General features: G+C 43.7%; 9 protein-coding genes, 4 long non-coding RNA genes and 1 pseudogene across 53 annotated transcripts; 6 read left to right on the forward strand and 8 right to left on the reverse strand.

The window, feature by feature from the left end:
• Window positions 1-53,680: 53,680 nt before the first annotated feature.
• LOC112543784 (uncharacterized) lies at window positions 53,681-123,335 on the reverse strand. Of its 4 annotated transcripts, none has more exons than XR_012898132.2 (4): window positions 122,171-122,962; window positions 89,042-91,126; window positions 88,576-88,844; window positions 53,681-57,835 (listed from the first exon to the last, which is right to left on the reverse strand). It is a non-coding gene; the product is annotated as an uncharacterized LOC112543784 (long non-coding RNA). The 4 variants fall into 4 exon arrangements; XR_012898131.2 differs by lacking the exon at window positions 53,681-57,835 and having other exon boundaries at window positions 81,929-88,844; window positions 89,042-89,216; window positions 90,156-91,126; XR_016348503.1 differs by lacking the exons at window positions 53,681-57,835; window positions 122,171-122,962 and adding an exon at window positions 123,197-123,335 and having other exon boundaries at window positions 81,929-88,844.
• Window positions 123,214-267,991, forward strand: KMT2E (lysine methyltransferase 2E (inactive)). Of its 6 annotated transcripts, XM_075909672.2 has the most exons (26): window positions 124,039-124,814; window positions 155,158-155,259; window positions 157,515-157,699; window positions 171,218-171,332; window positions 174,857-175,086; window positions 187,730-187,810; window positions 191,097-191,155; window positions 199,551-199,723; window positions 202,007-202,045; window positions 206,995-207,207; window positions 212,175-212,305; window positions 212,900-213,017; window positions 213,676-213,785; window positions 224,987-225,251; window positions 227,635-227,733; window positions 239,850-240,014; window positions 241,590-241,898; window positions 245,392-245,646; window positions 245,816-245,960; window positions 246,641-246,894; window positions 247,667-247,723; window positions 248,998-249,564; window positions 255,399-255,697; window positions 263,240-263,328; window positions 263,963-264,054; window positions 265,733-267,991. In XM_075909672.2, the coding sequence occupies exons 3-26, from the start codon at window positions 157,629-157,631 to the stop codon at window positions 267,230-267,232; spliced, it is 5,436 nt and encodes a 1,811-aa protein (XP_075765787.2). In that variant the 5' UTR covers window positions 124,039-124,814; window positions 155,158-155,259; window positions 157,515-157,628; the 3' UTR covers window positions 267,233-267,991. The 6 variants fall into 6 exon arrangements, with proteins under 6 accessions (XP_075765839.2, XP_014436307.3, XP_075765787.2 ...); XM_075909724.2 differs by lacking the exons at window positions 124,039-124,814; window positions 155,158-155,259 and adding an exon at window positions 123,214-123,348; XM_014580821.4 differs by lacking the exon at window positions 155,158-155,259 and having other exon boundaries at window positions 124,035-124,814; window positions 263,963-264,045.
• Window positions 267,992-268,329: 338 nt separating this feature from the next.
• SRPK2 (SRSF protein kinase 2) lies at window positions 268,330-517,226 on the reverse strand. Of its 20 annotated transcripts, none has more exons than XM_089775459.1 (21): window positions 517,072-517,139; window positions 516,898-516,970; window positions 512,582-512,672; window positions 382,513-382,596; window positions 380,314-380,465; window positions 379,801-379,857; window positions 358,894-359,002; window positions 358,162-358,249; window positions 357,838-357,925; window positions 355,209-355,315; window positions 343,767-343,932; window positions 334,179-334,204; window positions 332,107-332,353; window positions 326,635-326,691; window positions 321,228-321,707; window positions 309,667-309,767; window positions 309,457-309,564; window positions 298,935-299,004; window positions 298,168-298,260; window positions 297,641-297,733; window positions 268,330-275,065 (listed from the first exon to the last, which is right to left on the reverse strand). In XM_089775459.1, exons 7-21 carry the CDS (start codon window positions 358,896-358,898, stop codon window positions 274,881-274,883), a joined length of 1,914 nt encoding a protein of 637 aa, XP_089631585.1. In that variant the 5' UTR covers window positions 358,899-359,002; window positions 379,801-379,857; window positions 380,314-380,465; window positions 382,513-382,596; window positions 512,582-512,672; window positions 516,898-516,970; window positions 517,072-517,139; the 3' UTR covers window positions 268,330-274,880. The 20 variants fall into 20 exon arrangements, with proteins under 20 accessions (XP_089631585.1, XP_089631569.1, XP_089631587.1 ...); XM_089775443.1 differs by lacking the exon at window positions 379,801-379,857 and adding an exon at window positions 438,401-438,464; XM_089775461.1 differs by lacking the exon at window positions 382,513-382,596.
• LOC149525544 (uncharacterized) lies at window positions 516,851-541,557 on the forward strand. Its single transcript, XR_016348524.1, has 2 exons — window positions 516,851-516,990; window positions 540,254-541,557. It is a non-coding gene; the product is annotated as an uncharacterized LOC149525544 (long non-coding RNA).
• Window positions 541,558-554,583: 13,026 nt separating this feature from the next.
• On the forward strand, window positions 554,584-599,327 carry PUS7 (pseudouridine synthase 7). The gene is made up of 17 exons (XM_075912019.2): window positions 554,584-554,646; window positions 559,368-559,437; window positions 562,154-562,531; window positions 567,184-567,268; window positions 567,378-567,479; window positions 567,871-568,015; window positions 574,314-574,425; window positions 576,730-576,807; window positions 585,472-585,600; window positions 585,896-586,021; window positions 586,346-586,407; window positions 588,203-588,363; window positions 589,232-589,358; window positions 589,590-589,691; window positions 589,797-589,926; window positions 597,238-597,329; window positions 598,335-599,327. The coding sequence occupies exons 3-17, from the start codon at window positions 562,182-562,184 to the stop codon at window positions 598,469-598,471; spliced, it is 1,938 nt and encodes a 645-aa protein (XP_075768134.1). The 5' UTR covers window positions 554,584-554,646; window positions 559,368-559,437; window positions 562,154-562,181; the 3' UTR covers window positions 598,472-599,327.
• Window positions 599,328-600,940: 1,613 nt separating this feature from the next.
• RINT1 (RAD50 interactor 1) lies at window positions 600,941-632,698 on the forward strand. Of its 6 annotated transcripts, none has more exons than XM_006137555.5 (14): window positions 600,941-601,192; window positions 603,542-603,737; window positions 603,982-604,223; window positions 605,450-605,623; window positions 605,698-605,847; window positions 606,809-606,965; window positions 619,217-619,327; window positions 619,526-619,751; window positions 622,931-623,068; window positions 625,525-625,724; window positions 627,817-628,031; window positions 628,709-628,889; window positions 628,987-629,105; window positions 630,438-632,698. In XM_006137555.5, the coding sequence occupies exons 2-14, from the start codon at window positions 603,561-603,563 to the stop codon at window positions 630,652-630,654; spliced, it is 2,307 nt and encodes a 768-aa protein (XP_006137617.1). In that variant the 5' UTR covers window positions 600,941-601,192; window positions 603,542-603,560; the 3' UTR covers window positions 630,655-632,698. The 6 variants fall into 6 exon arrangements, with proteins under 6 accessions (XP_006137617.1, XP_006137614.1, XP_006137613.1 ...); XM_006137552.5 differs by lacking the exon at window positions 600,941-601,192 and adding an exon at window positions 601,231-601,370; XM_006137551.5 differs by lacking the exon at window positions 600,941-601,192 and adding an exon at window positions 601,296-601,434.
• Window positions 632,699-633,094: 396 nt separating this feature from the next.
• Window positions 633,095-641,711, reverse strand: EFCAB10 (EF-hand calcium binding domain 10). Its single transcript, XM_075912107.2, has 4 exons — window positions 641,458-641,711; window positions 636,078-636,242; window positions 635,562-635,643; window positions 633,095-633,514 (listed from the first exon to the last, which is right to left on the reverse strand). The coding sequence occupies exons 1-4, from the start codon at window positions 641,558-641,560 to the stop codon at window positions 633,472-633,474; spliced, it is 393 nt and encodes a 130-aa protein (XP_075768222.2). The 5' UTR covers window positions 641,561-641,711; the 3' UTR covers window positions 633,095-633,471.
• Window positions 641,712-641,722: 11 nt separating this feature from the next.
• On the forward strand, window positions 641,723-652,622 carry LOC112543779 (uncharacterized). The gene is made up of 4 exons (XR_016348521.1): window positions 641,723-641,860; window positions 644,653-644,814; window positions 650,860-650,931; window positions 651,745-652,622. It is a non-coding gene; the product is annotated as an uncharacterized LOC112543779 (long non-coding RNA).
• On the reverse strand, window positions 649,889-853,355 carry ATXN7L1 (ataxin 7 like 1). 7 transcript variants are annotated; one of them, XM_075909853.2, is made up of 12 exons: window positions 852,801-853,354; window positions 852,144-852,212; window positions 783,693-783,797; window positions 731,110-731,332; window positions 700,105-700,388; window positions 687,545-687,627; window positions 685,765-686,021; window positions 683,593-683,785; window positions 673,763-673,884; window positions 668,156-669,092; window positions 659,133-659,207; window positions 649,889-650,708 (listed from the first exon to the last, which is right to left on the reverse strand). In XM_075909853.2, the coding sequence occupies exons 1-12, from the start codon at window positions 852,913-852,915 to the stop codon at window positions 650,673-650,675; spliced, it is 2,499 nt and encodes an 832-aa protein (XP_075765968.2). In that variant the 5' UTR covers window positions 852,916-853,354; the 3' UTR covers window positions 649,889-650,672. The 7 variants fall into 7 exon arrangements, with proteins under 7 accessions (XP_075765968.2, XP_075766037.1, XP_014436320.2 ...); XM_075909922.2 differs by lacking the exon at window positions 649,889-650,708 and adding an exon at window positions 654,310-655,259; XM_014580834.4 differs by lacking the exon at window positions 649,889-650,708 and adding an exon at window positions 654,310-656,799 and having other exon boundaries at window positions 852,801-853,351.
• Window positions 853,356-896,333: 42,978 nt separating this feature from the next.
• On the forward strand, window positions 896,334-962,042 carry CDHR3 (cadherin related family member 3). The gene is made up of 19 exons (XM_089771794.1): window positions 896,334-896,534; window positions 898,713-898,915; window positions 908,064-908,232; window positions 913,446-913,537; window positions 918,564-918,658; window positions 918,762-918,866; window positions 924,943-925,091; window positions 929,599-929,788; window positions 934,161-934,329; window positions 935,538-935,637; window positions 935,781-935,879; window positions 941,727-941,953; window positions 943,487-943,658; window positions 944,743-944,987; window positions 948,738-948,919; window positions 950,523-950,536; window positions 952,713-952,747; window positions 954,821-954,869; window positions 958,079-962,042. The coding sequence occupies exons 1-19, from the start codon at window positions 896,426-896,428 to the stop codon at window positions 958,465-958,467; spliced, it is 2,793 nt and encodes a 930-aa protein (XP_089627920.1). The 5' UTR covers window positions 896,334-896,425; the 3' UTR covers window positions 958,468-962,042.
• Window positions 962,043-983,304: 21,262 nt separating this feature from the next.
• On the reverse strand, window positions 983,305-993,139 carry SYPL1 (synaptophysin like 1). Of its 2 annotated transcripts, XM_075926977.2 has the most exons (6): window positions 992,951-993,085; window positions 992,202-992,305; window positions 991,662-991,780; window positions 990,072-990,276; window positions 986,955-987,143; window positions 983,305-984,711 (listed from the first exon to the last, which is right to left on the reverse strand). In XM_075926977.2, exons 2-6 carry the CDS (start codon window positions 992,211-992,213, stop codon window positions 984,580-984,582), a joined length of 657 nt encoding a protein of 218 aa, XP_075783092.2. In that variant the 5' UTR covers window positions 992,214-992,305; window positions 992,951-993,085; the 3' UTR covers window positions 983,305-984,579. The 2 variants fall into 2 exon arrangements, with proteins under 2 accessions (XP_075783092.2, XP_006137626.4); XM_006137564.4 differs by lacking the exon at window positions 992,202-992,305 and having other exon boundaries at window positions 992,951-993,139.
• Window positions 993,140-999,043: 5,904 nt separating this feature from the next.
• On the reverse strand, window positions 999,044-1,017,772 carry LOC149525545 (uncharacterized; annotated as a pseudogene).
• Window positions 1,017,773-1,025,116: 7,344 nt separating this feature from the next.
• On the reverse strand, window positions 1,025,117-1,038,223 carry LOC142826511 (uncharacterized). The gene is made up of 3 exons (XR_012900690.2): window positions 1,036,942-1,038,223; window positions 1,026,326-1,026,436; window positions 1,025,117-1,025,732 (listed from the first exon to the last, which is right to left on the reverse strand). It is a non-coding gene; the product is annotated as an uncharacterized LOC142826511 (long non-coding RNA).
• Window positions 1,038,224-1,063,636: 25,413 nt separating this feature from the next.
• NAMPT (nicotinamide phosphoribosyltransferase) lies at window positions 1,063,637-1,113,312 on the reverse strand. Of its 2 annotated transcripts, XM_075926987.2 has the most exons (12): window positions 1,112,981-1,113,312; window positions 1,093,890-1,094,046; window positions 1,091,749-1,091,852; window positions 1,089,401-1,089,529; window positions 1,088,665-1,088,823; window positions 1,088,153-1,088,289; window positions 1,087,568-1,087,793; window positions 1,086,124-1,086,243; window positions 1,082,919-1,082,936; window positions 1,072,867-1,073,007; window positions 1,071,211-1,071,345; window positions 1,063,637-1,065,704 (listed from the first exon to the last, which is right to left on the reverse strand). In XM_075926987.2, the coding sequence occupies exons 1-12, from the start codon at window positions 1,113,251-1,113,253 to the stop codon at window positions 1,065,591-1,065,593; spliced, it is 1,713 nt and encodes a 570-aa protein (XP_075783102.2). In that variant the 5' UTR covers window positions 1,113,254-1,113,312; the 3' UTR covers window positions 1,063,637-1,065,590. The 2 variants fall into 2 exon arrangements, with proteins under 2 accessions (XP_075783102.2, XP_075783111.2); XM_075926996.2 differs by lacking the exon at window positions 1,082,919-1,082,936 and having other exon boundaries at window positions 1,112,981-1,113,308.
• Between the last annotated feature and the right edge of the window lie 40,121 nt (window positions 1,113,313-1,153,433).

A 1,153,433-nucleotide genomic window follows, 5' to 3' on the forward strand; every position in this document is an offset into this window, starting at 1 on the left:
GCCAGTCAAAACACTAAAAAAACACACTTTGAAAGAATAAAATTACAGAGACTATATATCTGTATTGTTGAGAGTACTAAATGTAACAACAACACTAATACAAGCATGTGTTGGAGGTGCGTGTGAAAGAGACAGTGTGTGTGTGTGGTATACAACTGGGTGTGTTTGTGTGATACAGATGGAAGATGGGTGGGGCACCAGTGTGTGTGACACAGACAGGGGTGGCCCGAGGCAGGCTGCCGGCAGCTGGCACCCCAGGTGGAATGCGCGATTGGCGCCCCCGCCTCCACAGCCCTCAATGGCGTGACGTCATCATTGGGCGCCCCATTTAATGCGGCACCCTATGTGACGGCCGAGTCGGCCTATACGCATGGACTGCCCCTGGACACAGAGATGTGGTATATGGGAGGGTGACACAGAGATGGTGTCTGGATACGCCAACCATCCATCTCAGATTTTCCATGACAGCCTCTATTCTTAATACTCTATCCTGGTGTCCTCATCAAGAAATTAAATGTCTTGGATTTATAGGTCCATATGCGGGGTAGGGGAGAGAGATTGAGGGAGAAGCCCAGAAAAGTAAATCTGGCCTATGGGAAGCCCTGAACCTCTGTCCTCCTTGTCCCTTCCCCTCACCCCAGGGGGCTGGAGCGCCAGAGGAGTGAGGTGTCTCAATTGGAGGCCACATCATTGCGGGCTGGGAGTTTTTGGAAGAGTTGTTTTGCTTCTCACTTGTGTGATCTCCAACTTATTTTTATGGGTCAGTGGCCCCAACCCAAAAAAGGTTACCCATCCCTACCATAAATAAAACATTGAAACCTTTTATATTGGACATAAATTAATATTTTTGTTTATTTAAAATTAAATTTGATAAACTAACATGAGAAAATGAAAATGCTTAATCTGTTTAATAATTTAAATTAAACTATTCTCCCTAGCTGCACCATAGCAAATTGGCTCAGGCTTAATTATGTAATTAACAGTGAGCTTCCATTAGCCACTGGTGGTCCGCAGAAAGGTTTACATTGAACCATGTGATTCATGGGTCAAAAAGTTTGAGAACCACTGAAATAGAGGCACCTGGTCTCTCTACCCGAGAGACTGCCCTGGACTCCCTGCTGCTCCACAAAAGATCTCCATGTCACTCCAGTGTGGATGATAGACAGTCTTTTTGTGAGTTTTCCTCATTCAAGCAGTTGATGATTTAAACAGCATGTTAAGATACCACATGAAATTACTTGGTGCGTCCACAGAAAGGCAGGATGTATCATCTCTCTACAGAGAGAGTTGTCCTTACTTATGTGTCTGGATAAACAAGCCCTTTGTGAGCTCTATGAAGAGGTGAGATGTTTTGACTTCCAGTTTCAAGGAATTAGTTCTTCTGTCTTTGTGCTGCATGTTGCTTAGACCTGAATGCAGTAAGCATCATCTGTTAAGAAGACTAAAGAAGTTATCCCATGAAAGTGTGGGATAGTTCTGGATGACTCCCAGGTCCTGAGTCAAATGAGGCTGCATCAACACTGCAATGTAATAGGTCTCGGCTCTTGGATCTTATCTTGAATTGAGTGTGGCCCCTTAGCATTGCAATGTCACGGAACCATAGCTCTGGGGCCTGAGTTAATGCAATTGCAGTATAGTTGCATGGGGTGCTCCTATGAGGCCTAAACCCATCCCTATCGGCAGAGGACCGTGGGAGGAGTTCTTACATGGGGGTCACATGACACTCTTTACTTCTAGTCATGTGTCCCCTCTTCACCCCAGAAGTACCACCCCTAGGTTTGGGGCTTCCTGTGGCAGATGGGTGGGGCTTAAGGGATCAGGGGGCATGGTTAATGTGTCCCCATTTTTGGTTCAGAAAATATGGTCACCATATGTTTGGAAATGGCAGTGGTGTAGCGAGGGACGTGGGGGGGGGACAGTTGCCCCAGGCGCCATGCTGGAGGGGTGCCAATTTAGTCCTCTTCTGCTCCCCCTGACATCCTTCTGCTCACTTGCTCCTCCTCCACCCGTTGCTGCCGGCCGGAGCCTCCTCCCCACCTCTCCACCCCCGGCCCGACCCTCTTCCCTCTCCGCCAGCGGGTTAGTGCATGTGGGGGCTCGACCCCAAATTGGAGGGGTGGGGGAAGACATGATAGAAGCTCCCAGGGTCAGGCTCAGCCGTGCACCAGGTTTGGGGCCCCGTCTCATGGCAGCGGGGAGTCACAAATTTTGCCTTTGTCCCCAGGCACATAACACTCTCGCTATGCCACTGGGAAGTGGGTGACACAAAGGTTGTAAGACACAGAGACAGCGTGTGCTAGCTGCTGCTGGGTAAGTCTCTGAGAAACCCCAGGTGCTGTCTCCTTAAGATACAGAAAGCTGTCTTGCTCAGTTCCTGAACCCTCTATCTCCCCTATCCGACTCTGCAGAGATGGGGTACATGGGCAGTGGGAGGGGGAGAGAGAGAGAGAGAGAGTGTGTGTGAGATACAGAGAATGTGTGTGTGTGTGTGTGAGAGAGAGAGAGAGAGAGAGAGAGAGAGAGACTGTGAACTGGCTGCTGGGGAAATCTCAGGATAAGCAATACACTGCCTCTTGAAGAAAGGGACTCACCCTTCAGAGTACACATCAGAGCCCAGCAAGATTCTTCCAGAGTCAGACTCTGGCATGCAGGAGAGGGGAGAGACAGACAGATTGTGTGAGCCGGCTTCCGGAGAAATCGCAGCAACAGTGCACTGTCTCTTTAAGAAAGGCTAGCAGTCACTCACATTCCGACTGCAGCACCTGGGAGTTCTCCCCTGAGCCAGGTTCTATGTGTCCTCCCGTCCTTTCCCCCTGTTCTGTGGAGTTGAGGTACAAGGACAGGGGGATACCCTGACACCAGCAATCACCTCTATCTTTCCCTGCACACACACACTGCACAGCTAGCAGGAGGAGGGGCCCCCTTGGGAGCAGCTGCAGGAGGGAGCAAGATGGGGGAGAGGCACCTGAACACATGCTGCTGGCTATGCATTCTCTGTGTGTGACTCTCATTTGTGTGGCCGCACATTCATGCAGCTTACTGGGAGCACAGACTACCTCTGGAAATGAGGCCCCTTACGGCCATTTATGCCTTGGAAAATCTCCCCCCATATGGCTGGATCCTTCACCCATTGAGGTTAATGGCAAAAGCCCCACTGACTTCAATGGAGCAGGAGCAGCCTCTTAGTTTGTATATTGTTCTGTTACATTTTTAAAAGACCTTGGGATGAAAGATGTTAACCCTATTCACGGACTCATTCTGATCTTCCACAAACTGGTTTTACACAAGCATAACTGAACAGATAGTTATTTCTGGTTTACATACGTCAAAATTAGCTGAGGCCCTTACTGTGTATTATTAATCAAACCATGAAATACAAATGGTCAAAACCCCATATCCTGCATTATATTCCTCTGCGTCATGCATGAAAAATATTTCCACTGTGAATATTTTCAGTGTTAGCCACTGAAGATGAGCTAGAAGGCTATAATGCCATTAACAGGTGTAATCAGTTTTCCAGTATAAGACAGGCTTTAGGACAGACATATAGGAACTTTTCTGTTGTTCCAACCCACAGTCAAAAGTGACACCTGACATAAAGCAGGAACTCAAACTAGATGTCTGGACACCAGAATTCTGTACTCATCTCCAAACCACAGAACTCCTTAGTGACTGCCTGTGTGGCCCATCTTGCTGGGCAGCATTGGAGAGTATTTCAGTTGCTGGAGGAGAGGGTCCACAGACAAGACATGCCAATCACTGGAGGCTGGTCTCATGGTATAGACAATGTTTTACATGTGGGTGACAGGGACACTTCAGGAGGGAATGTCTCTATCAGGATGAAGAACAGAAATTTCATCTGGACAACAGAAAGGAGGAGTCTGAGAGAGCTCCTCTCCCCCATAAAGAGAACAGGGAAGTGGTAGACTTGTTGGGCCTGTGGAAAACAAAGTGTGCACATGGGACTCACAGAGCCCAATTTAGTCGAGAGAAAGGGGTTGAGCCCATAAAAGTCGATGTGAGGGCCATGGCCAAGGGAAGGCAAAAGAGTTATCCAGTGCCACAAAGAGGGCCATATAAGATGACATTGCACTCAGAGAACAAAGGAGAGGCGAGAGAGTTGGGTTCAGTCTGAGACTGCTCAGGGTAAGGAGATAGTGAAGACTGAGGCCCCAAGAGAGATCTGTTTGGGGAGAGGAGGCCAGATAAAAAGGGGAACCCACACAGGACTGGGACAAGCTATGGTGGGATCCCAAACTTTAGATGAGAGAAGAAGGTTGCTCTGTATTGTGAAGCGCCTGTGGTAGGAAAGGGATCTCCTACAAGCCCAGCTGTTGGGCAAGCTGGGAAAATAGGAATCCCCCACCACTCAGTGTCCTTAAGGGGGAGGGTATGTGATGGGATGGTGGCTCACACAGGCAGAAGAAGGGTAGAGGTAGCCTTGGAGAGGCTGGACAGAACCCAACCAACCAAGAACGGGTTTATTTAGGGAGCCAATCAAGGGAAGGTTTGCTGGAACAGCCAATCAGGGCAGGCAAAGGCAATATATAAAGGGCTGCTCAGCAAAGCAGAGGACAGTCTCTTCCTGGAGAGCAAGGGAGAAGAACTGCCTGCTGTAGAGACATCTCCATGATCAGAGCAGAGCTGGGCAGGGATCAAGAGTGAGCTCCAGACTGAGGCCTGCCAGACAGAGGCCCCTGAAACAAAGGGCCAGAAAGGTGCTGTAACTATGGAGAAGCATCCCAAGGAAACAGAGGGGCTTGAAGGAAATGCAGCACATGGCTGCCACCTAGAGGGTCCTTAGGTCAAGACCCAGAGTAGATAGTAGATCCAGGGTGAGTTTCCCCTCCTCCCCAACTTACCCTCCCAGGTACTCACTTGTCAATGAGGAGAGTGGCTGACATCTGGACTGAAGTTTGCCCCAAGGCAGATGGTGGGACTACGGACTGTTGGTGAGGAGAAAGGATCAAGTGAGGCACCACTTGGAGGGCTGTTCCCAGAAGAGGATGACACAGTCTAGTGAATTAAGCCAGTTCTAAAGCTGCGGAGACAGCAGAAGTGATGGCAGCAAGACATCACTAAAGGGAAGTGCAGTGTTGAAGACTAATTCCCAAAATGACCAGCAGAAGTCAATAGGGTGTTGAGTCTGCACCATTGCACTGACCTGAATAGGAGGGGCTCTAAAGGAGGGTCTGGTGACTTTTGAAAGTCAGAAGCTTTATTTTTATATTCAGTTCTTCACCCTGGAGGAAAGAGGGATACTGGCAGAAAGTGGCTCAGGAAGGTAGCTGCATAGCATTGCAACATACACTGCCTAGCTGCCTATCACTGTGCCCTAGACTGGAAACTGGCGGGCTTCCCTAGGCCAACCTAAAGAAGAGTACAATGATAGAAATCTGTCCATCAGCAATTGGGGAAACCCCTAATAATACAAAGATCGGCCCCTGACCAAGGGGAAGCTCCTGAAGCCCCTTCTAATTTATGGTGAATTCCACCCCTTTCAGAGTACACATGAAGCAGGAGAGAGGAACCACCATCTGCCCCCAGCTTCTCTTGATCCAACTCACAGTGAGACTCAGGGCTTCCTTTCCCTCCCGCAGCGGGGTGAGCTGGCACCAGCACTCCAGCCCATTGCTAGTCTTCCAGCCTCAGTGCCCCCACATTGGGGGTGGGGGAAATGGAAGCCCTGAACCTCGTTGAGGGTCAGATCAAGGGATGCTAGAGGCTGGATCTGGCCCTGCAAGCTGGAGCATATAGGCACACTGGTGCTCTGAATGCATCTGTATGTCTGTTGTTTTCTCAGGACATGTCTACACTAGGAAATTATTTCAAAATAGCATGTCCAGACCCCAGGGAAGCCTTGAAATTAGTCTGAGGCAGGCTCCCTTAATGTGGATGCGCTACCTTAACTTAGCGCCCCAGGCAGCACTGAAGAGTAATTACTCTGTGGAGTAGTTATTTTGAAATAGCAGCAATGGAGTGTCCACTCTACCATTATTTTGGAATAACTATTTAAAAATAAGCATTATTCCTCGTGGAAAGCAGAAGTTATTATTTTGAAATAACCAGCCCCTTATTTTAAAGTAGCGGGCATGGTAGTGTGGATGTTCCACTTGTTATTTTGAAATAGGGTAGACCAGGGCTCAGAGGCCAGGCCAATGAGCAGTTTTGCTTCCCACTGGGGTCTGATTTTCTTTCGGTCAGTGGCCTCCAAACAAAACAAGGTTCCCCATCCCTGATATAAAGGGTGTGTCTAGGCTACAGGGTTTTGTCAACAAAAGTGGACTTTTGTCGACAAAACTATACCTGAGTCTACACTGCTGCTGAGTTCTATCGACATAACATCAACAGAACTCAGCAGTTTTGTCAACGACGGTAAACCTCATTCTACAAGAAATAATGCCTTTTGTCAACAGAGTTCTGTCGACAGAAGGCGTTATTACATCTACACTGTCCTTTGCATCCACACTGTCATGTCGACAAAGCGGCTTGCTTTGTCGACAGAACTGGATGTAGTCTAGACGCTCTTTGTCGACAGAAGCTTTGTCGACAGTATCTGTCAACAAAACTTCTGTCGACAAAAGCCTGTAGTCTAGATGTACTAAAAGAGTCCAATAACATGGATTTGAATGTGTGACTCAGACAGAGAGCTGAGCTGCTAAAAGGACAAATCATTACAGGATGGAGGCATAGTAAAAAAGGGGAATGCCTGGGAGAAAGACAACCTGTTACACTCAAGTCTGACCAGCAGGCAGCATCCACCATTAGTGTTCCCCTTCCCAGGGCCTGAGTGAAGTCATCCAGATTAGAGAAGTTTGGTCCTGGTTGCCCTCTGTCTGAGCACCCTCATTTATTAAGAAATGGAAATATAAATATGTAACCCCCAAGGAGATTACCTAGATTCTGTCTGCTGGCAGTTCAGGGAGAGACACACTGTCTCTGGTAGGGATGGGGAGTCAAGGCAAACTAAGAGTCTACCTGGCAACCAGTAAGGAGTGAGATGCCTTTCCTGGGCATTTCAGGAGAGGGGAGAAGCCATTTTTTTTGGTGTGAGACTGGACCCAGCCAAGGCTAGGGCAGGACTGGCTGTGTGGGGAGCTGGTAAGCCCCAGGACTACATGCAGGGTTCCTCCTGAGAACTGGCCTCTAGGGACCCAAAAGCAAGATCCCTCAGCTGGGCTTTTCCTTTCTCCACTCCTGATTCCCAGTTTGTAGAGTTTGCTGGGAAACTTCCCCAGCCAGGCTGAGTTAGCCCTCCAGCTCCCTGGGTGAGACCAGTCACTGCATGGTCAGCTCTACTCTGTCTGATAGTTCAAGGCTGCTGCCTGCTGTGTGTGTGTCTGGATGCTGGGCTAGGAGACTACAGTTTGGATTTTAGTACAGTTGTGTAATCTGCACCTTGAGCCCTGCACCCCTTTGTGGTGAGGGGAAATCTTGGGACCGAAGCAGCCTGATTCCTGCTAGAAGAGGATCCTTGCTAGCAGAGATCAGCCCTCTGCAGTGACTGAGGAGTCCAGAGTCATCTCTGAACCTGAGGCTCATTTGTGAGTGCACCATCTTTTAGGTAGTCAGTCAGGGTATGTCTACACTACCCCGCTAGTTCGAACTAGCGGGGTAATGTATGCATACCAAACTTGCTAATGAAGCCCGGGATTTGAATTTCCCGGGCTTCATTAGCATAAAGCCGGCGCCGCCATTTTTAAAAGCCGGCTAGTGCGAACCCCGTGCCGCGCGGCTACACGCGTGGAACGAGGAGTACAGATAGTTCGGAATGGCTACGTAGTTCGAACTATCTAGCCCGTGCCACGTGTAGCCGCGCGGCACGGGGTTCGCACTAGCCGGCTTTTAAAAATGGCGGCGCCGGCTTTATGCTAATGAAGCCCGGGAAATTCAAATCCCGGGCTTCATTAGCAAGTTCGGTATGCATACATTACCCCGCTAGTTCGAACTAGCGGGGTAATGTAGACATACCCTCAGAGAATTTGTTTGGGGACCTCCTACTCCCTGAACTGTGTCCTCAAGCCAGGGAGTAAGGATTTGGGGATTTTATAACCTGCTGCATATTAAACCTGTGGAGGGATTTACCACCTTATCCCGCTTGTGAGTCCTTTGGGCTGTACTGAACCCAGTGAGCCACACTGCTAAACCACTGCAGAGAAGAATTTTGTGGTCATAGGTCATCAAGGGCCCCAACAAAGTACGTGTACCAACAGGACACTAATCTTACATTTGCTACATCACAAGTCACAGATATTAGCAGCATGGGCATCGGTTAACCTAAAAATAGTGTTTTACCCTGTTATGTTATATTTGTCTCCTGTTTAATATAATTATTGTGTTGAACATATTGTATGTGTTTGTGTTATTTCTTGGAAGTCTCCATCTATCTGAAAAGTTAGTGGGGATTACCCTGTCGTTAGAATTTTCCCCCCAAACTGCCCTGGTGACTTTGCCAGGAAGTAGTGAGGGGGAGTGGAGGCACCGCTAAATAAATTCATAGGGAAAAATAAAGAGGATACACCCTGCTGAGTGCATGGCGGGATCCAGAAGAACCCAGACCTGTCCATCAAAACCTGTAAGCAGATTGGCATTAAAGAAGGTAACTGGGTAGAGAGGGGGCACTACAGATATGTACACCACAGGCTATGCTAGGAAACTAAATAAAAGACTGCAATGATAGTGCAATGTACATTAAGATTCTCAAATGAAATATGTTCTAGAAAGCAGAAGGTTATAATATAGAGTAAATAGGATTAGATGACTGTATCGCTATGAAAACTGAGGACAGACACTACAAGAATTATTGGGCTTTTTTCTAGGATAAATGCCATCAGAAAGAGAGCCATTTTATTCAGTTTAATAGACTACTCTTCCATATTTCAGAGTGAGTGACTATGAAGGGTAAGAAATCAAAAAATACTGAAAGTTTTTTACTGGTTTTAAAGGGTTTGTTCTAATTTTTAATTTTATCAGTGAAGCCTATTGTGAAAATTCCTCATTTTAAGCATTTAAATCAAGTTTGCATTAAATATAGTTACAATGGAATCTAGGGCACTAGAAAATTCTTCAGATGCAAGATAACTTGTCTTATTATATATTATTGACATATTGTAAGCATTTATGGCATGTGACATTAGTTTCTGTTTTGTGTATATGTTGCCATCTAGTGGCAGATGTTTTAATAGGTTTTGTTAATTCAAAATGGTGTCCATCCCCAATTTGTCTATTTATAAAAAGATCAGATTAATAAAAATAAAATTACAGGCCTCCCACAATATGGATAAAACCCGTAAGTAACCTGGCAATGCACTGATCTATACTGCAAATTTACTATAAAAACAGTTTGAGATGGGATGAAATTAAACTTAACTTTATTTGAATTCCTAGAGTGAATTCCAAGTGCTAAACTGGTATGGATGAAAGCCTTGTCTATTTAACCACTGAACAGCACAATTTAGGTCCATTCACCCAACAATGGTTCTTCAGAGATAGCTTTTCCATTTCTCAAGCAACAGTGATACTGAGTCACTTTTTTTCTCCTTTGGAATCTGCGCTCTTTCCTGAACCTAATGTTCCTTGTCCGACACCAGCCAGCTTCACATTCAAATTCACAAACTTATGATGAAGGAACATCTCCAGGTTCACACTGCTGTCTGGTAACCATTACAGACCCTCTATAGATATGCCTGTTATTTCTTCTTCTCCTTTCTGTCTTCCCCATCCATGTAGCTTTTTCTCCTCTCAGCCTCTCTGCAGCCAGGTGTTCAGTCCAGTGTTCTCACTCTGCAAATTAACTCCAGGGCCTCTTCCCTTCCCTGAATGATCTCAGGAGCCACAGGTCAGTATAGTTATGAGGGGGAAATAAGTCTATATCAATCACCTCAATCAATAGGAACTAACAAGTATCAGTAGTGACTGATGGCAGAACAAGGATCAATGGTCTCAATTTACAGTGGGGGAGTTCTAGGTTGGATATTAGGAAAAACTATTTCACTAGGAAGATGGTGAAGTACTGGAAGGGGTTACCTAGGGAGGTGGTGGAATCTCCATCCCTAGAGGTTTGTAAGTCTTGGCTTGACAAAGCCCTGGCTGGGATGATTTAGTTATGGTTGGTGCTGCTTTGGGCAGGGGGCTGGACTCAATGACCTCCTGAGGTCTCTTCCAGCCCTAGGATTCTATTATTCTATTACTCTAAGTGCAGGGACACAAAAGGTAGTGACACCGTATAGACTAACAGATTTATTGGAGCATAAGCTCTCGTGGGCAAAGACCCACTTCATCAGATGCGTGTGACATGCATCTGACGAAGTAGGTCTTTGCCCAAAAAAACGTATGCTTCAATAAGTCTGTTAGTCTATAAGGTGCCACAGGACTTCTCATTGTTTTTAAAAGGTTTCAATGTTTTCCTTATTTATGCCAGGGATGGGGACCCTTTTTGGGTTGGAGGACACTGACCCACAGAAAAATCAGTTGTGGACCACACAAGTGAGAAGCAAAACAGCTCTCCAAAAAACCACAGCCCTCACTGATGTGGCCCCCAACCAAGACATCTCACTCCTCTGGTGTTCCAGCCCCATGGGGCAAGGGGAAGAGACAGGTAGGACTGAGGTTCAGGGCTTCCCATAGGCCAGATTTACTTTTCTGGGTATCTGGAGTTAGTGGATTTTATGGACCCCTTTAGGCTCTTGGGAGGTGACAAAAAGGAGGGGTTCAATGTTCAGGACAGGGCTGCCAGTGAGCAGGGTTACCAGGTGGCTTAAAAAAAAAAAGACCGGACACACTTGACCTCAGATGCAGAGTGAGGGGAGGACCGGCCAGGAGGGGAGCGAGGCTGGCCCGGAGAAGGTGTGGGTGAGGGAAAACTGACCAGCAGGAAGCAGGGCTGGCCAGGAGGAGTTTGGGGGGAGTGAGGCTGGCCAGGGGGAAGAGAATCGGCCAGCGGAGAGTGGGACTGACCCGGGCGCACACAGATCCCAGGGCGCTGCCCATCCCGCACATGGTCCTGGCGAAGCACTAGCAAGTCCATCCCCAAGAATTCCATCCCACCCTGGCTCTGCCCCCCACCCCTCACGTAGTTAAATACTGCCTAGCTGATAGACAAGCTCACACAGCGTGTCTACCAGCCAGGCAGTACGCACTTACGTACTCATACTCCTAATAATAATAAAACTTACCTAATTAGAAAATACCTAACATTTTATATGTCCGGTATTTTCTCAGTTTGTTTCCCGGACAGAACCTTCAAATACCAGACTGTCCGGTTCAAAACCGCACACCCGGCAACCCTACCAGTGAGCGGGATAGGGATGGGGTGCAGGATCTGGGAGGGAGGTGGAGTTTAGAAGGAGGAGAGGTTGCAAGGTCTGGGTGGGGGAGGTAGGGTGCAAAAGCAGGCTGGGAGTAGGGTGTCTGGCCAGGGGGAGGGAACAGGAGCAAGGGAGGGTGCAGTGTGTGGACAGAAGGGAGGTGCAAGGAGCAACAGTGGATACAGGAGCAGGCTGGGGGTAGGGTGTCTGGCCAAGAGGGAGTGTGCCTGGCCAGGAGGGAGGGTGCAGGAAGGGGCTTGGGGAAAGGTGTCTGGCCAGGGGTGGGAGATGGGGTCAGGGAGTGCCTGGGGATAAAGCTGAGGTGGCAGAGGTGCTGAGAGGGTTCAGGGATATGGGGGCAGAGTGCCCCTGGGAATAGGGATAGCATCAAGGTGGCTTGGGGGTGTTCAGGGAAATGGGGAAGGGGCAGAGAGGCTGGGTGCAGTGTGGCCAGGCAGGAGTGGGCAGGTGGGTGATCCCGGGGTGTCCAGCCCTGCTGGGGGAAGAGTCCCATGCGGGTCCGGTCCATAGCTCCCTCGGGGGGGCAAGTGTGGTGGTGGATTGGCCCCTCCCCCAGACCAAGTTCCCACAGGTGCAAAGCCCTGAAGGGCCCTGTACCTCACCTATGTCCTGCATGTGCAGGCTCCTCAGCCCCAGCAGTGCCGCCTCTCTCTGCCACCAGGCATAGCACAGACTAACCTGCTGCCAGGGAAGGGGAAGGGCACTGGCTGTTCACTCACCACAAGAGCCCACCTTGCCCGCCCAGGCCCTGCACAGCCCAACCTGCTGCCTGCCCCACAGGAGCAACAGAGGGAAGTGCCACTGTTACCATGGGGACCACAAACTCAGCCGGGCCTAGGTGAGGCAGATACCCAGTGGCAGGTGAGACTTTCCCATGGGGGGTGCAGGGTGTCAACCCTCCACATGTAGCTCCATGGCTTGCATGGGAGGGGTGAGTTTGTTTTCTTCATCCCCACTCCCCGTGTGCACCTGCCAAGCCAGAAGCTGGTGCTAGTGCTACAGCCTTGCAGTTGCACACTGACTGCAAGGCTTGAGCAGCAGTGTGGACTCCCTGCTGTGTGGAGGAGGAGGGAGGGCTAAGCTTGAGCCATGGACCACCCAGGAGTTGGTTGCAGACTACTAGTAATCTGTGGCCCACATTTTGAGAACCACTGCCCCACAGGTTTATGTGTTACCATGTCTGATATCTCACTTATGTCCATTTATCTTTTATTGTAGAGGCCATCCAATTTGGCCAATATACATGGCAGAGAGGCATTGCTGGCACTTGATGACATATATCACATTGAGGATATGCAGATGTATGTGCTTCTGATGTTGCGGCTTGTGTGGTTAGGTCCTGTGATGGTGTTGCTTGTATGGATGTGTGGACAAAATTGGCAACAGGGCTTATTGCAGGGGTAAGTTCCTGGGGTGAGTGTGTCTGAGGTGTGATGTGTGTGAAAGTTCCCATAGCTGGACAGCACATCTCCAAACCTTCCTTGAGGGAACAGCACTTGATAATGGGATTGGTGCAGTAAAATGGCTCAGATTGTAAAGATGAGGTTGATGAAGTAGTGTCAGGTGGTAAGCCAGAGGATATAGGCTTTCAAAGGGTTAAAGTGTGACATGTAGACAGTCCTGAGAGGAGCAGGACATTGGGTTTGGCACTACTTAAAGGGGAATAGCTCTGAAATGAGCTAAAGATAAATCTATACACCTAGGAACAAAAAATGTAGGCCATACTTATAGGAGAGGTGGACTGTGTCCTGGGAAGTAGTGACTCTGAAAAAAGAATTTGGGGATTGTGGTGAATGATCAGCTCCCCGTATGGTGCTGTGATCAAAAGGGCTAATGTGATCCTTAGGGGCATGTATAACCCATGCACCTTCCGGGTGTGGTTCACAGTCCTGTGCAGTGGCACTTAGACCACTTACAGAGAGAGAGAAAGAATGAGTGTGCTCTACAACTTTAGTTGAGAGCCAGCTGGCTTTTAGCTCAAGTGGTAGCAGCTCATGCACTAAGCTCCAGAGATCCCAAGTTTGGTTCCACTAGGCAGCATTACACATAACTAGGGGATTCCCTAGTAAGAGTAGAAAGGTTATTTTGCCTCTGTATTTGGCACTGGTATGACCACTTCTGGAATACTGTGTCCTGCTCTAGTGTCTGCAATTAAAGGATATTTAAAACCTGGGGAAAGGGCCAGAGGAGAGCCACAAGAAAGATTTAAAGAATTGGAAAATATGACTCACAGCAACAGACTCAAGCATCTCCTTCTATTTAGCTTAACAAAGAGAAGGTTGAGGATTTAAGTTTTCAACAGAAGTACCTACATGGGGAGCACATATTTAATAATGGGTTCTTCAGTCTAGCTGAGAAAGATACAACATGATCCAATGACTAAAAATTGAAGCTAGACAAATTCAGACTGGAATAAAGTATAATTTTAAAAGTGAGGATAAATAATTGAAACAATTTACCAGGAATTGTGGTGGTGTATCCATTCACTGGAAATTTTAAAATTAAAATTGGATGGTTTGCTAAAAGATGTCCTCTAGTAACTACTTTGTGGGCGTTCCATGCCCTGTGTTCCATAGGATGTCAGACTAGATCAGTGTTTCTCAACCAGTGGTATCAGTACCCTTAGCGGTACTCGAGAGAAATCTGGGAGGTACATCAATACAAATGAAATTTGGAGAAAACTGAATTTTTGTGTTAAGTTTTACAGCGTTTTATTATTTTTGTACTTTTTACACCCAAAAATTTCATCGACTGCCTGGCTACGATTAAGCTGTTTAAACAAATGTGTTGCAATGGTAGAAAAAAATTCTGTGTGTCTGAAAACTGTAGGTACTGGGGATACTTATAATTTTTTTAAAGGGATACTTTATAAAAAAAAGGTTGAGAAAGATGTTATAAAATGCAGCACGTCTCCAGTGAGACCATCTGATTCCATCAGAAATTGAAGCCAAAATCACCCCTGTCCTGTAAGGTTAAAGACAAAAAAGGCTTCATAGAGGGATGAACTAGAGGAATGCTCCCAAGTACAAGCCTATGAGAACTCACAGGGTAGTAGAAAAGTATTACTATATATATCAAACTCAACCAGTTTCTTATAAACTTTGGTCCATGAGCTTCTTCAGTCCCACTAGACCTCCAGGCCAAATTAGATGAAGAAAGGGGCAAAGCAGAAGTGGGAATAGGTGAGACCTGGGGTGGCGATGCATTGTCCTGGTCCGTCACTGGGCAGGGGTGGTGATCACATAGCCCCCTGGCATCTCCCTCATCGGTCACCCCTGTCCAAATGGTACATCAAATGGTGCTGGCAGTTCAAGATGTGGACTTTTTCCATGAAGTCATATTGTTTTAAAATTCATGGTTTTAAAAAAGTCTTAAGAAGTTCCAACAGTTGGAAATTGAAGTTTTAGACAAATAAGGGGAAATATTTTCAATAATGAAGATGGTTCTACCTAGGATTTTCCATCACTTGGAGTTTTAAATCAAAACTGGATATCTTGGTAAAAGAGATTTCCTTTGTCAGCCACAAGTTTTGGGGCTTGATGCAGAAATCATTGAGTAAAATTCCCTGGGGGTAAGAACATAAGAACGGCCATACTGGGTCAGACCAACGGTCCATTCAGCCCAATATTCTTTCTGCTGACAGTGGCCAATACCAGATACCCCAAAAGGAAGGAACACAACAGGTAATCCTCATGTGATCCCTCCCCTGTCACCCACCTCCAGAGAAGCAGAGGCTAGGGATACCATTCCTACCCATCCTGGCTAATAGCCATTGATGGACCTAACCTTCATTAATCTGTCTAGCTCTTTTTTGAACCCTATTAAAGTCCTAGCCTTCACCACATCCTCTGGCAAGGAGTTCCCCAGGGTAGGAGACAGCCTAGATGATCCAGCTTTAAATCTAGCATTGGCTTACAAAGCATTTTGTGCTCCAGCTTGATGGAAATTTTTGTATAAATGTAAGATCATTATCATTACTTAACTGCAAAGTGTATAAATGGTGTTATATGGCCATAAACATTTGTGTAGTGAATTCTTTATGAGCGAAAAATGTTGTGGGTTCAATGCACATGTTTGTAAAATGAAGTTATCTGTTGTATTTGTACCAGTGATGTTGCTTATTGCAAGATTCATAAGCATTCTTTAGTTGGGAAGGATAAAGTGAACTATAGCATGAGAGAACAGATTCTGCATTTCTTATAGAACTTTCCTCAAATTTTCCTATTTAATGCACAAGAAAAAGATTAAAACAACAGTGTTCTTAAAGCCAGCCTGAATTATTTTCATTGAAACTTACCTTGTGTTCTATAAACTGAATTGCACTGGAAAATAAAGTTCATAATTAAAAGTGGAATTTTGTTAGTTCTTTAGCAGCGTTTAGGTGCCATGCTCACACCTGAGTTTGGTTTTTAGGATGAATTACATGGAGGTAGAATTGGGAGTAAGGAGAAGAGGAAATTTATTATGAATTTTACAGTATCTCCCAGTCAGTGAGAGATTCAGCTGAGCAATAACCTCCTCAGGAAAATGATGCAGAAGTCCTAAAGTATGGGGATGTTATATCTCATAAAGGCATCAACCACCAGAATAGGCACTAAGACTTTGGCTGAATGATCTTAGAAGTTTTTCTGTCACTGAGCCTGAATCTGATCCCACTCATGCCAGAGTTACATGGTGGATGTTACTGGAGTTTATTATTTATTAATATGTCTATTAGGATAAGAGGCTTCAACCAGCTTGGTCACCCATTGTGAAGTCCATAGCAATAGTGCCTGCCTTAGAGTTTACCGGTTAAAAGGAATATGCCTGATTTACACAGTCATCAGAGCCAGATCCTCTAACTTTTTTTCTTTCTGTGACTTCTCCCATGCTTGTCCACAGAAAATCCAGAAATACAGACTTAGTGCTTCTCAGGCCTCCTTCCCCACCTCAATAAGGACAAATGTAAAGTATTCCACTTAGGAAGGAACAATCAGTTCCACACATACAGAGTGGGATGTGATTGTCTAGGAAGGAGTACTGCTGAAAGGAACTTAGAAGTCATAGTGGACCACAAGCTAAATATGAGTGAACTGTGAGACACATTTACAAAAAAAAAGCAAACATCATTCTCAGATGTATTAACAGGAGTGTTGTGAGCAAGACATGAGAAGCAATTCTATTCTTCTGCTCTACTCTGTGCTGATTAGGCCTCAACTGGAGTACTGTGTCCAGTTCTGGAAAAGATGTTTCCAGTTTAGGAAAGATGTGGAGAAATTGGAGAAGGTCCAGAGAAGAGAAGCAAACATGATTAAAGGACTAGACCATAAGACCTATGAGGGAAGACTGAAAGAACTGGGTTTGTTTAGTCTGGAAAAAAGACTGAAAATGGACATGATAACAGCTTTCAAATATCTAAAAAACTATTTACAAGGAAGAGGGAGAAAAATTATTCTCCTTAATCTCTGATGATAGGACAACTCCCTCCCAGACTCCAGTCTCCCTCCTGTACCCCAGTCCCTTACCCCAAGCTCCTTTCTGCACCCAACCTCCATTCCAGACCCCGCATCTCCATTAATATCATGGAAGAGCATGTCCCTCAACCACTTTCCAAAATCTTGGAGTGGCCTCCATCAAAAAGTATTGCCCACCCCTGCCTAAGAGCAACAGTGTGATCATCCTGAAACACAAGGATCCTTCTGATCTCTTTCTGTCTTGACATCAGATATAATTGTAAGCAGTTTGCCTAGTGCATCTTTATTAAGGGCCTGGAAGACTGTTCTTCCCGGCTAACCAGAGAAGGGTGACAGACAGAGTTATGATTGTTTGGCATATGTTCTTACACTACAGTTAAGCACATTACATAAAATATTATAAAACTCTGTGGTCTACATGATGACCTTTGATAAGGCCAGATGCTTGATAGACAATCAACTGCCTACATAGGCTATTTCCTTTTCAATTAGCTCCTCATAGTCTAGGCCTGGACTTCTCTTAAAGAGACCAGCAAACATGAATTGACATTCATTCTTACATATAAAAGATAGGAGCTATTTATCTATGTTTTTCAGTTAATTGCCATCATCATAGTATGTGAGGGGCAAGTATTTGAATCTCATGTTTTCCTATGAGGAGGCAATCTCTCTTCCCTCTTAACAAGAACCTGACTTTTTTATTTTAATTCAATGTAAAGGAGCATGAATGTTGAGGTGCAGGGACTTCTTTACATTAGAAAGTTGAACTGCGTGAGCTCTACTAGTACACTGGCATATCAGTATAAAGCTGCTTTATACCAGTATAGCCATTCCTGTACAGTGAGGGGAATAGGCTATACAGGTTGAACCTCTCTTAATGGGGACTTTCTGGTCCAGCAACATCCCTAGTCCAGCAGGACCACGCACGTCCCAGGACCAGAAAGTCCTGGTAAAGGGCTGGTGGCTGGGAGCCCTGCAATGGGGCTAGGACTCAGTACTGAGCCTGCTCTGTGGCAGTGAAATGGGAGCCCAGCAGTAGGGCTGCTACCTGGGAGTGACACTATGGGGGCTAGGATGAGAGGTGGCGAGTGGGGGCAGTGGGTTTGGAGCCCAGCAGCAAAACTGCCTGGTGAGACCAGGAGGAAGCGGGGCCACCCAGCAGCACAACCAGGAGCCTGGAATCCCTACTACTGTCACAAGAGGGAGCTCTTGCACGGGTGAGCCAGCCACACAACAGCCCGGTAGACTTAAGCTTACACTGAACAATGAACCCACAGCAGACAAAATATGCCTTTAACAAACTTTATTGCAAGCAATTAAGAAGCAGTTCAAAAACAATGTTTAAATCTAATAGCAATTTAAAAGCAGGTCAAAAGCAATACTTTACTTAACTTAGTTAACAGTCTAATTCTTTACCCAATATAGCAGTCTAAGGGTATGTCTACACTAGCTCGTTAGTTCGAACTAGGTAGGGTAATTAGGGCAAGCGGAGTTGCAAATGAAGCCCAGGATTTAAATATCCCGGGCTTCATTTGCATGTTCCCAGGCGCCGCCATTTTTAAATCCCCCTTAGTCCGAACTCTGTGCCCGCGGCTACACGCGGCACGGAGTAGGTAGTTCGAATTAAAGATCCTAATTCGAACTACCGTTACTCCTCGTGGAATTAGGACTTTTAATTCAGACTACCTACTCCGTGCTGCGTGTAGCCGCAGGCACAGAGTTCGGACTAAGGGGGATTTAAAAATGGTGGCGCCCGGGAACATGCAAATGAAGCCCGGGATATTTAAATCCTGGGCTTCGTTTGCAACTCCGCTTGCCCTAATTACCCTAGCTAGCTTGAACTAACGAGCTAGTGTAGACATACCCTAATTCTTAACCCAATTTAAATACACACTCTCATAAACACATTCACACACACATCACTCGCCCTCTGGGGGGGTATGTCTACACTACAAAGTTAATTCGAACTAACGGACGTTAGTTTGAATTAACTTTGATAGGCGCTACACTAGCGCTCCACTAGTTTGAACTTAATTCGAACTAGCAGAGCGCTTAGTTCGAACTAGGTAAACCTCATTGTACGAGGACTAAGCCTAGTTCGAACTTACTAGTTCGAATTAAGGGGGGTGTAGCCCCTTAATTTGAACTAGTGGGAGGCTAGCCCTCCCCAGCTTTCCCTGGTGGCCACTCTGGCCAACACCAGGGAAACTCGTATGCCCCCCTCCCGGCCCCGGACCCCTTAAAGGGGCACGGGCTGGCTACGGTGCCCGTGCCAGGTGCAAGCCTGCCAGCACCCAGCTAGCAGACCCTGCACCTGGCATGGCTTGAGCCAGCCACCCGATGCCCCCCAGCCCTCCCCCTCTTCCCGGGACCAGGCTGGCAGCTCCCGGGAGCTTGCCCGGGACCGCAAGAGGCGGGCACCCACCTGGTCTAGTCCACGACCTCCGCACTAGGCACAGGAAAGTGGCCGTCTAGGGCAGGAGAGCTGCCAGCCTGGCCACCCAGGAGCAGGTGTGCATGAAAACCAAGGTGGTCCACTGAGACCCATGACCATGAGCCCTGAGCTTACAATGGCCGTACTGGGTCAGACCAAAGGTCCATCTAGCCCAGTAGCCTGTCTGCCGACAGCGGCCAACACTAGGGACCCTGGAGGGGATGGACCGAAGACAGTGACCAAGCCATTTGTCTTGTGCCATCCATCTCCAGCCTTCCACAAACTTTGGGTAGAGACACCACTCCTACCCCCTGGCTAATACCACTCCATGGACCCAACCTCCATCACTTTATCTCACTTCTCTTTAAACTCTCTTCTAGTTCTAGCCTTCACAGCCTCCTGCGGCAAGGAGTTCCACAGGTTGACTCTTTGCTTTGTGAAGAAGAACTTCTGTTACTAGTTTAAAGCCTGCTACCCATTCCTTTCCTTTGGTGTCCTCTAGTCCTTCTATTATGGGAACTAATGAAGAACTTTTCTTGATGCACCCTTTCCACCCCACTCATGCTTTTATAGACCTCTATCCTATCCCCCCTCAGTCTCCTCTTTTCTAAACTGAAAAGTCCCAGTTTCTTTAGCCTCTCTTCATATGGGACCTGTTCCAAACCTCTGGTCATTTTAGTTGCCCTCCCCTCTCCTACCCTCTCTCTTCCCTTCTCCCACCTCCTTTTCCCAGTCTCCCCGAGTTTTCTTCAATAAAGAGAGATTCTATTTTTGACCACATGTTTTCTTTATTTTGTACATCAGGAAGGGGGGTTAGGGAAGGGTAAGTGGAAGGAGGTGAGGGAGGAATGGGGTACAAGCCCCTGATGGGGAGGACTGGGCTGACTCTGCGGGCTTCTGGGGGTGGAAGCTCTCCTGCAGCCTCCCAATTGCCTCCTCTCCCCAGATGGCAGCCTGCGGCAAGTGCAGCCGGTCTGATGGCCGAGTGCTGTGATGTGCCCAGTGTGGGTAGTCTGGGCAATCCAAGCCAGGACTGCTTTGCAAGCAGGGCACCGCTGAGAACTGTCTGTCCGGGGTGGGGGTCGGGTCCCTTTAAGCACAGCCCTCGGCTAGCCTGAGGCAGCAGCTCCACACTCTAAGTCCTCATCTGATGCCCCGCCGGCACTGCTTCCGGCCATCCTTAACCCTGGTTCAGGGTCCACTTAATGTGGACATGCTAGTTCGAATTAGCAAAACGCTAATTCGAACTAGTTTTTTAGTCTGCATCCGTTAGTTCAAATTAGCTTAGTTCGAATTAACTAATTCTAACTAAGTTAGTTCGAAGTAGCGCTGTAGTGTAGACATACCCGGGCTGGCTAAACCCCAAGTAATGTTGGTTAATTTTGTTGAGGTGGAAATCCAATGTGCACATCACCCCAATATGCCGAATTGATGGACTCTGGCCCATGTGGCAAATTGATGTGGTATATGCCCCCTCAGTGAGGGATAGTTCAAGTGGGGTGATGTCCGATGATCTCACTACCCGCGGATGTGCTTACAACCAATCTTGGAACATCCTGCTTACAACACCCAATTCTGCTTGCCTAGACATGAGCAATAAGCAATGGAAAGTCCTTTGTCTAGTTCTTTCCTTGCTGACTCCTCTTATTTGGGATCTTTGCCTCCTTTGTGCAGTTTTGCTTCTCTCTGCACACACAGTCTTTTTCTCAAAGTGATAAACAAGTCCATAATCCTCCGGGGCACTGTCTTGGACCCTAGTATGACCTCTCTTCAGCTCATTTCACAATTCACTCATGCCAACCATTCACGCTACCCATGATTTGTGACACTACTGCCAAGCAGTGCAGCTGCCCAGTGGGACTAAAAGGCAGCATGACGGTCCCACAGGGTCAGAAGCCTGATCACAGGGCTGCCTGACAGTGAGGCCAGGAACCCGGGAGTGGGGCTGTTGCCTGGCTGTGCAAGCAAAGAACCTGGCAGCCCCACTGCAGCCTGCAGAGCTGCCCAGTGAGGCTGGGAGGCAGCGGAGCTGCTGACCAAGGCTGATGCCCAAGTGGTGCTGTTACCCAGTGGCACGGCTGGACCCCAGAGAGGGGCTACCCTGTGAGGCTGGGAGCCCAGCAGTGGGGCTGTGCGTGCCAGCAGCAGGGCTGCCACAATGGGACCAGGAGCCCTGTGTGCTGAGGGGGTGGCAGCATGGGGAAGCCTGCTGGGAGGCTGGCAATGAGGCCCTGACTGGGGGGGAGATGGTGATGGGGGCCCCAGAAATGACCTTCCCTGGTCCAGCAAAATCCCTCATCTGGGGCTGGTCAGGTAATATAGAGTGGGGTCCAACCTGTATTGGTGACAGTGGCTTTTAATAAGGTATAACTGTGTTCACACTAGAAGTTGTGCCAGGACTATTATTTAGATAAACCTAAATGAATAAATGCATCCCTATCCAAAATAGTTATATGAGTGCAAAGACTTGCATGTTGACCAGGATCCAGGCCTTTAAATGTTACAAAATACCAGATTTCATGTTGCTTGTACAACTTTAGAGCAGAAGCAAATTCACTATGGCCTTGGGATCAACTCCCTTGCCCTGACTTCATCAGTTTCCTCCAAACTACCAGGGGAAGTGATGGTTTCTCCATCTTTAGATGTTGTCTTATATGCTATTCCAGAGGCCTTTGATATGCGGTGAAGGGTCGGGGAGGGGGGATCAAAATACATGATCTAACAGTCTCTTCTAGCATTAAAGTCTACAAATTTATGAAAAACTGAGGGTGACACATTGAGCAGCCACTGATTTTTTGATATGTAGCCTGCTGGCCCCCCAGAATTAACAATGAGTGAGTAGAGTGATACAGCTTGAGTGGCTCAAATATTCAAAGGGGCTGGCCAGAAATAGGACATTAGTTTTAGTGTAGTTGGTCCAGCTGTGAGCAGGGGTTGGATTAGATGACCTCTAGAAGTCTCTTCTAACCCTAATATTCTATGATTAGTTCTGCAGGTAGAGGCAGATTAGGGTGTTTTGGGCCCTGAGTCAGATCAAGTGGGGACTCCTCTCTAACCCCTTCTGCCTGAGCCATTCCCAGCCCACCTCCTGGTGCTCCTGCAGCAAAAATAGGGTTAAGGCGTGGGGCCTTGTCCTGGTTCTTGCCTGGCACTCCTAGGCTATGTCTAGACTGCAAGCCTCTTTCGAAAGAGGCTCTTTCGAAAGATCGCGTCTAGACTACAATACGCGGATCGGAAAATTGATCCACTTTTTCGAAAAAGAGCGTCCTGACTGCTGGATGCTCTTTCGAAATTAAAAGCCACCCGGAACCGCTTCTGCCAGGGCATGGGGGCAGCATTTCCTTCCGGGTGCTGCTGCCTGTCTGCCCTTTGCAGAGACGCGGCGTGGTGAAAGGGACACTCCTGAACACCCGTTGCTCTGCTCCTGCAGCTGCCTTTGCTGTCCCTCTAGGAGGTAAGCAAGGCATTGCAGTGCTGGTTTGGAGTGCTCAGCTTCCTGGGACATCCCAGCAGGTTTTTTGTTTGGAGGTTTTTCTGTTTTAGACCCATTTTTTTGGCATGGAGCCAGAGCTGCCCCTGGGCAGGCGATGGCCCCACGCCATCATACTGCAAGTGTTGCTGCATCTGCATGACACAGTCATGAGGCTCCTTCCCCATCTGGACCCAGACCAGAGGTACGAAGGGATCGTCCGTCAAGCAGCCGCACTGCCCTTGCCTCCAAACTTCTTTGTGGACAGGCATGTTTGGAAGCTTGACACCAGCTCTGACTGGTGGGACCGGCTCGTGATGGAGCTCTGGGATGACCAAGACTGGCTACGCAACTTCCGGATGCGAAAGACCACTTTCCAGGAGCTGTGTACCTGGCTCGCCCCTGCTCTGCAACGGCAAGACACCCACCTGCGGCCTGCTATCCCCCTGGAAAAGAGGGTCGCCATTGCCCTCTGGAAGCTGGCAACCCCCGACAGCTACCGCTCCGTTGGACACCAATTTGGAGTGGGCAGGTCTACTGTTGGATCCATCCTGATGGAGGTAAGTCATTGTCTGGGGACAGTCACAGTTTGGGGTGGGGGGAAGGGAGACTGTCAGGAAGGGCAAAGTGGAGTGGGAGTGGGAGGGAGCTCCTCCACTCACCCTGAATTGTTGGGGGGGGGGGTTCTGAGGAAGGGATTCCCGGGGTGTTTGAGAGGGAAGGTGGGTGGTGGGTTCTCCTCCTAAGAGATAAGGCACCCCTTCTAACATTTTGTTGTCTGTCTCGTTCTGCAGGTGGTGAGGGCCATCAATTCGGAGCTGCTCAACAGGCTCATCTGTCTACCAGATCTGGACAGCGTCATGGCCGGCTTTGCTGCCCTTGGCTTCCCGAATTGTGGAGGAGCGCTCGATGGGACATACATTCCAATCCGTGCACCGCCCCATCGAGCAGCCCAATTCATTAACAGAAAGGGCAACTTTTCTATGGTCCTCCAGGCCCTGGTCGACCATCATGGCCAGTTTTCTGACATTTGTGTTGGGTGGTCAGGGCGGGCACATGATGCCCGCATCTTCAGGAACTCGTACCTCTACCGGAGGCTTCTGGCAGGAACATTTTTCCCGCATCACGACTTTGCAGTTGGGGATGTGCACATGCCGGTGTGCATAGTGGCTGATGCGGCCTACCCCCTGATGCCGTGGCTGATGAAGCCCTACACCGGCCACCTGGATGTGAGCAAGGAGCAGTTTAATGCTCACCTTAACCGGGCTCGCAACCAGGTGGAATGTGCGTTCGGACGTTTAAAAGGCAGATTCCGGTGCTTGCTCACACGCCTAGACATGGGGGAGAGCAACATCCCTGAGGTGGTGGCTGCGTGTTGTGTTCTCCATAACCTGGTGGAGAGGAAAGGGGAGGCCTTCCTACCAGGGTGGGGTACAGGTGCTGATGGCCAGGAGAGGCACTTTGCCCAGCCCCGGACAGCTGCCATCCGCCAGGCTTACCGGTCTGCTGTTTGCATACGGGAGGCCCTATGGGAGCAATTCTCAAGTGGAGGCCACTGACTCTACTGAGGGGCTTCTGCCTGGGGACTGGGCCCTGGCCCAAAAGAAGCTTCCCTCCACAACCCATCTCCTGACCCTGTTTGGAGAAATCATTAACACCAGGGTTTGTCTCAAAATAATAAGTTCTGTTTTATTTTTTTAAATATCACTCAAAAAATAGTATAACTGTTGCAAACATAAAAAAGCTTTTGTTCATTTTTGATGTAGAAAAAACTATGTACAATAAACATTTTGTTGAACACTTTCTTTGTCATTTAACTGGGGTGATGGGGGAGCTTGAAACCTGGAGGGGGGAAGGGGACTTGAAACCTGGAGGGGGGAAGGGGATCAGGTTGCACGGTGCTTGCCTGATCGCAGTCTCCTGCCTGGGCCTCGTGTTCGGGGTCCATCATGGCCACGGGATCGGGTGGTGCACCTGTCGGTTGGCTGGATAGGGTGCTCTTGGGACGGGGAGGCCTGGGGGAGAGGAGGGCCAGGGGGAGAGAGGGGCTGGGGAACTGGGGAGGCTGGGGGAGAGGGAGGTCCAAGGGGGGAAAGGGATGCTGTTGTGGAAGGGGGGTTTGGTGGGGCGGGGTCATGGGGTGCTGGAGGAGCAGGACCAGGCACAGGAGCAGGCAAGCCGCAAACCTCCCTGAGAGTGGCAGTCAGGGACGTGCGCTGCTGGACCAGCTCCTCCATCAGCCAGTCACGCCACCGATCCTCTGCCTCTGCCCTCTCTCTCAGGATGGAGTTGAGCTCCTGCACGGCCTCCACATGCTGCCTCAGGATGTCCGCATACACACGCCTGTGTCTGCGGCTCCCATGTCCCCGAGATGGAGGTGGAGGTGGGGCTGGGGTGCTGCGGCCCTCTTGCACGGCTGGTCCGGCTGTGGAGGAAAAGAAGAAGACACAATCAGTCCTAAAAAACTGGACTCTGTAGCACTTAAAATACTAACAGGATGGTTTATTAGGGGATGAGCTTTCCTGGGCCAGACCCACTTCCTCAGATCAGAGTAACACGGCTACATTTCTATCACAATCAGTCATGTGTGCAACAGCTGTCCAAAAGGGCATGCCCTCTCTTTGAGACAGGGGAATCAGACATTCTGAAGGTAACACTGTGTGTGACCTGGGCATCAGCCTGAGCATGACAGGTTTCCCTTGTGCATCACCCACTGTGCATCCACCTACCTCCCCCCCCCCCCGGTGTTACACAACCTCACTGCACTCACCTGCTGCTTCATCTCCTGTGCCAGATGACACCTGGGAGGCCTCTGGGGTCTGGGTGACTGGCTCCAGGGTGAGGGTCGCCGTCTCCTCACTGTCCTCCTCTGGCACCATGTCCCCGTCTCCTGAGTGCTCTGGGTCCTGCTCTGGCGCGTCCACCACAGGGTCTGCCAAGCCTGACTGGACAAAACGCCGTGGTGTGTGTGCTTCACCACCACCACCCAGGATCTGGTCCAGCTCCGTGTAGTAAGGGCAGTAGTAGGGGGCTGCACCAGAATGGGAGCTCTCCTCCCTGGCCTTGACATATCCTTGGCGCAGCTCTTTAACTTTGGAGCGCACCTGGTCCTGGGTGCGGGGGTAGTGTCCCTTCTGGACCAGGGCCTCTGCCATGCGGCCATAAATGTCCGCATTTCGCCACCTGCTTTTGAGGGCTTGTAAGGCCTCCTCCTCTCCCCAGAGCTCCAGAAGGGTCTTGAGCTCTGGCCCAGACCATGATGGTGCCCGGCGTTTGGAGCCCCTGGCTGGGTCCCCAGAAGGCTCTCTGGAAGGGCCAGGAGGGTCTTGGGGCTGGGACATGCTGCACCTAAGTAGCTGTGTGCTCTGGCTCCTTTGCTGCAACAAGTGGCTGTGAGGGTGCCTGTCCCTTTAAGAAATGGCTGCAGACAGGAACCAGAGACATGCAACCCATGCCCCAGATTGTCCACCAGGGCTTCTTCCTGGAGACCAATATTTTCGAAAAAATGGCCTCCCCACGTCCACACTCACTTATTTTCAACGGATCTCCGTCAAAAAAGGCGTTCTTCCTCGTGCAATGAGGTTTACCGCCGTCGAAAGAAAAGCCGCGTTCTTTCGATTTAATTTCGAAAGAACGCGGCTGCAGTCTATATGCAGGTGAAGTTTTTTCGAAAAAAGGCTACTTTTTTTGAAAAAACCCCTGAGTCTGGACACAGCCCTAGGGAGTGGGGTCAGGCCATGAGGTGCCCATTTTTCCAATGCCCCACAATTAGCAGGGGGCACTAGGCACAGGTGTCATTTTCCCAGTGGCTAATCCACCACTACCTGCAGAGCAGGGTTGGGTGTGGCAGTGACATCACAAGGGCCTTTTGCAGGACCTCAACTTATTGGTCAAAGGAGATTGGGATGTGGTGACTTCATAGAATCATAGAATCATAGAACTGGAAGGGACCTTGAGACGTCATCAAGTCCAGTCCCCTGCCCTCACGGCAGGACCAAGCACTTTCCAGATCATCCCTGACAGGTGACTGTCTAACCTGCTCTTAAATATCTCTATGATGGAGATTCCACAACCCTTCTAGACAACTTATTCCAGTGTTTAACCACCCTGACAGGCAGGAAGTTTTTCCTCATGTCCAACCTAAACCTTCCTTGCTGCAATTTAAGCCCATTGCTTCTTGTTTTGTTCTCAGAGGCCAAAGAGAACAATTTTTCTCCCTCCTCCTTATAATGCCATTTTAGATACTTGAAAGCCACTATCATGTCCCCTCTCAATCGTCTCTTTTCTAAACAAAACTAGCCCTGTTCTTTCAGTCTTCCCTCATAGGTGATGTTGTCTAGACCAGGGGTCTCCAAACTTTTCAGCCCGAGGGCCGCATTAACTATCAAACAGCAGTTCGGGGGCCGACTACACACTTGAGGTCCAAATAAAAAACAATCAAAACATGGATGTTGTTTTTAATTATTTATTTAATATTATTTTATTCAGTTATTATTTAATAACACATTGATACACTACACATGAACACCTGTATTAGTGTGAATGGTGAAATTGTTTCCTGGATGCCAAAATAGCAGACATTTCTGGCTTTAGATTTGTTGTCCCTAACATCAACAGTGACCTGAGATTATCATCGGACAAGTTTGTTCTCAAATTGTTCTTCACATATTTCATTCTTGAAAATGTTTGTTCACACAGGTATGTTGTTCCAAAGATTGAAAGGTACCTTGATGCAAAAGTTTTGACATTAGGAAAGTCTTCCTTGGGCAAAAACTGGTAAAAACCCACCAGTCCTATTTTGAACTTGTCCCTAAGGAGGTCATTTGCTTGCAATTCAATGACTTCCAGCTGCAGTTCATCTGGGCAACTGGCCACATCTGCTTCAAATGGGTTTTGAAACAATCTCACTTCTTCTGCCTTTGAATCCAAGTCAGAAAACCGCTGCTGAAACTGCAGCTGGAGGTCTTTGATGATCTCACATGCAAATGACGTGGGGAACTCAGCTGTTGCTTCAGCCATGAAGACCTTGCACTGCTGAAAGTGCATCAAGTTGTTGGCCTGTACTTGTTCCAAAAACAAGACAAGTTTGGATCTGAAGGCCTTTAGGTGGGTGTATAGATCAGAAACTAGATTTTGCTCTCCTTGTAGTTTTAGGTTCAGAAAATTTAAATGACTAGTTATGTCTGCAGCAAAAGCCAATTTCCATACCCACTCTTCATCAGACAGTAATGGCTGTGGCTTGCCTTTACTTTCCAGGAAGTCACCTATTTCCTTTCTTAACTTAAATACTCTGCTCAGAACTTTCTCACAACTTAGCCATCTTACTGCTGTGTAATATGGTAAATCTTGTGATTCTGTGTCTGTATCTTTCAACATGTCTCTGAACTGTCTATGGTTGAGCCCATGTGACCTTATTAAATTCACCATCTTCACCACAGGATTCAGTACACTGCTAATGTCCACATATTTAGCACACAAAGCTTGCTGGTGAATAATACAGTGCAGGAACATTGGTTGTATAATGTTTTTCTCATTACACATCTGCTTCACTTGTCCAACCAAGCCTTTCTTTATGCCACTCATGTTCTTTCCTCCATCAACAGTCAGGCAACTGAGGTTAGTCCAGTCCAAGTTATAATCAGCAAATGTTTTTTTCAACTCATTGAATATATCCTCTCCGGTAACAGTGCCATACATGCTATGTAGGGAAGCCAGCTCTTGTGTTATGTTCATGTCTTCATCCACACCTCTAATGAACACAAGCAGTTGAGAGGTGGAGCAGCTGTCCAGCGATTCATCCATTGCAATTGAAAAATGGCGAAACTTGCTTGCATTTTTCGCTATTTGAGTCACAATGTTTTCACCCATGTCTGCAACACGGCGGGCAATGGTATTCGCACCCAAAGCTACGTTTTCAAATTGTTTTGACTTTTCTGGGCAAAGTTCCTCAGCCACTTCCAACAAACATTCCTTCACTACTTCACCATCTGTAAAGGGTTTGCCACTTTTAGCCAGGACGTAGGCAACTTTATAACTGGCCTTAGTTAAGGATTCATTTTCATTTGAGGATTTACTGAACAATGTCCTCTGAGATGTGAGTTGATTTTGTAATTTAGAAAATTTTTCGGCACGGACTTTACCCTTCAACTGTACATATTTCTCCTGATGTTTGCTTTGATGATGACGGCGCAGGTTGTATTCTTTCATCACAGCCACGGTTTCGTTGCAAATCACACACAATGCTTTCTCGCCGGATTTGATGAAGAAGTATTTCAAACTCCATTCTTCTTGAAATTGCCGACACTCATCGTCTATTTTTCTTTTCCTCTTCTCGGCCATCGCTGGGCACTAAAATAAAGTGAATTCAACATGAATAAATAATGAAACTGAAAGTATCTTGCACACAATATCGCTCAAAAAACCTGATTATGCGAACTAATTTTGTCGCAATAATAGCTGCAAATGACCCGAAACAATTTTTAAAAATTCTTATGATTTCTTAAGTTAAACTTACCTGAATATAGTGTGCAAATATATCCACTTAAGGTAGAGAGATTGTTGCTTTTAATGTTTCCTCTTCAGAATATTCGCCTGCGAATCCGTTTCTCCTGGAAGGGGGGGGCTTTTCCCCCTGCTCTCCCCTTCCTCTGCACGCTGTCCTCCCCTCCTGCTTGCCACCGCTCACTCCTTCCCCCCCCCGGGCGGAAGGGGTCACCTTTTTAAAGTTCCCGCCGGGGTTCACGTTCCCCCGCACGTCGCCGGGCGGGCGTTACCACCACCGCCCATCCTGCCCCCTGATTGGCCGGCTGCCCTGTCAGTCTGGGCGGGGGAACGCCGCCCGTGCTAACCCCCGCCCCTGCGCCGTTTGCCGCCGCGCGGCCGCTTGTCAGAGGAGCGGCCCGCTTCTCATGCCCCCTGATTGGCCGGCTGCCCTGTCAGTCTGGGCGGGGGAACGCAGCCCGTGCTAACCCCCGCCCCCTGCGCCGTTTGCCGCCGCGCGGCCGCTTGTCAGAGGAGCGGCCCGCTTCTCCTGCCCCCTGATTGGCCGGCTGCCCTGTCAGTCTGGGCGGGGGAACGCAGCCCGTGCTAACCCCCGCCCCCTGCGCCGTTTGCCGCCGCGCGGCCGCTTGTCAGAGGAGCGGCCCGCATCTCCTGCCCCCTGATTGGCCGGCTGCCCTGTCAGTCTGGGCGGGGGAACGCCGCCCGTGCTAACCCCCGCCCCCTGCGCCGTTTGCCGCTGCGTGGCCGCTTGTCAGCGGAGCGGCCCGCTTCTCCTGCCCCGGCGCGGCGTGAGTACACGCCGCACAACCCCTAACAGGGCAAGAAGGGCCCGTTCGGCGGCACCCCAGGGACGGTCTCCACGGGCCGGATGAGAGGGCCTCGCGGGCCGTAGTTTGGAGACCCCTGGTCTAGACGTTTAATCATTTTTATTGCTCTTCTCTGGACTATCTCCAATTTCTCCACATATTTCTTGAAAAGTGATGCTCAGAACTAGACATAATACTCCAACTGAGGCCTACTCAGCACAAAGTAGAGTGGAAGAATGACTTTTTGTGTCTTGCTCACAACACTCCTATTAATGATCCCAAAATCATGTTTGCTTTTTTTGCAACAGTGTCAGACTGTTGACTCATGTTTAACTTGTTGTCCACTATGACCCCTAAATCCCTTTCAGCAGTACTTCTTCCTAGACAATCACTTCCCATTCTATATGTGTGAAACTGATTATTCCTTCCTAAGTGGAATATTTGCTTTTGTCCTTATTAAATTTCATCCTGTTTACCTCAGACCATTTCTCTAGTTTGTCCAGATCATTTTGAATTTTGTCCCTCTCCTCCAAAGCAGCTGCAACCCCACCCAGCTTGGTATCATCTGCAAATGTAGTAAGCATACTCTTTATGCCATCATCTAAATCGTTGATGAAGATATTGAACAGAACTGGCCCCATAACAGACTCCCTGCGGAACCTCACCTGTGATGCCCTTCCAGCATGATTGTGAACCATTAATAACTACTCATTTCTATCACTACTCTCAGAGTGAGACCGTGACAACAGCCAGGTGGGAAAGGGCTGCAGGACAGGTGCAATCTCAAGGATCCACTAGGCTCTGCTGTAGCAAGTCTCCTTGTCAAGATCTCTCCTGGAGGACTGAGGTATATGTACAGGAGCATGAGGAGCATCCTCTCAGGAGTTTTATCCTTTCCCACTACTGATTTTGCTAGAATCTCCCTGTTAAGAAAGTAAAAAGCCTCTGAGCGATTTGGTACCTATTCAGCCTGATTAGGTGCCATCCAAATTCTAGGCATGGAAACCAGTAGATTAAGGTGGGAGACTTTTATCCCCACCTAAGATTAGCCCTACAGGCAGAGGCAAATTAGGGTGTTTGGGGATCCTGAACCAGAGCAAGTAGGGACCCCTCTCTACCTCCTTCAGCCTGAAGTTTCCCTCACTCTGAGAGGCCCTTAAAGAGAGGTGGGGCTCAAAGAATGCTCTGACCCATGATCCACACTGGTGACCCATGATCCATCCTTTGGGCCATCTGGTGAGAATCCTCAGTGTCTTGTCCTTCAGAGGAGACTTGGGACTTTGTTGTTATCTTTTAAGACCAAGCAAATAAGCCATAACCATGGGTAATGGTTGAATTCCTGCTTTGGGGAGGCTAGCCTGCCATCCCCTCCCATTCCACCTGAGGCCCTACCCCAGCATGCCAGAGCCTCAAATTTTCCCCCTTAAGCCTTTCCCCCATCACAACCAGCAGAGCCCCAGCCAGCTTCAGCACTGAGCCAAGCCACCAGCCCTCCAACGTGCTAGGCTGAGCTATTAGCCTTCCCCCCATCCCAAGGTGCTGGGCTGACCAAGCAGCCTGGCCCCTTCTGCCCCGGGAGGCAAACACAGAAGGGTGGTGATGGTGGAGTAGCAAGACCACAATGGCCCAGGCATCCAGCAGCAGGTCAGCAGCAAGGAAGGCTTAACCTTGGTGGGTAAAGAACAGGTTAGGAAATATTTAGAAAAACTAAACGTACACAAATCCATGGGTCCGGACTTAATGCACCCGAGGGTACTGAAGGAGTTGGCAAATGTCATTGAGGAGCCTTTGGCCATTATCTTTGAAAAGTCGTGGAGATCGGGCGAAATCCCGGATGATTGGAAAAAGGCAAATGTAGTGCCCGTCTTCAAAAAAGGGAAGAAGGACGATCCAGGGAACTATAGGCCGGTCAGTCTTACCTCGGTTCCTGGAAAAATCATGGAAGGGATCCTAAAGGAATCCATTTTGAGATACTTGAATGAGAGGAAAGTGATCAGGAATAGTCAGCATGGATTCACAAAGGGCAAGTCGTGCTTGACCAATCTGATTAGCTTCTATGATGAGGTAACTGGCTCAGTGGACATGGGAAAGTCAGTGGATGTTATATACCTTGACTTTAGCAAGGCTTTTGATACGGTCTCCCACAATATTCTTGCCAGCAAGTTAAGGGAATGCGGATTGGATAAATGGACGGTAAGATGGATAGAAAGATGGCTAGAAGGCCGGGCCCAGCGGGTAGTGATCAATGGCTCGATGTCAGGATGGCGGTCGGTTTCTAGTGGAGTACCCCAAGGTTCGGTTCTATGACCGGTTTTGTTCAATATCTTTATTAATGACCTGGATGAGGGGATAGATTGCACCCTCAGCAAGTTTGCAGATGACACTAAGCTAGGGGGAGAGGTAGATACGCTTAAGGGCAGAGATAGGGTCCAGAGTGACTTAGACAAATTGGAGGATTGGGCCACTAGAAATCTCATGAGATTCAACAAAGACAAGTGTAGAGTCCTGCACTTGGGACGGAAGAATCCCAAGCATAGTTACAGGCTGGGGACCAACCAGTTAAATAGTAGTTCTGCAGAAAAGGACCTGGGGGTTACAGTGGATGAGAAGCTAGATATGAGTCAACAGTGTGCCCTTGTAGCCAAGAAGGCTAATGGCATATTAGGATGCATTAAGAGGAGCATTGCCAGCAGATCCAGAGATGTCATTATTCCCCTTTATTCGGCTTTGGTGAGGCCACATCTGGAGTACTGTGTCCAGTTCTGGGTCCCCCACTACAAAAAGGATGCGGACGCATTGGAGAGGGTCCAGTGGAGGGCAACCAAAATGATTAGGGGTCTGGAGCATATGACCTACGAGGAGAGGCTGAGGGACTTGGGTCTGTTTAGTCTGCAGAAGCGAAGAGTAAGAGGGGACTTGATAGCAGCCTTCAACTTCCTGAAGGGAGGTTCCAAAGAGGATGGAGAGAGGCTGTTCTCAGTAGTGACAGATGGCAGAACAAGGAGCAATGGTCTCAAGTTGTGGTGGGAGAGGTCCAGATTGGATATTAGGAAAAACTATTTTACTAGGAGGGTAGTGAAGCATTGGAATGGGTTACCTAGGGAAGTAGTGGAGTCTCCATCCCTAGAGGTGTTTAAGTCTCGGCTTGACAAAACCCTGGCCGGGTTGATTTAGATGGGATTGGTCCTGCCTAGAGCGGAGGGCTGGACTTGACGACCTTCTGAGGTCTCTTCCAGTTCTATGATTCTATGATAAGGGGATGGTTGGATGAAATAACATGATCTTGGTAACTAATTGACCATTCATTATAGGGAACTTTCTGGGTGTCTGGCTGGTGAGTCTTACCCACATGCTCAGGGCTTAGCTGATCGCCATATTTGGGGTCAGGAAGGAATTTTCCTCCAGGGTAGATTGGCAGAGGCCCTGGAGGTTTTTCGCCTTCCTCTGTAGCATTGGGCACAGATCACAGCTGAAGGACTCTCTACATGTTGGGGCCTTCAAAGTATTTGAAGGCTTCAATATCTGAGACATAGGTGAGAGGATTATTCTGAGAGGGGTGGGCGAGATTCTGTGGCCTGCGCTGTGCAGGGGGTCAGACTAGATGATCATAATGGTCTCTTCTGACCTTAAAGTCTATGAGTCTATGAGTTCCCTTGCCTATTATACCTGCTATCCAGGGTCATAACCAAATATGTTTGATTAATTTTGCTGCTCATCTCCATTAATTGTCTGTGAACAGTTCATGACTCTCTTTAACATTCTAGTTCTTCTAAAATACTTGCTGAATAATTACTATGAACAGTTATTGGTCTGTAGTTCTTTTCAGATCACTCTATTCTGATTGTTTGGTGTATGAAAATCAAGACTGATTGTTAGTGTGAAAGTCTAGACTCCTTGGTCCTATTCCCAACTGTGCCAGTGACTGGCTGTATGATGTAAAGCAGGTCCCTTCTCCTTTCTCAGCAGTAGCTTCTCCCTGTGTCAAATAGGGATAACAATCCTCCCATGCCTACCTCATGGTGAGTGTATTTTGGGGAGCCATGAAGATAAGTTTAAAAGTGTCCCTAGTAGCAGTCTATAATCTGAGGTGTCCTATCATGTTGAGTCATGGCAGATTATGATGTACGCCATTTATCCAAGCCTTTGTTAGCCAGTTCTCCATAGTAACCAAACAACCAGCACATAAGAGGTCCAGAAACAGGTAATTTCTCCATTGGCCGCTAGATGACACTGCAACCCCACTTAATCATTCTCCAAATTATCCACATTTTTTATTATCTAATTTGGCCTCTGTCCCCATTAGAGTCAATTAATGAGGTTCTGCTATATAGTAGCTGCAATATTCTATTTGATTTGTATTTTATTATTTTTAATTATTAAGAGGAAGCAACAGCTTGATGGGCGATCACTCGTTGCCAAGTATGATCATCTTCAATGGGAGTTGTAGACCCTCAGGTGGCTGATAAGGCCCATCCTTGAACCACAAGTTCTGTTACAATGAGAACAGATGTTTCCAGTTAGAGCAGGAGGCCGTGGACCATGACTAGAAGCCAGTCTACCTTTCCTTCTGCACCTCCTCTCCTCCTCATTTTGTCTGCGGGCAAATTCAAAATGCAGGGGTCCATTGTGTAGGATGTACAGTAAGAAAAGCAAATATGGTAGGCGACCAGATTGGCTTACCAGGGAAATCCTTGGTGAGCTTAAACACAAAAAGAAAGCTTATAAGAAGTGAAAACTTGGACTGATGACTAGGAGTATAAATATATTGCTTGAGAATGCAGGGGAATAATCAGGAAGGTGAAAGCACAATTGGAATTGCAGCTGGCAAGGGATGGGAAGGGTAACAAGAAAGGTTTCTACAGTCATTCAAGCAATAGGAGTGATCAGAGAGGGTGTGGAGCCCTTACTGGTTAAGGTAACCCAGTGACAGATGATGTGGGGAAAGCTAAAGTACTCAATGCTTTTTTTGCCTCTATCTTCACAGACAAAGTCAGCTCCCAGACTACTGCACTAGAATAGTCAGCATGGATTGAACAAGGGCAAATCATGCCTAACCAATCTGATTAGCTTCTGTGATGAGGTAACTGGTTCTGTGGACATGGGAAAGTAAGTGGATGTGATATACAGTAGACTTCCAATAATCTGGCACCTTTGGGACCCATGGGGTGCTGGATTATCAGATATGCCGTAGTATCAGGAGGTACTCTGGCGCGGGGCTGTGACAGGTCTGTGGGGGTGGAGGGTCGGCAGGGAACATCGAGGGGTGAACCCTCCACCGTTTTGCAGGGAGGTGAGGGAAGCTCCACGCAGCTGCCGGCTGGGGCGACAGGCCAGCTGGGGCGAACTTGGGGAAGCAGTGGGACAGAGCAGCTGGGGTGCTGCCGGGTTGGTCTCCCAGTGCTGCTCAGGTGAGGGGTGGCACTGCGGGACCAACCCAGTAGCACCCCAGCTGCAGGACCAACCCGGCAACACCCCAGCTGCTCTGCCCCCGCTTCCCCAAGTCCACCGCTGCTAAAAAACTCATGAGCGACGGACTTGGGGAAGCGGCGGGGCAGAGCAGCTGGGGTGCTTGCTGGGTTGGTCCCACAGTGCCGCCCCTCACCTCATCCCCTCTCCTCCACCGCTTGCAGCCCCAGCTGGTCTGTACCAGGCAGCTGCACAGGACTTTCCCCCGCCTCCCTGCAAAAAGGTGGAGGGTTCGCCCCTCACCACGCTGTTCCCCGCCAACCCCAACCCCCAGCTGGCTGCAGTGCGGGGCCCGGCAGACCCATCACAGGGGTATAATCCCCTTCCCCTCTCCTCCCCTTCCCTTTCCCAGCCCGTGAGTGTGTGTAGGGCTCACAGGAGCTCCAATTGTCCAGCTGGCTGGAGCGATTCCAGTTGGTGCCAGACTATCAGGAGTTCCGGACCACTGGATGCTGGACAATTGGAGTTTTACTGTACCTTGACTTTAGCAAAGCTTTTGATACTTTAGCAAAGCTTTTTGAAACTGAGCAGCTCCCAGAGCAAGTAAAGGGAGATAAAGAGAGAATAAATGACTGGGGGAGAAGGAGAAGAAGAAGGGAGGAAGGGAGGGAGGAATTGTTTGAGGAAGAGTTGGAGGGGAGAGGAGTTTGGAGAGTCCTGTCTGTGCAAGCAGAGAGATGCAGAAACTCAGCACTCTCAAGCCTCCTAAGAAGGGGGAGATAAGGGGCTGACTGCATGAGATAGGTGGGAAAAGGAGAGTGGGTGGGTGCTGGCATTGGGGTGAGTTGAAGGCAAATGGTTTGTTCTGAGAACTAGGGGAGGTGTGGACAATTTGTGCTTTAGCTGGGAATTAGGACAGGACAGACTGCTGATGCCTGTTAGTTTGAGAAGCAGGATTTTATCCTAGCCCCCACCTGGACAGAGGGGAGAAGATTGCACAGAGGTAGGTGGGGAGAAGGGCGGACGTGGGTACTGGCATCTGTGCAGTGAGGTGGAGGTGGGGGCAGTTTGTTTGGGGTATCCCTGACTCACTTGCTGAATCCTCTCTGTCTGACTGGCTTGCGGGGGGAAGCAAACTGCATGGGGAGGGTGCCAGAGGATATTTGCATTTCAAACAAAGTTTACATAGGTGTTAATGGCTTATGGTAAGAAAGAAAAAGATTAATTTAACAGAATTTTCTGGAGTGTTGCAGATATCTAAAATCTGATCTTAATGATTTTTTAAAAATCCTGTGCTACTAATTAATATGTTGTAAACTGTATTGCATTAAGGCTAGATCTTTGCTATGTGGTAGAGTTCTGGCTCTTATGAGTCAGAAGTATCAAGTACTAGGTGTAATGCTAGTTGTTTTGTAGGATGAAACCTTATTTGCAAACTCTTTGAAACATGCATCTGTCTGCAAACCCTGAAGCCATGTATTAATTTGATCTGGGGCTTCTACTCTTTGAGTTTCGTTAGTCTCTGAGGTGCTGCAGGACCATTTGTTGTTTTTCAGTTACAGACTAACATGGCTACCCATCTGAGTCTTTGAGTTGGTGACACAAGGTGAAAGTTTCAAACCAGAAGAACTGTTATCTGTTTTTACAGCATGGATCCTAAACATTCCCCAGAGAAACTGTATAAGCCTTAGTGAATACCTTTTATTCTCCTTTCCAGTGTCAGTAAATATTGTATTAGTCATGCTCTCCTTGCAAATACTATTTCTAGTTTACTCATAGATTTGTTTAGCATTTTAAAGTTGAGCTATATGTGAATAATATATAGTAGAATTTTCTAATATAACGTGGAGACTTATTTTTAGTGAATAATTTTTAATTTGGGGGCACAGAATTATTCCAGGAGTAAATATCATTGATATAATGTATTTGACTGACAGGAGTTCACATAGCAAAAGCAAAATCTTCATTCTCAGCATAATGGGGAACCTACACCACATTTTGAACTTCACTTTGTCAGAGAAATGTGGCTGAATTAATTATTAGCATAATTCCACTGACTCCAGTGGAGATGATTTAACAATGAATTTGGCCCACTTTTTAGTAGAAAAATATAAATCAGATTATAATCACCACTTTGGGGGAAAAATCTTTTGTTTTAGGAAGTGGGAATGTGTTAAATAAATGAACACACACAAATTCCTTTTAGCCCCAAATACATAAAAGCCAATAAGCCTTCTACAATGCAAAAAGAGTGGTAAACTCCTTCCATATTTGTGACAAAATAGTAAATATCTCAGTTTCTAAAATCTGTTTTCTCTAATGTTGAAAGGTGTGGGAAAGTTTGAATTCTGCACTGCTCTATTTTATAAAGCTATGACTTTATCTACACTAGAAGTTGTACCGGACAACTATTTAGGTAAACATAAATAAATAAATAAATAAATAAATGCATACCTATCCAAAATGATTATAAAAGTACAAGAAACTGTATGTTGACAGGCCTTTAAATGTTAGGAAACACCAGATTTAATGTTGCTTGTACAATCTTAGTGCAATTCCATTGGGCATATATGTTATTATGATACAGACTCACATTCAAATTGGCCTTGAGGTTAATTTGCTTCCTCTCATTGCAACACTTTCCTCCAATCCTCTACTGGAAGTGGTGGTTTCTCCATCTATTGGGGTACATCTACACAGCAGCATTATTTTGGAATAACTGACATTATTCTGAAATAACAAAGAGCACTCCTACACCTTTATTTCGGAATAATGTCAAGCTAAAAGTTATCTTACTCTGACTCCTGTAATCCTCATTTTATGAGGAGTAAAGGAAATCGAAGGGAATGACAGTTACAGTGTTTTCCTTTTCTCCTCCCCTCCCCTCCCACTCATATCCCACCGAAATCTGAAATAGTGCCCCTGCTTTAAAATTCTCAAGTAGGAGCATATGTGCAGACAAACTAACAGCTGCAGAAACTGTGCACTTGCAGAGCAATACTGCAGGCTGTTGTTCTTCAGTAGTGGCGTGAGAAGAGAGCACCATTAGCTAACGTATAACAGGAAAATAAAACAGATTGAGGGAGAAGGGAATCTCTTGCTCACTAACATATGAAAAGATTGTGGCATACATAAACAATGACTGAATGCAGCTAGGAGGAAGTGATAAGTGTGTGTGGCAAACTGCCTAACATGTCTAGCACTTCCCTTATTTTCCTCTCATGCATTTTGGCCCTTTGCAAGCCTACCAGATCAGAGCAGGATTCCCTTCACACAATAACAAGAATCATCTCATTACAAACTACGTGCAATTCCAGATTTAACCATAAAATCAAACACACCCACTCTGCCTTCCTGATAAAAGGGTGAGAATGATTAGTGTACTTCTAATTCTCAGACAGTGGAGAGAGAAGAGAATTGTAGCAGCACAACTGGAAATAGTGTAATGGACAGCAACATACTCCCATGGCCTACAAACTTTTGCGCAAAAGGGCCAGTGTAGACGGCTCAGATTTGTTTTCCACAAAAAAGCCCCGATCTCGAAAATGGCGATCGGGGCTTTTTTGCACAAAAGCACGTCTAGATTGGCCACGGACGCTTTTCCACAAAAAGTGCTTTTGCAGAAAAGCGTCCGTGCCAATCTAGATGCTCTTATCCGCAAATGCTTTTAACGGAAAACTTTTCCATTAAAAACATTTCCAGAAAATCATGCCAGTCTAGACGTAGCTAGGGTGTTTCTAGACTACAGGCTTTTTTCAAAAAAAGTGGCCTTTTTTAAAAAAAACTCCCCCTGCGTGTAGACTGCTGCCGTGTTCTTTCAAAAGTAAATCGAAAGAACACGGCAGTTTTTTCGAGTGTGGAAAACCTCATTTTATGAAGAATAATGCCTTTTTTCGAAAGTGCTCTTTCGAAAAAAGGCTCAATGTAATGCAAACTGTGCTTTTTCGAAAGAGAGCATCCAGGCTGCCAGGGTGCTCTCTTTCGAAAAATCAACTTGATTTTTCAAAAGTACTGGCTGTAGTCTAGCTGCTCTCTTTCGAAAGAGGCTTTTTTGAAAGTATCTTCAAAAGTATCTTTCAAAAAGCCTCTTTCGAAAGAGGCTTGTAGTCTCGACGTACCCTCAGAGTAAAGGCAGGTAAATTAGGCATGTCAATATTGCAAATGAAGCTGGGATTTGAATATCCCGTGCTTCCTTTGCATAATTGCTTCATGGTGCTCTTTTGAAAAACCGCTATTTCGAAAGTAAAACCTCAGTCTAGATGCAGTTCTTTCGAAAATAGAAGCCTTTTTTGAAAGATCCTGTAAACCTCAGGATCTTTCAAAAAAGGCTTCTATTTTCAAAAGAACCGTGTCTGGACTGTGGTTTTACTTTCAAAATAGTGCTTTTTCGAAAGAGCGCCATGACACGATTATGCAAATGAAGCACAGGAAATTCAAATCGCAGCTTCATTTGCAATATCGATGTGCCGAATTTACATCCCTCTGTCGAAAGAGGGATGTAGTCTAGAAACACCCTCACTGATCTTGAGCCTTACACTTCCTTATCTTTACAGAACAGTGAGCAAATAAACCACATGCCAAAAAGTAGTAAACAGCCCTGTGAAAAGTTCACTAAGAATTCTGCCATATTTCCGGCGATGGACTGTGCAAGAGAATAGGAGATCAATGAAAGTCTTTAGGCTCCTAACTTCCATTGAAATCACTGGAACTAAGGAACAGACATTTCTTTATGGATCCTTAACATAACTAACCCTGCAAATTTTCAAACTTAATATTTCACTATCCAGCTCAGATTCCATCATATTTGGAGGGCTCAGGAGATATTTATTTATTTACAACTTCTCCAGTCATTCTGACTTCCAAAAGAGAGAAATTCCCATGTGAATATTTGCCAGGGTGCTGGTTTGTTACTTCAGCGGTCTTCTCCACAGGAAGGGCTGGGTGTTTAAGGGGGCCTAGACTCAGGCTCAAGCCCAGCCTCCACCTGCATTTGGTTTTCCTTCTGAATCATGAAAACTGTCATTTCTGGTGGGTCATATAACCAGAGACTATAAGTGAGGCCTGCAAGGAGAAGTGCAGGAGGCTAAAAGGGAGTTTGATACATTTCTGAACAGGATTATATAATGGGGTTGCCCATGATAGCAGGGGACTAGCTTGATGACTCAGGAAGTCCCTGTGAATGAACAGTCTGTATGATTTGGAAGAATGATCTATGGGAGAGGCCTGTAACAGGAGCCTACGGAATGCAGTATGCCAGCTGAGCTCTCCAGAGACCAGAAGTCTGACGTGAGAAAAATGCCAGTAAGTTCTTGAACAGATGGAAGCAGCACCAAAACCTGGAAGGGCCTTGATGGAGGATGCTAGGGACAAAGCCTTAAAGAGAAACAAGCATTTTAAGAAGCATCTCCATGCCTGCACAGAAGTCTCTGGGGATCCAAGACGCAATCTTATACTGAGCTCTCTGTACTTCCAAACAATTTCCAGGGAAAAAACTGGATGGTGAGCAAGCCTGCACTGCATTCACCTCACAGTAGCAGCTCTTGTCCCATGGGGCTTGACTCGGCTCTCTGCTGTGGATGTTATGACTAGGCACGCTGGGTCACAGAGCCATTCAGGTAAATGGAAAGTTGGCCAGGCCAAACCTGGGGGCACCATGTGTGGTCCTGTGCACCAGGTTGCACATTTTCCTCCTAAGGTATTTAAGCTTCATTCATCAGAGTTTTGGAGAAGCTTGTGGAGTTTAGGATACTTTGCAGATTAGACCCATGTCCCACAGGGGAGATAAAAGCTAGTGGAGAGATTAACAGATTTGAATGTTAGAAGGGACCATCTCATCTGATCTGATCTACATAATAAAGGCCATAGACTTAAGTGGCAGGTATGAGCTAGATCCTCAGGTCTGCTCCAGTCCCATGAACCAGCTGCAGTTCTGGTTTAATTGGCTGTTTGATGATTCCCCTTTCTTGAGGCGCTCCAGGGAGTAGCCGAGTTAGTCTGTTACAGAAAAAAACAACAAATGGTCTGGTAGCACTTTATAGACTAACAAAACATGTAGTCTATAAAGTGCTACCAGACCATTTGTTGTTTCTTTCTTAAGGAGAATTCCCACACTTTTGCTAGGCTTTGGGGTGAAAGAGAGTGTGACTGGGGTACCCTGTCTGTCCACAACAAGCAGCTGAAAGAATGGTCTCTGGTCTGGAGGCCCAGGCCTGAGTTAGGGAGTAGATAAAGGTGGTTTACTAGTATCTATCCCTAATTGTCTCTGTCACTGCACTGAACAGAGTTCAGCTGGCCTGGCAGCTCTAACTCCAAGGTCAGGAGATGTTGATTCCTCCCTTTGGGAAGCAATTGGGTTTTTGATATTGTAAATATCAACTTGCATGAAAATGTCTCCTGCATAAAAAATGACAAACTCTGAAACTGTCACAGCTTTTGGCAAGATGTAAGTAGCGCTCCTCAAATGTCCCAGAAGAGACCTGACCTTTCCCACTGTTGTGGGCAAGAGCCCTCCCTTACTGTCCCTATAGGATGTACTTGATTCCACTCCCTTGTTCCAATCTCATCTGAGCTGCAGAAAAATTGTCACCACAGGCTCCTCCCCTCAGCCAAGAAGAAACTTGGGAGAACTCCTGACCACAGGCTTCATCCCTCATGGTGGTACAGAAAAGCCTGCCTGGCGTTTTAGCCTATGCACTCACCGATGTCTGGCTGTCCCAAGGTACATGGAGAGAAAATAAAAGGGTGCTGGAAAAGCGTGAGAGAGTCTCACGTTTGTAACCTGTGATCACTGGGAATCTGTCTGTCCCCATACTTTAAATTTGGCAGCAACCCTCACTCTAAGTGCAGGAAATAACAGTCCCTTCCCTTGCAGAGCCCCACCCTCTTTAGCTGGAAACTTCTGCTTCTCCAAGTGCTTTTTTGGGGCCATTCCAATATAAACACCGCATGGCATTCAAAGGCTCTCTTTCTGAGTTCAATATTACTAACCACCAGCTGTAATTATTAGAATACTCTCAGGAGCCAAAGCGACGAGGAGTCCTGTGCCAGTTCACCTGAAAAGATGGCACTGAACTTTTTCTTAATACCATGAGTTCATGGAATCCACTCCAGCTTCAGGAACCACACTTGATTCAAAGGGCACTGAAATCAGTGAGGGAGTTTCCATTGACCTCAGTGAACTTTGGACTGGGCCCTCAGTTTATAATGGGTATAAGCACAGTCACTCCCATGTTGATATTACACCCGCTGGTCTGCATAGTCACTCCCATGCTAGCAATGAGATACCTATTCTTACATCCCCATGTTAGGTACTTTAACTCCTCCATGGCCATACATCCAATTTAGAAATAACATGGATTTTGAAAAACGTTTAAAACTATTAGTCAGTTGCTTTTTCTTTCAGTCCTGTGCTTACCTGTCTCATTTTCTCAAGACGCTGCCATTGAAATGATGGATTCTGGGGATGGGCTGATTCGGTGGTGGCTCCAGCCAGGAGATTGTTTGTGATTGGCAGCTCTGATGTTGCAAGAGTTCTGAATTTAATTTAAAGCTGACTGTTTGTAGCAGTCCTGTTGGTACTGGCTCAGGTCCTTTCAGTCCCTCATCTGCAGAGCACACAGAGGTTTTGGGGAACCCAGGGCAAAATCTGAAACTGAGGCATCTCAATCCTCAAGGGAGCCACCCCCACTCTACTCCTTACTTTACTGCTCCTTGCTGGCAAGTCTCACTGTGGGGATATGTCCACACTGCTTCCTGGCTGGACCCCAGTGGTAAGAGTTGCTGCAGTGGTTTTGGCAGCTGTTAGATGAGGGCCTGGCACATGGCACACTATAGCCAGGGGCCTCTCTAGCTATAGTGACACTGTGACCCCATGAAGCAGGTTGCAAAGCCACTCACTCAAATTTAGCCTGCCTTCCTCTCTATCATATAGTTCCATGAGTTTGGGGCCCTCCCAAACAGTGGATCCTGGAGCAAATTGTTCCCTCCCCTGGTTTCACCAGAACAGCTGGGCAGCTGCATTGCAGCCAGGCAGCCAGTCAGCTGCTCAGCCCCAGCCTTCCCAACTAGCCAGAGCACCAATAGGCCAGCAACCACACCGCAGCAGCATGGCTGCATGGTTCCAGTCTTCCTGACCCTTCCCCTGAGCATGGTGGGTGGGGCCACCCCTATCTTTTTCAGAAGGCAATGCCTTCCTTAGTCTCTATTACCTGCTGCTCATTAGCCAGTGTATCCTCTTGCAAAACATGCTCCTGAGTCCTCCTACGCCAGCAGGTCTTGTAGTCACATAATTTGAGACCCAGGCATGTCCTTCAATCCCTGAACACTGCCAGCTACTGGGACCAGCAACAACACCTGTCTGCCAACCCCTTACCAGCAGCCATTCCACTCTCAGAGCCAGTCTCAAGTCTCTGAGAATGCCTGCTCTTGGGAGTCCAGAAGTTTTGAACCCATGAGTACCCGAGCAATTGTTAGACTTACCAGTCAGTAATACCAGGACTACGTCTAGAGCCCTTATTATATATTGGCATTACGTTAGCAATCTTCCAGTCATTAAGTACAGAAGCTGATTTAAAGGATATGTTACAAACCACAGTTAATAGCTCCGCAATTTCACATTTGAGTTCCTTCAGAACTCTTGGGTGAATGTCATCCGTTCCCGGTGACTTGTTACTGTTAAGTTTATCAATTTGTTCCAAAACCTCCTCTAATGACAATTCCTCAGATTTGTCACCTAAAAAGAATGGCTTAGATTTGGGAATCTCCCTAACATCCTCAGCCATGAAGACCGAAGCAAATAATTCATTTAGGATGCACATAGCTCAAAAGTGAAGCAAAGGGCCATGGGATACCCCCAATAATGCAATGCCTTCTGATTATAGCACACTGCCTTATTGTGTTCACCCTATGCCAATTAAAAATGGAACTGGCATTCTGTGTACACGTTATAGCTGTGATTTGTGTAGTACTGGATGTTAGCTGAGGCATATCAAAGTGCTACTGATAAAACCCTGCTATGTAGCCACACCTATAGATTAGATAGTCTCAGAGGACTAGCTGTATTAGTCTGTAACTTTAAAAACAAGTAGTCCTGTGGCACCTTAGAGACCAGCAAAAATATATAGAATCATGAGTTTTTGTCATGATGACCTGCATCATCAGAATCACTAAATATTCATCTGCAATTATGTATTTTGTGTTTTACATAAGTGCATCCTATCTTTACAAGTGTGTAAAGTATTTCAGGGTATATAAGTACAAATGGGAACACTGGTTTCACCAAAACTCTAGCTTTCCTTATCAAACCTGCCATATAGAAATATCTTCAAGTTCATAAACTAGGCTACATCTAGAGATCTTCCAAAAAAACTTCTTGCGCAAGAAAGCATCCACACACAAAAGTGCATAGAAAAAGCGATTCACTTTTGCAAAAGAGAGCGTCCAGACTGATGGGATGCTCTCGCCCATAAAAGGTCACCCGGAACCACTTCATCCAGGACTTTAGGTCACCAGTTGCTTCCAAGTGCTGGTTCCAGAGCCTTGCAAAGATACCTGATCAAAGGGACCCTGCTAGACAGCCATTTCTCTGTTTCTGCTGCGTACTTGCTACCTCTTCTAGGGACAGCAAAGCTCTCGCAGTGCCTGCTGTGGCTGCCCTGCTTTTGTGGACACCACAGCTTTTCTCTTGGTACCATGGAGCCGAAGCTGCTCCTGGGCCTGCAATGGCCCCACACGGCCATGCTGCAGTTTCTGCAGCACTTTGTGTCAGCTTCCTTCCTGGTCCTGCAGGATTTGGACCCCGAGCTCATTGGACCCCAAGCTCCTCTCTGTGGCTGCAGCTGCTCCACTCTAGCAACCGCCCCCCATAATGGAAAGGCGTTTCTGGAGGTTCGACACCAGTTCAGACTGGTGAGACCGGCTGGTCATAGAGGGGTGGGATGACCACCAGTGGCGCCAAAACTTCTGCATGCAGAAGGCCACCTTTTTGGAGTTATGTCCCTGGCTCGCCCCCATCCTCTGGAGACGCGACACCCACCTGCGGCCCCCCCCATCCCCTGGAGAAGCAGGTTGCAATCACCCTCTAGAAGCTTGCCACACCCAACAGCTACCAGTCAGTAGGCAACCAGTTTGGCGTGGGAAAGTCCACCGTCGGGGCTCTCCTCATGGAGGTAAGGCACTCTGGGGCTGCAGTCCCTGCGGGGGTGGGGGGAGAGGAGAGTGTTGCAAAAGGTGGACCCTAGGGAAAGTGAGGTTGGGGACTGTGGGGGGCAGAGTGGGGGTGGTGGGGGAAGCCACATCCCTGGGGGCTTGTGTAGTCCCACCCTAACACAGCCCTGCTGCTGGGGGGAGCACTTCATAGGGAGTGGCTCCCGGGGTGTTTGTGGGGGGAGAGAGGGAGCAGGGCAGCCACTTCCCAAGGGCTCAGGCACCCACTATCTCATTCTCTGTTTTGTGTGTTTCTTTGTCTCCTTTTGCAGGTGGTGAGGGCCATCAACTCCATCCTGCTGCGGAGGGTAATCTGTCTCGGAGACCTAGACGCAACCGTGGCTGGATTTGCTGCCCTAGGGTTCCCCAACTGCGGGGAGCCATAGATGGGACACGCATCCCCATCCGAGCACTGGACCATCGAGCAGCCCAGTACATCAATCGTAAGGGCTATTTTTCCATTGTCCTGCAGGCCCTGGTTGACCACCGGGGACAATTTACTGACATTTTTGTCAGGTAGTCGGGCAGGGCACATGATGCCCGTGTCTTTTGGAACTCAAGCCTGTACAGGAAGCTGGAGGCAGGCACATTCTTCCCCCACCGGGACTTTGTAGTCAGGAATGTACACATGGCTCTGTGTATAGTGGGGGATGCAACATACCCCCTCATGCCATGGCTCATGAAGCCATATACCAGCCATCTGGATCCCAGCAGGGACCTGTTTAATGCCCACCTGAACCGAGTCAGGATCCAGGGGAGTGCACCTTTGGCCTCCTCAAGGCACATTTCCGGTGCCTCCTCACCTGCCTGGACGTAGAGGAGCACAACATCCCCGAGGAGCTGGCAGCATGTTGTCTCCTCCACAGCGTTGTGGAGTAGAAGGGGAAGGCCTTCTTCCTGAGATGGGGGGTAGACACTGGCCATGAGGGGGAGGGGAGCGCCGAACTGGGAGGGGACCTCTGAACTTGATGGGGGGATCAGAACTGGGAGGGGGATGGGGCGACTCGAGGTGCCCCCTCAGGTGTGGGGACCTCATCAGAGTTGTGAGGGTCCGGGGACCACTGGGAGCTGGACGGGAGGCAGGAGGGGGGGCTGGAGTGGGGTCAGGGTTGGCAGGAAGTTGGGGGAGGAGCCATAGGCATCAGTCGGGGAGAGGCATGAGCATTGCTAGGGGAGGGGGCATCATCTGGGGAGGGAGCAGAGGCATAGCAGGGGGGCAGGCAGAAGAGGAATGGGCATATCGGGGGGGCAGGAGGGTGGAAGCCAGGAGCAGCAGCCTCAGGCGGGTGCGCCATCATGCATGACATGATGCCACTCGTGGTGTCACAGTGCTCCATGAGTTGTTCCCATGCGCGCTCCTGCCATTCCAGGTCGGCATGAACTTTGTGCACCAGGGACTGGTGCATGTCCCTGAGGACAATGATGTGCTGGTGCATCAGGTCCTCCTGCACCCTGGCATGCCATTGGGTCCCCTGGGCTCTGGTGGGTGACTGCAGTGGTATGGCTCAGCCCTCAGTCCTGGCTGGTCCAGCTGAGGAGAGCACACGCAATGGAGAGGCGGTCAGTCATCCCTGCAGACACTGTCTCTGAGGCCGTGCCCTCCACTGCGAGCAGCAACCAACAATCTGTGGCTCAGAGGAGGGGGATGTTCCAGGTGCAAGGCCATGTGTGGCCTGCACAGCAGTCCCTGTCTCACAGGAGCCCCGATGTGCCCATAGGACCATGCTGCCCGCTTCCCATCACCCTCCTCCCCCAGCCCATGGACTAGCAGTCAAGGGAACAGTCCGACCACAGTGGCATGCCCTCATGGGTGGCAGAGGAGCCGGGAGCAGCCTGAGCCTCCCTGGGATCCACACGCACAGGTGCAGCTCGCTGGGCTGTGTGTGGGAGCAGCTGCTGCCTCGCATGTGCAGGCATGCCCGTGTGCAGTGTGTGGCACTCCTCGGTCTGTGCGGGGTTGTGTTTGTACCCTTCTGGCTAGCCAGTTTCCAACTGGGGCACCCTCCCCCTCCGCCCCCGCAGGGCATGTGTGGCCTCCCCTCAGCCTGGGAGCAGGATCCTGGGCATGCTCAGGGGCTGCCTGCTGCGTCCACGTGACACACAGTAATGCTGCACATGATTGCACGTGCACGACATCCAGCCTGAGCATCCTGCGTGACACTCCCCTGTCTCCTGTGCGCTCGCCTCCCCCGCCCTGTGTGTGTGACAAAGCGAGACCACTCACCTGAAGATCCCTCCCAGGCGTCCGAGGTGGCCTGGGAGATGTCCTGGCTCCATTGCACCGGCTCAAGGGAGAGGGTCACGGTGCCCGTCTCCTCATGCTGCTCTTCCTCCTCGGGCACGGCTGGCTGGCCCTGGCCCTCCTGCTTCTCCTCAAGCCAGACAGTGATGGGGGTCTTGATCCCAGAGCCCACCAAGATGGGTGGGAAAGATGTTTCCCCACCCCCCATGATCACATGTAGCTCCCTATAGCAGGTGCAGGTGTGGGATCGTGCCCCTGAGTGGGAGCTGCGCTCTCTGGCCCAGACATATCCCTGGCAGAGTTCTGTCACTTTAGTCCGGACCTGTTCCAAGGTCCGGGGTGGGAGTATATGCTCTGCCAGGGAGTTGGCCATTTGGCCATAAATTTAGTCATTGTGCCGCCTGGCCCAGGGATCCTGGAGCGTCTCCTCCTCACCCCACAGCTCCAGGAAGGACTGTATTTCTGGCCCTGTCAAGGATTGGGGCACACCTCTTGCTCCCCTTGGGTGGGTTCTGAGACCCTGGGGCTGCTTTCTGTGAGGGCCAGGGGAGGCGCATGGGAATTCAGAAGCAGAAATGGCTGTGACAGGGAAAGCCATATGGTGAATTGCTGCTCTCTAGCCAGCTTCCTGCCATAAGGCTTGTCCAGTGTGCCTGCAGTTTTAAGAGGGGCCAGGAGACAGGAACTATAGAGTTGTGATTAGCTGGTATGGCGTGGCCACCAGGGCACCTGTGCTTTTTCCTGGAGGCCTCATCTTGCGCAAAAAAACCCTCCTCCCTGTCCACACATGCCTTTTTGTGAAAGAGCTCTTTCGCAAAAAGGCTTCTTCCTTGTAGAAAGAGGAATACCAATTGCACAAAAACTCCTCTGTTCTTTCAATTTACTATCAAAAGAACGCGCTTGCAGTGTGGACATTCAGTGAGTTTTGTCCGAAAAATGACCGTTTTCCAACAAAACTCTGTAGTCTAGACATATCCCTAGTCAGCATCTTGATGTAAGGTTTTGATAATCTCAGCCTTGAATCTCTGGCATTACTTTTATCCACATTGCTGAACCACTTAGAAATACATTCAAATAGGAATTTACATAACTGGCCTAGACCAAACATATACACATGCCAAATGAATTCTCAACAGCAAAGATATTTTTATCAACTTAACACCTTTGAGATGAGCAGTGATTTAATTTAGAACAGAGTATTGACTGGAGACAGAATTAGTATTTTACCTTTGACAGAGACACAGATTGAGGAATTAGCATTTATCACAATGGTTGCTTACGTTGCTATAGTAACTACAGGTACAGCACAATCACAAAACCAAGCAAATTTCAGTGTGGAATGGGTTAAGTGGAGTAACATCTAAAGTTGTTTCTGCCTGAAAGCTTGTGAAACATTAAACTACAAATCATGTGGTACTGAAGTTCTGAGGCTATGGAAGGGCCAGATTTGGAAAATGGCAATTGGTGAAACCAACCATTTGAAGTCTGGGATACCCTACAAAGTTAGGTTGATTTGTATCACCTTGCATTGCACTGACATTTTTGTGCATATGTGTGTACTCTCATTTGTCTCTGGCCAATGTAAGTGCCCAGTTACAGCAATGCAGTAAAATTACCTCTCCAAATGGCTTGGAACCATGGTAGATCTACTGAGATCAATGCAAGGCAAGTGTAGACACTTCATGACCTATGTTGACCCTAAGAGTCCTCCAACAGCTGTCCCATAATGCCCCATTCCCTGTGACAGTCTGGTCACAATTATGGTCCCTCTGGTCACAGTTATGAGTGCCACTGCCCACAGGTCATGGAGACTTGAAACCACTGCCACTTTCCTCTCCCCCAGCCTATTTTTGAAATGCTTTTTCTGGATTGCCCACTTTGGTGAGCACACCAGGTGACTCTCCCTTGTGTGTGACTGCTCAACCAACCACACCAGCTCCATGCATTTAATACCTAGAGTGGGCTCAAAAGCTCCAATCCCTCCTATCTGTAGGGAAAACAGGCTGTACAAGTGTAACCAACACCAGGTAGATTTGAACCTGGGACCTCTGAAATGGAATATAGGAGCCTCAACCTGCTGAGCTAAAAGCCAGCTGGCTCCCAACCCATGCTGTAGAGGTCTCTTGACCTTAACTATTGCTGTGGTCTAGGTACCACTTGCATTGCTCAGTAATCATACTAGGTGTGTGGGTTACACAAGTACAGCTGCAGAACAGAGAAACATGGACATCTACGAGCAGATGGGGCAGGAGATGAAGGCAAAGAGGAGTGACAAAGATCAGTGTTGGTTCTGCATGAAAGTCAAGAAAATGTGTCAGGCGCACAACAAGGCCCAGGAAGCCAATAATAGATTGTTCTGATGCACATCCTGCCACTCTTAAAGTGAACTGCATGCCATACTTGACAAAAACATAATCAGCACCCCACAGACCATTGTGGATATTTCAGAGGACCCTAAGGGTACATCTAGACTTACTTTCACTTTCAAAAGAAGATATGCAAATTTGGCAGTAATTTTCATATCTTTTTCCAATTGCTTTTTTGAAAGAGCGCTTTTCAAAAAAGCAAGCAGTCTAGATGTGGTTCTTTCGAGAAAAAAAAATCTTTTCTCGAAAGAACCTGTAAACCTCAATTTTTGAGGAAGAAGATTCTTTCGAAAAAAGTTGTTTTTTTTTGGTTTTTTTTGTTTTTTTTGAAAGAACCACGTCTAGACTGCTTGCTTTTTCGGGAAAAAAAACTTTTGAAAAAGTGATCAGAAGATGATATGCAAATTACCACCGAATTTACATATCTTCTTTTGAAAGTGAAAGTAAATCTAGACGTACCCTAAGGCAGAGATTCCTGCTGTGAAGCAAAAGGGAAGAAGGATGAAACATGGCAGAGGCCCATGAGCAAGGGCCTGTTTGAGGCTCCCTCATAGTCCAGTCCTACTAGAGAAGCACCAATGAGCATGATGAGTGTGAAGGAAACACAGGTGACCATGTGCATGCATTTTTTCTTACAGTGTTTAAATGTGACAATGGCTGTGAAGTGCCTATTCAAGGTAATGGACCATTAGAAAAAAAAATAGGAAAAGCTTATCCTCCACCTGGTGAGCCTTCCTAAGAACATTCCAGGTAGCTTGTAAGTAATGACTGCTGTGACTCAGCAAACTATGCAAGGGCATGTGACCGGGCCTTATAACTCTGGACTCCATTTTGGGATGTCTGTATTTTTTCACTAACTCATCTAGGGCCCTAGTTTGAAACAAAAGGTTCCTGCCATAGGCTAAAACGATATAAAAAAGGGGATGACATAACTGGTTGTTCTTCACTCCCCACACAAGAAAAACTCCTGGAAACACCTAAGGAATAAAAAGACCGACTGACCGGGGTAAGTGTTGGACCCTGGCTAAAGGGATTTCTAGCATATGTATGATAAGCTGGGGATCCCAGCTGCAAAGCAAGGGCCTGGAGAATCTGCAAGCATGCTTGTATTATTGGCCAGGGGGAGAATTTGCTACTTATATCCTTGCTTTCTAGTATCTTAGTCTTTAGTTTGTGTCTGTTTACTTATTAGGTAATCTGATTTGATCTTCAGCATTTGAGGAAATGAGTTATAGCTCACAAAAGCTTATGCTCTAATACCCTAATAAATGTGCTAGTCTTTAAAGTGCTACCAGACTCCTTGTTGTTTCTGCTCTGATCTGTTTCCTAACACTTATCTCTCTCTCTCTCTTTATATATATTCTAGCTGGAGTTACCTGGCATTGCTCGGGAAACCGGAGGAACAAAATGTAGAAAAACAGTAGTCCATTATCTTTTTTTGAATGGTAGAAAAGTTGCACTGATTTCTATAGGTCCGCATCATCCCTGGGTGGAGGGGAGGTTACACGTGAAAGGGGCGCCCCAACTTGCACCCGGGGCTGCAGGTGCTGCGGGTGGCAGGGCGGGTGCCCGAGCCGTTGTGTGCGTAGGAGTCAGGGCACTGCGTGCCAGCATGCGGGGCGGGGGAGAGAGGGTTGCTTATGTAACCTCGTGGGTGGGGGGGGGGCAAGTCCCGGATGGTGCTCGGGCCTAGGGTGGGGTGGGGGGCAGCGGGCACGGGATCTAGGGTGGGCAGTATGACCCTGCAGCACAGTGTAGAGGGTTACTTTTTTATTTTTACAGCTTGAGCTTGGGCCCAATCAGGTCCAAAAGTACCTTAAAACCGTCTCCTGGATGAAAGGTTATCGCATGCAAAGTTTGGTTGCGGTAGTTCTTATAGTGTCCAAGTTATTAGCGCACAAACTTACATTCTCCTTTATATATTTTATTTTTATATATATAGGGCTCGACAAACTGCAACGAGAGCTACTCATCAGCCCCACACCTTGCATGTACCAGACCAGCACTGTGCATGCGCCCAGCGCCGGTGAATGGGGCGCACGGAGCAAATGGCTGAAATCTACTTGCTATGGGCGAGTAGAAACAGTGGTTTGTTGAGCCCTGTGTATATATTTAAAATTTCCTGCAGGATGACAGAGTGGAAAGGCCAGCGGGAGGCCTAGGGACAAGGACAGAGTGATGTCATCACATCATCTGTGTCACTCTGCCCTACCCCCCCAGACTCGGTAGAGTCAGAAGGAGAAGTGGTGCCCATGCCTGGGGCAGGAAGGAAACACTTCATTGTTAGAGCGGGGGCGATTTCCCCCTCCTCCCCCAGGAGCAAGGCCAGGACTGGGCATGGGTGTGGCAGGGGTCAGGGCCCCGGGGGCTCCAGTGGACGGGGATCCTGGCCCAGACCATTCGTTTTCCTGGCCCCTCCTCGGAGGGGCACCCCTGGACCCCTGCAAGAGGGTCAGGGGGTGGCGGAGGCTCTTTGTTGCACTCTGAGACACCATCAGGAAGCAGCTCCAGCTTCCTGCTCTGCTCCCTGCTGCCAGGCTCGAGCTCCTGTGGCCCAGCTGCCTCAAGCAGCGCTTTGGCCTGGGCAGCTGCAGGGCGCTCATCAAGCTCTGCTGCTCCCCTCTATCCCCACCACTTCCCATCCAGCTGCCTCCATCTGGGTCGCAGAACGACAGGGCCCAGGACCCAGAAGCAGAAGTGGGGCTCGAGTCAGCTGGATGGGAAGTGACAGGGTTGGGGAAGCAGCATAAAATCTTTGCAGCTCTGCTGGGCTGGAAAGTGGGGAGAGCTGTGGAAGAGGCTGAGAGAGGGCAGCCTTGCTGTGGGGGAGGGGAGGGGCTGCCCTTCCTCAAGGAGGCCTGGGGATAAGGTCAGGGCAACACTACCTCCTCTGGTAACAGGGCCCCTGGAGGAGCCCGAGCTAAGTACCCCTAAGGCTCCTTCCAGGGAGCACGCTATGGGGATGGAGAGGATCTCAGAGGGGAGTTGAGGCTGCCTTCCTGATGATCCGGGCTCTCCCTCTGAGTGGTGGGAACTTGGGAGGTGGAAAAGGGGCCTTTCTCTGGGGGACCCTCAGTAGGGAGGTACTGCCCCTTATGGAGAGTCAGGCTGGAGGAGCACCTTTTACCATGGAGGGTGGGGGAGCAGGGCAGGGTGGATAATTTCCCATTGACCATGGGGCAGGTTGATGTGCATAGTGGCAGCCGATGGGGGAGTTGGCATGCGTAGTGGCCATGGGGCGGGTTGGTGCATGTAGTGGCCATGGGAGGTGGGTGGCATGCGTAGCAGCCCCAGGGGGGTTGGTGTGTGTACCAGCCACAGCGAGGGGGGGTTGGCATGTGTAGCAGCCACAGAGGAGGGTTGGAGCATGTAGCGGCCACAGGGGGTTGGTGTGAGTACCAGCCACAAAAAGGGGGCTGCATGTTTAGCAGCCACGGAGGGAGGGGGGGTTGGCATATGTAGCAGCCACAGGGGGGAGGGTTGGAGCACATCGCAGCCACAGAGTGGGGTTGGCGTGCATAGCAACCTCAAAGAGGGGGGGTTGGCGAGTGTAGTGAGCAGGGGGCACGGCCTCCTAGTAATCACTTAATATCTGCTTTTTGTAGTTAATACGCATTTTTTCTTCATGTAAACCAGTGAGCTTGAATGAAGTGGCTGGAAATCTTAGCTCCAGGGTTGAAGGCTGTTGCATTTCCTCTCCACACTGAAGTGAAGGTGAATTAGATAATAAACTCATACTGTTCAGGATTTTGACTAGAGCAGGTCAGTACGGCTCTGGAGTCCTAGGCTGGGAAGTTGGTGGTTATCTTGGCTGTAGCCCCTCTACTATTGGTTCATTCAGTGGCTGGACACAGAGCCTGCTACATGTAACTACAGCTGGGTGCTTCTCTGTGTGTATGTTATAACAGAAGCACAGTGCGAGAGGGAATCCAGGCTAGTGAGTTAGAGGGTTCAGTGGTACCCCAATTTCATGTAGCATCCCAGGAAGAATCCATCACATAGGGACCAAAACTTTATCATTTCATGCAAGAGAACAGCCATCCTCATCTCTTTGGACTGCTTCCCCTGTTATATCTGCTTCTACTGTCTGCTGCTGATCTCCTCGTAACTTGGCCCTGCTTGCTTCCTAACACCTGATTCTTGGTTTGTCCTCTGATCTGGCTCAGACTCTGATCTCCTCATATTAGACTTGGCTTGACTCTTGCTCTGACCACTAGGTCAGAATACCCATGACCCAATTGTGACAAAGAGGTTATGCAGAACACAACAGGGAGCTATAACCACTAGAATATTTTTCTCACTGAGATCCAGTCTAGCGAGTAAACTCTGGTACCCTCCCATCAGTCTAATAAAATGCTTGACCTGGTAGTTGGCCAGTACAGATTCTTGCACCAGGAGAATGAAGTGTAGGCTGGGTTCCCCAGAATCACTATTGACATTTCAGTATCACCAGAGGTGATCCATCAGTCAGGGGAAAGCAGCCAATTCCAAAATGACTTCCCAGCGTGCAATCCCTACTTGCTCCTCCATCGTCAGTGCAATGCTCACCTATGCGTCCCTTCACTGGAGGACCAAGGCAATGCTGCCAACAGGAGGAGGAAAGGGGACAGCTGCCTCGATGCCAGGTGATTTAAAAGGGCCCAGGGCTCCCAGCCACTGACACTGTACTACAGCTTGCCCCAGCCCTACCTCTTCTTCTCAAGACCCCACCCCTTCCAGAGGCTTGGGGCTGCCTCCCTCCCACCTTACCCAGGGCCTGGCAAAGTCTCTCAGCAACCCTGGGCTGAGGCAAGCTTGGCACATAGCTCCAGAAATGTGGCCGTTCATATCTGAAAGTCCTGCAGCCACTGCTCATATCTCAGACATAGAATATTTGCTTCCCCATCCACATCAGTTTTGTGAATGCCACTGAATGTTGAATTGTTTTCCTCTCTGTCCCTTAGAAATTGTCATATTGCCCACTTGTGGCACTTACAACCTGGTGACATCTCCAGTGGCCGGTGTGTTTCCCTCCGTGCAGCCACCAGCATATAGGAAGGGAGTGGTTAGAAGACATTGTTCTCTGGCAAGCCCCAGCTGCAAATAGTCCCTGAAGAACAGCTGCCAACTGGAGTAAATTATAGCAACCCCGGACTAGAGCAAAGAGACAAAATTGGCTGTTGGTTTTTAGCTTCTCTCATGCCCCATCTTCTGGGCTGCTCTGGGTAGCTGTGTGGGAGAAAGAGACATCATATGCTTGGTGATCTTCTGGGTATGCGTAGAGGTGACTGAGCCCCTGATCTGTTTTCTGGGGCTTCCTCAGCTCAGTGGGGAAGCAGGTAGTGGAACAGCCACAGTCATCATCCCCCTTTCCCTGCAATGCACAGGAAAACTCACCTGGAGCTGGCTGGGGGGGCAATAGGGAGTGGTGGTGCGGGGAGGGAATGCTGCATCCTGCCATCTCACTATAGCAACACAGCTGGTTCAAAACACACTTGTTTAAAATTGTCAGGGGCAGGCTTGGGAAACACTTTCAATTAATAAATATATACAAAATTTCTTAACAAGGTTGCCTTGAACGACCACAGGATGGACATCATGGAAATAGACCCTGCTTCCAAAACATAGCAACACTGCATGTCAGTCTTATCAGCACAAGAGCAAATTCAAAACATTGCTTGTGCAAAACTAACAAAGTACATGAAGACTGTTTATGGGGAGAGGGCTGTAGGTGTAGTAATAATGGGACACTTTGTAAACAGTTATGCAAATGCTCTTGTCATGGGACTCTGTGATCTGAAAGAGCCAGGCTGACCTCTCTGCAAAGCATGCTGCAAGTTTCATCTGTTGGTTCAGACTTTTTGCTGAAGAGGATAATTAAGCAGGGTCTGCAGTTTCCTTTTTGTGGTAAGGCCTTTACCTTTTAGATAAAGTTGTTATTTATAGTATGTGGGGGGTTATTGCCCATATCCTTGGAGAGCTACTGACCAGTGCAATTTATGAACAAAGTAAATGAAGGGTAATCCAAATGCCATTGTCAATTAGCAAAAACAAACAAACAAAAAATACCACCTTGTTCACTAATAAAATGGTAAGTCATTCTGGGCAAAATGCTGAGGTAAGAAAGGTCTGAAGGGAATATGCTTGACTGGAGCCCTTAGGAGAAATTCTAGCATGACTCCATACTCCCTGCTGTGCAACCATCCGGTAGCTATTGTTGGGCCTTTTCAGACACTGCCATCCCTGTCCCATTTCAGGACATGTCTTCAATAAATGGAAGATCTACGCTGCCACAATTAAGCTTCCAGAGTTCAATTTAATAGGTCTGGTAAAGACCCACTAAATCAAATTCTGAGGGCATCCCTGTTGGTGGCCAGTATTCTGGCTACTGCGAAGAATAAGGGAAGCCAATGGGAGCGTTTGCTGACTGCTAGCAGATTTTGAGACCATATGGTCAGTTTCCTAATTGAAGCAAGCAGTGTCATGTAATTTCTCTATGAAGCTCAGTTACAAAATGAGGATGTATCTGTAAGGATTGCCAGATGTCTGGTTTTTGACCAGAAAATGAGGTTAAAAAGCAACCTGGCAATGTCAGGTCAAATGTACTGACCACAAACTAAAAATCTGGTTACCGCAGGTGCGGGGAGTGGCAGCATGTTGCCTGGCCTTCAAGGTGGCTCCCCCAGCAACACATATGAATCAGCTAGAGAGCACTGTTTGCAGGGCTGCAGTGGAGGACAGAGTGAAGGGCCCATACCAAAATGAGGAAGGGGGTCATGAAACATTGCCTGGGAGGGAAGGATATGATTCTCCCAGTAGTGCTCTTAAGCAGTTCAGGGGCAGGAAGAGTTCAAGCAGGTGGGAAAGGGGACTACTGGGCAGGCAGCACAGAGGGAGGTAGGAGGGTGCCATGCAGAAGGGCCATATCCTTGCTCTCCAGTGGAGCTGCCTGGCAGCTCTCATGCAGCTGCAACACTCTTCTGACTTGCACTCCCAGGAGGGCTGCTGAAGCTGGGGATTTCAAGCCTCTCAGCTTGAAGAGGAAAGAGCAGCAAGCGGTGGGTGGAGTGGGAGGAGTAGGCATGGTGGAAGAGGTGGAGCACATGATCTAGTCTTCAGAAATTAGGAAGTTGACAACCCTGTGTAATTATAGCTAGGTTGGTGCCAGGATATTAGAGAGACAGGGTGGGCGAGGTAATATCTTTTATTGGACCAACTTCTGTTGGTGAGATGGACAAGCTTTTGAGACACATTGAGCTCTTCAGATCTGGTACTGGAACTCTCAGCATCACAGGTGGAAGGTGGAACAGATTGTCTAGAAACAGCCAACATATATTGTAAGGCACCATGAAAGATAGAGTAGTTTGTTAACACCTCTATAAACTAAGAACAAAAAGGGGAATTAGTGGGTTACAGATTTTTGTAATAAGCCACAAATCTCCTCTGTCTAGAGGAGAAATGAATTTAAACTCCTAGGGTCATCTTTTGAAAGTGTTGTGCAAGCTTCCTTTGAGTATGAGGACTGATCGTGTTCACCCACAAAAATTCAATTCAGGGAGTAGTATTTCTCTGGAATAGTTTACCAGTCCCAGGATCTGCAGTAATCACCCCTTCTGGATTCAGCTCCTGGGGAAAGCTCAGTTACCCACCTGCATAAAAGTAGAATACAATTCTTCACTCACAAAGACACATAGAACATTGAGAGAAACAATATTTATGGCTAATCTGTTAGCACAGCTCTCTATAGCAGCCTTTTGAGGTCCTCATGCCTCAAAAATCTCACAGCTGCCATACCCCACATTAATTAAAATTTGGTTTCTGTTATGGTGCCCCCTTCTTGGTGGGTGGGTCTGCTCCCTCACCTTTCTACAGAAATTATTTTACTTATTAATACTTCTGATTATAGAAGATGCCTCCCACGCAGTTTGAGAGCACTAGTCCATTGCGTTGCATCTTCCTATCTTTCACAAATCATTACCCATAAACTCCTAGTGAATATTGAGTAAAGAAATCAAAAAGTCACTTCAGTGTGAGCACTAATTATAGACACTAGTAGCTAAATTTGACTAAGGGTATGTCTACACAGCAAAGTGATTTCGACAAAACAGCCATTATTTTGAAATAACTTTACTAGTGTCTACACAGCCAAACCGCTATTTCAAAATGAATTAGAAAATTGTCAGGGGCAGGCTTGGGAAACACTTTCAATTAATAAATATATACAAAATTTCTTAACAAGGTTGCCTTGAACGACCACAGGATGGACATCATGGAAATAGCGGAGCGGAGCGCTTATTTTGAATTTGGTAAACCTCATTCCACGAGGAATAACACCAAATTTGAAATAGCTATTTTGAAATAAGTGCTGTGTGGACACTTATATCGAAATAGGGGGCCTCCAGCCTTCCCAGGGGCCCTGGTAGCCACTCCAGCCTCAACCAAGAACACTCCTTTCCCTCCCTCCTCCCCGGAGCCCTTAAAGGGGTAGACTCTGGTCACAGTGCCTGTCTCAACTCCAAGCCTGCCAGCCCAGAGCCAGCAGTCACTGCCCCGACCCAGTGGCCCCAAAACATGAGCCAGCAAGCCACTGGCAGCCAGCCCTCCACCGCTCCCCAGGAGCAGTCTGCCAGATCCCAGGAGCCTACCAGGGCCTGGAGAAGGCAGGCGCCTTCCTGCTCCAGGGTGGAGATCATGGATCAACGTCCATGATCTCTGCACTAGATGGAGGAACGCGGCTGTCTATGGCAGGATAGCTGCCAGCGAACACGTCCACGAGAAGCACCAGAGTGCCCAGGGGCAGCTCTGGCTCCATGTTGCAGAGTGCTGTGGTGTCCCGAGTGAGGGCAATCAGAGCACGCAGAGACAAAATGCTTTGCTGTTCCTTATTGAGGTAGGCAAGCAAGCAGAAAAACCTGAGAACTGGCTGTCCGGGGGGGGGAGGGGTGCCTTTAAGCACAGGCTTCAGATACTTTCTGTGGCTGCTGCCTGAGGCTAACTCCTGATCTGATGCCCTGCTGGATCTGGTTCTGGCCAGGCTTAAATGCAATTCAGCTTTCATTCAGTGTGAATGTGCTATTTTGAAATAGCAAAAAGATATTCAAAATGCATTTTGTGTGTAGATGCGTTATTTTGAAATAAGCTATTTCAAAATAATTATTTCAAAATAAGATATTTTAAAATAACGCTGTAGTATAGCCATTATTGACAAATGCAGGGTAGCATACCTTGGAAGCAGTAATTTGAACTGGTCAGAAAACCTTATTTGGTCCTAAATTAATTGTAATGCCTCAGGAAAAAAGACCTAAATGCCACTGAGGACAGCTCTGTGAAAATGTCTGCTCAATGTGTAGCAGTGGTCAGAAAAGAAAAAAGTATTTGAATGAATAAGGAATCAAATGGAAAATAGTATAGAACAATATTATAATGCCATTACATAAACTAATTGTATTCTCTTACCTGTAGCATTACAATTAGTTTTATCTCAGAGGCTATCATAGAAACAGAGAAGATTTAAATATCCAGTGAGTTATCAGAAGTATGGAAGGATTTCTGTGTGAAGGAACTGAAAAAATTGGGGCTAGTTAGGTTAGAGGAGACCAAATAGGAGGGGACATAGCACAATTATACAAAGTAATTAATTATACAGAGAAATACATACAGAAACTATATAGAGAAAGTAAACTGGGTGCTCCCTCTCATTCATTTTTACAATGGATGACTGAGGGGACTCTGAATGAAATTGCAAGGCAACAAATTTCAGACTGACGAGTTTGATGTAAGAGGAAAATATGCTTAATTAACCCATGGGACTCACTACTATAAAGTATCATTGAGACCAAGAGCTTAGCAGGATTCAAAATATTATTGGACAATACCATATGGAAAATAAGAAAATTTTCAATTACATTAAATAGGGATATGCTTCAGGGCATAATGCACTGATGGATCACAGGAAGGAAATTCTCCTAATAGCTATTTATTACATAATTGTCTGCTAAGCAGTTTCTTCCACTTTCCTTTGAAATATCTGGTACTGGCTCCTGTGGAAGATAGGGCATTGCACTAGTTGGACCTCTCATCTGATCCAGTCTGGCAATTCCTATACTTTTGGGTCTCAGACTGCCAGATAAACTACATTCCATTTAAGAGATTAGCAGGAACTTGTATGAAATGAATAAACCAATTTCCTGGCCAAATATTTGAGGTAAAGTTTTTTCTGGATCAAAATGCAGACAGCTCAGTCTATTTTCTGATAAACAGTGGCAGATTAAGGCCTGATTAAACAGATCTGCTGATGCCAGTCCCATCATCCCCACCAGATAATGATTCGGAGGAGGGACTTGTGGTCTTTATCTGTCTAGCACACATTTAGCCTTAATCCATCCTTGAATGAAATAGTCCATGATGGCCAACAATTTCAGAGCTTCAGAGGGGTCAGACAGGATTGATAGATCTAATTAAAGCACCATGCTTTCAAATGGGTATTTTTCTATATTTGGAATATCAGAGACGAGCAGGTTGTTCAGTTGCTGGCAATGTCTTCTGTGGAAGACAGACTTCAGCCTGAGAAGCAAAATTAGTCTCCATGGCAATAGGTGAATAAAGCAAATGGGCACTGTGTGAACTGAGCCAGGAGGAACGAGACATAGAAGACCTGAGTGCAGCACCTGTTCTCATCTTCCCAGCATTATGCCAGGGTTTGCAGGTGGGCAATGTAGAGCCCCCTAGAGGAGCCAATCAGTGTCTGCAGTAGAAAGTGTCCCCTTGAATCTTGCAGGCTATTTATCACACACACACACACACATACACACACACAAACAAACACTGCTGGAGTGGGTGGAGTGAGCTTTAACACAATTCTCTACTTACTGTTATGTTACTATTATTTACTAGGTTTTTTACAAAAATGTATGGAAAGATGATTGGTACCTGACCTTTAACAAATATAATCTAAATGACGCAACTCCTCACTACTGTGGATCAATTAAACTGACAGCCAATGTCACATACCAGGGAAAGGGAGTGGGGAAAAAGAACAAACCATATACAGTAGTAAGGTTTGACCCAGGCTACACAGGCAATACCAAATCATGTCCTGATATAGGCAGGGCACTATTGTTATCACACATCCAAAAGAACTGCTTCAGGAGCGTGTGTAGATGGATCTTTATTTGCCCAAGGTCACACAACAGGGTCAGGAACAAATGTTGACAATATATGTCTGACTTGTCATGAGCAATTTCAGATGAATCATTTGTGTAGTAAAGGAAGCAATTTCCTGTCATTGTGAAAAACAATTCCAAAATAGTCACTTTAGAATGTTTAAGTCTGCCTACCACTGGAAAGGGAGGCTATCTTGCCCATTTTGTTACTCCAGTCTTCCAACTGTGAAGTCAGTGTTGTCTTCCAGTGCTGTAGAAAAGTTGGGATTAAGTTTTATGGTTTTCAGATAAATTTCCTCTCTTTGGGATTCCCCAGCAAGGTTTTGTAATTGACTGTATTATACTACTCCAGGGAAATGATCCTTAAACCTTTAGGATAAATTAAGGCATTTCGTAGTCTCTGCACTATTCCAGCTCTGGTTCTACTACGGTATCCGAATGTATTTCCCAGTGCCTAGAGGAGACAATCTGAGAGCTAAGTCCTCAATTGATGTAAATCAGCATTGTTTCATTGTAGTCTAACATTACATTAGCCTAGGATCTAGCCCTGTTGTTGATTATAAATCTTTCCATAGTTTAGCTCTCCATTATCTCACTGATCTTATTAAACAATGTTTCTTGTTTATATTCTACTGGAATACAGTTCTAATGGGAGGCCTTTCTAACTCAATTGTCTGTCAGATGAGATTCATTTAGTAATACTGCTCCTAATCTTGGAAGCAGGCTCCCTAAATAAATTAGATCTACCTGAATCCTAATGAAATTATAACAAATGGTGGCATTGAGTTGTTTCTCTCATTTTTCTTTTTAACATTGAACACCATAGAACAGTCATAGTCAGGAAACTGCTTTACCTCATGGCTAACGTCTCATTAGATTAGTGTAAAAGAGAAAAAATCATCTTAGTAATTTTCTTGACAAATTGCCATGACTCATTGGATCTATTTTATTGTTTAGTTTGAAAGAGAATCTCCTGTAATCCACTATAAGATATCTGAAGTGAATTCTAAATCTTTTCTAAGTCAAATACTGCAAGACAGAGAATTTTGTTTGTGATATTTGCATGTAACTTTATTAGGTTTTGTTTTCCTGAAAATCTAATTAACAAACATCTCTGTATTTTTAATGTCTGTTTCTTTCTCTCCTCCCCCATTTCATGCATCTGGTGGAGTGAGTAGCAACACATGAACGCTTATGTCATAATAAAATTATTAGTCTTTAAGGTGCCAGTGGACTCCTGTTCAGAGAATGTTTTTCCTGGGGAAGTGATGTTAGCACAAGACTCTAGGCTTTGTCTATGCTGCCAGTTGAATGGCAAAACTTTTGTGCTTAAAAAAGGCTCATCTCCTGTCAGTATGACTAAAAGCTGTGTAATGTATTCAAAGACTCAGTTACTACAAAGGAACAAATAGAATTTAAATTCATTTTTGGCAATGCATAAATTTGTAAGTTAATTATATATTAATGAAGTACTGTATAATGTATTCTTTGTGGCCAGTCACTCTAAATGCCATCTTCCCTCTCCGGAAGGTTTACATTTAAATTATGCTCAAGGAACTTTTTTTAAGTGTATGGAATAATCTGCTATGAACGCAATGATGGGGAAGATGTGGAAGTGTAATTAGCAAACTAAATTTGTTTTGTATGGTTTTCTATTCTGGGAATCTTTCTAATAAATAATGTCTTGTATCCAAATGATACCAAAATATTTAAAAAACTCACAGACTGAATTTTCAAAGTTAGGCAGTTGTGCATCTACATCTGTGGGTACCTAACTAATGTATGCTGATAACAGAAGTAGTTAGGTGAATCAAATATTTGTGTTTGGTCTGTTAGATGCCTACCAGCAATGGTCACTTGCAGTTACCTATTAGTAAACTAATATTGGGTATTTATGTAGTAAAATGGTCATCAAGGGCTTAACTGGATTACTGAGAATATAATGGGTTGGAGCTATGCTACACTCCTCTCTTACTATTTAGTTTTTGTATGTTTTCAGCCATTCTGTTATGAAGTTAAATAAAGCTGCATGATCCCAGCCTACAATACTGTAAGTAAAGTGTGTTTCTTATACACCCTTTAAAAATCTGATATGCTAACATAAGAATGGCAACTTTGCAAAGAACGGAGAAGGTTAAAAGCAGAAAATGAGCACTGGAAGCAATATATTGAAAGGTTGGGCCTCTGTTTTCTTGCAAATGAGATGGCAAACAAAAATAATTTTCCTCTGTGTCTGTGGCAGGAAAATCTATCCCCTCATAAGAAGTTTGTTACAACTTAACAACACAAACAGAACGATGAACATACTTGGATAAGTTAAACTATCAGAGGTTTCTCCCAAGTTTTTCAGCCCTCTTAAAAGCCCTGCATCACCTCCTGAAGCAAAAGACCCCCTATATTAGGGAGAGTCAAGAGGGTGCTTTTGAAGAGTGCAAAAAGCTACTTAAATCCTTAGAGTTCTTTGTTCCTTTTGACTCAGTCAAAGAATTAATCTCTCATCACATACGATGGGTAAGTTTTGCTCCATAGAATGAATGTCAGAGAAGAGCCAATTAGATATGTCTCCAGTTCACTAATTAAAGTTGAACATGGATATTCTTGGGTAGAGAAAGAAAGTCCAGCTATTATTTTTAGAATAAAAATATTCTAACAATACTTGTATGGAAAGCCATATACCAATCTGCCAGATTACAAACCACTTGTGGGACTGTTCAGTGAAAACAAGGATATGCTGGTCATGGCAGCTGCCCTACTACAACACCTGGGCTTTGACCTTTGCTGCCTATGAGTATTGGATATTCTGCAGATTTCTGCAGCACAGTAAAAGCTCTGTTATCCAGCATGTTGGGGGAATGGGAGTACTGGTTAATAGAATATTCTGATTAACTGACCATTATACTTTACCAGTGGAATAACAGTGTTCAAAGTACTAGAATACAATAAAAGAAATTAAATATAAAATAGTATACAGCTATCATCAGCTCAGTAGTAGTACTGCACTGCAAAATGGTTGGTTTCTTGAAGCATTTAGGTGTAAACAAATGAAGTTTTCTGTACAGTACATATAACTATGGGCAGGACATAGCATGCATCCAGATCACTACAAATACATTTAACACTACAATTATTCTGAACATGATTTAATATTTTTTGATGATTCAGAAGGCTCTTCAGAATCTTGCAATGCCTCTGGGTCATCATTATCAACATCCATTATTGTTGTAGATGTAGAAGATGTAGGAGATTGAGTTGCATCTGAAATGATCCTATGAAACACCCTGGAAGCTGCTTTTTTTTAAGCTTGCTTATTTGTCTTCTCTTTTGCATGAAAGTAGAGAGCAAAATATGTAACTGCACAACTTGCTAGCCAGTACACTAGTCCTGGTTACTAGATTAAAGATTTTATTGGGAGATATCAGAAATTCCAGTTAATTAAGCTTTCTGGTTAATTGAGTGCTGGATAACAGAGCACTGGATAACAGAGCGTCTACTGCGTACTGCTGTTATAACCTGGTTCCATGGAGCTTCTGGGATAGATTGTGTTTCTCATGGAACATATTCAGTCATCAGTAAAGTCTTCCCAGTTAAGGAAATGGACTAGACAGGTTCCTATTTTGTCCTGATGCAGCAGCAGATCGTACAGGGTCAACCAAATCATTGTGCATGCGTGCAGGGGAAGAATTCCATCTATTAGGCCCCGGAATGAAGAACTGAGCATAGAGAATGGATGTATACTGTGGTGCACACCAGGGCTGTGTAAGTAGGGTTGGGTGAAATGGGCAGCCATCCAGAAGACAGAGCTGGGGGAGGTGCACAAATGGTGTGATGCAGGATCAGGATCAGATCCAACAACATCAGCCCTCCTACAGAATCAGACCCAGTGGCATCAGGCCCAATAGTGTCTGCCAGAGCCTAGGATGCTTAACACACCCCACCCCCAGGATCCTGTGTCCAGTGACCTGGGCTGGAGCAGACTCTCCCCATTGCTGGGATGGCGGGCAGGGCACTGAGAGCCAGATAGAAGTGGTGCAGCCAGAGAGGGTGGGGCTAGTAGAGAAGGGAGCACAGGTGGGGCTATATAGAAGAGACACAGAATAGGAAGACAGGTATTGAGGCAGAAAAAGTACATGAGCATCAGCATAGGCACTAGAAGTACAGCTAGGTATCCTGGAAAAACTCTTCCGCGTCCAGGGACACATTTGCTCTTCATTTTTTCCGGAAGAGCAAACATGCTCTTTTGGAAGCCCCTGTATTCCTCGTTCTATGATGAATATCGGGACTTCCAAAGAGGGTTTTTTTTCTCTAACATTTGGCCCAATCTAGATGGGCCAAATGTCTAAAAAGCCTCTTCCAACAAAAGGATCAAAAAAGCTATGCAAAATGCGGAGTGCATTTTGCGTAACTTTTTTCAAAAACCAACCAAACAAAAAACAAACAAAAAAAGGAAGTGTAGCCATACCCTAGGAGAGTAAGAGATGTACAAGTGGGGTCATGTGTTGGACCATACATGAAATGTGCTTGGTAAAATGTAGACCTGGCAGAACAGTGTCACTGGGGAGAGAGAGCACCTGTGATTAAGACTCTCAATAAAGTTGCTAACCACCAGTTGTACCCACTAGAAGGTGTTTGCAATTTAAGCAGACTCATCCTTAGCCAGGGTTTCGCTGTTGATCAGACAGCATGCTGAGCTGAACAGTTGTGGCTGTGGAGAGACCTGGCTGAACATGGCACTGAGACTCACCCACTGGGCCCTACTCAGACCAGTCACAGGGTGGCGGTGTCCTGGGGCTTTTATTGTACACAGGCCTGACCTCTGCCCTTTGGCTGTTGACAAACATTTGATATTGACACAATCGCATGGCAGTGGGAAGGACGAAAATCCTCCTAGAGCAAGAGCACCACCTGGCAGCAAGTACCCTCTGGAATGTGTGCTCAACTCCAGAGAACTGGGGAGTACCAGGCTGCAGTTCCCACTCAGGGTCTGGAGACTCAAGTTTTCCACAGTTGCTGATGAAATAATGGCCCCTCTCACTCATGTAGATTTCAAATTACAGTGACTAGCTTCTATTTGACCTTGTTCTATTCTGTAACAGCCTTTTCACTGCATTTGAATGGCTCACTGGTAGGGTTGCCAGATCGTTTAACCAAAACTACCAAACACTTCCCCCCCCTCAAAAAAAAAAAAACTGTTGAGAAAAAAAGGAAGGAGACCAGAGTTGTTGAGGGAAAAAAAAGGACCCCAATAGTTATTAAGCAAAAAAACCCAATAAAACAAAAATACAAAAAAAACAGCATGACCCCTTTAAGGCCTTTGGGATTTTTGGAGGTTTTTTTTTTTTTTTGTTGGTGGCCATCTTGTTTTCTTACTCTGTGCGGGAAGAGAGCTCCCCTGTAGAACCAGGTAAGTGGGGAGGAGGAGAGTTGGGGGGGGGGCTGAGAGGGAGGTCCTGGAAGGGCCCGGAGGCTGGGCCCAGTTGCTGAGTGTGTGTAGGGTTGCCAGCTGTCTGGTATTTTTGCCTCCTGGCAAGGAAAAAAAAATCAGAAAATACCAGACTTTTTAGATGTCCGGTATTTTCTGATCTTTTTTACTGGCCTCTCCGGGTCAATACCCGACACCTTACTCACTAGGATGGCAAAGGAGTAACTTGAGAAAGTACTGCTCTGTTGTGAGCAGTATGCTGCACACAACAGCCTTGAAGAGCTTCACAGCTGTGGCTGGGATAGAATCTTCATTCTCCAGGCTGATTAGGCCTCAACTGGAGTACTGTGTCCAGTTCTGGGGGGCCACATTTCAGGAAAGATGAGGACAAATTGGAGAAGAAGGTCCAGAAAAGAGCAGTGAAAATGATCAAAGGGCTAGAAAACATGACCTGTGAGTGAAGATTGGGAAAAAAAAAGGGGCGGGGGTGTTGTTTAGTCTGAAGAATAAAAGGCTGAGGGGGAACCTGATAAAAGTTTTCAAGTACATAAAAGGTTGTTACAAGGAGGAAGGAGAAAAAATTGTTCTTGTTAACCTCGGATAATAGGACAAGAAACAATGAGCTTAAATTGCAGCAAGGGAAGTTTAAGTCAGACATTAGGAAAAGCTTCCTGTCAAGGTGATAAGTCGTGGAATCTCCATCATTGGACATTTTAAGAGCAAGTTAGACAAACATCTGTCAGGGATAGTCTAGATAATATTTAGTCCTGCCTTGGGTGTCAGGAACTGGACTAGATGGCTTATTGAAGTCTCTTCCAGTCCTACATAAAGGCGACTGGTAACTGCTGATGACAGAGAAGGGGGATAATGGAAGGCCCTCCATGCCACTAGAGCCATGGTCAACTTCTTGTGACTGCTAAGGCACCCTCCAGCAACACTCTCTTGACCATGTTCCCTCTTGACCACAGTGACCACAGTAAAGCTGGTCACCCACCTTCAAGGCTGGCCCTATCAGGCTTGGTCTTAGGGAAAATTACGCCTTGATGAATCTATATTTTGGCTTTTGAACACCTGCTGCCTCCCCCCCGTTCCCCACGCAGAGAGGAGGTTTTGAGATATACTTGCCCAGGATGAACTGCCAGCCTCTGGGCCCTGGATTGGAAGCAAGATGATCTGGATTCCTTACTAATCCACAAACTTGAGTCAATAGGCCCTTCTGCTGATTGTAACCTCAAAACCCCCAGGTGGCTACTGCCTAACCAGAGATTTAAAAAAACCCCTTGGTGCCACTGCTTACTTACAAACATGAGCCATAAGGGGGTATAGAGAGTAAGTGCTCTCAGCCCTCATCACATACCCAATTGGTTAGCCAAATTGTGGGGCCCTGAAGGATGTTCCTGTCATGAGGATAAAACAATGATGGAGTTAGATTTCTTTGATGTAATCCTCTTTATTTACAAAGAATATATAAAATCCCATTTTCCATAGATCTGATTTAATGAATCCAAGGGTACTGAGGGAGCTGGCAAATGTCATTGCAGAGTTTTTGGCCATTATTTTTTAAAACTCATGGTGATCGGGAGAGATCCCGGATGATTGGAAAAAGGCAAATGTAGTGCCCATCTTTAAAAAAGGGAAAAAGGACAATCCAGGGAACTACAGACCAGTCAGCCTTACCTCCGTCCCCAGAAAAATCATGGAGGGGATCCTCAAAGAATCCATTTTGAAGCAGTTGGAAGAGGGGAATGTGATCAGGAATAGTCAACATGGATTCACCAAGGGCAAGTCAAGCCTGACCAATTTGATTAGCTTCTATGATGAGGTAACTGGGTCTGTGGACATGGCGAAGCCAGTGGATGTGATATACCTTGACTTTATTGTGGGAGACCATATCAAAACTTTGCTATTCTTGCCAGCAAGTTAAGGAAATATGTATTGGATAAATGGACTGTAAGGTGGTTAGAAACCTGGCTAGATTGTCAGGCCCAACAGGTAGTGATCAATGGCTCGATGTCTGGTTGGCGGTCAGTTTCAAATGGAGTGCCCCAAGGATTGGATCTAGGCTGGTTTTATTTAACATCTTCATTGATGACCTGGATGAGGGGATGGATTGCAACCTCAGAAAGTTTGTAGATGACACTAAGCTAGGGGGAGAGGTAGGGTACGTCTAGACTACATGCCTCTGGTGACAGAGGCGTGTAGATTAGACTACCCGGCATAGGAAAATGAAGCGGCGATTTAAATAATCGCCGCTTCATTTAAATTTACATGGCTGCTGCGCTGAGCCAATCAGCTGTTTGTCAGCTCAGCGTGGTAGTCTGGATGCGCGGGGGTTGACATCAAAGGCATTTGTCGACCACCCAGGTATGCCTCATGGGATGAGGCATACCTGGGTGGTCGACAAATGCCTTTGATGTCGACCATGGAACGTCCAAACTACTGCGCTGAGCTGACAAACAGCTGATCAGCTCAGCGCAGCAGCCATGTAAATTTAAATGAAGCGGCAATTATTTAAATCGCCGCTTCATTTTCCTATGCCGGGTAGTCTAATCTACATGCCTCTGTCGCCAGAGGTATGTAGTCTAGACGTACCCGTAGATACATTGGAGGGCAGAGATAAGGTCCAGAGTGACCTAGACAGATTAGCTACAAGGAGTCCTGTAGCACCTTATAGACTAACAGATGTATTGGAGCATAAGCATTCGTAAGAAAAGACCCACTTCGTCAGATGCATGTCACAAAGTGGGTCTTTGCCCATGAAAGCTTATGCTCCAATACATCTGTTAGTCTATAAGGGTATGTCACACTACAAAATTAATTCGAACTAACAGACGTTAGTTCAAATTAACTTTAATAGGCGCTACACAGGCAAACCGCTAGTTCAAACTTAATTCGAACTAGTGGAGCGCTTAATTCGAACTAGGTAAACCTCATTCTACGAGGACTAACGCCTAGTTCAAATTAAGCAGTTCGAATTAAGGGCTGTGTGGCCACTTAATTCGAACTAGTGGGAGGCTAGCCCTCCCCAGCTTTCCCTGGTGGCCACTCTGGGCACCACCAGGGAAACTCGTCTGCCCCCTTCCCGGCCCCAGAGCCCTTAAAGGGGCACGGTCTGGCTATGCTGCCAGTGCCAGGTGCAAGCCTGCCAGCACCTAGCCAGCAGACCCTGCACCTGGCACGGCACGAACCAGCCACCCGCTGCCATCCAGCCCTCCACCTCTTCCTGGGACCAGGCTGACGGCTACCGGGAGCCTGCTCAGGTCCGCAAGAGGCGGGTGCCCACCTGGTCTAGTGAGGAGATCGTGGACCTCATCCACGACCTCTGCACTAGGCACAGGAAAGTGGCTGTCTAGGGCAGGAGAGCTGCCAGCCTGGCCACCCAGAAGCAGGTTTGCATGAAAATCAAAGTGGTCCAGTGAGACCCCCGAATCTGAGCCCTGAGCTTAGAATGGCCGTACTGGGTCAGAAGAAAGGTCCATCTAGCCCAGTAGCCTGTCTGCCGACAGTGGCCAACACTAGGGACCTTGGAGGGGATGGACTGAAACAATGACCAAGCCATTTGTCTCGTGCCATCCATCTCCAGCCTTCCACAAACAGAGGCCAGGGACACCATTTCTACCCCCTGGCTAATAGCACTCCATGGACCCAACCTCCATGACTTTATCTAACTTCTCTTTAAACTCTGTTATAGTTCTAGCCTTCACAGCCTCCTGCAGCAAGGAGTTCCACAGGTTGATTATTTGCTTTGTGAAGAAGAACTTTCTGGGTATGTTTACACTACCCTCCTAGGGTATGTCTACACTAGCCCGCTAGTTCCACGAGGTGTACCGGTAGTTCGGAATAGGAAGCCTAGTCCGAACTACCTAGTTCGAGCCCCGTGTAGCCGCGCTGCACGGGGTTCGAACCAGCGGGGTTTTAAAAATGGCGGCTCCCCGCTTATGCAAATGAAGCCCGGGAAATTCAAATCCCGGGCTTCATTTGCAAGTGCGGTATGCCTACATTACCCTCCTAGTTCGAACTAGCGGGGTAGTGTAGACATACCCTCTGTTATTAGTTTGAAGCCTGCTGCCCATTCATTTCATTTGTTGTCCTCTAGTCCTATTATGGGAACTAATGAAGAACTTTTCTTTACGCACCCTCTCCACACCACTCATGCTTTTATAGACCTCTATCATATCCCCCCTCAGTCTCCTCTTTTATAAACTGAAAAGTCCCAGTCTCTTTAGCCTCTCTTCATATGGGACCTGTTCCAAACCCCTGATCATTTTAGTTGCCCTCCCCCTCCTACCCTCTCTCTTCCCTTCTCCCACCTCCTTTTCCCAGTCTCCTCGAGTTTTGTTAAATAAAGAGAGTTTCTATTTTTGAACACACGTGTCCTTTACTTTGTACATCAGGAAGGGGGGCTAGGGAGGGGTAAGTGGAAGGAGGTGAGGGAGGAATGGGGCACGAGCCCCCGATGGGGAGGACTGGGGTGGCTCTGTGGGCTCCTCGGGGTGGAAGCTCTCCTGCAGCCCCCCGATTGACCCTCCCTGGATGGCAGCCTGCGGCAAGTGCAGCCGGGCTGATGGCCGAGTGCTGTGATGTGCCGAGTGTGGGCACTCAGGGCACTCCAAGCCAGGACTGCTTTGCAGGCGGGGAACCCCTGAGAACTGTCTGTCCGGGGTGGGGATCAGGACCCTTTAAGCATAGCCCTCAGCTAGCCTGAGACAGCAGCTCCACGCTCTAAGTCCTAAGCTGATGCCCTGCCAGCACTGCTTCTGGCCATCCTTAACCCTGGTTCAGGGTCCACTCAATGTGGACATGCTAGTTTTTAGGTCTAGATGCACTAATTCGAATTAGCTTAGTTTGAATTAACTAATTCGAATTAAGTTAGTTCGAATTAGTGCTGTAGTGTAGACATACCCTAAGGTGCTACAGGACTCCTTGTCGCTTTTGCAGATCCAGACTAACACGGCTACCCCTCTGATACCAGACAGATTAGAGCAGTGGTCTCCAGCCTTTTTACACCCAAGATCACTTTTTAAATCTCCAAACAGGCGAAGATCTACCGCCCCACCCCTTCCTTGAAGCCCTGCCCCTTTCTTGAAGCCCCACCCTCTCTATTCTCCTCCTGTCCATCATTTGCTATCCCCAGCCCTTACTTACACACTCTGATAAACAGTTTATTTTTAAATTATGCGATGTATAAAATTAAAATCACGTGTTTACAGTTATGAAATAAATGGTCTGTTTTTTATTCATGCTATTTAAATCTAAAATAAAGCATTTATAATTATACATTTTGTGGGGACAAGGTTCTGCGGCTGGGGGCAGGGGAGAGGGAACAGGGTGCTGGGAGGGCAGAGGACAGGATTCTGCAGCAGGGGACAGAGTGCCAGTGGGGACAGGTTTCTGCAGCTGGGGACAGGAATAGGGACAGAGTTCTGTAGCTGGGAACAGGGGAGTGGGGACAGAGTTCTGTGGCTGGGGAGTGGGGTGCCAATGGAGACAGAGTCCCCTGTATCTGCCTCCTCCCAGGATTCCCCCACCCCCAGAGGGAAACCAGTGCATGCCTGCCCTGGGGCCGACCGCACGCGCGCACCTGCCCAGGGGCTGACCCCCCAGTGCAGGAAAACCCCCCATGCACCTGCCCTGGGGGCCGACACCCCCCCGGTGCAGAGAAGCCCCCCATGTGCACACCTGCCCCGGGGTCAACCCCCCCGGCACAGGAATACCCCGTGCACACTTGCCCCGGGGCCAACCCCATGCAGGGAAGCCCCCCATGCGTGCGCCTGCCCCGGAGCCGACCCTGCCCTGGGGCTGACCCCCTCTGGCGCAGGGAAACCCTGCGCACGCGCCTCCCCTGGGACTGACTCACCCCTCCTGTGCGGTGCAGGGAGCCGATGCTTCCTCCTGCAGTACACCCGGCAGAGCAGCTAGCACTACTTCCGGAATCGCCGGAAGTGGCGCTAAGCTGTAGGACTTCTGTCCATCCCTGGGAAGCCTACACTACCTCCATTTTCACTGGAGGTAGGTAGTGGGGTTTCTCAGGGGTGGGAGGGAAATGGGGTTGGGGTGGACAGGACGCCTCGCAATCGACTGGTCGAGGCCTTGCTATTGACCAGTCAATCACGATCGACCTGTTGGTGACCACGGGATTAGAGGATTGGGCCAAAAGAAATCCGGTGAGTTTCAACAAGAATAAGTGCAGAGTCCTGCACTTGGAACAGAAGAATCCAAAGCATTGTTATAGGCTGGGGACCAACTATCTAGGTAGCAGTTCAGCAGAAAAGAACCTGGGAATTAAAGTAGATGAGAAGCTGGATATGAGTCAACAGTGTGTCCTTATAGCCAAGGTGAATGGCATATTAGGGTGTATTAGGAGGAGCACTGCCAGCAGATCTAGAGAAGTGATTATTACGCTTTATTCAGCACTAGTGAAGCCACATCTGAAATATTGCATCCAATTCTGGGCCCCCCACTACAGAAAGGATGTGGACGTATTGGAGAGGGTCCAGTGGAGGGCAACAAAAATGATTAGAGGGCTGGAACACTTGACCTATGAGGAGAGGCTGAGGGATTTGGGTTTATTTAGTCTGCAGAAGAGAAAAGTGAGGGGAGATTTGATAGCTGCCTTCAACTTCCTGAAGGGAGGTTCCAAAGAGGATGGAGAGAGGCTGTTCTCAGTAGTGACAGATGGCAGAACAAGGAGCAAGTCTCAAGTTATAGTGGGGAAGTTCTAAATTGGATATTAGGAAAAACTATTTCACTAGGAAGGTGGTGAAGTACTGGAATGGGTTATCTAGGGAGGTGGTGGAATATCCATCCCTAGAGCTTTTTAAGTCTCAGCCCTGGCTGGGATGATTTAATTGGGGTTGGTCCTGCTTTGGGCCGGGGGCTGGACTCGATGACCTCCTGAGGTCTCTTGCAGTCCTATGATTCTATGATTTCCCTCAACACAGAAGGAATCAAATTTATTTAGTCACACACTGATATCCCAGCCCCACAACTCACAACCTGCAAAGAATCAGTCTTTCATGACAGGCACCCTTGCACATCACCTTATATGTTACCTTGTTATATGTTTGAATTGTCTTTGCACCTTAGATTGGCATCAAGAGACTTGGGCTTTGCATCATGTCCATATTTTTCATAAAAAAGCAATCTCCAGAACTGAGCGTGTGTGATGATACAGCACAATAAAGCACTATACAACTCTTGCAGGAGGCAACAAACTATTGAAAGGTCCAGCTTTCAGAGACCCATCTGGTTATTTCATTTTAATGTAACTGAAAAGTTTGCGTTGCATGTTTGTCTTTTGCTCTATTGTTAACTCTGTAAATAAACTTATCTCAGTTACTCTGGAGTTCTGCACCTTTACTTAGTAAGAATGTACTTAGTAGAAAAGGGATGCATTCTGGGCCTGCAACTATGCCTGTAGAACAGGGACAGGCAAAACACTGCTCAGAGAAGCCTCTGCAATGGTCATGTGTTTCTCTGATTGCTGCGAGCCCAGATGAGAGGGGGGCCGTCTTCACACGCTGGCCCTGCCCCTGCCCAATATTGCAACTTCGTTGTCTGGAAACTCACAGCTGCTCTGAGTGGCATGTAAGGGCATGGAAGACAGGAAGCCTGGCTGAAGAATCTGCTGGACTGCTGGCCATGAGCCACTTAGGCTCTGGTCAGGTGCTCACCTTCCTCCATCCCTCCTTTCCCCCCAACTCTCTGCCCCCCTTCACCATTACCCCACGACTGAAACCCTCTGCAGCCCCACCCCTGCACCCATGCCCCCTCATAGACCCTGCACCTGAATCCCCTGCCACCGATCACATCCCAAATCCCATCACATTCTCTAGCACTTCTGTCCAGGTCAGAACCTCCTCCCAGGCCCTGCACTACCTCCTGTACCCTTTCTCCAGGTCACAACCCCATCCAGACCTTACATCCTAATCTCCTACACCTGTTCCCAACCCAAATCCCTGCATCTTCTCCTGCACTCCTACCCTAGGTCACAATCCTTCCCAGACCCTGCACTCCCTTCTTCACCCCTTCTCCAGATCAGAATCCTCTCCTGCACCTATACCCTTTGAAACCCTGCACCCCAATCTCTTACCCCAACTCCCTTCTGTACCCAACCTTCATCCCAGCCCCTGTATCTTCTCCATTAATATCAAAGTGTGTGGCCCTTGATCACTTACCAAATCCTTGGAGTGGTCCCATCAAAAATTACTGCCCACCTCTGCCCTAAAATAACAGACTGCCTGAACATGACCTATAACATGTTTTAAATGTAGTCCACCTTATTTATTGGGCTAAATGCCTCTCCCAGAGTATTAAATTAGAACATTTAGCACATATTTCTGATAGTGGAATGTGTGTGTATCCCCGTTAAGGTGAAGTGTAAAAATCATGTTAATTATTAACATTAAAGTGATGTGTTAAAACCCTTGATTTCAGTACACCTCTAAAATTGGATATTAAACAATGACTGTTACTGTTAAGTAGATTTACAATCTTATTTTTCTCTATTTGTGGGACATTAGACATTTCTGTGTGTCCAAGAGAAATGAACTGCATTTGGATGGTGTATATATTTGGAATTGCATATACTTTATGCATAGGGAAAAATAATTCCCACTTGTGTCAAATATTAAATAATCATGTGCACAATAGTGAGATAAAAATAAAAGCATGTATCATCATTCTACATGCAAACTTAAAATGGGTTTGAAACTGACTGCCATATCATAATGTGTACAGCACAGTATGCAGTCTTCTGTGGAAGGAGTTTGTGTGTGCAAATGTTCTAAGGAAAAAGTCCTCTAGGAGGTCCCTCTGTTTCAAAGATCAAAACATTGCCTGTTTTAATTCACTGAATTCTCTGCAGTAATATGTCATATTGCTTCTGCTAGCTATAGTTAACAAAAGGATTACTGACGGAAATGGAAAACAGGCGGGGTAATTCCTGAGTCTCATACGCTTTAGCCTCTATCTCAGAAGTTTATCATATTTCACAATAATTTCCATTAATTATAGGAAATTTTTATTCTGACGCCTTGTCTATTTTTTTAATAGAAGAAGCTAGATTATTTGGGGCTCAAAAGCTTGGCATTTGTAAGTTAACTTTAAAATGGCGGGTAGATGCAGCAATACCTTAAAGATCTGTTAAAAGCAGAGTTAAAAAGGAAGCCAACTTTTAGTATGATTTAGTCTGGCAACTGTCCAAATTCTGGGCTTTGGCAGACTACTGGTTGGTTATAACAGCAGCCACTTCCTTAGTAGCAACAGGCATATCAACACTATTGTGCATTTCCTGAGGATGAGCTTTTGGGTATTTCAGTCTTGTGGGTAAAAGTTTGAGGCTGCACAACGTTGCCTGCATAGATCTTCCTGATTTAAAACAAAACACCACTGGCACATTAGGGAATTCTTCCATACATATCTAACTCAGAAGAAATGAATCAGGGTATTTTTCTTCCTCCTCTGCCTCTGGGAACTCCAACTCTGACAGCTCCATTCAGTTTTAAGGGAAAAGGCAAGCTTTAGTGAAGTTTGACTCTGAGAGTTCCTCTACAGCTGCAGATGACTTACTCTAGGTCTGGAGAGCCCTTTCAATGAAATTTAGAGAGACATGGTCACCTGAATTTTTTTTAAAAATAACTATTTGCAAAAACACTTTACAACTTTTGATATAGAGCCCTTTAAACAAAACCTTTCTTTCTCTCTTTCTTTCACAATATGGTAATGAGCAGGCCTATCAGCAATACCAGCAAATGTATTGGTGCTTATCTATCCTACCATCCCATCATGCATACTCCTGCCTCTTTGGTAGCAGCAGCGTTCTCAGGGTATGTCTACACTACAGAGTTTAGTTGGAAAAACTACTTTTTCTGACAAAACCTGTGTTAAGTCCACACTGCAGTCATGTTCTTCTGAAAGTAAATTGAAAGAACAGAGGAGTTTTTCTGGTGTTGGTAATCCTCTTTCTACAGGAAGAAGCTTTTTTCTGAAAGAGCTCTCCAAATTAATCAGGAGTCTATAGCTCCTGTCTACTGGCCTCTCTTAAAACTGCAGGTACCCTGGACAAGCCTTGTGGCAGGAAACCAGCCTGAGAGCATAAGAATGGCCATACTGGGTCAGACCAAAGGTCCTTCCAGCCCAGTAGCCTGTCTACCGACAGTGGCCAGTGCCAGGTGTCCCAGAGGGAGTGAATCGAACAGGTAATGATCAAGTGATCTCTCTCCTGCCATCCATCTCTACCCTCTGACAAACAGAGGCTAGGGACACCATTCCTTACCCATACTGACTAATAGCCATTAATGAACTTAACCTCCATGGCTGTGTCTAGACTGGCAAGTTTTTCCACAAAATCATCTGCTTTTGCGGAAAAACTTGCCAGCTGTCTACACTGGCCACTTGAATTTCTGCAAAAGCACTGACAATCTCATTTAAGATTGTCAGTGCTTTTGTGGAAATACTAGGCTGCTTCCGTTCGGGAAAAAGTCTTTTTCCGAAAAACTTATGCGCAAAAGGGCCAGTGTAGACAGCAGAGATATATTTTCCGCAAAAAAGCCCCGATCGCGAAAATGGCGATCGGGGCTTTTTTGCGGGAAAGTGCGTCTAGATTAGCCACAGACTCTTTTCCGCAAAAAGTGCTTTTGCGGAAAAGCGTCCTGCCAATCTAGACGTGCTTTTCCGAAAATGCTTTTAACGGAAAACTTTTCCGTTAAAAGCATTTCCGGAAAATCATGCCAGTGTAGACATAGCCCCTGAATATATCTATTTCTCTTTTAAACCCTTTCATAGTCCTAGCCTTCACAACCTCCTCAGGCAAGGAGTTCCACAGATTGACTATGCGCTATATGAAGAACTTCCTTTTATTTCTTTTAAACCTGCTACCCATTAGTTTAATTTGGTGGCCCCTAGTTCTTATATTATGGGAACAAGTAAATAACTTTTCCTTATTCACTTTCTCCACTTAACCTAGTGACAGATGATATGGAGAAAGCTGAAGTACTCAATGCCTTCTTTGCCTCTGTATTCACGGACAAGGTTGGCTCCTGGACTTCTGCGCTAAGGGATGCAAGATGAGATGAAGATGGACAGCCCATGGTGGGTAAAGAACAGGTTAGGAACTGCTTAGAAAAGCTAAATGTACACAAATCCATGGGTCCGGACTTAATGCATCCGAGGGTACTGAGGGAGTTGGCAACTGTCATTGAGGAGCCTTTGGCCATTATCTTTGAAAAGTCATGGAGATCAGGAGAAATCCCAGATGATTGGAAAAAGGCAAATGTAGTGCCCATCTTCAAAAAAGGGAAGAAGGACGATCCAGGGAACTACAGGCCGGTCAGTCTTACCTCGGTTCCTGGAAAAATCATGGAAGGGATCCTTAAGGAATCCATTTTGAGACACTTGGATGAGAGGAAAGTGATTAGGAATAGTCAGCATGGATTCACAAAGGGCAAGTGTGCCTGACCAATCTGATTAGCTTCTATGATGAGGTAACTGGCTCTGTGGACATGGGAAAGTCAGTGGATGTTATATACCTTGACTTTAGCAAGGCTTTTCATACGGTCTCCCACAATATTCTTGCCAGCAAGTTAAGGGAATGTGGATTGGATAAATGGACGGTAAGATGGATAGAAAGTTGGCTAGAAGGCCGGGCCCAGCGGGTAGTGATCAACGGCTTGATGTCAGAATGGAGGTCGGGTTCTAGGACTGGTTTTGTTCAATATCTTTATTAATGACCTGGATGAGGGGATGGATTGCACCCTCAGCAAGTTTGCAGATGACACTAAGCTAGGGGGAGAGGTAGATACGCTGGAGGGCAGAGATAGGGTCCAGAGTGACTTAGACAAATTGGAGGATTGGGCCACAAGAAATCTGATGAGGTTCAACAAGGACAAGTGTAGAGTCCTGCACTTGGGATGGAAGAATCCCAAGCATAGTTACAAGCTGGGGACCAACCAGCTAAGTAGTAGTTCTGCAGAAAAGGACCTGGGGGTTACAGTGGATGAGAAGCTAGATATGAGTCAACAGTATGCCCTTGTAGCCAAGAAGGCTAATGGCATATTAGGTTGCATTAAGAGGAGTATTCCCAGCAGATCCAGAGATGTCATTATTCCCCTTTATTCGGCATTGGTGAGGCCACATCTGGAGTATTGTGTCCAGTTCTGGGCCCCCCACTACAAAAAGGATGTGGACGCATTGGAGAGGGTCCAGCGGAGGGCAACCAAAATGATTAGGGGGCTGGAGCATATGACCTATGAGGAGAGGCTGAGGGAGTTGGGTCTGTTTAGTCTGGAGAAGCGAAGAGTGAGGGGGGATATGATAGCAGCCTTCAACTTCCTGAAGGGAGGTTCCAAAGAGGATGGAGAGAGGCTGTTCTCAGTAGTGACAGATGGCAGAACAAGGAGCAATGGTCTCAAGTTATGGTGGGAGAGGTCCAGGTTGGATATTAGGAAAAACTATTTCACTAGGAGGGTAGTGAAGCACTGGAATGGGTTACCTAGGGAAGTAGTGGAGTCTCTATCCCTAGAGGTGTTTAAGTTCTGGCTTGACAAAGCCCTGGCCAGGTTGATTTAGATGGGATTGGTCCTGCCTAGAACAGGGGGCTGGACTTGATGACCTTCTGATGTCTCTTCCAGTTCTATGATAAGGGGATGGTTTGATGAGATAACATGATCTTGGTAACTAATTGCCCATTCATTATCAGTGGGAAATAGGTCAATGGAGGGATGATAGGAGTTACTATAGAGAACTTTCTGGTGAGTCTTGCCCACATGCTCAGGGTTTAGCTGATTGCCATATTTGGGGTCAGGAAGAAATTTTCCTCCAGGGTAGATTGGCAGAGACCCTGGAGGTTTTTCGCCTTCCTCTGTAGCATGGGGCACAGATCACAGCTGGAGGATTCTCTGCATCTTGGGACCTTCAAAGTATTTGGTATCAGAGGGGTAGCCGTATTAGTCTGAATCTGCAAAAGCGACGAGGAGTCCTGTAGCACCTTATAGACTAACTGAAGTGTAGGAGCATAAGCTTTCGTGGGCAAAGACCCACTTCGTCAGATGCATGCATCTGACGAAGTGGGTCTTTGCCCACGAAAGCTTATGCTCCTACACTTCAGTTAGTCTATAAGGTGCCACAGGACTCCTGGTCGCTCTTTCAAAGTATTTGAAGGCTTCAATATCTGAGACATAGGTGAGAGGATTATTCTAGGAGGGGTGGTTGAGATTCTGTGGCCTGCACTGTGCAGGGGGTCAGACTAGATGATCATAATGGTCCCTTCTGACCTTAAAATCTATGAGTCTATGAGTCCACACCACTCATGATTTTATAGATCTCTAGCATATCCCCCCTTAGTCTCCTCTTTTCCAAGCTGAAAAGTCCCAGTCTCTTTAATCTCTCCTCATATAGGACACAGTCCAAACCCCTAATCATTTTAGTTGCCCTTCTCTGAACCTGAGCTGTGAAGACTGAAGCAAAGAATTCATTTAGTTTCTCCACAATGACTTTATCATCTTTAAGTTCTCCTTTTGTATCTCGATCGTCCAGGGGCCCTACTGGTTGTTTAGCAGGCTTCCTGCTTCTGATGTACTTAAACATTTTGTTATTAACTTTTGAGTTTTTGGCTAGCTGTTCTTCAAACTCCTTTTTGGCTTTTCTAATTACATTTTTACACTTAATTTGGCAGTGTTTATGTTCCTTTCTATTTACCTCACTAGGATTTGACTTCCACTTTTTAAAAGATGTCTTTTTTATCTCTCACTGCTTCTTTTACATGGTTGTTAATCCACAATGGCTTATTTAGTTTTTCTACTATGTTTTAAAATTTGGGGTATACATTTAAGTTGGGCCTCTATGATGATGTCTTTGAAAAGTGTCCATGCAACTTATAGGGATTTTACTGTACCTTTTAATTTCTGTTTAACTAACCTCATTTTTTGCATAGTTCCCCTTTTTGAAATCAAATGCCACAGTGTTGGGCTGCTGAGGTGTTCTTCCCACCACAGGAATGTTAAATGTTATATTATGGTCATTTTTTCCAAGTGGTCCTGTTATAGTTACCTCTTGGACCAGATCCTGCATGCCACTCAGGACTAAATTGAGAATTGCTTCTCCCCTTGTGGGCAGGGCAAGCCTGAGCCATTTTGGTGCCCTGGGCCCGGGTGTGCGGCACCACCCCTGGGCGTACAGTGCATGCGCGGACCTGCCCCTGGGGCATGGGCCCGCGGCCTGGCCCTCAGCCCGGGGCCTACCCCCAGGGTGCACACACTACCCAGCCCGGTCTGGCTATTGCTGCTGCCACACACGCTGGGCCATGCAGGGCCCCACAGTCATCGGGGGAAGGACGCTGCTGGCCAGCGCTGTGGGAGGCGGGTGCGAGGCACCTGATAGCAGCTATAAGAGACGCTGTGCACCCCTTACAGCTGCCATCAGGCGCCCCCCATCAGTTGGCACCCCGGGCAGCTGCCCGGCTCACCCACCCCTCAGTCCTGCCCTACTTGTGGGTTCCTGTACTAGCTACTCCAGTCATTTAAGGTATCAAGAAATTTTCATCTCTGCATCTTGTCCTGAGGTGACATGTACCCAGTCAATATGGGGATAGTTGAAATCCCCCACTATTACTGAGTTCTTCATTTTGATAGCCTCTCTAATCTCCCTTAGCATTTCATTGTCACTATTACTGTCCTAGTCAGGTGGTCAATAATAGATCCCTACTGTTATATTCTTATTAGAGCAGAGAATTACTATCCATAGCGATTCTACTAAGCATGTTGATTCAAGATTTTTACTTCATTTGATTCTAAATTTATTTCACATACAGTGCCAGAGGACCTTGTTGGGAAGAGTTACTGGGGTCCTTGAGAGAACCTCTCCCTGAGAGCCTCCTGGATGTGCACCCTGGCCTGATGGGCCTAGCAGATGGCAGCTATCCACAGCTGCTGGAAGGCTCATCCCTCGTGGCTGGAATCTGCCCCCCACTGCAAGAAGGCGGCCTCTTCTTTCAATGTTGTGTTCCTCCACATCGAGGCGGGTCAGCAGGCACCTCAAAGACACCTAAGGTGGCCGAAGGCGCAGTCCACTTGGATCCTGGCCCAGTTCAGGTGGGCATTAAATTGGCCCCTGCTGGACGCGCTCTTTCAAAAAAGTGCATTGCTTTTTTGATGTGCTTGTGTGTGGATGTACTCTTGCACAAGTTTTTTCAGATGATCTCTTCCAAAAGAAGCTTCTTCTGAAAGAAGCCTATAATCTAAATGTAGCCTCAGATTCTAAACTCCTTCCTGAGATATATCAAATAATCAAAGGGGAAATCTCTCCTTCCTGCTGCCTTACTTCCATTGTTTCCCCTCTCCCTAAAGAGATTTGACGAAGAACAAAGGGGTGCTTTCCTAACAACCCTCCCAAAGCTCCCATTTTCGTCTGATTCTGTACAAAAGCTTCAGGGGGTAGCTGAGTTAGTCTGTAACTGGAAAAACTTAAAAAACAATGGATAGTCTAGCAAGAAGTGGGTTGTGCCCATGAAAGCTCATACCAGCTTTGTTTTTGTTAGTCTTTAATGTGCTGCTAGTCTATTCATTGTGGGTTTTTTTTTTTGTTCTGTACAGCTCTGAGGGAAGCTGGGGCTCCCTGTTCTAGGCTTCCATTGCTTCCTAGCTCTGTACAGGTGTCCGCAACTTCCTGATCCTGCCTTGGTTTCATTGCTCCACAGATCCATGTAGCAATTATGGAGTAACAAACAGGTTTGTGAATGACAAGTTTCCCTTGCCGGTCCCCTTGTTCTTGCTGCTCCCTAGCTAAAAAAAGAGACTTTGTGGACCTAACACTCATACAGCAGTTAGCCTGCTGCTGGGATGGAGGTTAAGGCATCTTGCTAGGGTTTGGGATGAACATAGCTTCCCCTGAATAGTGCACGAAACAAGATGTACACCCATACGTGCACAAAACAGCGAACAAGTAAAGTAACTTGCTTCACTTATGTCTTCTAGTTTAAGTAATCGCTGGTAGGACTTTTTTAGAGCTATGGTTTCAGGCTGTCTATAGCTTCAGGCAGAGATTAGTGCTTTGATGCTCATAATTCAATATAAACATATTTAAATCCCAAAGGAGGCTGAACATTAACAAAATTATGCCTACATTAAATGTATGCAATCTACTTATTTTAAGTTGTGCACTATGGTGAAGACGTTTTAGAAAGCAAATATAATTAATTGTGAATTCAGGGTGAAGCTTTAAATAGCTTTCTATTTGAAATAAATATTGGAATCCATATCCTTTAGAATAAGCTTCAGCATCAAATGGCATGAAATAGTCATAGCAGTTAATGGTTCAACAGTGGAATAAATTGCCTAGGGAAACTCCATCACAGGAGATATTTAAGAGCATGTTAGATAGACATCTATCAGGGCTGATCTATATCAGTGTTTCTCAACTTTTTTTTTTTAAAGTACCCCCTTTTAAAAAAATTAAACTGTACCTACAGTTTTCAGGCATACACTTTTTTTCTACCATTGCAACACATTTGTTTAAACAACAATCGTAGCCAGGCAGGCGATGAAATTTTTTAGTATAAAAAGTACAAAAATAATAAAGTGCTGTAAAACAACAAAAATTGTTTTCTCCAAATTTCAGTTGTGTTGAAGTACTCCCCAGACTTCTCTTGAGTATTCTTAAGGGTACTCGTACCACTGGTTGAGAAACACTAATCTAGATGGTGCTTGGTCCTGCCATGAGGGCAGGGGACTGGGATGATCTCTTGAGGTCCCTTGCAGTTCTAGTATTCTATGATTCTAAGATAATTTTATTGAATGTTCCGCAAGCCCAGTTAGAAGGCAAGATTTTCTTTTCACTTACTGCTGCTTTATACAAACAAAAGTGGAAGATTAAACCCACTAAATGTGAAACTCCTGCTTAAAACAATGAAGATTCCTGATGAATGTTCCCTCCAATATTTTCCACCCATGAGCAGATTTTTTCCATCCATGTGTGGAATAAATTTTATTTGTACCAAAGCATGTGCAAATGTTCACCATTGGTCTTAACTAAAAGCCCAGCTGTGTAGCTCTGCTAATCACATGGCAGCATTTGAATCTGAGAGGCTGCACAAATGCACAGCTTAGCAATTACTATCAGCCCATAATTGAGGTTTTGTAAGTTCTCCAAATTCTAAATATTTTAACCCTCCCTCCACAAAACCCCCAAATTTATTTACCAAATGAAACAGTTTATCAGAATGTAAAGTAAACCAATGCTGTGCTTCAGCTGCTGAAGAAAGTGCACAAATTTAATTAAGTCCAAACTTCCTGTGACTTCATTGGGAACTGGATTGGGCACCCAGTTCCCAGTGCTGTTCTTGTAGCCTCATTGACACTTGTCCACAAACAAAAATCATGACCTTGGCTTGTGTTCCTGGGTAAATTTATTAATAGTTGGCACTTAGTGATGTGCATCTTCAAAGCATGGTACAAACAATGACTAATTACAATGTATTATTACAGGTGCATCAAAACATTAAGCGTTAAGTAAATAAAATAATTTACAAAGTTTTGTGCCTTAATGGCAGCAGTCTGCATCGTATTCAATATAGCTGTGTATGCAATACTCATGACCAGAGTAGTACCTGAACTCTAGCAGACTATTCCCTTAGTTCTTATTTTTCCGACAAGTGGAATGAATTTTCTTATGTGCACCTATGTGGAGGTGATGTTTGACAGTATTGGTGCACATAAAATTAATTTGGAGGTAATGGGGCCAAGGCATTCTGAGTATGGTAGTTGAAGAAAAATGCAGGACAATGTAGCACTTCAAAGACTAACAAGATGGTTTATTAGATGATGAGCTTTCGTGGGCCAGACCCACTTCCTCAGATCAAATAGTGGAAGAAAGTAGTCACAACCATATATACCAAAGGATACAATTAAAAAAATGAACAAATATGAAAAGGACAAATCACATTGCAGAACAGAAGGGGGATGCGGGGGGGGGGGGGGGGGGGGGGGAGGAAGGAAGGTAAGGGTCTGTGAATTGATGATATTAAAGGTAGGGAGAGTGGGATGTTTGTGAGTTAATGGTATTACAGGTGATAATTGGGGAAACTGTCTTGGTAATGGGTGAGATAGTTCAAATTCTTGTTAAGTCCTTGTTGGCAAGTGTCGAATTTTAACATGAATGACAGTTCAGAGGATTCCCTTTCAAGTGCAGATGTAAAAGGTCTTTGTAGCAGAATGCAGGTGGCTAAGTCATTTAGAGAGTGTCCTTTCTGGTTAAAGTGGCAAGAAACTGTTTTCTCTTTGTGATCTTGTCTGATATCTGTTTTGTGGGCATTAATCCTTTGGCGAAGTGTCTGAGATGTTTGTCCAATGAGTATGGTAGGGGACTCAGGGCGGGGGCAAAAGGTTATGATGCAGCGTGAGGCCTCCAGCTGGGGGTGGGTGGGCTCTAGGGTGGATGAGGGTTTGGAATACAGGAAGGGGACTCCAGGTTTGGGGGTGGGCTTTGGGTTGGTGTGTAGGAGGAGGGGGAGTACAAGCTCTGGGCTGGGGATATGGGCAGCAAGGTGCAGGAGAGTGCTCAGGCTGTAGGGGCTCAAGATGGAACAGAGGGGTAGGGCTCATAATTACCTGGGAAGCTCCCTACTGGGGATGGCAAGAGGTGGGCCCTTTCCCCCAGGTGTGGCAGGTCCATATTGGAGCCGGCAGGGAGCAACACTCATCCCCCACCCAGCTTCAGGGCTTGGGAATTCTCTCTCTACATGCTGCAGCCCTGAGCCTCTGCATGGGGGATTATGGGAAGCTGTGCAACCATGCAGCTTAGAGAGAACTTAGTTGGGAACCATGCACACAGGGGATTCAGCCAGGGCAGAAACAATGTATTTGCTTTTTCACCATCCCCCCCCCAGGCGGAGACAAGTGTGCAAAGGAACATTTTGGTTTTGAATTTTGATAATATGTATTATATACATATGAAGCTCTCATCTCCCCCAGCAAAAGCACACGGTTGGGGTTATCCCCCTGCAGAGCAACACAGATTCTGAATCAATTCAGCTCCAGGAAAGCTCTGCTGTGAGGGCTCAGCATCCAGGAAACCAATCCCCCCAAATCCATCTTAAACTGTGTAAAAGTTTTACACAAACAGAAGTGTTTTATTAAATATAAAAAGTAGGATTTAAGTGGTTTCAATGAAATCAATCAGCTCAAGATAAGTCACTAAGCTAAAATAAACAAAAAGCGCCAGCTAGTCCTAATCCACTAAGAAACTTGTTACATACAATTTTTTTACCCTAAACAGTTCTTCTAAACATCCCTTTTCACAATCTAAGCAGTCTCCTAGTTTGATCCTGATCTTTTCCCTGTTTAATCTTAGATGTTTCCAGTAAGCAACTTAGATGGTAAGATAAGAGTTCCCCTGGCACCTGCCCCTATTGTGTGACCCCCACCCTTTATATAGATATATCCCTTTTGATCAAAGCAGGAAATCTTTGTACTCAGGTCAGACTTCTCACCTTGAGTGAAGAGTACAAGATACAAAATGGGTTTCAGCATCACGTGATCTGGTCTTTCTGGAACCAACCACTGTTTGGGCTTATAGGACAAAAAACTATTTACAGGTCATTGTTTTGAGTACAGAGCCATTATGGTTCAGGTGCATCACTAATGGCCCTCATAAGCACATTCGGAATTATAAACAGATTCACACTTCATATTTCTAACTTCACAAACAAGAATGATATATGCATAAAAATAAGATATATAGATTCAGCAGATTGTGATGTTCTTATGTAAAATTGGTATGTTAAGTATTGTGTCTAAACATCCTTGATTTATGAAAATTGGCTTCTGAATATGCATAAATAGTGGAGGGGTGACACTTAGTATCAGTATGGAACTGTCTTTCCTCTTGTGGGTTCCAGAACTAGCTGTTCCAAGAAACAGTCATTTCATCTGTCAAGAAACTTTATCTCTGCATCCCATCCTGATGTAGCACATACCCAGTCAATATGTGGATAGCTGAAGACCCCCATTATTATTTTTTATTTTTGTAGCCTCTAATCCCCTTGGGCATTTCACAGCCACTATCACCATTCCTACTGCTATGTTCTTATTAGAGTAGCAGTTCTAAGTGGATCAGGACCTAAAGTGGATCATAAATCCCTTTGAATGGGGTCACTAGGGTTGGCTTAGACTTGCTGGGGTCTGGAGCTGAATCCTGAGACCTACTTTCTGGTCTATGCTACAAGCCTTTATTTTGAAATAATGTTGAGCTGGAGGACTTCTTACTCCAAATCATGGTAACCCTCATTTCACAAGGAGTAAGGGAAGTCGAAGGAAGAGCATTCTTCCTTCGGCTTCCTGCTGTGCATAGATGGCACCAAAAGCCTAAGCTATTTTGACTTAATCTACATAATTGACATAGCTGAAGTTGCATAGCTTAAACTGATTTCAGCCCTGCTGCGTAGACATGCCCTTACAGACCTACCATCTAAGCACCATATGTTTTGGGACCGCTGAACTGTCAGGAGCTGGGTGCTAAAGCTGGGTGCCCTTCAGATGACTGCTGGAAGAGACTACAGCTTAACAATTCTTTTGGCAGCCTGGAGCTCACCTTTGTTGAAACTGCCTGAATCAGTTTAAACAACAAAAAACAGATAAGCAAAGCAGGTAACAATCTGTACTATACCATCTTTGTCGTTATTCCTTGTAAACCAAGAAGAAAATTGTGCTATTGATGCTTACCCACACAATTGCTGATTTTTCTTTTTCTGTTGTATGAGAAAATTAAAAGCAATATCTCACTCCTAAGTAATATTGTTCAAAAAGATAGGATTAAAATAAACAAAAGCAGCAAAATGTGAATCATCTCATGGATATTACTGCTTGTATTGGGCTGGAGAACAATTATTTTCAGTGGGATTGCTTACTGAATAAAGTACCACTTGGTGTATGTCAGGGTGGGGAACCAAAGGCCCAGGGGCCAGCTTGCCTGGATCTGGTCCCACCCTAGCATTGGGGAGCACGGGCTGGAGCACACAAACTACTAGCCTGGGCCCCATTAGGATCTGGTGTGTGAGGGGAAGATCTTTCTCCTTCTCAGCTGGGTGGCCGCTTTAGTGAGGATTTGAGATTTTATTTCTCACTTGTATGTGACTCCAACTGATTTTTCTATGGGTCAGTAGCCTCTGACTCAAAAAAAGGTTCCCTACCCATGGCGTAAGTAAAAGTGACTGAATCAAATCCACTGATATCCAGCCTCATATTCTCTAAATGCCTGGCCTGCTTTACACGATAGTAACAAAGCAGCAATAGCGCAGTAATTGGGAAAATGAGACAATTGTGTTTAGGAGTCTGAATTTTTTTTCTTTAACTTTGTCGAACTCAATTTTTCTCATTGACTCAGCTGAAATATATCTATATAAATATAAAAATAAAATTGTCATTCTCTAAGGGTACTCTAAACAGTGGGGCTAAATAGCTACCCCTCGTCTTCAAAGAGCACCTGTTAGTCTGAAATATTTTTCTAAAGAAGAGGCACACTATTCTGGCATCCCTATGACCCTCATTCCACAAGGGTTAAGATGTATCTCAAAATAGTGTATTTCAAAATTTGGCACTGTGGAGACACGCCATATTTCTAAATAACTTATTTTGAAATACAATCAAAATAAGATACGCAATTTGCATAGCACAAATTGCATATCTTATTTTGAGATTAGGGTGCTGTATAGCTGCACCCATAGTGTATATACAGTTAATTCCACTGTTGAATTACCAAGAACAAACATTCTAAGATATTTAGAATGGAAGCACAGTTATACTGTATTCAAAAGGCTCACTTCTGGAGTATGCTGAGTTTCCTTCAGTTTCCATGAACCTCCATGGGGGCAGAGTGTTGCAGGACTGAGAATTATTTCAGTTGCTGAAGTTCCTCTGTATTAATAGTTTCCATATTCCACTCTTTCCGTACTTAAGATCAGAATGCATGTAGAAAGCACAAAGTAATCAAAGAGAACAATGGAGAGTCCTGTGAATTGCTTCTTGGTACAGGATGTAGGGCGGAGTCCTACTGAGCTTGTGTAATCCATCTGGAAGTCGAAACCACAGTCTAAAAAACAAGCTTTTTGTTAATGGATAGGTCACACAATAAGGAGGCCATCACATCTTTTTAGTGAAATACAACCATATAAACTATCAGAAAAAAAGTATGTTTTAAACATTTTTTAAAAATTGCTTAAGATCTGAAATGTTTAGTCTATTGCTAGCATCAATTGCATGAAAACAAGACCTCCTTTAAGACTTCACCTGCTTTTGCTGCATATTCTTACTGAAGTTTAAATTGCTTGCTTCTGTGATCACAATTAGTTGCTGAAGAGATGCTTTTGGTATCCAAGAACATTTCTGTTACAATCTGTCCCTAGCTGTTTGAGATAGTACTGTATTGTATGTGTGTTACAGAAACTGTACGATGGTATTTCTTCTAAAGTAAAAAAAATACTGCAGTCAGTAACAGCACTCAGATTGTATTAAAGAACATTTTAAATAGCTGCTTTCATACAATCTATCAGGGTGGGCAATTCCGGCCCATAGGCCGGATCTGGGCTGTTAGTCCCTGGTGGGCCCCTACTTCCATGTTTACCTGTAGGTTATTGGAGAATCACAGCTCTTGTTGACTGCAAATTGCCATTTGTGGCCAATATGAGCGGTGGGAAGTGGCATCCTGGTTCATGATGCTTCCCGTTGCTCAAATTGGCCACAGTGATTCGTGGCCAACTAGAGCGGTGATCCTCCAAAACCTGTGGAGGCACAGGTAACAGTGGCAGCAGCCCGCCAAGGACTAACCCTGCGGGCTGCCGTTTTTTATTGCCCACCCGATTAGATAGATAGATAGATAGTACTAGATTTACCCAGTGTTGCCAGGGTACTTTAAAGCAAGTGGCTGGCAGTGTGTGAGGCAGTGCAGGAATCAGGGACAAGCTACAAGCTGGAGGTTTTGGGGGGGGGTGCGCAAGAGTGAGAATTGGGGGGGGAATGAGATCTCAGGGTAGGGAGATTTAATCTAATGGAGCCTGTTCTCTCTCTCCCAGTCCATCCCCCTCCTCCAGGTCTTCTGTCTCGCCCTTCTGGCTGTCAGGGGCCTTTTCTCCCCTCTGTCCCCCCCCACCCACCCAAAAGCCAGGTTGCAGCCAAGAGCCAGGTTGGGGGAAAAGGGTTTGGAGCATAGGGGCTATTTATCCAGTCTGGTGGCAGGCACGATGGTGGAGTCCTAGCCCTGCTGGCAACACTCTTGGTGATGTGACTGCCCCCACTAACCACTCAGTATCATGTCTCTCCTCTTTCTGCCCTCTGCCTTTCCATGTTATGAAAAATAGTCCCATTCACAGCACTTCCTGTTTCCTTGGCACAACCAAACACTGACCTTGCTGCTTTAAGTCAGGACAAGAGGAAGTTGCATATCAAATTTGGTGGTTCTAGCTCTTCCTGTTTAGGAGTTCTTGAACAAACGGACTCAGATGGATGGACAGACACACATTTCTAAAATATGTAGTAAGAAATCACCAAAAATGATTTATTTTGTAATTAAAGATTTGTAGTGCTTTAAATTCACTATAATTTTCACTGGTAGGTGAGTTTAATTTTGAGTCTCTCATATAATAGTATTTGTCCAGGCTCACAACTTTCTGAATAATTCTACTTTGGAACTCTGTTCTGTTCCAAGAAGTGATTTTTAAAGGTTAGAGAGAAAAATGTCAACTATTATCAGTATCATTCCTAATTGTGTAGTTAGTTGAGAAGAAAAACCACCTTTCTAGCATGGTAAGATCTATTTTTTCCTTAACAATTTTTTTTTAAATGTCTGAGGAACACCTCAAAGTTTGTGATCCTTTAAAAATAAAGTTTGATTAGCATATGCACTACCCCAGTGGTTCTCAAACTGTAGGTTAGGAAGCAAAAATGAGGCTGTTCTAATGGGGGCTGGGAATCATCAGTTAGCCCCAGTGCAGGCCTGGGAGCCGCTCCAGCCAAGCTGGAGCAGTCCCCTGCCCAGACACTGCTTAGTCGGTTAACCAGTTAAACATTAGGTTAAACTGGGTAATTGTTAGGTTAACTGATTAACCAGAATTTTACATCCCTAAGTTATAATTCAATAGGTGATATTCTTCCCTCACAGATAGTACTGAACCAGTGCATGAGTACAATATTAGCTACTGGAGATGCTGGCTTTATGATTAAATGCAAAATTTTTGGCCCCATACTGGTACATAGAAGCAGAGAACAGACCACTGGATTGCAACTCACAAGAACAGGGCTCTATTTCCAAGTAGGCCACTGACCTACAGGGTGACACCGGGCAAGTCACTTCATCTCCCTGTGCATCCATTTCTCTATCTGTAAAATGGGGAGAATGATTTTTACCTCTCTCATAAAGGACTTGAGATTTATAGATAAAAAGCACTATAAAAACTAATGATTATTTCATAAGCTCTTTATTAAATAGAATAAATTGTTCTGGCCAAATTCCAACCTATAGTCTGTCTCTTTGCTAACAGAGGCATGTAAATTAGACTACCCGACATAGTCAATGAAGCAGGGATTTAAATATCCCTGGCTTCATTAAAATAAAAATGGCCACCGCGCTGTGCCGGCTCAGCTGATCGTTGGCACAGCGCGTGAGTTGAGACACGGATTGGTCAACAGGGGAAGCCTTTGTTGACCGCTCCCTTATGCCTCGTGGAACGAGATTTACAGGAGCGGTCAACAAAGGCTTCCCGTTGACTGATCCGCATCTTGACTCGCGCACTGTGCCGACAATCAGCTGAGCCGGCACAGCGCGGTGGCCATTTTTATTTTAATGAAGCTGAGGATATTTAAATCCCTGCTTCATTGACTATGTCGGGTAGTCTAATTTACATGCCTCTGTCAGAGGCATGTAGTCTAGACATACCCTTAAAGTCTCCCTACAGTTTCATTTGGACATGATTCTTTTCTAAACTGCTATGTGCTGTGAAACAGCTGAAACATTTCACCCCCAAGGTGGCTGTACTGCAGCAACTGGTGAAATGATTCTCCTCTATGGATTGAGTTATTTTGAAATCTTTATGCATGAAAGGACTATTGTTAATGCAATTCACTTTCACTCACATTAGCAGGAATAAAGCAGAACTTTTCAGCGTGCATGTGACTCTACACAAGATTTATGGGAGTTATGCTAGCACATGTAGAAAAGACTGTACATAACAAAGTTTGGCCTGGTGTGAGATATGAATCAACTCCCAGCCAAAAAGAATAATGAAAAACAGAGCTTTGTTGACATCACAAACCACAAACAAAATTAATTCCATGCAGCTTACTTCTATTTTTAATTGTCTGAATATTGTGTTTAAACTTCTACCACTTCAGAATGTTTTAATTTTAAACAATCCCACTTTTAGCATTATTGGTAACTCAAAAATACTACAATTACAATAAAAATTAGCTATAAAAGTAAAGCTAACTGCATCCGTAAGTTTATTGTTTTAACTGATCAAGATCATTCTAGAAAACATCTATTGTGTCTTGTGTTTTAAAAATGAGTTTGCCAAGTCAATTTTACTAATCTCTACTTATATTACATTAAAAAAACAATGTTAAGTTTGCATGGTCAAGCATTCATATGTTAGGAAATGCCAGAATTAAGATTGCCTGTGTAACTTTAACATGGCCCTCGGTGCATTTATACAATGAGGATACAATCTTTAATTACACGATCACATACTATTTTTCCTCACAGGACCTGAGACTTACTCAGTGCACCAGACGGTATTCACTTAATGGGCACCTATTCAATATTTTGTTTTATTCTCATTGTTCATAGACTCAGACTTTAAGGTCAGAAGGGACCATTTTGATCATCTAGTCTGACCCCCTGCACAATGCAGGCCACAGAATCTCACCCACCCACTGCTAGAATAATCCTCTCACCTATCTCAGATATTGAAGTCCTTGAAACGATGGTTCAAAGACCCCAAGATGCAGAGAATCCTCCCGCTAGTGACTCATGCCCCATGCTACAGAGGAAGGTGAAAAACCTCTAGGGCCTCTGCCAATCTACCCTGGAGGAAAATTCCTTCCCGACCCCAAATATGGCGATCAGCTGAACCCTGAGCATGTGGGCAAGACTCACGAGCCATACACCCAGAAAAAAAGCTCTCTATAGCAACTCCTATCTTCCCACCATTGGCCTATTTACCACTGATAGTGAAAAGTCAATTATTGCCAAGATCATGTTACCTCATCAAACCATCCCCTTCATAAAACCATCTAGCTTTATCTTGAAGCCAGATAGGTCTTTTGCCCCCACTACTTCCCATGGAAGGCTGTTCCAGAACTTCACTCCTCTGATGGTTAGAAACCTTCGCCTAATTTCGAGTCTAAACTTCCTAATAGCCAGCTTATATCCATTTGTTCTTGTGTCCACATTAGTACTGAGCTTAACTAATTCCTCTCCCTCCCTGGCATTTATGCCTCTAATATATTTAAAGAGAGCAATCATATCTCCCCTCAGCCTTCTTTTGGTTAAGGTAAACAAGCCAAGCTCCTTGAGTCTCCTTTCATAAGACAGGTTTTCCATTCCTCGGATCATCCTAGTGGCCCTTCTTTGTACCTGTTCCAGTTTGAATTCATCCTTTTAAAACATGGGAGACCAAAACAGCACATAGTATTCCAAATGAGGTCTCACCAATGCCTTGTATAACGGCACTAACACCTCCTTATCCCTACTGGAAATACCTCGTCTAATGCATCCCAAGACCGTATTAGCCTTTTTCACAGCCATGTCACAATGGTGGCTCAGTCATCCTGTGATCAACCAGGACTCCAAGGTCCTTCTATTCTGTTACTTCCAACTGATGTGTCCCCAGCTTATAACTAAAATTCTTGTTATTAATCCCTAAATGCATAATCTTACGCTTCTATTAAATTTCATCCTATTACTATTACTCCAATTTACAAGATCATCCAGATCTTCCTGTACGATTTCACGATCTTTTTCTGAATTGGCAATGCCTCCCAACTTTGTCATCCGCAAACTTTATTAGCACAATCCCACTTTTAGTGCCTAGGTCAGTAATAAAAAGATTAAATAATAATCGTCCTAGAACTGATCCCTGAGGAATTCCACTAGTAACCTCTCTCCAGCCTGACAGTTCACCTTTCAGTATGACTCACTGTAGTCTCCCCTTTAACCAGTTCCTTATCCACCTCTCAATTTTCATATTGATCCCCATCTTTTCCAATTTAACCAATAATTCCCCATGTGGTACTGAAATCAAGGTAGATTAGATCCACTGCATTTCCTTTATCTAAAAAATATGTTACTTTCTCAAAGAAGGAGATCAGGTTGGTTTGGCACAATCTACCTTTTGTAAAACTATGTTGTAATTTGTCCCAATTGCCATTAACCTCAATGTCGTCCCTAACTACTTTCTCCTTCAACATTTTTTCCAAGACTTTGCATACTACAAATGTCAAACTAACAGGTCTGTAGTTACCCGGGTCACTTTTTCCCCTCCCTTCTTAAAAATAGAAACTATATTAGCAATTCTCCAGTCGAATAGTACAACCCCTGAGTTTAGAGATTCATTACAAAATTTTGCTAATGGACTTGCAATTTCATGTGCCAGTTCCTTTACTATTCTTGGATGAAGATTATCTGGGCCCCCCGATTTACTCCCATTAAGATGTTCGAGTTTGGCTTCTACCTCGGATTTGGTAATATCTGTCTCCATATCCTTATTCCCATTTGTTATGTTGCCATTATCCCTAAGCTCTTCATTAGCCTCATTAGATACTGAAGCAAAGTATTTTAGATATTGGGCCATGCCTGGATTATCCTTAACCTCCACTCCATCCTCAGTGATTAGCGGTCCCACTTCCTTTTTTTTGCTTTCTTCTTATTTATATGGCTATAAAACCTTTTACTATTGGTTTTAATTCCCTTTGCAAGGTCCAAACCAACATGACTTTTAGCCTGTCTCACTTTGTCCCTACATGCTCGAACCTCAATAAGGTAGCTTTCTTTGCTGATCCCTCCCATCTTCCACTCCTTATATGTTTTCTGCTTTTTCTTAATCACCTCCCTGAGATTCCTGCCCATCCAACTTGGTCTAAAACTCCTACCTATACATTTTTCCCCTCTTTCTTGGGATACATGCTTCAGACAGCTTCTGCAACTTTAACTTAAAATAATCCCAGACCTCCTCCACTTTTAGATCCATAAATTCTTTAGTCCAATCCACTTCCTTAACTAATTTTCTTAATTTATTAAAATTAGCCCTTTTGAAATCGAAAATCGTACTCTCAGATTTATTTTTGTTATCCTTCCATTTAGTCTGAAGTGAATTATCTCATGATCGCTCGAGCCAAGGTTGTCCCCTACAACCACCATTTCTTCTATGAGGTCCTCGCTACTCACCAAAACCAAATCTAAAATGGCTTTCCCCCTTGTTGGTTCAACAACTACTTGATGAAGGAATTCATCAGCTATCACATCTAGGAAAATCTGAGCCCTATAATTATTACTACCCGTATTTGTTCTCCAGTCTATATCTGGAAAGCTGAAGTCTCCCATGATTACACAGTTTCCATTAGTATTTACTTCTTTAAAAACATTAAAGAGGTCTCTATTCATATCCTAATTGGATCCTGGTGGTCTGTAATACACTCTAAGCACTATCCCAGGGGAGGATCTGATAGTTTTCTTTCCCAATGTGATTTCTGCCCAAACAGACTCGGTCTTCTCCATTCCTTCACTTTAATTCTTTGCAATTTACCTCATCATTGATATACAATGCTACTCCACCAACTTTACCTTTATTTCTGTTTTTCCTAAACAGCACATACATACCCTTCAATATCTGTACTCCAGTCATGCCTAGTATTCCACCTAGTTTCTGTTATTCAATGTATGGTCCTAGACCTTATTTACTGCACACTATTCTAACCCTGCTCTGAAAACTGAATTACGAATGTACTCAAGAACCTCTCCTATGGAGCCCATCAGTACAGTATCCAAGTGTGTCACAAATACCTTTACAAAACCTGTCAAAGTGAGGCAATTTTATTCCCGTTTGATGGGATGGATGTGGAGGCTCAGAGGAATTAAGGTCAACAGCATCCACTAATTTTGGGTGCCCAATTTGAGAAATCCAGAACCTGATCAGTGTACTAGCCATCATATAGCACTTTACATATTCAAGCACAGTTCCCATTGACTTCAGCTGGAGCTGTGATTTTACAGTACTTGTGCAAATCTTGCCCCAGAATCTCAAATTGGGCACCAAGAAAATGAATAGTTAGTAACCATGTGTGATATTAAACACAGACACTAAATTTTTTTAGTTTTTTTATAAACACAGAAACTTTGTGGTAAAGACAGGAATAAAATACAATTCTCCAAACCAGAATTCAACTCCTTAGCCATGGGACCTTCTTTTCAGTTCCATCAATCTTCTGCCTCATTATTATACCTTCCAGGTTCTGCAACAAGTGTGTTGGGGTACTACAGATAGCAGAACTTTACTGCACAACTCAGATTCATCTCCAACCCACCCTTTGCACACGAGGCAAGGGCCTCAGGGAAAACAGTAGGTCATCATGCAATTAAAAATTGTAGTGGGAGAGGGGGATATGGTCACAAATTAAGGTTCCACTGGTAATCTTCATTTCCTAACTTTTTAGTGCTTAACTTTGCAGCCGTCAGTGTTTTTACTGAAGATAGCTTAGAGTGTGTAATATCTTAGATTTTTTAAAAAGCAGACTACAAAAATAGGAATCCTATTGTCATGTCACAACTATATTGCTGATCAACAAGATTGGCACCTTAAGATCCACAGACCCTCTGACTCTTGAGCTGAGTGACCAATAGCAGAAGGAGGCTGACATGCTATATGCGATCAGCATTTGAGGGTGATAAGACATACATTTTCCTAGTGGGTTTTAGATAGAGTTGCTGACAACAGAAGAATGGTAAGATTCAATACTAATAACCAGCTCTTAGAAAACTCTTTTTTCAGTAGATCTTAAAGTTCTTTATAAAGAAGGTAATCTTGAGTTCCATTTCAGATTCTCAAGGGAAGTATTTTCTTGTGGTCATGGCCTCTTCTCCTGCTTCCCCTTTCTGCCTCATCCTCTCCAATCTGTTCCTGGCTTGCTTCAGTTGGTCCAGTAAAAGACATTACCTCACACACTTTGCCTCTGGGTTCATAATGTATTTTTTATCCATGCTCCCATATCCCTCAGATCTTTGCCCAGCCATTCCCAATTATCCACCTGAATACTGTAGTAAGATGAGGGCCTAAAACAAACCAATGCAGCACAGGCCTGGTTTGAGGCCTGAGACCTAGCTAACAATGGACAAAACATGGCTAACATAAAACAAAGCTAAGCTGTGAGCAAGAGGCAGGCCCCACGCTCATAGAACTCAGAACGAACAGGACTGAGACTGCAAATCACTAATTGGTAATAGGCCCAGATGCAGAACAATAATTGGTACTGGTTACAAGTAGAAAGCATATGACATCACTATCTCATTAAAAAAAGACCCTGTAAAAAAAGAAAGACTTTGGTACCCACTCCTCACAGATAGAGACTCAGGTTCAGGAAAGAATCTAGAATGACAGCATGATGGATAGAGATGATCTAATCAAACCACGAGGTACAGGGTGATATCTAAGTAGCATCAGAGGGTGGCAACCTGATACGTCAGCAGTGAGGTGTGACTTGTTGTACCTAATACGTCAGCAGTGAGGTGTGACTTGTTGTACCTATATATAAGGTGGTGTCTTGGGGGGGAGAAGAGGGGAAGACAGCCTTTGAATGACCTAGGGGGCAGTGGAACCTCCCACTGATTGAGTCATTCCATTGTGGCAAGTATAGAGTCTACTGACAACTATTACTGTATTTTACTCTACAATAAACCTGGCCTTGCACCTTCAATCCTTATCTGGTTTGTGGTCTTTGGGGGCTCTCTTGGGTCTGCTGTGGAGACTAAGGCTACGTCTAGACTACATGCCTCTGTCGCCAGAGGCATGTAGATTAGGCTACCAGGCATAGGAAAATGAAGCGGCGATTTAAATAATCGCCGCTTCATTTAAATTTACATGGCTGCCGCGCTGAGCCGATCAGCTGTTTGTCGGCTCAGCGCGGTGGTCTGGACGCGCGGGTGTCGACCTCAAAGACATTTGTCGACCACCCAGTTAAACCTCATTTCATGTGTTGACACGGCACACATCACTGAGCACACATGCAAGCAGCTTTCTGGTTATCACCATCAAAAGAGCCACGGACCTGTGAGGACACCTTGAAAGTAAATCCTGATCGACCCTCTCTGAAGAACTACACACACCATCTCCTTGTCAAGTATCACCCTGATAAACATCTATCAAACACTCTCTTCTATATCCGTTGGAGATTCCGCATCCTCCCTAGGCAATTTATTCTAGAGCATAACCATCAGGATGGCTAGGAAGTTTTTCCTAATGTCCAACCTGAACCTCCCTTGCTGTAATTTAAGACCATTGCTTCTTGTCTTATCATAGGTCAAAGAGAACAATTTTTCTCCCTTATCCTTGAAACACCCTCTTAGGTAAGTGAAAACTGCCATCCTGTTCCCTCTGTCTTCTTTTCTAAATTAAACAAACTAAATTATTTCAGTCTTCTTCACAGGTTATGCTTCCTAGGTTTTTAATCATTTTTATTTGCTCTTCTCTGAACCCTCTCCAGTTTCTCCACATCTTTCTTGAAATGTGGTGCCCAGAACTGGACACAATGCTCCAATTGAGGCCTAATCAGCGCAGAGTATAGCGGAAGAATGACTTCTTGTGTCATGCTCACAACACTCCTGTTAATGCATCTCAATCATGTTTGCTTTTTTTGTAACAGTGTCACACTACTGACTCTCATTTAGCTTGTGGTCCACTATGATCCCTAGATCACTTTCTGCAGTACTTCTTCCTAGACAGTCATCTCCTATTCTGTATTCGTGAAACAGATTGTTCTTTCATAAGTGGAGTACTTGACATTAGTCTCTATTAAACTTCATCCTATTTAACGCAGACCATTTCTCCAGTTTGTCCAGATCATTTTGAATTATGACCCTATATCCTCCAAAGCATCTGCAACCCTTCCCAGGTTGGTATCATCTGCAAACTTAACATACTCACTACACCAATTTCTAAATAGTTGATGAAGATATTAATAGAACCGGTCCCAAAACTGACCCGTGTAACCCCACTTATGCCCTTCCAGCATTACTGTGAATCATTAATAACTACTTTCTGCGAATGGTTATCCAGACAGTTATGCTGTCTTATAGTAGCCGCATCTGGGTTGTATTTTCCTAGTTTATTGATAAGAAGGTCATGCAAGACTGAATCAAATACTTTAATAAAATCTAGTCTACCACTTCTCCCTTATCCACAATACCTGTTATCCTATTAAAGAAAGCTATCAGAGTGGTTTGATATGATTTGTTCTTTACAAATCCATGCTGGCTTTTAGCTGTTTGCAAATGAATTCCTTAACTATTTGCTCCATTATCTTTCCTGGCACAGAAGTTAAGTGGATTGGTCTGTAGTTTCCTGGGTTGTTCTTATTTCCCTTTTTATTGATGGGCACTATATTTGCCCTTTTCCAGTCTTACGGAATCTCTCCCAACTTCCATGACTTTTCAAAGATGATTATTAAGGGGTCTTAGGATGTAAGGGGGTGGAGGTATTTGAAGATCTCATTGGTGTCTAGATGTTCAACTTAAGTGCCTATAGTGGCAGTTAGGCACCTGAGTACCTTTGTGGATCTAGCTCTAAGTCCCCTTTTAAGCACAAAAATGAGTAAAAAAAACCAAACCAAAGCCAAAAAAACCACAGAACATCTAGCAGCAATTACTAACTCTAGTGTGAACTGTTGGATGTGTAATACTTTTGAAAATGGAGTACTCATTCAGGTACCAAAATACTGGTTTGGTAGCCTAATTTAAAAACTCATTTGTTAACAAATTTTAGCCTGTATTGTAATGTATTTTTTTAAGTGTCCAGAAAGATGGAAGGGGTAAAACCCCGAGAGGTTTTTTAAGTCCCAGTTTGACAAAGTCCTACTGGGGATGATTTAATTAGGGTTGGTCCTGCTTTGGGCAGGGGACTGGACTCGATGAGCTCCTGAAGTCTCTTCCAGCCTTAGGATTCTATGTTACTAGCACATTTTTTATGTAATTGCAGAGATAGCTTTCTAAAAGGAACAGGCTAGGACAAGACCAATACTTGGTATCTTCAGCTCCACCTTTGGAGGCACTTCTGCATGCTAGAACAAGTGTTGGTCTGCCTTTTACTGAAGCAGTTCCAAGACAAACTCCATACACACCTGCATTGCTAAGGTCTGTTCTTCACACACTTCACATTGCCACAGAGACCGGTAAATTACTACAAGAGGCATGTACTCTTCTGACACATTAACAATTACTAAAGTGCAGTGTGAAAGATAAATACCTCACACTAGTCTTCTTTTAGACATTTTTCTTATGGCTCTGGCATCAATATGAACTGACATTAATTAGTATTAACTATAATGAAGAGCATGTGACATTAAAATACTTTTATAGTAGCAATATTGGAACCATCTGAATCCCCCATCAATTTACAAAGCAAAAGATTCCCTATACCTCCCACACATCAAATATCCATTAAAATCTAATGTTAAATTCTGTTTTCAAACTCTGATGTTCACACATGCAATAGACCTAATTTTTTTTTTTTTGGCTTCTAAGCATTTTTCAATTATAAATGAATTGTTTCTTCAGAAAGTGCACTATGATATGCTACTCTTGATTTATACAATGAGCAAACACTAAAGTCTGCAAATGTGAAGGGCATGTGATTACCGTCAGTAAGAGAAGAGGAGCGGCTGATGTGAAGTCAGCCAATGGCTATTACACACAGTCATAAAGCTGCAATATATTCAGTTTCATTATACTTCTGAGTGATGCCTGTGACAAGCATCAAAACTAATCACTGAAAGCTTCAATAAAAAAATACTTTAACGAGTACTTGTTTTAAAGATAGCCATGTGTTCATTCACGACTGAAGTCAGAAGTAAGACACTGTAATTTTAGTGGCCATGGTGCACTCTTGGCTTCTCTTTGTATTTTTGAAAGCAAAATTACCATATATACTCATTCATAAACTGAATTTGGTAAAAAAGTGACATCAAGGAGTGGGGGGGAGAGGGGGGAGTCGGCTTATCAATGGGTCTACATTATCATTGTATATCAGGGGTTGGAAATATTCAGTTCCCAGCCCATCATAGTAAGCCACTGGTACACTGAAATGTTTTGTGTACCTTGAGTTTCCATAGGCATAGAGCCCCTCAGATCCCAGTGGCTGCTGTTAGTTGTTCATAGCCAACGGCAGCGGCAGGCAGCAACAGCTAGTGCAACCCTCCGCCTGCACTGCTTCCCACAGCTCCTATTTGCCAAGAATGATGAATTGCAGCCACAGGGAGCTGGGGGCTCTGTGCCAGAGGATGCTCCAAGTACATAAAATGTCCTGGCATGCTAGCGGTTTACCTTGATAAGTGGGGAACTGAAGTTTTCCAATCGCTGAAATGTGTCGGCTTATGAAAGGGTGATAGAGGTTTGCCATTTTTATGAGTTCATCGGGGACGGAGGACCTTAAAAATGAACAGGATATATGGCAAGCATGCCATGATTGTACTTGCTATGATTTAGCCACAGAAAATGTCAGCATTTTTTTTTTTCTTCTGAGGCAGGAACTATTTAAGTCAAGTCAGCCTCATGGCAGTTCCCCTCCCCCTCCATAAATAATACTATGCCTCAACTCTGTGGGCAAAGATGGTATTAGGATCACATATAACCTGAAAAATTAGGAATTACTCAAACATTTAGTGAATATTTTGTAAAACATTTTAATTAATGTTCTCTCCCCCAGACATTTTTATATAGATAAAAACAGGCACTCTTGTAGTGGTGGTTATGCAATTTTCATTATAAACATTATGACAATAAAAAATATAAAATGAAGGAAATGTAGCATAAAAATCTGTCACTTGAAAAAGATAATTTGCTTTTCAAATTTAAAGACATGATTTAAAATGTAGTTTTGGTGACCAAGACTGACAGAATGTGATACAGACGTTTCTGCTCAGAAATCAGACTGAAATGGCAGCCTATTACTCACTACAGCAGTGGTCCCCAACCTTTTCAGGTTGTCGGGCGCCCGGGGGCGGGGCCCCCCCATAGCCGCATACCCGGGGGCGGGGCCCCCCCATAGCCGCATACCCGGGGGCGGGGCCCCCTCCAAGCGCCACGCGCCCGGCGTCCCCCCCAGCAAGCGCCACGCGCCCGGCGCTCCCCTTCCCCCCCGCCAAGCGCCGCGCGCCATGTGCCCGGGGCCAGGCCAGCCCCGAGCACCCGGCGGGCACATGCAAATGCCCCTGCGGGTGCCATGGCACCCGGGGGCACCGTGTTGGGGACCACGGCACTACAGAATTAGGGAACTGATTTGATTTACAAATTGGAGGCATGGTTCTCCTCTCATATACACTTCTCATACCCACTGACTTCAGTGAAGTTAATGCTTATTTACACAAGGGTAGGTGAAAAGGGAATGCAGCCCAAGGCATTTTAGAATAAAAGAAATACATCCAATTAAAACTTATTTTAAATCCCCTTTTAACCTTGGATTTGTTACTATTATAAATCTAAATATGTAAAAGACTCTTGAGAAAAAGTAAATTAAAACCATTTTTTATTTCTAATTTGCAATTAGTTCTCATACAAGTTCAACGGTTGTTTATGTGCACCCAACTAGTAGCACTTGACATGTCGTGTGCTAACTGCACAATCACATGGAACTCAACTGAGCATATAGGGAGCGTGCAAGCTGCATAAGTGTTATGTAGGGCCTTTCTGGCCCTATGGGCATTACGAGAGAATAGTTCCTTTACTCATCTGAACATAAGACAGATATAATGGGTGTACACAGTTCGGGGGGAGGGGGGGAGGAGGGGAAGGGGTACTTGCATAAGGACTGAACACAATCTAGTCACAAAGAAGGAAGGATGGCCATATATTAAAGGCAGAAGTATTAGTCAGGAAACCTGGATGCTATTAGCAGCCTTGCCACAGAAGTCGTTTCTTAATCTTTGTGCCTTGATTTCCAATTTGTAAATTGGGGATAATATCACCAATACCACAGCCAAGTTGTATGGATAAATTCATTATGATGTCTATAATGTGGTTTGATACCCTTTGAATAGAAGGTGCTACAGAAATTCAAAACAACATATCTGAGAAGAGGTGAACAGCTGTTTTTTTATTTAGACAATGATGTATCATTATTAGAGCCCTTCCATTTTGGTCAATTTCATAACCCATATGATTTTGAAAATAATAAATTTAATTATTTCACTATTTTAATTTGCAATGTCACAGTATATAATTGTAGGGGTCCTGACTCAAAAAGGAGTTATGGGGGCAGCAGTATTGCTACCCTTACTTCTCCACTGCTGCTGCCAGCAGTGCTGCCTTCAGACCTGGGCAACTGGATAGCAGCAAAGAGCTAGAGCGCCACTGACAGCAGCAGTGCAGAAGTACATCATGGTATGATATTGCCACCCTTAACTTTTGTGTTGCTACGTGAAGAGTTGGGCCCTTAGCCAGCAGCTATCACTCTCCAGCTACCTAGGCCTGAAGGCAGAAATAAGGACAGCATATGGTATTACCACCCAGATCTGAAGGCAGCACAGAAGGGTGCCAATACTGTGACCCTCCAAAAAAAAACAAAAAAAACAAAAAAAACCACACCAAACAAAGAAAAAGAAACCGCTCCACCTTGTGACCACTCATAACTCCCACTGGGATCAGATCCCACAATTTGAGAAATATTGGTCTCCCCTGTAAAATATGCATAATGTAGTAGAAAATATCGGATTTCAGAGTGAGACACCAGATTTCACAATCAGTGAAGTGTTTTTTATAGCCATGAATTTTGTAGGACCCTAATCATGTCAGCGCTAACATAACAGCAAGCCTGATTATTCCAGATGAGTTGGGAGGGGAGGGGGAGAAATTAAATGGCCATCTTCCTATTAGTTCTCTCAAGGAAGAAGGGGGTGGATTTTCTCACTGCACTGCCCTGAACAGCCTGCAGAGACCACCAGACCAAAGCCTTCTACATGGTTCTGCAGCCTGCTGTTGCTCAAGCCATTCCTTGGCAGCATGGTTCAAATGGAACCACTCTATCAGTAATTACTGTGCTCATAGCTTCCCTCAGGAACCTTCTTAAACAGGAATGTACCAAATAACACAAGTCCATACTGTTATTTTTCATTCCTTGAACTTCAGTTAAATAGAAGGGGAGGCAATAAGGTGTACGTACACTCCAGTCCATGTATTTCCTCCCCACGTAAGAGATCATTTTGACTGCCCTTCACATAACCTCAGTAAAAGAGATGACACCTTTAGGAAGGACAGAGTCCTACTTCATCATTGGAAGGGAAAAAGACATCTAAGCAAAGAAGTCCCTCCACATATGGCTCTCAGTAACAAACAGTACAATGCTACTCCATTTTCATGCTTCCTAATTTTCTGCTTACGTTTGCATCCACTCTGCTTTCCACCTCCATCAACCATTGCTTCTCTCCCAAACATCAGGACTTCAATTAATTTTCTCACCAGAAAGTTGCTGACTTGCTGCCCATCCAACAGCAATCCAAATTCTTGTAGTTCTACCTACACAAGTAACTCCATAATGTCTTATTAACCTTAACTCTAAATTGTGTCTTGACCAGCTTGCCTATTAAATCCCTAGCAAACTAAGACTTTGTCTACACTAAACATGATGGGCCAACATGGGCCTTGTAGCTAAAGGCTAGGCAATATAAAGGTGCCAACTTTGCCCACATAGCTACACAAGCTAATTCATCACTGGAGCCAACAACATAATTAGAGGATCATTCAGTTGCACATCCAGTAATTTGATCTATGCCATCAAATGCCAGCAATGCCTGCTATATAAATAAAAATATATATTATAGGGCAAACTGGACAGTCCCTACGAGAATCAATGGGCACAAATCAGAGAGATGTAAAGGGAACATACAGAAACCTGTTGGATAGGTTTCCCCCACCCCTCCACACATCCCCCTTCTGTTCTGAAATGTGATTTGTCCTTTTCATGTGTTCACTTTTTTAAATTGTATCCTTTGGTATATATGGTTGTGACTATTTTCTTCCACTATTTGATCTGAGGAAGTGGGTCTGGCCCACGAAAGCTCATCATCTAATAAACCATCTTGTTAGTCTTTAAAGTGCTATAGTCCTGTATTTTGTTCAATCTACCTAATCACTCTTTAAAAGATCTCCAGGAGGCTGTCTTATCAAAACAAATTCTACCAGTCAAATACACAGAGAAGTGTTGGAATTACAATTCATCCCCAAGGTCAATTCTCATGCTAATGGTCTCAATAGAGAAGAGGGATGGCTGGGACATTATCAACCTAACATTTAATGGAGGTGCAAACAATTCTTTGTGTAGATTGTGTTAGTACCCTTCCTATCTATGTGTTAGTACCCTTCCTATCTATTGCCTTTGATCCTTATCTACTTCATTTTAACTATCCAATCTTCAGGTGCTTACTGATTGCCAGTTCTAACTTCCTGTTTTTCCCTTTGATATTTTCATACCCTCTGCTCCTTGTTCCCCCCCCCCCTCCTATTTATTTTGGGTCTGCATATCCTAAACTCAAAACTCTGGTCATCTGAAGAAGTGGGCAGTGCCCACCAAAACTCATGATATCATCTATATGTTTTGCTAGTCTATAAAGTGCTACCAGACCATTTGTTGTTTAAGTTTATCCTGTACAGATTAACTTGGCTACCCCCTGAAGCTTCAATGTAAAGGCTGTTTGTCAACACATTTGCATATACAAAATTTTCACTTCCTCCAGCAGCATTTGCTTTGTTGCCAGGAAAGTACTCCTGTTGAGAAGTCACTGTTTACATTAGCACTTGCCACAAAAAGCCTTTGTGGTGCTTGCTAATGGGGGAAGGGGGTTAAATAAAGAACCCGTAAAGGACAAAAGCTTTGTTGCTCAATTGACAGCATAGACAAAATCTTATTCTGGTGGGGTTACAACTACAATACAGAAGGGATCTTCGGGAAGAGTCATATTAGTGTTTCCAAGCCTAACCTACCTTGGCATACTTGCAATGCATAGTGAAGAGACTCAGACAAGGTAATTTATTTAGCCTCCCACAAGGAACAGAGTAGTACATTCTTTTTATTCCTCAATAATAATCTGATAGATGAACAACAATGCAGTTATGGGTAGAGTATAACCTTTGTCATTTGCCAGTTTATTTGTCAAATCCAGTAAATTATTTTAAGTGACTAGTGTAGTAAAATGAGAGCCTGCAGCAAAAGTCCACATAGCACAGACCTGAGAGCTAGCTAACAATGGACAAAACTTGGCTAACAAAGCAAAACTATGATTTGAGCAAGAGGCAAGCCCCTGCTCACAGAACTTGGCATGAACAGGGCTGAAAGTGAAAAAAAACTAATTGATAATAGGTCCAGGTGTAGAACAGTAATTGATACTGGTCATAAGTTGAAAGCACATTCCAAAAGAATGGTAACTCCAGCTCATTAAAAGAGACCTGGGCACCCACACTCCCCACAAATACTGACCCAGGTTCAGGAAAGGGTCTAAACTGATAACATCAGAGGGTGGTAACTAGTGTTACCAGAGGCCCAGGACTCCATGCATGGAGCTGAATGACTGGGCAGGGCTGATTAATGACCTGTGAAGCTGTGCTGCCAAGAAGCTTAGAGGGAACAGGGGTGGCTACCTCAAAATGTCAGGAAAGATGTGTAACTTGTTTGTACCCATATATAAAGTGGTGTGGGGGGGGGGGGGCAGGGCAGTGTCTCACTGAGGGAGCAGTAGGACCTCACACTGATTGAGCAGAGTGCATTGTTACAGGGTACATATGCATAGTGGTTCAGTAGTCTATTACTGTACTTTGCTTAATAAAAAACCTGGATGGATGCCTTTGATCCTTATCTGATTTGTGGTCTTTGGGGGCTCTCTCAGAGAGTGCTGTGTTGACTAATTGCACAAGTCAACATGGCACACATGATTGAGCACACACACATGCAGCTTTCTGGTTATCAACTGAACAAGAGACTTGTCAGGACACCATGACAGTAAATCCTGACCTACTACATTGGTGACCCTACTACAACTAGCAAATGTTTTTTATAAAAAAAGTCAGTCAACTTTGATCGTGCAAACAACTAATAATTGCCAAGTTATAATTTTGGACATCTATTTAAAGACCAAATTGTCAAAGCTCAGAAGCTCCTATTAACACTTACATGTAAGTTTTCAAAAGACTTTACTATATTGCTGAGTTATAATCCAAAAGGGATTTTTAATATGAGAGCTGAGCAATTTTGAAAACCTACCCTTCGATGTTGTCATTTTTATGTTGAGCATTCAGCACTCAACAAGATCAGAAATTTTCCAGACAGAAATGAAACTTACACTTTTATGGAAACACTTCCCTTAGTATTTGGAATTGAATCCCTATCCCAAATGAATTTTGGGGCCTAAAAAAAGTGTAGGGTTCCATCAACTGTGTTTTTTCTTTAAGAAGAAGCTGCCAAAAGCTATTCTCAAATGTGTCTTCAAAATGTGTAGTTTTCAGGTTGGTAAATTGGTTCATAGTATTACAAATTCCTGTCAGGGAGCACTGTCAGTAATCCAAGTAGACACCTGATCAATTCATGAGCCACAGAAGCATAAGCTAAAGGTAAAACCTCCCGTCTGGCACCTTCAGGACCTGAGTGGTCCCAAACCACAGAGTTTGCTGGACAAGGGGAAGTCAAGGCTCCCTACTCAGGTGTAGGGCTCTGCTCTCAGCACAGACTGCACTGCCTGACACTTCAAGCCCCCTACCCTGCCAGCCCTGGCTTGCAACTCTCACTATGCCAGCCCCGGAAAGGGGCCAGCCCCATTGCTCCAACCGTGGCTGCACCCCCACATGGCGCTGGCCCTGCTGCCTCCATACCCAGCTAGGGCTGTGCTCCCTCATCGCACGAGCCCCAACTGAGGCTGTGTTTTGCACAGCACCATCCCTGGCCAGAGCTGTTCTCCCTACTTTGCCAGCCTCAGCGGGGCTGCGCTCCTGGACCAGCTACCTCTAGCCCTGGCTGGGGCTACACTCCCCACCGTGCTCACTCCCCACCACCAGCTCAGCTCGGGCTGCATTTGTGAAATTGGGGAGCCAGGACTCTCTGGTCCAGCAATAGCTGTTGCCAGATGAGAAACTCCCAGATTTTAGAGGTTCGACCTGTGCTAGGCTCGAGGCTCTGTGTTTTCACACCAGCTCCTAGATCTAGCAATAGAGCTCTGGAAGAAGCTGCCGCCAGGAGCTGCCAATCAGCTATTACACCCAGCATCTTGCCTCAGCACAAAGACTGGATGAGTAAGAGTTGGCTGGAAAAACATTAAACTATGAAGGTTTTGAGGAAAGGATATTTTCTGCATAACTCCCTTCAGTTTATTTTAGCATGGATCACAAAGGAGTTTCCATACAGTAAGGGGGAAAACCCCTACTAAAATGACTCAGGCCAAGTCTACAACAGGAGCTCTTTGCTAGTACAAGTATGCAAAATGGGCAAAGCAGTCCTAATGTGTATTCAGCTTTTACCAGCAAAATTGCACTTTATACCAGTCCCACTCCAGCAAAATAAATTACTGGCAAAATTCTTGTATAATCTGTATCCAAATAAGGATATTTGTTGGCACTCTTACATAGGTCAGGGATCAGGTCCCTGACCAAAATAGCTATAACAGCTGAAATTAGTGTAGTGTAGATGTGACCACACCACCATCCATATCCTTAGGGTCAGGATTCTCTGGCTCACTGTATAATTCACTTGAACCCTGCATAGTACAGTGTGGCCCAAAGTAATTTTAAGGGCTGAAAGCATGCTTAGTCTTGCCCTAAAGGGACTACTATCAAATAATCGTAATGATATTAAAATGATCTGCATAGCCAACAGACCTTCAGAAGTTTTGTTCAGATAGGCTTTTTCAACAAACAACATGAAAGTAAACAGACCCTAATGGTTTCTTTGGAGCCTTGTCTACAGGCACAATTAAAATGCAGATGACTGATCCTATTATAATAGATAAATTACAAGCATTGTCTGTCATTCAAATCCTTTTCAGAGTGTAGCTTGTTGATAACATTTGACAAATTGGTCAAGAGGCCAAAAGTTAATGCATATACCAGCTAATGACTTTTCTACATAAAACAGACTAATATTGTTAGAAAAAATTAATACACAAATTTAATACTGAACTAAGACATCTTTTAATTAAGAAATCAAACACTGAGTTGTTTTGCTTTGGCCTTTCAGATATTGAGTCTGATTAAAGTTTTTACTATAACATTTACATTAAGAACAAAGCAAATTTTGCTGGAGCAAGGAGCTCTAGACTAGATTAACAAGACTGGAAAAGAGTACTCAAAAGTGACTGAAGTAAAAGGACAATCAGATATTTACTTTGACATAGGGACATATTTTCTGCTATAATTACCAATCCACTAGATTTGCAGTTTTTCTATAATTTTTGGTTTTTCTCTATTGTAGGTTAGTGCTGAATGCAGTATAACAAATGCCGAATCTGGAGTTCCCTCCAGAGAATCATGTTTCAAGGGCACTTGCATATTACATGAAGGCATATTACCAAAGCACATCCTTTCCAAGTAGGTCCTACAGGCAGTCCCCGGGTTACGTACAAGATAGGGACTGTAGGTTTGTTCTTAAGTTGAATTTGTATGTAAGTCGGAACTGGTACATATTGTAGGGGAAACTCTAGCCAAACATTTTTTTTAGTTTTGGATAGCATAGGGAAAGGTTAACTCCCCTCTAATGTTTGTTTTGCTGTCTGTTCCCCTGTTCAGAAGATTTCACATCTATTTCTGTCCCTGTGACAAACTCAGGACTAAAGGAGTAACTCATCAAATACCAAACAGCTCTGCACCATGCTTTGAGCTAATAGCTTTATTTCCACACACCACCCAGGGTTCTAGGAGGAGGGTCCTTTTTTTGCTAACACAATGAGGCCAGCACTTTGTTTGTTTTGGTGGAGTCTTTGTTTGCCCAGGGAGCCCAGCATGTATAGGGGGAGGAGGGGCGGAGAGGCTGCTTTTGTCTGCTGTTCGGCAGCCTGTTGCTCAGGGGAGGGGGCAGCCTGTTGCTGGCAGGGGGGGAGGGGGGAGGCGTGCAGGATGCGAGGCCGCGGGGGGGGGGGGCAGCGGGCGTGGGGAGGCACTTTTCCTCTGCCCGGCAGCTCTGCGGGATCCCTGTCCCTGTGGCCAGCTGCTGCAGGCAGAGGCCAGTTGGAGCCGGCCGAAGAGGAGGAGGAGATGGATTCTAGGACCCAGGTGAGCGAGCCCCGGGGACGCTGCTGCGCTCCGGGAGCCAGGCATGTATAGAGGGGAGGAGGGGCGGAGAGGCTGCTTTTGTCTGTTCGGCAGCCTGTTGCTCAGGGGAGGGGGCAGCCTGTTGCTGGCAGGGGGGTGGGGGGGGGGGCACTTTTCCTCTGCCCGGCAGCTCTGCGGGACCCCAGTTGGAGCCGGCCCGAGGAGGAGAAGGATCCTAGGACCCAGGTGAGCGAGCCCCGGGAATGCTGCTGCGCATGTGCGGGGGTTGCCTCACCCCGTTCGTATCTAGGGATCCGACGTAAGTCGGATCCACGTAAGTCGGGGACTGCCTGTATTTCCCTTATGCCATGTACAAACTGGAGGCTATTTCAACTGCAACCTCCACCAAATTGTGTGCTGCAGTTGTGTAATTTTGCTATCCTTTAAAGATCTGATTGTACAGACAAGGCAACCACTGAACAGATGTGACATTAAAGTGTCTGAGAGGTTTTTAGAAATAGCTTGTTGCAAACATGTCAGATGTTCATTGAATACATTTAGATGTACTTGCTTATAAACAGGATGCGAGTTTCCTTGCAGCAGCTACGTCTGCATAATTGGTGCTTAACATTTCACTGTAGCAAAAATATAAGAAGCCACATGCTTCCTGTTATTTACCTATTAAAAATTGTAAACTTTATGCATATGATACCAGGCCAGAAAGAGTGGTCTTGTTAGCATCTTAAATCCCTTTTCCTACTTCGAATATTTGTATAACAGCTATATATTTAAAAAAATATGGATTGCAGTTTGAAAGTTACTCTTATAACCACTAAGGGTGTGTTTACAAGCACTATAAACTCAAAATAGGCAATTTGTGTAACGCAAATGTTGTATCTTATCTTATTTCAAAATAGATGATTTTTAAATTTGGAATATATATCCTTGTGCAAGGAGGTTTACCAGGATGGCAAAACAGCATTCCTGTTATTTTGAAAACTATTTTGACATAATGGGCAGTTTGTGAAGATGCGGGGTAGCTATTTTGGGATACCTCTGGTATCCTGAAAAAGGGAATGTCTACACACTGCACAGCTATTTGGGGGTATCAGAAGTAATCCATTCAGAATTACAAAGTCATGAACATTTAGGCTTTGATGTCTACATTAGAAGCTAACAAGAGAACCAAAGGGAAACTCACATATTAATTTTAAAGATTTTTTTAAATATAATTTGCAGAACCTGCCACACCAATGGAGTTAAAGTGTCCACTGAAACTTTGCAATTGTTGCCACACAAATACATCACCAAGTGATGTCTCATTAAGTAAGCTTGTGTCAGATACAGTGAAGCCACAGCAGGAGTAAGGGATTTTCCCCCAAATCCCAACCTCATTTTAGTTTCCCAAAACAGTAACAGCAGGCCCCAAAGCAAGTTTCTATGTAAGCACTACCATTTGGATTACATGAGTTAATTAGCAGCTGCTAATCTGTAGTAGTAGCTAACATTAAATGAGGTGGAATTGAAATGGAAGTAGAAACAAGCTCTATCTGTAAGGCATCCAGCGCAAGAAGGCACTGTTCCATGACTAGGGCTTCTTCCGAGACTATTTCAGTGTATAGTGTGCTACAATAAAGCAAACGGAAGCTGGATGTTCTCCAGGTTAGAGCTTCAATTTTGATGTAGACCCCTTATCACTATGGCAACACCTGAGGTGATATCCTGGGTGTAGTTAAAATTAAACTTTTCTTCATTGACATTTTTAATTGATCTATCCATTCAGGTTTAAGTGTGAGGAGACTGAATAAGTTTACTTGAGAATTCTCAGCATGTTATTTTTATTTTGTTTAGTGTATTCATATCCAGCAGTTTCTAAAGAATGTAACCACGCTGGATCACTTTAAACTTAAGTGACATGGTTATCAGTTTTTCCTGCTCACTTCACAGAAGCTTAACAGAAATTCTTACCACAAACTCTCCAGAATACATTAGCTGGAGATCCACCCCCAACTCTACTTGTGATGAGATAAAGATCTCAGCAGCTAGGCCTAGGGCAAGGTTGAACAGTGCATGAAATCTTTCAGTGCCTGGGGCGGGGGGGGGGGGGGGGGGGAGAGGGGAGAGACCAGGCTCAAAAGCTGGCTCCCCCTGAACATAGGATCTGCCTGCCCCTCCTACCCCCACACTGCTGCCTTTGAGAGGAAGTAACATGGAGGATGAGGGGGACAGGTGGGAACTGATACCCATGCAAAGCCAGCTTTCTGTGCATGCTGGGTCCATGGACCCGCCTACCACCCCTTGGCTGCCTCCTACAGAGGCAGCCGGGGTGGCGGCGGCAGGGATGGAAGCAGAAGTCAGTGCAGGGGGGAAGCTGGCTTAAAAGCAGGTTCCCCCTAGCACCAGCTCCACGATGGTGCCGGTTCCCCCTCAGCTGCTGCCTCTATTAAGAGACAGCAGGAGAGGCTACATGAAGCAGCTTCTGCCCATAGCAAGCTCAGGCTGCCCTACAGTGGCAGCCCCTGTCTGCAAGGGTCTGAGCTCCCTGCCAAAAAGGGGCTGCTGCTGCAGACCAGCAACTAGCTGCAGGGAACTCAAACCCCCACCCCAGGACAGGGGCTGCTGCCACCCCACACTATCACCTCTGTATCAGTGGAGTGCCAGGGGGCTCCCTGGAAGCAGTTGTTAGGCCCTAGGAAAAATAGGCCTAGTGCAGTTATGCTAAAGCAAATGTAACAAAGGTTTCTGGGTAAGTCCCTGGGCAGAACTGGAGATAGGTTCAAGCAGGGACGCACCTTACACGCTTGCTCAAGTTGCAAAATGAGATAAGCAAGAAGCTGCATTTTTGTACCTGCTGTGAAGAGGAACAGTTTGTTTTGAGAACTGATAAGGAGCCTCCCTGTTTCTGCTCTCCCCATTTGTTCCAAACTCCCTGTTTCTGTTCTCCTTTGGCCATAACGAATTGTCTCCTTATTGCCCAGTACCTGTCTTTTGGGCTGATAAGAAATTGCTGATGCATTATGAATTGCTTAAGGCCATGATGTATAGTTGGCCAGGTGTCCATGGATACTAAAAGTTTCTAACCGATAAAGGAGGGTGGGTTGCTTGGGCAAATAGTCTATGACGCGACGGAACTGTCTATATAAGCCTACTTGTTAATGAAATCGTGGCTGGTTCTCTTTGGAGACGGGCCGCTCTCTATTGTTGTGTGCACCATTCAATAAAGAGCTTGTGATTGGATCTTGCTGGTGTTGCCTGTCTCTTTGCGGTCAGACAACGAACAGAGGCCGTCCGGGTTCGAGTCCCCGACACAGTCCTGTCCCCAGGAGCTATCAAATAAGTCATGTAACTGCAAAGATTTGATGTGATTAGCATGTAATTTACTAGTCATGTATCTAACATCCCTAGATAGAGGTTAATATTGTACTACTAGTGTGTCAATATTCAGATTAGACACCAAACCAAAGTCTTCAACTTCCTGCACCACTCCTATGCATTTTATCTGATCAGGAAACATTCTTTATATTTAGTCTGTCAACTTAGCCAACCACTGACATTTCAATTTTGTAGTATTCATTAACAGTCTTCAGCCTGTTGCATAACATGCCATGCATTAAAACCTTCTGCATTTTTGTGTCTAGGGTAGGAAGCAAATGGAGAGCTTTATGATTCACTAGAATGAATGGTACCATTTTAAATAAAGTTCAAGGTCCAGGACATGTTATATTCTCTCTCTATATATAATTTTTTTTCCTGCAGGACAACAGAATGATGTCATCACATCAGCTGCAGCCACAGAAGCCAAGCCTCACCCACTCCCGCCCTGAGAGCCAGGGCTGCCGCACTGCAGCCTCCACCTGGCCCTCCCCAACAGCCGGGACAAGAGCTAAAGCTGCTATGGCCTTGGTCTGGCCCTCCTGAGCACCCGGAGGCAGAGTCAGGGCTGGCAGGGCCTCAGTCCTCCCTTGCAGCCAGGGGCTGGGAGAGACAACTGAGGAGGAAAGCCAAGGCTGGAATGGCCTCAGCCTGGCCCTCTCTGGCAGCCAGGGGAAGGTAGTAAGCAGGGGGCACACACCCCAGCTGAATTTAAAAAAAAAAATCCCAAAAGACATGCATGTTAAACTGATGACAAGTGATACTAAGAAAAGAATTCCCTTGCTTTTAAAAAAGGTCTGTGCACAAAATGCCAAATGCAAGTATAATTACTATTAATGTTTTAGTCAACTGATAAAGGGAGAAAATGACTGAATTGGAGTGTGCTATCTCTTATGTACCTCTGAAGCACACAGTTGTTCTAAGTTGCTGTCTTTGAGGACTAGGATCAGTAATCCCAGCACTCCAGTTTAAGGAAATGGAGTTGATAGCTTGCTGAATACAGACACTGCAGCTCCTACATAAAACATGGCTTTTTTCTTCAGCCAACAGGACTGTAGGACAGAACTTGTTAAAAACATTACTCAACCTATTAGAACAAGTTTAAAAATAGAGACTAAAACCAATGTAAGGCCATGCCTTTATATGCACGTGAATTTGTTCCAGCCAGTCACAGTAACTACTGAGAAGTAGTTTAAAGCTGAACTACAAATAAAAACAGTACATATTAATGAAAGAATTTTTTTTTAAAGTGGAAATTGAACTTTCATCAACATGACTGATTTGAGATGTAATGAGAAGATTTTAGATAGGCTTTAGTTACCACTACACTATAGACTATTCATGTTAAATTGTGGACAGCTGACTAATCGTGTAGTTGATGCAATCTGCATCGATTACACAATTAGTCAATAAGGACCACTCTACAGAGCCACAGCAGAGGTACCTCCAGGAGCCAGCTTAAGCTGGGACAGCATTTTAAATGTAGTAACAGCTGTCAGCGCTTTTCCTTATCCTGTACGTGCCTCTCACACAACAGCCAGGCATGAGAGGGATGTAGGCACTTTCCCCATGCTCCCTTAGCTTCCTGAGAATGGTATCAAAAGCAAGCCATGTCCCAGCATGCATAACTGCTGCCCTTCCCTCCCAAAGTTCCACCCTTGTCCCCTACCCTCCCAGAATTCCACCCTTGAGGGAATTTTGCTCCAGAGCTCCCTTTGACCATGAGAGTCCCCTTACTCCATGGATGGGCAGGGGACAGGAGTTAAGCAGTATGGGTGAACAGCAGCCAATGGGACCTGAGAAGCTCTATACCCTGCAGTCTGCAAGCCCACACTGAAGTTGGCAAGTTGCAACTGTATGCTTGAGTAGGCCTATAAACAGGTGTCACTTTTTTCTTCTTTTTTGAAGATGTTACTCTGCTCTAACCATTCAAAAGCTATTAAAGTGGCAGGAAGGGTTTAACTGGGCTAGCAAAAATGAATTGTTTGGGAGCAGGGGTGGGTTGTCCCATGAATTAAGAGATTTGAAGAGAGGGCCATATACTTGAAAAGGCTGGGAACTACTGATCTAAATAAAGGGTGGGCAATAATTTTTGATGGGGGGGCAGCTACTCCAAGAATTTAGAACATGGTCAAGGGCCACACTCTTCCATATTAATGAAGGAGGTGCAAGGTCTGGTATGGAGGTTAGGTACAGAAGGGAGCTTGGGGTAAAGGAGGGAGTTTAGGTGAAAAAGGCAGTTGTGACCTGGAGCACAGGGGTTGGACTGTGACCTAGGACAAGCAATTGAGGTATTTGGAGTAGGGAGGCAGAGGGTTGGGGAAGGGAGGGTCTGGGATGCCAGAGACCCGTTCTGGCAGGAGACATACCAGCCCACAGCAGGTTCCTGAATCAGCCTCCCTCCCTGCCCCACCTCCACACAGGCTGCAATCATGTGCTGTGAATAAGTACAAGCCCTTTGTTTCACAGCTACCTGTTACTGAAACAGGCACCTCTCACTGAGCCAACCAATGGGACTATGCTGAGGGTGCGAACAGCTCCTAAAACTCCCCCTCCCCGCCCCCGGGCTGTTTTTGAAGTGAAACTGCCCCATAGCCAGGTTTCAAAGCATGGGGGTGGGGCAAGGCAAATGGGGAGTCTGTCTGGGGCTCCCCACAGCATCCGTGGGCCAAACCCACAGGCTGTATTTTGCCCACGCCTGATCTAAAGGCAGCGTCTTGCCTAGACTGCACTAGCCAAACAAAATTTGCCCCCAATTTGAACAGCAGCTCCTTTTATTGGGAATAGGCAAAAAGATTCTAACCAGAGAGCCCAGAATGAGACTACTATATTGCAATAAGGTGGAAAGCAAAGCTCTCAAAATAATCTACTATTATCTAGAGGGGGAAAGAGTATAGTCAAATGGATTAAGTGCCATGTTCAGAATTAACAATCCTTAACACCATAGCTACAAGGTGACATGCTAAAACAGTGTCTAACTTTTTTTTAAGTCAACTACCCCTTAAAAAAGTTAAGTAGCCCCAGGACCTAGTTTTCAGATACAAAATTCTCTTCTGCCATTGCAACACATTTGTGTGAACAACTTAATTACCAGGCCAGCGATGACATTTTTGAAAGTACAAAAATAAAGTGCTGTAAAACTTAAAAAAAACCTAAGTTTTCTCCAAGTTTCAGTTGTGTTGACATACTCACCCAGACTTCTTTACTCTTACCACTGGCTGAGAAACTGTGCTAGAATGTCAGAATTGTGACTGAGGGTTGCTTTGCTAGTCAGAGATAGCATTCTTCACCAATGGCTTGAAAACGCACAAGTTTGCATTTAACACCTGAACAGTTACTTATATTTTCCCCTATCCTTGTAACCAATGAGGAATTAGACCCACATATTTGAAGTTTGAGTAACTAAGTTTCATTTTATTGATGTTTCTAAATTTTTATTGAAGTATTTGTAAAACATTTTAAAGCATTGGAACGTGGCACTTCTCTCTTCTTCCCAAACATTTGCTCATTTTGGAAGCAGCGGTGCTGCTCTATGTATGTTTAATATACAGTCCAGCTCCAGTCAGAACTTGGGGGTGAAAAGTGGTTTGATTGCTAGTAAGGTTTGTAAACCTTTTTACCAACACAAATGAAAATTGTTTAACAGCACCATTTCACATATGGAGTGAATTGACAGTACCGCATCACAAAAGCAATAGTGTAGAAAATGTGAAGAGGAGAGGTACTGCTTTAATAGGGCATAGATCAGGGTTTGACTATGCAGCAGTGGTGGGGCCAGCAGCCAGTGTGCTCCTAGGGAGCCCTCCCCAGCCACTCCAAGCTGCTGCCTAAGTGGCAGCCCATATACAAAAGGAGCTGGCTTCAAAACTGGCTCCCCACGTGTAGGGGCTCTCCACCCCTCAGGTGCTGCCTCTGATACAGCATTGCAGGGAGCAGTCTTAAAGGCTTGCTCTCCACATGCACCAACTCCTGCCTTGGATACAGTGGGGGATGAGGGTGTACAGCCATGCACGTTAAGCCTCAACTCCACCAGTAATCAGTTAACTGTGTACATGAGTACAGGTTAACAGCCCTAGGCAGCATCACAAAAACAGGCTTAAGAAACTCACTGAACTTTTGGGAAAGAATCAAGAAGAGGGAGGAGAGAAAGAAGCTGTTAAATATAGAGGAGTGGTTACCAATCAAGATTATCAGCAGATCTTGGAGTCTGCCAGGTGATCCTGATTTGTTTGGTCAGAAAGCCATCAAGCACTGGCACTGCAGTTGCCCCTCCACCCACTGTCACACTGCTCCTGCCCTCTGCCTTGGAGCTGCCCTCCCACAATCCTCCTACTTGCTGGGCAGTGTGTGGGAGAGAAGGAGAGCACTGATGTCAGGGTGCAATGCAAGTTTCTCAGAAACACAGTCCTGCACTCTTATCTCCTGACCCAATACACATGTGAGCAGCTGTTACTTCTTTTACTGCTTGCAAAGTGTTTTTGGTTTGACTGGTCTGTGCATGTTTTTATTTCTCTCATACTTAAGTTTGAGTAGTGAGTTCTAAAATGCCTAACCTGTCATGGCTGCAGTAATTATCCCAATGGCAATTGCTGCTGCTGGAAGTAACTAGAATGGCCCTGCAGCCCCTGAGAAGTGAAGAGCACAGGTGGGTGGGGGTGGCGCCAGCTGCTGTCCTTGCCTGCAGGCACCACTCTTGCAGCTCTCATTGATCAATAATGGGGAACTGTGACCAGTAGAAGCTGTGGGCTCAGTGCCTATAGATGAGAAGCAGCACCCAGCACCATGGAGCCATTTCTGTACATGCCAGCTGCTTTCAGGAGTGATGCAGGGCTAAGGCAGGAGTAAGCCTACCTTAACTCTGTTTCATGACCTGGAAGCAGTTGCAGTTAAAAGTGTCCAGCCAGAGCACATTTCCCCCCCTGCTCCCAACCTCCTGCCCTAGACATGAATGCCGAATGCCCTTGGACCTAAACTCGTTCCTGGAGCTTGCACTCTGAAACCTCTTCTAGACCCCAATCCCACACCTTGGGCTAAGCCTAAAGCCCTTTCTACACCTCTAACCCTTTTACCCAAGACCAGAGCCTGCACCCCAGCCTGGTGAAAGTGAGGGAAGGAGGGTGGAATGAGCAGGGTGAGGCCCAAAAGAAGGGGTGGGGGCAGGGCCTCAAAGAAGGGGTAGGAAGGAAGTAGGGTATGGGTACTGGAGTTTGAAGTGTCTTACACAGCACTTTAATTGGAAAAAAGTGATCCTGTGGTTAAAAGAGGTTGGAGACCAATGGTATTTAGAGCCACAAGACCAGGAAGCAACAGTATTTTGTTTTATGTAGCAAGCTCATAATAGGCAGATTTCTTACTTAGAAACTTGTATGGAATCCTGGTGTGGACTTAAAGCATTAAGAGTTAAAGACACAATTTGCTCATGTCAGACTGTTTAACACTGTAAGGCAATATTTAAAAAAAAAACCTTTCCTACTTTCTTCTGCAGCTGCTAAGCCGCATCACTTATAAAGTGAGGTAGAACACGGAATGTGTTTTGTTCTCACACATGTACAAGAAAACCAGTTATTGCAATTACACACAGCCTGGACATATACAAAGCCCCAGGAAGGCTTTGGAGTATCACCGGAGTCACAGCTCCAACAGGTGGTCTTCTTTAAACCAAGACAAAATCATCACACCAACATGACATCTTTCTAATCCCCACTGCCAAAGGGTCATTTTAGTATCTTGCCTAATGGCACAAACATGCAAGACAGTTACAATTAAATGTTATTTCAACTCTGGACAGAAAAGTCAAATTCAGTTTCTACAGTTCTCTGGGGTCACCTCTATCTATGGAGTGGGAAAGGTAATGTTTTTTAGTTTAAGAACTGATGAAATCAGTGGTATATTATCTTTCCCCTCTGGGTTTTTTCTATTTCTTCTTATTTCCATTTTGACAAGCTGAATAGTTATATACTTCTGAGATGAGGTGCAGTTAGCTTCCAATATTGTTCTCTTCACTACTAGCCTGCAGCATAAGCATCTAGTTTATAGTTGTCACCTATTCCTCCGCCTGTTTTCCCCATTTGTTACATGAAGTTTTAGTCAGTTTAGGCTAGTTAACGGAAGGTTTCTAGAACAGCAATTTTAGTAATACTACTACACCCAAGCTAGGACCTATATTAAACATTAATACACAACTCTGGTAAAAAAAAAGATTTTTTTTGAGCATTATCTACTTTCTCCCTTCCCTCTGCTCCCAAGTGCTAGGCACCACACCATTAGAGTCACCATAATGCCACAAGAGCTGTACAACTAACATTTCAGTCAACAGCTGCCCCCAGGACTCTATGTACATAAGAGTCAGTGGGCCCTTGTACAGATCAGACCCTCATCTTTTCCTATTCTCAGACCCCCAAATTACCCATCTCCAGGAGTGGATGGAGGAAAAGAGTAAGCAGTGCCACCTGTGTATGCACTACCACTTAATATAAAAGGAATGGGATAGGTATACATGAAGAGGAACCCTGAGCTTCAACAGGGAATCCAAGGGGTACCAGCTATCTATCCTAAGTCCACCTCATCAATCAAATAAAGTACCACATTAGATGAAACTAACAAAGAGGTACAATTCCAATTTAAAAAGGGGACTAAGGAAAGGTTTAAGCTACAATGATGCAACTGCACCACTGTAGAGTGTCTTAAGCACTGGTGCGGATAGCACAAATCCGGCATGGGGCGGGGGGAGGAGGGGAAGAGGCAGTTCTCACATCCTTGAGCAACGGAAGTTAAGACTTTAGTGGTAATGTAGGCCTGCCCAAATTTTTCTAGTCAAAAGGGGGCCAGCCTCTACTCAGCAAGCTAAGAGTTTCCTCTACCCGGCCTTCTTTTCCTCTGTCCTGTTTAAGGTCTTTCCTTTTTGTAAGCTTCTGCTTGCACCTCACTGTTTTTTCCACATTTCCCCCCCTCCCAGCTTTTGTCAAGGTTGCACTACATCTCTTTTGGGAGGGATTTCACAGCACCAGAATCAAGCAGATTTTAAGTATATTTGTTTTCACTGTGCTTCTGTGACAAAGGCGGATACAACTGTGGGGCAGAACACTACAGGCATGCTCTGCGACTGTAGCAGTAGACAGAGGGAGAGACCAATACAAGAAATTGCAGGGATTCTGGAACAAATCTTGGTCTTTCAGCCTGCAACACAACTGGACTAGTTTGACCTATAAAGTATGCTTTAAGTGTAATCACATTTTTAACACAAAATATTTGATTGGGATCTAGTATAGAGTATTTCCTTCATTCAATGCCAATGTTCCTAAAAAAAGCCTCCGAAACTCACATCTTTTCATAAAGACCAAACAATACAGAAGACAGCATCTCCAGGATTTACACAATTAAGACTGTCAGTCCAAGTTTAAGAACCTTCTAACCTCAAATCATTAGGTTAGCCATTTATTTCAGGGTCTAACCTTTGCATTTCTGTATTAAAATTTTCCTATGTGTAATCCAAGGGTGTTATGACACTATTTGATTCTGGATAAAAAGGAGGTCCTCCTCCCTTAGTGAAGTTATTTGGAACTACTATTGAAAACTACTATTGAAAACTTAAAGAAAATGTCTAGTGGCACCTTAAAGACTAACAAAACATGTAGATGGTATCATGAGCTTTCATGGGCACAACCCACTTCTTCAGAAGACAGAACCAAAGAAGTACTTTGAGCAGAAGGCATGCTAGTTATATGATCAGGGTAAGAGGCTGTAACTGGGACCACATTTAGTTATGTAACTAGACTCCTAACTCGCACATGTGACTTATGGATCAGATAGCATTGATTTGGCAAGTCATTATTTGGCAAGTCATTTACAGTACTAATGTTAATGTGACAATACACAAACTCCAGGATAATAGGTCCGATAAGGCACTTTAAGCTCCCCTTCCTCACTCAGTATTGTCCAGACAGACGTGTAGAAACAAAAATATAAATGAACAGATTAAGAGGGATAACACATTAGTCTCTAGATGGAGAAACCATAGACTTCTCTACAGTTTCACTTTCCACATTTCTTGTTCTTTAAAGTTTTAAATATGGCATCTTTAAAAGACTATCAGGATTACACAGCCTGTAAAAATAGTCCCTGGAAAAGTTATTATGCACATATCCAAGAATTAATACTTTGGAAATAGTGTGATTACACCAATCATATTTGTTCTATCTGCGGTATGAACTCTGTTATTTAACTGCCTCATGTTCTTAGTGAAGCTGTTCCACAATAGAAATGGGGATCACCCCAACCCCCAAAATAGTATTCAACTTTCACGACTGGTCTATGACTTTTCCCTTAGTAAGCCACCTCTGCAAATCGATCCAATGTTGGGAGAGCACCCCAGCTCACAAAAATGGGTCTATTAACAAAACTGCAGAGGCGACTAGGATAAGTGTCTTACTCACACAAAGAGACTAACACACACTATCATAGGAAATCGAAGCAAAGAAGTTGCTCTTGCAAGTGAAACATGGAGAACCAAAACCATTTGAGTCACCCAAACCGGATCGCAAATATGACCTAATTTAGATAGCAGCAGCAATCACCTTACAACCTTGTCCGGCAGTAATGGAAAAAATTACTCCCCGCCTCCATGCCCGCACGGAAAAGGAGGGGCTGGGGCAGGGAGAAGAGCGAGAACTTTCTTCTGCAGCAGCTAAGCTCAATGCAGAGGAGGGGGAGGAGGAAAACTTTCCCCAGAAGGAGCTGCCACATCCTGGGGGTGGGGAAATGGGACGAGAAGCGAGAACTTTCCTTAGTAGCACGAACTACACCCTCCTGCAGATGGGCAATAGGGAAGGAGAATAAAAATCCACCCAGACTCTCCAGCCTGGGGCGGGGATGAATAGGGCGGGGGAGGAAGCGCAGACTCTCCCCAGCAGCCGCCTTCTCAGCCAGCTTGGTCTGCAGCCAAACAGCCCCACAAGAATGCAACGCGGTCACATGACCTCCGGCGGACGTGCAGCTCCTGTCCCTCTCCAGGGAGACCCCGCGCCATCTTGTGCTGACGCAGTTATAAATACAAACGGTCCCTCTCCCCCTGCTTATCTCCTCACAGTCCTGGTACCGCTTAGCTTAGGTGATGGTTGTCAAGGCCTTCACGTTCCCTTCCCGTGAGCTTGCCTCGCTCTCCGGGCCCTCAGCCTCCCCAGCGCCGGGATCATGGCGCCTGTTTTCTCCCTTTGCACCAGCCTCCCCAGACAGCTCCTCAGCCCTGCCCAGCTGCGGCTGCCCCTGCTGCAAGATGATGTCAGCAGCAGCCAATCCGGGCGCCCCTGGGCAGCCCAGCCAGCCTGGTGATTGGCTTCAATGCCGTCCGCTCCCCCCGCCTCTTCCTCCTGACTCAGTCCTCACCGCGGTTCGCTGCGGAGAAGTGGCCAAGGGAGGGGGAGGGAAATAGGAGAAAAAAAGAGCCAACGAAAAAAGCCAAACAACCAAACCCAGCAAGACAGCAGCCGCCATTTCGCGCAACAGGCAGAACCCGAGCGAGCAGCCCAACCAAGCGCCCTACGGAGAGAGAGACAGAGAGAGAGAAACAGAGACACACACGCGAGTTAGACAGGAAAAAATACCCTCAGACTCCGCCATGGCCACAAGACGTTTAATCCCTCCCTCCCCCCATACTCGAGGTCTCGTTACAGCCGCCTCCTCCGCATCCAGATCCCTCTCGACTCCTGTCTGCTACAGCAGCGGTTCTTTAGCCCCACACGCCTCTGTGCCCAAGGTACGGGGAAGGGTTGGCTATGGCGGCGGCTTCCCCAGTCACCCACTCGTGGCGGCTCCATCGAGGCAGGGTAAAGAGCTGCCAGCCCAGCTTTTATGTGGTGCACCGAGTTTGCGCACTGAAGAAGGCTCGCTCAGCCCCTGGTGGGCGTCGAATAAAACCCCAGCCGCCGCCGTTTCCCCTCCCTCCCTCAACCATCGCCGGAGGGCGAAGCCAGGCGGGGAATGCGGGGTGGTGTGTGGGCAGCACACGCAGGGAGGGTGGGGGTGGGAAGAAGGGAAGGTGCTCAGTATACACACAGGGGCTGCGCCTGTCTCACGCGCGTACCTCTCGCTCCGCTATTGATTAGCGCTAGTCAGGGCAGCCTAGACCAGCCCCTACCCTAGTGCCATTAGCTAAAGAAGAGGCTCGCAAACAGAGCTGGCCCTGTCCCTCGTGTCTCATTCCTCGGAGGTTCCCTTAGACAGGCCCGCGCAAGATCTCACTCGCGGACTGGCTTCCTCAGACAGACCTGCCTTAGGTCTTCACCCTCTGAGCGTGGGGGAGGGGACCCCCCTCAATCAGTAGCCCTGCATCGTTCACCGAATGGGCTTCAAACCTCTAACCCCTCCTCCCGTCTCACTCTGTGTAGGGGAGACTGCCTCGGGCTGGCAGCCTGCCCCACAGTCCGGGCTGTCGGCACGGCTGGCCTGGTCTCACAAGAGGTCAGAGGGCAGGTTGGCGCCGGGGACTCGCTCGCGGGTAGGCTGAAGAGAGGTTTCCGTGTCTGAGTCCCTGGGGAAGGCAGGGGCTCGCCGCAAGTCAGCGAGACGCGCGTTAGGTCACCCGCAGTATCATTTGGGGCCCGAGCTCCTGCCCCTCCCCCCATACACTCAGCTGTACGGTCGCCCTGAGCCCTCACCGCCCCAATGCCGCTCCCTACGCAGCCCCTTTGTGGAATTTTTCGATCGGGCTATCCAGCCCTCAAACAATGTAATAGCACGAGGAACGACTCTCCCCCTTTGAAAAATGGACAAGGCACGAGGGAGGACTTAACGGACACAGACAGCGCTCCAGCCCACAAGCAAAATGGCGGCTGTTTGGCTTCGCCCTGGTAACCTTGCCCCTGCCGGGCGGGACGGGTAAGCCCCGTGCAGTGGGAGGGAGGGGAGAGCGGAGGACGCCATTTTCCCAGAGAGAGGCAGTGACATAGAGGGAGCGTAGGAGGCTGAGAGGAGGGAGACGGGAGCAGCAGCGGCAGAGGGGTTTGTACATAGGTCCCAAGGTAAAGGCGCTTCCCAGCAGGGTTCTGAGAACCGAGCCGGTCTGCAGGACCCCTCCGCTCACTCCTCTACGCCAGAGTCGGCTGAGGGCTGAGTCCTGACCAGTTTAGGGACATCCGCAGTGGGGCCGTTGCATTATTTTGGTTGGGATAGGAAAGGGGCTCCGCTAAGTGGGTCCTGCTGCCTGGCCTGTGACCATTACAGGTGAGTCTTCTGTTATGATGATCATGTCCTGGCGAGGAGGGAGGGGGTTCTAGTAAGGGTTAAAACGTTAGAGGGGCATCCCTTTACATCTGGGAGGGGTGGGGTGTAAGATCCCCCTCCCCCCAAACCACCGTGCGTGATTATGTATAATTTGCTTTGGATTGTGTTTTAGGTTCTCTGGGTTGGGTTGAAAATGTAAGGGAGTCGTTATATCTTGTGAATATGGCGGGTTACTGTAACTGGAGGCGCTGAGGGGATTTTTTGGCAGTTATGCAGGATTTATACATGATGATTACAACCCCAAACAAACCCAAGAGGGGCTCTTAGGTAACATGCAACATATATTTATGTAGACTCAGAGTTTAAGAACAGGCATGTGTAAATAGTATGATTACGTACTGGGTTGTATGCATGAAGCTTAGAAAATAGTCTCCCCATCCTGTATATTTTTGTTCTGCTACTAAAATGGCTCGCTATAGGCCTAATCTCTCTTCCTTCCACACCCCCCAGCTCCCTCCCTCCCTCCTTAATATATCGTCTGTGGTGTAACCTGAACAAACGGAAAACAGTTCTAAAGAGTTTGTGTCAATTTAAAAGGGGATGATTCTCCCCATCCCTTTTGTAGAGATGGTCAGAAGCCCAAGGCATATTTATAATATTCCTCTTTTCCGTCTTGTTTTAATTTTTATATCTAGCATTGGCATTTCCGTATGTGGTGTATATATCTAAATCTTTTTCTTGAAAGATATTAGTAGGAGTAAGCCCTACTGCTGCAGACCTAGGGGAGGAGAAACAAACGGTCCACTGTGTAGTACTAAATAGGGTAGAAGAAACATAATGTAGTCCAATTATAAAGGTCCTGTATTCCCCAATACTGGGTCATTTAGGAATGTGTGGTAGCGAAAAGCCAAGCCCTCAGGTCCCTAAAATTGTGTACACTACGTTTTATTAACGGCAGAACTTAAGAATGTGTTAGCCTTAGTTTATTTACATCATTCTAAAGGGATTAGTAACGAAAAGGCTTTTTTTGGTTTTTTGAGACCTGCCTCAGTGAACTGAGAGAGATGGCTATGACCGTAGGTAGCATACCTAAATGCTTGACCATAAACGTCGTACCTTTTACGTTACTTATAGTAAATGTGGAGTAAAAATTGTAATTTCCCTCTTTTGTCCTTTAGAGATTCTAAAAATGGCGGCCCCAGGCTGATGTTGTGGTAATCTAATCAGCTCGGGTCCTCCACACCCCATGCAGTGCGTTTGTCTGCAGCACATTACTAGCTTGTTATGCTTAAATGAAAAGGCTGGTTTCTTCAAATCACGTACAAAACATGTCTTGACTTTACTATGAATAAAATGCTGAATCCCAGCTGATTGATTTTATTGGTTATGTGTGTGAAAGGCAAATGAACGAGACCACTTTTACCGCTGGGGGTGGGGGAAGACGATAGACTCAAGTAGCTTCTTTGGGGGGAGGGGGTGTTTGTATCTTTGTGTGATGTATGCCATATTAATCTCTTCACTTTCGTTTCAATAATGTTTTGGAAGAATTCCTATATCCATGCTAGTTAACATATATGTGTATCAAAATACAGTCTTTTGTTAAACACAAGGACCAGTAATACTTACCAAGAAAGAAGATTAAAACAATCTTAACTAAATTCTTAGTGATTGCATTTGGGAAAGCCAGGTTAATCTTTGACAAAATATGTTCTTTATTGCAAATGGTGGTATTAATATTATTAATAACTAACTAAAACTATTTTCCCCAAAATATTAATGTAACACTTTGATAATGTCCAAGAAAATAAATAGAGAAAATAAAAACCTGTTACTTTAGCTTCAAGTAGCTTACATGTAATTTTTCAGCATGAGCATCTTTTTTGTTAATTCATTAAATATATATTGTGAAGTGTGAAAACTGTCTGATAATGAACATAAAAAATAAGTGAAACTACAGTACCTACTGTTTCTTTCTGTCCCAAATGACACATGAACCTTTTATTATCATCATAAAAAGATGATGGTGTGTGTGTGTGTGTGTGTGTGTGTGTGTGTGTGTGTGTAGCAAAGAAGCAGTCTTTTAGTAGTTGATATATTGAACACAATTGATAGACACACATCTCAGGAAATTTGTCATGTTTTTAATGTTAAATTTACAAAAGGTAAATACAAATTTGTAAATTCAAACTCCTGATGTCCCTAATTTAATAAGATGCAAGTTCCCATTTTAGTGTATTATTGGAACCTTCTGGATTTTAAGAACCAAATGCAAAATACTGTTCCAGTAGCAAGCCATTTTTCACTGTGTAAATAGTTTTAACTTATGAATATTATTTTTGTCTACTTTGGAAGAATTGATAATTTGTTCTTTATATCTGTATCAGCTAAGCAACCAGATTTTGAAGGTATGCATTAACAGCTTTGCAAGGCATGCCTTGTGTGTGGTGAGGCCAAAGGCGGAGTGATTTAAACCACACAAGTAGTGTATTAATAGGACAAGGCATGCATTACTGGGACAAATATTGCTATAATATGAATTTTTAAAATTTAAATCCATGTATGGTTTTACTCAGTTATACATTTGTAATACATTAGGGCTGGATAAAAGGTTTGTTGAAAACTTGTAGAGTTTTCTTGATTAGGATTCTGGTAATTCCTGTAGATTTCTATGTTTGATTCTATTACCTAAGTTTCTTATGGTAATAGGACTTGTGTGCAAATATCAAGAAGCAAAGGGGCAGGCATATCTTACACCTTTAGATGGCAGTTTCAACATGACTAGGGTAATATAAGCCGAATCTGAAGTATAATCCGAAATATTTGGTTTAAACCAATGTCCTGTACCTTAAAAGTGATCTGAAAAGCATTTGCAGTATAAGGAACATTTTTTTTACCACTAGACTTCCTTGGGAATCAGAAGGTCTTTCTTGTGACATTGTATGAGTCCCTTTATCTCTCTTTTCCCATGTGTAAAATGGGGATAGTAATTCTTTACCTCACAAAGGTGCTTTAAAGCTAAATTCATTCATGTTTTTTGAGAAACATGGCTATTATGAGAATAAATACCACAATAAAAGTCTATACATAAATTCAGCAGATATATTTTCAATTTTAAAAAATAGATTATCTACTCAAAAATGATCTGAGATGTAGTTTTAAAATTTCAAAATCTTTAACGCTCTGTTTTATGTTCCATATGTACCAGTATCTTTCCAAATGTCAGACTCAATATGCGAGTAGCCTTTCAGTCATTTGGACTCCCAAGTACAAAGGCCATCAATATGTTTTGGGCATCTGCATTTGGAATGTCGTAGTGTTATCTTGGGATATCAAGAGAAAAATATTGGGAGAAGGTAAATACTTTCTTAGCATATTTTCATGAAATTACTAGGACTCAGATTATTTCTGTGGAATAGATTTCTGTGTTTCAGTTTTCTTGTCAAACTGGTTTTAATATTTTGTTGAGAATTGATATTTATTAAGCACTTTGAAATTCTCTTATTGTTAATGTTAAACTAAACTTTCACTGGAGTCTTGGTAATCAATTTTTTGTTTTCCAATTGATTTCAAATGTTAGTCTCTTTAAAGGTCTACAGGATTATCTGTAAAACCCCATTCCCCAAGGATTTATGCACATGCTTAATTTTATTTAATTTGATTTTGTTAGGATTAATTGCAGAGCATAAAGACAAAATACCTGTGTATTAAGGATTGAGGCCTTAATTCTCTTTGAATGTACTCAAGTGATTCATTGTGAACACTATAAATTAGTATATCTCAAATTTTAACATTGATTAGGTAACAAATTGTTCCAGAGTCAGAGGAAAGTTCCTAAATGAGCACTTTGTATAAGATGTGGGGAAATCAATTTGTTGTTAACTGGTTCTTGATTTGGTGACATCAACTCATTTTATTTACATTTGATTATAAATCTATCAAAAGCAAATTCTGTGGAACTGTGACCTAGGAATAGGTAGTGCATTTAAACAAACCATGGTACAGATACAGTAAATCAGAATTGATAGTAAGATTGAAAGTGTATGTTCAGTTTTTTAGGGATGCCCTGCCTGTGTGGACTTCAGTTAAATTCTGTCTGAATGCATCTCTTGAGAATCTTTGTGTTTTCCATAGTTTGAAAGCTAAAACTTTAACTTCACTGAAAACCAGGTTTCTCTCTAATTACAGTTATCTTGTTTCTACTATCAGCCACAAACTAAAAATGTTAACAAAAGTTAATCTTCTTGAAATAATTGTTTTGCAGAAGATTTTGGACCTTTTTCACAATACAAAGGAAGAAATAGTGATTTTGCTATAATTTGCCGAGATGAAACTAATTATGCCTTTTTTGGTAGTATTTGTTTTTGTATTAACTGCTAGAAATTTGAGATCACTGAGATTTTTCCTCTTATTTCTTAGATTTTGCTGGTGGCCAATTAGCTAATTGTATAGAACAGGCCCTTATGTAATGTATTATAACAGTAAAATTTATCTTTATGATTATTGTGAGCCTACATAACTTTAGCTATCTAGGTACTTTATTGCTTCTCTTGCTTTAATTAAGCCTAGTTGACAAAAGGCCTTGGTAACTCATACTCAGAAGTAAATGTTTTCATAGATCGAACAAATTATTTGCTGATACTTCTACTTTATGTTTTGAAGGAGTTTTACATCATGGACCAGCAAAACAATTTTTGTTTTACTTTTTCCCAAGGGATCCTGCCCATTCCTTTCATATTGTCTTTCATTTAGATCACAATGTACTAATGAAAGACTTAGTTGGGAACAGCTGAGCAGTCAGCAAACTTGAAAATCAGGCCATTTATTAAGGTGTCAAAATATGGGCTTAGGTGTCTAGCTTTTGAAATTTTGGGTCTCACGTTCTTTTATTTGCTTCTAATATCTGCCATACCACACAAGTTCTCATTTGGAAAGAGACGATCCCTCCCCTTGGTTGTGGGTGTGGTTTTTGTTGGTTTATTTTTTGGTCAGGAGACTATTTTTGGGTGTCATGAAACTTCAGTAGATCTTTTGGATTCTGTGAAAGCAATTATTGTTGAGATAAACCCACTCGTGATTTAATCAGAGTAGAACTAATTTAATGGTCTTTCTTGTGCATGTTTTATAAGTGAAATATAAACTAAATTGATTTATTTTTATATATGGAACCCTTTATTCTTTACTCTATTGAAAATGATGAAGGAATTTAAATTTCGAGAGTGAAGGCAATATTAAGTAATTCTAAAGTCAAAACGGTAAACAGTTAAAATATCAATGTCTTGGATCCCTTTATTCAAAAGACCATGGCTAAGTATTTTAAATGGCTTAAGTTTGTAAGGTGTTCCAAGATAAAACCAATTTTTTCTTTTTCTAGCTTAACAAGTCTTAGAAATATATTGGATATAATTGAGACTTTTCTTGTATTATGTCTTGAACTAGTCAGAGGAGGATAACTCCTCAACTAATAGGTGTGGTTATAATAGGGCCATGGTTAGAGCCATCTATTACATGAAACAACTTACATTTTATGCCTAGACAGCTGATCATGTATTAATAGTTGATCTGAGAAGAGACTTCCAATGCTGTGAAAATATTTTTCACTGTGAATGCTATTTATTTTGAAGTTGAGGAATAGAGAACAATAGGTGTGTTTTTAAGTTTTTCACATATTTCAGTATTTTGAGGGAAGTGAAGTGGGATCACAATTTTTTTTTATCGTCACTTTTCTCAGAATACGGTTTTAGAATTGAGATTGTTGAATGCATAAGAAATCAGAAACTAAACATTTGTTTTTATAATCAACTTTTGACAAAAATACAGTAATATCAATGTATATCAGGACAGATCATCTCTAATAGCAAAACATTGAATTATCTAGTGGGGGGGTTCAGTTTAAACTTTAAGCAGTTGATAAAAACCCACTTCTAATTTATTAATTATGCAGATTTAAAAAAAATTCAAAATAGAAAATGGAAATATTTCCTGAATTTTTTTTAAAATAATTCATTTTCTGTCACTGCTGTTCTCATTCATTTTCAAGTCATGCACAAGAGCTGCTTAGGATTTTTTTGTGTTTGAATACAAGAAGATACTGAGTGGTCAATAGTTGCAACTCCTGCCTGTCATTTGGAAATGATTGTTAAAGCCGTAGGTTAATACAACAGATGTTAGTTCAGAATTATGCTGTCAACTAAAACCCCCTATAAAAATCAGCCCTTTTTTGAAAGAAGAGAAAGCACCAAGCTACGAAAATAAATAGATACTGGAATCCCTACATAGAATTGCAAATAAAATTTAGTTTCGGATGGAATTTGCACAGATTGCTAATGTTTTCAGTTGCAATGTCTTGAAAATGAGAACTATAGTTTGAAGGTGATGGAAAATTATTTAAATTCTGTGTGCTGTGATTTTCTTGAATGTGACTGAAAGAATTCTTGGGATTAAAACATGTAGGAATATGTATACAATGATATTCAAACCAAGAAACCTAGCCCAGATTGGGTTTGTGATGAATTTTTGTATTTAATGTACTTGTTCAATATAGACAGGAAACTCCCAACAGTGAGGAAAAAATTAAAAAGGTATTTATTTGAAGGATTTAAACTTCCAGTCTTCCTGGGTTTGGATTCCCAGACTGAATCCAAAGGATCCATAAGGAGATCAATCCTTCTTCAAATTTCTGCAGGTTTTCCAAAATAGGGATGTAAAATCCTGTTTGGTTAGTTAACTAGTTAAACATTAAATTGAACCAGTTAACAGATTAAATGGGGAGGGAAGCAGCCCGGCTGAAGCAGCACCCCTTGTGTCTGGAGCAACCCCTTTCTCATGATGGATGGGGAATTTCTCCAGCCCCCACTGGTTAACCATTCACATCCTTGTTCCAAAGACATAACTGGAAGCTTGATTCAAACCAAATTCAACATATGGCAGTATCAATGAAAACCTTAGAAAAAATAGAGTTTAGCTGAAAGATCAGTTTTTGACTCAAATGAAATAATTTATCTTCTGGGTATTACAAATTTGAAATACCAAGTGGAACAAAAACTGCACTGAAATCTCCCAATACCTGAGAGTTTTTTTCATGCTGTTTATCAACTAGGGATGCAGGATGGATTTGAATTAAATACAATTTATTTAAATCATGATTTAAATTGCTAGTCAGGAAAACTCAATTTAATCATGGGTTTCTACATAAAAGTACATTCTTATTGGTTGTTATAACTTTAATACATATTTTTCACAACTCAGATATAGATGTAGGTTTCATTTTTAGAAGACATGCACTATACATTTTTACAGTGATTTATTTTGGAATCTTTCCAGGTTAATTTTATAGCAGTATCAGAAAATGAATGATTGTTTGGTTATTTCATTACCAAAGGTAATTGAAGCAGTTAGTTCACCTCCCAGTGACTTCATAAATATCTCCAATTCAGCATTTGTATTTGGAGGATTTTCTCGCCAAGCTGTATTAGGATAACATCGCCAGAGAGACATTTAAATGCTTTATTTAACTAAAACAAAGTTACATATTCTGGATTTTTTTCTTCAGCAAACATTTTAACAAAGCAAACATGAATCTTTGTATTTAAACATTCCGTTTTTTTAAAAATCGGGTTTGTTTTTTGTTTAACTAAAATAGTTAAATGAAATATTTTAAAAAATCAAACTTAAATTGACTCTGTCAGCCAGGTCAAAATGAGGAACTTAAAATATTGGTTTCTGCAGCTAGCTCAGTTGTCTTCACCTTCATTTTCCTTTTTGTTCATAATCTGGAAAAGAAAAATAAGCTTTCTGCTTTTTTCAGGTCCAAAATGATTTCTCAATTTTGAAATAAATTAGTGCAAAGGAAGAAAATATTCTTTCGACACCTGCAGAAGAAGCTTCTGCTGCTAAATTTAATTATCACTTACAACAGTCTCTGAATCCAAGTGCTCAATTGACTTCCAGTTCAATGGTGTAATTTTTTTTAAAATCATTATCAGGAAACACATTTCTTGAATGGTTCACCCTTAGCTCTGAAGCTTGTTATAGTTGGCATTAAGAATGGATGATTGCTGGATGCCCATGTCATAGCCAACTCCTCTTCTTCAATAGTTAAAGTTTGACCCGGATAATGAGTATTGAGAAATATTTGCAAAAAAATGAGCTGAAGATAGTGCTTTTCCCATTAATTTTTTTAAATGCTTGTAATTTAACAATGTCATTGCGTATTTCTCTTTTTAAGATCTCACTCATTTCCTTCCATAGTTCAACAGTATCACCAATAAAACAGCTATTTCCCTGCATTTGGTTCAAGGCTACAGAATATTCAGGCATGTGTTCCACTATTTCTCTTAAGCCCATTGTTAAGAATTTTGGCTGCAACAGTGCCACTATTTTTTCCCACTATTTTGTTTACAAACTGTCATCAAATTAGGTCCATTCTTGATTTTTGCACTCAAAACAGTCCAATACTGAGTTCCGTGACATGTCTTGTGGAAGAGTTAGCTTGGTTTCTCCAACTTTTTTTCTTAGAGCAGCTGCTGCAAAGTAGTTATGGAAATATTTTGCAAATTCAACATTAACCTTTATTTCTGGAACACTGAAGTCTTTGGCTAAAAGGTGCATCAAATTAGCACTGCAACTGTATGTTATTAGCTTGGCACTCTCTTCTATATTTTTTCTCATCTTGGATACATTTGCAGTAAGGATATTAAGAAGGTAATTGGGTAATCGTATAGTTGATACAATTTGTGTTGGCTACATGATAAGCTCATAAGGAAAGGCACTCAGAAGGAACTACCCTGCTATGGCTATGCAGTTTAAAGGTTGTAAGAGCTGGACCCGTAGGCAGCCCAGCTCCTATTGCATTTAAACTGCAAAGCAGCTGTGTGGGTAGCTCCTGAACCCAGTGCGAGCTGGAACGGAGACAGGCTTGCTCAGTCCTGGCTTGAGCCAGATCCATCAGCCTCTGTCCATGCTGGAACGCCCTACAGACAAGGGCTGCTGCTAGAGCAGCCACCCCTGGCGCGCAGCCCTCCCCCCCCCACTCCCACTGTAGCCTAGATAGAGGCAGCAGTGGGAGACGGAGGGGAAGCTGCACCACAGAGATGGTGCTGGGGGAACCGACTATTAATCCGACTCCTGCTTTGCCCTGCCCCTCATTTGCTGTCCCTCATACAGAGGATGGGAGGGTGCAAGTAGTCAATTCTACAGTTTTATATCCCTAATTTTCACCACTGTCTGTTACCAAGCTGCGTACTAGACATTTGAATTTTTTTTCCAGTTTGTTATAACTTTTACTGCTACTACTTGTAAATACTGTGTGTATTTCCTGATATATCAGTTGTTTTTGTAAGGAAAAAATTCCCCCCTTCTGTTGTTACACAAGTGCATACAACAAGATCATTATGAGCATTACTCCATCCATCAAGACTCAGGTTAACAATTTTACTCACTAGACTTTTTGCGCACTACTCAGTTTCTCTTTCATACTCTTTATCCAGCAATTTGCTTGAGATGTCTGCTGTGTTGAGTGGACTGTATCCTAGTCTCAGTGGGCTCATCTAGACTACGCAGAGCAGTCGAAAGAGCATATGCAAATTCCGCGGGATATGCATATCTTCTTCGGATCATGCTTTTGAAAGTGAAAGTAATTTAGACGCAGCTTTTTCGGCGAATCTCCCCCTTTGTCAAAAAGCCACGTAAACCTCATTTTTTGAGAGAGAGCGGCTTTTCTACAAAGGGAGGGGGTTTTGCTGAAAAAGCCACGCCTAAACTACTTTCACTTTTGAAAGCTCAGCTTTCAAAAGTGCAATTGGAAGAAGATATGCAAATTCCTGTGGAATTTGCATATCCTCTTTCGACTGTTCTGCGTAGTGTAGATGAGCTCAGTGACTGAACCATGTTAATGAAGTGTGGGTTCTCAGTCATATGGAAAGGAGAATTCGTGGTATAAACAAACCAGGCAATTTTTTAAATCAATTACCTTTTTCTTGTAATCTGCTGGTTCTTATTACAAATTTATCTGTGGTTGTTTCTGGATGATGGAGTTGTTTTTTCTTTTTGCTACAGATGATATATGACATGTATAATGTGATTGAAAGACTATTATTGGCAGATAACTGTGAAACTATAGAAAATAATGGTCATCTTGAAGGTGGAATATTCTTCAGGATCCTGTATGTTGAGAGTGGCTTATTTTAGACAAAATAAGTTTAATGTAGTTGTTTGTTTATTATTACCATACTGCTCATTTAGTATTTACTCATTACAGTTAATTACACTCAGTACTAGTTTAAAGGTGATATTGTAAAAGGAAGATCTGCCTATTTCAGCTATTTATTTTTTATCACAACTGCGTCGGAAATGATAGTACCATAGAGTAACAACTATATTTTTTGCTCAGACATGAGAATTCAAGAATGGTCCTGAAGGAAGACAGGCAATCCTTAAGACTGAAGTATGAAATAAGGATTACCAACCTGATTATCCTGCATGTTCAGACATGTTCCTTTCATAAAATTCATTGTAACTTCCTCCTGAGAATGGACACTTTTTTTCATGATGTTGTTTCATTTGGGCAACCAAGCCTTGCATTTTTTTGTTTCACTGTTTGCATTTTGCATGCATGTCTGTCTTACCCACAGATAGAGGAACTTCATTAAAATATTCCTAAACTGGGTCTCTCTTACGGCCCTCTGCCGTTTTCTTGATTGTCCCTTCTAATGAGAGAACAATATGGTAGATCTCAAATCAATAAAGGCTAAACACAGAAAGACCGTAAGACCTTTGGAATATGCTGTTCAGACAGTTTCACTTTTGTTTCTACTGCCTGGCCCACTGTCTGGATCCATTCCACCCCCCAAGAATCTTCTATTCTTTGAAGTTTTTGAAACTGCATTTTTAGAGAGAGGTAAGGGAATTGACTCTTTGTACAGCCACTTGCAGAGGGACAATAGCGTTGTGATGTGTTATTTCTCACCTCTATTATTTATTTAATTTAAAAACACTTTTTCTGTTGACAAGTGTGTTATCTCTGGAGACACACATCCACAGTTTGAGAACTGCAAAACTAAGCATCTCTGATGGTTTCTTCTAGACGGATCACTGAGTCCTATTGGGTAGATAGAAAGATTAAATAATCTTTAGAGAAGTCTCTAGAACCCCATGAGATTGAGTCCCTAATCCATGAATTATTGGAATTTATTTACAAAACTCTTCTTAAACATTACATGAATATATTGTCTTATACTATAGAATTAAAATTTGTAATCCCTATTCTATGATGAGATATCTTTGAGTTATAATGTATATTAATTGAAGTATCTTTAGATAAGTGTTTTTCCCTCTAAAAGCATTTCTTAAAAAAAAAATTGATTTTCATGCACCCTGTAGGGATGTATAAACATGGAATTTAACTGCTTAACCAATTAAAGCGGGGCTTGGGCAACTCCCATGGCTGGGCTGGAGTGGCTGCCCATTCACTGCCTCCTTTACCACAGGCCAGGGCTGCTCTAGCCCATCTAGAACAGCCTCTTCTTGCACAACTCTTCCCCCTTACTCCATGGGCCTGCTGAAGACAGGGGCTTGCTCGGGATGCCTGGAGCAGCCTATGTCCCCAGTGGGCCCTGCAGGGCTGGAGTAGCCCCTAGCCTAGAACAGGCAGGGAGCTGCTCCAGCCCCTACCGGTTAATCGGAACCCAATAAGCATCATCCATTAAGGGTGACGCTTACCAGTTAATCTTTCACATCCCTATTATCAACTGATAGGTACAACTATCTGGTGAGGGCAGTAAAACATTTGGAATGCTTTTGTCGCAGTGATATGAAATATGTGTTTAAAGTTCATTACTGTCTTCTGCATGTAACAAAAAATGTAAAATGCAAAACAAACTGCAAAAAAAGCCCCTCCCCAACTTAAATAATTCATTCAGAATTGAGACCTAGAATGTGTCATTAAAGATTTGGTAGAATCAAGACTTCCGTGGATGAACCAGAGCTTGCTGGTGGTTCGGAGCAGATCCTGCTGGCCAGGGTAGGAAGGCCCAGGAGGCACCAGAGCTTGTTACCGGTGGGACAGTGGAATCCGGAAGTGGGGCTACCACAAGCTCCTGTAGGTCCAAGATCCTAGACAGAAGAGCCCAGCAAGGAAGGGGGTTGGCTCCCTCCTCCTAGACGTCCCCTGGTCTAGCAAACTGCCTTGTCCAGAATTGTTCAGGTTCTCCGGGTGCCAGACAAGGGATGCTCAACCTATAACAAAATTTGTCATTGCCCATGCCAAAAGAATAAACTTTTCCACCATGCTCCTTGGTATTCTCTCATTTTACCTTCTTGGTTCTTGACTCTTTTTTTCAAATGTTTGGTGTGATTTAGCTATAGATAGGCCCTCCTCCTGGGTACCATTTTTCTCCTCCGTTAAGACCAGCAACAAATGATTTTCTTCCCATTTTGTGTGGCTTTAGTAGTTACAGCTGGAGACACTAGGGGTGTGTCTAGACTACGTGGCTCCGTCGACAGAGCCATGTAGTCTAGATACACCCTAGATGTTTGGGCATCATGTTCCCTGTCTCTTACCCTCCCTCCCTTTTTTTGTTTTTGTTTGTGTAGAATAAAACAACTGTCAGAGCTCTGTCTCATTCTTCAGGCTGTTTACCCTTTCATTAATTGATTCACTCTCACTTAACTCACAGTTATTAAGGAATCCTTATTAATTTTTATCTCCTCGCTCCATTCACTTTCTTCCTTTTGTATCTTTTCTCTTCCTAACTGGCATGCTCTTTCACTAAGGCTATGTCTGGAATACAGGCTTCTTTTGGAAGAGATCTTCCAAAAAAACTTCTTCCGCTGAAAGAGAGCGTCCACACTGCAAAAGTGCATTGAAAAGGCGATCTGCTTTTTCGAAAGAGAGCGTCCAGACGCTCTCGCATGTAAGTTGTGGTTGCTATGGACAGAATGGCCATCAGGGTACCTGTGCTTTTTCCTCTTTCCTTTTCCTCCGAAAGAACTCCCTTTTCCCTATCCACACATGCCTTTTTGCGAAAGAGCTCTTTTGCCAAAAGACTACTCGTAGAATGAAAATTACCAATGCCAGGAAAAAACCCTCTGTTCTTTCGATTTTTCTTGTGTAAGAATGCAGTTGCAGTGTGGACGTTTCTCAAACTACTGTTGTATAGACATACCTTTAGAGAAAAAGAAGGGGGGAAGAGAAAAGGGACACCCTGAATGCTTTCTAGTACAGTGGTTCTCAAACTTTTTTTTGTGGACTACTTGAAAATCGCTGAGGGTCTTGGTGGGCCACTTGATCTTTCCAAATGTTGTTTGTTGGATAATTGCACTGTTCTAAAACACTTTGAACATACACACACGCACACTTATACAATATATATATTCTACAAATAAAAGCACATAGCTCATTTTAATACCAGTAGGCATCTCTTTCCCCCTACCACAGAGCTGGGGCTGGGAAAGAGGGCTGTCTCTCCCTGGCAGCTGTAGCCCTGGAGTTGGGGAAAGCTGTCTCCCCCCCCCCCCCTTTTTGCCACAGTCTTGCATTAAACAGATTCCCTCCACATCCCCATTTAACCCCACTGCCACGTTCTCTCTAGTCTACCCTCTTGCTCCCCCAAGGCCACAATCTCACCTTGCATGTAAGGAGAGGATCTAATTAGTAGAGCCACACCCATGAGCCACTAATTAGATCAGCAGCCCTTCATTCTCTCATGTGCACCTGCCCAGAGCGTTAGTTCCAGAGGGAACTATCTGTGGACCACTTGAATGGAGCTTAGGGACCGCAGTTTGAGAACCTCTACTCTAGTGGACTTGCATAAGTATCTTGGAAAAGGGGGATGCTGATCCCCTTTTACCATTCCCATCCCCACTAGAAAGAAGCTCTGAGGGCCACTGGAGCATTTTACGTCCATTCACCAACAGGGTGAGCCCCAGTGGAGAGAAGTTCTGACACACAAGGAAGCTTAACAGACAAAATGATTGCTGGATGGAATTAACACAGGAGTGTTTTTCTCAGTTACTTAGTATTGGCGTAATCTGTGTAATGAGTTGGAGCTCTTTGAGAACTCCAGAAACCATTTTTAGATTGGATATTTGAGAGATGGAAACCTTATCATTAGTTTTCCTTGCATAAGCATAATGAATTCTCTGAAGATGCTATTGAAATTGTGGCTTGGTGGTCCTCCATTCCAGACTTACTACTGCCAGCTGCTAGTGCAGTGGTGAGCTATATTTTTTTGATGGGGGGGCCACGCAAGAATTTGCTAAGTGGTCAAAGGCTGCACTCTTCCATGGTATTAATGGAGGAGGTGCTGAGTCTGGAATGGAGGTTGCGTTCAGGAGGGAATGTGGGATCTGGGAGGGAGTTTGAATAAAGGAGGAAGTTGTGATGAGGCTACACCAGGCGGTGCAGAGTCCAGAAGAAGGTATAGGGTGCATGACAGGATTCTGACCTGGAGGAGAGGTGGGGGAGGGAGTGCAGGGTCTGGAAAGGTGTTGTGACCTGGGGCAGAGGTGCAGGGGTTACGGTTTGTGACCAGAGGCAGGGGATTGGGGTTCAGGGTCTAGGGGGGGGTCTATATATTTTATTTGTAGAATATATATATTGTATGGATGCAGAGGGTTTGGGTTACATGGGACAGTTGTGCAGGAAAAGGGATGGGGAAGCAAGGGCAAGGAGCTGGGGTGCCAGAGGCAAGCTCTGGGGTGGATGTGCTTATTGGAGCAGCTCCCGGCCAGCAGGTCTTTCAGCCTGGCTCTGCCTTTTGTATGGGCTGTGAGGGCCATGTGCTTCTCTGAATGCTGTGAGCCCTGGGGAAAGGGGAACTTTGCTTGCTGCCTGTCCTACAAACAGGCAACTCCCATTAGCCAGAAACCAGCCAATGGGAGTTGTGAGATTGTGCTGGGGCAGGAACAATGCATGAACCCCTTCTCCTGGGGTTGCAGCACTCACAAAAGTCTGTAGCCCCCGCATATGGCTGCTCTGAGTAGTGTGTGGGAGTGGGATAGGCAGAAAGCCTGCCTGAGGCTCCTACTGGACTGTGGGCCGGACCAGGAAATCACGGTTAAGGGAGGTACAACCTGTATTAGTATTCCAAAGCACCAGACTTGTGTTTATGGAAAGCATTCCTAATGTGTTCTGAACATAATAGAATGCTATAGTGCCGCCATACCTAAAATTGCTTTTAATAAGGTTTTCCCCTTTAGCATATGCTTTTTTTATACAGAACATATATTTTAAAGGTTGGAAATGAGAGTTTACTGTATGGTGGTATTGCCACTACTATGGCTCTGAAGGGGGCCGTTATTAAAATTGTTTTTGCTAATGGATATAGAACTATTTATTAAATGGATTACCGTGGAGAAAAAAATAGGAAAATGTTCATTCATATTACAGCAGACTTCCGATAATCCAGCACCTTTGGAACCCAGGGGGTGCCGGATTATCGGATATGCCAGAGTATCAGGAGGTACTCTGGCAGGGGGGCTGTGATGGGTCGGGCGGGGAACGGTACAGTGTGGGGTGAACCAGGTGCTGGTGAGGGGCAGCACTGCAGGACCAACCCGGCAGCACTCCAGCTGCTCTGCCCCATGGCTTCCACAAGTTCGCCACTGGTCAGTTTCAGCAGCAGCAGCAGACTTGGAGAAGCCGGGGGGCAGAGCAGCTGGGGTGCTGCCCAGTTGGTCCCATAGTACCGTCCCTCACTTGAGCGGTGCTGCGGGACCAACCTGGCAGCACACCAGCTGCTCTGCCCCACCGCTTCCCCAAGTCCACTGCTGGTCAGTTTCAGCAGCAGCGGACTGGAGGAAGCAGCACGGAGCAGCTCCAATTGTCCGGCTAGCCTGAGCACTTCCGGGTTCCAGTTGGTGCCGGACTATTCAGAGTGCTGGACCACTGGATGCCAGACAATTGGAGTTCTACTGTATCTATGTTTTCCTGTTTAAAAAGCTTTAAAGAGAAGCTAGATAATTTCATGGAGGTTAGGTCCATAAAAGACTATTAGCCAGGGGATAAAATGGTGTCCTTGGCCTCTGTTTGTCAGAGGCTGGAGAGAGATGGCAGGAGACAAATCGCTTGATCATTGTCTGCGGCACCTGGTGCTGGCCACTGTCGGTAGACAGGATACTGGGCTAGAAGGACCTTTGGTCTGACCCAGTACGGCCGTTCTTATGTTCTTTCCCAAAAAGGGAATTTTTAAATATTTGTGTTTAGAGTAGGGTTTCTTTTCCCCATGTGCAGAGGCTGCTCCATTTCCTCACTTTCATATTTTAAATATGAATTAGGGTTGTCTTTTTTCAGATTTGTTTTTTTGTAATGATTAGTGGATTTTGGCTAAGTAGTGTTATGCTGAGCACCAAACAAGAATGTGCAGTATAGAATGCTTTTTTTTTCTAAATTTCATACCAACTTATAAAAAATAACGTAGCAATAAATGGGGGAAAATGTAAACTTTTTGCCTTGGAAGTTTGTTTTGTCCATTGTGAAGAGTGGGAGTAGGGACTGGATAATATGGGAGGAAATGCACCTCTCTTCCAGTGAAATTCACCTTTATTTCTTGATCTTTTTAGGGAATATGTGCAGGAGTTCATGTCCTTTTTTTTGTACATGATAATTTTTTACAATTATACCAATAGACTATCTCCAGGAAATTACCTCTTCAATTACCTTAAAATTAACATAACTTTGGCAGTAGTTTTACCAATGGTTTATTTTTACATGTTAATTTCTTCTGAGCACATGTAGATAAATAAGTATGATTCATTCAAACATTCCATAAACAGTTTGCTTCCCCATAGTGATCACAAAACCTTTAATGTAGGATAACAAAATGTTTGAAGCAAATGTTAGTCTCAACTGGAAAAACAAAATGTCTACTCAGCCTACCAAGTATGGCTAGATTAATTCTATAAAAGATTTTTTTAAATGTTACAGAAATTGCATCTAGCAATTTTGCATCTATGGGGAAAGATAGCCAGGTAGTTGAAAGAGGTTGCTGGAGTTGAGAAGAATGGGTCCCTGTCTTTTTCCTTATTTTTTTTCTTTCCCCTTTCTCAACTAATTAAATATTTTGGATAGTATGTTCCTTTCTCTGTCAAAGTGCAGAAGAAAAAGATAAGTTGGTGTATGTATCATCTTCGGACAATAATGATGTTTAAATTAGGGAGGTAAAATGGCATTCTTGCTTCTGTATAAGAACTAGTGCATTTTCTAATTGCTGCCCACACCTTTTCCTTTCCCCCTCTCAGTTCTGCAATTCAAAATATGACTTCCCTCCCCTCCTTCAGAGTTTCACTCTGTTACACTCAGGAAATATCTTCCAATGATCGTGTGTTGTGACTATGTATACAATGGAAAATGCAGATAATTTTAATATGACTGTGTCTCCAAGTTTCATAACACCTAAAAATGTTATGGTCCTTTTTCTGCTGTATTTTGTAGTCAATTTTATTGGAGAAAGTAGGTTTTTAATATGTTCATTATTTATTGATATTAGGCTATATCAGAATTAGAGGTTCTTGCTATTTTTTATCAACCTCATTTGCTTGTTGCAAGCTTGTTTGCAAGTTAAATTTTATTCCTCAGGCTGTGTATTTATCAGTTTTAGAAGTGTGGGGCTGAAAGAGACTTCAAAGAGTTCATGCAGTACATCCCCACACACTGAAGTAGGACCAAATATATACCTAGACCAGGGCTACTCAACTTTGGAAGCCCTGGTGCCCACAATGATACCCACAGCACAAGCAAAGGACCACAGCTTAAGTGTGGTTCCATATACATGCAGATATCGCGATTGACCAGTCGATTGTGAGGCATTTGGGGGGCCCCATTTACCTCCACTCCCCAAGAAGCCCCACTTCCTTCTTTCCAGCAACAATGGAGGTAGTGCTGGCTTCCTGCGGGGTGGTCGGAAGTCCTGCAGCTGCACGCCACTTGAGGGGGTTCTGGAAGTGTGCTTGCTGCTCCCCTCCCTCAGATCTGTGGCATGCCGGGAACTTGCAGGGGGTAGGAGTGTCCCCAGAGGAGGCGTGCGCTGGTGCTTCCCTTCTCTGTGGGAGGGAGGAGTTGGCCCCAGAGTAGGCATGCACCGGGGCTTCCCTCCTCTGTGGGAGAGAGGGGGTAGGAGTCCCGGGAGAAGGCGGATGTGGAGGGCTCCTTGTTCCCACTCTAGTACCCTGTCCCCTGCTCCCGCCAGCAAAGTTGGGGCCACATTAGTGAGGCTTTGGGGGCAGGGGGATTGGAGGAGGTTTTTTTTTTGTTTTTTTTTGTTTTTTTTGCATCTCACTTGTGTGGCCCCCAACTGACTTTTCTGTAGGTCAGTGACCCTGACTCAAAACAGGTTCTCTGCCTTTCTCATAAATAAAGACAATGCAGAAACTTTTTGTGTTTGATATAATATTTTATTTAAAAATAAAGGCTGGCCAACAAACCCCCATCTGGCTGCAGCATCATAACAATCCTGCACGCACACACCCAGACTCTAGATCTGAGCCTATCATACACTGGACCCCCCCCCCCTGCCCTGAGCCCCTTACATACTCCCAACACAAATTCCTGCACCTTCACATCCACAACCCTGTGGCTTGCTTAGTATTCCAACCCTCCATCTGGCCCCAACACTACCCAGCCTGGAGCCCTACACCACCTCCTGCATCCAGATTTCCTCCCAGAGCTTGTACCTCTCACCCTTTTCCACACCCAAATCCCTCTTTCCCACCCCAGAGCCCACACATCCTGTCTCAACCAGTGAGGGTACGGCTAGACTGCACGAGTTTTTCCAGGATTCCAGAGATATCCCGGAAAAACTGTTCTGCATCTAGGGATGTGTTTATTCTGCCTTTTCCACACACACACAAAAAGAGCAAACATGTTCTTTCAGTAACCCCTGTATTCCTTAGTCCACGAGGAATATGGGGTCTTCCAATATAAAGGGTTTTTATGACATTTGGTCCAGTCTAGACAGGCCAAATGTTGGAAAAACCTTTTCCTACAGAATAATTGAAAAAAGCGGCATTGTAGAGTGTATAAGGGCTGGGGATAGCAAGTGATGGAGAGGAGAAGAATGGAGAGGGCGGGGCTCAAGGAAGGAGTGGGGTTTTGTGGGAAGGGTGGGGCAATAGATCTTGGCTTATTCTGACATTTAAAAAGTGATCTTGGGTGTAAAAAGGTTGGAGACCACTGGTCTAACCTATTCTTAAAAACCTCCAGTGACCATGAGTCTGCAGTCTGCTAAGAAGGCTTCTCAGATACTTAACTGTTCTTATAGTTAGAAAAAAACTTTCTAATAGCTATCTTAAATCTCACTGCAGACTAACTCCATTACTCCTGTTTTACTTTATTTGACCCTGAAGAACAGTTTGACCATGATCATCTTCGTAACAGCCCTTAATATATTTGAAGTCTGTTTATTGGATTCCCCTGTTACCTCCCTCAATCCAACACTAAACATACCTAGGGTTTTTTGTAAGCTTCTCCTCATAGGTCAGATTTTTCTAATCCTTTTATCATTTGTGGTGGTTTCTGTGGACTCTATAGTTTGTCCACATTTTTCTTAAAGTATGATGTTCAAAATTTGATATATTATTCCAGGTGATTACTTGCTAGTGTTTAGTAGAGGGGGACAGTTAACATCTGTGTCTTCCATACTGCATTATTGTTAATACCCCCCCTTAATATTTTAGCTACATAGAATTGTTGATTCTTTTCAGTTTTTGATCTATGGTAGCCTCCAGATCCTTTTCAGCAGTACTAGACCTAGCCCACTGGTGGCCAACCAGTTCTGAAGCAGTAGCCATTGCTATAGCAAACTACCCACACTCAAGCTGGCTTTATAGCTCAAGCTGTAGAGGCTCCTACACTAAGCTTCAGAGGTCCCAGGTTCCAATCTACGTAGGGGTGGTTACACATAGGCAATTTATTTTTGTGGGGTCTGGAGTGGCCTCGGCGATAGGGCATTTGTCTGGGAAGCTAATGACTGTGGGTTCGAGCCCTGTCCACCCTGGGAGTGACTCCACAGTTAGCACTAGTTGCTTCACGGATGGAGCTGGCTAGTAGTGCACATCTTTATAAAAGGGAAGAAGGGCAATCCAGGGAACTACAGACCAGTCAACCTTATCTCAGTCCCTGGAAAAATCCTGGAGGGGATCCTCAAGAAATCCATTTTGAAGCACTTAAAAGAGGGGAAAGTGATCAGGAATAGTTAACATGGATTCACCAAGGGCAAGTCATTCCTGACCAATCTGATTAGCTTCTATGATGAGGTAACTGGCTCTGTGGATATAGGAAAGTCGGTGGATGTGATATACCTTGATTTTAGCAAAGCCTTTGATACGATCTCCCACAATATTCTTACCAGCAAGTTAAAGAAGTATGGATTGGATAAATGGACTGTAGGATGGACAGAAACCTGGCTAGACTGTCGGGCCCAACGGGTAGTGATCAACAGCTCAATGTCAGGTTGGTGGTCGGTTTCTAGTGGAGTGCCCCAAGGATCGGTTCTAGGGCTGGCTTTGTTCAACATCTTAATGACCTAGATGAGGGGATGGATTGCAACCTCAGAAAGTTTGCAGATGACACTAAACTAGTGGGAAAGGTAGATACGTTGGAGGGCAGGAATAGGGTCTAGAATGACCCAGACAAATTAGAGGATTGGGCCAAAAGAAATCTGATGAGGTTAAAAAAGGACAAGTGTAGAATCCTGCACTTGAGACAGAATCCCAAGCATTGTTACAGGCTGGGGACCAATTGGCTAAGTAGCAGTTCAGCAGAAAAGGACCTGGGGATTACAGAAACAAAAGACAGGACTATGCAGCACTTTAAAGATTAACAAGATGGTTTATTAGGTGATGAGCCAGACCCACTTCCTCAGATCAAATTGTGGAAGAAAATTGGCATGACCATATATACCAAAGGGATAAAATAAAAAAAAGTGAACACATAAAATAGACAAAGCAGATCTTAGAACAGAGGGAAGATTGGGGGGGGAGAGTAAATGTCTGCGAGATAATGATATTAGAGGTGATAATTGGGGAAGCTATCTTTGTAATGGGTACGATAATTAGCATCTTTGTTAAGGCCCATTTGTAAAGTGTCAAATATAAGCATGAATGGATGAGAAGCTGGATATGAGTCCAAAGTGTGCCCTTGTAGCCAAGAAGGCGAATGGCATATTAAGTTGTATTAGGAGCATTGCCAGCAGATCTAGAGAAGTGATTTATTCCCCTTTATTCGGCTCTGGTGAGGCCATATCTGGAGTATTGTGACCAGTTCTGGGCCCCCCACCATAGAAAGGATGTGGACACATTGGAGAGGGTCGAGTGGAGGGCAACCAAAATGATTAGGGGGCTGGAGCAAATGACTTATTAGGAGAGGCTGAGGGATTTAGGCTTATTTAGTCTGCAGAAGAGAAGAATGAGGGGAGATTTGATAGCTGCCTTCAACTTCCTAAAGGGATGTTCCAAAAAGGATGGAAAGAAGCAGTTCTCAGTAGTGATGGATGACAGAACAAGGAGCAATGGTCTGAAGTAATAGTGGGGGAGGTCTAGTTTGGATATTAGGAAAAGCTTTTGCACTACGAGGGTGGTGAAGTACTGAATGGGTTACCTAGGGAGCTGGTGGAATCTCCATCCCTAGCGGTTTTTAAGTCTTGTTTTGACAAAGCCCTGGTGGGGTTGATTTAGTTGGGATTGGTCCTGCTTTGGGCAAGGGACTGGACTTGAGGACCTCCTGAGGTCTCTTCCAGGCCTATTATTCTATTAAATAGCCATATTTGGCTAGTGGCAGGTGTATGGGACACCACAGACCTAGCCAGCCATTTCCCTGCTTGTAGTCACGCTTTTATTATTGTTCTTTCCTTCATAACATGTAGTGCTTTGTACTTGTCTGTTGAATATTATCTTATTGATTTCAGACCTATTTTCAGTTTGTCAAGGTTGGTTTGAATTCTCATTTTGTTCTCAGAGGTATTGGCAACTAGAGATGTTAGCTTGTAATTGAATAGTCATATAACCTCATCAAATTTTAATGATTACACAAGCATTTGATAATCCTTGGGGGTGGGACCAACAGCCAGTGAACTCCCGGGAGGCACACTTCCAGGGAGGCAGCAGCCTCTGTCCCAAGTTCCCTGTGGGCAGAGGCTGCTCTGGCATCCCACAGAGCAGTCTCTGACCATGGCGACAAGTCTCCCCTGCCTCCCCCTTGCTGCTGCCTCTAATTGAGGCTTCAATATGGGTGGAGGTGCTCGAAGGGAGGCAGCAGGGGTAGGGGAGCGCTGAAGAGCTGGTGTATATGGAGAGCCAGCTTAAAAGCCAGTCCTCATGGGTATTTGCTCCTGTCTGCCCCTCTGTATTGCTGCCTGTTTATCAGTGGCAGCAGTGATGTGGGGCAGGAGGGCTCCACAAGAGCTGATATGTGTGGGCAGCTGGTTAGCCAGTTCTTCACGAGCACCAGTTCCAGCCTCCACCTGCCGCCCTTTTGCTGCTTCTGGTACTATTCAATGGTTTCATTAATCACCTGAAAAACACTCCAGTTGTCTAGTATCTGGTAAGGGTTTATAAAGTGATTGATAATTTGACCAATGTTTTTCCACCTAATTAAAGTTAGGCTGACAAGTCCTGTGGGTTTCTTGGGTTCTTTCTGTTCCTCTTTAAGAACTGATGCCCTTCTCCAGTCTGGTCCTTCATGAGTTCTTCAAAATAATTGCTAATAGTTCCAAGATTGCTTCAGTTAATTCCTTAAATGCCGAAGAGCATATTTTGTCAGGTGCTACTGACTGGTATATCCCTAGCTTATCTAATTGTTGTGTAGCCTCCTCTTGCTATCTTATGATGTGTGTTCCTTCCTGCTTGTTAATATTAATTATGGTAAGCAACTGGTCACAGTCTTTCAATTTGACCCATGTAGGTCAATCATTTGGAACATAACAGATGTAAATTGTAGTGTGTGGGGGGGGGGAGGGTTTTTTTTTTGTAAAATCGGATTTTCTTGGACATAGGTTACATAATTACAATGTCTATTTGTGGTGGTCTACAGTCGTCCGGTAGCAGCTACATGTGATTTCAGTTAAGTTTGCCAAGTATATAGTTTCTACCATCTTATGCACAAGCATGATATTCTGCAACTCAAGTCTTTACTAACTTGGAGTTTTAGAAGTCCAGTCTTCGACATGGTGGGGGTGAGGAGGATCTTCAGCCCAAATGTGATGGAGTGGTTCTCCTCTACCCCCTTTTAAGCAGTTAACCGGTTAAACATAACATTTTACCGGTTAACTGATTAAATGGGGTTTTACATCCCTACTACATGACAAATGAAAGTGCTACCCACTTGCTATTTAAAAATGCATCACAGAGGAGAAAAATTATGGCTTGAAAGAGGAGACCTAAGTGTGGTGATATGCTTAAGATTTGTAACATCCATTTTACTCGGGCTATCTAAAGCTGTAAACTTCTATTTAAGACACGTGGCACAAAAGCTTTTTTAAGGATTGAGTACTCCAGCCCCTTTAATTACTAGAGGAATCAATAGCTGGAAGTTAAAGCTGGGCAAATTGAAATAAGACACTTTTTTTTTTTTTACAGTGAAAAGTAATTAATGAACAAACTTCTAAGGGAAGTGGTGTATTCTCCATCTCTTGAAGCTTTCAGATCAGGCTTCTTTCTGGATAGGCTTTTGGGCTTAACATGGGAGTAAATGGTTGTAATTTGATAACTTGTTTTGTTTGAGAAGTTGGGTTGGATCATCTAATAGTCCCTTCAGGCCTTAAAACTGATTAACAGTTGGAAAAAGTTCCCAGTGTATATCTAGGTCAGGAATGGGCAACCACAAATAGTGGGTGGGCTGCTTGAGCATCCCTCCATCACCTCAGTGGGACTACTTAGATTCTGCCTGCGGCCCTGCAAGCCTCCTGTCTGTTCTCCCTCCCCCATGCACTTTTTGCGCACTGAGGTACTTGAGCCCTGCACTTCCTATGCCTCTCCCCTTCCAGCAATTTTGGAGTGCACAAATTGCCCAATTTGTGCTCCATCCCCGCTCCATAGCTGGAATGCCGCAAACAGCTGGTTTGTGGCATTTCAGCTCTGGAAAGAAGGGGGAGGAGCATGGACAGAGAGCAAAACATGTGATTTGTGCACTCCGAAATGCTGGGAAGGAGGGGAGAGGTGTAGGAAGTACAGGGCTTCAGTGCCCCCAGTGTAGGGGAGGGGAGCGGCCAGGGATCGAGAGGCCTCAGGTGGAGCTCCAGTGGGCCGCATGTAGGCTGCAGGTTGCCCATCACTGCTCTGGGTTGTTTAGTGATAGAAATGTAGCCGTTAAAAGCATTTGCGGAAAATCATGCCAGTGTAGACGTAGCCGTATAGTCTTGTGTGAAGTGATTATACTTGTTACTTCCTTTTTAAAATCCCTATACACTAGGCCAAAAAAAATTGCTGGTAATGCCAACACCCATCTCAATCATCTCTAAAAAGCTGATATTCTCATAAAAAATGAGTCTAGGTATTGCAACATATAGAGTGCACTAACTTGAGCACGTTTTTACACCATTTGTATTGTTATATCCTACAGTACTAGATTGACAGTGTGAATTGGAAACCCTACAGGTTGCAACTTCACCAGTACCACAGGTTCTCCTTGACTTCAGCTTCTGCTTTTGAAATACTATGCATAATAAATATGACATGTGAAATAAAAATATTTAATGTTTATTTTGAAAAAAAAAAAACCAAGATAAATCTAGTGACCATCAAAACAAAACAATAGGAACCTGTCTTCTGCTCCTACACAACAAAATTTCAAAAAAGTTAGAACATTAACTTCATGACCATTTAAAAAGAAACTTGCATCTCTGTCATCTTAAATCTTTGGTGCATTTCCCATTAGGGATGTAAAATCCCATTTAATTGATTAACAGGCCCCCAGTGGTTTGCTCCACCCCTCATTGATTAACGGTTTACGAAAACTGGCAAACATCACAAGTTAAGGATGATGCTTACTGGTTAACCTTTCACACTCTTATCCAATCACACCTTGGATATCTGAAAGATGGCTTGGGAGGGAATTAGAGAACATTATTGAAATGTCATAAGAATACAAACCAGAAAATGTCCTTACCTCACCTTGCTCCCAAGAAGAAAATCAGACTTGTTCCACCATCACTTACCTACTATCTTACTCAGAAGGCATCTGATAATTGAATAGTTGTGTAACTGCATGAGATCTTAGCAGTTACACAACTATTCAGTAGTCCACGGGGGCCCCCTGCAACCCCGCACTGCTGCCTCCATATCAGAGGGAACAGTGTGGGAAGGCGGGGGGGGGGGGGGGGGAGGGAGCAAAGGGAGCTGATCCACGAGGGGAGACTGTTTAAAAATCAGCTCCTTGCACAGACCGGCTACCTGCTGCCCCATGTTGCTGCCTCAGGCAGAAACACAGCAGTGCGGGGTGGCAGCAGCCCCTGTTGAGGGTGGGGGGCAGCGGTGACGGTCTGAGCTCCCTTTGGACAGAGGATGCTCCATGGAATGCGGAACAGCCTCTCTTGGTTTCCCCCCTCTGGCTGCTGCCTCTGATAGAGGCGGAGGAGAGGGAGAGACGCAATCACTATGGAGCCGGTTCTGGTTGGAACCAGCTTTTAAGCTGGCTCTCACCCCTCTGCCCCCTCCCCGGCTCCTGCTCCCCCTTGCTGCTGCCTCTGTCAGAGACAGCAGTGGGAGTAGTGGCATGGGAAGCTGCCGCCTAGGCTTATTGGTCAATCATATAGTTGACTGCACGTTCACATCCCTACTTCTGGGGACAGGAGCATGCCTCTTTTAATAGTCCAATAAAGAACAGGAGAGGAAGAAAAAAACTATTAACTCAACTGAAAAAGTGGGCCTGCAATTCTTGCTCAGCCAAAGTCCTAGCGAAGGAAAATAGGACATCTGAATTGTGTCTTAAATGGTGGCAGTTTTTTAAAGACAAATAATGCAATTTGAGAAGGTATGACCAGTTTTGTTGCTGATTCAAGCACTGACAGTAGTGCTAAGTTTAAAAACAGTGGGAGAAGTGTTCAAATAATTAAGTGGTTTCCCACTACTTCATGTATTTCTCAAACAGTGGTGCAAATCTGATCACTACAGCATGTTAAATTACAAGTCAGTACAGCATTTTGCAACATCTAAGAGAGGATTCTTTGTACAATTTTTTTAGCCAACTTGATTTTATTAATTTAGGATATAGCACATAATAGTCATCTGTGTTAAGCTGCAGATGCAGCAGCAGTACATTAGGAATGGTAAGAACCAAATCTCTCTCTCAAACACAATAATACTTATATTTTATTAAACTAAATCATAAATGTTTCACATTTGCAATTGCAGCAGTTTCCTGACTCATTGGCTAATGGCTGTCCTTAATTTTTTTTTAATTTTCAAATTTTGTTAATGCTGACAGACCAAGTCCTCAGAACACTAAATGTGCAGTGTTTGTTAAACTTCTACAACTAGCCCTCATATGATGTTTCATTCTTGAAGCTAGGCCCTGTATCATCATCTTGCCCTGCTACACTTGATACATTTCCCTTTTTAATTTTGGAATTAATTTCTTCAAAATATTCCTAGTTAGGTCTCTTATGCCCAGAAGCCCTGATAGTTTTTCTGTGGCAAAAATGTGGAGGAATATAGGAAGCTGTGTGCATGCTGAATAATGTCTTCCCCTTTTCTTTCCAGTTCTCTGTTCCTTTCTTTGCTCCCTTTATCTTTCCCAATATCTTAATAAATGCCTCTGCTGTGCTTGGCCCTGGTATACCACCACATAAGCACAGAACAAAAACAATTCTATATACATTGTGTCTGTCTTTACTTTAGTCTGATGAGAAACAGAAATTCAATACCTGGAATTGTGAAGAAGCAAGAGCTGGTAGTTAGTCTAGTCAGACTAGAGCCATTAGTTCATTTTTATGAGACTAGGTGTAGCATGTATGTGATGAGATTTAATTGTAACTGTTAGTTTTAAATGATAAACTTAGTATTTTATTGATTTAAAGAAATAAAATTCAAGTTTTTTTAATTTAAAAAATTGATTTTTATCTATCTTGGTTCAGATTACTTCCTGCTATCACTTCATACCATCAGTAATATAAGGGCATAACATCAAAGCATCTCTCCACATTTTTAAGTGATGCATAATGAATCTATGGGACTGATAGAACCTGTGGAACCTATTGTTATTCATTGTTATTCATAAACCTTTTTATGGTTTCTTCCAACTTCATCTAAAGTATCCACTGGACTCCTGGCTCGATCATCCTGTAGGTTAGTTCCTGCAGTTCAAACATCTACTCTGGGAAGATGCATAAAGAATCATCAGGTGGATATATCAGGAATATCGGTGTAATGGATGAAGACATTTCTAAATCTTGATATTGTGTGAATTATTCTTCCTTCTACTTCTCTAGGCTCTGACATATGATGTTACAAGAACACACAATGTGTAACCATACTCCATACCTTCAGCAGTTTACTTGTCTGATATAGATGATCTCCCTATTCTTCTCTCTCCCCCCCCCCCCCCCCCCCCCCCCCCATGCTGAGTACCTGACCAGAGCAAGGGCAGAAATGTCAATCTGTGGCCAGTACAACATGAAGAATTCATTGAGGGGTATAATTGTTCACAAGCAACACAGGTTTTGCTCCTGAACAAGCTTGGGGATATTTAGGTATTGCAAAGGCAGTGCATTCAGTTCCTGGAGATGAAATGCCACACTTTGTGGCAGGAGTGGTTGAAGGGCATACCACCCTCAAATACTGCCACAGCTTTCTTTGCTGCAGTAAGGAAGATTACTTTGTCCTGTAATCTTAAAATGGTGGTTATAAATAATAATGAAAGGGTCTTGAAGACTTCTTTTGTGAAAAATACAAAATAAGAGTTTTAGATCAGTTGTAAAAAATGGGTAATTAGATCTGTCTTGTAAGGAAAGTTCTTTGGCTGTAATAATATTGGTGAAATTCATTGAGGTTCATCAGTTTTCTGGGATTTTTTTTTAATGGTTGAGATTAGGATCAAGAATTTGAATGATTAATTTGCCACTAAAAGACCTACATATGACTGTTGGTCTGTAATTAGAGCCCTGCAAACCTGTGGGTATCTTCATCCGTGAGTGTGAATACTTTCAGCTCACTGTTGTAGATGCAAATACAAATTTTGTATCTAGAACCCTGCAAATTTGTGTATATCTGCTTTATATCTGTTATCCGTATCTGCAGTTCATTTTTAGGGATGCAGATGCAAACTTTTGTATCTGTGCAGGCTCTACCTGAATGTCTGCTGACCTGTTTTTTTCTTCCTATTACAGCTGCCACTGCCTTTTCCATTTACATGTGGCTTTCCAGATCTTTAGGGAGTTTTTGTTTGTTTTTGTTTGACTGGCTGACTCAACAACACTGAGAATGGAAAGGCAAGGCAAAGTCATTTCAGATCATAACAACTCTGAAATGTTACCATTGAACCTCTTTGTACCAAATTGTTTTTAAGACTGTTTTCCTGGAGGCTGCCTAGCTCAGGGTATAGGTAATGTGCAGTCTCTCATTTTGTAGTTGCTAGTTCAGATCAAGATAAGATTGGCAGAGATCTAACCTAATGTTACTATTTGATGGCTGTCTAACTTAAATGGTGGATCGTCTCAGTCCAGTTTGGTATGAATTAGCATCCTTTTTGAGAGTCTCACAAGGGAGGTAATTAAGTGGAAATTAAACTTCACTAAGTTGTAGAGGTGGTCCCTCCAGGTTAATGTTCTAGCATAGTGGTTCCCAAATTTATAATCTAGCATAAAAGTGTGCTGCTGCCTGTTACCTATGTTCTGCATTTTCAGTGCATCTATCACTGTAAACTTTGTACTTGTTTCTTTGGCTTGAAGGACTTTGGTTTTTTGGTCTCAGGAACAAAAATTCATTGTAATACAGTATAAATTGTTTACTGTTCTTAAGTCATTGTCTCTGCGTAAAATACATTTTGTTGTCCGTAACATCTGACGTAACATAATTCCTAATATTTAAGTATAGCAGGTTATTTCCATGGAATAGGTGACTTGACTTCTCTACAGTAATTTGCCTAGTAGACTAAAAATGGCTTGTTCTTGTTGGAGTAGAAGATGAGAGTTGAGAGTGGTAAAAATATCCAGAGGCCTTACTCATCTGTAAGGAAGTTTTAATATGAACTACAGGCAGTCCCTGGGTTACATGGACCCGACTTACATCAGATCCCTACTTACAAATGGGGTGAGGCAACCCCGCACTAGCTGCTTCCCCCCAGCAGACCAGGGAGACGCGAAGCTAGCGCCCCCCCCCCCCCCCAGCAGACCAGGGAGCGGCTTTTCTCAGCAGACACCTCAGCTTGAGAATAAAGGACTGAGGGAAGTGAGGTGTGGGAGAATAAAACTGAGCTCTGGAGAAATGTTTGGCTAGAGTTTCCCCTACAATATGTACCAGTTCCGACTTACATACAAATTCAACTTAAGAACAAACCTACAGTCCCTATCTTGTACGTAACCCGGGGACTGCCTGTACTCTAGAGTTTTTCTTTCAGTGTATTAAATTTTTCCTTCTAATGTTCTAGGCATGTATGCTTTTTAAAATACAAAATTTTCTAATTAGATCAACATCAATGTGAAGTCCTTCCCAGTACACCTTAGGGAAATTCTTGGGAAACTATCCTTTTCAATAAATTAAGATTTTTGGTTCTAAATCTAGGATTCTGCTGAAAATGCCTGGACAATAGTATACTTCCTTCGAATAAGAGGATAGTTAACTATTGCAGTTGATACTAACTTTTGTGGTATCCTATGAGAAATAAAATGGTTTTAAAAATAGCCAGAGCCCAAAACATTTATGACTTTGGGGCAAAACCAACAGCTTAAACTGGAAGCAAATATAAGTTAGTGGGGCACAGGAATTATGTGCTTAATCCAAGAAATGTTGGTCAGCAGTCTGCATTCTACACAGTTGATTGTTTGAGGCTGGTCTACAGGTGCATTTCAATAATTCAGTGCGGAAGCATGAAAGATATGGATAGCTGTGCTGACATATATTCTTAAAAATAAATACAGATAAATGGAGAAGTACCATCAAGTTGAGTTTAAGATCTCACCTCACATGGCTAATTACTGCTGGGAAAGTTACTGTTGACTCAGTACACGTTATCTTACTACTATAATTCTGTGGAGGAGGGACAGGAATACAGTGGTAGTTACATAATTCTGTTCACTCTTCTCTGTGCTCATATTCTGTACTTTGTTTCAGAGGGGTAGCCAGGTTGGTATGTAACTGAAAAAACTTAAGAAACAGCGACAACCCATGAAAGCTCATGATACTATTCACATTTTTTGTTAAGTCTCTAAGGTGCTGCAGGACTATTTGCTGGGGGTTTTTTCTGTACTTTGTGGCATCCCTGCAACAGGGAAGAGGAAGTTGTTGGGAGTGCAGTGTTATGGAGGTAGGACATGATTAATTGATGCATGAGGTAAAGTAGACTCTCACACATTCATGTTAGCCATACTGACTCTTCAGTGCTTGCCAGTGTAAGAATGTAGCAAATTTATTTTAATCAGAATCCACAGGAAGATTTGTAAAATGTATAATATTCAGAATTGCACTTGACTAACAAGAAGAAACTATGTTAAATAATCATGAACGCTTGTCTAACTTCTTACCTGGAGAATCTGATCTCTTCCTTAAGAATTCATGAGAGATCTCACATCTCTTCTTCCCCATTAAAATATATCAAATTGAGTGGCTTCACATTTTCATTTTTGCATTATTTTCTAATAAGGAATATAGTAATACCATTGAATCTCAATGTCATTTAAATACATGTTTAACATTTCTGATAGAATAAAATGTTCACAACTATGTAATTAATCAGATGACATCAAAGAAAAAAATTGAGAAAATAATGTTCCTGTTCTCAAGGATCTCTCTTGAGTTTTAGATTAGCAAGTAGATATCCTCGTTCCCAAATTCTGTCAGTTATCCACTATGTGATAACCAAACTAAGAAAGAAGAATGTTACTTGCTGAAAATCGAGTGGGTAAAATACAAATTGTGGCCATATTAGGCTCATCTGTTGTTTTATTTAGTCTGTGCTAATAATGGCCAATCATGACTGGAGTGAGAATTTTGAGTGTTTATAGTTGTACATATAAATTATATATGTAAAAGTATGCTTTTATTTTTAACCATGTTGTTTGAGCAGAATGGTGAAAGCTTTTTCTTTACTATAAATTTTGAGAGAGTTTGTATGTTTGTTCAAGAACTTCTCTTAAACAGTAAGAGCAAGAACTACTACATTCAGTATATAGATTCCTCTTAACATAACATAAAGCTGCCTAAGGGTTTGGTTGTGCCAGGACACTGGAATGGGATTACTTCTCATAAAACCATATAGAAAAGAGATAATCACCAGGCAGGTGAAAGGGACTAGCTGGGGCCCCTTTCTCCAAACCTTCCACCCACAAGTGTCCTTTAGGGAGGATGGCAGAGGGGGGTGGAGGCTGAAGCTCTCCTCCAGATTCATAGGGAGATATCACTGGCTCTTTCTCTTTCTCAGGGAGCAAGGGAAAAATGCATAATTTGCTGCATTCGTCCCTCTGACTGAAGCACAGGGACAGATGAGCTTTGCACTTTGCTCTCTCTCCCTGACAGGGACAGAAAGGAGAAGAGGAAGCAGCCCAATGAATCTTGGGGAAAAGGGAGCTTGTCCCCTCCCCAGAGCCCTTCATCATGCCCCTGTTCTCTCCCCCCCCTCCCTCCCGGTCCTGAGCGTCTGCTTAAGGACCTGCCCTGAGCAATACTGGGTGAATGTGCTAGCATAATATGATTTGTATGCAGGAGGGATGTTAAGAGGAGGGTATTTAATTAATCAAGTAGTCAATAGAATTTTTATCGACTACTCGATTAGTCGATAGGCAGCCCAGCTCAGTCCTGGCTCTCACCAGGTGTGGGACCAAACCTTACTGCATCTCTGCAATTTAAAAGGGAATAGGAGCCAGGGGCCAGGCTGCTTGCTTCCTGCTGCCTTCTTTAAATTGCAGCGCCGAAGTGGGGTTGGTCCTGCACCAGGTGCGAGCCGGGACTGAGCTGGGCTGCCTGCCCGCCTGGCAGCATCCCCTGTCCACTGCAGATCCCTCTCACCCCCCCCCCCCCCCGTGGACAGGGGCTGCTTTGGATCAGCAGCAGCAGTAGCCCCTGCTGCCCTCCCCCTTGCTGCCCTTGATAGAGGCAGCAGCGAGTACTGAGGACTGAGACGGTTCTCGCTCTAGCACTGGCTCCCACTCTCCCCCTCCCCCCCACCCCTTGCAGCATTAGAGGCTGCAAGGGGGGAAATGCGAGCAATCAATTCTACCTGATAAGCCTAGGCTATTCCTCTGAGGTTTGATCCTTCATTCTCTGTGTTGAGATTTTTCCTCAGAGATTTGATTAAAAGTATGGGAAGAATGCTTCCTTCAGAAGTATTTTAAGTTACATGAGAGCTATCCTTCTGAAGGTTTTTATTTATTTTTAAAAAGCCCATTCTGATAAAGCAGATTTTAAAGTTTTATAATGTTTGTCATAATACAAAATATTTTTTACTTTATACTGATAACAAAATGAAATTATTGTAAGATGTCTTAGCACAGGGCGCCATTTTACAATGCAATATGGAACTGCCTGCTTAAAATGTTTCGTTGTCTCTGTCTTATTTTCAAACAGGGTTTGTGGATGCACTTAGATGTTTGCAATGAGCACTGTGGCTGGAATGCCCCAGTGTTTTGGATACCAATGCACAGGACTCCATAGTAATCGAATTTATCAGAAACGAACGTCATGAGCATAGTGATCCCGCTTGGGGTTGACACAGCAGAAACGTCTTATTTGGAAATGGCTGCAGGCTCAGAGTAAGTATTTTTGACATAACTGGTAACTTTGCTATTTTTTCTTTTTCTGGTGGGTATTTTTGAATAGAGATAAACAGACTTCCAAGATGTTTATACTTAATTATTTGACTTAATAGCTATATTTGTTAATCTATTGTAGCTTTGTTTTTTCTAAATGCAAATGCTCGCTCTGTGTGTGTGTTTTTTTTAAGAAAGAAGCTGTATTTGTTAGCAGTTCGTTTTATCAAAGGGGATAATTTAAATAAAATATACTTTACAGCAAGTATGTGTAAAAACTTATTTGGTTGCATTTAGAGACACGGTTGCAGTGGAATATACCACATCTACTACTCCCTATCCACAAGGCTTGTTATCCTGTCAAAGATAGCTATTAGGTTGATTTTGACATGATTTGTTATTGACAAATTCATGCTGACTGTCACTTATTTCCTTATTATTTTCTAGGTGCCTACAAATTGATTGCTTAATTATTTGTTCCATTATCTTTCTGGGTACTGAAGTTAAGATGATTATCTTTATCTTCCTTTTTATAAATTTGTACTATCTTTGCCCTTTTCCAGTTCTCTGGATTCTCTCCCATCTTCCATGAATTGTCAAAATTAATCGCTCATGGCTCATGACGGAGACTGAGAACTGCCAGCTGCTGGCAATCTCTACAGCTGGGGCTCTCTGGTCCAGCAACATATGTGCTCCTACTCTACCAGGGATGTTGCCAGACCAGAGAGTTCCAGATCACAGAGGTTCCACCTGTACATCAATTTGTTACTATGGCACCTTTGTTGGATGTTCTAGCCAAAACCTTCCAGACACAGCTGTCAGTTCATGTTCTGTGGTTGACTGATACTGTCATTATGAGGAAAATTCCCTTTTCTTCTCCTATCCCCCAACATTCTACATCCAGTTCTCCAAAATTTGAGTTTCCCAAGTTGATTTATGCCACAGTTTGTAAGCCTCAAGCCTCCTGCTAACTGCTGAAGCCACTGTCTTAAACTATACAAGGCTATAAGTTTCTTGTATTATGGCTGATAAGTACTCTCTGGCAACGTTTTTCCACCCAGTTTTTCCTTTGTATTAGCAGAGGGTGTATCAATGCAGTAAGTTTTGATTTTGGTTTTGTCAGGGGGTGAAGAAGTGCAGGTTGCACCTGCTGGTCCAGCACCCTTGGGATCTGAGCTGTCCCGGATCAGGGAGTTTGTCAGACGGGGGAGGTCAGTGTTCCCCTCCTGGCTGCCCCAGTCTTGGGCTCCTCTCTTTGGAGCTCCCTGCCCTGTAGCTGGCCCCCAACACTAGCCTGGCATGGCTCCCCACCCTGCTGCCTGCCCACTGCCCCAGGGTCTCCTGGGGTTCACAGTGGAGTCTGCTTGGCTGCTGCCAGTCCCACTGCCAAAGGCTGTTCCTTGGGGTTTCTGGCTGTGGCCACCTGGCCATCACTAGTCCTGCTGCTGCCGGGGGTTCCCCAACTGGGATATCTGGCCTCCCTGCTGTCTCTGAGGGTTCTGGCCGCCCACATCCACCAACCATGCTTCAGTCGGGGGGGGTGTTCCCCAGCAGAGGCTTCCCAGTCACCCCAGCTCCACTCCCACTGAGGGTTTGCTGGAGCTCTTGGCTGTGGCCCGCTCGGCCACCAATAGCTCCACTGCAACTGGAGGTTCCCCGGCTGGGACTCCCCAGCCCCTACGTTGCTTCTTTCTCTGGGGCTCTTTGGTCCAGCAACATCTGTGGCCTTGCAGGATCATGGATGATGCCAGACCAGAGAGTCCCAGATTTGGAAAATTCAACCTGTATCCACAAAAAAACCCCGTGCCTTGTATAGAGGCGCAGGAGGGTTTCTGTAATGTACTGTATAATATATATGCTTATAGTTCTTAGCCGTGATTATTCTTAAAAATGAAGTCAGTTGCGCTTCCTCTTTGAAGCACTACGGTGGCACTTCAAAGGAGCAGTGCAGGATTCATGCCTGAGATTAACATGTTACAAAATTTAATGCGTTAATCCTGGACTGTGTTAATCGCAGGCGTTAACGCATTTCAGTTGACAGCCCTAGTTTTTATTACTAGTTTTTTGTAAGAATTATCATTTTGAAACTTGCCAATAGATCCTTAGTCTCAATGAATATAGATTAAATGTTCTTATCATCTTTCCTTCAAAGACTTCCCCATCCCCATACATACACTTAATTTTCTTATGTTAAAAAAATATAGCTTTCATTGGTTTTGGACAGTTTAAGAACATATTTGCTTGCTTTAGGTGTTGGAAGAATAGATTAGTACTTGCTTTTACTAAGAATAGATTAGTATTTGCTCTTTCTCCAGGAGACACAAAGAATGAACTTCCAAATTAACAAATAAAGGCAGTGAGGTTTAGTTTTAACAAGACAGATGAATTGGTCACTGTAAACCTGAAAAATGTCTTGCATACAGCCTTTACTACTGAAACCGATTTAGTCAAGGGGGAAATTTTCTTAAAACATGAACATTACAAAATTTTTTACTCTTCTTAGAAAATAAGAGTATCTGGAAAGATTTAAAGAAACTGGGCCGATAAAAACATCCATTAACATCTGCCTTGAAAAGTATCTCCTGTTGCCATGTGAAGAGAATAAGTGGCAAGATATTTAATAATTTATGCACTTGGATTTTAGGCTGTTTGACAAGCTACTATCTATTGAAATCCTAGAATACTGGACGGGACCTTGAGAGACTATCAAGTCTAGTCCCCTGCCCTCATGGCAGGACCAAGCACTGTCTAGATCAGTAGTCTCCAACCTTTTAAAGCACAAAATCACTTTCTGACTTTAAATGCAATCCAGGATCTACCTTAAACCGAAATACCCTTGCCCCACCTCCTTCCCCACCCCTTCTCTAAGGATCTGCTTTGCTTACTCAATCCTCCCTCCTTCCTCCTCCTCATTTACTTTCACTATGCGGGAGCAGGAGGTTTAGGTGCAGGGCGGTGCAGGCTGTGGTCTTGGGCCAAGGGTTTGGAGTGTGGGAGGGTTTCCAGGCTGAGCCTGACGCAAAGGGTTGAGATACAGGAGGGGATTCTGGGTGCAGGCCCTGGGAAGGAGTGTGGTTGCAGGAGGGGGTTCAGGGCTGGGGTAGGGATTCAGGATGCAGGCTTCGGGTGGTTCTTGGGCAGTGGTATACTGGGTCTAAGGCAAGCTTACCCCCGCTCTGGCACTACCCACTCCAAAAAGTGGCTGGCATGTCTAGCAGCAGTTCTTGCGGGGTGCCTAGGACAGAGGCAGATGGTTCTGCACACTACCTCCCTGTACACAGGCACTGCCCCCACATCTTCCATTGCCTGTGGTTCTCTGCTCCTGTCCAGTGGGAGCTGCGGAGATGGTGCCTTTGGGCAGGAGCAGCATGTGGAAACCTCCTTTAACCCCACTGTGCTTCCAGACTGTTAGTGGGCAATCTGGGTACATGGTAAGTGTTAGAGTATTACCAGCATATTTACCTGGTAACTGGTTAACCGGAGGTACTAGCCCAGAGGGAGCAGCCCTCTGCCCACTAAGGGCCTGGTTGGAGGAGCCCCTTGCTGGTGTCAAGCTGGCTGGCAGGACTCTGGCCACAGGAGCCCCTGCTTGGACCCCAGCTATCATGTACCAGCCCTCCACTATTAACCAGTTAAAATTATATCATTTAACCAGTTAACTTTTTAAATGGGTATTTACATCCCAACTCTGACCACTGCACGGATGGCAAAAATTAGAGGAAATAACTTTTTTGTTATGTGCACCAATACTGAGGTAATATACAGATTTGTACCACCGGTAGAAACCAAAAACCAATATCTTCATAAAAAATTACAGTAGGAATAATTATTCCAGCATGACAGGTTAGCCATTATTTATTTCAAAGAATTAAATTTAAGCATAAGAGAGAGGTAAAAATTCTGAGATGCACAAATCAGTGAAAAAAATCTAAAATCACACACTTTGAAACAAGTAAGAGAAGCATGCCACCACCACAAAGTATGTGTTGGATCAGAAGGTGAATGTGAAAGCCAAAATGTGTTTGTGTGAGTGACAGAGACTCACACACATACAGTGTGTGAGAGTGACAGATGTACATTGGCGCTTTAAGTATATTGAGCATGTTTAGACAGAAGAGCAGCTGCTAGCAAGCTCCTTCCATTTCAAGACCTGTCATGTTCCCCACTCTGTGAAGATGGTCTACAGGGATAGGGGTAATGAGACACGCTGACATCAGTGCCCTCCTCTGTAGTTTTCATTAAAAAAGGAGACCTGGAAATCAATCCTCCTTTTTTCTACCCTTCCAATGTTCCCTGTAAGATGAGCGCTTATGTATCTGCTCAGAAGAGATTCCGGTGCCGCTCAGCTAATCAGCACAGTGCCCACTTCTAGGTTTTTATTTCTACTGGTGGTGCCCATTCACAGATGCTTCAATGCACATACAGTTTATTCTGCACATAGATGGGAAAAGTCTGCACATGGCTGAAAAAGGCTAGAGGGAACATTGGCTGAGGCCTGTAAAAAGAACAATATTGTAGTAAGTTGCAAGAACAGGATGCATAAAGTTGAATATAATTAATAAGGTGTCTTCTTTTAAATAGAGAATCACAGCTGAGTATGAAATAAACTGCATGTCATCTTGTAATTCAAAGCAGTTAAGCACTATTAAGGTACTGCCTCATTAGGCCATACTACAGGAGGAATATGTATATAACAGAAGGAATTATCTGTGTTACAGGTAATCTAGTTCCTCCATGTGCCTCTAAAAATCTGACACAACGTTTTGCAAATAGAAGACAACATGCTTTAATATCCAGAGTGGAATAGACATACAGCTGGTCCCCGAGTTGCAAACGGTCGACTTATGACCGTTCGCAGTTACAACCAAAGCTGTCGTAAACAAACAGCGCAGTCGCATGTAACTCTATGGGTTCCAACTTACGAACAACTGGTCCGTAACCAGTTTGTAAGTTGGGAAGAAGCTGTATATCATATAAACACAGTTTTCAGTTTGATATGAAGTACACTAGATGGACTAACGAGTATTCAGGAGAAGAGAATTTTTAAAATGTGCACCGTTAGTGGAAAAGGATATTTGGATAATCAGATTCTAGCTTAATTTTTCTTGCTGTGAATGGACAGAGAGCAATAGACATTGCCCTCAATAGAGTGACCTTACTAAGGGCCTGAAATGCTCTTGTTGGCAAATAAGAAGTCACTAATGCTTGTAACTACAGGTTGGACCTTCCTGGTCCAGTATGCTCGGGACATGACCAGTCCTGGATAACGAATTTTGCTGGACTAAGGGTGGTCATTTCTGCCCTCCCCTCCTCCCTTAGCTGTCAACCCTCCTCCCCTCCCCTTCCCCCCCCCAGCTCTGGCCCGACCATTGTCCTTCCAGCTGGCTTCCCCCTCTTGCTGGCCCAACTTCCTGTTTAGCCCCTGCTGCCCTAGCAGAGAGCCCCGCTGCCTCTGCTCGCTGGGTTCCCACTGCTGCACCAGGGAGCTTCGTTGCCTGTGCGTGCACTGGGCTGCTGCTCCAGCACCCAGCAGCCTTGCTGCCTCTTTTCGCTGGGTTGCTGCTACTGAGCCTGGCTCCTGCTGTTGCTCCGGGCAGCCCCGCAGCTTTTGTGCCAGGCTCCCACTGCTGCAGCCCTGCCATCACGTGTGGGGCTCCTGCTGCCCTGACATTCTGCAGGGTTCCTGGGCGCTAGCCTTCCAGGGGGACTCATCCTGAAACATTCATGGTCATATCAGACCAGTGAGGCCTGTTTAAGAGAGTTTCAGCTTGTGGTCAGCTGCCATGTTCCATTTTGATGGCTTTCAGTGTTTACTCTTTTCTCCCCTTCCTTCCCCCAAAAAAGGCTTTATTGAAGTTTAGCTTAATGATAACGATATGTGGGTCACTGTAGCAAATTCTACATCTAGAAGAAAAGGGAATTTTATGAAGACTTTAGATGACTTATTTTTAAACCCACTCTTAACTACTGTGGAGATCTGTTTTTTCAGGTGCAAGTCATGAAGAAAACATAGTAGTCCTACCTTGCAAAAACTACAGTGATAGAGATGCAGATGTGTTAGTCTGGTCTAGCTGAAACAAAAGACAGAACTATGTAGTACTTTAAAGACTAACAAGATGGTTTATTAGGTGATGAGCTTTCGTGGGCCAGACCCACTTCCTCAGATCAATATGTGGAAGAAAATCGACACAACCATATATACCAAAGTGATACAATCAAAAAAAGAACGTGTGTGAAATTGACAAATCAAAATATGAATAAATCCTACTATGACCAGGAGGCAACTAGACAACTCTCCAACACCACATTTTACAAACCTCTCTCCTCTGATCCTACTTCAGAATACCAAAAGAAACTACGCTGTCTCCTTAAAAAAACTCCCTGCCTCTATTCGGGACCAAATCCACACAGACACACCTTCTGAACCCTGACCAGGATTGTTCTATCTGCTTCCCAAAATCCATAAACCTGGACACCCCGGACGCCCCATCATCTCAGGTATCGGCACACTCACTACTGTATTATCCAGCTATGTAGACTCTCTTCTCAAACCCTACGCAACCAACACTCCCAGCTATCTCCGAGATACTACTGATTTCCTGAGAAAATTACAAAACATCGATAACCTCCCTGATAACGCCATTCTTGCTACCATGGATGTAGAAGCTCTCTACACCAACATCCCACATGAAGGCAGATAACAAGCAATTAGAAACACTATCCCAGAGGATACCACTGCCAATCTGGTAGCAGACCTGTGTAACTTTGTTCTCACCCACAATTATTTCCAATTTGGGGACAACTTATACGTCCAGATCAGCGGCACAGCCATGGGTACCCACATGGTCCACAGTACGCTAACCTCTTTATGGCTGACTTAGAATGTTTCCTCAGATCCTGTTCCCTTTTACTCCTTCTCTACTTATGCTACATCGATGACATCTTTATGGTCTGGACCCATGACCAAGAAACACTGGATAAATTTCACAGAGACTTTAACAAGCTGCACCTCACCATCAATCTCAGCCCGGACCATTCTACACGAGAGATCCATTTCCTGGACACCACAGTACAAATCAGCAATGGTAAATTAGACACCACTCTCCACTGAAAACCCACTGACTCCTACAGTTACCTACATGCCTCCAGTTCCCATCCAGGACACACCATACGATCCATCATCTATTGCCAAGCCCTTAGATACAATCGCATCTGCTCTAATCCCATTGACAGAGACCAGAAACTTCAGGATCTCTACCAAGCATTTTTAAACCTCAGTTACCCACCTGAAGAAATAAAAAAACAAATTGACAGAGCCAGATGAAGACCCAGGAAAACCAACAATAGAACACCACTTGTCATCACCTATAGCCCCCAACGTAAACCCGTTCAACGCATTATCAATAAACTGCAACCTATACTGGAATAGGATACTATACTCCGAGAGGCTCTGGGAGACAGACCCATAGTCTGCTATAGACAACCACCTAACCTCAGGATGATTCTTACCAACAACCACAGGACATATCACACTAATACCAATCCTGGAACTTTCCATTGCAACAAACTCCGGTGCCAGCTTTGTCCACATATTTACTCTGTTGACACCATTATTGGACCTAACCATGCCAGTTACAAGATCAAGAACACATATTCCTGTTCATCTAGAAATGTAATTTATGCCATCATGTGTCTAAAGTGTCCATCTGCTATGTACATTGGACAAACATCTCAGACACTTCGCCAAAAAAATCAATGCACACAAAACAGACATAATACTCTCTCACAGAGAGAAAGCTGTTGCTTGCCATTTCAGCCAGACTGACCATTCCCTCAATGACCTTAAAACATTCATATTGCTTCAAAGAGACTTGCACTCCAGACTTCAACGAGAAGCTTCAGAATTGTCATTCATGCTTAAATTTGTCACTTTATGTATGGGTTTAAACAAAGACTCTAATTATCTCACCCATTACAAAGCTTCCCCAGTTACCACCCCTGATGTCATTACCTCACAGAAATTTCTCTTATCACCCGATGTCATTACCTCACAGACACTAACCTTTCCTCCTGACCCCCACTCTGTTCTAAAATTTGATTTGTCAATTTCACCTGCATTCATTTTTTTGATTGTATCACTTTGTTATATATGGTTGTGCCGATTTTCTTCCACATATTGATCTGAGGAAGTGGGTCTGGCCCACGAAAACTCATCATCTAATAAACCATCTTGTTAGTCTTTAAAGTGCTACATAGTTCTGTTTTGCAAAAACTATGTCAGTCTAAGTTATAAATCAGTAAACAGTGCCTAAGATCAGGCAATATAGTCTCTCTTTTTTTCCCCATCAGATACCAGCTGTCTTATATTCTTTGAAGTCTTGCAGTACATTTTGTATGAAACACAATACATTGGTATACATACCTGTTATACCGTATATTTTCTTATCTGGGTTGAATTTTAGCCAACTAATTGTACTTCAAAGAATTACTGTACATAGGATTAAAAAAAACTTTTTTGTTTAAAAAGAAAAAAAAAACCTTGCAAAGCTAGTGAGGCACTTTAGAAACAATTGATTTTCAAATAATTTTAATAAAGAAATACTGCTGTTTTTGAGTTTATAAGGCTACAAATGGCCTTAAAAGCTTTAGGCTGGGACTTTGAAAGGAGACTTAGAGTTGAGATCCTAATTACTTTAGGCTCCTTTCAAATCTTAGTATTACAGAGTTTTGACATCCACAATTTTTTTTAAAAAAAGTGTTGAGCTCCCATCTCAGGTAACTTAGTTCTAGGTATGCAAGTTATCTGACCCAAACCAGAACTGAGACTCTTAAATGTGAACGAATGTATTTATTTATTTATTTATTTTAGTGTAGCAGAGAAAATCTAGTACTGTTTTCTGTTTATAGAAGATCCTTTAACTGATTGGATGATTGATGACTGAACGCTTCAGAATGTTTAACTCTTTCTAACCACTTAGTATTCTGTCACCTGATAGACCAATTATATGTACATGAACTCATCTAGTGGGACTTGTCAGAATTGCACTCAAATAATTAAACTGTGATTTAAGGTATAATACTGAGTGTTAATTTGTTGGAGTTCTTTGTTTTTTGTTTTTATTGTCTGTGTAGTTTACAGGTCTGTTTTCCACAGTCCAGGAAGCCCCTTTCAAGTCCTTCCCTCAGGGTATGGTTTACTTAGCTTACACAATAAATTAGTTCAACATAGGGTTTGATACACAAACCCTGCCTTCTGCAAGCCTTTTCCCTTGTATCTTTTTCCCTTGCTCCAAGGCCTTCCCCAAGAGACCATTTGCTTTCTCTAGCTCTCCTTTCCAGTTGAGCTAGGATCATATCTCCATTGGGAGATTGCTTATGAGAGACAGATGAGGCTGAAACTAACTCTCCTTGAAAAAAATGTCATTGTTTCATGCTGCGTATATGTGTATAGATATTACAACAAGTTTTAGTTGTGAAGTTTGAATGTCCCTAAGTATTAAGGAAGTAACCAGTAAAAATAAGGTGATTTCATTGTTTATAAATACAGGGGTAGGTTTATTTTCAAGTTACAGAACCACCAAGACATTAAAGCTGTATGGTGCTGTGAAGCTCCAGAATGGGGCCTATTCAGAAGATTTCAAAATATGGTGCCTTAAACACAAATCTTTTTGGAGTAAGAATGCCTTTGATATCAAGAACATAAATGAGGAATGCCAAATTATACATTCTATTGACCTCTTTCCTCAAGGTTTTTGAAAGATACCCACAATAATACTGCCTTTTGAAATCCAGTATTTTTTTTAAAAAAATTAACCAACCCTTCAAGAAATTAACCAACTCCTTACTTCTTTGATGTGATTCTTGACTTTGCATATAGCATCCACTCCCTACTATGTATCACACTCTTTTTCTGTCCCAAGCGAAACTTAATCCCTTATCCTCCAGTCATTTATCTCTCTATATATTTATAAAAACTTTTCTTGTGGGATGACAGAGTGATGTCAGCATCTCACTCTGCAACCCACAGGAAAAGTTTTTTTCATCCTGCCACCCCTCAGCTGTGCAGCTTCCTTTCTCCCTTCCCCCTGTCATGGGGAGAGACCAGAGCACCCCATCCAGGATAAGCAGCCCCAGCAGCACCAAGGAGAAGCACTCCTTCAGCAAGCAGCTGTTCTGGGGCCAGGCAGGGAAGTTTAGGATCAGCCCACTTGCTCAGCAGCTTCATGAGCCAGGTGCTCAAGACCCTCTCCACCCTGTCGCACTACAGCACTGAGCGTGAGATGGTGCGGGCCTGCTGGAGGTAGCTCGCAGCCTGGGCAACTGCTTCTAGGCGTAGCTGTTGCAGAGCCCTGAGCTGGAGCTACAGCCCGAGGTGGTGGAGTTGGGGCAGGAGCCAGTGACTGGGTTCATCCCACTGCGGAGGAAGTGAGGAGAGTGGGAAGGAGAAAACTCTGAGCTTCTCTCATAGGGAAGATGTCTTATTCCTCTCCCACGGTTGGAGCACTAGCGCCAGCTTCCTGCCGCGGGGCAGGGGAGGGAGAGAGCCCTGAGCGGGGAAGAAGCACTTCCCAGCCCGCTGTCTGGAGCCTTTCCCTGCACTCCTGTTGGCTAGAATCTGGCTAATGGGAGCACTGGGAGGCTGAGCCTGATACCTGCCAGGGGCCTGAAGACAATTAAGTGCCCCCTACCCCTTCATGCCCAGACCCTGCCTCGCCCCCCCAGCTCCCTCTCACTCCCCCCTCCCAGCGCACAACTCCCCTCACCCTCCCCGCCAGGCACCCTGCCCCCAGCCTGCTCCTGTCCCCATTCCCCTGGACAGACTTCCTGCCCCTGTCCTCTCCCTCTTGGCCACACACTTACCCCCACCCTTCTTCTGCCCTGGACCCCCAGCTCCCTCCCTCACTGCCCTGCTGAGACCCCGCACCCCCAACTCCCTCACCTACCTGCTCCCTATCCCTAGCCTGCTCCTGCTCCCCCCCGGCCAGACACCCTGACCTCAGCCTGCTCCTGCACCCTACATCATACTCAGACTTCACACCCTCAGTCCCTCCTGCACTTCTATCCTTATCCCACTTACTGGCAGCCCTGTCCCATACACTCCTCATTTTTGGCCCCACTCCGGAGCCTAGGGGGCCCACAAAATCCACTAACCCTGAAACCCCGGAAGAGTTAATCTGGCCTGAGGCCTTGAAACTCAGTCCTTCTCCCTTCCCCATAGGACTGGAGCACCAGGGAAGTGAGGTGTTTCAATTGGGGGCCACATCTCTGAGGTTTGGGTTTTTTTTTGGAGGGACATTTTTTCCCTTTTCATTTGTATGGTCCCCAACTGATTTTTCTGTGGGTCAGTGGCCTTCAGTCCAAAAAAGTTATCTGGCCAGACCGACCTGTCCCCAGCCCCGATCCTTGGGCAGGCCTTGTTGTCCAGCCCCCATCTGACCACAGAAAAGGCTGGTAGTGGCCCCGTTCCTGCTGCAGCACAGGGCGCAGGAGAGATCACAATCTGGCTGTGGTGGACAGAGGAGGCTTGGCAAGCATAGCGTGCGTGCATGGGGCGTAGCCCCCTAGTATGCATAATGAATGTTAAATCTGTGTTATCCAACTTAAATCCATAGGAATAGTTACAGCCAGAACCTGGGTTACTAATATTAAAACGGGTAACAATAACCTTTGGATTTCTTTATTTTCTTTGTTTTTTAAATAAGAACGTCGACATGTAGCCAACTATACGATTAACTGATAAGCTCAGGCTTATCAGTTAATCTTATCAACTACATGCATTTCTCCCTCCCCCCTGCCCCGCTTCTGTATCAAAGGCAGCAAGTGGGGGTGGAAGCTGATGCTGGGGGTGCAGGCTTAAAAGCCAGTTCCCCCCAGCACTGGCTCCATGGTACCGCCTGTCTCCACATTCCTCCCTCCCTCCCCGCTCTGCCTCCCCAGCACTGTTGCCTCTGAGCAGGGTGGAAGGCAGCTGGTCTACGCAAGGAGCTGATTTTTGATACAGAGGCAGTAGCATAAGGTGGTAGGGGACTCCCCAGGAGTGGGGCTGGGAGTGCACTAGCTGCCAATAACATTGTGCAGTTACACATCTATTCAGTTAATCGCTATCTAACATCCCTAGTGGCTGTACAATCAAATTCTATTGTTTTTGTCATTCTGTTACCTGCCTACAGAAAACCTACTTGCATAAAGGAAAACTGATTTACTGAATATCTATACATAGAGAGCAGTGTACTCTCAAATGCACAAAGTAGATAAATTAATACAGTTATATACACTAAGATAAGAAGGGACTACTGTGATTGATCATCTAGCCTGGCCTGTATTACACAGGCTATAGAATGTCCCTAAAATTATTACTAGAGTATATTTTTTAGCAAAAACATAAAGATGAGAGATGACTTTATTTTGTTTTAAAAAAAAGTTAAAATAATACAGAAGTATGATTTAAATAGTCAGTGTCCCTCTAACAAAGCTAACTTTGTAGAACTTCTAATGACACGGCAAAAAAATGTGTATGTGTATACATTATTTTCTGTTAATAATTTGCAATGATAAATTAAAATAGAGAAAATATGCACAATATGAAAGTTTTGTTTAACCCCTCTCTCAAAAAAACTAAGTGCTCTAAATCCATATTTTTGTTAAATTGTTAAAACATTTTTATTATTAAACTCCTTTTGGATGATCAATATATTAGAGTTCATTTTTTATTTTAATTGTTGGGAATAAGAAAAGGTTTTCTGAACGTCTTAGAGAATAGTAGGAGACTAACATTGCTATTTGTTGGTTATGCTTTGGCATCTTGCCATGGCTGGTCCTAGCAGTGATTTTCTGTCACATGGAGGTTTCATTTGTGAGTTCCAATTAAAGAAAATGTTTAAAAGCAATAAAATATCTTGTTTCTTTTCCTTGTCACGTTTCTATTTTCACACTTTTCCCTCTTTCTACCTTTTTTGCAGTATTTTTTTCCAGTAGTTTCACCTCTTGGCATTTCTTCCAATTTTGTTTTGAATATGAGAGCCTTAATTTTTTATTAACTCTGTGCATTTCTTTGCTTGCCAACCAAAAATTTGTTTTACAGCCTGATTGACACAACAGAACTGTCTCTGTAGAAGTTTACTGACACTGCACTGATGTTACCGCTAGATGTCACTGTTGTCCCATTGTGGGTAGTGATACAAATATACTGATAGACTTCTATAGCATTATATGTACTGTCTTTTGTTGCTTCTGTCAATCTTAATAATGCTAATATGCTGCTGCTTTATGTGAACTGGGTCAGAATTTATTTGGGGCTAATGCCTATAACAAGAACATATCTCAAAAGATCCATTTGAGCTGAGCTTCATTCTTGGTGCCATGTATTTTATGCTTTCTTTGGGACCATGCCTTATGAAAATGGTTATAGTTAACTTTTTAACAGGACTGAAATCTAAATATTTAGCATTCATAAAATGGAAAAATATGAGTAAAAGCACATAAATATGAAATATTGTACATAATGTATATCTTTCTTTTCAGACCAGAATCTGTAGAAGCTAGCCCTGTGGTAGTTGAAAAATCGAACAGTTATCCGCACCAATTATATACCAGCAGTTCTCATCATTCTCACAGTTATATTGGTTTGCCTTATGCGGTAAGTTTAAAACTTTGAGTATTTCTGTGAGGTTTTAACATTTTTAATCAGATAATTTTGAGGCACATTTAAAATTCCATATTGTATGTGGGCAGGAGGAAGGGGAGTCACTTTTAAAAGCCAGATATACAAAAAGATGCATTGTTTTTAGAGTTCTGTTAAATGCTCTTTTATTGTTTTATGATGCTCTGAATCTTAACTTGCTATTCCAGTTTTGTTCTTTTCTATTGAATAAACATGGTTCTTTTCTATTGAATAAACATGAGTAGATGTATCTAGAGCAATGCTGATGTAGTAGTAGTAGTAGTAGTAAAATCTAGTGTTTGCAACTAGTGCTTCTAGAACAGTGGGCTCCAACTTTTTAAAGCACAAGATAACTTTCTGACTTTAAATGCAATCCAGGATCCTACCTCAAACCCAAATACACCTGCCCTACCTCCTTCCCTTCCCCTTCTCTAAGGATCTGTCTTGCTCACTCAGTCCACCTTCCTTCCCCCATCCTCATTCACTTTCACTATGCTGGAGCAGGAGGTTTGGGTGCAGAGCAGTGTGGGCTCTGGTCTTGGGCCAAGTAGTTGGAGCAGAGGTGGGCAATAATTTTTGATGGGAGGCCACTCAGAATTTGAAAAGTGGTTAAGGGCCTCACTCTTTCAGGATATTAATAGTGGAGGTGTGGGGTCTGGGATGGAAGTTGGGTGCAGAAGGGAGCTTGGGGTAAGGAGGCAGTTGTGACCTGGAGCACTGGACAGTGGTGCCAGGGGTTGGATTCTGACCTAGGGCAGGGAATTGAGGTACAGGAGGGGATGCAGAGATTTAGCCTGTGAGCTAGGGCAGGAGGGGACTGTGATTTGGGGCAGGGGATTGGAGTGCCGGATCTGGGAAGGGATATAGGTACAGGAGAGGGGCAGAAGATTTGGGTATGTGGAGTAGGGTCCAGGAGTGGGGGGCAGAGAGTCACTAGAGTAACAAAGGTAGGCTCTGCCCAGAGACTTACCAACCAGTGCCATTTCTGAATCAACCTCTCTGCCTACCCCGCCCCCACACAGGCTGCAGCCATGTGCTCTGGTGACTGCCTGTTATTGAAACAGGCAGCTCCAGTTGGCTACAAACTGGCCAATGGGATTGTGCTGGGGACGGGAGCAGCTCCTAAAGTCCTCCCCCTCCTCCCTACTTCCAGTTTTTAAAGAAAAACAGCTCCACGGCTGCATTTCTGAGCGATGTACAGGTGGGGCGAGGCAAACAGGGAGCCTGCCTGGGGCTCCCTGCAGCATCTGCCAGCCTGACCCGGTGGCTTGACAGGCTGGATTTTGCCCAGGCCTGGGTTGGAGTGTGGGGAGGGACTCCAGGCTGAGCCTGAGGCATAGGGTTGGGGTACAGGAGGGGATTCTGGGTACAGGCCCTGGGAGGGAGTGTGGTTGCAGGAGGGGGTTGAGGGCTGGGATAGAGATGCAGGCTCCAGCTGGGCACCACTTACTTCAGATGGTTCCTAGGCGGTGGTGTAGTGGGTCTAAGGCAAGCTTATCCCCGCCCTGGCTCTACCCCACTCCAAAATGTGGCCGGCATGTCCAACAGCAGCTCTTGTGGTGTGGAGGAAACAGAGGCAGACAGTTCTGCATGCTACCCCCCAATGTCTCTCATTAGCTGTGGTTCTCTGCTCTGGGCCAGTGGAGCTGTGGGGATTACACCTTCAGGCAGGAGCAGCATGTGGAAATCCCCTTAGCCCCACTGTGCTTCCAGACTTTTAATGGCCAATCTGGTTACGTGGTAAGTGTTAGTTTTACTGGCATATTTTCCCAGGAACTGGTTAACTGGAGCGACCAGCCCTGTGTCCACTAAGGGCCTGGTTGGAGGAACCCCCTGCTGGTGTCAAGCTGGCTGGCAGGACTCTGACCATGGGGAGCGCCTTGCTTGGACCCCAGCTGCTCTGCACCAGCCCTCCGCTATTCATCAGTTAACTTTTTAAATGGATATTTACATCCCAACTCCGACCACTGGATGGATGGCAAAAATTAGAGGAAATAACTTTTTTGTTATGTACACCAATATTGAAGTAACATAATGGTTTACACCACCAGTAGAAACCAAAACCCTAGGTATCTTTATAAAAAATTATAATAGGGATAATTACTGCAGCATGACAGATTAGCCATTTTAGAGTTCACTATTTAATTCAAAGAATTAAATTTAAGCATAAGAGAGAGGTAAACATTCTGAAATGCACACAGTGAAAAATCTAAAACCACACACTTTGAAGCAAGTAAGAGAAGCACACCACCAACCGCAAAGTATGTGTTGGATCAGGAGGTGAATGTGAAAGCCAAAGTGTGAGAGTCAGTCACTCACACTCACACACTGTGTGTGTGTGTGTGTGTGTGTGTGTGTGTGTGTGTGTGTGTGTGTGTGTGTGTAAGTGACTAGATGTTTATTGGCACTTTAAGTATACTGAGCGGCTGTGTCTACACTGGGCCACTTATTCCGGAAAATCAGCCGCTTTTCGGGAATAAGCTGTGAGCTGTCTACACTGGCCCTTGAATTTCTGGAAAAGCAACGATGCTCTACTGTACAAAATCAGCCGCTATTCCGGAAAAACTATTCTGCTCCCGCTCGGGCATAAGTCCTTGTTCCGGAACACTGTTCCGGAAAAGAGCCAGTGTAGACAGCCCAGTAGTCTTTTCCGGAAAAAAGCCCCGATCGCGAAAATGGCGATCGGGGCTCTTTTCCGGAAAAGCGCGTCTACATTGGCCACAGATGCTTTTCTGGAAAAAGGGCTTTTCCAGAAAAGCAGCCTGCCAATGTAGACGCTCCTTTTCCGGAAAAACTGAAAACGGAATAGTATTCCGTTTTAAGCAGTTCCGGAAATTCATGCCAGTGTAGACACAGCCAGCATGTTTAGACATAAGAGCAGCTGCTAGCAAGCTCCCTCCATTTCAAGACCTGTCATGTTCCCCACTCTGTGAAGATGGTCTACAGGGGTGGGGATAATGAGACATCCTGACATCAGTGCCCTCCTCCTCTGCCTCCCCAACTCTGCATAGCAAGCAGGAGGCTCCCAAGGGCAGCTCCAGTGAAGAAGATTGGAGAGACACAATAGTAGGGGGAGGGACAGCTGAAGTGCTAGCCAAACCCATCAGGATCACGTATCAAAGGCTCAAAGATCTGCCAGTAGATCACACTCTATTGGTTGGTGACCATTGTTATAGAATGATTTGATACTGATATTGGTACATAAATGGACATGGTTATTTTTCATGCTGGTTTATGGTCTTAGTTTAAAAGTTTAATGTAAGCTCCTGGAAACACATCATTTTTAAAGCGTGCAGGGTATTATGGAGGTGTTTAAATGTGAATTTAGGAGCATCATTTTGGGCTTCTGCATTTTGAATGTTTTCATTCTGACTGTGAATTTAGAAACCTGACTTTGAAATAAAAGCAGGTGTGGAAATCTGAGGAGTTTGAAAAATGGATAAGGGTTACTGTGCAGATCCATGTCACGACAACTGTGGATTTTTCAAAAAATCATCTAGGACCATAACTATGGTGCTCGTCCTCCTCCAACACCTCCAGCATCTCCTCCTCCATCCGTTATTATCAGCAAGAACGAAGTAGGAATATTTACCACTCCGAATTTTGATGAAACTTCTAGTGCTACTACCATCAGCACATCAGAGGATGGAAGTTATGGAACTGATATTACCAGGTGCATTTGCGGTTTTACCCATGATGATGGATACATGATCTGTTGTGACAAATGCAGGTAAAATATTTTATATAACTTTAGATGGTAATATGTAAAATATTAGCACACTAGTTACTGTACAGTATTTAGTTTGGTAAAATTAAACATTCTATCAGCAATTAATATTATGCGGAAAACTTGATAAGGAAATGTTAAGAGTGAGGTTTTTTTTAAATGTTATGAGGACATTCCTATTAACCCCTGTTGAGATGGACTAATGAATTTACTAAAAAATATTTAAATGCAGTAGAAAAAATATTTTCTACTGTAACTTTCACTTAGTTTTGGTGTAAAGAGGCACCTGTTTGTGGTTCGAATAATAACACTTATATTTTTCAAGTGCAGAAGAAGGAGCATTTTCTAGAGAATAAATATGGCTGAGGGAGCAGTGAGAATCAAGAAAGAACTATTGGGATGGAAATTCAGAGAGACTAGTTGGATGTAAAATTAGTCAGGTAGTGGGTCTGGAATGGGGTAGGGCAGTCATTCAAAAGTCAATTTGTGTGTTGCTTTAGGGACAGCACAAGCCATATAGCAAATGATTTTGGAAATACGCTGCTTTTTTGAGTAGATGCAACCATGTATTCCCCTTTGATATTCAAGCCTGTCGCGAGAATCACAGGTCCGATGATGCATACCCAAGTGGGGAAGGACAGAACCAGGTGAACAGTTTTATCAAATAAAAAATATTTATTTATGACAGTGGTGAATTTATAGTATTTATTCTAAGATTTTTAATAGACCGTGTCAATAATGAATTTACAGTATTTATTATATTTATTCTACGATTTCTAGTTAAATGTGTCAGAGAGATAAGGATGGGAATGGCAAGGGGAATAGTCTCTAGTCTAAAAACATCCAGCTACACTAATTAAAAAACAGTGATAACTACAAACTCTCTGTACTACCCAAAACAACTACAACACTAAGCTTATACAACAAGAAAAAAATCAAATCGTACATACCAACTTACACAGCACACGGAACATTTCACAGATATCGGTTTAGTTGCGAAGGCCTTGGTTATGCCTGAGAGTCGGGGGAGGTGGCTGGTCGGTTGATCAAGCCGACAGCGCTTTGAAGTATACGAGAAGGCACACGCACGGTGGTACGTGTGTTGCGAAGACCTCCTAGAGCAAACTGTGCGATGGGTATTTATCCCCAAATCTGCACATTGCTTTCCCACGCTTGCATATTACCATATATGGCCCAATGGTCACCAAGTGGGGGGTCTGTGTCCCAGGGATTGGGCCGAAACTGTGCAGGTTTCATGCGACCAGGTAAGCCTCGCCAAGGTGATGGGTGGGAGAGTTTGAGGCTATTTTCCCCTTTTCACACATTCCCTTTTTCTAAAGGCAATGGTATGCAGAAAGGGTACGGACGGTTTCTCCCAAGCAGTACTGCAGCCCACTATAGCAAGAGCGGCCTGGCCAAACTTTTTTACTGGGGGGGGCAGTTTCTTTTCTCTAACGAAGCCCAGCACAAAGGAGCTGGAGGATTTTGCCTGTAAGTGTTCATAGGGGGGCAGTGCTTGTACTTTGTGGCCATACTATATGGCTATGTGAGATGGTGATGCCTAGACCCTCGTCAGTTCCCTCTTACCACCCATGGCTAGAGTAAAAGCTCTGTGTGGTTTTCATATCAGAATCCCTCTATTTTAGTAGCTTTTCTAGTTGTATATAATTTAGTACCCTTAGTACAATGCTAGCTTAGTTTAAGTATTTCCCTAGTGATGCCCTCACCGGGTTTTAAATATGGTTTGTCACGTGCAGGGGAAGGAGGGTGCGATTCCCATTAGGGATGTAATAGTGTAGTCGATTAACTGATATGCAAAAGCTTATTGGTTAATGCTATAGACTACACACATTTCCCCCTCCCCCCAACAGTAAATTTTTTAGCAAGCTCAGCCCAGCTCAATCCTGGCTTGCGACGGGTCTGGGACCTACTCAGCTGCAGCTCTGTATTTAAAGAGTATTAGGAGCCTGGCAGGCATGCAGCCCGGCGGCTCAGTTCCAGTTTGCGCTGGGTCTGGCAGCTCAGACCCCCCCCCCCCCCGAGGGGGCTGCTGACACCCCACGCCCTACAGGGCGACAGACAGCCGATCTGCAAGGGGAGCTGGTTTTTAAACAGGCTCCCCTTGCGGGCCAGCACCCACCTGGCAACTTGTGCTGCTGCCCCTGATACAGAGGTAGTAGCATGGAGTGACAGGAGGCTCTTCAGGCTTGAGGCTGGAGCGCCCTGGCTGCCGTCCGTGCCTCCAGGTACTATAGAATAGTTGACTAACAAGTAATAATTCATGAGGTTACTTGACTATTAGTTATCCCAACATGTGGTACTTTTTCTGCTTAGATGAAGACTACATCAAGGAGTGATGTTCCATTTGCAGATCATTCACTGGTCAGACTCCGAGCATGTTGTCATGGGGGCATATCTCAGGAAATAAAAAATCCATGACTGGATGTCTGGTTATTGATAGGGCTTGTTCTCTGAACCTGCCCATTCTCAGATCTACACTATACAGGCAGTCCCCAGGTTACGTACAAGATAGGGACTGTAGGTTTGTTCTTAAGTTGAATTTGTATGTAAGTCGGAACTGGTACATATTGTACCCCAGGTGTCCCCGATTCAGCCGCTGCTGAAACTGACCAACGGCTGACTACAGGAAGCCCGAGGCAGAGCTGCTTTGCCCCGGGCTTCTTGGAATCAGCTGCTGATCAGTTTCAGCAGCAGCTGACTTGGGGACACTTGGGGTAGAGCAGCTGGGGTGCTGCCAGGTTGGTCCCCGCAGCGCCGAGGTGCGGCGCTGCGGGGACCAACCCTGCAGCGCCCCAGCTGCTCTGTCCCAGGCGTCCAGATTCAGCCACTGTTGAAACTGACCAGCAGCGGCTGAATCTGACACACCTGTGGCAGAACAGCTGGAGTGCTGCTGGGTTGGTCTGGTAGCGCCGACCCTTGGCGCGGCAGGACCAACCCAGCAGCACCCCAGCTGCTCTACCCCAGGTGTCCTCCGCGGCTGCTCTACCCGCCCGCGTCCTCCGCGGCTTTGCTCCGCGTCTCCTTGGTCTGCTGGTGGGCTCCCCCCCCAGCAGATCAGGGAGACGCGGAGCAGCTTTTCTCGCCGTGGAGGACGCGGGCGGCGGGACCCCAGCGTGTCTGGGCTGTCCCGCCGCCCACGTCCTCCGCGGCGAGAAAAGCCCCATTCGTAAGTAGGGATCTGACATAAGTCAGATCCATGTAACTCAGGGACTGCCTGTATTTGCGTAACTATCTGGATCTCATTTTAAACACTGGAAAGTCATCTTGTGGCTCCCACTCAGAAAATCAAGTTTATTGGGTCCAAATAGATTCAATGAGTTCAAGAGTATTTCTGCTGATGGAGTGTTTTCAGGTGATATAAGTTTTTGCCTCAGTTGGTCTGCAATCTCAGCCTTCCTATACAGTTTCGATGTGCCGGGGGCCACATGTCCACTTGCACAGAGGTGATCCAGTTCGCAATATTTTGCCTTCACCCCCTCCAGATGTGGCTTAGGCTTATTTACTGTCCAACTCTTCACCCCCTGAAAAGATTGATCTGTGTTCCTCAGTTGTTCATAGACTCCTTGAAGTGGTGGTCATTGTCCAGGTAACATTTGCCAGGGTGTTCCTTTCATCTAGCCTTTGCTATCTAGATCTGCTGTCACCGATGCTTCCCTAATGGCTTGTGAAGTGCACCTGGCAAGGTTTGTGATCAGAGCAGGAGTCCTCCCTGCATATCAACATGGTGGCTCTTTGGCCATCAACAGTTCATGTCTTGCTTTTCTGTACTGTATCAGTAGTTCACATATTTACTGATAATACCACTACAATGTATTACATGAATAAGAATAGGCAGCGCTGCATGGAGCCCGGGGTCAGCCAGAGACTCTGACCCCAGACCCCATGTAGGCTCTTCTGCTCTAAAATGCACAGGAACCCCTGCTGGGGACTCTTGTACATTTCAAAGCTGGCATACCGCAGCAGCCTGGGGCCAGTGGGAAGTTCTGCTGATACTGGACTTCCGCTTTGAAATGCACAAGAGCCTGGGGACTTTTGTGCATTTAAAAGTGGAAGTGCTCGCGTGGAGCCAAGAGTCAGTGGGACTTCCTGCTGGCCTGGGCTGCACGCGGAGTTCCAACTTAGAAATGCACAAGAGCCCCCATTGGGGCTCTTGTACATTTCAAAGGAGGAATATGGAAGTGCTTATCGACTAGATGAGTAGTAAATTAATCAGTATTTAACATCCTTAATAGCTACCACTTGCCAGGTTTCCAGAGTCATCTTGCAGATCACCTCAGTAGGAATTTTTTGCTGTGTCATGAGTAGCCTGAAGACAAGTCCCCCAAGTCATCTTTGCATCTGGGGGCATTCTGATGATCAATTTGTTTGCTATGAAGAGCCACAGGAAATGACACCTGTTCTGGTCTCAAGGGGACCTTAGCTTGGGCTCTTATCCAACCCTTTGTATGTTATTTGGTACTTGGCTTTCATGTACAATTTTCCCCAATCCCAATAATCTTCAAAGGTTATTCTCAAAATGAAGGCAGATTATGCCAAGCCCATTCTCATTTTCCAGTGTAGCAGAGGTGGTGCTGGTTCTGTGATTGTTGTTGTTGTTGTTCTGTCAATTCAATCTACCATGCCCCTTATGCTCCAATTCAGCCAATTCAACAAAATTACTGTCACCTACTGCATCCCATGTCTGCATCTTATGGTGTGGCTACTTCATGGCTAGAAGAGCAGTGTTTGTTGCCTGTCTAGAACAGGAGTTGGCAACCAATACCTTGCAAGCCAAATATGGCTCGCGGGGGAACCAAATATGTCTCTTCAAGGAGCTGCTGGCAGGTCTGTAAGGTGCGTGCCTAATCCTGCCCACCTCCTCCCACAGCAGCATGTCCATTCCTTGCCTGTGGAAGGTAAGATGCTGCAGTTGATGGGAGAGTGCAGGGCCAGAGCTATATGGTGGCTGCCCGGCTGCTTCCAGGGTGGGTTGCATGGCAGGCAGCTGCTGGAGCTGAAGCCAAGCTGAGGTGTGGCTGCTCCAGGGGCCGGGGCCTGAGTACGTTCTGACCCTGGTCCCTGGAGCAGCTATACTGCAGCCCAGGCTCCAGCTCCAGCAGTCACCATGTGGCCCAGCTGAGCCATATGGCAGGTGGCTGCCCCATGTACCATAGCTGCCTGGCACATGGGGCAGCTGCCAGCCATGCACCCTTGGCCCCAGCTTCAGCCCTTCCCCGGAGCACGTGAGGGGGGAGGTCATGCTGGGGCGGCTGTAAACTGTGGCCTCCACCCATCCCATGGTATGCTGGAGGGGGATCCTCAAATTGCAGTTTGGTAGCCTTTGCCCCCAGGACGAATTAGGGGGCCATGAAGCATGGCCTGGCAGCCTTCCCACCTCCATGAGATGCTGTCCTGTTTACTAAACCCCCTCTGCACTAATCCCCACCACATACCCAATCCCCTGCACCCCCATCTCCTTCCAACAGCCTCCCCATACTTCCTAGTCCCCCTGCTGTCACTGCTGCACTTCCATCCCCTGCCATGAGTCTCTCAGCCAATGCCCTTACTCCTGCACCCCTGCCCTAGCCCCTCAAATCCTATCCTGACTCCTGTAGCCACCACCCATTACCTTGAGCCTGTCTGCATATCCAAACCCTTTCCCTGAGGGCCCCCTCCCCCAACTCCAGTGCTCCCCACCCTCTGTCCTAAGCCTCACACACACACACAAACCCCTGCTCTGATTCCTGCATTCTTATATGGTTCCTTGTAGACCACTTGTTCTGAATTTTAATATAGTTTGGCCCGTTGGTTTGAAAATGTTGCTGGCTCTGGTCTAGAAGTTACTATTCAAAATTAGAATGCTATCAGAATGGCCTAATCAGCAAAATGGAAGCTGTTTTTTATGTTGTTGGCCCATGGAATTCAACCGATGGGCTTCTATCCAGGACATCTTGGGGAACCTGCTATGCTTTCAGCTGTCACAGCTTGTGCTTCTTTGCGTGAGATGTCCCCGTGGGTGCTCCACATTAGGTCGGTGCACTGCCTCAGAGCAGAAATTTTGCAGCAGTTAGGCTGCAGGCATCACACATGCGCGAGCCCTTCCTCCCACTTTTCAGTTCCTTCTCTACCGCCTCTGGCTACAGATGGACTCAGCAGTGCTCCCTACCTTCTTCCTATCTAGATGACTGTACTTCTTAAAACCAGTAAAATTCATCATAGTAGTTAATTAGTTTAAATACTTAATTAGTCAATTACACAATTAAAAAAAAATCTAGATTAGTATAAGCGTTGTTATTCTTTTTCTCCCAGTTAGTCCCTTCCTGCAGTCTCTGTTTCTACAGCTATGCCTGGCTCACCGGGATTTAAGCGCTGCACCTCATGTATAGAGCCTATCCTGGTATCGGATGGTCTCCCACAATACGTCTGCTGCCTCAAAGAGCAGCATAACGCTCAGAAATGCCCTCATTGTGCAAAGCTAGAATCATGGGCACAGAAAGACAGAGACCTGTGGCTTCAGTTATTTTTATTGGAAAACTCGTTTAGACCAGCCTCTAGTCCAGGTCAGCAGCCCTGGAATTTAAGCAGCGGGGATCCAGAAAGCCTGTCAAAAAAACAAAAAAACAACAACCCCGACCTTCCTCAGCACCTCAAGGGACTACAGCACCAAATCAGCCGTCACTCTCATGGCCGGTGCTGAGAGCAGTGCCGGCACCGCGCAGCAGCACTTCTGACGCCACTGGCGTCTTTGGAGCCCCCATCAGAGATGAACAGCGCGCGCAAGTGCTAAATCATGCTCTAAAGTCACAGGCTTCAAGTTGCCTGCCTCATTAGCTGCAGCACTATCCTGCAATGATAGTCTTTCCGATGCAGCATGAGAGCGCAGCATCAATCACGTTAACAGGCGCCTTAGCTGTCACCACAGAGGCACTTCATGTGGCACAATTGCCCTAGGCACTGAGGCATGATTCAGTGCCTCAGCCTTGGTGCTTCCCACTACGGCATCAGCAGCAACTATTGGGCATTAAACTCAACATAGAGACTTATTAGTCTTATCTACTTTTAACTCACCATTTTTACAAGCTGAGCGTGCTCTACTATGTTCATATCACAGAAATCACTCTCTCAGGGAAAAAAAATTCATCAGAATCTGATGACTTCTCTATGGGTTTTTTTTCACCAGAGAATTCTCCTTACACAGCTCAGAGTATTTACTCTTCCAGATTGGGAATATGCCTTCAAATTATGGCAATCTTTGTGTATCTCCACCTGAGCTGTACCCCTACTTCCAATACTGGTATAACTGGCAATATTTTCACAAACACCAGCATAGCCAGAAATGACAAAGAGTGCAATATTCCCCCTCCAAACAAAATGCAAGAAGGGGATCCACTCACATAGGAGGCACTACCTCCTTCTGACCCAAATAACTTTCCTATATCGGAGGGAGGTCTCTGGCCCCAGCTTCAATGATTTCAGACGACGCTGCACATTTCCATGGCCTTTTAAAACATGTAGCTGTGGAATTAAACATTCCACTCCATGAGGCTGTGGAAAATCAGCACAAGCTAACAAACAGACTGCACTCAGTACCACCATCATAAATACCATTGCCAATTAATCCAACAATAATGCAACCAGCAAAGAAGGTTTGGCAAACTCCAGCATCAGTCTCTTTTGATGGCTAAGAGAACCGGTAAGAAATATTATGTTCCACCCAAGGGTTCTGAATTTCTTTTTCTCACCCAGCACCAAATTCCCTTGTGGTGGAAGCTGCACAACTAAAATCCAAGCAGCAATAATACTGGTCTACTCCATTGGACCTTGACAGCAAAAGGCTCTATGTGTTCCGTCACGAGATATATTTGCCTTCTACTTTATAATTTCGCGTTTTGAATTATGGAGTTTTATTGAGTAAATATGATTACAGAAATAACACAATTGCAAAATCAGCATTATAGGCCATCTTAGACGCTGATGACACGGCTGCATGTACTACAGCAACAGTTGTAGTAATGAGGAGGGCATCATGGTTTAGCTCCACTCCATTCCTCAGGGAGATTCAATCTATAGTAGAAGATCTGTCTTTTGATGGCTAGTTGTTTTCAGCATACATCAACAAAATTCTCCATTCCATGAAAGATTCCAGAGTGATGCTTTGGTCTTTGGGGATCCACAACCAAGTACCTATAAGAAGGCAATATAGGTATCAGCCCTATCTGAGACCTCGATATCCCCCATATCCACAGCACTACAGTAGACAAGACCAGCAGCAACAGAACAAAGGCAGAGGCAAAAACCAATGACGATGCCCTTCCTCTACCAATTCCCAACAGTCACAGCAGTCCCAACAAGCAAACTTGATCATCAGATCAAGGATGTGGAGAGCCTCTCACCTATTCCAATGCCATCGACACAAGCAAATCTCTTCCAGTATCGATAGTTGCCCTTCTTCAACAACTGGCAACGTATAACTTCTGACAGATGGCTCTTGCAGAGAATTGGAAAATGCTACCTTATTCCCTTTGTGTCCATACCCTATTTGCATCCCTCCCTTCTCTGGCTCTTTTCAGGGACTATCATCAGGGATCCTTCTTCAACAAGAAGTAGAGCACCTCTTACACATAAGGGCGATTGAACCAGTCCCCGCACAGTTTAGGGGTTCTACTTCCATTACTACTTGACTGAAAAAAGTTGGCCATGAAAACTGTTTTTCCTCGTAACTATTACCTCAGTTAGACAGCTAGGAGAGATTGCAGTCCTAATGGCGGATCCCCCATACATGACCTTTTTTTAAAGACAAGGTCATGTTACGTATCCATCCCAAATTCCTCCCCAAAGTACACTCATTCGTCACCATCAGCCAAACAATGTACCTTCCCACCTTCTTCCCCAAACCACACGCCAACTCTTTTCAAGATGAAAATGCATACTCTTAATCTGCGCAGTTCTATCTTTTTACCTGCAGTGAACAAAATCATTCCGAGCGTCCTCCATACTATTTGTTTCAATAGCAAATCGCAATAAGGCCGGGCTGTCTTATCACAGAGACTCTCCCATTGGATCTCAGATTGTGCAGCAAAGTTTGATGCACAGTCAAACGTGCAGCCTCCACAGAGCATAAGGGCACACTCAACCAGAGCCCTGACTACTTAGATAGCCTTCCTCTGTAAAGTACCCATAAGAGACATCCGCACAGTTTCCACATGATCCTCTAACCACACATTTGCAAAGCACTACGCACTTACGTGGGAACTCTTTTTTTCCAACCTGAAACTGGCTAAGGCGGCTCTTTCCACCGCTTTTCTGCCAGATTTGAAGTCCCTACCTCCCTAAAGGAAAATTGCTTTGTAGTCGCCTAATGTGGAGCACCCACAGGGACACTCATCTTGAAGAATGTCAGCTACTATTGGGTAAGTAACCCTCTCTTAATTCATTGAAAGTGTGTCTGGCAGTGATATTGTTTCATTCTCCTATACAGAGAAGATTGATTTTTCTCCAGTAACGTGGTCGAAAATTTCTTAAAAGGGCTACTTTAGTCTCCATCCTTTGTCTGAGAACTGGTTCTTCTCTTTGAACTTAATGTGATCCTAATGTCTTTAGTGGGACCGCCATTCAAGACCATGACATCTTGTCTGTTTTCATTTTTGTGGCTGGAAACTGCATTCCTGGTAGCAATAATGTCCAGAACAAGACTTTGTGAGTTGCAGGCTCTGATGGTCGGGCCACCTCATACACAGTCTCTAAGGGCAATGACTTGAGATAATAAATTGTGAGGTGATTGTGAAGTGTCTTCTCAGTTTCATTGGATCCAAGTGGTGTACTTGTATTCTCTCTTAAACCACTTTAATCTCTGGAGGAACAGTGTCTCCATACATTAGATGACAGATGATGGTCTAACCTTTTGCCTGGACAGGACTAAACCATTTCATGCTTTGCCTACTTGTATCATATGCAGATTGTATGAAGTGTCAAATGATCCTTTCACAGACTGTCTCTTAATGAATTAAAAAAATCCTGTATTGAATATATCTGAAATAGCTTCAGTTATGTCCCCTCAGCAGCTCATTCTATGATAGGTAAAGCAATTCCATTAGTGTTTCTTTGTGACATCACAATACTGGACATTTTCAAGGTTGCTACATGGTCATCTATATATTTACGAACCATTATGTTTTTACTGCATCTTTAAAGGCAGATGCAAGTTTTGGTAGGGCAGTCCTGCAATCCATATTTAGGTAGATTCTAAGCCTTGCTTCCTGGAGTGGGTACTGCTTATGAGTTACCTAAATGGGAATACATGGCTGCATCCTTTTGAAGAAGAAATGGTCATTTAATGTAACTGGTTCTTTGAGATCATGCAGATGTTTATTCCACCTCTGAGAGACTTTTTTCCCACTCCATTTATTGTCAACAAAAGAGCTAGTGCTAGGGGTGCCAAGAGCCTTCACGGGCCCCTGTACAAGGTGGTGGGCCCCAGTTTTGCAATCCCAGAAGGGGTGGGGCTAGGGCCGGGGCCGTGGCCGTGAGCGTGCCATGCAGCCCTCCCACAATCTTCAGTGCTGCGCCAAGTAGTGCTCTGGTGGTGTTCTAAAGGGCCTGGGGCTCCAGCTACTATCCCTGCTGCAGTAGCAGCAGTGGTAGCCAGGAGCTCCAGTCCCTTTTGAGTCACTGGGCCCTGGTCAGTTGCTTTCCCCATCCTCCTTTTGGCAGGCCTAGCCAGTTCAGACACTCTGCTGTTTTTGTCATCAGACTGGCTTCTCTCAGTATCCTACAATGCCTGTCCTGGTCACTCTGCTCAGTATTTTAGTCTCTGCTGCTCTACAGGCATACACCCCACACTTTCAAAGCTCAGGGAAGTATCTCTCAGCTGAGTGTGCTGCCTGCTTTGGGAAACGAGCAAATAATTGGAATGCTCCTGTTCTACCCGGCACTAAGGACACAGTGGCAGGAAGACTACTGCTACGGGAGGAGGAGGAAGACAGACTGCTCAGCTGCTTTGACATTTCTCAGCATGGAGAGCTCACTGAGCAGGCATGAAACAAAATACAGGACTATGTAGCGCTTTAAAGACTAACAAGATGGTTTATTAGATGATGAGCTTTCGTGGGCCAGACCCACTTCCTCAGATCAAATAGTGGAAGAAAATAGTCACAACCATATATACCAAAGGATACAATTTAAAAAAATGAACACATATGAAAAGGACAAATCACATTTCAGAACAGAAGAGGGATGCGGGGGGAGGGGGGGGGGAGGAGGAAAGTGAATGCCTGCGAGTTAATGATATTAGAGGTGGGGAAGGGTAGATGTCGTGAGTTAATAGTATTAGAGGTGATAATTGGGGAAGCTATCTTGTAATGGGTAAGATAGCTGGAGTCTTTGTTCAGGCCTCCGCGGAGAGTGTCGAATTTTAGCATGAATGCCAGTTCAGAGGATTCCCTTTCAAGTGCAGATTTGAATGTCTTCTGAAGTAGGATGCAGGTGAGTAGGTCATTGAGACAGTGTCCTTTCTGGTTGAAATGGCAAGCAACTGTTTTTTCTTTGTGATCCTGTCTAATGTCTGTTTTGTGGGCATTGAAGAAATGGGACTGGCCCACAAAAGCTCATCATCTAATAAACCATCTTGTTAGTCTTTACAGGCAGTCCCCGGGTTACATGGATCTGACTTACATCGGATCCCTACTTACAAACAGGATAAGGCAACCCCGCACTAGCTGCTTCCCCCCAGCAGACCAGGGAGACGCGAAGCTAGCGTCCCCCCCCCCCCCCCCCCCCCCCAGCAGACCAGGGAGACACGGAGCAGCTTTTCTCAGCAGACACCTCAACTTGAGAATAAAGGACTGAGGGAAGTGAGGTGTGGGAGAATAAAACTGAGCTCTGGAGAAATGTTTGGCTAGAGTTTCCCCTACAATATGTACCAGTTCCGACTTACATACAAATTCAACTTAAGAACAAACCTACAGTCCCTATCTTGTACGTAACCCGGGGACTGCCTGTACAGTGCTACATAGTCCTGTATTTTGTTTCAGCTACACCAGACTAACACGGCTACATTTCTATCACTATTCTACATGAGCAGGCATGGTTCTTCTCCCTACAGCTGAGGAGGCTGTCTAGGAGAACTCAGAGGGAATCCCAAGATGCACAGCAATCAGCTCTGCCTTCCCACAACACTACCCTGTGGGATACATATCCATAGTGCATTGCTCACACTGTTGATGATGCCTCCAATGTGGACATGATCTCTTTGGCGGAAGGAGCAGGTGTGAATACTGTTTTATCAGTGTTTGAGTGTTGACATAAGTTTTGTCGACAAAACTTAGTCTAGACAAGGCCTTAGTTTTTGGGCATTCTGTGTGAAAGAACTTGGGGGGCGGTAAGTAGGGTTCCACTGTCTCATAAAGCCGGAAGAAGTGCAAGAGCTAACTACGATGGGTATAGCTAGGCAAAATTCTCCTGTTCCAATGGGCTTGATGAACACACACTTAAGTATAATAGATGTCTGCATCATATCTTAATGTAACTTAATTTTTTAAGTAAGTATTTCTTTTGAATTGTATGTGTCCAGTGTGCCATAGTCACTAAAGAAGTGTCAATCTTAAATGCATTCATTTTAGAAGACTATATATGGATTTTTTTTTTCCAGTGTTTGGCAGCACATTGACTGCATGGGTATCGACAGGCAGCATATTCCTGATATATATTTGTGTGAACGTTGTCAACCTAGGTGAGTAGCAAATGGCTAATGGTATGTGCATACTATTTTAAACTGCAAATTAGGCTATTTACATAATATAAAATGAATAAAAGTTGCCTTTTAAATATGCTAATTTTATTAAAAGTGAGTCTGTCACAAAGTAGCAAGCAGGTTTTTGCATTACGAATAAACATACCGAGCAGGTAAACAATTAAAATTCTCTTAAGTATTAAGCAGAAAACTTGAAAAAGAATTGCATTTGTTGTTAGATTATCTGAAAGTAAAACAACTAATTAGATACCTTATTCACTGTTAATTCTTTGCTTCAGTCTTCATTACGGAGAATGTAGTGGGAAAATACCTTCTCTTTTCAGGTAATAAAATCAGACACTACCAAACTGAGGCTTTCAGAGGAGATGCTGGGAAAGTTGATTAATGGAAGTGTAACCAAATCACTAGGACTAGATAGCAAAAAGCTAACAATCAGTAACAATTATGAAATTGTATTAATTACCTGGAGGATAGCAAATGTTAAGAACTACCTTTACCAAAGGACCTGTTTGATGTTATGGTGATTCTTTGGATGCTTGCTTATGTATATTTCAATTTGGTGTGCTGCGTGCATGGCTGCTGTAAAGTTTTACCTTAGCTGCCACCTGTTGGATCGGCTGTGGAGCCACCTAGAGTGGCACTGATGCAGTGCCCTAAATATGACTTTGCTGACCCAGCCACCCCACTGTTTCTTCTTACTGCCTGTGACGACTGTCGGAACTGTGATTCTCTTGCATTGCAAGCGCCATGTGTCCCCAGTGTTTAGAGTTAGTTTGGCAATAATTAATAATTAGCAATTAGTTATAATTTATAGCAGCCGTAGCGAAGTGGTTTCTCTCCTCTTGCCTGTGTTCTCTGTGGGACCTGGGGCATTCCAAGATGCCAGGGATTCAAGCCCCTGCAGCTTTTGCCAGAAGTCCATGCCGACAAGTGACCTTCCACGACTCCTGTCTTTGGCGCCTGGGGAAAGTTCACCAAACAGATAAGTGTAAGATCTGCAAGGCCTTCAAACCTTGGACCAGAAAGGAGCGGGACTTTTTTCAAAAGCAGCTCCTCAGGGAGTCCACCGTGCAGCTGCAAAGCCAAAACATAGCTTCAAATGCTTTGATGCGTAGCGCACCACCTTCGGTCCTGGTCCTGGCACCAAAAAAGGATGCTCGGCACCAGTGATCACTGAAACCCTCTGCCTGGTGATGGTTTCATTTTCTGGCATGACCTTTTAAAACGTCTGGGTCCTTGGCAGTCCCCTGAGGCCCAAAGGTGCAGAGTTCCACATGCACCCCGAGTCCAAATATCTTGGATTCCTCAAAGGTGGAAGTGATGCCAATCAGCCAGTCCTCCTTACTGCACATGTTTGAGGCCACTAGGGACCTCTTACTGAGATGGCACAGTCTCCTCCTAAGGATAGGCGTTCTGTTCCCCTCCAGCACCCCTGTGCTTGGAGTCCTGGCACCACTCTGTTGAGCACCTGTCTGATTTGCAGCATTAATCTGATTTGTGGTACTGTTTTCAGAGTTGGTCCTCTTAGAGCCACTCCTGCTCGAGGGACTCCATGGCAAGCACACCCTGGTTGGGTGCAAAGCTGTCACATCCCTTTAACCACTCCCGCACCAACTGGCACTGAGGGGGACTCATGGCACTCTGGTTCTCGAGTCAGTCATGTTCTGACTTCTCCTGGTTAAGGCTTGTGAATCATCTAATTGGAATTGATATGCACAAGCACTCAAAGAAAAACTGTTACTCATCTTTGTAGCTGTTGTTCTTCGAGATGTATTGTTCTTATCTAATCCGTACCCCACCTGCCTTTCCCATTGTTGGAGTAGCTGGCAAGAAAGAACTGAGGGATGGTTGATTTGGTAGGGTTATAAATAGTGTTGCATCAATGCTACTCTAGGGGGCTCCCAGCTGACCCAACAGGTAGCAGCTAGGGTAAAACTTTCTAGTAGCCATGCATGCAGCGCACACATACACCTAATTGGAATAGATATGAACAACATATCTCGAACAGTTACAAAGATGAGTAACCATTTTTTTCCCCCACCACAGTTTGGCTGCTGAGGTGAGTTAGCCTGCAAGCTAAGTCATGAAAAGTCCACCCTTTCTGGGGCATCCAGTGCAAAAAACACTACTCCTCCAGAACCCATAACACTGTCTTTTCTTCCTGAGGGTCTCTCTTCCGATACTGCTTTTCTCCTGAGTTTAGCTGTAGCCCCTCTTGGACTCTGTTCAGTTTCTCTGTCCCCATCTTATTCACAGAGGCCATTTCATTATCTGATTTTATTGCTAAGTGGCACTATAAGCATACACTAATTCTTTCCCTTTCCAGCAGCAGTTGCAGAATCCTTTCACAGATTGGCAGCATACCCACCTTCAGAGCTCTAAACAGCTAGGCTTTCTTCTATCATCTGACCTGTTTTCCTTCTCAGGGTCTCTTCTTATATTCCCTGGCCACCTGACTGTTTTCTAGAACACTGTTTCTCAACCTGGTTCTCCCTGGAGCTCCTCTCCATTGTGCTCTCTCTCTCACTGAACTAAGGGCATTGCTTATGCTCCCAGGTGGCCTGATTTTAGCCACATGCTCTCATCACATGACTTTTCTCATTTTCCCCCACCTGGGGTGGCAAGCTATTCATGACACATACAAGTGACCAACATTCTTAAAGTGCAAACTCACCTTGTGACATGAGGATTAATGAACAATGAATTCTGTTTAAGTATGTTGGTTGAGGGAATAATGAAAGAAATGTGCTATGATAGGCATGAACCTGCACAAATTTTTGTGTAAAAAATAACAAACAAACAAACAAAAAAACCACCATGTCTTCCCCCTCCCCCCCCCCCCCCCCCCCCCAAATGGTGGATGAGAAGAGGTGAAATGGTAAATCTAGTTTACTTGGACTTGCAAAAGGTTTTTCTAAGTTTTTCTCATAAAAGGCTGTGTTGGGAGTAGGGAAAGAAATTAGACTCTCCCCCTTCTTTGATGTATTAAATAGATCTGTAGTGGGGGTTTTAGGAGGGGTTGGGGCACTGTTCCTTCTTACATTTTCCAACCTTGGGTGGGTTGAAATTTATGTGCACCACCAATATTGAAGTTGTATGTGGATGTGCAGTATGTCCCAGTACAAACAAAAAACTTAGGTATGAATATATATTGTAATTGTCTGTCTGAAGGAAGGTATTTAATGTTTTGCTCTGTTTCATTCCTAGATTCAGCCACTTAGATATGTTTTGAAGTGTTGATTAAACTTATTTTTTTTAACTGCAGAAGTTTAGATAAAGAAAGGGCAGTGCTACTTCAGCGAAGAAAAAGGGATAATATGTCAGGTGGGTAAAATGAAAATTTAAGAAACCTATTAAATGTGCCAAATATACTGAGTGTTTCAAAAAAACTGTAAAGACCCTGAGAATATTTGTATAGTTTTTCCAATTTGCAACCTTTGTGAATAACATTCTTGCTTATAAAATCTGGAATGGAATTAAATATTTTAACCGTATTTTACCTTATCAAAGCACACTTATTTTTATATATGTATTAGTTGTGAAACTGAAACTCTTCTTTGTCTTCAAGTGATCTTCATGTGTGTTCCATGGAGTGATCGTTGTGTGTCTGCATGCATGTTAGTAAGCAATGCCTCTTGGGCTCTAGGTGCACATATTTTCTCCTCGTACTTCAGAGTATAAGAGGCAGTGTGGACTGACACCTCTCCGGTTCCTTCTAACTAGTGCGTAGTCTCATCCAACCTTCTTCTATTGCTTCAATCTGTCAAAATATATAAATATTTAATATGTCTGTCAAAAATTAATCCCAATTAATCACACTGTTAAGCTATAATTGAATACCATTTATTTAAGTATTTTTGGATATTTTCTACATTTTAAAATGTATTGATTTGTTACAACATGGAGTACAAAGTGTCACCCGCAAAAAGTTGATTTTCTTTTTTGGTGGTTCAGGTTCTGTGGTTTCTGTACCAGACTGTTGCACTTTTAAGAATTCTGAAAGACTCCTCATCCTCATTTTTTTGGGAAGGCACTTAAGGTTCTTAAACCTTGGGTCAAGTGCTGTAGCTATCTTTAGAAATCTCATCTTGGCACCTTTTTTGTGTTTTGTCAGATCTTTAGTGAAAACGCTCTTAAAATGAAAAGCGTATGTGCTTATTTTATCCAAGTCTGCTATAGCATGAAATATTTGGCAGAATGCTGGTGAAACACAGAGCAGGACACACAATTCTCCCCCCAAGGAGTTGTCACAAATTTAATTAATGCATTGTTGTTCTTCGAGTGCTGTGCCTGGTGGGTGCTCCACTGTAGTTGTTGGGTTGTCTTAGCGCTGCTAGTCAGAGTTTTTTGTAGCAGTGGTTGGCTGAGACGTACCGTAGACACCTCAAGCCATTTGCATCGTAACGGATTGCATGTGTGGCTTTGCCTTCCTCAATTCCTTTTCTACTGTCCCTGGCTGCAGATGGATCTTCAACAGTGCTGTGCTCCTTTCTGTTAGAAAAGAGAAGATAGTTGTTAATTCCCTCAGTTATTTAGTTAATTCTTTAGTATGGTACTTTACAATTAAAAAAAAAATTCCCCTAGTTCTCCAAGTTCGTTGTTTCTCTGTTTCTTCAGCCCCTTTTGGGCCTCCAATTTTTTTGAGTTTTTTTTAAGAGAAGTTGTTCGGGAGAAAACTGAACAAATAGAAGGAAAGAGCACAGAGTCTTCAGAGACAAGGACTAAAAGTTGCTGCGGCTTCCTTCCTGCCATTATACCTAGAGCCCCCGAGTTCAAGAAAAGTGATGCATGTTATGACCCTATACCAGACTTCGATGGTTGTTCCTTGAGAAGTCATTTTACCCTTCTCAAGGCCAAGATCCTAGGATACTTCCTAAAGACAAGCCTATACCTTTTAAGGCCCCAGGAAACTGGCTGGCACTCCTCCTGCTTGGGACTCTCAATATAAGAGAGTTTCCTCCACCAAGTCTCTTCCCATGGTACCGACATCCTGACTCCGTAAAGGGAATGCTTCCAGCACCTCCAGCACTGTCTCGGCATGGGCTGTATCTCATACCGAACCAGACCATAGACGTGCCACATCTGTTCTGGCACTGGCCTATTTGGCACAAGAATTGGTGCCAAAAATATCCCCGGCTCCAATGCCCCCTCTGCTGATGCTGTAACATCACTTGGCACCGAGCTCTAAACACAGCACCACTTCACCCACGCTGCCAAAAAGGCATCACCACATCGCAACACACAAAGACAGTATCAACACAATCTCCATACCAGAGAGATATTACCACATCCTCTGCACCGCCTTCACAGCAATGTGGCACCAGCTACTTTCCCACACCATCTACAGTTGAGCCTCCAGTGTCCTCTGCTCTTTTGAACAAGAGTGATCATGAAATGGAGGATCAGTCTAGCAGATTCTCCTTATAACATTCCTCTCCCATTCATGCATGCCTTCCATGGCAGCCCCAGGCCAGCAATCCACTCCCATTCATGCATGCCTTCCATGGCATCCCCAGGCCAGCAATCCACAATGGTGTCCACAGTGGTATGGACAGTCTTTGCCCTATCCTCCCCTCTCCCCAATACCATGCAGTGGCCATCTTGGGATCTTTGGTTTCATTTCAGAGGCCAGTACTCTGGCCTCTCCACTCCAGCAAAGTGTTCTCTGCCATGTACCAGCTCAAATTGGCTAGCTTACTTGGCTTTGTTGGCCAACTACAATTTTTCTTCAAGTGATTGCTCATGTCTATTCCACATAGTTGTGTGCGTGCTGCATGCATGTGTCTGTTGCACTTCCTCAGACCTGCTTAATAACAAACCCGGACAAAGGATGGGCTGGAGCAGTATTGCTTTGGGGATTGTTTCTTGGTACAGATTCTTAAGAGTAAGTGATACACACACACATCACATTCATGATGGCAGTTTGGAGGCAGGCTGCAAGTGTGGTGTAGATTACTTTTGATTTTGCTGGTGGCCGGAGTGTTGGCCAGCCGTCAGCTTCTCGGAGACTCTACCATGATGTTACTTGGGAGATCCCTTTGGATCTGCAGAAGGCTTTACTTTCTCTGGGCCAGTCCCAAGTTTCTGCTGCGATGTTACATCTTGTCCGAGAGAGAGAGAGAGAGATTTTTCTGTCTGCTTCTCAGTGAATTTATCTGCTTGCAGGGTCTTTGTTTGTCTTAAAAGGTCATGGATACTAAACTGCCTTGGATTGGATATTTCTCATTTGTACCTCTCACACATTCCACAGGTTACATATATATTCATAAGCATACATTAAGCAATATAGTTTCTAGGTGAAATCCAGTCTCATGGCCTTGGGTAACCAGAAACCTACCATAAATTGGATTGCTTGACATACTAAAAAGACCTAATGTAAATAATATAGGTTAATATACCAAAGGCCTGATAAAGAGTTACAATTTATGTTGAGCTAAGAGAGGTAGGGTCAAGGGAGACGGGGAAAGCAAAGTCATATGTCCGGTCAGCTAGACGCCAGTGGAGAGGAGGAAGGGGAGGGTCATGTTTGACTCGTTACAGCGTTGTTGGAAGATTTTCCCTTAGCAATACCCGTTCCCTGGAGTGACGCTGATAAATCAGCTAATATATACCCCTGGCTGGCCCTCCCCCCTCAGTTCTTTCTTATCACTTGCAACAGTCGTTGTAACGTGATTTGCTCTTGCTCTTGCTCTGTAAGTATCTCTTAGCAATTCACCTTAGTTGTTTAGTTTGACCACCTGAAAAATTTAATGACAACCAGAGAGAGAGGCAAGGCCAACCGGGTGCTACTCCAAAAAAACAGGGAGGCCAAAAAGATAGATCTCCTGGGCAGGAAGACTTATGCTTCTGGAGGCCTGCAGCTTTGCATAGGAAACCAGCAGATTCTGCTGACTCGCTATGTGTACAGCATCTGGGCATCTATGGACAAATTTTCTGAGCTGCTTCCCAGGGACTTCCACTCAGAGTTCAAGTCCCTTGTGGAAGAGGGCAGGATAATCTCCTGGGTGGCCTTATAAGCCGCACTGTACACTGTGGATGCAACAGCACACACTGTGGCCATGGGAATTGTCTTACAACACAGTTCATGGCTGCAGAGGTTTGGAGTGCTTCCTGAACTCCAGTCCACTCTTCAGGAGTTCCCCTTTGAAGGGCCATCCCTTTTTTCTGAATAGACCTATCAGCATCTACATGGCCTTCAGGATACCCTGAAGTCTCTCGGGATTCGCACCCTGGCCCCCAGAGGCATTCCCTCCTGAGTAGGAATCATCCCCACCCCCACCCCTCCCCCCCCGGCCTGACCAACAGAGATTGAGACTCAATTTTCCTCACAGTAGGGGGAGGAATGGCAGGAATAATAGGTGTCATTCCCGTCCTCCCTCAGACCAAGGTCCGGGCCCCTCTAATAAGTCCCAGGAACCCTATCAGGGGTTTTATAGGTATGCCCGAGGACAGCCTACCAGCCTCCCCCTTCCAGTTCCAGGATAATTTATTTCCCTTCCTCCAGACCTCCGACCAATGGGTTCAGAGACTGGGGGGAGGGGATATTCTATCCCCTTCCTTTCACCACCCCCCCATGCAACCCCATCCCTCTTCAGAGACCCCTCTCATGAACATTTCCTCTGAGAGGCTATGCTACAGTTCCTGAGTCTCAGGGTGGCCGAAGTGGTTCGCTGAGAGTTCATGGGCAGGGATTTCTATTCCTGGTATTTCCTGGTCTCCAAGGCAAAGGGAGGGTTTCAATCTATTCTAAATGTCAGGGATCTCAACGCCTTCATGACCAAAGCCAAATTCAAGATGGTGACCTTGGCATCAGTCATCCCGTCCCTGAATCTTGGAGACTAGTATGCTGCCCTCAATCTGAAAGATACTTACTTCCATGTCAATTGCTTCTGGCATTTTGGGTATTCACAAAATGCATGGCCATAGTCACCACCGCCCTGAGGAAGAGGGGCATCCAAGTTTTTCCGTATCTGGTCAACTAGCTGGCTCAGGGTCTCTCCTCAGACCAAGTGCTGGCCCACATTGCCCTGGTACGAGACCTTTTTCAGTAGCTGGGTCTCCTAAATGTAGCCTTCTCTATGGCCTTCGTAGCTCAGGTCACTATCTTGGATATTTGTAGGGCGGCCACATGGTCTGTCCAAACCTTTGCCAATCAGTACGCATTGGCTCATCCAGCTAGGGAGGATGCAGCCATGGGCAGGGCTGTCCTACACTCGGTTGAAGGTTTGAACTCCAACTCCGCCTTCTAGGATTTCTGCTTTGGAGTCACCTATGTGGAATGGACATGAGCAATCACTCGAAGGAAAAACGGTTATTTACCTTCTTAACTAGTCTTCGAGATGTGTTGCTCATGTCCATTCCAAATCCTGCCTGCCTCCCCTTCTTCGGAGTAGTCCGGTAAGAAGGAACGAAGGGGGTGAAGGGCCATCAGGGATACATATTAACTAATATATTGCACCACTACCGGAGGCTCCTCTGGTGTCCCGATGGGTACTGCTAACAGAAAATCTTCTGACAACGTATGCGTGCTGCATGCACACACCTATGTGGAATGGACATGAGCAACACATCTTGAACAAGTTACAAAGGTATCCGTTTTTTCCTAATTCTAAATTGGAGGAGCTCTTGGAACATCTTCCAGAGCAGAAGCAATTCCATCCTCCATTCAGTTATACAAAAGGGCCAGATGATTGCATGCGCCACCCTGCAATCATAACTCTATGTAGCAGACTCAGCTGCTCAGGCCACAGCTACCACTATAGTTAGGAGAAGGGCATCACGGCTCCAGTCCTCTGGTATCTCCACAGATGAAAGTAAAAGACTTGCCCTTTGATAACATAAGAATGTCCGTACTGGGTCAGACCAAAGGTCTGTCTAGCCCAGTAGCCTGTCTACTGACAGTGGCCAGCACCAGGTGCCCTAGAGGGGGTGGACCAAAGACAATGATCAAGTGATTTGTCTCCTGCCATCCTTATCCAGCCTCTGACAGAGACCAGGGACACCATTTCTATCCCCTGGCTAATAGCCTTTTATGGACCTAACCTCCATGAAATTATCTAGCTTCTCTTTAAACTCTGTTCTAGTCCTAGCCTTCACAGCCTCCTCTGGCAAGGAGTTCCACAGGTTGACTACGTGCTGTGTGAAGAAGAACTTTGTTTTATTTGTTTTAAACCTGCTACCCATTAACTTTATTTGGTGTCCTCTAGTTCTTCTATTATGGGAACTAATAAATAACTTTCTTTATTCACCCTCTCCACACCAAGCATAAGTTGGTTTTGGTTAAGATGGATGAGGTGTTACATTCTACAAAGGACATGTGCACTCTAGGAATGATCTCCCCACCAGCTAAAAGGCAGCGTTACACATCATAACAAAGACCTACGGACACTGCCTTCAACTGACCCCCGTTCAGACATGCCGACATGAACAGATCTAAGCTCAGACCTCCATGCTGAAGACCATCGCAGGGTCAGCCTCCTACCACTCATGCACCCAAGCAGCAATTTTGAGGCTTTGGTCAAGTGTCTGCACAGTCTCCCTTAAGTGCTACCTCAGTCACCATCCATTTTCATACACTGATTGCATCCATATTATCATCAGTGGGTGGGGATAACATCAGAACGGTGGGTCCTACAAATTATTCAAGCATGATATGTTATCCAATTTCTCTTCCACTCTACCACGTTCCCTGTCCTTCTTTACAGACACTTCCCGTGACGTTCTTCAGGAGGAAGTCAAACCTCTCCTAACCATAGGGGCTGTAGAGCCCATTCCCAGCCTATTCTGTGGGAAGGGCTTTTTTTCCAATGAATTCCATACTGAGAAAAAGAGCAGAAGTTGGAGACTGGTCCTAGACCTGTGCAGATTGAACAAGTTTGTTCAAAACCAAAAAAATGGTGACTTTACCAACTATTATCTCAGTACTAGATCGGGGCACTGGTTCTCAGCCCTCGACCTCTAAGATGCTTACTTCCACATAACCATGCACCCTGCACACAGATGCTTCCTCAAGTTCACTGTAGCTTACAGACATTACAGGGTTCTGCCTTTCGAACTTTCCATGACCCCCCAGAATTTTTTCGAAAACGCATGCAGGTGCTGTAGCACATCTTAGACTACTGTCTCTTAAAAGGGTCTATGCAAGTAGAAAGAGCCTGGATGGTCCACAAAACCTGGACTCTTTTTCAAGGCCTTGGTCTCCTCAAAAAAAGCCAAGTCGACCCTCCAACTAATTCAGAAACTGGAGTTTATCGGAGCCCTCCTGGACTCCACCAAGGCCCGTGCCTTCCTCCCATGACGTCATTCCACTAATTCAGCAGATCTCATCAGTGCAGTCACCATCAGCCTTCAGACATCCATTTTGGCCTGTCTACAGATCCTGGAACACATGACAGCAATTACTTATGTGGTCAATCACGCCAGGCTACATATGTGCTACCTTCCAGGATAGCTTGCTACTGTATATACTACAACTGTGTGTTTCATCCAAAAACAAGTCTCAATTCCTCCTAATATAATATCCTCCATTTTAATGGTTGACTGACCATCCCCACAAATCTTTTCTTCAGTGTTCCTTTCTGCCAAACGCTCCCCTCATAGGTTGGAGAGTGCCTGTCTACACCATCACAAAGCACATGGCTGGTTGATTGCTAATGGAGTCCCAACTGCTCATACACCTGCTCAAGCTCAGAGCTGTCAGAAGGGCTTTTGAACATTTTTCCTCTCATTCGCAACAAAACCATAAAGATACTTACAGACAACATGACTTGCATATTTTGCGTAACCAGGCAGGGCAGAGCTTGCTATTCACCTTTTGGAACTGGTGTACCCAACGCAATGTTACCATCAAACTTCCTAACTCTCCGGTATTCACAGTACTACTGTGGACACTCTCAGATGCTAGTTCTCAGATGACCACGTGTGGGAGCTACATCTGGACAACATGAGGTACATCTTCCACACTTGGGGCTGCCCAGCAATAGAGCTCTTTGCCTATTACAAGAACCACAGATGTCGCCATTTTTGCACTCGTGCAGCACTAGTCCCAAACTCCCTTGGAAGTGCCTTTCTTATCTCATGGATGGGATCACTACTATATGCCTTCCCACGCATATCTCTTATTTCCCCAGATCATTCTGAAGCTGTGTATGGACCGCACTTGCCTTATTTTTATAACTTCTACATGGCTCAGACAAACATGATTCCTCTTTCTCTATCGTCTTGCTATAGCACCTCCTTTCCTACTGCCACTTTACTCGAATCTCCTATCCTAGAACAAGGGCACATTCAAAATATGTACCCTCCCATTAGAGGAGGGTGTAGTCTCAGCCTTGTTTTTATGACCCTTTGTACTGCTCCAGGGCAGCTCTACTGTGAGATTTAAAGGATGATGCTCTTCTGCTACCCTAGGTGCACCATCTCAAATTTGCCTTCCATTTCATCTTGTTAATATCACAGCAAAGCTCAGTTCATCCTTATCGTGCAGAGATGGGAAACCTAGAGCCCTCACTTACAGTTGAATATAGTGGAACTGCTTGATCATAGTGATCATAGTGCAATTAAATTTAATATCCTTGTGGGAGGAAAAAGACATTCCTGTCACAAAAACCACTTTGCTGAAATCTGCATGTGAATACTTGCAATAGTTTATAGGTTGGGACAGTACTTTTTTTCTGTATACCTGATTCTTTTTACAGTTTGTTTTCTTTTGTTTCTATAGACGGGGATACAAGTGCAACTGAAAGTGGTGATGAAGTTCCTGTGGAACTGTATACTGCTTTTCAACACACCCCAACTACAATTACTCTAACTGCTACAAGGGTTACTAAGGTTAATGACAAGAAAAGGAAAAAAAGTGGAGAGAAAGAGCAGAACATTGCAAAATGTAAAAAGGTAATTAATTAAAAAAATTAATTTATCTTCTCATAGCTTTCATTTGATGGAATTAACTACTGGTTTGGGACATTTTTAACATATGCCTTGTATTGGTATAAAGGTTTTACTTTCTGAAATTAGATTGGTATTCAGCACTCATCCATGGAAAGTAACATATCAGACTTTTTCTAGTTATCGAGTATTCTTTCCTGTGGAATCCCTTTAAAAATTGATGAAGTTGAAAAAGTTACTGACATTTGCACCCCAATATGTACAGGCTTATGTGGTAGTTTGTGAGGCATCTATTTATAAATGCATTTGGATATTTTTTTTTGGCCTCATACTATTATAGCTAGAATATGTCTCCCTATTTTTTTCTTCTCACCACTACTAATAAAGGGCAAATCTTTTTATAGTGCTGTTTAGCTATTAAAATTCAGAATTGATTGATAGATTGCTGTTGTCAGTTTTATCTGACATGACGTGACACTCCATTCAATTGTAATGGCAGTTCGGTGGAAAATTGCTGCTAGAAAGCCTTCTCTTAAATACAGTTCAGGAAGTAGTGTGATTATATTTTCAAAAAAGATTTTGGAATAATTTTTACCCAATGAAATAACAATATTCTGTATTAAGAAAAAACGAAAACTCAGCTGAAAAATAACTATAGATGAATCACTACAGTAGAATTAATACACTGACATAGTGAAATGTGACACCTGGCTTTTCTAGATTCATATAAATATCAAACATTTACTGGATATTAGCAAAATACAGAAATTAAATCATTCTAGGATGTGAAAGTGTTCTGTTTCTGATCAGATTAAAATTAAGAACTATTACAGTCAAGGAAAAATATTAAAAGAAACAAACTGGAAACCAGAATTTCAATCGTTAGGTGTTTTGGCCTTTGAATCATACTTTTAAGGTCATTCACTTTCCAGTTCATATTTTAAAACCAACTGCAAATGCAATTGTAGAAATATCTAATCAGCTGTTAAAATACCACTTGAATGACAGTTCTCAATATACACTGCTGATACTTAGTGGTTACCTCTTAATGCAGTGATATTTGAAAAGGAAAACTTAATAGTAAATATTGTTTTGAGAAAATTTCCATTATTTTACAGGGCATGCAATGTTCATCCATAAGTTGTCCAATGTGAGTGCCATTTAATGAGTTTATTTTGTATGCCACAGAGCATTCTAAGTTAATGTTGAATCACTGTCACAGTGATGGAGGCATCAAGGTGAGGTTGTAATGCTGAAAAAAGGCCAATTTTCGTGACACCAAGGGTGTGCCTACAATGCAGGGCTTAACTCAAAATAAGCTACGCAAATTGAGCAATGTCAATTGCATAGCTTATTTTCTAAATAGGGAGGGTCTACACAGCACTTACTTCGAAACAGAGTACTCTTCCTGTGACTTCTCTTATTCCTTGCACAATGAGGGTTACAGGAGCCAGAGTAAGAAGTCCTCTAACTAGACAGTATTTCTACATTGTTTCAAAATAACTGCCTACTGTGTAGTTGCTAGAGAATGTTACATTTTGAGTAATTGACTAATGAATAGTTGATGCATTTTGCATCAGCTATTCGATTAGTCGATACGGTGCCTCCACCTTTGAAGTGTAGCAACTGCCCTGGGGCTGTTGCTTCATTTCAGAGTCAAAACCACTGTGTGGCGCACAGATCAGCTGGGGGCTGACCCTGGGCTCCATGCAGCGCTGCCGCTCTGAAATGCTGCAGGGACATGAAACACCGCATGCTGTCTGGGAACACCCCAACTGGCCCTGGGCTGTACGCAGCATTTCAAAGCGGCACTGCCTCATGGAGGCATGGTGTGGCCCCAGACTCCATGTGGTGCTGCCGCTTTCAAGTGCCTTCTTCCCCCCCCCCCCTCCCTCCCCCCGCCCCGCTGCCTCTATCAGAAAGAGGCAGCGGGGCGGGGGGGGAAGCGAGTAGTCTGTTGACTAGTCCTTCACATCCCTAGTAGACGCGGACTAAATTATTTCAAAATAACACTAGTTATTTCAAAATTGTGTTGCTATGTAGACATGTACCCCAAGTGGCCTTGTATTACTAGCTTTGAAACCTTGGATTTATTTTATTGGCAGTCTTAGTGGCTTTTCTCTATAACAGTCTTTTAATTTCATTCTCTTCCCTTCCTGTTGCTGCTTTTAATGAGAAGAGTTTTCCAAAAAGGTTAAATTCTTAATAAAAGCATAAGATCATTTTCCGTCAGAAAAACTTTCTGTTAATCTTAAATATTTTAAAACGACAACTGCTTTTATTTTTTAGGCTTTTCGTGAAGGATCTAGGAAATCTTCAAGAGTTAAGGTAAGTGTAAATATGTGATAATTATAGATAGATTAGGTGTTACTTCAGTTACTTTCTGAACTTTCTGCTAATTAATCTTATTTTTGTTTATATGAGAACAACTTGAGGAAAAGTTTCCTATGCCTCTATCAGTCAAGCAGTGATCTGGGATATTAGCTCTGGAGATTGTTTTGACAGTTTTATCTTAAAACCTAGGTGGTGTTAAAGGACTTTTAAAGATCCATGTTGTGTGCATTAGAATTACAGAATTCATTCCATGTTTTTTTTCATTAGTTATCATTTTGTACAGTATAAACATACAAAGTAGCAGCATAATCAGCTTAAAAATCTTGTGCATGGAAGTTTTCTACTTACCATTGTGATAAGTAATAGAACAAGTGAATAAAATTGGAAAAGCAATTTCACTGACATTAAGTTTCATATCCTAGTTTCATGCACTATTACTTGGTGCTTCTTAGAAGGAGATTGCATGCATGATCTGTCTCAACCTTTGCAAAAAGTTAAGTAGCATCATGGATAAACTCAGCTACTGGAAATTTAGATTCTACTAATTTATTAGCCTCCATCAGCTGCTATGGTAGGTCAGGTAGAAGAAAGGAGCATCAGCACATGGAGCAATAAGGCCCCAAGACTGTTTTGGGAGCAGAAAATTACTTTTATGGTAGGTGTCCTGCAGAAAACAACTGTTAGCTCAGGCTCTTCTATGGAAATGGAGAGTGACATTAGGATTATAAGGAATCTTTGGTTCCACTGCAGAGCCAAGCAAGGTTCCCTCTAAACTATGTGTCAGAACAGCCCTGCAGTTGGTTAATCAGCCCTGCCGAGCCAGGGATTCAGGGCTCCATGCATGGGGTTGCCTGACTGTGCAGTGCTGATTAAGGAGCTGTGGGGTTGTGCTGCTGCACAGCTCAGAGGGAACCTTGAAGTTAAGCAAGGAGGATACACGAAGATCATAGAAAAAGCCAAGTTGGACTGAAGCCACATCTACACTACAAGATAAGATCAAATTTAGTAAAGTTGACTTTTAGCACTCAGTTTTGTAAAGTGTGTGGTGCATGTCCACACTGTGCAAGAATTCAACACAGTAGGGTGAGAGCAATGCACAGTGGGTAGCTATCCCACTGTGCCCCTTTGCATTCAGTACATGTTGGGACCAAAACTGTGCAGTGGGTAGTTCTGGGTACATATCATCAGCGTCCCATAATGCACTTGTTCCCCCCCGCTTGAGAGCAATGGCAAACAGTCTTTTTGCACCCTTTTCCCCCCTTGGTTATCCACTCAGATACCATAGCAGCATAAGCATGGAACCCATTGTGGATCCTGTTGAGCATCAAAGCATTATGATGATTTTAACTTTGGTGCACCTAATGCTGGAGTGTGTCTGCAGGAACGAGGACGTATCTGGGGAGACAGTGAATATACTCTTCTGTGAAGCACTTAAAGAACACCAGTTCTGGTGCCATCAGACAAGCACAGACTGGTGGGACCGCGTTGTTATGCAGGTGTGGGACAATCAGCAGTGGCTGCAAAACTTCTGTATGTGTAAGGCCACTTTCATGGAAGTTTGCAAATTGATTTCCCTCATCCTGAAGTTCAAGAATACCTGAATGAGACCTGCTCTGACAGTGGAAAAGTGAGTGGCAATTGCCCTGTGAAAGCTTGCAATGCCAGATAGCTGCCAGTCAGTTGGGAATCAATTCAGAGTGGGGGCTATCATGATCCAAGTAGCCAATGCAATCAATGCCATTCTGCTGTGAAGGAAACTTAGAGGACATAATGGAGGGCTTTGCCATGGTGAGGTTTCTTAATTGTTGTGGAGCGATAGTTAAAATGCACATCCCATCTTGGCACTCGCCAAGGGCTTGTCGACCACCCCCGTTATGCCTCGTGGAATGAGGTTTACTGGGGCGATCGACAAGGGCTTGCCTTGTCGACCGCGAAGCGTCTAGACTACCGCGTTGTGCCGCCAAACAGCTGATCGGCACAGCACGGCAGCCATTTAAATCACCGCCTCCTTTCCCTATGTCTAGAAACCTCATCTACATGTAGTCTAGACATACCCTTAGCCATGGGTTTTAAGCAGCCAGACATCAGGACAATAAGGAGAGTACTGAGAAGGGAAGTGCAAATCAGAGAGAGTTTGAAAGACATTTTTATGAATGGCCAGTTTTGAGAATCACGCATGTCGCTCTCACTGCAATGCCCCTAAATTCAGTATGTTTGCCTGTAACCACTACCACCTCTTCAACCCAAGCAATAAAATGACTGTTGTTCTGAAATCATGTGTTTTTATTCGGGGAACTCAGTGGGGATAGGACGGAGTCCAAGGGACCGCGTTGGGGGATGAGAGAGGGTGATTACAGTTGTGAGGACAGTCTTTTGCTTTGCAGTGCATCCCTGGGGATTGGTTGTTGAGCTGCCTTTGACTCTCTTCCACTCCCACTCCCACCCCCACCTCTCCCAGGTGTTCTAGGGCTCCTGGGAGAGGAGGCTGTGGAACTCAGTGTGAAGGGAACAGTGGTATGCAAGGGTTGGATGGGATGCCTATGCATGTTGGCATCCTGAAAAGTCCCCATATGGTCCATCACATCCACCATAGACAACATCACACCTCTCCTGGTGCCTCACTTCCCATTTCCTGCATGCTTTCCTTTTCTCATGCTCCATTCACATCTCTTCCAGCAGCGTATTCCTCCACTCGCTCCCCTTTTCAAGTTGGAGAATTGCATTTGCTCCTTGAATATCCCTAGTCCATTTTTGCCTGCAGATTTGTGCCAGGTGGACAGCTGGCAGGGACTTGTAATAAGCTGTTCCAGGACCCCCCACTGTGTATTCAGAGTGGCTACCACAGATCACACTCAATTGCCCTAACCCACTTTTACCAAGATAAAAAAATGTGAACGCCTCAGAAGTTCCCAGGATTAGTGCCCGACTGTGAGACATCCTGGAAGGAGAGGATTGTCTCCAAGGTTATAAAAAGTTCTTGGCTTTCAGTGACATCGGTTGCTCCGCTTCCTGCTAACCATTCTCCTCCTCCTCAATGCTGGTGACCGAGGCTGCCCAAGTATTTTGGGAAGAATCCAGGGACTGGCTAGGGAAGTTGGTAGAGTGCATTCCAAGGATTGCATGCAGCTGCTTGTAGAAGCAGCACGTTTGTGGTAACGCTCCAGACCATCCATTTGCCTCCTTTGTCTTTTGATACAACTGCTTCATCTCTTTTATTTTCTCTTGGCATTGCTGGGCGTACCTAGTGCATACTTTTTCTCCTTCATTCCCTTTATGATCTTGGTATAGATACGTTTCTTTTGTTGGTTTGTAGCTCTGTGAGAAAAGATTCCTCTTCCCACACACCACTGAGGTCCAGGATGTCCTGAATGTTCCTTGCTGGTGCTCGTATGCGAGCCTGGGAACTCATGGTTAGATGTGGTGCCTGCTCTGAAGTCTACTCACCATGCTGGCCACACAGGAAATTAAATTCAGATTTTCCTGGGGCTTTTTCTGTTCACCTGGAGAGCAATAGAGTTGAAAGACATGGCCAAAGCAGGACACCACCTGGAGGCCAAGAATGTCAACTTTCAAAGCATTGCATCTGCACTATGGCAAAGTCAATCATGGAAGGCTGAATTTAGCAGCTACTCTTTGTGAAAACAGTAGTATAGCAATCCACTTTAATGGCCCTTAAAGCGGATGGAACAGGCTTGGTGGTGTGGATGCATGGTTAGAAAAATCAACCTATATGCAGCTAAGTTTGACCTAAGCTCCCAGGGTAGACTAGGCCCAAGAGGGAATGGGGGAGGGAGAGAGAACAGGTGCCAACTCTGTACATTTGACTTCTTTCATAAGAGTTTAAAATATAGGGAGAACGAACTTCCAACATCCACTCCCATGGGTCCAGGAGCAAGAATGAGAGAGAATCTCTGTATTCTCAGTGTCTCTCCTCTAGAAACTTACCAGAAGCTTGGGCCAGGATCTTACTTCTAGATATTTCTCCATAAGACATGACCAGACCCTCGTGGGGAGGGGTGTCATTGTTCACAGCTGTGATGGCCGAGTGGTTAAGGGATTGGATTAGAAATCCAATAAGGTTTCACTATGCAAGTTCATATCCTGCTCAAAGTGAGGCCTGTGTTAGCAGGGGACTGGACTTGATGACCTCTCAAGGTCCCTTCAAATTCTAGAATTCTATAATACACATTTCCTTATACCCCCTGCTCGGCATGCACACTTTTTTGTGTGTGTGTGTGTGGGTCAAAATACATTAATGGAAAGAGAAACAAAATTGGAAAACTTCTTGGGTTGTGGGGGTATATTTTTGGTGTGTGTGCCTATATATAATGTTTTTAAAGCATTTTGGAGGCAGATACACTTTTTCTTTTTCCAAAAATGTCCTTGGTGCAGTATTAAGTAAAATTGGGTAATTGTTAGTTGATTTTGTCCCTTTTAAAACAATATTGGTATAAATTCCTAACGCTTCCTTAATATGAATAAAAGTACTTACTTTTGTTTTGACTAAGCTTTTTCAACTTACATCAGTTTTTCTTCGGAAATAATTACTATTTCTAAACTATACTGAGCTTGATGATTTTTATAAAGTGGTATTTTTTTTGTAAGAGAATAAACAGTTTGAGTAATCAAACTGTCTTGAAAAGGTACTGCACAATTTAAAAACTGGATATTCTTGGCAGTAAATTGTTGAGTGGATTAATGGAAAATATGTGAATTAGATATATTTATGATAGATCCAGTGGTGTGGTTTTCCTCTTCTCCCACTCCTCTGAAACTCACCTTTTTATATACATTTAATTGATTATACAGAATTTGTAATAAATGTTTGCATTTCCTTTAACTGTGCCAGCTGTTTTATATTTGGCTTTTGAACTTTAAGTATAAGTTACCCTATTACAAATAATGAATGTTGTTTGCAATTTCTGGTTATTGTGTTTATGTAGGGTTCAGCTCCAGAGATTGATCCTTCTGACAGTTCAAATTTTGGATGGGAAACTAAAATCAAGGCATGGATGGATCGTTATGAAGAAGCAACTAATAACCAGTACAGTGAAGGTGTTCAGAGAGAGGCGCAAAGAATAGCTCTGAGACTAGGCAATGGAAATGACAAAAAAGAAGTTAGCACCAGCAACCTGATCTTCAAACCTCCAGTAGAGGTAAATAAGTGAAGAGGCAACCGTGTAACAAGAGAAAGACATGTATAACTCATGAAAGTAGTGCTAAAATGTGTACACTTTTATGATACAGTTTCAAGTGTTGTAGTGAGCATTCTTGTCGTCTTAAGGTGTTTCTCTAGCTTAGTCTATCAGTTGCGGACATGAGTTAGCAATAATAATTTTAACGAATTATAACTTTCTTAAACAATGAATCACAGTAGATATTCATACATTTTGTATGTTTTATAACATGCAGTTTTCTTTATTTTTTAAAACTGCTAGGTGAATGTTAGTAGGGTTCATAAAAGTTGGCAGATTGACAGCATGGAGACTGAGTTACTCTGTTTATCACAAAATAGTTTCCACATAGGTTGTAATAAAGTAAACTTCCCCATTTTGCCTGGCTAATGTTCCTCATCTTTGAGAGAGAGAAGGAACAGATCATTTTCTAGCTCTGCTGGTGTTTTTTGTGCTAGGATTGACAATAGGAGTCAATTAAGCTTTTTTGTTTTCAGTTTTGATTAAGATAACATTCAGAATTTCCCAGTAATACACCATGTATATTTCTATAAATATAATTTTTTATGAATATACTGCTAACAAACAGTGATATTGTCAATCTTGGAAACATAATTCCTTTGCTTAAAGAGAAAAGATTCAACATGTGCATTTTTTAACCAAAAAGTGGCTGCTTGTCCTAATCCACTTTTGGAGGGCACACCTCTGCTGATGAAAATGTAGTTGCATTTCCATAGCTAGTCTATTTTAGATCATTAAACTGGATGCCTGGTTTATGGCTCCAAATGACTTTGGTTGTCTAGGCATGCATTCAAAGGCAAAACTTGTGCCTAATTTTGAACTTGAAGTGAGAGAGAAATATTCTTATCCTTGATATCTGTTTACCTCATATGCTACAAATTTAAATATGCTTATAAAATAGATTTTTTTTTTTCCAATTGAAACTTTCATACTGCTTGTAGAGAGGGGGTAAGCTAGTAAATTCGCAGCTGTAAACTAATGCAGTTTTTCTGTATACAAAAGGTAATTTGTATTCATATTAAATTCATAGTATAAACTTTATCATAAAAAGTATATATAGAACATAGTAAATCAAATGATTTCCTTAACTTTACTTTTTGATAAGTGAGACAGTAATTACAGTCTATAGTCTATTTTGTGTAATACATCTTCAGTGAAATGTAAGTTTGTAAGTGTCTAAGTCTGTGTTTGAAAATTGGGCAAAGTTACTTTTTTGAAAAAATTGTTTATCCCTAATTTTTCAAATAGGCGTGTTCAATTAAAAAAACAACAACCTGAACCACTTAAACACCTTTTCCCCTCTCTTACAAAAAGTAAAAGTTTTCAGACTTTTACACGTCATAAAGAAGCCAAAAGAGTATCTTTTAGGTGTATCTTCAAGAATTTTTAGTGAGACACTAGTAGAACAACTAATTTTTTAATGTTCTCTTACATACATTTATTAAATGTTTTAAGAATTTTAAAGTGTGTGTTACACTTTTAAAAATTTTTAATTGGAGGAATTATTTTGATTGGTTCATCAATGGTCTGAGGTAAATAGGATGAAGCTTAATAAGGACAAATGCAAAATATTCCTCTTAGAAAGGAACAATCTGTTTCACACACATAAAATGGGAAGTGACTGTCTAGGAAGGAGCACAGCAGAAAGGAATCTAGTGGTCATAGTGGACCACAAGCAAAATATGAGTCAGCAGTGTTTCACTATTGCAAAAAAAAGCAAACCAGAATCTGGGGTGCATTAATAGGAGTGTTGCGAGCAAGACACGAGAAGTCATTCTTCTACTCTACTCTGCACTGATTAGGCCTCAATTGGAGTATTATGTCCAGTTCTGGGCACCACATTTCAAGAAAGATGTGGAGAAATTGGAGAAGGTCCAGAGAAGAGCAACAAAAATGATTAAAGGTCTAGAAAACATGAGCTATTAGGGAAGGTTGAAGGAATTGGGCTTGTTCAGTTTGGAAAAGAGAAGACTGAGAGGGGACATGATAGCAGTTTTCAGGTATCTAAAAGGGTGTCACAGGGAAGGGGGGGGGGAGAATTGTTTTCCTTGGCTTTGATAGGACAAGAAGCAATGGGCTTAAACTGCAACAGGGTTTAGGTTGGAGATTTGGAAAAACTTCCTAACTGTCAGGGTGGCTAAACACTGGAATAAATTGCCTAGGGAGGTTGTGGAATCTCCATCACTGGAGATATTTAAGAGCAGGTTAGATCGCAGATAGAAGAACATCTAGCAGACGAGCAAGCGGGATTTAGGAAAGATAGAAGTACCATACTGCAGATATTGGCACTAAGATTGATAGTGGAGAAAGCACGGCGAAAGAACAAGAGTGTCTACAATTGCTTCATCGATTTTCAGAAGGCATTTGACAGTATAAATCAGAAAGTGATTTGGGCGGTGTTGGAGTCATACGGAGTGGATAACAGACTGATACGGTTGTTGAAGGATATCAACAATAATATGGAGGCAGCGGTGAGAACGTGTGGAGAGTTGGGAAGTTGGTTTAGAACGAATAGAGGTACGAGACAAGGAGATCCAATATCGCCGATTATCTTCATCACATTCCTAGAGAGAGCGATGGACAAGATCAAGGAAGAGGTAGAAAGGATATGAGTGCACGGGATGAGAATTAACAACTTAAGGTTCCCGGATGATATCGTTATCGAGGAAGATGAAGAGAAGCTAGCAAGAACGGTGCAGGTGGTAAATGAGGAAGGGAAGCGGTATGGACTGATTATGAATATCAGTAAAATGAAGACAATGGTATTTGGAGGTAAGGAGATAGGCAGGAAGATCAGTGCAGGTGGGATTGCACTACAGAACATAGAGAAGTACATGTATTTGGGGAGCAACATGACATATGATCTATACTGTAAGAAGGAAACAGCGACTAAAATAGAGAAAGCAAACACAAGTTTGAAGGTGATGGATAAGATCTGGAAAAGTAAAGCGATTAGCTTAGGAACGAAGCTGAGTGTCTTGAAAATGTGTGTGTTTAGCAGCATGTTGTACGGATGTAAGACATGGGTGATAACGAAAGATTAGAAGAGAAGGATATTGGTGTTTGAGAGGAGTTGTTATAGAAAGATCCTGAGAATAGGATGGATGCAGAAGGTCACCAACAAGGAATTATATAGGAAGATACAGCCGAAAGAGAACCTACTGCAAAAGGTTATACAACGGAAGTTACAGCTATTCGGTTATATCTGCAGAATGAATGATGAGTGAAAAGTTAAGACCCTGGTATTTGGCATAATGGATGGTCTGAATAGGAGAGGCAGACCCCACAGAGAATGGGCAGATGATATAGTAGATTGGTACAGAGCCAGTCTACAAAAACTAAGCCACTCCGCACTGGAGAGGAAAAGATGGAAGGAAATAGTGAGGGAGGCATCGGACACCAATGGGCGTTGAGCCCATGGTTGATGATGATAGATAGACATCTATCAGAGATGATCTAGAACAGGGGTGTCCAAACTTTTTTCAAAGAGGGCCAGATTTGAAGAAGTGAACATGCGTGAGGGCCGACCATTTTGCCTAACATTCTTTGAACCATTAAAATTAAATGCAAATTAACTATTTTATGCAAAGTTTATTGCAAACGGCATACTTTTCATTTCGTCACATGGATGACAAATCTAAACAGGTGTTAAATAACTCTGCCTTTCATATCTGAAGGCCAGATGAAAAAAAAATCCAGGAAGCTAAAATATATGTCAGGAACATTGTAAAGTACATTACATATTATCAACTTTTAAGTTCAAAAAATATGAACAGGAACATCATACCAACTATACATGTTGTGTCCAAATATATTTATAACTGATTTAGACCAACTGACATTAACTGAGATTTTACAATGTATTCATCTCAATTGAAAAAAAAACTTGCCTAAACTAATGTGAAGGGTGAAACTGAGATCTGGACTGCAGCACAGGAGAGCGCAGGGCACGCTGGCCTCACGGCGGCACAGGGGCAGGGCGAACCCGCAGCCAAGCGTGGGAGCGGGGCTGCGGATGTGCCCTACACGGCAGGCTTTAGGACCGCAGCGGCCACCATGGACGGCGGCGGCGCGGCCGGAAGCGGCGCGCTGCGCGCGCCAGTTCAGAGGAGCACCAGGGAGCCAGGAGAGGGGGAGGAAGCGGGGGCTGTCCCCTCACTCTCAGCCCCAAAGCGGAGGGCCCGCGGGGTCGGAGAGCGCAGGGCACGCTGGCCTCACGGCGGCCCGGGGGCAGGGCGAACCTGCAGCCAAGCAGGGGAGCGGGGCTGCGGACGTGCCCTACAGGGCAGGGTTTAGGACTGCGGCGGCAGCACGGCCCGAAGCGGCGCGCTACGCTGCGCGCGCCAGTTCAAAGGAACACCGGGGAGCCGGGAGAAGCGGGGGCCGTATTAAATCGGGCCGCAATTGGCCCGCGGGCCGGACTTTGGACATGCCTGATCTAGAAGGTGCTTGGTCCTGCCCTGAGGGGAGGGGACTGAACTTGATGATGTCTTGAGGTGCCTTCCAGTTCTAGTATTCTATTATTCTATGATCAAATGGAGTGTTGTTAAATGTATCAGACTGGTGGTAAGAGCCACGTTGTATGGAATAGTATGCTACTGGGATCATTGTTCTTTTTAATATTATTTTGTATGTTCTGCCTTAATCTTTAGAAGAACAAAGTATCTGAATTATAAAGCTATTGCTACATTGATTTTTAATTCCATAACAAGGAATTGTAGTTAAAATTCCTTAAAATTTAAATCTGCAGATAAATGTATTGATAATAGGAAATGCTTTATAAGATCAAATAGGGTTTTTTTTATTGCAAGAAGGAAATGGCTTCAGTTACTAAATTGCTGAATGAAGGATTGCAGATAATCTGTTGTTTAATAACATTACTATAATCTGTTTAATTATACTTCTGAAACTCATGTTGTCTTTTCTAGAGCTATGTGCAAAAAAACAAAAAAATTCTAAAAGCTGCCAAAGACTTGCCTCCAGATGCGCTTATTATTGAATATAGAGGAAAGTTCATGCTGAGAGAACAATTTGAAGCTAATGGGTATTTCTTTAAAAGGTATATTTAGTTTAAGAATGCTCTTTTTGTTAAGTAAATTTTCTTAAATGTGCTATTACCTGGTTGCTGTTTTTGTGCCAGCTACTGGCATGTAATTTATAGTACACCATGAATATTATACAACTATTTTTGAACTTGCATAACATCCATCTGGGGTATTCATTAAATATTTATAAAGCACCTCAAAAGTGTAAATAAATATTATTCCCATTTTACAATTTGGGACTCAGAGAAATAATTTGCTCAAGATTATACATAGACAGTTGCCATTCTGACTTCCAACTTTGAGATTTAGCTATGAGAGTATCCATTCCTTCTTACTCTTCTGGTTATTTACAAAACTCAGCCACCATAACTGAGCAAAGCTTTGTGTGTTAGATATATTTACTGTCTTATAAATCTCAATGGATTTGGATTGAGAATTCTTTGTTGCTGACCTGGAAGAATTGCAATATAAAATCAATGCTATTTTATACACTATAATGATAAAAAAAAATTAAATCTGAAAATTAAGTCCTAATGGTTTTTAAAGAGGAAGAATGCTTATCTAATATATTAAAAATTAATCTACAGGGTTTCTTCTTTTTTTGCTAGGCCATACCCTTTTGTTTTGTTCTATTCCAAATTCCATGGACTAGAAATGTGTGTTGATGCAAGAACCTTTGGAAATGAAGCTCGATTCATTAGACGGTCTTGTATGCCCAATGCGGAGGTAAGCTTATAAATATAGGAAATAATTCCTTGGTTAATCTAGCTTTTTATTTATTGTGCTTGGCTTACAGGATATCATGTACAGCCCATCTGTTTCCTGTGTTTTGGACTAAGGGGATTTACTATGGAGGTGATATATAGTATAATGGTGGGTTAATTTTTCAGTATTGTTTCTGGTCAACAAGTTAACATGGTGGTGTTTTTTTCCTTCTTTGCAAAGTTCCTAAGCACTGAACACCTTCACCTCTCATTGTCTCTAATGAAGGAACTAGATAGGACACACTTGGATATAAAAATAAAACATATTTTCATATTTAGCATGTTAATTTATAAAATTATTAAAATATTTTCATCAGGACATTGACTCTATAAAGAATAAAGTGTATACATGAAGAATCATGTTTTGATAGCATTAAAGCATTTTGTAAGAATAATTTCTTTATGAATGTATGCAGGACAGCATCAGGAAACATACATTTTGCTTATTATGAAAAACATAACCATTGTTTTATTTATATTGGTTTTATCAGCTCTGACAGTTGATGGTATTAGTGGGAGGGAAAAACCTGTAGAATGTATTAAGCATATCTGGGTTTTTAAGAATGTTTGTGCATTTTAATTCATTATAAACTAATGTATAGCTTTTCTCCTGGATTTAGGTGAGACATGTAATTGAAGATGGAACAATTCATCTTTATATTTACTCCATCCAAAACATTCCAAAGGGAACAGAAATTACTATCGCATTTGATTTTGATTATGGAAATTGGTAAGTATCTTTAAATTGTATTAAATGTCCTGTATTTTAGGACAATATACTTGTAAAATGTTAGTAATACTAGACGATTTACTCGGTGTTGCTCAAGTCTTTAACTCAAATAAGGTGAGAAGTGCCTGTCCATGGCTGCTGCAGTGGCATAGCCAGGGGAGGGGGATGCATGTCCCCTGCTGGGGAACAGATACACAAATAGACAAACTTTCTGAAATATATAATAGATAGCTGTGCGCGCGCACCTCCCGCCCCCCCCCCCCCGCCCCCCCTGGCCCAGTGGGGTTATAACTGTCCTGGTGCCTATCTCTGGCCTCTTCTGCCCTCTGATCATTCTGCAGTATAACTGACCCTCCTACCAGACACCTCCCTTTTCATTTTATGAGAAACAATCAAATTCCAGGCACATCTAATTGTCCTGGCACACCCAAACCCTTACCTTGTTTTAAGTTATAAGAGGAAGCTGTATTTGGTGATCCTAACTCTTGTAATTTGAGGAGTTCTTGAACAAATAGACCCACAGTCAGATGGACAGATAAATACACACATTTCTAAAATTTATAGTAAGATAAGTATCAGAGGGGTAGCCTTGTTAGTCTGAATCTGCATAAACAAGGAGAAGTCCTGTGGCACTTTATAGACTAACAGATTTATTGGAGCATAAGCTTTCATGGGCAAAGACGTACTTCGTCAGACATGCATCTGACGAAATGGGTCTTTGGCCACGAAAACTTATGCCCCAATAAATCTGTTAGTCTATAAGATGCCACAGGGGACTTCTCGTTTATATCAGTGGTGCGCAATTTTTTTTCATTCATGAGACCTACGCCCCCTAGGAACACAGCCGCGACCCCCTTGGTGGTTGAAACCGACGCGCACCACAGGTTTATATAGTAAGATGAGATATTAATTGAAGCTAGCAAGTTATGGGTATTCCTGTTTTCTTTTATTGTTTTCATATACTTGAATGGTAGGGTACTCTTAATGCCCTCAATGATGACAATGTATGCCAACACAGGGTTTTTCTTTAAAGAATGTTTCATTGATAGACCTTTTCACTATGAATTATAAATGGTTTTATATCTCCACAATACTCCAAATGTGGATTTACAGTGAAAATTCTTGAAATATGCATTCATTTTGTGGATTGTTAAATACTAATTGATAGTTAGTGTAAACTAATGTAGACAATTCAGAAATGTGCTATTTAAAAAAATCATTCTTACAACTTTGCCTATCATAGATAACCACTGAAACAATTCAAAAGGAATAAAATCAGACCTAAGCTAAATTACTATAGAAATGAAAATAAATTACATTTGTGCTATAACCCACTATTTTAAAAAAAAGTCCAAGTCTATTAAGTCCTGTCTTAAAATCATGTTTTAAATTCTATAACCTATTGAGCCACGCATCCCGTCCCCCTCCACTGCCCCGGTACAGTTATTTCTCTTGTTGTGAATTGTAAAATGCCTCGTACGTAGATACCATTACAAAACAATGGCAAAGTGATTAGGGTACGTGCTGTTCCCAGATAGGCATTAACAATTTCTGTGGACTGTGGAGTACAAAATTTGGTGTTTAGGCGACATAGCTAATGCCTTTCTCCGTTTTTCCAAAAAAACTTCAATTACATCCACACTGCAGTCGCATTCTTCCGAAAGAAAATCTAAAGAGCAGAGGGGTTTTCCCGACATTGGTAATCCTCATTCTATGAGGAAGAAGCCGTTTTCCAAAAGAGCTCTTTCAGAACAAGGTGTGTGTGGACGGGGAATGAGGAGCTCTTTCGAAAGAAGAGGAAAGAGGAAAAAGTGCAGGTGCTCTAGTGGCTACTCCATCCATAGTAATCACAGCTGAAATGCAAGATAACATCCATTCGCTATCTTTCGAAAAAGCAGATCACTTTTTCGATGTGCTTTTGCAGTGTGGACGCTCTCTTTCAGAAGAAGTTTTTCCGGATCATCTCTTCTGGAAAAGCTTCTTCCGAAAGAAGCCTGAAGTCTAGACATAGCCTCAGACATTAGGAAGGAAGTGTTTTCTTTACCTTTAACGTGAGATGCCCCTGAAAATTGACTGTTCTTACTGTTTTTTGTATATAGTTGGAGTCAGTGCTCCCAGTTACATAGTGAGTTTCGTATGAAATTTGCTCAGTTTACCAGAAAACATGTTTTGGTGTTTTCAACCTGCAGCCTATTCACGCTTTTCTCTGAAAGACATGAATTCTTCAAGTGATGTCCCTGTGGGTTCTCCACTGTTGGTGATGGGTCTCCTCAAGCCACAGATCAGAGCCTTGCAAAGCAGTTTCCCCTGTTGGGCTGCGCATGCGCAGGAGGCATCTCACAACGCTCGCGTGGCTCAACTCTTCCCTTTCAGTTTTTCTTCAAGGGGTGTCCCTGTGGGTGCTCCACTTTAGGTCTTGCGGCACCGTTTCACATCTAGTCAGCAATTTACAGTAGCAGTGCCCTCCAGTGTGCTGCTACCATGCATGTGCGGCAACCATCCCTTCAGTTCCTTCTCTACCGGCATCGGTCAGAACCGCAGTTGTTCTCCTTATTTGTTACTAGTTCAATATAATTCCAGTTACAGTAAGTTAGTTCTGGTGGTAGTTAGTTAAGATTAAGATTTTTTTTCTTTCTGTTTAAAAAAAAAAAAAAAAAAAAAGTTAGTCCGCAATTTTTTTTGTCTAACAGTCCTTCTATCCTTGGGATGCCTGGCTCCCCAGGTTTCAAATGGTACCTCTCCTGCAGGCTCTTGATGCCCGTCTCCGGCGGTCACTCCAAGTGTGTGCACTGCTTCGGTCAGGCACACATTACGGCATAGTGCGAGCACTGCCAACAGCTTACAGTTCACACAAGGAAGTGCACAGGAGCTATAATTGAAACTTCTCGCACTAGAGAACACAGTGAGACCAGCTTCATATCTGGAGCATTCATCTCCTCTGCACCAACCGTCACATCTGGCCATGTTGAAAAATCAATGCCGGCCAGCATCAAGTTGAGGGGCTCCTCCTCTAACCAGTATAGGAAGCGGTTCCATTCCGCCAGCAAAGGTGACTCTCCATCAAAAAAACGGGAGCGAGCACCTAAACTGCCCCCTGCTCCCAACGCCTACCAGAGTTCCTGACAGGGAAGCTCTGGGACCATGAGGTACTAACTGTTCCCAAGGATCAAAGTACCTACATAAGCCTTCCAAGCCTTCAGGCAAGGCCAAGGCAAAATCAGCACTGCTGGTGCATACGTTGGCACCAAGAAAGGACAAAATCAAGCCAGCTACAACTGTGGCATCTCTGGCACCAAAGAAGGCGAAGCCGCACACAGTACCATCGGCACCCATGCCGCCTCCAGCACTGAGGATCCACGAGCATGCAGTACTGACACCCTCTCGACGTGGCTATAGCTCCACCTCATCCTTCCCCGGCACCACATATACCGGGGCCAGCACCATTCACTACGGCAGAGGAGCTCATGGTGTCCTCAGTGCCCATGACACTGCTATTCGGCACCAATGGCACCCCCGCGTCAAGCAGCTTTCTACACTCGCTGATTCCAGGCTCAGCACCATCCTTGTTGAGCGATGATGACGACAACTCTGTTGTCGGCACCCATTTTCCAAGATATTCTTTCCCAAAACAGCCTCAACCACCAACATTTACAGGGGCACAGCAACAACCACTGCAATGACTGCCTCCTCCCATGCCTTTTCACCCAACTGGCCTTATTGGGACCTGGAGGCACCATATTGGGTTCAGCACCATTTACAGGGTTAACAGCTCATGACAACGGCTCCTGCTTCCAGAGCGTCATCCCTGCCAGCCCTTGAGAGGTTGCTCTACCAAGAGGAGGAGGAGATTGCTTCCAGTGATGAGAAATCATCAGCCTTGTCTCACCCGGCAACCCACATATCCTCCTCCCCTCCTGACGATACGCTTATGCCCCTGTCTCCTATGGTGGAAGGCGACTTCTGTTCTTTCCAAGAACTTTTTAATCAAGTAGCTGATGTCCTTGAGGTCTCCCTGGTCAGCCTCTCCGAGACCGAACACAAACTGGCCTTGCCCATGGATTCTGCCCTTATGGACCCTGCCAAGATTAGATGGAAGACACCAGCTATGATTCCACCTGTCTGCGAGAGATCTGACCGCAAATATTATGTGGCGCCACAAGGCGTGGACTTCCTCTTTTCTCATCTTTCCCCCAACTCCATAGTGAAGGACGCTGTCAACAAAAGGGGCAAACAGCGCAACACGCACTACCCCATATGAGAAAGAGTGGAAGCATTTAGATCTTATGGGTAGGAAGGCTTATTCCTCAGCCTCTCTTCAGCTATGTATATCGAATTATACAGCAATGTTGGCTAAATACACCCACCATATCTTTGAACAGCTATCACTTTTTATTGATAACTTGCCAGAGGATCAGAAACAACAGTTCTCTGCCAGTATAAACAAGGGAATGTTGATCTTCTGCACGGCCCTTCAAGCCGCTCTCAATGCATCCAACACAGCCTCACTGTCCATTGTGACAGCTATTGTGGTGATGAGATACTCCTGGCTCCATCTCTCAGGTTTTCCTCGGGAGGTACAGGCCACAATAGTGGATCTCCCCTTCCAGAGATCTAAGCTGTTCATGAACACAACTGATGCGTCCCTCCATTCACTCAAGGATTCCAGAACAACGTCTCAAACCCTTGGGATACATTTGCCTGCAGCAAAGCGCAAACAAAACAGATACTTTAATCAGAGATGCAAATTCTCTCCTTTCAATCATCCTTAGAGGCACTTTGATATCAGGAGGAGACAATGACAAACCAAACATGGACAAACTGCTGACCAGCCAGCCACGTCTCAGTCATCCACTTCTAGGCAAACATTTTGAAGGTCAGGTCGAGAGTCTGATACCACCCCTTCGTAAGGAACAACTCCAGTCCTATCTACAATTCCACCAGTGTCTCCTACTGTTCTTCTACCAATGGTCTACCATTATGACTGACAAGTGGGTGCTAGAAGTCGTCAGAGCGGGATACTGCATTCCTTTTACCATTTCCTTCCACCCCTGTCCCTCATCAGGGACCTACTCCATGAGATTTACCATCTTCTTCACCTCGGTGCTATAGAACTGGTACCTCAGCATCACAGAAACAGAGGCTTCTACTCCTGCTATTTCCTCACTACAAGAAAGTCAGGAGGTTGGATACCAATTCTCGATCTCAGGAAACTAAACCACCACATTTGGTAGGAGCACTTCAAGATGGTGACTTTAGCTACCATAATATACACCCTAAACGAAGGGGACTGACCATCAACTCTCAACCTCCAAGACGCTTATTTTCATGTATCCATGCATATCCTGCGCATCAAAAATACTTGAGGTTTACACTGGGCACCGCCCATTTCCAATAAACAGTGCTGCCTTTCAGACTTTCCACTGCACCAAGGGTCTTCTCAAAACTCATTGCGGTAGTGTTGGTCCACCTCCGTGAACAAGACATATCTGTATTTCCCTATCATGATGACTGCCTGATCAGAGCTCCCAAGCCATGTCCTTATTCCATACCCTGGGACTCCAAATCAACCTAGCCAAGTGCAAGCTCCAACTTGCTCACACCATAGAGTTTATAGAAGCTTACCTTGACTGCACCAAGGGAATGGCCTGTCTCCCATACCATTGCTTTCAAATGACCAAGCACCTCGTCGAAGTGTTGCAATCCAGCCCTCAAGTTCCCATAAGAACTTTGCCAACAGCTGCTAGGCCACATGGCAACGGCCACAGTAGTGGTGTTGCACCCCAGACTGCATATGACATCAATACAGCAATGGCTCAGAATGGTGTACCAGACCCCATTATACCAGTATCAACAAGCTAATACTGCTCTCTCACAGGATCAAGCGCTCACTAGAGCGGTAGGTGGATCAAAAAAACGTGCACTGGGGTACTCTTCCGCAGAAGTCCCTTGACAATCGCAACAGACGCTTCCCTCCTAGGGTGGGCAGCACAGTAAAGCTCCCTCACAGTCCAAGGATGATGGCAATCCCACGAGCGCTCCCTCCGCATCAATGTGTTGGAAATCAGGGCCGTACGATATGCCTGCCAGAACTTTCTGCAACAGATACAGAGCAACACAGTACAGATTTTTACGGACATTGAAGCTATAATGTACTACATAAACAGGCAAGGGAGAACCAGATCCTTCCGCCTATGCAAAGAGGCAACACACCTACGGTCATGGTGCATAGACTACAATGTCCGCATAACAAGCTTCTTATCTACCGGGTGAGGACAATATTACTGCAGACACCCTCAGCAGGAAGTTCACATGCTACCATGAATGGGTATTGGACGACAGCATTCTCCACATGATATTCTCACTCTGAGGATTCCCATACCTAGACTTGTTTGTAACCTTTGCGAAAAAAAATGTCTACAGTACTTTTCTCGTGCAGGCACTGGATTACACTCTCTGGGGGACCTCATTTACAATACCTCGGGATGCACCCCTCTTCTATGCCTTCCCACCAACCCCACTTCTTTACCTAGTGGTCAACAAAATAAGAGCCAGGACAGCATCATTAATGCTCATTGCTCCAGTTTGGCCCTGTCAGACATGGTATATTTACCTAATTCACATGTCCCTAAGGCCTCCATGGCAGCTTCCGATAGTCCCTCATCTCCTGACTCAGCAGTGGGGTCACGTCCAGCACCCATCTTCCCACATCCTTCACCTCCAAGCTTGGCTCCTCACTGGCTCTCCTCAGTAGAAGCAACATTTACGGATCAGGTCAGACAGATCCTGTAATGAGAAAGTCACAATGAGAAAATCTTACTGTACAGGTGGCGAAGATTCTCTTCCTGGGTGGACCAAAGATCAGTAAATCCATCCAAGATTCCACTGGCCAATATACAAAAGTAACTCTTACATGTGAAACATAACAGGCCTCTTGCTCAGCTCGTTAAAGGTATACCTCGCAGCCATAACCGCATTCCACCAACCCATTGAAGACAAATCAGTCTTCGCCCACCCCACGAATAAACGATACCTAAAAGGCATCCAGAACACTTTCCCGCCTGTTAGAACACCAGTCCCAGCTTGAGACCTAAACCTTGTACTACAGACCCTAACCCATACACCAGTCAAGCCTACGGGCACAATGCTGCACCTTTCAATAAAAGTTGCTACGTTAGTTACACTCACATCTGCCAGAAGAGTAAGTAAAATTGGGGCACTGATGGCCGACCCACCCTTTACCATTTTTCATAAGGACAGGGTGATCCTGCGACCACATCCAAAGTTCTTACCAAAGATTCTTACCTCCTGGTATTGCAACGAACCTCTTGTGCTTCCCAAAAGCCCCATGCTACCGCCGAAGAAGCTATATGGCACACGCTCGATGTATGCTGCGCAATTGTCTTCTATCTAGAGAAGACAAAGACAATTTGTAAAGCTAACAGACTTTTCATCTCTGCTGCTAAAAGATGCTTGGTAGTGCAAATCTCAACACAGACTTTCCAAGTGGATCGTAGACAGTATTTGCCTGGCTTGCGCCAGATTTAACCAGCGCATTCTACAAGGGCCATGGCAATCTCTGCAGCCTATTTTAGCAGCATTAATCTGGTGGACATTTGCAGAGCTGCAACATGGTCTTCTGCACACACTTTCGACAGACATCATGCCCTGGACAATTACCTGAAATGGCTCACAGAAGTTGGACTCTCAGTCCTCGCTAAAGCCCAACACGATTACTAACTGAAGCACGCACCTTGTAGCATGGGTACTGCTATATAGTCACCTAAGATGGAGCGCCCACTGGGACACTTCTCCAAGAAGAAGACAAGGTTACTCACTTGTGCAGTAATGGATGTTCTTTGAGACAGTTGTCAGTTTGGGTGCTCCACCAACTGCCCTTCCTCCCCTCTGCTTCCGAGTTGTTGTTGTTGTTGTCCTTCCAGGGCAGAGAAGGAACTGAAGGGACAGTTGCCATGCATGTGTGGTGGTAGCACAGCGCATGCCATCTGCCTTATATGCACTGCTTATATGTATGCTGCGCAATTGTCTTCTATCTAGAGAAGACAAAGACAATTTGTAAAGCTAACAGACTTTTCATCTCTGCTGCTAAAAGATGCTTGGTAGTGCAAATCTCAACACAGACTTTCCAAGTGGATCGTAGACAGTATTTGCTACTATAAATCTTCATCTAGACGCGCAATGGCGCTGCAAGACCTAAAGTGGAGAACCCACAGGGACAACCATCTCGAAGAACGTCCATTACTGCACGAAGTGAGTAACCTTCTCTTCCTCTTTAGCTGCCATCGTCAGCAGACGGAGCTTTAACATCTCTGTCTCAGCCTGTTATCTCACTTAGCATTTAGCATTTCAGAGTTGCCACGTATACAGTTAGAGTTAATAGTTTATGTAAATAGTTTCCCTCATTTAATTTACAAAAAAAAAATTTTTTTCTTCCCTTCAGGAGATTTAAATGTAGTTTTGCAGCTCAGGGGCAGCGCGAACTGGGTTTCTCCCCAGTCTCTTTCCCCCCCACTTCTTTTCCTTTTCCTTTTTCCTTTTCCTTTCTTTTTCCCTTTCCCTTTCTTGAGAGAAAGGAAAGGGAAAGGGAAGGACGGACCATTCAATATGTCTGGCTCCTTGAGCTTCAAAAATTTGAGGAGTACTGGGAGTCTGTGCCAGTATCGGATGGCCATTCCCCGTGCATACGATGCTTGGAAGAAGCTCACATGCCGTAGAAGTGTGACCATTACTCCTGCCTCATGGTGAGAGCCAGCAAGGCCTCAGGATATTAGTTGATGAGAGTCCACTTTTCTGCAATAACAGCTTTCCACATCCATGTGGACGGTTTCTACTTGTTTGCCAATCGGTAACAAAAAGATTCCTTAGGGGCCTTCACAATATATACCCGCCTCATAGGACCTCACCCCCCTCTTATGGGACTTGAACCTTGTTTTGGATTGTTTGACCAGGCTCCCCTTTGAACCATTGGCCACTGTTGCACTTCCCTTCCTCTTTATGAAGGTCTGTTTGTTATGTAGCTGTTACCTCAGTGAGGAGAGTCGGTGAACTTGGGGCCCTTATGGCGGAGCCCCCTACATTGTTTTTACAAAAGACAGAGTTACGCTGAAACCTCACCCAGCATTCCTACCAAAAGTCTGTACAGCATTCCACATCAATGAGCCCATTGTGTTACCTACCTTTTTCCCAAAGCTCTGCACCTCCCCAAGAGACACGAGCCTACACTCTCCATAGCCGATGAGCATTGGCCTTCTTCTTGGAGAGAACATGAGCATTTTGTAAATCTCAACGACTTTTTATTTCCATTGCTGAGCCGTTCAAGAGGTACACCTATTTCATCCCAACGGATCTCAAAGTGGATATCAACACGCTTAAACTGCAGCAAGGGAGGTTGGACATTAGGAAAAACTTCCTAATTGTAAGGATGGCTAAACACTGGAATAAATTACCTAGGGAGGTTATGGAATCCGCACCTCTGGAGATATTTAAGACCAGATTGGTTTAGACATCTATCCGGGATGGTCTAGACAATGCTTGGTCCTGCTGTGAGGGCAGGGGACTGGACTTGATGACCTCTCGAGGTCCCTTCCAGTTCTAATGTTTCATGATTTGATGCATAGTTAGGTGTCATACCTAATGGCCAGCAGGCATTTACAGCATCCACCATGAGCACATTCTACTCTGGCTACAGTGGCTTCCATGGCCTTTATGAACAACATTCCCTTAAGATACATTTATTGATCTGCACCGTTCATCTGACCACACTTCCACTAAACATTATGCCATATTGCCACAACTCATATCTGATTCAGTGGTGGCTACTGCAGTTTTGTCCAGCAGCACCAAACAATGACTCCAACTCTCTCCATGCAGGTCGAATACTGCTCTGTAGTCACCAACAGTGGAGCACCTGTGGCGACATCACTCAAAGAAGAAAAGGGAGTCACTCACTTCGTGCAGTAATGACTGTTCTTTGAGATGTGTATCCCCATGGGTGCTCCATGATCCTCCCTTCCTCTCCTCGGAGTCTTATTTACTCGGGCGTAGATGAGGAACTGAAAGGGAGGGGTTGAGCCTCGTGAGTAGCACGCTCGGGTGGAAGAATCGCAAGACGCCTCCTGTGCACATGCAGCCCAATGGGGAAAAGTGCTTTGCAGATGGGAGGAAGGGAGGGTCATGGAGCACCCACAGAGGCATACATCTCAAAGAACAGTCATTACTGCACGCAAGTAACTCCCTTTTATTTTATGTCATTACTGTATACAAATATTCTGCAGAAAAAGCTTAAGTTCTGTTAAATCTATTTCCCTATTAGACTTTAATATAGTTTCACAAGTACAATTTAGGGCTCAATTTGGTGCAGGAATGTGTCATGGATATAATTGACAGGAGAATTTGTTCTGTAATTCTTATCACTTACAAAAGAGAAAGAACACAGTTTGCTTTTCATATCCCAGATTAAGTATAGAAGGCTAGCTATTGGGGGAAGGAAGGGGGAAATCTTTTATTTTTTTTAAACTGGAAAGCAAATACAAGCTGAAAATCCATGAAAGCTGATTACGAACCACTCAGTACCACATAAGTTTTCAGGGCAAAATTTTCTGCTGGAGTATATGGGTATAAATCTATTGATGAAATATTTGAATTGTATTCTGAGAGCGCTTTTTTGTACCAATCTGGATTCTATTTATAAATGCTACTAGTGAAAGTTTTATATTACTTAAACTTGTATAACTTGCTAGATCTCTGTATACATCAAGTAAAAAGTATCTCAGGTAACTTTTAAATACCTTTGCATTGTGTTTTTCAGTATCTTATCCAGAGAGACACAAGATTTTTGTAAATCAGTTTTGTACAAAACTAAATTGCTCTGATTTTTTTCTGTTCATTTTAGGCACCAGAGTATTTTTCTTTGTTTTTGTTTTTCTTTATATTTTATTTAACTTTTGTAGATAATAGATATGTTTTAATGGTGTTCCAAACTATAAGCTGGGAAACTGTTCATGAACCAGTGTTTGAAAATAATAAAATGTAATGTTGCACAGTTTGGTGAAAGTTTAATTTAACCATTTTCAAATATGCTAAAATATTGGATCAGTGAAATGAAGTGTGGTCTCGCTTTAAATCATATTGATGTAGTATTCAGGTCAATATTTTACACCTTTTTTTTGTATTTATTGTTTTAGTAAATACAAAGTGGATTGCGCTTGCCTCAAAGAAAATCCTGAATGTCCTGTTCTTAAACATGGTTCCGAACCTACAGAAAACATCAATACTGGATATGAGACTAGAAGGAAAAAGGGAAAGAAAGAAAAGGACATTTCAAGAGAAAAGGAAACACAAAATCAGAACATCACACTTGATTGTGAAGGAACAGCCACAAAAATGAAGATTCCTGATAATAAGCAGAGGAGACTTTCTCCCCTCAGGCTGTCCATTTCCAATAATCAGGTATTAAAGCAAAAAAACACTAAATGGTCAGATGTACAAACATGAAGGAATAGCTCTTAAAAAATCATACAGGTTATTGGAAAGAGTTGTTCATTACATATTTTAGTGCTGGATTAGCTACTTAAAGTATGTATATTATTTCTAGTTCTCTTGAAATGACTAGTTTATTTTAATGATGTTTTTGTTCTCTTTAACTTGCTATTTATTTCTCTTGCTGACGTGCCTCAACGTAAGCCAGAAATTTTGCCTCCTAAAATGCTTTTCAGATCTGTAGTGTAAAAAGTGTGTGCCATGCCACAAGATCCCACAACCATCCTGAAGCAGTGTTAGTCACACACATGTTGTGCCCACAGTTCTAATGTTTTTAACCACAATTATAAATAGTCTTGCTTCATAACAATTTCTGTTACCAAGATTTCAGCCCGAAAAAGATGTTTAGGTCTCATAAGTCACTCATAGCCTCCATATACCTGTTGTATCTTGTATAGATTGAATACTAGCATAAAGGTAGTAAATTGATAAATGGGTATTTATTGAATGTGAGCAGAAGGTGGGGATTCTAGTGTGGTACCAGAAGTTTTGGTTATAGATTTTTGTTGTCCTAATTTATTGGCATAGAAGAGCAGATAAATCCTACAGTAATGAATTTCACAGATCTTAATTTGTGAAGAGCTTCACACAATAATTAGTAAAGAGAAATTAATACAGAGAAATCAGAGAAATACCATAATGATGTATTGATATTGTTTTCAGGAAGGAGAGAATTGATTGTCAGAAGGTAAATACTTGATGGAATTATGAGGGTGATTTGAAGGATTGAAGAGAGTTGTATAAAGTGTGGGGTTATTTGTGGGAGCCATTTTCAATTTTTTGTTCTGCCTAGAGCAGGGTTTCCCAACCTATGGGTCGGGACCCAAATATGGGTCTTTGTTACATTTCAAAAGGGTCGCCAAGTGTCTCCCCAGTGGGCTCTGCCTTCCCTCCTTCCCCTGTTTTTGAATTGCCTTGGGTCACCAATCTTCCTGAATTGTCAAAATGGGTCCTTATCTGGAAAAGGTTGGGAACCGCTGGCCTAGAGTGTAATAAAGGGAGACATCAAGGAGGAAAGGATGAGACACAAAGATCAGGGAGCTGGTGATGAATATGCAATTGATATACAAAATGTTTGCATTAAGTTTACATTAGGTTTATGGTCTCTTTCTTGGGGCATAGTAGGCTGACCTACTCAAACAGCTAACTTGCTTTAGGATGCTTCTGGGCTCAGAAGGCTGGCATGTGATTTCTGCAGGCATAAAGCTACAAAGGCAATATATTCAAACTAGTTTACAGGTAAGTTACTTCTATTTTTCCAGCCAGGTTGCCACTAGCTATATCAGTTATTTGGGACCTGTTCCTGTGCACACAGAATCTTATATAATTTAATAAGAATTGTCACACTGAAACTAAAAGTTTTTCAACCTAGAAGAGGCTCAGTAAAATATGAGAACATCTGATGTTTAAAAAAGCAGTTCAGTCAGCCAAAATAACACATTTACATATGTACTTTGATTGTTTTAGTGCTGTGCTCAAAAATTGTACTGTTAATTACCATTTACTAGCAGTTTTATAAACAATAAGTATGGTAGTTTCAACTTCATTTTAATACAATCACAAGAAAGAAAATATGGTAGAACATTGGTAGGAGATAAATTACTATTGATTCTTCTTTAACTAAAGTTTTTGAATGTTACCCTTCTATTGTAAGGGACCTGAAATATTTAAAACATTCCCACACCAAGCATTTTTTAATGTCCATCAATTAGATATCTCTTTGTGTTCCCTATAGTAAGTCATTTAATGTTACATTATAAAGGAGATTAATACAGCATCAGTGGAAATGGTTATGTTAATAGATATATAGGTTCTAGTTGACTGCATACTTATATAAATATAATTATCTTGTTTGACATAACAATATACATTCCATTTTATTGAAAAAGTGAGATTTAAGATTTTCAAAAATGGGTGTCCAGAGTTAGCATTCAAATTCCTTATTTAGCTGTCTAAATAAATGGTCTGATTACAGGGCACTCAAGCTTATGATCATGTTCATTAGCTCAAAAGCTTAGTTCTTATAATTTGCTTGAAAAATTCGAGTGAGTTTGTAAAGAAAATGATGTGGATGTTTCTGTTTGTATCAGAGAAGATACTGGAGTCAGGCTATATTTTAGAGTCATAAAAGGGTCCAAGCAGATATGTAGCTTTTTCATGTTGCATTGGTTAATTGGCTGGTAGCTTATGAAGTAGTGATTCAAGGGAACTTTGCTCTGTGTAGCTTTTAGATTTCCCTAGTTTGAAAGAGTAGTAGTGGAGCTTCTGTAAAGCAGTCATTTCCATCTTTCAGGAGCCAGATTTTATTGATGATATAGAAGAAAAAACTCCTATTAGCAATGAAGTAGAAATGGAATCAGAGGAGCAGATTGCAGAAAGGAAAAGGAAGATGGTAAGTTGGGAAGCTTAAAGCTTAAAGCTTTCACTAGGATTTAGTGATGGCTGCTCTTCCCATGCTAATATCCTGCCTTTTTATAGGCTTTTAGAATGAGCATATATGAAGCCAGCACCCCATGTGCACTTAAACATCAAATCCAAGGCTTGCTTATAGTAAGAACATTTCTATTTGGCTTGATCATCAAACATGCAAATTACGCTTTTGTGTTTAAAATGCGCATAATTTTCCTTTGCCTCTGCATAGGTGCCATCACAGTAGTTGGTTATTTGTAAGATACAATCAGGGGCCAAAATTTTCATAACTGGCTAATGATTTTGGGTGTCAAACTTCAGACACCTTTACAAAGGCTTAATTTTCAATTGCTCAAATAAATTCTGAAAATTAGGCCTTTTTAGAAATGCAGGCTGTTGGACACTCAAATGTCAGTGTCTGAAATAACTAGTCACTTCTGAAGATCTCAGCCAGGCTGTATAAGGCTATGTCCACACAACCGCATTATTTCGGAATAACTGAAGTTCTTCTGAAGTAACATAGACTGCGTCTACACAGCAAGCAGTTATTTCGACATAATGTCAGAATAATGTCAAGCTGGAGGACTTCTTACTCTGACTCCTGTAACCTTAATTTTACGAGGAGTAAGGGAAATCAGAGGGAGACTGCTTTAATTTGGACTTCCTGCTGTGTAGACAGTGCCAAAAGCCGAAATAAGCTATTTTGACTTAAGCTACACAATTGATGTAGGTCAAGTTATGAAGCTTATTTTGACTTTAGCCCTGCTATGTAGATGTGCCCTAAAGGAAATACTTCTCCGTTTAAATATCAGTATGAAAAGTTACTTGTATGCTTGCTCTACATAAATCTTATTTTAAAGGCAACAGTGACCTCCACGATGTCGGCTACTGTCTTTTACAGACAAGCTTAAGTGTATGTGTTATCTAAGTTTTTGCCTGTGTAAAAGCATGGCTGTGTATCTAAAATGAATTTGCTAGATGGAAACTTTACCATTTGATTTTTGTTCTCAAATTTTGTTATACATGTACACAGCTCTTGTGCCTGCAAAAATTTGGTGGGGAGAGAGGAAATATTCACTCAAACATATGGTTAGTTCATTGAGATTTGTTCATTAATACAAATGATCTGCATGAAGGATTATTTATTGTTCACGCACAATCTTAGTCATAAGATAATGTGCCACTAAAAATATGTGCCTGCAGTTCAAGTGGTTGGGGGCTTTATGAAAATTTGACCCTTTAAGAAATGGAATTACATTGGCTAATTTTGAAAACTATTTCAGAGGGCTGAGGGGACAGATTTATTTACAGAAAGAGGTCTTAGCTTTAAAATTAATAATTGAATATTTAATTTGAGATAGATTTGCCATAATTTAAGCCTTCCAATTACACAAAATAGTAAAGTTTACCTGTGGTGATATTTATTAATTATATAGCAGCAGAGATGTAGGATTTGTATTTTACAGATTAATATAATGGACCCATAATTCAATTTAATACTGTACACCACAACAATAAGTAGTGAGTTGGAAAGGGGATATGGCCAGCTTTCCCACTTAGAAATAATATAGCCACTTTGGTGCAAATTTGCTACAGTAGAATAAAATCAAAAAGAAAAATAAAGTTGGGATTGATACTAAAATTGGTACTGATATTAAATAGAATGGCACATATTCAAAATTTTTGTTTGTATGTATATTGATTGGGTATGTGAAGGGTTAACCAGTGGGAGTGAAGCAGTTCCCTGCCTGCTTTGGGCAGGAGGCTGCTTCAGCATGTGGGTGGCAGGGAACAAGCCTGCCGTGGCCAGGAGTTGCAGGAGTCTGTCCGTGGCAGGCCCAGTGCCTTGCAGGCAGGGGCTGCTCTAGCATCCTAGCCAGTTAAATTGTTAGTGCATTGCTAAAGTCGGAAGCGTCAAATAATAGTGCATTAAATTAGGACCTGATGCAATATTGAGCTGGTTGCATTGCATATATGGTATTTCTAGTACAGCAGTGGAAAACCAGGAATAGTGAGTGGGCCACGTATATGGTGGCCCTTCTTCATCTCAGTGGGCTGCAGCAGCTGCAGCCCTGTAGACCCCCTGCCTGCCCCACTCCACCTCATGCCTCTTCTGCATTTAGCCACCAGCACTTCTGGAGTGCTGCAGATAGCCTGGTTTACATTGTGTCCCCATTCCGCTCTTACCCTCCCAGAGCTTGAAGAGCTGTAAACAGCTGATTTGCAGCATTCTAGGTCTGGGAAGGAGGAGGAGCAGAGATGGAGCGTGAATCAGGTAATTCATGGCACTTCCACAATGCTGTGAGGGAGGGCTAGGAATAGAAAGTGTGGGGCTCCGGCATCCCATTGTGGGAGGAGTGGGGCGGACAGGGAGTTGGTGGGCCACAGGTTGAACCTCAGTGGTCCAGGCCTCCAACTGCTGATCTTGTATCTTTGGATTGCTATATTTGTTTTAGCGTGCATGTGTGTGTGCACGCGTGTGTGTGTAACTGACACAGATGTATTTTTATTGTGCAATTTAGGTACACAGTCAAATTTAGACTTCATTTCATGTTTTTAATTGTTGTGTTGAATAATACCACGCAACCTTGAGAGGAGGTAGGGACTGGTAGGCAGGTATGGAGAGATAATAGGGGCAGGAACAGGCAGATGTGTCACTCAGGATATTTATATGAATTTGCAATCATGATTTCACACCACTGAGAATATATGTTCTTAAAGGCAATATTCCACAGCTCCTTTGATCCAGACTTGAATAGTGAATGGTGGCATACTGTTTTTAGGCATGCTACAGTTCTTAAAAATGGGGCATATTTTTCAAGTTTAATGTATTTATCCTACACCCCTATTAAGTGTATCATTTGAAAGCTTATTGTATAAGTGTTTAGCTGAGTTATGAAGTGAATCTATCATGTGGTACTGTAAACCTGTTGGAGAGGTGAAATAGTGGTACTACAAAGGAGAAAGTGTTTTGTTGCACAGCTCTGTAAGGTCTCTTAACATGACTATGACTACAATATTTACTGGTTATGTCAATTTCAGCACCTTTGATACGGTGTTTATTAATCAAAGCTCCAAAACAACAAAGTGTTAAAAGATTTGTATTGGTTTTGCATGGGTAATTTTTTTTCCAGAAACAACGAAGCTGCTTAGGATGTGGCCAATATTGCAAATAGCAACATTTTGCAGTTATTTACTGCTTATTGTCAATTTTCAGAGTCTCTACAATTGATAATAGTTTTCTGTATTTTCTATTGTAATTTGCTGACCACATCAGTTTCACGCTGAAGATTGTGCACCTGTAGTAGTAGATTGTGTGCTCACACTTTGTACTGCATATTGGGTATGGGATGTGACTGTTTAAGCCTCACCCTTGAGGAGTGAAGCTTACCAGTTAAAGTTAACTGGTGAGGACTGGAGCAGGATGGTGTGGGGACACTACTTTAGCCATGCTGGAGTCAGCTCCTCCCCCTTTAATCGATTAACCAATTAAACAACATGTTTATTAACTCGTTAACCAGTTAAACAGGATTTTACATCCCTAATTGGGTAGATATAAATTTATGTGCAATCCTTAGGTATTGCTTTACCCCTTGTAAGGTTTTGTACATACAGTGTAGACCTTTTCTGCCTGGTAGAAAGTTTTAATTGCCTATATATGTAGCACTGGACTTTGAAATATTCAAGAAACTAGTTTTTTAATTCAGTGAAACGTATGGACAGGTTAATGATAAATGACTATCATACACAACTTCATAATATTATGACTATCCAAAAGCTATGAAAGAGAGAAGTGGCATAACAAGAAGCAGTGGAGAAAAAGTATACAAATTTCTTGCATCTGTACTGAAGAAGGATGAAGACCAAGAGACAGCTCTTACCAGCCATGTTGTCAACAGTCCAACAACCTATTTAGATGCAAATCACTTCCAGTGGATTTTTATCCAGCTCTCTTCTTTGACTGCATGTATCATCAAATGTACAAGAGTTTACCAAAAATAGGAGATGTTGATGAAAAACAAATGGGGACATTTCTGAGAGATACACCTGATCTGATGGGACCCATAGCTTCATCAACCCCATGAAGAAATCTGGCATCGGAATATTTGCTGACATATCTAAGACGACCAAATTTAAAACTGGAAAGTGAGAGACAACCACATCATCTATCAATCCAGAACTTGTTTTCCACAGACCTCTGTCCTTAGCAAAATGAAGAGATGATGCTTCAGTGGCAGCTGTTTCTCACCCAATAAGACCATTGCCTGTGTCACTCTTCCATGCTAATAGAAGAATGAGAAGAACATACACAGCTGAAATGGAGCATCAGATGGAATATTAAGCTGAAAAACTCTGAGCTAAGACGAGGTGGGCAATAATTTTTGATGGGCGTGCCACTCCAAGAATTTGGAAAGTGGTCGAGGGCTGCATTCTTTCAGGATATTAATAGTGGAGGTGTGGGGTCTGGGATGGAAGTTGGATGCAGAAGGGAGCTGGAGGTAAGGAGGCAGTTGTGACCTGGAGCACTGGACTGGGGTGACGGGGTTTGAATTGTGACCTAGAGCAGGGAATTGGGGTACAGGAGGGGATGCAGGGATTTGGCTTGAGAGCTAGGGCAGGAGAGGACTGTGATTTGAGGCAGGGGATTGGAATACCAGATCTGCGAGGGGATAAAGGTACAGGAGAGGGGCAGAAGATTTGGGTATGTGAAATAGGGGCCAGTAGTGGGGGGGAGGGGGGGGCAGAGGATTAGGGAAGGGAGTGACTGGGGTGCCAGAGGTAGGCTCTGCCTGGAAACGTACCAGCCAGTGCCATTTCTGAATCAGCCTCCCTGCCTGCCCCGCCCCCACACAGGCTCCAACCATGTGCTCTGGCCAGAAACTGGTCAATGGAATTGTGCTGGGGACGGGAGCAGCTTCTAAAGCCCCCTGTCCGTCCCCCCCCCCCCGTCCCCCCCCCCCCGAACTCGTAGTTTTTAAAGAAAAGCTGCCCCGTGACCGCATTTCTGAGCAGTGTGCAGGTGGGGCAAGGCAAGTGGGGAGCCTGCCTGGGGCTTCCCACAGTGTCTATGGGCTGAACCCGGTGGCTTGGTGGGCCAGAAGTGGCCTGCGGGCTGTATTTTGCCCAGGCCTGACTAAGACCATGCAGTAAAGAAACAATATATATGGAGGGAATTGTGCACACAATTTTTCTGGTGTTTGTTTCCCTTTTAATTTGTAAGTAATAAGCAGATTACTGTTCTAGTCTGAAGTGATTGTAAAAGCAGCATTCTAAGGTTCTATTTATTTTGTTTCAGAACTTTCTGAATTAATCTGATCTGCAATGCCTAAACAATTACTTTTTAACTGCCAGCACAGTAAATTCTGGCAAAGATTTAAAAGGGAGATAATTTTCCTGGTTCATCTCTACACAGTCAATATTATGTAGTGAAGACCTTTTGGTTTGAATTAAGCTATCAGATACACCTTTGCAACTCAAATTTTTTTATAAGGCTGTATAACTGAGATCTGGATTTGTCCCCAGTTAGAACCTTTTTTGGATGTATGAGCAAGCATAGATTTCTGCTCTTGCTTATAGCTGTGTTTGCTCTGTAATGCTAATAAGTCAACCTTGGTATTTACACAATAGATCTGTTCCCTGTAGATGTTCAAGATAAAATTTGTTTTGCAGTTTATCTGCTGGGAGCTACCAATTTAAAGTCAACTCTTTGTCTCCTTGTTAATACACCCTGCCACACAATTCTATGACATGCATAATTCACTTTATTAACTATTCTGATGGATTTATGATCCTGTTAAGCATTATATAAGGTTTTGAATGCCAAATTAAGAAATTATAGTTTGGATTTGAATTACGTTGAACCTGAATGTTTGCTTGCTTTAAAACTGGGTATCTTGGAGTATGTCTACGCTACTAGGTAAAGTTGAATCTAATAAGGTCAGTTTCTAACACCCAATATTGATACGTGGATAGTCTACGCCCTCACTCTGGGGAAGAATCAACTGTTATCCAAAATAGTAGGTCAGCATTAGGGAGCCTGCTGTCGACTCAGAGAGCGATTCACTGTGGGTAGCTTTGCAGTTTGGGCTTTTGGTGGCTGCTGGGAGCAAAACTGGGCAATGGGCGGTTAGGGAGTCATGTCACTATAATGCACTTCTCCCTCCCCCCTCATGCAAGATAAAGGGGAGGCAGTGTGCTCATGTCTTTTTGTACCCTGTCGCCCATGTAGACACCAGATCACTATGAGCATGGAGCCTGGTTTGCAGCAAGACATATTCATGCTCATGTGTGTTATAGTGTGCCTCATGGCGCACTACTTGGATGTGCACACATGGCACTCCACCAGGAAGAGGACAGGAACGAAGTTTGGTATAGCATGGAGGCCCTGCCCAGACAAGGTCTGGCACTCATACTAGCACACCTACCAATTAATCCTCTGGACACAGTGCAACACCAATTCTGGTATCGTGAGACAAGCTTAGACTGGTGGGACCACATTGTGATGCAGAGATGGGGTGATCAGCAGTGGCTGCAGAACTTCTGCAGCTGGAAAGCCACATTCCTGAAATTATGCGAGTGGCTTTCCCCTATACCCAGGCACCCGGATATCCAGGTAAGACACACTCTGACCATGGAGAAGTTCGTGGTAATCGCCCTATGAAAGTTTGCCATGCCAGACAGCTACTGGTCAGTCGGAAATCAATTTGGAGTGGGGGGCTGTTGTCATACAAGTAGCCAAGGCCATTAATTCTCTTCTGCTACTGAGGCTTGTGACTGGGGAACATAGATGGCTTTGCCGCCATGGGCTTCCCTAACTGCAGTGGTGCTGTAGACAGAACACACATTCCCATCCTAGCGTCCAAACACCATGCCTCAGAGTACATCAACTGGAAAGGGTACTTCTCCATGACACTGCAGGCGCTGGTGGACCACAAGGGCTGTTCCACCAACATCAGTATGGGATCAGGAAAGGTGCATGATGCCTGTATATTTTAGAACTCCTGCCTATTCCAAAAAATGCATGCTGGAACTTTTTTCCCCGACAGGAAAATCAGTCAGAGAGGTGGAAATGCCCATTGTAATCCTGAGTGACCAGTCTACCCCTTGCTCCTGTGGCTCATGAAGCCCTGCTTGGGCAGCCTGGACTCCAGCAAGGGAGGAGTTCAATAACAGGCTGATCGGGTGCAAAACGGTCCTGGAATGTGCATTGAATGTTTAAAGGGGAGGTTCAGGAGGCTCAGGAATGCGGGTAGGACTGCCTTCTAGCTCTTCCAGAGAGTCTGGAGCCTCCAGCTGCCCTAGAGTCCTCCCTTTGCCCCCCAATGTCCTAGAGCCCCAACAGCTGTTTGGAACCATGGATTGCAACCATGGGGCTAGAGGAGGGGGAACCAGGGGTGTCATTGGAACAGGTGAGGTTCTGGGATATGGCCCTCTCTAAGCATGCCACCAGGCACTCCATAACAGCAGTCAGGGAATCAAACATGGTTTCAGCCAGTCTGACTTGCTGCTCCCTGCTGGCTCATCTTTCCTGGTGCTTGGCGATCCAGTCCAGGCATTTGGCCTGCATCTTTCCATGAGGGAGTACATGCGGTCTGTTCGCAGAACATCTTCTCACTTGTCCGCTTTTGCCTGCGGATCTGCACCAGGTGGGTAGCTGCTTAGAGAGGGGAAGTTCATGTGAGTTGATTGCTGTTCCAGCTGCAAAGAAAAGCTATAAAGGCAGACATTACAGGAGATGCATTCTGTGAAGTCTACCCCATATCTCTTAGCAAACACCAAAGGTCTCTGTAAAGGCAATGGAGATGTGTTCATTTCAAGGCCTAATGTTTTCTTGACAGCAGTCACTTTACAGCAGGTGCCCAGACTTCTCAGGGGAGCATTGGGATGTACTCAGTCTGGAAGCAGGTTGGCATGGTAAAGGGCCAGCCAAGATAGGAGCATGCAGGGCAGGAGGGGGCTCTGTCTCTATCAAATGCAGCCTCAAGTGGACATTGCTTCTTTCCCTGTCCATGGGGGATGGGAACTGAGTGGAGGGGAAAGGAAATACGCATCTGGCACACACAGCCTGCCTGGGAGAGTGCTAATAGGTTCTCCTCCACCTTCCAGATTGCCATGTGAGATATCAGTCTTCTCTGAATCACACAGTGATTCGGAGGATTTGTTGACTGAATGTGCTATAAGCCTGGGTCTTATGTTGAAATGCTTTGTGGTTCAACGGTGCCAGACCACTTACTGGTGGCTTGGCAAGGGAAGATATCCTATCGTGGAGGACAGCATGAGACTGGCCTCCCTAAGAACATTGTGAGACGGATCAAAGAGTTCCTATGTGAGAGCTTCATGGAACCGATCAGGCAAAATTCTCGCTCTATCTATGGACACGTGAACAAGCTATTCTGAGCCCCCCTGCCCTATGTAGGCACAGAGCATGCCACACCTCACACCCCATTGCCTTAACCCGTTTGTAGTTAGAAAATATTTGTGAACTCAGCAGAAGTGCCCTCCGCAGCATTAGTGCAGAACTGGGAGACATCCTGGGAGGAGGGGATGGTCTCCTTCATCATAATGAGTTCCTGGCTCTTGGGGATCAGTGGCTGGCTACTCCCCTTCCTCTCCACCACCATGCTGTTCCACATGCTAACGCCAGGTGCGTCTTGGCCAGTCTCCACAACCATCCTGGGGATGTTGGCCAGGCCACCCCCCAAACTGGCATCCAGCTCGTCATAGAAACTGTATGCATGAGATTCAGCCCCAAATCATCCACTTTTCTCCTTTGCCTTGTGGTATGACTATCAAGGCTCCTTGATCTTGACACAACACTACCGCACATCCCTGGAATATCCTTTAGCCCCCGTGCAATCCTGCTCTATATCTCGGTGTTCCTCCTGCTGGTTTGGAGCTCTTTAAGAATGGCTTCCTCTCGCCTCCTCCCCCCCTACCCCCCATGCCTCGATGAGATCCTAGTTCTCCTGGATGCTTCATGATGGTGCAGTTCTGTACCCCTTTGAACTGGTGCCTATGGAAGCAGAAGTATAGGAAATTGTCAGTGTCTGTTAAGAGTGTTAGAACACCTTGCCATGCCATGCTGTGTGCCAGGGTTTGCTACTTACTCGGACTGGGCTCGCAATATGGCCACATTGGGAAATGCCGTAGTGATTTCCTCAGGGTTTTTTGAGCTCACCAGGAAAACAGTAGAGGTGCAAATTCTGGTCAGAGTAGGGAAGTGTGGGAGGGCTACCAGAGGCTAATAGCATCATCTTTCCAGCAATGCTGCATCTACGCTATTGTAAATTTGACTATGCAGAATCAGGAATAGCATTTCTCCTCATGAAAAGCAGGAGAACGGAAATCAACTTCCACGGGCCTTATGGCCAATATGACAGGTTTGGTAGTGTGGATGTATCACTTAGAAAATTGACCCATATGCGTCTAACGTTGATGTCAAGTTCTAGTGTAGACCAGGCCATGATGTATTAATAAAGAGAATGCTGACCCCTGGAAGTCTTAATACATAGTTTTAATTGTATCTGTCTGAGGGTTCTTTATTAGGGAAGACTGAAAGATTTGGGCTTGTTTAGTTTAGAAAAGAGAAGACTGAGGGGGCATGATAGCGGTTTTCAAGTATCTAAAAGGATGTTAGAAGAAGGAGGGAGAAAAATTGTTCTCCTTGGTCTCTGCAGATAGGACAAGAAGCAATGGGCTTAGATTGCAGCAAAGGGAGGTTTAGGTTGGACTTTACGAAAAACTTCCTAACCATCAGAGTGATTAAGCTCTGGAATAAATTGCCTAGGGCAGTGGTCCCCAACGTGGTGCTCGTGGGCACAATGGCGCCCACCGGGCCATTTCTGTGCACCCGCCGAGTGATCGGGGCCGGCCCCACCGCCGAGTGATCAGGGCCGGCCCCACCCCCGGGTGCGCAGCGCATGGGCGGCACTGGCCCTGGGTGAGCAGCACATGGTCGGTGCTGGCCCTGGGCGTGTGGCGTTTAGGTGGCCCCACCCCTGGGTGTGCGGCCCAAAGTCTGTGCCGGCCTCGGGTGTGCAGCATAGGGACGGTGCCAGCCCCGGGCACGCAGCACATGGGCTGCCCTGCCATCGGGCGCGCAGTGCATGGGCGCTGCCGGCTCGTGGGCGCATGGCACAGTTTATGTTGTGGCAGATTTATCATCAAACGAAATATAGCATATTTGCTTTAGCACATAATTTTGCATTTTGGCTAAAAAGTTCTGAAACTGTGGGTACATCTAGACTACATGCCTCTGTCGCCAGAGGCATGTAGATTAGGCTACCAGGCATAGGAAAATGAAGCGGCGATTTAAACAATCGCCGCTTCATTTAAATTTACATGGCTGCCGCACTGAGCCGACAAACAGCACGGTAGTCTGGATGCGCGGGTGTCGACATCAAAGGCATTTGTCGACCACCCAGGTATGCCTCATCCCAGGAGGCATACCTGGGTGGTCGACAAATGCCTTTGATGTGGACACCCACGCGTCCAGACTACTGCGCTGAGCCGACAAACAGCTGATCAGCTGTTTGTTGGCTCAGCACGGCAGCCATGTAAATTTAAATGAAGCGGCGATTATTTAAATCGCCGCTTCATTTTCCTATGCCTGGTAGCCTAATCTACATGCCTCTAGCGACAGAGGCATGTAGTCTAGACGTACCCATAGACAACCAAAAGGGGTGAATTTGAGGTGTATTGTGTGTCAATTAATTATTCATCAAGCACCATTAAAAATGCAAGTAATAACCAAACTTTATATTACTTGTTTTGGTTTTGCCATCTCAGTGAGATGTGTACAGAATAAAAGGTTAAAGTATAGAAACTTTAACTATGCTGCAGATAGTGCTGCATAATAATCCTGTACAGTGTGAATAGAATTGTCTGAAATAAGGATGTTAAAAGGTGGGCAATTGACTAATTGTGTAGTTGATAAGGGAAGGCGCTCAGTCCTGGCTTGTGCTGGGTCCAGGAGTTACTCCTGCTGCAGCTTTGCAATTTAAATTTAGCGTAGCTGGACGCTTACGTGCAAGATAGCGTCCAGACTGCCTGGACAATGCTATCTTTTTCGACGCTCTCTTGCACGTGAAGTTTTTTCGGAAGATCTCTTCCAAAAAAAGCTTCTTGCACTAGAAGACTGTAGCCTAGACAGAGCCTTACAGCCCTAGTCTGAACTACAACTCTTTATCACCCTAATTGCAAATAATATAAAGCTTTACACCTTTTGATACTAGTAAAACAGGTGCAGAGCTTTGCCTCTTTGTTCCACTATGAGCATAGGTTTTTGTAGAAGCCACCTTTAAACATAAAATGTATTTCTCTATTGTGCTCTGTCTTTACCAGAGCAAGATTAATTTTAACAGTAATAAAAATATTGCTATAGATTTGCATGGCCTTTTATGGAAAATGAAAAGACAGGTCCCTGTCTCAGAGCTTTTAATCTTAATAGTCTGATCCTGCAACTTGAGCATTTACTTATATGGAGCTCTATGTGGGTGCAAAGTGTCTGTCTATGCATAAGGATCAGAATATGAATTACTCATGAATTTATACTGAGAATCTGGTTTCCGTATGTGGTAATATTGGTCTATTAAATTAAGGGCACCTATTTTGACATGTATTTTGTTTTTAAATTTAAAAAATACTACTTTGGCATACGTAACATTGAAAAACTCTGTGTATTTATTTGTATTGTTCCTGATAAGTAATACTTTATTTTCCTTTGGCCATCAGCTTTGTAGTTTTCCCATTGTGAACTCACTTGGAGCAACATACAAATGATAGAGTGCTTGAAACCTGGAGCTACGTGCTATTTTTATATTTCTAGTATAACTGATTACTGGTAAATGCTTATTTTTAGTATGCTGTTGATTCTTAGTCCAAAACAGGAAACCCTTCTTTGTCTGTGTATTGGGGCTGGTAAGAATTTTTAGTGTTGTGCAGAAACTCTCTCATGGTACTCTGAGCTTTGGCTGAATCAGACCTACACACTATGTATATCGTTCTATGTTTTTAAGCGCATTTAAAAAATGAAAACATATGCATTTCTTCTATAAAACTGATGTTTGATATCCGATAAACCCTTATTGTATCCTCTAGACAAGAGAAGAAAGGAAAATGGAAGCTATTCTGCAAGCTTTTGCCAGACTAGAAAAAAGAGAAAAAAGAAGAGAACAGGCTTTGGAAAGAATCAGCACAGCTAAAACTGAGGTTAAATCAGAATGCAAGGAAGCCCAGATTATCAGTGACACTGAGTTTATTCAGGTAGCTATCTGTAACATAAAACGTGTATTAAATATTACCTTGTTTTAAACATTACGTTTGGAATTCAAAATACATTTTTAAATCTAAAACTTGTGAAATCTTAATTCCATATTTTGATTTTTAGATTTGACTTCAGATTTTAGTAAAACTTGAAGAGCTTTGACATGACTTGGTGTGTTTTTTTTAAATTTTTCAACGTTAGATAAATTAGTACAGCCATAGTGGAAGAACAGCAGTTAAATTAAGGGAGTTTAATACACAAAAAGCTACTTGGAGATTGCACTGGCTATTATTTAGAGTTCAAAACTGACACAGTGCACTCTAATCCTAACTCCAAGAGTTTTGTAAGGCTTAGTTTATGTCTGATACATTTGGTATGTTACAAAGAGAAAGTGAAATTTATTAAATATCATGAATGCCATTGTAGTGTTTGGATTTTACATATAACTTTGTCAGGTATAAGTAAAATAAAAACTTACAATTTATGGAATGTGCTGTTTGTAACAGCCATAGTTAAAAGCATTAATAAAAAATGGGAAATAACTTTCCTTGCTGAAGAGTACTGTATTCTGTGTATTAAATATTTTTTTGCCTTACTATGCAGATACTATAACAGAGACAAGGAAAGTCCAAAATATTCACAGTTAACATATTTAAGAGTATGTAGTACCAAAGGTGTGTGCTGGGGCATTACAGACAAATAAGGGAGAAAGGTCTATGCCTTGAAAGAGATTTATGATATAAATAGATTAATTATAGACCAAGGTAGTTAGAGATAGGGATGTGAAGGACTAGTCGACTGTCCGATTAGTCAACTAGCATGTCAAGTCTTCGGTAAGAATTTGCTTGTCACTTCCCCTCCCATTTGCTGCTTCTATCAGAAAGAGGCAGCAAGGGGAGTGGGGATGAGGAGGGAGTACTTCAAAGTGGCAGCACTGCTTGAAGCCTGGGCCAGACCCCAGGCTCCATGTGACACTATCGCTTTGAAATGCTGCATGCAACCCATGATCAGCTGGGGACTCCCCTGCTAACCCTGGGCTCCATGTGGTGCTGTTACTTTGAAAAGCTGTGGGGTGCCTAGCGTCATGCTTCTCCCAGCATTTCAAAGTGGCAGTGCTACATGGAGACTGGCGTCTGCAGGGGACTCCCCAGCAGACTCCAGGCGGTACTTTCACCTTTGAAGTGTAGCTTCAAAGGCAGAATCGCCCTATCGACTAATGGAATGGTCAATGAAAAATGCATCCACTATTCGATTAGTCATTTAGTCACTATTTAACATTCTTAGTTAGAGAATGTCATAAAGTTCACCATAGGAATTTCCAAGTCAATAACACCAGTAGCTCTTCCACTTCGGATTCCTGGTAGACAGTGGCTAGTGCCTGATGCTTCATATAAACATGCAACAAACGTCATGCATGTATGTTTGCAGTGTAAGAGGATATAGGCATTAAATATTTCCATTGTAAAGCCAGGAACTAGGTTTATAGATCTTTACACCTCTAAGAATGAAGGAATCAATCTTGTTTTGTTTTTAGTCATGTATGTAACTACTTTAACTGCTGTATCTTGCACCAGGAATCAGCAAAAGAGGAAACTGCCACCAAGCCAACCCCTGCCAAAGTTAATAGAGCTAAACAAAGGAAAAGTTTCTCTCGGAGCAGAACACATATTGGACAGCAGCGTAGACGACACAGAACTGTCAGCACATGTTCAGATATCCAGCCATCTTCTCCAGATGTGGAAGTCGCTTCACAACAGAATGAAACTGAGAACACTGCACTTGCAACTGAGCCTGAAACAGAAACTGCTGTTGCAGAAATAGTCACTGAAACAGAAGCTCCAGCACTTAATAAATACCCTGCTAAGTATCCTAAAACAAAGAAGGTATGTCTGTCTATAAAAAAGAACATCTATAAACAGAGGCACATTAATGAAAAACAGAATTTTAAAAAAAAGCACTGTGTATATAAATAAGCACAAATTTTGTACTGTGCAACTGCTTGACTTTTCTGACATGAATGTCATAGATTTTGGCATGTTCACTGTTGGTAATGTAAGGGACTAAAATAGTTAATGGTACTCTACAACAGTTTGGATTTTCAGAACTTCTGAACTACGTTTTGCAGAATAATTTAGATAGTCTTATTTCTATGGTTTAACTTGTTTTTAATGTTAACTGTTTATACCCAGGATGATTTGATTTATTGACTTTTCCTTTTGCTGAGAAGGCTGGGTTTCAGGTTGGTTAAATTTAAAAGATCTCAAGAACAATTAAAAACTTGAAAATATTAGAAATAATGTTCAAAGAAACTTCCATTTTTAACATAAGCATATTGCATATAACTTGTAAAGTGTTTCAATCTTCTCTATCCTTGTGCAGCATAATCAAAATTTAAAGTGTTTTTTTGTTTGTTTGGTTTTTTTTTTTAAATAATTAAGCTCCTTTTTTTTCAGTTTAACGGAAAAATTCCCAGGTTTTACAAAAGGTTATGTTCATTTTTTTTTCAAATACATAAAAAATATATTATTGCGTTAGGAAAACACAATACATTTGATGAGATATATGTATTACAATAATACATTAGTTTGTGCTTATATGCAAAGCTACCTGTTGAAATAAGGAAATCAGCCTAGAGATAAAATAAACAGGCCAATGGGTGCTCTGAAATGCATGCACATCTGAATCTGCTGATGAATCACACCCACAGTGTACACATTTGAAGCTGTTAGCAGATGATGTTTTAAAGATCTTACACATTAAAAAGGGAAGAAAATAAAGCATGCATTTCAGAACACATGAGAATATTTAAAAGTTTTTAAAAAAAGGATGAAGTTGAATGTATGAGCTTCAGATGGTAAGGCTCAATTATTAAATGTGAACAAAGGTGAAAGAAAGCCGGTGCACTAGTAGGAGACTGGCCAGCTGTGGGTGGGGCTTTTGATGTTGCTGGCACCCTAGGGAATGCGGTCACAGCACACCCAGGCTCTAAGTACTAGTGCTCGGGTGGCTGGACAGCATGGCAGCCACTCTTTCATCTCTCCCCCACACACTCCAACCCCCTACTAGGGGTGTTAAATATCGGTTATTAAATAGTTGATTAATCTCATGAATTCTTATTGGTTACCCAGCTATTCTATAGTCCATGGGGTTGAGGCTGGCAGCCTGTGCTCTCTGGCCTCACTCCTAAGGAGCCCCCTGCCTCTGTATCAGAAGCAGCAGTGCAGAGTGCCAGGTAGGAGCTGGTCCGCGAACCGAGCCAGTTTAAAAACGAGGTCTCTTCATAGACCTGTTTCCTGACCGGAGGTGGGGCTGAGTTCCCAGACCTGTCGCAAGCTGAAACTCAGCTGGGTAGCCTGCCTGTCTGACTCCTAATACACTTTAAATGCAAAGCTTCAGCAGGGGTAGGACCTGGACCTGGCATGAGCCAGGACTGAGACAGGCTACTGGCCTGCCTGCTAAAAAAAGTTACTGGGCGTAGGGGGAGTGGGAGGGATGCATGTAGCTTTTGCTACACTATTACCTCTACCTACCCTACCTTGAGCACCCTCACAATCCCCTAGGTTAGGTTTTGTTTTTTACAGGAGGAGGGAAGAGGGGAATATATTCAAAGCAGAACAGTGAAAATAAATTAAGCTGAAGAATGGATGGTAATGAAATCTGATAATGAAGATCTGTACATGTTAAATTATTATAGTGATTTAAATAAAAGCATTTTCCTCATGCTTAGTGGCTTAAAGTGCCAGGCATAAAATCCTGAAATATACTCTTGAATCAAAATCTGTATCAGGGTGGCCAACCCCTTCCAGACAAAGAGCCAAAATAGTGGTGGATACAGCACAAAGAGCTGAGGGAAAGATGCTGAGGGAAAAAACCGCTTCCCCTTTAAGAGCCATATGTAGCCCAAGCAGGCTTCCTTTGGCCGCAGCGTCAGATGTCGGCGCCCCAAGTGGCGCCCTGACCAGACAACGAAAAAAGGTCAGAGCAGGGGAACACGTAACAGGTGCGGGAGCCACATGCAGCCTGGAATCTGCTGGGGAGTCCCCTGCAGACGCCAGGCTCCATGTAGCACTGCCACCTCAAAATGCTGGGAGGAGCATGATGCCAGGCGCCCCACAGCTTTCCAAAGTGGCAGTGCCACATGGAGCCCAGGGTCAGCAAGGGAGCCCCCAGCTGATCCTGGGTTGCATGCAGCGTTTCAAAACGATAGTGTCACGTGGAGCCTGGAGCCCAAGAATATTCAACCTATACAACTTCACAGCAGATACTATTATTTATAGTATTTTAGCATTTGAGTCCCAGTCGTGGACCATGACCTCATCATATTAGGTGCTGTACAAACATGGAAAAAAAAGTACAGTATTAATTAATTAGATATCTGGCATAAAATTATTCAGTAATATAAATGAAAGAACTAGCACCATCATCCTAGTTCAAAATCATGCAAATAATTCCATGTTATGAGTTTAGCAATATTTAATATCTAGATTGGGGATGGTTGTTGCATTATTTCACCAGTTATCAAAACTATGCATTGTTGTTGCAATAATCCTTAGCCTTTTATATGTATGGCCTTCTGAGTTTGCACATCTAAGTAATCATGCTAATTTTGTAACTGAATACAAATTCAGTCTTATTAGATGGGATGGGAGAATAATAGAGTAAATGAGGAATCAGTTTCCAAATTTTGATGAAATGTACATTGAACATTTGAAGTTACCAGCAATAGAAAGATAGCTTTTTGGTTAGCCTAAAATAATGATGTGATTTTAGTCTCACCTCAGTCTATTTATTTGCCGGATTATAAATAATGAAGCTTTACATGCTAGTAACAGAATCTGCTGAGAAAGCAAAACAGACCCAATATTTTAACATATAAATAGTTATCAGTAAATAAAAACTCATTCATATGCATTATGAAAAATAAAGTTCAGCATCATAAACTGATAATTTTTTTTTATCAGCTACATTATCAGTGAGAAATTACAAACTGATCTATACGTTACATTGGGGTTTACAACTTTGCAAACCAGCCAGGGAAAGCCCCAGGCACGTGACTAATACTTGGTTTACTCTAAAGCTCCACAGCAACGGAGCCTCACAGCTCCCATTGGCTGCAATTTACTGTTTCCAGCCAAAGGGAGCTGCCAGAAGCAGCGCAGGCCAGGTGGGTCCACAATCCAACTCTGAAAACCTCTGCTTTAGATGTTAGGTGGTTTACAGTCCAGAAAACTAGATATCCATTTTTTGCATGAATCAAAAAGCAAACGTGATTTACCAAAAGCAGATCGATTGAGATACTAAACCATTCTGTATGAAGCATTTTGCAATTTCTTATGTATAACTTTATACGCATTGACACTTCCCCTTTTTGTCTAGCACTTGGTCAGTGAATGGTTAAGTGAGAAGAATGAGAAGACAGGAAAGCCTATAGAGAACCCTTCAGAAAGGCCTTTGCGTATAACTACAGATCCTGAAGTTCTGGCTACACAACTGAATTCTTTACCAGGCCTCACTTACAGTCCACATGTGTATTCTACTCCTAAGCACTATATTCGTTTTACTTCACCATTCCTTTCAGAAAAAAAAAGGAGAAAAGAACCCATGGAAAACATTACTGGCTCTTGCAAGAAGGTAATTAATCCTTTGACTTAACTTGGCTTTGAAACCAAAGGAAAATTGCATGTTTCTGTTGGTTTTCTTTTTCTCTCAACTTCCTCTCATTTAATCGCAATTCTTTGTAAGCATAATCCTGTGTTGGAACTTGCAGTGTTTGGAACAAATTTCTTTCTTTTTATGACAGCGTTGGTTGAAACAAGCTTTAGAAGAAGAAAACTCAACAATGATAGACAGATTTAATTCTCCAACTCAAGAAAGATCTAGGAGTCCTGTGATCAATGGTGAAAATAAAAGTCCATTATTACTGAATGACAGCTGTTCCTTACCAGGTGAAGCTTTTAACACCTAAATATTATAAGATATCTTAATCATTTGAAGTGGCTTAACATTTTTAAAATCAATGAGGAACAATGTTGTCAAACTATATGCACCCCATGTAAGCAATAAATATTCTATTGGACAATCTTCAATACATAGTGTTATACAAATTTTTCTTTTGTTCTTGGTTTATTAGAACACTTGAAATAAAGGATGAAAATAATTTGATACACTAGCTGAAGTAAACTATAGTTTAATTGGCACATATGTTTAACAGAAAAATTACTGAGTTTTAATATTATTTAATACAAAACGAGCATATGAATCTGTGAAATGTTATAAACACACAAATAGTTTTCATTTTTGAGCTGAAGAATTTTCATAATGTAGTACCATATGTGTTTGTATCTTTGGTAATTTTTTTTGATAATTTTTCCATCATTTTATTTAACATTGAAAATTTCAGTTCTTAAATTCTGTGCAGCTTCAGTAATTTGTTAGGATTGTAATTGATTTTGGGGGGGTTTAACACTTTTCATGAGAGGCATATCTTTAATTTGCTTGCTGACTGATTTAATGCATTGTATTTATAATTTTATTGCATTCTTATGTCTTTACAAAATGAGGAAGAATGACTATTGGATTAGCAACTATTATTTCCTAGTCTTTTTTTTTTCTATTTAACATATAGATCTAACAACACCATTAAAAAAACGAAGACTCTATCAGCTGTTGGATTGTGCTTATTCAGAAACCTCCACACCTATTCCTTCTCCATATGCAACACCAACTCATGGTGATATCACTGCCACAGACCCATCATTGTTTGCTACTCCTCCTAGGATAAAAGCAGAAGATGAAACTTGTAGGAATGGTTACAAACCCATATATTCACCAGTTACTCCTGTGACTCCATGTGTACATGGAAATGCCATGCACTTTGAGGTGAGATTTTCAGATGAACGAGAATGTATATTTTTCCCCCCAACATCTTTATAAATTAAACACCAGGCTTATCAGACTCAGTTTTTAGTCAATGAACATAAGAACTTATTTACATGGAATTTGAAAGTGCACCAAAGTGCTCTATATGTTTCCCATTTGGATCCTGCTGGCCTGCTTTAAAAGGTACTTGGCACACTCTAAAAACCAAAACTAACAGATTACCTTTATAAAATCACATCCTTCTGGCATGTTTTGCCAATGCCATGTAGATAAAACTGAAATTGCTCATTAGGACTATACCATACGTTACATTTAAAGGCCCTGGTTCATCAATCAAAACCACTTGGGCAAATTTTTAGTCTTGTAGTGAGTCCCCTTGACTTGAGTTGGTCTTCTCTGGGCACATTCATTTGCACAAATCTTACTGCACAGTCATGACCTCTAAAACTTGCATTGTCGTCAACAAGATCGGGATATTTGTTTACATTCAAAATCTTAAAAGAATGAAGGCTCAACAGTTCTAAAGCAAATATATGCTTTTCTATGTGTTGCATTATACTATATAATTAATAGCCTGGTAACTTTTGTGACAGTAACAGAAAAACATACAACAGTTACTGAACAGTTCCTTTTTTGCCATGAAATTGAAACAAAAGCACGTTTTATACTAATTTGAGAAATGGAAACTTAAGGTGTCCAATTCTTATTTCTCATAATCTTTACGCCAGGGTAAGATTGAACTTGAATCTTACTAATTTTTTTATTTGTGCAGAATATTTCCTCACCCGACAGTTCCCCAGAAATTAAGAGGAGAGCTTACTGTCAAGAGGTAAGAATCTTTGTAAGAAACTGTAGAAAAGTACATCTTCATTAGCACAAAAACTAGTAAATTGGTGGGAATGTGACAGTAATTTTTCTTCCAGCTCAGGTTGTCCAGTTCTGCACATTTCCCGTTTTTCTCTTTGTCCTTTCCCCTTCCTATGTTCCTCCTCATTTATCCTTTTTTGATCCTTTCATATTTTCCCACTTCCCTTCCATTTCCACATTCTTTATAGACTACAGGCACAAAGAGCAATATGATCCATACCTTTGAGAAGGCCTAAATGAAGTTTCTTCCAGAAAAAGACTATCACAATTAATGTGTTTTTCTGTAGATTACCAGCAACAAAATGTAAGAGTTAAAGTTGATGAAATATTAATCCTCATGCGTAATTAACTAGTACTAATATTAAAAAAATCCAAAACCCTAAGCACCAAAATGTCTAGAAATGATCAGTGATGGTTATTTATACATTCTAATATTATGTGTTACATATTCAGCTAAAGGCAGTTTAAGATTCACCTTGCATAGTCTAATCAGAGCTTTAAGAATGACTCAACATATACCTCAATGTGTGTAAAAATTTTTCATTGGTATGTTAAATCCATCTTGTAGATTAAAATTAACGTGATTGTCAAATTTTTAGTTGAACTGTAATGCTCATTTAAACAAGTATGCCATATTTTAACTGGCTATTTTTAGACACTGGGTTTGTATAATTTTAATTATGCACCTAATTTTTACATAAGGTGGTATTATGTGTCTGACTTAGATTTGAATTAATGAAGCTTTTGGTTTGGAATCCTATAAAAATACAAAATAGAAACTTAAGAAAGTGAAGCGTTAGCACAGAAGAAGTTTCCTTTTTCAAAAGATTCTGCAAACCTCAAAAAATGAGGTTGACAGGATTTTTCAAAAAAGGATTCCATTTTCGAAAACTGCATCTAGACTGCGGTTTTACTTTAGAAATAGCATTTTTATGAAAGAGCGCCATGATGCAATTATGCAAATGAAGCACGGGAAAGCCAAATCCTAGCTTCATTTGCAATTTTGAAGTGCCTAATTCACATCCCTCTGTCGAAAGAGGGATGCAGTCTAGACGTACCCTAAGTGGTCTAACTCTGATTTAGAACATTTGTTTCCATAGCTAAAAGGGATTTAATTCTGCTTTAAGGATGCAGTCACTAATGAAGCCTCGATTATATTACATGTAGTAGTATAAGAAGAGAAGTTATATTGTGGGGAAAAAAACGTCTATATCTATGTACTTTTTTTTCATGCAGGGATATGACAGATCATCCACAGTACTAGCACTAAATTCTTTCAGAAATTCCAGTCTGACAGAAATGGGCCTGCAAGAAATAAAGACTATTGGATATTCTAGTCCAAGAAATAGGACTGATGTCACAAGGCAGTGCACTGGAGAAAAGGAATCTCTATCAGACCTCCAGTTGGGACTCGAAGTAATTGAGCAAAGTACACTGCATAAAAACTTGGAAGCCCCTTCACACGACAGGACTGATTCTAACAGCCACCTAGAAACTGCTCACTGTGGACGGGGTACGATTTACTCTACATGGGTAAAAAGCCCAGACAGGACAGGTGTAAATTTTTCAATGAATTCTAATTTAAGGGACTTAACACCTTCACATCAGTTGGAAGTAGGAGGTGGATTCAGAATAAGTGAATCAAAGTGCCTGATTCAAGATGATGCAAGAGGCATGTTTATGGAAGCATCTGTTTTCTGTACTTCAGAAGATGGAATTGCATCTGGCTTTGGAAGGACTGTCAATAACGACATCTTGATGGATGGAAATTGCACGCCCCAGAATCCTCCACAAAAGAAAAAGGTTACAACTTTAAGCATCATTCATGATTTATTTTATATAGCCCAGTACATGCATAGCTGTTGAGAATAATTAGTTATAATACAAATTTTATTGCTCAGTTTTTACAGGAATTACAATGCAGATATTATTTTAATTATATGATTATCAAATTCTTTTTAAAAAGGAACTTCTGCTTTTCAGATATGAAAATCATATGTTACAAACAAAGCAACACAGTACTTGTTTATTAAAATGAACTTTTAAAAATCTAGTCTACATTTCACTACTTAATCCATTCTTGGCTTGGATAACGAAATCAATTGACAATAATTGTTATACTTGAAGACTTTTAGTGTGGCAATTACTTCAGGGGAATGTAATTCATAGAAACTTGTGTTGGTTTTAGGTTTTATAAAAAGTGTACATTTTAGAAAATTTAGCTTTTGAGCTAAATTTTAAATCGACAATATTAACTAACACTACTCCTTTAAATTAGAAAGAAAACTTAAATAAAACTGTTTCAGTGCATTTAGGTCATGCATGCCTACAGGCCTATTTGCACCTATCAGTCATTATCTGCTTTAAAAGTCTTTACTAAATAGTACTGGGTTCAGTTATAGCCCTTCTCCTTACAGAATGGGGAACAGTAATACTGTCGACCTGCCAAAAATTCTGACCCTATAGTCTAGATGTCCTCCTCCTTTTTCAAACTTTTTGTGGCAGTGATGGAACAGGGTTTTTCCCCTTTTCTCTGTACCTGTTCATTTAACCACTGTAACAGTACATCAGCTCAGGAAAAGGAAATCCAAATCCAGGCTGTCTGTGATTGTGAGATACATCTGCAGCTAGATGCTGAAGGCAAGCTATGTTCTCATTCTGCTTGGGAAAGGGACTCTTGACACTGAGGCTATGTAGACTGCAGAGAAAAGTCGGAAAAAGATACATAAATTGAAAACCGCAATTTGCATATCTTTTTTCTGCCTTTTTTTTCCCCCTTTGGAAAAACTTCCTCTTTCAGAACATCCCTTATTCCTCAATACAGTGAGGAATACAGGGATGACGAAAGAATGCATCCGCTTTGTTGGAAACTGTTCCAAGTAAGCAGACACGTTCCTTGGATGCGGCAGAGCTTTTCCGAGATACCAGAGGTACCCTGGAAAAGCCCTGCAGTGTAGACATAGCCTGGTAGAAATGTATGACACTGCAGCTCCTTTTCCTTCTAAAGCACCTTGGAAAATGAAGGGAAGGAACCTGATCTCAGTTAAGTTATAAACTCCTACAATTACTCTGCCATTCCACCCACATCTAATGCTTAAGTGAGCCTTATTATCTTTACATCCAGGCATAACCATCTAGACAACAAATGGATTTTGCTATTCCATCCACAGTCTTAGAATGAGTGTTATCAGTGAGAAGTCAGCATTAAGTTGTTGAGAAATGTTCTCAATTAATGTAGTGTAGGGTTATAGCTAAAATACGAGTTATTCATCTCTCCTGATGAGAGAGAAAACGGAGTTTCATACGCAAGAGAAATTTCCAAGAAAAGCAGACAAAGTTGCAGCTCAGTTTGGAGGGGGGCAGGGGAGTGGGCCAGAGGCAAAGAAATTGTAGGTCTAAAGAAGTATGAAGAGCACAAAAAGAAATAACAGAAAGCAGATTTCTTTTTCTGTATTAAGAAAAAGAGGAATTCTTAGAAACTGAAGAGGAGCATACTAAGAGAAAATTGTAGGAAAATCTTTTCCAGTAAATTTGAAACCACAAGGAGAAAAATAATTACCAAACTGAAACAGATAGAAGATCAATTGTGTAGAAGCATACTGACAGAATTCAAGTTAAATACCTTCTGAGATCGAATTCGTTACAGGTGTGTACATGTTCAGTATCACTGTGACAGCCTTAGAGATTCCAGACATTGGCAACAGGGTCAGCAGTGTGCACAATCCTAAATTTTACCAAGTGCAGACGCCCAAGGATAGTATAGACTGAAGTGGCATCAGCAAAGACATGATTTATCCCCTCTGTTAGGGGAAGTTCTTCCTAAAGGAATGTTTAAAGAAACTAAGATGTCAAATATTAAAGCAGCCAGTATATAGTGGCTTTATCCATTGTGTACTTCATGAAATGGAACCATGCCCTCCAGATCACACCAGCCCAAAAGAAAATCCTTAGATGTTTGTATGATATAAACTTTAATGGCCTCTGTTTCTTTGGATACATTGCATTTTTTGCAAAGGCTTTTGGCCTTTAACACATTGCCATATTCAGTATTTAGCTGTACACTTGAATTGCAAATGACTATTCCAAATGTACAGGTTTTCTAATACCTATATGGAAATTAAAATCTAAGGACAGAATCGGATAATGAGCATGATTAAATGCTTTGCTTTGCCCTGCCTCACTGTCTGCAAACCCCACAATCATGTAAAATAAGTAAGTGGAATTTAGATTCTCATTTTGTTTAAAGCAGTCCTTTAAAAACAGACATAGTTCGACTTTTGTACAAGATGATTATGGAGTAGAGAACCTCAAGGTTATCAATATACTCCGCATGAGAACAGCAGAAATGGCTTCTGTACATAATTGGGCTATCATCTCCCAGTATGGCACAGTTCCCCCACAGCCAGAGAGTTTCTGGAGATGGTGAAAAATTACTTTGGAAAGTAAATCACTAGTACACCATCTCTTATATTCATACTTCATTTAACAATATTTGATTGATTATTTAATTGAGATCCTAGTTCCTTGGAGTAAGAGCAATGTAACTGATGTCAGATCAAGATCAATTCTTGAGGGTATACTCCATATTCTTGATCAGGAAGAAAAGGTCAGAAGTATATTATGTTTTAGACCTGATGGAATCACAACATGTAAGAAAATTTGCTTTTCTGGACTGAGACCCTATGCCTGTTAGTTATTGTAATATTGCAGCCATCTCTATTACCATAGTATATGAGTAGCTCTGTCTTTAATATGCTTCTCCTCTCATTACTCCTTGTGGTAGGGAGATCATATTTACAGATTGGGAACTGAAGCATAGACTAAGTCTGTGGTGGAGCATGTAATTAAACGGTAGCTTTGTGACTACTATTTTAGCACCTCACATTCTAAACCCTTCATATGTCTAACAAAAGTGTAATTTCAGGTATCAGTCTATGAGCTGGTGGTAGTTTTCTCAGATTCACCTACACTACACAGCCACAAATGCTGTCAATACTAGGCATCTTGTATAAACTTTGTTAATGATAGTAGCTAGTCTTAAGGGCCCTGAGCATATGTACTCTTGTGTCAGTAAAGTTAATCTCGACTTTGTTCAACAAAGCAGTTCTCTTCTCTAAAGATGCTCATGAATTTAGAAATCAAATCAGAGAGCTTGTCTACGCATGAAACTTATGGAATACATAAGGGTTTGAATTTAAAGCAAAATAATATGTTCTGAAACTCCTCCTCCAGCAAACATTTATTTTGGTATAAAAGTGTCTACATATGGAATTATGCTAGAATAATTCATATATGGGCAATCCTTGAGCTAATGTGCACATACAGCAACTTGGGATGAGAGACAAACCAGTGAGGAAAGACTTAAGATCTCTTTCTCTATATACACATCATTACTAGGCGGTTTCCATTATTTGGACTTAGTGTTTTGTGTAGGCATAGTCTCATCTACACATGGGGAAGATTCAGAGATTACTGCCAAGGAATAAATCCCAATCTCTGAAAAATAAAGTGCAGAATCTATAATCATATCAGTTATGTCAGGCGCAGACTGATATCAAGTATCAGAGGGGTAGCCATGTTAGTCTGAATCTGCAAAAACAAGAAGTCCTGTGGCACCTTGTCTGATACCAATCATCCTCTGTAAAAGAGTCTCCAAAATTAATGCAAATTTTCTAAGAATTATTTTTCAACTGGTGTTGAAGTTAAAACTAAGCATACATTTTCTGGAACTCAGGGTAGTCTAGCTCTCAACTTTTCAAAGGCAGCCTTGAACTCCTACGCTGTGATACAGTTGACCAACATGACAGTAGTATTGTATACCAGTTAACAGATGAGATGTCCCATCATCCATGTAGAAGTCATTTCCTAGGCTGGCCAGAATCTCTAACCGCTGCTCTGTCAGCATTCAGTAAATCAGTAGATTTCATCCTCAGTCTTTATATTCTTTCTATAAGCAGAAGTATGAGGCCTTCACCATTGGAACAATTTCCAACCAATGTAAATGCTGAGACTACCTATCTTTCTCCAAATAAATTGACCTTGCAACACAGAGTTATGTTTACCCTACAGTATGTCAGCATAATTGATATTGCTCAGCAGTACGAATAAACTACTCCACTGTGTGACAAGTTACACCAAGATAAGCATTTGTATGAATATCCCTATGCCAGTGGGAGAGCTTCTGCCACCAAGGTAGCTATACCACCACACTTCCAGAGGTGGCTTAATTATGCCAATGGGAGAACACTCTCCCTTTGGCATAGAGAGTCTTCACCAAGCCCAGTGCAGCACTATGTAGGTAGACAAATCATTGTGAGAGAGGAGGAAGGAACTGAACTATGGACATCTTCATTAGATCTGACAAATAGAATTAGGGCTTAAGTGGGAGCTGTTGGTACTTAGCATTTTTGAAAATCAGTCATGTGTCCAGATATTGGTTCAGCACACTAATTTTAAGCCTCTATTTAAAAAAAAAATGTTGGCTATGAAGTTGTCCAGTATCTCAACAATTGTAAATCTAGATAGCTTTAGTTATCCCTCTTTCCCCCCATGGCACTATGCCAATTTATACCAGCTAAGAATTTGCCTCAGTTTATCATGCATTTTCTGTTGTGACACTTTTATTCCCAAGGGTTGGGTTTTCCATAATGAACACAAAAGCATAAAGAAGTCAAATATAACTTGCACGTAAGGCTGATTTCTTAATGAATAAAAATGCAGTCCAGGCTTTAATATTGGTATTTCAGCTTTTTGTTTCTAACTCAAAAGCACACATTGAGAACAACTTTGCATAGATTTTTCTCCTAGAGAGGAAGAAGCATAAAAAGGGGGTAGGATTAGTGTTTTAAAAAAAAAATCAAACCTTTTTGCAATTATATTTTAAGGAGACTTCAGAAAGTTGTAATTATATATAAAAACTTAACGTTTCTCAATTTAAATCATGTTCTTCAGTAATGAAATCAGTTTTGACCAATAATTTTATGTAATGTATGCTGAATCGCTGTCTTTATCAAAGTACAATAAAGGGTTATTCGAAAACAATATGCATGAATTGGAATAATTCAGTTTTCATTATATAAAAGAAAAAGACATCAAATACAGATGTTACAAATAAAAAAATATGTAACTCCCGTATTTAACCAAGTAGCCATTTTTAATGCAAATGCATCAGGGTCAAAACAGAAAAATAAAAGTTTAAAATGGCTTCCACTATCACATAATAGCTACCATTTTAAATATGCTGCAACTCCCAGGAAACCGCATTCTTGAAGTCCTCTTATTTACAGTGCACTTCCCAACAGCACAGCTTCTGCATAGCAGGATCTTCCCACACTTGCTGCCTGAGTTCCATTTTCTGCACTTTTTCCTAGGGTAGGAAAAACATGTTTCCTCTCCCTGACAGAGATTTCTCTCACTGTACTCCTGTTTCTGTTCATCAGAAACCAAACTTTATCATGATGTAAAATCTCCAGAAATGAATATCATTATTTCGACTAACTTATCTATTGTAATATTTTTAGAGACAATCACAAGGTATTTCCATTTGAGATTAAAGAAAACTGGTCAGTAGGTTAATTACTTAACAAGTGTTTGTAATGAAAAATGAGTAAACTTTTCCTCTGGTGTTTCTTCCATAGGTGTCTTTATTAGAATACCGAAAGAGACAACGAGAAGCTAGAAAAAGTGGCTCCAAGACAGAGAGCTTTTCTCTGGTTACAGTATCTCCTCATGCTGCTGGTGGAGGAAGTATAAGCAGTAACAGTGGTGCTAATGATGGGTATAACAGTGGTGAAAATGGGGAGCAAATTGATAACACTGCTAACGTATCTTTACCACTGACAGCTACTGTTTATAATACAACTCCAGAAGAAACTAGCAACAATTGTCCAACTAAAGAAGCTTCTTCCAGTGACAAAAATGAACCCGAAGTTCAATGGTAAGTGCAGATTGCAAGTTCAGAAAAAGTTTGTGTAGCCAACAGACAATTAATTGGAGAAGCAATAAACAAATTTAAAGTGGAAATACAGCAGTGTGTCAAGGAAATATTACAGATGCAATATGTTAAATTGTCAGTGCCATGAATTCTTGATAGCATACGTTTATTTTATTAACAATTATATGGGGGTATTTTATAGAATCCAGTTTTGTTAGACTATAAGTTGATATTTTTAGTGTGCCATGGTGGGTTGACTTAGTTGAGATAATGGGATACCATTTTAAAATTCATAAATTATACATGTTTGAAAAGAATACTTAATCTAGATTTATTTCACCAAAATCAAAAGACTTTTTGGCTAAAAGCTTTGCTTTCAAACGAGTGTTTTAATGGGAAGTGACTAGAATGTGGGAACATATTTGGTCCTACCGTTGAAAGTTTGTACATGGAATACTGAGGACTTAAAATATTTTAAAATGCAGTATGGTGAAGGGGCATATTAGTAAATAATCATATTTAGCCTGAGTGAAACAAATCATTATTTTTTTTCCTGTAAAAAAGGCCTAGATAGATAAAATGACAGGAGGAAAGGTCAAGATGATAACTTTATATGGAGAGTATTTTTAACTTCACTTTCTGGACAGAGCACTTAAAGCGGCTTCCCATCTACATTTGCCTTCCGAATGTTGCTAGCACAGGTAAAGGTGATCAGGTATTGTCAGCAATGGAAAGCTTACATCATATTTCCCTACTATAGAGAAGTTCTCCTAAAGCTTCAGGTAACCATGAGCTGAGAAGCTGAGCAGGAAAATCTGTCTCTGTTCAGAAGGTACTCCTGGTGCTCCTTTTGAGCAGCAAGATTCTCACAGCTGGACTTTACAAAACTTTGGGCAGATTTTTAAAAGAGTACTTTTAAAAAATTAACTTTGCAGTAGGTGGAATCATGCAGAAATTACTGTACAGTATTAGAATGCGTAGGGAAGAACCGCAAAGAAAAGCAATCAGCCAGCAAAACAGAAGATATAGGGGAAATGAAAAATTCCTTACCAATTATTTCCTTTCTTTTAGTCCTACAATTCTGGGGTGCTCTCCTCTCTCTAGAGCTTGTGGAAGTGGCTCAGAATTTTGGCACTGCCCTGTCTGGCTTTGTCCACTCTCCTCCCGCTTGCAGTCAGATGAGTTATTTCTAAGCTAGAAAACTTGCACAACATCATTAAAATATATTTCAGAGATAATGAAATAACTACATTAGACCAAGGAAGATGGTCATATGGTCACAATTCCAGTTAATAGTTTACCCCTTTGACTCCTAAACCATCCAGGGTGTGCATAATAGTGGAAGATGCTGCTAGCAGAAAGGTAATTATTGGTAAGAATTTTTCTGTTCTGCAGCCTACCATCTCCCATAATTCAGGATATCTGGGAAAGAAGCAAGCAACAAATAGATGTAGGGAGGAAAGTTTTTGTTAGGAAAGAAATACCATCCTTTTTAATAGTGAGCTCATTCAAATCTCTGAAAGAGGCCTCTGTAGAAGATAGAAAGTCCGCCTTGTAGTGCTTGCTTAATGAAAGTGCTAACTAGAGACCTTGTCACAGATTTCTACTGGATATGCTCACTTGTTACAATCAGAAGGTTGGTAAGGCTCTTATGGAGTGTGCCATGATCCCTTCTTACACAGGAACCACAACATTGTGGGCTTCCACAATGCACAGTCCAAAGCCCCATAGTGATTAAGGACTTGAAAGTTCTGAGTCCCTAGCATTTTGGGTGAAAAGGCATAAATAGGGAGCCTAATCGTCATGTGGAGTCGATGTGCTTGAAAGATTTTCAATACTCTTCTGACCATTAAGGTGTGCCATCTCTTTTCATTTGATGCTGTGATTTTGGATATAATGAAGAAAGCAAAACCTCTTGGGAAGCAAGGAAGGAGGACTTTACCTTAGGGGAAGGTATTCTGGTGTGCCGAACATCACCTTGTCCTCCTATAACATGCAGTAAGGCTCCTGTATAGATATAGCTGGAAACTCCACCATTCTCCTGGTGGATGTGACAGCTACTAATATACTAGTTATAATGGATAAATAAAATGTTGACTCTGACATCAGACACTCAAAAATACAGCTTATCAGGGTGCTCAGAACTAATAAAAGATCCCATTTTGGGAAGAGTAGCCTGATAACATATGTGACTAATAATACTGCAAGTAAGTAGAACACTACTAAGAGCGGACACCTGAGACTCAGTGGTACTGGGCTGAAGGCCTTGATCTATGCCTTCTCAGAAGTCCTGAATGGTTTGAAATCTTGGAGTTCTGGGATTTGCTCTGTGCTCTTGGCACTTTTGTTGAATTTGGACAAGATAGAGAAGTACACTTTTACTATTCATACTCTTCTAGACGAAGCAATGACTCTGGAGGAAAGACTTCAATACCCAGGCTATTAGCTGAAAGTGTATTGAGTCCAAGTGAAGAGGACCTTGTAAGAAGGGGTCCAGTCTCTGTAGAAGCTGGATGGGGAACTCCATTGACAGCTCTGTCACGTCTGAGAACCAAGGTCTCCTTGGCCAAAAAGGAGTGCTTAGCATTACTATTGTCTGTTCTCATTTCCTTTTTGAACCACCCTTGTCAGTAGTGGAAAGGGTGGAAATGCAGCGAGTATGTCTTGCAGTCATCTGTGCAATGAGGCATCTGTCCCTATGAAACTGCAGCCTGCCTCCATTGTGAAATATTTTGTCCTCTTTGTGTTTTGTATGATCCAAGAACAGTTTGACTGAAGGGGGCTGAACGTTTGAATGAGATTGAAAATCAGAATTGTTGACTCTGTTCCTACTGATCTAGTCTGCCAGCTGATTCAGGTCTTGTTTAATATAGGGTGCTCTGATGGAAAAGAGGAACTGTTCCACCCGCCCCATTATTTACATTGCTTCCATGTGTAGTTCCATCATGGTGGTTTAAATATGCCATTGTAATAGTGTTGTCTGAACCAGGATGTGGTTCATCCTTAGGTTAAGCAGAAATTTAGCAGAGCTAGCTTGACTATTCTCAGTCAGCCCTTGGAGGTATATGCTATGAAGCATTTCTTCCTTGGACTGTTTAAGTCTCTAAGTGATCTCTCCAACCCTCCAGGCTGGTCTCAATCGCAACGACTAAAGGATCTAGAATGCAGATGGGCATACCTTTGCAGACACTGATTTCGGCTGACCACCAGTGTAAGGAGTTGATCTTTTATGTCAGAACCTGTACATAACCTACTATAGTCTGGGGTGTGGTATGAAGACTCTGATGAATTATTTTGACCATGGACTGGTCGCTATCCAGGACACTAGGAGTTGGAAACCTAGTACCTGCAGCTCTAAAGCAAGAAAATAAATTCCTGGATAGAAACTGAGAACTTTCCTTAGGCACTGATGATGAAATCATCAACCTGAAGGAGATTCATTATCCAAGCTGTGGCCCTGTGTGCTGGTCAGGATGTCATCAAGGAATGGGATGAGTTCCCCTCAACTTGACTCTCACTATTATCACTGCCACCATTTTGGAGAAAAACCCTGAGATGAGAGGACTGGCCAAATGGGAGTTGGATATCCAATGATGTTTCCTGCCATAGGCAAACATTAGAAGAGTGTAATGACACTTTGATGGGGATACAGAGATATGCTTCTGCTAGATCTACTGAAGTTAAGAATTCCTCTGTAACGGGAATAGAGTCTCAATCCAAAATTTCATTTTCTTATCAATTTATTTTGAGCCTTTTGAGATTGAGAATAGCTACCGTCCCTTTCCTTGCCCCATACTTGATTTTTATACCATCTTTGTCAATGTATACAAGAGCACTTTTCTTGTGTGGGAACACTACCATTTCCATATGCAGAAAGATGAGATATTGTGTTTCTGGATCAGATTGTCTTTTGTGTGGTCATTGAAGAATAGATGGGGCAGCACTTAATATTTTCAGATTCTGATTTGTACATTATAGTATGTTAGAAAATGGTGCCTGATATTGGTTATTGATTAACTTTGTGCTCATTTATCTTAAGTTGCATTTGGATATTAATTGGAATTTAATTAAACAGTAGTATATACAATTTATTTTTATTAAACAAAACAATCTTAAATGTTTTGGGTACATCTACTGTATTTTAATGAGCTAGAGAGTAAGATTCTGTGGTGTTATAAATATTAAAATTTGAGGACTAAGCCAATCAGAACTCAGGTAAAGATATGCAGTAAAATAGGAATATGAAACCATTCAGGTGATCTTACCTAATTTTGATGGAAGATACATGATGGTGTTTCTGGAAGTCCGAGGTTGGGTCCCAACACTTTTGGTGACTGCTATTTTCTTGCACCTAGTAGCACAATCTCTAGGGCAGTGATCCTCAATGCAGTGCCCGTGGATGCCATGGTGCCCGCCAGAGCATTTAGGTGCACCTGCCGAATCATCTGGGCCAGCTCTCTCCCCCCCCCAGGCACGTGGCACATGTGCGGTGCCGCCGCAGGGCGCATGGGCGGCCCCGCCCCCGGGCGCCCAGCAGCCCCAAAAGGTTGGGGACCACTGCTCTAGGGTCTTCTCCCCCACTTCCAGGACCGAGCTCTTAATGCCATACATGTCCTCTTATGCCATATTTATAAAGCTTGGCTCCAAAAGTCAGACTTCTCCCCCTTTATTTATTCTTTATTTAGAAAAAAGTTGTCCCTGTTTTTGAGAGAGGCTCATGAAGTCAGCGTATTTTCATGTAAATGTTTTAAGATATAAGTTTAGGCCTTAACATATTTTGTATTGCATTCATATTTAATTTAAAATAGGTTTATTTTTGAAAAAAAATGTACCTGGCTAATGAGCTGAGAACCGTACTGAATCCATTGAGGCATTAGCTTTTGGCAGGGAGACTCTAAATAGGAGCAGAAATCAGGATGATGGCTGTCATTCCTGGTGTTGAGATCTTCCAGCCAGAAAGGAGATGCTCTTGCAAGTCAGGTAGTTGCTAGGAACACTCAGGTAGTGGCAGAGGAGGATTCAAAGCCCTTTTTGCTAAGGGTTTTCATCTTTCTATCTGTGAGTTCCTTAGGATATAAATCCCCCACTAGGAAGGAAGCTCTACAGTATATCATCCTTTCATATCTTGGCGTTAGATCTCTTCGGTTCTTGAACATTATAGAGCCTAAGGTTGCTTTTAACATGTTTGTCCTTATCCATTAATTCCTCATCACTTTCTTGAAGGAGTGAAAGGCTATTGAAGTTTTGGGAGGATGTATGAGAGGTGAGGTTTATTCTCAGGAGACTGCTCAGATATCAGATCCAGATAGCTCTTCTTCCTCAGTGGGGAAGTTGTCGTTGTCAGAGGACATTTTAGCTGGTGGATTTTTTTGTGCTCTTGTTTTGTAAAAAACCTTTTTAGTGTCTTCAGTGAATGTAAAAGTTCTGCTGAAATTTTGGTGAGGCCTTTTGTGGTTTGCCTTCTTGGGGACTTAGAGCCCTTTGAGAATCTCAGAATCCTTCCCCCATTTGTGTACCATGCCCCCTTGGAAGGCAGGAATTTTTCATCTGATTCTACGTGGTTGGCTTGGGAAGGAGTGATCTGTATAATCCCCTGAGTCAAGTGCTTTCACCACTGGGGTTCCCTGGTCTATTTTTCCCCATTGGAGTTGCAGCTGACTTGATGTGTAGAGGACCTCACTTGCCTGTCCAAATTGTGGCCCTGGGTCTTCACCATTTAGCACAGTTGGAGATAGAATTCTGAGTACAACCCACCACCTGCCTTGGAAGCCTATCTTACATATAGAGCACTACTTGAATTTGACAGTGTGCATCCTTACCTGCCAAGTCAGAAAGGAAAGACTACAGTGACAGAAAGGTTTACTGATCCAGGGTAGAGGAGAAAGAATGATGAAAATGAAGAATACTGTCTGAGAAAATTGCACTTGTAAAATAAGAATGAGCAGGAGTAAAATAAATTGCCATTGTCTGCTGTTGTGGAGGCAGTCTGGTAGCAAGCAGCAGAGGAATTGTTACCAGATCATGTGGTGCCAAATCACTAATTCATCCCCAAGAGCTGCAGAGATAGCAGCCCAGACATGTTGGTGACGTTGTGCTGCAGGAAGAGTGATGGGAGGAAGACATACTAGTCTTTTCTCCCCATTAAGCATTATTAGAGACCTCTAAGGATATGTTCAGGATTACCAACGTAGCAAAGCAAACAAACACTGCTTGGTGATGGCAGATAAAACCACTGTTGACTCCATAGTTCAGATGCAAGGAATGGGTTTATTTCAGCATAGTACGAAGTACCGTACCTCAGTGGTCAGTTGAGGTATGGTTGGTCAGTGAGCTCACTGAGTATATACAGACAAGGCTTTAAACTTAATTCTACATACACTTTAATGCCCAAGATAATACCCTGCTTTCTAGAAACGCCCCTCTTTTCTGATTCATTATATAATAAACTATACCAGTTATAAGATTCTAGAATACTGATAAACACATTATATAATCTAGTGTGTAACAGAATTGTCAATTTTAAATATTTGACAAGGACTTGGTTTTGTTTGTTCTGGTTATATTTGGTGAGGCCATCGTGACTCCCTCATTGTTAATTTGTCCTTGTTCTGCTCTCATGTATGAGGGATACTTAGTAAGCCAAAAACATTGTTTTGTACTTGTTCCCAGAAAACATTATTCAGAAGTTTGATGGACCATACTAAAGTAGGACTTTGTCCTACTAACTCGTGTGTGTGTGTGTGTATATAAATACACTTAAGTCCTTTCATGTGGTAAGTTTACCTAATGATTGACTTGCCTCCTTACAAATTTAAGAAACTGAATGTGTTTCAGAAGCTAAAGACCACTATAGAGTAATTTCATCACTGATATCTAATCAAAACATTTTAGAATACAGGAACAGTGTTCTCTACTGCCACTACTAATGCCTCGCACTACTGTCAGCACTAGCCCACATGGCTTGGGCACTGACAAAAAATACTTGGTGCTCAATGTAGCATCTTCCAGAACTGATTTACAGATGACAACGAACTAGTCACTACATCACCCTATGTGATATTATCTTCATTTTACAAATGGAGAAATGTAACCACAGAGATTTTCATATCTATAAATTTTCAGAAATGTCCACTAACTTTGTATGCCCAATTTACATCAGTGGCAGAGCTTCCTTCCCTTTCTCATCCATGTAGTTTCTACACTAAGAAAAAAGATCCCAATTTCTTCCTGTTAACAGGCATATCATTAATCAGAGCAAACTTCCGTTTCTGTTCAGATAAACAAGTTACAGAAATTGTTGAATTTACTACATGTCTTGACATGAGATAATCTAGCATGAGCAGCCCAACTGACCACATTTACAAAGACGGGAACATTTGTTTTTTTGTGTATGTTGTCTGTACAGGAACAAGTGAGTGCTATACAGTACTGTTGCCCAAGCAGCTGCTCTTACCTTATAGTTGAGGTTCAATTATATACATCCTGACATCTGAAGTATGCAGTTAAGATCTCTTTCATGTAAAGAATATTTTATGTTTTTTAAAGGACTGCTTCAACTTCAGTGGAACAAGTGAGGGAGCGAAGTTATCAGAGAGCTTTACTTCTCAGTGATCATAGGAAAGACAAGGACAGTGGTAAGTTGGCTTATAACTCCAGAAAATGGATTCATTGAACTAATACACCTGGTTCTTAGCCATTCTGTTTGGATCTGCATCATCTGTAGGATAAAAATCATTATGTTGTAGCCTATACTCAGTCTCATTCAAATATCTTTCCTCAGTTATAACTTAAGGTCCTTTCTTTCACTGAATTAGACTGGCATGATTTTGGGGAAATACTTTTAATGGAAAAGTTTTTCTGTTAAAAGTATTTCCGCAAAAGAACTTCTAGATTGGCATGGATGCTTTTGCGCAAAAGCATCTGTGCCAATCTAGACACACTTTTGCGCAAGAAAGCTCTGATGGCCATTTTAGCCATCGGGCTTTCTTGCGCAAAAAATTAAGGTGTGCCTGTCTACACTGGCCCTCTTGCGCAAGAGGGCTTATCCCTGAGCGGGAGCATGAAAGTATTTGCGCAAGAAGCACTGATTTTGTACATTACAAAGTCAGTACTCTTGCGCAAATTCAAGCGGCCAGTGTAGACAGCTGGCAAGTTTTTCCGCAAAAGCGGCTGCTTGTGCGCAAAATTTTGCCAGTCTAGACGCACCCGTAGTGTTTACAAAAGTCATGTTTATCACATTGCTATATTTTACTGTCGTTTTGTTTATAGATCCTGATCCTGAAAATCCAGAGTCCACAACTGAATGTCAGTCCCCAGAAACGTCTCAGAAAACTTGTAGTAGTCCTTCAAAAGTAAGCAAGGTAATATTCTCTTTGCACGCATATGTGCACGTAAAGATTTTGAGTTTGTTTTTAGAAACAAACTCACATCTGCGCTGATGTGAAATTTGATAATATTAGTATGTATCAATCAATTTAGGATTGAATAAGGATCTTAACTAGTTAATGCACTACAAAGGCAGTTTCACCTCTCTCGTTAGTCACATCTCCATATCACCTGCTGTGAACAGCTATACCCACCCTGACTTGATTAGCTTAATTAACATAAGTAACTTCTTTTTTTCTTTTATATACTCCTGCCTCTGTAACTTCCACTCCAGTTCATCTCATGAAGTGGGTTTTACCCACAAAAGTTTATGCCCTAATAAATCTGTTAATCTGAGGGCTTGCCTTTACTGCTGTGGAGATCGATGCTGTGGCAGTCGATCTTCCAGCATTGATTTACCCACTAAATCAAATGCTGATGGCACCCCTATCAACTGCAGTACTCCTCATACTTAGGGAAAAAACACCTGTTGACTTCCCTTACTCCTCCTGTCAGCCTCCTGCTGTTGGCCCACCCCAGAAGATAGATGTAAGGTACGTCTACATCAGCTATGCAATTGTCATGGCTAGAATTGCATATCCTACATCAATTTTCTCCACCAATGTAGGCACAGGACTCTTTGCTGGTTTTGTTGGATACAGCCTAACATGTCTACTCTGAGTATTTTCACCAAAAGTACAAAGTTACTATTGAATTCATTCATGATAGGAATTCTCAGTTGCAATGGACTTTCCAACATCCATAAGTACATTTAAGATCATCATAACTTAGCATAGTAAAAGTGGTACTATTTTTTAATCAAGATTTTCTGATCATTCAAAACACTTAACTATGCTAATTTCATCTGCTTTTATCCCAGTTTTCTGGAGTATGAATGGATACAATCTTTTTAGGCACTACAGATCACAGGCTCAGTTGAATTAAAATTTGGTATGTCACGTTGAATGATAGTAACCAAGTCACCATTACAATTGCAGTGACTTTTTTTTGTTGGAGACAAATGGTTTTGCATTTTGATTAAAAATCCCAGATCTCTAGAGTTCAGATTCCTTGTACAATAATGTGCTCAAATAAATTAAAAAAAAAAACATTTTTTTTAAAGAGTAAGGGTAATTAACTCTGATATGAAGAGAATTGTGCTACTGCATAATATTAAATGGTCAGTTTGTTCATATTATCCTAAGTTTTTAGATTAGAAGTGAAACCTAAACATTTTTTTAAAAATTATTATGTATAGAGCTTGAAGTAAATCCCTTAATATCAGCAGTCCAGGGCTTTTAAATAACATACTAAACATCTTTCAAGTAGCAGCCATCTTCCTGTTTGGTTTGGTTTTTTAAAACCTAGGACACTTTGTATGATGTATAAATCGCAAGTTTCAGTGCATTTTGTTAACACTTTATTATGAGGATACTGCTACTATTAAGAAAGTTTAGACTTACCAACAGTATCTTATTTCAAATAATGAGCATCTACCCTGTGCATCTGCCAATGGAAAGCAACTTTTTTTTATTTCTAAATTACTTTTATCAGAGAAATAAAAATAACTTTTATCCAGCAAGTTTAATTAAGAAACAGTGGTTTTAATGTATACATTTTAAAATGTTTTTGTATGGAGTTACACTGACCTGTTCTTTCTCCTTATCTACCTAGCCTTCTTCACCTGGTCCTGTAGTTTCAGTGCAATCAATTGGCAGAACACCCACAAAACCAGATTCTCACTGGGAAACTTCAGTTAATGCTCCAGAGACTGAGAATGTGAACCATCCGAAATCTGAGCTGCAACAAAAACAACTGACAAATAATGTCCAAGTACTTTCAAAAACTCACCCATCTCAGTCGCATTTGCGCAGTTCAACAGAGCAACTTTGCCATTCACAAAAGCTGCCTTCTGCACCTTTGAAACTGCATTGTCCCCCTTCACCTCATGTAGAAAATCCTCCAAAGTCGTCTACTCCTCACACACCTGTACAGCATGGTTATCTTTCACCAAAGCCTCACTCACAACAGTTAGGATCTCCGTACAGACCTCATCATCCACAGTCACCTCAAGTTGGAACACCTCAGAGAGAAACACACAGAAGTTTTTATCCAGCAGCACAGAACCTACAGCCTGGTAGTCAGCAGCAGGCTAGTGGACAGTTGTTCACCCAGGCACCTTCAGGACAATCTTCTGCAACTTATAGTCAGTTTAGCCAACAAAGTTTGAACAACAGTGCGCCACCCCCACCCCCTCCCCCACCCCCTTCGTCTACTTACTATCAAAACCAGCAGCCCTCTGGAAGCTTTCAGAGTTATAGTCAGATAAAGGGTAGCATACCCCAACAAACTGTTTTCTCGTCTGGACCAAATCAAGCACTTCCTGGCACTACAGGCCAGCAAGCAGTCCCAGGACACCATGTAACTTCAGGGCACTTTTTGCCCTCTCAGAACCCTAGTATTCATCATCAGGCTTCAGCATCTGCTGTTCCTCCTCCACCACCACCTCCACCTGCTCCAGGACCTCATCTTGTACAGCAGCAAAGTTCCCATCAGCAGCATTCTGTAGCACACGTAGTAGGTCCAGTTCATGCTGTGGCAGTAGCACCTGGATCACACATTCATTCTCAAGCTGCTGGTCACCATTTGCCACCTCCACCTCCACCCCCAGGTCCTCTACCCCTCCATCAACCTCATTCCACAACTGGACATCAAGGTCTACAAGCACAACACCAGCATGTAGTAAACTCAGCTCCTCCACCTCCCCCACCTCCGCCCTCCAATGTTTTAGGCTCTGGGCATCACCCAGCCTCAGCACAAGGGTTACATCATCCATCACATCAAGGACCTCCACATTTTCCTTCAAGTGCATCTTCCTATTCACCACAAACTCCCCATCATACAACCTTGGGACCTGCACCTCAGCATCCACCTACTGGAACAGGACCTCACTGTCCACTACCAGGTCAAGGTCCTCATATCCAACCTCAAGGACCAAACAGTATTCCAACACCTACAGCTTCAGGGTTCTGTCCTCATCCTAGCTCTGTAACCCTTCCTCATGGGGTGCAAGGACCTCAGCAGGCTTCACCAGTGCCTGGACAAATTCCTATTCACAGAGCACAGGTGCCACCAACTTTTCAAAATAATTACCATGGTTCTGGGTGGCATTAAAATGGGACCCTTGCTCCTAAACATTTTAAAAATGTTTCTGTAAAATAAACTGTATATATTTCATATGTACCTGTTCAAGGTACTTTTTAAAGCTTGTACATGATACTTTGTATAAAAGCAAACACCAGTGCTCTTTCATTGTATTCTTTCCATTATTTTTGCTTTTTTAAAATTCCTGAAAAATGTGCTGTTCAGCCAGTATTAGGTATATCTTTTTATTTTGTAAGTGAACATTCCAGCAGTTTTTTCTGGCAGATTTGATGCTGCATAATCTTTCAATTTTATTGTTGCAGTTAAAATTCATTTAGTGAATGTTTTCTATATTACTTTTTATACATATGTAATTAAATAAGTACACTGATAAGAGATGGCACGAATAGGTTTTTCATTTTCTTCTGTCAACAGTTCTTTGTGTGCATATTGCTAGAAAACAATGCAATACAAATTTTTATAGTTTGGCGTGGACATGACTTTTGTTTCATCAGTTACTTGCAAAAATGTAAAATTTAATGTATAGATTGTTTCTAATATCTGACAACTGCTGTAAATACTGTTTCTTTTGCGTGTAAAATTGCTTAAGGCGCCTTTCATTTGATATAGTACTGTACATAATGACAAGTCTCTTTTGCAAAAATGTGTGATCTTTGTGGAAGTAGTACAGTATATGATCTTCAATTTTTTAATATACTGTCACATTACAGCACTGGTTGGGCATTTTAATTCATGTTAATAAATCACAATTATGTCAGTTTTAACCAACTGGCCCTGAGTGGTGTGTATTTAAGGAAAAATAAGATTTGGTGACTGGGACCCGCTAGCTCTGAAGGTATCCCTGCCGCCAGCAGCAGCACAAAAGTAAAGGTGACAATAGATAACACTCTTAATTCTCTGCTGTCTTCAGAACTGGGTGCACTGCTAGCAGCTGCTGCTGCTGCTCCCGTCTTCCTCACTTTAAAGGTAGGGGATGTAAACTACTACAGACACAAAGTGGGGGAGGGGAGGGAATCAAGTAAGTTTGAGATCCACTGCATTAAAGGTTAGGTTTTTTTTTTTGCTGATCTTAGTGATTAGAGATGAGGAAAAAACTACTTGAAATATCAATGTAGTGTCAGTTTACTGAAACATGTTACATTATACAAAACTAATCCACACAGTTTATGCATTGTACATGATCAATATTAATACACTGGTACAGTTACAGACTAGATCCATACCAAATCTGATTCAAATATTGGTTATTCTGATCTAGAAGACAGACCACAGTAGCATTTGCACATACTTTTAGGTATGTTTTCTATTCTAAAAGTTCAAAGCAGAATTCCAGTTGTGGCAACATTAATGATGTCAGATTTTGCATTTCTGAAATGCAGCACTTAAAACAAATGACTACCTACACTGTGAAGACATTTCAAAATAAAAATGACAAAATTATGAAGTTTTATTACCAAGAGGAGATGAGCACATTTTTGTGGCTAGAGAGTAACAGATTTAACAAAACATGAATATATACAGGCTGCCCCCAACTTGTGATGCGATCAGCTCCAGGGATAGTGCCACAAGTTGGCATTGTAACTCAAGCCCGCATTTATGACAAGTGTCATACGCCATCGTAAATGCAGGGCTGAGGATGTAAGTCGGGGGATTTCAGCCCCTTCCGCGCTTACAGAAAAGATAATTAAGTGCGGGGAGTCATAAAGCGGGGGCCTCCTGCACCTATGATAAGATAATCTTTGTGCTAACTAAAATCCTGCCACTATGCTTGAATGCAGCTATTTATAATCCCTTTAGTCATATTAAATACCAATCTGTGGAAGGACAAATTATTTCAGATTTTAAGCTAATTTAGTGGGTTGTATATAATTTTAATGAAACAATACAAATTTAATTAGCCTTGCAAAACTAGCTGAATGTATGTGGGTATCAAGTAACTTTTCTACTATAGCTGAATGCAGATGTTAGTGCTTTAAGAATCAAGAACATCCACTAGTTTATAAAAAGCTAATATGCAAGACTAAGTTAAGAGGAACTGTTGTTTTGTCTTAATGTGCAACTGCTACTTTGCAACTGAAAACACATTGGACTGGTAAGAGTATTAGAAATCAATTTTCTTACTAACTCCAGGAAAGATCATTGTTCCATTGCTATTTATATCCTTGTCTTTTCCTCTGTGTCTAGCAACCAAAGTCTACTAGGAATTGACCAAGACCCATCAACTCTTTTATTAAAAGATCAAATAGCTTACAATCAATGCCAATGACCAGAGCCCAGCACTGAAAAAGTAAGAGTGGGTTATTCATCCTCTGCAGTAACTGACATTCTTTGAGATGGGTGTCCCGGTGCATGCTCCATCTTAGGTGTTTTGCTGCCGCAATGCACCTGGCCAGAAGATTTTATTAGTAGAGGCTTTGACTGCTAGCATGCATATGTGCAGAAACACTACACACACTAGGTGGCTGAGGCGCATGCACGAGATACGGTCACCTCAGTTCCTCCTTTGCCCCAGAAAAGTATGGAAATAATATCCAAGCTGTGGGGGGAGGAAGGGTGGATGGTGGAGCACCCACAATGACACCCATCTCGAAGAACATAAATTACTGCAGAGAATGAGTAACCCTCCTTCTTTTTCTTTGAGTGTCCCTGTGGGTGCTCCACCTTAGGTGACTACAAGCTTCGGACCGTGTAGTATCCTTTTGGACCGTGGTAAGGATTGTATGTCCCAACACAGTTTCTCTGGATGTGTAGGAGTCTAGAGCATAGTGAGCAGCAAATATATAAGTAGAGGACCAGGGGACCATATCCAATTTGCATCTATTGGCCAGAGAGATGCCCTGTACACAGGCTGTTGATGCTGCCATGGCCCTCGTTGAATGTGCACAAAGGTGTGCAGGTGGTTCTTTTCCGAAGATTGAATATGCTATTCATATGCATTATACTATCCGTTTTGAGATCCTTCTCCCTTGACATTGGTGCTTTCTAGGGTCATATTGTCTTTGAGAATGACCAAAAAGGGAAAATCTGTATCTCTGAACATAAGGATTGGGTTTTTTTTGTATTTTGGTGCAAGAGCCTGGATGCCCAGCATTTTAAGTGTGGCCCTGGCATCTTTGAGGGACTGTAAAGAAGCATTTGTGCCATCAGCGAAGAGCTTCGGGCCCTCGAACGAAAGGTCTTCCACCTTCGTCTGGACCTCCTTTAGGAAACCAGAGCGGTGGAGTCAGGAGGCTCTTCTCATCACCACAGAGATGGCCAGGACTCATGAAGCTGTATCAGGACTCATGAAGCTGAGTCCAAAGCAGTTTGGAAGGCTGTTCTGGCTATCAGGAGACCCTTGTTGGTGTTCACTCTCATTTGTTCTATTTTATCCTCTGGGAGGAACTGAATAAAATCTGCAATTTGCTCAAATATGTGATGAATGTAATTAGCAATGTGTAGCTGTAGGGAGACAGAGGAGTATGACCATCTGCCCATTATGTCTAGTCATTTCCACTCATCAGGAGGGGTGCATTTGGCAACTTGCTCCGCTGATTCACTGCCTCAATTAGTATGGAGTTAGGGGAGGAACGTGAGAATAAAAACTCAGCATCCTGAGGAACCATGTAATATTTCCTACCCACCTTCTTGCTCACTGGGTGGTGGGTGTTTGCCAAAGTTGCTTGGCTGGGTCCATGAGGGCGGGATCCATGGGGAGAACGAGCCTCATGGATGAAGCGGTATAGAAGGATGCTCGTAAGTTTATGCTGGGTCTCTGGCAGTGTGGCTAATGAGACCTCTTGAAAAGGTCTTGGAAAGCCTTGAAATCATCCCCAGATAGGGCTTGCAGAGGCATGAGTGTGTCCCCAGGGGAGGAAGGAGAGATGTGTGTAAGTGGGTGAGGAAGTAGTGGATTCCTTGTTGCCAGTGTGGTAAGGCTGCTTGTAAGTGAGGGAATTTGCACCTCTGCGTAGTGTCTGGGAGGAGTTGAGATCATGATAGAAGCCTGATCCTCCTCACCAGAGAACAGAGGTATGGAAGTGCCAGGCATAGACATGGAAAACCCCTCGGAGTGCGAGGAGGAATCAGTGGCAAACAAGGGTGTCACGGGCACTGAAGAGATCATAGAATAGTCTGTGGACCAAAAAGGAGGCACTGGTGGTAAATAATATTATATGCTTTGGCTTTGCAAGCAGAGGGGCTGGTGCAGGTGCTGGGGGAGGTAACTGCGCTCTGGTCCCTGCGCTGCCTTTACGTACAGCAATGCTTGGTGTCGGTAAGACCGATACTGTTGTAGCCCTGTGCTGTTCAAACATGACAGGCTTGGGCTTATCAGCATGTTTAGGTACAATGACCAAGTCCTTAGACCCTCGAGACACAGTGGGTGAACACTGCCCTAGTAAGTGCTTATCTGGATCCCCAGCAGGGACGGAGCTGGCTTAGAGTTCAGGGATCACCCTTTCTTATGTGAAGGGGATTCCCTCTTTGCTGCTACATCATGTGCTCGCTTCTGTTTGGAAGAGGCACAGCTGCACCAGTGGGAACTGCTTTATCCAACATCACCGCTGGTGATAGTAATAGCAAGGATGCAGGGTGGCCAGGGTCTGACGCTGGTCTGAGGGAGTGTTTGAGGTAGATCCAGGTGGAGCTGCAAACCCTCTGGCTCTCCTGCCCTGGCTGCCAAATTTTCACTGATGACAGTAAACTGCGCTGTAATTGTCCAGACAGTGTATGCACTGAAAGTGCTAGTCTGACTGCAAGTTTGAAAGCATGTGAGGAGAAAACAGTGTTTAAAACAGAGCTCCTGCTTGGGAGAACGCTGTGAAAAAGACGAAGAAAAAAAATATTAAATCTGTGGAAAAAAAATCACACTCAGTCTTATGTGAGGAGGATGGAGCTGAAGCTGAGGGAAAAGAAACTCCTCAGTGCAGGAGAGAGGAATCCCCTGAGGGGAAGCACAGGTTGCAGAGCCCGCACCTCTCTCTGTGTCTGAGGAAGACACTTGGTTGTCGTTGTCTTTTTTTTTGGGGGGGGGGGAGGATAATAAAAATATAATGAAAAGGCTAAGTAAAGGAAAAGACTAGCTGTCTCGCTGAGGAGAAATCTGTAGAGAGCACTGCAGGTTCCAACTGACGCCGCCAGCAGCAGAGAAGGAACTGAGGTGACAGTCTCTCACACGTGCATTAGCCGCCAGGCGTGTGTAGTGCTTCTGCGCGTGAGAGCTAGCTGTCAAAGCCACTTTTAGTAAAATTTTCCAGCCAGGTGCGCTGCAGCACCAAAACACCTAAGGTGGAACACTCCCAGAGACACTCCTTGAAGAACAACCTTATTCAAATCCCCTCAATCCCATATAATTACAATTTACTGAGGTGTTCAAAGCCATTGCGTTCGTAAAGTGACTATCTAGCTTGGAAGCAAGACTTCATATTTTGTATAAGACAGTCATATATATACATGCTGTCAGTTTAAACTGAGTGAGTAGCTACAGCTTTTGAAAGAAATGGGTAAAAGACAGCATAGTAAGTGTGTGAAATGGTAATGTTTAAGTTACTGCTATTGATTAAATATTAGGCTATCAATAACTTCTGTAAAAATATCTACAATATATTGGAATATTTGGTTTCGTGCCTAGAGAGTGCAATACATTTTAAACTAATATTTCAATCCTTAAGTTTCTTTCCCTCCTGTACTGAAAATTTTTTTTCTTGTTGCAGCAAGATGAACCTAAAAGCAGAACATTTTATTTCTGTTGTTTTCATTGCAGTATTTTGTCTTTTACACCATCAATATTATCTTGGCTGCTACCTTTCTCCCTTTTTTTTAATACCAATATGAAGTTCTCAAGTGAATGGCTCATTACCCTCTGCTCTGAAACCCAAATGTTGGCATCGCCAAGTGTGGCTGAAGTTTTGAACAACAACGTATTGTGTTGCACTCTAAAAATTAGGATTATTTTAAATTTTGCTAAATTATTGGAGTATACACAGAAGGGCAAAACATGCACAGGTTACTTGAAGTTCTGTGGAATGCCATTTCTGAGTCTGAACAAGCAATGAATTAAATTAAACTGTGCTATTTTAGCTTGATGTATTAATATATTTTCAGCACATATACAGAAATTTTACAAATGAATTGTAAACTGACATTTCCTTTATGCTGGGCTAATAACCCTACTGTGAAATGTGACTAACAGCTGGATTTATTCACTAGCAAGCATTTGAATGACGAGCACAATGTCTGGAAAAAACAAAACACTTTAATTAGACAACTGCAAGCACCTCAAACAATTGGTTATTGTTACAACACAGCTATCTTCTCACAATCTAGTTATTGCAAAGGCATGTGAATAAATTTATAATGGACAGTCAAAAAAGTGGCACCATAATTATGTAAAACCAGAAATAAACTTACATTCATCCCACTGACTTCTAAAAGAGGGCAAAATACACCTCTATATTTTACATTCTAAAATCTGTATTGCCTATGAATTTGAGTCTATTTTGCTTTTTTTTTCACACCTTAGAAACATTTGCAATTTTGTGTGCAACTTACAAAGGGCAAACTAATTTCTATATATGTCAATGCATGGGGGGAAAAAGCTAGTGCAATTTGTTTTAGGAGCATATAAAGCTATGAATGGAATGAGCATGAGCTGTCTCAAACATTGGATTATTTTATCCCCTAAATTATATTTGTTTTTGCATCAATCTTTTTCTTACTCTAAGCACATATTATTGTAAAAGATCAGTAATCCTAGACAGAGTATTTCCCATGCTCACTTTTAATCTTCTGGGTATAATACAAATTACAGTGCTTATAAAAAGGCAACACCATATGGTATCATGTCTTCACTATCACATTGTAAGGGAAATTGCTATTCTCTCCTTAAAAGCACTTAAAATAGGCAAAAATTCTAAAAGGGAGTGCTAAAATGATAATGCATACTTTTATCATTGGAAAGAAGTCTAGCCTTCCTTTAAAGTGCCATTTGTGGAATGAAGTCTTGTAAACCAGAGCCACTTTGTTTATAATCCAATGTACAGCAACTTCTACGAAATGGAAAGTTTACACAAATCCTTAAAGCAGCTTGAATTCCGCCACATGCAATTCATATGCTACAAAGCTCTTCAAACTTAGTAGCTTTACTCTGAAATCTGAGTCCCCTTCCCATATTTAAATGGAAATGAACATTTACAGGGTGCATTTACATACACTATAATACAAGAATGATGTCCCTTTGTCAGAAAATAAAATTGTACAATTCCTTGCCTTTTCTCAGTTCTGACTTGATATGTCAAACTGGTAAATTATATAATACTTAGCTAAAATATTTCATCATAAATAGTTACAAAACCTGCCAAAACACAGGGGGTGGGAGGAGTTTTTTCAAAAGTTAGACTTTTGAATGCCACACAACACAAGTAATGATGCTTAAAGACACGCTGAGTGTTTTCTGAAGAGAGTGGGTTAGTAAACTACCAGCTGAAGACAAGACTATCTTTCCCCAAAAATACAGTGCACAAAAAGCAAAATGTCAAACAGTACCTCAAAGCAAAATAAAGGTCTGAGGATGAAGCCAGCTCACTTGTGATCCTGTTAAAGAATTTGTGACAGTCACCAGTCAGGTTTGATGCACTGGAAAGCGGATGCTGGTTCAATGTTACAATTGAAGATTCTGCTAAGAATTCAACCAGGGATGCCTAAGACATTCTCCAGCTGATGCTCGTTTTTCTGGAACCATTTCTAGCATGGGGATCAGGAAATCTGTGAACTGTGCAGCATCTTCATGAGGCCAACCATACTTTTCCACAAGCACATCAAAGAGGCTCCAAGGTTTTAGCTTGGTAATATGACGGAGTTCTCCTGCATATAAAAATATTCTTTTAGAAAGTTCTTATTATCCTTGATTATTACTTGTTCAGTTTCTCTTCCCACTGCATGCCTAAACTATTTAGGCAGGCTAGTTAGTATGTTATTACAGTTCTCCCTGAAAATCAACCCATCAAGTGTTTTATTCAGTTGGCTTTAGAGCTCATTCCAAAGGCATTATTTTCCTTTGAAATGAGTGTATTTAGGTGTAGTTTAATTTACAGTATACTATATCTGTAAACCACTGTAAACATACTTTTATTATGGTACATTCTGCCTTTTCATAAGAAAACATGTATTTACAATCAACTTAGTGATAATAACATCTTAAAGAAAAGCTAAATAAAATTTGAGTACATCCTAAATAAATCAGCTATGCAACAATGGCTGTTTATAGTATCAAACATAATGAAATGCACTTTACTTTGGTATCAATAGGATTAGCATATCCTATTGCTGACACTGTATGCAAAGACTATTTGAAAAAGTCATTTATCATTTATGTGACTGGAGCAAATTAAGTCAGCACTATTCCAGTTTATACTTGTGAGTTCCATGAGTATTGCTATCAATACTATCACCATTTACAAAACAAGAATTACCTTTTCTTTGTTTTCATCTTAGAACTGAAATTGACAATTATAGAATCTCATCAAAAAACAAAGCCTTGTCCCATCACCATTAGAAAGCCCAAATTAGGAAATGACTGCACAGGCAGATTTTATTTGGAACATTAGCATTACAATTGTGGCTATGCAAACAACTTTAGCTTTGTCCCATGGCATACTCCCCCAATACAGTTTTTTATTCTTATCCGTGCATTACTCAGATAAGTCACCAGTGACCAAAAAAATAAACAAAAAACCAATAAATTGATGTGATAGCAGGATAAGTTTTCTGATTGTTCCCACGATGTCATATAGAGGCAGAATAAAGGTTTTCTGCATGCTCAGCATATTTGGATGTTGTAAAATGGAGCCTCAATTTGACATAAGGCTCAGATTCTGGCATTCTGAAGGAAAGGGAGGTTGCTCACCTTGTGCAGTAACTGATGTTCTTTGAGATGGGTGTCTCTGTGGGCTCTGCACTGTAGGTGACTTGACACTCCAGGGCTTGAAACCAAAACTTTTCAGCAGCAGTACTCCCCCTCTCAGGTGGAGGAGCACACATGCTTGGCACTACAGGCACCATAGTGAGCATGCTGATGCACACACGTCACCAACCTTTTCTTCTTTGAGGAGTGTCTCTGTGGGCACGCCACTGCAGGTGACTATGAGGAAGTATCCTCAGTCTCTAGTTGGAGGGGGTTCAGATGCAGATGGTGGACCGCCTGCCTGAATGCAGTGGATTGTAAAGTGTGTCTACTGCATAATGCTTTGTGAAAGTACGGGCAGAAGTCCACATGGCTACCCTACAAATGTCCGCAATGGGGACATTGTGGAGAAAGGCTGTAGAACCGTAGTGACCAACCTGTCAATTGCGATCGACTGGTCAATTGAGGGGCACAACCAGTCGATCACGAGACATTCAGGGCCCCCTCATTTCTTCCTACAATAAAGGTAGCGTCAGCTTCCTGAAGCGTGGGAGGAGAGGGGGAAGTCCCGCAACTGTATTCCTGAAAAGCCGGGTCTGTTGTGCACCGGTGACTTCCTTCTCCCTGCTGCATTCCTGCATGGGGAGGAGGGGAAGAGTAGGAGTCTCAGGACTGTGCCAGCCCCAGCTGCTGGGAAGAGTGTAGCTGTTGCAGGAAGCGGAGGAGCAGGGCACGTGCTTCTGAAGCAGGTGGAACTGGCACAGTCCCAGGACTCCTACTCTCCCACAGGACAGCAGCAGGGAGAAGGAAGTCGCCTGCATGTGACAGACCCAGCATTTCAGGAAGTACAACGGCTGTTTGGGGGAGGGGAAGAGCAGTCCATGTTTCTTCCTGAGACCCAGACCTGGTGAGTAGCTGCAGGATCCCCAGGTAGCATCCTGAGCTGTCCCTGTCCCCTCACCCTGAGCCAGCCCATCAGCACCCTGTCCCAGCACACACCAGCACCCTGCCCTCTGCCCCTGCACCGACACCTGCCTCCACCAGCACCCTGCCCCCAGCACCCTTCCTCAGCCTCCACCACGCACCCTGCCTCCTGCCTAAACCCCCACCAGCACCTGACTCTGGGCCAAAGCTCCACCAGCACTCTGCCTCCTACCTCCTGACCAAACCCCCACCAACACCCTGGCCAGACTCCCCTGCACCGGGCCCAAACTCTCACCAGCAACCTATCACTGCCCAAACCCCCATCAGCTCCTGTCCCCTGGCCAGACCCCCACGAGCACGCTGCTCCTGCCCCCTTCCTCCTGGCCTGACACCTACCCCCAGCTTGCTCCTGTACCCTATTTTCCACCCATATTCTGCACCCCCATCCCTATCCCACTCACAGGAAGCCCTGTTCCGCACACTGGATCCCTCATTTTTGGCCTGGGGTGCCAAGGGTGTGAGATGTCTCAGCTGGAGCCACATTAGTGAGGCTTGGGGGTTTTGGAGGAGTTGTTTTTTGCATCTTACTTGTGCGACCCCGAGACCGCTGACTCAAAACAGGTTCCCTGCTCCTCTCATAAATAAAGACAATGCTGAAACATTTTGTGTTTGACATAATATTTTATTTAAAAATGAAGCCTGGCCAACAAACCCCCATCTGGTCACAGCATCATAACACTCCTGCACCCACCCCGAACCCAATCCTGAGCCCATCATACACTGGAACCCCGTCCTGAGCCTCTCTCATCTTCAAACTCCTGCACCCCCACATCGTCAGTCTTCTGCCACAACAATCCTGCATCATCCACACACTGCAAATCTGTGTCCTGAGCCCATCATACTCCCAACCTCTCTACCCTGAGCCCCTCACACACCCCAACCCAAATTCCTGCACCCACACATCCACAAGCCTGCACCTTACTCAGCACCCCAACGCTCAACAGCCTGGAGCCTCCTCCCTGAGCCAGTATCCTCTTCTCCACCTCCTCCTGCACCCAAATTCCCTCCCAGAGTTTGCACCTCTCACCTCTTCCCACACCCAAATCCCTCATTCCCACCCCAGAGCCCACACCTCCCATTTCAACCCAGTGAGAGGGTATGTCTACACTTGCACCCTAGTTCGAGCTAGGGATGCAAATGTAGGCATTTGAAATAGTCAATGAAGGGGGGATTTAAATATCCCATGCTTCATTAGCATGATGTCACCGGCGCATAACTCCGAACAACAGCTGTTTCAAAAGTGAAAGTGCGCGCCGGGACGCGTTAGTTTGAACCAAACCCCTTGGTTCGAACTAACATTGCTCCTCAAAAAAACTCTATCCAAAAAATGAGGAGTAACGTTAGTTCAAACCAAGGGGTTTGGTTCAAACTAACGCGTCCCGGTGCGCACTTTCACTTTTGAAACAGCTGTTGTTCGGAGTAACGCGCCGGTGACATCATGCTAATGAAGCACGGGATATTTAAATCCCCCCATCATTGACTATTTCGAATGCCTACATTTGCATCCCTAGCTCGAACTAGGGTGCAAGTGTAGACATAACCCAGAGTATGTAAGGGCTAGGGACAGCAATTGATGGAGAGAGGGAGGGGCCTCAAGGAAGGGGTGGGGTTTTGGAGAAGGGATGGGGTAGATCTTGGCTTGTCCTCACATTTAAAAAGTGATCTTGGGTGTAAAAAGGTTGGAGACCACTGCTGTAGATGCTGCCATGGCTCTGGTGGAATGTGCCGTAATTCGGGTTGGTAATGGCTATTTGTTAACGTAATGATTCTTTGATGCAATTTGTTATCCATTTTGAAACAGTTTGACCCTTGGAACAGTCTGCTATAGAAATAAAAAGCCTCTGAGATTGTCTGAAAGATCTGTCTCTATCTAGGTAAACGGCTAGTGCCCACCGAACATCGAGGAAGTGGAGCCTTGCTGAGTTGGTATCCTGATGCAGCTTTTGATGGAAGGCAGGTAAGTATATAGCTTTGTTCAGGTGAAACTGGGAAACTATTTTTGGGAGAAACTTGGGATGTGGTTTTAGGACAACTTGATCCTTCTAGAAAACTGTGACTGGCAGATGTGCCATGAATGTGGCTAGTTCACCTGCTCTCTTGGCTGTCATTATTGCTATTAGGAAGGCCACCTTTATCGACAGGTAAGTGAGTGAACATGATGCCATGGGTTCAAAGGGATTGAGGATTAGGTTGAGATCCCAAGTTGGTGTTGGTCTTCTGTGTCCTTTGCTTGTGACTGTTCACAATTATATTATGGACTTCTTCTCTCCCAGCAGTCTGTGGGTCTTCTAGCCTTGTAGACATCATGTATGCAGATGAAGCCTGTGAGAGAAACTGAGTCCCGATCTTGGGATAGTATGCCTGGCCAAAGTAGCAGAGGTAAGGGTGGAGTTACAGACAGCTGGGAGAAGTAAGGAAACCATGGTTGCCTGGGCCAGGCCAGAGCTATGAGGATTACTCAGGCAGTATGTTTTATTTTCTGGATGATCATGCCCAAGAGTGGAATTGAGGGAAATGCTTATAGGAGTGTGTGAGGCCAGTTGATGACCACAACATTGCCTATGGATGCCACACCTAGCCCCGCCCTGGAGCAAAACTTGGGGCACTTGGAATTCTGAGATGTTGCGAGTAAGGCTATTTCCAGAAAACCCCACTTGAGGAAGATGGAACATTGAGCTTTGGGATATATTTCCCACTCGTATTTTTGGCGAAGTATACGGCTTAAATGATCTGCAGTGATATTTTGGTTGCCCAGAAGATACACTGCTGACAAGCCAATATGATGCTGGATGAACTACTGCCAGTTTTGTGGCCTCCCTGGCAGTTTGTATAAAACATGCATGTGGTTTTGTCAGTGAACATTCCCACGTGTTTGCCTTGAATCAGTGGCAGAAACTGCTTGCATGCTTTTCTAACAATGTGAAGCTCTAAATGCTCATGTGCAGAGTTGAGTCTAACGTCGAGTGCTGTAGTGATCCATGTATTCGCCCCAGCCCTCTAGTGAGGCATCTGTGGTTATGGTTGCAGTCGGGGGCTCCCTTTGGACGGAAACACCCACACATTGGTGGCTCCATCAGCACAACCTAAGAAGCGATTCTTTGACCTTTCTTGTAGGACTGAGGATTTTCCACATGATGTTTGTGTGGACAAAAACAGGTGTGGAGCCACAATTGTAGGCACCTCATTTGGAATCTGGCATGTGGAACCACGTATGTGGTTGCAGACATACGTCCCAGTAGCTGAAGGCATTGTGTAGCTAAGATTGTTGGGCTGTTGATAACATTTCTTGCTAGGGTGGATAGCGTTTGAAACTGCTGCACGGGTAGATGTGTGAGTACATTTATGCAGTCCAGTGTGGCTCCTATGAACTCTCATTCTTGAGATGGGGTGAGATGTGATTTTGAGGTATTCATTTGAAGACCCAGGGATGTGAACAACTGTATTTTGTCTGATGTAGATCAGATGGCCTCTTGCTCGGATCGTGCCAAAATGAGGCAATCATCTAGGTATGGGAAAATTACTATGCCCTGTTTCCTGAGATGAGCGACTGCCATGGTTAGTATTTTTGAGAATTTTATTGGTGCTGACAAATGGGAGGACCCGATAATGGTACGTGTTCGATAATGGTACGTGGTGACATGTTCGTCATTCAGTGTGAATCTTAAATATTGTGTGTGTGAAGGCCGGATTGCCACATGAAAGTATGCATCTTGAAGGTTGAGGGACGACATCCAATTTCCCTGTTCCAATGATGGAATTAACTTTACTAAAGTTATCATTGTGAACTTTTGCTTCTTTACATATTTGTTTAGCCTGCACATGTCCCGAATAGGACTCCAACCTCCTGATTTTTTTTTGGAGTGAGGATGTATCTTGAGTAGAAGCCTCTTCCCCTGTGATGGGCTGGTATGATCTCTATTGCACCCAGTGGGAGTAGCCAGTTTACCTCCTGCTGTAACAGCGGCTCACGAGAGAGGTCCCTGAAGAGGAATAGGGAAGGGGTTTGGGTTGGAGGGAATCTGGTGACTGGAATAGTGAGGCCCTTTTGTATGACCTCTAAGACGCATTTGTCTGTGGTGATTTTTGCCCAGGATTGGTAAAATGGCTGCAGGCTATGTTTGTATGTTATGTTGGCAAAAGACATCGAACCTTCGACCAGATCTTCAAAAGCTTTTTCGGGCATTGGTCGACTGGGACGTGGCTGATTGATCTTGCATTTGTCTGTGTTTTTGTTGTCTTTGCCTCCTTCTGAGGTTGTAGCTTCTCTGGGGTGCAAAGGATGATTCTCTGCCCCGTGGTATAAACTGCTTGTTCAGCCTCTTCCTGGGTTGGGGCACATACATACCCAGGGTCCTCAAAGTCACTCAAGAATCCTTGAGATAATGAAGGGAGGCATCTGTTGTTGCTGAAAAAAGTTTTTGACTTTCAAAAGGGAGATACTCAATTTTATTCTGTACATCCCTAGGGAACCTGGAGAGATGGAGCCAGGATACTCAACGCATTACTACAGAGGTGGCTAAGGACTATGCCACCATGTCTGCAGCGTCAAGACATGCCTGTAGTGCCGTCTTGGCTATATGGAAGCTCTCCTCGATGTTGGACTAGAAGGAGGCCTTACTGTCATCAGGAAGCTGTTCAATACATTTTTTCATGTTGTCAAAGTGATATGTATATTTTGCCAATAATGCTGCATAATTAGCTATTTTTATTTGGAGAGAGGCCAGTGAATACGATTTCCTACCAGATATTGAATCTTTTCCATTCCTTGTTGTAAGGAGTGGATTTATATTGGGTCTGCCTTCCTCTATTGTTGGCTGCATTGATGACCATTGAGTTAGGTGCCGGGTGTGTAAATAGGAATTCGGCACCCTTGGAAGGTATGTAATACTTTCTATCCAATGCTGGAATTTGCCATAGGATTTTCATGGGATCTAAAATGGCCTCATTCACTGGGAGAGTGATTTTCGCTAATGGCGAAGCTTGCAGGATGTTGGTAAGTTTGTGCTGGGACTCTGACACCTCCACTAAGGAAATTTCTAGGGTGTTCGCCACTCTCTTATTTAAGCAGTAGAAGTACTTGAAACTAGCAGTTGGGGGAGGAGGCATTTTGTCTCATCTGGAGAGGAAGAAGAAATGTGGGATGGAGGTAACGTGTCCTCCACCTGCAAATCGTCAAACTCCTCCATGTCATTTTGGGTAACTTGTGACTCTGTTGGGAAGAAAGGCCTATACTCTTGCGTAGGCAGGCCTGGACAAGGTACCATCTGAGGAGGCTAAACTTGCACTTTGATCAGAGCAAACAGATTCCACCCCTGCCACGAGTTGTGGTAGTAGGTTTGGAGGGAAATGGTTGCCATATGTGTGTTTGAGGCAGCTGCTGTTGTTGTAAAGCTGCCTTAGGTGATGAGTTCCTAGGAGAGAGAGTAATCTCCTCATCGCCTTCACTTTCACTCAAGAAAGGTGGTACCATGCTGGTTGGGGTAGGTAGCCTAACTTGTCCCCTGTAAGATTGGGGAGGTGTTGGTACCAAACAGAGATGTTCCCAGTACAGACTCTACTATGAGCTCTTGCTGTGTAGTCAATGGTTTCGGGGAAGGGGGCAAAGGTCAGATACTGCTGGTGCCGTGAGCTGTGGTTATGCTATGGTGTGCACCCGCACCATAATGTAGACGGTATCAATGAGGATGTCTTGTTTCCTCATTTCCATTCTCCAAATTAACTCTTTTCCCTTCTTTGTGCCTTCCAGAACAAACTTACCAGCATTCCAGGGGATTTCCTGCCAACTGTGCATAGCCTCACATTTTTTGGCATGTGGACCATGCACACTTTTCAAAGTGTGTATGAAACAGATATGCATGTGTATGGTATTTATCTAACTAGATGTGTATTATATTCACTTCCAAACACAGAGGTTGTAGAAGGTGAGTGCCTGAAACAAAAGCCCATGTAGCACAGGCCTGGTTAGAGGCCTGAGGCCTACCTAAAAAAAAACTTTGCTAATATAAAGCAAAGCTAAGCTATGAGCAAGAGACAGGCCCCCCACTCTCCAGAGATACCAACCCAGATTCAGGAAAGGATCTAAAATGGCACCATGGTGGATCGAGATGTCCTATTTGAACCACGAGGTGCAGGGTGATGGTTGTTAGCTAAATAATATTAGAGGATGGCAACCTGACAGCATCAGGAGTGATGTGTAACTTGTTTGTACCTGTATATAAAGTGGTGTCTTGGAGGGAGTGTCTTTGTCTGGCCTAGGGGGCAATGATGGATTTCCATGTCACTGACTAAGCTGAATCTATTGTCAGGGAGTATATAAGCGCTGTGCCTTGGTAGAGTCCAGTGACAAATGTTAATATACTTAATTTGACAATAAACCTGGCTGGGTGCCTTCAATCCTTATCCGATTCTGTGGTCTTTGGGGGGATCTCTCTGAGTCTGATATGGTGGCTATTTGTGCAAGACAACACGGCACACATACACGCAACCGAATGATTATCACTGATGGAGCAGGAGACCTGTCGACACCACACCAGTAAATCCTGACTATTACATAGGTATCTATGTATGTGCTTTTGGATTCTCAAAATAATACCTTTAAATAGTTACATGTTCTCTCGCAAAACCTAGAGCAGCTCTTCTATTCGGTAGGAATGCCTGGTGGGTTTAAATTTGAAGATTTAATGTGAATGTTTGAGAGAGACAAGAAGTCAAAGTAGTATTAGGAAATATTCTGCCCTAAAACAAGCTGTGGCCTGGGATTATTTTAGTTTTGCTGAAGTTAGGAAAGAAAAAAGAAAACTGGGCTTGTACCAGAAGTGGCTTCAGTTTTATCCACACCTAGACTAGCACCGCTCCAATAATTTAATGAAAACTTTTCCCCCTTCTCCTATTAAGTACCACTAAATGCCCAATTTAAGCCTACAAAAGGTATATTCATAATTAAAACTGAAAAAAGAATTCCTAGATATGCAATCCATAACTTCGAGAGGCACGAGAAGTCAGAAACAATAAAGGAGTTTTTGGTAACCATCTCATGATTGATGTTTCTTTGATCTTGCACTTTCTTTAAAACGCATACACTCTCCTACAAACAGACTTGTTAAAAGGATTTAAAATCAATTCTGGCAGGGCCATGTGCTGATACACCTGCCAGAAAAACTCATGTACAGCTAAGGATGCATGGCACACCATGACCTGGACTCCTCGAAGCTTCTGACGTTCCAGTAGGAGGAAGGCAAGATGTTCTGGGGCAAAGGACCACCTTCTATTTGCATTACTCCTTTCCCTGCACTCCAAAATATTAAACAGCCAGTAGAATTTTTTTTCTGCTAACAATCTCCAAAGGCATTTTCAATAGTCAATGGATCCATCCCAACTGAATCAAAGCCTGACCAAGAAAGTTCCCAGATCCAAACACTTGCAATCAAAGTAGGAAGAGTCACAGAACCAAAAGCCTGATAACTTAACATTCTCTAGAACTTCATATAAAACCAAAACAGCTCAATATGTTCCATATGTAGGGATGATTAAGAAATAGAAACAGTTCTCTTAAGTTTGGTTAAGAAAATAATGTCTGCTTTGTGGTTTGTGGCTAGTAAGGAAAAGACCCTTACTAAGGAGACATTGACAATAAGAAGATGAAATTATTCGTCTTGTGCAGTAATGATGGTTCTTCAAAAAGTGTCCCCGATGGGTGCTCCTCTGTGGGTGTGTCTGTGTCCCTGTAGTTCTGGATGGAGACTTTGGTAGCAATATCCATTCACCCTGAACCTACCCTATCCATCCCTTTTGCTTGTGTTGAAGTTAATTAGCATTACATAAGCAAATCACCTTCAATTGCTTCTCTTCCACAAATCTTTTATTGAGAGCTCCATAGAGAGGAGGAATATGGCCTGTGGAGCATCGAGGTAATAATTAAGCCGTATTTGTAACTAGATGAAACTGTTGTTAAGATTGCTCACCAACAGTCAGTGATGACAGAAATATGGAAAGTAAGTCCATTTCCAAAATTGACCATGGGATCCTTTTGTTCATCCCTGGTTATAGGTCAGTGGGCTGGGAAAGAAAAGAAATTATTGGACACTTGAGAGCAGGAGATCCACATATTGGGATAGAGAGTTTGTCCTTCATTACATGAGAGAAGGTAAGGGGGGAAATGGGGAAAGAGTTGGTGGACACGTTGCCAGCTGTGTCAGGTACAGATATCACATGTGTCTCGGCCTGATGGCCGCAATCAGTATGACGCTCACTTTTTCTTTTTTTCTTTTTACTAGGACCGTCAGTAGCACAGGAAATGGGAGAAAGGCATATAGGAGGTCCTTGTCCCATGAGAAAAGGAGAGCGTCTTCTAATGAGTGTTTCCCAAGACTGGCTCCAGAGCAACAGAATGGGTAAATAGTAAACAGGTATATCGTCACGGTCACCCACTGATAGAATATACTGTGAAGCACTGTCAGGTAGGGATGAGAATGAGTAACTAGTTAACCCGTACCAGTAAGCATCGCCCTTAACTGGTTAACTGTTACCCATCAGCAGCCCCACATGAGCTGACAGCCTTACCTCCCCACACTGCTGCCCCACACAAGGCTGCCGACTCCCAGCCCAGCATCAGGTCAGGAACAATCCCTGCCTCCTGCCTAATGAGTTGACCAGTTACCTGATTAAATGGGATTTTACAACCCTACTTTCAGGAGGATTGTGTAAATGGGATCTCCATACAGACATATATTAGGTCTTTCCACCAATCAAGGGACTATCTGACCTTGTAGGGCAGCGGTTGCCAACCTTTTTTACGCTGGAGACCAACAAACCCATTCATAAACTTTAGGCAGACTGGTAACATTTTATTTGCATATTTGCCTATTCATTATGCAAATAGTGAATATGCAAATATTACTGGTCTGCCAAAAGCCCTGGCCCCAGAGCTGCTCCAAACAGCTGGCTTCAGGTTCCTATTCTCTCGCCTCTTAGAGTCTCCTACCACAAGACCCCGCCTCCATGCCAGCTTTCTGTTTCAGGCCACATGACCCCGAGGCCCAAACAAAACAAAAATATCATGAAGATCCAACACCATGATAAAAAAGTCTCAGCCATATTAGTCTGTAACTTTAAAAAAGAGCAGTCTTGTGGCATCTTAGAGACTAACAAAAAAAATATATAGTATCATCAAAACCATGATGTTAATTGTGGAAAAGACACAAGTCCTTATGCCTCTTATCTAGCCATCCCAGTAAACTGCAGAACACCGGGTTATTCAAACCATTGTTAGAGTATTACCAGGAAGGAGTACTGGAAGAATACATTTTAAAAGTTTGTTTCTCCTCCTCAAATACTGTTGCAAGGTAATGACATGGTCAGGAAAACTCCAAACTTGTTCAATTTCTCGCACTGGAGTACAGATAACTCCACAGAGTACGGTACAGTGGAGATGCTGGGGAACTGGTAAAAATCAAAGCTGCTTATGTTGGGAATGATAAATACTGGGTTGTGACTGGAAATAATCATTTTTGATATGGCTGCAATACCTGTTATTCTCATTGGCCAAACTATACAACAGTGATAAACAGAAAAACCTTACATCCCAAATCAGTTTTTCATAATATAAGTGAATTACATGCTGAATTCAGATGACAGGAATATGCTTTAAAGGCAGTATCCAAGTCTTGGCATCACATTCCTCCTTTGCACCTGGATTTTAAAAACTTAATCATGAACAAGGAATTCAGGAGTTATTCCTTAGTGGGAAGAAGCATAAAATGTTGGATTACCACACTGATGAGAACTGTCATTCAAAGCTTTGGTACTTCTTTATTTCACAGTGGTAACTAGTTTTGATTTTGTGTTGTTACATTTACAGGTTATACAAGCAGGGGCAGATATAGGGCAGGGAGAACGGGGCGGCCGCCCCGGGCCCCGCGCTTCAGAAAGCCCCGCACATGCACCGTGGCGCCACCGCGCATGCGCATGGCGTCATGGTGCATGCGCCGTGGCAAAGGGGGGACCCCGCGGAATTATGCTGCCCGGGGCCCCGCAAAACAGCCATCTGCCCCTGTATACAAGATATTGCAAAATTGTAGAATAATGTATGAAATGCTTACTGTAGTAAAACACATGAGGTGTGTAGGGATTTACGGTGGAAGCTGTAGAGATGGTTATGAAATTAAAAGAATTAACATTATTTCAAGTTTGGTTAAGAGAATAATTATGGTTTGTGTCGAGTAAGAAAAAGATCCAATCAGCAAGTAAAAGAAAGCCACGAAAATAAAAAGCAGTATTGCTATCATTTGCAGTATGAAAAGGATGTAGTCAGAGCTGCAGTATCAAGAAAATAATAAACGAGTAATAGTAATGAGGGATTTGATCATTAGAAACATAAACAGCTGTGTTTGTGATGGCCAGGAGAATGGCATGGTGACTTGCCTGCCAGGTACAAAGGTTGTGGATCTCGAGACATCTACAAAAACTTCTGTGTAGTGTTGGGGAGGAACCAGTAGTCATGGTACATTTAGGTACCAATGACATAGGGAGTAGGAGAGACAGGGGGTCTAGAGGCCAAATGTATGCAGCTATGTAAGAGATTAAAGTCCAGGACTTCCATGGTAGTATTCTCTGAAATGCTTCCAGTTCCACATGCGTGGCCAGTTAGACAGAAATGCAGGGTCTCAATGCACGGAAGAGACAATGGCATAGGGAGAAGGTTTATTAGGAACTCGGAAACCTTTTGGGACAGAGGAAGCCTAAGCAGTGGTCCCTAAACTTTTAGGGATTGCACCTCCTTACACTTGTCCCCATATGCCCCAGACACAAGAATGGGGCTGCAGCTTGGGTGCAGTGGGCCACAGAGAAGGATAAGGGGGGTGTTGAGTAGGAATGTAAAAGGTTAACGGGGAGGGGCCAGAGCATTCCCTATCTGTGGTAATCCTATGGTGGTCCAGGCTCCACAGGAGCTGGCTGCAGAACCTTAGTGCAGCCAGCTCCCTGGGGCAACAGCTGGGCGTGGGCCAGGAGGGGAGCTGCAGCTGAGGTGAAAGTGTAGTCACAGCTGAACTGTGGTGGGGGCCAGGTGCCAGGCCCACAGCCTTGTGCAGCTATGCTTCTGGCCCTATCCCGAGCCTTGGCTCTGGGAACAGAACCATGGCCAAACTAGAGCCTGGCATGAGGCCAGGAGTGAAGTTGCATCAAGGCTGGGCATGGGGACAAGGGTAAGGCCAAGAGCTGGGAACGTGGCTTGGGGCAGGATTGGAGCAGATCTGGGGCCAAGCAGGGTCTGAGGGGCACTTACTCCCCATGCTCAAGGGGACTGGCCTGGGCCCCTCTGCACCTCCCTATCAGACGTTCCTCTATGTATCTTGGTCAAATGCTTATAAATGTTTTATTGCTGCTTAGATGTAATACATTGCTTATTATTTAGGTTCTCGGGCATGCTTATTGGAATTACATACATACTATTTGACCCAGTGGTGGACAACCTGCAGCCCGTTAGGGTTCCACATGCAGCCCACACACCCCCTCTTTGGCCTCTTCCCCCAAGCCTCTTGCACACTAAGCTGTGCACTTGCTTACTTTTCCCCCTCCCTCACAGCACTTTCGGTACACCATAAATCAACTGACTCATGCTCTCTCTCCGCACCTCCTCTTTCCAGAGCATGAATACTGCAAAGCAGCTGATTCCTGGCATTCAAGCTTTGGGAGGGGAAGGAGCAGGGACAGATTGCAATTCAGCAGATTCATGGCACTCCAAAGATGAGGTGAGGGAGGGGGAAGAGTAAGTGCACAGCTTCAGTGTGTGTGGCCCACTCAGACGAAGGAGAGTCACTCATGCAGACCACTCGCTAGTCTTAGTTGTCCATTGCTGATTTGGCCTCTATCTTTAATTATACATTATTTTATTAATTAGTGTTTGGTGGTTTCCTATAACAACAACAAATATTATTAAAAATTCCGACAACTTAGTTCCTCTGATGCTTTCTGGCCAGTGACAGTTTGTAAGCATGTTTTATCTTCTTCAGTCAAGTTGCATTTGAAACAAAAGACCCCTTTAAATCAATCCTTAAATGCAGTTGTTCTTCCCTCAACCTTCTTCATAGCTTTCTGTGAATGACTTTCCAAAAAGTATGTGCTTCAACAGTGCCCTCTGATCTACCTGATGGGTTGACTTATTCAGTGTTCAGATATGAGGCACTCTCAGTCCCATCAGTTCTACCACAGTATTTGACACAGAGAAGGAAACAGACATTCTGGGTTTTCAATGCCTCTTCCATAGGCAGCAGCCTGGACCTTCCTTGAGAGGTAAAGGACACAAATGGCACAGCTGCAGGGGAGAGTGATTTAAATAACTGTTTAACATCACTTCATTTTGTTAATTGATTGAAGCTTTGTAAACTTAAATTTGATTTGGGCCACTGGTACTACAGTTTAAACTGACAATGACCCAAATTATAAATGCTGGGGTGGGGTGTTTTATTTTTTTTAAATCTACTCATGCAAGGGTCTCATATGAATTTTACAAAAATATAAATAATTGAAAATATTGAAAATTAAAGTGTCGAGGCTGAAAATACACGTAATTAACTTTACTTACATGCAAAGTGCAACTGACTATAATGAGACAACTCCAGTTCTTAAATATGTGCATAATAGTTTGCAGCAACAGAGGCTACAATTGTATTTTTACACACAGGACAGTGTCAAAAACAGAAAGCTAAAACTGGACTTCTAAGCCCACATTTAAGTAAATGTGAAATTTTCACAGGCTCCTAAATTACTCAGGTACACAACCTCATGAAGAAACTTGCACAAGTACACACAGATATCATCTTTCTCTCCAAATGCAAATGGATGGACACCATACCAAATGGACTGAAGGAGAAAAATCCATTGCAATCAACATACTGCACACACTACGGTGAGAGATTATGCCATATACTATCAAAGAAACTGAGGAACCACCTGATCAGCATCCTGTACAGCAAACAGGAAAACATCAAAAAGAGCTCTCCAATCTGGAGACTTTCATAAAAAAACAACCTTCCACACAAACTTCCACACAGCTGGAGTTTACTAAAATAAGGCAGGAGATATACATTACATACTTCATTTCTCTACAGAGGAAAAGGGAAGGTAAGCGGTCTAAAATCCTACCTACCACATGGGGCCACAACAGTGGTACCCCTAACTCACCCAGCAATATCATGAATCTATCCAACTACACACTCAGCCCGGCAGAAGAATCTGTCCTATCTCGAGGACTCTCTTTTTGCCCCACCACCCTCACAAACATGATACAGTTCTGCAGTGATCTGGAAGCCTACTTTCGCTGTCTCCAACTCAAAGAATACTTTCAACACAATACTGAACAGTGCACTGACACACAGATACCCTCCCACCAACAGCACAAGAAGAACAACTCCACATGGACTCCTTCTGAGGGTCGAAATGACAATCTGGACCTATACATAGAATGCTTCCGCCGACGTGCACAGGCAGAAATAGTGGAAAAACAGCATCGCTTGCCTGGTAACCTCAGTCGTGCAGAATGCAATGCCATCCACAGCCTCAGAAACAACTCTGACATTATAATCAAAGAGGCTAATAAAGGAACTGCTGTTGTCATCACAAACAGGTCTGACTACCAAAAGGAGGGTGCCAGACAACTCTCCAATACCAAACTCTACAAGCCACTATCTTCAGATCCCACTGAAGAGTACACTAAGAAACTGCACCTTCTGCTCAGGACACTCCCTACACAAACACAGAACAAATCAACATACCCTTAGAGCCCCAACTGGGGTTATTCTATCTACTACCAAAGATCCACAAACCTGGAAATCCTGGATGCCCCATCATCTCGGGCATTGGCACTCCCACTGGAGGACTGTCTGGATATGAGGACTCTCTACTCAGAGAGCACGTCATCAGCACTCCCAGCTATCTCCGTGACACCACTGATTTCCTGAGAAAACTACAATGCATTGGTGATCTTCCAGAAAACACCATCCTAGCCACCATGGATGTAGAGGCTCTCTACACAAACATCCCACACATATACAAGCTGTCAGGAACAGTATCCTTGATGATGTCACAGCACAATTGGTGGCTGAACTCTGTGACTTTATCCTCACACACAACTATTTCAGATTTGGTGACAATATATACCTCCAAACCAGTGGCACTGCTATGGGCTCCTGTATGGCCCCACAATATGCCAACATTTTTATGGCTGACCTGGAACAACACTTCCTCAGCTCTTGTCCACTAACACCCCTTCTCTACCTATGCTACATTAATGACATCTTCATCATCTGAACCTATGGGAAGGAGACTCTGGAAGAATTCCACCACAATTTCAACAGCTTCCACCCCACCATCAACCTCAGCCTGGACCAGTCTACACAAGAGATCCACTTCCTGGACACCACGGTGCAAATAAGTGACAGTCACATAAACACCACCTTATACCAAAAACCTACCGACCACTATGCCTACCTTTATGCCTCCAGCTTCCATCCCAGACACACCACACGATCCATTGTCTACAGCCAAGCACTAAGGTACAACCACATCTGCTCCAACCCCTCAGACAGAGACCAACACCTACAAGATTTTCACCATGCATTCTTGAAACTACAATACCCACACGAGGAAGTGAGGAAACAGATTAACAGAACCAGACATGTACCCAGAAGCCTCCTACTACAAGACAAGCCCAAGAAAGAAACCAACAAAACACCACTGGCCATCACCTACAGTCTACAGCTAAAACCTCTCCAACGCATCATCAGTGATCTACAACCCATCCTGGACAATGATCCCTCACTTTCACAGGCCTTGGGAGGCAGGCCAGTCCTTGCCCACAGACAGCCCGCCAACCTAAAGCAAATTCTCACCAGCAACTATACACCGCACCACAGTAACTCTAACTCAGGAACCAATCCAGGCAACAAAACTCGGTGCCAACTCTGCCCTCATATCTACACCAGAGACACTATCACAGGACCTAACCAAATCAGCCACACCAGCACTGGTTCATTCACCTGCACGTCTACCAATATAATATACGCCATCATGTGCCAGCAATGCCCCTCTGTGCTACATACATTGGCCAAACTGAACAGTCCCTACGCAAAAGAATAAATGGATACAAATCAGATATTAGGAATGACAATATACAAAACCTGTAGGAGAACACTTCAATCTCCCTGAATACACAGTAGCATATTTAAAGGTTGCCATCCTGCAGCAAAGAAACTTCAATACCAGACTTCAAAGAGAAACTGCTGAGCTACAGTTCATCTGCAAATTTGACACCATCAGTTTAGGATTAAATGAAGACTGTGAATGGCTAGCCAAGTACAAAAGCAGTTTCTCCTCTCTTGGTATTCACACCTCCACATCAGCTGCTAGAAGTGGGCCTCACTCTCCCTAACTGAATTAACCTTGTTATCTCTAGCCTTATTCTGGCCTGCATATTTATACCTGCCTCTAGAAATTTCCACTATATGCATCTGACATACTGGGTCTTTGCCCACGAATGCTTATGCTTCAATATATCTGTTAGTCTATAAGGTGCCACAGGACTCCTTGTCACTTTTTCAGGTACTCAAGCCTCACCGATTCCTTATCCAAAGTTTGCAGTTTCTATGGTTTGTATATTTATCAGTCTTGTATCTGGGTTCATGTTATTCTCAGAGTAAGGGTGCTCATGCAATTTTAGAAGTGTGAAAATTCCTAAGTAGAAAATAAATCTATGTAAAATCTGAAATTCTTATTTGGAAATTAATTAAAGTAACAAGTGCATATATCCAGTTTATCACTGGGAAAAATTTAAAGAATTAACATGGAAATAAAAATTATGATTTAAACGTAAATGGATTTAAATTATAAATATCATGATTTAAATTAGGGCTGTACATTTGTGGATGTTAATGCCAGCGACTAACACAGGGCAGAATTAATCCCTTAAAAAAATTAACTTGTGTTAATCACAGAGGTCAGTAAACCAGCATGATCTGCTTTAGAGACCATCTCTGGTAAGGCACAGTAATGCAAACCGCCACCAGAGGGTGCACAGAAAAACAAAGCAGCCAGAAAGGAGGAAAAAACCCTGAAGCTGTAGTTCCGTCTCCAGTGGAGAAGTAAACAAGAGAAGTAAAGACCCTGACTAGAGTTGCCAGATACTTTCACAAAAAATCCCAAACATGGCGGGGGGGAAGGACGGGGGACAATTGGTTGAGAAAAAAAAAAATTGTTGAATTAAAAAAAGTCACTGCGCCTTTAAATCAACACACTCCATACTCCCCGCTCCCGCCCCCTTCCCGCTGGCCTTCCATCAGAGAAAAATCAGAGAATACCGGACATTTCAATTTGTGTCACTGGTCAGTTTAAACAGACTGACAATTTGGGTCACTGTCAGTTTAAACTATAGTACTGGACAGGGGCCACAAATACCAGACTGTCTGGGCAAACACCCGTCCCTCTCCATTCCCAGGTGACCATATTTTTTAAAATAAAACAGCCTGGGGGGTGAGGGAGACTTGCTCAAACTGTCCGTCCCCCTCCCTCAGAAAGCCACCCTCTTTGCCCTAGGACTGAGCCTCCTGAACTCTGCACTGCCCACGGTGGGGTCTACTCCTCCCCTGAGCTTGGGGGCTGACCCTACGGCTGCGCCTTATGCCACCTGAGCTCCAGTCCCCCCCCAAACTCTGCATTACCCATGGCAGAGTCTACCCACCTCCGGCCCAGTGCCGCCCGCAGCTGGGGCTAAGCTAAAAAGGACTCTTGAATAGGACACAAATATATTGATTATATAGAAGAATTTAAGTTCAGCTTTCATGATGGAATTTGCACTACAATACCGTACTTCAGTACTGAAGCTTTTTTTTATAATGTAAATGTTTTGTAATAAAAAATAAATATAAAATGAGCACTATACACTTCATATTCCATGTTGTAATTTAAGTCAATATATTAGATATAGAAAATATCCAAAATATTTAAATACAGGCAGTCCCCGAGTTACGCGAATCCGACTTATGTCGGATCCGCAGTTACGAACGGGGCCCTCTCCCTGGTCTCCAGCAGACCAGGGAGAGGAAGCAAAGCGGCGGAACACACGGGCAGCGGACAGCCCAGACGCGTCTGGGCTGTCCGCTGCCCGCGTGCTCTGCCGCTTTGCTCTGCTTTGCTCCCCGTCCCCCTAGTCTGCAGACCAGGGGGACAGGGAGCAAAGCGGCGGAACACGCGGGCAGCCCAGACGCGTCTGGGCTGTCCGCTGCCCGCGTGCTCCGGGGCTTTGCTCTGCTTTGCTCCCCGTCCCCCTGGTCTGCAGACGCCTGGGGCAGAGCAGCTGGGGTGCTGCCGGGTTGGTCCAGTAGCGCCCAAAGCGGCGCTACGGGACCAACCGGCAGCGCCCCAGCTGCTGTACCACAGGCGTCCGGAGCAAAGCCGCGGAGCACGGGGGCAGCGGGACAACCCAGACGCGCCATGGCTGTCCTGCTGCCCTCGGGCTCTGCGGCTTTGCTCTGCTTTGCTCCCCGTCCCCCTGGTCTGCAGACCAGGGGGACGGGGAGCAAAGCGGCGGAACACGCAGGCAGCGGGCAGCCCAGACGCGTCTGGGCTGTCCGCTGCCCGCGTGCTCCGGGGCTTTGCTCTGCTTTGCTCCCCGTCCCCCTGGTCTGCCCGCTGCCCACGTGTTCCGCCGCTTTGCTCCCCATCTCCCTGGTCTGCAGACCAGGGGGACGGGGAGCAAAGCAGAGCAAAGCCGCGGAGCCCGAGGGCAGCAGGACAGCCATGGCGCGTCTGGGTTGTCCCACTGCCCCCGTGCTCCGCGGCTTTGCTCCGGACGCCTGTGGTACAGCAGCTGGGGCGCTGCCGGTTGGTCCCGTAGTGCCGCTCTTGGCGCTACTGGACCAACCCGGCAGCACCCCAGCTGCTCTGCCCCAGGCGTCCCCAAGTCAGCCGCTGCTGAAACTGACCAGCGGCTGACTACAGGAAGCCCCTGCCCCGGGCTTCCTGGAATCAGCCGCTGATCAGTTTCAGCAGCAGCTGACTTGGGGATGCCTGGGGTTCTTAAGTTGAATCTGTATGTAAGTCAGAACTGGCGTCCAGATTCAGCCACTGTTGAAACTGATCAGTTTCAGCAGCGGCTGAATCTGGACGCCAGTTCCGACTTACATACAGATTCAACTTAAGAACAAACCTACAGTCCCTATCTTGTACGTAACCCGGGGACTGCCTGTAGATAGTATTCTTCTTGTTTTACAGTGTGATTAATCGTGCGATTAATCACGATTAATTTTTTTTAATCGCTTGACAGCCCTAATTTAAATTAAAAAAATAAAAATAAATCATTATTTTTCTACACCTTACACAACTGAAGCACAGTTTGAAACCCAGCTTCCTGCCAGTGGCAGTCATGACAATCATCAATATGAATTGATATAATCAGAATCATCAGTTGGCAATGCACAAATTACTTTATAAAGGAGAACCAATCACAAACAAATGGTTCATACAAAAAAAATACCAAAATACTTCTCTCTGAGAATAAGGTTTCCTTTTTAGTTTTCAACATCAATCTTTAAAAAAAGGTAACAAGCCAAGTAACTATTACATAGGAGAATGAGGGTATGTCTACACTGCATTCCTCCTCCAAGAGAGGAATGCAAATGCAGCTGAGCGAAATTGCAAATTAAGTGTGGATTTGAATTTCCCGTGCTTCATTTGCATAATCACGGCTGTCCGCTTTTTCAAAATACCCTATTTCGAAAGAAAAAACGCTGTGTAGTACGCGGTTATTTTGAGAAAAAAAACCTTTCAAAATAACCCTTTCTCCTTATAAAATGAGGTTTAAGGATCATTTCGAAAGAAAGGTTTTTTCCTCAAAATAACCGTGTCTAAACAGCGTTTTTTATCTCAAAATAAGGTATTTTGAAAAAGCAGCTGGATGCAATTATGCAAATGAAGCGCGCGAAATTCAAATCCGCACTTCATTTGAAATTTCGCCCAGCTGCATTTGCATTCCAATCTCAAAGGAGGAATGCAATGTAAACATACTCTGAGTTAGAAAACATTTCATCACAGCAGACTGTGTGGAAAAGAAATGGTGGCTGATTCCTTATCTACCCTTGCACTAAAAGTTCATCGCTAACAGGGAACACTGTGAAAGGTCACAGTGAGGAAATCAGTAGATGGGACTATCAAGGGAGAATGAGATATTCATTAGAAGTAAATAAACTTTTTCCACTTTATATTACTTTTACAAACTGCCCCAAAAGGATTAAAATATCCTTAAAAGTAAAGTTCCCTCTTCTGTACACCCCAGACAACTACAATTAATGGCTTAATTTTGAAGTAATTTTAAGGTTTTAATTTCTTCATAACAAAAAGCTGCTCGGCCTACGCTAAATTTATATTTCAGCTAACATGACCTTCATCACAATCTTTTTGAAGAGAGCAATAACTGAAATGGCAGTTTATACACACATTAAACTCGCCAACACAATGCATACACTGGATTTGAAAACAGAACCTAGGAGTCCCTATTTCTGCTCAAACACCACCTCTTGCCACCATGATTTTAATTATGAGGTCTCAAGTAATGCTCTTCCATTATAAGTGCTATTTTGAACAGGTGTTTTTCATGGCTTGCTGAAGAGAGCTTTTGAGAATATCTATTAAAATAATATTAGACAAGTAGAAGACTTCACATTATTATTTTAACACAAGTCGTTAAAAGAATATGATCAACTGAGTGAGAAGTGGAACCAGGAAGGAACACAAGTTATACTGCAACTTGACAATATAATGATTCACCCACATACAATGATTCATACCACAATTTTTAAAAAGTAACTTATATTAGTTTAATTCTACTAAACTAATCAAAGACAAAAGGCAAAAAAGTAATGGAATCACAGGGCCCTGTGACACACACAGAAGAAAAAATGCTTTAAATGTACTGTGATGCTTAAAGTGAAACAGCACTCAGAAAGGACAACAGCTGTATATCCATACTTGTGTCACCCAACTATCCTTTCTGCCCTCAGTCTATACACAAATGGTAAGTTGGCAAAAATCAGACACATGATCTAAGTGTTGAGCGCTCACATATCCCATCCCTCACTTTGACCCATATAAAGAAGATGTAAAAAAACAGATAACTGATATTTTCCAGAAAGTATTTTAATTCCTTTGAATGGTGCCAGAAAGTGCATATTCTCTCATAGTTATTTTATATAAGATATCAACAGAACTGGATTAAACAGCAGGACATATGAGGTACACTGAGCATATTTAAGCGGATTCATAGATATTATACTTAATATCCACCACTTTGTTGAGTACACTATTTAATATAAGTGATACAGGGAAATGGTCTTTATTCTGAAACTTCCTGATCTTCAAAGAATGGGTGAGTTCACATATATTGGGACTCTTCTTTAACATGGTGTCCTCACTTAAATGGATATATTTCTTCGGTAATCATAAAAACGTACAGTTTCTCCTTTTGGATAGTACTATGTTTTAAATTAGTGTTGCATAAATACCGTTACCTTTTTTGGTGAAAAACTCCTTGGAATATTTCCCCAACATAGCGTATTTTCGAGGGATTTTTCCCAGCAGTTCAATGATCAATGCTATGTGATCTGCATTGGAGAACATTGCCAGCAAAACAGAAACATACAACAGTTTAATCAGTACACTGCATGCACACACTAACACTGGCCCGGTACAGACAGAAATAGATTGATCCTGGTCAAAAATTATAAGAAAACTAATGAATATGTGGACAAGACACTTTTAATGGCTAATTGAGAAAGGCACTTCCTGCAAAACTTCTTCATCCAAAATCCATTAATTGCAACCTTTAAAGGTAAGATTTTACCAATAAAGTGGTTTAAAAAATATCATAAATCAGGGAGTTCTTCATAGCTTTTTGTTTTTAATTTGTTAATGTTCATGTAGGCGGGATAGATTTTTGTTCTATGACTTGAGAAAATGTTCCTTATTGGTTACAACCAGCAATGACTATTCCACTTCTGTCTGCATCGCGGCGCCTTTCAAAAAGAAGAGGTACTACCTCTGCGATTGAAGAATTCCCGAGAATATTTTCCAGACAGAGCAAAGTGCCTTGGGATATTGCCTAGCAGCTCTATGATGTGTGCTATGTGGTCTATGAAGGAGAGAAAAAAAGGACACAGGAGTGGGAAGGGCAGGGAAAGGAGGGGATAAAAAGAAGAGGAAAGAAACTGGAATTAGTAAAAAATCAGAAATAGTTTCAAATCAACAATGTTTGCAGCAAACCCATGCAGAGGTTTCCAGGATCAGCAGAACTCTGGCATCATTAGGAGTGTTTAGGAACAATGAATGATGCCCATGTTACCACTGCAAAAGGTATCACAAGCAAACAAGCATGGAAATGGACAGGTATACAGATGGAAGCAGGAGTTAATTCTTCTTCTTTTTTTTTTTTTAATAAGTAACCAGCTACTTCAAACAATATATACACACAAATATAAACATCTAGTCCAATGTCACTCTAATAAATTAAAACTCAGTTGTGTTGCTTTTTGAAACAAAAATGCTTTGTTATTTTCTCAATCAGGTTTTCACACATATGCAAATCTTACAAGAAAGAACGCTAATTTCTTTAGGCTGCCGTTAAGCAAGATGAATGTGTCTGCTGACGGGGGTTGGCCCAGTTAGTGCTACAGATGGGACTTAAAACTAAAAAGAAAAAATCTGAATTTACAATCTGATACCAAAACACAATGCTTATGAACAATTTACTCAAATACACAGATAAACACTACTGTAAGCTGTTCAAACATCTCAGAAGATACATACCCTCATCCCTGGAATAGTCTTCACCAGAATGTGGTTCAAACAAATAATCTCCAGTTGCAAGCTCAAATGCCTAGAAAATAACAAATACATTTATAGGTATTTCAGAATAATTTTTAATATTGGAATTTTGACAGTGAAATGAGAATTACTTTCAAAGCAAGTGTTTCCAAAGGACCTGTAATAAGATTTAAATCACATAAAAAGTTACTTACCTAGGAACTGCAGTTCCTTGAATTCACTGACAGCATAGAGGCACAATCTTGGGAGAAAGTGCATGTGCTTGTGATCAGACCTATCTAGTGCAAGAGCATTAAACCTTTTTCTTTCAGTTAAAAACTCCACTGCCCTCCTATGCTGCAACAACTGATTTTCTGTATATCCAGTAGATTAAAAGCCAAAGCCAGGGCCCTTAGAGAGGAGAAAGCAGGGCAATTACCCAGGGCCCCACATCACAGTGGATTCTGCAAAGCTAAGTTGCTTGGGCTTTGGTTTTCAGCCCTGGAAGCCAGTGAGTCTAATGCCAGCTCTTTTTGACGGACACCCTGAAATCTGCTCATGTTCCCCAGGAAGCCCAAACACCTGGCTGAGAACCATTGCTCTCGAAAGCATGCTCCCTTGCAACACTCATGATTCAGCTCTAGTAGCAGAAAGCCTTCACCCCAGTTCATTTCTTTGTACTTAATCAGAATCTATACCTTAGACTGAAGAACTGGACAAAATGGACAAAGTGTGGGAACCTACGCTCACAATCCACCTTGTAATTCCTGGAGTTTGAATTTACTGAGTAAGAAATGTTATCTTTGAGTGTTGTCAACAGATAACTGCTTTTGGGAGGCTAATTAACAACATCAACCCCTAAAGGAGGAGATTCTGAAGAAAGCCAGTTAAATAAAGATTGCTAAGTATTCCCCTTAATTGCACACAAGATTCTGAAACCAAACCAATACAGTAATGCTGCGTCAATGTGTGATTCAAACTATAGTTAGCAGTTTTATGCTTCTCAGAAACGAAAACACTTCTGAGACATGCAGTTTCATCTGCAGGACTCTAACTTTTCAAGATCCAGTGACTGAAAGCTGGTAAAGTTAGAACAGGAAATAAGATACATCTTTTTAACAGTGATGGTAAATTTACCATTTGAACAGATTATCCAGAGATGTACATAAAAACGGCCATAGTGGGTCAGACCAAAGGTCCATCTAGGCCAGTATCCTGACTGCCGACAGTGGCCGATACCAGATGTTCCAGAGGGAGGGAACACAACAGGTAATCATCATGTGATCTCTCTTTTGTCATCCATTTCCAGACAAACAGAGGCTAGGGACACCATTCCTCACCATCATGGCTATCAGCCATTGATGGACCTAATCTCCATGAATCTATCTAGCTCTTTTTTGAACCCTAAATAAACTCTTCATGACTTAGGGTATCTAAATATAGTCGGATGTGTTTCTACTGGGGATGTTAAAAACGGATATTATTGTAAATGTGTAACCGCAAAAATTTTTAGTGGTCACATGCTGACTCCCCAGGAACGGGGCTTGCAGTCCTTGCGCTCCTGGCTGCAAGATCCCACTCTGAGGGAGCCAGCTGCCACCCCATGCTGCAGACTGTCATACAGAGTCAGCAGCTAAGGGCAGCATCCAGCTCTCTAGGAGCTGGAGAGTGCAGAGAGTCAGCTTCTTGTGCATACCGGCTCCTGCCGTAAAAAGATACAGAGGCGCGGGGCAGTTCTTGCCTGATACAGAGGCAGCACTGTGGGAGCATGAGCTGGCATATAACCATCTGGGTAACCCATAAGCTTATGCTTATGGGTTACCTGTTTAAACAGCTACACTCTTACATCCCTAGTTTCTATCTAGTTCAATTACAAGTTGTTCAGTTAGGTATAGGAATCCATGAATTAAATTCTATGTCTTATGATATGAATAAAGGAAGTCAGATTAGGACATCATAATGGTCCCTCGAGGCCTGAAGATGAAGATGAAGGAACCCCTCTTGAATTCAATGGCAAAATTCTTCATAATACAAAGAAAATTAAGATTTCATGCCATGAATTCATAACATAATGCATCCTAAAAGCTCCAAGGCACAGAAACACCTGCCAAGGTATACACATATGTATACAAATTTTGATCCATTTAGACAATCCCTGGGCAAAAACTTTCTTTCCCTAAATTTATCCAGATAGCCTACAAGTCACCTATGTGATTTACAGAAAAATGTAATTCTAAGTAGGGAAACACTGTCAGACACATTTTACTGAAACAATAAAAACATTAAACTGAATTTTTCAAGGTCACAGAGTGGGTCAGTGATTTACACATGTCCGGCAACATGTTGTATTCAAAGCTATTAAATTCAGGGGCTTCAGACCTAGAAAAATAATACTGCCCTGAGACAGAGACAATTTGGAAAATGAACTGGAAATTCCAAAGTCAAGGTAGGAACTCTGAGAAGCAGAAATAGCAAGCTCAAATTAGAGTTGAGGTGATAACTCAGTCATGCCTGATTGCCCTGAAGACTCTTGGTAACAGAGATAAAAAGGCATACCAGAAGGCATCATTTAAAAAGTAGAAGTAAAATCCTAGTGAGGAAAATAGAAAGGAGCATAAACTCTCTCAAATTAAGTGTAAAAATATAATAAGGAAAGCTTAAAAAAATAGTTTTAAGAACAGCTAGACACAAACTCAGAAAGTAATAGCAATTTTTTTTTAAGTACATCATAAGCAGGAAGCCTCCTAAACAATCAGTGGGGCCACTGGACGATCAAGACACCAAAAGGAACACTCAATGACAATAAGGCCATTGCAGAGAACCTAAATGAATTCTTTGCTTCAGTCTTCAAGCTGAGGATGTTAGGGAGATTCCCAAACATGAACCATTCTTTTCAAGTGACAAATCTGAGGAGTTGTCCCAGACTGAGGTGTCATTAGAGGAGATTTTGAGACAAATTGATAAACTTAACACTAACAAGTCACCAGGGACAGATGGCTGGCATTCAACCAAAAGTTCTGAAAGAACTCAAATGTGAAACTGCGGAACTATTAACTGTGATCTGTAACCTAACCTTTAAATCAGCTTCCATACCTAATGACTGGAATATAGCTAATGTGATGCCAATATTTTAAAAGTCCTGTAGAAGTGATCCTGACAATTACAGACCAATAAGTCCAACATCAGTACTGGGCAAATTAGCTGAAACTGTAGTTAAGAATAGAATGTCAGACACATAGATGAACATAATTTGTTGGGGGAAAGTCAACATGGATTCTGTAAAGGAAAATCATGCCTTACTAATCTACTAGAGTCTCTGAGGGGGATCAATAAGCATGTGGACAAAGGGGATCCAGTAGATATAGTATACTTAGATTTGTAGAAAGCCTTTCACAAGGTCCCTCACCAAAGGCTCTTAAGTAAAGTAAGTTATCATGGAATAAGAGGGAAGGTCGGTTCATGAATTGATAACTAGTTAAAAGACAGGAAACATAGGGTAGGAATAAATGGTAAGTATTCACAGCAGAGAGTGGTGTCCCCCAAGGGTCTGTCCTGGAACCAAACCTATCCAATTTATTTATAAATGATCTAGAGAAAGGGGTCAACAGGGAGGTGGCAAAATTTGCAGATGATATGAAACTGCTCAAGATAGCTAAGATCAAAGCAGACTGTGAAGAGCTTCAAAAAGATCTCACCAAACTAAGTAATTGGGCAACAAAATGGCAAATAAAATTTAATGTTGATAAATGTAAAGTAATGCACATTGGAAAAAATAATCCCAACTATAGATACAATACGATGGGGACTAATTTAGATACAACTACTCAAGAGAGAGATCTTGGGAGTCATTGTGGATAGTTCTCTGAAAACATCCATTCAATGTGCAGCAGCAGTCAAAAAAGCAAAGAGATTGAGGTTTTTTTTTTTTTACCATGATCCTTCAGAAAAATCATAATCCAAATCAGATGAAAGTGAGAAGCCATCCATGGCCACCTGGATCTAAGGAGGAGATGTCCTCACTAATGCAGAAGATGGTACCAGATTTCTTAACAGAATGTGTATGAAATGTAGCTGGTCTTTAAGAATCTCAAAAGAGTCCTATATTTTAAAAATTGATTCCCAGATAGCAAAGTTCATATAGGTAGAGATTATGTGGTGTGTCAAAATTAATTTCTTGGAGCAGAATAAGTATGTGTGGGAAGAAAAAACTGATGAGCAGAAACTCTATTAACAAATGTATGGGGGGACGGAGACCTAGGATATTGAAGTCACAGGCAGAGGTGTTTTGCACCCAAGAATAGTCAGTGTGAGCCTCAAGCCTCATCAGATCCATGCTTATTGTTCTACTTCAGTGCAGAACAGAAACTTGGTAACACCTCAAACCTGATTCAGCTTCTCCCTTTGTCTTCTTGGGTAGCTTTGACTCCATGCTTTACACAGTGCAGGTTTCTATTTGTTTGTATAGTATACTGACTGGATAATACAAAGTGAATGGAACTGACAAGGCTGGACTGTGATGCTGAATCTAATACTGACAATCAAACAATTGTTATTCAAACAATCAACATTAAATAACCAGAATAACAATTAAAAGTTTGCTAACTATAGTAGCAAGGAAAGAAATGGCCACAACAAAGAGGATTCAAAACTTTTGGTCTGTGGCAGTCAAAAGGCTCTGGAGTTGGGTTACAGTTACTTTTCCTTATATAAATTTACATCCAGATGGTTGGTGCCTCAGAAAGCAAGCACAGAGCCATAGTAGATCAGTGCCAAGACAGCTTGCACTCCTAGGGAACTGTGCTATCATTATTTATGTCTACAATACAAACGAGGAGGTAATTCCCCACTTGTGTACACATATTCACACTAGCCCAAAACTGTTTTGAATACATAGTCAACACAGCCAAGTTGTGCCTCCACTACTGCTACTTGTGCAATTATGGCTGAGCAGTTATTTTACACTTGTGCTAGCTTGCAAAATATGTGTATTGGGGATGTTAACATGTAGACAAGTATACAATTAACCGATAAGCCTAAGCAGCAAGCCCAGGGAGCAAGAGTTGGTGTTGGGGGGAGCTGGTTTAAAAGCCTGTCCCCCCAGCACCAGCACTGCAGTGCTGCCTTTTCCCCCTGCTGCTGCCTCTATCAGAGGCAATGGGGGGGGGGGGAGGGGGAGAAGAGGGAGGGCAGGGCAGGCTGCTTCGAAGCAGACTCTGTCCAGAGCAAGCCCAGACCAGTCACAGGCAGAGGCTGAGTGGCAGCAGCAGTCCCTGTCCTCAAGGGGCCGCAGCTCCTTGCAGAGCAGCCTTCCTCCATGGAAAGCTTCTCCCTCCTCCCTCCTCCCAGACAGGGGCTGCTGCTGCCACCCCGCGCTGCTGCCTCTGTATCAGCATTAAGACATTAAGAAAAAGTTCCTAACTGTCAGGGTGGTCAAACACTGGAATAAATTGCCCAGGGAGGTTGTGGAATCTCCATCTCTGGAGATATTTAAGAGTAGGTTAGATAAATGTCCATCAGGGATGGTCTAGACAGTATTTGGTCCTGCCATTAGGGCAGGGGACTGGACTCGATGACCTCTCGAGGTCCCTTCCAGTCCTAGTATTCTATGATTCTAAGATTACATTGTTCTTTGAAGTAAATATTGACCTTAAGTTTACCTTGATCTATGTTTATCTCTTGAATCAATAAATCTTGATATTCACTTTAGCAGTTAATGTCTCTTTATACTTTGTTAATTTCATTATACATGTGTGAGCTAAGACACAACAAAATTCACTGAGTTCCCAAAGACCAGTGATCTTCAGTGACCTCCCTGGAATTATCAGTTGGCAATTTCTCAAAGGTATCAAAAGAAAAACAAATCTAAATGTAAGTGTTTGAAGGAGATCATAGCAGTTTTAGCAGCAGAACTTGCTCATAGAAGGCATTCCGTGTATAAGAGGAGTCATGGAAGGAATTGCAAAAACACAGATTATGACAGAAGTATAATAAGACCATTTGTTCCCTGTAGAATTCTTTCTGTGTACAGCATTCTTCAAAGCAAAGCAGCAGTCACTAGTTAACAAAAGCAATGAATACTGCCCATATCTGCAGATGGAAAAATTTGCACACGGGTATTTTACTTTGTGCACAGCATCTCTTACTGGAATCTAAATTTGTTTCACTTAATAGCTTTCTAAACTGTTTACTAACTTGCAGCATCTCTCCTCCATTTCAAAATGCAAGGCAAGCTGCTTTCTCTGATTCTAGTATCAGTTTATCATCTGCCTCCTTCCTATGGAACAATATTAATTCTGCCATATTTTATATAGATTGTAATGTACAGTATGATGGGGAGAGGAAGATGAATATAAACATTTAAGGAAAGCACCAGACCATTTCTGCTGTTCACCAGAACACACGTCCAGTCTCTTATTCTTCTTTCTCCTGCTATTAAAGCTTCTTTACTTTTTTCCTTTTAATCCTTTCTAAAACTTATTTTTATCAGTTTCCCTTCTACAACTAACTTTCCACCTCTTGATATATAAAGTATGAGATACACAGTCTTTTCCTTATATTATGTAAACATTTTTTTAAACAGTTTGGAACTTACAGAAAGCATACACCTAACCCGCTCAATCAAAAAAAGCTTATTTTCATGTTATTTCCATTGTCTTCTCTCCTCTTTTCTGTATGTTATCTATGGTTTCTTCCTGCAAGCTGCTGAGTACCCACAACTCCCACTAGATTCAGTGGAAGTTGCACATAATCAGAACCTCTTAGGATATGGCTCTCACACCAACAGTTAGAGCTGTAAATGTTTCACACAGGAGTTGTTTTGATTCATAAAACTTGCAAAGTGTTCAAATGCAGAGAGCTGGGAGAGCTTTTAAATTCCTTGAACCACTTCATACCTGACAATTTAAAGGATCCAAAGTTGATGCCTACAGAGTTTGGAATGTATAAGGTACAAGAAGCCCACAGTAGCAAATAACTGCACTTAAAGCTTGTGGGCCTTGTAAGCTGGATAGCAGTCTGACAAGTCACTAGCAAGCTAATGACAAAGTTAGCTAGATAGGTTGCACCTACAAACCTGAACTCTTTAAAGTAAAGAAAAAAGAATATTTATAGACCAAAAATATGTTAAGGTGAAATAGCACAGAGTGGATCTAGACAGTACCTAGAGAGAACAACAATTAAAAAGAAAGGAATTAACAGGTAAGATAAATTTACAAGAACCTAGGTATTTGAAATACATATTTAATGTATAAATTCTCTGAACTCTACCATTCATAGATAATCTAACTGATATGACCCCAAGAAACAACAAAGTTTGATTTCTGTCCTTTGCTTTTTTTTTTTCTTTCTTTCTTTTTTGAAATGCTGGTGAATACTTCTATTTGCAGATCTTGTAATTCCAGGATATGTTGGTCCAATTCACAGTCAATTTATCTGAAAAAAAATCCACTTTTTGCCACAAAGACAACAAACCAATTTGGATGGAGCATTTATACTCTGTATCTTTTAAAGTAGACATCAAAATCACCGGAAACTGAGTTGCAATTTTAACTATGATTGGCTAATACTACCATGACTACTCCAAACACTAGATTTACTAAGATTCTAATCGCTGCGGTTTTTAAAATACTCATTTTTTCAACATGAATGCTCCACTATCCTTTTCATCTTCCATGCTTACAAACTCAGTGTAAAAGGTAACCCTCTGCCACACCCCACATCCACCCCAGAAAATCGATGCAAGGAGCTTCACTCCAGCTACGCAATTCACATAGCTGGAGTTGTGTATCTTGCATCAATTTTCTCTGCCAATGTTAACCTGGCCTAAGTAGAAAACCAGAAGACTGAAATTGTAACAAGTACTCCAAGATGTCCTGGATACAAACCAGTGTTGACTGAACTCCCTGGGCTAATGATCATATTGAGTGAAGCTTCTATTTGGCTGAATAGGCCAATCTGGTTAAGGGCTTCCAACTATTATGCAAGAGCTGCTGTGCCACCACTGAACATCATTCCTTTTCCTCACTGAATCATGCAGTGCTCACACACAGATACAGAAATCTGAGTGATGGATGCAAAACTTGACTGGGATTCTGAGTCAGGAGCTCAGGATGAAGGAGGAATATGGGAGACTAAAATGATGATGTGAGGATGCAGGAGAATGAACACTGTCTGGGCCATGCTGGAGCAATCAGAATGAGCCTGACATGGTCCAATGTTAGCTAGAAAATTACTTGTCAGATGACTAGAATTAGAGGAAAGGCATACAGAAGTGAGACTCCCAGCTCAGGTAGAAAGAATTGATCAAGAAATCTGGACTGAGATGACCTCAGGAACAGAAGAGATGGCATTTTTTATTTTCTCTCATGTCAAATAGGTTGATCGTCAGCAATGTTCCCTCTAATTTTTTTCAACCATGTGCAGAATAAATTTTATGCGCAATGAAGCATGCGCACCACCAGTAAAAACACATGCTGCCAGCTATGGGCACTCTGGGTGCATCTACACAGGGATTATCTCAAATAAGCTACACAAATTGAGCTATGTCAATTGTGTAGCTTATTTCAAAAAAGCTTATTTCAAAATTGGGAGCATTTACACAGCTACTTATTTCAAAATAGAGAACTTTTCCTGTGACTGCCCTTACTCCTCCTACAATGAGGGTTACAGGAGTTGGAATAAAGTCCTCCAGCTTGACAATATTTTGACTTTATTTTGAAATAACTGCCTGCTGTGTAGATGCAGCTAAGTTATTTTGAAATAACTAGTTATTTTGAAATAATGTTGCTATGTAGCTGTACCCTCTGTTAATCAGCTGGACAGCATCAGAATCTCTTTTGGATGACCGCCAAGGGCACAGCTTACAGAGAACACTGATTGTCAGGATAGCCCACACTTTAAAAAGTGGTGGTATTGCCGGAGAGTATGAGAAATGTTGCACTCTTGATGTGATCCTGAAAGGTCTGACAGGCATTATAGATAGCATGAAGCCCCAAAACAGGGGTAGGCAAACTTTTTGACCCGAGGACCACATCTAGGTAGGGAAACTGTTCATGTAGGGATGGGGCAAGGGTGCCATTTCAGAAAGGCAGCAGGGGCTGCAGCCACGCATATTGGGACACTGTTTGCTCTTCTTCCCATTCTCCTATCAGGGTGCGAGGGGAAAGTACACAGCTTGCATGCATTCATCTTTCTTCCAGATGCTGAGGAGAGAGGGCAGAGGAGGAGTGCATGCAAGCCTGGCTTGGCCTCGACTCCATAGCCTGAAGCTGAGGCAGTGAGAGCTGTGGTGTTGAGGGACCCAACAGTAATTTGACACAGTAAGAAGGTGCCAAGGACAGAAGACAAGCTGCTAGACAAAGCACCAGAGAATTGAACAAGCAGAGAGTCTGGAATTGAGAGGCAAAGAACGTCTGCTATCACTTGGTATGTTGTTGGCATGGAGATGGTCAGTAATGATGCCAATGTTGTTGGTACTGGACTGAACAGATGCCACATGGCCAGAGCCAGAAGTAAACAGCACAGACTGTAGCAGTTGGATAGACCTGCTCCATCCCACACGCCAAAATAAGTTGAAAGTTGGTCAATGCCCCTCCTAAAGGTGGAATAGTACCTCTGAGACCTGGAATGGTTCCAAGCTCTTTTTATGGGATTTCTTCTTTGCTGCACCAGAAGAGGGCGAACAACCTTTTCCTCATGGGAGAAGCACCAGGATTGCATCATTTGCCACCTCTGTGGGCAACCACTGATAAGATGAGGGCCTTTGTGCCAAAGGGGCCTCCTGCCCTGCTCCAGAATGTTCTGCTTTAGCCAAAAGACTCTCACCACCTGAGTCCTCTTTGTCAATAACTTGCAGATGAAGCACCTCTCTCTAATGTTTTCTTCATTGAGAATCAAGCTCCCATACATAAAGGACAATGCTCAGGCCCTTGTCAGGGGAACAAACAGGGCTGCCAATTGGGGAGGAGACAGAATAGGGGCGCTTGCCCTGAGCCCAGAAATTTAAAAGCATTGTCTACGGGGTGCTCAGGCCTGGCTGCTCCAAGCTGTTCCCCTTCCACCTGATGCCCCACCCCCTTCTGGTAGACCGGGAGCCAAGCCTCCCCTGCAGATTGCCCAGGGCCCGTTGAAGAATGTTGCCAGCCCTGTAGTCATCTAATCTACTAATAATAAACTAACACAAACTAAATCTATACAAGAAAATTTCTCAGAAACCTGAAAGTGTGAGGTAAAGACAACACATGCAGCTCCAACTCTAGCCATGGGCAGTGAAAAGAAACTGAGGCAGTTATGGCAGGATATTGGAAACGTTGATATGTGTGTGTGTGTGTGTGTGGGGAAATCAAACTTACAGTGAAAATATGTTTATCATCTCAGCTACAGCATTGTTCCTGTGTTTACGTAATTTATAATAAGAACCATCTTAGCCAGGACCCCACTGTAAATAAGCAATTGTTCTAAATGGATTTTATTTGGTAAAATAAAGATTGACTGACATAATAAAATAACAGCATATTCTTGTTCTTACCATACAGGCTGTACTCCAGATATCAGCAGGGGTACTGTAACCTGCTCCTATTAAAACCTCTATGGATCTATATTGTCTTGTCTGGATGTCTTCGGTAAAGTGTTTATGCTAAAATGGAAAGAACAGCATTAATGGAAAGAAACTGAACAATAAAAAGTCTTGTTCTGAATAATGAAGGCTAAATAATTAAAATAAGATTTTTATACTTACCACCCAGCAAGCATTTCCCAGGTCAGCAATTTTAACTCTAATTTTATCTGCATTTCTTGGATCCAGAGGATTCACCAATAAGTCTGCAGCACGGGTTTTTGCTAGTACGAATAAGAATTAGAGCAAATAGTATCCATGGCATGTTTTTCATTGTCTATAAACATTTTCTAGTGTAGCACTTCATTAAGTTTCTTAAAAACTTGGGAGATATCAAAATCATTAGCTGACAATTACGATAATTTGAAGTGACAGGTATCTTCACCTTTGTTTCTAATACACTTGGTACTCCAGATGTCTCTAATACAGGAACATCCATGGTATGGAGGAAGTGGCTCTGCACACTGCCCCTTTGGCTCCTCCCTGCTGCTCCCATAGTAGCATAGAGTGCTGCCTGAGAGCAGCGGGAGCGCAGAGCCACAAGTGTCCCCAGGAGTGGGGTCCTGGTAAGCACTTCACTCCCATCCCCCATAATCCAGACCCCACAGTGTCTTCCTTGGGCCAGCAAAATCTTTAATCTGGCACACCCTGTTTCCCAGGGTTGCTGGATTAATAAAACAGTTCAAGTGTAATAGCATATTAGATTGTTAAAAGAATTTTAAAATGTCCTGAAGTCTGCATAATTTTCCAATTTGAACATTCACCCATTCCCATCCTGAACTACCAGTGAAACATTTTACTCACAATTTTAATCTGTTCTTAATATTTCACTCAAAATAGAGGGTATCTAATATGTATCTGATATTGAAGATACTGTTAAGTAAGGTGATTTCTGAAGACACTGATTCATAAGTACAACACTCTGTCCACAACAATCACTTTGCTATTTGCAGATTAAAGAAAATACATAGTTTGCATTGGAAGATGTAAAATGTATAAAATAGATTTTCATGCAGATTAGAAACTGCTAGGTTCTGTATGCTAAGAACAAAATTATTAACTCTGTGGGATATCAGTAGCTCAGAAGTATTAGCATGTGTGGGGGAACTGGAGTTTGTAATTCATGTTTGGTATTGCATTTCCAGACCAACAAGGACAAAGATTCCTATGAAGGACTTGTGCTTCATCTTGGAAGGCACTGAGAAAAAATGTCTCACATCTCAACTGAGTATGAGAAGGTAAAGACAATTATAGGAATCTTCTTTGAGGGGGGAAAATGCCAACCATAACTTGTAATTGTTATGGAAAAAAATAATCAAGTAGAATGTTGATATCGTTTTCAGCTACTACAAACAAATTACAATGCTTCAAAGGACAAAAAGTGATTCTCTCCCTTTCCCCAATGTATTCTGTAAGGGTGGTAGGCTTTTTTTAATCTCCTTCTTCTGAAGCATCAGATATGACTACACCTGGAGTGGGATGTTGGACAGGGAGGGCCAGAGCTCTGAGAATTCTCTCTTGCAGGTCCTTGGGCCGGCTGGTTCTTGCTTACACGCTCAAGATCACTACATATGAGTTAGGAAGGAATTTTCTCCTAAATCAGATTATCAGTGACTTTAGGCCGGTTTTCACCTTCTTTTGCAGTGTGAGGGTGAGAGTAACTAGTCAGGATTATCTGGGTATATCTTAATCATGTAATTATTTCCCTGCCATTGCCACTGGTTCACTCTGGTCCCTGCAATGATCTGTCTAAGCCAATTGGAACTGAGAGATTGTGCTGGGGAAGGGGCAACGTGTGATGCCTCTCCCCCAGTGAGTGGTACAGAGAAGCACATGGAGCAGCCAGCTGCTTTGAGCAGCTTGGAGCTGTTCCCTGCTGTAGGCCACAGGCTGCATTCAAAAGCTTGGTGGGCTGGATCTTGCCTGCCCCAGTCAGTTGTTCTCTGTAAAGATCTATGTAAAACATTTCCTTAATATCCTCAATGGACTCAAGCATTGGGGCATACACAATGATGTCAACAGCAGACTGGTTGTTAATAAACTCAAGAAAAACAATCATAAGTTATAGTGAATCTGACTATCCTAGTATCAGAGGGGTAGCCGTGTTAGTCTGAATCTGCAAAAGCGACGAGGAGTCCTGTGGCACCTTATAGACTAACTGAAGTGTAGGAGCATAAGCTTTCGTGGGCAAAGACCCACATGCATCTGACGAAGTGGGTCTTTGCCCACGAAAGCTTATGCTCCTACACTTCAGTTAGTCTATAAGGTGCCACAGGACTCCTCGTCACTTTTGCTGACTATCCTAGTCACTAATCTACATTTAGGCATTGGTAGCTGGTTGGTCATCTTAATTCTGTATAGAGACAGGGATGCAGTTCAGCAACCACTATTGTGACTGAGCAGTCCTTTTCAGGCTCTCCTCTGCTCACCCTACATGAGGAGAGGGCTAGAAAAGGTGCCCTAAATCTAGGCTCTCATATACAATCTAGGGATGTACGGGTCTAGTCGACTACCTGATAAGCACCAGGAGCTGGTGCTGCGACTGGGCGCGAGGTAGGACAGCTGATTCCCAGCTCGTGCTCATTCCTTTCTGCTGCACCTCTGCTTTTTAAATGTATTAAGAGCCTGGTGGATAAGGGGGAAATCGCAGCATCTGGGACCAGGCGCAAGTCGGGACAGCTCTTAATACATTTAGAGCTAGCAGCTCTTAATACATTTAAAAGGCAGAGCTGAAGTGGGGTTAGCTCCTGGAGTTGGGAGCTAACCCAGCTGTGGCTCTGCAGTTTCCCTCTTATCAAAATTCCATCGACTACTCGATTAGCTGATTAAACACAATTTAACATCCCTAATACACTTTTGGCTGGATTATCATGTTCAATGGGACCAGTCCGCCTGTGGACGAGATAATGACTTTTACTACATGAATTGTTCACACCCAGATGAACAACAATATAATGTATGTCTGGAAAGAAGAAATGCTATGTTGCCAGGGAACTTGCAAGATATAACAACAGTGTCACTGCCCTGAGTGAGACAGATTGCTCAGATGAAGTTCTACTGAGAGAAGAAAGTGGAGGCTAAACTTTTTTTTAAAATGAAAATCTTCAGGCACATTCATGGTGTCAGTTTTGCAATTAGGAATACGTTTGTCATTCAACTTAAAAGAATTTCCTGAAGGAATCTATGAATGTCTTACGACTCTTAAGAAGGCAGGTGTATAACTGGCTAGAAAAGCATACAAGGAGATTAGTTACAAGTAGTTCATAATCAAGCTGGAAGTGCATATCAAGTGAGGGTCCCGCAGGGATATATCCTGGGTCAGTTCTTTAGTATCTTTATAAATGATTTGGATAACGGCACGAAGAGTGCACTGATCAAGTTTGTGGATCGTTTCCAACTGGGAGGGGCTGAAAGCATTTCAGAGGATAGAATAAGAATTAAAAATTATCTTGACAAACTGGAGAAATGGTCTGGAATAAACATGATGAAACTCAACAAGGACAAATGCAAATGACTGTATTGAGGAAGGAATATCCAATTGCAGAAATACAAAATTGGAGATGACTGTCTATAAAGGAGTAATGCAGAAAAGGATCTGGAGATTATAGCTGATCAAAACTAAATATGAGTCAACAATGTAATCTAGTTGCAAAAAAAGCAAACATTATTTGGGAATGTATTAATAGGAGTGTTGTAAGCTAGACATCAGAAGAAAACATTCCACTCTACTCAGCGCTGAGAAGGCATCAATTAGAGTACTGTGTCCGTTTATGGCCATCACACTTTCGGAAAGATGTGGACAAAGTAGTGAAAGTCCAAAGACAGCAACTAAAATGAATAAAGATCAGAAAACATGACCTATGAAATAAGACTGAAAAAACGAAGTGTGTGTAATTTGGAAAAGAGAAGGATGGGAGGGAGACATATAATAATCTTCAAGTACGTACAAGGCTTTTGTAATGAAACGGTTGATAAATTGTTCTCCTTAACCACCGAGGACAGGACAAAGAAGTAATGGGCTTAAATTGTAGCAAGGGAGATTTGGGTTAGACATTAGTAAATCTTAGCAAAAACTTCTTAACTATAGGGGTAGTTAAGCATGGGAACAAATTCTCTGCCATTGAAGGTTAAGAACAGGTTAGCCAAACACCTACCAGAGATGGACTAGTAGCTAATACCTACAGAAGCATGGACTAGACGAACAAAGAAGGTCTCTTTTCTATGATTATCTAGAGACAATTCCTGACAGATGCTGACTAACCTGTAATTTACTACACCTTTCCATTATCAGCTTTTCACTCTGAATCCATTTTGTAGGATACAGGATGAATGTATTCAAGCAGAAAGAAAAGAAAGCTAAAAAGTCTGCAAAATATTTAAAGACCATGTGTCCCAAAGGACCCATCTTCTTTTACTTTTCTAATAGATATCAGGGTAGTATTCTTCAAAAGCCCATATTAGTAGAGTCTTGCATGGACATAAAAATATGGATCATTATCCACTAGGCTCAACCTGTCATGTGATCTGCAATCTTCTAATCAGATTTTATCTTCATCTGCACAGAAAGACATCTCCAGGGGAGGAGGGAGAGTGCACATATAAGTGAGAAGGATGTGGGATCTTGCAGGGAAGAGGCAGGCAGCTTGAGATCAGGGGAGGACCCAGACGATTGGAAAAGGAAAACATAGTGCCCATCTTTAAAAAAAAGAGGGTATGTCTACACTACCACCCTAGTTCGAACTAGGGTGGTTAATGTAGTCAGTCGAAGTTGCAAATGAAGCCCGGGATTTAAATATCCCGGGCTTCATTTGCATCTTGCCGGGCGCCGCTATTTTTAAATCCCTGTTAGTGCGGACTCCCTGCCCGCGGCTACACACGGCACGGAGTAGGTAGTTCAAATTAGGCTTTCTAATTCGAACTACTGTTGAGGCGTACCAGTAGTTCGAATTAGAAAGCATAATTCGAACTACCTACTCCGTGCCGCGTGTAGCCGCGGGCACGGAGTCCGCACTAACAGGGATTTAAAAATGGCGGCGCCCGGCAAGATGCAAATGAAGCCCAGGATATTTAAATCCCGGGCTTCATTTGCAACTTCGACTGACTACATTAACCATCCTAGTTCAAACTAGTGTGGTAGTGTAGACATACCCAGAACGATGACAATCCAGGAAAGTACAGACCAGTCAGTCTCACCTCAGTCCCTGGAAAAATCATGGAGGGAATCCTCAAGGAATCCATTCTGAAGCACTAGGAAGAGAGGAAAGTGATCAGGAATAGTCAACATGGATTCACCAAGGGCAATTCATGCCTGACCAACCTGATTGCTTTCTCTGACGAGATAACTGGCTCTGTGAACATAATTCTTGCCAGCAAGTTAAAGAAGTATGGTTTGGACAAATGGACTGTAAGGTGGATAGAAAGCTGGCTAGATTGTCGAGCTCAATGGGTAGTGATCAAAGGCTCAATGTCTGGTTGGTGGTCGGTTTCAAGCAGAGTGCCCCAAGGATTGGTTCTGGGGCCGATTTTGTTCAACATCTTTATTAGTATCCTGGATGAGGCGATGGATTGCACTATCCGCAAATTTGAGGATGACACTAAGACGGGGAGAGGTAGATATGCTGGAGGGTAGGGATAAGGTCCAGAGTGACCTAGACAAATTGGATGACTGGGCCAAAAGAAATGTGATGAGGTTCAACAAGGACAAGTGCAGAGTCCTGCACTTGGGATGGAAGAATCCGAAGCACTGTTATAGGCTGGGGACTAACTTCAGAAAAAGACCTGGGGATTACAGTGGATGAGAAGCTGGATATGAGTCAACAGTGTGCCCTTGTAGCCAAGAAGGCTAATAGCATATTAGAGTGAATTAGGAGGAGCATTTCCAGCAGATCTAGAGAAGTTATTATTCCCCTTTATTTGGCACTAGTGAGGCCACATCTGGAGTACTGCACCCAACTCTGGGCCACCCACTACAGAAAGGATGTGGACGCGTGAGAGAGGATGAGGGATTTGGGCTTGTTTAGTCTGCAGAAGATAAGATTGAGGGGGGATTTGATAGCAGCCTTTAACGATCTGAACAGCAATCCAAAGAGGCTGTTCTCAGTAGTGACAGATGGCAGAATGAGGAGCAACAGTCTCAAGTTGCAGTGGGGAAGGTGCAGGTTGGATATTAGGAAAAGCTATTTCACTAGGAGGGTGGTGTTGTGGTTGGAAAACTGGACGACCATTGTATTTCGAGGAGTTAGTGAATCTTCCCAGTTCTCATCATGTCTGCAAACTAGAAAATAGGCTTTGGCCTGCTGTTAGCAAGGAAAATTCCCAGCTAGCTAGCTTGTTAGAGAGCTAGGCCATGCCTGGCATGGCTGAGCTCATCGCATAGTTGAAATAAGCTCTGAGGTAAACAAGTCTGTCTGTGAGAATCTTCTCAAACAGGCAGGTGTTTGATTTGTTTTTCCCTCTGCACGTAGTTAGTTGCCACTTCTAGAATTTTAATATACAGGCTATATATTGTTTACTGTTGCCAATCCCCTTTGGACTTCCGGAAGGACCTGGAACTGTACAGAGTTGCCTTTTGGACCTGGCCCAGGAGTCCATCCCTTGCTGAGTCAGAGTCCCCAGCAAGCCAAAGGGAAGTTGTAAGCTTTCTCTTGCCTTTTCTTTTTATATCACCTGTAATATCTAATAAACCTTTCATTTATTCGCATTAAGCGATTTGTTTCTTCTTGGTTACCCTCCAAACCTGAGAGCAGAGTCTGGCTGATTCAGCCTATGAAGTAAGAAAGGTGGTGAAACACTGTAACGGGTTACCTAGGATGGTGGTAGAACCTCCATCCCTAGAGATTTTTAAGTCCCGGCTTGACAAACCCTGGCTGGGATGATCTAGCTGGGGTTGGTCCTGCTTTGGGCAGAAAGTTGGACTTGATAACCTCCTGAGGTCTCTTTCAGCTCTGGGATTCTATGATTGTGAGCAGGGACTGAAATAAAGAGCAGCACAGGAGCAAGGTGAGGATCTCAAGAGATGGGTTGAGGGCAGGAAATGGATTTGCATCATGTGCTGCTGCTGCTCAGAAATCAAGAGCAATGGCATCTGGCAACTGAGACATCTGTCAGATCTCACTGGAGCAGAGGGGTACAGTGTAGGAGCCCTGCCCGTTCCAATCCCCACAGCAGGAGATGGGCTCTACTGCTCTGGAATCTGGCCCTTGCCCAGGGCATTTCTAGCCCTTGCCCAGACCCAGCCCTCCTCTTCTCCCAGAAATCAGCAGCCTCCCTCATATATTCCCCGCACTGTACTAGCCAACAACATAGAACAGCCGAGTGGAATGGGCAGCATGTATTCCCGAACCAGAACTGGGTCTGGTGCTCCAGCAGGTCAGGGCAGAAGGGGAGGGTGGTGGCGTTTGAAGTGCTTGGGTAGGGTGAGCACTAGGCCTCTGTGCTCTTCACTAGGCCCTTCACACAGGGAGGTTTGGGAAACCACCTCCACCTGGCCACTGTGGATAGCTGCGGATATCTGCAGATATGTAGCGCTCAACGCATCAATACACACTTAGGCACTCATAGTATCCAAGTCACAATTCTCAAAACTATTTAATCTATGTGCCAAACTTGCGATGATATCAAATAGCACCCAAATAATGAAGCCCCCAAATTCACAATAAACTTCCTTATAGTTACAAACATCTTACTCTTTCTCCTTTTTAAAAAAAATTACTTCTACTGGAAATATGCGCCAGATTTTTTGAATTTTGCAAAAAGTTCATCTATACTCTATTCCAAATTATTGTTTAAAGACTTTTGAACCAAGAAAATGGGTATGCCTTTTTTACTTAAACCATAATCATCATCGTCGTCTCTACCTCTTATCAGAAAGCATTTCATAGCTCTGTCGAACCAAAACCAATGTTCTTTACATTATCACCTTGTTCATTCGTTCATGGGATCTTTATCCTTTTTTTGATTTTTTTTTTTTTTGTGGCAGATCACTGGCAATAAACTTTCATCAACAGGCTGAAGTTTTTTCTTCTCTCCTCCCTAACATCTACTGAACCTAACAAATCTTTCTCTTGTGTCAGTTTCCAAATATGTCTAGTAAGTGGAAATGCACCAGAATTCTAGGAGCATAGATTCCAGAGCTGTGATTTCATGATTAAATCACATATAAATATCACTTGTCCCTCCTTCCCCTTACTTTTCCTTTATTAGTTAAGTTTACTGTTCTCTGCTTCTTCCCAGTCTCATTATCTTCGAACTCAGCAAGTGCATAATATTCTCAGGAACTAATTTATTTGCTATTCACTATACTCAAAAGACTACTATGCCTGGCTCTGTTCCACACCCTTATTTGTAACCATTCACAAATCTCCTCGTATTCGTTAACCTCCCACACAGTGCTTACATGAAGCCTGATATACAGATCACAACTAGTTCTAAAAAAACCTCACCAAGCCAGTACTTTGTGTCTCAGCCATGCATTAAGAAAATGCAGAGCCTATACTTCTTTTTCCAAAGTCTCACAAGCACATCTGATGTCTTCTGCTCAATGCTAACAAGGCTGTCTGACCTTTATTGTATTGTTCTTAATTAGGGCTGTCAATTGACATGCGTTAACATCTGCGATTAACGCAGGGCAGGATTAACACATTCATTTAACGCGTTAATGCTGTGCTGCCCCTTTGAAGTGCTGCTCCACTGCCCCTTTGAAACATGTGGAGGCGGGCTTTCAAAGGGGCAACCGCCTCACAGCTGGGGACTCCACAGCTGATCCCGGGCTCCGCATGGCATTTCCCCAGAACCTGGGGTCAGCTGACCCTGGGCTCCATGGCAGCTGCCCCTTTGAAATGCCAGAGGCAGCTTTTTAAAGGGGCAGCCACCGCACAGCTGATCCGCTGCGCAGAAATGCTGTGGGGAGCCCAGGGTCAACTGGGGACTGCCCAGCTGATCCCAGGCTCCCTGAGGCATTTCCCTAGAAACCGGGATCAGTTGGGGAGTCCCCAGTTGACGCTGGGTTCCACTGAAATGCCATACAGAATGCCTTGCGCTACCCCTTGGAAACGTCACCCCAGTGCTTCAAAGGGGCAGCGCTGCATGGAGCCCAGGGTCAGCTGGGGACTCCAGCTGACTCCTGGCTCCGCCTTGCGCTGCCCCTTGGAAACGCTGCCCTGGCGCTTCAAAGGGGCAGCACTGCATGGAGCCCGGGTCAGCTGGGGACTCCAGCTCATCCCAGGCTCCATGCAGCACTGCCCCGTTGAAACACCACAGCAGCGTTTCAAAGGGGAGGAACATGCAATTAATTGTGCAATTAATCGCGCTTAAAAAATTTTAATCACTTGACAGCCCTATTCTTAATTCAGATGTTTATTAGTAAGGGTGTTCTAGCCATGGATATTTTTAGTAAAAATCATGGACAGGTCAAAGGCGGTCAACAAAAATTCATGGCTTGTGACCTGTCCATGATTTGTACTGTTTACTTTAACTAAATCTGGGGGGTAAAGGAGAGAAGCCTGAGGGGCAGCAGCCTGGGTCCCCCACTGGAACTTGTATGGAAAGGGGATACTGTGCAGCCCAGGACCTTCTCTATTTCTGGGGGCAAGAGGAGGAGTTGTGCTGTATCACTGGTAGGCGCCTACCTCACTCTGTGTGGCTCCCAAGAAGCAGCAACATGTCCCTCCCTCAGTTCCTAGGCAGGGGCATGGCCAAGCAGCTCCATGTACTACTTCTACCCTGAACACCCCTCCACACAGCTCCTATTTTCAGGGAACTATGGCCAATGAAAACTGCAGGAGTAGCTCCTATGGACAAAGGCAGCACCTGCGGGCAGAGGCAGTGTGTGGAGCAGCCTGGCATTACCTCTACCTAGGTGCTGAGAGGGGGACATGTCCCTGCTTGCAGGGAACCCCTGCCTTAGATAAGTGCTGCCCAGAGCCCTCATCCCTCTACACGCTGCCACACCCAAACTCTTGCTGCTGTTGGAAGACAGAGAGTAATGTGGCCCGAAGCCTCCCCAGAAGCAGCTGGTATGGTTCAGAGACTGACTGAGCTTCTCAAGCGGCTCCTGGGACAGCCACACTGGCCACTGCAGAAGTCATGGAGATCCCAGAGAGCTCTCACTTAAGTCCTACCTCTAACTCAGACCAAAATCTATTATATTTGGACTCATTCTTGATGCTGCTCTCACTTCAGCTGGTTTCACAGACTCCAGTCATTTGGTATTTCTTCTTCCCCCTCCCCTACTTTAGTTTTTACTTGCAGGATCATGCCTTGTTATATTGTTCTTGCTAGAATTGCTTACTTGTGGAGCTAGTTGCAGGAGCAAAAAAATAACTCTCTCTGGTTTGGGTCACACACTGTCCACTGAACCATATGAAAGGAATTCTGCCTAAGAGCAGCTCAGTTGTAATTCTCCATGGCTACTATGCTTGGTAAGGAAGGAAAGGGAAACAGTCAAGAACTGTCTTGTGGCACCTTCCACAAGGAGCACAGCAGGGATGGGAGAAGAGTGGCATAGAACTCAGCACTATAGAAGATCCTGGAGTGTTGCACTGCTCGCAGGTACCCCTGAGAAGCCAGAACAGGAATAAAAACAGTCCAGAATCTGAAGGCTATGAAGATGAAGCACAGCATCTCTCCCTAGGTATGTGTTGCTCCTGCACATAACACTTTTCCTGAAACAGCAACATTGAATGAAAGCAACTTCGCTGACCGGGGACGGAGGGAGACATAAAGGGCAACTGCCCCAGAGCCTGGTGATTCAAAAGGGCCAGGGGCTCCTGGCCAACACCGCTGCTACTGCATTAGCCCAGGAATCCCAGGTCCTTTAAATCGCTGCTGGAGCACTGTGTGCTACAAGCAGTACTAAACGCTGGGGGTGTGAGATGTGGCATGGCCCCAGCCCCACCCCTTCCACCTTAGGCCATACCCCTTCCAGGAGACCCAAGGGCCCTCCCAACTTGGCATGGCTGTCAGTTCTCCTGAGTGAAAGTGATCAGAGGGTATCCCAATAGGTTCTGCTATTATTAATTAGAGCCATGTGCAGGAGTCACACTGCAGGTATGATTCTTCTGCACGGAAATTTCAAGTGTGATGAAAAAGAGAGGGGAAAGCATGCAGGATAAGAACATAAGAGCGGCCATACTGGGTCAGACCACTGACTCCAGCTCCCTGGTTCCCCTCCCAGCCACTTGGCTCTGCTCCCACCTCCACTCAGGCTCCTGGCCCCTGGCCCTCCTCCACTCCTGGGATCTCAATCATGCCCCTCTCCCCTCCCTGGCTGCTAGCCTGGATCTGCTCCCAGATGGGCTCCCAAACACTGTAACCTCTGCCACCAGACTCCCAGCCAGCCCCCACTGCCAGCACTCTCTGGTCCAGCAACATCTATGGTCTTGCTGAACTATGCGTGTTGCCAGACGAGAGTGTCCTGGACAAGAGAGGTTCAACCTGTAATTATAATTAAGATTTACCATTACTATAATAACTGGAATAAATAAGCAAAAAAATCTAATTTTAGATAATTCATCAGTCTCCAGATAAAAAGTAAGCTCTCATACACACATCCTTGAATAGGGTTAAGGTGCACATACACACCCCCACCCCCATCATTTAACCCCATCATTCCATTACAAAAGTAAGGTTTCATTTGCAACTCTCAGATACATAAAGCATTTACAAGAGTGGGGACAAGTACTCACTTTTTGGCAAATCTCCAGTACTAGATGCTGAAACTGTTCTGCTCCTATCGTGAGATGGGCTGCTCTCCTCTCTTTCAGTTACAGATGATCCCTCAGAAACAGCTGAACCACAAGCTATAGATTCTAAAGCTCCAGAGAACATTGAAGCTGAAAATTCAGAGAACTGTGACTCGGAAATTTTATGACGTCCATTTGGCAATTCACCATTAAACTGTTCATAGGAGCTGCTATAAGAATAATCACTTTTTTCATTTGGCTCATCAAGGTTATACTCTTCAGGATTTGGGAAGTCGTCTTCTTCCTCATCTTCATCTTCAATCTGTTGTTCCAATAAAAATGGGCCATTTACAATATGGCCATTTGTTTTCGGGGATTCTATCCATGTAGGATCTGTGTTGGCAAGTTCCTGTTCAACATCATCATCTTTCTCTGTGTTTTCTTTTTCTGTGTCTTCTTTTTCATCCTGATCATCTGCTTCACCTTAAGAATGTAATGAACAATATATTAGAAATACATTATTATATTTTTATAATATTATGAATTTTCATGATCTTTAACTCCCAATAATTACTGGATTTTAGTGTAAAGAAACACTGAATATTACTTGAATACACAAAGATTTTCAACATTAACTTAAAGTCTTTGTTTCATTTATTAGGCATCTCATTTCACTTTTTATTTGGAAATGCATTCGTTTTGCAACTCTGACTATTTTCCAATGTAATCTTTTTTAATTATTTTTCAGCAACACTAACGAATTATAATTATTATTCACAATTTGTATTGCAGTGATGCCTTATGCTAAGTGCTACACTAACACATGGACCCCACTCCAAAGACATGGACATGGACCACCTCCAAAGAGCTCTCAGTCTGCAGCTCTGATTCTGCAGGTTGTTACATATGTAGACAGCTGTACCCGTGTGGAGCCACTGATTAAAAAGGCACTCTTCCTGGGCATAACTAGAGCCCTACGAAATTCACAGTCCATTTGGGTCAATTTCACAGAAATAGGATTTTAAAAATAATAAATTTTATGACTTCAGCTCTTCAAATCTGAAATTTCATATTGTAATTGTAGGAGTTTTGAAAAGAGGGTGGTTACAAGGTTGGGGGGGTTATGATATTTCTACTCTCATTTCCATGCTACTAATGACAGTGTTGCATGCAGAGCTGCACAGCCAGAGAGCAGTGACTGCTGGCCAATAACCCAGCCCTAAAGGCAAACATGCCGCCAGCAATAGTACAGAAGTAAGGGCTGCCTTCAGAGCAATGCTCCTGCCCAACAGCTACTGCTCTCCAGCCACTCAGTTCTGAAAGTACTGCAGAAATAAAGGTGAAATATCATGACCTACCCCCACTTAAAATAACCTCTAGACCCATAAGAACAGCATATTGGGTCAGACCAACGGTCCATCTAGCCCAGTATCCTGTCTGCTGACAGTGGCCAATAACAGATGCCCCAGAGAGAGGGAACACAACAGGCAGTCCTCACATGATCCCTCTCCTGTCACTCATTTCCAGACAAACAGAGGCTAAGGACACCATTCCTACCCATCTTGGCTAATAGCCACTGATGGACCTAATAATCTCCATGAATCTATATAGCTCTTTTTTGAACCCTGTTAAACTTCTAGCCTTCACCACATCCTCTGGCAAGGAGTTCCACAGGTTGACTGTGCGCTGAGTGAAGAAAAAATTTCTTTTGTTTGTTTTATACCTGCTGCCTATTAATTTCACTTGGTGACCTTTAGTTCTTATATTTTGGAAATATGAAAATAACTTTTCCTTATTCACTTTTTCCATACCAGTGATGACTTTATAGACCTCTATCATAATCCCCCTTAGTCTCCTCTTTTCTAAGATGAAAAGTCCCAGATTTTTTAATCTCTCTTTTTATGGGACCCATTCCAAATCCCTAATCATTTCTGTTGTCTTTGTCTGAACCTTTTCAAATGCTAATATTTTTTGAGATGAAGCGACCACATCTGTACGTAGTATTCAAGATGCGGGCATACCATGGATTTATATAAGGGCAATAAGATATTCTCCGTCTTATTCGCTAACTCTTTTTAAATGATTCCTAACATTCTATTTGCTTTTTTGACTGCTGCTGCACATTGAATGGATGTTTTCAGAGAACTATCGACAATGACTCCAAGATCTCTCTCAAGTAGTTGTAGCTAAATTAGTCCCCATTGTATTGTATGTATAGTTTGGATTAATTTTTTCCAATCTACATTACTTTACATTTATCAACATTAAATTTCATTTGCCATTTTGTTGCCCAATCACTTAATTTAGTGAGATCTTCTTGAAGCTCTTCACAGTCTGCTTTGATCTTAACTATCTTGAGCAGCTTAGTATCATCTGCAAATTTTGCCACCTCACTGTTGACTCCTTTCTCTAGATCATTTATAAATAAACTGAATAGGATTGGTCCCAGGACAGACCCTTGGGGACACCACTCTCTGCTGTGAAAACTTATCATTTACTCCTACCCTTTGTTTCCTGTTTTTTAACTAGTTATCAATTCATGAACCGACCTTCCCTCTTATCCCATGATAACTTACTTAAGAGCCTTTGGTGAGGGACCTTGTCAAAGGCTTTCTGGAATCCAAGGATACTATATCCACTGGATCGCCCTTGTCCACGTTTGTTGACCCTCTCAAAGAACTCTAGTAGAATAGTAAGGCATGATTTCCCTTTACAGAAACCATGTTGACTTTCCCCCAACAAATTATGTTCATCTATGTGTCTGTCAATTTTATTCTTTACTATAGTTTCAACTAATTTCCCCAGTACTGATGTTAGACTTACTGGTCTGTAATTGCCAGGATCACCTGTAGAGCCCTTTTAAAATATTGGCGTCACATTAAATCAGCTTCCGTACCTCATGACTGGAAGATAGCTAAAGGATAGGTCATAAACCACAGCTAATAGTTCCGCAATTTCACATTTGAGTTCTTTCAGAACTCCTGGGTGAATGTTACCTGGTCCTGGTGACTTATTAAGTTTATCAGTTTGTTCCAAAACCTCCTCTAATGACACCTCAATCTGAGACAATTCCTCAGATTTGTCACCTAAAAAGAATGGCTCAGGTTTGGGAATCTCCCCAATATTCTCAGCCGTGAAGACTGAAGCAAAGAATTCATTTAGCTTCTCTTCAATGACTTTATCATCTTTGAGTGTTCCTTTAGCATCTCTATCATCAATGGCCCCACTGGTTGTTTAGCAGGCTTCCTGCTTCTGATGTACTTAAAAACCTTTTGCTATTACTTTTTGTGGTTTTGGCTAGCTGTTCTTCAAACTCCTTTTTGGCTTTTCATATTATATTTTTACTTTTGACAAAGTTATGCTCCTTTCTATTTTCCTCACTAGGATTTGACTTCCACTTTTTAAAAGATGTCATATTATCTATCACTGCTTCTTTTACTTGGTTGTTAAGCCATGGAAGTACTTTTTTGGTTTTATTACTGTGTTTTTAATTTTAGTTATACATTTAAGTTGGGCCTCTATTATGGTGACTTTGAAAAGTTTCCATGCAGCTTGTACAGACTTTACTTTTGTCATTGTACCTTTAAATTTCTTTTTAACTAACATCCTCATTTTTGTGTAGTTCTCCTTTCTGAAATTAAATGCCACAGTGTTGGGCTGCTGAGGTGTTTTTCCTACCACTGGGATGTTAAATTTTATTACATTATCTTCACCATTTCCAAGAGGTCCAGTTATATTTACCTCTTGGACCAGCTCCTGCGATCCACTTAGGACAAAATCAAGAATAGATTCTCCCCTTATGGGTTCCAGAATCAGCTGCTCCAAGAAGCAGTCATTTAAGGTATCAAGAAATTTTATCTCTGCATCCCATCTGCAAATCCCTTCTGGGTCAGGGACCGCAATTTGAGAAATGCTGGTCTTCACTGTAGTATCTGTGTATAATACATTTGAACCTCTGTAATCTAGGTGCCCCTAATCCAGGAACACCCAGGGTTTGGACCCTAGCAGGAAGAGGAGGAAGCAGCACTGAATGCTGCCGCTCCCCTTTCGCCCAGATGTGGAAACACCTATGCAGCAAAGCAGTTGCCCAGAGGTTTTTCCCCCGCTGCTCCCATAGCAACAGGAGATGGTTCCTGGGAGCAATGTGGGGCACAAAGCCACATGTGCCGCCCAAGAGCAAGGTGCCAGGTAAGTGCCTCACCTCCAGCCTCCTTACACTTACATCCCACACCTCCCTGACCCTGCATCCCCAACCCAAGAGCGCTCCTGCACCCTCCCTCCCAGGCTGTGTTCCCTCTAAGATTTTCCATCAATGAGCAAAGTGAGTTTTGTCCTGTGCACCAATATTGAAGTCATGTGAGCTTGTTGGGATGTGTGCCTCTGTGATACTCACCAGTGCCCTGATCCCCAAGAAACCCAATGCAGAGACCCCTGCCACCCCCTTGCTAGAGCCCTGAGCCCTGCTCCCAGGTAGCAATCCCTACCTCATGAGGAGGTGGTAAGACCTACCTACCCCCCTTCCCCCACAGGAAGCGCTGCTCCCAGGGGATGCCCAAGGCTGCTCCCTGTGGGATTGGCTGAGAATTCCCACTTGGGGCAAAAGGAAGCTGCTGCCAGTGCCCAGGGTTTGCAGGGAGTAGGATGCTGGGACAGTGACATATAGGGAGCTGGGGGGTGGGAGGGGGACACCAGCAGGGGCTCTGAGAGACAGAAGGCAGTGAAGAGGGAAAAGAGACAACAGGTATGCAGGGGGTTCCCAGCCCTAGGAGGAGCTGCACTGCAGCCCAGCTCTAGCTCCAGCAGCCATCCACCATGCAACTCACCCCAGGAGCAGCTGGGCAGCCACCACATGCAGCCTATATTGCAGCTCCAGCCCTCCCCCAGGGCTGCGTGTGGTGGCTGCCCAGCTGCTCCTGGGGCCAGGAGCAGCTGGGGAAGGGCTCGAGTTGGGGCCAGGGCCCACGTAGTGGCTACCTGGCTGCTCCTGTGTGCTGGGGTGGCCCTGGCCCCAGGCGCAACTTCACAGCAGCCCCTGCCCCAGCCCATGGGACAGCCTCCCACCATGCGGGTGGGGCTGGAGCAACGTGATGGCTGCCGGAGCTGGGGCAGGGGCGAGTGGTGGGAGGCTGTCCCATGTGCTGGAGCTAGAACTGAGACTCCTGTGCAGTTGCGCCTGGAGCTGGGGCCACGGCTCAGCTCCAGCTCTGGCCCCATACCTGGGAGCTGCCACATCGCCACTCACCCCGGGAGCAGCTGGGCAGCTCTTGTCACAGCTCCAGCCCACTCCCAGGATCAATGATTTATCAAATCACTGTAGGAGCACAATAAATAATCAACTCACAAAACTAACAGTACCAATAATTAAATGGCTGATTTAATTACACACTGACATCTCAGCCCCCCAACTCACATCCTGCAAAGGACCAGTCTTTCCTGGCAGGCATCCCCTCACAGCACTTCAAGTAGTCTGTTAATGAAACAAAAAGAAGTAAAATGGCTCAGGAAGAGAATAAGTATCTGAGCTGAAGAGCAGACACCATCATGCAGTGGGTGTTATCTGCTGACCAATTAGCAGGTCTGCAATGTCTCTGACTCCACTTTCTTTGGAAGGGAAAGAAGTAGTATCGGCCATCTGGTTGTTGTAGTGGTGACGTCTGAAGGAGCACACTTCTTCCTTGTTATCTGGTCCTTCAGTGTTGAAATTCAAGCTGATAATTCCCCACAGGACAGACCACTTCAGTAATCTTTGGGTCAAATTGGAAATCACAGGTTTGCACTCCAACTTTACTGTCCAGACAACCCTGGTTGAGTGAGGACAATCTAGACACTCTATGCGCCCTCCTGAAAAACTGATTTTTTTGTCACATCCACAGGTCCTGATCTTGTTTGCCAAATGCATGGAAAAGTAAAAATAAGCCCCCTGGAGGCTGAAAGCTTCAACACCCTCTGGATCTAATGACAGTATTACTGAGTCTAGGGTAACAATCTTGAATTTCAGATGTTAAATAAAGGTGTTCATCATTCTGAAAACTAGAATCTTCTTCGGTATAATGAAAAACGTGGAACAGAAGTCTAACTCTACGTAAGAAACAGGACCCTCTATTGTTTTGAGAGTTGAGAGAGAACTCTCTTCTAAAACAAGATTCTTATGAGAGAGTCTCTGAAAAGGGAAATGGAAGGTGGGTGAGTAGTAGATATAAGTATGGAAATGAACCAAGTAGCCAGGTGATATGTCAGAACCCATTTGTCTAATGTTAGGAGTTCCATCACCGCCTCCAATGGGGTATATTCACCCCATATTGGCCTGGAAGGGGTTAATAAAAGTCTTTGGGCTTAATAACCCAGACCCCATTAAGCCCAAATGAAGTGTCAAGCCTGTGCAGAGGTGTTAAAAGAGGAAAAACTCCAGGTCAGTAGTGGCTGACAAACAGAAGGAGCTGGGGAGCTGGGGGGAGCAGGGGGAGGCGAGGCTGGCAGGGGCCATAGGAAACAAACAGCCTGCCTAGAGGAAGGCCGAGCAAGGCCAGAGGCTATCCTGAGAATACTAGATGCTAGAGCCTCCCTGGGATAGACAGATCTGGGGCAGGACCTTCATATTTGCTTTGTTCATCATAACTCATCTACTGTCCTTTGAGAATCTGAGGAGAATGAGCCCAGGAAGGCGCTATAAAAAAAGGCACAGAGACAGGTCAAGGAAGGCTTTAATAGCGAGACCGTACCTGCTTACTACAGGATCCCTAGCTGAAACCCAACAGTAGAGGATGGGCCTAGGTTCCTCTATGAGCCCATCGAGGATGGTGGTGTGAAGATCCCTGGGGACATGGATCCAGACCCATAACTAAACTACTATTGTGCTGGACTTGATTTACCCTGGAAGGTGTGGACTATATGGGACCTGACTGGGGGGGCCCATGCATGAGAAGAAGTAGAGGACTCCAGGCCAGAATGGCTATAGAGAGGGCATCAGAGGAAAGACCCTGCTATATCCCACCCAGATGAAAGGGGACACACTGGTTGTGAGTTGTCTATCTATACTCCCAAAACAGGGGGGTGGGAAGCAGTTCCCAAATGATAGGCAAGAAGAGAGAGGAGAGATCTCACGAATGATCTGGCTCAAAAGGAGGAGAAGCAGAGAAAAGAGTGGTAAAGAGTAGAGTCCAATTTACAACCAGTACCAGAGAATCAGTTGAAATCAATGAGAGTCTTATAACTCATAGCTGGGATAAATGTATATCTTGTGACAATATGGCATTCAGGTACACTAGATACCTGCAAATTGCTCGGTACCAGTGTTAGCAAAGATGTGTAGTCCCTGAAATGAAGTGCTCAGCACCAGCCATCAGGTAATAAATGAAAGAGATGGGGAAAAAAATCTGAGAGTAAATAAATACAACTACAAAATTTATAGATACAGCCATATGGCCAAATCTTACAATAAACTTTCCTTAGCTTGGCAGAATTTGATTTTTTAATATAATTTCAACAGATATAATCAATGTTTACTTTTAAGGTTTTTATTATTCTTCATCATCTAAAATATTCACAGTTGAGGAGGATATCAGGCAATTGCATAATGACTGTAGACATAAAATTCAAACAGCTAGCTAAAGCTTTGTAACTGTTAAAACACGAATTCTCAATATCATGTCAAAATACCCTTAAATCAAACTCCCGATAAGTTTTCAAACACTATTTTTCTTACGTCATCTGTCTGTAAATTGTGACTGTCAATTAATATATTTGTCAGCATGTGTACAGTGAAATCAATGTTTACCAACATTTACTGATAAAAATCCAATTCTTCCAAGCCTACTTATATTATCTACAAAAAACTATCCTACCACTACCTAAATGTATTTACTGAATGCCACCTCACCCACATCAACAGATGGGGGAAACTCCTGGGGCTGGCCATAAAAGGGAGACAGTCCCAGGAGAGAAGTGCTTGCTAAGGGACAATAGGTAGCACTGCTCCCATGGAACTCTATGGCACCTCTAGCCAGTTGAGGGAGAGGAGTGCTGACTGGCTAGCATTACTCAGCTCCAAGAATATAACAGTTCAGGGGGCATGTAGAGCCTCTTTTGGCTCCTTTTCAGAAAGTCACCCTATTCATTCAAACTAGGAATAGGAACCCTTCCTGACAGATACCATGACTCTAACTGACCACCAGTTTAGGGAATCAGGAAGGAATCTTTTTCTCCCATTGGCCAATTCATGGAGGCCCAGGGAATTGTTTGTTGTCTCCACAGTCCCTGACAGTGGGTTAAGTAGGAACAAGCATGGTACCTAAATAAAGGTACTGGGGTGGTCCTGCTTACTCATCCCAACTTGTAGTCAGTTTTCAGTGTGGTTGAGACACAAAAAAGAACATTTCCCAGAAGTAAAAAATGTGGGATTTTGGTGAGGGGCCTTGAGTTCATCTGACAGAGTGAGATCCTGTGATCATTGTGGGCCAAAGTCAGACCTTGTGGCCCTTGCATGCTGAGGTCTCACAGAGGGAAGGGTGTTAGGATTCACAGAGCTGAGTCCTGGCGGATAGACCAAGAAATCTTACCGCATACTAAGGGTTATATGGTAAGGAATCCTGTAACTCCTGCACTGGAGCCAATTAAATGCCTGGTATGGAGGAGCAGGAGTGAGGGGTGGGAAATGCCTTTTTTATGCTAATAGTTTTATAAAAGTTGAGGTCTGCCATTTAATTCCATACATGTGTTTGTTCTCCTTTTGCCACCATCATTTTGTCAATATCAATGAGAAAGCCAAACCCCAGGACTGCAGACAAAGAAAGATTCCATCTCAGGCCAGTATGGAAAAACAGAAGTAGCAGTTGGGGTCCTCCAAACACCCAGTGAAATGACACAAAAAAGTCTGAGTGCATATATAGATCAAGAAGAACTCCTAAAAACACAGGTATAGATACAGATATATAAAATCTCCCATGCAAGGACATATGTGCACCATTGTTCCCTCCAATTTTTTTCTTTCCATGCGTGAAATTAATTTTGTTATGTATACCAATATCATGACAATGTGCAGATGTGCACTACCAGTAAAACAAAAAACCTAGATATTATATTTTTTAAATGTTACCATAGAGATAATTTCTTCAGCCAGGATAGGTTAGACATTTTAGAACTGACTACTCAAAGAATTAAACTAAGCATAAGAGAGAAATATAAATTATGAAAAGCATAGACCAGTCAAAAAACAAACAACAACAATTCAACGAATAAAATTACAGAGAATATATGTACATTGCAGGCAGCCTCAAGAGGTAACAATAACAACAACAATACAAGTATATGCTGTGAGGTGACTGTACACCTACAGCTGAATACACATATGGACAAGTACCTGAAGAACAGCAAAGTACAAATGTTAAATCTGTCTCTGTCACCAACAGAGGTTGGTCCAATAAAACAGTGGTTCCAAACCACGAACCCCTGTCGGCTGGGCCTCAGTACTCTGTTAGGCCAAGCCCCAGCTGCTAATAAGCCCCATCCACTGAGGTTCCCATAGCAGCAGGATGAGTGGCACGGCAGGCAGCTGGGCATGCTGAGGCTGGAGCCAGGCCAAGGTGAGAATGTCCCTAGTGGGGCAGCCTCACCGTGGCCCTGGTTCCAGCTCCAGTGGCTGCTATGCGATCCAGCTGGCGGGGCTGCATGATAGGCGTCTGAGGCGCTTGGCGGTCTAGTTGCCTCAGACAAAAGCCATGTGTCACGTGGAGAGCAGCTGCCCGGGCCAAGCACTGGGTGCCACATGGAGCATGGCTGCCCAGACCAAGCACTGCACGCCATGTGGAGGGCGGCTGCCCAGGCCGCTGGGGCCAAATCCCGCGCAGTGCATGGAGAGCAGCTGTCCTGGCTGCCGGGGCTAAGTGCTGTGCAGAACCTGAAGGTCGGCTGTCCCGGACACCTGGGACAAGTGCCGCATGGAGAGCAGCTGCCCCAGCTGCTGGGGCCAAGCACAGCATAGCATAGCATACCACAGAAAGCTAAAAAGAGTAGGCAATATAAATGCACAAGCACATCTCTGTGGTGTGAGTTTCAAGGAAAAAATTTTTTTTTCATTGTTTGCACTTCTTGGTCTCCATTCTAAGTCCACGTGCTGAGAATAGGGTGATGCTAGGATTTGGGTGTGCAATCTGACATTAGTGGATACATGTGGCTGGGCTTGCAATACATTTAGCATGGGGTAATTCTGTGACAAGATGCTGACCAAGAACTGCTGAGCCAGCCCTCTATCACTGCAGCTCCAATTAAGAGAGGTAAATTGGAGATGACTCGCCACTGTATATTTGTATGTCTTTAGACTTCACATTATTTGGGGAAGGGATACTTCACTATTTGTTTGGCTAGGCCATATCCCCAGCTCTATAACGCTGCATTCACGGCTAAAACTATACGGGGGAAAAATCTAAGCTAATATTGATTATTAAAAACTAAACTACTTTATTAAGTGCACAGGAATCAGCACACAGGTTTAATGCCAATGAATGACATGCACTGTGTGCATATAGATGCAATGTAAAACAACACGTGACTACTTAAAATTAATTCCCATAATGAATACACAAATAAAGTAATTACCACAATGAACATGCAAATGTTTCAGTGCCGGTCCACCAAATGTTTTTGAATGAGCTTGCTGGTGCGTGGCATAAAAAAAGTTGGAAACCACTGCAATAAAAGATATTATCTCACTCACATTGTCCTCTCTAGTATAATGAGATTGACATGGTTACAACTACACTGAAAATATATAAAACCTATTCGTTTTAGAAATTTTGTGGAATTAATTAATAATTAAAATAAACCAGTTTCAGAAAATAAAATTAAAGTTCCAAATTAGTTTCAATATCTGTAAATAGAAGTTACTAACCATCATCATTTCCAGGCTCTTCATCTGCTACCTCCTCTAAATCAGCTGTTTTTAGCTTGACCTCAGGGTGGTACTCATCTTCTTGTTCATTTGATGGTATAGCTGAGGTTACATTTTCTTCTATTTTTTTCCTTTCAGCTTCTCGCTCCAGTTCTTCTATTTCCTGCAGGCGTTTCTCTAGTAGCTCAGCTTGCCTCTTCTGTTTTTTTTTCAGTTTTTTCTTTTTGTTTTTAGATATTTTACCAACCTACATTTAATGAAGAAAAATAATGTTAACTGATTATTCTTTCAAAGATCTCACATCAAAGTTTAAATAATTTCAATAAGTTTTTATTGTACATTCTGGATATTATGTATCATATTAAAGTATTTGTGTTCTCCATTTAATCTTGATCTCGAAAAGCACTTCAGGTTGTATAAAGCAAATAAAAGGTACATAACCCCAGGCCTGCTAATTAAACTAAAAAACAAATAATATGAGTACAGTAAAACTGATTTGATTAATTTAATCTTGGTCAACAGCAACATCCTTAATCTTTAGACCACTATTGATATGTTCATGCATATGGAAGGTACTCTGCTAACTATGTACAAATGTTTTATTACTCTTCTGGTATGCCAACTCAGTGAAAACACAGCTGCTAGGAATCAGCAAATGGATGCAAAAAGATGAAGAAATTATCTAAAATAATCTATGCACTGTTTAGTTACAACTTCGTAAAAATTAAAAGAAGGTTTTTTAACATGAAATGGGTAATAACATGAATCACTAATGGAAGTAGGAAGTGATAAATCTCTAATTTTATATACCGTAAGGAATGAAAAAAGGTGCTTCCAGGTACAGTAACAACAAGCAAAAGAAAAATTAACAGGTTAGAGACAGCAGACTAATGTAGTTTTACCATAAGGATGTGAATGGTTAACTGGTTAACCTCACTCGCACCCGTAATGGGTGAGACTTCCCCTACTAGTAGGGGCTGGAGCAGTTTCCCTGCCAGCCCCATTTCATCAGTTAACCAGTTAAACATAATATTTAACCAGGTAATGAATTAAACATGATTTTACAACCCTATTTTACAGTAACATTTTTTATTTCTTTTTGCATTTTAATTAGGTATCTTATTTTTCATATACATACAGAAGTTTTCCTCTTTGATCATTCAAAATAATTAAGTGCTAAATGAAGGGCTAATTTTTGCTCTGAAAGGTTCATGTATAGACCCCATAATCTTCAAGCAACTCACAGCTAGGCACGTTAGCTTACAGTCGTTTACAACAATTATCCGATAAGCCCAGGCAACAAGGGGGAGAGGAGGCGGTATCCATGGCTCACCGTGGATAGGGGCTTGGGCCCCCGCCGACTAGAGGCACTGCCGCCCTGCGCTGCTACCTCTGTATCAGAGGCAGCAGGCAGGAGCCAGTCTGCTCAGGGAAACGATTTTTAAACTGGCTCCCCTCGCAAACTGGCTTGCCTGCTACTCCATCCTACTGCCTCTGATACAAAGGTAGCAGCGCAGAGTGGCAGAGGGTTCCCTAGGAATGGGTACTAAAATACACAATGTTTAACATCCCTACTTGCAGGACAATTAGAAATAGATCACTGAAATCAATGGGACTGCTTGCAGTGCATAAGGTTAAGAAAGCAACATCAGCATTATTTCATAAGAAAGACGAAAAATGGCAATTCCTTAACTTCATTCCAGATAAGGCTATTATTACAGCTTTGGAGACTGTTAAAAAATGTATAACTAGTCATTGTAGGATAAACATTGTGCTTAAAACTGCAATTATGCATTTTGTCTATGGTCCATATTTAATTCTATTTTGAAATAAATTTATCATTACTATGAAAGAAAAAATGTATCTTAAAGAACTGCTAGACCACTTTTGACCTCAATTGCTACAAAATCATTAGAAATGAATAAAGACCTCAGCACAAAAAGTACTCATTTAAGGATAAAAGCTAAAGTCAGAGGAGCTTCTGTATAGAATGCAAAATGTCATCAGTCTAGCAGCTAATAATAACAAAGACAGCAAGATGCTTTAGATATGAGTTATATAAATGTACTTACAGGCTTTTGCTGTGGAGCAGTACTCACTGAAAGAAAAAATATAGTTAAACTCAGAAGAGGAGTAAGTACATTTTTACAAAAGGGTACTGAAATAAAATATATTTTATTGTAAACCAGTGCCTTTTTGTAGTTATCAGTACGTTAATATTTTATCTCCATAAAAGTATTCACAATCTAAAACAATTAGTGTTGTCATAGGAACAAAGATGATAGGCAGGAGATTTTCTATCTCTGTTAAAGCAAGATTGAATATTTTTCTAAAAGATATGCTGCAGTTCAAACAGAAATTAATTCAGGAAAACCCTGTGGCAGACAGGCAGTCAGACAAGATGAACACAGTGGTTCTTTCTGGTTTCATCGCTGAATATAAGGACCTACAAACTAGGGATGTTAGATATCAGGTAATAGAATAGTCTTGTAACTGCATGAATTCTTACCCGTTACCTGACTATTCTATAGTCCCCAGGGGCAGGGCCAGCAGTCATTGCACTCTAGCCCCATTCCCGGGGAGCCCCCTGCCAGCCCGCGCTGCTGCCTCTGTACTGGGAGCCAGTCCGCAAGGGAAACCAGTCTAAAAACGAGCTCCTTATGAAAACCCAGGGACCTAAATTGTCTCTGATAGAGGCAGCAGTGTGGTGGGGGGAAAGGTGGCACTGCGGAGCCGGTGCTTCAGGGAACTGCCTTTTAAGGAGGCTCCTCCCCGCCCCCAGGCACCTGGAGGAGGATATGCAAGTAGTTGACAAGATTAACCGATAAGCCTAAGCTTATCAGTTAATCGTTTAGTCAACTGCATGTCAACATCCCTACTACAAATATTTCTCCGTAACACAGCATTTTACTGTTAATAGCTCAGGGTATGTCTACACTACCCCCCTAGTTCGAACTAGGGGGGTAATGTATGCATACCGAACTTGCTAATGAAGCCCAGGATTTGAATTTCCCGGGCTTCATTAGCATAAAGCCGGCGCCGCCATTTTTAAAAGCCGGCTACACGCGGCACGGACTAGATAGTTCGGATTAGGCTTCCTAATCCGAACTATCTAGTCCGTGCCGCGTGTAGCTGCGCGGCACGGGGCTCGCACTAGCCGGCTTTTAAAAATGGCGGCGCCGGCTTTATGCTAATGAAGCCCGGGAAATTCAAATCCCGGGCTTCATTAGCAAGTTCGGTATGCATACATTACCCCCCTAGTTCGAACTAGGGGGGTAGTGTAGACATACCCTCACTCATCTTCTTACTTTTAAAAATAGTTTTAAAATTTGTTCATCTAAATATAGTGATCAATATACAAAGAGAATAAAGCAAAAATAACTTATTCAGAATAACACAGTTTAAATAAAATTACTTCCACTAGATGGATCAGATACAGATTCTTCAGTGAGGCCTGTCTAGTCTCCATGCTTCCAGAAACTTGCACAGATCCTAGGTATGCCTATGCAATTCAACTTGCCATGGACAATTCCTGACTTTTCCACCAGGCTGGGAACCTAGAGGCGGCAGCGAATTGGCAGAAATGTGAACTCATCGGGATTTTGAAGGAAAATGGACTAAAGTCAGAATGGGAAGAGTGTCCCAACAGCAGTAGGGAGGGCTTTATGAAGAAAAAGAGCCAGAATGCTCTTCTATATCTAAAAGGGGTACTAGGTTTTAGCCATGCAATGTGCCACTGCTCATTTCCAAAAATATATTGAGAAATGTTAAGTAGTTCAGGGAACAGCAACAAACATAACCACAGTGTTGGACTGAATAGAAAACACAAATAATTCCTGCTTGGGAGCAGGCTTCCATAGAGACAAAGCACCCTTGACGCCAATGAAGACTGACCTCCATCTGCTGAGAAGCAGACATCTAAGGCCTGGATTACATTACAAGTAGCTCAACATAAGACACTCAGTGTCAAAACTACAACAGTACTCCACTGATGTAAGATGCCCACTGTGTGAACTTAATAAGTACACATCCATGAGAGACATAGTCTGGTGTAGCTAATAAACCATATTGTTAGTCTTTAAAGTGCTACATAGTCCTGTATTTTGTTTCAGCTCTGAACACTTGGTTTAGCCAGAATGCTCTTCTATATCTAAAAGGGGTACTGGGTTTTAGCAAGTTCTCAAAATTCATCAGCATCACACAATGTAGCTCAGAAATGGAACTATGCAGACAGCTAAATCTACACTCATCTTCAGTTAGTTCTGGGGCGAAAAAATTAACATTTACAACAAGCTAATAACAAACTATATAAATTTAACAACCTGAGGAGGGTCTCGTGAGAGGGGTCCCTGAAGAGGGACGGGGTAGGAGGGGAAGTAGGGGAAAGTGCTGTGAAGGGTATGGAGTATCCGACACGTATAATCTCTAGCACCCACTGGTCTGATGTTATTGAGCCCCACTGATGGAGAAAGGGGCGTAGTCTGTGGGCTGAACAGATATTTTTGGCTCGTCACTGGACAATCGGGGATGTCGGGCAGACCCTCAACCAAGATCTCAAATCTGCTGTTTGGCGGTCTGGGAATCAGAGGACCATGATTGAGGAGGCCACTTCCCCTGGGGCCGCTGTCGGAATTGGTTGCAGTCATATTATCTTTGTTGTAATAGTTGTCCTTGTTTCTGTTATACAGGATGTATCTCATTCTCCTGTATGGTGCTGTGTACGTGCCAAGGGTGCCTAAGTGGTTCTAGAATCTTTGCTACTATGCAAAATCTCGTCTGTGTTGGCTGTGAACAGTTTTAGTTTATCAAAAGGTAGATCCTCCCCTTTCATCTGCAGCTCCCTGGCCATCCCTGCTGCATGCAGCCAGGATGTTCTTCTCATGACTACAGCTATAGCAGTAGCTCTGGCTGCCATATCAGCCATGTTTATGGCTGCCAGTAGGGTGGTACGGGCAATAGCATGTCCTTCATGGATGACTGCCCAAAAAATGGGCCTCTTGGAGTCGGGTAGATATTCCATAAGTTCCACCAGTTTAGAATAGTGATTTGCTAATAGTGCGGAGTAGTTCACTATTCTTAGCTGTAAAGTGGCTGATGAATAGGTCTTTTTGCTGAAGAGGTCAAGCTTCTTGTGCTCCTTTTCACTGTTTACAGCCTTGAATTGGGGAGCTTTGGATCGTTGGTTGGCTGCATCCACTACTAGCGAGTTTGGTTGAGGGTGAGAGAAGAGAAAGTCCAGATCTTTAGGAAGGACAAAGTATATCTACCCACTCTTTTGCAGGTTAGCGGTATTGAGGCAGGTGTGCGTCAGACTTCATCAGACTCTTCCATTATTGCCTCATAGATAGGAAGAGCTATCTTTCCCTGAGAGGATGGGCAGATGTTCTTCAAGAGGTGATGTTGTTTCTCCTTGACTTCTTGGAGGTGCACCTCCTGACTGGTGGCTACTCTTTTAAAAAGTTCCTGGAATTGGCGGATGTTTCAGGTACCACAGTGTCGTGGGAGGATGGTGACTAATTATTCTCCATTGTCGACTGATCTTGTGTGACACTCTCCCTGCTGGTAATTTGGCCCTCGTCCACATCTTCCAAATCTATCGAAGGTGGGAGGGTGTGAGGTGGAGAGGGTGGTGGGAAACCCTTAGCAAAGGCCATTGTGACCTGTGGGTGGTATCTGCGTAGCTCCCAATAATCCCATGGTGTTTACCTGGGAAGGTAATAGAGAGGAGGATATTGCAATTCTGGGTACCAGTAAGGATGATAAGGTCTTTCATAGTGCTGTTGAAAATGACGAACTGCAGTTGGGGAGGAGTGCTGTGAGGAGAAGACCCTCCTCTGATCAGCTTCATTAACTGTGGTATTCCCCTGCAAAAGACAGGGTCTAGCCTGATGTTGTGGTGAAACCAGAGAGTCCAGCAATCGTGGGAGACCCTTCGAGGGTGGGTGGGGACTTGTCTCACCGCTGTAGTTACCAGCTGTCACCGGGAAGTTGATTTCATTCTGCATTGCAGCGCTATGCTGCGTCTGCTTTAAATTCTCTGATAGGGAGGGGCTTTCTCCTCATGATGGTTTTGCTGGAGGCTATGCTGGAACTTTGCAGATCTGCTTAGCGGGCAGTTCTGTGTTTACTCGCAGCACTGAATGCTGTGGTGCCGGCTGCTTCAGTGCCATGCTGTGTTTGCTCGACCCCTGCGGTGCCACCGACCCACGCGCTGGCTCTGAGATATTTCGGGCTTCGGCTATGGGCATCGGTGCTGGTTGTAGGGCTTTACCGGAGGATAGCCTGGGGGAAGGCTTTGCTGGCAGGGACCTGGCCAGAGAGGCTGCTGCTCTGTTATGTTTGCGAGGCACTGGAGTCGTGGACCTGCACATCAGGTCTCCATGGCTTGTTGACATATCAGACTCGCTAGAGGGAAGCAGAGCTTTTTCAAACAGCAGCATCGGTAGCCGCATTTTGCAGTCCTTCCTGGCTCTGGCTATGAGCCCCTTACAGTGATTGCACTTTTGGGGGGCATGGGCTTCCCCCAGGCATCTCATACATTATACATGCCCATACAAGGTGGCATGGGCTTACTGCAGTTTACACATTTCTTGAACTCGGTAGGGGATGGCATGCTGAGTGATTTTCGGTCTCAGGCTGCCCTCTTGTTCTTTCCCCTCCAATTGGTTTCTTTTCTCTCTCTCTCTCTCTCTCTCTCTTTTTTTTTAAATCCATCCACCGGTGTCAGGGGTAATCTGGGATAGCCTGTTCTTTCACCTGCTGTTTCTCCTTTGACGATGTAACAGTCAATCAATTAAGGGCAATAGCTGAGGGTAGAAGCAATTAAGTAACAAGGATCTAAGGAAAAAAAAGCCTGAGGCAAGAGAGATTAAAAGTCCATCCACAGCCAAGGGCAGTTGAAGAGAAACCGAAGAAGGGGTTGGGCTGCCATGCGAGGTGTCCAACTGTCACCAGCACAAGACGCCTGTTGCACGCATGCAGCCCGACCGTAAATTGCTAGAAAAAAAACTCCGAATTGCGGCTCCAGGGATGACGCATCACCATCATCAGTGGAGCATCCACAGGGACATCACCTGAAGAACATCATCATGGTTGCAAGCACACCCTTAACTGCCTCCATGTGCAATTATTTTAGTAGTATAACATTTCAAAAACGACACATTTTTGAAAACTTTACATGCATATATCTAAAATCACATATAATGTTCCAGATGGCTGAACCACACTTGCTCAAACTTTAAAAACAAAATCATCTTCAAGCTAAGAGTAAGCATAAAAAGTTTCAGTCCAAATGGCGAATGTTTTAGAAAGCTGTTAAGATCTGAAAACAACATGCTAGACTATGGAAATATTTATGGAAACTTAACTGAAACAAACAAGTAATCCTGTAGCACCTCAGAGACTAATAAAAAAATACATACAGTATCATGAGCTTCCGTGGGCAAAACCCACTTCATCTGAGGAAGTGGGTTTTGCCCACGAAAGCTCATGATACATTATATATTTTGCTAGTCTCTAACGTGCTGCAGGGCTACTAGTCTGTAACTTTAAAAACAACGAATACGGCTACCCCTCTCAGACTCTTAATGGAAAAGGTTACTAGACTGCAATTGTAACAGAATACATTATCAAAATACAATTTAACTATTGCTCTCTATATATTTTCTATAGCACAAAACAATAACTTTATTAAATATCTTTTTTCCATCCCTGTACATGATATGGTGATTTGAAAAATGACCAGGAGCCACAAGATTGATGACCATTAGAAAGCCACATTTCCTCTAAATATCCTTTTACTGTTTCATTGTGAACTCTCCTAGCTATCCATCCTATGCAAATCTTTAACATGGAAAGAAGATATAGTCCCATATGAACCCCAGACAAATTTCATTAGCTATTAAATATGTGAGTGGGGAATATACCTAAAACAGGGTACTGATACTTATACAATATATTCGCTTTTCAAAGCTCAAAGACTGTAGATTCCATTGTAGTGAGACATTTTTGCCTTGAATGTTCTGAATAGAGGCTTACAGATAAACTTCAGAAGAGATTTAAATTTAAAGTTACATTTCTTTCAACTGGACATAAAAAAGTGGTGACAATATCAGAATGATTTAATGTATATATAACAGTCATAAGGTACAAAATGAAGGCTCGAAATAAGTGGAAATTAACAATAGTCTGAATTTAGAATGGGTTCTCTCACTACAAAAGCAATTTTCCCTCTCTTGGATTCACACCTTTTCATCAGCTGCTGGGGGTAAGCTACATCAACCCTGAGGCAACTGGCCTCATTAACATGGGTTCTATATTGATAAGTAACTCCATTATTTGGATATACGTGTGTGTGTGTGTGTACATATCTCTATCCCTTCCACTGTAATTTCCACACCAATGCATCTGACAAAGGGTTGTTTTTTTTTAACCCACAAAAGCTTATGTCCAAATAAATCTGTTTGTCTTTAAGGTGCCACAGGAATCCTCGTGATTTTGGTCTAAATTTAGAAAATCCAATATGGCAGGACAAAATGGTACATATAGTAATGACATAGTAGTGGGGAAATGATCTTCCAGAACTTTCTAGAACATTTTAGAAACTTCCAGAATCCAAGCTGGAGTGAGGAGGAGCTCTCCTAACTAAAAATAGGTATGATGTCATAGGAAAGAGAGAAAAACTGACAGCTGATTGGATGAGAATTGATTCTTGGAGAACAACCATTTTATAAGGCTGACAGCTAGCAGGTTGAACTTATACTGGGTTTGGGATCTTTTAGAAGAACAGAAACTACAAGAAACCTGAAAGAAAGAATGCACTGGAAGACCTCTTCTTGGGAAGACGACAGTTTTAGGCAGCTTTTGGGAAAAGTCTTATGAGGCTTTGGGTGGGGGTTGCATTGGGGTTCTGAAGAGGCATTCTCTGTAAAATGCCTCAAGCAGCAGTAACAGCAGCAAGAGAATCCTGAGTTTGTCCTAACCACAGCTACGATAGCAGGGGTCAGGGCCGGCGTTAGGCCGATTCAACCGATTCGGGCCCCACACCTAAGGGGGCCCCGCGCCCAAACCCAGAAGTGCTGGCGAGTTACTATTTAGAGCTGTGGCCCTGCTCCAGCAAAATGTGGAGCTGGGTCTCTCCCCCAGCTCTGCCTGGAGTGGGCCCTGGAACCCCCCTGCCGCCCGCCCCCAGAGTGTCCCCCTCGGCCCCAGACCATCCCTGCCATGCACAGCTCTTAGCGCGGCTCCCCCTCACCGTCTGCTGCTGCCATGCGCAGTGTTGCAGGTGGGCGGGGAGGACTCCCAGGCGTGACATGACATCATGGCCCAGGATTTTAAAACTCCTGGGAGCCACGTTGCAGGGCGTGGCCTAGCTCTGGGTTCGGACTCCAGGGCCTAAAGTGCAAACTCCGGCCCCACAAAGTGGAAGGCAGGCGGCAGAGAAGGGGCTTGGGCATGCCCAAGTTAGCATACCAGAGTCTCGTTCATTATTGGAATTAACCAGACAAATCGCTGTACCAAAGAAAAACAGCCATGCACCACCACTCACAGAATCAAGAAAGAACTATCACTCTGTCAATCTTGCCGTGTCTGGGCTGGGTGAGGTTTATGCAACCCCCAACCATGATACTATTTGTGAATAGTCTCAGAAGAGTAGCCATGTTAGTCTGTAACTTTAAAAACAATGAGTATTCTTATGGCACCTTAGAGTAAAACCCACTTCATCAGATGAGTTGGAGTAAAAATAACAGAATCCAGGGCATATGCTTTTTTGTCATATAAATTTGTTTTATATATACACACATGGGCTGTGTCTACACTGGCCACATAACCCGTAATAGCTATGGAAACGAGAGAAGTCAGAATAGGGAAATAAATATCCCCCGTGGGATTTAAATAAATATGGCCGCCGCTTTTTTCCGGCTTGGGGAAAAGCTGGAAAAGAGCGTCCAGACTGGCGCGATCCTCCGGAATAAGAGATCCTCCGGAATAGGGCTTTATTCCGGAGGATCGCACCAAGCCAGAAAAAAGCGGCGGCCATGTTTATTTAAATCCCGCGGGGGATATTTAAATCCGCCGCGCATTTCCCTATTCTGACTTCTCTCATTTCCATAGCTATTACGGGTTATGTGGCCAATGTAGACACAGCCACCTTGTATTCTGTTATTTTCACTCCAACTCATCTGATGAAGTGGGTTTTACTCATGAACACTCATGATCCTATATATTTGTTAGTCTCTAAAATGGCCACCGCGCTATACCGGCTCAGATGATTGTCGGTACAGCGCGGCAGTCAAGATGCGGATCGGTCGACAGAGGAAGCCTTTGTCGACCGCTCCTGTAAACGTCGTTCCACGAGGCATAAGGGAGCGGTCGACAAAGGCTTCCCCTGTCGACCGATCCGCGTCTTGACTGCCACACTGCGCCGACAATCAGCTGCGCTGGCACAGCGCGGCGGCCATTTTTATTTTAATGAAGCTGGGGATATTTAAATCCCCGCTTCACTGACTATGTTGGGTAGCCTATTTTACATGCCTCTGTCGGCAGAAGCATGTAGTCTAGACATACCCTCTGGTACACAGGACTACTTGTTTTTATTTGTGAATAATGCAATATTGCAGTGCTCAAGTGCAACTAAGAGCTATCATTTGAGTTCCCAACTTGAAAAACATGAAAGATTATTTAGGCACATCATCTATATGTATATTTTAGAGAGTTTGTGCTTTCGTCCTTCCATGAGTCTGTTTATTGAAGAACTCCTAAACAGTTAGAGCTAAGACCACCAAATTTGGTACACAGCTGCCCTCTTGTACTGACTAAAAGCAAGATTGGGATTTGGGTGTGCCAAGAGAATAGCATAGGCCTGAAATCCGATTGTTTTCTGTAATATGGAAAGGAAAGAATCTGACAGCAGGGACAGTTATAGTGCAGAGTGACCACAGGGGGACGGCCCACCAGGAAAAGAGTGGCCAGCTAGGGCTGGGTCTCTCCATATTGCCAACCACCAGTCATGGATAAATGGCCCTCGTGTCCCAAATCCCTTCCCCCAAACCCTCCGTTGTATTGGCAGATGGGGGAAGGAGAAAACCCTGCCAGCTAGCCACCCCCCCAGGAGCATCACCAGGACTGGCCATTACAGCCCTCCTCCCCCCGAGGAGCTGACAGCCAGGGCCATGCAACGCACCCTATCCCCACTGGAAGAACTGCCAGGGGTGCCCCCAAGATCTTCCAGCCTTCTTCCCTGAGCTCCCCACCTATCCTATTTCCTGCCCTGCACCCTCTTATACCTCCGTAGCCCCCTGCCCTGACTCCTCTGCCCTGAGCCCTTCCCACATCCAATCACATGCCCTGACTCCTGCACCCCCAGGCTGCCAGCCCCCTGCCCTGAAGGTCTGAGCAATGCCCACTGAGTTTTCTACTTTCCCTATTTTACTGTACTCTGAATACTGGGAACACACCAATGTGAGAATCATAAAACATCTCTCAGGTGGCTCTTCTGTAGTATAAATGAATACTTGCATTTAACTAGAAATACATCAAAGTAATTAACATTCACACATTTAATTCAATAAAATATATATTAAATAACTAGAAAATGTTATTATTAGAATCTGCTTTCCAATATAGTTTTACTTATAGCGAATTTAACTCTATTACTGTACCTGCTGAACCAGAAGGAGGTGGGGCACCAGCTTTCTGCCACTCTGTAGCTTCGGCAGCCATTCTCCGCACATAGGCATCATCCACACACATCAAGATATTTTCAGGTTTTATATCTGTATGGATGATCTTGCACTTGCTGTGTAAATAATCTAAACCCTGAAGGACCTGGATACAAGAAAATCAGTTGAAAAATAATTTCAGTCTGACCAAGATAAATGCATGCATTGTCTTACTATTCAAAGAATAATTATTCCAATTCAAATGCAGTAATATTTGAAAACTTGAATTCAGTGTAATATACAAGTATTTTATATGTTTATATTCTGAATGTATAATAAGTCAGTGACATAAATCTGCATAAATGCTGGTGTAAAATAGGTAACAAGGAAAAATAACACCTTCATAATATTAATCTGCACTTTTACAACACTGTCCATCAGAAGATCTTAAAACACTTTACAGTCACAAATGAATTAGGCCTCACAACACCATTAAAGACAAGTGAATTGAATTATCTGATGCTGCTTAAAGAAGCCTGCAGCAGTGCAGAAAATAGAATTCCTGTGCTTTATCCACAAGAGCACAGTGCCCCTTCTAAATATTTTATCAAGACATTACACAACACATTCTTAATCCAAATCTTCTCAGAATCATTCAAGATATGATTAATTTTAAAAGCTAAATGTACGGATCCTAAAAACCAAATACTGGATTCATTAATCAAGATTTTTGCATGTTAAGTATGGTCCACTAATTCAAAACTTGTTTGATTATTTGAAAAACCATGTGAAAAAGCACAGATTTTTCTCTTAAAGGATAGAAACCCCAGTTTATTCTCAAAGATACACAATGACAAGCAGTACAAGTTGTTGGTTTTTTAAAAAACACAAAGTAATATCCACATGAAGAAAGTGCTCATGATTAGAGCTTTTTAAGAAATGATATACACGTACTGAAATAATTGTTGAGATTTCAAAAAACCTCTTCTGCTCTGCACTGGAACAAAGCTGAGAAACTTCAAAATTTTTCACAAAAAACAGGAGAGAGATTCTTCACCCAGAACTTGCTCAGGCACTCACCTAGGAGAGACCCAGATTTGAGTCTCTGCTCCACAGCAGGCAAAGTAGGGACTTGAACCTGTCTATCCCATATTCTAGGTATGCCCTAACAACTTAACTGTAGAGGCAACTATATTTAATTTGTTTCTGTTATCCACTAATCCTGCTAAGATACATTTTTAACAATGAATATGAAAGTCTCAAGAAACAGAAACTATGAACACCATAAAAATGTTATCTTGTTGCATTAGGAAGGTATACATATTATTACAGAGAAAACAGTTCTTGCACATCTGTAAAGAGACCTAAAAGCTTCAATTAAAACAAATGTATTTAACGGGCTTCCTAACATAGTGATCCTTTGTATTATAAAGACATAATTTCACATGATTATTTATTGCTGTATATAAATAACAGTGAGTTTCATGATAGATGACAAAGAATTATACTAATGTTAAAATTTATAGATAATGTTCTTAGCCAGTTTTAAACAGATAACTATAATCTAAAAATAGAAAGTGTGATGCAGCACTAAACCTGTGTGAAAAAAATATCTAATTCTATAATTCTGTAAGGAATTGAGACTGGGAATAACCCTTAGTTTTTACTCACATCATCAAGGGAAAGAATGAAATGGATAAGAAATGCTACATTTTCCCGGATGTCAAAAATGTAGAAAGGAAATATTCTGTTAATATCCCTGATGATGTAATTTAGGGGGATTCAAACTGTGATATAGTTTCTCACTGGAAAAGGTATTACATATAAAAATTAGACCGCACCACATCAAGAGACTCTGTCACCATCATATGCCCCCTCACTGACAGTTAACATTCCCTCCATCCACAGGACCAGGACTGCAGACCAATATGCCTTGGAGAGTTGATTACTTGCTACATGGTTCATTTAAACCAAAATCAAGAATGTTCACAGAGAGAATACAAGATACTAATTTTGGTTTCTTTCAATTTCAAAATATGCTCCTTGTCAGATAGACTAGTGCTTTAATTTTTACTGCCCAAAGAGAGACTCCTTCCATATTAATAAATCTGCACTTCCAACCATTCCCACTGGAATAACAGGACTTTCCCTGTGGCAACAGACCATTTTTCAGCTTCACAGTATCAGCTCTTATATAACATTTAATAAAAGTTCTGATCTGGGGGAAAAATAGATCAAATGCTGCTCAAAACAAATTAAATTTTGTATTACACAATTCAAACAGCAGTTACTAATTAAAACAAGGCCTGATTTATGCAGCTGGATAAGATTATAACCAAATTTTCAACCAGTGTTCTAAATCAAACTAAGCACTTTGTAAAGTAAAGATTTATAAGGTTACCCTCAAAATGTCTGCATTATAGCAAACAGAGAAAGAATTTATTTTAAATAAAAATGTTTATTGTGCAGCAAAGAATGCAGCAGCTGGAATGTTTAATGACAAAATTAAGCTTTCAGTGTAGTTTTTAACTATGCCAAACCATAGAAAACATGAAAAGCTGTATACCTAAAGAGAGAACCCACCTGGCAGCACTGAGGCTAGTCGTACCACACATACAATTCCACTTACTACCCATTCACCCCAACTCGGCCATATGTAACTCTCTCCCTCCTTCCATAGATGATTATTCACCTACCTTATTTTTAAATGAAGCATGCCTGGATTATGTCAGTTTCTTTGTAGCTTTAAGATGTATATTTTTAGGAGAGGATCATTTTATTTAAATGATTTCTTAATTTAATTTTTAGTAACTTGATTTTGGAAGTATTTTAGCTTTTGACTTTTTTGCTCATACTTCATCATGTTATCGAAGTCTAGGGATTTGCCTTCATCCCTGATAAAATTTGGATTAAACTAGTTTTACAGCTATTTATTACTGAGAAACTGTTCTTAAAAGTTACTTGTATCTACATTACCAGAACCAATTTAATCATCCTTAGATAACATATTAAGGAAATCAAGATTAACAACAATCATGCATAAAAACAGGATGTGTTGATTCATCAATTTATATAAAACTATCACTTTACAAGTCTAATGGGAAATTATCTTAAGCAAAAAACACAACACTGATCTCATCTGGTTGAGATTATAAATAGACATCCTAAAACAAGAACATGTCAGTTAGCTGAAATGGATAGAAAACAATTAGCTGAATTCAACATGTTCCATGCAAAGTGAACAGGCCATCAGTTTTCTGAGTACCTACTGTGAAAAAGATACTGGGAATACATGCTAGAGAAAACTGACCATAATACTAGTTATGCACTGCTAGTTATTCCTGAATTATTTCTATTAATAATAGAGATTAGGTACATCTCTAGACTGCAAGCTCCTTTCGAAAGAAGCGTTTTCGGAAGAGCTCTTCCAAAAAAACTTCTTTAGAAAAAGAGCATCTATACAGCACAGGCGCATCAAAAAAGCGATCTGCTTTTTCAAAAGAGAGCATCCACACTGATTGGATGCTCTCTGGCATAAAAGGCCACCCAGAACCTCTTCAGCCAAGGTATTAAGTCAGCAGTTACTTCCAGGTGCTGTTGCCTAAGGCTGTCTGAGACTCATGCTTAAAGGGACCCCCCTGGACAGCCATTTCTCAAGTTCTCCTGCGTGCTTGCCTACCTCCATGAGGAACAGCAAAGCTTTAGCAATGCATGCTCTGGTTGCCCAGCTTTGTTGGATGCCACAGCATGGGTTTTTTGGTATGGAGCCGGAGCTGACCCTGGGCATGCAATGGCCCCACACAGCCATGCTGCAGGTTCTGCAGCAGTTTGAGCAGACTGTCTTGACGATACTGCCCCAGCTCAACTCAGAGCTCAAATGTGCATCCCTCTGTCTGAGTCTGGGAGCAATGCCCTTGGCCCGCGCCTCACGGTTGAGACAATTCTGGAGGATGGACACCAGTTCCAACTGGTGGGACAGGCTGGTGATGGAGCGGTGGGATGACCATCAGTGGCTCAACAACTTACGTATGCGGAAAGCCACCTTTTTAGAGCTGTGTGCCTGGGTTGCCTCTGCCTTTCGGAGACGTGACACCCATCTGTAGCCTGCCATCCTTCTGGAGAAGCGGGTCGCTATTGCCGTCTGGAAGCTCACCACCCCCGACAGCTACCGGTCAGTGGGCCACCAGTTCGGCATGGGGTAGTCCACCAACGGGATCCTCCTCATTGAGGTAAGGCACTCTTGGACTGCAGTCCTTGCGGAAGGTGGAGGGGGAATCCTGGAAAAAGGGGACCCTCGGGAAAGGGGTGTGTGGGGTGGAGTGGGGGTAAGGCCCATCCTAACAGAGTAGGGTGGGTTGTGCCACCAGCCCTCACACAACCTTGCTGCTGGGTGGGCAGCTTCATAGGGGGTGGCTCCTAGTGTAAGGGAACTGTTAGCCCCTTACTAAAACTGTGGGAGTTTTTGGTTGGCCAGCTCCCAGTATCAAAAGGGGAAGGGTCCATGAGACTGACAGACCCCATAGACAATGGAAAGCAGCCAACACTTCAGCTCGGCCTGATTGACAGGTTGGACAGGCCAGTGAGGAAAATAAGAGGCCAGGCCCCGTCCTCCCTGTGAGCTCGGATTTTTATGGGTCTCTGAGCAAGGAGAGAGCTGAGAGACAGCTAAGAGGAGCAAGCTGTGTGGCGAGGCAGTCCTGCAGCAACAGACCCAGGCACTTACAGCCCAAGGAGTGCAAGCTGTGCTGAGGGGCAGTTTTGCAGCAACAGAGCCAGGCACACACAGTCCAAGGAGTGCAGACCCTGTGTTGAGCAACAGACTGGCAGTGCTCAGAGAGCCAAAAGGGACAGAGAAGCAACGCAAGGAGCTGGAGACTAGCAAAGCAGCACAGCCTGCAGTTGGGTGTGGTGAGCAGCTGGGTGTGGTGAGCAGGTGGGACCAGCAAAGTACAGGGAGAGGCTCTGGGCAGGGAGATATCACCAGGCAAGAGGCCCAGCAGGCCAGACTGGGAGAGGGTTCTGGCCACTTAGAGCTTGAGGCTGTGTGGTCACTGCCAGAGCAAGCGTGTCCAGCCTGCAGCCCCCCTGCAGCACATCCAAGGCCTCTAAGGGGCCTATAAGGAAGAGACTGTGAACTGTCCTTACACTCTGCAGACCGCTGTTTTGATGTCCCCGTGCTACAGAGCAGGACTGTGTGTTCTCATTTAACCATTCTCATTTTTTCTTATTCTTTTCTCTTTAATCAGTTGGGCTGTGTCTAGACTGGCATGATTTTCCGCAAATGCTTTTAACAGAAAAGTTTTCTGTTAAAAGCATTTGCGGAAAAGTGTGTCTAGATTGGCACGGACGCTTTTCCGCAAAACACTTTTTGCGGAAAAGCGTCCGTGCCAATCTAGACGCGGTTTTGCGCAAGAAAGCTCCGATCGCCATCGGGGCTTTTTTGCGCAAAACAATACCACGTTGTCTACACTGGCACTCTTGCGCAAAAACATTTGCGCAAGAGGGCTTTTGCCTGAACGGGAGCAGCATAGCATTTCCGCGAGAACACTGACAATCTTACATGAGATCGTCAGTGTTCTTGCGCAAATTCAATCGGCCAGTGTAGACAGCTGGCAAGTTTTTCCGCAAAAGCAAAAGCTTTTGCGGAAAAACTTGCCAGTCTAGACGCAGCTTTGATGTTTAATACATTGTATTTGCTTTGAACCTTATGACATGATCACTGGGCCAAAAAACCATGCAGTGTGATGAGAGCACCTTGGAGTGGGGACACCCTGAGGGTATGTCTACACTACCACCCTACTTCGAACTAGGGTGGTTAATGTAGTCATTCGAAGTTGCAAATGAAGCCCGGGATTTAAATTTGCATCTTGCCGGGCACCGCCATTTTTAAATCCCCATTAGTTAGGAGTAACGGTAGTTCGAATTAGAAAGCCTAATTCGAACTACCTACTCCCTGCCACGTGTAACCGCGGGCACGGAGTCCGCACTAACGGGGATTTAAAAATGGTGGCGCCCGGCAAGATGCAAATGAAGCCCAGGATATTTAAATCCCGGGCTTCATTTGCAACTTCGAATGACTACATTAACCACCCTAGTTCGAACTAGGATGGTAGTGTAGACATACCCTAACTCCTGCCCCTAGTGACTACAAGGTTGGGGATTACGCCCCAGGAAACCTGGGCCCAGCCTTGTTGGGGTTTCGAGGACTCTGCTACTCAGGATCAGGGAAGCCATGGGGTAAAGGAAGTGGGAGCAGTGACTCAGATCCTTTCGCTGGTCCATTTCACCGGGGTGGTATAGAAGCCAGGAAAGTTCCCCGCAATAGCGGACCATTCCCCCGCTTACACTAGGGTGCTTGGGGGGGGGGGGGATGAGCACCTCCCAAGGGCTCAGGCACTCCTCCTCATTCTATGTTTTGTGTGTTCGTTTGTCTCCTTCTGCAGATTGTGAGGGCCATTAACTCTGTCCTGCTACACAGGGTCATCTGCCTTGGAGACCTGGGCCCGATCGTGGCTGGATTTGCTGCCCTGGGCTTCCCCAACTACAGAGGAGCAACTGATGGGACCCCCATTCCAATCCATGCACCACTGCATCGAGCCACCTAGTACATTAACAGGAAGGGCTATTTCTCCATGGTGCTGCAGGCCCTGGTCGATCACCGTGGACAGTTTCTGGACATTTTTGTCAGATGGTCAGGCTGGGCACACAATGCCTGCATATTCAGGAACTCTAGCCCCTACCACAAGCTGGAGGTTGGCACATTCTTCCCCCAGCAGGACTTTCGCATGGGGGGCTTACAGATGCCACTGTGCATCATTGGGGACACAGCCTACCCTCTAATGCCATGGCTCAAGAAGCCCTACACTGGCCACCCGGACCCCACCAGGGAACAATTCAATGTGCACCTCAACCAGGCCCACATGCAGATCAAATGCGCCTTCGGGCACCTCAAGGCCAGGTTCAGGTGCTTCCTGACCCGCCTTGAACTGGGGGAGCGCAACATCCCCTGTGCCTTGACCCCCTATACCTTTCCCACCATAACCCCTCCCTGCCCTCTTCCCTGTACAATCAATAAAAACAACAGTTGTGAGTTGAACAATGAAAACTTTGTACATTTTTTAACAAAAAAATAACTGGGGAGGACGGGGCCTGAGAATCTGGATGGAGGAGTGAAGAGGTGAGATCAGGGCAGTGACTTGCACGTGGTGTGGCTGCAAGTGCCGCCTCGGGTCTGGGGACCTCGACGAACTCAGGGTTGGGTGGGGTCAGGTCTGGCGGGGAGGCAGGGTGGAGGGGGTATGGGTATGGCAGGGGGACCGGGAGTGGGGAGGGCTAGAGTGGGGACCGAAGCCGGGTGTGCCATCACTTTCCAGATGGCGGCACGCATGTTTTTGCCCTGCCGCATGTTGCATCACTCGGCGGCATCACGGACCTTTTGGGCCAGGGTTTGCTGCATGTCGCTCAAGACTGTCACTTGCTCCCTCATGAGGTCCTCGTGGACCCTACAGCTCTTGCGGCTCTCCTGGGGTCAGACGGCTGCCTGTGATGGCATGGATTGCCCCTCAGTGACATCTGGTCCAGCTGTGGAGAAAAAGAGGGAGAAGCAGTCAGTCATCCACGCAGACATTGTCCCTGAGGCTGTGCCCTCCTCTGTGAGCACCGAGCAACTGTCCTTGGTGTAGGGGACGGTGATGTCCCGAGAGCAAGGCCATGTGTGGCCTGCACAGCAGGCCCTGCCTCACAGGGGCCCCGAGGTGCCCAGGGGACTATGCTGCCTGCTTCTCCTACCCAACTGGACAAGCAGGCCAGGGAAGTGTGCGGCCACAGTGGGATCCTATGTCCGGGAGAAGGACCTGGAGCGGCCTGGCCCTCCCTCGGTCCCGCACACACACCTGCACCTAGCAGCGCTGTCTGCAGGAGTAGGTGATGCCTCGCATGGGCAGGCATGGCCGTGTGCTATGTGCGGCACTCCTCAGTCTGTGTGGGGTCATATGTGAGCCCTTGTGCCCAGCCTGCTTCCCACGGTGGCTGGTGGGGGTAGGACATCCCTCCCAGGGGTCAGATTTGTGTGGGGCCTCACCCCAGCCTGTGAGCAGCTGCCCATGTGTGCTCTGGGGCTGGCTCCTGAGACCACGTAGTGCACACTGCTGCTGCACAGGCTTGCACGTGCATGGACAGCAGCACTCTGTCCAGGCCAAGCCTGTTGAGCAACAATCACACCCCATCCTCTCTGAGCCCACTTCCCCCACCCCGTGTGTGTGACAACATGAGAGCACTCACCTGGTGATCCATCCCCAGTGTCAGATGATGCCTGGGAGATCTCCAGGACCTGGGGTTCCAGCTCCAGGCTGAGCGTGATGACACTGCCAGTGTCCTCCTGCTGCAGCTGTTGTTCGTCATCGTCATTGTCCTCCTCCTCCTCATGGAGCTCCAGGCAGGTGAGCACAGGTGTCTCCAGGCCCGAGTCCACTAGTATGGACTCTAGTGGTGCAGCTCTTTGTAGTAGGGGCAGGAGTGGGGTCCTGCCCTGGAGCGAGTGCTGCGTTCCCTGGCCCAGGCGTACCCTTGCTGGAGCTCCTTCACCTTGCTCCGTACTTGGTCCAAGCTGTGGGGATGGTGTTCTCTCTGGGCCAGAGCTTCGACCATGCACCCATAAACGTCCGCATTATGCCTCTGGGAGCACAGATCCTGCGTTGTTTCTTCCTCGCCCCACAGCTCAAGGAGACACAGGATCTTTGCCCCAGATCTGGAGGGCACCCAATGTTTGGTGCCCTTGAGTGGGTCCTCAGAGCCCTGGTGCTGCTCTCTGTGCGGGCCAGAGGAGTCTTGGGGGGCTTGTGGCTGTGCCATACGTCAGCAGGCCTTCAGCAGTCAGAGCCATGCGGTCAGGGTGCTGCTCCCAGGCCAGCTTCCTGCCACAAGGCTAGTTCAGGGTGCCTGCAACTTTAAGAGCTGGCAGGAGACAAACTATAGAGCTGTGATTAGTTTGGATGGAGTGTCCATCTGGGTACCTGTACTTTTTCCTGGAGGCCTCCCTCTTCCACGTCCATACACGCCTCTTTCGGAAAAGGTGTTCTTCTTCATAGAATTAGGTTTACCAATATTGGAAAAACCCCTGTGTTCTTTCAATTTTCTTTTGAAGAACGCAACAGCAGTGTTTGTGAAGTTTTTTCGGAAAAACGGCTGTTTTTTCTGAAAAAAGCCTGCAGTCTAGACGCACCCATAGAATAAAAAACAACTAAAGAATTTCTAAAATAAGGATGTTAAGGACTAGTCGATTCTCCCCCCTTGCCTGCTGCCTACATCAGATAGAGGCACCAACGGGTGGGGGGGAGGAAGAGAGGATACTTCAAAGCAGCAGTGCCGCACAGCTTAGCCCAGGATCAGCTGTGCAGCACTACCACTTTGAAATGCCCCCCACTGATCCCAGGCTCCATGAGGGTGCTTCCACTCTGAAATGCACAAGAGCCCTGGATGGGGACTCTAGAACATTTCAAAGCTGGCACACCCACATGCTGCCCAGAGTCAGTGGGACTTCCCACTGGCCCCAGGGTGCACACGGAGTTCCACATTCCTCCTTTGAAATGTACAAGAACCCACACTGGGGCCTTTGTACATTTCAAAAAGAGGAATATAGAAATGCCTATCAACTAGTCGAGGGAAATTCCATCGACTACTCAACTAGTAAATTAACCAATATTTAACATCCTTAGTCTAAAATGAATCAAAGTAAATCCATATCTATATCTAACACGGCTACCCCTCTGATACTTGACTCCATATCTATACAAATCCAACTCAAAACCTAAATGAAAAGGACAGCCCACATCACTAACTTTGTATGAGAATGCAAAATAAAGTTTATATGGTAAATAAGAAATGTTTAATTCCCTACAGAGAGTATTCCTTAAAATGTTAATAAGGAAAGCATAGCTACCTTCATTCTGCTTCTCTAAAGAAATCTGATCCCCAATCACTCAATCAATAATGAGGGGGAGGGAACTTCCTTCAAAGGCAGACAAAAACAAACCTCAGAATGTAAAATCCTTCTAAACTCCCAGGGCAAGGCTGAAGGGATAAGTCCCTGCCACTATGCCAAGCAGCAGGCACCCATGCCAGCATCTTGTGAAAGAGATCCAGTTAGGGTAATCCCGACCTGGGACACACATGCTTCCCCAGACTACCATAACCACAGGGGAAATCAGGACCAGTATTACAAATGTGGTTAGGAAGGGCACTCCATAAAGACTGTCCCTACATGAAATGTTATTATAGAATGTTCTGTGTAGCTAGAAAAACAGGACCAGAAGCAGAGCCCAGAGAAACTACTGGTCAAGTGAAAGTGGGAGGGATTGCAACAACCACTTTAGTTGATTCAGGCTGTAGACAAATAATCATCTGGGAGGAACTTCTCTCTGGCCTCATATATTCCAGGGACATGATACAGTTAGAGTATATTCTTGGGGACGCCCGACCCTACTCAACTGCCCGGGTAAACTGGAGATATGCAGTTGAGAGGAGGTCTTTCATGTGGGAATGCCCACCACTCCCGACCGCTGGCTTATCTGGTGATATTAGGACAAGACTGGCCAATGTTTGGGAAAACCCTAAAATTGACCTATGCGAGAAGACTGAAAGAAATGGATTTGTTTAGTTTAGAAAAGAGAAGACTGAGAGGGGACACGATAGCTGTTTTCAAGTATCTAAAAGGGTGTTACAAGGAAGCGGGAGAAAAATTGTTCTCCTTGGCCTCTGAGGATAGGACAAGAAGCAAAAGCCTTAAATTGCAGCAAGGGAGATTTAAGTCGGACATTAGGAAAAACTTCCTGTCAGGGTAGTTAATCTCTAAAATAAATTGCCTAAGGAGGTTGTAGAATCTCCATGACTGGAGATATTTAAGAGCAAGTTGGATCAACATCTATCAGGGATGATCTAGATGGTGCTTTGTCCTGCTGTGAAGGCAGGGGGCTAGACTTGATGACCTCTCGAGGACCCTTCCAGTTCTAGTATTTTATGATTCTATGAATCATTTGGACACTTTTGAAAATCCTACCTTTTTTTAATGTATATCTCCTGAGTATGTGTTTTTCAGATAGGGATGCAATTAGTATTGATTTTTAAAATATTAAGTTTATATTAGTTTCTACTGATCTTGTGTTTTGTGTTCTGAAGGTAGCTCAGTATGAAAGACGAAGTTGTGGTAAATTTATAATGAAGAAAACCGATTTCCTTATTTTCAAATGATCTTAAATCATGTTTTGTGAAAGAGCTCAGTAGCCAACGAGTATCTAAATAAGCAAAGCAAGCAACGTGCACAAATGTATGTGAGGAAGGGAAGACCTATGAAATTAATACCTATTGTATCCTTCCTGGTATGATCTGCATTAATATCAGAGTAAAGCAACACTGTAGAAAATAAATTAACACATTAGCAAATCTTACCTGTCGAATTATACTTTTTACACAACGGATAGGAAGGCCTTGATAGTTGGACTTGATTATCCATTTTAAGAGATGATGTCCAAGAACTTCAAAGACCATGCAAACATCTTATTTTTAAATAAGGATAATTTTCCAAGTAACTTCTTATTTAGCTCAACCATAACTCTTTTTTACACTTCAGCTCAAGTGTTCATTGTCCCTCTATAAAAACAGTCCTCATATAGGATAAGGTGAATCAGGGTGACCATGCTCAGCCCTACAGACCAGAGCAATAGGCTGGTGCAGCATTCCTGGAAGTGACATATTCATCACTTTTGCCCTGGAGCCTGCACTGCTCCAGGACATACCTACTCATGGGGTTGGGGAGCAACTAATCATCATCCTCTTTCTAACAGCCCTTAATATATTTGAAGACTTATCAGGTTCATGCTTAGGCTTCTTTTCTTAAGACTAAACATGACCATTTAAAAAAAAAACACTTCAACACAGATTACATTTCTAAACCTTTTATAATTGTTATTGATCTAATCTAGAATCTCGAGTTACAGGTTGGACCTCCCTCATCCAGCACCCTCAGGACCTGACCAGTCCCAAATGAGGGATTTTGCCGAACCAGGGGAGGTCATTTTATGGACCCCTGCCACCAGCCCATCTGGACCGATCGCTGGCCTCCCAGCCAACTCCCCACCTCCTGCTGGCCCCACTACCCTGCTGACCCTATTGGGAATCCATTAGTGCCGTGGATCTAGGAACAACAGAGCAGCTGCACATGCTGTGCTGGGGCTATGGGAACCCAGGGCAGCCACACGTGCTGCAATGGGATTCCAGGATCCACAGGGCAGCTGCACACCGCAGCTCCCAACCCCGCTGGGCATCCCCACTGTCACACGCTGAGTGGCCCTGCCATCAGCTCACTGCAAGCAGCCCATTGCCCCGTAGGGATTCATGCTACTTGCCCTCCACTGGGACACACTGGTCCTGAAACATCTGTGCGGACCATGTATGTTGCCAGACCAGAGAATCCTGATTAAGTTTCAACCTGTATAAAGTGCAAGGAGCTCCTTACAGGGAAGCAATGTCTCTACAATATTAGAGATGATTGGTCTCATGGGTACTGAAACTTCTATGGTATTGGCAGGAACATCATCAGTACTGGTGATTGTGACTGAGGGTATTGCTGGTGCCAAGAACAAAATGGTCAAGCAGACAGTAGGTGATACCAAAGGTGCAGACAGCTTCCTTGGTGCCAAAGGCTTGCTTAACATGAAAGATTTGGCTGGCACCAAGGGGTTGGTTGATGCCAAAGCACTCAATTATTTTAGTTGAGGGAGTCAGTACCAATTTCAAAAGTCTTGCGCTGTCCTTTCTGGTCCTGAATAGCAGCATGTCTGACTTTGGGACTGATCAGTTAGGGTTCTTAGACCTTGCCTTCATGCTGGTAGTGAATGTGACTGGAATAGTTTAGCAGCACCAGAGAATCACCAAGAATATTAATGAGCACTGTTTCATTTTAGTGTCTCATTGAAAGATGTCAAAGTCTATCACATCCAGGTGTGCTGGCTGATATTTTCTCAATAACATTTCTCCAAAAAGAGAGATTAACATCTGGTAACTGGCTAACAGGACTGCATAATCAACAGGAGAAACTCCATGCACTTATACCTCTCAGTAGGAGATAAATACCTCCTTCTTCAGGAGCCAGCTCAGGATCTTCCCACTGGCCTTCATCAGACAGTAGGAACATATGCTCACTATCGCTCTGGGCTGAATTTCAACCAATGTTTTAGAAATAAATGGCTACAAAACCCTCTAATCTATCCATTCTTCCACGGTTAATATTTCCTATCCTTACTATATGGCTTTTCATCAGAATCGTTACAAATTTATAATTCTAAGCAGCATCATAAAGATTCAGTTACCAAGCATTTTTTATTTGACACTCAGAATCCTTCCTCTAGCCTGTTACAGGAATTAAAGAACACTCCAGCCAATCAAATATTTTATATTAATAAACAATTTAAAGAATAGAAACAATATAATTAGTTGATTATTTTTCTTTAAGAGTGATTACCTCTTCTTTTTTAAGTTTCTCTCTATATATTACAATAGTAACACACATTAGAATCTAATCTAATAATGTTTCAACATAAATTGCTTGCTTTTTAAAAAAAAATATTTTCCAGCCTACTCTAATTTAATGTACTTCAGAGTCCATTGCCATAATAATGGAGCACTGTACACTAACTAATGCACAACATGTTTCTTAATTATGTTATTTGGAAAGGTTAGAGAAACCATATATATAGATCACTAAGTAAAAATAACCCTGTCTTCTGATATTCTAGTGGGCAAGCCTGTCATCACTGAACAAATTTAAAATGTTTATCTATTTTTCATTCTCATTCCATTTAAAATTAAGCAGCTATTTTCGCTAGGGAAAGTGACTTACATTGTAATACAGTACATGATAAAATATCACTGTGATGGTCTTAAATTTTATTTTTAGAACAATTAGAGCAGGTTATTTTGAAAAACTCACTCCACTTTGCATACACAAAATCATTAATATATATAAACTAAACATTCATTTATCCCCGTTGTTTTAAGTAGTATAGCCACAAAAGGATACGTATTCCATTCATCCCTGAAATTTTGAAGTCATCAATTAACTGTACAACCATGTCTTTGTTTGGATCATTAGGATCACTTTCACGAACCTAAGCAAATAAAGAAGAAATTATAAATAATTATTCTTTTTAGAAAGGTAACATTTTTTCTAAAAATTTAAACAAGATTATAAATCCTTATAAACAGTGACTCTGAAGTAATGAAATGTGACACATTTAGAAATCAGAGTTAGGGAAAATAATGATGTTCAAAAGCATTTAATACCATTATATCTATACATAGTTTACCATTATTAGTACTGAGCACTCAATGCTAAGATACTCACACATTTGAGCAACTTAATTTCATCCAAGGCTGTCTCTGTATAATGCTGGGCACTTTTAACAACTTTCATTGCAACAAACCTCTTCCCCCTTGAAAATAATAAAAACGTATTCAATAAATGACCAGTTCTGAAAAACATTACAAAACATATTTCAGAGTATTGTATCTGAAAATTTTTGGTAATTTTATATTAAAATTAAAGGGAAACGCCAAATCTCTCAATAACACACGAGTTAAAATATCTGACATAATTTATGTATTCGTACACAAAACAATACCCTTAAAACTGTATTTAATATACTTAGATAACAGAATTATTAATACTTTAAATGACAATGGCATTAACAGAAGAATTTCAAATATCTCTTTTACCATTCAAACAAAATATAACGAGGTTCACTATTAAGGATACATAGGAATAAAAATATTAGCTTGCTCTCCAGCTCAAGAGAACATGTGAATTCAATAAGCAAGGATAATTTGTCAAGGAAAATAAAACCTCAACTTTTGACAAGTTTTATAAAATATATCTTTAAACAAACTGATAAACATCTATGGACATCTCTATATACAACTGTTTACCAAACAACGAGACACACAAAACACCCAGATAGCTTCAGCCTATGTCTAAAACAAAAGTTACTACACATATAACAAAATAACAAATCAGCATTAACTTGATAAAAATGGAAAAGATAAAGTTTAACGGCAAATATATATGTAGATCTCTTACTGCATATCCCAGCATAGCCAGACTGTAGAGAAGTGTCCCCATCCTAGCTTCCTAATTACATGATATCGACCATTGAAAAGATCTCCAATTTTCACTGGATGATAGCCACCTTTCAAGAAAAATAATAAGTGGATTCAGAAATGTAAGCAGATACTTGTACTTACCTGTTTATTCTTTAATGCCAAAAATCTTTTAAAGGTATCCTAAACTATAAATCAGGAAATTTCAGTAAGTTTTTTTCTACAATTACAATATTTTGCCTCAAAAATGTCCTGCATCTTGTAAGTACATTTTTTACACCCTCTCTTGTGGAAAATGTGGAGATTTCTGTACTTCAGTGAAAATTGTATTCCTCTGTCTACCAGCTTGATATTGTCTATACAATTCCTCAGAGTTAAATCAAAGAAAGCTGTTAGGGGAAAACATGCTCTAGACAAAACCTCCCAAAAGAATACCAAGAGTCCTCAAAAGAACTAGGATAGGAGGGACATTATTAATTGGAAATGTCCTCCTGCCAGGCTAGCAGTTTTATTTTTCCCAGCATGCATAGGACCAAAGGGAACTAACATGTTAAAGACTCCAGCCTAGAGAGGAAAGAGTTGAGCAGCAGGGCAGTATCTGACAGAAAGACACAGAGGTGGGCAAGAGGCGGCTAGCAGGCCGGATCCGGCCCACCAAGCAACCAGGTCCTGCCCATGGCCACCACACCAGCATGCTCATTGGAGAGCAACTACAGCTGCTGTAAACAGCAGGCTGCTAATTGCCATGCAGTTTGGGTAGAGAAGAGAAATCTTTGCACACTGTCCCCGCCCCCAGCAAAAGCCCTCAGCTCCCATTGGCCAGTTTCCAGCCAATAGGAGCTGAGAAATTATGCTGAAGGCAGAGGCTGTAAATGAAGCCTCCTCACTCCCCTCCCACTCCCTCCTAATGCTGCAGCAGAGCCACATGGAGCATCCCTAGCAGCACATAGGCAGGGATCCTATGTCAGGTTCCTGGAGCCTGGCTGGGAGCCACCTAGATAAGCATCTCCCAGCCAGAGCCTGTCTCTGCACCCCATCCTCTTCTTCCCCCCAACCACATCCTCCAGGCCACCACCCAAACCCTCTGTATCCCCTTTCCCCACCTCCTCCAGGTCAAAATTCCCTCACAGACCCTGCACACCCTCTTATACTCCTCCTCCAGACCAGAACCCTCTCCTGCACCCATAGCCCCTCCTGGACCCTGCACCCCAAGGCCCTGCCCCAGAGCATAACCCACTCCTTCACACAAACTCCCTCTCACACCCCACACTCCCTCCTGCACCCTAGTCCTCTACCCCAAGCGCCGTCCCAGACCCCACACTCCCTCCACAGAAGTGTGGCCTTTGACCACTTACCAAAATCTTGGAGTAGCCCCTCCCCTTAAAAATTATTGCCCACCCCTGCTATAGTCTATGCCACAAGTCCTACAGCAGCATGGATACAATGTTGTAGCTATAGTGCTATACCATGACAAGGCAGTGGCTGTCTCTCCTGGCCAGGGGTGTATAGGCTACGGAAATGAATGGTTAATCGATGAGCATCATAAGCATCACCCTCATCATGGTGACCTGTGCCACCCCTATTTAAATCAGTTAAACAGTTAAACATCACATTTAACTAATTAGCTAATTAAATGGAATTTTACATCCCTAGTCTAGGCTGAGTGGCACTTACCTAAAACTTGTAAGGAAAGAATGAAGTTTTAGTAAAATTCATATGTAGAGACCTTATTCATTATTTTAATACAAGACTATTTCATTCCTGTTAACTTATTGAACAATACTTTGTTTTAAAAGTCCGTAGTGTACCATTGAATATATTTTCTGGTCATAAAGTTCCCAAATTGGAAGACTCCAGCAAGGACCCAATTCAAATTGGCCCTGTTAAAGGAGCCAGTGACAAGAAGTTACTCACCCTGTGCAGTAACAATGGTTCTTCAAGACATGTGTCCCTGTGAGTGCTCCACTCAGGTGTTGGTGCATCCTTGTGCTGGCAAAGACCCACCAACACCTGAGTGGAGCAGCCACAGGGACACCACTTGAAGGAAAAACAAGTGTTCTTACCATTCAAGCAACAACAGATTTTTTTTTAATAGTACCACTCAAAATACTGGATCAGAGCAGATCTCTCCAAAAGAAAACCTAGAGCATATTTACTCAAAGAAGCTACTGAAGCTTTCCTATCCATTTTATATTCAAAAATAGCAGATACCTCAGGCTTCTTAGGATGCACAATCCAAAGACCTCTTATAAGACAGTCATCGAGGTAGGGAAAAATCATGATATCCTCACGACGTACATGTGCCTACACTACAGCCAGGGTCCTTGAGAAGACTCAGGGGGCAGAAGAGAGCCTGAGAGGCAGGACTCAATACTGAAAATGTTCTGGGGCAACCGTAAAACAGAAGAAGCGTTGTGAGTTGGCTGTATGATTATTTGGAAATAGGAGTCTTGCAGGTCAAGGGCTGCAAACCAGTCTCCTTCGTCTAGTGCTGGGATGATGGATGCAAGTGTGATCATCTTGAACAGTTGTTTACGGAGGTATTTGTTTAAATGGCACAAACTGAGGATGAGTCTCCAACCTCCAGTTCTCTTTTCCATGAGAAAATAATTTGAATAAAATTCCCTGCCCTAATTTTCCTCCGGCACTCTCTGTATGGTGCCTATGTATAGATGATGCACTTCTTGACATAGAAGTGATTTGTGAGAGGGGTCCCAGAAGAGGGATAGAGAGGGTGGGAAGGCTGGAGAAACTGATGTTAGTGGAATGAAATATCCGCATTTTATGATTTCTTAAGTCCCAATAGTTTGAGGTGATTGCTGCCCACTGATCATAAAAAGGGCGCAGGCGATGATGGAAAATGGCTGGATTGTAAGGCATTGAGGAAATAGAGAGGTCATGTAGGCCCTCGACCAATACCTTAAATCTTCTGCCTGGAGGACTGCTGGTTGAATGCTCAGTTATTCAGAACGCCTCGACAGTGGTTCCTTGCCCTCAAGCGAGTTTGGTGAAAGGGTCTCTGTTGCTGTGTGGCATATGAGAAGTCTCTGTCTCCAGTAAGGTGTGTAGCGTCTCCTGCAATATAGTGGCGTGTACAATCCTGAAGAACACAGTGTTGTGTGGGAGTCCTTTTTAGAGTGAAGGAGTTCATCTCTTCCTGTGGCAAAGAGCTTCTGTTTGTCAAATAGCAAGTCCTCCACTTTGGTTTGGAGGTCCTTTGGGACACCTGCCACTTGTAACCAAGAGTTGCGTCTCATAACTACTGATGTTGCTGTCGCTCTTGCTGCTGTATCAGCACATCCAGTGTCATCTACAAAGCAGTACAAGATGTGTGTATTCTTCCTGGACTATAGACTTGAGGATAGGTCTGTTATCGTCAGGGAGATGTTGCATTAGCTCAGTCAGCTTGGCGTAATTATCAAAGTCATGATTGGCAAGTAATGTGGTATACCGGTAATTCGCTATCTGAAGTTGTAGTGTGGACAACAAATACATTTTCTTGACAAATAAGTCATAGAATCATAGAATACTAGGACTGGAAGGGACCTCGAGAGGTCATCGAGTCCAGCCCCCTGCCCTCATGGCAGGACCAAATACTGTCTAGACCATCCCTGACAGACATTTATCTAACCTACTTTTAAATATCTCCAGAGATGGAGATTCCACAACCTCCCTGGGCAATTTATTCCAGTGTTTGACTACCCTGACAGTTAGGAACTTTTTCCTAATGTCCAACCTAAACCTCCCTGGCTGCAGTTTAAGCCCATTGCTTCTTGTTCTATCCTCAGAGGCCAAGATGAACAAGTTTTCTCCCTCTTCCTTACGACACCCTTTTAGATATCTGAAAACTGCTATCATGTCCCCCCTCCATCTTCTCTTTTCTAAACTAAACAAACCCAATTCCTTCAGTCCTCCCTCACAGGTCATGTTCTCTAAACCTTTAATCATTCTCGTTGCTCTTCCCTGGACCCTCTCCAATTTCTCCACATCTTTCTTGAAATGTGATGCCCAGAACTGGACACAATACTCCAACTGAGGCCTAACCAGCGCAGAGTAGAGCGGAAGAATGACTTCTTGTGTCTTGCTCACAACACACCTGTTAATGCATCCCAGAATCATGTTTGCTTTCTTTGCAACGGCATTACACTGCTGACTCTTACTCAACTTGTGGTCCACTATAACCCCATGATCTCTTTCTGCCATATTCCTTCCCAGATAGTCGCTTCCCATTCTGTATGTGTGAAACTGATTGTTCCTTCTTAAATGGAGCACTTGGCATTTGTCTTTATTAAACTTCATCCTATTTACCTCAGACCATTTCTCCAATTTGTCCAGATCATTTTGAATTATGACCCTATCCTCCAGATTAGTCGCAACCCTTCCCAGCTTGGTATCATCTGCAAACTTAATAAGCGTACTTTCTATACCAATATCTAAATCGTTGATGAAGATATTGAACAGAGATGGTCCCAAAACAGACCCCTGCGGAACCCCACTTGTTATACCTTTCCAGCAGGATTGTGAACCACTAATAACTACTCTCTGAGTACGGTTATCCAGCCAGTTATGCACCCACCTTATAGTAGCCCCATCTAAATTTTATTTACTTAGTTTATTGATAAGAATATCATGTGAGACCGTATCAAACGCCTTACTAAAGTCTAGGTATACCACATCAACCGCTTCTCCCTTATCCATAAGACTTGTTATCCTATTAAAGAAAGCTATCAGATTGGTTTGACATGATTTATTCTTTACAGATCCATGCTAGCTGTTCCCTATTACCTTGCCACCTTCCAAGTGTTTACAGACGATTTCCTTAATTACTTGCTCCATTATCTTCCCTGGCACAGAAGTTAAACTAACTAGTCTGTAGTTTCCTGGGTTATTCTTATTTCCCTTTTCATAGATGGGCACTATATTTGCCCTTTTCCAGTCCTCTGGAATCTCTCCTGCGTCCCATGATTTTCCAAAGATGATAGCTAAAGGCTCAGATACCTCCTCTATCAGCTCCTTGAGTATTCTAGGAAGCATGTCATCAGGCCCTGGTGACTTGCAGGCATCTAACGTTTCTAGGTGATTTTTGACTTGTTCTTTTTTTTATTTTACCTTCTAAAACTACCCCCTTCTCACTAGCATTACTATGTTAGGCATTCCTACAGGCTTCTCAGTGAAGACCGAAACAAAGAAGTCGTTGAGCATCTCTGCCATTTCCAAGTTTCCTGTTACTGTTTCTCCCTCCTCACTGACCAGTGGGCCTACCCTGTCCTTGGTTTTCCTCTTGCTTCTAATGTATGTATAAAAGGTCTTCTTGTTTCCCTTTATTCCCATAGCTAATTTGAGCTCATTCTGTGCCTTTGCCTTTCTAATCTTGCCCCTGCATTCAGGTGCTGTTTGCCTATATTTATCCTTTGTAATTTGTCCTACTTTCCATTTTTTATGAGACTCCTTTTTTATTTTTAGATCATGCAAAATCTCGTGCATGACACTTATCATGACTGGATGCCTTGTACTGTGGGTTCTTAAACCTCTGGTTTATGGCATCAACCACCGACCAGAGAATTGGGTTGTGGGCAGAGGAATAAAAAGTCCATGCCCTTTGATGGGATGAAATATTTTCTGTCCGCATGCTAATGGGGGCGGGGGGGAGGAAGAAGGCTGGTGTTTGCCAGACCTCTATAATGTCTTCATCGATTGGGAGTGCAATCTTTGTTTTTGTGTATGGTTGTAAATTCTTCAAAAGCCTGTGCTGTTTTCCTTGCATTTCAGATAGGGTGACCTCTTGACTAGTGGCAACCTTCCTGAAGAGCTCTTGGAATTGTTTTAAATCGTCGTTGGGAGATGTATTGTCCAGGATGACCACCTTATATCTGATGATGAAGATGACTTATTGGCTAGGGAGATTCCCAGTTGGTCAGGGTCGAAGTCGTCATGATCTGTCCTTCAGTTTCCAAATCTTCCGTTGGAGGAGGGGGACTATGTAAGCAAGAGGGTGGCCGGTATCTGTGGCCAGGTGTTGATGGTGCCAGCGAATGATGTCTGTATGGTATCCAGGACCTATATGGAGACCACCATGATGGATAATATGGGGGATAGGACCATTCCAAGTACCATGGAGGATGGTGGGAATACCGTGGTCGGTGCCTTTCATGAGGCATATTTGGCCTAATTGGGGAGGTGTGGTGGGGACAAGAATACACTCCTGCAATCTTCATCGTAATCACTGAAGAGCAAGAAAACAGGTGATCTTGGTGAATGGGAGACCCCCCTGCCCCCGAGTGGAGATGGAGACTGAGAAGGATGTCTGTAAGGAACATTGTGTGGTAATATTCATTGCCATCAGCACACCATGACTATGCTTATAAATGGAACAATGGAGCTCAGAGAAACGCTCTAATGGTGTGGCTGAACGCGGTGCTGATGGAGGAGGTATTGGTGCTGGCAGGGAAGGTACCAGTTCCAGGCTGGGAGAGAAAGGCAAGCATCTGGTAGATTTTCCCTTGGTTTTTCCTAGTGCCTTATCCAGTTCCTGGACATCCGATATCGTCTGTGCCAGTCAGGAGTCCTAGCACTTTGGAGTTCGTGGTTTCAATTCCGAAACAATATTGCATGGGAGCGCCCAGTGCTAGACGTGCCAGGCTTATCTCCTCTGCTGACTCTGGGAGGCAAGGGGTAAGCTGGAGAGACTCTCTCTTCTTTGCAGGTGGCTTAGATAAAGACAAGCCTGCCTGTTTCTTTTGTCTAATGAGGGTCTCCTGCTGAGTACTCCCCCCAAAAAAGGAGAGAATCTGACTCCGTCTGCGACTGAAGGCAGTACAAAGAAAACTGAGGGGAGTCGGGCCGCATGCACAAACTCCAAAAATGCAAACAGCACGCACCTTCATGCCGTGCATACATGGCCCGATCAGATACTGCTTGGAAAAATCTCCAATCTGCAGTACCAGAATGAGCCCAACAACAACACTGGAGCATCCCAAGGGACATCACTTGAAGAAGAACCAAAGTACTAGTTTGACCAAGTCACTAACAGACCATCTCGAAGGCTACAAACTGAAGATGTAGATAAGTATTAACTTGTTTCCTAACAATTACAGAACTGGATTACAAGCAATGGATTCATACCAATTCTCCATAAATTCTACGTTTAAACTACTAGACAGATAAACTATAGATATCTCTCAGGAGACATATGTAAGATAGCAGAAGAGGGAGGAAAGAGCAATCCTACTTCCTATTCCTAAAAAGGTTTTCACTTAGGAGAATAATTAAATCTCTTAACCTGACAGTCAAGGTTATATACATCACTAGCATATAACTTACTAAATCATTTAAGTTTTTCCTGTTACAGGCTAACTCAGCTACCCTTCTGAAGAATTTATTTTCTTATGCACACTCTAATTGTTGCATGAAAAATATCAGAAGTATGAAACAGTATTCCCTGTGCTACTTTTATCTTGGTAAAATGATACAATTTTCCTCACTCAAGTTTAGAAGCTGAAAATGTTTAAGAATCAGTTTTAGCACATTTAAATTACAGAGCAAATCTATGTAATTAAACACAACACAATGAACAATGTCTGATGTATCTTACACCTTTCATGATAGTCTTCAATATACTGAAACATAAAGGGAAAGACTCTAGTGGGTGCCCATTTTAACATTTTGTTATACAGGTTGAACCTCTTAAACCCCAGGACTCTATTGGTCCAGCAACATCCATGGCCCAGCAGGACACCGGGGTATTGTTGAACCAGAGAGCCCCAGCTGGCCAGTTCAGAAGCGCAATCCAGGCTGGGCTGGGAGGAAGGAGCACAGCCCACTGAGGCTGGTGGAGTGGGAAGCACAACCCCACCCAGGGCTGGCATGGTGGGGGAAACAGCCTCTGTCAGAGCTGGCTCAGTGGGAGGGAGGGTGCAGCCCCAGTCAGGGCTGGTGACTGGAAGCACAGACTGGGCTAGGGCTGGAGTCAGTGTGACCAGCAGCTGGGCATGCAGCATGGGCTGGCGCTGTGGGGGTGCAGCCCCAGCTGAGGTTGGAGGCAACGGGGCCAGCCCCTGCCCAGGGCTGGCGTGATGGGGATGCAGCCCCGGTTAGGGCTGGCCCGGTGGGGAGCTGGAGGCAGTGGCAGAGAGCACAGCCCCAGCTGGGAGCAGAGCCTACAGATGGGTAGGACACCTTGACCTCCCCTTGTCCAGCAAACTCCGTGGTTCTGGATCACTGAGATCCCAAGGGTGCCAGAAAAGGGAGGTTTGACCTGTACTGCTAATAGGATATAAATGGGCCCTACTGTGAGCGAGTTTCTGACTCAAAATCATTCTTTACTGTAAAATAAGATGTGTGCACTATACAACATTTTGAACCCTATGAGGCATGTCTCATAGCAGAGCCGTCATGCCCATTGGATGGTTTGGGACAGTTGCCCTGGGCCGCACGGAGCCGGCTGGGGTGATTACTGGGGCCTTGGCATGTCCCTGTCCGCACCAGCAGCAGTAGGAACTGCAGGAAGTGGAACAACCGGGTCTGAGCCTGATCCACTATCCTGAGCGATGTAGCAAGGTTTCACTGCTTTCTGTCACCGTAGTGAATGCAGGCGTGAGGGGACGTCCCTTGCTGCTAACACTAAGACCCTGGTAATCTCTCCAGATTACGTTGCTTGGGCGAGGAAGCATGGAAGAAAGGTGCAGTGGGGATGGAGTGGGGTGAGAAAAGGTAGGGCTCCGGGAAGGGGCAGAGCAAAAGTGGAGCATTGCAAAGGAGTGGACTAGGGTGGACCAGAGGCAGGAACTGGCAAAACAGGAGTGGAGCCTGAAGCAGACAGGGGTTATCCCTGGCCCAGCAGCCCCCTAGGGACAGCTGGCAGAGTCTCATTCAGTTAGGACTGTTCTCTTAAAATAAAGATCACATTCTTAGAATATTGCCAGTTTTGTACCAAAATTTATTTATTTTACCACTACATCATCCTCAAAACTATTGCTATAATAGAATGTCCCAAATACTGTTTCTCTATGTGCATTTTTCAGAGCACTTTTTTCTATTGCTGTAGGCCCCAATCCTGCAGACTTGTACAGGTATAACTTTACTCATGAGAGTAGTCACTCACTACCCACATATGAAGTAATTCTTCTTCATGTTTGAAGCACTGGAATGTTGGCAGGCTCTGCAGCACCAAACACCACAAGGGTTAGGAAAAAGGCATTTTAAATATTGATGTCTCCTTTGCTGTGATTAGTGGGGTATGCTTCAGTGCTTCCTAAAGCAAAAAAGAATGTTTACAAATAATAGGCAAGTAAACATTCATACAAAATTAGGAGACATGAAGAGGTGTTTACCCCCACACACACCCTGGCGGGGATAATGGTGACCATATGGGCCAAATAACCTATTAGACTAAAGGCTGAGAGAAAAGCCCTAATTAGGGGAAGCTCATCTGTGTAGGCAAAAATGAAGTTTCCAGGAAGCTGAGAGCAGAAAGGTAGTTTGCAGTCACTTGCTGGGAGAAGAGGTGGTGTGTCTGTGGGCTATAGAGACTAATAGCCCACAGCTGCTCCTGTGGAAGAGGCACTAGAGAGACTGGCAGACCCTGGAGAACAGGAAGCAGCCCAGGGTATAAATAGCAAGGTTGGGGGAGTGAAAAGATAGGGGTACATGTTGCAGGTTTCCTGGGATGGAGACTGGAATAGAGAGTGGACCCAGATTCCCCTTCCTGCCACTAAGGAAGTAGCACCAGTGGGACAGCGAATGGAAGACTGCCTGGGTCACTGCAGGTATAAGGACTCTACTCTGGAAGGGGGTAAATGCTGAGTGACCCGGGCAGAGGTTAGAAAGAATACTGAACTTCCTGGAGCAAGAGAGGGGCTACAGATGAGAGTGGGAGATGGAGTGACAGTGTGTGACCCCAGAAAGGGGCATCAATCTTGTAAGCTAATCACAAGAGCAGCCTGAAGGAAATGCTAGCAGAGCAGTGAATGGAGCACCCTATGACAGTTTTAATGAAATTACATGTTTTGGGGTGGAAAAAACACCAGCATTTGTAAATATTCAGTTTACAAGTAGTACTGCTCATATCATAACAAAAGTTCTGTTGTGCTTTTCAGTTCACCACAAAAAATAATGATGTTTCTGATGCAACCACTGAATGCATGCGAGGGAGAGAGAAAATCAGAGAGATCATTATTCCCTAATGTCTCTTGAATGTATTGGTAATCATAGCTGATGAATTCCACGGCTGTGTAGGGAATTATCCCTTTTGTGAATTGAATGAATGGGAGACATCTCTGGAGGAGAAACTAGAAAATCAGAGAGACAAAGTATTCCAACGGATGACAGTCTCTTAACAATAATCTCCAAATGTTTGAGGTTCTTCAGAAACAGGAGAATAATACCCTCATGGTTGATATATGCTTTACATATCAAGGAGTCAGAATTTTGAAATTTAAATATATTGCTAGACAAATGGACATTTAAAAGCAGCTTGATCTAAAATCCACTCAAGTCAAAGGGAATCTTTCACTGATTTCATTGGGCTTTGAATCAAGTCTTCAGGGAACAGTGTCTGATCTAATTAAATCCATGTTTTATGTACAAAAGAAGTTCCCTCCTTTAATAATATCACATCAAATAATGATCACGATCTCATAATGATGTAAGAGGCCTGCCTAACTTAACTATATGTCTATATTAAGAACAAGTACACTGATTATGGTATTATATGAATTGATATGTGCACTATTAGACACACACATTTTCTTTGTCTAATTCTTTAATTTCTGTCAGTCAATATTTTGATAAATATTTTTCTGCCTCTTGTTATTTAATCAGAGAAGACCAGCCCCAATTCTAGACTGATTGCCTACGGGTACAGGACTCATCTGTACATATATTTTACCTGCTTTAATCGCTCAATAACGCATTCTGTTTTCTTAGCTAATAAACCTTTTGTTAAATTATTTATAGAAATGGATGCCAGCATTGTCTTTGGTGTAATATTAAGAGTACCACTTGATCTGGGATGCATGACTGGTCTCTTGGGATTGAGAGAAACCTGATGTGATATGATTTTTGCTTTAAGTGATCGTTGCCACAAAGTTTAGTTTATCTGTGTGACAAAATAAATCAGAGAGTGTCAGAGAACTATCTGTGACTCCATGGAAAGACTGATAGACTGATCCAGGAGTTGACATTGATTCAGTGAAATCTAACTATACAATATAACACTAGTTAGGGGTTTCTGCCCTTATTTTCAGATACTGTAGTCTGCTCTACAGTAGGTACTCGCAGTTGTGAGCCACTCTGCACAGCATGACAGAAAACATACGCTCAAACTAATGACATTACTTACAAACAAGTTAGAAATCACTACAGGCAGTCCCCGACTTACGCGGATCCGACTTATGTCGGATCCGCACTTACGAACGGGGCTTTTCTCGCCCCGGAGCTCACAGGCGGTGGGTCGCCACCCGTGTCCTCCGGGGCGAGAAAAGCTTCTCCCGGTCTCCCTGGTCTGCTGGGGGGGGGGGTCCAGCAAAGCCGCTGGACCCCCCCAGCAGACCAGGGACACCCGAGCAAAGCCGCTGCCTGGTGTTTCAGCAGCGGCTGACGCCAGTTCCGACTTACATACAGATTCAACTTAAGAACAAACCTACAGTCCCTATCTTGTACGTAACCCGGGGACTGCCTGTATAAGCAAAAGCAGACACTGAGATTCTTCCATCCCATGTTCCCTGTGAAGTGACATATCCACCTCAATCTCCAAACACAGACTGAGCAGCGAATGAAAGAAAAATATATTTTTATATGGCATCATACCACCCAGTCCACTCAATCAAGTTCTTACACAAAGGTGATGTTAAAATGGTGCGACTTGCAATTCTGGGTATGTCTACACTACAGCATCATTTCAAAATATCTTATTTCGAAACAGTTAATTTGAAATAAGTTATTTTGAAATAACGCATCTACACACAAAATGCATTTCGAAATACCGCATCCACACCGAGTGGACACTGATTCGGAGTTAAGGCCAGCCAGAACCAGGTCAGGGTAAGGGCATCAGGTAAGGCATGTCTTTGTGTGGCTGTCGCCTGAGGCTACCTGAGGCCTGTGCTTAAAGGGACACCCCCTCCCGGGCATCTGGTTCTCAGGTGTCCCTGCTTTCCCTAACCCCCCTTCCGGATGTCAAATAAAATACACGTATTTTCAAAAATATAAACTCTCTTTATTTAACAAAACGGGGGGGGGGAACTCTGGGGAGACTGGTGAAAGGAGGCGGGAGAAGAGAGAAGAGAGAGTGGGAGAGGGGAAGGGGAAAACTGGGAGGAGGGAGATGGAAGGGGGAAGCAAGGGGAACAGGAAGCTCAGGGCTGTGTGGGTGTAGGAGCCTCAGTGTCCCCGGGGGATGGGGAGGAGGGTGTGGAGGTTGAGGAAGAGGGTGTGGAGGTTGAGGAGGGAGAGGCAGGAGGGGGAGAAGGAGCGGGAGGAGGAGCAGGACCTGGGAAGGCAGCAGGCGCTGGAGCAGCACAAGGCACCATGCTCTGCACCAGGGTCTGCAGATGGGCAAGCAGCTACCGCCAAAACTCCTGTTCGTCCTGCACCCACTGCTACATGGTGCAGTGCAGGGCTCACAGGGCCCCCAGCTGCAGGTCTCAGTACTCCTGAGGTGTTACGGTGGACCTCCTGAGCCCTCAGGTGCGTGAGGATGTCCCAGGCGAGGTGGTGCACCCTGCACGCAAAGCTGGTGTGGCTGTGGAGAAACAAGAGAAGTGGTCAATTCTCCCTGGGGACACTATGGGTGAAGCCCAGCCTCCCTCTGCGAGGTGAGGATGACCATGCCCTGCACCGTCAGAGCTGCTGTGGTTGCACAGAGGCCATGGTCGGAATGTCCGGCTATCCCCAGGACTGGGAGCTGCCCTGAGACCGCACCCAAGCCCCTGTCCTGTGTATAGTGCAGCCAAAGTGGGGGGAGATGTTAGAGGGGGCTTGTGAATGGAGGGTGTCCTGCTGTGTCCCGCCCCGGGGTCAGGAGCATGTCAGGTCTCTTCACACATGCATGTGGCTATCAGGCCATGGCCCCTGAGTGGCAGGCAGCTGGAGCCACCAGCCCAGGGGTGGCACGGCACGTGCTCGCACATGCACAGGTTGCTCCGTAATAAGCAAGAGCCATGCGCACAGTCCCTGGTCTCCTTCCTTGCCACCTCCTCCCCCCGGAAAGGGGACAGTGACAGCACTTACATGGTGTGGCCTCCCTGGACAACCCTGCTGACTCCTCTCCTGGGACTGCTCAGGGGCTCCTGCTGGCGTGGCGGCTCCTCCTCCGTGCCCTGGTCAGAGCCCTCCGGTCCCGGCTCGCTGCCCCCCAGGTGGCATGGACCGCACCGCCCTCCAGGATGCAGTCCAGGGCAGTGAAGTAGCAGCAGGTGTATGCTCCTGCTGCAGAGCTGCCCAGAGTGGCCCTGGCGTATAGCTGCTGCAGCTCTTTTATCTTGAGGCGCACCTGCTCCTGGGTGCGCCTGTGGCCTTTCTTGCCCATGGTGGCAGCTATGCGGCTGTAGACAGCCAAGTTCCTCCGTCTAGGGCAGAGATCATGGACATTGGGGGCCTGCCCCCAAACCTCAATGAGGTCTATGATCTCCGCACTAGTCCAGGAGGGCGCCCACCATCTACGGCCCCAGGCTGGCTCCTGGGTGACGGGGCGGGGGACCGCTGGCTGGCTCTGGCTGTCCAGCTCATCCTGGGGCCACTGGGTAAGGGACAGCAACTGCTGGCAGGCCTGAATCTGGCATATGCAGTGTGGCCAGAGTCTACCCCTTTAAGAGCTCCAAGGCTAGGGGAGAGGAGAAGAGTTTTCCTGGTTTGGCCCAGAGTGGCCACGAGGGGAAACTGGGAAGGGCTGGAGGCCCCCTATTTCAACATAAGTGCCTACACAGCGCTTATTTCGAATTAGCTATTTTGAATATGGCGTTATTCCTCGTAGAATGAGGTTTACCAAATTCGAAATAAACGCTCCGCTATTACGAATTTATTTCAAAATAGCGGTTTGCCTGTATAGACACTATTAAAGTTAACTCGAAATAACAGCTGTTATTTCGAATTAACTTTGATGTGTAGACATACCCTCAGTCTCAAAACACTAAAAGAAAAGTTACTTATAATTAACACTTTAAAGATATTTTTGTGACAGATCACCACTGTTGGGGTGCTGGCACTCAGTCAAGTGGTCCAAACCTTTCGGAAAATCTGTATCTATTGGAATCAGGTAAGCATCATGATCACTGAACCAAATATTTGGAATGAAAGCCCTTGCCACCCTATTATCATTCCACAAAAACAGAGTTCTAAACTAAGCAGGCCATGCAAGCTGTTTAAGGATGTGGAAGGAATCTTTAATCATTTAAGAATACCCGGAAGAAATTTTAATACAATGTTCAACTCATCTTAAAAGTGTGACTGAGATAAACACATAAAATTACATAGATTAGTATAAGGTTTATACCTATAAACACTGGTTTTGTACAATGGATGAGAAATCTTAATTTTTTCCCATACTGGGAAACTGGAGCTTTAAAATTGTAATCTGCTAAAATATGCGCTTCATGAAAAATTATGAACTACAATGACACATTAGCCTTAGCCTATGACTCTTGGAAATTGTAAGGGTATGGCAGGCTGTGGCAGAGTGCTGAGCATAAGGGGCTGCAAAATCAGCCCCCTGCCACGGCAATCCCATTTAAGTGAATAAAGAGGAGGTGGCTGGAAAGAACCTGCCCTAATTGGGGAATGAAAGCCAATTGATAGCCGGATTAGCCTGGTGCTATATAAGAGGATGGGAAGAAAGAAGTCAGAGGTGGTGGGACAGAGGAAAGCGAGAGAGTTCAGGTAAGAAAATAGCCCCTTCCCTCCTGGTTTCAGACATGAGAACCCAAAGTGGTATACGCTGCATGGTAAGAAGTTGGTGGGAGTACAAACTTGTAGATAAAAGCAGCAGTGATTACAGAACCCCAGCATCTCTAAGAGGCTCTGAGCCTAACCAAGGTGGGAGCCAAGAAAGACAGAGGTGCTCCATCACACAGGCTTAGTCAATTTCTATAATTGTTTTGTTTATTGCTAGACATCTCTCCAGAAATACGGTGTAATTTTTGTATTTTAATTTGTTGTGACAGGCCAAGTTCCTTTTCTACTTTTGAACAGTCTGAACTCTCTTATTGGATAAATTCCATTTAGAGGGTAAGTTAACATTCTGAAACTGTAAAATAAAATCTTACAAATTTAAGCTGTGGGACTTGTTGAAAAACAGCATGCAGAGGCAATTCATTGAACAACTTATTTAAATACATGTATGGCTCAACTATCCTCTATTGATTGGGGATCATTTCAACATTGAACGCAGAGCTAAAATTTCTGGACACCATTAATGACTGCTTAACGCAGTGTTTACCAATTTTATTTGGCTGAGGAACCCTTTTCAGCTTTTCAAAATTTCAAGGAACCCCCTAGGTTTGTCAAGCAAAAAAAAGGGGGGGGGGCGGGGGAGGACAGAGGGACCCACCAATTCATGAAATTCACATTCCTTCCCCAAGACCCCCCCATCTCCTTTCTGTGAGGCCTCATCCACTCTGTTCTCCTCCTCTCCATCACTTGCTATACCCAGCCCTTATACTTGTCTCAACCTAGTGAGAGTGAGGTGTGGGGTAGGAATGAGGGATTTGGGTGTGGGAAGGGGTGAGAAGTACAAGCTCTGGGAGGGAATTTGGATGCAGGAGAAAGGGCTGTTGACTCAGGGAGGGGGCTCTAGGCTGGGGAGTGTTGGGTTCAGGTGGAAGGTTGGGGTGCTGAGCAAGCCAGGGCTTGTGGATGTGAGGCTGCAGGAGTTTGGGCTGGATATGTGAGGGACTCAGGGCAAGAAGTTTGTGAGTATGATGGGCTCAGGACACAGATTTGTGATGTGTGGATGGTGGAGGAATGTTGTGGCAGAAGACTGAGGATGTGGGGATGCAGGAGTGTGGGGATGTAAGAGGCTCAGGACAGAGGTTCCAGTGTATGATAGGCTCAGATTTGGGGTCAGGTGGTGCAGGAGTGTTATGATGTTGCAGTGAAATGGGGCTTTGGTCCCAATTGGGGGCTTGTTGGCCTGGCTTCATTTTTAAATAAAATATTATGTCAAACTCAAAAGGTTTTAGCACTGTCTTTATATGTGAGAGGGGTGAGGAACCTGTTTTGAATCAAAGGTCACTGACCCACAGAAAAGTCAGTTGGGAACACACAAGTGAGATGCAAAAAAATAAAATAAAGCTCCTCCAAAAACCCCCAATCCTCACTAATGTGGTCCCAAATGTGCTGGTGGGGGTAGGGGACAGAGTGCTAGTGGGTGCTGGGGCTGGGGAGAGGGTGCTGCTGGGTGGAAGGATGCTGGCTCAGGTGGCAGAGTGCTGGGGCAAGGTGCTGGGACAGGCAGGTGGCAGGGTGCTGGGGTCAGGGACATGGTCCTGCTGGGCACTAGGGTGACTGGCAGGGTGCTGGGACAAGGAACAGGGTGCTGCTGGGTGCTAGCGTGGATGGCAGGGTGCTGGGGTCAGGGCCAGGGCGGTGCTGAGTCCTGGGGTGTGAGCCAAGAGCCGATTCCCTGTCCCTTCCTTCCCTTGAGTCTAGCTCCGGTTCCCGGCACCTCCCTCCTCCTGCAGTCAAACTGAGCTCTGAGCTACACACACACACACACACACACACACACACACACACACACACACACACACACACACACACACACACACACACACACACACACACACACACACACACACACACACACACACACACACACACACACACACACACACACACACACACACCACCCCACTGCCCAGCCCAGCTCCCCAGACCTTCCCCACTCTGCAACCTAGCTGAGCTCAATTTCCCTGCACCTTCCCCCAAACCATGTAGACATGCTGAGCCAGTGCTGATTCCCTGCCCCTGCCTTCCTCCCTCCCCTTGGCTGTGTCTACACTGGCACGATCTTGCGCCAAAGCGGCCGCTCTTGCGCAAAAGTTTGCTGCCTGTCTACACTGGCCGTGCCCTTTTGAGCAACTATTCTTGCACAAGAGGCCAGTGTAGATAGGCAACATGAATTTCTTGAGCAAGAAAGCCCTATGGCTAAAATGGCCATCGGCACTTTCTTGGACAAGAGAGTGTCCACACTGCCATAGATGCTCTTGTGCAAAAGCACAGCTCGCACATGGAAGAGTGGATGTGTTCTTGCACAAGAACACTTGCGCAAGATGTTCTTGCACAAGAAACAACCAGTGTAGACATAGCCTAAGAGTTTCCTCACATGAACAAAATAAATTTTGTGTTGTGCACCAGTATTGAGTTCATGTGGCTTGTTTGGATGTGCCACCCAAGTTATTAATAAATCTTTTTAAACCTCTACCTTTTCCCTCTGCTGCCACGTCAGCACCCCTGGTGCCTGCTGCCCCCCGACTCCTCACCCTCCTCTGCTGTCCTGACTCCTGCTCTTCTCACTGTCCTCAGCCCTCCTGCAACCTGCCCCCCCTCCACCAGCCCTTCTCTCCTCCCTGTGCCCACTTCTCCAGTAGCCCCACTCTGATCATGTGAGCTACCCCTCCTCATCCCCTCTTCTAACACCTCCCTCTACAAACCTGCCCTGCATCTCTCCTCTGATGGAGGTCCCTCCACTGGGCAGGTGTCTGCCCAGAATCCCCTGGCACCTGTACCTTCTCTTACCCCTGCACCCTCCTGGTGCCTCCCCCTTCCCTCACTTCCCCTGCCCCCTTTGCTCCATTTTTCCCTGATGCCCACCCCTCACCACCCTCTTGCCCCCGTTCCCCTCATGCCCCTGTGCCCTCACACATGACTTGCTCCATCCCAGCCTTCCTCATGCCCACCCCTTCTTTCAAGCCTTCTCCCAGCACCTCCCCTCACCCCTCTAGCCCCCAATGCCCTTACCCTCTCCCCTCCCAGCATCACCCTGTCCCCCTACCACTAACACCTCTCCTCCTGCCCTTTTCCTCGTTGTCTGCGCTTGGCCCCCTACCATTTGTCTCTCCTCCACCCCAGTCCCTTTCGCCCGCCGGGCGCCACAGGGCAGGGACACTTGCGCGCCTGGGGACAGGGCCCCCCAAGCGCCGTGCGCCTGGGGGCGCCCCCCCAAGCGCCGTGCGCCCGGGGCCGGAGCCCTCCCCCCCAAGCGCCAGGTGCCTGGGGGCGCCCCCCCAAGCGCCGTGCGCCCAGGGCCGGAGCCCTCCCCCCCAAGCGCCACGTGCCCGGGGCCCCCCCCCAAGCACCGGGCGCCCGGGGCCCTCCCCCCCCCCAAGCCCCGTGCGCCCGGGGCCCTCCCCCCTAAGTGCCACGTGCCCGGGGCCGGCACCCCCTCCAAGCGCCGCGCGCCCAGAGCGCGGACGGCCAATCTGTGGCGCTCCCGGGGTGCGGTCCCCTTCCCCTCCGCACAAGCACCTTCCTCTCCCAGCCCTTCCCCTTTCTCTCTGCACAAGCCCCTTCCCTTCCCTCCCCCTCCCTTTCCCTCTCCCGTACCTTCTGCCTTCCACTTTGTGGGGCCGGAGTCTGTGCTCTGTCCCTGGACTCCGAACCCGCAACTCAGCCATGTAGTGCATCACAGCGCCCAGCAAGTTTAAAATCCCGGGCTGTGATGTTATGTCACGTCTGGGCATCTCTCCACCCGCTGGTTTGAGCGTGCTGCGCAGGGCAGAGCTCAGGGAAGGTCGCACATGGCAGGGATGGGTCCGGGTACAGGGACCGGGGAGAGACACTCTGGGGCCGGGCTGGGAGGATGCGCGCGGGGTCGGGACCAGCTCCAGCTATTGCGGGAGCATGGGCACCACAAGCCCACACAACTCACCGCCCATGCCTCTGCTGGCTAGCTGGCTCTCTCTCTCTCTTTTTCAGAGGGGGCGGGAGAGCGCCGGCTCCTCATGGAACCCCTCGTTGTGCTCCGCGGAACCCCAGGGTTCTGCGGAGCACCAATTGGGAAACACTGGCTTAATGGATCAGCTAGTCCTAGAATCCATAAAGGGTAAATCTTGATACAATCATAAGTGGTGCACAAGAACTGGTACAAGAGTTGAGTGTAGCTGAACTACTCAGTAAAAGTGACCACAATGTAATTAAATTTAATTTTGGTGGGGAGGGGAAATAAATGTTGTTGTGTTGAGTGTCTGTTAACTTGAGTGTCTGTTAACTTCAAAAAGGGAGACCTACACAAAAATGAGGTAGCTAGTTAAACTGAAATTAAGAGGAACAGTCACAAGTATGAAATTCTTGCAGAATGCACAGAAAATGTTTATAGAAAAACTAAATTATAACTCAAGTAAACAAAAAACAGCAAGATGGTCAAAAAAGTGCCATCATGGCTAAATAACAATGTAGAAGAGGAGGTTAGCGACAAAAAGACAGCCTTTAAAAATGTGCTGAGGAAAACAGAAGAAAGCATAAACTCTAACAAGTGTAAAAATATAATCAGAGAGGCAGAGGTGAAAATATGGAGATGCGCTTCAGTGCGCTGCTCCAGCAAGAGGGAGCCAGCCAATATTGGGTGCTCTGCTTCAGAACGAGGGGGATGCTTACAAATGGGGTAGTGGAGCTCTCCTACAGGCTGCTGCACCAAGCAGCAAGCAGCCAGGCAGATGAAAGGGGATGGATATGGGCACATACATCTCCCCATGTCCAGTATTGCCTCAGCCCCAAACATCCCCCCACTACCAAGGCACCATTCATGGAGGGGGAGAGGTGAAGGACTAAAGCTGCCTTCTCCCCAAGATTCCTACCAGGACAATGTTTGCTGTTCGCCTTCCAGTCTTCATCAGGGAGAGAGGGGAAGTACACAGCTTGTGTGCATTCCCCTAACTCCGAGCTGATGAGTGCAGTAAACAGAGGAGTGAGTGATCCAAGTTGTGCACTTTCCCTTGCTTTCAAGGTGACGGGAAGGGGAAGAGCAAGCAACATCCTGGTATGAATCTTCAGAGTCGGAGGGCTCCCGAGTGGCTTCCTTGCCCCCCCCCCACACACACAATGCACTTGCTCACAGCCCCAACTCTGACTCCATCATTCCCCAATCTTCTGGCCTGAGCCGCTCTTCACATTCTCCAACCCTGACTCCTACACTCCCATACCTCTGCCCTGAGCCGCCTCACATGCCCAACCCTGATTTCTGCAACCTCCAACACAACCCCAAACCTCTGCCCTGAGCCCTTCCTCATACTACCAATCCACAACACACTCCTGCAACCTCAACACACTCCAACGCTCTACATTGAGCCCTTCCTTGCATCCCTAAACCTGACTCCTGCACCCTTCCCCACACATAACCCAACCCTCTGCCCTAAGCTCTCACAGCCCCAACCCTGATTCCTGCACTCCCCCCACACACATCCAGCCCACAAACACCTTGCCCCCATCCTGATACCTGCACACCACCTTAATCCCCTCCCCTAAATCTCTCTTCACACCCCAACCCTGACGCCTGCACCCCTACATAAACTCCAACCTTCTGAGTCCTTCCTCACATTCCCTGATGCTAAATCCTGCTCCTCCAATGCACCCCAACCCTCCACCGATACCCTCTTCACCCCCTCAACTCTGAATTCCTTCACTTTCCCACATTCCCACCAATGTTCCCTCTAATCTGTTCCATCCATGTTCAGATTTTCCACTCACGTGCAGAATAAAATTTATGTGCACCACGACATGTGTGAATTTGCACCAACAGAAGAAACACCCCGTTAAGGGTGATGCTTACCAGTTAACTGGTTACATCCCTAGTATCAAGATGGTGCAGATAACTTCTTAGGAAAAAGCAGAAAATAATTTCTATTCTAAATATAGATTATTGTATCATCCCATTCATAAAAGTATTTGAAAGTCTTACAGAGTTAAAAAATAACATGTCCAATGTTGGTCAAAAATATTCTCTCCATTCCTTTGCCTAGGGGAAAGTAAATAAAAGTGATAAGCATAGCATAAACAGAAGATGGTGACTTTTGTGGCACTCTCAGGTTTGGACTACACTTAAAATTTAGATCAACATAATATTTGTCAGTGAGTTGAGTAAAGCTCTCCCTCACCAACCCAGTTATGCCCAGCTAACCCATTGTATGAATGGAGCTATGTCAATAGAAGAACACTTCCACTGACTTACACCATCATTCAGGAGGCATACAGTGTTATGCCAGCATAGCTACAGCAACACAACTATCCCTCTATAGTCTCTCTAGTGCAGACGTACTTGGTTCTTGGAGGAGGAATTTCATAATCTAGGACTAGCGCTAAGGAAACATTATCTCTACCATAAAAACGCACATGCTTCATTCTAAAAGAAGATGTTTTAAGTGGCTCCTGAGGACCAAAACTGTCATGGGTATATAGCTTACTATTTACAAACCTTTGCAATAATCTGCAGGGTCTTCTTGCTCCTCATCATCAGATCCAAGAATCTCCTCCTCTGGTTCTGGTGGTGCTGGCTCTGGAAGAGGAGGAGGTGGGGGTGGAGGTGGAGGTGGAGGTGCAGATGGAGGTTTCTGTTGAGGCTCTGGCCTGAAAATAAAAAAGGAAGCACATTTATTGATAAGCTTGTTCAGGATGGTAACTGAGGATTTAGCCACAAAATCCATCTTTTGAATATTACTGAAATATATCCCATTTATTTCCCTAATTATTCTTTATATTATCTGGCCACAGATATTTCCAAAAATGCATGGAAGTAAAGCTGGCAATATGAGACAGAGTTTTCACATAAAAATAGACCATTATGTCATTGAAATTGCACACAAAAGATTTACAGTATCAGTAATAATGAGACAAAAATATCATACATTCCTAACCAGTATATGAAACAATGTACATATGTTTTCAGAATATGACATGCTTGGAAAATATATTCTTTAAAGATAATCAACATGGACAAGTTATACCAAATCTCCTCTGTAACAGCAAATAAAGTTTCAAGAACATATTGCAGGGAGCAATTCTCCAAAGTTGACTGAAATAAGCTAGATGATTCAGTGGGCTATTTCCATATTTATTTTCTGAATAATGTAGAAAATCACCTTACTGTGGAAAGAGCAAGTAGTAATGAAAAGGAAGAAAATACTAAGCTTTTTAGCTAGCATTTGCTCAAGATATCCAATGGCAATCAATCAATGGAAACACAGATTTTTACCAAATAGTTTTTAAGACTCAATTGTTAAAGACATTTGGTATTCTGGTAACTGTTCTGGCTTCTTAATTTCAGAAATATCCTACAAGTGAGATATCTTCTTGGTTTAGCTATTAGAATACATTTTCTATATGATAATTAGAACAATTACAGATGTTTCACATTTTGGTTGTCACCAGCTATGCACACATAAGAAAAAGAGAACATGTTTAAGGTTTCTAGGTTCCTAACTGCTATTTTGGGGGGGGGGGGGGGGTGTCTCTCAAATAGTTTGATGTTATGGGTAGTTTTGAATTCTTATTTATAAATTTATACAAAATCTAATTTTCCGAAAAAGAGATCAGTAATATATCATATTGCTACAGGTAAGGTTAATCTGAGTCCTCCATCATCAGCCATAACTATCTACACTTATTTTCACAACTAATGCAAATCCCAGCCCTCTGAAAGACCTTATTTAAACTATCAATGTCTCTCCACTAAAAACAATAGTTGAGAAAGTTGAGGACAGGAAAATACATTGGGGGAACATGTTAACTTTTCAACACTGGAAATCTAGATTTGAATACTGCTCCCATAATGAAAAATTATTCAGGTAAATTTATCACAGCCCTACATAGGATCCATACCACAATACACACGCCCTATATTTTTGCACAATATACAGGCTACGAAAATATACCACTTGGAATAACATAGTACAGTTGATCAGAAATAAGTTTCATTGACAATATGGAGCAGCCTGCACAGAAGCTGCTATGCCTTCACTCTACGCAATATTATTAAAAGTTACGAGTATCAAATTTATCCCCCCCTACACCTCCTCCAGAAGCAAATGGAAGAAGTGTTATTCCAGTAAATTTTGAGCTCTAGAAAGATAATTTTGAATACATTTCAACCTCCTTTTTGCTAAATCTGAGATGGAAATTACCAATTAAAAATAAGGGGCTGAGTGAGAGAGAACAAAAACAAGGAAAGGAAAAACGCATGCATAAATCATAGCTAAAGTCCTGTGCAATTATAAAATTTGTCTCTGCACCCAATCCATGATCTGCAAACATAGTCTGCAGACAAAGCAGCTATCCGCAGATTTGCAAGGCACTATTTATAGCAAGTGTGTTTCTAAATACTTTTTTCATGGAACTAGATTAATTTTTATTCCTCATGTTATTTTTGTTAGCATGATGTGTCTCTGTACCGTCATTTTATCAAAATAAAACTGAATTTGGTTTCACAAAAACACGATTTCAGCACAGTCACCATCAATCTTTCTGCAAGATCAATTAATGTTCCTGAAATCTACCATCTTCAAAAATTGGTTTTATAACATAAATAAACAAATAGCATTCAAGGCCAGCTGGATGGTGACAAAAAAACTCTAATCCATTTTCAAAAGAATTCAGTGTAAAGCTCCATGCCACAAACCTTGAAACTTCATCTTCTGCACATGAAGCCATTTTGGATACCGTGTTCAAGGACTCTAAACAGTTCAACATTAAGACTGATGAGCTAGAAAACAAATGCATAATCATGAACGTCAACTTGGTTGGCATACCTGAAAACAGTGAGTTAGGTAACAAGGGCATATTTTTGAATGTTTAGAATCATCATATTGGATGATATTACTCTAGAAACTATAGTAATTAACTTCAGCCATGAGATTCCACATTGGATAACATTTCAGAGAATGTGTCAATAATATCTAGTTAGGCTATAATTTACTCTTCCACCAAAGAATATCTTCACCAGACACCTATGTAGAGGGGCAAAAGTGCTGAGTGCTGAGAGGAAGTGTGTTTGGGGAAAATGATAGGTGAGGGAAGGAGAGAAGAGGGAAAGAGTAGTGGGGAGCAAGTACAAAAGGGGCAGCAGACTGGAAAGAAAGAGTAGGAGGGAGTAGTATTAGTGATAGCTGTGAGGTCAGGAGTGGAGAGCAGGTAGAGGATGGGCAAAATCCTGGCACTACAAAATTTAGCAAGACTTTACTAAGACCCTCTCTCTTAGGGACAGAGCTTTCATTGTTGCTTTAGCATCTTGCAATCTACAGTGATTTAGTATCAAAAAGCTGATGTGTTATTTCTGCACATATCTTCCAGATATTGTTAGCCTTTTAGAGAGAATTATAACTTATCTCGCAAATATGTAAGTTTTTATTATTCATCTTGAAGTAAACACCAAAGCAATATCAATAACCTCTTTCCACAGGCCAAAAAGTAATTAATATTTGCAGAATATGAAAAGCAGATATTTCTAGAGAAACAGTCTAACAAAAAATCCTTCATTTCTGAGACTTTCAATTTAATATATTTGACTTTGGAAGGGATTCTTTTTTCTCTTTTGCAATCCTTGTATTTTCTAACTGGGAATTTGTGCTAGGTTGTTCTTATTGGTCTTCGTGTATGTTATATTAGTGATTCTTGGAATAAGGAAGGATGGGAGGAAGAGACTTCAAATAGTTTCTTATCGGACTATTAAGAATGTTACTTACAAGATACAAAGTGCTGATTTAAAATGAGAGAGAGCTCTGTTTTGTGTATGGAGATTGTAAGATTGCCATCTCTGGAGGGGTTACATTTATTTGCTGCCTGAGAAGGGGATGGGGAAGCATAGCACCTGGCTGATTATCTATGTAAGCACTTCTCTAGTTTTCTGGGGTTTTAAAACCGAACACATGCTATACATCACATAAACCTGTTAACTACATCTAACGCTTAATTTGGCTACCTGAATTTCTGTCAAATAGTTTAATAAAAACTAGTTATGATCCTTTACCAATGTTAAATTTTGTTATCCCCGTGCTACTCTATTTCACAGTTTTCAGCGCTTCTTGTTAAACAGTGGCACGTCTGACAGGGTTACTTTACATGTCCTCTTATTGAATCATCAGATATTATGAAAGCTACTCTTGTATCCTTCTTTGAGATGAATGAACAAAATATAAAATTAGTTATTGTTGAGATTTTATGTACAACTATAAAGACTACTGAAATGATAATTTTAACAAATGTAAATAAAACATTTTCAAGTGGACTTCAAAACACGTTTGACGGGAAAATGTGAAAATGCTAAAATTTTAAATTATAGCAAAAAGCAAATCAACTTCAATTACTATTTTTAAAGCAGCATTATCAAACTTTCTATGTAACACAATAAATTTTTAACTAAAGATTATTTACATTATTGCACTTTTATGATATCCCAAATATGAATTTAACACATACACTAAAACATACAAGAGAGCATTATAATTTTTTCCTTCCACACAGAACACCCTATACTCTGTGGTCCATTATAACTGAATTATTCCTCCTCAACTTTCCAAGCCTGGAGGCTCCTCTTTTTAAAAAAGAAGAGAACAAAAACCCCTATCAGTCTTTACACGGTTCTGGAAGCAGGTAGAGCTTTTCAGAGAAATTATTTCCTTTCATTCTCTTGTTGACTACCCAAGCTGAGACGACAAACTGTCAATTCTAATTAATATAATTACAAGAGATGATATTTCTCCAGGCAGGTTAACTTTATGTTATTCATTTATTATACAAAAATAGAAATGAAGAACAACAGTAAAGTAAGACCACAAGCACTCTCTCTCTCTCTCTCTCTCTCTCTCTAGAAATACTCCAAAAGAAAAAAAGGATTCAGAAGTTTCAATTAAATGCAAAATTTGATCATGGCCTATGGGGGGAGGGGTCTCCTAAATTTACTGTTTACTGTTCTCTCTTGTGGGCAACTGGTGCTCCAAGATCCCTTACAGCTAGAAGTAGCCAGCAGAAAAAACAATTACCACAAACTAGCCAATTAGCCCATCATAAGACAGGATTTTCAGGTCTCTCCTCTATGTCCGTCTTCTCTCCTGAGCCTCCAGTCTCTCGCTCCATCTCTCTCTCTCTCCTTCTCCTATTGCCTCCCCCTCTCTCTCTCTTAGCTCTCCTCCACCTCATGCCTCTCTCTCTCTGTCTCTCTCTTTCTCTTCTCCTCCCCCTCCTGCCTCTCACTCCGGGGACCGGAGTCCAAACGGACGTTTGGGTTCCGCACTCCCCGTGCTGCATGGACCCAAACAGTCACTTGAGCCACTTGCTCCCACGCGGCAGCCTGGTTGAGCAGTGCAGAAGTCAGCCGAGCACCATGGTGGGAGGCGAAGGGGGAGCAGGGCGGTGAAATTCACGGCGAGGGGGCGGGGCTTGGAGCCGCTGTCAAGCCGCACGTCACCGCCCCGCCCCACTTCACCTCCCGCCATGGCACTCGGCTGACTTCTGTGCCGCTCAGCCAAGCCGCCACGGGTGAGCAAGCGGCCGTTTGGGCCCCGCACTCCTCATGCAGCATAGGCCGCCCAGAGGGAACAGCCAGCATTTCAGCAACAGCGCTGCCCAGAGGCACCAGCCAGCATTTCAGGCAACAGCGTAGCACAGAGGAAACAGCCAGCATTACAGACTCTCAGACATTGGGCTACTATATATATATGAGAGAGAAAACTTAAAACATCAGGAATCATTTGATTTTTTTTCTTTTCTTATTTCTTCTCACCTCACATGAAGAGTTTTAATAAAACAAAGCAAGAGAGAGATGCCAGAACCCTTTGTCCAAAAGTTGTATCAAAGACAACAGAGCTATTTTAAAGTAATGAATAAGAATACACTGAACACCAGGTAGCCATACAACAAATTTACTTGACCAAAACACTGTTCTGCATGGGGAACGACAGCATGCCTGAATGAATGGGCCCTTATAGAGGGAGGGCAAACTTTTCTGAATAACTTCTAGGCCTGACAAGTTCTTGACTTTATCCATCTGAAAATAGTACATATGGATGCCTTTGTTCCTCTTCTCCCGTCTTTCAATATTATGCAAAAAAGATTCTGAATGAGCTGATCATATCTACAGTATGTATCTGATTCTCCCATTTGTGGCCAAGCTTGGTACACATGGAATGCGAAGAGACTGGCTGAAGTAAAAGATTTTGAAGGAGAAAATTCCATGCAGACCTGAGACTCACCTCTTCTAGGAAAAATTGCATTTATTGATTCCAGATGAATAAATTCCCTGAACTTACTAACTTTCTTTAACTACTAACAAGAAAAATATTTAATATAAAGTTACAGGAATACTCCTTGATACATTTAATAAAAGAAAGTTTGGAGATTACTTGAAGTACAGGTTGGACCTCACGGATCTGGCACCTTCAGAACTGACCAGTCCCACAGGAAACAATTTACCAGACCAGGAGAGGTCAATTCCGGCACCTCTGTTGATGGATTCTGGGCTCTCCCGGGGCCCGTCAGCAGACCCTGGGATCCCCTCCTGGCTGCAGGCCGGTTACTGGCCCTGCTGCCAGGCTCCCTGCATCTTAGCCAATGGGCCCAGCTCCTTGGCCAATCCCGGGCTTCCAGCTGCTGGGCTCCGCAGCTACTCCTGGGCCTTGCCACTGGGCTCTGGGGCCAGCCTTGGGAACGCCACTAGGCTAGACTGCCTGTGGCCAACCTTGGGGTTGCTTCTAGGTGCCACTGCCAGTGCCTGGCTCTGGGCTTTGTCAGGCTCCTTGCTCCATGGCCAGCCGTGGCTGCCTGGCTCGCAGCTACACTCCCTGCCACGAGCTTCCCAGTGCTCTTTTGTCCATGGTCCTGCCACACCATAGATGTGGCTAGACCAGAGAGTCCCAGGCCAGAGAGGTTCAACTTGTATATCATTCTACTAGTCTTCTGACAGCATCTCTGTAGATACAAATCTTTAAGGAATTAAATATAAGTCTGCTGCAAAAGAAGGGCTAGTGGTAGAAATATATTTTGTCTAAAAATGCAGAATATCTTCCATGCAGAAAGATAGGAGGAACAATACAACAACTGATCACAGAACAGTATTTGCATATCTTGCAATACTTCATAATGTTGCCATGCCAACTGGCTCTGATTTCTACTGTCACCACCAGCTGCCAGTATACACTGTATGTAAGCAGGAAAAAAACATTTAAATAATAAGAACATAAGAATGGCCATATTGTCATCAGACCAATGGTCCATCTAGTCCAGTATCCGGTCTCCCAACTGTGGTAAATGCCAGGTGCTTCAGAGGGAATGAGCAGAATAAGTGATCCATCCCGTTGCCCATTCCCAGATTCTGGAAAACAGAGACTATGGACATTTAATATGTAATAGAATAAACTTACTAGGCTTTTGGTCATTTAAATTTATTGGAGACCCAAGGCCTCATTAAACTTACTCAACGGTATTTCAACTTTTTTCTTTCAAACCTCTAAATTTTTGTATTATTAACCTCAAAAGCTACAGCATAAGAAATATATATTTGTGGATCTAATTATAATCTTTTCTGTTTTATGTTGAATCACAGAGATGGACATGTTGAGTGCTGTGTAGGTACATAAACTTGAATTTGCCTTGCACTCTGTTAGGGCAAAATTGAACTATTTTATCATTAGAGAGCAAGACTATCTCTCAACTTTATCTCCGATAAAAGCCACAATGAGAAATTAATGATATTCTTGGAAGAGAAAAGATTTCACATCCCAACACATAGCACTTGCCATATCTGGACCTCAGTGAATTAACTGGATCACAGCTTATGTCTTATTTTGTTCTCTCTCTCTTTAAGCATACTGCAGAAACCACTACAATTAAAAATAAGTTTACCTCTAACTCTTGTTATCAGAATATACTATGAATAATGGCTAGACATACATAGGCTTCAGCCTCAGGATTGAATGCTATAAGCAAAATTAACTGAAACCTCCAAAAATTCACTCTAGGTAAAGAGTGAGCACAGACATTTTCAACACCAAAGAAACTATTTACGTTAAAGGACAACTGAAAAATGGGATTTTTAATCCCTGCCTAACTCATCTGCAGACAGTCAATTCTGTTGTAAGAGACTTTATTTATATATATTTAGAGGTAATCTTGTTTGTATCACATCTAACCATTAGAGGTCGTGAAAACATTTTAGTCAATGCTGAAACATCTTATGGAGACTCTGACAAGATGTATCAACCCTGCATTAGGCTAGAGAGGGGGACCCTGGCTCAACTGGCCAAAGTGGCCCTGCACACACAGCCACAGGGCACACTCCAGCTGGAGGTCAGCTATAAAGATCTGTGGAACTGCTCAATATGGGCTGACTGACGCTGGGGAATTAGGTATTGCTGGAACTCCTGAGAGGGAACCACTGACAGACCAAAACATGGAGGTCAGTCAGCGGGATGCTGCAGGCAAGGCCCCCTGTCTGGAGGGGAGAGACTCAGAGCATTACTCGGAAGAGACTGGTAGGAAGCAACCTAAGACAGGGAATTGTCCCTGGGAGCTTGGCGTGTTGCAGTGGGACTCTCTGCCAAGCTACTGGTGGGCCATGGGTTGGGATCTGGTGGAGCAGATGGGCCTGGGTCCTGCTACCCCAACTTTATCAACCCCATGAGGTGAACCACACTTCTTGTTACTGACTCTGGCTGGTAGGCCACAATGCCCTGGGAGAGAGGGCGTTACTACTGACTCTGGCTATTAGACCACACTGCCTCCAGTGAGCAGTGTGTGGCTACAGACTCTGGCTATTAGGCCACAGTGCCCTGAGCAAGAGGTGCATAGCTACAGACAGTGGCTGCTATGTCATGCTGCCTTCAGAGAGAGAGGGGCATTGTGACAAGCTGTCTATTAGAGTAGGCTATCCTGGGGGGGGGGGAGGAGGGCATTGTTATAAGCTGTGACTGCTAGGGCACCCTACCCAGGGAATGTGCGGAACTGACATAGGAGGACTGCAATGCTATCTGAGCAGTTGCTGAGGCTAGGTCTAGACTATGGAGTTTTGCCAGGATACCGGAGGTAACCCAGAAAAACTCCGCCGCATCCAGGGAACATGTCTGCTCTTCTGTCATTTTTTGCGGAAGAGCAGATGTGCTCTTTCGGAAGCTCTGTCGTCTTCCTTGATTCACGAAAGCAGAGTTTTTCCCAAAATTTGGGAAAGCGGAGCGAAATTTGCGTACCTTTTTACGATAAAAAGCGGCAGTCTAGACATAGCCTGAGGGTCTGATGCCATATCCAAGGGTGACAGGCAAGATGCTTCATGACAGAGACATACTGGTTTAAACATTTGCATTGTGAAGTTTTATTGAAACTCACATTTTCATAGACTGGTAGTTAAGGCAATATCCTGGATGACCCACGTTCAAATCTTCGCTCTGCCTGATTCAAAGTGATCTAAGATGAAGTATTATACTCTGAATCAAGGAGAGAAGAGACTGGAACCTGGTCCTTTTGCATTCCAGGCCAGTGCCCTAATTACCAGGCTATGGCGTGCAAACGTCTCAATCCCTTTAAATGAAAAAATCCACTTGAATGTGAACTGAGAGAAGAGGACCTGAATCCTTCACTGTTCTGCAACTGCCACAAAGAAATGTTGGGAGGAGGAGAAGGTGCATGACTAAGTAGAATGTTAGTATTTGTTAAAATGTACAGGGAGTCAAACGTCACGTCCACAGAAGTGGAGCATGGTTAGGATGGAAGACCAGAAGATGGAAGTCTAAGACTACTTTTGGGAGGAAATCAGGGTCAAAGAACAGGGAGTCTGTCCTTATGGAAGAATATATATAGGGGAACAGGCATCACAGACACCAATCTGCTAGCCCACAAGCAGAATTGATGGCCACAAGGAAGAGGGCCTGTACTGATGGGCATGAGAGGGAGCATATAGCCAGTGGTTCAAAGGGAAGTCTGTTGAGGGCAGACAGCACAAGACTAAGGTTGCAAGTGAGGCAGATAGGCGTAAGGACCATCAGGAAGTAGCTCTTCAGGCCCCTCAGAAGCCAAGCAGTGGTAAGGAAGGTAAATAAGTGTCCATTCCCTAAGGAGAGGAAGGTCTGAGGGCCGCAAGGTGGACACAGACAGAGCTAAGCATGCAAGTCCCCAGTCCTTAAGTTCCAAAAGGCAGTCTAGGATGACATACATAGAGATATCCTGGAAGGGAAGGGATCACACTATGCTCAGGAGGTGAAGCTCTTCTACTTTGCTCATGTAGAGTCTCATCTCTTGTGCATAAGTATACAGAGGGCAGGAGTTAAGCATTGTTTGCACACAAGCTCCATCCAAAGGCCAGCTGAAGTAGGCCTCGATTGGATGTCACACCCTGCCACTTTCCTTTGTGAAGTGGTCAGGAAGGGCAGAGAAAGTGGTGGGTGGGCAGATGGTCTGCGGGAAACTAGAATCCAAATCGAGCATGGGACTACAAGGAGGACCATGGCCCAACCATGACAGATCTTGCACAGAACTTGGGGGAGAAGGAAAAGGCGGGAAAAGGCATGTTGGAGATTGCTGACAATGAAAGGAGAGGAGCATTGCTCTTGGAATCACAACCCGTAGCATCTCAGGAACAGGTGAGAGGGAAAAATGTAGTTCTCATGAGTGGCAAACAGGTTCCAACAAGGGACATATCAGGCGTGCCAGAGGAGGGAGGAAGGTCAGGGAGCTCTCACTCATGGTTGAAGTATCAGATCCAGCTGAATGCATGTGCCAAGGAGTTCTGCATCCCCAGAAGGTAGGCTTCATAGGACGCAATAATGTGACAAAGACAACAATTCCAGAGGCAGATGGCCACATGATGTCTTCCTGTCAGCTTATGCATGTCAATGAGGTGATATTGTTTGAGTGTATCTGGATGTACTGATTGTGGGGGAAGAGGCAGGAATGTGTGGCAAGGTAGGCAGACCATATAAAGTTCCAAGTCACTGTTGTGCATGCACACTTCACAGAGAACCCATGCTCCTTGTGCATCATAGCCATGTAAATACTCACCCCATCAAGCTAGAGAGGTGTCAGATGTAAGGATGACTGTAGGGACAGCTGTGCTGAATGGGAGGCCATATAACACCTTGGTGATGTTGGTCCACCACATGAAGAAAGCACAGATTGAAAGCAGAACAGTCAGGGTTGAGTCCAGGTCGTTGATTTGAATAATGCAGACAGATGAGCTACAGTTGTAGACAGCACATGTGGAAGTAGAATTCAGCATCACATGAGAACAGGGCACTATGTAGCCAAGGAAGAGACAGAGGTGTACTATGTTGTACATGGGTTGTGGCTCAGGGTTGCCATGAGGTTTGTGAGGATCCACTGGGAAAAAGGCCCAAGCTGCTATGAAATTCAGACTTGCCTCAATGAAATGGATCACATGCATCAAGAGAGACATGGATTTTTCCTCATTGACAGAATGCCAAAGGAGGCAAGGAGCAAGTGGAGAGCAGCGAAAGCTGATGATATTCTAGAGAGTGCTGGTGCCACCAGGAGCCAGTCATCCAGGTAAGGGAGCATAGAGAGTTCCAGGCAGCAAAGGTGAGCTGCAACAACTGCAACCATCTTGGTGAAGACCCTTGAGGCCATGGCAGGGCTTAAGGGAAGTCTCTAAACTGGCAGTGGTTGTCACCTAGGCAAACGTAAAGGAACTTCCAGTGGGCTGGGCGGACACTGAAATGGAAATACATGTTTTTCTTGTCAAGGGCTACAAACCACACCTCCTGTGGCTGTGGAACAGAACGAATGGTAAATGTAAGCATCAAAATACAGAATTTGGCTGGTGCTATTACATGACAGAAGAGGTGACAGATGCCAATGGGAATGGATGCTGGAATCTGCAGCACCACTGGGCAGGCTCCTGTTACGAGGTGTAAGAAGTGGATAGGTGGGGGGGAGTAGAGGTGTGGGCAGAACAGCAGCTTATGGTTCTGGTGATGGGGGGTGGAGACTGTAAATCCCCACAGACCAGAGGGTTACCCTAGATTCCTTCAGGAAGTGAAGGGCCTCATCCATCTTATCAGAAAACGGTCTCTCCTCATTGAAGGAGAGGTCCTGGATGGTGGATTGGCCTTCTCTGAGAGAGCCTGAAATAGTTTGAAATGTGAAACTGCAGGGCCACAGATGAATAAAGTCTGTAGATGAGCAAGACCAGGCACTTTGCTGCCCTATCTGCAGGGGTGAAGGCGGAGCAATGCTGACTTGCCCATTCCATTGGGGTGTGCACCCTCACCAAAGCCGGGGTGGGGTGAGAAAATAAACTCCTTTGGATGTCACAAAGTTACAGTGTTCTACCCTCTCAGTGTCAGGGCACAGGACATGTGATTGTGCCAAACCTCTTGAATGGGATGGAAAATGGTTTCATTGATGGGCAGAGCCACGTGGGCTGGTCCCTGAAGCTGAAAGTATCCAGTGATAGATGGGATTGGTCCTGGACTTCCTCTAAGGGGATATCCAAATCCTCTGCAGCAGCTCCTGGTATTAGCAGTAATCATCAGGAGGCAAGAGGGTTGGAGGGAATCAGGGCTTTGTCCAGATAGCAGAATGCTGCCACTGGGGCCAGTGGCATTGGGTCATGCACTGAGTCTGCTTCTGCATGCAAGCTGGACTGTTCTATTAGAAAGGTGTGTATGGAAGGGTGTGAGGCCTCTAAATGTGCTATAGGCAATGACACAGGTTCTATGCGAATCATTGCTTCCATGGGATCAGGTCCAGTGGACCCAAGGAATAGGGATACCATCACAATAGGACCAGAGCGGTGAAAAGGAGCCCATTTGGTATGACAGATGTGCCTGGGAGTCAGAGCTACCTTGGGATACCAGGGAGAATGACAGCTCTTCCACTGAAAAGCCCTGTGTCTGAAGACACCTCTGGTAGTGGCAGGTCCATCAGTGCAGACAGTCCCACAACCGTTGTGTGTGGATCTCAACCCCTGAGGAGCGGCCCATGCACTGGGTAGTTGGCTATGGAGCTGAGAGGAGCGGGAAGAGGATACAGCAGATAGAGGTGTTCACATCACACTAAAGGCCAAATTAGAGGGATGGGAATGCACAGAAGAGGCACAGGGACTCCTGTTGAGAAACAGGAGCATACCTTGGAGTGAGGTCACGCTTCATGGACAATGTGGCAGTCGACTGTACGGGTGCCTCCTTCTACCTCTTGGCCTTCTTCCCTACCATGTGTCTAGTCACAGGAGTTGGCACAGTTGATTCTGCATACAACATATCACCCAACTGGGCATGGCTCGGGGACAAAAACTGTGCATCACAACAGTGCATGATGGGGACATGCTGTGCTGTCCGTGGGATTGCCTGCAGCTCTCCTTCTTGGCTTTGTCATGCTTTGTGCACAAAGAGGAAGTGAGTGGGGCACTCAGTGCCAATCCAGAACTGAACATTACACAGGGCGGATTGCTTCCTCCATGAGAAACCTGAAGAGGCACAGGAGACACGCCTTGCAGATCCACAGTGGAAAGGACCTGAAGATGTTACAACATGTTGTGAAATGTGCTCCCTCAAGGCAATAGAGGCAACAGCTGTGCTTATTGTTTACCAAGAACAAGTGAGGACATGAGGCATAGTTCTTAAAATCCTCCACACAAGGCATTGTAACCCAACCACATTGGGATAGGCCCTGAATAAGACAACTACAGATACAGGCGGCTTCATAGTTACCACAGAACATGTCTTCTAATAGTGATTCAAATGCAATAAATGTAAGGTGAGCGTGCCTTTTGGTAGGTTTGGAAAAAAATGTTTTCACATTTTAATCTCTTTACAAATTTTTTTTCCAAACCTACCAAAAGGCACGCTCACCCTGCATTTATTGCATTTGAAACACTATTAGAAGACATGTTCTATGGTAACTGTGAAGCCACCTGTAAACAATCATCTACTTTTGCAAAACTATTCTTTAAAAATGGCAATTTCTTTGTGCAACACCAAAGAATTTGAGTTAATTTCTTGAAGAGAACATAAAAGTACAATTAATCTACTGATATACCTACAGCAGTATTAAAGGCAGTTATAGGGAACATGACTGAATACTGACAAAAGCACAGTAAATCAGTGATGAAAATGGATTTTATATACAAAATGTAAAGGTTTTTTAAATAATCGAAGGTGTAACAGCATGTAGTTGCTGGATCCAAAAGTCACATAATCTAGGCTAATTTTTTTTAAATAAACAATTCTTAACAATATTTCCTGATGCTAGAAAGAGTTGTTTGGGAACCCAAGAAAGACCAATGATGAAACAACTCTATACAGAAATTATTCGTTCTGTACATCTTTCAAATTTCTCCCTCGAGAACCATTTAAGTCATTTTTCAAGTTTGGGTATTTTTTCTTTACAGAATAAAGTAAAATAAACAGATTTCTCAAATGCCGCATTACATTAATCTTTGGTATCCCAATAGGTGCCAATTACATTGAATCTCATCTATTAAATAAGAAATGATAAAGTGTCACCATAGAAGTGGTAATCTGGAAAGCATCAAATTGAAAATATGCACAGAGACTACAGAAAAGACTCAAAAAGGAAAAAGTAATCATGAATACAATCCAAAAGCCTTACAAGTCCACTTGTGCTGAAAGAAAGCAGTAGTGGTTGGTTTATTTGCGTTTTAAACAAGAGTTCAGTCAATTGATGATAATCACCCTATGGGGCATAAAATTCCTCACAGAACAAAAAGGAGTAACAAGATTGCTCATTAATTGAAAAAGATTGAGGAAGACCAAGTAATTTATCTTCAACAGTTCAACTATTATTCTTCAATATAAAAGACATATAATTTCACTTGTGGAACTACTTCATATAAACAAATATATGTGGTCCTCTCTATTGGCAGGGATATGGATAAAATAAACTGATTAGACTTTTCTTTAATTTTTATAATGACTGCACGTGTTTATTCAAGGATGATAATCGAAGTGGGATGGACACATGACTAAAGATGAGATTATGATTAAAGATGTTAACAGGCGGGTAATAGGCTAATTGTGTAGCCGATACAATTTGTATTGACTACATGATTAATCAATAAGGAAAGGTGCTCTGTCCCGGCTCGTGCCTGGTCCTAGTTACCCCTGCTACAGCTCTGCAGTTTAAATGTAGTAGGAGCCAGATGCGCAGGCAGCGCAGGCAGGGGTAGGTCCTGGACTTGGCACAAGCCAGAACTGAGCAAGCTCGGCTCAGTCTCAGCTCGCATCGGGACCGGAACCTACCCCCGCTGCTGGACTTGCTCAGTCCTGGATCTCACCTGGTACAGCTAGGGTTACCAGGTAGACACCCCCCACCCCCGCACCCAAAATACAGGACACACTTGATTGGGAGGGGGGGGAAGAGGGACCTGCTGGGAGGGGGAGGGGCTGGCCAGGAGTAAGGAGGCGGGGGGGGGGAGGTCGGGGACCGCAGGACTGGCTGGGAGGAAGAGGGGGCGGGAAGCAGAGCTTGGGGGAGGGGGATCGGGGGCTGGGGGGTTGGACGGGAGGAGGGGGGCCGGAGGAAGGGGGGGTGGGAAGCAGAGCTGGCGGGGGTGGGGAGGGTGCAGCCACTGGCAACAGCCAGAGTCCAACAGGACACGCCCCCAGCAGGCACGCCCTCTAGTTGCTAGTAGAAGCTGGGCGGGAGGAGTGGCTGGGAGTCCCAGCCACCGTCCCTGCCCCACCCGGCTTTTGCACACGACCACAGGGCTCCCAGCGCCAATCGCAGCCCCACCTCCCAGTCGCTCCCCCTCCCCCGCCAGGCTTTCGTCCGGCGCCCAGATGGAAATTCAGAAAATACCGGACATTGCACATATCCAGTATTTTCTGAATTTTTCTACCGGACAGAGGGCGCAAATACCGGACTGTCCAGTAGAAAACCAGACACCTGGCAACCCTAGGTACAGCAGCCTTTTCCCGCTGGGATGCCCATGGACAGGTGCTGCTCTGCTATATGCAAAGTAGCATCTGCTTGCAGTGAGCCTGGGCCTGCCTCTCCTGCCCTGCCCACATTCTGCTGCCTCTGGTAGAGACAGCAGCATGAAGGGGGGAGGGGGAGCACCACAAATATGGTGCTAGGGGAAACCGGCTTTCAATGCAAGTAGTCGAGTAGTTAACTTGACTAGTCGTTTACATCCCTAGTTAAGATGAGAGATTATTAAAAAAAAAATACTATTCACCGCAGAATAGTATTTAAATGGCCACATCTAGTTAAATGCCAGGGTGAATTATCAAAAACTAATTTCTGTGCCGAATCCATGGACTGAATATCACTGTGCATCAGGAGCAGGCTTCAATCTCTTCAGCTAATAGCACAGGTTGCCAAGCACTTAAAACTTATATCTGCTGATTTAACAAATCACTTTTAAACCAGTAGAAATAATTCTGTAATACATGGTGTGAATAGTGAAAATGAATTTTAAAATGTAAATGCAAGGCTAAAGTAAACTATTTGACTGTATTTATTAAATTTGGCAATCCAGCAAGCTTCAGTTTCATTTCTTATGACTATATGAAAACAGGTTTTTCTCATTTTTTTTACTTTTTATTTTTTAGCTGATAATGATTTCTTAGGATTAAGGTTAAAGACTACAACAAAAAAAGCAGCAGATAGTGGAAACACTATCCACTGTAAGTTTCTATATAGACAAGAGATTTCTCAAAGTAGTATATTATTTACAAATGAATTCAGTTAGGGGAATAGATAATGTATATTGATGAAATGTGGATACTGGAAAATGCATGTGGAAATAATTCAAATATTGAAAATAGATTAATTTAGTAAGAAGTGGGAGCTTTACATACCATCTTAATTCTCCTGTTTAGTTCTCTATGATACTGTAATATTCATAAAGAAATATAAAAAATGACTTCTTTATATCATAGACATTGGAAAAATATTTTTTTTCCAATCATGACGATTATAGGAGAAAACTCCAACACTGCTGCAATTATTACACACAGCATAGCAACCTGAACACGTCATAACATGTTAAATGAAAATTGAATGTAGCTTTTGTGAGTTTCTCTTTCAAATGTTAAATGTTGGTTTGCATTTAAATTTTCTTACAAGTTTAAACAAAATAACTTGTATTGACTTTGCTTTGTAATCATTCTTTTTCTATTGTACTGTCTCTCCAGAATTGCACTGTACCATCTTATTTACTTACCCATGTTGAGTCTATGTTACCATCACTATCTATCTCCACTTGAAAATAAACATCACTATCTTTCCTAATAACATTAGGAAAGATAGTGATGTTCATTTTCAAGCCCTTATTTATTCTGATGATTTCACCCCTCCACCTGCCTAGCCGTGGTCTCTCTAGGTCAGAGCACAAGCATACTGATGTAACAGTGCAGGGATGCATAATTATACAATATCAACATGCTTCATTTTCTAACATTGTCTGGAGTAACTTTAAAAAAAAAAGCAAATACTCTAAGAGCACTTTAAAGACTAACTTCCCTCATTAATGAGGCTATTTATTTGTACTATGGTAGCACACTAAGTTCACAAAAGTGAGAGCCCACAGTGATAGAACAGGGTAGGCAATAATTTTTCATGGGGGAACCACTCCAAGAATTTGGTAAGTGGTCAAGGGCTGTACTCTTTCATGATATTAATGGAGAAGGTGAGGTATCTGGGATGGAGGCTGGGTGCAGAAGGAATCTTAGGATAAGGGATTAGGGGGCAGGAGGAGGTGTAGCATCTGGGAGGCAGTTTAGGTGAAAGAGAGGATTGTGACCTGGGGCAGGAGCCTGGGGTGCAACAGACTGTGCAGGATCTGGGTGCAGGAGAGGATTCTGACCGGGTTGCGGGGCTAAGGTGTCCAGGGCTGATGCCGGGGAGAATGCAGCCCCATGTGCTGCCCTGTCTGGGTTCCCACCACCCAGCCTGGTTAACCATTTACCTATTCAGTAAGCCTAAGGCTTACTGGATAACCAGTTAACTGGGTAACAATTTACATCCTTAGTGCCCAGATAAAAAAAAAGAAAAACTCAGATGAATCTCTGCTTATCATTACAGGTTGGAATTTTTCTTTAATGTTCTACAGTTCCACATGTTCTCTTTACATCTTTATTATATTGATGGATCTTTGAATTCTCCAAAGATAACTAAAGGACTCTTCACTTTGGGGCAACCAGTTTTAATAACGAAATAATATTACGCTGTTTCACTTTTCTTTTGTCTATTTTCAGTAGGGCTGACATACCTTGACTTTAGATAATATATTATCAGTGATATCATAGTGCATTTGTATTATAGCATTCACGTCAACAGGAGTTAAAAAATAGCATCTGTTTCTTATGTAGATTTCAATTGATAAATAAAAATATAGGATATTTTTAGTTAAAAATGTAACAAGTATAACACTGTTCCTAGGGAATCATGAGTGCTCTCAAAGTCAATTATTCAGTAGTTGCATTTAGGAAGAACACAGCAGCAGTCTACAGACCTGGTGGGCAACCTGCAGCCCATCAGGGTAATTGGCTTGTGGGCTGTGAGATTTTTTTTTATTTTTTATGTTGACTATCTGCAGGTACGGTCCCCTGAAGCCCCAGTGACTGCAGTTTGTTATTTCCAGCCACTGTGAGCCGCAAGTAGTAGTGCGAGCTGCAAGAATGTGCTGGCCTCCGCTTCCTGCAACTCCCATTGGCTGGGAATGGCAAACCGCTGCCAAAGGGAGTTGTGGGGGGCCATGCCTGCAGACAGTAAACATAAATAAAATGTCTTGTGGCCTGCTGGTGTATTACCCTGATGGAGCGTTTGTGACTCAGGAGGCGCAGATAATCCACCTCTGGTCTATAATAAGAATGAAGTTCAAAACTGTTCTTAAAAACTATTATCAAGCATATGTAAAAGATTTACAGCAGCGTTATGAAATACAACGATAATAAAAAAAGAAATGTTACACTATATCTGTAACACTACAATATTTCAGTACAGTATAACCTGTGTTATCCGCCTGGAAATTAGAGTGTGCCAGTAACCTAAAAATTCTGGTTATATGGGGGGTGGAGAGGTGGGAGCATGCGGGGCCTATGAGGGGGGTACAAGAGCCATGCAGGGGCTGGGATGTGGCCTGCTTGGGGGGGCCATGAGCCACGGCAGGGGGGGAGCAGATTGCAGCCTGGTGTGGGGAGGTGCAAGAGCCACGGGGGCAACCAAGATGCTTGCTTCCTGCTGCCATTTGCCCCTCTCCCAGGTATGTGCTGCACGCTCGTCCGAGGAGCACTTAACGGCCAGTTTCCTCCCCCCTCCCCCTTTTTTTCTTTTCCCAATGTAAAAAATTTGCCAGTTTCTACAGTTTTCCAGATGCTTAAGTTCCGGATTAGTACAGTGAAACCTGCATTACCACAAAATAACAGTGAAATACACATCAAATACTAACACAAACACTTCAAAGGGCATGCTATTTTAAAATACATTTTCCCCCTCAACCCACTAAAGCAACGCCTAGACTTTGGCAGGATTTTAGCATTGCTCTTTGTAATTAAGCTACACTGAACTCGCAGCAAGATAAATCAAACTTGAGTATGTTGATAGCCAAATCATCTTTTTGCCCCCCAGATCATATCAAACACATTAACACGTATGTTGTGAGCAAGACATGAGAAGTCATTCTTCCGCTCCACTATGTGCTAGTTAGGCCTCAATTGGAGTATTGTGTCCAGTTCTGGGCACCGCATTTCAAAAAAGATGTGGAGAAATTGGAGAGGGTCCAGGGAAGAGCAACAAGAATGATAAAAGATCTAGAGAACATGACCTATGAAGGAAGGCTGAAATAATTGGGTTTGTTTAGTTTAGAAAAGAGAAGATTGGGGGGGAACATGATAACAGTTTTCAGATATCTAAAAGGGTGTCATAAGGAGGAGGGAGAAAACTTGTTCATCTTGGCCTCTGAGGTTTGGACAAGAAGCAATGGGCTTAAACTGCAGCAAGGGAGGCTTAGGTTGGACATTAGGAAAAAGTTCCTAACTGTCAGGGTGGTTAAACACTGGAATAAATTGTCCAGGGAGGTTATGGAATCCCCATCTTTGGAGATATTTAAGAGTAGGTTAGATAAATGTCTATCAGGGATGGTCTAGACAGTATTTGGTCCTGCCATGGGGGCAGAGGACTACATTTGATGACCTCTTGAGGTCCCTTCCAGTCCTAGTATTCTATGATTCTATGAATCATCAACAGGCTTTTGCTCTGTTTCAGAAACTTTTAAGGCCCAAGTAAACAATGCTTCATAGAGCAGTTTATCAAGAATGTGGCAGCAGGTTACTTGTCACAGAAACTTTAAGAGTCTGGTACTTGCATGTAGTAACTATGGAAACAAATTTGAAGACATCCATCAATTATGTTCTGACTGATTCCATTTTTCAATTCTTGAGTGATACTTTCTCTTTTTAATATAATTTTGTTAGATATTTTAAACCTATTATTCTGCTATGTAACACTGTCAACCTATTGTTTTCTGAAGCTACTTGTAAGTTTCATAAAAGGAAAGTTCAGCTGGATAATATGAAAGTTTAATGCAGGGTTGAGGAACCTTTTTTGGGTCGTGGGCCACTGACCCACAGAAAAATCAGTTGGGGCCCATACACAAGTCAAACAAACAAACAAAAAAACCACAACAACAACAAAATGGAAAAAAAACCCCACAAATCTAACTGAGAAGAAAGACACTTCCCATATTCCCCTCTTACACCAGAGCTAGGGAGGCCCAGGCTAGTAGATTTTGTGCGCCCTATGGTGGGGGGGGGGGGGGGGAGGAGTCAATGTTTGCTCTAAGCTGGGCGGCAATTCAGCTTCACAGGTGATTCATCAGCCCCACCCAGTCAGAGGCTCAAGGCTCTGTGCACTGAGCTGACTGATCACCTATGAAGCTGTGCTGCCACGCAGCTTAGAGGGAACACTGGCTAAGCAGTGGTTCCCAAACTTTTCTGCATCATGCCCCCTTTTTGAGAAACCCTCATATCCCCCCCCCCCAAAAATAGCAGCAAAACTTGGGGTGGGATTGATGGGGGTGGCTGGGTTGTCTCGCACCCTCCTTGGAATTTCTTCACGTTCCCCCCCCCCCCCTCCGTTTGGGAACCCATGAGCTAGAGTGCCAGTGTGGGTTTCTTAACGTTGGGGGGTGGGGGAGAGCCTAGAGCCTCCAGGGCTGGATCCAGACAAGCTGGGGGCCACATGCGGCCCCTAAGCCTGAGGTTCCCAACCTCTGGTTTAACGGATCACTGATGGCTGACTAAGTTTTCGTCACTTAATATATAATTCCCATATAGCATTCATATTGTTATTTGGTAGTTAATGATTTTGCAAGGGTACAATGTCATTCCCAATTAAATGAAATGGTTGTCTCTAGTGTTTATTATTTAGATTTTTAATGTTTTATAAGACCATGGACTCAAGTGGACATTTTTGGTTTTGTTCACAATCACAATGTTATTTTCATACCTACACAGTACAATCTTTTTGTGTGGTTGATATTTAGTTTTGCTGTGAGTTATATGTCTCTCTTTTTCCTAATATGAATGCTGAAACTATTTATATTACTCTTCTGAGAAAACCTTCACTTGATATTTTATATATACTACTAATATTGCTCTTGTAACCAAGAAAAATGGGACAGAGCATAGAAGGATGGCATTGCTGATTATACTATTCAGCTATATAATATCTGGGAACATAAATTATTGTATTTGTATCAAATTACTAAAAACATTATACTGCACATATTTTAAAAGTACACTAAAGTAAAAAAGTAAGTTAGAAAAGAATATCTAAAAGGATTATAACTAAGTTTCTTTATACTGTGATTTGTTAAATATTCTCTTTATTTTTTACAGTTTTTTCAATTCCCTTTTCTGACTCTCCTTTGCCAATATAGGTAATATCAGTAGTTTATACATAATCAAGTTAGTTTTATTATATCTTAGTTATTATTCACAATTTATGAGCTTTTCCTCAGTTAATTTTCATTCTCTAGACAGATTTTCTTAAAGAATTAAATACATGGTCAAACCACAAAGTAACATGAAATTTCAAAACTTTAGCATCCCTAGCACCTTAGGCTGGAATAAAGCATATTATGAAAATTCACGCACAAACAACTAGCTGTATGAAGTAATGTGATATACATTAAAATGAAGTCTGCAACTAAATCAAGACAATGAAGAACACTTAGCACTGGAAAGTATGGTATAGGTCAAGGCTTTTCTGCAGTACAACTCATCAGCAACCATGAATTAAGAAGCAGGGAGTCACATCTCATTTAAACTACACCAAAACAATATTGACTTACAGGTTGTACCACCCTTGTCCAGCACTCTTGGGACCTGACTGGTCCTGAAGAAGAGGATTTGCCAAACGAGGGGAGGTCCCTCCCAATGTGGCCCATTATGCCCTCAACTAGAACTCCAGCCAAGCCCCGCTGCTTCCTGCCCAGCCATGGCTCTCCAGGATGCAGCTCCATGGCTCTGGGGCTCTATGGCTGCTGTGGTTTCTGAGGCTGTCAGGGCTCCCAGAACCGAGGCTCCACAGCTGCTGGGACTCTGCAGCCGCTGCCAGCCCTCCGCTACTGCCCTTCAGAAGGGCCAGACCTCCCTGCTGCGCCCACCCCTCCCACAACACAGGGCTCTTGTATGAGTCATGCCTCTCCAATCCCGCTCCTGCCCTGCGACCCAAGCTGCTTATACCTAGACTCTGTGGTTCTGCCGTACCATAGATGTTGCCGGGCCACAGTGTCCCAGTTAAGGGAGATACAACCTGTATTAAGAAGCATTTCTGTCCTAACAGCACCAACAGTGACAAAACAGAAAAATCTTAAGATGCGTAAGAAAATTTTGCAAAATAACACTGTCTGGTAAAACCATTTACCAACAATTTTGGTTGAAAGACCCCATTGATTGCTTTGTCTAGTTTTTAATTTGTAATACTTCGTTTTCCTACAGTTATCAGTATCTATGATTTCATACATTTTTGCCAAAATTTAAATCAACTAAGGTGCTGGGGTATGACTAGTTAAAGAACTCATACATAATAGGCTAAGATTGGTGGAAAATGGTGTAATGTTTTAGTTTAAATGATTGGTTAAGTTTTAGATAAGCAGGACCCAAGTTTTAAGTTTAAACTGGTCCAAAAGGAAGTTATTTGGAATCTAACTTGATGGTGTGGCCCAAGATCAGAGCTCCCAGACCTCAACACCCCACTATCGATTCTGCGCGGAAACATCACCTAATGATCTAATCATGACTGGACCTCAGGAAAATTGTGTCTACCCTATTGAGAGTAGCGAGCATTGTATGCTTAGCATGTGTAATGTCCCCTGAAGAATATTAAGTAAGAATATTACAGTGTAAGTTTCTTTCACCCAGAAAAGATCTTGTAAACCTGCAAGGTTACGCAATGAATCTTGGATGGGTAAGGGTTGGTATTTAAATTAACCAAGTTTCACACCAATCCTAGGACAAATTAACACTGTTATACTTTGAGCCAATGATAAGGTAAAGATGCGGTCCACCAAACTGTGTGGGTAAGAATGGGAGGTCCCACTTGTGGCAGAAGATTTTCAAACACAAAACACTGGTATGCAAAACAACAGTAATTTACTAAATAGTCCTACTTCTGGATATGATGTAAAAGAGACAGCCTAGCAGTCAAGCATTTTCTTTGTGGCTTATCAACTCTCCTTATGGACTGTACCTTCCTTACTGTGACAATTAGAAGCACAAAATCTTTCATAGGAATGTGGGATTAACAAGTGTTAGAAAAGTTGAGGTTCAGGAAAATAGAAAGCGCATATTTTCCCTGAACACTTCGTTCACTATGTGACCTGTAGACTCCCAAATGAAACAAAACTAGTGCAGATTGAGCAATATGCAATAACTAAATGCACAACAGTGAACAGTGAACCATTCAATTAACATGTAACGCACTCTCTTTAACTCAGACAGAAACATGTAACTGACAAACACAGAGCCACACAATGCTATGGTGGGAAACTTTACTATGCTTGTTTCCCATCCTTCTCTCTTTCTAACTCCCTGCCCCCACCACTACCACCACACACACTCACACCTTGAAAAAAGTTACATTATCCTCCCTCCCCCAAAAATTAAGATACTGTTTTCAAATTTTTCAAGCTGTCACTCATGTGAATGCATCATGGGCTCATGAATGCTATTTATCATCATCATCATCTAAAATTAACACGTTACTACTATGTATTAGTTTGTACATAAATGGCTCTATTACAAGCCATGTAAAACTGTGCCTACAGATGGTTATTTCATTTGGCCCCTTTACAGGTTATAATTATTGTAATTTTTCAAACTACCATTCATCAACTCACCTGAGATAACTGAAAATTGTCCCTTTGATCAGTCAACACTGTGACTTTCACACGGAACTACCTTTGACTGCAGACAGGTCTGTGGCTTAAGTAGCTCATACATGGAAAAGGAAGAACAGGTTAACAGAGGTGGAGCATGAGAGACAAGGAGGTGACCTTTTATTGCTCTTTCGCTGTACTCAAGGACCTAGAGGGCAGGAAGAAAAGTTGCAAGCCCCTCCAACTTCCCAAAGCCAGAAGACACACATTTCTCCTCTTTTCACCCAATACACAGAAGTTAGCAACATAGGCATGTGAAGATTTAATTTTTTTTATAAAGCTAGTAAAACCACAAAGCTGAATTACTGGTCCTATGATTCCATGACTAAAAGCATAAACTGAAGATCTTACTTTCACAAATTTGCCAAAAAATTGTCTGAAGGGCACAAATTTTAAAAACTGACAATCTCTTAATCAGTATCTCAAATTATTTCAGTTAAATTACTTATAATCTTTTTCAAGATAAATTAACGAGATGGAAAATCTTCCTTTCTTCTATCTCAGGAAGGACCAGCTCTATAAACATGGATATACTGTGCAAGCTGTCATAACACTTACAAAAGGTCTCATGTGATTTCTCAACTATAATATTCAATAAGCCCGCATGCAGAAAAGATATTAATCCTAGACTAAGGTTGCAAATATAAAGTTACAATAGCATGAGTTCACTTCTGTATCAAAATAATCCAGTACCCCCAATTTGAGCTTGTGAGTTATATAGTTAGATCACTCAAGGAGACCTAAAAGATTTTAAGACGACTTCATAAAGATTTTACTGCAAATCACTTATTTTTCTCTTAATTTCATACATGCTCCACTGAGTTTAATTTAAATAAATAATCTCATCTGATTCATCCACAACATTAACACCACAGAGGAGAGAAAGATACTTTCTTAAAACTATAGTTTTAAGAGTGTATTGTTTCAGAATATCTGCACCGTTAAACTGGACCACTGCCAATCTGGAGCCTTCTTCAAAAGTGACTACTGAGTGTGGATGAGTACTCCCTTATGGAGCTGAACATTTGGTGTCAAAAATATAGAGAGTATCATTCACCAAAGAATTTCTGATTCCTTTCCCTAATTTAAAATTCTAAAAAGAACTCCTACAAAGCAGGGAAACATAGGGTTGGAGGAGCAGAATGTAGATCTGAGGAGACTAAATATTTGAAAACAAAAACAGAAAATAATATGTAAATATGGAAAATCTCAAATCTCACCAGTCTCCTCACCTATTCTTAAAAGACTATATAGCTGATGGGGTGGGATTCTCATCAGGATACTGCCATGTACCTTATAGGTAGGGCCTGACTCGATCCTCCTCTTTTTAGATATTTATCTTTGTGTAGTAGATGCCAAGGTAACTTTTTTCAAGCATTGTTATTATACATCCAAGGTGGTTTGATCACAGTATTTCTCACAAGCCTTTTTTCAGGTAACACACAAACTCATCACTCAACTCTCCTAACCAGTTCAAAATTCTCACTAATATTAAGGATATAGAATGATATCTATGAAAGAAGATGAGGACCTGTTGCTACAAATGTTTAAGAGAAAATATCTGAAAAACCAGTGCTTTTTTTGTTTTTAAAAAAAGTGCCAGTACTAGGGTTTTGTCGAAGAGGAAAAAAACATGTCTGGGAGAGGTTGGGGCCGAAATGTGGTTGCGGCCCCTTTAATTCCCGCATGTCCCGAATGGGCTTCTGTCCGGTGCAAGTGCTCCCAGGGCCAGCTGGGGGTTGTGCCGGAAGAAAGCAGTGAGTGCTCCCAAAAAAAAATGACGGTACGCTATACCGGTGCCTACCGTCACAAAAAAAGCACTGTGAAAAACTATTAGCAAAGAAAAATTATAGTGCAGCCAGAGTTTGCACAAAATTTCCAAGGAGTCCTATTATTTATAATTCAATGCTTAAATATGCTCAATAAGTGACATGATTTAGGAGCACATCTAAAATCAAAAAAGCACTAACCAAAGATAATTAGCACATTCCTTTTTTGCCTATTATTGTCTGATAAGTGCTAAAATTTTATTCACAAGATTAGCACAGATAACACATTTTAATGTTTGCAAACATTAATTATAACAATAGGGGAGTGTAATAACAGACCACAAAACAATGATAAAAATATTAAGTCTGAGATAAATAAATGAAAGGGAATTCTTAAGTTGGTTTTTTTTCCAAACCACTCATACTGTTGCCAATTTAAAAACAATTTTTAAAGGAACTGGATAACTCAAGGACTCTGGGCTAATGACCTAACATTATCATCCGAGACCCTGTTGATGTCTTATGCAATCTGAACTGGTTCTCAGTCAGCTACGTTACAGAGAAACAGGCAACTGAATGGATGTGGAAACAGAGCTACTTGTTTATCCCTTTATGTTAGAAGAGAGGCTTATAGGTAGAATAGCTTAGATCAGGGATCCTCAATTTTTTTTCTTTGAGGACCCACAACACAATATAAAAACTCCATAGCCCACCTGTGCCATAAAAACTGTTTTTCTGCATAGAAAAGCCAGGTCCAGTGTTAAAGGGTAGCAAGCAGGGCAATTGCTCATAGCCACACAACAAGGTGCCAAACAAAGCTAAATTGCTTAGGCTTAAGTTTGCTTCAGCAGGGCTCCGGATCAGGCTTTAGCCCCACTAGAGCAGGGCTTCATCTTTGGCTTTCTGCCCTGGGCCCCAGCAAATCCAATTCCGGGTCTGCTTGACAAACCTCCTCAAACCTGCTGGTTTGAGAACTGTTTGTTTAGATAAGCCTGTAATGCCACTTACCCAGGATGCACTGCTCCTGTTGTTTACCTACCAGCTCTGTGTTCTTGGAGAACCAGGGCATAGTCACCTACCAGCTCTATGTTCTTGGGGAGCCAGGGTGTAGTCACCTGTCAGCCCTATGCTCTTGGGTAGCCTGGACGTGATGGTCATGGAAGACACCTCCCCACTCCCAGCCGCTGCTTGAACCAAAAACAAAGCAATGAAAAGGCAGAGGAAGACGCATCTCAGCTCCTCTGGACAAGGGTGATAAGATTAAGGAAATACCCCTCGCCTCATCTGCATCAGAGATAGGACAGACAGACATCTACATTAGCACACAGAATAGAGAACAGTATTTTCAAAGCAAGAACCACACTTAACTATGTTTACGGAAAGCAGAAAAGCACTGCCTGGTGAGAAATTTCTGCTCCAGATTCTAATGAACCCATGCCTGCTCACACCCAAATCAGCAATTATCAGATCAATTTTAGTAATACTAAATACTAAAACTGCCTATTTACATTATGAGCTCTCTTGAGGAACATTACCCATAGTCAGGAATAATCAGTTTCTATTGTCTTGCCTAAATAAAGCAACTTTAGAATACTACCTTGAACCATCTGTTTAACCATGAACAAATCAAGTGTTCCCCTTGAATCATTGTGTCCCTACAAAAACTCCTACCCCTTCTTACTCAAGAAAAGTGGTCTGATGTCTGGATCTAAAATCTGCATCAATTCCATTGGGACTTCATCTTCCCCTATTGATCATGCTGGGGGCTCTGCTCTGCCATCACCATTGGGAAATCCTGATCAGTTCAAGCTCCACATCTGATATTTCTCTCTCTTCCCTCCCTCCCCCCGCACCTCTCTCTAGATATAGCCTCCTGACCCTGCCTTATGTCATCAGTTATGGTTTGCTAGCCCTAACATTTAACAGATTTAAGTTAGATTTAACATTGTAACTGTTTTGTTTGTTTGGCTCTGCTTGTGCGGTTATTACCTAGAAAAAAATAACTTTGATTGTTAAGATGATTGCTTTTCTCTCTTTTCCTGTGTCTCTCACTCTCTCCCACTCTATGTTTTGGCTTCCCCATTCACTCTGCAACAACATTTCTTGTACCTAAGTTAAAGATTCCTGTAGCACCCAAAAATCCTGTGGGATTTGCTCATCAAGTAGATTACCTGACGAATGCTTATGGTGTGAAAGTGAAGACAGGGAGGTAATGAACCTGGGGGCATATGAGGATGGCAGCTTAAAGTACTGTTTAACTCAGACCACTGAGTCCAAGGGCACATAAAGGTCACACCTTGGCATTGCTGTGCAACCCAGCCTACTGAGTCCAGGGACATACAAGGGGTCAGCTTGTGAGTGCTTATTAACCAGTCCTCTTAGATGTGCTTTGTTAGTAGTTATGAGTGTCTGTGTGATTGTCTGATTCTAGGCTAGGAAGAACTCAGCTCTGGGGAACATTATTCCAGCAGGAGAGCTTCATGGGGGGAGGGGGGAAATTGACAGAAGTGAGAAGTAAAGCTCCATATGAGAGCACAAGTAACACAAGCGGCACACTGATAGAATTATGACCTCCCCTCCGCCATAAGAGTAAATGATGAGCAGGGCTCGCCGAACCGCGGCGAGCCCCACTCGCCAGCTGCACTGTACGGCGATCTGTGCATACGCAGATCGTTCTGCGCATGCGCAGATTGCCAGAACCCGGCTCTTCCGGGTTACAATCTACTCGCCATGAGCGAGTAGATTGTATAATTTGTCGAGCCCTGTAAATGAGCATACCCCAGAATAACGGGCAAATCTGGTAATATTGTACCTAGGGGATTATATTTTCTATCTAGTGCAGTCATTCAGTACTTTTCACCAGCACCAAAATTCACTTCTAAAAATTTACCAATTTAAAAACATAGATAAGAAAAATTATGTAGTTGTAGCACTTGGTTGGAACTCAGGAAATGTGAGTTCACTCCCTACTCCTGCCATAGCAGTATGATTTTGAGCAAATTGTTTAATCTCTGTGTACCCCTCACACCTTTTGACTTGACTATTTATATGGTAACATCTTCATAGCAAGGGTCTTTTACTAGGTTTTTATTCAATACTTGACATAATGGGGTCTAGTTTTGGGTGTGGCTGCTAAGCATTAGTATTAATAGAATTTTGGTTTGGTGTGCCATACACAAAGAAGACTGAAAGTATGAAATATAATCCTTACTCCTAAAATCTCAGTTTTGGGCATTTTAGTAAATTTCTGTGCTTTTAAATAATTAACTTCAAACCCACTAACACTTCAGAGGTTTTTGTTTTGGGATCATCAGTAGCAACTGAACATTTCAGAGATAGCACAATCATGCCCAGAGGGAAAGTGATGTGCCTGTGTTGTTCAGCAGAATACCCTCAGGACAATTCAAACATAGCACTGACGAGTGCTAGAGAGCTACATCATGCTTTCCTTGGTCAGACATTATCATGATCCAGTATTTTGAGAGTGTGGGTAATAATATGGAAATACATATTTTTATATGACAATTTTGCTTCAAACAAAGGTAGTATCAAACTAATGCACCTTGTTCAATTCAGAACATTACACATTTTATTATCCAAAACAAACATTTATCAGCTAAATTACTGCATTATGCTCACATAATCCACTAGATTTACATTTTATAGTAAGGGAAAGGAGTACATTTACCTCAAAACTATTATTATTCAAACTTATTTAAAATACAAAAAGAGAAAGCACATAAGCAATATCTTTTCACTAAGCACATGAAGAAATACAAGGTATACGGTTTCAGATAGGTAGCCATATTAGTTTCTTTCAAGCAAAAACAACAAGAGTCTGGTGGCACTTTAAAGACTAAAATGTATTAGGATATTACAGCATTAGCTTTTGTGAGCTACAACTCACTTCCTCAGATACTGAAAAGAATAAGACAGAAAGAAGGGAAAAAAGGATACAGAGATGGGAGTGTGACATCACTTCTAATTAAATCAGAATGGATGGAACTCCTCTCCAACAGGGATGACAAGTCAAGAGTATATGAATGGGAGATTACCTGCTGCAATTCAAGAACCTCTCCATGTGTTTATTTAGATCTTGGTTGAGGGTGACAAAATTGCATATGAATTCCAGCTCAGCAGTGTCTTTCTACAGTCTGTTTTTGAAGTTTTTCTGTCTGAGAATGGCAACTTGCAAGTCTGAAATGATGTGGCCAGGAGGTTAAAGTGCTCCCATACTGGCTTTTGGATGTTGCCATTCTTAATGTCTGATTTGTGTCCATTTAGTTTTTTGCACAGAGACAGTTTGACTTGTTCAATGTACATGGCAGAGAGGCACTGGTGGTACATAATGGGATATATTAGATGTGCACATGAATGAGCCTTGGATGGTGTAGCTGATGTGATTAGGTCCTGTGGTGGTACCACAAAAGGTAGATGTGAGGCAGAGTTGGCAATGAGGTTTGTTGCAGGGATTAGTGTTTCTGTTATGGGGTGGGAAGTTGGTGGTGAGTATCAGCCTCAGGTTGGGTGGGGAGGATGTCTGTAAGCAAGGACTGGCCTGCATTCCAAGCTCTGTGAGAGCCAGGGATCATCATCTATGATCCTTCATGGTGTGTAAGAGAGATTTTAGCTGGGGGCTGTAGGTAATGACCAGTAGCATTTTGTTGCTTTCTTTTTAGCGTCTGTCTTGTAGGAGGCAATTTCTGGGTATCTGACTTCCTTCAGGTACACTGTATTTTTCACGTGGAAAAAGTTACCAATAACTTGTCCTTAAGAAAAACTAAATCTTCAGAAAATCTTTTAACAAAACATCATTAGTATCTCTTGTGCATAGTATATGATCCCCTCCATGTTTACATTATCACTGAATCTAATTATATCATAATAACTTCAAAACGTATTTATTTAAAAATCCCAGGTATTACATTAATGTGCATTATGTTCTTAAATATGCCAATATATCAATATTCAGTTGAGTACAATTTAAAAATGCACTTAATAAAAATTGCAACAGAAATTTCACATTAATTTCCAATATTATAAGTCAATTTACATTAATTTAAAAATAAAAATCTACTTACAAACTCAAATTAATAGAGAATACATAGTGTGGTGATCATATAATATTTACATGAGCATATGCACATAGAATAAAAAAGTTTTAAAACAATATATTTTAAAACAAAAAGGGAAAATTTGGTTTCTGCTAGACTCATGTAAATAATGCAGATCTTATCGTTTTAGGCCCCAACCCACAATTTGCTGTGTGAAGGTAATATATTATGAATGCCTAATGGGGTGGTACAAGGTCATACAGCACTGAGGTCTTAAATGTGAACTGAAAGGCTTATTAAGTACGAAGTACAAAAAGGTGCCATCTTTACATCGCTTTTCTGTGCTCAACAGTAGCTACGTCTATGAGTTTAAACCGTAAATATTAATTTTATTTGGGTTACGAGTTTCTTTCAGCCTCAGGCCATTTTTCACTGTACTTTTTCTTTTTAAGTTGTGTGTTAAGCATTGTTGTGTAAAATATAAGAATGTACATTATAAAAAATTCACTTTCCCAGTCCTCAGAATGGAAAATCATCTCAGATCAAGATAAAAATGACAATTTTAAATACAAACCTAACTATTTATCTCATTTGTTAAAATAAACAATTCCTGCCAGATATATCAGAGCAACAGAAACCAAAATCTAGTTTAAAGCTACATTTGCATCAACTTTATAAGCATAATGTTCATAATCACTAAGGGAGAAGAGTCAATTACAAATATATTTATCACTTATTTCTTTTTAAACCTTAACACATACACACACATTCTCTCTATGAATGGCAACATTTATAGTAATAGTTATCAAAACAGTATATTGATTTTAGAGATGTAAGCGACTAGTCGACAGTTCAGTAGTGACTCGACTAGTCACTCCACTCCTTGCTGCCTCTATCAGAGAGAGGCAACAAGGGGGTAGCAAGAACTGGTGCTGGGGGGAGCCACTTAAAAGCTAGTGTCCCCCTCCCAGCACTGCCTTTGAGGGGGGGGGGGGAGAGAAGAGGCTTAGAAGGGGACCAGGCACGAGCTGGGAATCAGCTGATTCCCTGCTTATGCCTGGTCCCAGACACTGTGCCTCTGCTTTTTAAATGTATGAAGAGCCTGGCAGCTCTTAATAAATTTAAAAGGCAGAGCTGCAGCAGGGTTAGCTCCCGGGCTGGGAGCTAACCCCGCAGTGGCTATGCAGTTTCCTCCCTTATTGACTAATTGAGTAGCTGATGGAAATTCCATCGACTACTCGATTAGCTGATTACCTGCAATTTAACAACACTAACTGATTTAGATCTATAATGTTGCTAAAAGTTCTACCACTTACATTTTTGCTTAGGGTATGTCTGCATTAGCGATGTGAGCGTGTACCCAATTACATAATTAACCAATAACCCTGAGTTCATTGGTTAATCCTATGGTTACATGCCCCAGTCCAAAGGGGGAGGAGGTGGGAGCCGTTGCACATGAGGAGCCAGCTCCCTGTGCATGCTGGCTCCCATCAAACTGACTGCTCCTCCCCCACGCTGCCGTCTCTGTATCACAGACAGCAAAACGGGGGGATAGGCAGGAGCACTCCTTGCCCCCTTGCATGTAAATGTGTAACCCCTGAAAATTTCAGCTGTTACGTTTACAAAAATAAACGTTTGTTAACATCCCTAGTCTGTTACAAAATTACACTACAAAATTAAGTCAACCTATATTTGGTTAATTTACAGCCATCTCAATAATTTTAGCAATAATTCATGTCCACACGATGATCTTGCAGGGTTTATCCCAGGGAACCTAACAGTTTCTTTTGTCAATTCCACAGCCTCAGTCGGACACAGATTGGACATGCTGAAATGGGAAAGGACAGGGGGACATGGCCCTTCCATATTTGCCAATGGTCCTCATCCACACTCTTTCCCCCAATATCTCCCTCCTCCCTCCCCTAAACAGACACATTTCAGCCAGACTGGCAGCTGGAGTCTATCCAGGGAGCCCAGGCAGCTATGATGCGCAGTGCCATGGACCTTGCACCCCAACCAGGATGGAGGGACCAAGAGGAGGCCCTAACCTACGTCCTTGCCATGCCTCCATGCAAAACTGGAGGCTTCACAGCTCCCTAAAGCTGTCCATGCAGCTCTTACCAGGGCCAATCTGCAGCCACCCCCAAGTGGAGTAAAAACCTCGCAGGCAGCTCTGGGGTGGTCACTGACCCTTCCACATTCGACAGGGAGCAGCAGGATGGGAACATGGACCAGGACCTGCTCTTGGCCCCGCACCATGGAAGGTCTGCAGCTTCCAGGTAGCTTCCAGGTTGGTCAGGATGGGGCTTCAGGCAAAAGAGGGGTGGGATTGGGCCGCAGAGGGAATAGGCTCCCCCACTTTCTGGTAGGCTCCACTGCCCCTGACACCTACACCAACATAAGCCCTATGCCTCCTGTGGAAGTGGAGTTATTATGTCAATGTTATAGGAAGGGCCTTACCAAATTCGTGGCCATGAAAAACCCATCCTGGATCATGATATCTGGTTCCCCTCTTCCCATGAAATGTGGTCTTGTATGTGCTTTTACCCTATACTGTACAGATTTCACAGGGAAAACTAGCGTTTCTCAAATTGGAGGTCCTGACAAAAACAAGTTGCTGGGGGGTTGCAGTATTGACACACTTATTTTAGCACTGCTTTCAGTGCTGGACAACCAGAGAATGGTGGCTGCTAATTGAGGGTCCAGTTCTGAGGCAACAGTGCAGCTGTAAAGGTAGCAATACCATTGCACGCCATCCTTACTTCCATGCTGCTGCTGACAGCTCCACCTTCAGACCTAGGATCCCAGCCAGCAGCCACCAATCTCCAACTTCCCAGCTCTGGATGCAGCAGTGCAGAAGTAAGGATTACAGTACCACAAGTCCCGCTAAAATAATCTCATGACAAAATAAATTTGTTAGTCTTTAAGGTGCCACGGGAGTGTTCTTTTCTGCTGACAGACTAACACAGCTACCATCTGAAACTTATTTAATACTCTTCATCTTAAATATCACTATGTCATCCATCATTCTCTTTAAACTAATCAGCTTCTTCAATATGCCACTAAAATAGTTCAAAAACCTTTATTGAGCTGCATGAAGAAAACCTACAATACACTTGCTAATTTCACATAGTTAAACACAGTCTTAAATAGCAAAACATTGAGAGCACCAACCCACAGCAGAGAATCTTATTCTCCAGTCTCTGAAGTCCACCATATCAACCCCTAGTAAAAACAGAAAAACCTTAATTGAATATGAAGTCTTTCATGTCATGATTAGTTCACATCACAAATGACCAATGAATACTAACAGCAGCAATTAAACTGCCCACATGCAACTTGTGATATAAATGTTTTATAGGTAAATATTTGAGATGGTCGTTTCAATGTCTCCACCCACTCTTCAGATTTTATTATTTTAATTGCCAACTTATGAAGACCCTACACCATTTTTGCTAAATTAAATCTTTCTGAAAAAAAAGTTTTACTAACATCATCCTCCCTTAATCAATGAAACCACTAAGCTATCCATTTATGCATTTCAGAAAAATGTATGTATTCCAAGTATAAATTTCTATAAATTATAATTACTGGCTCAGTCCCTCATCAGCAATTTGAATCTCAACATTAACTTTGCTGTAGATAACATGAAACCAAAAAAATTATTTACAACATAATTTAAGGGCACATCCAGCTATATCGTCGTCATCATCAGATCATCAGATGATAATATTAATGGCATTACTAACAAGATTTTACTTAAAGAAAAATAAATAAGTTAACATGTTGACCAAAGTGAAACAGATATTACATTGTTTAAAAAAAAAAGTATTTTTAACATCAGTTTCCATAGAAATCAACACTACAGATTTATTTGAAGTAGGGATGCTAGATACAGTGTAACTGAATAACCATATAATCACATGAAATTTTATTGGTTATACAACTATTCAATAGTCCCCAGGGAGGGGCCACCAGTATGCTCCCAGCCCCACTCCCAGGGCAAAAATTGCAGCAAGGGAGGTTTACTTTAGACATTAGGAAAAACTTCCTGTCAGGGAATAAATTGCCTAGGGAGGTTGTGGAACCTCTATCACTGGAGATATTTAAGAACATGTTGAAATATATAACAGGGATGATCAAGATGGTCTAATCTTTTAATCCCTCTGTCTGATAACTCTAGTATCAATCTCTTACTAGATGACTTTGTTGTTAAGCGATCTACTCAGGAAAAGTAGATCATCAGGAAAATGAGCCTGCCCAATGTTTAGAGGTCTCAGTGGGATTGCCATGTTAGTCTGTAACTCTAAAATAAATGAGTAGTCCTGTGGCACCTTTGATTACGTCTACACAGCAGGGCTTAACTTGAAATAAGACATGCAAATTGAGCTATGTCAATTGTTTAGCTTATTTTGAAAGAGCTTATTTCAACATTGGGAGCATCTACACAGCACCTGTTTTGAAAAAGAGCACTTTTCCTCCGACTTCCCTTACTCCTCGTACAATGAGGGTTATAGCAGTCAGAGTAAGAAGTTGTCCAGCTTGACATTATTTCAAAGTAACTGCCTGCTGTGTAGATACGGACTAAGTTATTTTGAAATGACACGTACCCTCAGAGACTAACGATCGATCGATCGATAGATAGATAAAGATTTTATGGGCAAAACTCACTTCCTCAGATGAGAGCAGTGGGTTTTGCCTCTGAAAACTCATTATATTATCTACATCTATATTTATTTGTTAGTCTCTAAGGTGCTACAGGCCTTTTTTTTTTTTTTTTTTTTTTTTTTTTAAAGAAAATCACATTTTAATGTGAAAGCACTTAAGTCAATGATCCTCTATCACCAGCACTGTATCACTATCCCTAGGAATTTCAGTCCAACCTGGAAGGTAACAGGACAGCACAAAAAGTAAAGATTACCATACCTAAAATAGAGTCTTCAGTCTGACACAGTTGTATACAGAGACTGCAAAATCCCACAAAGAATTTTTAAGTCACAGAAATAGACTCCCAGATAATCATATACTCCCCTTCCTTTCCGCTTTTCCCCTTACCCCTCTCCTATATCTTTCACCTCTTTCTCTCATTACAGACAGAAGTTTCTTGTTCATCTCCTCTAATCCCTTCATTTGCTAAAATAACCCCATCCAATTTCCTTCATGCCCACTCTCATCTTCTCACCTTACTAAACATCTTGCTTATCTCTCTTTCCCATCACAATACATATATGCTTCAGTCTCTCCCATCTTAAAATTAAAATCTTAGCTGCACTTGCCTTTGCAACTAACTACTTCACCTTCCTCCTTCATCCCTAGGATCACTGAACATACTTGACAAACACTGTCTGAAGTTCCTCTCCTCCAATTCCATGCTCTCAAATCCAGCTTCTATTCCCAGCATTTCACTGAAAATATTCTTGCCAAAGTTTCAGATGACCTCAGCATCCTTAAGCTTGTAGCTCTTGTATGAGCAATCTAAGTAGTAGTAAGGAAACAAAGTTCACCACAGATAAAGCATAACTTCACAAATGGCCTTGTAAATAGTATGTAGTTAGTAGACAAAGAAATAGTAAAAAGAGCAACATGTGATAAGCTTGCAGACGCATGCCTTATTAAGTAGCATACTTTGCAATTTATTGGTAGTTTATCATCTACCAGTACAGGCACTGATGACAACAATTAATAGACCAATCTAAGTATGTGTTTAGGGATGTTAGACACAGTGTAATTGAATAGTCATGGAACCTCATGAACTCTTATTGGTTACACGACTATTCAATAGTCCCTGGGAGCAGATTGGCAGCCAGTGCGCATTCCTGGCCCCTCTCCCGCAGAGCCCCCTGCCACCCTGCACTGCTGCCCCTGTATCAGTTCACGAGGGGAGTTGGTTTAAAAGAGAGCTCCTCATGGAGACTGACTGCCTACAGATACAGAAGCAGTAGCGCAGGGTGACAGCAGCCTCAGTCTGCCAGCGGTCCAAGCTTCCCATGGACAGAGGCTAATCCAGAAGCAGCCTCTGTCCACAGGGGTCCCATAGAGCAGCCTGTGTTCGCAGCAAGCCCAAGCTGCTGTGGACATAGACTGGTTCACGACAGCTTCCCCCACAGGAGTCTCTCTCTAATAGAGACAGCAGTGTGGGGTGCAGGGAAGGTACCACGGACAGCAGTGTGGTGCTGGGGGGCAGGAGGACCAGCTTTTAAGCCAGCTTCCCCCAGCCTCCCCTTGCTGTCTCTAAGTCCTCACTGTAGTTGGTCCTAGGAAGTCATGTGACCTCCCCCCAACTGGTAGGGTCTGAACAGTTGTGATTTTCCATGTGAAGGTGGAATGTAGAAATTCTGCCCAAGGTAGGAATCTATAAAACAATGACAAGCTAGCAGTTTCATGGTACTCCCAAGAAAATGAACCAGAGACCCCAGGGAGAGGGAACTTCCCTGGTTTGAAGGCTTACCTGGAAAAAGAACAGTTTCAGGGTGAGTTTGTAGTAAACTGGTACTGAGCTTTTAGTGCTATAATTAGGTAAGCGTGTTCTGTTATTTTAAATTCGTAATCTACTTTGCTCTGCCTGTTCTCACTTATAATCACTTAAATCCTACTACTTGTACTTAATAAAATCACTTTTATTTACTATCAAGCCCAGTGTAAATAACTGTTACCTGGGGGAGCAATCAATGTGTACATCCTCTCTTCATTGCTAACAGGAGCTTACCTGAATATTCATTTGGGGAGTGATATCCCAGGAAGCTGGGCGCAAAACTGCATTTTTGGGAAAAGAGGGTGGTGATGTCAGCTCTGTTCTTTGGCTGAGAGAGACCAGCTGAGTGAATCCAGGAGGACAGGGTAGTGAGAAGCCTGAAGAAAGCACGTCAATGGCTTTGTTAGCACTCCCAGAAGCCCTCGCAAGGGGTTTTCTGTGACCTCACCCCACCACAATGTCAATAAAGAAATCTCAGTGGCAAGTCTGGAATTGAACTGATTTCTTGGATTCCAGGGAAGCTGGCAAAGTGTTCTGGATGACATGAGTGCAAAAGGTATTGAAAGGAATACAAGAAAAGCTCAGAAACTGTTATTCTACCTTCATTCTTCTTGACCTGTCAAGCTGCCTTTTGTACAGTTGATAATGCGTCTATTTGAAATCCTGTCCTCTCTTTGCTTTCATGACTTTTGTCTTTTCCTGGTTCTTCTAACTTTCTAATTACTCTTACAGCATATTCTTCTAAGGAGTCTCTTCATCCCCATTCCAACTTTCTGTGGGGGTCCACAGGGCTCTCTTTGGTTCCAAGCTCTTCTCCCTCCGCACCTTATTTAAAGGTTAATCTCACCCATGAACACATTTAGATAAGTAACGATTGCCTCTATGGTGACAACTCACAGGTCTGCCACTATTCCAGAATTGTTCCGTTCTGTTCAAACTAAAATCTCAGAATGTCTCCTCATGGATGTCTAGCTATGAGCTCAAGCTCAACGCTGATAAAACAGAACTCTCAATTATCTGCCCCAAACCCATCCCTTCTACCTCCTTTCTCTATCACTGTGGAAAACATCATCATCCTGTGCCCAGAACTTGGGCTTTATCTTCAACTTGAACTTTATCCTAGGATCCTCACATCCACACTGTGTCTAAATATTGCAGGTGCTTTCTGCATAATATCTCTAAGATGGAGCATTTCTTATCCATCCATGCAGTTAACATTTTTGTCCAAACTCTCATCAGCCCAATAATGACAATATCCTTCTCTCTGACTAGACAAATGTAATCTTCCCCCATTCATATCTGCTGCAAAGGTAATTTCCTTGGCCCATTTCTTTGACTATGTCATCCCTCTCTTTGCATCCTTTCACTGGCTCCTCCTTCAGTACATCAAGTATAAGGAACTTGTGTTCATTTCCAAGATTCTTCTGGTCAATGCCCACCCTACATATCTTATTAGCAACTGACTCTCAACTTGAAAAAACCTGTTATACAGGCTTTCGCCACCCATGTGTTAAATTTTCAAACTTGCACCTTTATGTTTTCTTCCCCGGTGCTCCTCACACTTGGAAGATGCTCTCCATGAACACGCACAGAGCTACATAATTACTTAGCTTTAAAATCCCTCCTCAAAGCACAGCTTTGCTGTTATGCAAAAAAACAAAAACAAAAAACCCTATATTGCAGATGCTATGTACAGACTGTGCAGCCTATTGTGCTGACTACTTCTGTCTCATTACTTACTTGTGCTCCCTTTTGGATCACTTTGCTGTATTTTGTCCGTACTTAGATTGTTAGCTGCATGAACATAAGAATGGCCGTACTGGGTCAAGCCAAAAGTCCATCTAGCCCAGTAGCCTGTCTGCCGAAAGTGGCCAGCACCAGTTGCCCCGGAGGGGGTGGACTGAAGACAATGATCAAGCGATTTGTCTCGTGCCATCTGTCTCCAGCCTCTGACAAACAGGGGCCAGGGACACCATTCCTACCCCCTGGCTAATAGCCTTTTATGGACCTAATTTCCATGAATTTATCTAGCTTTTCTTTAAACTCTGTTACAGTTCTAGCCTTCACAGCCTCCTGCAGCAAGGAGTTCCACAGGTTGACTATGCGCTGTGTGAAGAACTTTCTTTTATTAGTTTTAAACCTGCTACCCATTAATTTCATTTGGTGTCCGCTAGTCCTTATATTATGGGAACTAATGAATAATTTTTCTTTATTCACTGTCTCTACACCACTCGTGATTTTATATACCTCTATCGTATCCCCCCTCAGTCTCCTCTTTTCCAAACTGAAAAGTCCCAGTCGCTTTAGCCTCTCCTCATATGGGACCTGTTCCAAGCCCCTGATCATTTTAGTTGCCCTTTTCTGAACCCTTTCCAAGGCCAAAATATCTTTTTTGAGGTGAGGAGACCAGATCTGTACACAGTACTCATGGGGGAAGAACGGTTTTTGTTGTGTGTCTGGACAGCACTTATCACAAGGGGGTCCATGACTGGGGTCCCAAAGCACTACAGTAACACAACAAAATAAAAGGATGACTTGGCCCATATACCTAGGTATCTAGACCTGTAGCAGGAAGTGAAACCAGTCTCCTGTTGAGTAAGAATGTAGATATATTTCACATACTTTAACTTGTGACAGGCTCAAGCAGGCAGACTCCAGCAAAAATAGTAATTGCAGAATTAACAAAAATGCACAGTGCTTAATCTTATTTGGAAATTAACCTGACCTATAAGAATGCTAAGAGTCGAAATGAAGTAACCTATCGCGCTAGGGCACATAAACCAGGAAGGATGTTAACCCTATAAGACCCCTTGCTTACGCGATGCTGGGGGTCGGCTTTGCTTTGAGCACTGAGCTCCTTGGCCGAACATTGTTTGCAAACAATAAAATTGAGTTGGACCCAGCCTAAAATTGTGACTCTCTTCTGTGGGCAAATTAGACTAGCCTCCAGGGGACGAACCTTGCAATTTATGCAACAGTCCCAGGTGATGCATTTGGATTTATGTTAGTGGCTGGAGAGATCACTGTGCATCACATGATGGCAGCACAGAAAAAGTCCTCTTATTAGAGGAGCCTGCTTTGTCAGAGAGAGGAAGACTTAGAGGAAGTTTCTCTAAAGAACATCTGAGTTGACCTGCTGAAGTTGGGGCCTAAAACCAAAAGAGCTGTTATAAAGTATTATTTGCTATCCTGTATATTCTTTATTAGCTATCCTGTATGTTTCTGAGAATACAGAGCAGCTTAAACTAGTATCTGTGGAGTCATTTCATGGTCACCATAGTACTGAAATTATTTATGAATATTAAAACTATAAAGCTTCAGCAGACATTAACTTAATCATAAATTCCTTTATTAAACTCAAAAGCCAAATGGTACTTATGCAATTGCTTTCCACGTGTCTAAGGTCTAAATAATAAGCATTATTACATCCAAAATTGTAATAAAAGAATTATAAATATCTGATCAGTTTCGTATTTACAAATGGACCAGATCAGAGAAGAGTCATTTCATCATGGCCCCAATATGACTGGACCAGATTTGATAAAAACCTTCAGACTTATGGCTGTCTTTGTACATTTCAAATACATAATTGCTACCTTCCACTAAAACCCACTTGCTAGCTTCAGCTAAATCTCAGTCTGAGGCAGTTTACCCTTGTTAGTTTCCTTCCTCCAACGCCTTCTCTTCTGATCGCTTTTCTTTCCTCACTGTTTTTTGTATTTCCATTGGTTTACGTGGGCCTCATTTTCATGGTTTTTGTTTCATGTTTCTTACAAGGCAGTTTGTCTTGTTACTGCAATCTGCTATTGTTGAGAGAAAACTCTCCTTTATTTTATCAATTACTTTTTAATACATATATCCTTGCCACTAAATTCTGGTCTTACAATTTATTCTCACATTTTTCCTTACTCGCTGATCATGGCTTTTTTTCTACTTACTAACCACAAACTATAAAGTAAATATATAATTTTCATAACTACATTTAAGATAACTTTAATTTTGTAATTTCATAACTATCCAACAGTTCCCCTGCAAGGTACCTTGTAAGCTGTGCACCCCGCACGGATGCACAGCCCTTTTCTGAGCTCTGCGCAGGCAGAAGCTCAGGTGACTGGCTAGGGAAGGAGGGCGGGGCACTCACCCTCTTGGAGGAGCAGCAGCAGCAGCAGCTGCCTGCTATAAATGGAGAAGCTGGCTCCAGCCTCTACTCCAGGGATGGGCACAAGATGATCTGTAGGACGCATCTGGCTACGAGAACCTCAGCTGGCTCCCTGCCTGCCCTGTAATTGCTTGGCACTCTGGAATGCCAGATGCAGATCCACATGCATGTTTCTGAAAGCTGAGAGCCTGGAGGGAGAGGAGACAGGCTTCTCATGCTGCCCCCGCCCCCAGTAGCTCCCACTGGCTGGTTTCAACCATTAGCAGCTGCCTGTTTGTAGGACAGGCAACATGTTAAGTGCCCCTCTTCCCTTGGCTCAAAGCATTCAGTTAAGAGCAATAAACCTGGGTCCTGCAGCTCCCTTGAGCACATACACAGGCTGGAAGACAGGGACCATGGCTAAGGAACCTGCTGGGACACTGGCTCGGAGCCAGGTAAGGTCTCCCAGACAAAACCTAATTCTGGCACCTCAGCCCCTCCCTCACCCAACCCTCTGTCCCCCTATCACATGTAACCCAAACCTTCTGCACTCCTGCTACAGCCCCCATATACCTTCCCAGACACTGTATCCCCTCCTACACCCATCAGGTCACATCCCCCTCTCAAACCCTGCACCCAATCCATTATTCCTGGCCACAACCCAAATCCCTGCACCCCCTCCTGCACTCCTTTCCCAGGTCACAACCTCCTCCCCATGCCCCACACCACCTCCTCACCCTAGTATGTTGCTACAGGTCATGATCCCCTACTTCACCCAAATTCCTAGATCCCACACCCCGATCCCTTACCACAACCTTCCTTCTGCACCCAGCCTCCATTCCAAACCTCCACATCTGCTCCAGTAATATAATGGAAGTGAGTGGCCCTTGACCACTTACCAAATCCTTGGAGTGGCCTCCCATCAAAAATTATTGCCTACTGCTGTGTTAATGGCTTAAGGTCAGAAAGAACAAGATTCTTTTAACAGAATTTGAGTGTTGCAGATATCTAGAACTCTGATCTTAATTATTTTTTTAAATCTTGTGTTACTAATTAATGGTAAACTATATTACATTAAGGCCAGATCTCTGCTATCTGGTAGAATTCTGGCTCTTATGAGTCAGAAGTAGCAAGTACTAGGTGTGATGCTAGCTGTTTGGTGGGATGAAACCTTATTTGCAAGATCTGTGAAACATGCATCTATCTGTTAGAAAGGATGATAATAAATGTACTCCAAGGTCTCAGGGGGTAGCCATGTTAGTCTGTAACTTTAAAAAAAATAAAAAACAGCAATGGTCCTGTAGCACCTTAGAGACTAACAAAAATATATAAATAGTATCATGAGCCACCCACTTCTTCAGAAAAGGTTAGTGTTAATTTTCTTTTTATGTGATTTCATATTAAATAATCATAAGCACTGCTCCTTGTCAATTATCCCTTGTTTTAATATATTTTTTCCACATCTATGGACTATTTAAAATATATACTTACATGTACGGTTTTTGTTTGTACTGATGGGTGCACATCCTCACACTACCTCAATATCAGTATTGCACATAAGCAATTTCAACTCGCTCAAGGATGGAAAATCTTAGGAGGCAACACTGTTCCCCTGTGAAATTGAGAGATTCATGCCTGGAACTCCAAATCTAACTATGAGGTAGCTGAAAATGACTGGTACATTCTGTAGATCTGCTTTCTGCCTTCTCAGTCACTTTGCCTGAGAGCTGAGTTCTTCTATGACAATCAAGGCTCAGACTATTGTCAGGTTATTTCAATCCACCTTAGAAAAGACACTGCTTTCTTTCAAAGAAGGGACAGCTTCTTTACATAGGCTACGTCATTCTTTGGGCTGCCATTACCAAGACATTCCCCCCCCCCCCCACCACCACCACCACCAACTTTTCTCTATAGGGCTTGAAGGACTAAACTGCCAGCCTTTAACTTCAGCCAGTTATGGCTCCCGGATGCCTGCCACACATATCAATGTCCCTGTTCTGTATTTTGAGTTATATGAGTTTTACACTAGAAGTTGTGATTTTGTTATTTCAACATCTGATTCCAGCATGGAGTATTCTAGCATGAACCAAACCTCAGAAGAATCTACTTTAGAAATAAGATCATATCTTGATAAACAGAAATTTTTTGATGAGTGCAGGAGCAGGAGTTTGGAGAACTAGATATCTGTAATGGCTATGGTCGCTGTGTATTTGGGCTTTGTGCAAAACAGTAAATATAAAAGTGAAATGAACATTCCAAAAGGTTTGAGTGTATCTGGAATATGGAGGAAGGTTTAGCATTGTAACCCTTCTGCCGGGTAGGCCTGGCAGTAACCAGGGTTGGGTTCAATATCTTGGGGTCCATCTCACACAGAACCGGCTCGAGCCCCCACCCAGTAATCTGGGAAATTCACACACCCCTGGGTGCCTTTGAGAGGCAATTCCTCCCCACTCACAAGCACTGAGTCTGAGTGTAGGAAAGAAACATTTAATGAGACAGAGAGCGAAGTCATACAGCATTAACTTGCGGAAAACACCACAAACAGAGGTCATAACCCAAACATGAGCTAAGCCTCCCACCCAAGAATCACCTGAAGTCCAAAGAGTCCGACATCCCAAAAGTCTCTGTCCCTGGTCTGTGCCACCCAGAGTCCCAAAGTTCACCCACAGGGTGTCATCTCCCAACCTGGGTAGAAATGGGGGTGGGAGGATAGATAGGGGACACCTTACAACACTCCACCACGCTCCACCATCTGTCTTGTCCCATGCCACTGGACGGTCTGCTGGTCACCTGCTTCCACTCCGCGCCATGCCGCTGGTCGCCGCTCCTTGCCTGCCGCCACTCCATGCCATGCTACTGGTCGCCACTCCTCAACTGCCGCCGCTGGTCGCCGCTCCTCCCGGCCACGTTACACCACCAGCCAGTGATTCCCACCAGCCATTCTGCTGGCCGCCGCCGCTTCACTGGCTGCAATGGGTCTGGCTCTCAGCCAAACCAGTGATTTCAGCTCTCAGTGCTTTCAACTCTTTAACCACCAGCTGGACTGGCAAATGAATCCAGCTTCCACTAGACTAGCAAAAGAAAAGACTCCTCGGGGAGTCTGCTTTAGGTCTGTCCTTAAAACAAAGGGGGAGGAAGGGCAGGTTGGGCCAGTCTTACAGCTCACACCTGGCAGGTGTGAAGCAGGCTGACTCAACCCCTTTAACCCTTCCCCCCAGCTCTGTTCACTCAACTCTGGAAGGGGGGAGGCTTGTTCCTCCGAGATCTCTTGCCATGATGGTGGTGTCTCTCCTGCAAGCACTGGTGGCATGTTTTACAGTTCCCACAATTAGGGGTAGCATGATTAGTGACCCCCACAACAGTCCCAAATTATTTACAATTCTCCACATTCCATTCCAACACTGACCCTCCATCAGCCCTGGCTGAATGGGATTTACATAGCCACACCTCGTATTCTCTCCTGAGCAGTATTTACATAACAACAGTTAACAGTTAATTTCCTTGCAAAGCTAAACAATTGTAGTGGGCACATCCACCCCTCCTTTTAGCTGGCTGATAGCAAGCAGCAGTTCAGCCCCTGCTTACAGCATGTACAGGGTGAATTAGTGAAAGAATCTTGAGTCTTCCTTTCCAAAGATACATCTCTTTATAAGTTGTGTTAGCGTAATGATTAAGACCAAATTGTATAACACTTCAAAATAAACGGTCTCTTCTGGGAAATTATCAGGAGATCATAAACTTTGAGTAAGAGATTCAGGAATTTTGTATTTTGAACTGTAGATCTTTAGAAGCCTATATCAGGACAAGGTCAAGAAAGGAGCTGATGTGAAACCTCTTGTGGCGGGGTGAAGCAACCCCGCCATGATCCCAGGCTGAGGGAAGCCCAGGAGGGCGAGGACACCGGCGCCTGCGCCACAGAGGAAGTGGCCGGGCTGACTCCAGAACCACTGGATGGGGAAGGAGGAGGGGCCGCACGGAGAGCACAGGCCCCGCGGGCCAATGCAAACGTGGTGCAGGAAATTGATGTCATGCCGCCGCCGCCCCCCCCGGGACGCGTGACATCAGCCGACTGCCCAGAGACTCCGGTAGGGGCGGAGATGAGGCCGGAGGGGGGGGAGTGATATCACCCGCAAGTATATGAGAGGGGCACACAGACACAGGGGAGAGGAGGAAGAGGAGGAGTACGGGGTGCTGGAAACACAGGAAGGAAGGTGCGGGGAGGAACGGATATGGGGGAAACTGGGGACGGAGGTGCAACGAGCACCTAGCATACCGGCGAGCTGAGCCTGGGTGGCAGTGGCCCAGGGCGAGGTCGCGGAGCCCATGAGCAGATGCGTTTAGGGGCAACATCCCCGCCTGCTACCGTATGGAGTTTACCTCCCTGTGTTAGGGCCCTGGGCTGGGGCCCGGGAGAGTGGGTGGGCCCAGGCCCCCCTCTCCGCCATCCAAAGGCGGCCAGCATTTTGTCTCTAAAATATATGGTGACGGGGCACGGGGCAGCGCATGATTAAATAAAAGGGTGTAATTGACAGACTATGGGCGCGGACCCATGACACCTCTCATGACGGCAACTGTTATCATTAATACTTTAGCAAAGATTATTGGGAATGTGACAAGATAAAAAACAGGAAAATATCTGTATTAATCATGGTCTTGGAAAAAGATTTCTTCTGGTCAGCAACTTCCAGGATCTGATACACATTTATCTTCCAATCATTACTTTTTTTGCTATTTGCCTGGAAGCAAAGCAGAGGGAACTAGATAAGAGTCTGACAAAGCCAGTAGTCAATGAAATTTTGTCCAACAGCAACTTACTTCTATCAGAGGGAGGGCTTTAAACAGTACTAACATAACACATGCAATGTATTCATAGCTGGGTTAGTCCCAAGTTATTAGAGAGACATGGTGAGGTAATATCTTTTATTCAATCAACTTTCAATAGTAAGAGTCACAAGCTTTTACGCTGCACCGAGCTGTTCTTCAGCATCACAACAAAATGCAAGGTGGAAAAGATTCTTTAGCATAAGTAGTTAGGACATGCTGTAAAGGATCGAGCAAGGTAGAATAGCTCATTAAATTCATTACTCTGGAAAATGCTAAAAAACAGACTGATCAGAGACACTGGATTTAAGGCTTACTACAACGATCTGTAGACCTCTAACCCACTCTTTTTATCTTATGATTGCTGAGGTATTGATGGACTATTCAGCCTTAAACAGTCCCTTACAATATACTCTAAGAATTTATACTAAATCTGTTTCAGCTTGTATTTTGCTGCGATGCTGCAATTTCTTTTGCCAAACCTGAAGAGCTCTGTGTGTGTCTACACTGCAAAAAAAAAAAAAAAAAAAAAAAAAAAAAAAAAACCACAGCTGGCCCATGCCAGCCAACTTGGGCTCATGGAGCTCAGGCTCAGAGACTGTTTCACTGCTCTGTAGGTTTCCAGGCTCAGTTTGGAGCTCACACGCTAGGACCCTGTGGGGTAGAAGGGCCTATGGGCTCAGGCTGCAGCTGACAGCTGGTACAAGCTAGTCATGGCTTACCCTTTGCTGTGTAGTCATTCCCTGTGTGGCTCAGAAGCTTCTCTCTCTCACCAACAGAAGTCAATCCAATAAAAGATATTCTCTCACCCACTTTCTTTCTCTAGTAACACAGGCAAAGCAGGAGATGGCCATGCTAGATAACTTTCCTTACAAACACAAATTAAACAGATTAGCTGTACTCTTCACAGCTACTACTTCAAATTTTGGAAATGTCAATCTGCTTTCTATTCAGGTACATCATAACATTTTTGTACCTCTTTGGGCTATTTGTGTTTGCAAGAACACTCTCACCAGACCAGAATTACATTTTCAAAAGCAGAATGTAAAGGGATGTTAAGCCCTTTTTGGTGATGATACAAATCATCATAAAGTTGTCTTACCAATCTTTTTCTCTTCCTTTGAGTCTATGTTTTCAGCAAATTTGACTAGATATCAGGGACTATTACATACACATTTGGAGAGGAGTTTTTTCTTGATTTTTTCTAATGCTCCTCGACACTGGAATTCTAATAATAAAGAAAAAGCAAGGACTTGTTTCTTGCAAATAGAGGATTTCTTTTTGTGGGACTTTCATTGCCTTAACATCTGACACAAACTAGAGTAAACTAAGGATAATGATAGATTCCTTTTCTTTATCTTGATTTTCTAGCACATCCTCTGTGGCTCTAAAGATCCTTACTTGGACAGTATTTAAATAAGATGTGAGACTAACCGTATGGAGACAGTGTTTGGACTCTCTTTCTCATATTGGAATATGAAATATTTTGATGTACAGGCACTCCCCGGGTTACATGGATCCGACTTACATCGGATCCCTACTTACAAACGGGGTGAGGCAACCCTGCACTAGCTGCTTCCCCCCAGCAGACCAGGGAGACACGAAGCTAGCGCCCCCCCCCCCCCCCCCCAGCAGACCAGGGAGACGCGGAGCGGCTTTTCTCAGCAGACACCTCAGCTTGAGAATAAAGGACTGAGGGAAGTGAGGTGTGGGAGAATAAAACTGAGCTCTGGAGAAATGTTTGGCTAGAGTTTCCCCTACAATATGTACCAGTTCCGACTTGCATACAAATTCAAAGTAAGAACAAACCTATAGTCCCTATCTTGTACGTAACCCGGGGACTGCCTGTACTAAAATCCAGGCCATGGCGAGGCAACCGGGGGGGGGGGGGGGGGGAGGATTTCATCTTTGAGGCACTAGAAAATGGACGAAGTCCTGCGTAGTTACCTTGTTGCTTGTGACCTAAGAAACTGAACAGGAAAGTATGAATTAAGAGACCAATCTGTTGTGGAACTGGCTGTTGGGCTAGAACAGTGGTCCCCAACCTTTTCAGGTTGTCGGGCGCCAGGGGGCGTGGCCGTTCGCCTGCCGGGCGCCAGGGGGCGTGGCCGTTCGCCCGCTGGGCGCCAGGGGGCGGCCCCCCCCATAGCCGCGCGCCCGGGGCCGGGACTCCCCCTCCGCCCCGCAAGTGCCGCGCCCAGGGCCAGCGCTCCCCCAGTCAAGCGCCGCGCGCCATGTGCCCGGGGCCAGGCCAGCCCCGAGCACCTGGTGGGCGCATGCAAATGCCCCCGCGGGCGCCATGGCACCCGCGGGCACCGTGTTGGGGACCACAGGGTTAGAATAAATAAAGGCTGTTTTACCTCTGACTGGTATGCCGTGTTGGCAGCAACTGGGGGTTCTCTGCAGTGAATAGTTAAGAATATGAAGGGTTGTCATTGGATGGTGAATACTGAAACTGGCTAATAAATTAGTTATGGAAAAGTTTCCAGAGAAATATTTCCATATTTTGTTGACTTTTATTTTTAAATGATCTGCAAGCTAAGGTGACAGGAAATCTAGATATCATCTATGCAGCTGCCAGGTGGCAGAACAGAGGACCTGCAATAATGTTACTTTTTTCTTACTTCTCAAAATTACGCTGTCCCGAGCCTTAGGTTAGGCAATAATAAATCCTGAACTAGTCATACATTTCATAATCTGGATATTTTACCAGTTTTCAGAATTAGCAGTGTGCTCTTTCTAACTACTAGAAAAGAGATATCCCTTACTTTCCAGTGACTGACTTGTATCCTTGGAAGACTGCAAGAAAAAGGATTTTAAGACAGACATTTATATACTTAGAAATACATTCAGTGAGAGTTCTAAGTAGGATTTGCAACCCACTATGCTAGACTCTGTATAAACACAGAAAAGAGACAATCTATCATAAAGAGTTTATTGTCTAAAGACCCCACTAGATGAAGCATCAGGAATATACATGAACATGTGAAGAATTGGCACAGCATTGTTATTGTATTGTAAGTTTGGTTTAAGACAGGTCGTTTATTGATGAAGAGGAAGGAATTAGGAAAGGGAAACAGAAATAGTTGCAGCTTATCATCTGTCTAGCCATAATCAGCACACCAGGTATTGTAGGCATCAGGACCAAGATGAAGAAGAAAGAAGATGAGCGAGTGGCTGTTTGAAAATTATCATGGAACTTTTCCAAACTAAGGAGTTGCATGAAATAACGTACAGAAGTATTTAAGGGAGAAGCTGATTGATAGTAAAACTTTCAGAGACCTCAAGACAATAAACTTTAAGGTAACATTATTACCTACGAAAAAAGGCTATTTTAATTCAAATTTAGAGGTTTTTATGGATTCTTCTGAACCCTACAGTGAGATTCATAGCAATTAACACAAATGACCTGGAGAGTTACCACAGTATATTTTCTCTAAATTGATACAGTACTTTCATAATCAGTCTATCTGTCTGTGAGTCTATCTGTCCATTTGTTCAAAAACTCCTCCTAAATTTAAGAGCTAAGACCACCAAATTTGATATGCAACTTTCTCTTCCAGGGCTGGGGTTTGCCATCTTGTCTCCCATCAGACCAGGTAAGTAGCTCCTCTGCCTCAAACCCTTTCCCCAACCTCCCACCCAGTTTGGGGAACTGGGGGGGGGGAGCCCCCGCCAATGGAACCCAAGCCCCTCCTCACCTCCAGCCCTCACTCTTGCACCCTTCTCCACACATCCCATTTATGCCATCTCCCCCGAGCACTGTCTCTTGCCAGCCTGCCATCCCCAGCCCCCATTACCTCTGTAGAAGCCAGGGGGGAAGGCAGCTCCATGGAGCTAGCATGTGTGGAGAGATGGCTTTTAACCTGACTCCCCACACGTGCTGACTCTCACCAGCCCCCTCTCCCTGCCCCTGCTGCTTCTATGAGGCAGGCAGCTCGGCAGAGCTGGCACCTGTGGAGAACCGGCTTAAAAGCCAGCTGCCCTTGTATATCAGCTCCCGCCTCCTCCCCCACCTTGCTGCCTCTAATACAAAGGCAGCAAGGGGAGGTGTGCATATAGCGAATAGGATTAACCAATAATCCCAGATTTATCGGCTAATTGTATAGTTGACTACATGTTGCCATCCCAAATGTACACATATTTACAGAAGAGTACTACTCTAAATTGTATTTTGGAGTTTATATTTAGAGATTTAAGCAACATCATAATGAAACCCGTTACTAGGGTAAGACTTTCAATTCATTCAAATAGGCCAAACGTAGAGGGAGAGGGAGAGGGAGTATTTTCTGGAGTCCTCAATTACCAACCACATTTTCCCCCTTAATATATCAAAAATCAGATACACACCTAACTTGAATTGGGAAAAGAGAGTTGCACCATTCAAATAATTCTACCCAACTTACTTATACCAATGTCTTTCAATCATTAATTGCCTCCACACAATCGCCATTTTGCTCAACACTAACTCCTAGTGAAGAATTATATTTATGAAGGACAATCTGGTACAAACCCCCAATATCTCCCCCAAGATAATTTTCCAACTTGTCTCCAATTTTACATACAAATAAACATCCCATCTGTGCTCTGCATTTCCCCCAACTTCATAAACAATCTTATGTTGAAGGTCCTTTCAAGAAGAAAACAATTCCAAATCAAAAGGACAAAATAATTCCAAAGGGGTACACAAACAAGCATCTCAATATCAAAGATGCTAATGAAAACACTCTTCACACAGTTACAGCAAAAATATTAAAATTCTAAGTTTGTTTGTTAAAGTCACGGATAATAAAGATCCCAGTAAGAACCAGGAACTAAGTTAAATTCTGTCACTAAGACCATATGTCTACACTACAAGTTTTTGGGGCAAAAAAGGTGGAGTGTCCATACCTCAAGCACGTTTTTGCACACAAACAATACAGTAAATTGACAAAACAGAGGGCTTTTTCTGGTAAAGTTATTCCTCTCCCCATGAGGAATAACTCCTTTTTGCACTACAGCTCTTGCGCAAGAAGGCATGTGTGGACGCTCCACAAGGGTTTCTTGCGCAAAAAGAGCCTATCAAAAAAAGCACAAGTGCTCTGATGGCCATTCGTTAATGGCCATCAGAGCTTTCTTGCGCAAGAGCGTCCATGCAGTGTGGACGCTCTCTTGCGCAAAAGCGCATTGCTTTTGCGATGCACTTTTGCGGTATAGACGCACTTTTGTGCGAGAAGTTTTTTGCGGAAGATCTCTTCCACAAAAAGCTTCTTGCACAAAAGCCCTGCAGTGTAGACAAAACCTAAGGTAAAAAATGCATGTAGGAAAACAAGACCATAGAAGAAAAAATAAAACCTCTAAATGTTTTCCTTTTAAAACACAGGCTACACCATGCATTTTGTTCTATATCCTCAAGTGATCAGCAGCCCTAAGAAGTTACAATTAATGGATGTGATGCCCAGAATAGGGATGTAAGCGATGAGTTGACAAATCGACTACCCGATAAGCCTAGGCTTAATGAGTAGTCAATACTCGACTAGTCACTTCCCCTTGCTGTCTCTGGTACAGAGGCAGCAAGGAGCGGGGAGGAGCAGGAACCAGTGCTTGGGAAAGCCAGCTTAAAAGCCAGTTCCCCCCAGCATTGTCTCCATGGGGAACAGGGGTGGCAGAGGCACTGTGGGGGAAATGGCACGAGCCGGAACAGCTGAGTCCCAGCTCGTGCTGGGTCTCAGACACTGCGCCTCTGCTATTTAAATTTAAAAAGCAGAGCTGTAGCAAATCCCCCTATCGACTAATCAAGTAGTCAATGAAAATTCCATCAACTACTCGATTAGCTTCCTAACCACTATTTAACATTCCTAGCCCAGAAAGCTTTTAATTCATAGGTGGAACACCTTATATACAAATTATTTTTACCATGCAAACATGCAATTTTCACTGCTTTTTCTATCAGTACAATTAAGAATTACAACAGAACAGCTCATGTGTGTACCCCTTTCAAATTTCATTTTATTTATATATATGAATATATAATATATATCCATATATATAAATCAAGTCTATTCCAGTGCTGAACTCTCAAGCCATCAAGCCCTTGCAACTGCAGAGGCTTGGACAATTGCTAAGGTCAACCCTTTGGCTGTGCATTGAAGAAGGACAACTCCCAATTTTTTTTTAATAAAAGTTTTAAGTTAAATGCAGTGATGAAAAGAGCAAGTGCTCTTAAAACAAACTGGAATTCTTCTGAATTAGAAACTAAACCAATTAGAAACTTACTTTCTTTTATTACTCCAGTTAAAAAAATGCAACCAGCACAGTGAAAGTATAAAGAAAAAAAGATAAGAAGGGGCAAGACACTAAAAAGACAGTATTCACTATTCATGTATATATCATAGTAAATAAAATTAGAGCAAGTCAAAATAAAGCAACACAATTCCAGGAACACGATTTATCATTGGGCCTTCGTTCTTATTATAATGTCAGAAAACCCCAATATAGTCAAACTATTAAATGCATCATTACCAAACTCTTATTCCAACACATATATCACATATATTGATACTATATTTTACCAAAGATAGTAAGCTGAATATTGCCTGAAACTGACTTATCCACTTATAACATTTTCACAGCCCTACTACAGCTTCTCTCTGACTTACGAACTGGTTAGGGACCAAGCAATTGGTCGTAACTCAGTTTGTTCATAAGTCGGACCCCACAGAGTTACATGTGACTTTGCTGTTCGTAAGCGCGGATCACATTCGTAACTCGGGATCTGCCATTTACGACAGTTTTGGTCATAACTGCAAACGGTCATAAGTCGACCGTTCGCAACTCAGGGACCGGCTGTATTAGTTATCAGAAAATAACACTATTCTGCCTCAATACTATAAAAAGGGGGAAGTATGTACATATACAACAACTCACTTTATGAATCCTTAAAAACATTTGTTGCGATACATGAAAGAACCCTACAATATCCCCATCCTCTTTCACAACATAATCTTGCAACAACTATCATATTATGCAAAGGAATATAGTACTAGGCCTTCAATGTCTTTTTCGTAATTTTAGATTTCTTTCTCACTTCTTTCTTCCTGACAGCATACAGTACTTGGAGATGGACCAATCTAGTGAGAATGTAAATGCATCAACAGCATACATTTCATTTGCTCTGAACAAATCAATTACAAAAAGAGAGAGCAGTGAAAAAGGTGCATGACTACAAAATGAATGGAAATACAATACAAGAACGAACCAGTTGCTGTTCCTACACATTCCCATCAATAATACTGCACATTTGGATTTTTTTTTTAAAAGACACTGTCAAGATATTTTATGATTTGAGAATATTTTCCTCTTGCTGCTATTTATAAAACACCTTGGATCCAGAACACTATTTTATTCTCCATCATACATATATACTTGTTTGCTACTGTATGACTGTTCATGACTGCAGGCCTAACATTGATTTTTTTAAACCAAAATAAGAGCACTGAAGTATGAGTTCATTTTAAAGTAAAATACACACACCGGTTGTGCAAAAAGATATAAGGAAAAAAGTAGGTTAAATATTTTAGAACTATTAACCTTGTCAGTGACGTTTAGCTACAAAACACCTTTTGTCAAACTACATCAATGAGAAGACAGATCATTAATTCTGGATCCAGACATCACATTTGTAAATAAGATTTACTAAGCACTTTAATGTAATTTATGGAAAATATTGTTATATTTTGTGTTAAATGTATTAGAGAATATTTAGGGATTTTAACGTGACACAGATGAAGTGACCTTTCTATATTTAAAATGCAAAGTCCACTGTCCTCTTCGGAAAGCAATTCTACAAAACATATATATATACACACATACACACACACACACACACACACACACACACAAGTATGCACCCATCCACACTTTTAAAAGTGCAACTGTAGCTTGAAAGCCTGAATGCACCAAATAAATACAAAACGGGACAGGAAATTTGTGATATAAATATGGGGTTTTTCCTTCTTTATGGGTTCTTGAAAAGCAGATTCCCTCCCCATGACTACTGGTCTCAGCTCTCTTAACAACTGCAGCATAAACTCTGCTAGCAACTTCATGTATTCACTACTGAATAGCCAAAAAACATGCAGGCTTGGGCTACCTGCAGAGAAGGATACAGCAAGAGATACATAATGTGAACTTATTCCTAATATTACACAATTTTGTAATGTGTCTTCTCATTAATGCTATCTTCTCTTAAAGGAGGACTGTCCTTCACAAATCACACAAAATAAAAAACATACATTAACACAGGTGATATGCTGAATCCTTCCTTTATTGGTGGGCATACATCACCCTACTCTACATTTCTAAATTTATACGTAATTAAGTCTACTAAATGAAATAAGATCATACAGAAAAATATTTTAATGCTGATGTAGTAGACCCCTACTCCCAACTAAGTAATTCCAATTATTTTTGAGTGAACGTCATAGGGAAAACAGGTCTCGTATTTGTATTACTTCCTTTTTAGAGACTGTTGCCCTTCTAATCAACTTAAGTCCAGGCCTCCTTGTCCTAAAAGTCTCCATTATTTCATTTCCATTTTAGTTCTGCTTCACCTCAGGGCCTCTTAAAAAGAGGGGAACCTAAAGCCACGTCTATACTCAAGCAGAAGTTCAAATTAATTAGTTACGTTAATTGCGTAGCTGGAGTTGACATAACTTAATTCAAACTTTGGAGTCATCTCCACAGACAAATGTCGATGGGAGCAAATGCTTCCATCAACTTCTCTTACTCATCGCAATTTGAGTAGTACTCGTGTCGACAGAGGTATCCTCAGCATTCAATTTAGTGGATCTTTACTAGACCCGCTAAATCAAATCCTGGAAGATGGACAATGGCAGCGCTGATCTTCCTGGAAGTGAAGACATGGCCTTAGAGACAGCAATTAACCTAGCATCATAAGCAGGATTTTAAGAATTTGAGACTTCTTAAAAGAGACTTTTTTTTTATTCCAAACGTCTTCCTACTAAGGTTTACTCCTGCCTGACAGAGCAGTATATTGATCATAAAAAAGAACATACAGGAGGCCCCCAACTTGCAACCACCCGAGTTCCGACCCCCTGCACTTACAACCATTTTTGTAAGTGCAGAGGGAGCAGAAAACCCCCGACTTATGTCCTCGGCCCGCATTTACGACGGTGCACGCTAACCATCATAAATGATGGTTCAAGTTACAATGCCCCCAACTTGCAATGCTTCCCCAGAACTAATTGCGTCTCAAGTTGGGGGCCTCCTGTACCTTTTCCTCAGAGTCAGAAAACACCAAAGCATCTTTTTCTAAGAGAAGAGAGACAGAGGGTCAAACTCTCCCTCAACCCTTCCACTCACAATGGGCACAGTTTGTGTTAATACACAAATCCTAGCCTCTCTCCCTCTCTTCCCTTAAGGGTACAACTGACCAGCATCCTCTATTATTGCTCCTGGCCTGGAAAACATGAGACCAAATCAGAGACTATAATTTAGATCTTCCACCAGGGAACTCAAAGTACCAGAGAAGTCCCATATTCATAAATGAAAATGGAAACAAAACACAACGCAAGAATAAATGTGTGCCCAAACATTAAGTTTGGATATAAACATTCTTTATATACCATATATGCTGACTGTGCACAACAGTTAAGGATAATTTCATGTACGCTTTGAATGCTATTTCTTTTATGGTTTAATGTCATTATTTGACAATACAGATTTCTTTCACCAACAGCTTTTAATACTGTAATTTTTGAAGGTCATGGAAGGATCTGAAAGTTAATAGGATACTTAATATTGCTTCCTGCTATATAGTGAATGTATTTTTATATTTGAGGGAAAGAAGTAGTTATTTCACAGAGAGAATGAAAAATCATCTCTGACAGACTTTGTGAAAGTCTTTATTTGCTGATTTCTGACCCTATAAATTATGTAACTAATGTATGGCAACTCAAATCACTAAAATAGTATTCTCACAATGCACAAAAATCTCTATGAATATTGTAAAAAAGTTTATAGTGCATACACAATATCCAGTTTTTTATCTCTTGATCTTTTTAGATTTACCTTTTCCCTTCAAAATACTGAAAACCATGAGGCAACTTTATGGACTATGTACTTGCAATTTATTTTTTTAATCAAGGGCATTGTTAATGGTTCGTAAGCATAAAATGCATCTTTAAAATCCTTGCCTCCTTTTCTAATGATGTATAGCAATACTTTAGGAAGACAGGTCCATGTCCACTAGCCAACTGTTTCTTCCCAGAGATCGTATTGTATTTTATCACATTTTGTTCAACAATAGCTTCCGATTAGTCACTAGTTTTGCCATAGCATTTGAGCTGCTAAAATATAACTGGATTCACTACTTCATCAGGGTACCCTTCACAGAAGCCTTAAAAAAAAAAATCACAGTTAACACCTGTTTCCTGTACTACTTTCACCCCATCCTCCTCCTCTCTCCTATCATTACCACCATTTATTTGGCCTAACATTTATAGTCTATGTAATTTTGAGATCCATGAGAATGGATAAACAAAACATCTTATACATCCTTAAGCCTTTTTCATGACTTTCAATTTATGTGTGCAAAAACAACCCAAAGCTTTTCTTACATTTCTCCATTTTGGAAAGGTGACTTAACAACCCACTCCCCCCACCATTTTCTGTATCTCTCTCATTGCTCTGATATTTTGTCATGCTATAGCTAGTGAAAAGCAATATCATGGTTTAGAATCATGTCTTCCCTCATTATACTTATAAATCCAATTAAACTGCTTGTATTGTTTTTAAAGCCATGCACTCCTCACAGCATTCTCTCATTTTAGCCTATCTTCTTTTAACTTGAATTTCCAGTGCACTGCCATTATTTTTATTATGTTCAAACATCATTCATCTATATTTTAGGTAATATCATTTCAGCTAAAAAAAGGCCTGTTTAGGTGTATTATATTACTAATTATAATTCTAGTAACTCATTTCCAAAGTATATAATATTCAGCTGTTCTGCTACACACATTAAATGATTAAATTCAAATAATGTTTTAATTTGAATTGATCTTGCGTTGTCCGCGGATTAAATAATTTTCTGAACACAAGTTTCTATTAAAATAAAATCTCAAGAAAAAGAGAAGTGAACAGGTTTGATTATTAAAAGCACCGAAATAGTCATTAAGAGAACTATTTGCATATAAAAAATCTGAATGTCAAAAATAAAAAATAAGGTTTTAAAATATCTATTTAAAATCAAACAACTATTTATAATAATTTGATTGACATATGAAATAATTGTTCTAAAAACACTTCTGAGTCATTTTGTCCTTACCTGCAGGCATGAACCATTATTACTGCATGCAGTGACTGTTCTATTTCCTAGCACAGACTTGAAGAAGCATCACATCTATTTTACAGAATGTGACTAATTTGTGTGTTTGCAATTCCTAAGCTATTTGGAAAGGACACTCCCTTTCAACATAACAGAATATTTAATGCTTAGCACACTGATACTTTCTACTAATCTAAATCTAACAGCAACCTTGGTAACAGTAAAATTATTTCCTCTAATACAAAACAAAAAATCTAATTTTTGAAACTGAATTTAGAAGTCAAGATGCTTTTGGGGTGAAAACAAAAAAATAGAACACAGCCTGCAACAACAATATACATAAACCAGTAGTCTGCTGTATTACGATTTGCATGCTGCTGTTTAGACTTCAGTAAAAACAAAAATAAATAACCCTTTGCAAAGACACAAACCTTAGCCAAAAACAGAGTCATTCAATACATTACAATAACCAGCATGCAATACATCAACAATATTAGCAAACAGATAAGAAAAAATGCCCTATGCTGCTGCTTTACAATGCCACACCATTAATTCTTCGAGCAAGAGATGTAGCTGTACCTTTCTGAAGAGGACGACTTCTCAGAGTTAACTGACATCAGCAGCTCAATCTTCTGCTTGATTTCTGGAAAAATCAAAAAATATTCACAACCAAGATTGCCTGCCCTTGTTTTCCAAAGTCTTATTATCAAATAATTTTTTTTCCTAATCCCTTTTGTTCCGAATGAAGCCACAAGATTACAGTACTTCTGTAAGGACTGATTCAACCGTGCTCTAAAGGGAAAAGCTCCAGAGGCATCAGGCCTTGCTAAACTATGCACATGACTGTTTATGAAAGCAGGAAGTACCATTTCTTTTAAGCAGAGGGGTGGTTCCTCTTTTGAGGTTGAGCTAACATATTTACTAGATGATTCTTATCATAACAATTTACAAACCACTGCACAAATTCCAGCTTCTAAGAAAAATCAAACAAATAGTTTGGGGAGTAAATTATTTGCAGCTTTGCTACCTAAATGTATTTACTACCCTTCAGAACCTTCATTTTAAAAAGCCCTGAAAAATATGGCTCTTTGAATTATTTTTGTCACAAAGAATGAAGTGTTAAATCACTACTTTAGTATATGGATCAGAAATCACAGACAGGCTATACAAATGTCTGAATTTCTTAAACTGATATTACCAGTACTCTTTCAAATATACTTTGAATGCCAACATTTAAATTTGCCTTCAATTTTTTATTCCTAATACCTTAATTGCCCCTTCTAATGCTCACAACCAATGATCAGCAAAACCCATTAACAGAGCAGGGCTGATACATAATACTTGTCCTAAGAGAAATGGCCTAACAATGACATCTAGAACAGAAATATTGAGAGCCAGATCAATTTTACTGCTAGACTACTGTTACAGGAGGAGAAGGGAGGAGAGAAAGAAATAGCCTCATACCAACTGCGACTTCTATATCATGAGATCTCAAAACCAAATACACATGGATGGTTTTAAAAAATAAATTAAGATTATCATGTAGCCAGAAGCTCTGTTACTTAAATGTTTCAGATGAAAACCAAAGGATACTAACATAATAAAGTTGACTGATTATAATTTTAAAATCATATTATAGCAGAGCTGGATGCACTAAATCTATTTAATGTTGTCTGACACTTCCCATTCTAAGACCCTATTTTCAATTGCTTACAACATTACTAAACTTTAAGTATTCAGGCTCAAATTTCCCATTCCGGAGATATGCCTCAGGGTGCTGCATTTATTTTTCAGCTGAAAAAAAGTTCAGCCATTAACTTTAAGGAAAAGTATGTTTTTCCCATGTTAAAAAGAAATCTTACAACCATCTCATTGAGAAGCTCTAGCATTTCCAGGCTTTTGGAGCAAGGTCTTGAAATGTAAGAGGCAGTAAGGTGGGGGTTGGAGTCACTCTGCTGATGGAGACGTGTCATTTTACTTTCCCCAAATTGCACAAATTTGGCGAATTTATAAACCTCCAAAAAGGTTTAGTTTACACATGCGCAACAGAAAACTATTAGAATTTGGTAGCTAAATTTTCCAGAGTCCATGTCTACATTGAGCACACTCATCGTGGGGTTTCAGGGATTGAGCACAATTTTCCCAACTACAGGTTGAACCTCCCAACTCCAGGATTCTTTGATCCGGCAACATCCATGGTCCAACAGGGCCTGGCTGAAGTGGACCTGGTGGAGGCAGGTAGCCAGAATCCCCAGCAGCAGAGGGGCAGGGCAGCTGGGTGGCCTGGCTGGGGAACCGCCTCCAAAAGCAGGGCCAGCAGTGACCAGGTGGCCCCAGCCGGAAACCTCAGGGAACACCCCGCATCAGCAGAGCTATCAGAAGCCAGGCAGACCCCGGGGTAGCAGGCAGGCAGCGTGGGAGGGGGAGGAAGTCGTGCATAACCAGTGTTCAGGGAGCCAGCAGCAGGGCATGGATTCCCAAGGACAGGAGCCCAGGAGTGGGGCAGCCAACAGGGGAGCAGGTCCTGAGGGTGACAGACCAGGGAGGTCCGACCTGTATTACCTTTCCCAGCTGCTAAGGTAGAGATGATAAGAAATGAAATGCACCCGCAATGTACCACTGATGTCTCCAGGCAGTAAGAAGGAGGAAACAACCTGAGCAAATGCAAAGTGGAAAGCAGCATAGGAGAAGGAGCTGCAGGCAACAGAGGGGAGAGAAGAATTGGGAGGAGCAACAGTCACATGCAGCAAAAGAAGGGGAAGAGCTGAGGCATAAAGTTGGATAGAAGTAATGAAGGGCAGTAGCAGGGTGAAGGGGGCAAAGAGCGGGAAGGAAAGCAGAACCTGCAATACACAGGACCAAAGAAGCACAAAAACTAGAACCTGTGTAGGAGATACAGAGAAGCACAGATGGAGGAGGGCAGAAGACAAGGTGTGAGAGGGTGGAGAGGAGCCAATAGGGACAGGGACAGGAGCTGGGGTAGGAGGGACAAAGTCAGTCTGAGGATAAGGAGGTAGAAAGCAGGGGCAGAAGGATCTAGTACTATTAGACTACCATTCCCTACAGAACCTGGAATTGAACCCAAAAGTCCTATGTCTCTACATCCTTCTGCTATCATCAAACAAAAGCAAAATCCACTGGCAAAGAATGTCTCTCAATCCCCTCTAGTGGCTGTTCCACATGGAGGACAACAGCTGACTACTTCTATCACTCTTAGCTCAAGTAGTAGAGATCGGGTTCGTCTAAGCTGTGTTGATGCACAGAGGCCTAATAAGCCTCTTTCTGGCTTAATAATAACCTTTCTGGGCTGGTGGCAGTGAGTATCCACAGTTTCCTTCCCACACACTTTCCACCCCCTCCTCCAAAAGTGCCCCATCCCTGCTCCTCCTGCATGCCACAGAATAACCTACCTGAGACAACACATACGATTCTAGTATACTTAGATGTAGCTGGTCAAAGCCATCAAAATCGCTCCACCTGGAATTTACTTTGGGCTTGTCTACATTTGATGTGCTGCAGCTGCATCGCTGTAGCACTCCAGTATAGACATTACTCATGCCAAAGAAAGGAGTTCTCCCATCAGTGTAAGGTGGCTTCCTAAGGCTATAGCTAGGTGGCTAGAAAAAATCTTCCATCTACCTAACACTATAACAGAATCTCAGAATTACAAACACCTCAGGAGTGCAAGTTGTTTGTAACTCTAAAATGTTCGTAACTCTGAACAAAACATTATAGTAGTTCTTTCAAAAGTTTACCACTGAACATTGACTCAATACAACTTTGAAACTTTACTATGCAGAAGAAAAATCCTGCTTTTGAACAATGTAGTTTAAATAAATCGAGCACAGAAAGAGTTTTTTCCCTGTCAAATATTTTTTTAACTCCCTCCCCCCTTTTTTTTAGTAGTTTATGCTTAACACAGTACTGTACTATACAGCATTTGCTTTTTGAGGGTGGGCAGAGGGTCATCACTGCAGCTGCCAATTGCATACATGTTGAACCTCTCCAAATCGGGAATCTGTCCAGCATCATCATACATGATCCGGTAGGACCACGGATGTTTCTGGACCAGGGAGCCCTGGCAGCTGGGAGTCCAGGGGCAAGGGGCCAGTGGCAGTGAGGGGTCTGGGCTGGTGGCAGTGAGGCCAGTACAGTAAAACTCCAATGGTCCGGCATCTGATGGTCCGGCACCATCAGGAACCCGGAAGTGCTCCGGGCAGCCGGACCATTGGAGCTGCTCTGCCCCCAGCTTCCCCGATTCAGCCGGTGCTAAAACTGATCAGCACTGAATCCGGGAAGCAGGGGACAGAACAGCTGGAGTGCTGCCGGGTAGGTCCAGTAGCGCTGCCCCTCGGGGCTGCGGGACCAACCCAGCAGCACCCCAGCTGTCCCGGATTCAGCCGCTGCTGAAATTGACCAGCGGCTGACTCCAGGAAGCCCGAGACAGAGCTGCTCTGCCCCAGCTTACTGGAATCAGCCGCTGGTCAGTTTCAGCAGCAGCTGACTTGGGGACACCTGGGGCAGAGCAACTGGGGTGCTGCTGGGTTGGTCCAGTAGCGCCGCTCCTCGGTGCTGTGGGACCAACCCAGCAGCCTTCCAGCTGCTCTGCCCCAGGCGTCCTGATTCAGCCGCTGCTGAAACTGACCAGGGCTGACTCCAGAAAGCCCGGGGCAGAGCAGCTCTGCCTCTGGCTTTCTGGAGTCAGCCGCTGATCAGTATCAGCAGCGGCTGACTTGGGGACACCTGGGGCAGAGCAGCTGGGGTGCTGCTGGGTTGGTCCAGTAGCGCCGAGAAGCAGCGCTGCGGGACCAAGCCGTCAGCACCACAGCTGCTCTGCCCCAGGCGACCCCAAGAGCAGCTGGGGTGCTGACGGGTTGGTCTCACTGCGCCAAGGGTCGGCGCTACCTGACCAACCCAGCAGCACCCCAGCTGCTCTGCTGCAGGCGCCCCAGATTCAGCCGCTGCTGAAACTGACCAGCAGCAGCTGAATCGGGGACTCCTGGGGCAGAGCCGGACTATCAGAAGGGAGGGCTATGAGGGGGTCTGAGGTAGCATCCGCCCACCCCACCCCAGACCCCTCATAGCCCCCCCTTCTGATAGTCCGGCATATCTGATAATCTGGCACCCCCTAGGTCCTAAAGGTGCCGGATTATCGGAAGTTTACTGTAGTTAGGAGCCCTGCCAAGCCAGTGGCAGGGAGCTGGCAGCTGTGAGGCCAGCCAGAACCCAGCAGCAGAGGGACTGGTGGCAAGGAGCCCTGCCGGGACAGGGAGCCCTGCTGAGCCAGTATCAGTGGGACTAGAAGTTGTGCCGGGGTCAGGGGCCAGGTAGGCAGGTTGCAAGGGGGCAATCATTGACCTCCCCTAGTCTGGCAAACTTCCTCGTTCGGGACCAGTCAAGTCCTTAGGGTTCCCATCCAAGAAGATCCAACCTGTACTTGTGGTTCCCAATTAGGTGTTTGGCTAACCAGTCAGTTTGTAAGTCTGGTATAGTAGCTCTGAGATTCTACTGTATCTACACTGAGGGTTAGGTCAGCTTAACTACATCACTCAGGGCTGTGGATTTTTCACACTCTTGAATGACACAGCTGGGTCAACCTAACTTTTTAATGTAGAACAAGCCAGAAACTTGATACATCAAGGTAAACACTACTAGATATTACAAAGTAAAGATCAGTACCTGTTCTTCAGCACTACTTTAGAGTGGGATAGCTAACTCAAATCTTCTATCTTGTTGTACAAATACATCTTATTTTGCAGTGAAAACAGCCTCAAAAAGTGTTACTATGAATTTCCCCAAACATGGGCAGTATGTGGCTCTGACAGCTGGGGAGACTGGCCAAAGAGCCTGCAGTGTCCAGACTGTGGCCCCAGCCAGTACGTTTCTCTCCTCCACCCCACTTCCTTCCCCTCACTCTTCCTGACCTCTGAGTCATTCCACCCCATCCATTGAGACCCCCACAATACCTCTTCCCTTCCACCTCCCTTTTGCAAGACCCTCCCCCACTCACTATATTTCTCCTCTCTTCAAATGCCCTACTCCCACCTGACCTGATAAGTTGCATCATCTCTTCTCCCCCAAGATCCTCACTGCTCACCACATCTCTCCACTCCTCTACAGCATCCCTCCACTCCCCCATTCTTGAGGCTCCTACTCACACACAGCCTCTATCTGCCTCCTGAGCCTGGCCCCTTCTGATCCGTTCTTTCTTGAGCTCATCCCTCTTTATTAAGTACAACTGAATATGACCTCTGGTTACAGGAATGGAGGCAGTGAGCATCTCCAGGAAAAAAGTAGTAACTCAGCCAGCAGCAACCACTTTGAGGGAGGGCAAAGGGGAGAGACGTAGAGCTGAAGTGGGGCTACAGGGGAAGAGGCCTCATGGCAAAGTGTGGGTGAGGCATCTGCATTCTCAAAGGTAACAAATCATGAACTGTGCCACGGGGGTGGCTTAGCCTCCCCTGGCCTACTTATAAGCACCACCTATGACTCCAACTATTCTTTTTCACTACTCCTTCAGTTCTCTCATCTGCTTTCATCCCCTCAAACTGCTTCTACATCTATTCTGTCCCTTAGCTCAAAACTCCCTACTTGTTATTATATGCTCATCCCCTTAAAAAAAACATATAGAGGTCAGGGTGCCCATTAATGCCAACCTTTTCTCCTACTGCTCCAAATACATCGCCCAACATTATATATGATCACTCTACATTAATTCTAACAAGCAGCAGTAATTTATCCAGAAGTGCTGCTGTAAGTGTTCAGGTATCATATGAAGTGATATAAATATATTCACCATCCTTCACAAGCAAAAATTTATTTATCTCACGTAGACCCGCTTGTGCATCGCTCCCCAAATCTGCAACATCCCTCTTAATCCTAAGAATTTTTTCTTGCTCGTAACTAAGAATACAGTAAAACACAACTCTGAATTGATCCAGGAAAAAAAGTAACAAACTATTTTCTATTTCCTCTCCAATTTGTGACTGACACGGTATTCATCTTAGATTCTGGAAAAACCTCAGAATCTCTCACCCCGGTTACCTCATAAGTATAGACAATATCCAAGGTGCCACATCCTATGAGACAGTACTCAAACAAAACCTACTCCTCACTGATTATTCCTCTACCTTCTGAGCCAGTGTAGTATAAATGACAGGATTTTTGTCCTTCACTTTCACAGAATCATAGAAAAGTAGGTCAGAAAGGGACCTCAAGAAATTATCCAGTCCTTCACTAGGGATGTCAACATATAGACGACTATATGATTAACCAATAAGCCTGGGCTTATCGGTTAATCCTGTCAACTACACACATCCCTCCCCCCTTGCTGTCTCTGTATCAGAGGCAGCAAGGGGGGTAGGTGGGAGCCAGTGTCCATGGGGAGCCAGCTTTTAAGCAGGGAGGCGGTTTTCAAACTTGCTCCATTCACAGACCAGATCCCACCTGTCACCCCACACTGCTGTCTTGGACAGAGAGGCAGCAGCACAAGGTGGCAGGGGGCTCCCGACGAGTGGAGCTGGGAGCTCCCACAGTGACTATCAAATAGTTGTGTAACTGCTAACATTTGATGCGGTTAAATGACTATTCAGTTACATGCTATCTAATATTCCTATCCTGTGCCCCAAACCGAGGCAGGACCAAGTACACCAAAACAATCCCTGACAAACATTTGTCTAACCTGCTCTTAAAACTTCCAATGATGTGGATTCCACAACTTCCTTAGTAAATTCACCATCTGTATAAATTGAAAGTTTTTCATAATATCTAATCTAAATCTCCCTGGCTACAGATTAGCCTTCTTGCCATACCTTCAGAGGACAAGGAAAACAATTGATCACCATTTATATGTTTATCACAGAGGCAGAAAGAGGTGGGGTTGGAGTAGAGCAGGGATAGGTTCTTAAGACAAGGAGTGAAGGGTATGCATTCCAATAGAAAAGTGTGCGGGGCGGGGGGTTGTCGCCTAACCCCTGCTCCTAACCCTCCCACTGTGTTGTTACATAATCATAGAATCATAGAATCATAGAATAATAGGACTGGAAGGGACCTCAAGAGGTCATCGAGTCCAGCCCCCCGCCCTCAAGGCAGGACCAAGCTCCACCTACACCATCCCTGACAGATGTCTATCTAACCTGTTCTTAAATATCTCCAGAGAGGAAGATTCCACCACCTCCCTTGGCAATTTATTCCAATATTTGACCACCCTGACAGTTAGGAATTTTTTCCTAATGTCCAATCTAAACCTCCCTTGCTGCACTTTAAGCCCATTACTCCTTGTCCTGTCCTCAGAAACCAAGAGGAACAAATTTTCTCCTTCCTCCTTGTGACACCCTTTTAGATATTTGAAAACCGCTATCATGTCCCCCCTTAATCTTCTTTTTTCCAAACTAAACAAGCCCAGTTCATGAAGCCTGGCTTCATAGGTCATGTTCTCTAGACCTTTAATCATTCTTGTCGCTCTTCTCTGTACCCTTTCCAATTTCTCCACATCTTTCTTGAAATGTGGCGCCCAGAACTGGACACAGTACTCCAGCTGAGGCCTAACTAGTGCAGAGTAGAGCGGCAGAATGACTTCACGAGTTTTGCTTACAACACACCTGTTGATACAACCTAGAATCATATTTGCTTTTTTGGCAACAGCGTCACAGTGTTGACTCATATTCAACTTGTGGTCCACTATGACCCCTAGATCCCTTTCCGCCATGCTCCTTCCTAGACAGTCGCTTCCCATCTTGTATGTATGGAACTGATTGTTCCTTCCTAAGTGGAGCACTTTGCATTTCTCTTTATTAAACCTCATCCTGTTTACCTCTGACCATTTCTCTAACTTGCTAAGGTCATTTTGAATTATGTCCCTATCCTCCAAAGAAGTCGCAACCCCACCCAGTTTGGTATCATCCGCAAACTTAATAAGCGTACTGTCTATCCCAATATCTACATCATTGATGAAGATATTGAACAGTACGGGTCCCAAAACAGACCCTTGCGGAACTCCACTTGTTATCCCTTTCCAGCAGGATTTAGAACCGTTAACAACAACTCTCTGACTACGGTTATCCAGCCAATTATGCACCCACCTTATCGTGGCCCTATCTAAGTTATATTTGCCTAGTTTATCAATAAGAATATCATGCGAGACCGTATCAAATGCCTTACTAAAGTCTAGGTATATGACATCCACCGCTTCTCCCTTATCCACAAGGCTCGTTATCTTATCAAAGAAAGCTATCAGATTAGTTTGGCATGACTTGTGGTTGGAGACTCTCTTCTGAGGGGAACGGAAGCGCCCATCTGTCGCCCTGACAGTTCATCTCAAGAGGTATGCTGTCTGCCAGGGGCCCGTATCCGAGATGTTACGGAAGCATTGTCAAGGATTATCCGGCCCTCTGACTACTACCCCATGCTACTCATCTATGTGGGCACAAATGATACTGCCAGGTGTGACACTGAGCGGATCAAGCGTGACTACAGGGCTTTGGGAGTACAGGTGAGGGAGTTTGGGGCACAGGTGGTATTCTCTTCGATCCTTCCTGTCAAAGGTAGGGGCCCGGGCAGAGAGAGGTGAATGCCTGGCTGCGAGGATGGTGTCGCCAGGAGGGCTTCGGCTTCCTTGACTACGGGGTGCTCTTCCAGGAAGGACTGCTTGGCAGAGATGGAGTTCACCTTTCCAGGAGCGGGAAGGCCTTGTTTGGACACAGACTGGCTAACCTTGTGAGGAGGGCTTTAAACTAGCTTCGACGGGGACAGGTGAGCAAAGCCCACAGGTAAGTGCTGAATGTGCAGGACTGGGAGATGGGTTGGAAATGGGGCGGACTACAGCCTATAATGGCAAGGAGAAAGGAGGGTCAGGGCACAACAGAGAGGCAAGATCAAATCAGTATCTTAGATGCCTATATACAAATGCGAGAAGTATGGGTAATAAGCAGGAAGAACTGGAATTGCTAACAAATAAATACAACTATGATATCATTGGTATTACAGAAACCTGGTGGGATGGGATGCATAATTGGAATGTTGGTATGGAAGGGTACGGCTTGCTCAGGAAGGACAGAGAGGGAAAAAAGGGAGGAGGGGTTGCCTTGTATATTAAAAATGTACACACTTGGACTGAAGTGGAGATGAACGTAGGAGATAGCTGTGTAGAGAGTCTCTGGGTTAAGCTAAAAGGGGTAAAAAATGAGGGTGATGTCATGCTAGGAGTCTACTACAGGCCACCTAGCCAGGTGGAAGAGGTGGATGAGGCCTTTTTTAAACAATTAACAAAACTATCCAAAGCCCAAGATTTGGTGGTGATGGGGGACTTCCAACTATCCAGACATATGTTGGGAAACTAACACAGCGGGGCACAGGCTATCCAGTAAGTTTCTGGACTGCATTGGAGACAACTTTCTGTTTCAGAAGGTTGAAAAAGCTACCAGAGGAGAAGCTGTTCTGGATTTGATTTTAACAAATAGGGAGGAACTAGTTGAGAACTTGAAAGTGGAAGACAGTATGGGGGACAGTGATCATGAAATAATAGAGTTCATGATCTTAAGGAAAGGTAGAAGGGAGACCAGCACAATTGAGGTAATGGATTTCAGGAAGGCAGATTTTGATAAGCTCAGAGAACTTGTAGGTAAGGTCCCATGGGAAGCAAGACTGAAGGGAAAAACAACTGAGGAGAGTTGGAAGTATTTCAAAGGGACATTGTTAAGGGCCCAAAAGCAAACAATTCCGCTGTGTAGGAAAGATAGAAAATATGGCAAAAGACCAGCTTGGCTTAACAAGGAGATCTTGCATGATCTCAAAATAAAAAAAGGAGTCCTATAAAAATGGAAACTAGGACAAATAACAAAGGATGAATATAGGCAAGCAACACGGGAATGCAGGGGCAAGATTAGAAAGGCAAAGGCACAAAATGAGATCAAACTAGCTACAGGCATAAAGGGAAACAAGAAGACCTTTTATAAATACATTAGAAGCAAGAGGAAGACCAAGGACAGGGTAGGCCCACTGCTCAGTGAGGAGGGAGAAGCAGTAACAGGAAACTTGGAAATGGCAGAGATGCTCAATGACTTCTTTGTTTCGGTCTTCACCGAGAAGTCTGGAGGTGTGCCTAACGTACTGAATACAGGCAGAGAGAGGGTAAGTTTAGAAGACAGGATACACGAAGAACAAGTTAAAAATCACTTAGGAAAGTTAGATGTCAGCAAGTCACCAGGTCCTGATGAAATGCATCCCAGGATACTCAAGGAGCTGATAGAGGAGGTATCTGAGCCTTTAGCTATGATCTTTGAAAAATCATGGAATACGGGAGATTCCAGAAGACTGGAAAAGGGCAAATATTGTGCCCATCTATAAAAAGGGCAATAAGAACAACCCAGGAAACTACAGACCGGTCAGTTTAATGTCTGTCCCAGGGAAGATAATGGAGCAGGTAATTAAGGAAATCATATGCAAACACTTGGAAGGTAATAAAGTGATAGGGAATAGCCAGCATGGGTTTGTGAAGAACAAGTCATGCCAAACTAATCTGATAGCTTTCTTTGATAAGATAACGAGCCTTGTGGATAAGGGAGAAGCGGTGGATGTCATATACCTAGACTTTAGTAAAGCATTTGATACGGTCTCGCATGATATTCTTATTGATAAACTAGGCAAATATAACTTAGATAGGGCCACGATAAGGTGGGTGCATAATTGGCTGGATAACCGTAGTCAGAGAGTTGTTGTTAACGGTGCTAAATCCTGCTGGAAAGGGATAACAAGTGGAGTTCCGCAAGGGTCTGTTTTGGGACCCGTACTGTTCAATATCTTCATCAATGATGTAGATATTGGGATAGAGAGTACGCTTATTAAGTTTGCAGATGATACCAAACTGGGTGGGGTTGCGACTTCTTTGGAGGATAGGGACATAATTCAAAATGACCTTAGCAAGTTAGAGAAATGGTCAGAGGTAAACAGGATGAGGTTTAAATAAAGAGAAATGCAAAGTGCTCCACTTAGGAAGGAACAATCAGTTCCATACATACAAGATGGGAAGCGACTGTCTAGGAAGGAGCATGGCGGAAAGGGATCTAGGGGTCATAGTGGACCACAAGTTGAATATGAGTCAACACTGTGACACTGTTGCAAAAAAAGCAAATATGATTCTAGGTTGTATCAACAGGTGTGTTGTAAGCAAAACTCGTGAAGTCATTCTGCCGCTCTACTCTTCACTAGTTAGGCCTCAGCTGGAGTACTGTGTCCGGTTCTGGGCGCCACATTTCAAGAAAGATGTGGAGAAATTAGAAAGGGTGCAGAGAAGAGCGACAAGAATGATTAAAGGTCTAGAGAACATGACCTATGAAGCCAGGCTTCATGAACTGGGCTTGTTTAGTTCGGAAAAAAGAAGATTAAGAGGGGACATGATAGTGGTTTTCAAATATCTAAAAGGGTGTCACAAGGAGGAAGGAGAAAATTTGTTCCTCTTGGTTTCTGAGGACAGGACAAGGAGTGCAGCAATGGGCTTAAAGTGCAGCAAGGGAGGTTTAGATTGGACATTAGGAAAAAATTCCTAACTGTCTGGGTGGTCAAATATTGGAATAAATTGCCAAGGGAGGTGGTGGAATCTCCCTCTCTGGAGATATTTAAGAACAGGTTAGATAGACATCTGTCAGGGATGGTGTAGACGGAGCTTGGTCCTGCCTTGAGGGCGGGGGGCTGGACTCGATGACCTCTCGAGGTCCCTTCCAGTCCTATGATTCTATGATTCTAATCCCTTAGGAAGGGGCCCTACTAGATGCAGCCTATGCAGGGGGCTAGCTGGATGATGGAACTGGCCACTGGAGGTGCCACAGACATCATACAGCTACCTACAGCGACACAAAATCTGAGGTAAGGTGGTGCTCCTCACAGCTGCATACTTTGCTTACCAGTAGGGACAGCCCTGTGGGGAAGGACATGTAACTTGTTTCTTCTCCTTTTTGGATAGAGATGTCTGGGTATGTCTACACTACAGCGCTAATTCGAACTAACTTAGTTCGAATTAGTTAATTCGAACTAAGCTAATTCGAACTAACGCATCCAAACTAAAAAACTAGTTCGAATTAGCGTTTTGCTAATTCGAACTAGCATGCCCACATTAAGTGGACCCTGAACCGGGGTTAAGGATAGCCGGAAGCAGTGCCGGCAGGGCATCAGATGAGGACTTAGAGTGTGGAGCTGCTGCCGAGGGCTAGCCGAGGGCTGTGCTTAAAGGGACCTGACCCCCACCCCGGCCAGACAGTTCTCAGGGGTGCCCCGCTTGCAAAGCAGTCCTGGCTTGGAGTGCCTTGAGTGCCCACACTGGGCACATCATAGCACTCGGCAATCAGACTGGCTGCACTTGCCGCAGGCTGCCATCTGGGGAGAGGAGGCAATTGGGGGGCTGCAGGAGAGTTTCCACCCCCAGAAGCCCGCAGAGCCAGCCAGTCCTCCCCATTGGGGGTTCGTACCCCATTCCTCCCTCACCTCCTTCCACTTACTCTTCCCTAGCCATCCTTCCTGACGTACAAAATAAAGAAAACGTGTGGTCAAAAATAGAATCTCTCTTTATTGAACAAAACTTGGGGAGACTGGGAAAAGGAGGTGGGAGAGGGGAAGAGAGAGGGTGGGAGAGGGGAGGGCAACTAAAATGATCAGAGGTTTTGAACAGGTCCCATATGAAGAGAGGCTAAAGAGACTGGGACTTTTCAGTTTAGAAAAGAGGAGACTGAAGGGGGATAGGATAGAGGTCTATAAAAGCATGAGTGGGGTGGAGAGGGTGCATCAAGAAAAGTTCTTCATTAGTTCCCATAATAGAAGGACTAGAGGACACCAAAGGAAAGGAATGGGTAGCAGGCTTCAAGCGAGTAATAGAAAGTTGTTCTTCACAAAGCAAAGAGTCAACCTGTGGAACTCCTTGCTGCAGGAGGCTGTGAAGGCTACAACTAGAACAGAGTTTAAAGAGAAGTGAGATAAAGTGATGGAGGTTGGGTCCATGGAGTGGTATTAGCCAGGGGGTAGGAGTGGTGTCCCTGCCCAAAGTTTGTGGAGGGCTGGAGAGGGATGGCACGAGACAAATGGCTTGGTCACTGTCTTCGGTCCATCCCCTCCAGGGTCCCTAGGGTTGGCCGCTGTCGGCAGACAGGCTACTGGGCTAGATGGACCTTTAGTCTGACCCAGTACGGCCATTGTAAGCTCAGGGCTCAGGGTCGGGGGTCTCAGTGGACCACCTTGATTTTCATGCACACCTGCTCCTGGGTGGCTAGGCTGGCAGCTCTCCTGCCCTAGACGGCCACTTTCCTGTGCCTAGTGCAGAGGTCGTGGACGAGGTCCACGATGTCCACACTAGACCAGGCGGGTGCCCGCCTCTTGCAGTCCCGGGCAAGCTCCCGGGAGCCACCAGCCTGGTCCCGGGAAGAGGGGGAGGGCTGGGCAGCATCGGGTGGCTGGCTCGAGCCGTGCCAGGTGCAGTGTCTGCTAGCTGGGTGCTGGCAGGCTTGCACCTGGCACAGGCACCGTAGCCAGCCCGTTCCCCTTTAAGGGCTCCGGGGCCAGGAGGGGGGCATACGAGTTTCCCTGGTGGTGCCCAGAGTGGCCACCAGGGAAAGCTGGGGAGGGCTAGCCTCCCACTTGTTCGAATTAAGGGGCTACACACCCCTTAATTCGAACTAGTAAGTTCGAACTAGGCTTAGACCACGTACAATGACGTTTACCTAGTTCGAACTAAGCGCTCCGCTAGTTCGAATTAAGTTCGAACTAGCGGAGCGCTAGTGTAGTGCCTATCAAAGTTAATTCGAACTAACGTCCATTCGTTCGAATTAACTTTGTAGTGTAGACATACCCTAAGTGACAAAACTACAGGGCTACGTCTACATTGGCCCCTTCTCCGGAAGAGGCATGTTAATTTCCAACTTCAGAATAGGGAAATCCCCCGCAGGATTTAAATAAACATGGCCGCTGCTTTTTTTCCGGCTTGGGGAAAAGCCAAAAAAAAGCGTCTAGACTGGCGCGATCCTCCGGAATAAAGCCCTTTTCCGGAGGATCTCTTATTCCTACTTCAAAGTAGGAGTCCCAGCCACTGCCCCCGCCCCGCCCGGCCCCCGCCCCGACCACAGGGCTCCCAGCAGCAATAATGGTCCCGCCTCCCAGTCACTCTCCCGCCCCTGCCAGGCTTCCGTCTGGCGCCCAGCCGAAAATTCAGAAAATACCGGACATCGCACATGTCCGGTATTTTCTGAATTTTTCTGCCAGACAGAGGGCACAAATACTGGACTGTCTGGTAGAAAACCGGACACTTGGCAACCCCCTAAATACTGCCAGCCTTGGGCAGTGTGCTATCTACCACCTTAACAACTGTAACAATTAACACCAAGTGAGAATGATTAACTAAGAACTGAGCTAGGGAATGGCACAATTGCAGTGCCAGCAAGCAATGTTCCAATGCCATCATGGACAGTAGGAAGGAATTAAGGGGTGGGCAGACCAGTAGAATCATATACAGTGCCATATACTGGCGTCACTCCAGGGGAATCCCTGGCTGATCCTCCGGGGACTGCTAAAGAAAAAGTTTCCACCGACCATGCACGTGACACACGCACACCTCAATTGGAATTGATGTTAACAAGCTCCTAAAGAACCAACAAGCTTTCCAAAGCAATCCAAACAACCAAAAAATTGGGAAAAAATTAAATACACAGGAGCCGACAACACATTACTAACAGGTAGGCCTGGCAAGACAGCCTACTAAGCTATCAAAATGTCAAATGATTCTTTCACCACAGTCAAATATTACAGCAAGAAGGCACTGATATAGATGGCAGCCTACCCTTTGATTGTAATACTGTGCTAAATGTTAGCAAGCCTACTTAAATGTCTTGATCACTCAGGGTATGTCTAGACTACATGGCTCCATCGATGGAGCCATGTAGATTAGTTTACTAGACATAGGAAAATGAAGAGGCAATTTAAATAATCGTCACTTCATTTACATCAAAATGGCTGCCACGCTGTGCCAATCAGCTGTTTGGTAACACAGCGTGGTAGTCTGGACGCTCCGCAGTCGACAAGGGAAGCCCTTGTTGACCACCCCGTTATGCCTCGTGGAATGAGGTTTACTGGGGCGGTCAACAAGGGCTTCCCTTGTCGACCGCGGAGTGTCCAGACTACTGCGCTGTGCCACCAAACAGCTGATCGGCACAGTGCAGCAGCCATTTTGATGTAAATGAAGCAGCGATTATTTAAATCGCCGCTTCATTTTCCTATGTCTAGTAAACTAATCTACATGGATCCATCGACGGAGCCATGTAGTCTAGACATACCCTCGTTGTACTACATATAGGGATGTGATACTGTAACATGTTTAAACTGCTCATCAATGAGTCTGGGCTCATCTGTTAACCTTCACGGTTACACGTAAGGCCCTCTGCCCCCATATAGGTTGGGGGGGAGCGGGTTGGAACGGGTACTCACAGGGAGCTGACTTTTAAGCAAGCTCTCCACAAGTACCAGCTCCCAGGGAGCCACCTATCCCTCCATGCTGCTGCCTCTAATACAGAGGCAGCAGCATGGGGGGAGAGAGGAGGGCAGGTGGCTCCACGGGGGCGGATGCTAATGGGGAGCTTGCTTAAAAGCCAACTCCCCATGCACACTGGCTCCCATGGAGCTGCCTCCTCACTGCATATAAATGTGTAACCACTGAAATTTTCACTGATTACACGGTTACCAAAATAACCCACAATTTAACATCCATGATTAATACCATTTGCTGGGAAAGAGGCAAACCTACTGAAAGCTGAGCATTTTGACTGGCTGGAGTGTTCTAGAACAAAGAAAAAGACGAAAAGAGAAAGTCTTTATTTGAATACTAGACCATCAGTGTATGTAGCAGTTTACAAAGCAAATTAAACAAGTTAAAAGACACGGCTGCTGCCATGAAGATCTTACAATCTAAACTGCAACTAGACAAAATTACATACATTAACTCAGAAGGGTATAGAGCAGGCATGTCCAAAGTCCGGCCCGGGGGCCAATTGCGGCCCGTGTTCCGGTTTAATACGGCCCCACAGGTAATTTGGCAATATCTATCTTTTATGGCCTCCAACAAATCCATATGTATTGAGATGAATACACTGTAAAATCTCAGTTAATGTCAGTTGGTCTAAATCCGTTATAAATATATTTGGACACAACATGTATACTTGGTGTTATGTTCCTGTTCATATTTTTTGAACTTAAAAGTTGACAGACAACCTTTATTACCAATATGTAATGTACTTTACAATGTTCCTGACATATATTTCAGCTTCCTGGATTTTTTTTTCATCTGGCCTTCAGATATGAAAGGCAGAGTGATTTAACACCTGTTTAGATTTGTCATCCATGTGACGAAATGAAAAGTATGCCGTTTGCAATAAACTTTGCATAAAATAGTTAATTTGCATTTAATTTTAATGGTTCAAAGAATGTCAGGCAAAATGGTCGGCCCTCACGCATGTTCACTTCATCAAATCTGGCCCTCTTTGAAAAAAGTTTGGGCACCCCTGGTACAGAGGAAGGAAGAGATGCACAGCCAGCAAGTCTTTCCCTTAAACCGACATTTCACAGCTATTAAACTCCCCCTAACTCCTCCTCAACTCCCTACAAAGAAAACAACCCATATTAAATGCCCATGTAAATAACTCCGTTCTCCCTTTCCCTCAACAAAAATCCCGTACACAGAACCAAACCTTGCTGATATTGAAAGTTCTATGTTAATGAGGTGGTATGACATCAAATTTTTGTACAGGCCCCTCCTTCCTACTCTGTTTCTACTGCTGCTGTTTGCTGCAGAGAGGAGCCATTTGTCATCCCAAGACCCTCTACATGATATAATAGTCTGTAATGGTCTTGGAAGAGAGAAGACAGCACACTCAAAAACATTCTGACTGGCTGTAATCTTCAAGAACAGCAGCAGTTAGAAACAGAACTGAATTTTTACTGATTGGCTGAAATACAAGATATACTTCATAATCTAGAGAGCATTGCAAAAGTAAAAAGACATTAACAACATACCACATTACATAGAGTAAGGGAAAACAAAAATCATTTGTATGATTTTTTTTGCTTGTCATGAACATGGAATAACCATTAATGCTAAGTACAAGCTCTTATCTTCCAAATACATAACACATGCAAAAAGAATGGAGAAACACTTGTTGAATTCTTCTGGCATATGTCCCATTGAATTTAATTTCAAATATAGATTATTGAAATCAAACAGTAAGAAAGGGAAACAAGACGGCATCAAAATTTGTATTCAACTGTGCATTCTCCTTCTACTTCATCTTCAGCATCATGATCTTTTGATGAGGACAGTGATATGAGGGACAATGAAAGTAAAGCTAATTTCATTTTTCATCTTCTGACAAGAAATTTGCTACTCCATCTGCTCCAGCATTGAAAACTCCTACTCCTGGTAAGCCTTCAGATGTGCTTCAAATTGGTATTTGAAGAGGATGGAATGATCAGAACAACTTGACATTTGCTAGAGGTATTTATGCTACCACTATACCATTTCCTATAGTCAAAATTCCTTATATGCTAGAATTTTTTCCATAAGCTGCATCCAAAGTCTCAAAAAGGAAATGGCTTGCAGGAAGTCTTCTGTATGCTGAAGCAGACAATGTGAAAGAGTTGCTACCCTTATTGCACAGGCTCCTCACATGTTTCTAGTGGCTGATGGATAACATACCACACGTAATGAGGTAATCATTGCCAGTGCTGCCTCTTAGCTTTCAGGTCTAGTCTTCGGAGTGGAGGCTGAAGCTGACTTAGGGTCAGAACTGGGCCAAGGTTGGCACTGGAACAGGCCAAGATCTGAACCAAGATCAGAGTCTGCAGTCAAGCCAGCATTAGTAAGGGAGCCAGAGGCCAGGTGCAAACCAGGGATCAATGTCTGGTGGTTAGAGTAGAGGGACAAGACAGATCAGTACCACAGCCACAGGGTGGATGCAAGCTGGGGCCCAAAGTCACGTGGTCACGGTCCAGGGGACAAGGCAAATCATTATCACATTTAAGACTGAGATACAGGACAAAGGTTTAAGCTGGGTATTTAAGAGTCCAAGGATCCAGGGAGTGACAGGAAGTGAAGGCAAGACTGAAGCAGATTAGTATCAGGGTAGGGCAAGGACAAGACTGAAACAGGCTCAGACAAGGCTTAGGAAGAAACAGAATCAAGAGCAGGATCAGAGTCTGAAGATTGTGTTACAGTATGAAAGAACAGGACAATTCCTGGAAGGGTAGTGCTGTTGCTGCATACACTGATCTGTAAATCGTGGAGGGGGGAGGGAGTGGGAACTGCAGGGGGAGAGATACCTGAGCCCTGGGATGGTTCTACTCCAAGACAGGTTGCTACTGCATGCCTAAGTGGTGACTCACCAAACCTCTGTTGGAGGGAGAGCTGAACAAGCAGCCTTGGTTTGGCTACTGGCTTGTCTCATAGTCATCAACTTCATGGGAACAATTCCACAACCAGGTTTTCTTTTGCATTCCAATGTACAACTGAGCACCATCACACAACAAACATGTTGCTAACCAGTTAAAAATACAACGAACGAACTGTGGTCATAGAAGAGTATTTCAGTGACCAACCTCAAAGCTCCTTAGACTTTCTTGATAAATGAGTATCTATAACTACTGCATTATGAATATGCTGCTCACACAATATAGTTTTTCACTGGTGATGTTCAAGATCAAGCAACCTTCTCATCATGTGTCAAAATTCAAAAGCACTACAAAGTTCTTCAAACAAGTACCAGTAGTCATTTTTAAGCCTAGTTTAGAACAGCATTTAATTTCATCCACACTGATGAAGCTCTCTCATAGTCAATGGGTATCTTCTATTAAATGTTGCAAAGATCTTCAAATATGGTGAGAAGGTTATTCAACCATCTGCTGTTGAAGAAAGGTTGTCTGGGTGTTGCTGTTGAGTAAAGCTGTGCTTTCTTGAAGATAATGTTTTTTGGATGCAAAATTCAAAATTATTTTCACAGCTTCAATCCACAGCTCAGCCTATTCAGAATATTCATTTTTTGAGGAGTACAGGATCTTTCGAAAAAGCCTGCCATTTTCGAAAGAACTGCGTCTAGACCACGGTTTTACTTTCGAAATGGCACTTGTTTGAAAGAGCCCCATGATGTGATTATGCAAATGAAGCACGGGATATTTAAATCCCCGCTTAATTTGCACTTTTGAAGTGCTTCATTTACATCCCTCTATCGACAGAAGGATGTAGTCTAGACACAGCGATAACGTCCTCTCTTCGCTTTAGCTACAGTAGCAGAAATACTTTTAACACTTCCATGTCCTACTGTGTATGTGGAAAGAAACTGATGTGTTTAGGGAATCATCCATTCAAAAACCAAAAATAAACTGAAGTTCTCCATTGCTGGGACAATGGTAACTGTGTATCATAAACTAAGATTATTTAAAAAATGGCAGATCAAGAATTGACTCAATATTCAGAGTAAAAAAAAAAGCTAATAAGAAAAAAGATAATGAAAAGCAGGATGCTTGAAGAGTAGGCCCCCTCCCTACCTAACATAACTGCATTTTTAAATGACATTTTTTTCTTTTACAGTCACTGAGTGATTATTTGTTTAATTTCATTTCTTTTCTAACTGTTCAATCTTCAGTAATCTTCACAATAAAATGCTAGTCTAACATTGTTAAAAAGATAATAATGAATCTCTCTCAGAACATCACTGAACTGTGTTTTGGGGTTTTTTTGAACTAAAATAATTCCACAATATTACTAGTGGGTTTTTTTGTTTGTTTGTAGGTTTGGGGGTTTTGTTGTGTTTTTTTGGGGGGGAGGAGGGGAGAAATTAAGCATCAGTAACCAAGACTAAGACTTCTGGAGACCATAAAACAGGGGTGGGCAAGAGTTTGCTAGCAGGCAAGATTCGACCCACCAAGCTGCAGGATCTGGCCTGCAGTCGCCTCACTGGCACCCTTGCTAGAGAGAAACTGCAACCACTAATTTCTACACAGTCTGAGCAGAGAGGAAAAAGCTTTGCGCATTGTCCCCGCCCCTTAGCAAAATCCCTCAGCTCCCAGTTTCAATAAGAGCTGAGAAATTGTGATGGTACTCATCGGGAGGTGGTTTAAACGCCGGATCCCTGTGCACACCAGCTCCCAGAGAGCCGCCTGTGCCCCCACGCTGCTGCCACTGATACTGCTGGTAACAGCACAGGGGGCAGGTGGGAGCCATATGCTGCCCCACACGTAACCGCTAAGTGCTGAAAATTTCAGCAGTTACTTGGTTAGTTAATTAAGCACATTTTAGCATCCCTATAAGGCAGCTTGATATTCATTACTAATGGAGAAGAACCGAGGTAAGAAAACACAATTCTTGAATGCTATGACGCTGGGGATAGTCTCATAGATGGGGAGGGGTTTTCCATCTGAAGAACAAGAAAACACTCTATTCTATACTATAAACTTTAACTGCTAACTATAACTAATAATATAATTATTAATAAATGTTTTCATTATAGATTATAATAAAGGAGAACAATTCCAACTCAGGTGATGAAATGGTAAAAACGAACAGGAGAGGTGTGAACCCTCACTGTCTCTTATACCCTCAATCAGTAGCACAAGGAAAGCATCTGCAAATGTCCAGGACAAAGGAAAGTGCTTTGAAGAATTTCAGGACACATATTTATGTTGAATGTATGTATCCAAGTGTGGAATTCATGTACGAATTATCACTCGAAGAAGCAATGCTCAGATGCTATGGTGACGAATAGCAGTACCAATCAACAGAAGAGATAAATACATAAAGGCAGCACACAAGTAACCACATGTCATTCATGCTCCTTCAAAGACAGACTACATTTAACAAGCCTTCTGTCTACTTCTGACTCACAGGACACAATCTGGCTAAATACAATGTAAAATAAGGCATCTGTCTATATGGATTGGAATTAGAACTGATTGCAAAGATGGTCAGAACTTGTTCCGGGTTTCTGTCTTTGTGATAGTGTTGCACAACAGAGAAATAATAATTAACAATGATCGCACAATCATAGAACTGGAAGAAACCTTGAGAGGTCATCAAATCCAATTCTCTGCACTCATGGCATGAAAAAGTACCATCTAGAGTAGATTATATAGGAGTATGTCTATCCTGTTCTTAAAAATCTCCAATGATGGAGATTCCACAACCGCCATAGGCAATTTATTCCAGTACTTAACCACCCTAACAATTAGGAAGTTTTTCCTAATGTCCAACCTAAACTTCCCTTGCAGCAATGTAAGCCCACTGCTTCTTGTCCTATCATCAAAGGTTAAGGAGACTGTTTCTCCCTCCCTCTTGTAACAACCTTTTAGATACTTGAAAGCTGTTATGTCCTCCTCTCAGTCTTCTCTTTTCCAAACTAAGCAAATTGAATTCTTTCAATCTTCCCCCATAGCTCATATTTTCTATACCTTTAATCATTCTTGTTGTTCCTCTCAGGATCTTCTCCAATTTGTCCACATCCTTCCTGAAATGTGGAACCCAGAACTGAATACAATACTCCAGGTGAGACCTAATCAGTGCAGGGTACAGCAAAAGAATTACTTCTCGTGCCTACAAAACTCCTGATAATCAAAGAAGGGGAGGTTACTCACCTTGTGCAGTAACTGGAGTAGTTCGAAACGTGTCCCTGTGGGTGCTCCACTTAGGAGTGTCAGCGCCGCTGTGCACATGGCCCAGAGATCTTTGCTAGCAGTCCCCCAGCCACCTGCGTGTGCTGTGCTATTGCACAATTGCCCTGATTGACAGACACGCGCCGGTGGCCATTCCCTCCTTTCCTTCTCTACAATGTACTGCATTAGCCAAGAGCAGAGGGGAGGAGAGTGGGTGTGGAGAATCTACGGGGGGACATCTCGAAGAAGAAGAAGTTACTCACCTTGTGCAGTAACAATGGTTTTTCGAGGTGTGTCCCCCCGTGGGTGCTCCACTGTGGGTGTCGGGCCTGTCCCGGTGCCACAGTTCGGAAATGTTTCAGCTGTTGTTCACTGAACCGTGCACACGCAGCGGCCATCTTGCGGCTTTTTACACCATTTCTGGTCACGCGGTACGGCCCCGCCAGTTCCTCCCAACCGTCAAGGTCTGCAAGATAAAAAAAAAGAGACTCCGAAGAGGGGAGAAGGGCGGGTCGTGGAGCACCCATGGGGACACACACCTTGAAGAACCATCATTACTGCACAAGGTGAGTAACTTCTTCTTCAGGTAGTGTCCCCGTGGGTGCTCCACTGTGGGTGATGCCACAGCAATAGCCAACGTAAGGAGGAGGGTCGGAGTCAGTGTAGTGCCGCTGAGGAAAGGACGACATTGGCTACTGCTGTGTTGGAGGCAATGATTCTAGAAAGAGCATAACGGTTCACGAACATAAGTTCGGAGGACCATGTTGCCTCCCAGCAAATGTCCTTCATAGGAACGCCCTTAAGAAAGGCTGTTGATGACGCTATTGCCCTGGTGGAATGGGCTCTGACCCTATGGGGTAGGGTGACCTTTCTCATTTGGTAGCATTTGGTGATGCATGAGACTATTAGTTTAGATATTCGCTGAGATGACAACGGGTGACCTTTGGTGCGAGCATCCAGAGAGATGAATAGATGATCTGTTTTCCGTATGCTCCGAGTTCTTTCAATATAAAATGCCAGTGCTCAACGAATGTCGAGCGAATGGAGACTAGCATGGCAAGAAGCGGCGTGTGGTTTTGGGTAGAAGACGGGTAGAACAAAGGGTTCGTTTATGTGAAAGCTGGAATTGACCTTGGGCAGGAAGGATGGTTGAGATAGCAGAATGACTGCCTGTGGTGTGAAGACTGTATAAGGAGGTGATGCCAACAAGGCTGCTAGCTCCCCTACCCTGCACGCAGATGTGATTGCCAGCAGGAACACAACCTTCATGGTGAGAAAGTTAAAATCGGATGTGAACAATGGTTCGAAGGGTGGCCGCATGAGTGTATCTAGGACCAATTCGAGATTCCAAGGATCTGGGGATTGCTTGTGCTCGGGGAACAGGTTGTTTAGGCCTTTGAGGAATTTTTCTCTCACTGGATGCAAGAAAGTTGCATCTTTCTCTATCGGCTGTCTAAAGGCTGAAATGGCCACTAAGTGGACCTTTAGCAACGATAGGGAAAGCACACTATGTTTGAGGTGCAAAATGTACTCCAGAATGGAGTATAGTGGCACATTATAAGGGTCCATGCCCTTGTGTGCACACCTCTCGGTGAACCTTCTCCATTTCTGCAGGTAAGTATTTTGGGTCGAAGTTTTCCTGCTATGTAGGAATACGTGGTCGACCGCTGCTGAAGCCCCTAATCCTTCTTGTTGGCAGGTGTCAGGAACCAAGTGGATAGGGCGAGGTGATCCGGTTGTGGATGAAGTAGTTTCCCCTGCTCTTGTGTGAGAAGATTGGTCCGAGTGGGAAGGCGATATGGGGGATGAGACAACATATGGAGGAGGTAAGAGAACCAAGTCTGGCGCAGCCAGTATGGTGCTACTAGAATTAGTGTTGCTCCGTCTAGTAGTGCTTTCTCTAGGACCCTGTGTATTAGGGGAATTCGTGGAAACGCATATAGCAGTTGTCGACTCCAGTTGAGGAGGAAGGCATCGCCCCTTGATGCCTGACCTATTCCTGCTCTGGAGCAGTAGTGGTCGCACTTTGCGGCGAAGAGGTCCGAAGCTGGGTGAACCCAGAATTGAAATATGTCCTGTATAAGCTCAGGGTGTAGCTCCCATTTGTGATGCTGTGCAAAATGCCGGCTGAGTGTGTCTGCAGTGGTGTTGTCGTCCCCTGGGAGGTATGCAGCAGTATGCACCAGATGTTGTGCCGAATACACCAGTTCCAGAGATGTACCGCCTCTCTGCAAAGAGTACGGGAGCGGGCCCCGCCTTGTTTATTTATGTAATAGACTGTTGTCATATAGTCTGTAAGAACTTGTACCCTATAGTCTTGTATCCAGGGGAGAAAGTGATTGCAAGCATTGTATACCGCCTGTAACTCCAGAAGACTTATATGCAGAGCGATTCTTGTGGTGACCAACGGCCCTGCGCTTGTTTGTTGTGCACGTGGGCTCCGCAGCCAAGGAGGGAGGCATCCTGGATGGTAGGCTGGGGTGTGTGGAATGGGATACCCATTAACATATTGTGGGGAACTGTCCACCATTTCAGGGATTGCCTGACCACGGAAACCATTCTGTGCATGTCACACCTGCGAGGCGTGTATACAGTTGATACCCATTGTTGCAGGCATCTGAAATGTAGGTGTGCATGCGCGACAATGAAAGTAGTGGCTGCCATGTGCCCCATCAATTGTAGACAGGTGAGAACCGGAACTGTGGGACTGGTAGTAAGGACGTGAACGAGATCTTGGATCGTGTTGAGTCTAGTGTCAGGAAGGTAGGCACGTGCCGTCACACAATCGAGACGAGTGCCTATAAAATCTATAGTCTGTTGAGGGATGATTTTTGGATATTGATTATGAGGCCTAGGCTGTCAAAAAGAAGTCGTGTTGTGGAGACCACGATCAAGGCTTGTCGAAGGACCAGGCCCTGAGGAGGCAGTCGTCCAGGTAAGGGAAGATTATGATTCTTAGGTGGCGGAAGAAGGCCGCCACCACAGCAAGTGTCTTGATGAAAGACCGAATGGGAGAATTTTGTATTGGTAGTGTTCGGAGTCTACAAGGAAGCAGAGAAAAAATCTGTGGGCGGGGTGGACTGTGACATGAAAATAAGCGTCTTGTAAATCAAGGGAAGCAAACCAGTCTTCTTGCTGCAATGCCAGTATGATGGTGGTGAGAGTAACCATCCTGAACCGCTGCCTCCGCACATATTGGTTGAGACCGCAGCAGTCCTGTATGGGTCTCCAAACGCCGGACTTTTTCGGTGTTAGAAAATAGCGGGAGTAATACCCTCTTCCATGGAATGGTATAGGCACCCTCTCTATAGCTCCGATACTGAGGAGATGGATCCACCTCTCGCTTGAGTAGAAGCTCTTGAGATGGGTCCCTGAAAAGGTATAGGGAGGGGGAAAGGGTGGTAGGGGGACGAGATGTGAAGGGGATTACGTAGCCCGTTGTGATGAGCTGCATGACCCATTTGTCTGTTGTTATTGCAGGCCAATGATGTTGAAAGGGCCGGAGGCAGTGGTAAAAGAGAATAGTGTCGGCATTCGCAGCAGCAAGAATAGGAATGGTTTGCAAACCCTCAAGCAACACGTCAAACCTGCTGTTTGGATTGTGGTTGAGTTGTAGGTCTGGGAGCCTGTGGACGTCGCCTTTGAGGACGTTGCTTAGGGCATTGCTGTTCGTATTGTCATGGCTGTGCATAGGCGGCCGGTCTCTGTTTCTGGTAGGGTATATACTTTTTGCGGCAATATGGCGGCATACACATGCCTAAGGTTCTTAAGGTGGTACGTGAGTCCTTGCCGGAATGGAGAAGTTGGTCTGTTTTCTCCGCAAACAAACCTTGTGTGTCAAAGGGCAAGTCCTCGACCTTAGCCTGAAGTTCCCTGGGGACTGCCGACATATGGAGCCATGAAGCCCTACACATAATGATGGATGTCACCGTCATTCTAGCTGCCACGTCTGCCGTGTCGAGGGCTATGTTCAATGCTGAGCGGGAAGCCATATAACCCTCTTGGATAATAGCCTTGAGTAGCTGGCGTTTCGTGTCTGGAAGGTGTTCCAGCAGCTGAGCTAACTTCGCATAATTATCGAAGTTGTGGTTGGCTAGCAGGGTGGAGTAGTTGGCCATTCGAAGGATAGAGGTGGCCGAAGAGTAGACTTTCCACCCGAGCAGATCAAGGCGTTTATTGTCCTTGTCCCCAGTCATTGTCTTGTGCTGGGGGGCTTTTGCGCGCTGTTGCACTGCGTCCACGACCAATGAGTTCAGTTGGGGATGAGTGAACAGATATTCCATCCCTGTGGCTGGGACGTAATATTTCTTATCGGCCTTTTTATTCGTTGGCGGGGCCGTGGCCAGCGTCTGCCAGATAGTGTTGGCAATCTCGAATATAGTTTCATTCCTGCACGGTCCCGGTCCTCAAGCATGGTATTGAAATCCCAGCCCAGGACCATACATTCGCGAGGATCCAGAGTGGCGAGGAATGTGGCCTCCCGCTGAAAAAAGGTGATCCAGTCTGGGCCCATGTTCGGGGCATAGAAATTGACCAAGTTCAACGTCTGCCCCTCCACACGGGCCCGGACATGCAGCAGGCGGCCGGGGACAACCTCGGCAACCCCCAGCACCTCGAGCCGTAGGGCAGGGGAGAACAAGGTGACCACCTCGGCCAAGCGGGCGCTGAGGTGGCTAAAATACACCCTGTTCCCCCCGCCCTCCAGCCGCCAGCCATTTTCGACAGCTGGACTCGTGTGGGTCTCCTGCAGGAAAATCACCGAGTACCTCCACTCCCGAAAGAAAGAGAACATCTGGCTCCTGCAGAGCCCCACCCTAGAGCCCCAGGCATTTAAGGTGGCAAAGATTGTAAACTTCATAATGAGGGCTGGGGTGGATCCTTGCTGGCAGGGTAACTGTCAGCCTCCTACAGGCCCCACAACGGACCGCTCCCCAACCCAAAGGCGAGGAAAGCGTCACGGAATTTGCGGGTCCAGTGGTAGGCCGTGATGTCCTGCCTTTTGGTCCCTCTCCCCTCCTGCAAGAGGGCCGGGGAACAACAGGGAAAGGAGAGGTTGTGGAGGATGGTGGGGCCGCAGCGGACAGGACAGCCTTGGCTACAGATGGTTTGGCCTTCCGGGCCAGGCCTTTGCCCTTTTTCTTCCCCTGGCCCTTTTTTCCAGCCAAGGTGGAGGCTGCTCCCGAATCTGGGGGAGCGTCAGCTGTGTCAGCGGCAGAGCCTGGGCCAGGGATCAGGAGGTCAGCCTCAGCTATTTTTGGGGCTGGTGGCAACGGGGAGACCATGGGGTCAATGGGGACAGGGGCCTCCTCCATCATGGGGAGAGGGGTTGAAAGAGGCACAGACGGTAGGGAAGGGGGCAAGGGTCAACCACTCCTCCCCACCAAACAGCAGACAGGGCAGGAGGTCGTCAATAAAGGGGAGGGGGTAGAGAGGAGATGGGCACTAGATGCCCCTTCTTACCGCGCCGTACTGTAAATTTCCTTGCGCAAGAGCAGATGGGCAGTGTGGCTGCTCTGTGGATTCTTGCACAAGAACGGCTGTACTTGCGCAAGAAGCTGCGAGTGTAGACAGCCTTAGAGGGAACACTTCCCCCAGCCTCTCTGCCCCCGAGTTAATGTCACACACATTGGGTTATTGCAATTGCAGGATAGTTGCATGAGGAGGGTTTGGTGGGGGCCAAACTAATCCCTGTTGGTAGGAGGATGGTGGGAAAAGTCCTTCAAGAAGAGTAACATGACACCTTTTACTTCTGGTCATGTGTCCATCTTGCCCCGAGCGTGTTACCTCCAGAGGTCTGGTTAATGGGGGCCAAGGGGTGTGGCTAATGGGGGTTGGGGCACGGTTAACAGTGGTCAAAGGGTGTGGCTAATGGGGCACTGCCAAAAATTATACAAACCTGCCGCCTCTTGGTGGACTGGCTGGGACTGCTGTACCTGCAAGTGGCGGAGGACTGGCCTGGACCACCCAGACCCCAGCTGGACCTGATCACCCTTAACTTCCCAAGAGACCTGCTGGAAGCCCAGACAGGCACTAAGGGGGAGAAGGGAAGTGGCCCAGGGAATTCCGAGGACAGTTAAGTGCCTCAGGTCAATGTGTTTCAGGCTGGAGCCTCCGCTGACCCAGCAGCAGACCGCGCTGCTACTATTAGGGCCCTGGGCTAGGATGCAGTGGAGTGGGCAGGTCTGTGTCCCCTCTGCCATCCACCTACCGGTGGCAGTCTCCCCCTATCCACCATCACAGGTGAACTGCCTGCACCCCTCATAAGCAAGGAGACAAACTATTGCCTACTGTTAGAACTGTTTGTCTACTGCCCCACCCTGACCTAGAGCCAGGACTTCCTAAAAATTTGTTTACTGCCCCACCTGAAACAAGGCCTTGGCTCCCTTAACTGATTGAGTGTTTGCTGCCCTGAATCAGGGCTGAGAGCCTAAACTGAGTCTGTTTGCTGCCCCGGACCTTACCTAGTGCTCCCTGATCAAACTGCTTGTTTGTCACCCCACCTGAAACAAGGCCTGTGCTACCCAACTTTTGAACTAACTATTGTTTGTTGCCCCGCCCTGGACCAGGGCCAGAGATTCTAAACTATAACTGTGTTTGTTTGCTGCCATGCCCTGACTTAGGGCCAGGGCTCCTGACCTGTGTTTGTTTTTTCTCTCTCATCCGCCCTGAAGCAAAGCCGGGCCTCTGAACTGGCTACTTCTCGCCTGCCCTGAAGCAAGGGCAAGCTACTGAATTACTGATTGGCCTCACTTTGTCGTCACTGCCCAAGAACCAGGTGTGGGCTATTGACCTAAGGGTTTGTTTTACTCCCTCCCATAGTGGGGTGGCTTGTTTTAGTCCCTGCCACTGACTTGAAGGTGGAGGAACCCCTCTGGGCGGTCTAACCAGCAACACGGTACACATGCACTGTGACTCTTAACTCTTCCATTAGGGCATAAAGGATGGGGGGCCCTGAAAGGCAACACACCTCCTGGGATGCTATGTCAGGGCAACAGATGGGTAACTCCACCCACCTTCAAAAGAGAGTCCCAAACCACCACATGATACTCAATCAAGGAATAGTTCTAGCAACTGAAATGATCTTCCCTCAGTACCCTCACAATTCAAAGCCCATGTTGCTGAGCATTTCCAAAAAGTGGGGATGGAAAGCAGATAATGGGACCTACACTGACTACAGTAGACTTCCGATAATCCGGCACCTTTTGGACCTAGGTGGTGCCAGATTATCAGATTTGCCAGAGAATCAGGAGGTCCAGTACAGCTGCACGGCTTAACAGCTGGCCAGGACACAATCTCCCTCCCTTTCCCCTCCCTGCTGTAACTTGATCCTCCTCCTCCTCCCCTCCCGTTTCCCCTTCTCTGAAGCAAAATGCTCTTCTCCATACTGTAACACGATCTCCCCCCTCCCCAACCTTATGCTCCTTCTGGTTACAGCCAGCACGTGTGCTGAGCGGCAGGCTTTTTAATCAGCTGGTCAGGAGCGCTAGGCATTTTGATTCCGGAGTATCGGGAGTGCCGAAGAGTTGGATGCCGGACTATCGGAGTTTTACTGTACAAAGATCTTGAAGGGTAAGAAAACTGTTCTTTTTTGAATATATGTTGGGGTGAGTCCCACTGCAAGTATCTGGCAAGAATTATCCTCGTTCAATGGTGGAAGTAAGTAGTTCCAGCTGTAGCCATCAGATACAAGATACTGAAGTAATACTCTCCCAAACATGGAATTTGAGGCCATATCAAGGGCATAATATTTAACAAAATTCAGTGGATTATTCTATGTTGCCAATTTGCAGATCTCAAAGTCCTGCACAGCCCTGAAGTGGCTGCTTATGCCAGCATGGAGTGCACATTGACATTCAGATAGCGAGAGTCTCACCAGCCATTTAAAAGCAGGTGGAAATATGAGCCACTTCGACATTCTCTGTAATGAAATGTGTTGGTCTTTCAATGAGGTAGATACGGCCATAGCAAGGTGGAGAGTCATCCTACAAGGTTTGGTCCTCTTAAGATAACAGAGCAAATCTCTGGACATGCAAAGTTCTAGGCATACAGCTTCTCTTCTCCCACCATTAAATGCAACTTAAAGAAGAAGACTGGAAGGCTAAGCCCCCTCTAAAGCTACATGGCATAGTAGCTGTTTAACAAGCCCTGCACAGGGGCACACAGCTGCCATGCAGAGCACCGCCTCTGTCTGCCTACCCCAGCACAGAGACGCCAGGGCTGGGGGCGAGGCACTGCAGCTGGTAGAAAGCCACTCATTCCAGTCCCATCACAGCCAAGGCAGAAGCACCTCTCCCCAGCAACTCTGTGCAGGGGCCAGAGAGGGGGCCTCTCGCCCAACCACAACTGCTCAGTGCCGCAGCTGAAGGCACACAGCCACCCGTTCTAAGACTCCCACCCAGCCTATACTATGCCTGCCCTAACAGTGCCTGCTGGAGCTGCCTTAGCTGTGGAAAGGCACCTCCCACCTGGCCCCAAGTTGCTGCAGTTAGAGAGAGGTCTGGGGGTAGTTCTTTCCCTGAGGAAGCCTGCACCCTGAACCTCTCCTGCCTAGCCTCAGCTCACACCCTCTGTCAGAGTCCTCACTCTGCACCCAAACACTCTGTCCCAGACAGGAAATCTCCCATTCCTTGAACTCCAACCCCATGGTCCAACTCCCACCACACTGTCCATGAGCTCAATGACTTTTGTTATGTGATTCACCATCACCATATCAGTGCATATAACAAAGTCATTCCACACATGGACATAAAAATTAGAAGGAACACTGTGTGAAGGCAACTGATTAGAACTTCAAGAACACCTTATGGATGGACTTTGGGCTCTCTGTGTACCTTATTTAGAAGATTCACTATTTATAATACATTCAAGAGGGGAAAACATTGTACAGTCTCCAAATATCACCATTGTTGCAAATTCACAGTTCTGCTTTTTGTTCCTGAGAGAAGCTGCTATCCTAGTAGAATGTAAATTTTGGTTTTCTTAAATAACTTGTAAGTGCTCAGTGACAGACTGTATAAGTGTAAGTTCATTCGTACTTTCTCTTTCTACTTCTCAAACAAAGTAAAGGATATATGGCTAACTATGATAAATTACAAATGCCTCAAAGCTTACATGATTATCCCTCAGCCCTCCATGTTAGCCGAACAGTAACCAGTTGCCCTTATTACTAGCAAAAGTCATCTTACATAGTCTTTATTTTTTAACCATTAGCTATAGATAATAAGATGAACATCTAAGATAAATTATCAGTTGTATAACCATTATTATGTGATATCATTATGTTGGCTATCCCATAGTAATTTTCATATCAGTCTCATCACTGTAGTAGCTGAGCATTGGTTTGCTGCTGTTTGTTAGATCTGAATTGTTTTATTTCCTTTTCTAAAAAAAATTGTGACCGATAAGCAGAATATTTTTAAAATATAAGAAGCTGAAATTTATAGTAAGAAATATAATATTTTAGTGCAACATAGTTCAAAATGAGTATCACGAACTGTCCCAGTGGCAAATTTTAAATAATGCATAGAGTGCCACACCAACAAGAAACTAGCACATTTCTAACCAAGTTTCTTGGCATATACAATACAGTTGTAGGTTACATACCATGTCAGAAATTACTGAAGGAGTTTTTCTGCATATTAAATTACTCTGTACATTGACACTGGAAGTTTTGGGGATGAGGAGGAGAGATTTTTTTTCTCTTTATTGTATCAAAGAGTTTGGCTAAATGCCTTCTTCACATTAAAAATGTCATTTAGCCAAAAATCTTTGTCTGTGGAATTCCTTTTCTTTCATTCTAATTTTAACTGAACATTTAAAAGTGAAGTTACTTCTACTTCTCATGAAAAAAGAAAAGTATTATGTAGTATCATAAAAAGGAAGAGATTGTGAAAGGAACTTAACTATACTGGAACCAATGACAACAGAAAATACAAAACTAATGAAATATTTCAAATAAGTTAAGAATATACAAAAGGATTTCAGGTCTACTTTGAGAGCCATTGATTACATTCTCAATTCCAGGCATACACAAGAATGTGATACAAACAAGCAAGCACATGTCACAACTTCCCTTAGTTTACCTCTACTCTGTTTTTTTTTTTTTTTTTTTTTTTAATAATCAGGAACTTAACTTCTGAGGAAAGACTGTTAAGTTAAATATGCATAGATTGACTGAAAGTTGGCATGAAGGTATAGCCAAGAATTATGGGCAGCTGGTGTAAGAGGCAAGGGGAGACAATGCTTTTCTGGGTTATAGTGCTCAGTCCCTCCCCCTTGTCTTATTCCTATTCTGACCATTCATGAATCCTCCCACAGAAGGTTGTTGCAGCTCTGTGTGTCTTCCCCAGAGGTGGATGTTAACTTAAAAGTGAAAAAGCCTTTCAGCTTGCCAGACCTATTAGCATAACATTGAACCAGTGAAAGAGCCACTAAGTGGTAATGAAACCATTTAACAGGCATGTGCCAACCCTATTCACTGGCAAACACAGCTCTGCATTACTATGTTGCTTTAAATATTTTATTAGTTTATGACTGAAGATTATAAAATCACATTCTAAAAATCCATGCATAGATATTTAGATGCACAATCTGAGTATTCATCTTTAGCCTTAAATGGCTGGTTCTTCTGACAGTTTTCTAAACACAATCTTCAAAAGACCATCCTTATCTAAAATACACATTTTAATTTCAATTACTACAGTATAAAAACTGCTTCCCAAGTCTTCCTGTCCTTTCTATCATCCCTAACCTCCTTTCATCCCCTGTTGAGGAGAACCCTTAAAGAAACAACATTCCTTTTCTTCCAGATAGCTGGATAAATGAGTATTTGATTAACTAGTTTTAAGAGAATCCTCCATCAAAATCAGTTCCTTACTCAGATATAAAATCCTTTGTTATGCCTAAAATCTGTGAAAACATATTTTAAGATAAACATATAATGAAATTTCATAAGCTTGTCTTGTTATGAAAAAAATCTCACAAAATAAATTTTAGTTCCCTTTCTCTAAAAGCACCAAACTTGTTATGAACACTCTAAACTGCTCTAACTAATTAGTTGAAAACAGGCATGTCAAACAGGCCTCTGGCGGGCTGCATGGGGTCCGATGAAAATTTTTTGCGGCCCTCCCGTACATTTTTATAAAAGAATAAAGTGCAGACCGCTGTCCGCACAGAGCACATGGCCGAGTGCAGATCACAGCTGGCAGACCAGCCACTCAGCGAACAGCACCCAGCATGTGCTCATGGCACTCGGTGCTCCAGCATGTGGTCACAGCCAGCCAGGCCATTCTGCGCTCAGTGCTCCAGCACGTGCTCACTGCCGGCCAGACTGCTCTGTGCATGGCGCCACAGCAACTGCTCATGGCCAGCCAGGCTGCTCTGCACAGGAATCAAGTGCTGCTCACGGCTGGCTGCTGTGCTCACGCCGCCCCAGCACCTGAGGAAGAAATGTATGGCAGTAGCGGCTCCGGGACCCAGGCATTAAGTTGCGGGTGCTGGGAGTGCCTGGCTTTGCAAAGGGGAGAGGCAATAGGTTGGGACTGCCTGGCTCTGGGGGATGGGGGAGGCATTAGGTTGGGGGTACCCAGCTCTGGGGGAGGCATTGGGAGAGAGCAGGGGGGCTTTGGAGGAGCGGAGGGTGATTGGGTTAGAAGGAGGCTATGAGACTACCTGGCTCTGGGGGAGAGGAGGAGGATATTTTGTTAATATTTTGTTTTTGATTTATTGGTTCCCAAATAAAATCACAAAATGTATATTAATTATATATCAATAAATATGTCAATTTTTGCAATCATATTAGAAATACTGATGAAGAAAATGTAAAACGGAGAAGATCTGCATCACATATTCCATAATATTTAATGTTGTATTCAGTAGGACAATTGACTTGCCCGTACTACAAAATTTCTGTAAACAAATCTGATAAAACTTTACAGTACAGTATATCAAAAATCCTGTGACTGACATTTTTAATTCACAAATTTAGTACTTTTAATTAAGTACCTTCTGTATATCCAGTCATTACAATCTAACATGCAGTGGAAAACATGCTCCATTTTCTATAGAAAGAAGTTTTAGAAGAGTGTTCCCTCTCTCCTTCCCCCCCGCCCCCCATGTCATTTACAACATTTGGGTTCAGGGATTTGGCTGGAATTGGTTATAAGAAGGAGATCGTTCAAAAGGTGTAAGGTACTGGAGAGGGAAGGGGCCACAGACTGGGGCACTTGTCTCCCCAAACAGCAGCTTCACCCACCCGATAACCACTGCAGGAGCTGAGAATTATTTAAGATTCTATGGAGGATGGGGGAGGGTTAGACAGAAGATGGATATAAGGAAGGAAAAAATTAGGGTATCAAAAAGACTGTAAAATATCAATTTGTGAAATAATCTCGGTATGACAAAACAAGTAGCACATTTAGAAATAGTCTGGACTACGCATGGGAAGACATACTGTGAGGCATGTACTTGCAGCAACAAGGAGATGGGACTTTCACGCCTCTAATTTTTATAACCAGAAGATTTACTCGGCATTGCTAGGGTCCTTCAATGCAGGGTGTTGAGAGATATGAGGGGTGCTGGAGTACAGGTAGGGGATTGGGAGTACAGCAGTCAGAGCAGGGAGTGAGAGCTATGGGTGACTCAGGATAAGGGATACAGGAGTTAGGATAGGGCAGGTGTGTGGAACCTAAGGCCTGGAGACCAGATGTGGCCCCCAGCTTGCCTGGATCAGGCCTCCAGGGCTCAGGACTCCCGCTCAGCATTGGGGAGCCTGTGCTAGAGCTACAGTCCCCAGCACTCTTCTGTGGGGCTGGAGCACATAAAATCTACTAACCTGGACCCCCCTAGGCTCTGGTGTGAGAGCAGAAGGTGGGAAGTTTCTTTATCCTTCTTAGTTGGGGGCCACATCAGTGAGGGTTTAATCTGTTTTTATTTGTTTGCTTCTCACTTGTGTGCAGCTCCCAACTGATTTTTCTGTGGATAAGTGGCCCCAACCCAAAAAAGGTTCCCCACCCCAGGGGTAGAGAGTCAGGGGACCCAGGAGTCAGGGCAGGGAATTAAGAGGTGTGGGGGTACGGGGCATGGGATGGGAGGTGCAGGAATTACGGCAGGGCATGGGGACAGTCGGCATTGCTTCCCAAGGTGGCGGGGGCCACACTGATTGGCCAGCAGCTGCTCCAGAGGGCTTGCCAGAGGCCGTCAGGGAAACAAGAGTACACTTGCTTGCTGTCTCTCTCTGATCATTCTGCAGTATTACTGACCCCCATGTTTGCTGCCCCCCGGTGGTCCATCTGCAGCATCACAGCCCTCCATTTCTAAAGAAAAACAATTGCATTCCATGCACATACCATTGTCTTGGCACAATCAGACCCTGATCTTACTTTAAGTTATAAGAAGAAACTGCATACCATATTTGGTGGTCCTAGCTCTTGCTCTTTAGGAAGAGTTCACATACAGGTAGACAGACAGACGCACAAACTTTCTAATATATAGTAGATACAATTCTATTACTTATCGGAGACATCAAATAACTGGTTTTACCTATGAACATTTCACAGGACACCTCACTGTCTTATGAATGTTGCACTCTGAAGCTCATGACTGCTCCCATATCTCATGTCCAAAGATATGTTTCTTCCCAATCCTTCCTTCCTTCTCTTCCCCCCCTTCTCCATTTCTCTTCCCATCCACAGTTGCTTCTTGTACAACCGTTTATTGCTCCTACCTGAACAGCTGCATACAAATAGTGTAGACATTGCAACATCAGAAGTGAGTAATAATCCTTCCTTATTATATTGTGGAGCACCAGTGTGACTTGGGTACTAAGCCATTAGGGATGCTAGTGGCTAGCTGGATAATTGTTTAACTGATAGGCTCTTGCTTATCGGTTTCCGGTCCTGGTTAATTGCAGCAAACCCCTTCCCCTCTCCCATGTATTGCATTTAAAACTCAGGCTGGCTCAGTCCCAGCCTGCTTGTTCAAGTTTTAAAGGAAGAGCAGTACTGCTTCTGATACAGACCCAGGCTTGCCGCAGTCAGAGGCTGCTCTGGAGGATGCTGGAGCAGCCTCTGTCCATGGAGAGCTTGGGCTCCCATGGATAGGGGCTGTTGCTACCCTGAAATGCTGCTGCCTCTGATAGATAGCAGGTGAGAGCCGGTCTGCATAGGGAACCAGTTTTTAAACCAGCTCCCCATACAAATCAGCTCCTGCCTGCCACACCACACTGCTGCCTCTGATACAAAGGCAGCAGCACAGGGTAGCAGGGGGCTCCCTGGTAGTGGGGCTGGGAGTGCACTGACTGTTGGCCTTGCCCCCGGGTGCCATCGAATAATCATGTAACAGCTAACATCCCTATCAGCCACTCCTCCCTTTCTTCACTTTGTTTTTTCTACTGTGCAACAAGTATTATGTTTAGGCTTCAGTTGCACTTAGAAGTTGGACTGACTCGCTATGTTGCTAAGGGCTATGAAAAATTTCACACCATGAGCTCCACATTTATGCCAATCTAACCCCAAGGGAGACATGACTAAGAAGCTGATGGAAAAACTCTTCCACAGACCTAGCTATCGCCTCTCTCAGAGGTGGATTAACTATAGACAATAAAATACGTTTCTTTTGATGCTGGAAGCTACATGCTACTTCAGTACAGTGGCATAACTAAAGCACCATAACTGTGCCACTGTACCAGCTGTACTACCATAGCTATGTCACTGTACCAGCTGTAGTCTAGACATAGCTTGAGTAATAGTACTGAGACACACACAAGTCACTCAGCCCACACTCCTCTATTCTATTTCCACTTTATGATCTTCCTTAATTCATAACACTAATGGTTAAACCGAAGTGAGTCAGTAAATGATGTCAACTGTGCATGTCTGTACACATATATCCATTCTCTAAATATTACTACGTTCAAAAGTAATTTCAATATCTTCCTACTCGCAAAAAACAGAGCAAAGGATATTTAGCACCTAGAAATTCTTTTTGGCAGGATGTCGATTAAAAAAATAGAGGTTTTTTTACAATGTTGTAGTCATGGTTTTGGAAGCTAATAAGATCTATCAAGATCAAGGTTTGTTGTTATTTTAGAAACTTGTTTAAAACAATATAAAAGGTTGTATGTCAACAGTTACAACTGAAGAAGAAATTAAAGTGGTTTTTTGGTCTGGTCTGCTTAATACTAACACAAGGCTAAACCAACAGACAGCTGCTTCCCCATCTGATGTGATTGGTATTACAACTGTCTCAGTGCAGTAAGTGATCATTCATACCATATCTACAGTGTTTCATTTTATAGAAGTGTAGCAGACTTATTTACAGAAACAAAATTAAGTAAAACCAATGGCAATATAACAAAACTCTAAAAATGACATCATCTGAACAATTCACAACTAGTCTCACTATCTTCAGCCTATAACATGTATCCATAAAAATGTTCAGTCCAAAATGCTATGTTGGCAATTATCTCAAGTTATAACAGCACCAGCAAGTCTTGTCTAGGAAAGGCCTAAGTGCAGTTCCCCGGCTCCTGCTACTCTGAATGCTGCATGCTCCAAAGGTAGTCACATAAAACTATATTCACAAGTTGTTTTTTTTAATATTGCTACTTTTATTTTAACTATAAGATAGTTAATTTTATTTATATACTTATCTGCAGTGTCTAGCACCAATAATGGATTATACATATTAGAATGTTAAAAAGCATGTTAATGGGTAACTGTGTAAACACTGAACATTTCAGCAGTTACATGGTTACGCACAGCACACCGCAGTGCATGCTGAGAGCCAGTTTTTAAGCCAGCTCCTGGTGTGCACCTGCTGCCGCCCGACGCTCCTGCCTCTGTACCAGAGGCAGCAGCATAGGGTGGCAGTTAGCTCCCCTGAAGCTGACGCATGCCAAGAGCCAGCTTAAAACCTGGCTCCCATTACGTACCAGTTCCTTGCTCCCATCCTGTTCCCAGGGAGCTGGCTGCTGCCCTGCAATGCAGGCTCTGGTACAGAGCCAGCAGTGAGGGGTGGCAGCTTGTGTATAATCATTCACGGTAACCAAGAAACCCTATATTCTTATCAGTTAACCGTGTAAACAGTTATCCTATTACAGCTCTAATACGTATATGCTGTCAAAAAAGGGAAAGAAGAAATAAAGCAAGAAAATTATTTGAAGAACCAATATTAACATACATACAGAACAAGTTAATAGTATCTGCAATTACAAACATTGCCGATACAATACAATGTACAATTGTAGCAAAAATGTATATTTTAATATTGATTATAAGATTATAAGTATGACACCTTTATAAGCATAACACAATTTCTTATTACAATTAGAAATAAGAATTAAACAATAATCTAATTTCTTCATTAAAACAAGTTCCTCTTGAACCTACACTTTCTCCTAAGAAGCAGGGTAGAGATAAGAGAAGGCAACAGAGTGCAGAAGAAGATGGGAAAGTTAAATGGATTTAATGTGGCACACCTGAAGGGACAAAAGAGAATGAACAGGAGTGGGTAAGTGAGAATGGAAAAGTGAGAGGTAAGAGAGAATAAGAAGCTGTTGTGGGGTAGATGTAATGTTCTTCTGGAAGGGACATGTGTTCGTGAAGTAAGAGTGGATCTTTTTAAAGGACACAAAGAGCAGAAACAAAAGTACAATGTGTGGGGGTATTGAGAAATGGGGACTGGGATGAAAGAACAGAAGATAGCAACTTTTGAGTGAAGCAGCAGAAGCATGGGACATTTGTTGAGGACAGATAACAGAGAGTGGCAACTGAGTGTGTTTAAGAGGACAGGAAAGAAAAGGGCCTTTGAAAAGACTTTTGAAAGTATAAGGTGGACACTCTCTCTTATGTCTCCCAAATCTTTATGTTGTAGGGCAGTGGCACTCAACCTTTCTGGACTACCTTATCTCTTTCAGCAGTCTGATTTGTCTTACATACCCTCAACTTTCACCTCATTTAAAAACTACTTGCTTACACAATCAGATATAAAATGTCACAGCACATTCTGATTCTCTCATTTTACCATAGAACTATATAACTAAATAAACTGGAGTATAAATATTTTACTTTCATTTCAGTGTATAATATATAAAGAAGTTTAAACAAGTCATTGGATGAAATTTTAGTTTGTATTGAGTTAACTAATGTTTTTTATTTAACCAGTTCTAGAACAAGGTAACTATTTAGAAGAATTAAGGTACCTTCTGGAATATTTCCACATATTTCCGGTTAAGAACCACTGTTTGAGGCATTATAAAAAAGTATACAAAAGAATTCAAAGAAAAAATTGATTTGAGCTCTTTTGTGAGCCCTGACATGATAAAAAAGTTTTAAAGTGTCCCTTCCAAAAAAAATCTGATTACTTTATTACATCTGAAATTTATATTTTTATCTACCCTGAAATATTTTATAGTAGACTAGCAACTAGAGCAGCAGAAAGACATCATACATACCAAGCAAGCAAAACCAGAGGGATTTTTATTCTGACTGTTTAAAACCTTGTTTGGTTGTTGTTGTTTTGATAGAGCCTATTTAAATATAACTCTTGGGAGAAAAACTTGTTTTGTTTGTTAAGAACACAACACTTCCACCCCTTCAATTAAAGGCTGGAAAAGCTCCCAATGCACATCTGAGTCATCAACACAGCCCTCCAACAAGAAGAAAAAGATAAGACGTGACATTTCTGATATTTCTAAGGGAGAAAAAGCAACAGAAAAATGGTTGAGGGTGAAATAACCATCAAGCTTCCTCTATAAGCTTCCTTAACTCAGGGCTTGCCGTTTTCTGTTTTACCTGATAAACACAATAAAACACCCGCAAAAAAAGAAATGAAATTGGTGTTTACCCAAAAACCACCAGAAATACTTATATCTCCAGCCTTGTCTATCCAGAGCAGTAAATGCAGACTATGACATATTGGGAAACATGACAGCATTATTACAGCATAGTGAAGGGGATTACCCTCTCACAGGCACCCCTTTGTGGCTGAAGGTGTAACTGCAACTTCGCTGCACTGACTGGCTCTAGGAGTGGAAGTGTTCCAGATGGCTTTTCTGGTTAGTCACCTGGGATCAAGCTTGTTCTTACCCCCTTTTTTGTAGCTGTTGGGGTTGGGGAGTACCCAGACCTGCCCAGTCCTCTGGATCCTGGTCCAGGAATCCTATAAGTAGAAGTTGCCTGCTAACTTTTACTTCCATCTGCTTCTACCTCGCTCCAGAGCCACTTCCCCAAGAAGCTGGTCCGTCCAGACTTCTCCCTCAGGGCTTTGAGTTCAGGTTCTCAAAGCACCTTGTCCAGGGTTCTGAAGTTTATTTTGAGTCTATCAAGGCCAGTCTTCAGCCCCTGGACCAGGGTCTCAGCCAGGTCTGAAGTCCAGCTCACACTTGGAGCTGTCCAAGGTGCCACTGTCCTGCCAGTCAATCCCTAGGACTGACTGGGTCAAGCTCCAGTGAGGAACTGCCAGACCCTGGCACAGCAGCTTCTTTTATATCAGCTTGCTGGGTCCTGATTGATTGCAGCAGAAGGAGCCACTTTAGTTTGCCTGGAGGACCTATCTTCTGTTCTTCTCCCTGGGGCACGGTGCAGCAAGGCCTCCAGCAGGGGGCTTCGAGCCTAGTCCACCCTGTCACAAGTATATACAAAGAAAAAGCCCCCAAGCCTTTTGACATCTAAATATAACTGAAAATGTGCTAATAACCACCAAAAATTGTATTACTAACCTCCCCCAAAAAAGCCCTCTCTCTACCTCAAAGAAGCAAAAACAAAAACAATGGTCCTAAGAAACACTAGTGAAATTACTATAGAAAAATTGGACAGAAGAAAAACAACAAATGTAAAAATTTTCAAAAAAGGATAAGAAATGTATACAAATAAAGAAAAGTGAATGGAAGGAAGTGAAAAGAAATGGGGGGGGGGGGACAAAGCAAAAGGATGTCAGTGTAAATTATTAAAATATTTAAAATATAAGAATATGTGTTATACTAAAATACATATGGCTGATTTTGCTTAGCAGCATGGGATACATTCAATACTGGTGTACATTCAGTAGATTATGAAACTACACGGTACAAATGTGGCCCAAAAACGTGTTTAATAGAATATTTGACCACATACACAGAGAGCTAGATAAACCCTGATTTAACTGGCCTGTAATAAACAAACTTCTGATTAACAAAATATCAGTTATGTCCCATATGACTGCAGATTTCAGCCCAGTGAAACTCTGATACACCATACATCAGCTCTGAAGCACCAAGCATCTGAAATTTCTGGGTATGCAAAATGCTAATTATTCCAAGGTCTTGAGATGCACTAAGACCTTTGCAAAACATTAGTTCATGATTCCTGACATCAAAAGGTTACATTTTCAACAAGAATAATCCTGTTCCTATGATCAACAAAACAGGAGGTCTAAAAACTCACTGTACCGTGGTATTCTTAAATCATGATCATTTCAAGGCACCTGTTGTGTCTACATTTCTGCACAGCAACTAGCACAGCTGGACCTTGATTTTGATTTGTGGTTCTGGTCACTATTACAATACAAATAAATATTAGATACAAATAAATATTAGTAAATATTAGATACAGAGGCAGCAGCGCAGAGTGGCAGGGGTCTCCTCGGGAGTGGGGCTGGAGCACACTGGCGGCCAACCTCACCCCTGGGGACTATAGAATAGTTGAGTAACCAATTAGAATTTAAGGTTAATCGACTATTCAATTAACCGATATTTAATATCCCTAATCTGAGTGAGAAGTCCTCCAGCTCGACATTATTTCAAAATAAAGGCTTGCAGTGTAGACATTCTCTTTGTTATTTCGGAATAACATCAGCTATTCTGAAATAATGCTGCTTTGTAGATATAGCCTAAAATTGCAAAGTTTAAAAAAGTTCAATAAACAGAACCAATATGTTAAGTCTCTCATGTTGACCTGGCTGAAACAGTCAATTTAATTTTTGTTTAAAAAATACTTAATTCAACTATTTTAGTTAAAAACAATGTTAACAAAAACAAACTTGATTTAAAACACTTGAATGTTTAACTAAATTCAAAAATTCATATGCTTGTTTTGTTAAAATATTACGTTTGCTATTGAAGAAAAAAATCCAGAATACATAGTGTTGTTATTTTAGCTAAATAAAACAATTTAACGTGTCTGTCTGGTGATGTTCTCCTCCTAAAACAGCACGGCAAGATAATCCTCCAAATATTAATGATGAACTTGCTGAATTGCAGATAGTTCACTTCCCAATGACTTCATAAATATCTGCTTCAATTATCTTTGTTAAATGAAATAACCAAACAATCACTGATTTTCTGATATAGCTGTAAAACTAATCTGAAAAGTTTTTAAAATAAATCACTGTTTAACATGTATAGCATGTGCTTTCTAAAAATGAAACCTACATCTATCTGAGTTGTGAAGAATAAGTATTAAGGTTATGACAACCAACAAGAATGCACGTTTATGTAGAAAACTATATAGTGACTACTGCTTCAGAACCAAGATGGACACCATGGCAATAATAAAATAGCTAAACCAAAACTAGGCTTGTGCTAGGATAATCCATTGTGATTCATTATCCATTTTAAACATACATGTTACTTATAAACTGCTAATAAGAGTCCTTCTTTAGAAATACAAGTAACCCAGGACTTGGTTTTTCTGCTAATTGCCACAATGGTGAAAAACAACTAGACAATCAAGCTATAAAAGGAGCAATCAAGGACGATAAAGCCATTGTGGAGAAACTAACTGATTTCTTTGCTTCAGTCTTCAAGGCTGAGGATGTTAGGGAGATTACCAAATCTGCACCGTCCTTTGTGGGTGATGAATCTGAGGAGCTGTCCTGGACTGAAGTGTCATTAGAGGAGGTTTTAGAACAAATAGAAAAACTTAATGTTAACAAATCACCGGGACTGGATGGCATTCATCCAAGGGTTCTAAAAGAACTCAAATGGGAAATTGCTGAACGATTAGCTGTGGTTTGTAACCTATCCTTTAAATCGGCTTCCATACCTAATGACTGGAAGGTAGCTAACGTGACACCAATATTTAAAAAGGGCTCTAGAGGCGATCCTGGCAATTACAGACCGGTAAGTCTAACTTCAGTACCGGGCAAATTAGTCGAAACAATAGTAAAGGATAAAATTGTCAGGCACGTAGAAGAACACAATTTGTTGGAAAAAAGTCAACATGGTTTCTGTAAAGGGAAATCATGTCTTACTAATCTATTAAAGTTCTTTGAAGGAGTTAACAAACATGCGGACAAGGGGGATCTAGTAGATATAGTATACTTAGATTGTCCGAAAGCCTTTCACAAGGTCCCTCACCAAATTGTGTAAATTACATTGTCATGGGATAAGAGGGAAGGTCCTTTCATGGATTGAGAACTGGTTAAAAGACAGGAAACAAAGGGTAGGAATAAATGGTAAATTTTTAGAATGGAGAGGGGTAATTAGTGGTGTCCCCCAAGAGTCAGTCCTGGGACCAATCCTGTTCAACTTATTCATAAACGATCTGGAGAAAGTGGTAAGCAGTGAGGTAGTAAAGTCTGTGGATGATACTAAACTGTTTAGGATAGTCAAGACAGAAGCAGACTGTGAAGAACTTCAAAAAGATCTCACCAAACTGAGTGATTGGGCAACAAAATGGTAAATGAAATTTAATGTGGATAAGTGTAAAGTAATGCATGTTGGAAAAAATAACCCCAACTATACATACAGTATGATGGGGGCTAATTTGGCTACGACAAATCAGGAAAGAGATCTTGGAGTTATCGTGGATAGTTCTCTGAAAACTTCCACATACTGTGCAGCGGCGGTCAAAAAGACAAATAGGATGTTAGGAATTATTAAGAAATGGATAGAAAATAAGACACAGAATATCTTACTGCCTCTGTATAAAACTATGGTATGCCCATATGTTGAATACTGTGTACAGATGTGGTCTCCTTACCTCAAAAAAGATACTTTGGCCTTAGAAAGGGTTCAGAAAAGGGCAACTAAAATGATAAGATTTGGAATGGGTCCCATATGAAGAGAGGTTAAAGCGACTGGGACTTTTTAGTTTAGAAAACAAGAGACTAAGCGGTGATATGCTAGAGGTTTATAAAATCATGAGTGGTGTGGAGAGGGTGAATAAAGAAAAGTTATTTATTAGTTCCCATAATAGAAGAACTAGAGGACACCAAATGAAGTTAATGGGTAGCAGATTTAAAATTAATAAAATAAAGTTCTTCACACAGTGCGTAGTCAACCTGTGGAACTCCTTGCCAGAAGAGTCTATGAAGGCTAGGACTATAACAGAGTTTAAAGAGAAGCTAGATAATTTCATGGAGGTTAGGTCCATAAAAGGCCCATAGCCAGGGGATAGAAATGGTGTCCCTGGCCTCTGTTTGTCAGAGACTGGAGAAGGATGGCAGGAGACAAATCGCTTGATCATTGTTTTCGGTCCACCCCCTCTAGGGCACCTGGTGCTGGCCACTGCCGGCAGACATGCTACTGGGTTAGATGGACCTTTGGTCTGACCCAATACACCCATTCGTATGCTCTTATGAGTTCTTAGTCACTTAATTTTATATCCCCACTTCCAAAAGTGACAAGTGTTAGAAATCAATTTTAAACTTCCTTTTCTAATCTGACCCAGAAAAATGTCATGTCATTTTCTATCATTAGGATAAGACAATATTTTAAATAATCCCCAAGCAACCCCCTCAGTGATCTAATTTATAGCAATTAAAATTAGTTTCCTTTCATTGTTCTTCTGTTATTAAAATTAAGCAGTGTCCTACTACATTTGGAGCTGACATACTATGTTGGGGTGGCCAACCAGTTAGAGACGAAGAGCCAAAATAGCTGTGGATAGAATGCGGAGAGCCACGTATTATGTATTTATTTTTATATATCTATATATAGTTAGATAGATACAGTACACAAAATGTAGTGATAAAAATAACATTACAGGACATTTTGGACAAAAACCAATAAAAAAAAGTCCCTAGTCACTTAAAAAAATCATGGCCAATCCACTGATCTTCATAGAACTTGACAAGGAACAAACATCAAATTAAAAAAAAAACACCTTTAAAAATACAGTAATAGTCTCAGACTTAAAAAAACAAAAACCAAAACCAAAACCATCCCCACCATGTATTTTAAATTTAACATTACTGTCCTATTATGTCCTGTGAGTTTTTTAAAATTAAACTGAACTGAGAAGTAAATTAGCATAATGTGAAGTGCCTGTTTCACTCCAGTTTGTTGATCTGGTATGGTTTCCTCATTTTTTTAATTTATGAAGATTATGGCTTTTTTATAGTTCTAAAAATTCACGTCTGTCCCAAACTGCAAATATGAGAGGTTGAAAAACAATAAGGGAGAGACTCATATCTCAGAATAATTGCTTCAGCCTGGCAAACAATAGCCTTTGAATTTTCTTTAAAGAAACACAGTGTAAACCAAGTACATGCTGATTCTTTTTTTGCCCTGGAATTTAAATATGAAATCTGTGTTGGCTGCCTTATTCTTCATCCATGAAGACTGAGTTTAAGATGCTTCAATTTCCCCCCTCCCCTGCTCTTACCCAATGCCCCACCGTTCCCCCAGAGCCAGGCACCCTCAGCCCCCCTGCTCTAATCCAATGCCCTTCCCCTTTCCCCCCAACCTGTGTCCCGGAACCGCTGCCACACGCTTCTCCCTCCAGGCACTAGTGTACGTGCACAGAGCAGCCAGCCGTGAGCAGTCCAGATGCACGGCTCAGAACTAGCAAGAACCATATTTCTTTAAGCGAAGAGACATGCGGCTCAAGAGCTGTGCGTTGGCCACCTCTGTGCTATGTGGTAAACCTGTCACTTTGCATACTCTGATACACCAGGGCAAAAATCACATAGGCTTCAAGTATGAGCATTTGACCTATTCCTACCTAAATAGAACTTCCCACCTCCTTCCTTTATGCGGAATATCTATGGAAGCCACTTTAAGAGGATGGCTTTTTCAAAATATTCAAAAATAATGAACTGAGAAACTTATGTCCAAACATATCACTATATGGGTGTGTGGATAAATGAATGTGTGTATATGAATATAGGGGTGTGTGTGTGTACACACACACACACACACACACACACACACACAACACTATACACTACCTCAGTATTAATTTCTATAAACCCCATCATGTAGTTATGCAACCCAAAAGAATGAACTATACAAAATAGGTAATTATTGCAATTCTAGACTGACAAGTATTAAATTAATCCAGTAATCAAAAAATGGCAACCTCAGCCCTGGAGTACCCATCCAACAAAGCCAAAACATGTATGCTAGTTAGCCAGCACAACTGAGAAGCCCAAAACAGAAAACTCAAATCTCCTAAATCCAAAAACCATACCAATTTGACATTAAATTAATAGTTAAATAATAGTTTATATGGTCATATCCACAGCTTGCTTTAAATTCTAGATACAAAACCAGATAAATGACAATTTCTATTGATTTTTTGTTTTCCTAGCCACAGCTCTGGAATGAACTCCACAGCAACGCTATTCCCCATCATATACAAGCTCCAGATACAAAGACAGTGTAATGAAAATTCTATAGATTTTTTTTTTTAATTTTCTGAGGCAGCACATCTCAACCACAGCCCTAGGGTAATCTCCACAACAGTGCAATTCAAAACACACGGCAAATCCACAGCAGAATCGGCTCAAAGCCCTGATGCAGCCAGACAGCAAACTCCAGGTCATAAATCGCTGAACACGTGCTTTTACAAAAGCTCCACCTTTACTGATCAAGGCAGTTATTGTATTAAAAGCCAAAATCAAATTCTATTTAACTACAAACTAAGATAACCATGTTGAAAAAAATCTTTTAGTAGCGATACAGTAAATAATAAAGGTGAAACCAATATATTCGGGCTACCTTGCACATCTGCAAGTGACAACTAACAAATGCTCTCGTCTCAGCAAAAGTCAAACAGCCAAATATAATCCTCAATTCTCTTTATACTGGGGGCTCAAAAATTAAGTCTGAGAATCTGTCCATCTGATATCCATTCTTATTCAGACAGTATTTAACAAAAACAATCTTTAGAAACAAAATCCCAATGCAATCCTGTCCCCTGCTATACACAGAAAATGAAACTCATTAGTATATATAGCAATTTTGGACAAACTTAGTACTAAAGCTACTGCAATATTTTTTAATTTACTAGATTCTAAATTTCACCAATAAAATGTGAAAACTTAAGTCCAGAAATAAAAAGAAAAAAATGGTAAAAGAACGCACTTACTCTTGAGATAAAAGGCCATTCCAATATTTTCATCATCTTCTCAGGAGTACAAGGCAGCCTGCGCAATGCGCACTTTCAGTATGAAAAGTGATGATGACTTTAGCCATTTTTTTAGTCTGTTTCTGTACAGTGTAGGGGGTTAAAACATGTTATTTGCTCAACTGTGAAAGTGACTTTTTAATCACTTGTGTTTTTTATCCAGCTTTCACCATACTTGGTAGTGCACATAAGAATAGTTAATAAGGGATCATATCTTTACATATCTTTCCTTCATGAAGGTCACAAAATATTACATAAGATTTCCCTTGAAGGCTATTCTATTTGCTACCACCAGTCCTGGCTTTAGGCTCTCCATCTAGTTGTGATTTCATCATTCCTACCATTCAAGCAAAGGGCTGAAGTGCTCATCTTTCCTTTTATTACCAGATAATTTTTCATAAATGTGTAGAATTAACTATGATCATGCCGTATTTAAAATTAAGTTTTAAAACTATAACAGACTGAATAACAGCCTTTCAAAAAGGTGACCAAAACATATACATACATGACAATTAGGAAAAAAGACAAAAACAATTTAAATTAGAATGGAACATAGAGATTTGGTTCTGATAGGGTTTCCAGGTGTCCAGTTTTCTACCAGACAGTCCGGTATTTGCACCCTCTGTCTGGTAGAAAAATTCAGAAAATACCGGACATTGCACGTCCGGTATTTTCTGAATTCCCGGCTGGGTGCCGGACAGAAGCCTGGCAGGGGCGGGGGAGCGACTGGGAGGCAAGGCCATGATTGGCACTAGGAGCCTGTGGTCGTGTGCAAAAGCGGGGGCTGCGATTCTCAGCCACTCCCCCTGCCCGGCTTCTGCATGCGACCAGAGACTCCCAGCGCCAATCTCGGCCCGCCTCTCAGCTGGGAGCCTCTGGCTGCGTGCAGAAGCCGGGCGTGGGGAGTGGCTCCCAGCTCCTGCCCCCACCCCACCCGGCTTCTACTAGCAACTTAGAGGGAGCGCCTGCTGGGGGCACAGCCCCTTGGACTCCGGCTGCGGTCAGTGGCTGCACCCCTCCCACCGCCACCAGCTCTGCTTCCCGCCCCCCTTCCTCCCAGCCAGTCTCGAGGCCCCTTCCCCAGCTCTGCTTCCCATCCCCCCCTATCCTCCCTCTTCCTCCCGGCTAGCCCCACGGCCCCCGGACTCACCCCGCCAGCTCTGCTTCCCGCCCACCTCCCGCACACATGATCAAGTGTGTCCAGTTTTTTGACGGGGTCTACCTGGTAACCCTATTGGTTCACCAAAAACAGAGGGGTAAATACTGGCAACAGAAGCATAATTATAAAACAAACTTGAGACATCTAATCAATATGCACAATTCTTTCTACTGACACATAGGAAGTTAAGAGGTTTTCAATCTGTTTTAAGAAGTCCTGAAACTCTTCTAATGCTTACTTATTTGGAATCTTGGATAACAAGTAATTATACATGCCTCATCAAAATCAGTAACAACCTGCTTCCTGTCTTCAAGGACTGTATATAATCTAAACACAAAAGATTGAAGTAAAAGTAGCTCCAAATTGAATGATCTCTCATCTTTGAGAAACCTAGTGTTCAAGTTTTAGTGCTTAATCTTGCAAACATTTATGCACATCAAAGCCAATGTGAGTACTCTCATGCTTCGAATCAAGCATGTACACTAATCTTGTCAGGATTAGGATCTGAAGTTTGTGTTTTTAGCACTATTCAGCAATATGAAAATTCTATACTTATCAGTCTCTTTCTTTTCAGTTTCTCGTAAAACCCTCTGTCATTTCTACAACAAAAAAATCCCACGGAGGACTTCCTCTGACTTTTATTACACTTACAGTTAAAATTAAGAAGAAATAAAAAGGGTATTTATTGTAAATAAAAAGGCTCAAATATAAATGTTAAGTTTTCATCCAAAAGAGCAAACTATAGATACAGGTACTTTCATTCAGATCCTTGCTTCATACCAGATATGCAGAGAGTGAAAGGATGTGGATTTATCTTCCAGGATCTTTTATCTATGATGAGTAACATTCTACTGATTGTATTATATATATATAATTTGTCAAATTTGTGTTTTAATTGTGTAATTGTAGCTAAATAATTTCTCTGCATGTTCCACATAGTACTGAAGTGTCCCTACTTTATGATAATGCACCAGATTTACTATCCATGGTTTTGTCTATATACACAGTGGCATGCAGAATATGTGTACTCACATAATGCAGTGAAAGGTGGTATGACAGTGTGGACCAGGCCCTGAAGCCCCCTGCTACAGGCTTATGGCCTTGCCACACCCCACCAAGCAAATTGGAGAAGTCCTCCAAGAAGGCTAGAGTGGCACAAAGGACTACTAATCGGGGCACAGCAAGCCTGTTAAAAGGAAGCTGTTGCGCAAGAGTAAGGCAGTTCCTCCTGGGAGCTCAAAAGGCTCAGACAGAGCTGGAGTGCTAGACTGTAGGAGCACTACCACAGCAAGGAGTACAGACGCAGACACTAGGCCAAAAAGGGGCCACTCGCGTGAGGTAAGTGACAGCCCATAACAGGCGGGTTGTACAAAAACTGCAGGGCATAGCTACATGCAGTAGTGAAAAGCTCTGACAGCAGCAGTCAGTAGGAAAAAGTTGCCAGAGCTGTTCCCTGCTTATGGAGTCTTTCACCTTGCATCAGGGAAAAGCCTGTACTGTATTCTATACTGCAAAAAATAACAGCGTAAACATAAAAGACATTGCTTGGGCATGTGTGCAAAGTGCCATACAGGGTATATAACTTAGCAGTTGGCATATCTGTTCTCTACTCAACTAACCAGTGCCACACTGTCTTCACTGCTATTTATAACCATGGTAGGAGGGCAGTGTCTGTATTATGCATGTCATCACAAGTGTAGACATATCTTCTGCTGGGGTCAGCAACCTTTCAGAAGTGGTGTGCCAAGATTTAATTTATTCTCTTCTATTTTCGGGTCTGCGTGTCATCGATTCCTTTTAAAGTCAATATTAGTCCTACTTACAGCAGCTTTATTAATAAATTAAGATGAAGATCTTACTGTTTTAGTAAAACAGGATTTTTAAAAAATCATTAAGATAAGAGTTTAGATATCTGCAACACTCCAAAAAAATTCTGTTAAAAGTATCTTTTTCTTTCTTACTTTGGGATACACAGGCTTAATTCTTGGCTCCATCACAGACTTCATGAGCGAGCTCAGGTAAGCCCCCAAGGGTACATCTACACTACAGTTGAGGTGTAAGTTACAGCTCAAGAAAACATACACATACTACCTTTAACTGAGCTAGTGCACCGAGAATGTGTCTGCACTGCAGTCAAAGACACGCTGTGCTGTAAGGTGTAGAGCACACATACCTCCTGATAGCACTAACGGGAGCTGAAGATGCACCCGAGAGTCTGAGTGTAACATGGAGTTGGTTGACATTTTTAAAGCTTTATTCTTTCTTTTAGGGAGCAGGGAAGGACTCTTTTCTAAAACAAAACTGTCTCATCCTAAACTGTCAGCATTGTCAAAATGGTACCTCCTGTGTAAAAATGACATGCCTTTTCACTAACACTACATCTACACTTCAGGGTTCTTGCGCAAGAAGCCTTTTGCGCAAGAGTTTTTGCACAAAAACTTCATGAGCAAGAGAACGGTCACACCTCAAAGTGCATCGCAAAAGTGATGTCCACTACATGGACGCTCTTGCGCAAAAAGGTCTGATGGCCATTCATCTGCGTTTTTTCCCATAGGGGATTCTTGCACAGGAAACCCCACTAGAGAATCCACACTTGCCTTTTTGCACAATAGCTGTAGCATAAAAGGGAGTTTATGCCTCATAGAAGGAGGTTTACCTACAGCGGCAAAAGCTCTCTGTTCTGCCGTTTTACTGCTGATTTACTTGCGCAAAAGTGCATTTGAGGTATGGACGCTCCGCAGGTTTTTGCGCAAAAACGGCCATTTTTGCACAAAAATCTTGCAGTGTAGATGTAGAATAACTCAAACTTCGAAGTCTTTTATAACTAATTAGTACCAGTTTTTGGAGGGGTTTTTGTAAAGGAAAAATGTCACTAACTTCTTTTGGGGTAGGAGAATAGAAAAGATGTAGGACATTCTGAAAAAGGGGGAAAATTTTAAAAATGAGTCAATTTGGCACACTTTGAAAGGAAAATGAATTAATAAATTAATACTTTGGTTTTCCCCTCTGTGAAAATAGGTCATCATATTTCAGCCAGTTCTGGTAACACAGGGAAAAATCGTGAGTTATGCTTTTGTTGACGGTTCTCATCAGAGCCTTCAGCTTTGTTTTTTAGATCTAGAGCCAGATATACAGAGGTATTTGGGTGCCTGAAGAGGCAGACATTTGCCCAATCTGCTTTGCACTCCAGAAAACTCCAGATGTCTAACTCCCATTACAAATCAAATGAAAGTGTTTGTAAATCTAAGCCATTAACACCTCCTTATTTTGCTGCACGGAGCAGCTCCATTTAGCAGCTTCTTGACAATGTCCCACGCATCAGCTGAACTCCCTGCCTGTAAGGCTCAAGCTGCAGTATAGGCTCCCTGCTTCATAGAAGAGGGAGGGAGGGATGGGACTGAGCTCCCTCCCACACGCCAATGAAAATCGGCACTGAGCTTGCACCGTAGGTTGCCAACCTGTTTTATGATTTTATGAAAATTAGGATTATGAAAGGGAGACTTCTCCAAATTATTTGAATTAAATGCAATTGGAAGACTAGATCTTAACTCCATCTTGTTTGTGACATGTTTAATTCTATTCACCCCCCTCACATGGACTTCTCAGATGACCTCTTCTTACTAGATCCCAGGATAAGAAATGAAATGGCAAAAAAGCTTAATTAAACACTAAGTTAAGGTGCCTGCTAATAACTTATGTTTTTCCAGGTCGTCAAGCTCAGAAAAACTCATATCAAAATCGTTACTTGTTTCATATGCTCATGCTCATTCCACTAGTGTGGCAAAGCTCTGACCATGCCCCGTGGGTCCTGCATTTCTGCTGGACATTGTTTGCCTGAGAGGCGTGGTATGACCCTCCACCCAGCCCCCTGCGCTTTACTAGAGGCAAGGATTACAGCCTACTGAGCCTCTCTCATCACAGGCTTGGCCATAGTATGGGGTGTAACCCCTGCACAGTCCTGTTCTCCCCTCTCAGGGGCAGATTCTGCAGTGAAGTGGGAAGAATTGGGGAGGACCCAGGCCAGGGACCCTAAGGGAACAGCAACAGACAGGGTTTGTTCTGCTCCCAGTCTGACAACTATTTTCCTGAGCCACTTCGCCCAACAATCCCTCCTGGTACCTTTCCTCTGCTACCTGAGCAAGCCTGCCCTGCTCCTCCATGGCACTCTACCTTACTTGCAGACCCCAACTTTCACTCAGATACTTCTTACTCTCAGATCTTAGGCTCCTTCCATTCTCCAAACTCCTCATGCACTTTCAATTAACTGCAGAGGAGCTCTTTTTAACCTGTCTCAGCTGATTCTTAATTGACCCAGGTGCTCTGATTACACTCCAGAAACTTCCCAATTGTCTCTATATGCTTCAGTTGGCCTGACTGATTCCAGAAGGTTCCTTCTGGTTCAGGGTTAGCCCTTTGTAGTTCACCCTGGGTACAGAGACTAACTCAATCTTGGGCTAACGTACTTTCCTTCTACCACTCTCCTGTACCTCTGTGGCCTGACACAGTCACACTGGAAAGTCCGACAGTGGGGAAGCAGGGTAGGTCATGGAATAAACATAAGCAACACATCTCTAAGAACACTGGTTACAGAACAGGTAACTGTCTTTTCTTTTCAAGTGCTTGCTCATGTCCATTCTATATTAGGTTACTCCAAGCAGTACCCATGCAAGCCATGTAGCTTGTAGTACAGCTCTGCTGAATCCAACATTATCTATGACCGGCTGAGTGATGGCATAAATGAGACTGAGTGGCATAACATGTAGACTGAGGACTAAATCACATTCTTTAGAAGTCCTGGATCGGGATGTGTGCCAGAAAAGCTTCCAAAGACGCCTATGCTCTAGTTGAATGTGCTTGGACAATCAGCAGTGATGGACCTTTGCCAACACTTTATGCAAGAGCTGATCCAGATGGAAATTCTCTGCGAAGAAACTGGAAGGCCTTCATCCTATCCGCTATAGCGATTAAGAGCTGGGTCAATTTGCAAAAAGGCTTGATACCCTCCAAGTAAAAGGCAAAGGTCCTTTGGATGTCCAGGGTGTGCAGACACCTCTTCTCTGTGGTTTTGTGCAGAACACAGGCAGGAATATGTATTGGTTCACATGGGAGGAAGACACCATTGCAAGAAAGCCAGGTGGGGCTGCAGCTGGACCCAATCCTCATAAAAAACCATCTATGGCAGTTCCCAGGTCAAGGCTTTGATCTCCTGATCTCCCAGACTAGTCTCACCACCAGGAAAGTGACCTTCCAAGACAAGCGGGATAGGGAACAGTTGACCAATGGCTTGAACGGTGGGCAGGTTAGTCTGGAGAGGACCAGGTTAAGATCCCACTGCAGAACAGGGGCTCGCACCTGCAGGTAAAGCCTCTTGAGAGCCTTCAGGAATCTTTCATGTCATGAGAAAATACTAACTGACCTTGTATCATTTGGTGGAATGTAGAGACAGCTGGAAGGTGCGATCTGACAGAATCTTGTGCTAGACCGGGGTGGGCAATAATTTTTACCCAGGGGCCACTTCAAAAATTTTTGAAGTAGTCCTGGGCACCCCGGAAGGGGTGGGACCTAAACAGGAAGAGGCAGGACTACCCCACCCCCAGATCATGATTGGTTTGGGGGTGGGAAGAGCTCCTTTGTCGTCCCCCCCTTCCCACTAGGCATCCATGCCCTGGAAGAGGCTTGGCACACTCCCCCACCCCAGGCCAATCAGGACATGGGGATGGGGGAGCACGGGAAGCCCTCTCCAGCCCTGCGGAGCACGTAGCGCTTTGAAGTGCCGCAGGCTCCTCGCAGGGCTGAGGCGGGTTGAAGGAAACTTCACGCAGCTCCTCCGCCTCCAGGCCGATTGGCCTGGGGAGTGCACGAAGCCTCCTCCGCTCTTTCCCCGCTCTGCGAGAAGTGTGTGGCACTTCAAAGTGCCATATACTCCTGGCAGAGCAGGAGGAGGCTTCGCGCACTCCCCCGCCCCCAGGCCAATTAAGGCCAAGGAAGGTTCAGTGAATCCCATGGGTTCCTAGGCTACTGACCACTGTCCCTATGGCCACATGGGAAGGTGCAGTACCAAAGGCAGGGGCAACACCATTGGAGTCAGTGGCTGCCCCAGTGGCAGGGAGCCCTGCTTAGTGCTAATTTCCATGGCCGCATGCTCACTGTCTGGCAACCAGAATTGAGAGGGTCTACATACACAGCTTGCTCTCACATAATGCCAGTGCTGGCTCAGTAGGGGGACTGAGTTGGGGTTCCAGAAGAGCCATATCTGTCTCACAAGCCATATGTTGCCAGCCCCTGTCCTAAGGGAAGGTTAAGATCCTCAGGTTACCCCACAGACACACGTTCCCAAGTGCATCTTCCTGGGTTCAAAAAGGGGTTTTTGCATTTGGCTGGTGGCAGCATATCACCCAAGATCAGGGAGTCTGAGACGTGGGGAAGGTTTTTTTTTTTTTTTTTTTTAAAACAGAAACCTTTAGTAGCAGAGCATTTTAAGGTCTCTTGCAGGCCCCCAACTTCTGCACTCGAAGTGCCAAAGTGGGGAACAGTTTTGACACGTGGCCAGAGGAAATCTGAGACCAGGAAGACCTGTGCTACAGGTACTGCCAAAAGCATGATTATGATCGATGACAACATTCACAGGAACAGTTATGAGGTCTCAGAGAAGCAGGGCCGATCTCAGAGAAGCAGGGCCAGTCTCAGTAATCCTGCCAGGTGGTATAAGCCTCAACTGATCTCTGCAAAGTTCCAGCGAGCAACACCCCAAGTCTTGCATTTGGCACCCGGAGACCAGGGATCGCCTCCCAAAGCCCGAGGCCTGAAGGCTTCCTGTGGGGAAGCACAGGCAAGACATCTCCTTGGACAGAGAGTTGCATTGCTTGTGTGGAGACACCTGAAAGGAACGGAATGTGTGCTTTTCCCAAGACCATGACACTGTCAATATAGTCTGCCCTGCCCACAAGCCCTCAGGGATTGACAGCACCTCTAAATGTCACCATAGGCACAGCTATGTGGTAGACAGCAGCTGCTCCCTGGGGCAGGTTGGGACCATGATGCCAGCCAGTGGCTGTTTCCTGGGTTTGGGCACTTACTTACGGCTCCCTGTGGTCATTTATGAGTATAAATGTCCCTCCTATCACCCGCCTCCCTTCCCACTGATGACAAACAATCACATTCCATGCACATCCCATTGTCCTGCCATAACCAAACCCTGACCTTCCTTTAAGTCATGATACGAGGAAGTGGTATACCAAATTTGGTGGTTCCAGCTCTTACCATATAGGAGGAGATCTTGAACAAATGGTCTCACAGACGGACAGACATGCAGACAGATGCATAAACTCTCTAAAATATATAGTAGATGCTTGGCTCTGTTATTTTAATAGTCTTGCAGGACGTAAATACCACCCATTTTCTTTTCAACTATCCATTTCAGCACAGCACTTTTAGATGTAATTTAAAAATGAGGCAATAAAGTACAAAACTAACTTACTTTGAGCATGCATATGCTGGCCTTTACAGATAATGTAAATTTGCAAAAAAAATACCTGAATACTTAATATCCCATCACCTGACATACTTATACTATAGCCCATTTATAGCTAAAATATTCCTGGGGTTTTTATTTGCCTAATGACAATCATATGCCTGATTTCTTGTAACGGGGTTTTCAAGCCACCGTTTACAGTACATTGCTGGCAATGTAAAAGAGTGTAGGTTTAGGGTTTCTGCTCAATCACAGGCTGTAGAAAATATCTTTATCTGCTTATCAATGTACCCATGTACATTATAAAATAAGTTTAGCTGTTTTTATATTAAGAAGGCTGCATGGAGAAGTTGAGTACTGGCATACATTTAATCTGCATGCTTGCAAGGTGAGGAAGATTGGCCCCAATACTGTAGCTTATGCTCTGACATTAACTGCATGAGACGGCTGGATATTTTAAACTTAAAATCTGTATTAGCTGAGGACAAATGAAGGATTCAAATATTATCTGTTTAAAGGCCTGTTACTAAGCGGGGTTGGAAGGAAGTTTATAGAAAGTTACTATAATGGGAACAAGAGGATATATTAGGTACTATAGATAAAAGAGCATTATTCTAGCAAAATAGTATGAAGAGGATTCAAATATTGTTAATTTAATGACTCTTCTTACAAACAGTGTTATGAATCAATTTATTATTCAAGTTGTCACAAAAAGATGACTACCTATTTCACATCATCTGTTCTAAAAGACAGGGGAAAACAGGATTGTCAGTTTTGGCAAAACATACTTCTAGAGCTGTGGTCACCAACCCGTTGATCACGATCAACTGGTCGATTTTGGGGGCATGACCAGTCAATTGCAAGGCATTCCAGCCCCCCCCCCCCCGCATTCTCCTGCACCCTCAAGAAGTAGCCGGCGCTGGCACTACCTCCTGTGAAAGTGGAGGTAGTGCTGGCTTCCTGAGGCCTGGGGAGAGAACTCCCGCAGCTGGGCACCAGACCCACTGTCTCAGGAAGCACACGGGCTGCTCCTCCCCTCCCCCAAACAGCCGGCGTGCTTTCTGAAAAGTCGGGTCTGGTGCACAGCCAGGGACTTCCCTTCTCTCCACTCCCTCCCTCCGCCGGTGCAGGAGGGCAGGCAGTAAGAGAAAGGAAGTTCTGGGCTGCCAAACCCTCCCCCTCCCCCGAGCAGGAAGGCAGCAGGGGGAAGGAAGTCCCCAGCTGCGTGCCAGATCCAACTTCTCAGGAAACACGCCAGCTGTTTGGGGGAGGGAAGTGTAAATGTTTCACACCCCCGAGTTACTCACACTGGTTGAGTAACTTACCAAAGATCATACAGGGTTTAAGCAGCAGTCTAAGAAATAGAAAAAACACCTCCAGACTTGCAATTTTGAACCAAAATTTTTTAAAAAAATTACACAGAAGTGACTTGTAAAGGGAAAATAGTGGACTTATCCTTTTTTCCTTCTTTATGATGCATAATAAAAGCCTGAGTAGTTTTCTCTGAAGTGGAGAAAAAGGAAGAAGTTGGAAAGGGGTCTAGTTGCTTCTATTATACACAAACTCTCTCCAGTGTATCTCTGTGTTCAAGAATTCCTCCTAAAAGGTAAGAACTGTGACCATCAGATTCAGTATTCAGCTTCCTCATATCATAATTTAAAGCAAGGTAAGGAAAATGGGATGTGCCTGGAATAGTATTTCTTTTCAGAAAACCATACAGAAAAGAGAAAGAATCACCAGGTAGGTGAAAGGGACTAGTTGGGGGACACCCTTTCCCCCCGATCCAGAACAGCCCCATCCCTGAGAGTACTCCCTGGCACCCTTTAGGGAGGGCAGAAGACATTGAAGCTCCCCCCACCACATATTCATGGGGAACACTGCTGGATGTTCTCCTTCATAATGGAACAAGAGGAAAGTGCACAACTTATTGCATTCCTCACTCTGGTTGGGCAGCATATGGGGCAGATGAACCTGGACCTGCCCCAGCCGGGGAACATGAACCCCTCCCCCGACTATGCCTGCTGGAGCCATGGAGAAGCAGCCATGGAGAAGCATTTCTCACCTGGCCCCAAGCTGATGTGGTGAAAGAGGGCTGGTATAGCCCTCTTTCCTTAGGGCAGCCTGTACACTGAACCTCTCATCCTCAGTCCCATTCCAGAGCAGTGATTCAAACAAAGCATGTACATTTTCATTTTATTTTCCAAAAAAATAAAAAAATTATTTAAGGACCCAAGCAATGCTGGGTAAATCTTCTAGTACTTTTCATATTATAAAAAGTGTTCTGTCCTGCCTTCACACATTTTTTTGGCACATCACCTTTCACATAAAGTTAATACTGTATATTACATCAGATAATGATGTTATATTGATTTAATTAAAAGAAAATGTTAGTGTGTTGATAACACGAATCTGCATTCCTGATTTCTCAGAAGAGATTTGTTTTCCATTGTAAATTAAATCTGTAATAAGGCCCTATTCAGGAAAAAAAGAAATATTGTCTCCAAGGCTACTGGTCCAGTGGAAATTCTTCAAGCTCTCTTAACTATGCAAGTACAGAGACTCCTCCCTCTTCTAAAGGGACAAGTGTTCCTCTCAATTACAAAAGATACATTTAGCAGACATTGTGTGGTTACCCAGAACCATCTTCAGCCCATATCTAGCTACTATCAAGATTGACAGGAAAATCCAGGGTCATGCAGAGTTAGCCACACTTCTTCAGCATGTAAACTTCAAGGTGGATTCTACTTATGAATTTAAATAAGCCATGGCCTAAAGACACAGGAACTTCCCAACTTGACAGCACCATTTCAAATGACAAAGATATACAAGATATACCATTTCAAATGACAAAAATATACAAGAGCTTAGGAAGAGTTTGTTTGTTTGTGGATCTCTTTGTTCAACATAAAGTCATACTTCATGATTACCTACAGATACCAAATTTTACATTAACAATCCAGCCATTTAAATTAGTTAAATCCACTACTTTTTAAACTGGAATATGCTGGGTGAAAGGTTTAAATAATTATTTTTGTTTTTCATCAGAAAAAAGCATTACTATTATGATTAGAGTTCATACAAATATTTGCTAACAAAATTAAAATCAAGTTGCCTATTCAACAGTCATTTTAGTGCAAAGAAAATTTTTACTGTTCAAATCACAAAATAATTCAAATTAGTTACGGAAAGACTAATGGAAACTTTATGAGTTTCTGATTCAAATTAACTATGTATGGTAATTATTCAAGAAAATGCATAATGTTTGAAGTTGAAATACTACAAATTTAAAACTATTCTTTGACTTCCCTTTTGCACGCACATTAATAAAAAATTCTATTAAATATATTTAAGTTCTTGACCTTTTCTATAAGTGTAATCCATGGAAAATTACTTTGCCCGGTCAACAATAGACTTCACCAGCTAGTTCTAAATAAAGGTTCTCTCTATCCAACCAGTAAGATAAATTGCTGTTTTAGTTTCATTCTCTGCAAACAGGAGAGAAGAGGAGAATTTTCATGGTAAGCATTGGAATAGTCTGAATTCATTTTATTTATACCTCTCTAAAAAGCAAGCCCCCAACCCTGCTCTCCCCAGGCAAATTCCCTATCCAAATGCTTCTTTAAAATACTGCCAGTTCTCCTGGACTCCTTTCCTCTTCATATTAGCATCCCGGAGGATCCTGCCCAACAGTTTTCTGAGGGAGTCAAAGTCTGCTTTTCTGAAGTCCAGGGTGTGTATTTTGCTGCTCTCCTTTCTTCCTTTTGTCAGGATCCTGAAATTTACCATCTCATGATCATGCACTTTCCTTAGTGATATATCTTAAATCAGGCACTTTCCTTAGTAATATATCTTAAATGTAATGAAAACTGACAGCTAGAACATAATCTTACTAGGCATGTAAAAAAATGGTTAAAAATGTAACTATGTAAGTAATCATTAAAAATCCTAGCACTTGCATGGTTACATGTGCTGCAAGCTGTCCAGTATAAAGCTTATACAAGTTGAACCTCTGAAATCCAGGACAATCTGGTCCAGCAACAGCCGTGGTCCGGCAGGATGTTGCTGCCGGACCAGTGATGTTGCTGCCAGACCAGAGATGTTACTGGATCAGAGAGCCCCGGTGTCTGGGAGCGCAAACCCCATCCGGGGAGTCCCAGCCTACGAGGTAGCAGTGGGACTGGCGAGCCCCATACCAAGGGAGCCCTGGCCAGGCGGGGCAGCAGCAGGGCAACCAGCGGCAAAAACGGGACAGGGAGAAAGCCCCGTTCCCAGGGATCCCCAGGAGAGCGCAGCAAAAGTAGGACAGCAAGCAAGTCCCATCCCCAGGGATCCCCGGTCAGGCAGGAGAGAAATGGGGCTGCAAAGGCTAGGAAACTCCATTCCCAGGGAGCCCCAGTGGGCCGGAGCCGAAGTCTGGAGGCTGGAGTCGAGCGGCAGTGGGGCCAGAGCAGAGCCAACCACAGGGAGGAGGAGCATCCTGGGAGGCCTGTGGCAGGGGACCTCCCCTGATCTGGCAAATTTCCTCATTCGGGATGGGTCAGGTCCTGAGAGTGCTGGACAAAGGAGGTCTAACTTGTACTGCAGAGCCCTCAGTGAAGCCAGCTCCCTTACATCCCTAAATCAGACACCAGGATTATAAAAATGTACAGAATTTTTCTTCTTCTACAAAAATCTATATACAGTTTTGGAAAGTGGCAGATCTCTTCAAATTTCCTTGTGGAGGTTACACACAAAGGAGGATTACAAATCACTTAAAAAACCAAGTTCTCTTATATGTGTTACTGATATCACCATTGTAGATCACTAATACTGAATTTTAATCATTTAGTTATTTTCCATCATTAGTACAACTTGTTTGCTTTGTGAATTTCACTAATTCGGGACAATAAAAACAGTATTGTCAGCTTTTAGCCAGTTTCACTCTTTTTTACAGCTATAATAGCAAAGTCCTGCAATAATTATGTATTAATAACTTAAGAATATATTTAAATTTAACACTGTGTCATTTATATTTAATGATAACACTTATGAGGCTTTGTAATTTTTATTTATTTTATTGCAACCTAATTTGTGACCTAAACCAGTGGTCCTCAAATGGGGGTACTCAGAAGTGTTTCAGGCAGCATATCAAATCATCTGGATATTTGACTAGATTCAGAACCGGCTACAGAAAAAGCACTAATGAATCAAACACAAACTAAAATTTCACACAATGACTGATTTACACTTCTCTACATACTATACAATGAAATGTAAGTTCAATGTTTATATTCCAATTGATTTATTTTATAATTAAATGATAAAAATGACTAACAAAGTTATTTAAATAATTTTCACATTAAATGGTTCTTCAAAATCTGATATTAACGTGTTTACATTTTCATTATTATGTACATTTCTTGTTATAAAAAGTGTGATTGTCTTTAAGCCATTGTTTAATCTGTGTGCTGTTTAACTCTTTCCTAACTAGCTTGCTAAAACAGTCATATCAGAAAGCTACGTTAAAACCCATTAAAGGTTTGCGTACACAATGCACGCCATAAATCCAAAATACTCCATTCAATGAGTAGAAATGCATATAGCCATTCTGAAATTTAATCTCCTCCACTTTTTACAGATTGCCTGCTTTGCTTCCCTGATCAGTTATAAAAATTGAATGCAAAGCTGTTTGTTTTCATCAAAACTTTTACTGTCACCATTTTATTCAATAAAGTTGCAGTTCCTTTTGAAATAATTTTTGTCAATTGTTATGTTGCCATCTAGTGGTTTATTTCAATATTAAGCATTCTAATAACCAAAAATGCTAATATCATTGACTTTACAAATGAGCATCTTAAGAAAAGCAAACTTTTGTGTAACAGTCTTTTCTGTTCTGAACAACATAACTAACAAAGGTAGATTAGCAGGAAATGCTGAAATCATTAAACCTAAAATAATACGCTCTACTTCTCAAGTAAAAAAAACTTCCTGTGGGCAGACAGAAAAAGGTATGTGATTTTGAAAAAAGTCATTAAGGCTAGGCCATAACCTAGTCTTCAATGGGTTTTGCAGAACTACAATAAGATCAACACGTTACTAGACATACCAACTTTCATAAATTTGCCATGAGAGATGCAATTTTGAAGTGAAATTAAGCCTCACTTATGATCCTGTGCTAGAACTAAAAAAAAACCCCAAAAAAACCCAGAGTTCTATTTCAAGATCACAAGTAAAGCTTAATTTTACTTAGTAATCACTGTCAGCTCCCCTGTCCCCACCACCCAGGGCTAACAGCAAGAATCCCTCCTCACAAGTTCCATCTGTCAGCCCCAAGCACAGCTGGGCTCCCATTGACAGCCCCAAGCAGCTTCTCTCCAGCCAGCCCAGGAAGTGGGAGGGGGCTGACACATACCCCAGGCCTGAAGAGAGTAAAGAAACCTAAAAAGAGCAGAGATTAGGCAGGGAGGTCAAAACTATGGACTGGGGCTGAAGGGCTGCTTAAGTGGTTAGGGTGGGAGCTGACAGGATGAGTGCTGGGAGGATGAACTGAGGACAGTAGTGGGTTAATGGGGTAGAGGACTAACATGATGGGGTAGTGATGAGGAAGACTGGGGGACTGAACTAAGGGGAGGACTGAACTGAGGGGGGAGGTTGGGAGGGGACAGAAATGATGGGGAACCGAAGGGCAGGGTTATTTGCTGGCTAGGAGATGGACTGATATGGGGTTGAGAGTTCCTACAACAGAGGCCAGTATTACCTTACTTGATATATGCAGGAAAGTGGTCAACACTAATTGTTACATGCACACACTATGGGAATGGACAAAAGAAAGTCAAATATCAGGAGATTGTCCTAACATACAATACAATATAATTTTTTAAAGAAATCTAATGGTTTGGGGGTGGGAATCTGACAATTTTTGATCCCTTGAAGTTGGCAATACTGCATTACTCTCTGACCACACTGGAGGCAAAAATTGTACTAGGTGAAAAAGTTTTAAAAACTGATTTTAAAAATGTTTTTAAGCACAATCTTTCTTCTACCATAGGGATGCCATATGTGCAGCCAAGGAGTCTGCTTTTTCTCTTCAGTTTGTCCAAAAATCATCAATAAGACAGATGTACACAACTACAAACTTTGTAAGGCTGGCTCTGTAGTAGACACCTTGGCTCCTCAGGACCAAGATCCACAAATAATCCACCTTGACTAATCCCTGCTCTGAAGAGTTTACATTCCTCTACAAAAAACTAGATAGAATACAGAGATATATATAGATTTTATGCACTGCAAAAAAGGAACACATTTGAAGATAGAAAGTTCTGATAGCAGTTTTGGTTAGATAACTGAAGAAAAATAAATTACGAATTATTTCTTTACATTTATGAAATTTCTCATGCCTTGTTGCTTCTCAAACAAACAGCCCTTTTCATTTTGATCTATATCAACACACAATTACAGCTAAAGATAACTGATTTTGTTGATTCCAGTTTGCAATCTAGTTGAAATTACCTCTACATTTAGTACAGTATCTCTTGGTAACCAAGAAAATCATGTAGTGCTTAAAGATACACAGCTGATTGCATAGACAAAGAGACACTCTCCTTGATCCCTTTTTAATGTCCCTTTGCATAGGGACTGGCTGACAGAACATAGATTTTTAGTTACATTTTGTTAAACAGAAAATAAAAAATCCTGTTTTCCATGTTTGTTTCCACAAAGAAAAAACAACGTATAGGTTCCATTACCACCACATTAAATAAAATTATGGAAGTAGAAAATCAGACACAAATAAATCCACAATAAACAAACCCACAACCAGCATATTTCATCAAGTAGTTTTGGTATTAAACGGTATTTTTCTAGTACCCAAATACAATTCTCATCATTTCTGAAAATTTTAGGATTTACAGGCAGTCCCTGGGTTACATGGATCTGACTTACATCGGATCCCTACTTACAAATGGGGTGAGGCAACCCCACACTAGCTGCTTCCCCCCAGCAGACCAGGGAGACGCAGAGCAGCTTTTCTCAGCAGACACCTCAGCTTGAGAATAAAGGACTGAGGGAAGTGAGGTGTGGGAGAATAAAACTGAGCTCTGGAGAAATGTTTGGCTAGAGTTTCCCCTACAATATGTACCAGTTCCGACTTACATACAAATTCAACTTAAGAACAAACCTACAGTCCCTATCTTGTACGTAACCCGGGGACTGCCTGTATAGTATCTTGTAATTTGTGAATTATTTATTCTTATCCGTTGGGCTTTGTCATAGCAGGTTTCTTATATAAGTGTGTTCTACGGAACTCAACATACATTATGAAAATGTACAAATTGGTAATACCACAAACTACTTGAGTGACTGAATAAGTTATACACAAAGGTAGAAGAAATACTGATATTTAAATAAAAATATTCTAAATAATCCATCACCTGCTTATTATCTTTAAAAATGAATGCTATACTGAGATCTAAATAGATATTAATAATCATGACTTCATTACAACAAAAAATGTTAAAAGATCACCTGCTCTGTAAAGATTTATGGATCATAGTACGTGTAGTTTAAGCAATCATTGCAAAAAATGCAAAAAATGCCTGAAAATAGATGTTATATACTATTTCCTGCTGTTCCTTTGATCAACTTTCCAGAATTTATTTCAAGAATGAAAACCAACTATTTAAAACCACACAGTGAACTTGCTATTTAAATACCATTTCCATTCTCTTCTAGAGGAAGATAACTATTCAGTATGCAATGCAACATGGCTTTGTCTTCTCAGAATATAAAAGCCTCTCTCTCGTGCTTTGTATATTAAGACAGATTCAAACAAAGGATGTTTTCTTATGAGAATGAACAAATTTCCTAAACAAGTTCTATATAGCTACTTTATATGTGAAAATAAATCCAAAAACCATTGCACAGATTATCAGCACTAAGATTTTGAATCTATAAAAGGACATGATGAGGCCAATTTACATCATAACTCAATGTCTTTTATTTTCCTACTCTATACCATCATAGATGCCATATGTGAACTCATTTTTTAAAGTATCCAAGTTAAGATCAAATAGGTTTTTAATTCATATTTCCATAGGAACTCAAATTGACGTAATGTCTGATTATGTTGTTGTCCACCTGACAGAAAGAGCATTTACTATGGAGGAAAGTTCAATCTGCAGTTAGATCAGCAAAGCTGTGCCATCCAAAATTATATGCCTATGCCGTGGGTAGAGAGATGGAATCTGGAGTGGAGGGTTGTTTACCTGCTCCCACCATCCACCTCAAAAAAGTATAGGCACTCCATTAATAAAGAACACACTGAGTTTGGAATAGAAGTTAATTCGTCTCACTTTGTTGTTAGAAGCTCTCAATTGTAGTCATGGTAAAACTACTCATTAAAGCAATATTCAACAACTATTATATTATTTTCAACTCTAGCCTCAACTCCAAATAAAAAAAGTAATCTATACCTCTGCTACAGTCAGCCTACTGGAAATTGGAAATCTGCTTCCTGTGGATCCCAGAGAAAGTCAAGACTGCAGTCAGGGCCAGGAGCAAGTTCTTCTGGGCCACTTAAGGGAATCCAATCCATTTGGCTAGAAGGGAAAAGCAGTCTGCTCTAAGTTCCCAAGTGCTTACAGTCCCAGCCTGCTGATGTTTTCTAACAGAAAAAAATACAGTAGAGGAGCTGACAGACAAGGATTAGAGGCACTAAGAACGTTCTCTTTAACTCACCAATTCCTGCAGGTTTCTCAAGCTTACTCTACACCAGCGGTTCTCAAACTTTTTGGGATCCGGAGCCTTTTACATGCGTAAAAATTTATCCGGAGCCCCAGCGGTCCACTGATTGTATGTGTTGTACTTATGCAATGCCGCAGCAGTCCACTGATTGTATGTGTTGTATCTATCAATGTTTCCAATTTGTCAACCTCGCAGAACCCCTGGAGATGTCTCGTGGAGCCCCAGCACAGTTTGAGAAACACTGCTCTACACTAATGTGCTATATCAGCACAGTAGTACATCTGGTGAAGCTCTCTTGTTGGCATAATTTCTTCTCCTCAACAAGAGGCAGAAGCTATGTCAATGGGAGAGCATCTCACATCAACATAGCATGGTATAGATACCACTTTAAGTCACTAAGCAACATAACTTACTTCAGCTTAAAAAACAGTGACAGAAGCACCAGTAGTCTCAGTTAAGGATTTTAAAAAAGGTTTAAATAGTTAACATTTTAACATTTAACCTGTTAACCACCTCTCTGGCCTCTGCCACTTGAAGCTGCTGGTCTGCCCAAGCCAAGTTCAACCGGCAGGCGTTGGGGTCGGCCAAAGTGGCAGACCCACCTACTTGATCTACATGCAGTCAGGGCCACAGTTCTGCTACATTGCCAGGGCCTCACTCGCGGACCGCAGCCAGGACTGCCTGCACTGAGTTGGAGCGCCCAGGGCCACGCCTGCCACCCTGAAGCAGGCAGGACCCCATCGGCCGCTCCCATACAGGCCAGGCCCTGCCAGCCAACGCAGGTGCAGCCATGCCTGCCACCCTCAAAGGCAGACTGGACTCAGCCAGGGCTGCTCCAGCCTGCCACGACTGGTCCTGAAACCGGTTACTCAATAAGCATTCCAGTAAGAGTAATGCTTACCGGGTAACTGGTTAAACAGTTAATTTTTTACGTCTCTAGTCTGAGTCATACCCAGTAGCGGACTGTCTTGCTGATTTTTTATTTATTTCTATGTGGAGCTAGAGAGAAAGCTTGTGTACACCACACACATCGCTCGCCTAGAGAGCAAAATATCCCATATATACCAGTGTTTCTGGACTTTTATCTATAGAAGCCTTCTCTGCAGCAAGTGCTTCTCCGGCTGCCTCCCCTTGTTGCTAATACAAGCTGAAAATTACAAATAATTATGCATGTAATCGGCAAGAAGAGAACAGGTAGGGAAGGAACTATTAAATCTTGTTAACTACTACAGTGCCCAACAAATGTTACATGTTTTAAAAAGGACATTTTTCCATCATATCATCATCCACATCACAACTGGTTTACAACTGGATCGACTAACCTATCTGTGCATCTTCTATTGCTCTGTGGTCATGATCACCATGTGCCACCTTCCTCATTTAAATGTTGATCCGAAGCCAAGTGCATCCCATTTGTGAGTAAACACTCCTATAGTCACATACCCCTCTCAGCGTTCTAGCAGCCAAGCCTCAAGTTTCCGTATGGATGCATGCAGCCATCATGCATTTCCTTAAGACTTGGTGAGAGAAGCCTGCCTTTAGAACTGCCAAAAGAATCCACATGGGAGCATATCACACAAAAAATAGAGGAGACACTACTGGGTCAAGTTCCAGTGCTTAAAGAAACAAAAGGAGCTCAAGCAGAACTACAAAAAAACACAAAACCAAGAACAGCAACAAGACCTCCAGTAATGCTCCCATTGCCAGCCCTTTTTATCACAAGCTCTGATGGATTTTGGTAGAAGAGACCACTCTTGACCATGCTATATTGTGGACAGAACCAAAGGCGTCCCAGAGACCGAGGAACCCAACTTCCAAGGAGGAAAAGATTTCCACAGAAAACCAAGATTTCTTCCCCTGCCAAGAGTCCAAAGTAGACCCAAAAAATGAGGCCATATCAGATAGGGACGTCAATGAGTAGTCAACTATACAAATGACCAATAAGCCTAAGTTTATCAGTTAATCTTGTTGATTACTCACACTTCTCCATCCCCTTGATGCCTCTATATCAGAGGCAGCGGGAGGGGGGGAGAGTGGGAGAGGGGGGCGCGGAATCAGGAGCTGGTTCTGGAGGGAGCCAGCTTAAAAGCACAGGCAGCAGTGGGGGACAGGGAAGGCTGCCACAAGGAGTGGCCTCTGTCTGCTGCGAGCCTGGGCATCCTGCAGAGCAGCCAGCTTAAAGGCAGCTCCCCAATGGCACTAGCACAGGCACAGGCTCCTGCCTCCCCACCCCCTGCTGCACAATTATGATAATCTTGTTTGTATTGCCTTTGTATTATGAGCTACAGATATATACGGTATATCTGTAGTTCTAAACTTATGCTGTGTTTCTGGATGACACCCACAGACTGGCATCAGCACTAGGTCTCCTTGATGGCCAACAATGTAAGCCATTGATTTAAACCAATTTTTAATTAAAAAACCATGGGTTTTTACAGAAAAGTGTTATTCTGTTTTTTCTGATTTTCATCTTACTTTTCTGCCAAATACATTAAAAATTGTTTTATTAGGAAAACACAATACTTTGCATGAGATACATGTATTATAACAACACATTAGTCTGTGTACATATGCAATGACACCTGCTGAAGTAAGGTTATGCATTAGTCAAGAAAATACAAACAAATGGGCACACATGCAAGCTCTGAACACAGTGATGAATCTCAAGCCCATCCATTTGAAATGTAATTGTGATAGCAGATAATGGTTTAAAGATCTGACATACTAAAATGGGGAGAAAATAACCATCTGAATTTGAACACTTTTTAGAACACCAGAATGTATTTTAAATTTTAAAAACAAAAAAGGAGAAAAGGATGAAGTTGAGTGTACACGCTGCAAATAGTGTAGGCCAAAGTATTAAATGTAAATATGTATAGTTCATAGTTCTAGTCTACAACAGTCAACTGTTTATTCAAATGAGAAGTTTCATTTGGTGATTAGAGATACATTGCTTTCTTGAACTTAGAGAGGGTATTGTGTTTGAGTTATTTTAATTCTGCAGCAAACCATATTGAATTCCATTCAACAAAGCATTAATCTACTGAATACTTTTTCTTCCTCCTTCATCCATCAAAATAAATCCCAATATTTACCCAGAAAAAAGTAATAGTGTTCCCACCAATTTTCACCTGTTTTTGTTGTTGTACAGATTGAACCACTCTAATTCAGCACCCTTGGGACATGACCAGTGCCAAAACAGAATTTGTCAGCCCATGGAAGATCAATGTTGTCTATTAGCATTACCAACACTTCCACCACTTATTGGGCTCTTTAGAAGACATTTGGGGTAAATCAAAGCTAAACAACAGCACAGAACACTCAGAGCCAAGACTAGTGGCTGTAAACAAACTTGATGAGACTGCAGGAAACTTGAACACATCCATGGTAACTGGACATCCGTTTAACTAAAATCATGGTGTATTATGGATGTTGCCAGACTAGAGAGTGCCAGACTAGAGAGGTTCAATCTGTAATAATAAACACCAATAAATTCCCAGGAAAAAATAAAGAAATGAGGGTATTTCTACACTGCCACCCTGGTTCGAACTAGGGTGGCTAATACAGGCAGTCCCCGACTTACACGGATCCGACTTATGTCGGATCCGCACTTACGAACAGGGCTTTACTCTCCCCAGAGCTCACGGGCGGCTTTGCTCCCGGGCAAACGAGCAAAGCCGCCCAGGCGGCGGCTTTGCTTGGATGTCCCTGGTCTGCTGGGGGGGTCCAGCAGCTTCGCTGGACCCCCCCAGCAGACCAGGGGGACAGGAGCAAAGCCACACGGGCGGCGGGGTCCCTCCGCCTCTGCGGCTTTGCTCGGGTCTCCCTGGTGTGCTGGGGGGGACTCCCCCCAGCACCTCAGGGAGACAGGAGCAAAGCCACACGGGCAGCGGGGTCCCTCCGCCTGTGCGGCTTTGCTCGGGTCTCCCTGGTCTGCTGGGGGGGGAGGGGGTGCAGCTAGTGCGCCCTCCCCCCCAGCAGACCAGGCTTTTATTGCGGGACGCCTCGGGTAGAGCAGCTGGGGTGCTGCCGGGTTGGTCCTGTGGGAACCTACCGGGCAGCGCCCCAGCTATTCTGTCCCAGGCTCCAGATTCAGCAGCTGTTGAAACTGATCAGGCTGATTCCAGGAAGCTGGGGGCAGAGCAACTCTGCCTCCGGCTTCCTGTAGTCAGCCCCTGGTCAGTTTCAGTGGCAGCAGCTGAATCTGGAGCCAGTTCCGACTTACATACAAATTCAACTTAAGAACAAACCTATAGTCCCTATCTTGTACGTAACCCGGGGACTGCCTGTATATGCAATCTAAGTTTCAAATGAAGCCTGTGGAACGAAGTGTAACGGTAGTTCGAATTAGAAAGCCTAATTCGAACTACCTACTCCATGCCGCGTGTAGCCGCGGGCATGGAGTCCGCAATAACGGGGATTTAAAAATGGCAGCGCCCGGCAAGATGCAAATGAAGTCCGGGATATTTAAATCTCGGGCTTCATTTGCAACTTCGATTGCCTACATTAGCCACCCTAGTTCGAACTAGGGTGGCAGTGTAGACATACCCTTAGAAACCAAAAGCAAAGCGCTCTATATATGTATTAGAGTAGACTAATGGTAAATGTTTAGTAACATGCATAGTCTGTTTAATTGAAGGCTGAATTTGGCCCTTAATTAACAGAATGAGCCCAGAAGGAGAAATTGAGATGTGCAAATCCATAACCACAAAGCACTACAAGGAGGTCAAACTACTTTGGTCAGTCTGTTTTTTAAACACACTGACTGAAATTTTACCTCAGTATTTTAACTGTGTGGAATTATTTATACCTCATATTAAAAGCTTTCAGAAGCTTCAGGGGGTAGCCGAGTTAGTCTGTACAGGATAAACCTAAAAAACTACAACAGTCTGGTAGCACTAATGGGTAAGTCTAGATTACATGCCTCTGCTGACAGAGGCATGTAAAATAGGCTACCCGACATAGTCAATGAAGTGAGGATTTAAATATCCCCGACTCCATTAAAATAAAATTGGCCACCGCGCTGTGCCGGCTCAGCTGATCGTCGGCACAGCGCATGAGTCAAGGCACGGATCAGTTGACAGAGAACGCCTCGAGGCATAAGGGAGCGGTCAACAAAGGCATTTCCTGTCAACCAATCCATGTCTTGACTCGAGCGCTGTGCCAATGATCAGCTGAGCCAGCACAGCGCAAATGAAGCCGAGGATATTTAAATCCCCGCTTCATTGACTATGTCGGGCAGCCTATTTTACATGCCTCTGTCAGCAGAGGCATGTAATCTAAATGCACCCTTAAAGACTAACAAAACATGTAGATGGTATCATGTGCTTTCATGGGCAAAGCCCACTTCTTCAGATGACCAGAGAGTTCAGATTTTAATGGAGCAAAAAAGTCAGGAAATTCAGAATTAAGGATCCCACAGCAACTTTAACCGGGCTCTATTATATAAATGACAATTAACAGAATATACTGATAATGTGGTACAATTTTTACTGAGGCTTGTGTTTGCTAGTTTCCAAATTAGCAATTCCAATATTACAAATTAACAAGCAGATTTGATAAATGTACAAATTCTGACTTATCACTACAGCAAGTGCCACAGAAAGATTACAAAAAAACATCCCACACACAACACAAGGACTTTAGCAACACTGGGGTACAGTCAATGGATAGAATACTTACTGTTTTAGAAATCTGGCAAACAAGAAGACACTCAATACCATAGTTTAAAGTCAATATTATTTTCCTATCCCAAAGACGAAGAAAAACTCAGTCTCCCATAATCTTAGAATAGTGTTTTTATTGATAGCTTTTTAGGTGAGAAAAACTGAAACTGCACTGTCAATAAGCAGTTTTATTTCTCAAGAGTTAGAGATTTCTTCTTGATTGCTTTTCACAGGCACACTCCAGATAAGATTCTCTCAGAAGTGACACTAAACATGATACTTCAGTGAAACATGTTTGTTCTTTGTTCAGAATATCTATACACTGTCAAAATTTGCCAATATATTTGCTGAAAAGGGACAAACATGATGTTGGCAAAACCAAGGGTTATGTTTTCTAATGAATATAATGAGTTTCAGTAATCTGACTCCAACTGTTATCAAGAACTATTGGCTAAAAGTCCATGCAAGGCTTAGAAAATATGCAATGAAATAAAAAGATACTATTTTCATAGAGTATCTTTTATTAACTTTAACTTAGTCTGAAAATCTCATCTTCCTAAACAAACACTGCTAGACAAAAATTTGTCAGCAATGTTGCCATGTTACAGTACCTATAGACTGTTATAATATTTTACCCCATCATTGCTCTTCTACCTTACCTTTCACATACCACCTGGACAGTAACTCCCAGAGATGGGGCTCAGATGCCAGGAGGCCCCTTAGCAATTTAGATATTGACAAGCACAATTGTACAACACCAATGCTCCAGAAACATTAACAAAGGCACACCTCTTAAGTTTTTAGGGGGATGATGGTTCATAGAGCCATAGAGAGTGAAGCTAGGTACTGTGTGGAAAGTAAATGCAGAGAACAGGAGGTTTGGTAAATGACTTGAAATGAACAGAAGATGACACCAATCATAAAATAAAAAATTAAGTTTAAGAAAGAATAGAACACTGAGTACAGAGACTAACATTGGGGGAGGGCTGAGTAGAGAAGTGTATACATTTTAAAAGTTGTATAACACATTAGTGTTCCAAGCCTGAGTGTGGCCTCTAGAGTCTACTGGAATAAAAATAATTATTAAAATGATAGTAGAGGAAAAAATGTAAAATGTGTGCTCAGCAGGATTAGAACAGGAGTAAAGGAATACAAAAATAACTGATACATCTTCTTCCCCAATTCTTCATGTATACTTGATTATTTTTGTGAGATCCCTCTGAGCAGTCATGCCTTACTTTGTATCTTTCAAGACCTTAACACTCAAAAATGTAATATAACCACAAATATTCCCAGGAGAAACATTATGATTCAAATATGTGTAAAGAAGAAATGAAAGCTGGTTAATTTCTAATTTCCATGAAACCAGGCTGGTTTCCGGGGCTACATCGGTGAGGGTTGGGGGGGGGGAGTTTGGAGGATTTTATTTTGGCTTCTCACTGGTGTGGGTCCCCAACTGATTTCTCTATGGGTCAGTAGCCCCCCAATCCAAAAAAGGTTCCCCACCCTTTCCATAAATAATGAAAAAATGGGAACCTTTTATATTTTACTTTATTTAAAATGAAATTTGATAAACATTAGAAAATTAAAGCACATAGTCTGTTTAATAATTTAAATAAATATTTTCTTTCTTACTGGTTAAATTAAACCATTATCCCTAGCTGCAGCACTAGTAAAATGGTTCGGGCATAATTATGTAATTAACCTCAAGGTTCCATTAGCAACTGTTGATCCATGGATAGGTTTGCATTAAGCCAGGTTGGCCACGGGCCAAAAAGTTTGAAACCCACTGCATTAGAACACGGTTTAAGGGCCATCTTTTCTAGCTGAAGGGAAGGTTGGAGGGAATGTTATTTGACATTGGTCAGTATAATAAGCAGTATTTTTCAGTGCATATGAGTTCAGAAAACTTGGTATTATTCATTCTTCTGTTGTGCAGATGTTTACATATTTCTCCAGATGTATCAACTGAAAGTAAAGGATCTGTTGCATTAGGCATGAAATATCCACAACTGTGCTATGGGACATTAGTCAGGGTAAAAGAAATCACTCCATCCTGTGCCACTGACTGCCTCAGCCAACGTAGACCAAATTCAGAAATAACATTCATGCAAAAGGTTAAGGATATTTGTAACTAAGATAAGTATGTTTTTAAACCGATGCCAAAAAGCCAGCACTGCTTACTAACAACAGTTCAGAGAACAATGCTCTCAAGTTCACTGCACCTCAATAGGAGAAACAGGTTGATACTGGAGAACAAAACAGAGATATTAATTAGCACAAAGATATCTTGGATTATTTCCTCCAATCAGATAGTAGCAAAATGGTGACACAATCCACTTCTCTATGCCTTTGACTTCACTAAGCCACAAAATTTAGACTGCCATCAGCCTCTCTACCACACCAGAATATCAGCAGACATAACATGTCTGAAATTGGGAATGAAACTTATCTGAGACAAGTTTAATCAGTCAGTAGAGCAACTAACAAACAGTATGAAACATTTATTACTTTAAAATGGGACTACTTCAGAATTCAGTTGACACTTAGTCTTCATAATCTATATAAGACCATAGGCAGCTCTGCTCCCTCTCCAAACCTCTTCCTCTAAAACCTAAGAAAATCTTATAAATGATCAAAAAGTATATTTTCATATTGTAATAAGCAAACAGGCATGTGACTAGATATAAAGGTCTTATATATTAGAAAATTTCAGAATTCATGAAAGATACATTGGCAGAAGATTAGACCCACCATCTTATTTTATTTACTGCATATTCCACAGCTTGTAGTTCTTGAGTGTCCAATGGTTAAAACTCCTCCATTCCATGATACCTTGCTGTAGCTGAAAAAAACAAATAAATGACAGCTTCCCCAGCTGTCCTCTTCTAGGGGAAAAGCAGCAGGCATTTCAGAGGGCTAGGAGATTGTACCTTTCAAAATTCATGGCCAGATCTTGGCCATGTGGTTTACATTAATTTATAGTTTTTTGAGACTAAAATAGAAAAATCAGAACAAAACATAAGACACGTATGAAGAGAGGTTAAAGCGACTGGGACTTTTCAGTTTAGAAAAGAGGAGACTGAGGGGGGGATATGATAGAGGAATATAAAATCATGAGTGGTATGGAGAGGGTGGATAAAGAAAATTTATTTATTAGGTCCCATAATAGAAGAAAGAAAGTTCTTCTTCACACAGCGTGTAGTCAACCTGTGGAACTCCTTGCCAGAGGAGGCTGTGAAGGCTAGGACTATAACAGAGTTTAATGAGAAGCTAGATAATTTCATGGAGGTTAGGCCCATAAAAGGCTATTAGCCAGGGGATAGAAATGGTGTCACTGGCCTCTGTTCATCAGAGGCTGGAGAAGGATGGCAGGAGACAAATTGCTTGATCATCGTCTTCGGTCCACCCTCTCTGGGGCACCTGGTGCTGACCACTGTCGGCAGACAGGCTACTGAGCTAGATGGACCTTTGGTCTGACCCAGTATGGCTATTCTTATGTTCTTATGACACACCACTAATGCTTCCCACCCTTCAGCATGAAGGATTCACCTTCTAATCCAACTGCATGTGAAAAGGAGTGTAAATTGTACTTCCTTGTGCCTGCAAAGGCAAATTAAAATAATGCATTTTTAGTGGACATATTCTGAACCAACCTGTAGTTGTAAAAGCAACTGACATACTGAAGACAATATTGTACAATTACTTCAGATTTAACCTGATTCATGGCATATCTCTTTACTAATTAAACTATTTAGTGCCTGATGAGCAGGTTCTCACAAATCATCATAAAAGCACTGAATGTTAGCAAATTTTTACTTCAAAGAATTCAGAGACTGATGTCTTGATACCTTAATCAAAATATTTAGTTCCAACACTCCTACTTGAAAGTTTTCCCAAAAAGAAATGTTACAACTTCGAAAGCATTTTTTATTTCAGAAAGCCAATGGTTTCATTCCTGGAATGATTTCCTAGGATGAGACACTGCAAGTCTCAGCAAAGAGAACAATGCACTGCAAAACACTTGCTGTTTTTCCCTATGAGGTTTACTGTACATTGCATGAATTTGACAAACAACTTTTGTATCCATGTCATACATTTAAACACTCAAGTTTGAAAATTTTGTCCTTAGTATATTGCAGGACTATAAGACCTTACAATTCAGTTGAATATGAGAGCCAAACAGAACCCAGCTAGCACTTCTGCTGACCCTCATGCTGAGATATAAAGCTCAGTAAACAAGTATGTTTACTACAGAGTAGACAAAGAAATGATTTAAGGTATCATTTCACAGTCCCTTTGCAACTTAGACCACAGTTCAACACTATTACACAGTTATATCAACAGTTTTGATTACCTCCTTGCCTCACACTGGGATTTATAAATGCAATTTGTACATTGTGCATACCCAATCCACTCATTATTATGTGATCTCAATACGGTAATGTTTGAGTTAAAAAAAGCCAAGGAATGTGAAAATTCTCACAACATATCATTTCCAGAAACTAAGTTGAATACTAACTAACAAAATTTTGGGATGAAAATACTCAGTATTCAGAAGAGCTACACATCTTTGAGAAGTTTTTGTTAAGATGTTATATTCTTGCCCCAAAGAGTAAGCCTGGGAAAATTACTAGATAATGTAAAAGAGTTAAGGAGACAAGAAATTATACACAGTAGAAAAGAAATGAAAGCTGTTTGCAGTAGCAAAGCCACTGTTTCCCAAGGCAACAGAATACAGTAGATTGGGGCACTGCATCTGGAAATGCCAACTCAGTAAGGCAAGTGGCCAGCAACAGACTGTGCCAGCAGCAGGCTGGACACTCATTCCTATCAGCACCCAGTAAGCCCACTGGTTTAACATTTAAAAAAAATCTATTTCTGTGCTAAGTAAAAATATATTTTAACAATGTGATTTAACTAATTAATTCACCAAAACAGTCACAAGGCAGCATTCACCAAAAGCATACTAACCATTGTATTTTTTTTAACTAAAGCAGCAGTTAAAGTTACCACATCTAAACACAAACTGACTCATGCAAATTGGTTGGGGGGGGGGGTAAAAACCCAAAATACAGAAATAACAAAGTTTCTACAAAATGTCAAGTCATCTCTGAGAAATCGATATTTTTCAAGTGACAAACAAAAGCATACAATCTCTGTGCAAGACAATCACAAACTTTCCTTCGACAATGTTTTTGGAAATAATGGAACCAGCCACAAAGTACAGCTGTGCCACAAATCTTTTGTTGCTCACATTAAAAAATGGTAATATGACTGAAAAACAATGCTAAAAGGAGGAGGGTTTCCCCCACATAGCATTGGAAACATACAGCAGATGCAGAACAGGATGATGCACAGCTACTATCCACAACTAAAGAACAACACAGCAAAAGTTTTAAACCTCTGCTGCTTTTACCCATCCCTGAAGGGGCAGGAAAAGACTGCACCAGAATGACTGAATCTGTTTCTCTACAACTTTCTACATAAATCCAGGAGAAAAAAAATGGGGATGAGTAGGATGTTCCAGGAGTAGATCGATGTCCTTAGGGCATAGGGGGGAAGGGGCAGATGAAGAACATGAAAAAAGTAACCTAATAAAGATGTGAAATTTTATGGGATTTTATGGAGAAGCCCATGGGGTTATGGGATGAGAGTAATATGAAGAGCTGGAAGGGGGATGATCATAACAGAAGGTCATGTCTTCTGGGGTAGGGGGTAAAAGGGGCTATTGAGAGAGTAGGTATCCCAGTGAATCCAGTCCTCTGGGAAGGTGTAGGGAAGTATGGAGGGACTGATATCCCAGGGAGAGTATTATGTTTGGCACTACTAGGGGCCATCTCTGCTTGACTCTCTTAGAGAAAATATGGATGGCAAACAGGAGAGGAGGAGGAGGTAAGCATCCTGTCTCAGAGATATGGGTGGGATCTATCCTGCAAGTATGACAGACTGTCCAGGGATGCCCGTTCCCAGCAGGATGAGGAACAGGTGCACAGGAAGGGATATCATGACCCAAAGGGTTATGTAGGCAGGGTACCCCCTGTTCCAGCTGAATGTGGGGGCAAAGGAGAGATCTAAGCAGGGATCTGTTCCAGTAGGAAGGATAGGGAGCCCAAGTCAGGAGAAGCAAAATGCAGGACAATGTAGCACTTTAAAGACTAACAAGATGGTTTATTAGATGATGAGCTTTGATCTGAGGAAGTGGGTCTGGCCCACGAAAGCTCATCATCTAATAAACCATCTTGTTAGTCTTTAAAGTGCTACATTGTCCTGCATTTTGCTTCAGCTACCCCAGACTAACACAGCTACATTTCTATTACAAGTCAGGAGAGAATCTGTTCCTATATAGGACATGGGAGGGGTGCCTACACAAGAAGTACTGTGCTCACGGAGATATGGAATGGAGATATGGAATGGCCCCATTGTTTTCTGGAGAAATATGGGGATGAGGGGGCATCCTAGAAAGCTGTCCCAGCAGGGCATAAAAGAACACACCCCTGGAAAATATGGGGATTGATGGTCCTGGGGAAGGGGACTGTCCCAGTGAGATATGGGGGAGAAGGAAAGGAGAGGGGGTTGTTCTAGAGAGAGATAGGGTGGTTCAAAGGCAGCTGTTTGGACTGATATGGGAGGGATGGAGGCCTGGCAGGTTTCCCGGTGGAATATGGGGAAATGGGGGGAGGCTGTCTGGAGGGATCTGAGGAAATGGGGGCCATCTTGAGCAAAAGGGGGTCCTGGTGGTGCCCTGGCAGGATGGGTGCTAACCTAGGGGAACACGGGTGTGTCCTGGGAGGTCCGTTCCAGTAGGGTATGTTCCAGGAAGCTGTCCCAGAGGGATGTTCAAGCGTCCTTGGGGACCGCATACCTACAGGATACGGAGGTCCGGGGCGAGGAGAATGTCCCAGCGAGATGTTGGGGGCTCCGGGGGGCGGTCCGGGAGAAATGGGGGGGTTCTGGGAGGGGGCGGTGACGGGGCGGTCGCAGATGGCGGGGGGGAGGGGGGTCGGACGTCCCGTCGGGATATGGGAGTCCCGCGGCGGGTCGATGGGGGGACAGGGCTCCGCACTCACTTTTTGTGCTTGTCCCTCCTGCCAGCCGCCGCGGGCTGCTTGGGCCGCCGCCTCCGGGCCTGCAGAGCCAGCACTGGGGAGAGACGGGCACAGGTTAGTGGGCGCGCGCGGCACTTTCCTCAACCCCCCTCCGAGGCGCCGGTGCCGCGCTGGGCTCCCACAGCCGGCCCGTACCTTTCCGGGAACTCATGGCGCTGCCCCACCGCCGGCCCCTCTTCCGCCGCCCGCCAGCCGGGTCCGAGAGCGCCGGGCACGGAGCGGCAGCCCCTCCAGCCAACGCGCAGGCGCAGCCTCCCCCCCGGGCAGGGCCGGCGGGGGGCGGGGCAGGGCGGTGAGGGGGCGGGCAGGTGCCGCCCAGGCCACTGGGTGGGAGGGAGTGGAAGTAGTGGGTGCTGCGTGGCCTTCCCTATTAGCATCGTTAACGGCTCCTCAGCCTGCCCAGGGTCCCAAGAGCGACCCCAGCGGAGACCGGGGTCCTTTGCCCTAGTCTCTGTACGTAGGTCCTGAAGGGCAGATCCTGCCTCAGGGACCCTACACACAAGGCAAAGGAAGGAAGCCATTTGGCCCACCTAACCCATGGGCTTCCAGCCAGGAATAGAACCCACCTTTTCCGCCCCATAGTCTGGTGCTATGGCCGCTGGCGCTCGCCACCACGTTCTTTATATTACAAGAGGTTCTAAGCAGGGCTGCCTAGTCACGTTTCCTAACACCCTTTAATACACATTCCTGAAAGGGGGGGGGGGGTGAACCTGTAACACCTCCATTGCTTACAGCAGGATTTGGATTTTAGCAGGGAAAGAAGCCTCTGGTCAGGGAGGTGCCTTTTGCTAGTGAGATGAAATTCTATTCAAAGTTCGCCAAGTTCTAAACTTTAAAAGTGCCCTTTGTCTCTATGGGGTTGGAAGCTAACATTTTCATTGTGACACAATCTGGATTTAAGCCAAGAAACGAGACTGAAATGGCTTTACTGGCACAGATGGATGATCTATTCTTTTAATGGATACAGGACAGACATCTACTCTCATCCTCCTGGATGCCATTCAACAGTTGACTGTGAGATAGTATTGTCTTGCCTGAGAAAAGTGGCAGGAGACTAGGGTAATGTGCTAAAATTGTCTGAGTCCGTACAGGGAAGTACCCAGAGACAGCTAATGGGAAATGGATTCTACAAAAGTGAATTTGCTATCCAAGCTTTTTCAATATCTACATGTAGCCACAATGTGAACTGATATGAAATGCACACGAAATGGCACTGTCTACCCTGCAAGCAATATGCAGGTTACCCCTACCATTCCCCAGCTACAACCATGCCATTGTCACTAAGATGGCACAATGCTTGAATAAGATCAGTTTATGGGTGAAGAACAGTTGGCTGAAACTGAACCTAAGCAAAATGGAGGTGATGCTTGTGGACCAGAATAATATTTTTAGCATTTTGCAGCCATGGTGCAGTCTCCTTTGAATAAAGGTTCACATCCACAATTGGTCAGTTCATAGTCTAGCCCTTGCTAACTCTGAGCTCTCACACCACAATGGCAATGAGGAATGCTTTTTATCATCTCCAGTTGATTAGAAGACTCTCCCACCTGGCAGATGAAGACCTCACCTGGCCTCAGTTATTCATGCCTACATCATCTCTCAGTTGGACTACAGAAATGCAATATACCTTGGCATGAAACTGCCAGTACTTCAGAAATTCCAATGAATACAAACACTGCAGCATCTCCTCTTAGAAACATGGGCTACTATAAGTACATGACACCTATTAACAGGTGTGTTGTGAGCAAGACACGAGAAGTCATTCTTCCGCTCTACTCTGCGCTAGTTAGGCCTCAGTTGGAGTACTGTGTCCAGTTCTGGGCACTGCATTTCAAGAAGGATGTGGAGAAATTGGAGAGGGTCCAGAGAAGAGCAACAAGAATGATTAAAGGTCTAGAGAACATGACCTATGAAGGAAGGCTGAAAGAATTGGGTCTGTTTAGTTTAGAAAAGAGAAGATTGAGGGAGGACATGATAACAGTTTTCAGGTATCTAAAAGGGTGTCATAAGGAGGAGAGAGAAAACTTGTTCATCTTGGCCTCTGAGGTTTGGACAAGAAGCAATGGGCTTAAACTGCAACAAGGGAGGTTTAGGGTTGGACATTAGGAAAAAGTTCCTAACTGTCAGGGTAGTCAAACACTGGAATAAATTGCCCAGGGAGGTTGTGGAATCTCCATCTCTGGAGATATTTAAGAGTAGGTTAGATAAATGTCTATCGGGGATGGTCTAGACAGTATTTGGTCATGCCATGAGGGCAGGGGACTGGACTCGATGACCTCTCAAGGTCCCTTCCAGTTCTAGTATTCTATGATTCTATTATTCTATTCTCAACTCTTTATACTGACTTCCAATAGAATTTTTAATTAAGGTCAAAGGCTTGGTACTTATCAAGTGCTCCCATACCTAAAAGATAATTTAGAAGTTCTTGGACAAAGACTATGGTCAACAGCTTCTCTCCTCTGGCACAGTGGAATTCTCAACAATCTGAGTAAAGTCCATCTATGTCAGAGACAGAACTTTTGCAGGTGGTCTGAGACTATAGAATGAACTCCCCTGGGAAGTAGGGATTAACATAACCTCACTACTTTCCACTTCAAGTGCAAGGCATTTTTTGCCTTGTCTTCTCTAATATAAACACACAGCAATTGGTATATTTAACAAAAACAACAAAAAAACTACCAAAACAAGACACTCCACTGCACATGCTTCTTGGGAGGGGTTGATAGCAGAAATACCACATGACATATGCATTGCTTGAAGAACCTCATATACTATAGTGATAAGTGTGGTATTCAAACCTATATAGAACAGAATTTGCTTTAAAAAAAAACTAGACAATTTCATATAAGAAATTATGTTAAAAGAATGTCATTTGATTGAAGCTATGAAATGCCCCATTTAATGTTCCCTGTACTCTAATACCCTATATATCATAAAGAATGAAGCAAAACTCTTTCAGAATGCTATCTCATTCCATATACAATTTATGTAGTATTGGTCAATGATCTTCTAGCAGTGGGAAAAGATCAGTGTTTATGCTGATTCTTTCAGTTCTTTAATAGTACTGACCATGTCGTGTTGCTAACATATTTGCCAATGCCAGCAAAATTTGAAAGAGTCACTCTTGAGTCATCCTTTCTTCTGGAAAGGTCTGCAATAAAGTAACTAAAAGTCATTGAGACTTCATACAGGGGTTTGTACATTTAAATTTCTTACAGATACTGTCATATCACAGCCATCCTATAGGAAGTAAAAACTGAAAAGTGAAGGGGAGCATTTTGTTTCTAGTGAATGTAAAATATGTATAATTAAAGTGATAGAGATGTAGCCATGTTAGTCTGGGGTAGCTGAAGCAAAATGCAGGACAATGTAGCACTTTAAAGACTAACAAGATGGTTTGTTAGTCTTTAAAGTGCTACATTGTCCTGCATTTTGCTATAATTAAAGTGATACATCTGTTTTTCTGTTATTAATACAGTTTCATTCCCATTAGGCTTTTTTTAAAAAGTGATCTTGCAGTGTAGCAAACAATACCCATTGATGCACAAGCTCAGGGTAGGGTGTTGGACTGTATGAGGACTCAGGGCAGCGTAGGGGAAAGAGCCGGGGGGCTTGGGGCAGTTTCAATCATGGTCACTGACCCTGCCCTGTACTAGGGATGTTAAATATGGGTTATTTGAATAGTCGAGTAACCTCATTACATTTTATTGGTTAGTTGACTATTCTATAGTCCCCGGAGGTGGGGCTGGCAGTCATTGTATCAGAGGCAGCAATGTGGGGTGCCAGGTGGGAGCTGGTCCTCTCGTGGACCAGCCCTCTGTCATCCTGTGCTGCTGCTTCTGAGAAAGAGGCAGCAGTGCAGGGTAGCAGCAATCCCTGTCTAGCAGGGGTCTGAGCTCCAGGACCCAACAGGAGCCAGGACTGAGCCTGTCCACTACACTTGAAATGCAGCGCTGAAACAGGGGCTATGGCGTGGAGTGTGGGGGGGGGATGCGCCCCTCGGCGCTGCGAGACCAGCTGCTCTGCCCCAGACTTCCCCAAGTCAGCTGCTGCTGAAACTGACCAGCAGCTGACTCTGGGAAGCCCAGGGCAGAGCACCCCAGCTGCTCTGCCCCAGGCTTCCCGGTGTCAGGTGCTGGTCAGTTTCAGCAGCGGCTGAATCGGGGACGCCTGGGGCAGAGCAGCTGGGGTGCTGCCGGGTTGGTCCCGCAGCGCTGAGGGGCGCATTCCCCCACTCTACCCCAGACCCCTTATAGCCCCCCCCTTCCAATAGTCCGGCATATCTGATAATCTGGCACCCCCGGGTCCTAAAGGTGCCAGATTATCAGAAGTTTACTGTATATGCTAGACTCGCAGTGGTTTCCAAACTTTTCGGCATCATGCCCCCTTTTTGATTTTTGAGAAACCCTCACGACTCCCTCCCAAAAAAATAGCATCAAAACTTGGGGTGAGATTGATGCGGGGGTAGCTGGGTCACCTCACGCCCCCCCCCCCCCCCCCCAGAATTTCTTCACATGCCCCTGGGTGGCATGCCCCCCAGTTTGGAAACCCATGGCAGAGAGAAGCAGACCAAATGGTATCTTTGGGCAGAATCCATAACACTACATGGAAACACATACGCCTACTCATCTTCACTTGGATTTAGCAACCCTTCTCTCAGGTCAGCAAGTGAAGTTCAGGTTAGGGTGACCCTCAGTGTCAAGACATGCTAAGCACTTTAGTCATACAATAAGGCATAAGTGGTGACAGGCATAAGGATCTTATGAAAAATGGGGTTTTTGTGCAAAAAAACCCATTCACGTTGCTTCTTTTTACGCAAAAACCCCTTGCGCAAAAAGAAATGGCAGAAAATATGCTAATGATGTCACAACTTATGCTAATGAGTCCCTTATTAGCATATTTTCTGCCACAAAAATGTGTAGTGTAGACATAGCCATAGGGTATAATTTCATTACCCCTGAATTCAAAATAATTTGTAACCCCAAACTAGCAAGATTTGACAATTTTGGCAAAGCAGCTCCATCATGCTGAACACCAAAACAGAGTAGGTGTGTCTAGGCAAACATGGACTGTTCTTGAAGTATTTTCCCCGGTATGTCACTAGGGGTATGTAAACAGTAAAGCTAGGATTGCCAAATTTGGTATGCAGCTTCCTCTTATCATAATTTAAAGAAAGGTAATGGTTTGGTTCTGTCAGGATAATGGGATATGCAAATAATTCCATTATTTCTCATAAATTGGAAAGGGAGGGATCTGGTAGGAGGGAGTTATATTCAGAACGACCACAGGGCGCAGCAAGGGGCCAGAGATGGGGACTAAGACAGCTATAACCCCATTGGGCTAGCAGGCGAAGGGAAAGAGAAAAGGACAGCTATCAACTATATGTTTCAGAGAGTTTGTCTGTCTGTGTGTTTGTTTATCTGCATGTGTCTCTGTCCCCCAGTTGGGGTATATGCATCCCTCCCCTGACTGTGCTCACTGTACCTGCAATGGCCATGGACAGGCACTTCTTACCTGGCCCCAAGTTCTGCTGTGAGAGGAGGCTGGGGTGGTCCTCTCTACCTGGGGCAGCCTGCATATCGAATCCTTCATTTCCAACCCTACCCCAGAACAACAATTTAAATTAAAAAAATATTTTTTGAGTTATGGACCTGACCAAATACCAGGTAAATCTTCTAGTACAATTATACAATTTATTAATACAAAGTATGTGTATAATGTACTCACACACAAATATTACTAAATAAATGAAAGAACTGAAAATGTATGCATATGCACAGAGAAGTATGACATAGACTTAACTAAATTAGTAGGTAAATTAATGGCAATAGTGGATAAATATGGAAGGATGATAATATAGCCTTCATTGGAGAGGGCAGATAAAGAAAAGTTATTTATTAGTTCCCTAAATAGAAGAACTAGAGGACACCAAATGAAATTAATGGGTAGCAGGTTTAAAATTAATAAAAGAAAGTTCTTCTTCACACAGCATGTAGTCAACCTGTGGAACTCCTTGTGAGAGGAGGCTGTGAAGGCTAGGACTATAATAGATTTTAAAGAGAAGCTAGATAATTTCATGGAGGTTAGGTCCATAAAAGGCTATTAGCCAGGGGATAAAATGGTTTCTTTGGCCTCTGTTTGTCAGAGGCTGGAGAGGGATGGCAGGAGACAAATCGCTTGATCATTGTCTTCGGTCTACCCTCTCTGGGGCACCTGGTGCTGGCCACTGTTGGCAGACAGGATACTGGGCTAGATGGACCTTTGGTCTGACCCAGTACGGCCGTTCTTATGTTCTTATTGCAAACACTTAAGATTGTGTAAAATTTTACTCATGTAAGTAGTACCCCTGAAATCAATGAAACTGCTCACATCAGTAAAGTTATGATGGTCTAGATCCACAAGGATTTAGGCTTTGCAATACTCAGCATCACAACTCTTAACTTTTAGAAACTTGAAAATCACAGGACCAACACTGCAATCCACAATGCCTGAGATAGGAGCCAAGACACCTTTACAATAAATGGGGAAAGACAGATTCCTTAAAATGCAATTCACACACCCTGCATGCTAGGTGAGGAACCACCTAAAATTGCCAATGGGAGATGCTAGTAAGAAGGGTGTGTGCAATGCCCTGCCTCTTTCTCAGAGTTTGGCCCCTTAGCTCAAGTCGCAGGAAGGCACCAAATCTCTGCTGGTGATCCCAAGAATTAGAGAAAAATAGGTGTCTGAGTGCCTAAACCTCATGCAAACCCAGGATCAATCCCTTAAGCATGCTCAGAAGCTGACTAACTTGACACAAAAAAGCCAGGGGTGAGGAAAGAGGAGGGATTCCCCTCTAATCTGTAGACCAGGGGTTGGGTTACTCATGGAAGATGGGGAAGACCCCCCCAATTCAAGTCCCCTCTTTGCCTGGTTAGAAGGAATTTCAAGAAGAATCTGCACCTCTCAAGTGAGTGCTTTAATCATGGGATTATAGAGTCATTCAAACTCTTTTTCTGACCCAACATTTAATTACAGTATTCTGTTAAAGTGCAACAAGTTCAATAGGACAGCTTTGGAGAGCCCCACATGAGAATATCCTACAGCCTAGTGCAGTGTTTCTCAAACTTTTTTTATAAAATACCCCTTTTCCACAAAAAAATTAGTACTCCTTTTCCCCCCCCAAAAAGTGTAAGTACCCCCAGTACCTATAGTTTTCAGACACGCACAATTTTTTTCTACTGTTGCAACACATTTGTTTAAACAACTTAATCGTAGCTGGGCGGACGATGAAATTTTTGGGTGTAAACATACAAAAATAATAAAACTCTGTAAAACTTAAAACAAAAATTCAGTTTTCTATAAGTTTCAGTTGTGTTGATATGCCCCCCAGACTTCTCTCAAGTACCCCTAAGGGTACTCGTACCACTGGTTGAGAAACATTGGCCTAGTGTACTCACCTGAGAGGTGACAGAGCCCTGTTCAAATCCCTTCACCTCAGGCACAGGAAAGACTTGAAGCAGGATCTCCCATCTCCCAAGTGAGTACTCTAGCCACTGGGATAAATGTTATTAAAAATAGCTCTTCTCCCCTGTTCCTAAGCAGTTTCATGTGTAGTTATCTTCTAAATACACCTACTCAGTTAGGTGGAACAACAGTTGTTAAGAGTTATTCTTAAAGATCCACAGGGGAGACGACAGCCTTGATGGGCCCCTGGGCAAGGTGAGTTAAGGGGCATCTGTGCACTGCCAGGGCCTTGGGTAGAAGGGGTGAGGCCAGTGGCAGGCAGCCCTCAGGACCATGGCACATACCCCAGTCCTCAGCAGAGCCATGTAGTCTAGACGTACCAGGTGATTTAAAAAAGCCCAGGGGTCACTGTTATGGCAGTAACAAAATACAGGACTATGTAGCACTTTAAAGACTAAAAAGATGGTTTATTAGATGATGAGCTTTCGTGGGCCAGACCCACTTCATCAGATCAAATAATGGAAGAAAATAGTCACAGCCATATATACCAAAGGATACAATTAAAAAAAAGTGAACACATATGAAAAGGACAAATCACATTTCAGAACAGAAGGGGGATGCGGGGGGAGGGGGGGGGGAGGGAAAAGAAGGTGAATGCCTGTGAGTTAATGATATTAGAGGTGGGGAAGGGTAGATGTCTGTGAGTTAATAGTGTTAGAGGTGATAATTAGGGAAGCTATCTTTGTAATGGGTAAGATAGCTGGAGTCTTTGTTCATGCCCCCACGGAGAGTGTCGAATTTTAGCATGAATGCCAGTTCAGAAGATTCTCTTTCAAGTGCAGATTTGAATGTCTTCTGAAGTAGGATGCAGGTGAGTAGGTCATTGAGACAGTGTCCTTTCTGGTTGAAATGGCAAGCAACTGTTTTTTCTTTGTGATCCTGTCTAATGTCTGTTTTGTGGGCATTGATTCTTTGGCGAAGTGTCTGAGACGTTTGTCCAATGTACATAGCAGACGGACACTTTCGGCACATGATAGCATAGATTATATTTCTGGAGGCGCAGGAATATGTATTCTTGATCTTATAACTCACTTGGTTAGGCCCAGTAATGGTGTCAGCAGAGTGAATATGTGGACAAAGCTGGCAACGGGGTTTGTTGCAAGGGAAAGTACCAGGGTTGGTATTAGTGTGGTATGTCCTGTGGTTGTTGGTAAGAATCATCTTGAGGTTAGGTGGTTGTCTATAGGAGACTATAGGTCTGTCTCCCAGAGCTTCTTGGAGTTTAGTGTCCTGTTCCAGTATAGGCTGTAATTTATTGATAATGTGTTGGACAGGTTTAAGTTGGGAGCTGTAGGTGATGACAAGTGGTGTTCTATTGTTGGTTTTCTTGGGTCTGTCTTGTAGTAGATGGTTTCTAGGTATTTGTTTGGCTCTTTCAATTTGCTTTTTTATTTCTCCGGGTGGGTAGTTGAGGTTTATAAATGCTTGGTAGAGATCCTGAAGTTTCTGGTCTCTGTCAGTGGGATTAGAGCAGATGCGGTTGTATCGAAGGGCTTGGCTATAGATGATGGATTGTATGGTGTGTGCTGGATGGGAGCTGGAAGCATGTAGGTAACTGTATGAGTCAGTGGGTTTTCTGAAGAGGGTGGTGTCTAATTTTCCATTGTTGATTTGTACTGTGGTGTCCAGGAAATGGATCTCCCGTGTGGAATGGTCCAGGCTGAGGTTGATGGTGGGGTGTAGGTTGTTGAAATCTCTGTGGAATGTCTCCAGTGATTCTTGGCCATGCATCCAGATTATAAAGATGTCATCGATGTAGCGTAAGTAGAGAAGTGGTAAAAGGGGACGGGAGTTGAGGAAACGTTGTTCTAGGTCAGCCATAAAGATATTAGCATACTGTGGGGCCATGCGTGTACCCATGGCTGTGCCGCTGATCTGGAGGTACAAGTTGTTCTCAAACTGGGAATAATTGTGGGTGAGAACAAAGTTACATAGGTCTGCTATCAGGTTGGCAGTGGTGTCCTCTGGGATAGTGTTTCTAATAGCTTGTAATCCGTCTTCATGTGGGATGTTGGTGTATAGTGCTTCTACATCCATGGTGGCAAGGATGGTGTTATTGGGGAGGTAATCGATGTTTTGTAGTTTCCTTAGGAAGTCAGTAGTGTCTTGGAGATAGCTGGGGGTGTTTGTTGCGTAGGGTTTGAGGAGAGAGTCTACATAGCTGGATAGACCAGTAGTGAGTGTGCCAATACCAGAGATGATGGGGCGTCCGGGGTGTCCAGGTTTATGGATCTTGGGAAGCAGATAGAAAAATCCTGGTCGGGGGTCAGAAGGTGTTTCTGTGTGGATTTGTTCCCGAGTAGCTGTAGGGAGGCTTTTAAGAAGATAGAGTAATTTCTTTTGGTATTCCGAGGTAGGATCAGAGGAGAGAGGTTTGTAAAATGTGGTGTTGGAGAGTTGTCTGGTTGCCTCTTGGTTATAGTCGGCCTTATTCATAATGACCACAGCACCACCTTTGTCAGCTGGTTTGATTATAATGTCCAGGTTGTTTTTGCGACTCTGGACGGCATGTTGTTCAGCGTGGCTGAGATTGTGTGTCGCTTGTTGTTGTTTGCGAATAATGTCAGTCTGTGCGTTGTTGCGGAAGCTTTGTATATAGAAATCCAGATTGTAATTCCAACCATCAGGGGGAGTCCATATAGAATTATTCTTCCTTTTGTGTTGATAGGGGGGATCTGGTAGGTCAGATTGGTGTTCATTGGTGGTTTGGAAATATTCTCGGAGGCAGAGGTGGCGAAAAAAAGCTTCAAGGTCACCACAAAATTGTATCCAGTTTGTGGGGGACGTGGGGCAGAAAGAGAGACCCCTGGACAAGACAGACTCTTCTGCTGGATTGAGTTCAGTAGTGATGGTGGCTATTTTAAATTGCCTGGGCAGGCTGCAGAGCTCCTAGACACGCACAAGGTCATACCAGTAGCAGCAAAGGCAGGTGGGCAGGCATATGAGTAGCTCAACGTCCAGTGTGCTTCAACAGCAGCCCTGGGAACTACAAGCTGTGGACCACAAACTGCAGCATGTTGGGAGAACTTCCTGGTTCCTGTCAGGATGTACCCTTTGCCCCTAGCAGGGTCTGAGCAGGGTCAGAGCTAGGAGCAGCACACAGGCTGCATGCAGAGAGGAGGGGCTGCTGAACTGTGATTCTGTTCTATGTTTTTACAGGTAGGATCAAAAAGGGCAATAGAGCATCCTAAGAGGAGTTTAAGTGACACAAAGGGAGAACATGGATATGGTTGTTGCGGGCTTAGTTACTGTGGGAGTTGGAACATGTTGTAAGGGGGCTGTGTTGTGTGCTGTAACCTCTGCCCCCAGCAGGGTCTCAGCAGGGACTGAGCTGGTAGCAGCCCGCAGGCTGCTTGCAGAGAGGAGGGGCTGCTGAACTGTGATCCTGTTCTATGTTTTTTTACAGAATAAAGCCTGTTCCTGGTGCTTTGTCTGAGTGGGTCTGGTCTGAGGTGCACGCACACACAATACACAACGCAGAGCACACCAAGGAGCCTCAGGCCTAGCCTCCCACAGTTGTGTAAGAAGTCACAAGGCTTCCCCAATGCTGAGTAACTTCACACTGGGCTAGTGAACAGGAGGGGTTACATGTGGGAGGGCAGGGCATAGTGGAGCAGACTGTTTGGTTGCTCTAGCTCTTGCTGCCAAGGTGAATGGGGACAACTCCTTCTGCCACCCAGCACCAGGTTGTCACGTTGCTGAATTGGAGGGAAGCAGCCAGATCGCTGCTGCACCCCTAGGTGGGGGTGTTGGCCCCAGAAATTGGTATGGGGGGAGCCATGTGGGGTATTGAATGGGAGATTATTGTTTGTTGATCTTATGTACGCTATTTATGTGAGTGTATAATGTCTATGTGTGTAGGTAGGAATCTGTAATCTGTGTGGAAGCTGAATATTTCTGTGAATGTGGTTGAGCATTGCTATGGACAGGCTGAGTAGTGAAGCCCTGTGGAACAATGGCCCTTGATGGCCCAAAGACACACCTAAAGCAGGAGGGCAGAGACCCAAGAGCTGCCAGCAGAGAGAGGCTGAGGACCAGGTGACCGGCTGAGACCAGAAGAGGCCAGGAAGGAGGTATAAAGAGGCCATGCGGTCGATGCCATTTTGTTCTCAGCTCAGCACTTCATCCCAGAGGCAGCATTGCAGGGATTGAAGAGCCCGGAAGACCTGTGAACCCATCCTGATCGTAGGATGTGCAATAAGAACTTTTAAACCAGCAGCTGCAACATCTCTGCTAGAGCCTGCATTGAGAACTGGGAGATTCGGTGCATGTAACGTACTGTACTTTAATAACCTTACTCTCAGGCTTTTCTTTCTTGTAATAATAAACCTTTAGATATAGATTCTAAAGGATTGGCCCAGCGTGATTTGTGGGTAAGGTCCAGAGGGTAAATTGACCAGGGATCTGTGGCTGGTTTCTTGGAACCGGACAGAACTTGTTCGGTGTAGGTGGGATTGGGTGTTAGGACCCCCCACCTGTGTATGAGGCCCGGGGCCATCTGGGGCACGGATATTGCTGGGGTGTCGGAGGGGTTTTGCTCAGGAGGCTTCAGGCAGGTTGCTGAAGCGCTCTGTGGGACTGGTTTGTGGCCTGTGTGGAAAGGTCACCAGTTGGGGGCCGTAAGAAGCCCCGGATTCGAGCAATTCGCCCTGAGCGGACGCCCTCAGCTGTGCCCAGACACGGCCCAGTCCGTCACACAGGTCCCCCCAGTAATCTTCCAGTCCCAATGCTCCAGAGGAGGGAGCTTTGGGCAAGGTGGTGGAGCAGGGATGGGGCTTTGGGGAAGAGTGGAGTGGGGCCTGTGATGGGGGTGGGGAGTTGCTCTGGCCCTGAACCTCAGGCATTGAAACAGGAAGCCAAGAACTCCTTAATTCAAACCCCGGCACTACCACTGACATATTGTGTTCCTGTACGTATGTTTCGTGACTTGTCCGTGACTCTTGTTTTTCATTCGTAAAATAGGGATAATTACATGTACCCATAGGAGTGTAGTGAAAATTACTAATGTTGTTAAGAGCTCTTAAAAATACAACTTACCATGTAAATTATAATAATGACAAAGATCTACAAAGTGATCAATATTATGATAATTATTAGAAAAAAACAATACACAAAAAAACAGAAATAGTTTTTAAATACCTGTAGATGAAGACAGGTATCTAATCATAAATATTGCAAAGGGTAGATCAAAGTTCAGAATTTAAGGCATAAATCCCCACATTCCTCAAGTGTAGATGCATTGAATGGATATAATACAGTGCTTGCATTGGCATGATTTACCCCAGCATCAAACTAGGATTAATCAAACTACTCCAGCACTTCCACCCTAGGGCTTTGTATTAATTCTTTATAAACTGGTGCAAAAATTCCAAATGTATGCAAGCCCTAATCAGCTAGATTTCCAAAATATCTGAGCACATGGTATACTGAGTTCTTTTGAAAATCTGCTCATAAATGTAACAATGGGAATTGCTAGGTGCTGAACAGTTTTGAAAATCTAACCTTTATTTGGGTAACTGAAGGAGTGGGAGCTGAGCTCCTTTGAAAATCTACCCCAGAGGGAAAATCTAGCCTGGGGCTCTGGGCTTCCCTCCCAGCATTGAGGAGCCGCACTGGCACTCCAGCCCCCCGCCACCCCACCATGGGGCTGGAGCATACAAAATCTACTAGCCTGCACACTCCAGTCTCTGGTTTGAGAGGGAAATGAGGGGAGTGTCTTTCTGCTTCTCAGTCAGGGCCACACCAGAGAGGGATTTTGGTATTTTTTGTTTTGTTTTTTTATTTTTGCTTTTCACTTGTGTGTGGCCCCCATCTTATTTTTCTGTGGGTCAGCAGCCTCCCGATCCAAAAAAAGTTCCCCGCCCCAATCTAGCTCCATGTGTCTACTCAGACAACAGCTAAACAATAACTATCTGTGTTCCTTACTCAGTTAGTCCAAAGTGTGTCAATCTAAAATAAGCCAGATAGCATGTGGGAAGTCACTGACCTCCCCCACCTGTTCTCCAACCAGCCTCTTTCGCTACCTCAATTATGCCAGCAGCAGTGGTTATCCAAAAGACAAACAACTGGAACTAATAGAAGATAGAATTCCTTCATGGTTTAAGATTGTGGTGTCTTCTCTATATACAGTAGACTTCCAATAATCTGGCACTTTTGGGACCTAGGTGATGCCAGATTATCGGATATGCCGGAGTATCAGGAGGTACCGCATACTCCCAACCCAATCCCCTGCCCCCACCTTATGCTCGGGCCCTGGAGCCGCCGGTACAGCCGTGTGTCTCCCTCAATGCACTGGGGCACATGAGCTGAGCAGCCAGCTTCTCAATGAGTTGGCCGGGACGCTGTGTGCAACCCAGTCCCCTTCCCTTCTCCAGAACCAAACATCTTGCCTCCCTGCTGTAACCCAATCCCCCTCCCCCACTCCCAACCTTATGCTCGGCTCCCGGGAAAGCCGGTACAGCCGTGCGTCTCCCTCCAGGCACTGGGGCACGTGCACTGAGCTGCCGGCTTCTCAAGGAGCTGGCCGGGACACCATGTTCAACCTAATCCCCCTCCCTTCCCCTTCCCTTCTCCAGAGCCAAACACCTCCCCTCCCTGCTGTAACCCACGTGAGAGTGGCTGACCTGAGCGGTTCTGGGTTCTGTCCCGGTTCCATCAGGAGCTCTTGCCATTTTGATGCTGGACTATCGGGAGCGCCAGACAATTGGATGCCGGACTATTGGAGTTTTACTGTACATGGATTATTCAACAGAAGTATAAATTCCCCAAAACTCAGTATCAGTGTACCACTATGAGATTTGGCACAGGCTTTGATGAAAACAAACTTTAGAAAGCACAAAATAATTAAATCCTAGACCAATTTTGTGAAGAAGCTCTCTGTGTGTGTGTGTGCGTGCGTACAGGCTTGCACATACACAGATGCATGCATGCAATGGGTTTCACTGTCATATTCTGGAAGAATCAACAGGCTTGTTCCCCACTGTGGTATCTTCAGGGGATATCTTCCACTTGCAGGATCAGAGTTGTAGATAATCTAGTTTCCATCAGATGAACATACATAATTCTTGTTAACATTAACTGGAGTTTCATGAACATATCAAGGAAGGGAAAAAGCCACATAATATGTGTTTTTACCCAAAGCCAAATCAATGTTTGCATTACATACATATAGAGTCACAATTTATGTATATTACACACAAAAAAACTACACTTCAACATTAAAAATGTTCTTTTTAAAACAAGCACTCAAAACTGAAGAAAAGCCAAATTAAGGTTGCCTGTGTGACTTTTATTTAGCCCCTTGATGCATATGCATTATGATACAGTCTTTTATTGCATGATCACATGCTTTTTTTTCCCCATGGGACACCTGCCTTATTCAGTGAGTAGGCCAGAACTACTCTGGGGATGAATCAGGGTTGTGCAGTAAAGAAGAATGCTGTCTGCAGGAATCCTGCTTCATTGTTTCAGAAGCTGGATGGTGTGAAGTGAATGAGTCAGCAGACTGCAGAAAGAGAAAGGAGGATCTCATGTTTAAGGCAGTTGAATGCAGCCCTAGAGAACTGAATTCTGTCCCTGCATCTAACGCAGAGTTTCTGTGTGAGGCTTCTCTGTGTTCCTCCAATAATTATAACATTGTAACCATATTTCACAAGCCTGTAGCAAGGAGGGTGCGAAGGGTATGAAAGCTCCCTTCTCATGATCCCCCCAAAGTAAGCATGCTCTGGCCGCCAGGGGAGACAGGAGCTGTGCACTGCCTAAGGCTCCCTCCCCCATGCTCTGACCAGCCAGCAGAAGGCTGGAGATAATCCGCCACTTACTTGGGAAACCATGGGGGGATTCATTCACCCTTGAGGTCCACATTTACAAAAAAAGCACCCCACCCCACAGAAACTCCTGTGTAAGCAAAATGCAGGACAATGTAGCACTTTAAAGACTAACAAGATGGTTTATTAGATGATGAGCTTTCATGGGCCAGACCCACTTCCTCAGATCAAATAGTGGAAGAAAATAGTCACAGCCATATATACCAAAGGATACAATTTAAAAAAATGAACACATATGAAAAGGACAAATCACATTTCAGAACAGGAGGGAGATCCAGGGTGGGGGGAAGGTAGGAAGGTAAGTGTCTGTGAATTGATGATATTAGAGGTGGGGAGAGTGGGATGTTTGTGAGCTAATGGTATTAGAGGTGATAATTGGGGACGCTATCTTGGTAATGGGTAAGATAGTTGAGGACCTTCTTTCACTACCCCTTCATTCAGTACTAATGTGACTTTTCACCCAACCGCAGCCAAAATTGATCACTTTGGGTATGTCTATACTACCACCCTAGTTCGAACTAGGGTGGTTAATGTAGGCAACCGGAGTTGCAAATGAAGCTCGGGATTTGAATTTCCCGGGCTTCATTTGCATATTGCCGGGCACCGCCATTTTTAAATGTCCGCTAGTTCGGACTCCGTGCCCGTGGCTACACGTGGCACGAACTAGGTAGTTCGGATTAGGCTTCCTATTCCGAACTACTGATACACCTTGTTCCACGAGGAGTAACGGTAGTTCAGAATAGGAAGCCTAATCCGAACTACCTAGTTCGTGCCGCGTGTAGCCGCGGGCACGGAGTCCAAACTAGCGGACATTTAAAAATGGCGGCGCCCGGCAATATGTAAATGAAGCCCGGGAAATTCAAATCCCGGGCTTCATTTACAACTCCGGTTGCCTACATTAACCACCCTAGTTCGAACTAGGGTGGTAGTGTAGACATACCCTTTGACACCACTCTATCCGCTGAATAGCTAAGCAGAGCAGGAGCAAAAAGTATTTATATAAACCCATCCACAGTCTCTCCCCCTTCCATATAGTTGGCAGGAAAACATTCATTCAGACCAGGTTTAGATGTGTAGTCCTAGTTTTCTAGGGGGTGGGAGGACTTATCTGACACCATTGAGCCTGATTTGCAACAGGCTGGGCTTCCCAGCTTCAGATGATAGCATTGGGATCTGCCCTGGAATATATACAGTAATTCCTCATTTAACGCTATAGATATGTTTCAGAAAATGATCGTGTTAAGTGAAAACATGTTATGCGGGGTCAATTTTCCCATTGAAAATAATGGAAAAGGTGTGGTTGCAGTAGTGTCTGTTGGGACCGGGACATAAGGTTGGGGGAGAAAGGGGACTGGGTTACAGCAAGGAAGGGAGGTGTTTGGCTCTGAGGACAGAAAGGGGAGGACAGAGGAGGGGGCTTGCAGCCAGCAGCTGGGTTTCTCCAGCTGGCTGGTCTGCGCAGGGCTTCCCCTGCCTCCTTGCAAAGTGGCAGAGGTTCAGAGCTGGCTGCGCTGTTCCCCGGAGACCTCCTCTGGTTGGATGCCCCGCTCCCTCTCCTCTGCCCCCCGCTTGCAGCTGGCAGCTGGGTTTCCCCAGCTGGCCAGTCGCCCTGCGCGGGGCTTCCCCTGCCTCCTTGCAAAGCAGCAGAGGTTCGCAGCTGGCTGCATTGTTCCCCAGCAACCCCTCCTCGCGGGACGAAAGGAGGCAGGGGAAGCCCCACGCAGCTTCCGGCAGCTGGCCAGCTGGAGAAACTGGCCAGCGGGCCGCAAGCAGGGGGCAGAGGAGAGGGAGTGAGGCATCCAGCCAGAGGGGGTTGCCGGGGAACAGTGCGGCCACCTGCGAACCTCCACTGCTTTGCACGGAGGCAGGGGAAGCCCTGCGCAGCTGCCGGCAACCGGCCGGCCAGTCAGGAAAATCATGTTATTACAGGGACGGTTGTGTTGTTCGAAAAATGTTCCCTAAAAAAAAAAAATCGTGCTATCGCAAAAACGTGTTAAGTGGGCATGTGTTAAACGAGGAACTACTGTATCTATCTAATGCTAAGTACTCTAAATAATCAGGTCCTTGGTGTTTCAGCTTAGGCACCCAGTATCAGCACGTATTTTTTACTTCACTCTCTTTGTGCTTCACTTCCTCACCTGTAAACTGGGACTAATACCCCATTACCTCAGAAGAGCTGTGTGAAGGTAAATTAATTAACACAGATGTAAAGCACTCCTCTCCAACTCCCAATTCCCAACTGTTCTGCTCACTTGGTTCCCAATCTCCTTGTCCAAGCCATCTCTCTTCTTTTCCACATCAGATACCAATCTCATTGCCCAGCCACTTCCAGTTTCTGTCTCACCACCTCCAATGCTAGTTTTTCCAGCCTCCCCGTCCCAAGCTGTTACTATCCCTCACTTTAGTCTAGATTTTGTGCTTTTAGCATTCAGATCAGAACTTTATCCTACAGGCTGCCTGGGTGCCAGCAGAGGGAGTTCAGTAAGGGTACTGAAAGACAGGCTTCCAGCTCTCACCCCTGATACTCAATTTCTCCCTGGAAGGGTTGCCCACCCTCCTGCTTTTGTTGGGAGTCTCCCAGCATCAGGCTCTATCTCCTGGAGGATATGGAAGCCAAACTGGGAGATTTTAAGCCACTAAAAGACCAATGCCACAGCAGGACTGCGCTACTCTCAGAAGTGGCCACCACGTCCCTGCAAACCCTAGAGCGGTGTTTCTCAAATTGTGCTCTGCGGAGCCCCAGGACTCCGCAAGACATCTCCAGGGGCTCTGCACGGTTGACAAACTGGAAACATCGATAGGTACAACACATACAATCAGTGGACCGCTGGGGCTCCGCATAAATTTTTATGCACGTAAAGGGCTCCAGAGCCCAAAAAGTTTGAGAACCGCTGCCCTAGAATATGGTCCAGTAATTTCCATACAATGCCCTTATTCTGAGCACTGACTCCACGACTCCCGTTAGCCAGGGACTGCAGCCAATGGGAGCTCCAGGGGTGGTGCATGCAGCAGAGGGCAGAGCACAGAGCCTCCTTTCTCTCCACCCCCTCCCCAAGGGCATGCTGACCACTTCTGAGAATGATGCAAAGCCAGGTAGTCTACCTTAATCTCACTGCACTGTCACCTGAGAGTTGCCCAGAACTTGCATTTGCTACATCCCAAACTCCTGCCCCAGCCTTGATCCCCCTCCAGCATCCAAACTCCCTGCCAGAACTTGCACCCTACTCATGCATGCCACCCTTTACCCCAGGCTCAGCCCGGAACTCTCTCCCAAACTGTGAGCCTTTTGGCTCCATGCCACAGTCTTCAACCCCCAAATAACTGCAATCCCCTGTTCCAACCTGCCGAAGTTGAGTGAGGGTAAATCATAAGAACATAAGAACAGCCATACTGGGTCAGACCAAAGGTCCATCTAACCCAGTAGCCTGTCTGCCAACAGTGGCCAGCACCAGGTGCCCCAGAGAGGGTGGACCGAAGACAATGATCAAGCGATTTGTCTCCTGCCATCCTTCTCCAGCCTCTGACAAACAGAGGCCAGGGACACCATTTCTATCCCCTGGCTAATAGCTTTTTATGGACCTAACCTCCATGAAATTATCTAGCTTCTCTTTAAACTCTGTTATAGTTCTAGCCTTCACAGCCTCCTCTGGCAAGGAGTTCCACAGGTTGACTACGCGCTGTGTGAAGAAGAACTTTCTTTTATTAGTTTTAAACCTGCTACCCATTAATTTAATTTGGTGTCCTCTAGTTCTTCTATTATGGGAACTAATAAATAACTTTTCTTTATTCGCCCTCTTCACACCACTCATGATTTTATATACCTCTCAGTCTCCTCTTTTCTAAACTGAAAAGTCCCAGTCGCTTTAACCTCTCTTCATATGGGACCCGTAGGGTGGAGGAGAGCAAGCTGGGGGATGCGGGGGAAACAAGAGAGCAGGACACAGAGAAGGGGTAAGGGTTGGTTCTTAGGGAAGGGACAGGGCAGCAAGAGTATTTGGGTTTGTGTGATAAGACAGATGGCAACCCTAGTTCTTGGCCCAGAGCAGCTATTACAGGAAATTTCAGGGAAAGTTCTCTTGAATCTAACTAGCCCTGGGCTTGAGCATGCTCAGTTGCTGTATGTGGATGATGCATGCTGTCTGGTCAGTACTAGCAAATGGAGCATGTTCAGTGAGGCTGGCATCCTTGGATATTTTATCTGTTATGCTTTATGTCTCTATGGAGCATGTGAGCATTCTGATTTTTCAGATGCTCAAAACAACACTTTTCTCCAGCCTGGCTCTCAGAAATGGATGAAATTTTCCAATACAATTCAGCCTGAGGCAGATATCCATCATGGGAAACTTTCTTTCCAAGCACTTATAGTTACAGTTATAGCAAGTTATAAGCAATAGAATACACAGTCTTACAATGGAAAGAGTAAGGCAACCTTAATAACAAGCAGTGCTAGAAACCCTACCTATAAAATGCACGAGAACCCGTTCAAATTTAATTCTATGCATACTATAACTATGAAATAGAAAAACATTATTTTGCAATAAAATGAATTTTTATGGAAACAAACAATTGTCATAAGACCTTACAGTTAGTTTTTAGTGTGGATGTAGAACTGCTTGGCTCATTAGCCAGTCACTATTAACAGCTCTCTGTAGCCTTTATTGAGAGCATTTATGAACTCAGTCAATGTCACAGAACTGCATAAAGATCAATTATCCACCTCCAGACATTTAAAATTCTCTTTACGCCTACTGTTAAGTTACACAACATCAAATAACACAGAAAACATTTCAAACAGAGTCAGTTGTATTCTAATCATGTCCAGAAGCACAGAGGAGTGAACCATTCCATTTTGTGTTGGTACAGTTGTTTCTTACAGATAAATATAGTGGGTTTTATTTTTTCCATTTCAATGTAGCAATGTTTTACAACCACTTTGTCTTACCTTGTACTTGTGTAGATGACTACATAAGGTGCAGGACAACGAAGGTGAGGAAATAATGTGCATACTCTTGGCTTCCCTTATGCCTCGTGAAACGAGGTTTACAGGATTGGTCGACAAAGGCTTCCCCTGTCGACCGATCTACGTCTTGACTTGCGTGCTGTGCCGACGATCAGCTGAGCCGGCACAGCGTGGTGGCCATTTTTATTTTAATGAAGCCGGGGGTATTTAAATCCTTGCTTCATTGACTATGTTGGACAGCCTATTTTACATGCCTCTGTTGGCAGAGGCATGTAATCTAGACATACTCATAGGGTATGTCTAGACTGCCTCCCTCCGTCGGCAGAGGGATGCAGATTAGGCAGGTCGACATTGCAAATGAGTCAGGGATTTCAATATCCCGTGCCTAATTTGCATAAAAATGGCCACCGTGTTTTGCTGACTCAGCACTTTGTCGGCAAAAAGAGGCAGTCTACAGGGAGCTCTGTTGAGAAAGAAAGCCTTTTTCGACAGATCCCTCATGCCGCCTGCCTCATTTGCAATGTCGATATGCCTAATCTGCATCCCTCTGCCGACAGAGGGAGGCAGTCTAGACATACCCTATGAGTATGTCTAGATTACATGCCTCTGCCAACAGAGGCATGTAAAATAGGCTGCCCAACATATCCGGTACATGAATATCACTGTACCTCATTTGCATACTTAATGAGCTGCCATTTTTGCGCAAGTAGCTTTTGCACAAGAAGGAGCAGTCTATACTGCTCCTTCTTGTGCAAAACCCTCCTCTTGCGCAAGAGCCATTCTGCCTGAAAATAAATGGCAGAACAGCTCTTGTGCAAAATGGCAGCTCATTAAGTATGCAAATAAGGTGCAGTGATATTCATAGCCATGCCTTATTTGCATATGTTCTTGCGCAAGACTGCACAGTGTAGACGTAGCCAGGGTGTTTAGGGAATCTGGTATTTACTTGTTTGGCAAAGAAGGGATCTTATTCCCTCCAGATAATATGGTTATTTACAGGATGTCTGTATGCATTGCTATTTTAGGGGACCTAGGCAATCTTCTTCTGCCCTGATTTCAGAGCATCTGGAAGAATCGGGGTAATTACACCCCTATTAGTTGCAGGATAGTAGAAGAATGTTCATTTGGCCAATCAAAAGGAAAAACTATGTACCACTTTAAAGACTAACAAGATGGTTTAATAGGCGATGAGCTTTCATGGGCCAGACCCACATCCTCAGATCATATTCTGGAAGAGAATTGGCATGACCATATATACCAAAGGAATACAATGAAAAAATTGAACACATTATTAAACTGACAAATCAGATTTAGTACAGAAGGTGGGGTGAGGGAGAGGAAGGCAAGGAGGAAATAGCTATTTATGAGTCAATGAATGGCTAATCAGGGGTGTTAAGTGGGGAAGCTATCTTTGTAATGGGTTAGGTAATTAGCATCCGATTCTCTTCCAGATTATGATCTGAGGAAGTGGATCTGGCCCAAGAAAGCTCATCACCTATTAAACCATCTTGTTAGTCTTTAAAGTGCTACATAGTTTTTCCTTTTGTTTTAGCAAGATCAGACTAACATGGCTACCTCTCTATTACTATTCAATATGCCCAATGTCATTCATATTATTGGGATGTGCTGTGTGTTGCACAATATCTATCAAGAGGAAGAGCTTTCACTAAGAAACTGCTGCTTTATAGGCCCAGTACTGTGGCTGGATCCAGGAGAGTAAGGTATGCTTTGTGTACGTCTGCCCGCTGAAGAAGATATGTAAGGAATTGTGATGTTGTATAATGTCTTAGTACACATACTCATTTCTCAATTTATTTTTGCTTTTATATGATTTTGTGTGACCTACTGAAGTTTGGATAACACTCTGTATCTTCCTAGTTTTTCAAGCAATCACACACCAATATAATGGAAGCTCCAGGGAATTTTCATATAGTACTCTGTAATATTTTGCAGAAGATTTCTGGGGAAGGCTGTCTTGTTTTCTCCACCATGGGAGGACACTTTCCCAAGCTATTCCAGTATTAACTCTGCTAGCATCATTGTGATACACAGCAGAGCAGATTCCAATTATGATGTAAGTGAATTGGGGTATATTAAATTCGTCAGTGGGTTAGCCGAAACTCACTACCTGATCCCAATAAATTCCGTGGCCTCTGGCACTGGGATACTCTTAGGATCATACCCTTCCTACTCCAGAATTGACTATTTGTTGCATTGGCTACAGGACAGGCCAGCTTGGAGGTGAATCTACTGGCACTGATGCTTTGGTAGTGTTGGACATTAAGGAGAGCACACACTCAAACAACTCCCTCCTCTTCTGTTGTTCCTTCGTCCTTCCCTTGTGTACCTCCGCACCACTATGCCCAGACGTGAAGCAAAAGTACACCAAGACCAAACACTGCCAGCAGCAGGACCCACCAGTACTGATGGGAGGCGGGGAGACAGAAAATACAGGCGAATTTGCCCTTTTTCAAGAAAACGTCAAGATACCTGGAGGACAGCTGACATATGAGACTATCCCTTTAAAAATTATATGAATGGAGACCACCTACCTTCTAGAACCCTTGAAAGGTCAGCTAGTCTAGTCTACTGCTTTCCCAGCAGTACCAAGTACCATCCCTGACAGATTTTTGCCCCAAATAGCTGTCTCAAGGATTGAGCTCACAACCAGGGGTTTAGTAAGCCAATGCTCAAACCACTGAGCTATCCCTCCCAGCATACAAATCTCCCCACAATCCCCTACCCCTCCTCCCAGCAGGCAGGAATACAAGTCTTCTCCCCATGGAATGGAGCTGCTGCCAGACCTGGTCGGTGCCTTCCCATGTCTGCTTATCCCTGCGATGTGGGGGGAGTGAGGCTCCCCCCCTTGGACATTTCCTCTGCAGGAAAGGGCCGCTGTCCAGGCCTCAGGTGACCTTGCTCCAAGCATATTGCTTTCATCTGACCCAAGAACTGTCACAGATGACGGCAGGGCTTCTGGCACAGTGTCTCCTGGCATGACTGACAGTCTCTCTGTTCTCTACAGCTGGACCAGCTGCGAGAGGGGGCGGATGACACCACCCAGGGCAGCTACCCCACACCATGTGACCCGCTGGTGCAGGAGAACCCAGAAGGAAACCCAGAGGGAGCACATCTCTGCACTGCCAAGCCTTGAAGCACACTCTGGACCGGAGACTGGAGGAGGCTATCCAGCTGCAGCAAGAGACCTGGCAGGAGATGCTGGAGCAGAGCTGCACCATATGTGTGGCAGTACAAGCCCTCATCACCGGCATGGTGCCTGCTCCAGCCCATTCCAGCCCCTGCTCCAGCTCCTGCTTCTCCCCCTAGCCTCTCTGCCCCTGTGGCTGCTGAGGTCCCCGCACACGAGGCATTACTTCTAGCCTCAGTCCTGAGCCTCTCCTCACCCCTCCTCTCCCTTCCAGCTCCCTTCTCCCCCCTCCTCCTCCTCTCTTCTCCCCTCTCCCAGGTTCTTTCCCTGGTTACTTCTTCCCCAAATAAAAAAATAAACAGTTTATTTTTTCAAAACCAAAAAATGTGTTTTATTGTCTCTACATGGAAGGGGAGATGGGAAGGGTGTGGGAGGAAAGGCACAGAGGGGCAATGCACAGGCCCCTTGTGGGGAGACCCAGGGGAGAGTGTCACTGAAATCCTTATACAGGTCTATGTAGCACTTTAAAGACTAACAAGATGGTTTATTAGATGATGAGCTTTCGTTGGCCAGACCCACTTCCTCAGATCAAATAATGGAAGAAAATAGTCACAACCATATATACCAAAGGATACAATTTTAAAAAAATGAACACACATGAAAAGGACAAATCACATTGCAGAACAGAAGGGGGATGGGGGGGGGGGGAAAGGAGGTGAATGCCAGTGAGTTAATGATATTAGAGGTGGGGAAGGGGAGATGTCTGTGAGTTAACAGAATTAGAGGTGATAATGGGGGAAGCTATCTTTGTAATGGGTAAGATAGCTGGGGTCCTTGTTAAGTCCCGTGCGGAGAGTGTCGAATTTTAGCATTCACAAAGATCCCAGCTATCTTACCCATTACAAAGATAGCTTCCCCCATTATCACCTCTAATTCTATTAACTCACAGACATCTCCCCTTCCCCACCTCTAATATCATTAACTCACTGGCATTCACCTCCTTCCCCCCCCCCCATCCCCCTTCTGTTCTGTAATGTGATTTGTCCTTTTCATGTGTGTTCATTTTTTTAAAATTGTATCCTTTGGTATATATGGTTGTGACTATTTTCTTCCATTATTTGATCTGAGGAAGTGGGTCTGGCCCACGAAAGCTCATCATCTAATAAACCATCTTGTTAGTCTTTAAAGTGCTACATAGACCTGTATTTTGTTTCAGCTACACCAGACTAACACGGCTACATTTCTACCACTGAAATCCTTGTGAGAAACTCTCCCTCAGGGCCTCCTGGATATGCATGGCCACTCAGTCCTGCATGGCTACTCGAAGGCCCTGCCGAGCTGGTCAGCCTCTGCCCCCCACCCTAGCAGGAACGTCTCTCACATCGTTTAACATATATTGTGAAGGACACAACATGCAGCCATCACTTGGGGGATGTTCCGCTTCCCAACATCCAGCTGGGTGCGGAGACAATGGAACCGCACCTTCAGATGCCCGAAGATGCCCTCCACCACCATGCAGGCCCCGCTGTGTCTGGCATTAAAACATTCCCTGATGGGGTCAAGATGTCTGGTGTAGGGCTTCATGAGCCAGAGCATCTGAGGGTAAGCTGCGTCTCCCACAATGAACATCGGCATGTCTACGTCCTCAACCTTGATGGTGCAGTTGGGGAAGAAAGTACCAGCATACTGCTTCTGGAAGATGCTGGAGTTTCGGAAGACGTGGGTGTCGTGCGCCTTCCCTGACCACCCGATATAGATGTTGGTGAACTGGCTGCGGTGGTCAATGAGGGCATGCAGGACCATTGAAAAGTATCCCTTCCAGTTAATGTAGAAAGATGCCCGGTGGTCAAGGGCCCAGATGGGGATGTGGGTGCCAACAACAGCCCCTCCACAGCTGAAGAAGCATACCGGCAAATTCAGCAATGATGGGGTCGATGTCGCCCAGGTTGATGATCCATGGTGTTGATGGCCCTCACCACCTGTAGAAGACAAACAGAGAATCACAGGGGTGCCAGGGCCCTCAGGAGATCTCTGAGGTCACCCTCCCTTCCCCCCCCCTTACATCTGGAGCAACCCCCTACTTACCCCATCTCCTGGCAGGACTTTGTGAGGGCAGGACTAAGAAACCTCTGGGGGGCGGAGCTTCCATCACCACCACCACTTTCCTTAGGGCACCCCATTCCAGCACTTCACCTCCCTCCTGGGACAATAGCTCAAGAGCATCATATCTATACAAGAAGGGCCCTGATTGTAACGGGGTCCCCGCCTTCTCATCAATATGCATGAGCAGTGACACTGAATATATAACAACTGTCATGAATAGTTACATGGATAGTTCTAGCTTCTACTGCATACGTCACCATGTGCTGTTGCACACGGCACGCAAGTAGCTGCACATGTCACCACATGCTGCTGCACACAGTACACTCACCCCAGACAGTTAGAAGCTGGTTATTCAGCCATCCAATCAGAGGCCCTTGTTTACCCAGACAAGGTCCAATGAGTTTAAAGCTACAGCTCATAAATATTCATGGGGAGAGACTACTTAAGTTCTAGTTCACCTTTCCCGCTTGTTCGCTGTTCGCTTTTGCTTTGCTTCCTCTGCAGCGTTCCACCCTATCCCCTGTCCATGTCTATAGATAGCTAGGTTAGCTAGAGGTTCGTCATCGAGTCTGTCCGTTAGTATAGTGTGTCGGTTCTACGCTCAAGCGGCCGGGGTATTATATCGTGACGGGAGGCGTTGTGTATCCAGTCTGGGTACAGGAGTAGCTCGTCTATCGCTGGTTCCCGCTGAAGAGCGGAATCAACCCGAAGGCCAGCGCCAGGCAACTTACCAGCAGTGAATCCTGCGTCCAGGAGCAGAAGGCCCTGGAGGAGGACTTCACCACCTGCCTGCATTCCACCCGTCCCCAGGGTCTACGAGGGACCGCCTCTCTGTTCCTCGCCAAGGGCTCGGAAGGAGCCTAAGGCTTGAGGTCGAGAGCACCGCAGAGGACATCGCTGTGAGGGATCGCCTCCTAGTCTCTCGCTAGAGGCTTTAATTAGCCAAAGGCTTGAGAGACAGGTGCATCACCGTCCATCGTCGACGACTGGAATTGTAAATATTGTCTGTGTAATACCTTATGTTTGTGGGGTACTTTACTATCCTCCTATTGCTTCTTGGGTTGGGATATTAAGAGTGTTTACCTATTTCCTTGTTGTACCTTTTAAATTCCTACAATATATGGCTTGGCCCCTTTAAATTGCGTAACGTTTTTATTTCTCCGCGGCAAGTTAATCAACAAACACCTATGATAGATGAGGTTTGGTGGTATCTGCAACTTCCACTGAGGTTTAATTAATTAATTAGCAGTAATCAGATTGCAAATTTAGACTTAAGCATCCCTCAGTGCAACATGATGGTCAACTTCCCCACGCCGAACTGGTTTGACATATTGGTAGCTATCCGGTATATCAGGCTTCCAAATAGCAATGGCTACCTGCTTCTGGAGGGGGATGATGAGTCTCATGTGGGTGTCCCATCGCCTGAGGGCAGGGGCAAGTCACTCACTCCAGAAAGGTGTCCTTCTGCATGCGGGGGGAGGGGAGGGGGGTATACCAGTTCTGGAGACAGTAGGAACACAAGTACCGGTCACATGCTCATAAACTGTCTCCACTCGGGTCGACCAACTCGGAGTACGCTCTGTAAGACTCGAGAGCGGGGGGTGCAAGGCGTCTGGGTGATCAGGCCAGGCGTTCACTTGATGCGAATCCCCCGTGAGAGAGGGGCTGCCTGCCTGTTTTATTGCCTGTGAACTTATCACCCCATAGGTTGTTTTTTGCTGCAGTGGGTGGAGTAGCAGGCCTGAGCACAAGTCAGCCCATTGGCTGATCTTTCACTGTAATGGGTGGAGCGAGCAGGGGAAGATTATTAATTTACATGCCCTTATATGGAAAACACTCCACCTCACAGACAGAGCCCCCTATACCAGCCTTAGATGTATTACAGGCTATGGCTCCCTGCGACGGGCAGCCATTTCTGATGTTCTGTCTCCGACAGGTTCCACCAATCAGAACTGGTGTCCAGTTACCAAAAGTGACAGTGCATGGTGGGGTGCAACTGCAAGAGCTGCACTCGCAGAGAGATGATGAGCTGGGAGTTGCGTTCCTGCATGGCCTGGGGGACAGCCTGCAGGAACTGATGCACTAGCTGCAGCACGACAGATAAGGGCCGTTGACTGACCAGCGGCAGCTCTGGCTCCATGGCTAAAATGCTGAGGTATCTGCAAGGGTAACCACAGCAAGCAGTGGAATGGGTTTGCTGTCCCATAAGGACAGAGGAGCCTGAGACACAACTGTACGGAGGGTCGCTTTAAGCACGAGCCTCAGGTAGCCCTAAGCAGCAGCTCCAGGAAGAAACTGCTTTTTAGAAAGAGAGCATCCAGACTCACTCGCTGCTTTCTTTAGAAAAAGCGGCTTGCTTTTTCGAAAGTTCCGCTTGTAGTCTAGACGCTCTTTTTCGAAAGTATCTTTCGAAAAAGCCTCTTTCGAAGGAGGCTTGCAGTCTAGACATAGCCATAAAGAGGATTGTGAGAGTACCTTCACTTTAAGATCCTATTTCAGTGTCTTGCTACTTTACAAGACAATTATTCTTTGGTGGTCTACAAGTTTTATACTGTACTTGGTTTCAGTCCAAAAATTGTTTTTAAGTGCAACTTCATCTCTCCATCCTTTTGCTTATCCATTGATTCACTCTCTTTCTATATTACAGTCCTCAGCCTTTGAAACTGAAAAATGCCAAGTGTAATCAATCTGCTGTTCTAGGTACATTAGAATGACTGGAATTAGTATAACATTCACAAATCTCCCTTTGTACTGTCTACCATTTTCCCCTCTGTTAAAGCCAGTTTGCTTCTTTGTTATTACATTGTGTAGAATTTGCACTGGCCTTCTGGAAAGCAATTCTGTAGTTTTTACAAGGAGATGATTTTACTGCTTTTCTATTGCAGATAGGCACCTACCATGATTTTTGGAAATGCCTACTGTATCTTTAGGTGCCTTTAAATATCTGGCCCTCAGTGCCTGAATCCCTTTTGAAAGTGGGATGTAGGCATATAAGTGACTTAGCTACTTTGGAAAATTGTATTTGTGACCTTGATTTGATATAATATGCAAAAATCCTAACAGACAGGGGGATAGATTATTTTATGTTGCTTGGAGCAGTCTCTCAATTGCCTTAATTTTGCTGAGAGAGTGGCAATTTGCCTCAAAAATAGTTTTTATTTTCCACATGTGGCAAGCTAGGTGCCTAGAATGACTAGCCCAACTGGGTTATCGGACTCCTGTTCTGCACTTTCCAAGAACAAATGACTGGTTCTATAAAATAAGGAAGAGCTTGACATTAATTTTGAAATAGATCAGGAATATTATATATCTTAGTTTTGATTTAGAGAGGTCAGAGAAATCACAGGATAATAACTATAGGATAATAATTTTTTAATTGTTCCCACTTGAGACTATCACATTTATTTTTTCACTACATTCTCTTTGCAAGAGGGCACAGAGGGCCCCCCTCCTCTAAAGCATGCGGGTCACGCAGAAGCACACACGCTGGCCCCTTTGAGCAACAGGTGCAGCCACAGCAGCCAGGGAGCTTGCATGAAGGTCCTACTGGTCTGCCAGCCAGGAGCCAACTAGTAAGTGTCTCCTAGCCAGAGCCACATTATTGCCCACCTCTGTTATATAGCTAACTCCCAAAAATACATAATTCATAGTAACCCCTATGAATTACCACAGTCACCACAGTAATCTCTAGTGGGTCACTAGTTCTTCTAGCTTCAGCAAACTGCTCACGATCTTTTATCAACAAAACATTCCTAGTATTTCTAGTCATAATACATTTATATGACAGAGGCACTCAAATCCAAGGTCATTATCCACATACTCTCTTGCATTCTCACAATCTGTTAACTCTTTTCCCCTTCTTCCATTCTGTTCAGCAAAATGGCAAATTATACCTGTTTAGCCTTGCTTCTAATGGTCCTAAAAATTATTCCTAGCTATGTGATTTTTGATTTTCAGCTACTAGTGGCTAGAAACACAAAATGGCTGACTGCAGTAATTGTGGGGTTACATTATTAGTTATAGAAGTAAAAAAACCAACAAATAATCAAGCCAACTGATAGTAACTGATGCAAAGATATGTAAAGTATACTTCATCAGCCTAGTTCTCTATGCCCCAGGGGGATTCACAATGAGGAATGGCAGGTGGTGTTACTGCTACTCTCTTCCCTTGGGGTTTTTCAATTTATATGGACAGCTCAAAGGATTTGGCCACTTGATTCTTGGCATGCACCAGGTCATTCCTTTATGATCACATTTTACAGAAAACATGTTAACAATAGAAGGAGAGCTCTAACCCTTTCCTGTGTTTATTAGAAAACTGGTATTATTAGTTATTTGTATTGTGCTAGCCTTCAGAGCTGTCAGATATTGGGCCCCATACACATATATCAAGGACAGTGCCTGTTCCCAATTGGAAACTGGTAATGGACAGTAGGTAAACATAACTGAGAATCAGGAGAGCGTGTTAACAGTGAGATACTCTTCCTTTATGAACTAACTGGGGATTAGGGAGTTAATAAAATTGAAAAGCTCATAAAATTTAACATTCAGAATTACAGCAGGCACTTATGTTGCTGTATGGTGCACTATGTTGCACTCTTCTTGTCTTCCAAACCACTGCAAAGTGATTTACAATGTATTAAAGACATCAAAATGTTCCTCATCAACATGAATGTATGTGATTTTTTTCTTTTCCATTGGGAGTATGATTTGTATACCTGGTCCTTGGTAAGACTAGTGTGTGTAAAATTCAAGGTTTTACTGCATTTATGATTATTGTAATAACCAGAGGTCACAGCACACAAGCTGCCTAGCCATTGCCAAGAGTTTTGTAAGCATGGCAGAGAGGAATTTTAAGGAAGCATCTGAAGGAGGACAAGGTAGCGTCTTTGTGGATTTTTACGTGAAGGTTTTTCCATGCATGGAGTGTGGCAGAAGAGAAAGCAGGGAAGTGCTTGAAGGAAAACAGGACAGATGGCCAAATAAGGCCATTCTGAAACATTGAACATTGTTGACTATAAGATACTGGACTTTTTTTTGTGGAGGAGGTTCTCGGGGCCATACACTAAAATGGTTTGAGTTCTTCCTGGAGGGATGAACCTAATGAATAGTGATGGGAACCTGCACCTTTATCACTAGACCCCTCCCTTGTAGAGTCCTATAAGGACTATAAGGATAATTTCTCTGTTCCTATTCAACATCTACATGAAGCCCTAGGTTGGGGTGGCCAACCTGCGGCTTGTGAGCCACATGCAGCTCTTCACCCCTGAAAGTGCGGCTTGTGAAGCCTCCCCCGTGGCTTGCGAAGCCGCCCCATGCACCCCTACAAATGGCCCCCAGCCCTATGTGCTCCCCGGGTGTAGGGGAGCTGTCCAGCATGGCAAAATGGCGTCAGCAAGATGGCGTCGGCTGGTGGGAGCCTGATGTGGCCAAAAAGCCTAACCTGTGGTTTTTAAAGGGGCAACGTCTTTTTTCTTTTTGCTCAGCAACTCTGGCTGGTGGGGAGCTCTTCCTCTTTTGTTTTGTTTTTTGTTTGTTTGTTCAACAATTCTGGTGCGGCTCTTTGCATTTTCTCTGTCACTGTTTCTGCTTTCTTTGTTTAATGGGTTGGCCACCCCTGCCCTAGGTGAAAAATGGTCAGACAAAATGGACTCCGGTGACAGCAATATGTAGCTAACACACCGCACTACCTACCCTTCACTGCACATAATCATACCACTACCATCACGGTGGCCCTATGTTTGGATGAGATCAGCTAACAGATTAAGAACTGCCGTTTGAAGTTGAACCCAAGCAAAATAGCGGTGATACTACTGGGAAAGAAAAATAGTTGGAGGAACTAGCAGTCACATCTCTTTCTGGGTCTTTGATTGAAGATACATACTACAATTGGTCAAGTCAGTAATTTAGGAAAAACCTAATTTTGTACAAGATCCCTTATTCCTCAAAAAATTAGGTTTACAGGATCTTGTGCAAAACGGTATTTTTCCGAAAAATGGCCCCGTCTACACAGAGCTTTTTATCACAAAAACCTCTTCCGCAAAAAGGATTGGAAGAGAATATGCAAATGAAAGCGCTCCATTTGCATTTCCTCTTCTGAAAAACTGCTGCAGTGTAGATGTAGCCAGGGCTTTTTCAGGGGGATGTTGGCTCACAATTGCAAAATGAACTCCCCAGGAATTAAGGACCATAACAAATCTCATTACTTTTTGCTCCAAGTGCCAGGCACATGCCTTAGACTTTGCCTTCTCTAACACACATAAAGCAATATCTGTATAAATATTATAAAAATTCCACAGATCAGATTTCTGTGCATAAGAAGGATGAGAGAGCAAACATCTGACAGATATCAGTCATGTTGCTTAATGCACTACTGGAAATTCTTCAGTACTGTTGTGATGAACATACATGGTATAAGAACCTATACAGAACAGAAGGCTGGCATGACTGACAAAGCGCAGACAGAGATCAGTAGCTTGATAACAAATAAAAGACAATAGACAGACTGAAAGTATGCTTGTGTAGGACCTTAAAAGTGAGGACAAGTACAGTAGCTTGTGTTGGGTGCAGTGAAAAGAGGAATATGTGGAGAAAGGCAAAGAGAGGAGTAATATAGTTGGCTTGACCAGCCATGAAGCCAATTTTAGCAACAGAGTTTGAAATGGAGTTGGAGTAGAGGAAAGATAACATTTACCAAGGCCAGAAAAGAGGATTTATTTAGTCCTGTCCACACTTTCAGTACACATAACTTAAAATTAACCAGCACAGTTTACAGCCATGATGAAGCTTTTTAAATAATGTTTCAACACCATTTAAAACATGTTTTATTTCCCTTCCAATAAATGTTGGACGCATCTGATATGATCCCCAGAGGGCCACTGTGGACAGTGTGATAATGCATGGTCACCCATGACTGACCCATCTCTCATATTTCTATTGGGGTCCTTCACTGTGCTGAATAAGTTAAATTAGATGTGCACAGTGGCTGTCTACACTGGGCTACCTAGTGGAATTTGCAGATTATTTCTCCTGGGTTCAGGAACGCTCTATTTTTATTAATTAATTATTATAATGACTATGATTTTCTTGACTGGTTATAATGAGAAAGTTTAGTGAGGAGTTGAATCATAGAGTGTTTTTTACCAGCAGTCTGACTTTGCCTCAGTTTCATCTCCTTTAATTCTATTCATAGCCAGCCAATGAGGATGCTTTGTCCCTGACTGGCATCTCTACATTCCATGCTAAGCCTTTGCCCTGACTCAGGGTTGAGCCCAAATCCTCCTAGTCACACACAAATAGGTCAGCAAGCACTCAGAACCTGGGTCAGTGCCAGAGTTGCCCTGTGACTAAGCTCTGTAATTTAGTAGCATGGATGTAAAAGCAGCTCAAGCTGCAGACCTGAATTAGAAACTCTGTGTGGTACAGTACACATGTTAGCACAGCTATGTCTACATCTAAATAGAAAGCAGGATGCCATGGCAGTGAATCTCAGAGCCTGGGTCTACAGACTAAACACTACAGCTCACACTACAGCACTAAAAATAGCTGTATAGATATTTGGGCTCCAAAGCCCACCACTGACTCCAGCCCCTAGAGCCCAAACTATACAGATTCTCTCTTGAGAGTTTGCTCGCTATGTAGACATACCCAGGTCCAACGACTGTAAGCTTAGGTGTACAATGCAATGTGACCACTCAAGCACAGGCTTGGAAAGATAAGCTAATGGCCCAAAGACCCAGATTTACAATGCACAGGAGACAGACCCCTAGTGGGGACAGAATGTAGGTCCTTCAGCTCTGAATGCAGGTGTTTTTATTCCTTTCAAAGGCAGTGTGAGGGTTTGTGTATAGCAGACTTGAGCCTGTTTTATATGCTACTTGGCAGATGTGCACAGACCAAAATGCTAGCTTGCAGGCAGTCTTGTTCTAACTCTGTTGGTCCCAGGATATTACAGAGAAAAGTTGGGTGAGGTGATATCTTTTATTGGACCTACTTCTGTTGGTGAGAGAGACAAGCTTTCAAGCCACAGAGAAAGCTCTTCTTCAGGTCTGGGTAAGGTACTCAGAGTGTCACAGCTAAATACATTGTTTAGAGCAGGAGTGGGCAATACTAATTTTTGAGGTGGCCCTCAGCTGCATTGGAAGAGGCGGGGCTCTGGGCAGAAGGGGTGGAGCCAGTGTTCCCTGTGTAGCAGCACAGCTTCCAGATGATTAATCAGTATACACGGAGCCCTGAGCCTCTGATTGGGTGGGGCTACCTGTGAAGCCACACAACTCAGAGGGAAAACTGGATGGGGCCAGGACACTTCTGCTTCCCTGCCCACAGACCCTGATTGGTTTGGTGAAGGTTTTGCCCTGCTCCCCCCCCCCCCATAGAGAACTACCAGCTGTTCTTGAACAGCTGTTGGTTCCCTCTAGGCACTTATGCCCCTGGCAGTAGGAGAATTTGTGCGCTCCCTCCTACCCCAGATCAATCGGAGCCTGGGGGTGGGAAAAGCATGCAAAGTTTCTTGCTCCCTGCCCCCACCCTACAAGGGGCACCCGGTGCACCCCTTGCAGGGTGGGGACAGGGAGTGAGAGACATTACACACTCCTCCTACCTCCAGGCCCTGATTGGCCTGGGGAGAGGCGGGGAAGCAGTAGAGTGTCCACAGGCTGGATCCACCCGCTTGGCAGGCCAGATCAGGCCCATGGAGGCCTCTTTGCCCACTCGGGTTTAAACCATGAAACATGTGTTAACTCCCTGTGCCAAACAATCTGTTCCCCTTGTGCTCAGCTGTGACACTCTGAGTACTTTGCCCAGACCTGAAGAAGAGCTATATATAAGCTTGCAAAATTGTTTCTTTAATCAGTAGACATTGATCCAATGAAAAACATCACTTTACCCAATGACAACTAGGGCACTTGGGGCACCCCATTTAGCAATTAAAATTTGGCAAAGATGCAGGGCGATTGTGCATCTCCCAGTGCTACTACAAATCACCTATGACTAGCATTCCTTGAGGCCTCTCCTGAGAGATTCAAATGCTGTCTAGTGAATTAGCAGAGCTCCCACAACTAGATTAACGTTTCTTCTGCTGGTGCATATTCACACATATTCTCAGTGCACACAACAAAGGCTGTGTCTACATTGGCATGATCTTGTGCCAAAGTGGCCACTTTTGCGCAAAAACATGCTGCCTGTCTACACTGGCGGGGAGTTCTTGCGCAAGAATACTGATGTTCTAATGTGTGAAATCAGTGCTTCTTCCGCAAGAACTATGATGCTCCTGCTCAGGAATAAGCCCTCTTGTGCAACTGTTCTTGCGCAAGAGGCCAGTGTAGACAGGCAACATGAATTTCTTGCACAAGAAAGCCCGATGGTTAAAATGGCCATTGGAGCTTTCTTGCACGAGAGAGCATCTACACTGGCACGGATGCTCTTGCGCAAAAAGCACATCTCTTACACAAAGGCACATGCCAGTGTAGATGCTCTCTTGCGCAAATACTTTAATGCAAGAACTCTTGCGTTAAAGAGTATTTGCGCAAGATCATGCCAATGTAGACGTAGCCATAATATATTCTGCACATGCATGGAAAAAAATCCACACACTGATGGAAAAAAAGATTAGCAGGAACATTGCTCTTCTAGACCCTGCTCTCACTGACTTCATCGAGAACAAGCTTAATCAACAGACTTCAACATGCTTTGCACACTGCTTCATCAATGGCTTGATCTGTTCAAAGGCTCCCTGATGCTTCTTACTCACGCCAGTGATTCATTTGAACTCTTTCGTGCGGCTGCTCTGCCCTCTCCCGCCCCATTCAGGGGGTTGCAGCGAACAGCCGCTCGGTGTGGGCTGAGCCACCGGCAGGAGAAAGCTTTGACTCGATCCGACTGGCAAAGCCGATGCTCCAAGCGGCTCTTACCACCAGCCCCGCGGCCGCTCTGACCGGGGCGCCACCATGTCCCCTGTTCCGCCACCGAGCCAGGCGCAAGGGGGATTTCTGTCTACAAGCTGCCGGCGGGAGAGAAGGAGACTGCAACCGTCTCGGGGAAGTACGCGGCGAAACCCTTCCTCAGTGGAGGAGCCGCTCTGCCGCCTCGCAATTGCTGCAGAGGGAGCGCAGGCTGGGCCACGCTGCGCCTTGTTTATCTTCGCCCAGGCGGGGCGGCTCCTTGCGGCCGCGGCCCCGGAGGGCAGGAGGCCGGGCTGTGTGGCTGCGGGGGCTGGGCTGATGACGCTAGGAGGGAGGAGGCTTGTCCTGTCTGCGCCCTCCCCCGGCTCCGGACGGGAGCTGCAGTCACAGAGGCGCGCTCCGGCCCAGGCCAGCCTCGGTCGCCCGCTGCAGAGGCCGAGCCCGGAGCGGACACGTGGGCCCGCCCCGCAGCTCCGGCCGGAGGCCCGCTGCATGCTGCTGGCTCCCTGCGGCCTCCGCTTTCTGGCCGCTTCCTGCCGCCGCCTCCTTCCCTGCCAGCGGCAACGTCAGGCTCCGGGTAAGCGCCCCCCGCCGCCTCGCCCGCGTGGGAGCTGCCTGCTCCGCCCCGCAGCGCCGCTTGCCCTGCCGAGCGGAAGGCGCCTCTCCTTGGGCTGCAGGCGCTCAGCCGCCTGCCTTGGTGCGGCCCGTGCTCTCCTTTGAGGGGGAGAGATTGGGCCCGCCGTGCCCTGCTCGCTGTGTCATCGTCATCGGGTGCCATCTGCTAACTCACTGACTTGGAAGTGGCCCCGCACGGCCACCCTTACGGGGCCCACTACGGCGCCTGCCTTGTGCTGCTCCCTGGCCAAGAGCAGGTTAAAAATAAGCCCCCTACTCAACAAGGCAACTTCTTCCTTCCACTCTCATTAGGCTCCTCCGGGTAACCCCACTTCAACTGCCAGTATAGTGCTAGGGTCCAGAGGCCTCTCTTAGGGTCCCACCATCTCTTCTTGCCTTGTTTTCCTCCCTCCGCGGAGTCCATGGTATTTCCCCCTCCCTTTCCCATAGTAGGAAATCTATTTAGCACGCATTGCCCTTCCTCACTGAGTGAGGGGCATAGATCCTGATGATCATTGGTGCTGGCTTTCTCTGGGCCCTTGGGGTACTCCCCTGCCCCCAGCCTGTCCCACCTTTTCTCACCCCCATCTTTTTTCCACATCCCTACCCTTGCCTACTTCTTTTTGCCCCCACCCCACTTATTCCCCACTTCTTTCCATCCACTTCTCCAAGCATGCCCTATCCCTGCTGCTACCCCTTCCTCTCAGAGCTTCCTGCATGTCACAAATCAGCTCACTGAGGCAGGCCAGAGGTACAAGAAATGAGGGGGGAAGTTGATGGTGGGGGGCTTGCAGATGGCAGATGCTGCGGGGGGAGAGGGAAAGTGGGAGCTGACTGCCTGTGCTGTGCTTGGTACCAATAATGTTTTTCCAGGGGCACTACAGCCCTGGCACATCCACAGAGTCAGCGCCTATGCTAATGATCTTGGCTCTGTTTTTGATCCAAGTGGTTTCCGGTGCATGGAGCATTGCATACTAGGATCTTTAGCCACTCACATGTTTGTAGTAAAGTTTAATGCAGCTGAATTCACTTCTGTTTTATAAAATACAGGAGTAGCCCCAAATACTGCACTTTGCAGCTTGTTATGTTCCTCTTATTTGGGCAATATTTGGGGTCATCTCTGCTAAGTATGTTGAAATTATATGGATCCCACACAAGGGTGCCATTTCTGGAAGGTGAGAGGGGGAGGGGCTCCAGCCATGCCTATGGGAACACTGCTTATCTTTCTTCCTCTTCCTCTCAGGATGAGAGAATGAGGGGAAAATATAGAGTTTGCATCACCTACTCCTCATCCCCCTACCCTCACCAAGTGGGACAGGTAGGAATGCACACAAGCTATGTACTTTCCTCCCCCCTCCCCATCATGAGGGGAAGGCGAGGAAGAGCAAGGAGCATTACCCCACCCCAATGGAGCTCTTGATCTCATACTGTTTCCTGCAGTTGACTGAGACAGCTGCTTTCCAGACTCTCTTGTATCACTGAACTTTGATACCATATACTGTCTCATCTAATTTTCTGCTTTATTTGATGGAGGAGCTGCTCTGTGCTGTGCATATGAATTTAACACTCTCCATTTTATCTCTTTAAAGTGCAGAGTGCCTGATTGAAGTTCCCTGGATATCTACAAAACAGATGCAGTGCAAACACAGCAGTGTAAGTTTACTCCCTTGCAAAGAATAAAAGAATCTCTTATTTTTAATGAAGAAGGGATTGTTCAATGTCCATAAAATCTTGGCTTCTACTGCAGCTGCGAACACGGGTTCTGATGTGGGAACTGGACTTAGACAAACATCTGTCGAATAGCAACAACTTTTTCTCACTAAGAGACCTGTACACATGAAAGACTGTCTCTCTCGTAATCATTTTTGAGCCATCTAGTTCCTTCAGTAATAAATATTTCAAATATTTTCCTCATATGGTTCTCATTTGCTAATTTATACCTGTTTGTCCCCTATTCTTAGACTAGGCAATCTATGATAACTGTCTAATCTCTAATTACTGCTGTTGATGGGGGCCTTTTAGAAACATTTAGCAGACTAATAGGTTGACTTTCTTTGGCAGCCTTCTCAATGGATTATAACCCTGCAGGGGTTCAGTGCACGGTGAGAGATGAGCACTGCCCTCTCCCAGCCCCTCCAGAAGTTATATCTGAGTTAACAGACACATTCTTCTCTATTCCTGGTAGAATTCTATGCCAAAAAAAATTCTATGCAGAGTATTTTCAGATTCTGCAAAATTTCTCATAACTTATTTTTCAAAATAACATTATATAATCACAGCAGTTTCAATTGTTTTGGTCATATATTTTAAAATACTTGCCAGCAAGTATGTCTAACAATAGAAAACAAAAAAAGATTCTGAACATGGGTTTTTTTTTTTTGATAAATAAATTCCCTCTAGGCATAACAGTACAGAACTCTGAAAGAATTCCTTTAAACTACAATGTAGAATTGTATTTCTTGCACTCCTCAGAAGCTGTGCATAAGCTTGGGGGGAGTCAGAGTAATGGAGAGGGAAGTAATTGCTGAAAAAGAAGCCTGGGTGTCAACTTGGAGGGTTGATTAGTAGAGACAGGAAAAGCATGAAACAGGTATTTTGGAAGGCGAGGACGGACTCCCAGTGAGCTTCCCCGCATGAAGATCCTGGCTGCCCCCTACCGTCTTCCAGTCAGTAAAGCATATGTGCCCCTGTTCACATTTGTCCCTATGCCCCCACTCAGGGGTATCCTTGTCCCTATATGGCCCTGCATTCCCACTCAGCCCTTGCCTCAGTCTGTCCTTTTCTAGCGCTTATGAGCCCTGTCTGACTCCTTCCAGCATCTCACACTGTTTATCTCCTCATTGCTCCTGTCTCCTGACCTGGCATGCTGGAAGAAGGATCTGCAGGCTCTATATTTATCTTCTGTACCCTGACTAGGGCTTGCCAGGAGTTGCACCCTCTGGTGGGCAAAAGACAGAACTGCTGAAGTTTTCTTCTGCTGGGAGCTGCTGTTCTGTTCTAGCACCATAGCACCCTCTGGTGGGCAAAAGGCAGCTGCAACATTTTTCTGTAAAAAAATAAAAAATAAAAAAAAATTACCTGGCTCATTAATTAAGCATATACACAGTAGTGCATATTTTCCCCAGCTGTATCTTCTCTTCCACAGAGATCTGCGAAAGCCTTTTCATATGAATAGTTGGTAACTGGAAGGTTTGGGATAGAGAGGGAAAAGGAGCAGCATTACTTATGTAATCAAACAAAGCTAAAACAGTATCATCCTCTCTTAAACAAGAGTAGCTATACAAAAAGTTTGCATCAATTTAATTAAATTAATTTAGTAACCAGTCTATTACATTGATGTAATTTCTGTTTGCAGCTGAGATATTAGCATTTTAAAGTGTTACAGAAAACTTGAGAATTTATAAAACAATCACTTCAATTGGTTATGAGTTTATAAAACCTTTTTATGAAGTTTAAACTTTGGGTGAGATTGAAGTTGATGATACTCATTGAAAGGTGTGAAGAAATAAAGGTATGGTAACTATTTTGTTTGTCTTTCTACTCTTTCATTTGGTCTTATTCCTTTGATGCTATTGAATATTATTATTATTTATAGTTTTATAATACTTTCTTGTTTCACTTCTGTTGTTTCTTCATTCTTTATTTTATTTCTTAGCTCTTCTTTTGAACTGATTTTAAATGTTTGTGAAGCAATTTTCTCTTTTTTATTTGTAACTAAATAAAATCCATCCTTTTGGTTGTTTTTACAGCTGCATTTACATTTGGAGTTGAAGATGTTTTTCAAATCTAATTAGAGAGAATAATTAGAGAACAAATAGTATCTGGAAATATGTTTGTTTTTTCATAATTGCAAGTCTAGTTTGTTGTAGACTTGCTACCTATTAATTTCATCTGGTGACCCCCTAATTCTTGTGTTCTGGGAAGGAGTAAACAACTCTTCTTTATTCACCTTCTCCACATCAGTCACAATTTAATAGACCTCTGTCATACTAGGGATGCTAAATTTCAATTAATCAGCTTATCTAATAGTTGATGGAATTTCCATCGATTACTTGATTAGTCGATAAGGGGTGCTCACTATTCCGCTTCACCTCTGTCTTTGAAATGTACAAGAGCCGCCTGTTGTGCCTTTGTCTCTCCTGCCCTCTCGCTCCATGGAGACGGTGCTGGGTGGAACGGCTCTTAAGATGGCTTCCCCCCAGCACTGGCTCCTGCTCCCTCCCTTCCCCTGCTGCCTCGGATACAAAGGCAGTAAAGGAGGGGGAAAGCTATTCAACTAGTTGCTTATATCCCTATGTCATACCCCTTACTTATCTCTTCAAAGCTAAAAAGTCCCAGTCTTATTTATCTTTCATATGGTAGCCAGTCCATACCCCGAATCGTTTTTGTTGCTCTTTTCTCACCTTTTCCAGTGCCAAAATGTCTTTTTTGAGATGAGGTAACCACATCTGCATGTAATATTTAAGGTGCGTGTGTATTATGGATTTATATAGAGGCAATAAGATGTTCTCTGTCTTATTCTCTATCTCAGTTTTAATAATTCCCAACGTTGTTTTCTTTTTTGTCTGCTGCTGAACACTGAGTGGATGTTTTCAGAGAATTGTCCACAATGACTCCAAGATCTCTCTCTTGAATTATAACAACTGATTTAGTCCACGTCATTTTATATGTATAGTTGGGATTATGTTTTTTCAATATGCATTACTTAGTCTTTATCAACATTGAATTTCATCTGCCATTTTGTTTTCCTGTCACTTAGTTTTGTGAGATTCTTTTGAAGCTCTTCACAAGATCCTTAAATTATAAATTTTTTTAAAATTTTCAAGTAGGAGCTGTTATCTAAGAATTGAGAGAGTTTCTAGAAGTTTATTTTGTGCCCTGACTGGATTATTTGCTGGCAGTAAATTATTTGTATTCTCTCTTCTAAAATCTATGGCTGTGTCTACACTGCACCCCTTTTCCGGAAAAGGGATGCAGATGAGACAAGTCGGAATTGCAAATGCAGCGGGGATTTAAATTTTCCCCTGTGCATTTGCATGAACATGGCTGCCGCTTTTTTCCGGCTCGAGGCTTTGCCGGAAAAAAGCGCCAGTCTAGACGGGATCTTTCGGAAAGATCCCGTCTAGACTGGCGCTTTTTTCCGGCAAAGCCTCGAGCCGGAAAAAAGCGGCAGCCATGTTCATGCAAATGCACAGGGGAAAATTTAAATCCCCGCTGCATTTGCAATTCCGACTTGTCTCATCTGCATCCCTTTTCCGGAAAAGGGGTGCAGTGTAGACACAGCCTATGTGTATATTGATGGGGTGATGTAGGGAAGTGGGTATTGCACCTGTTCTATGTGTGGTTATGCGCAGGGCTCGCTGAACCATGGCGAGTCCCGCTTGCCAGCTGCGCTGTCCGGCGATCTGCGCGTGCGCAGATCGCCCAAACCCGGCTCTTCCGGGTTACAATCTACTCGCCACGGGTGAGTAGATTGTATTATTTGTCGAGCCCTGGTTATGCGGACTGTGATATCCAGGACTATTAATATGGCACCTTTCACAAGGCTAAACTCACACACAAAGTAGTATTAAGTACAAGTAGTATTAAGTACAATCAATCAATCAAAAACCATGAGCTAGTCTTGCATTTGGTTACCTGCTGGAGATTCTGCTGTACTTAAGCAAGTCAATTTATTATAGGCTAGCACTGAGGTTAATAAAGATCCACATTGGTGTGTCCACCTAACTGGCTAGTGTTTAGTCTGTGTACTGTGGCTTTTCTGGTCTGTGTGCCTTTCTTAACTTTTTCTATCTGACTTTCTTAGTTTCTATCACTCTTAACAGTTTCATGGCATCCAACTTCTGTAAGCATTACCATTATGAGTGTGCTTTTGTTTTTTATTAGTAATGAAAAACTATTCTTCTAGCTTCTTTGTATGTCTAGGCCTCAGTGTGTCCTTTTTAAATCATAACTGTTATCCAGTTACACAAGTTCCCTTGTATAATATGATGCACGGAACTAGGAATTCCTTTGTGTAGGACCTTCTTTACTCTCATTCGTGTTCAATTTTTCATGATGATTTATGTTCATGAGTGTGGATGGAGATTTTAGAGGCATTGTAAACACAGAGACACACGTGCAGGGCCAGCTCCTTGTTTCCACAGGGAAAATTGCACAGAAATGCTAGGATTATCTGTATTTTAACTCATGGAATTTGTATAGAATCAGTGGGGACATGTGATTCTTCCCCCCACCCCTTCCATCATTCCCATTCCTCTGGAATCAGTAAGGAGCATAGATCTGGGGGCCTCTGAAGCACTTTTGACCCATTTATTGTCTCTGCTGTTTAATAATTTTGTAATTATAATTTCAGTTTTCTCTTTCTTTTCTAGTCCCCAAAGTTCTGTTCCTGCTGGCCCATAAGTGGACAGTGAAGAGAATCACGTGCACAGTTCCACAAGAGTGAGTAGTAACATCCGTCTCTCCAGAGCTTGTTTCAGTCACTCACTGCTTGACCCTTCCCTCTCGGGGTTTCCTCACTGCACCTTTAGCAACTCACTGGTTAGAACTGTGTCTTACAGAGCAAGAGCAGGAACTTTTTCTGGGAACAGAAGAGGTGAAATATATAATATACAGACTGTGAGGGTAATACACTGAACCATTGTGTCTGAATTATTGATGTACACACAATGAGATCTTTTTGGGAAGTGGAAGAATACAAAATAGTCAGATGTAGCTGTAGTGAGATGGATTAGACGTATCTTAGGCCCCAAATTAACAGCAACGAAATCCATGTGGCCAGCTGTAGGATAGTTGGGCACCGGCACCATCACAGCAATTGAAAATAATGAGGAAAGGAGAGCTGGCAAGGTACGAGGCTGGATTTGCTGGTGGTGAGGTGCCAGTTGGGAGAAATTGCAAGAGCACTAACGCTGGAAAACTTTCAAAAACTAAATCTGTCTAAAATGTGATTCTTTTTTTCCTTGTCTTTCATAAAGACAGATGTAATAAACCTTTATTCCTGTTGGTGAGATAAGATGTGTCTTCCCTGAACCTTCCACTGTAATTTCCTTACATAACCTCAAAGTCTCTTCTGGAAGTAGTCCTTTCCTGTCTGAGGCTTTGTCAACACTAGAAAGTGTTTGCCAGTAGAAATATGCCAATAAGATAAGCCCTGTACTGGAGATGCTTTTTATATCAGTCAGTTAGTTCTTTTGCTAATAGATCATAAACCAGTTCTGTAAATTTCTTCATGCAATGCACTGTTAGCCTATGGAACTCCTTGCTAGAGGATGTTGTGAAGACAAGGACTTTAACAGGGTTCGGAAAAGAACTAGATACATTCTTAGAGGATTGATCCATCAATGGCATCCCTAGCCTTTGTTTGTCAGAAATTAAGAATGGGTGACAGGCAAGGGATCATTTGAAGAATACCTGTTCTGCTTATTCCCTCTGGAGCACCCGGCATTGACCACTGTTGGGGAACAGGATGCTGGGCTAGATGGACCTTTTGTCCTACCCATTCTGGCCATTCTTACATTCTTAAATGAAATAATCTACTCTGGGAAAAGCACTTTTTTGCTAGTATAGCTGCATCTATACTAGCAGCTATGTTGGTTAGGGGTGTGATTCTTCATATATACACCCCGGTTCCTCCATATCCAAGTAGCTATGCAGTAGGGATGTTACATTTTGATTAGTCAGGTAATCAAGTAGTCGATGGAACTTCCATCAACTACTTGATTAGTTGATAAAGGGTGGTGGGGTGCTCGCTATCCCGTCTGTGCCTCTGCCTTAAATGTAGTAAACTGCTCGTGGTTCTTACATTTAAAAGGCAGAGGCCCAATGGGGAACCCAAGGTGAGTGTGGACTGCTTCAGTCCATGCTTGTGCTGTTTCCCCGCCCCCTCCTCCCCTCGCAGAGATGGTGCTGGGTGGAACCAGCTTTTAAGCTGGCTCCCACAGCACCAGCTCCTTTTCTGCTCCCCCCCTCACCTCTGTATCAGAGGCAGCAAGGGAGGTGAAACGACTAATCATGTAGTGACTTGACTACCCAATAAGCTTATGCTTATTGGGTAGTCGACTAGTCACTTGCATCCCTACTGTGCAGTAAATGTTTTAAGTATAGACCAGGCCTGAGCCTGACAGTATTTGTCAGGAGTGATTTTTCTGTCTTTCTGAGTCAGGATTCCTAATCTTTCACTCCCCCTTTCCTGCACTGAGCCTGTATGCCACCATGTTACTCTGCTGTAATTTTCTTGCGCAGGGGTGTGAAACTGCCCCCCCCCCCCGAGCACAGGAAGTTACAGTGCTGTGCAGCGCCACTGTAAATAGGCTCCCAGGGTGGGAGTTGCACTCCCAGCACTGTTAGCTACTCCCCTCGTGGAGGTGGTTTACCTAGAGCAGTGGTTTTTCAAACTTTTTTTCCTTAAGAACCAGTTGAAAAAATTGTTGATGCCCATGACCCAATATAACTTGATTAGAGTGTGGGCTCCCAGGTGGGGCTGAGGATGAGAGCTTTGGGGTGTAGGAGAGGATTCCAGCTTTGGGGGTCAAGGCTGCGGCAGCAGGGACTTACCTTGAGCAGCTCCCAGTCAGTGGTGCAGCAGGAGGTGCTAAGGCAGGCTTCCCGCCTCTCCTAGCACTGCAAACCATGCTGCGCCCCAGAAGCAGCCAGCAGCAGGTTCCTAGCCAATGGGAGCACAGAGTTAGTGCTCGGCAGTGCATGGAGCTCGGTTTGCTCTCTTCCTCCACCACCACGTAGGAACCAGGCCTGCTGCGCAGACAGTCTGCTGTGCCAGGACAGGCAGGTAGCTGCTTTAGCACTTCAACTGGTCACCTGATCTCCTGCAGCAACAAGACCCAGTGTCAGACATTCCATAACAGTTAGAAAACCACTGACCTTAAACCACACTACCTCATTAAAGCAAGCTGGGCATTGTAGACAAAGCCTGTGTTTGCCAAGCATGTCTTCTTTGTGTCTTTGCATGTAGTTTAACTCTTTCCCCTCCCCCCCGTGCAAATCCATTGACTCTGGGATTGCTCGGGTATAACTTGAAGCAGAATTTGCTGCTTTGTGTTTTGGTTTGTATGCATTCCATATTTAAAACATTGTTTTAAAGCAATTTAAAAAAAGGTTTGGAAATAAACCATTTTAATTGGTCCTCCTTCTTCTCCAGGACATTGTACCACTCTGTGCCTTTAAATATGGAAGCTGTAGAAATGACATCCTTGAAACGTGCTCATTCGGAGGACGATGTGGATAATGTGGATGAAATTAAAAGGCAAAAGTTCTCAGAAGAGTCTTCTAACACGAGAAACAATTCTGAGAAAAGTGTGCCTGAACAACCTAGCAAACTTTTGCTTGAAGACAAGAAAGATGACATAATCATGAATGAGGAAGGTGAGGAGGAAGATGATGAACTCGAGGGAAGTGATGAAGAAGGGGATTCCGAGAGCTTTGCGGATATGATGAAGCATGGACTAACAGAACTTGATGTTGGTATTACAAAGTTTGTCAGCTCTCACAAAGGCTTTTCTGGAATCTTAAAAGAGAGGTAACTTTTTATCTTGTAATCCTTTATACTTTAATTCTTTGTATTAGCACCTATTCTCCATTTTCCTTCTCTGTTTAATCTCGGAGTCAGACACTATCAGCTCTGGTACAACACTGACTTATCAAGATACAATAGGTTATCTTCTGGTGTGTTTCTCTGCGTTCCTTTCTAAAAACTATGGTTCTGAGAGAGCTTCAGTTCTTTCATGGTTGGTGCCTTCCTATAGTGCAGTGGTCCCCAACCTTTTGGGGCTGCCGGGCGCCCGGGGGCGGGGCCACTCACATGCCGGACACCCGGGGGCGGGACCACCCATACACCGCATGCCCGGTGCTGGCGCCACCCTTGCGCCGCACTCCCGTGGCTGGTGCCGCTCCTGTGCTGCACGCCCAGGGGTGGGGCTGCCCATATGCCACACGTCCAGGACCCGGCAGCACCCATATGCCGCGCGCCTGGGGCCAAAACAGCCCATGCGCTGCATGCCCGGGGCCGGCGCCGCTCCTGTGCCGCACGCCCAGGGGTGGGGACGCCCACAGGCCCAGGACCTGGCAGCGCCCATATGCCATGTGCCCGGGGCCGGAACAGCCCATGCACTGCATGCCCGGGGCCGGCTCCACTCCTCTGTCACGTGCCTAGGGTCCGGCACAGCCCATACGCTGTACACCTGGGGCCAGCGCCGCCCCTGTGCCGTACACCCAGGGCTGGCACAGTCCTTGCGCCGTGCACCTCGGGGGCGGGGCCGCACATACACTGCGTGCCCGGGGGCGGGGCCGGCCCTGATCACTCAGCGGGCACACAGAAATGGCCCGGCAGGCACCATGGCGCCCACGGGCACCGCGTTGGGGACCACTGCTATAGTGTTTGTTCTTCTGAGTGAAACTGAGAAATAGGACTCTAAGGAAAGATAATTTTATATGAATTTGCAATACACTTTGCCAGCTATGTACAGAAAATGCAATCTAGTTACAATATGCAGTATATTCCTTAGAAGTACTGCTAATGTATGTAAAAGATGTGACAAAATATTTATGATCCCAAAGTCAAACAAGTTTTTGAAAAAGTAAGTTAGTTGCTATGTGGTGATGGTCTAATGGTCCCTTCTAATGCTAAAATGTACAGATCTTGTCAATTATAAGTTTTATGTACAAAACCATGTTACACCTTGGTTCGGTGATGTGATGGGAGCCTCAAGGGTTAAAGCCGACTACCCAGTGAAAACTACTGGATGATGATGAAACAAATTATTTTTATTAAATGGAATGATTTTTTTTTATCAAAACTAACAATTAGCAAATGTTTTTTTTTAAACTAGCAATTGCTTAATACTTTTACAGTGTAGAAAACCCTAAACTTAGCTGTACTTAACTAATTACAAACTTCTTTGATTACAATTCAACTATACCAAATCACTGTCTCTAATTTGCTTAACAAAAATACAAAACAAAGACAATATAATGATAATAAAAACTTTGTCTAAAGCCAGCTCCTCTATGGTTATTTTAGGGCAGCTGGTGGAGTTAGTCATAAATCTACTTTTACAACTTAACAACTCCGGGGCTTCTATTTCTAACACTTATATTTAACCTAAATACAATACTACTACACAACACAAAATTATACAGTTTACACAGTGTGGTTAACAGAACTTAGATACGCTTTACAGAATTACACAATGAAATTAACACAATTTGACTATTAATTAAACCAATAACTAATACATTTAAGCAATACTTACAAATCCAGAAACGATAACAACACAAAGACACACTAGAACTCGAAGCATGCTCAGGACTCGTGCACCCCTATATTTGATTCGAAGGGTGGGGAGGCAGCCTCAGGGTGATCAGTCCTTTAGCAGGGCAAAAAAAAAAAAAAGACACGTGCCCTCAATACACGGAACCTCCGTCGAACAAAGGGGTAGAGGGTCTTTTATACAAAAATTCGGTGTCTGATGCCATGCTAGGGTCTGCATTTGGCAGGGCCTGATAGGCTAGTGATGAGGTAGTATGACAATACTGCCCTATAGGAATTTTTCGTGATGTATGCGTGATCCCCTCGTGGACAGGACCAGATGGGGCATAGTTAGTGTAAGACAATTGTGTTTTATTACCCTATGTTTACTTTTTCCCTTTGCCCCTAAGACTGGTCAAGCTACGGTCAAATGAGGCTTATCTGTAAGCACTATCTAGTCATGCTCACCTCCCTGTTTCTTGGTGCCTGTGAGTCCCAGAATGCCTATAAGATCAAATTCCATTCACAAAACTGCATTGTGCTGCCCATGCTCCTCTGAGTATCTGGGTTTTGTGTGATGGGCCTTGTGTGGCATGATGGGCTATACGTGAAGGCCGTGGACAGAAAAAGCCTGCTTTACAACAAACCAAAGAGCCTGAAAATAATTGAGGAGATCACAAATCGCACACTGCCTACATAATAAATTCCTTATTCTTATTTCATCACAACATAGCATTCTTAAATCTTATTTAAGATAAATACTGTCTTTCACCAGAAATCCCAAAATATAAATTCAAAATCTTTCTGAAGAAACAATGTACAAATTATTGTCCCAATCCAGCAAAGCACTTAAACATGTTTTGTCTAATTGGGGTGTATATATGTATACACCAACACGTTTTGCAGTTTTTCCTATATGTACATAATTTTACTATAAATAGACACTGTTATGCACTTTTTTCTGAAACTGCAGATATAACATAACTAGACCCTTGCACAGATACAAAATTGATATCCACACCTGCAAAAATGATTTGCAGATATCTGCATCCACATATGCGGATGCTCACAAATATAAAGCGGATATGTGACTTTAATAAGCATATGTAACTTATGCATTTGTAATGTTTCCTTCACAATAGCATCTATGGGAAAATAATAAAGAAGGAGTTTTGCCAAACGAATGTTGCTTTATAGAGGTGTGATATGTGCTTGTGTGGATTTAGATGTAATGAAATAGAGAGATCTCACAGTGAAGCCTCATTTCCCCTCTGATTATGAAATGCTGAATGAAAGTTGACAACTTTTTCTGTCAGCTGCTTGTAAAATTCTCACTTTAGCAAAGCCAGGATAAGTTGTATTTACTAATGTGGAAAGGGACCTCTTTATGGTCCCTCTTCTGGCACCAATTTGCTGTCTTAAAAAAAAAAAAAAAAAAAGAAGACTGGATCAGAATCTGGGTTGTTACTTTGGTGAATATTCAGAAGGACTCTTACGGTAGTAGAATTATCTGGATTTCCACCTGCATAACTATGAACTGAAATCTGACACCATTTTTCCTGGGAATAGGATGATTTGAGCTCATATACAGCTAATACTGACAAATGTTTGTTGAAGTGGCAGAGTTAATGTACTAATTCATGAAATAGTAGTGCAGCAGAATCTTTAATTCTTATTAATGACTAGGAGTGTAAATGAATTTCTGAGCTCTGCAAACTAGCAAGTAATCAATTCAGAATGTTATATATAATATATACAATCTACTTTGCTTATTTATATGTGGAACCCAGTTAGCTACTTCTTATACTTGGTCCTGCTGTGAAGGTAGGGCACTGGACTCAATGACCTTTCAAGGTCCCTTCCAGTTCTAGGAGATAGGCAATCTCCATTAATATTTTTAATTTATTTTTTAAATATTTTTTATACTTATAAAAGTTAGAGTTCATTTTATTAAATGAGGAGGCCTCTATATCATGAAGACCCATAACAATGATCTGCTCTTATTGTTGGGAAACTGGGAGAGGCTGCTTGTTTCCATGTATGAATGATAGAAAGCAAACTATCCAGTTTCTATTGTATATAAAACTTCTTGGGTAAGTAGATAAAAATCAGGATATAGTTTACAATGGTGATCTGTAAAGGAAGACCCAAGCATTAACTCCCCCAACAGATTATGTCCACTTGTAATTTTTTAAGTTTTCCCCCCTTTTTAAAATTTATATATACTCTTTATCTCTCTCTGATGTCTTTGGCCAGGTCTATACTAGATGCTGGAAGGTCGGCTTAAGGTACGCAACTCCGGCTATGTAAATAACACTAAGGTGTTTTTCTTTTTTTCAAATCAGACAGGAGAAGACAAGAAGTAATGGGGTTTAAAGTGCAGCAAGAGAGTTTTAGATTAGACAATAGAAAAAACTTCTTTACTGTAAGTGTATTTAAGCACTTTACCTAGGATGGTTGTGGAATCTGTCACTGGAGGTTTTTAAGAACATCATCTGTCATGGATGGTCTCTAAATAATACTTTTAAGTCCTGCTTTGGTGCAAGAGCCTGAATTATGTAACTTGTTGAGGTCCTTTCTAGTCCTATGTTTCTAGGATTCTTTTTAAATACTAGTGGCTTTAACACTCAGGAATATCCCGACATTAACTAATCAGTATTTGTGCTTCTATGATGGGGGAAGAATGGGAGTGGAATAAATATAATTTTCAAACTGAGTTTCCAAATGATGATTAAAGATGATTCTGTCTAGTATTTAATGTGTCCTTTGGGTTAAATTCCTGGGGTGGAAGAAAGCTTTTTGGTAGATAATGGCTGAAGATTTAATCTAGAAACTGAATAAAGTCTATTGAAAAATATAGCTTACTGTTTATAGAAGCCTTTAGTTTTCCCTGTGTTTTTTAACCTCCAGTGTTTTTCTGTTAGATACTCAGACTTTGTCGTTCATGAAATAGGAAAAAATGGGTGCATAAGCCATTTAGATGACTTTTCTGTTCCAGTGGATGTTGAGGTAAATTTTGAGTAGCTTTCCATACTATACTTTTTTTTTAATTAAAACACTCATGAAAACTTGTTCTGACTGGCTCTTGTGCGTTATTGTATTCTTTTGCATATATTAGGACACTTCAGAAGAAATATTTACAGTTTTGTCAAATGAAGACAAGCAGCACTTAGAAGAGCTCCAACTTTTTAAGAACAAAGAAACCAGTGTTGCCATAGAGGTAAAATGGTAAAACAATAAAAAGCATTTAGTTAATGTGTTCTTTTTTGGGAAGGAGATGGGTATGTGCAGGGAAAGGATGTTAGTTATCGATGTAATTTGATCTTTATATTACAGTAGGATATGCTAAAAAGTTGTAAATTTAGGACTTGATCATGCAAAGACAAATGTACACTGAACTGTGTGTGTGAGTACACACCTTGGTTTCACTTGCATAAAATATATTTTTATGAATTAATTATAGCAAGTAGGACATGTCCTTTGAATTATACCTGTTTTCTTAAGATTGGTTTTTGAGCAGAAAAATGATTTTTTTGTGTTTTTAAAGCAAAAAGAAAAGTACATATGACCAAATTAAAACTGTTGTTATCAATTTTCTTTGTTAAATGTAGGTTATTGAAGACACTAAAGAAAAAAGAACTATTATCCACCAGGCTGTGAAGTCTTTGTTTCCTGGATTAGAGACAAAAACTGAGGACCGGGATGGGAAAAAATACATAGTTGCTTACCATGCTGCTGGGAAGAAAGCATTAGCAAGTGAGTTTGTTACTATCACCATCATTTCATGTTTATAGTTGAACTTCAATTTAAAAACAAAATGTTTAATTATAATCACGTAATTGCGGGGATGTTATAATTTGGATTTGGAGGCTGTTGCATAACTCTGTACTGATTCACCCAGTTATATTACTGCTAAATGACACAGGGCATCAGTTGGGTATACTAAAATACATCATTGTAGATTTCTTTGTTTTTTGTTTTTCCTTTTTCCTTCAAACCACTAATTAAGTAGTGAGTAGCAAAAGTAAAAGTGTTTTACTGGGATTATGGCATGAGAGGTATTAGGACCAGAAGAAGACTGAAAACAATCAGTCACCCTTTATAATAGCCCATAACTTATTGGAAAACTGTTCTGGTTCCCCCCCCATACACTCCATCTTCAACATTCATTCGGGGTAGGACAAGAAGTAATGGGCTTAATCTTCAGCAAGGGTGATTTAGGTTAGGTATTAGAATAAGAATCTAATGATCCGCGTAGTTAAGCTCTAGAATAGGCTTCTGAAGTAGGTTGTGGAAATCCCTAGTTCTTTATGTTGAGTCAAACTGTTCGTTAAAATGTCTGTCAGGAAGACTCTGGGTTGGTCCTGCCTCAACTCAGAGGGCTGGTCTTATTGGCCACACAAGGTCCCTTCTGGCCTACATTTCTATGATTCTGAGTGCCAAATAGACAACATAGAAGTTTTTGGTTTTTTAATTCTATAGTTACTGTTTAAATGTAGGCCATATGAACCTAATTGGATCCAAATTAAGTTGTCATCATTATGAAAACTATAAATTTCACATTTTCTCTGTACAGTGTTTAGCACAATGGGGGCTTGATCAGTGAGCAGGGTTGGTAGGCAGAGCAGTAATACAAATAATAATAAATTCAGTGAGTGAAATCCTGACTTCATTAAAGTCAGTGGCAAAGTCTCCATTGATTTTAGTGATGCCAGAATTTATCCCAATTTGTTCAATAACTTTCAGGATTACATTTTATTTAAATTAGAGTTTTCCAGTACCAATTCTTTTCTAAGATACAATTTTTTTAAATGGTTGAATGAGCTTGTGTTTTCATTTAATGGCTACACTGTGGTATGACAAAATTAAAGTTATAAGTAGAAAGCTATCTGTATCCATCGTCATCAAGTATAGTAACTACATTTGTGTAGTAAGAATAATGAGGGATATGGTAATATCTAGGGGTATGTCTACATTACAGAGTTTTGTCGGAAAAACGGCTGTTTTTCTGACAACCTGAGTTATGTCCACACTACAATTGCGTTCTTCCGAAAGTAAATCGAAAGAACAGAGGGGTTTTTCCAGAGCTGGTAATCATCTTTCTACGAGGAAGAAGCCTTTTTCCGAAAGAGCTCTTTCAGAAAAAGATGTGTGGGGATGGGGAAGAGAGGGAGTTCTTTCGCAAGAAGAGGAAAGAAGAAAAAGCACAGGTGTACTGGTGGCTATTCCACCCATAGTAATCACAGCTTACATGCGAGATAGCGTCCATTCAACGTGGACGCTATCTGTCGAAAACGAAGATGGCTTTTTCGATGTGCTTTCGCAGTGTGGACGCTCTCTTTCAGGAGAAGTTTTTTCAGAAGATCTCTTCCGGAAAAGCTTCTTGTGAAATAAGCCTGCAGTCTAGACGTAGCCTAGATCAGTGTTTCCCAATTGGTGCTCCGCGGAACCCTGGGGTTCCGCAAAGCACAACGAGGGGTTCCACGAGGAGCCAGCGCTCTCCCGCCGCCTCTGAAAAAGAGAGAGAGAGAGAGCCAGCTAGCCAGCAGAGGCATGAGCGGCGAGTTGTGTGGGCTCGTGGTGCCCATGCTCCTGCGATAGCTGGAGCTGGTCCCGACCCCGTGCGCGTCCTCCCAGCCCGGCCCCAGAGCATCTCTCCCCCATCCCTGGACCCGTGCGCGACCTTCCCTGAGCTCCTCCTGGCTGGCTGCTGCTGCCCTGCGCAGCACGCTCAAACCAGCGGGTGGACAGATGCCCAGACGTGACATAACGTCACAGCCCGGGATTTTAAACTTGCTGGGCGCTGTGATGCGCCACATGGCTGAGTTGCGGGTTCGGAGTCCGGGGATAGAGCACAGATTTTGGCCCCACAAAGTGGAAGGCAGAAGGTACGGGAGAGGAAAAGGGAGGGGGAGGGAAGGGAAGGGGCTTCTGCAGAGGGAAAGGGGAAGGGCTGGGAGAGGAAGGAGCTTGTGTGGAGGGGAAGGGGAAGGCACCCCGGGAGCACCGCAGATTGGCCGCCCGCGCTCTGGGCACTTAGGGGGGAGGGCTCTGGCCCCGGGCGCGCGGCGCTTGGGGGGAGAGGCGCCGGCCCCGGGCGTGCAGCGCTTGGTGGGGGGCGGCCCTGGGCACGTGGCGCTTGGGGGGGGGGGGAACGCCCCCAGGCACCCGGCGCTTGGGGAGCCCTGTCCCCGGGCGCGCAAGTGTCCCTGCCCTGTGGCGCCCGGCGGGCGAAAGGGACTGGGGTGGAGGAGAGACAAATGGCAGACAACAAAGAAAAGGGCAGGAGGAGAGGTGTTAGTGGGAGGGGGACAGGGTGATGCTGGGAGGGGGGAGGGTAAGGGCATTGGGGGCTAGAGGGGTGAGGGGAGGTGCTGGGAGAAGGCTTGAAAGAAGGGGTGGGCATGAGGAAGGCTGGGATGGAGCAAGTCATGTGTGAGGGCACAGGGGCAGAGGGTGGTGAAGGGTGGGCATCAGGGAAAAATGGAGCGAAGGGGGAGGCACCAGGAGGGTGCAGGGGTAAGAGAAGGTACAGGTGCCAGGGACCAACCCAGCAGCACCCCATCTGCTCTGCCCCAGGCGTCCTGATTCAGCCGCTGCTGAAACTGACCAGCAGCGGCTGAATCAGGACCAGAGCAGCTGGGGTGCTGCTGGGTTGGACCAGTAGCACCCAGAGCGGCGCTGCGGGACCAACTGGCAGCACCCCAGCTGCTCTGCCACAGGCGTCCGGAGAAAAGCCTAGTCTGCTGGGGGGGGGGGGGGCGTACTAGCTGCACCCCCCACACCGCAGCAGACCAGGAAGACACGGGCGGCGGACCGAGACGCACCGAGGTCCCGCCGCCTGGGTCCTCCGCGGCTTTGCTCCCCGTCTCCCTGGTCTGCTGGAGACCAGCAGACCAGGGAGTCCGGGAGCAAAGCCTCTGAGGACGCCGGCAGCGGGACAGCCGCGGAGCGTCTGGGCTGTCCCGCTGCCGGCTTCCCCCGCAGCTTTGCAAAGCCTCGGGGAAGCCGGCAGTGGAGCATCCCAGGCACGCCTGGGCTGCCTCGCTGCTTGAGCCCCCCCCCGCAGGTTTGCAAAGCCGCGGGGAAGCCAGCAGCGGAGCAGTCCAGGCGCGCCTGGGCTGCCTCGCTGCCCGAGCCCCCCTGCGGCTTTGCAAAGCTGCGGGGGGGCTCGGGCAGCGAGGCAGCCCAGGCGCGCCTGGACTGCTCCGCTGCCGTCTTCCCTGCGGCTTTGCAAAGCTGTGGGGGGGCTCGGGCAGCGAGGCAGCCCAGGTGTGCCTGGACTGCTCCGCTGCCGGCTTCCCCGCGGCTTTGCAAAGCCGCGGGGGAGGGGCGGGTGGGGGGGCTCGGGCAGCCCAGGCGCCCCTGGGCTGCCCGAGCCCCTCCGCGGCTTTGCTCTGCGTCTTCTTGGTCTGCAGACCAGGGAGACTCAGAGAAAGCCCCAGAGTACACGGGCGGCAGGACTGCGAGGTCCCGCAGTCCGTGTACTCTGGGGCAGCCCCGTTCGTAACTGCGGATCCGACGTAAGTTGGGTCCGCGTAAGTCGGGGACTGCTTGTATATAAAATATTGTGTGCCCATTATCTGACATCTTTGACAAGTTGGTAAACAGATTTTAAGTCTAAAGGTTGGCCTAAACACAGAATTTCAGCAGTTTAATTCAGGGTTTGAGGCTTTCATAAACTGATTTAATTAAATGAGGGTGGCAGGCTGTGTGGCTGCTCGAATTTTGGTTTTAACGAGGCTTATTTCAGTTTACGTGAAATCAATTAGGAACAGATTTCAGATGGATAATATCTCATTATCAGTATATGGGCTCAAAAATTTGTATTGGAAATTAAATAGGAACTACATATGCTACTTCAGATAAGATTGTGTTTTATTTGATTTTTTTTAAAGCAAATATAAATGTCTTATGCCCCATGGTGGCGTATTTAAAGTATCAAAAACCCATTGCAAATTATTATTACACGTGTAAGATTTATCATATGAATGGTGTCAAATTAGTCTTGTGTTTGCATGCTTTGTGCATGGAGTATGCATACATGCAAGTACAAAAAAGTAATTTCCAAACAACTCTGTTTTCCTTTAGGTTATAATAGTCTTCCTCAGTTTGTCCTGCTGATGTTTACATTCCTTAACCATTTTTATGGCAGAGTGCATGTATTAAGTTGAACAACTGCAATTAAAAGTTACTTTGCAAATACGATTTGAGAAGATCTTAATTGGTGTCCATTTAAAAAAAAAAAGTGTGTCTCTAGAGGAAAAATATTTTCGGGATCAACTTCATAAGTTGCAGTAGGATTTATTGTGTTTTAAACATCGATTCTTAGGCCCTGATCCTGCAAACATTTACATATGTAAGTTGAGTAACTAAGCATGTGCAAAATATTACTGAGTGTGCATAAATGCTTGCAGAATGAGGACAGTGGACTATATGCTCTTTGGGGCGCACATCTAAGTTTATATCTCAGTCTTGTGTGTATACAATGTCTAACAACTGGGAACTCAGTACTGAATGGGACCTGGCAAGAAACACTTGAAATATATAATAATCTGTTCTTATATGAAAAACACGCTGGGAGTGCTTGTGGGAATAAGGGTTACAAGAATGTTTTCCCACCCACTAAGTTGCAAGTGCTTTTGTATGTATGGTATTTGGAGTACTTCAGGCATGGACTTACTACCTCAGTAACTTGTTGGCAGTGCTCTCCATCATTGTCCACAGTGACGTTTGTTGTCCCTCAGATTGAAGCTTTCCACATACTGTATTTACTGTTTGCCTCTGCACGATTCCATTGCATAGCCATCTAAACCACTGTCACCAACCACGTAATTGTTGGATGCTATAGAATTCTACAACATAAACAATCATAACCATAAACCTGCATGTTCACCTCTAAAACCCGTTAATGGTCTAAAAATTAAACATTGCTCTCTTGTGCTCTTTATGCTATACATTGGGACAGAGGTCAGAACTGCAACAGGTAAGGCATGTTGGTATTTCATGGTGATAAAATGAAATGCCAACCATTCAGACACACTAAATAGTGAAGGCATTGGCCAAACTAACAGTAATTAAATATTAAATGTGTGTGTAAGCAGTGTTAAGTTTTGACAGACATTGACAAGACTAGCGCTGCACTCTTCACACGTTTAATTAGGGGTTCTTGTCTTGCAAGTTACTTGGTGCTGACCCAGTGGTCCACCCATGTGCTAATGGCTTGCAAAATCAGGACCAGGGCTGGATTAAGGCACAGGGAAAATTGGTGAGGTCCTAGCACCATTGAAATTAATGGTAAAACTTCCCTTGGCATCAATAAGGCAGGATTTCACTACATAGGTCTGCGTTTAGAGTCCCATTTCCCAGAGTCATGTGAGTTTTACATCAGTATCTAAGATTCATGGGTTTCATATAAAAAAGCCTTTGTAGTTGCAATTAAAAGCTTGGAAACATGAATTAAAAATAAGCAGTACAGGAATGTCTGAGTGCGCAATACCTCTGAGAAGTATGAATAGCCTTATTCATCTCAATGGGGCATTGACTCCCAGATCCATTGGACTGAGAGACAGTTGCAACACCATCCAGGCAGAAGATCATGTGTAGCTGGAGAAAGAGTGTGGAGGTAGTCTCACCCACCTATCCAAGTAGATACTCACTGACTGCTGGGTAAGTATTGTGAGGTCTTCTGGTGCCATTCCTTCTTTGGTAGCGAGGAGAGGGTACTCCAGCCACTACCACTCCTAGTGGGATGGATGGGGCTATAACATGGGCATTGAGTAGTAGTAGCAGATGGAGCTGCAAAAAGTGCATATTTTTCATGTTTCATAACTGCCAGAGACACAAGGTGGATGAGGTAATATCTTTTACTGGACCAGCTTTTGCCATTCAGTACTTAAGAAAGTCACGTCTATTAGCTTCCATCTGCTTCTAAGAGTCATCTGTTTGAAAATGGACACTGCAGTGGCAAATGAACCCTTTTTGCAAAAGATAACAACTGATACTATAGTTTACAAATTGTTTTTTTGTATGTCTTAATGCTTTGTTTTTAAAGATCCAAGAAAACATTCATGGCCAAAATCTAGGGGAAGCTACTGCCACTTTTTATTATACAAGGAGAACAAGGATACGATGGATGCTATTAATGTATTATCCAAATTTTTAAGGTAGGAATATTATTTTATTGCTTTGAGAGAGAACAAAAAATATTTGGGGATAATGTAAATGTTCTGCTTTGAAATCTTCGTGCCAAAGCCATGCAGGAAATGTATTATCACAGTATATCTAGTATTAGAAGGTTAGTCTGAATCTGCAAAAGTGATGAGTCCTATGGCACCTTATAGACTAACAGATTTATTGGAGCATAAGCTTTTGTGGGCAAAGACCCACTTCGTCAGATGCATCTGATGAAGTGGGTCTTTGCCCACGAAAGCTCACGCTCCAATAAATCTGTTAGTCTATAAGGTGCCACAGGACTCCTCGTCGCTTTTACAGTATATCTAGTAATGTAGCAGAATATTTTTCTTTTACAAGGTCAAACTTGAAATGCTCTGCTACATTTGGAAAAATGTAGGAAAATCGTTCTAAACAATCAAAAATTATATACTGTCAGACCTGGTTTTTACTGGGGGAATGATGTGTGTTTGACCTTCTAATTTGCATGAAGACTACAAACTGCCTTCTCTTCATTAGGACTTTACCTTGAATTGGTGCGTTTTTAACTGAAGTGAAGTATGTGCCTTATTCTCAGGGCTTATTTATACTTGAAACAGCACAGCGGTGCTGCAGCTTTGTGCTGTGGCACTTGAGTGTAGGTACTGCCTAGCCCAACAGCAACTCTCGTGTAAGTGATCTGTTTTCCTGAGAGGCATTAGCGAGGTTGAAGGAACAGTTGTTCTATCAGACTAGTGTGCTCTATTCCAGGGTTAGATCAGCCTAATTACATTGCTCAGGGGAGTGGACTTCTCACACCCCTGGGTGATGTTGCTAAAAAGTTAGTTACAGGCCCTGGTGAAGACACGGGCATGCAGCATGACAGTGTGCAGTTGTACAAACATATAGTGGGTGCACATAAGTGTTGTTGTGGTTGTTCATATACAAATCGGTTCCTTTAGCCGTTGTGTGTGGGGCAGTTCAGATTATAGTAGCATGTGAATTTAAAAACAATACCTCCATATCTAGTAAACAAGCTGTCACTGATGTTTGTGTATCTTTTCTTCCCCTCTAATCAATGGCACTCTACTCACTAGCTGTTTAAGTGAGAGTTCACAATCCAAGCTTCTGTTTGGCTCTGAGAATCAGCATTGCAGTGCTGAAAGCGATACTTGCATTTGAAAGCCCGGGTGCTTGGGAAACATGCTATTCTAGCAGTCCATATAGCGCTTGTTAGAGAACATCCATATAGCGGCAATAGTATACATACATATTGGGATAGCGGGGTATCTACTGATAGCAATAATTCCTCTCATGTTGGGGATAGCGGGGTATCTACTGATAGCAATATTTCCTCTCATGTTGGGGATAGTGGGGTATCTACTGATAGCAATATTTCCTCTCATGTTGCATAGAATACAAAGGAAAATGACAATGTTGAGAGGGAAAGAAACAGAACAATATTGAAATGCATCCATTATGTGCTTCCATGAGTATGTGTTCAGTATTCAAATAGCTGCATGTGGAGATAAATGCACTATTTGAATTTCAAACAGAAAAATAGGCATGCACTGCGGGTTTTTTAATAGTTATTGATTGTTGTACATTATTACATTGAATTTGTTTACTGTATACATATGCACAGGCGCGTGCACACGCACATAGAAGAAGCAAAATATTCAAAGTAACGGTGACCATCACTATCATAAAGGAGTCCTCTTGCCTATAGACAGTAAAGTAGAACCTCAGAATTATGAACACCAGAGTTTCAAACTGACAAGTCAACCATACACTTTATTTGGAACCAGAAGTTCATAATCAGGCACCAGAGACAAAAAAAAAAGCAAATACTCTATAGTACAGTACTGTGTATAAACATATGGGACTAAACAAAACTAAGGCAAAGGTTGGTTTTTTTTTTAAAATAAAAGAGATTTGACAAGATAAGGAAACTTTCTATGATCGTTTAAATTGAAATGGTTAAAAGCATCATTTTTCTTTTGTATAGTAAAGTTTCAAAGCTGTGTTAAGTCAGTTTATAGATATTTGAAAAAACAAACAATTTTTTGTTCAGAGTTACAGACATTTCAGTGTTAAGAATAACCTCCATTCCCGAGGTGTTTGGGATTCTGAGATTCTACTGTATTTGCTAACAAAATATATGGTAATTTTTATGGTGCATTAATTTAGGTTTTTTGTATGTAATATGCTAGTGAGATTACAATTTCTCTTTGACCTAAATGGATGGGGTTTGGGTCTTTTTCAGTGTCAAATCTGATATGTTCATCACTATTTTGTTGTTGTTTTTTGTTTTTAAGAGTTAAGCCAAATATATTTTCATATATGGGGACCAAAGATAAAAGAGCTATTACAGTTCAAGAGATTGCTGTTCTTAGGTAAGTATAAATATATTGCAAGTAAGTTCTTATAACAAGATAACTTGACTGTCTTAATAAGCACATTTAAGGCTCTTGTATAACATTTAATCCTCATAAAACATGTTGATTTATTAAATATAATATGTGCACTCTTTGTTCATTCATAAATATCAGGAACTTCGTTTCTGAGAAGTTCGCTTTTCATGGGGAAAACACTATTGAATATCAAACAGAAGTTGCTAAGTCAGAGTCCAATTCAATGATGAATTTAAGCACATGCTCTACTGCTTTGCTAAATTTGGATCATCTTTTTTTTCTATATATAAAAAAGTTTTCCCTGACACGTGACAGAATGATGTAATCAGGCTCCCTGGCCATAAAAGCCACCAGAGAGATGGGGTTTGGCGAGTGTAACAAGCACGTGGCACAGCCCCCTAATAGTTACAAAATATTAATGTTATAGACACTATGAAACTCCTTTATTTCAAAAAGTTATCTAGTAAGTGTTCATCTTGGAAAACCAGAGGTACTCACACTACAGCTTCTGTCATATGTAGGTTGCATGAAGTCCATTGAACATAGGAACAGCCATACTGGGTCAGACCAAAGGTCCATCTAGCCCTGTATCCTATCTTCCAACAGTGGCCAATACCAGGTGTCCCAGAGGGAGTGAACAGTATTGGTAATCATCACAATTCCTCTCACGTCATATATTCCCAGCCTCTGACAAACAGAGGCTAGGAACACCTTTCCTACCTATCCTAGCTAATAGCCATCGGTGGACCTAACCTCCATGAATTTATCTAGCTCTTTTTTGAACTCTGTTAAAGTCCTAGCCGTCACCACATCCTCTGGCAAGGAGTTCCACAGGTTGACTATGTACTGTGAGAAGAAAAACTTCCTTTTGTTTGTTTTAAACCTGCTACCTATTAATTTCGTTTGGTGATCCCTAGTTTTTAGGTTATGGGAACAAGTAAATAACTTTTCCTTATTTAACTTTCTCTGCCCCAGTCATGATTTTATAGATCTCTATCATGCCCCTTCCCTTAGTCTCCTCCTTTCTAAACTGAAAAGTGCTAGTCTTTTTAATCTCTCTTCAAATGGGACTCATTCCAAACCCCTAATAATTATTGTTGCTCTTTTCTGAATCTTTTCCAATGCCAATATATCTTTTTTGAGATGAGGCTACCACATCTGTACATAGTATTCAAGATGTGGGCATGCCATGGTTTTATAGAAGCAATAAAATATTCTCCATCTTATTCTCTATTCCTTTTTTAATGATTCCTAACATTCTGTTTGCTTTTTTGACTGCCGCTACACATTGAGTCGATGTTCTCAGAGAACTATCCACAATGACTCCAAGATCTCTCTTGAGTAGTTATAGCTAAAATAGTAGTAAATTGTATGTATAGTTGGGTTTATTTTTTTCCAACGTGCATTACTTTACATTTAACAACATTAAATTTCATTTTCCATTTTGTTGCCCAGTCATTTAGTTTGGTGAGATCTTTTTGAAGCTCTTCACAGACTGCTTTAGTCTACCCCTTTCTCCAGATAATTTATAAATAGGTTGAATAGGATTGGTCCCAGGACAGACTCTTAGGGGACACGGCTAGTTACTTCTCTCCATTCTGGAATGGAGCTGTAGCTGAGCCAAAATTATTCCCATCCTGTATAACCCTTGCAAAGTATCAGAAGGATACTGAATGGTGGTGTGAGATCCACATAGCTGTTGCTAGTGTGATGCACCCTGTTGCTAGGATCACCTCTACTTCCTTCCCTATCCAACTTCCTCTGAGCATTCAGGAAGGAGAACCAGAACTCCCTGCTCCTTTCTCCAAGGAGAATGAATGAATGGGTAGGAACAGCTCCTTCCTTGATTAAATGGCAAACACTTTATTAACACAGAGTTAAGGTTGCTGGTAACAGCTCATGTCCTTCTAGAACAATGAAGTCAGCAGAATTGAAAATCATGAAAGAAAGTGTTAAGGTGTAAATGCTGTGGAACCTTAACTCTGCCCCCTTGGAGATGGGAATAGTGACTGGAAATTTCTGTGACATGGAGCCACAGCTACATTGAATGGTGGAAGAAGTAGTGGGGGAGTTTATGTGATATCGGGAGATCTGGGTCTGACTGAGCTTCTCCCCTCTTTTCTTGGAGTGTTATCAAAGGAAAAAGGCTTGTTTGTACCTGGGACTTCAGTCTGCATCATTTCAATACAGAATTGCATAAGTGGTGTTAGTAGCAGGGTATTGAAGTCTGTTTGCCATAAGTATTTCCAGTACTGAGGTAGGATATGAGAACAACCTGTGAATTTAATGATGAGTAGGGGAAAGATTTGGTTGGTATCCTGTGCGAAAGTTTTGTAAAGAGTAAGTGTGGTATTCTTGTGGGAGAGTAGACTCTCTGTTTGAGGTTAGGGCTCATGTAAGTAGTATTGTCCATTACAGTGAAAAGTCAGAGTGTAGGTTATGTCTGTTGTGGGTGTTTTGGGACAATGCTCATAGGACAGCGTTAAGGTTACATGGGCATTTACTTAACTATGTATTTGATGGCCTTCAGAAGGTTGAGGTTGACTGGATTCATGTTTTGGGAGGGCATGCGTTATCTCAGGCAACCTTAACTCTGCATTAACAACATGTTTTTGTTTGGGTATTGTCTGGGGTTTTTACCATTTTAATTTGCTCTTTGTTTAAAAATAAAAGAGAAGTGTTTGTTGGTAGTTAATGGTTATTTAGATAGCTGTAGTGTAGATGTCGTTGTGAGAACTATATCATTTTCAGCAGGGCAACTGCACCACTGCAGCACTTTTGGTGAAAATTCTGTGTTGATGTGAGAGAATTCTTAGCTGAATAATTCCTGCCTCTGTGAGAGGTGGTAGCTCTATTGGTGCATGAAACTGTCGACACTGGTGCTTAGGTCAATATAACTTAGGTTGCTAAAGGATGTGGATTATTATACCCTTGAGCAATGTAAATCACACCAAAGTAATTTGTACTGTAGTGCACCTAGGTTTATATGCTACTGTGACAAGGTAATAAGCAGAAGAACCTAGCTTTTAACATAGTGCTTCTCATAGGTGGATCTCAAAGAGCTTTACATCATCCCCATGTTACAGTTGGAAAGATGAAGTACAGAGCATCAAAGTGACTTGCCCAATGTCACCAGAAGGCCAGTGACTGAGCTAGAAATAACCCAGTTCAGTGGCTTTGCTAGACTGCACAGTTGCTGTGTGATTCCTCAGTGCTTCCCCTCCATACATATTGTTGTAGTGGATTGGGTAAAATAGTTATAACATGTAGTTGCTAAAAGGACCAGTGAGAGAAATCTTATCCTTGAGCTGTGTCCCAAATGTTTTATTTTTTGGTGGTTACCATAACTTCATTTGTGTGGAAGAAGACTGGTGTGTTTCTCTCCTTCTCCACTCTTGCCTCACCATTCCCTCTAACCTGTAGTGTGCCCCCCTATTTTCATGCAAGAAAGTCAATAATACATAAGACGGTTCTCATTCCGGTCATCTTTCCTGTGTTGCTGCAGATGTATGGCCCATGCAGCTTATTGGAAAGCCAAGAGCTACTTTGGTTATGTAGCCTGAGCTGCACACTGAACTGGTTCCCCTTTCCTACTACCCAGTCCAGGTGGGACTTTGAGCTGTCCCTATTTCAGCCAGATGTTACTGGAAACCCTTCTCCTCTATTCCAATGGGGTGATATGAACCTTAACTATTCATTTCTGGATCTGTGTTATTTTCAGGTGTCCCCTCCCAATCACAGCTTACTTGGTGAGCAGAAAGCCTAAGAGAGAAAGGTCCCTCAAATCCCAGAATAAACAGCAGGCAGGAAGAAGGGTTCAGACCCAGTAGATTGGGTAGGGCTCCAATGCACCTACACAGAAGGGGGTAATGTGGAGTTGACAGGCCTCTACCCCCCCATTTCCTCTGCTTTCCTTCATATACGTTGTCCAACCGCTTTCATCCTATCTCCTCTTACCTTTTCACCTGAGTCCTTTACCCCTCCTTCCTCTCATTCATTCCCATTGATCTGCTTTCCCATACCTTCAGAAATAGTTTGGGCATGTTCTGAATTATCTGCTGTACTCAGATTACATTTTCCTCCCAAAAAGCAAACCAAATCAAAGCAAACCAAATCTGCGTTGCTCAAGGCAGATTTCCCCCAAATGTTTACATTTCATTCTTTGCTTCTACCCAGTGTAGATTTTAAAGTTGATAGTATCTGTGAACCTTATGAAATGCTGGGGGGCTTTTTTGGGGGGGAGGGAAGAGATGAATCTCAGGGACTCTTTTTGCAAATTATTTGGATCACAAACAATACCCTATAGTCCCATGACATATTTCAGATTTCAAGACATAATCTTTGTAAGGATATAGATTTAAGAACACTTACAAGAGTCATCCATCACACAGAAAGATCATAACCACAGCAGAGCTGGTGTTCTGTTGTAATGGTTTGTGAAATTAGAGGGAAGTTGGAAGGAAGAGGCTCTTCGCATCTATATTATAGATGCAAGGCTCTGAACTGTGTGAACTGCTCCAGTCTTGGCAGCGGGGAGGCCCCATCCTTCCTCTTCTGTGTGGGAGAGCTTGTGAGTGCAGCAAGCCTGCCTGTTAACTCTTCCTCCAGATCTCAGTGGTGTTTTCTTGGTGCATGTAAGCTCAAGCATGTTTGCTCTCTGCTGCCTTTCCCACATAGAGGGACAGGCCCTGCCCCAGATCATGGCTCACATGGTGGGGCAGGGAGATGGGCTCCCAAGGAAAAAAGGTCTGTCAGATCCGAATTCACGTGGGGGTGTAGGGAAAAGGGCTCAGACACCTCTAGAGGCATATCAGAAGCTCTCTGATATCTGCTGACATGAGGAGAGGCATGGAGGGATCGAGTGGGGTCAGACTCCTATAAACAAGCAGAGGCTCCCTATATCCTAACATGTACGTAGGGAGCAGGGAAAGGAGCTTAGACTCTCAGAAATGCAAGTTCTCCATATCTTGGCATATATGATGAAGAAACATAGGTTGGAGCCCTGGAGAGGTCTGGACACCTACATCCTGGCACATACATGGGAAGGGAATGTGGGGCTGACCCATATCCACATTCTTCTGTTACTCACACCCAAATCTCTCTTCCCAGTGGCTCAGCCTGCTGTCTTAGATGCCACCCCATCTAACCCCCTCACCCTTGCTTGACTCTACTCATACCCAGTTATCCCCTTTCCTATAATTGACTTTCCCATTTCTGTGCCTGAGACCTCTCCCTCATTTCCAGCTACCCTTGTTCCCCAATTACAGACAAATGAGAAATATGGGGTTTACGGGGTGCTCCTCCAAGATATAGAGTCCATACCCTGCGGTAGCCTAAAGCCTGAGTTGTGCTTTCATACAGTGTGGTCATGAGCCCACTTTGCAGGGAAGTTGCAGGCTAAATTACTCATGCAGATAATCCTGGTGTGTGTTCTCACAGTTCCCCTGCCTCCTAAAGCACCCAGAATAGACGTTCCCCAGCCAGCCTGTCGCCGGCGGCTGCGGGGGGCTTTCCCTGCCTACCTGCAAAGCGGTGGAGTGTTTGCAGCTCGCCGCACCGTTCCCTGCTAATTCCCCCTTGTTAGCAGCCAGCTGCTGAGCACAGACGGACGCCTTGCCCCCTCTCCTCCGCCCCTGCTTGCAGGCCGACGGCTGGGTTTCCCCAGCCAGCCCGTCACCAGCAGCTGCGGGGGGCTTCCCCTGCCTCCCTGCAAAGTGGTGGAGGGTTCGCTGCTCGCTGCACTATTCCCCGGCAACCCCCCCTCACCGGACGCAGTGTGGGTCCTGGCAGACCCGTCACAGGGGCATACTCCCAACCCAATCCCCCTCCCCTTCCCCAGAGCCAAACATCTCCCCTCCCTGCTGTAACCCAGTCCCTTTTCTCCCCCAGCCTTATGTCCCAGTCCCAAGCTGGCTGCTAACAAGTGCAGGCTGGAGCCGCGAGCGCACATGTGGCTCTCAGCAGCCCAACCCAGAGAGCGGCTGACCAGAGCACTTCCGGGTTCCAGCTGATGCCTATTGGGAGTTTTACTGTATTCGTGAGCAGATGAATACTGTGCATGTGGTCATAGCGCTCCTCCGCTCACTCACGTGTTTATCATGTGTTAACAAACTGCAACGTCTTGTACTGAAGTTTCTTGCTGTGTATTACTGTATCCCTTGTCATGAGAGGAAAGCGTAAGGAAAGTGATACATCTGCTTCTGCAAGCAAGAAGCATAGACAATCGTTTACTTTAGAAGAGAAACTTGAAGTGATTAAGCGAATTGAAAAAGGTGAACGCACTTGTGATATCTCCTGCGCTTTGAATATGCGTGAGTCTAGTGTGCGCACAATCCGTGCCCAAGCTGAGAAAATTAAGGGAAGTTGCAAAAATGCAACCCCAGTAAGTGTGAAGAAGGCTGTGTTCGTACGCGAACTAACCTAATGGAAAATATGGAGAGGCAATTGTCTATGTGGATTGAAGACCAAACATAATGAAAGATGCCAGTGAGTTTGGCTGTTATTCAGGAAAAAGCAAAAGCTTTATATGATGCTGTTAAAATAGAATTGAATGAAACTGATGCAAAGCCATTTAATGCAAGTCATGGTTGGTTCAAACGCTTTAAAAAGCTTTCAAACTTACATAATATAAAAATAACTGGAGAGGCTGCTGCTGCTGAATCATTCCCAGTGATATTTGAAGCTATTATAAAGGAAGGTGGCCATTCATCAAAACAGGTGTTTAACCTGGACGAAACAGGACTCTTCTGAAGCGCATGCCAGCACGCACATATATCTCTTGTGATGAGGCTTATGCACCTGGTTTTAAGGCTGCAAAGGATCGTATCAGAGTGATGCTATGCACCAATGCCAACGGGGATTGCAAGCTCAAACTGGTAGTAGTTTCTGCTGATCCTAGAGCTTTAGCTGGGTATTCAAAGGATCATCTTCCTTTTGTTTGGAGATCTAATGCAAAAGCATGTGTCACTGCAAGCATCTTCGCAGACTACTTCTGCAATCACCTAACTGCTGAGTTGAAAGACTACTGTTTGCAAGAAAATCTTGCTTTCAAAATGTTACTACTTCTAGATAATGCACCAGGGCATCCTCCTTCCCTTACTGATCTGTCAGAAAACATTTGTGTGTTATTTTTACCTGCCCATACAACCTCGTTAATTCAACCTCTTGATCAAGGAGCGACAGCTGCTTTCAAGGTGTATTACTTGCGCCGTACTTTTGCTAGGCTTATAAGGGAGACAGATGGCGAGAATAAGCCTACAATCAAGGAATTCTGAAGAAAATTTAACATTAAAGATGCTATAGATATTATAGCAAAGGCTTGGGCAGAAGTTTCATCGAGTTGCCTTAATGCAGTTTGGTGCCGTATATGGCCTGCATGTGTTCACAAGTTTAGGGAGTTTGACACTGAAATAGCTAAAGCTAAAATGCAGATTGTAGCCCTAGCCCATGAAGCAGGATTAGAGAAGGTGGATGCTACTGAAGTGCAAAGTTGCTTGACTCTCTTGGGGAGGAGTTGTCTATCGATGAGTTGAAGCTTCTGGATGAGCAGTGGCTGGAAAACAAGCCTGAATATGCTGAGCCAGTTATTCGAACATTATCAATGAAAGTTATGGTTGAAGCATTTAAGCTTATAAGTGATGCAATAAACATTTTAGATGAGAATGATCCTGATCGTGAACGGAGCTCAGAAGTAGCGAAAAGCTTAGAAAGCGCTGTATCTTGCTACCAGAAACTTTACCATGAAAAACAAAAAGCAGCAAAGCAGCTCTCTATCAAAAAAAATTTTCATGTTCAACCTAAAAGAAGATCATCTGATGAACAAGATAACCCTGTTCCATCTACATCATCTAATGTTGACGTTGATGACTCAACACCAACAGAAAATTGACTTTGACACTGTTGAAGGCAAAGGAGGAGCAAGAGGAGAGTTAAAATGGATGTTGTTCTCTTTCTCACTTGTTAATGATGTTATTTGGTTCCCTAAACTGTTAAAAGTGTTATAACCCCCTATCCCTTCCCTGAGTGAGTGTACAAGAATGTCTGAAGTGGACACCAGAGGCAGGAAAACTCTGAGGTAAACACCAGGAATAAACAACAGTGCACACGGTCCCAAGAGGCCCAGAGACTCAGAAGCTGCATGTAGCTGATCCTTAAAGGAGTGAGGGATAGAGACACGGTTGGTTGACCATTAAGTGAAGCCTCCCAGAATGCCCTCTGCTTAGGAATCAACATGAGAAGATCAGATACCATGAACTACCTTCTACTTGCCTTATCATCCTGCCTAGGACTGTAAGTGTGGTCGAGTGTATGAGTGAGATTCCCCTCCCTTCCCAGTTTTAACTGAATAAACAGACCCTTTACACTCCTTTGTGGTGATCCTCTCTCCTTAGTGTTTAAAGCAGTTGCAATCCACATCCCCTTGCAACAGACACCACTGCTTGGAACCAAACGCAATCCCCACTTTTTCCATTATTTTCAATGGGAAAATTGACCCCACATAACACGTTTTCCCTTAACATGATCATTTTCTGAAACATATCTATAGTGTTAAATGAGGAATTCCTGTACTGGCATCTCCATAAATACTTGCCTTGGAGATTTTATGAGAACAGCTTGGTCACTGTCTCTTTTTCTTTTCTTTTTTAGAATTACTGCACAAAGACTTGCTCATTTGAACAAATGTTTGATGAATTTTAAGTTGGGAAATTTTAGTTACAAGAACCATCCCCTGAAATTGGGAGAACTGCAGGGGAACCATTTCACAGTTGTTCTCAGGTAAAATGTTGGTATATGCTAGGACAGTGTCATTGACAGTCTTCTTTTCAGCTGTAGAACAGAGAGGAGCCAAGGGGATTTGAGACTACTTTTCTAAAACTTTTTCTCACACAAGGCGTGTGAAAGGGGGAAAGAACACACAAGGGGGAAAGAACAAGCTGGATTTAGGAAATGCTGTATAAAATTTATGGTGACTTTCAGGAGCATAAGAATACAAGTTAAAACTGATGTGACAGTTGTAATGTGAGATGGTTTTACTGTTGAGTGGATTTTTAAAAATAATTTTGTATATTAGAAATATATCAGGAACTGAAGATCAAGTACAGCAAGCAATGCACTCTCTTCGGGAAATTGGATTTATTAATTATTATGGAATGCAAAGATTTGGAACCACAGCTGTTCCTACATACCAAGTTGGAAGGTACACTTTTTAAATAATTGATTATTTTATTGCATGTACTAAATTATTATAATTTGAAATTTGTATCATCTTACTACATTGCATCTGTGCATGTGGGTTTTTTTCCTCTCTGGAAAGTTTCAGTTATGGGATTGCATGTGTTAAATTTAATTTTAGATCAGGAACAGAATCTGTGTAACCAGCTGTAGCAGTTGTGTTGCACAATGTTGGCTGTAGATGAAATGTAAAATTTACAGAATATTTTGAATTTCAGAGAACTTAAGTATGCCCCTAAAATCTGTTCCTGTTTTAATAATAGCAAATATATTTTCTGTTTAAATGTAGAGCTATTCTACAAAACAATTGGAATGAAGTAATGGATTTAATATTAAAACCACGGCCTGGAGGTAAGTTTTAAGAAATATACACATTATTGTACTGAACATATGGAGGAAATATTTATTTTTTATTGAAGTGCTTATAGACTTTTTGCATATGTTAAACTTTACCAGCACTTGAAACTGTCCTTTCTATTTAAATTCAGCAAGCCCCTAACAACAAATCATTAATATTGACAACTTAGATCACCCCCTCTTGTGTAAAAAAAAAAAAAAAAAAGCAACTGGAGGAAGACTTGTCGTCTGAGTAGTTTGGTGGAGATTTCTTTGTGGAGATTCCTTAAACATCTTGTTGTGGGTTATAGAGGATTCACTTGAGGAAAAACTACCTCCCAGAACTGAACCTCTGCATCAGCTCTGCCTTTAGCAGTCTCCCACCTGCTACTTCTCAGCAGCAGCTCTTCTTGGGATAAAAAGTGATGCAAGAAAGTGAACATACTCTGTGGTTAATTCTCTGAGTAGCTGCATGGGACTAGAGGGAGGACAACATGCATCCTACCCATTCTACACTCCTCCTTGTGTGGACCATAAGATGGACAGAAAGCCCTCATCAGAGTCTAGTCTGATGAGGAGTGAGGGGATGGTCCTTGGCAATCCTGAGCTATGGCTGGAGAGGAGATCCATAAATGGAGAGCTCCTCTATGGACAGATTTAAGTAGGGGAATAATCTGGGCCCAGGTACCTAAAGTTGGTGGTTAGGGGCACAATATAAATTCCTTAATAGGTAGAAAGTTTGTTTTCAGTACTCAAAAATGTATCTTCCATTCCAACCCTTAATTGTGTACAGGCAGTCCCCGAGTTACGTGGATCCGACTTATGTCGGATCCGCACTTACGAACAGGGCTTTTCTCACCCCAGAACTCGTGGGCGGCGGGACCACCCAGACGCGCAGTGGTCCCGCCACCGCATCCTCCGGGGCGAGAAAAGCTGCTCCGGGTGTCCCTGGTCTGCTGGGGGGGTCCCCAGCAGACCAGGGACACCCCGAACAAAGCCGCAGAGGCAGCGGGGTCCCGCTCCTCCAAGGCTTTGCTCCAGAGCAAAGCCTTGGAAGCGTGGGACCCTGCCGCCTCTGCGGCTTTGCTCGGGGTGTCCCTGGTCTGCTGGGGACCCCTCCCAGCAGACCAGGGACACCCGGAGCAAAGCCTTGGAGGCGGCGGGGTCCCTCGCCTCCAAGGCTTTGCTCCGGAGCAGCGCCCCAGCTGTTCTGTCCCAGCCTCCAGATTCAGCCGCTGTTGAAACTGATCAGTGGCTGATTCCAGGAAGCTGGGGGCAGAGCAACTCTGCCTCGAGCTTCCTGTAGTCAGCCCCTGGTCAGTTTCAGCAGCAGCGGCTGAATCTGGAGCCAGTTCCGAGTTATGTCCAAATTCAACTTAAGAACAAACCTATAGTCCCTATCTTGTACGTAACCCGGGGACTGCCTGTATTAGCATCAGAGGGGTAGCCAAATTAGTCTGTACAGGATAAACTTAAACAACAAATAGTCTGGTATATTAGCAGGAAGTAAATATTAGATTGTATATGTAGATTTATGTATCAGTGACACTGTTGAACAGGGATATTTTTTACATGTATTTTAACCCTTTATAATTACATGTATGTACATTTTCTTTAAACAAGCCATCATGAGTCATGTACTCCTAGTGCATTTTAACTACAGGGTAACAAATTAGTCAGCTCTTCTAGTAGAGAATCTAAAAAAATGTGGCTCCTTTTTTAATAACGATCACTAAAACATTGATATTTTAAACTTGAATTTTGTAAAAGTTTTGCAGTTAAAAATGTAAATCTTAAATTATGGTTACAGCTGAGAAAGGATATTTAGTTAAATGCAGAGAAGAGTGGGCAAAGACTAAAGATCCAGCTGCAGCCCTCAAAAAACTGCCTGTAAAAAGATGTGTGGAAGGACAACTTCTACGTGGACTTTCAAAGTATGGATTGAAGAATGTAGTCTCTGCATTTGGCATAGTGAGTGTAAAAAGATTGGGAGGTTTTTGTGTGTGTGCATGTGTTTTATTTTTGTGGTGTTACATTACATTTTAAATAGACTACGTATAAACCCTTTAAATTCATCTATTTCTTTCTTTTGTGTTCCCTTGAAGTACTGTCACAGTGTCTAGTAAGGGATCTAGACTTAAACTAATGCGTAATTAATAATGTGTAAGTTTCCTATTAATGTACATTAATGGGAGAACAGAATTCTAGTTGGATGCTAGTTTACTTATCTGAATTATATAGCTATCTCTTACTTGTGTGTAAGAGTTAAGATCAGATTTTCTTTGTGCCTTTAGAGAATCAAATCAAATTAACTGTGAGAGCAATTAGCCATTGGAACAAGTTGTAAGGGATATGATAGATTTGCCATAACTTTGAAGTCTTGATTTTTTTTAAAGGATATTTTCCTAAAATAGTTTTACTGCAACCATGGGTTACTGGGCTTGAGGAATTTCTAGTGAAGTTGCATGGTTTGTGTTAGGCAGGACGTCAGAGTGAATGATCCTAACAGTTTTTTAAACCTTCAAATGTATGCAAAATTAATAAGTACTGATTTTCAGTGTTGAAAATGGGACTCATGCCTACATCAGCAGTATACTTGGCAAAATATTGCACAAAATGAAAATATGAGCTTTCTGTATTGAGGGGCTAATGCATACTTTTTTTGCCTTCTTTCTAAGTAAATTCCTCTCAAATTAAGACCAGAAATATAGTATATAACATAAACATCAGTGTGTTAACTGTGTGACTGAAAAAATGACATTTATCCATTAAGCGCAGCTGATTGGGGAAAATAACTAAAAATATCTTTATTATTTATTGAAATGTTTTACACTTGCAGATCCCAAGGAATAATCGTTTGATGTATATTCATAGCTATCAGAGTTATATATGGAATAACATGGTTAGCAAGAGAATAGAAGAATATGGACTTAAACCTATATCAGGAGACCTCGTACTTAAAGGAGGTAAAATAAACTACAAATCATAGTCACTGTGCATAATATCTTTGTAAACTTTCTAAGACTCTTGCACTTTCCTTTAGGAAAATTCTGTCAGTAAATGAAGACTCAACACAGTGTTTGCTTCATCCATCAGTAATTCGATACGTTTAAATTCAGTTAACAATAGGTGACTGTGACAGTTAGAAAAATGTCACATACCTGTATGTTTTAAATAGAAAATTGTTTGAATTGTAGCAACGGCTGTTCATATTGAAGAAGCAGATGTTGACGATTATACTCTCCATGATATAGTGATGCCATTACCTGGGTTTGATGTTATATATCCAAAACATAAAAGTAAGTATTTTTAATTTGCACAATCACTTAAAACTTAATCTGATTTTAATTTATTTAATTTTAAGTTGATTTCATTGTCTTTAAATATATTTCCTTTTCTTGTAGTCGGTGATGCCTACAAGGAAATGTTAGCTGCTGACAACCTTGATATCAACAACATGAGACATAAAATTCGAGATTATTCATTATCTGGAGCATACAGAAAAATCATAATTCGACCCCAGAATGTCAGCTGGTAAGTAAATGACTGTGCAGTGTATTTGGAAAAATAGGATGTCCCCAAAATAGATGCAGGAGAACTGCAAAAGTGCTAGCAAGCATTGGTCGTATGTATAGCTAGGCCATGATCAATACTAGTTAGTAGGCAATAGCGGTGGATATGGATCTTTATACCACACACACTGTGCAAAGACTAGTAAGCCATACCCCCACTGCTTCATAGGTCTCCTGGCTCTAATCTACTGTGGACCATTTGATGCTAATACAGTGAAAGCTTTGTTATCTGGTACTCACGGTGAATGCCAGTTGCTGGTTAATTGAATGTACTGGATACTCAAGCAAAGATTAGGCAGGCTCGAGGCAGGCTGAGGGGGGAGGAGGTGTATGCTGACGTCGTCAATCAGCAGGGCTGCAATACCAGTTAACAAACTTTTCCAGTTAACAAAGGTTTCACTGTATTTGAGATATTGTGGATTCTTCTTTTGAGTGATTGTCCCAGCTCTAGTCCACTGAGGGTTATGTGCATCCCCTTACAAATTGCATAAATATGACATTTCCCAATGTACTTCAAGACAAGGATGCCCACAGCAAGGTAGAAGAGCAGGATTTGTCCTGATATGTTTTAGCAAGTGACTTTTTTTTGCATCTTCAGTCAAACAGTTAAAACAGAGTGTTCTGAATGTGAGAAAAGTAAAATGATTGACCAGGAATGTGACTATTTTAGACTTGCCCAAGATAATTGGTAATCATGTAGATTAATATTTGCAACTCCAAAAACTTGTGTCTGTATAAGGCTTTTTTTTTTTTTTTTTTAAATTTTAGCAGTTTGTTTTGAGGAAAAGTTAATCTCAGTCTCTTTCATAGATTGGCAAATGTACAAAAAAAAAAGAGAAAACTTTAGTTGTTAATACATTATTATTAACTATGATTTATCTATTAAATTCTTATTGCCCAGAACCAGGATCAGTGCTCTGTTATGCTAGGTACTATACAAAACAAAGGCAGCCGTGATCTTGTCTAGGAGGATGAGATGCATATACAGAGTTTGGGAGGGTCAGTGATTAAAAAACTGCTTTTCAGTGTAGCCATTATATGCTGGATGACTCCCTATGATGTGATTGGAGAGAAAAATAGAGTATGTACTTAATTCAGCCATGAAGAAGTTTGGATACTTTTAAAAAAAAACTTCTGACTGATATAGACGGCTGTTTTTCTTATAATTGGCAAAGTTCTTTCTCATCCATTAATAACTAGGTTTATTGTATAATCAGACGTCTTGACACAGCCTACAAAGCAAAAACTGTGATGTGGAGAGAAACTTCACCAATTAACATATGTTTTTGCACTAATCTTTTGACTGTGCTCAACAGTGGTGGGTTTTATGAATAAACCCTTACCTGTGTTTTATCAGAAAATCTTCCTTTCTTCTTTGAGTGCTTGGTCATGTCCATTTCAAGTCAGATATGTGTGCTTGCCACATGCACCTGTGGTGAAAGTTTTTCTTTAAGCAGTGTCCGTAGGGGACTGGCTCTGGTGCCCCCTCAAGTGGCATGCATATGGCACTGCTGCCCCCTGCCTACTCAGTCTCTTCTTATCACCAGTTAGTGCTGGAATGTTTCTTTGCTCTGGGAAAGCTTCTTTCTCCAGATACATTCATTGTGAACTTTCTGCTATAAATAGTTCAATAACTATTGATCATTAGTTCTGTTAATGTCTTGTAGATTAGAGTTAGTGTCCCAGACAGGCCTTAGCCTTGGGATGGGGCATGCTCCAGTCCCTGGGGTTTAGGAACTGCGACCTCTGTAAAACGCCTATGTTGATTATTGACAGCTCCCCACGTCAGCTGTTTATAGTGCTCAGAGGAGTCTTATATCTGTGACAAATGTCATGTTTCTATGAGAAGGGTGGCCTGGCAGTAGTTCTCAGGCTTGTCAGCTGAGGTACAACAGTCCATCCAGGACCTCCCCTTCGATGGCTAAACTCTATTTGCAAAAAAAACACAATAATTTGCACAGCCACAAGGACTCAAGCACTGCTCTCAAGATTTTGGGCCTGAGTGTCTCAGGGTAGCAAAATAAGTGGTTCCACTGGCAGTGTAGTCAACAGAGACAGAGCCCTTTCCAAAGAGGGCCAAAGCTTACAGGTGCTGTTAAAAGGCATCATGTGAGGCATCAGGCCTCAATCTTGGTGAAGACCGGCTCTGCCCGCCCCAAGTGGACCTGTTTGTACATGGCAGAACAAGATATGTCTTTAGTTTTTGCTCCCCGTGGGGTGTTGGCAATTGTATTCTTGTTCCCTGTCGGAGGAACCTGAAGTACAAATTCCTGCCCATCACATTTGCCAGTAGAGTCCTATCAAAAATCGAGATTGAGTGCTCTTGATTGGTCCATGGCGTGGCTGTGCCAGCATTGGTTCAGGATGCTGCTGGATCTAGCAGTAGTTCCTTAAGCACCTAGACTGTCTGTTGCAGAACCACAGTTGCCGTCTGCATACCAACCTCACATCCCTCCACCTCATGGCATGAAAACTTCATGGTTGAACCCGAAGGAGCAAGCTTACTCCAAGGAAGTGCAACAGCCTTCCTTTAGAGTGACTTACCTGGCAAAGTGAACTAGATTTTCCCTCTTGATGTCTGAGCATATCATCTCCCCAATGTGCTCATCTTTCCAGTTCATGTTGGAATGCTTGCTTTTCCTGAAAAATCAGTACTTGGTCTTTACTTTGATTAGGATTCATCTAGCAGTCATCTCCTTATTTTCCACGCCCACCCCGATTCCGCATTTTTGCATGTTAGCCTAGTTCATGAAAGGCTTTAAAAGGTTCTTCTCTTCACCCCCAGCAAAGAATCCCAACCCTCAGTGGGACCTCAGTCTGGTCCTCTTCAGACTCTCAGAACCATCCTTCAAACCATTGGGCTTTTGTTCCCTTGCTCAGTTATCATGAGAATTCACCTTCTTTGTAACAGTGGCATTGTCTAGATGAGCATCAGTGGTATTGTCTTTTCATGTTAACCAGGGCATTTTCCTCATAGTGTTTTATCCCAAGCCACGTGCCAATGGTGAGAAGAGTAGGCTGCATACGCTAGATGTCAGTCAGGTCCTTGTGGTTTACATGGAGTGCACCAAGCGCTTCTGGAAATCGAACTAGATCTTTGTTGTGACTGCGGACAGAATGAAGGGCCCCCCAATGTCCTTGCAAAGAATTTCTGTTTGGATCTTTGTTATGAGCTGGCATGTGTCCCATTGTCACCAATTGTGAGAGCACACTTGGTAAGAGCTCAGGAGTCTTCAGCAGCATTCCTGGCTCATGTTCTGACCCTGGAGCTGCAGTGTGGTTTTCAGTCCACGTGTTCACAGCTAACTACACTGTCTCTCAGCAAGCCAGATAAGATGATGGGTTTGACAGAGCTGTGCTAGAGGCAACATATCCATGAACTCCTGCCTTCCACTGTTGGTACTGTTTGGGAGTCACCTAACGTGGAATGGGCATGAGCAAGCACTTGAACAAAAGACAGTTACCTGTTATATAACCAACGTTCTTCCAGATGTGTTGCTCGTGTTCATTCCATGTATTGCCTTACTTTCACATTGTCGGAGTTTCTGGCACGAAGGAGCTGTGTGTGTGTGTGTGTGGGGGGGGTGACACTCCTTATACTGCACCATACAGTCACCACTCAAGGGGTGCCAGAGCCAATCCCTACGGATACTGTTAAGGGGAAAAGTTTTGGCACCGGTGCATGTGGTGAGTGGAACGGACATGAGCAACACATCTCTAAGAATACCAGTTACAGAACAGGTCTTCTCTCATATGGTAGCTCCTTTTTAATCTAGATACAAAAAACACATAGTTGTTGAATATGACATTCTGGGGTCCAAACTAGACTAGAGGAACTGTCATCTTTGCCTTGCAACCCGAGGTGTGTGTCAATGCTTTACTGATGTAGCTCTCAATCTGAGCCCCTCACAAATAGCATGCTGGTCATACCCTGAGAGTTTTTGCATAGCTGCAACGCACTCCAGCCTCATAACAGTTATTACTCTCAGGGTGACCCCAACACACTGCCAGTCCCATATTTTCCCCCTGAATTGCTGTCCTGTACTGGCCCAGCTCTTTCCTGAACAGTTCAGATATTTTAACTCTTTTGCCCTTCTAAGGGGATCCTTATGCAATTACTACTTGAAAAATGGCATTATCCGTACAATTCAGTTTAAATAGAACACTGGATTAGTTTTGATTTACAGAATAAAACATTTGTTTAACTAAGAAGAGGAAGTTTTAAGTGAGTATAAGTATACAGGCAGTCCCCGACTTACGCGGATCCGACTTACGTCGGATCCGCACTTACGAACGGGGCTTTCTCGCCCCGGAAGTCGGGCGAGAAAGCCCCGTTGGTAAGCTGCTCCGGTGCCCCTGGTCTGCTGGAGACCGTCTCCAGCAGACCAGGGGCACCGGGCGGTTCCCGCGCTTCTGAGGCTTTGCCAGAGCAAAGCCTCAGAGGCGCGGGGAACCGCCGTTGCTGCCGCTTCAATCTGGGTGCCTGTGGTCTGCTGGGGACCGTCCCCAGCAGACCACAGGCACCCAGATTGAAGCAGCAGCAGCGGCGGTTCCCCGCGCCTCTGAGGCTTTGCTCTGGCAAAGCCTCAGAGGCGCGGGACCCCCCGCGGCTGCGGCTTCAGTCCGGGAGCCTGTGGTCTGCTGGGGACGGTCCCCAGCAGACCACAGGCACCCAGATTGAAGCGGCAGCAGCGGCGGTTCCCCGCGCCTCTGAGGCTTTGCTCTGGCAAAGCCTCAGAGGCGCGGGACCCCCCCGCGGCTGCGGCTTCAGTCCGGGAGCTTGTGGTCTGCTGGGGACGGTCCCCAGCAGACCACAGGCACCCAGATTGAAGCGGCAGCAGCGGCGGTTCCCCGCGCCTCTGAGGCTTTGCTCTGGCAAAGCCTCAGAGGCGCGGGACCCCCCCGTGGCTGCGGCTTCAGTCCGGGAGCCTGTGGTCTGCTGGGGACCATCCCCAGCAGACCACAGGCTCCCGGACTGAAGCCGCAGCCACGGCGGGGTCCCTCGCCTCTGAGGCTTTGCCAGAGCAAAGCCTCAGAGGCTCTGCTCCCCGTGTCCCTGGTCTGCTGGGGGGGGGCAGCTAGTGTGCCCCCCTCCTCCCCCAGCAGACCAGGCTTTTGTTTTGGACTCTGGGGCAGAGCAGCTGGGGCGCTGCCGATTGGTCCTGCAGCGCCCGCTCTGGGCACTACTGGACCAACCCGGCAGCACCCCAGCTGCTCTGCCCCAGGTCCTGATTCAGCCGCTGCTGGTCAGTTTCAGCAGCGGCTGAATCAGGACGCCTGGGGCAGAGCAGATGGGGTGCTGCTAGGTTGGTCCAGTAGCACCCAGGAGCTGCGCTACTGGAGCAACCCAGCAGCACCCCAGCTGCTCTGCCCCAGGCGTCCCCAAGTCAGCTTCTGCTGAAACTGACCAGCGCTGACTACAGGAAGCCCCAGGCAGAGTTGCTCTGCCCCGGGCTTCCTGGAATCAGCTGCTGATCAGTTTCAGCAGCAGCTGACTTGGGGACTCCTGGGGTTCTTAAGTTCATTCTGTATGTAAGTCAGAACTGGCGGTCAGTTTCAGCAGTGTCTGAATCTGGACGCCAGTTCCGACTTACATACAGATTCAACTTAAGAACAAACCTACAGTCCCTATCTTGTACGTAACCCGGGGACTGCCTGTAAGGGATTACAGTTAGAAACAATTACAAGAGAAATATAAAGTGTTTTTAGTAACAAAAACTTAAATAACTAGACGTTGGTTCAAGGTGAAATCTTTCCTCATGGTCCCTGTAACATTGCTGACCAAATTCTCAGGCCAGGGACTGCTCTGAAAGTCAAAAGGCTGGTTTTTTGATCGTCTTAGGTGAAAGAGGGAGAGAGAGCTTGGGGTGTTTTTGGCCCTCACTTTTATAGTCCAGTCCACCTTTGAAATGTATTTTCCTGAGGGTTATCTCTAGCTAAAGTTCATTCCTGCTGTGAGGATAGAGATAAAGAGTCTCATGGGGTGTGTCTAAACTACATGGCTCCATCGATGGAGCCATGTAGATTAGGCTGATCGGCAAAAGGAAATGAAGCCGCGATTTAAATAATTGCGGCTTCATTTAAATTTAAATGGCTGCTGCGCTGAGCCGACAAACAGCTGATCAGCTGTTTATTGGCTTAGCGAGCTAGTCTGGACGCTCCCGCGCCGACCTGAAAGCCCTTTATCAACCTCCCCGTTATGCCTCGTAGGATGAGGTTTACCGGGGAGGTCGATAAAGGGCTTAAATGTCGGCAGGGGAGCGTCCAGAATGCCCTGATCTGCTGACAAACAGCTGATCGGCAGAGCGGGGCAGCCATTTAAATTTAAATGAAGCCGCGATTATTTAAATCGCGGCTTCATTTCCCTTTGCCGAACAAACAAATCTACATGGCTCCGTCAACGGAGCCATGTAGTTTAGACATACCCATGGTGAAAGAGGCTCTGTACTAGTATTTGCTAAAATACAGGTCAGTTTGTTGCTTTCCCGTTTGCTAAAGTATATCCACTTGAAAAATGATTGCCCCTCAATTTTGACTAATGGCTTAAGCCTTAAGGTGTTATCTTCTCATTTGTCTTTGAGAAACTGGATCACTCAGGCTTGTTTGGTAAACATATTTCAGATCTAAATTTTATCTTACATTTATAACTGTACATATTGGGTGCATCTAGACTGGCAAGATTTTGCGCAAAAGCATTTGCTTTTGCGCAAAAACTTGCCAGCTGTCTACACTGGCCGCTTGAATTTGCGCAAGAGCACTGACGTTCTAATGTAAGAGTTCAGTGCTTCTTGTGCAAATAATTTGATGCTCCTGCTCAGGGATAAGCCCTCTTGCGCAAGAATACTTGCGCAATATTTGCACAAGAGGGCCAGTGTAGACAGGCACCTTAATTTTTTGCACAAAAAAGCCCGATGGCTAAAATGGCCATCGGAGCTTTCTTGAGCAAAAGCACATCTATACTAGGCATGGATGCTTTTGTGCAAAAGCATCTGTGCCAATCTAGATGCTCTTTTGTGGAAATACTTTTAATGGAAAAACTTTTCCGTTAAAAGTATTTCTGCAAAATCATGCCCGTCTAGACGGAGCCGTAATGTTTCTACACACATTTCATCATGGTATTATTGATTAGTGAGCTTTATTAGTTTTCAAATAATACCTTGCAATATAGTGTATAGAAATATTATTACAATAATGGGTGTAAATTCAGAGGTGAATGCAGTCTCACTGAATATTTCAAAATAAAAAAAACACCTTTGCCCTGTGTTTCATAAAGGGAGGTGGTTGCATATGATGATCCTAGAATTCCATTATTTAATACTGATTTGGATAAGCTGGAAGGAAAACCACCACCTATTCTTGCTACAGGTAAGAGTAACAACTTTTCTGCAGGTATTTATACACTGTTAAGTATAAAGTTTGACCTAACTACTGCTTTGAAGTTGTAACTGCTACATATCACACACGTTGAATGTAAACATAAATAGGTTATATTTGACAAAACATCAACCTATAATGTTCAAAAGGATGTGCTTAAAATTAGTCTCCTAAATAAGTCACCTGATTCTCAAAAGTACAAGCATTTGCTCAGCAAATCATACTAACTACATTATACTGTGTAGAAAATTAAATGCATATGCTTAGCATTAAGCACAAGAGGGACAGACTTAGGCCAGAATTCAGCAAAGCACTTCACCATGTGCTTGACTTCAAGCATGTGAATATTCTCCTTCAACTTTATTGGGATTTCTTTTGTGCTTAATTGAAGTTCAGTGGGAGACTTGTGTGCTTTAAGTGCATGGATTAGTGTTTTACCTAACTGTGGGTGGGGCTAAAATTATAACTGAGAAAATGCTTACAATAGGATTGATAATATGATAGCGGAAGAGTATCTCAAATATTATTTGTTAAAACTGGAATTACTAAATGTAATATTTGTTTCTAGGAGAATTAGTATAGTTTAAAAGTTTAAGAACTTTAACATCTCATGATTCTGTTATAGAAACTTTTGAATAAAGTACACATCCAACTATGACATATAGGCCTTACTACTTCAGTCCTGGGTTGTAGGAAGGAGAGGAAAATAGACTTGAAATATCAAATTGTTGTATGACTAAAAGGAAGAATTTTAAAATAAAATTAGCTACCATAAATAATAAAACTTTACTTTTTCCATTGTGGGCAAACTCTGCATCACACATCTGCCACTTACGTGAAAGTTGTAGCATTGATTGAATTTCACAGAACATTTCAGTGGTTGATAAATGAATTTTTGGATTTCTTAAATTGCACATGCCCTTCAGCCCAATTTAAATAATGCCCAGAGGAGATATACTATATGTGCCAATTATTCTTTCCTTTCTTATGTAATAGAAGGTAAATTCAAGGCTTTGAAGATGGAATTCTCTCTTCCCCCATCCACTTATGCTACCATGGCAATTCGAGAAGTTCTAAAAATGGACACAAGCATAAAAAACCAGACACAGCTGAATACTACATGGTTACGCTGAACAAATGCTCTAAAGTAATGTAAAGATTTTAAGATGTGAAAATTTATTTGTTCTGTGCAAACTCTAGTTTTGATTTGAAGATTTGTAGCAAAAATTTATATTTTACTTTTTTATTAGTTTGTGATTATATCCAAAATGGTGTTTGTAAAAATAATATAAATATTAGATTTTTAACATTATGATAAGTAAATAAGGTGCTTGAGCTGTAGCACAACCAACCATATCTTACAAATAAATGGGCTTACAATAGCAATTCCAGATCTTCAGTATTTGTTTTTCCAAAAATACAGTGATTATTCAACATGCTTTCATGAATTCAGCACAGAATAAAACTTCTTGAAGTATGCTTACATTACAGATGAGGAATGCTAATTAGAATAAGTATGGCACTGATGAATATTTATAAAAAGGAGTACATTAATGTAGCCTTAGAAGGCCAGTAGCTTTAGCACTGATGTGGTAAAGGAGTCTACTGGCAGAATTTTTTGTGCCTTTTATGTGATATAAACATGTACATCTGTTTTTATAAGTTGAGCTGTAAATTTTATTATGAAAATATTTGTGTGCATTTTCACTCATCACTAGTACTACCTGTATCAAAGAACAGATAATGAAAACAAGTTAACCAAAAAGCCCTGATGAGAGTTCATATCAACTCCTTTGCACCAGCATGATTAGTGTGTCCGTTGCCGGCAATGGATAAGGAAAGCAAATCTGTGTCTTGGCATAAAAGGATTAAAAAGCCATTCTAAAACAATTGACAGCAGTTAGGTTACATTTTTACTTTATAATTTCTAAAACCAAACAAATAAGAAACCTGTTTGTGCTTCTTGTGTTAATAAATTGTTAAATATGACACTTTGCACTGTCATTTTTATAAAAAACTGAATAAGATTTTGCATACCAACAATATGAAAATGTTAGCACCTCACTTTTAGGAAAATATGCAGTGTTGCCAGCCCCATACGGTAAGAGAACCTGCTTTAGTACAGAAATAAAAACCCCTCTGACCACATACACCTCTAGTTACCGCCTTTCTCCTCCCACCTTGAACCCATATGGGTATCAGAGAAATCTTTCATGAGCCTTTTTTTCTCACCTTCAAATAACCTCCCAACCTCTCTATGGTCATAATTAGAAACCAGGATATAGCAGATCAAAGCATGAGACCCAACCAGAACAACTGAATCAATCCTTGGATGCATAGCTCCACTGTTACAATGATCTCTCTCACACACATGCACAGGCACACACGCCCCTGTCACAATAGAGCAAAGGCTTTGATACGATCTTCCACAATATTCTTGCTAGCAAGTTAAGGGAATATGGATTGGATAAATGGACTGTAAGATGGATAGAAAGCTGGCTAGACTGTCTGGCCCAGTGGGTAGTAATCAATGGCTCGATGTCAGGTTGGTTTTCTAGCGGAGTGCCCCAAGGATCTGTTCTAGGACAGGTTTTGTTCAACATCTTTATTAATGACCTGGATGAAAGGATGGATAGTTTGCAGATGACACTAAGCTGGGGGGAGAGGTAGATACGCTGGGGGGAAGGGATAGGGTCCAGAGTGACCTAAACAGATTAGAGGATTGGGCCAAAAGAGATCTGATGAGGTTCAGCGAGGACATGTGTAGAGTCCTGCACTTGGGACGGAAGAATCCCAGGCATTGTTACAGGCTGGGGACCGAATCGCTAAGTAGTAGTTCTGCAGAAAAGGTCCTGGGGATTACAGTGGATGAGAAGCAGGATATGAGTCAACAGTGTGCCCTTGTAGTGAAGAGGGCTAATGGCATATTAGGGTGCATTAGGAGGAGCATTGCCAGCAGATCCAGAAGTGATTATTCCCCTTTATTCAGCTCTGGTGAGGCCACAACTGGAGTATTGTGTCCAGTTCTGGGCCCCCCACTGTAGAAAGGATGTGGACACATTGGAGAGGGGCCAGCGGAGGGTGACCAAAACTATTAGGAGGCTGGAGTGCATGACCTATGAGGGAGAGACTGAGGGATTTGGGTCTGTTTAGTCTGCAGAAGAGATGGGGGATTTGATAGCAGCCTTCAACTTCCTGAAGGGAGGTTTCAAAGAGGATGGAGAGAGGCTGTTCACAGTAGTGACTGATGGCAGAACAAGGAGCAATGGTCTCATGTTACAGTGGGGGAGGTCTAGGTTGGATATTAGGAAAAACTATTCCAGTAGAAGATGGTGAAGTACTGGAATGGGTTAGTAGGGAGGTGGTGGAGTCTCCATCCCTAGAGGTGTTTAAGTCTCGGCTTGACAAAGCCCAGGCTGGGTTGATCTAGTTGGGGCTGGTCCTGCCTTGGGTCTCTTCCAGCTCTATGATTCTATATGAGCCTCCCGTTAACTGCAAAGAGGCCTAGAACCCGCTATGCCCCCAGCCCCCACTTTCCATTGACATAACGGCTGCAGTCCGGCAACCCAACCGCAGGGCGCGCAGGCGCGAGTTCGCAGCGTCGCGAGACAGGACGTGATCCGCTCCCTCCCTGTGCCTGGGGCTCGGAGACCTAGGGCCAGGCTCCCCCAGACCCACTGTCCCCAAAGCGAGGCATCAACCGGCTCAGCTCGCGCCGTAAAATCCAGAGCGTCCTCGCGCTACAGATGGCGACAACGACATAGTGACACGAGCGGATTTCTCACCGCGCATGCGTCTTGAGTGGCAGGGCTGTCAGCACGTGATCTTGATGGGCTGGACAGAGGCTTCCGAGAGTAATAGCCTTCCGCTTCCCCTCCTCCCTGACTCTGCCCACTTCTCGCGGGACTCCGCGAGGGTTTCCGGCCGCCCTTAGGCGGCTATAGGCAGGGACGGAACTGGAGAGGAGAGGGGGCGGGGCAGCTTAGCCCAGCCCAGCCCAGCCCAGCCCGGCCCGTAGGCGATCAGTGGCGCGTGAGTAAATCGGGCCCGTGCCCTGGCGAGCCGGTAGAGCGGCGCTCGCGCCTGATGTCAGCGGGTGAGGGGGACTTGGCTCCCGGCAGGCAGCGGGGCTTGGTAGGGAGCAGGGCTGCATGCGGGGGCGCTACTCGGTACCATGGGCGGGCGAACAGCGTGCGGGGCCAGAGGGAGCGCGGCAGGCTGAGGAGCCCCCGTGGTTGGCGAGACGCTCTCTTCTCCCTGTCAGAGCGGGTGGGGTGGAGGAGCAGCAGCTACCCTGCCTCTCTCTCCAGTGTCAGCGGAGGGGAGGAGGGTTTGCTCCAGTCGCCCTGCGTGGCGGATCGTCATTGTGCGCCCGCTTCTCTGGAGCAGTGGGTCATTAAGACTTGCTGAGGGTTTACACGGCGCGGGAGGAGTTTTAGTTCTGTCGCTGGGAGGAGTGGGGTGAAGTGAAAATGCCCCCCCCCACACACGTTTACATTGTTTTAAAGCAGTGTCTACATCTAGGTGTAGAGCCGGGCCAGCTCTATGTTGACAGGCAGCACTCTCCTTCTGGTATAACTCCCGCTTCTCCTTGAGCTGGAGTAATTAGTCCTCAGGCAGTGTAGCATCTTCGCCAGACTCGTTACATTAGGGCTGCTGCATTGATGTAGAGGCGGCCAGTTTGGTACAGTAGTGCAGACCTGCCTTGAAACTGGGCCTGTTCTGCTTAGCTCAACATCATGCATTGAACACTAGGAGAATGTAATTACTCTGGGCCTCATAATCCAGAGTCCAGAACACAGTGCTGTCTGGGGCTTGGTCCAAGATGGTGGAATGAATTTCTACAGCAATTAAGAGTCACCACAAGCCGTGTGACCTTTTGCTTTCAGTAAAAGGTACTCTGTGTAGATCTGCAATTTTTAAAAAATGTATAAGCATTCAAAATAGTCATGCAATGAGCATGCCTAAGAGTAATGAAAAATTTGAGTGGAAATAGTGATTGGTAAAATGATTTTGTTATAACATACTTTTTAGTATGTTATCATATGGTAATAAAGGCTTTATAGAAATTACCTTCTGCGATCATGCTGTAATATCGTAAGTGAAAAACAATATTTCAAAATATTCAGTCTTTGTCTTCAGAGTTTTTCAGTTAAGACTATATATAGGCTAGTAGTAGTGAAATAGATTTTAGGTAACAGCAAAGTTTTCTTCATGACATTAGGTTCACAGTAGTGTCCAAGACAGGGCTACTCAACATGCGGCCTGGGGCCGATGGATGGGAGCCGAAACAAAAAAGTATTCTATATAATGGTCTCCTGTTGATATGCGTTTTAGTAGTTAAATTCCTGGACTGTCATTGTTCATTAAAAGTGCTCTCATATGGGTGGAAATCGGATAAATACTGCATTTTATAAATAGCAGAACTGACTTACATTGTGCCTGTGTGTTGTGTAGTCTTGCCTTAATCTTTGTATTCATGTCTGTCAGTTTTAAATAAGCTATTGGCATATATTTGCATATATATTTGCATGTGTATGCTACCACAGTAATGTTGCGGCCCTCAGCACTTGCTGTGAGTATAATTGTGGCCCCTGGGGCTTCCAGAGTTGAGTAGTGCCGGTCTAAGGCATGTTCATAGTTAGAAGAAAGAAAATAAAACTTGTGCTATAAAAAGTAGGGATGTGAATATTAAACCAGGTAACTAGCTGATGTTTACCAGGACACTCCTCTATTAGCAATGATATATCCACCAGTTAAAAGTGCTGGAACATTTTTACTACTTGTAGGGGTGAGGGAAGTCATCTGTACCTATTCCAATATTTTTATACATACCATCTAGCACAGACGTAAAAACATTGAATTTGGTTTTAGGAAAAAAATGCAGTATTCTGAGTGAAAGCTGTCTGATTTCTCTGCATAGTTGGAATGTTTCAGTTCTGTTGAGTGATATAATGGTATAATGTCCTTAGTAGTGTGTATAATAATATCATTTTGTAAACTTAAGCCCTGGTTCTGCCAAGACTTATGCATGTGGCTATCTTTAAGCATTTGTGTAGTTGAATGGAAGATGGTATTTTTAATTGATTTGAACTGAATTGAAATTTTTAAGATGAAATTTTGTTTGGCCCATTACGTATGATGGTTTATGGTGGTTAATAGTGCTGTGTGGGTGATGGCTAACCGTAGACTCTTTAACTCAGTCCTGCAGGTGATGAAAACATGGCGGCCATTAATGTTGGAAGGGAACAATTCGTTAGAGACCCCGATAGCTGTGACATCCCTTATTATGTAGCTGAATTTGTTGAAAGAGAAGTTGGAACTGACCTTAATTGCCTACGGAAACTTGGCAAACTTATAGAGGAGCTTTCAGAAAATAAAAAGCAATTAGAGGAACAGGTAAGCATTAGATTAGTTATTTCTCAAGTCCTTAAAACAATAAAAATGTACCATCAATTGCATACATCTGGTCACATCAGCACATTTTGATAACTAGCCACACAATGTCAGCTAAGCTGTCATGTTATGATTATCTCTTGCACTTTGTTATGCATGAAAATCTATGAAAGACACATTTGTTTGATCACTGAAAGAAAGGTCTCAGTACTTCTGTGTCAGATGCATTGCTCCTTCCTAAACACAGGTACTTACCGTTTCATCAGAAGTTCCCAAAAGAATTCAGAAGGCCTTAAAGAATGCAGAGGATTCTAAGACGTCTCTTAATCAGCTTCTGGAGGAAGAAACTGTTTTATTTGGTTCAATTAATAGCCACCTATTGACAGCTCAGCCATGGATGAAGGATCTCGGTGTACTGATTAGTCAAATAGAAGAGGTTGAACGACACCTGGCTTATCTAAAATGGATTTCACAAATAGAAGAGTTAAGGTAAAATAGTTAGAAGGCCAGGTTGGCCTATCTTGTTGCCTTGTATTTTGTTTAGAGCTTAAGTGGTGTTAAATACATTTGAGACAATTTTGGAGTTATAAATCTGTATTTTTAAATGCAGACAGTTATAACTCTTGCTAATTCAGCTACCGACTGAACATTCAGATCTCATATTGATAATGCCATTACTTTCATTTGCAACTAAATTTGGTGATGTATTTTGGACATGGGAATGAAAGGGTCACAGTTTACTGTCTAATGTAGAAAATGCGGCGTTTGTCACAATTGAATATAAACTCTGTATCTTCACTATTTATTTTTAGTACATAACAGTACAAAGTCTAATAATAATGAAAGGGTGTTTGAGCAGAATAAAATGTAAGTTGACATCTATTTATTTTTTTTTTACCTTGTTGAGAATAAAACATTTTATTTAAAATTTCACTATAGACTTAAAAACACTTGGGCTGTGTCTACACTGGCCAGTCTTGTGAAAGAACATATGCAAATGAGGTGTGAATATCACCACACCTTATTTGCATATTTAAGCTGCCATTTTGGCACAAGGGGCTTTTGTGCAAGAAGGAGCAGTCTATATACTGCTCCTTCTTGCGCAAAAAACCCCTCTTGCGCAAGAGCCGCTTTGGAAAATATTTTATATTAAATAGGGATGTTAACTAGTGTTCCCTTTTAAGATGCATGGCAGCACAACTTCACAGATGATTAATCAGCTCTGTCCAGTCAGAGCCGCTCTCTTCCCCCTCCCCCTTCCCCTCCCCCCATGCCTGGCAGCAGCCTTTGTCCATGGGGAGCTTGAACCCCCTGCGGACAGGGGCTACTGCCGGACTAGCCTCGTTCCGCATGGAACTCGGACCCTTATGGATGGGGCTGATGTCACCCCACACTGCTGCCTCTATTAGAGGCAGCAGCACGGGGCAGTAGGCAGCTCCCCTCGTGGACAAGCTCCTGCCTGCCGCCCAATACTGCTGCCTCTAATGCCAGCCCTGCCCCCGGGGACTATCAAATCATCATGTAACCAATAAAATTTCCTTCGGCTACACAACTGTTCAATCACACTATATCTAACATCAATATTTAAAAACTAAAACAGATTTTTGTTTTCTCTTCATTATAGAGTAAGTCATGTAAAACACTATGAAATATCCTCGTTGTTGCTAAAAAATTGCTTCAGTGCATTCTAGTTATGATTTTGCTTTATTTTATAGTGATAATATTCAGCAGTATCTCATGACTAACAATGTGCCAGAGGCAGCTACTACTCTGGCAGCCATGGCAGAATTGGATATTAAGCTTCAGGAGTCGTCTTGTTCTCATCTTCTTACTTTTGTGAGATCAACTGTCAAGTTCTGGCATAAAATTCTTAAGGACAAACTGTCAAGGTAGGAAATGCACCATAGATTTTTTCATCTTCACATTGTGCTGTTGATTCATATTTGTGTCTTTTCTGTTACAGTGATTTTGAGGAGATATTAACTCACCTTCACTGGCCATTTGTTGGGCCACCCCAGACTCAGGTTTTTGGCCTTTCTGCACCGGCTAATGCTCCAGAAACATTCAGTAATTTGGAGAGTCTGTTTTCTCAGCTTCTGAAACTGCAAACATCGTATCCTTTTTGAATTGCTGTCTTAGGTTCACAGGGAATTTCAGTAAGTTTAATGAACAAACTTAAGAGATGTGCACTCCAAAGAAGAAATGTGTATCTTTTGGGGGGAGGGATAGCTCAGTAGTTTGAGCATTGGCCTGCTAAACCCAGGGTTGTGAGTTCAATCCTTGCAGAGGCCATTTGGGGCAAAAATTTGTCAAGGATGGTACTTGGTCCTGCTGTGAAGGCAGGGGACTGGACTCAATGACCTTTCAAGGTCTCTTCCAGTTCTAGGAGATAGGCAATCTCCATTAATTTAATTTAATTTAATTTTTATCTTTGGCAGTAGTAGTGGGCTCACATCAGGGAAATGAGGAAAATAGTAAGCCTTCATACTATTCAGTCCTTGGGCCCTCTGGCAAAATTACCCACATTGGTGAAAATGGTGATGGCACATTTGCCTGTTCCCTGGAACTGGACAGAGATCACTAATATTTTCACATAAGCTATTGAGCAACCCTCACATAGTAAAATCAGGTTTTGATCTTTGCCAGTTTGGGTCACATACAATTCTGAGACTAAGAAGCTCTTGTTGGCATTACTGATCGTCTTAGTTTCTGTTGCTCTGTTTCAGTATGGTAATGGAGTGTGTGTGTGTGTGTGTGTAAGAATAGGACAACCCACATCTATCTTGGTAGTCCTGAAAAAGCTGATTTTTCATAAACCAAACTGATTGCCTGACTGCTGCTCTCTTAAATCAGTTGTAATCTACCTGTAATAGTAAGCACAGGTTTAATGTTGAAATACTCTAGATACAGAAATAGATCTCACTATTTTGAGAATTTGTGAGTGTGAGTGAGAGAGACTATAGAAATGGAATGTCACATTTCTTAGATGTCCCTAATGTGTGATATTAAGATAATTCAGTACTTCTATAACGATCCCGTCAATAAAATATTTACCTTTGACGCTTAACCCTTAGAGATGAATTACTAACCAAACCAAAACAACTACCAGAAAAGTATTCTCTACCTCCATCACCACCTATTATCCTTCCAATGCAAATCATGCTGAACCCTCTTCAAAAAAGATTCAAGTATCATTTCACTGGGAATAGACAAACTAATGTTTTAAGCAAGGTATGGGGAAAGCATTTCTTGATTTACTTGTAATTACAGCAATTAACCAAAAACACCAACCAACCCTCTTTTACATAAAACATGAATTAAAGTTGTGTCCCAGATACTGCTCTCTAATTATACCTTGTGGGCGGGCGGGTGGGTGGAGGTGGTAGAGCAGGGGTGGCTCATGAGCCACATGCAGCTCTTCACTCCTGAAAGTGTGGCTTGCGAAGCCACCCCATGTGCCCCTACAAACGGCCCCTGGCTCTCTGTGCTCACTGGGTACAGGGGAGCTATCCAGCGCGGCAAAATTGCGTTGGCAAGATGGTGGCAGCTTGCAGGAGCCTGATGTGGCCAGAAAGCCTAACCCGTGGCTTTTAAAGAGTCAGTGTCTTCCCCCCCCCCCCTCTTTTTTCAACAATTCTCGTGCGTCTCTTCATATTTTTTTCACCGCTGTTTCAGCTGTCTTTGTTTAATGTGTTGGCCACCTGTGTGCTAGAGCATTTAAAGAACCTCCACGCATTCTACCTTTGCTTGACAAAGTGCACCCCTGCACAGATTCACTGGCAATGGGATATTCCTGTGTTGCAATGGCCAAATCTCTTTGCAAGGTGGGAGCACTGAAGCAGATCCTGTTGCAGTTGTGGGTAGACTCCACAGCCTGAAAAGGATGGATTAATTTATCTTTGGTTTGGATGGAAACCCCATTTTATTAGTTCTAGCCACTTAAATGTTAGGTATAAAAGGGAATGAATTTGGTCATGCGATAGCATTTTCATTATTTTCCTATATTCCTGGGATAGGCAATGATTTTTAATTGGGGGGGAGGAGGTGGCACTCCAAGAATTTGGTAATTGGTCCAGGGCCACTCTCTTCAAGGATATTAATGGAGGAGGTGCAGGGTTTGAGATGGAGATTGAGTGCAGACGGGATCTTGGGTTAAGGGATAGGGGTGCAGGAGGGAGTGTGGGGTCTAGGAGGGAGTTTAAGTGAAGGAGGAGGTTGTAACCTGGTGCACTGGATTGGGTTGCAGGGGTTGGGTGTGACCTAGAACAGGCAGAGGTTGTGACCTGGAGTGCAGGGGTTTGGGATGTGGTGTAGGACAGCAGGGGATTGTGACCTAGAGCAGGGGATTAGGGTACAGGAGGGGGTGCAGGGGTTTGGGTTGTGACCTAGGGCAGGGGATTGGGGTGCAGGAGGAGGGCAGAGGGTTTGGTTTATGTGGAGTAGAGGGGCTAGCGTGGAGGCAGAGGATTGGGGAAGAGAGGAGCTGGGGTGCCAGAGGTAGTTTCTGGCTGGGAGACTTACCTGGGTGACTCTGGGCTGCTGGCCTGGAATGTTTCTCAGACAGCCTACCTGCCTGCCCCACCCCTGCAAAGGCTGAAGGGGGCCATCTGCATGTGTGAATAACTAGGAGCCAGAAGGGAAGAGGGTATGGTGCTTTGTGTGCTGCCTGTTATTCAAACAGGCAGCTCCAGTTGTCCAGAAACAGGCTAATGGGATTGTACTGAGGATGAGGGCAATGCATGAAGCCTCTCCTTCCCCTCTGGGCTCACCGCTGTGAAAAAGAAATAGCTCAGCAGCCGCTTTTCCAAGCAGTATGTGGGTGGGACAAGGCAAGCAGAGAGCTTGCTTGGGGCTGCCCTCTGCGTCTGTGGGCCAGGTCCAGTGGCTTGGCAGGCTGGATGTAGCTCTCAGGCCGTATCTTGCCTAGCCCTGTATAAGTCTCTAATTTTAAAATATAACTGACAGTGGTGTGGACAATAAATAGTTTTCTGTTTAAATTTAAAAACCCACAAAACCTTATGTTAAATTGTAGGTGAATAATTTCCACACACCCCCATTTGGAAACATATATATGCACATTAATTGCCCTCAGTTTTGGTGGCTTTGATCTGGGATTAAAATACAGGTGCATTTCTATAAGAATGTTTCCTTTTCCTTTTTGTTCCAATACAAATGTGCCAGAGTCTAAAGTTGATATTTAGTATGTATATAAATTGCTTGTAGTAACAGTATTTTAAGGTTAGTCTGTGTGGTTGCATGGGTAAGCTGTAGACACATTTCACTTTGGCAGCTGTCCCTAAACTATTTCACTGGTGGTCTGTAAAGGGCTAGTTGCAAGCTTGCTTCCTTTTTTTTAATTACTTCTACAGGCTTTTCATTGGAAGTGCTTTAAAAAGATGTTTCCAGTGACTGGAATCTAGGAGGAGCCACCAGTCTAGCTGTTTTCAGGAGGTGAGGCTGCTATATAAAAGGATGAAAAGCTTCAGAGGGGTAGCCCAGTTAGACTGTAACAGGAGAAACTTCAACAACAAATAGTCTAGTAGCACTTTAAAGACTTAACAAAACATGTAAGATGATATCAGGGCTTTTGTAGGCAAACCCACTTCTTCAGGTGACTGGAGTATGAGTCCAGATCCAAGGATAAATAAGGGAAGGCGGGGGTGGAGGAGAAGAAAGAGACAGTGAATAGATAAAACTTAAACAATAATCGCTCTAGCAGTTCTCCTAAGGACAGACAAAACATGTCGATAGTTAAAATAGTTACAGGAGTCTGTTAAGAACTGTTAGCACCTCCGTTGTTTGGTTGGTTAAGTTATTAAAAGGTGGAAGATAACGTGTGAGCCATCCAATATCCTTGTTTAGACCATTAACTTCATTCACAAGTTTAATTCTTATGTTAAGTTCCAATCCTTCTCTGTGTATTTGGCTTGTGTAATTGGTCTGAAACAAAACGGTGACTTTAATCTTCCTGGACACTCATTAATGGATCTTCAAGTGTTCTCCAACAGGTTTTTGTGGTGCCTTTTCAGATATCTGATTTGTGTCCGTTAATTCTTTCCCATAGTGATTTTCCAGTTTGGCCAATATACATGGCAGTGGGGCATTGCTCACATTTGATAGTATAGATCACATTAGTGGATGTGCAGTTAGATGAGCCTTTGGTTTGGTGGCTGATGTCATTGGGTCCAGTGATGAAATCGCTGGTATAGATGTGTGTGCAGAGTTGGCAGTGGGGCTGATTGTAGGGATGGGTTCCAGGATGATTATGATGGAGGTGTGTTGCGAGGCTACAGGAAAGAATTTGACACTAGGTGGTTGGTTGTCTGTAAGCGAGAAAAGGCCTCTGAGAATGAAGGGTCATTTTCCAGGATAAGAACCTAAGAATGGCCATACTGGGTCAGACCAAAGATCCATCTAGTGCAGTCTCCTGTCTGCCGACAGTGGCCAGTGCCAGGTGCCCCAGAGGGGGTGGACCGAAGACAATGATCAAGCAATTTGTCTCCTGCCATTGATAAACAGAGGTCAGGGACACCATTCCTTACCCCTTGGCTAATAGCCTTTTATGGACCTAACCTCCATGAATTTATCTAGCTCTTTTTTAAACTCTGTTATAGTCCTAGCCTTCATAGCCTCCTCTGGCAAGGAGTTCCACAGGTTGACTGTGTGCTGTGTGAAGAAGAACTTCATTTCATTTAGTTTTAAACCTGCTACCCATTAATTTCATTTGGAGTCCTCTAGTTCAGTGTTTCCCAAACTATGGGCCGCGGCGAAAAAAATACCGGGCCTCAGCATGCCTGGTGGCTGCCGGCAGGGCCGGCCTTAGGCCGATTCAGGCCCCACGCCCCTGAACCCGGAAGTGCCGGCGAGTTACAGAGCCGGGGGCCCTGCTCCACCGATATGTGGAGCTAGGTTTCTCCCCTGGCTCTGCCTGGCGTGGGCGCGGGTTCCCCTGTGCCGGCCCCCCGCACATCCTCCCACCCCGCACTGCCCCCAGAGCGTCCCAGCCGTGCGCGGCTCCTCCTCACTGCCTGCTGCTACCCATGTGCGGTGTTGCACGTGGGCAGGGAGGATGCCCGGGCGTGTCGTGACCTCATGGCCCAGGATTTTAAAAGTCTTCGGAGGCATGTGGCGGAGCCACACTAGCTCTGGCGGCCTCCGGCCCCGCAATGTGGAAGGCAGAAGGTAGGGAATGGGCTTGGGCGGAGGTGAGCAGGTGGCGGCGGTGGGCTTGTGCGGAGGGGGAGGAGTGGAAGGAGAAGGGGCTTGGGAGGTGAAGGCACCAAGGGACCGTGCAGGAGAGAGACACAAATGCCAGGGGGCCAAGTGCAGACAATGAGGAAAAGGGCAGGAGGGGAGGTGTCAGTGGGAGGGGGGACAGGGTGATGCTGGGAGAGGAGAGGGGAAGGGCATTGGTGGCTGGAGGAGGAGGTGCTGGGAGAAGGCTTGAAAGAAAGGGTGGGCATGAGAGAGGTGGGGATGGAGCAAGTCATGTGTGTGGGCACTGAGGGGCAGGAGGGGATGGGGCAGAGTGGTGAGGGGTGGGTATTAGGGGAAAAAGGGGGCAGGGGCAGTAAGGGAAGGGGGAGGCACCAGGAGGGTGCAGGGCTAAGGAAAGGTGCAGGTGCCAGGGGATTCTGGGGTGAGAAGGAGGGGAGAGCTGGCCATTGGAAGCAGCACTGGACGGGAGAATCTGGGCAGGCTGGGGACATTGGGGGGCCAGTGGAAGCAGGGCTGCCGGGGGGTGTGAGGTTGGGGGCAGGGATCTGGCTGGGGAAGATTTGGAGTGGAGGGGAGAAGCGGCCGCTGACTGGAGGGCTGGATGCGGGCAGTGGGGCTGGCCAAAGGAGATTGGGAGGAGAAGCGGGGGGGACCTGGCTGTCCGGGAGGGGGTTGGGGGAAGTGGGGATGGCCAGAGGCACAGCGGGGGGAGCAGGAGGGAGGAATGAATCGGCCTGCGGGGAGTGGGACTGACACGGCTATATGTAGATCTTGGGATGCTGCCCCTGTCGTCCCCCTGCCCCCTCCCCCCCCCCCCCCTCCCCCAAAGCACAAAGCATGAGTTAGTCCGGCCCGGGGATTCTATTGTGTCTCCCCCTCCCCCCCCTCGAGTAGTTGCGAGCTGTCTGTCTGGTAAACACACTCGTTCAGCCTGAGCACATTTACCAGCCAGGCAGTTCGAAACTACAAACTGATACATCTAGTAATAATACAACTTACCTAATGAGAAAATACCAGATGTGTTATATGTCTGGTATTTTCTCTGTTTTGTATGTGTTTATATTTTTGGGTTGCAAAAAGCAGTATTGGGGGGGAAAAAAAGGGTTCAAACTAAAGTTAAAAGTTTGGGAAACCCTGGTCTAACCAGCTTTCTGTCTCTTACACTCCATTTATCCAATACATATTCCTTAACTTGCTGGCAAAAATATTGTGGGTGATCATATCAAAAGCTTTGTTAAAGCTGGCACTAGGAGTTTTGGACCAGAAACAACTTATTTGCATATTCATCATTTGAATAATGAATATGCAAATATGCAAATGAACATTACCAGTCCTCCAAAAGTTCGTGAATGGATTTACTGGTCCCAGTGTCAAAAAGTTTGGGAACCCCTGCTCTAGTTCTTATCTTATAGGAACAAGTAAATAACTTCTCTTTATTCACCCTCTCCACACCACTCATGATTTTATATACCTCTATTATATCTCCCCTCAGTCTCCTCTTTTCTAAACTGAAAAGTGACAGACTCTTTAGCCTCTCTTCATATGGGACCTGATCCAAACCCCTAATCATTTTAGTTTCCCTCTTCTGAACCTTTTCTAATGCCAAAATATCTTTTTTGGGGGTGAGGAGACCACATCTGTACGCAGAATTCAAGGTGTGGGCATACCATAGTTTTATACAGAGGCAGTAAGATATTCTGTGTCTTATTTTCTATCCATTTTTTAAAAAATAATTCCTAATATCCTATTTGCTTTTTTGACTGCTGCTGCACACTGCGTGGATGTTTTCAGAGAACTATCCATGATCACTCCAAGATCTCTTTCCTGATTAGTTGCAGCTAAATTAGCCCCCATCATGTTGTATGTATAGTTGGGGTTATTTTTTTCCAATATGCATTACTTTACACTTATCCACATTAAATTTCATTTGCTATTTTGTTACCCAATCACTCAGTTTGGTGAGATCTTTTTGAAGTTCTTCACAGTCTGCTTTCATTTAGACTATCTTGAACAGTTTAGTATTGTCCACAAACTTTGTCACCTCACTGCTTACCCCTTTCTCTAGATCATTTATGGGTTGTAGATTGTTCATAATGCATTGGAGGGGTTTAAGTAGTGTAATGTACTGTAGGTGATAAGTGGAATTTTACTGCTTTCTCTTCTGGGCCTGTCTCGAAGTAATTCATGTCTGGGTACTTTTTTGGCTCTATTGATCTGTTTTTTCATTTCTCTGGGTGGGTATTTATTTTTAAAAATGCTCTATATAGATCCTGTAGGTATTTGTTTCTGTCTGTGGGGTTGGAGCAAATACTCTTATATCTTAGGGCTTGGCTGTTTACAATAGATTTGAGAAATGTGTCTGGGATGGAAACTAGAGGCATTAAGGTAAGTGTAGTGGTCGGTAGGTTTCTGGTATAGGGTGGTGGAAATTTGTCCATCATTTAATAGTACTGTAGTGTCAAGGAAGTGGATTTCTTATGTGGACTGAGGGTGGTGGTGGGGTGGGAGTTGTTGAAATCCCTGTAAAATTCTTCAAGGGTTTCTTTCCGATGGGTCCATATGATGACGTAATCAATGTAGTATAGGTAGAGAAGGGGCATTAGGGGGCAAGAGGTGAGGAAGTGTTCAAGGTCTGCGATAAAGACGTTGGCATATTGTGGTGCAATGCGGGTGCCTGTGGCTGTGCCGCTGACTTGAAGATACAAATTGTCTCTGAATTGGAAGTAGTTGTGGGTGAGGACAAAGTCGAAAGGATGATTAGGGCAGCTAGCCTCTCAGTTCTAGTCTTGGTGTGTTCTTTTCCTATCAGTCAGGAAAGGCATGTTCAGTGGGGTGGGAAAGAGTATGGGGGTGTTCTGACAAAGCAATATGTGTAGGGAAGAATAATAGAGAAGCTGGAAGGGGAGATAAATGAAGAGCAAAACTAAGCAGATTTAAAAAACAAAACAAAATGCTCATTGCATTTAAGATAGTAATACTAAGTACATACATGGTTCCTAAATGTTACTTTATCATGTACATAATTTCTTACCATATACAGTAAAACTCGAATAGTCCGGCATCCAATTGTACAGCACTCCCAATAGTCTGGCATCAAAATGGCAAGAGCCTAGTGAGTGAGCTTTGACAAAAAAACGAGTCACAAGGCGGCAGCAGCAGCAGCAGCTGAACCGAGCAAAACCGGATAGGACCGAGTCAGCCTGCCACTGGCATTGTGTGACGCTGGATAGTGCTTGTGCTACAATAAAAAGGGTTAAACGTTTTGTTAGCTTTTTTTTTATTGCTTTTGCACATTGATCAGAAGTCTTTTAGAGAATTATCCACAATGATTCCACTATCTCTTTCTTGAGTGGTAAACACTAATTTAGATCCCTTCTTTTTGTATGGATAGTTCGGATTATATTTTCCAATATGCACTCTTTTGCCACTGATCATCACTGAATTTCATTTGCCATTTTGGGGTGTGTGTGTGTGTGTGTGTGTGTGTGTGTGTGTGTGTGTGTGTATATATATATATATATATATATATAAATAAATAACCATCTTATAGTACCTCCTAATAGTCCAGCATATCCGATAATCCTTTGGCTAGGTCCCAAAGGTTCTGGATTATCGGAAGTCTACTGTATATTGGTTCATTAGCCTGTTTATAAACCGACCCGCCTCCCCCCAAGATGGAAAAAGTAAAAATGGCAAAATGCTATGATCCTTTCATACCCTGATGAGCTAGGAACTGCAGTTTGCCAGCTACTGAAATACTGGTCTGGTTAAGTTAGTGATACATCAGGACATTTTGTTTGCCTGGAGCACTACAGCTCCCTGTATCTGTGATCTGCTCTTTCTGGCTAACAGGATTGGCGGGCAGTGGCGGCCAGCAGGTCCTTCAGCCTCTGCTGCTTCCCGCAGCTCCCAGCCACTGGGAGCTGAGGGACTCCATGCACTCAAACGCTCCAGGTAAACAAACCTCCCGGGATGCCAGCTGGGCCAGGAGCCACATTTATTGACTCCTGTTGTACATCACCGATGATAGAATGTCAGTTCTGGACTTCTTTTTAAAAAATGTGTTAAGTTTTTATTTTTATTTAAATTGTATCTGCATTAAATTTGTCTAATTTATTTCACAAAATGCTAGACCTTACAAGTCAGTCAGAAAAATACAGTGAATGATAGTACTACGGCAATGGTATCAGTCTACTACTGTGCAATTTGATCTCTTCATGCATGTTGACCACTGGACCTCCTAAGTCTCTTGTCAATCTGAAAATATAATGGGCAGAATCTATGAAATCTGTAATAAAATTTAAACAGCTAGTTATCTCCACAGACATACCAAACTACGGGGTTGCTTTGAAATAAACACAGAACAATTATAATTTGACAGTGATAAAGCAGATTACATTGCTCTATAAAGTCCTCTAAAATCTATAACTAAACTATTTTCTAAGATTTTGATACTAGTTAAAATGAACAATGGTGAAATCAAAAGAAAACTGTCTGCTTCTGATAGTGTTCAAAATTAAAGTTGTTAGGGCATACAGAAGCAAACAGTTGCGCTGCTGCTCATGAATTCTGTATCAATGAGACGCATATAAGAGAATGATGAAAAAATAAAATACTGAAAGACATGCCTAGAAGCAAGAAAAAAATGTCTGAGGTGTGCTTCATGTCCTGGACTGGAGAAAGATCTCATTGATTGGGTTATTGAATGTTGACAAAATGGGTACCTTGTTACTAGAACCTAAATTTGTCTGTGTTCTCTGCAAATGCTTAAAAGAGAACAAATACAAGATAGCAATCCAATATTTGTCAATGAGTGGATTGGTGTACTTGCTTCATAAACCATCAAGGTCTCTGTCTTCCTCCGTGAACAAAGATGGCACAAAAGCTGCCAAGAGACCTGGGAGAATAAAATTAGTCTTTCTAAAGATTCATAATAAAACATCAAAAGGAATATGCGTTTGAGCTGTCACAAATAGGAAATATGAATGAAACAATGACATTTGATCTCCCAAGCAACATAACGGTAACTGGTGTTGCTTAGAAGACAGTTGTAATTAAAACCACTGACCATAAAAATCCAATTTTCAGTTGTTTTATCATATATGGTCAGTGGATCAAAGCTTCCTCCTGTTGTTTTTAGAAGAAAAACGTTGCCTAAAAACATGAATTTTCCTGTGGGTGTGCACATGAAAGTGGGACTATTGAAAAGCTGGAAGTGTGGAATAAGAGACCGGGAGCACTTCTCAAGAAACCAGCTATGTTTGAAACATGATCAGGACACTGTGTGTGTGTGTGTGTGTGTGTGTGTGTGTGTGTGTGTGTATAATATAGTATTATGAGCGAAAGCTCCCCTCTTTCTCTCTCTGTGTATATAAACACATTTTTTCTGAGGGATAACAGAGTGACATCATCTGTATTCTCATGCTGCCGCCCACCTCCTGCTGCCGCCCACCTCCATCTCTGTCCTCAACCGCTTGCTGGGGCCAGTGTTGGTGCCATCCCTTTCAGACATGGGCTGCTCTGACTCCTGCTTCATGCCCCAGTGGGCTGTGCTGCCAGAGAGGAGCTGCTGGGACTGGGTCCCCTCCACCATCCAAGCCTGACCTGCGCGCCCGTCACCTGTCCCCTCTCCCCAACACACACACACACTCACCGGTGCAGCTCTCTGGGCCACGCTGGCTCCCCTTCCTCCTGGCCAGACACCTACCTCCAGCCTGCTTCTGCACCCTACCCTGCTCTTGCACCCTCCAACCTGGCCAAACACCCTGACCCCAGCTTGCTCTTGCCCTCTCCCCCCTGGACACATACCTATCCCCAGAGAGAGGGGGGTTGGTAAGCAGGGGGTGCAGTCCTCTAGCGATACTATTATATATATTTTTTTGTTGATCTCTAAGGTACCACAGGACTACTAGTTTTTAAAGTTAGACTAACAGGGCTACCCTTCTGAGATCTTTAAGACCAGGTGAAATGTGGCCAAACAAGAAAAAGAAAACTACTTTGGCTGTAATACTTGAAGGCGTAACTTCTGTTCTATAACTGCTTAGTGTCTGTTTAAACAAACACTTTAAAAGCTTTAGAGGGGTAGCTGAGTTAGGTTTTTTTTTTAAAGTTTTTCTTGTTGTAGACTAATAGTCTAGTAGTAGCACCTTAAAGACTAACAAAACATGTAAATGGTATCATGAGCTTTTGTGGGCACAACCCACTTCAGGTGACCAGAGTGTTGGAAGTCCAGATCCAAGAAACCCTTTAAAGATAGTCTACACAAAATGTGGTCTGACTGGATGTGCTCAGGCATGACAAAGTTGACAAAAGGCGAGAATCTTACGAAGCCCGAAATCAATTTGGTCATCCTGGTGATTCAAGGATGTGTAGGAATCCATTCTCTTGGAAATAATAGAAAAATCATTTAGGAAATGTCAGCAATGCGCTGGATGGGTCACAAGACACCATATTTGCTGATGACATGATGGAAGCTGAGCATAAGGAATCTGAGGGCGACATTGCTGACCTCTACTATGATGATCAGGGCTTGCCGAACCGCAGCGAGCCCCGCTTGCCAGCTGTGCTGTCCGGCGATCCGCGCATGAGCAGATCGTTTTGCACATGTGCAGATCACCCGAACCTGGCTCTTCCGAGTTACAATCTACTCGTCACGGGCGAGTAGATTGTATTATTTGTAAAGCCCTGATGATGATGCAGAAGCAGCTATAGTTTAATGAACTGTTTGGTGAATTGGAGACTGATTTGGACTTTGAAGGATTTTAAGACTTAAAAGTGCATTAGCATGATATGAGACTTTAAAACATGGATTGTAATTTTGAAGATATATGAACACATTCAGTTTTTATAATAGATTTGTTAGATTACATCAGAATAAATCTTTTTAAACTTCTGCATGTTTATTATGACTACAACACCTAAAATATAGCAGGGTTAGCAAACTTCAGTTCCCAGCCCAGCAGCATAAGCAGCATCAGGGTGTTTTGTGTACCTGGAGTGTCTGCAGCCACATAACCCTTCAACTCCCAGTGGACCTTTTCAGGGAAGTGGCAGCCAGCATGTCCCTTGGCTGTGCTGTTTCCTGCAACTCCCATTGGTTGGGAATGGCAAATCATAGCCACTGGAAGCGGAGGGGTTTCATGCCTATGAACACTCCAGGTACACAAAATGTCCCTGTGCGCCAGTGTCTTATCTGGTGGCCGGAACTGAAGTTTGCCAATCCCTGATCTACAACAATAATGTAGACCCATTTATAAGCCAGCCTTGCTGTTTGACGTGTCTCTTTTTTACTAAAAAAAATAAATTGGATTACGAATGAGTATATATGGTAATTGCCATAGGGATATTACATAGGGGTGTAAAGCGATTAGTTGAGTAGTCGACTACCTGATATACCTAGGGTTATCACTACTTGCTTTCCTCCACACAGAGGTAGCAAGGAGGAGGGGAGCAGGAGCCAATGCTGGGGAGAGCTGGCTCAAAAGCTGGTTTCCCCCCAGCACTGTCTCTACAGGTGAGGGGCTGCAAGGGAGGAAGAGGTGCAGCAGGGGACCTACACTGCTGCAGCTCTGCTTTTTGTGGCTCTTGTTACATTTAAAAAGCAGAGCCACAGTGGTCATGGAGCTGGCACGAGCTGCTCGGTCCCTGCTCGCCCCGCCCTGGGATCAAACTCCCTTATCGACTAATCGAGTAGTCGATGGACTTAACCACTACTTAACATCCCAAATATTACATGAGCACAAATACAGAAAAGAGCCATGATTTAAAAAAAAAAAGTGTGTTTTTTGACTTACTGGGACAGAAGAGACAATGCTTTCCTCCATTTTTCCTTCCTCCCCGAACACCACCAAACTTCCTACCCTGATTTTAAATGTTGCTGGTGGTGTAAAATAAACTGCTCTAAATTGCAAACTTGAATTTAAAGATGCATTTGTTAACTTTTCTTCATAAAAGTTTTGTGCGGTCATGCTTGGTAATCTTGCTACATTTGATAACTAGTTTATAAAGAGTTAACAGTATTGAACAGATGTTATAAGCATGTTACAAACATGAGTAGAATGTGTTATGGATGGTTATAACAGTTCATTAATTGAAACATCTAGTAACTTAACTCTTTATACCTTGTATTAAAGATACATTTAAAAAATATAGTGTGATAATCTTTCTGACTTAGTAGTAATGTCTTTTAATGTTATGTTTATGTTTGTGTTCATAAATCAGTTGGTTTTTTGGGTGAAGTTAACTTTATTTTTTTTTTTAATAAGCCTGAATGGTACCTAACTCAGGTACTCATGTGGACTGGAAATCACGCTAAATTTCTTGACGATAAAATCCAGCCAATATTGGACAAGGCAGGCTCTTCAGTCAATGCAAGGGTAAGCAAATATGTTATGTATAATTTATATACATCCAAATTCCAGAGGTGGTTCAAGTAATTACAACTTCGTTAACTTTATTGAATCTATGATAGGGCTGAAGTTAGTCCAAGAAAGAGTTTTAAAACTGCATAAATATTAGCAATGCCAACTTGCAGTTTCTATCTACTTTCATGACTTCTTTTTCCTTCCTTGAAGCTTGAATTTTCTCGTGCTCTGGTAATGCTGATTTTGGAGAAGTTGGCTGCTGATATCCCTTGCCTGTTGTATGACGATAATCTCTTTTGTCATCTTGTGGATGAGGTGCTTCTATTTGAGAGAGATCTATATACTGTTCATGGATATCTCAGCACCTTTCCCAGTTGTATGCATATTCTGTCTGAAGAAACCTGTTTTCAAAGATGGCTAACTGTGGAAAGAAAATGTAAGATTTAATATGCTTGTTTTTTATTTATTTATTTTTTTTTTTTTTTTTTTTTTAAGTATGAAGACTTAATCATATAATACTTTTAAAATAGTTCTAGTAAGTTAGGATAAGTCACATGACTAAGTGTTAGATTAGGCCCACAATTTTTATGCAAGACTGCTCTATTTGTTTTTTAAGCAACACTTGTTAATGCTACCATAATTGGTATGCTGTTGACTCTGGACTCTGTGGTTTTGTAGTTTTGTCTACGTATGTGCATAGGTGAAGGAATTTAAATTGATGGGATAAGTTAGAAAAGATAACTTCCTTTTCTTTTACTGTAGTTTATTAATTCTTATGGAGATGAGTAACAGTTAAAATGGAAACAGAAGTATAAGGGAGCATGTAAAGGACACTAAATGGAAGATGACACCCTGACATCTATTAGAAGGGAAGAGAAAGTGGAGTGTGTGAAAGGAGCTATGAGAAAAGCAAGAGAGATGCAGGCTTGAATATAGAAAAGGAGTTATTTTCCTGGGAAAATCACTGCAATACACAAGTGTGAGTGAGACTCTTATACAGAAAATAGGGAGAGAGATGCTGTTATCTGCTTGGCAGGCAGGGATCTGCCTAAACTAGAATGGAAGATACCGGAGGTTGTTTGATTGCTGCCTCTTTTGAAGTAGTATCTATTTCTGATTGTGAATTGCAAGCAGGAAATCTCTTTGGAGTTCAGTGTTTTAGGTTGTTCTAGCATGATACTATCAGGGAGGACCACCTCCCTTATAACTTTTAGTCCAATGATAAGAGTATTTGCTTGGGATGTGGGAGACTCCTTATTCAAGTCCTCCTTTTTGGCTATGGAATATTCTTGGGGGTGGGAGAGAGGGCAGTCTGTCAATTTCCAGTCAAAGCTGTTGTACTGTGGCTAAATATTTAAAGAGTCACAAAAAGGAGTAGATCCTGGATCTCCCGCATCCTGGGTGGATGTGCTAAACACCAAGCTGTAAGTCATAGAATCCTAGGGCTGGAAGACACCTCAGGAGGTCATTGAGTCCAACCCCAGCTAAAACATCCCAGCAAGGGCTTTGTCAAGCCAGGACTTGAAATCTCCATCTCGAGGTTTTTACCACCTCTCTAGATAAAACCATTGCAGTGCTTCACCACTTTTCTAGTGAAATAGTTTTGCCTAATATCCAATCTAGACCTTCCCCACTGTAATATTAGACCATTGCTCCTTGTTCTGCCATCCTTCACTACCGAGAACAGCTTCTCTCCATCCTTTTTGGAACCTCTCTTCAGGAAGTTGAAGGCTGCTATTAAATCCTCCCCCGCCGCCTTCTCTTCTGCAGACTAAATAAGCCCAAATCCCTCAATGTCTTCTCATAGGTCATGTGCTCCAGCCCTCTAATCATTTTGGTTGCCCTCCGCTGGACCCTCTCCAGTGCTTCCACATCCTTTATGTAGTGGTGCCCCCAGAACTGAATACAATACTCCAGATGTGGCCTCACCAGTGCTGAATAAAGGGGAATTATCACTTCTCTAGATCTACTGGAAATGCTCCTCCTAATGCACCCTAATATGCCATTAGTCTTCTTGGCTAAAAGGGCACTTTGTGACTCATGTCCAGCTTCTCATCCACTGTAATCCCCAGGTCCTTTTCTGCTGAACTGCTACTTAGCCAGTTGGTCCCCAGCCTGTAACAGTGCTTAGGATTTTTCTGTCCCAGGTGCAGGACTCTGCACTTGTCCTTGTTAAACCTCATCAGATTTCTTTTGGTCCAATCCTGCAGTTTTTCTAGGTCACTCTGGACCCTATCCCTACCCTCCAACATATATCCCTCTTCCCCCTAGCTTAGTGTCATACGCAAACTTGCTGAGGGTGCAATCCATCCCCTCATCCTAGTCATTAATAAAGATGTTGAACAAAACAGACACTAGAACCGATCCTTGGGGCACTCCACTTGAAACCAACTGCCAACCAGACATCGAGCCATTGGTTACTACCCGTTGGGCCTGACAATCTAGCCAGTTTTCTATCCACTTTACGGTCCTTTTAACCAATCCATGGTTCCTTAATTTGCTGGCAAGAATATTGTGGGAGACAATAGCTTTGTTAAAGTCAAGGTATATCCTGTCCACTTACTTCCCCATGTCCACAGAGCCAGTTACTTTATCATAGAAGCAAATCAGGTTGGTCAGGCAGGACTTGCCCTTGGTGAATCCATATTGACTATTTCTGATCACTTTCCTCTCTTCTAAATGCTTCAAAATGGATTCCTTGAGGATCCCCTCTGTGATTTTTCTGGGAACCGAGGTATGGCTGGCTGATCTGTAGTTCCCTGGATTGTCCTTTTTCCCTCTTTTAAAAATGGGCACTCATGCTTATGCAGATGTGGATGCATGCACCCTCCCCCTGCTCCAATGACTCTTTAAATATGCCATCATGCAACAACTTCAATAGGTGCGAGATTAAAGGATTCCCTACATCAAAATATCCTATGATCCAATGGTAAGAACCCTCAAGTGAGAAATAGCAGATCCACTTCAAGTCTGTTCTTCTCTGCAGGTGGAGTGGGGACTTGAACTAGTGGTGTCTGCAGGTGGAGTGGAGTACCTGAACCAGTGGACTAAAAATTATTTTTGGAAGCTTGCCTTCCTGTCTCTTCACCCCACTGCAAAGTTCTTTTGTGTAAATTTCTGAGGTGCCAATCCAAAAAGTATACCCAAATGCTACAGATCAGATTGGGCTCCTCAGCCAAGACAGACAGATTTCCCCTGAAGAAGTGGGTTGTGCCCATGGAAGCTCATGATACCATCTACATATTTTGTTAGTCTTTAAGGTGCTACTGGATTAGACGACTCGTTTTTTGAAAGATTTTCTGGATTTTCCATGGTGTGACTAGCTTTAAGTCTAATGTGGGAGATGAGCACTTGGATGTCCACAGGGAGGCAGCACACAGACATGCTCAGAAGCAGAACTTTTCCTGGAAAAAGCTTAGGTATTCAGAGAGTTTAGGTGCCTTCACGGTATCAGTTTATTATTAAATTTTGTATTTTATGATTAATTTTTTTATTTAAAAATTATACAAACTATGTATTTGTCAGAAGAAATTTTAAATATGTAAACTTCAAAGCAATTTTAAGTAAGAAATATATTACTATTTAAATTATGAAACATTTTTGTGTGCCTGTCAGTTGCTCTTCAAAAGATGGACTCTATACTTTCATCTGAAGCTGCCTGGGTATCACAATATAAAGATATCACTGATGTAGATGAAATGAAAGTCCCAGATTGTGCTGAAACTTTTACGACTCTGTTACAGGTTATTACAGGTAATTATAAAACTTGAGACACTTGACTTCCTCAGATGAATTCTCCTGAATAAGAACTCTAACTTGTATAAAAACAAGAAGCCCTGTGGCATCGTAGAGACTAGGGATGTAAGCGACTAGTTGACTATTTGATAAACAAATGCTATCAGAGAGAGGCAGCAAGGTGGGGAGAGTGGGATCTGGTGCTGGGGGGAACTGGCTTAAAAGCTGGTTCCCCAAGCACCGTCTTCGTGGGGAAAAGGGGCAGCAGTGTAGCGGAACTGGCGGTACTTCTGCCTTTGAAATGTAGCAAGGGCTCTTGCTACATTTCAAAAGCAGAAGCACTGCGGGGAACCTGGTGTGAGCTGGGGACTCTCAGTCCTCTGCTGGCCCTGTGCTCCCTGCTTTTGAAATGTACAAGAGTTCCAGGAGGACATTTCAAAACCAAAGCACTGGGCCAGCAGGGAGACTGTTTGAATCCCCAGCAGGCCGTGCTCCCCGTGGAGCTTTTGCCTTTGAAATGTAGCAAGAAGCATCAGGGCTCTTGCTACATTTCAAAGGCGGAGACACCCTTATCGAGTAATCGAATAATCCATGCAGATTACATCAACTGTTTGATTAGTTGATTAATCTAAATTTAGCATCCTTATTAGAGACTAATAAAAATAGATGGAATCATGAGCTTTTGTGGGTAAAACCCACTTCATCAGATCAATTGATGAAGTAGGTTTTACCCATGAAAACTCATGATTCTGTCTATTTTTGTTAGTCTTTAAGGGAATGTCTACACTAGGAAATTATGTTGAAATAATAACTCAATTCAACTTAACTCCTGATTTTACAAAATCGAAATAGCATGTCCTAACTACAGGGAAGCATCAAAATCAGTCTGAGGCAAGCTCCGTTAATGTGGACATGCCTCCTCAACTTAGAGCCCCAGGAACTGCTGGGGAGTAATTAGTTCAAATTACTCTGGGGTATAGTTATTTTGAAATAGCAGCACTGGAGCTTCCACACTGATGCTATTTCGAATTGATTTCAAAATTAGTGTTATTCCCCGAGGAAAGCAGGAGTACTGTTATTTTGAGTACTGTTATAACGGGATTGGTAGTGTGGATGCTCCACTTATAAATGTGAACTAAGGGGGATTATTTCAAAATAATACCCTAGGGTATGTCTACACTACCCCGCTAGTTCAAACTAGCGGGGTAATGTAGGCATACCGCAATTGCAAATGAAGCCCGGGATTTGAATTTCCCGGGCTTCATTTGCATAAGCGGGGCGCCGCCATTTTTAAATCCCCGCTCGTTCGAACCCCATGCCGCGCGGCTACACGCGGCACGAACTAGGTAGTTCGAACTAGGCTTCCTAGTTCGAACTACCGTTACTCCTCGTGGAATGAGGAGTAACGGTAGTTCGAACTAGGAAGCCTAGTTCGAACTACCTAGTTCGTGCCGCGTGTAGCCGCGCGGCACGAGGTTCGAACGAGCGGGGATTTAAAAATGGCGGCGCCCCGCTTATGCAAATGAAGCCCGGGAAATTCAAATCCCGCTTCATTTGCAATTGCGGTATGCCTACATTACCCCGCTAGTTCGAACTAGGTAGTGTAGACATACCCCTAGTGTAGATCAGCAGGTAGATGCCACAGAACTACTCATTTTTCTTAAAGTTGCATACTAACATGGCTATTCCTCTGATACTTTCTAATTTTTATAGTTCAATAAGAAAATCTACATTTAAATGCTGGTGGTTATGGAGCCATCAAAGGAGTAAGAAATAGAACTGTTGTATGATTTTACATTTTAACAACTAAATGGAATTTTTGTTCCCTTGTTCTATCGAACTTTAATAAATCTAGTAATAAAGATCAAACTTTTATATTTCTACTAATTTCTAGTGATACATCTGATTATTTCCACTAGAAACATTTAAATTTAAGAGAAGATAAATTGAATTCATATGTTGTTTATGTGTAGCAATTAAATAAAATATCCTGTTATCTCTTTTGAAGATTTCAGCCCAGAGAATGGCTGAGTGATCAGAAATGAATTCCTGAAAACTTTAGGTAACTTACTCTCCCTGTAGAAAGGCTAAGTAAGAGCAGATGAACATCAAGGACATTTGATTATTAAATGTGTATCTGTCACTTCTTGTGGGAAGATTTGAGGACCACCTAATATACTCAGATTTTTTTTCCTGAAAGCACACTTGAAAAAACAAAATTAAATACAAAATGCTATAGTGAAATCAACAAAACAACCATTTATTTAGGCCTCAGTCTTGCAGAAACTTCCATATACTGTACACTTAACTTTATACAATGTGAGTAGTTCCATTGACTTCAGTGGAACTATTGGGGTGTAAAATTAAGCATGATGCGTGTAAGTTTTTGTAGGTTTGTGACCACAATACTTACCTTGTTAAAAAGCTCTCTTAATTGCTCTGGAAAATGAAAATTTTTACATCCATCTCTCCAGACAGGTATAAGAACCTTCCTATGGCATCTAGAAAACTACAATTCTTAGAGTTACAAAAAGACCTAGTTGATGACTTCAGAATACGGTTAACTCAAGTTATGAAGGAAGAGACTAGAGCTTCGTTAGCCTTCCGTTATTGTGCCATTCTTAATGCGGTTAACTACATCGCAACAGTATTAGCTGACTGGGCTGACAATGTTGTGAGTAATTACTGTTTTACATAAAGATACAAACTAGTGGTATCACATGATGATGCCTAACTAAATCCACCTCATTCATCTCAGTATTTTAAGATGCAGAATTAATCATGAATCCTGAAAAAACAGAACCAGATGTAAATTCTAATACAGTGAAAGGTGATTAATATAAGAATAATTTATAACCTTAAATAATTCTTAAATCCTTTTGTTTTTGTGCACTCTACCCAAATATCTAAAGCAGATTAGTTTCCTGTAAGCTGGCATTGCACCATGAGCATTCTGCAGTATCTTGTTGCATGGAAAACCACCTATGGATCCTATTCTGTTAACCCTTATATGAGTAATCTGGTAGAAATCAATGAGACCGCTCATGTGTAAGATTTGCTGGAGTTGGGTGGGTGAGCTAGGGAAGGTTCCATATTCTTTGGATGCCCTTCTCAAGGAAACCAGGTGAATTTAGTAGGGGAAGGATTATTTTGTCCATTATATCTAGAGCTATACTTCACTCTTACAGCCAACAGTCCTCCTCTTCCTATGTGTGACCTAGCATCTGCAGAGTGCTCCATATTCTGTAAGAAGAAAGCACTATTGTTTCATACTAACTTTATCTTGTTTTCTTGCCTGTCTGCCCAGGAAGCAATACTCCCAGCCTTTAGTTTGCTGTGTATAGTATAATGTATCTAAAACGTATAATCAAGCTGCTGAATTTTCAGGTCAACCCATGCTTCTAAATACACAAGGATTCTAGTTTACAAGATTTTTTTTTTTATGCTGAAGCAGGTTTGCTTGATTTTTTTTTTAAGTATCTTTTCCTAATGCCATAAGACATTACTTCTCAGCACATATCTATACACCTAGTTAGTGATAGGGAATTGCTGATGCTTCATGTGAAACTGAGAAGCCAGGCGTATCTGACAGATAGGTCTCTGTGGATTTGGAGCATCCATAAGGGAATGTTTTGTGTTAATTACTTATGTTTAGACCCTGATTCTATATTGCAGTCTACTAGTGGAGACTTGGGGAGATCACTATTAACCTCAGAGGTTTGGGTAATGAGTCCTAATTCAGAATCTAGCCTGTTTCTGTATATTTAAGCATGTAACTTTGTTAATGAATACCTATTAAAATAAATAACTAAAAAAACCTGGAAATGTTGAAATGCAGTGTTTTAATGTTAGATCTGATAGCAGCTATATATATCACCATACTATTTAATTTATATCTTTATAAAATTTAATTCAGAAACTTTACCTCAGTATTGTTTTTAGTTTAAGGGATCATTTCTTAAAATGTAAATTCTGTCCAGGTGTTAATTTCTGAAATTGGAACTTAGGAGCCCATATCATTTAGTCCAGAAGAAAATTTGACTTTTCAGTTGGTTCTTTTTTAGTATGTTGTAAGGTCAGATGGGATATAACAGCTTTCCATGTCCATCACTGGGATTAAATCACTATATTCTATACTCATTTTGAGACAATAGAAATAGTTACAAGATTTTTTTTATAACCTTTTTCTATTTCAAAACAAGTTGCTAGTTTATAAAAGCCTTAGGGCAGGGCTACTCAACTTTGGAAGCCTCGGGGCTGCAATGATACATACAGAACATGCTGAGGGCTGCAACTGAAGCATGGTTACATATAAATGCAAATAGCTTCTTTCATACTGACAGGCATAAATACAAAGCACTTCTCACAATGCCCTGGTGCTCTCAGCACTTCCTATCTGGGGGCTAGAAATGCCGACACCCTGTACCTGTTTGTACACCCAGCCAGCCCATCCTTTTGCATCTTTCAGTGCTCACCCTGCCTGGGAGATGCTTCACTGTTGTGGAGTGTGTTCCCAGTGGAGGGCATGGTCAAAGGATCCCACCTGTGTTGAGTCCCACGTAAACCCAAACTGCACTGCAGGCTGCAAACAAACAAACAGGCCGTGGGCCACATGCAGCCCATAGGCCACGTGTTGAGTATCCCTGCCTTAGGGAAACATGTTACCAGCTGAAGCTATGCATATTAAAGTACTAAATAAAAAAGCTAACCTGGTAAAACCCTTTTTGTTCTAGCATATATGTCTAAATCTCTTTTTGTTTCTGTAGTTCTTCTTAGAGCTTCAGCAGGCTGCGCTGGAAGTTTGTGCAGACAGTAGTGCTCTCAGTAAGCTACAGCTAGGACAGCTAGCTTGTATGGAAAGCTCTGTCTTTGATGACATGATTAACCTCCTAGAACGTCTAAAACATGACATGTTAACCCGCCAAGTAGATCATGTCTTCAGGGAAGTCAAAGATGCTGCAAAGCTTTACAAAAAAGAAAGGTAAGTCTTTGTGTTAATGTCTTCTGATAATTTGTTATACACTTAAGACTTTTGATTAAAAAAACTGTATAATGTAAAAATCTAGGTCTCTGAATTAGATGAGATTTTGGAAAGTGTTCTCTGGTATTCCTAAATATAAATATATATTTAGGTAGATTGTGATTTTTCTAAGGCACTATCCTGCAAATAGTGGATGCACACTGCAGCAGGGACTCTTATCTGACACTTATTGTTTCTTTGAGACTTCTAAGGAGCAAGTTTGATAAACTTCAGGACTACCTCTATTTTCAAGAACCCTTAATATATTGATGCATACTTGCTCCTGGGTAAAATTGGTAGGCTACTTTCTAAAATAATGTCTTTTTTTTTTTTGGGGGGGGGGGGGGCTTGTTCCTACACACTTGCAGTTTTTTTTCTCAGGTGTCCTATCTTACATTCCTTTAACTAAAATGTAGGCTTGATATTATTAGATGATGATGCAAATTATCTTGGTGTGGAGTATTAATACATAATTCTGATCTTTTTTAGATATTTGAGACTGTGGAGAGCTAGCAGAAGCCCAGTAAAATTAAAAATGAGATTGAGATTGTGACCTTTTGAAAAAGATGAGCTTCATTGCTACTGCTTTCCTGTGAATAACCTTACTGTAATATGGCGGTGTATGTCTGTTCCTTCAGGTGGTTATCTTTGCCATCCCAGGCGGAGCAGGCAGTAATGTCCTTATCCAGTACAGCTTGCCCATTGTTGTTGACATTAAGAGATCGTTTGCTACAGTTAGAACAGCAGCTCTGCTACTCATTATTTAAAATCTCCTGGCAAATTCTTGCAGAGAAAGTGGATATGTTCATCTATCAAGAGGTAAGCATCTGCAGTTATGTGATCTGGGCTGTGACAATGAAAAGTGCAAATAACTTACCTAAATTAATTTAATGCATCTGTTCACATGCATATGTAGGTAATTCTGGCTAATCACTTTAATGAAGGAGGAGCAGCACAACTTCAGTTTGACATGACTAGGAATCTTTTCCCTTTATTTTCCCACTACTGCAAAAGACCAGAAAATTATTTCAAACAGTAAGTAAGCCAGTTTCTAAGGTATTAGTGTTTCAATAGCGAGTAACTAGCTGATCATACCAAGTTCTTATATTTGTGCATAAGTCAGCATCTTTCATGGTTGTAGCTTGAATTAATTGGGTCAGAAATCTGTTAAAATTGTGAGGTGGCAGAGGAGAGAATCTGTTCCACTACATCAGGTATGATTCTGCAGTCCATACTTAAGCAAAGCTCCCATTGACTCTGGCTTGTTCTTATAAGTTAGTAATGAACTAACTGTTGGTTACACACTGACTGGCACTTGCACATTTAGGGAAAATTGGATGGTAAAGCATGTCAAGAGCACAGGAGGCCATAGTGGGACAAACCACCAAGAAGCAAGGACTAAGGGTGCAATCCTGTGAGTCCTACTGAGGCTAATTGCCCTACAAAGTAAAATAGGATTTTAGCCTGAATAAGGAGTGCAGGAATGGTTCAGAAATGTTTACAGATGAAGGTTATGCTTTGTACTACAATAATACTTAAATGGAAGATGCTATGTTTATTGAGGCTTTTGTGAAGTACCTGTCAAACATTAAGCTTCATACTCCCTTTATTGATGTATTATCCCCATTTCTAGATGGGAAAATGTGGGCACAGAAAAGTACAGTTACAACTAGGAATGTGAATGGTTAACGGGTAAATATAATCTATAATGGGTGATACTTACTGGTTCTGGTAAACCAGCAGGGGCTGCTCCAGTGCATTATGTTTAATTGGTTAATCAATTAAATGGGATTTTTACATCCCTAATTACAACTGTGATACAACCAATCAGATATTTAAACAGGCCTAGCTATTATGCCTCAAGACTGTATGAGAGTAGTACAGGGTACCTCCTTGCTTCAGCAGTTGTATCTATATTTCATACTCCTGTTCTTATTTGAGCATACTGACTGAGAGGGTAGTTAATCTTGCTTTCCTGCTTAACTTTCTACTTTTTCAATTTTAATATTGGTATTGGCTTTTATTTCTTTACTCCATGGGAAACTAAAAATGAAAAAATAAATACAAGGACCTGGATAATTGGAAGCAGTTTGTCAGAAATGGTGGCTATACTGTCAGGTTTGACTCACTGAAAAATAATAAAGATATTAAGGTGGGTGCCTGCTATATAGAAAAGTGTGGGTGTGTTATCTTTTCAGTTAAAGTTTTGTCTTTTCAGCTATCCAGAGTGGGGAGGTTATTTTTAGTATTTTATGAATGGGATGATCAAAAAACAAAACCATGGACTGAATATACTGCGTCCTGACATGAAGTTGAAATGGGCACTTCATTTCAGACTGAAAAGTGTGTATTTTTATTCTTATATAGCATAAAAGAAGCCTGCATCATCTTGAATCTAAATGTTGGCTCTGCCCTACTTTTGAAAGATGCACTACATTCAGCCTCAGAAAATGGAACCATCTTGGATCCAAACCAGCCCTCTGCCACAGCAGTGTTAAATGAACTTGGAGTTTACAAATTAGCTCAACAAGATGTTGAGATTCTACTTAATTTGAGAGCAAACTGGCCTAATACAGGAAAATAAGTGAAGATCTTCTAGGAAAATGGTTAGAATTAAAATATCTGTTCTAGGTTATTTATCTGAATAAAAGTGAAGTAAAGCTATTACATTAGTACACTTTTGTATATTCTTAAAAAAAACCACCAAACCGCTAGTGCGCTTTGTAAAATATTGACTTGATCTAGCCTTATGCCTTAATCATTTATAATTCAGATTATACTTTATACATAACCATTTAAAATCAGTTGAGATACTGAACTAGTTTCTAACATGGTATAATTTAATCAGATCTGTTTATCTAACTGCATATTTTGTAACTACCCCCAACCTAGAGGCATGTAGAGAACAACAAACTCAGATCTAGAGTTGAGATTGTATTTCTTGTTAAATAGTGCTCTGCTTAGTCAATAATGGCTGTAAGATAGTGGTTCTGCTGCAGAAACATTTATGGTTTAGTGAGTAATATGGAGTAAACTCTGTGCATATATCCATGTTCCCTCTGATTTTTCAACCCCTGTGCAGAATGAATTTTGTTATGTGCACCAATATTGAAGTAATGTGCAGATGTTTACCACCAATAGAAACAAAAAAAACCTTAGCTATAATATATATTTTTAAAAAGTTACCATAGGGATAATTACTCTACTTAAGACATGTTAGCATTTTAAAACTCACTAAAGGATTAAATTTATGCATAAGAGAAATGAAAAAGCATGACTTAACACGAAAAGAAAAATGATAGCTTATTCCCCATCAAAATAAATAACTCACTCCTATGAAGGAGCAGCATATTGAAAGGCTGTGTTTAAATTAAAAAATCAGTCAATTAAATTGTCCAAGACAGAAAGCAAGATCAACCACTTGCCCATATTGCCCCAACCGATAAAAATGAAAAGCAGGTTCAGAATCTGTTTATTCAAACAGAACAACAACAGAGCTATTGCATTCAATAATAAATGCTAAAAGCTCCTGTCATGGCTCCTTCCCCATTCTGGCATGATAAATGCAGAAATGGGGGCCAGCAAGTGTACCCCAAAGCCTGATCTACCAGGCTTTGGTATAAAACTTCCCCCAAAATCTTAAAAACCTAGATTTTGGGAATAAAACTTCTGCTGCCACCACCCAAATGTTGATAAAGAAATCAGGGGAGATCATTTGGGAAATCTTGCCCCTAAAATAAAAATCAGGGCACACAATTAACCACTGCCAGGTTAATAAAAAGAAAAGAAAACTTTTATTATTACAACAATATTCCTGTTGATGGCATAATGACTAAATAGGAAGGTAACAAAATATACTCATGGAGAAACTCCATGGGCCTAGAACTTAGTTACAAAGAAAAGCCAAAACATCTTTAAATAGTGCCAGATCTCAGATCCCATACCCAACCCTTAAAACAATAAAGCCTAACGAAACTACCTAAACCTTACCCTACTTACAGAAAACGAAGAATGGTGTCTTGGAGAGAGAGACATGCTTGTCCCTCTCTGTAGCTGCAGAGGACACACTCCGAGAGACAAAAGGGAGAAAAAAAGAAAAAAACCCAAATTCCTTTGTCCCAGTTTGAAAAGTCCCACCTACATTCCTATTGGTCACTCCACCTGGCTAGGTGTAGTTAACCCCTTAATCCTCAGGCTGCTGGCTAACCCTCATAATCATGACAGCTCCTAAATCCAAAGTTAGGATCTACAAATGTGAAGCCACATTTGGAAAACGGGGAATTCTGTAACATAACTGGATGGGAAAGTATAAACAAATACCATCCCCCTTATTTTTTTGTAGTTTGCCATTGAAAATTAAGTGAAGTTGTGTTTGAAAGAAATTCTGTGTAGCAGGATTTTGTGTCTTTATGTTAGAAACTAAGGAAAAGTTTATTTTAGTTCAATTTAAAAATAGTAAAACATTTTTAAAAAGGAACATAAACATTTAGTTAGTCCACTGACCAATGACTGAACTGTCAAAGAAACTGCATTAGTCCACTGACCAATGATTGAACTGTCAAAGAAACTGCATTTACTGTACATATGCTAAAATTTCTTTAGACAGCACCAGATTGGGGGGAAGGGGGAGAGAGAAAAAAAGGCTATTAACTAGGTAGAGGGACTCATATACACGTATCACACACATGGGCATTAGATACTTAGATGTGTGTGCAGGGAGTATGGAATGAGGTGAAAGCATGTGTTCATGTTCTATTTTATCTGATCATGCTATCTTCTAAATCTAAATTGTGTTATGGAAACTTTAGAGTTGTCTTTTTTGACTGTCCAAATCCTCTTAAAAATGTTCTGAACAACTGTGATTAGCTAATTTGTTTACAAAATGCCATCACAACGGATACAATTGTTTATTTCAAATGGCTTATGTTTGGAAATCATAGTTTTGTTGGATTTCAAGCATCTTCTCAAGGTTGCTTATCGTTCCCCTTCCCTCAGGAATCTTAAAGAAATATCTAACTTTAAAATAAAATTTCAATGCTATAATGGCTGCTTTTATTGCATGCTAGAACATTTTGTAGAGAAATAGTTTTATAGTTGAACTAACAAGTGTACTGCCTTGAGCTTCATGGAATAAGTCATTTTATCACTTTTGCCCCCAAAACATTCTTAACAGGGAAGATGTAGCTACACAGCATCTTTTTAATGTTACACTTATTTTAACTTTTTTTTTGGTAAAGGAAGTCCTCTAAAGATGTTCCTCAGGTGTTTCTCATTATTTAAACTAGCACCAAATAATTCAACTTTTTACATACAATGATGACACTAGTCAGTTTATTTTTAGAGAAGTGAAACTAATTGCCTTGGGCAACTGGTAATGTTTTTTATTTTAGTAGACAGCTGCTTAAGATTGATATATTGCCCAGCTTTCCTGCAACAACTTCTTCCTATAGAAGAAAAGAAATCTCGTTAAGTGATTTGTGAACATACCAGAAACATTTTAGTCATTACACATGAGATTTCAATATAGAAGTGTCTTCAGTACATAGTGTTATCCCTTCCCAAGCCACTATAGTTATTCTTCATCATATGTGGGGAGTAAATATGGATGTGAATGTTGTACTTAATTTACCCAGTTTTCATTTAAAATAGCCTACTTTTCCAATTCTGTATTCCCCTCACAAATGAGATTGCAGTTACTCATGTAAAATGAATTAATTTGAGGATTTTTTGGTATGTTCTTCCCTGGCCACATGTGCGGAACTTGTACAGGCTCAAAACAGGCATTAGATTCCCACAAAGCTATCCAGGCTGCCTTGCTTACCAGTCCACCCATATAACGTCTCCTGATCCCTGCCTGTAAACTGGACTCCAGCTTTGGTATCATAATTTCCTGTGTCCTAAATCTGTGGAATCTCAAAACTTGTCTTTGTAGAGAAAGAGAGCAAGAGGCACTTATAGGCAGGTTCTACTTGAGAGATGGTGAAACAAAATGTTGGTCATGTACATGCACCAAAAGTTCTGTGCAGAAATGCTCAGTTTGGAAATATTCCAATTTGCATAACTTGATATGATGTTCTCCAATTTAAAATATGACTGTGCCAGCCATTGTTACTACTGCAGTTATATAATTGCAACAAATCTTATACAAAATGTGACTCACGGCCAGAAAAGAGTTAAGCAGCTCGCAGGCCTTATGACCCAAATTCAACCTTTAGGCCAGCAATGGACAACCTAAGTCAGTGAGTGGGCCGCAAAATAGTTGTAACCAAGATGGACTCTCAGGATAGGGAATTTTGCTAACTGCACTTGTGTACTTAGAAATTGCGGCATGTGCCAATTGAATCGTAGCAGCACTTTGGATGCAGAGGGAACGCATGGCTCTCAACCTTGTATGGCTTTGCTTAATGTCCAGGATACGTGAATACAAAAAAACGGAAACCAGTGGAATCTGTCAACCCTGTGCACTAGCACTGGTAAACAAAATGTCTTGTGGGCCACACACACAACCGTGATAGGCTGTAGGTTGTTCACCAGTGCATTAAGGGCATACTGGTAGGTAACGTTTGTATTTGCATGTGTTTATATGTATATTGTTAGAGGTTAGCAATGTAACCGAAGAGTTCCTGTCTATACTATATTACTCTCTTGTAAGCATATAACAAATTACCTGAGTGATGGAAAACAGGCAATTGTCTTATATAATACTGAGGCTTTATGTACCTGTATGGATTGAGTAAAACATCTCCTACAGTTCATTATAACTGAAAAGTTTATCACTTCAGAGAAACACAGATGTTCTTGTGCATTGGAGATTACCAGTATTACTCTGTATCCCCAGAATCTTCAGACAAGCTGCAGATATTTATTCTGATCTATTCCCTGAAATACTCATTTCTAGTATTTGGGATATTTTCTTAAATCGCATCATCAAGTGGTAAAAATTTTTAATGCAAATGTCATTTCCACATATAGCTATCAAGGAGACTGTTTTCAGAGATGACAAGAAAATCACTACAGTCAGTACAAATGAATTGTGTCAACAATAGCAAAATATCTGACTTAGTCATGGAAATACAATCCCTTTCAGAAGTTGTGGCAAACTTTTTTGCTTAATGCTCTCCTGATACTCCACAAATAAGAACATAAGCTTTTCTTCAATCTGTCTATAACTACTTGTTTGTTTTGACCCACCTCACAAGGAAAAGTTAAACTTAATCCAATCACTTAGTTTATATTTGACTTTATGGTGATATTTTTTATTAACATAAAGAGAGTGAATTTTAAGGTGGCACGTGCCTGACATTCAAACTGAATTTGAGCAGCTGTAACTATTGAGTACTTTGTAGATTTAAGACCTGATTCTAAAAAAAATCATGCTTTTTCATATTACTTTAACTGAGCTTAATACAATAATTTATGCAACTACAATTGGCTACAAATCTTTAATCTTCTCTATATGAAATGAAAGGGCACAAGTATCACTTTACTTACACTTCTTTCTTGAATACTTCCAATGTGATAGTTGTATCTTCACAAGGCAAATTCTGAGTAGTTAGCCCCAAGGTTTGAAGAGCTACAAAGGTTTTTTGAGAGAGAGAATCCTTTTAAACCTTGAGATCCAAACCCACAGGCTAATTTTACATCCAAAATGTACCGACTGGTTTTTTCCCCCCTAAGTCACAAAGATCTAGCAGCTAAACAAAATGTAACTTTTTACACTTGCCAACTCTAATGTACATTTTTGTAGACTTTATTGGTCAAATATTGTGTAAAAGATCGGGGCTGTGTATTTTTTTTGCTAAAGAAACCCGATCATTTTGCAATAAGTAAACTTTTCTACTGATACTAAATTCTGATATTTTGAGAATTTCTTTAATTAAACTCATGTTCTTTTGAGCAACAAACTTGCATATTAGATCTGAAATGCTCTGTGCTATATTAATGTTCTCATCTGTAAGTAAACACAAAATCCATCTTAATTAAAACTTCTGAACAAGGAAGACAAACCTCCTTTATACTGTACTAAAGTTATGTAGCCTTGACTTGTAACATCCAGCATTTCAAACATAGATTCCAAATTTGATTCATCCACAAGGTAAGGATATTCCGCATCAGTTAGTTTTGCAAGCTTCGCTCTTTCCAGTGCATTTATCAAAAACTCTCTTGGTCTTTCTGGAAAAAAAATTAACAAAGCTATGATGGTATATATTTTTAAACTAGGCTTACTAATTCTTATCATGAATGCAAAAACCGTGTACTGTAGGATTTATTCTGACTTTATACTGTACCAGCAGTGTAACTTGTCTGAAAATACACTAGAGTAAAATAAATTCTAATATCCAAGGCTCATTTGAACAATTGTTGTGTGCATGTTAGTTGCCTCATTTGATTATAGATCCTGATTTTAATGCATTACAGGTTGAACCTCTGTAATCTGGGACTCCCTGGTCCAGCAACATCCATTGTTTGGCAGGACCCCAGATGCTCCAGGACCAGAGAGTCCCGGTGGATGGCTGCCAGCTGGGCTCCCCATTGCTGGGTTGCCTGGTACACCACAACTGGGCAGCCAGGCACAATCCAGCAGAGCTGCCCGTGGGGCCAGGAGCTCAGCACCCAGGAAGCTGGGCTGCCGAGGGAGGTGGGGGGACTGGTAGGGCAGTGAGGCTGGTGGCAAGGGGAGATGGCCACGAGGCTGGTCCAGGGCTGGGGGGAACTGGTAGCAGGGAAGCCAGATATGACCTACCCTGGTCCAGCAAAAATCCCACATTCAGGTCCTGATGGTGCCGGACCAGAAAGGTCCAATCTGTACTTCGTAAAATATCTGAATGAAATCCTCACCCTGGTGAAGTCTATGGCAAAAAACTCCCGTTGACTTCGGAACGGCCAAAATTTCACCATTTGAGTGTAAAATGGAAATAGTGATTTATAAAACACTTATGTAATCTAATAGTTGGCTATAACCTATATTAGCCATATATTTCTAATACAGTAGAGTCCCTATCATCCGACCTAAACGGGACCGACACATGGTCGGATTACCGAATATGTTGGATGATACGGACTCTACTGCAGAGAGCAATGGAACAGCTGATGCCGCTCCTGCAGGGGACGTCCCCGGTAGGAGCGGCATCAGCTGTTCCATTACTCTCTAGGAGAAGCTGCTGCCGCTCCTGCTGGGGCCGCTTCATCCCCGGCACGAGTGGCAGCAGCTGCTCCTAGAGAGCAACAAGGCGGCAAGCGGGGCCATTCTCCTGGCCCATGCTGTATCGGACCCTGCAGCTCCCAGGGACAAAGTCCCCGGGAGCTGCAGGGTCGGATAAAGCGGGGTGTCGGATTATCAGGTGTCGGTTAATCCAGACTCCACTGTACAGGTGACCCCCCCCCCCCCAACTTGAGACGCAATTGGTTCCGGGGGAAGCATTGCAAATCAGGGGCATTGTAATTCAAACCCTCGTTGATGATAGGCACCGTGAACCATCGTAAATATGGGCCGAGGGTGTAGGTCGGGGGTTTTCAGCCCCTTCCACACTTACAACTATTTTTTAAAGTTGGGGGAGAGGGGAGTGGAGGTTGCAACTCAGGGGTTTCTTGTACTATAGACATTTGTATCTTGTATATACAATAGCAAAAACTGAAATAATATATTTTTCCAAAATCGGTCACTTAAGTAACTGGAAGCAAGCTTCAGAATTAATACACATATGCTGACTATTCTATAGAACCTGGCAGAGGCATTGAGGGGAAACTGCTAGCTTATTATCACGGCCCTGAGTATACTATATGATATATTACATCTAAGTTATGACAAGGGCAGGTTCTTGTAATTATTTAGCAGTGCTGCACTGAATTCTGCAGCAAAATGATTTTGAGCCCTTAACCTTCTGTTTTAATGAAGTAATTCTAAAAAAAAATTGAAATGTGAAAATGTATCACTAATGCCTGCAATAAAATTTGAGACACATCAGATTCTTGCAGAACAAATATTCCAGAGGTATAATGATCTGTGGAAAAATTATAACATACTTTAAAAAACTCTTAATTAAATGATTTCTAAAATTGCCCATTGATGTTTCTTGTTAAATTTACAGCTAAGGTAATTTAAGGTAATGGCTATAAAAAATAATACAATTAAAAAATCATTTACTATATATTAATAAAAGTTGTATGGAACCTTAAGTGTGCTAATGATATGGCTCTACTTCATATCACTTGTGACAGACAGTACATAAGCTATATGGCCCTACATGCTGCTACTCCCTACCACAACCCTCCATCTGCATGTAGCTACAGGCACCGGAGGAAGTCTCTGGAGGGGAGGCAGCAAGGTAAGGCTTCAGCTCCGTATTTTGACTTTCAGTTTAGAGCGACTGTACAAATATTATTCAGCCTTTGCAGGGCCGTCCTTAGGCATAGGCAGAATAGGCAGTTGCGTAGGGCACCACTCTGCCGGTCGGGAAGCAGTGCAAAAAGCTGGCACTCCCCTACCCCCTCTGAAAGAGAAAGTGCCAGTTAGCCAGCTGCTTAAAGAAGCAGTAGACTTGTTTCCCATTCCTCCCAGGTGATGCAGAGGCAGGGGCAGAGGGAACAGTTGCTCCCGGCCCACAGCGGGGAGGGAAGTACTTCCCCTCCCCACAGGAGCCGGTGCGAGCTGCCTGAACAGTTTGGGCTGTGGCACTTGGCAACTTAGTTGCAGGGCCTTTCTGCGCAGTGTGGGGAGGTCAGGAGACCCGAGTCTGTGCAGCTCCAACTGTGCAGGCCGCGCTCTGCCCTGGGACTCCATGTGCCCTCCCCCCCCCCCCCCCCCCCCCCTTGCAGGACAGCATCGTGGAAGTAAGTTGCTGGGGTGCAACAGTCCTGCTGCTTATGCAGCACGCACACCAGCTGTTTGGGGAGGGGGAGTGCAGTTGCACACTTCCCGGAGGCGCTGCAGGACTGTCAGGTACTGGTCCCAGCTGCCCGTCCCCTACCCAAACTCCCCCCAAAGTAACCTGTCCTCTGCTCCTACCAATACTGTTACCAGCACCACCCTGTCCCCGTCCCTAGCACCCTGCCACCCACTGCCACACCCAGCACCACCCTGTCCCTGGTGCCAGTATCCTTCGGATCACATTAGTGAGGCTTGAGTGTGGTGTGTGTGTGTTGTGTGGGTTTTTTTTCCATTTTTGTTTTTTGGGGGGGGAGGGCGCATCTCACTTATGTGGCCCCAACTGACTCTTCTGTGGGTCAGTGATCCTTGACTCAAAACAGGTTCCCTGTCCCCCTCATATATAAAGACAATGCAAAAACATTTTGGCTGCATCTAGACTGGCAAGTTTTTCCGCAAAAGCAGCTGCTTTTGCAGAAAAACTTGCCAGCTGTCTACACTGGCCACTTGAATTTGTGCAAGAACACTGACGATATAATGTATGATCGTCAGTGTTCTTGCACAAATACAATGACTCTCCTGCTTGGGAAAATGCTCTCTTGCGCAAATGCTTTTGCGCAAGAGGGCCAGTGTAGACAACTGAGAACCGTAGACAACTGAGAACCCGATGGCAAAAATGGCGACTGGGGCTTTCTTGTGCAAAACCACGTCTAGATTGGCACAGATGCTTTTCCACAAAAAGTGCTTTTGTGGAAAAGCATCCGTGCCAATCTAGACGCTCTTTTCTGCACATGCTTTTAATGGAAAAACTTTTTGCGGGAAAAATTTGTGGAAAATCATGCTAGTCTAGATGCAGCCTTTGAGTTTAACATAGTTGATTTAAAAATGAAGCCTGGCCAACATGCCCCCAATTAGGGCCACCTCACTGCAGCATCATAACACTCCTGTACAACCTGACCCCAAATCTGAGCCTATCATACACTAGAAACCCCTGTCCTGAGCCTCTTACAACCCCAAACTCCTGCATCCCCACATCCTCAGTCTTCTGCCAACATTCCTGCACCATCCACACATGGCAAAGTGTGGCCTGAGCCCATCATACTCACAACCTCCTTGCCCTGAGCCCCTCACATATCCACCACAATCTCCTGCACTGTCACATCCACAAGCCTGTGACTTGCTCAGCACCCTAACCTTCCACCTGAGCCTAACGCTCCCCAGCATGGAGACCCCCCCTCGGAGCCAACATCCCCTTCTCCTGCATCCAAATTCTCTCCCAGAGCTTGCACTTCTCACTCCTTCCCATACCCAAATCCCTCATTCCCACCCCAGAGCCTACACCTTCTCTCTCAACCAAGTGAGTGCATATAATGGCTGGGGATAGCAAGTGATGGAGAGGAGGGGATCAGAGAGGATGGGGCCTCAATGAGGCGGGGTGTTGGGGAAGGAATGTGATTTTAATGTATCGGGGGTTTTTTTTTTGCTCAACAAACCTAGGGGTTCCTTGAAAAGGGTTCCATGGCCAAATAAAAATGGGAAACCCTGTAGTGGCATGTAGCAGGAGGGCTGGGTCCTAGAGAGAGCCAAATGTGCTGCCTGCAGCACAGTCTGAGGAAGAGGATTGGCTGCTGGGGGTCTCTGGGAAGGGTAGGGGTGGAAGAGCAAGTCAGGCAGAGGGGCACAAGTTTAATAATCCCCCCTAGGGCACCATAAATCGTAAGGATGGCCCTGAGCCTTTGGGTTGACTATAGTTAAGACACTACACTTGATCTTAACCTTCTGGTGAGATCTTACACCTGAAAGTCCACACACACACACACACTGCTTTGGATTCACCTTGGAGCCACTGTCCACGTGCGATTAGTTGTCTTAAAATAGGTTCTGGGCCCCACCTAACCATCAAGATCCTTTTTGTGGTGAGTGCTGCACAAATGCATAATAAAAAGACACCGTGCCCCAGAGAGCTCTCTGTTTAGGACAAGCTCCGACACCTGCATTCAGTAGGTCGGGGAGGGAGCTGACGAGGTAATTAGAGCACTTTTACAGTCTCCTTGTCTTGGACAGACGGCAGCGTCCAGCAGGAAGCGGGGAACGCGCTGCACAGGCTTCTACCCTGCAACGGGGGGCGCCAAGCGAGGCTCTGCTGCCTGCTCCCTCGGCTGCCCGTAACGCCCTTAAGCCACTGTCTGGCGTGAACCCGGTGCACTGCGGAGGGAAGGCGGTGACGCTTCCCCGCTGATAGTTGGTCCATTCAGCCAACCCCGACCCCGCGCGGCAGGCGCAGCCAGCCCCAAAACCTGAGCCCGGCGTTGTAGGCGGCGGCGGGGAGGAGGGGGGGGGCGACTCTAGCTCGCGGGCCTGCTGCTGAGCCCAGCCGCGCGCTCCCCACAGCCCCGGGTCTCCTGCTGGGGGAGAGGGGGTGCTAGAGCCCCGCGCCCCCGCCCGTCTCCTGCCAGTGGCTCTGCGCCCCTCCGCCGCCCCGCCCGGTGCTGCGGCTCCGGTGGGGGAAGGGCGCCGCCGTACCGGGCCGGTGGTAGAGCAGCAGCGCGCTGAGGTTGTGCAGCAGCTCGGGGATCTTGTAGCGCTCCAGGTACTCGCGGCCCCGCTGCTCGCTCGCCGCCGCCATCCCGCGTTGCTAAGGGACCGACCACGCGGCCACACCCTCCACCACGTGATGGGGGGGGGGGCGGGTTCGCAGGCGTCCCCCTGCAAACGCGCGACGCCGCAGCGCGCTGGGTGGCCGTTGGCAGGCGGCGCGTTCCGCCACCTTGCGCCCCGCCACCAACGCCCGCCCTCCTCACCGCCGCGGGGGGGAGGGGCCAGGCGGCACAGAGACGAGCGTGCGCGAGGAGCGCCCGGGCGGGGGGCAGGCCGATGAACGGCCTGGAGGCTCGGGGCGGCCCTCCCCAAATCTCGGGGGGCAGGGGTAGCTTGAGGAAACATCGCGCGTTTTCTAGTTTAAGGGTGGCGGGGGGGAGCTGGAGCGAAGGGGGGCCCTGAGGTAGGGGCAGGCGTGTAAAGGGAGCGCCGAGGTGACCGTGCCTGTGGGATAAAACGGGAGCAGGGAGCGAGCAGCCTGAGGGCACCTGGCTTCAGCAATCAATATTTAGGGGCACGTGACCACCCCCTTGCATCACTTACTGGGAGAGGGCTCTGGCTTAGTGCTCTGCACAGGCTGTGGGGGGGAGGTCCCTGACTGGTGTTCCCTGTAAGCTGAGCACTTAGGCAGCCACCCAGAAGAGAGTCAAATATTTAGCTGCGCACCGCAGCCAGCAGTATGTGTTTTCACTGGTGGTGCACATTCACACATGCCTTAGTGCACATAACATTTATTCTGCACACAGATGGGGAAAAAAATTAGAACATTGGCAGGGGGACCCAGCCTCTGCCCCCTTTCTCTTCCCCAGCTAGGGTCATGGGGGTTAAGCAGCAATTGGGGGCTTTTCCTTAGAACAGGAGGAACAAGGGGCTAGCCATCATAAAGGAAATCACCTGCCACCCAGCATTTATGGTAGCTACAGACCCCGGGTAAAAGTGGGCTGCTATGGTAGCATTTTAACCTTGCTTTCCCTTTTGCTCCTCCTCCCCACATCATTTGCAGCCTTGCTTGTAGGGTCTGACTCTGGCTCCTTCTCTGAAGCCCTATCTCTGCTCACTCCATCCTCCCTCCTTTTTACCAGATGGGGGTAGGGGGTTGGGACACAGGCTCTGTCTTGAGTTAAGGGATTTGGAGTGAGAGGGGCTCTGAGCTGAGCCTGGGGCAAGGAGTTGGTGTACAGGAGGGGGTTTAGAGTACATGCTCTGTAAGGGAGTTTGGGTCCAAGGGGCTCAGTGCTAGGATAGGTGCAGGAGGGGGTACATGGTTGGGGCAGGGTTTGGGGATTCTAGCTCCAGCTGGACACTGCTTACCTCAAGTGTTTCCTGGGTGGTGGTGCTAAGGCAGGTTCACACCTGCCCTGGCCCTGGCCCTGGCCCTGGCCCTGCACCACTCTCAAAAGCAGCCAAGAAACTCCCTCTATCCCAAGCCCTGTGCCCTTCACATCCATTCTGTGGAGATAGAATACAGGATGGGAGGGGCCCACCCTGACATCAGTGCCCTCTCCAGAATATAAGGTGGGAGAGGCCTACCTTGACATCAGTACCCCCTCCTCTTCCTTCCCTGCTCTGCACAGTAAGCAAGAGGCTTTGAGGGGGAGGGGGAAGGTACCTCCATGAAAAATACAAAGTACTCCATTTAGGAATAACAATCCATTACACACATACACAATGCAAAATGACTACTTAGGAAAGAGTACAGTAATTCCTCATTTAACACTATAGATATGTTTCAGAAAATGATCGTGTTAAGTGAAAACGTGTTATGTGGGATCAATTTTTCCATTGAAAATAATGGAAAAGGTGGGGGTTGCGTTTCAAGCGGTGGTGTCGGTTGGGGGAGAAAGGGGACTGAGTTACAGCAGGGATGGGAGGTGTTTGGCTCTGGGGAAGGGAAGGGAAGGGGAGGAGAGGGGATTGGGTTGGGAACATGCCCCATGTGATGGGTCTGCCGGGACCCGCACTGCATCTGGCGAGGGGGGGTTCACTGGGGAACGGCGCAGCGAGCGGCGAACCCTCCACCACTTTACAGGGAGGTGGGGGAAGTCCCGCGCAGCTACTGGCGACGGGCTGGCTGGGGAAATTGTGTTATTCCAGGGACGATCGTGTAATTCAAAAAACGTTCCCTAAAAAAAATCGTGCTATTGCAAAAACGTGTTAAGTGGGCACGTGTTAAATGAGGAATTACTGTACTGCGGAAAGAGATCTAGGGGTCCATAATGGACAACAAGCTAAATATGAGTCAATAATGTAACACTGCTGCAAAAAAATCAAACATCATTCTGGGATGCATTGTCAGGAGTACAGGCAGTCCCCGAGTTACGCGGATCCGACTTATATCGGATCCGCAGTTACGAACGGGGATTTTCTCGCCCCGGAGGACTGGAGCGGCGGGACGCCTGGTCCCGCCGCCTGCCTCCTCCGGGGCGAGAAAAGCTGCTCCCCGTCTCCCTGGTCTGCTGGGGGAGCCAACAGACCAGGGAGACGGGGAGCAAAGCCGCGGAGGACCCGGGCCGGACCCGCGGCGCTGATCTGGAAGCGCCCCGGGTCCGGCCCCGGGTCCTCCCCCGCTTTGCTCAGCGTCTCCCTGGTCTGCTGGGGGGGGACGCAGCTAGTGCCCCCCCCCAGCAGACCAGGGAGACATGGAGCAAAGCCCGGGGCCTGTGGTAGAGCAGGTGGGGCGCTGCCGGTTGGTCCCGCAGCACCGTTCCTTGGCGCTACTGGACCAACCCGGCAGCACCCCAGCTGCTCTGCCCCAGGAGTCCGGATTCAGCCATTGCTGAAACTGACCAGCGGCTGACTACAGGAAGCCCGAGGCAGAGTTGCTCTGCCCCGGGCTTCCTGGAATCAGCTGCTGATCAGTTTCAGCAGCAGCTGACTTGGGGACGCCTGGGGTTCTTAAGTTGAATCTGTATGTAAGTCAGAACTGGTGTCCAGATTCAGCCGCTGTTGAAACTGATCAGTTTCAGCACCAGCTGAATCTGGATGCCAGTTCCGACTTGCATACAGATTCAACTTAAGAACAAACCTACAGTTCCTATCTTGTACGTAACCCGGGGACTTCCTGTATTGTAAGAAAGACATGAGAAGTAATTTTTCCCCCTCTACTTTGCACTGATTTAGGCCTCAACTGGATTACGGTGTCGAGTTCTGGGTGCCACACTTTGGGAAAGATGTGGAGAAATTGAAGAAAGTTTGGAGAAGAGCAACAGTAATGATTAAAGATCTAGAAAACATGACCAATGGGGAAGATTGAAAGAACTGGGCTTGTTTAATCTGCAAAAGGTAAGACTGAGCAGGGACATGTAAGTGTTCAAGTATTTAAAAGGTTGTTACAAGGAGGAGGAGGAAAAATTATTTTTAACTTCTGAGTATTGGACAAGAAGCAATGGGTTTAAATTGTAGGAAGGGATGTTTAGGTTGGACATTAGGAAAGCTTCCTAATTTTCAGGGTGGATAAGCCCTGGAATAAATTGCCTAGGGAGATTGTGGAAAGATTTGAAAGAGCTTGTTAAACACAAATTTATCAGGGATGGTGTTTGGTCTTACCATGAGTGCAGGGAACTAGACTTGATAACCTCTAACGGTCCTTTCCATTTCTATGATTCTGGAAAAAAGTCAATAGAGTTGGGCTACGTCTACACTGCAGACTTTTTGCAGAGTGTCTACACTGCATGCGCGTTCTTGCACAAGTAAATTTACAGTAAAGCGTCGGAAAACAGGGCTTCTTGTGCAAGAGCTTTTCCTCTCCCCGAAAGGAATAAGCCCTCTTGCGCCAAAGCTCTTCCACAAGAAGTCAGTGTAGAAAGGCAACAGGGGTTTCTTGCGCAAGAAAGCCCTATGGCTAAAATGTCTATCAGAGCTTTCTTGCGCAAGAGAGCGCCCACATTGCCATGGACACTCTTGTGCAAAAGCACATCTCTTCCACAAATGCACAATGCAGTGTGGACTCACTCTTGTGGAAGACCTTTTGCACAAGAACTCTTGTGTAAAACAGTTCTTGCGCAAGAAGCCTGCGATGTAGACGTAGCCTTGGTGTAGAAAGCTTGCTCCCTGATTCTAGATGTCTCTTCAGTGGAGGAAGAGTGCTGCTGTGCAGAGAGAAAAGGATCAAGGGGGCATATACATAGGAAAAGGAACCAGAGGAGATTGGTAGAAAGAAAGTGGGAAATAGATTAGTGACCCACTAATAAGGATAGGGATAAGACAGGGATGGGAAGAAGAGGGCAATCAGTGGCTATCAAAATGTCCTCTTCAAGAAATCAATCCTGAGTGATACCAACTTAATGAATCCTCTGTCAGCTTACAACACTGTGAAGTGATTCTTCCCTAGTAAGTCACATAAAAAAGGTTTAGCAGTGTGAGGTTTGGTATTCTGTATGTGCTTTAAGTGGGAGTCTGAAAGTTCACCCACCTAGGCTTCACTAGACTAGCAACGTAACTGAAAAACTTAGCTTTCCCAAAGGGCTCACTGTGTAGCAGATTTGCATTTACTTAGTATCCAGGACAGCAAATTATACTTCCTTGAGCATAACATTTTCTTAATTGCTGTGAATGCCAACCACATTTCTTTCCTTTTGAGGCAATGCAATGTAGTCCTTTTAAAGTCTTTCAAGTGTCCTTCCCCATGGACTCACTTAATGAGGTAAATGTTTTCATTAGACTCCGGTTACAGAATAACAATGTCCAAGTGCCATCTAGTGGAGTCTTGTTAAATGTATGGCTCAGAATTATTAGTGTTGTGTCGACAGCTTCTCAGTGTTTTATCTTGGGGTCCGTAATCATGCAGAACTCCTACTGAAGTATTTTACTGAGCTACATGTTGTGAAATTTGGCACTGAGAGATTTTTTTAAAAGCTGATTGCTGCCCTCCCTTTGCTGCACAAGGTAAAGAGCTGCTTTAGCTCTGTATTTCAGTATATTCTGACCTCTGCTATACCTAAACAAATGTGTGAAATGGGGATGATTCAGGGAGACCTCTCACATATACAGCATCAATGAGTACAACCAGGAATAGGAAATAGGATGTTCCAGTTCTAGGGATGAATGCCTTTGTAAACAGAGTGACAGGGAAGATCAAAACTGAAACAGTCTTTCTACCTCCCAAAAATATGAAATAGGAAAAAGAGGCTTAAAAGTAAAAAACAACATCAAATGAGCATAACTCTGGAAGGAATAAGCAAGGACGGAAAGATGCAACAGTTCGCCTCTAAATCAAAAATAGGCAACAGTGATGACTGGCTATGTAGGGTAAAAGCCTATTATTGCTCTGTTCTAGAGTTTTCAGTATTTAATCCTTTGCCAACATTCATATATCATGTTATGGCCCTAAAAGTCTCTGAATTAGTCTGATAAAGGAGGTTTCAGAAGCCATTGTGCCAACTTACTTTCTTCATGACTGTATTCTGCAGTGTTCTTCTCTACCCATCACCTGTCAGCAGTCACTATAGGTTTTTAACACCTGTACTGAGTGGCCGGTGTCCTGGTATATATGAGTATGTCCAGTGCTTTTTTTTGTTTAAAAAAAAAAAGATGCCAGTACTCAATTTTTGAGGAAAGTACATTTAAAAAATGCCTTTCCAACCCTTCTTCCTATATCATGTCAACATACACATATGCATAAGTGAAAAGCAAATTTTTCATCTTGCTGTTCCCGCAGGCGTTGTCAGTCAGGCTAGGGGCTGTGCTGGGGGAAAGTGGCGTGGCGGGAGTGCTCCCAAAAAAAAGGTGCCAGTATGCCATACCAGTGCGTACCGTCACAAAAAAAGCACTGGTATGTCTCCATTGCAATGAAAAATCCATGGCCGGCCTGTGCCAACTGACTTGGGTTTGCGGGACTCAGAATAATAGGCTGTTTAATTGCAGCATAAATGTTTGGGCTCAGGCTGGTGCCCAGGCTTTCAGACTCAGCAAGATTGCAGTGTCAGGGAGCTCAGGCTGTATCCCAAGACCAAATGTCTACACCACATTTAAACAGCCCCTTAACTCAGCCAGTTGCACGTGTTTAAGGGCTGTGTAGCCATTCCCTTTGAGAACTACCAGTTCCTCTCAGAAGCAACGTGGGGCTGTTAGGGTCACTTTTATCCTTCCCTTCCCCTTTCAGTAAAATTAGCAATTCAGGCCTTGCAGAGAAGCTGCACATTGTTTTCATGGAGCAGGGGAGGAAACCAGGGAGCAAAGCTGCTCTTAAGGGGCAGGTATATACACATAATCACTGTAATAACAGGAAAACAAGGAGAAACAGGGAGTTGGAGAATTTGGGGACAGATGGAAACTTTTAAAGAGGTAATATGGAAAAAAAGATAGGGAAACCATGAGGAGCAAGATGATAGAGGGAAAAGGAAACATGAATGTAGAGGACAGAAACAGGAATAGGGGCCAGTGTTTGGGGAGGAGAGGGAGAAGAAGAAAAAGAATCAAAGCTCGCACACCCCACCAGTTAGGCTGAATTGAATTGCAAGGCTCTAACTCTTGAAGCTTTGACCAGCCCCACTGTCTGATGTCTCTGAATGGTTAATTATTTCCTGGTGGTGAGGAGCAGGTCTGAGGTGGGCCACAGGGAAACCTTGTTTAAAATATCACTTGCAAAGGCAAACTTGAGTCCCAAACAGAGGCAACTAACAGGAGAGTTTCAGAGGGAGTTTGGAGAGTGAGTATGAGAAGCTTCCCTTCCAGGTTCGGCATTAAGTATGATAAGATGGCTAGTGATGGAACAGCAGGGGCACAACTAGCTGTTCTGAGGAGGGCATGCAAGATGTGACTTTGGGCCCCTCTCTTCTCTCATTGCTCACCTCTTAAGCGTTACTGATTAGCTAGCAATTATTTTATCTCATCTTAGTGTATTAAAGAGAGATTAAATAAGTTTGCAGTTTTAATTGCACCTAGTATTTTGTAGGGGTGAAAGAAACTTAAGTTTCTTACAGGTACGGTCATATCCCACCCACTGTGTGTGGCGGTGTGTGCTCAGGGCAGGGGTTAGTGGAGTGCGATATGACAGTACCTGTAAGAAATGTGGGAGTGGGGAGTCAGAGGAGAGGATTAGAGTGTGTGGGGATGGGGAGCTCAAGGCAGGGAGTATGTGGGGGTGGTGCAGGAATCAGAGCAGGGGGTTGGAGGTGCAGGGTCAGGGCAGGAGGGTTTGGAGGGGTTCAGGAATCAGGGAGTTGGGTTGGGAGGGTCAAGGCAGGGAGGTTTTGGGGGTTCAGGAATCGGGAGGAGGCTGGAGGGCTCAGGGCAGGAGGGATGTGGGGGTGCAGGAATCAAGGAAGGGGCTGAAGTTGTGGGGGCTCAGGGCAGGGACATGGGGATTCAGGAATGAAGGGATGGTGGCTGTGGGACAACCTAACTCCTGGTATAGATGGTGCTATGTCAGTGGGAATGCTTCTCCTGTTGACATAGCTACTATCTCTTGTGGAGGTGGATTAACTATGATAACAGGAGAAGCTAACCCATTGGCATCAGAGACAATACAGACAAAAAGAGTTAGGAATTTATTTTTGATAAATAGGCTCTTTACTAGCTATAGTAATACAGAGTTTTGAATAATCCATTTAAACTGCAATGCAGACACATTTCTCACCCCCCTCATAAGCAGTGCAAAGACTTGAGGGGAGTTATGGGTAAAGGAAGAGATGAGGGAGAGGGAAGGAACCTGGGAGTGAACCTGGAGGATTGGTAGGTGTGGATGCGTGTGGTACAAAACAGGAGTTTTTTGGTGGCATGAGGGATTGTTTGGGAGCTGGGGAGCCTCTCTCATGCAGACCGTGATTGACACCTAGCATCCCTCATTCAGTTGCACATCTTCCCCGTCCCTGTGTCTCCCTGCAACCTACTTTCCCCTTCCCTGAGTCCCTGCAGTCTTCTTCCCCTTTTCCCTTGTGGCTCTGCAGCTTTCTGTCATTCAACCGCTGGCTCAATGCTGTCATCTCACTAGCTTCTGAGCCCACCCCCCTAGTCTGTCCTTTCCACTAGTCCTTCTGAACCTCACTCTGTGGCCGCCCTACAACAGCCCTGTGTGCCCTGCTCTGCTTATTCTGTGCCTTCCCACGCCACCTGGCTCCACTGAATGCCATCTCTCCCTTTCTCTTTCTGCTGGTTTGCTGCTGTGTCTTCTGGTGCTACAGCAGCGCCTGGTGGGTGACTGGTGTAATAGCAGTGAATCTGTATATATTCCGCAGCAGAATCTGTATATCAGGGGTCTCAGACTCCTGGCCCACAGCCATCCCAGGCCAGTGATTGCACAATCCATCCCAGGACTCCTGTCCGTTATCATCCCCCAAGCTCTGCCCCTTCCTACTATTGCCTCACCCTTCCCCCCCCCCATGGCACTCTGTCCCTGAGGACGTGGTTTCGGGGATCACCGGGGGGGGGGGGGAGAGGAGGGGAATCTGATGCAGCACAGCAGCAGTGTTGCACCCCCCTGCACTCTCTGTGCACTAGGAGCCATGGGGAAGCGGAGCACAGCAGAGCTAGTGCTTTGTGCTTCTCTGTGGATCCTACCACCATTGGAACTATGTGAAAGATGTGTCTGCTACTACCACATGGCACCAAGCCCCCCAGTGATCCCTGAAGCTGTGTCCTAGAAGACAGGGTGGCATAGGGGGAGGACAGGGCAATGGCGGGAAGTGGCAAGGCTTGGGGGTCAGTAACAAGACAGGCACCTCCTCCAGTCCTGGGCTGGATTGTGCAATTATTCTGTGAATGGCCCATAGGCCAGGAGTTTGAGACCCTTGATATGTTTTCCAGAGGAAAAAAATCAGCAGGGCAGGGGTTAGGGAAAAGGAATCGTGTGTGCGCGTGTACATGTGCACAGTGTCACAGAATGCCCCCCAGGAGTAGCATATAGTAAGAGACCATTCAAGGTGAAGCAGCCAATTAACATTGCAGTCATAAGACAAAAAAGGGGGTTAGTGAGTTACAGATTATTCTAATAATGTATAAATCCACTGTCAACATTTTTAACTTAAGCTCCCAGGCTCATCTTTTGAAGATGTTCTGGTTTTCTTGGATGATAAAGCCAGCGGCCAGATATGGAGTGATCACTTTGTGAAAAACCTTAGCACTCAGTTAATTATTAGTATCAGGTATTACCAGAATGTTTATTTACTGTTTTGGGGAGCGATGAAAACACAGACGATGGGATGTCACAAAACTTCATCTCTCAAACTGGGCCAGTTCCCCTGTTGGGAAAAAACCCAATAAATCAATTAACTTCCAGAATCTAGGTAAGACTATTAGGGGTTGCTTTGCTAAGGGGAAGGGAGAATTTGATAGACATGAGGAGAAGGTCTGAACAGGAGCTATGATTAGTGTTTATCTCTGCTTTTGCAGCCACTCCCTCAGCCTAGGGGACAGCAGGAGGTGAATCAGTCAAGGCTGTGGACTTTGCTGCCTGGAGCTCAGGTAATTAGGCAGCCCCCCCACCAGGGCAGATCAATAATTTGTTGTATTAAAATGTAAATGTATTTATACCAAAATGTTGGTATTTTGTAAATGTTGCTTCATTTAAGAAAGGTTGATTTTCTTGACTTGGTCTGTGACAAGTGGTATATTAGTGCAAGATTTTTTCTGTGGAATCAGGATTCTGACCCAGCAATGTAGGGTCTTTTAGTTTAACAGACAGTAAACCTAGCCTTAGCTACAAAGCCAAACTAAAGGACTAGTTTTTACAGTATCACACAGGGCCATCCCTAAGGTGCCACTCAGTGCCTCAGGTGTGGAGCCAGGAGTACCCCCCCCACATCATCCTGCATCTCCTGTACTCCACCAGCACTCCACCCTTTCCCTCCCAAGCTCTGCCCCTACCACACCCCTTCCTATTCCTGCTTGCCCCCTTTCTCCTCCTCCAAGAAGTGTGGCAACAGTGTCCTTATATGGGGCAGCTCCACTCCACTGCGGTCTCCAGCCTGCTGCACCCTGCTTCTCCACAATGGTGTGAATTGGAGTGCCATGGGACCAGAAAAGCCAAGCGCAGTGGGCCAGTAGAGGGCGGCAGGGGCAGGCTGATGGGCTGCTCTGGCTCCTGTCGCTGCAGTGACTATGGGGTGTGAGCCTTGTGGCCATCCTTCAACAGGACCCCCATAATTCCTCTAGGTCCCATCCATAGGATGGTTGAGGCAGCCACCCCAAACCATCCTTTACTTGGAATAGCTCTGGTGTCCCCACAATCCTTGTTGCTTTTGTTTAACTTGAGAACTGGTGTCTTTCAACTTACAGAACTGAAAATTATAACTTTTTGGTGGACCAGTCAAAAATCGATGCAAGAAGCGTGCTATACCATCCTAGATATATTACAAAATGAGAGCAGCTAAGCATTCTCATGTCCTGATTCTACTGCCTCAAGGCAAACAAGGAACTAGTACTGAATTTCCAACTTTATCTTGCTCCCCTGTGAAAGTATTATTTGCATTATAGCAGAAAGGCTATAGTGCTTGTTTCATTTGTAAACAATATGCAGTAGCTTTCAAAATGGATCAAAGAAATAAAACAGCAAAAAATGCTACATTCACTATACTAACAAAGTTGGAATCTGTTGTGTGAATCACATGTTCTTGGAATTCCAAGTGCACTGAAGTTGTTCCTGATCCCAAGAGATTCAGATAAGTAAAACAGATACATGCAGATAAAAGAGACTTTCTTTTTAAATATTTCTCAAATAAAAAAAAGATGAAGCTAAACATTAAAATACAATAACAAATTATGTTTTGATAATTTTCTCTGAGAGACTCTTTTTTTCAAGCATGAGCCAAATGGGAAAAGCAGAGAAAGAATAAAATGATCAAGTAAACTTTTTTTAAAACATTATGCAGCAAAAGGAAAAAAAATACTGGCAAATAAAAGAAACAGCCCATAATCTAACCCAACAAACCGATGTGTGCCAACCATACTTAGAAAAAAACCCAAACAGATTGAGACATGCTAGTTCCTAGCAGCGTTATACAGGCAGTCCCCGGGTTACGTACAAGATAGAGACTGTAGGTTTGTTCTTAAGTTGAATCTGTATGTAAGTCGGAACTGGCGTCCAGATTCAGCCGCTGCTGAAACTGACCGCCAGTTCTGACTTACATACAGATTCAACTTAAGAACCCCAAGCTTCCCCAAGTCAGCTGCTGCTGAAACTGATCAGCGGCTGATTCCAGGAAGCCTGGGGCAGAGCAACTCTGCCTCGGGCTTCCTGTAGTCAGCGCTGGTCAGTTTCAGCAGCAGCTGACTTGGGGACGCCTGGGGCAGAGCAGCTGGGGTGCTGCTGGGTTGCTCCAGTAGCACCGCTCCTCGGCGCTACTGGACCAACCCAGCAGCACCCCAGCTGCTCTGCCCCAGGCGTCCTGATTCAGCCACTGCTGAAACTGACCAGCAGCGGCTGAATCAGGACCTGGGGCAGAGCAGCTGGGGTGCTGCCGGGTTGGTCCAGTAGTGCCCAGAGCGGCGCTGCAGGACCAATCGGCAGCGCCCCAGCTGCTCTGCTCCAGGGTCCAAAACAAAAGCCTGGTCTGCTGGGGGGGGCCACACTAGCCACGCCCCCCCCCCCAGCAGACCAGGGACACGGGGAGCAGAGCCGCAGCGGCAGCGGGGTGCTGCACCTCTGAGGCTTTGCTCTGGCAAAGCCTCAGAGGCGCGGGACCCACCCGCGGCTGCGGCTTCAGTCCCGGTACCTGTGGTCTGCTGGGGACGGTCCCCAGCAGACCACAGGCACAGGGACTGAAGCCGCAGCAGCGGCGGTTCCCCGCGCTTCTGAGGCTTTGCTCTGGCAAAGCCTCAGAAGCGCGGGAACCCGCCCGGTGCCCCTGGTCTGCTGGAGACGGTGTCCAGCAGACCAGGGGCACCGGAGCAGCTTACGAACGGGGCTTTCTTGCCCCGGAGCTCGCAGGTAGCAATCTGCTACCTCGACCTCCAGGGCGAGAAAGCCCCGTTCGTAAGTGCGGATCCAACGTAAGTCAGATCCGCATAAGTCGGGGACTGCCTGTACTTCTTGCCATTCAAATTCTGTGTCTTAATCCAATATTAAGAACTTGATATTAAAAGAAGGTAAACCTTTTGATGTATAAGCAATATGGAGAAGTTCTTGTTTTGTTGTTTTTGTTTTGTTTTGTTTGTAACCAGACCTGTTTTCTCTTGCTTGGTATCACAAATCAGTTTTGTTTAATAAACTTATTTTTGTTTTATTATAAATCATCCCAGTGCTGTTACACTAAAGTAAGCCATGCACCCTGAACTGAGTCACCAGGCAGCTGTGTATTCTGTCTCTACAGACAGTGGATCTCCTAATTTTTGAGAGTGTCCAGTAGAGGAACAGGACACTACACAGAGATGTCTTTGGGGAACTTGGAAACTGAAATTCACTGCATATTATGTGAAAGATAAAGTTTAGACTGGCAAATTCTTGAGGAGTTTGCTAGTTAGGTGGATTGGTGTGGTAGGGGGCATCACAGTTTAAGCTCTGCCAAAGCGCTCACCTACTGAGCCAGAGAGATAACAGTGGCTTATGGTTCTGGGCATCCAGGAAACCACTTTAGCTCAATTAACCTTTCTGTGCTGACTCTCTGCACAGGAGTTAATTTAACCCTGTGGAAAGTACAATTTTGCAATATATACACATTGGGTTTTAAAAGTTAAATCATGACACTGCATTTTTTTTCTTACAAACATATAAATTATTTTATTTACAAAGCCATGTTACAAAAAATAATAATAAAGCAAAAAACAAAAAAATACAATCGCTCACTAGAGAATATCTCCAGGCCCGGTGTTGAACCACGGCAGTATCAATCAGATACATGTTTGTTCTGTTTTTCCTTTTTTAAAACTGTAAGCCGTAGAATTTACTATTTACACCTACTTTAAGACATTTATTCTGCTTACAATTATCACAAGCATGGAATGAATTCTATTTGATACTGCTAACACATAAAGGTGCAGGAGAAAGAATGAAAATACTTAGTGTTACAAAATATGTAGAAAAGAAATTGACTGTACAAGTATGGCGTTATTTTTTTTTTGAATGATTGGACATGCTTTCTTCAAAAGTCTTCTGAAAAATTTCTAAAATCTGAAGTAGGAAAGCACAATATAGCAGGTGCAAATTCATTTCTGTGCAACAACAGTTATTTAATATATCCCATGACTGACCAGCTATGCAAAACCCACAGAGTTTTGTTAAAGTGCCATGGGTCAACAGCATAACAAAATATAAGGTGTAAATAGAAAAATTTCATTTTTTTTCTTTTTTTAAAACAATAGTTCACTGAGAATCAGCAATAATAGAATATGCTGTATAAACTATTCTCTACAAAGGTCGATCAGCACTATTTACAATTGTTACATCGATACAAAAGAAGGCATACAAGTTATCCAAGTCGCTTTTTTTCTTTTTTTATGGCTGACGGGCCTATGCATTGCGTATGAGTAACAACCAAAGCTTCTGAGCCTATATTGCTAGAAACAAATCACAAGATCTTCAGGCAAATGAGGGAGAAAAAACTGCAGAGTGAATGCTACACTAATAATGCACTATAGGCTGGTCCAGTTTATATCCACTTTAAAAAATGTTTATTTCCATTTCACTTTTCAGGCTGAAAATTTTAATACATATATAATCAAATAATGCTTCTTTAATGAAGGGAGAAATACCATGGAGTTTTCAGTTGATACTTAGCTTTCACCAAATGCTCTCCAGTCTAAGCCACTAGAAAAAAAATATGAGCAGCATTCAAAGGATAGTCTCCAGATTCCAGCTGTCCAATTAAAAGATGAACATAAAGCGTTAAAAATTCTTAAAACTACTGAATTACTCCTTCAGTCACTGACTAGCATTATTTCTCAGAAGCAGCCACTAAATCTCACAAGCATTCTTTTCCTTCTGGAAGCAGAAGGGACACTTCATCAATTATAGAGGGTGACTTGGTAACTAAGATTTTTAAATTCCTGCAGTTTTACAACTCAAAATAAATTAAAAAAATCAACACAGTTCTGCTTCTAAAACTGAAGACAAAAATTGTGCAAAAATAACAAAGATATGTACACATTTTTCAGTTTGAAGAAACGTTCAATAAAAACAATTCAAAGAACATTTAAAAAATATAAACATTGCTTAAACTTTCCTACATTTCATACTGTTTCTGAAACTATTCCAGTCAGCTAGCTCCAAAATACAGTAAACATAAATTACAAAATTAATACTATAAAAATGTACTTTAAGAATATCTTCTCAACTTTTTTCAAAGGGTCTAGCCTCGTTTATAATTCCTTTAAACATCTTATAATTCTTAAAATCTGCCTTAAGCCTTCTTTTTTAGAAAAGAAAAGAAAATCCCTATTAGGTGCAGTCTTTTTTTCCCCCCATGATGGAAATAAACCAGCATATAAGTGCACTTCTAACACTGTAGAAATAAAAAAATTAACTCCTTTGTACTAATGTTCCAGTACCTGGTATCAATTTCCTGATTATAAAATCTATATTTTATTAAAAAAAACAAATGAGTAATCCTATAAGAAACACTATCAGTGCAATTCTATTGATGCAAACCAATCTGTTCAACTCCTGTCCTTGCAAACTCAAATAGTTTATTGAAGCAAACCAGTAGTATGATCTTAGGGGTCACAACTCCCATCACAATACAGGGAATTTTCATGTTGCTTTCCTACTAACATTAGCAGGAGTTAGTGCATAAGTCCTCCATGCATTGATTGGAGTACAGACTTCTTCAGAGCCTGATCCTCAGAGACACTGAACATGCAAAACTCCCAATAAAATCAATGGGAGTTGTGGATGCTCAGTACACCCATCAAGATTAGTTCTTAAAGCTGCAATGCCCCAATTGTTGCAAACTGCTCAGAAATGCACTAGGTAATATTTTTTATTCATAAGACAAACAAATCCAGATATTATTGTAGTTTTTAATTAATGATAACAAATTTTGGGGACAATTTAAAATAAATCCAAATAATGAATTAGATTATTTTGGAATGTTCACTGTTACCGTTGCAAGAAACAAGGGGAGCAAAGCAACATTAATAGCTTGAGAAAGCATGAAACAACAAAATGGAATGCACAGATCAGTGGCAAATATAAGCAAAAAACTAATAAACCAGTATTACAGCAGTTTTCTGTAAATTTCATTTAGAACCACAAACTGATAAAAGTTTACATCCAACTGCAGGACACAGAAAATAAAAACCCTATGGTGCAGGGTTGCTGAGAGCTAGAGATTATAGGCTGGTTCCTTTTCCTTGCTATGGAAGAGTCCTTATCCTACCAGTCCGATTTGATGTCTTCTAAAAGAGAAACCAGAGCCAGTTTCAAAATCGGGAAACATTTTCTAGTATATGCGCTTGTTCATTCAACACTGTAACAACTTTAATAATGCACCTGATGCTGCAAAGGATAAAAAAGGAATTCGTTTTTCTTGAATCCAATATCAGTTTAATCCCTTTTGAGAAATATATTAATTTAAATACACTAATTGTATTGGACTCCAATGAAAAGAAGTTGTATCAAATATGCTGAGTTTCTTGTTGAGCTTGCATGTAGTGTTTAAATAAAAGAGATACAGTGATACACTAACTTAATAAAGGAGATTGCAGAATCTCCCTCATTGGAGATATTTAAGAGCAGGTTGGATAGACATCTATCAGGGATGATCTAGAACAGTGGTTCTCAAACTTTTTGGGCTCTGGAGCCCTTTACATGCGTAAAAATTTATGCGGCGCCCCAGCGGTCCACTGATTGTATGTGTTGTACCTATTGATATTTCCAGTTAGTCAACCTCATGGAGCCCCTAGAAATGTCTCGTGGAGCCCTGGGGCTCCTCGGAGCACAGTTTGAGAAACACTGACCTAGAAGGTGTTCTGTCTTGTTTTGGGGGCAGAGGACTGGACTAGATGACCTCTCAAAGTCCCTTCCAGTTCTATGATTCTATAAGCTTAATATTTGACTTCCAGAGCACTCTGTTGCCAACTCATATGAGCAGTATTAATCCCAATCATTCAAAAGCTATGAATTGGGCCCCACTAAATCTTGAGAGAGAAAAAATATTTTTCTTTATTTGCATTTAGGGGTCATGTTTTCAAGCTTCAAGTGCTATTTTGAGGGCTAGAACCTTGCCTTTTTTTTGTTTGCTTTTTTAAAGAAAGCTCCGGTTTTCATTTGATGATTCCAAGACCTGGGGCTTTAGAAAAAAATCACCAAATACTGCTATACCAGGTAAGTCTGCAAGAGCTGGCAACAGTGTATCGCTGAAAAATCCTACAGTAGCTTCTGTTCATATACAACTGACACAAAATCTATGTTTTGGCTCTTGGGATTTCATTAGTGGATCCAGAACGGCAGTTAACTAACAACCTGTATTCCTGGGGTTGGGCAAAGAGGATGCTGAGGAAAGAAAAAAATAGGAACTGCCCTTAAATCAACCAAAAATCGGTATTATGCTTCATAACAGATTTTGCCCTTGACTGTGGTTGGCATTTGAATGGCATTCTCTTAAAACAAAATGCCAGTATACAAGAAGAGATTTTCCAGTACATTTGTTTACTAAATGTAAATCTTCCTCCATGTACACAAACACCTTTAAATCAGTAGGCAAGGGAGAACAAACTGTTTTACTGTAGGTCATATCTGGCAGTTCATCTCTAAATGATGGCGATTCAGATCATTGTGAACGGGGGAAAATGAAGTAAGTGATCAGCATTAACGCTATCACTATCCCTGTTGTTTATTTCTCTCCTCCCTTGTCTACACAGGGAAAATTAACCAGTAGTGACTGCTCTGTGAGTGGAATACTTATTTCTGAATAAAGTCACATCTGTTTTGAAGTAGACTGTCTATATGTGGAATAACTATGGGGGAATCTCTTCTCCTTCTCTGGGGACTTAACACGGTGGGAAGGCTCATGTGTTTTAATGCTTCTGAGAGCTAAGCTGGAGGGAGTTTAACTCCTGGTAGAGCTATCCAAGCTGGAGATGTCAAAGTGTAGGGACCAAATGAAAAGAAGTCTACAGGTTCTCCAGGTGGACAAAAGGCCAGCATCCTGACCTTGTAAACAAGTTGCATTATAGAAACACAACAAGATAGTCATTTCAACAAACTGTATTATAGACAGGGGATAGCAGAGTTCATGTCCTGAGTGATGTCTGATGGTGTGAGAAGGAATCAGATTCAGGGTAGTTTGTATGGCTGTGCCAGTCAATTTTCTTGTGTAGACAAGCCCTGGTCTCTTCCTCTGCAATATTTCTCTGTTCTATTGTAACTGCTTGAGTGTACTTGGTTTCCTTTTGCAGTGAGTTTTATATATAAAGCACTGTTTCATCTGTGGCTGGTTGGTTTTCTACTTCTGAGACAACTGGCCAGCAAATGACAAACTGATTGCACAGTGCTATGGGTGGCTAACAATATGCAGAAAACTCATCATTCCTGTATAGTTTGCGAATGAAAAACAGCTGCAAAAAGAAGCTTAATGAGGGGGAAATCTAATATTACTTTATAAAAGGAAGGATTAAATCTACAGAGGACAAAGCTTAAAATATGATTAACACAAAATGATTGAAACATTACTTGATATTTTACCACTTAAGTGTACTTTTGCTTTAAAAGCAACAACCAGAAAACTTACTTGTCTGTTGTGTACTGGGTTTGATGTACTTGAAGGACTGGATTGTGACAAAGCTACACTGCTATTTTTTCCAATCTGAAAGACATGAATTGAAGAGTATTGAAAGGCACATTGCTGTCAGATGCATGGGAAGCCTGTATTGACCTTGTTTTCTTTCACATTGGAAGTAATATTGTTTTATATTTATTTAGAAAAGACAGGTAACATTTCTCATGTCTGTTTCAACAAAAACAAGAAGGAATCCTGCAGCACCTTAAAGACTAACACATTTATTTGGACTAAGTTTTCATGGGCTGGAACCCACTGCATCTTGTTAAGCTTTAAGGTGCCACATGATTCCTTGATGTTTTTACAAATAACATTGCTGTCATCTATTGAAAAGCAAGCTTCTTTAGGTATAATCCTAGTTATCTCACTGGCCCTTTTAAAGGCAGGCAAATGTAGTTACATTTAACAAAGCACATCAGGATGGAAAAACAACACATCTGTCCAGTTCTATAGTGACCGACCTGACTTTGACTTCTGAGTTACAAGCTGATTTCAGATTGGGGCTGCAGCTAATCTAGAGCAGCATCTCAAACTAGTGGACACACTACAGATGCCACAAGCTGCAGAGTCATGAGCAGTCCTTTGGATTTCTGACCTCAAACTTTGTTACATTATGTTGTATGTCTTGGTCAACCTCTAGTATCTGTCCCATGGAGTCTGCAGCCCTAAGAGCATCACTGGGAAGTGTAGGTTTATATTCATGTACAGGCAGTCCCCGAGTTACGCGGCTCCGACTTATGTTGGATCCGCAGATACGAATGGGGATTTTCTCGCCCCGGACGACGGGAGCGGCGGACGCCCGGTCCCGCCGCCCCCATCCTCCGGGGCGAGAAAAGCTGCTCCACCTCTCCCTGGTCTGCTGGGGGGGGGGGGGGGGGGCGGGGAGAGGAGCCAGATCAGCGCCGCGGTCCCGCCCGGGTCCTCCTCCGCTTTGCAGACCAGGGAGACGCTGAGCAAAGCGGAGGAGGACCCGGGCGGGATCGCGGCGCTTCCAGATCAGAGCCGTGGTCCCGCCCGGGTCCTCTGCCGCTTTGCTCAGCATCTCCCTGGTCTGCTGGGGGGGACGCAGCTAGTGCGCTGCCCCCCCCAGCAGACTAGGGAGATGTGGAGCAAAGCCCCGGACCTGTGGTAGAGCAGGTGGGGCGCTGCCGGTTGGTCCCGCAGCACTGCTCCTTGGCGCTACTGGATCAACCCGGCAGCACCCCAGCTGCTCTGCCCCAGGAGTCCTGATTCAGTCGCTGCTGATCAGTTTCAGCAGTGGCTGAATCAGGACACCTGGGGCAGAGCAGCTGGGGTGCTGCCTGGTTGGTCCAGTAGTGCCGAGGAGCTGCGGCGCTACTGGACCAACCCAGCAGCACCCGAGCTGCTCTGCCTCAGACGTCCCCAAGTCAGCCGCTGCTGAAACTGACCAGCAGCTGACTACAGGCAGCTCCTGCCCCGGGCTTCCTGGAATCAGCCGCTGATCAGTTTCAGCAGCAGCTGACTTGGGGATGCCTGGGGTTCTTAAGTTGAATCTGTATGTAAGTTGGAACTGGCGTCCAGATTCAGCCGCTGTTGAAACTGATCAGTTTCAGCAGTGGCTGAATCTGGACGCCAGTTTCGACTTACATACAGATTCAACTTAAGAACAAACCTACAGTCCCTATCTTGTACGTAACCCGGGGACTGCCTGTACCTCTAACTGTTGTGCAAGGGAACCCTTATGACTTTTTTGGTTAGACTGTTAAATATTAGAATGGAGATAACTAGTTTGCATCCCTCTATAGTTTAATATTTACACCATTTCTCTAAGATAGTCTAACAAAATTATTTCAAAGTATAAATAGTCTGGTAGCATTATAAAGACTAACAAAACATATAGATGGTATCATGAGCTTTTGTGGGTAAAACCCACTTATTCAGATGACCAGACTGTTGGAAGTCCAGATGGTCTTTAAAGTGCTACCAGACTACTTGTTGTTTTTTAAGTTTTTTCTGTTACAGACTAACTCGGCTACCCCTCTGAAGCTTTCAAAGTATAGTCAAGGTTGCATCTTTTATTGCTGTCTTTAGTACAGGTTATACTGCATATTAATCATCCTTTGCATAAAGCAAGGTTTCCCAATTTTCCTGTTCTTGTGTTTAGCTTCAGTTTGCATTCTGTGTCTGTTACGTCTAGAAATAGGTTTGTTGAATCCTTTATATTGTATCTTTCAGCATTTTAGATACTTTATGGACCCTTGCAATTGCTTCTTTTCTAGCTATTTTTCATAGATATGTAAGACCTCTCTGTCATGTTTTTGTGCCCTTCTGCAAGTGTATTTCTCTGTGCTGAATATCAAAGCCATCACACAAGGTGATTCAGAGCATATCCGTCCTACTGCTAGCTGGTCAGAGGAAAAAGGGAGGACAGCGTTTTTCAGACTAACATGGGCAGAGTGTTTGCATTGGACACGAGGAGGGACTTTTACATGCTTTCTATTACACATTAAATAGTGTGCCAGCATGAAGCTGTATTAGCATGCCTACCAATCAATGCTTCCTTCTGCCTCCATCTAGTGGGGCAGGGTTGTTATATGGTAGGGCATGCTTTTGTACAGAATATGCTAGAATATCTGATTATAAAAACAGTGACAGAAAAGGTATTAAAGCTCTTCTCCTTGGAGATTATGAGCCATATTATACCATAACTGGAGATTATGAGCCATATTATACCATGCTTTACAGCACCTGGATTCAATGGGCTGAGCTATGGCCCCGTTTCACTATTCTATCCATAGCGTACTTTCTGTTTAACTCTGACCCCATTCGCTATTTTCAAATGGTTTCTGTGGGGAACTGGTGTGTGTACGACGAGAATATGAGGTAGACATAGCTCATAAGAATGGCTGTACTGGGTCAGACCAAAGGTCCATCTAGCCCAGTATCCTGTCTGCCGACAGTGGCCAACTCCAGGTGCCCCAGAGAGGGTGGATCGAAGACAATGATCAAGCGATTTGTCTCCTGCCATCCCTCTCCAGCCTCTGACAAACAGAGGCCAAGGACACCATTTTATCCCCTGGCTATTAGCCTTTTATGGACCTAACCTCAATGAAATTATCTAGCTTCTCTTTAAACTCTGTTATAGTCCTAGCCTCCTCTGGCAAGGAGTTCCACAGGTTGACTACACGCTGTGTGAAGAAGAGCTCAGAGATGACAAACTACAAACCTGATCTTAGTGTCCAAATTAACAGTGTTTGGTGCAGGGGATGGATAGGGCAGGGCAGAAATGTGGCATAACAGCACAGCACGTGTATGGGGATCACAAGAGCACACCCTGCTCAGTCCACCCTTTCCTGCCCTAGTACTGCTTTATGCAGGGGCTTGGGAGGCTCAGAGCAGGTGATGTAAAGCTGACAGTATGGAATTACACCACTTAAAGTCTTTTTTGTACAAAGAGTATCACCAGCTGCTTTATTAGGGCAGCAAAAGCCACCAGAAACAGTGCAGAGAATCTGATGCTATAGATGTAAATTTGCAGTGGGATCAATTTACTGGCTTTGAGAGCCAGTGCAGTGTAGTGTGTGGACACATATTTAGATAAAACTTAGTCACAATATTGTTATAAAATTGCCCATTGCACACCCCAAGGTTTGCCTGGTTGCCAGCACTCTGTCTGGTAAGTTTTTCTAGAGTGCCCTGGCAGTTCACTGTACAGGCATCTACAACTTCTCATCTCAGAACTGGGCAACATTGAACCTCCAGAGCATTTTCTCGGAGGATGCAGGGATCATATATGCTTATTCTGGATTGGTACCTGGTGAGGCTGCTGAAGCCATTTGGAACAGATTATTTACCAGTCAATGAATTTCACTGTCAGTCTCAGTTTTATATTGTTTATTGGGGAAGAAGCAAAGGTCTCTTTCTTGAGTGAAGTGACACACACAGAACATCAGCGACTGTTTCTTCTTATTGCAGAAGGGATGTGAGAAGAACTGGTGTTGGTCAGAACTGGGATGAGCTTTTTCCAGCTTACTGGCATTTTTCCTTTCCCCCCAGGTCCTATCTATTGTTAATTGTTCACTCTACACACTAAACGAGGCTTGGCCTTTATCCCAGTCCTCCTACCTGTTCATGACATTGACCTTCCTCTTTGGGGCTGTTTTTGACTCAGTCTTGATGCCTCTTCACATGCTATCCAAAACAAATTCTCTCCTTTATATCAGACAAAACTGAATGTGGTAACACTCCTACATTCATTAAGGCTGTGTCTACATTGGCATCCCTTTCCGGAAAAGGGATGCTACTGAGACACTGCGGAATTGCAAATCCACGGGGGATTTAAATATCCCCCGCGGCATTTGCATTTACATGGCTGCCGCTTTTTTCCGGCTCGGGGTTTTTGCCGGAGAAAAGCGCCAGTGTAGACGCGATTTTCCGGAAAATAAGCCCTTCTCCGGAAGATCCCTTATTCCTATTTTCAAGTAGGAATAAGGGATCTTCCGGAAAAGGGCTTATTTTCCGGAGAATCGCGTCTACACTGGCGCTTTTCTCCGGCAAAAACCCCGAGCCGGAAAAAAGCGGCAGCCATGTAAATGCAAATGCCGCGGGGGATATTTAAATCCCCCCGTGGATTTGCAATTCCGCAGTGTCTCATTAGCATCCCTTTTCCGGAAAGGGATGCCAATGTAGACAATCTAATGGTATAAACTAAGCTTCATAGGCCCTATTCCTCCTTCAGCCTTCTGTTTGTATGCGAGGGTCGCAATGTGCTGTATGTATTATTTACAAAGTACTGCAACCAGGTAAACATTTTTCTAGCCACTAAAGCCGTGGTCCCCAACACGGTGCCCGTGGGCGCCATGGCGCCCGCAGGGGCATTTGCATGCGCCCGCCAGGTGCTCGGGGCTGACCTGGCCCCAGGCACATGGCGCGCGGTGCTTGGCGGGGGGAGCGCCGGCCCCGGGCGCGCGGCGCTTGCGGGGGGGAGGGGGAGCGCCGGCCTCGGGCGCGCGGCACTTGCGGGGAGCACCGGCCCTGGGCGCGCGGCGCTTGCGGGAGGGAGGGGGAGCGCCTGCCCCAGGCGCGCGGCGCTTGGAGGGGGCCCCGCCCCCCGGACATGCGGGGGCTATGGGGGGCCCCCCCCGGGCATGCGGCTATGGGGGTGGGCCGCCCCCAGGCGCCCGGCGGGCGAACGGCCACGCCCCCTGGCACCCGACAACCTGAAAAGGTTGGGGACCACTGCACTAAAGGCATCGTCATGGCAAGTCCACAGCAGGGAAATTATAGGGTACTATCAAGAAAATGGTATGAAAAATTCATTTTAGCCAATTTTCAAATGAAACTCAGGTCTATTTACATTTTTTAAACTCCACCACTTCCTTCCTTATCCTTACTATCTTGTACTTATCTAGCCCTTTTCATTGGTAAGTGTCAAAGCTCTTTATAATGATGGGTGATATTTATGTCCCCATGTTACAGCTAAGGACACACACACTGAGAAGTGTGGTGATTTGCCTAAGGACCTAGGACACTTCTGGGAGTAGAACCTAGGCCTCTTGGCTCCCATTCATTTAATGGGCCTGAGAATGTGATAACAGAGGAGACAGAATCCAGAATCAGGGTTGCAGCAGCATGAGCCTCCTTACACAGCATTGCTGGTAGATCCCAACCGTGACCTGGAGGGATTCCTTCCAAGAGTGGAAGGGTAATTCAGAACCACAGCCCACTTAGTCCTTGGCATTCTACAGAGATGGGTAATAATAGGATTCCAGTCATGATGGTGCTTTCTTGATGACGGGGACGACTTTACTTAGGAATTAGAATGAGGCCAGCTATTAATTTATTCCACTTATAAACAGGTTTATTTGACAGCCATCAAAAGGTAAAGCATCCAGTTATTGCCTCCTTGGGCTGTATTTGAGAGAGAGGTGTAAAACTCCACAGCTCTCTCTCCAGTCACCTGAACCCTTCTGTGCCCTGCCTTACTCTTAGTATAAGGGAGACCTCCAACATGCCAACTCTATATTAGGGAACTGTGGCATGATTTTGAACAATGCTCTTCTGTTGTGGAGTTTTAGAAACCCGTATCCTGTAAGAACATAGGCCTTCAACATGCAATGCTTTCAACTGGCTTTGAACATTTCCAGCAAAAGACACCGTCCCCCAGCTTTTTGAATATTCACACGTGAGACTAACAAAGTTGTTCAAGTGCTCAATTTAGGTAGTTACAAGTTTAGATTTGTATGTAACAAATACAGGCAGTATGTAATGTGCACGGTCTTTGTGATATATACACACTTCTACCTCCTTGTCACAAAGCTGCCAGTTACAGTGAGCTCCATCATAATCACCTATACTGTACTTAGTTCTCAAGGCAGTGTTTCAAAGTGCAATTGTAATTACACTTATACAAATATTGTATGATGATTAAATATCCATGTTCCTAAGACATTTATTACATGTATTTAACCTCAATCTAGGGAAGTTTATTAGTACATATTAATCTCACATATACAAATATTCAGACAAGACATGCCCGATGGTTAATATTATTTCGTTATTTACATAGTGCAGTCCTTGTGCATAGTGCTTTACAATAATAATTTACTTCAACCGTGCTTTATATATTCAAAGCACTATACAAATATTAACTAATCTTCACACCATTCTTGGGAAGTAGCTAAGTATTTGGCAGCTTATGTGGTTCTGAACCTTTCCAGACTACTATACTCCTTTCAGGAGTCTGATTTGTATCATGTTCCCCAAATTTCAACTCACTTAAAAACTACTTGCTTACAAAATCAGACATAAAAAGGGTCACAGAACTGAACTGCTTACTTTCTCATTTTGTGCGTATGAAATTTTAGTTTGTACTGACTTTGCTAGTATGTTTTATGCAGCCTGTTGTAAAACTAAGCAAATATCTAGATGAGCTGATGTCCCTCCAGATCTCTGCATCAACCTAAGGGTACCTCGGCTTGAAAAGCACTGGCTTCAGAAACTAAAGTGCAAGTGGAAGTGCAAGGTCACACACCAACTCAGTGGGAGAGCTGGGATCAGAACTCAGGACTTCCCAACTATGACCCCCATAATCATACTACTTACTGACACTCAGGCAGAAAGTGATGGGTCCCTGTTTCCACAATCACCAGTGCTCTGTAGTAGCATCATCTATGATCTGAATTTCCTCCCTTTTGAGATATTAAAAGTTTCTTGTATTTAAGGTGTCCTAGTCACTTTTGAGGCACATATTTCAAAACCTCTGGCATGGAGATGAGAAGGTAAGGCTGATTTATAGGATGCTCCAGTGACTGGGGACAAAGTTCAAGCCAGGCCATGTGGACAGAGCAAAACCACTAAGTGATGTGATCACCCACTATAGAAAAACAATGCCATCATTCTTTTCAAAGAAACAAAATAAATGACCCCGCCACATGCTATGTAATTATTGTATCTCTACTGGTGGCAGGAGGGAGAAATAAATTATGGTGCCTTCCCTTGGGGCTCTTTACTCTGCCCACTACACGAGTCTGACAGCCCTCCTCTTTTCCCACTCCTGTTTCTGTGCTGCTCCTAGGTATAGAATGTCCTTCCCAAACTCATTTCCCACCTCATCCTCTCCACATTCAAGTTCCCTTCAAAACTCACTTCTGCCATGTCCATATGCAGGGAGAGGTTTTATTTAATACAAAACACTCATAAACCTACTTCCATCTCTGGGTTTTGTAGTATGTCCTGACTTCTAAATCTCTCTCTACGTTCTAGAATAGTGGTTTTCTCTTTTTTTTTTTATTTGCAGACCCCTAAAAAATTTCAAATGGAGGTGTGAAAATCTTAGACATAATCTGCAGACTACAAATTGAAAACTACTCTTCTAGAATGAAACCTCTCAGGACAGGGACTAGCTTTGTTTGCGTGCACTGCATAGTGTTACCAGCACAAAATAAATCATTAAGGATGCTAAGAAGCGGGTAATTGACTAATTGTGTACTCGATACAATTTGTATCAAGTACATGATTAGTGAATAAAGGGCCCCGCTGTGGCTCTGCAGTTTAAATGTAGTAGATGCCAGGTGCACGGGACTGCTGAATCCTGGCTTGTACCCCGCTGCAGCTCTGCCTTTTAAACGTAGTAAGAGCCACTTGGCTCCTAAAAATTTTAAAATTATTAGAATGTTAATAAAAACAAATTAGAGCATTTTTACAACAAATCCAGTCTCATGGTTCCAACTGTGAAATAAGCCTGTTTTATTAATTTTATTGAGTTCACCAATCCAAAAGCTACTGTACACCAGAATAAGGGCTGTTGTCTAAAAAGGGGATCCTAACTCACAGAACTGATGTCATCACCAGTCTTTGAACACTTCATTTTGGAGCCAAACCCCTAAAAAGGGAGAAGAGCAGCACTGCTCAAAAGGGAAAGAGAGTTCAGTTTAGGTCTGGAAACAGAAAGATGTTGAGAGCATAAAACAGCCACTGGATCCATGGCAGTGACTAGTACTCTCTTCCTCTCAGAAGCAGGCCTTTATTTGCATAAGTTTATCAAAACACCCCAAACAAAATGTGACACACTCCAAAACCAAAACATTTGTATGCAAAGAAACCAAATCTGATGACTTTTTGCAGTGACAGGCCATACTGAGACAAACTGACATCCTGACCTAATGAATTTGTATGCACTGTACCAAACCATGAACAAAGAGCAGGAATTGAATTCTGAAAGTCCTTCCCTATCCTTCCTCTTCAATTTGATTTCTAAAACATAAATGACCAGTAATATACTTGCATTAAAACTGTTATAACTTGTAAAACGAAAGCATTTGAATAAAGTATCACTTGAACCTCCGTACCATATGGGTTCAAAACAAATGTAAAACATTTTTGCATCAGCCTAAACAATAACTCGGATAAAAAACAGAGTCGGAGACAGCCATAAAATCAGTTTTCTCACAATTCAGTACATTTCAGTTAAGGCAAATAAGGCTTGCAAAGATGTAACTGGAAGAATCACTTACCTGCCGTGAGAGTGAGCTGTTTGGAGGATCTGGCACCGTAGAAATAAGGTTGGCAGTGCTCTTTTTGTGAACACTATTCATACCAGGCATTTTAGTGATTTTACAGGCTTTGCTACTAGTACTTGAGTTTTTACGTTTCTTTCCTTCTGATTTGTCAAAAGAAAGGGGCAGAGAAGACACTGTATTATGTGCTGCCAGGGAATGGTCCCCTGAATGGTGCACAAAGTTGGATACAGACAAATTAGAGGAGTCAATACTGCTTACTACCATGCTCATGTGTTTTACTGAGTCTGCTGAACTACTTGCTAATGAAGTCCGTCCTGAGGGCTCCAATTTGGCACTGAGTGGGCTTGTTCCATTGTTCGTATTGTGTACAGACATACTGTTATAGGAAGATGTAGCTTGATAAGAGTTCAAAGTTGAACTAGAGTTCAGTACACAGTTCTTTTTGTGGGCCCCTGAAAATGAAGATAAGGAGGATGTCTGCAAAGACGATGAAGAGGAAGAAGACTGTGACTTTTTCTTTTTGTTACTTGACGACTCCTCACTACGAGACGAGAGGTCTTTGACTTTTGAGGATTTGCTGGTTTTTGTTTTGGATGGCTTGTGAGATGGAGAAGGGATGACTGCTGGTACTGGTGACACAGCTGATGGTGCCTTAAAAGTGGAGTCCATGATGCTTAAACTTGCAGCCACATTAGGAAACGCCGTGGTGTGTGACACAATGGAATTTGTATCCGATGAGGTCACAAAGGCTGTGTTTGATAACATGGCTGATGTCATTATGTAAGAAGAAGTGATTCTTGAACTGATGGGTGTTGAAGGAATATACACCGCGCTGGGGTTGCTGAAAGGCTGTAAAACTGATGCCGGAAAAGGGGTGGTGATATGTGCTGCTGGAGAAGGCATGGGGCTATCTGCTGCAGGAGGGATTTTCCTATATATGAAAAAGAAAAGAACGAGGTTCACATTTGTTATTTTTCATTCAATCCGGTAGGTTCAATTTGACCAATGCAGATAGGAAGAGTTTCCCTAGGCAGACCAAACTACAAAAAATAAACAAACAAAACACAAAAACAAACAAAGAGATTCTAATTCTGAATAATACCCCTCATGACCATGTACATTTTAACTTCAGTGCCACAGATTATGTTGTGCATGCTGTCAGTTTAAAATGTCTTTATCTTTTTTAATCTCATAGTTTTAATGTTAGGAGCTTTGTGATTCAACCTAAAATAAATATGCACAGACATTTTATTACTATAAGAATTTCCTAAACATGACTCTTAACTTATATTTTCCCAGAGCAGAGTTTCAAATCAGGATTATTGATCTGATGTTGAAGAAAGTGTGGGAGTAAGTGACAGGCCTGTGCAGAGAATTATGGTGTGTAAGACTCCCCAAAGAATCTTAATCCTTATTTGCCACCCATCTGCTAATCTAGATCCAGGTTTCACATCAGCAGACAGTGCTAAATGAAAATTCTGAGTACACTGCTTCAACTGAATAATTTCATTCCAACTTTAATTAACAATTTCAACATTAACCTAAATTTACAGGTCAGATCAATGAAGGGTATGGGCTGCAGCACTTAGCCAGTTTCTGAGTTGTGAATCACAGGATCAGTGTAGTTAAAAATGAAAAGGATCTTCTAATTCACACAACCCATCACTCTGTCAGTCCAGGATTTTTCCCTAAAGTCCATTTTAGGACTGGTCAGATAGGGTTAGTCAAATAGCTATTTGATTGTCATTGATTTTTGTTGAATAACTTGTCAATTTTGTTGTGGTATTTAATCAGCTCTATAGATAGCCGAATACTATTTAAAGAACATATTATTCAATAATTACCAGTGAAAGTAATGGTATATATATATTTAATTTTTTCCTAGTCAGCCAACTCTAGTACATATTTTATTGCTCTATCTAGTCTCACCTTACATGTCCCAAGAAATTGGGATTCTGTCATTATTCCTGGGAAATTTCTACACAGCCTTTTCCTGCCACTCAGCCTAAAGGTTAGCTTTCTTAATTTTTTCTTTCTTAATTTCTTCTATTTACACTCCTTTGTATCAACTGCTAATGCAACCTTTTCGAGTCATGTTCACACCCTTCAGCGATTAACAAGACTCATATCCCATTGGCCCAGAATGGTACATAAAAACCCCCAATGAAATATTTCCTTATAAATCAGTTCCAATTTACTAATTACTTTTATTGAGCTTCCCTGAATTACTTCCTATTTGCAGTATCTGTCCAGAATTGAAGGGCCTACCACTGAACACATTGCTCATGTCAGAAAGGGGAATGGAATTATGCAGGAGCCTTGGAACTAGGAATTAGGGAGTGCTAGTCTCAACTCTGCCATTAACTTGCTGTGTGACCTGGAGTAAGCTGCTTAGCTTCGGTGAGCCTCATTTTCTTCATCTGCAAAGTGGGTAACTCTTACCCACCTTTGTGAGTAAGATGGCAAGTACTGCCTGAGTATTATTATTAATTAATTATTATTATTATTATAAACCTACTCTCAGCTCACTGCATCTCACCCCCTCATCTCTGCTGCACAACCCATTGTTCTGGCCATCAGTTCTAGGGCAGTGCTTTACAATTGCCCCTGCTTAGAAGGACTGTAATGCAGTCACAGTTGGGGGAAGATGAAAAAAGATCAGTCTGGAAGAAGGAGAGGATAAGAAAGGGTTACAATTAGGACTCAGTATCATGAACTTTCAGTATTATATGGAAAATAAAGTGCTGACAGAATTAATTGAAAAAAGAAATATTAAACATACGTAGAGATTTCATAAAGAGTCTGAACTAGTATTTAGGGAAATCATTTAAGGTGAGATCCTGCTGTCATTGAAATCAATGGCAAAACTCAGATTTCAACGGGAGCAGGTAGCTATAGTAATTTTTGTGCCTTTCATGGTACAGGTTGAACCTCTGTAGTCCAGCACTCTGATCTGGCAACATCCATGATCCAGCATGATTTCAGTTAGCCAGATGTCCACTTAATCATGAGTGTTGCCAAGTTTTCTGTGGACCCATAACTTTTGTTTACAGCCACTAGTCCTGGCTCTCAAGTGTCAGTGCTGTTATTTAGCTCTAATTTACCCTTACATATCTTACAAGAACACAGTAAGCAGTGGAAGTGTTAGTTATGCTGCTAGACAATAATAACCTCCTGTGATTAGGCAAATTCTCTGGTTCAGCACTGGGTCAGATCCCGAGGGTGCCAGACGAGAGGTTCAGCCTGTAGTTGTGATACCAATGATACTCAGCCAACTGAGTGCAAATCTCCTGATGAACAAGACTAGCAGCTCACAGAACTTCTGAACTTCTATTCTGGGATCCACAGCTTTATCTTTGGTGGCAAAAATAATGGAAGTATACTCTGAGACGAAACCTCTTTAGCTGATAGCAATTGCTACAGCTACAACTGGCTGAACATCTGTGGTCCGGGATACTCTGGTCCGGCAACATCTATGGTCCGGCAGGACTATGAATGTTACTGAATCAAGAGAACTCCTGCGGCAGAGGTTACCGGTGGCTGGGAATAGAGCCAGCTGGTGTGGCCAGCAGGGCAGTGGGGCTCACAGCTGGTGGAGGAGGAAAGCCAGTGAGGCTGCAGGAGCCCATGGAGCTGGGAGGCTGGCAAAGCTCGGGCAGCTGGAAGAACTGCTGGAGCTTATGGGGCTACCGGAGCCCCTGGGTGCAGTGGAGCTGGCAGGGAGCCTGGTGGCTGGGGAAAGGAGTCCAGCAGGGAGGCTGGCGAACCTCCCCTCCACCTCTCCTGGTCCAGCAAACTCCCTTGTCCAGGACCGCTTAGGTCCCGAAGGTGCCAGACCAGGGAGGTCCAACCTGTATTGGTAGATGAGGAACACTTGTTTAGCAAACACCTGTTATCTCCTTCTGATCTCAATATTCAAGAAACTAATCCCTGGTGCAGCAAGCCCATTGTTTCCTAACTGTCTCCCAGTACAACAGTTTTATTTTTCAAAGCTATGAGATAAGTCAGACAAGCCAATTTTTAGTATTTCAATAGCAATATGGATACATAAAATCAAAATGGATTTATCTAATAACTGCCATAATGCCTATTAACAGCTCTGATAAACTGAGTGACATGCAACATTACAGTAATGCAGTTATATTGGCTGAAGTGTGCATGTTGCGCAGTACAATCCCGCAATCACATCTTCAAGTCTCAAGTGCTATTTTTACACTGTTCTGTAAATTCTTAAATTTTAGTGCTGTCTATTGTTAATGCATCGTGTGACCCATGCCTGTACGCAGTGCTTATGACACTAGTAAAACACAGTGGTGAAGTATGTTTAATATTGCATTGCAAATGGACATGTTAAGACCCTGATGCTAATGAGCCTCATAAACCTGTGTGCTACCATGATTCACTTGGAAAGCTTGACACTCTGTGTAAAGTGCTCACTATGTGGTACGGACACCATTCCCCTTCATTCCAAGCACCTTCTGTCTTCTCTGGGATTGTCACAGATGTATACAGGCAGTCCCCGGGTTACATGGATCCGACTTACATCGGATCCCTACTTACAAACGGGGTGAGGCAACCCCGCACTAGCTGCTTCCCCCCAGCAGACCAGGGAGACGCGAAGCTAGCGCCCCCGCCAGCAGACCAGGGAGATGCGGAGCAGCTTTTCTCAGCAGACACCTCAGCTTGAGAATAAAGGACTGAGGGAAGTGAGGTGTGGGAGAATAAAACTGAGCTCTGGAGAAATGTTTGGCTAGAGTTTCCCCTACAATATGTACGAGTTCCGACTTACATACAAATTCAACTTAAGAACAAACCTACAGTCCCTATCTTGTACGTAACCCGGGGACTGCCTGTAGTTTGTTTTTCTTCCAGTTTTGAAGGGAAAGAAAGAACAGTATCAAAGCTGACACCAATGATGCTCTGTGAATTGGTCAACAAAAACACACGTTGCTAGCCAAGCAGCATTGGAGAGAAGGACTGAGTTTGTAATCCATATTTTTATTCAGTATGGAGAAAACTACTGTGAATTGTCATGGATTTGCAAGCAATGAACATGCAACCCATCAATACACTGCTCTAGTGTATCTCTGAGCCATCACTTCAATGATACTCCAGGAAAAAGATCTCTTGTACACAGGCCTCAGTCAAGTTAGGGCAAAATTACGGGTAAAGAAGTAAGACAATAAATCTATACAATTGTAGATTGTAGACAATAAATCTATATAATTGCATAAAGCAGACCCAAATATTTTGGAAAAATGGGTTCTACAACAGAATGACACATCAGCACTAAGATCACCAATGGAACTATCCTATCCTAGAAACACAGAGGTTATCCTTCTTTTAAGATCATCATCAGCCACCAGGTAGAAATCTGATTCAGAATGTGACGAAAAAATTATTCTGTTGTGTTGCAATCTCCTAAAGGTTAGTTGTATTTCTTTATTACAAAAAAATCAAATTGTATTCATGTACCAGATATTACCGAATATGCCAGGTAATTTTTATAACAGCCTTTCATGAAACTGTTTAATTTAGAAGACTGTAAGCATTAACTATTATAAAAGAATAAAACAACCACATGGTGCAAAATTCACTTACTTCCACATCTGTGAATTCAAGTGTTTTTCTACCATAGAGTTTAGTGCGAATCGAAAATGGTCCCATCTTCTGTCAAATACATAGTACCCTCGTCCCATTAATCGACTGCTAAATGAACAAAACTGAAAGAAAAGACATTTCATTGTTGCTAAAAGACTAATAAATTAGCACAAATATATAGAATAATACTTTTATGCTTTTATGTATGTACACACACCTGCACAACACAAATTATATATATATATATACCAGATACTCTCCTGCATGATATATGAAATATATTTATCATTTCAGCTTGTTGTCAAGGGTTTTTCATACATCCACTACAAACTTACCTGAGTATGTTAAGAGCTTGATACCAATACCAGAAACATGCTTTCTTTGTCACACATAATGTAAATCCTGAGCTGAAATGTTAGCAAAGTCATTCCTGCTAATACTGGAACTGATTCAATCAGCTATACCATTCAATGCATGTTAAATCCCACAGTTAATTGGGAAAGAAAGGTGCAGGGAGGGGTGCAGGATCTGGGAGGGGGTTGTGACTTGGGGTAGAGGTGTTGAAGGGATTTGAGTTGTGACATGGGATTGGGGTGTAGGGTCTGGGAGTAGGTATATGGATGCAGGAGTGGGGGAGAGGCTTTGTTCACTGCTTGCCCTGAAAACAGGAAGCTCCCAGTGGCTGGTTTCCACCCAACAGATGATAGGGGCAGGGCAACACACGGATTCCCCTCCCCCACCACGTGTGATGGCACTCAGCAATGCACAGGGCCTCACAACCAGCTGCTTTGAGTGGTAAGTGGGGGTGGGGCAGGCAAGGAGCCTGCCTGAGATTCCTGCTGAACCATGAGCCAGATGCAGTGGCTTGATGGGCTGGGATTTGGCCCATGGGTATACATTGCCCAGGCTTGGCCCAGAGTGACCTAGATAAATTGGAAAACTGAGCCAAAAGAAATCTGATGAGGTTCAACAAGGACAAGTCCAAAGTCCTGCACTTAGGATGGAAGAATCCCATACACTGCTACAGGCTGGGGACTGACCGCTAAGCAGCAGTTCAACAGAAAAGGACCTGGGGATTAGGAATGTGAAGGATTAGTTGACAGGACAGTTGACGAGTCACTTCCCCTGCCCCCCCCACCCGCTTGCTGCCTCTATCAGACAGAGTCAGCAAGGGGGGGGGGGGCGGAGAAGAAGTGGTACTTCAAAGCGGCAGCACGGCTTGAAGCCTGGGGCCAGACCCCAGGCTCCATGCAGCGCTGCCTCTTTGAAACATTGCGTGCAGTCTGGCATCAAGCTCCTTGTGGCATTTGAAAGTGACAGCACTGCGTGGAGCCCAGGATCAGCTGTCCCCAGCTGACTCCTGGCTCCATGTGGTGCTTTCGCTTATGAAGTGTAGCAACAGCCCGAGGATACCCTAGGGCTGTTGTTATACTTCAAAGGCTGAGGCACCCTATCGACTAATTGAATAGTTGATGCAAAATGCACCGACTATTCGATTTGTCAAAAAGTTGTTTACTTAACATTTTTACTGGGGATAACAGTAGATGTCTGGATATGAGTTAACAGTGTTACCAAGAAGGCTAACAGCATATTGGGATGCATAAGTAGGAGTACTGCCAGCAGATCAAGGGAAATGATTATTCCCCTCTGTTTGGCACTGATGAAGCCACATATGGAACACTGCATCCAGTTTTGGGCCCCCAACTATATAAAGGATGTGCACAAATTGGAAAGAGTCCAGTGGAAGGCAACAAAAATGACTAGGCATCTGTGGCACATGACTTATGAAGAGAGGCTGAGAGAACTGGGATTATTTAGTCTGCAGAAGAGAAGAATGAGTGGGAATTTGATAAAAGCCTTCAACTACCTGAAGCAGGGTTCCAAAGAGGCTGGAGCTAGACTCTCTCAGTGGTGGCAGATAACAGTACAAGAAACTGTGGTGGGGGAAGTCTAGGCTAGCTATTAAGAAAAACTATTTCACTTGGTGAAGCACTGGAATGGGTTGCTTAGGGAGGTGGTGGAATTTTCATCCTTAGAAGTTTTTAAGTCCTAGCTTGACAAAGTCCGGGCTGGAAGGATTTATCTGAGGTTGGTCCTGCTCTGAGCAATGGGTTGTACTAGATAACCTCCTGAGGTTTCTTTCAACCCTAATGTTCTATGATTAAGCAAGAATAAAACACTTTCTAAAGAAAATAAATGGAAGGACTGCAGCACTGTCCTTAATACACTGCTTCACAAAGGAGTGAATACTTGACAGTTGAGGAAGAAAAGAAAAAGTGTAGCCACTAACACAACCCCATTCTTCTGGCTGCACAGGCATGACTAAAGGACATGATCTCCCCGTGGAAATTCTATAGAAGACACTGCCAGGGTGTATTTGCACCATAGCCACTAGATTTAGGGATAAATAAATAAATAATAATAAAAAAAACAGTGAAAGGACATGACTGGAAACTTTCCATGCTTTTGGGTTGTCTACTTTCTCTTCAATCACTATTACCGACCCTGAACTGTTGCAGAGGTTAGAGTGTTAGATCTCTTTGGAGTAAGAAACCTCTTAGACGTCACTATCAGAAAACAATGGAACCACTTTTCTAGCCTCTTGATACACTTATCTCTGTAATTACCCTTATTTAATTTAGCCCTCATTCCTGAACCTAATGCCAACAGCCAACATCCTAGCAACACTATTACTACATACGATTAGCTTGGTTTTTTGTCTTTCTCTTTCAGCACATTGCAGATTGGTCCAGTGCCCTGCTATGGCTCCAGTGATATTTAAGTTCAGGATACTCTGGTTCATTCTCACTTTCTACAAGTCTAGACACCATGAACCACAGGAATTACACATCTGTAAGAAGATGCAAAACACACCATTCTTAGATTGCTGGCCATCTGAATATTTTGTACTAGAGGGTAAAAAGAACACTAAAGTGGTGAGATAAACCAAATTATTTTAGAGCATAGCAGCTATCACTATTACATTGAGACGATTGTATCAAATTCCAGGGTCAATGATTAGGTCACCATGTCAGCAAACAAAGTTTGTTTCACATGAAATAACACATTATATTTGGGATGCTACTGTGCATCTCCAATGAACTCTGAGGATTCCCTAACTTCTCCAGTTATACTTTTCTGTACCCTCAAAATGGCACACTGAAGCTACTGTTCCCGGATCCATCAACATACCATTGGATGAGGTTGTAGAAGCTCTACAGATGAGCTCAAAAGACTTTAAAGAATGGTATGATCAAGATATGCCCACTAAATATGGCCATCTAGTCTTTTCCTGCATGTCAGGTGTGCAAAACAAGAAGGCATTGGATATTGCTATGTCTTTGGGCTTCAGCAGAGTTCAGAACTATGCTGGTGGCTTCGAGGAGGGGGAAAAATATGAACCGCCAGAGAAAAAAAATGAAGATTTTTGGAATATTAGCCTTGTTATAGGGCCCTGAAATTTAGAGGTGGCTAGTAACATCTGTATGTAAAAGGGTGTTACAAGGAGTAGCGAGAAAAATTATTCTCCTTAGCCTTTGATGACAGGACAAGAAGCAATGGGCTTAAATTACAGCAAGAGAGGTTTAGGTTGGACATTAGGAAAAACTTCCTAACTGTCAGGGTAGTTAAGCACTGGAATAAATTACCTCAAGGGGAATAGTGGAATCTCCAACATGGAGATATTCAAGAGCATATTAGATAAACATCTATCAGGGATGATCTAGATCAGAGGTGGCAATAATTTTTGATGAGGGGGCACTCCAAGAATTTGGTAAGTGGTTGAGGGCCGCACTATTCTATATTAATGGAGGAGGTGCGGGGGTCTGGGATGGAGGTGAGGTGCAGAAGGGAGCTTGGAGTAAGGGAGGGAGTTTGTGTGAAGAATGCAGTTGTGACCTGGGGCATTGGACTAGGGTTCAGGGGGTTGGATTGTGACCTAGGGCAGGGAATTGGAATACAGAAGAGGGTGCAGGGGATTGGGTTGTGAGCTAGGGCAGGAGGGTATGTGGGAAGGGGATTGGGGGTGCTGGATCTGGGAGGGCGTATGGGTGCAGGAGGGGGGCAGAGGATTTTGGTATGTGGAGTGGGGAGCAGAGGCTAGGAGAAAGGAGGGGCTGGGGTGCCAGTGGCAGCCTCTGGCCAAGAGACTTACCAGCCAGCGGCCTGTTTCTGAATCAGCCTCCCTGTTCTCCCCCCCGCCCGCACAGGCTGCAGCCATGTGCTCTGTGAATAACTATGAGCCCTTTGTGCTTCGTGTCTGCCTGTTATTTAAACAGGCAGCTTCCACTGGCCAGTTTTTGGCCAGAAGCCGGCCAATTGGATTGTGCTGGGGGAGGAGGGAGGAAGGAGTAGCCCCTAAAGCTTCCCCCTCCCCTCTGGGCTCAGTTTTAAAAGTGAAACCGCCCCGCACAGTCAAGTTTCTGAGTGGTATTGCAGGTGGGCGAGGCAAGTGGGGAGCCTGCCTCAGGTTCCCCGCAGTGTGCGAGGGCTGGATCTGGTCGCTTGGTGTGGTACATCTGGCCCGTTGGCCATATTTTGCCCAGGCATGATCTAGATGGTACTTGGCCATGCCATAAGGCCAGAGGGCTGGATCTGATGAACTCTCAAGGTCCCTTCTAATATTCTATGATTCTTCTGGATCGAGGTGGCTGCACTGAAACATGCTGACATAATTATAGTGCTAGCTGCACCTCTCTTCTCTTTCTGATCTCTCTCAGGGTATGCCAACACTTGCCTTTAGACGGGCAATGCTACAGTCGATGATTGCTGCAGGTATCAATTCAGTGGGTCTGGTGAAGACATGCTAAATTAATGGGGGAGCACTCTCCCATTGATTTGTGTACTCCGCCTTCCAGAGAAGAGTAAAGAAAGTTGATGGGAGAGAGACACCTATCCACACAGCACATTGTAGCAACCATGCTAAATTGATCTAACAATGTCGATTGTGTAAGTTAGATCGATTTACCATGGTAGCGATGACCAGCCCTCATGGGGCTAGGTCATGTGCATTTACCTACCCTGGGATGCAATTCCACATTGCCCACTCCTAGACCAGGTCCATGCTGCAGTAACCAGCATATCAACACGTAGGTGTTACTGAGTTCAGGTGTCTGTGGTTCTTCCCTTTGAGAGTCCATAGTGAGTGGCAGACAAGTGATAAAGGATTGTTTATTTTGGCAGAAGGAATAAACATTTTAGATAACTAGGGGGCTGCACTCCCTGCTTGCTATGCTCACCAGCCCCCCTCTCTCTGAGGGTAGGCAGCCCCGGCTCTCCTCCCTGGCCACCACGGAAGGCTGAAGCCACAGTGTGGCAGCCCTGGCTCTCTCACCAGGATGCTGGGCCGAGGCCACAGTGCGGCAGACCTAGCTTTCCCCTGGCCACTGGAGAGGGCCAGGCCAAGATCGTGCCAGCCCCAGCTCTGCCTCTCAGCTACTAGGGAGCGCAGGGCCGAAGCCACAGCATGGCAGCTCTGGCTCTCCATGTGGCCACTGGGGAGGGCCAGGCTGTGAATGTGTGGGGCTTAGTTTCAGGTGGGTGGAAGGGGCAAGGCTGGGGCTTGCCTTCCTTAGATAATAGAGTTCATGATCTTAAGGAAAGGTAGAAGGGAGACCAGCACAATTGAGGTAATGGATTTCAGGAAGGCAGATTTTGATAAGCTCAGAGAACTTGTAGGTAAGGTCCCATGGGAAGCAAGACTGAAGGGAAAAACAACTGAGGAGAGTTGGAAGTATTTCAAAGGGACGTTGTTAAGGGCCCAAAAGCAAACAATTCCGCTGTGTAGGAAAGATAGAAAATATGGCAAAAGACCAGCTTGGCTTAACAAGGAGATCTTGCATGATCTCAAAATAAAAAAGGAGTCATATAAAAAATGGAAACTAGGACAACTAACAAAGGATGAATATAGGCAAGCAACACGGGAATGCAGGGGCAAGATTAGAAAGGCAAAGTCACAAAATGAGATCAAACTAGCTACAGGCATAAAGGGAAACAAGAAGACCTTTTATAAATACTTTAAAAGGAAGAGGAAGACCAAGGACAGGGTAGGCCCACTGCTTAGTGATGAGGGAGAAGCAGTAACAGGGAACTTGGAAATGGCGGAGATGCTCAATGACTTCTTTGTTTTGGTCTTCACCGAGAAGTCTGGAGGTGTGCCTAACGTAGTGAATACAAGCAGAGAGAGGGTAAGTTTAGAAGATAGGATACACAAAGAACAAGTTAAAAATCACTTAGGAAAGTTAGATGTCAGCAAGTCACCAGGTCCTGATGAAATGCATCCCAGGATACTCAAGGAGCTGATAGAGGAGGTATCTGAGCCTTTAGATATGATCTTTGAAAAATCATGGAAGACAGGGGAGATTCCAGAAGACTGGAAAAGGGCAAATATTGTGCCCATCTATAAAAAGGGGAATAAGAACAACCCAGGAAACTACAGACTGGTCAGTTTAACGTCTGTCCCAGGGAAGATAATGGAACAGGTAATTAAGGAAATCGTATGCAAACACTTGGAAGGTAATAAAGTGATAGGGAATAGCCAGCATGGGTTTGTGAAGAACAAGTCATGCCAAACTAATCTGATAGCTTTCTTTGATAAGATAACGAGCCTTGTGGATAAGGGAGAAGCGGTGGATGTCATATACCTAGACTTTAGTAAGGCATTTGATACGGTCTCGCATGATATTCTTATTGATAAACTAGGCAAATATAACTTAGATAGGGCCACGATAAGGTGGGTGCATAATTGGCTGGATAACCGTAGTCAGAGAGTTGTTGTTAACGGTTCTAAATCCTGCTGGAAAGGGATAACAAGTGGAGTTCCTCAAGGGTCTGTTTTGGGACCCGTACTGTTCAATATCTTCATCAATGATGTAGATATTGGGATAGAGAGTATGCTTATTAAGTTTGCAGATGATACCAAACTGGGTGGGGTTGCAACTTCTTTGGAGGATAGGGACATAATTCAAAATGACCGTAGCAAGTTAGAGAAATGGTCAGAGGTAAACAGGATGAGGTTTAATAAAGAGAAATGCAAAGTGCTCCACTTAGGAAGGAACAATCAGTTCCATACATACAAGATGGGAAGCGACTGTCTAGGAAGGAGCATGGCGGAAAGGGATCTAGGGGTCATAGTGGACCACAAGTTGAATATGAGTCAACAGTGTGATGCTGTTGCAAAAAAAGCAAATATGATTCTAGGTTGTATCAACAGGTGTGTTGTAAGCAAAACTCGTGAAGTCATTCTGCCGCTCTACTCTGCACTAGTTAGGCCTCAGCTGGAGTACTGTGTCCAGTTCTGGGCGCCACATTTCAAGAAAGATGTGGAGAAATTGGAAAGGGTACAGAGAAGAGCTACAAGAATGATTAAAGGTTTAGAGAACATGACCTATGAATCCAGGCTTCATGAACTGGGCTTGTTTAGTTTGGAAAAAAGAAGATTAAGGGGGGACATGATAGCGGTTTTCAAATATCTAAAAGGGTGTCACAAGGAGGAAGGAGAAAATTTGTTCCTCTTGGTTTCTGAGGACAGGACAAGGAGTAATGGGCTTAAAGTGCAGCAGGGGAGGTTTAGATTGGACATTAGGAAAAAATTCCTAACTGTCGGGGTGGTCAAATATTGGAATAAATTGCCACGGGAGGTGGTGGAATCTCCCTCTCTGGAGATATTTAAGAACAGGTTGGATAGACATCTGTCAGGGATGGTGTAGACGGAGCTTGGTCCTGCCTTGAGGGCGGGGGGCTGGACTCGATGACCTCTTGAGGTCCCTTCCAGTCCTATTATTCTATGATTCTATGATTAGCTGGTCTTTCACCACACATGCCTACCCCCCCAGCCTGTGGATGCAGATGACATGATGTCATTCTGTTGTCCCACAGGAAATTTTCATTTTATATTTATACACAGGGAGAGAGAGTGAGTGAGCGAGCTACACATCTCTCTTTCCAAAAGTCTATCCCCTAGAATGGTTAGAGTTACCCAGACCTAACTTTTTCAGACACCCCCATAAGATCCCTGTGTTTCAGACTGGTTCCCCCAAATGCCCACTGCCACGCTATTGAGTGAGGGTTCCTTTCAAACCCTACTATAGTTTTTTTGTTATTCCAAGTTTGTGGTCCTTGCGCCTTCTGGTCAACATCAGTCCCGTAGGCTGTGAAGGAGATTGAACCTGTTTTCAGAGCTGATGTTCTGCCACTATCCCTTAATAAGTATTTCCTGAGAAGTCACTTATATAGAGCCTTCTACCTGTTTTCCTAAGTCAGATAAACCCAATATATATTTTTTCCTAGACTGAGCGAGACCAATATATTCATATACCAAACATACATTTAGTCAGGCCAATATTCATTGGTACAGAGTCACGTTCCTTTGCCATACAGGAGAATGACTGTTTAATAACCATTGGACCCTAAGAATGCAGCTCCACTTCATTCTACAACTGGGTTATGGGACCACTGAAAATTAAAAAACATTCTGGAGAGTTTATACTACATTATATATCTTGTTTATAGGACAAGAAATTCAGTATTTTTTTAATTGTAAAAGAATTTTAGCTTTTTAGCTTTTCTTCACTGTTCAGTGACCTGAAATCACTTCTGTGGAATCCATCTGATAAGGTGCCACCTACAACTCTGTATCACTGACAGACACATGGTAGAATGCACCAAACAAACCACTATAATTATGATATCCAGAAAGTACAGTAGGTTAAATTCTATTGTTGGCTATCCTTTAAAATACAGGGGAAATAAAAATATAGATGGAGTGATATTTAAATTTAATTTGAAAAGCAGTGCAAACATATGCTATTTTATGGGGTATCTACATGTCTAACCCTGAAGAACAACAAAAGTAAAATTCCCCTTTCCTTCAGTGGGAATTATGCATATTAAGTCTGGCGTCTAGACTATGTCATGGTCACTGCAGTGTTTAAATGTATTATTGTGGCATAATATACAAGCACATTTTCTTAATTGTGCAAATTGTATACAAAATAAATTAATCAAAACTTCCAGTTATAATTTCCTTAGCTTGAATTTTACAAGAGCTGTTTGCTCAGGAGTTCAAGAATTTGCTGATTGTTACTTTCATTGTACTAAATAAACAAATACACTTTTCAGTTCTGCTGCCATATGGCTGCACTTATGAGTAACAATAAAACTTAAAACCTGCAGAGGAGAAAGACAACAGCAGCAGCCAGATCAGCACACACTTGAGGCAGCGTGCTTCCAGAGCAGATGGGTTAAGCTGCACTCAGGAGAGGCCACTCCACTGTTAGAATGAATAAGGCAATGAGTTCAATACACAAGTGCACTCATATGAAAATAGCATCCCCAAAGAGTTATTGCTCCAGTATAAACAACACATACTCAAAAATATCGTCAGTTTAATCACTGGATACCATTTTTGTCATTCTACGATTTTCAAGGACATTTAGATGATGTCATTTAACCTAAGGGGTAAGCGCTTCCTAAAACACAAAGGCTAACGTCCTCTTATGCCAGTTTTATACAAGCATAACTATTCATAACAACATAATTACTTTTGGTTTATACTAATGTCAGTGAGAGGGAACTTTAGCCCTAAAACTTTTTGTTCTGCAACTAATCTTTTAGTGTGTCCATAATCTTACAATATTAATATGTTATATGCGCATATGTTTCTCTCCACCTTCCCTATCCATCGTCTTCTCTCCTAATTAGACGTATTTGTGTGTGTTAGATTGAAAGCTTTAGGATGCAGGATTCTTATTTCTTACATGTCTATAGAATGCTACACACTTTAATGGAATTGTGTAATCAAAAGCAGTAGTGGTGTAAAAAGACAGACATACCGCGAGAGGCCTCGGATGGTGTCCTGAAAAATGACAGTCTAATTTCTCAGATTCTTCAGCTCCATCCACTTCTCCTTCATCACTGGACAATCTACTGGCTATATCTCCTCCCATGGAAGGCAGTGGCAGTTCTGGTACATAGCTACTGTGGTTTGAAGAACTGTTGCTGTTTATACTATTTGCAGATGATGGTCTAAAAGGAGAAAAAATATTTACAGCCTCAATGCTTTGAAGAAGCTCCATAATCAGTTTGCTAAAACCTCACTGGAGGCCACAACATCTGTTCAAGCTACAAAGTAAATGGCACAAGATATAATAGTGTAGACAGCATAAAAATGATGTAGGGATAATTAAGGAGATTTAAAAAAAATTAAAATACTTTCACAATTCAGCCTTTTACCATTAAATTTGTTTGGATGACATTACATTTGGGGCTCAAAAGGATGATCAGTTTAAGAGGTATAAAAGGCAAAGAAAGTATACTCAAATAACACAGAAAGTAAATGGGACAAAAACTCAAAAACTGACACATGGAACCATTATTCTGTTACTTGCCAAAAAACTAAAACTCTAATTCTGCAATTTTATTTGCTGTGAAATTCCTACCAAAAGTTCAACTAGTTTATTAAATGTAATAATATGCCTGGCTCAGTTTATTTCTAGCTAATTAAGTAAACTGAGATAGCTCTATATACAGGCAGTCCCCGAGTTACGCGGATCCGACTTATGTCGGATCCGCACTTACGAACGGGGCTTTCTCGCCCCGGAGCTCGCAGGCAGCGGGACCGCCCAGAGCGCAGCGGTCCCGCCACCTCGACCTCCGGGGCGAGAAAAACTGCTCCGGGTGCCCCTGGTCTGCTGGGGACCGTCTCCAGCAGACCAGGGACACCCGGAGCAAAGCCGCAGCGGCGGCGGGGTCCCGCGCATCTGAGGCTTTGCCAGAGCAAAGCCTCAGAGGCGCGGCACCCCGCCACCGTGGCTTTGCTCCGGGTGTCCCTGGTCTGCTGGGGGGGGGGGGGGTGCAGCTAGTGCGCCCCCCCCCCAGCAGACCAGGCTTTTGTTGTGGACCCTGGGATAGAGCAGCTGGGGTGCTGCCGGGTTGGTCCTGCAGGGACCTACCTGGCAGCCCAGCTGTTCTGTCCCAGGCTCGAGATTCAGCCGCTGTTGAAACTGATCAGTGGCTGATTCCAGGAAGCTGGTGGCACAGCAATTCTGCCTCCAGCTTCCTGTAGTCAGCCCCTGGTCAGTTTCAGCAGCAGCGGCTGAATCTGGAGCCAGTTCCGACTTACATACAAATTCAACTTAAGAACAAACCTATAGTCCCTATCCTATACGTAACCCGGGGACTGCCTGTAGTAGGATTTTCCCTAGTAGACATCTTTTATCTGGCTTTCCTTAAAACTCTATAAAAATTAATTTAGGATTTTCCAGAATAATGAAGGCTTTTTGCTGGCCACTCCCTGCTCACCTCCCAAAATAATTCCATGCCCCCTCCTGTTCATGGTATTGCCTTCTTTGTCAATAAATATATATGCTTCAAAAATAGTCTAGAAACAGACCATGGGGAAATTCAGTTATAGTCAGTAAAAGTGTGCACCCTATGTGGCCAAGTGTGCATGCGAGCTAGTTTAAAGGTAGAGGGAAATAAATTGTAACTGATAGTCTGAGATTGCCATTTCTCTAGTAAAGTGAATTTACTGCTAAATTGTTTTTCTCTCGGTTTTGTATTCTCTGATTTGGAGAAGTCACATGTGCAAGAATCCAGAGTCCAAATGTGGATTTAGCGAAACAACCATCTGAGCATGAATTGCCCTGATTCATTTAAATGAATTGACTCTAAAATCTATCTATGATATTTTGCATATTAACTTTGCTCACATCTACTAACCATTTTAGCTGGAACATTCAGCTACTTTGTTACTGACAGCAGAGCTTATGGAATAACCGCTCTCCTCGACCCCAAACGCCTGACTATCACAAAGTGATTTAAATATCACTATTAGTGTAATTTATTTACAGGTCCTGGGAGGAGCCCTATGTTAATATTTTGATTATAAAAGAATCCATGTAAATATGGGATGAATATAGCATTATCTGTACACAAGACACAGAGGGACATTTGCTATAGAAGTTTCAGAATACTGTATTCATGTGTTTGAGAAGGCTGCTCACCTAGGAAGTACAGAATTGGATGGTCTAGCTTTTGTAGGAAATGTTACTTTAGGTTCTAGCCCAGAGTTCAGTGAAGATCCTGATAAAGACTCTTGTGCTGGTGTAGGATGGCTCTGATGGGTTTCCCTTAGAGACTGTGGATGCTCTTTGTCTTTTGCAACTTCTTTTTCCCTGGATCGAGCTTTGTGTTCAGCTAGAAGGATGTCAAACTGTTTTTTGCGGCCTGGAACTGCTCGCCGATGGTTAAGTGAATGAGTCTAAAAATAGGATGGTTAAAAAGAATTTGCATATAACATTGTTTGTGAATTCTCTAAATGTCTGAAACACAATTCTAAGAGAAAAAACACCTCTTAAAACGACTTTAGCATTCAAGGCAATAAAATGTTTTTATTCCACATTGCCCTTAATAAACTGAAAAAGTGATTCTCAGGAAGTGACCAATTTATCTTACAGTTATTTGTAGGGACAATTTTCATAACAGAAACCACCCATTTACCTTTTCCAAGACAATAAATAGTATTTTAATAGCTTTACAGGTTGAACCTCAAAAATCCGGCAGGACCACGGATGTTTCTGGATCAGAGAGCCCCGGCACAGGGAGTGTGAACCCCGTCCCTAGGAAGCCCCAGTCGGGCAGGGGAGAAGCGGAGCCGCATGACTGGGGAGCTTTGTCTCTGAGGAGCCCTGGCCAGGCAGCACTGGCAATCATGGTCCCCGGGGATCTCCAGTTGGGTGGGGGAGAAACGGGCCCATGAAAGCTGGGGAGCTCCATTACCGGTGAGCCCTGGCTGGGCGGGGCAGCAGCGGGACCAACAAGCGGGGATCCCCAGTCGGATGGGGCCACCGAGATTAGGGAACTCCATCCCCCGGGAGTTTGGCTGGGTGTTGCAGCAGCAGGATTGGTGAGTGGTAAAAGTGGGGCAGCCAGCAAGCCCCGTCCCCGGGGATCCTCGGTGGCTGGGGAGAAATGGGGCCACAGTGGCTGGGGAGCTCTGTCATCGGGAGCCCCAGATGGCCAGAGCCCAAGTCCAAGCCCTGCAGGCTGGAATCCAGTGGTAGTGGGTCTGGAGCAGAGCCAACTGCAGGGAGAAGGAGCATCCTGGGAGGCCAGTGGCAGGAGACCTCCCCATATCTGGCAAATTCCGCTATTCAGGATGGGTCAGGTCCCGAGGGTGCTGGACAAGGGAGGTCCAACCTGTACTAAAATTCTATCTAGAGCACAGTAATTGCAGCCTTCCTGCTACCTATTTATTTACCATAAATAATTACATATGGTTGGACTGGCAAATGTATAAGTATATATCAAGTATATATTCAAGCACATTGCCCTGTTCCCTTCTACAGACCAACAGCAGATGTGTGTCTTACACTGTTGTTTCAGTCATTGTGAGTCTTTTAGCCATGTAAGCAGCTCTCAAATAATTTATAATACATTTCATCTTAACTATAAGTAGACCATGTAACAGTGCTGATGCATATATTAACCACAAATCAGTGTTTCAGCAATACGACTGAGTGCATGTAAAGAAACTGTAATGCCCTTTGCATCACAAATAACAAGGAAAACCTTCTTTGTCAAAAATATCAGTGGAATGATGTAGATGCTCTGATTCATCAAAGAAACAGAATAGAATTACTTTAGCAAGAATTACCTGTGGATAGTGTCTGAATACCATACCCATTGTCTGTAAGACAGGAGCAGGTATGACCTCTCAAATTACCGTGGTGGGATTTTAAACTACAACAAAGCATCTGATATTTTATCTTCTGAGAAAAGTACCTTGCAGGTGAGTGATCTTGTGCAAGGTTTCTTTGTTTCAGGATCCAGTACTCCACAGTGTTTATTTGGGTCAAATTCTCTTTCTGTTTGGGAAAAAAGAAAAGAAAAGATTGTCTCAATAATACATGTTTTTAAATAGATGTGTCAATTAAAATTGCTTCCTAGAAAATATGTAATTTTGTAAGGGGCTGCAGTAAGCTGTGCCTAGTTATTCACCCAGGCCCAATTTGAATCATCCTGACCTACACCAGTGAAGCATCTCTTGTACCACATGCATGGCTGAGACAATTCTGTTCTCTCCTTTCCCTGCACGTGGTTCCCATCAGTAAAAGCAGGATTTCATTTACAGAATTCAGAAAACTTGCTAGTACATTAGGGAACACTTCACTTGACAAAAGTGAAGTAGTCTTTTGTGAGTAGTGTCACTATTACAAGTCAGAGATATGGGCAAGAGAATGGGGCTTGACAAAAGGGTCCAAGTACCAGAGTAAGCGAAGTATCTGAGTTAAATCCTACTACAGTAGAACCCCAGAATGATGAACACACTGGGAATCAATGTTGTTTAGAACCTTGAAATGTTCATAACTCTGTACAAAATATTATGATTTTTCTTTCAAAAGTTCACAATTTAACATTGATTTAACACATCTTTGAAACTTTACTGTGCAGAAGAAAATGCTGCTTTTTCTTTATTTTGCAGAAGTTAACATTTAACAGAGTATTGCACAATATTTGCCATTTTTTGGTTGCTGCTGCTGCCTGATTGTGTACTTCAGGTTCCAAATGAGGTATGTGGTGGACTGGTCTGTTCGTAACTCTGAGGTCCTTCTGTAATGACTACCACTGTGGCCACTAAGGCAAACATTTTCCATATATGACCATTGATTTTCTGTCTCTGGGTATGTCTACACTACAAAGTTAGTTCGAACTAACGGACGTTAGTTCGAACTAACTTTCATAGGCACTACACTAGTGCTCCGTTAGTTCGAATTTAATTCGAACTAACGGAGCGCTTAGTTTGAACTAGGTACACCTCATTCCACGAGGATTAAGCCTAGTTCAAACTTACTAGTTCGAATTAAGGGCTGTGTAGACCCTTAATTCGAACTAGTGGGAGGCTAGCCCTCCCCAGCTTTCCCTGGTGGCCACTCTGGCCAACACCAGGGAAACTCTATTGCCCCCCTCCCGGCCCCGGAGCCCTTAAAGGGCCACGGGCTGGCTACGGGGTTTGTGCCAGTTGCAAGGCTGCCAGCACCCGTGCCAGCACACCCAGCAGCTGACACCCCATGAGCCAGCGACCCGATGCCCCCCACCCCTTCCCCTCTTCCCGGGACCAGCCTGGCGGCTCCCAGGACCCTGCCCGGGGCCACAAGAGGCAGGCGCCCGCGTGGTCTAGTGCCGAGATCGTGGACCTCATCGAGGTTTGGTGGGAAGCCTCCAATGTCCACGATCTTCACACTAGCCACAGGAACGTGGCAGTCTATGGCCGCATGGCTGCCAGCCTGGCTGCCAGCGGCCACCAGCGCAGCCGGGAGCAGGTGCGCTGTAAAATTAAGGACTTGCGGCAGTCCTACTCCCGGGCCTGCCTGCCAGGGGCCGACCTGGAGGCGTGCCCCCACTTCCAGGCTCTGGACCGCATCCTGGGGGCTCATGCAGTCCCTCACCCCCGGGAGGTGATAGACCCCGGGGCAGAGGGACCGCTCCCAGAGACGGAGGAGGAGGAGGAGGAGGAGGAGGAGGGCTCCGAGAGCCAGGAGCCTGCCGGCAGCCTGCTCAGGACTCCCAAGGCACCTCACAGAGCCGCTCGCCTGTGTCATCAGAGGCCGGGGAGGCGTCCACATGTGAGTACCATCATGCTCCCCTTATGTGTACGGGGGGCTGGGGTGAGAGGGAGCCCAGGGACCGTGCGCCTGGGCCTTGCCCACCACGGAGCAGCAGCTGGGGATCCTGCAGGGGCCCTGGCCTTGCAGAGGGGAGCTGGGTTTCACACACCTGGGCCCCTGGGGTAATTGACTGCTGTTCTTGTTTCACCACAGCCGCAGCACCTGGGCCTGCAGGGCGCACCACCACGCCTGCAGCAGCTGCCCGTGCCCGGGCAAGCAGGAGAGCCAGGAACCAAGAGGACTACCAGAGGCGGCACCTCCAGTTCCTGGAGCACCAGCTCCGCACCCAGGACCACTGGGTCCAGGAGGACCTGAGGCTGCGCCGGAGGAGCTTGGAGGCACTGGAGGAGCAGGGCCGTGCCCTGCGAGGCCACCTCCAGAGCCTGCTCGACCGCTTCCCAATTCCTCCTGCTCCGGCTCCTGCTCCTGCTCCCCCTCCTGCTTCCTCTGCTCCCCCTTCTGCTCCTGCTCCTGCTTCCTCCACACCCCCCGTCCCTCCTGCCCCACCCTCCACAACCATTCCCCACCAACGCCCCCGGACCCGCAGTGTTGCGAGACAGGAGAGGCAGCCAGACCCCCAACCCTGAGCTTTCCTTTCCCTTCCTCCCTTCCCTCCCCTTCCAGCTCCCTCGTCCCAGGTTTCCCCCTCTCCTCTCCCACCCTCCTTCCTCCCTCTCCCCACCCCAGTTATGTTAAATAAAAAGACGTTTTTGTTTGAAAAACAGGTGTCTTTATTTGACAGTAGGTAGGGAGGGGAAAGGGGAAGGGAGGTAGGGTGGAAGAAGGCCCCAGTGGGGCATGCAGGGAGAGGTCAGTCCTCCTCCTCCACCAGGAAGCTCTCCCGCAGGGCTTCCCGGATCCGGACGGCCCCCTGCTGGGCTTCCCGGATGGCGGCGGTGCGGGGCTGACCGTAGTGGCCAGCCATGCGGTCAGCCTCAGCCATCCAGGCTGGCAGGAAAGCCTCCCCCTTTCTCTCACATAAATTGTGGAGCACACAACATGCTGCCACCATGGGAGGGATATTATGCTCGGCCAGGTCCAGACGGGTGGGGAGGCATCGAAAGCGGGCTTTCAGTCGCCCGAAGGCCCCCTCCACCACGATGCGGGCCCTGGTCAGCCTGGCATTGAAGGCCTGGCGGGAGGGATTGAGGTGCCCCGTGTACGGCTTCATCAGCCACGGCTGCAGTGGGTAGGCGGCATCCCCCACCAGGCACACGGGCATGTCCACGTCCCCGACCCTGATGTGGCGGTCGGGGAAGAAGGTCCCGGCCTGCAGCCGCTGGCACACGGAGGAGTTGCGGTACACCCGGGCGTTGTGTGCTTTGGCGGACCAGCCCACATTAATGTCCGTGAACTGTCACCGGTGGTCACACACAGCCTGCAGGAGGATGGAGAAGTATCCCTTGCGGTTCACGTAACGGGACGCCTGGTGTTCCGGGGCACGGATGGGGATGTGCGTCCCGTCGATGGCCCCCCCGCAGTTGGGGACGCCGAGGGCGCCGAATCCCCGGATGACGGCGTCCGGGTCGGCGAGGCGGACCACCCTGCAGAGCAGCACCCGGTTGATGGCCTTGACCACCTGCAGAGAGACACAGCAAAGCGCCAATCAGTGGGGCGCCCAGGTGGCTGGGAGCATTCGTGCCCTGGCAGTGCCCCGCACCCCACTCCTGGAAGCAACCCCCCTGGCGGCGTGTAGTACGGCTGGGACAGACCGACCCCTCCGGTGCGGGGCGCTTTCACCTCCTCCCGCCCCCTCCTTTGTCCCTGGGGTGGCCCATCCCCTCCTTGCAGCCCCCTTTCCCCCCGGCGCAGTGGCCGATGAGTGCCATACCTGCATGAGCACCGCTCCGACGGTGGATCTCCCCACGCCGAACTGGTTCCCGACGGATCGGTAGCTGTCCGGCATGGAAAGGTTCCAGAGGGCGATGGCCATCCGCTTCTGGAGGGGGATGTCGGGCCTCATGCGAGTGTCCCTTCTGCGCAGAGCAGGGGCGAGCCACTTGCAGAGCTCCAGGAAGGTGTCCCTCCTCATCCTGAAGTTCTGGGTCCACTGTCGGTCTTCCCAGCGCTCCAGGACGATGCGGTCCCAGCAGTCGCTGCTGGTGTCCAGACGCCAGATGTGGCGGGGCACGCCAGTGCCGGGGCACCGCCGCGGCTCCTCCACGGCCCCCAGGGCGGCCAGGTGGAGAGGCAGGGGGCTGACGTGCACCAGGTGGTGCCAGGCAGCCTCGAGCCATTGCTGGCAGGCTTGCAGCAGCAAGTCCAGAAAGTGCACCAGAAAGTGCAGGGCGAGCTCTGGCTCCATGTTGCCACCTGCGGCGGCGGCCCCGAAGGGAAGCACCGACACAGACGGGCACAGAGACCAACGCTTTGCTGTCCCTCGGCGAGGTTGGCAAGCAAGCAGGAAAAGCTGAGAACCGGCTGTCCGGGGGGGGGGTCCCTTTAAGCACGAGCCTCAGATAGCCTCAGACAGCAGCCACACAACGCAACTACTGACCTGATGCCCTGCCAGAACCGGTTTCAGCTGCCCTTAAATGCGCCCCTGCATCCAATCAGTGTGGACGCGCTAGTTCGAATTAGCAAAATGCTAATTCGAACTAGTTTTTAGTTCTAGATGCGTTAGTTCGAATTAGCTTAGTTCGAATTAACTAATTCGAACTAAGTTAGTTCGAATTAGCGCTGTAGTGTAGACATACCCTCTCAAATCTTTGGGTAGCCAGCTGAAGACACCTACTACTGACTCTTTGCTGCAGCTCCCAGTTAAGTTCAACTGGGAGTAGCAAGTGTGTAGAATCTCTGAAGCATCAGGCTAATAGATATCTCAAGTTGTGCACTAAAAAACTGAATCACTCATAATTATAAGCTACATTTGAAAGTTTTGGCCTAAATCTGTCTCTTCTTCACTAGTTGTAAAAATGGGTTTACTTATTTTTATTTTCCTATTCCACAGGAGCACTAAGAAGCTAACTTAAAGTTTGCAATCCATTTTGAAAAGAAAAAGAATCTCCCTGAGTTCCAAAAATTATTAGCAATACTAAACATCCATTGAGAAATTCATTTTGGTTTATTTAATGCTAACTGTACAAGATTTATATATTCTATTATATTTCATTTTGTACATCTCACCCAGAATTTAAGTATAATGGGTTTACACTTCCCTTCCCTCTGTTTTGATAGATATATGCACAGCTATGTGTATTCTACTGCCACATACATAATGGAAGAAACAGCTCTGTCATTTAACAATTTCCTCAACTCTAGATTCTAGAATTGTGCAATTTTCAGAATGCCACTGGTAAATTCTTTCAATATACAGAAAGCCTTTAATTTAAGATTTAGAAATGATTTATAAACAGTAAATCTCAACATCCCAGCTGAGATAGGTATGAATTATCCATATTTTATAAGCGGGCAAACTGAGGCACTCAATGAAGTTATGAGACTTACTGAAAGCTAGCTGCATGTCAGTGGCAGAGCTGGGAGCAGAATGTGATTTCTGACTCCCACTACTTGAAACAGATATACAACATTTGCTTCCTAGATAGACTAGTGACTGACAGATCTGAGTACTGAGTTACACATATTTTAGTAGTAAACAGAATGTTAAATCAGTATTTATGTTGTTGGCTCCTGGTTAAAGGGACATGGCAGAAAGGGGGGGAGGGGTACAAGGCATTCCAGAGCAGGTGCACAGCACTATTTCTGTGGTCAGCACCATCACTGTTAGAAAACCACAATGGCAATGAAGTCTGCCCTGAGTTGTGGACGCTGCTGTGGCCCTTGAGTGTACAGTAAATAAGATGAAACTCCAAAAATATTCTTAATACATCAAAATATATGTTCACAAGCCAATCGTATGAGTCACTTAAGTTATGTGATTAAATGTATAGACATCGTTGTAGGCTCATTTACATAATCTCCTTTTCCCCTGACTTTAAAATAAACTGTACTGACAAACTGTAACCAAAAAGAACTAGGGATGTAAGAGAGTAGTCAATTAGTCAACTACTAGCATTCCTCCCCTCCTTGCTGCCTCTATATCAGAGGTAGCGGGGGTGGAGAGAAGCAGGAGCCGATGCTGGGGGGAGGAGGGGGAGCAAGCTTAAAAGCCGGTTCTTCCCAGCCCTGTCTCTGTCTGCCATCCTGCTGCCTCTATTAGAGGCAGCAGCATGGGGGGGAGGGGATGCTGCTTTGGCAGCAGCTCCTGTCTGCGGGAGGTCCCAGCTACTAAATTTAGGAGCCAGGTGGGCAGGCAGCCCAGCTCAGTCTCTGCTCACACTAGGTTGGGGACCAAACCCTGATGTGGCTCTGCAATTTAAAATGCAATAAGAGCTGGGGGCAGGCTGCCTGGCTCCTACTGCCTTTTAAATTGCAGAGCCTCAGCAGGGTTTTGTCCTGCCATGATCCAGGACTGAGCTGGCTGCCTTCCCCTACCGAGTAATTGAATAGTTGATACAAATTCTATTGACTACCCAATTACTGAAATAACCTAATTTTAACATCCCTAAAAAGAACCACAAGAGAAACTCAAATATGCCTTCAAGCAAAAAGCCGGAGTGAACAGACAAGCCTTGCCATGTGCCCTGAACTCTGTAAGGGTATGTCTACACTACCCTCCTAGTTCGAACTAGGAGGGTAATGTATGAATACCGCACTTGCTAATGAAGCCCGGGATTTGAATTTCCCGGGCTTCATTAGCATAAGCGGGGAGCCACCATTTTTAAATCCCCGCTGCTTCGAACCCCGTGCAGCGCGGCTACACGGGGCTCGAACTAGGTAGTTCGGACTAGGGTGCCTATTCCGAACTACCGGTACACCTCGTTTCACGAGGAGTAACGGTAGTTCGGAATAGGCACCTAGTCCGAACTACCTAGTTCGAGCCCTGTGTAGCCGCGCTGCACGGGGTTCGAAGCAGCGGGGATTTAAAAATGGCAGCTCCCCGCTTATGCTAATGAAGCCCGGGAAATTCAAATCCCAGGCTTCATTAGCAAGTGCGGTATGCATACATTACCCCGCTAGTTCGAACTAGCGGGGTAGTGTAGACATACCCTAAGATCAAACTGTGGGACCAACATAGAAGCATATTCAATAACCAAGAGTGCTCCACTCAAAACATTAGCCCTCCAGCCTCAGGAACACACCAAACTGGGAACTGTCAGAAATTCCTGACTGATAAAACTACAAGGATGGAATATGAGGAAAAAGGCAGTGCCTAAAATAGCCAGGTCCCAAAACAGGTAGGGCTACAGAATTGTAAACCAACATCCTGATTCCCAGTCAGAAAAACTAGAAGCCTATGTGACCTATAGAGCAATGACATAATACATTCCATGCAAGGAACACTGCTAAGTAAGCAGATAAACCACATTTTCTCCCGTTGAGCTAACTTTCCAAGAGTGGCCATGTATACTAAATTGCTCCATGGTGAAGTCCATGTCTAAGAGGAAAGATCACCACCTTCTTGCCAAGCTATGATAAAAATAGAGTTCTTGGATTCCCAGTGTCCATTTTGTCAAGTCAGAGTCCTGGTTGTAAATGTGATCTTGGATTGTCAAAGATCTGCTTTGGCATAACTGGGCATGCTGCAGGGTTGACATACTGAGCCTCCAAAATGGAAGAGTTAAGCATTCCTCTGGGGAAGCTGCAGTGGGTGTCTTAGAGGAACACTGGCCTCAGCAGACTGAAGAAGAGGGAGTAAGGACTACAACCTATAGCCACAGCTTGCAAATTAGCAGGTAGTCTTATTTAGATGGGCCTTTAGTTCTCTAACTTTGGCCATATATCGGGGCTGGAATTGAAAAAGGTTATTTTTCCCAGATTGAGTTCTTCTAGTCACCCTTAGAAGACCCTGATCCCCCGAGACTGCCTCTCGTAGCTCTCCAAGCTGGCTGCCTCTCTCCATGCCCAGAGCTTTGCCACAGGGAGGACAGCATCCTCACTGACTACCTGCAACAAGAGCCAGCCATCAGCTGCAGAAAGAGCTTTATCCTCACTCAAGGTTATAGGGCAAAGAGAGAGAGAGCAGGCTCTGAGAAGGAAGTAAAACTGATGAAACAAACAGTTTAAGCCATTGCCAGGACTGAAAACCACAAGCCCTGCCGCAGCAAGAGATAGAGACAAATATGAAAACCCCCCTGTTCACTGTGCATAAAACGAGTATATTAAGTCCTGGGTATACTCCAAAGAATCATTCACTAGCCCTCCATTCATTAGCTCAGCCTGTGCCAGATAATGTATAACAGTGGTCAGAAACCAATGATATTGAGGGACAACCTGTATAACACACTTTGGGTACGTCTAAACTAGCCCCCTAGATCAATCTAGGGAGGCTAAAGAGGGCGACCGAAATTGAAAATCAAGCCCAGGATTTAAATATTCTGTGCTTGATTTGCATGTTCCCGGCCAGTCACCATTTTAGAAATTGACTAGCCTGAAGTAACTGCCCGTGTCTACACGCGGCAGTGAAACGGGATTCCGATTTAAAGCCCTAACTCAAATTAGCTGGTATTCCTCCTGCAATGAGGTTTTACCAGCTAATTTGATTTAGGGGTTTTAAATCAGAATCCTGTTTCACTGCCATGTGTAGATGCGGGCAGTTACTTCGGGCTAGTCAATTTCTAAAATGGCGACCGGCTGGGAACATGCAAATCAAGCGCGGGATATTTAAATCCCGGGCTTGATTTGCAATTTCGGTCACCCTCATTAGCCTCCCTAGATTGATCTAGGGGGCTAGTGTAGACGTACCCTATGGTTCTAGACTGTGATGACCTCTTCAGAATAGAATAGGGGTAGAAATGTAGCCATGTTAGTCTGTTGTAGCTGAAACAAAATACAGGTCTATGTAGCACTTTAAAGACTAACAAGATGGTTTATTAGATGATGAGCTTTCGTGGGCCAGACCCACTTCCTCAGATCAAATAATGGAAGAAAATAGTCACAACCATATATACCAAAGGATACAATTTAAAAAAATGAACACACACAATTTGTCCTTTTCATGTGTGTTCATTTTTTTTAAATTGTATCCTTTGGTATATATGGTCATGCCAATTTTCTTCCACTATTTGATCTGAGGAAGTGGGTCTGGCCCACGAAAGCTCATCATCTAATAAACCATCTTGTTAGTCTCTTCAGAATAGTTATTCACTGTAATGACTGTACATATGCAGTAAATATGTATAATTCCAACACTGAGGTGTACAACACTAGTAGTCCTCTGTGGAGCAAGGCTGAAAGCTCAGAGACTGAGCCCATCAGCAAGTGCTTGTCTGGTAGCTTGTTAGCTTGAATTAGCACACTTGGGTTACTCCACAGGAGCTAGCCTAGGTCAACTGAGAGTGGGGTGAGAGCAATCACATTGCAAAACAACACTCTAGCTACACCGAGTGATCAGATTAGAAGATGATTGTGATCTGCTGCATCCCCACTGCATTATTAGTTTCAGCATCAGCAGTACAGGAGCTTCAATCCAGCTCCCTTACCGGCTTGCTGTCCTGTGTCTACTTAAAGGTAAAACCCGAGTTACAGCTTGAGCAAACAGTGCAGTGAAGACAAGCTCCCATTGCCCAGAAAAGAGAGATCTAAGCAGAATTTGTAACTAAAGCGACTCAAAATTGTCATGTTTTCTCAAGCCATTCTTTCTATTGGTATCTTAAAGTGTTTTCTGGCAGGACCGAATGCTAAGGTTACCAGATGGCTTTCAAAAAAATACCGAACACACATGATCTCAGAACATGAGTGTGGGGGTGGGGTGGGGCGGGGCGGGTCTGGTCGGGAGGGGGTCGGTGGGAGCAGGGCTGAACGCGGTAGTGGGGGGATGGCCGGTGGGAAGCAGGGCTGACCAGGAAGAGGTTGAGGGGAGCAGAGCTGGCCGGGGGGGAACCGGCTGGTGGGAAGCAGGTCGGGAGGAGTTGGGCTGACCTGGGCTCACGCAGATCCTGGGGTGCTGCCCATCCCACGCACAGTCCTGGCAGGGTGCATGGGCGAGTCCAGCCTCGGGGATTCCACCCCGCCCCCCTTCTCTCTACTGTGTAGCTGCGTACTGCCTGGCTGGTAGACACGCTCATGCGGTACGCAATTACATACTGATACTCATGATCAGGGCTCGACAAATCGCTGTTTCTTCTCGCCCGTGGCGAGTAGATTTCAGCCGGTCGCCCCATTCACCGGCAGCGCACACATGCACAATGCGGGACTTGCGCATGTGCAAAGCAGGGCTGGTGATTAGATTTTGCTGCCGTTTGTCAAGCCCTGCTCATGATAACAATAAAACTTACTTAATTTGAAAATTTGTTTCCTAATTTGTTTTCCGGACAGAAAGCTCAAATACCGGACTGTCCGGTTCAAAACCGGACACCTGGCAATCCTACCTAATGCATAGTATTTGTTCACCAGAATCATAAATTAGATCCTAGTAAATGAAACTTTAGTTTAAAAAAGATAAATGATTTGTTTATGCTAAATACTTTCCACTTTATTGAATTTTGATAAGGTCAGTTACAAAATTTTAGGACAGAAGTTTTCCTGCATGCCACCTCTTGAACTAGTTGAGAAAGAAGACACCACAGTAAATGCTTTAGCGCAATGCCACTGTTCATACTACACACAGTCTTAGAAAACACATCTTGCCTGGTTTTGGAATCAAGTAATTTTAACAAGATCATAAACACTATCAAAGATGAGAAAATTAAAAAGTCTAAAAATCCTGGGTTATACTTTAAATCAAGTGCAAATATAGAATTCATCTTTATAAATTAATTTATAACTCATAAGCGATGTCACATCACACATTTGGGAAACAGAATCAACTAACTTTCTATCAAGTGCAGAGCCTGATGTGGATAGCACTGCCAATAGCAAAATTAGACTGTCAATTTATACAAGGAATCTCCTGCCCAAATCTCAGTGGAGGTATAGACCTTGTGCAGCTTCTGATGCAGTAAACTTGATTCAGTTACTTTTTCTGGAAAAATCTAGCACAGGCATTTTGTTCTCCTTCATTTAGAACAAAAATATGTTTTCTGCTTTTGGGGGCAAATTCTCTGCCCACAGTCCTGCAACTTCCTTGGATCAGCTCTAGGGAAAAATCCTCCCCCAAGGCTATAAGGCAGTAGGCATTTTGTAATTGCTACTGAATCCTTAAGTGACAGTTTCTTCCATGATGCTTTTCTTGCTCCACTTTTGGATTTGCAGACTGACAGATCAATAGGCCCATATCCTGCCTTCTCATCACAGATAAGGCTATGCAGGTCATGACCAGTGTTCCCTCTAAGCTACTCAGCAGCACAGTTTCACAGGTGATTAATCAGCCCTGCCCAGTTAAAGGCGCAGGGTTCTATGCACTGAACTGACTGACTAGGCAGCATGTACAGGATGGGGCTGATTAATCACCCGTGAAGCTGCCCACCTTGACGGAACACTGGTCATGACCACAGCTTGTATGGCTTCCCCAAATCCTACTTCCTCCTCGCTATTAAGAGAAACCAGACACCAGTTTTGTTGTGTGTGCGCAGGTACCTAAAGCATCTGTTGAGTCAGTGCAAAGTGATGGGAAAAAAAGCTAGAAACATGAGAGCTTTTTTTCTTCAGATTATCACTAAGGTGAATCATCACTGGGTTTTGTCATCTGCTACTGTCCAATTTGTAAGTTCTCAGCAATTTTGAGTTTATAAATTACAATAATGCAGAATATAACTAAAGAAAGCAAACCATTGTGACATCAGAGGTAACTCAACCAGTCATCACCCTTACTCTATAGCTAAAATGCATGCACATTTTCATTGGCTGAATTGGGGACACTGCATACCTTATGCGATCCAACTACCATGCCCATATACCCAATTGCCACCTGCACAAACCAGCACCACTCATATAACACAACCAACATGCACAACTAACCCATACTCACATAGTCCACTGACAAGACATACACCTCTTATTTTCAATCCCCACAAACCAACATACTTCTCCTAGCACAACACAACCCCCACATAAATCAACACAATCACCCACACAACAACAAAAGCAGCATATGCAATAATCCCAAACATCACTCTGGAGGCCTACAATGTCTGTTGAGTCAATATGAAGTGATGAAAACAGCTACAAGCAAGGTAGAGAGTTTTTCTGTTTCAGATTTCACCAGATTCAATCATCACCATGATTCTGTCTGTTATTGGCCCGTATTTAAGCTCTCAGGCACTTTTGGCTGTTTTACAACTTGATGAATTGCAGCCATCTGACAGCATGGGTTCTCAGCTACAAAATTCATATTAATGCCTCAAATCTCACGTATTCAACTGGAGTGATTTGAAAACATTACTAAGTCTTCGTAAATTGATCATTATTACACTGATCTTACAAATTTGTAAAATACGGCTGAAATAGACAGCTTGTTGCCTTTTATTTTATTGCATTTATTCCCTAGATATTCTACGCTTTATATGCTGGGCAACTGAGGACAAAGAATTAAACACCAGGTTAATTCTAAGCCAAAATGAACTTTTATTTTGTAAAGGAAATATGTTATCCATATGGCAAGAGCATGCAAGTCATATTAAAAACAGCATCCTACAGAAACATAGCTACAGCATATAACAATATATTACTCCTCAGCTGCAAAAATTATTAATGAAGAATGATAGACTATCTCAAAAGGCGCACTACAACATCACTCACCTGAAAGTCTTTTGTAAGGCTTGTTACTGCTTTTAGTGCCGTTTTGGTGTTTCTTGTCTATTGAAGGAGCTAGAATTCCTTTGCCGTTCAGAATCTTTTCTGGTGATGGTGATACTGACTTAGATGTCAAAGCAGAATTAACCAAAGTTGGAGCAGGTATGGTGGATGAAGAGGCTGAGGAGGAGGTGATGGTGGTAGTGGTTGCAGAATTCATTTTAACATTGGCACCATCTGCCTTCACTAGGTTAGGAATTTTCTCTAGACTGACTACAGGAACAGGAACACTGCAAAACCAAAGAAAGAGTCTTCAAGTTGTATTTTCTGTATGACAGGATTTATCGTTTTTGACTTAGTCTGCATTTTATTTTGAATTATACAGAGTTATATATGAATTTCTAAATTAAATCACATGATTTCCTTGGACCAGACTAAAATGAGATACCTTGCAAACATGTAATATCTCTTTCAATCAGGTATTTACATAAATGGCCATTTTCAAAGCATGAAGTTTTGAGAACCAATTGTAAGGATCAAGCTATGTATTTTTCCTTTTTAAGATCAGTTTTCCCCACTATTTATAATTCCTCTTTAGAATCTTGAAATTTAAAATTAGGCTTTTTATATAAAGATTTTATCTCTCCATACTTTTTTTTTGTCTGTACAGAGTTCATCATGATTGTATGCTTTGCATTGGTAATATTAACATTAATAAATATCTGCAAAACATAGAATCATAGACAACAAGAACTGGAAGGGACCTTGAGAGGTCATCGAGTCCATTCTCCTGCACTCACAGCAGGACCAAGCAGCATCTAGATCATCCCTGACAGATGTTTATCTAACCCACATGATAAGTCACATGATAGAGATTCCACAACCTCCCTAGGCAATTTATTCCAGTGCTTAACCACCCTGACAGTTAGGAAGTTTTTCTTAATGTTCAACCTAAACATCCCATTACACAATTTAAGCCCATTGCTTCTTGTCCTATCATCAAAGATTAAGGAGAATAATTTTTCTCCCTCCTTCTTGTAACATGCTTTTAGATACTTAAAAGCTGTTATGTCCCCTCTCAGTCTTCTCTTTTCCAAACTAAACAATTCCAGTTATTGTAATATTTCCTCATAGGTCATGTTTTCTAGATCTATAATCATTTTTGTTGCTTTTCTCTGGACCTTCTCTAATTTCTCCACATCTTTCCATAAATGTGGCACCCAGAATTGGACACAGTACTCCAGTTGAGACTCCCAAAAGTTTACAGGTATTTGGGGTACTAGAAGGAAAGAGGTCACATTTTGGACTTGGTAACTTTAGCAGTCTCTCTTAAGATATATTACAAACGCTGATGAGTTTAGCAAACCCTAAAATATATTTTAATATTTTAAGAATTAATAACTAAACTATTGTTTTTCTTTCTAGAATAAGCTCAGCAATAATTAGCTCTGTATAATTTGATCTTTCTAACTGTATTTTTATGGCATTAACAAATGTAACATTCTAAATTCAATAGCAAGAAAGAGAGCAAGACTGGATTTTTTTTAAAAAAAAGTTTAATACAAAAGTTTATTTTAATCCTAAAATGCTTTCGCTTTACTGGTTGACATGCAGATGAGCAGACATAAAGTGAAGACATACACTTTTTGTCCATGCAACATCGACCCTCACACTGCCTGCCAGCTTCCTACCTCCAGCTCAGAAAAGCCAATCCCAGGAAAGCCAATCCACACAGAAAACATTCATGAGGAAAAGGCACAGAGCTTTAAACCCAGGCCTTGTTAAAAGGCCACAATGAAAACATCTCCATTATTCCCTCCTCCTCCCACCCTCTTTGAGGCATTCTCTTGCCAGACAAGATGTGCTTAACTACTGCTTCAGCAAATTAATCCAGATGGCACAGAAATTCTCTGGTGATGCTCTCAGGGGCATTATTCCACGCAGAAAACGGACTGACCTTGAAATTCAAGAGCTATTCCTAAATATGACTAGAAGGGGTTATTTGTGTAGCAGATCAAATCTTAACCAGAAAGCATGAGTTTCACCTCTGCTGCTTTCTCAGCCTCTGCTTGCTTAGTTAAGAACATAAGAACAGCGATACTGGATCAGAAAAATGGTTCATCTAGCCCAGTATCCTGTCTTTCAACAAGGGTTGGTTCCAGAAGAGAATAAGGCAATTTATTGTGTGATCCATACCTTGTTATCTATTCCCAGCTTCTGGCTGTCAAGAGCTGTAGGGACAGCCAGATTATGGCATCAAGCATGTAAGCATCTTTGATGAACATGTCTTCACGAAGTTCTCTCTTTTTAGAACCCTGTTATAATTTTGACCTCCATCTCATCCCCTGGCAACAAGTTCCACAGATTGACTGTGTTGTATAAAGAAGTATTTCCTTATGTCTGTTTAAACCTGCTGGCTATTCATGTCATTGGATGACTCCTCATTCAAGTGTTATGTGAAGGGATGAATAACACTTCCTTATTCACTTTCTATACACCTATTATACCTGCGTCACATCCCGCTCCAGTGTCTCTTTTCCAAGATGAACAATTCCAACTTTTTAATCTTTCCTCATATGGAAACAGTTCCGCACCCCTAACCTTTTTTGCTGCCTTTCTTTGTACTGTTTCCAATTCTAATTCATCTTTTTGAGATGGGACAACCAGAATTGTTTGCAGTATTCAACGTGTGGTCATACCATGGACTTATATAGGGGCACTATGATATTTTCGTCTTATTATCTATCAGTTTCCTAACAGTTCCTAACATTTTGTTAACTTTTTTGACTGCCACTGTACATTGAGCTGATGTTTTCCAAGAGCTAAGCATGATATCACTTAATAAAAAGATCTTGGAGTCAACAGCTAAGTTAGAACCCTGTCATTTTGTATGTACAATTGAGATTATATTGTCCATGTGCACTATTTTGCCTTTATCAACACTGAATTTAATTTGCCATTTTTTTGCCCAGTCACTTGGTCTTGTGGACTCCCTTTATTAACTCTTTTCAGTCTGTTTTGGACATAACCATTTTGAGTAATGTTGTATCACCTGCAGACTTTGCCACCTCACTGTTAGACCCTTTTTCCAGATCATTTATGAACAGGTTGCTCAGAACTGGTCCCAGTGCAGGTCTTCTCTTCACTGTGAAAACTATCTTTTCCTACCTTTTATTTTCCACCTTGTAAACAGTCTCTGATCCATGAAAGAACCATCCCTTTTATCCCACAATTACTTACTTTTAAGAGCTTTGGGTGTGGGAACCTTGTCAAAGGTGTTCTGAAAGTCAAAGTACACTATATGCACTGGACCACCCTTGCCATATGCTATTTGCCCCTTCAAAGGATTCTAATAAACCAGAGAGGAATGATTTTCCTTTACAAAAGCCAAGATGCTGTGTTCATCTATATGACGGATAATTCTATTTGTTGTAGTTTCAACCTATTTGCTTGCTACTGAAGTTAGCCTTACTGCCCTCTAATTGCCAGGACTGCCTCTGGACATATTTTTAAAAAATCTGCATCACATTAGCTCTCCACTAATGCAGCGGTTCTCCACAGGGGGTCTGTGAGCCCTTTCAGTGGGTCTGTGGAGCACCGCTACTGAAAGAGGGTGCTCCTACTTCCAGTGCCTCCTATGTGGCTGAAGCCAGGAACAGCATTGGACTGAAATCCTGAAGCCTGATTTCCCCTCCTTGCAACCAGGAGCAGTGTGGGGCTAAAACCTTAAGCGCTTCCCCCCTAACCCCCACCCAGGAGCCTCATCACTGCAGTAAGAAACCGTGGGCCTCAGGGCAGAGTTGAGGGGGCACAAAGGTGTTTTCCCCCAAACTGCAGGCCTTACCCAGAGTGGGGCAGTTCTTGGGGCAGCTCTGTCCTTCCCCCTCATCTCCTCCTATCCCTCAGCCCTGCCCTTTTGCCAGTTCTTAGGCAGGAAGATGGAGCCAGGCTGTGAGGCACAGCTGCTCCTCAGGCTGCAACCATGACATTCCTCCATCTGCTGCTGGTGCCTGAGGTTGGGGTTACTCCTCAGCTCCCAGCCCCCTTTGACTCCTCATGCATCTAGTCACAGCTGCTCCGGCAGCTCCAGGCCCATCCATTTCAGGCACACAGCCCCAGACAGATGGGTGGCCTGAAAAAAAGTGGGCAAAACTGTAGCATAACTTATATCCTAACTGCATTCAACAGATGTGTAAAACAAGTGTAAATTACACCCAAAGCGTACCCCCTATAGCTGCTTTTACGGTTATAGCCTTACTTCTACATTACCATAGAATTTGGCCCTGTGTGTGTGTACCTTTCCCCAACTCCCTGAATTTATTCAGTGAAAAGGTAAGATACTATTTATATAAAAGTGACTTCTGGGAAATGATTGAACTATAGTAATATAGGAACACAGGAAATCATGGCCAATTTAACCCAGAGTCAAGTAGTTTTTGTTATGTAAAAATAAAGCTGAATAAGCCTTCAAGGCACTTTTTATTTTTATAAAGAAAAATTTAAATACACTAATGATAAAAAAGGGCAAAAATGTCCCCCAAAATAGATTCTTTATTTAAGTATTAAAATAATGGAGTAAAATTGCTAAAAAAATGACTGAGAACTTACTTGTTTTAGATATGTAACTCAGAATTACAAAGTCTTGAATGCACCTGGAGCAATGAGATAATTAACAAAGCCCAGGAGGGGATACTAGCTTGGGTGAATTTCAGACCACCAAGTCAAACCAGAGAATAGGATAAGTTACTCCTTAAACACCTTGGCTACGTCTCCAATGGCTTGATTTTGTACAAAAGCGGCCGCTTTTGCGCAAAAACATGCTGCCTGTCTACACTGGTGGGGAGTTCTTGCGCAAGAACACTGACGTTCTAATGTGTGAAATCAGTGCTTCTTGCGCAAGAACTATGATGCTCCCGCTCAGGGATAAGCCCTCTTGCGCAAATGTTCTTGCTCAAGAGGTCAGTGTAGACAGGCAACATGAATTTCTTGCGCAAGAAAGCCAGATGGCTAAAATGGCCGTCGGAGGGAGCTTTCTTGCGCAAGAGAGTGTCTACACTGGCATGGATGCTCTTGCGCAAAAGCACATCTCTTGCGCAAAGGCACATGCCAGTGTAGATGCTCTCTTGCGCAAATACTTTAACGCAAAAACTCTTGCGTTAAAAGTATTTGCGCAAAATCTTGCCAATGTAGACGTAGCCCTTTTGTCTGTAAAGTTAGGAAATAAAATGTGTGATGTTATGGGGGCCTTTAATCTTGGAGACATACTACAAGTCTCATGTAGCCAGAAGTAAAACATCATTAGTTTCTAAAAATTATGTATAATTTTCTAACACTAAAGGTATTGCATTCAACATAAAATTATTATCTTGGACTTCATTATGATAGACAATGATTAATCAATCACTGAGCTTAATGCTGTTGGCTGTTTAGCGACTAGAAAACTATTGTGCTTCTCCAAGAGATCATTGATACAAATGGTGTCTCATCTTTTCACAAGGGCTGTGAAGCAATTAAAAATCAATAGTAAATTAACTGTGAGATTTAAAAAACTGGGATTAAAGAATAATAGAATACCATTTAAATATTTGTGAATGTTTTCTATATTTTCAAATATTTCAATTTCAGTCGCAACTCAGAATACAAAGTGTACAGAGCTCACTTCATTTTTTATTTTGATTACAAATATTTGCACTGTAAAAATTAAAAGAAATAGTGTTTTTCAATTCACCCAATACAAATACTGCAGTGTGATTCCTATAATGAAAGTTGAACTTACAAAATATAGAATTATGTACAAAAATTGCATTAAAATAATAAAAAAGTAAAACTTTAGAGACTACAAGTCTAATCAGTCCCACTTCTTGTTCATATTTGCAGGAGATAATTCTGCCTACTTCTTACTTACAAAGTCACCTGAAAGTTCAGAGTAAACATTTGCATGGCACTGTTGAAGCTGGCACGGCAAAATATTTACATGCCAGATGCATTGAAGATTCATATGTCCCTTCATGCTTCAACCACCATTCCAGAGGACATGTATCAATGCTGCTAACGGGTTCTGCTTGATAGTGAGCCAAAGCAGGGCGGACTAAGGCATATTCATTTTCACCATCTTAGTCAGAGGCCACCAGCAGAAAGTTGATGATCTTTTCTGATGGGTTGGTTCTGTAGTTTCTGCATCAGAGTGTTGCTCTTTTAAGACTTCTGCAAGCATACTCCATACCTTATTCCTCTCAGATTTTGGAAGGCACTTTAGATTCTTATATCGTAGGTATCTTCAGAAATTTCACATTGGTGAAATCTGCATTTTGTCAACTGCAGTGAAAGTATTCTTAAAATGAATAACATATGCTGGTTCATCATCCAAGACTGCTGCAACATGAAATATGTGGCAGAACATGGTAAAACAGATCATGAGGTGTACAATTCTTCCCCAAGGAGTTCAGTTACAAATTTAATTAATGCATTATTTTTAATGAGGGTTATCAGCATGGCAGCTTATCCTCCGAATCAATTTCTGAAGCATGAAGAAGCATATGAATTTTTAGCGCATCTGGCACATAAAAACCGTGCAATGCCAGCTACAAAACTGCCATGTGAAAACCTGTTCTCATTTTCAAGTGGTACTGCAAACAAGAAGTGGGCAGCATAATCTCCCATCAATGTAAACAAACTTGTTTTGCTGTGCAATTGGTTGAACAAGAAGCAGAACTGAGTACATTTGTAGGCTCTATCGTTTTATTTTTAAGCAAAGTTATATAACATCCCCCTCCAACATTTGTAAGTTGCACTTCCATGATAAAGAGATTGCACTACAATACTTGTATGAAGTGAATTAAAATATATTACTTCTTTATCATTTTTACAGTGAAAATATTTGTAGTAAAAAATAAAGTGAGCACTGTGCACTTTGTATTCTATATTGTAATTTAAAAGGACATATTTAAAAACGTAGAAAAACATCCAAAATATTTAATACAATTCAATTGGTATTCTATTATTTAATAATGCAAATGAAACTGTAACCATGATTGATTTTTTTTAATCACAGTTAATTTTGAGATAATCGTGTGAATTAACTGTGATTAATTGACTGCCCTTTTTACTGAGTGAATTTGGAGGAGAAAGAGAAAGAAATACAGTCATGGCCTGAGTACATTCAGTATGAGCAAACAAAGGAAAACCTCAACCAGTAATATATGTACTTGGTGATTCAAAAAGCCTAATTTTCCAAAGCCGAAGAAAAATATGAATGAAATTGATTGGGAGGAAAAATTAAAACAGAAAAATGAGAAAGAAAACTACAAATTCTTTAAGAAGAGCTAATTAGATGGTCAAAAAAACATGATTTTATAATCAAGGAAGAGGACAACGTTAGCTAAAATTCCATTACTAGTTTGGTAAGAAAGTGAAGGCACCAATTAGAACCCCCCCCCTTTAAAAAAACCCAATAGAACAAATATTATAGAGTGGTTGATATAAATTAGAATTTACAAAATACAGAAAAATCAACAAGGGAAACTAAAAACACCAGAAAAAAACCCATAAGTTAGCAGAGCTAAAGACAATAAGAAGTTTTTCAGGTCTATTAGGGTATGTCTACACTAGCCCCCTAGTTCGAACTAGGGTGGCTAATGTAGGCATTCGAACTTGCAAATGAAGCCCGGGATTTAAATATGTATCAGTATCAGAAGGAGGTGGGGCAAAAGAACAATTGCAGAACTGCCTGCCAAAAGTTTGCACCTGACTTGACACAGTTGTATTGGCATAATGCTTGCTCTGCAAATGTCTAATATAGAACATCACTCAGGAACATGACTAAAATTGCTTGGGCCCTTGTTGAATGAGCCATTGGTCTTTGAGGAGCTGTAGACTGAGCTACTCCATCTGCTGACATAATGCGAGAAGTAATCCATCTGGAGACTGTCTGCATGAAAACCACCTGACCCTTTATAAGATCCACAGAAGAGAAAAAAGGCTCAAGTTGATTGAAGAATTGGAGGAAGGCAACCCGTTTAAATAAATCTACATACCAGGGAGTTAGAAAAAATTGTTTTTACTTAAAACTGTGGAATGCAGATATCCTCATTAAGCGGCCCCTTAAGAGCTTAGAGAGAGACCTGACAACTTAAAATGCAACAGATAATCCAAAACATCTTGAATGCATGCTTGATTTGGCTAGATTCCCAGACCTAGAGACCAAACAGAAAAATGCTTCCACTTGTCAAAATATGTAGACTTAGTAGAAAGCTTTCTGCTTTTAAGCAAGACTCATCTTACCATGTAGCATCCTCACTGAGAGATGCAGACTGTGCAGTGAATCAGAAGAGAGGGAGGGAAAAAGGTGGAAGGTAAGACAGGTCCAATAGATCAGAGAACCAATCATATCTTGGCTAAGTTGGCAATATGAGTATCAGCTTGTTACGATTCAACTGCAGTTTCAGGGTAACTGGAAAATTAAAAGCATATATCAGCTCTAGTCCCTAATTCAAATGGAAAACACAGATTAAAGAACAGAGTGGGCCCCACTCGAGATCCCATCTAACCACTTCTCCTGTGGTCATTTGTTGCAATTAAATTGATTGTTGCAAAACTCCAATCTCTGAAGATGGACTTCAGGAGGTTGCTCTTCTAGAAGAAAACCTCTGTTGAAGTGGTAAGGTAACTGATTCTGAACCCTGGGTAAGTGAGCCATTATAGGGGTAATCACCTCGATGAACAGCTGCCAAAACTGTATCACTTCCTGGCAAGGCTGGCTGGAACTAGCCCTTCCCTGCTTGTTTACAGAATACATTTCAATGATACTGTTATTGAGGACATGAACTGCTGTATCCCTGATCTGAGACTGAAAGGCCAGAAGTGTATTGTAAATAGCTCAAAAGTCCAGAACACTGATATGAAGAGCAACTTCCAGTTTTGCTCACAGAACCAGAACTTGCAATGACCCTAGTTGTGCTCCCCAGTCCATAGTGAATATACTAGTAACTGTATTCCTGACTGAAGAAGGATGGACATAGGGAACACCTGTCAAACAATGATCTAATCTGTCCTCCACTGTAAGGAGTCCAAGATCTTTGGTGGTACCCATACTAAGCTGTCCTTCAACTGACAATGTGGGAGATAGACTAGTTTCAGCCAACCCTGGTGAGAACACAAATGCAGTCTTCTGTCTTAGACTATATGAGTGAGAGGTGTCCAACCTTTTTACACCTATGAGTACTTTCTGAATTTAAGGGCAGCCCATGATCTACCCTGCCCCTTCGCCAAAGCCCTGCCCTTCTCACTGCACCCCCCTCACTTTCACAGGACTGGAGCAGGGTTTGGGATGCAGAAAGGATTTCAGGGTGCAGGAGGTGGTACGGGAGGCTGGCTTTAGGATGGGGGTGCTGAAGACCCTTCTAAGTAGCCTTATGGTATTGGAGGAGCTGCTCTAGGTGGAGCCAGTAAATACCAGGCATTATCTAGAGCCCTACATGCAGATCTCATTGGCACTAGTGACGGTGCAAGTTAGCACCAAGTTCTGACAAAGGCATTGCACTCTCTTTTGCTACCAGGCTTGCTAGTGATACTGAGGAGGAAATTGATACCAGACCCACAGCTGCAGACTGTACTGCAATGTCCTAGGTAACAAGCAACAAGTTGATCTTAAATCTGTCCCTAATATATGAGGCAGTGTGGACAATTGTACCGGCAAGTCTAGAACCATCCAGGCAATGCTGAGGCCACCAAAAAAGCTGCCATCACAGTCAAATGTTCCAGGGTAAGTGGAGAGTCAGGAACAGAAAAGCACAGTAAGTCCACTGCTGTCAGATATGCTGCCAGTGAGAATCCATCGTTGCCACCACCACTGTCATTGGGACCGGACTTAATGGACACCCTGTAGGCAGTACTAGAGTTGACGGTATGTATCTGATCTCACCTCAGTACTGGAGAGTGAGTGGATTGTCCAGCTCTATCCAGAGTATTGAAAACTCACAGTGCTCGTCTGCACTCCTCCTAGACGGGGGGAGGAGGAATCTCGCTGAGCTCTAGAGTAGCCTCAGTCTGTTCTGTGGGTTCTTTTTCTTTACAGGAGCAGACACAGGAGAATGATCTCTCTTCCTCCTGGGTAAAGAATCCAAATCTGGCCATGAAGCCGCAGTTCCTAGTACCTCACGGTCTCTGAGGGCCCAGTGATCTAAGGTGGTCCTCAGAGAGCCTAAGTGGACCTCATGGCCTGTTCTCTGCTGTTTCACACACAAGTCTCTGGCCAAATGAGTTCTCTTCAGATGTGTTTAAACTGTGATAAGAGAACCTCAAGGCACCAAATCTCAGACCTTGGGACAGCTGGCTTGGGCTCACAGAACTTGGGCTGAAGGGCTATAAATTGCAATGGAGGGCTTTGACACGCTCTTGCTTCATGGGGTCTCAGAGCCAGGGCTGCAGTCAATGCCTGAACATTTATACTGCACTTCTATAGCCTTGCAGCCCACATATAGCTTACAGTCTGGCAAATTCCCTGGTTCTGGACTGGCCAGGTCCCGTAGCTGCTGGACCCGGGAGGTTCAAGCTGTGCTCAACAACGTTAATTAAAAAAACACCACAAAAGATCACTAAAACACATTCAATGATTAAAAACTGGCTAACTGATACTATATAGAATTTTTATCAATGACCTGGAAGTAAATACAACAGTTGATTGAATTTACAAAAGGCACAATGATAAATGATGACTTGGAGGCTACACAGAATTATCTGGATCACTTAGAAAGCTCAGCCCATTGAAACAAAATTATTTTAATACAACCACATGCATCTAAGAATGAGGAAGGCAGGCTATACCTATAGAATGAGGAACTGTATCCCAGAAAGCAATGATTTTGAGAAGGATTAAGGAGTCAAAATGGACCGGCAATGCAGCATGAGCTCCCAGTGCAATGCTGTGGCAGAAAAGGCTAATGTGATCTTTGGATGTGTAAACAAAGGATAGAAAGTAGTATCAGAGAGGTTATTTTCTCTCTATATATGACAGCGGTGAGACCAATATTAGAGTACAGTGTCAGCTTGTAGTGTCCACATTTTTAAAAAGATCTTGGAAAACTGGAGAGGGTGAAGAAGAGAACCACAAAAATGATCTGGGGCTCAAGAAAATGCCTTATATTAAGAGACTTAAGGGGTTCGGTATGTTTAATTTATTTAAAAGAAGACTAAGGTGATTTTAAAATAGTGCATTTATGCAGTATCTACAGGGAGAAAACACTCAGTACTAACTAGTTGTTTAAGCTAGTGGAGAAAGGTGTAACAAGAACTAATGGCTGGAAGCTGAAGCCAGACAAATTAAAAATTAGGCACACATTTTTAACAGTGAGAGTGAATATCTATTGGAACAAACAGCCAAGGAAAACTGTGGAAACATATTTTTATGTCTTCAAATCAAGACTGGATGCCTTTCTGAAAGATATATTTAAGCCAAATACAAATTATGTTGTAGTTAAACACAGACTACTGAGCACAACAGGGGTAATGGAGTGAAATTCAATGACGTGTGACATACAGGAGGTCAGATTAGATGAGCTAATGACTATCTCCCCCATTCCTGTGGGACTTTGAAATGCATGACCTAGTATCCGTTTAGAGTAATGCTGCTTCCTTTCTGTATACTTTTGAAGATGACATTTCTCCTACCACCAAGAAAAGACTTATGCTAGAGAACCTGTAACTTTCATGTTTTTCCTAGTTTCCTTTAGTGCACATCTCCTTCAATACTTTTATGAGTTTATGGTACTTTTGGTACATTATCCATAAGAACTGCACTGACAAAAGCCTACTGGGTCTTCTAGCATCCTAGTGCATGAAACACCTAAACTACAACTATTGGCACTCTTTAAACAGATTACTCCTTTGACAAATTGCTTCAATAGTTAAGAATTTTCTTTTCCAATATTCTCTTAAATAAATTGTCTTTTAATTCCGAGCCATTGTTTGTTGTCACACCATTCTCAAACACAAATAATCCCTCTACTTTGATACATCTCAGATATTTGTAAACTATTATATTCACATCATACCTTTGATCTCCTTTTCTTCAGGTTGTACCATTAAATCATTAGTGCCTGATATAGTCATGCAATTGTATTATTTTTGTCAGTCATCTCTGGATTCATTCTCAAATGCCAGCCTCATCCCAAACCCTTTTATTCTCATTTTGTAAAATTAATACACACAATTTTCCAAACCTCTTAAAATACCCAAAAGAAATATTTAAAAAAGCCAAATGTTTGTTGTTCTTCAATTTTCAATCTGTCTGTAGCTTTCCTAAAACTTCCAAAACAACACACAAAATGTGGTTAATATAGAGAACTGGGAATCAATACAGTTGAAATATACTTCCAGTTTTGTTACACAGCTGCTGAGCTAATGTAGGTAAATCATTAAATCTTGTTCAGACTCTTTCCCCATCCTTAAACTGGTAATAATGATGTTTACACATGTTACAAAGAGGTAAGGTTTCACTAACTGACAAGTAATCTGAAAACCCTTTAAAACAATATAAATTCAAATAATTATATTTTATTATACCACAGGCATGTTTTTATCAGCTCTGGCTTTCGCTGTGATCTCTTCAGATTTGTATTCTGATCCTCAATTGATGGGAAGGCAGTCAGCTGATTTTGACTAGACCATCTCCTAGCATACATTTTCAGCTCCCCCTGCAGGCACAGAGTCTCTCGTTAGATATGCAGGGTATGGGAGAGCTATTTGTGCTATTTTCATGTTCCCAGTTTGTTCCAGCATTATCTCTTCTTGCGCCATGCTGCTCATACATGAAATGGGAGGGGGAGAGAAATGTCACAGAGTGGACTAGTGCAAGTCCATCATGCGCAGGGTTCCCAGGCTGCTGGCAGGATTGGGAGATGGTATTGGTAAATTGTTCAGGAAGCTCAGAACTGAGCTGGAAGGGAGAAGAGAAGTCAGGGCAGGTATTGGCTGCTATGATTCCAGTGACAACAGGAGAGGACAGCAAAGAAAGAGAGCTCTTCAGGTGCAGAGGAACAAAAGGAAGCCTGCCTAGGACAGCAGCTGCAGCCTGTCTCAGGAGCAAAGGATTTGAACCTGGTGAGAGGAGTATAACACGTACTTTGGATGCAGACATACAAGGCTTATTGAACCTTGGCTTGAGAGCAAATACAGGTTGGACCTGCCTGGTCCGGCACCCTTGAGACCTGAGGGGTCCCGAACTAGGGAGTTTGCCAGACCAGGGGAGGTCACTGCTCCCCTGCTGGCTGCCCCACTCCCAGGCTCCTCTCCCTGGAGCTCCCAAGGCTGCCTGTTCTCTGTTGCCAGAGTGACCACCTGGTCACTACTGGCCCTGCTGCTACTGGGGTTTTTCTGGGCTCCCTGGCTAAGGTTTCCCTGCTGCCTCCAGGCCCCACTCCCACCAGAGTTTGTCTTTTGGGGCAACCCCAGGTACTGGGGATTCCCCAGATCCCCCAGCCAGTGCTCCTGAGCCACCTGGTCCTGCTGCTGTTGGGGGTTTCCCAGGGTTCCCCGGTCCGGAACCTAGGGTTATCAGATGGTTTCAACAAAAATATGGGACACACTTGACATTACATAACAATCTACATTACATCTTATTTAGAAAATACCGGACATTTATATTTCCTCATTTATATTTTCTCAATTTGTTTCCCGAATAGAAAGTGCAAATACTGGACTGCTTGGTTCAAAACCGGACACCTGGCAACCCCACCGGAACCACCTGGCTGCTACTGGCCCCACTGCCAGGGCCAGTTCTGCTCCCACTGGGGCAGAGGCTCCCTGTTCACTGCCTGGCCCTGCTGATTCTGGGGGTTCCCTGGCAGGGGTGGGGCTCCCCGCCCTCAAGTCCCACTGACACTGGGGATTCCCTAGCCTGGCCGGGGCTCTTTTGCAGCATTCTCACGACTGGCTCCTACTCTTGACCTCCTGAGCTCGTTGGTCCAATAACAGATGTTGCCAGACCAGAGCATCCCGGATTTGGAAGGCTCACCCTGTAGTAAACCCTAATGATAGCAATTTTTTACCTTTGCTAACTGCTACCATTTTACCCCTAAAGCAGTGGTCTTCAAACTGTGGGGCAGGGAGGAAGCACCATCCAGCCCTTCTCTGAGCATGACCCTGGCTGCAGCACTGTCTCTGCTCTTGGCTTAGGTCCCTCATCGGTCACGGCTCCACTCCTGGCCAGGGGATGAGACGGGCAAAGACACATTCTATTACTGGTAAGGGATATATGTGTGAGAGAGGAAGCATTTGGAGATCACAGCGTTAGAGCCGTGAACTTGGCTTTGTGCAAGAATTGTATGTTGTACACAGCTTTGAAATTTAAACCCCTTGGAAACAGTTTTACCATATATCTTTTAATTTTACATGTTTTATCATCATTTACCTACTAAACTTTTCCAAGAAAAAAGTGTTAAAAGCAAAGTGATTAACATGATTTGATTTTTTAGTTTACCCAATTACTATTTCACTTTCCTGAGAAATATCCCTTGTATTCATCACCTACACTACAGCTATTCCTTTCTTCAAAGCAAACAGATCTCCATGCTCCAATCTGGAAGAATCAAAACTAACTTGTTGCCCCCTCACTTTCTGTCTTTTCACTGGGAACAGAGAATGAGGAGGAAGGGAGATGGATCAATCTTCACAGCTGGCTTTATAATGCTGTTTTTTATTCACTTAGAATAAACTCTTACAAGAGCCCTGGGCAGCAATGTGCTTCTCTGCTGTGTGTAACATATTGGGAGCAGTTATCACATCTTGTATCTTTCTACCTTTGTAATATTGTCATAGAGAGAGTAGTAAGCGATAATCCTTCCTCAGTACTGCTACCGAAAACATGGACTCTCCACGATAAAAACTGCCTTGTCAAAGTGAAAGGGTATCTTCCATTAGTTCTTTTGGAGCTTCTCTATTAGCCATACACATTTCTTGTAACATGTCTGAAATCTTAATCTCTGTTACTAGTATAACATTATTTTTCTTTATGGAATATAATTATTCACAAGTCATACACTTCCGTCTGGGTCTCTGCATACAGCCTAGATAGTTATTTAATAGCCTGCTTCAGGAAGGCTTTCTTTCTGGTTCAAACCTAGATAGACTATACAAGGATTTAGCTATTTGACAAAAAAGCTGTTACTGTATTCCCAATGAAATCCAATTTGTTCATTCCCTCTGGACTACATCTCCCTTCCTTCTTCAGAAATACCCAGTAGCTGGGTGCGGGGTTGAGAAAATGGGACAATGAATTGTTTCTGTGCTATAGTGTGTCCCAGAAAACTAGAAACAATCCTTTCATCAGTGCCCAGGAGAGTGTCCCTGGTAGTTTTACAATCAATCAATAAATACATTTTTTTTAAATGCTGCTTCGTCCCAGTTTTATGGCCCCTGAAGCTACCACCTGAAAAAGGTATCACATAGATAACCTGACACCTGCCCTTCAGACAACATAATTCATAAGACTGGTCAAATGTTTCTACTCTCCCCATCACACTAGCAAGAAAGGTGACCATCTGTTCCAGAACACCCCAGGCTAACCACACTTTAACACTAATATAGCTAGAGACAACAAGGAATACCTGTGCTTAGAATCACTGTTTAGTAATCATTGTACTGTATAATTATAAATAACTAAGAATAATTATAAAAAACATAGAAGCAATGATAATTCATATACAAGATTTAATGGCTGGGCTGCTTTATTAAATAAAAAAATCTGTTTAAAATATACACAGCTTCTCACCTACTTTGCCCTTTCTCAAAATAGAAATCAAAATGAATATAATGTATTAAATTCAATCATTCTGAAAAAAAATTGTGCATCTTGAACTATCATTCCAGTAACTTGTCAGATAAAAAGGAACAATGGCTCTTTTCTAACACCAAAGTTGAGTTGGTTAACTAAAGGCAGTGCTTTTTTTGTGATGGTATAGCCTGGAATGGCGTACCGTCACCTATTTTCCCAGCACACAGAAAAGGAATGGCATTTCCCCCATTCATACCAGCACCTGTTTTCTTAGGGCGGCTTGGCTCCTGACGGAAGCCTGTTTGGGGTGCGAGGCATTTTTTTTTGGCTACCAGCACGGTGTTTTGGATCTTAAAGGGGCTGCATTTCGGCCCCCAGTGTGGCATTTTTTTTTTTGCTCAACAAGTTTTCCCCCCCTACAACTTTGTCCTGGAGTACCGGCACCTTTTTTCTTACCAAAAAAAGCACTTACTAAAGGTATGATGTTAAACCAGCTTAGCTAACCACTGCAACTCTATATGTGGACATATTCTCACATTGGTTTAAACCCGCTTCCACTGGTTTAGCTTGTCCCAGCTTAAACCAAAGTAGAGGGTGCACATACTAAGGTCATGTCTACACTACAGCGACTCAGCTTCAGTGCTAGATACTTACTATACCAACAGATGGGAAGTTTATGTCATTGAGGTTAATATACCACAATAAGCAGTGGTGATGCAGTAATATGACCTTCCCAAGCAGCACTAAGCCATGACTGATGTACTGAGGTCTACTCAGTGTGAGTGCAGACACTGTGCTATTTATATTGACCCTAAAAGCCCTCCAAATAGCTGTCCCACAATTCCCAACACTGACCGCTCTGCTCACAATTGTCAACTCAACTGCCCAGGTGTCACAGAGACCTGAAAGCCCTGCCTCGCCTCTTCCTGATGGTCCAGCTTGATGGGCACACCTAGCAGCCTGCAATCATCATGGGCAATTGCCCAGCTGAAGATGCTAGCTTCATACCCAGCTTGGAGTATGAAATAGATATTGAATCTTCTGGGCCTATGGCAAGAAGAGGATGTACTGACAGAGCTACAGGCCAGCTGTAGAAATATGGATATCTATGCACAGATGCAAGAGGGGCTGCAGGAGAAGAGGTACGTGGGTCGGCAGCAGTGCTGACTGGAAGTGAAGGAACAGCATACCATAAGGCTGGGGAGGCCAACAGTTGATTAGGTAATAAGCCACAGATCCACTGCTTTTACAAAAGCTTCATTCCAGACTTGGCAGAAACCCCACCAGTATCCCACGACAGCCAAACTTGCATGCTTCTGTCATGAACAGTGAGGACAACTAGGAGGAAATAAGACCAAGAATAGCTCATGAACCAGGACCTGTTTGAAACTCTAATGCAGTTCAATCAGTCCCAAGAGTAGCACATAGGCAGGCCCAATGCAGGGGAAGCAACCTCAAGTAAGCTTGTAAATGTATTTCCCATTTGTTCCAGAACAAAGAGAGGTCAAGTTATCTGCTTTTCATTCCCTTGTACAAATAGGCGGCTCGGTATGTAGAACAGTTTGTTTATGTACTTTGAGATGTCCTTGGAATTTCACAAGAGATTTCAATAAAACTTTCACAGAGGTTCTTTGCAATATTCTGACAAATTTCTAAGACTGACAGCCTTATTTCTTCCCCCCAGTGGGACACTTTCCCACACCACTTGGTGATAACTTTGGCAGAGACGATTGCAGTAAACTAGCTAGCATCACATGGGCTCAGGCAGCTTCAGGATGCCAGCAACAGCCATGCTCTCGGTGCTGTTGTTGCTCTCTGGAGTGAGATATCAGCTAAAGTCACTGCCTGTGGAAAATGGTGCCAATACGCAGTGCCACTGCCCTGTTCTCATGCAACTGGTTTCATGCAACTAAGCAATTCCTTCTTCATTTCCCTTGCCTTTGGCAGACCATACTTACCAGGACTGAAGCTGCGAGTGGTGTAGTGCACAAGCAATCGCAAGCAGGAGTGCCCATAAGCTAGTCTTATTTGAAACATATGAGAAGGGAGGGAGCTCTGAATCTTTAATATTTGCTTTCCATTGTGATTATATTGATAGCATTACCTCTGTGTGTTTTATCTGCAGCTGCTGCCTTGAGGGGGCTCTCCTTCCACTCGCAGAATGCCTGAGCCAGAGAAGGAGCAGAGAGAGAGAGGAGGACTTGGGATGACATTCAGTGAGATCCCGCAAACCAGAGTGCACTAGACTAGAGTAGAGGGCCTGGAGGGTGAATGTTGTAAACTGTATGACGAAGGAAAGAGCAGACAGAGGAAGGCCCAGGAGGAATCACATCAACAAAAAGAGAGGAAGATGCACGAGGACACAATGGGATTTCTCCAGCAGCAAACACAGATGCTGCAGATTCTTGCAGATCTACAGGTTCAACTATCATAGGTTTGCCTCCCTTTATAGTCCATGGAGAGCTCTATTATATCATCTTCCTGCATCCCTCCTCAATCTTCCATATCAGGGGTCATATTTCTACCCCTAGCACTGCACACTTGGGGACATTAAGGGCAACCACAGCTTCACATACATTAGGCCGGAAAAGAGTCGCCGTTGCTATATCTGTAGCTAAAAGGACATGAATGTTGTCTTCCCCTCCTAAACGCTATTCCATACGTTTATTAAATTTTACATTTATTTATATTTAACTTGCACAGACACTTTGCAATATTTTTGTTACTCAAAATTGTATTGTTTAGAAAACAATCTTTATTAGTTCATGATATATGCTTCAGAATGCTTAACAGTGCTGAAAGCACCCACTTATTATTGTGCAATGTAACAACTCATAGGATCAGTGAAAAAAAACCCATAATAATCACAAATGTATAGCATACATCACAAAATTAATAGGTGCATTGATTGTATTATATTTATAGGTGTACACCAACTGCCAAATAGTGTCTAATAGGTCCCAAAACAGCATGGTCACGCAGAGCACATTATACCACTATTCACTACTCTGGCTCGCCATTGACGTGCTCTTTCAAAGTCTGCCTGAGCACTATAGCTCCACACTGAGCTCTTAGAATAGTCCATTTGTCTGGCAGTTCAGAATCCACTGACAGCCACCCCTACTCCATTCCTGTGGCAACTTTTCCCATTTTGCTTCACAATTATTATTATGCAAGACACAGCAGGCATCTAACACCACGGGGATGATTTTTTCCACTGATACCCAATCTTATAAGTAAACACCATCAGCAGCCCTTCAATCTAGGAGGAGCACATTCGATTGTCATTCTGCATCTGCTGAACCAGTAGGTGAATATTTCCTCGCTGCTATTGAAGTGGCCAATGTATGTCTTCATAGACAGTAGGCTGGTTCCCCAAGATCACTATTGGCATTTCCACATCACCAATGGTAAGCTGCTGGTTGGGAAAGAAAGTCGCTGCTTGTAGCCTTCAGAACAGTCTATGAGCATCAAACACCTTCCCCGACAAGACAACAATAATGTCAGTGATTCACCAATGCCTGAATAACCAGAGTACTTTCTATTAGTGTACTCTGTGGTAAGGTGGGCGAGGAGAAAGTAGTGATAGCAGTGCTATCACACATCCACTGTTCAGGAACTCCACTGCTGCAAATCTATCCTCAGTGCCCTGCACACTGCCACGAGTCATGCATAGCAGGAGAGGGTTAATACTATGCCTATGTGTATGACAGTGTTTCCTAAGAGTGGATTTTTCAATGCCAAAACGATTCTCACTAATCAGTAGCAATCTGTTGTGGCAAACTTCCAAAGTGCAACCACCACTCGCTTCCCCACGTCAGTGCAGCTCTCCTTTTGGTGTCTCTGCACTGGAGGACAGGGGCAAGCTCGGCATATAAATCTAGAGATGTGACTTTATGCATCCGAAAGGTCTGTAGCTACTGTGCATCATCCCAACCCTACATTATGGAATCCCACCAGTTGGTGGTCATTTCTCAGGCCCAGCAGCAGAACTCCACCACCTGCAGCTGCTCCAGGACTATTACCAACAACCTTGAATTAATTCTCACCGTGCCCCACAGCAATCAGTCCTTAACAAATTTGTTCCGTTTCTTATGGATCTGGCTCTTCCTTGTGACTCTGCAAATAACGGAGAATCGTGCACCCTGTGCCTACAATGTTCATGAGAATAGTGTAGAGCAGTACAGGCTCCATGCTTCCATCAGAGATGGCAGATAGGGAGGTGGGCTGCACCACTTTGTGGAATTAAAAAAAAAAAAGCTGCAAAAATTACAGGCTATACAGGCAGTCCCCAAGTTACACGGATCCGCACTTACGAACGGGGCTCTCTCGCCCCAGAGCTCGCAGGCAGCGGGACCACCCAGAGCGCAGCGGTCCCGCCACCTCGACCTCCGGGGCGAGAAAAGCTGCTCCGGGTGCCCCTGGTCTGCTGGGGACCGTCTCCAGCAGACCAGGGACACCCGGAGCAAAGCCGGGGAGGCGGAGGGGTCCCGCGCCTCTGAGGCTTTGTTGTGGCAAAGCCTCAGAGGCGCGGGACTCCGCTGCTGCTGCGGCTTTGCTCTGGGTGTCCCTGGTTTGCTGGGGACCGTCTCTAGCTGACCAGGGACACCGGGAGCAAAGCCGCAGCAGCGGCGGAGTCCCGCACCTCTGAGGCTTTGCCAGAGCAAAGCCTCAGAGGCGCGGGACTCCGCCGCCGCTGCCGCTTTGCTCCCGGTGCCTCTGGTCTGCTGGGGACCGTCTCCAGCAGATCAGGGACACCCGGAGCAAAGCGGCAGCAGTGGCGTGGTGCTGCGCCTCTGAGGCTTTGCTGTGGCAAAGCCTCAGAGGCGCGGGACTCCGCTGCTGATGCGGCTTTGCTCCCGGTGTCCCTGGTCTGCTGGAGACGGTCCCCAGCAGACCAGGGACACCTGGAGCAAAGCGGCAGCGGCAGTGGCAGCGGCAGCGGCAGCGGCAGCGGCAGCGGCAGCGGCAGCGGCAGCGGAGTCTCGCGCCTCTGAGGCTTTGCCAGAGCAAAGCCTCAGAGGCGCGGGACTCCGCCGCCGCTGCCGCTTTGCTCCCGGTGCCTCTGGTCTGCTGGGGACCGTCTCCAGCAGACCAGGGACACCTGGAGCAAAGCCGGGGAGGCGGAGGTGTCCCACGCCTCTGAGGCTTTGCCAGAGCAAAGCCTCAGAGGCGCGGCACCCCGCTGCTGCGGCTTTGCTCCCTGTGTCCCTGGTCTGCTGGGGGGGGGGGGGCGCAGCTGGTGCCCCCCCCAGCAGACCAGGGAGATGTGGAGCAAAGCCCCAGGCTGTGGTAGAGCAGGTGGGGCGCTGCCGGTTGGTCCTGCAGCACCGCTCCTTGGTGCTACTGGACCAACCCGACAGCACCCCAGCTGCTCTGCCCCAGGAGTCCTGATTCAGCTGCTGCTGAAACTGACCAGTGGCTGACTACAGGAAGCCCTGGCTGGGGCTTCCTGGAATCAGCCGCTGATCAGTTTCAGCAGCAGCTGACTTTGGGATGCCTGGGGTTCTTAAGTTGAATCTGTATGTAAGTCAGAACTGGCATCCAGATTCAGCTGCTGTTGAAACTGATCAGTTTCAGCAGCGGCTGAATCTGGACGCCAGTTCCGACTTACATACAGATTCAACTTAAGAACAAACCTACAGTCCCTATCTTGTACGTAACTTGGGGACTGCCTGTAGTTGATTTTGCAGGATGGAGAGCTGCATGCTGAGAAGTTGACTCCAGAAGCTCTCAGTTGCCTCTGTGTGAATTGTTTCCACAGACTACCATGTATTGTCCACAATTCCCAAAGGCTGTGCTGGTTGGTGGTAACCCACCCATCGTGCACCACACTGTGCATTGACAAAAGCACACATGATGAGTAAGGATGATGCTTACTGGTTACAGTTAACCAGTGGGGGCTGCTTCAGCCCCTCAGGGCATGTCGTGGGTAGGGGGTGCTCCAACCTGGCCAGAGCAGCTCCCGTCCACGGTGTGCCCAGCTTGGGTGCTCCACTGGCAGGGGCGACCACCCTGACTGAAGCTGCCCCAGCCTGTGGGCCCCCTCCGCCTGTCCCCATTTAAACAGTTAACTGGTTAAACATAATGCTTAACTGGTTACATCCCTAATGGTGAGTATGAGCAGAGCTGATGGCAGGAGCCCAACATACATGCACACATGAAATCACTCTCTATACATATAAAAACCTATTTCTGTGGAATGGCAGAGTGATGTAATCATGTCACTCTGTCCTGCCTGCCTCCTTCCTCCCTCCCCTTTCCCTGGGGGGCAGGTGCCACATAGCCTCTGCGTGAGAAGAACAGACTGGCCCAACTGTGCAGGGACACCTACGGTGTAGGCTAGCGAGAGGAGAGCTCGAGTGCGGCTGGGTCTGGGATGGACTGGTCGCTGGTGGGGAAGGGTTGGCTTTAATTGGCAGTCTCCGGAGCTAAGTTGAGGACAGGACCGAGCGCATGAGTATGACCCACCGGCTGGTGCCCATCCCCTCCGCATGCAGTCCGTGCCTAGGCGCTGGAAATGGGGATGCTGCTGCATCCCCTGCTTTGAAGTGGTTTCCATCATTTGCAGGGCTTACAGTTTGGGCCAATGGCTCTCAGCACCCCCGCTACAGGGATTGTACCCAGCCCCATCCCTGTGTGTCCCATGCACTGTGGCCGTAGGCCCCGGCATCTGATCATGCTCTTAGCCATGTCCGGCTCAGACCCATTTCCCCTTTGCACACATGGGGTGATGTTCACCTGCAAACTCTTCACCCTGGTGTTGCTGGTGCAGCCCCCACCAGGTGTTGAAGAAATGTGGATTCGGGGCTGGGTGATAGAGTGGATTTGGGGGCAATGTGCAACCAGGCGAGACCATAGGGCAGGCAGCCCACAGATGAGACAGGCAGAGTGCTGCCTGGGTACACATGGGGGTGGGAGGCAGGACCAGGGGAAGCTGGGGCTGATTGAGGCTGCGGCAGCTACGGTGGCTGGCAAGAGTGGGGGGGTGGAGGAGAACCGCAGCTGGTGCAGCTAGGGGTGAGAGAAAGGGGTAGAGTTGGGGCTGGCCCAGTCTCAGCCTGGAGGTTGTCACACCTTGGCCTGGCCCTCCCTGGTGGCCAGAGGGCTGCCTACCCCCACAAAGGGGGGTTGGCGAGTGTAGCGAGCAGGGACGCACCCCCCTAGTACTAATTATAGTAGCTTTATGCTGACGTAACTTGCATCGGCAAAAGTTCAGTGTGTAGACATGCCCTGAGTCTCTATCACAAGGACTGAATGTGCCAAAATTGCCATGGTTTTTGTGCCTGTACCATGCAGACACATTGGTGTCTAGAAGCAGAGTAACAATTAATGATTATGTAACATTTCTCAGATACTTTTTGCTACTAGCCTAGGCTAGTATTTTTTCTAATGTGGAAAGCAGAAGTGGAAAGACTTTAGGGCAGTGGTCCCCAACCTTTTGAGGTTGTCGGGCGCCAGGGGGCGTGGCCGCATGCCCGGGGGTGGGGCCCCCCCATAGCATCGTACCCCCAAGGCTGGGAGGTCTGCTGCCATCACTGCGACTAGGAAACGTAAGGTAGTGGTGGTCGGAGATTCTCTTCTGAGGGGGATGGAGGCATGCTGTCTGTATCCAAGATGGTACGGAGGCATTGTCGAGGATTATCCAGCCCTCTGACTACTACCCCATGCTACTCATCCATGTGGGCACAAATGATACTACGAGGTGTGACACTGAGCAGATCAAGAGTGACTACAGGGTTCTGGGAGTACGGGTGAAGGAGTCTGGAGCGCAGGAGGTATTCTCTTAGATCCTTCCTGTCGAAGGTAGGGGCCCGGGCAGAGACAGCTGCATCCTGGAGGTGAATGCCTGGCTGCGAGGATGGTGTCGCCAGGAGGGCTTTGGCTTCCTCGACCACGGGATGCTATTCCAGGAAGGACTGCTGGGCAGAGATGGCATTCACCTTTCAAGGAGGGGGAACACTCTATTTGGACACAGACTGGCTAACCTAGTGAGGAGGGCTTTAAACTAGGTTCGACAGGGACAGGTAAGCAAAGCCCACAGGTAAGTGGAGAACATGGAGACCTGGGAGATGGGTCGGAAATGGAGGGAGCGTGGGCTATAATGGCAGAGAGAATGGCAGGTCAGGGCAAAACTGGGAGGCAAGGTCAAATAAGTATCTTAGATGCCTATATACAAATGCGAGAAGTATGGGTAATAAGCAGAAAGAACTGGAAGTGCTAATAAATAAGTACAATTATGACATTGTTGGCATCACAGAAACTTGGTGGGATAATATACACGATTGGAATGTTTGTATGGAAGGACACAGCTTGCTCAGGAAGGATAGACAGGGAAAAAAGGGAGGAGGTGTTGCTTTATATATTAAAAATGAACATACTTGGAGTGAGGTAGAGATGGACATAGGAGACAGAAGTGTTGAGTGTCTCTGGGGCTAAAAGGGGTTAAAAACAAGGGTGATGTCATGCTAGGAGGCCACCTACACAGGCCACCTACACAGGTGGAAGAAGTGGATGAGGCTTTTTTTAAACAACTAATATCGTCCAAAGTCCAAGATTTGGTGGTGATGGGGGACTTCGGCTATCCTGATATATTTTGGGAAAATAACACAGCGGGGCACAGACTATCCAATAAGTTCTTGGACTGCATTGGAAACAACTTTTTATTTCAGAAGGATGAAAAAGCTACTGGGGGGAAGCTGTTCTAGATTTGATCCTAACAATTAGGGAGGAACTGGTTGAGAATTTGAAAGTGGAAGGCAGCTTGGGTGAAAGTGATCATGAAATCATAGAGTTCACAATTCTAAGGAAGGGTAGAAGGGAGAACAGCAAAATAGAGACAATGGATTTCGGGAAGGCAGATTTTGGGAAGCTCAGAGAGCTGATAGGTAAGGTCCCATAGGAATCAAGACTGAGGGGAAAAACAACGGAGGAGAGTTGGCAGTTTTTCAAAGGGACATTGTTAAGGGCCCAAAAGCAAGCTATTCCACTGCGTTGGAAGGATAAAAAATATGGCAAAAGACCGTGTTGGATTAACCACGAGATCTTGCATGATCTAAAAATAAAAAAGGAGTCATATAAAAATGGAAAGTATGATAAATTACAAAGAATGAATATAAACAAACACCACAGGAATGCAGGGGCAAGATTAGAAAGGCAAAGGCACAAAATGAGCTCAAACTAGCTACAGGAATAAAGGGGAACAAGAAGACTTTTTATAAATACATTAGAAGCAAGAGGAAGACCAAGGACAGGGTAGGCCCACTGGTCAGTGAGGAGGGAGAAACAGTAACAGGAAATTTGGAAATGGCAGAGATGCTTAATGACTTCTTTGTTTTGGTTTTCACCGAGAAGTCTGAAGGAATGCCTAACATAGTGAATGCTAGTGTGAAGGGGGGAGAAGATAAAATAAAAAAAGAACAAGTAAAAAATTACCTAGAAAAGTTAGATGCTGCAAGTCACCAGGGCCTGATGAAATGCATCCTAGAATACTCAAGGAGCTGATAGAGGAGGTATCTGAGCCATTAGCTGTCATCTTTGGAAAACCATGGGAGACAGGAGAGAGTCCAGAAGACTAGAAAAGGGCAAATATAGTGCCCATTTATAAAAAGGGAAATAAGAACAACCCAGGAAACTACAGGCCAGTTAGTTTAACTTCTGTGCCAGAGAAGATAATGGAGCAAGTAATTAAGGAAATCATCTGTAAACACTTGGAAGGTGGCAAGGTGATAGGGAACAGCCAACATGGATTTGTAAAGAATAAATCATGTCAAACCAATCTGATAGCTTTCTTTGATAGGATAATGAGTCTTGTGGATAAGGGAGAAGCGGTGGATGTGGTATACCTAGACTTTAGTAAGGCATTTGATATGGTCTCGCATGATATTCTTATCAATAAACTAGGCAAATGCAACTTAGATGGGGCTACTATAAGGTTGGTGCATAACTGGCTGGATAACTGTACTTAGAGAGTAGTTATTAATGGTTCACAATCCTGCTGGAAAGATATAACAATTGGGGTTCCATAGGGGGTCTGTTTTGGGACTGGCGCTGTTCAATATCTTCATCAACGATTTAGATATTGGCATAGAAAGTATGCTTATTAAGTTTGCAGATGATACCAAGCTGGGAGGGGTTGCGACTGCTCTGGAGGATAGGGTCATAATTCAAAATGATCTGGACAAATTGGAGAAATGGTCTGAGGTAAACAGGATGAAGTTTAATAAAGACAAATGTAAAGTGCTCCACTTAGGAAGGTACAATCAGTTTCACACATACAGAATGGGAAGCAACTGTCTAGGAAGGAGTACGGCAGAAAGAGATCTAGGGGTTATAATGGACCACAAGCTGAATATGAGTCAGCAGTGTGATGCTGTTGCAAAAAAAGCAAACATGATTCTGGGATGCATTATCAGGTGTGTTGTAAGCAAGACACAAGAAGTCATTCTTCCGCTCTACTCTGCGCTGGTTAGGCCTCAGTTGGAGTATTGTGTCCAGTTCTGGGCACATTTCAAGAAAGATGTGGAGAAATTGGAGAGGGTCCAGAGAAGAGCAACAAGAATGATTCAAGGTCTAGAGAACATGACCTATGAAGGAAGGCTGAAAGAATTGGGTTTGTTTAGTTTAGAAAAGAGAAGATTGAGGGGGGACATGATAACAGTTTTCAGGTATCTAAAAGGGTGTCATAAGGAGGAGGGAAAAAACTTGTTCATCTTAGCCTCTGGGGATAGAACAAGAAGCAATTGGCTTAAACTGCAGCAAGGGAGGTTTAGGTTGGACATTAGGAAAAAGTTCCTAACTGTCAGGGTAGTCAAACACTGGAATAAATTGCCCAGGGAGGTTGTGGAATCTCCATCTGTGGAGATATTTAAGAGTAGGTTAGATAAATGTCTATCAGGGATGGTCTAGACAGTATTTGGTCCTGCCATGAGGGCAGGGGACTGGACTCGATGACCTCTTGAGGTCCCTTCCAGTCCTAGTATTCTATGATTCTATGAAAATATGGCACCAATACAGGGATGTAAAATCCCATTTAATTGGTTAACTGATTAAAGGGAGGGAATGGGGAGCTGCTGCAGTCTGCTGCTCTGGATGCTGGAGCAGCTCCTTACTGCAGAGCGCCAGTGCCTGCAGAGGACAAAGCCTGTGCTGGACGCCGGAGCAGCCCCTGTCTCTGGAGGATCCATCATGGGGCTGGAGCAGCACTCTGCCCCTGGCAGCTAGGGAGCTGCTCCAGTCCCCACTGGTTAACCAGTTAAACATTCACTTCCCTACACTAATCCCTTTATTTCTGACCTTCGTGAGGCCCTGCGGTATGTGACCAACAATACAGCCAAAGTTTTTGTGCTGCAGCAGAGAGCCAATTTCCCTAGGACAGAGATCTTTACATTTTCATTGCTACCACTCCTGAAACTTAGCAAAAGAAAACATCTGGCACTCAGGCGAAATATACATTCTAAAATGCAGGTCGATAAAGTCTTTCTTTGGAATGCTTTTTTTTTTAAGATGCCTTTTGATAATATATTTTAAGTATGTGGAGAGAAGAGCCATCACTCTGGTTCTCCCTGAAATTCCTTAAGACTCAGATGTACCTTAATGCCCATACTAAAGTACCTAGTAATAGCCATCGTCTTGTCTGTAATAGATGATTAGTGATTCATTAAATATCTCTTGCTCACATATTTAAAAGAAAACCACAATGACAGAAAATTATACAACTAGCTAATATTTACAATCCTGCCTTTCTATTACTTCTCCACTTGTCCTCTTTCACTTGCATTGAGACCTTTTCCCACATGTTGCAACCTGTCCCAATCCAGATTGTAAACTTTTGGGGGCATTATCTGTCATTTATTTGATATTTGTGAGGGGAGCTCCGGATCTTACTGCACTTATACTTTTTGAAACAGTATTAGATCAAAGAACATTAATAAAATGTTAATGAGTGTTAGCACAGTCCACATGGACAGGTAGTCTGTGGCAGGATAGTATGGGATAGAGTCACATCTTCTTGTGCCACACATTAACTGTTAATGTAGAGAAGCCCTTAAAATACTACTAGAAAAGAACAGTAAAACTATCAACAATAATACAAAAATATTGTCACTAATTCAGAAAAGGCAAAATAACAAACATTCTATTCTGCATTTGGAAAGAAGCTGAATGACTTATTCACATCCTGTAGTGATCATCAAATACTTTCTAATCCAGCAGTAACTACCAGAGGATATTAAACAGCAGGTAGTAAAATTAAATATTTTAAAATCTGCTGGAGTGGCAACTTTCAATCAAGAGTTAAAGAGTTGGCTGAACAGCTGCTTGAATTTCTGAAACTCTTTTCCAGAAAATCCTGGGGCACTGAAGATGATCTAGAGCACTGGAAAGAAGCTCATGTTGTGCCAATATTTAAGAGGATAAATGGGATGACCCTGGACGTATACACTGGAAGTATTCTGTATGAATAATTTCTCAAGAAAACTGAAACTATCCAATGGATATTCAGTAGCTTTTAATACTTTATAATTAGGCCTTCTTTTCCTGAGGTCCAAATAAAATGAAAATTCAGTCCTCACTTTACTGAAACTTGCAACTTTGCTATGGAAGAGGCTGGAACTTGCACAGTAAGACTTGTGTTAAAATGTGTGGAGGGAGAGAGAAAGAGAATGTGCAAGCGTGTTTAGAAGAAGTGTGATCTTGCATGCTGAACACAAGACTGGGAAAAAAGAACCCATGAGTTCTAATCCTGACAACTACTGACTTGCTTACTGGGCAAATCCGTTAACCAAAGTATTTTTTTGTATTTCCATCAGTAAAATTAGACGATACAAGATTCCCTTACCACCACACAGGACTGTTGTGAGGATTAGTCAATGAACACACTGGCTGCTTTTAAGATAGAAGCATTAACTGTTATCAAATGCTACCACACTAGGGGCTCATCTAGACTACGTGGAAGATTCGAAAGAGGATATGCACATTCCATAGGAATGTGCATATCTTCTTCCGATCTCACTTTCGAAAGTGAAAGTAATCAAGATAATTTTTTTTTGGCAAACCCGCCCTTTTTCGAAAAGCCACTTTTCCTCTAAAGAATGAGGTTTACGCATATCCTCTTTTTGAATCTTCCGCATAGTCTAGATGAGCCCTAGTTCATTAAATGAACTTTTTACCTTCTCGGTCTTCAGTAAATGTTTCCTATTCTGCTTTGGTGGAAATGTTTATTGTGCATTACAACTTTTTGCATAATGCCATGCCCTGGACTTTGGTTGATTTACAGAAGGCCATCTGTTGGCACCATGAAGGATGTGTATTATGGATACCAAGTGTTTTGTCACAGGGTCTATAGAGCTCTGGTGGTTTGGCAGCCAAAGTGTTAATGAAGCAGCTGACAGGTACTCTTTACAGAAGCAGTGGAGTGGAAGGACCTGGTTTTCACTATTAACTCCAGACAGGAGCTTTTGAAGAAAAAGGTCCTAAATCCAGCAAACCTTGGACTGATCAGTCCCCACCAAAGCCATGAAACCTCTGACTCCCCATAACCCTAAGGGGGCCAGAGACTACTGAAGATCCCACAAGGAGATCTTGGGTCATGCCAACCACAGACTTGGGCATAAAAACATAAAATGGATGGAGCCAGGTTAAAGTAGTTCCTCATCTCACCATATGGGGGGCCTTAACAATGGGACCCCATATTATCTACTTGCCCAACACAAGCCAATATGATGAAGTGCTTACATGCAGGTTACTATTTTGTAGCACTAGAACTAGGAACATTTCACTGGAAAATTGTAATATGAACACTGGAAAATGTGAACTAGGAAAATTTCACTGGTCTGTAATGTGGTTTGTAGAACATAGAACAAAAGACCACATTTGACTATTAATTATTTGGATAGCAATAGCACCCAGAGACGCCACACTAGATTAGGACACTATTATGCTAGGTAGTACACCTGAACATAGTAAGAAAGGCTCTTGTCCCAAGAAATTTAACACAGAAATAGGCAGGACAAAGAGAAAAAGTTACTCCTCTTTCAGTTTTACAGAGGGGGAACTGAGGGATAGAGAGATTAAGTGACGTGCTCGGGGTCACACAGAGAACCCGTGTAAGGATATGTCTACATAGCAGCCAAGAGGGTGCTTCCCAGTGTGGGTAGACAAACTAACTAGCTCTGCTTGAGCTAACATGCTAAAAATAGCATCATGGCTGGTGGGCACAGGCGTTGGCTTGGACTAGGTGTCTGAGTACAATCCTGTCTAAACCCTCAGGTCTGAACTCAGGAGGCTAACCCTAGCTGCTGTGGCTACTGTATGCGAACACGCTCAAGCAGATCTACCACGTGTCTGTATTCCCCCTGGAAGCACCCTCCCAGTTGCTGTGTCCACATATTCTAAGAGCAAGAAACTAAATCCAGATATCTTTGGTCAGAGGCCTTAATTACAAGCGTCCTTTGTCTATATAGCTGAAGACAAGTTAGTTTCTTAAGATTTAAAACACAAATTCAGCCTTCATTTACATTCCCACAACTCCATTGCGCTCAATCAATCTGAGTAACACTGACAGTGTCACATTAAGACATAAGAGGATGGCCTCAAAGATCTCACAGCCTAAGTGCACATACAATACCATCTGTGCTGAAAAACACCTAGAGGACTGCAGTTTTCACAGACTACACTTTGCTGTATGCAATCCTGCAGAGCACAGAGCATATCACTAGCACTTAAATAATGATGTTCAGTGGTGCCTGGTGCCCAAAACAAGTGGCAGAGGTGTAAGCAACAAACCCTCATTGATTTTAATTAAGCCATCACTGGGCACTAATGAAAATCCAAAGCTTACTATTAAGCATATTTTAAGATTTGTCTAAGTGATGTCAGATGGCCCATAGGCTCCATGGATCTACATTAACAAAACTCAAGACATCTCACTTGCTCCGTATCTCAGAGACGTAAACTTTGTATGATACATCAGGAAGGTGAACTTTCAATCTTCCTTCCTCCTAGAGCTTTTATTTATCACCATGCAACCGGGCATCAGGTTTGATATAAATATGAATATTAACAACACAGCACTTACTCCCCATTCTCCCCCCACCCACCTCCAGAGCAAATCCATGGGCTTATCTTATCTATTCAGAAGAGAAGAAAACACATTCTGTAGAGGACCATGAACTACACAGGTTTTTTAAAAAACATACAAAGAAACAAGGGCAGACTATTCAGATGTCCACTCTAATGGTACTTACCATGGTTTATCCCTTGATATTTTTGAAGGAAAGACTGTGTGCTGTTTGCTAGTGGAGGTAAGTAGATTGTCTTTGGGCGTTTTGAATGGCTTTGAGTTGTTGCTGACTAGATTATGGCCGCTGATACAGGATTTCTGTTTAATTTGTACTAGTGATGTCCTGGAATTGGAGGGTGGAGAAGCTGGAGATGGGGAAGGTTTACACATTGAACTGTGTCTTCTTTCTGTAATGGAGAAATAATAAAATTTAAAGCACTTCACAAGCAAAAACATTAAATAAAAGCAGAAAAGATGAATTCAAAACTGAATTCATGAGGCTTTCAGCACGCCACATTACTCTAGTTAATCATTACTGAAATTCATCATAATGCCAATGGGTAAATATTAAACAGAGAAACAATTCTATAGAGTGCTCTGAAGATTGTAAAGCACTACGTAAGTGCTAAATAGCAATACTTAACACTCACTTAACATTTTATCAGGAGATCTCAAAGCATTATACAAACATTTGAGAAGTTGTCAACATCTTTGTAAAGTACAATAAGCAAATATTACTGTACCGAACTTTTAGTACCAAAGGGGAAATGGAGGCACTGAGATCCTTAATAAACTGTTCAATTCTCAGATGACTCACTTAAGGATCCACTAATTTCCTAGGAACCTGCTTGTGATGGACATGAGGCTGCTTTGTAATAATTTATGAATAGTGTGTGTGACCTAGTTATTGTAATGTTTAGTATATGAACATGCTGGTTTACTTTAATTGTGGGCTGCAAGGAAAACAAACAGAAGGAACAAAGGCTCAAGATAAGCCACCTCTCTAGAAACACTACAGGGTTATTAAAAGATAATGCCCAAACTATTGGCAATGGAGAATCTATCTCCAGGCTTCAGCGAAGTTACAAAAATGTGTTTGCTATGTGGGGCCAATGCTGGGCGCTACATGAGCAAAAGGACTATAAAACAGTTAGGAAGACACTATCCAGAAGTCAGGCAGTTGTTGGAGAGCTGTTCAGCCTGACACCCAAGACCCACAGTGGGGTGGTTGAAGAACCCAGTTCTGCCTCCCCTCATTACAGGGTGGTAAGACTTCAGTTAAGTTAGATATGCACATAAGACAGTTTAAGAATCTTTTTTTCTCTAAATGCTTCATTCTTAACTGCTCAGAATAAACAACACTTGGCTTAAGAAATCTGTCTGACCACTGTGTACCACTGGTCACAGACCCCTGAAGGGAAGAACTATAGGTGCTAAACCCAGTTGGGTTTAGCTACTCAACAAAGGATACTCAAGGTAAAGTATCCTGGGGCCCACTTTAATAGTGGGAGAACTGCAGAATTCCATATCCCAGGAGAGGTAAAGGCAGAAGGCCTGAGACCTGTATGGATGCACTCAGGGGACAGAGTTTGCCAACTTAAATGTAGATTCTAGAAGAGACTGTAGCACATATAGGTCCTTGGCCCATGAGAAGAGATGCTGTATTGGAACTGTTGTCAACACTAAGTCCTGACTGGTCCTTTCTCTTCCTTACTTGAAATCATCCCTTTTCTTGGCCTGCTATTTCACAGTGAGCCAACTTCCTGTGCTGATTGCTCCTAAGCCTCCATTCAGCCCGAAAGCAGAAGGCATGTACTTGCAGCTGCAGAGTCTAAGGCTAGTGGGAATCTTCCGGCCAGAGCAGTTTGTGCAGAAAGGCAGCATGGCCAGCACTTGCTAGCTGACCAGGGGGTACTTTGCCAGATGCCAAGATAATTTTTCAGCACCACCTCTGGGAGGTGGGTGAAGTCCAGAGAGCAGGAGAAAGAAAAAGGGTGAGCTGAGTGTTATCCAGTGAGGAGGAGCAGGAGACAAAAGTGTTCATTCTCAGTAGCTCCATGTAATTTACTTAGAAGGGACACATTCATCCTTACTGACTGACCCAGGGTTATGTAGCAGATCAGTGACAGAAACAGAACTCACATCTTTGGGTTCCCAATCCCAAACTCTAGCTGCTCCTCCACAGTTCCTCTCCCGTAGCACCGTTATTATTAAAATACTATAAATATGTTGCTTTCAGATTCCATGTGGTAAAAATAATTCCCTAACCTCAATGTTAACAAAGAGACTCTACATTAGTTTAGTTGATTGCTGTAAAATAATTTGCTTCTGTGCTGAGAACCTGTAAATTAAATTTAGGCCCAGAATACCGGGAAATAGTTTGTGTGTCTAAACCCCTCAAATAAGGAGTCTAAAATGAAAAATCCAACAGAATGCTACCTATTGCACTACTATCCAATGCCATTCCATTAACAAAAAGCCTATTTACAAGAGTTGTTTAAACCAAACAATTTGAATTTAAATGACTAATTGTGCATATGAAGAGTTACACTTTCTGGTTTTGGTATTTCAACACTCTTTAAGCATAGCGTTCTAGGGTAGGGTAAAAAACACGAAAATACTTTGTCTGGCATATAACCATTGTCAGGAATAATCAGCTATGACTTGGATTGTAACAGGAAGTTGTTCCACATCTGTTCCCAGACTCACTTTGCCTATAAAGGCTCAATCCAGCTCTCCCTGAAGTTATGGGAATTTTATCACCCATTTTAGTTGGAAGCAAGATAAATTCCAAAAGGTCACCAGTACTACTAATTTCCAATAACCAATGGCATGGCCCACTACTGAAGAAGCAAAGAATAAAATAGCATCTATGGTAGACAAATGTCCAAGCAGTGATTAGGAACTATATGCTGAATACTTAAAGATGGTGTGCAAAGAGGGACAAATGTGAAGGTGTACTCCTTTTTCTTCCCAAGAGGTATATTAATTTTTGTTTTATCATGTATAAAAATGACTAGAAAAGATTCTTTTCCATCCACCCCAATTTTTTCCTTACTTATTCTTTACAATGGTCATTATACTGTGATGCCTGGAAAGCCAATGCAATTTTGATATTACAAGCACTCAACAAAAGAGAATTTAGTCAGAATGTTTTAAACTTTTTTGCTTTTGTTAAGACACTTATTTTACATCAACGACAATACAACACTTTGAACAAAGAAAGTCTCTATTAAAGAGTCAATATCTCCACCACACCCCTTCAGGTAAATATGCCTTGAGATCTTCCAAGGTCCTCCCATAGCTCAAGAAACACCAGATTTGACATTTGGTTTTTTAAATACAATAAAAAGGAGTGAAAGAAAAACTTGTAAAACATCAATAAGTAAAAAGAGGGCACATGCTCAAACTTTAAAAAAAATCTTTGTCTGATCACCTTCTGATTTTGCATCTCAGATTTCTGACAACAGTTTTACCTACAATAAGTCATTTTTGAAAAGCACTGTAACTTTTCTATAGTGTTTTATTTAGTTAAATTATATTAATAATTTTATGCATTTTGGTGGTAGAGCAGTGTTAACATCTTGCAATTTTTACTGCAGATGTTTTAATTTAATCTACCTGGTTCTGCCAAACAAAAAAAATTGAATTATTTTCTAGATTTTACTACTAGCCTCTTGAGATACTGAAGACGGGGTGCTGTAATGTAGCCAATCAAACACTCCTACAATAACAGACTCCTTGTGAATTAAAACTGCTGTTTACTCCTTAAATATTCAGCATGGACTGTTCAGACTCTCACTGCATTTAATCATCACTGCAGTTATTTGTCTTGGTAAGATTCACTGCCTTTTAGAAAATGATACTGTTAAGTATTATACATAAGGGTATAGTAGTTGAGGGAAATATATCTTGCTTATAGAAAATTAAAATGAATCTCTGGGGAAAAAGACACTTTGGTTATTTTACAGATACTGACCATTTAAGATGATCAATATTTTGGAGTCCTCTAAAGAATCACATGCATGAGCAACTTCAACTTTTTTTGTGGTCCTTATTATATGTAATTTTCACTCAAGCAAAAATTTTGGAAAGTTTTTGACGGAACAAATAAGTCAACTAATTCCCAACAGCGAAACAATACATTTACATTGTAATTTTCAATGTATGTGAAATGTCAGAAATAAAGAGTATAATGTTAATATGCAATAGTTTATCCTTCAGTTTTTAGAATGCATGTGTTTGGGGGAGGAAAGGAAAGAGTTCTAGGGTACTAAGACAATTTTAATGTTTTACTAAAGCTTAACATTCTTGTGATCAGAACTGACTCTTACACATGGCATTTCCTTCCGTATCTTTGAATAACTACAAACAAACCATGGCTATAAGTAGCCTTCCACATTTTCAACAACTACTTGGAGAATTACCAGAAATATTACTTGGCCTCAGCTGAAATTACTTTAAGAACTGCTGGATAAATAAAAGAAAAAAATACACTTCACTATACATATGAAAAAATGAAGATCACGCCCATTGTCATACTCAGTTGCCTAAACAGAATGGCTACATTCTTCCCTTTGCACATATCTGAAAATTAAACGTGGCTGTTGAAGCTTCTTCTATTTTTAAATTATATTTCAGTTGATTTGTGTGAAGTGCACATAAAAGCTCACATACAATTTATACTCTCAAATAAGGTATTTGCACACACACAATTATCCAATAAGGATGTAACTGGTCATTTGGGCATGTAAAAACGGGATTTTTACATGCCCCTGTGGTAACTGTATATGCAAATTAGACAAATAAGTGCACATAAATTTATAAGCATACAAGCCCCAGAGCAGGAGCCACACCAATCTGCACACAGAAATGACGGAGACCATGGACCAGGCCACCAAAGCTGCTCTAGCTGCCACTGTCCCCTCATCAACCAGCACCTTGAATTCCTTTCTAGGGTTCTCCAGTAAACAGGACTCAAACTTGGCCATTGACTGCCACATGCTTAAGTCATATTGGGCAACCAAGGCATGGTGGTTAGCCACCCTCAACTGGAAACCGGCAGATGAATAAAGTTTGTGCCCAAACAGATCCAGCATTTGGAGTCTTTATTTTTAGGGGTAGGGAAGGCTGGCCTTGTCGGTCTATGGTTGACACATTCTACCACAAGCAAAGTTGGGATTAAGTACGTGTACAGGTAGTCATAATCTTTAACCAGGACAAAATATTTACCTTCCGCCCTCTTGGAGACAGGGGGAACTGAAGGTGTCTGCCATCCTGCCTTTGCTATCTTGGTGACTCCTTCGTGGAGTGGCAAGGTGACCCCAGCTGGAACCACCTGCCAGAATATGCCAACGAGGATGTTGGTAAGTTCCTCCACCTCCTCTGCCTGGAGGTCCAGGCTTGCAGCCACCCACTTCACAAAGAACTGGTGCATCCTGTTGTCATCCTGTGGAACCACCAGAGCGGGAGCCACTATGGCCTCATCTGGGGAGGAGGAAGAGGCCTGCACTGACTGTTCTTCCTCAGGAGGTGACTGCTGGCCCCCAGCCTCCTCCTGTATTATCGGGGTGCCCGGTCTCGCCAACCTCAGTACTGGGGGCTGGCTGACAGGTGGTCTGGAGTGAGCGTCTGAGGCTCCAACTGCGTAATTTGTGGCTGCATAAGGAAACCTCACAGGGTCCATGAGCACTGTGAAGGCCACAGTGCCTGCGGCCATAGTGCTGGATGTGTAGTCACTTGTGGTGCTGACGTGGACAGTTCGGGTTGCAGTGGCGATGCCTGCACCGGTGGGAGGGAGGACTGTTCCAAAAGGACTCCTGCAGACTTGCCAAAGCCCACAATTGGGATCAAATACTCCAGCCCCTTTGGTGCTGGGAGCTGCCGGTGGAGGGTGACCTTGGAGAATGGGAGGTGTGCCCACGGCTGAGAGTTGGAGACCAGAGGTGGCCACTGGACCTGCTTTGTGTCAGCAGCAACTGGTGATGAGGTGATCTCTAGTGTTGGGAGGAGGAGCAGGATTTGGGAGAACCTTCTCTCACATCCCAGATACTTCCATGCTGGGTGACAGTCCCAGTATGGGAAGTGGCGTTGAGCTCACAGGGACCCTTCCTAAGAATGACTCCACTGGCATGGTGAGTGACTGCTTTCACCATGTCTCAGTTGCTGGGTAGTGAGTGCCTCCAACGGTCCATATCCGGCGATACCTTGGGTCCCTAGCCCAACCTTTTCCTCTCTCTGATAGGGTGTGCCCAGGCTATGTGGTGCTCTCCTGAGCTTCCTTGCTGGAGAGTGGGAGTGTTGAGTGCCTGGTGACCGCAGCACCATTGAGGGCTTCCCCCTGTGCCTGGGTCCCAGCACTGATGCTATTGACAGGACCAGAAAGGCAATACTGTCCTGTGCCGCCTGAAACACTTCTGGGTGGAAGGGACTTGGATGCCTGGCAGGAAAGGGGAACCCTAAGGGTCAGCCTGCTCCGGCTGTAAGGCCTTATCCGGCACTTTGTCCTTGTCCAGTGCTGGGTTGGGCCTTCTTTTGCACAGGCTGGCAAATTTGTCTTTCCCTTACTTCCTGGCCCGCTTCGTCAGGACACCGACTATTCCTAGTGCTGAGCAGTTACTAGGGCAGGAGGAGGAGAGGAGGCTCCACACTGAGGTGCCGGTGCTTGGTGCCGAGCTGAACCGTTGATCTTGGGGAGCCAAAGCCAACTCCATCAGCAGTGCCTTCATCAAATATCTTTGTCTTTAAGGTCCTACAATGGAAGGTCTTGCAGATGTAGCACTTCACGCAGATATGACCCTCACCAAAACAGTGGAGGCAGTTTTCGTGAGGGTCACTAACAGGCTTAGGTCTCGAATAACTAGCCCAGTAATTAAACTGGGATATGCCCGTTCCTGGGGGTGAGTCCCAGCAGGGGACCAACTATTTGTAAAGACTAACAACTACTGATGATTAAGAATCTATTTGAAAAGGAGGGAAATATTATTCTACAAATAAGAATTATAAGAATTCTACAACAATGGCTGGAGGACAGTACCAAGTACAATCACTGGCGGCAAGAAATAACTGGAGTGGAAAGAGCCCAGAAGCTTCCTATATAGAGCTGCATGTGTACATCACTCCAGGGCGCACTGGGACCTGGTTACCTATGGATACTGCTGAGGGAAAATCTTCTGGCACCGGTGCATATGGTGAACACACACACCTATGCTGAATGGATATAAGCAATCACTCGAAGGAGGATACATTTACATTCCCTATAAATAACTAAGTATAGTGGAATTATTTTATAAAAGAACTACTGTCAAATCCACAAGCATTTGTGATTTCTTAGGTAGACTACAAGCAGAGCTGCAATCATCTTTACAGCATTGATCCTTTTGTTCTTTCCTATAACTTTTAGCTCATCCAATTGACTTCACACCAACACAGTTTGGCTTCTGTGGCCAGGTAGTTAACATCTTACCAGCACTAATCTTTAAGAACAGAGTTCAACTGTACCTCATTAGATTAACATTACACAAAGAAAATATAACAAACAACTTGAAGCTTGTTTTATTTACAATGTTATTACAATATCCAAAAGTTCATTTTATTGCTATAAAACTAAGTTTCCCAATTCTAACACTGCAAATGATCATTAAACTGTTCCAGCAAACTTTCTATGTCCCATGGAAACATGGATATGATCCAATTGTCCCAGCCAAATCAGATTTTTGTGCACACCAGATGTGATGTTTTATGCTCTTTTGGGGAACAAAATGGCGTAATCCCTGAATCTCCAGTACTGCTCTTCAAGATGCTAAAACCAGGTCTATACTAGACCCAGAAGAGCAACTTAAGGTACGTAACTCCAGCTACATAAATGTAACTGGAGTCAACATACCTTATGCCAAGCGTGGCACCATCTGCGCACAGCAGGAGGTTGATGGGAACAAACACTCCCATTGGCTTCCTTGGTGTCAACTGGGGGGTGCCCTCAGCGTTTGATTTTAGCAGGTCCTTAGTAGATCTGCTACACTGAACACCGGACGGTTGATCTCCAGCATGGCAAGTGGTGATATGGTCAAGGACTCAGTTTCTAGCCCTCTTTTATGTACCACCATGAGATGCAATTCTTCACTCTCTCCTACAACAGCTTAAGCCTCTAGTCTCTGAATGACTTTACTAATTCCATGGGATCTCCATTGGCTGGTCTTTGGAAAATAACAACAGCTGTTCGGCAGGAAGGACAATGTCTCAAATTCCTGGTCAGAAGCAAATGAGTTTCAATTTACTGAGAGGATATTTATTTTTTACAATAGCAAGTGCTCAACCTATGTGCTTATATAGCTCTGCAATTTAAAAAATACAATAATATTCACATTGACATAATGACAGTCAATAAAGACTTTCAAATCCACAAAAACTGAAGACTAAGATCCTTCCTCCTCATTTCCATCCTCTCAGAAAAAGCATAAGGAAATAGAAATGCATCATGCTCTGATGGTCAAGACAGACAACTCTGTTAAACTAGACAACTCTGACAACTCCACTCCCAGGATAACATATGAGGTAGTTTCTAAAGTACTGAGGAGACAAACCCAAATGTACTCGGTTCACACACATTAATTCTAATGAGTTGCATAAACTGGTCATATTTTACTGGATTAAAAAGTTGGATCCTATAATGGTTTTAGTGTACATTAATCATACTTTGATGTTAGAACCTCATTTTTTTTAACTCGGGGAGAGTGAAAACAAAAGTATATGTTTTTTTCCACAGTAAACTTTGACTAAACCCTTCTTTCATCCAAAATGCTTATCTCCCTTAATGCAAACAATTCAAGGAAAAAGACAAAAGATTCAGTTCTCTGAACAGTCTCTAAGTTGTACATCAATGGGAGATACAAGATCACAAACGTGTTGTGGACTGTCAAAAGGGGAAGGCTCTGAAAGGAACAGTACTGGCCAGGATGGGAGTATGGAGCAAACACCATTATCAAATGAAAAACCTCAATCTCTCTTGGTATTGCATGTGAGTTGTTCTCTGGACAAACCAAACCAACCAACCTACCCTGTGCACAAAGTCAAAGAAGACATGTTAGAACCCTGCCAGCAATAGTCATGTTTAAACACATTTGTAATTTACCATGATTTGACTTCCTGTGTAGACAGAGTCTAAAACAAAAACTTCGTGTTTTTTTAAATTTACTACTCTCAAGATTTTAATCCTCAAAAAGTAAAATAAAAAGACAATCTACCAAAGAGGGTGAAAATGATATATTCAGTCTATATTTAATTCATGAATAATTCAGAAAACTCAAAACTTTGGTTCATTACATTAGAATGAGCAGAACTGAATTTCTGAAAAAATGCATTAAAATATTACATTGGCAGTAAACAGTTATGATACCGTAAGGCTCATCTTAATGTTCACATTTATCACTATAGAAATGTCTTTTTTTCAGATGCCTTTCTTGAGCTGTAGAAGATTTGTGGCCAAATTATTTATAACAGATGAGACTGAACAATCAGATGACCTTCAGCACAGTACAAAAACTATTATCTCCGTTTAAAATATGTAACCAGTGGTTCAATGAGGTGCGGTATCTCATTTACAATGTGATTCTGGTCTGTTAAACTGTTATGCCACAATCATTATACAGACGAATGTGCTGCTTACTCATGATAATTCCCTACACAAAATATTGTTTCTTGGAGTACCATACTCTGAATTTTAATTACACAGCTATCACTCTGCATAGTTGAGTAATTTATTGCCTACTCTTTCAGTAAATATTATATGAAACCTTCTAAAGTGCAATAATTTCAGGTCAAAGTTTGAAAACATGCTTTGCATTAGTTCTAATTAAAAACAACAGGCCCTTACCCCCCAAACAATTTTAGTTAGGAGCCAGAAAACTGATCAACTGAAATATTGGCAGAGAGTGTTATCTTGCAATAACTGGCAGTTGCTTCATAACCGGAGCTCACAATTACCTTGTAAGCACTTTCATTTTGTAGCAACAATCTTAAAAAAAATACCCTCTACAAAAAGCAAATATATGAGGCCAGTTAAAAATAAACTCAGATCTGATGCCAACAAACCACAGCAGAGTGCTGCAAGATCCAAGGATAACTTTACTAGTGAGAGTTTGACAAAATTACTGTTCCAAGTCCAGTTGAAAGGTTGGAAACAATATCCGCAAACTGTATCCACCCTTACACTGTGCGCTGTAAAGGAAATGGCATAGTCAGTTTCATTTTGATCCTTCTTGTAAACTGACAAAGGAAATAATCTGCCAATTCAAAGAAAAATACTGTTGCTTCTGATAAAAAGCAGTGCACAAAATATACACTCCAGACTAGATCAAATGACATCATTTGGAAATTAATTAACAAGTGCTAAAAACCTCTATGCTGTGCATTTCTTTATGTGCAACAGATACAAGTCCCACTTCCTAAAATTAAACAGCTAAAACTCCCCGTTTCCAAACATGTCTTGAAATAAAATAAGATCAGCAAAATTATGCAAAATTCCCTTCTAGGAGATGAAATGTAAACTGAAACCACTTACAGAAAGGAACAGGCTGCCAACGTAATCTGATTCTACGACGACTGTAAACATGTTGTACTTTTGGAACGTGAAATGATTCACATTACCACGGACACCGTCAGAGAAATACAGCAACGTGATTAGGTATTCTGCATGTGTTAAAAATCAGACAGATGACCTGCTGCAACAAATACCAGATCAGTACTTGCCTACACCAACTGTTTTGACGACAAGCACTTATTAAACAACAAGTTTCAGGTCCTACGATCTGAACACCAGAACTGATCTTGTGCCAAGAACAACAACTTTGAAAAGTGCTGCTTTTTAAAAAACTGTTTATACAAAGTCAAATAAGTAAGTAATACTGAAAGAAAGTACAAAAATAAAAGCAGCAGAAGTAACAAATAGTGTATATACATTTGTAAACAAAGATTTTTTTTGTATTTATTTATTCATTCTTTCTGGAGACGGGACTGTGTGAGATGTTTCTTAGTAATTAACAGGAGAAACTGGAGCTCCCTTGGAACATCTTTTATTTATGGAACGATATAGATGTTTTGCCAAGATAACTGCATAGCAGACAGTAGATAACATGTCTGGAAAATTGCCACAAAATTACTGTAAAGAATCAAAATCCTTTTTAAAATAAAATGATAAGGAAAACTTGAGCTCAGTATATATTTTCCAGGATTGCCTGGTGTGGAAGTATCTGTAAAGAAAAACTCAGGTGACTAAAGTAATAGGGCATGCATCCCAAGACATCAGTCAGGGACAGTGCCTTCTCTGATTGGAAAGCAGGTAGCACATCAAGGTCGCTAATGGAAAGAAATAAAGTACACCTCAGCATTGTGCTAGGAGGCACTGCACTTCTTACTAGCTTTTTATTAAATATAAAAATGAAGCTGTACCAAGCAGGGATCAGTTAAAAATCCTGCAGCATTTACTGCAAGAATAGAGATGTTCTGGCCAAGTGACAGTTCCTGTAGTCTCAATTGGATAAGGTGGTATTCAATTACAGGCCAACTGTCATGATGCACCTGTTATAAACAGTTATGTTTCATCCCAGAGTTGGATTCATTTCAGTGGTAGGTGAGATGATTCTTAAACAGTGAATGCAAAAACTATGGGCATATTTATTACCATGAAGATTACACAGAACTATTGCAGACATTCACTAAAGGTTCTATTAATTAAAAAAGAAGTAAATTAACAAAAGATTTGTCTGAAGATTGTGGACTACCTAGTCCCTTTTTCCTCCTATTTTATTATGTTAATAGTAAAACACCATGACTCATCAAACCTTACTCTTACACAAGGTCAAATTTAATTACAAGTTTTTCTTGCAGGGCTTTTTTGGCAGGAATCAGGGAAATTGCATACTTTTTCCTCTTGGAATTCTGGGAGGTATTTTTATTGACAAACTATTGTTCGTTGAGCAGCAATAACATTAGTGATGTAGGTCTAGGTATAAGGGAAGAGTAGTTTTTAATAACATGAAATACCAAATCTTTTGTTGTTGGGTCAACCTTTTACTATTCATATAAGGAATTTTATTATTGTTATTTAGTCAAACTAAAAAGACCAGAGATGATGAAAGTACAACACTAAAAATAACCAACAATGTGTCAAAAACAAAATGAAAAAAACAAAGACAAGGGCAACTCATGTAATGACAGAAATATTGCTTCAAATCAATGTGCTTAATTATGCTGTCTGTAAAATGGGACTGCTTGTGCTTGTTTACTACTTTTGGCAAGTGGTTTGATCTCTCAAGATGAAAGTGCAAAGCATTGTTAACAAGACCATTTGAAAAACAAGCAAACACACAGAAAAAGGGTGAATGATTTTCATGGGTGGCAATGTAAGACACTCAGCTAGTGAGCCAGAAGACTTAGGCTATGTCTACACTGCCGAGTCTTGTACAAGGACATATGCAAATGAGGCACAGTGATGAATATCACCATGCCTCATTTGCATACTTAATGAGACACCATTTTTGTGCAAAAAAATGCGTCTTGCGCAAGAGCCGTTCTGCCTGAAAATAAGTGGCAGAACAGCTTTTGCGCAAGAGGGGATTTTTGCACAAGAAGGAGCAGTGTAGACTCCTTCTTGCGCAAAAGCCCCTTGTGCAAAATAGTGACTCATTAAGTATGCAAATGAGGCATGGCAATATTCATTGCCGCACCTCATTTGCATATGTTCTTGCGCAAGACTGGGCAGTGTGGATGTAGGCTTAGCTTTGTTATGAAGGGTATTTGCCATATGATGGTGTAGCAGTCACTTAGCTTTTGTTTTCTCATCTTTGATATGAAGCTAATACTTATTTACTTCCGCAGAAAAGGGAATGTGAAGTTTAATTAGGAAGAGGTTACTTACCTGTAACTTCAGGTTCATCTAAATACATCCCTGTTCAGGTCACAGGGGATTATGGGACTTTTCTCTCATAAGGTATGCCTACAATACAATCAAAGGTGCGAGGACAACATGGGTTGGTGTACCCACACTACTTAACTTTAGCTAATACTGCTAAATTTGGTGAAGATGCCTTATCATGGGCTTCAGCATGGGCTTTACAAATACTCTGAGGACTGTGGCTACATACTTGCATTGCTAGCCTCTACTGATGGCCATGCCATCAGGTCTTCTCTAGTATTTTTTACTGTGCTAGCTAAATGAAAGCTAGCACAGCTATATCAACCTTTGTGCTTGAAATCACACATCTGATGAACATAAGAACGGCCATAATGGGTCAGGCTAAAGGTCCATCTAGCCTAGTATCTTGTCTTCCAACAGTGGCCAATGCCAGATGCCTTAAAGGGAGTGAACAGAACAGGGAATAATCAAGCAACACCTCTCCTGTCACCCATTCCCAGCCTTTGACAGAGGCTAAGGATACCATTCCTACCCATCCTGGCTAATAGCCATTGATGGACCTAACCTCCATGAATTTATCTAGTTCTTCCTTGAACCCTGTTAAAGTCCTGTTCTTCACAACCTCCACTGGTAAGGAGTTCCACAGGCTGACCGTGCGCTGTGTGAAGGAAAACTTCCTTTTGTTTGTTTTAAACCTGCTACCTATTAATTTCATTGATGACCCCTAGTTCTTACGTTATGGAAACAAGTAAACAACTTTTCCTTATTCACTTTTTCTAGACCAGTCCTGATTTTATAGACCTCTATCATATAACCCCTTCGTCTCCTCTTTTCTAAGCTGAAAAGTTCCAGTCTTTTTAATCTCTCTTTATATAGGACCATTCCAAACCCTTAATAATTTTTGTTGCTCTTTTCTGACCCTTTTCCAAGCCAATATATCTTTTTTTAAATGAGGCAACCACATCTGTTCACAGTATTCAAGATGTGGGCGTACTGTGGTTTTATATAGAGGAAATAAGATATTCGCCATCTCATTCTCTATCGCCTTTTTAATGATTCCTAACATTCTATTTGCTTTTTTGACTTCCGCTGCACATTTTCAGAGAACTATCCACAATGACTCCAAGATCTCTCTTGAGTAGTTATAGCTAAAGTAGTAGTAAATTGTATGTATATTTGGATTTATTTTTTTTCTAATGTGCCTTATTTTACATTTATCAACATTAAATTTCATTTGCCATTTTGTTGCCCAATCACTTAGTTCGGTGAGATCTTTTTGAATCTCTTCACAATCTGCTTTGGTCTTAACTATCTTGAGCAGTTTAGTATCATCTGTAAATTATGCCACTTCACTGTTAACCCCTTTCTCCAGATCATTTAAAAATAGGTTGAAAAGGACTGATCCCTTAGAGGACACCACTAGTTACCTCTCTCCATTCAGAAAACTTGCCATTTATTCCTACCTTTTGTTTCCTGTCTTAACCAGTTATCAATCCATGAGAGGACCTTCCCTCTTATCCCATGACAACTTACTTTACTAAAGAGCCTTGGTGACAGACCTTGTCAAAGGCTTTGTGGAAATTTAAATACACTATATCCACTGGATCCCCCTTGTCCACATGTTTGTTGACCCCCTAAAAGAACTCTACTAGCTTAGTAAGGCATGATTTCCCTTTACAGAAACCATGTTGATTTTTACCCATCAAATTATATTCATCTATATATCTGACATTTTTATTCTTTATTATAGTTTCAACTAATTTGCCGGGTACTGATGCCAGTCTGTAACTGCCAGGATCACCTTTAGAGCCCTTTTTAAATACTGGCATCCCATTAGCTATACTCCAGTCATTATGTACAGAAGCTGATTTAAAAGATAGGTTACAAACCACAGTTAATAGTTAATTTCACACTTGAGTTCTTTCAGAACTCTTGGGTGAATGTTATCTGGTCCCAGTGATTTGTTACTGTTGAAGTTTATCAATTTGTTCCAAAACCTCCTCTAACAATGCCTCAATCTGGGACAATTCCTCATATTGGTCACCTAAAAAGAATGGCTCAGGTTTGGGAATCTCCCTAACATCCTCGGCCATGAAGACTGAAGCAAAGAATTTATTTAGTTTCTCCACAATGACCTTATTGTCTTTCACAGGAATTTATGGAAGGCAGAAGGGAGGATTATTGACTTTTTCCCATGTTTTTTGGGGCAGGAACTATTTCTGTTTTGTATTTAGAACCTAGAATATTCTACATGCTTCTACAAAAAGAATAATAAAATATAAAAAGGAACCAAATGGTTTCTTCTGTTTGTTTTTCTTATAACACTGGATGACTGGAGAACTAACAGGATTATGATATTTCAAATACTAAAAAGTGAAATTTGAGAATAGAAAAGGGAAATTTTTTAATTTTAACATCTGCTTGATTCTAACACCTGCTGAAAAATTTAGGTAAAAGTTGAATTTAAATATGGAATATCAACTGGGCCTTTTTCTGATTTGAGATTGCAATTAATCTCATTTTAAAGGTATTAAATTAGGGATGTTAAAAAGCATATAATTTGTTACTTGCAGTCAACAAAAATTTTGTCGCCTACACGATTAATCAATAAGGACTGGCACTGCAAGCACTCAGTCCCAACTTGAGTTATTGCACAGTAGCAACAGTGGTATATTGCAGGACCCAGTGCGAGCCAGGACTGAACCAGGCTGCCTGCTTGCTGTCTCCTAAAATACTTTTCCTGCAGAGCTGCAGCAGGGGTAGTTTCCAGGACCAGGTGCCAGGCTTCCAGCCCGCCCACTAAAACATTTGCTCGCCGGGAGGAGGAGATGGGGGCGAGGAGGGCTGCGTGTAGCCAGTACCTTTAATTCATAAGCATTTGCTTATCGGTTAATCGGTTAACTGACTACACTATTACATCCCTATATTGAATATGTTATTTTTACAATCTAGTACATATTTGAGAGAGTTTGTCCATGAGTGAGCAAGTCTGTTTGTCTGTCTGGTTGTTCAAGAACTCCTCCAAAAGCATAAGAACTAGGACCCCAAATTTGGTATTCAGCTTCCTCTGATCATAACTTCAAGTGAGGTAAGGGTTTGATTGTGCTGGGGAATAAAACCATACAAACCAAGACAGAAAGACTGAATCACCAGGCAGGTTGAAGAGGCTGGCTGGGGACGCGCCCCTCCCATCTGAGACTGCCCCAGCCCAAGCCTCCTACCTCCTATGTACCTTTTAGGGAGGAGGAAGGGCTGCAGCTCCCACTCCCATTCATAAGGGAACATTGCTGGCTGTTCCCCTTTGTCAGTGTGAGGAGAAAGTGCACAGTTTGTGCCATTCTTCTATCTGGCTGGGGAGCTGCAGGCAGAAAACCAACTTGCACCTGCCCCAACTGTGAGACATGCAGCCCCGCCCCCAGCTGTGCCCGCTGGAACTATGGTGACCATGGAGAGGTGCTTCTGATCTGGCCCCAAATTGCTGCAGTAAAGAGGACTGGGACAGTTCTCTCTCACAGGGACAACCTGCATACTGAACCCCTCGTCCCCAACCCCATTCCAGAGCAATGATTTAAATGAAGAAAAACAAAAAATAATTAAATTAAGGATCGAGCAACACCAGGTGAATCTTCTAATCTACTATAGGGATGTAAAAGGTTAATTGGTTACCCAGTGAGCATGTGCCTTATTGGTATGCTTTAACCGGTGGAGCCAGAGAAGCCACCCATTCATAGCGTGGTGGACTTGGACCAGTCTGACCTGGCCTGGCCTGACCTGGTCAAAGCAGCCCCCCACCTGCAGGGTTTTACATCCCTAGTCGACAATATATTTTAGAGAGTTTGTCTGTCTGTGTGTGTCGACCCATCTGTGAGTCCATTTGTTCAAGAACTCCTCCTAAACAATAAGACCTAGGACCACCAAATTTGGTATGCAGCTTCCTCTTATCATAACTTAAAGCAAGGCCAGGGTTTGGTTATGGCAGGACAATGGGCTGTGCATGGAATATGATTGTTTTGCATCTAAGGGAGAGGTGTGATAGCGGAGAGAGTTATACTCACAAATGTCCACATGGGAGCAGCAGCTGGCCAGCAGCATGACCTTTCATCAGCCTGGGGAGCAGCCACCCACTGCTCTGGGCCAGCCACAGGGAGCAGCTGGTGGGGGGGGGAAGAGAGGAGAGGGGCGCTGCATGGCCCCCATTGCTCTAGGCTAGCCCCGCAGAGAAGCCACAAAGTGGCCTTCATGACCACTCCCACCCCAGGCCAGCCCCAGGGAGAAGCCAGTAGGTGGGCAGCATGGTCCCACCCCTGCCCTGAGCAACACCAGGTAAGTCTTCTAGCATAATATAAAGCAAAGGACCACTAAGCCGCTGTCTTCTCGGAAATTCTGTGTCACATACAAAGTAATCTGTTTTGAGTTACTTCACTTACATTATAAAATATTGAGTTATTGAGACTAGTTTTAAGAGAGGATTGTAACCTTCATGAAAACTGTTATCTAAGGAAAATGATGACAATGAGATTCTGTGTTAGTGCCTTTAAGAATATGCCTTCTTTGAAAAATGAAAATCTGTATATTTCTACATATCTGTGCTAGCTTCAATCTATCTTATGCAGGTAACAATAATAATGAATAGGCATCTTCTTGGGGTAACAGCCGGAATACAAGCCTCTGGAGACTTTAGGTGTCCACTCGGGTTGCTAGCCAAGACTATCATGGGCAGAGAGAGGTGCATCCTGGAGGTGAATGCCTGGCTGCGAGGATGGTGTAGCCAGGAGGGCTTCGGCTTCCTTGACCACAGGGTGTGCTTCCAGGAAGGACTGCTTGGCAGAGATGGAGTTCACCTTTCCAGGAGTGGGAAGGCCTTGTTTGGACACAGACCGGCTAACCTTGTGAGGAGGGCTTTAAACTAGGTTCGACGGGGACAGGTGAGCAAAGCCCACAGGTAAGTGCTGAATGTGCGGGACTGGGAGATGGGTTGGAAATGGGGGGAACTACGGACTATAATGGCAAGGAGAAAGGAGTCAGGGCACAACAGTATCAAATCAGTATCTTAGATGCCTATATACAAATGTGAGAAGTATGGGTAATAAGCAGGAAGAACTGGAATTCCTAACAAATAAATACAACTATGACATCATTGGTATTACAGAAACCTGGTGGGATGGGACGCATGATTGGAATGTTGGTATGGAAGGGTACGGCTTGCTCAGGAAGGACAGACAGGGAAAAAAGGGAGGAGGGATTGCCTTGTATATTAAAAATGTACACACTTGGACTGAAGTGGAGATGAACGTAGGAGATAGCTGTGTAGAGCGTCTCTGGGTTAAGCTAAAAGGGGTAAAAAATGAGGGTGATGTCATGCTAGGAGTCTACTACAGGCCACCTCGCCAGGTGGAAGAGGTGGATGAGGCCTTTTTTAAACAACTAACAATACTATCCAAAGCCCAAGATTTGGTGGTGATGGGGGACTTCAACTATCCAGACATATGTTGGGAAACTAACACAGCGGGGCACAGGCTATCCAATAAGTTTCTGGACTGCATTGGAGACAACTTTCTGTTTCAGAAGGTTGAAAAAGCTACCAGAGGAGAAGCTGTTCTGGATTTGATTTTAACAAATAGGGAGGAACTAGTTGAGAACTTGAAAGTGGAGGACAGTATGGGGGACAGTGATCATGAAATAATAGAGTTCATTATCTTAAGGAAAGGTAGAAGGGAGACCAGCACAATTGAGGTAATGGATTTCAGGAAGGCAGATTTTGATAAGCTCAGAGAACTTGTAGGTAAGGCCCCATGGGAAGCAAGACTGAAGGGAAAAACAACTGAGGAGAGTTGGAAGTATTTCAAAGGGACGTTGTTAAGGGCCCAAAAGCAAACAATTCCGCTGTGTAGGAAAGATAGAAAATACGGCAAAAGACCAGCTTGGCTTAACAAGGAGATCTTGCATGATCTCAAAATAAAAAAGGAGTCCTATAAAAAATGGAAACTAGGACAAATAACAAAGGATGAATATAGGTAAGCAACACAGGAATGCAGGGGCAAGATTAGAAAGGCAAAGGCACAAAATGAGATCAAACTAGCTACAGGCCTAAAGGGAAACAAGAAGACCTTTTATAAATACATTAGAAGCAAAAGGAAGACCAAGGACAGGGTAGGCCCACTGCTCAGTGAGGAAGGAGAAGCAGTAACATGAAACTTGGAAATTGCGGAGATGCTCAATGACTTCTTTGTTTCGGTCTTCACCGAGAAGTCTGGAGGTGTGCCTAACATAGTGAATACAAGCAGAGAGAGGGTAAGTTTAGAAGATAGGATACACAAAGAACAAGTTAAAAATCACTTAGGAAAGTTAGATATCAGCAAGTCACCAGGTCCTGATGAAATGCATCCTAGGATACTCAAGGAGCTGATAGAGGAGGTATCTGAGCCTTTAGCTATGATCTCTGAAAAATCATGGAAGACAGGGGAGATTCCAGAAGACTGGAAAAGGGCAAATATTGTGCCCATCTATAAAAAGGGGAATAAGAACAACCCAGGAAACTACAGACTGGTCAGTTTAACGTCTGTCCCAGGGAAGATAATGGAGCAGGTAATTAAGGAAATCAAACACTTGGATGGTAATAAAGTGATAGGGAATAGCCAGCATGGGTTTGTGAAGAACAAGTCATGCCAAACTAATCTGATAGCTTTCTTTGATAGGATAACGAGCCTTGTGGATAAGGGAGAAGCGGTGGATGTCATATACCTAGATTTTAGTAAGGCATTTGATATGGTCTCGCATGATATTCTTATTGATAAACTAGGCAAATATAACTTAGATAGGGCCACGAAAAGGTGGGTGCATAATTGGCTGGATAACCGTAGTCAGAGAGTTGTTGTTAATGGTGCTAAATCCTGCTGGAAAGGGATAACAAGTGGAGTTCCGCAAGAGTCTGTTTTGGAACCCGTACTGTTCAATATCTTCATCAATGATGTAGATATTGGGATAGAGAGTACGCTTATTAAGTTTACAGATGATACCAAACTGGGTGGGGTTGCAACTTCTTTGGAGGATAGGGACATAATTCAAAATGACCTTAGCAAGTTAGAGAAATGGTCAGAGGTAAACAGGATGAAGTTTAATAAAGAGAAATGCAAAGTGCTCCACTTAGGAAGGAACAATCAGTTCCACACATACAAGATGGGAAGCGACTGTCTAGGAAGGAGCATGGCGGAAAGGGATCTAGGGGTCACAGTGGACCACAAGTTGAATATGAGTCAACAGTGTGATGCTGCTGCAAAAAAAGCAAATATGATTCTAGGTTGTATCAACAGGTGTGTTGTAAGCAAAACTCGTGAAGTCATTCTGCCGCTCTACTCTGCACTAGTTAGGCCTCAGCTGGAGTACTGTGTCCAGTTCTGGGCGCCACATTTCAAGAAAGATGTGGAGAAATTGGAAAGGGTACAGAGAAGAGCGACAAGAATGATTAAAGGTCTAGAGAACATGACCTATGAAGCCAGGCTTCATGAACTGGGCTTGTTTAGTTTGGAAAAAAGAAGATTAAGGGGGGACATGATAGCGGTTTTCAAATATCTAAAAGGGTGTCACAAGGAGGAAGGAGAAAATTTGTTCCTCTTGGTTTCTGAGGACAGGACAAGAAGTAATGGGCTTAAAGTGCAGCAAGGGAGGTTTAGATTGGACATTAGGAAAAAATTCCTAGCTGTCAGGGTGGTCAAATATTGGAATAAATTGCCCAGGGAGGTGGTAGAATCTCCCTCTCTGGAGATATTTAAGAACAGGTTAGATAGACATCTGTCAGGGATGGTGTAGACAGAGCTTGGTCCTGCCTTGAGGACGGGGGGCTGGACTCGATGACCTCTTGAGGTCCCTTCCAGTCCTATGATTCTATGTCTACACTACTATTACCTGTGCTAGCTAAACTAAAGTTAACATGGACATGTCTTTTCATGCTACACACACATACCTTCACTTACTGTGAAGACGTACTCTGAGGATATGTCTAGATTGCAGGCTTCTTTCGGAAGAAGCTTTTCTGGAAGAGATCTTCCGAAAAACTTGTTCAGCAAGAGAACGTCTGCACTGCCAAAGTGCATCGAAAAAACAATCTGCTTTTTTGAAAGACAGCATCCACACTGAATGGATGCTATCTTGCAATTAAACTGTGATTACTATGGACGGAGTGGCCAGTAGGGCACCTGTGCTTTTTCCTCTTTCCTCATCTACCAAAAGAACTCTTTCTTCCACGTCCACACATGTCTTTTCCCAAAAGAGCTCTTTCGGAAAAAGGCTTCTTCCTCATAGAAAGAGGATTACCAATGCCAAAAAAACTCGGTTCTTTCGATTTTCTTTCTAAAGAACGCGATTGCAGTGTGGACGTAATTGAAGTTTTTTCAGAAAAACGGCTATTTTTCTGAAAAAAAACCTCTGTAGTGTAGACATACCCTGAGAGGCACAGCACAAACTCACAACTAGAGGGAAAAAGGAAATATGTAGCTGTAAGCCACCCTTGCACCCTTCTAATTGTAGGCAGTTCTGGCAACTGAACCAGTACCCAGTCCACCTTAAAAGTCTCAGAGGGGTAGCTATGCTAGTCGATAACTAAAAAAAACAACTTAACAAATGGTCCTGTAGCATCTTAGAGACTAACTAAAAATATAGATAATATCATGAGCTTTTGTGGGCACAACCCACTTCTTTTATCTGAAGAGCTGGGTTGTGCTCACAAAAGCTCATGATACTATCTATATTTTTTGGTTAGTCTCTAAGGTGCTTCAGGTCCTTTCATTTTTTTTTTAAGTTTTCCAATACACCTTACACAGCCCTGGGAAGTCTGAGTTTCTTAACCCATCTACTATTGTGGAGCTGCACATACAGCTCTCTCTGTTTTATGTGGTAAACTTAAAAAACAACAAATAGTCTGGTAGCACTTTATAGACTAACAGAACACATAGATGGTATCATGAGTTTTGGTGTGTTACCATGGGTTTTGAATATGTATGGTGATGTGGTGGTAAATACAAAACGAAGTCACAAATGGGTTCCATTTTAGGTGAGAGACAAAGGTTAGGGATTCCTGCCTAATCTACGCCTTGCACTCGTCACTAGTATCTGCACCCCATCCTAACAGTGTGCACATGACACTCTAAGGCTATGCACACCACCTGTTATGCACTTGGCACCTAAGATCTGCACACCACCTAGGTAACCAATGTGCACACGTCACCAAAGAAGTGCACTCAGCCCTCCTCAGGTTTTCCTGCCTTAGAGGCAATAAAACCCCTTGGTTCTGAGAGGTTCGGGTTGGTTCTTCCCTTGTGGACGTACTTACTGGATCATGTGGAATTGGCTTGTTGTCTTGTCTGTTTACCCAAGTCTGTTTTGTCTGATATGAGTGTGTGTGAGGTTGATTAATTTGTATCACCATCGGGATTATGGCAGTAAGTGTTAGTTAGCTGGATATTTCTGTGGGCCACCTGCGCATGGTGTATTCCCATGTTGAGGTAATTAAGCTAGGAATAGCGATGGCTAGACCATCCTCGCTATCGCTTTTGGGATTACGTGAGTGTGCTGAATAGTCGCTTCCCGTGACTCCTGTGTGTGACTGCCACCTGAGGAGCCGAGGATCCTAAGATGGACCGGTGTCCTAAGGCCTGGTGACTGAGTTCGAGGGATCTCCTCACTGTTCCTCCATTGCGGCTTTCCATTAGCCAAAGTGTAGAGGTCGTGAGCAATGGCTACATTATCAACTGACTGATTATAAAGTATATTCCTATTGTTTAAGGGACTTTTCTATCTCCTTTCTTTTCGGGGTTAGGGTGGTTCACCAGTTACCTGTCACTTTCTGTGTATGCTATCTAAATTGTTACAATATACAGTTTGGACCCAAATTGAGAATCTGTCTATTCTTTCAAAACTCCACCGGTGATTAGATACGGATTTCTCGGGCATATCTCGCTTCTGAAACAGGGACGATATAATAACTAGATAGTCAGTGAGCCTAGGTCATCTCAATTAGATCAAATTAATCATTGCAGTGTTCCCTGTGCAACATGTGGGCACAGCTCATGATGCCCACAAAAGCTCATCTACATGTTTTGTTAGTCTTTAAAGTGCTACCAGACTATTTGTTGTTTTTTAAGTTTATCCGGTACAGACTAACTCAGCTACCCCATGAAACTTTTGTTTTATGTGGGTGTATCCACCTATATGTCCTACCTGTATTGTCCTGGGGATGTCACATGGGCCACAGCTGTGTGCTGACTGGACTACAAGCAGCCCTCAGGGCACAGGTTGAGAATCACCGGTCTGAGTTACAGAAATCTCTCTTGAGCGGCAGCATTGTTCAGACTCTCCAAGATGCAATGATCTGTGATCTTACATGGCCCCTACACCAGAACTTGAGAGGGAGTTCTTAAAAAAACAGCCTGCAACTCTCTTCCTCAGTTTTTTTCTTTGGGAATTCTCCATGATTATATCAATGGCTTAGAGAGATCAGCTACCTGGCATAAAGAAGCCAGAGCAGGGGATGAAGACCTAATCTTAGATATTTCCTCAAGAGGTCTTGCTATTATAGTACCGATTCTTTTTCAGGCATTTTTCCCAATGAATTTCATGGCATCAGGTATGGCATTTGTATGACTCCTTACTGAAAAGATAGTTTTTCTGTTCTCAAGGATTGCAGCCTTTCTGCAGGCATTCTACTTAAACTCTGCAGACTTCTGTAGCGCTGGAGATCTTTGTCTTTATACTTGTAGATACATACTGGCATCTTTCCCCATTCAGCAAGAAGTTGTTTTAACTGTTACACTGATCAGAACCAAAGCTGACAGGATTGAAGCATATGTACACAACTGAAACATTCCAGACCTCTTCATTCTAATGCCACTCTTTCAAGTCAGTGGAGGGCAAACAGGAGAGACACCCGAACAATTTAGGTCCAAATCTGCAAAATACCCTTCAGAGTCTAGATTTTTTAAAAATCTAGCTCAATTACTTATGAAAGAGGCATTTTAAAGCAGACAAAACAGTGCCGTGAACTCCCCCTACTGGAGCTATGTAAACAATCAACCTCAAATACCATATCCTGAACTACTGTATTCTGATAGTGTTGGGTACAAAGTAGTAAACAAGAGAGCTGATATAGGATATGCATTTCCTCATCAAGTAATATAGAAGGGTCTTAATCCTTAGGTCCTTGCTATGTTTTCACTCTAGTATTATTAAGGCAAGCTCACAATGCCTTCAATGGATGTTCGCTGCATCAGAACAGAGAACTGAGCAAGCACTTTGGCATTTTCCCCAAAGCAAACAGAAAATTTTAACCATATATTTGGGCAATTTCAAAGATGCTTATGTGGAGAGTTTCTATGCCTCTATAAAATATCAATTGTTACATTTGGCAAAATTCCTGGAGTAGTGCAAGTCATGTCTGGTAGCTCAAACATTACATTCTGGGGACTTTATTTTTGTATTCTACAATGATATCAGAAATCCCAGACAGGATCAAGGCCCCATTATCTCAGGTGTTCTACAAATGACATAGGCCAATGCTGTTCTGTTATTACATTAGTTTGTGGATTTTTTTCCGCCTCATAAGTGTTCAGTTACTATACTGCTAAAAAATAAAAGAGGTCAGTCAGACCCTGCTGCAATACAATTTTTTGTGGGGAAGTAGCAGTGGCCAGGTCCCAATACTGGAACACATTTGTAGACTGCAAAGAGGTGCTTAATGACTTATTTGTTTCGGTTTTCATCAAGAAGGTTGGTGGGGATTGGATGCTTACAATAATAAATGCTGAAGAAAAGAAAGTAAGGTTCAGAAAGTAAAATAGGAAAAGAACAAATTAAAAATGTCTTGAAAAAGCTAGATGTCTTCAAGTCACCAGGACCTGATGAAAGGCATCCTAGAACATTGAAGGAGCTGATTCAAGAGGCATCAAAGCCATTAGCTATCATCTTGGAAAAGCCATGGAAGAAAGGAGTAATTCCAGAAGACTGGAAAAGGGAAAATATAGTTCTTGTCTATAAAGAGGGAAAGAAGGAACCCAGGAAACCACAGACCAGTCAGTTTAACTTCTGTACCAGGGAAGATAATGGAGCAAATAACTAAGTAATCCATCTGCAAGCATCTGGAAGATAAAGTGATAACTAACAGTCAGCAAGGATTTGTAAAGAACAAATCTTGTCAAACCAACCTAAATAGCTTTCTTTGAGAGGATAACAAGCCCTGTGGATAGGGGGCAAGCAGTAGATATGGTATACCTAGACTTTAGTAAAGCATTTGATACAGTCATGCATGACCTTCTTATCAATAAATTATGGAAATTCAACGTAGATGGGACTTCTACAAAGTGGGTACATAATTGGTTGGATAACTGTTCTCAGAGAGTAGTTATCAATGGTTCATAGTCATGCTGGAAGGGCATAACCAGTGGGGTTCCACCGGACCAGTTTTGGGACTGGATCTGTTCAATATCTTCATCAACAATTTAGATATTGGCATAGAGAGTATGCTTATAAAGTTTGCAGATGATACCAAGCTGGGAGGATCTGAAAGTGCTTTGGAGGACAGGTTTATAATTCAAAATGATCTGGACATCCTGGAGAAATGATCTAAGGTCAATAGGATGAAGTTCAGTAAGGACAAATGCAAAGTACTCCACTTAGAGAGGAACAATCAGTTTCATACATAAAAATGGGAAATGACTGTCTAGGAAGGAGTACTTCAGAAAGGAATTTAGAGAGTCATAGTGGACCACAAGCTAAATATGAGCAAACACAATGATATTGTTGCAAAAAAAAAAGGCAAATATGCTGGGATGCATAAACAGGAGTGTTGTAAGAAAGACTCAAGAAGTCAGTCATCTGCTCTACACTGAGCTGATTAGGCTTCAACTGGAGTATTGTGGTTAGTTCTGGACATCACATTTCAAGAAAAATGTGGACAAATTGGATAAAGTCCAGAGAAGAGCAACAAAAACTATTAGAAATCTAGAACACGACTTATGAGAGAGGACTGAAAGAATGAGTGTGTTTAGTTTGGAAAAGAGAAGACTGAGAGGTGATATATCATCAGCTTTCAAGTACCTAAAATGCCGTGACAACGTGGGGAGGGGGGATATTCTCCTTAACCTTTGATGACAGAACAATAAAAAAGAGGCTTAAATTGCAGCAAGGGAGGTTTAGGTTGGACATTAAGAAAAATTTCCTGTCAGGCTGGTTAAACATTGGAATAAATTGCCCAGGGGCACTGTGGAATCTCTATCACTGGAGATATTTAAGAGCAGGTTAGATAAACATCTATTGGGGTGATTCTAGATGGTGCTTGGTCCTGCTGTGAGTGCAGGAGACTGGAATTGATGACCTTTCAAGGTCCCTTCCAGTTCTATGATTCTATGACTAGCAGCAGAAGGAAGCATTGCAAAACAGATATTTTTCATCCAATGAAACATATTTGAGCAGGTAAATTCAAAACTTATTAGATACCGATTATGGAATATGCAAGTTCCAGATCTGTTAATCAGCTACAAATCATTTATGGCTTGGAGAAGGAGCTCCAAAAGAGCTCAATAGAACTGCAAACACCAGAGGTGTACTGACCTGATTTCTGACCTACTTAGGCATAAAACATCATCTTGGATGTGTCTCAACTGATCAGAACACAAATCTACCAAACTTATAGAATCAGAGACTAATTCCCTATTTCAGTATGAAAAAAGGAATTTGTTAATGATCCAGGGTCTTGTTTTACTTTGAAATAATCTTCTGGCAGAAATGGAGATGATGAAAGTTCTCCTTGATAATAAAAGAGTAGGTCTGAACTGCAGGCTAAACACAACTTACCCGCCTTCTGTCCACACACAAATATCTCAGTTTTGGCTCCAACACAGGATCCTGGAGAGTTGAAGGTTTCAAGTCTGAGTGAAGCTAGGACCTAGGATTCAAATCCGATTCCTTTACAGTATAGATGAAACCCCTCGATCTGAGATTCACCTAAAGGATCCCATAAACCCACGAGTTAACTTCCTTTGTCCAATCTATTCCAATAACCTCCAGTCAAATCCTAGGAAATTAAAGCAAAACTTGGTGCAATGCAGGAGCTTGTAATCGGTTTTTAACCCTTCCATTATCTTCTAAACACCAAGCAGCAAACATACCATCAGAGAATCTTCTGTGTTTGCAATGGAGACTGAACAGAAGAAGCCTTTTGCAAAGTGTACTGTTTCATAGTGATTGGAGCACATCCAGATTCTGGTAAACTACTGATGCAAGGCCAGAAAACACACTGGACTCTGGTAAAAACACCAGAAACAACCATGTATAACTGCAAACAGCTTAGAAACTGGCAGTGCTGCAAATTTACTGGCCACTGCAGGGAGTGGATTAAGCTACCAGAACTGCACCTTGTGCAACTCACTGACATCGTGACCATTTGATGATGGGTTTGACTGGGTTCTAAGCATTGCAGCAACCACAGAGCCAACAGAGGTGCATGATGAGCAGATCAGCTGAGATGGTGACCTGCTGGTCCCCGGATCCCACATGGGCACTGATGGGAAGCAATCAGTAGGAGATGAACGAGGACACTTAAGTGACTCTGTTGATGAAACTGGTCCCACAGGAGCTTTGAAGCAGGAGTAGCACATCTTGGGCAATACTTGAAGGAGCTGTTTGATGCCCTTCCCCAAGAAACAGCCTGCCACAGATAGTACACATGAAAAGGACAGAAGCTAGCCCTGAGCCCGGTAAGTTTCTGCCTCCATTTTAAAGTGTATTAATATAATAATGGGAGGGATTTCTGTTTTATAAACCAATGCAAACATTATTGGAAGCCCTAGCTAGCAGCATGTATTTGCTAATGGAGTATTGTGTGGTACGCATGGCTTAGCACCCCCCACCACATATAGTTTAAAATGGTTACCCGGAACCACAAGCCATAAAAATGCCTTGAAAGTGAATCTTTACTTGAGAAATCACCGATTTTTGCTAGGGCATTCTGTTTATTAAAAACAATAACCTTACATTGCTATACCTGAAAATATGCAGCTCTGTAACTACTCCATGGTGTAACAAGCTGCCCAGAAAGAGAAAACGGGATGGAAAGGGAGAAAGAAGGTGAAAATGCTTCCCATTTACAAATCTAGTTCATTTCAGTTACAAGTAGTCAATGCAGTTCATAAGTGACAAAATCGTTTGTGTCAAATTTGACAGAGGTTAAAATTTTTCCTCCCACAAATGTAGTGGAAGAAGATGATCGCTGTAGAGTTGTGTTTGCATGCAGCCATAATAGATTAGGCCACTCAAAAGCTAACAAGTCATTCTGTTGATTCCCTTGTGAATTCTAACCCAATCTTGGGTGCTCATAGCTGCAAACCATTCCTGAAACAGGAAGTCCAGTTAGGAAGTCACATTTCCAGGGATGGTAGCTGACCAGCCCACAACACACAGATGTGCTGTTCAGTCACTATACATACTTGGGTTGCGTATACTGCAAGCTTCCCACCAGCAGCTTGAATAACATCTCCCTTTGCCAGCTGAGCACGACAACAACTTTTATGTCCTCCAAAATGTAGAAGTGCTGAAATGACAGAAAAAGCTTTTGTAGCACGGCCACTAACAGTATCTCCCTCCTCAACCCAAGTACTTCTACAATTTCTAGGAAACACAAAGCAGCTTAACATTTTTAACTTAACATGCTTTCTGGAGTTCTTTTGCTACGATTAACCCAAGGATGTCTAGGGAGCATCTGTAATCATAACATATGGAGGTGCCATTTGGAAGAGTAACAATTTATGTCCTTGAAATTCCACAAGGATTTTTACTGCACTCCTGCATTGAGCTATTGAGACAGTAGCCCTCCATTTCTTGTTTTATTACAGAACCCTTGAACTCTACTGCTATAAGTTCACAGCTCACCCACACTGCAGCAGAAGCCTGAGTCACTGCATCTTCATGGATCACTCCAAAAGCAAGTGTTTCTGTGATGAATTTATGGCTGAAGTTCTGACCAGAGCAAACAAGCAGGCCCAGCACCAAAAACAGAGGGACTTACGGCTAGAAGAAAGGCAGGGCAAGAGGCCAGCAAGAAGGCTCAGTCTGGCTGAATAGCTTCAGGAGAGGGTTTCAACATAGCAGCAGGCACTTGCTTCGCAGTTTCTGGAACAGGAAAGGCAGCTAAAGGAGGAAGAAACAGCTCAGCAGAGAGAACTGCCTGCATGGCTGATATCAACAACGGCCACAAGAAAAGAGGCTCCTGCTGCATCACCCATGCCATGGCCTGAGTTCCTTGTGTGGCACTGTGGTACTCAGGAACACCTTGGAAAACTCCATGCAATCAGGCCCCCACGAGTGGCTGGGCAGGATAGCTTTGCTCCACGTAGCCCTCGATATTGATCTCTTGTCCTATGATTGCCTCCATCCCTCACCCCAGCACCAAATGAGCAGTAAACATAGAAAGAAGAATGGGAGGGCCAGGAAACATGCAATGGTAGGGGCTTCTGTCTCATACAGGGTTTCACTGCACTTGCTTATACTTTCTGGTTTTGTTTTTAAGGTTCTGTTGTTACTGATGTTTTGGTGTGGCAATGGTAGCTGGCCTGCCTGAGAAAGGGTTAATGTACTTCTCTAATCCAATTTATAAATAACAATTTCTATTTTGTCAGGAAAGTTGATTGCTATCCCTGAGTCACATCATACAATGTCTATTTGTAATAATAAAGGTAAATACATGAGATGGGACAAATAGGTAGGTACGTAAACACTGTTCATCACTACAGTTGTCTATTATCAACCCATACTTCAATCACCTCCTTACATCAATACTGTGAATCAGTCCCCACTGACTTTGATATGTGGTCATGGCATTCGTAAATACACCAAATGGCAATCAAGCCCCATTTGCTCCCGAGCACTGAAACTCACCCCCCCCACCACACACAATCAACGAAGTCCATTTCCCACTTCCAGCACATTCATAAAGGTACAATTCTCCTTCTTCCATTGGGCCATGGAAAGCATCCTTGATTTCTGTGATCTGGGTGCATTATGCTCTAGCTGTGACAGGTGCACTTTCTGTCTGAGTGTACTAGTTCAATGGACCCTGGCTGTCATAGGTCCATTAAGAAGGAAATGGCTTCACAAAGATCATGAAAAACACAGCAAACAACAATAAGGCAGACAGCACTGATGACCTTGGCATGCAAATGGGTCTGCAGACATCTCCAATGGGATTTCAATCCGCCTAAATAAAGCACGTTCAACCACCATTATACATATGCTCAAAGTGCAATTTAAACATCTTTTGCCAGGTTCTTTGAAATCAGAATACAGTTTCATAAACCAAGGCAAAAGGGGGTACACGCAGGATCATCCAAAATAATGGGGAGGAAAGTAACTCCTTTTATGACAATGTCATTTGGAGGGAATAGCGACCCAGCCCGGATACAGAATTCTTTAACAGTGGAAAAACTCTGGTATCATGAACTTTCCAAGTACAGCTATGCTGACACACAAATTTACCTCTGGGATCCACAAAGGCCTGCAGAACAATGGTGCAGTACTCTTTGTGATTCATGTATTCCAGTGTCCCTTCAGGGCACAAACTACGGGCACACAAGTCAGCCCACCTGGGCTATGTCTAGACTGCAGGCTTCTTTCGAAAGAGCCTCTTTCGAAAGATCGCGTCTAGACTGCAGGAGGATCTTTCGAAAGAGAAATCCGCTTTTTCGAAAGAGAGCACCCAGCGAGTCTGGATGCTCTCTTTCGAAGACGGTCTCTTTACATTGAAGAACGCCTTCTTTCGAAAGAGGAACTTTCGAAAGAAGGCGTTCTTCCTCGTGAAACGAGGTTTACCGCCATCGAAAGAAAAGCCGCGTTCTTTCGAAATAATTTCGAAAGAACGCGGCTTGAGTCTGGACGCAGGGGAAGTTCTTTCGAAAAAAGGCTACTTTTTTCGAAAGAACCCCTGAGTCTGGACACGGCCCTGCAGTTCGGAAACCCTATTTTCTCAAAGCCCACAGTTACTTTAGGAGTATCTTTGATGCCTTCCACTTTGGGGTAAACCACACAGCTGAGTCTCTCGGAGATTTCCATCACCACTTTGCCTACCATTGATTTTCCAACACAAAAGTGATTGGCAGTGCACCTTTAGCAGCCACTTTTAAGTCTGCATGTCTGTGTCCTCCTCCTTCTCCATTAAAAACTGTCAGGTGCCCTTGGTGGGTCAGGAAACACCACCAAAATGTCCACCAGCATCTCATAAAAGCTCTGCCTGTTTCCTGACACAGGAGTGAAATCACAAGCAAGCTGTGATAGATGGGAGCTCACAGACCAAAATGACTGCTTGCTGGAATGTGTTGGCAGGCTGTTCAAACTTCCTGTAAAGTGCATTTGGACAGTCAAGTTTTCTCAGAGTGAAACATGATCAAAGGGCTAGAGCGGCCATGATTCAGGAGGATGCAAAAGCGTCTTGGCTATAGTCGGTTTGACATGGATCTACATTCTACTTTGCGGAAACCAGCATCCTAGGTTTGAGCCTAGGTTAGATCATTCTTAGTATATGCTTAAAAATCAGTGTAAATGTTCAAGCCCTGGGTTGTGTAACCCAGAATCAGGTGACTTGACTTATGTTACAGCGCAGAACTACCAAAAAGGTATGTCTTTGAACCAATTAAGCACCTGCAGCTGATGTGGTCTTGTGGGGCTTCGTGAGAGGCTTCCTGCCTCCAAACATCTACACAGCAATGTTACAGACTTTTAGCCCAAATGTTGAGTGCCGGAGTGAGCTGTCTTGGACCAGCCACTGGTCTTTTATTCCAGTGTAGACATAACTACTAGTGACTGTTCGTCCAGTGGCCTCTTTCTCTTTGGGACACAGGGAGCTCTGTCTTTATGATTCTGATATCTGGCCAGATCCCTATATAGTTTTCCCCTTCCAAAGTAAAGTCCCACTCAGCAACCTGTCTGTATACGTTTTCAGGTGGTATTCTCTTCTGACTCCAGGTCCTGAGATACTCGAATATACTTGATGTCAGAAACAAAGTACTGATGCCCATATCTAGACCCTTGATGCCTTATCATAGATATGGACAATTTTTAAAACTGGAGTATATTAGCCTCTGACTAAAGGCTGCAGAGATAACAAGTAGTGAGGCTCTGCTTGAGAATCAGTAGATACTGGAGTAACCTCAATCTGAGCCTCAGAAGAGGTTTATGACATTTGACAAATGACACTGTATCTGCTTTGATGTCAACCTAGATGTTCACATCCACTTGATTTTTTAATACCTTCAGATACCTAGAAAGTACAAAAGATGACAAACTGTAGTCTAAGTTTTCTCCAACTTTAGTCTGGAGGAAGATCTCTCTTTTTAATATGCTTTTATACAGGTATCTAACACAGTGAGGCTCTACTCCTTGACAGGGTCCTTCAGTGCTCCTTTAGGCAGATAAATCCTTGCTGTTAACAAGAGAAACTCTCCTAAACATTTTACAAAATAAAAATTTTTAGAAAGGTAAGATTAAACTGAGCATAAAGTTTTCTTACTATAAACATGTTTTAACGTTATTTGCACTTTAATAAGTTTGGATGTTAGGAGGCTGTTCAAATTTTCTTCCCAGACTCGCACCATTCCAGATCAGGACCCCACTGCACCAGACACTATACAAACACCTATGAAAAAAAACTATTACTGTTCTGAATAGCTTACAAATGAGAGTGCCAATTCTGCAAACACTGAGGCATACAAGAAGTATCATTGAGTTTAACGGTATTGCCGAAGTGCTTCCAGGATTATAGATTCTAAACTGATGAAGGGTAGAGGTTTTTTCTGTGATATTGAAGCAACAGATTTTTTTAATGCTAAAGAAACTCAACAATCTCCTTTCATAGGACTAGAAGAGATCCTGAAACATTTTTAAAAGGAAATTTAATGGAAAGAATTCACATGAATTATACATTAATTTGTAATGCACTAGGCAAAGATTGGAAAAGGTATAGTTTCCACAGAAATAGCTCTGCCACACACAGCACAGTCTAGGTTTCTAGGTTTGCTAATGTATACCTCAAATATATGCATTACTTTTTAAATTAATTAAATGGGTGTCAAATATAGCGAAGGTACATACACAACAAAGCAGAGTGAGATGCACCTGATGATCTTGGGCTGGAAGTCCGGCTGGGAGCAGTACCTGCTGTTCTTTTTCAGCGCTAGATGGGTGACGATGTCGTCTTAAAGCTAATGAAAGCTTTTTGTTGGAAATAGATTTACTTATCTATTTTATAATCTCATGACTGCAGTGTGATGAATATACAATGTGTGACAAAACTCCTACTTAAACTCCATGCGTCCTGCACTTCCTGGTGGATTTGCTTGCTTCAGAGGCTTACAGAAGCCTCCACTTTTAGCACTGCACTTAGAGCGTTAAGTTTGCTGTTTACTGAGCTCTTTTCATCATTGGCCAGAGTGTGATATAATGGGAGAACAGTCTCCACAGTCTTTTCCCCGAGTGGAAATGCATGTTGGGGGAACCCAGACCCACCTTCTACTCTTGATTCCAGCCCATGGCCCTGTAATAGCAGCTGCCTATGAAAGTCCCCAACACCTGCTATAAGACAGCTCGGGCTACTTCCCCAGCACCTTTCTTCTCTCTACTTCCTGCTCCTAGTGTCCAATTGTTGTCTTTTTTCCTCTGGACTCCCAGCAGCGCTTTCCTACGTCCTCTCAGTGTACATACACCAACTGTAGGCAAGCTCCTTTTATAGCCAGTCTCAACTGGTTTTCCTTAATTAACACCAGGTGTCCTAATCAGCTCAGACTGGCCTGACTCTGCAGGCTTGGTCAAATATCCCCAGGTGTTCAACTGTCCCTGATTGCGTCTGTTGGCTCTAAACCAGCCCCTCCCTGTTACTCTGGGAGCAGGGATCTTCTCAGTCTGAGGCTTAATATCTCCCCTCCTCTACTGTTTTATAACCTTCTGATCTGACCCAGTCACAAATGGAAAAGTTCAACAAGAAGGTAATGATAATACAATGTAAGTTACTCTCTTACAGTGGATCAGACAGTAAGATACCCATGATAAAATAAAAATCCACATCCTACAGCATGTACTTGCAAGACCAAAAATGATCTTTCCAATTTAGCATAACTGAAACTAGTCCTTTGATCTGTGATAATATTATTTTTAAGTGTATCAATTACAAACATAAGTAATATAACATCAATCACCCGATATCTTGTACCATAAATGCTGATAATGAAAATAAGGCAATGGTCTTTCACAATTAAAACCGTCACATAGTAAACACGATGCAGTAAATTTAAAAGAATGACCAACTTTCTAGATAGCTACTTTCAACATTTAGATCACAATCTGACTTAAGAATATTGATTCAAAGATTTCTGAAAGGAAAGAAGAGCAAAACTTTCATCCCGCTATCGGCGTCCCCATCCAGAATTGGCTTCATTTTAAAGAAATGAAAGTTGAGAGACAGAATGAAAAAATAAAGGTTGCCAAAGCACTTCTGTACCATAGCTATATTATGGCCGGTTATTTTGGCATGTCTAAGGAAGATTATCCATTATTCTGAGATATCACAGCAGAAGAACATGCTATCATATATTTACATACACACACACATGGAGACATATTCAAAAACTCCTGACTTTACTACTTCTCAATGGCACCTTAAATGACGGTATTACTTGCAGAGCCAACATATTCCACCACAGGATTTATCACTTGCCATTGTATTTAAGAATCTAAACTTTCAAGTAAAAAAAAGTTATTACTTACGGTTAACCAAAAAACAAAAACAACTTGTGAAAAACAATCAATTGTAAACCACTATATTCCTTAGTATTCAGTACAACAGCCCTAAGAGAATTGGACAACATTTCAGTGAAGTTAACTCTGAGGCGTAATGACAACAATTTCAATCTTAACACTTTTCTCACTCCTGATAATTTTAGCAGAAACATGTAACTGTGATTATCTCACACTCCCAAACTGTCTTTGCTGACTTTCTGAATGACAAAACCCCACACTTTCTTTCCTCCCTACTGCCATTATTCCTAGCTGCCTATCCCAACAATTTCTGAGGTACAGTTCTTAAAATATGTTTTGCTTATTGAGAGTGTGGGGACAAAGTAAAATTAAAACAAACAACAGGAACGACTATACTAATTGCATAATCATTTTTATACCTACCTCATTAAAAACCTCAATTTAATTTACATAATGCTGCCACAGAATTTCTAGTATGCAACATCCAAAGTGCCACAGAATCTTGCTAAGGAATAACTTTGGTTACTTGTCTCCTATACTGCATTAGTGATTGAGTTTTATACTGTATAATGTTGCTAGACATTAAAATGTAACATTTGAAATAGTTCATTTGGATTAAAAAAGAGTCTACATTTCACACAATATTCTAAAGACACGGTACAAATTTCATTTTTTAAGAGTATGGCAAGATAATGTGGTATAGAAGCAGAAATCAGGAAACCATTACAAATTAAAAACAAAACAAAATATTACATGCAGGTACAGCCAAAACAGTGAAACTGAAATAATATAGTACTTTGAAAAACTCTTCAATGTGCAATACCCATGCATGCTAAAGGCTATGATGCTCAACAGCATAATACTATATTAGTTTGGAAATCAATTCATCTGTTCATACTCATACTACCTACTCAGGGCTTATCTATGTTCCCCCACAGTATGGACTCAGGGGGTATGAATTGCAGTGTGCAAAATGGTGAACTGTAACTCCCTTGTGTGGATACAGTAGGTTCAAACTAAAGGTTCCTAGTTTCTATGAACGTAGTCCTTCTTGAAAAGGGTTATGTCAACATAAAGGAAATTTTAGTTTGTGCTGGTAATGTCCACATGGGGGAGTTGCAGCACTGCGCTTTGGTGTAAACTGATACTTCATACCCTCTGTAGTCTGAAATGTGGGGCAGTGCAGACTTAGCCTTAGACTAACAAGATGCACATTAATGCCTGTTTAACATGGTGGAAACTACATTTAAACATCATTTTGTCTTTTTGGCCATCAATGCAATCTGCTAAAACCATTTTTAATGGATTTAAACTATTTCACTTGAATTCATCAGGATCTGAAAAACCCACACCATGTAGCCTTTACCATCAATCATCCACAGATTTATGATTGTTATATATGAAGATGGCACTATAGAAAATATCTGAATTGTCTGCAGGCATAAACTGAAAGTATCTGTCTACACATGATATACATTATTAGTGCTTATCCTGAACACCATTTATATCACTGGTGCATACATTTTTTAAAGACCCCCTTCCACCAGTAATGGAATCTGACCATAACAACCCCCCGCCCCCTCCCACACACCACCACCACTATTACTACACAGTCAAGGCTTTTTCAGTAGCAGAGCTGGAGGTGGAACTGGGCTGGGGGAAGAGCAGGGAACAAAATGGAGCTGGGGACGGATCTGCCTGGAGGAGGAGGAGGACTGGCCTGGGGGTCAATGGGGTTGGGGGTGGAGAAGGTCTGGAAGCATGGCATTTCCTCGCTGCCTACCTGGGGGGAAGGGGCATGCTATTTTAAACATGCACTGCTTGTTGTTCCATATTAGAGCACAACTAGCAACACCCTACTAGATACAGCGACACTAAACCACTGTAGTAACACTAAAGGCTTATATAGAAGCAACAAGCCTCCCAGAAATCTCTGTTAATTACACAGAATACTACATAGTAAGCAAAATATTCTTGATTGATAGTACTACCAGTCTCACAAATTCAAATAATGAGTGAGAAAGATTTTCTAACATCAAGTGAGACAGCCTTTAAAATAGAGGGGTATTGGTTGTATGAGCGGAATGCTAAAAAACACATACTTCAACATCATATTTTAAATAGCTCTCATATATGTCATGTAATTAATTATGTTTTAATTTTATTTAGATAAATCTAGCAAATGTATTAAAAAAAACTGTCCTAGAGTATTTTCTAGCTTGTCTCTACGAAATATATTTTAGAACAAAAAGATCTAATTAAATATTTTTTAGAATGTTGCTATTCCTTAGCAAAATAGCATTAAGCTATTAAAATAATATGATTCACTGCAGAATACTGAAATGAGAAATTGAGCAGCATCAGTTGTATATAAAATTTTGCAAATTTTAAGTACACTATTTCGCACATGGAAATATAACATTTTGAATATATTTGGCAGTACTCAGAACTTCTAATACAGTATTAGTGAAATAAATACAGGCAGTCCCAGACTTACGCGGATCCGACTTACGCCGGATCCGCAGTTACGAACGGGGCTGCCCCAGAGTACACGGACTGCGGGACCTCGCGGTCCTGCCACCCGTGTGCTCTGGGGCTTTCTCTGCGTCTCCCTGGTCTGCAGACCAGGAAGACGCAGAGCAAAGCCGCAGAGGGGCTCGGGCAGCCCAAGGGCGCCTGGGCTGCCCGCGCCCCTCCCCCGCCCCCCCGCGGCTTTGCAAAGCCGTGGGGAAGCTGGCAGCGGAGCAGTCCAGGTGCGCCTGGGCTGCCTCGCTGCCCGAGCCCTCCTCCCCCACGGCTTTGCAAAGCCGCGGGGGGGCTCGGGCAGCGAGGCAGCCCAGGCGCGCCTGGGCTGCTCTGCTGCCGGCTTCTCCGAGGCTTTGCAAAGCCGCGGGGGGGCTCGGGCAGCGGGACACCCCAGGCGCGCCTGGGCTGCTCCGCTGCCGGCGTCCTCAGAGGCTTTGCTCACCGTCTCCCTGGTCTGCTGGTCTCCAGCAGACCAGGGAGACTGGGAGCAAAGCCGCGGAGGACCCAGGCGGCGGGACCGCGGTGCGTCTCGGTCCGCCGCCCGTGTCTTCCTGGTCTGCTGGGGTGGGGGGGGGGCGGGCAGCTAGTACGCCCCCCCCCCCCCCCCAGAAGACTAGGCTTTTCTCCGGACGCCTGTGGCAGAGCAGCTGGGGTGCTGCCGGTTGGTCCCGCAGCGCCGCTCTGGGCGCTACTGGTCCAACCCAGCAGCACCCCAGCTGCTCTGGTCCTGATTCAGCCACTGCTGGTCAGTTTCAGCAGCGGCTGAATCAGGACGCCTGGGGCAGAGCAGATGGGGTGCTGCTGGGTTGGTCCAGTAGTGCCGAGGAGCGGCGCTACTGGAGCAACCCAGCAGCACCCCAGCTGCTCTGCCCCAGGCGTCCTGATTTAGCCGCTGCTGAAACTGACCAGCGCTGACTACAGGAAGCGCGAGGCAGAGTTGCTCTGCCCCGGGCTTCCTGGAATCAGCTGCTGATCAGTTTCAGCAGCAGCTGACTTGGGGACGCTTGGAGTTCTTAAGTTGATTCTATATGTAAGTCAGAACTGGCGGTCAGTTTCAGCAGCGGCTGAATCTGGACCCCAGTTCCGACTTACATACAGATTCAACTTAAGAACAAACCTACAGTCACTATCTTGTACGTAACCCGGGGACTGCCTGTAGAGCTCACTAGGTTTAGAAAATATACATATTTGCATGAGGTAGGAAAAAAACTGATATGACAATGAGCAAATAAAAGATTAAAAATTAAAACACACACTATTTATAATTAGCTTAAAAAATCTAATCTAAAGTAGGGTAAAAGAAAAAAATTAATCCTCCTAGAGCCAACCAGGACAAAATTATCACTTAACTATTAAGTTCTATTCTAGCTATACCTCTATAGATAACAATAAAGCCATTTTACCCGCTTTGCAATAGATTTCAAAGACATGACTTCAGAACAAATTTTGGACTACATCAGGAAAAAATCATCTGAAAGCATCAAGAACTGCTTCTGTTTTTAAAAAGAAGTTCTTGAGTGAGGGGGGTGTGTGTGTATGTATGTGTATTTTTATTAAGAAATACTCTCAGTTTTGACTTGAGTCTAATCACACCTACCTCTGCAAAAGTACACTTGATGGATGAGAAGGTATCAACGAGCTTCTTCCCTTATAGTGTACCACAGCTGGACTGCAGATGTTGGGAATGCTAAGGTAGCAGCTAGCACTATCTAAAGCACTACAGATGATCATAGATGTTTGTGTGTGGGGACAAAGCATCATCCCACGTTTCTCTCCACTCATCATTGTATATGGTAGAAGACAAGTTTTGGTGCCCAGCACTGAGAAGATAGGTAGACCAGAATTCATACATATGTTCTGTGGGAAATAAAATATATGGACTGTAGTGCCACCAGGCATTCCTGTTGTATAGCACTCAGAATATGAACCAGGAAACAAAGAGTTTAGAAAACCAGCCAAAAAATCCAGTTAGCAGGTTTATATGCATGTACCATTTCCTAGGAATTCGAGGGTAACTCATGTGTGACTAATCCACATACCCTAATTATATTTCCTGCAGAGCATGTCAAATAAACTATCACCAGCACAGAATGTTAGAACAAGGACCAAATATTTCTGCTAGTTAGTAGGTAAGTAGGTAGGTAAGCAGGAAGGAAGGAAAGAAACTAGTATCTCTGCATACAGCAGAAACTATTTTCTCATATTTAGGTCTTTAACAAAATCAAAATCAGGGTCAGAGTCACCTTTACAGTAAGTTTCAATTTGGTATATTACTTGTTCTGGCTTCCTTTCTACTTGCATCTATTTTTGAGTTTGGATTGCTCCCACAAGTCAGGAATTCACAACATTATTAATAAAAAACCCAACAGAGTTTTGCTATATGTTAAAAGTAGTCATGAGTCCTAAAACTCCTTGGTGGGTCTTGGCACCAAACTAGAGATAGGTAAGCCATTAACTTCCATTATTATGCTGTACAGAAATACACCTATGCCCTGGTCATCCCAGTCCAGGTCACAGTAGAAAAGTCCACACCACAAAAAACACTACAACAGGCAATTAATAAACATCCTTCTTGGCAATCTCAGCAGAGAGGCCAAACATGGGAAAATGAACTCATGATTCTCACCATACCAATATGGAGGCACATTGTCAAATCATATTGAAAAGTCAACATATGCTGTACCAGCCATGTCAATAAACAGAAGACTTCAGACTCCTATGATATAAATCCAAAATCTTTCACAGCATTAAATACTCCAGGTTTAAAAATACACTTTACAAATCACCATTAAACAAACTCATTAAACTCTTCTTTTTTATATTGGTGGTGGTTCTAGTGCTGTCACAAAACAATCATCCACCAAGAGTTATTCAAATAGTGCAATTTGGACTACTGATTGGAAACACACACACACACACACACACACTTTGAACTACTGATTGGAAATACACACAGAGGGAGAGAGAGAGAAATCCCATTTAACTGGCTAACAGGTTCAACATATTGTCAAGTGGCCACCCTCACTGGGCTGGAATGGCCCCTCTGCTGCAGGCAGGGGCTGCTCATGTGCAGTAGGCCCCTATCGGTTAGTCAGTTAAACCTTCACATCCCTATTATATACTAGCTGTCTTAATTCCGACTAGGGATGTTCAAATGCATTATTTTTGTAAACATGTAACCGCTAAAATTTTCAGCAGTTATATGTTTACATGCAGGTGTGTATGGTTTCATGGAAGCCAGTCTGAACAGGGAACTGGCTTTTAAGCTAGTTCCCCAATGCATACTTGCTCCAGCAGAGCTGCTTGTCCTCCCCCACACTGCTGCCTCAGATACAGCGGAGGGGAGGGAGGGAGAGATGCAGCTCTGTGGGAGCCAGTACATGCAGGGAGCCAGCTTTTAGATCATAATAAACCGGACAAAATATTAATAATTACTTGATACAGTTGATAGATTTACTTGTTCACAGTTTTGATGCTGTTTCTAACAAAATGTGACTCTGATAATACCATCAAAAATGCTTATGAGAAATAAAAACATAGTTCATTTGCTCTCAAATGAATTTTTGTGGAGACTGCAGTTTTTACAGTTAAAATACTGTAGTTCGTGACAATCTAGTCATGGGATTATTTGGAAGCATCATGTAAATAAAATTATAATTGTTACTGAGGTAAAGACTAATAAGTATTAAAGGGCCACACCACAAAACAGTTGATTTTCCTGTCAAACAAAATACTAAAGATGTGACAAATTCACCATCTGAAAATGGTTTATGATGCAGCACAATGCAATAACTTGCTTTGAGTATGACCAGATGGAAATCATCATTTTGGGGGAAGAAAGTCCTTCTGTTTCTTTTGTTGTTGAAGCATCTCATTTCTGGTTGTACTTAAGAAATTTTTATGGAAAAACTGTCTCTGTAATTTTTCTCTGCTTCTGATTCATGTGTGTTACAGTGAGGCTGGGATACAGTTTCGCCTGGTGAAGTACTGTTTTATATATTTCAAAAACTGTGATAGTCTCAGGTTAATTTGATTCCAACAAAAGTAAATGTTCATCTTCCCACTCACTATAAAACACCCTTTTTTCCTTGTGTAAGTCACAGCTGTGGTTTGAGAAGGTGGTGCTGACAAGTCAGAGTTACCTACGTCAGTCATATCAGATTCAGTGTGAGCCAGTCACTTCTTGTGCTTCCTTTACAGCAGAAAGGTTGTGTATGTCCACAGTGACGCACAAAAAATGTGAAGCTGTTATTGTGGTTGGGGCTGCCCTGAGTAGTGTGTTCCTCCCAGCTGGAACCTTGGGGAGGGGGGGGAGGAGAGGGGGCTTCTGGTGGCCACATATTCAGGTTGTTCCTTGGGCCTAATCATGACTCCTGTGTTCCAGCTCTGGTCCTCCATGTCCTTGAAGCAGCTGCCATATGTGCCATCCCCCAGCTAGGCCCCTAAATTCACTGCAGCGTGTGCACTGCCCTGTACCTGTATATGCCCTGGCCCACACTGCCCTGGAGTTGTTTTGGGATCTGAGCTCCCTAGTAGCAGTACCACCATGCTGACTCTCCTGGACTGCATCTTCCTGCTTAGTTTATTAAATTCCACTATACCACCATCTCTCTGCAAAATAGCTAATCTGACATGCATTCAGAATACAATCTCTTTTAGGGAGATAAGTCATTTATTTGAAAAGAAGAAAAGTTTTATATTCTAGACTGCTGTCCTAAATATTATTAAAATTATGATTCTGTAGCAAAGAGAAACAAATGAAAGAGTCTCTCCTATACACCCTTTGTGAAGAAACAGGTATGCTAACCATAGCTTTCATAACCACATACGACAAATCAAGTGTGCATGATCGCCCTGACCTGTCATTACAGTCTTATATAATGAGAGTCTCTGCCTCCTGTTTAGAGGTATAAGGTAAAAATGACCTTGCAAATAGGAAGCACAGAACAATAAAATCATACCACAGAAGTAAATAATGGAGAAGACCCCTAGGTCATTTAGTCCATCTCAGCCAAAGCAGGATTGCTCTCTAGTGTACGCTTAATAATATTTTGTCCTATTGAGTTGTAATTACCTAAGTAATGGAACTTCTACCCCCTTCCCTGGAAACTACTTCACAGCCCCAGATTTCATGCTGGAAAGTTTTTCTTAATAATCTGCCTGCCATGTTTGGCATTTACAGTCTATGAATATATTTGATGTCTATGTATATTTTAGCGTGTGTCTGTCTGTGCGTCTGTCTACTTATTCAAGAACGTAAGAGTTAGGATCACCAAATTTGGTATGCAGCTTCCTCTTATCCAGGATGGGCAATAATTTTTGAAGGGAGGCAATTTCAGAAGTGGTCATGGACCATCCCAGAAGGGGCAGGGCTTCGGGCAGAAGGGGTGGGGCCAGGAGACTTTGAGTGCTCCTGCGCCCACAGACCCTGATTGGCCTGGTGGTGGAGGAGCATGTGAAGTCTTTGTCCCCTGCCCTGCCAGGAGCGCCCCCCATCTAGAGAGAACCACCAGCTGTTTTGAAGGCTTTCCCCTTAGTTCAGGAGACTCCTTGCTTCCCCTCCCCATGCCTCACAGCCGCTGGGAAAGGCCTGGGGGTGGGGAAGAAAACATAGTCTCTGGCTCCCTCATCCCGCCCCACCCCGGGGCACGCAGTTCCCTCTGGTTCCATATGCCCCTGGAGGGGAGAGGAGACTTCATGCGTTCCCCTGTCCCCAGTTTCAACAGGCCCGGGGTGGGGGAGCAGCTGGACAGCCACAGGCCAGATCAACCTGTTTGGTGGGCTGGATGCAGCCCATGGAGGCCCCTTTGCCTACCCCTGCTCTTACCCTAACTTAAACCAAGGTCGGGGTTTGGCAGTTCCTGGAAAAGGGGAAGTGCCAGGCATGGGACTATTTCCCATAATATGGAAAGGGGGGATGGCCGAGAGAGGAAGAATGGGAGGGGCACAGAGAGAGGAGAGATGTGATACTGAGAGTGGCCACTGGGGGCAGCTGCACCTCTCAACACTCTGCCCTAAGCCATCTACCCACAACCCCTCCTCATCTCCCAACTCTCACTCTAGCCTTCATTTTTAAAAACTACAATCACTGAATATTTCATAAAAAATATTCCTTCATTTACAGACCCAAGCAACACCGGTTATAGCTGTTAGTAATATATTATTAGGATTCTCACAAATGCTAAAAGGGTACTTATCCAGAGTGCTAATCTCTGCTATAAATTGTATTTTTTTTTTTCAATTTAACAGCTTCCCGAACTAAGGATGTTGAGAGGTGGGTAATTCACTAATCACGTAGCCGCTAAAATTTTTATTAACTACAAGATTGGTCAATAAGGGAAGACTTGCTCAGTCCCAACTGGAGCCAGGTCTGGGAGCTACCCCCGTCACAGCTCTGCCCAACTCCTACTACATTTAAACTGCAGAGCCACAGCGGGGGTAGCTCCTGGAACCCCCTGGAGCTCACTCTCAGCTCGCACCAGGTCCTGGCAGCCTCCCCTGCACGCCTTCTCACTGCTGCCTCTAACAGGGGCAGCAGCATGGAGGGGGGACAACACCATGGAGACAGTGCTGGGGTGAACCAGCTGTTAAGCCGGCTTCCCCCAGCACCAGCTCCGGCTTCCCCCACCTCTTGCTGCCTCTGTATCAGAGGCAGCAAGGATGGGGGGGAAATGTGAGCTGTCAACTCAACTACCTGATAAGCCTAGGCTTATTGGGTAGTCAACTACTTGCTTACATCCCTAACCAGAACACACCTTATGTCCAAGAGATCTAACCTCCAGCAAAATATTGCCATTGTGTGCCATCCTGCCCCTAGTCCAGCAACAAAATTGAGGAACTCAATCTTTCCTCATAGCAGTCCCCCCAACTCCATAAAATATGTTGTTGTTCTTTGCTGAGCATTCTCCAGTTAATCCTTAGATCTTAGGATAGCAAAATAAACCTTAGCATATCCGGGGGTAGTCATACCTGAAATGTACTTTAATATATATATATATATATATATATATATATATATATATATATATATATATATATAAAATCCTTTTTATCAACCTGTGCATTCCATAGCATACCACTTCAGATAGCTTTACAAAATTTCTCCCTAATTTTTCCCCCCAAAGTTTTTCATTACATTGCTTTCAAAGTTTATTTCTCCAATTGAATATTTATGTTTCAATGTAATTTTTCTCACCTCTGCCAAGCTGAGGTTAATTTATTTTCTACCCACCTCTCTAATCTCTTTGGATCCCCATCTTATTTTTGTCATCAATATCTCCCTTTAGGGAAACGGCATTATTGCAGTTGCAGCACAAAATTGAAGGACAAAAGAGCTGCATTCTTCCTGGAGCTATGTACCAGGCTTCTAGTGCCATCTTGGGCACATCACCTTTCCTCTCTATCCGTAAAGTGCTTTGAAATATTTGAAGGGAAGCATCTGTAAACTATTACCATCTACAGATTTAATTCACTAGTCATTCCTTCTTCTAGAGCAGAGGTGGACAAGAACATGGAGGCAGTTTGACAGGGTTAGACTCTGGGGGGGCACTGCCACTATGTTTACCTGCACAGCTGCATGTACTAGTGATCACAACTGCGACTGGCCCATGAATCTCCATTTCTGGCCAATGGGAGGGTTGGGAAGTGGTGTGGACCAGGACACTGCTTCCCGACACTCCCATTGGCTGGGAATGGTGATCTGCAGTTAACGGGAGTTGCGCTTGCTGGTTCGGACGGTAAATATAGTGGTGGGGACCTGCCAGAAGCTAATCCAAGGGCCGGTATTTGCCCACCCGTGTTCTAGACCATTGCTAACCCAAACATATCTTTGCACTCATCCATATTTCCCCAAACATGATACTTCACCATATATCACCACATTAAGTTCCTACAGTCAGTTCTGAATGTAAGATTTTGAGACATTATATCATATACTTTATTAAATTCCAGAAATTTTACATCATTTTTCTCTGTTAACTAAGTTTGTTTGATCATAAAAAAGCAATCACATTGGTCTGACAGGTTCTATTCTCTTTATAAGTTATTCTTATTGTTGTTCAATGGCTCCACTGCCACATGTCATAAGAGATTTTCATTTAAAAGGGAAAGACTGACTTACACAGTGCTGTTATTGGGAGGGTCGTCGTTTCACTGTTTTCCGTAACTGGAACTACATTTATTTCTCCTTAGTTTTCTATTACAACCCCAGTTTTCTATTACTTAAAACTGGTTGAGCATTGTAAAGTACAGGTAGGATAATACAAGAAGACAACAGATATTTTCTGAGGGGGTGAGGATAGAAAGGCATCCAGTAAAGAACTGCAAGAATCCAATCTTATTTAACGTGACAAATGTACAGGATTCCAATAAATGAAAGTCATGTAGACAAACCTCTCACACTGTGAATTACTAGGTCTTACAATCTTCTACAAAAACAGATGTCTAGAAGGAGAGTATCTCGAGGACATGAGGTCCCCCCTAAGAGCACTGTGTTGCCCCCAAGTGTGTTCCAAGATGCCACTAATGCCAGCATGTAAGAGCATAGAGGTCAGTCTCAAACTTCTGTCTTCCATACGGTAAAGTGCACTGAACTACATCACCAGTCTCACATGTAGGCTGGCATGTCATATGAAACTACTTTATGCAGAAGTAACTACACTATATGTTTGCAACACTAGATATTCATGGATAGTATGCACACAGATTAAATAGTTTTAAAAGCCTAAAGTGGGGTAACGGTTGTACTACTCCTCTGATACACGTTATCCCGGGCAATGACATTCACAAGCACACACCAGGCTCAGTCCGGCAGATTCTGATAGGATGCCACTTGCAAATGGTTTCAGAGTAAAACAAACATGAACCTCAGTTTCTGGAATACTAAAACTGAAGAACCATCTAAGGAAAATGAATTTCACTTATGTAGCTATGTAAGCTATTATGCATAGTCAATAAAAGCCAAATCTATTTTTTTGTTTCAACTATGTTTTAGTTTCACACACACATAATCTCATCTAGAGACTAGTTTCCTCTCCATTATCTCTGCATCATGGTCTGGTGCAATCCTTAAATCCTGCAATTATGACACCCCCTAATATTTAGTTTTTAAAATTATAATAAAGAGGGAAAATATTACAAACACAAGACCAGCAAAAATCTGGTGAAACCCCAATCTTCACTCTGTTTCTATGTCAGTAGTAAAAGGCAAACCCTATAGTAAGTGGCAATAAGAACACAGATAAGCTGTAATGGAGACTCCTAAAGAAATCCAGAAATAAAAGAGAAAACTAACTGGTCTTGCCTTTTCACTCTCTGAACTTATTATAACAAATCCTTTAAACCATGTGAGAAGTAGGATTGCCAACATTTTTTAAAAACTTTTTATTAAGTTCTTTAAATAAAAATGCAAAAGAGAATATGTTAAAGCTGAATTTTTCCACCATGTGAAAAAAAGATGAGGTTCTCCCAGTCAGTCACATGACAATAATCTAAAATTATAATTAAAAAATAAAATGCTCAAATGAATCTGCAGATTAGAATATTAGTGATGCAAAATACCTCTTTACAGTTTAAATTATACAGGTGTTCAATAGTAGCGTGGAGGAGAAGTAAGGAGAAAAAAAAGCAAAAATTACAAAGCAACATTCTGTTTCCCCCCCCAGTATACCTAAATAAGTAAATAGCAGTGGCCTCTGTGGTGATTTGTTTCCCCCTTTCTCTGCCTCCTCCACACCTTTACAGCTGTAGCTCCAGATATGCAAGACCCTCTGTTTTAACTCAGTTGAACAGTATAAAGCAGCGGTTCCCAACTGGCAGGACACGGACCAGTGCTGGGCCGCAAACTGCTGGCTACTGGTCTGCAGCAGCTGCTGGAGCTCAAGCCGGCTGTTCATGATGGCTCTGGGGGCTGGGGCACAACAGCCAGCTTCACTCCAGCAGCTGTGGCGGCTGATTTGCCCACCAGCAGCACTGAGGCTGTGGCAGGAAGAGGCGAAGCAGGAAGTTCCTCCCTCCCTTCTCTCCCCCCGACTGAGGTAAGATGGCGCCCTGATTGGGGCTATGCATCCCCCCCCCGCCTCTACCCATGGGGGTGCAAGAGGTGCTTGGGGAGGGAGAGGGCGCGCGAAGGAGGAGGAAGCATGAGCACCACCAATGGCTGCTCCCTCTGCTCACACGGCAGTAACAGGCACACTCCTTAGAGAGGGCAGCTTTGCTCTGGTGAGTGCAGGGGTGGGGTCAAAGGGTAAAGGGGTGTTGGGTGAGGGCATGGTGGGTCACAGGGCAAGAGGGTGTTGGAATGGGTTGTCGGAGTCAGAGGTTACAAAGTCAAAGGGCACGAGGCATATGGGGTGGGGTCAAAGGGTGCTAGGCACTGGGGAGCAAGAGGCTGGGCTGGGGCTAGAAGTTAAGCAAGGAGGTCAGGGGGTGAGGGAGGGCAGGGGTTAGAGGTCAAAGGGCAAGAGGGGGTGGGTTGCAGCAGGTCAGTGGTTATGGAGCCAGGTATGATGCAGGTCATGGTTCCGTCTTAGGGGGCAGCACATCTGAGGGTGTCTGAATCGGGGCGGGGGGAGGAGACGGCCTCAGAGCTTGTGGAACAGGCAGTTGCAGCAGGGTCGGTGGGGCAGGATCAGGGAGTCATGGAGTTTGTGGAGCAAAAGGCACCGGTGTAATGGGGCAGGATCAGGAAGCACTGGGAGTGGCGGGCCAGGGTGCAGGAAAATGGGAGGTTTTCAGTTTTAGTCAGGGGTTGAGGGGACACAGCGTGCCAAGGTTGGAAGGGACAGTGGATACAGGACAGGCCCCGGGCAAGACAGAGGTGGCTGACAAAAGGAAGTTGGCAGCAGGGAGTGTTGGGAAGCGGGAAACAGGCTTGGCAAGACGGATTTGTGAGGTAATGGGGCTAGTGGGATACAGGGGATATTAGAGGATGGGTTTGGCAGGTTTAATAACAGAGATGCAGAGTACCAGGGTTGGCTGGACGGGGCCAGAAGGTTCTAGGTTTGGAGGTAGAGGGATGTGCAGTGACAAGACAGGGTCAGCGGGTGAGTGGGTTGGAGGACAGGTAACATTTTATTTGTGCATTTGCGTATTCATTATTTGTATAACGAATATGCAAATAAAATGTTACTCGTCTGCCAAAAGTTTGTGAATGGGTTTGCCGGTCTGTGGTATAAAAAAGATTGGGAGCCACTAATATAAAGTCTCCTCATGTCTTCCTAATGAGGTGCTCAGTGTCTGAACTCTCACAGAGTAGAACAGGGCAGACAGTGCTACATACTGCAATTGAACAAATTTGATTCAGCAATTTAGTTCCAAGGCTTTCCAGAATTCAAAATAAAGTAATATTGAGAAAGGGTAAATATTTACCACACAAGAGCAGACCAATGGTCCATCTATTTCAATTTCCTGTTTGACAGTGGCCAGTATCAGATACTTCAGTGAAAAGTATAACCCCCCCACATAAGGACAAGATTGCATTAAGAGGCTCTTTAGAAAAGACTCTTCCTTTCCCCAAGGAGTTAGTAAATATCTAATGTCTAATCACAAGAGATTTAATAATCAGTTTTATTCTAGCTTGTGTAAATGCATGTTCAACTCTTTTTTGAATCTTACTAAACTCTTGGCCTCAGTAACAGCCTGTGACAAAGAGTGCCACTTGGTAAGTATGCCTCGTGGAAAAGAGTAATTTAACGAGTTTTAAATTTGTTTTAAATTTTCTTAAATTACATATATTTTATTATATGGATGAACAGGGGTCCTACCAGCCTTTCTTTATGCCACTCATTAGATATACTTCTATCATGCCATGTCTTCTCTCTAAACAAACTAATCCTAATAGTTTTAGTGTCTTCTCGCATGAAAATCTTCTCATTCATCTATGTATCATTTGCCTTTCTATATGCCCATTCCATAACATTTTATTGAGATGAGGGTGATAACTTTTGTGAGATGAAGGTGTCCAGAATCATGTATAATATTCTATGAGGGCACACTGTCAAGTTAGATGATAAAATATTTTCAATAGTCTCGTTCCTTTTTATGAAGGAGTTTAACATTTTGATGCTTTTTAGATCATTGCTGCATCGGGAGCAGAATTTTGTATTGAGTTATACATAGTGACACAGTTCTTCTCATCCTGAACGCAAATTATCTCTTTCAAAGTGTATTACTTTGCACTTATCTACAGTGAATTTTCACATGCCTTCGTGTTGTTTAATTGCCTAGCTTTGAGTCTCTCTGGAATTCCTTATTCTCTAGTTCACTAATCTAAATAATTGTGTCATATGCAAATTTTCAACTTCACATCATTGTCCTGATGATTCATACACTAAACATTGATATTAGTTAGGAAATCTTGGGGCATCCCACTGTTAATGTCCTTCCATGTTTAACATTGGCTGTGTTTCCTTGGAGCCAGTTTTTAATCTATAAAACATCTTAACCATTCATTTCTTCACTTTATTTCTTAAAACCATAAGAGTAGGAAAAAATGAGAATCTAGAGAAATACTTTTTGATCACTTCAAAATATTAAACTTTATCTCAGTTACCTATCTGTAAAATGAGGATAATATGTCTCTATATCACATGGCTATTGCAAGGATGAAAGTCTTTTTTAAGAGACTTGTCTATGGACACACAGGAAGCCTGATACAGAGAAGTGAATCAAAATATCCTGAATACCAATCTCATGCATTAAGCAGAAGACCATCCTTACTTCACCAACTGTTTTGCTGACCCTCTTAAATGATTTAAAAATAATAGGTGGAAAACTCATTTATATAAGCTATGTTGTTTTGCGTCTACTTATTCATGCAAGAAGTTTTATATTTCTCTTTTAAACTCTTATTTTAATTAATTTATCTAGTACTGAAGTTCAAAAATATGTAGTTCTTAGAAACATGCCTAGCACCTTTTTAAAACAAATAAAATATTACCTAACTTTCTGTCCTCCACTATCAAATTTAATTTTAATTTTTTTTGGGGGGGGGGGTTAGCAGCTCAGCGATTTCATTGTTAAGTTTCTTCGGAATTCTTGAACAGAAACCATTTGGTCCTAGTAACTTGTTGCATTTTAAATGATTATTTTGTTCAAGTATCTTTTGTAAGCTCAGTTTCTTACAGTGACCCATCTTCATCTACAAAAATTAAGTCTTGGAGGGTATAATTTGAAATATCTCTATGACTGCAGAGGCAAACACTAATTAGTTTCTTAGCAATGTCATTAACTTCCCTGGGTTCTCTCTTTTACTCCATGACAATCTCGCAGATCTACTGACCTTCTTATAAGGCTTCCTGTTTCTGATATACTTAAATGATTTCTTGTTTGCTGATTAGCTTTGGCGATTAGCTATGCAAAATTCCCTCTTGGCCCTGCTAATTTCCATTTTACAATTTACCTGTCAAAGTTTACATTCCTTATTACTGAATTCACCATACTGTACTTCCATGTGACAGATATTCTTCAGGCATGAATAAAATCCTGTGCATCTTGCCATTCAATGGCAAATGTTTTCCTTTTTGCTGAGGAACATGTATACTTTTTGTGAGGATAGTATCATATACTTAAATACCCCCTGTACTGTTTCTAAAGATTTGAATGTAATTTTTTATTTTTAAGTATTTTGGGCACTGTTATATTCCTCCTTTGTTCATTCTCCTAGATTTCCCCATACCACCTGCTGCAGCCATGTCCCTAAGAACAAATACATTTTCCCCATGTACATAACTCCTATCTTGATAGGGAAACCAGATAAATCTACTTCTTTCTTAGCAAAAAAATCTTAATCTGTGTCAGTTTTCTTCAACATGCAGGCTAAGACTGTTTACAGATGTGACTAGATTTAAGCCATTTATCCTGAGTTTGTTTCAGAAACAGCAGCGTACATAATTCTGTTGAAACTTCAGATATCAGATGGAGAAATCATATTACTGATCTCAAGGGTTTTTATTATTTTATTTTATTTCTAACAGGGATCATGCATGTCCCACTTAACAGAGAGAGCCATCTTTCATATTTATCCCAAGCCAAAGTGTCATGGCTGAAGGCTGGCATGCCAAAGCAAGTAATTTTTAATTATCCTTCGGTAGCAATTCTGCAGCATACACAATTGTTTGTTCTGTGTCAAGCCTTTATCAACACACAGATAAAGCCTTAACAGTCAACGTAATCATGTTATTAGTGACCATATATATAGAGGCCTGTTTACTTGAGAAAACAAGGATATAGTGTGGGCTGGAGGCAATGCGGTAGAGAGCACGTGTGTCACCTCAAGAAAAATGTTTAGATACAACTCTGGAATTAGGTCACTGATAATAATTAGTTTATCTAGGGTTTGAATTTTCAGGATATTGATACTAGCATTCACTTATTTTGGTTTCAAAACTGTTTTAGCAAGAGCCTACCATGCTGATCTGTGGTACCTAACTGCCAGCAATGTGACTTCAATTGCTTCCTGTTGGTCTTACTAAAAGTTAACTACAGAAATCCATCTGTGTAAGTGCTCTTCCAAAGTGGACTTATTGCTTTTGACACTTCCTGTTCTGAAGCTCTGCTGCAGAATTTTACTTAACTGAATTGCTACCTGCATACAAGACCGAACAATATGCAGGATCTAGGAACTCAGCTTGAGACAGAAAAAAAGTAAAATCCATCTGAGTCACCTTCAGTTTTGCTCTCTGATGCATTTTCATCCATCCCTCCTTCAGTATTAGCTACTTTTCATTGTTCTGCAAACCTCTCTCAAAAGCTAGCTTGATTAAGTTGAAGTTTTCAGAGGAAAATGTATGAATCTTTCAGGAATATTCACATAAAAGTCATCTGCTGAGTGTTCTGGATAAACTGCACTATTCCCTTTCATTTGTATAGATCAAAACACTGGACAAATAATAAAACTATGAGACTAGAACTTGGAATAAAGATTTGCAAGAAATGACCAAAAGCTGCTTGCTAATGCGAAAAAAAAACACACCAAATGCTTTTCAAACAAAATGATCCCTGTTTTCAGATGTCAAAATAAGGGTACATTTTGTGATCTCACCATTTGCAGGCTTAATTTAGAAAAAGTATTGGCACATTTCTATAACTCCTGGTATTATTAAAGCTTTTGTTGTGTACATGTGACTTGCAACAGCTCAAACTTTATTTCAAACTTCCTAAATACAAATTCTTAAGACCTTTCCTTTGGTGTTCTGGTTAATAGTTTTTCCTCTCAAGCAGCTCTTTGAGTGATAACTGCTCAAATTTGACAGAGACCATTTCAAGGTTGCTTCATAATAGTTTTAGTCTAGTTAGTATCTAGTTACCAGTCTTATCTATCTTGTTATAATAGGTTCAATTTAGAAGCCTAGCTTCTGGGACAATTTTTTTTAACTTTCCCTGCAGGAAACTCATACCTGCTTTCAGGCATTTGTGACATTTTGCACTGAAAACAGACATGATGACCAGAGGATTACCTTTGCAATGCCTCTGTCATGATTATATGAAGTGTTTCTTATGAAAACCGTACACTGATCTGGCACTGTAATCCAGGAATGAAAATTTTCACTTACCGCAGTGCGACTGGAAAACCTGTGGCTTGACTACCTGATTGCAGATATTGCACACTACTAGATAGAAATCGTCATGAGCTGGATAATGGCCAAATAAGTGCATATCTGTGGGAAAGTTAAAAAATATATATAAGTGTTAGAAGTTATGCGTTAAGAATATAATTAAAAAGAAATTAATACTGTAGAATTACTAGTATTATATTTGTAAAAAACGAGAACTACATAATATTCTCTGTAAGGACAATGTTGGTGGTATGTTATCAGAATAATTATTTGCCAGCTCTAGTTTTTATGATCCTTTATTCAAGCTGTGGAAGGAACATGAAGAAGCAGCACCCTTTTCTAAATACTTATTGGAAAAAACTTAAACAACAGTCCTATAGCACCTTAGAGACTAAGGATAGACAGTAGATAGATAGTGTCATCAGCTTTTGTAGGCCCAACCCACTTCTTCAGATGACAAATATGGAGCAAGATATAATTCAACCTATGGGCCTCTTGCTCCATATTTGTCATCTGAAGAAGTGGGCTGTGCCCATAAAAGCTCATTATACTATCTATATATTTTTTTGCTTAGTCTCTAGGGTGTTACAGGACCATTGTTGTTGTTTTTTAATTTTTAATTTTTTTTAACTTTCAGACTAACACTGCTACTACCCCTCTGAGACTTACTGGAAATAAATGTAATACTGAACAAAACACTCAATAACATGCTGGAAGGAACAGTCCCACATTGGAAAAGGACTAACAAAATGAAATATTTATAAGCTTTTCCTCTCTCTAATTTTGGTTATTTTAGCAAATAAAAATAGCAGCTCATGATGTAAGAGTTTGGCTCTCTGTAGACTATTAGCATATTCTACTTTTTAAGAATTAGAGATAGTACCCAGGAGCCAAGAATCTCCGAAGTAGCATTCCCCATTGACCAACTGCCAATCGCTGTGAAATCTATTGGTATTAGATAGATGAGTCCCTTTAGTTTTCAATTTAACTAAATTTTTACTGAAAAATCCCAAATTTTACAAAAGCTATTTTTTTTATTTTCATCTAAATTTGGACTGTTCAAGATGTGAAAATACTGACTGTTAAGACAATCCAATACATTACATTAGGTAGACATACTGGTTACATTAACAATAAATTAGTTAAGTGTAAATCTGAAACTGTCAGTTAAGCAAGTGTAAGCAGGACCTGAAGGAATGCTTCTATCCTAGGTAGCTGGAATGGGAGAGAAATACTGGGTGTGTCTATCTAAATACAGTTTGCTCCTGCTTTGCTTAGATTTGTTAGATAGTCAGCAGATGGAGTGGTGTTTCACTCATTCCAACCAGCCTAATTTGTGACCCAACTCCAGATATGTTTGCATTAAATGCAGGGATAGCAAAAATATGGTGACTAAAGTTTGTAGTTTTCTGTGAATACAGAAAAGTAGGATTGTGTTACATTGGTCCAAATGAAAGGGCTCAGTTAGCAGAAAGAATCTTGCAAATGCGGGGACTTGATTTTTCAGAGCTCTATCAAGATAAGGCATGAGGGAAGGTTATTCTGCTCTGTAGGTTATAACAGTGGTGTGCAACATTTTCTCATCTGTGATCCCCACGCTGTGGGAACCGCCAACAGCTGGTGGCTGGATCTAAGTGCTGCGCTGCGTGGCCGCACCGAGCCAGCTGGATCTAAGCCCCACAACTCCCTTGGGGGTCATGACCCACGAGTTGCGCACCACTGGACTATATGGCTTCCCCTGCTTGGACTAGTTTTATCTATTCTCCCCACCCCCTTCAAAAAACAGAACTAAAATAGGTGTCATTAGGTGCCCCTCTGTTTTTATGTTAATTGTGTTTCTTCTACAAGTTGAAATCACTGGGAGCTGAAATCATTTGAGACTGACGGGCAGAAGTCACGGCCAAGAAGTGGATGGCAGCGGATGGTGACTGAGATCCAATGGGTCGGTGGTGGAGAGATGTGACGACTGACTAGCAACGTGGTGATGGCATGACGAGTGGCCAGAAGAACGGCGGCAGCATGATAAGCAGCCAGCAGGGTAGAGACGGAGAGGTGAGATGAATGGCTAGCATGGTAGCACCAGAGAGCAGTGAGCAGGCGGATGGCAAGTGTTCACAATCCTGCTGGAAAGGTATAACAAATAGGATTCCACAGGGGTCTGTTTTGGGACCATCTCTGTTCAATATCTTCATCAATGATTTAGAAATTGGTATAGAGAGTACGCTTATTAAGTTTGCAGATGATACCAAGCTGGGAGGGGTTGTGACTAATCTGCAGGATAGGGTCATAATTCAAAATGACCTGGACAAATTGGAGAAATGGTCTGAGGTAAACAGGATGAAGTTTAATAAAGACAAATGCAAAGTTCTCCACTTAGGAAGGAACAATCAGTTTCACACATACAGAATGGGAAGTGATTGTCTAGGAAGGAGTATGGCAGAAAGAGATCTAGGGGTTATAGTGGACCACAAGCTGAATATGAGTCAGCAGAAGGATGTGGAGAAATTGGAGAGGTTCCAGAGAAGAGCAACAAGAATGATTAAAGGTCTAGAGAACGTGACCTATGAAGAAAGGCTGAAAGAATTGGGTTTGTTTAGTTTAGAAAAAAGATTGAGGAGGGACGTGACAGTAGTTTTCAAGTATCTACAGTAAACTTCCGATAATCCGGCACCTTTAGGACCCAGAGGGTGCCGGATTATCAGATATGCCGGACTATCGGAAGAGGGGGCTATGAGGTGGAGTGTGGGGGGGGGGGATGTGCCCCTCGGCACTGCGGGACCCAGACTTCCCCAAGTCAGCTGCTGCTGAAACTGACCAGCAGCTGACTCTGGGAAGCACAGGGCAGAGCACCCCAGCTGCTCTTGCCCTAGGCTTCCCGGTGTCAGGTGCTGGCCAGTTTCAGCAGCAGCTGAATTGGGGAAGCCAGGGGCAGAGTAGCTCCAATTGTCCGGCTGCCGGGAGCACTTCCGGGTTCCAGATGGTGCCGGACTATCAGGAGTGCTGGACCATTGGAGTTTTACTGTAAAAGGGGGTCATAAGGAGGAGGGAGAAAACTTGTTCATCTTGGCCTCTGAGGATGGAACAAGAAGCAATGGGCTTAAACTGCAGCAAGGGAGGTTTAGGTTGGACATTAGGAAAAAGTTCCTGTCAGGGTAGTCAAACATTGGAATAAACTGCCCAGGGAGGTTGTGGAATCTCCATCTTTGGAGATATTTATGAGTAGGTTAGATAAATGTCTATCAGGGATGGTCTAGACAGTACTTGGTCCTGCCATGAGGGCAGGGGACTAGACTTGATGACCTCTCAAGGTCCCTTCCAGTCCTAGTATTCTATGAAGTGCTCAGTGCAGTAAGATGTCTCTTTACCTCCTCCCCCCCACTCAGGATGGGAGTTGAATTCTGCAGATGCACCTCTGAAGTCTGGGTCTGCTCTTACCAAGGTCAGTGACTGAGAGTGAGGTGCAGACATGGGTTGGGCATATGAAGGGGACATTTACAATGCTGGACTTCAGAACCTGAGAGGAAAAGGACACTGCCCAATCTACTTGCTGTGGGACTGATACTCATGGTTTTGTCTATGAACTCTGTCTGTGGTGTTTTCCCAAATTAATGTCAAGTTACTTCCCTCCCTTTTTATGAAAAGTTTATTTTCTACACTCAGACTTTGCGCTTGTGAGTGGGGAAACAGTGCCTCCCAGGAGCACCTAGGGGAGCTGTCTGATTTTCCCAGGTCACTGGGTGGGAGCTCGGGTCAGTTCTGTGTTGGATGGATGGAGAAGAACCCCTAGTATTGAATCTCGCCATTGCTGCTGCTGGCTCCACCTGGCAGAAGGGTTAAGATAATGTATTGGAAAAGATACACACACGTATGTGTATATACTAGTAACGTGCATTAAACTGCTTTTACTTTTAATACTCTTAGGTTTCTCTTTTCTCCCACTCCCAACACAAACTCAAGTTTTTACTCATAAAACATCAGTTTTTATTAATGCTTTTAATTTTCATAATAAACAACTGATATCTTTCTCACATTTAGAAAAAATCCAACAACTGAAAATGAAGGACAATGTAGGTAACCCCTGGTAAATTCTTTTGGGCAAACAATGAATACATTCCAAGCATCAACAATGTCAACTGTGGTCCACACTATCCCTCAGGACAGGACCGTGACTTATTGAAAAATATGTCACATGATGGAGCATTAGCACTAGTTATACGGCATCTGCAAGATCTACCAGAAAGCTTCTAAATGCTATTTCTGGTGCAGATTCCTTAAAAGATAGCTCTCTCAGTTCAGTACTACTTTGCCATTTAAAAGAAACTCCATTTACTTAAATTAAACATTAAAAAAAGATGTTATAGTGCAGGACCACTATAAAGATGAAAGAGCTCTGAAATGCTCAAAATAGCAGCTGAGAATGATAAACTGATGAACGTCTAAATACAGGTTACAATTCTCTGTTTGTAACTGGTCTACTAGTCTTATAACTCAAGGTTTATTCAAACAAGCAGCTTTTTCAGTAGGTCAATTAATATATCGTCAAGAAACAATGAAAAGACTTTGGCAAAGAAATAGTGCCAGAATGGTATGTTTTCATTAAAAAATTGTTTCATGTTCTGCATTTCAATGTGGCAAAGCCCACAACTCAGTGCCTTGGACTAATATCTCTTTTTAAGTTGAAAGGGCTAGGAGTTAACAAGCATTTTCAGTCTCTGGGAGAACAAGGGATAGGGGAGAGGAGAGCAGTCTTTCTATTATTCAATAAAGGAGCAATGTCAGTGGACTCTAAAAGACCCTTATTCAACTATTCTTAGCCAGAATCTGGGATAGGCCCAAGCCCCCGCAGTGATAAATCAAGACAACATACTAAAGGCCAGGACGTAACGGAAAGCAAAAGCTCCATTCTATACTATACAAAGCCATGGGATCTGGTTACAACATGGTCAAAGGTTAAAGTTTAGATGGGACTAAGCATGGCTCCTTATCCATACTAAAGGCTTATACTTCCCTAGGTTTTAGCCTTATTGCAGAGATCTATCTAGGTCCTGTATGAATAAACCATGTTTTAATTTAACTCTCTAATAAGTTACATTTTTAGTTCAGATAGGACCAACATCAGACACTTCGCCGAAGAATTAATGCCCACAAAACAGATATCAGACAGGATCACAAAGAAAAAACAATTTCTTGCCATTTCAACCAGAAAGGACACTGTCTCAACGACTTAACTACCTGCATTCTGCTACAAAGACCTTTTACATCTGCACTTGAAAGGGAATCCTCTGAACTGTCATTCATGCTAAAATTCGACACTCTCCGGGGGGGATTGAACAAAGACCCCAACTACCTTACCCATTACAAAGATAGCTTCCCCAATTATCACCTCTAATATCATTAACTCACAGACACTTACCTTCCTTCCCCCCCTGCATCCTCCTTCTGTTCTGAAATGTGATTTGTCCTTTTCATATGTGTTCATTTTTTTAAATTGTATCCTTTGGTATATATGGCTGTGACTATTTTCTTCCACTATTTGATCTGAGGAAGTGGGTCTGGCCCACAAAAGCTCATCATCTAATAAACCATCTTGTTAGTCTTTAAAGTGCTACATAGTCCTGCATTTTGCTTCATATCCAATATGGTTATATAATTTTAAGACCGCTGGAGGCCATTCCTTCTGCTTTAGCCTGAGGATGAAGTTATTGAACTTAAAAACACTTTTCATGGCAGTCCAGATATAGTAATGCTATGCCAAGGTTCCACTACTTACTCTCTGTTTGTGGATTCTCACTGCCAGAACCTTGTAAGTCCATGATAAGGATTCCCTCACCAAAGTTGGCATAAGCTCTCAGCTCAAGCACCATTCATTTTGTTACATTTATGGAAGATTTCAGCCTTGTTTTAAAGTTTACAAGAGTTGGAAAGCTTTATTTTTACTTATATCACTTTTTCAGGTTCATCAGCAGAAGCAAGCTCCTGATACACCAGGAAACATTAAATCAACATGGCATCAGACCCTGGCAGCACTGATTCAAATCCTGCAGACATATCCCCACTGCTAGACAGATCAACAGTCCCCCTCCAACACAGCTTCCAAATTCCGACATATGCCTATCACAATATGTGGTTTAATTCAGTGGTTCCCAACCTTTTTATATTGTGGACTGGCAAACCTACTCACAAACCTACTCACAAACTTTTGGTAGACCTGAAACATTTATTTGCATATTCATTGCATATTCAAAAGTTGCTGGTCCACCAAAATATGTACTCTTGCCCTAGCCTTCAGACCCATCGCAAACAGCCGGCTTCAGCTCCAGCAACCGCCTGCCACATGGCAGCTGCTGGAACTGAAGCCATCTGCTGTATGGTGGCTCAGTGTCCCAGGGTGTACCCCTGCCCTGACCCCCAGAGACGCTGCAAACAATTGGCTTCAGGTCCGGTAGCCATCAGCCATGCACCCCGGAGCAGTCGGCATGGGTGTGGCCTGCCAGTATGCCTCACAGCCTGGCAGTCAGCTGTTCGCAGCCTGGTACGGTCCATGGACCAGTGGTTGGGAACCACTGACATATTTCATCCAGAGCACTAATGCTCCAACAGTAACTACGTGGATGAAACCAGACTATCACTATGCTCTCAAATGAATTCACACAGGAGAATGATAAAAGAAAAATAATCTGCATAAAAAAAGCGATCACTCTGTATTTGGCCTATAAGCTCTCTTCACACAATCATAGAATACTAAAACTGGAAGAGACCTCGAGAGATCAAGTCCAGTGCCCTACCCTCATGGCACAACCAAGCACCATCTAGATCATCCCTGATAGACGCCTGTCTAACCTGCTCTTAAATATCTCCAGTGATGGAGATTCCACAACCTCCCTTGCTGCAATTTAAGCCCATTGTTTCTTGTCCTATCATCAGAGGCCAAGGAGAACAATTTCACCCCTCCTCCCTGTGACACCCTTTTAGATACCTGAAAACTGCTATCAATGTTATCCTCAAAGAAAACCAGCACACTACATTCAAAAGACAATACTGAGAGATTTAATTGGGAGCTTTAACATTGCTAGGCATTCAAAATCACAGACTAAAGAGAGGCACTAGATTTATGATTTATTACAATAATCTATAACTTGCTAACAACATCCCCCTCTGCTCACATCCTTTCCCTCCTAAATCCACTTCCCTTTGCATGATCTTGTCAAACATGAATTAACTATTTATGCCAAACTGTTCCACCTTGTATTTAGCTGTGATTCTCTGCTTAAGTTTCCCAGAGCTGAAGAAGATCTCTGCTTTGAAATGCACAATAACCTCCACTGGGGATTCTTGTACAATTCAATGCTGGCATGTCCGCACACAGCCCGGAGTCAGCGGGACTTCCCTCTGGCCCCAGGCTTCATGCGACCTTCTGCATTCCTCCTCTGAAATGTACAAGAGCCCCAGCGGAGACTCTTGTACATCTCAAAGGAGGAATGCGAAAGTGCCTATCAACTAATCGAGCAGTCAATGGAAATTCCATCAACTACTCCACTAGTAAATTAACTGATATTTAACATCCCTATTCAGAATACATACCATATACTAGAACTTCAAAACATGCCCAGTTCTGGGACTTGTGTTAATGGAAGACCGGTTGTAAGACATGTCTACAAAACAAAAGGAGCTAATACTCCCAAGAATCTATCCAAAGACATAATAGAATTAGAAACCAGGCCAAGGTCACAGTATCAGAAAAGCAATTGCATCTTCACTACAGACAATATTGGGGTTGAAAAGTGGGAACTGAGGGGACTATTAATAGTACCTAGCACCAACAGTAGTTTTTGTAGTACTGAGATGGTAAAAGTGGAGAAAAGGGTGAACTGAGTTTCATAGTAAGTGCAGAAGAGACAGAAAAGTCCTATGCCTACTATGGCACCAAAGGAAGGAATGTGCTTGACAAACATTAAGGCTACGTCTACACTGGCCCCTTTTCCGGAAGGGGCATGTAAATTTCACCAGTCGTCGTAGGGAAATCCGCGGGGGATTTAAATATCCCCCGCGGCATTTAAATAAAAATGTCCGCCGCTTTTTTCCGGCTTTTAAAAAAGCCGGAAAAGAGCGTCTACACTGGCCCCGATCCTCCGGAAAAAGTGCCCTTTTCCAGAGGGTCTTTGAAGTAGGAATAAGACCCTCCGGAAAAGGGCACTTTTTCCGGAGGATCGGGGCCAGTGTAGACGCTCTTTTCCGGCTTTTTTAAAAGCCGGAAAAAAGCGGCGGACATTTTTATTTAAATGCCGCGGGGGATATTTAAATCCCCCGCGGATTTCCCTACGACGACTGGTGAAATTTACATGCCCCTTCCGGAAAAGGGGCCAGTGTAAACGTAGCCTAAATGTTTACATGTGGGTTTAACTGAATTAGTCACAGGATAGGAGAGAGACAAGGTGGGTGAGGTGACATCTTTTATTGGACCACTTCTGTCAGTGAGAGACAAGCTTACACTGAGCTCCTTTTCCGAGCTTGGAAAGGTACTATAATTGTTTGCGGGCCAACAAAAGATGTGACCTCACCCACTCGGTGTCGCAAATATTTTAAAACACAAATGTAACTTGCATAACTTGGTGGTCTAACGTTAATTGGAATTTTCTTTTTTCAATTTATATAATCATGTTTGCCATAAATAACCACGTCAGTGACCATAGGTCAACAGGGCTCACAGAGGTAATTAAGTTCTAATTCACTATCCAGTGACCTGTTAGCATATCCCAGAATAGAAACTGAACCCTGACTGAGAACTCCAGGCCAGGAATCTGATTAGCAAAATGCTGGCAGTCCTGATTGGTTCACAGTTTCTTCATAAAGCCTTCACAGGTACAAGAAGTTGTCAATGGAACTGGGATCTCCCTGCTTCTGATTATTTCCCCTTCTATACCTGCTCCTGCTACTGATCTGGTAACTTGTCCCTGCCTACCCCCTGGTTTTGTCCTTTGGTTTGCCTTGGATTCTGACATCATGACCTGGCCTAATTCCAGACTTCTCTCAACCATGAGGTCAGACCCACTCGTGCCTCGGTCGTGACATTATGTTTGACAAAAATCAAGCTATTTCTTTGATGGAAACAAGCACTTTGTCTGGAACAAGACTGTAGCCTTCCACTTCCTTCTGGCAGCTGTTAGCCAAGCTTGTGAAAGCCTTACACTCATCTCAATGGCATTTTTCTGTCTGTATGTAACATGATAGTTTTTGAACACTGCATCTAATAGGGATATAAAATCCCAATTAATGAGTTAAATGCTAGGTTTAACTGGTTAACTGATTAAGCACGGGATCCCGGGGGGGGACTGCTCCAGCCTAGCATCCTGGCTACTGCTGTTGGCTCTCCCAGGCCCTGAATGGGGGTTGCCACTGCCAGCCAGCTCCAACCCCCATGTGGACCTGCTCCTGTGTATCAGTTAACCTGTACTTGGTAAGCATCACCCTTACTGGGTGATGCTTACCAGTTACCTGGTAAGCAAGTTACCCACTCACTTCCCTAGCCTCTAACCCATTCCAAAAGTTCAAGAAAAGTTCTAGGCATCACTGGCCAGAACCCTATTGACTTTTGGGAAAAAATGGAAAACTGAAATGGGAAAAATGGGGATTAACTGCAGCCCCATGCCATTTTGTTAGTGCAGACACATTGTCAATCACTTCCACAGTCATTTGTTGGTCAAACGGCTGGTTCATGGCATATTTTATGCTACCCCCAACTACTTTCTGCCTGTCCACCCTATAGAGTTTAACATGTTGACAATTAGAATGTTGTGTGTGTCAGACAAAATAAAAGAATAAGTGGTAGGGTGGGAATAAAAGGGTGTCAGGGAAAGTGGGGAATGGGGGCCCCATACATTCCAAGCTCCTGGGAGGGGGATTGGAAGACCCTGGCGGGAGGAGGTGGAAGTGGGCCATACCAAGTTCCCTTATGAAAGGGGGTGCACACAAAGTCCCTGGCATGGAGGAAAATGGGGAACCTTGCAGTGACAGAAGGGGGAATGGTGACAAACAGAACCCCAGTCATGGGTGGAGAGTCCAGGGTACCCTACTATGGAAGGAGGCAGACATGTGGTGGGGGGGGGGTCACAAAGAACCCCTGAAATGGAGGAGACTTGGAGACACAGTGAGTCTCTCAAATAGAGAAGAATTTCACACAGGGAGCTTGTGGAGGTAATGGAGGGATGGAAGGATCAGCTCAGCCCACACAAGCAACGAAATGCATAACCCCTTAGCATGCATGCTCTTAGCAACCAATGCGTGTGTTGAGAGTCTTACGGTGTCATCCATTTTCATATCAAAGGGTTCACAACCTTTGAAAGTGAGGCCTTCAATTGTCTGAATTTCTTTTGAAATGCCTGAAGACTAAGCAAGATGTTCTTGTGGCAGCAACAATGCCAATGGATCTTGCCGTGGTACTGGAGGCACACAGAGTGGCCTAAAGAGATAAGCAGGCTATAAGCTGCCGTTCTAATTTCTCATTATTGGAAGCACTTTCAACTGTGGCTTTACCAGTGCCTAAGAGAGACTCGGTACCACTGCAATAGTGGTAGCCCAGCACCATAGCAGAGACATTCAGCCTCTACAATAGCAATGATGACTTTAATACTTGGACATCTCCCAATGCAATGAACGATCTTGCTACTAAGACAGATGGTTCCATAAAGCAGAACGGAGGATTACAATTTCAGAGGGTAAGAGTACCAAAGTGGTGTCACAGTTGACTCGAAACCAGAGGCAGTTAAACCCATCTAACAAGATGGCGTTGACGGCCAAGTAACATGAACCTTCAGTGCTCCACCTGCTCCCAATGTGGGCCAGTGAGTCCACAAAGAGTAAGATTGGCAAGACAGTTTGCATCACTTTCTGCTTGGGTCAGCTGAAGGGGATCTACCCCTTCGTTTCCCAGATGAGCAAGGCTCCTTTCTATCACTGGAAAAAGCTTTATTCAGGGATCCAACTGCCCTATCACATCTGCAAGCAGGCCCATCACAGATGGCACACTCAGGAGCCAGCTGCTGATCTGGCACTTCTGGACTCAGACTGGGAAGACACAAAGAGCTATCCACAATTTTCAGCTCAGCGTCTCTCACTTACTGATCCTTTTTGAAAAAGACCTACAGATGGAACATTTTTTAGAGATACGGGTCAATCTTGAGTGGCCATGATGGACTAGTACAGACACTTCACAGAAGGGGGCATAATGATGAGGTTGGAAGGGGAGAGGTAAAAAAAAAAAAAAAGAAAATTAAGCAATTCCCATATTCCCTCTGGTCCCTGACTTACTCAACGTTGATTGGCACCCTGTGCCCGGCCCAGTTTTTAATGATTCAGAGAAAGCACATGAAATAAATGGGAAATCAATTCTGCTGACTCTTGTAACAACATGGATAGGCTCTGCCAGCCAGAGAAATCACATTGCTAAACTTATTGGGCCAGCTGTCTCTAAAACAGTCCACCTCAAAACAAACAAGTAGAATAAACATTTGTCACAATTTTCAGACATCTTAATGGGAACAAAAATCTTTGCACAAATTTTAAATAGAGAAATACAAACTTCTGTAAAATTGCCTCCACTGTCAAACTCAAAAAGAAGCATATTTTGACACACAAAATTTCTTATTACAAATACTTTGACCAAATCTAGTGTCATATGGCAACCTAACGGGGAAGTAAACCTTTTACACACTAATATACCAATATAATCTGATAATTTACCACAACTGCTGTATAACGTATTTATATATGACCACAACCTGTGTCTGAAAACTAAATATTTGAGTAATAGCAAGAAATATTCTCTAACATATGATCATGTATCATACTCATCCAAGTGCAGGAAAAGATAGGTGGGAAGAAAGGATGATAAAAGTTGTCGGTAGAAATCTTGACTTTTGTAGAATAAAATCATAAGAGCTATGTTTCCATGAACATACTTTATTGCATTTTTCAGAGAATAAACCTTATGAGGAAATGTTTGTGCTTATATTTTTTACATTTGCAAACAATAAGTTAGCTATATACGCAACATAATCCAGTTTTGCCAGACTATTTTAGTGGAAGTACATTAAAACACAAGCGAGGAGTCCTGTGGCACCTTATAGACTAACTGAAGTGTTGGAGCATAAGCTTTCGTGGGCAAAGACCCACGTCGTCAGATGCATGTCAGTGGATGCATGAAGTGGGTCTCTGCCCACGAAAGCTTATGCTCCAACACTTCAGTTAGTCTATAAGGTGCCACAGGACTCCTCGCCGCTTTTGCAGATTCAGACTACCACGGCTACCCCTCTGATAATTAAAACACAGAAGTCACAGAAAACAAAGGAAATATGTTGCCTTTGCAGAGTGTGACATGATCATTCAAAAGCTACTGCAGATGTAAGATATCATTTAAGTTTTCATCAGAAAGTACAAGGAAAGTAAGGATTAACTGTAGTAACAATCAAGGTCAGATGATTTAGAAGAAGTTCCTTCTCTAAACATAAAACACAGTGTACTTAATCAGTTACATGTAACTGTATAGAGAAACTGAGGAAAGGAATGACCCTTTTATTGCAGAGCTAAGGTGATCACAGCATCAAAAGGACCTAACACTGCTGGCTGCTAGAGAAACTGTATTTTATTTTGTAGGGATCTTGCTCCCCCATTAATTGTAAATACACATTCCACCTTATGTAATAATTGCTCCACTGAGAATTTAGTAAAACTATATTCTAATATTAATTTTGGTCATGTTTAGTAAGTCAATATTGAAGTGAAAATTTGTTTAGATGGACAAAAATGTCACAGAGACAGATTTGCTGAAAAATATCCTATCAACATGGACACTCAGCTCAAGTTATGGTTAATTGGTTACCCATTCACCTCTCTACTAGATTCCATGTTTAATTGTGGTCTGTGAGCCAGGAAATAGAACTGTAGACTGTGTGTGTGCGTGCGGCATGTGTGTAAGTAAACAAACTCCCACTGATATGAGTAGAAAATGTGCACAGAGATTAATGGTTGAATACCATGTAAAAGCTGTAACTAACCTCATTATTTATGCTTATTGTCACGTAATAAGAAAATCTGCTTCCTTTTTGGCCACTGTTACATCTGATCTTTGTTTCTCCTCTTTGCCCAGTTTCTCTCCATTTTTGTCAATCCCTTTATTCTTCCATCCCTGTAGTACCCTTTGAGGCAGTGTTGCAGACACAGACCAACATCATGACTTCACTTTATACTTGGTTTCTGTATCAAAAGTTCTCTCTGCAGCCACCAAAGCTAGAAACTTACTTTAAAAAAAATGAAAGCTGATATTCCGCACAAACTGAATGTGTCTAGTGGGCTACAAATACATAATTCAGGACAAATCTAGCCAACAGGTCAGATCTGGTAGAGTTTGAGAATCACTGGTATATATTTACATACAGTCATCTACAGGCCTGTTATTATACTGCATTCTTTTATCTAATTGTTTGCAGATAAAAATTCAGCTCTTATGCTCCCTCTTTAGCAAAAGTCTTCCTTCCGCATAAGAAAAATGTCAGTACAAAGTCGCAAAGTCTAAAACTTCAATATATTGCTTTCCTTATGCAATATGCAAATTAGGGCCTAATCCAAGCACTATTAAAATCAACTGAAGTATTTCCACTGACTTTAGTGGGAGGTGGATCAGGCCCTAAACGAGAAGGGCCTGACAAAATTCATTTCTTAGCCTTTTGCCAGAGAAGTATGAACAACTACCATGGAAAAAAAGTCTTCGGTACTCCAGCTTCCCAACTATACTGGAGTTCATAATAAACATTTTGTTTTACAAACATCTATGCAGAACATGCAGAAACACTTGGCTCCAAAAAAAAGCCTTCTAGAAATAAACATACCTTTGAATATTCTATCTGGCAATCAAAATTAGCAGTGATCAAAGCTATTAATTCATACTGTGTCAACAGATTCAGAAATGTGTCACACATTTTAAATAATTCCTTTTATTAATATTTTCAATTACACAACTGATTTTTTTTAATGCTAGCTTCCTTATTACTATTTACTTTTTACATTCTATTTAACTTCAATAGCAAAACTAGACTGGTTACATTTCACGTCCTGGCTCTCATAAATTACTGAAATCTTCATGTATCCCTGAATTAACGATCCTTCTTTTGTTTTGGCTCTCAGTGAGTTGAGGTGATCATACCAACGCAGCACCAGGACTACCACAGTAACCTAAACTACAGTACTCACATTGTTGGGTGCTTGTGTTGGTGACCAAGTCTGCTAATTTACATTTGCTTTTTGTCCTTTGTATTTTGCAGGTGAATTGCCATAAGACAAATATCAAAGTTTTACCTATGATTAAAATGTTTATGATGTTATATTTTATCATTTTATTTTTCATCCTCCTTTATAGCTCAAGGTTGGTTGTCAGAAGTGAACTCCTACAGGAGGCAGGCAGGCAGACCAAAAAACAATCACTGCATTAGCCTACATGGAGGAGTTTTGGGGATTGCAATTGTATTGGCAACACCAAACTGTAACCTGAAAATCCAAAGTGCAGGGATTCTCAACATTTTTTATGCTGCAGACCACATCTTAATGAAGAGCGTGTGACACACCTCTCATACTTTTTCTGTTAGCAATTACAACATTCTTATGGCAACTACAACAATTACTTATATGGAAGAGTAATACTAAGAAAAATTTGTAACCCTCTAATGTAACTTTGCAGCTCAAAATAAGAGTCAACACCACATGATCTTCCACGTTTTCCCATAGCAACATCAACACGCTCCAGAGTACAGTTTGACCAGTGTCTGGGTGAAACAAAACTAAGTTAAGTTTCAATTCTAAGGTGTGTAAGATACAAAGAAAAAACAAACACCATGACTGTTCAAAAGGCAACTAGATCTTAAATTACTGAAGATGACAGACTGTTAAACGTAGTTGTAACATAGGAATATAAGTTATTCATTTAATAGAATCATAGAATACTAGGACTGGAAGGGACCTCAAGAGATCATCGAATCCAGTCCCCTGCCCTCATGGCAGGACCAAGTACTGTCTAGACCAGGGGTCTCCAAACTACGGCCCGCGGGCCGGATGCGGCCCGCGAGGCCCTCTCATCCGGCCCGTGGAGACCTTTTTGTCTACGGAAAAACCCATTCTTTCAAAACCCATTTGAAGCAGATGTGGCCAGTTGCCCAGATGAACTGCAGCTGGAAGTCATTGAGTTGCAAGCAAATGACCTCCTTAGGGACAAGTTCAAAATAGGACTGGTGGGTTTTTACCAGTTTTTGCCCAAGGAAGACTTTCCTAATGTCAAAACTTTTGCATCAAGGTACCTTTCAATCTTTGGAACAACATACCTGTGTGAACAAACATTTTCAAGAATGAAATACGTGAAGAACAATTTGAGAACAAACTTGTCCAATGATAATCTCAGGTCACTGTTGATGTTAGGGACAACAAATCTAAAGCCAGAAATGTCTGCTATTTTGGCATCCAGGAAACAATTTCACCATTCACACTAATACAGGTGTTCATGTGTAGTGTATCAATGTGTTATTAAATAATAACTGAATAAAATAATATTAAATAAATAATTAAAAACAACATCCATGTTTTGATTGTTTTTTATTTAGACCTCAAGTGTGTAGTTGGCCCCCGAACTGCTGTTTGATAGTTAATGCGGCCCTCGGGCTGAAAAGTTTGGAGACCCCTGGTCTAGACCATCCCTGACAGACATTTATCTACTCTTAAATATCTCCAGAGATGGAGATTCCACAACCTCCCTGGGCAATTTATTCCAGTGTTTGACTACCTTGACAGTTAGGAACTTTTTCCTAATGTCCAACCTAAAGCTCCCATGCTTCAGTTTAAGCCCATTGCTTCTTTTTCTATCCCCAGAGGCGAAGATGAACAAGTTTTCTCCCTCTTCCTTATGACACCCTTTTAGATATCTGAAAACTGCTATCATGTCCCTCTTCAATCTTCTCTTTTCTAAACTAAACAAACCCAATTCCTTCAGCCTTCCCTCATAAGTCATGTTCTCTAGACCTTTAATCATTCTCGTTGCTCTTCTCTGGACCCTCTCCAATTTCTCCACATCTTTCTTGAAATGCGGTGCCCAGAACTGAACACAATACTCCAATTGAGGCCTAACGAGCGCAGAGTAGAGCAGAAGAATGACTTCTCGTGTCTTGCTCACAACACACCTGTTAATGCATCCCAGAATCATGTTTGCTTTCTTTGCAACAGCATCACACTGCTGACTCATATTCAACTTGTGGTCCACTATAACTCCTAGATCCCTTTCTGCCATACTCCTTCCCAGACAGTCGCTTCCCATTCTGTATGTGTGAAATGGATTGTTCCTTCCTAAGTGGAGCACTTTGCATTTGTCTTTATTAAACTTCATCCTATTTACCTCAGACCATTTCTCCAATTTGTCCAGTAGTAGCCCCATCTAAGTTGTATTTACCTAGTTTATTGATAAGAATATCATGCGAGACCTTATCAAACGCCTTACTTATTTATTTATATGGGTCCAGCCTGCCCCCCCCCCCATATCCAGTAGAAATTACTAAGATCTAGCACAAAAGAGAAGCCACAGAAATGTGCTTTATTGCCCCCACCCCTCCTTGTCCCTGGAGCACCAAAGAAACTCCCACTGAAATAGACGATGTTTTAGGTAGAAGGCCTGAGCACAATTGTCCACAGTGGATACTGCAGATCATTCATGATACTATTAGTGCTACATAATGTAGCAGTAATGCCTTCTATATCCTCTCAGTGAGCAGCCATAGGGTGCCTCACCACTTTTCTGTAGCCAGGCTACTAGGATTTGGTGAAAAGGGGACGCTAGCAAAACCACGTAGGCAAAACAGACATTCAAGCAAAAAAATATCTTAGTGAGAACCACACGGAGGCTAACTCATGTCTCTAGAAAGGAAAATTTCCTGACAACTCCATAAGGTATACTTCACAGTTCAGTTTCTAATGGTAGCTGATTGTAGGTTTCATGGAAGAGGGTTACTTGGCCCCTTGTTTTTAAAGAATTTAGAGATTAGTTGGAGAAACTTCAATGAACTTCAGTACTGTGCTACAAATGTCACAGAAAGTCTTAGCGACACTCAAGGCTGGAAGTCTTATTCCATTGTTAGGACATTTCACAAAGCACTTCCTCATATCAGAACCTTAGGGCTTGTCTCCATGTACAGCACTGCAGCTGCACCATTGTAGCACTTTTGTGAAGACATTATTATACTGATGGGAGAGAGTCTCCTGTCAACATAGTTCATTCTTTATGTATGCCCTGTCGACCAGTAGCTCTCAACCTTCCCTGACTACTGTACTCCTTCCAGGGGTACAATTTGTTTTGCATGCCCCAAAGTTTTACCTCACTTAAAAAAGCTGCTTACAAAATCAGAAACAAAAATACAGAAGTACTACAGCACATTATTACTGGAAAATTGCTTATTTTTTCATGTTTACCATACAATTATCAAATAAATCAACTGAAATATAAATATTGTACTTACATAGCACATAGAGCAGTAAACCAGCCATTACCTGTAGTTTGCACTGACTTCACTAGAGCTTTTTATGTAGCCTGCTGTAAAATATCTAGAGGAGATGATACACTGCCTCTGTGTACCCCCAAGGGTACATATATACCTTGAGAACCACTGCTGCAGATGACTGGCAAGCACCATCCTCCTTGAATGGTGGGAGTGAAGCATTTCAGCAGAGAGTCAGTCAAACAGAAATGGAAGCACTACTCTCATGAACTTGGAATCTAACATGGCAACAAAAGCTAGAGGCTCCACATGGCTGATTTGCAGAACTCTGGGTATGTCTACACTACCCTCCTATTTCGAAATAGGAGGATAATGTAGGCATACCGCACTTGCAAATGAAGCCCGGGATTTGAATTTCCCGGGCTTCATTTGCATAAGCTGGGCGCCGCCATTTTTAAATCCCGGCTGGTTCGAACCCCGTGCCACTCGTGGAATGAGGAGTAACGGTAGTTTGAACTAGGAAGCCTAGTTCGAACTACCTAGTTCGTGCTGCGTGTAGCCGCGCGGCACGGGGTTTGAACCAGCCGGGATTTAAAAATGGCGGTGCCCAGCTTATGCAAATGAAGCCCGGGAAATTCAAATCCCGGGCTTCATTTGCAATTGCGGTATGCCTACATTACCCCGCTAGTTCGAACTAGCGGGGTAGTGTAGACATACCCTCAGAGAGTAGTACTTTCCTGAAATAGGTGGATGATGACACCTTTGCCTTGTGGAATATGTTTTGACATTCAGAGAGAGAGAGACAGAGGCAGAAACAGAGAGGATCACCAGCCAATTGATGGGAGGTGGAAATAACCTCTTGATCAACTTCAAGATTTTATACACAGCTATAACTTGATTATTCATTGTGCTGAATATTACCATAAAGAGGCAGGGAGAGAACACGAAAGACTTGGTCTTTCCAGATAAGAGAGCAAAGGAGAGCAGAGTTTTGAATATGTTCTAAGTGTAAAGCTTCTTCTCTCCTGCACCGAGTGTACTTTCAGAAAGATGACTGGTAAGGAGTGAATCAGTTTAGCTGGAATTCTGAGACCACTTGCACTGTGAAGTTCTGCAGAATTGGCAGGAATGCCATGCAAACTGCAGGTAGGACCTCTCTGGTCTTGGATTCTCTGGTCCAACAACATCCATGGTCCAAGAGGACTAGAGATTCCTGGAAGCAAGGAGTGGGGCCTGCCAAGGAGTCTGGTGGCAGTGGCTGGTGGAGCCAAGCTGATGGCTGGGACAGGACACGCAGTTGTGGAGCCAAGACAAGTCAGGGAGCATGTTCAGCGTCCGGGAGTGTGGTCGAGGTCAGCGTCCGGGAGTGTTGCCAGGGTTGGTGGCCGGGAAAGCAGCCAGGAGGGGAGGCTGGCAGTGTATTGACCTCCCGTAGTCTGGCAAACTCACTCATTCAGGACTGGTCAGATCCTTAGGGTGCCAGACCAGGGAGGTCCAATCTGTAGTCAATAGCCCTGAGCTCCAAGATATTCATGTTTAGCGTCAAGTTGTCCAGAGACCACACACTTTACATCCCAATGTGGTTCAATGACCATCACAGCAGTCATCATCTTTGTTCAGAAAGAGAGAGATGATGTCATTCCATTCTGCTGACTGAAGAGACTGGAACCTCTTCTCTGGCAGGTCAGGTCTTGCCAATCTAGAGTCAATCAAAGCTCCTAAGAACTCTATCATCTAAGACTATGTGAAGGAGGATTTACGGAGCACAAGGAATCCTAGTTGACAGTACAGAGAAAAGATGCAATTCAGTGCTGTCCTGGTTTCTTTCTGAGACCTGCCACTGATTAGCCAGTCATTCATGTACAAGCGGCCATGGATTCTCTGTTTCTTAATTGCACTACCACTACCATCAGGCATTTGGTGAACACGCTCTGTGCTGAGGAGAGTTTGTGAGGCAAAATCCTGTATTGGTAATGGTTTGGATCCACTGCATATCTTGGATACTTCCTGAGAGCAAAGGAGAAAGCCAGGTGGAAGTATGCATTCTAAAAGTCACAAACCAGTCTTGAGCTTGGAGGGGTGGGAGGATGGATGCTCCAGTGTTACCATTCTGAACCTGAGAGAGCTTTTGTATTTCTTTAATCTCCTGAAGTGTAGGACACATTAGGATGAAGACCCTCTTTTTTCTTCTACAGAATGAGGAAATACCAAGAGTAGAAGTATCTTTCCTTGTATTCCTGAGAAGCTTCTTCTACAGCTCCAAAATGGAGTATAAAGCACCGTTCTGACTATAACAGACTTGTAAGAAGGATACCTGTAAAGAGATGGGAAAGGGAAGGAAGTAGAGAGTCAAAATGTCTGATGCAGCCATAGGTGATTGATTATCTCTAACACCTATCAGTCTGATGTCAGGACAGATAATGCCCAGTGGAATGAGAAAGCAGCTTTTGAAGTCTGTGTTCTCTCGCCTGAATCAAATACGGCTCCTGACTGCCTCATCAAGCCCACTGACATATAAAAGGAGAAGTGTGTTTTGCTGAGAAAGAGAAAGTTGGCACCTCAAGTGACTTTTGGAGTGATAGTTTAATCTGGAGTCATAAAATGGTGTGCACTACTTCCCCAGCTCTGGCTGAGAACGGTACAGCGTGCAGTACGGAGAAGGGTGTAAATTCCCAGATAATATTCTTAGGATAGCTTTGGCATCCTTCAGCAAGTGCATAACACTCTCTGGGTATGTATACACTACAGCACTATTTTGAATTAACTTAATTTGAAATAGTTAATTCGAATTAAGCAAATTCGAAATAACGCATGTATACACAAAAACTATTTCGAAATAGCATTTTGCTATTTTGAAATAGCACGTCCACACTGAGTGGACCCTGAACCAAAGTTAAGGCTGGCCGGAACCAGTGCCAGCAAGGCATCAGGTTAGGACTCAGTGTGTGGGGCTGCTGCCTGAGGCTAACTGAGCTCCGTGCTTAAAGGGACCCTACACCCACCCCAGACAGACAGTTCTCAGGGTTCTCTGCTTGCTTGTCTACTTCGATGAGGGACAGCAAAGCAGTCCTGACTTGGGAGTGCCCTGAGTGCCCTCACTCGGGACACCACAGCACTCGGCCACATAGAGCCAGAGTTGGCCCTGGGCACGCCAGTGTGTCTCGTGGGGTCGTTGCCATCAGCCCGGCTGCACTTGCTGCAGGCTGCCATCCGGGGGTTCCATCGGAGCACTGTCAGGATCCAGGGGGCCCTGAGGGAGAGCGGCCACCCGAAGGAGCCCACAAAACCTCCCTGATCCTCCCCACTGGGGGCTCGTGCCCCATTCCTCCCTCACGTCCTTCCACTTACCCCTCCCTAGCCCCCTTTCCTGATGTCAAATAAAAGACACATATGTTCAAAAATATAAACTGGGTTTATTGAACAAAACTGGGGGGGGGATGAACCTCTGGGGAGACTGGGAAAAAGAGGTGGGGGAAACCTGGGAGGAGGGAGCTGGAAGGGGGAAGCAAGGGGAAGAAGGGGGGAAGCTCAGGGCTCAGGGTTGGGGGGTCTTGCAGGACCAACCTGACTTTCAAGCTAACCTGCTCCTGGGTTTGCATGTGGCCTTTGGTGGCCAGGCTGGCAGCTATCCTGGCATAGACGGCTGCATTCCTCTGTCTAGTGCGGCGATCATGACGTTGAGGGCATCCCCCCCAAATCTGAATAAGGTCCATGATCTCCACCCTGGACCAGGAAGGCGCCTGCCTTCTCTGGCCCCTGTCAGGCTCCTGGGAGCTGGCAGACTGCTCCTGGGGAGCGGTGGAGGGCTGGCTGCCAGTGGCTTGCTGGCTCATGTTTTGGGGCCACTGGGTCAGGGGCCCCGGTGGCCACTGCTGGCTCTGGGCTGGCAGGCTTGGAGCTGGCACAGACACTCTGGCCAGGGTCTACCCCTTTAATGTCTCCGGGCTAGGGGAGAGGAGAGTAAGCTTTCCTGATTGTGCCCAGAGTGGCCACCAGGGCTCCCTGGGAAGGGCTGGAGGCCCCCTATTTTGAATTAAGTGTCTACAGAGCACTTAATTAGAAATAGCTATTTCGAATTTGGCGTTACTCCTCGTAGAATGAGGTTTACCAAATTTGAAATAAGGGCTCCACTATTTCGAATTTATTTTGAAATAGCGGTTTGCCTGTGTAGACGCTGTTAAAGTTAATTCGAAATAACTGCTGTTATTTTGAATTAACTTTGTACTGTAGACATACCCTCGGTCTTCTTATTCAACAGCTCTGAACTCCTGAAGTGCAACTGTAACCTGCATCTCAGAATGACCAATGCTTGGAGCCACAATGCTTGGAGTCACAATGCTCTGCAACGCTCATCGTGACAGCCACAGACCTGGCTGAGGTAACCATTGCCACCTGCAAAGCCACCTTGGCCAACAGAAAACCTTTCATTATATCCTTAAGCACTTACCTGTTGTTATGACAGAGCTTTGTGAACAAAATTGTCACTCTGTTTCAAGCTAGAAAGTCATTTCAACAGTAGGGACTGGCTAGTAGCTATGTACAATATGTTGCAAGACTGAGGAGTGCTACTTCCTCCCAAAATAAGTCAAGGTGTTTGAATTCTTTGTCCTTCAGTGCATTTTTGTTCAGTCTCAACTTTTCATGTATAGCATATACATCTAAGGAGCCCAGGTTTGAGTGAGGGTAGACGTACTCAAAACCTGAAAGGGGTACCTTATACCTCTTCTTGACTCATTTGGCCACTGATGTCACCTGCCACAGGACTTCAGCCCTCATTATGGGAGGAGAGAAATCCTGACAGGATGTCAGACTGCTTGTAAAATTTCTCTGAGATGACCAAAGTCCACACAAGGCTCCCCTGGAACTCTTTGAAGTCACCCAGTACTAAAGATATTGCTTCATCTTGCAATGATGAGGAGAGATAATTTGTTTGAGAGAGGGGATGCTGGGGCATCTATGCATCATCTTAACATTGTGCAACTAGATGGGTCTGCCCACTGGGAAGGGACATCAGTTTCTCGTTCTCTGTGGTACAGACTGGGTTCTTGATGCTTGTGAAGACAGTCCCCAAATAAAGCTACAGTATCATAACTACAGGAGTTCAGATATTAGATTGTTGGCTGGACTAATGCCAGGCTTGACAGGCCAGTGATGGCTGGAACCTGTAGGAGCGCCCCATATGGGTCTTGGTGGCTGTGACTACAGACTTCAGAGTGGCCAGTTCACTGCTTGGTGATGGGAAGAACATATGCCTCCCCTCAGAGGGCATGCCAATGAATAAGGTACTTTTGTTCATGGAATCTCTACTGGTACTGGTGGATGTCTTGAAACCAACAATGGACCTGAGCTCATGCCCCAAGGCCTGGGTGGATTCCAAGAGATGCATCATTGACAGTGATGAACTCTGCCACATCACAGTCTGACCCCTTTTTTCCATTCCTCAGCAAGGCATGGGGTTTGTAGGACGTTTCTTCAGAGGGTGCACTACGTCTACACTTGCGAGAGGACACTGAGATCCTTCTAGAGCGTCTGCCTCAGTGTCCAAAGAGGTCCCTTTCAATTAGAGATGTAAAGGGTTAACCGGTTACCTGGTAAGGGTGATGTTTACCTAGTAAGTGGTTAACTGACAGCCTGACTAGGCTCGCAGTGCAGCATGGTGGGCCCAGCCAGGCAGGAGTGTCCCTGCCCACAGTATGGCATGACGGGCCCTACCAGAGCAGCTCCCAGCCTATGGTGCAGTGGACTTAGCCCAAGTAGCCTCCACCAGTGGTGCAGTGTGGTGAGCCTGGTCTGGCCTGATCAGCTGCCACCTGTGGTGCAGCAGGTACAGCCTGTCCTAGAGGTTTTGAATCTCCCATTTGAGAACTCCTTCATGGGATGGAGGGAGGGATCTCATTAACAAAGTTCAGTCCAGACAGCTGGGTGATCAATTCTGGGCAGAAAAGAAGATCAGAAGTAGTTTTGAAGAGTGGAGAACATTTCAAAGATCTTTAGTGTGAGCTAAGGACCTGCAGGTCAGACATTCACTACAGTCCATCTCACTGTCCTGGGTGGTAAAAGGGAATCAAAGGATGGTTGTGGCCGCCCACCCTTTATACTTTCATAAAAGAGCATGAGGCTCTACAAGGGGCATGGGACATTACTAAATCAAAATCTAGTTGTGTGTGCACGATGGTCACATGCATCAAAAGTGTGATCCCTGCTCAAAAAAGAAACTATACTTACAAAACAGTTGATAATTTCCTGTAAAGGGCTCTGTCCTTCTTGTGAGCACCCCTCTCTGGCCAAGGGGTGTCTTGTAGTCTCTCTGCCCGGCTGTCTGCAGGAGAGGAAGTGTTTGGTATGTGGCCTGGGACCAGGCCTCTTCTTACTTCCTGTTGTAGCCGCTGCAGCTTGGGGGGGCCAGACCCACCCATTCTTCTGGGTCCTGGGTCAGGGACCCTGTAAGTAGCTGTCAAAAAAAGTCCGTTGCTGTCACATTCCCTGGGCCACTTCCCTAAGAAGCTGCTCTGTCCAGCCCTTTCTCTCGGGCTTTGTGGTCAAGTTCTCCCTGGACTCTGTCCAGGGTTCTGCCAGGTGTTGTCATTGTCAGCCTGTGGACCTGATTTTGACCAGGTCTGAAGTTCATCTCCCACTCGGAGCTGTCCGGAGTGCTGCTGTTCTCCCAGTCAGCCCTTATGTCTGCTTGGGTGGAGCTCCAGCAAGGAACTGCCATGCTCTGGCCCAGCAGCTTCTTTTATCTCACCCTGCTGACCCTGAGTGACTGTTGCTCTATCCTGCGTGGAGGACCTCTCTTCTGCTCCTGTCACTGAGGCAGGGTGCAGCAAGGCCTCCAGCCTCTGTTGGGGCCTAATTCACCCCGTCACACTCTTCCCCCCTTGAAGAAGTTTGGTCAGAGCGTATCCACAAAAACAGTAACTGTGCCTGCCCTGGAGAAGAAATCTGCGTTCCCATGTTGGGACACCCATATTGGTGCTGAAGCCATCATCAGATCTGACATTGGAGCTGCCAGAATTGCAAAATGCCAAATAAACCGACAGTAATAACTGGCCAACCTCAAGAAGGCCCATACGTGTTTTATTGTGGGAACTGGGTTTTTGTCCAGGGCTTCAGTTTTGTCTTGAAGGAGTTGTATCTTCCCATTCCCCACCAGATATCCCAAATACCTGGTCTGTTGTATCCCAACATTCCATTTCTTGGGATTTGCTGTGAGCCCAGCTTCTCTCAGTTCCTGCAGAACAGTTGCTACATGGGTTAAGTGTGACCTCCATTCTTCACCAAAAATGACCATGTCATTGAAGTAGAATTGCCCACCTGATCTATTAGGTGCTGGAAAGTGGCTAGTGCCCCATGGAAGTACAAAGGGCATAATTATAAACTGGAAGAGTCTTAGTGGGGTGGAAAAGGCTTTTTTCTCTCATGAGTCCTCTGTTGGTATTTGCCAATAGCCCTTAGTTAAGTCTAAAATGGTACGGTATTGTGCTTTTCCAAACTGGTCCAAGAGTTCATCCATGTGTGGCATGGGGCAGCATTCATGGCTCTGAAATCGACACAGAAATGGATGGTGCCATCAGGTTTAGGGACAAGAACCACTAGACTGTACCCAAGGGCTTTGGGTCTCTGCAATAATCCCTAAGTCTAACATGGTCCTGTTCTAGAGCCCCCCCAGAGCTTTTCGGGAACTCAATATGTCTTATGTTGGAGTTTAGCTGCCTGAGTTGTCCGTAGCTGGTGTGCCACCAGATGGGTTTGACCCGGTAGCAAGGAAATGAGATTGCTGAAATCCTTCAACAAGTTTTTGGCTTGCTATTGCCTTGACCTGAACCCTTCGGTGCTACTAGCTGACAGTCCAGACATGATGCACAGAAATCCACAACCTCCTTATAGATCCCTGGCTAGAAGAATCAAGCCAGTAAGCAGGCTCAGGTCTTTTCCCACCCCAGATGGCCAGCAGAGAGGACTGAATGGGCCAAACATAGAACCATATTGCGGGCTTCTTGAGGCACTAGGAGTTGGTAGCTGATCTCCCCCATGTTTGGGTCCTTGTCAACTAGATAGAGCAGGTCTTTCCTGAGCTCAAAGTGGTTGACTCCTGAGCAACAACCCCATCAATGGCTGCAATCAGGGAATATACCTCCCTCGGGGTTTCATCTTCTTTTTGTCCTTGGACACAATCATATAAGCCAGTTAAATTTTCCAAATCTACCTTGAGGAGTAGAACCTCTCACGAAGGTTGCCCTTGGGCCGGAGGGTATGTCCCCTTCTTTGGAGTGGCATCATCTCCTTGCTGAGACAATTCCTCTTCTGGCTCAATTTCCCCACCCAGATGAGTTTAGAGCCATGCTCTACCTTCTTTCCATTACTGACAGATTTCCCTGTCTTCTCAGGAGAAGCAGGCCCTTCCAATAGGTATGTTTTCACTATGGGAAATAATTCCTCTAACATCTGGGGTGCTGGTTCCTCTGAAGTAAAGAATCCAGCTGGTGGAAGGAGCAATGAGGGAAACTGTTGCCAATCTCAGCCAATTATGACCTTCCAAGGAAGGTGTTTTGCTATGCCAACCCTGCTTCACAGTCCTTCACTTTCAATTGGATGCACTCTGTGGTGCTGGGGTGCACATCCCCATGTACACAGGTCACTTTTAGGGGATGATCATATTGGAGAGTGCTAAAGTCCAGTACTGATTCCTGAGTCAAGGTTTGAGAGCACCCTGAATCTACCAGTCCAAGCATCATGTATCCCCCCGTGATGACTTGCACCACATAGGCGTTTTGTTGCCAGTCAGGCTCCAGGTCAAAGCCACTACAAGTTTCTGTAACTTCACGATCTAAAAAGTCACATTCCATAAGGGGGTATGACCTGCTGAAATGTCCAGGATTTCCACAGCAGAAGTATGCCAATGATCCCACAGTGGGACCCAACTGACTTTGTCCCCTTTCATCACCTGGGATGCAACTCAGTGACAGCTGGAGAGGAAGAGGGACCCCGGGGTAGTGCCTCAAAGGGCATCATTTCTTTCTCATTTGTGTCCTCTGGCACCACTTTCCCTGCCCATGCTGGGTCTTCAGAACCTGGGGTGGACCAGCTCTCAGGATGAGGCCAGATAGGTTTGCTAAGCCTAGCCACAAGGAAAAAGTCCTCAGTGTTCTGGACTGCAGCAGCAAGCAAGTCCCGGTTGTGCCGCCATAACCACGTTTGAATTGACATCAGCAAAATCTCCAAATATTGCTCTAAAACTATGGAGTCCACGATACTGGAGAGTGTGTGGGCCCCGGGACACAGCCAACAGGAGGCCCAATCCTTGAGGCGTTGGGCCAGCACTCGGGGCCAAGCTCTAGCAAGAAAAGGTTCTATATGGAACCGGTGTCAATATGTCTTGGGGCAAATTCCCAGGCGATCTAGGATGGCAGCTTTCACTGTCCCATAGTTGGCGTCCCCTTGTCCAGAGCTCAGTAAGCTTCCTGAGCCTCCCTGGAGAGGAATGGTGCCAGACAGGCAGCCCAAATAGTTCTCTCACAGCTCATGGTTGTGACTACCTGCTCAAAGGGGACTAAGTAAGACTCTGGGACATCATGCGGTCCAAGCTTGGCCAGTGGTATCCCAAGACTTGAGTTTACTAGATTAGCGGGAACCGGAACAGACAGCCGCTGGAGTACTGCCTCGTGAAACTGGTGTTCTTGCTTTTGCCTCTGCTGCTGAAGTACCTCTAAGAGTATATTCTGCTGTTGCAGGGCAGCTTGCCGTGGCTCTGCTGTGCTTCCAGCAGGGCCTTCTGTGCTTCAGCAACACTATGTGGCTGCTGGGCCAGCGTCACCAACTCCTCCATCACCCCTTGGATACAGGGGTGGCTCAGGGCCCCACTTCTGGTACCAGTGTAAAGGGCTCTGCCTTTCTTGTGAGTGCCCCACTGTGGTCAAAAGGAGTCTTGTAGTCTCGCTACCTGGCTGTCCGCAGGAGAGGAATGTGTCTGGTATGTGGCCTGGGACTAGGCCTCTTCTTACCCCATGTGGTGGCTGCTGGAGGTTGGGGAGGGACGCAGGCCCATCCACTCCTTTGGGTCCCGGCCCAGGTACCCTGTAAGTAGCAGTTACCTGTCATGTATCAAAGGAGTCAGCTGCTGTCACATTCCCTGGGCCATTCTCTGGGAAGCTGCTCTGTCCAGCCCTTTCGGGCCTTGTGGTCAAGTTCTCCCTGGACTCTGTCCAGGGTTCTGCCAGGTGTTGCTGTTGACTGCAGGCTAGACTTCAGCTTGTGGACCTGGGTCTGACCAGATCTGAAGTCTAGCTCCCACTCAGAGGTGTCTGGAGTGCTGCTGTTCTCTCAGTCAGCCCTTATGTCTGCCTGGGTCAAGCTCCAGTAAGGAACTGCCATGCCCTGGCCCAGCAGCTTCTTTTATATTGGCCTCCTATGCCACGATTAGCTATGCCATTCTGTCCTGCTTGGAGGACCTCTTTTCTGCTCCTGTCGCTGGGGCAGGATATGGCAAGGCCTCCAGTCTCCATCTGGGCCTAGTTCACCCTGTCACATTCCTCCCCCCCTCAGAGAAGGTTGGTCAGGGCATGTCCCCGAAATCAGTAACTCATCCGGCCATGGAGAAGAAATCCACATTCCTGTATTGGGATCCTGGGTGATGCCTCCAGCCTCTATCAGGGCCTAGTCCACCCTGTCACACATCCTCTAAGAGACAATTCAGGATTTTTATTTTTTTTTTAAATAGGAAAGTTTCATCATTACACAGGTACCAAAAGCAGAAGAAATTCTATGTTACGCGAAATGTGAGCCTTTTTCATGTTAAATCAATTACGCAGATGATCTTTGGACTATTTCTAAATATTGTAATTAATGTGTGCAAGTCTATTGATAAAGTTTGGAGAGACCAAAATAGGCTAGATCAGAAACCAGTAGAAGAAGCTGAAAAGGGAAGGAAAGGAGCAGATCGACTTGACAAACTCACTGACTGGCTGAAAGGGTGTGGGTAGGTAGTACAAACCTTCATCAATGTGTTCTCATGTCATAATAGCCCTAAGTTTTAATTTAAGAAATAAACACATTCTAATGATGCAAGTGTAGTATTACTGCATCCCAAGCCATCAAAGATTTTCTACATGGACCTTCTTGGAATAGGAAGCTCTGATAACATATGTGTTATGAGATATCCATTTATGGAAAAACATTCTTAAAGGAGATAAAGGCCTGTTCATTTTTCTCGTGAATACTGTATTAAAAAGCATAGTGCACAACCATAACCTACTGTACAGATTATTTATGCTCCTCTTCTCATCAGGTTTTCCAATTTCTAAAACTTCAGATGTTAGTTAGGTTAAGTATTTGAAAGGCTGATATTTCCAAACTTTATTGTTGTTTTCCAGTTCATCCCTGTTTTCCACTAGATAATGATGTAGAAGTCTCTGCTGGGATAGTGGAGTGGTGAGCATTTAGTTAGTTGGCTGGCATGGGCAATTTTTTGTTTTGGTAAATCCACAATTTATGTGTTGGCATATATTCCAACAGAAACACTGCAAGTACGTCATGTTTCCTATTCTCATTTTTCAGTCAACACAAACTGATAAAAATGTTACACTTATGTGGCCTCTTAAGTCAATCAACCGTTAGGAGAGAACCTGAGTGCAGAAAATGTGCCACTAATTCTTATGCTGGTACAGAGTCCCAAATGAGTAACATACTTTTAAGCAATCAGACAGGGTATAAACTATATTAACAAACTAGCTTAGGAAGCTACACAGATGTTTCAGAGAAGAACAGTCTTTGGGTTAATGCCATGGAATAGCATTCATGATCTGAGTTCTGGTGCTGGCTTTGTCACACAATTTGAGTGTCCTTGAGAAAATCTTTCTGTGCCTCCATACTTCACTTCTAAAATGCAGACATCACTTTCTTTTGTCTGCCATACCTATTTAGATGGCAGCTGTTTTACTATTCTCTTACCATGTGTCTGTACAGTACCTAGTACAACTGGGCCTTGATCTAGCTGGGACTTATAAGATCTATTATAACACAAATAAATAATGCACAGCAATTCTTACATGGTCAAAAAAAAAAAAAAAAAAGATGACTATGCCGATATCCCAAAAATCTGATAAAGATATCCTTCATAAATGTCCACACGTTAACAACTTCTGATCTACAAGGGACACACAGAGAGGAAAGTTTTTTTCAGCTCAGTATATGCTGTTTTTTAAAGACAACGTAGTCTTCTGCAAATATGCAACAAATAACACAAGAGAAAGTTAATAACCTCTTCTTTCTTTTAGAGGTCGAGTTCTATAAAACCAAGTCTGCATGGGTTTCTATCCTAGCATCTTCAGGATGTTTTCTTTCAAGATGATCACTCAACTAGTTCCAGAAATTACTTCTTTTCAAAGGAGAATGTTCCTGGTACAATGGCTAATGCTTGCAATCTCCCAATTCTTCTAGCAAAGAAAGTTACTAATAAAAGACACCTTCTAGAAAAAGAAATATGCTCACCTTACATGCATAAGTTTGGAAAAAGCTCAACACGCTCATGTTCTCCTGTATAGAAAGAGTCTGTAAACCCATGAAGTTCCCAATTTAGTAAGCGTTATTATGGATTCCTTTACTTACTGCTGTCAGAATATCCAATACTGCTGAAGAAAGCCAGTATTTCCTTAAATTCCACCACTCGGCCATCAGGCAATTCATAGAAAATTCAATTTAGTTTGTCCTCTTCTTTAATCGTTAGGTATGGACTAAATCTGAAAGAAGAGAAAATGATTCCGCTACTGCTGCCTAACCAGGAAAAACTCTTTTTCTCCCAAAAGCCAGTACAAGACACCAACATCCTGCATCTTTCCCACCTCATTCCAAATTCTGCCAGAGCAGGAGAAACTGGGGAGAGGGAAAACATGAAAAGCTCTTCATCCATCAACAGTTCAAAATAACAACTCCCCACCTCTCCAAATCCCTAGACAATACAGAGAGATCTTTTTTACCCAAAGAAAGCTGACCATTTGAAAAATGTGTTGGCATGAAATAAGATTACATTTTTTATTAAAAGACTGCTAGTAAACATTGTGTAAAGAAACCAAAGAGCTTTTGATCTCTATATTCACAAAGTTTTATCATGATATTCAAGCATCAAAGCAGTATACACAAAATTCCCAATTCCTCCCCTTCTCAGGTATGCTGGACATTTTTGTGATTAAGTTACTATCTTCATATGAGAAATAACTTATTTAATTTTATTTAGAATGTAATTATGACACGTATTAGATATTTTATCCTGATTTTTGCAAAATTATAAGTTTTGTAATGAGATATAAGCTTTTCACCTGTGAGTAACCACTTTAAACCCAAAGACTAACAACTGTTATTAAGCAATAGATGTTTGGTGGCCTACATGAAATAATTTGTCTAAGTTAAGTTCCCAGGGGGCAGGTTTCCACGTCCTAAAAAGATACTAGACTGCAAAATGCTACATCTGACTGCAAAATGCTATTATTATTTGCCTTATATAAGGTCAAGGACTGAGCAGACCAGGAAACTGATCTAGTCACTTACTCAGATCAGAGTTGAGGTATACTCTCTTTTAATATGTATTAATTTGTATAATATACATTACCTGCTCCACAGAAAACTTCAGTCTCTGGGACTGTCAGCCTTTCAAAAGCATATAGGCACATACTCAAGTTAAAAAGCAACCATAACCTTGACTAAAAGAGCAATTTATATCTCAGAGCAACTGGAGACACTTTCTGGAACTTGTATTAGCCCTGATATTTGTAACACATGCATGTCATATACCAGCCAAGCTGCAAAGTTAAATTTAAAAAAGAAAATTAAAAAAAAAATAGACTAATGGAAGGACATGACTGTGTTAGAGGGCAAATTCAAATGTCGAACTCTTTCAGTATTGACCTCCTGTCTTCCTCCACCATGAGACTTCCTATAGGCTAGGGTGGTTCCTCTTCCTTGCTCTGGAACACTACCCCTCCCAAACGACTCCCTCCCCCCCCCCACACACACCAGGACAAAGTGCCTTCAGACCTTGCTTTAAAACATTCCTCTTCTCTAAAATGTGACCATAATTAACCCTTATGCGCCCATATTCCTTACTAACACTGGGACAAGTGTTTATACCACTATTTATTTAAAGTACAATGTCTTGTCATCCCTTTCTTCCACTCACATCTCCAGTTCTTCTTTCATGTTGCCCCCTAAATCTGGAGCAAATCCAGAAGTGACTTACTGATCCCCAGTGATCAGCTCTTTCATTCTTTCTGTCTCTCCTAAAATACCACTTTCAGTTGAGCTTTGGACAATAGCTCTGCTGTCAGTCTCTTTTCCCTGCAATAAAATATAATATTATAACATACTTTAAAACAATCCTGAAACTACCAGAACCACAGAAAAAACTTCTTTATGACCATTCCCATTCTTTCCTTTCTTCATACATTGTTAAGCAAAAGTCCCAACGTCCACAACACATGGACAAACCACGCAGGTGCCTGTTTGTGTTCAATATAGTACAGGATTGGAATCTCCGAATTAAAACTTTTTGGCATAGGATGCTCTTGTATTTGTTCACAAAATACTATGAGAACCTATTTTTGCTCCATAAAGCACTATATATACCCTAATTTTTACAAACACACAAAGTCATCTTGAGAGTGATTCACATGCAATGTTAGGTAAGTAATGTTCCGTTTTACTTCTCATTATTAAAAACCAGAGATACGTCATATAAAAGTGATATATAAACAAATTTACAAAATGTAATACATTATTTAAATATCTAGATCTTATATGGATACTGATCAGTATCACATATATTTTACAAGCACATGTAATGTTACTTTTCAGCAGAAAAAAGAACCCATAAAATGGAAAGATTAGCTCACTTAGAAAATTCTTACAAGTCAACCAGTCCCTGCTTCCCCCAGTAAAGAATAGTTAACAGAGTATATCCTTCAGTATTTTATTTAGTCTGATTTAAGGGTGGCTTAATGACACACTTTCCACTACTTCCATAAAGAGATCCATCATCACTTACACAATGAGATCTGTATCAGGATATTCCCCCAATTTCTCTCCACAATACAGAGCCTAAATATTTCTTTATTACTTAAATTATCCATTATTCTTAATTATGTAGTGCATCTTTTTCAGTAATCCCGCTCCTCATTAGGGATGTTGAATTTCAATTAATTAACTAACTGAATAGTCGATGGGATTTCCATCAACTATTTGATTAGTTGATAAGGACTAGAGCATTTCAACTTTGAGATGCATTCGAAGAGTGAAATGCTGTGTGGAGCCCGGAGCCAGCAGGGAGCCCCGCTGACTCCTGGCTCCATGCAGGTGCTTCTGCTTTGAAATGCACAAGAGCCCCAAAAGTTGGAACGGAGCATGGAGCCCGGGACCAGCGGGGAGTTACCCACTGACCCCGGGCTCCACATGGCATTTCAATCTTTCAGATGCACAAGAGTCCCCGCTGGGGCTCTTGTACATTTCAAAGAGGAAGTGCCACATGCCTCTGTGATAGAACCAGCAAGAGGGGGAAAAGTGACTAGTGTGTCGACTATCCAATAAGCTTTTGCTTATCGGATAGTTGATTAGTCACTTACATCCCTACTTCTCATTGGTGTTTACACCTTCCAAGTATATGTAAATGTATGCCCTCCTGCTCCAATTAATAGTTTAACCAAGCTACGGTGAGTGGGAAAGTGAAACCTAAATATTTTTCTGTAAAGTCAATTCCTCTTGTCCTTTTGGGTCATTTGAGTCCATCATCAGACTTACACCAATTAGTTAAATACATCTGGTACAAAGATGCCCAGAACATTTGGAAATTGCAGACATGAATTTATATGAAACACATACAAATAAAGCGTTTAGCGTATCCTTCTCTTGCATTCTCCATATACTGTTTGTATTTTTAGATCCTGACTCTGTAAAGACTTATGCATGTGCTTAACTTAATGCTAAACACTGAACTCTGTGTTCTCGTGTCACCATTGTGGAGCATTTTGGAACTTAGATTTCAAGTACTTCTTGGTCTTCCTTAGTGCTTATACAGCCCTTAGCACAATGCTGTCCCAAACCTCAGTAAGGCGACGAGTGCCTCTGCAATACAAATGGCAAATGTGAGAAGCTGGAATGTTTTAGTTAAGAGAATATTTCTCTTCTCCCCCTCCCCCTTCAGAAAAATGTTACACACATTTTCCCTACTTTTTTCTGCTTGAAATAAAAATGTGGGGTTTCTTTATTTACTGCCTTTGTCACATACCAATATAACAGCATTTGTTCAAGCTCTAAACTATACTAGGGTATGTCTACATGTGACAGGGCGCTCGCCCTGCACTGGCCCTTTAAGGGCAGACCCCGGCCTGAACCAGGGCCGGGGAATTTAGCCCAGCTGAGGCTGTACTAGCCCATTAGGGCCCAGCTGGGCGCTATAATAGAGAATGGGCTGCTGCTGTGGGGGGAAGCAGTGAGAACCTGGCTGCTGAGGGAGGAGGAGGAGGCTCCCTGGAGCTAGGGCAGGGCTGGGGGAGGCCAGGCAGGGCTAGGGGAGCTCTGGCCAGAAAATCCTCAGACTGCAGGGCTGGAAAGAAGGCCCGATGAAGGAACATCAACCCCCGGAAGGGGGGCTCAGAGACAGACTTGGGCACTGCCGGAGGGCAGTGTGGCGAAGAGGACGCCGCAGCCGGGAGTAAAGAGGGGAGACACCACCCCAGAGAAGGCACCCTACCCGCCGAGGGGGCCAATTCCGGAGGACGGATGGTAGGGGGTTTACGGTGGTGAGTGTACCCCCTCACACTACACTAACACCCTAGTTCGAACTAGGGTGGTAATGTAGGCAAACGGAGTTGCAAATGAAGCCCAGGATTTGAATTTCCCAGGCTTCATTTGCATAAAGCCGGGCGCCGCCATTTTTAAATGTCCGCTAGTGCGGACTCCGGGCCGCGCGGCTACACGCGACACAGACTAGGTAGTTTGGACTAGGCTTCCTAGTCTGAACTACCGTTACTCCTCGTGAAACTAGGCTTCCTAGTCCGAACTACCGTTACTCCTCGTTTTACGAGGAGTAACGGTAGTTCGGACTAGGAAGCCTAGTCCAAACTACCTAGTCTGTGTCACGTGTAGCCGCGCGGCCCGGAGTCCACACTAGCGGACATTTAAAAATGGCGGCGCCTGGCTTTATGCAAATGAAGCCCGGGAAATTCAAATCCCGGGTTTCATTTGCAACTCCGGTTGCCTACATTACCACCCTAGTTCGAACTAGGGTGGTAGTGTAGACATACCCCTATTTACTCCACTGTAAAGGCATTATAGAAAGTATGAAAAATAGTAATAGTTTGTGAATGCAAAGCTAGTAGTGAAAATTCAAATAAAGGAGATTTCTTTTTTCATAAGTTCTTAAAATAAGAGACAGTTAAAATTCAAACAATATTTCCCACTAAATTAAGGAATTTCAATTATGGAACAAACTACTTAATTTTATCCAAATGTCACTTCACAAAACACTACAAGTGTTGAAGACATATTTTACCAAAAATATATATGCTAAATGTTCACCCAAAACACAGCACCTGAATATTCAATTTGCATTCTGAATCCAAAACCACTCTTACACCCATGATGAACTTTCATCCTTATTAATCAACAGATACACGAACTTTGCAGATCTTCAGGAAATAAAGACTACCAATTCTCTTTGGTTCCAAAGATACATATACCACCATACAACAGTTATATTTTGAGAACAGACGCTTACTCCACAAAGAATAAGACATCTAACTAAATACACATATGAGATACCAAAGCAGCTGAAGTCTGACCAATTTCAGATTCTGACTTTACAATTAGGTTTATACAGAGTCCCTTATTCTCAATATACCGTGTCACCAAATACATGACTAGAATTTGCATCTTGCCCATATACAGTAGACTTCCGATAATCCAGAATCTTTGGGACCTAGGTGGTACTGGATTATCAAATATGCTGGACTATCAGGAGGAACTATAAACTGGTTATATATATATACTGTATCCAGTATATACTTTATATAAAGTGTTTTAACCCTTTTTATTGTACATACTGGATACAGTATACTGTAATTTTTTTTAACCCTTTTTTACCCTTTTTTCTTGGTTCAGCTGCTGCTGCTGCTCCGTTGTGACTCGTTTTTGCCGACACTCACTCACTAGGCTCTTGCCATTTTGATACCGGACTATCGGGAGTGCTGTACAATTGGATGCCAGACTATTGGAGTTTTACTGTATTTCCAAGCAGGCATTCACACACATTTTCCCCATTTATTTCTCATTTGTGTTATTAACTAAGCTACAGACATCAACCACCATATGAAGAGAAATAAATGACTCCAATCTGAACACTCCAAAAACAGAGTGCTCGTCCTGCAGGGAACTTTATCGTGGCATGGATAAGGTTCATTCATTTTTAGAAATGAGAAATTACAGCTTCAACTCAAAATATGTGTAAAGTTGGGGGGAGGAGAGGATTCTGAGATATCGTTCTTAATAGTAAGAGAGCTTTTTATTGGCCAAAAAAGATTAAAGAATGAGTGATCATAAGGGTATTTTCCCTCCTGAACTGCTTGTGAACATCCACCTTGAAGGCTTAGAATGTGTTACAAGTTAGTTTGTACAAGCTTCCTTACTAGTAATGCTGAGAAAGCAAGAGTAAGAAAAGGAAATACACTTAAAAACATAGATATGTCCTACTTGTTTAATTCAGAGTAAAATGTTCTGAACTTATTATGCTGCAGGCCATGTCTTTAGAACCCATTTCACATAAATCATCACTTTAGTATAATCATTCAGACACAGGGATTGCTCTTTTTAAAAAATACACTAACATATAATAAGAATATTTTTACTGTAGGGAAGAAATAGTTTTTGACAATTAGCTTACTACTCCATTACATTATTTTATTTGACTTTCTAGCCTGACATATTTTGTCAAACATCAAATAACTTTCCTGACACTTACCTATACAATTCTTGCCATTTTATTTCACATACAAAGAACTGCACAACAGTCTCACTTTCACAGTCTCAAATCAGTAACCAAAAGCAACAGAAAAATACTTTTTTTTTAAAATGTTTCACAATTTTACCTTACCATATATTGGGGATATGAAAGTGTAAATGTGTACACAAGTTAACCAATGAGCCTGGGCTCATTGGTTAACCTTCACAGTTACACACATCTCCCCACCACCACCACACTGCTGCGTGGGGAGAGGAAGAGCAGAGAAGGTGGGAGCCATCCTGGCTTCCTACAAGCATCAGTTCTTGGGGAGCTGCTTCCCCCTGACCCCACATTGCTGCTTCTGCATCAGCGGCAGCAGCGTGGGGAGGGGGGAGGCTGAAGGGGGAAGGAAGCTGCATGGGAGCTGCTTTCTCCCACGTGTTAACATGTAACCACTGAAATTTTCAGCGGTTACACATTTACCTAAATAAACATATTGCTGTCACTTCAGGATGAGTTTCATATGTTGTAAAACTGTCAACTTCATGACTAATAAAAAGAACATAAAAATGGATATCCTATCATCTGACATTGGCCTTTATGAGAAGTTTCAGGGCAAATGAACAGAACAGGACAGGTAAGGTAGAAAGTGATGTATTCCCACCTTCTGGCAGTAAGAGGGTTAGGAAACCTAGCATATGTGGTTGCATCTCTTACCATCACTGTTGATAACCATTGGTGGAGCTATCCTACAAAACCAATCTATTTTTTTTAACTGAGTTATACTTTTGGCCTTCACAACATCCGTTCGGTATTTGGCTGAGTTCTGCGAAGAAGTATTTCCTTATGTTTGTTTTTAACCTGCTCTATCTATCAATTTAACTGAGTGACTGCAGGTTTTTGTGTCATGAAAAGATATGTAACACTTTTATATTCACTTTCTACACATCATTTATGTGCAGAAGCATTCTTCCAATTCTAATACAAAGCATGATTTTATAGAATTATTTGGATGCCCTGTCTGTGAGTTTCCATACCTAAACATGTTTGATTTTTTCCCCGAGTTTAACTATATCCTAAATTTCATTCATTTGCAATTATCCCCTCATTTCTGGGATAATTACAAATTCCTCTTACATTTTTAAACCTTCAGATGCCACCGTGATCTTAGCTCCATCTCAACCTACTTTTGTGTCTGAGAATAACGAAGCGAGATAAATGCTATTTTTGAAAAAATTATTTAGTTATAAAATAAGAACCAAAACGTGCTAATTCCAATTGCAATTGCTTACAAATTTTTAAAGTGGGAGAAATTTGAGGTTGTTTTTAATCTAATTTTATTTTTCATAAGACAATATGATTATGATTTCTAAAGGCAATTAGTGAACTTAGCCACACAATTCACATTGATTTCAGTGGAGCTGCATGTAGTTAAATCCTGTAGTTGGCTTTGAAATCTAGACCTTTATATTGAGAAGATTTTGGTTACAAGTTACATATGGCAAGGAGAATGCTACCATGCTCTCCCAAACACCACTTTAATAATTTCCCCAATATCTATGTTGCATTCAAAGTCAAAGTGAAACATCAAATGGAAATGACTACCTTCCATATTCACAACGAGTTCATGAAGGTTAAACACACATAGGAAGTTCAACAGTGATAAAGTAACTCTATCATAAACTAACTACAATGACTACTTGCCAGAAAAAAGATCCTTACATTACTGATAACTTTTTCATGTAAGAAATGTGGTAGGCATTAATGCCCAATTGCTCATTATCAAAATACATTTAAATTCTAACTAAAATAATGCTTTCACTCACAGCTGGCTGGTAATCATTGTATACATTCCAAGATAATTTACAAGCACTTTAGAACTGTTTCAATAACCTTACAAGGACCTTTTTTGGAAAGGGAGCTTTACAAAATACCAAACTTATTGCAAAACTGCTGAAGTTACGAGTAAAGTCATATCTGCTAAAATTCTACCAGACAGCAAGCCATAGGGGGAAAAAAAAAGAGAATTTCAAGCACTTCCCCTCTCCCACTACAGTTAAAAAAATTAGAAACATCCAGAAGTGTTCTTCCACTTCTAATACTAAATATTATTTTACATGCTAGATTTGAATTACTCTATTTCACCATACTTACAGAAGGCAAACATGAAGATGTAATCTAATAATTTGATTACTGGAACAGTACGATTTAGAGATGTTAAAAACCTGTGTAAAAATGTAACTGTGAAACTGCTAAAAATGCTAGTGGTTACATGGTTACAAACACTGCGGGCTCTGCAGTACAGCTGCAGAACGGGGTGGCAGCTCACTCCTGGGGAGCTGGATAGCACAGAGCCACCGCAAAGCCTCCCGGAGAGTGGGGCTGGCAGCTCACAGAGAGGCTTTGCTGTGGGCTCTGCAGTGCAACTTTTATACTGCAGAGCTGGACGCGAAACCAGCTCCCCCAGCGTGGGGTCAGTGTTTAATCGGAATGGAAACCGATAAGCTGATGCTTATCGATTAACCATTTAAATGGTTACACTTGTACATCCCTAGTACGATATCATTATGGCAATTGTACAAAAGGGTACAGTTCTTCTAAGTGCACTCACATAACTGTATGACTCCCAGTGTCATTAAGAGAGTTTGAACTAGAAGTACTAAATCCCTAAACTTGAATTTGGTTTCATTTTCAAATTTAAAAAAAACCCGACTAAACCATTAAAAAAAGTTGTTGGCAAAGGAGGCAAGCAAGGTGGCTCGTTAAAGGCCTGATCCCACTCACTGTAATCAATAAAAGTGTTGCCACCTATTTAAATAGGTATAGGAACAGGCCTTAATGGGAAAGACTGCACACATATGTAAAATTATCTTGTAAGACTGTTTTATAGTCTGTAAAGACTTCCCAGTGAAGTGCAATGCTTTTAGGCTCTTGGAGAAGCAAAAATTGGATATTTAATTTTTTAATTAAAAAAAACCAAATAAATAAAAAAATAATCTCAGACATTTAAGTTGTCTATGGGCCAAAATCAACTTCACTGGTAGACCACACACAAGCAGAACTCTTGTCTGCAAAGCAGACTTTGGAGAGAGCAATGGGAGATGCCTCATGAGCAGAAAGTAAAATAAAATAAACATAACAAAAGCATTAAATAGATCCTCATAAATTGCAACCAATCAGCCAGGAAAAGCCCCTAGACACAATAAGTGAAAAACACTCTCCAAAATCTACATTGATAGAAGTAGGCCATATACAGTCATCCTGATTAAAAGCAATCTTGTAATGGAAAGAAGACAGGAACAGCTCAGAAATCCAGTAAGAGCACACAACACTAGAGTGAGAATTCTGGAAGTCCTCATTGTGAAATAACCCTTTGACCTTACTGAATTCACAGAAACAGTTTTGGGTCAGTTTACTCCAATTAAATGAAAAAGATGAACTAATATATACAGACACATATATGTATATATTAAAAAACACAACCACATCCGAACCTCCAGGATTTTGACCACTAATGGCTACTCCTTTTCCAGGACAAAAAATAATTTTGAAATGAAAGAACTAAAAACTATTTGAAGATGAAAAAAATCTTTGAACTTTCCTGGATCTGAAACTCACGCTAGGAAAACACTCCAAATGGAGTGAAGAGTTTCAAGTCAGAGACATGGATGTTGCTTTTCCCATAAAAGCTGCAGAACCAAACACTATCTAGATCATCCCTGATAGATGTCTGTCTAACCTGTTCTTAAATATCTCCAGTGATGGAGAGTCCACAACCTCCCTAGGCAATTTATTCCAGTCTTTAACCACGACAATTGAGAAGTTTTTCCTAATGTCCAACATAAACCTCCATTGCTGCAGTTTAAGGCAATTGCTTCTTGTTCTATCATAAGAGGCTGAGAAAAAAAATTCCCCCCTCCCCCGTGACACCCTTTTAAATACCTGAAAACCGCTATCATGTCCCTCTCAGCCTTCTCTTTTCTAAACTAAACAAGCCCAATTCTTTCTGTCTTCCCTCATAGGTCATGTTTTATACACTTTTAATCATTTTTGTTGTTTTTCTCTGGACCTTCTCCAGTTTCTCCAAATCTTTCTTAAAATGTGATGTCCAGAACTGGACTAATCAGCGCAGAGTACAGCAAAAGAATGACTTGTCACGTCTTGCTCATAACACTCCTGTTAATGCATCCCAGGATCATGTTTGCTTTTTTTGCAACAATGTCACACTGTTGACTCATCTTTAGCTTGTGGTCCACTATCACCCCTAGGTCCCTTTCTGCTGGACTCCTTCCTAGATAGTCACTTCCCATTCTGTATGTGTGAAACGGAGTGTTCCTTCATAAGTGGAGTGCTTTGATTAGTTAAATACCTGAATAGTTCAAACCTATAGAAAAATCTGAATTCTTTAATTCCAAAAGGTACATCAAGAACTGCAGAAAAGGAAGAACAATCAGGTGAAACTGCCACTGGATAAAACAATGGTAAATTCTCTTCCCCTTTAAAAAAGTAAATTTTAGGGCTGTCAAATGCTTTTAAAAATTGTAATTGTACTGTTAAATAATAATAGAATACAATTTACTTAAATATTCTGGACTTTTAAAAAAAATTCAAATATACTGATTTCTATTACAACACAGAATACAAAAATGTATGGTGTTAATTGTATATGTTTATTTAAAAAAGTTGCATTGTAAAAACTCAAAAAAATAGCATTTTTCAATTCCCTTATTACAAGTATTGCAGTACAATCTCTTATCATAGACTCATAGGGCTGGAAGAGACCTCAGGAGGTCATCAAGTCCAGCCCCCTGCCCAAAGCATGTCTGGCTGGTGAGTCTTGCCCACATGCTCAGGGTTTAGCTGATCGCCATATTTGGGGTTGGGAAGGAATTTTCCTCCAGGGTAGATTGGCAGAGGCTCTGGGGGTTTTTCGCCTTCCTCTGTAGCATGGGGTACAGATCACAGCTGGAGGATTCTCTGCATGTTGGGGTCTTCGAAGTATTCAAAGGCTTCAATATCTTAGATATAGGTGAGAGGATTATTCTAGGAGGGGGTGGGTGAGATTCTGTGGCCTGCACTGTGCAGGGGGTCAGACTAGATGATCATGATGGTCCCTTCTGACCTTAAAGTCTATGAGTCTATGAGTCAACGCCAACTAAATCAACCCAGCCAGGGCTTTGTCAAGCCAAGACTTAAAAACCTCTAGGGATGGAGATTCCACCACCTCCCTACGTAACCCATTCCAGTGCTTCACCACCCTCCTAATGAAACAGTTTTTCCTAATATCCACCAAGACCTCTCCCACTGTAACTTGAGACCATTGCTCCTTGTTCTGCCATCCGTCGCTACTGTGAACAGCCTCTCTCCATCCTCTTTGGAACCTCCCTTTAGGAAGCTGAAGGCTGCTATCAAGTCCCCCCTCACTCTTCTCTTCTGCAGACTAAACAAATCCAAATCCTTCAGTCTCTCCTCATAGGTCATGTGCTCCAGCCCCCTAATCTTTTTGGTCGCTCTCTCCTGGACCCTTTCCAATGCATCCACGTCCTTTCTATAGTATGGGGGCCTAGAACTGGACACAATAGTCTAGATGTGGCATCACCAGAGCCAAATAAAGGGGAATAATCATTTCTCTAGATCTGCTGGCAGTGCTCCTCCTAATGCACCCCAATATGCCATTAGCCTTCTTGGCTACAAGGGCACACTGTTGACTCATATCCAGCTTCTCATCCGCTGTAATTCCCAGGTCCTTTTCTGCCGAAATGCTACTTAGCCAGTTGGTCCCCAGCCTGTAACAATGCTTGGGATTCTTCTGTCCCAAGTGCAGGACTCTACACTTGTCCTTGTTGAACCTCATCAGATTTTTTTGGCTCAATCTTTTAATCTGTCTCGGTCACTCTGGACCCTATACCTGCCCTCCAATGTATCTACCTCTCCCCCTAGCTTAGTGTTATCCATAAACTTGCTGAGGGTGCAATCCTTAGCCAGGTCATTAATAAAAATATTGAACAAAACCGGCCCTAGAACCGATCTTTGGGGCGCTCCACTTGAAACCGACTGCCAACCTGACATCGAGCCATTGAGTATTACTCATTGGGTCCGACAATCTAGCCAGGTTTTTATCCACCTTACAGTCCATTTATCCCATCCATACTTCCTTAATTTGCTGGCAAGAATATTGTGGGAGACCGTATCAAAAGCTGTGCTAACGTAAAGGTATATCACATCCACTGACTTCCCCATGTCAACAAAGGCTGTTCCCTCATCATAGAAGCTAATCAGATTGGTCAGGCATGACTTGGCCTTCGTGAATCCATGCTGACTATTCCTGATCACTTTCCCCTCTTCCAAGTGCTTCAAAATGGATTCCTTAAGGATCCCCTCCATGATTTTTCTGGGGACTGAGGTAAGGCTGACTGGTCTGTAGTTCCCTGGATTGTCCTTTGTCTCTTTTTTAAAGGTTTTTCACTACATTTGCCTTTTTCCAATCATCCGGCATCTCTCCTGATCTTGATGAGTTTTCATAAATAATGGCCAAAGGCGCTGCAATGATATTTGTCAACTCCCTCAGATGCATTAAATTCGGACCCATGGATTTGTGTTTTTCTAACTTTTCTAAATAGTTCTTAAATTGAACTCACAAAAATAGAATTATGTAAAAAGTTGTGTTCAAAACCAAATCAATGTGAAACTTTAGAGGCTACAAGTCCACTCAGTCCTACTTCTTATTTAGCAAATCACTCAGGCAAACAAGTTTTTTTAATTTCGAGGAGATAATGCTGCCTATTTCTTGTTTACGTGTAACTTGAAAGCAAGTTCTGGTGTTTGCATGGCACTGTTGTATTTACATGTCAGATGTGCTAAAGTTTCATCACTCCTTCATGCTTCAACCACTATTCCACAGGACACGTTTCAATGCTGATGATGGACCAAGGCATGTTAGTTTTTTATCATCCGAGTCCGAAGCCACTAGCAGAAGGTTGATTTTCTTTTTTTGCTGGTTCATGTTCTGTAGTTTCTTCATTGGAATGTTGCTCTTTTAAGATTTCTGAAAGCATGCTCCACACCTCATTGCTCTCAGATTTTGGAAGGCACTTGAGTTTCTTAAACCTTGGGTTGACTGCTATGTTTATCTTCAGAAATCTTATGTTGGTATCTTTTTTACGTTTTCTCAAGTCTGTAGTGAAAATGTTCTTAAAATAAACATGTGCTGGGTCATCATCTGAGATTGCTATAAACATCAAATATATGTCAGAATGTGATAAAACAGAACAGGAGGCATACAACTGTCCCCAAGGGATTCAGCCACAAATTGAATTAATTCATTTATTAAATGAGTATCATCAGCATGGAAGCATGTCCTCTGGAATGACAGCTCATGCCTCCAGGGGCAAATGAATGTTTAGCATATCTGGCATTCCTTGCAATGCTGGTCACAAAAGTACCATTTTCTGATGACACTGTAAATAAGAAACAGGCAGCATTATCTCCTGTAAGTATAAACAAACTTCTTTGTCTTACTGATTGGCTGAACAAGAAGTAAGACTGAGTGGACTTGTAGGTTCTAAAGTTTTACACTGTTTTGTTTTGGAGCACACCGACAATCTATATTTGTAAGTTGCATTTTTAGGAGGTGAACTGAAAAATACTATTACATTTTTAGCAGGGCAAATATTTGTCATAAAAATAATATAAAGTGAGTATTATACACTTTAGTGTAATCAAAGTCAATATATTTGAAAATGTAGAAAAAGACCCATTGAAAACATATAATACATTTCAATTGGGATGCTATTGTTTAATAGTGTATAAAACTGTAATTAATTGTGATTTTTAATCTGATTAATTTTTAGTTAATTGTGTGAGTTACCTGTGACTAGGAATAAACATTGCTAGCACAGAACTTTCTGCTGTATTATAGAACCTATCGTACCACTATTGAACAGGAAACCTCTGTCCCCAAGAACCACCACGGAACCAAGCTCTGAATTGTAGGAAAGCCAAACAGGGGTGAAGAGTCCAATTGGAGAGCTAATTCAGCAGATGAAAAAAGGTTGGAAACTCCAGTACTGAACAAGAATCAAGAAGAATCAGACAAGGGTACTACACTTGTCTTGGTCAAGTCAACACACATTAAATGATTCTGGCTTTGTCTTGTTTGATCTTGTTGAATATGCTCAGAATCAGAAGATAAGCACAGAGAAGACCCCTACTCCAAAAAATAAGAAAGGCATTTCTCAAGGACTGATGACCTACATCCCTCAAGCAGAATTTTTTGCAATTTCTGTTGGCAATAGTCAGAAAGATATTTACTTCCAGAAACTCTCTCACCAGGAAAATGTGTTTGGAGGATCCAAGAGTCCAGTTCCCATTCATAATCTTGAGAGAAATATCTGCTCATATAGTTGTTCTGCATGTCTGGAAGGTAAGAGGGTGAAATGAGGATGTGATTTGCTTTACTTTAGTTTTGCAGTTGCTCTGCTTCAGCACAAAGAAGAGAAGATATCGCCCCTCCTGGACAATCTATATAGTACATGCAAGGACAGAAAGAACCATTGTGCATTATATGTGCTGTAGAACTCCTTCAAAATAATTTAAAACTTCTCAGTGATGGGAGAATCCACATCACCTTTGATGAATTATTCCAATGGTTAACTGTTGAAAGTTTACACTTTGTTTCTAGTCTGAACTTGTTTAGCTTCAGCATCCAGCCATTGGATCATGTTAACTCTTTCTCTGCTACAATGAAGAACTCATTATTAAATATTTGATATCCAGGTAGGTAGTTACACAGGCTACAACCAAAACACCCCTTAGCCTTAGACATGGTATTCCAGCAGCAGCCACAGCAGTACCAAATAGAGAAGTAAAATAAACCGCTCTACTCCTACTTGAGACTCCTCTGTTTATGCATCCAAGGATCACACTAACTCTTTTGGCCACAGCACCACACTGGGAGCTCAAGTTCAGTAGACTACCCACACAACCACACAACCACAAAAACCTTTTAGAGTCACTGCCTCCCAGAATATCAGTCTCCCCTTGTGAAAGGAAAGGGGTGCCTGCATAGACTTTGGACTGCTCCTTCTATTGACCGAGCAAGTCTTGTACCCAATAAGAAACAAAAATCAGTTGAATAGACTACATTTGTTCAGAATATAGATTGTTCTTAGCCATCTTTGGAAACAATTAAGATTAACTTGGTACACTGTATTAAAAAAGCACAAGCTGCCACATGACTCAGCAGTTGGAGGCAGTATCTTATCTCGGAGCTTATCTGAATCTTGGCAATACGGTTTATTTGTGTCATAAATCTGTCCACAGAATGTTAAGCTCTGGATTTGAGGGCATCCAGAAGCACTTGTACAAAGTTTGTCTGTTGAACAGAAGACAAAGTAGACTTTTCAATGCTGAACTGAAATACTACAGCCTGGAACAGAAAGGATTTTGAAATATGACTGGTCTTTGTACAGTCAGTCATCAAGGAAGGGAAAGATAATTATGCCTTGCTGATGAAGGTCAGTGGCTACTACTGCCAGCACTGGAGAAAATTCCTGGAGCAGATAAGAGGCTGAACGAATATAGCTGATTCTACATGTGATTTTGGCCAACTGTAAAACAAAATAGCTTTTTGTGAGAGGGATGAGTGGCAATATGACAGTATGCATTCTAAAAGTCTAGAGTGCAAACCAATCTGTGGGATTTAATGCAGGAATTGTAGCTGCCAGATTTTCTATCCTGAAATTCTGAGTTCCCATCCTGAATTCCTGAATTTCCAAAGTCTCAGATTTAATACTGATCTCTATCCCCCATTCTTTTTTGGAACTGAAAAAATACTTGGAAGAGAATCCCTCCCCCAGTGCTGGACCAGAACTAGCTCTGTGGTCCCTGTGGTAGCAAAAGGATTGCTTCCCTTCTTAGCAAATAGTTGTAAGATGGGTTCTTATAAAGCAGAGGTGGGAAATCTAAGGCCCGGGGACCAGATGTGGCCCCCAGCTTGCTTGGATACAGCCCCCAAGGCTCAGGGCTCCCCCCTCCAGCATTAGGGAGCCCATGCTGGTGCTCCAGTCCCTCCATCATGGGCCTGGAGCACACAAAATCTACTAACCTGGCCCCCCTGGGTTCTGTGTACGAAAGGAGTGTCCTTCTCCTTCTCAGTCATGGGCCACATAAATGAGGTGGGGCTTGGTTTGTTTGGGGGTTTTTTGCTTTTCACTTTTCTCATTTGTTTGCAGCCTCCGACTGCTTTTCTGTGGGTCAGTAACCTCCCAACCCAAAAAAGGTTCCCCACTCCGGTTGTAAAGAGATAGGGGAGGCGAATGGAATAGAGGTAGAATGGATGGAGTAACTTGAAGTTATAACCTTCAAAACCCACTTGTTAAATGTAATTTTCTCTCATGCAAAGACAAATGGGAAATACAGTCTCCAAAATGAGGAAGGTGAATAGCTTAGTGAAGCTGAACATTCCCAAGGCTGGGATGTGCCAGATCCTCGATCAAACCATTAAAATGGATGCACTGATGAGCTTAGCGAGCTAGGTGAGGAATAATCTCCATTCCCCGAGAGGTTTTTAAGTGCTGGCTTGACAAAGCCCTGGCTGGGATGATTTAGTTGGGATTGGTCCTGCAGTCATTTATATCAGCATAAAGTGAATCCAAAGCAAGGCACAAAATGCTTCCATTCTGTTTTGAAAACATTCTACATCATCTTTGAACGAGTGTGACTGGCTACATGCTGCAAGAAAATAGAGAATAGAGCAATTTTCTATGTTACTGTAAACATACTGAACACTGAAATTATAAATTCAACTTGTATTTTTGTCTTTATAAATTTCTATCCTGTGCAGACGCCATAGAAAGGAATGCCATACAAAGCTTTGAGCATGCTGGATATACTTGTCCAACTCCTATTTACAATCCATGGGAGAAAGCACGGCATAATGGCTAAAACAACAGAAGCAGAAGTTGGGGGATCTGAGTTATGTTCTTGCTTCCACCACAGTCTTGCTGCGTGACTTGGAGAAAATCGTTTAGCCTCTCTATTCTTCAGTTTCTCTGCCTATAAAATAATATTTAGGTATCTAGGTCAAAAGGGGATTGTGAGGTCTTGCTAAATCCTTTGGGGTCCTCAGCTAGGAGAATCTACAAATGTATTAAACTATTATGTTTTATTAGATCTTACAGCAAACTTTATTTCTATTTCTGCTAAATAAAACAAGTATTTTAAAATAAAGATGCACAGGTAGAATGTATTTAATCCTCTTATCTTTAGGCAAAACATCTCCATGCTTGAGAGTTTTAATTTCAGAACAGCATTGCAGGTTATCATGCCTTTTCCCCTACCCCTTCTCTGCATTTATAATTAGTTTATGTGACAATCCTAGAGGAGGCATGGAATTTGCAATAAAACTAAGTAAAAGTGACAAGTGCCTAGTCGGTTTCACAGTGGAAGCCTTCTACACACAGAGGCCCTATCAGCAGTCTCTAAGTGACAACAGATGTCAATCACAGGTTTCCCACCAGGGATGAAAACAGTTTAGATGCTGGCACAGGCAGGGACAAACCATTTACAACACCTGCACAAGAAAGCATCCTAGACCCTGCTGCTGAAGGAGATTAAAGTACTGGCTCTCACAAGTAAGAGTAACTTAGAGATTTGATATCGTTGCCAAACCAACTTTTACTCATCCATTATTTAATGCATATGCATTTTACTGTAACAACAATTAAACTCCAACAAGCTGGTGGTGGCAAAAGAGAAAAAATGCATGTAAATGGACATACTGGAGATAAATCAAGGGCCAATATACAGGCAGTCCCCGACTTACGCGGATCCGACTTATGTCGGATCCGCACTTACGAACGGAGCTTTCTCGCCCCGGAAGTCGGGGCGAGAAAGCCCCGTTCGTAAGCTGCTCCGGTGCCCCTGGTCTGCTGGAGACTGTCTCCAGCAGACCAGGGGCACCGGGCGGGTTCCCGCGCTTCTGAGGCTTTGCCAGAGCAAAGCCTCAAAAGCGCGGGAACCGCTGCTGCTGCCCCTTGAGACCCGGTGCCTGTGGTCTGCTGGGGATGGTCCCCAGCAGACCACAGGCACCCAGACTGAAGCCGCAGCCGCGGGGGGGTCCCGCGCCTCTGAGGCTTTGCCAGAGCAAAGCCTCAGAGGCGCGGCACCCCGCTGCCGCTGCGGCTCTGCTCCCCGTGTCCCTGGTCTGCTGGGGGGGGGGGGCACAGCTAGTGTGCTCCCCCCCCAGCAGACCAGGCTTTTGTTTTGGACTCTGGGGCAGAGCAGCTGGGGCGCTGCCGATTGGTCCTGCAGCGCCCGTGGGCACTACTGGACCAACCCGGCAGCACCCCAGCTGCTCTGCCCCAGGTCCTGATTCAGCCGCTGCTGGTCAGTTTCAGCAGCGGCTGAATCAGGACGTCTGGGGCAGAGCAGATGGGGTGCTGCTGGGTTGGTCCAGTAGCACCCCAGCTGCTCTGCCCCAGGCGTCCCCAAGTCAGCTTCTGCTGAAACTGACCAGCGCTGACTAAAGGAAGCCCCAGGCAGAGTTGCTCTGCCCCGGGCTTCCTGGAATCAGCTGCTGATCAGTTTCAGCAGCAGCTGACTTGGGGACGCCTGGGGTTCTTAAGTTGATTCTGTATGTAAGTCAGAACTGGCGGTCAGTTTCAGCAGTGTCTGAATCTGGACGCCAGTTCCGACTTACATACAGATTCAACTTAAGAACAAACCTACAGTCCCTATCTTGTACGTAACCCGGGGACTGCCTGTATCTTGCATTTCATAGAATCACAGAGCTGGAAGAGACCTCAGGAGGTCATCAAGTCCAGCCCCCTCCCAAAGCAGGACCAATCCCAACTAAATCAACCCAGACGGGGCTTTATCAAGCCGAGACTTAAAAACCTCTAGGGATGAAGATTCCACCACCTCCCTACGTAACCCATTCCAGTGCTTCACCACCCTCCTAGTGAAATAGTTTTTCCTAATATCCAACCTAGACCTCTCCCACTGTAACTTGAGACCATTGCTCCTTGTTCTGTCATCTGTCACTACTGTGAACAGCCTTTCTCCATCCCCTTTGGAACCTCCCTTCAGGAAGTTGAAGGCTGCTATCAAATCCCCCCTCACTCTTCTTTTCTGCAGACTAAACAAACCCAAATCCTTCAGTCTCTCCTCATAGGTCATGTGCTCCAGCCCCCTAATCATATTGGTCGCCCTCCGCTGCACCTTCCACATCCTTTCTATAGAGCGGGGGCCCAGAACTGCACACAATACTCTAGATGTGGCCTCACCAGCGCCAAATAAAGGGGAATAATCACTTCTCTAGATCTGCTGGCAATGTTCCTCCTAATGCACCCCAATATGTCATTAGCCTTCTTGGATACAAGGGCACACTGTTGACTCATAACCAGCTTCTCATCCGCTGTAATTCCCAGGTCCTTTTCTGCCGAACTGCTACTTAGCCAGTTGGTCCCCAGCCTGTAACAATGCTTGGGATTCTTCTGTCCCAAGTGCAGGACTCTACACTTGTCCTTGTTGAACCTCATCAGATTTTTTTGGCCCAATCCTCTAATCTGTCTAGATCACTCTGGACCCTATCCATGCCCTCCAGCATATCTATTTCTCCCCCAAGCTTAGTGTCATCTGCAAACTTGCTCATCCAGGTCATTAATAAAGATGTTGTACAAAACCGGCCCTAGGACCAATCCTTGGGGCACTCCACTAGAAACCAACCACCAAGCTGACATCGAGCCGTTGATCACTACCCGTTGTGCTCGACAGTCTAGCCAGCTTTCTATCCATCTTATAGTCCATTTATCCAATCCATATTCCCTTAACTTGCTGGCAAGAATATTGTGGGAGACCATATCAAAAGCTGTGCTAAAGTCAAGGTATATCACATCCACTGACTTTCCCATATCTACAGAGCCAGTTACCTCATCATAGAAGCTAATCAGATTGGTCAGGCATGACTTGGCCTTTGTGAATCCATGCTGACTACTCCTGATCATTTCCCCTCTTCCAAGTGCTTCAAAATGGATTCCTTGAGGATCCCCTCCATGATTTTTCTGGGGACTGAGGTAAGACTGACTGGTCTGTAGTTCCCTGGATTGTCCTTCTTCCCTTTTTAAAAGATGGGCATTACATTTGCCTTTTTCTAAATCATCCAGGATCTCTCCCAATCTCCACAAGTTTTCAAAGGTAATAGCCAAAGGCTCTGCAGTGACATTTGCCAACTCCCTCAGATGCATTAAATCCAGGCCCATGGATTTGTGTATGTTTAACTTTTCTAAATAGTTCTTTCTCCACCAAGGGCTGTCCACCTCCTTCTCATGCTGCGTTGCTTAGTGCATTTGTCTGGGAGCTGACCTTGCCCGTGAAGACAGAGGCAAAGAAAGTATTGAGTACTTCAGCTTTTCCCACATCATCTGTCACTAGGTTACTTTCCTTTCCAATAAGGCCCCACACCCTGTCTGATAACCCTCTTGTTGCTAACATTCCTGTAGAAACCGCTCTTGTTATCCCTCAGGGTATGTCTACACTACAGAGTTAGTTCAAACTAACTTAGTTCGAATTAGTTAATTCGAACTAAGCTAATTCAAACTAACGCGTCTAGAACTAAAAACTAGTTCGAATTAGCATTTTGCTAATTCGAACTAGCATGTCCACACAGAGTGGACCCTGAACAGAGGTTAAGGATGGCCGGAAGCAGTGCCGGCAGGACATCAGAGGAGAACTTAGAGCGTGGAGCTGCTGTCTCAGGCTAGCCGAGGGCTGTGCTTAAAGGGACCCGACTCCTACCCCGGACAGACAGTTCTCAGGGTTCCCCGCTTGCAAAGCAGTCCTCGCTTGGAGTTCCGCGTGTGGGCACTCAGGGCACATCACAGCACTCGGCCATCACCCCGGCTGCACTTGCCACAAGCTGCCATCCGGGGGGAGAGGGCAATTGGGGGGCTGCAGGAGAACTTCCACCCCGAGAAGCCTGCAGAGCCAGCCCAGTCCTCCCTATCGGAGGCGCGTACCCCATTCCTCCCTCACCTCCTTCCACTTACCCTTCCCTAGCCCCCCTTCCTGATGTACAAAATAAAGAAAACATGTGTTCAAAAATAGAATCTCTCTTTATTGAACAAAACTGGGGGAGACTGGGAAAAAGAGGTGGGAGAGGGGAAGAGAGAGGCTGGGAGGGGAAGGGCAACTAAAATGATAAGGGGTTTGGAACAGGTCCCATATGAAGAGAGGCTAAAGAGACTGGGACTTTTCAGCTTAGAGAAGAGGAGACGGGGGGGGATATGATAGAGGTCTATAAAAGCAAGAGTGGTGTGGAGAGGGTGCATACAGAAAAGTTCTCCATTAGTTCCCATAATAGAAGGACTAGAGGACACCAAAGGAAAGGAATGGGTAGCAGGCTTCAAACTAGTAACAGAAAGTTCTTCTTCACAAAGCAAAGAGTCAACTTGTGGAACTCCTTGCTGCAGGAGGCTGTGAAGGCTAGAACTAGAACAGAGTTTAAAGAGAAGTAAGATCAAGTCATGGAGGTTGGGTCCATGGAGTGGTATTAGCCAGGGGGTAGAAATGGTGTCCCTGCCCAAAATTTGTGGAAGGCTGGAGATGGATGGCACGAGACGAATGTCTTGGTCACTGTCTTTGGTCCATCCCCTCCAGGTTACCTAGGGTTGGCTGCTGTCGGCAGACAGGCTACTGGGCTAGATGGACCTTTGGTCTGACCCAGTACAGCCATTCTAAGCTCAGGGCTCAGGGTCGGGGGTCTCAGTGGACCACCTTGATTTTCATGCAAATCTGCTCCTGGGTGGCCAGGCTGGCAGCTCTCCTGCCCTAGACGGCCACTTTCCTGTGCCTACTGTGGAGTTCGTGGATGAGATCCACGATGTCTGCACTAGATCAAGCGGGTGCCCTCATCTTGCGGTCCTGGCCAGGCTCCCGAGAGCCGCCTGCCTGATCCCGGGAAGAGGCGGAGAGCTGGGGGGGCATCGGGTGGCTGGCTCATGGCGTGCCAGGGGCAGGGTCTGCTGGCTGGGTGCTGGCAGGCTTGCACCTGGTACGAGCACCGTAGCCAGCCCGTGCCCATTTAAGGGATTCGGGGCCGGGAGGGGGGCATAGGAGTTTCCCTGGTGGTGCCCAGAGTGGCCACCAGGGAAAGCTGGGGAGGGCTAGCCTCCCACTAGTTCGAATTAAGTGGCTACACAGCCCTTAATTCGAACTAGTAAGTTCGAACTAGGCTTAGTCCTCGTGCAATGAGGTTTACCTAGTTCGAACTAAGTGCTCCACTAGTTCGAATTAAGTTCGAACTAGCGGAGCGCTAGTGTAGCGCCTATGAAAGTTAATTCGAACTAACAGATGTTAGTTCGAATTTACTTTGTAGTGTAGACATACCCTAAGGCCAGTCCTGAAGACCCTTTTAACCCACTTTAGGGTCCTGATGCACAGATTGAGAATGGCTGGACTACCGCTTGGGTTCACTCTCTCTCTCTCTCTCTCTAGGTAATATCCTGTCACATGGCTCTGAGGATGCATCCAAAATCACTCTCAAGTGTCAACAGTCCTCCAAAGCCTTCCCACAAATCTCACCATTTGCCTGGAAAGATGAACAGTTACTCCAAGAACTCACTGAACGAAACATAAAGGTGCTCATCTTACTGCAGCACTATGAGCCATAGGATATGCCCTCTACAGACCTAGCAATACACGTGTGAATGCAGCAGCTGTGAAGACCCAGTAACTAGGGTATGAAGAATAAACAGCTTTCCATTGAGTTTGCAGTGTGATTGCTCATATGCAAGCTAAGTTAACCCTGAGGCTCACACCCAGACATCAATCACCCAAGTCAGCTCTGTAACAAAGGCCTAGTCTATGTGCATTCTCACTGGGTTTGAAGGTTAACTATTTTGATACAAGATTAAACCATAGTCTGAATTGTGAATGGGAGTGATACTTTTGCCCTCAGCTGCCAGTAAAAATGTAGACTCAGGGATGTAAAGGGGGTACTGCTTCAACTTTCAAGAGGCACTGGAGTGCAGTTGATCACCAAGTTGAGTAGGGGACATATTCTGCATTGATCACATAAAATAACTGTGTGTGGAGGGAATGTAGGGAAGTTTGCTCCTGATTAATAGAGAGAAGCATGATCTTGGTTTCAGTAACTGAAGGAAAGCTAGAGCGGAGTGCTCAATTTCTGAACTCCATGAGGGTGCCCATTAGGCCTAGAATTTCTTCTCCTCCCACAGTGCAAACAAAAACTCTGCAATATTGAGAGAGCTTCACTTACACTTCACCTAAACCAGAGTTTCTCAAAGTGGGTCTCAGATCAGGAGAAGCAATCAGCCACATAAATAGTTTCAAGCTATTGTGAACCTTTAAAAGTCTTCCCTGGCTAACTGCTATTGTCAGCCCTAGAAGAGACAGTCTCTACCTAACCCTAAATGAATACATCCTCCAGTATCATTCTCATGAACCGAAAACTGTCATATGTGGCAGTGGGACCAGATGCATGCCCATTCACCATCTAGAACCTCAACTAGCCTTTAATGACAGCTGACTGTGCACTGCATCATGTAGGACCAGGACCTAAATTAGACATAATAGAGGTAATGATGAAAGGATGAGATCACACTAATGAAAGGGTCACGTGATCGGATTATTGTTGTATACGCACCTTGTTATGCTGACACCATTATTGGGCCTAACCAAGTGAGTTATAAGATCAAGAATACATATTCCTGCGCCTCCAGAAATATAATCTATGCTATCATGTGCCAAAACTGTCCGTCTGCTATGTACGTTGGACAAATGTCTCAGACACTTCGCCAAAGAATCAATGCCCACAAAACAGACATTAGACAGGATCACAAAGAAAAAACAGTTGCTTGTCATTTCAACCAGAAAGGACACTGTCTGAATGACCTGCTAACCTGCATCCTACTTCAGAAGACATTCAAATCTGCACTTGAAAGGGAATCCTCTGAACTGGCATTCATGCTAAAATTAGACACTCTCCGCAGGGGAATTAACAAAGACTCCAATTATCTCGCCCATTACAAAGATAGCTTCCCCAATTATCACCTCTAATACTATTAACTCACAGACATTTCCCCTTCCCCACCTCTAATATCATTAACTCACAGGCATTCACCTTCCTTCTCCCCCCGCCCCCACGTCCCCCTTCTGTTCTGTAATGTGATTTGTCCTTTTCATGTGTGTTCATTTTTTTTTAAATTGTATCCTTTGGTATATATGGTTGTGACTATTTTCTTCCATTATTTGATCTGAGGAAGTGGGTCTGGCCCACGAAAGCTCATCATCTAATAAACCATCTTGTTAGTCTTTAAAGTGCTACATTGTCCTGTATTTTGTTGCACCTTGTTAGTGCTTCTTTGTCTTTTAGTTAAGATTAAAATTATGGCATGACTCATGAAAAAGGGTGGAGCAGAGTATAGGATTCAAAAGGCATTAGATTTGATACTACAATACATTCTGATTTAAAAACTGGAATATACACTTAATACGGCACATCTCTCTTCCCCTTCCTGTTTTTGTATATATCCACGGCCAAAACACTGGGGCCATTCTGGTCTCCACCATTCAAGAATAATGTTGAAAAATGGGAGAGGGTTCAGAGAAGAGCCACAAAAATGATTAAAGGATTAGAAAGGATGCCTCATACTAACAGACTCAAAGCTCTCAGTCAATTTAGTTTAACAAAGGAAATATGGATGACCTGATAACAGTCTATAAGCATTTACATTAGGAAAAATGTTTAATTATGGGCTTCTCAATCTAGCAGAGAAATGCATAACAAAATTCAATGGCTGGAAGTTGAAAATACACAAATTCATAGGAGACATAGGCTGTACATTTTAAACAGTGAGAGTGATTAACCACTGGAACAAGTTATCATGGGCTGTGATGGATTCTCAGTCACTGACAACTTGTAAGTCAAAACTGGATGTTTTTCTTTAAAAAAAAAAAAAAAAAGCTCTTGCAATTATTTTTGGAAAGTTCTTTTGCATGTTATACAGGAGGTTAGAATAGATTATCACAATGGTTTCTTCTAATACATGGGTTCCCAGACTGGGGTGTGTGCCCCCCTGGGGGGGGTATGTGAAGAAATTCCGGGGGGGGGGGGCGATGCAACTCAGCCTCCCCTCCCCCCATCAAGTTTTGCTGTCCTGGTTAGTTCCTTTTTTTTGCTCAACAAGTTTTGCTGCTATTTTGGTGGGGAGGGGCGTGAGGGTTTTTCAAAAATCAAGAAGGCCACTCTGCGCTGCAGCAACTGCTCATGCTGCTCTGTGCACGCGCTCATGGTTGGCTGGGCGCTCTGTGCTGGGTTCTCCAACAGGAGCTCATGGCCTAGGGGATAGGGTGTTTGCCTGGGGAGGACAGGGTTGTGGGTTCAAATCCCACCTCCCCTAGGTTGGGATGGCCAAAACTTGGTGGGCCCTGGGGCAGGAGGGATAAGGAGCATCCTGACAGTAAGATGGCAGAGTGGGTTCCCGTGTGGCCTAGGGGATAGGGTGCTCACCTGGGCAGGACAGGCACTCACAGCTGGCCACTGTGCTCACATTGCCCCAGCACCTCAGATGGCAACATCAACTCTGGGACCCAGGGGGTGGAGGAGGCTGGGAAAGCCTGGCTCTGGGGGAGGGAAGAGGCATTAGGTTGGGGGGGGGGGACTGGGCTAGAAGGGGGGTATAAGAGTGCCTACCTCTAGGGGAGAGGAAGGGGTTATCTTGTTAGTAGTATTTTGGTTTTGATTTATTTATTCCCAAATAAAACACAAAATGTATATTTATTTATTTTATATCACTAAATATGTCAATTTTTTGCAATTGCATGAATAATTATATCTTTATGCAAAATTTCAAACTTACAAAGTATCTCAAATTTTCACAGAAGCCTGTTCTATTTCATTAACCATGGTCTATACTTGTTTTTATTTCAATGAGTTATGTTGATATACAAAATTTAAAATTACCTTAAATTTATATTTAAATTAAAAATTATGTAATGAGAAAATAACAATTTTACACATCAAATTATTGTAATATTATAAAATATTTTAGGTATAACTACAACTTTCTGACAAAGTACATTTTCTCTGGTAGCCCTAGGGTTGCCAGGTGTGCGGTATTGGTGCCTTCTGCCTGGCACCTAAAATGCTTTTTTTTTTTTTTTTTTGCTCAACAAACCACCTGGGAACCCTAGGTAGCCCTGAAAGCTATCAGTTCTCATTTGTGCAACCCTCAATAGGTTTCGAGTTTGACATGCCTACCATACTCCAATGTCTTCTGCCTCCTTCAAATAGCTCTTTCCATGAAGCCTTTCAACATGGACTACTTTTAGGTTCTGACCACCTCTGATTCAAAAGTAATATATCAATTTTGCAGGTATATCAATTTTGTCTGCATCACAACTACACTATGAACAGGGAATCAAGTTCTCTTGTTAAATTATAAAATGACAAGCACACTGTAGGTGGTGTTCCACATATAAATAAAAATAAATATATTCTGACAGGGTTTTAAACACTTCTTTTTACAAAATCCAACTTTGGAATACAATTTGACCTGCCAGATCCCCCTGAGGATTCACTTTAGCACTATTTTGTCAAAAATGTTTGTGAAACTAGCAGCCAAGAACTGCAGCAGGCACTTGGGAAGGAAAGAAACAAAAAAAAAAGGTAAAATGCAACTGGTGGTATTATATTCCCTGTTCAGGGATGCAAAACAGGAAGTTTTTCTTTCTGGTGAACAAGTAACATCTGTGAGAGTTTTGAAAACAGCACTACATCTGTCAGAATCTAAACAGATTCAAAGTTTGGTAATAAAAACTAGACAGTGTGTTGTCCCCCTCCCTACTCCCCCCCAAAGAAAGACCGATGGAATGACTAATCAGAATACAGACAGAACAGATTATAAGGACTGTTAAATAAGGATAGCAGATAAAGGGGAGCCATAGATGAATTAGTCTGACATAGATCATGGGCAAAATAAAGGGACAGTTGACAATATCCTGAATAACAAAGACCCGGAAGCTGCAAATATAGCTAATGCCAGTCAGCACTGTTATGTGGAAAGTAGAACTTGTCAAACACAACTGTTTATTTTTTACAGGATTACAGTTCTGGGTGATAAAAGTAATGTGCTGATATTGAGTATGCATGGATTTCTTCAAGGCATTTGACTTAGTACCATCTGACATTTTAATAAAAAAAAACGTCCATGAAATGGAATCAACATAGTTAACAGTAGATAAATTAAAAATTGGCCAACAGATCTACAATGGTAGATGTATACAAGAAAACTTCAAAGAGTGGGGCCATTTCTGGGGGGCATCCAGTGAGCTGTTGTTGTTTCAATGCTATTCAGTAATGTTTTCAATGATCTAGATTATATCATCATCTAGATCAGGGCTGGGCAATAATATGGCAGCAGTTCGTCAGGATTAACCCTGGCAGACTTCCTCCGCTATATTTACTTTCGTGGCCACAAGTACCAGTGATCACAGCTCTCGTTGGCCACAGATAACTGTTCCCAGCGAATAGGAGTTGTGGGAAGTGATGTCCCAGTCTGCACCACTTCCCACCTTCCCATTGGTCGGGAACGGCGATCCATGGCCAATAGAGGCTGTAATCGCCAGGACCTGCAGCTCTGCAGGAAAGTATAGTGGAAGCAGCCCACCAGGGGCTAACCCTGGTGGTCTGAATCCAGCCCACGGGCCAGTATTTGCCTACCCCTAATCTAGATGATCATATAAAATCTTTGCTAGCAAAGTCTGCAGATGACAAAGGCTAGTGGAGTATTATATAATGAAAACAGGTATGACAGGGTGAACTTGGCCTTTGAAGCTCCCTACAAGAGTCTCCATGGTTCTTCTACCCCCCACCCCAGGAAGCACCATAAGAGAAGCAGCAAAGGCTGGGTCTTTCAGGTGTGCCTGGAAAGGTCTTACAGAAATAGCCCATCAGAGCACAGCAGGTTCAGATAAAATGAGCTGCAAAGCCTTAGCAAGTCAGTTCCTGGCTGGGACCAGGGGGGTGAGATAAAGCAGGGTTCTCCACTCCACTCTGGCCGAAGAAGCTCCAGAGATAACCAGAGTTTGTTTCTGCCCACTTTTGCTTTAATCTGGGTTTGCCAGTCGAAAGAGGGCCTCAGATCTTTAACCCTGAAGTAAAGGCGAAGTTAAAGAGGAGAGGTAGGATGACACACAAGGAAGAAGAAACAACAAACTCAAATTAAGCCGTGAGTAAATGCAGTTTATGGGGCCCCTAGGACGGAACCTGGAGTAGTGGACAGGCTTAGGCAAAAGGGGGCGGAGCTTATTTGAGAGCCTGACCAAAGGGATGAATTTAAAGGGCCCAGATCCAGGGCTGAAGACCATAGCAAGGGCACTGGGATTGTTCATTTATTTGTCTCTTTACTACCTTGGAAGGGGTTCATTTGGAATTTGACTTGGTAGGTTTTGTATGGCTTGACCAAGATTGGCTGGCAACCTGCAGCAGGTGCAAAGGGTGATAAAAGCACTGAAATACCACAGCCAGCCCTCTCTCACCAGAAAGCGTGTCCTCCCTTATAACAAATTACTGTTACAAAATCATCTGGCTCACCTACTTTAATCATCACAATTCAATAACATGTGGTATTAAAAAGGGCTAATATAGTTGGATGTATAAAAACGGGAAGACTAAAATCAAACAGGGAAACAATCTTAACTCGGTACAATACGTTTGTAAGATCACTACTAGAATACTGTCTTCTGGACTATTTGTGAATAATGTAGAAATATTGGAGATAAATCAAAGGAAGACCACAAAAATCAACCAGGCACTAGAAAACAGGCCTTACAATCTGAGGCTTAAGCAGCTCAAACAATTCAGTTTATTAAAGAGAAGGCTGAGAGGTAACTTGATCACTGTGGATAGGCACTTAAAAATGGAAGAGATTGGATAGTGAGGGCTCTTCAGCTTTACTGACCAATGGAAGAAAACTGAAGTTAAACAAATTCAACCCTGAAATAAGAGGCAATTTCCTTCTAGTGATGGTAACTAAATATCACAACATCTTACCAGGGAGGTTGTGGACTCATCATTGCTTGAAGTCTTTAAAACAAAATTAGATAGCTCTCTATTAGACATACTTAATCCATCTTCTTAATTAAAAAGAGGGCAGGGATCAGGCTGTTTGGCCTTGGTAGTTGCCCCTCCCCCTTCCTTACAGAGAGAGAGAGAGAGAGAGTCTATACATGCCTAGTTCATTGGACATAGGGAGAATAAGAAGCTACCTAATTGCCTTCAACATAATACTTTCACCTCTGAAATATGGCAGTTACTATGCTCAAATATCATGCTTCAGGATTTTAGCTGGTCACTGACAAGGGCTATGGATGAAAATTTTCCCCAGTGCACAACTGATCAACTGTATTCTGGGTTGCTGGGGGTATTTTTGTTCTTCCATTCCCTTTTGTTCACTTACACTGAAGCATCAGGGATTGCCAGAGCTGGAGGTGGGACACCTGATGTCATGGCGCACATCTGGGGGGGAAGATAATCTTAATCCTGGATTATGTCTCCTGCTCACATACTCGAGTCCAACTGATTTAGGGTCAAAAAGAAGTTTTTTCTTGGTCACTGGCAGGCATTTTGGGGATTTTCTACCTCCCTTTACAGCATGGAATACGGATCATCTGGGCATATCCCACCTAATCAATTTCCTGCCATTGCAGGGTTTCAAGCCTTGAATCCTGGCTGTTCAGAACTAGCAAATTCTAATTTGCTTCCAGGGATCTACGAACTGTTGTCAGAACAGGAGCTGAACTCAGACAGTGGACCCCAGTCTTAGGAGCTGAGCGGTAGAACCCTTGGAGTCCTGACTGTTGGAGCTCTGCACGGATACAAAAATTTGAATCCATATCCATGATAATTCACCTTTAACCAACCCACAATGCATGCATCTACCTTTTACAAAATGTATCCACATCTATGCCAGCAGTCTCTCTCTCAGAGCCCTGCACAGATATAAAAATATGGATCTGCATCTGTTCCACGAAGATGGCAAACAATACAACCACATCTGCATATGCAGATATAAAGTGGTTACCTGCATATTTGGAGGGCTCTATGGAGTGGGCTACAGCCCCCATATAAACCCAGCAGAGGAAGAGGAAGCTGTCCTTCAACTAGATGCACCTTGCTCTGATCTGTGTGCCCTGTGCTCCCTTGCTCCTGCTCCTCTGGACTGACTTCCTGGCATCCAAACCTGGCCCTGCTCTGGTTTCTGAGCTGTGATTCTGCTTTCAAGTTCGTGTCCTGCTTCTGATCTCCTGATAGGAGACAGGTGGGGTCAGGTTGACACTTGACTCTCTGCCCTCTGGCCTGTCTTGCACTCTGACCTCCTGGTATCTGACATGGCCTGATTTCTGACCCCTGCTTTGACCAGTAGGTCAGATAATCCATGTTCTGGGCATCTCTCTCTTCTGTTTTCTGTCAGTGACCCACAACAGTTTAGTCTTCTCAGAACTAATTTTTTAGTCTAGCCCAAGTTACTAGGCTCAACACAGGTGTGCATGGGCACAAGTTGATGCCCTATAAAATAGAAGAGGTCAGACTAGATGTTCTTATAGTCCCATCTGGCTTTAAATGCTATTAAAACAAAGTAACAAGCAAATACAATAAACACAAGCCACTACAGTATAGGGATCAACCTATTCACAAAGCAGAGATAAGGGAGTTTTGCCTTCCTCCACACATTGTCTTGTCCTTTCTTATCAAGAATTAATCCTTTGTGCACTACAGAACACGTGGAGTCCCTCCACCACAGTTTGCTTGTCTCTATTTTACAGATGAATCAGATGAAGAACAAAGAGTTTAAATGACTCGAACAACTTCAAACTTCATGTGAAAAAGAACCCAAAACTCATCTTGTTCTTACTACGTAGTGCTTGTTCTAATGTAGAGTACCCAGCTTTTTTCCTGTAATGCACAATGAAAAACAAAAAACAGTACTTAAAACAAAGTAAGAGCATGTAGTTCTAAATAACGGTGAACTAAACTGCGATAAAAAGTGACATAGGAAGGCACAAAGCATGTATTATTTAAGACTTTAAATACTGATAGCAAAGTGAAGAAAATTGCTGAATAATAGTCACGGCATCTTACAGAGTTCAGACTATTTTTTATTTTGTTGAATTCTCGGGAATCATGAAGCCTCATTCTGCAACAGCTTGAGTGATTAACAAGTATAGCCTGAAACATCACATCAGCCTAGGATATATATTCTTAAATTGTCAACCATACACCAATACATATAGCTATAATAGAGAAAAAGGTGGGGAAAAAGCTAGTTCTTTAGTGCTTTAGAAACTTATATTCCATCAGTTAAGCAACTAGAAAGCACAGAGACATATCAGCATCATGACATTTTACAAATTCTCTAGAACTGACTTTGACTTGGGGATCTCGCTATATGAGAGATCCCTTCCCTAGTAGGCAAATGAACACCCTTTTCATAATCACAAATTCTGCACTTGTTGACATTACCATAATTCGCAATCAGAAAAATCTTGTGACAATTCCATCAGTGGACAAAAAACCCACATGACTTCACACTAAACTCAACATCTCTATCCTGAAAAACTTTAGGTTGGTCTCCATCTCCAGAAACCCTCAACCACCAGTACTGAGGACAATTTCCTATTGTATCAAGATGATGATATTTCCATGGCATTAGGGCACTCCTGGAGACTCTTAACTTATACTAGATCTTTGTTTTATATGTACTCTCAGTAGAATAACTTACTAAGAAGAGTATGAACCTCTGTTGTCTAAAAAGATCTCTCGTAAATTAAGAGGAGTTTTCAACATTGCCAGATGAAAGGAATTCAATTACAATCTCAAGGATTCTAAGGAGAACCTAAATAAACCAAAGACCTTATAGTCTAAGGGCAGCAAATTCTTTTATATATTGAAAGAACTAATCGAGTGACAGTTTAGACTCATATTTAAAGGATCCAAAATCCTGATTCAAACATCTATGGCCAGAAAGTACCATTCACACTACAATCATCCACTCTCCCGGGACTGATGAAATATAGCACACCTTTCTTGAAACCTAGTCCATGTCTTCAAATGTGTTTTGTAGAGTTCTTAGCATAACTGGGCCCCAATTCTGACTAAACCTCTGGGGACTATCATAACAGACATATTAAATTAATAATAATAATAATAATAATAATAATAACAACAATATAGTGTGCAGCGAGGACAAGAGTTTGCCAATATTTAGTGCTCAGGAGAGCCTCAATGTTGTGTAGTAGATCAGGACAGAATCCTAAAAAAGCCAAAAGATTACATATCTAAGTGATATAGCATTCAACTTTAAAACATGGACAATCCAATCCTATGTTCAACTAGGTCATTACAAGGAAAACTCACAATGGGAGCATAAATAACCAGAAACAGATGGCATAGATTATTCCTACATCTATTACTATATTAATTAATATAGAACAATTTCACTTCATATCAACCATGCCTTGTCTCAGGACAATTCCCAGTTTTTCCACATACCAAGGTCTAATGGAATATTATGTCCACTGGAGGCCCTCTGCCTTTGGAACGGTTATTAGTCTAGGTACTTTAGGAGGCAAAGAGAGGGAAATTTCATACAATGAGAACTGCAGAACATAAATGCAGACCCTCCACTAACTGACTGACTATGCTTGATTTTTATTTCTAAACTCTTCCCAAACATTTTTCTGAAACAGGTGGATTATATAGAGGAAAAGAAACATTTTAAAATAAGTTCAGGTAAATTTCGTTCCTGGAGATTGGTACCAAAAGAAATTAAAGATACAATTTCCATCCTGACACAAATCAATTGTTTTGCCTTCTTTCCACTTTCAGAAGCATTGTTTTTTCACTTTTCCCTGAGGGTCTTCTTCCGCTCTCTTTAGAAAACATCTTCGGCTGTCTCTGTATCTCTTTCCTACCTTCATTCCAAAAACAGATTATTTATAGTGGAATCGTCAATTTCATTTTCTGCACAACACAAATACAAAGAGTAAAACTGACTAGACCTTCCATGAATTTTACTCTAGTGCTACTGTGGTCTTGGCTCTGCAGAACTGTCCTGCAGGTGAATATTAAAATACAGGATGTTATGAGGGAAAATACTGAATACTTGTAATTCTGACTCAATTTATTCCTTCCCCTGACACCTATCTTTCACACTATCCTTTCAGCACTCCAGCTCCAAATGTAGTCACCAAGTTTGAGCCCAGAGACTGAGCACATGTGATGTTGATCCAGATAAAGGCAGACTTGAAAATAGATATATAGATTATAACTTGTTTTGATAGAATTAATTTTATGCTCAATTATCCTGCTGTACAGTGATGTGTTGGAAACTGGTAGTGAAGAGGCAATATAAGACAGACATGGCACTCATCATGTTCAAACATTAAAATCTGTTGAACTGGGAAAGTGTAAATTGACTATGACATCAAGTTTAACCTTTCAATTTTTATGGAGTTCCACTGAATCTAGACTTCTACCTAGAGAGCCACTAGATATAGACTGCAACCCCATGAACCAAATCTCTGGTGTAAAGTCAGTAAAGTTAATCGGGATGTCTTTGATGCCATGTATCCAATAGTTGCTTAACAGATCTCTATATACAGGCAGTCCCCGGGTTACGTACAAGATAGGGACTGTAGGTTTGTTCTTAAGTTGAATTTGTATGTAAGTCGGAACTGGTACATATTGTAGGGGAAACTCTAGCCAAACATTTCTCCAGAGCTCAGTTTTATTCTCCCACACCTCACTTCCCTCAGTCCTTTATTCTCAAGCTAAGGTGTCTGCTGAGAAAAGCCGCTCTGTGTCTCCCTCATCTGCTGGGGAGGAGGGCGCTAGCTTCGCGTCTCCCTGGTCTGCTGGGGGGAAGCAGCTAGTGCGGGGTTGCCTCACCTAGTTTGTAAGTAGGGATCCGATGTAAGTCGGATCCATGTAACCCGGGGACTGCCTGTACATTCAATGTAGCAAAGCATATATCTCTTTCAAACTTAAAGATTTATGTATATAAGAAAATACACTCTTATTTTACACAACATGTAAATTCACATAAGAAAAAAAAATAAGTGGAAATATTTGAGGTACATAATATACACACACACACACCATTAAATTATTAAAATTAAAATAATATATTATGGGAATGGTGATCTTTTCACATGAACTTCATAGTCACATTTTTACAGCTTCGAGAATATTTCACAACAAATAAGTGATCTAATGATTTAGCCTCATATTGTACGTACATACACTATCCACAAGCAAATCCTCATTTCCTCAGATTTGTTAAGTCAATTCTAAGCATACCTTCCAAACAGCGCTCCCAACTCTTTGGAAGTCACTGTCTGAGCTATGTTGACTAGTTTTGATTTGTCAGATAAGTCACATGATATGGCTTACTGATTAGATGAATAATCAGGCTTTTCTGGCACAAATAATTATGCATGCAAATTTCATTTTCCTATGAATAGTTGAGTATGTAACTTTGAAATCCACTTTCCACAAACATACATAACAGTAAAACTCAACCACATTAACAAACTGTAAACATAAAGGAGGCACAACCATGGCCAAAGCAAGTTCATTTGCAAATATGAGCACAATATTCATGATTTCCCCCTCATCAATATTCTCTCACTACACAAATAATAAAACAAGAGGCAGTACATTGTGCAGTTTTTTGTACGTCTCCAGTTTCTCTTAAAAAAAAGGCTTCATTGCACCTTTTGCACTACAGAAATTACACACTAGGACCAGATTGTTAGCCGCTTACTCTGAAAGGTGAGCATTTACTTACACAAGCAACTCCAGTGACCTGAATGGAACTATTTTATGTAACCTCTTACTGCTGAAAGAGGTATGAAAACTACACCACCATATTGAGTGAGGTAGCAGTCTTTACTGGTGCACTATTATACCAACAATAAATGCTCCATCATGGGTTACGGATGCCTTCAGATATTCTTTCCTCGTCTATCTCAGGTGCACAAATGGGAATACAAACCTTACTGTTTTTTATATGGAGTACAAACTAAGTAGCAAAGCAATCCTCTGGTAAGCAACAATTTCCATTATTTAAAATACGAATATTTTAAAAGGACATTTGGTATTTATCATCATGACAAAAGACATATGCTACAAAAAAAGCTAATTTGATAAATGAGGATTTCTGGATTTTTTTCAATGTTTAAAAATAAATTTAGTATAATTTCATATGCATTATCATAAACCACATGAAGTCTGAGATTTTATAAATTCCATTGTATAAACTAGTTTTATGGCTTGGCAATCTGTGGTGTAAATAAATTAACTGATTTACATGAGGTTATAAAGAAAGTCAAGATGGGTTTGAACTAACAACATTCCAGGTCCACAAACATTGGCCATAACAAAACAAAACAAAAAACAAAAACAAAACTAAAAACACCCAAAAAAGGTCAATCCATGTAATACGTGTTGCATATGTGAGATCAGAACACATCTACAAGTACTGTTATATACAGGACTCATTGCCAGCCTATTTGCATGACTCCAGTGCTTTAGATTTTTCCCATCTTTAGCAAGGGGAGTGAAGTCTAATTCATGATTTACAAAGGGTACTCAGACAAAAGTGATGGCTAGGATATAACAATTTACATTAACAGACTGATTAAATGAATAAAGTAAAAATATTTCTACTCATACTAATTTATTCAAATGGATTCAAAATCCTGCAAGTTACTACCAGGATGGAATTTTTGAAGTACGGTAAAACATGTAAAATTTACAGTAATGACCCCCTGATTTGAATAACAAAGTTATAAGGTTTGTCTGGAAAAGAAACATTTTCTTTAGTTTTCATTTAAGTTGCCATCAACATTGCCAATATCACAAATTTAATGTGATAAAAATCTAGGTGACATGATTCTGTAACACAGATACTCTAAAGATATACATTGTTACAATACTAGAGTACACGCAGTCCCCGGGTTACGTACAAGATAGGGACTGTAGGTTTGTTCTTAAGTTGAATCTGTATGTAAGTTGGAACTGGCGTCCAGATTCAGCCGCTGCTGAAACTGACCGCCAGTTCCGACTTACATACAGAATCAACTTAAGAACCCCAAGCGTCCCCAAGTCAGCTGCTGCTGAAACTGATCAGCAGCTGATTCTAGGAAGCCCGGGGCAGAGCAACTCTGCCTCTGGCTTCCTGTAGTCAGCGCTGGTCAGTTTCAGCAGCAGCTGACTTGGGGACGCCTGGGGCAGAGCAGCTGGGGTGCTGCCGGGTTGGTCCAGTAGCGCCCAAAGCAGCACTGCGGGACCAACCTGCAGTGCCCCAGCTGCTCTGCCACAGGCATCCAGAGAAAAGCCTAGTCTGCTGGGGGGGGGGGGGCGTACTAGCGGCGCCCCCCCCAGCAGACCAGGAAGACGCGGGCGGTGGACCGAGATGCACCGCAGTCCCACCGCCCAGGTTCTCCGCGGCTTTGCTCCCCGTCTCCCTGGTCTGCTGGAGACCAGCAGACCAGGGAGACGGGGAGCAAAGCCTCTGAGGACGCTGGCAGAGGGACAGCCGCGGCGCATCTGGGCTGCCCCGCTGCCGGCTTCCCCCGAGGCTTTGCAAAGCCGCGGAGGGGCTCGGGCAGCGGGGCAGCCCAGGCGTGCCGCGGCTGTCCCTCTGCCCGAGCCCTTCCGCGGCTTTGCTCCGCGTCTTCCTGGTCTGCAGACCAGGGAGACGCGGAGCAGCTTTTCTCGCCCCGGAGTACACGGGTGGCGGGACCGCGAGATCCCGCAGTCCATGTCCTCCGAGGCGAGAAAAGCCCCGTTCGTAACTGCGGATCCGACATAAGTCGGATCCGCGTAAGTCGGGGGACTGCCTGTATCCCTTATTAATAATGTGATCTTTCTCTCAACATTAATATGTTGGGTAGTTTCACTACTATAGAACTGCTTCTTATGAACCAATTTCACAACAACAGTATATGTGGATGGTGGTCAGCCTACGAGTTTATACAATCTTATTCATTCCATAACAAACTAAAAGAATTTCTTCAACACAAAGTGACCCGCAAAAACTATCAAATAACTAATTCACGGATCTGATAATACCATAGTAATCAAGTGTTAATTTAGTGAATCCTGTCACAAACAAACATGTCAATCTGAGTGCCTGCAGCCACACTACAGTTTTTTCTCCTACCAATTTGCAGGCCTCTTGCCATATTTGGAAATGCCTGTACATTGTGATTTATTTCTATATTCACATTAATTGCACCAGGAAACTTCGTATTTCCAACTGCAGTCCTGTGACTAGCATTTTACAAACAACTCATTGGATTTGGTTTAAGGTTATAAACATTAGCTAATCTTAATAAAATGTATCCATCTAGCCATTTGTAACCACACTCACCTCATGACAATCTCAGACCAAAATGCAACTTGAGCTAGTATGAACTGATTTAAATATTACCACTAACCATTTCTTTAGCAAGAGCGAAAAAAAACAGACTATACTATTGTTTTTCCAGTTGCTAATAACTTTTAGAATTAAGTTGATACCTCGGTGTACAAATGTGTGCGTTTCCATACTGAAATGGAGTATTACACCAAAAAGGACAAACTCTTAGAAAGAAATCCACTAAGGAGCATCAAATGACCCTTTGACTTTAAATTATCTTTTATCCTTTAACATGCATCACTTATGCACACACCCCAGTTACATTTTTAAAGAAGTTGACAACATAGTGACAGTTGCTTTTGTGTACCCTGAAAGCCTTGATGAGCTTTCTTCATGGTTATCCACCTGAGCAATCCACATGATATTATGATACCATGTTGGGACCATGCCACATTCACTGACAACCACTAGGACGGAGACAGGTGTGTCAATGGTTTGCACTTACCTTCTTTATTAAGCCTCATAACCTCCCTGCTTTTTCCACCCTCTTTTCCAGTTTCTTCTAGATCTATGGCTGCAGAAGAAAAGTCGAGAGAGAGAGAGAGAGAGTGTGTCAAAGGAAATGTGTTTATTGGGGAGGGGAAGGAGTTAATGTTTCTATGTTTAACAGCAAAAACCCAACTATCACTGTCACAGCGCCTGCCATGGAGTACCAGTGCCCGCCTCCCCATGCAACAGCATCCTCCTGCCCAAGCCCACTCCAAGCAACAGCATCCTCCTGCCTTCCCAACCCCCCTCCCACGCAACAGCATCCTCCTGCTCCTCCAACCTCCGTGCAAGAGCATCCTGCCTCCTGCCCCTCACCCCATGCAGCTGGCCCAGCGGAGGTGCCCCGTGCCGTGCCGCCAGCGGCAGCAGACACCGCGTACTCCGCGCCTCCCCAACGCGCACGGGGACCGAGGTCTGTGCAGTGGGCGTGTGGGGGAGAAGGCAGCCCCTAGTGCGGCGGGGGGGGGCGGGGGGACAGCAGCGCATCAGGCCTCCCCGCTGCCCCCAGCCCAGCGGCGAGCCCCGTCCTCCTCCCCCTCCGTGTGTGCGCCCAGGGGGAGGGGAGCAGCATGGGGAGCCCCGGGCAGGGCGCTGTGTCTGGTGGTGCCCTTACTGTGCGGGGGGGCGGCGCAGTGCGCGTGCGGGGGGGCGGCCTCCCGGACCCAGGTGGCCCAGGGCTGGCCCAGGAACGCCTCGGGACTGGGCACGGGCCGCTCCAGGGCCGCCATGGCGCCGCTCCGGCTCCTGCCTTCTTGTTGCTTTTCCCGTTTCCTTCGGCACCAGCAGCGAGCGAGCGAGCCAGCCACGGGATTCGAGAACGCCGCACGTCATCCTCGGGACGTTCCGCCGCCCACACGGGGGTAGTGTCAGCCCCTGCTCCCTATCAGATCGGGCTCCCCGCCTCGCACCGCGCATGCCCCGGGCAGCCGAGCCTGCGCACTGAGCACAGCGACGCCTCTGCCCGGAGTCCGCTGCCTGAGCCAGAGAGGGCAGGGGGATGCGCGAGGCAGCCGCGGGAGCAGGGCGCGGGGCAGGAGGCGCTGGGGGGCCACGCGCAGCCCCGGGAGGCAGCCGGGAGCCGCGGGCGGCAGGGGGCCTGTGCTGTCCCCTCGCTCGTCGCGCGGAGGGAGGCTTGTCTGCAACGGGCAAGGCTGGGAGTCATTCGTCGCGGGGTGAAACCCGGGGGAAGGGAGGTCTCGGGAGGCGCGACCAGGAAGGGGTCTTAAGGAAAGTGCCCCACGCGACGCCCTCCGCTCCGACGATCGGCTGGGACAGTCGTGGCTCAGGGACGCGCTCAGGGGACGCATCACGCCACCTGTCCAGGGGAGAGGATGCAGGTCCCCCACGCCTTGACTTCAATGAGTTTTTCCAGCAAACTTCCACTCTCCTTCTGAGCATCTTGTGCCAAGGGCTAGTGCTGCGCCAGTATTGGGACAATGGCTGAATGTGCCCAGTGCAAATGCCCTCTGCATGGACGACACAAAACATTCATTCATGTTTTGTGGATGCTGTGTTGGTGTGTTTAATAAACATGTTAACAACAGGCTCCTGACTGCACAGTGTCATTTTGGCATCCCCAAATGATAGCCATCTACAACTGCACAAAAACGTTGGCTTTCAATTAATAGTGGCTTTTTATTTTGGAGGACTTTAAATAACCTAGCTTCTCACAGCACAGACTGTAACAAAAATAAGTGCTAGACAGTGCTAAGTTTGAATACATACCTCCTGCATTTTTGTTGTTTTCAAGTTTATTGTTTTTAGGACTTGTCTACACTACATAGTTTTGCTGAACAACGTCAGGTTTTGTTGACAAAACTGTGAAGGTGTACACATTACAATGCTTCTCCAACTGATTTGACTCCCCTGTTATGCCAACAAAATAAAACTACCTCAACAAGAGGCGAAGGGCTTTTTGCAATGACATTAGATTGATGCAGTATCACATTAGATACTGCACTTGCCTCCATCATCCTAACTGGTCTCTGGGAGCTATCCCACAATGCTCAAGATGACTGTTCTGTCCGCAGCTTGAACTCTTATTGGGTGATGCTTACTGGTGGCCTAGCCAGGGTGGAGCAAGTCCTCTGCTCAACGTGGGCGGAGGGGTGCTCCAGTCAGATGGGGCCCATTGCACTGCGGGCTGAGGACGCACCTGTGGGATCCCAGTTAACTGGTTAAACATAACCCTTAACTTGGTTAAACAGGATTTTACATCCCAAGTCAGGACTTCTTTTTTAACTCAGAGAGGCCTAGTCCGTACTAGTACTGCACCTCTAGTGGGCTTGAAGCAGGGGATGCAAGCTATGGTAAGCACACATTTTGCTTTGATACTCCAGTATGCTTTCATTTACTTTGTTGTATGATAATTTCTATCCCTTAACAACAGAGCCTATGCAAAATTGAGAACCCTGGAACTCAACTTGCTAAACGTACATGTGGGAAGTCAAAGGCTAGTTACATGAGTAAAGTCATTCACTGGTAACATTTGCAGTATTTGGCCCTATTAATATCTATTGGATCAATAGGGCATGGTATGCTTTATAGATGCAATAGAATTCCCCACCATGCTCGGAGAGGAAAAATAATTAAGAACCACTCAAATGTCAAAATCCTATAATCAGATGAATAGTCTATGTTTCTCACAGCTCTGCACACACAAGCCAAAAATCTCAGGATTGATTTAGAACAGTGGCTCTCACATGCATCTGCGGGAGCCATAACCAACACATTGTTCCTCACTATTATTTCCTCAATTTGACAAAATGTTTGTGTTTTATCCTCTATCTTTTTCAAAGATTAAAGTTTAGATGAGTCTTTATTTGTGTCATACACACCTTAGTTGGTGCTAACTTTCAAACTCAGTGGCTGGAGGCAGGAATATTTTCTCTGTATAATTAACACTCAGGAAGCGAGCACTACAGGGGTCATTCAAGGCAGCAAGTAAACTTTGCCAGGCCAAATGCATCACATAATGACACATTACTGGAAATCATTGTGAAAATGTTCCTTCAAAGTCTCCCTAATTCAAATAGTCACCCTGGCTACGTCTACACTGGCCCCTTTTCCGGAAGGGGCATGTAAATTTCATGAGTCATAGTAGGGAAATGCGGGGGGGATTTAAATATCCCCCGCGGCATTTAAATAAAAATGTCCGCCGCTTTTTTCCGGCTTTTAAAAAAGCCGGAAAAGAGCGTCTACACTGGCCCCGATCCTCCGGAAAAAGCGCCCTTTTCCGGAGGCTCTTATTCCTACTTCAAAGTATTTAAATCCCCCGCGCATTTCCCTACTACGACTCATGAAATTTACATGCCCCTTCCGGAAAAGGGGCCAGTGTAGATGAGCCTCCTCTGTGCCCTCTTGTTGCCCTGGTATCTGGATGTTTGAAATCAGCAGCCAGCCTATCTACTTCAGCACTCCAAACCTTGGGAAACTTTCTCCCCTTCACTTTGCAAATGATAAACAGAGCACAGAGGCTGCAATGACCTTCAGACTATTTTCTTCATTGTAGTCTACCCTGACAAAAAGGCAGGGCCAATGACCTTTTAATTGGCCAATGGCATGTTCAAGGTCATTCGGCACCAGCTGAACCAGTTGTTGAAGGGCTTGTTGGTGCAGTGTAGGTCCCTGATGTAAGGCTCCATGAGCCACACAAGCAAGGATTAGATGGAATTGCTAAGGGCACTTCCACATCCCCCTTTTTAATTCTCCAGTCTGCAAAGGAATGTGTGAGAAAGAAAGCAACTAGTTTTCTGTACAGTCCAGTGTTTCTAAAGATGTGCACACTATACACCTTCCCTGACTAGCCCACATTGATGTAAAAATGGCCCCAATGATCCACCAGCACCTGCAAAACCATATAGAAGTAGCCATTGTGACTGATGTACTCCACCGCAAGATGCATTAACAGGAGTGATGTGAGCAAGACATGAGAAGTCATTCTTCTGCTCTACTCTGCTCTGATTAGGCCTCAATTGGAGTACTGTGTCCAGTTCTGGGCACCACATTTCAAGAAAGATGGAGAAATTGGAAAAGGTCCAGAGAAGAGCAACAAGAATGATTAAAGGTCTAGAGAACATGACCTATGAAGGAAGACTGAAAAAATTAGGCTTGTTTAGTTTGGAAAGGAGAAAACGGAGTGGGGACATGATAGCAGTTTTCAGGTTTCTAAAAGAGTGTCACAAGGAAGATGGAGAAAAATTGTTCTCCTTTGCCTCTGAGGCTAGGACAAGAAGCAAAGGGCTTAAACTGCAGCAAGGAAGGTTTAGATTGGACATTAGGAAAAACTTCCTAGCTCTCAGGGTGGTTAAACATTGAAATAAGTTGCCCAGGGAAGTTGTGGGATCTCCTTCTCTGGAGGTATTTAAGAGCAGGTTAGACAGACATCTATCTGGGATGGTCTAGATCAGTGGTGCTCAACCTTTTTTAATTCACAACCCCCTGGACCGGGAAAATTTTGGTTGAGAAAAAAAAGGCACCAGGGAAACTTTGTTGCCGCCCCTTTAATTTAAAGCACTGGTCTGCTCCCGTCACTCCCCCCGCCCCCACTGCACATATGTCAGGTGCCGAGCTGGGAAAACAAAATGGCATCTGACACGGCGCTGCGACCACCCCCACAAGAAGACAGTGGGTTGCGCACCATTGGTCTTGATTGTTCTGGGTCCTACCGTGAGGGCAGGGAATTGGACTCAATGACCTCTCAATGTCCCTTTCAGTTCCAGTGTTTTATGATTCTATGGTCTGGGACCAAAATTGGGATATGCATTCCATCTTATCATCCTACCTCTAAGACATCAGGTATTTCCAGTGTAATACTGAGAGTCACAGTTCCTTGTAGCAGGACATACTCAATAACCCTACACACTTGCATCACTGCAGCCCCCACAGTAGACTTTCCAACTCCAAACTAATTCATGACTGACCAATAGCAATATGGAGTTGCCAACTTCCATGCAGCAATCCCCATTCACTTTTCCACAGTGAGGGCAGCTCTCATTCTAATGTCCTTGTGCCGCAGTGCTTGGGTGAGCTTTGCACATTTGTTCAGGAAGGTGGATTTGTGTACCCAAAAGTTTTGCAGCCTCTACTTGTTATCCCATTCATTCATTATGATGCAATCCCAACAGTCCACCATGAGCAGCTGCTTCGTGAATGCCAGCAGCAATTTTGAATTATTTCTTTCCATGACAGACAGCAGGGCAGACATCACCAATTGACTTTCTGATTCACAGCTCATGAAATACTGCAGAACCAGAGGCTGAATTCATAATGCTCATCCCCAGACTAGTCTGCAGTTCCGGATTCATGCTATCAGTATGTGGGTGCACAGTTAACAAGAGCTGTTGAAAAACTGCATAAAACAAATTTGGAAGCCCATGGAACAATGGGATGGTTCTCATCATGAGATAGTGACTACTCCCCCATGCTGCACCGCAATTCATTCCCAGAGCTCCAAGCAGCATAAGGCAGTGAGTTGCACAGTGGAGTAGTTACCCACAATGCAATATTTTCCACTGTTGATGCAAGAGCACATGGACATGCTCTCTCAATTCAAGGAGCATTGTATGGACATGTAGAACCAGTGTATTTAAAGTGGCTTATGATCATCAACTAAACTCCCCTTAGTCCTAAAGAGGTTCAGTGTCTGTACTGCTTTTCTGGGGCGGGCATTGATCTCAGCTTGGGACCCTGACTAGGGGAAGCCAGCAGAGCTGGCCCAGCAGGACTGGGCAGTGAGAAGCCCCAGAGAGCAGGAATGTGAATGGCAGTGGCTTTGCCGGCACTCTGGGAAGCACCCCAAGGGGTCGTCTGTCATAGATGTAACTTAACGCTGTAGTGTAGACTTGGCCTTTAGTCAGCAATTTAGCCAACATATCAGATCAAGTTGGTCCTTGGACTCCATTTCTCTAAACCAGTAATCTCCAATCCTTTTTATTCCTAAGAACACTTTTTTAAATTTAAGGGCAACTGCTGATCAACAATTCCCCGTCCCCACAGCTCCATCTCACTCTCTCCATCCCCCTGCCTCTGCCACTCACTCTTCCTCACTGTCACTGGGCTGAGGCAGAGGGTTAGGGGTTGGAAAGGGATGTGGGCTCTGGGCTAGAGTCAAGGGGTTTGCAGTATGGGAGCAGGCTCTGGGCTGAGCCTGGGGCAGGGTGTTGGGGTACAGGAGGGGGTTTAGGGTAGATATCTGTGAGTTAATAGTATTAGAGGTGATAATTGGGGAAGCTATCTTTGTAATGGGTAAGATAGCTGGGGTCTTTGTTCAGTCCCCCTGCGGAGAGTGATTAACTATTAACTCTCAGACATCTACCCTTCCCCACCTCTAATATCATTAACTCACAGGCATTCACCTTCCTTCCCCCCCTCCCCCCCCGCCGCATCCCCCTTCTGTTCTGAAATGTGATTTGTCCTTTTCATATGTGTTCATTTTTTTAAAATTGTATCCTTTGGTATATATGGTTGTGACTATTTTCTTCCAGTATTTGATCTGAGGAAGTGGGTCTGGCCCATGAAAGCTCATCATCTAATAAACCATCTTGTTAGTCTTTAAAGTGCTACATAGTCCTGTATTTTGTTTCAGCTACACCAGACTAACACGGCTACATTTCTATCACTATTGTTACAAAGTGTTTTTGAGATTCAGTCATGGTTTCAATAGCATAACAACCACAATTGAAAAGAAAGTATTAGGTGTGTGCAAAATTCCTTAGTCAAGGTAGTTTTGGAGGGAAAGCAAGATGGGATTCCCTAAAATATATCTTTAGCTCAGTAAAGGGAAGAAGCAAAATTGACTATTGCATAACAAACTTAGGTCTGAGTAATATGTTAGTACTCAAACAAAAGTCATACTTACCAGAGAACAGTCAACTACTGTAGTTCTAGCTAAACAAGTCAGAGCAGACAACATATCACAGCACATACCCAAGAATCAAAAGAAAGGCATGAGATGAGAACACCCAGAAAACCCCAATAACTGAAAGCTCAGTTAACATTTCTGAACAAAGTGTATACCCAAATAACAAATAACATTAAACATTGACACAAGGTATACAAAGACTCTTAGAGCAATTAAATAATTCCTATCCACACAACTGGGGAGTGGCAGAGGTAAAGGAGAGGAGAAGATTTCAAGTGTAAAGGAAAGAAAAGGGAAGAAAAACAGTTTGATACAAGCTGCCATAAATGAAGAAAAAAGCAAGGGAACTTTCTATCTTTAGCACATGGCACTAATCCACACACTGCTTACCATGTCAAACGGCAGAGTTACAATCCATGCTCTATCAGAAACAAAAATAAGACCATATGAAGGAAAAAAATAGCATAAATTTAAGATATATACAGATTTCTTCTTGCAAACCTGGAAAGAAACAAAGCACAGCCATCCAGAAAGGTAAAGTTTGGTCAGAATGCTTCCAAGGCCTTGGCAAAGGAATTAAAATCCCATTCTTATCAAATGCACTTGGCATCTTTAAGAAGGAAAGACATAATTACACTTTAAAGTGCCGTTAGAAAGCACTACACTTCCTGACCACACCTATGACCACATAGGAACTCAAAGGAAACCTTCAGAAACTTACAATCAGGAACTTACATAAATGTGATAATATCAAATAAGAGGCTGAAACAGAGTGTTAATCACATTCAATAAGCCTTTCTGAAGTTATTTAACCTAATCCTCCAATCTGAATACAGAGCCTATGGACGGGATGGATTCCCATATCGAAGTTAGCCCATGGGCCTGGGAGATTGCCTCAGAGGCTGCAGCAGGGTTTGGGCCCCTGACACTCACTATACCAGCAGGAGCAGTAAGGAGAAGAGCAACATAGCAGCCTGCTCCACTCCGCTTTCTCTCAGCTGAGTAATCCCTCTTGTCCAGGTCACATGGGGGAGGGGGTTTTGTGGAAGCAGTAAAATGATGGGGGAGAGGAGGGAGCAGATGCAGGGCGGGGATGAAGCAGGGACAGAAAGGCAGGGGATGGCTTCCCAGGACCCCAAATCCCCCCAGGGACAGCCCTGTTCCTAAGATACCATCAGATTGACTAATGACTCCAGTGCTCAGAAGCAGAGATGCTGAGGCTCAATCCCAACAATTGCAAGCACATCTCCTCTAGCAGCAATAATAAACTATTCCCACTAACACCCTCAGTCAGAGAACTATTCAGCATGGGTATGTCTACACTACAGTGCTATTTCGAAATAGCTTATTTTGAAATAACTTATTTCGAAATAACGCATCTACACACAAAATGCATTTCGACTAGCATTTTGACATTTCAAAATAACGCGTCCACACTGAGTGGACTCTGAATTGCATTTAAGGCTGGCCAGAACCAGTTCCAGTAGAGAACCAGGTCAGGACTTAGTCTCAGGCAGCAGCCCCACACAGTATCTGAGGTCTGTGCTTAAAGGGACAGTCAGTTCAGGTTTCTCTGCTTGCTTGTCTACCTCAATGAGGGACAGCAAAGCATTTTGTCTCTGCGTGCTCTGATTGCCCTCACTCGGGACACCACAGCACTCTGCAACATGGAGCCAGAGCTGCCTCTGGGCGCTCTGGTGCTTCTCATGGAGGTGTTGCTGTGATCCTCGCTGCACTTTCTGCAGGCTGCCATCTGGGAGGTCCATTGGGGGGGCTGTCAGTATCCAGGAGGCCCTGCGGGAGAGCTTCCACCCTGAGGAGCACTAAGAGCATCCCTGATCCCCACTGGAGGCTTGTGCCTCATTCGTCCCTCTCGTCCTTCCACTTACCCCTCCCTAACCCCCCTTCCTGATATCAAATAAAATACACGTATTTTCATGAACACAAACTCTCTTTATTTAACAAAACTGTGGGGGGAGGGAATGAAACTCTGGTGAGACTGGGGAAAGGAGGTGGGAGAGGTGAGAAGAGAGAGCGGGAGAGGGGAGGGGGAAACCTGCGAGGAGGGAGCTGGAAGGGGGAAGCAAGGGGAAGAAAGGGAAGCTTAGGGCTCAAGATTGGGGGTCTCGCCGGACCAACTTGATTGTCATGCAAACCTGCTCCTGGGTTCATATGTGGCCTTTGGTGGCCAGGCTGGCAGCTATCCTGCCATAGATGGCTGCGTTCCTCCGTCTAGTGCAGAGATCATGGATGTTGAGGGCATCCCCCCAAAACCTGAATAAGGTCCATGATCTCCACCCTGGACCAGGAAGGCACCCGCCTTCTCCGGGCCCTGGCAGGCTCCTGGGAGCTGGCAGACTGCTCCTGGGGAGTGGTGGAGGGCTGGCTGCCTGTGACTTGCTGGCTCATGTTTTGGGGCCACTGGGTCAGGAGCAGTGACTGCTGGCTCTGGGCTGGCAGGCTTGGAGCTAGCACAGGCACTGTGGCCAGAGTCAACCCATTTAAGGACTCCAAGGAGTGGGGGAGGGAGTGGAGTGTTCTTGGTTGAGGCTGGAGTGGTCAGCAGGGCACCCTGGGAAGGCTGGAGGCCCCCTATTTTGAAATAAGTGTCTACATAGCACTTATTTTGAAATAGCTATTTCAAATTTGGTGTTATTCCTCGTAGAATGAGGTTTACTAAATTTGATATAAGTGCTCTGCTATTTTGAATTTATTTCAAAATAGCGGTTTGGCTGTGTAGATGCTAGGAAAGTTATTTTGAAATAAGGGCTGTTTGCTGTGTAGACATACCCTATCTGACCAAAAACATCATAATACATGAAGATTTGATTGAGCAATGAACAACCAATCAGATCTTAATACTACAGATGCTCATTAATACATATGTATTAACAAAGCAATATATTTACCTTAGGGCTGTCAAGCAATTAAAAAATTTCATCATGATTAATCAAACGATTAATCGCTGCACTGCTCCTTTAAAATGCTGCAGCGGCGTTTCAAAGGGGCAGCACCATGGGAGTCCAGGATCAGCTGGAGTCCAGAGCTGACCCTGGATCTGTGCCTCACTTCTCCCTGGAAAACCAGAGGAGCCTGAGGTCATCTGGCATCTCCAGCTGATCCCAGGCTCCATGCAGCACTGCCCCTTTGAAGTGCTGCCCTAGTGTCTCAAAGAGGCAGTGCATTACGAGCTGGGGGTAAGCTGGGAACTCCTGCTGATCCCTGGCTCCTAATGCACTGCCCCTTTGAAGCACCAGAGCAGCACGTCAAAGGGGCATGGCAGCATTAACGCCTGAGATTAACATGTTAAAAAATTAATGCATTAATCCTTCCCGGTGTTAATCGCAGGCATTAACGCACATCAATTGACAACCCTAATTTACCTGCTTTATAGGTATTTTAAAAGCTTTTGATTCAGTCTGGCACCCATCAGTGAACCTTACATTGCTACAAAATGGCACTGGTGAACCACATTGAATAAATCCACATATCAGCCCATTTGATATGGAGGGAAAATTGCCATGTAAATAAGACTGTCTAAGAATCAGCTAATATGAGTTTGATGGGGAGCTCTAAGGATGGGGCTCTAGGAAGCGGGGGGCTGGCACTAGGGGGCAATGGGGCATCTGGGGTGTGGAGATGGCAAATATGAAAATAAAAGTTTCCAGTCTGCCAAAAGCCCCAGCCCCCAGAGGTGCCATGAACAACTGGCTTCTGCTTTTGCAGTTACCACATGGTGGGCAGCTGTTGCAGCTGAAGCTACCTGTTTGCGATGGCTCTGGGGTCCAGGGCTGGGGTACACCCTTGCCCTCCAAGCCGTCCAGTGCCAGCCCTGCCCCTGTAGTCTCTCTACTACTAGCCCTGCCCCCAGAGCCTTCCAGTGCCAGCTCCACACCCCAGATACCCCAGTGCCCCTCAGTGTTAGCCCCCCACCTCTTAGAGCCTATCAGGGGGTACACCCCTGACGGGGACTGCTGACCCCCTTATACTGACCCACGTCTCCGTCCGGGCCTATACCGCACCCCAAAATCCCCAAAAGTCCAGGCCCCTCTATCAGGGGATATACGGTATCAAAGGCCTAGTCCCTCTGAGGAGCCTCTCCTGGCCCCAGGCCTGGTTATCCAGGGGGGGCCTGCGTGGTAGGGGGACCCGGGCCCTCCCTCTCCACCGGGTCCCAGCCCAGGGCCCTTTAGGCAGGGTCTGTGGCTCCTGCCGGCTCGGCGGGGAATCCAGCCGATACACGCCGAGCCAAACTTTGTATCCTCTGCCCTGGGCTGCTTCCTACCACGTCCCGGTTCCCCTGGGGCCCATTGGCCTCTGAGGCAGGACCTGCCGGGGTTGTGGGGCCGCTCCAGTCTCCCGGGGTCAGGGTCCGCTTCCTTGGTGTCAGGGTCCAGCACTGGCAGCGGCTCTGGTCCCAGTGGCTGCAAAAACACTGGCCTGGCCTGGTCTCCTCCCTCACCCAGCTGTTTGTTTACCTGCTGGGCTCCCTCTGCCTTTATACCTGGCCTCTGCTGGGAGCATGCCCAGCAGGGCCGGAAGGGCGGGTCCCTCTCCGCCAGCTGGGCCTGGGCTACTCCCGGCCCTGCAGTGCGGGGCCTGTTCGCCCCGTCACAGAGCCCCCCACCACTTAGAGCTCCCCAATACTAACTATGCCCCCAGAGTTCCCCTCCAGTATTAGCTTTACCCTCCAGAGCTCTCCAGTGCCAGCCCCCTGCCTTTTTACTGCCCCCCACTCCCAAAGCCCCCCAACATTAGCCCCACCACTGGAGCTCCCAGAGCCTGTCCTGCCCCACTCACCTAGTCCTGTGCTGCCTTCCAGCCAGCTGAGTGCTGCTGCCTGAGTTGCAGCTGCGACTCCATGTAGCACTCCCGCCATGCAGCAAACTGCTCTTCTGCATCCAGGAGGAGACCATGCCCCTTCCCTGAATTGGTTGGCTGAGAGGTGGGGCAGGACACACCTCTCCCAACAGCTGTGGCAGGAGGGGAGGCCCTAGGTGGTGTATCCCAGCCCCAGAGCCACCGTGGCCTGGCAGCCAGCAATTTGCAGACCAGCACTAGTCCGCGGACCGGTGGTTGGGAACCGCTGTCTTACAGGAAAAGCACTAACAAGCAGACTAGTTCTCTCAATCAAGAAAGGATAGGAACCTTAATCCCATATACAATTTTTGGGAAGCATAAACTTAAGATTTTCTTTACTTGCTTGTGTTCTCTTTCAAATCAATGTTTATGCTCTTGTGAGTTTACTGAAGGTTTGGATTATTTTTCCATTGAGGAACTGTCCCAGATTGAGGTGTCATTAGAGGAGATTTTGGAACAAATTGATAAACTAAATAGCAGTAAGTCACCAGGACCAGATGGCACTCTACCAAGAGTTCTGAAAGATCTCAAATGTGACATTGCAGAACTACCAACCGTGGTCCTTTAAATAATCTTATGTACCAAATGACTGGAGGATAGTTAATGTAATGCCAATTATCAGGGCTCGCCAAGCGGTGGCGAGCCCCACTCGCCATCCGAGCGGTTCTGCGCATGCGCAGATCGCTCTGCACCGGCTCTTCCGGGTTGTAATCTACTCACCACAGGCGAGTAGATTACATTATTTGTCGAGCCCTGCCAATTATTTTAAAAAGCTTCAGAGGTGATCCTGGCAATTACAGACTGGTAAGTCTTCAGTATTAGGCAAATTGGTTGAAACTATAGTAAAGAACAAAATTGTTATTTAGATGAGCATAATTTGTTGGGGGAAAGTCAACGTGGTTTCTGTAAAGGGAAATCATGCCATATCAATCTACTAGAATTCTTTAGGGGGTTAACAAGGTTCTCTTACTATGTTTCTTAATTTGGGGTATACATTTAAACTGAGCCTCTATTATGATGTCTTTAAAAAGTTTCCATGCAGCTTTCAGGGTATGTATACACTGCAACGTTAATTCGAACTAAGCTAATTCGAACTAACGGATCCAGACTAAAAAACTAGTTCGAATTAGCGTTTTGCTAATTCGAACTAGCATGTCCACATTAAGTGGACCCTGATCTTGGGTTAAGGATGGCCGGAAGCAGTGCCGGCGGGGCATCAGAGGAGTACTTAGAGCGTGGAGATGCTTTCTCAGGCTAGCCGAGGGCTGTGCTTAAAGGGTCCCGACCCCCACCCCAGACAGACAGTTCTCAGGGGTGCTCCGCTTGCAAAGCAGTCCTGGCTTGGAGTGCCTGGACTACCCACACTGGCCACATCACACCACTCGGCCATCAGCCCGGCTGCACTTACCGCAGGCTGCCATCTGGGAAGAGGGTGCAATTGGGGGGCTGCAGGAGAGCTTCCACCCCCAGAAGCCCGCAGAGCCAGCCCAGTTCTCCCCATCGGGGCCTCGTGCCCCATTCCTCCCTCACCTCCTTCCACTTACCCTTCCCTAGCCCCTCTTCTTGATGTACAAAATAAAGATAATGTGTCTTCCAAAATGGAATCTCTCTTTATTGAACAAAACTGGGGGAGACTGGGAAAAGGAGGTGGGAGAGGGGAAGAGAGAGGCTGGGAGAGGGGAGGGCAACTAAAATGATCAGGGGTTGGGAACAGGTCCCATATGAAGAGAGGCTAAAGAGACTGGGACTTTTCAGCTTAGAAAAGAGGAGACGGAGGGGGGACAGGATAGAGGTCTCTAAAAGTAGGAGTGGGGTGGAGAGGGTGCATACAGAAAAGTTCTTCATTAATTCCCATAAAGAAGGACTAGAGGACACCAACGGAAAGGAATGGGTAGCAGGCTTCAAACTAGTAACAGAAAGTTGTTCTTCACAAAGCAAAGAGTCAACCTGTGGAACTCCTGGCTGCAGGAGGCTGTGAAGGCTACAACTAGAACAGAGTTGAAAGGGAAGTGAGATCAAGTCATGGAGGCTGGGTCCATGGAGTGGTATTAGCCAGGGGGTAGGAGTGGTGTCCTTGCTCAAGGTTTGTTGAAGGCTGGAGAGGGATGGCACGAGACAAATGGCTTGGTCACTGTCTTCGGTCCATCCCCTCCAGGGTCCCTAGGGTTGGCCGCTGTCGGCAGACAGGCTACTGGGCTAGATGGGCCTTTGGTCTGACCCAGGACGGCCATTGTAAGCTCAGGGCTCAGGGTCGGGGGTCTCAGTGGACCCCCTTGATTCTCTTGCACACCTGCTCCTGGGTGGCCAGGCTGGCAGCTTTCCTGCCCTAGCCGGCCACTTTCCTGTGCCTAGTGCGGAGATCGTGGACGAGGTCCACGATCTCCGCACTAGCCCAGGTGGGTGTCCGCCTCTTGCTGTCCCGGGCAAGCTCCTGGGAGCCTCCAGCCTGGTCCCGGGAAGAGGGGGAGGGCTGGGGGGCATCGGGTGGGTGGCTCGGTCCATGCCAGGTGCAGGGTCTGCTGGCTGGGTGCTGGCAGGCTTGCACCTGGCACGGGCACCATAGCCAGCCCGTGCCCCTTTAAGGGGACCGGGGCTGGGAGGGGGGCAGAAGAGTTTCCCTGGTGTTGGCCAGAGTGGCCACCAGGGAAAGCTGGGGAGGGCTAGCCTCCCACTAGTTCGAATTAAGGGGCTACACACCCCTTAATTCGAACTAGCTAGTTTGAACTAGGCTTAATCCTCATAAAACGAGGTTGTCCTAGTTCAAACTAAGTGCTCCGTTAGTTCGAATCAAGTTCGAACTAACGGAGAGCTAGTGTAGCGCCTATGAAAGTTAGTTCGAATTAACGTCCATTAGTTCGAACTAACTTTGTAGTGTAGACATACCCTCAGGGATTTCATTTTTTTGTCTGTGCTTTTTAATTTTTGTTTAACTAACCTTATTTTTAAACTAAACTCCTAATTTTTGTGGGTTTATACATGAAATAAATACTTTTTCACTATCCACAATGTTCCCTATGCTGATGAGGGTTTGTGAATCAGTGGGAAGACAAATAAAAAGAAAAGTAAAACAAAACTGCCAGTGAACCCTTCACAGAATGATCACACTAGAATGCTACATCACTACATTCAAAAGTGAAAAGCAAAAGAAGATTGTGACCAAATACAGAATTAGTGACCATAAATTAGGAATGGATATGAGCCAAAGCATGTTTCATACCCAAGAAGAGCAACTGTGCAAGCAGTGTGCAAGAAAGATTGAGAACGAAAGAGACTTTCTATTACAGTGTCCAAACCCCTGTTCTGGGCAAATTGTAAATCCCTCTGTTAGACACTCAAGAGTCTCTTTTACACTTCCGCAGCACACATATATCTTGTCATACCAAGATCAGTCTAACTGAAGGAAATACCACAAACAATACAAACATTCACCTACCATCAGCAGCGAAGGGAACTTAGTTGATAGTGAAATAATCTCTCTTTCATTTATAAACCACAAACATAAAAAATACCCCCAACAGCTAGGCTTTGTATATTCTACACAAATGTAATTTGCAATTAAAACCTCTCACTTTGCATCCACACCCAAAAATGCCCCACCATATCTAAAAATAGTAGAGGGACTACCTTTCAGCAAGTTAAGAAATCAGTTAAAATTTAACTGATGCTGTTTGAACAGTGCAAGTATAGACAGAGTTAATTCACTCTCTGGTTCTAACATTTCTTCAAGGACTGTCCCATCACTGCTAAGATTTTATCATTTGTCTGGGAGCAGGGACAAGATGGCCACATTACCAGCACCGCTTCTCTTGCAGTTGTTTCAGCAGGTAAATCCTCTAATCTAGTGTTCACTGGCTGAGGCTGTCCTCTGTGCCTCCAGGCCATGTCTCCCATATTATACCTCCCCTAAAACTGTCCCTTTATGCCTTGTCTCCACCAGTGCCTTTACCTCTGGCTATCTTTAGCAGTGAGCTACAGTGGATCTGTCAGCTGCAAGTGCTCGTCTGACAAATCCCCAGGGTTTGATCAAACTAGGGCTTGCAGCCAGCAAACTTCTTTCGTTCACCATCTGAGGGCCCTGGTTTGATAAACACAGGCATTTCATCAAGCTGGGACTGGCAGGGTAGCTTGGGAAAAGGGCCAGGGCCTGAGGGATATATTCATCACAGAAAATGCACGTATAGATATTTGACAATGTGGCTTTTCAGGGGGATGGGAGGCACAGTTCAAAGTACTACTTGCATGTGTATGATTGTTTTCCTGTATTGCAAATTGTGGGGTTAGTACCCAGAATGCATTGCAGCAGAACCATTTTAGGAAAGCATAGAGTGTGGCTGTGGGGCTGCAGTGCAAGCCTTCTTAAGCTGGTTCAGCAGACACACCAAATCATTTGTATTTTACCCACTTAGACCCAATAGAGTGGCTATTTTTGTCAAAATTGTTTATTTCATATTGAACGGTAAATTTTTAAAAAATTAAGGTCTAGAAGCAGGCTTACAGCCAGCCAATCAAGACAGTGGAGACTGAATCCAGCATCATTTTAAAAAGATGATGCAGTTCTCTGGATTTTGAAAGATTTCAGGACAATAAAACAATTCTAAGCCAACCTGGTGTTTATCTTATGTCTGTACATGAATAACTTGCCACTTTCCCTAATTTTGTAACATTAAAATGCCAATATACATACAACAAAACTAATACAAGCAAAGGGGTCCTAGCACTCTAGCATATTTTCCACAACACACACAATAACATTCAAGATATTCTTTACTGCTGTAAAAAACATAACCTTTTCTTCCTCTGTTTATTTATACATCTTTCAGTCTCCCACACACATTGCTCTATAAATACAATAGATTAGTGTTGACTGATTTCTATTATTTTTGCTTCCAGTCTTAGCCAGAATTATAGAAAGAACAGCCTTCCTCATGGAATCTTGACACTTTTGGTTCCTGTACAGGGTGGAACTAGGTTGTAGAATAACATCTATCAAAACATTTCAGAATCCAAAACAAGGTTTGTTTTGAGTAGGCTTCTAAAAGTGGGCAAGGGTTTGGCTGAAGATAGGGTGGGAGATTTATTGTATCCAAGTCAGTTATGTCAATTAAGGGCCAAAATGTAACCTATGTTAAAACAGTTGTGCTTAGAGAGTGTCCTGAACCTCATCCCAACAGCTCAAAACTTTTGGGACTTTTGATCCAAATCCAAATGTTCTAGCTACCCCTCCTGTTTTTAATGGGTGGAACCAAACCTCATCTTCCCTCAAATACTGAGGAAGTTTGGCTCCAAAAGCAGATGTTTATTTTCTAGCTTCAGCCCATCTCTGCTTTCCCTCCCATCCAGCTGTCCAGTCTCTTAGCACTGAGCTGGAAACTCTTGTAACCTCCAAACAGTAGAGGAGCTATGGTGCTATTCCTGCCTTGACTCTAATGGCTGCTTCCCTCTTGCTAAATGTAAAGAGTATTTTTAATAAATTTGTCAACACAGTCTTACAGATTCAAGGTGGTTGGATAATGAATAACCTTCAGATAAGCACCTGAAATTCTGGACACAAAACTGAATTTACCCACTGGATCTCTTGTATATTTCAAAGGAGGAATGTGAAAGTGCCTATCCACTAGTCCAGTAGTCTAGAGTAGGCTCTTGTGCATTTCAAAGCGGAAGTGCCTGTGTGGAGCCCAGAGTAAATGGGTCTTCCCGCTGGCCCCAGGCTGCACACGTTGTGCCATCTTTGAAATGTACAAGAGTCCCCAGTGGGGGATCTTGTGCATTTCAAAGAGGAAGCACACGCATGGAGCCTGGGGTCAGCCCTGACCCCGGGCTCCATGCAGTGCTGCCACTTCGAAAAGCTGCACAGAGCCTGGGATCAGCTGGGAACTCCCCAGCTGACTCTGGGTTCTGCGGAAATGGCTCATGGAGCCTGGGGTCAGCTAGGGAGTCCCCTGCTGACCCTGAGCTCCATGCAGCGCTGCCGCTTTGAAATGCTGCTGTGGCATTTCAAAGGGGCAGCGCCACACAGCTGATGCCAGGCTCTATGCGGCGCTGCCCCTTTGAAACACTCACGGGCTCCATGCAGCACTATTGCTTTGAAGTACCCTCTCTTCCCCACCTTTGCTATCTGATAATGGCAGTAGAAGGGGGAGGAAGTGACTAGTCCCTAACATCCGTATTCTGAATCAAATCCTCCTCGCAACCTGATATAAGCAGGCCCTTCTCTACTAGCTTATTTACCGAGAAAAAGAGGTTTGTTGAATGTTCTTAAGGAACTGATTTTCTGTAGCAGACAAAATATAACTGCACAGTACTAATGAGTGAAATGAAGTCAATAAAAGAAAATTAAAAAATAGACATGTCATTAAATGTAATAATACTGATAAAGGGACTGATTCAAGAAGGAACACCCTCAAAAGCACTGAACAGCCTCAAATCCTAATGAAGTGAATTGTACTTTAGGCTGGGCACCAACTATCTGGCTGGGGCCCAAATAAGTCTCAGTGTAACTAAGGCAGCAGCGGGCAACTAAGGCTAGTGAGTAGGGTGCATGCGTGGCCCTCCTTCATCTCAGTGGACTGCAAGATTGAATTTGGGCATGTACACTAACCATGACCTCCAAGAATAAGATTAAATACATTGCACTTGATGCTCCTTCTTTATCATGCCTTTTCAATACAAAGTGATCCATTATTAGGGGCAAATTAAATTGTCAGAAAAAGTAACATAAAAAGGCAGAGGGAGTGCATGGCTCTCGCTATGTTGTATGTGGTCAGCACACACCTCACATGTACCCTTGCTTTAAATGCATGTCATTTCTCATTTTGCAAGGGGCTGCTTGGCCCTCCCTTCTGCTGCAGGACCCACCCCACTTTACCTCTTTCCTCAAACCTCCACTGGCCTCTTCCCTGCCTCCTTCCCAGAGCATATCCCTGAATCATGAAACTCCAGAAATGCTGGGAGAGAGCGGTAGGGGTAGGTAAGTGCAGGGCCCCCAGCATTTGAGAAGCACAGGGAGAAGGGGCAGTGGGATGTTATGCAGTCCTCATACAGAACCCCAATGGGTCTATGTGGCCAGAAGGTTGCAGGTTGCCCACCACTGTCCAACGCCATCAAATTAAGTTATTAGCTAGTAACATCTAGTAATGTAACACCTTACAAAAATTATTCTAGTTTTTGTGTACACAGCATGATATGTGACATCTAGAACATACAGAAGATAACACTAATATAAAAAAGCGGCGAGGAGTCCTGTGGCACCTTATAGACTAACTGAAGTGTTGGAGCATAAGCTTTCATGGGCAAAGACTCACTTTGTCAGCATCTTTGCCCACGAAAGCTTATGCTCCAACACTTTAATTAGTCTATAAGGTGCCACAGGACTCCTCGCCGTTTTTGCAGATTCAGACTAACACGGCTACCCCTCTGATACTAATATAAAAAGTAAACTACATAGGCCAAGGCAGATAATATTAACAACAACCAAAACCACGAGTATTTAATTAAGTACTGTGGGTACAGTTTTACCATAAAATACATTTAAAATCAATTGAAATTGTGCCCACGTTTATGACTTTAGTGTTTGGCCCAGTACTGACTGTTGTTTTATTAAAATTTCCAATCTGCACTAAGAGAACTGTTTCTCCTCACTATCACACCAACCCATGGCCAGGAATATTATTGAAATTGCAACCCATGCTACTGGTTTTATAGTTCAAGCTATAGAGATTCTCACACAAAAGTCCCAGGTTCAGATCTGCCCAGTAGCAGTTACACTGGATTATTCCTTGGGGATTTTTAGATTAGTTTTGTTTTTTCTTTGGTTACATTACACAATGTTTTCCATCTTTGTGTTTCCTGTATGTCCACGACTTTTATTTCTTGCAAATTATCTGTAAGGACTGGCAGCTCTTGCAGATTTTGATGGCATCAATCCAAGCAAGTGTCAGATGATTTTTCTGTTAGATTCCTTTTATGAGTTAGGAAACTTTACTGTACATCTTTTGTTATAAGCCTTGTTTCTGTGCAAGGCGATAGATGTTGTTCTTTAGTAGCTTCAAATCAATGACTCAGGAGTGAATCACATTTGCTCAGCAAGTTATTGCTGTGTTACATATAACAAGTTGATTAACCACATCAGAAATCAACAAGTAGTTGTGTGGCACCTTAGGCCATGTCTACACTGCAGAAGAAGATTAAAGCAGCTGCAATCGATCTTCTGGGGTTTGAATTAGCAGGTCTAGTGAAGACATGCTAATTTGAACTGAGAGGGGCGCTCCTGTTGATGCTGGTAGTCCTGCTTCTATGAGGAGTAAGGGAAATTGAAGGGAGAATTTGGTCCCTTTGACTTCCCACAGTGTAAATGGTGCCAAAATTCGACTTAAGATATTTTAACTTAAACTACACAATTAACATAGCTAAAGTTGCATATCTTAATTTGAATTTATCCCCTAGTGTAGATCAGGAGCAAAGGTATAGGATCATGAGCTTTCATGGGTTAAATTCACTTCATCAGGTGAGTTGGAGAAATATAAATGAATCTTTAGTTTTCAGTTTTAGTGGGGCTTTTTTTAGCAACATGTATTTTAGATATGTCAGAGATAGGTTTCTTGCCCTGAAGAGTGTTCAAACTAATAAGCATCTGATCATGACTGATTCAGCTGTGTCCTATTGGGTTTGCAACATGAATGGCCAAGCATCAGCAAGACAGAAGTTTTGCTTTCTTTTCTACCTATTCCCTTCCCATTGGTGTGTGTTTTCCTGTACAGAAGGAATAATTTTAACAATAACTGTTGAGTCAAGCTGCAACAGCTGATAGACTCTTCCAAACACCCCGAGGAAAGACTTTTGGTATCTATGAGGTACTTTTTAATGAATGTTTCTCTTTTTGTAGGTCAGTCCAATATGTAAATCAAAAAGGGAAATTTCCCCAAATTCATAATCTTTTAATTTTTGAATCCCAAGTGTTTTCATTTTGTCATTTGCATGATGTATGATTTTGTATTTAATACATGTTTTCAGGGATTTCTCTGATTAATATGGTAAATGTCATTCTCAGTTCTTTTAATTAAAACCTATGATGACAATTAACTCTTTAAGGTAACACTGAACAGCTCTATTAACACCTTAACAGCTTTGAACATGATACTCTGTCATCTCAATGCTGGTGATTTTGGCACTTTTCAGTTTGTTCTTTTCTCCTGTGAGCCTGAAGATCTGCTTCTTGCCAGCATGTCTTATTTCAAGCTTTTGAAAAATGTCCCTTGAGACTAACTTGGTTACATTGAATCTCCTTTTGCATATTTTTATTTACATGCAAGACAAACAGCAAAGTGGGGAGAGGGAAATAATTTTTGTTTGTGTTCTGTACGGCCCCTTTTTCCTATATAAAGGCAGACAATCTAAGTCAATTTTCACTTGTTCTTTTACCTTTATAACCAAAGGAGTGGAAGGGATCTCAAGAGGTCATCTAGTTCAGTCCCCTGCACTCATAGCAGGACTAAGTATTATCTAGACCAGGGTTGGGCCGGATGTGGTCTACCTAGCACTTTGATCCGGACCTCATACTGCATCTGGCCACTTTCTATTTATATATGTCCTGCTGCCCATGCTACTGAATTTCCAGGCAGTGACTCAGGCAGCCGGATCCTATTTAAATGGCTCATGGCTGCCAGTCGCAGCACTACCCTGGCAGTACACAGCAACCCCAGATGGCTGCCAGGCAACACAATAGTGGCAGGGCTGGAAGCCGTGAGCTGTTTGTTGTGTTTTTAACTCAAAGCCTCTGGCCCCAGACAACTCTATGGGGAGGCTAGTCCCCAGGCCCGCCCCTTCTGTCCCAGGCTCTGTCGTATCCAGCCTGTGACCACGTACCAAAATTCATTGTGTGTCCCAATTATTGCCCACACAATATCTAGACCATCCCTAACAGGAGTTTGTCCAACCTGCTCTTAAAAATTTCCAGTGATGGAGATTCCATAACCTCTCTAAGCAATTTATTCCAGTGCTTAACCACCCTTAAATGAAGTACACTGTGGCTACTAAGAGAACAGAGTGGTGCATTTTTTCACTCTCCAATAGAAGAGGAGGCAGCATTTTTTTCCTCAAAGAAAAATCTTCTCCCAGGTGTTTGTCAGGGGTCTGAAATAGATAAAATATTAGCAAAACCAGGAAGGAAAAAGACTTATTTTCAGAAGTAGATTAACCTTTGAGGACATTTCTTTAGAATTGATTATTGAATTCCTCCATTAATTTTGTCCATTAATTCAAAGATTTGTGCCCAGCAGCTATGTGTTTTAGGAACTTTTACCATAAAGAGAGAGTTACTTTCACAGTCACTAAAATTCTCTAAAAGAAGGTGGCGAAGTGAAATTTTGTTTTTCAGAGATTCTTTGCTCTGCCTCTCCCCAAAACAAAATATTTGCTTTTTCAAAAAAAAAAAAAAAAAAAAAAATTAAACTGAAAATGGGTTCTTGGAGTCAAAAGTTTGAATTACCATTGATTACTCCTGTCGATCTCACGAATTACATATGTATAACACTATTGATGTAGATGTTAGCTTAAATTCCATACCTGAGGGGATATATAATTTTCCAAAGACATTTTTTGGCAACTTTTATAGTTACCATTATCCCTTGTTACTGAGGAAAACAGATCAATGAAAGAAAAGAAAAAGTAGAATTGTAACAAGAATATTTTTCATTTTCAGATTTCCCAGTATGAACTCCTCATCCATAGCTATTTCCTGACTGCTTACAAGTCTGTAGAATTATTTTTTATTCAGTACTGGTAGTGTGCTTAACACTGTGCAAATATAGAAGATACGCATGTGGGCCAGCTGCCAGGATTTTGAAGGTGTTAGCTGCAAAGCTAGCATCTTTAACTAATTGTTTGAGGCCACCTTTAAAACAGAGAAGCTTATCCACCATGCCAATATGAACCTTCTATAGCTGGCAAGAGGAGCGATTGTTCAACTGCACCCTGAATGTTTGAAAAGATGGATCAGTGTAGTTTAATGTAATCAATGATAGCATCAGTATATGGTAGCTTTGAATGAACGAAACTTTTAATATTAGATACAGTCATCACAGTTCTAATTTGGAAATTTTTCTTAAAGAAGGCATTCTGCTTTGACACTTACAGAGTCAAGATTTACAACCAAAGGGCAACATGGCTAGCATGACTTCTTCATATTCTTTAAAGACGATGTCTTTATGAAATCCAGGACTTTTGTCTAAACACATTCATTGGTCCTACCAATGACAGTGCATGCTTTCTTAATCAGGATAGGTGAATTCAGCATGCATACAAAAAAGCAGTCAGATACACTTCTCAAGTGGTATCAGTGAAAATTTCATGGTCAGTGAACAGATGGACAAATGGACCTTGTCAGATCAAGTCAGATTGAGAAAAGACAAACACAAAGGGCATGTCTACACAGCAGGACAAAAGTCGAATTAAGCTAAGCAACTTGAGCTACTTCAATTGCATAGCTTAAGTCGAAATAGCTTAACTTGACTTTTGGCACCGTCTACACAGCAGGACGTCAAAGGAAGAACACTCTTCCTCCAACTTCTCTTACTCCTTGTATAATGAGGGTTACAGGAGTCAGAGTAAGAAGTCCTCCAGCTTGACATTTTTCAAAATAATGGCTTGCAGTGTAGACATGCTCTTTGTTATTTTGTAATAGTGTCAATTATTCTGAAACGAGCCAATTAGCCCGTCATAAGACGGGATTTTCAGGGCTCTCCTCCATGTCAATCTTCTCTCCTGAGCCTCCGGTCTCTCGCTCCGTTTCTCTCTCTCCTCCTCCTACTGCCTCCCCCTCTCTCTCTCTCTCAGCTCTCCTCTGCCACCTGCCTCTCTTTCTCTTCTCCTCCCCCTCCTGCCTCTCACTCGGGGGACCATGGAGCCCAAACAGCTGTTTGGGCTCCATACTCTGCGTGCTGCATGGGGAGCGTGGAGCCCAAACGGTTGCTTGCGCCACTTGTTCCCACGCGGCGGCCTGGCTGAGTGGTGCAGAAGTCAGCTGAGCGCCACAGTGGGAGGCAAAGGGGGGGGTGGGGCGGTGATGTTAACAGCCAGGGGGCGGGGCCTGGAGCTGCTGTCATGCCACACGTCACTGTCCCACCCCCCTTTCCCTCCCACCGTGGCACTCGGCTGACTTCTGCACCGCTCAGCTGGGCCGCCACGGGGCAGCAAGCAGAGCAAGCGGCTGTTTGGGCCCCACACTCCCCATGCAGCACGGGCCGCCCAGAGGGAACAGCCAGCATTTCAGGCAACAGTGCCCCCCAGAGAGAACAGCCAGCGTTTTGGTGTTACAGACTCACACACACTGGGCTACTATATATATGATAACGCTGCTGTGTAGACATAGCCTAAGAAAATTGATTGATAACTAATTTTAATATAGTGTAACCCCCTTTTTCCTCCCTGGGTTACTCGGGAGCAAGTCATACACTCCTGGGTGCCTGATGGTTTTAACATAAAAGGAGATCCTGAATACCTCAGTGGTGATGTTGTTTAGTTGGGGATTCCCTATCCACCCCCTTGCTGCAGTCCCTTGCTCATAAAGAATATAGGATGGTGTTGCCTCCACCTGACTGGCCCTGTACACACTTAATGGTGTGCCTTGGGAGCCTCCAGGAATAAAATTATTCCAACAATAATCTGGATCTAACTCCAGGACAACAATTATAAATAATAGACATTTCAGGGTACGTCTACACTACAACGTTAATTCGAACTAACTTAGTTCGAATTAGTTAATTCGAACTAAGCTAATTCGAACTAACGGATCCAGACTAAAAAACTAGTTCGAATTAGCGTTTTGCTAATTCGAACTAGCATGTCCACACAGAGTGGACCCTGAACAGAGGTTAAGAATGGCCGGAAGCAGTGCCGGCAGGGCATCAGATTAGGACTTAGAGCGTGGAGCTGCTGTCTCAGGCTAGCCGAGGGCTGTGCTTAAAGGGACCCGACCCCCACCCCGGACAGACAGTTCTCAGGGGTGCCCCGCTTGCAAAGCAGTCCTGGCTTGGAGTGCCCGGAGTACCCACACTGGGCACATCACAGCACTCGGCCATCAGACCGGCTGCACTTGCCGCAGGCTGCCATCTGGGGGGAGGAGGCAATCGGGGGCTGCAGGAGAACTTCCACCCCGAGAAGCCTGCAGAGCCAGCCCAGTCCTCCCCATCAGGGGCTCGTACCCCATTCCTCCCTCACCTCCTTCCACTTACCCTTCCCTAGCCCCCCTTCCTGATGTACAAAATAAAGAAAACGTTTGTTCAAAAATAGAATCTCTCTTTATTAAACAAAACTGGGGGAGACTGGGAAAAGGAGGTGGGAAAGGGGAAGAGAGAGGCTGGGAGAGGAGAGGGCAACTACAATGATCAGGGGTTTGGAACAGGTCCCATATGAAGAGAGGCTAAAGAGACTGGGACTTCTCAGCTTAGAAAATAGGAGACGGAGCGGGGATATGATAGAGGTCTATAAAAGCAAGAGTGGTGTGGAGAGGGTGCATCAAGAAAAGTTCTGCATTAGTTCCCATAATAGAAGGACTAGAGGACACCAAATGAAAGGAATGGGTAGCAGGCTTCAAACTAGTAACAGAAAGTTCTTCTTCACAAAGCAAAGAGTCAACCTGTGGAACTCTTGCTGCAGAAGGCTGTGAAGGCTAGAACTAGAACAGAGTTTAAAGGGAAGTGAGATCAAGTCATGGAGGTTGGGTCCATGGAGTGGTATTAGCCAGGGGGTAGGAGTGGTGTCCCTGCCCAAGGTTTGTGGAAGGCTGGAGAGGGATGGCACGAGACAAATGGCTTAGTCACTGTCTTCGGTCCATCCCCTCCAGGGTCCCTAGGGTTGGCCGCTGTCGGCAGACAGGCTACTGGGCTAGATGGACCTTTGGTCTGACCCAGGACGGCCATTGTAAGCTCAGGGCTCAGGGTCGGGGGTCTCAGTGGACCCCCTTGATTCTCTTGCACACCTGCTCCTGGGTGGCCAGGCTGGCAGCTCTCCTGCCCAAGCCGGCCACGTTCCTGTGCCTAGTGCGGAGATCGTGGACGAGGTCCACGATGTCCGCACTAGCCCAGGCAGGTGCCCGCCTCTTGCGGTCCTGGGCAAGCTCCCGGGAGTTGCCAGCCTGGTCCCGGGAAGAGGGGGAAGGCTGGGGGGCATCAGGTGGGTGGCTCGATCCGTGCCAGGTGCAGGGTCTGCTGGCTGGGTGCTGGCAGGCTTGCACCTGGCACGGGCACCGTAGCCAGCCCGTGCCCCTTTAAGGGGTCCGGGGCCGGGAGGGGGGCATAGAGTTTCCCTGGTGTTGGCCAGAGTGGCTAGTTCGAACTAGGCTTAATCCTCGTGGAATGAGGTTTACCTAGTTCGAACTAAGCGCTCCGCTAGTTCGAATTAAATTCGAACTAACGGAGCGCTAGTGTAGTGCCTATGAAAGTTAGTTCGAACTAATGTCCGTTAGTTCAAACTAACTTTGTAGTGTAGACATACCCTAAGTGATTACATGAGAATGACCACACCTTTACTTAACAACTTAAAGAAACAGGGTTTAACAGATTAACAGTGAATAAAATTAACAAAATACACCGAAATAATAGGAACTTATCTATCTGGCATTTGTACTTCCACCATTTATCCCACCCCAGAATGTGCACTCCTCTGGACTGAGAGTCCCAGACACTTGCTTGAGTGGGCACGCTTGAAGGTCTGTAGCTGGAGTGGAGGTTCTTTGTAGGTTCTGTGTATGTTAATCAAAGTTGAACAGCCAGCAGCAAACTCCCTCTGCCACTGGTGCAGGCTCCACTAAATGCCAGCAGCTCTGGTTCACTAGGCTGGACACTCAGCCTCTCTTTGGACCCAGAGTTAGTCTATATCTCTGAGGTCTGTCCCAGGTAGCACTTTCCTAAAAAGCCCATTTACTTACAGTCTCCTCCTGTATGCTGGTTTTTGTGTAGTGCTTCTCAGCCACAGGCGCAGCCAGAGTCTCCCCCCTCTACGGCAATCAACTGCCTCTGAAGCAGCCTGCTAGATCCAAGCACTGCAGTCTCTCAATCCCAGGCTGTAGCTGCAACACAACAGCTCCTGGACTAGATATAGGCTCCTCCACAGCAGCCTGGCTCCCCTCTCACAAAAATGGAGAGTCCCAGACTGCCAAGCTTCTCTCTCAACATGCCTGGACAAGCCATCTTTTCCTGGTTTCCTCAAGAGCTCATGGGAGCTGTAGTTTCTAGGGCTAGATTGCAGCACACATGATTCTCCCAGAAAAAGGCAGAGGCACCTTTAGTAAGGGGACTACATTAGCAATGACACGTGGAGTTCCTGCTCAGACTGAGCAACAAGAAGAGTCTCCTATACAAGCTGATCTGTTTGGAAATTTTAGTTTTAACTTCAGGCATGATAGACTGGAGAATTTATCTTATCACTTCTTCCAGGAATTTGTGCGTGGATTCAGTGTTAACTGCAGCAGCGAAACAGGTAAAATGTAAACATATATCCTTGCTTGACATCTGTCCTGATCTGATCCTTTCAAATATATCCTGATGGAATGAATGGATGATAGCAACAAGCCTATTCAGGAAGCGCTTTCTGAATGGATGACACAATACATGCTCACCTTAGTTAGATCAATGCCAGCCCCCTACAGTAGTTAGTATTGTTAGTATGCAGTTTTCTGAAATTGTTTGAGAATAAAGATCATGTTTGTGGTACAGTATTCTCAGAAATTACACTGGCTTTTAAAATAGCACATTTAGTTCCACAGCAGGCGACAAAAATGGATTCTTCTCACTATTTTGTCAGGAATACATTTTTATAGGAGGGAGAATTAAAATTATTGTACTTAGCTTATTTCAAAATAACAAGGTGAGCGTCCACACTACCAAGCCTATTATTTTGAAATAACAAGCTTGTTATTTCAAAATAATAACTCCTGCTTGTGAACAGGAATAACATTTACTTCAAAATTGTTATTTCAAAATAGCATCAGTGTGGACGCTCTGCTGCTGTTATTTTGAAAGAATTGGCCTCCAGGCCTCTCACAGCTGCTCTTATGGCTACTCTGGCCACACACCTGACAACTACACTGCTTCCCTTCTCTTGCAGACTTTAAAGCCTCAGGCAGAAGAGAAAGGGCTAGTCACACTGCACCAGTCCTGCCATCCCTGTTCCACACAGCACCTGTCAGTGCAGCCATGGCAGACCCCAGTGCTCCCTCTGAGCCCCCCATGGCTGCCAGCACACCTGCAACCACCTCTGAAGCCCCTGGCCAGGGGCAAAAGAGGGCACCAGCCTGGAGTGGTGCGGAGATCCTGAGTCTCATTGAGGTCTGGGGTGAGGAGACCAACATCCAGGATCTCCACACCAAAAGGCTCAATGCTGAGGTCTACAGCTGGATGGCTGCCAGCCTGGCCAAGAAGGGGCACAGCTGGACCCAGGATTAGGTACAGGTGAAGATAAAAGAGCTCCAGCAGTGATAGATGATGCCCAGGGAGCAAAGTTCCTGTTCTGGGGCAGCACCGTACACCTGATACTTTTACAAGCAGTTGGATGTCATCCTGGGAAGGGGGCTGGTCACTTCCTCCAGCCCCATATCATCGTCTCTAGCCAGGATGCACCCGTCATCAGCTTCCATGAGGGTGGGGTTGTGGAGGAAGAGGATGAGGAGGATCAGCCTGGAGCCAAACCCCCTCTCTCAGGATGTCTCCATAGCTCGGACAAATCCAGGGAAGGCACTTCAGGTGAGTTCTATAACTATCCCTATACACACGTGGGGCCAGGCTGTGAGGAGCTGTGTGCTCCTTGCTTGGACTTCTTGGCCTGGGTCTCTCACAACTACTTGTGCATGTGGGTGCACATGGAGTGCCAGTCTGGAGCACTCAGCCCCATGACACTCTCACACACAAACCTCTCATTCCTTCTCACAAGGTTCCTGGAGAGGCCTGCCTTACTCTGGCCTCCATGGTGGGACACTGCCCCATGGCAAGCCACCACTAAGGAGGCTGGGGTCATAGAAACACATAGCAGTGCCGCACACGGCACAGGCTCATGCCCGCACCCAGGCAGCATCCACTTCCAGTCAAGTGTGGCGATGCAAAGAAGACCAATCCCTTGCATGGGAAATTGCCATGGGGAGGAAGAGAAAGGGTCCTCTGTTGCTCACACACACCTCTCCCAAAATGCCCCTCTCCTCCAGTGGGCAGGGATAGAGGTTCCCTCTCTGAGGGATGCCTCCAGTGCTGGACCCAGCATGTGTGGGACATGGAAGGAGACTGAGCTGTCCTGTCCCCTCCTCTCTCCTGCAGGCTCCTGGCCTGGCCAGCACATTCCCATGCTTGCTTGTCTCTGGGATGTGAGGGTAGTGAGGCTCCCCTGGAATGCCCTGGCCCCTGCAAGAAAGTGCCCACTGTCTAGGTAACAGATGGCCTTGCTCAAAGCACATCTCCATCATCTGAACCAAGACCTTCTGCCTATCAATTTAATTTGCTGATCCCTAGCTCTTATATTATGAGAACAAATAAATAACTTTTCCTTATTCACTTTTTCCACATCAGTCATGATTTTATAGACCTCTATCATATCATATTAAAAATAACATACTTTGAAATAATTTTCCAGTGTAGACATGCCCTTATAGATGTACAGAACATCTTTATGCTTGCCTGCTAAGATGGCAGAATATGTGGGGTGCTGAGGCAGACTCTGTGGCAATTCGGGGTTCATGGTGACCTCCACGGCACCGTCTAGAAGTTTCTCAAGCTAAACAATTTGAAGCCCTAGTAAGTGCTGATAATAAAATATGGAAACAAATACTGTGAAGAAGAACGGTATTTTTTTGGGCCAACATACACGGATTGAATATGCTACTGAAGACAGTTCAGCCAATGGAACAATCCAATTGTCTGAACATCTTGCAGTCTCTTTTTATATGAGAAGAGATGTCGCATGACAGTTAACAAGTGCCTCATTTTCACTAGAGGTGGGAGACTTATTTACATATTATCTGTATTTCTTAGTTTTACAAAAATGTACATATTCTGGGGCAGATTATAAGAACAGCCATACTGGGTCAGTATCCTAGTATCCTGTCTGCTGACAGTGGCCAATGCAAGATGCCCTAGAGGGAGTGAACATAACAAGTAGTCATCACGTGATCCCTCTCCTGTTATCCATTTCCAGACCAACAGAGGCTAAGGAGACCATTCCTACCCATCCTAGCAAATAGCCATTGATGGACCTAACCTCCATGAATTTATCTAGCTCTTTTCTGAACCCTGTTAAAGTCCTAGTCTTCACAACATCTTCTGGCAAGGAGTTCCACAGGTTGACTGTGCACTGTATGAAGAAAAACTTCCTTTTGTTCGTATATTATGGGAACAAGTTCTTATATTGTGGGAACAAGTAAATAACTTTTCCTTATTCACTTACATCATAAACTCATGTAAACTTCAGTGGAACTATGACATGTTCCACCAGCTGAAGATCTGCCCCAGTATTTCTCTAAGGGCATGTCTACACTATGGAGAAGATCAACCTTCCAGAGGTCGATCTTCTAGCATTCAGTTTAGTGGGTCTAGTGTAGACCCCCAAACTGAATGCTTAGGGCAGCCCCTACCGGCATCCTGTACGCCTCATTCCTCAAGGAGTAAGAGAAGATGATGGGAGCGTGTGCTTCTGTCAGCCTCCCACAGTGTAGACGCTGCGGTGGCTTAGCTTAAGGTAAGTCAGTTCCAACTATGCATTTTACATAGCTGGATGGCATACCTTAAGACAACCTGCCTGGCCTAATATAGACTAGGCCTAAGAGCCTGAACCCAAACCCAGTGAAGTCAATGAGAGTCTTCTCTGGGTGCTAAATCAGGCCCTAAGCAAATATACAAACATACAAATACCCCAATTACATGTAAATTGAACCAATGTCAAAAATCCTCTTCCATACTCTCAGAATGCCCCAAATTATCTAGCCCAGTCCTTAGGTCAGGCAAAAAGCTTGAGTAAACAGATGGGCCTGGCAATATTTACCAGAAGTCAACAAGTGTGGGCTCTGTCAAACCATGGGGATGGAACAAATTCCAGCATTGACACGAGCTCCCTGACATTTATATTTAAGGAAGCTGTCAGTTCAAGCATTTTAGCCACTGGACAGTACAAGATTGGAGAGAGGGTTTTATAATATATTAATAATGCCCCCTCAACCTCTTCGCAAATGATAAGGTATTTTCGTTCTCTGTTTGGAAGACATTAAGGACCTTTCTCTGGTAGTTCATAGTACATTGTGAATACTCCTGAAACATCCCCTCCTCCAAAACCCACAGACGAGATGGGCAGCAGAGCCCTTACATGAAATATAGGAGTGGTATTACTGTTATTATGAGACACACGTTACTTAAACATTTCTTCATTTGTTGGGTAGCCTATGATACATGTTTTGCACCGTATTCAAAGTCCTTCCCAAGTCGGAGACATTTCCAAACAAGATTTGTCTTTGACTATATCAATAACCTTTTCTTTTGTAATGTATGTGATTTTTGCTTCTTGCTTTATTTGAATTAATTTGTTTTCATTCTTTCCCACAACACAGTCTGACTATGTCTGTGATCTGAATGTTGTTTTTATTTTATTATTGGGCAGAAACTGAAGACACACCATAATCCTCAAACAGAACATTCTATACAGCCCAATTATATTGGTGGTGCACTGAAGTGAATTTAAAGCAACATACACAAACAAACACTACATTATTAACTAGAAGATCTGGATACTGTTTGCACCTGAAAGTTTTTACTGCTAAATTGATTTATTTTCTATTTGTTTCAAAAGCAACACAGTCATTTACCTGTAGAGTCTACTGCTTTGACGCTAGCCCAGATTCAAAATGATAGAAAATCATTACAATTTGGTAGCCTATATTTAAATGGACTGATGGTGTAAAGTATTTCAGATATAAAGCTATGTTTTAAAAAAATCATGAGTAGCTCAGCTCAGAGGCAAATGCTGGAGGAGCAGGGGCACTGAACTATCATCTCACTCTTACAAGGGATCTCTCTAGGTCAGATCTAATTGGCGAGACCACATGGGAATTTTATAATGCTGCTGCTAAGGTGTTTTTTCTTTTTCTGTATGAATGTCATCAGACTCTAGACTTGTTACTTTGGCAACTTTCATGAACGGTAAATGCAATGCAGAATATCTGCGAGTGCATGTGTGCGTGCGTGCATGGATATATATATATATATATATATATATATATATATATTATTTTTTCAATGTAGTCAGTGAGTCTACTTGTGTGAATAAATGCTCACCAGCATGAGTGGCACAGTTAAATTCATAGCTTTCAGGAAAACAGAGTGATATATATTTTACCTGCCAATAAACAGACCCATGAGAACTATTACAAAACCAGCAATGGACAATATAGATATATGCCCATAAACGGTAGCCTTTGTGTCAGACAAGGCATAGAAAGTTCAGGCTTACATAATTCTCATTGCCATTTACGAACATTTTATGTGTGTCTTTTATGTTGTAATAGCTCAAGGGATCTCTGGCTGAAGAACACCTGAGTCACTGCACTGGTCTCTCTCAGCTTCCATTACATGGTATAATATTTTTAAATGAGGAAAGTATAAAACTTGCTACAAAGATCTTTATGCAAAGATCTCTAAGCACAATGTCATCTCTGGTTCATTTTAATGTGATCTGTAACATTTATCTAAAATGTTATACTATGTAACTTTTTGTTGTTGGATTTCTGTGTGGCACTAGATGGCAATATACCCTCAGCCCCAAAAGCAGAATAATGGCACAGGATTAAATTCTGCCGTCACTTACACCCAGGCAGTTCTGGTTACACCGGTGAGGTTTTACATGTGATATCAGAATCTGGTCCAATGAGGTTTCCCTCTTTTTTTTATATTCATCCCTCTAGTCTCAAACTTTGCAACTCTCGGAACATTAGTTGAACAAATAGCATATAGCAGTAAGAGCTGCTGTTACATTACGAAAGCCGGACTCTTAATATTTGCACTGAAATCCACTGGACAGGCCTGTCTGCACTCAGAATACCACTCCTGCTTTCTATCTGCATGTTAAATGTTGCTCTAGACATGGAATAAGTCACATTCACGACTCCAGTAGAGCTTTGCCTCATGTCATCTGAACCTGGGGCTAAGTCTATACTATAACCTTTTTTTCGGAAAAAGGAGCGCAATTTGCGTAGCTTTTTCCAATTGCTTTTCCGGAAGAGACTTTTTGCCATTTGGTCCCATCTAGATGGGTCCAAATGATGGAAAAGCCTCCTCTTTCAGAGGAGCCCTTATTCCTCATAGAACGAGGTATACAAGGCTCCTCAAAAGAGTGCGCTTGCTCTTCTGCAAAAAAAAGTGGAAGAGCAAACGTGTTCCTTGGATGTGGCGGAGTTTTTCTGGGATATTGAGGTATCCCGGAAAACTCCCACACTCTAGACATACACTGGATCATTTCTTTACTCAGACTTGCTCTCAGGTACACCAGAATAATCAGCAGTGGTGACTGCTAGGGAGGGATACAAGGAGGGCACTGGCCACATGACTGTCCTCTCAACATAACTCCCCCCTGCACCACCTGAAGCCTGGGAGAGGGCCATCCCAAGAAGGGTGCAAGGCCTGGGACAAACCCCTACTCTGCCCCAGGCCCGCTCTTCCTGCCCCCACCCTGCCCCCACTCCACCCCTTCCTCCAACTCTCTGTCCCTGAGCAATAGGGCCCAGGGGTTTAGTAGAGGGCCTGCCCCATGGCAGCGGTGGGAAGCAGAACAATCCGACCCCATCCTGCTCCGCTCTGCCAGCTCCCAGCCATCTCGCTTCACTTCCTGCTGCCAGTGAGTGTGGGTGGCAATTCCATCCCTTCCGCCAAACCCTCTTCCCCAGGCAACATGGTTGGGAGCTGAGAGCCAGAGCAGGCTGGAGCTGGGTCACTCCACTTCTCCCTGCTGAGTGTGTGGGGAGGCCTGATCCCTGCTGTTGTTGCCAGGTCCTCAGGGATGCCCTGGGCCCCACAGGGACCCCCACATTTCAGGGCTTGTGATGGTTGCCCAGAACCATCCATAGCTGCTGGCCCCTTGCCCATCCTTCCATGGCATGTGACTCTTCATCCTCCCCACTCCACTGTGCCCTGGTAATCAAGTAACTCCACTGACTAGGATGGGGAAGCTCTGCATTCACACCGGTGTAATCAGGAGCAAACATTTTTTCTTTTTCTATATTTAATTGAATTATTTCTCCCCAAGAACCAAAAAAAGAGAAAAGAACAGAAAATGTAAGGAAAGAGGAAAGTGGAATGGAGGGTGACATCTTGCTTTTCATCTGTGAGGACTTAATCAAAGGTTCCTAAAAAATGAGACCAAATCTTTCCAAATTTGTCAGTGATCCATCTGTACTGTATTTCTAGTGATGAACCCTTGCCATGGAATTTGTGGGCAAAGAAATTGGATGCAGTGTTCACATTTGCCCTTATCTCCATTTCTTTACATAATTAAGATTCTACTTGCCTCAGGATCACTTTTTAGGGCCCAGTCCTGTTTCTATTTAATTTAAATTTTGTCATTGACCTCAATGTACCTATTAAATGCAACTGAGGGATAAATACCATCAAGGGAGAAGGATAAGTTAAGCACAGGGATGTGAGAATTTAATAGGTTAACCAACAAGCTGATGCTTATTGGTTCCTGTTAACGATTAAACTCTGTTAGGGAGTGTGGGGCTGGCAGCCAGGAGCCCATAGGGCCTGCAGCTGGGAACCTGAGTGGCTGGGAGCTGAGAGTCAGGAGCTTGCAGGGCCAGTAGCTGGGAGACTTCCAGCACCCTTCCCTACATCCCCAGGTACCATGTTTACTGTGGAACCAATAGAATTTTGATTGGTTACATGGTTACTATTTTTGTACATTTGTTACATGCCTAGTTAAGCACCAATGTGGACACAAAAACAGATGGATATAAACTGGCCATCAACGTGTTTGGACTTGAAATTATATGGAGATTGTTAGCCATTAAAGGAATGAAGTTCTGGAACAGCCTTCCAGGGGGAGTGACTTCAAGATTGAGCTTGATAAGGTTATGGAGGGGATGGTGTGATGAGACTGCTTACAATGGCTTATCCATGACTGCTAGTAGCAAATATCTCCAATGGCTGATGATGGGACACTAGTTGGAAAGGGCTCTGAGTTTAGTACAGAGAATTCTTCCCTGGGTGTCTGGCTGGTGGGTCTATGCTGATCACCATATTTGGAGTTGGGACTGAACTTTCCTGAGTCAGATTGGCAGGGTCCAGGATGGGAGTTGGAGGTAGGCTCACCTTCCTCTACATGGGTCACTTGCAAGTTTAAACTTTTGTAAAAGGTGGACTCTTTGTAACTTGAAATCTTTAAATTGTGATTTGAGGATTTCAGTAACTCACTTAGGGGATGTGAGAACCTGATCATGCTTTGTTATCTATGTTGCGGGATTCTATCCTTTGTGGCTTTCTTAAGCCTTTCCAGCTGATGGATCAAAATGAAAGTGACAAATCCCAGTGCACTCAAGGATAATTCCTTCCTGTAGCCCTAAAACAAAAGGAGAGGCAGGGTGACTCTACAGTGCTGCCAGTGATCCAGCACCAATGTAGTGGGTTTTGTCTGGGCTTCTGAGTTACCTTGGAGTTCCACAAGGGCAGGGTGAAGGTCTTCTTGTTAGGTGTTCCCATCATAGATTCAGGAGTCACTCCTGAAGGCTACTGCTTAGAGCAAGATGATTCCACTCCCACCCCACTGCATTTCTTCTTTTTTAAAGGCCTCCTCCTTTATCATGAATAATCGACCAGCCCGGAGATGGGAATGAGGCTATCCCCAGGAACACTCTGGCACTTCCCTCATTTGTGTGGGGTCTATACACTCCATCACACAGCAAAACTAAACACCCATTTGGTTAGGCCAGGTGTTCCCTTCTATGTAAACGAATCAATACAGCTTCATACTTTTAATTAAAATTGTGAGATGGGATGAGGAGGCAGGGACAAACAGGAGATGAAGTAGGCAGAAAAGACAAGATGCAGAATCATTTCGAAATCCATTATGCATCTTTCTCTCTTCTTCATATAAAAAGAAATGGAACCCACTGTGCCCACATTTATTTGGATTCATATAAAACACCTAGTGGCATTTCATAGACATCAGCTACAGTGTGCAAGACATGATTTTAATTTACATGTTATTTAGAAATGGTACAAGAACTTTTCAGGTAGATGAGAATCAAATGAAATTTTATGTGCGCTCCTGGTGTTGGTTGGCAGGGTACTGTTTTAACAATATAGGGAAAAATTATCAAGGCAGCTAATAGAAAACTATTACAATTTTAAGAGGGGGGAGATGAAGATAAAAACCGATTAAGTAAGTTACAAAAGCTGTCATTATAATACTAAATATTACCTGATGGCTATGAATCAAGTTTGCAAAAGTCTCTCACTTATTTAGGAACAGTGGCTACCTAAATTTCAATGGACAATTATCACAGCAAGTATAAAATGTCCTCTTTACCCAGGTAGTCCTAGAAACAGAAAAAATAAACTGACTCAGAGAGTGTCACTGGACTGCCTGAAGAAGACAAGTTGGCAAGAGACCCTCACAAATTGAACAAATTGAAGTCTGAATTCAAGCAGGATAAAATTTAATAAAGACAAGTGCAAAGTACTTCACTGAAGATGGAAAAATGAAATGCACAATTACAAGACAGAGAATAAATAGCTAGGTCAGTGTTTCTCAAACTGTGCTCCACGGAGCCCCAAGCCTCTGCGAGACATCTCCAGGGGCTCCGCGAGGTTGACAAACTGGAAACATCGATAGGTACAACACATACAATCAGTGGACAGCTGGGGTGCCATATAAATGTTTGAGAACCGCTGAGCTAGGAGGTAGAATTGCTGAAAAGGATATAGGAGTTGTAGTGGATCACAAATGGCATACCAGTCAACTATCTGATTTAGCGGCAAAAAAGGCTAGCTAGTATTGGGCACCATGCTTTAAGAAAGTTTTAACACACTGAAGATTGTTAACAGGTCCCAGTCACCCCCTTCTCCCATTAGTATTTTTTTCTCAAGATCATACATTCCCACGTTTTTAAACGTTTCCTCAAAGTTCAGTTTTTCAAAACGTTTCTCATTTTTGTTGTCCTGTGCTGCTTTTACCAAGTTGTCCATAATTGAATCAATGATCTGTCCTCTTCCTTGTTTATTATTTACCATTCCTGCAATTTTTGTGTCATCTGCAAACTTTATCAGTGATGATTTTATGTTTTCTTTCAGGTCACTGATAGGAATGTTAAATGGCTCCTCAATGACAATTGCCCATTTACAATTACATTCTGAGACCTAATCAGTTAGCCATTTTAAATCCATTTAATGTGTGCCATGTTAATTTTATATCATTTTAATTTTTTAAACAAAATGTTGTGTGTACCAAGATGAATACCTTGAAGAACTCTACTACCTCAGTTCTATTCATCAATCAAATTTGTAATGTTATCAAAAAGGATAGTAAGTTATTTTGACAGCAACTATTTTCCATAAGCCCATGTTGATGTGCATTAATTACATTACCGTCCTTTTATTCTTAATTAATCACATTTCATATCAGCTACTCTTGCCAGGGATTGATATTAGGCCAACAGGTCTATAATTGACTGGATGATCTCATTTACTCTTTTTAAGAATTGGCACATTCTCTGTCTTGCAGGCTTCTGAAATTTCCCCTGTGTGCCACGATTTACGAAAATCAGCATGAGCTCCTCAGTCAGCTCTTCTCTCGGATTCAAGTTATCAGGACCAGCTGAACTGAAAATGTCTCACTTTAGTAGCTTCTGTTTAACATCCTCCGGATCATACAATCAAATAACACTAGAACTGGAAGGGACTTGAAGAGTTTATCAGGTCAAGTCCCCTGCCCTCATGGCAGGACCAAGCACCGTCTAGATCAGTGGTCTCCAACCTTTTTAAGTATGAGATCACTTTTTGAATTTAAATGCAATCCAGGATCCAACTAAAACACAAACACAATTGCCTCAACTCCTTCCCACCCCTTCTCCAAGGCCCCGCCCCTGCTCATTCCATCATCCCTCCCCATCCTCACTCACTTTTATCAGGCTGGGGGCAGAGGGCTGGGGTGCCAGGGAGGGATGTGGACTCTGATCTTGGGCTAAAGGATGTGGAGTGTGGGAGGGGCTCTGAGCTGAGCCTGGGGCAGGAAGTTGAGGTTCAGGAGGGGGTTCAGGGTGCTGACTCTGGGAGGGAGTTTGGGTGCAGGGAGACTCAGGGCTAGGGCAGTGGTTTGGGGTGCAGGAGCGGTTCAGGACAGGGGCTGGGGTTTGGAATGCAGGCTCTAGCTGGGCACCGCTTACTATAGGTGGCCTCTGGGTGGTGGTGCAGACTCACTCCTATTCTGGCCCTGCACCACTCCCAAAAGCAGCCAGCAAACTCTCTCCACCCTTCCCCCCCCCCCCTCTGTGAATGGGGTACAGGATGGAGGGAGGGGCAACCCCTCCTCTTTTTACACAGCAAACAAGAGGCTCCTGGGGCTGGGGGACAGGTCCAAGGCAGAGGGCAGAAGTGACACAGTAGTGCTGAGAGAGGCAGATGTAGTGCCGGCATTTGACAACCTCCTGACCAAACCTGTCAGATCCCCTGTCAAAGACTCCAAGATCTACCAGTAGATCCTGATCTACTGGTTGGTGACCGCTGGTCTAGATCATACCTGATCTAACCTGCTCTTAAGTTATTAGTGGGATGGAAAAAAAGTGTTATCACCGCTCAATGAGACTGTATCATCTGTTTTTTCCCCTAATATAGTACAGAAATATTTACTGGACACTTCTGCCTTTTCTGAATTGTTAATGATCATTTTACTATTTGCATCTATTGATCATTCTTGTCCTTAACTCTTCTGGCCATAGATTATTCTTTGTGTCCTGTGGGCCCCATGCACTTTGCTGAACCCCTCTATCCCCTCCCAGGTCCTGCTGCTGTGGGCTTTGCTGGCCCCAGGGGGTTCCACTGGCCTCACCAGTCCTAGGGTCCATGTCACTGGCTGTGGTCCCAACCTGAGGAGGAGAGGGTTGCCAATTCTCCCAGACTGGAGGCTGCAGCAATGGAGTCCGGACCATCTAGTCCAGGATAGTTGGCAACCCAATCTCAAGATGTTCATCCCAAAAATAGTTCCAGTGCCACTGGCCTGATCCGAGGAGACTGGCTCCCCCTTCTACTGAGATGGAGACCATCCAAACTATACATTCCCTTCTACTCCTAAAAGTGTACCAGTGTTCCACAAAATCAACCCCCTCCATCCTACACCATCTACCTTTCCCATGATTCATTTCCAGAACCTTCTGCCTCACATTTTCTTCACTCGTGGGACAGGAAGGAACTTGGAGAATATCATTTACAGATGTGTCTTCAGCACAAGTCTGGGTTCCCTGAAGTCATCTATTATCAGAGAGACAGCCTGTGATGCAGTGTCATTAGTGCTGATATGAACCATCATCAATGCATTCTTTCCCATCCATTTCAGAAGCCTATCCAGTCTGAGAGGGTATGTCTACACTGCATCCCTAGTTCGAACTAGGGATGCAAATGGAGACAATCGAACTAGTTAATGAAGCGGGGATTTAAATATCCCGCGCTCCATTAACATGATCTCGCCGGCGCGCTAGTTCGAATCACAGCTGATTTGAACCAGGAAGTGCGCGCCGGGACGCGTTAGTTCAGACTAAAGCCCTTAGTCCGAACTAATGTTACTCCTCATTTTTTGAGGAGTAACATTAGTTCGGACTAAGGGCTTTAGTCTGAACTAACGCGTCCCAGCGCGCACTTCCTGGTTCAAATCAGCTGTGATTCGAACTAGCGCGCCGGCGAGATCATGTTAATGGAGCGTGGGATATTTAAATCCCCGCTTCATTAACTAGTTCGATTGTCTCCATTTGCATCCCTAGTTCGAACTAGGGATGCAGTGTAGACATACCCAGAGTGACCTCTTGTGTCTTGGCTTTGGGAAGGCAGCTCACTGTCCTGCTGTTCACGTGTCCTTTGCAGAATATTATTTTATGTCTTCTGAGTACTGAATTTTCACCAAAGATTGTTTGTCTTGAATGGTGGGAGAATTCTTTGTGGCGAGTTTCATTTTTTACAGGTTGGGTTGAGCTGCTATCTACATGACTGTCCCATACTTCTCTCTGTTCACTTGGACCTGCTGGATATTGAGAGATACCTTCCATAGTTTCCACACTGAAGATCTGGTATTGATTTGAAACTTCTAGCTGTGTGAAATTCCTCCAACTTCTCTCCTCTCTGGTGACCGCAACCTGCCTATCCACCTCTGTCTCCAGATTTGTAGAAGGCTGCAGTGACTTCTTGTGATTATGAATAGCCAGGTCTCTCTCACCAGAATCTCATCAGTGGTTTTTGTCTCTTCTTCCATAAAGATTTTAGAATTTGTCATTCTTTCTTTGTTATTGTGTTTTCCCCCATCTTGAATAATGGTCCTATCCTGTCCTTAGTGTTCCTCTTGCTTCTAATCTATTTGTAGTTTCTTATTACTCTTTATGTCTCTAGTCATTTAATCCCGTTTTGTGCCTTGGCCTTTCTAATTTTGTCCTTACATATTTGTGTTATTTATTTATATCCACTCTTTGTCATTTGACTTAGTTTTCACTCTTTTTTTAAGTTTCAGATCATGAAGATCTGGTTACGCTAAGGTAGCCTCTTGCCAAATTCCCTATGGGTATGTCTACACTGCCATCCTAGTTCGAACTAGGGTGGCTAATGTAGTCATTCGAACTTGCAAATGAAGCCCGGGATTAAAATATCCCGGGCTTTATTTGCATGTTCCCGGGCGCCGCCATTTTTAAATGCCCGGTAGTTCGAACTCCCTGCCCACGGCTACACACGGCATGGGCTAGGTAGTTCGAATTAAAGCTCCTAATTAGAACTACCATTACTCCTCATTGCAGTAACTACCGTTACTCCTCAGTGTAGCCGCAGGCAGTGTCATGAAGCGTGTCAGTGACAAACTGACAACCTTAGAAACATATTGAAAGACAAACAACCACCCAAGGGTTTGTTTCACAAAGTGTTCAGATAATAGGCTTTATCACTGAGGAGAGGCCTACCTGAGCAGTGGATTACTGCATGGACTCATGGGGCCCATGCCCAGGGGCCTTTGCTAATTTGGGTCCCCTGGAAAAATAGCCCCTTGCCATTGCCCCAGGGCTGAAGGAGCTCCCACTCCTCACTACGGCCCATGGCTATGTCAGTGGCACAGAGCTTCTCCAGTCTCAGGGCTACAGCGGTGCAGTGGTGGAGAGGAACAAGCAGGGGGCAGGGCTATGTGGGGAGAAGTGGAATGGTGCAGGGCTGTCAGAGGAACAAGAGGGGACTTCGGAGGAAGGCGCAGAACAGGGGTGGGGCTGTGGGTGGCTCCACATACAGAAGAGGCAGAATAGGGGTGGGAGTACAGGCGGAAGGGTGAGGTTGTGGTTCTGGTGCCGGGGCACCCTTTGTAGCTCTGGCCCAGCATCACAGGAGACCTTAGTCTGTTGCTGTACCTGAGGGAAGGCCCTAAAGTTTTAAGCAGGTATATATACCAACCTAATCCATTCCAACCCAGGTGTTCCAGTGCTCAATACTGTTCCCTGACTATAAGATGAGGTTGTATCATTGAAATATGTGTACCAGGTTGCTCTAACCTTTTCTTTGGCACAGAATATGAGAGGTTTCATGTGTGTGGAGAAGTTTGATGTATGTAACATGCACATGAGCATTGATCGATTGCTGGCATCAAGATCTGTGTGGGCATTCAGACAAAGGGAGAACCAAACAAATAGCCTGAGATACGTATTTGTAGAAGAAACGGACTTACGAGTAGAAGAGAGAAAATAAAGGAGAAAAAGTTGTGGTTTAGAGTACAGAAACGGGGTCCTGCTCAGGCCACTGCAGAACAGAGGCAAGAAAAAAGTGGAAAATTAGACAAATGAACATTTTAGTAACTGAAAGGAATAGTAATTTTAAAGTTTACCACCAGAGCTTATATCTTTATTCAGGTGTTTAACAGGCAGCTGCGTAAAATGGAATGGATTATACACAGCAATTACAAGGGGAGAAAAATATAGCAGGTATTTTTCAGAACAGGAGTGTTAGTAAAAAGACCTCCCACTTGAGTTATATTCACAGATTCAGAGTATGCCCCAGAGACCTATGCATTGAGGGACCCTGCACACACAGACCTCACCCCTAGTGACTCATCTACCTCTGCCATGCTGATTCCCACTGACTGTTCATGATTTTGGGGGTTGTTGCAGAGGGAGAAGCAGAGATTGTATAGATCACTGGGGTGCCAATTAAAACAATTCTTAGGGGGAGAAAGGGAGGGAGAAACTGTGTCAGCATAGAGCATGTTATACCTGATTCTGTTATATTCTGCAAAGTCAGAGTGGGGGAGGGGAAGACCCGATGGAACATATAGACCTATGAAAAGTCTGGGGTGAGGAGCAAATGACCCTCTTGCCTTATAGCAAATGGCACTTTGGCAGGCCTGGGAGAGGAATGGTTAGGGCAAGTCTCCCTAGGTAGTGGGTGGCTGAAGCTAAATGGAGCTCGGTCCTGCCACTCCATTGGCACAGCCTAGGCAAAACTCCCTGTCCAGCAGTGCCAGGACCAGGAAGGAATGGGGTGCTATAGGGAGGAGGGGGGCTCTGTCTGCATACTTCACATGATGCTGTGGCAGGCTCCTTCAGATCAGGAAGCGGCCAGAGTGAATGCGCTGGACTAAGGATTTGGGCCCAGCCCTGCAGCCAGGAGTTGTGGCTGCCAGCTGGAAGACTCTATTTAATAATCTTAGCATGTCACCATTCTCAGGGGATCTGGGGACTTTGGATAGGCCCCACCATCTGTTTGCAGGGAGTAAGGGAGGAAACCCTTGCACCATCAACACAGCTATTAGTGAAAGATTTCCATGTGATCAGCACTCAGATATTTCCTCTCAGAGAGCCCTTCCCTCCATGGGTTTGAGTTGCCCTTTGGCAGCTCCAAAATCCTACACCCATCTCTGTTTAAGATTTAATAATATTTTGTGGCCTATATGAAATGAGTAAGTGGTCCCAGTCGAGTTCCTGTTGGAAGGGAGCGTCCATACACAAAAACTAGTCCCAACAACTGGCATTCAATTGCACCTTGCTGGAAGACTCCACAGAAGGGTCAAGGACTGAATTGGCTGGTGACTAGGACCTGGTCTACACTTTGGGCTTGTCTACACTGCCACTTTACTGTACTGTAACTTTCTCACTCAGGGGTATTGAAAAACACTCCCCTGAGGGCAGCAAATTACAGCTCTGTAAAGTGCCCGTGTAAACAGGCTCCAGTACTGTTAGCTACTTCCCTTGTGGAGGTGGTTTACCAATATCGCTGGGTGAGATCTCTCCCAGCGCTGGTGCCATGACCACGCTGCTGCATTAAAGCACTGCTGAGGTTGCGCTTTAAACTTAGCCGAGTAGACAAAGCCTTTGAAAAGCTTTGCTGGCATAACTATGCCAATGGGAGGGGTTGCGATATACCTGTGTTGGTAAAAGCTCTCCTATAGATGCTGTTATGATGGTATAACAACTTGCATAACTTTTGCTGGTTCCTGAAAATGCCATAAGCAATACCGATACTGATTATTTTACTAGGAGGGCGGGGAAGCACTGGAAGGATTACCTAGGGAGGGGCTGAAATCTCCATCCCTTGAGGTTTTTAAGTCCTGGATTGACATAGTTAGCATTGGTCCTGCTTTGGGTAGGGGTTGGACTCTATGACCTCCTTAGGTCTCTTCCAGCCCTGGGATTCTATGATTCTATGATACAAATGAGTTCATACTAGACGGCTGTGTCTACATTGGCACCCCTTTCCGGAAAAGGGATGCTAATGAGACCAGTCGGAATTGCAAATTCCGCGGGGAATTTAAATATCCCCCGCGGCATTTGCATTTACATGGCTGCCGCTTTTTTCCGGCTCGGGGTTTTGCCAGAGAAAAGCGCCAGTCTAGACGCGATTTTCCAGAAAAGAAGCCCTTTTCTGGAAGATCCCTTATTCCTAATTTCAAGTAGGAATAAGGGATCTTCCGGAAAAGGGCTTATTATGCAACTACAGTGGCAAAACCCTTCTAGCGTAGGCAAGTCTTATCTGACTCTCTGACACCCTAGGACAGGTGTGAAACACACTAGCAGCATGGGGAAACAATATTGTCATGGGTCTATGGAGAAAGCACCTCGTTCCTCAACACTGTTAGCTATTTCCTCCCTTCTTTGTCATTGTAAAAGGATTCCAGTTTATGGAATATTTATAGTACGTCAGCAAGGAGCAGTCCACTCATGAGCAAACAGGCTGATGGTGTTTAGAAACTCCCTTGGATACAGCAGAACTTTTGTTTGATATCTTACTGGATGGCATGACACAGAAGAAACATTTAGGTACGGCTGAAGCAGACTAAAGCAAATGAAACCCAGGTCTATCTTCAGTTCACATTCTAGGACCATGGATGGCAGGGGTCTATGGAAGAGGCAGAATGTTTTTCTTCTTTTGCTTTTGTTAAGTGGAATATCTGGTAAGCACACAATTTTATTCAATTGTTAAATTTAAATCATTCTTGTCTGTTATAGTTTCTCTTAAGGGACCTACATTATATTTTTGAGATCAGAACTTTTGACAAAAGAATTCAAGAAACAGCTATTTTGCTACTGAACTACATTGAACCACAGGGCTGCATCAGTATAACTGAGGGGAGATTCCAGCTCACTGTTATTATTTATTTACCATTATGATAATATTATAGCAGACGCAGTGCTCCAGTGAGAGCATTGGGGTGGGAAAGCATGTGAATTTTAAAGTCGGTCCACTTTAGGCTGCTCCAGGCTTTATTCATATTTCAGCTGAATTTTAAAAAATTAAACAAAAAATTGAGGAGTTTTTAATTTATGCTTGTAGCAAGTTTTAAGACGACCTTGCAATAAAGACATGTATAAAGCCAAGTACAGTACTCCACCATCTTAAATCTTGTGTAACTGGTAGCACTTTATACCTGCTTCCAATCTGACAACTTTTAAAACACTCATTTCGTCATTTAAACTAAAAATCAGACTGGTAGTGTTTTATACCCACTTGCACAGATATATATGACTTTATCAGGTGCAAATCAGATTAGAATCAGGCCAGGAGAATTTAGACTTTTTTTTCTAGGTTAATGTTAGTGGTAACTTTAATATTTGGTGAATTAAAAACCAACCAACCAAACCCTCCCCTCCCCCAAACCCAGACCATGGCATGTTAGCTTGGCAATATCAGCATTTGTTTCAGCATGAAAGCTTTGCAGATACACAAAGAACATACCTTCTACCAACCATTGCTAGCACCAGCTTTGTTTGCTTGTGTAATTTACAGCAGAGGTTTCTTAAAACTGTTGTCTGTGGCTCACTCAGCACTTGCTGGTGCTTGCAGAGAACTGGCTGCTTGCGCATAGCTGGCTCTCCTTTTATCTTATCATTATTTGCTTTAAAAGAAACTTTGCCAACTCTCACAAATCTTGTGCTATTTGGAGTTTTCCCCTGTAAGTCCCAATTGGTGGAATCTATAGATTTTATGAGAATCTCAATTTTCAAAAGAGTAAAACTTGAGTGTACCATAAAGGCTCAGAATTCAGAAGGCAAACAAGCAATCTCAAAATACAATATTTTTAAAATAAATTGATAATAAATTAACCTTTGATTTTTTTATGCCAAAACTCAGTGTTTGGGGTTGGCAATGCAAATAATATACTACACAGTGACAAATTTCAAAATAACGTACTATTTCAAACCATCCCTTACCCTCATGCAACGAGCTTTACTGGGATGGCAAAATAGTGTGCCCGTTATTCTGAAAAATATTTCAAAATAACGGGTGGCTCGTGTAGACGGGGTTAGCTATTTCAGGATACCTCTGGGGAAATCATAAATTTCCCCTTCCTCCTCTTCCCTCTTAGGTACCCTCCAATGCCACCAACAGGCTGACTCTTCCACCAGCCTAGAAGCCCCAGGCTCCCCATCCAAATCTGAGTGAGTGGCATTGTGACCTAGTGCATGGCATTGCAGACACTTTTTTTCTCCCTTTCTAATGTTGGCCCAGGTTCTGGCCCTGAACAGATTGCAATGCAATAGCAGTATCTTGCAAAGTGCCAACTACCAGGGTTGGGGGTGTGGGCGGAGGGAGATTAAGCTCATGAATTTTTTGGGAGTTGCTCAGCACTTGCCTTCCCCTATGTAAATTTATGACAAGACATGTTAGAAAGGGAAGAGGAAGGGAAAGATGGCACAAGGGGAGGGCATCTATTAAGAACAGAATTCACAAAAGAATCCTAAACATCTTTTAGTCACACGCATTTTCTTGTCTGACTTTATCTTTTATTGTGACTCAGTTCAAAGAGGCAGCAACAGAGAAGGGTGACCAACAGGAAATGTAATATGTCTCTAGCTATCATACGAATGCAAACAATGTAGTAATGATACTCATTAACATCAGTAACTTCTTGCAGTGGCAGGACCACAGCATTTAAGAGGAAAATAAATTGAGTCTTTTGTCACTTGCTGGGGTTCACTAGCATTGTAACATAACAATTCATGCCAACCCAAGAGGAATATCAGGTCATTTGTGTTCACAGTCCGTGGCAGAAGGTGTGTGCTCCATTGCAGCTAACATTCACAGAGGGCTTCACAGGAGTGTCATTGTACTTTCCTTTTCAAATTTGCAGGGGGAAGAACACTGTCACTTAATGGCTTGCCTGCTACAGGCAATGTGACAGAAAATTCTTCAGCTCATGTTCTGGTTCATACATTTCATGTTACTTTATCACCATCACCTTCTGAAGTGGTTTCAGGATATCCTTTAATAATCAACTCAAATCCACTTACAGCAGCTTTTCGGATTGACCCTGGAGCTCCACATACTTACACAGTAAGTTTTCAATTCAGCTTGGGCAATGTGGTTAGTCTGTAGACTAATGCTTATTCTTTGGATTACTGCGAGTTGATATTGGCACAGTATTTATTCATGTATCATTTAGCTGCAAGAGTTGCAAAAGTAGATTAAGGTATCTATTGCAGGGAATTCAGCACATGAATTGTGGATAGTGCTTCCAGCCTTTTGATTAGTGCAGAGGGGAAAAAATCTACCACATTTGATCCATCTATCAGAAGTCTTTGTTTTAAAAAATGCTAAGGTGAATAAAAGCATCTGGGGCCTGATTCTGATCCCCATGCAGATTAAGGTGATGTAAAATCAGAATCAGGCCCCATTGAATCCAACTTGTTTCCATTATAACTGAGCCTTATTAACTCACCTCAGTGAGGAAGATTGTCAAGCTCACTTAACAGCTGACTCCTGTACTGAGGAACCCTTGGGTGGCAAACAGCTGCCCTAGGGATGGGTTGTACCCCTCTTGGCTGCTGCAGGCTGGATGTGTGGGAAAAAGAGGTGTGGCTGGGCTCCTAGATAACCTCAGTTACTAACAGGGCCCTTTGGGACTCTGCTCAGCAGCATAGCTGGCACAAGATAGACAATTCTCAAGGTCCCCTACTTCACTGTGGGAGGCAGACATATCATCTGTAGGACCTGATGGATAATGAGTTATTTTAAAGCAGAAAATCCTGTATCTAAAAAAAGCAGAAAGGCCTGTATCTAAAAAGCACCTAGTTTTATTGCTCAGGGCTGCGAAAATGTTCATACCCTCTGTGATGTAGGTGAGTTGACCTAAGCCCATGGTAGATGCAGCTAGAGTGACAGAAGAATTCTTCCATCAGCTTAGCTACCACCTCTCCAAGAGGTGGATTACCTGCATCAATGGAAAATAGGGTGGCCAGATGGCCCAGTATTATTGGGATCATCCTGATATTAGGGCATTTGTCTTATATAAACCATTATAAATCCCCCTTCCCAAAAGCATCATGATTTCTCACATTTGCTATCAGGTCATCCTAATGGGAAATCACCTGCTGTAGGTATAAGAAGCCTCTATATTGCAGAATAATACCTGTGTTGCTGTAGTGTAGATATCCCCTAAAATCTGTCCCAGTGGCTCCGCTGTGAATTATTAAGTTCTGCAAGCTAGCAGGCAAACGAACAAACATGGTTTAAAAAACCAGGATGATGCAGCACAGATGTAATTAGCTCATTTACTTGTCAGGTACAGTTAGTGTTAATTATTTATGCAACTGCATAGTATTCGAATGAATGTTTTGTGCTGTATTTTGTAAGAGTAATGAATTCATAGTACAGTATTAGGATGCCCCAGAATTACATTCTGCTGCTATTAAGTTTGCTGATATATGGGGAAAGGCTGTTTTCATGCATTAATTATGGGGGGCTGACAATTAGAACCTTGCTTTATGAAGCGCATTTCCTCCCAATGAGGATAACAATTTTCTTGATCCTTTTGGGAATTTCTGAGGAGGCCACAGAGATTGATAAATGAACCCCTTTTATGTGCAGCATTCCTGCTTGATTTCCTATCCCTTTCACAGACTACACTGTAGTCTGCATCATTATCCAGCTAGGGTCAGGCCAAAGTGCAATCACACTATGGAGCTTTTACTGAGCATCAGCAAGCCCCCCTGGACAGCTAATGCTAGCATGATTTGGATTTACCTCCCTCCCAGCTAGCCTATGTCCTGTTTGCACAGACAAGCCCTTTGGTTTAATAGAATATTCCCATTCAGCAGAGACCATCTGGAATAACTCAAAATGCATTGGTTGGCTGAAGCTCCCTTGACGCAGTTGTGATGATACTTGTTCTCTCTTTTTACTGCTCTCTGCTGCAGCACTGTGTGAGCAGGAGGAGAGCACAGGGAGAGTCTTCCCAACCCTCTGTCCACACAACAAAGGCAAGAGAGAGGAACCTGCTCTGCTATGCAGGAGCCTGCTAGTCCCTGCACCAAGTCTCTTGCTTAGAGCATATCTGGCGTCCCCCTCGCCAGGCTCTCAGCTGGCAAGAACAGATATTAGCAGCAGCAGTTGGGGGTAGAAATGTTCCTGCTCGGAGGTGTAAAGTATGGTCCAGCTCATGCCCAGCTGATGTGCTGTATTTCTCCACTGTGCTCTGTAAGAAGAACAATTGAGCATCACCTTACTCTTCACTGGAGAGGCATCTAAAACCAGCAGCATCAAAGCTTTATATGTAGTCTAACACACTGTGCATGAAACCAGTGAATTAATTATTGTGAATTGGAGAAATCCAATCAGCTTAGAAACATGTAGATTCTTGTTTAGATGGGGTGACAGGGAAGCACCTACCTTCTGCGACTGCCCCCTGGTCAGTGTGTGTGTTCCTGCAGTTTTTCCCCACTCTCCAAGTCACATGCTCTCCAAGTCTACACTGGCATGATCTTGCACAAAAACTCTTTAGGGTAAGAGTTCTTGCGTTAAAGTAGTTGTGCAAGAGAGCGTCTACCCTGGCATGTGCTTTTGCGCAAGAAAGCTCTGATGGCCATTTTAACCGTAGGGCTTTCTTGTGCAAGAAATTCATGTTGCCTGTCTACACTGGCCTCTTGCACAAGAGGGCTTATTCCTGAGTGGGAGCATCATAGTTCTTGCGCAAGAAGCCCTGATTTTATACAGTAGAATGTCAGTGTACTTGCGCAAGAACACACGGCCAGTGTAGTCAGGCAGCAAGTTTTTGCGCAAGAGCAGCCTCTTTGGAGCAAGATCGTGCCAATGTAGACACAGTGCAAGGGTATGTCTACACAGCAGCATTATTTTGGAATAACAAAGAGCGTGTCTACACAGCAAGTCATTATTTTGAAATAATGTCGTGCTGGAGGACTTCTTACTCCGACTTCTGTAACCCTCATTTCACAAGGAGTAAGGGAAGTTGAAGGAAGATGTTCCTCTTCCCAAAACAACACAGAGCAACTGTCTCCCCTAAATCCAACAGTACCCTACTTCATTGCTTCCCAGGGCTACTTCCTGCAATGCCTGTACCTCTCCCTGTTCAGAGAGGATACAAAGAGTTGCACAGATGAAGCCATAATTAAGGATAAGACTGTTCCATGACTGTCAGAGACCTCCATAACATTTTCTGCTGCTGCTTGTGGTGGTAGGGCCAGAGTTCTCAGCCTCTGTGGGCAGCAGTGGCCGCTGGAGCCATTGACCGTTGCAGGTGGTAGGGGCCCCCAGAGCTCCCAGTCACTGTGGGCAGCAAGGGGCATCCAGTGCTCTCAGCCACCTGCACCAGAGCTCACACAGAACTAGCAGCTGCCATGGGCACTGGGGGCCCCAGAGATCCCAGAAACCAGGACCCAGCCAACGAGGGGCTCTCAATTGTAGTGGAGCCATTAGCTGCCATGGGCAGTCAGAGCCCTGGAGCTGCAGTGGGGCCCCAGAACGGTCAGCCCTCTGGTGTATATGCCAGCCCCCCTTCCTCTCATCTCCCACTTTAGCACTCAGGCTTGAGCTGTCTGCCTTTCAGCTCCTCCACCATTATTTTTAGTAAAATTCAGACAGGTCTTGGACTTCCATGAACTCTTGTTTATTTTCCGTGACCTCTCTGTGACTTTAACTAAAAATAACCATGACAAAATCTTAACATCAGCAATATGGTCCTACAGTGCTACATATTCTTGATCACCATTTAGTAGTAACTAATCTATTAACTGAATAGACACAACGTTCCTGTGCAATCCTCCAGCAAATCCTTCCCAGAGTATTTCTGTACTGGGAACTGCCACTCATTCTGTCTAGGCCCTATAAACTCCTGCATCTAGCTCTCTTTTATTGCAGGGCTCTGTACTACATCTGGTCTGCTCCCTAGCCAGTCTCTCTCACTGGGGCTATGTCTACACTACAGGCTTCTTTCGGAAGAAGCTTTTTTTGGAAGAGATCTCTCAAAAAACGTCTTCTGAAAGAGAGCGTCCACACACAAAAGCACATTGAAAAAGCGATGTGCTTTTTCGAAATAGAGCATCCAGACTGATGGGATGCTCTCTTGCATAAAAGGCCACCCGGAACCTCTTCAGCCAGGGCTTTAGGTCACCAGTTGCTTCTGAGTGCTGGTGCCAGAGCCTTGCAGAGACATGCGCTTAAAGAGACCAGCCGTTTCTCTGCTTCTGCTGCGTGCTTGCCTACCTCTTCAAGGGACAGCAAAGCTCTTGCAAGTACTGCTGTGGTTGCCCTGCTTTTTTGGATGCCACAGCTTTTCTCTTGGTGCCATGGAGCTGGAGTTGCCCTGGGCATGTGCTGGTCCCACACGGCCATGCTGTAGTTTTTGCAGCACTTTGTGCCAGCTTCCCTCCTGGTCCTTACTGAGCTTGACCCAGAGCTCATTCTAGGGACCGTCTCCCTGGTCGTGGGAGCTACATTCTGGCAACTGTAGCCCACTGTTGAGAAGCATTTCTGGAGGCTCAAAACTAGCTCGAACTGGTGGGAGCAGCTGGTCATGGAGCGGTGGGACGACCAACAGTGGCTCCAAAACTTCCACATGCAGAAGGCCACCTTTTTGGAGCTGTGTGCCTGGCTCACCCCCATCCTCCGGAGATGCAACACCCACCTGTGACCTGCCACCCCCTGGGGAACTGGGTCATAATCACCCTGTCGAAGCTCGCCACCCCTAACAGTTACCGATCAGTGGGCAACCAGTTCGACATGGGGAATTCCACCATCAGGGCCCTCCTCCTCCTCCTTCTGCATCTGACGAAGTGGGTCTTTGCCCACGAAAGCTTATGCTCCTACACTTCAGTTAGTCTATAAGGTGCCACAGGACTCCTCGCCGCTCATGGAGGTAAGGCACTCTTGGGCTGCAGCCCCTGCATGGGGGTCATGGGGGGAGAGTGTGGCATAAGGGGGACCTTCAGGAAAGGGGACTTGGAGTGTGTGGGGGGATGAAGTGGGGGTGGGAGGAAGCCCTGTCCCTAGGGGGTTGTGCTGTCCCATCCTCACACAGCCCTGTTTCTGGGGTGCAGCCTCATAGGGGATGGTTCCTGAGGTGTCTGGGGGGCGGGCACCTCCCAAGGGTTCAGACATTCCCTCTCTTCTTCTCTGTCTTGTGTGTTTCTTTGTCTCCTTCTGCACGTGGTGAGGGCCATCAACTCCATCCTGCTGCGGAGGGTCATTCGCCTGGGAGACCTGGACCCGATCATGGCCAGATTTGCTGCCCTGGGGTTCCCGAACTGCAGTTGAACCATTGATGGGACCCACATCCTGCTCCACACACCTGAACAACAAGCGACTCAGTACATTAATCGGAAGGGCTACTTTTCTATAGTGCTGCAGGCTCTGGTCAACCACCATGGACACTTCACGGACATTTTTGTTGGGTGGTCAGGCAGGGCACATGACTCCCAAGTCTTTAGAAACTCCAGCATGTACCGCAAGCTGGATGTGGGCACATTCTTCCACCACCAGGACTGTGGTTGGGGATGTGCAGATGCCACTGTGCATCTGGAGGACCTGGCCTACCCCTCATGCCGTGGGTGATGAAGCCATACATTGGCCACCTGGACGCCAGGAGGGACCTTTTTAATGCCTGCCTGAACCATGCCCAGATCCAGGTAGAGTGAGCCTTCAGCTGCCTCAAGGCACAGTTGCAATGCCTGCTGACCTGCATCGATGTGGAGCAGCATAACATCCCCGAGGTGGTTGTGGCATGTTGTGTCCCCCACAACATTGTGGAGAGGAAGAGCGAGGCCTTCCTCTCGGGATGGAGGGCAGATGCTGATGGTGAGGGGTGAGCGTTTGAGAAGCCGAGGACAGCTGCCATCTGCCCCAGTAACTCTCCCCAGGGCCTCCTCAAGAGGGGCCTCTGGCTTGCAGCCCTATCCCTTCCCACCATATCCCCTCCCTTTGCCCTTTCCCTGATCTCTCAATAAACACACCTGTTTGGTTTTGAAAAAAAACAAAGTCTGTATTTATCTAACATTAAGAAAAGGTGGGCTGGAGGAGGGGGGCTCATAACCTGGAGTTGGAAGGGGGCTCAAGGCTGGGAGGGGTGTCGGGGGAGGCTATATGTTCCACCTCGGGTCTGGGGACCTCATCAGAGTTGGGGTTGGGTGGGGTCCAGGGACCCCAGGGGGGGGGCTGGAGTGGGGTTGGGAGTCAGGGGAGGGGGCATGGGCATTGCTAGGGAAAGGGGCACAGGCATCTCCTGGGGAGGGAGCGGAGACATCGCATGGGGGGCAGTCGGAGGGAGAATGGGCATGGGGGGGCAGGAGGGTGGAAGCCAGGAGCAGTGACATCAGGTGGGTGTGCAACATGATGGCACATGTTGTCACACCGCTGCATGAGCTGGTCCCAAGTGTGGTTCCGCCACACTGCGTCATTGCGGATCTTCTGCCCCAGGGTCTGCTGCATGTCACGCAGGACACGGACATGCTGGTGCATGAGGTCTTCCTGGACCTTGGCGTGCCTGCGGGTTCCCTGGGCTCTGGCAGGTGGCTGCCGTGGTGTGGCTCACCCCTCAGTCCCAGCTGTGGGGAACACAAAGAGAGAAAGGAGGTCAGTCATCCCTGCAGACACTGTCCCTGAGGCCATGCCCTCCTCTGTGAGTAGCGACCAACAGTCCTCAGCCCAGAGGAAGGGGATGTCCCGGGTGCAAGGCCATGTCTGGACTGCACAGTGAGCCATGCCTCACAGGGGCCTTGAGGTGCCCAGGGGACCATGCTGCCCGCATCTCCCCCGCCCCCAGGCCCACAGACAAGCAGGCAAGGGAAGTGTCCGGCCACAGTGGGATCCCCTCATGGGTGGCAGAGGAGCTGGGAGCAACTTGGCCCTCCCTGGGGTCCACACACGCACCTGTGGCTCACAGCGCTGCCTGCAGGAGCGGGTGCTGCCTAGCACATGCAGCCACGCCCATGTGCTGTGTGCAGCACTCCTTTGTCTGTGTGGGGTCATGCCTACCCTTGTGGCTAGCCTGCTTCCAGCCGTGGTACTGTTCCCCTCCCCCCCAGCTGGTGGCAGGATGTGTATGGCCTGGCAGTAGGATCTCACCCGTGCTCAGGAGTCGCATGCTGCATCCAGGTGCCGCACACTAACGCTGCATGTGGGTCCATGTGCATGGACTGCAGCATGATGTCCAGCCTGAGCAGCCCGAGTGACACTCGCCCCCCGCTCCCTGTGTGCCTGCCTCCCCGGCCCTGGGCGTGTGACAAAGTGAGACCACTCACCTGACGATCCCTCCCAGGCCTCCGAGGAGGCCTGGAAAATGTCCTGGCTCACAAGCACTGGCTCGAGGGACAGGGTGACAGTCTCCTCCTCCTCCTCCACCTCCCGCTGGCCCTGGTCCTCCTGCTCCTCCTCCACCGAGACATCCAGCCGGGCGATGACAGAGGTCTCCACACCAGAGTTCACAAGGATGGGTGGGGAAGACGTTTCCCTATCCCCCAGGATCTGGTGGAGCTCCTTGTAATAGGGACAGATGCGGGGTCCTGCCCGAGCGTGAGCTGAGCTCTCTGGCCCAGACATAGCCCTAGCAGAGCTTAACCTTACTCCGGACCGGTTCCAAGGACTGGGGTGGGTGTCCGTGCGCTGCCAGGGTCTCGGCTATTCACTCTATATGTTGGCATTGTGGCGCTTGGCCCAGAGATCCTTCAAGGTGTCCTCCTTGCCCCACAGCTCCAGGAGCGACAGGATCTCCAGTCCACACCACGAGGGTGCCCGCCTCTTGCTCCCCCTGGGTGGGTCCTGGGACCCCTGGAGCTGCTCCTTGCGAGGGCCAGGTGGGTCGCGGGGGGCTTGTGGCTTGGACATAGCCCCAAATGCTGTGGCAGGGGGAGCTGCGCAGTCAGGGTGCTGCTCCAGGATGGTTTCCTGCTGCAAGGCTTATCCAGGGTGCCTGCAGCTTTAAGAGGGACCAGGAGAAAGAGTTGTGATTACTTTGGATGGAGTGTCCACCAGGGCACCTGTGTTATTTCCTGGAGGCCTCTTCTTCTGAAAGAAAACCCTCCTCCCCATCCACACATGCTTTTTTCCAAAAGAGCTCTTCCGGAAAAAGGTTTCTTCCTCATAGAATGAAGATTACCAATGTCAGAAAAAGCCCTCTGCTCTTTCAATTCACTTTTGGAAGGACACGATTGCAGTGTGGACGTTCCACAAGTTGTCGGAAAAACGGCCGTTTTTCTAACAAAACACTGTAGTGTAGACATACCCTATTATATAATTCTATCCTCTGTGTCTCTCGGGTCTTACTTCTAACCTTAGGGAAGAAATGACACCTCTAGGGACTACAATTCCCAGAATGTCCTTCCTTAAAGATGCAGAATTTGCAAGGATGTGCAAGACTCTTAAAGAGACAGGGTATCCTGTAAAGGGGACAAGTGGCTTCAGATTAGCTTTCCCCTGCAAAAAACACCCCCCTCCACTGTTCTTTGCTCATAAGGTAATCTTCCTGAGCTGCTCTCCAAAGCCACTATCCTCTCTCCTCTTTTTTCATCATGCCTACAAGAGCTTTGCAAATTAAGTTTTTATTTATTCTTTCTATCCATTTATCTCATTAAAACAAAATTGCTTCAGCATTCTGCCTTGCTGATTAACTATAGTTTCTTACTGAGATTTCCACTCTTTTTCCTTTTTTACCCCACTGTCGTGTTTCCCATCTAGTTGTGACATGTCCAAAATTAGTTTTTAACTCCTCGGGGTTATTTTGTCTATATTGGGAAGTCCTTAGCACACTTGCTGATATCACTGAAATAACAATGTCATTCTCATTAAAATATCGACAATCCAAGGATGTGTCAGATGCCAGATTTTTGTTTTGTTCATTGCGCCCAACTAAATACTGATCAGTCCTATACAATATTATAACATATATTACATCATCAGTAGCTTCTTCCCAACTCTTACAGCCTTCATTTGTATTGATTCTTTTTCCTTTCTTGATGGCTTCCAATACATACTAAAGAAGAATTTTTGGGTGGCACATTGTAAAATATTGGGCATTTTACTTTAAAGTATCTGGGACCTTCAGCAGAGCTCAGGCCAGCAGTGAGTAAAAGATCATCTATAATACTACTCTCCATTCACCAAAGGCAAATGTCACTTTTTATATGTATTTATTCCCATGTAAAATAATTACAGATTTAATTGCATAGTGTGCTATTAATAATTTGTTACATTTCAGGTTGTTACCACTGGAGATCCTGACCTAGATTATGAAACTATGCCACACAGCTTTGAGTTGCAGATTTATGTTCAGGATACAGCTGGGGCAAGTGACCTTCAAATACTGACTGTCCAAATAATAGATGTTAATGAACCTCCTGTGTTTCATGGCAATTTGGCAGACCAAAGTAAGAGAACTGCTTGGAAGCAACATGAGAGATTAATGCTTGAAATTACAACACTGGGAAATTAAACCTTAATCACTAAATGTTATGGACCGGCAGTTGGGAACCACTGGTCTGTGGACCAGTGTTGGGCAGCAGACTGCTGGCTGCCGGGCCAGGCCACACCCCCATGGTTTGATGATTGGCTTGGGGGCGTTCCCTGTCAGCTGCAGGGCAGCATGGCCATGCAGCTGTTAATTGAGCCCAGGGCCAGCTCACAACATTTTGGTACCTGAGGCGGGGAGCTCGAATGACACCCTCATGCCCCCTTTTCTCCTGCCTGCCTATTATGTCTCTTGTGCCCTCCTTCCTCCAGCACAGCACTCCACCATCTCTGTGCATCTAGAGCACAGAGAATACATATGCACCAGCAGCAGACACAATTTTCTATGCTCTGGGTCCTAGTGGCGCCCCCCCCCCCCCCCCAGTCTGGTACCTGAGGTAGCTGCCTCAGTTCACCTCATGATAAGGCCAGTCCTGGATGAGCCAGTGCACTGCGGCTGGAGCCGGGGCTCCGGTGAGGCTGTCCCTGCTGGGGCAGCCTCACTGGGACCCTGGTTTCAGCTACAGCAGCTGCTGCGTGGCCCTGCAGATGGGGCCATGTTGAGGGTGGCTGCTCCAGTAGCTGAGGTTGGGGCCATGTGGAGAGTGGCAGCGGCAGAGGAGAGGTTCCTGGGCACCCCTAGGCTAGTCTCCGCCCTGCTTCTCATGCGGGAGTTGAGACAGAGGAACCAGCTGCCCGGCAAGCCTGGTCTCCTCTAGTCTTCATTGGCACTGCTGGGTGGCTCCCTCCTCTCTCCCTACTCTGCGGGAACCTCCCCTGGCCTCCAGTTGCTCTCAGCCCAGCCAGCGCGCACACACAGGGACCTGCCACTGCCTGGCTGTGCTGAGCCCTGGTTGGGAGGCTGGGACAAGGCAGGAGAAGCCCTCCGAGCCGGAGTCAGCGCCCCACACTTTCAGCCCAGCCTCTCCCCGGCTTTGTCCCCTCTTTCGTTCACACTCCTTGCCCCCTTCCTCCCTTTCCCTTCCCTTCTTTGCCATCTACCCACAATTCCTTATCATGTGCGTACAGATACAATGTAAAATAATATGTGACTGCTTAAAATTAATTATCATCACAAATAAGCAAATCAATTAATTACCACACTGAATATGCAAATATTACTATATTGGTCCACCAAAAGTTTTTTAATTAGTTTGCTGGCCTGCAGTATAAAAAAGGTTGGGAACCACTGTAATAAACAAAGCCTTTAGCAATGCTTATAATTAGGTTTGTCAAAATATTTCCCTTTTAAAGGGTCACTGTTGTCCCCTATGCTTTATGTTTTCACTTGTTCTCATGCAGGGAGTGAAGTTTCCCCCCTGAGAATTTCACTAAAAATGGGTCAGGCATTTTCAGGTACCAAAAGAGTAAAAAGAAAGCAGCACTAGTATTAACAATAAATATTTATGAACTCTTTTTGATTATCTGAAAGCTCTTCAATGGCAACTGTCAGACACTTCCTTGTTTGATAGAGAGCTAGGGTGGAATCCACTACCAAAGTATGTAGTACCATTGCAACCCACAAAACTCCCCTTGGATGCATCTAACCCTATAGATGCCTGACATCTAAATGTCTGCATCTGAATATGCACACAGCAGCTTCCCTTTATGCACCCTGGTGACAGTCTGTCACCTCAGTCCCCAGTGATTGACAAACCACGTGTTTGGTCATCTAAACCATCTCTGGGGCCTGCTTGAAGATTAAACAAAATACAGGACTATGTAGCACTTTAAAGACTAACAAGATGGTTTATTAGATGATGAGCTTTCGTGGGCCAGACCCACTTCCTCAGATCAAATAGTGGAAGAAAATACCGGTAGTCACAGCCATATATACCAAAGGATACCATTAAAAAAAATGAACACATATGAAAAGGACAAATCACATTTCAGAACAGAAGGGGGATGCATTTCTTTGTGATCCTGTCTAACATCTGTTTTGTGGGCATTGATTCTTTGGCGAAGTGTCTGAGACGTTTGTCCAATGTACATAGCAGACCCTTGCAACAAACCCCGCTGCCAGCTTTGTCCGCATATTCACTCTGCTGACACCATTATTGGGCCTAACCAAGTGAGTTATAAGATCAAGAATACATATTCCTGCGCCTCCAGAAACATAATCTATGCTATCATGTGCCGAAAGTGTCCGTCTGCTATGTACGTTGGACAAACGTCTCAGACACTTCGCCAAAGACTCAATGCCCACAAAACAGACATTAGACAGGATCACAAAGAAAAAACAGTTGCTTGCCATTTCAACCAGAAAGGACACTGTCTCAATGACCTGCTAACCTGCATCCTACTTTAGAAGACATTCAAATCTGCACTTGAAAGGGAATCCTCTGAACTGGCATTCATGCTAAAATTCAACACTCTCCGCAGGGGACTTAACAAAGACTCCAACTACCTTACCCATTACAAAGATAGCTTCCCCAATTATCACCTCTAATACTATTAACTCACAGACATCTACCCTTCCCCACCTCTAATATCATTAACTCACTGGCATTCACCTTCCTTCCCCCCCCTCCCCCCGCATCCCCCTTCTGTTCTGAAATGTGATTTGTCCTTTTCATATGTGTTCATTTTTTTTAATTGTATCCTTTGGTATATATGGCTGTGACTATTTTCTTCCACTATTTGATCTGAGGAAGTGGGTCTGGCCCCTGAAAGCTCATCATCTAATAAACCATCTTGTTAGTCTTTAAAGTGCTACATTGTCCTGTATTTTGTTTCAGCTACACCAGACTAACACGGCTACATTTCTATCACTATTCTGCTTGAAGATTGTCTAACTCCACACAAAACAGCTGGTGTGTGGTAGGAAAAGGGGCCCTCTCTTATAACCTTTAGCATAGTGGCGAAGGTGGGGCAATGATCCTAATGTGGAGCAATGCTCAGTTCAAGTTCGCGCTGTGCCTGATGAGGAAAAGCACCCACAGAACAAAACCAGTGGGTGCTCAGTACTGACTGATCAGTTGTTTGATGGCAGGCAAAAGACACTGGAAGTGAAAGTGGAGTGGGGTAGGAAAAGGGTAACACAGGTGGGGCCTTGGGAGAAGGGCTGGAGAGGAGCAGGGCCTCAGGGTGCAGCACCCACCCAGAAAAAATGAAAATAGGCAGGGTGAGCTGGAGGGATTTGAACAGGGATCTGCCTCTTCTCATGTGAGTGCCGTGGGCCATATGGTCGCCCTCAGTCTCTCCTGTTGATGTTGTTACATTTTAAATAACTGAACAATTAAAATATCAATTGGGCCAGAAAAAGAGTTTGAATGACTCTACAGCCTAGTGGTTAGGGAACTCACCTGTGAGGTGGAAAATCTATGTTCAAATTCCTTCACCTCATCTGGCACTTGAACTAGGAGTCTCTCCCATCCTAGGGGAGTACCCTAAGTCATGGGGTAAAGTTATGAGGGAATGCCTTCTCCTGCCCATGTGTGGCTGTGGATGATTTAAACAGCCCCTGATTGTGCTGTGCATGTGACATAGGCAACTGAACTCCCACCTTCTCCCAATTTGTGAATCACAAGCACTGATCATCACCTCCTAGCAGTCCAGATTTAGGCATGGGAATCTGACCTGGGGGCGGAGGCTGAGGACACCCCAGCTCATCTGCATCTCCCATTGGCTAGATTAGGCAGAAACACCCCTCCCCTTAGTCCATTGGCTTTTATGCATCACAGTCTAAGGCACCTATCAGATAGGAGCCTCAGGACTAACTCACAGTTTTCAAACTGCAATATTGGTCCTATGCCTAGAAAACACTTAAAGGTGATGAACTGTGACAGTCTCAGTGTCCAAGTTCCTTTTATGTATCCAGGCATAGGCATTTGATTATGGATGGACTGTTTAGTGCTTTGTTGAAAACTGATTTGGATTTGGAGAAACAACAGGTTTAAGTGAACATACTTTGTGCATGTGCAAGAGTCTGTGAAAGACAATAAAGCTAATGCTTGGCCAGTGTTGCACAGCAGGGAATTTGCATGTGTGTGAGAGAAATTTAAGAGGGGAGGGAATCAATTTAAATGTCAGGTCATGGGGATTATGATCTGGGATAGTGCATAAGGAAAGATGCAGTGTTCCAGAAAAAAGCTACTGCTATATGATAGATGATATTGGCTCATCTGTGTGTGTGAACTTGGAGCACCATTCACTGCAGCAATTGGTGAAGGTCCTGAGAATAAGGCTGGAGTTTGCAGAATTCCTACTAAATAGGGGGTCTTGGCCCACAAAGACCCCAGAGTCTCCCCTAATCCCATGGACACAATGCTCACCAGTAAAATCCCAGGTCTTTTACTTCTGTGAACCATCCCTTTTATTCTTTTAACCACACTCAAAACTAGCAGCAAGTTGCAATGAGATAAATAATAATAAATACACTAGAAGGATGTTACCTTAAATGTGTCTCCAGGATTCTGCGAGGAAGGTAAAAAACTCCCCAGGCCTCTGCCACTTCGGCCCCTGAAGAAAGAAAAAAATCCTTCCTGGACTCGAAATAGGCAATCCATCAGAGCCACAGCATCCACAAAACACAGCTTTGGTGCTGCTATTGCCAGGAAGGGAAGGTGAAGCTGCTAGAATAGACCAAAAAGCAAGAGGCTTCACAAAGCCTAAAGTAGGGTTTAAATTAATGAAAGGCCAAGGTGAGGGACTAATCAAATCTCTTCCTCCCCAAGCTAGCTAATCAGTGACTAGAGACTTTGAAGGGGTGTCCCTTCCATCTTCTCAACACATGTTCTCCTCCCACATTCAATTGGGGCCTGGGCCTCAGTTACTGCTTTCCCCTTGTGTCTCCAACCTGTGGAGGCAGGTAGGTAGTATTGGTCAGAGTCCCACAACAACATAAAAATTAAGCTAGCCCCAACCATTTACCAGAATTCAAGATGACATATGTGGGGCTCTGTCTCTCAATATGTAAACTTCACAATAGCAAATATTGATGGTTATCTATTAACAGCATGAGGGCATGTTGTTTTGATCCATCTGCATGTTGTTTTGGTCTGTGTTTGGGTATTTTGTTTATTTTAGAATTAGATGGAATTGCGAGTACATGCATTAGGAAATGATATGTTCAAATATAGTCAATATATTTGTGTCTTTTTTAATGATAAAATAAACATTTCTGTTCACCTAGCTGTGATGATTTATGTCCTGGAGGGAAATAGAACACCTTCTGGAGTTATTTACCAGATTGATGCAGTTGATCCCGAACAGTCACAACTCACAGTAAGTTTATTTAAAGGGGAAAGAGAGAACAATTGAGAGAGAGAGAATGCAGTCCCCCGTATCTGAAATATAACTAATTCCCAGTAACTTTCTCCACTGAACTCACTAATCAGGCACATAGAAAAAGGTATATTGCCAGTTGAAATGAAACATTTTAAACAAACTAGGACAAAATAATGTTATTTTTTTATAAGAAGAGGCTCTCCTTCACCATTTGGGTATGGAGGGGGAGTTACATTTTGAACACTCCAAAGTTCAAGTTTGGAGGCAGGGTTTTGCTATGACCCATCAAAGATATAGTAGGTAATGGGGTCTTTCTTACAAATTGCCTCCAAAATCCCTTTACAAAGTAAGGGTAAAACAGGGCTTTTAATTTTTTATATTCCATTGAAGTTTCTTTTAAATGGAACATCGGAGCAATGGAGGCTCAGCATGTAGCATATGGAAAGCAATGTAGTGTGATTTGTGGCCAATAGCTTAAAACGTGGCACTACCTGATATGAAAAGGCTCTGGAGAGAAGCAGGATTTTCTGAAAAGTGGCAAATTTGCAGATCTGGAAAAGGTAATTGCATTTACCTCAAACTGGTAACATTATCACAAACAGAAACTTCACCCTGCAGCATTACTCCAAAGAGCAATTACATTGTAGGAGCTGCAGTCTTATTCTTCTTACTCAGTCTCTTCTCAGAGAAATTTCCATTTAGACAATGTGGGTTTGGCTGAATAAGCAATGGTGTAAAGGCCTCAGCAGTTAGCTCTCGATTCATTATTCTTGTCAACGAAAGAAAAAAATAATTGCAGTGAATTCTTCACAAGCAAAAGTCTTTGAATCTGTAGTAAATCCCAGTCGTAATAAGGCGCTGCAAATGCAGAAATGACGGACTGCTGGTACAATAATACTCCCAGCAGGAAAACTAGAGTGATCCATTGACAAGAATGTATTAAACTTAATTGATTTGATTACTCAGCTGCTTTTCCAGAAACTTCAGTTACACATATCGCACTAGGAGATGTGTTGTAGTTATGCTTGGTTCTATTTCATTTTTATTTGTCAATGAAATAATACAGGAGGAGTAACACCAGCTGAGTGGGTCTTTCATAAGACGATAAGATTTTAAAAATGACTTTACTTTCCTTGATCAGCCCACACTGCTGTCAGTAAAGCATTCCTAGTGATCCACCAGCACTTGCATTACCATAGAAAAGTAGTCCTGTCTGCTGATGTAGTCTGTGACCAGGCGGTCTGGCTTTAAAATATGTGTGCATGCCATCTATCACCCAACTAATTCAGGAAGCCCACTGCTGCAGAGCCATCCACTATGTCCTACACATTGCTGATAGTTACAATCCTGCATAGCTGCAGGCAATTAGTAGCCCTGCATGCATACATGACAGTGGCTTCTGTGGTGGATATCCTGACTCCAAATTGATTCACAACTGACGGATAGCAATCTGGCATTGCAAGTTTCCAGAGTGTGATCACTACTCACTTCTCAGGATTCAGCCCAGATCTCATTTTGATGCCCTGCATTCGCTGCCTGGGACAAGTTTGGCATATAGATCTAGGAATGTAGCCCTGCATATTCAAAAGTTCTGCAGCCGTGGCTCATCATTCTGAAGTTGCATGATGATGCGATTTCATCAGTCAATGTTTGTTTCTTGGGCCCAGAACCAGCACTTTGCTCTCTCCAGCTGCTCCATGAATGCAACCAGCAATCCTGAATTGATTTTTTGGTCTATGTCCCACAGCAATCTAGCTTCCAAGGAATCATTATATTCCCTGCTGCTCCTCTTGAGCCTCTCCAAATACTGCAGGATAATGCACCCTGTCATTGTAACACTCATGCCAATAGTGCAAAACTGTGCAGGCTCTATGCTGCTATCAGACATGACTGACAACGAGGGGAGATATAGGGGCTTGTGGGATTTCCAAAAGAAGACAAAATTATGGTATGCAAATGAAATTATAGGAGGGAGAAGACTGCTTTATGGGAAGTAGACCCTATACTCCCATTCAACCCTTCACAATTCATTTTGGCCCCATCAGGCATTGCAAATACTTCTCAAAAGTCCCTGCCCTGGACAATGGCGACTTGCACTGTGGAATAACTATCCCTGGTCCACCACACTCTACATCAGTACAAGCGCTCCTGGTGAAGACATGCACTGTTGACCCAAGAAGCCAAATACACTTATGCACAAGCAAGGTACTAACTGGTAGCTGTATGCTGACATAACTAAGGTCAACATAACATTGTAGTGTAGACATGACCTTAGTCAAGAAAGAAGTTTTCAAAGGACTACTGATTACAGCCTACGGGTAGCAGAATCAATTTTCAGGCCCACTCAAAAGGAAGGGAGCAGAAGGGAAACCAGAATAAATATGGTATGTCTGTCAGGCAGGCAATTTCCTGAATAAAAATATAAAGTAATTGTAAAACTGTGTCAGGAATCTCTTCTCCTTCTATCCTGCATGAAAAACAAAAGTCTTTGCAAGTGCTATTTTACAATGCCTCCTCTAACACCTGCTCTGTCTTGATAATGACTCTCATCAACTTTTGTAAAAACCAGTGTATCTCCATTGAAGACAATAATAGATCCCATGCTGTTCACACCAGATGGGGATCTGGGTGGTGTGTTGTTAGTAACAGTGTAGAAGAGCACCTTAACTGGCATACAGAATATTATGTAAATGCATAATGAGGTGATCTACCTTGGAGACGGAGGTAATACTGTGCCGGGTATATCTACACCCCACTGCTCTCTTCTGAAAAAAATGTCAGACTTACTTATCTCCTGCTGCTCAACCATGAAATGGGTAGTGGTGCATGTGAGTGTGCATGCACATGCCCCCACCAGCTAGTAAATTACATTTTTTTCATGGATTTGGATACCACAGGGGATGAAAATAGTTCTGATAAGTAGGGTATATGTACACTACAAAGTTAATTCGAACTAACGGACGTTAGTTCGAATTAACTTTGATAGGCGCTACACTAGCGCTCCGCTAGTTCGAACTTAATTCAAACTAGCGGAGCGCTTAGTTCGAACTAGGTAAACCTCATTCTTTGAGGACTAAGCCTAGTTCGAACTTACTAGTTCGAACTAAGGGGTGTGTAGCCCCTTAATTCGAACTAGTGGGAGGCTAGCCCTCCCCAGCTTTCCCTGGTGGCCACTCTGGCTAACACCAGGGAAACTCTATTGCCCCCCTCCCGGCCCCGGAGCACTTAAAGGGGCACGGGCTGGCTACGGTGCCCTTGCAGGTGCAAGCCTGCCAGCACCCAGCTAGCAGACCCTACACCTGGCACGGCTCGAGCCAGCCACCCGATGCCCCCCAGCCCTCCCCCTCTTCCCGGGACCAGGCTGGCGGCTCCCGGGAGCTTGCCCAGGACCGCAAGAGGCGGGCACCCGCCTGGTCTAGTGCGGACATCGTGGACCTTGTCCACAACCTCCACACTAGGAACAGGAAAGTGGCCGTCTAGGGCAGGAGAGCTGCCAGCCTGGCCACCCAGGAGCAGGTGTGCATGAAAATCAAGGTGGTCCACTGAGACCCCCGACCCTGAGCCCTGAGCTTACAATGGCCGTACTGGGTCAGACCAAAGGTCCATCTAGCCTAGTAGCCTGTCTGCCAACAGCGGCCAACCCTAGGGACCCTGGAGGGGATGGACCAAAGACAGTGACCAAGCCATTTGTCTCGTGCCATCCCTCTCCAGCCTTCCACAAACTTTGGGCAGGGACACCACTCCTACCCCCTGGCTAATACCACTCCATGGACCCAACCTCCATCACTTTATCTCACTTCTCTTTAAATTCTGTTCTAGTTCTAGCCTTCACAGCCTCCTGCAGCAAGGAGTTCCATAGGTTGACTCTTTGCTTTGTGAAGAACAACTTTCTGTTACTAGTTTGAAGCCTGCTACCCATTCCTTTCCTTTGGTGTCCTCTAGTCCTTCTATTATGGGAACTAATGAAGAACTTTTCTTGATGCACCCTCTCCACCCCACTCCTGCTTTTATAGACCTCTATCCTATCCCCCTTCAGTCTCCTCTTTTCTAAACTGAAAAGTTCCAGTCTCTTTAGCCTCTCTTCATATGGGACCTGTTCCAAACCTCTGATCATTTTAGTTGCCCTCCCCTCTCCCACCCTCTCTCTTCCCCTCTCCCACCTCCTTTTCCCAGTCTCCCCGAGTTTTGTTCAATAAAGAGAGAGTCTATTTTTGACCACACATTTTCTTTATTTTGTACATCAGGAAGGGGGGCTAGGGAAGGGTAAGTGGAAGGAGGTGAGGGAGGAATGGGGTACAAGCCCCCAATGGGGAGGACTGGGGTGGCTCTGCGGGCTTCTGGGGGTGGAAGCTCTCCTGCAGCCCCCCAATTGCCTCCTCTCCCCAGATGGCAGCCTGCGGCAAGTGCAGCCAGTCTGATGGCCGAGTGCTGTGATGTGCCCAGTGTGGGCACTCAGGGCACTTCAAGACAGGACTGCTTTGCAAGCGGGGCACCCCTGAGAACTGTCTGTCCGGGGTGGGGGTCAGGTCCCTTTAAGCACAGCCCTCGGCTAGCTTGAGGCAGCAGCTCCACGCTCTAAGTCCTAATCCGATGCCCTGCCGGCACTGCTTCCGGCCATCCTTAACCCCGGTTCAGGGTCCACTTAATGTGGACATGCTAGTTCGAATTAGCAAAACGCTAATTTGAACTAGTTTTTTAGTCTGGATCCATTAGTTGGAATTAGCTTAGTTCGAATTAACTAATTCGAACTAAGTTAGTTCGAAGTAGCGCTGTAGTGTAGACATACCCAAACATAATACAATGATTAGATTGTTTTCTCTAATGGGGACAACTATAATGCCCTGTTTGCTGTTTGCCAGCAGACTTACTTCTTCGGCTCAAATGACATCTCATTACACAGAGTTCTGGGACAATACTATGAAGGTGGGGCATAGGTTTCCTTGATCCATTGTATAAGCCAGTAAATGAAGGACTGGATGTTTTAAAAAGATACAGATGCTGATTCATAATCCTTTTATTCCAGTATTCATGTACCCCTGTGTCAGAGTCTTTCACTGTCTCTCAGACTGGAACCCTTTCTTCCACAAAAAAATTTGATTATGAGAAAGATCCACATACGTAAGTATTCATTTTGATCCGCTAATCAATCTCATGGTTAACAGATACCTAGTGTATGGAACCCACGGAGTAATTTTGGTTTGATTTTGTTTTTACTTAACAGTTATTTGTTAAACATCACAGTGACAGACAGCTTAGGACTGAGCGCCACCAGATCAGTGATCGTCAACATTGTTAACATCAATGACGAAACACCTTACTTTACCACGTGAGTGAAACATTCACTCTGTACCCCCCAAAAATACAAATAGTTCTCATGCTTTTCAGCCCCAGCATCATTGGTCCAAACTTTTGGAAGACTGCAATACAACTATTAGCTCAGGGGTGGGGAACTCTTTTTGGGTGGGAGGCCTCTGATCCATAGAAAAATCAGTCAGTGGCTGCACACAAGTGAGAAGCAAAAAAAACCCCAAACCCAAACCAAAAAACATGGCCCCTGGCTGTGAAGAAAAGTGACTCACCCCATGCACACCAGAGTCTAGGGGGCTCATCCTCATAGATTTTGTGTGCTCCAGCTCTGTGGTGAGACAACCGCTGGAGGGGGGGGGGGTAGCAGAGAGGGGGCTGGAGTGCCAGCGCAAGGTCCCCAATTCGGGAGGGGCTCCTGAGTCTTGGGGGCCAGATCCAGGCAAGCTGGGGGCCACATTCAGCCCCCAAACCTGAAGTTCCCCAAGCCTGCATTAGCTGATAAAATGTCTCATTGTTGTCATGTACTCCTCCCTCTTTCTATAGCCATCTTTCTTAAACTTAGGTTGTAAGCTCTTTGAGGCAGGGGATGGCTTTTTGCTCAGAGTTTATCTCAGTGAAGTCCTGCTCCGTGACTGGGGCTCCAACATGCCACAATAATACAAATAATAATAAACTAATGATAATACATAAGGATGATAATTCTGGGTCAGACCAAAGGTCCAGCCAGCCAGTATCCTGTCTTCAAGCAATGGGCAATGCCAGGAACAGAACAGGTAATCATCAAGTGACTGTCACCCATTCCCAGCATCTAGCAAACAGAGACTAGGGACACCATCCCTGCCCATCCTGTTAATAGGTCATTGAGGGATCTGTCCTCCATTAATTTATCTAGTTGTTTTAAGAATCCTGCTGTAATCTTGGCCTTCTTAACATCCCCTGGCAAGGAGTTCCACAGGTTGACTGCATTGTGTGAAAAAATTGTTTTGTTTTGTTTGTTTGAAACCTAGTGTGTATTAATTTCATTTGATGACCTCCTAGTTCTTATGAGTAAATAATATTTTCTTATCTACTTTCTGCATACCAGTAATGATTTTATAAACCTCTATCATATCCCCCCCTTAGTTGTCTCTTTTCCAAGCTGAAAAGTCCCAGTCTAATTGATCTCTCCTCATATGGCAGCTGTTCCATACTCCTAATCGTTTTGTTGCCCTTTTCTTAACCTTTTCCTTTTCTGGACCTTTTTCAGTTCCCATACATCTGCATGCAGTATTCAATACGTGGGTGTACCATGGCTGTATATAGAGTCAATATGATCATGGACTGTCAATGAAGGTAGTGCTGGGGGAGGCAAGCCCTCAGCCCCACCTTCAACCCTGCCTCTTCCACTAAGGCCCTGCCCCCCATGAGAGCCACCACCTCCCTACCCTCCCCCACCATGGGGAAGGCAGATGGGCGTGTGTGCCTCAGCCTCCCTGATCTGCAGCACAGGAAGGGAGGAGGACACATGGCCCAACCTCCTAGGCTCTGGAGATGTGGAGGGCAGAGGGCACATGTCACCAGCCTCCCCCGCCCTGGAGCACAAGAAGGGAGGAGGATGCGTGGCCCCACCCTATTATACTGGTCACCCATGAATATAATAGTTTGTCATATCTATGCCTTTCTTAGTGATTCCCAATGTTTTTGACTGCTGCTGCACATTGAGTGGATGTTTTCAGAGAACTATTCACAATGATTCCAAAATCTTTACACCCCATCACTGTATGTGTATAAGAGCTTCGGGGGCTTGCTGAGTTAGTCTGTTACAGAAAAACAACAACAAATGGTCTGGTAGCACTTTATAGGCTAACAAAACATGTAGATGGTATCAGCCCACTTCTTCAGATGACTGGAGTTCTGAGTAGGGGATATGAAAACTCAAAATAAATAGGAGAGGGGAAGGAGAAAAAGAAAAAAGGAAGGGGTGTTTGAGACAGAGCATCATTAAGTATCTAGAGAATGGGTACTTAAACCTAAGCAGATAAAAATCAAAGTCAGTAGATAGATTGCTAAGACAGGAAGGATACCACTCAGAGAGCTGTTAGCACCTTCAGTGGTTATTAAAAAGGTAGTGTCCTAGCCAGCCCATATCACGACTGAGTCCATTAGCATGTGAATTGAATTTGTGGATGAACTGGGATTCCAGTCCTTCCCTATGAATCTGGCTTGTGGACATGGCCTGTGACAAGACAGCCACCTGCAGGTCTGTTAAAGTGTGGTTAGGCAAGCAGAAATGTTCACCAGCAGGCTTCTGTGTGTTCCCTTTACGTATATCTGATTTGTCCATTGATTCTTTCCCGCAGAGACCGTCCAGTTTGTCCAATATATATAGAAGTGGGGTACTGTTGGCATTTGATGGCATAGATCAAATTACTAGATGTGCAGTCTAGAGAAAAAGAGGCAGTGGGTAGATAAGTTTCAAAGGGAAAGCCAAGCCAGTGTGTAACAGGGAAAAACTGAAAAGCAACAGACAGTCTATTAGCACCTCAAAGAGAGGAGAGTTAAAGGAGGCAGATAAGAACCATTAGTTTGCACTTGGAGAGGAAGAGTACTAACAACAGATTCTATACAGACATCAAGAACTATTGGCACCTTCATTGTTTGTTTGGTTGATAATGTCCCAGCCATCCAATATCGCAAGTTAGACCATCTGCATGAGAATTAAACTTGTGAATGAAGTGGAGTTCCAATCATTCTTTTTGTATTTGGCTTGTGGAATTGGTCTATAACAAAACAGCAACTTGGAGATCCCTTAGTGAGTGTCTAGGGAGATTAAAGTGTTCCCCAACATGTTTTGTGTGTTCCCTTTTCCGGTATCTGATTTTCAGATACCAGACTCTTTATTTTTAAGTTTTTCTTGTTACAGACTAACTCAGTTACCCATCTGAAGGATTTTTTTTCAGAGCAGGAACAGGGAATAAAACTGAAAAAAGACTGAGAAATTGGAGGGGGGTAAATTTTGGTGCCAGCAAATTTATTTTGCCGTGGAAAGGAATGTGGGCTATAGTGGTTAGAAAAGACATTTGCTAGGTTGAACTCTCAAATTCTAGATCTCACTCTGCTGATGACTGTCTGTGCGGTCTTGAACAAACTATTGAGGTATTGTATCCGTTTTACAGAGGTTATCTACCTCAAAGCAGTGTTAGAATTAAGGGGCTTAGTCTTCATTTGCCCCTCCTAGTCTTCTCCTGCTTTTGGGAGCAACCAGGGCCCAAAATGGACCTTGGCACATGTTGAAGCAAAGGAAAGACTGATCTAAGTCATGGCAGGATGTAATGCCCTGACACAAGCTGTTATGCCTGTGAAGATCAGCCAGAGTGCAATGAAGTTCTGTGGTGCTCTCTATACTGAGAGAGTAGCCAGCTACAGTGACTTATCACCATGCCAAAAGACTTCTAGCTGCTTCACTGGCTGCTTTGTGCTGCCTAAGCAGTGGAAAGTGGCTGGAATAGGGGCAAAGGAACTGTGTGTGGTCTGTAAAGCCTGAGATGTTTGGTAAAATAGAAGAACAAAGTACTGTCACAGAAATGGCTTTTTCTGCCTGTCTATTTGATGCTTAAAATGCATGAAGAAAACAATTACAAGGGAGGGCTTTAAATATAAATGGTCCAGATTATGCTGCTGGTCCCATACATGAAGGAAGAGCCTATATTTCAGATCTACTGTGTGTATTTATCAAACCATATTGTTTTAAGTTGATTTTGTCCCCTCCAAACATTGTCATTATTGTTATTTTATCAAGGAGACTGGAAAGATCACTGGCATTATGCTAAATATCTAGCTATTTTTTCCAACCACAGGTCTCTCATTGATCCCTGAATAAAATGGTCTCTTTCTATTCAAAATAAGGATTTCTATTGATATTACAATCCAAATAGCACAGCTCAAGTAGTTTATAAAGAGCTTGAGATCCCAAAGGTTAAATGATACTACATTAATTGACCTCCCAGGTCACTATTGAATCTCATACAAAAACATGTAAGCTCCATGCCTGGAGTTTATACTTCATAACTCTGTCTTAATTAGAGCACAGGTGAGAGTTTGGGAAATCTTGACAAGTTTGCATACGAGTTTTCATTTTTCTTGAGCAAAGCTTTTAGGATAAAAGTTTGAAAGTCTTTTTAATAGTGTCCACAATATATACAAACTGCTGTTTTTGGTGGGCAAACTGTTATATCGGCAGCCAACCCTTTCAAGCTGTCCTCAGTGATGGCAGATGACAGAACAAGAAGAAATGGCATCAAGTTGCAGTGGGAGAGGTCTAGATTAGGGATGTTAAGGACTAGCCTCCGCAGCGGCGTTTCTAAGGGGCAGCACTACACAGAGCCCAGGGTCAGCTGGGGACTCCCCAGCTGACCCCGGGCTCCACCTGGTGCTGCCACTGTGGCATTTCAAAGGGGCAGTGCTGCACAGACTAGCTGACCTTGGGCTCTGTGCAGTGCTGCCCTGCAGCAGTGTTTCAAAGGGGCAGTGGCGCCCTATTGACTAATCGAATGGCCAGTGCAAAAATACACTATTTGATTAGTCATTTACATGATACTTAACATCCATAGTCTAGATTGGCTATTAGGAACAACTGTTTCACTAGGAGGGTGGTGACACACTGGAAGAGGTTAATCTCCACTCTCAAAGGTTTTTAAGGTCCAGCTTGACAAAGCCATGGCTGGGCTGATATAGTTGGAGCTGATCCTGCTTTGAGTAAGGTGTTGGACTAGCTGACTTCCTGATATTCCTGCGCATCCAGAAATATAATCTACGCTATCATGTGCCGAAAGTGTCCGTCTGCTATGTACATTGGACAAACATCTCAGACACTTCGCCAAAGGATTAATGCCCACAAAACAGATATCAGACAAGATCACAAAGAGAAAACAGTTTCTTGCCACTTTAACCAGAAAGGACACTCTCTAAATGACTTAGCCACCTGCATTCTGCTACAAAGACCTTTTACATCTGCACTTGAAAGGGAATCCTCTGAACTGTCATTCATGTTAAAATTCGACACTTACCAACAAGGACTTAACAAGTCTTTGAACTTTCTCACCCATTACCAAGACAGTTTCCCCAATTATCACCTGTAATACCATTAACTCACAAACATCCCACTCTCCCTACCTTTAATATCAGCAATTCACAGACACTTACCTTCCTTCCTCCCCCTTCCCACCCTCCCGCATCCCCCTTCTGTTCTGCAATGTGATTTGTCCTTTTCATATTTGTTCATTTTTTTTAATTGTATCCTTTGGTATATATGGTTGTGACTACTTTCTTCCACTATTTGATCTGAGGAAGTGGGTCTGGCCCACGAAAGCTCATCATCTAATAAACCATCTTGTTAGTCTTTAAAGTGCTACATTGTCCTGCATTTTGCTTCAACTACCCCAGACTAACACGGCTACATTTCTATCACTTTCCAACCCTAGACATCTCTGATTCTGTGAGTTGTGAATGCCCAGCTTTTCTAAATAGTCCTTAATGTGTTCTTTCATCACTGAGGGCTACTTACTTCCATCCCATATCATGCTGCCCAGTGCAGCGGACTGGGAACTGATCTCGTCTGTGAAGACAGAGCCAAAAAAAGCGTTGAGTACTTCAGCTTTTTCCACATCAACTGTCACTGGGTTGCCTTCTCCATTCAGTAAGGGTCCCAAACTTTCCTAGATCATCATCTTGTTGGTATCCTACCTGCAGAAACCTTTCTTATCTTTCACATTCCTTCCTTGCTGCAACTCCAGTTGCATTTTGGCCTTTCTGATTACACCCTGGCATGCTCAAGCAATATTTTTATACTTCTCCCTAGTCATCTGTCCAAGTTTCCCCTTTTATAAACCTCCTTTTTGTGTTTATGTTGACCAAAGATATCTCTTTTAAGCCAAGATGGTTGTCTGCCGTATTTGCTATTCTTTCTGAACATTGGGATGGTTTGTTCCTTCACCCTCAATAAAGCTTTTTAAAAATAGAAAGAGCCACAATTCTATGAATATCAAACAATACTGACACTTGGGAGGGAATGTGGGGGACATTGATTTTCCTCTGTTGAATTTCTATGTCTATTCTAGAAAAGAGAAAGTCTACAGGATTCCAGAGGAAATCAGCTCAGGAACTGTTGTGGCCAATATAACAGCTAAAGATCCAGATGATGAAGGCTTTACTAGTAGACTTGTCTACAGCATCCATCCACCTAATATGTATTTCTCCATAAATCCATGTAAGACAAAAAAAATACTATTTGTCCTTCAATCTGTCTGTGCTTTTTCAAACAAATAAAAGAAACTATCAGGGTTAGGATGCTTCTTTGACTTCAGTTTTAAATTGTCTTATTTTCATGAGCAGTGAGTGAAGCTGCCGATTGGGGAGGCAAACTCCACAGCTCTGGCCCCACCTATACCCCACCCCAGATTTTGTCCCAAGCCACATGCCCTGCCCATACCCCCTGCCCTCTGTCTAAGCCACACCCCCCTGCCCACTGTCTCCCTTTTCTATTTCCTCCCCCTCCCTGCTCACCCCCTTCCAGAAAAATCCCTGAACCTAAATGTAGCTAATGACATTTAAAAAAAAAAAAAAACACCCACTTTTCTGCAATTTTTTCTAAAGAAAATGGAACATGTTTTCTACTACATGCTAGATTGTTAAGACTGGACATGCAGAAGATACCTAAAATTTGGGAATAAAAAATGTTAGTCACAGGTTTTTTGATACATCCTGAAGTTTGTCAGTGATTTGCAAAAACTTTGTAGTAAGGGCAAGTCAGTTGTCCTGCTCACTATAACATTAAATATTATGGAATTCAATATGATACAATTCTTCTGTTTTACATTTTCTTAACGAGTACAGGCAGTCCCCGGGTTACATGGATCCGACTTACATCAGATCCCTACTTACAAACGGGGTGAGGCAACCCCGCACTAGCTGCTTCCCCCCAGCAGACCAGGGAGATGCGAAGCTAGCGCTCCCCCCAGCAGACCAGGGAGACGCGAAGCGGCTTTTCTCAGCAGACACCTCAGCTTGAGAACAAAGGACTAAGGGAAGTGAGGTGTGGGAGAATAAAACTGAGCTCTGGAGAAATGTTTGGCGAGAGTTTCCCCTACAGTATGTACCAGTTCCGACTTACATACAAATTCGACTTAAGAACAAACCTACAGTCCCTATCTTGTACGTAACCCGGGGACTGCCTGTATTCCTAAACCGATTTTATATTTTAAATGTATAAAGTAATCATTTCTGTTTATTACATATTTAATGTACTGAAGCAGACATTTTTAATTAATCAGTCAGAGCAGTTTAGTGTGTTCATAACAAAGTTCACTGCTTTTAGAAAAAAGGAATGTTAATTTATTTTGTGTGATCTGCATAGCAATAGCATAGTAATAGAGATGTAGTAGTGTTAGTTTGGTCCTGCTGAAACAAAAGACGGGACTATGCAGCACTTTAAAGACTAACAAGATGGTTTATTAGGTGATGAGCTTTCGTTGGCCAGACCTACTTCCTCAAATCAAGTTGTGGAAGAAAATTGGCATGACCATATATACCAAAGGGATACAATCAAAAAAAGTGAACACATATAAAATTGACAAATCAGAGTTTAGAACAGATATCATCATTATCTCATGGACACTAACCTCCCCCCCTTACCCTCCCTCTGTTCTAAAACCTGATTTGTCAATTTTGTGTGTGTTCACTTTTTTTGATTGTATCCTTTTGGTATATTGTTAGTCTTTAAAGTGCTGCATAGTCCTGTCTTTTGCTCCATAGCAGTTTATGAAATTTCACCATATATTTGTTAAACTATGTTTCCAAAGACTATAGGCATAACAAAGGATTTTATCTCTTACTAAGATACTGATTTTGGTGGAGGGTTCTCTTAAAACTAGTTAATCAAATGGAAGTAAAGAAACGGGAAGCTCATTTGCCCAGCTATCTGGAAGAAAAGGGCTGTTGTCCCTTTTAGGGCTCTCTTCAACAGGGGAGTGAAGGGAGAAAGATTACAGGGATGGACAGAAAAGGCAGGAAGACTTTGGAAGCAAGTTTCTTTTTTGTAATATAGTAATTAAAATTAAAACGTGTATTTTAGATAAGGAAGGTCTTTAAGTCTTTAAGGTCTTTTTTTTTTTTCAATTTTGTGTCTAAAAATCCAAGCATTTAAGGCTAAAGAGGAATACTCAAATTGTGCAGCTAAAAACCTATGAAAGGATTTTTAGAGATGTGATTTTATAACCTTCAGCAGCAAAGTAATGAAATGTTTAAAGCAAATGTTAAACTAAGGTCCTGTAGACATAAATTAATGCACAACTGTTTTTATCAGTAAATCCAGAAACTGATAGTACAGATCTATGGGTTGCCACGTGCATGTTAAATGGATTCATTACCACTTATTGGGTCTTTCACAGGTTCAATATTATGCTACTAGATCAGTCAAGCTGAAAGGCTTTTCACTTTTAAGTACTCACCAGGCTCCAACAGCTTGCTGTGGGAGCTTGCAGGAAGGGCCAGAATAGGGATAAGAGATGAAAGATTGGGCACTAAGACCCAAGTGAGGCAGCGCCTTCCCTTGCCCCTTATACCCACTGCCCATGCTTATTTCCTTGTGTTGCTGTGCTTATGAAGAAGCAGCATACTTTCTAGAGGGTTAATAAATTATTAGGGGCAAGTCTTTGGGTCTGGCTGAGCTTCGCTCAACATGGAAATGAAAAGAGGGGAGCAAAAGTGGCTTAAACTCACCTAATCATAGGGGCTGCTGCTCCTCCTCTTCCATCTCCCCCTCCCCCCAATGAATTATTGTAGTCTCCCAATCTGCCTCATCTGTGTTGGCTTCAAAATCCTCCAAGGGGTTGTTGTACCAGCTGGACATTATCAGAGAATACTCCAGCCATCTCCTCTCCTGCCTTCAACATGCACTTTGTCAGGGGTGGGCAGGGAGAAAGTCATGTAGACATTTATAACAGCCTGGGATTCCTCCAAGAAAAAAGACTCCTTGGTTGCCCTTTTAGGTCAGCTTTATGCCTCTTTGAACCATGGGAGCAACAAAAAGTGGTCAGATCAGGGGGGCAAGGACAGGGCTTTTAATGTCCTTCAAGGTGTAGGCTGAAACTCCTCTCAGGGTGAGACCTTCTGAACTGCCATAATTCAAATCCATTATTTTCCCCAGGTGAGACAGCTCAGAAGACTTGGTAAGCTCCTATAACATGAGAGAAAAACACCTGTGCTCTTTTTGCCCTCTACCATGCATGTCCATCAGATTCTCCTTGAATAATTTACAGTGGTGTCAGTGAATGCTATTCTTCTGATCTGGTAGCACTTTCGATCTGGCTAGCACAGTTGTAAATGACTTCACAAAACACAGTGCACTGCAGAATTGGGCACAATGACTCATTTTCTTTTTGCTAAATGCTTTGGATTCCCTGTGCTTTTTGGGCTTAGATTGTTACACTCCCCTTTAGTATTTTTTGAAACACAGACTGGCTGTGTCTAGACTGCATTCCTTTTCCGTAAAAGGGATGCAAATTAGACACATCGCAATTGCAAATGAAGTGGGGATTTAAATCCCACTTCCTCAGATCAATTTGTGGAAGAAAATTGGTACAACCATATATACCAAAGTGGTACAATCAAAAAAATGAATGCATGTGAAATTGACAAATCAAATTTTAGAACAGAGTTGGGGTAAGGGGTGAAGGTTAGTGTCTGTGAGGTAATGACATAGGGGTGATAATAGGGGAAGTTTCTGGAGAATGGGTATTTAAACCTAACCACATAACATGCCCTTACTTCAAAGAGACTTTAACACAAAGAGATTACAGAGGGAGACTTCAGAACTTTTATTTATGCTAAAATTCAACAGGTTTCGAATGGGCCTTAATTTAGATTATAATTACTTTACACATTACAGACAGCCTCCCCACCTTTTGATACTCATAGTAACTCCAGATTAGCCACTTAATTGTCTCACAATAAGCAATTTCCTCCTTCCTTGTCTCTTCCTTGTCCCCTCACCCACACCTTCTATTCTGTGTAGCTGATTCATTACTGTATAATTTGTTTACTTCTTCATTGTACCCCTCTGTTACATAATGCCCATGCCGATTCACTTTCAGAATATGATCTGAACAAGTGGGTCTGCCCCACGAAAGCTCATCACTTAATAAACCATCTTGTTAGTCTTTAAAGTGCTACATGACTGCTTTTTTTATTTATATCTAGATCTAGGGCAGATGAAAAATACTGCCTTGAGAGCCCTAGAAAATGAAGACCTCTCTTTAGCAACAAAACAGGGACAGCATGAACATTAGCAGTGCACACGTCTCAACAGTACACTGCAAATGTGCCTCACCCCTGATTTACAAATATCCCTACTAGGGCTAAGAAGGTAGTCAGTCTTCGTGTCTGCTCAGTCATTGGCCTCTTTGCTGTGGCTGTTAGCCAGGAGGGCAGGGGACTGGACTCGATGACCTTTCGAGGTCCCTTCCAGTCCTAGTGTTCTATGATTCTAGGATATTTTTGTGCTGTAGGCACTTACCTGCTAAGGGTTAGATAAAATGCCTCAGTTTATTTCAGATCACTAAACAAACAACAGTGACATGGAGGTTGGGAATGGCTTCATATTTACCACCAGTTCCCTGAGCCATCAAGTCCTTGAAAAGAACATTATATTTAAATGTGACTACTTGTCATTTCCTTTCTTGCGGTGAATATCTAACCCCTCAATTCTTTCCTCTTAGTAACTGGTGCAATTTACGTGGCTAGGCGAATAGATCGAGATGCTGCTCCTCTACGCCAACATCCTAACATCTCATTGGTTATTCATGTGGAGGACAGTCCCAGTGGTGGGCAAACAAATGAAATGGAGATAACAGTCACTATCGGAGATCTCAATGACAACCCACCAGAATGTAACTTGTACAACTTCAGGTACGAAGCTACTCACGCTGTGCCTCGCTGATTTGATGGGGTCAGTATTTGATGTAGGGCACCCCAATTAAGCACCCAGAACCTGAATCTGTGTGTTTCATATCGTCTTCTACTGGTAAGTCCTGATTATGTCCCTTCAAATACAGGGCTCAAACATCCTGGGCTACGTTTAGACTGGCATGATTTTCCGGAAATGCTTTTAACGGAAAAGTTTTCCGTTAAAAGCATTTTCAGAAAAGAGCATCTAGATTGGCACGGACGCTTTTCCACAAAAGCACTTTTTGCGGAAAAGCGTCCGTGGCCAATCTAGATGCGCCTTTGCGCAAAAAAGCCCCGATCGCCATTTTCGCAATCGGGGCTTTTTTGCGCAAAACAAATCTCAGCTGTCTACACTGGCCCTTTTGCACAAAAGAGACTTTTGCCCAAACGGAAGCAGCATAGTATTTCCGCAAAAAGCACTGATTTCTTACAGTAGGAAGTCAGTGCTTTTGCGGAAATTCAAGCGGCCAGTGTAGGCAGCTGGCAAGTTTTTCTGGAAAAGCGGCTGATTTTCCAGAAAAACTGGCCAGTCTAGACAGCCCAGTTGTTTGGAGTTGGAATATTGGAACCAAAACATCTGTGCCAAATCAGGGGTTTATTTATCTCTTTCTCTCATTTAGGTGCCAATCACGGCAATACCGAGGGGCCATACACTCTATATAATTAAAAGTGGAATCATTTCTGTTTAGAATAGGAGCAGACTTTTCACCTCTTATTTCATGTTAATTTATTAAATGGGAGCATGCTAAGTGGTCAACTTTCAGACCATTCTGCCTATTAATTTTAATCTTTGCCCTCTTCTTTTTCTACTCTCCTACTTCGTTTGCTCTCTTCATGTTCTTGCTAAAACAAAAGGAAAAACTATGTAGCATTTTACCTCTCTATTACTATTCATGTTCTTGGTTTGCAAACTCTTCAAGGCCCTTATAGGCATTTGATGTGCAGCAACTACCACATGGCAAACACTATGAATTACCATCAGTCCTGCTAACTTTCCTGCTGTGGGAGTGGAGAAGCTGAGACAGGTTGGATTGAAGGATTTGGAATTTTTCACAATTAATGGGGCTGATCCACCATGTTATTCCATTTTTGTTCTGTTGTCAATAGAACTTGGAGAACATTTTCACACAGCTTATGTGCAGGAATAAAAAGTAGCTTTGGTCAATGTGAAACAATTCATGAATTTGCTGTTTTAATAAAATAAAGATTTTGGCTGGGTGGCTGGAGTCACAAGGAGATTTTGACATTATTTACAAAACTGACACAGGAGGAAAAAAACTCCTTTGTAATATTTAGCCCAGTGATTAAGGTATGCGCCTGAGATTTGCAACATCCCTCCTCTCCAAGTCACTACAATTTTTCAGTTTTGGTTAGACACAAACTGAATTTTATATCATAATTTTTCAGAATTGACCAGGAGACTGAAAAATCAGTTATTCACACACTTCCAGTTGTGAGGCCCATTGTATATGTTTTTATCAAATCTTTTCAATTCACATTTAAAAGACCCAGTCCTGTAACCTTTCTAATTGTGAAACTCTACCTAGGATCAGCTCCCTATCTAGGGAACTGTGTCTGAACAAGGACTACAGAGCTGGATCTCAGGGCCTGGTTCTGATCTCACACCCAGTTTTATATTACTCTAACTCAGATCATTTCAGAGGTGTCACTCTTGAGTTGGTGTAACAGAGCAGGATCGGCCCTACTCACTTTGCTTCTATTAATTCCGTGCTGCTGTTTTTAAAACTAATCGACTCAGACTGACAGGGAAGAAACTCACCAGTCACTTCTGTCACTAGATTGAATTCCTAGATATTTCGTGAAAGAATGAATACATGAGAGAATAGCTCTTTAATTAAGCATATTGAAAACACCAGAATAGCATAGAGTAAGATGGGAAATAAGCCCAGCTTATTTAATGACAAGAAAACATTTCTCTAAATTGACATTTATATTGATCTGAACAATTTACTTTAGGTTCCAAAGAAGCCAGTTAGGAAGAAACCCTGTAGTTATGAGGAACAGGGGTGACTGGTGAAGAAAGGTGCAGTGGAGGCATTAGCCATGACAAGGGTGCAGTGGAGGCACTAGCCATGAGACTGCCCCCTCCCCACATGACTCCTCCCCACTGATGTGGGGAGGAGGGAAACCATGTCCCCTCTACCTTAGGGCTTGCCCCTGCCCTGCCTCTTCCCCCAATCTTCCTCTCCCAGAAATGTGGCCCGAGGGATTAACGGGAGTCTAGAGCTGGTCTCTGGGATCAGGACCACCTACACTCATCTGTGGCGGCAGGAGGAAAGTGGAGCAATGGAGCTCTGCTCCCCGGCTGCTGGCACGTTGCTCTGCTTTCCACTGCTGAGTGTAGGGGGCGATGCTCCCCTGAGTGATGTGCCAGCAGCGGGGGAGCAGAGCCACATTGCTCTGCTCCTCCCCAGGGCTGTCGGTGAGTGCGGGAGGGCCTGACCCCTGCTGCTGGGGTGCCCCCCGCTCGTCCCTTGAGCCACCCAGAGGCTCTGGCCCCTTGCCCCTCCTGCCTGTGGCATTGGGGAGGGGACACATGGCCACCCAAACCCCTCTCATGCCTTACCAGTGATGAGGAATCTCCTCCACCTGTGTTTTTAAATATTGTGAACCTTACCCTGTAGCTCACTGGGACATTTTGCACAGATTCTAGGGCCAAAAAGGACCAATTTGACCATCTAATCTGACCTCCTATATAACACAGACCACAAATAATTCCTTGAAATAATTCCTCTTTGAACTAACTAGAGGGTGTCTTTTAGAAAAACATCCAGTCTTGATATAAAATTGTCAGTGATGAAGAATCCACCATGACCCTTGGTAAACTGCTCCAGTGGTTAATTACCCTCCCAGTTAAACTTTACACCTTATTTCCAGTCTGAATTTGTCTAACTTCAATTACTAGACACTAGCTTGAAGAACTCATTATCAAATATTTATTCCCTATGTAGGTACTTACATACCACCGTCAAATCACCCTTAGCCTTCTCTTTGTTGAGCTCAATAGATAGGACTCCTCAAGTTTAATCACTATAAGGCATTTAAGCATTCACATGTCTTTTCTGGGTACCCTTCCCAATCTTCCCAATTTATTAATATTCTTTTTCAATTGTAGACGGCAGAACTGGACACAGCCTTCAGTAGTGATCATACCATGCCAAATATGTCAACTCTACTTCTGCTTAAGATTCCCCCATTTGTGCATCCAAAGATCACATTTGCTCTTTCAGCTACAGCATTACACTGGGAGCTAATGTTCAGTTATTACTCCCATGACTCCAAAGTCTCTCTCAGAATCTCTGCTTCTCAGACTGGAACCCGACATCCAGTAAATAAATCCCGAAGAGTCTATGTCTCAAAGCACCAGCTACTCCCATCTTGCCTGACAGATATAAGGCTGCTCAAGTAGTATTGAGTGAAGTGTCTAGGGCTGACATTATTCCACCTCATCCCTGAAAGCAACAAGGAAGTAGGGAGATGGAGGAGTTATTGTGGGAAATGGAATTGCAGAAAACTGAAGCATAATTGTGAATCAGGTTCTTGACATTGCATTCTAATGGGGCATCAGGGTCTTCCATCAATATAGTATGACATTGTCAAGATGATGCGACTGTCAACAGAACATCTGGAGCTCACACTGCAACTTTATGGTTGTCTTCTATTCCATTTCTGGAGGACATTTCTCTTTGATGTATAAGAATTGCTTTGATCAAGGTTTATCAAAACCATTCGACAGACTGTTGGTTATTATAGGTAATTTAACTGGAAAAATATCACAAGGTGCATTCTGAAAGGAAAGCACATGTTACTGGATAAGGGCCTATGATGGCATAAGATTACTTCCAAATTGTCATAGACCCTGATCCAACAAACATATGCTTTACTTTTAGCATGCAAGTGGTCTTATTAATTGTGGTCGTATACCAGTTTCAATGGGGCTAGTCACATCAGTAAAATTAAGCACATACTTAACTATTTTATTCAGAGAAGGAAAACCAAGGCCATATATCAATTAAGGAGTAAATGAAGTAGCATGCCTCAGCACGTAAATAGTTTGCTGAAATGCAAATGTTTAAAGGATACTAATTTGAGGTGGATCAAATTGAGACCCTAATGCTGATTCTAAAGTTAAGGGTGTTTCAAAATTTTGGTTTGAGTTCTCTCAATAGCTTCCAGCTCTGCTCCTAAAAGTTTGGGGTGTTGGAATCTTGGATTTGAAAAATATCTGGAAGTCAGTATGCAGTACACTTCAAAAGCTATTAAGAGGAATGTTATGAAAAGGCATGATGGGAAACATGTTTCTTTTTGACAGAGTTGAGGTATATGAAACAGCCTCCACTGGGATACTTCTCCTTGACCTGAAAGATCAGTGCCAGGATATGGATGTTGAACCACCAAATAATGAATTTAACTTCACTGGATTGTCTGGAGTTGGAAGTAACAGATTTACACTGAATCAATCTGGCTCTGGAAGAATTGTGGTTAGTTGTTTTATTTTACGGTGTCCGATTAGAAAATCCCTTAATACCCAGGTTTCGTTATCCTTTCAGGAAAAATTGTTATTCACATTATGTCTATTTAAATTGTTGATGAAATGAGTATGATTTTTTTTGTGAGAGTGGTCTCTAGGGTTTCTAGAGATCATAATCCATAATTATTCTTTATTCTTAAATTGGAAAGAATGTTTCCCCCCAGTTTTAACCAGTCAGGATATGTCTACACTAGCCACCCTAGTTCGAACCAAGGTGGCTAATGTAGTCATTCAAACTTGCAAATGAAGCCCGGGATTAAAATATCCCGGGCTTTATTTGCATGTTCCCGGGCGCCGCCATTTTTAAATGCCCGGTAGTTTGAACTTGGTGCCCGCGGCTACACGTGGCACGGCTAGGTAGTTCGAACTAAAGCCCCTAATTCGGACTACCGTTACTCCTCCTGCAATGAGGAGCCCGGCTGGGAGAGCGCACTGCAAGCTGCACTGCTCTAATCAGAGAGCCTCAGACAGGTCTTGCGGGAGCAGTGCACCAGGGCACAGCACCTTACTTTCACCTCTGCACCTAGACAGCGTGTTACACACACTTGGAACTAAAGATCAAAAGGTCAAAGCTTTCTGCTACACACATCATAGGCCTCTTACACATTTAGCTAAGGAGAATGAATCCCCATGTCTGTAATGGAGCTAGGAATTACAACCGGACACCAATGTGAATTCAGCCCAAGAAGGCAATAGTGCAGGGGTGGAAAACCTCACGCCTGGGACTGCATGCGGCCCCCAGCTTGCCTGGATCTGCCCCCTGAGGCTCAGATGTCCCCCCCCCAGTATTGGGGAGTCCATACTGTCATTCCAGACCCCTCCCATCCCACTGCAGAGCTGCACACAAAATCTAATAGGCTGGACCCCCTTTGGCTCTGGTGTGCAAGGGGAATGTGAGGAGTTCTCCTTCTCGGTCAGGGACCATGTCAGTGAGGGGTGGGGAGTTTTTTGGTTTTGTTTTACTTTTCACTTGTGTGCAGCCCCTGACTGATATTTCTTTGGGTCAGTGGCCCCCAACCCAAAAAGGGTTCCCCACCCCTGCACTCGTGTGTGTACTTAGCCAGCATATTGACAGAGCACTGGAAATCATTGTTTGCTTGGTGTGTGATGTGACTTTATGTAATGAGGCAAATATACAGTTTTCTTTTCTTAATCTAGTTGACTGGAGATTTGGATTTTGAAAATCCAGCTAATCTAGCAGTTGAGAAATATACTTTGACTACTGTGGTGCAAGATATTGCATGGCCTTACTATACTAGCAAGTATCCCTTTTATTTTTCTTTGAGATGTTTTCCTATGCCATTACTGCATAGAAGAAGAAATGTTATAAAAATTACGTTTATGTTCAGACATTTTCATAACCATACTTAACCATTCATTTATCTTCCGTTATGTTTCCAGATAATATCTACATTTACATCAGAATAATGGCAGTAAATGAGTTCTTCCCAGTCTTCAGTAGCTCATCATATGTATTTAATGTTTCAGAAATTACTCGAGGTACAGTAAATAAAAGCTATCCTTTAGGTTTAAGGTTGTTACAGTGTAGAATAATCATCTTGGGGGCAACATTATATATTAGTTTGTATTACAATAGTACCTCAAAGCCCCAGCCAAGATCAGGGCTCCATTGCACAACCTCAATGTACAAAGTTTACAATGTAACTGGACAAAACAGGTAAAGGTTGGGAGAAAGGATATATTACAGTAGACTGCCGATAATCCGGCACCTTTGGGACCTAGGTGGTGCCGGATTATCGGATATGCCAGAGTATCGGGAGGTACTCCAGCAGGGAGCTGTGACGGGTCTGCCGGAATCCACACTGTGTCCTGGGGGTGGGTGGGAAACGGCGTGGCAAGGGGTGAACCCTCTGCCATTTTTCAGGAAGGCGGGGGAAGCCCTGCGCCACCACAGAGAGTTTCTGGGAGGGGAGCGGTCTCCCCACCCCCAGACTGCAGTAGTTATTGCTGAGCAGGGGGGTGAGGGACGGTGCTGTGGGACCAACCTGGCAGCATCCCAGCTGCTCTACCCCACAGCTTCCCCAAGTCCGCCGCTGCAGCTGCTGAAACTGACGAGCGGCAGACTTGGGGAAGCAGAGGAACAGAGAAGCTGGGGTGCTGCCAGGTTGGTCCCGCAGTGATGCCCCCTCACCCCCTTGCTCAGCAATAATACTGTAGTCTGGGGGGTGGGGAGCCCGCTCCCTTCCCGGAAACTCTCAGCGGCTGCGCGGGGCTTCCCTCACCTTCCTGGGGAAGGGTTCGCTCCTCACTGCACTGTTCCCTGCTCCCCGGCAAGACGCAGTGTGGATCCTAGCAGACCCGTCACAGGGTTATAATCCCCTTCCCCTTTTCTCCCCTTCCCTTTCCCAGACGCGAGCGCCCACGGGGCTCACAGCAGCTCCAATTGTCCGACTGGTCGGAGGACTGCCGGGTTCCAGTTGGTGACAGACTATCAGGAGTGCCGGACCCCTGGATGCCAGACAATTGGAGTTTTACTGTATTGTGCCCCCTTTCACAAATGGGGGAAGAGAGATTAAGTGACTTGCCAAAGGTTATGGAGTAATTCTATGGTAGAACCAAGAACTGAACACACAGCTCTTGGGCAAGATTCTCTGGGCCCATAGTGGCCATTTTACACTGTTTAAAAGGGCACGAAAGGGTCCAAAAAGGCTTGGCTCAGCTGAGAAGGAGTCCCCTGCCTCGGGCACAGGGAATGACAGCCATTAAGCTGCCTTCTTCTGAGGGTCCCTTGAAACTTCTGTTGTAGTGGGGGTGTCATCAGGCTGACACTTCAAGTCCCAGGGCAACATGTTAGGCACCATCCACTCCCACCTAGCAGAATAGTATATAGAAGAAAACACCGCTGGACTTGCACTCGCTTGGGGGTGGGGGAAAACACATTGGCTATGTCTACACTACGCATTTCGTCGGAAGAGGCAATGCAAATGAAGCGCAGGTTAGCATTTTCTCATGCTTCATTTGCATAATCTCTTCCAATCCATTTTTGCACAAGAGGTTTTTGCACAAAAACATGTAGTGTGGACATGTCCGTTTTGCACAACCCCACTTTTAGCTCAAGATCCTTATGCCTCTTGGGATTGGCATAAGGATCTTGAGCAAAAAGGGTTTTTTTTTTGCGCAAAATGGACATGTCCACACTGCATGTTTTTGTGCAAAAACCTCTTGCGCAAAAATGGATCTGAAGAGATTATGCAAATAAAATGTGAGAAAATGATAATCCACACTTCATTTGCATTGCCTCTTCTGGCAAAACGCATAGTGTAGACACAGTTGCTCTAAGGAAACTGCTTGGGCTATAACAAAAAATTGCAGGTTAAACCATTTTTGCAAAAACTTTCAAGCATGAAATCTCCCACTCATGCTGTTGGACAGTTTCTTGCACATTTTACATGGCCTGCCTCAGCTTCCCCTGAGATCTCCCACTGCCTTTTCTACCTCTCCCTGTCAGATATCCCTTCTAGCCACTCTGCACTTTTTGTACTGTAGTTACTCCTAAGCAGCTTCTGTGAGGAGCATGTCTACCACCTATGTGTTTACAATATCCCTTACCTGAAACTTTACTTAATGCTGGCTTTTAAAATCTTTTTACTTTGAGTGTACAGTAACTGAGATGGACAGAGAGTTTCATCAGGAATATGGAAGATTTTTTGGAGGGAGGAGGTAAAAGATGGAAATGACAGCTTTTTGTGGGCATTTTCACTGGGTTTAAAAGGGCCAAGTTCTTTCTAGTTTGTGCAGCAGTTTTATCAGCCAATTTTCATTGGTTGTGGAAGTTTTCTATTATACTATGTTACTAAACCAGGCAGCAAAAATGTAAAAGTAAGAACACCCCCGAATATAAACTATCATCTTCAGGGCTGTAACAAGGGCGAGGCGAGTGATGCACTTGCCTCCGGTGCATAGCTGAGAAGGCGCAAAAAAATAACATAGAAAACTAATTACTTTAAGACAGCTACTTATTTTAAGACAGCTCCCACGCTCATCAGCATCGGCTGGCCTGCAGTTTACATGGCAGGCTGCACGTTGCCGCTCTACAATCCAACAGTCACCAGCCACGGCAGCTGCCCAGCATGTCAGCTGCTTCCGAGCGGCGTGGGAGGCCTGATACCGGCGAGGCCACACCAAGCACCACTGTGAGGTGCTCTAGCACAGTTCCCAGGAGCAGGGCCAGGGAAGAAGGGGCTCAGATTGCCCTGCACAGGGGCAGAGGTGCAGGGGGTGAGGTGGGGGTGTCAGGCAGGGAGCCAGGACTCCTGGGTCTTGTCTCACCTCTCCAGGGGAGTGACTCTAAGTCTTAGGGGTATGTGATTAGAGCTGGGGGTCTGGGAGCTACGATCCCTGGGTTCTATGGGTCGGGGTAGCAAATAATATTAATTTCAATGCAATTGTTCATGAGTTTGCCTCATTAAAAGCATGTAGAGTACAATTATAAACAAATACCTAATAGTACCTGACATGGTGATATTTTATAATGATAGGTATACTAGCTGGAGTTAGCCGGCATTGCTCGGGAAAGTTGATATAACTGAGGTGAGGAGTCTGAGGGGAGGGAGGGGGAAGGGAGCCGTGCGCCTGCCGCCGGTGTGCGAGCCTGCCCTCCGCTTCCTTGTCCCTCCGCCGGCCTTCGTGAGTGACTGTCCCTGCTGCTTCCTCCAGGAAGCCGATTCTCCCCGCACTGCCAAGCTCCATGCAGCCCCGGGGAGAGGCGTCGGTCTCTCATCTCTTCCCTCCCACAGTCCCTTAAAACCTTCTCCTGGATGAAAGGTTAGCCCATGCAAAGTTTGGTTGCGGTAGCTCTTATAGTGTCTAAGTTATTAAAGCACAAACATACAAACATTCTCCTTTCTATATTACTAGCTGGACTTACCCGGCGTTGCTCGGGAAACCAGAGGAACAAAATTTAGAAAAGAAGGGGACCCCGAGCCAAGGGACCCCCAGAGCCACAGACCCTGGGGGCTGATGGCTCCTGGCCCACACCTGACCCTCTGAGAGCAGCAGGACCCTTCTCCCCTTAGGACTGAGCAGCAGCCCCCAGGAGAACAGTACACAGTCATGTGGCCAGTAGCAAGGGGACTTCTCTTTGCAAGGTTGTCTCAGGGATCCACCTGTCCTGCCTTAGCAAGCAAAAGCTCAGAGCTCACATGTAACCCTGATGGCTGGAACCAGACCCAGAAGAGCCCAGCTCACAGTACAAACAGCAGCCGGCTGGCTTCACAGCAGTGAAACGTGTGGAGGATTTAACTCGGCCCCTCCACACTGTGCTGCAGCAGGCAAATGGATTCCTTCTGCTCGGATAAGCCCAGTGAGCTGAGCAGAAAGGCTGCCTTTGGTTTTGGTTTCCGGAGGGCGGGGTAGCAGGTGGGGAGTGACCCCAGGGGGAGGGGAGGTTACACGCAGGAGGGGCGGCCCAGCTTGTCCACGGGGGGCAGGGCGGGTGCCCCGAGCCGTTGTGCACATGAAGGTAGAGGCACTGCGTGCCGGCAGGGGGAGGAGAGGGGAGGGGAAGAGGATTGATTATGTAACCTCGCAGGCAGCAGGGGGTAAGTCCAGGGAGGCTGCATGCGGGAGGGGCGTCCCAGCTCGCGCCCGGGGCCGCAGGTGCTGCGGGAGGCAGGGCGGAACCCCGATCGGGCCCAAAAGTCCCTTAAAACCTTCTCCTAGAGGAAAGGTTCTCCCATGCAAAGATTGGTTGCGGTAGCTCTTACAAGTGTCCAAGTTATTAGCCCACAAACTTACAAACATTCACCTTTACATATTAGATAGGGTGGGACTTGGATAGATGTGGTGGAAGAAAGTCAGATTCTCTATGTGGGGAACAGGCTGGAAGTTCGGGAGGTGGCGGGCGAAGGGTGGGAAGGAAGGGGCACTGTCTGTGTGCGTCACGGGCTGGCAGTTTAGGAGATGGCAGGTGAGGGGTGGGGAGGAGCAGGGCACTCTCCAGGCGGGGCACAGGCTGGCAGTTTGGGAAGTGGCGAGGGAAGAGTGGGGAGGAGCGGGGTGCTGTCTGTGTGGGGCACAGGGTGGCAGTGTGCAAAAGAGCCGACCCCGCTCCCCCTTCCCTCTCTCCCCCCCCTTGTGTCTGGCCCATCAGCGCCCTTTTCCATGCTGGTGCCCCTGCTCTCCCCGGGTCCACCTGAGGCGCGCCTGTGCCATGAGGGCGGTCCTCCGTGTGCCACCTCTGCGCAAGCGCCACAGGCCCAGAATAGCGACGGCCTGGGAGCGCATTGCTGCAGGTGGAGCTAGTGTGGGGGAGGGGGGAGGGGAGAGTGGGGCCCCCATCACACCCTCCCACAGTACCTTAAAACCTTCTCCTGGAGGAAAGGTTATCCCATGCAAAGTTTGGCTGTGGTAGCTCTTATAGTGTCCAAGTTATTATAGCACAAACTTACAAACATTCTCCTTTATATATTAGATAGAAGATATGTATTAATTGATTATTATAGTTATGAGATCTGCATAATAATAATAATAACACAATGTTTGTTTGTTATTTATGTATTTTCCCTTTTTCTATTAAATAACTACTATGAATATACACACACACAAGGGGGTGCAATTTTATATTCATGCCTCAGGCGCAAAGTTAGCTTATTATGGCACTGATTGTCTTTATAAAATCCAGTCTTCCACCACACGCTGCAATGGTTCCCTGTCTCCCCGCTGATATATTGCATTTTTAAAAGCGACCCACACCTTGGGACTGTGGAATCTGATATTTCTCTAACAGTGTTGAGACACACACGACCCATTGGCTAAATGTAAAGCAGAAGTGTAACTCACCAGAAGCAAGCCCTCTCATAGGCTTATTACTCACCCCTGCTCTAGTACCACATGTGAAAAAAAAAATCACATATGCGGGAATTGATAGCAAAATATGGGAAACTTTTGGATTTCTTACCCCTCCTCTTTTTCATAGTTTTTTTTTTTAAGAAATAAAACAAATCGGAGGGCTTGTTTATACTGAGAAATTATTTCAGATTATGGTAGCGTGTGAACATCATGCACAGATTCCTGATGAACTCCTAGTGCAGACACTCTCATTGCAGAATAAGAGTATCTTTGGAAATGTATTAAGCTAATTTGAAATAATAGACTTATTCTGGAACAAGAGCATCTACACCAGGAGTTAACCTGGAGTGACAATTCTGGAATAATATCTTGTTAAAACAAGTTCTAAATTAGAGTTATGTCAAAATCTGCCTATATTATTTGAATGAAAAAAAATCACTTAGGATGAGCCTTATAGGCCTTATATTTCATGTTGTATGTAACTTTATATAAATGTTATGTATGTGAATGTTACGTTAACATGACTCTTTTTTTCAGCTGGATCCAGTATTGGAAAAGTGAGTGCAACGGACCAGGATTTACCATTTACTGGAATCACCTATTCCATTATAGCTGGAGGAGGTACTCTTTCTTATACAAACATATTCTGGATCAATCCAAATGAAGGAAATCTGCAGATTATTGCTACATTAGACTATGAAACAACGCCGAGGTACATTGTCACAGTGCAAGCTTCTGACACAGAGAAGTTTGCTACGGTCTCTGTGAGTAAAATGTTATCACTTCTGTAAATGCCTCCCCTAGATGAGACAAAATGTACTCTATGTCCATGATCAACACAAGACTTTTGCATAGCTCAGTGATATTTGCATCACTGAAATGATATTAGGCCTGTGGGCAGGCCCTCTACACAGGGCTGAATTTCACACAGAGGAAGGATACAGTGGGAGGGAGCTAGGAGTTCAGGCATTTAAAAAAAAAAAAAAAAAAGGTTGTATTTTTATTTGTTCCTTTGTCTTTAAACACCATCTTTTATCTGCCCACTATTCATTCTTGATATTTTAAATGGGCAGTAAGAGAACTTTCTGTGTATCCACAAAAGCATTAAAGGGCTTGTTGATACATACAGCAGGATGTTGAGCACAGATACTGCAGGCTCAGCTAGCCCAGGTATAAATTGCTGTATGGACCTCGAGGCACAGCTTAAGCGAGTGAAGTGTGCCCGGCACTCCTGGAATCTAGGGTAGATACTGCGCATGGCTGTCTACATGCCCAAGCAAGACCTCCCATGTTTCGACTGCTATTTGTAGCAGTGTAATGTACTGCTGGCTCTCTGAGGCAGGAGTCTTTCCCCACCACAGCAAAAAGATGCAGCAGTGGGGAGAGGCTACAGCATCTTCCTGTTGTTAGAGCCTCTCTGCAGCTTCTCACCTCCCAGACCCTTTCCTTGCAGCGAAAGGCCCTGGCAGTGAGGAGCTGCCGGAGCCTTTCCCCAGTGCTGGAGTCTTTCGCAGCCACATGTAGCTACACACCAAAGTAACAAGTATGGCTGCAGCCTGCTTTTCAACTGTGGTGTATCCCTACATGTGTAGTGCCTGGATTCCACATGCCACCATAAGAGTTTACATACACTTACATTCACTCCTGATGTGTTTCAGAGAACATCAGACTTCTGTTCCTTTAATGGATAACATCTGTTCAGCTCCATTTGTTGCATTACACTTGATTTTGACAGTACATCCTGCATTGTCACCAAGATTTTAGGGCCAATTCTCCATTCCAGCCAAGAATTACTTGGTGAAGGATCAAGGGCTGGGGGAGAATACTTACCTGCTCACACTTCCTCATCTCCACATGGGAAAGGGTTGATCTACAGGAGGAGGGTTCCCTTCATGCATGGAACAATCCCCGAAGTATTACTAAATGTACAGGGAAGCTTAATTAACATTTGTGAAGCACTTTGAGAATTTTAGGTGAATGGCTCTCTCTAATGAGTGTACGGTATTATTTTCCATTCTGAGTATGACATATTCTAGGCAATTCAAAAGTCCCACATAAAACAAAGTGCAATGTTAGAACATAATCTGCCTTAAGGAATTGGAGTTCTAAAGAAACATTGGTCACAACATGAGTTCATGATCTCTTGAACATTAACATGTCTGAGGCAAAAACTAGATTAATGGATCTTCCCTATTGCTCATGTTCAACTACTGTTGATAAAAAGAATGAAGAATAAATTCTACTCTGGCACAGCACAGTGGGAGAATCTCACTTGATCAGCTGGATTTCTCTTTCAGGTAACCATCAATGTTCTTGAAGAAAATGATGAAAAACCAGTTTGTTCAGCCAATACCTATTCGTTAGCAATCCCAGCAGACCTGGCTGTTGGGACCAACATAGAGGGTTTCAGGATAGAGTGTGTTGATCGCGATTCTAGTCCTAGATCTTTCCGGTACTTCATTAATTCAGGTACTGCACTTGTTGACTCTTGAATATCATTCTTGTATACCTGGTACACAGGGAAAATACTTAGCGATAAACTATCCACTGGATTTTGTGAAAAAAAGTCTAGGACATGTTACATGATAGGCACTTTAGAAAGTAAAGATTAGGTAGCAAGAGCTTCCAGTTACATTAATGGCAAAACAAACACTGACTTGACTAAAGTCAGCCAGGCTGCTACTACTCTTGTACACAGGGACAAATTGTACTTTCAGTTATAATGGGGTAAACCTTGAATAACCCAGAGGACTTAATGGAATTCCAGTATTTCAGTTTTTTATCCATGTAACAGAGCGGAATTTGGAGCACTGCTCCAAGCTGTTCTACATGTGCATAAAAATCCACACACCTGAATGACATTGTTAAGACAATCTAAGTCCCTATGTAGACAGCCCTAGGTTGTTGGGAGACTTCTTCTGTTGACCTACCTACTGTGTCTCAGGGAGGTAGATTAGCTACACCAACAGGAGTGTCCCATTGGCATAAGCATGGTCTACAGTGAAGCGCTACAGCAGCATAATTGTGCTGCTGTAGTGTTTTAAGTTTGGGCAAGCCCTAAATTATGTTGGTGAGCCAGAATAGCCCAGGATTGGGAGACCCTAAAAGGTGTGTTTTAAAGCCACCTTAATCCCCATCCCAGGCTGTAAATTCTGTGCTGTTTCTAGGGAAGGTGTAGCACAATATCTCATGCAGAGTTGTAAAGATCAGCTCATTTGGGTACTGAGAGGATCTCCTTCAAAAGCCCCTAGCATTAACCCTTCTGCAAAAGTCTGATCTCAGAGGTATGTCTCACTGAAGGTGCTTATCTCCTACCTTTAGCACTTCAACTATGGTGTCACTGTACATCACATCCTAGGAATCAAGTTTTAGAAGCTAGAGTCACGTCATAGAATGGATCAGTGCTAACGCTGCTGGAGCACAACATCCTTTTCAGTGGTTTCTGAAGGCAGTGCTGTACAGTCAAATTGCAGAAAGAAGTGAAATCAGTGGCCCTTTTTACATCAGTATTTTGTGTGTTTTATTTTGTTTTGTTTTTTGCTTTCACTTCTAGGTAATGTGAATAATCATTTCATATTTTCACCAAGTTCCGGCTCCAATGTCTCTGAGTTGATTCTAGCATCTAGATTTGACTATGACAGTGGTTTGGATACAATCTGGGACTACAGACTGCAAGTCTATATAACAGATGACAATTTGCTGTCAAGTTCAAACAGAGCTACAGCCTTCATTGAAACTGGGACAGTAACATTAAGCATCAAAGTTATCCCAAAACTGACTACTCCCATCACTATTACAGTAAGTTCACTGAAATCCTGAATCTTCATCTTAATTCTATGGCTGTTGCATGGGTATGTCTATGTTGGACAATTAAAAAAAAAACTGAGGGTAAGTGCATTCAAAAGAACAAAAGAATTACTTAGAGTCCAACGGTAAGCATCTTCCACTTACAGTGAAATCAATGGGAGATAGGGAGCTCAGTGTCTTGCAGGACTGGACCCATATACAAACTCACAACGTTTATTTTTATTTCACTTTTTACAACAAAAAAAGGCATCTACCCAAAGGTCTAGGTACCATGCCATCACCTAAGATCACAGCCAATACAAGAAAGCATCCTAAACAACCTAGCCCCTGGTCAAAAATAAAAAAATCAAGCTATAATAAAATAATTGATTAAAAATACTCCACTCTGCAACACTCAACATCCCACCCCCTCTACCCTTCTACTCTCCCTACAAGCCTGAGAAAGAGATGGGCCCTGCTTGAGCTGTGGAGCATGCATGTGGAGACAGGTTCAGTCTCATGTTCAGAGCATATGGCTGAGAAGTTCTAGACTTTGACAACCGTACTGATAAGGAGAGAGCAGGAGTTAACCTGTGCCTGGGATATTAACATTATTTCACACAGTTCTGAGCCCTGGTCTACACTAGAGATTCATTTCAAAATAACTCCCCTTCTTTCAAAATAACAAGCAAAGTGTCTACCCTACCAAGCCCATTTGTATTCTGATTGTCATGAGGGATAACACTTATTTTGAAATAGTTATTTTGGGAATTATTATTTCAAAATAATTTCCTAGTGTAGACATGCCCTTAGAGAGAGATTTTTGGTTCCTAGCTATACCCTGCTTTGGCTGACACACATCTGGGTGTTTCTTTAATGACAGAATACAAATTAGTCTGTGTGTGAAAATCAAAAAGGCAGCATAAAACTAGCTTTCAATCAGCAAGAAGGTTTATTTCTCCATCACTGGGGTCACACAAATATTAAACCCAAAGACTGTCCACAGCACGTCTCATTCACCCTCATGCAATGTTTTCTTGGGTCTCCAAAACACAGAGTTACAAAGAAATCTTAAGTGTAGGATGGAGAGTTTATCAATGCCCTAGGTATAGGATGGTCTTTAGTGGAGCCACTTCTAGAGGAATTGTAGTTCAGAGTCACAGTTCTTCTCCTGTCCCCTGGCATTTCTCTCAGAGGGAGAGGATTTGTGCCAGAACTTTACCAGATGCTAATTGCTTCCCTCATCCTGTGCCATGTCCACGCTGCTGGTTGGTGTTTTAAAAGAGGGGGGTGCTGCCAGGGGTCTGTCCATTGTTCACCTCTCTGCCCTCTTGCTTGGTGGCCTCATCTCCAGCTCTCTTCAGTGCACCTGGACCAAGATGTGGGAAGGGAGAGGAATCTTATATGCTGTGCCCTAAGTAAACCCACAGCTGAACCAAGTAGAGACCAGCCTGGATCAGAACCCCAGAATCTTATATGTGGAATGTTTGAATCACAAGAGCTTAGTTCTGAAAGTGCCTGGCTCCCTCCAAGGGGGCAGAAAGGGATGGAGAATGGGAAGACCCCTGGCTGCACACCCAACTGACTTCTATCTAATAATATACAAAAATACCCTTTATACAATAGTAGGAGATGGTGACCATGTTGAATAAGGAAAAAATCATGAGTAGCATTCATGTTTTCACGACAGGCAAAAATCCCTTCCCCCAAATCACTTAAGTTATAACAAAAACCATGTGAGTTGCACTCTCTCACTCACTCCCAACATGATTAGTTGTGGGCATTTGGGGTAGTAGTTTGGTGAAATTTGGTGGTCAATCATATGGCTTTGCTATGTCTAAGTTGTACTAGGAGGCTACTCAGAGACTGGGCAGGTGCAGCTGCACATCTGCATTCCAGAGAGGTATTTTAGGAAGATAATCATCTTAAATTAGGGCAACATATGGTCTCAGTCCCATCAAGAACAGTGGGAGATGGTGTTCATTTGAAAGAGGTCAATTGCTGGTGAATTTCTTTGAAGATTTTATGTGCCTTGCCCTGCTGGCTGATAAGCTTTGTGATGAAGAATAATGAGACAAGGTTACCTTTAATATTTTCTTCCAATTACTCTTCACCCTGCACCAGATCTACTCAAGATTCACGTATCTCCCAATTTTTGTGTGGTTACTCAACATTATTTGATTGTTATCAGTCAGCAAGGAATAGCCAGAAAACCTGATGAAATTAGCGCAGAGACCAATTAAAATAAATAAAAACTTTGAATTTTCCATAAAGGCGATGAAAATGAATATTGTGTGAAATTTCACACAGAAAGCAGTAGAAGAAAATATTTTTTGTTAAATAAAGATTGAATGCATTTCAAAATACAACCTTGACTGTGGAGCTGTTAACTCCTTAACAATGGGCCCAATCAAAACGGTCTCTGAATACCTCTCATTTGGGGAGAGCAGATACTGCTCAGAACTTTGTGATTCAGACTCATTTCTAAAGCCAAGGAATGTCACATGAGAATTTGAAGTGTCACTTACTTTTATGCAATGTTCCTGCTTCCTCTAGGGTCAACTTGTTTTTATAAAGGGAACGGCATTATTATTACATTGGCACTGAACTGCATACAATGACGGTGCTTGTCAGTTTTGCCTTAGATAACCAGAGACTATTACCTCAACACTGGGTATTATTTCCTGTATTTTCATATAATAAGATAGTGAGGTAGAATCTTATTTATTGTGTTTTAAAACATGTTGTAAGCTGCCTCGAATATTTTAAATATTTAAAAGGCAAAGTAAAAATATTTTAAATAAATAATAAACAAACAAACAAACTGGTAGATCCTGAAGCCTCTGCCAGTTGATCATGATCCTCAGGTAGGCTGTCTCTTGGAAGCAGCTGGCTGGCTGAGTGCTGGCATGTCTCTGCAGTCCCTTGCCCTCAGCAGCTAACCAAGCAGCTTCCATTGGCTGGGAACCAGCCAACTGGGGGTGGCAGTTGTAGGCATGCACATGGAGATGCCTTCTTCCAGGGACAGAACACAAAATGTGCCTGCACTCAGCCAGCCAGCCATTTCCAGGAGTGGTATAGGGCCAGCCATAGAGAGCCTACCTGAGCCCCACTGTGCTGCCAACTTGGAGCCACCTGTGGTAAACACCTCCCAGACCTAGCCTGCATCCCTATCTCCTGCACCAGCCCTGAGCCTGCACCCAGACTCCCTCCCAGCACCCCCATCATTCACTCTCTCCTGCACCCAATGCTTTGCCCCAGCCAAGAGCCCCTTGCTACACCCAGAGCAATGAGGCGCAGCAGTGAGTGGTGCAAGCTTTGAGAGGGAGTCTGGGTGCAGGAGAGAGTTCGAGGCTGGAGGCAAACTCCCTCCCAGAGCTTGTACTCTTCATTCCTGCAGCCTAACACTTTGCCTCAGCCTGGAGCCCCTTCCTGAACCCCGACCCCTTGCCCCAGCCAGATGAAAATGAGTGAGGGTGGAGGAGAGTGAGCAATGGAGGGTGGTGGAGTGGGCAGGGCTTTGGGAGAAAGGGATCCTGGGTTGTCCTTAAATTCAAAAAGCGATCTGGGGCATAAAAAGGCTGGAGACCACTGCCCTAAGGCAGTCCAAAGTTTTCAAACACAATCACAGCACACATCTTTTAAATAAACCACAGGGACACAATCAGGGACATGCTTTCTACACTAGGTGTCAACGACGTGTAGAGTTTACAGCATTTAATCACCTTTTCTATTTTATTTTATTTTATTTTATTTTCATAGCCTGCCATTACACTTCTCATCAGAACAGAAAATGTTTATTCTGACTCAGCTTGGTATGTACCATTCATCATTTCTATTGGTAGCATGCTACTGCTTGGACTGCTTGGATACCTCACCTTCCTGCTGGCAAAATATATCCGTACTTACTGTCCATCAAAACCCAAAGCAGATAAAAGACCACTGTAAGTAATAAAAAACCCATTAAAAACTCACACTCTCTCTCAAGAAAACTTGTGACTTATTGAAAAATGACTGCTACTCATACAATGTGAAGCTCGGAGAGTTAATGAAATTATACTTTAAAAATTTCAGTGCAATATGATATTTGCAGTAATAAATGTTAGTAATTGTTGGAATAAGATTCCTTAAAGTAGTGGATCTCAAACTTCTTAGTCCACAGCCCACCCCACTCAACACACCTTTCTGTGGACCACCAGCCAACGACACAATGACAAAATGAGTGCAGGAGAGGGTTGAGTGTGTGCGCGGGGGGTGGGGTTGGGAGTGAGGGTGAATGCAGGAGCGGGCTGAGTGTGTGGGAGTCTGAGTAGGAGGGAGGGTGCAGGAGTGGGGTGGGGCTGAGTCTGGCTGGGAGGTTGGGTACATGAGCGGACTAAGGGTCAGTGGACTGGAAGGGAGGAAGCATGCCGGAGTGGGAAGGGTGTGTAAGGTCATGGTGGGGGTGAGCTGGAGTGCCAGTGTAGGCTCCCTGCTGCACAGGGGGATAAGTCCCAAGCTTGTGGCACACCTGAAAGATGGGTCCATGGGCCACACTTTAGGTATGTCTACACTGTACCCGGAGCTCGAAATAAGCTACGCAATTTGAGCTATGAAAATTGCATAGCTTGTTTCAAGAGTATTTTGAATTAGAGAGCTATTCCAAAATGTCCCTTAATCCTTGTGGAACGAAGTTTATAAGAACATCTGAATAGTGAGCCCGTTATTTTGAAAGCTATTTCAAAATAATGGACTTGTTTAAAAGACGCAGAATAGCTATTTTGGGATATCGGAAGTATCCCAAAATAGCGCCCTTGTCTAGACACACTCTTTGAAAACCGCTACCTTAAAGGGACTATAGTAAAATCAAAATGACATAGAAACTCTTGGTGGAGTTACTGATAAGTTAGTCAAATGCTTTAACTGAACATCACTAGCAGAAAAAACAACTATTGTCACCATCAGAAAGATCATAGCCAGTTGTGTCAAGATCTTTCAGAACGAGAGAGAACTAGTGGACTGTAGGTTATTGTTATTATTCTAGAGGGGTGTGCAAAGAGCAATTTGTGGTAGAAATGACAAATGGATATGGTGGCATATAATCTAGCTATTAACTGGCGCCAATGAGTCATCGAGACTTATGACCTCATGTTAAAAAGCAATCCTGATATTTTCAAGTCACATTTTAAACCTTTCAAACGTTTTAAAAGGTATTAATTTCAGCCCTAGAATTGGATGGGGAGCGTAAAATTTTGGGGGATAGCATAACTCCACCATGTTGTTACTGATAAGATTAAAAAATATATAGCCATTCTTTTGGGAGCCGCAACAACTATATTCAAGGCTGTTTTATTGCTTCTGGTAGCTCAGTTGCAGTAGTTAATAATGCTGAGGTGCAGCAAAACAAACATGCCCAAACTAAACAAACCACAAAAGCTCAAAGGAAATATCCTGTTTGCCAAATGAAAAAGAACAGATTTGTTAGGGCTAGGACTATAACATGATTTTTTTGTAGACAATGGTATTTCATATATTAACTATATTGATAACTTTGTATTTTTATTACAGGATGAACACACCAGGTATGTACCTTTTTTATGCTTTCACTACTTAAGAACAAGCACACCACTTAGTAAGCTACATCTCTATTAGGACTGAAAATATCAAACTCGCTTCCAAAATAGAATTTTGCTAAATTGGGTTTACAACACTTTCCAGTTTGATTTCCATGAACTTGCAAGTTCACAAGTTTTACAAATACAAATACTTATGAAAGCTACAATTTGTTCAAATATTCTCTAAGGCTACGTCTACAATGCAGCCTTTGTCGGCAGAGGCAATGCAAATGAAGCACTCATTAGCATTTCTTGCACTCTCATTTGCATAGTCTCTTCTGATCCATTTTGCAGAAGAGATTTTTGTGCAAAACCCCCCACAGTGTGGATGGGGCAAAAAACCCTTTTGCGCAAGAGCCTGTATACCTGCTTTTTTGAGGAATAAGGGTTCTTGCGCAAAAGGGTTTTTTTTTTTTTTTAAACAAAATGGCCCTGTCTACCCCGTGGTGTTTTGTGCAAAAACCTCTTCCGCAAAATGGTTCGGAAGAGACTATGCAAATGAGAGTGCGAGAAATGCTAACGAGCGCTTCATTTGCATTGTCTTGGCCGACAAAGGCTGCAGTGAAGATGTAGCCTCAAAATAAAATTTACTCTCCTGTAGAGGGCTAGTGCAAGGGCTGGCTGCACATTCCCAAAACAAATTTCAGATGTAAAATTCCAAAACTGAATGAGATTCAGGCCAAGGATTAAAAGTTTAAATAGTTTTGAATAAAGAATACATGTGAATTTCTAAATCTTTTCAATCAATGTAAAGTAAAATCCACTGAGGAATTTAATTTGTGGCAAACTATTCACCTCTACTTCTAGGACAAGACTGGAAAGTGTGATTAGCAAATTTGGATGCCCAACTTGAAACAGCTGAAGGGGGTCTAATTTTTAAAAAGCTCTGAAAACTAGTCCTGTGAAAGGCATTTCAAAAGTTGGACACCCAAACTTACTAGTCACTCTTGAAAATCTTGACTGTAATGTGTAACCCTGCTGCCAGATGGAGCCTGCAGCAACCAGGGCCAAGTTCATGGTCTAGTGGTTCCTTTTCATCGATAGAACACAGAACTGGCTTAAGCCCCCATCCAGTAACTTGGGAAATTTATACCCCTGGGCACCTTTGAGAGCATAGAGTCTGAGTATAGAAACAAAACATTTAATGAAAAGGAGGGAAGAAACTTAGTTTATTTTCCCAAATTAACACCTACTCACGCTGCTGCTCAGGCACTCACCACCCCTCTCTGCCAAGCCACCCTGATGGCTGCTCGCACTAGACACCTGCTCACTGCTCTTGCTGCATTTTTACACCAGCTACCCTGCTGGCTGCTCATCATGCTTCTCCAACATCAACCTGCTGGCTGCCTGCTCATTGCTCTTGCCATGCCTCTCCATCAGCTGCCCTGCTGGCCATTCACTACACCTCTCCACCTCACTAGCCACTTTTGTTCATCAGCTGGCTGTCAATAGCCTTCTCCTGCCACCTACCTCTCTGCTGCGACCTCTACACATCAATCTTAGTAATTTTAAACTCTTTACAGGCTGGGCATAAACAATGCCCCATCTGAAATATTAGCTTCAGTGGTTTCCAGCACTGGGCAGGCAGTGCAGAAGACACAGTCCTGCCCCTATTGATTTCAGCTCTGATTGAACATTTAACATAACAAAGAGGCTCCTAATAAAGCCTAGTTAGCTCTTATTTTGAACAGTGTAGGGGAAGGAGTAAACAGGTCAAACCAGTCCTGGTAGAATCCTTGGGAAGTGTTTGAAACCTCCTGCCTGGGACGTGTCTCCACCCCTCTTACTTTCACAGGGCCCTGGCATTCAAGCCCCTGGTTTAATGAAGTTTTTTCAACTGAGGGTGTCTCCCTCATTTGGGAGAGATTAAGCACAGTCCTACTTCCCTATAATAATTACAACATTGGTAACCATATTTCACTACCCCTTCATACAATACTACAGTGATTTGCAACCTAACACCAGCCAAAGTCGATCACTTTGTCTAAGCAGAGAAGGAACAAAGTATATTTACACAATCACATGGAAAGTCTCTCCTCCTCCCAGCTAGCTGTAGGGAAGCATTCTACCAGACCCTGCTTACAAATGTATACTTTTTACATCAGAAAAATCTGATTCCTTAGAATATGCATTTTCTTTTCAGCAGAAAAGAAGAAAGTTAAGAAAGAAGTGGTTCTGGTGAGTACTCTAAATCACAAACTAAAGCAAGTGTTTGGCCCAAACCAATTCTGCAGCATGGTCATGTAACCTGTGGAACTTTTGGATTAGACCAATGAGAGGGATTGCAAGTTGGAATTCTTGGCATAGTTTGTTTCTAATGCTCAACATGTTTCCTATGTAACTGTACAAACCCATTATCTCAAATATCAAATGGTGTTATTTTTTAATTTAGATAGATCTGAGAGAGTTTTTTTCATAGGTATGTAAAGAAGATTGGAAGCCATCACTAGAAATACTAATGGGAATTTTACTAAGTGGATCAATAACCCCAGGTTAGAACCTGGTCCCATTAGATATTATGAGGCAATGAGAATCTGATCTAAACGAAGACGGTGGGTTTATTTTTCACATAACAGTAATACTCAGGTATTCCAACTCAGTCTGATGCCCTGCTGTGCTAAGTCCTATACATATATACAAGTGAAAACCCCTCCATAAAGAGACAAGACAGGCAATAAGTAGGAAGGGAAACAGAGAGAAGTGATTTGCCCAAGGTCACCCAGTAGATAAGTGGCAGAGATTGTTATAGGATCCAGGTCCTGACTCCCAGCCTGGTGCCCCATCTACTAACCATGAAGCTCCTTATCCAACAACAGTGTTTTACTGACAAGGGGCGAAATCCAGGCTTAATTAATGTCAATGACAAAACTTCCATTGAGTTCAGTGGCATATTGCCCAGATCCCTGTCTGAACCTATTTACATTTCAGACAGACACATAAAATACTATGAGAGTAACAGGATGCAGCATGAAGCAGTGTGACTGAATAGTGACACTTACCAGGACTTGTTAGGCCCATCATTTCATTGTGGGCCTTTAGGGTAAGGCTTTCAACTGTCTAGCTTGTTTCCCTCCGACCTGTGGAGAGGACTATGGTGAAAGACAGTTCTGAAGAAGTGCAATTTATAGAGGGAGTGAATGAGGAGATGGAGATGAGGTGAACCAAGTCAGGATTCTTATTTAGTAACACTGGAAAAACTCTTTCCTAAACCTGGCCCAGCGTCTGATATCAAATGCTGAGAAAGCCGGCATTGAAAATAAGGAATCATGAGCTGTTCAGACCACACAAGGCTGGCATTAGGGCTGGTCAACATTTTTCTATCAAAGCTGTTTTAGAATGGAATATTCGATTTTCAACTCAGCAAATTTTTTCATGAACACTGTTTGCTTTCTGTGATATGTTTTGATTTTTCATCATAAAGCCAAACACCCATATACCAAAATGTTTTCAGCCAAAACCTGAACATTTTCTATTCAGAAATTCCAATACAGTGCCTTATGGGAGGTGTTGTTCAGGTGCATCATGTCCCCATTCACCTCTGCACACTGACTAAATTTCCCATTCCCCCCTACATCAGACCAAAGAGTCAGGGGGTCATAAAAGAGACTATTTGAAGGCCAAGCAGAAGCAGCGCCCTATTTCTCCACTCAAACCAATTTTACATGGTGTAACTTCATTGACTTCAACAGTATTACTCTTGACCAGCAGCAGTGTAACTGAGAGGAGAATCAGCCTCTAAATCTTTTAGTTTTGATCATTCTGATGCAGTAAAATGACATGATTAATTCCGGCATAATAGAGGCTTGTTTACTTCTAAACTCAAAGTAGTCAAGGTCCCTTTCTTTTTAAAAATGATAAAGGCTTAAAGTTTGTTAAATGTCTTTCAATATCATGGTCCCATTCCATGGGATAGATCATCAGAAAGGGATTGGTAGTAAGAAAATAATATCAAGTTTTTTTTATAGGGAAGTCCTAAACTCCTTCCCTACTGGAGATGACTCTTTTGTGACTGCACATTTAGAGCCATTTAGCATGTCAGACCCCATTAATTCTCCTTTGAACATTTGGTAGCAATACCCTATGCCAAAATGGCTTTTTTTTTTTAAACAGTTCCGATTAAACTCACCCTAAAGCAACATGCAGGTCATATAAATTTACTTCAATCCCTGTAGGTAAAAAATTTCCAAGTGACTGCTCCTCCTTGTTTAATTATTTCACAGGCTTGATTTCACATTGTGTATCTCTTCATAGGAAATGACCAAGATAAACACTGTCTTTGATGGAGAAGCTAGAGACCCAGGTAAAGAAAAATTAAGAGTAAATTTAAATGTTTGGCTTGAAATAAACTGTGTTGCTTATCTTAACTCTAGCTAGATATTTGCATTTCATATTTAAGGCTTGTTTCCAAGGAGAATGGGAGTTACATTTCAAATCAATTTTGATAAATGCACAGTAATGCAAACTGGAAAATATAAACCCAGCTATACACATAAAATGATAGGGTCTTCTAAAATTAACTGTTACCACTCAAGAAAGATATCTTGGAATCTTTGTGGAAAAGTTTTTGAAAACATCTGCTCGATGTGCAGCAGCAGTCAATAAAGCTAACAATGCTAGGAACCAATAAGAAAGGGATACCTAACAAGACAAAATATCATGTGATACGATAGAGATCTAATAAAATTATGCATGACGACGAGAAAGTGAATAAGAAAGTGTTATTATTTCTTCACATAAATACAGGAGCAAATAGTTACCCAATGAAATTACTATGCAGCAGATTTAAAACAAACATAAGAAAGAACTTCACACAACACCCATTGGCACTGCCATCTGGCTCAGCTACCCCTCTGTCTGTAGAGAGGGTGAACAGGGTGTACTGCAGAGTGCCCCCAACACCTCCCCCCCAGTCTTAGGTTTCCCTCCAGAAATGAATGTCCTATATTGCCCATTCCTTTCCTGGACAATAAATGTTATATTAAGTTTATGTCTTTAAAAGGAATACTATGCACACATCCTGTCATCCCAAATGGAGTTCCACAGACACTTCAATTTAAAACTCACTGGATTTGATAAAATAATAAACTGGCACAGCAGCCTTAGAGAAGCCATAACCCGGGCAGCAGAGCTCAGCTGGCAGCTGGGAGGCACTGCAGGACTAGGTGAAGGGGATTCAGCAGGTACTGGGGGCGGACTAGTGTTGGGGGCTCTAAGAGGCAGGGCGCTGGAACTGGTGGGCTCTGGGGGGCTGGGTGCAGTGGGGCTTGAAACAGGAGGCTGGCACTGGGGGTTTGGTGGGAGGGGCTCTATGGGGTGAGGGGCTGGCACTGAAGTATTTGAGATAGGGGACTGGCACTAGGGGAGAGAGGAGGGCGGGAGGCTGGCACAGGGTTGGGTGCAGGGGACTCTGGGGTCAGTGGCTGGCATTGGGGGTTGATAGAGGACTGGGGTCTCTAGGGATTACGGCTGGCACTGGGGGGCTCTGGGCACCAGGCTTTTGGAGGGTTGGTATCATTTTATTTGCATAATGAACATGCAAACAAATGTTACTAGTCCACCAAAAGTTTGTGAATGGGTTTGCCGGTCTGTGGTATAAAAAAGGTTGGGAACCACTGCTCTGTAGAATTCATACATAATCAAAAGATCAGGCAACACTATTCAGCCAGTAGGTGGCATCATGAGTAACATCTCTCATGTGTCTGTCTGGGGTTGAAGCTCTACAGCAAGTCCATATTTGGTACAAGAGCCTGACCTGCTAGTAGAAGCTGTGCATCCTGCTGGGTACAAATACTTGACATGCTCTTTATGTAGTCTTTCCTGCCTGCCTTAGATCTAAAGCAAAAAATTGGGGAGGTGGTATTTTTTTTATTGGACCAACTTCTGTCAGTGAGACAAGCTTTCAAGCTACACAGAACTCTTCCTCTTCCTCAATAGCTCACAAGCGTATCTCACCAACTTCTGTTGGTCCAATCAAAGCTATCACTTCACTTACCTAGTCTTTTTTATATCTTGGCACTGTCATAGCTCCCAGAACAATGTCTACCAACATTAGAGCTAAAGGTGACAAATACAAAAATCTGGAGGCTCAGATTCATTAGAGCCTACAGAGTTCAGCTGATCTGAAATGCACCACCATGTGATGACATTTATGCCATGACCTAAGTGGTATGCTGCAGTACAGATGTTGCAGGGGTGGTAAAGATGTGCATATACCCTAAAAGTGCATTCCTGCAGCCTTGAGTAGGTTGATTATATGGGGACATTAGTATCTTAAGAGTTTTGGAAACTCATCTTCCAAGCATGGGCCACCGTTATGCTAGCTGAGAACAAGAATGGCCATGAACACTGGGGTTATTTCCCCTGAAATGAGCACATCCTGGGGCCAGTGCCACAACATCCCACTTCTCAGACTTGGATTAATAAATGCTCAGTTCAGCAGAATCAAGCAGAGCTGGGTCAGGTGTCCTCCAAACTTGCTGGAGGGCATGCAGATATCTACATTTTCAGGCTATACCCTCTGCAATAGCCTTTTGTGCTGATAGCTACACATAGGGCTATTAGATGTTCCTTATTCTTTTATATTCCAAAAGTACGTAATCTGTAAGTAGCCATACAAATCTGTGAGGAGAGATCCAATTTTATCTTTTATTGCCCAAATTACACTAATCTGTCAGGAGCCATTAATCCTGATACTAACTCTAGCATAGAACCTTCACTTCTCTGGTCAATCCTTAAAGGTAATTTTCTTTTTTTTTTGGTCTCACTACTTGATAAAAATAATGTTTAATTGACAACAGGAAATGCCTCTAGTTCCCCATTTCCCTCATCCACTTAACAAGTATGGAGTAATTTAGAAACAGGGGTAATTATATTCAACACCAGGAAATTTCTCTACATATCTATGGAACGTAAATGAGCTGTAATGGGGATGCGTTTCCAGTGCACAAGGGAAGAGTTGCTATTAAAGTCTACAGAGGGCTATAGGCACTTTCTAATGAAACACTAGCATAGTGTGCTAAAGTACCAAAAGATTTGAGACTGGAGGTTCTGTAATGATGAACTACTACCCCAGCATGTGGACAGAGAGAACACATCATTCCATTACCTTTCACTACAGTATAGAGCATCTGTCAAGGGACAAGAACTCTGGGCAAATAAGAAGTCAATAAATAGTCCAGATCTTTTGGGATGCCTGATCTCTGAGCCTGGGGTCTACTTGAAACAACCAACCTGAGTTTAAAGGTGTTAAGTGAGGTCTACAATAGCTGCCATATGGGGTTTCAAATTGTTTTTATAAATAATAAGCTACTTGGAGGTAGCAAGCCTATCACACATAGGGTCTTTCCTAGTCTAGATAGCAATGTGTTTCAGGACTGGTCTACTCTAGATCATTACACAAGGATGAGATTTTTGATGAGATTTAATCCTTGCTAACTGAGAGCAACTGCCTCCCATTTGTCTGCTAAAAGGAGAAATAGTTTAACTGTTTGTCTTTTTCCCTCTAACCAGTCACTGGCAAAATGTATGAATTCAATTCAAAATCTGGTGCCCGAAGATGGAAAGACACGAAGCAGCCTGTTGAGCCAGGAATAAAGAATACAGTTGCATGGGTAATTTCAGCTGCTCCAGCAAACAGGAGAGAAGACAAAGACAGAACAGGGACTCCAAGCAAGCAAGAAGCTGGAATGAAGGTCCGAGAGCTGACAACAGAGAATAACATAGCAACAAAGCCCTCGGAAGGAAAGGCAGAAACGTCTAGCAAGGGTGGCCTGAAATCACAAAAGCCAAGAGAAGATTTTGGGGCCAGGGATTCAGCCTCATCAGACAGGTCACCAGACCCGTCTCTCAAATTATACCCTCAGTTACAGCTAAAGCCAGTCTCAAAGAATGTGGTGTAAATCTTTTGGGAGTCATCTCAGCTGTGTATTATGGGAAAACCTTCACTCCAGCACTACAATATCAACAGATAAAGGGACTTACGCTTCTTACTCAGCACCACCTACAGGGAACAGTACCATGTAAATTACATCCAAACATAGGACCAAGTTTTCACCACAGCTGTATGGATCAAATCATAAATGCAATCCTCAAGTCCCCCATAACACAGAGACTGTTGGCTAATGTGGCTAGAAGCATGAGCTACCCCAGTGAAGGTGGGCAAGAGTTGGAGGCCAGGACCACAGAATGGATACATGATATACTTTTTAAAGAAGTGTAGCAGCTGGCACAGTAAGAAAGAGATCCAGGAAGTGTTGTGTCTCCATTCCAGCCTCAAAGGCAAAATTGCACCCTTTGATTGTATTAAAATAATGGGGGGAAGGGGAATGTAAATGAACAAGGGTTTTTGCAAGTTATTATGCTTTAGAGTGGAAACAAATGTGTGTCTTGATTGAAACTTTTGCTGCCATAGCCCTGCGCTCTTCTAAAAATGCCGGAAAAGCAAAGTGAAGCTGATTATTTAACACAAAAACAAACACTAAGAAACTGAAAAGGTTTCTTTCATTAAAGAAAATAATCATACAGAAAGGCATGTAAATTAGAATTTACAAATTCAATTTAAATAGTCTAGTGTTTTGTTAGTAACAGTTCAGTGTTTGTCACACTATTTTTATCTGGACCTTTGTGATTTAGAAATGAATTTGTTTTGCAAATGTTTTTGAATGGAAAAATCCCTAGCTTCGTTATTTTAGGTCCTCCTCTTAAAGTTTATAGTTTATTTTGCTTTCGTAACTTTATTACTGTTCAACTTCATCGCCTTATGCGCTTTTTCTGAAGCTTTTGTATTTGGCAAAAATCAAGCTGAATATGCCCAGAAGAAAAATGATTTCACAAATATATTACAATACAACTCATCTAGTTTGATAATGTATGACGTTTATGCTGTGTACAAGACTGAAGCAGGAAAGGGGTGTTTGCATCATTGCAAGAAACTGCTAGTTTGAAAACAAAAATATTTATGAATAAGGCATTAAATTTCAGAAATCTTCTGCTTTTTTTCCTTGTGTACAGTGAGAATGATCTAATAATCCCAATCATTTTATGCTGTCTCAGAATTTAAGATTTTATTTTCAGACGTGTCAGCTGGCACCATGTTACAGGGGCACTACCCGTATTTCAGGCCCAAATCTAGTAACAGCAGTCTGATTTTCCAGAACTGAGAAGGAAGCACACAAGACTTGATTCCATTCCTTAAGCAATGAACTTGACCAGGTCTCCCATTGCTAGGTTCCTACTAATTGTAGGGGCATCCTTTGTGGTGTTACATTAGCATGCTGCTTTTAAGGACCTGGGAGCAGTTTAGCTCATGAACTGTTTTATTAGGAAACACCAACTGCAATGGGAAAAGAAGAAAGCAGGGGAAACTCTTCAGTCATGGCAACATTGCACTTGGCAATTAGAAACCCAATTTGTCTTTTAACAACACAATACTAGAGATAGGAAAGAGTGATTCACTGCCTTTGCTCCGTCTGGGCATGTTACCAGTTACTGTGTCTGTGCTGGTTGTTATAGTGTTGCTTGATCCTTGAGCACCAACTGTACTACCTATTCAGAGTTGCAGCCCAGGATTGTTTGTAGTGGTTTCATGTAAATAAAACACATCCCATTTCTGCATAAGTGGTTTTCCAGTATAATGAGAAGTGCTGCAGTGACTGGTACTGGTTTTGTAACTCTTATCTTTTGATCAGCATGGCTCAGAGAAATCACAGGTACACCTGTCATTGGTAAAGAAAATTCATCATCATCATGCAAAGAAATGAATTGCGTTATAGTTATGATAGAGTGACAGCAATCACTTTTCTGTTTACCTTGGTTGGTGTTCCTATGGTGCTCACTGCTATAGTTTCTGAATGCCCCACATATCACCTCTGAAAGTTCCTTCAGGAGCTAAGTTTCACTTCAGAAGCATCAGTCTCATACAAGGGGGACAGAGCTTTTTCCAGAAACTGGCCATGGGCTATGAAACTCCCTCCCTGCTGGGTCTCACTTTCAGGAAAAAAAAATAAAAAAAATCCAGTTCTTTAGCCTCTCTCTGCCACAGCAGAAGGCCTAAAGCTAAGACGCATACACATTAATAATATACAATACAGTATGGCACATTCTGGGGAGGAGGATGACCTGATGGACTAATCCTTGCATTTGTTCTGATTGCGAAGCATTCAGATATCACAGAGCCAACCGTTGGAAGCTAAAGCTAGACAAACTGAAACTAGGATTAAAATATAAGTTTTTAAACATGGAGGTTAATTAATGATTGGAACAATTTACCTTGGGATGTGGCAGATTTTTTATCACTTGAAGTCTTTAAATCAGGAGTGGCCATCTCTTTCTAGAAGATATACTCTAGGGCTGCATCTACATTGGCACGATCTTGCGCCAAAGCGGCCGCTTTTGCACAAAAACATGCTGCCTGTCTACACTGGTGGGGAGTTCTTGCGCAAGAACACTGACCTTCTAATGTGTGAAATCAGGGCTTCTTGCACAAGAACTAAGATGCCCCTGCTCAGGAATAAGCCTTCTTGCGCAACTGTTCTTGTGCAAGAGACCAGTGTAGACAGGCAACATGAATTTCTTAAGCAAGAAAGCCCGATGGCTTAAATGGCCATGCGAGCTTTCTTGCACAAGAGAACGTCTACTCTGGCACAGATGCTCTTGTGCAAAAGCACATCTCTTGAGCAAAGGTTGTGGCCAGACAGACTATAACCCCATATCATCCATCTTATTTGCCTCTCTGAAGCACAGGGCAGAGAAGGAGCAATAATATCAGCATAGTCTATGCTGGCTCATCTGATCCTGAGAAGCTGAAACACAGATATGTGGATAGAGAGCAGCTAAGTCAATAAGCCGGCCTCGAGGCTGCGGCTGGCACCTATGTTGATTCGAACACACACAGTCCCAGGAAGAGGAATTTCCCACTGAGAAAACAATGTCCAGTACTTCAAAATTTAATCACCTCAAATCTCTCTTACAAGTGTAAATTAAGTTCACAACTCCCTTGTAAGAACTGGTCTCACAGCAGACAGACCAGCATCAATTGGCATTACAGATAAGAAAGAGAAATACGTGACCTCATGATTATAAAAGATGGGCCCAGCACACACTCACTTTGAGTGTCATTCTACCCTCTACCTGCTGGTCGGGTTAGGTGTTTGACCTCCCAAGGTTCTATGGGGACGCCCACCTCGTATTTTCATCTTTCCTAGGAATTGAGAGACCGGCCCTGGCCGACATGCTGGAGTCGAGAGGCACAGAAGGGGGTAAAAATGGTACCTGGATGTGGTCCTCTGTCTTAAGTGTACACATAGAAAGAGTAAGCTGTTACTTGGTACCATTATTTCTATTTTTCTATCTTTATCTTCTTTGTAACCATTTTTAAGACCTATATTTTGCTAATAGTTAAGAAATAGAGCAATAGCCATTGTAACCATATGATTTATAAGCTTCCTCAATAAACCTGTAACTGTTTAAGCTTTAACCTGACTCCTTCAGTTGCTGTAACAGAACCAAGCACAATTTAAAAGAACTTCAGCCGGTCATAAAGGGACAGATATAGGGAGAGCTTGGGCGTTTGGATTTGTGTCACACCCAGGTGGCAAAATTCAGTTGGGGCGCTTCTCAGTCTCCCCGAGGCTGCCCGCTGCGAAGGAATTATGAAATTCTAGCAGCTAAAATATGAAGCGTAATAAGCTCTTCCTATAAACTCGGGGCGTCTGTTGGCCTGCTGGCCACCCTCTGCGATGGGACCCCGGTCCTAGCAGTAAAGACACGGACGTTAAACCTTTTCTCGGAAACATACACACACACACTGCCCTGACCGTCGGCTGACAAAGGTACATACCAGTGTAGACGCTCTCTTGCGCAAATACTTTAACGCAAGAACTCTTGCGTTAAAGAATATTTGTGCAAGATCATGCCAATGTAGACGTAGCCTAGCTCAATCACAAGCTATGGGCTTGCTATACATGAAATTCCATGGCCTATGCTCTGCAGGATGTCAATTTTGAGGATTGTAATTGCCTCTTTTGGCCTTAAAAATCTACTGATATATACAGTAATGGATACTGTATAAAAGGGAAGATTCTAGTACAATTTATCTGTAACAGATACCATTGATTGCAGATATAAGATGTAGTGAGAAGAGGGTTCTGATGTCTAGAGTAGCAGGGAAAAGGGAGTCAGAACTCCTGACAAGTGACTTGTTATGCAATCATGTACAAGGCTTGACTGAACACCCATTGAAATCAATGGGAGTCTTACCATGCATAACAATAATTTTGCATTGGCCCCACCACTCATGACGACTGTTTCCTGATCTCCAAGTTACGTATGGCAATATCTCACAGGCTCCTATGTGGTTTCAGGTAGATTTCTGAACGGCTCTGAGAACTTTGAATTTCACTTGTTATATAAGATGGAAATGTTATAGTAAAAGCGCAAATCAATTCTTCTGACTAGGATTTACAGTTCTTCAACACAGTTTGTGGTCACATTAGCAGATTTTTTGGTCTTCTGTTGAGGGAAAAATAAGTTTTATAACCCACAAATACTTTTCTTTTGTGGTTATTGAAAATACTATTTATAATACAAACATTGTAAGTCTCAGCTTACCGCTGGAATTCAAAAATGCATTTACTGTGTTTGCTCATGGTCTCTTTGAAATGTGTCTGGCCATAGTAGTCTACTCAGAAGTGACCTTTTGGGCCTAAGAGCTAGTGTTATTTATTTGCTGATCTTAAAAAAAATTTTTTTTCCACAATAACCACCTTGCCCACTTACCACAGTACTCCCAGCCAATACTGGGAATCACAGTTCAGGAAAGATTTGGACAATTTTGAGACAGTCTTGAGGGGAGCAGCAAAAATATTAAGCGTTCTAGAAAACCTGACCTGTGAGGAAAGTTTGAAAGAGACTGGGTATAGTTAGTCTTCAGAAAAGAAGATTGTGGGAAGACCTGATAACATATTAAGCGACGTTATAAAAGGACAATGATCAATTGTCTATCATGTCCACTGAAGATAAAACAAGTATTAATGGGGCTTAATTGCAACAAGGGAGATTTAGGAGCTGATAGGAAAAAACTTTCTAACTAGAAGGCTAGGTAAGCTCTGCAAAAGGCTTCAAAGGGATGTTGTGAAACCCCTGTCAAAGGATGCTTTTAAAAACCAAGATGGACAAACTGTCAGGGTGGCCAGGTGGTGTAAGGCGCTAGACTTAAGAGCCTGTCCTTCTGCCAATTAGGCTACAGCTTGCCCAGGAAGGATAGGCAGGGAAAAAAAGCGAGGAGGTGTTGTCTTATATATTAAAAATGAATACATTTGGACTCAGGTGGAGATGAACATAGAAGACAGACTTGTTGAGAGTCTCTGGGTTAGATTAAAAGGGGTAAAAAACAAGGGTGAAAAGGGGTAAAAAACAACCCATGGATGTGGTATACCTAGATTTAAGAAGGTCTGCCAAATGCGAGACTGTGTCAAATGCCTTACTAATCAATAAACTAGGGCAGTTTTTGTCCAAATGGTGCTCTGTGGCACCCTGGGGTTCCACAAAGTGAAAGAAAGTATTTAAAGAGGAACATTGCAATCTCCCTAAAAGGAAAAAAAGTCACACCCAAACACTAAAGCCACATTCCACCACTGAAACAATATATTTCTGACTTTCTTGTGTCTATTATAGCGCAAAATGGTATCACTACAAGCCCTGTTAAAATTATATGAATGTGCATGCTGTATCAATGTACTCCTGTAGCCTCATTTATATTCCTCAGTGATTATTTTAAATGCTAATGAGAAGATTTCCAATGTTATACATGGCTCAGTGAAGTAATGCAGATGATGTTTGGAAGCTTACATAGTCATATACTTAATATCTGGCACTGCTATAGCACTCATCACCTGAGGACCTCAAATGTTCTTTACAAGGTTTTGTTAAATCAGTTACAGAAATGTGTGATAATGACGCTGCTGGCCAGCCCATTGCCTTTATTGCTAAACTACACAAAACCATGGCTGCATTATTGTTACCTCATCCTTCCCCAGGTCCAGCACGTACTTCTGTTTCATCCACTTCTTATATCCTATCTTAACAGAGATTATAAACTTGGAGGGGCAGAGATGGTCTTTTACTGAATGTTTGCATGGCAACTCCCACAAAGAAGCCTAAATCCCTGATTGAGGCCTTTGGTTGCCTCTGAAATACAAATATTAATGAGAACCATGAGGCAGGTTAGTGTCATGCACTGTATATTACAGTGCCCCAACTTGTCAGGGTTTGCTGTCCTAGAAAAGTCAAGTGAAAAATTAAACTAACGGTGTGAATGGAAGATGTTTCAAATATCCTGCTAGCTTAGGCCAAGATTTTCAAAGCCAGATGAGGCTTTTGGGAAATTAATGGGAATTGAACAACTCTAGCCCCTTGGTAGCTTTGATAATCTCAAGGACCAGAGTCCACCAGTGGATTTTTGGCAGAAGGCCCCCAGTGGAGGAAAGTGTACTTGAGGGTGTGTTGCAGTACCAGCCTTGTAACGATGTCTTCCAGGGTGAACTCCCAGCTCCTAATGGAGCTGTCCTTGGATGCACTGAAGTGCAAACTACAAATCACATGTGTGTTCCCAGTGTAGGGTGGAGATTCAAGCCTTAAGGTTTTAGTAAAACAGGAAAGTTTAATTCACCTCTGTGCAGAGCTCCAGCCCAAGGTCCATACACAATTAAGTATCACTCCACATCTCTACATATGGAGCCTGGTCCTTGGGCGGGTCCTTTGTACAGGGCTGAGTTTCATCTACAAGATACTACTTTCTCCAAAACCTGATTTTTATTTCCTTCCCTCTTAATCATGTCCCTTGAGATGTCCCCACCTTTTCTCACCCGTGACTCACACCCTTTTCCACACCATGACACTATGTCCTGGAATCTTTTGCACTGTTTCAGCCACATACACACACACACACACACACAGGTCCCCTGGCAAGGGGGATAAAGGGCTAGTTGCTCCAGAGCCCAGTGATTCAAAGGGGCTTGAGGTTCCCAGCGGCCACTGCTGCTGCTGCAGGAGTGATGGTGGCTAGAGCCCCAAGTCCTTTAAAATCACCACTGGAGCACCATGCCATGTACTCTGTGCAGCTCTGAGGGCTGGAGGGGGACATGCCACGCTCCAAGTGGCACAGAGGGCTGGCTGCTCCTGGCCCTTCCCCTTCCCCTTCCACGAGCACAGAGCTGGCCCCCCGCACACCTTGCTCAGGGGGCCCTGCAGGCTGTTGGCTCCCCTGCACACATAGGCCACCTTCAATTCCTTAAACTTTTGAGGGAAGTATTGCCCCACAGTCTTGGGGGAGCAAGCCTTGTTCAAGTTTTGGTCTGATTCTAAAGCATTCTGAGCTTTCTTTGTGGTCAGTGGGAGCTCCAGTTGCCTGCTAGGTCTTTTCAGGATCAGGCTCTTTTTCTGTGATCCACTGATAGGTTCCAGTCCCCACATTGTAAGGTTTGTTTTCCACATTCTTGTGCCAAGCAGGAGATTGACAGCTCTGAGTGAATTTGTAAAGAAAAAAAGTCTTGTTATTTAGACAGCAGAGGCTTTAAATGTCACAGCAGCATCACCTAGTGAAGTAGGGTTACAGATGAGAGCCCGGAAGGAACGGATGTGCCTCACTCTATACATCAGTGTAAAAGCTCATTTATCCTGCAGCATCTAAGTAGGCAGCAAATGCTTCATGTCTGTCCTATCTAAAAACCTCAGGGCTCAGAGAAAGCAGGTTAACATTACCAGCACATTGATCTCACCTTGCAAGCATTGCTGCTTTCATACCCTTCTGGAGAATGTACTGCTTATGAAATGTGGAGAAAATAGAATGTTCTTTATTACTTTCAAGTGAAATAACTCTGTGGTTTGAGACTTAGAATTTCTCAGGAATTAACAATTCATAGCCCAAGCATTCTGATGGCATTGGTAGAGATATGAGAAGCGCTAATGGAAAAGGACTGGCAAGAGCTCACAAATACTGGCTGGGTTTTAAGTTTTATGGAACAATCACGACCCCCAGTGGTACATCAGGTTAATGATGGAAGAAACTGCTCATTTTTCTATTTAAAAAAGTGGATAGTGTAGATGTAAAATTGCATATGGAAGACATGTCAAGTGTAACACATTCCCTCAAAAGGTAATCTGACAGGAGAGAGATCAAGGTTTGCATGTGGTAGTGAAAGGGGGCAGTAAATGCTGAATATTTAGGCTCACCAAACTTTCCATTGCTGTCTTGTAAGCTGAAATCTCTAGACTTATGCTCTGAAAAAAGTCTGGGAAAATGAAGGGGTTTTTAATATCATGATGTGGCAGATCCTTTTCCTTCTGTGAATAAGTAATCCCAGTAGATACCCCAGAATAAGTTGAGTTACATTCCCTAATGTGATATAGCAAGTGTTTATATTTCTCTCAACTTTTAATTAAGCATTCCAGTTAATCAGACCTAATCAAATCCTTAAGTCATATATAGAGGTATGTACATAGGTCTGATTTCTTCCTATATTCTACCAATTAATTTATCATGTGTGCAAAGTTTCTGTAAAGCTCTCCAGGACCAGCATGGAAGTATTACACGCTCAATTTTCACAGGGTGAAAAGCCTTGTCTTCACTACACAGTTTTGTCAACAAAAGTTATGTTGCTTTAATTAATTATGATCCATATTCACACTGTGCTCCTGTCAGCAGAGCACATCTACATTAGCAGCTCTTGCATCAATACAGAATAGTGCTTTGTTGGTAGCTATCCCATAGTGAAGGCCAAGACAAGAATAGGGTAGAGAAGTTCATGGAGGATAAGTCCACCAATGGCCATTAGCCAGGATGGGTAGGGATGAGGTCCTACCCTCTGTTTGCCAGAAGTTGGGAATGGGTGACAAAGGATGGATCACTTGATGATTATGTGTTCTGTTCATTCCCTCTAGGGCACCTGACATTGGAGGACAAGATACTGGACTAGATGGATCTTTGGTCTGACCCCATATGGCCGTTCTTATAGTGCAGCTAGCCACAGGCTGCTTTGGGAAGAATTTACAATGCCTATGTGCATCCTACCAGATTGCCAGCTGAAATGAAGTATATGGGGAAGAGCAAAGAGGGTTAGACTGAAGCTACATCTACACTGGCAGCTTTTTGTGGAAGAACGGCTGTTCTTCCGCAAAAACTTGCTGGCTGTCTACACTGCACGAGTGTTCTTCCAGAAGTAAATTTACAGTACAGCATTGTAAAACGGCTTTTTCCGGAAGAGTTATTCCTCTCCCCATGAGGAATAAGCCCTCTTGTGCAAGAGGGCAGCGTAGACAGGAAACATGAATTTCTTGTGCAAGAAGCCCCTATGGTTAAAATGGCCATCAAAGCTTTCTTGAGGAAGAGAGCATCCACACTGCCATGGATGCTCTTGTGCAAAAGTACATCTCTTGCGCAAAAGCACATGGCAGTGTAGAGTTTTTGCAGAAGAACTCTTCTGCAAAAGAGTTCTTGCGCAAGAAGCTGCCAGTGTAGACATAACCTGAGAGTGTGAGTGTGAGAGTAAGAGCGAGAGAGAGAGAAACAGCATGGCTACGTCTACACTGGCATGATTTTGCGCAAATATTTTTAACACAAAAACTTTTGTGTTAAAAATATTTGTGCAAGAGAGCGTCTATACTGGTCCGGGACTCATCGTAAGAACAATGCGCTTTTGTGCAAAAGCACGTCTACATTGGTGGGGCGCTTTTGTGCAAAAGCAGAAGCCTGGAACCATTTTGAAGAGGGCAAAAGGGCAGCAGCCCTTTCCGGGGGCGGGGGCTTCTTTGAGTCATGTGCTTAAAGGGATCTCCCCGGACAGCCACTTCTCTCCTGCTGCGTGCTACAGGACCTCTTGCAGGGACTGACAGCCATAGCAGTTCCATTTGTGGTTGCCCTCTGCCTTTTTGGACACCACTGCCTTGGACCTTTAGCCGATTTTTGTAGCTCAGCTTCTTTCTTGTGCCATGGAGCCAGGGGTGGCCATGTGCCTGCTCTGGCCCCTTCCGGCCATTTTGGAGTGCCTGCAGCTGCTGCAGTCCTTGTCCAGGACCTCAAGCGCAGGTTGCTCTGGACTCCCTCACCAGGGAGGCCATGGTGTCCCTGTGCCATCCCCACCCCAACGTGGAGAGGCTATTGTGGAGACTGGACACCAGTACTGACTGGTGGGACTGGCTGGTCCTGGGGCAATGGGACGACCAGCAATGGCTCCGGGATAATGAATAAGACAGAGAATACTTTATTGCCTCTATATAAATCCATTATATGCCTATATCTTGAATAATGCATGAAGATGTGGTTACCATCTCAAAAAAGATCTTTTGGGATTTGAAAAAGTTTTGAAAAAGGGCAACAAAAATGATTGCATAGAATGGCTACCATATGAGGAGAAATTAATAAGACTGGGACTTTTCAGCTTGGACAAGAGACAATTAAGTAAGGGGAAATATGATAGATGTCTATAAAATCATGACTGGTGTGCAAAAAGTGAATAAAGAAGAGTTATTTGCTACTTTCCATAACATAAGAACTAGGGGTCATCAAATGAAATTAATAGGCAGCAGGTTTCAAATAAACAAAAGGAAATACTTCTTCACACTACACATATTTGATTTGTGGAACTCCTTGCCAGAAGACACTGTGAAGTCCAAGAATGCAACAGGAATTAAAAAAAAAAACCTAGGTAAATTCATGGAGCTTAGGTTCATCAATAGCTGTGAGCCAGGATGAGCAGGGATGGTGTCCCTCACTTCTGTTTGTTAGAAGCAGGGAACAGGCAACAAGGGATAAATCATTTGATGATTAACTATTCTGTTCATTCCCTCTAGGACATCTGGCACTGGCCACTGTCGACAGACAGGACACTGGGCTAGATAGACCTTTGGTCTGCCCCTGTATGGCCATTCTTGTGTTATGATGAGATCACCTCCTGCCAACACAGAGCTGTCCACACTGGTACTATTTTTGTTTAAACTTATTTTGGTCAGACAGATGTTGTTTCACACCCCAGAATGACAAAAGTTGTACTGACAAAAGTGTAGACATAGCCTAAGCGAGATAAAGAGAGTGGAGGACCAGAGCTTACCTGTCCAGAAATATCACTGAAGAGCAGTCAATATAAAACAGGGGTAGGCAAAAATTTTGCAAGTGGTCACGGGCCACTCCAGAAGGGGCAGGGCCTCGGACAGAAGGGGCAGAACCTTTAAATAGCATCATGTTAGTTGGACATAGGAGCTTGTGAGCCCTTTCAATTCCTGCTATTTAAAGGGCTCGCTGCTCTCAGCCGTACTAGCGCATTGCTTGGGAGCCAGGGACACTGTGAGCCCTTTCTATTGCTTCTATTTAAAGGGCTCCCACCTTCCTGGGACTGTTGCCTGCCAGCCACAGGGAAGGCACATGCCCTTTAAATAGAAGCAGCTGAAAGGGCTCGCACAGCTCCGGTTCCCGGGCAACACGCTAGGGGGCAGGGCTTGGAACAGCTGCGTGGGCCAGATCAAAGCCCTAGGTGGGCTGGATCCTTCCCGCTCAGTGACTTTTGCCAACCCCTGCCATAAGATCTAACTGTACCATGAATTCCTTCTCCCTTACGCGCGTACATCTTTTCTGCCTTTTAATGCTGACCTCTTTTGCTTAGGAATGGTCAAATATTACACACTTCACAGTCTAACCCAATAAACATCATCCTTCTAGCATGCACCAAGAAAAATGCTCCTTCGTCCCTATCTCCACCCCCTGACTTTGGTTTGTGGCACTGCAAGGGGAACAAAGTGCTCAGTAATCCTGTTAAAGGGAAATCAGTATCTCAGATATTTTACATATGGTAAGTTCATTTAAATTCTGGTAAGTAAAAATCCTTACTCAGATGATCTAGTCCCAGATCATTGAAAGTAATGGGAGTCTTTCCATTAAGGGCTTTGGATCAGGCCCCAAATCAGGTTTGCCAGTCAGCTACAGGTTTGACCTCTGTGATTCAGCATCCCGGTGAAAACTCCCCGACTGGAGCACTCATGGGGAAAGTTGGGCTCTGAGCTCAGCAACTCCTCAGAAGGAGCAAAGCTGGATCAGGGGACTTTGCGGGGAGGGCGGAGGAGGGAGAGGCTGGGTGGCTGTGGAGACCTGCAGCTGGGGGCCAGGAAAAGCCTTACACACTCATGCACCTGTGCATTTATATGCTGAAAAGACAGATTAGTGGCCAGAAGCATGCATACAACTGTCTACTTCAGAAAGTTCCAGGAAAATGTTAGGATGCGTGCCCCAAACCCAACACTGCAGAAGTTCATAAAAGTGGTTAAAGGGAGTAAACAAATAGATCCCAAGGTTCTGCTAAGGATTGCTAGGGAGCTCGGACAGGACAAAACATCTACTTATCCTGCCATCTGTGCACCACACTTTGGGTATGTCTACACTACCCTGCTAGTTCGAACTAGCAGGGTAATGTAGGCATACCGCACTTGCAAATGAAGCCCGGGATTTGAATTTCCCGGGCTTCATTTGCATAAGCGGGGAGCCACCATTTTTAAAACCCCGCTTGTTCGAACCCCGTGCAGCGCGGCTACACGCGGCACGAACTAGGTAGTTCGAACTAGGATTCCTATTCCGAACTACCAGTACACCTCGTTCCACGGAATAGGAATCCTAGTTCGAACTACCTAGTTCGAGCCCCGTGTAGCCACGCTGCATGGGGTTCGAACCAGCGGGGTTTTAAAAATGGCAGCTCCCCGCTTATGCAAATGAAGCCCGGGAAATTCAAATCCCGGGCTTCATTTGCAAGTGCGGTATGCCTACATTACCCCGCTAGTTAGAACTAGGAGGGTAGTGTAGACATACCCTAAGCCTCTGTTCCTGGTCCATGCCATTCTGTGTGATTAAAGGATACCTCTTTCAAAACTTTACCTGAGAGATAGAGGTGCTGGGACAATGTTTATAGTGGGGGTATAGAGAGTCCTTGTAAGCCCTCTATATAATGGAAACCACATCAAGTCAGGGGGATGCAGCAGCTCCCCTAGTACTATTAGTTCCAGCATCTGTGCTGAGATACCCTCAAAGCTCGGCAATTTTAATTTTGAACTCATTGCTGGAGAAAGCTAACAGGTGCATCCCAGGCAATACATCATATGGTTTCAGTGAGTCTAAATTGCAAGTGTCCCATTTCTCAGATTTGTTTCCTTCAACATGTTTGATTTTACTGGATGCAGCAGATTGACTAGTTTCTTCTGATATTCACATTTTCCAAATACAGTTTATTTTATTTTTGCTGCTTGCTAGCAGAGCCCCCAAAATCTACAAGGAGGCACAAATGGATGTTTTAAAGGTGCAGTATTGAGTAGGGGGCAGTCTACAAGATTCCCACTAAATCTCCCCCAAAATAGAAGAGACAATGAAAACACCCTGGAGCTGGTTTTCTGCTCTGCTGAGACATTAACCAGTTGCAGACCCCTTGCTGAGGACTCCCTTGGTGGGTTGTGGTCTCTAGCAGTACAGAGACAAAAAAAAAAATCAGCTCCCACACCTTGCCCTCCACAGTCCCTTGTGAAGAAGCTGGTTCTGGCAGGGTGTGTGTAATTCTCTCTGGCTATCTGCTCATAGCAGAGGTTAAAGTCTAGGGTTAGAAAACCACAGAATCCAAGCACCATAGTTGGCTACTCCACAGCCCACAGTCCCACTCCTGAATGCCTGTAGAATCTGGACACTGGAGTGCATCTAGCCCACTAAATCAGCCAGGAAGGAAAGTCATTGACATCTCGAACCAATAAATCTAGCTCTTTTTTTTCTGGGCAGGCACTGCTGCAGACAGAACTCTGCTAGACAAGCTGGAGCAAAGGTGGATATGCTCAGAGATTTCCCACCCAACCTGGGCTGCATTCATACAGGGACATTACTTGATTGTAGAAGGATCATGCACTATTGTTGAATCAGGAAAGGCAACAACAATACTGAGAGACTGCAGCTTCTCTCCACAACTAACTGTATAAACTTAGCCACTCAGCAAAACAGTAAAGCAGCCACACACCCTACACCTACAGCACAGACTCAGCCTTAATTAATTCTGCAGGGTCTTACCTTGTTGCCTGGTCGATTATCTATCTTCTGACTTGCTGAAGCAGTAGAGTGTTACACATGCTGTCAGCCCTATTACAGAGAAGGAGCTCAGTTTTCCAGTACTGTACCTCACACAGTCATTTACACTGGTGAAATGTGTCTGTAAACTCTGCCACTCTTCTTTGGTAACATACTACACCCACCACAATCATTGTAAATGTCTGAACATGGTGGTGGACAATGGAGCAAGGTCTATGGAAGAAAAACACCACAGAATCCATTCTGTTTGCAGAGACCTTGCTACTACAAACAGCTGAGGAGGTAATTAGCTTTTAAAAGACCACTCCCACCACGTGCTAGAAAGCAGGCAGCTGCAGTGAAGTTATAGATTTTAAAATTTCAGATTAAAAGCACAAAATTATACTATTGGCCAATACTTGTCTCTTCCTTATTAGGTAAATAAGGATCACACACTGGCAGATATCAACAGAAATTATCTTCTGCACTTATGGGAGTTCATCTCAGGAGTTATTTGTTATTGTTACTTTATTATCATAATGCCTAGGAGCCTCAATTATGGACAAGAACCGCTGTTGTGCTAGGAGCTATACAAACCCCTGATCAATTCATAGGAGGAAGATATTTGCTCCCCACCTGCATCGTGATCCCATAGAATGAGCAGAAGATTCACAGGGCCTGGAGGAGACTAAGGTTTTCTGTATGGTGGCTCTTGTAACTTCATAACTCTAGACCCCTTCACCACCCCCCATTTGTAGCTCTCTGGTAGTGCGATTACCCTGCAATCTTCCCTTGTGGGATGGGGATATGCTGTGTCTCCTCTAGCACTACACTGGCCTTCTCATTATGCACCAGCAACTCTACAGGACATTTTAGAGCCTCAGAGATGCAAACGATAGTATAAAAATGAATTAAAAATAAGCCATTTCTTCTGGAAAATGCAGAAAACATGGGAAATGTAATCAAAATGAGCCATACAAATTGTAAAAGATCTGGGTGGTCATCTGCACCAAAAGAGAGAGAGTGTACAAAGCTGCTGTTCTAATTTATACTCAGATTACCAGACCAGCTGCAAGGGAACAGTGAATCAGGCTGTCTCTGCCCAAGCCTCCTGTGTGTGATGCTACTTTTCTATAGAAAATAGGTTCTTCTGGAATTTAAACTTTTACTTCTCTCTTGCAGCAGGAGATCCCTCTTTGTTACACATCTGAGCAGTGTCCAAAGGGGCCAGAGGCCCTGATGGGAGGACACACTTTTAAAAAAACTCCAACCCATGTGATGTTCTGCTAGTTTGGGGTTTGAAATGGAAATGCAACTAGCCAAGGTTAGTGTACAACTCTTTGGGAGTCCATACCCCTGCTGTTGAAATTAAAACTAAAGCTCTTTGCTGTCCCTGGATGAGCACAAAGGTTTTAAGGCAGGGTTTCCTAGCTCTGGATGGGTTTCATAATGAAACCTGTAGAATAGCAGAACTTCAGGATAGAGAGAGCCCTGATAAGTGCTGGTGCAATCTTTGGAACTGGCACCCCATCCAAAAATCTTACAAAAACTTGCTGTTTCAGAATAGAACTCAGAAGTCTTGACTCCTCATTCCCTGTTGCAATCGTTAGAACAGAGAGAGGGAGTGTGTGCGCACATGTACACATTTTACCAATGAGACTGAAATAAATTGGATGCAGTACAAGAGAAAGGTGTCACTTCTTTTGTGTTGGTTTTGAAACTTGAAAGAACTTTCACACTGCTTCCACAACAGACCATCTAACAGTGGGGACATGACCCTTCTGTGAAAATATTTTGCTGAATCATTGTCATGATTCAGGTTAATATTTAACAATGAATAATAGTAAGAACTGCCCTTACATAATAACTAACCTGTTTTAGGTTATGCGGGGTCATGCAAAACTGCTAGAAATGAACTACTAAATCCAAGAAATGGAGTAAACAATAAACTCAGTGGGATTGCAGAATGCCCAACTAGGAAATAACAGCTTTGATGAGAGATAGAGATTTGTAGAGGCAACTGCGATTTCTCTTAATACCACTCCAAAGGGTATAGTCTCTTTTCAGCTTCCCCGACTTCTGGAGCTGGGATTGGGGCCAACACTGTGCACCCACAAGAAATGTAGTGCAACACAGCAGGGCTGAGTTCCCTGGCAAACAAAACCTAGTTGAATCTAGAGACTGGGGAGTGAAAGAGATTGTAGTCTCTCGGGGTCTCTCATCCAGGAGACTGAGTCAGAGTCTCCAACACAAGTCTGGCATTAGGAAATGGTGTCAGGAAGGCAAGCACATAGCCTCGCCAGCTGTTCCTACACAAGCCTTTCTTAGGAAATCTCCGACCACAGCAACTTCACTGGTGGTTGTAAGAGTAGAAGTGCACGTGTAGACCAAGCTCCAATGATTTAAACACGGACATAAAACACCATTTGGAACAGGTCTAAGTAACTGTGATTAGCCCAGGTCCTTTGCGGAGTTTTGAAATTCCCTGCTATACAGCTGGGGTTTTAAAAGCATGAGATTTTGATCAGTGCTGGGGGCCTGTCTGCAGTTACCCCATTGCAGTACATACAGTAACTTCTTTGAAATGTCTCAGAGGGGTAGCTGGTGCCAGAGAACTCCTCTGTTTTTCCTTGAAATGGCAACTAGTAAACTAACCTTACCCAATTTCACTTGGCTAAGCTGTTATAACACTGCCTGTTGCATGGTGGCCAGAATCTTAGCCAGAAGTTTAGACACACAGGCTGCATCTAGACTTGCCAGTTGTCTACACTGGCCGCTTGAATTTGCGCAAGAACACTGACGATCTAATGTAAGATCGTCAGTGTCTTCCGCAAATACTATGCTGCTTCCGCTCAGGAAAAAGCCCTCTTGCACAAATGCTTTTGCACAAGAGGGCCAGTGTAGACAGGTAAAAACTGTTTTGTGCAAAAAAGCCCCGATGGCGAAACCGCGTCTCGATTGGCACAGACGCTTTTCCACAAAAAGTGCTTTTGCGCAAAAGCATCTGTGCCAATCTAGACGCTCTTTTCCGCAAATGCTTTTAATGGAAAAACTTTTGTTAAAAGCATTTGTGGAAAATCATGCCAGTCTAGACGTAGCCACAGAGTTTACTAGCTCCATAGCTGAAGCAGACCCAGGGAATCTCTTCTGGGAATCAATTAGTTGGACAGGTACATTTTTAATCATTACAAGACAGAGCCAGCTTTCAGATCAACAGTATGAACATTCTAAACCACAGAAGGCTCCCTTTCCCATAACATGTGATATCCGTTATCTTTTCCCAGCTCTTTAATGAATGACCATGGAGTTTCTTCCCCCCACCCACAACTGCCACCCTAATTTCTCTTTCTTCCAAAGTGTTTTACTACTTCAGATCTCCTATTTCACTCTTTAAATGTGTTAATAAGCTTTAGTTCCTAACAGGGCCAGCTCTAGGTTTTTTGCCACACCAAGCAAAAAAATGTTGCTTCCCTCCACCCCCCCGCTTTTTGTCCGGAGAGGGTGCGTGCACAAATGCAGTTTGCGTGGCTTGCTGGGGTGCACACTCCAGGGAGAGCCCAAACCTCGGGGCATTTTCATCTCCTAGGAGAGCGCCAGGGATTCCCCACCGTGAGGACAGGTAAATCCACAGCAAGTCAGTTAAAGACTTCCAAAGCATTCAGCTGTTCACATCATGTAGTGCTGGAGTCCCAATCCCACTCCTCACTCTGCAAAGGGATTTTATCATCAGAAGCCTTATAATCACTCAGACTCCAACCCCAACACAAAAGCTGTCCTACTCTTGGTGTCCATGGAAAAGAATCAGCCTCACTATGCGAGACAGTTCAAAGGGATTAAGAGAACTTGTTTCAACTCCCCAGCTCAACTGTCCAGAACAAGACAGGCACCAGATGACAAAACCCCACTAGCCTAGGACCTATTCCATGAGCGCAGCTCTGTGCTTTCTCCTTCAGGAACAGACCTAACAGCCTCTGAAGCAGGGTGGATTGATTTAAATAGATTTGATTTAAATCTCTAATTTTAAACTGGCAAGCAGAAAACCTTGGTTTAAATGAGCAATCAATCATTTAAATTATACTTGAAAAATTTTCCTAAAGGATGCTTGAGTCTTATTAATTAGCAACCTTTAAAACATGTTGATTTACAACTAAATATAAACTCAAAATTTGGTGTTTCTATTTACTAACCAGGAGAACACACTCAGTACAGCTACCAACTATATAAATGCCCAAATAATTGTGTAACTTACATGTAATCAGATTCTTAATTTTTACATTTTTATTCTATTACAAAATGATGTATAATAGGAACATTTAAGAGAGGTTTATCCCATTTATTATTTGCTAAGTGGTGGCTACTTTTTTTAAAACATACGATTTGCATCTACTTCTGTCTGGAAGGAAATTCAATTTAAAATAAACAAAACCAGCATTTAATTTCTATATGAAATAAAACTACCTTAAATGTGAAGAACACATTTTGCATCTAAAATGCGTTTATTAAACAAAGGAAATATTCATAGTGAATTTAACAGATCAATTCTAGTCATCATGTTCTTCAAGATGTTAGAATGCTCTCATAACCAGTTTTTTACTGAGAGAAGAGGAAAACAAGTTTTTCTGCTTCCTCAACTCTCAGTTTTGCAACTGTGAATGAACTAATCATTGCATTAAACTAGCTGAATAAACCAAAGTGATAAAAACATTCTCTCTTCACCTGCAGAAAAAGCTACTGCTGATGTAAACACTGGTTCCAGGTGCTTACACAACGAGTTACACTAATGAACTGGTAGAATTTCTTTAAAAGTTGACAGGACATACGTTCTATTTAATTTTTAAATTTAATTCATAAGTTATTTAAATAGGTTATGATAAATTTAGGTCATAACAATTAACTTTATTTTAAAGGTATATTATTTAAAACCAAGACTATTTAAATGGGATCACAATTACAATTTTAATAAAGCTCTCCTGCCCTAGACAGGAAGGGACTTGGTGACACGGGCACTGGGAACACCAGAGTTCCCCTTCCTCAGACAAATGGGGAGGGAGAATCACCTGGATCCCAGGCAGAGGTGAGGTTGTCAGGACACAGCACAAGGGGGCTGGGCAGGTGTGGGTGGGGAGGAGGGTTCAGGGCCCCAAGGGTAGGAGGAGGTGGGATTGTTAAGAGAGCCAGACAGGAGATCGGGGGATCAGGTGGGTGGCAAGGAGGTGGGTGGGAGAGGAAGAAGAGGAGATGGGGTCCCAGCAGGGTTTCAGTGGGCCAGAGGGTGGGGTGCAGGGTTGCTGGGCAGAGGCCAAGCCGGGGAAGAAGAAGAAAGGGGGTAAGGAATGGGGGGCCACACAGGTGGGGGGGACAGCCGGGCAAGGGGGGTTCACAGGCAGGAGGGTTGTGGGGGAGAGAACACTGGTGTGGGTGGCCAGCCGGGGGGGGGGGTAACCCAGGCTGGGGGACCCATGGGCGGGAGGCAGAGGAAGGGAAGTTGTGGGGGGCACACGGGAGGGGGTGGCCAGCTGGGGAGGGCACACTGGCGGGAGGGGGCCGCGCTCACTTGAATGCGAAGAAGAGGCTTCTGGGCGCAGCGTCACCAGCAGCAGCCGCGGTTGCCCTGCCCGCACCACTCTCCAGGAAGCACTCCAGCAGGGGCCGTGCCTCAGAGTTGCCTGTGTAAACCTCCCAGCAACCTGGGGCCAGACGCAGGCTCCAAGCAGCCAGGCGTGGGGCTCCCAGCTCAGGGCAGCCTCTGTGGGGCTCCCCACCTGCTTCTCCTGCAGGCCAGAACGCCGCCCCTGAAAATGTGTTGCCCCAAGCACGTGCTTCTTTTGCTGGTGCCTAGAGCTGGCCCTGGTTCCTAATATAATTCTTTAGAGGAGGTTGGAACAGTGGTGATGAGCAAGAGGACTTTCATTCCCTGACCAAAAAAAGATAGAAAGAAACATCCCACCCTACCTTACTTGGGAAACTAACAGCAGGGCACAGACTATCCAATACGTTCTTGGATTGCATTGAAGACAACTTTTTATTTCAGATAGTTGAAAAAGATACTGGGGGGGGGTTGTTCTAGATTTGATTTTAACAAATAGGGAGGAACTGATTGAGAATTTGAAAATGGAAGGCAACTTGGGTGAAAGTGATCACGAAATCATAGAGACCGTGATTCTAAGGAATGGTAGAAGGGAGAACAGCAAAACAGAGAGAATGGATTTCAGGAAGGCAGATTTTGGTAAACTCAGAGAGCTGGTAGGTAAGGTAAGGTACCATGGGAAGCAAGACTAAGGGGAAAAACAACTGAAGAGAGGTGGCAGTTTTTCAAAGGGACATTAAGGGCCCAAAAGCAAGCTATTCCACTGTGTCGGAAAGATAGAAAGTATGGCAAAAGACCACGTTGGCTTAACCTGGAGATCTTGCATGATCTAAAAATAAAAAGGAGTCAAATAGTGGAAACTAAGACTAATTACAAAGGATGGATATAAGCAAACAATACAGGTATGCGGGGAAACTATTAGAAAGACAAAGGCACAAAACGAGCTCAAACCAGCTACAGACAAAGGGAAACAAGAAGACATTCTATAAATATATTAGAAGCGAAAGGAAGACCAAGGACAGGGTAGACCCACTGCTCAGTGAGGAGGGAGAAACAATAACAGGAAACCTGAAAATGGCAGAGGTGCTTAATGACTTCTTGGTTTCAGTCTTCACCAAGAAGTCTGTCAGGTATTCCTTCATCATCAAAGTGAATGCTAGTGGTAAGGAGATAGGCTTAGAAGATAAAATAAAAAATGAACAAGTTAAAAATCACTTAGAAAAGTTAGATGTCTGCAAGTCATCAGGGGTTGATGAAATGCATTCTAGAATACTCAAGTAGCTGATACCTCCTGAGTATCTGAGCCTTTAGCTATCATCTTTGAAAAAATAATAGAAGACAAGAGAGATTCCAGAAGACTGGAAAAGGGCAAATAGAGTGCCCATCTATAACAAAGGAGAACAACCCAGAAAACTACACACCAGTCAATTTAACTTCTGTGCCAGGAAAGATAATGGAGCAACAAAATCATGTCACACCAATCTGATAGCTTTCTTTGATAGGATAATGAGTCTTCTGGATAAGGGAGAAGCAGTGGACATGGTATATCTAGACTTTAGTAAGGCATTTGATACGGTCTCGCGTGATCTTATCAATAAACTAGGCAAATACAACTTAGATGGGGCTACTATAAGGTGGGTGCATAACAGGCTGGATAACTATTCTCAAAGTAGTTAATGGTTCACAATCATGCTGAAAGGATATAACAAGTAGAGATCCACAAGGGTCTCTTTTGGGACCGTTCTGTTCAGTATCTTCATCAACAATTTAGATATTGGCATAGAGTGTACACTTATTAAAGTTTGCAGATGATATGAAACTGGGAGGGGTTGCAACTGCTTTGGTGGATAGGGTCATAATTCAAAATGATCTGGACAAACTGGAGAAATGGTCTGAGGTAAATAGGATGAAGTTTAATAAGGACAAATTCAAAGTGCTCCACTTAGGAAGGAACAATCAGTTTTACACACAGAATGGGAAGCAACTGTCTAGGAAGGAGTACTGCAGAAAGGGATCTGTGTGTCATAGAGGAACACAAGCTAAATATGAGAGTCAACAGTGTGATGCTATTGCAAAAAAGCAAACATGATTCTGGGACGCGTTAACAGGAGCAGTGAGCAAGACAAGACGACATTCTTCTCTCCACTCTGCACTGGTTAGTCCTCAATTGGAGTATTGTGTCCAATTCTGTCCACAACATTTCAAGAAAGATGTGGAGAAATTCAAAAAGGTCCAGAGAAGAGCAACAAGAACAACTGAAGGTCTAGAGAATATGACCTATGAAAAAAGTCTGAAAGAACTGTGCTTGTTTAGTTTAGAAAGGAGAAGAATGAGAGGGGACATGGTAGCAGTTTTCAGGTATCTAAAAAGGTGTCACAAGGAGCAGGGAGGAAAAAAAAAATGTTCTCCTTGGCCTCTGAGGATAGGACACGAAGCAATGGGCTTTGAAAAGGGTATTTAACCTGCAAACATTTTATGCATAGAAAAGGTGATGACAGAAGTAAACTTTGGAAGTGAGCCTGAACTAATAATAATGACTGCTGAAAAAAGTCTAGCCCTTTGCTTAGGTTATTTGCCTGAAGAAGTCCTTGAATACTTCAAATAGGACCCAGTATGATTTAGAGAACTGTCAGATTTTTCTGCAACCAATAAACACTTCTATTTAGGAAAATAACTAAGGACATTGAGAGCCACAATAGTGATGATAAAGTGGTTTCCTTCATGCTCTGCCCAAACTTTGACACTTCACAGTTGAGAATGAAAGAGTGACTAATGATGGGGAATGGAGCTAGGCTTGGAGAGAATGGAGTTGGCAATAGATTAAGCATAGCAAATGGAAAATTAAGTTGTGGAAGGAAAAGCCCAGTAGTAAAGAAATTGTAGGTCCCAGGAGCAATTGCTGAACAGCTGAAGTTAGAGCACTTACTGTCCAATTACATTTATAATCAAATATAAATATATTTTTATAAAACTTACACCTGATACAGATACTCAAAGCTGTACCTATCACTGTATAAGTCCCACAGAGTATGCTGCTATATACACACACATTCACACTATTTGCCATGTATTTACACATCAATGCAATGGCCAGGTGACAATGATAGTGAGACCAACATGACCTTTCATTATCTTCACTTAACTAGATGGCTATAACTTTTAGACCTGAATCGTAAAAGCATCATGATCCATCACCTCCACTCAGGTTTACTGTGCTATGCAGGACTGTTGTTCAAGCCCACATGCAAACTCCAGCTTAAGCAGAAAGTAGCAGATAGTCAGGGAAAATGAGGGGGCATTCAGGGGAAATGTAAAGCTTTGTGTTTTATCTGTGAAGCCAGAAATGGGTGGGTCCTGGTTATTACAGAGAGTTTGAAACAGTTGCACCTGCAGGCTGTTAGTGCATGCAGCTAACAGACCCCAGCTCTCAGTGAGGTCAAAGGCTTCTCTAGGAAATAAATACCCCTCTTAACTCAGAGCTGTAGCATCTTATGCCATGTCTACACTACAAAAAGATCAAAGCAGCCACAGTTGATCTTCTGGGGTTCGAATTAGCAGGTCTAGTGAAAACCCACTAATTCAAACAGAGGGCACTCCCATCAATGCTGGTAGTCTTGCTTCTACAAGGTGTAAGGGAAGTCAAAGGGACAGTGTGCTCCCTTCAACTTCCATCACTGTGGATGGCAAGAAAATGTAAGTTAAGATGCATATCTTAAGCTGATGTAACTAATGTAGCTGAAGTTGCATAGCTTAATTCGAACTTAGTCTCTAAGGCGTGGTCTACAATAGGGGATAACTATATATCCCTATCCTGAGCTTTCATGGGCAAAACCCCATTTCTTCGGATGACTCATCTGAGGAAATAGGTTTTGCCCATGAAAACTTAGGGTACTATAATTTTTTTGTTAGTCTAGGGTGCCACAGGGCTACTTGTTTTTAAAAGTTACAGACTAACACAGCTACCCCTCAGATTAAGTATACTGTGATGCTTTATAATTTAGGCACAAAATCAACTTTTATTAAGTTGGCATAGTTGTGTGCAATATATAAAATAGTCTTAGCTTAAGAAAATTATGAAGACTACAAATATCAATCACAGAGGAAAATGAAGGTCCCTCTGAAATTTTAATGTAATTCTTTAGTACTTCTGTACTGTAGTAGTGTCTTTAATTTCATGATCACTTTTTTCCACATGACCCTTTCCTCATTCAGTGCACAGAATGGATGGCTCTCACTTAAATAAGCAGTGATTCAATATTTTGTCTCACGTGCCTTATTTACTGTACATTATCCAAATTCTAGTGTGAACCGAGAATTATTGGATTTCTTCCTGGGCTTTTCAGTTGCTTATCCCTCTGCTAACTAGGTTTATCCTATATTCTGAAGGAGGGAAGAGTCCAAACTCTGTGTTCCTGTTTCTTTACTCACTGCGAACCAGCATGTACAGAACAAACTGGGATGGGATGAGTCGAGCCCTGTGTGGATGCAAATTCTGTATCTGCTTCCAATTCACAGTCCACAAACATGGTCTGTTGAGGTTGAAGTGTATGCAGATGCCCATGGACATAAAGCAGATAGCAGCAGATTTGGAAGGCTCTATTATCATTAACTCTCAAACATCCCACTCTCCCCACCTCTAATATCATCAATTCACAGACACTTACCTTCCTTCTCCCCCCCCCATCCCCCTCCTGTTCTGAAATGTGATTTGTCCTTTTCATATGTGTTCATTTTTTAAATTGTATCCTTTGGTATGTATGGCTGTGACTATTTTCTTCCACATATTGATCTGAGGAAGTGGGTCTGGACCACGAAAGCTCATCATCTAATAAACCATCTTGTTAGTCTTTAAAGTGCTACATTGTCCTGCATTTTGCTTCAGCTACCCCAGACTAACACGGCTACATTTCTATCACTATTATCTCTAGTCACCCATACTGCCTTGGGCCACTTTAGCCTCGCTAAAGTCCTCCTCTTACCCCCTTGATTACATCAGCTTCCTTCTCTCTACCAGAGGTAGAATTGCAAGGGAAATCTGCTCATAGAAGCAAGAAAAATGAGTACTCAGACGAACAGTTACAGCAACCCATTTATTAGAGACTGTTCTTACAACAGTAAGCTTTAAGTTTACAGATGGAAAGACAGTTAAGACCAAGACATGTATGTTGTTACATCTGCCCTGGCTTTGAAAGCAAGCAAGCTTATAGAAATGTTTGCTAGTAAACTATATACAATCTAAACAACTTTACATATTTATCAAGTCTGCAGAAACCAAGATAGACTTCTTTGGACAATTCATGTGGAGAAATAAGTGAGGTAACTAAGTCAGATGAGTCTGAATACACAAGTCTCTCATGGGAGAATCATCAAATCTTGATCCCAGTAAGAGGACAATTAAACACCTGTATATATCAGTAAGACAGACATCTCCAGTTATGTCATGTCACTAGGTATATAATAGTCCTTATATACTGCCAATTGCTCAGCTTGGACTCATTTACATGAATCAAAAACAGAGTTTACTGACAGGGTAAGTATTAGCATCTATAATCTATATCACAAATTACCAATGTTTTGCAGATCAGATGAACTTAAACACCCCATATCTAACCTCATTTGACTCTTGTTCTCAAATTATGCCACAGATGTGTGACTTGCATCTTTATTATCCCCTTTTAGAAATTGTTCCAAATTATGAAATAGTTAACAATGAACATGTAAACTCACAACAAGTTTCTAATGTTGTAGTACTTGCAGACAGACATTTTAAAGTGTCTGCAAGATTCTTACCCACACCAAAAAAAAAGCCATTAACAATATACAAAAAAAATTTACAGAATGATGCCAGAACATGCTACCAGATATGGCTAATTTTCAGAAAGCTTGTCTTTGCAGGATTAGTAGGTAACCTCCGAATGATAAATTTAATACTGGAATTCCAAACATCCTAAGTTAAATAGTCTTTAATTAAGAAATCAGTCATTTTATACAATCTAAACCAGTTTCTTCCCACAAGTATTAACTAGAACCACTTCCCGAAAAGGGATGCGTATATGTGCACACATGCACGTGTGTGTGAAGGGACATTTGCAAAGAGACTTAGAAAGGTCTGAACAATTTGTTACTTTTAAATGAAGAAACTGCTAATGAAGAAACTGCACTTATTTTAGAGGCATAATATATTTCAGCGTCAAACACTTGAAAGTTTACATCTATATTTCTATGAAAGACATGCTTCAAGTACAAAGCAGAAGTTTACCCATTACCACAAATATAAACTGCAGTGTCTCCAAATTGTTGGCAGTAGGATGCAAAGTGTATGCTTTTTAAGAAGTATCATCTTCTGACTAATTATATTCCTGTTGCAGGTGGATAGATTCTTGAGCCTTGGGAAGTTGAGTTTGATGGGTTATGCAAGCTGGTCTCCTTGTATACAAACCAGGCATTTCCTCCCCACAGAATCATGTTAAGTAATCCAAAAGCCTAAGGAAGTTTAAAAAAAAAAAGATCAAAGTAATATTACTAGACTCCTGGAGAACACAAATTTGAAGTTAGCAAACCAAATAGTTGGGCTGGCAACACACTTCTAGAGATTTATACCTGCAAAGTACTTTAAGTATTAAGCTAATTGATCATCTCCTAATGTATGTGCCCTCTTCATGAGTTAGCAGTGATAGTTACAGCTAACAAGCATCCTCTCTGAAGAGATGTAAGATCAGTCACCAATACACAAGGAATTATGCAGCTGCTTCATCCACTGAATGGAGACTACACATGCTTAAATCCCTTAAACCCATGCTCGCTCCCCACAGGACTAGTCAGCAAATACAAGATCACTATTGAAGCAAGCTTCTTATAGTTTAATACAATCAGAGCCATCATTACCGATAAGCAGAATATGCAATTGCACAGGACACCTGAAAATTTAGGGCCTCACAGGGTCTGAAGCTACATCTACACTGCAACAGTTTTTCGAAAGAGGAAATGCAAGTGGATCCCTTATTTGCAAATCTCATGCTCTCATTTGCATATTCTTCTGATCCTTTTTGTGGAAGAGATTTTTGCGATAAAAACCCTGTGTAGATGGGGCCGTTCAGAAAAAAACCCGTTTTGTACAAGATCCTGTAAACCTCATTTTTTGAGAAATAAGGGATCTTGCGCAAAATAAGGGTTTCTGACAAATGGCCCCATCTACACAGGGTTTTTTATTGCAAAAATCTCTTCCGCAAAAAGGATCGGAAGAATATGCAAAAATTCTGCAGTGTAGACATAACCTGAATGTCCACCCACCTGCTCTTACTACCCCTGGTCTGTGGCTCTGCTTCCTCCGGAGGGGATCTAGTTAATTTAAAAGTGAAAACCCCATAAGCACAACTCAGAACCTGAGAGCACCATTCAACAGGCATTTGCCAACCACTGCTTTCCCCATCAGATTCTAAATTTACTGCGTTAGTCTACAGGGCCTTAGTTTAAAAATTGTTTTAAAAATTGTTAGTATGTTGATGAAGACTGTAAAAACAAACAAAATCTAAAAAACCCACCGGAGGGGGGGGGGGGGGGGAAGTAGGGGGAAGATAGCATTTTAATAGTGCTACATATAGCCCCATAAATCCTAAGGATGGCCCTGAATACAATGTACTCTTGGCCACACTGCTTATGAGTTAGCAAAGGAGGTGGAGCAGGGGGAAAGCTTGTTATCCATCACAAGAATACCCCTAAAAGAGCTTTCTTGTGGTCCCTTTGTTTTGGGCTATGTGGAAAAATGTGTTTTGGGCTATGTGGAGAAATATGCAACAGTGACTACAAAGGCCAAATTCAGCACCAAGATATACAGAAGTCAGGCAGTATTTAGTTTACACCTGCTGGAGACACCCAACATGAACTTTAAAATGGAGTCATTAGACAAATCCATTTTGGGGCTTTGATGGAGAGAAGTAATGTGAAAGCTTAAGTGCTAAACCACCCCACCCACCTCAAACAAACCAACCAGCCCCCCCTGCTCCTCCCCAAAAAACCCCAACCCACTACTCCCTAGGACTTTGAAAGCCATCTCAAAGTTAAAAAAAAAAAATCACACAGGTGTGCCAAAAACAATTTTAAAGAGGAAACAACTGTTATTTGGTTAGTGTTTTCAGTGGTGGACTAGCCACTGGGCCTACAAGTCTGTTCCTAGGGGCTCTGGCCAAATGGGGCTCCCAGAGCTCTGCGTGGGAAGGGAAAAGCCCCTTCCCGAGCTGGGCTTCTGGTCAGCAGCACTGCGTGGCTTCAGAGGGCATGAAGGCAGGGGCTCCCAGAGTCCCCCTGACCTAGCCTCTGCCACTGGAAAAAGCTAGAGAGCTGCAGGGGGAGCACCATTGCAGGAATCCAGGACTAGAGGAGTTATTTTGCTGTCTCCTGAGGTCTCAGGGCTGGGAGAGTGCTCACTCCTTATTGCAGTGGGACAGAGCTTCTCCACTCTTGGGGGTGCAGTGGGGAGGGGGGCCTGTGGGTTCAACAGGGATGGATCCTCAGGAAAGGGCAGGAGCCATGGGTGAGGTAACATGTGGAAGGTGAGGAACAGGGGCAGGACCATGATTGGAATGGGTTGGGGAGGGCCTCCCCACTTGCACTGGCCCCAGGAAACCTTAACCCGTCTGAATGCTTTTGACTTAGGATGGGTATCATGCATGACTGGTAACTAATGATGGAATTTCAGTAAAGCCAAAAAATGGGCTTGAAATACATACCACAGACACATTCAGAGTTCCCATGCTGGTAACAGAGGCAAACAAACAAGATGATCCTGGTAATTTGCAAGATGCAATTTCCCGAACAATGCTGGGACCAGTGGATATTTTTATATCAGTAAGTGCCTTAGCCCAGGCTGAAGTGCTGACCAGCCACAGAAAGGCAGCCATGACAGTAATAACCAAGTCCTATATCAAAAGACAACGGTCAGTCAAAAAACCCACATTCCAGTTAAGTGAAAGATATCAGTTTTATACAGTCAAAATACGCATTGACATATATAGCTATTAGACAGCATGAGTGGGGTAATATCTTTAGTGGACAACTTCTGTTGGTGAAAGATCAGCTAGGCACACTCCTTCAGGTCAGTAGCTATTGACTTAGCTGTGCAAACACATTAATCCAGTTTCATTAGACAGACTCAGATACTAGTTTTCTTTGAAAGACAATAGAAATTACAGACCGATTACAGAACTGTCTACACTGCCTCTGTACTAAAAATATTAAAAAGCAGCCAACCTAGCAGTTGACTAAAATATTCTGGCTATTATATAATATGGTGCATATTATTGGCATTAAACACTAGGCAATATTACTATAAGTAGTAAATATAGTCTGCCATAGTTTTGTTTGCTTATGCCAATTATCTTATAACTTGCATTTGCTGAAGTAAGCAGGAAACTCAGAAAAAAATCAAGATATATTCATTTTGTGTCTTTGTAAATGTTAGGAAAGTACCTTTACAGTCCAGTGCCTGAAATGCTAGCATCAAAAACAAAGATAATGAAGGAACTAAACAAGTTAGCAAACTGTTTGAATACCAGTGGTTTTCAAACTACAGGTTGCAACCAGTGTTCCCTCTAAGCTAGGCAGCACAGCTTCACAGGTGATTGACTGGGCTGATTAATCACCTGTGAAGCTGTGTTGCCTGCTGTACAGTTTAGAGGGAACACTGGTTGCAACCCAGTACTGGGTCATGGACTGTCAGGCAAGGAGTCTTGTTTCTGCAGGGTGATCAGGTGACCAGTGACGCTAAGGCAGGATACCTGCGTGTCCTGGCACTGCACGGTGCTGCACCCCAGAAGTGGCCAGCAGCAGGCCAGGCTCCTAAACGGGAGGCAGGGGGGAGAGTTCACAGGGGTCCATGTGCCGCGCTTGTCCTGAACACTAGCTCTGCATTCCCACTAGCTGGGAACCTGCTGCTGGCTGCTTCTGGAGTAGAGGATGCTCTACGGTGCCAGGAGAGGTAGAAAGCCTCTGATGAGCCTCTGCACCCCTGCTGAGCTGCTCAAAGTAAGCATCTCTTATCCCAGCCATGACCGTCTCCAAAGCAGAGCTCCCTCTTACACCCCAAAGCTCTCACCCTCAGCCCCATTCCAGAGCCAGCCCACACATTAGTCAAATTATGTTGAGGTCACAAGCATCAACAATTTTCTTCAACTGGGTTGTGAGGAAAAGAAAGTTTCAAAACCATTGTTCTATACAACACCAATATCTTAAGAGCAGTCCTGTGCAGCGATATTGGGCTAACTTTTATGCAGGTGGTGTGCTCCCCAAGTTACATATTTAATTTGGCATTAGTTAAAGAAGTGTGCAACTTGTAAAGCCAAATGTCACTGAAACCCAACCCATTTTCCCCCTATGCCTACCAATTAAAAAAAAAAAAGATTGATACTGGTTATTTGGTCTCAATTATATTTCATTATGAAATAATTAATCAAAATGTGGTCAAACAATTGACTATAAATTTTATCTACACAGTTCAGATCAAATGAGAGAAGTGGACTCATTCTAAGGCCTACACCCCCAAAAAGGTAGCTCTTTAAAACTCAGGAATACTGTTACGTATAGTTCAGTGTGATAAGTTATCCTAAATGTTCACCCCCTACTCAGAATTGGCACAGATTCAGGAGCATCACATTGTGCTTGAGAATTCTGTTCTGATGATTTACCATCAACTTTCTTGGAACACAGAGCTGAAAAATGTCATTCTGCTGTTTGAAGTGCTGCAGTTTTTACTCATCCAATATGTAGACACTGAACTATTCAGAGAAGTGTCTATATATTAGTTATTATCACCACAAAAGTTCCCATGAAGCAGAAAGAAGTACTAAGTGATTTGCCTAAGGTCACACACACAAAAAAAAAGCCTACAGAAAAGCTGATAAGTTAAGAACTTCCACTTTGTCTGGCAGTTCCTACAATTTCAAGTTAGAAGTTTTCCTACTAAGAACTTTCACATGTCAAGTGCTTATCTGTACTGAAGCAAGTCCAGGGCCACATTGATGTCCTTACTGTGATACAGAAACAAGACTGATAAGCAATAAATTTGGTCCGCAGACAATTCCTCCTTTCAATATACTGAGCTGCCACAAGTTAAGAAATCTGAAGTATTTTGACCAATCTGTCCATTTTACAGATTGAAGTCAAAGGAGTATAATGTGACTTGTGCTAAGTTACTTGGGTGTCTTGTTTTACTGCACCTGTTACCTCCTAGCCACCCTACCTCCCCCCCAAAACCTCACACCATATGCCAAATGTTAGCCTCCTATTTTTGCATATCACATTAATTTAATTATTGAAATTAATTTTATTGCTGCCACTAAGGCAATTTTGCAGTAATATTTTAACTACAAAAAGTTAAGATAGCAGTATCAAGGAGCTAAATTCCACACTTTTACATGCACTTTGCTTTTAACATGAGCAGTCATGTTATAGTCAATGGAATTCATAGGAGTAAAGTTATACACCAGTTAAAGAATTTGCAGGATCTGTGCCTTAATTTTTTAAAATTTTCCTTATTGTTTTCAATAACAAACTTCATTTTTATTTTCCTTAAAGAACTCATTCTAGTAAATAGCATGTTAAAAGTGCCATACCATTTATAAATTTAGTTTGTTTAGATTTAATCTAAAGTTGGAATGGCAACAGTTTTCAACTTAATTTTTTTTAAATCAGTGATGTTTAATAAACCCAAGTGATTTTAAACCATTCCAGTTTGTATTACAGTGTGACAATTAAAGTTTTATTGTTACTTAAACATGCCTGTGTTGAGCAGAATTCTTTTTCTTTTGGTGGTTTTAAAACAAAGACTAAAATAGCTTAGTGTTACTTACAATCAATGGGATTTTGCCAGTGTTCCGATACAGGTGCATATACCCAACATATACTACAATAGTAGCAATACAATAAAGGAATACCAAGACTGCAAAAGTAACAAAGAACTGTGCAGAAGAGGAGAAGTTGCCCACAAGGTGAAAGTCAGTCCAAGTGCCACTGCATCGTGTTGGATCTGGTGCACTAAATACAACTGTGTTCAACCTGTGGGAGGGGGAGGAAAAAAAAAAAGTAGATTTTTCATAGCAAGACTTAGCTGCACAAATGGAAACTTCAGTATCTTAGCATTTAATGAGAACAATGCCATCAATACTCCCACTGCATAAAATATTCTTTGGTAGTAAATTTATTAATCTAACAAGTTGCATAATATTCTCTTTATATACCTCCCACACACCTTAAAGGCTTAGATTGCGCTGCAAGATATACAACCCTATTTAATACAAGTTACAAATTAAGACTGACACAGAACCTAAGAAACGGAGGTTTAAACCACTCTGATTTAGAAACAAGACTAATTTAATTGTACTTGAATCAGATTAGGCTGGTAAATGTAAGACAGCTAGATAAGAGCTTGCCAGCCATAGGGCTACATCATCAGCTGTAGGTAAATACAAACATCGAGCTCCTAACAGTTTAGCTGAGCAATTCAACTCAGCCCTCCTGGGACAGCACTACAGATGTGGCCCCACCACTCCATGGGAGGACACCTCTGGGCCATGATTTGAGGAAGGGAATCCTGCATCTTTTATACTAGCCTTCGCTAGTCAGCAGCAATTGCTAAAGCTCCAGCCCTCAATATCTGAGGAGTAGTTTACAGGATTAAGGCCTATGTTTATTAGGATCCCTTCTGGATCCTGGGATAGAAGAGGAAGCTTCACTCTTCTTTTTCTTCTATCCTTCCTGTTTATATTTGGCTGGGATTCCAATCTTTTTTTTTTTTTTGGCTCCATCTCCTAGGATGGAGGAATGTTCTGCTTTTGCTGCAGTTTGTGATGGACAGCTACTAAGCTTAATTGACTATATTCATATGTGCAACAGCAGATGATTGCAATAATGCTAGGTGAGCTTTCCCATTCATTATTTAATCAAAATGTTATCCCTAAAAGGAAAAAAAGTCTAAAATCAGATCCCTCAATGGAATTACAATAGATAAAACAGAAAACATCTGTTAAAGGTTTTTTTTTTAAGATTCCTCTTCATATTCTGCTTAAAGGATCAGCAATAATTCCATCTCAGTGCTCAAGACAACACAAAGGGAAATTTAAGTTCTAGAGATAGTGGTGAGTCATGCATCACTACAGTACATGCTTTCAGCTCATGACAATCATTAAGATGCACATATCAATTTGGCAATATCTTTTGTCCCATCCACATAATCTGCTGAGAGATGGAGATAAATGTGCTTTCAGGAGTTAGTTCTCATATTTCACAACAAGAGACTATACACTGCAGGATATTTGAATCCGCATAAGATATGCTTTTTAAAGCATTAGATACCCACTACGTTATGGAGGAAACAAGTGAACCCAATAAAATTAGTGGGCAGTGGTGACACTGATGACAGTAAGGAAATAAAACAGGCTCACCTGAATGGATAACCAAAATCAGCTGTAACTGTTTTGTTCACAAGACCTTTACAAGAAACTAAAATTGTAGTTGTACCTTTATAACCTCCACAGGTGGCAAACACAAAGATGGAAAAAATCTATGGAAATTGAAACACTATATTAGTACTCTCAGACTATATGAAATACAGTACAGTTAATAATGCGAGGAAGACACCATTTATACACATTTGCATTAAATGATTTCAATAATCCCAAACAAGATGTAGTATATTAGTGCTCCATCAGCTAAATTCTAGTTCAAGCAAGCATTGTTATCACTACAATATTTTTCTACAAGTAGTGCCGTGAAGTGTCACTAGAGTGACTTTATTTTCATTTCAAAGAGAGGTGCTTTAGACTCCAGAGGAATGCTTAAATCCAAATAATCCCAAGATGAAAACTAGTAGTCCTTATTTTACTTTTTGCACTCACTAGCTTTAAGTTTAATTTTAGCTTCACTGATCCAAGGTATTTGTAACAACTAGAAAGGTCTGCTTTTAAAATAGGGTATTATTTTACCTTTTGCTGCATTAGTCAATTTGTGTTTGTGAAATAGCAAAACATGTGGGAAGTTACCCAGAGAACAGGGCCTGCCTGCTTCAGAGATGCCAGCCCTCTCTCCCCTACAAGTCCAATTTCGAGTCAGTGGAAGCTACCTTGGGCTTAGAATATTATTAACATTCTCCACCTTCCTTGCCCAAAAACAACAACAAAAAGACAAGCCCATAGCTGACAGGAAGCAGAGTTTCTACATAGAGTTCGGTCCATAATTCTTGTTTCCCCATCCTCACCACAACTGACATACTCTCACCAAGAATCCCCCAACCAACAGGAAGACCCCCCCCCCACAGACAGTCCTCCCACACAAAACAACTGCAGAATTATACTGGCGTCTCTTTAAACAAGCAAGACAGGCACAGCTCGGCATGAACACCAGCTAAGAAATGACTGTGTCAAAAAGGCTTTTAGTGGGCTAATAATAGAGTTAACTAGTTCTGAGGCCCTGCCATTTTGGAGAGTCTGGGGAGCCCGCACCAACCAAGCCATGGCCAAGCCTATACCAGCAAGAACTGGGCCTCATCAACATCCCTGCCCCATAGAAGGGACTCTTGCCCCCCTACAAGCCCTGCCCAACAGGGGTGCTAGAAGTCTGCAAGGGGAACTCGCAGCCCTGAGGGAGGGCTCTCAGCCTTTCCCTCCCTTCCTCTTGCACTGCTCTAAAAGAAAACAATCCCCCTCCCATACATACGCCTCCCTCCCAGACTCACCCACTCAAGGGCCCTCAGAAAGCCAAGGGGCTCCAGCAGTGGGCTGAGGTGGAGCTGCAGCCCAGCCATTTTGGGGGGAGACAGATTAGTGAGCAAGGAGAAGAGAGACATAGACTGAGGCCTGCTGGAGCAGCCTACACACTGGCAGCCACAGAGAGGCCCTCTGCTGGTCCCTATAAGGCCTGCCTGTCTATGCCCCGCCCCACCCCAGCCCCCTTCTGGCCTCACCCCAACTGTCACCTCACAATGGGGTTAGGTGAGTGGCAGCTGCAGCTGGCCCCGCCCAGTGTCAGTGGGGCCTCCCTGTTGCAAAGCTTCTGCTGCCTAAAGTGCTGAGAGTTGCCTAGGGCTGGGGAGAGCCCTACGGTGGCTGAAAGGCTTTGGGCATTAGGGTGTGTGCCAGAGAGGGCCTTTCTGTGGGTGTGAGGGCTTTGCTGGCACTCGAGTCCGCGTTGCTGTCCAAAGGATGATAAAGTTAGGGTCACTCTGCAAGACTTGCCAAACAAAATGCGGGGGAGGTTGAATGTGTCAGATGTGGGCCTGTCAGTGGCACTGGAACCGTTGAATAGTGGGATGCTGAAAACTGCCCCCCCTGCCTCTGTTTCTCCACTCCCCAAATAGGGCTGGGAGCAGTCCCATGTCTCTGGGAGGGGTGGACCTAGCAGGGACAAGGGGGCAAAGGCTGGGAGTGGGTATAGGGTCCTGTGTGTGGGGTCAGTAGCGGAGCCTTGACTATGGGGCTGGCAGCTAGGACTTTGGGAGCAGAATCCTGCAAATGGGGACTGGGTCCCCGGCAAAGGACCAGTGGCCAAGAAGCAGAGACCTGAGCATGAGACCAAGAGTGGGGAGCTGAACCAGTAGCTGGGACTCAAGCCCAGGGAGCAGGGTGAGAGAGCCAGTGGCCTAGGACCCAAACCCTAGGTTTGGGAGTTGAATCTATATGGTTGCTGACTGGAGATAGAGGGGTTACAATCCTCTGCTTTTGGGGAAAGGAAAGATTTATTATTATTATGAAGGCACAAGTTGCAGCTCCATATGAAAGGGTGAACTGAGTTTTGCACTTGAAGTGGGATTCAGTCTTTTTGTAATAGATAAAAAAATACAGATTATTCTCCCCATGTATACAGTACCTACTCTTTTGAGTTTAAACTGAGTTTCCTGAGAATGTCCAGTCAAATCTATTCATTTATACGTTAAAACTGATTTTAAATGGGTCCTCTAAGAAATTTTGCACTCTAAGCCACACTTTGAATTGGTCTGGAATGATCTTTGCAATACAATACTGCAGAATTGTTAAACTTTCCTTTTAAATAAAACCCACAGAAATCTTAGGCTATATTTGAAGAATTGTTTGATTTTTTAAAATTAATGGTAATTTTTTGCTGTTAGACTTAATAACTGAAGGTTATTCTTCATCACAGGCTAAAAAAGTAAAATCTTCATAAAAGCTCATGGAGAAATTGTCCTTTTTCATAATAGCCACTGTCTCTTGTTGTTCTCAGTGGGACTGAGACTATAGGCTGCCCTCAGTAGAGGTGTCATCTTTCCTCCTATGAGACTGAAATCAAGCTGCCCTCAGGGAAGACAGTGGTCCTTTGTGGTGACAGAAGGTGGAGGAAAACGCTATGGCTACATCTACACTGCAGGCTTCTTGCGCAAGAACTGTTTTGCGCAAGAGTGTCCATGGCAGTGTGGACGCTTTTTTGCACAAGAAAGCTCTGATGGCCATTTTAGCCATAGGGGTTTCTTGCGCAAGAAAATCATGTTGCCTGTCTACACTGCCTTCTTGTGGAAGAGCTCTTACACAAGAGGGCTTATTCCTCATGGGGAGAAGAATAACTCTTCCGGAAGAAGCCCTTTTTTCCGACGCTGTACTGTAAATTTACTTGTGCAAGAACGTGCGTGTAGTGTAGACACCCAGCAAGTTTTTGCGCAAGAACAACTGTTCTTGTGCAAAAAGCCTGCAGTGTAGACGGAGCCTATGAGGAACCAATGAATGGAGGTGATGGTCCTCTTAATTAAGAACAGCCTGTGGCTTCAATGCCTTTGAGAATAATGGAAGAAGGCAGCCATTTTTTTAAAAGGACAATTTTTGAGACTATTTTATAACTTCAGCTTCTGCTTTCTGTAGAAAAACATAGAGTTATGACGAATAAATGGCAAAAATGAGGATAAGCCTTAACATTACTATCTGTAAATGAAGCCAATGCAATGCTCAGCATTCTCTTGAGTTTGAAATCCCCTGCCTCTAGGCTGCACTGTTCAGCTTTTCCCAAAATTGTCCTATTTTTGAGGTAGCTGTTCTGGGAAAGCGGTTGCTCTGTAACAACTGCCAGTTGTCTATTTTTATAGGCCCAGGATCAGGCTGGAGGTCCAAGTTTTGTTTACCTCACAGGTGGCCAACTTATCTGCTTCTGGGAGTGTGACTGGTATGTTTCTATCATAAAAAGGCACAAGGATCCAGCCAGGGAGGGAAAGAGAATGGGAGGTTGCCTGTATGACTAGAAGAAGAGCCAATCATCATTACATAGGAATGGACTTGGATTACTGCAGGAGCTGGCGCCAGGCACATGCACATCTCACCCAAATTCCATCTCATATGCAAGGAAAGGAAGCAGAGCATGTGAGGTCTGTATGCCACAGCCCACTTCTAGCTTCTGGAAGTGGTCCAAGCCTGAAACTGTGAAAAGAATGGTTCTTTCACTGATTGCTTTACAAAAATAGCTGCCTGGCCTGGCAGCCTCCTTGCTTTTTTTCTTGGCTGGCACCTTCTCATTCACTCTCACTTGAGCCAGTGAGCAAAACAGCTCAGTAATTGAAATTGCGTAATTTATCCCTGATTGTCATCACTTAATGTACTTATCTTTGCATGATACATGCCCATAAAAAAGATATATAGGCAAGTAATCAGGTTAGTCCTATAGGCTACAAAATGGAATAACTAATATATCCTTACAACCCCCATGGGATAGTTCTGTGGCTTTTAAAAAGACTTTTCATCTGCTAAGCATACATTCTACCCTTTGAGGTATTTTGGCAATATATACTCTATGGCTGCGTCTAGATTGGCATGATTTTGCGCAAAAGTGGCTGCTTTTGTGCAAAATCTTGCCGCCTGTCTATGCTGGCTACGAGTATTTGTGCAAGAACACTGACTTTGTAATGTACAAAATCAGTGGTTCTTGTGCAAATACTCTGATGCTCCCACTCAGGGATAAGCCCTCTTGCACAAGTATTCTTGTGCAAGAGGGCCAGTGTAGACAGCAACATTAATTTCTCGCGCAAGAAAGCCTAATGGTTAAAATGGCCACCGGAGCTTTCTTGCGCAAGAGAGCATCTACACTGGCACGGATGCTTTTGTGCAAAAGCAAATCTTTTGCGCAAAGGCACATGCCAGTATAGACGCTGTCTTGCGAAAATACTTTTAACGGAAAAACTTTTCTGTTAAAAGTATTTACGCAAAATCATGCCAGTCTAGACGCAGCCTATGACTTCAGCATAAGCAGCATAATTATGTGCAGAAACCTAAATTAGTAAAACCTAGCTGGTAACCTAGACACCATTAACAAAATTGCATTTATTGAAAATCCTAAACAAAAAGATTCATCTTACAGTGTTCTGTAAAGATTGCCAGGGTTGGGCTCAGATATTTAGTGGGAATCTATTCCCAAAGTGAGGATAAGAAAGTCCTGTCCCTCACTATCACTGGCTTCAAACTCTTTGTGAAACAGCTGGCCAAAATACTCCCTTAAAGACATATCTCAGCCTCTAAGATAATGGGGACTGGAAAGCTTAAAAGCTTTTTAGTATGCAAGCAGGACCTTGAATTAGAACTGGAAGTCAGTGCAGAGCACCTGTGTAAAAATGTTTTTCTCAGTCTATCCTACTTATTTTGAATTATTAGCTGAAACACTTGGGTAAGCCCAAAAGTAAGCTTAAAAGTAAGCCCCAGGAAGCGTGTTAATGGATGTACCTAATTGTTTAATTTGTAATGAAAAAAGTTCTGGGACTCAAGCATTTTTTTACTTTCATAACTGATGGGGCAAGCCCAAAAGTGCTGGGACTGTGAGCTGCCAAGCCTAGAGGTGCCAGGGCTCAGCACTGGTAAGCCCTGATGCAAATTCAGCACTTGTGTACCTACATTATTAAAACCAGCCTCTGGAAAGTAGTCATAATATCAATTACTGTTAATTTAAGGACTGGAATACACCAAATATGGGTATTTTCATGCATTTTGGGAACTGCAGTGAAGCAATACTGTAGAAGGCAACTTACTCCAGCCATTGTCTAATTGAATACCGCATGCAGATGTGATTGGCCCATCTCAAATAAGATATATTGGAACTGGAAAATGTTCAGAAAAGGACAACAAAAATGATTAGGGGTACACAGCAGCTTCCGTATGAAGAAAGATTAATAAGACTGGGAGTTTTCAGCTTGAAAAAGACATGACTAAGCGGGAATATGATAGAGGTCTATAAAATCATGTTTGGAGTGGAGAGAGTAAATAAGGTCATGTTATTTACTCCTCATAACAAAAGAACTAGGGGTCACCAAATAAAATGAATAGGCAGCAGGTTTAAAGCAAACAAAAGGAAGTATTTTTAAACACAATGCACAGTCAGCTTTTGGAACTCTTTGCCAGAGAATGTTCTGAAGGCCAAGACTGTAACAGGATTCAAAAAATAACTGGATTAAGTTCATGGAGAATAGGTCCATCAATGGCTGTTAGTCAGGATGGAGAGAGATGGTGCCTCTGTTTGTCAGAAGCTGGTAATGGGCACCTGCCATTGGTCAGCGTGGGAAGACAAGATAATGGGCTAGATAGACCTTTGATCTGACCGAGTATGGCCATTTTTATATTCTTATTTGTACAGCACAGGAATAATTTTGATTTATTATTGGTTGGTAATAATGGCAGAAATGTCAACATATGAGTGTATTGTATGGTTGCAGGGATATGTAAAAATTAATAGTGGTCCAGAAATGTAGGGATCAGGCAGAGGTCTGGCCAGAGCAGGCATTGTCCTTTGAACGTGTTTTTTTCCCCTACATCTTTGCAGCCTAGAAAAATAGTTGCACTAAATAGTCTCTTCTTTGTTTTGTCTTCTCACTTGCTCTGTAAAAATACTTTCATCCTTGTAATCTCTGTAATTTGCTAATTCAAAAAGTATGTAATGTAAAAAAGATCTAATTGAAAATCCTGTAAACAGAAAACCGGGGCAAGTATAATAAGATTCATAAATGCCTATTAATATTCGTTGTATAAAAGTTAACATTACTAAATAAGGATTTCGGGGAAGTAGTAATAAACATGTAAATTAGCATACTAAAATAAATTTTAAAAAGTGTAACTGGTGCCAAATCATTGCTCACTCAGAACGTTGTGTTGAGAGTATGAGGGGAACAAGTATCTGCAGTAAAGAGGTCCATTTACTCCATTTGCACTTGGGTCTCCTGTTTCTTCTCTAACAATGGTTACCTTTATTGCGTTTAATTCTGGTTCTTTTACTGCCCTCGTAGTAGTATCTGCGTTTCTTTAACAAGGGACAAGGTATGAGATAATGGCTGTTATTGTACCAGCTTCTGTTGAGAGAGAGTGAGAGAGGCAAACTTTCCAGCTACACAAAGTTCTTCTTCAGGTCTCAGAGCTCTGTAGCACAAAAGCTCTCTCTCTCATCAATAGCAGTTGGTCCAATCAATGATATTGCTTCACCCATCTTTTCTCTCTACAATTCTGGAATTGAAACAACTACTACACCACTACATATTAAGCAATATGGCTAACATTGATCTCAGATGGTTTGTACTTCTCTCCTCACTCCAGAACAGAAGAGAATGTGCTATGCAGGATTTTATTCTTGTGGAATTTGTTTGTTTTTCAGGCACATGGTGTTTCTGAGTTTGTGTTAGAGAAGACAAGGTTAAGGAAGAGCATGTTGCATTTGGAGCAGGTGGTGCTGAAGGGTTTGATGTTCCTTAGTTCTTCAGACTCTTTCTACATCCCCAGACTGACTCCGAGGAAGCAGAGTCTCTTACATAAACAAGCTACACCACTATAATAGAAAGTTGCATTGTATCTGAGAATCAGAGTTACAAGTTCCGACCTTCAACCCAGAGCTTTAGTTGATTATTTAGATTCACTGGGATGAGATCATTATGCACCTTGAAGATAAGGACTATGACCTTGACTCTGTATTCTGGGGAAAGAAAGTCCTTGTTTAGAATTACCCCCATACCAAAATCAACTCTTGGTAAAATCAATGGAGTTAAACCATGGACAAATGTAGCCTTATGGGAACAAATGCACAGCAGAAGCCTGAGTCTTTTTGGAGCTGTCTGCATGGCCAAATCAACACAGTAATCCACAACGGTGTAACAATAGCTCTGTTTGGTCTTGCCAGTTTAGATGGGAATAAACTGTATTAATTCCCATGTTATGGAACTATGTTGCAGCCTGTATGCTCTGTAAAGGTTCTAAAGAGAGCCTGTAGGGCAGAAGCAGGTTTTACCTCTTTACAAGCAACCTCCGTCCCCCGTCCCTCCCACCAGAAAAAGTATTAATTAATTTATGTAGAATCTGAATCTTCTAAGAATTTATCACAATCCAACCTACAGCTTTGGACACCTTCATAAACCTTCAGTTAGATAAACAGTATCTGAAACACATGGACCTTTCCTATGAAAGAGTATCTGTGCCCTCTTGTGGCTACATAGCACATTAAACCTACAAAGAAAAAATCCTGGATATGCACTGCTGTGAATTCAGAGCCTCTCTGAAATATTAAAGCTAAATGACCTCTATGTTTAATGAGTGAAGCAGAAGTATAAAAAGTTAAGATCAGAGTTTTATTTGGACATTTTGTTCATCCCCTGCCCCAGGCCAATGCAGAGCTGTTCTGAATGTATGCTGAATATAAAGCAGGGGTGTGTGATAATTTTCAGAGGAGGGCCTTTCCAAAAATTTGGTAAGTGATTATGGGTTATACTTTTCTACTATATTAATGGAGGGAGTGCAGAATCTGAGATGGTGTTTCGGTGCAGGAGGGGATTGTAACTTGGGGTGACGTCTGGGGTACAGGAGTTGGTGCAGGCTTTGGGAGGGAGTTTGGGTGCAGGAGAGGGTTGCAATGTGGGGCAGAGGGTTGGGATGCTCTTGGCTGGTGGCCCAGTGAACTCTCAGGCAGGCTGCCTGCCTGTTGTGGCCCTATACACCACTCAAAGTGGACGGTTGCTGGGGCAAACATGTCTCTGTGTGTCCACCGGGGAAGGAAGGGCAACGGGTCTCCATGAACTGCCTATGAAGCTGCCATTGGCTGGAAACCAACCAATGGAGAGCTGTGGATGGATTTGGGAGGAAGGGAGCTGCATACGGAGACCTGCTTTTTCCCTCCCCTGAAGAGGTCTGCAGTCAGAGGCACTTACCTCAGTAACCAGCTGCTTTGAGTGGCATGTGGAACTGTGGGAGGCAGGGAGCCTGCCTGAGCACCCTACTAGAGCACGGGACATTACCAGACCCAAGAGTTATAGCAGATTGGATCCAAATGTTTGGCAGGCTGGATCTGGCCCACGGACTGTATTTTGCAAACCAGATATAAAGTCTTATACTAGTTTTAATTACTCAAGCAATGGAGCATCTCTCACTTGCTTCAGAAGCCTAGTAGTCCTTTCTGTTAGAAAATGTTCCTTCACTCATTTTCATCCCAAAACTTCTAATTGGACCTCACTAAACAATTCATCTCCCTTCTCCTTTCCGTTTACCCTCCTATTTGTCATTTAGCTAACAAGGACATAAATTTTACGATTTCTTCAAAATCGATATTTTCAGCCTTTAAGTCATTTTGTTGTTCTTCCCTGAGGAACTTCCAAGTGGCTGAGATCTGGTATTGACACACCCAGGAATGCACGCAGTATTCGAGAGCCATAGTTCTCAAACTTTTTGGCCTGTGGTCCACCTGGTTCAATGTACATCTTTCCGTGGACCACCAATTGCTACTGGAAACTTGTCATTAATTATATAATTACGCCTGAGCCATTTTGCTAGTGCTGAGGTTAGGGAGGATGGTTTAATTTAACCAGTAAGAAAGGAAATATTAATTTAAATTATTAAACAGAATAAGCACTTTAACATTCTCTTGTTCATTTATCAAACTTCATGTTAAATAAAGTAAAATATTAATTTATGTGCAACGCAAAAGGTTATCTTATTTTCTTTATTTATGGCAGGGGAGGGAAACCTTTTTTGGGTCGGGGCCACTGATTCACAGAAAAATCAGTTGGGGACCACACAAGTGAGAGGCAAAAAAACCAAACCCCTCCAAAATCCCCCAACCCTCACTGATGTGGTCCCCAACTGAGACACTCCACTCCTCTGGCACTCCAGCCCCACTGGGGGAGGAACAGGGAGGACTGAGGTTCAGTGCTTCACAAAGGCCAGATTTACTCTTCAAGGGTTCAGGAGATAGTGGATTTTGTGGACTCTTTAGGCTCTGGGGTTAGGAAAAATGGGGGATTCAGCGTGCAGGACAGGGCTGCCAGCAAGAGGCATGGGGGTACAGGATCTGGCCAGGGGGAGGGTGCAGGAGTGGGTTGGGAGCAGGGTGTCTGGCCAGGGGGGAGGATGCAGGAGCAGGCTAGGGGTGCAGGGTCTTGGCCAGGGGAGTGCGTGAGGGAGCTAGGAGTGTGGAGTCCTGGGCATGAGGGGGTGGGAGGCACCTACTTGCCTACTTATGGCCTCCTGCTACTCCCATTGGCTGGATTCTGGCCAATGGGAGCAGCAGGGAAAGTCTCCAGGCAGCACAGCCATGTACTGCTGTTACCCCAGCCACAGGAGGGGAAGGGGGGACACTCCTTCCCTGTGAGTCAGATCCCGCAGTAAGGCTCAGGGCTTTCTCTCTCCTCCCCTTCCCCTGCAGCAGGAAGACAGCACTGGCACTCCAATCTTGAGCGGAAGCCAGGAATCATCTGGAAGGTCATCGCGGACAGTGGTCTGTGGACCACAGTTTGACAACCACTGTTTTAGAGGTAGACTCATACATTCAAAATAGAGACAAATTACCATTTCCCTAATTCACGATATCTTGCCTCTCCATATACAGCTGAAAAGTACATCAGAATTTTTCATATTTTTTGCTACCATATTCAAGTACCTAAAAGGGTGTCACAAGAAGGAGAGAGAAAAATTATTCTCCCTAACCACAGGCGATAGGACAAGAAGCAATGGGTTTAAATTGCAGCAAGGGAGGTTTAGGTTGGACATTGGGAAGAACTTCCTAACTGTCAGGGTGGTTAAACATGGGAATAAATTACCTAGGGAGGTTGTGAAATCTCCATAATCTATCTATATATTTTAGAAACGTGCATGTCAGTCTGTCTGTCTGTGAGTCTGTTTGTTCACGAACTCCTCCTAAATGGTAAGAGCTAGGACCATCAAATTTGGTATGTAGCTTCCTCTTCTCTTATCTTAAAGCAAGGTAATGGTTTGGATGTGTCAAGAAAATGGGAAGTGCTGGGACTGGGGCTGTTTTCCATAACATGGAAAGGGAGGGGCACAAAGAGGAGGGACAAGATACTGAGGTGGCCACTGGGAGCAGTGAGCTCACAGGGGAGAGCTATACGCAGAGATACCACTGGGGGCAGCTGTACAACCAAGAGGGCTGGGGCTCTGCCATCAGACCTGGTAAGTAGCCCCCCAACTCAAACTCTTTTCTCCCCAGCCCTCAGTACGGGAGGGGGAGGGACATAGAAGACCTCTGGCAGCCAGGGGGCTGAAGGGAGAGAAAAGGCCCATGCTGGTTGGAAGTCTGGGGAGAGAAAAGGCCCCACCAGCTGGTGGGGAGAGAAAGCCCCACCAGATGAGATGCCCCACCCGGATCCCCTCCTCACCCTCCACCCTCACTCTCACATTGCCCCCACCCACGTGCCCTTCCCTCCCCCACAACCCCAAGGCTCTGCCTTGACTCCTGCACCCACCAGCCCCCTGCCCTAAAGGACCCAGACAATGCCCGGTATGTCTTCTAGTTGGAGATAATTAAGAGCAGGCTAGACAAACATCTGTCAGGAATGATCTATAGATGGTGCTTGATCCTGCTGTGAGTGCGGGGGACTGGACTTGATGATCTCCCACGGTCTCGTCTAGTTCTAGTATTCTATGAGTTCATGATTTAGAGTTACCATACATCCAGGTTTTCTTCTACATGCCCTCTTTTTTGAGCGTGTTGAATATTTGTATTGTGGATAATTTCCCCGGGTTTATTAGCTTGATATTTTTCTCTCAATTTGTTATTTTTCTGCCCATCTTTCCAATATCTTTACATTTCTTTTTATTATTTGTGTCTACTCTGATGTTTTCAACCTCCTCCCATTTTAGAAACACTTGTTTATTTAACGTTTTGTTTACTCCTTTTCTGGATCACTATAGTGATGCTAAGTAAGTTTGTTCTTAACCCTGAGCCCATGGCATTGCCTTTGGCCACTTTTCCCAGGCTCCAGAAATTGCTCTGACATTGGCATTTGCTGACAGCTTGGGAGACAATTTTCAGTCCATGTGATGTGACTTTGTCTTATTGAATTTTATTTAGTTAATTTGAGTTGATTTTGTGAAACATTGTATCAAACATTTTAAGAAACTCTGGGCATGTTATGCCTATTGCCTTCTCTTCATCCACCAAAAGAAGCTCATTAGATGAGCCATTTTAAAATAACTGTCTCATTTATTAATATGCCTTCTTTCTCGCTAATGTTAATTTCTCCTTATATAGTTGCAGAAGCTCTTCTTGTTCCTCTGGGCCCACTTGATAAGCATTACCTAATTCTGCTTGTCCTTATCCTTCCGTGCCAGTCTTACCTCATTATATATTTTTGTTTGGTTTCCTTTTCTCGTCCACTTCTAGTAAAGTCCTTGTTTCAAAGAGGCTAGTAGCAAAACCAGACAAATAAAAACAGAAAAATCAACTAAACAAAGAGAAAACTTATCAGGCCATTTAAAAGCCAGAGAAGTTTTAGAAGAAGGTGTGGCACATTAGGCCTCCTTAAGAATGTCCTTTGAAATTTTGTGAATGCAAGATCCGTCTGAGATTAAATGTGTTCAGACTTTGATAACTGCATCATGCTCACAGATGGGGATTTTTATGGGGAGATAAGAGGCAAATTCATGTCCGGATTAGGACAGCATTGAGATTTGTCATGTTTCTGTAACATATATATACTGGCTACAGAGTTTGCTTATACATTCAAAGATGTTCATAATAAGATTCTTTAATGAACCCTCAGGCTGAGGTTTGGTTTAAATAAGGTATTGAACTGTTTAATACCATTTAGCATTTCATTACATCTCCCCCTATACATTCTATATTCCCACCATTTAAAATACTACATGATCTTTAAAGTTCAATGTTATCAGTTTGTTAAGTGTGTTTGAATCATACTGGCTTTCTAATTACACGACATGAGCATATAACACTTGGTCATCTAACTGTCCATTAGCTGCAATGACTGGCCGAGGTTGGATTGAAAGTTGTCTTCTTGTAGACTTTGCTCTGTTGATTGTTGTTTCTGAGAAACAAATTGTAGATTCTTGGCAGTCTCTGTTGAACTCTCCACTTTTGATCTCAATCACATACAATCTGAGCACTGAATTAATTTTCTTTATGACAAGTGGAGTTGTATGTTCTTTTTCTTCATCCAATTTGACATGAATAGGGTCACCAGGCTCTAAATGAGGTAGTCTCTGTGTGAGGTCTGTTGCAAAAGTGCTCATAAGCTCTTTTACCCTTTTTATCTGATTTGGCTGTTCTGTTCATGTCCGGCCACTTTGAAAATAGAAAGACAACTCAAATTCCTTTCCAAGCTGGAGCACTAGGTCTACCAAGAGTTGGACTACATCCAGACACTCCTGTTGATGTTGATGTGTAACTCATAAGAGCAAGACATGGATTTTCCTGCTGTAGGATTTCTTGGTTGCCTATACAGTTCTCTCAGACTCTCTATTTTCTTGTGGATAATGTGGGCTGCTAATAATATGATCAAAATCATATTTTGTTCTGAATGACTTAAATTCTGTTTCAGTAAATTGTGGTCAATCACTAGTTGTTCTGGAATACAGAAGTGAGCAAAGTGCACTTCAGTTTCTTGGCAACACTGTGACATGTTATGTCTTTCAAATATATTATTTCCATGTATCTGGAAAATAGTCCAAAGTGCCAAGGTAATGATGTCTTCTGAATTCACATAAACCTGCAGCTAGTCTCTTCCAAGGGCTGTCTGGTAGAAGTGTTTGCATACTGTATGCTTCAGTATTGTCTCTTAAGTCAACTGGTACTGGATCTCCTCTCAAAAGTCCAGTATCATCAAATCCTCCATTGAGTTCTCCTTCCACCTTTCTCACTATGCCCCTCATGGCTGCCACTAGGTGGTTGAAAAGGAAGTCAGCCTGTAATCTTTTGATGTCAGGTTGTTTACAATCTGCTAGTAGTAATTTTATTGTCTTTGGGAGAGTAATCCTTGTTTGGGATAATTTCAAAACAGTATGACATAGAGGGATTAAAAAAAAACCAAGATATTCCAGAACACACAGGACTATAATTAACATATAAAAATACTCTTAAAGCACTACTGCACTTAAAAAAGAAGAACATTTTAAGGCTCAAGACCAATTATTTTGAATCAATATCTAAATACTGAATGTTATGTTAGAAAACCTCATTAACTTGAGGTATAAATAGATTGTGTAGTTCAAATAGTCTTGACAAATTGTTGGCAATGCAAGTGACTGGAGTATGCTAAATATAGTCTTCTAAAATACATACTGATATTTTAAAAACAGTTCAATTTGTAGTAGAAGTGTAGGGACGTATCTTGAGTATGAAATGTCATATTCCTGATTTTTAAAAAGCTGCAAGGTTTTAAGGAAGATGAAGTTATATATACCCATAATGGTAGCAGTGGATGTTGGCTGTATAATGGACTTCAGTTGTAGAAATGGTCAAATTATTAATTGTGGATAATATTAGCTACTAGTTTATCCTTGTAACAATAACGACTGGAATCAGTGGATACTGACTTTTGCCCTATAACAGGATTATAACCTTTTATAACTCTAACGCATGTCTTGGGGCTGAGTTAAAAAACAAAGACTAATCTCTGCTATAGCATAAATTACCCTTTCTGAAGATTTTAAAATAGTGGGAAATTAAGTTTCATATACTTGTGTTGAAGAGCAGTCTACAAGTGCAAATGATCAATGGATGCGTTGTTTGTTTACAGATCAAGATGCACTGATTATTCTTAAATAATCTGATGAGTTGTTTAAAGGAATGGGATGCACTGAAGATAGTACAATATATTGTATTCATATAGGTCCAGTTTGCAACAATTAAAGACCCAATAGTACTAAGAAATAAAGCAAAATCTGAACTGAACAGAACAATAAAATTAGATGTTTTGCAAATTCAGATCTCATCTGACTGGATTTAAAGTATAGTCACCAGGGAGAAAAAAAACAACCAAGAATAAAAAACTCCCTTTAAGTTACATAGACCTAAGAAATAGGGCTATTAAACATAAGTGCTACCCCATGACAACTGTTCAGGAGGTTCTGTCTAGTCCTCAAAATGCAAGAGTATTTTCAGAGGATGACATGGAAACTTGATATAGAAAGCGTAGATCACGCTTTTGGTTCCCCTTTTGGTAGATATAAGCTACTGATTTCCCTTCAGGATTGCTTCAGCCCCTGTTGTGTGTAATAGTAGACAGTGGAATCCTGGCCATGTGACTAGGTAGATCTTTTTAAAATGTGACTCACATCTTGTCATCAGCGCCAGAAAACCAAAATCAGTCATTTACCAGCACTCCTTTTTGTCACATTCTTTTTACATATTATGGGAAGAAAACAAAACCTTTTGACAAAATGGAGCAAACAAGGCTACCTGAGTTGGGAAAGAAATCTGGCAGGATACCAAAGAAGCAAGCAATGTTGTGAAGGAATTGGAGAGGGAAACTTTTCCATACAGCTGCCTGCCAAGCCCAAATCCTCTAATGGTTGTGTTAAATAGTAAGTTCAGCATCCTTGGAAGTTTTTTTTGTACAGAAATAATTCCAGCTAAACCAAGTTGTGTGTCTGAGAATCTTCTTAGTTCTAAAATGTTTAGAAAATGTTTATGCTCCCTCAGGCCCTAGCAGAGATCCTGAGCTGCCCCAGGACAAAGCAGGTATGTGAGAAAGGGTTCTTCATTCTGCAAGGCCTGCCTCATGGTTGCTGCATAGCATCATTATACAGCAAGGAGAAAAGGGAAATGGTCGGTGTTTCCTAGGACCTTCTCCTTACCCTCCCTGCCAATTATTCTTCAGCTTCCAGGGGAACCCACATTGGGTATAACCATCATGACAGGTCTGATTTCCCTCTAGTCAATAGTTTTTTGTCCACTTCCTTCTTTTGTCTCACTGCCCAACTCTACCCACCAGATTCCCTTCTCCAACCTTTTTCTTCTCATCTCTCTCTCCCCCACTTCTTCCTAGAGAATCTTCCCTTTTCCCCCATTCTATGGTACTGGAGAATTTTACAGTCATTCAGAAATAGCTAATAGTAGCAAATAGGTAGGACTAGTGTTTCCTCTAAGATTTTCCAACCACGAAAGGAATGAGTTTTGGCTTGTGCACCAATGTCCCATTGCCGGCCGCCAGAGCAGACTCCCCCCCATGTGGCAGGTCCCATTTCTGACCTCAGCCACAGCAGGTCCCGGCCCCTACGCCTCCCGTGCCCCAGCAGCTCCGTCACCATGCCATCTAGGCCTGCTTTGCCTTCCAGAGCAGCCACCTGCCACACGAGGTAGAATTTTTTGTGTGCAGCAGCTTAGCAGAAACTATGGATAGGACACTTTCTAGGCTAATGAAGCAGTCTTTACCTGCGCAACCCGTTCCTACTTTATGGTGCAGTTCATAAAGAGGAAGATTCTGAAATAATTATAGCCTGGAAAATCTTCAATGCGTTAAAACTGCTCCATTCATGAGACTCAAAGACCTGCCTCTGAGTGGGATGGCTGGAGTTCTAGAAACTTCTCACCAAGGAGAATCTGGAGGCCACTCAGTGTAAACCATGAAGTAAGGATTTAGTATACATGCAATTTTAGAGTAAGTAGCAGCACCTTTAATGCAATGCTATCCAAATTCTCAGAATAAAACCCCCTGTAAGCATCCCACTGTGCAAACCATTTCATTAGTAACTGATCAGTGATTCTGTACAAACAAACCCACTTTTCCAGTAAAAAGTCAGAGGGGAATAGAAAACAGGGCTTATCCATAGATTCCTCTGTGGTTATTAGTTCTGCCATTGACTTGCAACACAACTGTGAGAAAGTGTCTGCACCTTAGTGTCATCTGTACACTGGGGATTATGATACTTCCTTTTGTAAAATGCTCTGAGATCTCTGAATGAAGAGGGTTGTAAGTGACAAGTAGGAGCTCTCATGTGCCCATTACCATAGGAACTAGATGCCCAACATAAAATTAAAAAACAAAGGGTTAGATTCTCAGCCCTTCTAAAGCACTCCAGCAATGCGAAGGGGCCATGACTGACCTCCAGAGGATTTCCCCGGGTGACACAGCTGGCATAGCAATTTTTCACCACCCTTTCTGGCACCAGCAGCATTTCCAGGGGACAGTGGCAATAGCTGAAACATAGCTGTGCTCTGGCCATCCTCTAGTGCAGGGATCAGCAACCTTTCTGAAGTGGCATGCCAAGAATTAACCCTCCTGCCCTGGGACATGCTACTCTCCCAGGGTATGTCTACACTACCCCGCTAGTTCGAACTAGTGGGGTAATGTAGGCATACCGCACTTGCAAATGAAGCTCGGGATTTGAATTTCCCGGGCTTCATTTGCATAAGCGGGGAGCCGCCATTTTTAAATCCCCGCTGGTTCAAACCCCGTGCAGCGCGGCTACACGGGGCTCGAACTAGGTAGTTCGGACTAGGCTTCCTATTCCGAACTACCGGTACACCTCGAGGAAGCCTAGTCCGAACTACCTAGTTCGAGCCCCGTGTAGCCGCGCTGCACGGGGTTCGAACCAGCGGGGATTTTAAAATGGCGGCTCCCCGCTTATGCAAATGAAGCCCGGGAAATTCAAATCCCGGGCTTCATTTGCAAGTGCGGTATGCCTACATTACCCCACTAGTTCGAACTAGCGGGGTAGTGTAGACATACCCCCAGGTGGGGCAGGGGCTCTCTCCACCATGCACCCCACTTGGTCTCCTGCCCTGGTCTCTGCTCTGGCTTTTCCTGTGAAAAGGGAAGGAGCAGTGTGTGTGCACTTCCCCACAAGCCAGATGCAGTGCAGAGCCTTGGGGCAGGAAGCCAGTGCTGGCCCAATCTTGCAGGGGATGCGATGCTGGGTCACCAGCATGGACTGGGGTGAGTGGCTCTGGAGGGTTCAGGGAAATGGGCAAGGTAGGGGTGGGAGGGTGGCTGACCCTGGAGCGTGCAGCCCTGCTGGAGGCAGGGTTTCCTGGGGGTCCGGTCCATAGCTCCATCGTCTTCCTGCCAGAGACCCAAGCACCCAGGGGCCAACGTGGCTTTGTGGCAGGGGGACCCCCCACATGTTTTCCTCTTCCCTCAGCTGCCCCTGCTGCTGCCCAGCCCTGGAGCTGCAACCCAGGCAGTATTCACCCTTTAGTGGGGGCCCAGTGATAGCGGTGCTGGCAGTTGGGCATGACTTCAGCACCATCTTTAGCCCGCCTGCTGGGGGCACCACGAGGAAGAAAGGGAGGCAAGTGGAGCAGGGAATGCTGAGGCTGCAGGGCTGGGGCTGATTAACTGGGTAGAGAGTGGCGGGCTGGAGGAGGCGGGGATGGGACTCGCAGGTGAAGGTGGTGGAGGGGCTGGAAGGCAGCTCAGCACCCCTCCGCCCAAGCAGGAACACAGTACCCCAGTGTGAGCCCCCTTCCACCTTGCACCCCAGCCTGACTCCAGCATGCCCCCCAAGTTCCATGTGGCCTAGCCACCCCCGGAGCAGTCCTAGCCCCTGAAGCAGCCACCCGCCATCCAGGCCTGCTGCCTTGGCCGTGTGGCTGCCACGGAGCAGGAACAGGGGCCATGGTGAGGCTGCCCCAGCAGGAACAGGCTGCTGGAGGAGCAGCTCATGTGGCTCAAGTCTGGCCGCTGTAGGAGATTACCCAGCTAAGCCCCTATGCACCCACCACCACCACCAGCAGCAGCAGCAGCAGCAGCAGCAGCAGCAGCAGCAGCAGCAGTTCACCTGCTTCCACTGGCTCACTGCTATTTCCACTGGCTCGCTGCCGCTTCCACCGGCCCGCTGCCGCAACCGAGTTGGGTGGGTGGAGAAGTGGGAGAGCACCAGCTGCTTGTGCACAGCCCATTCGGCAGCCTTTCTGCCTGCCCCCCGTAGCTGGTGCTGCAGCTGCACACTGGTCACGGGGGTCAACAGGCAGTGCAGGCTCCCTGCTGCATAGGGGAGGAGGGCATACGTGCCATAGGTGGCCAACCCCTGCTCTAGTGGCTGGAACAGCCCCTTGAGGTCACAAGCAACCAGGTGCACCACAGAAGAGCCCTAAGACTACTGTGGTTTGACTAGCTCTGCAAAGTTGGCATAAAGCCACCTTTGCTCCCTTGCCTCAGTCCTTTACTGAGGGCAGGTCAGCTGGACCTACGAATCTGGGCCTAATTTCCATGTGGAAATGCCATGCTTTCTACATTCTCCCTTGTTACTTTTAACATTCTCATTTAAATGTGAGGCCCAACCAGCTGTGATGAAGACTTCTGCTGATTTCTCCTGTCAGTCATCTCCTCTGGGATGAAAATGCAACAATCTCTATGTCACATGCCATGGGCCGGCCCAAAATTTTTCCTGCTAGCACTGAATGTGCCATGTCCTTTCTCACTTACAGAACCCTGACATTCCTCTCTCAGAGGAGCTCTGCATTCTTGGCATGTGTCCTTCTTCTAAATTTCCAGTGGTACACATTCAGTGGCTGTTAGCTTTGGCAGATGCAAGGAAAACATTTCGTAACACTAGAAGAATCTCTCCAAGATTCCAACCTCATATGTCTGTTCAACAACATGCTCCTCCAGGAGCATTTATTAATTGATACATTTACAGAGGAGTAAACAAAATCCCAGAGCAAATTAAAGGGAGAATGTAAGGAAGAAGGAAAGATCAAGCAACATTGTTTAGATCACTCCATTGTAGAAACGTTAAACCCAGACATTCCAAAACCAAGAACCTGCCTTCCTCCCACCCCACCCTTCCCCACAAAAACAAAAAACAAAACAAAACAAAACAAAAACCCAACTCAACCTCATGAAATTTTAACAATGGCACATTTCAGGTTCCTTTTTTGGTTGTTGAGCCTTTGGGATTCTCATTTTCAAGCTTTTTTTTGCAGCTATGAGGACTGGAGGAAATGTACTTTCCTTTTTAATGAAAGCTGATATCCACAAATACTCCCATGACACCAGCAGCTGGGACTCTGAGAAGAACCTAAAATATCATGAGGGTTATGATCAAAAGACTTGGCAACAGGGTCAGTGTGTGGTGTGTGCAGTCGGTTCCCCCGTACATGGCACCATACTTTATTATTGGCCCCGCCTGTCCGGGTAGCGCATCTTACCTTAGGTGTGACCTGAAGTTGTGGAGGCCACAGCGGGAGAAGAAGAGGAGGCTGTCATGGGTGCTGGTGGTGAGGGCGCTCCATGTGGCCCAGCCCCCCTGCCTCCGTGCTGGTGGCCTGGGAGATCTTTGTGCTGCTGGGGGAGCAGCCACCGGAGCCCTGTGCAGGCAGAGCCGGAGCCCTAGGCCCAGTGTGCATCTGCCAGCAGCCCAGGCCACAGCACCACATTTTAACTAGGCCCTGCAAATAATCACGCCAGACTTGGTTGGTAACATTGCGGTGATTGCTCAAGGAAGCTCAGCCCTGGAAGGGCTGGTTCCCCAGAGAGGATGGAAGAAGTCCCAGATGAAGTGGAGGAGTATGTAGAGAGCCAACATAAAACCTGCACATTACCTGAGTGTGTAAATATTACTTGAGACTTAGGCCTGGTCTACACCTAAAATTCAGGTCAACATAGCTATTGTGTTCAGGGTATGAAAATTCTGCAGCGCTGAGCTCTGTAGCTGTGCCAGTCTAACTCCTGAGGGTATGTCTAGACTGCGAGGATCTATCGGAAAAAGATATGCAAAATGTGCTCCTCATTTTGCTTTTCTTTTCCCAATACTTTTGTCGGGAAAACCTCCTTTTCTGAAAGCCCCCTTCTTCCCTCTGGAACGAGAAATACAGGGGCTTATGAAAGAGCGCGTTTGCTCTTCTGCAAAAAAAAGCGGCAGAGCAAACACATTCCCTGGACATGGCGGAGTTTTTTGGGATGCCTCCAGTATCCCAAAAACCCCCCGCAGTCTAGCCGGACCCTGAGACTGATATAATTGCATCCAGGTCAGTTTAGCTACTGTTGCTCAAGCAGGTGGCATTTTGACAGCAGCAGAAAACCCACTTTGGTCACTATATACAGATGGCACTTGGTAGGACCCTCTTGAGGTCCCATCTAGTTCTAATATTCTATGATTTCATGATCTACTCTACATTGGCATAACTAATTAGTTACATTGGCATAACTATGGCATCAGAGCTAGGCTTCTGTAGTGCAGATGTGGCCTTACATAGGCAGTACTAAAGCTCTTGTGCTGACCTTCCACATAGACGTGAATTTCATTCTAGGTGAATTCAGAATAGCTAATCACTGCAGCAAGGCTGAGAAAGTAAAACCAAATACAGGCACTGGCTTTGGGCTGACATTACAAAGGGTTTTCTATGGGACTCCACAAAGCAAGGGTTCAACTAGATAGTGGCTCCCCCTGCCCAACGGCACTGCAAAATCATTAGAGAGAGAGTTGTTTCTGCAAGAGTTGTTTCATTGTATAGAAGCCAAGGTCAAATTCTATCCTGTTTGAACTGGTACAAGGGTGCACTGATTTTTACTTTCCATTCTTTTAAAAGTTGGCAGTTGGTGGCTGTGAGATTTGCATGCAATGGGCAGTAGCATGTTTTTTTGCAATCTTGTGTTTATTTAAAATGTGATAGCTGCATATGCTTAAAGCAGCATACAAGACATGGCAGACAACCAAATTCCGCTTCTTCTGGAACATGACACAGCCCGTTTGCCTTATTATAAAACTCTAGAGAGAAAGCGTGTAACGGTAAGCAACTTAATGAGCCTGGGCCCCTAATGCTAGTAAATGAATAGTTAAGCAGCCAAAGGAGTTGCTTTTCATTATCAGAGGACATGGAGCAAATCCTGGGTGGAAACTGTGCCGAAAATTATATTGCTGGCCTCTGTTTATGTTGTAAGCTTTTTGGGGGCAGGGACCTTATCGTCATACTTGTCTGTAAGACACCTAACATACTGGTGATGCTATTCTAATCTACTATATATTTGAGAGAGTTTGTCTGTCTGTTCATTTGCAAATTTGACACTATCAATCTAGGATTAAACAAAGACTGTGAATGGCTAGCCAACTACAAAAGCAATTTCCCTTCTCTTGGTGTTCAGACCTTCATATTGGCTGCTAGAAGTAGGCCACATCCTCCCTGACTGGATTGACCTCGTTATCTCTGGCCTTCCTCGTGATTGGTACTCCCTTCTTTTCGTGTGCCTGTATATTTATACCTGCCTCTGGAATTTCTACTACATGCATCTGACGAAGTGGGTCTTTGCCCATGAAAGCTTAAGTTCCAATAAATCTGTTAGTCTCTAAGGTGCCACAGGACTTCTCATTGTTTCTGTCTGTTCGGCTGTTTGTGTGTTTGTCTGTTTGTTCAAGGACTCCTCCTAAAGAGCTAGGACCACCAAATTCAGTATACAGCTTCCTCTTATCATAACTTAAAACAAGCTAGGGGTTTGGTTGTGCCAGGACAATGGGTTGTGCCTGGAATGAGATTACTTCTCATAAAACCACACAGAAAAGAGACCAGGCAAGTGAAAGGGGCTGGCTGGACCCAGGTGACCCTTAGGGAGTGTGGCAGGGTCTGAAGCTTCCCCCAGTGCGTATGGGGACATTGCTGGCTGTTCCCCTTCATCAGGGAATGAGAAGAAAGTGCAGTCTGCTGCATTCCTCACTCTGGCTGGGGATCACAGGGGGCAGATAAATCTTGACCTGCCTCAGTGGGGGACATGCACCCCTCCCCCAGCTGTGTCCGCTGGAACTGCAGTGACCATGGAGGGGTACTTCTCACCTGGCCCCAAGCTGCTAGGTGAGAGAGGGCTGAGGTGGTCTGCTCTCCCCAGGGTAGCTTGCGCACTGAATCCCGCATCCCCAACCCCAAACCAGAACAATGATTTAAATGAAGCATGTAAATTTTCATTTTATTTTCCAAAAAACAAAAATTATTTGAGTTAAGGACCTGAGCAACACCAGCTAAATCTTCTAGTATATAAATATATAAAAATGAAGCAGGAGTTGGCATAGGGTTGGCCATGGTATCTGACAACAGAGATGGGACAAAACTGGGAGATATTTATTTCTCATTCAAAAAAAAATTAAAAATAAACCCAATTACTGTAGCCACCAAGAATAGCTGGGCAACTTCAGCTAAGGTCTTTGGGGAGAGACCCCAGCACTTAAGGGTAGATTGAATTGCTAATGGGTTATTTACAGCTCGTCCTCTAGGAACACATCATATGTAGTTTTAATGGCTTTGTGATGACCAACAGTCTCAGAGGATATTAATGTGACAGGTTGGATCACAGAGATCCCCTGGGGGCTGTCACCCCCAGTATGCTGGTCATGCCACTGAGCACACCTGCGAGCCCTCCAGGGCACTCCACCACCCTGTCCCTCTGGATCAGAAGTCCTGGTTTCCCGCTCAGCAAAGGCATAGAGTTGGGGTAACAACCCCCCTTCCCCCCCAGCAAAGTAACATAGATGCTGAAACGGCACAGCTCTGGGAGAGCTTAGCTATAGGGACTTGATTTCACCCAGCTTATAGGAAAAACAAGACTGTTCATAGGACATTGATTTGAGTACTGAGCCATTATGTTTCTGGAGTATAACTAATGGCCCTCATTATAACATCTAGATTTATAAACAGGTTCGAACTCCATATTTTTAACTTAACATATGAGAATGATATTGCACAGAAATAAAATATAAACTTTCAGATACTGTAACTTTTAAAATGATGTCACAGGACACATTTTGCCTAAAGCATCTTCATGTTATGCATATTCATATTCAGAAGCCAATTTTTTTAACGCATGGGGACTGTGACAATTAACTTTGGGGAAATTGAAGGGTCAGATTCTCTGCCGCACCCCATATCCATTTCATTTGTTTGAACTGGCTGTCCCACAAGAGCTTGCTTAAGCTGTCCTTCAGTGGGAGCTCTGTGTAAATAATCAGAATACAGGACTTTGTACCACAGTCATCAATGCAGTCTTGTCTGTGCTTAACACTTGCAGGCACAGTACATGACTTGCACTCCTTTGATGTGTAACCCCCAAGGAGATTACCTAGGTTCCTGGGGCTCTGTCTGCTGGCAGCTCAGGGAGAGGCACACTGAGTTTGCCTTCGCTCCCCCTCCCTACCAAGGACAGAGTCTGCCCGGCAACCCATAGGGCAGTGGTCCTCAACACGGTGCCCATGGGTGCCACGGCACCCGCTGGGGCATTTATGTGCGCCTGCCGAGTGACCAGGGCTGGCCCAAGCCATTCTTGCGCCCTGAGCCCAGGGCGCATGGGGGTGCCGGCCCCGGGCGCATGGTGCAGGTGCAGCCCTGCCCCTGGGCGCCCGGTCAGCCCCAAAAGGCTGGGGACCACTGCCATAGGGAGTGAGAGGCCCCATCCAGGGAGTTCAGGAGGGGAAGGAGGAGCCATTGTTGGAGGAGTCTGGAGCCAGCCTGGGCAAGGGGAGGACTGGCTGTGTGGGAGCTAGTAAGCCCCAGGCCTGCATGCAGGTTTTCCCCTGAGAACTGGCCTCTAGGGACCTGAAGGCAGGATCCCGTAGCTGGGTTTTATTTCTCCACTGTTGATTCCCGGTTTGTGGAATTTGCTGGGAGGCTTCCCCAGCCAGGCTGAGTTGGCTCTCCAGCTCCCTGGGTGAGACCAGTCACCACACGGTCAGCTCTGCTCTGTCTGCTGGTTCGGGGCTGCTGCCTGCTGTGTGGGTCTGAATGCTGAGGTAGGAGATTATAGTTTGAATTTTGGTGCAGTTGTGTGGCCTGCACCTTGAGCCTTTCACCCCTTTGTGGTGAGGGGAAATCCTGGGACCGAAGCAGCCTGATTCCTGCCTGAAGAGGATCTCTGCCAAAAGAGACCAGCCCCTCTGCAGTGAATGAGTCATCTCTGAATCTGAGGCTCATTCATGGAGTGTAAACAAAATACAGGACTATGTAGCACTTTAAAGACTAACAAGATGGTTTATTAGATGATGAGCTTTCGTGGGCCAGACCCACTTCCTCAGATCAAATAGTGGAAGAAAACTGCCACAACCATATATACCAAAGGATACAATTAAAAAAAAATGAACACATATGAAAAGGACAAATCAAATTTCAGACCAGAAGGGGGATGGGGGAGCGAGGGGGGAAGGTAAATGTCTGTGAGCTAATGATATTAGAGGTGATAACTACACCAGACTAACACGGCTACATTTCTATCACTATTCTTCATGGAGTGTGTGAGTACACCATCTTTTAGTTAGTAAATCAGGGAATTTGTTTGGGGATTTTATAACCTGCTGCATATTAAACCTGTGGAGGGATTTGCCACCTTCTTCCACTTGTGACTCTTTTGGGCTGTACTGGACCCAGTCAGCCCCACTGCTAAACCACTGCAGAGAATAATTTTGTGGTCAGAAGTCATCAAGGGCCCCAACAAAGTACGCGTACCAACGGTAATAGTGTTTTACCCTGTTATATTATATTTGTCTCCTGTTTAATATAATTGTGTTTATTATAGTGTATGTGTTTGTGTTATTTTCTGGGAGTCTCCAACTATCTGGCAAATACGTGGTGATTACCCTGGGTTAGAATTTTCCTCCCAAGTTGCCCTGGTGACCCTGCCAGGAAGGAGCTGCCTTCCCCAGCTGGTCTTTCACTCGACGCCCATGCCCAAGCCTGCTTTTTGCAGCCCGCCTACCCCCAACAATTCTCTTCAGAACTTCCAAAACAATCAAAGCCACTTACCGAGCATATCCTCTGCTGTTTGTGCTTCCCTAAACTCCAACTGTTGTAACTGGCTAGCCTCCTCCAGAGTAGAAAATAGCTCCTGGGTGCATGCATCTATGGGCTCTGAGTCCTCCTCTGGCTCTGGGTCCTCTCCTCTTGGCACACTAGTCCACAATTTCCTCATCCTGGCTCAGCCTACTCTAGGATGGCCCCTGAAGCCCTGAAATATCTACAGGAGTTTTTGGAATGGAGGTGGGGTCACCCCCAAGTATGCTATCCAGCTCTTTGTAGAACTGGTAGGTTGTGGGCACAGTACCAGAGTGGTGGTTTGCCTCCTATGCCTGGTGGTAGGTGTTCCTCAGCTCCTTCACTTTGACCCTGCACTGCAGTGCGTCCCAGTCATGGACCAGCCTTCTCTCTCCAAGTGCTGATAACGTCTAGCACCTCAGCACGGCTCCAGTAGGAGATCGCCTGGTGCATGGAGCAAGCATGGTCACCTGGAAAGATGAATTGAGAGCATTCCATGTGTTGCCAAGCAAACAGGAAGAGGACTTTCAAAGTTCCAAAGGAATGTAAAGCGTGAGTCTGGGGATTGGTCGCCTGAGTGCAGGGCAATAGAATTCTAACTGATGACCAGAGAGGTGATAACAGGCATTATGGGATAGATACTGGAGGCTAGCCACAATGTAGTACTACACCAGGATGTCCACATTGGCACCCCAGCACTGTAACCACAGCATGGTAAGCTCTACACCTCTTGTCGAGGTGGTTTACCTGTAGAACGCAGCAACTGTGGAGACAGTGCGCACTAAATGCCTCGCTAGTGTGGACACCTCAAGAGTTACAGCACTGGGAGCTGATTTACTGCTTTAACTTGCCAGTTAGACAAGGCCTTAGTTTAATTTCTGGTGTTGGATGCAGAAATACAAAGTTCCATCACATGGCAGCAGCTGCTTGGAGTCTTAAATCCCAGTGGAGCCTTCTGGAAAGTCAGAGTAAGATACTGTTGGACAAAAACTACTTTTGGCAGTAAATTTTGGAAAGCTGAATGTTTTCCTGGTACTGGGATTGGCTCAGTTTTTGTTTCTCTTCACAAGCTTCCTGTTTACTCAGTGGAAGATGTAGCCTCTTATGGGTGTGTTCGTTCTCTCTCTCTCTCTCTCTCTCACTCACTCAATTTGTCCTATTGGCAAGGATGGAGCACTTGTCTATTTCATTTTTGTTATGGTTTACTTTCATTCAGCTGGGGAGGCGGGAAGAAGGGCCCAATGTTTAGTCAAAACTTTCTCCAATTCTCTAAGCAAGTTTTAACTTTTGTACAAAGTCAGAAGCAGGAAAAAATTGCTAAGTATCTTGTAGCAAGTGACTGCAGCGTCAAATCAATGTTTCCCACCAAAACAACTCAATATCTTGTTTACATCAGTAGTTTTGTTTCCAGATATTGTTTTGCTATAGTAATATTTCCAGTTGTCATTGTTAATATCAATTTTTTTCTGCAAACATTTCAGCATGTTATGTTACAGGCACAAGTTCATACACTGTCTTCTATGAGAGAAGAGAATTGCTAGGGGCATTTAATAGTGCATTATTGATTGTGAGCTGTTGACAGACAAGAAAGAGTGATACAAGCACCTGATTCTCTTTTTACAGTAAAGTAACTCTCTTGGCTTCAGTAATGTTACTTTTGATTTACACTGATCTACGTGAGAAGAATTCTTATTTACAGAATGTTCACCATAATGAGTAGTACTGCCAATCCGAAACAGTCAAAAGTCATGAGATTGATTTAATCATGAAAATTAAACAAAAAAATTGGGAGTTCTGTGTATTTGTCTTTTAAGATTTGAACCGTTAAGGTGCATTGAGGACAGATTCTCCATGAGGGCTAGGAACATTTTTGAAAGTTTTTTTAAAATGATAGTCTCATACAATCAAAGGATTCCAGAAGCTGGAGCTGCTTCTTTGAGCAGGTGTTAATGTGGATCTCACTGTAGACATTCATGTGCCTTTTGTATGAGCTCTTTATCTATAGAATAACATTGTCAGTTTAGGGTGTGACAGCTTAGCACATGTTTTTGTACCTCCACTACGAAAGCACAAATGGCAGCACAAATCTCCCATCAGTTCCCTTTTACTGCCCATGACAGTAAGCTACAACTGCAGTGCCCGACCTCCTAGCCTTTAGCATTACTGATCGCCAGTTAGCAGTTGTTTATCTACACTTAGAGAATCCTATTCAAACCTGTTTGTCAATTTGGAACATTAAAAGATAAACCATATGCACCACCGAGAGAGGTGTTTTGGGCCACTATTACGCCTCATGGCAGACTCTAAGGCTGTGTCTAGACTACATCCCTCTTTCGACAGAGGGATGTAAATTCGACACTTCGAAACTGCAAATGAAGTGGGGATTTAAATATCCCACCCTTCATTTGCATAATCGCATCCTGGCACTCTTTCAAAAAAGCGCTATTTCGAAAGTAAAACTGCGGTCTAGGTGCGGTTCTGCTGAAAACGGCAAGCTATTTCAATAGATCCTGTACTTCCCCACTTGATTTGCAATTTCGAAGTGTCCAACTTACACCCCTCTGTCGAAAGAGGGATGTAGTCTAGACACAGCCTAATTGCCCCAGCTTCAGACCCTGTCCATGCTGCTGCAGTCTTATTGCAAAGCCAAATTACAGTTTTCAAGCTCTCTCCAGAAGTAGAGTTAAAAGAGCTTGAGGGTACCTCACTGGAAGGAATTCCCAAGAGCACCTTCCTGGGTTTTCAAAAGGGTTGTGCATTTGGGTGGCAGCAATACAAATCCAAAGCCAGGGAATCTGACCTTGGGGAGTTTTAACACAAGGCTTTAGTGGGAAGAGATTTTTAAAGTTTCTTGCAGGCCTTCACCTTCTGTATTCAGAGTGCCAGAGTAGGGAATAGCCTTGACATAACCCTTTCCCCATCCCTCTTCAAAAACACATCTTACAAGAGCCACTTGAAAACAAAAACAACCCCTCTTTATTTCATCTAGGATCCAGAGAGAAGCTACCTCAGGAGTACAAGGCAAGAGGTTTCCATTCCCAGTATTTCCTTTTCCCCAAAAAAGAGAGGGGCTTTTTTTTAAACTTAGTGCCAGATTAGAAGGGTGAAAAAAAAACCCAGTTATTTTCTAAAGAGAAGCCACAAATTCCAGTCAAAGGTCTAAACATAAGACTATTTGCAAGAGCAGCCTGGAAAGGATCAAACAGGAGAAAGAGAAAGAGTAATTTTGTGTTTTCTGGTTTCAGAGAGGGATAAGACTCATCATACATCCAGACAAGGGATGATCGACAGGGTTGCATTGATTATATGCTACCTGGCTAGTTTTAAAATAGTAGCATTCTAGTAAATGTGTTGTTTCCCAGATCTGAAGACAAGCTCTGTGTAAGCTCTAAAGCTTGTCTCTCCAACCAGCAGAAATTGGTCCAGTAAAATATATTACCTTACCCATATCGTCTGTTTAGATTTAAAATGTCATTTCAGCCAGAGACCAAAAATCAACACCAGCCGTTCTCAATAACAATAATAAAAGGAAGTCTTATCATGAGCTGGGCAGGAAAAGACCTTAGCATTTTCTCCAAGAGCCAAAAAACCCAGCACGTTAATTTGTTACTTACAAATTTGAATAGATGATCCCACCTGCATACAACCTGCTGTTATCACTTCTGATAGGAGAGGAAAGGTGAAAGTGAGTCATGTCAATTGTTTTTGTGACCATAAGATAGAAGCAAGGATGCTTTAATGAGCCATTGATTCATAACTTGGGTATGCTGTGAGGTGCAATACCAAAGGCTAAGCAAGATCAACCAGCTGAGTCATGCATTAGTGGCTTAATTGTGCTGGCTCTGGAGAGCCTTATTACAAGATGACTCCTTGGGCATTTTAGAAAAACACATTTTTCACAATTAGTTCAGTGTAAGTGTTTATATGTATTTTCTTGGTGTGAAAACCCCTTCACAGTAAAGAACAGGAAAAAGTAATAAGAAAAGCCACCCTTTAATTTAAAGTATAATTGTCATAGGGTTTGCTAGGTCTTAAAAGATGTGCATAGTCTAGCAAGTTTTTTTACTAATTTCAGTCCAAATATCCTCTTCCTAAAGGATATCAGTACCAGGAATGTGATAAGCCTGTGGCCTGCATTAGAAGCATTTATTTTCCAAAGTTTAAGGCTTTTTGGATTGTCCACTATTTTCTGGAATCAGCAGAGTTTTCAATAATGTCACTTTGAATTCTCATTTTTTATTAGGAAATAAAGTAAAATGGAAACTTCAAACAGCTGCTGATCTGGATGTTTTTTAAATTTATAATTAAAAAGTGTATTTGAAACCAGGAAGTGTTTCCAGAGCAAGAATTAGAAAATCTGAAAACAATAAAAAAAGGTCTGTTGGATTTAGGCTCCAAGATCTAGGAACATGCAGTGTATGTACTACACATTAAAATGCTTGTGGGGGGGAATCAAAATGAGTTGGAAATGAGTGATACGCAAAAATATTCATTATGTCATTTACTGCACTATTTTTAGTTATATTCAAATACCTACGTATCATATGTCTTATGAAGAAGCTATTAAACAGATATTACTTCCCCAAAAGAAAGTCAAAATTCATGCCTTTCCACTATTTTGCTGAAGACATCTACAGGAATAAATAACTATTAATGCATAATATACCAATCTATTCCGGAATATGCAGATGAAGATGAACCATCAACATGAATACTGGATCCTTGCAACCCCATTGCCAGAGCTGGATAGAAAACAATTTTCTAATCCCATGAGTGTTTTTGTATTTTGAAATTATCAAAATTGGGACAAAAAGTCAAACTTTCAAAAAAGTTCACCAACCTGATATTCAAAATAAAACCAATCAGATGAGGTCAATTGAAATATTTTATTTTGATAATTTCAAAATGCTTCATTTTCATTTCAACCATTTTTTATTTTAATCTTTTAAATGTAAATGAATTAGCATTTCTAAACGTAAAGATGTTTCAAAGCAAAAAAAAAAAAAAAAAAAAAAAAAAGCCAAACCCCAAAATAAAAAACAAAAAATCCAACCCTTTTCATTGCAAAAATGTCAAAATGAAACATTTTAATAATTTTGAAAAATTTTCTTAACCTTTTTTTAAGAATTTGGAGATTTGTCAAAACCAACACTTTTCCCCAGTTTTATTTTTGGCAAAAAATAGCCGTGTCAGAAAATTCCTGACCAATGCCACTCACTGCCTAAATTATTTTTATAATAACTGCTACTGAAAACCACACATTTAGTTTATTTTACCTGGAGAGAAAACAGTTTAAAAATTAAAACAAAACAAACAAACAAAAGAAAAAACCCACCTTTTTTCCCCTGATAAAAATACTGATAGCCTTTCTAAAACTTTATACTGTACAAACAGTAAGTGATCAGATTAACAAGTACCATAACTGGATGACTCACAATGCATTGTGCTGGTCAAACCAATGCTCTGAAAAGTATAAATCTCTGAATGGTGAGAACACCAGATGTATCTGATTTTTAAAATGGCACTGCTGCTCAAGACTTATGATGTTTTATATCGCACTGCTTATAAAGTTTTACTGGTATATTATTATATTCTATTAAACAATCAGCCAAAGAAAGTTGCACTTTCTGGAAATAAGAAGTTACACTCTGTATCAAACATACTATGGAATTTGGGGTCAAGTTCATGAATTGAAGCTTACCTTAAAACTCTGATATTGATGTGTAAAGAAAAACAACCGCCTCTCTCCCCCCCATTTTATAATTAATTTTCAAAGTAAGATGCATATTTTCATTGTAGAACTGTGTCTCAGAAAATGGACTTAAGGATCATAGAGATAACTGACTAAACAAATGCTTCCAGTGTGGTACCTTGGAAAAGGGGGCTAGTACGAGCCATGGATATATAAACAGGGAAATATTGAATAGAAGTAGGAGATGTACATGACATTGGAGACCCACTGCATACAGTTCAGATGTCCACATTTTTGAAAGATGTAAAACTGGAGATGGTTCTGAGGAGAGATCCAAGAACAATTCAATCTCTGAACAATTCTTTACACTGGGAAAATGAAGGAGTTCAGTTGGGTTAAGAAACAACTGGATTGTGGTTTAGAAGTAACTACGCAGAGAGAAGGTACACGATGCTAGAGAGAAGTCCTTAATTTAGTAGACAGAGGCTGAATCCCATGGCTGTAAGGTGCCACTAGGAAAACATCAAATTTAAAATAAGTAACACATTTTAGCACTGACTTAATTACGTTGTAATAGTTTGCCAAGTGCCATAAGTTAAAATTCTAGAGTACATAAGACAAATTGTGTTTTGTCTTATGTTAAACTGGGTGAAAAAAACTCTGGGGTTTTATAGGCAGGTACAATCTCTACTTAACTGCTGTCCAATTAATTATTATGAATTGTTCTTTGTTTATATTACAAGAGTATCCAGGGGTATCAGCTAGGATCCTATTGTTCTGTACAAATATAAAGTAAATGTCCCCATGCAAACAAAGTATATAGATTGTGATTTAGCACCAGGGGCTCATAGCCAAAGCAAAGTAATTAGAGTGTGAGAAGCTTTTCACATCATTGAATGAGTTATTTATACTTGTATTTATTCATACAAGTCTAAAAAGTCAGACAGAATTGTGATATAAGAGTCCCTTAATGCCAATTGGCAAGGGGGTTAAAAGGAAAGTCCTGAGTCTTGGTATGTACACTGTGGTTAACTAAAGACTATCATGTGAGGTATTAAATGAAAGCCAAAGGTCAGTCTAGTCATTAATAGCCTTGTGGCATATATGTGCAGAGAGAGCTGTGTAAGGAGTTATGTATATATACCAAAAATGCATTTTAAAGCCTGTATCTGAGTAGATTGAAAAACAAGTTTCCATCTAGACAGGAGGCTCTTTGTAGATTCAGTATTGCAAGCTAACACAGTGAATGCCCATTGACATCTGAAGTAAGAAGTTATCAATGAGATGTGCAGTCAGCAGGGAAACAGTACACAGAAACAACAGTGGTTGTCATGACTTTGCAAAGACAATGAGCTTGTGGGTTATATCAGTAAGGCAAAACCAATGCCCCAATTATCCTGGATCTTGCAAGTAAATGGTTGATGACGCTGCAGAAAACTTTAGGTAAGGTAAGCTTCTTGCAACAAGAGAACAACTTGTTTGTTAAGTTCAAGCTCTAGAAAGAATGGTCTGATTTTTGTTTTATGTGTAACCTTTGGTTTCTATTAATCCTTACTCACTATTTCCTGGAAAAACTTAAAAAAAAATGAGTAGTCTAGCAGCACCTTAAAGACTAACAAAACATGTAGATGGTATCATGAGTACAACCCACTTCCTGTATCTTTAGTCTTTGATAATAAACTTATTTTTGCAGTGCCGTAATGAGCTAATTTTGCACCTGAGGCAAGAATATATATTCATAGTTGTTATTTCATAGAAAAAGGGAAAATATATAAACAACAATAATAAATAATAATAATATACAACATTTATTTATTATAGTTATGAAATCTTCATAACAATCAATTAATACATATATACCTATAATTATAAAATATCACCATGTCAGGTACTATTAGGTATTTATTTATAATTGTACTCTGCATGCTTTTAATGAGGCAAACTCATCAATAATTCCATTGAAATTAATATTATTTGCTACCTCATATCATAGAACCCAGGGATAGTAGCTCCCAGACCCCCAGCTCTAATCACATACTCCTAAGGCCTAGAGTCACTCCCCTGGCAGAGTTGAGACAAGACCCAGGAGTCCTGGCTCCCTGCCTGACACCCCCACCTCATCCCTGGCACTTCTGCCCTGTTCAGGGCAATCTGAGCCCATTCTCCCCTGGCCCCACACCTGGGAACTGTGCTAGAGCACCTCAAGGCGGCGCCTGGCGCAGCTGAGCCAGTGCCCATGTTATGCTTAAACAAAGCACACGAGATCTTTTATGGGGAAAAGGCAGTACGCCGCATTTATTGAGAATACAACAGTTGCATATGCTTTTCAAACACACACATACACACAAAACATCATGCATACACAGTTCTGCCAGATGATATAGTTACCAGTTCAGAGTCTATGTCAATCTAGTGGCCAGCTAGATTGAGCACAGGGGGAAGCAGGGCCTTGTCGGTCGATCAATCCGATACTCCTCTCCAGATAGTGTGGCAGACGAACCCAAAGTTCCATAGCAAAGCACCCTGCTTTATATATTCCTTCTTCTCTGTTAAAGTCCATGGATCCCACTCTGTCAGCTTATGACCGGAATGTTATCTTTTGATGCGAGTGTTCCCAAAACATCTCTCACAGGTTCATCCTGTAATTAATCGTCCTTTCGGGGTGCTTGCTCCGCTTCAAGGCTCATCAATCTGCCAATTATCCAATCTCCTTGTGAGTAGGGGTACGCATTGATGGTTATAGATGACTCCTCTGCAGTCAGGTTGTCTCGTCCTCTAGCCTTCGCCCGCACTCGCTCAACCCCCTCCTTTGACCATCTGGTTCTAAAGCCATATAATTTTGCATCTCATCTCACATTCACACTCCTTACATACACAAGTCTTCGGGGTTACAGATCTGCAAGGCAAAGCAAAAGCATTATAAATTAAAAATTAAACAATTAAGGCTTGGCCTTCAATATTCGCAGAATTCCTCTAATCTTATTAACACAGCTAAAATACCCAGAACTGTTTTTCTACTTCAGAACAAAGAAAATAGACCTTCAACTGAAAGGACTTGATTTGTAAAATATGAAATGTATGTTAATATAAATATATGTCTTATATTGCTATATTATTGCTACATTACTACTATATTATTATACCTAAAATAAGAAATATAAAAAGAATGAAACTTTTAGTCCTAACACCCGGCCTCCTGCACTGCTCGGAAGCAGCTGACATGCTGGGCGGCCACCAGGGCTGGTGACTGTTGGATCGCAGAGTGGCAATGTGCAGCCTGACATGTAAACTGTGGGACAGTTGATGCTAATGGGCTGGGCAGGGAAGTGGCGCTGTCTTAAAATAAGTAGTTTTCAATATTATTTTTCTGTGCCCCCTCAGCTATGTGCCCAAGGCAAGTTCCTCATTCGCCTCGCCCTTGTTACGGTCCTGTATTTTTGTTCTGCTAAAAATACATCGAAATACTATGAGACTAAGCAAAATGCTCACCCTGAGCTGGCTCACACAGGTTAGGGTGTACCTTGTACCCTTGTAGCCAGTGACAGGGGCTGGATTACACAGGGGAAGGCTTCAAAGAGACTCGGGTGCACCTGCTCTGCCCTGGAAGGCAAAGTAAGGATTAGTATTGTCCAGAGGACAGCTTTTGAGAGGCCAACAGGCTGGTGGTGTCAGGAGCTGGCTCCTAGCCAAGCACAAGCATGACTCCTCTGTGGAGGCAGGGGTAAAAAGGTGACTCTCAGTCTGGGTACTTGGGGGACCATCACGCAAGTGTCACTGAACTGTTTCATGTTTTCATTCCTTCCCAGTGCTATTTGTTCTAGGTTAGTCTGACGGGACAGATAGGTCCCGCACTAAAGGGGAGGGGGCTAAGTCTCTCTGGGCAGAGGAAGTCCCGCCCTTCTGCCCGAACTGGGCATGCTCTAATTGCTGGAGCCATATAAAAGCCCGGGGAGCAGCTCAGTCTGGGTGGACGGCAAGCAGAGTCGGAGCTCAGGCTGGAGCTCCTGAACAGCCACAGCTGCCCCAGCCACAGCAGCCCCCGGAGTGGTAGCCCCGGCAGCAGCCGCCGCCGCCTCTGCAACAGCCTCGACACCAGGGGCGGCAGGAAGTAGCCTAGGTTGGGGGTTTGTTTACCCGCGAGCTTAGCGCGTTTCGACGGGACGCCCCGCTGAGCAGGCAGAGGAACCCTGGGAGGAGCGGGAGGGCCCGGGTCCCCCAACCTCCCTGCCCTGCAACACTCGCTTCCCTGAGAGCTAGGGAGACTCACCAAGGCGCCGGCCTCCAGGCCAGAGACGCCTTTCAGAGTGAGACCACAGAACTCGTTAGACTAGGCCTGTGGGCCATATTTCCCCTGAGGGAGGGGCACTGAACTTGGAGACTAGGCTGATGGGCTGTATTTTCCCTGAGCAAGGGGGTTCTGCTCCAGGCCCAGGGCTGACCCCCTGACAGTTAGCAACTTTCAAGGTCACACAAACAATTTTACCATTTTAGAATATAGGAAACCCTCGCTATTCATGGTGGATGTGTTCCTGCATCCACCGCAGAGTCACAAATACAGGGAGTCACCGCTCTCAGCTCCTGTGGTGAGCTCCCTAGCGCTCCCAAACTCACAGTGGGGCCTGAGAGCCACAGGGAACTCACTGGAGCTGCCAGGAGCAGCAGGGAACTCACCGTGGGGGCTGGGAGCTGCAGGGAACTCACCGCAGCTCTGGGCAGCCCTGGGAAACTCACTGAAGCTGCTGGGAGCTGCAGGGACTTCACCGTGGGAGCTGGGAGCTATGGTAAATTCCCTCCATCTCCTGCCCGCCCCCTCCAGGTCTCTCCAGGTCAGGAGAGGAGACCCACAAATACACAGAACCATGAATAGCAATTCCATGTATTGTGAGAATCTCCTGTATTCATATCCTCCTAGCTGTGCTCATCAGGCCTAGGAGTGTTTTTCCCACCAGACTGTCACTATACATTTCACTATATGATGGTTCTATATTCACTAACAAGTCTAAATCTCCCAAAATAAATACAAACATGCTGGGCTCTTTAGGTTTGTTAATTTTCCCTGTTCGCCTGTGATTTTAGTTTCCGGGCACTCTACAGAACTAAGACATATTGTTACCCCACTAAATGGGAGAGCTCCCTTCTTCTCTGACAGTTACAGCCACTACATTAAAGAGGTCAGCTCCCAGCAGCCAGCTTCCAAGAAGAGACCTAGACAGGGCAACTTATGTCATAGCCATTTAGAAATGCCAAAGAGGTGAGCATGCCATCTGCTCTACACGTGGAAATACTTGGACTCAGCATGATCTCAAGCTGTAGTGAGCTCCATTAACTGTGGTCCCCCCACCAAAAATGCCCTGTGAGTTTTAAGGATCATACTCACTGTCTCTTGACTATTACAGTGGCACAAACCCTTTGCATTCCCACCATACACTGCACAGGCTAGTGCTCCATAAACCCATCCCAATAAACTAGCTGTGATAGTTACATTGATTTGATGGCAGGAAAGATGGGAGTATTGCATTCTTCTAGTTTTCATCTACCTTATTGCTGGAATTGTCTCAGAAGCACAACAGGATATTGCTGATGCTCTGATTTTATCCATAGCATAGCATGGGATTACTTGGTTCAGAAAATGAGTATGTCATATGGTGCTTGGCTTCTGGTCATGACTGGGCTGGAATCCTGCAATGGATATTTCTTTCCAACTCAGGACACTTTTTTTGGAAACACATTGAGTCACAAGCAAGAGAAAATAGCAAAATGATCTCATAGATCAGTTGCTAAAAATATTCTGAAGGGTTTAGTTACTGGCCTGCTGAGTGCAAAGCAACCACTAGAGAAAGGCTAGCTTCTCCCAGTTGTGAAATTAATTTTTCTTTCATTAAGTCAGTGGTGGTGACCGTTAGGATGCAGTACTGCATTGCTTATTGCTAGTCCAGGAGGAAAGCTGTAGTAAAAGAAGAAAGATCTTCTTTAGAAGTGTGTGTAATTGAAATATGCAGGAATGCAACACTTTGAATATGGGCAATTTGTCTGACAGTACCGATCAAGAACCCTGGGCAAGCTGTGAAGTACAGCAGAAATAATCTATTCAAAAATACAGAAGTAGAAGGTAAAAAGGACACTGCTCCATTGCTATCTACTGTTGCCTTGGCAGAAAACCGATCAAATGATCCCTGGGAAAGTTTTAGCTAAGTATAAGATGTTTGGAGTGGAATCTTAATGGTACCTTGAGGACATGATTTACTTTTACCTTGGTCTGGGCTTAGCCAAATGATTCTATCTCTTCAGGGCAGGTACTGGCTCTTTCTATGGCCGTGTCCACACTCAGGGGTTCTTTCAAAAAAAGTACCCTTTTTTCGAAAGAACTTCCCCTGCATCCAGACTCAAGCCGCGTTCTTTCGAAATTATTTCGAAAGAACGCAGCTTTTCTTTCGATGGCGGTAAACCTCGTTTCACGAGGAAGAACGCCTTCCTTCGAAAGTTCCTCTTTCGAAGGAAGGCGTTCTTCAATGTAAAGAGGCCGTCTTCGAAAGAGAGCATCCAGACTCGCTGGGTGCTCTCTTTCGAAAAAGCGGATTTCCTCTATCGAAAGATCCGCCTGCTGTCTAGACGCGATCTTTCGAAAGAGGATCTTTCGAAAGATGCTTTCGAAAGAGCCTCTTTCGAAAGAAGCCTGCAGTCTAGACACAGCCTATGTGTGTGTACATCTCCTACCATAACTGCTCAACAGTTACATGTCCTGGCCACCTTCTCCCTGCCTATCCAGCCTCACATAATTCTTTCCCACCCAGCCAGGATCTCCCTACCTTTATCTGGCATCCTCATGAGCCACCAGAACAAGGATAAAGGAGGCAGTGAGAAGGGAAGCAAGGTGGGTGGAAGGGTGAAGATTTGACTCTCAGAGAAGACGATAGATGGTGACATTTGAGATGGACAGCACTGTAGGGACTGAAGGGGCATCAAGTTCTGAATGTCTCAACAGCACCTGATTGATAAGAGGAAAATAAAAGACCTAACATTGGCAGTGATTATTATTCAGAGGGTCTAGTGGAGGAGGATTGGGGGGGATCTGTAGCCCTCTCCCAGAAGTTTGACTCCTTGAATTTCATACTTGAGGCCTGCTTAAAGCATTCTACCTAGTCCCAGGGGCAGCTCTTAACTGCAACAGAGCTTCTGCTGCTCCCAGCTTTGCCTTTGGGGCAGGGAGTTTGTTTATACACCAAGGGAGGCAGGGTGATTAAGATAACAAAGGGCTTGTCATTGAAGAAATTGAAGGATCCTTAGATGATCATGAAAGCATTGCCAAGTTCTCCACTTAAAAGGGGGGAGGGGAGGGAGCATGGAGGGAAGAGAAGGAATAATAATGGTGTGCTCCAGGGGAGGTTGCTGTTCAACTTATTCATTAAAAAGGGTAAACAGCAAGGGTATGTCTACACTAACTCGTTAGTTCGAGCTAGGTAGGCAAATGAGGGCAACCGGAGTTGCAAATGAAGCCCGGGATATAAATATCCCGGGCTTCATTTGCATGTTCCCGGGAGCCACCATTTTTTAAATCCCCCTTAGTCTGAACTAACTGCCTGCGGCTAGATGCAGCAGTTAAACATTAATTTGAAACTCCTTAGTTTGAATTAACTGTTACTCCTCATTCCACGAGTAATGGAATTCCATGAGGAGTAACAGTTAATTCTAACTAAGGAGTTAGTTCAAATTAACGTTTAACTGCGGTGCCCGGGAACATGCAAATGAAGCCCGGGATAGTTAAATCCCGGGCTTCATTTACAACTCTGGTTGCCCACATTTGCCTACCTATCTCGAACTAACGAGCTAGTGTAGACATACCCTGAGGTGGCAAAATTTATAGATGATACAAAATTACTCAAAATAGTTAAGTGCAAAGCTGACTGCAAAGAATTACAAAGGGACCTCACAAAGTTGGATAATCGGGCAACACAAGGACAGATGGAATTCAGTGTTGATGTAATGTACATAGAAAAATATAATCCCAACTATAGATTCAAAATGATGGGGTCTAAATTAATTGTTACTACTCAAGACAGATCTTGGAATCATTTTGGATAATTCCCTGAAAACATCTGCTTGATGTGCAGTGGCAAATTAAAAAGCTAACATAAAACTGGGAATCACTAGAAAAGGAATAGATAATAAGAGCAAATATCATATTGCTTCTATATAAATCCTTGAATACTGCTTGCAAATCTGGTCACCTCTTCTAAATCAAAGATATATTGGATTTGGAAAAGGTACAGAGAAGGGCAACAGAAATGATTTGATGTAAGAAACAGCTTCTATATGAGGAGAGGTTAAACAGACTGGGACTTTTCATCTTGGAAAAGAAATAACTAATGAATGAGGGGACATGTTAAAGGTCTGCAAAATCATAAATGGTATGGAAAAATTGAATAAGGAAATTTTATTTTCTCCTTTTCTAAGGGTATGTCTACACTACAGCACTAATTCGAACTAACTTAATTCGAATTAGTTAATTTGAACTAAGCTAATTCGAACTAGTGCATCTAAACCTAAAATCTAGTTCGAATTAGCGTTTTGCTAATTCGAACTAGCATGTCCACATTGAGTGGGCCCTAAACTGGGGTTCAGGATGGCCGGAAGCAGTGCCGGCAGGGCATCAGATTAGGACTTAGAGCATGGAGCTGCTGTCTCAGGCTAGTCAAGGGCCGTGCTTAAAGGGACCTGACCCCCACCCCGCCCAGACAGTTCTCAGGGGTTGTCTAACTCGATGAGGGACAGCAAAGCAGTCCTGGCTTTGAAGTGCCCTGAGTGCCCACACTTGGCACATCACAGCACTCGGCCATCAGCCCGGCTGCATTTGCCGCAGGCTGCCATCCGGGGAGGGAAATCAATCGGGGGGCTGCAGGAGAGCTTCCACTCCGAGGAGCCCGCAGAGCCACCCCAGTCCTCCCCATCGGGGGCTCGTATCCCATTCCTCCCTCACCTCCTTCCACTTCCCCTCCCTAGCCCCCCTTCCTGATGTACAAAATAAAGGACACGTGAGTTCAGAAATAGAAACTCTCTTTATTGAACAAAACTCGGGGAGACTGGGAAAAGGAGGTGGGAGAGGGGGGAGGGTAACTAAAATGATCAGGGGTTTGGAACAGGTCCCATATGAAGAGAGGCTAAAGAGACTGGGACTTCTCTGCTTAGAAAAGAGGAGACTGAGGGGGGATATGATAGAGGTCTATAAAAGCATGAGTGGTATGGAGCAGGTGCATAAAGAACAGTTCTTCATTAGTTCCCATAATAGAAGGACTAGAGGACACCAAATGAAATGAATGGGTAGCAGGCTTCAAACTAATAACAGAAAGTTCTTCTTCACAAAGCAAATAGTCAACCTGTGGAACTCCTTGCTGCAGGAGGCTGTGAAGGCTAGAACTAGAACAGAGTTTAAAGAGAAGTGAGATAAAGTAATGGAGGTTGGGTCCATGGAGTGCTATTAGCCAGGGGGTAGGAGTGGTGTCCCTGCCCAAGGTTTGTGGAAGGCTGGAGACGGATGGCACGAGACAAATGGCTTGGTCATTGTCTTCGGTCCATCCCCTCCAGGGTACCTAGTGTTGGCCGCTGTCAGCAGACAGGCTACTGGGCTAGATGGACCTTTGGTCTGACCCAGTATGGCCATTCTAAACTCAGGGCTCAGGGTCGGGGGTCTCACTGGACCACTTTGATTTTCATGCACACCTGCTCCTGGGTGGCCAGGCTGGCAGCTATCCTGCCCTAGACGGCCACTTTCCTGTGCCCAGTGCGGAGGTCGTGGATGAGGTCCATGATGTCTGCACTAGACCAGGCGGGCGCCCGCCTCTTGCGGACCTGGGCAGGCTCCCGGGAGCCGCCAGCCTGGTCCTGGGAAGAGGCGGAGGGCTGGGTGGCTGGTTTGTGCCGTGCCAGGTGCAGGGTCTGCTGGCTGGGTGCAGGCAGGCTTGCACCTGGCACGGGCACCGTAGCCAGCCCGTGCCCATTTAAGGGCTCCGGGGCCGGGAGGGGGGCAGAAGAGTTTCCCTGGTGGTGCCCAGAGTGGCCACCAGGGAAAGCTGGGGAGGGCTAGCCTCCCACTAGTTCGAATTAAGTGGCTACACAGTCCTTAATTCGAACTACTTAATTCGAACTAGGCGTTAGTCCTCGTGGAATGAGGTTTACCTAGTTCGAATTAAGCGCTCCGCTAGTTCGAATTAAGTTCGAACTAGCGGTTTGCTAGTGTAGCACCTATCAAAGTTAATTCGAACTAATGTCTGTTAGTTCCAATTAACTTTGTAGTGTAGACATACCCTAAGATAAACTAGGAAGTCACCCAGTTATATGTACAGGCAGCAGATTTAAAACAAACAAAAGAAATTTCTTCAGTCAGCCTGTGGAACTCTTTGCCAGGAGATGGTAGAGAGGCCCACTGTAACAAGATTTCAACAAGAACAAAATAAATTCGAGGATAGGTCCATCGATGACTACTAGCCTGGATAGGCAGAGATGGCGTTCCTAGTCTGTTTGCCAGAAACTAGGAATGGGCAACAGGGGATGAATCATTTGATAATTGCCTCTTCTGTTCATTCCTTCTGATGCACCTGGCATCAGCCACTGTTGAAGGACATGATACTAGGCTAGATGGACCATTGATCTGACCCAGTATGGCCGTCTGATATTCTTATATAGAACTCAAATGTTTCTGTTCCCTGATGTAACCCACTAAACTCTACTATCCTCTCAGAGCTGAGATAGAGCCCAGGAGTCCTGTGTGTGCGTCTCTCTCTCCACAGAGTTAGTAATGAAGTAAGAATTTACATTAACATTTTAAGCCTAATTGGTTTCCCTTAAATGATTTGCCACAACATGTCAGAATAGGTTACTATTAGAGCTGAGTGGTTGTAATCTTTATTTAATTTTCTCCCTTTTATTTAGGAACTAGGAGATGAACCCGGCATTGCTTGGGTCATAAGAACGGCCGTACTGGGTCAGACCAAAGGTCGATCTAGCCCAGTAGCCTGTCTGCCGACAGTGGCCAGCACCAGGTGCCACAGAGGGGGTGGACCGAAGACAATGATCAAGCGATTTGTCTCCTGCCATCCTTCTCCAGCCTCTGACAAACAGATGCCAGGGACACCATTTCTATCCCCTGGCTAATAGCCTTTTATGGACCTGTTAGCCGGTGGCCGGGGTAATGAGTGGTCTGTGAGCCCTATCACACCTGAGTCTTTAACTGCTAGGACACAGTCCCTTCACAATGGGCGACCCTTATGGCCGAGGGATGCCCCAAGAGTCTGCCCCATGGAGGCGGCACGACTCAGCACTCAGTTCTTACTGCGCTTACCCCCGACTGCGGCAAGATAGCTAAATCGGCTATGGTTCTTTTGTTTGTGTTCGATTCCGTTACAGCAACAAGAGGAGACAGGTTAAAACTTAAACAGTTACTACTTTGTTACAAGACAAGCTTAGCTGTTATCTGTAACACAGCAGTAACATTTAACAAAGACAAAGATAATAATACAATAAAAGTTACTTAAAAGGTACCATGACACCATTTGGTTCTCTGAGCTCTTTATTGAACGCGTGCAAAACAAACACCTAGCAGGTATATTCTCACCTCTGTGATCCTTACTCTGGCAAAGCCAGTGTTTCTCAATCTCAATGGGAAGCAGTCGGTACGAGACGAAGGCGTCCCTAAAATGCCAATTAAGTTGGAACGTCTTTGTGACGCCCATTCCCACAGGGAGTTGCCAATGCTTAATTTGCACCTGTGAGGTGGAGGTAACTAGATCATTAGGGCTGGACATTCTTTTCCTGATGGGGCGGCAGATTCCTCTTCGGGGACGGTGTGTAGGCCTATCAATTACTGGTACCAGTCAAGGGCAGCCCAAGTCCCCAATCGTCTGCTGGCCCAACTGCCACTGTTATCTACTTTCATCTGGCACCCAGGGCCATAGTTATTCCAGCACCTCTGGAGACCCTGGAGCCTTGAAGACAGAGTTTTGTTCCCACGGATTCTCCCTCCCAAAGATTTCAGAGGGGGGGGGGGGTGGTTTCTGTCTGGCTACAGGACCTAACCTCCATGAAATTATCTAGCTTCTCTTTAAACTCTGTTAGGGTATGTCTACACTGCCACCCTAGTTCAAACTAGGGTGGCTAATGTAGGCATTTGAAGTTGCAAATGAAGCCCAGGATTTAAATATCCCGGGCTTCATTTGCATCTTGCCAGGCGCCGCCATTTTTAAATCCCCCTTAGTGCAGACTCCGTGCCCGGGGCTACACGCGGCACGGAGTAGGTAGTTCGAATTAGGCTGTCTAATTCGAACTACCGGTACACCTCAAGAGAGAGAGAGCCTAATTCGAACTACCTACTACGTGCCATGTATAGCCGTGGGCACGGAGTCCGCACTAAGGGGGATTTTAAAATGGCGGCACCCGGCAAGATGCAAATGAAGCCCTGGATATTTAAATCCCAGGATTCATTTGCAACTTTGAATGCCTACATTAGCCACCCTAGTTCGAACTAGGGTGGCAGTGTAGACATACCCTTATAGTCCTAGCCTTCACAGCCTCCTCTGGCAAGGAGTTCCACAGGCTGACTACACGCTGTGTGAAGAACTTTCTTTTATTAGTTTTAAACCTGCTACCCATTAACTTCATTTGGTGTCCTCTAGTTCTTCTATTATGGGAACTAATAAATAACTTTTATCTGCCCTCTCCACACCACTTATGATTTTATAAACCTCTATCATATCCCCCCTCAGTCTCCTCTTTTCTAAACTGAAAAGTCCGTCGTTTTAACCTCTCTTTATATGGGACCCGTTCCAAACCCCTAATCATTTTAGCTGCTCTTTTCTGAACCCTCTCCAAGGCCAAAATATTTTTTGAGGTGAGGAGGCCACATCTGTACACAGTATTTAAGATGTGGGCATACCATAGTTTTATACAGGGGCAGTAAGATATTCTGGGTCTTATTTTCTATCCCTTTCTTAATAATTCCTTGCATCCTATTTGCCTTTTTGACCACCGCTGCACACTGTGTGGAAGTTTTCAGAGAACTATCATGATAACTCCAAGATCTTTCCTGAATTGTCATAGCCAAATTAGCCCCATCATACTGTATGTATAGTTGGGGTTATTTTTCCCAATGCGCATTACTTTACACTTATCCATATTAAATTTCATTTGCCATTTTGTTGCCCAATCACTCAGTTTGGTGAGATCTTTTTAGAGTCCCTCACAGTCTACTTCTGTCTTGACTATCCTAAACAGTTTGGTATCATCCACAAACTTTACCACCACACTGCTTACCCCTTTCTCCAGATCATTTATGAATAAGTTGAACAGGATTGTTCCCAGGACTGACCCTTGGGGGACACCACTAGTTATCCCTCTCCATTCTGAAAATTTACCATTTACTCCTCCCCTTTGTTTCCTGTCTTTTAACCAGCTCTACTGCCCAGGGACATCAGAACATGGAAAAAATCAGACTCTGGAAACTTGCAGAGCTGGATTTCTGCTGGTCAGTAGGCAATCGTTTCGGAGTTGGAAAAGCCACAGTGATGGCTAGTGTCATCCAAATGTGCAGGGTTATTAATAATCTCCTGGTATCCAGGACCATGACTTTTGGCAATATTCAGGACAGTGTGGATGGCTTTGCAGCACTGGGGTTCATAATCTCACCCTCTGAGGGTAATAAAGATACAGAGAACACAGCTACTGGCATCCAAAAGCCTCCTGGGCTTGTTTATTGCTATGGTGCTCGCTGAAGTCATCAGTGTGGAATGGGAAATCTTCCCATCATGGAAGAAGAAACCAGGCTACCATCGATAGACACCATTGGGAGAGGATTGCAGAGCAGCTCCAGGTAAGTTTCACTAAGATATCTCAGAAGATACAAGGGTTGTGTCTACAAATAAATTGCTTTTTGAGCGCCTCTTGACCCCAATCTAACCTAAAAAGGGAATGAAAAGCAAGTGCCAATTGTACCTGTTTGTCCTTGTCTCATGCAAACAAAATAATGAGAAGACAACACCTCTGTCTTGTTAACTTGGGGATGGGCCAGGTGCCATCTTTATATTTAAATGTAGTAAGGGAAAATACATGCGCACACTTACCTGAGGCTCCTTCCCTTTCTTCAGGCTCATCTGTACTCAGCTGGCAGGACTGGCTAGACTGTGGTGGCATCTTGAACAGATCCAGGCTCATGGCATAATGCGACCCTCCTACTTCGTTTCCCTTTCTCGTCTGTCTTGTGCTTCATGGTGCCCTATGGAGTGCTTGTGGGCTCTCAGCCTAAATCGGCCTGCAGCTCTGAGTAGAAGTGTCAGGGCTGTGGTTCAGCACCAGATCAATTGTTGCACCAGATCAATTGTAGGACTCCCTGGTATGGTACGCCTGCTGCAGTTCCTTTGCTTTGACATGCCGCTGCTGCTGATCCATTGTACTCATTTGCCTGCATCCCGCAGGCAATCTTTTAATAGATGTCCCTATTTCTGTGGCTTGTTTGCAATTGTGCTTGCAGTCTCTCCTCCCCACAGGCACAGGAGATTCTATACCACTTATCGACTCCAGACAGGAGCATGTCTAGAGCCTGGGGCTAGGCTAGCACAGTATGTTGGGCAGTCACATGCAACCAGGGAATCTTGCTCGGTGTGCAGTCAGGAAAAGGCATTTCAAAAATATGCTGGCAAAGGAGATAGGTTCCAATGCCTGGAATACCTGGGCAATGGAGTTCGCAATTGTGGCCAGAGGAATCACAGTTGCAGGGAATGGGGGCACCTAGGGACAGCTGTGGAAGTGCTGACAGAGCATGCAATGTCTACTCGCACTGTGTTAATTTCAGTAGGTCAGCATAGTTCAACACCACCTAGAGAGGTGCTTTTACCAGCTGGCCATAAAGGGGTGCATATTTTGGTAGGAAACAAATGTGAGTGTAGGCACATGTCCAAATAGATCAATATGGAGTGACTTACAACACCCTAACTTTGGCATGTTGTCCATACTTATTCAGAAAACTGGCTGCATAGAATACATTCTGTTTTTCATGGGGATTGTTGAGTGAGGATGTAATGCTATCAAGACTTTTCTTTAAGTTTCCCCTTGGTTTCTCTTTATGAAATGGATGTCTCAATTTTGCTATATTCGGCTTTGGTTTAAACTGGCCAGCATTATTTTGCTGATGGGCATCAGCATGTAAACTGAAAATGGCTCTGATCAGCCTGTAGTCAGTCCAACAGCTTGCTCCTCACAATACTCTAGTGATCTTACTGGCTTTAATGTCTCTGTTGTATAATGACATAGTCTATCAAGGGTGAAAGCTACAATGTTGGGTTCATCCATAAAGTTTTGTATTTGTTGGCTTGCCTGAAGAGTGTGTTGGTAATAATGAGCTCACATTCGCAGAATAGAAGACCGTTGCTTTTCACTTTTCTGACTCCATTGCTCTTTCTTACACCACTCCAATCCTCATTGTCTTTTCCAATTCTGGCATTTGACTCCTGATCTACACTATGATCTTACATTGGTATAACTATATGTCTCAGAGCTGTAAAAAAAAATCTATATCCCTGAGAGAAGTAGTTATACTGACCTAATCCCCGGTGTACACAGCACTAGGTCAGTGGAAAAATTCTTCTGTCAGCCTAGCTACTGCTTCTCAGAGAAGTGGATTACCTATGCTGATGGGAAAAGCCCTCCCATTGGCATAGATAGGGATCACTGGTGTAGACACTAATGGCCGGGCCATTTCTGTGCGCCCACCGAGTGTTTGGGGCCGGCCCTGCCCCTGGGCGTGTGGCGCATGGGCGGTGCCAGCCCCTGGGCACACAGCGTATGGAAGGCCCCGCCCCTGGGTGTGCGGCGCAAGGGCTGTGCCGGCGCAAGGGCTGTGCCAGCCCTGGGCGCATGGCGTATGGGTGGTGCCGGTGCCGGCCCCTGGGCACGCAGCACAGGGGCAGCGCCGGCCCTGGGCATACAACGCATGGGCTGTTCCGGCTCTGGGCGCATGGCGTATGGGTGGCCCCGCCCCTGGGCACGCGGCACAGGAGCGGTGCCGGCTCTGGGCGCGTGGCGTATGGGCAGCCCCACCCCTGGGTGTGCAGCACAGGAGCAGTGCCGGCCCCGGGCATGCAGCGCATGGGCTGTTCCAGCTCCGGGCGCACGGCATATGGGTGGCCCCGCCCCTGGGTGCACAGCACAGGAGCGGTGCTGGTCCTGGGCTCATGGCGTATGGGCAGCTCCACCCCGTGGCACCGGGCACACAGCGTATGGATGGCCCCACCCCCGGACACGTGCACAGCCCCACCCCTGGGCGCATGCGCAGCCCTGCCCCGGGTGCCTGGCACATGAGTGGCCCCGCTCTGGATGCCCGGCAGCCCCGAAAGGTTGGGGAGCACTGGTCTACATGGATGTGCTACAGCAGCACTGTAGTATTTTTAACTGTAAACATACTCAGTCTCCCAGAAGTGTGAACTTGTCTTCATTGGGTGATGTAGACAAGGATAAAGAGATTAGGTATATTTAAGATAGAAATGAAATAGGAGTATTAATTTCTGTTGTAACTAGGGATGTTAAAATGAGGTTATTTTACTAATTGAGTAGTAAATTTTTATCAACTACTCAATTAGTCAATAGGGGAAGGCAGCCAGCTCCCGGGACCAGACCCCGCTGCAGCTCTGCCTGGCTCCTACTGCCTTTTAAATTGCAGACCCAGAGTGGGCTTTGGTCCCAGCATGAGCTGGAACGGAGCCAGCCTGCCTGCCCAGCCGGCAGCAACCTCTGTCCTCAGGGGGGCCCAGCAGGGAATTGGGAACCCCCATGTACAGGGGCTGCTGCTGGAGCAGCCTCCTCTGCCACCCCCCTGCACTGCTGCCTCTGATAGAGGCAGCAGTGCGAGGGGCAACAGGTGGCAATGTGGAGACAGTGCCGGGGGGACCAGCTTTTAAGTCAGCTCTCCACAGCACTGGCTTCTGCTTCTCCCCCACCTTGCTGCCTCTGACATACAAGCAGCAAGGGGATGGGGGGAAATATGAGTAGTCAACTACTCCCTTACATCCCTAGTTTTGTAACCCAAGGCCTTCAGGCTTGTAAAATATTTATTTTAGCCAAATTAGGACTTTGGAATTAAGATTAGCTATATTATAAAGCTATCTTAGTATAAGTGAGTTAATAATAAATTTGCTAAACTTGTATCTATGCTAGTGGGATGCTGTTTTAAAAAAACAGCTTAGTTTGGATTATAATGTCTACAAGGTATCAGTAGACACCACAAGATGACAGTTTGTAGACGCGGTGAAATGTCAGAGACTTCCTGTTACTATGGTGATAAGATGATGTAAGTGTTAATGAGTATAATGGGAACTACTATAATGGGAACTGACAAATTAGCCTATGAAAAACAGAGCACTGCTAAAGTAGTGGGGTGCAGAAGTTCTAATAAAGAAAAGCGATTAAAACTTTCATAAATATGTACAAACTCCACTGGGTGTCAGTGTAACACATTATAAAAGCTGTATCCAAATCTACATACCTTTGAGGAGGGTGGGGAGAGATGGCCATTGGTTGTGGTAGAAATGGTGAGGATGATGACTAATAATTCAGGTTTTTCCACAGGGCAAGGTGTGAATAATTCAAATACCATGCATTCCTTATTGGTCTCTTCTCCCTTAACTCCATTGCTCTGTGTGAGTACGTCTACACTAGCTTGTTAGTTTGAGCAGTAATGGTAGTTCGAATTAGGATCTTTAATTCGAACTACCTACTCCATGCCGCGTGTAGCCGCAGGCACGGAGTTCGGACTAAGGGGGATTTAAAAATGGTGGCGCCCGGAAACATGCAAATGAAGCCCGGGATATTTAAATCCTGGGCTTCATTTGCAACTCCGCTTGCCCTGATTACCCTACCGAGCTCGAACTAACGAGCTAGTGTAGATGTACTGTGTGTGTGTGTGTGTGTGTGTGTGTGTGTGTGTGTGTGTGTGTGTGTGTGTGTGTGTGTGTGTTAAGGGTCTGCTGGCTAATAAAAGTAATTATCATAGAAAGAGCGCCATGAAGCCTCTGTTGTGCACCATTTTGTTAATGGCTTCCCTATGGGTTCCCCTTCTATTAATGACTTCTCTACTGTATTCAATCCTGGGAGGCTGAGCTCTCCCAGATTAACAAAGATGTAAATCCTCACCACGGGTTGGATAACTGGCTAAAGTAACCCATAGCTATAGATAAGGCCCCATCCAAATCACAACACAATAGTTCCTCTGCACCGTTTGTGGTTGGTGTCTAATTCATAAGCCTTGAGAAAAAGGGGCAAAGTGTGAGTGTAATGGGAAGTCATACAGTCATTAGCAGTGTTCTCTGTGAGGTGAGCACTTTGGCAGCCACCCAGGAGTGACTAAATGCCACCCAGATGATTATCAGAGCAGCCACAGCCAGCAGCATGTGTTTCTCCTAGTGGTACACATCCACACATGCCTCAGTGGACATCATACAATTTATTCTGCACAGGGATGCAAAAATAATAGAGGGAGCACTGGTCACTGGGTATTCATTTTTTCGTACAGGTAAGTCCTTCAGTGATTTTAGCAACCTGTTTTTTAATGGCAAAACCAATGCCATGGATTCTGACTTCCTCTGATGGTTTCTTTCCCCAAAAAGTAGGTGTACCTTTCCAGAGCCTTTGTCTGCATGTCTGGTTCTACTGAGGGCAGCTCTATCAATGCTGTGTCTAGCACAGTTCCTTGCAATTAATTAATGGTGTGCATCTTTTAGATCTTGCGGGGGAGGGGGAGGCAGTTGTCTTGTCCATTAGGATCATATGTTCTATGCTGCCACAGTGATGGCTCTTGCTTTTCTTTCAGAATGACCCACCAGTCACAGTGAACTGGACAGATTAAAGTTGGGAGTGTTTTCTAGCCCTTTCCCTTATTAGGGTGAGGAGTGTTGGCCTGAACTAGGTTTGTTAGTCACCTGGGCTGTAGCTGAACATCCTTCCTGCTCAGGATTAAAGGCTGAATGCAGGTTTGTGCCAATGACTCCCATTATTCAGCTATACTGGTCACTTCACCACTTGCTATTATAAAAGTGTCTTTCTGCATGATGCCTGAATGCCAGTCAATGAGGTTTCTAAGCAAGAAGGCCACTGTGCAAGGGCACTCTGACTCTCTTGGCTGCTCAAGTTGAAGATCAGTGGCATGAAAGGTCCAATGACTGGAAACTTCATTAGCTGCAGGGGATAAACACTGACATCTTTTCAACATAGCACTAATAAAGTTCACACCCCAAAGTGAAGGTTATACTACAAAGTACAGCCCCTGAAACATAATGGAGTTCACCAGATAACATGGAATTCAGAAACTTTAACATAGTATACACATGCATTCACCCCAGTCTGCTACAGCCCTACCGAAAACATAAAGAAAGACAAGATTCTGCACGTGGCTTGGCAGAATATTGAGTTGTGCAGTATTTTCAGTGGGGCACTCTATAAGATTCCCTCCACCAAGCCCCAAACTTCAGTGCTAATCACAGTGCAATCACCTGCCATTCAAAGAACTAAAAGAGTCCCATGTTTAAGAAGGATGAATTCAAACTGGAACAGGTACAAAGAAGGGCCACTAGGATGATCCGAGGAATGGAAAACCTGTCTTATGAAAGGAGACTCAAGGAGCTTGGCTTGTTTACCTTAACCAAAAGAAGGCTGAGGGGGTACATGATTGCACTCTTTAAATATATTAGAGGGATAAATACTAGGGAGGGAGAGGAATTATTTAAGCTTAATACCAATGTGAACACAAGAACAAATGGATATAAGCTGGCTAGTAGGAAGTTTAGACTTGAGATTAGATGAAGGTTTCTAACCATTAGAGGAGTGAGGTTCTGGAACGGCCTTCTAAGGGAAGTAGTGGGGGCAAAAGATCTATCTGGTTTCAAGATTAAACTAGATGGGTTTATGAAGGGGATGGTTTGATGAGATAACATGATCTTGGTAACTAATTGACCATTCATTATTAGTGGGAAATAGGTCAATGGAGGGGATGATTAGGAGTTACTATAGAGAACTTTCTGGGTATCTGGCTGGTGAGTCTTGCCCACATGCTCAGGGTTTAGCTGATTGCCAATCTAGCCCTGGAGGAAAATTCCTTCCCGACCCCAAATATGGCAGAGGCCCTGGAGGTTTTTCGCCTTCCTCTGTAGCATGGGGTACAGATCACAGCTGGAGGATTCTCTGCATCTTGGGGTCTCCAAAGTATTTGAAGGCTTCAATATCTGAGATATAGGTGATAGGATTATTCTAGGAGGGGTGGGTGAGGTTCTGTGGCGTACACTGTGCAGGGGGTCAGACTAGATTATCATAATGGTCCCTTCTGACCTTAAAGTCTATGAGTCAGTGTCAGAGGGCCTCCCCCTTGACTGGGGTTGCTGCCCTCATCCAGGGCATAGTTCAGCCCACTTGGGCCTAGCCCCAAAGTGCAATGCCCCTCTTTTAGGGGAAATACAGCCCACTGGCCTCGTCTCCAAATGTCCTGCCCCTGTAGTAGGGGGAATGCAGCCTCCTGGCCTAGTCCTCAGTACGCTGGCTCTGCAGCCTAGTCCTCTAGCCTGGCTCCCCACTCGCCAGGGTTCAGGGCAGGAGGGGTGGGGGGCCCAGGCCCTCCCTCTCCACCAGGCCTCGACCCAGGGCCTTATCAGTGGCAGGTGGCTCCCACCACTGGCTCGGCAGAGGCTCCTCCCCACAACACCCCGAGCCCTCAGGGGCTTTTCCAGCTCCCTGCCCTGGGTCGCTTCCTACCCCCTTCCCCCGGCCCATAGCGGTCCCACCTGTTGGCGTTGGTCGGGTGGCTGTAGCGACACTTTCCCAGTCAGCGTCGGGGTTGGCAGTGTCATGTCCAGTCCAGTGCCTGGGTCACAGGGGATCGGCCAGCGGCTCTGTCGTTGGGGGCAAGCCCAGCTTGGGCCTGGCAGCGGTGCATTCAGCAGTCCTAGCAACTCCCTCTCTAGCAGTTGGGTGCTAGCTCCAGCTCAGGCCACAGTCTGCCCCTTCTGAGCAGGCCAGCAGCCTTTTATACCTCGGGTTCCCTCGGAGCATGCCCAGTAGAGCTGTGTGGGTGGGGCTCTCTCCGCCCCCAGCACCAGGTGGTTTCCCTGGTTTTGAGTGCGGGGCGGGGTCGCCCCCGTCACAGTCAGAAACATGGGGAGATCAAATTGGCAACATCATCCTGTGTTTTCTTGATTTAAAGAAAGATTTCTAAAAATCTTTGTAAGGACAAATCAAACTTGACTGGCAAGGCATTGTAAGGACTCTAGGGCTATGTCTAAACTGCTGGCTTTGCTGGCAGAGAGTATGCAAATGAAGCACTGATTAGCATTTTGTCACACTTTGTTTGCGTAATCTATTCTAGCCATTTTTGCGCAAGGGGTTTTTGCGCAAAAACAAGCAGTGTGGAAATTTCCTTTTAGTGCAAAACCCCCTTCTTGCACATGATCCTTATGCCTCTCCCAGAAAGGGATAAGGATCTTGCGCAGAAAGGGGTTTTTGCGCAACAAGGAAATGTCCACACTGCTTGTTTTTGCACAAAAACCCAGCACAAAAACAGATCGACAGGAAATATACAAATGAGATAATGACTCATGCAAAAGTCCCTCATTTGCATATTTTTTCCAGAGGAAAACTCGTAGTATAGACGTAGCCTGACTGATGGGATTGTGTGTCTGTTTAAGATTTGCAAGGCCAGACCCACATCTTGCAACTTAGGAAATGCCCACTTAGGAAATGAATGCAGGGTCTCCAGGGAAGTTTTATTGGTTATAATGTAAATGTAACATTGTTTTAATATATTTTGTTTAAAAAGTTATTTTTACATACAGGGGATGAATGCCAATTTCATATGAAGATAGCAAACTCCTTTTGGTATCTCCAGCCTCTCACATTGGTCTGCCCCTTAGCAAGGCAAGGGATCAACTTTCTCTTTCGTTTCAACTTATGTAAATATTTGCTGTGGTCTTCAGAAGAAAAAAACTGCAGAATCTTTTACATGGGTGTAACTTTCCTCTTTTCCCTGTAGAGAATTACGACCGCTGCAAAGACAGATGATTGTCCTGAAGTAACATTGTTCAGAAGGCTAAGCAGTGGGAGAGGTTAGCTAACTCAGAGGCAACCAAATTATTTGGGAAGAATGATATTATTGATCCAGTTTTCTTTAAAACAATGGAATACCCACAGAAGGCTTGAAAAAAATGGGTCGAGTTTAGATCAGGGTGTATTAACCAATTGCCACCTTTTTACTAGGCACATTTTCAACATCAATTGAGCAGCTCCAAACCTATTCTAGGGAAAAGTGTAGGGTAGACTTAAAGCAGCCAAATGAGCTAAAAGGCATAGGAATACATCCAATGTTAGGGAAGAGGCCATGATTTGTTCAAGGTTATTTAAACACAGCCTGATCTTCTCACACCTTTTTTCCAGTTAGACACATACATGCTCAAAAAGTTTTCAGTCCAGCAATTTATCTTCTTGGAAAATTTGAAAATTAACAATTGTTCTGATATATTATTGATTGGTGTAAAATATCTATGGTTAAACCAAGGTGGCATCTTCTGGAAACAGGAGAACTTCCATCCTGAAGAAAAGGACACTAATTCTGTTCTTTCCAAGAGACAAATCTAGAAAAACTAATCTGGAGCTCACTGACAAATACACATCCTTTGTTAAGGAAAAAACATGCTTTCTGGAGGAAAATTAAATGTTTGGGAAAAGGGGAGGGGAGAAAGGAAAGGGGGATGGAAATTTTAGAGAGTTGGTATTCTTTGTTTATCAGCAAGAAAGATGGTGTTACTAACAGTAAAAGTTTCCACACATCACCCTGCTGAAGTGACTTATCCATGTTCTGGAAGGACCTCCTCCAGATGTGACAGTAGCTAATTTTCCGAGTTTTGCTGATTGTGGTATGGGTTTATGTGAACACTTATCTATGACGAAATGGACCAAGACCACATCCCCTTTCATATTGATGACTAAACAGCGGGTACATAAACTGCTCAAGATAGTTAAGACCAAAGCAGACTGTGAAGAACTTCAAAAAGATCTCACCAAACTAAGTGACTGGGCAACAAAATGGCAAATGAAATTTAATGTGGATAAATGTAAAGTAATGCACATTGGAAAAAATAACCCCAACTATACATATAGTATGATGGGGACTAATTTAGCTACAACTAATCAGGAAAGAGATCGTGGAGTTATTGTGGATAGTTCTCTGAAGATGTCCACACAGTGTGCAGTAGCAGTCAAAAAGCAAACAAGAGGTTAGGAATCATTAAAAAGGGATAGAGAATAAGATGGAGAATATCTTATTCCTTATATAAATCAATGGTACCCCCACATCTTGAATACTGCGTACAGATGTGGTCTCCTCATCTCAAAAAAGATATACTGGCATTAGAAAAGGTTCAGAGAAGGGCAACTAAAATGATTAGGGGTTTGAAACGGGTCCCATATGAGGAGAGATTCAAGAGATGGGGACTTTTCAGCTTGGAAAAGAGGAGACTAAGGGGGGTTATGATAGAGGTCTATAAAATCAGGAGTGGTGTGGAGAAAGTGAATAAGGAAAAATTATTTACTTGTTCTCATAAGAACTGGTGGGCACCAAATGAAATTAATGGGCAGCAGGTTTAAAACAAATAAAAGGAAGTTCTTCACACAGAGCACAGTCAACCTGTGGAACTCCTTGCCTGAGGAGGTTGTGAAGGCTAGGACTATAACAAGGTTTAAAAGAGAACTAGATAAATTCATGGAGGTTAAGTCCATTAATGGCTATTAGCCAGGATGGGTAAGGAATGGTGTCCCTAGCTTCTGTTTATCAGAGGGTGGAGATGGATGGCAGGAGAGAGATTGCTTGAGCATTACCTGTTCGGTTCACTCCCTCTGGGGCATCTGGCATTGGCCACTGTCGGCAGACAGGATACTGTACTGGATGGACCTTTGGTCTGACCCTGTATGACCATTCTTATGTTCTTCTGTACATGAAAACTTCTAATAATCTTTACATTGTAGATTTACACTGGTGAATGTATAGATGAATGTTTTCATATTTCATTGCTAAGTCCCCTCAGTCATCAAATCACTACCATAATCTTTCCCCTTGCGTTCCTCAAGTACCATCAGTTGTGGAAGACTGAAAATCTGGCAACATCCTACAACATCTAACTTAATAGTTAACAAAGTTTAAAAAGCACCATGCCCATAATTACTTCTTTTAGCATGCACACTGCTCCGCAATAAAACTCCTGGTAATAGTCCAAACACTTGGGATTTTAAAAACACACTCTGGGCACATCTAGACTACCTGCGGCTTCTGAAAAGATATGCAAATTAGGCATGAATTTGCATATCTTCTTCTGATCCCTTTTTCAGAAGTTTTTTTTTCAGGAAAAAAAAGCAGTCTAGACAGGGTTTTTTGTGTGAAAACCCTTTTTGAAAGGACCCTTATTCCTCAAAAAATGAGGAACCCCCGTCTAGACTGCTTTTCTTCCAAAAAAGGGATCAGAAAAAGATATGCAAATTCTCCATAACTTGACATATTTGAATCAGGATTTGAGGACTTCAGTAACCAGCCAGTGATGGTGGGTCTGTGAGAGGAGTGGGTGGGTGAAGTTCTGTGGCCTTCAATGTGCAAGAGATCAGACCAGATGATCATGATTGTCCATTCTCTCCTTAAAATCTGAGTCTATGGCTATGTCTAAACTGTAGGCTTCTTGCGCAAGAAGCTTTTTTTGGAAGAGAACTCCTGAAAAAACTTCTTGTGAAAGAGAGCATCCACACACAAAAGCACATCAAAAAAGCGATGCGTGTTTGCGAAAGAAAGCGTCCAGACTGATTGGACGCTGTCGCATAAAAGGCCACCCAGAACCACTTCCGTCAGGGCTTTAGTTTCACCGGTTGCTCCCGAGTGCTGGTGCCAGAGCCTTGCAGAGGCACCCCCTGTGGACAACCATTTCTCTGCCTCTGCTGCATGCTTGCTACTTTTTCGAGGTTCAGCAAAGCTCTTGCAGTGCCTGCTGTGGTTGGCCTGTTCTTTTTTGGATGCCACAGCTTTCCTCTTTGTGCCATGGAGCCAGAGCTGCCCCAGGCCCCAGGGCATGCGATGGCTCCACACGGCCATGCTGCAGTTTTTGCAGCACTTTCTGCCAGCTGCCTTCTTGGTCCTGCATGACCTGGACCCCGGACTTATTCTGAGGACTTTCTCTGTGGCTGTGGCTGAGGCTGCTCCACACTGGCAACTGCACCCCACTGTGGAGAGGCGTTTCTGGAGGCTCAACACCAGTTTGGACTGGTGGGACTGGCTGATGATGGAGCGGTGGGACGACCACCAGTGGCTCCCAAACTTCCACCCCCCGGAAGGCCACCTTTTTGGAGCTATGTGCCTGGCTCACCCCCGCCCTCCGGAGATGCAACACCCCCTGTGGCCTGCCACCCCCCTGGAGAAGTGGGTCGCAATCGCCCTCTGGAAGCTCACCATCCCCGACAACTACCAGTCGGTGGGCAACCAGTTCAGCATGGGGAAGTTTACCATCAGGGCCCTACTCATGGAGGTAAAGCAGTCTGCGGCTACAGTTCCTGCAGGGGGGTGGGGAAAATGTTGCATAAGGGGGACCCTCAGGAAAGGGGGGCTGGAGGTAGTGGGGGTGGGGGGGAAAGCCCTGTTCCTGGGGGCTTGTGCCATCCCGACCTCACACAACCCTGCTGCTGGGGGGAAGGGGGACCTCACAGGAGATGGCTCCTAGGGTGTTTGTGGAGGGGTAGGGGAAGGGAGCAGGGCAGACACCTCCCAAGGGCTCAGGCACCCCCTCTCTTTCTGTTTTGCATGTTTCTTTGTCTCTTTTGCAGATTGTGACCCTCTGGAGCGGAGGGTCATCCTTCTGGGAGACTTGGATGTGACCATGGCCGGGTTTGCTGCCCTGGTGTTCCTGAACTGTGGCTGAGCCATTGGTTGGACCCACATCCTGATCCAAGCATTGAGCAGCCCAGTACATTGATAGGAAGGGCTACTTCTTCATGGCGCTGCAGGCCTTGGTCGACCACCGGGGACACTTTACATTTTTTGGGTGGTCGGGCAGGGCACATGATGCCCGAGTCTTTAGGAACTCTAGCCTGTACCACAGCTGGAGGCAGGCATATTTTTCCCCCGTCATGAACTTGCCATTGGGAATGTGCAGATGCCACTGTGCATCATGGGGAATGCAGCCTACCCCGTGATGCTGTGGCTTATGAAACCCTAAACCGGCCACCTGGATCCCAGCAGGAACCAATTCAATGCCCACCTGAACCGGGTGGCGTGCGCCTTCGGCCACCTCAAGGCACATTTCTGGTGCCTGTTGACCCACCTCGACGTGGGAGAGCACAACATCCCCGAGGTGGTGGCAGCATGTTGTGTCCTCCACAACATTATGGAGAGGAGGGGGAGGCCTTCCTCCCAGGCTGGGGGGCAGATGCTGGTCACGAGAGTGAGCCTTCCAGCAGCCGCAGACAACTGCCGTCCACCGAGCCCATCAGGCGGGGGTGAGCATCTGGGAGGCCTTGAGGCAGAGGTTCTCTCAAGCACCCCAGTAATTCTCCCCAGGGCCTCCTCCCTAGGGGCCTCTGCCTTGTGGCCCTATCCCTTCCCTTCCACAACCCCTCCCTTCGCCCTTTCCCTGACCTCCCAATAAACACACCTGTTTGGTGTTCAAAAAATAGCAGTCTGTATTAATGAAAGATTCTGAAAATGTGGGCAGGAGGAGGGGGGCTCATAACTGACAGGGGGAAGGTGGCTCAGTGTGCCACCTCAGGTGCAGGGACCTCGTCGGGGTTGTGTGAGTCCAGGGAGCACAGAGGGGTAGGCAGGATGGGGGGCTGGAGCGGGGTCAGGGTTGGCAGGGGAGTAAGGGGGCGGGACCCTAAGCATCACTTGGGAAGGGAGCATGGACATTGCTAGAGAAGGGGGCATGAACATCTCTTGGGGAGGTAGCAGTCCTCTTTAGCTGCCCTGCCCTTTGATCCTCCCAGCTGCTGTTACACACCAATCGGCAGTGGCCAGCAGTGCCTGGATTAACCCTTTGGTTTCTAAGCTAGCCTGCGAGAACATACCCCCTATGACAGGCTCCCTTTGAAACTCCTCTTCTAGCTGGAGCAGGTTCTGAGGGGCAGTAGGGAATGTCCCCTCTAATCTTTCCCATCCATGTGCTGTTTGTATATCCATATGTGGAATCATTTTTATGTGAAGAGAGGCATGTGTGAATGTGCACCACCGGTAGGAATGAAACCTTGCTGTGGGTGCTCTACTAATCAGCTGGGTGGCACTGGAATCTCTCCTGAGTGGCCACACAGGCACCTCATTTACAGGAAACACCGGCAATGGGATGGGATCCCAGTGGCCCAGGCCTGCTATCTAACCTCTTCTGGCCCCGTGGGACGTTCTACACCCCATCAGAGGCAACTGAAAAGGTGCAGTCCCTGCAGAGCCTCGGGCTCTTGGTAAGAGGATGTGATGGAGTGGAGCTGGCACATGCCCTTGGCTGTGATGTTCTCCTGTCTCAAGAGAAGGACCTATCAGACACTTGGATGTCCCCAGGTTTCAGGGATGATTAATGGCAATGGGCACCCTGGGGTAGACTTGGTTTCCTCTCTAGTGACCTCCCACCCCATTGGAGGAGGAACTCCTGCTTCCATTCACTCCGTCTCCCTGTGACAGCTGTTTCCTAGCAGCTTCTCATTGTCAGATTTCTCTGGTGTTGATGGTTGTGTTCTTCTATTCCCATTCGGTTGTGTCTTGGCCCAGCAGAGCCTACGGAGGGTGGGGAGGAGAGTTAACCCTAAATTAGTTGGGGGAGAAAGGAGAGAGACAGGCTCATCCTCCAGCTGGGGTCAGTCTTTGGCTACATCTAGACTGCAGTGCTTTTCCGGGATACTGGAAGTATCCTGTAAAGCAATGTCACGTCTAAGGAACACATCTACTTTTTCGGACAATTTTCCGAAAAACCGGACGCGTTCTTTCACCATCCCTGTAAACCTCATCTTACAAGGAGGAAGGGATGTGTTGAAAGAGATGTGTAGATGTGCCAAATTTCGGAAAAGCCTCTTTTGAAAAAAAAGTGGAAAAAGATACACAAATTGTGGTTCGCAGTTTGCATATCTTTTTCTGACCTTTCTTTGTAGTCTAGATGCAGCCGTGGAGGATTTGGCAAGTTTAGACAGGGCTCCCATTACCTAGTCGGGGACTGTCTCAGATGGGAGGTGGATCATTTCTTCGGGGGCCCCATTGCTTGGCCTCTGTTAGTGTCAAGTTTCTATTGGGCCCCATTTCCCAGCTGGGTTTCCTTACCTCTGGGGTAGCGGCAGTTTGCAGAGCCAGTAACTCCCTTCCGTGGCCAACTGGCTAATGTCCTGGACTGGGTCACTCATGGACAGTTGCAGTTAATCCATCAAGCTCCGTAGTTGGGGACCTGTGCTAAGGTCTAATGGAAGGGAAGAGAAGGGGCTCCATCAGTATTCTCCTGTCCGCTGCCAAACTCTCCTGGGCCAGGTGTCTCTCTCCCTTGAGAGGTCCTGGAGCAAAAGGATGTGAGCAGGACCCTCCATGAGGTCTTGTACCCCCAACTGCTCCAGGAGAACCAGAAGGGACCCAAGGCCAGGTAGGAACCTGGTTGGAACCAGGGGTTGAACATCGTCCCTTTAAAGGCCCAGAGTCTCCACTGAACAAGAAGATGAACTGGACTCGAGTCTATCATCTTCCCTGCTCTGACTCTGCCTTCCTAAGGGGAACATTCCCAACCCACAGCCCCTGCAGCTGCATATCCTACCACCTGATGGAGCCAGCCTGCCTACACCTGGAGTCAGGGACCCAGGGTCTGAGGTCACCTATGTTAAATCTAGGGATGGGGCAGTGAGAAAGAACACGGCTCTGCTGCTCCTTACAGCCTTGGCTCTCCCTTGGGACACTCTGGACCTGATGCAGAAGTTGACACAGTGTGGGGGGAAGGAGGCAGGCCAGGATCAATAGGTGCAAACAAGCCCACCCCATCCCCAGGGCTGAGACATGGTGTCCATGGTGGAATATCTGATTTCTGGATCTTACCAGGGGCTGGAAGGTTTGAGGCTTTCCCTCCCAAAGCCAGTCATTTTGCCTGGCATGGCCCTAAATCCTTCTTAGAGTCCCTGCTTGCCTGAGAGCAGCTCCCCCTTCGGGGAGTGGGGCCTGCCTGCTTTGGGGCTAGGGTAGGACCTTGGCATTTGGCACTGGGAAACCTGTTTTGTGTACATGGGTCCAGCTTTCCAAAGGAGCCAGATCTCTCTGTATCACTGCCCTGGCCTCAGTCTTATTTGGCACTTGGCTCGTAGCTTGTCAGCCACCCATGGTACCAGCAGGGATCTTATATTGGTTTCTAGTTCACTGAAAACAATTATTGAAACAATTAGTTCTTGAAAGCCTCTTCAGAGCCCTAGTACAAATACCTACTGCTTACAGCCCTGTGGGAAAAGGCCACCCAGCTCCGCTCTTACACAAGGGCTAAGCGCAGAACACACACTTAGGAGCTGTATTATCTAGAGGCCCTGTACAACACATGGGGGCAAAAGCTTACAAATGCACTACAATCTTGTAGTGTAGGCTGGCCCCAACCATGTCTCAGTCTCCCTCCCTGTAAAATGGGAACAATAAATAACCCTGTGATGGATAGGAGGAGTGCTGATCAGCATTCGGTGACTAAAGGGTTAAACTCAGGCAGCTAAGGGGTGTTGGCAGGAAGCCAGGAAAGCCAATGGGAAAAACTGTTGACATTTAAATTGAATAGATATACCTGCCTGCTGTTCATTTGCATGAGTTTTAAGCCAAGAGCTGGGGGAAGCAAGATAAATTAAATCCAGCAGAGCTACCATGCCTATAAGGAATATTGGGCATGGAAATTGACTGAATCTTAAAGCATATCATGATTAAATAGGGAAAATTTGTATTTAGTCACAACCAGGTTATTTTCTTTGTTTTATTTGGTTAAGCTTCTCTGTGTTGAATCCATGTGTGTCCCCTCCCCACGTTTACTGTATCTAAGTTGCACCCAGCGATAAAAGTTTGCTCTGTGTTTTAATCTGTTCTTTTCTAAGTTGCTCTGTAACACCTGGTAACCAAGTATGCTTTATCAAGTATATCTTTTTGTTTTGTCCATAAAAGTGCCATTTTTTAGATGATGATTTGATTCTTGTATCCTGGAAAGTAGCAGGAGGTATGTGTGTGCAAGCCTCAGTCTAAGAGATCAGCTAGTAGAGATTGCTGTTTGTTTTCTGTTTTTCTCAAGCTCTCTTGTGGTAAAAGAGCTTGGGGGGTACCCCTCAGCAAGAAGTTCAAGTGCTTCTTCCTGGGTTTCAGAAGAAGGGGGTCTTTGTTTTATGCTTGATGGTGGCCTCTGTCACCCTGGGGAGTTTTTGTAAGCAGAAGCCTATAGTAGCAAGATATTTAAGGTCTCTTGCAGGCCCCCATCTTCTGCACTCAGAATGCCAGCATGGGAAACAGACTTGACAGGTTCCTCCCCCCCCCCCCCCCCCCCCAAAAAAAAAAAATTGGGTCTCTGTTTTATAGGTAGGGAACAGAAGCACTCAGACCTGGAGGGACTTGTTCAGTCAGGAAGCCAGGAAAATGGCAGATTTTCTAATTGCCGGTCCTGGTCCTTAGTTCTCATTATCCTGGCCTCTCAGCTCTAACTTTAGTCCCAGCCCAACTGGAGGTTTTCTCCTTTTCTGTGCCCCTCAGCACCACATCTCTGCAGAAAGTGGATTTTCCGTGGCCCTCTGTCTCAAAGGCATGTTGACAGCTCCTGAAGCCGTGCTCTGGCTCTGTCACATGTCCTGGGGCTGATGGAAGAACCCCATAGCTGGGGAGGAGAAGGAATTTTCCCATGGGTCAGATTTGCAGAGCCCTTGCATATGGAGTGCAGGGGAAGGCTGCTTTCTCTGCTGCATGGGGCATGGGTCATTTCTGGTTCAAATTGGTGTCAATGATGGATCTTCCATAACTTGAGAGCTTTGAATGATAATCTGAGGACTTCAGGAACTCAGCCAGGGATGAGTGGTAGGTAATATAGGCAAGGGAAGGCATTGCCTTCCCAAAAAGACCAAGGTGGCCCCACCCACTACACTCCAGCCAGCTGGGAAGCCTGAGGGTCCCGCTGCAGTGCAGCTGCAAAGTAGACTAGTACTCCAGACAGCCGGGAAGGCTAGGACTGCAATGTGGCTGCCCAGTAGACTGACCAGTGCTCCGGACAGCCAGGAAGATTGGGGCTGCAATGTGGCTGTCTGGCTGTTGCAGAGGAGCTGGGTTCAGGGATATGTGGCTGCTCTGGGGGCCGGAGCTGAGGCCAGGGCCACCCATTTGTTTCTGAGGCAGGGCCTAGGGCCACCCATCTACTGTCAGGGCTGGGGCTGCCCGGCTGCTCCCAGGGTGGGGAGGAGGGACACTAAGGCTGCCCAGTGCTCTTGGAGTGGGGAGGAGGGGAGCTGAGACTGTGCTTGGTGCTGAGGGGGGGATGCAACAGCCTTTGGTGGGGGGCAGGACCATAATGGAGGGGACTGGGGGCGCAAGATGGGGCTGGGCTCTGATGGGCACAGAAGGATTGGGGCCTCCCCAAGCCAGGCCGTCATCCGTCGCCCAGCCAGCCAGGAATGTTGGACTGTAACATAGCCAGGAGTGGCTGGATGAAGTTCTGTGGCCTGCCACATGTAGGAGGTCAAAGCAGATGATCACGATGGTCGCTTCTTCCCTGAAAGTCTGAGTCTATGAAATCTGCTTTTTGACTGCGCTTAGACTCCTGACCCCAGCTCTGACTCATGGCTGTGAATGCTAGTCTCTAACGGCCACTGTGCTAACTACTGGGCACGATTGCCCAAGCTGTGAGGACTCTGTTTGGGGAGGCAGAGTTGTGATGCCAACAGAGAATCTCCTTCTGTGCATGTGGGCTGCATCTAAGCTAAGGGGCACAGTTACATCAACATAGGCTCTGGAGTGCAGAAGCCACCTTGGTTTTCATTTTAAAAGTGTTTCAAGTCCTCAGGTTTGCAGAAACAAGGCAAGAAACATGACCTGAGAGTGTCCTCAAGGCTCAGAAAGCAAAGGCACAAAAACGACCCCAAATCAATCTAATCTACTCTATCTATCCCAGTACACTCTTTCTATCTATCTACCTATGGCCATATGCGCGGGGGCAGGTTGGGGTGTGTGCAAACGGTGCGAATGTCGCCCCCCCCATGGTCCCAATTCTGGCCAGCCAGGGGAAGGCTGGGGCCAATTTGCACCCCCACAGAGTGAAGCCAGGAGTGGGGTCAGGCCGTTGTGGCAGCTACCAAGGCTCGTGGTCCAGATTGCGGTCCACCTTTACAATAAAGCACCCATCCCCAGAAATTCCTGTGTACGGGTGCAAACACATGCGCGCACCCCCCTCCCCTCCCCACACCCCTTTCTCCTCACGTTGGTTGGAAAGCAGCAGCTGTGGATGTAGCAGGATGATCATGGAGCAATGAGACTGAGAAACCAGCATTATGCTTCCTGCCCCGTGTGGCATTGCAAACCCTGCCCAAAGCACCCTATGGCCAGTTGCACTGTGGACTAGCTACCACAACACACTGCTCTCTGCGGTGTTGCAAGAGCTACTAATGTAGACATGCTCCACTGTCACAAGCAGCAGTGTGGACACACAACAGCGGTTTCCCTGCTGCTCTCTGTGAGCAATGCTGCAACTTCCAGCACTTTACATCCACCAGTGTGGACTTAGACTCAATGGGGATGGCAAGGCAGGGAAAGGAGGCTGATTCTGCAGCCCTTCTGCTCAGCACCCCTACAGAGACCAGCAACAGATTCAGTTCTTCTTTTAGGAGCCAAGAGGATAGAGGGCAGGAAGGATAACTTTAAAAAACTGCTGGCGGAGAAAGAGGAGACACTGCCTTCCCACTGATCAAAGACTGGATCCCTAAACTCAAACCTTCTGACAAATGGGAGAATATCCCATACCAGAGAGTGGAAAATACCAATAAAAAGTATATTAAAAACCAGCTATTGGACATGAAAGATCATTTTAATCTGTGGTGTTGAAAAACACATCCAGCTGGACTGAAGCCTCATTAATTGCATTCCCAGTTATTTTAAGCTATTCAGAGCTCATCTGCTGCAGAACCCAGGATGCCTTTCAGCGGAAGACCCAGTCACAGAAGAAATACTCTTCCCCAGCAGGTTTTTCTCTGCTTTATTTGTAGTATTATAAAAAGAACAGACAGTGTCTGAGAACTCCAGACACTGGGGATGATGGGTCACTTAAAAATCACTAACTGAGGTTAATTGTGCTGTCAGTAAGGCAAGGAAAAGGACTGAACAGAATGCTTAAAATCCACAACTGCAACTGCAGTAAATTTGACCTCGTGATACCTTTAGCCTCATTCCTCTTACAAGGGAATATTTAGTTTGTTGCTATGCGCCTCAGGAAACAGGCAATTCTGTAAGCGCAATGTTTCCCTCATAGGGATTCTAGCCATTCTCTTGGGGCAAAGACATGGTCTTTCAGGAGACATTCAGGCTTCAAGCTGGAGACATGGGTCTACAGGACCCCGTGGGGGTTGTCTTAGGACTTTGAGAGAGAAGGCAAAATGGCATCTCCAGCTGGAGAGGCAGCATTCACAGCTTCAGTATAGATTTTGTATCCCCCCAGGAAACGTCCAGCCCACACATGGCTAAATGCTTGCTCCCCCATGTTGGCAGGCCTGTCAGTAGGAGCTGGAAGCACTGCTGTAGCAGAACTGCCCCTATTGCCCAGGAACAGAAAGGGTACTGATGTTAATGTGCTGCCACAGCAATGCTGTCAGACCAGGGGTGGGCAAATACTGGCCCACAGGCCAGACTTTGGGTTAGTTCCTGGCAGGTCCTCAGCCTGCAGTATTTACCTCTGACTCCACAGGTATGGGGGATTTCAGCTCGGCTGTGTCTACACTGGCATGAATTTCCGGAACTGCTTAAAACGGAATACTATTCCGTTTTCAGTTTTTCTGGAAAAGGAGCGTCTACATTGGCAGGCTGCTTTTCCGGAAAAGCCCTTTTTCCGGAAAAGCGTCTGTGGCCAATGTAGATGCGCTTTTCCGGAAAAGAGCCCCGATCGCCATTTTCGCGATCGGAGCTTTTTTCCGGAAAAGACTACTGGGCTGTCTACATTGGCCCTTTTCTGGAACAGTGTTCCGGAATAAGGACTTATGCCCGAGCGGGAGCAGAATAGTTTTTCCGGAATAGCGGCTGATTTTGTACAGTAGAGCGTCGTTGCTTTTCCGGAAATTCAAGGGCCAGTGTAGACAGCTCACAGCTTATTCTGGAAAAGCGGCTGATTTTCCGGAATAAGTGGCCCAGTGTAGACACAGCCCTCTTGTTTCCCACAGATCATGATTCCCGATTAATGGGAGCTTTGATTGCCTGTGCCTGAGGAGGTGCAGGTAAATATAGCAGCAGCAACCCCTCATGGGTTAACCCTGGTGAACTCCTGCCATTTTATTTCTCTGGCTATGTCTAGACTGCAAGCCTCTTTCGAAAGAGGCTCTTTCGAAAGATACTTTCAAAAGATCCTCTTTCGAAAGAGAGCGTCTAGACTGCACGTGGAATTTCGAAAAAGCAAGACGCTTTTTCGAAAGAAAGCACCCAGTGAGTCTGGATGCTCTCTTTCTAAAAAGCCTGTTTGCTTTCAAAAACGCCTTCTTTCGAAAGAGCACTTTCGAAAGAAGGCGTTCTTCCTCGTGGAATTAGGTTTACCACCGTCGAAAGAAAAGCCGCATTCTTTCGATTTAATTTCGAAAGAACGCGGCTGCAGTCTAGACGCAGGTGAAGTTTTTTCGGAAAAAGGCTACTTTTCCTGAAAAAACCCCTGAGTCTGGACACAGCCTCTGTGTCAGACCCTATGGCAAGGTTGCTGATAAGGGTGGAGCAAAAAGGGGCAGCTGCTCCAGGGCCCAGTGATCTAAAAGGGCTTGGGCCTCTTGGCCACCCTGGTAATGGTTGAGAACCTGGGTCCTTCAGCTCACCACCAGAGCCCACCGCACTGCAGTCCCAGTGCTGCTGGCTATGAAGGACCGGCTGAGGTGTCTGGGCTCACACCCAGAGCTACCCTTCCCCCCACTTGTTAAGGACACCAGGTTTGGTGCACAGTGTACCTGTAAGTCCTTGCATCTATTTTCACCCCTGTTCACAAGGAAGCCAAGAATAGTCAACGAACTGGGGACACACATGGCAGGCAGTTCATCCTGAATGCGTTTAAGCAAACAAGAGGCAGGAAACTGAAATGAGGGAGAAAACTGGGCTGGGTAAATAACTGCACTGCACTGACACCAATGTAAAACCCCACAATGACCCATCTTCCAGTCCCACAAACACCTGCATGAATTGGAGCCTCCTTGCACAGAGAATAACTCCAACAACTATTTATTAGCTAGCATTACAATAAATTCAACTGAGTCCAAAAATGCTAGTAGCCCTGAAAACAACAGAGGCTGTTCCTACACGTGTGGGACATGACACAGGAATGGGGAGATCTTTTGGGAAACCTGTGCTAAGGCGGCTGTTCAGTTTTAGACAGTCGTAAGCTGTTACCCAGATCTACTTATTTCCTCCTTCTTGACTAAAGCTACAAGTCAATTTCTTATGTTCCAGTCTCCTCTTTCTTGCACCATGGCTGGTCTCTGGCCTGGTGTTTCCTCAATGTCTTGACAGGCAAATAAGAGGCTCTTTGGTTGCTTTTATCAACTGCAAAGCCAAGAGCTTGCCGTGGATAAGCTGAGAACAGTGTCTGAACCACCTCATTTCCTCAGGAGCTTCCACCACTGCCTTCACATCAGCCTTGCTCTTATAGGAAAATTGCTCCTGGCTTGATTCAGACACTGCTTTTTGCTCTTATTGCTCTAGCACTGAAGCCACCAAGTGCTCCAGTCTGAAGGCTTTGGGGGTCTAGTTTTGGTTCTTAAGTCACTGTTGAAATGTGTCTTCTCTGTAAGCTGTGCACTTGGGTGGCCTCAGGAGAATCAAATGCTGCCCAGCTGATTAGCAAAGCACCCTGCACCATGTTTTTATTGGTGGTGCATATCTGTGAATACTTGGTGCAAATAAAAATTTATTCCACGAGCAGGAAAAAAATGGAGGCAATACATTTACATGAGCCTCTCTGGCTCTGCAAGCATCACAAAAACACAGGGACTAGAAAAAAACCAACTATCTCTGTCCTTAAAGCCATGAAGAGCATAACAAATGTTTACTTTAACATTGGTTTAATGCCCCTATAGCTCAATTGACCCCCTCCACTCATGCTCCATACAAAAAAGAGAAGGTATAAATCAGAGTGACTCAGCTGATTTGTGCTACCATTTATACCCTCTGGTGTGTATAACACTACGGCTATGTCTACATTGGCAAGATTTTGCGCAAATACTTTTAACGCAAGAGTTTTTTCATTAAAGTATTTGTGCAAGAGAGCGTCTACACTGGCATGAGTATTTGTGCAAGAGATGTGCTTTTGCGCAAAAGCATCCATGCCAGTGTAGACGCTCTCTTGCGCAAGAAAGCTCAGATGGCCATTTTCACCATCAGGCTTTCTTGCGCAAGAAATTCATGTTGCCTGTCTACATTGGCCTCTTGAGCAAGAACACTTGCTCATGAGGGCTTATTCCTGAGCGGGACCATCATAGTTCTTATGCAAGAAGCACTGATTATAGACAGGCGGCAAGTTTTTGTGCAAAAGCAGCTGCTTTTGCGCAAAGTCTTGCCAATGTAGACTCAGCCTACGTGTAATGGACAATTTGACAAACATGCAAGGTCCCTTAAACAGTTCAATCTAGTTACTATTTTGTGTCAGGGCTGGTGGGGGGCGGGGCAGGGCAGGGCAGGGCAGGACAAGGCAAGGCAAGGAAGCAGCGGTGGAGGGAAGAACATAACCAATTTCAGGGCTATTTTAGCTGGGAAGTTTTCTGAGAGTCACTATAGGAGGGAGAATCACAAGCTACTTTATGAGGACTCTGCACAAAGCCCACTTTGCATACCTGGCAACAAGCAATAACTTAACTCTCCAAAATTGGACCGATGGAATCCGAAGCCTGGAACATTGTAATGGGATCACTAAACTAGCTTACCAAGACAGTTGGCTGTACAGGCCTAGCCATAAGTATATATTCTTTTGAGAAACCCTGTTCAGAAGACTGAAATGTCTGACTATAGGAATCCCACTACTGTAGGCCACAGAAGTCACGAAGATCAGGGCTGTTTTTGTTCAAATGTTTGTAGAGCCTCATTAAGATAGCTGTATTCATAGGAAGGTATGCTCACCGGTTCTTTAGGCTTCAGCATGTAGGGCACATGGGATTGCAAATTGGCATTTTCTTTCATTTTTATGAAAATGTTCTGCTTGCACATTTAATTTCTGGTCTGGCAATTAGCATTTTTCCCCATAAAATGCATGACTTTCTGATGGAGATGATTAACGTGCTTCTGAGCAAGCAGTTTCAAGTAGCTTTATTTTGCAACTGTCAATACCCACGGAAAGCAAGCATTCACTTGACTCAGAATTGTGTGAAACAAAGAGTAATATAAGCCCTTGGTTTTTATACGTAAGCGTTCTGGTGGCTGTAAGAGGTCTAGTTTCAAGTACATATAAAACCTTTAAGTGGTATAAGGGGCTACAGTATGGATTTTCTCAAATCCTATAACAAACATGGGATGCATATAACCCACCCCAACTGTTAGACCAGGACTAAATCCTGCTTATTGGGGGACAGGTTCTACACCTGCACCGTATCTGTATCACAGTACGTTAATCAAGTCAAACAAAAATAGCTAAAGCAATAATTGGTTTATTGAACAAAATACTAAACTTAGAAAGCAAACATAAGATCCAGTTGTTACAAATGAAGCCTAGCGTGAGGCCAGAACCCCAAACAAACAGTCCTAACACTGCCTCAATGTCCAGAGAAAAGAGGTAGGTGAACATCTCCAGGCTGAGAGAAAGGAACAAGCAGACAGGACAGAGTTGCAGAGGCCCAGGTAAGCAAACAATCTTTTTACTTCAGGTCTTCTTTCTTCCATACTTGACACGCCATCCTGTGTGCAGTGTGTGAACTGGAGGACAAGATGGTGCGTATACGTGTGTATATGACTGGCCCTGCAGCAGATTCCTAACTAAAACAAATGCTGAGCTAGCATTCGTTACAGGTATGAAACTAGATTGCTGCACCACAAAGGGCTGTCAGCAACCAGGCTGGCTTCTGCCCAAACAACCTGCAAACTGTCACCCTAGTACTGCTGGTTTATGTTGATATGCACACAAAGAGCTCTGAGGGGTGGGTGAACTCCTCTTATGAATCCTCTGGTTACCTGGCAGATAAGAGTTATGCAACCCATTTTCCCTCCTTTCCTGACAGGAGATGGTGACCAGAAGGCTGGCAACCATCTTGAAGAGGAAAATAAAATGGAATAAATAAATAAAAAAAAAACCTGGGACCCCTCCCCCAACCACAACTCCCTCTAGAGCTGTGTATGTCTACACTTCAACACTATTTCGAAATAACTAGCGCTATTTCGAAATAATGTAGTCCTCATCTACATAGCAGGCAGTTATTTCAAAATAGTGTCAAAATACTATCAAGCTGGAGGACTTCTCACTCTGATTCCTGTAACCCTCATTGTACAAGGAATAAGGGAAGTTGGAGGAAGCGTGTGCTATTTTGAAATAAGTGCTGTGTAGATGCTCCCTATTTTGAAATAAGATTTGTAATTATCAATTGTTTAACACCACAGTAAAAGCATCCCGATGATTAAATTGGGGTTTTAAAATATATGCTGTAAATGGCCAGAGACACATTAAAGAGTTCCTTGTGAGCCTCTTTGCGTATCACTTAAAAAGTAAAGTTTATGGTTCTCCTATATCACGGGTGGGCAATGATTTCGAAAGGGAGGCCACTTCAGAAATTTTGGAAATGGCTGCGGGTCGACCCGGAATGGGGCAGGGCCTCAAGCAGAAGGGAGGGGGTTGAGAACTACCCTGCTGAGTATGGTGACCTTATTTTCTGAACAAGATGCAGCTAATAAGAACGGTTTAATTTAAATTATGAAACAGGTTAAGCATTTTAACGCATGTTATTTAAAATGAAGTTTGATAAACTAACGTAAAACGTTATATCCAGCACAAAAGATTTAAATGTTTTATTTATGGCAGGGGTGGGGAACCCTTTTTAGGTTGGAGGTCACGGACAAAAAAAACCCCACACAGTTGGGGACCACGAGAGAAGCAAAACACACTCTAAAACCCCCCCAACACTCACGCACGTGGCTACAACTGAGACACCTTACTCCTCTGGTACCACAACCTCGTGGGCTGAGGGAAAGAGAAGGTGGGGACTGAGATTCAGGGCTTCCCATAGACCTGATTTACTTTTCTGGGGTTCTAGAGTTAGTGGATTTATGGACCCTCCCCGTTAGACTCAGGGGTAGGGACAAAAATGAGGGGTACAGTGCACGAGACAGGCCTACCAGCAAGTAGGATAGGGCTGGGATGCAGAAACAGGCTGGGAGACAGAAGATTCGGCTGCTACTGCTGCAGCCACACAGTCCAGGGCTGGCCCCGAGGCCCCGTAGGCACAGGCCGTCCCAGAAGCCAGAGGTGTCATTGCCTCTAGGATGGCCTGGGGATACATGGCCAAGGTGCCTCCGAGGCTGGCCCCAGGCCAAGTAACCAAGGCACCATTTAGTAGCCTCAGCGCTGCCGCCTCCTCCAACGGCTGTGCAGGGGGAGGAAAGGAACAGCTGAGCTCCTTTCCCTGCAATGCACGCCCATTAGAGGGCAGGGCCTAGAGTTGCCTCATGGGCCAGATCCAGCCTACTGAGTGGCTTTTGCCCACCCCTGTCCTATATAGTAGATTATCATGGCACCTCAGTTTCACTATCCAAACTGCTGTCCAACATCACAGGTTTAAAACAAAGTCAAATGGATATTAGTGTTTCACTACCAGAACTAAACTTTATTTCCATTTTATTACATTTGTATTTCATGTTGAGTACATTTAACAAGATTTAAGTGAAGAAGATTTACTCTCCACTAAACAAGTTAAGGAGGAATGTAAAACTAGAAAAAAACTGTTTAAACTTTAACGTTGTGAATTCTGGCAACTAAAACAATAAATATTTCTCTATTTTTCTCCTCAGATCTTCTAAGATGGATCTCGTTACAAAAAGATTTAGCATCAGTTCAATAGCCATGCATCTCAGGAAAAAATAGTCATATAAAATCCATTTCTTATGCTAAATACTGGTTACAAATAAATTATTTAGAGTCAACACAAAACTTTCAACTCCTATTTTTAAATACAAACACTGTACTATAATTAAATGGGAATAATTAAAATATATCAATGGCTAAAAATCTAATTATTTAAAGCAAACCCAAACATGCTGTTTGCTTCTGTATGGAAGAATTAGGATATCGTAAGGTTCAAGCACTGTAGTAGATTATATATGACATCACTATCAACCGTTTGGCCCCTAGGATGTCAATTGCCAAACACTTGGTGGCAAGAGTGGAGGATTGACTAGCACCAGATGATTAAAGTTACTGACAATTTTAAAATAAATGACACAGCCTTCTGAAAGTGACATGCGCAGCTTAGGGAATCCCAAATACACTGCAATCTAGATACAATATCAAACAGTCACTTGTGTAATTCATGGTAGACAAAAAGAAACGAGTGCTTTCACAGCATATCCCCAGCTCTTCATTACAAAAATATCAGTTATGGGTAGTCAATAGTTATCAAAATCTTTATTGGTACAGGATGAAAGCAGCTTTTTTTTAAACCATACATCATAAAATTTTCTAATACACATTGTGTGGAGGAGTTAAAGTCTCTATACTATTTAACTGTTATTAATCCTATTTCTGGAGGTAAAATCTTTCCTGACCAAGTATGAACAATATGGGTAACAACAATAAAAGGTAAATCTAGGGTGTGAAAGGTCAGTGTTTACCATCTTACTAAAACTCTAGTTTTTGAAATGATACATCACTGAAGTGTATGATCACATACATTAAGAGTGAAACCTCATTTTATTAAACAAGTGAAACTATTTCGACTGGGCTTAAGTGTTTAATCTGCAAATTCCAGAAACATTACAAGTTCTTTGATGTGGCCCTTTTTGGTGCAACAGTAAGAACAACAAAGTATGGCTTTTCAAGCTCCACCTCCCCCCCAAAAAAGTATTTTTGTATGTCTAGTTAATCTACATTGTTTGAGCTCTTCTAAACGATTTGCCCTGTAACATCACTTGCGAATACGCGCGACCCAGAACCAACTGCAACACCTTTACAATGATCAGTGTCTTAGTTGCTCTTTAGCATGGATAACATTACAGAAACCACTGCTTTTCTAAAAAGGATGGATTCATTTTTCCATAAGAGCCACCCTACAATAAGACAAATATCAGAAAACTTGCTATGGTTTGTCAAACAAAATTGACAGTTTTGTTCTGCAGCAGTAATTCAAGCAATCATCTGCAGAGCGTAAATAAAATCAAGCACAGTCAATTAAAAGTACCTTTCATACCTTCTCCCCCCCCCATAATTATCCTCTGTGTCATGCCCCCCAGGGGGGGATCTGTGTAAAAGGAGTTTGACTAGCATATTTTATTAAAGTTGTTTAACAAAAAATAGTTAAACATATTTATACAATTTAACATCCAGTTTGATAAAAGGCAAATCAATGAAAAAAATACAAAAAGTAAAAAAAGTGCACTACCCGGTCCAGTATTTCACTTTAAAGTCATGTCACTTACAATATATGAAAAATAAACCCAGAAGTATAATTACTTTAAAATACACCACTTCCATATTTATCAGTATTTTACACTTATATTCTGTAGTGGAAGAGGATCTCTCTTAAAAACTTTACTCTTAAAATATTGAGGTGCATATGCCAAGTGGACTATACTGCAGCTTGTCTCTTGTCAAGAATTCTTTCAAATTTGGCATTCCATGTACATACCTAAACTGCTAGCAAGGTCTATATGTTTATAGTACCTAAAGAGTCCAACAAGAACGTAATTTTCTTTAATGTAGAATAACTACTACAGATAGCTACAAGGAACAGTGAGGTCAGCAATTCTATGGGTCTTAAGTAGGTACAAGTCCTGATTTAACCTTCAAATGGTACAATGTCACAAGAAACTTTAAGGCCATTTTTATTTGCTGATTAATGGACAAAAGGCAATGATTTTTTTCTTCCAAAATATTTTCTCTAAAGTCTGTGCTCATAAAAATCATGAGAAATTGGAAAGACTTAATTATTGAAACTTTAAATATATTTTACACAATCTTGTTTGTACAAAAATACAAGTTAAATATAAACATAAAGTAATGATAATTTTATGTAAATCCATATTGTGATATTCTGTTTTGTATAAAAGTGTTTCTCTGCTGCGTCTCATTTGTGAAAAGATCAATACCAGATTGAATCACTACTGGCAAAGGGCCCTAAAAAGCACACTTCAGCATTAAACAGATTTTACATTGTAAGTACCATTTCCTAATTTCATCTTTTCTAAAAACTGGTTCAAAAAGAAAGAAAAAAGGCAGTATGTCCATAAACCAACAAATAATTTGGCTATAATGTATCATAAAACACAAACACACAGATCTGTACAATAAACTCATTAGCTATGCAGTACATAATCATTACACAGAGAGACAGGGAATTCAACTTAATGAGGTGCCACTTCTAGTTCACTGTCCTTCAGGCTGGCATTTTTCCTTACTTCGTCAAATGAGTAAGACTTGGTTACCTTTCCATTCTTGAAGACAGTATGAAGGAGATCCTGTAACAGACAATATTGTTTCAGTGAATGAGAAGCAAGATCTCTTTCCAGAAGAGATGCTGAACACACATGTACAGTAGTTAGATGTAAATTTTATATCACCCCACAAACACTTGTGCAAATGCTTAACTTTAAATGTCCACAGCAGTGTTTCTCAACTTTTTTTTTTTTAATAAAGTACCCCTTTACAAAAAATAAGTATCCCCAGCACCTACAGTTTTCAGACATACAAACTTTTTTTCTGCCATTGCAACGCATTTGTTTGAACTTAATCATAGCTAGGCGGGTGATGAAATTTTTGGGTGTAAAAAGTATAAAAATAATAAAACACTGTAAAACTTAAAACAAAAATTCAGTTCTCCAAATTTCAATTATGTTGATGTACCCCCCAGACTTCTCTTGAGTACTCCTAAAGGTACTCATACCACTGGTTGAGAAACACTGGTCTACAGGACTACTCATATGAAATGTGACTTACTGATATGTAAAAATGAGCACCCACAAAGTGTTTTCAAGACTGGGGCCTTAGCTGCAAAGAGACTAATTTTTGTATTTCTCTCTGTAACATTAACTCTATTAGACTATTAGAAATATTTCTGCTATTTTATGTATACATACAGTGCTTATAATACAAAGTTGTGCCAGGCCACTGCTGAAAGCCTATAAATTAAGAGTGGGGAAATATGTTCTACTCTCTGCTAGAGCAATGAATAGGAAAGGTTAGCAACTGAGCAACACCTGAGTGTAATTCGGATATTAGCACCCATAGTGCTATCTGACAATCACTTCACTCAGTGTATAGAAAGATCAAAACATTTCCTCACTCTGAAGTGGCAAGTGGAAAAAAAACAAACAAAAAACCTTTGTTTTCAGCATCTCACAGAAATCTTCTGTGCACACACATCCTTGTATCAAACAGAACAACACCAAGCACAGAAGCTGTAAGTTAGAAGTGTAACAAAAATCCAACTCTCTATCTAGTGTTAATACGAACTAGTGTAGCTGCCATCACAGGGACCTGCAATTTGAGTCAACCAGGCCTAGGAAGCAATGAATACTTGGTATTCAGCTTCCATTTAGTGACATCACTGAATAAGTCACTTCAACACAGCAGGCAGCCAATCTTTCTCCCCCCACCCACGCCCATCCATTGTGCTTGCTAAAAATGGGAAGACCACATTTTGCCTGATTTTGAAGAGAGCAAAAGCCTTGGGATCCTGAATTGTGTTGTGATGAGGCCTACCTCCTATATCTGAAAAACAAAGATTCTTGTGCATGAATACTGCTTTGGAATTTTTCTGTAATCAGGCACTTTATTGGGAGACAGTTAATTGACCCAAATAGGTCAAATAATCCCACAACTTCTTCACTCTCTCCCTGGTGCTCCCTCTTCAAAAAAAACTGCACTGCCATGCACTGTAGTGCCCTGCCAGCCCCCATGTGCTGTGACAATTGACCCCTTTATAAATACCCCTACTATTTGTACACAACTGCCTCTAAGGGTTTTCTTTAGAATGTGCTAGCATCTGTTGTGCTCACCTACAAAAAGCATAACATGTCTAGTAACTCATGTGTCAACTGTTCCCTCAACATTGGGTTAACACTGAATGTGGTCACTGGGCTCAAGTGGCTGCAAAGACAGGAATGGTAACTCCCTCTCAAAGGAAAATTTCTTCTCAGTATGAAATCAAAATACAATAATCTGATGTTTCTTTTCCAACCAAGCACAATTAAGAGAACCTCAGCAGCAGCTGATAGCATACATCTCTCTCATCACTCTGCTCTCCGATTTAGAGCTGCAAGCAAATGTTTCCTTTTCCTCTCTAAGCAAACATGTAAAGCCCCCCCCCCCCATCTCAAATTCAGGAGCCCATTATAACGTCAAGGCAATGCAGAGCTCTCAGTAGTTTCCTCCTGAACTCAACTCTTCTCTTAGCCTATCCAATCTTATCCACTTTTGACTTATGTCCTCTCTTTGCTGCATCCTACATTTGAAACTGCTTCTCTTGACTTATATGCACTAGGTCTTCCTTGTCCTTCAACTCTACCGAGCCTATTGCTACTTAACTACAGCTACCTGTTCTCACTAACACTAAACACCAATTAGGTGCATGTGGACACAACTCAGAGTTCCAACAGGCAGTGGACTTTTAAATTCTCATCAAGTACTACGTATATAAGCGGTGCAATGAAACGACCAGAAACCAGGAGTGTTGGATCTAGTCTCTGATTTGCTCAACACTTTGGGAGGGAAGTAATTCAATTTCTGCTTTCCTCCATCTGAAAAGTAGAGAAATACCAACTGGCAGAAGCATTACAAGGCTAGTTTATAAGTCCTTGTATGGAAATCATTAAGGGTGACATTTTCTTATGTGCTCAGTGCTGGCCTAACTCCCCTCCCTCTGAAGTTAAAGGTAAATTTAATCTCAGATTTTAGTATGAACAGAATTAGACCAATGCCAAGTGCTTTTAAGTAATCCACACTAAACAGCATAATCAATAATGCAATATTAAACACTTAGCAAATCAGGCAGTTCTCAGGTGTTACTTGGCATCTGGCCAATTTCTTTGATTATTTTGGGTCTACAAAGGGTGTGATATGCTGGTAACAGGGGATATGGCTATCTGAAAAACAGCTCTAATGCTCTCTGCTAAGATGGGCCTTCCAATGAGTACATACTTCTTCCTACAGCTGGATCCTGCCTCCTCCCTTCAATGAAGGTAAAAGGCAGGAAGGGAAGAGCAGATACTAGGGTGCTGAAGTGAGAAAATAGTAAAGAGTGGGGAGGTCCAGTAAAACTCCATTGGTCCAGCATCCAATGCTCCGGCACTCCTGATGGTCTGGCACCATCAGGAACCTGAAAGTGCTCTGGCTGCCGGACAATTGGAGCTGCTCTGTGCCCGGCTTCCGATTCAGCCACTGCTGAAACTGATCAGTGGCTGACTCCAGGAAGCCCGGGGCAGAGCAGCTGGGGTGCTGCCGGGTTGGTCTCGCAGCACTGAAGGGCGGCGCTACCGGACCAACCCGGCAGCACCCTAGCTGCTCTGCCCCTGGCTTCCCAGATTCAGCCGCAGCTTAAATAGACCAGCAGCAGCTGAATCGGGGATGCCTGGGGCAGAGCTGGACTATTGGAAAGGGGGGCTATGAGGGGTCTGGGGTGGCATCCCCCCCACCTCACCCCAGACCCCTCATAGCCCCCCCCTTCCAATAGTCCGGCATATCTGATAATCCGGCACCCCCTGGGTCCTAAAGGTGCCAGATTATCAGAAGTTTACTGTACATGGGATTCTTGGCACACAGACCAAAGTGCTTCCATGCTAGAGAGAATGCTGGCAAGCCTCACTGGGGATGGGATCATTTTTAAAATGGTAAGATAAGAGTCCTTGGCTAGGTCTACACTGGCAGCTTCTTGCGCAAGAAATCTTTTGCGGAAGCGTTCTTATGCAAAAACTCTTCCACAAGAGAGCGTCTCCACTGACATGTGCTTTTGCGCAAGAGCATCCATGCCAGCGTAGATGCTCTCTTGCGCAAGAAAGCTATGATGGCCATTTTAACGATAGGGCTTTCTTGCACAAGAAAATCATGTTGCCTGTCTACGCTGGCCTCTTGCGCAAGAACAGTTGCCGGAAAGGGCTTATTTCTGAGCAGGAGCGTCAGAGTTCTGGAGCAAGAAACCCTGATTTCATACATTAGAACATCAGTTTACTTTCACAAGAACACGTGGCCAGTGTAGACAGGCAGCAAGTTTTTGCACAAGAGCGGCCGCTTTTGCGCAAGATCGCGTCAGTGTAGACACCACCCTTATATAGAGAGAGGCTGAAAACCATCCTCTCCTCCCAAACCCTTTTGCCCCCAAAACATCTAGTAGGAGTATGCTAATAATCAGCGTTTCAGATTTCCTCAGTGAATTGATCTGAAATCATCCTAATGGTAAAACTGTTCACTGACAGCACAGGGACATCTTGAAGATAACACACTGGATTTATGTTGAGGAGAGGGGAGGAAATCAGTGAATAAGATATACTGACAGATATTCTGTGGCCTACAGAGCAGAATCAAGGAATTACTCAAAAGTTTATGGCACAGTTAAAGTTTTGAGTATAAGTTTTTAGAGGACTTTAAAGCAGTTTTGAAGGCTATGCTCAGTGGTACAATATGTAATGCCACACAGTAAATAGGGCATCATAGACAGAAGCTAAAAAAGGTCTGAGAACAGGACAAGAACAGCAGCTTGGCTTATATGACTATACCAGAAAAAAATATTTTTGAAAAAGGAAATATAATGAGAATATGCTCTCCGAAGGTTCTTTACCAGAAATTGGATTTTTAAAAATCAATTAAAAAAAGACTTCGACTGACAAAATACATTTAAATATTAAACTTGCTGAAGGAGTATTATGCAAGTTGCATTGTAAGAGCATTCTACACTTCAACATACTGTTCAATTCTTGAAAAAGACAAAATTCCCCTTTCCTATCCTCCAATCCCAAACGAAAATACTAGAGCACAAAACTAAGTAACCAGAGTGCTGTTTATACTAAATTTGCTATAGATGGAGCTTTTGGGATTATTTAGTTGAGAATATTAGCTGAACAAAAACACTGAAAACAAATTTCAAAATCAATCTTACTAAACAACGAGAAGTCCTATGGCACCTTATAGACTAATAGATTTATTGTGGCATAAACTTTAGTGGGCAGAGACCCACTTCGTTAGATGCATGCAGTGGAAATTCCAGAGGCAGGTATAAATACATAGGCATATGAAAAGAGTACCCATCAAGTGTAAGGCTAAAGATAACGAGGTCAATTCAGCCAGGGAGGAAGAAGCCCACTTCTAGCAGCTGATATGAAGGTGTGAACACCAAGAGAGGAGAAACTGCTTTTGTAGTTGGCTAGCCATTCACAGTCTTTGTTTAATCCTAAAATGATAGTGTCCAATTTGCAAATGAATTGTAGCTCTGCAGTTTCTATTTGAAGTCTGTTTTTGAAGTTTTTTGTTGCAGGATGGCTACTTTTATATCTGCTACTGTGTATCCAGGGAGATTGAAGTATTCTCCTACAGGTTTTTGTATGTTACCATTCCTGAAATCTAATGTGTGTCCATTTAGTCTTTTACATAGGGACTGTCCAGTTTGGTCGATGTAAATGGCAGAGGGGCATTGCTGGCACATGATGGTATATATTACTTTGGTAGATGGGCAGGTGAATGAGCCTGTGATGGTGTGGATGATGTAGCTAGGTCCTGTGATGGTGTCGTCGGTGTAGATGTGGGCAAAGTTGGCACTGAGGTGTGTTGTAGGGATTGGTTCCTGAGTTAAGAATTACTGTGGTGTAGTGTATAGTTGCTGGTGATAATTTGCTTCAGGTTGGCAGGCTGTCTGTGGGCAAGGACTGGTCTGCTGCAAAAAATCAATCATAATGATCTACGCCACTTTTACTCAGCTTAGGTTAGCATTGGGAATTATTTCATCTACTTTTGGTGAAGCGATATCAGAATACATACATGACCATATTCTTCAAGATCCCCTTTGCCTTCTTCTAATGTAACAAAATCTCCACTGGGAGTCCTATGTAAAGAGAGTCGACCCTTCTTTGACCTTTTGTTAGGATCTGCTACTGGATCCTTAAAGACATTCACCTGGAAATCAAAGCGAGATGTTTGTATAAGAGGAGATATTTAAATGAGTGCTTGTGCACATCACGTAGATGGTGCTAACATACGGTTGAAATGTGAAGCAATACAAATAGAATTGAATTTCAAAGATACAGAAGGGTAGCCATGTTAGTCTGTAACTGAAAAAACATAAACAACAAATAGTTCTACAGCACCTTAGAGACTAACTGTGATGGGGGAGCACTGCCCCGCACTGAAGCTAAGGGAGTTCACCTGGCCCCGGGGGTGGCGCGGACCCTGCCCCCGCAGCCCTGCTGGGCATGCTCAAGAGCGAGGCCTGAGATAAAAGCTGGGGGGAAGCCAGCAGTCAGGGGAGGTAGCCAAAGGGGTAGGAGCACAGGGAAGAGATCCTGGGCTGCCCCAGCCGTCCCCGAAGCCAGGCCGACCAGCATCGCCGCCTCAGGAGCTAGGCCCGTGGACACGACCGCCTAGGAGCCACAACTCTAACCACCGGCCCCGGGACGGAGCCTCAGTCGAGGAAGAGGTAGGAAGCAGCCCAGAGCAGAGGAAGGACCTACGGGAGGCCAGTGTGTTCTGGCAGGCATCCTCACTGACCAGGCAGTGGACACTTTCACTGCCAACAGGGCCCTGGGATGGGACTCAGTGGAGTGGGAGGGCCTGGGTCTCCCTACGTCCCCAAAAACCCCCGTAACCCGGCCTCCAGGACTGGGAAACAGGCTGAACTTTATGGACCAGGCTGGAGGGCCGTATTTCCCCTGAGGGAGGGGCATGAAACTTTGGTGGACCGTCCAAAAGGGTTGTGTGTTCCCAGAACCAAGGTGAATCTGCTCCAGGACGTGAGCCTACCCCGTCACACTAACAAAAAATGTAAATGGTATCATGAGCTTTCGTGGGCACAGCCCATTTACATTTTTGATAGTTCTGCAGCACCTTAGACTATTGGTTGTTTTTTCAAAGATACAAACACCAGACTTAAGGACTGACTGGTGACTAGTCAATCAGACACCACATGAAACAAGATGTAACAAATGAGATAGCTGTGGAGACAAAAAAAGTAAACGGTACTCTGCCAGTATTGCATCTTAAAACACCTGTCTGGATCCCTACATGCAGGATACCCTCTAACAGCTAGGGACAGAAGATGCTGAAGCTTGCAGGCAAAGCTGGGAGCCCCCACTGCCAATCCAAGGCAGCTGGAGGAGCAGGAGCAGCACTGAGGGCTGTATTGCTTTTCTGTAAGCTGCGGGTACTGTTTTCACATCCTGCCCCCAGGGCCAGGGACTGGTAGGTGGTTTTCCGGCATGCTCCCGAACTGAGAGGGGGACACGCCTGCCTGGAAAGAAGCTGCTTAGGTGCCTCTGGAACTTAACTCAGAACGTAAACTGTTTGAGCCAGAGCTGCATTTTGTTCAGGATTACAAACATTTCAGAGTTATGGACAACCTCTATCCCAGAGGAGTCTAACTTGAAGGTTCTACAGTAGTTCCTATGTGATCAAATGAATGAAAAAACTCAGAGGACATACCCCAAGGCCATTGGTCACCACATAACTGCATTTGAAGGAACAATTCAAGAGATCCCTAGTTAATTTCTGCAGCAGAGCTCCACCAGATCCAAAGGAAACATTTTCAATACTCCATTTATTCTTCTTCATTCCCTCCACAATCTGATAAGAAAAGAAACATTCATAAAGGAATGCATTTTAAACTCTGGTTGATAAGTGCCTTTTTCCTTAATCTTTTATTGCACATTTTGAGAAGATGCTCTTTTACAAACAGTCAAGTCAGCTAGCATGCAGGTACAAGAGATATGTAAAATATTGTCATTATCTGGCATGCTGTTTGAATTTGAATTGAGACTTTAGTCGGAGATAATTATAAAATGTTACTGATGGAGAACGGTTATCTGCACTTAACATGCAGTATTAAACATTGACCCCCGCCCCCAAGACAAGAGTTACACTGTAATGCAACACTCAGCCACCAAGCCCTAAAGCATATTATTTCTTCGCCTAAACTACATCCTTCATAGTGGCACTCAAGAGCCTTCCAACAGCTGTCAGAATTGTGGGCTAACTTCAGATTTCAAAGAACCTCAAGGTGTAAGATGTATTCTGAAACAAAGTAATAATTTCACCCATGAGAGGGGCTTTGCCTGTCTGAGCAGAACTGCAATATAGCAGTTCTTCCTAAAGATATGCAGCCTAGAATTAGTTGTATTAGAGCAGGGGTTGGCAACCTATGGCTCAAGAGCCAAATATGGCTCATTAGGGAGCCAGATTTGGTACCTGAAGCTCAAGCCCAGTCCCCCTGCAGCAGGCAGCCCACGCTGGCTCTACAGCAGGCCTGGGCAAAACACCCTCCATTGGCTGGATCAGGCCCACAGAGGCAGCAGGGAGCCCCCAGGCAGACTCCCATGCTTGTCCTGCCCCTGCATGCCCTTACAGAAAAGCTGCTGTGGGGCCATTTCCCTCCCCCCCCCCACACACATACACTGTGTACTGGCAGGGAAAGGGGGAGTAGTGTCTTATGGCTGCTCCTGCCCCCAACACAATCCCACTGGCTGGTTCTGGCCAATGGAAGCTGTTTGTTTCAAGAGCAGGCACTGTGGGAAGCAGCCTCTCATCCCCAGGCTTAGTCATGGAGCACATGGTCAGGCAGCCTGCGCTGGGAGGCTCCTGTCAGAGAAACAGGCTGAGCTGAAAGTCCCAGTGTCCCAATCAGATTGTCTGACACCCCAGGCTCACTCCCAGCCCTCTTTCCCAATCATTCCTATCCCACATAACCCAAACCCGCTGCCCCCCCTCCTGAACCTATACCCCTCCCAGATACTGCACCACAATCTCCTGCCCTAGGTCACAATCCAAACCCCTGGCCAGATACCCACCAGCACCCTGCTCCAGACATCTACTCCCATGTTGCTCTTGCACCCTACCTCCCACCCAGATTCTGCACCCTCATGAGCATTCTGATATGGTTCTTTGTTGACTTATTCTGAATTTTGTTGTAGTTTGGCTCTTCGGTTTGATAGGTTGCCGATCCCCATATTAGAGATTACTAGCATGGTATTTAAGTGGTAGAGCATTTGTTTTATCCTCTTCTTCAGCCAAAATTCTTAAGCAATTCTTACTTGACATAGTCAACTGTTTTGCCAACTTTTTCTAAGAGTTATCAGGAAAAAAATTTACTGCAATCCCATCCACAGGCAATTTAGACTTACCATTAATATATCTTCTCATAACACAAGAATCCTCTCGTTCAGAGTCATGATTGATGTATAAGCCCTACCCCAATGGCCAGAGAAGCTGACTGGTCAAAAACCTGTTTTCCTGAAGTGCTCCCCCTGTATGATCTTGGAAAGCACGTTATAACCCAAGTCAAGAACTTCCAGTGCTTGGACCTCTAATTACTACTAACAAAAGAGCGAAAGTTCCAAGTTAGAGGATTCTTCTGTTATGAAAGCACAGTTTAAACATTTAAATTAAATTACAATTATTTACCTCACACAGATAATTCCTAGGCTGAAGTCATGACTGATGAAGTGACAACTAGGCTATTCAGAGAAAGGGAAGGGAAAGAGCTAAAAGAAAAGAGATTAGGGGACAATATGCAGTGTTGCTGTGGCCATGTCTGCCTCAGGATATTAGAGAAGGCAAGTGAGGTAATATGTTATTAGACTTTGTTGATGAGAGAGATGAGCTTTTCGACTTACACTGAGGTCTTCTTCTGGTCTGGGAAATATGGTGCAAGTGTCAAAGCAAAATACAAGGTGGAACAGATTGTTTACCATTACTTAACACATTTTAAGGGATCACTGAAGTGGCCAGTTAACAACGCTCTAGACATTGGGGGAGGAAGGGAAAGTAGCCGGGGAAGGTGTTTAATGAGTTATAGGCTTTTGAATGGTCCCTTGAAATATGTTAATTGCTTATGCTAAACAACTTTGTTTTTAACTGTGACACTCTGAGCATGTTTCCCAGATCTGAAGAAGTTAGTGTAAGCTTGTCTCTCACCAACTTGGTTCAATAAAATATATTGTCTATAATTATGGGAGAAAAGCAGACAAAGATCTGGCACTCCAAAGCAGCAAGATCTTCAGCAGCATTTTCAGGATACCCACTATGTCCAACTTTCCTCAGATGTGTTGGATACCCTTAACCTATGACATACAAGCCTGAGGGTAGTGATGTCGAGCTTCTACAGCACTGCAGCCTCTTTGAAAAACAGCTCTAACAGGATGAGCAGACAATACAACAAGGGAACACACTGTTCAGAAGTAATGTTCAGATAATGGAAGTCTCAGGCCTAGTCTACACTATGATGTTAGGTTGCTGCAATGCAGCCCATGTTGATCGAGTTGTGCATGTGTCTTCACTTAATCAGGATACTTCTGACACAAGCAGCGTGTTGCACCAACTTACCACCACCTCCTCGAGTGGCATAGAGCCAACGGTCATCTGCTTAGGTTGATGTAGTGTAGTCACCAACCCTTCCCCCACCCCCAATGCGGCAGGAAGGCCACACGGAGTTGGGAAGAGAAGACAAAGTGCATGCTCCTCCCCTACCCACAACAGTGTGTGCTTTCTTGTCTTCCTTTCCTTCCCTGTGCTCCATGGAGGCAGGGGAGGGAAGCAGAGGTGTTGTTAAGATGGTGGCACAGGATCCAGAGCAGCTGGATTTTTTTTTTTTTTTTTTTAAAAAGAAGCCTCACATGTAAGGCTACCCACAGATACTGCCCTAGAGATCCTTGTCCCTGGAGACCCCAGGTATCAGGCAAGCTGTCCCCTGTCCAGATCCCATCCAGAACTCTGCCCCTGCCTCCTCGCCAGACACACATGGGACTGGATGCCAGGGGAGTGAGGTGTCTCAGTTGGGGCCACATCAGTGAGATTTGGAGGGGTTTTTTTTTTGGGCTCATCTCACTTGTGTGGTCCCTGGCTGATTTTTCTGTGGGTCAGTGGCCCCCTGACAGAAAACAGGTTCTCTCCCCCCCACCCCCCGCATAAATATTGACAATGCTGAAATGTTTTGTGTTGGAAATAATTTTTTATTTTAAAAATCAAACCCTCATCTGGCTGCAGCTTCATAGCACTCCTGCACGAACCCCAACCCTGAGCCCACCATACACCTGAATCCCCTGCTGAGACCATCACATCTCCAAACTCCTGCACCCCCCACATCTCCAGTCTTGATCCACAACACTCCAACATCATCCACACACCACAAACCTGTGCCCTGAGCCCATCATATTCCCTACATCCCTATTCTAAGCCCCTCATACAACCCATCCCAAGCTCTTGCAGCCCCACATCCACAAACCTGAAGCTTGCTCAGCACCCCAACCCTCCACCTGACCCCAAACTCTCCAACCTGGAGCCCCCTCCAGCCAGCATGCCCTTATCCACCTTCTCCTGCATCCAAATCCCCTCCCAGAGCTTGCACCTCTCACCCCTTTCCACACACAAATCCCTCAATCCCACCCTGGAGATGCACACCCTGTCTCAACCCAGTGAGAGTGAGAAGGGCTGGGGAGAGGAATGGAGAGGGCAGGGCCTCAAGGAAGGGTTGGGTTCTTGGGATTGGGGTGAGGTAGATGTAGGCTTGCCCTGACATTTAAAAAGTGATCTTGGGTGTAAAAAGGTTGGAGACCACTGGGGTAGACACTATGTTACTTGCATCAACCATTACTGGTTCCAGCTGCTGGTATAGGCAGGAAATATTGGATCTCCAGGGCCTGGTGTGGGGGGAGAAGAGACTGTGCAGGCACAGCTCAGAACCAGCCATGGAAACATGAACGTCTGTGAGCAAATTGCTCTGGGGAGGTAGGGGAAGGGCTACAATGATGAGCAGTCGCGTCACATGGAAGCCCAGGAGCTGCAGCAGGCATACTGGAAGACCCACAATGGATCTGTTTTTATCCTCAGCAGAGACTCCACCCACACCAGCACTATGGATACCCCCCAAGGAGCCCAATTTATCGCCAGTTCCACCAACTGAACACAGGCAAGCCCAATGCAGGGGAATGAACCATGCGTAATTTAAAAATTATAGGGATCCCCTTTCTCAAAAAACAATCTTTTGATTTCTCATTTACTCATACTAGAAGAGGTAGCGATTGGTATAGCCAAGAAAGGACGTAGCCATTCTTTCAGTCCACTCTAGCCTCATTTAGCACGGGCACTATAATTGACAAGTGTTTCCTCTCCTTCCTTCCCCTCCCCATTTTTGCTTTAAACATGTGTGCGCGCGTGCATGTACATACACCCACCTACCCCTTTTTGGGTCAGGGGCTGCTGACCCACAGAAAAATTAATCAGGGCAACACACAAATGATAAGGAAGAGGAAGAAAAAGGCTTGCCTGGATCCAGCCCCTGGGGGATCCCACACTAATGATCCAGCCCTCCCTCCCCTGCCACTCCGGTGCAGGGCTGGAGTACACAAAATCTACTAGCTTCCACCCAGGCTCTGGTGTGTGAGGAGGGGAATTTCAGAAGTGTCTTTCTGCTTCTCAGTCAGGGAGGCACATCGGTGAGGTGTTCTCTCTCCCTTTTGCTTCACACTTCTGTGACATCCCCCTCACCCCCCTCCCAACTGATTTTTATATGGGTCAGTGGCCCCCAACCCAAAAAAGGATCCCCATCCTTGAGCTAAAACCACCGCCACCTGGAAAAAACAGTGCCAGTATTCAGTGTCATTGCTTTATGACACTAGAACCGTGCAACCAAACTGTTCCTACCTCATTTCCCCTTCCTCTGCTGGGCCATACTGACTAGGGATATACAATCCTGTTTAATTAGTTAACCTGTTAAACATTAAATGGGGTGGGCAGGGGATGCTCCAGCCTGTGCCGGCTAGGAGCCAGCAGCCCTAGGTGGGGCTCTTCACCAGCTCTTCACCTGTGACTGGGTGGGCTACTCCGTAAGTACTTATTAACAGTTATCCGTTAACATCCCTAATACTGACCATGGCTGGTGCTGAGCTGTGCACAATCACAAGCAGAAGTGAGAATGTCGTGCTAACAACTTTTGGGGAGCAAGTTCAGTATCTTAAGTTTCACTTTCCTTAATGAATGCACTAACAATAGTACCTCTGTTTATTTTATTTGCAGCTGTTGCCATTGTGGCCTTCAGGTTCTCCTCCTCCACAGCCGCAGAATGCCTGAGTCAGATAAGGAGGAGAAAGAAGAGGTCTCAGGATGACACACTCCAGGAGATCCTGTAAGCCAGTGCAGCACTGAACAATGAGCACAGGGCCTGGAAGATCAACACTGCCTGCCACATGGAGACGGCTACACTGGCGAAAGATGTAGAAAATGGACAGGAATGTGCAACAGGACATACTGGGACTTATCAGGAAGCAAACAGAGGTGCTGAAGACTCAGGTGGACCTGCTGGTTCAACAACTCCATGCTCACCTCCCTCTGCAAATTCAATACTGAGACCTCCCCATTACCCCACTCAACATTCCACGTGGTGTCAGGGCTCACTGAAGTACTCCTACCACTCCACCCGGGGGCACAGAAGACAATCATACATATTGGACTGTTAAACCCACACACAGCGTATGTGCAGTTGGAATGGACACGACAGTTCTCTTCCCGTAATAAATTAAGAACAGAACTTAACAACATTTCAAACTTAGTAATTGCCTGTTTTTTGTACAGATTAAGAACATAATTAATTGTTAAGACTTTTTTTTTTTTCCTCCTCGGCAGTTTCAACTTCCAGTGACTGCCAGGAGTTCAATCCACAGCAGCTGGGAGCTGGTGTCCCCCCCCCCCGCTGCACTCAGTGAACAGCGGTGAGACCTCAACTGAGCTCCCAATTTTGCCATGGATATTTTTAAGTAAAAATCATGGACAGGTCATGGCATCTGAATTTCTCTTAGCTGCACAGCTCTGTGTTGAATTCTTCTGATAGTTTTACACCTGGCTATTGAAAAAAAATTCAGCAGACTGCCACTCCACCTGCACCTCAGCAAAGACTTTCTCTCCTTGCTTCATAGATATTATATAGAACACAAGAGGCAGTTATAATCATTGGGATATTTTTCTCACTAAAGTCCAACCTTGTGAGTAAGCACCACCAGCAATCCTTCAAAGGAACACAGGTACAGTACATTCAATTGACATTCTACACCTGCTGAGCTGGTAGCTGAAGCATATGTTGCTCTTCATGTGTCTGGCTTTACAAGCCATAAGAGCAAGGGGATGCTGGGTTCCCAAAGCTCATTGTTAGGATTTAAAATGGTGCCAATGGTAATCTGCCAGTGGGGGAAAGAAAACCCTCACTTGCAGCTTTTTGAAGAGTCCTCTGTTCTTAAAGATGTAGGCATCGTGCATCCTCCTTTACCAGCCCACACTGATATCGTTAAAGCATCCTCAGTGATTCACCAATGCTTACATCACATAGAAAAGTAGCCCTTTCCTTTGATGTACTCTGTGGCAAGGTGGTCTCATGTCAAAATAGGAATGTGTGTATCATCTAACACTGGAAATGGATGACAGGAGAGGGATCACAATGATTCCCTGTTGTGTTCCCTCCCTCTGGGGCATCTGGTATTGCCCGCTGTCGGCAGACAGAATACTGAACTAGACGGATCGCTGGTCTGACCCAGTATGGCCATTCTTATGTTCACTGCAATTTGGGAATCTCACTGCTGCAAATCCATCTACTATGCCCTGCACGTTGCCAACAATCAGAGTCTTGCATAGCAGAAGGCAATTAATGACCATGCACATATTGTGTGACAACAGCCCCCTCCCCCCCCATAATGGATTTCCTGACTCAAAATGGATTTGACTGTCCTGCACACTCACCACTTGCTTTTCCACTGTCCTTACAGCTCTCATTTTGGTGCTACTGTGCTGGAAGGCTAAGGCGAGCTTAGCACACAGATCCAGGTACGTTGCCTTGTGCATCTGAAAATTCGAATGTCATGGCTCGTCATCCCAAACCTGCATGAGGAGATCATCCCACCAGTCACTGTTAAGTTTCTCTGGCCTGGCCTAGAACAAGTGCTCCGGCACCTGCCGCTGCTCCACGAATGCCACCAACTCCCTTGAAATGTTTTTCACTGTCTGCTCTCCAAAGCAGCATCACGTCTATTCTTTGGGCTCTGCTAATACTGGAGGATCACGCGCCCCATGTTTGCACCATTCAGGACAACAGTGCAGAGCTGTGCGAGCTACATTTTTCTATTAGATATGGCCAAAAGCAAGGATGACTCTGGATTTGTGGGATTTTGAAAATGAGGCACAAAAATTTATGACAGATGATATTATGGGATGGAGAATGCATTATGGGCAGTTGACCTCATGTTCCTAGTTATCCCTGCCCAACTTGTTTTAGCTCCATTGTGCATTGCCAAAAGTTCCTAAAAGACTGTGTGCTAGAAGGTGGTGAGTTGCACTGCAAGATGCCTATCCATGATGCACCATATTCTGCATTTACACAAGTGTGCCTGGTGACCATGCACACCACTTCACAAGGAGCCAAGCATGCACACACACACACACACACGACGTACTAACTATCTCAGCTGTTTACCAACATCATTTGAGTCCATATAAGTTTGTTGTATAGACATGGCAACAGTTGAGAAGGGAACCATCCACATAGAAAAGTATTTGAGTTTATCCACAGTCTAGACTTAAACATATCTTGTAAGAGTAAAACCTAAAGCCACGACAGGAAAGCCAACAGGTATCAGTATAGGAAAAGGCAGCATAAATGGCATAGTGCCTGAGACAACTTCAAGGTTATGCTGCAGACTTCTTCCCATCAGATTTTTAGGGGCAACCTCTCTAACATACACATCTCTAAAGCATTTCCAGTAGACAGATTCCTCAAACCAACAAGGAGGAAGGAACATCAGATGTCCCTGTAGTACTTCCATTGAATGAAATCCGAGGCATCATGAACATTTCTCTTCTAAACATCTACAAATCTTACTGATTTTAAAAAATTTTTATCCTCCGGCACAAAGGACTACGAAGTAGTGTTCAAATCAGAGTCCCCAAGAAAGGAGTATGAACAGAGGGGAATCTCCTTCCTTGTGGGATTAGTGGCTTTCCTAGAAGAGGAGCCTGAGAAGGACGGCTGGATCTGAATAAGTGTCAGGAATAACTGAAGGAGACAAGGAGGAAGAGATGTTCAGCAGACTCTTCTGGGGATGCAAAAATCCCATTTAACCAGTTAAATCAGGGGTGGCCAACCGTGGCTCTCAAGCAGCATGTGGCTCTTTGATTAAAGAAATGCTGCTCTTGCTGGGTCTGAGCCATGCACCCAGAATGCTCATGGCCAGCTGGCTGCTCTGTGCACATGCCCCAGCATCTGAGAGGGACAAGTACGTGGTGGCTGCTCTGGGACCTGGTTTATACGCCTCCAAAAATGAGGAGTACAGGTTCTTTCGAAAAAGCCTGCCATTTTCAACAGAACTGTCTAGACTGCAGTTTTACTTTCAAAATGGCACTTGCTCGAAAGAGCACCTTTACGTGATTATGCAAATGAAGCACAGGATATTTAAATCCCTGCTTCATTTGCAATTTTGAAGTGTCTAATTTGCATTTCTTTCGAAAGAGGGATGTAGTCTAGACACAGCCTTACTGTTCATGGCATCCCTGGATGGCAAGCCTGCTCATGCTGCAGACACACTCCGATTACCTCAGCTATAAGCAAAAATCTTTGGGTGAAAAACTGGCTTTTGACAATCCACTCTATCTTGAGGAACCTCCACTGTTCAGAATGGCCTTGCATGCATGCATGTGCAAAAAAAGCTCTGATTCTATCACTGATTCTCTTCTGCTGAGTTCCACATTTGGTGCATGCAGAGAAGAGGAGGAGGGGGAAGGAATTACTTCCATCAAAAACCTCAAGGTTTGCAGCCTCTCTGCAGAGCAATGACACGGAGGAGTTTCTCATTGTGGAGGAGGCAGCAAGACAAAGGTCACATTGTACTTTCCAGTTCATACAGAGGGACCAATTCAGGTGTCAGTTTGACCAGCTATGGGTTCTCAAACTCCACTGCACTATGACCCCGTTCTGACAGCAAAAATTACATGATGCTTGGGGACGTGTGGCCGGGGGGGAAGGGGAAGAGGCGCCACACAGGCCTGATCCTGATCCCTTCCACTTTGGGGTGGGTTGAAGACAAAGCCTAAGCCCCTGTGCCTTTGAGGGGGGGCCAAAGCCAAAAGGCTTCAGCACCAGGTGGGCCGGACTATAACTGGAGCTGCATTATCCAGGTTTTTGGCTCCAAGCATGGAGCTTGAGCTTTGCCTTAAGCCCCAGCAAGTCGAATGCCAGCAGTGGCAACCCCATTAAAACAAGGTCACAAATCACTTGGGGTCCCACAGTTTGAGAGCTGCTGAGCTAATAATTTCTATTGTAGGTGCGGATAATCCATCAGTCATGATCCCAAACTAGAGGATTCTCTAGTATGAGAATTTAAAGATGGCTAGAAATTGAATGTTCAAAGATCATCTCCAGAAGGTCTAGTAGATTTTGCAGTTAGCAGATTGGAATGATTTAAAAATAAAAATGTCAAAATAAAAAGCCAAAAAAAAAAGTTCCTTACCTGGGCTAGCAGTACTCCCTATTAAAACAGAATTTTAAAGAACAGTTTACACTTTCTGCTGTTTCTTTCTATTTCAGTTTCATCTAGTTTGGACAGTGAACTAGACTGAACAGTTCATTTCACATTCCAGGTTTTCATGTCATACCTATTACCATAGTACCTGGCACATGACAGTTACACTGGAGATTCCAACACTGATATTGAATTAAAAATTAAAACAAACTTTCAAGGAGTTTAAAAGAAAAAAAAGTCAACCTAAGTGTTTATTTACAGATAAAAGTAATGGAAAACCATTTAAAATGTTTTATTCAGCATGAAACCTACATTTTGTTTTTACATATTTTGCATATAATCTCAGCACTGATATCTTCTACATCAGCATGGGCGGTCTGGTCTTATTAGAACAACAGGAGTAACAATGCCTTTTGTAGTAAGTAAAAACTTCTTTTATGCCAAGTGGTTATGGCTGTTTTCAGAGGTAATGCTGTTCTGCTAAAAGGCTTTTGGAAGGTGGGTGGGGTGGGAGAAATTAGTGCATATATTTTTATATCCTACTTTTTCAGAATCTAAATGGGAAAGTAATTTAATACAGACTTACCCCTTTTGCCCATTTCTTCTCACATCAGGTATTACAAATAGCTTTTCCTGTCCTATTTATACCTGGCAGCACAAAACTATATCCATACCCTGAAAAACCAAGGTCCCTTCCCTTTCCCCATACATAAAGGCTGTGTCTACACTGGCACCCTTTTGCGTAAAAGGGATGCTAATGAGACACTTCGGAATTGCAAATGCAGCAGGGGATTTAAATATCCCCCACGGCATTTGCATGAACATGGCTGCCGCTCCCCCCCTGCTCGGGGTTTTGCCGGAGAAAAGCGCCAGTCTAGCTGGGATCTTGCAGAAAATAAGCCCTTTTCCGGAAGATCCCTTATTCCTACTTGAAAGGAATAAAAGTTCCTACTTGAAAGTAGGAATAAGGGATGTTCCGGAAAAGGGCTTATTTTCCCGCAAGATCCCATCTAGACTGGCACTTTTCTCCGGCAAAACCCCGAGCCGGAAAAAAGCGGCAGCCATGTTCATACAAATGCCGCGGGGGATATTTAAATCCCCCGTGGCATTTGCAATTCCGAAGTGTCTCAGCATCTCTTTTACACAAAAGGGTACCAGTGTAGACACAGCCATATACATGAAAGACTACTCATGATTTTGTGATGGAATAATATGACACTAATTGTTGCCTGCGAGAATTTTATCAGGTTCAGGAAAAGTCTTATCAGAAGCTCACGTGCCTTTCCTCTGGAAAGGCTCTGAATTTAGTAGGCCAAATTCACTGCTAGTATAGCTCCATCAGAAGACAATGGAGTCAAAACAGCTCAATATATTTCTAACTCACAGCTGAATTCTGTTTGAAGAGTTGTTTTAAAAAAAATGGTGTGTCTCCAAGAACAGATACTGGAAAAAAATGAGTTTACTAATCAGATAATGTTACCAAGTGTTCAACAGTTGTGTAGTAAAGCAAGACTATCCAGATTCAATTATTTCATGCTTGCAGTTGTTAACACAGATGTGCATTATATATCAAGATCAACATAATCAAATCACTGTTTCTAATCAAACCAACCAAGAAAACCAGACTTGCTTTTCAGGGCTGTCATAGCACGAGTTTGCTAAATGTTTTTCATTGCACAGCAATCTTCCTACCAACAACTGCAATACTTGATATCCCAACTGCAGCATGACTCATCACTAGCGGCCCCTGAGGATCTGGTAGTGACACGTCAACACGTTTGTATCTTTGTTGTTTGGGTTCATGGATCTCATATTATACATGCAAATAGTTAATTAAACTGAATAGACAGATGACGACTTCTACCAGCTTAGAACTGTTTACACCAACTTCTGAAGTCTAGTTTCCCTAGTCCTTCATTCACAAGAATATAACATAAGAACGGCCATACTGGGTCAGACCAAAGGTCCATCTAGCCCAGTAGCCTGTCTGCCGACAGCGGCCAACAGCAGGTGCCCCAGAGGGGTGGACCAAAGACAATGATCAAGCGATTTGTCTCGTGCCATCCATCTGCAGCCTCTGACAAACAGGGGCCAGGGACACCATTTCTATCCCCTGGCTAATAGCCTTTTATGGACCTAACCTTCATGAAATTATCTAGCTTCTCTTTAAACTCTGTTATAGTCCTAGTCTTCACAGCCTCCTCTGGCAAGGAGTTCCACAGGTTGACTATGCGCTGTGTGAAGAATAACTTTCTTTTATTAGTTTTAAACCTGCTACAAAGATACAAAGCTGCTCATATCAGATGAACAGGGGCTCCTGTGGGTACTTCCAATATCTAAGAGGTTTCACTGAACTGAGTATTTCCTAATTAATTACTTTGTATCACTACATCAGTATGTATCTAAGGTGAAGACTGCACAATACTGTATTTATTTTCAAAGCAAAAAGGCATCCTGTGGTGGCCTGACTCTTAACATCAAGTAACTGATGGAAGTGCAGAAATACGAATAGCCAATCCTGCTCCGCAGTTGCTTCCACCAGAGTTTCCAGTGGATAATAAAAGCTTTGACTTCTACCTTGTCAAAAGTACTTTTTACTTTTATCAGTAAGAAGTTATGTATTCATTTATCATAACATTAGGCACCACCAGTTAAATGCAGTGTAATTTTATATAAAAACATGGACAACTCAATTGTTTTCATTAAACTGGTTTTTCAAGACACCTCCCCCACCATATTGTATACTCATGGTTTGTAGACACTTTTGCATTTGTTCTCAAAAGTATCTTTCAAAACACAAAAGTATACCTTGAAAGTTTGAATGCAGTAGTCTTACTTAAGAGTTACAATTATTACTATCACCACAGCACAAGTCAAGACTGGCAGACTACAGACATATAGATCTCTTCACAGAGCTTAATCTTAGTTTCAACCTGGGAAGGATTAAACTAAACAATTAGGTGATGTGGGAGAGAAAGTTACAACAGTGAAATTATGAAATATATTTTAGGTTATGTATTTCTTTAAATTCCCCATGTGATTTTAATAAATTGTATATATTTGGGTTTGTAGGCAATGTCCAGAATGAAGGCTAGGAATGGGCCAATAAAGAAACATTAACACCTGATTTGTTAACAGACTCCAGATTAAAGGACGCAGCTAATTTCATCTGACATATTAACCAAATCCATACCTCTTGCAGCGTGTTGATATCCACGCCATCCCCCTGAATAACTCTGATATAAGGGGGCAACACCTTGTAGCCTTTTGCATTTTCTACAGCAGGGAACTTCCTTCCTAAAATGTCCAGGACCTGTGGAAAACAAAATAGAAGCAATCTGGTTTTTATTTCTCCCACTCTAGCAAAGTTTGACACCAAATCCGTTAAACTTTATTGAATTCATTTTTGTTAGCATTTTGAGAACATGCTGTGATGCAGAAAGATTCAAAGCAAAGCCATGTTGCATTCTCAATACTGCAGGCACTGTGTAGGATAGCTCTGAAAAAAAAAACGGCTTAAGAAATAATATAGTCTGTATAGTCACATGGCTAAAGAGAACTAATCACACAAACACCAGTCATCATGCTTATTTACAAATTAGCTGCTAGATTCTCCTCACTAGATCAGCCCTGAATATTATTTAATCTTCTTCTCCCCCCTACCCCATCCTCCACTTTTTTAAAAAACCCACAATGCAAACAGTGGATGGGCCCTTCATATTCCTTGGATTTCTTACCACCCTATGCCTCGTGGAATAAGGATTGCAATTTGGAGTCTCAGTTTAAAAGAGCAATACTCAATATTTAGATCTTGACTGACTGTTTTCCTGGTTCTGAGAAAGAGGTGAAGCAAAGTTCCTATGGTGATGTGACACTTACCGCAGAGAAAGTTTAAAAAAAAAAGTGATCAGGCAGATGAAATTTGTATTTTTCAAGTAGATAGTTTTTATAAATCTCAATGCATTAGCTAACAATACCGTTCCATTAGAGTAAGTTATCTACATGTGAGTGTGTGTTCTAAATAGTTTTATCATTTTTGGGTGTCACTACAGTTCTGTCTGATGAAGTGGCTGATAAAAAGCACGTGTATCTGGTTTAATGCAAGTTTCACAGTGTTTGGAGCTTTTTTGTACTTGTAGCATGTATAATTCTTTGCTTCAACGTTAAGCAATTGCATTTTCAGCCTTCTCTTAAATGGTGAGAAATTACTTTAGCTTGGCATTTGGTTAATGCTTTGTTAGCTCCTTATTGTTTATTTTTATATATATATATATAAAAAATATGTTGTGATGCGGAAAGATTCGATACAACTGAGCATTTATTAACTACCTGAGGAATAGTATATACTAACTGATCTTGCAGAGTTCTGTAAGACCTATACAAATACATCATTAAAAGCCATTTTTTGGGTTCCTTGTAAGCAGATGACTAACTGGCTTGGTAAAAACCAAGACATTTGGAACACGGAACAGTGTTTCCTTAGATAAAGTTAGAGATACATTTTTAGACTGATCCCACATGAAGTAGCCCAATGCAGCAACAGTTTTAGATCATCAATAATATAGTTCCCAAATGTGTTGGACAGCCATTTCAGAATTACAGGATTCTATTAGGAAGGATTATTTTAAAAGTATTACCTTTAACACAGTGTCAAGAGGATTTCCAGAATCTGGTCTAACAATCAGCGGTGCTTCTGGACTTCTGGTGACAATTAAATGCCTTAAGTCCTCACCCCATATTTTTTCACAAGCATTGTAGATGTCATAGCTGTCACTGACCACAGATACAGGCACTGAAGAAAACTGTGTCACTATGTGTTCAAAAGCATCTTTTTCATGGTCTTTCCCCCAAGCAGTTATGGTACTGGAAAAAATTCAGTTGAATATCTGTATTAACTGAAGTTGAGCCAGCCAAAACGCACATTTTGTATTTTTCTATATTTAAATGGTATTCTATAACTAAAGCCAACGATAATGCAAAATGACCCAGTCCTTTAAATATCTTCAAGCATAAATGTATTGCTGCAAATAAATTAAAAGCTGGTACACAGTATGTGTAGATACTAGCCCATACAAAGACTGAAGAGGCTTATCTGCTTCCTTATGCAGAGCGAAGCAAGCGTTTCTACATGCAAAGAAAGGATAACTATTTCTATGTATGTTAACATTAGAAACTAAGAAATTCAGCAAAGGTTTCAAACAAACTGGGGGATGACATCTTACCTGTGTTCAGCAGCTGGAATAGAGTATCCTGGAACAGGGTCTTTCGTTCCATAATACTTTTTAATTAAAGCAATTCCTGCTACTGTGTCGGTTCCTTTAAAGTTTACCAAGTGAGCAGATGCTCCTATTCCTGCTGTCTGAGAAACAGGGAGAGGACTTTGAGTTACAGTGCCAAATCATGAAACCTAATTATCAAGTATTGTACAGAGTGAGTTTAATACAGCAAAGCACTTGTTTAATTCTAGTTTCTCCTCTATTTAGTTTAACAGTCTTATACTATCCAGAAGATTTCCATAAAGAGGAAAGCTCTCCAGGTCATGATAGTTAAGTCAAGTTCTTAGGAAAGTATTCTGAACACACACTGCGCCACAGTATCCAGACTGTCAAAACATTACAAGACATCAAAGTGTCAAAGAGTCAAAATGTATTTGTGCAAAGATACTACAAATTCTTGGCTATATACTTTTCAAAATAGAGCTAGACTTCTCAAGCCATTGAGCAATTAGTGTTACCTCTTGCGAAGAAACTCCTCTGTAGCCAAAGTCATGCAGTTTGTACTCCAGCCCTTTTAAGCTGCCAGATGTCTCTAGCAAATATTTTGCTAAAATTTTCTTCTGCTCCCTGGAATTTGTGGCCACTGTGATCGGATACCATGACTGAACAAGAATAGTCTACCAAAAAAAAAAACCCAAACAAAAACAAAACCACTATTATCAGGTGCACATAAGTGAAACATGTTTGGTCAAGACTCAAAAAAATCCCTACTTGGCAATTAGCCAAACAACAGGGACTACTGGCAATAAGCCAAGGGGAAATACATATGGGCACTGCTAAAAGACTAAACAAATTAAGTATAGTAAATGGTGTCAATATGGGCCCAAATGACTTACTAGGAAAGTACTATCACATCACTCCCCCTTTTTATTCCTATCTGTCAACTTAAAACTAATTTTTAGAAGTGATGCCAAAAATTTAGGCAAACTATTCTGAATATAGTCAATGAGTTCAATTTAGTTTCAACAACACACAAAAGTCAATCCCCACACCACGTATGAGCACTGTTGTGCATGTCACCCATTTATTAAATAAGCTTAATCATACATTAGACTTCTGCAGCAGGTTTCAAGAGAGAGTGATCTTTTGAAAGCAGAAACCATCTAGTTCCAGAGATCTTACCCTAAACCAAGTAGAATGATTGTTAATCCAGTCTTCATTTTTTCATGAAAGCTTAATTTTTTAAAGACTGACCTCAACCCAGTTTGTGAGCCAATAGCACTCTGGATCTGTGTTTTCTACTGTGAAGAGTACATTTCCTCTGGGAATGACAGAGCCTTCAGGAACAGCCTTTACTTCTATTGGAAGATGTCCTTCATATTTCTGTAAGATAAATTAATAATGGCATTAGTTGGTAGGAACAACTGGACCAGCCATGCTTTCATTAATCAGACTTTATATTTGCTAAAAAGAAAGCATTTACAATTAAACAATGTTTGAAAACAAAGCCCCCACACAAATGCACCGAAGCCTATTCATTTAAAGGGGCACCAATTCCACAAAATAAATAACCATGTTCCTCCAAAGGGTATTTAGCAACCTTTGAACACACTCATTTTAGGAAACCGTGCTGCTGTCTATCACTCAATTTTCTGTGGTGTTTTAATCTTGATATTTAGGTCATCTGCCATTTAGAAAATGTATGGTCTCATTATGTTTTGATACAGGCATTTGTTTTAGGAGGAATAAACTTTAAATGGGATTCTACTCTATCCACGGACTATGGAATCTAGACTCCTAACATTTTATTCTTTGAATTTCTAAACAACTGTTAACGTTAACTTTGATGCTTAAAATATTTGACACTCTGTAATATGATGCAGCAGCCTGTTTGCAATAGAAGAAGTTATGAGACAGCAACCCTAACACAACTATTACACTCTAGTGAAATAGCATGACTCAACTGACAGGTAGCAGCTTGAGTAGCTCCAAAGGAATATGCCTTAGGAGTCTTTCCATAAAGTGTACAAATTGCTGCTTCAACAGCTTCAGGTGCTATACCGATTAATAGATGACTTTCATTCAGAATTTCAGAAGTATTTTTTACATGGCGACACATCCAAGAAATCCAGGTTAAAAAAAATAAACACCCCTCCCCCACTGGAGTTTTAGAAGCATCTTTGAGTCCATCCCTGTTTAAAAGACCCTTATCATATTTATACACAGCAAGGAATCAGTTAACCAGACTGACCAAAGATGACCGAGACACTTCCCAAGACAGAAAGCTGGTAACAACCATCCAACAATAAGGCTTTAAAGATCAGTCAATGCTATTAAAAAGGAGAAAAGCCTAAAGAAGAAAAAGGAATCCAGGTTAGATATGTGAATGAGTAGTCAACTATCCAATAAGCAAATGCTGACTCCGGGCTCCATGCAGTACTGCTGCTTTAAAACGCCACAGGTAGCCTCTCTGCAGCACTTTCGCCTTTGAAGTGTAGCAACAGCCCTGAGGCTACACTTCCAAGGCCGAAACACCCTTATCGACTAATCAAATGGTCAATGCAAATTGCACTGACTATTCAATAAGCCAAATAATCAACATTTTACATCCCTAATCCAGGTGATTAGATAATAAAATAGGGTTCAGTTCTCTTCAGAAGTAATGTGGGAAAAACCTAGAAATATATTCAAAGGATCTATGAACAGAAGTAGATAAACACACATGCACACCCTTATAGCACTCCTGATTTAATGGTAAAATGTTACCTATTTTACAATTCGTAAAAATTGAGAATTTCCATTCTGATGGTCTGTTTTAATTGCCAGAGGACATCCAGGCACCCTAATACCTTCTCACTCACATGCCATCAAATACCTCAGTCATGATCATTAATGGAATATAAAATGCTGTGTAAAATACTTTAATCTATCATACAAATTGGCAAAGCAGCAAGTTTCAGTGAGTGGAAACCCATGAGATGAGCATTAGTACCATTCAACTGCAAAGGCTGACAAAAATCTGCCCACACTAAAGGAAAAATGCTTTCATTTGAGAAAAGTTACACACACACTCACACAAAACCATTTTCAAAGATAGTTGTTTTGGAGATTTTGTGCCTCAGAGAAATTCCAAACTGCTCTCTATTTTATAACAAAACTGATTTTAAGAAGCAGAACAAAATTTAGACACCCATTTTTCATATGCCAATTAAAATTTATTTTCTCCATTTACTACTTTACTCAACCTAAAAGTTGTAGTGCTTTCTGCATTAGAAGAAAAGTTGCTACAATTAATTATAGCAAGTGATATAATACAACCAAGCAGCAAATATTGTATTCTATACACTGAAATTTGCCAGTGACTCCCCACTCATTCTAGCAGGGGATGGCAAGCATAAATCCCTATTACCTGTAAAGGCATATTTGACATTTGTCAGGATACCAAATTTGCTTTATCGATTTACAATTATTTGATTGTTCTGTGACACCTGCTAGTACTTGCAAACTTTAGCAGTGATCCTAAAGATGGAAATAACCAATCCTCCCAATTCACAAATCCTACCCAGAATTTCCTTGAATTAAAACATAATAGAGATTTTTACCTCAAGAATATAGTTCCATCCCTTTTCATTGAAGACATCATCTTGAAAATGCTCTCTGTACACTTCTTTGGCTTCCTGGATTTTCTCTTTGGTTATCACTTTGCCTGCAATGAAAAACAGTTAAAAGTAAGTTTTTAAAATTATGACATTGTCTGATGCCAAGCATTATTAAACACCTGTTTGTGAAGAAATAAAAGAGCTTTTTATTATCAAAGTTTTCTCCCAGACATGAAAAAGTTACTTTCCATCCAGCTTTTGGAGAGCAATCATGTAATAACAGATAGTATGCTTAAAAGCATTTTTTGCGCTTTACAATTGTCTTGCAAAAAAAGAGACTGCCTAAGGAAATTGGAGAGCTTTCACTATCAGCTGATGGCTAGTCAGGATCTACCTGGAATGAGCTGATTCCTAAAGAAAAGAGTGTGATTCCCAAGTCTGAATGGCCATGCATGCTAAACTATGTTCCTCCAAATCAATGATCCATTCCACAGAGTTGAGTCCTTAGAAGGACATGCTGAAGAAGTCTGCAATGCTATTGCCTCTGTCATACTCTTTTTTGGCTTAGCAGGGGACTTCCATCTACAAGACTGCTAACCTGACACACCCCGTAAATGTTTAATATTGTTAAAATATTGTTTAATATTGTCTTGTAATTCTTTAAAAGCTTGATAGAAGCTGTTCTAGTAACATCAACTAGCCTTTGACAACCCACTGTAAAATCAAATTGGTATGCTTAAAGTCTCCAAAATTTCAATTATGCTGTGATTATTTTGGGACAATTTTCCTATTTCAAGATGATACAAAACAAAGAGAGAGGAAGTTCAGGCCTTATACTTTTCACAATGAATTATGTGGGATCAGGGGCAGATGAGCATTTTGCGGGGCCCAAGGCAGCACAATTTCGCAGGGCCCCCCTTTGCCACGGTGCATGCGCGGTGGCACCACGCGGTGGCATGCGCAGGGCTTCTTGAAGCGTGGAGCCCAGGGTGGCCGTCCCGCTCACCCTGCCCCATATCCGCCCCTGTATGGGATGGCCAAAATGATTTTTTTCCTTTAGTGCCAATATTTGGCAAGAACGGGGTGAGATTGACATTGGTGGAGTCTTGGTTAAGATTTGCACAATCTGTGACTAATGATGTAGGAAAGGGATTGTTGGTGTAACAAACCAGAATGAGGGGAAAAATCAAAATACAGTGCAAGCTTTGTTATCTGGCACTCTGTTAACAAAAAGACTTGATTAACCAGCATTGCCAAGTCACAATACCACTGCATCTGCAGGTGCGCGTGTCTAGGCAGCTGTTGCAGGGCTTCTGACAGCTGACATCAGCAGCAGGTGCCTCCTTCCCCCTCAGCCTGCCTGAAGCGGCCTGGAGTCAGATCTGTTGGTAGGGGTGGGGGCAGAGCAATAAGCTTTTTGTTATCTGGCACATTCGATTAACTGGCAACCCCCCATTCCATATACATGCCAGATAAAGCTTTCACTGTAGATATTTACTTGAAGTGCAATAAATAATTGTATCTCCAGACATGAGTCTATAATGCAGTGTGAAGTTATAAAATGTACACCTTTAAATGGTCTGAAAAAAATACAAACTTAACTACCATGGTCAATTAAAATTCTGTTATAGATCATTACTAGAATTAAAAGCAAATATGCTTAAGCACAAAAAGTTACTAATATGCATGTAACTAAACACATACAGATTGTACTTTTTCAAGTTTTGAACATAAAACTTATTTTCCTCCAAATCTATTGCTACTTTTTAAAAAGTGATTCCAGGTAACTTATCTTTTGTTCTGATTTTTTCAAATTTTGATGTTTCAGATATTCATCTCAAACACTGTAATATCTTTACACAGATAAAAATACTTGTTATTCTTTGATGTAGATTTTAGTTTCCTGAATCTCATTGATGCCTACCAAAAATGGAAGGCGCCAAATGTGGAAGACCATTTTACAAGACATGACATCTCATTAGAGTCATGAGAATAAAATGACACTTCAAATTTAAAAAAATAAAACCAACACAGAACTAAGATAATCTAAAAACTGTTACAACTACTAGAATTTAAGAAGCTTGGAGAAAAATACAGAGATTTATGTCCAGGCAGTGTTTTATCTGAAATTATGAGACAAATACCTTTTAAGTACTTATTTAGTATGTACTGCAACCCGTAAAATACTGTTTCCTCATATTTCACCTTCTTTAATTTGGAATTCTCAGTCTTCTTTTCACGACATTCAAAGTAGGAATAAACTTTGCTTGTATTAGGTGGATATTGCTTATAATGTGTAACCTACATTAAGAAAAACCTCAGTAAGAGCTCAAAATGCCACAAAACAGACAAAACAGACAAAAGATCAAAAAATAAACAAGATTTGTTAGAGTTTTCAGCAGTGTTCTTTTTTACATGCGACTGAATAACCCCAACTCTTACGAGCAAGGAGGAACAGTCTCATTTCCCCACTACACTCATCTAGGAGCTGGAAGGATGAGTGGGGGATTTCTACTAGTTTCATCTCTCCCTCAGATTTCTGATTACTCAACCCAATTTCACCTGTTTTACCCCTTCTACCAGCTATTTTTCAATCTTTTTGTTTCGTAAATACATGTTTAGTTTAATGTTCCATTCCCAATTGCAGGTTATCCTAGTCACAAGGCTGGTAAGAATGCTTTACGCAGATCAGATTCTCAAGAAACTGACGGAACTCACCCAAAAAAGCCTCCCATCTACCCCGAGTGAACAGAGGAGTCGATTTGTCAAGCTCTGATTATGTTCATGCCAACTCTCAAGCCTCAGTTATTGCTGCTAGTTGTGTTAAATAAGTGGGTTGGATTTTCTTCAATGGAAGAGTTGTATTTTCCCACTGAAATTACTAACGAGATTTTGTTCAAAATTTCTATAAAAGTTCATCTTCAGGCACAGACCAGGCATTAGGAGCTGAGCATATGAACACAAATGGTTATAAAATGTACCTAGCATTCTATCAGGTATTGCTGGGAACTCTCTTAGATTCATATAATATACATATTACACTTCAAGTTTCATTATATCTTCCTTTCACATAGATGGGCCATTTTAGCCTTTAACTTCCAAACCTGGTTTTCCTCTTAAAATGTTATAATTATACATAACCTCCAATTGCATGAGAGACAGGAAGGCTGGACAATGGTATAAACTGGAATACGAAATTATTTTCAAAAGATTTAGTTGGTTTACATATTCTACTACGTAAATGTCAACTCCAATGTCACAAATCAGCTACTTTTCACAATTTTTGAGAGACTATATACTTATACACTAATATACATCAACACACTTCACAGAAAAAAAAAGGTAAGATGTCATCACTGCTCAGGATAGAAAATTGGAAGGAAAGTGCTAGAAGTGTTTGCATAGCTCTATGAAGACTGACAGCTTTCTAGGCTTGAAATATTTTTTCCCTGCTACTTCTTACAAATTAAGAGGATTTTAAGGCACTCCAGTGTACTCCTGTGGGACTTCTGTGCTCCTGTGCAATGCATAATTTTGCAGAAATTAACATTGTGCCTGTAGAATTTCCTCTTCCTCACAGAAATGGGCTGCAGTGTTCCTAGTCATCATTAGGGGCCATGGAAATTGGCAGAGCCCATCTTGCATACAGAAGACATTGCAGGTGGGGGGTGGCCTTCCCGGCAGCTGTAGTTCACATCATGCCCAGAGGGACGGAGAGAGCAGTGTGCAGGAAACACCACTCAGGCCTGGGACTGAGCATCAGGCTGGAGCAGCTCCCCTTCTGCTGCCGGAAGGAGGCTGCTCCAGGCCTGCGAGGCCTGCTGCAGACAAGGATGCTTCAGCCCAACCAGAGCAGCCCTAGTCCATGGTGGGACCCAGCACATCACAACTCCACCCTGCTTCTCCTCCACCCCTCTTCTGAATTGGTTAACCGGTTGGTCACTACGTTTAACCAGTTAAACAATTAAACAGGATTTTACATCCCTATTCTGCACTTGGTCCCTGGACTGGGAGGATGAGGGGGACCCCCCCCCCCACAGCTGGGATCTGGGAGGGGTGGGAATATCTGGATGGGGGCCTTATGGAGGAGAAAGTTTGGGTGCACTGGCAGGGGAAAGCCCTGTACATGGGCTATAGTAGGTGTCTGGCCCTCCAACTGGGCTTTTAAAACTCTCTACTCCTGTATGAATGTGCGCGCGCGCGCGTCCATATTGCTATGAACCATACTTGCTGACAGCTATTTTGTAATTACATAATCATGTTCGTTTCAGTTATCTGGTAATTAATGCCATTTTAACAAAAATTTGGAAAGTTTTTCAGAACCTCAAAATATTATGAGTGGAATTATTAGATTTTTGGCACAGAATACTCCCAGGAGTATCAAGTAATTTTTTCTGTTTTGTCATGTCTTTTTAGAACAGCATTTCATAGCTTATTTTTTACAGTATCTGATATTTTCCCCTTACCTGTATTACTAAAACCGTAGCGTAAAAGATTTTAAAAATCCAAATTTTCTTTTTTCTCACTTATGCTGTTCTATTTTTTGCATTTCACTCAGCTTGGACAGTGAACTAGACTGGCCAGTTTCACTTTCTGGTTTTCACATACCAGCGCAATGTTGTGTTTAGGTATCCAATGCTGCAAGGGAATGTTTAATAAAATCACAAAAAGTGTAAAATAAAAGGAAGATTGTTAATCTTTGGCCTTCAAAACATAAGACCTAAATTTGGAGCATAGATAGCAAAGCAGATTATTTTTAAATGTCTGCATTTATTTCAAATAATGAAAGTACTGCAGAAGCAATAAAGCTCAAACATCAACCACAAATGCTCCAAATGCAGAATGTTTCTTACTGGTGATGTCAGAACCAAAAAAAAAAAAAAAAAAAAAAAAACCACAACCTGGATTTTTCAGACTCAGTCAAGAAAAAAATATTTTAAATTGGAAAGTCAGAAAATTCTGTATAGACATTGACAGAGCATATAGAGCTCCACATAGCCACTTTTACCAAGCAATTCTTGAAGCATGATCACACCTGAATGGAAGTACTACCATTAGAAGAATTCGAAAAATTTAAGTTGTGTTGAACACTCACTTCCTCTTAATGCTTTATATATAAACAAATGTTTGACCACTAAAATTACATTACGTGGTCTTTGATAAGATATTTCAAGACACTGGATTTGTGATATTCTGTGCGGGACAGTGTCGCACTGAACTGAACTAATCATGTGATTAACTTTCCCGTGTGTGTAAACTTGCAGAATTATATCCTTCATTAGGCATTTTTCTGGATTTGTCAGCTTACATCATTGTAACAGGATATTAAGTTTGTCTGAATACTGAAGTGTGGTACTTGTGCCTATTTTAGCTAGTTATACTGGGCTCTGATCCAGTACCTGCTAGTTCCCTCAGTTTGCATACAGCAACCTTTATCCTGAAGTATCCCAAGCTGCTTCCCAATTCAAAATGATGTATCCTATTATTTTAAGAATAGTTACAGACAGGGTAATTGAGTTGGCATTAGGATCAAACAGTGGTAGTATAACAGTACACAATTATAATATACCCTGGTCCAAAATGAACTGGGGCTTTACCTACACTATACTTCTCTATAAAACTTTTGTCACTCTCCTCAATGAGGTGGTTTGTTGGGTGGGGGGAAGCAACCACTCCCCAACTGACAAAGAGCACTGGTGCGAACAGCAGTTTGTCATCGGGAGAGACAAAGCAATCACCTCTTACAGGGGGTGATTTTATTTTGTTTGCAGGTGAGCTCTCTCCCGCCAACGAAGAGTGACTACACCAGATGTCTTACAGCAGCAAGGCTTTAGTAGCACAGCTGTGCTACTATAAGATACACAGTGTATACATAGACTTTCTAAGAACACTGCCATAATAAATGACAACACTACTTTCTGCTCCATTTACAGAAAGTGTCATCTGGAGGTGTGTCAAATATTTAACTGGCACGAAACTGCTTAGCTTGAAATACTGAATGTGATCATAGTACAAGGCTTGAGAGGTGTAAACTACAATGAGCAGGCTGAAGACAGACAGAATTACTAGTAACCAGATTAATTCTTTATGTATGGGGACAAAAAAAATAATGAACTAGTCCTCCAGCTAATTTAAGCTATCAGTGAAGGATTCTTAATCTAAAAGCTATTGAAGTCTCAAAAGCTAACGAAGGTTAACGGATTTGCTCCTCAAATTTCTGTAGGAAAATGTTCCCTTACCTGAAGATATGTAATAAGCTACTTCCCAAAGAAACAGTTTAGTTTTAAATGCTACACAATAAAGTTACACAGAGAAATGCTGTGTAACATAATAGTCAATTACATTGTCTCAAATATTTTAAAAAGCCATCGACAGATTACAAGTTCAATTACATTTGTAAGGCTAAAATTATCATCTTAATCACTGGCTACTGAAAAATAGTTTACAGTAAAACCTGTTATCCGGCACGCTCGGAGATTAGGGCGTTCCAGTTATCTAAAAATTCTGGTTATCAACCTAGGAAAAGCCAATGGACAATAATAGTAAAACTCAAGTTTTTAATATTGGTAGTTTTGTAGTGTGAGGCAGTTGGTCTCACATTTCTATTTTGAGTTAAAGGTGATTAATACTACTTAAATAAGAAACTGTTAAGCAAATCATGATAAACCAAGACAGGCCTGTGCGCCTGATGTGACAGTATTGTGTCTGGGGGCAATGCCAGTTAACGAAATTTTCTGGTTAACCGAGTGCCGGATAACAGAGGTTTCATTGTAAATGGATTGAACCGAGTATATATGTATTAATTTTAATAAGTAATAATTTAATAATTTTATTCATAAGTAATCTTTGCATTATATTTGTAGCATGTCATACGCAATGTATGCTTCCTCCCACACATTAAAACACATTCATTATTCTCATTTGCTTTCTTATTTAAAGACCATTAGATCTTCAGGATATAGAAAGTATCCTTGTCATGTGACTAAGCACATTTCAGTGTCCAGAAAAACACAACTGCACAGCTCTGGAATGCTATGCTTTCCATCTGTTTATTATAGTCAAATTACATTAACACACTAGAAGTTTAGTAGCAGGAAAGGCTGGTTTTGGGGTTAAGACATGGAACTGGCTGTCAGGAGCTGGCTGTCAGGAGATTTGGGTTCAATTAAAAGCATTGCCCATTTGAAATTGGGAAAGTCTCTAAATCTTTCTGTTCCTCATCTGTAAAATGAAGACATCAGTACTTCCTTTTTCCCATCCTTCAATCTCATCCGTAAGGTGTCTTTACAATAACCAGCATAATAGGGCCTCAATCTTGTAAGGGCCCATGATAAATATAAATCATCTTTGTGACAAGTGACAATCAGCAAGAACGATATAGGGGTTGTGTTTAGCAGTACACATAGCTTGGAAAAGGACAACATTTTAGTGAATAAAACCACTACAGAAAGAATATAGACAACAAAGAAATTGACAAAAAAAATCACTATAAGGCACTTGACTATACAAATGTCAAAAGAATTTTTCAATCACTTTCTCAATTTATCTTGTTGACCTAGAAATGGAAGACACTGGAAAAAAAAACCCCAAATCCTGCTATCAGAAGAACTGAGGGTACGTCTACTAGACTACATGCCTCTGACGACAGAGGCATATAGATTAGACTACCCAGCATAGGAAAATAAAGCGGCGATTTAAATAATCGCAGCTTCGTTTAAATTTACATGGCTGCCACACTGCCAATCAGCTGTTTGTCGGCTCAGTGCGGTAGTCTGGACGTTCTGTGGTCGACATCAAAGGCATTTGTCCACCTCCTAGGTATGCCTCCTGGGATGAGGCATACCTGGGAGGTCGACAAATGCCTTTGATATCGACCGCGGAACGTCCAGACTACCGCGCTGAGCCGACAAACAATGTTTCAATGAATCACTTTCTCTGGGAACAAAGATGTCAGTTTGGTCTGGTCTAAAAGCTTTAAAAAAATTGTTCTAGAACTTTTTTTTAATAACATTTATTTAGAGCATTGTAAATTGGTTTACTAAACAATCGGGCTCTAGTTTACAGTAGCCAGGGACATCATAAAAACCTGGGACTAGAAGGGTCATCGTTCCCCTGCAATGAGGGAAGACCAAGATTCCTAGATCAACCCTAACAGATATTTCTTTAGCCTGTTCTTGAAAACCTCCAAGGGCAAGGAATGCACAGCCCTGGAAACTTATTCCAGTGCTTAATTATCTTTATAGTTAGATTTTTCTTAATGTCTAACCAAAAATCTCCCTTGCTTCAGATTAAATTGATTATTTTTTGTCCTGTCTTCAGTTGATATGGAGACCAACTCATCCTCTTTATAACACCATATCTAAAGACTTATCAGATTCCCCCCTCTGTCTTCTCAAAACTAAAGAGTATGGGTTGTTTTTTTTAAACTTTTCCTCGTAAGTCATTTTCTAAGCCTTTTATTGTTTGTTTTTCCTCTGGACATTTTTCTTAAAGTGGCACCCAGAAATGGTTAACGCTATAACTGAGGCATCACCAGTGCCAAAAAGGTGGAGAACAGCGTTCTTATTAATATTCTGGGGTATATTAGCCATTTTCATAACTTCATCTTTTTTGACTCATTTGTGATTCACTAACTGCTATAACTTTTCCAGGAGTATTCACCTAGCCAGTATTTCCTCGTTTTGTACTTGCACATTATTTGTCCATCTTAAGTGCAGTGCATTGTGCTTCTCTCCGCTGAATTTGTTGATTTCAGACCAACGCTCCTATTGGTCAAGATCTTTTGAATTCTATTCCCACTCTTCAAAGTGCTAGCAATCTCTCCAGTCTGGTGTATGTATCCATTTTATAAGCACTCTCCCTCCATTAACAATGTCATTAATGCAAATATTGACTAGTACCATCGTCCCAGTTTGACAGCAAGTCATTGATAGTTGAAACACTACTCAGTTTGTTATAAGCCAACTAGGGGGAAATGTCATATGGTACTGCGTCAAAAGCCTTACTCAAACCAAGGCAGCACTTTCACAGCTTCCAACCATCCACTAACCCTCTTGAAAAAACAAATGCCATTAGTTTGGCATGATTTTTAACTATTTCCAAATATCCTCTAGGTGCTTACACATTCATAGTTCTGGCTGACAGATCTATGATATTTTGGAGTACAATCCAGACCAGTACAGAGCTGTGTCACCCCTAGCCTGCATCCTTGGATCTGTTCACATGCATTAATTATAGCACAGTATGAGGCTTTTTAATGTACAGGCAGTCCCCGGGGTACATACAAGATAGGGACTGTAGGTTTGTTCTTAAGTTGAATTTGTATGTAAGTCGGAACTGGTACATATTGTAGGGGAAACTCTAGCCAAACATTTCTCCAGAGCTCAGTTTTATTCTCCCACACCTCACTTCCCTCAGTCCTTTATTCTCAAGCTGAGGTGTCTGCTGAGAAAAGCTGCTCCCTGGTCTGCTGGGGAGGGCGGGGGGGCGCTAGCTTCGCGTCTCCCTGGTCTGCTGGGGGGAAGCAGCTAGTGCGGGGTTGCCTCACCCCGTTTGTAAGTAGGGATCTGATGTAAGTCGGATCCATGTAACCCGGGGACTGCCTGTATGTATCATTTTTCACCTCTAGTGCTACCTCAAAAAAAAAACCTTCCCAAGAATTTTGCATTTTGTACTTTTCCCCCCCCACAGAGCTGAACACACAAACCTCCCATTTTGAAAGAACATTTACATGTTACTGAATCATACCACACCTGTTTCACAGGTCACTGAGGTTAGTTTGAACAATACCCATCATGTGTTAACTCTTTACTGAACCTTTGTACAGGCAGTCCCCAACTTACGCGGATCCGACTTATGTCGGATCCGCACTTACGAACGGGGCTTTTCTCGCCCCGGAGCTCACGGGCGGCGGGTCACCGCCCGTGTCCTCTGGGGCGAGAAAAGCTTCTCCCGGTCTCCCTAGTCTGCTGGGGGGGTCCAGCAAAGCCGCTGGATCCCCCCAGCAGACCAGGGACACCCGAGCAAAGCCGCCGCCTGGGGGTCCCGCTGCCTGGGCGGCTTTGCTCCCGGGCAAACGAGCAAAGCCGCCCAGGCGGCGGCTTTGCTCAGGTGTCCCTGGTCTGCTGGGGGGGTCCAGCGGCTTTGCTGGACCCCCCCAGCAGACCAGGGAGACAGGAGCAAAGCCGCACAGGCGGCATCCCGCCGCCTGTGCGGCTTTGCTTGGGGGCAAAGGAGCAAAACCACATGGGCGACGGGGTCCCTCCACCTGTGCGGCTTTGCTCGGGTCTCCCTGATCTGCTGGGGGGGGGGGGCGCAGCTAGTGCGCCCTCCCCCCAGCAGACCAGGCTTTTGTTGCGGGACCCCTCGGGTAGAGCAGCTGGGGTGCTGCTGGGTTGGTCCTGTGGGAACCTACCGGGCAGCGCCCCAGCTGTTCTGTCCCAGGCTCCAGATTCAGCAGCTGTTGAAACTGATCAGGCTGATTCCAGGAAGCTGGGGGCAGAGCAACTCTGCCTCCGGCTTCCTGTAGTCAGCTCCTGGTCAGTTTCAGTGGCAGCAGCTGAATCTGGAGCCAGTTCCGACTTACATACAAATTCAACTTAAGAACAAACCTATAGTCCCTATCTTGTACGTAACCCGGGGACTGCCTGTACATATTCTATTACTGGTCTTTCTTTGGCTCAGTATCCAATTCCCAGATTTAAGGGTCCTCTCACATTCCTTCTAAGGATGCTAAATATTGGTTAATTGACTAGTCAATTAACTTAATGAATTCTTATTGGTTACTCAACTATTCTATAGTCCCCTGGGGTGGGGCTGACAGCCAGTGGCTCCAGCCCCACTCCTGGGGAGCCTCCTGCCACTGCCTCTCTATCAGAGGCAGCAGTGTGGGGTGCCAGGAGGGAGCTAGTCCGTGAGGGGAGCCAGTTTAAAAAACAGCTCCCCTCATGGACCAGCTGCCTGCCACCCCGGGCTGCTGCCTCTGATATAGAAGCAGCAAGCCCTGCTTGGGGGAGGAGGGTGTCTGAACTCCCGGACCTGGTGCAAGCTAGAACTGAGCTGGCCTGCCCGCCTACTAATACACTTTAACGGCAAAGCTGCAGTGGGGGTAGGTCCTGGACCCAGTGCAAGCCGGGACTGAGCAGGGCTGCTGGCCAGCCTGCTAAAAAGTTTACCGGGGGAAAGGAGGGGGGCAGAATGCTTGTAGTCTATAGCATTAACCTATAAGCTGTATAGTTTTGTTGTAGCACATCTACACTACAGCAAAGCATCAAGATTAAGCTCACAAACTCAGCACACATATGCAGGAATCTGAAAGTTTGGCACCCAATGTTCATTGTGCCAAACCTATATTATAATATGAGCCAACCAATCAGTGCTTATTTCTTGGGCATAGAAGTGCCATTCTATCATCTTCTGTTGCTCAATGAATGCCACCAAAAGCTTTGAATTGGTTTTCACTGTGTCCCACAGCCAACTGTCCCCCCACAAGATCATCATGTCCCTCCACTGTTGTTCTTCCTAAGATTCTACAATTAACAAAAGATTGTACATCCTGTCTTTCCAGGACTTGTGAGGACAGAAGCATGCAGCCCAAGATGATATGTCAGAGATAGCACCAAAAAGTGCTGCAGGGTGTGTGGGATTTTAGAAAAGATGAAAAAACTATGGGATATAGATAGTATCATGGAATTGTAAGTTGCACAGTGGGGATTTGACGCCCTTGCTGCTAGTCATGATTTATTCTGCTCCACCGTGCGTTGTCAAAGTTTCCCAGAAGACAATGCTCCAAACAAGGTTACTGTCACACTAGGATGCCTACCCACAGATTCCACATTGTGCACTGACACAAACAAACCTGGTTAGCATGTGCAGCATTGGCACAAGGAGCTAAGCATGCACGGAGTGATGCAGTAACTGAGAGGGTTTTATGCCACCATAACTTAGTTTTGTCCAAGTTTGTTTTGTAGACACAGCTATAGCTCTGTACACTAGATAGTAGTGTTAACATGCTTATCTCCTTTTGCAGATGTTTAGTAACAAGATAGAAAAGTTTACTGATGACAGAAGTTTTTTTTTGCTAATAAGACCAGAGAAGATAAACTTCAAAGGGTGTGATGGATAGGATGCACCAGGTGACGGAAGAGTTAAACTCAGGTAGCTAAGCGGTGTTGGCAGAAAGCAAGTGGGAAAGACTGCTGAAATTTAAATTGAATATAGATGCCTAACCACTGTGCCTGTGTGTAATTTCTAAGTTAGGAGCTGGAGGAAGCAAGATGGAGTCATCAAAAGGAATTACCATGCCTACAAAAAAAACTGAGCATGGGAATGGACTGGGCCTTGAAGTATGGGTCATGAGTAAAGAGAGGAGTGTATGTCTAGTCACAATCACGGTATTTTTCTTTGTTTTGTGTTGGGTTAAACTTCTGTGTGAAACCTATATGCCTCCCTCTTCCCACCCTCCTCTATACCTAAGCTGTGCTAGAGTTACCATTTTTCTCTGTTTTAATCCATTCTTTTCTTAGTTGTCCTGTAACACCTAGCAAACAACTATGCTTTATCAAGTATCTTTTTGTTTTGTCAAAAAAACCACCTTTAAGACAATGACTTTATTCTTATGTCCTGAAAACTAACAGGAGATCTGTGTATGCGCCAGCCTATCCTGAGAAGTCAGCTATCAGAGACAGTTTGTTTTCTGTGGGTTTTGTTTCTTTTTTCAAGCTTTCTTGTGGGAAAACAGCTTGGGGGTACCTCTTGGGAAGCAGTTCAAGTGTTTCTTCCTGGTTTTCAAGGTTTTAAATCTCTCTCCCAGGGGCAGTACATCTATAACACTGGGAAGTTTTTGTAAGCAGAGCCTATAGAGGCAAGGTCTTTTGCAGGCCCTTACCTTCTACTCTCAGAGTGACAGAGTGGGAAAACAGCGGTGACAGAGGGTCTAAAATCTAGGTGACCAGGCAGCACAATGGCTGGTGCAATTCGTTGTAACCAAATGCAATGTAACACACTTTTGGAGAAACATGTTAAACAAGGGGATTCTTATTCCATGCCCTCACTCTACTCCCACCCTTAAGCTGGGGTTTGACACACTCGTGTCACGAGCACTGTCTTCTAGGGATGTTAAATATCAGTTAATTGAATACTTGATTAACCTCACAAATTCTCACTGGGGACTATAGAATAGTCCAGTAACCAGAGTCAGCCAGTCTGCTCCAGCCCCACACCTGAAGAGCCCCCTACCAGCCTGCACTGCTGCCTCTGTATCAGAGGGAGCAGCGTGGGGTGCCAGGCAGGAGCTGGTCTGCGAAGGGAGCCAGTTTAAAAACCGGCTCCACTCAAGGACAGGCTAGGTAGGGGTCTGAGCTCCCGCACCTAAACAAGGCTGCTTACCTATCTGGCTCCTAATACACTTTAAATGCAGAGCCACAGCAGGGAGAGGGGGTGTGGAAATGTGTATAGTCTATAGTATTAACCAATAAGCTTTTCCTTATTGGTTTATCAACTACACTATTACATCCCTACTGTATTCTTTCATTAACCTTCCTTCATTAACCTGCCCACCAAGATGTGACCGAGTTCTCAAAGTATACCTTGGACTGTGGGACTGCTGAGCTATCTGCCCCACTTAGGTGGGAAATCCCTCTCACACTGTGACGTTGTTGGCAAGCCACAAACCACTATTAGGGTACGTCTACACTTGCTACCTAGTTCGAACTAGGGATGCAAACGTAGGCGACTGAAATTGCCAATAAAGCGGGGATTTAAATATCCCACACGTCATTAGCAATCCCGCTGGCATGTAACTCCTCTCAATTGTTTCGAAAGTGAAAGTGCGTGCCGGGACATGTTTGGTTCGAACTAACGCAGCCCAGCGCGCACTTTCACTTTCGAAACATCTGTTGAGCAGAGTAACATGCTGGCATGATCATGCTAATGACGTGCAGGATAGTTAAATCCCAACTTCATTAGGAATTTCAGTCACTTACGTTTGCATCCCTAGTTCAAACTAGGGAGCAAGTGCAGACGTACCCTTAGATGCTGAACTTAGATAGGGACACACCCAAGCAAGTTGCACAAATGCTTCCCCAGCCACTCATGAACAATAGAGAGGCTCCATCTAGTTCTCCACAGCTTCTCAGCCTTGCACCACAGAAGTATACTGTCCTCACTGGTCAGGCTTCTGACCACAGCGAAGTTCATTGCCTAGTACTCCCTACCTCGCTGTGGAGGAGTCGTATTAGTCTTTTTAAACCCAGCTGAGCTTTCTGCAAGCACTTTAGCCAAAATATGCTACAGGTTAGCCTCCCTGGTCCAGCACCCTCAGGACCTCGCTGTCTCAGATGAGGGATTTTTCTGGAACGGGCAGGTCATTTCAGGCCCTCTGTTGCTGGTCCTCCACTGCTGCCTGCCCCTGGGCTTCCTGGTTCCCCCTGCAGCCCAGCCAAGCCACACAACAGCTTCTCTCCTCCCCTTCCCCCATAGCCCAGCTGAGTCACACACTGGTTCCTGGCTCCCCCCCCTCACAGCCTAGCTGAGACACTCACTGCCTCCCCCCCACTTCCCTTGCAGCCCAGCTGAGCCAGACAGTGATCCCAGCACCCCACTTTCCTGCAGCACACTGGGATTCTCTGATCCTGGAACATCCAGAGTCATGCTGGACCTCAGATGCTGCCAGACTAGAGAATCCCAGATTTTAGAGGTGCAAATTGTGTATAAAAGAAATTAGATTTTAAGTGATTATAACTAGCACAGAGATCAAAGTAGGTTATTTAAAAATAAACCTGCAGTGTGCATTCTATAAATTAAACAGGATTGGAATCAAGCAATCTCTTACCCTGATAGATGGTACGAACAAGTTACAAATCTTCAGTACCTAAGCTGCAACTACCTTCCGGCCAGTACCACATGCCCCCCAAGTTTGAAGTCTGTGTCCTCCAGACATGTTTCCAGATGTCGAGTTGAGAGGAAAAAGAGGGCAAGTCATGATGCCACTTCCCTTTTTATTATAGTTCCTTCCAGCTTGCTGGAAAGATCTTTTGCTATAAGATGGTCAAACCATCTCCATTCTATGCATGCTTTCTTTGTTTGGAGAGTGACTTTTTTTAATGGGCCATCAGTGGATCTGGCTACTACACTGTTGTACCGGAAAGGCTGGTTGTGGGTGTTGCCAACCTTCCAACATATTACAGTAACACACATTACAAAACTTCATAGCTTTACATTACAATGACAGTACATATAACACAACAGGCTAGTAATGCTCAACAGATCAAGACTTAAAATCATACCTCACAAGACATACTTTATACAAAACATCATAATTATGACAGTAGTGAATATGAGGATTCCAAGATGATGCTTTGAGGGACAGAGTGCCACATGAGTTCTCTGCTCCCCTCTCCTCCAATAATCTCATTGCTTCCATATGACAATTAGGGGCACAGAGCCAAGGGCACTGATTCGAGGGAATTGCAGAAAGCACCTGAACTAAAAAGGAGGAGGGAGGCACTCAGCGAGCACATATGGTAGAATGGAAGAATGCACATACCCAGGGCTCCAAAAATTGCAGTCAACCTAAAGCAACAAAAGATGTGACTATTTAGTTCAGTGATTCTCAAACTTTTATATTGGCAGACCTCTTTCACACAGCAAGTCTGAGTCTGACACCCCCCCCCCCAAATATATAAAGTATTTTAATTATCACTATTATAAATGATTGAAACAAAGAAGAGTTTGGGGGTGGAAGCTGACAGTCCCCCCACAATAACCTCATGACTGAGAGTCACAACCCCCAGCTTAAACTGCTAGGCTACGTCTACACTGGCCCCTTTTCCGGAAGGGGCATGTAAATTTCACTAGTCGTCGTAGGGAAATCCGCGGGGGATTTAAATATCCCCCGCGGCATTTAAATAAAAATGTCCGCCGCTTTTTTCCGGCTTTTAAAAAAGCCGGAAAAGAGCGTCTAGACTGGCCCCCATCCTCCGGAAAAAGTGCCCTTTTCCGGAGGCTCTTATTCTTACTTTGAAGTAAGTAAACTTTGAAGTAAGAATAAGAGCCTCCGGAAAAGGGCACTTTTTCCGGAGGATCGGGGCCAGTCTAGACGCTCTTTTCCGGCTTTTTTAAAAGCCGGAAAAAAGCGGCGGACATTTTTATTTAAATGCCGCGGGGGATATTTAAATCCCCCGCGGATTTCCCTACGACGACTAGTGAAATTTACATGCCCCTTCCGGAAAAGGGGCCAGTGTAGACGTAGCCCTAGTGTTTTAAAATCAGAACTTTTCCCTTTTTCAGCTATGTTGTTTCATAGCAGAACCATGACAATGTATCATTTTTAAGATATTACAAATACTTTAGCACAATGGTTTTCAAGCTTTTTTCCCCAAGACCCAGTTCAAGAAAATTGTTGATGCCTGCAACCCAACATAATTTGACTAGAGTATGGAGTCCAGGGTAGGGCTGAGGATTAGAGCTTTGGGTTGTAGGAAAGGGCTCTGGTTTTGGAGGGAGTGATCAGGAGGGGCTTACTTTGAGTAGCTCCTGGTCAGCAGAGGTGCTAAGGCAGGCTTCCCGCCTTCCCTGGCACTGCAGACTATGCTGCACCCCAGAAGCGCCCAGCAGCAAGTTCCGAACCAAAGGGCATGGGGAAGCAAGTGCTTGGGGCAGGGACAGTGCGTGGAGCCCTGTGCATTCTCTTCCCCCTCCCCTACCACCCAGGAGCCAAGCCTGCTGAGTAGTCCATGATGCCAGGTCAGGCAGGTAGCTGCCTTAGCACTTCAACCAGTCACCTGATCCCCTTCAGCAATGAACGCCAGAGTCAGACATTCCAGGATCTAGTACTGGGTCACAACCCATAGTTTGAAAACCACTGTTTTAGCACACTCATGAGAACACCAGTTGACTAAATAGTGCAGTTTTCAGAAACTGCTTTTGGCTTTCACAGATATGAATTTATTTATTCGGGTTGTAAAATAAAGGTTTCTCCCCTGCACTGAAGATTCATTTAGAGATGCCCCATTAGTAACTCTTGCAAACTTTACTTAACAATAATAAAGAAAGTACTTAAAAGGCAAACTTTCACTTCGCAAGACATGTATGACCCAACATTAAACATCTTGTTTCGTAATATAGCAATTGGTATCCTCTGAGATAGGGAGGTGATAGTAACAACATGCTGCTTGCCTCATGATATACCTTATCCGAAAGTTCAGGGTTCATTTCACAGTACTTATGTCCTATATGGGCAGATGGCCAGCTACTAAGTCCTTCTCCACCCCAAGTCCCTTCATGTTACATTCAACAATGACACAAAAGCCCAGATTCAAATTCAGAGGTGGTTAGAGAGGAGGGCTGACAGTTGCTGAGCCTGCTCTCCACTTGAAATGAGTTCAGTAACAGTCTTGCCCCATTTAGGACACACTGTAAATTCTGTTTAAGCTGGCTTTTGCTAAATAATCATATGTCACTGACAATGTTTGCTTGTACATCATCCACTAGAACTGTAGCACTAAATAAGCAGCTTAAACTAAGGTGGGATCTTCCTCAGTGGCTGAATTATGCACCCATTTTTATAAGATGTGGCTAAAGCAAAAGACATTGTACATGTGTGCAACAGCTCTTTTATTTATCATCATCAGGACTCGTCAAGTGCTGCACGGCTGTGCCATCTTGTAATCTACTCGCCACAGGCAAGTAGATTATATTAATTGTCAAGCCCTGATTATTATTATTACAGAAGTGTTTTCTAACGTCTGTAAAGTGTTATGATCTACCACATTTTAGTACAATTGTTACAGAGAGTACTTTCACTGAATACATATAATTGATTAGAAAGCAATAGGTCGATCCAGGATGAAGGTAAGTGATATTGCTTGTATCAAAACAGAAGGAGGTACTTGGCATATACCAACTTTTACATCTAATAAGAACTTACAGAATATAAAAATAAAGTAGAGATTTCCAATTATACCTAGTATATAATGAAGGACACTAGTCATAGCAGTAACTTTGTTCAAACTACCAGCTTTAAGCTATATTGAGGAATATCAGGCCTATTCTAGTCTTTTCTGAGAGATTGCACTGGAATCTCTAGCATAGATGATGCACAGGCAGTCAGTGGCATTTTAAACAAGACAGTTAAACATTGACAAACGATTCACTGACTAAAGATGTAAGCGAGTAGTTGACTACTCGACTATCCCATAAGAATAAGCATAAACTTATCGCGTAGTCAGGTGGAGTACTCAACTACTCGCTGTACAAGAGGCAGCAAGGGGGAGGGGAGAAGGTGCTGGGAAGAGCTGGTTTCAGAGCTGTATAAGAGGCAGTGGGGAGGGACGAGCTAAGCCCCCCCCCGCTGACAGGGGCTGCTGCCACTGCTGAGCAACCCCTGTTCACAGCAGCCCGGACTGACTGCAGGCAGAGGTCGCCACAGCAGCAGATCTGTCCATGGCCAGCCTCAGACGCCATAAACAGAGGGTGCTGGACCTGGCCCGAGCCAGTCTGGGACTGCTGCATCTCTGCATTTTAAGTGTAATAAGAGCCGCCCGTAGTAAGGGTTCTTACTACATTTAAAATGCAGTGGTGCAAGCCAGGACTGCTCTACATGATTAGCCAAATAACTGTTCTTTAACATCCTTAATACTGGCACTGATGCTATTGCTACCATCAGTCAAACTACACTAACGGAAATCGAGAACACACATCTAGTCTAGATTGAGTTTAAGAACGTGTAGCAAAAGCAACATCCATGCTACAAAAATTCTGATCAGTATTTTAATTTATCAGAGCAGTGTTTGAGATTAGGCATGGAAGGGTATGTCTAGACTACATCCCTTTTTCGGTAAAGGGATGTAAATTAGGCATGTCGATATTGCAAATGAAGCCAGGATTTAAATATTCATTTGCATAATGGCGGCTGCTGCTTCTCGAAATGGTGCTTTTTTGGAAAAAATGGCAGTTTAGATGGGAATCTTTCGAAAATAAAACCCTTTTTTGAAAGATCTTGTAAACCTTATTTTTTTTAGGAGAACAGGATCTTTCGAAAAAGGGATTTATTTTTGAAAAAAGTTTTATTATTTTTATTTCGAAAAAAGTAGCAGCTGCCATTATGCAAATGAAGCACGGGATATTTAAATCCCAGCTTCATTTGCAATATCGATGTGCCTAATTTACATCCCTTTACCAAAAAAGGGATGTAGTCTAGACACAGCCTAAGAGACTAGTCAACTAGTGATGCCACTCGATCAGAGAGAGGCAGCAAGAGCAGGGGGGAGCAGGAGTCAGTGCTGGGGGGAGCCCTTGTCCAAACCACTTAACCAATTAAATGGGATTTTACATCCCTAGTTGGCTTAACTACCACTTAAGGATGAGAAAAATCCACATCTAAGTAGGGTAATCAAACTGACTAAGTCTCCTGTAGATAGGGGTAGGTGGACAGAATAATTCTCCCATTAGCCTAGCTACAGGCTCTCTGGGAAGTAGACAGTTTATATACAAAAGCACTACCAGTGGCAGTAGCATTATGGCTGTAGCATTTTAAGTATAGACAAGTCCTAATCCCAACTGACGTAGTTAAACTCATCAAATTTTCTAGTATCAGCCAGGTCTAAACAATTAAAATTATGTTTTCCTTAACTACTCTAGGATGAGAACCTCCTCTCTCGGAGTCTTAAAAAATACATCTCTCAAACTTTTATTGTGAGACTGAATAAAGATTGAGAGAAAACAAAATGGTAAGTGTATTATAAACAAACATATTAGCAATAACAGTAAAATTTAACAGTGCTGTCAAGCTAATTTGCATTACATATTTGGGTTTTGAAAAAAGACAACAAAAATAAAACCTCCCACAAAAACTGGGATATTCAAAATTAAGAACTTTAGTTACAACTTCTATTTATTTCAGGAGAAGGCATGCATGGATTTGAAAGTTTTACCTGGAGAATCTGACATGCAGCATTAGCATTAATTGTTCTGTTACAGCAAGGGTGGGGAACCTCAGGCCCGGCTTGCCTGGATCTGGGTCCCCAGGCTCAAGGCTCCCTTCCTAGCATTGGATAGCCCACACCTACTGAGGGACTGGATCACACAAAATCTATTAGCCTAGGCCCCACTAGGCTCTGGTGTGTGAGGGAAACATGGGAAGTGTCTTTCTCCTTCTCAGTCAGGGGCCACACCAGTGAGGGTCTGGGGGGGGGTGTTCGCTTCTCACTTGTGTGCAGCCCTCCCCCACCCCCCCCAACTGATTTTTCTATGGGTTAGCAGCCCCTGGCCCAAAAAAGGTTCCCCGCTCCTGTGTTACAGCATTGTGAAGTCAAGACCAGAAGCAAAAAAGTGAAGGCAAATAGCGTAGCTTCAGGGTCCAAACTTGAATGAAAGGTGAGAGGAGGGCCAGTCAATGAGCAAAACCAGACACATGCTTTCAGTTGTTTTAAGAAGGGATTAGTACTATGGACAAAGGATTTTAACATTCATTTTACAATTGTATCTACAGAGCACACCCCGGCCCTTCTGTGGGCTCCCCAAATCACTCTCATTAGAGCCAGCAAGAGTATTGTTTAAGAGCAAGGCGGGTTCCTAGCCAAGCAGCCACATCGCCCCACTACTGTGACCCTACTCTAGGTACCCAGGCTAGTCGCTCTCCAAACGCGAGGCTCTCTCTTAGCACGCCCCAAGTGACACGCTGCCGCCGAGCACCTGCCCGCGCTCAGCCAGCGGGCTCCGCGTTACCACTGACCCTCCCGGGCCAAAGGCCCCCACAAAGCTGCTGCGGGCGGTGCCCTGCAGCGCTCAGCGCCACCCGGCCCAGGTTTCGCTTTCTAGCTCGCCCATTCCCGGCAGCCCCATGCGGCGCCAGCCTGCCCAGCGCCCGCTCCCTCCCCTGGGTACCCCGGCCTCATGCCACCGCCAGGACCCTGGAGCAGCGTCCCAGCCACTCCTGGCCTTCCCTACGGGCTAGGGGGAGCCCCGGGGGGAACCCAGCACGCTCCAGCGGGCTCCCCGGCCTCCTGCCACGGCCGGGACCTCCAGCAGCCTCCCAGCCACCCCCCGGAGCAGCTGACCTCCAGCCCCGAGCCCGTGCCGCTCAGCGGCCACCAGCCCGCCCCGACAGGCAGCGGCCTCGGGTCCTGCCGGCGCCGTGCGCGGCGCCCCTCGAGCAGCTGATCCGGTGCCCCGCGCGCCATGCGCCGGCCGAGCCCAGGCACGCAGAGGTGACCCCCGCCAGGCTCGCGCCCCCTACCTTGTAGGAGTCGGTGGCGAGCAGAATGTTGAACTCTGCGCCCGCCGCCGCACGTTCCATCTCGCCGAGCACGAGCCGCCGCTGCTGCTGCTGCTGCTGCTGCCGCGAGCGGGGACAATCACAAACGAGCTGCTGCTGCTGCTGTTGCGCCGCCGTCGCCGCCGCCTCCCCTCCTTGCCCAGAGCCTTCCCAAGGGGCGGGGCCGCGGCTCCCCATCCCCCCCATTGGATTCAGCCTGCGATGAGAGGGGGCGGGGCCAAGACCTCTACGCATTCTCGGAAAGAGGTGGGCGGAGTCCGCATTGCACCTCCTTCGGCTCTGTCGTTGGACTCGATCAGCCTGCGGGGAGAAGGGGGCGGTCCAGGTACGGTGATGTCACAACAGCAGCTGCCCCAGGCTCTCTTTCTATTGGCTGGGATCCCTTGAGCTAGGCGGGCGGCGAGAGAAAGAGGCTGGGGAGAGCGGGTGACGTACGGGTGCTGATGACGCAGGTGTCGCTGCTTTCGATTCTTCGCAGGCTGTGGCTGGCGCCGGGAAACGGCTGAGGCGGGGGCGCCCCGCCCTGGGCTGTGGCGCGGGGGAAGCCCTTGGCGGGAATCTCGACGCCGAGGGCTGTCGCTTCGCCCTGCCTCCGCGAAGGCTTGTCTGGGACTGGCGTGGGGCGTCCCGCTGGGCCACGCAACAGCTCCCCGCAGCGCTGCCGGGCCGGCACGGAGACCTGGCCGAGCCCCGCATGGAGAAGGGCTCAGGGCTGCTGCGGGAACCGGCCGAAGCTGCCTGTCATCTGCCAAGGCCTGGGGGAGAAAGTTGTTTAGCGACACTTAGGCCCCTCCCAGCCCTGAGTGGGATGCCCGAGCTGCTACCCCGTCCTGCCCAAGGCTGGAAACCACACGCCCCTGTTGCTTTCAGGGAGCCTCAGCCAATCCCCCCGTGCCCCAGCTGTCGTGTCTGCCTGGAGAGGTGTCTCTTCCCCTGGGGAGGCAGCTGCTGTCCCATCTCTTCTGAGCAGTGGGGCTGTGTTCTCCAGGCAGAAGCCTACCACCAGCAGCTCCCCTAGGGGCTCCTCTGGCTACCTCTACATTACAAGGTTTTTGTGCCAAAACCCATGGAGGAGCCACATCTCAAATGCACTTTTGTGCAAGGAAATCAAGAGTAAAGTGGCAGAACGGAGGGCTTTTTCCGCCATAGGTAAACCTCATTTTATGAGGCATAACTCCTTTTTGCGCAAGAGTTCTGATGCAAAAAGGCAAGTGTGAACGCTCCAGAGGAGCAAGAAATCCCTGTGGGGAAAAAGCACAGGTGCGATGATAGCCATTCACAGAATGGCCATCAGAGCTTTCTTGTGCAAGAGTGTCCATGCACTGTGGACTCTCTCTTGTGCAAAAGCACATCGCTTTTGTGATGTGCTTTGAAGTGTAGATGTGCTCTTGCGTAAAAAGTTTTGCCCCCAGAGAGCTTAAAAAAAGAGAGAACCAGCTGCAGTCTTTGGTAGCTGACCATTCACTCTCAGGCAGACAGACACACACAGAAAGAGCTGTTTCCTTCCAGAACACAAGGAAGGACTCATTACCTTAAAAAAAAGGTGATTTTAATTAACAAAACAAAATTATACTTGATAATGTATACTAGTTGGTAAGTGTTACAGAGCAACTGAGCAAAACAAAACATAGAGAACATCTCTTAGGCGATGTCTAGGCTACAGGCTTCTTTTGGATGAAGCTTTTTTCAGAGGAGATCTAGAAAAACTTCTTCGGAAAGAGAGCATCCACATTGCAAAAGGGCATTGAAATAGTGATCTGCTTTTTTGAAAGAGAGCGTCCATACTGAATGGACACTAACATTAAAGCTGTGATTACTATGGACGGTGTGGCCACCAGGTAACCTGTGTTTTTCCTCTTTCCTCTTTTTTCAAAAGAACTCCCTCTTCCCCATACACATGCGTCTTTTTGCCAAAGAGTTCTTTCACAAAAAGGCTTCTTCCTTGTAGCATGAGGATTACCAGGGCTTGACAAACTACGTAATCTACTCGCCCGTAGTGAGTAGATTACAACCCGGAAGAGCCGGGTTCAGGCGATCTGCACATGTGCGGATCGCCGGAGAAGCGCGGCTGGCGAGCGGGGTTTGCCGCGGCTCGGCGGGCCCTGAGGATTACCAATGCTGGAAAGAACCCTCTGGCTACACTGGCATGATCTTTCACAAAAACTCTTTAGTGCAAGAGTTCTTGTGTTAAAGTAGTTGCGCAAGAGCGTCTACACTGGCATGTGCTTTTGCACAAGAACATCCTTGCCAGTGTAGACGCTCTCTTGTGCAAGAAAGCGCTGATGGCCATTTTAACCATAGGGCTTTCTTGTGCAAGAAATTCATGTTGCCTATCTACACTGGCCTCTTGTGCAAGAACAGTTGCGCAAAAGGGCTTATTCCTGAGCGTGAGCGTCAGAGTTCTGGCACAAGAAGCCCTGATTTCATACATTAGAATGTCAGTTTACTTTCGCAAGAACACATGGCCAGTGTAGACAGGCAGCAAGTTTTTGCGCAAGAGCGGCTGCTTTTGCGTAAGATCACGCCAGTGTAGAGACAGCCTCTGTTCTTTTGATTTTTCTTGGGGAAGAATGCAATTGCAGTGTGGACATTCCTCAAGTTTTGTCGAAAAAATGGCCGTTTTTCTGACAAAAGTCTGTAGCGTAGACATACCCTTAGTTAATGGGGAAGGGAAGGCATAGGTTCACACAGAGAAGTTTAACCAAACAACCAAAACAAAGAAAAATATCCTGATTGCAACTAAATATACTTTTTTCCCCTCTACTCACTATCTGTGCTGATCTAAGGCCCAGTTCACTTCCATGTCCAATATTTCTTATAGGCAGTATTGCATCTGCTCCCTCCAACCCTTAACTTAGGGGAGACAAATGAAGAGTAGACCAGGTATCCATATCCAACTGAAATTTCAGCACTGTATGCCTGTTGGTTCTGGCCCTCTGCCAACACTCTTGCTATCTACTTGAGTTTAACCCCTTAGTCACCAGATGTGCTGGCCAATACTCCTATCCATCACAGGCCCCCACTTAGCAGAGTGACAGAGGCAACAAGGGGAAGAATGCGAGTAGTCAACTACCGGATAAGCCTAGTTGACTACTCTCTTACATCCCTAAATCAAAACAGATCATTTTTCTTCTAACAACATTAATTAAATATTCAGGACCTAATTCTACTGTTGAGTATCATAATCACACAATATGCCCAATTAGCTGAGTATACAACCACTATTCTTGGCAGTATGTTAAAGGGTTTTCTAGTGATCAAACCTTGTGTTACTTTCTGGAAAGCATGTTCTGTAGCCTGTCCATATCTAGTAGCAAAGTCTAACATACTAGTAGCAGCCCTGCAGCCTACTGCATGCAATGCATCCATGGCACCTCCCGTACTAGGGAATCTTTTTTCAGGAAATTGTTTTATATAACTTGATTATTCTCAGTGAGTGCCAATGTTTAGCTTTTGTTTAAAATTAATTTAAATTAGTGAGAACATTAATAAACTTAGATCCTCATTGTCCTCTTACTATACCCACTTGCTTTCTTCCAGACTATAACACTGTTAATAAAATCACCTTTCTGGCTTGATTGCTTTCACTGGCTCACCCTCTTCCATGACATAAAGTTCAAGTATCTTGCTCTTATCTTCACGATACTGCATTACTTTGTCTCCTTCCTACTATGTCCTTGTTGTACACCTCCCAATCACTCTATCTATTTCTCCAATGATGCCAGTCTCCAAATACAATTTGTTTGCTTTTCTAGTGTTTTTTTTTTCTGCATCTTCATCATCATCCCCAAACTTGGAATGACTTTCCTGAGCTGGTCTGGACTGCAACCTCAGAGCCCTTCTGAAGACCAGTTCTTGGGTAATTTGGGATCATTTTTACTTGATATATCATATTAAAGTAGTATGTCCTTCAAACTTCGTATTATCTGGATGTGGCCAATTACTTCCTGTCCTTGTTTATAGCTATTATTTCCCATGCCCTGCATCTCTATTTTCATTTAGAATGTCAGCTCTTAGAGGCAAGGGCTATATATGTTTATGTTTGGAAAATGTATATTACAGTGCAGGCGGTGTCAGAAACGAGTGACTAATAATTAATGACTGAATGAGAAAAAATACTTTGCCTGAAACTACAGTGGCAAGAAATTTTCAAACTAACTGTTTAATTAGTGAAGATTGAGGAACAGAAATCCTGGAGGGTCACATTTTTTAAAAAGGCATAATATTACTCTGTATAAGGTTCGGTTAGTGTATTTTCAAGCCTTCCATAGTATAATTGCTGCAGATTTGTTAGACAGGATTTTTAATCCTCAGCATCTTCCCACCCTCCACCTAGTTCTTCAGTTGTATCTGACTACATCACAACTTGAATAATGACTTAATTTAGTTTAGGTGAAAGTATCAAACTGTCAGTAATGAAATATTGGAATGTTAGCACACTTTGGAGCATTAATAGAAAATGAGACTATGCTAAATTTAATTGTTAAATTACGGTTTGTTGGAGGAAAAGGCAAAGATTAAATTAGTAGTCTTTGATGCAGCACTGAATAGAGGGAGCATGTTTACAATGGAGAAGAGGAATGATGCAGGAACATATAGAACTCTACTCGAGTGTAGAAATGCACTCTGATATGATGGACTATCCTCCATGAGCTTAGCAATTACCCAAACAGTTATATGTGGCTCCTGGTCCAACTTCCAGGGAGCTGGCTGCTGTTTCCCAGTGCTGCCTCTGGTATAGGGAGCAGGGTGGAAGGCAGGATCTGGTACTCTGGGATCCAGCTTAAAAGCTGGCTCCTGGCACGCATTGGCTCCTGGGGAGCATCTGATGACCTGTGCTGCTGCCTCTGTATCAGAGGCAGCAGCATAGGGCAGCAGCCAGTACGTGCTGGGAGCCAGCTTGTAGCTGCCCCACATGTAACCGCTGACATTTTCAGCAGTTACGCAATTAGCAAATTACACTCATTTTAACATCTCTGAATGTGTAGCATAGACAGGTCTCTGTCTAGGAACCAAGTTAAGGAAACATTTATAATCAGTGTAAACATGATTCTGAATGAATTGTTTCTAAGATTTGGCCAGCTGATGGTCAGGGCTGGTCAATGATAATTTCTTTATCATTTTAGTCTTGCAAATGAGAGATTTTAAAACCTATTTTTGACGGGTCCCTCCTAAGGTGCAGCTTGAGACTATGCCTTTCTAGTGAGCAGCAGCAACCCCTCCAGGTGCTATTATCACTCAGCATAACCGCATGTGGAGCCCCCAACTCTAGGTAAATTGCATGAATGCTCCCAATGCCATTTATGAATCACACAGAGAAAGACATCAGCCAAATCCCCCCAGTTCCCAACACTGAACCTCAGGAATATATTATCTAATTTATTAATTGGTTCAGTCCCCTCTGTTGGAGTCTTCAATGTGTCCTTCTTGCTTGCAGCATGATGGGTGCTAACGTCCATAATAATCACCTGCACTCCAAACTCCTTCACCCTCGTGAGCCCTGTAGTCAATGCTGATCTTTTCAGAGTCATATCTAGCAGTGTCATTAGTGCCCACATGGATACGTGCCACTTACTAAAAGTTGGAAACTGGAATTAGTTTAAAAAAATTATATATCAATGTATTTATTAAAAAGGATAAACACTTTGCTATTTGCAAGTGTATTTATTTCAAAAAAGAATGGAGTTTTATTGTATAAAACCTGATTTTTTTAAGAGAACCCATCACTGGGATACTATAAGGCTGTGTCTACTCTACACATTTTTGTAATGACGGATTCATTAGTATGAGTCGTGATGTGTTAGCATATTTTCTGCCGATGCTTTTTGCACAAGGGTTTTTTGCGCAAAAAGAAACAGAGTAACTCCTTTCATTTTGCACAAAAAAACCCTTTTGTGCAAGATCCTTATGCCTCTGGCAGAGGCATCACGTGATCCCTCCCCTGTCACCCACCTCCAGAGAAACAGAGGCTAGAGATATCATTCCTACCCATCCTGGCTAATAGCCAGGGCTCGATGATCGCGGAGAAAACCACTCGCCAGCCCCGCACCGCACATGCACAAGACCGCCGGTGAACGGGGCGACTGGCTGAAATCTACTTGCCATGGGCGAGTAGATAAGCATACTTGTCGAGCCCTGCTAATAGTCATTGATGGATCTTACCTCCATTAATCTATCTAGCTCTTTTTTGAACCGTGTTAAAGCTCTAACCACCGCATCATCTGGCAGGGAGTTCCACAGGTTGACTGTGCACTGAGTGAAGAAAAACTTCCTTTTGTTTGTTTTAAACCTGCTGCCTATTAATTTCATTTGGTGACCCCTAGTTCTTATATTGTGGGAATAAGTAAATAACTTTTCCGTATTCACTTTTTATGTACCAGTCATGATTTTATAGACCTCTATCATATCCCCCCTTAGGCTCCTCTTTTTTATGCTGAAAGTCCTAGTCTTTTTAATCTCTCTTCATATGGGACCTGTTCCAAACTCCTAAGCATTTTTGTTGCCCTTTTCCGAACCTTTTCTAATGCCAATATATCTTTTTTTAGACTTTTGCCCGAACAGGAGCAGCATAGTATTTCTGCAAAAAGCACTGATTTCTTACAGTAGGAAGTCAGTGCTTTTGTGGAAATTCAAGTGGCCAGTGTAGACAGCTGGCAAGTTTTTCCGGAAAAGCGGCTGATTTTCCGGAAACACTGGCCAGTCTAGACACAGCCTTTGAGTTTTTGGATAGCTGTTCTTCAAGCTCCTTTTTGGCTTTTCTTATATTTTTACACTTAATTTGACAAAGTTTATGGTCCTTTCTATTTTCCTCATTAGGATTTGACTTCCACTTTTTAAAAGATATCTTTTTATCTGTCATTGCTTCTTTTACCTGGTTAAGCTAAGTCACGGTGGCACTTTTTTGGTGTTCTCACTATTTTTTTAAAATTTGAGGTATACATTTAATTTGGGCCTCTATTATGGTGTCTTTGAAAAGTTTCCATGCAGCTTGCAGAGATTTTACTTTCATCACTGTACCTTTTAATTTCTTTCTAACTAACTTGCTCATTTTTGTGTAGTTCCCCTTTCTGAAATAAAATGCCACAGTGTTGGGCTGCTGAGGTGTTTTTACCACCACGGGGATGTTAAATTTTATTATATTATGGTCACTATTTAGCGGTCCAGTTATATTTACCTCTTGAACCAGATCCTGGGAGAAAATGTATTCTCTTTAATCTCTGATGATAGGACAGAAAATAATGGGCTTAAATTGCAGTATGGGAGGTTTAGGTTGGACATTAAGAGAAGCTTATTAACTGTCCGGGTGGCTATGCACTGGAATAAATTGCCTAGGGAAGTTGTGGAATCTTCAGTATTAGAGATTTTTTAAGAGCAGATCAGACAAACATTTGTCAGGAATGATCTAGATCAGGGGTTTTCAAACTCTGGGTTGCTGCTTGTCAGGGCAACCGGATAGCAGGCTTTGAGATGCTTTTTTTTTCTGCACCTCCATAGGTATGCATGATCGCTGCTCCTGTTGTCTGTGGATTGCTGTTCTCAGCCTAAGGGAACTATGGGAAGTAGTGTGGACCAGGAACCGCTTCCCACAGCTCCCATTGGCCAGGAATGGTGATCCGTAGCCAACATGAGCTGTGGTCACCTGTACTTGTGGAGGTGCAGGAAAACAAAGCATCTCATGGCTGCTAGCCCTTATAAGCTGCAACCCAGAGTTTGAAAACTTTGGGTGTAGATGGTGCTTGATGCTGCCGTGAGTGCAGGGGATTGGCCCTGATGACCTAAAGAGGTCCTTTCCAGTTCTAGTATTCTATGATTCTGCTATTCAAATTCTCATTCCTTCCTCAAAGCTCACAAGAAGCAAACTGTGCCACATATTTAAGAAAAACAAATTAAAAATCCCTATCCCAAACACAACAGGAAACCCCTTCAAGCTATTCCCTCTTCTGGGCTGCTGACCACACTGTCTTTTCTATTTCTTCCTATTATGGATTTGAGTCTGTGATCCTGAAGTCAGATTGTGAGCTCTTTGGAGCAGGAATTTTGTGTTTTGCACAGCAGTGGGAATATTACTTGTTAAATAACAACTTGATCCTTCCCGAAGAATTATTTTTAAAATATGAAAAGGGGATAACCTGCAACTTACAAATAATACTTTAAAAATTAAAATATAGCTATACAGATCAGGTAGCAAGAAACAGCCCAGACTTTACTAGCCTCCTGGTAAATAATTTCTAGTGCACTTGGTAAGAACAGTATTTACCCTATATAATAACAGTTCCAGATTAAAGAGGCAACTGCCATTAGCCCAGTGCAGATAGATGCCTTTTCCAAGCTTTCCTTTCGGTCTTTTGCATTTTAGTGTCCATGAACTGCTGTTTACCAAAATGACTAATACCCAGATTATAAAAATGTTTTTGAAAAATTGATGTGGTCCAAAATCAATAAAAGTACATTATAAAGTACTCTAACACGAAGTCAAATTGATGGTTAAGTGACTATGCTAATGCCATTTAATTTTTAAAATCAATAGATTATACTAGTTGCCACAGTTCGGGATTGCTTAGATTCTATGGTAACAGGACTCGTATAAGTACTTAAGATAGATAGTGGAAGGTCTATAAATTGGGAACTAGGATACTAGAGCTTTTTAATTCTCTTAATATTGTTGAGAATAACTATTAATGAATGAGAAACCATATCAGATCTCCCATTTTATCTTTTCATAAAACTGAAGATTATCTACAAACAAGATACTGGGAAACCACAGTACACTATTAAACAGATTTGCTAAGACTTGGATACAGTTGTTTGTGGTAAACCTGGGCTTCAATTAACATTTGCTGAGTTGCACTTAGGAGTTAGTATAGAGGCTGTTAGTGTGAATGAAGTGCAGTAGATCCTCAATGTCATAAAACAATCTTGTAAATAACCAGTTATATACATGATTTTTCTGCTGCAAAAATAATTTTTCAGCTTTCAAAAGTTACTTCAATCATTCAGCTAGCATTCAAGGGGCTATCCAGGTTTGAAAAGTCAGAGATTTGATGACAAAGTTCTCTCCAACAAAGAAAAATCAGGCACCCAGTAAAAATTAGTTATCATTATGTGCACTATCATTGAATGATTAATAAATTACTGTGTCTAGTATAATTTTGAAAGGTTCAATGTTATGAACTCCTTAATTCCCAGTTAGTTCATAAAATAGAAGTTCTACTGTACTTTAATGTGTTATATTTCAAATTTATAACTGGTAAGTAAATCACAAACTACTGTTGCAAAGATCAATACAGAATTGTACCATTATCATAGCAGTAGTATTACATTTTTGTTTATACATTTGAATGATTAAAAACACTGTCTTCTGTTAAACACGAGCAAGTAATTAAGCTGTAGTACATTCTGTCAATATGTAACTTGTAATATTGAATTATAATTGAGTATAACCATGTTCTTGTAAGAGGCTTTACTTGGGCTGGGTCCTTCAGTATTAAAAGAATTAGTCTTGATTGCTTGAGCTGAGGAACAACTCCTTTGGACCTGGTCTACATTACATGGGAAGGCTGAAGTAAGATACACAATTCCAGCCATATATATTACATAGCTGGAGTCAACATATCTTAAATCCCCATCTACACAGCAGAAGATCGACAAGAGCAAATACTCCTGTTGACTTCCATTACTCCTCACCAGGAGTAAGAGTATCGGCACCGACAGGGACACCCTTTGATTTTGATCTTGCAGTTCTTTAGCAAACCATGGAAGCTAAAGTGAACCATGGAAGATTGATCATGGCAGCTTTGATCATCCATGTAGCATAGACGTGCCCTTTGAGTGCAGCTGTTCTAAACTTTTATCCTCTTTTGTGGACTAGAAAATAGAGGAGCACAAACATGCATTTATTAGAGTAGGTTATATTATTTTACCTAAATAATGCCAGCGAATGACATTCTGGTATGTCATTATAAACAAGCCTGCAATGTAGAATGCAATGAAATGTTTTTATTCCCAAATAGGATGGCATAATAACATTTCACAAAATTGTAATTCCATATACATGTTAGTGATCCTGCCTCTGTTATGTTATTCCTCAGCTCAAGTAGTCAAGACTCATGCTTTTAATATTGAAGGTCCAAACCCAAGTGGGGCTTTTGTTACAAGAACACAGTTATAATTAAACATTCTTAAAGTCTAAGAACCTGGTAAACACACCAGGATGTCTTCTTTCTTTCTTTCTTTCTTTCTTTCTTTCTTTCTTTCTTTCTTTCTTTCTTTCTTTCTTTCTTTCTTTCTTTCTTTCTTTCTTTCTTTCTTTCTTTCTTTCTTTCTTTCTTTCTTTCGCTATGTCTACACTACAGGGCTTTATTGGGAAACTTTTTCCAATAGTTTTTTCAGAAGAGGCTTTTCCAAAATTTGGCCCATCTACACTGGGCCAAAATTCGGAAAAAAAAATCTCTTTCAGAAGAACCCTTCTTTCTCATGGGAGGAGGAGGACAGAGCTTCTGAAACAGCACAACTGCTCTTCTGCAAAAAAAAAAAAAAAAAAAAGCAAATGTGATCCCTGGATGCAGCAGAGTTTTTCCGGGATACCAGGTATCCCAGAAAAACCCTGTAGTCTAGACATAGCCTAAGAAGGGCTTGAGAACATGGATCCTGGAAGTTTGAAAGCCATAAGACAAATAAAAAGAGCAACAAATGTACCAGTGGCGTAGCTATGCGTGGGTCTCATTGGGTTATGACCCACCCACTTGTCTCCCCAGTGCCCCCTGCCCTGTTCAGCCAGTCTGGCACTCTTGCTGGAGAACAGGGTTGGGATGCAGGGGCTTGACTCATTCCGCCCACCCGGCATACCTGCTGAGGTCTGGAGCCCGGGACCTACCCTGCTCTTCCCTTCTGATGCTCCAGCCACAGAGCTTAGTCAGGGACAAGTTGCCGCTACCCCACCCCTTCCCTGTCAGGAGCAGTGCGCAAAGGAGGCTAGGTCCCTGTGGCCTGACCCTGCTCCCCAAATGGAGCAAGCACCTAGTCCCACTCCCCAGCTGTAGTACTGAAGGTAGAAAGAGGTGAAGGCAAAAGCTTCTGCCCCGCCCTCCTGTCCTTGCCCACCCGCCTACCCTAAATAGGGGCCCACCCAAGAACCCCAGTCTGCCTACGCCACTGACATGTACTGTTTTTAAAATCTCAAGGTTTGTAAGCCATTCTTGTGATATTTTGGAGACTGAAGTGATTTTGGGGTTGGCAGTATTCTACACTTTTGAATGGATAAATATTTGACTACTGTTGTTTACCATTTGAATTGTGATAGGGCTCAGAAATCCTGATAAGCATTAAGTCCCCACTATGCTAGGCACTATTCAGACAAACAAATACAGTCCATGCCTTGGTTATAACAGCATGACCCTTATTTCGAAGAGTAACTTTGATTTTTTTTTCAGTTTGTATCTCCCAAAACCATATGCTACACATTTCTGGTTTTAAATTCTCTTGTGTTACAGGTTCTAAGTAGGATTAAGAGGGGAAATGCTTGCGATTTATGTTGATGTTTGCACAGTGGCATCATATAAACCATTGCAAACAATATTTTATATTTATTTAATTGATCTAATTGAAGACAAAAAAATCTGAAAACGATCAGCACATTTAGGACTTGAAAATGTATCCTCTTTCAATAGAAAGCAGATCACATGCACAGTTTTTGAAGGATGCCTTTTTTAAAATATTCAGCATTGATTTAAAAAAATAGTTTGTCCCCTCAGTGAGCCACATATAACTGTTTGTATCTCTGTCTCTGCTGCTGGCTCAAATTTAGAGAAAGAATTTAGATAAAACAAAACTAGGGTACTTATTATCTGTGTTCTTCAAAGAATCCATAGAATTTTTTACATGAGTAGAGGTTTCAATACCCAAGGTAATTACCTTCTACCATCTTAATTTTCCTCTTCCCATGTCGAGTGGATGACCTTGTCTTCACTGGTGCTAAACTGTTGTATAGTTTCAGAAGGGCTGTACTTCATTTGGGGACAAAATATTTATATACATACATGCGTCTTAATGTTAATTATTATCTTCTTGTTTAATATATTCTTACATCTCTTGAGAACCTCCCCTCAGAAGCTCTCTCAGCACTTTACAAACGTTAATACACTAAATCCATAAAATAAGTGAATGAGAGAGATAAATTATTCTCACTGCGGAAACTAAGGCACAGAGAATTTAAGGTCAAAAGTGTACAAAAATTGCTCTTTGGTTTTGGGAACCCAACCTGAGACCCTGTGAGTCCAATTTTCATTAGTCCTAGGTCTGTGGCGGGCAACCTGTGGCCCATCAGGGTAATCTGATTGTGGGCAGCAGGACATTTTGCTGACAATGACTGTCCGCAGACACCACCCTCCACAGCTTCCAGTGGCCGTGGTTCTCTCTTCCCAGCCAATGGGAGCTGTGGGAAGTAGTGCCATCAGGCAAAGGGATGCAGGGATGTGCTGGCCACTGCTTACCACAGCTCCCATTGGCCAGGAACAGAGAACCATGGCCACTGGGAGCTGCAGGGAACAGTGTCTGCGGATGGTCAATGTTACCAAAATGTCTTGTGGCTCTCAGCCTGATTACCCGGATGGGCTACATGCATCATATGGGCTGCAGGTGTCCACTACTATCACAAGAACTTTTAAAGCTACATCATATATTTCTCAACATGCATACCCAAAAGCTAAAACAAAAAAATTAGTGACTAACTTTGGAAAGGTAATTTGTTCAGGATCACAATAGGGACATAAGCGAGTAGTTGACTAGTTGACTCCCTGATAAGCAAAAGCTTATTGGGTAGTCAACGGGAGTATTGACTACTCACTTGCACGCCCCCTCCTCCCCCCGGCTCCCACTTGCTGCCTCTCTGAGAAGCAGCAAGGTGTGGGGAGCCGGCTTAAAAGCTGGTTCCCCCCATCACCATCTCCATGGTGCTGCTGCCTCTCCCCCCAACCCTGCTGCCACTATCAGAGGCAGCAGGGGGTATAGAGGAGGCTGTGGCAGTCTGAGACTCGCCGTGGGCACAGGCTGCTTCGGCATCAGCCCCTGTCTGCGGGGGCTCCAACGAGGAGCAGGGCCCCCCCCGCGACAGGGACTGATGCCGGTGCAGCCTCCGTTCGCAGTGGACAGGGGTGGCTACGAGCAGGGGATGTTCCAGTAGCAGCCCCTATCCACAGCCAGCCCTGTCCGCCACAAACAGAAGCTGCACCGGTAGCAGCCCCTTTTTGCAGTGGACAGGCTGGACCACGAACAAGAGCTGCTGGATTCAGCACGAGCCGAGACTAAGCAGTCCGGGACATTGTGCCTCCACATTTTAAATATAGTGAGAGCCCGACAGCTCTTACTACATTTAAATGCAGAGCTGTACGTGGGTGGCTCCTGTGACTGCTCAGTCCCAGCTCATGCCAGCTCCTGGAGCTACCTGCACTGTGGCTCTGCATAGCGGTACTTATTGACTAGTCATGTAGTCAATACAAATTGTATCAACTACACGATTAGTTAGATATCCGTAATTTAACATCCTTAGATCACCCAGAGCTGAGCCTAAACCTAAGAGTGTATGACTCTCAACCCCTAGCTTTAGCCACAAGGTCATCTTACCCCAGTGCAGTGTCAGTGTTCAGAGATAATTTCCACAAAGGACCTTGTGGTGTTCAGCATGCCTGAAATCTTAATGCGCTTGAAGCCAAACGGCAATAACTCCACTGGTTTCACCCCATGTCCTCGATCTAGATATTTATGGCATTTAGCTATACTTAGTCCTAACCTCCATTCCAGATGCACAGCTGGAAGAATAAGTCAGAGAAAGTCACCTGTATTTGGAATAGTATCTGCTCTCTGCAATTTTGAGATATCTGAAAATGTCTAGGAGGCTTTCAACTACATCTGTCTCTGTGATAGTTAAATTATGCAATCAGAAAAACTGATTTAGCTTACATGATACAAATACCTAACAGGTATACAACCAATCTGTATACTAGAGTTTAGATCCATCAGGTACCAGAAAATGACCATAACTATATAAATAATCCTGGAAATGGCTAGATATGGATTTCTGTGAAACTGACACGAATTCTGTGAAATTTACAATGAAGTAGAGAAATGAAGCCAGACTGCATTGGCTTATGTACTGCAGCATAAGACACTTGCTTAGCCTTGATAACATGTTCCACTTTTATTTAAAATTCAGACAATCCCAAGTAGATGGAAGTCAATAATAGAACACTAACTAGCTAAAAAGCCAATGTTTTTCACTTCCTTACAGTTTCTCAGCACAACTGTCTCCAGACAAATCCAAACTCAGAATAATTAAATAGACAGCTACAGCCTTGCACAAGTTGCAAGTTTGTCACCTTTTGCTGTCTCCATGCACTTATCATCAGGAACATAGTAACTCACATCTACTTCTGTGTTGTCCATGTGCATGCATTAATACCAGTTAACTCTTTATTTCTGGTTAAATTATATTATGTAACATTGTGCAGAGAACATGTGAAAGGAACTCTCTAAAGTCAAAGGCAAAATAAAGGAGAAAGACATCAACACAGTATTGGGAAGGTGAGAAAAAGTTAGATCATATTTAAAATGATCTAAGTCTCAATGCTTGCATAGAGTTTCTGAATCAAATTTGTTCAAATCCAGTTCAGTTGTTGGATTTGTTCCTAGTAGTACTTGCATTTACCATGACCTCTAAAAAATCCTGAGACTAGGGAGCTGTGATCAGAGAGTACCTTAATGTATCCTCAGGGAATATCCACCCTCTTGCCTTTGTGATGGTGAATACAGCAAGAGGCTGAAGTATTGCTGAATATTGCTTTTGTTTAGTATCTGAATAAATACTGGCTGAGCCTCTTAGAGGAAATGTAAAAAGCATACACCCTTCAGCTGGCAGGATATTTGTAATGCATTATACCTAGTGAATAAAAGGCACACACGGGGAAACAGAAGTGACCCTGACAGAGGGATACAATATCAATGTTAATGGTTTGTGTGTCAATGTAAGAAACCTTTAGGAAGAGATTATAACTGCAGAAGCATGTGATTGTCTGTAGCAGGTAAGATCTGTATACAAAACTATATTTGTCCACCTGCCAAACTGCCAGCTCTGAAACAGATTAGATGCAGACTTAGGGGTTCGATAGAGATCTAATTGCCATAATAGTGAACAGATGCACTATGCAGTAGCATGGATTGACCTTTAAGTGGTATTTCTTCCTGGCAAAGGTTATCTTCTTGCAGATAAATTGTCACTTTCATATTCTGTAACATCAAAAGTTACCATATGTGTATTTACCACTCTGATCCTCTTGCATGCCACCCAGTAACTGCCAAAGAGTACTTTTTATGTGATGTGCATGCAAATATTTATGTTTATATTTGTTTTTAGTATTCTTGTCCTTGAGCATGTTGCTGAGATATCATGTGTCTGTGATTAAGGATACCATAAGCCACTATATCTGCTGAAAACAGAATTAACTGTCTTCACAATTATCTTTGCCCACAAAAGTTTATGTCCACATATCTTTGCTCATGAAAGCTAATGCCCAAACAAATCTGTTAGTCTCTATGGGCATGTCTACACAGCAGGGTTAAAGCCGAAGTAAGCTATGCAACTTGAGCTACGTCAATTGCGTAGCTTAAGTTGAAATAGCTTATTGGCTATCTGCACTACAGCAGGAAGTCCAAGGTAGAGCATTCTTCCCCTGACTTCTCTTACCCCTTGTAAAATGAGGGTTACAGAAGCCGGAGTGAGAAGTTATCAAACTTCCTCCCAGCACCTGTCTAAAGATCTGAAGGGCACTTTGGGTGGGGGAGGGATGCCGGTTCTGGGAGGGAGTTTGTGTGCAGAAGAGGTGAAAGCTCTGGGGGGCATGAATGCAGGTGGGAGTCTGAATTACAGACTCTGGGAGGACGTGGGTACAGGTGGGTGTCCACAGGCTCTGGGATGGAGTCTGGGTGCTGGCTCTGGCCTGGGGGTAAGAGGTCCTGGGTGCAGCTAGGAGGGAGTTTGGGGGCTGGGGAGAGGAAGAAGTTTGTTGGCAGGACAGGGGGCTGGAAGAAAGGGTGCAGCACAGCGGGGTTAGAGTGGCTTCCTGCTACTCACTCCCCACGGCTGCCAGCAAGTTCCTACAACCCAGAGGGCAGGGCTTCATGTGCTGCTCCTACCAGCTAGAATAGCGCAGAGACACCGCATTCCTAAACCAGGCCATAGGGATGACCATGTTGGCAGGGGAGCAGGAAGCCACTCTAGCCCCACGGTGCTGTTGTGGTGCTGGCAGAGGCTCCCAGGACGTTATAAATCAACTGGTGGTGAGGCCAGGGAACATGGGAGGAGGGAATGTGTGGGGCGGTAGGGAGCTGGGGGATGCACAGGGCAGGGAACAACAGGCGACAAGTTTTCTTGGAGCCCAGTCCCAGGCTAGGAAAATTCCTAGTGCTGGGCACCACAGGCATGCCTGGCTGCCAATGGCCATCCCACTTTCTTAAATTGGTGCCAGTTGAAAGGTGTTGTCAAAGTTTAACAAACCTTCATTGTCCCTGATCTGGTAAGTATGTGACACAGTCCTGCCAGCATGAGATTGACTCTCCACATACACTGAGGCATTCAGAGATGAGCTGCTTCATACAATCAACCATTCACAAATTGTACATAGACCAGTTTCCCTAAACTGTCACATTTACAATTAAATGTGTGTTAATTAGCCAAACCTATGATTTACTCAATTCTAATCCCACCTGCCATATTTATGCCACTAATCTCTAACTGCAGCATGTGTTACAGGACCAGTATATAACCAAATGTTTATCTGTAAGTGATTCTGACATTACTAACATTAGCTTTAGGCTTCTTTTGATGTTGACATTTGCAGACCAAATGAATCCATTTAAATCAGGTGTTGCTGCTTTGTTGGACTGCAGCTCATGTCTCCATTATACCAATGACAGTAAACAGAGGAAGCATTTTTGACTTTACAAAACCCAGGATGAATCATGCATGCCTTATTTCTTTTGCAGTGGTGAGAGGAGGTGAAAGTTTAGCTCCCTCCTTGTCAATTCAAGTTCCACAAGAAAGCACAGGAGTGATTTCCTGAAGATCTTCTGAGCTCTGCAGAAGTGAGGCCCCTTCCCATCCCAGGACAGAGCCTCTGCCTGGTTTACAAGCACTGCAGCTGTTAAACTTGAGGTGTTCCTAAGCCTTGCTCTTCCCCAGCATTTGCCATCCAAATGAACTTCAAAATGACCTTAGCAAGTTAGAGAAATGGTCAGAGGTAAACAGGATGAGGTTTAATAAAGAGAAATGCAAAGTGCTCCACTTAGGAAGGAACAATCAGTTCCATACATACAAGATGGGAAGCGACTGTCTAGGAAGGAGCATGGCGGAAAGGGATCTAGGGGTCATAGTGGACCACAAGTTGAATATGAGTCAACAGTGTGATGCTGTTGCAAAAAAAGCAAATATGATTCTAGGTTGTATCAACAGGTGTGTTGTAAGCAAAACTCGTGAAGTCATTCTGCCGCTCTACTCTGCACTAGTTAGGCCTCAGCTGGAGTACTGTGTCCAGTTCTGGGCGCCACATTTCAAGAAAGATGTGGAGAAATTGGAAAGGGTACAGAGAAAAGCGACAAGAATGATTAAAGGTCTAGAGAACATGACCTATGAAGCCAGGCTTCATGAACTGGGCTTGTTTAGTTTGGAAAAAAGAAGATTAAGGGGGGACATGATAGCGGTTTTCAAATATCTAAAAGGGTGTCACAAGGAGGAAGGCGAAAATTTGTTCCTCTTGGTTTCTGAGGACAGGACAAGGAGTAATGGGCTTAAAGTGCAGCAGGGGAGGTTTAGATTGGACATTAGGAAAAAATTCCTAACTGTCAGGGTGGTCAAATATTGGAATAAATTGCCAAGGGAGGTGGTGGAATCTCCCTCTCTGGAGATATTTAAGAACAGGTTAGATAGACATCTGTCAGGGATGGTGTAGACGGAGCTTGATCCTGCCTTGAGGGCGGGGGGCTGGACTCGATGACCTCTCGAGGTCCCTTCCAGTCCTATTATTCTATGATTCTATGATTCTATCCCATTATTTTTAACTCACCAGACTCAGAGAATGGATCTCTTGGGGATTGCCCCAGGGAAATGCATTTGTAACAAATTTTGCCAGACCCACTGACAGGAGGAGGCAAAGGGAGCAGTTGCCCAGGGCCCACCAATTCAAAGGAGCCCAGGGCTCCTGGCCACCTCTGTTGCTACTGAGGCAGCAGTGGCAGCTGGATCCCCAGGCCCTTTAAATCATTGCCAAAGCCCCACACAGTGCGTTCCGAGCTGTGCTGAGGGTGGAGGGTGGGGACGCTGTGCTCTGGGTGGTGTGGAGGACTGGCTACCCGGCTCTGCCCCTTTTAGGAGCACAAAGCCACCCTCCCCCCCCCCACTTTGGCCAGAGGCACATTCAGGCTGTCAGCAACCCTGAATATTGCATTATACAGTCCCTCCACAGTTGTGTACGGAGAGACATGCTATCTCAGAGCCAGTTCATTCAGAAGAGCACTCAAAGGCATGTGCTGACCTGCTGCAGGCCTTTAAATAAACATGAAATGGCTTTGGAACAGTCAAGAATCTGGCAGGGAATAGGGTAAAATGCTAAATGGGGCAAGCACGGTGGACAAAAGTCACAAGAGTCAATAAGAATGATTACCATTTATATGTGGCTATTTTTTTGGAATTGTTATGCATGTAAGTGATATTATATCCAGAATTTCAGTGAAGCACAGCTCAAGACAGCAAAGCAAGTTTAACAAGGAGGAAGAGAAGAGGGACTATATTTTAAGAAGTGAGTTTTTGTGTACTGTAAAGAAGTGTTCAAAGATGAGAATACCCCCAGTTTTCAAAGTCTGGGCACATCACTAAGACTTTAAGCTGTTTGGTGCATAATTATGTTGTGTGAACAGTGGAACCCATATTCTGATTGTGCACGATCACAATATAAATTAATAAACTAATGCTTGTATTTGCTTTATAATATTGTGGGTTAAATATCATGGAAACTGGTGTGTGTAACTGTTTCCTATTACTGGGTAAAACATCCCTGAAAACCATGGCACATGTGGGCAGAGGGTTTCTGATGAGTATTATTTTGAGTAAAGGGGTGTTTGTTTGTGTGAGTGAGAGAGTGAACCCCTCAAGCTGACACAGAGAAGGAGGAGAAAGCCTGACCTGCCCTAAGAAGCACTGAGAAAGCCTAGAGAGGGTTCTTTTGGGCTGAGTGCTGGGTGAACGGGGTTTGAAGTGGCGAGTGAAGAGACTGCCTCCTGTTGTTAGGATTGCCAGATACTTTCACAAAAAAATCCCGAACATGGCGAGAAAAATATTGTTTGAGCAAAAAAAATGGGGAACCAAACTTGTCGAGCAAAAATAGTCACCGAGCCTTTAAATTTCCATGCTCCCCACCCCTGCCAGATGCAGCAGGGGAAGAATGGCCCTGCCGGCCTTCCGTCTGAGAAAAAACAGAAAATACCAGACATTTTACATGTCCAGTATTTTCTGGGTTTTTTTACTGGACAGGGGCCACAAATAACAGACTGTCTGGGCGAAAACCAGACACCTGGCAACCCAACCTGTTTGATTCCTGCTGAGTTCATAGAAACAGGACTTCGTATGTTCTCTGTCAATAAACAGGATTATACCAAAGACACCTGAACTTTTCAATTTCTCCTGCGAATGGAAACAACACACAGGGCCATGTACTTTGGTTCATTACTCAGGTCAGGAGAGGTAATGCTAACCCACTATGATAATCACAAGCTGCAGTTTGACTTTGGCTTTCTGCAACCTTATCATTTAGTAACATTGGTTTTGAGCTAAGAGCTTTCTGTATTTGCATAGAAACAGAGAGTGACCCAAAAGTTTCAGTAAATAACAGTAACTCTAAAAGAAATAGTGCTCCAACAGATTTCAGTATTTCTTTCCAGTAGGGCCCCTAATCTCTGGTCCATTATTTTACATAGAACTGGAGCTAGATCATTCGAAGTTCTGGCAATCTCTCATCCATACTCTTTGGTTTCTGATAGTAACAGAAAAAGAAGTTTGTCCCACTATTAAATGATGTTCATTCTTGCTAATTTGGTGTAATGAATGACTCCCCCTGAATAGATCATTTAGTACTGCTACCCTCTTAGACCATGTCTATACTACAGCCGCTACAGTGGCACAGCTACAGAAATGTGGCTCGTAGTATAGACACTTCCATTACTGGCAGAAGAGTTTTTTTCACTGAGGTAGGTAATCCTCCTCTCTCAGAAGCAGTAGCTGTGTCAACTGCTCATAGCAGGGGTTAGCTTGACATAACTATATTGCACAGGACATGAACATTTTCACAGCGATAAGCAGTGTAATGGGGTCAACCAAATTTTAAGGTGTAGGCCAGGCCTTAGTAGTAAGATGAAATATAATATGTATAAGGCCCTGCTAGGGCTGTAACAAGGGTAAGACGAATGAGGCACTTGCCTTGGGTGCATAGCTGAGGGGGTACAGAAAAATAATATAGAAAACTAATTATTTTAAGACAGCTACTTATTTTAAGACAGCACCACTTCCCTCCCCTGCCCATTAGCATCGTCTGGCCCGCAGTTTACATGTCAGGCTGCACGTTGCTGCTCTACGATCCAACAGTCACCAGTCCTGGCGGCTGCCCACCACATCAGCTGCTTCCAAGCGACGCGAGAGGCTGGGCACCAGCTCAGTCACACCAAGCGCCACCTTAAGATGCCCTAGTGCAGTTCCCGGGCACGGGGCCAGGGGAGAAGGGGTTCAGATTGCCCTGCACAGGAGCAAAGGTATAGGAGGTGAGGTGCAGATGGAAGCCAAGACTCCTGGGTCTTGTCTCACCTCTGCCAGGGGAGTGGCTCTAGTCTTAGGGGTATGTGATTAGAGCTGGGGGTCTGGGAGCTACGATCCCACAGGGTATGTCTACACTACCTCCGTAGTTCGAACTAGGGGGGTTAATGTAATCATACGGAGTTGCAAATGAAGCCCGGGATTTGAATTTCCTGGGTTTCATTTGCATGATCCCGGCCGGCGCCATTTTTAAATGCCAGCTAGTTCGGACTGCGTGCCGCGCGGCTACACGCGGCACAAACTAGCTAGTTTGTCATTGCCCCTCCCTTTATTCCTCCTCTCACTTCACACCTGTTTTCTTTGTCTTTCAGTGTAGGTCTACACAGTATCATCATTTTGGAATAACTGGCGTTATTGTGTCTACACTACAAGCCTTTATTTCAAAATAATGGCGAGCTGGAGTACTTCTTACTCCAACTCATGATAACTCTCATTTCATGAGACGTAAGGGAAGTGGAAGAAAAAGTGTTCTCCCTTTGACTTCCTGCTGTGTAGACAGCACCAAAAGCTGAATTAAGGTATTTCAACTTAAGCTACACAATTAATGTAGCTCAAATTTTGTAGCCTAATTCGACTTTTGCCCTGCAGTGTAGATGTATCCTCACATCCCTTCCTAGTGCTTTGTGACCAATCCTTTACCAGGTGTGTCAGGAAGGCTAAGAAGCTTCTTAGAGTTATTCAAGCAAAGTTGCATGGGCATGATATCATGCTTCACCTTCACTGGCACCACCCACCACTGCTTCCCTTCAGCAGCAGTATAGAGTATCCAGCAGACCTGCTGCCTTGAGACACTTCACTATGCTGCTTTGCACATGTGCACAGATCTGCCAACAGCACTGTCCCCTCACCCTACTCCAATATTTCATAGATAAGTTTTCCTATTTTTCAATTTTGTAATATAGATGCAGTGCCACTAAGCACTGGCAGAGATCGGAGGTTGAGAGATAGATTGTAGTGGAGAGGGAGGGACTAATTGCCGATATGTGTTTATTTTGTGTTAAAACTTGGCAAGATTTTGAACCAAACAAATCACAGCACACCCAGATAGAACTAATATAAGGTCCGCACATAACTGTTCCCAGTGAGTAATTATCAGTGGTTCACAGTTAAGCTAGAAAGGCATATCAACTGAGTCCTGCAGGGATTGGTCCTGGGTCCAGTTCTGTTTAATATCTTCACAAATGGTTTAGATAATGCCATAAAGAGTACACTTAAGGGCTACATCTACACTGGCATGATTTTCCGAAAATGCTTTTAACGGAAAACTTTTCCGTTAAAAGCATTTTCGGAAAAGCACGTCTAGATTGGCAGGATGCTTTTCCGCAAAAGCACTTTTTGCGGAAAAGCGTCCATACCAATCTAGACGCGCTTTTCCGCAAAAAAGCCCCGATCGCCATTTTCGCGATCGGGGCTTTTTTGCGGAAAACAGTACTGTGCTGTCTACACTGGCCCTTTTGCGCAAAAGTCTTTTGGAAAAAGACTTTTGCCCGAATGGGAGCAGCATAGTATTTCTGGAAAAGCACTGATGATTTTACATGAGATCGTCAGTGCTTTTCCGGAAATTCAAGTGGCCAGTGTAGACAGCTAGCAAGTTTTTCCGGAAAAGCTGCTGATTTTCCGGAAAAACTTGCCAGTCTAGACACAGCCAAGGAGTTTACAGAGGCTATTAAATTGGGAGAGGTTGGAAGTGATTTGGAGGCAGACCCATCCTTAGCCATACAGAGAATGTGCAGTTGCGTAGGACATCCAAAAATTTGGGGCACCACTAGGTCTTAATGGCCATCCACTGCCTCTTCCTATGTGTTCTGTGACTCTCCTTCCTCCAGAGAGGATCTGGTTAACTTAAAAGTGAAAAAGCCTGCCAGAGCTATTAAAACTGTGAAACTGACAGACATTGAAACTGTGAAAGAGCAATTCAAGTGGTAATGAACAGACATTAGCCAGCCCCAGGTACACACTGTCAGTTTCTGAATTTACTGAATCTACTCATCTGATGAAGTGAGTTTATCCATGAAAGCTCATGATCCTATATATTTTTTGTTCATCTCTGAGGCTGTCTCTAGACTGGCAAGTTTTTCCGCAAAATCAGCTGCTTTTGAGGAAAAATTTGCAAGCTGTCTACACTGGCCACTTGAATTTCCGCAAGAACACTGACTTCCTAGTGTCTGAAATCAGTGCTTCTTGCGGAAATACTATGCTGCTCTCGTTTGGGCAAAAGTCCTTTTGCGCAAAGCTTTTGTGCAAATGGGCCAGTGTAGACAGCTCAGATTTGTTTTGCGCAAAAAAGCCCCGCTCGCGAAAATGGCGATAAGGGCTTTTTTGCGGAAAAGCGCGTCTAGATTGGTATGGACGCTTTTCCGCAAAAAGTGCTTTTAATGGAAAAGCGTTCATGCCAATCTAGACGCTCTTTTCCGCAAATGCTTTTAATGGAAAACTTTTCCGATAAAAGCATTTGCAGAAAATCATGCCAGTCTAGACACAGCCTGAGGGTAAATCTACACTACAGAGGAGGATAGAAGCTGCCGCTGTTGATCTTCCTGGGTTCGAATTAGCAGTCTAGTTAAGACAGCTAATTCAAAATGAGAGGGGTACTCTGGTCAATGCTGGTAACTCTGCTTTCACAAGGAGCAAGGCAAATCACAAGGGGTATGTCTACACTACGGCACTAATTCGAACTAACTTAATTCGAATTAGTTCATTCAAACTAAGCTAATTTGAATTAGTGCATCTAGACCTAAAAACTAGTTCGAATTAGCATTTTGCTAATTCGAACTAGCATGTCCACACTGGGTGGACCCTGAACCGAGGTTAAGGATGGCCGGAAGCAGTGCCGGCAGGGCATCAGATTAGGACTTAGAGTGTGGAGCTGCTGTCTCAGGCTAGCCGAGGGCTTTGCTTAAAGGGACCCGACCCCCACCCCGGACAGACAGTTCTCAGGGGTTCCCTGTTTGCAAAGCAGTCCTGGCTTGGAGTGCCCTGAGTGCCCACACTTGGCACATCACAGCACTCGGCCATCAGCCCGGCTGCACTTGCCGCAGGCTGCCATCTGGAGGGGGGATTAATCGGGGGGATGCAGGAGAGCTTCCACCCTGAGGAGCCCGCAGAGCCACCCCAGTCCTCCCCATTGGGGGCTCGTACCCCATTCCTCTCTCACCCCCTTCCACTTACCGCTCCCTAGTCCCCCCTTCCTGATGTACACAATAAAGGACATGTGTGTTCAAAAATAGAAACTCTCTTTATTGAACAAAACTCGGGGAGACTGGGAAAAGGAGGTGGGAGAGGGGAGGGCAACTAAAATGATCAGAGGTTTGGAACAGGTCCCATATGAAGAAAGGCTAAAGAGACTGGGACTTTTCAGCTTAGAAAAGAGGAGACAGAGGGGGGATATGATAGAGGTCTATAAAAGCACGAGTGGTGTGGAGAGGGTGCATCAAGAAAAGTTCTTCATTAGTTCCCATAATAGAAGGACTAGAGGACACCAAATTAAATGAATGGGTAGCAGGCTTCAAACTAATAACAGAAAGTTCTTCACAAAGCAAATAGTCAACCTGTGGAACTCCTTGCTGCAGGAGTCTGTGAAGGCTAGAACTAGAACAGAGTTTAAAGAGAAGTTAGATAAATTCATGGAGGTTGGGTCCATGGAGTGGTATTAGCCAGGGGGTAGGAATGGTGTCCCTGGCCTCTGTTTGTGGAAGGCTGGAGATGGATGGCACGAGACAAATGGCTTGGTCATTGTTTCGGTCCATCCCCTCCAGGGTCCCTAGTGTTGGCCACTGGCGGCATACAGGCTACTGGGCTAGACGGACCTTTGGTCTGACCCAATACGGCCATTCTAAGCTCAGGGTTCAGGGTCGGGGTCTCACTGGACCACCCTGATTTTCATGCACACCTGCTCCTGGGTGGCCAGGCTGGCAGCTATCCTGCCCTATATCGCCACTTTCCTGTGCCTAGTGCGGAGGTCATGGATGAGGTCCACGATCTCCGCAGTAGACCAGGTGGGCGCCTGCCTCTTGCGGACCTGGGCAGGCTCCCAGAAGCCGCCAGCCTTGTCCCGGGAAGAGGTGGAGGGCTGGGTGGCAGCGGGTGGCTGGTTCGTGCCGTGCCAGGTGCAGGGTCTGCTGGCTGGGTGCTGGCAGGCTTGCACCTGGCACGGGCACCGTAGCCAGACCGTGCCCCTTTAAGGGCTCCGGGGCTGGGAGGAGGGCAGACGAGTTTCCCTGGTGGTGCCCAGAGTGGCCACCAGGGAAAGGTGGGGAGGGCTAGCCTCCCACTAGTTCAAATTAAGTGGCTACACAGCCCTTAATTCGAACTACTTAATTCGAACTAGGTGTTAGTCTTCGTAGAATGAGGTTTACCTAGTTCGAATTAAGTGCACCGCTAGTTCGAATTAAGTTCGAACTAGCGGTTTGCCTGTGTAGCGCCTATCAAAGTTAATTCGAACTAACGTCTGTTAGTTCAAATTAACTTTGTAGTGTAGACATACCCAAGAAAAGTGTTCTTCCTCCTACTTCCTGCAACGTAGAAAGCGCCAAAAGCTGAGTTAAGTTACTTCAACTTAAGCTACACAATTAACATAGCTGAAGTTGCATATCTTAATTTGATGTTGTTCTGTAATGTAGATGCCCCCTCAGGTGCCACAGGACTACTCATTGTTTTTGAATTTACTGTGTTAGCTTACAGGACCTTCGTTTAAAATTTGCTTTACAATATTTCATTAGTGTGTTGCTGAAGGTTATAAAATCACATCTCTAAAAAAATCATCAACCCCTATTCCCAGGCTACAAATGGGTAATAGTACCGCTTAGGAAGGAATACTGCAGGAAGGGAACTGGGGCTTATAGAGGCTCACAAGCCAGATATGAATCAAAAGTGTTAAACTGTTGCCAAAAAGTGCAACAGTTTAATCAGTTTAATCAGCAGAGTGTTGTAAGCAAGACTGGAGACATAATTCTTCCATTCTATTCTGTGTTGATAAGACCTCAGTTAGAATATTATGTTCATTTCTTGTGCCAAATTTCAGGAGAGAGATGGACAAATTATAGAAAGTTTAGAGAAGAGGAACAAGAATGATTAAAGGTCTAAAAACTATGTCCTATGAGGAAAGATTTAAAAAACTGGGTTTGTTGAATGTGGAAAAGAGAGGGCTGAGAGAGGAAATGATAACAGTTTTCAAGTACACAAAAGGTTGTTGCAAAGAGGACAGTGAACAATTGTTCTTGGTAACCTCTTAGGATAGGTCAAGAAGCAATAGGCTTAAATTGCTGCAAGGGAGGTTTAGGTTGGACAAGATTTCCTATCAAAGTGGTTAAGCACTGGAACAAATTGCTTAAGGAGGTTTTGGACTTTCTATCATGGGGGTTTTAGGAACAGTTTAGACAAACCTCTGTTAGGGATGCACTAGTTATTATGTAATTCTGCCTTTAGTGCAGATGACTGTTCTAAGTGACCTATTGAGATCCCTTCCAGTCCTACATTTTGTATAATTTTGGGATGAGAGAGAATGGTGATTGTCCCCAGGTATAGAAAATCACCTAAATTGTAATCACAGTATTGTATCATCATATACACAGCTATACTTATTCTTTTTAAACAAAAATTGTATCTATCAAAGTAAGTGAGATTTATCAATTTAGGGAACATGGCCACGGTTCCTTTGTGCTCCACTTATTTCCAGCTGATGAATCAATCTATTCGCACGAAAGATAGCTAGGCATAAATTAGAACAGTCTTCAATTTACTCTAATTTACCCTAAGGACTACACTGATCTCTGACTGGCTCCAGATTCACAGGCTTATGAAGATGCCCAAAGTCATACTGGTATCCTCCCTTTCTCACAAGCTGTGCTGAGCATAGCTCAGAATCCCAGAACCTTGCTACAGGAGACTCTTGAGATTCACAGAACTGCTATTTGTGGTTTCATGTAATCATGGGGATCTACTGTCCTGGCCTAGGGAGGGGAGGCACAGTCCTGGACCTTAGGGTAACTAATTGACCATTCATTATCAGAGGTAAATAGGTCAATGGAGGGATGATAGGAGTTACTATGGAGAACTTTCTGGGTGTCTGGCTGGTGAGTCTTGTCCACATGCTCAGGGTTTAGCTGATCGCCATATTTGGGGTCAGGAAGGAATTTTCCTCCAGGGTAGATTGGAAGAGGCCCTGGAGGTTTTTCGCCTTCCTCTGTAGCATGGGGTACAGATCACAGCTGGAGGATTCTCTGCATCTTGGGGTCTTCAAAGTATCTGAAGGCTTCAATATCTGAGATATAGGTGAGAGGATTATTCTAGGAGGGGGTGGGTGAGATTCTGTGGCCTGCACTGTGCAGGGGGTCAGACTAGATGATCATAATGGTCCCTTCTGACCTTAAAGTCTATGAGTCTATGAGTCTAACTCATAGGCCTCCTGGCCCCCAGTTCCCTGTGGCTGCCTGGAGCCAGGGTGAGTCAGCAACTGTGGTGAGTCTCCCTCTGCTTCCTGACCCCCTCCCCTTGAGTCTCCTGCAGCTCCTGGACCCCACAGTAATTTTAGGAGCCATGGGGAGCCAGGCTATACATGGCTCCCAGTATTTGTGAATGTTGCCATTCACTGAGGTGTGAGGAACTTGTTACATAAAGAGTTGCTGGAGCTTTACAGGCTGCAGCAAAATTCCCCAAAGATTCCATCTGCAATGGGCATGTGCCAGCCCAGCTGAGAGCTGAGCAGGACTTCCCCTCCATTTGCAATTTAGGGCTGTTCCAGGCAGTACCAGCCTACGGTGGTGCATGAAAACTGCAAATAAGGAGTCTGTCTCTCCTTTAATCTGTGTCCTTATTGATTTGTTCAGGCAAATCTTTATTTGACCCCCTAGACTACATGCATTATGATACAGTCTTTACTGGGGTGCCATTTGGGGAGGTGTAAGGGGGCAATAGCCCCTCTCCCAAGTTTGAACCCCTGGATTTCATGATTTGGGGCTGCTTAAAGCCCTCACCCTGCCTCCAGAGGCAATTCTCAAAAGCAACCTTTGGGGCTACTTGCAGCTTTGCCTTTAGGGCAGGGAGTTTGTTATAAAAAAAAGGGAGGGGCAGTGAGATTAAGAATAACAAACAGCTGGTTATGCAAGTCATTGAAGGATCGTTAAATCATCATGAAAACATTGGGGCTGTGTCTAGACTGGCAAGTTTTTCGGAAAAATCATCTGCTTTTGCGGAAAAACTTGCCAGTTGTCCACACTGGCTGCTTGAATTTCTGCAAAAGCACTGATGATCTCATGTAAGAGTGTCAGTGCTTTTGCGGAAATACTATGCTGCTCCCTTTCGGACAAAAGTCTTTTTCCAAAAAACTTTTTCACAAAAGGGCCAGTATAGACAGCAGAGATTTGTTTTCTGCAAAAAAACCCCGATCGTGAAAATGGCGATTGGGGCTTTTTTGCGGAAAAGCGCGTCTCGATTGGCCATGGACGCTTTTCCGCAAAAAGTGCTTTTGCGGAATAAGCGTCCTGCCAATCGAGATGCGCTTTTCCGAAAATGCTTTTAACGGAAAACTTTTCAGTTAAAAGCATTTCCAGAAAATCATGCCAGTGTAGATGTAGCCTGGGGGGGGAGGAACTCCATTTAAAAGATAAGGAGGGAAAGTGTTGTGCTGCAGGGATCTGCATTTAGATCTCTGCTTTTAAACTTCTCCTAAATGTTCTTGAAAAGGGGGTTAACAGTGACTAATCCACAGCTGACTTCAAAGAGTTACAAAGGGATCTCACAAAACTGGATGGTTGGGTAACACAAAGGTAGATGGAATTCAGTGTTGGTAAGTGTAAATTAATGCACACGGAAAATATAATCCTAACTATAGATACAAAAATGATGGGGTCTAAAATAGCTGTTACCACTCAAGAAAGAGATTTTTGAATCCTTGTGGATAGTTTCTTTAAAACATCTGCTCTATGTGCAGTGGCAGTTTGAAAACTAAAAAGCTAACCGAATGTTGGGAATCATTAAGAAAAGGAATAGATAATAAGACAAAATACCATATAGCCTCTATATAAAATCATTGTATGCCCACATCTTGAATAGTGTATGCAGATCTGGTCACCCCATCTAAAAAACGATATATTGGATTTGGAAAAGGTACAGAAAGGGCAACAGAAATTATAAGGAGTAAGGAACAGCTTCCATATAAGGAGAGATTAACAAGACTGGGACTTTTCAGCTTGGAAAATAAATGATTAAAGGGTGAGAGGATATGCAAGAGGTCTAGAAAATCATGAAAGGTATAGAAAAATAGAATAAGGAAATGTTATTCATTCCTTCACTAACTTAACACAAGAAGCTGACCCAATTAAATGTATAGGTAGCAGATTTTAAACAAACAAAATAGGCGACAAGAGATAGATCATGATGATTGCCTCTTTGTTTATTCCTTCTGAAGCACCTGGCATTAGTCACTGTCAGAATATGTTAGTGTTAGAGCTGAGTGGGTCTAATATGTATTTAATTTTCTTTCATTTATATAGGAATTAGATACAGTGCTCCTGCTAATTGATAAGTTGTCTGCCCAAAAAGCAGAATTTTCCACTGCCTTAGTAGTTCTGGGACAGAGATGATGTAGGGAGAGGAAGATGGAAGGAACTGGTCTTCCCCACCCCCATTTGGTGCTTGGCTTATACTGAGCATGCTCAGTAACACTGCTGAAGCCACTGTCCTCAGTTTGTCTCCCCATGCTTTCACTCCCTGCCCCGCCCCCCCCACCGCCATCACAGTATGCACAGGTCGCTCCCACCCCCACCAAAATCTGAAATGGCATCCCTGAGTCTCTAATTATATGACTGTCCACTAATTAAATAATTAATTGGCCAGTGGGTGTCCAGGGCAGAGACGTGTTAATTTCTCTCATCAACATTGGCCTCTATTGTATAACAAGTCATAGTTATTTCTTCAAAATGACCATCCTGTGGAAATTCTGCAGGAACCTTGGATCCATTTTCTCCTATCAGCATTTCTGGCCCTCTCCCTAATTCTCTAAGGGCTCGTCTACACTGGCCCCTTTTCCGAAAGGGGCATGCTAATTTCACAAGTCTTAATAGGGAAATCCGCGGGGGATTTAAATATCCCCTGCGGCATTTAAATAAAAATGTCCGCCGCTTTTTTCCGGCTTTTAGAAAAGCCGGAAAAGAACGTCTACACTGGCCCCGATCCTCCGGAAAAAAGCCCTTTTCCGGAGGATCTCTTATTCCTACTTTAAAGATAGGGAGGGAAAGTAGGAATAAGAGAGCCTCCGGAAAAGGGCTTTTTTCCGGAGGATCGGGGCCAGTGTAGACGTTCTTTTCCGGCTTTTCTAAAAGCCGGGAAAAAGCGGCGGACATTTTTATTTAAATGCCGCGGGGTATATTTAAATCCCCCGCCGATTTCCCTATTACGACCAGTGAAATTAGCATGCCCCTTTCGGAAAAGGGGCCAGTGTAGACGTAGCCTAAGATTGTATCTCTGTTTTGTACAAAACCTGAATAGTTGTTGACAGTTTTATAGATGGTTTCATATGCCTGGCTGGCATACATAATTCTGCTTCCTTGAAATTCCACCTCTTTCATAGAGAGGTGCATATTATTTATTGGAATTCATCCTGCAGGCCAGGAAATCCTTATGAAACAGGTGGACTTTTATGGCTCCAGAACTGTTTGTCAGCTGCTCCTGTCAGTTATTTGGCTCTCCCTTACCCCTTTTATTCTCCATGTTGCTCTTTCACTTATGGTGTGTTTTAGAGGCTTCACAAAAGGAATAAGGCCAACAACTTAACTGGATTGATTATGCACCTGTGGGGTATTCATACCACTAAACTAAAACACATTTAGGGCTACGTCTACACTGGCCCCTTTTCCGAAAGGGGCATGCTAATTTTAAACTTCGTAATAGGGAAATCCGTGGGGGATTTAAATATCCCCCGCGGGATTTAAATAAAGATGTCCGCCGCTTTTTTCCGACTTGTAGAAAAGCCGAAAAAGAGCGTCTAGACTGGCCCAATCCTCTGGAATAAAGCCCTATTCCGGAGGATCTCTTATTTGAAGTAGGAATAAGAGATCCTCCGGAATAGGGCTTTATTCCGGAGGATCAGGCCAGTCTAGACGCTCTTTTTCGGCTTTTCTACAAGCCGGAAAAAAGCGGCGGACATTTTTATTTAAATGCCGCGGGGGATATTTAAATCCCCCGTGGATTTCCCTATTACGAAATTTAAAATTAGCATTGCCCCTTTCGGAAAAGGGGCCAGTGTAGACGTAGCCTAGTTGTTTATAGTTATGATTTTGAGAAGTCAGACTTGGATCAGTGCTGTTTCTGCAAGTACAACACACAATCTTTATGTAATCCCAAACACATGCGGCTTACTTATTAAACTATGCTTCCAGTCCTGAGGGTTAGGTTGAAAGTGTATTTTGAAAAGACAAATGGCTGGATGAGTGACATTAAGTTTGTTAACTTACAAAGGGAAGTTGAATCAAAAGGTAGTTTTCTTCTTAAGAATGCTGCTGGGCTGACTGCTGGTGCTGCTTTCTGAGAGCCTCTTAGTTCTTCCAAAGCCAGAGTCCAAGTTCACACACTGCTAAAGAGCTTCACAATCCTCGTTAAGTTTGTTAAATCTCTCTGATGTTTTCAGCAAAGCTTAGATTTTTATCATCGTTAGAAAAATTCACATCTTTCCTAGACCCAGTCCATCTTATCTTAACAGTGAGCGGTTATTATAGGAGCCCAGATGAAAAGTAAAAAGAACCCTATTCCTTTCATTAGTATTGAGTTACTTTCCCTGTATCAATCCAAATCAGACAGAAATACAATGAAGCTCTTTTAAAAGAATAGCAAATCGATAAAAGTAAAAACCCCTTTAAAATGACTCCTATTTTTCCAAAAAGTGAAATATACCAAAATGACAACCAACCACCTGTTCAAAGATTTTCTTCACAAGACTTGAATTGAAGGAGGCCATTATGTGGGACATAATTCTCCTTAAGACACTGTCTCCAGCTGAGTACTTTGATCTGAATGCAACACCCTACAAGAAGATATATTAGTTCGAAGTTCCTGAATAACCTTAACTCTGCCCCTTTGTGTGTATTTACTATAACAGCTTTCTCATTATATAAGCATATACTATTATTACTGCAGAGCTATTTTCTAATTCCATCCACACCTTGGAGAGAAAATGCAGCAGTTATACAGCAAAATAGTGTACGGTCCAAAGCATTCCATGCTGAAGTTTTGTGATGTGTAGTAAATGAGGCAGGAGTCTGCTGGAAGAAAAAAACTGTTCATGTGGATCAGTCACTATGATGGGATTTCTGAAACATGGATTTTTTCATTGATCTGTACCAGAGACTTCCTGTACAATTTTGGGAAAGCCACTTATTTTAATCTCTCTGTGCCACACTGGTAAAGTTAGAATAATAATACTTCCTGATCTCACAGATATGTTTTGAGGGGGAAAAAACCTATTTATTAAAGGTTTGTGAATTGATGGGATAAAGTGATGAACACCATAGCAAAGTTTATAAAGAAAATAAGTCTATTGTGTAGGGTTTGGATGGTATGCATTTAATAAAGAATGGGACCACTTAAAGTAGATGGAGAAATGAAGAAATATTAAAAAGCTGTCTTTGTAAGTGCCTGAAGCAGAGCCAAAGAAGCCCGGTCATATTGCAATATATGAAGAGTGATAAACTGGAATCACAATCCCACTGTAAAATGTTTTCTGAAACTTCTTTTTGAAAATCTCAACAACTGAAACAACTGGGATCAGAAAGCTGAAATTTGGCAGAAGTACAGTACTTATGCAGAACTGTTCCAGAGAAAATTGGGCTTTATAAAAATCAAAGTTGGATCCTTTGAAAAAAATTCTTATGTTGTACCTTAGGAGTATATCTTGCATAAGGTTTTCACTAAATCTGCGAGGGGCCTGGTCTAAAACTCATTCAAGTCACAGTATTAATGTCTGTATCGAAGGGAAGAGAAATAAGGTTCCATAGTGTGACTTAACGTTTATTTTCTAACCACTGTGACATTTTAGGGTCTATCCCTGTAATGGACAGGAGGGGTGCTGATTAGCACCCAGTGAGTAAGGGTTAAACTCAGGTAGCTAGCCAACGTGTTGGCCAGGGGGCCAGGAGAACCGATCAAGATAGAAGGATGAAATTTGAATTGTATTTCTTGCCTGCTTTCTTTGTGTAGAAGAGATAAACTAGAGAGAAACTGAATGATATAAACCCAGGCAAGACTACTATGTCTCCAAGGAATTTGGGGAATGTGAGTGGAGTGAACAAAGTGAAAATTGGAAGTAAATAAAAGGAAAAGTGAATCTAGTCATGTTCAGGGTAATTTTTCTTTATTTTCGGTTTGAACTGCTCGGTGTGAATCTATGCCTCCCCTCCCCATTTATTACCTTGCATTTTGCCTAGAGATTTTTCTCTGTATTTTAATGTGTTTTCCTTAGTTGCTCTGTAACATCTAGAAACCAAGAATGCTTTCTCAAGTTTATCTTTTGTTTTGTAATAAAAATAACTTTTTTTTAAGGTGATGATTTGATTCTTGTGTTCTGGAAGGCCTGTCTGTGTGTATCTGCATGCCTCAGACTGAGGGGTCAGCTACCAGAGACTGCAATTTGTTTTTCTCTTTTCAAGCTTTTTTGGGGCAAAAGAGCTTGGGGTACCCCTGGGGGTGGGTTCAAGTGTTCACCCCTGGTTTTAGGGATACAATCACTTGACGGTGGCAGCAATTCCCACAAAATCTGTGTATTGTGATTCCGGGGGAAGGTTTTTGGTAACCAGTGCCTGTAGAAATAAGGTATTTAAGCTCTCTTGCCGGCCCTCGCCTCCTGCACTCAGAGTGCCAGAGTGGGGAACAGCCCTAACAATCCCGATTAATAAGGATTCTGTTCTGTAATCTTTGGTTGCCATAGTGACTTTTGTTCAGATCCCTGACACTAGAAGCCAGCCCACAAGCATGAAGTTTCACCCTAGCTCTCACCAGCCTGTTTTTGTTGTTGTTTGTTTTGTAGGGTGACACCAACAGCTTTTTCAGTCCAAAGTATCCTCAACTACATCCTATCTGAGCTCTTAAATATCAAACAACAGGACTGTTCCTCTCTGGTTCCTCACCTCTGAAGACATGTAACCAGCCCTTCGGATACTAGCTAACTTTAGCTTATACACTCCATAGGGTTTGTGCACCAGAGGCCTGCTTGGGATGAAAATGAACAGATTATTTAATAGAAAGCTAATGGACTCGAAGATGAGATAGTAAGGGAAAGCAAACATACAAGTTACACTGAAAAAAAATTTCATAAGAGTTATCTTAAGCAGTTTCCCAGTGTAACCCTTAGCTACAGGAGAGTTTCTGGACAGCCTCCTGACTTGAGACTGTCCCCCAGATTCTTCTCCCAATACTGCTTTTAAAGGGGCTTTTTCCTCTTCTGCCTCTCTCCCCAGTCCACGGTGACTCATGGTTATTCAGTATAGGGAAGCTCCCTCCTGATTTGGGACCTGGAATATTCTTTTCCATTTTGGAAAGAAGTCTCACAACTTTCCATTAACTCTAATGGACCAACACTAGCCTTTTCTGGGCGGGACTATAGCTTGTTCCTTGGAGACAGTGTTGTGTAAACAGGTGGGATGGGAGATGCCCCTGCCTGCCTGTCTGATCACTGCCCTGAAATTGTGTCACAGTTTAAGAGCACAGTTCTCTCGTATACATTACAGAGTCTGTATGCATATTTCATATTGACTATCAAATTCAGAATATCACAAGCTTTTATAGAAGACCTCACTGGATATATTTTAATACAGCAATACAACAACATAATATATAATCAGTTGATTTAGCTGCTTTATTTGGAAGGCTTACATATCTTGTTATCTCCTTTTCTGGATTATGATTGTCACAATTATTCTTTTAACAGAGTTCATTTTTATAGCATTATTGTCATGCAGTAGCAGCTCCACTATAGTTAGGACTAGTTTTCTGTTTAAAGTTTGACTCTAAAATCCACACGATTACTTGAATTGCCTTGACATGTTGTATGCCTTACGTGGGCAGAGAATTTGGTCAGGGGCCATATTAGGGTTATGTGAACAAGAGGTCTACAAAGTATAACTCCCTTCCCCCACAAAGTTTTTGTTGATATTTGCATGTTTTGGCAGTGCATATTTGCTCATGAATAAGCTCAAATCATATCTGAGTTCATCACAGTGGGGTGTCAAAGGCTTGAGAGTTACCCCAAAAGAGTGTTTGCACCAACTAGCACTTTGGGGGACATCAAATTATAATGTTATTAGCTAAACAATTAATTCTCCTATTAGGAGCCTTGCCCTTTAAGAACACAAGTATGGCCATACTGTGTCATACCAATGATCCATCCAGCCCAGGTGTTTCTGAAAGAATGATCATAGCGAGCATTTTGAATGCTCCATCCCCTGTCCTCCAGTGCCAGCCAGAAGAGCCAGAAGCTCCTTGGGGGGGAGGAGGCACCAGTGCTCAGACTGTGGCCTCACTCCATCCCTCCTCATACTGAAGCAGGCTCTTGTGAGGTATGTAAGAGATGTTCCATGATATGATTTACTTCTCGGCTGTGTCTAGACTGGCCAGTTTTTCCGGAAAATCAGCCGCTTTTCCGGAAAAACTTGCCAGCTGTCTACACTGACCGCTTGAATTTCTGCAAAAGCACTGACTTCCTACTTTAAGAAATCAGTGACTTTTGCGGAAATACTATGCTGCTCCTGTTTGGGCAAAAATCCCTTTCGCGCAAAACTTTTGCACAAAAGGGCCAGTGTAGACAGCTGAGATTTGTTTTCCGCAAAAAGCCCCGATTGTGAAAATGGTGATCGGGGCTTTTTTGCGGAAAAGCGCGTCTAGATTGGCCACGGACACTTTTCCGCAAAAAGTGCTTTTGCGAAAAAACGTCTGTGCCAATCTAGACGCTCTTTTCCGAAAAGGCTTTTAACGGAAAACTTTTCCATTAAAAGCATTTTTGGAAAATCATGCCTGTCTAGACATAGCCCTCCAGTGGAGTGATCTTGTTTGAGGGAAGGCAGTTTTAAGGGTGTTAAGAGATGTATTCCAGATTTTTTTCCTCAGAGCATATTCTGTGGTATCTGAGGGTACGTCTAGACTACATGGCTCTGTTGACGGATCCATGTAGATTTGTTTGTTCGGCAAAAGGAAATGAAGCCGCGATTTAAATAATCGCGGCTTCATTTAAATTTAAATGGCTGCCCCGCTCTGCCGATCAGCTGTTTGTCGGCAGATCGGGGCAGTCTGGACGCTCCCCTGCCGACATGAAAACCCTTTATCGACCTCCCCAGTAAACCTCATCCTACGAGGCATAACGGGGAGGTTGATAAAGGGCTTTCAGGTTGGTGCGGAAGCGTTCAGACTAGCACACTGAGCCGACAAACAGCTGATCAGCTGTTTGTTGGCTCAGCGTGGTAGCCATTTAAATTTAAATGAAGCCGCGATTATTTAAATCGCGGCTTGATTTCCCTTCGCCGATCAGCCTAATCTACATGGCTCAATCGATGGAGCCATGTAGTTTAGACACACCCTGAGTGCCTAGCTATAGACATCAGATTTCTTGGTGTGCTTGGGGTGTTTACAGGATCTGCAAAGGTATGTGAGGTGATCCATGGGTATCTTGTATATAGATGTCTGCAAGGTTCCATTGTTGAAGTTGGTCATGTTATCCAGGAAGTCCGTGTAGGCATGGGAGTGTTAGTTTCCATTTATCTAGCTTCCTCAATTTTGTGTAATTTCTCTCTTTGAAGTTAAATGCTCCTGTCATGAGTTTTTTTGGCATTTATCCCTCTACAATGATCATAGAATCATAGAATCATAGAATAATAGGACTGGAAGGGACCTCGAGAGGTCATCGAGTCCAGCCCCCCGCCCTCAAGGCAGGACCAAGCTCCGTCTACACCATCCCTGACAGATGTCTATCTAACCTGTTCTTAAATATCTCCAGAGAGGGAGATTCCACCACCTCCCTTGGCAATTTATTCCAATATTTGACCACCCTGACAGTTAGGAATTTTTTCCTAATGTCCAATCTAAACCTCCCCTGCTGCACTTTAAGCCCATTACTCCTTGTCCTGTCCTCAGAAACCAAGAGGAACAAATTTTCGCCTTCCTCCTTGTGACACCCTTTTAGATATTTGAAAACCGCTATCATGTCCCCCCTTAATCTTCTTTTTTCCAAACTAAACAAGCCCAGTTCATGAAGCCTGGCTTCATAGGTCATGTTCTCTAGACCTTTAATCATTCTTGTCGCTCTTCTCTGTACCCTTTCCAATTTCTCCACATCTTTCTTGAAATGTGGCGCCCAGAACTGGACACAGTACTCCAGCTGAGGCCTAACTAGTGCAGAGTAGAGCGGCAGAATGACTTCACGAGTTTTGCTTACAACACACCTGTTGATACAACCTAGAATCATATTTGCTTTTTTTGCAACAGCATCACACTGTTGACTCATATTCAACTTGTGGTCCACTATGACCCCTAGATCCCTTTCCGCCATGCTCCTTCCTAGACAGTCGCTTCCCATCTTGTATGTATGGAACTGATTGTTCCTTCCTAAGTGGAGCACTTTGCATTTCTCTTTATTAAACCTCATCCTGTTTACCTCTGACCATTTCTCTAACTTGCTAAGGTCATTTTGAATTATGTCCCTATCCTCCAAAGAAGTCGCAACCCCACCCAGTTTGGTATCATCTGCAAACTTAATAAGAGTACTCTCTATCCTAATATCTACATCATTGATGAAGATATTGAATAGTACGGGTCCCAAAACAGACCCTTGAGGAACTCCACTTGTTATCCCTTTCCAGCAGGATTTAGAACCGTTAACAACAACTCTCTGACTACGGTTATCCAGCCAATTATGCACCCACCTTATCGTGGCCCTATCTAAGTTATATTTGCCTAGTTTATCAATAAGAATATCATGCGAGACCGTATCAAATGCCTTACTAAAGTCTAGGTATATGACATCCACTGCTTCTCCCTTATCCACAAGGCTCGTTATCTTATCAAAGAAAGCTATCAGATTAGTTTGGCATGACTTGTTCTTCACAAACCCATGCTGGCTATTCCCTATCACTTTATTACTTTCCAAGTGTTTGCATACGATTTCCTTAATTACCTGCTCCATTATCTTCCCTGGGACAGACGTTAAACTGACCGGTCTATAATTTCCTGGGTTGTTCTTATTCCCCTTTTTATAGATGGGCACAATATTTGCCCTTTTCCAGTCTTCTGGAATCTCCCCTGTCTGCCATGATTTTTCAAAGATCATAGCTAAAGGCTCAGATCCCTCCTCTATCAGCTCCTTGAGTATCCTGGGATGCATTTCATCAGGACCTGGTGACTTGCTGACATCTAACTTTCCTAAGTGATTTTTAACTTGTTCTTTGTGTATCCTATCTTCTAAACTTACCCTCTCTCTGCTTGTATTCACTACGTTAGGCACACCTCCAGACTTCTCGGTGAAGACCGAAACAAAGAAGTCATTGAGCATCTCCGCCATTTCCAAGTTCCCTGTTACTGCTTCTCCCTCCTCGCTAAGCAGTGGGCCTACCCTGTCCTTGGTCTTCCTCTTGCTTTTAATGTATTTATAAAAGGTCTTCTTGTTTCCCTTTATGCCTGTAGCTAGTTTGATCTCATTTTGTGCCTTTGCCTTTCTAATCTTGCCCCTGCATTCCCGTGTTGCTTGCCTATATTCATCCTTTGTTAGTTGTCCTAGTTTCCATTTTTTATATGACTCCTTTTTTATTTTGAGATCATGCAAGATCTCCTTGTTAAGCCAAGCTGGTCTTTTGCCATATTTTCTATCTTTCCTACACAGCGGAATTGTTTGCTTTTGGGCCCTTAACAACGTCCCTTTGAAATACTTCCAACTCTCCTCAGTTGTTTTTCCCTTCAGTCTTGCTTCCCATGGGACCTTACCTACAAGTTCTCTGAGCTTATCAAAATCTGCCTTCCTGAAATCCATAACCTCAATTGTGCTGGTCTCCCTTCTACCTTTCCTTAAGATCATGAACTCTATTATTTCGTGATCACTGTCCCCTATACTGTCTTCCACTTTCAAGTTCTCAACTAGTTCCTCCCTATTTGTTAAAACCAAATCCAGAACAGCTTCTCCTCTGGTAGCTTTTTCAACCTTCTGAAACAGAAAGTTGTCTCCAATGCAGTCCAGAAACTTATTGGATAGCCTGTGCCTCGCTGTGTTAGTTTCCCAACATATGTCTGGATAGTTGAAGTCTCCCATCACCACCAAATCTTGGGCTTTGGATAGTTTTGTTAATTGTTTAAAAAAGGCCTCATCCACCTCTTCCACCTGGCTAGGTGGCCTGTAGTAGACTCCTAGCATGATATCACCTTCGTTTTTTACCCCTTTTAGCTTAACCCAGAGACTCTCTACACAGCTATCTCCTACGTTCATCTCCACTTCAGTCCAATGATGTTAAATTAAATTACATTATGGTCACTATTACTGAGCAATTCAGCTATATTCACCTCTTGCACCAGATCCTGTGCTTCACTTGGTAATAAATCAAGAATTGCCTCTCCCTTTCTGGGTTCCAGGACGAACTGTGCCAAAAAGCAATCATTAATGGTGTCTAGAAACATTATCACCCCAGGAAGGCATGAAGAGATATATATCTAGTCAGCATGAAGATAGTTGAGATCTCCCAGTATTGTTTAGTTTTCTGTTTGTGTTGTTTCTCTAATCTCCCTGAGCATTTCATATAGGCATCCTGGTCAACTGGTTGGAAGTATATTCCCACTGCTATATGCCTATTGTTCAAGCACTGAATTTCTATCCCTACAGATTCTGTAGTATCATTTGATTTATTAAGATTTTTACTTTATTTGACTTTATACTACTTTTACACATCATGCTGCTTCCCTACCAGTGTGATCTACTCTGTTATTTCTGTATATTTAGGACTCTGGTATTACTCATCCCATTGGTTAACCTTATTTCACCCTTTGAAATGTTTGACAGTGTGCCAGATAGATTGGTCCAAGCGTGTACAAAGAGAGTCATTAACTATCTGAAAAACTACTCCAATACCATAGGACATGTTTGTCTTCAGGGGGAATGTTCTGGTAATCAAATCTAAGCCATGCTCACACACCGAGATTTTGAATCCAACCCAAGTCAGAAATTTGAAATAAAAAGAAGAGGGGGCTTCTTGTTGCAACCTGCTTCTGTCAAAGGTACTTTTTAAAGTTTGCAACAATGCAATCTGAGTACACCAGAATATTTGAAAGTGTCTGAAACTATTAAACAATTAAAGGGTCCTTCATTAAATCCACATGCTGCTCTCATATCCCATCTCATCACTGGACATACCTAAGGCAAGAAGACCCCAGTGCTCAGCCACTGACACAGCCTTCACAATTCTGTATTGAAGTGATGTCAACGGGAACCTCACAGAACACATGAACTTTTTTCCTTTAATAATACACGTGGGACTGGGGGACTCTGACCCAGAGCTCTAC

The sequence above is a fragment of the Pelodiscus sinensis genome, chromosome 1 (assembly GCF_052426305.1).
Source record: "Pelodiscus sinensis isolate ZL-2025 chromosome 1, ASM5242630v1, whole genome shotgun sequence".
NCBI classification, from domain to species: Eukaryota; Metazoa; Chordata; order Testudines; family Trionychidae; genus Pelodiscus; species Pelodiscus sinensis.

What these genes read in the sequence shown, in the direction of transcription:
- KMT2E (XM_075909724.2), top strand. Translation starts at nt 157,629, where the DNA reads ATGAGCATAGTGATCCCGCTTGGGGTTGACACAGCAGAAACGTCTTAT. An exon ending in TCTTCAAACCTCCAGTAGAG is followed by an intron (nt 207,208 to 212,174) that starts GTAAATAAGTGA and finishes TGTCTTTTCTAG; the next exon opens with AGCTATGTGCAAAAAAACAA. An exon ending in GATTTTGATTATGGAAATTG is followed by an intron (nt 213,786 to 224,986) that starts GTAAGTATCTTT and finishes TTATTGTTTTAG; the next exon opens with TAAATACAAAGTGGATTGCG.
- SRPK2 (XM_075910412.2), bottom strand. Translation starts at nt 438,690, where the DNA reads ATGGTACTTCCTGCTTTCATAAACAGTCATGTGCATAGTTTAGCAAGG. An exon ending in AGAGCCTGGAAATGATGATG is followed by an intron (nt 326,692 to 332,106) that starts GTTAGTAACTTC and finishes TTTCATTAACAG; the next exon opens with ACTACTTGAAGTGCTGTGAG. An exon ending in TACTGGAGATTTGCCAAAAA is followed by an intron (nt 309,768 to 321,227) that starts GTGAGTACTTGT and finishes TATTCGTACTAG; the next exon opens with CAAAAACCCGTGCTGCAGAC.
- PUS7 (XM_075912019.2), top strand. Translation starts at nt 562,182, where the DNA reads ATGGAAGCTGTAGAAATGACATCCTTGAAACGTGCTCATTCGGAGGAC. An exon ending in CAAGAGATTGCTGTTCTTAG is followed by an intron (nt 576,808 to 585,471) that starts GTAAGTATAAAT and finishes TTTCTTTTTTAG; the next exon opens with AATTACTGCACAAAGACTTG. An exon ending in AGACCTCGTACTTAAAGGAG is followed by an intron (nt 589,359 to 589,589) that starts GTAAAATAAACT and finishes TTTGAATTGTAG; the next exon opens with CAACGGCTGTTCATATTGAA.
- RINT1 (XM_006137555.5), top strand. Translation starts at nt 603,561, where the DNA reads ATGGCGGCCATTAATGTTGGAAGGGAACAATTCGTTAGAGACCCCGAT. An exon ending in AAGCTTTACAAAAAAGAAAG is followed by an intron (nt 628,032 to 628,708) that starts GTAAGTCTTTGT and finishes CTGTTCCTTCAG; the next exon opens with GTGGTTATCTTTGCCATCCC. An exon ending in CCAGAAAATTATTTCAAACA is followed by an intron (nt 629,106 to 630,437) that starts GTAAGTAAGCCA and finishes ATTCTTATATAG; the next exon opens with CATAAAAGAAGCCTGCATCA.
- EFCAB10 (XM_075912107.2), bottom strand. Translation starts at nt 641,560, where the DNA reads ATGGCGGCGGCGAGCGAGCAGCGGGGCCGCGAGTACCTGGAGCGCTAC. An exon ending in GCTGCTCTACCACCGGCCCG is followed by an intron (nt 636,243 to 641,457) that starts GTACGGCGGCGC and finishes TTTTTTTTCCAG; the next exon opens with AAAGACCAAGAGAGTTTTTG. An exon ending in TTTAGTACAGTATAAAGGAG is followed by an intron (nt 635,644 to 636,077) that starts GTTTGTCTTCCT and finishes AAACCTTTGTAG; the next exon opens with CTCTTCAAACCTTGGGGCTA.
- ATXN7L1 (XM_075909922.2), bottom strand. Translation starts at nt 852,915, where the DNA reads ATGGCGGCCCTGGAGCGGCCCGTGCCCAGTCCCGAGGCGTTCCTGGGC. An exon ending in TATGAGGCTTAATAAAGAAG is followed by an intron (nt 783,798 to 852,143) that starts GTAAGTGCAAAC and finishes ACTTTCCCACAG; the next exon opens with ATATGCACTTATTTGGCCAT. An exon ending in TTGAATTCACAGATGTGGAA is followed by an intron (nt 669,093 to 673,762) that starts GTAAGTGAATTT and finishes TTTCATATATAG; the next exon opens with GAAAATCCCTCCTGCAGCAG.
- CDHR3 (XM_089771794.1), top strand. Translation starts at nt 896,426, where the DNA reads ATGAAACCCAGGTCTATCTTCAGTTCACATTCTAGGACCATGGATGGC. An exon ending in GTATTTCTCCATAAATCCAT is followed by an intron (nt 925,092 to 929,598) that starts GTAAGACAAAAA and finishes CTTTCCTCTTAG; the next exon opens with TAACTGGTGCAATTTACGTG. An exon ending in AGAAGTTTGCTACGGTCTCT is followed by an intron (nt 941,954 to 943,486) that starts GTGAGTAAAATG and finishes TTTCTCTTTCAG; the next exon opens with GTAACCATCAATGTTCTTGA.
- SYPL1 (XM_006137564.4), bottom strand. Translation starts at nt 993,061, where the DNA reads ATGTCTCTCTTCTCCTTGCTCACTAATCTGTCTCCCCCCAAAATGGCT. An exon ending in TTCTGAGGGCCCTTGAGTGG is followed by an intron (nt 991,781 to 992,950) that starts GTGAGTCTGGGA and finishes CAATTTCCATAG; the next exon opens with ATTTTTTCCATCTTTGTGTT. An exon ending in GAACTCTGAATGTGTCTGTG is followed by an intron (nt 984,712 to 986,954) that starts GTATGTATTTCA and finishes AAACTTCCTTAG; the next exon opens with GCTTTTGGATTACTTAACAT.
- NAMPT (XM_075926987.2), bottom strand. Translation starts at nt 1,113,253, where the DNA reads ATGCGTAGAGGTCTTGGCCCCGCCCCCTCTCATCGCAGGCTGAATCCA. An exon ending in GAGGAGTTTCTTCGCAAGAG is followed by an intron (nt 1,088,290 to 1,088,664) that starts GTAACACTAATT and finishes CCTGTTTCTCAG; the next exon opens with ACAGCAGGAATAGGAGCATC. An exon ending in ATCTTGAAGAATATGGTCAT is followed by an intron (nt 1,065,705 to 1,071,210) that starts GTATGTATTCTG and finishes TGTCTGTTACAG; the next exon opens with GATCTCCTTCATACTGTCTT.